Source organism: Rattus norvegicus, chromosome 4, assembly GCF_036323735.1.
Source record: "Rattus norvegicus strain BN/NHsdMcwi chromosome 4, GRCr8, whole genome shotgun sequence".
Lineage (NCBI taxonomy): Eukaryota > Metazoa > Chordata > Mammalia > Rodentia > Muridae > Rattus > Rattus norvegicus.
In genome coordinates this window covers 21,889,504-23,037,782 of record NC_086022.1, presented here as the reverse complement: position 1 = coordinate 23,037,782, position 1,148,279 = coordinate 21,889,504, and the positions used below count along the sequence as shown (strand labels likewise).

The 1,148,279-nt window shown below is 37.9% G+C and overlaps 6 protein-coding genes and 3 long non-coding RNA genes across 13 annotated transcripts; 6 read left to right on the top strand and 3 right to left on the bottom strand.

The window, feature by feature from the left end:
* The first annotated feature begins 327,875 nt into the window (after positions 1-327,875).
* On the top strand, positions 327,876-798,365 carry Sema3a (semaphorin 3A). 4 transcript variants are annotated; one of them, XM_008762702.3, is made up of 20 exons: positions 327,876-328,032; positions 438,801-438,882; positions 499,376-499,460; positions 589,330-589,523; positions 655,454-655,611; positions 660,538-660,600; positions 675,176-675,295; positions 715,178-715,271; positions 723,763-723,882; positions 751,829-751,971; positions 752,353-752,467; positions 752,552-752,621; positions 754,760-754,904; positions 758,461-758,680; positions 762,872-762,963; positions 771,480-771,521; positions 774,801-774,958; positions 777,516-777,583; positions 789,823-789,965; positions 791,343-798,365. In XM_008762702.3, the coding sequence occupies exons 4-20, from the start codon at positions 589,412-589,414 to the stop codon at positions 791,796-791,798; spliced, it is 2,319 nt and encodes a 772-aa protein (XP_008760924.1). In that variant the 5' UTR covers positions 327,876-328,032; positions 438,801-438,882; positions 499,376-499,460; positions 589,330-589,411; the 3' UTR covers positions 791,799-798,365. The 4 variants fall into 4 exon arrangements, with proteins under 4 accessions (XP_008760924.1, XP_063141933.1, XP_006236052.1 ...); XM_063285863.1 differs by lacking the exons at positions 327,876-328,032; positions 438,801-438,882 and adding an exon at positions 489,215-489,332; XM_006235990.5 differs by lacking the exons at positions 327,876-328,032; positions 438,801-438,882; positions 499,376-499,460 and adding an exon at positions 588,486-588,720.
* Positions 798,366-877,252: 78,887 nt separating this feature from the next.
* LOC134486717 (uncharacterized) lies at positions 877,253-897,734 on the bottom strand. Of its 2 annotated transcripts, none has more exons than XR_010066073.1 (2): positions 897,546-897,734; positions 877,253-877,625 (listed from the first exon to the last, which is right to left on the bottom strand). It is a non-coding gene; the product is annotated as an uncharacterized LOC134486717 (long non-coding RNA). The 2 variants fall into 2 exon arrangements; XR_010066072.1 differs by lacking the exon at positions 877,253-877,625 and adding an exon at positions 895,055-896,446.
* Positions 897,735-900,827: 3,093 nt separating this feature from the next.
* On the top strand, positions 900,828-923,011 carry LOC120102217 (uncharacterized). The gene is made up of 3 exons (XR_005503419.2): positions 900,828-901,350; positions 913,862-914,040; positions 918,750-923,011. It is a non-coding gene; the product is annotated as an uncharacterized LOC120102217 (long non-coding RNA).
* An 88,235-nt stretch (positions 923,012-1,011,246) lies between these two features.
* On the top strand, positions 1,011,247-1,023,232 carry LOC134486714 (uncharacterized). The gene is made up of 2 exons (XR_010066068.1): positions 1,011,247-1,014,201; positions 1,022,973-1,023,232. It is a non-coding gene; the product is annotated as an uncharacterized LOC134486714 (long non-coding RNA).
* A 5,156-nt stretch (positions 1,023,233-1,028,388) lies between these two features.
* On the bottom strand, positions 1,028,389-1,030,727 carry LOC102552749 (MLV-related proviral Env polyprotein-like). The gene has a single exon (XM_039108560.2). It carries the CDS (start codon positions 1,030,689-1,030,691, stop codon positions 1,029,183-1,029,185), a length of 1,509 nt encoding a protein of 502 aa, XP_038964488.1. The 5' UTR covers positions 1,030,692-1,030,727; the 3' UTR covers positions 1,028,389-1,029,182.
* A 23,185-nt stretch (positions 1,030,728-1,053,912) lies between these two features.
* LOC120102216 (protein SCAF11-like) lies at positions 1,053,913-1,058,774 on the bottom strand. Its single transcript, XM_039108559.2, is given in 3 exon segments — positions 1,053,913-1,053,929; positions 1,055,435-1,056,498; positions 1,056,500-1,058,774. Coding segments are annotated over 3 exon segments (3,168 nt in total). The 5' UTR covers positions 1,058,587-1,058,774.
* Positions 1,058,775-1,106,841: 48,067 nt separating this feature from the next.
* Positions 1,106,842-1,108,849, top strand: LOC134486665 (NEDD4-binding protein 1-like). The gene has a single exon (XM_063286873.1). The coding sequence runs from the start codon at positions 1,106,923-1,106,925 to the stop codon at positions 1,108,285-1,108,287; it is 1,365 nt and encodes a 454-aa protein (XP_063142943.1). The 5' UTR covers positions 1,106,842-1,106,922; the 3' UTR covers positions 1,108,288-1,108,849.
* Positions 1,108,850-1,136,678: 27,829 nt separating this feature from the next.
* LOC134486699 (NEDD4-binding protein 1-like) lies at positions 1,136,679-1,138,269 on the top strand. The gene has a single exon (XM_063286888.1). It carries the CDS (start codon positions 1,136,679-1,136,681, stop codon positions 1,137,780-1,137,782), a length of 1,104 nt encoding a protein of 367 aa, XP_063142958.1. The 3' UTR covers positions 1,137,783-1,138,269.
* A 5,150-nt stretch (positions 1,138,270-1,143,419) lies between these two features.
* Positions 1,143,420-1,145,526, top strand: LOC134486664 (NEDD4-binding protein 1-like). The gene has a single exon (XM_063286872.1). It carries the CDS (start codon positions 1,143,675-1,143,677, stop codon positions 1,145,037-1,145,039), a length of 1,365 nt encoding a protein of 454 aa, XP_063142942.1. The 5' UTR covers positions 1,143,420-1,143,674; the 3' UTR covers positions 1,145,040-1,145,526.
* Positions 1,145,527-1,148,279: the final 2,753 nt, after the last annotated feature.

Below are 1,148,279 nucleotides of genomic sequence, written 5' to 3'. Positions count from 1 at the left end.
ATTTAAAGAAGGAGTGAAGCATTCACATTTTGATCTTATTAAGAGGCAAAGATTTAATAGGGCATATAAGACTGTCACCATCATGCTTGTTTTCACAGTGGGTAACAGAAGCCATGCTTAGTGTCCTGGTCTCCAAATGCGAATGTGTAGATGAGCACCTATTCTTGTTGTTAGTCTCAGCAGGATGCTGAACTATTTATGATCATTATCCCAAATCCATTAAAAGCCAAGTTTGTGTGGAGAAATAATGGCATCATTCTTTAACTATATCTGGGGGAAATATATAAACTTACACAACTATAAAACTCATCTCTTAAACATAAATATTTTATGTTTCAATGCAATTTAGCAATTTAGAGTCCTGGTGGCCACAATAGAGATTTTATTTGTGGCATTTTTCTCACATTTGAGTAGTTTTCAAATACTTAATTACCATTTCCTCTATGGTATGAAGAATTTAAACATGGCACCTTTTAGTTGCCTTCTAGTAAATATTAAATTAAAATCCTTTACAGATTGAAACAGCAAATAATATTTAACTTTTTTAGCCTCTGAAGTGCCTTTAAAAATCATCCTCTCTTTCCATAATTGAAAGCTTGCCATAGCTGCATGTACTTTGGTTACTCAGGTTTTCTGAAGCCACACATATGCTAGGTATTGTTAAAAGTCAACACGTGGAATTCTGGACCCAAAGCCTGGCAGCATTTACCTCAAAGGAGGGTTAAATCCAAAGGTTTCTTTGATTTTTCCATTTGATACACTTTAAGATATGTTATTTAAGAGTAAGTACAGACTCAGAACTGTGGACACTCCTGAGAACTCAGAGGAGACAACTACTTCCTGCCCACATTCCTGACCCAAGAGGAAATTGCCTAGTGACATCTGTGCCCCCTGGGCAAAGGGACCTAGGAGCTGTCAGGGGCAGGATCCTTCAGGTTTCTGTCTGGGCCTAGAGCTGGAAGACAGTCACCAGGAGTGCCTATACAACTAAGACCAGAGGTAAGACCAACTATTCTGCTCCAAGTGACCTGACTTGTGGATTCAGGACACACAAAGGCAGAATTCTTCTGGGACAGGACCCTTCTGGGTTTCTAACTGTCCCCAGAAGTGAACTGAACCTATCCCAGAGCACCCTCCACCCAAATCCTAGGTGGGGAAAGAGCTGAACACACAGAACTGAGGACAATCCTGAAACCTCAAGACAGACCCCCACTTTTGCCCACCTCTCCCACATCCCTGGCCTAAGAGGAAACTGCATAGTGCTTCTGGATACAGAAATATAGGAGCAGTCAGCTGCAGGAACCTGCTGATTTATGTCTACCCCTTGAACTGACTGAACCAGTCACACAGCTCCCTGCATGCATATCACGTGGGGAAGAAAGCTGGACCATCAGAAATAGGAACACTCCTGAGAACTCAGAGAAGACAAGTACTTTCTGCCCACATTCCTGACCCAAAAGGAAATCACCTAATGCCATCTATGTCTCCTGGGTACAGGTACCTAGGAGCAGTCAGGGACAGAATCCTTCAGGTTTCTGCCTGGGCCTAGAGCTAAAAGCCAGTGTCCAGGAGTGCCTACACACCTGGGAGCAGAACTCTGTTCCCAGATCAGGCTGAAAGAAAACAGTTCTACAGAAGTTCTGACACACAGGCTTACAGGAGGGTCAAGCCACTGTCAGAGACAGCAAGACAAGCTAACACCAGAGACAACCTGATGGCCAGAGTCAAGCACAAAAACATAAGCAACAGAAAGACTACTTGGCAACATCGGAGACCAATTCTCCAACCAAAGCAAATACTGAATATCCAAACACACTGGGAAAGCAAGATTTAGATTTAAAATCACATTTTATGATTATGATGGAGGACTTTAAGAGGAACATATATAACTCCCTTAAAGAAATGTAGGACAACACAAGTAAACAAGTAGAAGCCTTTATGGAGGAAACACTAAAATCCCTTTAAAAGTTACAGGAAAAGACAACCACACATGTGAAGAAATTGAACAAGACCGTCTAGGATTTAAAAATGGAAATAGAAACAATAAAGAAAGCACAAAGGGAGACCACTCTGGAGATAGAAAACCTCCGGAAGAGATCAGGAGTCATAGATGCAAGCATCACCAACAGAATGTAAGAGATAGAAGAGAGAACCCTAGGGGCAAAAGATACCACAGAAAACATTGACACAACCAACAAAGATAATGTAAAATGGAAAAAGCTACTAGTCCAAAACATCCAGGGAATCCAGGACACAATGAGGATCAAACCTAAGGATAATAGGTTTAGAAGAGAGTGAAGACAAATCCAGAAGGGAAACTACAACCTAGAAAAAGCAAGTAAGTAATCTTTTTGCAAGGAAACCAAAAGAAGAGAGACACACCGACATAATTCCACCTCTAACAACAAAAATAACAGGAAACACCAATCACTATTCCTAATATCTCTTAACACCAATGGACTCAATTCCCCCAAAAAAGACATAGACTAACAGACTGGATATGTAAAGAGGACCCAGCATTTTGCTGCATACAGGAAACACAAATCAGAGAAAAAGACAGACACTGCCTAAGAGTAAAAAGCTGGAAAACAAATTTCCAAGCAAATGGTCTGAAGAAACAAGCTGGAGTAGTCATTCTAATATCAAATAAAATACTTTCAAACAAAAATCATCAAAAAAGATAAGGAAGGACATTTCACGCTCACCAAAGGAAAAATCCACCAAGATGAACTGTCAATCCTTAAAATCTATGCTCCAGATGCAAGAGTACCTGCATTCATAAAAGAAACCTTACTAAAGCTCAAATCACACATTGCACCTCAAGCAATGATAGTAGGAGAATTTACCACCCCACTCTCATCAATGGACAGATCATGGAAACAGAAATTAAACAGAAACACAGTGAAACTAACAAAAGTTATGAACAGAATGGATTTAACATATATTTATAGAACATTTCATCCTAAAACAAAAGAATATACCTTCTTCTCAGCACCTCATAGTACCTTCTCCAAAACTGACCATTGGCCACAAAAAAGGCCTCAATAGATACAGGAAGATAGAAATCATACCATGCATCCTATCTGATTACCACGGGCTATGGCTGATCTTCAATACCAAAAAAATAAAGACAGAAAACCCACATATACATGGAATATGAACAACGCTCTACTCAATGATAACTCAGTCAAGGAAGAAATAAAGAAAGAAATTAAAGACTTTTTTTAATTTAATGAAAATGAAGGCACAGTATACCCAAAATCATGGGACACAATGAAAGAAGTGCTAAGACAAAATCTCATAGCTCTGAGTGCCTCCAAAAAGAAACAGAAGAAAGCATACATTAGCAGCTTGTCAACACACCTAAAACCTCTAAAACAAAAAGAAGCAAATATACCCAAGAGGAGAAGAAGGCAGGAAATAATTACACTCAGGGCTAAAATCAACCAAGTAGAAACAAAAAAGAACTATACCAAAAAAAGAACAACAAAACCAAGAATTGGTTCTTTGAGAAAATCAACAAGATAGATAAACCCTTAGTCAGACTAACCACAGGGCACAGAGAGTGTATCCAAATTAACAAAATCAGAAATGAAAAGGGAGACATAACAATTGATTCTGGGGAAATTCAAAAAAATCATCACATCCTACTAAAAAAGCCTATATTCAAGATAACTTGAAAATATGGAGGAAATGGTCAATTTCCTAGACAAACACCAAGTACCAAATTAAGTCAGGAATAGATAAACTATCCAAGCAGCCCCATCACTCCTAAAGAAACAGAAGCAGATATTAAAAGTCTCCTAACCAAAATGAGTGCACGACCAGATGGGTTTAGTGCAGAATTCTATCAGACCTTCATAGAGGACCTCATACCAATACTATCCAAACTATTTCACAAAATAGAAACAGAAGGAGCACTACCAAATTCCTTCTATGAAGCCACATTTACACATACTTAAACCACGTAAAGACCCAACAAAGAAAGAGAACTTCAGACCAAATTCCCTTATCCATATTGATGCAAAAAAAAAAAAAACCCTCAATAAAAGTCTCACAAAGCTAATCAAAGAACACATCAAAATGATCATCCATCATGATCAAGTAGGCTACATCCCAGTGATGCGGGGATGGTTCACTATATGGAAATCCATCAATGTAATCCACTATATAAACAAACTCAAAGATAAAAACCACACGATCATTTCATTAGATGTTGAGAAAGCATTTGACAAAATTCAAAACCCTTCATGATAAAAGTCCTGGAAAGATAAGGAATTAAAGACCCATACATAAACATAGTGAAAGCCATATAGAACAAACCAGTACTCAACATTAAAGTAAATAGAGAGAAAGTTGGAGCAATCCTACTAAAATCAGAGACTAGACAAGGCTGCCCATTTGCTCTCTACTTATTCAATCTAGTACTTGAAGTCCTAGCCAGAGCAATCAGACAATGAAAGGAGTCCAAGGGTACGATTTGGAAAGGAAGAAGTCAAAATGCTACTATTTGCAGATGATATGATAGTATACTTAAGTGACCCCAAATGTTCCACCAGAGAAATACTAAACCTGCTAAACAACTTCACCAAAATGCCTGGGTGTAAAATTAGCTCAAACAAATCAGTAGCCTTCCTCTACTCAAAAGATAAGCAGGCTGAGAAAAAAATTAGAGAAGTGGCACCCTTCACAAGAGTCACAAATAATAGAATATACATGGGTGTATACCTAACCAAGCAAGTGAATTATCTGTATGACGAGAACTTCATGTCTCTGAAGAAAGAAATTGAAGATCTCAGAAGATAGAAACACCTCCCATGCTCATGGATTCGCAGGATTAATATAGTAAAAATGGCCTTTTTGCCAAAAACATTCTACAGATTCAATGCAATCACCATCAAAATTCCAACTCAATTCTTCATAGAATTAGAAAGATCAATTTGCAAATTCATTTGGAATAGTAAAAACACCAAGATAGCAAAAACTATCCTCAACAATAAAAGAACTTCTGGGGGAATTACTATTACTGACATCAAGAAGTATTACAGATAAAAACTGTATGGTATTGGTATAGAGACAGGCAGGTAGATCAGTGGAATAGAATTGAAGACCCGGAAATGAACCCATACACCTATGGTCACTTGATCTTTGACAAAGGTGCTAAAACCATCCAATGGAAAAAGGTAGCATTTTCAACAAATGGTGATGGTTCAACTGGAGGTTAGCATGTAAAAGAATGCAAATTGTTCCATTCTTATCACTCTGTACAAAGCTTAATTCCAAGTGAATCAAGGACCTCCACATCAAACCAGATACACTCAAAAGAATAGAAGCAAAAGTGGGGAAGATTTTCAATGACATGGGCACTGGGAAAATTTCCTGAAAAAAACACCAATGGCTTATGCTCTAAGATCAAGAATCAACAAATGTGACCTCATAAAACTGCAAAGCTTCTGTAATGCAAAGGACACTGTTATTAGAACAAAACAGCAACCAACAGATTAGGGAAAGATCTTTAGCCATACTATATCTGATAGAGGGCTAATATCCAAATTATACAAAGAACTCAAGAAGTTAGAATCCGGAGATCCAAATAACCCTATTAAAAATGGGGTACAGAGCTAAACAAAGAATTCTCAGCTGAGGAATATTGAATGGTTGAGAAATACCTAAAGAAATGCTCAACATCATGGAAATGCAAATCAAAACAACCCTAAAAATCTACCTCACACCAGTCAGAATGGCTAAGATCAAAAACTCAGGTGACAACAGATGGTTGTGAGGATGTGGAGAAAGAGGAATATTCCTCCATTGTTATTGAGATTGCAAACTGGTACAACCACTCTGGAAATCAGTCTCAAGGTTACTCAGAAAACTGGACTTTGCAGTGCCTTGGGACCCAGCTATAACTTTCCTGGGCCTATACCCAAAGATGCGCCAACATACAACAAAGACACATGCCCCACTATGTTCATAGCGGCCTTACTTATGGTAGCCAGAAGTTGGAAAGAGCCCAGATGCCCTTCAACAGAGGAATGGATATAGAAAATGTGGTACATTTACACGATGGATTACTACTCAGCTATCAAAAACAATGACTTCATGAAATTCATAGGCAAATGGATTGAACTAGAAAATATCATCTTGAGTGAAGTAACCCAATCACAGAAAACACTCATGGTATGCACTTACTGATAAGTGGATATTAAATTAAAAGTTCGAATTACCCAAGATACAATCCACAGACCCTTGAAGTTTAAGAAGAATGATAACCAAAGTGCGGATGCCTCACACCTTCTTAAAAGGGGGAACAAAAATATTCATAGGAGGAGATATGGAGGCAAAATTTGGAGCAGAGACTGAATGAATGGCCATTCAGAGCCTGCCCCTTATGATCTGGATATATATATATATATATATATATATATATATATATATATATATATATATATATATATATCTCCAGCCACTAGATAAGCTCGATGAAGCCAAGAAGTGCAATCTGACAGGAATCTTATATAGATGTCTTCTGAGAGACAAAGCCAGAGCATGTCAAATACAGAGGCGAATGCTAGCAGCAAACCACTGACCTGAGAAGGGGACCCCCATTGGAAGAATTAGAGAAAGCATTGAAAGAGCTGAAGGTACTTGCAACCCCATAAGAAAAATATTGCCAACAAACCAGAGATCCCAGGCACTAAACCACAACCCAAAACTACACATGGACTGACCCATGGGTCCAGCTGCACATATAACAGAGGATTGCCTTGTTGAGCACCAAAGGAACGAGCCCAATGTTGCCAATGTTGGACACCCAGTGTAGAGGAATGTTGGGGAGAGGTGGGAAGAGGGTGGGGAGGGAACACCCTTATAGAAGATGGTGAGTGGGTTGGGAAAGGGGGCTTATGTCTGGGACATTGGGAAAGGAAATAATATTCGAAATGTAAATTAAAAATATATCCAATAAAAGAAAAAAGGTAAATACTCTTTGATACAAAAATATGCTTCTCAAGAGTAGGTTTTCATTAGGTTAATTATATATCCTAATATATTCCAGTTGATAACAGGGCTTTTTGTTGGAGAATTTATATATCTTCTGTTGGTCTTATCTATTCAAAACATGAGAACATATAGGTAGGAAATCTTTTTGAATATTATATATTTGACTAATATCTCTTCTCTATCTCTGTCTCTATATTTAAACTATATCTATAGATGATAGATACATAAACAGATAAATAGACAGAAAGATATAAATACATATCAGTAATAGCATAATATTATTCTAAAACTAATGAAAGATGATCTCCATTTGTGCCTGCCTCCCTCCATTCCCTTACCTTAATTCCAGTCTGTATTTGTTGGAGTTGTCAGTTAGTTGAGTGATACCTGTAACTTCTTTTATATTTCAGTTGGTGCTTTTCAGTGGATGAGTAGCCTTGTTGTCACTAATTAGAGTCAAGTTCAGAGCAAAGGCAAGTTTCTAGATCATTGAGTTCAAGCAGAGTATTGTAATCTCTGAGAATTTGCCTCACATTCTTGTCTCATTCTTTTTTCTATCTTGCTAGGAAGAACGATGCAGCATTAAGGGTGCAAAAACCAAAACATTCTCATTGCCATTGCGGATTCAAACAGTTAGTGCAGAATTTATAGAAAATGAAAAGTCCAATTACTGTCTGGAAGACTCAGGAATGACAGTACTATTCTGAAAATATAGCTAAAGTAAGATGCAGAATCATTAAGGTTACAAAGTGAGGCCTTACAAACAAGGGAATGTTAAAACAAGTACTGATGAATACTGGAACACAAAAAGTGGTACAATTAAATCAGTAAAAAATTTAAATGTGAACACTGTGAAAATTTAATTCAAAATTTTACCTCTGTTAATAAAGAAAGTACTCTGTTTTTCTAGTAAGTAGAATATTTCCCTAAGGATCTAATTTAGCTCTCTTGAGAAATTCAAAACTTGAAAATATAAATACTATTGAGTAAATAAAAATATAGATCTCTAAAGAAGCACAATTTGTCATACATTGTCTTATATATACTGTATAGTTTTAGGACTTTGATTCTAAATACATAACATCAGCATGGAATAACTTGACATATTGGAATAGAAACTTATGAAATTGTAGGTCTTTGTCTTTTAAATATAGATTTTTTTATTTGTAGATAGTTACAAGTAAAGTCAATTTGATTGAGAGTAAAACTTTAATGCTATAGAATGTTTGTTAACCAATGTTTAAAAATGCTAAACATACTAGTAATAACTGACAAACATTTTTACAATGGAAACTTACAAAAATACTCCTGTCTTCCTCTGTTTATCAAATGCCAGCAGGAGATGAGCAGTATTGAGGTATTTCCCATTTCTCCATATTCCTTTCACCTCAACTGTTTACAAACAATAGGAAATTAAAAATGTTCCATTTTCCTCATGGTTCTGTGCAGATGTGTGGGCACATTCTTTAGATCAGTTCTCCTGTAGACTAATGACAGGAAGGCATTTCCTCCAGATGGGATAGGAGGATAAAAAGAAGGAGAATGAGGATGGATGAGGATATAGACACCAACCCCACATATTTTATGGAAACCTGACTTTGCTACTGGACAAAGCTTTCTCCTTGACTTTTATACCTTTGAGGGAAGGAATTCAGGGGAGGCACATACAAGCCAAGCAGACATAATAAAATAAAGCCAAGTATACCCTCATTGGATTGTGAATTGTTGGTTTTTGTGACTATTTGTAAGTGGGTAGCGTATTGGCAGAGATAATTGACTATTTTCCCTCCAAAGTTATGGTGACCTGGATCTCACTGTTAGCATCATAATGAGGCCTTGACATTTTTAGAGGATTCAGACCTTGGTCCCTGGCACCTTAGTTTCTCATTCAGTGGACAGACACAAACTGAAGTGTTAGGATTTGTGACTATAAAGAACCATTCTGTCTACTAGGACATGTGGCTGCCAAGAAACCGTTTCAGCTTCTTTGGTTCTCATTGAACTTCATACCTAACCAAGAGATACAAACACTAAGATAAAGATACAGTTCTCTGTGGTCAGCTCCTATCTAACCCCCTGCCTACCTGGCCTTAATTCCATTAATTAGACAGTATTTTAAATGGTAGCTTATTGGTTGCTCATTGGAGAAACTAAGTCTCTCAAACCATATGACGTACTGTCATATTTTACCCTGTGTAAATCTGAGATAGTGAACCACAGAAATCAGTTTCTTGAAAACTGATTTCCTATACATTACTTCCTTGAGAATGAACAGAAAGGATATAACATTGTTCCTTTGAATTAAGAGACTATAAAAAATAAGGTCTATACTTATACATAACCATTTTGGTTGACATAAAGAATTCTACTTAGAATATTTTCTTGATGTTTGAATTTCTTTAAGAACTAAAGCCAAGTAATATTAAAATAAAGTATTTGGCCATTCTTAAAGCTATCAAAAGCTAGTAAAGCAATTGTTCAATTGCTTTGGCTACTTTTAAAAATTATCTTCTGGTAGGATTTTTCTGGACAAAATTTTAACTGTAATTTTGCACAGCTACTAAAAGCTTGTCAATTTTTTGGATAGTGCTATAGAAATGTAAAACCTTTCCATCCTTTAGTTTTTGTTGCTTCAATTAGTAATTAGAAATTTGTGACTTACAGTAGACAAAGAAGACCGAAGGAAGAAATTCAGGTATAGCATTTTTTTGTATTTTCTGAGAAAATTCTAATGATTCAATTATAATGATTTTTATGTATCATATGGCATTTTTGTTTTGAAAGCATAAACTCCATTCTTTAAAATTATCACCATAATATTGTAAATCTTTAATCATTTCATATATGTTTCATTTTCAATGTAATTGTAGAACACATTTAAATCATGTTAATTTTTACTTTTATTTTTAATTGATAAATATTTAATATATTATTTATGTAGAATATTTTTAAAGACGCATATTGTCACAGCTGGCTACCCAGGAAGCCCCAGAGATCTATTTGCCTGATTTCCCAAACTGGAACTGTAAGGACGCACTACCCCATGCTAGACCTTTTAGTCATTCAATGTTTCTGTAGATCAAACTCTGATACTCATGCTTTCAAGACAAACCCTTTACCAGTTCACCTACCTGCTTATCACACTGCATTATTGACTGGTCTATATTTTCAGTTTCTTCATAGCTTATACTTGATAGATTTATTTTATCTAAAGTACATTATTTTTGTTTTCTTAACATTGAAAATGGATTCTTCTCTCACGCAAAATATCCTGACCAAAGTTTTTATACCTCCACTCCTTCAAGCTTATCCCCACTTCCTATCTCCCTCTAGATCTACCCTTCTTGCATTTCACATCAAAACAGAGCAGGCCTCCAAGAGACAACAACCAAACATAACACAATATGATACAGTAAGATAAAACAAAAATCCTCATATCGAGGCTAGACAAGACAACCCGAAAGGAGGAAAAAATCACAAAAAGCAAGCAAAAGAATTGGAGAGTCATTGGTCGAGGGTCACCCATGGAGATCTGCCAACAAGCCAGGTTGCTCATAGAACAGAAGCTTACTCTCTCTCTTAAAACTGAAAGGGTTGCTTAGGAAACCACCCATACAATTCCTTGAACATAGAGAGGGTGAGGTGGTGCCTGTGTTGAGCCTTTACTCCTACATTTTAGTTTCATTGGTGCAAGAAAGTATTCTGTAGGCTAAGTAAAAAGAAACACGGACACCAACCCAGCCATAAAATCCATCTGTCCAGGCTATGGCAATGGTGGCACAGTATTTGTGGGAGTGGCCAAACAGTGTCTGGTTTAAATCGAGACTCATACCACAAGGGCAAGTCCATGTTCTTCACTTCCTGGATGACTAGGAACCAGGTACTGCATAGGCCAGAGGCCTAGGGTAGAACCAAATACAACTGTCCACAAAAGAAAATAGCAGTGAAATAATTCCTAGGAGATTCTGTTATACTTGCAACTCAGTGTCATTTACAGTAGTCATCAGGCTTCCACCAGCAGAGGATGGGAGCTGGTGCAGACACGAGTGCAGGAGAGTTCAAATTGGAGGTCTCCAGCAGGCCCTTTCCTTTGTCTATCCAGGAACCCCAGTAAGAGCTGGAGGGAAGACTGTAGAAATGAGAGGGGATGAGGACACCAAGAGAGCATGGCCAATTAACTAAGCAGGTCTCTCTTGGGCTCACAAAGACTGAAGCAGAAAATACTAGGCCTGAATGGCTTCTGTGCATATTGTATGGCTACTGGTTTGGTGTTTTGTTTTAATGCTTAAAGTGCCTTATTTTTAATAAACATGTATTTATAAAGGTCTTAAGATCCTTCGTTGTGCTGTGGCATCAGTAACCATGTCTTCTATTTAATTTCTGAGTTTTGTTTTAGCGTTGTCATTATAAACACCCAGGTATGGTTGTTGTTGTTGTTATTGTTGTTGTTGTTCTATTTAGTATGACGATTTTCTCCATTCCTACAGGATTTTCATAGTTTTTACCACTCCCTTTTCCTCCTCCAACCTTTCCAAACATATTTACTATCTGCTGAAAAATATTAACATATAAGAAAAAAGATATAATTTACTATGAATGACAAAAATAAAACAATTTTTTCATTCAGTGTATTTCGCTATTTGTCTTTTGACATTTTTGCATCACTGACCAATTTTGGGCTTACTTTTTTTTTCTTTCTTTAATATGATATGTCATACTTGATTGTTGAAGAAATTTTTCTCATTAGAAGTAAGTTCGTTCAGTATTATATGTTTTATCCTTTCTTGCAAGAAATCCTTTTACACCAATCTATAATTTTAGTGTTTTTGATTTTGTGTTTGGTGCTAAGATATTTTTAAATCTTTTTTTTTATTTAATCTACTGGCTCTATATCACTAAGTTGTTCTGCCACCTCACCAAGGTCTATTTAAATTTAGCGTTTGTGTATATTTCATTGCATTGTATTGATTGTGGTACTGAGTACTGAACTCAGATTGTACTATGGTGTGTAATCAGGTCTGTAACTAATGCCTGTATAATCAGGCTCTATTCAAATTACAAATCCACAAGTGAATTAAACTACTCATCAAGCCAGGGCAATTTTACGTACTCCTCAAAGGTCCATTCCAGTCTTAAGTCCCTGTCCCTTTGTGAATGACCCTCCATGCCATTAGTGGAGGCATAACTTTTATTTAAAGTAAGACCAATAGTGTCTCTCACTATTATTCTTTTGTCCTCTAGCCTCTTGTTCATAGGTTTAATTTTGCTGAGTCTCCCTCCAGTAGGTATCACATGGGCATGGGCAGTTCAGTTTCAGCCTTATAAGACCTTCACAATGATGCATGGCTGGCTTATGTCCACATGGAACTGTCTAAAGTGATTTGGTAGAATCACTCCATTGGGGCTATTCAGAAAGGTCGCATGAGGTCTGGATCAGATGAGGAGCTGAGCCATCATCTCCCTTCTTAGTTTTTGATATGGTCATTCTTTGAGGCCGGTTGGGGTTGGCCCTTGAGGTCTATACCTGAATCATGACCTCGGAAACCTTAGAGTGGGAGTAGTATTCCCAGGCTTAACACCTGAAATGTTTAAGAAGTGTGGGCATACTGACTATTGGGCAACTTTCTGCTCAGCATCAGCCAAGTATTTCAAGAACCACTTAAGGCAAGTGTGTCCATACTCTCAGAGTTCTCCTGGGTTCTTTGGAAGCAGCAGAGGTAGGCACCCAAACATGCTAATCACACTTAGTGTAGGTGTAACTGGGAGTATAAATGCTAGAATTTTGGGCTAAGAAAGGGCTGTTTCTCTTAAAAATGCATGGACAGTGCCATTTTAAAATTTGATTTATTTTTAAAATTCAACCTGAAGATTGGGTGTGGTTTCATGTGTGCCCATTCCAAGTTAATCGTCTATGTTGATTAGAAAAGCTTCCACCTCGCCTGAAAAGTGTAGGTCATCTTTTGCAAGCACTCTCTGCTAGAGTGGTTGCAAATTCACTTCTTAGATGGTCAAATAGTCTGGGCCCCTGTTTCATGTCAGCCTTGAGTTCCTGCTTGAAGTGTTTCTAAGTGCACTGTAGACAATCTTTACTAGCTTGTTGGGAAACCTTGGGACTGCCAAATATTTTAGTAACAATCATTGTAGAACATATTTTTCCCCAGATGGATTGCTTCATGGACTTACAGCACTAGGCTGTGAGCTATCATTTCTGGAATTGTCATTTTCCTATCTGTGGTAGCCTTTCTGAATTTAGTATCTCCTTTATCTATTGTATTTTCTCTCCTTTTTTTCTTCTCTTCTCTTCTCAACTCATTTCTTTTCTTGTTTCTGGTTTATGTGAGGGAACTCTGGGAGTAGCACAAGTATAAAGCATACTCTCTCAGTGATAATGTGAAGGGTGTGGGGCTCTGGCTTCGTGGATTCATCCTTGGCTCTTTTCCTGAGTCTTGCAGTGCACCCTGCCACAACCTGGAGATGCCAGGCAGCTTTGAGAGGCTATAGGATCCGGTATCTGTTTTATTCTTTTATGTATTTAATTTTTTATGTTTTGTTTTCTGAGGTAAGCAGTTCTATTTCTCGATATATTGCAGCTTTGCATCACTCGATGTGAGGGGCTATTACCTTTGTTTTAGACTTTGGCTCACATCTTTAAAATAACTCATATCTGAATTATTAGAGAGAGGGTAGTAGTGTGGAGAAAATGTCTTCTTTAATTTCTCCACAGTCATGGTGGAGACCTACTTCGTCTTTAGGCAAGAAGGAACCTGGATAACGTAGATGGCATCTTCTTGAATGAGGGTAGGGTCTGACATTTTCTTTAGTAGACACAATGGACACATTTCCCTAGTGGAAACATAGTAAGACAGTCAACCCAAGTCTGCAAGAGGTTGGTGAACATTGAATTGGTGCAGATGGCATTGGAGGGAAGGGGTCTGGTGATCCCTTAGAACCTGTGGTACTTGCAGTTGTAGCTGGTAGGAAGGCAGAATTGTGGGCAAAATGTTGTCCAAGAAGTTAATAGGGGTGCTTCCTTGGTGTCTTTAGTTTTAACAGGCTTTATAGGATTGTGAGAGTCTCATATTGGAAGGTGTAAATCTCTTCAGCAACTTTCATCCATGGTGAAGGTGATCTTCCTGGGATCCTCAAGAACCCTTGCAGGGATCTTCAGAAGAGCAAAGCTTGAGCCTCTGTAGGACTATAGAAGAACTATAGTAGCTAATGCCACCAGCATGAGCCTGCATTTTGACCCACACAGTATGGACTGGAGCCTTGTCTCCAAGAATATGAAGGAGCTTGAATTCCTGGCACCCGGATCTCTCTGGATGTACCTTTTGAATCTATCTGCTGGTCCAGGCTTTGCTCTTATTTTGCTTAAGGTATGTACCTCTAGTTATGTTCTGGAGGGAAAGACTTTGGGACCTAAAATTGACATTGAGAGGTCTGGAATGATTATACTTGGTGCCCGTGGTCACAGATACCACCCTAACTCTTATTAGGCTCAAGGTTGTGGATCAAATCCCCAGAGTAGGTCTGAACTTTGGCTCCACAAAAAATAGTCCAGCATAAAAACTACACTAATGATAGTTAAAGGTTAGGGCTATAGCCCCTCCCTGGAGATCAAGTCAAGATAGAAGATTCAATGCATGGTTACTGTTTTGGTGTTTCAGTTCAGGTAGACCTACATGGGGCAGACCTAGTATTGGGAGATACTCAAGGGTATCTCTCTCTCTGCTCTTTGCTTCCTAAGATTGGTTAAAATACAATGAAAAAGAAAATAAATTATTCTTTTTGATAGCTTCCATGCATATTTTCTGGTTGCTGCTTGGTTTGAAGTGGTGTGTGTGTGTGTGTGTGTGTGTGTGTGTGTGTGTCTCACTCTCTCTATCTCTCTCTCTCTCCCCCTCTCCCTCTCTTTCTCCCTCTGTGTATGTGTGCACATGTGCATGCCTGTGTGTGTGTGCACGCGCGTGTGTATATGTGTGTGTGCGTGTGTGTGTGTGTGTGCGTGTGTGTGTGTGCGTGTGTGTGTGTGCGTGTGTGTGTTCTTCCGATTTCTTTAGGTCTAGCAAAATTTTTGTGCTTGGATTTGTACACTGACTGACTATACAAGGAGAAAATGAAAATTTTATTCTAAAGTTTGCTGATGTACCCATTAAGTGATGTACTTAATTAGAAGCTTAACATAGCTTTTTCTTTTTTGCTTAAAAGTTCTGACAATAATATGAAAATATAATATGGAACAGTAAATAAGAAATTGAATTTTTTGCTTGTGTGATACTAAGGAGTGGGTTACAAAATCCTTACTACTTATTACTGTGTTAAATCAATCATTAGCTCCATTTAGGTTAACATACTTTTCTAGAAGAGCATGGGGCAAATGACCATGGAACTTTAGTATAAAATGAAAGGAATCAGGCAAAAGGAAAGCTATTACTAAGTGTTCTCTTAAACATACAGGCTGAGTTCAAGGACAGCTTTCAAATTTGGCTGAATGTTTTTTGCATTTATTTCACATTTATAAATCTCAGTGCCAGGTGCCTAAGAATGTGCACCATACCCTCTGAGATTTTAATCACAAAGTTGTAAAAAGTTGTGTTGTTTTGTCCATTTTTTCTAAGACTTTCTATTTAATTTGAAACAGTGCCATTTAGACATCTGTCATATTTTTGTTGTTGTTGCTGTTGTTGTTGTTTACAGCGAAAATGAGCTCCCAAAGTCACAATTAGAAAGACAAATGGTGTTCATTTTGTTTGGGTATAACTTTTATTAAAGTTCCATTAGCAAGTCAGAAAATCCACTTAAAAATCCTGAAATTGCTGCAGATGTATGTAATCCTATTATTTAGTCAGAGTCTCTTTATATATATTTAAGAAACCTAAGAATGTGGCACGGTAGTCTTGTCAGAATCTGAAATCATTTGAGAGGTTGCTGGAAGCCTTTTTCAGTATTACATGTGTAAGTTTCTTACAATGCGTTTAATGTTTACTAAAAGCGTACTATAAATAAACCTATAGAATCAAAGCACAATTGCATAATCTTATAAAATGTTTCATATAAGAAAAAAGAACAAACCCCAAACCTGAAATTCTCTAATTATTATCACATGTCTATTTAGCATGCTTTTATTGAACAGCACTAGGAAGTCAGTTCCACATCTTTCATGGCTGAGAGACTCCTAATACCTCAGTGAAGTTGGAATTTAATGTGTTAACATTTTCTCATAAAGTTTGACCTCATGGTGCTGCCTCTGCTTAGCAGCTGTTACAGTCAACAGGCACTGCCTGTCCCCCACCTCCCACTCTGCCTGCCACTGATTGTCACTGTTAAAGCAAATATGTTTTCCTCTGCAGCTTCCGTCACAGCTTCTCCCAAGAGTTTAAGAGTCAAAAAATATTTGGAATTTGGAAAGAACACAACTATGACCAGCTGTTCCCCAGATGAACCGAGAAAGTTGTCATAGACTGAGCATTTCTCAAAATGATGTAATGCACAAATCATCAAAACTGTTCCTAACTGCCAATCATCAAATCTACTCCCCCAATTACCATCGATTCCTCCATATATATATATATATATATATATATATATATATATATATATATAATTTTAATTTATAGGTAACATTTATGATTTAAGACATTAAACTGGATAAGTAGCAGAAGTCATTCCTTGGGACTTTCATAACTTTTCCTAACTTTTCATAAATAATATTTGAAAAATATAAACCAATGGGCAGCTTTCTGAAGTTTTACTTCGTAAAAATAAGAATGGTGCTGGAATGTGTCTAAGAAATTGAAAATTATCTTAGTCCTTAGTCACACTGGTGCCTCTCTCAACACAATTCCCTAAATTAGTCACTATTCTGACATTTAAAAGCAGTTTTTATACATTTACAAATATTTACCATAAATGGAAGAACACCAAATGCCTTATTTTACAGGTCTCCATCCATTTAATGATGTATTTCTGAGACTGATTCACATAAATATATTGTTTCATTTAAAGATAATTTATCATGATATTTGTAGTCATTGGATGATCATCTTTTTATTCTTTTCCTGTTATTCTTTTTTCTGTCATTTAATATGTTCAGACCACATGTGGCCTCACCACTTCTACCTCTCTCTCAACTCTCTGCCAGATCCACTGCTCCTCCATTTCCCTTGATGAAAGAACAGGATTACCCGGGATATCAATGGAAGACAGCATAATAATATATAATAACTCTAGGCAAAAGCTTCATATCGAGTCTGAATAAGGCAAAGAAGTAAAAGGAAAAGAGTACCAAGACTAGGCAAAGAGTCAGACATACCCTTATCCCCACTGTTATTGTTCCACAAAAATTCCCAAGCCAAAACCAACTACACTGTATATGTAGGCCCCATGCTTGCTTGACACTCTCTGAGCCCACATAAGTCCTGTTTAGTTGATTTTATGAGCCGTGTTCTCCTGGTGTCCTCACCTACTCAACTCCTTAATCCTTCCTCTCCCTTTTCTCTAGGTTTTCCAAAGCTCTACCAAAATATTTGGCTGTGGGTCTCTGCGTATGCCATCCTTAGCTGCTAGAGCAAGCCTCTCTGATAACAATCGGGTAGGCACTTTTTTATGAGTACAACAGAATATCATAGGACTCTTTTCATTACCTCCTGGTTTTTTGTTTGGTGATTGGTTTTAGTTTTGGTTTGGGGCAGTCATGTTTTGTCTTACCACAGGTCTCTGGGCCATCAAGCTTCCAGGATCTGGCTATCCAGGTAGTGTGTCCAACATGGGCCCCCTCTAGTTTCTGGTTATTATGAATAACTCTGTTTTGAACATGGGTGATCAAGTGCCCTTGTTATAGGATGGAGTGTGGATACATGCTCGAGAATGGTATAGATGATTCTTGATGTAGGTCAATTCCCAATTTTCTGAGAAACTGCCATATTGATTTCTTTATTAGCTGTACAAGTTTTCATTTGTACAGCAGTAATGGCAAATTCCCATGCTCAATACTTTTGCCAGCAATGAGCTGTCACTTGTGTTATATATTTAGCCATCTGACATGTATAAGGTGGATTCCGAATGTAGTTTAGATTTGCATTCCCCTGATGGCTAAGGATGTTGCACATTTCAATAAGGGTTTCTCAGACTATTGAAATTCCTATATTGAGAATTCTCTACTTAAATCCATACCCAATTTTTAATTGGATTATTTATTTTTTGATATCCAATTTATTGAGCTCTTTATATATTTTCATAATTAGCTCTCTATCAAATGTGGAGTTGGTGGAAACTTTTTCCCATTCTGTAGACTGGAAGCCACTTTGTCCTATTACCTGTGCCCTTTGCTCTTCAATTGTATAAGGTCCCATTTATTAATTGATACTCTTAGTGCCCCTGCTACTGGTATTCTGTTTAGGGAGTTTTCTCCTGTCCCAATGTGCTTGAGGCTATTTCCCATATACTCTTCTATTAGGTTTAGTGTATCTGCTTTTATGTTGAGGTTTTGATTCACTTGGACTTTGGTTTTCTGGTGGGGATATATATGGATCTATTTGCATTCTTCTTCATGCTACCATCAAGATGCTTTCTCTTTTTTATTGCATATTTCAGGCTTCTTTATTAAAAACCATGTAGACATGGGTGTGTGTATTTATGTCTGGGTCTTCTATTTGATTCTATTGACCATTGTGTCTGTTTTTATATCAATGCCATGCAATTTATATTAATATAGCTCTTTAATAAACCTTAAAATCAGGGATTGTGATACCTATGGAAGTTCTCTTATTTGGTATTGTTTTAGCTATCCTTGTTTTGCTTTTGTTCCATGTGAAATTGTATATTGTTCTTTGAAGATCTGTAAAAATTATATTGGAACTTTGATGGGGATTAAATTGAATCTATAGATTGTTCTTGGCAGAATTGCCATTTTTACTATGGTAAACCCATGATCTATGAACATGAGATGTGAGGAGCTGTCCGAGGAGCTGTCCTCACAGATGTGAGGAGCTGTCCGAGGAGCTGTCCTCACAGATGTGAGGAGCTGTCCGAGGAGCTGTCCTCACAAACTCCATTACAAGATGGCACCGGCATCCGGCAGAACGCACCTAGTAAAAAGGGCAATACACAGGCGCCTGGTAACTTCCCTACTCAAAGGGACACGTACGCTTTGGTACGTCATCTGGCATAATTGGCAGCGACCAGTCAGAGAGTGACACGTCCTAGGCGAGGATAGTTTCCTATATAAGGGACGGTTATTCCTCACTCGGCGTCTCCGCATTGTAAGCTTATGCTCTCCCTCTCAAGAAGCATTAAAGCTTTTCTGCAGTAGGATCCTGTGTGTGCCGCGTCGTTCCTGCTGGCGAGACGTAGCGCGGGACAATGAGAGATCTTTCTACCTTCAGACAACTTCTTCAATTTCTTTATTCAAAAATTTGAAATAATTGAGAAAATAAGTCTTTCACTTACTAGACTAGGGATATTCTTAGATATTTTATATTATTTGTGTCTATTCAATTTCCTATTTTTTCTGAGCCCACTTTTTATTTTTATATAGAAAAGATACTTTTTTTTTAAATTAATCTTGTATTAAGACACTTCACTGAAGTTTTTTTTTAACAGTAGGAGTTCCATGATAGAATTTTGGGGGTCACATATGTATACTATCATATCATCTGCAAATCATGGTACTTTGACTACTTCCTTTCCAGTGTCTATCCTCTTGATCTTCTTTATTTGCCCTACTAATTTCAATAGGCATTCAAGCACTATATTGAAGAGATAGGGAGGCAGTGGACAGTTTTGTTTTGTTCCTGATTATAGTTGAACAGCTTTGCGTTTCTCTCCATTTAATTTGACTTTGACTATCAACTTGCTATAAATGGCCTTTATTATGTTTAGGTATTTTCCTTTGATCACTAATCTCTCCAATACTTTTATTATGAAGGGGATTTGAATTTTTCTCAAAGGCATTTTTCAGCATTAAGGGGAATGTGAGGTTTGGTTTTTTATTTGATTGTTTTGCTTTTTTGGGTTTTTTTTTTTTTTTTTTGCTTCAGTTTTGTGTATATTGGGATTTACATTTACATTGACTAATTTTCATGGTGAATCATCCGTGCATTTCTGGGATGAAACTTATTTGATCATGGTAAATGATCTTTTTGATATGTTCTTAGATTTGGCTAGCAAATATTTTGTTGAGGATTTTTGCATAAATGTTTGCAAGGGAAATTGGGCTACAAATGTCTTACTTTGAATCTTTGATATGCATATAAAGGTGACCATGGCTACATAAAAATAAATTTGGCAATTTTCTTCTGTTCATATTTTGTGAAATAATTTGAGGAATATTGCCATTAACTATTCTTTGAAACTCTAGTGGAATTCTCTTCTAATCGACTGGAGCAAGCCTTGGCTCAGAGACGTTTAATGAATTCTTCTATTTCCTTTTGGTTTATAGGTCTATTTAAATTGCTTAGTTAAATTATCATGGTTTAACTTCGGTAAGCATTATCTATCAAGAAAATTATCTGTTTTTAGATGTTTTCAAATGTGTGGAATATAGATTTTTAAAATATGAAATATGATTTTTTGTATTTCCTCCTTGTCTGCTGTTAGGTCAACTCTTACTTTCTAATTCGATAAATTTGGTTATTTTCTGGGTAGTTTGGATAATTGTTTGTCTACCTTGTTGATTTTCTCAAACAACCTTCTCTTTGGTTCATTAATTTTTATATTGTTCTCTTTGTTTCTATTTTATTGATTTGAGAGGTAGGTTTGATTTTTTTTTATATTTTCTCCTCTTGGGTGTGCCAACCTCCTTATTTTTTTCTAAAGCTTTCATTGGTGATGAAAAGTTGCTAGTTTGTAATCTTTCCAATTATTTTTATGTAATCATTCAATACTATGAACTTTCCTTTTAGTACTCCTTTCATTTGGGTCTCATAAGTTTGTGTATGTTGTGTACTCACACTTACTGAATTTTAAGGAGTCTTTAATTTCTTTCTTTACTTGCATCATTACCCAGTAGCCAATCAGCAGAGTGCTGTTCATTTTCCATAAGTTTGTAGGCTTTCTTTTGTTTCTATTACTGACAAAATCTAGCTTTAATCCTTGAGGTATGCTAGGATGCATGGGATTATTTTAATTTTCTTATATCTTGTGACACTTGTTTTATAACCAAGTCTATGGCCAACTGTAGAAAAAATTTCCTGAGGTGCTAAGAAGAGGATATAGTCTTTTGTGTTTAGGTAAAATGTTCTGTAGATGTCTATTAGATCCTTGTACTTTATACCATCCATTAGCTCCAGTATATCTCTCTATAGTTTTGTCTGGATGACCTGTCCACTGCTAATAATGGGTTTTGAAGTTTTCCACTATCAATGTATAAAGGTCCATGTATGATTTAAACTTTAGTAATGTTTCTTTTACACCCATGCATTTGAGGTATAAATCTTAAAATTTGAAATGTCATCTTGGATGATTTTTTACTTGGATTATTATCAAGTGTCTTTCCCCATATTTTTTTTATTAATTTTGCTTGAAAGTCGATTTTGTTAGCTACTAGAATGGCTACACCAGGTTGCTTATTGGCTCCATTTGCTTGGAAAATCTTTTTAAGCACTTTACTATAAGTTAGTGTTTATCTTTGATGTTGAGGTGTATTTCTCATATGTAGCAAAAAGATGGAACCTGCTTTGACATCCATTCTCTTAGTGTCTGTCTTTTAAGTGGGGAATTTAGTCCATTCTTATTAAGAGATATCAGTGACCAATGATTGCTAATATCTTATTTTTTGTTGTTTGTAGTTTCTCTCTCTCTCTCTCTCTCTCTCTCTCTCTCTCTCTCTCTCTCTCTCTCTCTCTATCACTGTGTGTGTGTGTGTGTGTGTGTGTGTGTGTGTGTGTGTGTGTGTGTGTTCCTACTTTTGGTTTGCTGGTGGTGAAAGATTATATATTTACTATGTTTTTTAATGGGTGTAGTTAACGTCCTTGTTTGTCTTTTTCCTTTTAGTCCTTTCAGTAAGGCTGAATTTGTTGATGGATATGTAGCAGTGAGTTAGTCACATTGCTTTGGCTCTCTTTGGATTGCCCTTCTTTAGCTACTAGATAGAGCCCTCTGGATACACAAATGAAAGACACACACATGTCAGTTAATTTTGATATGTCTTAATTAGGTCAATGCCTGGGTACTTTTAAACCTCTCCAAAGCTAGCAAACACTCTCGTCTAATATACTTGCATTTTTCTTCTTTTTTTTTTGGAATTTTTTTATTTACATTACAAATGTTATCACCTTTCCAGGTTTCCCGGACATAAGCCCTATATCCCATCCCCCTCCCCATCATCTATAAGGGGGAATCTTCTTCCCATCCACCTCCCTTCCAGCCCCGCCAACATTCCCCTACACTGGGAGTCCAAACTGAGCAGGACCAAGGGCTTCTCTTTCCATTGGTGCCCATCAAGGCCATCGTCTGCTACATATGTAATTGGAGCCATAAGTCAGTCCATGTATAGTCTTTGGGTAGTGGTTGAGTCTCTTGGAACTCTGGTTGGTTGGCATTGTTGTTCTTATAGGGTTGCACACCCCTTCAACCTTTCTAAACCTTTCTCTAATTCCTCCATCATGGGTCCCATTCTCAGTTCAGAAGTATGAGGCTAGCATTCGCCTCTGTATTTAACATTATCTGACTGTGTCTCTCAGCCAGAGAGATATCTCTATATCAGGCTCCTGTTAACATGTACTTCTTAGCTTCATCAATCTTATCTAGTTTTGGTGGCTGTACATATATGGCCACATGTGGGTCAGCTCTGAATGGCCATTCCTTCAGTCTCTGTTCGAAACTTGGCCTCCAAATCCCCTCCTATGAATATTTTTGTTGTCCCTTTTAAGAAGGAGTGAAGCATCCCTATTTTGGTCACCCTTCTTCTTGACCTTCAGGTGGTATGTGGATTGTATCTTTGGGTAATTAGAGCTTTTGGGTTAATATCTACTTATCAATGAGGTCATACCATGTGTGTTTTTCTGTGATTGGGTTACTTCACTCAGAATGATATTTTCTAGTTCAATCCATTTCCCTCTGAATTTCATAAGTCATTGGTTTTGATAGCTGAAGAGTACTCCACAGTGTAGATGTACCACACTTTCTGTATCTATTCCTCTGTTGAAGGGGATCTGAGTTCTTTCCAGCTTCTGGTTATTATAAATAACGCTGCTATGAACATAATGGAGCATGTGCATTTGTTGAATGTTGGAGCATCTTTTGGGTATATGCCCAGGAGAGGTATACCTGGGTCCTCAGGTAGTGGAATGTTCAATTTTTGATTAACTTCCAGACTGATTTCCAGAGTGGTTGTACCAGTGTGCAATCCCAGGAACAATGGAGAAGAGTACCTCTTTCTCCGCATCCTTGCCTGCATTTTTTGTCACTTGAGTTTTTGATGTTAGCCATTCTACTGGTGTGAGGTGGAATCTCAGGATTGTTTTGATTTGCATTTCCCGGATGACTAAGGATGTTGAACATTTCTTTAGTTACTTCTCAGCCATTCGATATTCCTCAGCTGAGAATTCTTTGTTTAGATCTGTACCCCATTTTAATAGGATCTTTTTGGGTCTCTAAAGTCTAATTTCTTGAGTTCTTTGTACATTTTGGATATTATCTCTCTAACAGATATAGGATTGGTAAAGAGCTTTTCCTAGTCTGTTGGTTGCTGTTGTGTCTTAGTGAAAGTTTTCTTTGCCTTACAGAAACTTTGCAGTTTTATGATGTCCCATTTGTCAATTCTTGATCTTACAGCATAAACCATTGGTGTTTTGTTGAAGAAAGCTTTCCCAGTGCCCATATGATTAAGATTCTTCCCCACTCTTTCTTCTATTAGTTTTAGCATATCTGGTTTGGTGCTGGAGGTTCTTGATCCACTTGAACTTAACAATAAGAATGGATTGATTTGTATTCTTCTATATGCTGACCTCCAGTTGAACCAGCACCATATTTTGAAAATTCTATCTCTTTTCCATTGAATGGTTTTAGATACTTTGTCAAAGATCAAGGGAACCTAGTTGTATGGCTTCATTTCTGGGGTCTTCAATTCTGTTCCACTGATCTATCTGCCTGTCTCTCTACCACTACCATACATTTTTTAATCACTATTGCTCTGTAATATTGCTTGAGGTCAGGGATGGTGATTTTCCCCAGAAGTTCTTTTATTATTGAGAATAGTTTTCTCTATCCTGGGTTTTTTTGTTATTCCAAATGAATTTGCAAATTGCTCTCTCTAAGTCTATGAAGAATTAATTTGGAATTTTGATGGGGATTGCATTCATTCTGTAGATTGCTTTTGGCAAAATAGTCATTTTTACTATAGTAATCCTGTCAATCCATGAGCATGGGAGGTCTTTCCATCTTCTGAGATCTTCAATTTATTTCTTCAGACTTGAAATTCTTGTAAAATAGATCTTTCACTTGCTTGGTTAAATTCACACCAAGGTATCTTATATTATTTGGGACTATTGTGAAGGGTGTCATTTCCCTAATTTCTTTCTCAGTCTGTTTATCCTTTGAATAGAGGAAGGCTACTCATTTGTTTGGATTAAGTTTATACCCGTACACTTTGCTGGAGCTGTTTATCATACTTAGTAGTTCTCTGGTGGAACTTTTGGGGTCACTTAAATACATTATCATATCATTTCCAAATTGTGATATTTTGACTTCTTCCCTTTCAATTTGAATCCCTTTGATTCCTTTCACTGTCTGATTGCTCTGGCTAGGACTTTGAGTACTCAATTGAATAAGTAGGGAGAGAGTGGGCAGCCTTGTCTAGTCCCTGATTTTAGTAGGATTGCTTCAAGTTTCTCTCCCTTTAGTTTAATGTTAGCTATTGGTTTGTTGTGTATTGCTTTTACTATGTTTAGATATGGATTGCTGGTCTTTCCAGGAATTTATCATGAGGAGGTGTTGAAGTTTGTCAAATGTTTTCTCAGCATCTAATAAAATGATCATGTGATTTTTATCTTTGAGTTTGTTTATATAATAGATTATGCTGATAGATTTCTGTATAGTGAACCATCCCTGCATCACTGGGATGAAGCCTGCTTGATCCTGTTGGATGATAGTTTTGATATGTTCTTTAATTCTGTTTGCAAGAATTTTATTCACTATTTTTGTATCAATATTCATAAGGGAAATTGGTCTGAAGTTCTCTTTGTTGGGTGATTGTGTGCTTTAGGTATAAGTGTAATTGTTGCTTAATAGAAGGACTTTGGTAGGGCTCTGACTGTTTCTATTTTGTGGAATAGTTTGGATAGTATTGGTATGAGGTCTTTTATGAAGGTCTGATAGAATTCTGTACTAAACCTTTCTTGTTCTGAGCTATCTTTGGTTGGGAGTCTTTTAATAACTACTTCTATTTCTTTAGGAGGTATGGGATTGTTTAGACGGTTTATCTGTTCCTGATTTAACTTTGGTACCTGATATTTGTCTAAGAAATTGTCCACTTCTTCCAGATTTCCCAGTTTTGTTGGATATAGGCTTTTGTAGTAGGATATGATTTTTTTTAATTTCCTCAGATTCTGTTTTTATGTTTTCTTTTTCATTTCTGATTTTTTAAAATTTGTATACACTATTGGCACTCTCTGGTTAGTCTAGCTAAGGGTTTATCCATCTCGTTGATTTTCTCAAAGAACCAGCTCCTGGTTCTGTTGATTCTTTGTATAGTCCTTTTTTTCCTACTTGGTTGATTCCAGCCCTGCCTTTGATTATTTCCTGCCTTCTACTCCTCCTGGGTGTATTTGCTTCTTTTTGTTCTAGAGCTTTTAGGTGTGCTGTCAAGCTGCTGAAGTATGCTCTCTCCTGTTTCTCTTTGTAGGCAATCAGAGCTATGAGTTTTCCTCTAAGCACAGCTTTCATTGTGTCCCATAAGTGTGTATGTTGTACGTTCATTTTCATTAAATTCTAAGAAGCCTTTAGTTTCTTTCTTTATTTCTTCCTTTATCAAGTCATCATTGAGTAGAGCATTGTTCTACTTCCATGTATATGTGGGTTTTCTGTCATTATTGTTGTTATTGAAGAACAGCCTTAGTTCGTAATGATCTGATAGGATACGTGGAACTATTTCTATCTTTCTGTATCTGACGAGGCCTGTTTTGTGACCGATTATATGGTCAATTTTGGAGAAGGAGCCATGAGGTGCTGAGGAGAAGGTACATCATTTTGTTTTAGGATGAAATATTCTATAAATATCTGTTAAGACTATTTGATTCAAAACTTCTGTTAGTTTCTCTATGTCTTTGTATGATTTCTGTTTCCATAATCTGTCCATTGGTGAGAGTAGGGTGTTGAAATCTACTATTATTGTGTGAGGTGTAATGAGTGATTTGAGTTCTAGTAAGGTTTCTTTTATGAATGTAGGTGCCCTTGCATTTGGAGCATAGATATTCAGGGTTCATCTTGGTGGATTTTTCCTTTGATGATATCAAGTGTCCTTCCTTATCTTTTTTGATGACTTTTTGTTGAACATCAATTTTATTCATTATTAGAATCGCTACTCCACCTTGTTTCTTCAGACTGTCTGCTTGGAAAGCTTTTTTCCAGCCTTTTACTCTCAGATAGTTTCTGTCTTTGTCTCTGAGGCATGTTTCCTGGGTCCTCTTTCCATATCCAGTCTGTTAGTGTATGTCTTTTTATTTGGGAATTGAGTCCATTGGTGTTGTGATATATTAAGGAATAGTGATTGCTGCTTCCTGTAATTTTTGTTGTTAGAGGAAGAATTATGTTTGTGTGTATCTCTTCTTTTGGTTTCGTTGCAAGGAGATTATTTTACTGCTTTTCCTAGGGTATTGTTTCCCTGCTTTTGTTGGAGTTTTCCATCTATTATCCTTTGTAGGGCTGGATTTGTAGAAAAATATTGTGTAAATTTGGTTTGTCATGAAATATCTTTGTTTCTCCATCTATGTTGACTGGGAGTTTTGCTGCATATAGTAGCCTGGGCTGGCATTTGTGTTCTCTTAGAGTATCTATTACATCTGCCCACGTTCTTCTGGCTTTCATAGTCTCTGGTGAGAAGTCTGGTGTAATACTTATAGGTCTGCCTTCATGTTACTTGACCCTTTTCCCTTACTGCTTTTAATATTCTTTCTTTGTTTTGTGCATTTGGTGTTTTAACTATTATGTGACAGGAGGAATTTCTTTTCTGGTCCAATCTATTTGGAGTTCTATAGGCTTCTTGTATGTTTATGGGCATCTCTTTCTTTAGGTTAGGGAAGATTTCTTCCACGATTTTGTTGAAGATATTTACTGGCCCTTTAAGTTGGGTGTCTTCACTCTCTTCTATACCTACTATCCTTATGTTTGATCTTCTCATTGTGTTTCAGATTTCCTGGATGTTTTGGGCTAGGAGCATGTTTTGTCTTACCTTATCATTCACAGTTTTTTAGATGTTTTATGTGGTATCTTCTGCCCCTGAGATTCTCTCTTCTATCTCTTCTACTCTGCTGGTGATGTTTGCATCTATGACTCTGGATCTCTTCCCTAGGTCTTCTATCTCCTGGGTTGTCTACATTTTTTCTTTCTTTATTGTTTCTATTTCCATTTTAAACTACTGTATGGTTTTGTCCATTTTCTTCACCTGTTTGGTTGTTTTTTCCTGTAATTCTTTAAGGGATTTTTGTGTTTCCTCTTTCAGGGCTTCCACTTGTTTAGCTGTCTTTTCCTGTATTTCTTTGAAGGAATTATTTAGGTCCTTCTTAAAGTCCTCCATCATCATCATAAAATGTGATTTTATATCTAAATCTTGATTTTCCATTGTGTTTGGATATCCAGTATTTTTTTTGTGAGAGAACTGGGCTCTGATGATGTTAAGTAGCCTTGATTTCTGTTGCTTAGTTTTCTTTTTTTTTTAATTTCCATGTTCTTTTTTCTGATTTTTTATTGGATATTTTATGTATTATACATTTCAAATGTTATTCACTTTCCCCCCCATAACCCCTCCCCCTCCCACTGCTTCTATGAAGATGTTCCAACTCCCACCCACCCACTCCCACCTTAACACCCTGGCATTCCCCTACAATGGGAAAATGAACCTTCATAGGATCAAAGCTTCTCCTCCTATTCATGTCAGACAATGCCATCCTGTGCTACAAATGCAGCTGAAGCCATGGATCCCTCCATGTGGACTCTCTGGTTGGTGGTTTAGTCCCTGGGTGCTCTGGGAGGGGTCTAGTTGGTTGATGTTGTTGCTCTAACAATGGGGTTGCAAACCCCTTCAGTTCTTTCAGTCCTTTCTCTAACTCCTCCATTGGGGTCTCCATGCTTAGTCTGATGGTTAGCTACAAGAATCTTAATCTGTATCAGTAAGGCTTTGGAAAGCCTCTCAGAAGGCATCCATATTAGACTCCTGTCAGCAAGCATTTTTTGGCATCAGCCATAGTGACTGGGTTTGGTGGCTGCATATGGGATGGTTCCCCAGGTGGGGCAGTCTCTGGATGGCCTTTTCTTCAGTCTCTGCTCCACTCTTTGTATCTGTATTTCTTCCTGTGGGTATTGTTCTCCCTTCTAAGAAGGATTTAACTATACACAGACTGACCCTGGGCTCCAACTGCACAGGTAGCAATGAATAGCCTAGTAAGGGGCACAAGTGGAAGGGGAAGCCCTTGGTCCCGCCAAGGCTGGACCCCCAGTGAATGGGATTCTTGGGGGAAGAGCGGCAATGGGGGAAGGATGGGGAGGGGAACACCCATATACAAAGGGAGGGGGAGGAATTAGGGGAATGTTGGCCTGGAAACCGGGAAAGGGAACAACAATTGAAATGTAAATAAGAAATACCCAATTTAATAAAGATGGAAAAAAAAAGGATTGAAGCATCCATATTTTGCTCTTTCTTCTTCTTGAGCTTCATATGGTCTGTGAATTGTTTCTTGGCTATTCAGAGCTTTTGGGCTAATATCCACTTATCAGTGAGTGCATACCATGTGTGTTCTTTTGTGACTAGGTTATCTCACTCAGGATGATCTTTCCAAGTTCCATCCATTTGCCTAAAAATGTCTTGTAGACATTGTTTTTAATAGTTTAGTAGTAAAGCATTGTGTAAATGTATTACACTTTCTGTGTCCATTCCTCTGTTGAGGGACATCTGGGTTCTTTCCAGCTTCTGGCTATTATAAATAAGGCTGCTATGAACATAGTGGAGCATGTGTCTTTGTTATTTGTTGGAGCATATTTTGGGTATATGCCCAAGAGAGGTATAGCTGGGTCCTCAGTTGTACTATGTCCAATTTCCTAAGGAACTGCCAGACTGATTTTCACAGTGGTTTTATCAACTTAAAATTCTACCAACAGCAGAGGAATGTTACTCTTTTTCTACATCCTTGCCAGCATGTGCTGTCACCTGAGTTTTTGATCTTAGCCATTCTGACTGATGTAATTTGGAATCTTGGGGTTGTTTTGATTTGCATTTCCTGATGACTAAGGATGTTGAACATTTCTTTAGGTACTTCTCAGCCATTCGATATTCCTCAGTTGAAAATTCTTTGTTTAGCTCTGTATCCTAGATGTAGGATTATTTGATTCTCTGGAGTCTAACTTCTTGAGTTCTTTGTATATATTAGGTATTAGCCCTCTAGTTGATGTAGGATTGGTAAAGATCTTTTCCCAATCTGTTGGTTGCCGTTTTGTCCTATTGACAATGTCCTTTGAAATTTTATGAGGTCCCATTTGTTGATTCTTGATCTTACAGCATAAGCCATTGGTCTTCTGTTCAGGAAAATTTCCCCTGTTCCCATGTGTTCACGGCATTTCCCCATTTTCTCTTCTATTAGTTTCAGTGTATCTGGATTTATGTGGAGGTCTTTGATTCATTTGGACTTGACCTTTTAAAAGGAGTGAGCCAGCACCATTTGTTAAAAATCCTGTCTTTTTTCCACAGTTTGGTTTTTAGTTCCTTTGTCAAAGATCAAGGGCCTGTAGATGTGTGAGCTCATTTCTGGGTCTTCAATTCTATTCCACTGATCTACCATCCTGTTTCTGTACCAACATGAGGCAGTTATTTTTTTTTATTAACTTGAGTATTTCTTATATACATTTCGAGTGTTATTCCCTTTCCTGGTTTCCGGGCAAACATCCCCCCTCCCCTTCCTTACGGGTGTTCCCCTCCCAACCCTCCCTCCATCGCCGCCCTCCCCCCAACAGTCTAGTTCACTGGGGGTTCAGTCTTAGCAGGACCCAGGGCTTCCCCTTCCACTGGTGCTCTTACTAGGATATTCATTGCTACCTATGAGGTCAGAGTCCAGGATCAGTCCATGTATAGTCTTTAGGTACAAAGGATAATAAATGTTGCTTAGTTTTCTGTACTTGTGCTCTCGCCATCAGGTTTTCTCTGGTGTCAGCTTGTCTTGCTGTCTCTGACAGTGGCTTGACCCTCCTGTAGGTCTGTTTGTCAGCACTCCTGTAGACCTCTTTTCTTTCAGCTGGGTCTGGGAACAGAGAGTTCTGCTCTCAGTTGCATAGGCTCTCCTGGCTACTGTCTTTCAGCTTTATGCACTGGCAGAAACCTTAAGGGTCCTGCCCCTGACTGCTCCTAGGTCCCTGTGCCCAGGGTCCACAGATCGCACTAGGCAATTTCCTTTTACATCAGGAATATGGGCAGAAAGTAGCCACCTCTGAGTTCTCAGGAGTGTCTGCACTTCTCCTCATGGGATTTGGGAATAGGAAACTGTTTGACTGCTTCAGTTCAGTTCTGGGCATAGGCTATTCTGAGCAGGTTACAGTCACTGACTGCTCCTATATTCTTGTGTCCAGAGGCACTATGCTTTTTCTTCTTGATCCAGGGATGGAGGCAGAGGTGGGCAGAAGTGGTGATCTGTCCTGCAGTCTCAGGATTGTTCACACTTCTATATCTTCAGCTCTCTCCCCTGCAGGATTTGGGTGCAGGGAGCTGTGGGATCGGAATCTCCAACTCTACATTTTATCTTTGTTGTCCTGGACAGTCTCCCCATCCCTAAACCCTGTAAAACTGCTTTCCCTTTTTGCTAAATTTCAGCTGTCTCATCTTCCTTTCTTTCATGGTGTGGTCTCTTCTATGCTTCCTTCATGGTGCTCCCATATCTCTCTCTTTCTGTTTCAAGTTCAGATATCCTAAAAGCCATGCCTCTGTGTACCTTGTCCAATCCTTGCCTGCTGGCATCTTTATTTACCACTTTGAAGCTAACTGGGGGCAGGGATCCTCAGTGTATTATTTATAAACACTCTTGTAAGTAGTTTTAGGAATGAAAATTAACATTATAATATAAGCAGCATTAATCCAAGCCCACTTCATTTTCTCCTTTTTGTCCAATTAAAAAGGCCCTTTTTCTCTCAGACATAAATTAAAGACAACCATAACTGTTACCTGTATTATAAAGTATGATGTACAATTAACATCTATTCCATCATATTTACCAATTAGATAAATTACTCTACATCTATTCTAACTAAAGTACTTATAATTCTATAAGTGAATTATGTTCTGATTTTAGCTTGTATTACTATCTGAAAATCATTCTTTTAAATCTGTGCCATCTCTCTCAATGCTAAATGGCTTATAACTAGTCTTTAACACTGTCAGAAATCTGAGATTGAATTAATATTACCTGAATATATAGGAAGGATAAAACAAATTGTAGAGACAGCTGACTACCTGGACAGGCCCTAATTTAGTATAATATTAAAGCATCTGCCTTTAGCTTTATGTTCCAGAACTATCTGACAGGCCTTAAAACGATGTAGGAATTATGAAGGACTAATTTTTTTTCTGTCTTGGCAGAACAAAACTGTCAACTATCCTGCATTATGCGTGTCATCTCCTAAACATTACCTTTGTCTGTAGATGAATAGGACAATTTTTGTCTAGTGATTACCTTGTCATAACTAAAGCAACTCTATATGGAACTTTAGATGTCCAGTTTCTTCTCTGAGAACAAATGGGGAAACTGTAAGGAGCAGACATATCTCCTTGTCAAATGATCTTTAATAATAAAACAGCATTAAATGTCACATTCTATAGATTTCTTATGTTTCTGAAGACTATGTAAAGTATATCTGAACTGTGAAACCTTAACTATCCTTAACCACTTCTATTTGAATAATATTAAAAATACTTTAATATAATGAATCAGAGTCTAATATAACCATAAGTTTACTACCTGGCCCTTAACATGTGTCAATTAATCAATCTAAACAGTTTATAATAGCAGCTTTTGAAAGGACTGAATCTAAGACTTCAGTTCTTAAATGAGTTGAAAATTCATAATTCCTATCTAAGAATAACAATATTAATCTCAAATTTTGTATCAATATAGAAAGTTATGCCTTAAACCCGAATCAATATAGATTCTGTACCAAGGTAAAAGATTATAACTTGAATATGCACCAATTATAAAGATCTTTATAAATGTAAGATTATGGCTACGCAGTGTTTTAAGAATGAAATTAGTAATCTATCCCATCTATTTCCTTCATGTTCAAAATTATGACCATTTCCAAGTTATCCCTTAAAATGACAACCTATCTATAATCTATAAAATAACCACAACCAAACATCCAAATGCAAGATGTTGAACTTACAACTACCAACAACTTCTTCCTTTTGAATAAGGGCAACAAAAATTCTTCAAAGAGGTAGAGAGAGCTAGGAAAATTAGAAAATTTGGTTAGACTAAAAGATAGCTTTAGAATCTGTTAACCATTCTCTCTATACTTAGAAGTCTCAGAGCTTGGCTGAAGTTCTGACTAGTTCTGTCTGAAAAGTTATATGAGGCAAGGTCATCCGGAATCACCAGCTATTCCTGAAGCTGTTTTTGGAAGCAATTCTCTGGAAAAAGTTTCATGAGGAAGGGAGCTGGAACGGCAGGTCATTTCAGCATCCCAGTGGATGAATCTTGTCAGAGCTGTATATTTTGTAATAAGTGAATCTCACAACCAGTAATTTAGTACTAGTAAGATATTTGTATGGATTGTGCAAGGTATGCAGATCAGTTAGGATGAAATTTTGTTCCTTATTTGAGTGGGTGAAAGACAACTATCTTTTTGATGAGTTATTATGATCAATAACTGACCTGTCCAGCAGGTCCAGTTATTCAGGGTTCTGAAGAGGCGCTACCTGAGGGTCAAGGGGGGGAGAAAAGAAGGAGACAAAGCAAGGTTCTGTTGTCAAGGTCTCGTTTATTGAGAGGAATGTACAGCTTTTAAAGCTCTGAAGCAGGAATTGAAGCAGGAACTGAAGCTTAGGGTGGGGGAGTACTGGGAAGTGCCCAAGGATATAAGGTGAATCACTAAACTGCAAGATATCCTCCTTAAACAAAGAGGCAACAGTCTTCCAGGTTTGAAAAGGTCGAGCCCTTCTCAGAAATCTGCTCAGGGACATCCAGTGTTTGCTCAGGCTGAAACATCCTGTGATTGCTCCCAGAATCTTCCTGGAAGAGGCTTTTGTCCAACAATCTCATAATCTTACAGCAGCCACCTTAGGGCTGAGCGCCCACTGACTGCATAGCTCAGAATGGCTCCCTACAAATAACCAATTGTGACTTATCTTTTATGCCATATGAAAGATAGCACAAAGAAGACTAAGGATTCTATAACCAAAAAGATTTTTGTCAAACTTTAGTGAAGTTTTGGCTGGAGACATTTTTATGTCTAAGCCAGTTTCTGGGCTGGTCCCATGTTGAGGAACCAGCAGATCTAGTTACTGTCCTTTTTTCCTTTCCTGTCAACACAAATATAAATTCTCTCTCCCAAAATAGCTTGTCTTTGGTCTCATAACCAGAAATTATTTAAGATATAGATGGAATTAATTTAATAGTTTGTCACCTCTCCCAGATGAGTTTTATTTAATATAAGTACCAAACTCAAAACCACATTTTGATAATTAAAACAACTCAAAAATTAAAACAATCTTAATAAATATTATAATCTTTTGAAATAGCGTTTCTTCACCATCTCCTGTTTTGTTCTTACTTGATTAATTTTTAATTATGAGATCAAAGCCTAAAGTTTCTACTGTCTGAGATACGTTAGGTTCCCTATACTTACTTATTGACCTAACTTTTAAAGATAAAAAACCTCAATTCCTAATACATTTATGTATACTTAAATCTTTCCTTCTATGGAAATTAATATCTCTGTGGGTATTTATGTCCCCTTTCTTTTTAAATAATTATCAATGCCTAAGTCTCTACTGCCTGAGGTATGTTAGGCTGTCTATCCCCTGCTTATGACCTATAATTTAGGATCAAATGTCTAAAAGTATTTACTCATCTGTGTATTTAACTTTAAATAATTTCCATTCGACTTACTGTATAAGCCTATTTATAGGCTCTAGATTTGTCATATCAGGCAAAGCAATCTCAGAAATCCATGTATACCATGTTCATTATTCTAAGTACTTGGCCCTTTTAAAACCATTTCAAATCTTCTTTAAAACATTTTTTTATTCAATCAGCCTAAATTCTTCCTTCTGTGGAGCTCAAAATCTCTCTGTGTATATATTCCAATTCTCTTTATGTAACTTCAATTAACATAAGTTTCTTATGTATTTAACCATAGTTAAATTCCCTTCTACTTACTGTATAAGCCTTTTTTTAAAATTTGGACAGAAAGGGTGAAATGTTAGGAATTGGTTGTAATGCTCTGTCTTAATTCAGCCTCCAAAATCTGGAATCTGCATGTCCAAATGCTGAAGGTCCCTGCCTTTCATTGGGTTTTGATCGATTAACAAAGAGACAAGTAGGACAGACTATGCCAGGAATGAACAGAAGGAAGTAATGGCTGAAATGTAGGTACAAGAAGGGAAAGCAGCTCCTGGAATGGGGTTGGGTAGCAATGATAGGGGGCTGCTCATAAAGAGCTAAGGAGGCAAAGATAAAGTATTGATTTCAAAGGTTATTAACCCAGAAATACCAAAGTGGAGTGGTTTCTGGTTGTGAGGAGATTTAGAAGTGCCTAGTCATTGAGCTAGTCAAGACACATCAAAACTAAACTGGCATATGTGTGTCTTTCATTCGAGAATCCAGAGGGTTCCAGCAGGTAACTGGAAGAGTGATCTGCTGGGAGCCGAAGTAGTTTACTAAACTTCAGTTGGTCAGCTGCCCCCTACACTTGACCTTTTCTGTTCAATAAAAAATAAGTAAGAAACCCTCTTCTCCCAAACATAAATTGAACAAAACCATAACAATCATGTAAAATATACAATGTAATATACAAATGACATCCAGTCCATCATATTTCTGAATTAGATAAAGCACTCTACCATCTTTCCAAACTGAAAAAATTAGATTCTATCACTAGATTATGTTTTTGTTTTAGCCTGCAAAGCCATCTGAAGACCATGTCATCTACTCTATAACCTCTGTCTCAATGTTAAACAACTAGAGTTTGAATATGAGACTAAAACTAGTCTTTAACCCCATCAGATATCTGAGAACAACTTAAATATTAACTGGATATATAGAAAGCACCAAACATAGATCCTAAAACAATTGTAGAGACAGTTGACTGCCAGGATAGTTCCTTAATTCATCAACACCTTGGAGCATTAGTCTTCAGCTTTGTGGCCCAGGATCATCTGACAGACTTTGCAAAGCAGGATTATTAAAGACTGCTTACCCAATCATGGCATTTGACTATTCTGCATAATTTTCCCCCATCCTAGATATTATTTTGTCAGGCAATTTCTGCCCAGTAGATACCTTGTCTGGAGGTAAAGATGCTCAGTATCTTCTTGAACCAAGAATGGGTGCTGTCAGGAGCAGATATGTTTCATTGTCAAATGATTACATAACATTAAATATCATATTCTGTGGATTTCTGATGCTTTGGAAGAATATATATACATAGTCATCTGAACTGCTAAACCTTGATTACTGTTATCTATTTCTAATTGAAATACAAAGAAAAAATACTTTAATCATTAAACCAGAACTCATATTGCTTGATCATCTAAAAACAGTTTGTAATGACAGTTATCAGAAAGACTGGATCTAAGCTTTGAATTTTCAAATGATTTTCATAGGTACAATGCCTATCTATGAGTAATAATATTAATCTCAAATTTTGTAACAGTATAAGAAATTCATACTAATGAAGACCTTAATTTTTATGAGTTAATTTTATTATTAAACAATTATAATAAATCTTCATTCATGCGATATGAAGGATGGTACAAAGAATCTTTATCAGTCCTGTTGGATTTTCTTGAATTTTCCTAGTTCTTTAGGGGGTCTTTCCCTGTGATATTTGATCTATATCTCTCTGGAAAAGGTTCAGAGCATATTCCCCTTTCCTGTCAGCACAAATGCCCAGACTTTCTCCCAAAATTACAAATCCTTGCTCCCATTAACCAGAAATCATTTACTGTTTAGCTTGATCTTTCTCCCAGAGGAATCTTACCATAACCACCAAACTCAAAAATCACACTTATTTTGCTAATTAAAACAATTCAAAGCAAATAAAGCAATCTAAACAAACATTATCTATTGAGACAGTGCTCCTACTATTCCTTGCCCCTAACTTCACAAAGCCAAGGCCTAAATTATATGAGCCTTGCACACTGTATGAAGCTACTTTCAGGCTCTCTCTTCATATAATTCTCAAGGCCTAAATCCCTACTGTCTGAGATCATCTAGGCACCCTATACCCTTATTACTCTGTTCTTAGGCTTCTAATCCATTTTACCAGGAATCCATCTCAGAATTCTTGTGAAACCCATGTTCAAAGATTTTTAGTATAACCTGGCAAGATCTTTTTAAATCTTCTCTAAAGCATATTTCATTCAATCTCCCCTCTACCTTTAATATCAATTAAAGCTCATTTATCTTTATCATTTATCTGTTTTTTTGGAGGCCAACAGCCTAGTCTGCCTCTGCCTTCCTCCAGGCAGATTGACTCTGCACAACAGGGGTTCCCAGCACCTGTGAGCAGCTCTTTGTACTAATTCTGAAATGTGGGAAGAATTCTTCACATGACTCAGCAAAATCTGTATTCTCCTCTATCTTTAAAAACAATTAAACCAAACTTTGGAATCCTCTCCTTTGGTTACCTGCCTGTAGGAAGCAGGCAGCTTTATCTTTAATTGTCTGGCTCTCTGCCTCAGTGCAGCCATCCTGTCTCTTTTCACCGCATGGGATCCCAGTGCCTGTGAGCTGAGCCTGCTCCTGTGTTCCTTTGTTTAAGTTTCCTGCACACTGGAGCCACCACATTACTCTTCTCCTATTGGCCAGAAGTTAATTTTCATCTTCCTAAACTCATACCAATGTGTATATGAGATCAATCTGAGAAGTCTTTAATTAACAGTGCTTTCTCTTCTTTCACATTGCTTGCCATCAGTTGCATGTAGCTTTGCACTATCTGTCTTTGCTCCAGAAGTGGGGGCCATACTACCAGCCCCCTCCCAGCTTCCCTTGAATCCATGGACTAAAAACACAGACACTTGGTTAAGTTAGGGCAGGTAGGAGGTACAGAGCTAAGGGTGCGTTTTCTAAGTGGGAGATAGTAGAGTGTATAGGGGTGGTTCTGATGTTAAGTTCCTGTTCCTCAATTGTTTCTTGATCTGTCAGTAAAGAAAGCCATGGGCCACTTGCTTAGAGGAAGGTACTGGCTGGACTTCCATATCTCTGGGGGGGAAAGGGAGGTAAGGAAAGGAAGGAGAGGAGAGTTTGCCATGCTTTGGGGGAACAGTAGGCTGTGGCCACTCCTATAGACAGATGGTCAGAGATACTTAGCAGGGGCTAGATTCAAATGACCAATTGACCAACTGAAGTTTCAGTCAGGTGGCAGGCGTGGAGATACAAATGTCATTAAGGACACACTTTTCTAAGTGGTACATAGTAGCACCAAGCAATTGTTCTAAGAAGGCAAGTTGAAATTGAACAACTCTGTGTGTGTGTGTGTGTGTGTGTGTGTGTGTGTGTGTGTGTGTGTGTGTGTGTGTCTTTCTGTGTCTGTGTCTGTGTGTGAATTGAAGAGAAGCTGGGTGGGGGCTGATAGTGCAGCCCAGATCCTGGAGCAAAGGTGAGTAGCAAAAAGCTACATGTAACAAAATTGTTATAATATCGTTACAGCAGTAGTGATGTAATTTCAGCTCTTAGGAGACATCATCAGGAGGTTCACACTACAGGTCAGCCTTGCCTACCAAGTGACAACCTGTTCCATAAAGGGGAAGTATGAAAGGGAAGGAGGAAAAAATGAGGATTGGCATGGCTAAGGGAAAAGAAACACAGGGAAAAATGAATATAAATAGTACGTTAACATTATTTATTGTATAATTAATTGTAGTGGATTGGTCTAATGCTGCTTGTAATCTAATGCTAATTTTGGGCTCCCAAGCATAGTTGCCCCAGAGAAGAGATGCTAGGTGACCCTGTCCCCAGTTTAGTTCTGATTAGTAAATAAAGATGCCAGCAGTCAATGGATGGGCAGAAGAGACACAGGTGGGGTTTAGGTTTCACAGGCTTGGGGTCAGTGAGGAAGCATGAAGAAGAAAAGTTCAGGAGCAGGGAGAATAAGCTTCCATGGGTTAGGAGTCAAGAGAACATGAGCTTGAGGGCTGGCCAGTTGGAGTCTAGAGCAGCTCAGATAAAACATGGTAAACAATAACTCAGGATTATTGACAGGGAAGTGGGTTCTAAAAGCAGAGTGTAGTATCTGCCCAGCTCTTGTGCTGTTTATTAGAAATATAAAGTCTGTGTGTGTCTTTTATTTGGGAACTAACGTGTCAAAGGTGAGGTAGAAACCCGGGTCAGGATTAAATAATTCTACAACACTTAATATTCTGGCACCATGACCCTAGGTATAAAGATGAAGTCCTGTTGGAATGTGCAGCGTTTGACATGGATACAACCATGTGAAAAGCTGCAAGTCTTCAGGCCTATAAGTGTAGAAAATTCTTTCTCAGCTGAGGGCCAGAAGGATGTCAGTGCCTTCCTTGGGTTTAAGCATGAATGTTGATGGTTCATGCAGAAAATGTCACTGGAGCATTCTCCCCCAAGAGAAACTTTACAACCTGAAGACTGTTCTGAATAAGAATTGATAAACCGAATTCTTTAATTTTTTACTGTACATGGTAACCCTTATTCTTCATTTATTTTTATGTAGTAACCCTGCTTATTTGTTCAGCTCTATGCAACAACATTGCCTCCATGTTTAGCAGTATATAATAAATAATGTATCTGCGCATGCATGGATGGTGTAAGGTACAGCTTCTTTATTTGATAGCCTAGCACACCCAATCTTTGGTTTTCTGTATCCACATATGTGTCCGTTTTCCATCTCCTCCCTGATCCATTTAGATTAATCCTTCGAGCTTTCCAAAGACTTGTCATCTAGCCTTTTTACTCAATGTAATTTTTCACTAATCTTTGGTTTGTGATATAATTTCTTTAGACAAATATACTTTACACATTTCAGGGATGATCTACATTAAGCCACCCTATGATTATTTTCATGTTATTTTTTTTCTTCTTACTGGAAAAATCCCCATTCCTGTTTTTCACACATGTATTTCAATCACTCTCAAGAAACACTTGAACGGATGCACACCTATCAAGGTAGGTTAGCTTTCTTATCACACAGAAATACAATTACCCTCTCCATGATTTGATTGCTTGTAACTTGCATTTTGCTGCATTATTAATATTTATGATGAAATATAAAAAGTTCATTGCCTTGATTCTACAAAAATATACTCTATGTTAGAGATGAGTTAGGTAAAGTTCACAGACTCTCTGTGTTTGTTTTCACCTCATCCTAAAGTTGGTGTATAACAGAGCTACAATTCCATATGACTCTGGCTCCAAATCAAAATATTTCTCCATGCCATTTCCAAAAGAATTCCAGTCATTTACTCTTGTTATCTTGTTTCTGTTCACTGTCTTTTCATATTACTTTAGAATTTCCTTAGGAATGATAGTGATAATACATAATATATGTTAATGTGGGAGCATAGTTTTTGCTTAAAAACGTAAATCATTCTGTAAATAAAACTTAAGTACATGTTGGGAATAGTGGTCAGTGGCTTATGCTGCAAGTGTGAGGACCCCAATTTAGTTCCCAAGCAAGTACATAAACCCTAAGCAGATACAGTAGCCTAATTGTAATTGAAGTACTAAGATAGCAGAGGAGATCAGTAGAGCAAGCTTACTATCTAGAGCAGCTAAGATGACTGCATCAGTTAGCTCCTAATTCACTGAGGCCTTACCCGAATTGACAAAATGGAAAGGGATTAGGATGTTCAACATCAACCCAAAGTCGCCATGTACAACCAAATGCACACATTCCTATATACATATAGACACTCATATGCATATGTCATACACACACACACATTAAGAGGCTTACTTCTAAGTTTACAAACATAAAATATTCATATTTAAAGGCATATATACATATGCTTAACTAACTTTCTCTTAGGCTAATGTTACTCTTTTTATAGAAAGCATAATAATCATTATAGGCACATAAAAAATCAATGTTTGCATGACTGAGGAAAACTGTGATAGGGAATTATGCAACCATTGCTGTAATTTAGTTTTAGTTATTTTGTTACATGTATTCGTTTATGTGTCTATGCATATCCATGTGTGCCACAATATGTATGGACGCCAGAGGACAACTAAAGGAAGTCCTTTCTTTCACATGGGTCACTGGGTTAAATTTTAGATGGCGAATCTTAGCAGGAAGCTCCTTCAGTATTGCTATCTTGCCAACCACTTGCTTAAATTGCAAGAGTCAAATATTGAAAAAGCAGAGGCAATTATTAAGCCAAAGTAACCTCTATGGATTTAAGAATGATCCATCGAATGTATGCATGGTATCTCTGAAGACTATAGCCTTCCTCAGGGTAATGGAAATTTTAACTGCTCAACCTCTGCTACAATCTCCATTAAATAATAGTGCTCTGAAAAAATAAGTTTTGCCCTAAATCATATGCCTACCTAGAGAGTGTTGCTTTACTATTTTTCTGAGATACATAATGACATACTAATTCAATTCCACAGCTGTTCTTTAAGCATATGAAATTCGTGTTAAAAAATAAAAATGAAAACAGTACCCTTTAAAAGATAGATCACAATGATCATATGATTGTCCTGAGTACCACCTTCTTCTCCATTCAATCTGACATTTTGAATTCTCCTATGGGAGCACTATGTAGCCTCCTGTGATCTCCTTTATAAGAACATCCTTCTGGGCTTACCTTACTGATTTAATTCCAATGGCCACTTCTAAATATCACCAGATTGTGACAGTTAGGATTTTGACAAATAATATTGGAGGAACAAAATCAGATGATAATAATTGAGTTTCTATATACAACTCCTTCTGTTTTTCTGTTTCAACATAGAATGAGATGTTTACCCGAGTAGTTTCAATTTTTTGGTAAAATTAATTATCATGATAATTGGTTGGCAGTGATTTATCTTCATCAAAATATAAACATGAAGATGGTAACTTTAAAGATTAAATGTTTGTAACAGATTTTTTTCAATGATTTTCAGTTTTTGGCAGTTCCCAGATTACTCAAGATTTCAAAGTATTTTCCATTGTGAATCATTAGTCATATGACATCCCTAAAATTAATTTTCACTTTTCCTCACATAAATCAGGAAGTTCCATCAAGTTTTTTCATTCCACTATGACAAGGAACTAAAAATAATCATGATTAAAGATTAAAATGATTGTGAGAACTCTCATTAGCATGGATGTGATTTCAATAATGTCTTTCCACGTTTACCTTTTGTAAATCAAATATTTCATGAAACAGCATGTCATTTCTATCTTGTGGTGTCTGAAAAATTGCTGTATAACTTTTAAATTATGAGTGAACTGAATAAAAGCTGATATAAGTAACAGAGAAACAAATAACATGTGGTAACACACACATGTATGTATTCATATATTTATGTATGGAGTCATTGGTCCCAAGTGACTTTTGCTCATTGGCACTATCTGGATTTTCTTTGCTTTTGCCTTTTTAAAATCTTTGGTGAAATTTTTCTCTCTCTTTCTCTCTTTCTCTCTTTCTCTCTATCTCTCTTTCTCTCTTTCTCTCTTTCTCTCCTCTTTCTCTCTTTCTCTCTTTCTCTCTTTCTCTCTCTCCCTCTCTCTCTCCCTCTCTCCCTCTCTTCCTCCCTTTCTTTCTTTCTTCCTTCCTTCCTTTCTTTCTTTCTTTCTTTCTTTCTTTCTTTCTTTCTTTCTTTCTTTCTTTCTTTCTTTCTTTCTTTCAATACATGATCTCATTAGAAAGCAACATTAGGTTGCCCAGGCCTTGAATACAAGATTCTCCTGCTTCAGATTCCCAGTAAAAGTGCTCTGTTAGATATGTTCACAACCACACTTGATTGACTACGGTTTTTCCATCTAATATTAAACTAACATAGAAGCAATTGGAGATCCTTTATTAAGATCATGCCTTTCTGGAAAGAAATCTATATTATTTCAGCCTGCTGGGAAGACTTGCATTACTGAAAGGTAAGAAAGAATAGAAGAATGCCTTGGAGGTGCAGAATGTATAGAATATAGACTGAGAAACTGTCTAAAACAAATGTCAGACTTTAAATCTTGAATAATTTTTAGCAAAAGCATAAATAAAATAGCATCATATAAAGTATAAAGTTGCTATCTGTATGGCTGCGCCAATATTTCAATGATACAGTAGATGTCTATCCTATAGAGTAATTTTAAATTAACCACGAAGATTTTCTGTCTCTGGAAGACTACAGAACAATTCTCCACTTTTAAGTAACAGCTGCACTCACAGACTTCCTCTAAACAACACAGGTGAAAAGAGGTGGGAAGGAGTAATTATAAATCTCAGCCAGTTGAACAAGACTAAAATCAACAGTGTTCAGTGGCACTTATAGTACCTGCCTATTATTTGATGGGAATGGCTCTGAAGGATTAGAGCCTGTTTTTGCAAGAATAGAATTTAAACGAGCTTCTATTTACGTGGTTTACTTAAGTTAGAGCTGACTGGTATATGATGTACAACAATCAGCTTGTAACACCAAGGCATTAGTCTAATCTGTCTTACTTTTTAGTAATTTAAACCTATTCTATTACCTCTCTATCTTAGAGCTAACCAATGCCAAGTAATGACCAGGGACATGTAAACTTCAGTACAATGTGTTGTAGGTCTTAAAAGCAGTAAGAAGAGCAAGAATGTATTCCAGATGCTGTTTCATTTCCACCTTACATTTAAACAACATCATCTTGGCAAGTGGAAAGGCTGACTGCATTGGCCAGCATGGTATTATTACTCTACCAAGTGCTTAGGTTTAGTGATTAGTGCTTTGTGGCTTGAACTGGGTAACAAAAACAGCTGCTAAACAATAAAGTCACTAAGCTGTACAAACAACTTATTTCAAGAAAAGACCAACATCTAGGGCTCATATATTCCTCTTCTGGGTACAAATATGTGCGTATAAATGCACACATTTATATCTGAGAGAATTTTCTTCTGTGCCCATGACTTGAAATTTACTTTCCTCAGTACTTCATAGATAGAAAAGGGAATTTCTGTATTGATGTTTTTAAAAGTAAAGAAATTAGTATCTCTTTTTCTTTGAAGGCTTGGTTTGAGTCAACCATTTGCCAATTATTTTATCATTTAAAAAATTATGACATGGGAGTGGTTTCCTTTATAGAAATTTCTTTAGTAGCTCATCCACAATGAAAACATCAAACAATGAAAATGCTGCAAGAGTGGGTTTTTTTGTGATATGGAGGCAGAAAATAGCCTTTCCACCTTTAAGCATAACATATGTTGTAACTTGAAGAAAAAAAGTCCCTGAGGTATCCCAATACAGTGTCCTATAATTAAAGTCAGATGTAGGCTTGACCCTTACACTCTCTGGTTCCCTCAAGATATTTGAAAAGAGATCAGATTGAGGATATTAGAAGTTTAGCCTGTTGGAGTTCTGTTAGAAGATGATGGTTAAATCTTCGAGGAGGTGCCTGAATCAGACATTTCAGAGCATGCTGTATTCTCTGAGATGTCTGGCCAGAAAAAGAGGTTCAAGCATTGAAAATCTGTTTTGTGAGTCTATGACAGTGACTGAAGTGATAGTAACAGAATCGCTGGCATTTCTAAACTTCAGCACAATAGGCTGTGTTGCTTAGACAGTGAAACAGGAAGAACAATGATCTCCAGATGCTCGATTTCATTTCCACCTTGCATTAAAACATCATCACAGTGAGTGGAAAGGCTAACGCCACAGGTCAGAATGATATTATTACTCTACCTATAGGTAAGTAATGGCTCAACTTTTATAACTCATTGTCTTTTTAAATCTACATATAGATTCAACAAAGGATTGGCGTACTATTCTCAATGTGTCATCCTGCATCTTTCTTGGTCCCAGTGAGCACTTGGCATCAGAAATAGAGTATTTTTTTTCTTTTTTTATATTCTGCTGAAATTTCTAAATCGCATCCTGTTGTGCAAGCCAACACACATTGAGTATATGAATGTGTATGAGCCCTGTTAAAGTTGGAAATTAAAGATTGCAGATGTTTTATACACAAGACCTGACTTCTACATTATGGTTCTGTAGGATTGACACTAACAGGAGTCATGAGTCTGATTCTCTGCATCAGTAAGAGTAAATGATTTGCCCATCAATAGTAAATTATCTCAACCTTTCTAGGAAATGTAAATAGTATCATGGCGAGAGAGTGATTGTGTAAATCAAAACACAAAAGTACCAGCCATAAATAGGAAAAAAAAAACCCTTCTTCCCATTGGGATAAAATAACACTACATTCCTGAGATGCTGACTAGAGACAGACAAGGTTTTGGAGATTTGGTTCCTCTGAGAGCTAAAAGAAAATAACTTTAAATAATTTATTGTTGCATTGCCCCAAATCACAACCTTCAACATAAAAGGAGAAAATCTACTTTCAAATCAATTTTGCATTGACAAGTGTGAGACACGAACTGTGACAAGGAAAGTTATCCTTGATGAAGATTTATATCTCTGCAGATAAATACATATTGTATTTTATAAGTGATATTTTTATTATGTACATATGTGTCCACTATTTTTACAGTTAGATTTTCTGCAAAACTTTGTGTAAGGTTATGCCTCACCCCAAAACAAACACTCAGCACCATTAAATGGAATTGTAGAATTTATTTGATAAATGTCAATGTTATTACTTTTTTCTGGTGGCATGCAGGAATGAGAATGTAAGGCAGTTGATCAGTATATCTACAGTATGTTAAATTAAAAACAGACAATAGTGTCGATTCTCAGCAATTGTTCCAACAAGATTTTAAACGTGATAACTAGCCATGCATGAGAGCTATTGTCTGGATGAGGACAGCTGATGAATGTTGCAATGGTAAAAATGAAAAAAAAATCTAAAAGCCAAATAATATGAGACCCATTGCTTTGTTACTCTGGTTTGGTTTGGTTTGGTTTGGTTTGGTTGGTTTGGTTTGGTTTGGTTTGGTTTGGTTTGGTTTGGTTTATCTTAGAGAGGGAAAATTGAGTCCTGGCCCCAAAGGAAGCTCCAGGCTGCCACTTTCAGTGGCAAGGCCACCTGGGCACTGCTGCTGTTTTCCTGTCTGTCACAAGTGTTTAATCACACTTACCTCGTTCTGCTCTATTCTGTTTGCCCTAGCAAATGAACAGTTCTAAAGTGCCTTGAAAATATAAATCTCCATATAAATAATAAAACATTATTATAGCCTTGGGATAAGTCTGAGGACAGCAAGGTTAAAAAGTAAATACTTGTCTTTTAGGGGTATAAAGTTTTCAAAAGTAGAGTTTTCTCAAGCCAGTTACTTCCTACCTTGATACTCTACCTCTAAACAACATAAAAATACCCATATTGGGTAATGTGAGATGTTGTGACCATTGTAATTAAAAGTAAGATGCTGAAAGAGTGTTTACTAATATTCATCATAACTTAAACATCATGGCATTTCTCAATCTCTTTCATTTGATATGTAGTCATTCATAAATTATAGTGTATGTGTACACATTCCTTAAAGAAGCCCACTTGCTATAAAGAGTATAAACTGCTAAATAGTATGTTCTCTGCTTTAAATTAGTTTTCAATCTAACAAAAGATAAGACTCATATAAAAGGTATAATCAATATAACTTCAAGGGTGTTTTTACAAAAAGGCTGTTTTAGAACTGCAAATGTAAAAGCCTTCTGACTCTGATGTAGGAGGTGAGGGGGAAGCTGGTGATTTCAGTTCTGCGGTGTTTTTTTATTAATAATCGTATACTAGATCCAAGTCTTGGAATGGATTATATTATCAAATGTCTGGACAACTTGGAAAGCATCTATGACAAGAGCTATAACCTGAACTAAGATAGGTAAGCAAAGAAACCCAAGAGATAGTTAGAAGAGTAATTGGCTTAAGACTCTCAGGTGTCTAGCTAGAAGATAAATTCCAAAAATATGTTGGTGCCAAGTTACGTAGGTTCTTGACTATTGGGTGAAATGTATATAGGCTTTATTTAGTGGGGAAGTTTGTACCATTTCTTACGTCAAATAAACATATGTGGAAGTGTCATTTCAAGTAGAAAATTATCTTTTAAATATGAGTTTACCTATGATTATTGTAAAATTATTCTTCCTTATTGAGGTAAGAAATAAAAAGACTTTGGATGTCAATTTGACATTAGTCATGTGGCAATATATCATGCCGATTTTCAAAACCAAGGCAGCATTACTATGAAAGGGCCAAACTTACTTATTATTATGGGTTAAGAGATAATTAGTTGCTACTGAGTATCAACTGTGTGCTCATTAACATATTTATGTCATCAAATTTACTCATGAGTCCAAACTATTTATACCATAAGCATCTCTGTGGGAACATTCTCTGAGCATTTCTTTAGGTCACTTCTGAGCAGGAATGTTAATATTTATTGTCATGTAACACAGCAAGATCTGAACTTCTGGGCTTCATTATCCTTCGTAGTATCCATAAGTTCTGAGAAGTCCTTAAAAATAACATTGGATTTGGTAAAACTATGTCAGAAGTGATTTGTCCAGGAATATTTGAGAAATGAAAAAAAAACCACATTCAGATAGGAAAATGACTTATTTATGCTCTGTGTGTGTGCAGGGTTGAGGGTGCAGGGATGTATGTGCTGATTATCAAATAGGTCTTCCTTTTACAATGCAACTTTTTCTCAATTAAATCATTCTGATGTCAAGGAATATTTTAAGCAATGGTTTAAAGAATACATTTTTTTGTTAAATTCAACCGAATGATACTGTCATTTAATTTTTCTTTGCCTTGAAAATTTTGTTTGTTTTCTACTTTTTGTATCTCCTTAGTGTATTCTCTCCTTCTTCCATACATGTTTAAGGGATCAAACTGGGTTTGTCATGTTTGGTTATCAGTGCCTTTACCTAGTAAGCCATTTTATTGTTATAAAAATTTTTGCTTATTTGTCTGTTTATCTGCCTTAATTACATCAGTGAAAATGGTTACAAATGTTTGGTTTTCTGGTGTTTACACCCACTTTTCTCAAAGTTGATATTGCAGTACCAAGGATGTGTTTCTGAACCCCAAAAGACCAGTCAGGAGCCGATTTGATCCCATCAGGGTCTTTATTCATGCTAGCTCTGGCTTAACTCACTGTCACCCCCTAGGATGGTTTCAGTGGACATCAAGCCCTGAACATTCATAGGGACAAGGGTTTTACAGAAAGCAGCTAGTGAGGGGTGAGTGTTTCTAGCCTGGTGAGCATCTAATTGGTATGCCACTGTAGCCTTTAGCATAATAGGCTAGTGCTGGAGTCAAACCATAAACTTAACTTCTGATTTCTTCCTAATTGGTGGTTGTTAGGCAGAGGACAGGCTTGTTGGAAGGCTAACCTGGAAACTGGAGTAAACATTGGATTTATTGGGGGAGACTAAGAAAGAGATGCAGGTCTAGTTGGGGCTAGCCTAGAAACTGGAGCTAGGATCCAGTTTTGTTGGAAGGTTACTTGGAAACTGATGCCAGGAAGCACCATGCTAATTTGAGTTCAAACTTAGGTCAGGTTCTCTAAGACGGAGTTTGAACTCAAAAACTTGGTTTCTCAGTTATCACTTATGCCATTTCCAAGTAAAGAGTGTATCTTCTTTTCCTTGTTCTAATTGTTTTCCTTTTAATGGAAGGGTTTGCTTGGGCTTTTGAGACAATTGAATCTGTCATAGCTAGATTGTATGATGGGGCTCATGGTGGTGGGAATATGTGCCTAGAACTCCTGACATCTAAATGAATTAGGAAACAAAGAAAAGGGAACAGCAGCAAAATACTGTCTTATGCTTTTACTGCTGTGAATAGACACCATGAACAAGGCAACTGTTATAAGAACAACATTTAATTGGGGCTGGCTTACAGGCTCAGAGTTTTAGTACATTATCATCAAGGTGGGAGCATGGCAGTGTCCAGGCAGGCAGGGTGCAAGAGGAACTGAGAGGTCTGCATCTTTATCCAAAGGAAGCCAGGAGCAGACTGACTTCCAGACAGCTAGGAGGAAGGTGTCTCAAAGCCAACCCCCACAGTGACACTCTACTTCCATCAAGGCCACACTACCTACTTAATAGTGCCACTCTCTTGACCAAACATATTCAAACCACCACATACACATTTTTAAAAATGTTTAGAATTTTATAACATGACAGAGATTATACTCTCTATATAATGAGCACCATAGTACAGTATAGATCCTATAATTACAAGTCATCATTCTCTTGTACCTTGCCAAAAAAAGCTGTAATTAGAGAAAATGCAGTTTTTTCTTCATCCTCTTTTCTTCTGAATTCCTAATAATTTCTTCATGAGAAAAATTTTATCACAGTAGTTTAACTACTACCTCATTTCTACACTCATTAAAAAGGCCTACAATTCATCAGTGTTAAATAGCAAAATCCTTAGCATTTACATTAATTTCCTATTTCTGCTATATTCAATTACTGCAACCTTATGGCTTGTACCAAGAGAAATGTGTAATCTTTTTATTTTAGAATTCAGAAGGTTGAAATGGATTTCATTAACTAAAATCAATGTGTCAAAGGCCAATCCTCTTTCTGAGGTTCTAGGCAAGGAAAAGTTCCCTTGCCTTTAACAAATTATTCTTTTTACTTTGGGTTAATTTATTTCTCACTTTTGGATTTCATCTGAATTTATTGGTTTATGACACCCTTTTATATCTTTAATGCCAGGAGAATAACTTCTTTAAATCTCAGTCACACCCTCTGCCCCCTACTTTAATCATTACATCTTACTGTAAACTCCTATACACTTCTGTGATCATACCCGCCACTTTGAATAAGGCAGTGTAATCCTGGTCAAAGTCCCTATATGTAACTGGGGTGCTAGGGGTTGTCTGGGGAATTGTTGATATCCTTCCCTGGCATGAACAAAGAATTGAATGACTAAGATTGAATAACTAAGAAGGAAAGAAAAAGACCAAGCCACAGAGAAAGGGAAAGTAACAGCTTTATGCATTTGGAATGGGCAAACCTTAAGGCCCAAAGTCTACTAATGAGCCTGGCTTGAGTTTTTTGTCTGGCTCCTGGTTCTTGTCTTTTCTCTACTGGTTCTATCTAGACACCCAACCCTGTGCTTTTCCAAAGTTTCTCCTGAAATTGTCTATTTGGAACAAGGGACAGCAATGTCATAGAGCTGACATACACTTTCCTTTTTACCAACGACCCTCTTCTTTGCCTCATAACTTGGCCTGATTTAAACTTTATTTTGTCATGCAGATTAATACATACACAATTCTCATATGTTAGATTTAGACAGCTTTAAGAGGATATATTTCTATCCACCACAATATTTCTACTTTTATACATATATTCACTAATGTCATCTACCAAAGATGTAAGAATTAACATTTATGAAACATATATGTTCTTGCTATATAATATTAGCAAATGTTCTTTAAAGACAGACATATTAATAAATTCAGATTTGTTACACCTCAATTACTAGTAAGGACTTTCTACAAACTTCCTTTATTCAGGAATATCTCTACTTTCACAAATTTAAATTTTCTATTTGTTGTGAAATGAAAAGCTTAATTCGTCTCATAAATTAGGGACTAGTAAATGTTTAAAAGATGTAGTGCTGGCTATGTGTTTTTGTACTGAATGTATAATCTAATAATAGGGATTATAGACAATGCAGTGTTATCTGAGGAAAGTGACACAGACACTGAAGCAGCAGACACAAATTCAATGAAACAAGGCCTGCGTCAACTCCTGACAAGTTCTATTTAGCATTCATCTAGAAAGCCTCCCTGAAAAACATTTTTAGTGGGATGAACTATTATAGAAAAGTTATTAGGCTTCATAAATGATAGAAGACTCTCTTCATAATAAATGAATGGTATAGAGAAGAGCTCCCTGGCATTAAAGAGGGGTAATGAAAGAGAAATGGACAAACCCTCCCAGTCAGAATGACAAGATGAGCCAGAATCACTATGCAACAGTTGCTTTTCAAAAATAATCAAACAGATTCATATATCATGATACATAATTGGGTCTAATCTTCAAGGCTATGCAACATCTAATATCTGTGTGTTCAGCAATTTGATATATTAAAAATACAAATCAACTAGAGAGACTCATACTGTAGAATCCCATTGAAAAATTGAATGAAAAATCCACAATAATATCTGTAAACACGATATGTGATATATATGTGATAGACTGCTGCAACACTAGAAGAATAGAGTGATATGAGCAAGGGAGAGGTATTCAGGTCCAGGAAGTGTATATATGCACTCATGCATCTGCACATGCATGTACATAACTTGTAACAGCAACATGTATTAATGTTACATGTAGCAGTATGTTGATATATCTAAAATATATCATAATGATATTAATGCTGGATATCAAGATAACTAGTATTAAATGCTTATTATATGAAACCATCTTGATAATTTTTTAACTTAATGCCTACAATTTTAACAATATTGATATTTAGATAGGATAAAGATAATTTTAAATAATTTATTTATGTTACTAGTAAGTGAATATATTTACCTGTTGGTTTGTGAGTTTATTCCTAAATCCTCTCTTGTTTGCTCAGTACTCATACTGGACTAAAACTGTGATCTTTGTATCCCTAAAATAAAATTTGTGCTAGTAACAGTAAATCATACTGTCACAAACACCATAAATCTTTCTCACTGAACCCCAAATTCCATTCAACATAGACATGACTTCTGCAACCAGCATAGAAAGTGGTCATTTTATGTATGCTCAACAATGTCAGTGATGGGAGATTTAACTTACATATGAATAATCCTATTCACTAGGATTATTTTACTTACTTTGGATTGAAATCTATAACCTCACTCCATAGCTCTGATTCTACCTTATGAATAAACTTCTGAATATATTCTCTATCTATCTATGTATCTATGTATGTATGTATGTATGTATGTATGTATGTATGTATCTATCTATCTATCTATCTATCTATGTATCTATCTATGTATCTATCTATCTATGTATCTATCTATGTATCTATCTATCTATGTATCTATCTATGTATCTATGTATCTATGTATGTATCTATCTATGTATCTATGTATCTATCTACCTATCTATTTATCAATCTACCTATCTATCATCTATCTACATATCTATGTATCTATGTATAATATATATATATATATATATATATATATCTCCATCTATCTAATCTATCTATCTCTGTCTCTCTGTGTGTCACCCTTCCTCCCTCCATCCTTCCTTCTCTCCTTATATAGGCAACTCTTCAAAATATTTAAAAACATTCTTCCTAAGTGTCTCCCAGTTGGAGCAATCATTTTTTAACTCATCAACCTAGTTGACAAGGTCCTTCACCATCAGGACACCTTTCGTTTTCTACCAAGCATACATCCTTAAATCGGTGTTATTTCTTTGTGTCAGTTAATATAGTTAATGTCACCATTTCCCTTTAGAATTCATCTGGCTCTAGTAGATAACCTATGAAACATTTTTGGCTACATTTACCAGCATTTCATCATTGCCGTTATTTTGTAAATCAGTTTTCTAGTAAATAGCTCTATTCTTTCCACAATTAAGATGTATAAGTAACTTCTGATAAAATGAAAAGTTGGTTCCAGCTGAACCAAGAACACCTGTGAGCCTGCCACTCTGGAAATCTGAGAATTATGCCAACACTTAATCATCGTTTACACTTCCCATCTTTAGAGCTTAGCTGTGAAGGTCCAGTCAGTGACCTGCTGAAGGCTTTTTCCAGTAAAACACAGGAGACATAAACCAGGGCATGTCAAACATGCTTACCATGAGCCTTCTCTCCAGCTGTCAGTGAGCTGCCCAACAGCAAAGATTCACAGTAGGAGATTCTGCTATCGCCAACTCTTGACTGGTTAAGAGTGTTTGGTTAAACATTTTGAAAGGTGATAGGTGAGTGGGGTCTTTAGCTGAAGTTATGGGTCAAATTCCAGGCTTGCAGTAGCACATAGGAGACAAAGAAAAATAAATTACCAGGCTTTCAAGTATACATGGACATAAAACACTTCATAATATGATTGAAGTTTGAGTTCTATTTAATAAATCAACACAAGCTAAAAATCACTAGGGAAAAAAATAAAGTTTCAGACACATGTTATCACTGAAAAATAACAAAAGTAAATAATGAAGAGATGGTGATAAAATAAAGGATGTGAGCAGAGGTAAAAAGGAAAACATTTTTTCTTATTACCTGAACAACCTCAAAGTCAACGAATCCTGGATCGTCACTCCATCCTCTCACCCAATTCAGAATAAAATTAAACAATACATGCTTCCTAGTACGATAGACCTCAATTTGAAATGAATTTTTGGAAGAAAATTTATGGGAATGTTTGGTTGGGATATACATACAGTTCTTATAACAGCTTTTCTGGCAGGTGTGACTTCTAGATTCTATCTGTGTCATTAATTGGAAATAAGTGTGGTGTGTGTGTATTCATATGTATGAAGAGGGTGTTTATGTGTGTAGATGAAGATATATCATGCATATACATACTATGAGTGGGAATAAATTGTGTATTACAATTAATGAAATACACACACAAACACACATATGCATACACATACACATACACACACACACACACATATATATATAGATATATATATATATATGTACTTACAGACACATTTGCAGAAAGCTAACAGTGGAATTGAACTTTTCTGGTTGATTCATTTATTCATGAATTAAATAGATACCTAAATAAAAATGTCTGACAACTCAACACAATTGACAGTTACAAAAGTCTTCACAAATATTCCTTTATTCCTTTCATAAAGTTCATTATTTTTATTTTCACAGTTTACAGTGAATCAAATGATTCCTAAGAGATGAGAAAGTTTCTAAATTCATTTTTCCTTAACCCTAACCTGTTGTGTTTCCACAGATCCTCCCACTTAGTTGCCTTAAACTGTAAAATATCCATTTAGAGAAAGCCTTGTGTATATTCTCTAAAGACCTACATTCATAGTTTTAGTCACAAAACTAATATATTAGGTTCAAAATATGTTTTGAAATATGCACATCATGGAATTACTAAGTTGACTAATTAAAATGCACATTACACCATATATTTCACTGTTAAAATGTTTACATGTGTTTTGTGTGCTTCTGAGAATAAGAAACCAAGACAGTAAGAGAATGAAGGATATCTTTCTCATGATTTATTGGTAAAGCAAAAGTCCTGGCTTTTTAATTTTAAGAAGAAATAATCTTTGCAACCAGAAATAAAAACCTTTCAAGATTATCAACTTATAAATAGTAAAACTATGACTGGACATTCTGGAGTATCAGTGTATATATAAGCTGGGGGAGTAGTTTCATGATTCAAGTGAAGCCATTCAGAAATTATAACACAGTCCATATGCTTGGCTTTTGAAGTCTGCTTAGTACTCCATCAGGGATTCTCAACTTGTATGCCTCAATCTGATTTCCATAAGACTCAGGTTCTCCTCGGTGAAAAGACCTGCTGCAAACATACCATGGGTTAACTCCATAATAACTTATGAGGGCAATAAAACTTCCCCATCAGCTTGCCTCTTAAGTAATGATCTTTTATGCTGTCTTATAAAACTGAACTTATGTTTTATTTGTAAGTCATTCTGGGCATAATAAACTCTGAATTTGGGGCACTTAGTTTTGTGTTTTACTTACGTTCTTTTTCGGTGCATTGTTTTATGGTGGCTTTGTAGCTATTTCATGGACAACGTGCCACAATGTTCTAGCAGGAAACTGATTTCTAGGCAAAAGAATATCACACTTAAAGGTGCTTCGAGATACCAATCCCATATACTTCTAAATTACAGCCATTACTCACTAACTCTTTTGCTATGTATTTTATATCTAGAGAAAACTGTTTACCACCAGAATGAATAGATCATCTCCCTTTAGGTTTGCCTAATATGATACTTCAAGTAATGGGTACTTTAGAGAATTGCTGTTAGTATTGGTGATCTCACTTAAAATTAATTGAAATGAGTATTAAGCAACAACAGACACCTAGTAGATTAAGTTTTGCTATTTCAGAAATATTATTGCAAATTAATATACCAATCCTATTCAAGTACATGTTGGTATAATTATTTAAGGAGATTTTATTTTGCTGGGTTTTGAACGCAATTTAGACAATTGTGCCACATTCAGTCATCTCTGTTGTGGTTTTATAAAGACAAACAAGAATGAAAATTAAGTCTCTCCCCCCCACCTTGCTCTTTCTATTTCTTACAGCACAAACCTGGACCTACTGTGCTTGAATATATTTTTAAATTTCCAGAACAATGACATTAAATTAATAAATTTTAAAATAAGTTGGAATTATTAATGTAGAATTTACGATGCATCTGAATCTTATGAACTTATAAGACAGTCTGTTATTAATTTGTAATTATCTTTTTTATGAGCAGACGGAGCTCAAGAAAGTGGAAAGAAGAATAGTAACTTAAAAGTTGACAGGGTTCAAACTTTAATTCTGTTGTGATTATTTCCTCAAGCCAACTTTTGATTGTACAGTCAATGATCAGTATATGTTGGTTCAAACTCATTGTCAATTTTATTAGAATTATAACTACATAAAAACACACATAAACATGCATACATGAGATTATGTTCAGAAAACATTTGACTGAGCAGAAATATAGATTGAAGTGGGCACAGTCTCCTAACACAAGCTGTAATGTGTGTAGTAGTTACTTTCCTATTGCTCTAATAAAACAACAGCAGAAGCAGAAACAGCAGCAGAAACAAAATCAGATGAAAAATTATACGAGAAAGTGTTTGTTCGGGTTTGCAGTTTTAGAGAGTTAGAGTCCATGAGAGCAAAAGTGGAAACCATAATGAGTGAAACAGAAAATTGTGAGCTCATACACTGAACACAAGGAAATAACCAAGAAGACACCAGAAATGACTTGAGGTTTTGACACCGCCAATGAAGCACGCTCCCAGTGAAGTACTTCCTCCAGGAAAGCCATATTTCTTAAGCCTTATCAAATAGCACCACTAACTGAGGACCACTACTCAAGTATCTATGACGACCAATAGTGTTCTCATTCAAGCTACCATCTATCACTCACTCTCTGAACTCACAGGCCCCTGACCATGACATAATGCAAAACATATTTACTCCAACTTTAACGGTCCAGACGCAAGGCAATCTCTTAACTGTAACATCCTTTGAAAATCACAAAGCAAGTTACATACTGCTAAAATTGAATCACACAGAATATACATTGGCATTCAAAATGGAGGAATGGAGGAAGAGTGAGGAAATACCGGTTGAAATCAAGACCAAAATCCCAAAGGGCAAAGAACAAATTCTCTAGCTCCATGTCCAATGTCACATAATTTAGATGGCTCTGCCTCTACAGCTTTACTACTTGTAGCCTATGTCCTCTTGTGCTCGTTCCATTCCCTGCACTCCATTCTCCTTGGTAGATATCCCATGTTCTGACAGTTTGAACATCTGTAGTCTCCAAAGCAATACAGAATTCATTTTTACACCTTCATGTGATGACCTTTCCTGAGAGGTTTTGCTTTTTGGGAAATTCAGGCCTGGACTCCACTGCCATATATAACCTCGCCTCAGTATTCTCTGAACTCATTCAGGAATATTCCACATCATATTGACCATTTGGAATGGATTCATGGCCCCATTAATGACATTTTCAGCAGCTTCTGTTTCTTGTTGCTATAGGAACAGAAAATATTTGCTCTCTGTCATGACTTTGAGACCAACCTTGGTGCAGTCTTCCCCTGATAGCAACTTTTATTCCAATGCAGACAGGCATGTTACTTTCTTATCTCTGCAGAAGGATTGGCTATAGTATAAATTTAATTCCATAGCATATGCTTTGTATTTCTCTTTGCCCCATTTGATATTATTTTTCAACTTTAGACTTGTATAAAAGCGATGACTAAAAACCACTTGATAGAGTCTATATCAGGCTGTTATAAAAATTTGCACCTTAAATTAGGGCATCAATTCCTAATTCATCCTCAGACAAATGCTTAGGATAAGGACAGAAAGCACCTACATTACTTTCCTACAGGGACTGAGGTAACAGCCTGAACAAAGGAGAAAAAATAATTATGTATCAGCAATCATCTCTCCTTCCTGTTTATGGTTTGACAGATTTTAAAAGCTCCTGCTTCCATACTTCCCCTGCCATGGTGAGTAAATGTTTAAACCCTGAGCCAAAATAAGTCCCTCCTTATGTTTCTTATGAAAAATAGCTCTGAGGTAGAAATGCATCAAAAAAATAGCAAACAAAATCAAAACAAAAGAATGTTTTTCACTGCTACATATTAAAGTCTTTTACTGACAATAGACTATGCAGTCCTATCTTCAAGTAATATAAAGATTGTTTTCCTTATTAACTCTGTAGAGACTTCATCATGTGTCTTTTTCTGAAAGTGAAATAGAAACATATATAAAATGTTTCACATCAGTGATACAATATAGAAATAGAAACAAAAAATACAGGGTAATATTTAGTTTATATCAATCTGACTTATTTAATTTGGGTTGTTAATCATTACTGAAATTATTACATGAGGGCAGTATGGTGATAAGGACCATTATCAGAAACCAGGTCCTGACTGACTCACATTAGCACCAATGAAAAGGCAAAAATCTCTGGACCAGAAACTAACAATTGTGTAGATTCTATATAAAGTTTTTATGACAAAACCATGGTTTTTACATTACATTTGAATCTCGATGAAACTCTCAAAATATGTGTTAGATTTATGGAGCTGCATAACAACTTGCCATGGGTAAGTTTGAAAAGCAGAACTGTATTTCTCCGGCTTAAGAGGAAAGATGTTTGAAATATTAGTACTGGAAGACACTATTCATTCCAAAGGATCTGGGGGAAATCCCATCCTTACTGTTTCTGGTACATGATGATTGATTATGGCAATCTACCCTAATTTAGTAGGATCTTACCTTAGTTTGATTATATCCACAGAGTACTTCCTCATTAGGACACATCCCTGAACACTTGTGTTTAGCATTTCTATCTATTGTTTGTGGGGTTGACGAATTAGTATAAAATTTTATAAGAACTAAAATACGAATATGTTTAGGTATAGAAGAAACAGGATAGACAATTTCCAAAAGCTGACCCAAGAACTTCATATTCATTATAGGGGAAACATCCCTCCATGGTTTTGCCACAATTATTATCTTTCAACTTTGAGGCCATAATCTAAAACAATAATCATGTTATCCTTTGTCACATATGCATACATTTGTATAGAAATATTTTTAAAATATAAACACCATTTGAAAATGGAGTCAGTAGTGAATTTTTACATTACAAAATTTTTCTTATTCTATTATCAAATATGATGTTAGTGAAGAAATTAAAACAGATAATCTAATAATGTTATAAAGCAAGAATCACTTTCTCACTTCTGTTTATCATGTTCATTATATCTTAATTTTTGACTTTGCTTTGTCAAGGACCAACCTTGAAAAGGGGTTCTGAGGATGGGGTGTCTGGGAAGCAGAAACAAATGATGGGAAGTCAAATGATGGGTCCAAGATGGAGGCCTACGTTCGGCTAGAGATAAATTTCCAGCCTGCTTTCTGTCTGTTCTATGTCACTCTCACTCTTGCTCTTGCTCTTCCTCTCTTTCTCTGATCTTTCTCTGGAGATCTCCAGATCATTCTTTCTTTTTATTCTGCTCAAGACAGTTCTCCAGGTGATTCTCTCTTCCTATTCTAAAATATTTGCCAATAGCTCATCTCCTGAAGATCAGAAGCCCTAGTCTTTTATGTTACATATCAATCTAGTCATTTGTTTCCGATTTTCTTCAGATTATCTTTTGATAATCTTGTGACCCTGTTCTTATTAGACAAAAAACAAACATTTTCTTTTAACATTGCAAAAGAATTCAGAGATCTGTCTGCCTCTGTTAAGCACAGCTGGGTAGAGCCCTTCCTGAAATTCCCATTTCTACTACACCTTAACCGGAACTTGTTCTGTCCCAGGCTGACCCAGAACTCAGGAAGTTGTCTGCCTTTGTAATTATAAACGAACAAACAAAAAAAGCAAAAGGCAAACAAAGGAAAAACTCAGTTGGGTGGGATCTCCTTCCTACATATCTTTCTGACGTGTGGGCTCATAGTGTAGTTGTCTTTCTTCCTTTAGTTTCATGAAGCCCCTCAAATAATTCATATCACATCCTTACTTTGTGCATACTTAAAAAATTATCTATTTCAAACTATGTTTGTAGAGTTCTTTCTCACAGCCTTAAGGGCTGTCCTCAAGGTCCCAACATTTACCATTTGTATAAGACATTAACCAAACCAAAGCCTCCCAGACACCTGCTGTCTCAGGTTATCATGGAATCATTAACAATAACTGGCAGGACTTTCTTTGAAGGAGGGTTGTAAAATATGTACGTTATTAAGCAAAAAACCTATGCCCCTGGCAGCTATCTACATTCATGGAGACTCACATCTGCTGGCCCTGGTCCAGAGGCAGGAACCGTGTTATTCTGCCTCACCAGCACCATACTGAACCAGGAAGGCTTGTATGACTCAACTTCAAATATTAACAAAACAAAGCAAAATCTATTGATTGTCTTACAAGTATTGTTAGCATTCTTTCTATGCTCTACCCCACAGTTACCTGGCAAATGTCAGGAATGCCTGACTCACTATAGAAGGGTTTGTTTGCCCACTACTCACTTTCTTACTCTCTTACTTTCATACTCTTCCCTCTCCATCCTTTCTCTCCTCATTCTCCCCTCCCCTCATATGTTTATGGACAGCCTCTACTTTTATCTTCTTCGTCTTCTTCGTCTTCTTCATCGTCTTCTTCTTCTTCTTCTTCTTCTTCTTCTTCTTCTTCTTCTTCTTCTTCTTCTTCTTCTTCTTCTTCTTCTTCTCCTCCTCCTCTTCCTCCTCCTCTTCCTCCTCCTCCCCCTCCTTTTCTCCTCCTTTTCTCCTCCTTCTCTTCCTCTTCCTCCTTCCTTCCTTCCTCCCTCCCTCCCTTCCTTCCTTCCTTCCTTCCTTCCTTCCTTCCTTCCTTCCTTCCTTCCTTTTCTTCCTCCCTCCCATCCCTCTCCTTCTCTCTGCTGGAAAAAAAATCCTATGCTTAGGTAAACCTTTGTTCTTTGGACTCTGACACTGCTCAGAAGCTGGTCCCACAACTCAGCTTCTCTCTGGGTCTGGGTAAATCATTCTCCCATCATCTCTCAGGGCATTGGCACAGAACTCATTCCCTAAGTTCACCTTGTAATGATCTGATGAACTGGCCTGGTTGTTGTCTCTAGCTCTAGCTAGCACATTTCTCCATCGGACATCAGAATGGACACATTTTTATCTCCTCTTCTACTCTTACCCAAAAAAGGGAAGGTCTCCACTGCCTCCTCCCTACAGGTATGCCTTCAGGTCTAATTCACAGGCTGACCTTGGCACCTATCCCCCCAAGCAATATCTCTACATGGCCACTTAACTGGCATTTTAAAAACAAACTTTTTCAACTCTCACTAGTCATCCATTGGCCATTCCCCTCCCCCCTCATCCTCTTGCTGCTTGCTCCCTGCTCAGGTTTTCTGCTCCCCTGATTTTGCCGCTGTGGCACACTTTCTCCCCTCAGCTTACTGTCTTGCTCCTGCTCCTGGCAGCTGCCGCCTGACTATCCTCATCTTTTGACCTTCCCCCGTCATTTTCTTGCCACTTGCTTGCAGCTCCCTGGATTCTGCCATCACCTCTGCAGCAAACATCTGGTCTCTGCTCCCCTCAGAGATGCTAGCAATCAAAGCAGTCCCAGATGTGCTCATTCTCCACACTAGCTCTCACTGGAGCAGAGTTGCTAGGAGACTAAGAGAACTACTCCTGGCATTAGCTCTAGCCCCACCCCTCTCATTTGTGCCCAGCTCACACCTAGCAGATCCTCCACCTACACTTCTGAGCTCCAGCAGCCACTGCCAGCCACTCCCAGGCTTAGGTCAAGAAATGGACTGGTGTGCCTGCTTTCTCACCCACTTGCCTGCCCACTAGCTTTTGATTTGCCCTTCTGCCCACTCGGCCCAGAGTCTCTCCGTGGCATGGGACCTGAAACAACCCAGGAATGCTCACTTTCTATCTCTGCCCATTACCAAATTCAGCTGAACAGTTGTGCTATCCATGGCCTCTGCACCATAGCTATCAGCTCTCTGGTTTCTTTCCATTGTGCTCCAAATCAGCTCTAAGCCAAGTGTTCACTAGACAAAATTCAGACGTTTGTCTTTGTGTGTGTGTGTGTGTGTGTTTGTGTGTGTGTGTGTGTGTGTGTGTGTGTGTGTGTGTTTCTCTGCTGATGCATAGCTACTTCTGCAATTCTAAGATATAACAAACATGTGACTTTCAGTGCCATCTCAACTAGGGGCAGCCTGGTGAGTACCTGCCATCTTTGCTGTGTGCAGAAGAGTTTTTCCCAGGCTATTGCTTCAGCGTCATTTTAGATAAAGGCAGTCCCATGGCTAGCTGTAGCTTCAGCGCCATCTTTGTTATGGACAGTCCTCAGTTCATTGCCTTTAGGAGTACAACCTGACATAAGGCCTCCAAAGTCACTTAACAATTAAGATAAGGTTTTGCTTCTATCCTGCCTTGGTAAATAATGGTTTGTAAACAGTAAAAAATTAAAGATCACTGGCTTAAATATACATTTATCCATGTTTTTGTACTGTTATTAAGTCACAGCATGCTCTCTTTATTTGCTACATATATTCTAGAGCAAGTACTTAAATAAACACAGGTTGTCTAACTCAGAAACACTTAAAAGACTGACTCTCAATCTTGTCAGAAGTCTTCTACATGTAACATTAAATGTTTAAATTTATGATAGACAGAGACTGCCAAATCCTGACAGCTTACCACTGATGTCAAAAGATACGGGCAGAGCAACAAGATTCTACCTGGATGATATGTATGATAACCACTGAGAAACACTGCTGTCTTGCTTTGCTTGCTGCCAGGACTTGGTCTACACTGTGAACAAGCACAGGATCCTCAGAGAGTTAAATGTCTTTTATTGCCTAAATCAAGTTGGGTCATTTCTGGCACAAGATTCTGGGCCTGGCCTCCAGACTGACTCTGCCCAAGTTACAATGGAGACCACAGAAACCTGCGAACTGTTTTGGTAGTGAATTATAGATAAACTTCTGTCATTTTAATTATTACATGATGCATAGATAATAATTTATTCTTCTCAGATTACTGACTACATTGACAGCTAAGCTAGCTGCAGCTTGGTAACTAAAAAAAACAAAAAACAAAAAAAAAAAAAACAAAAAAAAAACGGACCTAGCTCTTTACATCAAGGTAATCCACAACCTTATGATCTCATTAGTCAATTTGATAACTAGCTAAGAATACTAGGTCTCTTATCCGAAAAACAGATAGGTCTGCCTCGCTCATAGTACTCAACTGTTACTTCCTTACCTACATTCAATTCCCAGTGACTAAATGCTTCATATTTCCTCTCCTTGCTAAGCCATTATCCTAACATTAACCAATAGAGTTCTTATAAATTAACATAACCCTAATAAAACATTCAACTAAATAATCCACTTCCACAATCACAAGTTCAAATTTTAAGTTTCCTTTGGTTGCCTTTTAATTATAAACTTAAAGTGTTTCTTGTGCTAAATGTATAATATGTCTATTACAGTTACAGATACAAGTCTCCTTTGGTTATCTTTTAACTATAGATAAAATGTAAAAAGTATAAAATTGAGAAATGATGTACTTCAGATGAGTAAAGTATTCTTTAAATATATAGTGTCAAAATTGGCCCTACCCTTATGTATCTATTAGGAATATCAAACGTGTAGGAGGAGGAGCCGATATTAAAATCTGATTCTCCAACTGGTTCTCGATTTGGTCAATAAAGAATGTGGGCCAATTGCTGGGTGAAGAGTAAAGTTGAGACTTCCAGACTCAGGAGGAGAACTGATCCAGGGAAAGGGAGTTTGGGAGTGCTTCATTGGAAGGAGAAGAGAGCAGCAGTCTCGTAAGATCCAGAGGCACCTTGGGGCACCAAGCCTCTGCCTTGGGCAGGAACTAAGAAGGTTGTGGGGCGTGGGGAGCTAGCTTATAGCTGATAGCTGAAAAGATGAGGACAGGAGATTCAGTGCCCAGTAATTTTTCTATCTGGCTAATTTTAAAATAATAAAGCTCTCTAGTGTTTTCCATCCACTGAGCAAAGGTGGACAGAGAAAAAGCAGCAGCTTGAGGCCTGGTGGGGCTAAGCCAGGAGGAGCTGGGAGCTCCATCGCAACTCCCAAGAAAGGTGGAAGCGGACCATTGGCGGAGCGAAGAGGGAACAGGCAAGCGGAAAGGGACACAGCAGCAGCCGATGTCCAAGAAGCCCAGTGCTCAGGCCATGTTCCCAGGAAAGGCGGAAGCATGTTTTAAAAAGTATATGCAACAAAATGCATCCAGTATGGAGAAGGAATAGAACTGTATATTTTATATTTTGTTCAACACAGCATGGTTATGAATGGGTGTGTTTTATCATCAAGACACAATAATATTATCTTTTACCTAAGGTCACTAGAAAATGATCACGCCTGAGAACACCATACTAAATCCCATCTCAATACACATTATTTTTTAAAAAAAATTATAGACATGGAAAAAGTTAATATTTGTTCATGTGATTGTTGACTTCTTTTGTGACATAAGAAATGAGTTCTTTGGTTGAGTGGGATGAAAAGGAGGTATGGTGAATAGTTTTCTGTATAAAAATTATTAAAGAATACATTTTTGTGGCAAATTACTATATACTTTATAACTCATTTTACTAACTGTTCATTATCCTATCAAAGAGAAAAACATTTTGCCTTTCAATTCCCATAGGCCAGATTCCAGGCCACTGAAGTCTATGTAAGGAGTCAAGCAGAACTGATTATTTCCTAACATGAATTGTGAAACCTAAATTCTAGCACGAATTGTGATCATTTTAGACAAACTCATTGCGGTAATGTAGTTAAAATTTGTTTAATAGCAAATACTAAAATTACCATGTTATTATGTTTGATAAACATTAAAATGTATGAATGTACAGTTTCCGTATTTGCTCTCAGGCCAAGCTTTTACTTAAGTAGAGTACTTGTGCATGCTTTTAAGGGATATGTGCTTGAAATTTAATTGGGAAAAAACATCATACACTTAAGGAAAACATGAATAAGGGAGTTAAAGATTGTGGTTCTAATTTTTTTCATAGTCATAGCATAAAATTAGTAGAAAAATTTGTCCACTTGTTTGTGGAACTTACACATGTTCGGCATGGCATATGACATTTTATATAGTCTCCAGAATTCAAGAATTTGCATGTCAATCTTTCTTCCTGATGCATTTGTCCCTAGACACTCCAATGGTCTCTATTTGCCATATTTTCCTCATTTATTTTTTAGCATGAAAAGATGCAAGGAAAATAGATAGCTAGTTTATACCGAAGTCATTGACTATACAAGCCTATTCATACTACAGATACAGAAATAGAGCAGTAGCAGTAAAATGTGATTCCAGGCATATGATTAATTTTAATGTCTTAGAGAAGATTTCATGGAAGAATTAAAAATACTTTTCAACTATTTCTTTAAGTCAGTTTTATTGCTAAAATGCAATTTGTACCTCGGTTCTTCTTGGCCCACGCATAAAATGTATATAACTTTGTCCTAACTTTGTACCCGGTCCTTGCATTGCCCAAGAATGAACACTAACTCATTTATAACTCTTCTGGTGTCATTTGCTGCTTGCTTTCTGAAAATGATCCTTTCCAATAAACTCCTTTTCTCACATGACACTATCAATCTTCGTCAGTGAACCTGTGGGAAAGACACGACAGGAAGATACATTTTCTTCTTGGCTTTCATATGCTTGTTGCGCTTTCTCAGATCTGGCCCCATGCTGTTGAAAACTTTGCTTGAATCAGAGTTCCTCATCCTCAGCACCTTCTTGATGCTCCTATGCTTTGGTGAAGCTCTTCCTCGGGTCTTTTTTTTTTTTTTTTTTTTTTTTTTGCCATATGGCAGCAGGAAATGTTCTAGGAGGTTCTGTCATCATGTATTACAGTACACCACTCCTTCATTGTTTAGAAATTTTTGATATACCCTATTTAGGACTTGAAGGGGGCCCACACCTATCATGTTGTATGAAAGTTTTTTTTCTTGTGTGCTCTTTGAAAATCCAAAAAGTAATGGCTGTTCTTATGCTGTTGCCTTCTCTGCACCAATAACCATTCATCTTAACTTTTATGTAAGCTAATCTCCTATTGCACATTTGCACATATTTACTCTGATAGCTAATAGTTTTGAATTCCATTATTTTCAAATGGTAATTTCTGTTCCGTCTTTGAACCTGACATGCAAAGTAAATATCTTCTTTGACAAGATGCCAGGCAAATCTTGATGCATTTTTCTCCTCTTTCAAAATCTTCCATAAAAGTGATAATATATTACACTCATCTCCTTAAATGCATTAACACAAATAATTGCTCCGAAACATATATGCGCTTCAGACTTCTAGAACCTGAGTGTAACTTTTAAGAGTGGGTTGCTGCGTGTGTGATTAACTTGATGTCAAAATGAAACCATCCAGTATTACCTCAGTGTACTCTAGAATCAGTACCAGAAACCCTTCTAAAGGTGAAGCTCAGAGACCTTAGTCAGGGAGTAAGGGAGGACATCTGGGAAAAGGCTGTGTAAAGACAGTGCGAAAGATTTATATCATGCAGCCCCAGGCCAAGTATCGAATGCATCTACTGGAACTCGGAAGTAAAGAAGCAAGAACATTGTCTCTCTAGAGGCTATGTGGAAGAGGTCCCAGCAGACACTGATTTCAGAGTTTTGGCTCCTTGACTATAAAATAATAAATTTATATCATTTTAAACCATCAGGTTTATGATTATTTATTATGACAACTCTAGGAAAGTAATCTAGGTCGCAAGTAGGATCCAAGGGAAGTTGAGTGGAACGGCAATACTATATCATTCACATTCTAGCTGGATGCAGTTATATTGCAAACACTAGTTTATCTACTGAAGATGATTGTTTCTTTTAAATCAGATTTAATAATCAATATTCATAAGGGTTCATATTGACCATGAATGCATATGACCAATGAATATATATGATAATGATTTCTGTTGTGTGACTTTTCTCACAGAAATGTGAACAGTACCAGTTGACCACAGGGAAGGAACAATGACGGACCAAGGGAATGATGACAGTCAAATCTGACTTCTTCAATTTATGACTGAGCAATAAGCCACTATTCCACAGTAGTGTTTACTTATTCTCAAAATCTTCTTCGCTAGATAGGAATCCCTGCAGGACATTTGCCATTGCAACCAAAAGAAGTTCACCTCTGACCCGCGGATCCCGGCCCGCAGCAGCTCTCTGCTCCCAGACCCGGTGAGAGAGAGACCCAACCGCCTGGTCAGGTGGGCACTCCTGAGGCTGCAGAGCAGAAGAGACCACCAACACTGCTCACCCCTGCCCACATCCCTGGCCCAAGAGGAAACTGTATAAGGCCTCTGGGCTCCCGTGGGGGAGGGCCCAGGAGCGGCAGGACACCTGCCTGAGACACCACCGGAACCTGAAAGAAACAGACCGGATAAACAGTTCTCTGCACCCAAATCCCGTGGGAGGGAGAGCTAAACCTTCAGAGAGGCAGACAAGCCTGGGAAACCAGAAGAGACTGCTCCCTGCACACACATCTCGGACGCCAGAGGAAAAAGCCAAAGACCATCTGGAACCCTGGTGCACTGAAGCTCTCGGAAGGGGCGGCACAGGTCTTCCTGGTTGCTGCCGCTGCAGAGAGCCGTGGGCAGCACCCCACGAGCGAACTTGAGCCTCGGGACAACAGGTAAGACCAAATTTTCTGCTGCAAGAAAGCTGCCTGGTGAACTCAAGACACGGGCCCACAGGAACAGCTGAAGACCTGTAGAGAGGAAAAACTACACGCCCGAAAGCGGAACACTCTGTCCCCATAACTGACTGAAAGAGAGGAAAACAGGTCTACAGCACTCCTGACACACAGGCTTATAGGACAGTCTAGCCACTGTCAGAAATAGCAGAACAAAGTAATACTAGAGATAACCTGATGGCGAGAGGCAAGCGCAGGAACCCAAGCAACAGAAACCAAGACTACATGCCATCATCGGAGCCCAATTCTCCCACCAAAACAAACATGGAATATCCAAACACACCAGAAAAGCAAGATCTAGTTTCAAAATCATACTTGATCATGATGCTGGAGGACTTCAAGAAAGACATGAACACACTTAGGGAAACACAGGAAAACATTAATAAACAAGTAGAAGCCTACAGAGAGGAATCGCAAAAATCCCTGAAAGAATTCCAGGAAAACACAATCAAACAGTTGAAGGAATTAAAAATGGAAATAGAAGCAATCAAGTAAGAACACATGGAAACAACCCTGGATATAGAAAACCAAAAGAAGAGACAAGGAGCTGTAGATACAAGCTTCACCAACAGAATACAAGAGATGGAAGAGAGAATCTCAGGAGCAGAAGATTCCATAGAAATCATTGACTCAACTGTCAAAGATAATGTAAAGCAGAAAAAGCTACTGGTCCAAAACATACAGGAAATCCAGGACTCAATGAGAAGATCAAACCTAAGGATAATAGGTATAGAAGAGAGTGAAGACTCCCAGCTCAAAGGACCAGTAGATATCTTCAACAAAATCATAGAAGAAAACTTCCCTAACCTAAAAAAAGAGATACCCATAGGCATACAAGAAGCCTACAGAACTCCAAATAGATTGGACCAGAAAAGAAACACCTCCCGTCACATAATTGTCAAAACACCAAACGCACAAAATAAAGAAAGAATATTAAAAGCAGTAAGGGAAAAAGGTCAAGTAACATATAAAGGGAGACCTATCAGAATCACACCAGACTTCTCGCCAGAAACTATGAAGGCCAGAAGATCCTGGACTGATGTCATACAGACCCTAAGAGAACACAAATGCCAGCCCAGGTTACTGTATCCAGCAAAACTCTCAATTAACATTGATGGAGAAACCAAGATATTCCATGACAAAACCAAATTTACACAATATCTTTCTACAAACCCAGCACTACAAAGGATAATAAATGGTAAAGCCCAAAATAAGGAGGCAAGCTATACCCTAGAAGAAGCAAGAAACTAATCTTCTTGGAAACAAAACAAAGAGAATGAAAGCACACAAACATAACCTCACATCCAAATATGAATATAAAGGGAAACAATAATCACTATTCCTTAATATCTCTCAATATCAAATGGCCTCAACTCCCCAATAAAAAGACATAGATTAACAAACTGGATACGCAACGAGGACCCTGCATTCTGCTGCCTACAGGAAACACACCTCAGAGACAAAGACAGACACTACCTCAGAGTGAAAGGCTGGAAAACAACTTTCCAAGCAAATGGTCAGAAGAAACAAGCTGGAGTAGCCATTCTAATATCAAATAAAATCAATTTCCAACTAAAAGTCATCAAAAAAGATAAGGAAGGACACTTCATGTTCATCAAAGGAAAAATCCACCAAGATGAACTCTCAATCCTAAATATCTATGCCCCAAATACAAGGGCACCTACATACGTAAAAGAAACCTTACTAAAGCTCAAAACACACATTGCACCTCACACAATAATAGTGGGAGATTTCAACATCCCACTCTCATCAATGGACAGATCATGGAAACAGAAATTAAACAGTGATGTCGACAGACTAAGAGAAGTCATGAGCCAAATGGACTTAACGGATATTTATAGAACATTCTATCCTAAAGCAAAAGGATATACCTTCTTCTCAGCTCCTCATGGTACTTTCTCCAAAATTGACCATATAATTGGTCAAAAAACGGGCCCAACAGGTACAGGAAGATAGAAATATCCCATGCGTGCTATCGGACCACCACGGCCTAAAACTGGTCTTCAATAACAATAAGGGAAGAATGCCCACATATACATGGAAATTGAACAATGCTCTACTCAATGATAACCTGGTCAAGGAAGAAATAAAGAAAGAAATTAAAAACTTTTTAGAATTTAATGAAAATGAAGATACAACATACCCAAACTTATGGGACACAATGAAAGCGGTGCTAAGAGGAAAACTCATAGCGCTGAGTGCCTGCAGAAAGAAACAGGAAAGAGCATATGTCAGCAGCTTGACAGCACACCTAAAAGCACTAGAACAAAAAGAAGCAAATACACCCAGGAGGAGTAGAAGGCAGGAAATAATCAAACTCAGAGCTGAAATCAACCAAGTAGAAACAAAAAGGACCATAGAAAGAATCAACAGAACCAAAAGTTGCTTCTTTGAGAAAATCAACAAGATAGATAAACCCTTAGCCAGACTAACGAGAGGACACAGAGAGTGCGTCGAAATTAACAAAATCAGAAATGAAAAGGGAGACATAACTACAGATTCAGAGGAAATTCAAAAAATCATCAGATCTTACTATAAAAACCTATATTCAACAAAATTTGAAAATCTTCAGGAAATGGACAATTTCCTAAACAGATACCAGGTATCGAAGTTAAACCAGATTAACAGATAAACCAGTTAAACAACCCCATAACTCCTAAGGAAATAGAAGCAGTCATTAAAGGTCTCCCAACCAAAAAGAGCCCAGGTCCAGACGGGTTTAGTGCAGAATTCTATCAAACCTTCATAGAAGACCTCATACCAATATTATCCAAACTATTCCACAAAATTGAAACAGATGGAGCCCTACCGAATTCCTTCTACGAAGCCACAATTACTCTTATACCTAAACCACACAAAGACACAACAAAGAAAGAGAACTTCAGACCAATTTCCCTTATGAATATCGACGCAAAAATACTCAATAAAATTCTGGCAAACTGAATTCAAGAGCACATCAAAACAATCATCCACCATGATCAAGTAGGCTTCATCCCAGGCATGCAGGGATGGTTTAATATACGGAAAACCATCAACGTGATCCATTATATAAACAAACTGAAAGAACAGAACCACATGATCATTTCATTAGATGCTGAGAAAGCATTTGACAAAATTCAACACCCCTTCATGATAAAAGTCCGGGAAAGAATAGGAATTCAAGGCCCATACCTAAACATAGTAAAAGCCATATACAGCAAACCAGTTGCTAACATTAAACTAAATGGAGAGAAACTTGAAGCAATCCCACTAAAATCAGGGACTAGACAAGGCTGCCCACTCTCTCCCTACTTATTCAATATAGTTCTTGAAGTTCTAGCCAGAGCAATCAGGCAACAAAAGGAGATCAAAGGGATACAGATCGGAAAAGAAGAGGTCAAAATATCACTATTTGCAGATGACATGATAGTATATTTAAGTGATCCCAAAAGTTCCACCAGAGAACTACTAAAGCTGATAAACAACTTCAGGAAAGTGGCTGGGTATAAAATTAACTCAAATAAATCAGTTGCCTTCCTCTATACAAAAGAGAAACAAGCCGAGAAAGAAATTAGGGAAACGACACCCTTCATAATAGACCCAAATAATATAAAGTACCTCGGTGTGACTTTAACCAAGCAAGTAAAAGATCTGTACAATAAGAACTTCAAGACACTGAGGAAAGAAATTGAAGAAGACCTCAGAAGATGGAAAGATCTCCCATGCTCATGGATTGGCAGGATTAATATAGTAAAAATGGCCATTTTACCAAAAGCAATCTACAGATTCAATGCAATCCCCATCAAAATACCAATCCAATTCTTCAAAGAGTTAGACAGAACAATTTGCAAATTCATCTGGAATAACAAAAAACCCAGGATAGCTAAAGCTATCCTCAACAATAAAAGGACTTCAGGGGGAAATCACTATCCCTGAACTCAAGCAGTATTACAGAGCAATAGTGTTAAAAACTGCATGGTATTGGTACAGAGACAGACAGATGGACCAATGGAATAGAATTGAAGACCCAGAAATGAACCCACACACCTATGGTCACTTGATTTTTGACAAAGGAGCCAAAACCATCCAATGGAAAAAAGATAGCATTTTCAGCAAATGGTGCTGGTTCAACTGGAGAGCAACATGTAGAAGAATGCAGATCGATCCATGCTTATCACCCTGTACAAAGCTTAAGTGCAAGTGGATCAAGGACCTCCACATCAAACCAGACACACTCAAACTAATAGAAGAAAAACTAGGGAAGCATCTGGAACACATGGGCACTGGAAAAAATTTCCTGAACAAAACACCAATGGCTCATGCTCTAAGATCAAGAATCGACAAATGGGATCTCATAAAACTGCAAAGCTTCTGTAAGGCAAAGGACACTGTGGTTAGGACAAAACGGCAACCAACAGATTGGGAAAAGATCTTTACCAATCCTACAACAGATAGAGGCCTTATATCCAAAATATACAAAGAACTCAAGAAGTTAGACCGCAGGGAAACAAATAACCCTATTAAAAAATGCGGTTCAGAGCTAAACAAAGAATTCACAGCTGAGGAATGCCGAATGGCTGAGAAACACCTAAAGAAATGTTCAACATCTTTAGTCATAAGGGAAATGCAAATCAAAACAACCCTGAGATTTCACCTCACACCAGTGAGAATGGCTAAGATCAAAAACTCAGGTGACAACAGATGCTGGCGAGGATGTGGAGAAAGAGGAACACTCCTCCATTGTTGGTGGGATTGCAGACTGGTAAAACCATTCTGGAAATCAGTCTGGAGGATCCTCAGAAAATTGGACATTGAACTGCCTGAGGATCCAGCTATACCTCTCTTGGGCATATACCCAAAAGATGCCTCAACATATAAACGAGACACGTGCTCCCCTATGTTCATCGCAGCCTTATTTATAATAGCCAGAAAAAGGAAAGAACCCAGATGCCCTTCAACAGAGGAATGGATACAGAAAATGTGGTACATCTACACAATGGAATATTACTCAGCTATCAAAAACAACGAGTTTATGAAATTCGTAGGCAAATGGTTGGAACTGGAAAATATCATCCTGAGTGAGCTAACCCAATCACAGAAAGACATACATGGTATGCACTCATTGATAAGTGGCTATTAGCCCAAATGCTTGAATTACCCTAGATCCCTAGAACAAACGAAACTCAAGACGGATGATCAAAATGTGAATGCTTCACTCCTTCTTTAAATGAGGAAAAAGAATACCCTTGGCAGGGAAGGGAGAGGCAAAGATTAAAACAGAGACTTAAGGAACACCCATTCAGAGCCTGCCCCACATGTGGCCCATACATATACAGACACCCAATTAGACAAGATGGATGAAGCAAAGAAGTGCAGACCGACAGGAGCCGGATGTAGATCGCTCCTGAGAGACACAGCCAGAATACAGCAAATACAGAGGCGAATGCCAGCAGCAAACCACTGAACTGAGAATAGGTCCTCTATTGAAGGAATCAGAGAAAGAACTGGAAGAGCTTGAAGGGGCTCGAGACCCCAAAAGTACAACAATGCCAAGCAACCAGAGCTTCCAGGGACTAAGCCACTACCTAAAGACTATACATGGACTGACCCTGGACTCTGACCCCATAGGTAGCAATGAATATCCTAGTAAGAGCACCAGTGGAAGGGGAAGCCCTGGGTCCTGCTAAGACTGAACCCCCAGTGAACTAGTCCATGGGGGGAGGGCGGCAATGGGGGGGAGGGTTGGGAGGGGAACACCCATAAGGAAGGGGAGGGGGGAGGGGGATGTTTGCCCGGAAACCGGGAAAGGGAATAACACTCGAAATGTATAGAAGAAATACTCAAGTTAATAAAAAAAAAAAAAAAAAAAAGTTCACCTCTGTGACTGAATGAGGCTAATACCAAGAATAAACTCTAAACATACGGCATTTTAGACAGAAACTTAACAGTCCTATAGAAAGCCTTTAAACAATATAGCAGCAATTGCTTCCTTCTTCGAGTACGTCATGTCATTGGACATAGCTTTTGTGTTACAGCACAAATCCTAAGGTCCTTCTATGTAGTGGGCTTTCAGCCTATTGTAAAGCACTTGGTTACATCTCTAACCATAGTGCCAGTACTGTACATTATAGGCATATTTTGCTTAGCATTTTAACAGTGTATTCCCTTCCAGTTTCTGCCTGCGCCTGGAACTGAACTGGTCCCACAGCAATCTGTACCCTAATCCCGTGGGGGAGAGAACTGGACTCTCAGAATTGCAGACAATTCTGAGAGCTCAGGGAAGACTTTTGCTCACATTCCAGGTCCAAGACAAACCTGCCAAGATGCTCTCTGGATACAGGAAGCTAGGAGCAGTCAGGGGCAGGACCCTTACGGTTTCTGCAAGCGCACAGAGCTGAAAGCCAGTCTCCAGGAGCTGCTGACACCCGTGAGAGCAGAGGTAATACCAACTGTTCTGCTCTGAGCGACCTACCTGTAGGCCTCAGGACACACAAACCCAGGACCAGTCTAGTTATCTCTGGTGTTAGTCTTGCTGTCTCTGACTGGAGCTTGTCCCTCCTCTGGGCCTCTGAGCCTGTGATTTTAGGTGTGTCAGCACTCCTGTGAGACCAGTTCTCTCCGGGTGTGGAGAGGTGTGTCACCGGGTTAGCTCCAGGGTGCTGATAGAAACTGAAAAGATCCTGTCTGGCTGTTTCATGGTTCCTGTGCCCTATGCGCTCCTAGAAGGTCCCTCTTTGGTCAGTTATTGGAGCAAAAGTGTTGGTCTCACCTGTGAGCATAGGAGTGACAGCACTCCTGGGAGACCAGCTCTCTCTGGGTGGGATTCAGGTAAGGAGACCTGTGGAAAAGCCTTAGCTCCAGAGCACAGATAGAGACTAAAAGATTGACTTCTTTTCTAATTTGTATCTCCTTAACCTTCTTTAGTTGTCTTTCTGCTCTAGCCAGAATTTCAAGTATTATGCTGAACAGTTACAGGAAGAGTTGACAGCTTGTCTTGTCCTCAATTTCAATGAAAATCCTTTAAAATTGTATCTATTTAATTTGACCTTGGCCATTGGCTTACTGTATATTGCCTTAATTATACTTAGGTATACCCCTTGTATCCCTGACTTCTCCAAGACTTTTATCAAAAAGGGTGTTGCATTTTGTCAAATGATTTTTGGCACCTAGTGAGATAACATGTTTTTTTATTCTTTCAGTTTGTTTATTTGGTGGACTATGTTGAAGGATTTTCATACGCTGAACTACCAATGCATTGTTGGACTGAAGCCTAGATGTGTTTTGATTTGGTTTGTGAGTATTTTATTGATTAATTTTCATCAGTGTTCATTAGGGAAATTGGCCTGAAATTCTTCCTTTGTTGAATCTTTATATGGTTTAGGTATCAGGATAACTGTGGCCTCAGAAAATGAGTTTTGCAATGTTCCTTCTGTTCTATTTTGTGGAATATTTTGAGGAATATTATCATTAGTTCTTTTTTGAAAATCTGGTAGAAATCTGCATTACAACGATCTGGCTCAGAGTTTTTATTTTTTTTAATTTGGGAGATTTTTTTAATGTTAGCTTTGGTAATTCATACCTGTCTAGAAATTCTAAATGAAGATTTTCCAATTTTGTGGAGCATAGGGTTTTGAAGTAAGACCTAATGATTCTTTGAATTTCCTCAGTGTCCGATGCTGTGTCTCCATTTTCATTTCTGATTTTGTTAATTTTGGTATGTCTCTCTTCCTTTTAATTGGTTTAGCTAAGGGTTTGTCTCTCTGGTTGATTTTCTCAAAGGCCCAGCTTTGGATCTTGTTGATTCTTTACATTGTTCTCTTTGCTTCTAATTGATTGATTTCAGCCTTGACTGTGGTTATTTCCTGACATCTTCTCCTCTTGGGTGTCTTTGTTTCTTCTTTTTCTAGAGCTTTCAGGTGTGCTTTTAGTTCCCTAGGATGTGAAGTCCCAAATTTCTTTATGAAGGCACTCAGTGCTATGAACTTTCCTCTTAGCTATGCTTTCATCATGTCCCTCATTCTTGTGCCCTCATTTTCTTTGAATTCTAGAAAGTTTTTAATTTATTTCTTTATTTCTTCCCTAACCCCAGTGATCATGGAGTAGAGAGCTGCTCAGTTTCCATGAGTACGTAGGCTTTCTGTTGTTCCTGTTGTTGCTAATTACAGCTTTAATCCATGGTGATCTGATAAGACGCAAGGGCTTATTGCAATCTTGTTGTATCTGTTGAGGCTTGCTTTATGACCTGTTATATGGTCAGCTTTTGAGAAGGTTCAGTTAGGTGCTATGAAAAGGATATATTGTTTTGCATTTGGGTGAAATGTTCCATAGATATGTTACATTCATTTAAATCATAACCATCTAGTTTCTTTATTCTCTTTTTTAGTTTCTGTTTGCATTACTGGTCCACTGGCGGGAGTGGAGTGTTGAAAATTCCCAATCTTAATATGTGGAATTTGATGTGAGCTTTATGCTTTCGTAAATTTTTTTAAAATGAAAAAAGGTGCCTTTGCATTTGCATTTGGGCACAGATGTTCAGAACTGAGATGTCTCCCTGTTGGATTTTTTCCTTTGATGAATATGAAGTTATTCCCAGTATCTTTTGGTTAATTTTCATTGAAAGTTTAATATATTAGGTACTTGAATGGCTACTCCAGTTTATTTTTTGTGTCTGTTTGTTTGGAAAACTTTTTTTCAGCCCTTTACCCTGAGATAATGACTGTCTTTGCTACTGAGATGTGTTTCTTTTATATAGCACAATGATGTAGCCTGTTTTAGCATCCATTTTGCTAACAAAATTGAGGTCATCAATGTTGAGAGATATTAATGACCCCTGATTGCTAATTCCTGTTCTTTTGGTGGTAGTGATGGTAGTGTGTGTCTTTATGTGCGTGCTTTTCTCTTCTATAGGGCTTAATAGTGTGGAATTATTTATTTCTTATGTTTTCTTAAGTGTGGTTAGCATAAATGAGCTAGAGGTTTCTTTTTTTCCTTCTAGTATCCTCTGTAGCACTGTGCTAGCGGAACATTGTTTAAATTTGGTTCATGTGGCATATCTTGGTATCTCTATTAATGGTGATTGATGTTTAGCTGGGTATAGTAGCCTGGGATGACATCTGTCATCTCATGGGGTCTACAAAACAGCTGCCTAGATCTTTGTAGCCTTTATAGTCTCAGTTAAGAAAATGGGATTATTTCTGATACGTCTGCCTTTATATGTTTCTTGGTCTTTCCCTTGCATTGTTTAATTTTTTCTTCTGTGCATTTAGTGTTTTGATTAATATTTGGTGGACAGATTTTCTTTTCTGGTCCAATCCATTTGGTGTTCTGTAAACTTATTGTGCCTTTATGGGCATCTCTTTCTTTAGGTGAGAGAAGTTTTTTCTAGGATTTTGAGCTTGGAATCTTCTCTTTCTACTACTATTATTTTTAGGACTCGTCTTTTCATAGTATCTCAAATTTTCTGAATGGTGTTGAAGTCTCTCCCACTATTAATGTGAGGGGTTCAATGTGCAATTTAAAATTATTAGTGTTTCCTTTGCAAATGTGCATGCCCTTGTTTTAGGGGCATAGATACTCAGAATTTAGATATCATCTTGGTAGATTTTTTCTTTTATGGATATAATGTGTCCTTTTTGGTCTCTTTTTATTAATTTTGGTTGAAAGTATATTTTATTAGATATTAAAATGGGTACTCCAGCTTGATCTTTGGGTCCATTTGCTTGGAAAATGTTTTCCAGTCTTTCACTCGGAGATAACATCTATCTTTGTTGCTGAGGTGTGTTTCTTGTGTGTAGCAGAATAATGAAACCTGTTTTGTCATCCATTATGGAAAGTCTGTGACTTTTATTGGGGAATTGAGTCCATTAATGCTGAGAGTTTGATGTTTGTGGGGTGTGTGTGTGTGTGTGTGTGTGTGTGTGTGTGTGTGCGCCTTCCTTGTTTTTGCTGGTATAAAATTACTTATTTTCTGTGGATTTCTCTTTTTTCTTTTCCTTTTTTTAAAATGTGGTAATTCTCCTTAGGTTGGAGTTTTCCTTTTAGTATTTTCTGTAGGGCTGGATTTGTGGATAGATATTGTTTGAATTTCTATTTGTCTTGAAGTATCTTGTTTTTCCATCTATAGAGATTGAGAGTTTTGCTGGGTATAGTAGTTCAGGTTAAGATTTATTGGCTTTTTAGAGGTTGCAAGATATCTGTTCAGGCCCTTCCAGCTTTTAAATTCTCTGTGGAAAAATCATGTATAATTTTGATGTGTATGTTACCTGGCCATTTTCCCTCGTTGCTTTCAACATTCTTTCTTAGTTTTGTAGATTTTGTGTTTTGATTATTATGTGCATTTCTTTTCTGGTCTAGTCTAACTGGTATTCTATAAGTTTCTTATATGTTTATAGACATCTCTTTCTTTAGATTGCAAAAGTTTTATTTTATGATTTTTTGAGAATATTTTCTTAAATGTCGTGCTGGGATTCTTCATGTTTTTCTATTCCTATTTTTATTAGATTATGCCTTTTCATGGTATCCCAGGTTTCCTGGATATTTAGTGTCAGGAATTTTTTATATTTAACATTTTCTTTGACTGGTGTATCAATTTTTTCTATTGTGTCTTCTATGCCTTAGATTCTCTCTTCCAGATCCTATATTCTGTTGGTGATGCTTACATCTATTGTTCCTGTTCTCTTTCCTAGGTTTTCCATCTCCTGTTTGTGTTTTCCTAATTGCTTCTATTTCTAGTTTAAATTCATGCACAAATACGCCCTTAGTACACATCTTTGATCCCAAACAATTATATCTAATTGAGTGGCTGAAAAAGTAATAAATCAGAGAAAAATTTGACAGTATGAGCCAGAGATAGTGTTCACCCAACTCTCACTACAAAATACAAGAAAGAGGCTACTTAAAGAGCAGTGAAGGAGTGCAGTACAGAGGTGGAGTTCAGTTCAGTTCAGTTCAGTTCACTTCAGTTCAGTTCACTTCAGCTCAGTCCAAAGCATTTGGGTTTGTGGATTTCAGTGGCAGTCTTTCCAAGCAGAGCAATTCAGTCAGGGGATGCCAATTTGAATTAGTCAGCGTGGGGAGGAATTGGAGCCAGAAGAGCTATATTGAACCAGTAAGCCAGAGTTCAGAAGGAACTACTAAGGGTCAGCTTATTCAGCAGTAAGTCTCAGAAGCTGAAACATTCTAGGCCTATATTAGCAGAAACATGCTGGAATCTGAAGCCTTCAAGTCCAGGCCTACAGAAAATTAAACTATACAGAGGCTAGAAGCTAGGCCTAGGGATAGTTAGAAAGAAATGCTCTGGGTTCAGCCCAAGCTATGTATCCACAAAGCTTGGGTCCTACTCTCATCTCATCACTTTATCTGAGGAAATAAAAGTGACATTTTCATTTACAACATATTAACAATAATGTAAACCACAGTCACCAATCTTATCAGGATTCTGAGCAAATGCAAGACATGTGCACATTTTCTAGCCATATCTCTTTGAGAGAAGAACAATTACTTCCTATTTTTATCTAAGAATCTTCAATTGAGGAGGAAATAATGCTTCTTTTATTCAAGGCAATTTTCTCCACTTCCCATGGAATCATGTCACCCTTCAGTTTCTACCTTTTCCTATTGCTCCTTCTTTCATTTGAATGACACTTCACTTGTGTCTTGTTACTTAGATTTAGCCTATAGGATAAAGTGAATTCTCTTTCTTTTACCCCTATTCATTTCTCCATTTGTTCCAACTATATCTTGCCTCGACCCCAAACTTTCATGTAAACTGATTTTTCCAATGGACTCTCTCCTGTTATGCTTCTTTAAGATTTATTTTATATTATGAGTATATGAATGGGTCTCAGTTTATGTGTGTGCCTCATATGCATGTAAGTGCCTGCAGAGATGTGAAGAAGGGATCAAATTACTCTGGTACTGAAGTGACTAATAGTTGTGAGCTGCCACATGGAGCACAACCATGGTCCTCTATGAGAAAAGCAAATGCTCTTATCAGCTGACTTATCCCTCCAGCCCCTTTCTTAATTACTTCTCTCACATATGTCAACCCATTCATTTTTGAAAAACCTCATCCTTGCCCTCCCTGATGGTAAATGGTACTAGTTTTGTTGGGCTTTGTTTTGTTTTGTTTTGTTGCCATTTATTTATTTATTTAATTTTTTTAGATATATTTCTTTACTTACATTTCAAATGTTATTACCCTTCCCAGTTTCCTGTCCATAAGCCCCCATCTCCTCCCATCCCCCTCTCCAATACAGGTATTCCCCCTATACATCCCCCTTCCTGCTCCCCCCATATTCCCCTGCACTGGGGGGTCCAACCTTGGCAGTACCAAGGGCTTCTCCTTCCACTGGTGCCCCAACAAGGCTATTTTCTGCTACATATGCAGTTGGAGCCCTGGGTCAGTCCATGTATAGTCTTTCAGTAGTGGTTTAGTCCCTAGAAGCTCTGGTTGGTTGGCATTGTTGTTTTTATGGGGTTGCAAGCTCCTTCAACTCTTTCAATACTTCCTCTAATTCCCCTCAAGGTGGTCCTGTTTGATGGTTTGCTGCTAACATTGACCTCTGTATTGGACATGCTCTGGATGTATCTCTCAGGAGAGATCTATATCTGGTCCCTTTCAGCATTCATTTATTAGCTTCATCAATCTTATCTAGTTTTGATGGCTGTATATATATGGGCCAAATGTGGGGCAGGCACTGAATGGCCATTCTTTGAGTTGCTGCTCTAAACTTTGCTTCCATATCCCCTTCTATGGATATTTTCCCCCTTTTAAGAAGGAGTGGGAGCATCTGCATTTTGGTCATCCTTCTTCTTGAGCTTCCTGTGGTCTGTAGATTTCATCTTGGGTAATTTGAGCATTTGGCTAATATCCATTTATCAATGACTGCATACCAAGTGTGTTTTTCTGTGATTGAGTTACCTCACTCAAGATGATATTTTCTAGTTCATTCTATTTGCCTATGAATTTCATGAAGTCATTGCTTTTGATAGTAATCCATTGTGTAGATGTATCACAGTTTTTTAATCCATTCCTCTGTTGAAGGACATCTGGGTTCTTTCCAGCTTCTGGCTATTATAAATAAGGCTGCTATGAACATAGTGGAGCATGTTTCTTTGTTGTATGCTGGAGCATCTTTTGGGTATATTCCCAGGAGAGGTATAGCTGGGTCCTCAGGTAGTGGAATGTCCAATTTTCTGAGGAACCTTCAGAATGATTTCCAGAGTAGTTGTACCAGTTTGCAATTCCACCAACAAAGGATAAGTGCTCCTCTTTCTTGACATCCTCACTAGCATCTGCTGTCACCTGAGATTTTTATCTTAGTCACATTCTGACTGGTGCGAGGTGGAATCTCAGGGTTGTTTTGATTTGCAATGGTACTAGTTTTATTCTTATCTTTCTTTGAGTTTAACCTTCTTCTCCCTCATATTGTGTACTCCTCTAGGTCCTATTCTCTTTTGTTCACTTTAATTGACCTCATATGATCAAATTTCAGTGGCTTTAAATGTCCTGTAACTTCTGGTCATGCCTAAGCTTTTGTTACCCAACCAGTATTCCCAGGATATTAAAGTATGTTCCTTTTTCCCCCATAAACTCCAAACTAATATAATTAGGTATTTTGGCATTTTTCATGTTATTACTATATTCAATTCCCTGTGTAGCCATACGTAGTTAGAATTGGAATCTTCATAGGTAATTCTCGAATGAGGTCTGTAACTTTAACAATGCATAAACCCATTCATAAATTCTCCCTACAATCGTCTGTAAGGGGTTGGTAGGAGTTTTTGAAAGTGGGCCTAGTTAAAGATGGTAAGTCACCTGGAACCTGCTTTATTGGACATATTTTATGTCTGCCCTTCACCTCTGCATTCTGATCACCACCTGGGGCTGGCACTCCTCTGTCATGTATTTCCATCGAGTTATTCTACTTTACCATAAACCCAATAAAGTAGTTTCTTGATCATGGACTGAATCCTCTTAAAGCACGAACCAAAAATGTCTTTATTCCTTTAAGTTAAGATCCTTTGGGATTTGGGCACAGAGAGGAAAGATGACTGCATAGTCCTTTAGACATATAATTAACTAATGGATTAAAAATGATCATGCGTTATAACTGATTACCCAGAGAGTACTTGCTCTGCTTGGAACTCTTTCAAAGCAAAGTAGATTGCCAAATGACTGAGCTTGTTCAGAGAACATTGCAGTGTAAGACAAGAATGCAAAATAAATTACCTTCTAAACTCCTTTAAAAGCATGCAAATCTTCATATTTCTGGAGACTTTTAACTTTTACTTTTTGCGAGTGCTTTCAACAGCGTACTTTTCTCTATATTTTCTCTATGCTTTTCACTTTCTTACTAATGTGAAACTTTAGTAATTGCTGCCCTCAACTGTTGTTATTTTTGTTTTAATAAATAAAATACAACTTTGTTTAATTTGAGTCAATAAGCATTGATAAGGTGTCCAATGTGTGTAGAGAATGAAATCCAGGAGTTAAGGCTTCAAAGAGAAAAGAAAGGAATGGAGTAAGGTAAAAACAAGAATTAGTTTCCCTTCAAGGAACACTTTCTCAATAAGCTTAAAATACATTAGGTTGTTGTATCTTAGATATCACTCATTTCAAATTTTATTGGAAACAAGGAATTAAATTCTACCAAGTATATAAATATGTCTCAAAGATCACTCACTAGTGCATACATATATCATGTACCTGGCCTTGGTTGTCTTCCCATCACCCAGATCATAGAGAAAACATCTAAATATGTGCATACACACACACACACACACACATCTTTTATGATATGGTTTTAAAAGCCATATACTCACTATCACTTGCAGTGTACCTAAAGAATTCTAAGTATTAAGCTAAGATTTTATAGACATTTTCTTTTAATATAATTTCATAGCTTGCAATATAAAAGTTGATAGCCCAAATTGAAATTCATTAAGTTTTTGTTGCTAGTGAACAGCATTACAGAAGTTAAGCCAATTCTTCTTAACTTCCACCTGTGGATAATGTCAAATGTAATTATTAGATGGCTTTTCTTTTCTTGGTTTTATGTAATGCTTTTATAGCAATATATTTTTCTTTAAAAATTAAAATTACCTTGAGGAGAGAGACTGTAAGTTCTACATTATTGTAATGTTGCCTATGAAATCAATTTCATTAAAATTTTAACATGGAACTTAAACTACATTCCTATTTGTCCTTTAGCATCCCCTGCTATTATCATAGTGAGTTATCAAGCAGTAGAAGAAACCGCCCATCATTTTGTAAAATAATTTTCTGTTTTGGTTTGGCCTTAGGCAAGCTGTTATATCATCATGACAGTAGAAATTAAGCTGTGTCTGTGATGACAATTACTTCTGCAATTTCCTGAAATCACAGACTAAAACTGAAGCCATGCCATGATTAAAGACATTACAATGGAAATGAAGGGGTTTGCGAAATAAAGAATAGAAATTTATTGCAAAAATAATAGGGTTTTTTCCCCTCATACATCAGAAAAAAATCTTAGAAGCTTTTAAATTAAAAAAATGCCTGCTTACTATCTAGGGATTAAATAACTTCTTTTTCATGTTTTTCAGCTGTCTGTAAGTCTGAGATCTACTCCAACTAAAGGATTGTGCTTTTGACTATGTTTTAGTTCTGTGTATCTCGATTGGTATTTCTTTGTAAGCAAAGCCCTGATTTTCACATGTAAAATATCAACATAATTTTATGCTTGTTTATTGTTTTCAATTCTAACAGGTGGAGAAGGAGAGGAAATCTTTACAAGTTTTTTCCTCAGAGTCTGGAGGGGCATGCAACATCACAAATCTCTGGAAAAGAGTTAGGTTTAACTATAAAAAGAAAATGACTGTTAGATGTTTTCTGATGAGCTGCAGATCGGTGTCCTGATGAGCCACATCTGTCTTGTGGAACACAGGCCCTCTTGCCTTAGCACAGAACAGAAAATGGGCCTGAGCATTGTCTCAGCACAAAAAATTCTTGGCTTCAAAGCCCCAGGACCCCATGTACAACTTACAGTGGCTATAACCTAGTCACTTTAATGAGCAGGTTTGTTTGTCTGTTCCAAATCCAAATGCTACCATCTACACTGTAAAATGATCCTCATCTAGTAGGTTCGAGTTATCTTTTTGAAGGCAGTCTGAATGCAGAGCCACCATACGGAAACAATCTTTATTTTCCATTGACTGCATATGTGGCATGTCTAATGAAATGCATTTTATGTATTTACTTTAAATACGTGATAGAATTACAACATTGACAACTTTCATGATTGTCAAAAAAAGTGACGCATTTTAAACATGCACTGATACCTAGACCTACCACAAAAAAATGCTTGAGCAAACTGTATTTAATTTGCATATGAGCAAAACTAAATATGAGGAACTAAATACATATTTTATTTATATATACTTATACAAATGTTAAATGTATTTGACATTCAGCAAACTAAATACAACTGCAAGACAATTTGAACTTTTTAAAAATTAACTCAACTTCAAGTTTTCTACGGCTACAGGCTCATGGAGAAAGTGTTTCTGTGTATCTAAACACGAGGACAAAGCTGCTGCTTCAGCTTTGCCAGGATAAATAACCAACTTCCCTTTCCCTCTATGTGACAATTCCAAATTTTACCCAATGCCCCACATTCTTGTCATAATAGGCATACCACTACATGCTTTTATGGATCATGTGTTATTTCAGAGTTACATGAACCAATAATCAGAAGTTAGCTTAATGCAGTACTAAGTATCAAATTTGGAAAAGTAGCACACTTCATAGAAAACCATCAGTAAAATTTTCTTCCCTTTTCTATTTGTTCTCTCCTTTTGTATATATATATATTAATATCAAAATACATTTACATTTATGTCCCCAATTCAGAAAACAGCAGAATGTTTGGAAAGAGCTTCTTATAAACAGATAAGATATTTCACATATTTCTAAGTCAAACTCAACTTTTCCTGTTAAACCCCTGATTATTATCTTAGGTGATCTGGATACCTTCATGTAAAACACAATAACATTGTGTAAAAGAAAGAATAAAGTATTAAAATGTTTCCTGAAAAAAATAAATTGCTGTGAGTTCTTTTTGAAGACCCTCTCATCTGACATTAAAAATAATTCTGATACTTTATCTTGGGTCAAATGTTCTCTCTGTCTTCTGGATTGTTTTTCCCTACCTAATTTTTTTGAAGGGAATGTCAGGATTAAAATAAATGTAAACCATGAGTTTTATGTTTAATACTTTATGGAAAGAATTGGTATGTTTGAACAACTGGTCTTAATTTGTGGTTCTCTGGCACTTAGGAGTTGTAAGTAAGGGACAGAAGGTGTTCATGAACTACCTATGATTGTGTGCAATACTATGATGTTTGTGCATATATGAATTTTCACAGGAAGTCCCATGACGCTCATATTCTCAGAAGATTAAGAGCCACTGTATGCTTCAAAGTTTCTGGACTTTTCTGGGGTGTCTTCAAATTCAATCTACATTATGCTCAACCATTGTATACACACTGGTACTTTGCCTCTAGTCAATAGAATCAGTCAAGGTTAGCAAAATGAAAATTTATTGTAAATACTTGAAACAACTCCCAAAGATCGAAAAGGCAAACTGGAAGAAGCTTGGAGTAGTCTTGGAATTGCATAGGAGGACACATAACAAATACGTAACATTTACAGAAACTGCTGAGACTAAGCCTGGGTTGAACATTTTCTCCTTATTTTTGAACATTCTAATTGTTCAAAATCCAAGTTCTTCCTTCGTTACAGAAGGGAGACTTAATTAGTCTGACCTATTTTCTGGAACAAGAGCAAGGAAATTTCTTTAAAAAAATAAAACAATGATGAGAATTGATCTTAAGAAGAATGGAGATCCTAAAATATACAACCATGTTGTTTCTGAAAGAGCACCAACAAAGATTCTGCCATTTGACTCTCCATCTGCACCTTAAAATATAGAGCACGACACATCATTATTTCATGGCAGTCTCTCTCTCTCTCTCTCTCTCTCTCTCTCTCTCTCTCTCTCTCTCTGTGTGTGTGTGTGTGTGTGTGTGTGTGTGTGTGTGTATTTGTGTGTGTGTGAGAAAAATTTTAGGAAGTGGAGGAAAGTATGGAGGATTAAATTACTGAGTAAATGTACGTTGTTGGCAGAAATGGCAAAGCCTTCTACTCGCAATTGAAGCTCAAAGATCAATGTCAAAGTCTTCCTCAGTATTAGTGCAGTCTTGACATTGTATGCAGAAAATGAACACCATGGTGTCTCCTCCTAGAAAATTGCCAACTGAAAGCTGCCTGTCTTAGTTAAGGTTTTATTGCTGTGAACTGACATTATGACCAAGGCAATTCTTATAGGGACAACATTTAATTTGGGCTGGATTACAGGTCCAGAGGTTCAGTCTATTATATCAAGGTGGGAAGCATCCAGGCAAACACGATGCAGGAAGAGCTGAGAGCTCTACCTCCTTATCTGAAGGATACTAGGAGAAGACTGTCTTCCAGGCAGCTAGAAGGAGGTTTTTAAAGCCTACACCCACAGTTACACACTTCCTCCATCAAAGGCATACCTCCAATAGTACCACTCCCTGGATCATTTATTCAAACCACTACATTCCACTCCCTGGTCTCCATAGGTCTGTTCAAGCACACGAGTGTATGGGGGACATACCTAGCCATAGCATAATGCAAAATTACATTTAATCCAACTTCAAAAGATCCCGTAGTCTATAGCAGTCTCAACAATATTAAAATGTTCAAAGTTCAAAGTGTCTTTTGAGATTCATGCAGCCTCTTAATGTAATCCCATACAAAATCAAAAATACTGGAACAAAGCAAGACAGAAAACTAGCTGAACAAACTCCAAACTCCATGTGTCTCTGTCTGATATCAAGGCACTCTTCAGATCTCCAACTCCTTTTTCATCATTGTTGACTGTAACAAAGTTCTTTCTCCTGGGCTAGCTCCACTTCCTTTTAGCAAATTTCCTCAGTAGGTATCCCAATGCTCTAACCTTTCTAAAACCCTTGGGAATATCCAAGGCAACTTCAACATTACAGCTTCTTCTTTCAAATGTCTGGGATTCACACAAGATCTTCTGGGGTCCTCCAAAGGGCTTGGGTCACTTTGCCAGAACCGCCCTCTGTGGAACATACAATTCTGCTCCATTCTATTTAGAACTTGAACCATATATTTTGTAATTTTCCTTTCTCAGCTTTCTCCTTTTCATTAAAATGTTCTTCATAAGAATAAACTTTAGTAACAATACAAAAGAATTTATACCAGGCTGTTCTGAGGCTTCCTTTATCAAAGCAATTAATCTAAATCTCTTCAGACTTGACAATGGCAAAAAGCAGCCACATTCTTCATAAAAATACCACAAAAACAATCTCTATACTACATACTGAAATTCTTCTCTGCTGAAACGTGGAGCACGTCTGCACAGTTTACATTACTCTCAGCAGCAAAGCCTTCCATGTTACTACATGTACAGAGCAGCAAGCCCTACTTAAAGGATCCACTTATTTCCAAATTCAAGTCCATATTCCTCTAAATAAAAACATGGTCAGGCCTTTCACAGCTAGTGGTACCAACTTCTGTCTTACGGTTTTACTTCCATGATTTGATACCATGATCAAGTCAACTCTTATAAGGACATTTAATTGGGGCTGGCTTCCAAGTTCAGAGGTTCAGTCCATTATCACCAAGCTGGGAAGTTGCCAAGCAGGCATGATGCAGGAGGAGCAGAGAGTTCTACCTCATTATCTGACTGCTACTAGAAGAAGGCTGGCTTCCAGGAAGATAGGACAAGGTCTTTAACACCCACTTCTTTTTTTTTTTTATTAACTTGAGTATTTCTTATATACATTTCGAGTGTTATTCCCTTTCCCGGTTTCCGGGCAAACATCCCCCTCCCACCTCCCCTTTCTTATGGGTGTTCCCCTCCCAACCCTCCCCCCATTGCCGCCCTCCCCCCATAGACTAGTTCACTGGGGGTTCAGTCTTAGCAGGACCCAGGGCTTCCCCTTCCACTGGTGCTCTTACTAGGATATTCATTGCTACCTATGGGGTCAGAGTCCAGGGTCAGTCCATGTATAGTCTTTAGGTAGTGGCTTAGCCCACTTCTACAGTTACATACTTCCTCCAACAAGGCCACACCTCCTGTAGTGCCACTGCCTGGGGTAAGCATATTCAAACCACTATACAGCCCCACTATAGAAACTGATCCAACTACATGCCACAAATTCTGCTACAATGTTTATCTGCATTTTGTAGCACTATCTCTCAGTTCAACTATATAATAAACACTCTGAGATTCTGTGGTTGGAGAAGGGGTAGCTGAGACTTATATGATCTAGAACCAAGATCACCCCCTTCCTGCTATTTGTTCTGGTTTTCGTCTTTGTGTCCATCTGCCTTTCTTTTCTTCATTCTCTTACAGCCATAATCAAATCATTCTTTAGAGAAATGAATGGTTCTGGGTTAAAATAATACCATCCTGCATTTATGTCTTATCTCACATATGCCAGAAAACATTAGAGATAGAACACATGCTTGCACAATTCCCAGAATTATACATGTTTTATTGTCATCCTCATTTTACAAATTATAAAAAAAGGAATAGATACTGTGATTTTCATTTGTATTGGGTTTGCCAGAATGCAAGCTATGGCCTACCACATCACGCTGAACTAAGAAAACATTGTGGTAACTTATAAGCTGTTCCTACTCTCATGATCCACCATAATACCTAGAGTTTATAGAAGAAAATGCTACCTTTCTGAGGCTATAGAAAGGTAAGTGCATAATGACTTCAGTATTTTCTAAGTTTAGTTCATGGAGGGTACGGATCATGTTAACTCCAAATACTTTATGTTTATGATCAACATTCTGTTCTCCTGCCATGATAATTTAATGTTTAATAAATGATATTGAAAATGACAGTTTGTGTTATCTGAAAGGTGGCATGCCAGTAAATACTGTAACTTTGTAGATAGAAGATGAATTATGATGACCTGAATATTTTTGTTGTGTGCTTGAATCCCTTTACATTCTGGGAGAATATCATTGAAATAATAAAAAGACAGTGAACTTGAGTTTGGGTAAGTGCGGGCCTATAATTTAGAAGCTTGCTTCTAATACTATTTGTATGTCTTATCTTATTCTTGTAGACATGCTGATTGATCATAATGAGTATGTGTGTGAGTTTTGCATAAGTGTACACATATTTCCATGTATATAGAAATGTATAGATGTGGGTGCAATGGTAGTTGATGTATGTATTTGTGCTTTGTGTGGACAAAGGCATGTAGGTGTCAGAGGTTGATATCAAGTGTCTTTTACTGGACCCTACCTTACATACTAAGCAAATATTTCTCACTTGAACTCAGAGAAATTAGATTTGATTACTCTATCTAGCAAGGTTACTACAAAGATCCCTGTTTTGAGGTTTGCAGGTCCCTACTTCTCACATGATAAGACCACAAATGGTCTGCCATACTTACCCACTGTGTATACAAGTTAGAGAGATATCTTTTTGCAAGAAAATAAAGATTTTATTGAAAATTAAGATCACATTGCCTAATATGAACATTTAATAACACTGAGTGATTCAATACATTAAAATACATGCTCTTTTGTATGGTTTTATACTATTCATTTCTGCATAGGTACTGTTTTCTTGCTTTCTATTTTATGTATTTGACTATTAAGAAAGAAGAATGTTAAAAATGTTTATATGCTGATTGGTTTTATAACCTGTACAAGAATTTTAAGTTAACAAAATAGCTGGTCCGGCAAGGGATCACATCCAAAGATATTCTAGGTATATAAGGTCTGGGTGAAATCCACACATGTCCTTGATATATATCTTTCACCTCTAACAATGAAGATAAGGCTAGTTTGTCAAATGAAGTAGCCATGTTTGAAAGTGATATCTAATTGATGGGCAGAAGGATTGGTTGAATCAGAGAAAGATTTGTCAGATTAAGTCAGAAATAGGATGTGCCCAATTCTCCTGAGATGAGAATAGCACAGGAAACAGAAGCTATTTATGAGCAGGGCAGTCAGTACAGGTTGTGCACTGCAGTTGAGGCGAGCCAGTTAAAGCCAGAAAAGAAGGAACAAGATGATTAGAACAAATTATCAGAGTTAGTTTGAAACCAATCAGAGCAATTCAATGAGAAGCCAAGAGAAGCCTATTTGAATCAGTCAGCTTGGATAGTTTTTAGCCAAAATAGCTGATTTGAACCAGCCTGCCAAAATTCAGAAATCCAGAAAGGATGAGTTAATTCAGCAGTTAAGCTTCCCAGATGACAATCGCATCTAAGAAACAAAAGTTACTTTTACACTATCCTGCAACTTTGATAATATAAACTTTCTCCTTCTAGACAGTTTTAGCAATCTCTATAACATTCTGGATGAATGTTAATGGCATCTTCAAAGAGAAACCATTCAGCTTTCTGTTCTTCAATTTGGGTTTTCTTCTTGTCTTTTTCTTGCCTATATATTTTCTGAAATGTAATTATACATTACTACTGAGCCGTATTTCCAGCCCCTCCTCGTGATATTGTGATGATATTTTCAGCTTCTACAAACTGACAGTGCTAATCACTCTCATTCTGCTTCAAATCACTAGAAATTTCAGAGATTAGAAATAACGAGACATTTTTCTTTTCTGTTCTTTTCTTTTTCTTAAATCAAGGTTTGTTGGGTGTGCCATATTATTGAGACTGGAGTAGGATGGTCATTTATTTCGAACCATTTTTCAGACCCATAGTGTGACACTAGAGGAAGATATGGGGGAAAAAAAAAAGAGGGGATGCTGCGATAAATTATAAAGGGTAAGGATTAGGTGAACATTTTGATAAAGATGATTTGTGTAGTCAAAACTTAACCTGCTAACTGTGAGAATCAGCCAAATACAGTCCTTCTCTGGAAGAATGGAGGTTGTTCAATACTGGAATTATTGAATTTGTGACATGAAGCAAGCCCAAGAGAAAGCGAAAAACTGAGGTGTTACACTGAAAGCATAGGGACAACATGCTCATTGAGCATATTGCATATGCAACTCCCCTTTCTAATCTGTTCTTCGCTGTCTGAGGAAAGCAAATGCCTCAAGGATTAGACAGTTATGACAGAGGATGTTTAGTAGTAGATGTTTCTACTTTAACAATCATACACAATTAATACACACACACACTCACACACACACACACACATACACACACACACTTGAAAAAGAGCAAGGATGGGTATATGGAAGGATTTGAAAGATAGAAAGAAAGGGAGAGGAATTTGTGACGGTTTCCATATGCTTAGCCCAGGGAGTGGCACTATTAGAAGGTGTGGCCTTGTTGGAGGAAGAGTATCACTGTTGGGACAGGTTTGGAGACCCTCCTCCTAGCTGCCTGGGGATTCTCAGTCTGTTCCTGGCTTCCTTCATGCAACTCAGCTCCCCCTGCACCATGCCTGCCTGGATGCTGCAATGCTGCCATGCTCCCACCTTGATGATAATGCACTGAACCTCTGAACCTATAAGCTAGCCCCAATTAAATGATGTCTGTTCACAGCAGTAAGACCCTAAGACAGAAGTTGGTACAAGGGAGTCAGTCCAGCATTGCTGTGATAGGCCTGACCTTGCTTTTGTTTGGAAGAATGTGTAATTTGGGACTTTGGATTTAGAAAACAGTGGAATGCTTTAAATGGGGCTTTAGGGACTATCTTAGGAATGTAGAAGTCTTTGTTACTGAGAGTGATTTGAATTATACTTGCCTGGCCTAAGAGGTTTCAGAGAAGAATTTCAGTATATGCTGTAAAGACTGCTTTTCTGGTATTTTGGTGAAAAATATGGCTACTTTTTGCCCTTGTCCGAAGAATCAGTCTGAGGCTAAAATGAAAAGACTCAGACTAATTAAATTGACATAGGAGGTCTCAGAAACGACCATCATAGAGTTTGTTCACTTGTTAAGCCTCATGAAGAGCATTTTAACAAAAAAAGGGAAGTTGAAAAAGGAAAAATACAAAATATATGGTTCGAGTATTAAAGGGACACCAGGAAGTGAAATGGAGCTGAATCCTATGTTCAAGGATATTAAATTGAGTTAAGGAAATAATGACCTTGGGGCAAGATTCTACCCAGCTAACTTAGCTCCAGGCAATTTAGTACAAACCTTTAATCCCAGGAGACAGGCATACAGATCTCTAAATTCAAGGTCAATCTACAAGGTCAATCTACAGAGCAAGATCCAAGATGCCAAGTTTGGGCAGTGAAGGAGTTAGAAAAAAGGATTAAATGTAGTAGAACAAGGGGGCCATGTTCCAGCTCCTACAAGCAGCAGAACTCGGGAGCTTCAGCCATGTGTCTCTGGCTTTATATTCAATAGGAGAAGGAGACTCTGGGGACAATTGATGCTGGTTAGCTGGAGTTAAGAAAGAGATTAGCATCATTGAGGTGAAATCTTCTGGGAAGTGTTTTTTGAGAGCTGTGTTCCAGAGATGACAAAGTTGTACCTCGTGCTGTGGCTGAACTTGGTAATGTGTAAGAGTCACCCAGGTGGTACTGGTTTTGAAGGCATGAAGGAGACATGAAGAGCAGCTGAGGCTGGGCACTGTGAGAGGCCATTGAAGGCCATTGGTGAAGGTGAACCCTCAGTTGCAATAGATGGCCCAGGACTGAAGGGGTCAGGCAAAGGAGTTGAGGCTTGGAACCATGGAGACAGTCTAGGAGAGGCTATTGGTGAAGCCTAGATGCAAGGGAAGACCCCAGTGAATTCAAGATGCCAATACCATGGAACGATCACCAAGAACAACAGCAACAGTGTAGTGTGGATCAACCTAAAGTTAAACTGCTACAGAGGGCAGAGATGGAGAAGTGAAGCCAGCCCTTTGGAGGATCATGTGTGGATCCCAGACATTGAAACAAGCTGTAACATCGGAGCTGCCTTGGAGATCCAAAGATGTTAAAGATTCTATTGTCATGGACTATCTGCTGAGGAAAGCTGCTAACAGGGAGTGGAACCAGCTCAGGAGAAAGAAATTTGTTGTAGTCAACAAAGGTGAAAAAGGAGTTGAAGATCTGAAGACCACTTTGACATCAGACATGGAGATGGCAGAGTTTAAAGTTTGCCCAGCTGGTTGCTTGTCTTAATTTGGGGATTACAGTTAAGTGATAGGGTGGATCTTGGAAGAGACTTTGAACTTTGGACTTTTAACATTGTTGATACTGCGATAGACTATGGCGACTTTGGAAGTTGAACTACATGTACTTTTTTATTACACTAAGTTTAGGTATGGCCTCCATAAACTCATGTGTTTAAATAAGCCTATGGAGGCCATGGTGTGGAATGTGATGGTTTGCATATGCTTGGCCCAGGGAGTGGCACTATTAGAAGGTGCAGCATTGTTGAAGGAAGTGTGTCACTGTTGGGGCAAGCTTGGAGACCCTCCTCCTAGCTGCCTGGGGATGCTCAATCTGTTCTTGGCTTCCTTTGGGTGAAGACATAGAACTCAGCTCCCCCTGCACCATGCCTACCTGGATGCTGCTATGCTGCCATGCTCCTGCCTTGATGATAATGCACTGAAACTCTGAACCTGTAAGCCAGCCCCAATTAAATGTTGTCCTTTATAAAACTTACATTCTTCATGGTGGTTGTTCACAGTAATAAGACCCCAACAAGACAGCATTATAATCTCAAAAAAATAAATGAAATGAAAATCAAAATAAAGAAATGGAACAATTCACTGTTCTAATATCTTTTGATATCACCAATAGGGTAAGAACATTGTGACTGGAGAAAAGGTAGTGAAAATGATATTTTAATGTAGAATTGGGGTGTAAAACTAAAAAGTCCTTCAAGATGCCTGCTATGGCATGGATATGATACATCTTAGAATGTATCTTGTGGTCTAACACAGTAAAATCTGGCTTCTAAAACTCTTATCAAAAGCTACTTTAACCCAAAATGTCATTATTGGTTGTATGTGATGTTATAGTGAGAACAATCAAATTACCCAAAGAAAATTGTGGAGAATGAATGTTTAAATTCCAATCAGTTGGATTGTCTAATTGATTAGACATTGGTCTAATCAACCTGAATCCCAAGTATGGGTAACGGAAACATGTATTCTACATGAGAGAAATAACTTAGAATATAGTGAAATTAATATATGTATAAAGTGAGTACATGGAACTAAAGTGTTATGGTTTTAAAAAACTTAGAATTTCTTTAGTTCCTATATATCAATTCACACATATATCATTTGTTTTATTAACAATTCACCATGCAATCTAAAGTTGTTTATCCATAAAGTAATCCAGAGTTAGGAGTTTGAATGAAATGGATGATCCTTGTTTCAGATACTAGGTCCACTATCACTAAGAGTTTGAGTCTGGCTGAAGGCTACTCATTCTCCTTTAGTGCACAGAGACTGTGAGGAATATGCATTGACTAGCTGGATCTCTAAAAAGTTTTCTATTTTTATTGTGTACTAGATCAAGTTAATTTCTAAGATTCCATAACTAGAATGAACTGTGTTTATTTCCTAAAATGTTTTTTATTTTTCCCTGTCATTTATCTATTTGCTGTTGATATTTTTTTTGACAAAAAGAAAAAAAAAACTTCAGTTAAGATTTGCCTTATGTCAAACGATTAGGGACAGGTTATTTTAAGGAACTTAAATTTCCTTTATTTTTGTTTAAATGATGATAAATTGTGGGGAATCTACAGGAGAACTGATAATTCTCTGGTTACCAAAATGACATTCAAGCAAAACTGAGATGAAAGAGAAAATATTCAGTATTTTGAGACTTATCTCAAAGATGAGTAATTGGGTAATACAATAGCAGTTATGTGTGTAAAAACATGTTTGCTTCAAGGTTCTCTACTCAGTTGCATTGGTGTAGAGAAATCCTGATATTTAAGGTCAAAGTACAGTCTACCATGTCTGTTGGTGCAAAATGGAGGACTCCCTTTGCCAACAGGTCTTCCTCTTCTCTTCCTGACCTTATCTGGGGAACCTGACCCTACACCCTCTACCTGAGGAATGTCATATATAGTCCTTGGCAAAACTTCAGGCTCTATTTCCTCTTTTCTGATAGGAACCTACCAGCAAGTAACTGTGATTCCTGGAATGATTCTCCATGCAAATGAGACATTCACAGTACAGCAAGTTCCAGCCAATGATTTGTGATCACCCTGAAAATTCCTTTCACGTCTCTAGCGTTCATATAAAGTCATTGTTCACGTCAAATAAAATGTATGTGCTCAAGTTGTTCACTGAATATCATCTAAGAGAGCTCTTTCAGTAAATACTGACTAAAAGAGCTGCAATAAAGAATTCCTGGGAAATCCCTCCCCCATACACACACTCACAATTGGACCGAGATCCAGCAGAACCCACGTGTTCAAGGCTCTGCCTCTTCCTTCCATCAGGTGTGTAGGAGCAGCTGAACACTCCAGAAAGGAAGTGAACTAGGAGACACACACTGTTCTGTTGTTTTCTTGTTCTTCCTACAGCAAAATCATGCTGTTTTGGTTCCAAAAGCCTTACAATATCTTTTGAAGTTAGGTATGAAGTAGAATAGAGTACCCAGCTTTTTTTTAACCCCAATAGTTTTTTTGTAACTTTATACAAATTAAAGGATTTCTTTTAAAGTTATTTGAAGGATGGCATTTTAAAATGAAGAGTGGATTGAAAATCGAGGTCACTTAAAAGTAGAGGGATTCAATACATAAAAACACATTCTTTTTGCCATTGATATTCTGTCTTTTATTGCAATTGTCTTTCATTTCTAATTGAAATCATTTCTAGATACATTTTTTTGTATATATGTTGTTTTCTTGGCTTATGTTTTATGTACTTGACTATTGGCATGGAAGAATATTAAAGATGTTTATATGCTCACTGGTTTTCTGTCCTACAATTTTGAGAATTTACTAGCTCTAGAAGGTTTCACCAAGATCTTTAACCTTCTGCATAAATGTTAATGATACCTGCAAAGAGTCACAATTTGGCTTTCTGTTTTCCAATTTGGAATTTCTCTTTGTCTTTCTCTTGTCTATTAATTTTTACATTATAACCTATTGAAATTATCGTTTGGCTTTTACTCTACACTCTGTGGATGTAGAGAATCACAGTAATTGATTCACAGACTTTGAAATTTCTTGAAAGTTGGGGTAACATATCCTTCATCCTAAAAAATAATCTTTATATAAAATGTGTTTGTTATGTTGTTTGCTTTGTCATTATTGGAATAAGGATTTTAGCATCATACTTATTAAGCCTATTGGCCTACAATTTTTCTTTTCTTTTGTGTCTTTATCTGTTTTTTATGTCAAGATAATGTTAGTCTCATAGAACATGTTGAGATATCATCGTTTGGATACTATATTTAAATTAACCAAAAGATAGGTATTAATTATGCTTTGAATGTTTGTTGCAACTCAGAAGGGAAGTTGTTTCTTAGCATTTTCTTTGAGGAAAGATTAAAATGTCTTCTGATTTGATTTGTTATTTGTTATTATTCTGCTCAATTTTCCCATAGATTCTGGATTGAATCTTGTAAGGTGTATATGCCAGGAAATTTCCACTTTTTTCTAGATGATCAGTGTTGTCAGTTTTTATTTATGTGAAATAACTGCTGATGATTCCTTTTGCTTCTATGATACCTATTGTAACATTTCCCCTTTCAAGTCTGGCTCTATTTGAGTTTTCTCTTATGTTGAATCTAGCTATATAACTATTTATTTTTATGGATTTATCATTGATCTGTAGTTTGCTTTATTAGTCTCTATTTCATACATTTGTGCTGTGATCTTTGTTATTTAATTGCTCGTTATGTTTAAGTTTAGTTTGGTCATGTTTATGTAGTTCCTAGGAATGATATGTTGTTTATTTGAATCTTTCCATTTTCTTAATGTCAATGTTGATTGTTCAACTATTTCCTCTTAGTAATGTTTTTGTTTCTATATCCCAAAGGATTTTTGCTAATCTGCCCACATTTCTAAAGTATTGATTAAATAAACAACAAATTGATTTTATGAATCTATATGTTACTTTTTCTTTGTGGTATACTGTCTTTTTAAATACGCTCTGAGTTATTGTCAACAAGGGGTCTTTGTCATTGCCTTAATATCTTTTACTATGAATAACCCTTGATTCACTGCTGCTCATACACACACACACACACACACACACACACACACACACACACACAAAGAGAGAGAGAGAGAGACAGAGACAGAGACAGAGTCAGAACACATTAATAGCTATGAATACCTATAAGCATTCAGTTCTAACTTTTTAATTTTTTATGTGAAACTTTTTATGTGTTTCACCATAGTAATCTTAATTGATTCACATATTCTAGAATGTATTTGAAATGACTGTTTATAAAGTTTGTATTACTCCATTGACTATGTTAATCCCCTGTTATAATTAGCAATGCTGGATATAATTTTGTATATTACAAAAATATTGATCACTTTTTAAGTATAATTTTCACTAATCAAAGGCATTGGTCAAGATGATCATGCTGAAAAAATCCTTCATAACATGTCTTCATAATTTATTCATATTTTTATCCATCGATTGCCACAATATTATTTTCTCCATGGCCCCATCTTTATGACTTTATTAAAAATCTCTGATTCCCATGGATTACGGCAAATGACTGCTTTTTTTTTTCTCATAGTACTCAAGTGAATTTAAGTAGTGTCCTAAATGATAGAATTCCTGTTGCCAATAATTTTCATAACTGTTGATCTTACATTTTTGGTACTTGAAATTTTAAATATTTGTAGTTTTGGTGTTGACTTGGGATCTGTAGTGCCAAGGAATTGTTAGTGAACACCAAAAGACCACACAGGAGTTGATCCTTTGCGATCACTCTAGGACCTTTACTCGAGTTAGTTCGGGATCAGCCTACTGCTGACACACAGGAAGGTTTTGGTGAAGAAGATCCCTGAACATCGATCTAGACAAGGTTTTATAGAAAGCAGCAAGCTGGGGGTAGAGGTGGTTGGGGGTAGAGCATAAGTGTTCCTAGCAAGCATCTAATTGGAGAGCTACTATGGCCTTTAGCATAATTGGCTGGTGCTAGGAGTCAAATCATAAGCTTAACTTTGGTTTCTCTCTGCATTGGTGGGTGTTAGGCATGGGGCAGGCTTGTTAGGATTAGTCTGGAAACGCTGGATTTGTTGGGGAAGATTAACCTGAAGAATCAGGTCATTTGGGGGTTAGCCTATAATTTGGAGTTAGGCTCGGTCTTATTATGGGGTACCATGGAAACTGCTGTTAGTTTACTTCAACTTTCAAACTTATGGCAGGTTCTCTAAGATGCAGTTTGAACCCCAAAATTTAGTTTTCCAGATTGACCGGTTCAAGAATATTAAATGACACGCAACCAAATGGTAAATTCTATACTTGGCAATATAGTAACTTGTATAAAGTTCAAAGCAGTCTTTCTAAAAGAAATCCAGTATGAATAAGCAGAGGCTTATTCAAATAATGACAAAGAAAGTCCAAATATTTTTTTCCAAAATTTGTTTTATTTAAACTATAAAACTATTTAGCAGTTCAGCAATGATAAACATTTATAAGCAGCATAGAATTATTTTTAAAATATCTTTTTGCTGCTTGGCCTAGTGATCAAAACTGAATTCCCTTCAGGAATGATCTCACTTTACAGCTCATAACTACAAATAAATTGATTCAGGAGATGTCTCTAAATGCTCTTTTTTTTTTACTTTAGTCAATACTGAGAGTTAGTTGTAATTTCAATACTGTTTTTTGTCTTTCCTTTTTTCATAATATATGATTTTATTTTATATACATAGAAATACCATTTGAGCAGAGTAACTTACTCTGTTTTTCACCATGACTGTGGTAGATTGGAACTGGTTTTATAGTTAAGGAAGCATAGTGTTATGCACTCTAATTTCCATGGATCTATGGAATGCCTGACATCCTCTGTGCCATGGGGTCAGTGCTGTGCACTGGAGGTAGAACAGTGAAATAGGGAAACTGTTTTCTATCTTGAAAGTTATGTTCTTTTGAGTACTAGGCAGGGAAAAAATATGATCTTACTGAATAAGGAGCATACACCAGGGTTGTTTCATTTACAAATTTAAAGTTGGTGTGAAATTAGGAAAATTCGTGAGGAAATAAACCAAGTACTGGATGTGGAAAATTTAAAGGCAACATTGTGAATTTTGCCTAATGCTGCATGTATTCTGTGTTAACTAGCACAGAGTAGGAACAGTTCTAATCCTCTCCACATTTTCTTCCAGTACTCCTGTCTTAACACTCTCTTCTAAATCTATATTTTATCTTTGTTGTCCTGGCTTCTTCAGCGTAGCCCCCTAGTCTTTGCTGCCCAAGATGATTCTGGGTAGCCTTTATAGGGGTCTGCATTCCTTCCCATCTACATTTCAGATGATTTTCCTTTTAGAGCTCTAAATCTGATCTGTCTTCCTTCAATTCATGGTGATTCTGCTTCCTTCCTATCTCTCAGTCCCTACCTAAGGCAAATCTAAAAGTCCTGCCTCTGTCTACCTACCCAGCCATTGACCATTGTCTCTTTATTAATCAATTAAAAGCAAATTGGGGACAAGGACCTTAAACATTGGGCACACAGATTCCAGATTTGGGGGCTAGATTAATTCAAAGCACTAGAACTAATCTATAATGTCTGCACATAGTTTCTGGAACCTGCTCCCCAATTGGTTCTGATTGGTAAATAAAATACCAACAGCTAATTGCTGGGAAGAACAGATAGAGACCGGCTTTTGAAATTTCCCAGGCTTGGGACCTGGAGGGAGAAAGAAGAAGAAGGCAATCTGCCATGGTGGGAGACTGTGGAGAAGAGAAGAGACTGGCTGAGAAGAGTACAGGACAGAGAGGCATGGGTGCCATGTGAAGGAACCAGGAGAGACTGGCCCAGAGTATGGCCCAGTTGCGCAGTTCTCTAGGTCTAGAGCAGCCAAGATAGAACACAGAATTTAATAAGGAAAAACTGAGTGGAGAATGGACAGTAGCCCAGCTATTGAGCTGTATAAGATTAAAGACTGTGTGTGTGTCTTTCATTCAGGAATGTAAACCTTGAGGCGGGTAGCAAGCACACCAATAGGCCATATTTATTAAATATTTAATTCAACACATCACCTGCAAAGAGACAAATTAGTTAAAACAAAGGTGAGGCAGAGAAACTGATACAGGAAATAGAAGGTCACTACACAGTGCTCAAAGAACATACACTGTCTTATTAAGTGAAAGCCATTGAAAATGATTAAACTTTAGTGGAGGCTGGGCTGTTGGATGGTGCAGACGATGAAGGTGCTGAAAGCATTACAAAGATGGGTAGATAGTGCCAAATATCTTTTATTTAATGATTTGCATCTTATGACTAAATTAATAAAAGCCTATATTTTAATAAAATCTCATGGTTCTTTGTACTTTTATAACTAATGAATTAGTTATATGCATAAACACACAGACACGGACACACACACAAGTTCCCTAAACAATGTGGATACTTTGGATGGAACTCTGGCATTCTGCTACAACAGCAAATACTCTTACCATCAGAAGAATTTCTTCAGCCCCTCAACCTGTTACTTTTTGAAAGGGGTATAATTGAATTCAAGATTGTAAAAGTAATGCAGATTAGTATGAAAAAATGCTATGAGAATAAGTGAAAACTAGAAATGTTTAAGGAACTTAAAACATTCTAGATGAAAGATATCACAAGAAGCAAGATTAATAATGACAGTGTGAGTGTATGTCCAAAGAACAGTAATGGCCTTGGTGGGAGGCATGAAGTTTAAAGGTGAGTAAAGATTAAAGAAGTCAGCTGAAATATATGAATGGGTAAAGAAATCAAAGATGGAACGAGTGAAAAGAAGAATGGGTTGAGCAGTGCGTTCAAATTTGGAAACAGTAATTGACAGAACATGTAAGAGGACTACCTTAGGCCTTTGTATGTGTGGGATTGAAGGTTTACATATACTTGTGCATAGAGGAAGACTAGAGTTGGTCTGTTTCAGTGGTTACCCAATCAATGAACACAGTAGAAAAGTCTCATGGAGTTAACAAAATGATCTTGTTCAAGGCAAGCACACAGGACATCTGTATTGTTGGACAATGAACAATAGGTAAAGAAATGGAAGCAGAAATTTGGAGGACGGTTATGCAAACCACAGCATTCGGGCAACCTAGATGACGATGTAAGCTATTGTTTTCTCTGGGGTTTCTTCAGCACTTTTTAATCTTGATAATGCTATTGGAACTTCCACGGTTGATTGGCTTTTTTGTTTCTCTTGATAAAGTTGAGTTTATTTCTATAAGAAATGCTAACGTGTATGTAAAGTGTTGGCTAATGAAACCTAGATACATGACCCAAAGTGGTGTTAAGGACCATTTGAGATTACCTACTTTACTGAAGCTTCTACATCATTATATGAAGTAGAATATGTTTCTCCACTGGCAATATTTAAAGATCCTAGAAGATCTGCTTTCTCAAGTTTATTTTCCACAGATTTTTGTCTTGCAAACTTATAAGTATTAGAGTTTTAGTCCTGTTTTCCACAATGCCACCTAGTCTACTCATCAAGCTGAGTGCCAGGCACCTGTCTGGGTACAGTTCCTTTATACTCCCTGAATGTATAAACAGAGCCCATGCCAGTATCAGCCTCTAAGTTCAAGTAAAAATAATGCACAAGTGATATAATCACCCAATAATGTGCAAAGTTTTTCCAGAGAGAAAAAAGGTAACTCAGTGCTCACAAATACAGTGTTCATCATTTTATGTAAATCGAACCTAGAATCAGTGAATTCCAATTTCTTCTTGCAGCTCAAAATACCCATTTAGAAACACCATATTTCAATGGGGCTGATATGTTTTACCATAAAAAGTTTCAGGAGAAAAAAATACAAATACAAAGCCATTGAACTTTCTGCTCAGCATATCATTGCCAAATATGGGCTGAGATTTTCTTCTATGTGTAGCTTTATCACCCAAACACATTGAGTAGTTTGGCAGTAGGATTTGGCATGGAGAAAAGGAATTCCACATGCATTCCTCATGCCTTTTAATAGATCTACAACTGCTCATCTACAGAAGACAACGTAGCACACATTCCTGCTCATGAGCCAGTACAGGCAGCATTGTGTGAAGTAGCCCAAACGCCCCTCAGCTCAGAAAAATAGCACAACTTTAAGGACCAAAGCTAAATTTTTATCAACAAATTAATCCAGTAAAATATTTTCTACTGTAGTTCCATTTATATGCAAAATGCCTACCATATTAAATATTACTATTTTAAGTAATTAATAATTCTATAAAAATGAAATGATGCCCTAGACAATGTTAAAATATAGTCAGACAAAATATTCAGAAAATACATTTGTATATACATACATAAAATAAATATTTTTCATTACAATCATTACATACAATTCTTATAAATAATATTAGCTAGGAACTTTCTATGTTTTTGACAGTAATTTTAAGTCTCCTGTTTGTGTTCAATGGAATTAATTATGGGGTTTGTTTTTTTTTCATACTGACATGCAAGACATGTTTGAATAATAAGATATGAAAAACTTTTCCTTCCCTGTAATTCTGAGGCCGATGTATGTGGTTTATTTGCAGAAACTATGTCAAAAATTTTACTGTCAAGTGTTCTGTTGAGCTACATAGCAATTTACACTAACCAGTACACTGATCAATATTGTTTTAATAATATTACATATTTCCTGTTTATCATGTATGTCACCCTCATGAAGTCAGTACTAATTTAGCTACTTTTAATTGTGTTAATGCAATGAGAATCTATGACCACATGTGAAGCATAAATGATTACATGATCTTTTTTTTTAACGTCTATGAGCTATCCTCTAAGAAGTATGCCTCTATAAGGTAAATGTTAGATGACAATAAAGTTTCTCCTTTATCTTTATCCTTATGTAATACTATTCTCAAAATAAGAATTTGATGGTGCTGGAGAGATTGCTCAGCGATTGAGAGCACTCTCTGTTCTTCCATAGAATCGTGGTACCCAGCATCCACTTGGCAACTCATGACCCTCTATAACTCCAGTTTTAGGAGACCTTATGTCCTCTTCTGGCCTTTTTCAAGCATCAGGTATGACATGATGTACATATAAACATGCAAGTAAGGCACTTGGACACATAAATAAATCTTTTTATTAATCATTTATTTGTTTACATTTCAAATGATATTCCACTTTCCGGTTACCCCTCCAAAGTCCCCCCATCCCATCCCCCCATCCTCCCTGCCTTTTGCCACTATGAGGGTTCTCCTCTACCCACACATCCACTCCTGCCTCATCACTCTAGCATCCCGTATTCTGGGGCATCAGGCATCCACAGGACCAAGGGCCTCCCCTACCATTGATGTCAGGTAGGGTATCTGGAGACATGGATCCCTCCATGAATACTCTTTGGTTAGTGGTTTCATCCGCAGGAGCTCTAAACGGTCCAGTTAGTTGATATTGTTCTACCTATTGGACTGCAATCCCCTTCAGTTCCTTCAGTCCTTCCCCTAGCTCTTGGGTGCCCAGGCTCAGTCCGAGGCTGTGAGTAACTGCATTACTCAGGTGCTGGTGGAACCTCTCACGGAACATCCGTACCAGGCTCCTGTCAGCAAGTGCCTCTTGGCGTGAGCAATAGTGTGGGGAGTTGGTATCTGCCTCTGGGAGGGAATCTAGGTGGGGCAGTCACTGGATGGCCTTTCCTTCAGTCTCTGTTCCTGACTCAGCAGGTAGGAGCACTGATTGTTCTTCCAGAATTTGAGAGTTCAATTCCCAGCAATCACAACCATCTGTCATGGGGTCTGATGTCCTCTTCTGGTGTGTCTAATGACAACTACAATGTACTCCTATACATAAAATGAGTAAGTAATCCTTAAAGGAAAAAAATGTCAGAAAACAAAACACCAAAATTAATAGTTTAAAAAATAATTTTTCTGTCCTCTAAATCATTGTGCTATCTTTTAAAAATTGTTTATTGTTTGTGCACTTATATTGTATGTTAAGAACATATCTAACTCTTTTTATTCTTCTTTCTCTCTCTACAGGGGTTATTTCTTGTTTCATATTGTATACAAATACTTGATTTTGTGTACTTATATAATCTGTTAGTACAGAAAATAAGAGAGGGTATAAGATAGTTAATTGTCTTAATTCTCTTAATATGACTATCTCCAATATATATGTAAAAGATATAGCTTTTTTTTCTCTAAGGATAAAATACTCAATTATGTGTTTCTTTGTGTGGTTTCTCTTGACAGTCACCTAGTTTGCTTTCACAATTTAGCTTCTTTGAATACGTTTATCAAAATTATTCAAACATTAATGTGCAAGTATCTCTCTCCAAATGTTGTTCACTAAGAGTTATTTGAGCAAATTCTCATGAGGAATATAGATAGACTATGCAGCACACCTAGTTTTAGTTTTTTGAGAAATCTCCATATCAACTTACTCAGTGACTAGAGTAGTATATACTTTGGCCAGTAGTATATAGAGATTTCCTTTGGTTCACACTCTTACCAGCAGTCACTGTTTTGCTTTGTTTTGTTTTGTTTTTGTTTTTTGTTTTTTGTTTTGTTTTTTTTCTTACTGATCACAGTTCTGGCTTCTGATCAGCAAAAGGGAGGAGTCGATTAAATTTTGCCAGGTGTACCTGACAGAGTGTAAATACATAGGCCATTTTTACAAAATTCAAAAAGCTAAACAACAATAATACAAATAATGCAAATGAATCAGAAAATGGAATGGTGCATAAACATACAATTACTGGTAGCTGAGACACAAGGAACTAATAAACATAAAAAAGAAATGTTTGAATTCACCAATCATGAGAAAACTATGAATCAAAACTACCTTATATGCCACGTCCTCCAAGTTGTGTGTGTGTGTGTGTGTGTGTGTGAATGTGTGTGTGTGTGTGTTTACATATACACATTTCTACATGTTCTATGTTTACACACAGGTCAAAGAATGATCTTTATTGCCAGTAAGTCCTTGACTTTTACCTTGCTTGAGTCAAGGTCTTTCGGTCATTGTTCACTGTTGTGTTTGCCAGATTAGCTGTCCATCATACTTCCGGAGAGTCTCCCACTGGGAACTCCATCCTGCCACGGAACGCTAAAATGAGAGACGTATCCTGTGTCTGGCTTTGCTTGGGTTCTGCAAATTCATCTCAGATTTTCCTGCTTCTCTTTATGGTGTGATAGGTAATCTTTGTTATCAGCTTGACACACCTGGAAGAGGGTGTGTTTCTATCATATTGAACTGTGAGTGTGTCTATAGCAACATTTTCCTGTTCACTGAATGATAAAGGAGCCGAGCCCACGTGAGCAGTTCCATCCCTAGGTAGATGGGCTGGACCATTAAAGTAAGCTGCATTCCTCCATTCCTCTATGGTCTCTGTTTCAGTTCCTACCTCCTAATTTCCAACTTGAGCTCCTGCTTTGGCTTCTCTTGGTTATGGAATATAATGTATAAATCCAATAAGCTACCCAACCCCAAATTGCTTTTGGCTGGGATGTTTATCAGAGTAACAGAAAACAAACTAGAACACATGATGAGTGCTTTATATACTGATCAATATCAGGATCCCTCCAATTTCCTTTTGAATATCCTTTATACATTAATTTATAGACCTTATTCTTAGATTTCTGAATTATATAGCCAGACCTCTATTAAAGATGACTACATAACAGAATGTGTGGTCAAAGACCATATCCAGGTAGATCATTTCAAATAATTTGGAAATACACATAAATTGAGTTAGAGTCAAAATAAGCCAATACATGGAAAGCACTTGAAGGCAAGCTAATTTATAAAAACAACATGGGAATTTCCAATCATTTTGACACTAAGCTGTAATAGATCTGATGTGTGGCTCTATTACTCTGGTTGTAATACTGGGCAGATGAAATAGTGTCTGTTGTGTTCAGTATGATTTATTTACTTTCATGTTACCAGAATAAAAAATCTGTGCCATTTACCAGTGAGAAATTGCATTATTGCTGCCCCTTTCTCCAGAATCTTTTACGCACAATGATTGCACTGAATTTTAATCTCAAAGGTCTGTGCACATTTCTTTAATTAAAATGATAACAAAAATTCAGATCTGCTTTTGTAGCTTTTTTTTTCTTTTCATTTAGCAGAAACTACTTAGTAACATTATGTGGTCTATCTTATTGTTTAAGATTCTGTAATTATTTACATATATAATATCTTGACATTCATAATCATTCATCTCCTCGTAAACATCTTTGGAGTTCATTAGAAATATTAACGTTAGTAATGCCTTTCTATACTTTTCCCTTTAGAGAAAAATCAAATGATTGCCATATGAGGTCATTGAATAAATGCAAAAAATTTTACCTTGTTTTTCTGATAAAATGAATGAGTAATTGCCAGTTTTGCAAGAAACAAAACAAAAAATATACTTCATCCTTTGTGTTGTAAAACTAACAACTATGCTACTTATTTATTAAGTGCCTATAGTAGAACCCACTTGGAATTGGAAATAATTAAGTTGTTAAGATCATAGTAGGAAAATATGTGACATGTAATAGAAGAGAGACATCAGGGACCAGGTAGTTGAGTGAAATGTGAGAAAACATAGGCCAAGTCCCAAAACACACAAGTGAGATCCTTTTAGCTGCAGAATTAAGGCTGTACTCAATGACTCCACTGGATCCTTTGAGACCATGACCAGCATTCAAGGCTAAACTTAAATTGTCAAGTTTTATAACTCTCACTAAATATGAAGATAATAAACAAGATGCAAGATATATAAAATTTTGCCCAGGAGACATAATAAATCAACAGTGCACAGAACTGCTTCACTTAGCTAGAAGAAACTGTACACCCCAGAGAAACGAGTTTGGTGACACACTGTCACGCTGCACTGCTTGTGTGCTTCCGTGCCTCCTGCTAATTGGTCCAGAACTGACTTAGAGTACTGATCAGCACCTACTGCATCACCCACATCACTTCCTGTAGCACCTGGGTTTTTCTTGGAAAATTGCCATGGATTTGTAGATCTCTGAGGCTGATAGTTTGCCAGAGCCGATAAGAACACAGGGTGTGGTGAACGGTACCGAGCCACATATACTCTGGAAGCAAGTTTTGTTATTACTAATGGCTACGTCAAGAGTGACTTAATCACACACATGAGCAAATGGAAGTTCTTAAAACAGAATTTCCTTACTAGTTTCCTGGTTGCAAGTAAATACACCAAGTTCCCATTAGGACTGACCCTCAACATGAGCCACAGACCTTAATACTCTCATTCTTTTTAAATGTCCTGTGAAAGAGTGGAAAGTTACAAATTGGTCAAGTTATGTATGCAGGAAATACGATTAAAAAAATGTACAGAACAGAGGAAACACAGTGAACAGAATTCAGCAAAATGCGTTATTCCTGTAATATTGCTGACTCTTTGACAGGCAAATGCGGGAATCTTGATGAGAATTCTGTCACTTTCTGGGAGGTACTATCAGCATACCTCATGATGACCAGTTAATCTGCTCAGCAGTGTTTTCATTAGACTTGACAAGCTCAAGATCCTTAATATGCACAGTCTGAAATAAAATAATAAAGACTTAGCATATAATGCCACTTAAAGCAATAAAGTTTTTAATTAATTTTAACTTTGAAGGCTTCATTTATTACAAAAATATCTAAAGGTTATGCATAATTATTTTAAAAACTCAACTATCTTCTTATGGAGGAGTCTACTAAAAACTAAAAGCAAAGATTGTCCCAATTTTCTAGCTGCTTTTGTTTAAATGGGAAGACAAATTATCTTCCATATCGTTTTGATAACCTTACAGGACACAGAAAGAGCAATGGCAGTAGCCCTCAATAAAAAAGAAAAATCCCTGACAGACATGTGGAACACACTGAATTTACTACCTCATGAAGTATGGAGAACAGACACTTTGGGATGAGGCCCAGCCACATCACAGAGACTAATCTGGTTTTTCAAAGTCTACTGATTTAAATGTTAATCATATCTAAAAAGATGCCATCATAGCAATATCCTCATTGGTGTTAGACCAAACAATCAGGCTCCTAGCCAAGCATAAAATTAACCACCACAATGGGTAATCATGGGGTGTCTCAGTTAAAAGCATGTTAGCAAAAATCTATTCCAGAATTGTTAGGGTTCTAGTTGAGTGATTTGGCAAAGGCTTAAAAAGGCAGTCATGGTAGGAGGGTTTGCTTATACTGAATGCCATGAGAAAGTGCAGCAATTGTATGATTGGTCTTTCAATACATTTTAGTTTTAGGAAGATATTAGAATTGAGATAAATTTGATTGCTAAAGAATCATAAGCAATCAATCACTGAAGATAAAACACAGGGTGTCTGGTATTTGTGATTGGCACAGTGACCCTGTTTTTGTCAAGCTTAGACAGAGTTATGAACTAGAATTGTTTTGTCTCACTTCATCATACCCTTGGAATAGTCTTGTCTGGGGTTGACAGTGTAACAGATTGTTTTCCTGAATTGCATGGTCTGGTTGTGAGCACCAGGCTGGATGCTTGATGCCAGAAGTTAATGAGCTTCCCTCCCTCTATTTCTCAACAGTAATTTAACTTTCTCTGCTCATTACCAAAAAATGTATGGAGGAGATTTTTGCTTTTGTTTTTTGTATGTTTGTTTATTTTGGCTGTACCCTTAAAATTGACCTTAATTTAAAGGGAGGAATATTTTATATACCATGTGTATATAGATAGAAATGTTTTTGGTTTGCCTTTTCCCTCAATAGTTTTACCCAGTTGATCATTGCTCTCTAGATGTGTCCTGTCATTATGGATTCCCACAAATACCATTGTAAACAAGCTTACAACCACAGGACTTGCTAGAACACACAGCCTTTATAATGTATTTGGATCCACTATTGCTAACTCAGCTCACCTCCTGTAAGTCCCTCTGCTCTGTGAGAAAAATTCTCTCTATGATTCTAAATCAATGTTTGGTATTCATATGTGCACAAGTATGATCCAGAAGGTAAGAGAAGTATGTTGTATACCTACATTCTGGAAATATATACATACAAAAGTTAGGTACAAGTGTATGAAGAATGTGTACCTCACAGCTACACAATGAGACAGTGAGTAGATGGCTCTTGTATTATTGAGAATGCACAGGTTTTCCCTAAGATTTTGACAACTCCTTTTTTGCCCTTTAAGATGAGATTCTCAGTGTCTCTTTCCTTAACGTTGTAGCTACAGACTTCTTAGCCTCTCCTTCTCCAGTTCTTCTAGTGTTTCTTCTAGGCTCAGTTCTACATTTTATTCTCCATTCCCTAAATTCTTAAGTTGGTTCTGTATTCTTGTAGAACTCAAATGTATTCACACTTCTACCTTGCTTCATATAAATTCTATGCAGTCTTTGTATTGAGTGGTGATAGCATAATGCCTAAGTCATAAGAAGGGCATTTCTGCAAGAAACTTCCAATGAAAGATGAACCAAAATTTAATACTAAAGACAGGAAAAAGCATAAATTTGGCTCTGAATTGTTGATATAAAAAATTTCAGGGATTGTTAGGTTCAATGTACCTATTTCCTTTACAACCAGATATCACATGAACATGAAAGGAAGGGTTTATAACCATGAGACAAAAGAAACAGAAAATAATAGTCTTATGAAAATGATATAATGGAGTCAAGAAAATTGAATGAGGAAGCAACTGACAGGCATAATAGCTCATTTCTCTTACCCTACACCTACACAGGCTGAGGCAGGAAGATGCCGTGACTTCAGGCTTTGTCAGGGACAATTAATATGAGGCTTAGCCTTGTCTGAGTTACATTGTGAAACCTTCCATCAAGTAACCAAAGAAATGAAAATTCATGAAACTTTTAAGTCTCCAAGTAAGTAAATAAGTATTAAAAAACAAAGGACAAAACAAAGTCTAATTTGACTTCTGTTATAGAATACCCCAGAGCTGAGGAATTGGGTGTTTCTATGTATATTTGGAAGTTGCTTGAATGAGACAACTGAAATACCCCTTGTATGAAGTGTGCTTGGCTCTGGGACTCATGTCAGCTGCAGTTTGGAATCAGTGGCCATGTGCACCCCTGGGATGCACTGAGATGGAGTTCATGCCCTCTGTTTCTGTCTGCCACATAGTGTTCTGTTGTGCTAGTGAGCATGGCTCAGTTTTTCAAGTGCTTAAGCAGAACAAAGAAATGCATATTGAGTCAAAGAAAGGAAAAAGCAAACTTCACACAAGATGTTGAGCATCCCAAGGACCATCAGGTCCCTTAATGGCTTGGTAAAGAAAATTTTGAAGTCAAGGTCCATTTTTAACTTACTAAGTAGTGCTTAAAGGATTACATGAATTAGCATTTCTTTCTTCTTTATTTATTGGATATTTTTAAATTAACATTTCAAATGTTATCCCCCTTTCCTGGTTTCCAGTGCATAAACTCCCTATCCCATTCCCCCTTTTCCCTTCTTCTATGAGTGTGTTCCCTCACCTATCCACCCACCCCTTTCCACTTCCCCTGCCCTGGCATTCCGGGGACGAGCCTTGACAAGGCAAAGTGCTTCTCCTCCTTGGCTTCTCTTTCTCAACAAAAATGAAAAGTTGTGGGTTAAAAACAACCCAAGGTACTATTGAAAGGAAGGTGAGAAGAGAAGCAGGATAAGAGGAGCATTCTTAAAAAGTCACCATTGAAATAACACATAAAAATAGTTTAAAAGAATATTATTACTAATTCCCAGCTACTAAACACTCCCTTTTTCAAATAAAAGCCCAAATTACTAAATTTCAACATTCTCACTCAAAATACAATTCTACAAATGTATACAAATGTAAATTTCTGAAGCAGCTAAGAACAAAGACAGTTCTGCATTCCTACCTTGAAATTAAAGACACCATAGAGCCAAATAATCAGGAGCAGTTAAAGCAGGTTTCTGACTACTCTACAGCAACTCTGGGAGCTAATGAATTGAAGTTTAATACTTGAAAACAAAGTATATATTCTTTGTGCTCATATATGTATATGTACATGTACATGTATTGATATATATATATGTATGCTGTATGTGTGTATGTGCATGCATATTATATGCACCTGCATATGAGATTTATACCAGATTTATATATATATATATATATATATATATATGACTTGTGTGTAGGAGTATGTGTGTGTCAGTGTGTCCATGTGTCTATGTATCTGTGTGTATGGGTAAGCTTATGACTCCACCTTTGCAGACTTCAAAAGACAATTGTGGGAGGAGACAGTTCTCTCCTACTACACATGAGTTTGATGGTCATTGGCTGGGGCTCAGGAACTTTCATCCACTGAGCCATGTTACCCAGCCCCAAAATTATATCCATATAAACATATGCATAATGTATGAGATTATTAACTAACACACACTACATAAATAAATATGTGATGAATGAAACATCCAACACAGAGCACAAGAATCATCTGAGTCAGGCATGGTGATATAAACCTGTAACTCCCAGTACTCCAGAAGTTGAGGCAGGAAGATAGTCATTTGAGGCCACCATATTACAATCCATTCTAACCTTGACTTCATAGTGAACACCAGTATCAAAATAAATAATTAATCCAAACAATTATCAAAAGATAGATATATAAAGCCAATGCCTACACTATATGTACTTTTTCTAATTAATGTTATTTTCAAATATGATGACAATGTGTTATAAAATGTAATGCCGGAAAGGGGCATCTTTGGTAGCCTGTACCAAAGTGTACCCCTGAGAAAGTATGACATGCAACGGATGTCCTATAAAGTGGGTTTATTGGGAAAGAAATAGGATGGCAGGAGTTCTGGGCTTCCTGAGAGCAGGCCAGTGAAATCGCCTGTACACTAATACAAAGTATGGAATACATCAGTAGAACAAAGGGCATACAGAGAAAACTTTTTTCTGGAAAATTAAGTGTCTGCTTTTTATAAAAATGTATGCACTAATTTATGTTTTGTGGAAACCATTAATATATATTTAAAGTAGCTTGAAGATGTATAATTCGTAGTAATGTATGTATCTTCAGGTCTTCCACATGTAACACAGTTTTGATCATTTGACAACAGTAGCTATCATTATGAAGAATTTGAGATCTCTAATGCAGACATGTATTATGCAAACATGTGATGGGGAATAAACATTGCATGAGTACTTCTTTAGTGCACAGAGTCTTGTTTTCCCCAAGAATTTCTAAAGCTGCATTTGCCTTACATGTTGAGAACAAGTACTGAACAGCCTTGCATTTATGCATGCTTTCTGGATATTACAGTTGCATTATCATCGTGTGTGTGTGTGTGTGTGTGTGTGTGTGTGTGTGTTTAAATTATTTTATTTAAAGATTCAAGCACTTTGCATTTAAAAGAATACTTAAACATTTAAATGGGAGAAATAATTAAAATAAACAAAGTGAAAGGTGTAATTTAAATATCTAATTTCTATTAATACTAGAAAAATTAAAGATGAATACATTGCAAACATTAAAAAAGCAAAGGTAAACAAATATTAGCAACATTAGCATTTGAACCTTTATGGTTGTGTGCATTTTTGTTGTTGTCAGGAAATACAAGCCCCTCCACGTTCCATTCCTGCCTGCTTCGTTCATTTTTCCAGAGCTGAGCACCACCGAGCAGTCACATTTGCTCATCCTCCAAACCCAGAGACTGTGATACCTGTTCTGTCAGAACATACTCTGCTCACCACATGTGGCCACTTATGCTCAATGAGCATGAAGTATGTATCATTCCTGGGAGCTGTGACACGCAATAAGGGCTCTACATCTGTGTGCAGCTGGTAGACAGGTCAATAGGTGCTGGGCATCTGTACCCTTGCAAAAGTTCTAACATACTCTTTGCAGGTTCTAAACACTGTATAGATTGTATCTATATTATCTACTGTATCATCTTCTACAGTCCATGCTATGGAGCATTCTGTCAACCAGGGTTATGCTTTCCAGATTTAGTTACACTAATTCATGCTTATTCTTCCTTCAACACTCTGGTGTCTAAATATCACCACAGCATATCTATTCACTGAATCAGGGACATCCAATTCAGGTTTAGTGGTAGACAGTGAGGGCTTTTAAGTGTGGAATAGTATTTAGAGTGTATGTTCCTTGGTTGTAATCACTAACGGGTGGAAAAGATGTGACCAACTCTTTCCCCAAAGAAAGAGCGCTGCTTTGTGCTTTAGTCACCAATGCACAAAACTTCCTTCTCCTTCAGTTTTGCTGATACTTAATATACAGTGTGAAGTTTTATTTTTAAAAGAATTTAAGTAATAGTGAGAACCCATTCCTTGTGTTTACTTGGATTTCCTTTGTGAATTGCTAATTGTGTATTCACATTCTTTTTTTATTGGATATTTTATATATGTAATATATATTACAAATATAAATATATATACTTATATATTTATATATTATGTTATCCCCTTTCTCAGTTCCCCCCATTCCATCCCCCTCCCCCTGCTTCTGTGAAGATGCTCCTCCTCCCACCCTCCCACTCCTACCTCACCTCCCTGGCATTCCTCAACACTGACCTTCACAGGACCAAAGGCCTCTCCTCTTACTGATGCCAGACAATGCCATCCTCTGCTACATATGTCGCTGGAGCCATGGGCCCCTCCATGTGTACTCTTTGGATAGTGGTTTAGTTCCTGAGAGCTCTGGGGGGAGGGGGTTTGGTTGCATTTTCAAAAAAACAGCTTTTGTTGGTGATACTGTTCAGAGCTGTCTGTCCGTCAGGTTTGTTTGCTTGGCCAGTTAAAAAATTAAAAGAAATAGAGAAGCGAAGCTTAGAAATTTCAAACACCGAAGCCAGAATCTGCCCTCGAAAAGTATTCACTGGGAGTGAGGAAACACAATTGGAGCAATCACGGAGACAAAAAAGACCTTCTACAAAGTAGAAGCAGGTCTCAGAATCCACTTCCTTATTGTGGTTTTAAAGCCTGTGAAGAGATTCCTCTCTAGTTAGGCTAGCTAGGATGAAGTATGCCAAGTCCTGATCCAGTCTGGAACTGGATGAACAGGTCAGCAGGCAGCCTGATGGTGGAAGACAAAAGCTGATAGGCATTTTGTGAATCACAGAGGCTGAGGAGGAAGCTGGCCATGTGGGTGATTCACCACCTTTATTACCAAGCCACGCGCTCCTCTCCTTATCTGTGTGTCTACCAAGGAGTCTGTCTAACTTCTAGTCTCCCATTAAGATGGCGGGTGTCTTACATTTTTGCCCATTTTTTTTAAAGTTCTTTGAAAATTTTTTAGAGTCCCAGTTAATAAACCAAACATGGAGCTATACAGCAAACATTGCAGCAAATAACTGTGAAAATATTTTTTTCTGCTATAGAGTGTTATTCTTCCGTTCAAACATACATTACGTGAAGTGTAATCTTGGAAATTCCACATGGTCATATTTTTTATAACCAGCTGTCATTCAGTATCAATGTTGGGGGGGGGGGCTGGTTATTTATAGATAATTATGATGAGCTGTCTTCTCTTCCGCTGATCAACTATTCCTTACAAAACTCTTAAACTCCACATGTCGATGTATAGTTAACATAGAAACAGGGACACATACGGAAGCATGGGAGAAGCAAACAATGCTTCCCTAGAAAGAATCCAGGTTTTGCCTGGTAAACCTTTATGTGGATCAAGATTACAGTGGAAATTATAGTTTATGTCTGAAGACAAAAAATTAGAGATGTTCCCATCTTAAGGTAGCATAAGCTAAACACAGTGATGCACAAATATAATCTTAGCACTTAAGAGGATAATGGAGGATTCCAAGGTCTAGGTCAGTTTTAGCAGATCAAAACAAAACAGAACAAAACAAAACAAAAGCAGATCAAAAATATTTAACTGACTGGCTAATTAAAAAAAAAAACAGTTTAAACAGAAACTCATCAAAATGTTTATTAGTGGGAGGCCTATACAACAGGAAGGTACTTACCATGGGAGGGAGAGAGGGAGGGAGGGAGAGTACACATGAGGTGCTACAAGAACAGGGTCTTCTGATAGTAATCCACATTTAATAGGATAGAAATAACAGTAACGCTGGCTTGCCCAGGACTTGGCTGGCTTTAGTGTTTTTCAGCCTTGCTCTCAGACTGTGACTCATTCCCACGTTTGCGTGTTTGTTTTCGGTACACACACCATTTACCTTTGAGTTGGTATTTGGACAAACTCAACAAAGTTCAACTGACTAATAAAGGCAGAAGAGGGCATTTTACCCTGCTAAATCAACTGTCCTTGTAGTCAATAACATCCATCTGTTTTTTGACAGGCATGCACAGGTTTGGTCAAATTTTACAACGGGTCTCTAATGAATCGTTCAGAAATACTTGATTCTTAAGGTTCATAGACTTACACAAAGGAATATATCATTTCCTACATTGTAGTAATAAACTTTGTGATCTCAAAAATTATATCATACCCATTATTACATAAATGTTACTGACTCCCATGCTGTTTCTATAATGGGTTACTCACAAGTGCAGATATGTGTGGAATTCATGAGTTTTAAATAATGAGCCTATCTAACACCTCTCATTATATCTTTTAGGGTGTCTTCTGACACCTGTCACTTAGATTCATTTTGATAATTTTCCAACTGCTCTTTAGCTGTTTGCTGTCCAATTTCAGACTGTCAGAGAGACAAATGTTATGTCCAGTCAGCTGTGGTAATTCACACATACATACTTCCCATTGCCCCTCAGTCTTTTTCAAAACTCAGCTTCTACGTGCCCCTCAGCCTTGTTTTCTCCTTGACCTCATTCATCCTTCCTTCTCACTTTCTGAGGCATATGAACTGCCTTCTGCACTCTGTGCTCGCGGTTTACTGCCTTCTGGGAAATTCTGTGTTCATTTGGCATCAGCAAAAATAATGAACACACAGTGAGGCTGACCACATGATAAATAGTTCTGCAGTTAATGACATGTCTTACATGAAGAGTTAGACAGCATTTTCTGTTGTCGGTGAGGGCAATCTCAAGGGAAATTGCCACTCTCTTGGAAGGGCAGTTAATAAATACATATCCAATGTTGCCTTCTGCATGAAGTTAACATCATTGCCCCAGGGTATCTGGGAAATTCACTGTGAGAGGATATCCCGGGAGGTAATGAAAGAGAACCTTAGTGGAAGAACTTTCTCCAGGAAGCTTGATAAGATTGCCATTTCCTATTGAACTGTCATGACGAATTTAGGGCAATACCATCCCGGATGCAGGTGTCCAGGTCAAAGGAAATAAAGGGAAGTTCAAAAGCACTCCACCCATGGTTACTGATCTTGTATCTGTATTGCTGTCATGAGAAGTACAGCTAGGAGTGCGTGCTGGAAATGAGGCAAAACATTAACTGCCTGTCAGGCAAAGGAAAGAAGCTTATAAAAAAGAAGGAAAAGAAGGGCATTTCTCTTTACCAATTTGGTATATTGTGCCTAAAAGTTTTAAAGAGAATAGACTTCAACAAGTTTCTCCTCCTCCTCCTCCTCCTCCTCCTCCTCCTCCTCCTCCTCCTCCTCCTCCTCCTCCTCCTCCTCCTTCTTCTTCTTCTTCTTCTCCTTCTAGCATGAAGCTGTAAAGGCTTATGAATCTGTTTATCTGTTTATTGTCTTGCTTGCAGGTAATAGCTCTATGGATGTATAAATGTCTAAGCTTATCAAATGCATTTAATTTAGAATGTGAGTTACATTTCAATGACACAATTTAAAAGCATTTAATGATATCAGTAGATAGACTGTTTTTCTTTTTAATGTGTTTACTTTGATATAATTCCAAACCTAATGAGAAGTAGTTGAACGACTATGAACATGCTGTATAGGAGTCATTTTCAGCCCTTCTGAAATGTCTATCTTAATTTCTGTCCTACACAACAAAGGTCTCAGCCCAGGAACACAGATCTACACACTTGTCATGGTCTCCTTCATTTGGGAATCGTCCTCAACCTTCCTTCAACTTTATGAGATTTATGGTTTTCAATATTAATGACTATCATTTTTCTAGACTATTTTCTGACTGGGTTTTTCAGATTATTCCTCATAAATAGACTCATGTTATATATTTTGGTCAGGGTTATCGAGGAAGGGCAACAGTGTGTGTGCATGTGTGTGTGCATGCATGTGTGCTTGCGTGTTATTTCTTCTTATTAGGTAGCATACATTTTACGACCTAGCACTTTGATGAAGATGTTATCATCCCGATTTGTTCATTCCTTTTCCTTTCTAACTCATGAGAATTTTGCATTGTGGTAACTTGACACTGTAAATATACTCTTCCTTATGGTGCTTGTTTCCTACTGACTGGGACCCTGGATTTCAATCCTACTGAGTGGTTTGGCACAGATAGAAGTCCTGTCCCCATGTACTTCCTGATGCATCAGTTACTGCTCCAAAAGTTCCTGGTTCTCTTTAGAATTTAAGAAGTCAAATGGATACAAGGTGAAATCCTCCTTAATGGAGTGCTCCAACACCACAGTCTCAACGTTTGTAGGCATTGGTGAGAAATCTGGTTTGTGTTAGCTTTAATGTATTTACATATTTGCTAAAGCCTTTATGTGTGGCTAATCCCACCGGATGGCTCACCACTTTTTACTGACACTCAACATGTTCATGGCTTCTATTCGCCATCTGCCCATCATAAGTGAAATGTCTTTCGAAGGAGAAATGAGAAGATGGGAGATTTTAAGGTAGAGATGTCGAAGAGAAGGAGAGAGTGGGACTGAGAACAAAAACAATTCTCATATTATAAATTCTCTTATCTATTAGTATAGACTATTTTAAGCTTGGGATACATGAGTAAAGGTATTTTGTAATTATTTTTCTGTACACTTTTCTAATGGAAATACAGCTATAAAATGACCTAAAAATCATAACAAATATTTTCAAAAGTGAATTTATTTATTGAACATCTTTCCACTTTCAATTCAAAAGAATAGACTCGTTCATTCAATAAACATACCTCGTATGCCAGAATGAATTTTTTAATGTAGTATTTTAAAGTTTCCACATTTTATATTACTCAAATAAAACTATTTACATCGCTATGTTTTTTCCAAGAAATACACATTATTAAGAACTCTTTTCTCAGTAAATACAGCTATCCATTATCTACCATGGTGAGAACCAGAAATAATGACATCTCTACCAGTCTTTAATAGACACACAAGGAGCACAAGTTCTAGTGTAATCATACAGTGAACTAAATATAAAAGGAGTGCTTTACAAAGTGCCATTTAGATTCCAGTGTAATAGAGATGTAATGCATATGTCAAGTTATTGAGTTGTCAACTTAAATAGAAACCAGGATGTCATCCAGTAATTATTGCTATTTAGGCCTGAGGCATTAGTGCTAATATTAGCATGTGAGTGCTAAAGTACGCTGAGAACAAAAGGGGAAAGAAGAGATGAGGGGAGGAAATCCTAAAGAACTCATTATGTTACTAAATACCTCAATCTTACCTTTAGATATATACTGACACTTTAAAATCAGGAAAATATGTAAAAGAACACAGAAGCTGCTTGGAGTGGAAAGAGGACACGCAGGTAAAGTACTCACTTGCCATTGGGGGAAAGTTGAGTGTATTCCACATGAAGACATTATTACAAATACTGACGTACTTAGATATTCCTGTTAAATTAAATCTCACAGTTCATTTATTTCTTTTTGTAATTACTATCTCTTCTTCGTCTTTCTTTCTTTCTTTCTTTCTTTCTTTCTTTCTTTCTTTCTTTCTTTCTTTCTCTTTCTTTGTCCCTACCCTCTCTCTCTTCCTTTCATTCTTGGGGGATAACTTTGAGGCAGCCTTATTTTATAGCCATAATAGCCTCAGCCTTATATTTGCAATTCTGTGTCTCAGCACATAGGTGCTAGGACCATAGATTTATACTATGTTATGTCATTACAATGAGGTTTTGTGACATATTTTGGACTGCACTGAATTCTTTAAAATCTTTGGAATAGAAGTATATGTTTAAAAAGCAATTTACTGTATAGAAATCTCATGTAGTCCTCCACCTGTGAATTGGGTTCATGTTTTACATATATGTGTCTGGTAAATCCACTCTACTTGGACCTCATGGGGTAATCACTTGTATAATACCAGCAATTTTCTATCAAAACTAAGAAATAAAAAGAAACTTTTGAGATCCCACCTGCAGAGGTTTGTGAAATATACACAACCCTAAATAGCAGATCCTTCTTATAGGTAATATATCTAACTTAAAAGTGGAGTTTATGGTTAAGGTCACTTCTTCAAAAAAAATAATAAATTAGAACCTGATGTTTGCTGTGCTTTCTGTGTGCCCAGCCAAGGGAGGAAAAAAGGAAAAAGGCAGAGTTGTGGGGAGATTGCTGGGGAAGGAACAGAAAGAAAAAAAACAGACATTCTGGCATCCTGTGTTGGTCCATTCTGCAGGAACATTAGGTAATAAAAGAATCCATCTGAAGATTAAGATAAAATCTAGCAAGACCAACACTGTCTTTCCTAATTCACTGTGTAGACAACAGAGTCAGCAAAAGAACATTGAACTGCTTCCAACTCCCTTTAAAAGCATATACTTTGGAAAGCAGAAGGCATCTTTATGTGGACAACCCCCCACACATGCTGCCACCACACTGGCTGGAATTTTATATGAATGAGCTAAAGCCACACTGTGCAGACCCACATTCTTTTAAAGGAATGACTCTCTGTATTTAACAATCATTACAAGGCAATGAAGGAAAAGGCAGCCCTAACCTTCTTCCACACTGCTGTTTGATACACTCTTTGGACTACTGCCTTTCTTCTCGTTTAAATGAACCCACAATACAGGTCTGGGACATCTCTGTTCCACGGTCAGTTCACTGATATTTTTCCTTAAGAAATCACCCCATTTGGGCACCTTGCCTAGGGGCATAGAACACCCTGCATTTTTCTTTCCTTAGCCTTTGCCTCAGGGGAAATTCCACTTCTGCTTAAGCTTGTTCAAAAACAGACTGTAAGTTACAGAGATGCAGGTTTCTCATTTAAATTTTATGCAAAGTCTTGTTTGCATTCCCATTGCCCATACATTGAAGAGGTTTATGCTGAAGATCAGACAGATTCAAGACCTTGCTTCTTAGCCTCATCTTTATGGAGCAAAAACCTTTACACTCCAAAATAAACCAGGTTCATCTTACTCCCCAGAGAAGTAGAGAAGAATTAAAATCAACGCTCGTTTTTATGGCTGTCCCTCCTCATCTGTGAAACCCTAAACATTTAACCACATGAAAGGAATAAAAAAGATATAAATGCTAGTCTGATCTTAATTGGGAGTGTAATTTGTAGATGTTTCCTTTTTTGAGAGAAAAAAAATACAAAGCTTACCTTAAGCAATTCTTAAAATACTGGCTTCCAGGTATTAAAATATTAAGATTATTGTAAAAGTAGATACATTTATTTACTCTATACTCTAGAGATTTTCAAATTATAAAATCTTAAAATATAAATTGGTTTGAATTACAAATCAGTTACTGGTTAATGTTCTTCTGCTCAATTTGTAGTTGACTGATCTTACGTTCCTCACCTATTAGCATCTGCAGGGAATTGGTGTCAGGACCCTTAGGATAACCAGACCCTACAAATCCTCAAGACATTAAGTATGTCTTCTGATGTACCTCAAAATATCTTTGCATCATTTAATTCATATGTTGCGGTGCTATATAAGGAGACATTATACTATTTGTTCACATCATTGTTTAAAGAATAATCACAAGGAGAGAGTCTGCACAGGCCTATTACTGATAAACTACTCAGTACCTTTAATTCATATTTGGCTGAATCCTCCAATGTCAAGGTAAAGGTTACAAAAGGCCAACTGCATGGTAGTAGTGTGTAGGAATCTAGCAATTACACTGGATTTGATAGAGAAGATGCAGAAATCGGTGTTTAGGAAACTGTGTTCAGAAATAATAATTTAAAATGATCACTACCCATGTTTATAACTGTGTTCCACTGTAACTGAGGCAGAACAGATCAATTCTGTTCTCAGAGAATTTTATTATTCAGTTGTGTTTAAGGTCCCAGTCTCAGAAGGCCCGGGAACTGAGGCTGAAGATTGGATCTCAGTCAGCCAGGGAACTGAGGCTGAAAAAGGATTTCAGTAAGACCTCACTACATTTTATCAAAAAATTTTCTCTATGTCTAAACTTCTAAATATAGTCAGCATTCATTGTCTTACCTCAGAGCACATTAGATGTCATTTTATTCTTAATTAATATTACTTTGATGTGCAAATAGCCTGGATAATTCAGAGCTATAAACTTAGCTAATAAAAACTTCAGAATTTTATTTATACATAGTCATTAGGGGGTTTCATTTATAATCAACTTCTGAGAACAGAACAGCATTATTTTGTTATTAAAAACAATCCTATCTATGTTACAATATAAAATGAGCTTTTCCTATCTCAATCATGTCTTAGAACTTTTCCAATAAGTTCAAAGTATTATTGTATCTGATTTCTACACAATGTAATATAAATATTGAAAGTTTTTGTCATCATACTTACAATATTTCAATTATCTTATTGAAAATTGATAGTTAATACAGTGCATATTAAATACTCTGTTGCCATTATACTATGGCAAAAATATCAAATAGGCTTCTGCGCCTATATTATAGTAACTTTAAACAAACATTAATCACTAATATGGAAAGACAGCAGCTTTTCTTACATAGTTATGAATATCTGCTTGAAAAGTATTCTCATATTGATTGGCTAACTTTATTCAAATCAATTCAATGTCAAGTGCTGATATCACTGTAACACGCCATATTTTGAAGATCACTTAGGGTCTCAAAAGCGCGGCTATATGAAAAGTACCATCAGGCTACTGAGTATGATAGAGACTAGGCTGATGAAGCGTCTCAGTCTAGTTTCTTCCTTTTTTTTTTTTATTAACTTGAGTATTTCTTATATAAATTTCGAGTGTTATTCCCTTTCACGGTATCCGGGCAAACATCCCCCTCCCCCCTCCCCTTCCTTATGGGTGTTCCCCTCCCAACCCTCCCCCCATTGCCGCCCTCCCCCCACGAGTCTAGTTCACTGGGGGTTCAGTCTTAGCAGGACCCAGGGCTTCCCCTTCCACTGGTGCTCTTACTAGGATACTCATTGCTACCTATGAGGTCAGAGTCCAGGGTGAGTCCATGTGTAGTCTTTGGGTAGTGGCTTAGTCCCTGGAAGCTCTGGTTGCTTGGCATTGTTGTACATATGGGGTCTCGAGCCCCTTCAAGCTCCTCCAGTTGTTTCTCTGATTCCTTCAGCGGGGGTCCTATTCTCAGTTCAGTGGTTTACTGCTGGCATTCGCCTCTGTATTTGCTGTATTCTGGCTGTGTCTCTCAGGAGCGATCTACATCCGGCTCCTGTCGGTCTGCACTTCTTTGCTTCATCCATCTTGTCTAATTGGGTGGCTGTATATGTATGGGCCACATGTGGGGCAGACTCTGAATGGGTGTTCCTTCAGTCTCTGTTTTAATCTTTGCCTCTCCCTTCCCTGCCAAGGGTATTCTTGTTCCCCTTTTAAAGAAGGAGTGAAGCATTCACATTTTGATCATCCGTCTTGAGTTTCATTTGTTCTAGGCATCTAGGGTAATTCAAGCATTTGGGCTAATAGCCACTTATCAATGAGTGCATACCATGTATGTCTTTCTGTGATTGGGTTAGCTCACTCAGGATGATATTTTCCAGTTCCAACCATTTGCCTACGAATTTCATAAACTCGTTGTTTTTGATAGCTGAGTAATATTCCATTGTGTAGATGTACCACATTTTCTGTATCCATTCCTCTGTTGAAGGGCATCTGGGTTCTTTCCAGCTTCTGGCTATTATAAATAAGGCTGCGATGAACATAGCGGAGCACGTGTCTTTTTTATATGTTGGGGCATCTTTTGGGTATATACCCAAGAGAGGTATAGCTGGATCCTCAGACAGTTCAATGTCCAATTTTCTGAGGATCCTCCAGACTGATTTCCAGAATGGTTGTACCAGTTTGCAATCCCACCAACAATGGAGGAGTGTTCCTCTTCCTCCACATCCTCGCCAGCATCTGTTGTCCCCTGAGTTTTTGATCTTAGCCATTCTCACTGGTGTGAGGTGAAATCTCAGGGTTGTTTTGATTTGCATTTCCCTTATGACTAAAGATGTTGAACATTTCTTTAGGTGTTTCTCAGCCATTCGGCATTCCTCAGATGTGAATTCTTTGTTTAGCTCTGAACCCCATTTTTAATAGGGTTATTTGTTTCCCTGCGGTCTAACTTCTTGAGTTCTTTGTATATTTTGGATATAAGGCCTCTATCTGTTGTAGGATTGGTAAAGATCTTTTCCCAATCTGTTGGTTGCCGTTTTGTCCTAACCACAGTGTCCTTTGCCTTACAGAAGCTTTGCAGTTTTATGAGATCCCATTTGTCGATTCTTGATCTTAGAGCATAAGCCATTGGTGTTTTGTTCAGGAAATTTTTTCCAGTGCCCATGTGTTCCAGATGCTTCCCTAGTTTTTCTTCTATTAGTTTGAGTGTGTCTGGTTTGATGTGGAGGTCCTTGATCCACTTGGACTTAAGCTTTGTACAGGGTGATAAGCATGGATCGATCTGCATTCTTCTACATGTTGCCCTCCAGTTGAACCAGCACCATTTGCTGAAAATGCTATCTTTTTTCCATTGGATGGTTTTGGCTCCTTTGTCAAAAATCAAGTGACCATAGGTGTGTGGGTTCATTTCTGGGTCTTCAATTCTATTCCATTGGTCCATCTGTCTGTCTCTGTACCAATACCATGCAGTTTTTATCACTATTGCTCTGTAATACTGCTTGAGTTCAGGGATAGTGATTCCCCCTGAAGTCCTTTTATTGTTGAGGATAGCTTTAGCTATCCTGGGTTTTTTGTTATTCCAGATGAATTTGCAAATTGTTCTGTCTAACTCTTTGAAGAATTGGATTGTTATTTTGATGGGGATTGCATTGAATCTGTAGATTGCTTTTGGTAAAATGGCCATTTTTACTATATTAATCCTGCCAATCCGTGAGCATGTGAGATCTTTCCATCTTCTGAAGTCTTCTTCAATTTCTTTCCTCAGTGTCTTGAAGTTCTTATTGTACAGATCTCTTACTTGCTTGGTTAAAGTCACACCGACCTACTTTATATTATTTGGGTCTATTATGAAGGGTGTCGTTTCCCTAATTTCTTTCTCGGCTTGTTTCTCTTTTGTATAAAGGAAGGCAACTGATTTATTTGAGTTAATTTTATACCCAGCCACTTTGCTGAAGTTGTTTATCAGCTTTAGTAGTTCTCTGGTGGAACTTTTGGGATCACTTAAATATACTATCATGTCATCTGCAAATAGTGATATTTTGACCTCTTCTTTTCCGATCTGTATCCCCTTGATCTCCTTTTGTTGTCTGATTGCTCTGGCTAGAACTTCAAGAACTATATTGAATAAGTAGGGAGAGAGTGGGCAGCCTTGTCTAGTCCCTGATTTTAGTGGAATTGGTTCAAGTTTCTCTCCATTTGGTTTAATGTTAGCAACTGGTTTGATGTATATGGCTTTTACTATGTTTAGGTATGGGCCTTGAATTCCTATTCTTTCCAGGACTTTTATCATGAAGGGGTGTTGAATTTTGTCAAATGCTTTCTCAGCATCTAATGAAAGGATCATGTGGTTCTGTTCTTTCAGTTTGTTTATATAATGGATCACGTTGATGGTTTTCCGTATATTAAACCATCCCTGCATGCCTGGGATGAAGCCTACTTGATCATGGTGGATGATTGTATTGATGTGCTCTTGAATTCGGTTTGCCAGAATTTTATTGAGTATTTTTGCGTCGATATTCATAAGGGAAATTGGTCTGAAGTTCTCTTTCTTTGTTGGGTCTTTGTGTGGTTTAGGTATAAGAGTAATTGTGGCTTCGTAGAAGGAATTCGGTAGGGCTCCATCTGTTTCAATTTTGTGGAATAGTGGATAATATTGGTATGAGGTCTTCTATGAAGGTTTGATAGAATTCTGCACTAAACCCGTCTGGACCTGGGCTCTTTTTGGTTGGGAGACCTTTAATGACTGCTTCTATTTCCTTAGGAGTTATGGGGTTGTTTAACTGGTTAATCTGTTCCTGATTTAACTTTGATACCTGGTATCTGTCTAGGAAATTGTCCATTTCCTGAAGATTTTCAAGTTTTGTTGAATATAGGTTTTTATAGTAAGATCTGATGATTTTTTGAATTTCCTCTGAATCTGTAGTTATGTCTCCCTTTTCATTTCTGATTTTGTTAATTTGGACGCACTCTCTGTGTCCTCTCGTTAGTCTGGCTAAGGGTTTATCTATCTTGTTGTTTTTCTCAAAGAACCAACTTTTGGTTCTGTTGATTCTTTCTATGGTCCTTTTTCTTTCTACTTGGTTGATTTCAGCTCTGAGTTTGCTTATTTCCTGACTTCTACTCCTCCTGGGTGTATTTGCTTCTTTTTGTTCTAGAGCTTTTAGGTGTGCTGTCAAGCTGCTGACATATGCTCTTTCCTGTTTCTTTCTGCAGGCACTCAGCGCTATGAGTTTTCCTCTTAGCACAGCTTTCATTGTGTCCCATATGTTTGGGTATGTTGTACCTTCATTTTCATTAAATTCTAAAAAGTTTTCAATTTCTTTCTTTACTTCTTCTTTGACCAGGTTATCATTGAGTAGAGCATTGTTCAATTTCCACGTATATGTGGGCATTCTTCCCTTATTGTTATTGAAGACCAGTTTTAGGCCGTAGTGGTCCGATAGCACGCATGGGATTATTTCTATCTTTCTGTACCTGTTGAGGCCCGTTTTTTGACCAATTATATGGTCAATTTTGGAGAAAGTACCATGAGGAGCTGAGAAGAAGGTATATCCTTTTGCTTTAGGATAGAATGTTCTATAAATATCCGTTAAGTCCATTTGGCTCATGACTTCTCTTAGTCTGTCGACATCACTGTTTAATTTCTGTTTCCATGATCTGTCCATTGATGAGAGTGGGGTGTTGATATCTCCCACTATTATTGTGTGAGGTGCAACGTGTGTTTTGAGCTTTAGTAAGGTTTCTTTTACATATGTAGGTGCCCTTGTATTTGGGGCATAGATATTTAGGATTGAGAGTTCATCTTGGTGGATTTTTCCTTTAATGAATATGAAGTGTCCTTCCTTATCTTTTTTGATGACTTTTAATTGAAAATTGATTTTATTTGATATTAGAATGGCTACTCCAGCTTGCTTCTTCTGACCATTTGCTTGGAAAATTGTTTTCCAGCCTTTCACTCTGAGGCAATATCTGTCTTTGTCTCTGAGGTGTGTTTCCTGTAGGCAGCAGAATGCAGGGTCCTCGTTGCGTATCCAGTTTGTTAATCTATGTCTTTTTATTGGGGAGTTGAGGCCATTGATGTTGAGACATATTAAGGAATAGTGATTATTGCTTCCCGTTATATTCATATTTGGATGTGAGGTTATGTTTGTGTGCTTTCATTCTCTTTGTTTTTTTGCCAAGATGATTAGTTTCTTGCTTCTTCTAGGGTATAGCTTGCCTCCTTTTGTTGGGCTTTACCATTTATTATCCTTTGTAGTTCTGGATTTGTAGAAAGATATTGTGTAAATTTGGTTTTGTCATGGATTATCTTGGTTTCTCCATCTATGTTAATTGAGTGTTTTGCAGGATACAGTAACCTGGGCTGGCATTTTTGTTCTCTTAGGGTCTGTATGACATCAGTCCAGGATCTTCTGGCCTTCATAGTTTCTGGCGAAAAGACTGGTGTGATTCTGATACGTCTGCCTTTATATGTTACTTGACCTTTTTCCCTTACTGCTTTTAATATTCTTTCTTTATTTTGTGCGTTTGGTGTTTTGACTATTATGTGACGGGAGGTGTTTCTTTTCTGGTCCAATCTATTTGGAGTTCTGTGGGCTTCTTGTATGCCTATGGGTATCTCTTTTTTTAGATTAGGGAAGTTTTCTTCTATGATTTTGTTGAAGATATTTAGTGGTCCTTTGAGCTGGGAGTCTTCACTCTCTTCTATACCTATTATCCTTAGGTTTGATCTTCTCATTGAGTCCTGGATTTCCTGTATGTTTTGGACCAGTAGCTTTTTTCGCTTTACATTATCTTTGACAGTTGAGTCAATGATTTCTATGGAATCTTCTGCTCCTGAGATTCTCTCTTCCATCTCTTGTATTCTGTTGGTGAAGCTTGTATCTACAGCTCCTTGTCTCTTCTTTTGGTTTTCTATATCCAGGGTTGTTTCCATGTGTTCTTTCTTGATTGCTTCTATTTCCATTTTTAATTCCTTCAACTGTTTGATTGTGTTTTCCTGGAATTCTTTCAGGGATTTTTGCGATTCTTTCAGGGGTTTTTGCGATTCCTCTCTGTAGGCTTCTACTTGTTCATTAATGTTTTCCTGTGTTACCCTAAGGGAGTTCTTCACGTCTTTCTTGAAGTCCTCCAGCATCATGATCAAATATGATTTTGAAACTAGATCTTGCTTTTCTGGTGTGTTTGGATATTCCATGTTTGTTTTGGTGGGAGAATTGGGCTCCGATGATGCCATGTAGTCTTGGTTTCTGTTGCTTGGGTTCCTGCGCTTGCCTCTCGCCATCAGATTATCTCTAGTGTTACTTTGTTCTGCTATTTCTGACAGTGGCTAGACTGTCCTATAAGCCTGTGTGTCAGGAGTGCTGTAGACCTGTTTTCCTCTCTTTCAGTCTGTTATGGGGACAGAGTGTTCTGCTTTCGGGCGTGTAGTTTTTCCTCTCTACAGGTCTTCAGCTGTTCCTGTGGGCCTGTGTCTTGAGTTCACCAGGCAGCTTTCTTGCAGCAGAAAATTTGGTCTTACCTGTGGTCGCGAGGCTCAAGTTCGCTCGTGGGGTGCTGCCCACGGGCTCTCTGCAGCGCCAGCAACCAGGAAGACCTGTGCCGCCCATCCGGGAGCTTCAGTGCACCAGGGTTCCAGATGGCCTTTGGTGTTTTCCTCTGGCGTCCAAGATGTGTGTGCAGAGAGCCGTCTCTTCTGGTTTCCCAGGCTTGTCTGCCTCTCTGAAGGTTCAGCTCTCCCTCCCACGGGATTTGGGTGTAGAGAACTGTTTATCCGGTCTGTTTCCTTCAGGTTCTGGCGGTGTCTCAGGCAGGGGTCCTGCACTCCTGGGCCCTCCACCACGGGAGCCCAGAGGCCTTATACAGTTTCCTCTTGGGCCAGGGATGTGAGCAGGGGTGGGCAGTGTTGGTGGTATCTTCCGCTCTGCAGCCTCAGGAGTGCCCACCTGACCAGGCGGTGAAGTCTCTTTCCCACTCAGTCTAGTTTCTTAACCCCTCCCTCTATTGCTGTTTCTAAGTTTCTTAGTACAGCTGACCGCCTACATGCCTGCAATCCTGTTTCACCATCAAATACATGTAGATACTCATGACACAGTGCATGCAATCCTGGGTCATACAGCTTTTAAATTTAATAACAGAAATTTTAAAAGTACAAACGACACATATAAATGAACACACACATACATGCACTCACAAACAGAACCCATAAAGAACACACACACACAAAAAGTGAAACCACATTAACAAGCAAAAGACTACTTAGACAACATTCCTAAATACGGGCAAGCAGTCACCAGTTGGAAGCAGCTTATATTTTAAGGATGAGAGTTCATACCCACTTCCCCATCCCATAGCTAGGAACCTGTGTGGCTCGAACCTGTCCAGGCTCTGTGTATGCTGCCATAGTCTCTTTGAGTTTCCATGTGAGTCATCCAGCTGTATCTGGAAGCTCTTTGGTGTCATTCCCTTTAGCTCTTACAATCACTCTTTCTGCCTCCTCTCCCACATAGCTTTCTAAGGCTCAAAAGGAAAGGTAGCATAAAGACATCGTATTTAGGACCGATTTTCTGTATTTCATTGTTTACCTGTTGTGGGTTTCTGTATTAGTTTCTGTCTACTTCAAAAGGAAGCTAATCTAACAGTAGCTGAGTGATACACTGCTAAGAATCATTTTATTGCTCTGTTCCTTTAGCAGAACAACACTAGTAGATTTTCCACTGAGTCTATGATCTATCTAGTCTCAGTTTCTTGGCCTCCCACACAACACCAGGCCAGGCATGGGTTCCATCTTGTAGAATGGGTTGTAAATGCAGTCAGAGAGTGGTTGGCTGGTCTCCCAACTCTTGGACCACTACTGCATCAGCGTATTATGCAGGTAGGTCACCATTGTAAACTGAAGGGTGTTGTTTACCTTTTTCGTCTGGTAGCATGAAGAGAGCCTTCCAGTGCCATGAACATTACTCGGTAGGGGTGAAGGCTCTAGTTAGGCACCAGATAAACTTCTTTATATTTAATGAGATGTGCAAGTGTTGCCATCAACACAAAAGCTTTACCATTAGTTTTTGAAGAGCAAAAATTGGGTTGTTTGGGGGTTTCCAAGGGGACACTTTGGCCAACAAATGAGCTATACATAACTAGTTCCTAACATGATAGGTTTCATTTGGTAGCAAAAACTTTCTAGTTTTGACATTTTCTCCCCTGCTATTAGGTGACTTCATTTAGATTTCTTTATGAATATATAAATGAAATGGTTTCGATACAATATCCCAAAGAATCTTAGTATTAACTCTCTTTTCCACTATCCCTTCTCTTATCCCTCTATTCCCTGACCCTCACCATTTGATTCGTCTGTTCCAGTTTCTCCCACCCAATTTCTACATAACTATATATTTTATTTCCCCTACCTTGAGAGATCCTCTCCCAATCCCTAATTCCTACTCTGAACCTAAGCTCTGTGGTTCCCTACTGAAGGCTTAAAACTTATCTTCCACATATAAGAGAATATAGGCTATTACCTCACTTGGGATGATTTTTGGTTTCATTCATTCACCTGTGAATTTCATTTTTTCTAAAGAACTGAATAATAGACCGTTGTGTAATATACTGTGCATTCATTATCCATTCATCTGTTGATGGAATAGTCATTAGGTGTTTCTAACTTCTGGCTATTATTAAAGCAGCAGTGAACATGGATAAGAAAGTATCGCTGACATAAGATATAGAATCCTTTGGTTATATATTTGAGAATAGTTATGTTGGAACTTGAGGTAGATCTATTCCCAGCTCCCTGAGTAACTGTCCCATTTATTTCCTGGGTGGCTCTACAAGTTTGCACCCCCACTAGCAATAGATAATTGTTCACTTTCTACATGTCCTCACCAGCAAGAGCTATCATTTGTTTCCTTAACTCTGGCCATCTTGACTGGTATAAGAGGAGATATCAAAGTAATTTTGATTTGCATATCGTTGATTACTCAAAATGTTGATCATTTCTTAAGTGTTTTTCAGCTTTGTTTCATCTTTTGTGAACTATCTGTCTATTTCTGTATCTGATTTTTCAATCTGGGTATTTGTTTTCTTGAAAGCTAGGGTGTTTTCATTGTTACTATTCTTATCTTTTATTTTGCGTTGCTGTTGTTCTTTATTAATTATACATATCAATCCTCTGATGTATAATTAGTAAAGATCTTTTCCTATTCTGTACCTTGCTGCTATGTCTGAACAATTGTTCTTTGCTGTATAGAAGCTTTCTACTTTCATGAAGTCATAGTTATTAACTGTTGATCTTCATGCCTTTGTTATTGGCATTATGTTCAGAAAGCATTTTACTGTGTCAATAAGCTCAAGATTATTCTTCATTTTCACTTTCTCTACTATCAAGTTCAATGTATCTGACCTTATATTGAGTTGTTTGATCCATTCGGAATTAAGTTTTGTGCAGATAAATATGGATCTCTCTATATTCTTCTACATGTAGCCATCAATTTTGACCATTCACTTATTTGTTGGTGTTGATTTTTGTCTTCTTCATCAACAATCAGGCATCCATAGGTATATGATTTATGTCAGAGCCTTTAATTCAATTCCATTGATCAATTGATACATTTTAATGCCAATACCATGCTCTCTTTACTACTATAGCTCTGTATTACAACTTAAAAGAGAGATGGTGATACCTCCAGTAATTCTTTTATTATTCAGGATGTTTTAGCTATCCTGAGGTTTAATAGCAAACTTTTGGCTCTTCTGAAAGTCAACATAACAGACATAGGAATTTATTTCTCTACACTTTTTTCTATTTCATTGATCTATAGGTGCATTCTTTAGTTAATACTTCACCACCAAGAATTATTTAGTTTTATACTATATCTTACAAGGAGTGGTAGCTAAAATGAAAATGGACCCCAATGGCCCATAGAAAATAGGACTATTAGGATAAAATATGTAATTGTGAGGAGGCTTTGAGGCTTCAGATGCTCAAGCCAGATACAATATTATTCTTTTTCTCCTCCTGCAGATTGCTGATCTGGATGTAATATTCTCAGCTACATCCCCATCACCATGTCTGCTTCCATGAAAATAACAGACTAACCCTCTGAACTGCAAGACAGGCCCAATTAAATGTATTCTAGTATCCATGTTACTGTGGTCATGGTATCTCTTCGGAGCAATAGAAGTACTATCTAAGACAGAAGTTGATACCAGGAATGGGCTATTGCTGTGATAGGCTTGACTATGGTTTTGTCTGAAGGAATGTGGACTTTGCTTTAGGAAAGCAGTGGGATCCTTTAAGTACAGCTTAATGGACCATACTAGCAGGAGTATGGAAGATAGTGGTGACGAGGGTGATATGAACACTTGAGGTCTATCTCAAGAGATTCTGGAGAAAAATGGAGTAATATGTGACCTAGAAACTGTTGACTGTTCTTGTGATATTTTGACTACAAATTTGGCTGCCTTCTGCCCCAGTTCAAAAGAAATCTGTCTGAAACTAAGTTGTAGAGTTGTCAATTAATAGCTTTGGCAAAGGAAATTTCAAAACATTCTAGCCTTTACTCCACTGCTTGGCTATTAATGTCCATTAGTATGAAGATTATATATATAATGACAAGGAGCAAGTTGAACAAGAAAAGATACAAGGTATATACTTTGCGGAGAAAAGAAAGACCAGAAAAACATTGAAAGTAAAGCCTGATGCTAAAAGAAATATAGGGAGTGGTGACAAGAAAAGACCCCACCCACCTAAGCTTCTAATTTGTGGAAATGAATCAAAGAAAAGCTTAGGTCTAGGTTTGGTGGTATACCTTGGTTTTGTTTGTTTGTTTGTTTTTAAGAAGTTCATGATTTTAATTGGATATTTTATTTATTTACATATCAAATGTTATCTCCTTTCCCAGTTTTCTCTTCTGGAAACCCCCATCCTATCCCCCTCCCACTGCTTCTATGAGAGTGCTCCCTATTGAGCCTTTCCAGGACCAAAGGTTTCTCCTCCTATTGATGTCCTACAAGGTCATCCTCTGCTATGTATTCAGCTGGAACCATGGGCCCCTTCATGTGTACTCTTTGGTTGGTGGTTTAGCCCCTAAGAGCTCTGGGGGATCTGGTTGGTTGATATTGTTTTTCTTCCTATGGGTTGAAAACCTCTTCAATCCTTTAATTCCAGTGCTCATGAGACAGAAACAAGTAGATTTTCGAATTCAAGGACATCTGGGTATACAGAGTGAGCTCAAGGACAGCCAAGCTTAGACAGTGAAAGAAATCATTAAAAAAAAGAGGAAAGCTAGCAAAAATGTAATTGAGAGAGGGGGCCACCTTTCAGTCTCATCAAGTAGTAGAATGTGATAGCTCCAACCATGTGATTCTGGCTTTAGCATCAAAGATATAAGAAAGAGGCTACAGAATCTCCCTCTGGGACTAAGGAAAGCTGTGGTGATCTGGAATGTGGCAGGGATGATCCTAGACGAGGCCTAGAAAGACCATTGTGTGAAGCTGTGATGGTCAAGCCTGGATTGACATTGAGATGCCAAGATGGTGGAGATGCCAGAGGCCTGGGATGCCTGTTGAGGAGAGCTGTAAATGGGGAGTGGAACCAGCTTAAGAGAAAGAAGTGTATCGCAGTCAACAAAGATAAAAGGAGTTGGAGATGTGAAGAATACAGTGACATCAGACATGAAGATGAAGAGTTCAGAGTTTACCTTACTGGTTTTTGGTCTAGATTTTGATCCAGATTCCCTCACTGTGCTCCCTTTCTTTTCTTTTTTTCCCCCTTTTGGTAATGGTAATATATATCCTGTGCATTATATGCTAGAAGTATATAATCTGTTTTTTCATGTTTTTGTTTTTAGAGAGAATAATAGTTAAGAGATTGCATGAGTCTCTGAAGAGACTATGACCTTTGAAGTTTTAATACTGTGATAGACAATATAGACTTTTAAGGTTGGATATGGTATAGTTACAAGCCTATGAGAGTCAGGGAGTGGAATGTGATGGTTTAAATAAACATGGCCCCAGAGTGGCATTGTAGGAAGTGGCCCTATTAGAATGCATGGCTTTGTTGGAAGAAGTATGTCAGAGTAGGGTAGGTGGGCTTTGAGATTCAAATGGTCAAGCCAGGTCCAATGTTACTCTTCCTGATGTTTGCCAATCTGGATAGAACTCTCAGCTCCTTCTTCAGCATCATGTCTGCCTATATGCCTCTATGATTTTCACCATGACTGTAATAGACTAAATCTTTGAACTTCAATTAAATGTTCTTTTCTATAAAATTTGCCTTAGTTATAGTGTTCCTTCACAGCAATAGAAATCGTGATTGAGAAAGTTTCCCATCTTTACTTTTTAAACAGTAACATTAATATATGTCTTCTACATTCTACATGAATTTTAGAATTTGTTCCATTTCTGTGACTGACAAACATTGACTGTGGTTGCATAGGATTTATTAAATATTGATCTTCTGAAAAAGGTTGTCAGCCTGTGAGGCAAATTTATACTTCATGACCTATTCAAAATCACTCGACATTAAAAAAAAATAAAAGATCTTGTCAACGTAAAGAAAAATCTAATGAAGGAATGCATAATTGTTCTGTCATACACTCTAAAATTTTACATTTTTAATATTTATCTGTGTATTCACCTTTATACTAGAAATGCAACACAGTCATAGCCAAGGCTATAAACCTGAAGATTTGAATTCAGTTGTAGTCCAAGTTCTACAAGTGTTCTTATGAAATTGGAACAAGATAATTAACTTTTCTTAATCTACTTTTTTAATCTTAAAAAACACCTATCTTTTAATTTTTAAGTAAAAGGTCTCATAATTTTTATTCAGAGTTGTTCTGTAGCTTTTTTATGCTGAGTTCAAGAGCATAACAAAGCACATTAAGCTAAATCATATCATTTCATCTCTAATTAAATTAAAGAAATTATTAACATTTTCTCATGAACTCAGGTCCTATTTCTAGGATAGGAATTAAATGCTTTATCAACAGCATTAAAGGCAATATATTTCTAGAGATGTGGAAGTTAAAAAAACAAGCCTTGATTTTTTGCTTCATTAAAATAAAACTTTTATTTTCATTTTAGGTATAGTTTAAATATTTCAGCTATGCTTTGTTTTTAATATATACCTATAATAGCTTCTTATGTTAATTTTTAAAACCCTACCACTTAATTGACTGGTTTTCACTTTTTTTTTTTTATATTATTGTTTGATATTTATTTTTTTTTTCTTTTTTTTTTTGATTTTTTTTATTTATTTATTTTTTTTAATTAACTTGAGTATTTCTTATATACATTTCAAGTGTTATTCCCTTTCCCGGTTTCCGGGCAAAATCCCCCTCCCCCCTCCCCTTCCTTATGGGTGTTCCCCTCCCAACCCTCCCCCCATTGCCGCCCTCCCCCCATAGTCTAGTTCACTGGGGGTTCAGTCTTAGCAGGACCCAGGGCTTCCCCTTCCACTGGTGCTCTTACTAGGATATTCATTGCTACCTATGGGGTCAGAGTCCAGGGTCAGTCCATGTATAGTCTTTAGGTAGTGGCTTAGTCCCTGGAAGCTCTGGTTGCTTGGCATTGTTGTACTTTTGGGGTCTCCAGCCCCTTCAAGCTCTTCCAGTTCTTTCTCTGATTCCTTCAACGGGGGAACTATTCTCAGTTCAGTGGTTTGCTGCTGGCATTCGCCTCTGTATTTGCTGTATTCTGGCTGTGTCTCTCAGGAGCGATCTAAATCCGGCTCCTGTCGGTCTGCACTTCTTTGCTTCATCCATCTTGTCTAATTGGGTGGCTGTATATGTATGGGCCACATGTGGGGCAGACTCTGAATGGGTATTCCTTCAGTCTCTGTTTTAATCTTTGCCTCTCCCTTCCCTGCCAAGGGTATTCTTTTTCCTCATTTAAAGGAGTGAAGCATTCACATTTTGATCATCCGTCTTGAGTTTCGTTTGTTCTAGGGATCTAGGGTAATTCAAGCATTTGGGCTAATAGCCACTTATCAATGAGTGCATACCATGTATGTCTTTCTGTGATTGGGTTAGCTCACTCAGGATGATATTTTCCAGTTCCAACCATTTGCCTACGAATTTCATAAACTCGTTGTTTTTGATAGCTGAGTAATATTCCATTGTGTAGATGTACCACATTTTCTGTATCCATTCCTCTGTTGAAGGGAATCTGGGTTCTTTCCAGCTTCTGGCTATTATAAATAAGGCTGCGATGAACATAGTGGAGCACGTGTCTCTTTTATATGTTGAGGCATCTTTTGGGTATATGCCCAAGAGAGGTATAGCTGGATCCTCAGGCAGTTCAATGTCCAATTTTCTGAGGAACCTCCAGACTGATTTCCAGAATGGTTTTACCAGTCTGCAATCCCACCAACAATGGAGGAGTGTTCCTCTTTCTCCACATCCTCGCCAGCATCTGCTGTCACCTGAGTTTTTGATCTTAGCCATTCTCACTGGTGTGAGGTGAAATCTCAGGGTTGTTTTGATTTGCATTTCCCTTATGACTAAAGATGTTGAACATTTCTTTAGGTGTTTCTCAGCCATTCGGCATCCTCAGCTGTGAATTCTTTGTTTAGCTCTGAACCCCATTTTTTAATAGGGTTATTTGTTTCCCTGCGGTCTAACTTCTTGAGTTCTTTGAATATTTTGGATATAAGGCCTCTATCTGTTGTAGGATTGGTAAAGATCTTTTCCCAATCTGTTGGTTGCCGTTTTGTCCTAACCACAGTGTCCTTTGCCTTACAGAAGCTTTGCAGTTTTATGAGATCCCATTTGTCGATTCTTGATCTTAGAGCATAAGCCATTGGTGTTTTGTTCAGGAAATTTTTTCCAGTGCCCATGTGTTCCAGATGCTTCCCTAGTTTTTCTTCTATTAGTTTGAGTGTGTCTGGTTTGATGTGGAGGTCCTTGATCCACTTGGACTTAAGTTTGTACAGGGTGATAAGCATGGATCGATCAGCATTCTTCTACATGTTGCCCTCCAGTTGAACCAGCACCATTTGCTGAAAATGCTATCTTTTTTCCATTGGATGGTTTTGGCTCCTTTGTCAAAAATCAAGTGACCATAGGTGTGTGGGTTCATTTCTGGGTCTTCAATTCTATTCCATTGGTCTATCTGTCTGTCTCTGTACCAATACCATGCAGTTTTTATCACTATTGCTCTGTAATACTGCTTGAGTTCAGGGATAGTGATTCCCCCTGAAGTCCTTTTATTGTTGAGGATAGCTTTAGCTATCCTGGGGTTTTTGTTATTCCAGATGAATTTGCAAATTGTTCTGTCTAACTCTTTGAAGAATTGGATTGGTATTTTGATGGGGATTGCATTGAATCTGTAGATTGCTTTTGGTAAAATGGCCATTTTTACTAAATTAATCCTGCCAATCCATGAGCATGGGAGATCTTTCCATCTTCTGAGGTCTTCTTCAATTTCTTTCCTCAGTGTCTTGAAGTTCTTATTGTACAGATCTTTTACTTGCTTGGTTAAAGTCACACCGAGGTACTTTATATTATTTGGGTCTATTATGAAGGGTGTCGTTTCCCTAATTTCTTTCTCGGCTTGTTTCTCTTTTGTATAGAGGAAGGCAACTGATTTATTTGAGTTAATTTTATACCCAGCCACTTTGCTGAAGTTGTTTATCAGCTTTAGTAGTTCTCTGGTGGAACTTTTGGGATCACTTAAATATACTATCATGTCATCTGCAAATAGTGATATTTTGACCTCTTCTTTTCCGATCTGTATCCCCTTGATCTCCTTTTGTTGTCTGATTGCTCTGGCTAGAACTTCAAGAACTATATTGAATAAGTAGGGAGAGAGTGGGCAGCCTTGTCTAGTCCCTGATTTTAGTGGAATTGCTTCAAGTTTCTCTCCATTTAGTTTAATGTTAGCAACTGGTTTGCTGTATATGGCTTTTACTATGTTTAGGTATGGGCCTTGAATTCCTATTCTTTCGAGGACTTTTATCATGAAGGGGTGTTGAATTTTGTCAAATGCTTTCTCAGCATCTAATGAAATGATCATGTGGTTTTGTTCTTTCAGTTTGTTTATATGATGGATCACGTTGATGGTTTTCCGTATATTAAACCATCCCTGCATGCCTGGGATGAAGCCTACTTGATCATGGTGGATGATTGTTTTGATGTGCTCTTGAATTCGGTTTGCCAGAATTTTATTGAGTATTTTTGCATCGATATTCATAAGGGAAATTGGTCTGAAGTTCTCTTTCTTTGTTGTGTCTTTGTGTGATTTAGGTATAAGAGTAATTGTGGCTTCGTAGAAGGAATTCGGTAGTGCTCCATCTGTTTCAATTTTGTGGAATAGTTTGGATAATATTGGTATGAGGTCTTCTATGAAGGTTTGATAGAATTCTGCACTAAACCCGTCTGGACCTGGGCTCTTTTTGGTTGGGAGACCTTTAATGACTGCTTCTATTTCCTTAGGAGTTATGGGGTTGTTTAACTGGTTTATCTGTTCCTGATTTAACTTCGATACCTGGTATCTGTCTAGGAAATTGTCCATTTCCTGAAGATTTTCAAATTTTGTTGAATATAGGTTTTTATACTAAGATCTGATGATTTTTTGAATTTCCTCTGAATCTGTAGTTATGTCTCCCTTTTCATTTCTAATTTTGTTAATTTGGACACACTCTCTGTGTCCTCTCGTTAGTCTGGCTAAGGGTTTATCTATCTTGTTGATTTTCTCAAAGAACCAATTTTTGGTTCTGTTGATTCTTTCTATGGTCCTTTTTGTTTCTACTTGGTTGATTTCAGCTCTGAGTTTGCTTATTTCCTGCCTTCTACTCCTCCTGGGTGTATTTGCTTCTTTTTGTTCTAGAGCTTTTAGGTGTGCTGTCAAGCTGCTGACATATGCTCTTTCCTGTTTCTTTCTGCAGGCACTCAGCGCTATGAGTTTTCCTCTTAGCACAGATTTCATTGTGTCCCATAAGTTTGGGTATGTTGTATCTTCATTTTCATTAAATTCTAAAAAGTTTTTAATTTCTTTCTTTATTTCTTCCTTGACCAGGTTATCATTGAGTAGAGCATTGTTCAATTTCCACGTATATGTGGGCATTCTTCCCTTATTTTTATTGAAGACCAGTTTTAGGCCGTGGTGGTCCGATAGCACGCATGGGATTATCTCTATCTTTCTGTACCTGTTGAGGCCCGTTTTTTGACCAATTATATGGTCAATTTTGGAGAAAGTACCATGAGGAGCTGAGAAGAAGGTATATCCTTTTGCTTTAGGATAGAATGTTCTATAAATATCCTTTAAGTCCATTTGGCTCATGACTTCTCTTAGTCTGTCGACATCACTGTTTAATTTCTGTTTCCATGATCTGTCCATTGATGAGAGTGGGGTGTTGAAATCTCCCACTATTATTGTGTGAGGTGCAATGTGTGTTTTGAGCTTTAGTAAGGTTTCTTTTACGTATGTAGGTGCCCTTGTATTTGGTGCATAGATATTTAGGATTGAGAGTTCATCTTGGTAGATTTTTCCTTTGATGAATATGAAGTGTCCTTCCTTATCTTTTTTGATGACTTTTAGTTGGAAATTGATTTTATTTGATATTAGAATGGCTACTCCAGCTTGCTTATTCTGACCATTTGCTTGGAAAGTTGTTTTCCAGCCTTTCACTCTGAGGTAGTGTCTGTCTTTGTCTCTGAGGTGTGTTTCCTGTAGGCAGCAGAATGCAGGGTCCTCGTTGCGTATCCAGTTTGTTAATCTATGTCTTTTCATTGGGGAGTTGAGGCCATTGATATTGAGAGATATTAAGGAATAGTGATTATTGCTTCCCTTTATATTCATATTTGGATGTGAGGTTATGTTTGTGTGCTTTCATTCTCTTTGTTTTGTTGCCAAGACGATTAGTTTTTTGCTTCTTCTAGGGTATAGCTTGCCTCCTTATGTTGGGATTTACCATTTATTATCCTTTGTAGTGCTGGATTTGTAGAAACATATTGTGTAAATTTGGTTTTGTCATGGAATATCTGGTTTCTCCATCAATGTTAATTGAGAGTTTTGCTGGATACAGTAACCTGGGCTGGCATTTGTGTTCTCTTAGGGTCTGTATGACATCAGTCCAGGATCTTCTGGCCTTCATAGTTTCTGGCGAGAAGTCTGGTGTGATTCTGATAGGTCTCCCTTTATATGTTACTTGACCTTTTTCCCTTACTGCTTTTAATATTCTTTCTTTATTTTGTGCGTTTGGTGTTTTGACAATTATGTGACGGGAGGTGTTTCTTTTCTGGTCCAATCTATTTGGAGTTCTGTAGGCTTCTTGTATGTCTATGGGTATCTCTTTTTTTAGGTTTGGGAAGTTTTCTTCTATGATTTTGTTGAAGATATTTACTGGTCCTTTGAGCTGGGAGTCTTCACTCTCTTCTATACCTATTATCCTTAGGTTTGAGCTTCTCATTGAGTCCTGGATTTCCTGTATGTTTTGGACCAGTAGCTTTTTCTGCTTTACATTATCTTTGACAGTTGAGTCAATGATTTCTATGGAATCTTCTGCTCCTGAGATTCTCTCTTCCATCTCTTGAATTCTGTTGGTGAGGCTTGTATCTACAGCTCCTTGTCTCTTCTTTTGGTTTTCTATATCCAGGGTTGTTTCCATGTGTTCTTTCTTGATTGCTTCTATTTCCATTTTTAATTCCTTCAACTGTTTGATTGTGTTTTCCTGGAATTCTTTCAGGGATTTTTGCGATTCCTCTCTGTAGGCTTCTACTTGTTTATTAATGTTTTCCTGTGTTTCCCTAAGTGTGTTCATGTCTTTCTTGAAGTCCTCCAGCATCATGATCAAATATGATTTTGAAACTAGATCTTGCTTTTCTGGTGTGTTTGAATATTCCATGTTTGTTTTGGTGGGAGAATTGGGCTCCGATGATGGCATGTAGTCATGGTTTCTGTTGCTTGGGTTCCTGCGCTTGCCTCTCGCCATCAGATTATCTCTAGTGTTACTTTGTTCTGCTATTTCTGACAGTGGCTAGACTGTCCTATAAGCCTGTGTGTCAGGAGTGCTGTAGACCTGTTTTCCTCTCTTTCAGTCAGTTATGGGGACAGAGTGTTCTGCTTTCGGGCATGTAGTTTTTCCTCTCTACAGGTCTTCAGCTGTTCCTGTGGGCCTGTGTCTTGAGTTCACCAGGCAGCTTTCTTGCAGCAGAAAATTTGGTCTTACCTGTGGTCCCGAGGCTCAAGTTCGCTCGTGGGGTGCTGCCCACAGGCTCTCTGCAGCGGCAGCAACCAGGAAGACCTGTGCCGCCCCTTCCGGGAGCTTCAGTGCACCAGGGTTCCAGATGGTCTTTGGCTTTTTCCTCTGGCGTCAGAGATGTGTGTGCAGGGAGCAGTCACTTCTGGTTTCCCAGGCTTGTCTGCCTCTCTGAAGGTTTAGCTCTCCCTCCGACGGGATTTGGGTGCAGAGAACTGTTTATCCGGTCTGTTTCTTTCAGGTTCCGGCAGTGTCTCAGGCACAGGGGTCCTGCCGCTCCTGGGCTCTCCCCCACGGGAGCCCAGAGGCCTTATACAGTTTCCTCTTGGGCCAGGGATGTGGGCAGGGGTGAGCAGAGCTGGTGGTCTCTTCCGCTCTGCAGCCTCAGGAGTGCCCACCTGACCAGGCGGTTGGGTCTCTCTCTCACCGGGTCTGGGAGCAGAGAGCTGCTGCGGGCCGGGATCCACGGGTGTGGGACTTCCGGTAAACACAGAACGTGCCCGGTCCTAGAGAAATTCTGCCTTCCTGTGTCCCAAGCTCACCAGGCAGCTTTCTTGCAGCAGAAAATTTGGTCTTACCTGTGGTCCCGAGGCTCAGGTTCGCTCGTGGGGTGCTGCCCAGGGGCTCTCTGCAGCGGCAGCAACCAGGAAGACCTGTGCCGCCCCTTCCGGGAGCTTCAGTGCACCAGGGTTCCAGATGGTCTTTGGCTTTTTCCTCTGGCGTCCCAGATGTGTGTGCAGGGAGCAGTCACTTCTGGTTTCCCAGGCTTGTCTGCCTCTCTGAAGGTTTAGCTCTCCCTCCCACGGGATTTGGGTGCAGAGAACTGTTTATCCGGTCTGTTTCTTTCAGGTTCCGGCGGTGGTTTTAACTTATTAAAACTTATTTTAACTCAGCCTCTCAGAATTAGTTACTTATAAGAATATGATAATTTATTTTCATATTATGACATAATATGTTATTGAGCAAGAAGCCAAATATTAAGATTTTTACTAAAACTTGTGTATTAGTGACTGTCTTTAGTTAGGGTTAGTATTGCTGAAATAAAACACCATGACCAAAGCAATTTGAGGATAAAAAGGTTTACATTTTCACATTGCTGTTCGACATGGAGAGAAGTCAAGAGCTGACCCAGAGGTCATGGAGGAATGCTGCTTACTGGTTTGTTCTCCATAGTTTACTGAGCCCGCTTTCTTATAGAACATAGGACCACCTTTCCAGGGGTGGCCTCGCAACAATGGGCAGGGCAATCACATCTATCACTAATTAAGAAAATATCCAACAAAGATGACACACTTGCCTATTATTCAGTATGGTGGAGGCATTTTCTCAACTGAAGCTCCCTCTTCTTCAGTGACTTTAGCTTTTGTCATATTGACATCAAATTAGTCAGCACAGTGACCATACTGATTAATGTTCAATTCAAGTTCAATTCTCGGGGTCCAGGCTTTTTTATTTGTAGAGTTTGATGTGGAGTTCCAATAATCTGCACACAACGAAATTGCTACAAGTGGAATTAAATCCATTGGAAAACAATTTCTGAAGTTGTGGCCATACAATTACTTATCTGAATTACTTTGTCTCTTAGTTTCCTAATATAAAAATGTTAGTTACAACAAAATTCCCTCAGAGTCTGATCCATGTTAGAACTTAGCAAAGGGCCTAGTGTGTTGCTAACACTAAATAAAAACTCTTTCCATTAAGAACAATAGAATTGTAAATATAATGAAGTAGCTGAACAGGAATGCTACAGGACTACATAGAAGAATGTGTTTTGGTTTAGATTAACTGAGGAATTTAAAGCAAATTCTTTAGACTTCTGTGTCTAAATTTGTCTGTGATTCAAAAATAATGAAGAAAACTATTTTGCTGTTATTCTGTCTGAAATTCAAGGAACCTATGTTTAAATTTTATAAGATGAGTATAACTTTTGTTTAATTATATCATTATTTCAGCTTCTTCATTATGGTCATTTAATGATCTGCGTCGACACAATATTTTCTGCTTCAGCAAAGGAACATAGCATCAATCCTTCTTCATTTGCTTTTTCATCAAATTTATCTTAGAAATAGAAGAATGTTTCCTTGCTACAATGCATTACCATATTATTCTAAGGACACCTCTAGTTCAATTTGAAAAGTCTGGAAATATCTGTAAAGATGCAGGCTATTAAAGACATTAAAAAAGTTTCCAAGACTGAAAAGTCAGCCCACTGAATTTGCATAACGGTGCAAATCTTAATTAAAATATTTGGAACCCACATTAAATCCAAGAAATATAGAGCAAATATTTGTAACCCTACAGGGAAATGGGGGTATTTCAGAAGCCAGCTGGCCACCCAGATGCTATAAAGAACAACAACAAAAAAAATAATAAACAAAATGAAAGCCATGATCATAAATAAGAAAAGGCCGGTGCGTATCTTTATTAAATGTGACAGTATTTTATCAACTGTAGAAAGCTAAGTAAAATTACCAGTGTTTCTTACAGAACACAATTGTTGAGTTGAAAAGGTTAAGGTTAGCACCCAAGAACAGTAGGTTTTAATTAATATGAGAGTTGCAATGAACCCAATCCCGACAACATCTCTGGACAACATCTCTGTGTAGAGAAATAGCCTAGGGGAACTGTCAGACAAAGACCTAAAGTCAGGTACAGCTTGTAATATTCATTCATTCCTTCCTGTAAAAAGTAAAGTCAGATGTCTTGCCAGCATAAAACAACATTAATGCATGCTTCTATAACTGCATTCAGATCATAGTTAGCAAATGACAAATGCAGTAATAGTTGGAGAATTTCATCTGTTGGTACTTTCTAGGGACAGGAGATAAATAGAAGAAAAGCAACACCTTCAGATGCTGTCTTGATTAGTGTTGACATTTTTCCTTAGGGTTGACAGCTGCTAATGAGTTGAATTTAACCTGAAACAAAAGATCAAAGATATCTTTGAAACAAAATTTTGCTGATCATAAGCAATAACAGGAAGTAAACCTTATTTGCATATTCCCACATCACCACTATCAGCCCTCTCATAATTATTCTTTTTTAAGTATAACTTAAGTCAAATTCAGAAAATGTGGGAAATTATAGGAAGCACAGATTATTAAAGTGGCATGATTCTTATGGAATTAAATAATTTAACCCACTTTTCTATATTGCTAATAAAGACCTTCAAGTATAGATAGTGACATGAAAATGTCTTCATGATTTTTATGTCATTTTTGTTCCTAAATCCCGTTTAAAGATGATACTTTAATGTGTGTCCTTTTTTTCTTTGGGGCATAGATTTATGAGCAGACTCCTTCAACCCTTTTCCACACTCCCCTCTAATTATCTTGTCCTTGGAAGAACATAAAATTATTGTTTGCCTATGTGTTTGACATAAATATTCTTGAGTTTCTACTTTCAGTCATGGTATGAAAATGAAGTACATGAAAGGACTGTAATAAACTAACACAAATGCTATTAATAAACAAAAATGAGTCTCTATACACGGATAAGACTCCTATGTGTTTGAGGAACCCAACAGACAAGTTGAAACACTCCTGAAAAGGGTAAGATAGAGCTAAGGGCTGACAAGATGAAGTAAGAAAAAAAAAGTAGACATTGAGAGCTAAGGAAATTTGGAGTAGCTGCAGAGGAAGAGGATTCAGTAAACACTATATGATGAGCAGAGAGGGTGCCCTAGTTTAAAATAATATTCGAGACCATATGAATCAATACATGTGGAAGATGAAGGAGACATAGCAGAATCCCTTGGACATACAGAGGTGCTAATTCCCTGCAGTATGTGGTAATTCCTTGCTCTTAACAAAGACCAGGAACATGTAGAGGTTTGTAAAAATAAGTGATAAAGATAGAAATGATACAAGATAGATATGATTGTATTAACCTGAACTTTTGTTGCTTTTTCTTGTCCAGTGTGCATTTCATTAATAAAATATGAGTCATTCAGACTGGGCTGTATGTGATAGACACTACGGCAATTATTCATCACTGGCTTCCTTAGAGTGTGAGGGCATAAGCAATGAGACTTACCTATGACCTCACTAAAATGACTCTAGACTTAGCGACTACAATGAATTTAATAGTTTAATATAATTTACAATGCATTTAATGCTTGCATAATTATACTTTTAAGTAGAATTCAGAAAACATAGTAACAGAATTTGTTAATTTATTATTCAACTATACTATTGTACTTGGTGTAAAACTCAGAAATGTAATTGAAACTGTCCAGAGACTCAGTAGCCACACAAGACAGGAGCCACATATTTTCCCTGACTGCCTTATTGAAAAAATGTAGAAATGAGTGACTAAAGTTATATCTTTTAATAAGCTATGGGTGACTTATTAAGCATATTATATTTGGATTTGTATGTCTAATCTATTATCAACTATTAGTACACAACTTTTGCCAGATGTTGTTTATTTCTCTGTGCTAGACAGATTCATGTTAACTTGACACAAGCTAGAGTAATCTGAGAAAAGGAAACCTCAATTAAGAAAATGCCTCCAGGGGTTGGGGATATAGCTCAGTGGTAGAGCGCTTGCCTAGGAAGTGCAAGGCCCTGGGTTCGGTCCCCAGCTCCGAAAAAAAGAACCAAAAAAAAAAATGCCTCCAGAAAATCAGGTTATAAGCAAGCCTATAAGGCATTTTCTCAACTAATGATTGATGGTCATATGGCCAATTCACTGTGGCTGATGTCATTCCTGGGTTGTATAAAAAGTCCTGTAGAACAAGCCAGCAAGCAGTATCCCTCTGTGGCCTCTGCTCCTGTCAACAGTTTCCTGCCCTGTGTGACTCTTTGCCTTTACTGCTTTTGATGATGAACTGTTTGCTACACAGAACTATGAGTGAAATAAATTCTTTCTTCCCCAAGTTGCTTTGGGTATGGTGTTTCATCATAGCATAGTCACCCTAAATAAGACATTTCTCCAACCATAAGCCTTCTATATTCACCAGGATAAAATTGATTGAAATCCTAGGATGTATCATAAAGGGGTTATGTCTGACCACATTCCTGTCCTCTGTTTTTTTTTTCATAGTCTCCTGTAGCATTATTCATTCATCTCCTTCTTTGACTTATATTCACCCATGTAAATAGTAGATTAGATGGTGGTAAAGGACTTTTCGGGTATGTAGCAAGCTGTTGGGCTGCTGGAGGATGGTTTTGTACACTGCACATTCATTGTTGATCTCTATGCCCAGAGATCTGGTTACAGTCTGGATACCAGCTAGCATTGTCATGATTATTGAGCCAACTCCTGTGTCTACATATTGTAAAGAATGCTCCCAGTCATCTCTGATTGGTTAATAGATGGATGATTAGCTTGTGACTGGGAAGAGAAGGAAAGATTTCCAATCCTAGAAAGAGGGTCCTAAAAGTGGGAGAGGAAGGAAGAGAAGAGGTGGCCACAAGGTGGAAGGTCCAAGATGATACATGATGAGCAGATCACCAAAGGATTTGTGATAATGTCACCTATGGAACAGAGCAATCCAGGGTGAGACTCAGATTGAAGGGAAAGGACCATATTGCTGAGAAGTAGATAGCTTCGAGGGTTAGAAGAGAAGAATGTCTGACCAGTCATGATGCTTAAAGCGTTTTGATAAATTTAATAGGACTTTGTGTCAATTATTTGGGAACAAAATTGGAAACAGACAAGGGTGTTCTTAAATTTCAACCTACAGCAAGAAGAGGTATATTGCTTAGGACCATTTGATTAGATAGAGACAATGAATTAGTTTAGGTTGCAAGAATGGGAGTAGAGGAATGACATAATGTTTATAATCTTCAAGGGAAGTTTAAAGAACCATCTTCACAGTTTCTCCCACCTCCGTTTTTTGCTGTTGCAGAGTGCCTTGAAACATTGAAATGACAATGAAGAACTAAAATGTACCAATTTTGTGATTTTATGAGGTGTGTGTGTGTGTGTGTGTGTGTCTTGTGCTTTCTCTTTTTATTTTTTTCCTTTGTATTTGCTTTTCCTGTTTTCTAAAGAGCCTTGGTGGGGTGGTAGCAGGGATCTGGAAAAAGATGAGAGAGGAAAAACCATGATCAGAATATATTGTATGAAAAAATATTTTCAATAAAGGTGTAGCAAATGAATAGGTTCAGGGGAAACTAAAAAGGAATGAGCCATAAATGAACTATTACTGTCATGAGTATTGAGAGAGCCCAGAATCCTAACAACTAGACCACTAGAGAGTGTTGCCATGAACATTTGCAATGTAAAGATTGTTATCATACAACAGCCCAGCCTGGTCATGTTCTTAAGTACCTTATTAGCACTAGACTGAGAAAACCGAGATGTAATAGAAAACGATTGAAAAATGGGAAACTGTTCAACTCCTCCTCAAATGGATAATAAGCAAAACCCAGTTGGGAAAATGACAAAATGTACTTGCAATTGGTATTGTACACAAACTCTCTGAAAGGGCAAAGGCCAGTTGCAATTCCAATGGAGCCTCCTAAAAAGAACATGGCAGAAGCAGGCAACGAGCAAAACCTTACATGTGCCAACAAGTTGTTCTATAGTTTCTATGTTCCCAACATAAAAGCTACATGAGAAGACAAAGAAAAGAATAAGAAAAATAAAGAAAGAGGAAGAAAAGAAGGAGGATAAGGTGGAAGGGGAGGTAAAAGAGGAGAGAGAAGAGATTGGGGAGGAAGGATAGCATATATTCATGTAGCTTTTATGAATTAAAGAATGTGAGGCATATGTGATATGTTCAGGAATATCTTTTTTGTAAAATATATTACTATATGTTGGAAAACTTAGACAGAGTAGAATAATTTATTGTCATAGATAAAATTCAAATCCTTTTAATTGATAGGAGTATCTCATAAAATTTATTTAAATTCTTTTCCCATAAGACAGATGATGGGAGATCTGATCTTCCAAATTGCCAAGTTGTGATCTTTGATTTCTTCTCCCCAACACTTTCTTCTTTCTATTATCTCTTTTTATTCATTTCTGTCCAGTCTCTCTCTCTCTCTCTCTCTCTCTCTCTCTCTCTCTCTCTCTCTCTCTCTCTCTCTCTCTCTTCCCCCCTCCCTCTCTCTTTCTCTCTCTTCTGCCTTTTAAGTGTCCTTTTCTACTTTCTCCTCTTTTTCACTTTGCATTTTTTGTCTTCTCCCTCCATTCCCTTTATGAATGTAATAGGTCTTTCTACATAACCCTTCTTTTTACACTGAATTCTTCTCTGTAACACATGTAGAGCTTGCTCATTGCTATGGAGGCATACTGGTAGGTAAACTACTTTGCACTTACAAGAAGCCTTTGTATTTCAAGAGAAAGTTTCTGTTCTTGCAAGATGGCCTTATGTGGCAGTGTCTACTAGCAAGTATTTGACAACAATGCTGTTATTCACTTATTAATGTTTGAGAAGGGATTGAACAGCACTTGATTTTCAGAAACTTAAAATTGGGTATTGTATTTTATTAGTAAGTTTCTTCAAGACCATGGAGGTGGCAAAATACCATGGTTTGCAACTATAATCCCACCAATGAAGTGAAGACAGGATGTTCACCACCGAATATAGGCTGAAATGTAGGACTGTGTGTGTGTGTGTGTGTGTGTGTGTGTGTGTGTGTGTGTGCACACGCACGCGCACACACACACACGTGCCCACCAAGACCACAGAACCAAGCAGAATAGGAAAAACATGGATATTTGCTTAGGGGTGGTTTTAGAAATATACCCTTAAGTATAATATATCACTGCTGCCCACAGTAAGGAACTCAGTCATATGGCCATAACTAATTCCTGTGACAACCGGGTAAAAGAATACAGTGAGAAGAGGAAGGTAGCCAATCTGTGCCCTATACTTAAGTAACTGTAATTACTTTGATCATTTCTAAGTTTCATCACATCTAAAATGTACTTAAAATACCTGGGATCAAGAATCATTATAATTTTGATAATAGTTTCTGCCTCTATTGTGGCATAATTGCAACCATCTTTTCTATTTTAGTAATAATTAAAGTATCATAACTTTTAATATCATGTATGCAATAAAACATGGCAACATCTAAATAACTTTTCAATAAAAATACTGTAATAGCAGCAACCAATTTGGCATTTAATAAATTGATAATTTAAAAGTATTAACCAAGCTAAGTTATATATATGAATTACTTAATTTTTTAATTATTCTCAGAAAACACAACAACTAATATTTCACTTAACAGCAGAAAGCTAAGTAAATAAAAAGATGAACTGAGAGGATAAATTACTGGGAAATTCTGAGAAATTGGGTTGTCATATAAATTATAAAAGTACCATACTTTAAAATGTGTATTTGGTTGATATTATGGAAAAAACCTGTCAGTGTTTAACATGTGCGACAAATGGCATGACTGCAGTTGTGATAATTAATATTACATACAAGGCAGTCTCCTTATAAAATGGAGTTATACTGAAAACTTGACAACCCAATGATTTTATCTAAATAGTTTAGATGACCCAAAATATAAAATAGGTTATGAATCATCTAAAATAAAGCTTTTCCCACCCATTTTTATAGCTTATGACTTGCCATTATGATTTACACCATCATCTATCCAGTTTTGAAACTCAGTGCTAAGGATCTACACACATACATGTAAGAATGTTTATTGACATCCAATGTTCCCACCTATTATTGTGCACGAAGAGATGTATTTAATGAAGTAGAGAATTCATTTTCTAGAAAACATTGCTCTAATTTGTAATATCATGACTGTATTTTGATCCATGACTCCTCCAACGTTTTCATTCTTGAAATAATGAAGAAAGAAAAACAGTCCCTTCCTTATTAATGTTTAGGACTTTTTCTTTTGCTTCTGGGCTATTCATAATGCATTCTTTTGCCTTAAATAATGACATTTTATTTAATCTATTCTATGTTATGTTTAAATGTTTAAAAGAATACAAGCAGTATTATTTCCCTGACAGCTTTGCAAGTTAAAATAGGAGTGCTAAATCTGGGTAACACTCAAGATATAAAGTATTTACTTTCTGCTTTCTTTTTCCACATGAAAAGGGCTGCCAGAATTTTAAGTTGAAATAAATTATGACTGATAAGAATTTCAAGGAGAAATATTCTTATTTATATATCCAACATAGATACCTCTAATCTTCATTTTTTCCCCAAGAATGGTCTTCTGAGCACATGTAAAATTTACTCAGTTTTACTGTATTTATTCAAAAATATAGACATAAAATTGACTTATATAGTTTATATGTTAAAATGCTCAGCATTTAAGTGAATACAAATTATGAAGTACATAACCAAACATAAATGTTATTGTCCCTTCATTTCAAGTACCACTTGTTGATGAAGATTCTTTCTGCAAGAACCACTGTGAGTGCCAATGCGTTCAGTGCTAACCCAGAGCTATCTACTAAGTCAAGCCTCCAACAATACTTTTCATTGCTGACATTTTTGTTTCATTGTTAGTCTCTCTCTCTCAACTGTGGATTTGTTGAAAGAATTTCTGATGCTTGGAATAAAATAGTTACTCAAATGTCTATCAAACACCCACCTTTAATTACAGCACTGGGGAGTCAGAGGCAGGAGGATCTCTGTGAGTTTGATGCCAGTGTGCTCTACATAGCAAGTTTCAGGACAGTCAGGACTATAAAGAGAGACTGTCTTGAAAACAAACAAACAAAAGAAATCTGATGTTTCAGTACTAACAGACATTTAAAAGGATACATGAGGTCATTTACATTTAGATCAAGTCAAAATAAACCTTGGATCTGCTAGTAGTTCCCAATGTTACTACACAGAACAGCAGCATTATCTCAGTGTCACCAACAGTAAATTTGATTTCTCCCAAAAGAGCTATCCCAATATTCTAAAAGACACGCACCTGTCATAGGGCTTATATATTATAATCATCTATTTGAGTAGTTAAAGGGGCTTACAAATTTTCAAGACCATTTATATCCAGTGTCAACAAAAAATAAGCTAAAATCACTTTGGCATAAAATTACCATATTTTAGATTAATGTACTCTAAGAGAAGTTACTAAAGGTTTTCGTGACCCATAGGAAGAACAATGTCAACCAACCAGAGCCCACAGAGCTCCTAGGGACTAAACCACCAACCAAAGAGTACACATGGAGGGACACATGACTTCAGCCACATGTGTAGCAGAGGATAGCCTTACTGGACATCAATGGGAGAAGAGGCCCTTGGTCCTGGGAAAGTTCCAGTGTAGGGGAATGTCAGGGCAGGGAGGCAGGAGTGGGTGGGTGGGCAGGAGAGCACCCTCATAAAAGCTGGGGGAGGGTGATTGGATAGAGAGTTCCTGGAGGGGAAACAAGGAAAGGGGATAACACTTGAAATGTAAATGAATAAAATATCCAATAGAAAAAGAAAAAGATTAATGCACTCAAAAGAGTCTTTAATTTTCTTTAAACATAATAATATAGAAGCATTCTTGTATAAGTGTCAACCTTACAAATATGTAGAACATTTCTATTTCAATATGTTTAGGGGAAATAATGAAATCAAAGCAGCATAACAAACAGAATATTCCATGATCTATTTAAAAAAAGAAAACCTGGAATTAAAGGATTTAGAGTAGGTTAATACAGAGATCTGTTCTTGTTCAGCAACTCAGGTTGAACTTCCTCGTGTGTGTTCTGGCTCGCATTGCCGGAAGTCGCGTCACGGATTTCAGTTCCAGCTCATCTCCACTTATTATCACTAGATCTGTCAACCATATGAAATGACCCCCTCATGCACGCCGTGTTGTTACACAAGAGAGGAATGTGCTAAAGTTACTCAGAAGCTACCACCTCAAAGAGACGGTTTCAGTTTCAACTTAGCTCTTTTCCCGCTGCATTGTTACATCAAACCTTCTCTAGGCTTGTTGTTTTACAGTTGCACGCGGAGTTCATTTCTCCTTCCATGGGTCACTTGAGAGGATGTTTTGCACCATAGAATGTGTCCTTTGTTCTTTGCTTGAGGAGCTGTCATCAGTTATTTCTGTCCTCCCCTCTGTCTTGTATGCAAATGAAAGCAAGCAGAGCTTTGCTTTGCGCTAAGTCACATGTATAGTTATACATTTTTATCCTTTTTTATTATCCTTTTTAGTATGTAAAGAAATCCCATGTCATTCCTACTTGCTAGGTTTGTCTTATTTTATAAGGGAATGATTCCCCCCGCCCCTTTTTTACTTTTTTGTTGGTAATCAAAGCATAGAATCCCCAAAGATGGGATAAAGACAGGAAGGTCCTGAATTGAACTAAATACACATAAACCATTTTATATGTGACCTTACATCTGCTGGCACCTCAGTGTTCTCCCAAATCATGAGGAAGGTCTATATTTTTTACTAAAAAAATCCTCTTTAATTGACATATTCTGCCACCTTGAATCAATCTCTTCACCTGTAGAGTGATATTCTTTTTAATTTTAACCTTAACTAGCCAGTTCTTAGGTCATATTTCTTTTCATATTTTTGACCCACAGGGCTGGATGTGGTAAAGTTTAGTGTTAATCATTTTTTCTGACTTAATCTATTCCCCCCACTGATCTCATAAACACTCATATCCTAAAGTGCATTTATAAGCTGTGGACTCCCAAGTTTACAGTCCTAGTGGAGACTTTACTCTGCTGTTCAGACTTACAATTTCTAGTTTGATAGACATAATTACTTGGGTACCAAATATTGAAATTTAGTATGAGAAAATCAAGAATCCCATAATTGGGCCACAAACCTATTAACCTTTCCTAAATCTGCCCACCCTTGTTTATGTCTTGATTAAGCCAACACCCTTGAGGTCTTTTTTTTTTTACTTTTTTTATTCATTCAATTCTTAATATTTTCAAAATATACAGAGTTACATGTCTAGTGTCACTGATTTCAGTAACTCATAGATCTGAACTCTATTGTAAACAACTGTCATGGCTTCTGATCTTTTGGAAGCATTAACAAGACCCAGCCTTTCTTATCTATAAGCTTCCATCCAAGAGAACATCAAACACCGTCATATCAACAGCCACATACAACCTAGCTTCTTGAACCAAATAAGAAATCTCACACATACTATCCAAACCATGCATGGCAGCACCAGGACTGCATTGATGTCCTGTCCCAGTTTTCCCTGTATTACTTCACCTAGGAATGTTTTTCTCTGGCACAAGCATGGCTTTCTGCCTTTTCAGGACCACATAGTTTGTTTAAATGATGAGTTTCAAGCAGTGCTTTCTTTGACACCATGCAGATTAGAAAAAAAATGGTCAGTTCAGTATGGTAGCATGTCAAGAATTCTAGAATGTAGTAGGCTGACAGAGGAAGATTGGTACAAATTCTAGCCCAGACTGGTAACATAGTAGCTTCCAGATCCACCTGAGCTGTAAGATCAGACTTTGTTTCAGTTTTTTCCAAAAAGAAATATTTGTTTTTATGCTCTACCTTCATCTAGTCTGAGCAGCTTTCTCATGCCTGTGAATTGTAGACTTTGCCATATGAATTTCAAAGATTGGATTGCTCTAAATAATCACCCTTCTTTCTCCATTCCTTTTAAACAGAGGTAGACTTGAGGTAGTCCTATGTTTTCATAAAGTGAGCAGAGAGCACAGGAGTAGAGGCAAAGCTTCCTATAGCCTAGACTGTGAGCAGCATAGGCTTCTATTGCAGTATCTTAAGGGGCTTTCTGAGGTGTGAGTTCATAGTTAGCACTGTGAGCACATCTCCTGGGTTGACCTGATAAGGTTCAATGTGCACAAGGTGCCTAGATGAGAAGCACCATGTCATCCATGACATGGATCAATTCCTTGTAAAGAAGTGGACTGGTTCTGCATGCCTCTGTGTCCAATAAGAGCCAGGAAGAGAACCGATGTGGTGAATCTGGTTTCCATTCAACTGAGATTTTTTTCTCCCAAACACTCAATCCTTGCAGTTTCTGGGATGATTTCAGGAAGAGATTCATTGTGTAAGCTTTGCGTCAGGAATTTTAGCATTTTAGAATAAACAAGTGCATACAGAATTTTTACTAGAGAATAGGCATAGGGCCCAGAAATTAGAGTCCTTGAACCACCCTCTTGTCATTTTCAGTTATTTAAGAACATAATAAAATAAGCTCTTGTTGGCATTCTTGGCATTTCTTTGCCATTCATTCACCAGCTTCATCCAATGTTCTCTTGAGTACTCTCTTTAGAACTTATTACTTAAATATGGATAAAAAAAACTATACACCATGAAATTTAGCTGTCTGTAGAACACAGTTGTCTGTCTTTTTGCAACATATGGTTCCAAGAGTTCATAACATTACTGATAGCCTATTACAGTCTGAAGTGAATCATTCAGAAAGTTCAGACCTTATATGTCACTCATGTGAGAACCCAATTTTACTCTTTGTATCCTGAGTAATTTAAATCAACAAGCTTTAAATATTTTTTCCAAAAGCACGCTGTAATTCTTACTGATTAGGAAAAATGGCTTCAATTTCAGAAATATTCCACCACTGCTCCAATTCTTTCTGAAGGAGACAAGTATTAATATGGTCACATATTTCTCTGATTAAAAACACCAATCATTAATATATAAGCCATTTTAAATTATCCAGTGCCAAATGTATTGTGTTTTTATACACTTTGTTTTTATTCTCTTATTCTTAGGAAATGAAAACAATATTGCTTTACTGTATATAATCAACTATATGGGGAGTTGATCATACAGACACATATCATATACCATATTGAACATTCTATTACATTATGTAATTTAACCAATAGTTACTTAACATATTAGCATAAAATGTAAAGCAGAAAAAATATTTTATAATTTCAAGAAAAATGATCACTCTATTATTTCCTAAACAGAATCCAGTTTCATATTAAAAACACATTATTATTCATTAAATAAACATGAAGAAAGAATTTTAATCTGGATGTAGTGGTTCATGACTTTAATCACAATACGGGGAGCCAGAGGGAGGAAAATCATGAGCTTATGGCCAGCCTGAGCTGCATAGAAATAAACAAACGTATAGTAGAATTTTATTTTCCCAAGACAAAATTCTCAGATTTTTACTTCGGTGAATATTCTTTAATTCTACATACTGCTTACGTACATACCTGCTATTTTGAAAACATTGTTTTTATGCCGTTCAAAAAGAAAACATTCAAACAGTATTGTCCATGATCATCTCATGATATGTTTATCTTCCTATCAAGGAGTAGGTCACTAGAGCAGTGGGCTTTGTTCCTAGTACTAGGGCTGAGGATGGTTCACGCTCATCATGTCCCTTTGATTCTGTAGGAATTGTGTTTAGTGAAAGGCAACACGCTGCGTAATAAATCATTTTATCAGCAGCTTCTGCATTCCATGAAATGTACCACAGCAGGGGACGTTTCCATGACTGCTGCTTCTGTTCTACCACATCTAAGCTTCCTAACCAGCCTTTGCTGTCATCTTCAGTCCGGGTCCCTGTTAACACACACAAAGAAAATAAGCATACAGTTCTATCTTTTCTGTATTTGTTTAATCCCAGGGGCACACGCTTGCCCAAACATAATAGATTTATTCTATTCAATACAATTACTCATATTTGAACAAAATTTTAATTGATCATAAAATAATCTCAAAAAAAGAGTATGTATACTCTGCATAAATGATTAGTGGGCACGACAAGAAATTAATGAGTAAATTTTTTATAACACTTTAAAGTTGTTTCTGTAACATTGAATAATTAAGAAGCAACATCTCATCTATCTTCAATTATTTTGTGTTCAGTAACACTTTTATAGTTTTTGTTTGACTCATTTCCCTATTTATAGAGGCATATTTATGGCTTATGGGTTTGGGGAGACAATTGACTGGTACAATGCACAAGCATTTCCTATAAGACAAATAGCATATTCTTGTTTGAATTCAATTAGATAATTGGCTTTACCCTGAAATATATAGTAACTTAAGCATTGATCTGTTGAGAAGTCTTCTGAAGACTAAAATTTTATTTTTGTGTATATCAGGATACAAATAGTCAAAAAATGTTAGACTATTAGGTGAAAAGGTGTATGTTTCTAGAACAGAGGTTTCTAAAAATTCAAAACTATGACTTAAATGTGTGCATTAGTAGGAGTTCCTAATGCTGTGATGAAACACCAAAGCCAAAGCACTCATGGGAGGAAAGAGTCCTTAAGCTTCCAAATCACAGTTCATCATCGAAGGAAGTCAGGGCAGGAACTCAACCAGGGAAGAACTTGGAGGAAGAGAAAGTGCCGAGGCCATGTAGAGATGTTGCTTAGTGGCTCACTTCCCTATGGTTTGCTCAGCCTGCTTTCTTATGGAACTAAGATCATTAGCCAAAGGATGGCACCACCCACAATGGGCTGGACCCTCCTTCAGGCAATTGAGAACATGTCCTACATGCTTTGTAAAGCCAGATCCTATGGATGCATTTTCTGAATTGAGGTAACCTCTCCTCCAGTGACTCTAGCTTAGCTTGTGTCAAATTGACATAAAATTGGCCAGTACAATGTGCTAACAGGACAAGATAGTGCTTTTTCTGTTATCTATGGAGTTCTATATGTCAAAGTTGAAAACAGGGCACTAAATAATTGATATGACAAAAAATTATATTCTGTTTTTAAGTAAAATGCTATGATGCAGAAACCCATGCTTTAGTTTTAAATTTTCTTATCTGGCAGTAAAGCATGTTACATATGCTAAAATTTGATTACATAAAATCAAATGGTTAGAGTCACAAAATCTGGCCTATCTGAAACAAATTGATGGTGGTGGCAACAACTATTTTATTAGTTAATAACAACCTTATCAAGGTTACTTAAAAATTATTTTCTACTTTGTCAATCAAAACATACAAACTATCAAATTATATTTAAACTATTTCTTGATGAATATAAACTCAAACAATAAGAGTAGGTATTGTAATTTTTGATAGACATAGTGTGCTTATGTGTGCAATGCAATATAATAGTCAGATATGTTTATCAAAGTCTTCAGAAGTATTCCTCGGTTGATACAGAATATGCATGGAGCATCATACTCTTTCAATTACACACATTTGATAGTCACAACTGCAATATAAATACCTTGTCTAATTCTATCAGTTAAAGTATTTGTATCATTGCAATTTAACTTTCAAAGAATCATAAATTCACTCTCCAAGAATTAACACTTGGTTAATGTCATATATTTCTCATGCCTCCATTTAGAATTATTAATACCATTGCAGTCATATCTGAGTACATGATGTGCATTAGACATTTTGCACATTTTTTATCAAAAGTCTTCCAACTTTCAGTGTTATAAATGTTATTACTATTCTATTCATGAACAAGAAATTAGCATTTAAAAATATTGATTCTTTTTTTTCTTTTCATCCCCTAAAGAGAACTTGTCAAAGAAGAATTAAAAATAAGAGTCACATAGAATCCAACCATTCTTATCAACATATATCTAACCAAATCAATTGTGTTTGCCTTGCTATCTCTTAATTTTATTTAGGGGTATTTCAAACATACATCATTGTCATATTTCACATGCAATTTTTTCCTTTGACAAATATCTCCAAAAATTTATAGCAGTCATGACAATGTGGGTGAAGTAAGATTTCTCCAGTTAATTCTCAATTGCTCTTCTGTTTTATCAATTGTTTCTTCCTGTAAGAACTGTGTTGTAGTAAAAATTATTTGGGAATTTCTACCCTACCTTTGATCACAAATAAAAAACACAAAATCTTTATATTTATAATAAGCCTTAAAGCATTAGAGGTGGACAGATGTCAACCCTCTAAGCTACTTTATCTACTTTCCTGTAAATAACTCTGTGATATAACTTGCCATATTCTGCCTAGCTACTCCTACTCCAACCGGATGGCCCTCATGGCCATGTTCTCACCATCCGTGTACTGCATGGTGTCATCCTTCTTCCACTTCTCTCTGACCTCCTCTCCTTGTGGTTTCTGTTTCAGACCCTAAGTCCAGGAAGCCAAGCCCTGCCTTCCTCTTTTCTGCCCAGCTATAGGCTGTAGGCTTCTTTATTTAACCAATAATTTTAAATTAAGGAGCAAGGTTACACAGCATCATTTGGTAGAAGTGAGGATTACAATTTAGCTTTGGGATACACTTCTTTTAAAGGAGAAATTTAAATCCCTTCCTAATCTCACCTGAATGTTCCCATTCTGAGAGAAATCGTATCAACTAAGACATGGAAAGAATATAAAATAAGTAACTGTCCATACCTATAATTTCCCTCCATTTTCAGAACAGTTTATCTCAGTCAGGACATAAAAAATGCTATGCAATGAAATCATTAATATGCTGCATACATAGATGGCATCACAATATGAATGCAAACCCCTTCCCCACAAATACTTTAATGTTTTCTCATAATAATTGAAACTTTTCCAATTTTCAGTTATTGTTTGCTAACAACCTCTCAATTGTTAACCAATATTCAATCAAGAACAAATCCTCACACAAAGGATATACATGAAAACTCTGTAGCTACACTTACACAAAATCAAGGGAAAAGACTGTATGTATGGTACTGAAGCACACATTGGACAAAAGATAGCCCTTTTAAACAACTGTCTTTTTTAAACAACTGTTATTAGAGAAAACTGGATTTCTGTGGATAGAAAAATTAAATCAGTGCCACATACCTCACCCTGTGAAAAATCGATCAAAGTGGATTAAAAAGGTTAATATAAGACCAAAACTGAACCTTCTGGTTTCCATCTGCACCCAGAGCTGATACTGTGCCACAGCTCTTCATACCCAAATCCCACTGGAAGAGTGCTGATCTCTCAGAAATGCTGACATAACTGAAAGCACAGGTGAGACCATCACTTCTGCTCAAATGTTTGGACCAAGAGGCACCCAAACAGAGCCCTTAGGAAACAGCAACCAAGGAACAGTAAGGGACAGGATCCTTCCGGTTTCTGTCTGTGCCCTGGAGCTGACCCTGTGTCACGTTGCTCCACACCCAAGTTCTGCCCAGAGAGAGCTGATCTCCCAGGAGTGCTGACACATAGGTTTACAGGAAGGACAAGTCACAGTCAGAGACAGCAAGACCAGCAAACACCAGAGATAAACAGATGGCAAGAGGCAAGTGCAAGAACCTAATCAACAGAAATCAAAGCCAATTGGCATCATCAGAATTCATTTCTCCAACCACAGAAAGCTCTGGATACCCCAACAAAAGGGAAAATCAAGATTGTGATTTAAAAATCACAGCTCATGCTGATGATAGAGAACTTTAAAAAAGAGTGACATAAAAAACTCCCTTAAAGAAATACAGGAGAACACAGGTAAAGAGGTAGACGCCCTTAAAAAGGAAACAAATGAATCCCTTAAAGAATTGCAAGAAAACACAGCCAAATAGGTGAAGGAATTGAACAAAACCATCCAGCATTTAAAAATGTAAATAGAAACAATAAAGAAATCACAAAGGGAGACAACCCTAGAGATAGGAAAACTAGGAAAGAGAGCAGGAATCACAGATGCAAGCATCACCAACAGAATTGAAGAGATAGGGAATCTCAGGGGCAGAAGATACCATAGAAAACACTGACACAACATTCAAAGAAAGTGCAAAGTGCAAAAAGCTCAAAACCCAAAACATCCAGGAAATAAAGGACACAATGAGAAGATCAAACCTAAGGATAATAGGTATAGAAGAGAGTGAAGATTCTCATCTTAAAGGGCCAGTAAATATCTTCAACAAAATTATAGAAAAAATCTTCCCTAACCTAAAGAAAGAGATTCACATAAACATACAAGAAGCCTATAGAACTCCAAACATATTGGACCAGAAAAGAAATTTCTCACATCATATAATAGTGAAAACACCAAATGCACAAAACAAAGAAAGAATATTAAAAGCAGTAAGGGTAAATGGTCAAGTAACATGTAAAGGCAGAGCTATGAAAATTACACCAGTCTTCTCACCACAGAATATGAGTGCTAGAAGATCCTGGACAGATGTCATTCAGACACTAAGGGAACAAAAAATGTCAGCCTAGGCAATTATACCCAGCAAAACTCTCAATTAACATAGATGGAGAAACCAAGATATTCCGGACAAAATCAAATTTACACAATATCTTTCTCTGAATCTAGCCCTACAAAGGATAACTGATGGAAACCTCCAACACAAGGAGGGAAACTACACCCTAGAAAAAGCAGGAAAGTAATGTCCTTGCAGCAAAACAAGTGAGACACACAAACATAATCCCACCTCTAAATACAAAAATAACAGGATGCAACAATCATTGTTCCTTAATATCTCTCAACATCAATGGACTCAATTTCCCAATAAAAAGACATAGACTAACAGACTGGAAATATAAAGAGGACCCAGCATTTTGCTGCATACAGGAAACACACCTCAGAGACAACTGAGACACTACCTCAGAGTAAAAGGCTGGAAAAATAATTTCCAAGCAAATGGTCCCAAGAAACAAGCTGGAGTAGCCATTCTAATACCGAATAAAACAGACTTTCAAGCAAAAGTTATAGAAAAAAAAAGGTAAGGAAGGGCATTTAATATTCCTCAAAGGAAAAATATCTACCAAGAAAAACTCTCAGTTCTGAATTTCTATACTCCAAATGCAAGGGCACCCACATTCATAAAAGCAACTTTAGTAAAGATCAAAGCACACATGGCACCTCAAACGATAATAGTGGGAGACTTCAACACCCCACTCTCATCAATGGACAGATCATGGAAACAGAAACTAAACAGAGACACAGAGACATAGTACTATCTAAGGACCCACCTATACCACTCCTGGGCATATGCCTAAAAGATGCTCAAATCTATAACAATGATACATACTCCACTATATTCATAGAAGGCATATTTATAATGGCTAGAAACTGGAAAAAAAACACAGATGTCTCAGAGATGTCACAGAGAAATTAATACAGAAAATATGATACAGTTACACAATGGAGTAATACTCAGCTATTAAAAACAATGACTTCATGAAGTTCTTAGGCAAATGGATGGAACTAGAAAGCATCATCCTGTGTGAGGTAACTTAGTCACCAAAGAATACACATGGTGTGTACTCACTGATAAGTGGAAATTAGGCTAAGTGCTTGGAATACCTAAGATAAAATTCAAGGACCACACAAAGCTCAAGAGGAAGGAAAACCAAAGAGTAGATGCTTCAGTCTCACTTAGAAGGGGGAACGAAATAACCAAGATAAGTAGAGGCTGGGAGGGACTTTGGAGGATAAGTGGAGGTGGTAACAGGGAAGAATTAGTTATGGGAGGAGATGGAGGAAATGACAAAGGGTCAGATAATTCAAGGTATGTATATCACAGTAGGGGATGGGGAACTGGGGTAGCAACCAGAAAGTCCCAGATGCCAGGAAAGCAAGAGCCTCTCAAAACCCCTCGTGGATGACACTAGCTGAAATACCTCACAAAGAGGAAGGAGAATCTGTGGACACCTTATCCAGAGGTTAGACATGACTCCCTTTGAGGGATGGGGCCAACCACAAAACTCCAATTTTTAATCCAGAATACCTTCTGTCTATAGGAAATACAGGGACAAAGAGTGGAGTAGAGGCTGAAGGAACGGCCATCCAGAGACTGCCCCACCTGGGGATCTATACCGCATGTAGACACCAAACCCAGACATTTGCTGATGCAAAGAAGTACTTGCAGACAAGAGCCTGATACAGCTGTCTTCTGAGAGGCTCTGCCAGATCCTAATCAAGACAGATGCACATGCTCGAAGCCAACCATTGGACTGATCACAATGGAGTAGTTAGGGTAAGGACTGAAGGAGCTGAAGGGGCCTTATCTGGCATCAGTAAGAGGGTAGACTCTTGGTCCTGTGAAGGCTTGATGCACCAGTGTAGAGGAATGCTAAGGTGGTGAGGTGGGAGTGGATGGGATGGTGGGGAAGCACCCTCATGAAAGAAGTGTAGGGGGTAATGGGTTGGGGATTTTGCAGAGGGGGAAATCAGTGAAAGGGGATAACAGTTGAAATGTAAATAAATAAAATAAAGATTGGAACCTTAAGACTGCAATGTCTTGAAAAAGACTTAAATTGCAAAGGGAATATTTCCAAGACTTGACCAATATAATCACATGAAATTAAAATGTTTCTACCTAGCTCTCCCCTGAAAAAAAAGATCAGTAACAATGAAGCCAATAAAATCATTACTACTTATCCATCAGACAAGGATAACAAGAACTACATAATAAAACTACCTTCTGATTAAGAAACAAGTTACTAAACTTACCAGACAGTTCTCAAGAAAAGAAATACGAATATCCAGTATGTATTTAGAAATGTATTCAACATGTCTGTCAATCAAGGAAGTAGACATTATGACTTCATTGAAATTCTTTTTCACCCCGTGAGAAAGATTATCATCAAGAATGAAAATCATAACATATGCTGGTAAGGATGTTGGAAAACAAGAACTGTTCTCCAATGTTAGTGGGAACGTAGACTAGGATAGCTATGGAAAACAGCTTGCAAGTTTTCCCAGAGTAGAAAACTACTATCTGATACATTTCTTCCAATTTTGAGTATGTACCCAAAGGACTCCAGGCTCTCCCACAGAGTGTTTCCCTAAGTTTACTTGTCCTTTATTCACAATAGTGAAGAAAGGAAACTAGTTTGCATATGAGATATGTTTAAAGAAATGAACAAAGAAAATATAGTACCACCCCCCTCAGACACCTCAGTCCTTTCTCTAACTCCTCCAGTGGGGAACCCATTCTCAGTCCAATGGTTGGTTGTGAGCAGCCACCTCACAGGCTCTAGCATAGCCTCTCAGGAGACAGCTATATCAGGCTCCTGTCCACATGTACCTCTTGGCATCAGCAATAGTGACGGGGTTTGATGACTGCATGTGGAATGGATTCTCATGTGTGGTAGTCTCTGGGTGGCCTTTCTTTCAGTCTCTGCTCCATACTTTGCCTCCATATTTCCTCTTGTCAGTATTTTGTCCCCCCCCCCTTAAGAAGTAGTGAAGCATACTACTATGGTCTGTAAATTATATCTTGGGTATTCAGAGCTTTTGGGCTAATATCTACTTATCCATGAGGGCATATCATGTGTGTTCTTTTGTGATTGGGTTACCTCACTCAGTATGAAATTTTCTAGTTCCATCCATTTGCCTAAGAATTTCATGAAGTCATTGTTTTTAATAACTAAGTAGTATTCCATTGTGTAAAAGTACCACATTTTCTGTATCCATTTCTCTGTTAAAGGACATTTGGGTTCTTTGCAACCAACCAGACAACCCCAGAGTTCCCAGAAACTAAACCACCAATCACAGAGTATGCATGGAGCAACCCATGGCTCCAGCTATATATGTAGCAGAGAATGGCCTTGTTGGGCATCAGTGTGAAGACAGGCCATTGGCCCTGTGAAGGCTTGATTTCCCAGTGTAGGGGAATGCCAGAGTGAGAGGTGGGAGGGAGGAGGTGGTTAGGTGAGAGAGCACCCTCATGGAGACAGGGGTTGGAGAGGGATGGGATAAGGGGTTCCTGGAGGCAAATCCAGGAAGGGGGAAAATATTTGAAATATGGATAAAGAAAATATCCAATAAAAAAATGAAAAAGAAGAACAATTTGTAAAAAAAAAACTCATACCACAAATAAGATTTTTTTAAAAAATATATAATTGCTATTAAAAAAAGAATATATAGTACACACATATTATGAGATTTTGTTTAGACTCAGAAATGCAAATATTAAATATTCTCCTATATTCATAACCTAGACCATGTCGTGTGTGTGTGTGTGTGTGTGTGTGTGTGTGTGTGTGTGTGTGTGTGTGTGTGTATTTAGGTATAAATTAGAAAGGAGACTATGTTGAGGAAAGGAGAGAACAGAGTAATATAATGTATATGACATGAAAACAAGAGTAAGCTTATTAAGGAGAAGGAAAGAGATCAGAATAAAGGGGTGGTGGAAAGGGCATTGGAGGAGTAAAATGAACATAAGCAAAGTATGAGTGACAATACTACACATAAGTCCATTTATTTGTGATGTCTTCAAAAATGTGTACATTCTTTACCTTGTTTTAACTTTCTTCATGATTAGCTATTTAGAGGGTGGGAAAAATAAATAAAAATGAAAAATGATTAGACATTTAATTGAGAGCCCATATTACTCAGTCTTCATCTAAACTAACATCATGATTGTTTAAAAAATATTTTAAATTATGTTTGTCAGTCTGAAGGGGTGCAGAAGGGAAAAATTCACCTGAATGCTGGTGCTAATGGATGCGAAAAGAGGATAATTGACCAGTTCGAATGGGAATTTCAGGTGGTTGTGAGCCAACCAATGTGGGATCAAATTTGAGTCCTTGACAATACTAATTTACACTCTTAAGTATTGAGCCTTCTCTCCAGTCTCAAAGCATGAAATTTTTCAATGTAAAAATGCATATATTTATAAGAGAAAATGAAGGAAGCTGTGCTGCCTGTGTTCATGTGCAGTCATTAAAAAAAGATCAAACTTCATGCAGACAGTAATAAAGCTGAAACCTGGTAGTTATCTAGAAAAGATGAAGTTGGCAGACAGTTGCAGGTACATGCCTGTATGCTTTCTCATTGAGATATAGGTAATATTCATGCAGAAGACACTTCAAACTTATAAGACTGATGGGAATGGTGAAGGAGTATGAGAATTTAACAATAAATCTTCGATAGAGAGGATGGATAGCAGGAGACAGAATTTTTTTTCTTACCAGTTGTTTGAGTTTCTAAACGAAGGAAAGTTCTACTGAATGGAAGGCCATATAAAAGATATCTACTAACACTGATATATAAGAAACTCAAAAATGAAGACAGCTTCATAACTATGAAATATCATCTTATAAAATACCTATTCTATTATATTCTAGAATTAATAGGAACCGTATCGTGCGGTATACTTATGATAAGAGAACTAAATGTCCAATTACCAGATGCTTCATTTAGAATCATATGCAAATTGTTAAGAGCCTCTTAGATATCTAATCTTTGTTCACCTATTTGTTATAAACCTATTAATATAAAGTCTTAATATATTTTAAAAGGCATATCATAATTCAGCTTAAATTTCCTTCCTCCACTTTTACTGTGCAGTCTCTTTCCTGTTTAATGTTAATAACAGATGTGGGTCTTATTTCTCCCATCATAGCAGGGGTTTCCTTCCATGTGTCATGTTGTTGTCAAGTTTTCAGCACCGTTATCTCCTTCAATATTCCCTACAGATGGGTATAACCTACTCTACTGCCTGAAAGGCTTCTCATATTATTGTGTAGATAAGACAATTTTAACATTTTAATTTCAAAGTGACTTATGTTTTCAAATTTGTAGTACTTCTGCTGTATGAGTTAGGGTATCTTACAAACCCTCTTTGTGTACTAGTATCTAGTGCTGTAAAAATAGACATGGGTATTGATTTGTTCTCTGGGAAATTAGATACATATGTGCAAAATATTATTCAATTGATTTGTTATGTGAAAATGCACATCTCTTCAGGATAAACATTTCCTGGGGGGAAACATTGGCTTCCATGGTTGTGAGATATTTTTGCAGTGCTGCTTCTAATATGATTCTCAAACATGTGCACGCTCTTGTTTTCATTACTTTCAGTGACCCTTTGCATCAAAATATTACTGTTCTTATTGCTTAAAATAAAAGTGACCCAAACAAGATATAGATTCAATTTTAAAAATTAGGACATATATTTACTTAGCTTCAAATTAATGCAATAATATAGATTATTTTGTTTGTGTCATATATAGTCTTATATAAAATATACTTATAGTAGCTAATATAAATGTTTAATGGTAATACAAGTAAATTCAATCAAGAACATTGAAATAATGAATAATACTGTATACTATTTAATTCATCGACAAGAGTGTATCATTGTATGTATTGTAAATATATTGAAGATTTAGTTTCATTATGAGAGGAAACCAGGAAGATACTGTGTTAGCTTTTATAAAAATGGTCCCCACAGGTTAATATATTTGAAGACTTATTCACTAGACAGTGGGATTTTTTTAACGTATTGGAAGGATTAGGCTCTACAGCCTTGTTAAAGAAAGTACACCAGTGGAAGGAGAAGTCCTTGGTCCTTCCAAGGTTGGACCCACAATGCAGGGAATGTTGGGAGTTGTGGTAATTGGGGGTGGGTGGGGAGGGGAACACCCTTATGGGAGGGATAGGGGGCTTATGGACAGGAAATCTGGAAAGGGAATAACATTCAAAATGTAAATAAAGAAATATATCCAATAAAAATAAAAAAGAAAGTGAGTCATGGGGATAGGCATTGAGGTTTCAAAAGAAGCCTATGTAAGACTCAGTTTCTCTCTCTCTCTTTCAGCTTGTGAATCAGGATATAGTTCTCAACTACTTCTCTACCACTATGCATACCATGCCTGCTATTATTCTACTCACCATGATGATAGTGGACTAAATCTCTGAAACTGTGAGCAAGTTCCCAACTAAAGGCTTTCTTTTGTAATAGTTGCCATGGTTATAGTCTTTTTACAGCAATGGAACAATTATTAAGACAGATACAAAATTATTTTAAGGGAACAAAGTCATTTAGAAGCATAAATGTATATTTAATATAAGCTACAGAAATACATGATTATTAAATGTAATAAGTCTCACTGGTTAGAAGCAAAAAACATTAATGATTTGCAACAATAAGTATAACTGTTGATATTCTGTGCCATTAGTAAAAAATTATTATATTAACATAATGGATTACGTTAGAATAGTTTTTAACATAATAGTCTTATTGTAATCTATACTGTTTACTTCACAGATATTATCTAATAGATAAATAAAAATGCCATATATCCATATATCATTCAATTGAAAATGCTCAAGTCTTATATGTCCCAAAATTTTGTATTTTGGGCTAGCTGGATCATTTAGTAAACGTAAATTAAATATTAAACTAATGACAAATTTTCAAAATTTAATGAAAAATCAACAGAAAGGTATCATACGTTTCAAAACGAAGAACTTTGTAAAACTCAAAAACTGCTTTTAGACTCACAGACTTATCTATTGAGTTATTTTAGCCTGTGATTAATTTAGGAATGCTGAGAATGTTAGCAACCAGCAAACATGTGCTTGGAACTATTTATCTCAAGTAAGCCTCATTTCCTTTTTGACTCTATTACTAGATTCCTAGATCAAATGATTACTGAAGAAATAGACCCTAGAGGTTGATAGAAATATCTCATTATACTTGTTGACAGGAAGATAAACTTGTCTGAGTGACAGAGTTAAGAAGAGTTCTTACCTAAAATAGGTAACGTGTAGGCCCCAAACTAAGTGTAATTTCTTAGTGAAATTCTGTAGCAGAATGAATTAATAGAAAACAAGTTCAGTTACATTTTCAAATAGAAATCAAATAAACCTAAAATTGTCAAAACTGAGGAAACTAGGAGAAAATGATCTGCCTTTAAGTTTAATTTTAAAGATATTTATAGAAACATAAAGTTAATATTGGTTTTTAAATCTTTACATTAAATATTTTAGAAGTTTTAATAAATATCATGGTACACAAAACATGGACAAAGACCAGATTTTAAACAAAAGAATAAATAAACAAAACAAAATATCAATAGGACAAACAGGCTCTGATGTAAAATTCCAAGCTGAAATCACATAGATGTCCCTACTTCCATTCAGTGGACTACAGAATTAAACAAAAAGGAATGAACATGGGGAAAGAATTTGTTTGAAAAAGGAAAGGCAATAAGAGAAAGATAAGAGAAGGTGGTGAGTTTCGTGCAGTGTTTGTCTTTTTGGGTAGAGAGCACTTCAATAAATATATCTTTTCTAATTCCACATCTTTACTCGCACATTTCATCACTTTATTTTTTATTTTCACAGTTGAATAATATCCCCAGAATATATGTACCACATTATTATACATTGTAGTTTGAAGGACATGTATGTTGTTTCAATTTTCTAACTGTAGCGAGTAGTGCAGCAATCAAAAAGAGTGATCAAGTATTAGTTGAACAGGGTATCCATTCCTTTGGTCATATGCCAAAGAACAGTGGAAGTGAATTATATGGTAGATGTCTTATCAAGTATCCAAAATGAGAAATCTACATTTGTTCAAAGTCATAGTAGTCTAAGTGACTCTCAAAACAACATATATTATGGCCCTTATCCTTGGCTACCTTCAGAGGTTGAAGGTAAATTAATCTTGCAAAAAATAAAACAAAAACAAAACACTCAATTCAGATGTAGGACTCAGAAGATCAAGTCAGGTCAAACATCAAGTCCCCTTTCTACTTTCTAACTTAGATAATACCTGAAGGTGTTATCCACAAGAAGGAAGCAATCAGCAGTCTTATTTAGCTGCGATGCTCATGAACCATAACAATGACCAGCTCGGCAAGGTATCTTTTAAGTTTTAACTATGGCATGTGCATTGTGGGAGTAGCCAACAATTATCTAATTGATTTAGGGCCCACTCAACAGGAGGAGAATCATTTCTGGTTCTAAGAACTTAGACAGGAGTTGGGGATTTAGCTTAGTGGTAGAGCGCTTGCCCAGCAAGCGCAAGGCCCTGGGTTCGGTCCCCAGCTCCGAAAAAAAAAAAAAAGAAAGAAGAAGAAGAAAAAAGAAAGAACGTAGACAATTATCAAGGCTATGGGGGCCAAGGATCTTAAAGGAACGCCTACTATTGTCACTTAACTAGGCCAGTGTAGTATCAAACTGCATTCTAAATTTATAATCTTATCTATATCAGTAATCGTGCCTGGCACCATTTATCAAAGTGTTTTCTCTTTTCATCAAGTAAATAGCATTGCAGAAGATGACAACTAGCCACAAAGCAGAGATCAACTGTTCATGAGATCCCAACCCTAATAGATACATTTATAATAAAACACCTGCACCTAAGGCTCAGAAAATATTATGGAAGATAAGCAGAAAGATTGCACGAACTAGAGAACCCGGAAAGGTGCTGGAGTTTTGTCCCCTAGAAGTGACAGGAAAGATACTCAGCATGCAACAAACATAAGGTTTGGGTGAATAAGACACAGAGAGTGGCAATACTAACAGACATGGTAACAGAGGTTTGCTATCTTTTGTTAATGAATGTAGGCAAACTCAGCTTCCTACCTCCCTACCACTTACCCAGATGTCTTAGTGTTTTATTACTGTAAAGAGACATGATGACCAAGGCCACACACATTAGGAAAACATGTCATTGGTGCTGGTTTTCAGTTCAGAAGTTTAGTCCATTATAATCCCTGGGAAGCATGGTGGAAAGGCAGACTTGGTGCTAAAGAGGTAGCTGAGAGTTCTACATCTGGATACCCAGACAGCTGGAAGAGACAATGAGCCTCTAGTCTTGGCTTGAGCTTCTGAAATGTCAATGCTCCCTGCCCTGTGACACACTTCTTCTAACGAGGCCACGCCTATGTCAAAATGCCACAACTCCAATAGTGTGGGACTATTTTCGTTCAAACTACCACATTCTACCTACAGGTCCCCATAGGCTTGTAATCATACCATAATGGAAAAATGCATTTGGTACAACTTCAAAAGTCCCCATAGTCTATAACAATCTCAAAATTGTTTAAAAGTCCAAAGTTCAAAGTCTCTACTGAGATTCATGAAATCTCTTAACTGTAATCCTCTGTAAAATCAAAATGAAAAGCAGACTCCATACTTCAGCATGCAGTGTCACAGGGTATACATTACCTTTCCAAAAGGGTGGAAAGGAAGCATAGTGAGGAAATCCTGGACCACAATAGGACCAAAGCACTAGTTGGGCAAACTCCAAACTCCGCATCTGTGCTATCAAAGTGTTCTTCAGATCTCCAACTCCTTTCAGCTTTGTTGACTGCAACACAATCCTCTGCCTTGGTCTGTTTCCACTCCATGTTAGCAGCTCTCCTGGGCATGTATCCCACAGCTCTGGCACCTCCGGTATCTTAGGGTCTACAAAGCAATCTAGGCTTCACTTTCACGGCTTCACACAATGGCCTCGCTAGGCTTCCATGCAGGGACACCCCTGAGACATTCCTAGCCTCAATATCTTATTCCAATAGGTGTTGGAAGACCCATGTTTTATGGCAGTACCTGAGAAGGATGCTTTGTAGGGTAGGTAGTGTTGGCTAGGGAAGCTAAGCACTTGCATTCATGCATTAGTTCTCTGGTCTCTGCTTGAGAATGAATGAAACATGAGTAGGGACTTTGCCATCTGTTGCCTTGACTTCCCTGCAATAGTAGACAAAAACTTAGACTTATAAGACTAGGAAAGACTTTCCCCTTAAGCTGCTTTTTATCAAGTTATTTTATCTCAACAACAAGAAAACTAAGAAAACATTACTCCTTATAATTGTTGTACTCCGATGAACATTTACACTCTTTTTGAGATAGTATAAATACACAAATCAGGAGGAACAATTGAAGATATACATTATATATATGTATGTATATATACATACATATGTACCCAGAGGATAGTTGATTATTTTTCAAAATACATAGACTCTTGGAAATTAAAATTTAAAAAGACAAACTAGCCTTTCCAAAGTGGCAAAAAAAACTTGAACATGATTCACTAAGGAGGAAATAAATGCACATGCCAGTAAGCATATGAAAACTACATCCAATGACTTTTGATAGTATTAATATGTTTATATACATACATATGTATATATAAATATTTCAGCAATACAATAATACCATAAATACAAAATTATCAATAAATAAAAAGAAGATTGGTGGTTATTTGAAGTTGAATCAAAGGGCTAATTTTAAATAAAATAGTTCTTAAAAATGAATTTTTATATCTCTATTGAAGATAGAGGCTATATAAATATATGCATTTTTCCAAAAGCACATGATAATATGTAGTTTGATTCCTTTACAGTATGCATATGCTTCTAATATGTTTTGCTGGCAGAACAAAATGTACCTACCCAGAACTCAATCAGAACTCTAGAGCAATATACAATGGAGTTTGAACATTGAGACACCATTTACTTCAGGTAAGTTAATCATTCTTTCTTAACTTCAGCTTTTTTGTTGTTTCTCTTAAAGGTAGAATCTCATTATGTAGCCCCCTCAAAGTCTAGAATTCACTATGTAGATCCATCTAACCTCCACTCCTGAGATCTTGAAAACTTGAGTCTTGTTCATATAGGAAATGAAGATAATTGTGGACCTTTAAGACAGTTAATGGGGCTGGAGTGATGGCTTGGTGGGTAAAAGTGTTTGCTGATGTCAGGACCTGAGAACCCGTACACATAGCATAAATATCTATAAACCTAGTGCTTCTGTGAGAAGGGAGGAAAGCAACAGGAGAATTCCCAGGAACACATGGTCATTCGGCCTCATGTATGCTGGAGCACGCAATAACAAACGATCACCAAGCATGGGAAGTGAAGACAAATACCTGCAGTTTTGCTCTGACCTTCACATGTGTGCATAGCGTGAGCAAACTTGAGGTCTCAAACGTGATTGGGCATACACATGCATGTGTACATCCACACATATAACCCACTTTTTAGAATAAAGTGTAAGGAGAATTTGGAACAAGTGTTACTGCAAGACTGCTGATCAATATACAATATATATACTTTGAAAAGAGACTTATCCTAAACCAACATTGGAACCAGTAAAGTCAACTTCTGGTTGGATAAAATTTCACTGCATTCTGGTATTTGATTTATATACATATAATAGAGTTCATCTTACTCACAGGCAGTATCTGAGACATCCTAGGGAGACATTCTCAGCAGATGCCAAGAACCAAAGGTTGTTTTGTGAAAATATCAAACCATGGCTGGGATGAAGCAGGGAAACTTTCTCCTCTGGTAACATATGAATCAAAGAGTTTAATCATCATATGCCCTGGGAAGCTAGAGTACTGAGACACAGAGAAGCCATAGCAAGAAAATGAGGAAGGCATTCATACATGTGGGAATGTTCTTGTCACTTCACACTCCAAAAATAGGCTAATTAGTTGTTTCTGGATTTAATAAAATAACTAAAGTTGTACATATCAGTATGCACAGCAGGATGAGAGAGAAACGTGTGGACTGCATTGCTGACGTGACCGTGACCTGTTTTATTTTATTTATATATTTTTCATATGCTAAAAACAATTTCTATACACGAAGAAAATTTAGTATGATTCTTTAATAGTAATTTATAAGAATTCAGATTAAATTTCTGTGAAATGTTTAAAATATCTTTTTGAACTTATAGTATAATTACATCATTTAACCCTTCACTTTCTTCCCCCCCAAACCCTCCTCCATTGTTCTCTTTTAATTATGGCTGTGTTTTCCAAAATTGATAAATTTAATCTGCCACAATATGTATAATGTTACTTGTAAGTACATGTTCTCTGGGATGACTATTTTGTAGCTGCAGGGTTTTCTTCCCATGCCCCAGTTCCCAAATAACGACTCAGAGGCTTATTTATTTATGAATAAATTCCTAGGTCATAAGCTATGGCTCCTTCCCAAAATAGCTCATAATAAAACTCATTTAAACTTCTATGTATGCCACATGGCTAGTTACGCCTTCTCAGTTTCATGTGTCTGACTTCCTCTTAGTCAGGTAGAATATCCTGTGCTTGACTTTTTCCCAGAGTTCCTCTCTCTGTCTTTCTCTCTCTACATCTGTCTCTCTATGTCTCTTTTTCCTTTCTAGTATCTGTTTCTCTGTCTCTGTCTCTGTCTCTCTCTGTGTCTCTGTCTCTGTCTCTGTGTGTGTGTGTGTGTGTGAGTGTGTCTGGATTTACCACCTTCTAATCCTGCCTCAGCTGATTGATCATCAGATTTTTATTGACAGGCGATGCTTCCATACAGAGCACAAGAGATTATCCTTAAACCATTTAATATTAAATAAGAAGATGATGTGTTCTTCATCGGGGTGGATTATTTCTCCTACTCTCAGCATCCCTAAGTTGCCTATAGTTCTTTGTGTAGATTTGAGACTCCATGAGCTTTCCCCTATCCAAGGTAGCACATTTATTGGTGTCATTCTTGGTTCAGATCATGTGTAGGCAGCCATGGTAGTGAGGCTTAATGGCTGTAGTTTCTTAACATTTCCAGAAGGCACAATCTCACAGCAAACTTCTTGTTCCTTTGGCTTTACAATGTGTCCATCCTTCTTCATAAAGGATCTCTGAGCCCTTGTTCCAACTATCATTGGACTTTGGGTTTTGTGAAGAAGTAGAGCATTTTCTGTATAGTTCATTGCTATTGGGGCTATTTACTATTAGTTTGATATGAACTTCATCTAAGGTAATGTTTATATAGTATGTATATAATTCTGATAGTTAGTCAAAATATCAAAAATTAGGAGACTTTTTGTGCCATAGGAAAATAATCGTTACAATTTTTAGGAGTTTTATAAAAAATTATATTAAGTCAATCAATATGTAAAAAATAGGTATGTGTAAACATATCTGGAGTATGGTACTTAGAATGGTTGATGTATTTATTTAAGAAAATTAAAGGCTTAAGCACTCATATAATAGGCAATGTATATATTAGCATCTCCTAAAAATATAGACCTTTGGGTTTGATTGTTTTAACTTGCTATAACACAAAAGTATAATTAATACATTAAATCCTTCTACTGATTAAAAATCAGTTATGAAATCATGTTTTATGTAACTCTAGACAGCAATAAATAAACTTTCTAATATATACTTAAAAGTGACTTTAAAGCCAAGCGTTCTGAATTTTTGGTGTATCACAACATTAAATTTCATAATAAAATATTTTCATTTTTATAGCTTTATAATTTTAAAAGGATATTGATTAACATTATTTTATATATCAATTCCAAAGTTCCTAAAAGTTAAAGTCTGATTTTTGAAGACACAGTGTAAAATTTGAAGACTGACGAAGATTTGCCTTAGTGAAAACAGGTGGTGAAGATTGAAGCTATGGAAGGGAAAGAGGAGGTTGGACTAAAACAGTCTGGTACCTAAGACTCCAGGCATTGATGTCTTTAGGTTTCACCAGGATGTTTGGTTCAGTTGCTCTGCTTCTGTGAGACTGACATCACTTATGTAGCCTCTTATCAGGGTCATTTGATCTTCCCACAAACTCAGCTTCTTGTGTTGAATACAGAAATTTATAGTCTTTCCTAAGGTAACTCTCTAGTGCTTTGTCTTCTGTGTGAGAATTCCTGCGTTACTGTCGATAAAACTCAAAGGTCAACTTTGAGATGCATAAATATGCTTTTGTGTGAGAGCCTGATGGAAAATGGTGATGTCATCAAGTTTCAAGATTTGAATCAGTAGTTTGCTCTCAAACTCACAGCAAGATAAAAAGATAGAAAGTAGACAGTGTCTTCAGAACTCACAGTGCTATTTTTAAAAAAAGGAAAGAATAGGGTTTTTGATAGATGATATTTGGAAATTTTTAGAAAAAACATTAATGTTACCCAAGGGATACTAATGTGGGTTTCCTTCTTTGGAAAATGCCATTGTCTTAGCTATCTATGAATTATAATTTTGTAAGTTTTTATTTAGGGTTTGTCATAAAGTAGAGGTAAATGTTGAAAGTTATGATCATAAAATAATATAAATCTAAAAATAGTAACATCTCAATTTAACTTGATAAATGAGTGAAGATATTTGTAGCTATTAACACACATGCAAGCTTCTATTTGATTTTAAAATAATCATATTTTAGATGAAATCCTAGTTCTGAATAAAAAGAAAAAATATTGTTACAATTTCAAGTATTTGAAGGACAGGATTTAAATTGGAGAAAAAAATGGCACTCTGAGTATTACAGAACACTATATTGTTTCTTCCCTTATACACTGATTTTCTTTTCCTGAGAATTGTTGATGCTTTCATCACAAGTCTTGGTCTTGCAGCTCCTTTCAGACATATAAAATAAGAGAACTCACATGGGGAGAAGAGGAATTCCTTAAAACTCCCTAATGTTCCACATATTAGATTTCTTTGTACACATACATGTGCACTTTTACTTCCTCTTCTGAGAAACAAGGTTTGAAGTAAGCCAGGGAATTTTTTTCAGAATTTATTTTGCAGGAATCTAAACATTATGGTGAACTGTTAATGACTGGTAGGTCTCTAACCTGCTTGCTGTTTGTTTCTTTGTTTGTTTGTTTGTTTGTTTGTTTGTTTGTCTGTTCAGTCACAGGTCAGCAAAAGTTCATCAAAATGTTCATGGTTTAAGAATTTAAAATTAAATTTTGCATGATGTAAGAATATTTTCAATGCTACATTTTGGCTGAAAAGTCATGCATCATAAATACTTCCTCTCTTGGACCACCTCCCCTTTCCCTCCCCATCCCTGCCCCCCCCCAACACACACACACCTCTAGCCCTGTATGTAGCAAAGAATTGCCAGGTCTGACCTCAGTGGGAAAGGATGCACCTAATCCTGTACAGACTTGATGTCTCAGGGAAGGAGAATAGGGAGCATACTCTCAGAGGTGGAGGGGAGGAGGAGGGGAAGAAGTCTGGGAGCAAGAACGTAAATAAATAAAATAAAATAAACCTCCCATCTTGAATGTCTATCTCATTCCACAATACATGTGCTTTTCGTGTTTATGAAATCCCTTTCATTACAAGAATAGACATTAAGGTTAAGATTAATATAAAGATCATTTCTTTCCCTATCAATGGGCTGGCGGTGTTCTGATATCAGTCAGTGGCAGAGCAGATGGTAGTCCTTTCTTCATCCTAGCTTGATGCCTGGTTTGGTGGACAAACATACCCTATGCGTAGGACTTATAAAAACCAAGTTAAATCAAATCTAGGAAAAGGAAGGCAGGCAGAGACGTGTGGACCGTCATGCCGCCTACAGACCTGGCCTCTGGGACACAATCTAGGTGGCCCATAGATACTGGCTTGCTGCTGCTACACCACACAGCATGGATACAAGGTGTCACCCAGGGGCTCACCAGTCTCTTCAGTACCCAGCAGTCTCACCAATGCCCACCCTGCCATTGGAGACACGACATTGTGCAAGCATGTGGTGGTCAGATGCGAGAGACTGAGAAGTGGAGCATTATGAAGAGAGATGGAATTGAAGACTCCAGGGTGGACGGGAGTAGCCTGTTGTGAGTGGTCAGCCACCACCTGGGGCCAGGGTGAGTCCCAGCCTGAGCTACCAGTGAAGGCCATGTCTGAGTCCATGGCTACACAGTGGTAGGGGTCAGTGTCAATGTCCACGGCTCATATTACCACTAAGAAACATGGGAGGCTTCTCATTTGGACAGTCACTGGGGACCACATGACTGCCCACGGTCTGTGCATAATTGGCCATGCCTCACATTCGGTGCAGCTCTCTATGGAGCTGGCCCATCTCTCACCAGCAGCAGAACTCAAGAAAGAATCCCCTGCGCCTTGACCAGGTAGCACAGTGGAACTGGCCCTGATGGCCTGGGTTGGGTGAGTCCATCATTCACTTGCTTTGAGGTGGCAGAAAGGCAGGAATGATGCCCCACCCCTTCCCATAACCCCTTTTACCTCCCCCCTCCCACTGCATCCCTTGCCACCTGATGCAATTAGGAACACTGGCCCTGAGAACCAGTGAGCTGGTCCTGTCCCTCACCCACTGCACATTCAGGAAAAGTGGCAGCACAGGAGGTAGGGGTATGAGGGAATGGGGGGAGTCAGGCCTGTGGACAGAGCGAGCCCTAAGTCTTGAGGTGGCCTGGATTGTCAGTGATGCCCTCTGCTCTCCCTCCCTTCACCAGGAGGGCTAGCTGACTCTCCGGGGTTATGAGAGTTGGTGAGCAGCCTGGTCTCTCATCAGCTGCAGCATTCAAATGAACGGGCACTGCACCTTGCCTGGGCAGCAAAGTAGGGCTGGACCTGGTGGTGGGGAGTGCAACTAAGCCAGCCCTGATGTTGAGCAGGAATGCTGTCCCAGCCCTACACTTGCGTCTGAAGCCCTTGGGACTTTTGGCTCTGCACTTTGACTGAGCAACATAGCGGAGTTGGCTTTGGAGGCATCGGAGCAGGTGACCCCGCCCGAGGGCATGAGAGCAGGAGATCTGATTCTGTCTGCTGCCCATGGCCATACTGAGTGGCCTAGCCAGGGCAGGGCTGGGGATGTGGGTAAGGGAAAGCTATGGACCGACCAGCTCAGCTGCCACCCCGACCCAGATCCAGAACTCTGAATTGGCCCACTGAAAACTCTGTATCATTTGTCAGTGGTTGGGACTCATGAAAGCACCTGTCCTGCTGTTCCAAAACTGCAGAATCTCCAAGACACAAGGCAACAACAGGATAACCAGGAAGAGTCCCATACCGATGGTATTACAGAAGCCAGAGGTCTCCAACCAGACCAACGGTTCTTTGCAATGTACTCAAAAAAGAAAAGAAAGAAAGGGAGAAAGAAAGAAAGAAAGAACGAAAGAAAGAAAGAAAGAAAGAAAGAAAGAAAGAAAGAAAGAAAGAAAGAAAGAGAGAGAGACAGAGAGAGAGAGACAGAGAGAGAGAGAGACAGAGAGAGAGAGAAAGAGAGAAAGAAAGGATTGTATCTTGTGAAATTGTGTGCTTTAAGGAAATCTAGAGATTAGGTTTGTGATTCCAACTCTTGGCAAGGGTTAATCTTGACAGTAATATGATGATCTATCTTCTCCAAAGTATCCTTAATAAGAAAAAAGGTCTCTGATATCTAGGGAGAAAGTGTTGTACTGGAACAGGAATTACATATAAATCCATGCAAATCTTCCAGTCCTTTTCAATTTCATGACCAACAAAGACCTATAACCACTGTAATTCCTATGCAACAGATGCTTCTGGATTCAAGCTGGTGAGAATTCTAAATATAGAATCGGGTTGTAGAAGGAGCAGTGGATCTCAGCTAATGCTTACATTCTTTGAAATGTGCAAAAGTCATCTTCTGGGTTGTTACTTAGACTTAGAGGAAGAGAGTTCAAGAAATTGAATATCTGCTCAGGGAGAGCAATAAAGCCTCACTCGGTAAGGTAAGCACAGAACTAGTGACTACTAGTCCCAGACGGATTTTATTTATGAGAGTGTGCCAGAAGAAAGCACATACACGTTTCTAATTCCTATAGAGCACAATAGGACATTACAGAGCTTTCCGTGAAGCCGATACCACTCCATTAAATGAAAGAATTATTGATTTTCATAATTTTCATCACACTGGAATTTTTTCAAAAAACTCTGACTGTTCAGTTCATGGGACATTTCTTGACTCTGTCAGTTCATATTTTCTTTATTTTTTTTGTTTAAGAAATAAAGGATCACGGGAAGCATATTATTTGTTTAATCAATTTGATCCTTATTTGGTTAATACTGGTGCTTTTGCTTGATATTATCAATGTTATATTTCATGTAGATTTCTTTGTCTTTATTCCAATTTTGCTTGAATAACTAACCCTATTGAAGTAAATCCATCTAAATAAATTGTGCAGTCTGCTGAATAAAAGCAATTTACAGATTGCTGCAACGATGCCATTGCTTTGAATCAGACTTCAGACTTACAAACATTTCCTGATGTTTTTCTGCCTCCCTAAAGCTTCACTGAATCTTTGACATGTTTCTTATTTGTAAAAACAAGTGGAGCTTACGGAAAGATGACAGCATCTATTAAATAGTTCTCTTGAAAGAACTCTAAAAGAGATTCTTACTCAATATTTTCAAACTCCCTTTGATTTTCACTCCAAATAATTAGCAACTGCTTTCTAAACAACTAATGAACTTTTTCAAGTTATGCACTCTCACACTTTCCACAGGACTCAAATGATTACGGAGCATCTGTGGTTACAACAAACATTTGTCAGACTACAACCCTTAGAAGACAGCTAAAACATTAAGGTTTCAATCTGTGCATTAAAGTAAGACATTAACTTTAGTGATCTATTTTGCTGTCAAGAAGAAAAATATCTGATTTTATGCAATAATCAAAATTAAGTGATAGAAAAAGTTCCTGGCAATTGTAAAAAAAACATTGCAGTGCTTTATTTTATTATTAGCATTTTGGAGTATGAATTGTAGATCTTAAATATGACATATAATAATTGTAATCATTGTTCTAATTACTCTTTGTCTCTTCTTTATCTCCAGAGCAATAGAACCGAAACACAATTGCGGTCATCATGGCAGCTAATCGCAAAGCCAATCTCAAGAGTATAATTTCATAATACAAAAAGGCGTATAGTATTCTATCATTTTTCTTAAAAAAACTACTTTTGATGAACTTTATTAAGTTTACATTAACATCTGCAAGTAGCTCACTTATGAGAAAGATATATGTATATACAAGTAATCCATTTACATACAAATATGTATGTGTGTTTGCGTGTTAATTTTCTATCAAATATATGAATAAATGTAGATATACATGAAACTTGGATTAAAAAGTGTATGTCTATCTTAGGCTGTAAACTTGAAAGATACATGAATAAGAATAAAGAACATCATTGTTTTCCTGTGATACAGATGCTGTTGACCCTTGATCACAAGGACATTCTCTGGGTTGTTTTTCTAATAAAAGTGATTAATTTCTTTGCAAAAGCAACACATTTTCCTGGCTGAAATAAGGCATCCTTGGATGAGAAATAACGACCCTGTTTTCAACAACCAAGTTAACTAAATAAAAGAAAGGAAACATGTAAGACTTTGGCACGCATTAGGTGTTTTTACTTAAATGAAAAGTTTTCATTAACACTGATGGATGGAGATGGGTGACTTGGAAAGTTCAGGATTTAGGTGTCAAAGCCAACAGTAATTTTATAAGAAACTAATTCTGGAATTTCCATACATTTTCCTTATGATGCTTGACTTTTTCAGTAATGCCAATTCACAGAAATGCTCGAACTTAACTTTTAACTCTACACTGTAGGTTAGGAAAGAATATGTTGATTCTATATTGGTAAAACAATTGTACTATAGGTTTAAGACCCTAATAGTACTTGTTTATATTATAAGGGATATTACTAAAACTTAATAGATCATAATTCAAGAAAGAGTTTCACAGAAAATATTATTTTTGTGGTCTAAAATTGAACATTCTTGCAAAGCTAGTAAAAAAAATTATGTTCCTTGTGATTTGTGACAGTTATTTGTGATTAATGATTATAAACACCAGACTACTGCTCACTCATTAGACTGAGCTTATCCGAAGGCTGAACAAAGTTGAAGGCACAGTCATGGTCTTACATTCTAGCAGTTGGCTTTGGCTGTCTGCTGAGTCACCACCTATTTATGAGATCTTTCACACTTCAGTTCTTAGTGATATTTTTTATAGCAGAGTGATGTCTAAACTTCACTGTAACAAAACAAAAATTGTACAACATATTTTAAATATTGAGAGCTGATGTTTTTTTAAAAAACATGGTGTCTTTGTGTAGCCCTGGCTGTCCTGAACCTAGCTCTGTAGACAAACCTGGCCCTGACCTCACAGAGCTCTGCTTACTGCTGCCTCCAACCTTATCACCCATACGTTTTTCTGTAGGTCAAAATAAATAACTGAGATTTCTTCAAGAGGTAATGAAGATGAACAAGTGAGCCATGAAGTTTTGCACAGTCTTTGATAGGAAGATAGCTTAGTGGGACTAGTATAATTGTCTAATATTCTATCCTATACCAGACTAAAACAGACAAAAAGAACTTGAAGACAGTTAATGAAATATACGGACTGGAAGATGAATTTTTAAATCTGATGAAAGGTAAGTTTTGGTTACATGTAAGCGATTTGAAGATATTTCAGAAACACAGAGTTAGCATTTGAGATTTAATATTCTGAGAGAAAAATTACATTCCTTGCATTAAAAGACATGTAATGGATATGATAGTAGGCAAATAGGAAGTGTGATGTGAGGTTCTCAAAGAAATTTAAATTGATACCTGTAGTTTTTCATATATATATATATATATATATATACACACATATATATCCTATATCATGTTATAATTAAACATAGAAAATGTATTCCATTATAATCTAGTTTGAGTAGAAAATATAGTGTTGAATTTAAGTCAGTAGTATGTAAGAACTCGAAGAACAAACTTGGGATTATCTTTCAAGAAACTCTTCAGTATAAATGTTATCATTGAACAAAATCTAGTATATAAAATCTTCAATACGAACACATTGGACTAACTCTAAGAATGTAGGTTCAATTACTCAGTTAATGCAATAGAGTGTATTAACAATGCATAAAGTAAAATGAAGACAAAATGTTTAAAATAAAACACTCATTTTTAATTAAAGATTATAATGACTTTAATATGATACAGGTTAAATAAAGACATCCTTACAACTAGCCTAATTCTTAATAATAAAACAAAGTAGAAGAGTGGTTATTTGGGTTTGATCCCCAGACAACTCCTCCAAAAAGTAAAATATTTATTAATATGCTTAACAAAAGGACAAGTCCATTGAAACTACAAAAATCACTGACATAAAATAAAAGTTATTTAATTAGCACAGATGTATTATTTATGGGTTCAAAATCAAAGGATTTAAGACAGTAATTATCTTCAATTAGTTAATTGCTTTGATAAATTTTTATTGTACACAGCTACATTATCAAGCCCACCTCCTCGTTTCCTTCCTTCAATTCCCTTCCATTCCACCATCAGTAATTATTCTAGCTCATAAGTTCATTTGTCCTTTTCCTTTTTTTAACCTACTGAGTCCACTCAGCATTGCCAATATGTGTAAAATTGGAGCCATTTGCTAGAGCTCGTTGAGTTGTTCAGGGGATGGTCTTCTTCTTGAGGAAAATGGATTCACCATCTCCCAGCAGCCAATGGCCTCAACTAAAGATGGTATTATGTGATCACTTTTGTCCTCCATGCTGGGACTTTCACCGGTTCAATGCTGTTACAACTGCTTTAAATTCATATGTACAACTGAATCACAGTGTCCAGAAAGTGATCTTTTATTCTAGTAATATACCTCCTCTGGCCCTTCCACTCTCCTGTTCCCTATTTCTTGGTGATCACTGAGCCTTAGAAGAAGAGGTATTTCATAGATGTGTGGTGTCAGTCTCAGCTCTCTGCAGTTTCTTTTTCTCTGAACATTGAATAGTTGTAGATTTCCATATTAACTACCATTCATTGCCCAAAAGAAACTTCTGATGAGTATTGGGAGATTTTTACAGCGGTGAATATAACAATAATTTAGTAGGAGTCAGTTTAATACTATGTTCATTTAATAGAATAATGATGGTAGATTATTCCCTAGTGTCCATTATCTATACGGTCACAGGCTATTGCCCTCAATAATGATACTGGGCATGAGTTTCATTTTGTGTAGTGCACCCTAAATCCAACTAGAAAGCAGTTTGTTACTATTCTAACATTCAAGCCATTATGCCACTATTGTACCAGTGGGCATGTAATGATAAGCTAGCTGTTACTGTGCCCTACAGGGGTCACTGCTTGGTAAAGTTGATGATTACTTTTCTCTTTTCTCATTGGCATGGGGCGTAGAAACTTTCAAGCACTATGAAGATTATCATTAGGAACAAAGCTTCCAGGCCTGTATTGGCTCCATTTTTCAATGTTCCCAAACACAAGCATGTGGTGTCTTCGAGAATAGTGTGTTACCTTCAAAGAATTGAGGATAACCAAGATCACTGGTAACAGCCTATATTCCTTGGGAGTCTACAGGATATTTATAACAGTATAGATTTGCAATGATATAAAATGCAAGCACAGTTCACAGGAAAGTATAAAAGAATTGCTAATAAGCATCTAAAATGATAAACATCCCTAATAATTATGAAAATGCATATAAAATTCACAATATAACTTGTTTTTCTACCAAACTAACACATGCTTCTAGTTCTGACATTCGTCTATCTGCAGCATAGTTGTTGGCCCAAAAAAGACAAAAAAAAAATGTGATTAGGTTGTTCAGGTAAAAGAACAAATCTCATGCACTCAGAGTCTAAAGATGTTCATCCTCATCACAAACCATAGAACTTTCAACAAACTAGAGAGAGAATCCTATGCCACATTGGCCAATAGTGGCGTCTAGCATTGCAGTCACAACGACATTAAGTTGGGTATGGCATATAGAAAATGCTAGTTTGTATAATCCCTGCCTGCAATTTTCTGAATGACTGATATCACTAGAAATGAGTCAGAGAAGAATGGTGGAAAGGCAATTTTTTTCTCAGTGGTTCTTAGGTTCAAAAATCATGTCCTGTCACAATGAGGTATCATTTCAAACTACCTACCTTGGCTTTAATAAAGAGATGAGTGTTGAAGACGAGAAAGGCAGAAACTCTGTTCCCTATGGTAAAGTCAATTTGTATACAGATTTAAAAACAGTTCCTTAAAGTTTCTTAAAACTTAAATATAAATTTGTCATATAATCTTTTATTATTTATTTCTGGATACTTTCCCTAGAGAATCGAAACCATATGTTCACACAGAAGACTTGCAGAAAATATTCATAGATGCAATGCTCATAATAATAAAAAAGATGGAAGTCACCTAAGTGTCCACAGCTGAGGAAGATAGGCAGAATGTTGCATATACATAAAATGTTGATTGATATGAAAAGGTATTATTAATGAGATAAAATTACTGTTATTCAAAAACATGCTATGTTAAACAAACAATGCATTGTCTTAGGTTTCATTAATTTGACATACAAGCTCATTTGTAATGATGGTTGCATAACCCAATATATTTATTTTAAAAAAATTAACCGTGTAAGGTGGCTCATGCCTGTAATTCTAGCACACAGGAGGAACCTAAAGCATGAAGATAACTGTAAGTTTGAGGCAAAGTGCTTACTGGGTTTCAAGCTACCCTTGGCTATGGAATCAAACCTTATTTCACAGAAATCATCACTGAACTGTATATTATGATATATAAAATAGTCTCTAAAATTAAGATAAAAAAAAAAACCTAAAGAGGATACTGTGGTCCCAAACTGTGAGCTAGATCACAGAAAAACAGGGCTGATGCCTTGGGGAAATGACAGAAAAGGAGATTAGTATTAGTAGATGCTTGCCAATAAAAATGTTGTGTTTGTCAGTACTTTAAAAGATCTAAGCCTCAGAGACTCGATCAGCTTCAAGGGGAAATTGGAGTAAGTGAATTCTGATGTTTCTAATTAGTTATATAATGCCATGGGTCTTAAAGTCATTCTTTAATAATGACTGGAGACATCCATAAAATGAAAGAAATAAGTGTTAGACCTGTGAAAATACTTACACACATTCACCAGTTTTTTCTCTTTAATGGCCCTATCATTTAAACCTACACATTATCTAAAAATGTATTTTATATTTTAATGGAACAATGAGGCTTTATTGCATATGCACTATATTTAAGCTGTGCATACTATGAAAAGGGGAAATATAAAAAAGTCTACTATCACTTTAAAAAAAACCTTGCAATCTGAACAATAAAATAGAAGGTTTTTTTTCTAAAAGAAGATGTAACTTACAGGCAAATTCAAAGAACAACTTTTCAAACATGAGGTGAATACAAAACAGAATAGGATTCCAAGTGCAGGAGGGTACAAGGGACAGAGGATAAACATGTGTTTTTGTGGTAATGTATTTTTTAGTGAAATTTGATAAAAGGGAAATTCAACATATATGAAAATATGAATCATATACATCTATCAAGAAAAGTGAATACAAAAAGAGAAAACAGTACAATTAGGCTGTATTATAGGGAAGAAAAAGCAAGTAAACACACAGCTAGACACCGTGTATGAGAGAATGCAAGGGGTTTTCTGCATTAGGAAGGCTTCCATTGACTGTTGGGCAGTACATTTATTCTGGATTCACTTTGAATCTGATTATTCTGTAATAGGGAAAATCACAGTCTGGTTATAATGCTAGATATTAAGTGACTGAACATGGTTAATTATAATCAGAGCAGACTTTGAAATAGATGTAATTGAAGTTGTGGGAGGTATAAATATGACTTCTTATTGCTAAATGATTAGAAGAGAATAAGTAATAACGAGATACCTTCAGGTTCTTTACATATTATCTCCTTCAATCCCCTGAAGCCTTCAATTAGCTAAGGAACATTATCTGCATTTTATAGTTTACAAAATAGTGCAGCAGCTAATCCCTGGTTCTAAATAGCACTGGTGGAGGGGAGTCAGACACAAGCAGCTGCAACAGCTTTAACTTCACCTACGTAGTTGGAAATATCATGGTTCCACTAACATAAGCAGCATACACAGTATGAGAAATGGCTTAAGAGGAAACAAAGAAAGCTGAGTTTGAATGAACTGTTTTTTGTGTTTTCCTGTATCAGGTGAGCATGTGTCCATAAATTTGAGTCTTATGTATGTGTGTTTTTAAAGTCCAAGGCTCATGTATAATATTGCAAAATGAAAAAAATACTTATTAATATTTCTGTTAAAAAATCTCATGCTACAGCTGCATCAATTCATAATTATATGTGATTTTAATCTTTATAATGAACAAGTCCATCTAGATATAAAGAAGGAATATGCATTTGATTCTTTTAAAACTATATATGATCTAAGATTCATAAAACTCAGATTTAAATAATAAGTAATCAATGCAATATTGAGGTAAAATGCATTGATGAAAATTATACTTATAAATTGTGCGAAGCGGCAAGAAAGATGGCTCAGTAATTAAAGGCTAGGCTCATAAACAAAAATAAGTTGTGTGAAGACTGTATGAAAAATGTATAACTTTAGCTGCCATAAATAGTATATGGAAGCAGCAATATCAAGAGCTGGAGATCAGTATAGGTTAAAACAGAAGGATGGAGGAAAGGAAGAAAAAATATACGCAGTTATCTCTTTGCAGTGGGTAAAGTAATATTTTTCCTTAATTTTTATAAAAGATTTCAAAATAAGAACATTAATTTTGTTGGACTTCTTGATGTAGTCCTGATGCCCAGCTCTCTGGAGGCTGAAAGAAAGGATCACATGTTCAAGGGAAGCTGGTAAGACTTTGTTTCAAAAATGAAATGTAAAGACATGGCTGCAAATGACCCATAGCAAGGCAAGAGAATGCTTGACTACCATATACAAGGCTTAGGCTCCATTTTCAATACACACACACACACACACACACACACACACACACACACACACACACACACTTTATTTGGTTGCTACTACATTCAGGTTTGGATGACATTCAAACTCTTTTGGTATGTTGTTTGTTGAACTGCCACAACTGTCTTCCACTGTTGCCATATTTTCTTATTTTCCTATAATCTCTTGATTTTTCCCCCATATATTGTGCTCCTTGATATTTACCCTACTGCATTAAATACTGGTCAAAACATATATGGGTTATATATAGTCAAAAATAACTATCCTGTATTTCCCAAGAAAACAGAATTTCAGTAGCTTTTGATAGTTGTATATCATCCCATTAAAAATAAATAACACAAATCATTACCAGCAGCAATATTTTTTAAAGAAAGCAATTTACTGCAAGCCCACAGCCAATATCAAATTAAATGGAGAGATACTTGAAGCAATCCTACTAAAATTGGGGAACAAGACAAGGATGCCCGCTCTCCCCATATCTATTCAATATAGCACTCAAAGTGCTAGCAAGAACAATAAGACAACAAAGAAAGATCAAGAGGATTTAAATTGGCAAAGAAAAAATAAAGGTATCACTATCTCCAGATGATATAATAGTATATATACAAGCAACCCCAAAAGTTCTACCAGAGAACTTTTCCAGTTGATAAACAACTTCAGCAAAGTGGCCAGATGTAAAAGTAACTCAAATAAATAAGAAGCCTTCCTTTATATAAATGATAAAGAGGCTGAGAAAGAAATTAGGGAAACCACTCCCTTCACAATAGCTACAAATAATAAAAAATATCTTGGGGTAACTCTAGCCAAGCCATTGAAAGATCTGGATAACAATAACTTTAAGTCTCTCAAGAAAAAATTGAAGAAGACCTCAGAGAATGGAGAGAACTCCCATGCTCATGACTTGGCAGAAATAATATAGTAAAAATGGCCATCCTACCAAATGCAATCTAAAGATTCATTGCAATCCCCCTCAAAATCCCAACATAGTTTTTCAAAGACATGGAAAGAGTAATTCTCACAGTCATCTGGAAAGGCAAAAACCCAGAATAGCGAAAACAATTCTTAACAAAAAAAGAACTCATGGGAAAGGAGTGGAGCAGGGACTGAAGTAAACGTCATCCAGAGACTGCTCCTCCTGGGGATCCATCCCATATGCTGTCACCAAACCCAGTCAATATTACTGATGCCAAGAGATGCTTACTGACAGGAGTCAGATATGGGTGTCTCCTGAGAGGCTTTGCCAGAACTGTACTGATACAGATGAGGATGGCTGTAGCTAACCATTGGACTGAACAAGGGACACTAATAGAGGAGTTAGAGAAAAGACTGAAGGAGCTGAAGGGGTTTGCAACACCATAGGAAGAACAAAAATATCAACCAACCAAACCCCACCAGAGCTCCCAGGGACTAAAGCACCAACCAATGAGTACACATGGAGGGACCCATGACTCCAGACATAGGTGTAACAGAGGTCCAGCATCAATAGGAGAAAAAGCCCTTGACCTCTGAATGCTGTTTCCCCAATGTAGGGTAATGCCAGGGCATTGAGGTTGGAGTAGGTAGGTAGTAATGAGAGCATACTCATAGAAGCAGAGGGAGGGTGTGTGGGAGGGGGGAGGGGATAACATTTGAAATGTAAATACATAAAATATCCAAGAAAAGTAAAATTAAAAAAAAAACAGACAGAACAAAAAAATCTAAAAAAGGAATTGATGGAGGAATTAGCATGCGGGACCTCAAGCTCTACTATAGAGCAATAGTGATAAGAACGGCATGGCATTGATACAGAGACAAACATGTTGATCAATAGAATAGAATTGAAATAAAATCACTCAATTACACATACTCGATCTTTGACAAAGAAGCCAAAAATATACAGTGGAAAAAAGAAAGTATCTTCAATAAATGGTGCTGTCCTAACTGGCTGTCTGTATGGAGAAAAATGAAAATAAACCCATATCACCTTGCATAAATCTCAAGTCCATGTGGACCAAGGACTTCAACATAAAACCAGATAAACTCAATCTAATAAAAGAGGAAGTGGAAACAGCCTTGAACTCATTAGCACAGGGGGAAATTTCCTAAACAGATATCCAATGGCTCATGTTCTAAGATCAAGCATTGATAAATGGGACATCATGAAACTGGAAAGCTTCTGTAAAGCAAAGGATATAGTCAATAAGACAAATCGACAACCTATAGATTGGGAAAAACTTCACTAATTCCACATCTGATAGAGAGCTAATATCCAAATTATACAAAGAACTCAGAAAGCTAAGCACCAAAAAACTAAACCACCCAATCAAAAAATGAGGTATAGCATTAAACAGAGAATTCACAAGAGGGGACTCTTGAATGTCTGAGAAAAACCTAAAGAAGTGTTCAAAGTCCTTATTGATCAGAGAAATGCACCTTATGTAAATCAGAATGGTTAAGATCAAAGTCTCAGGGGACAACACAAGTTGGTGAGGATGTAGAGAAATAAGAACATTCTTCAATGACTGGTGGGATTGCAAACTGGTACAACCACTCTGGAAATCAATCTGGTGGTTTCCCAGAAAATTGGAAATAGATCTACTTGAAGACCCAGCAATACCACTCTTAAGAATATACCCCAAATCTGTCCCATCATGTCACAGGGGCACAAACTCCACTATGTTCATAGCAGCCTTGTTTGTGATAGTCAGAAGCTGGAAACAACCCAGATGTCCCACAGCCGAAGAATGGATATAGCCATGCATGGTATGTACTCACTAATAGGTGAATATTAGCCAAAGAAAAAAGTACAGAATATCCAAGATACAGTCCACTGAACTCAAAAAGTTCAACAAGCTGAAGAGCCCAAGTAAGGACAGATCAGTCCCACTTGGGAGGGAGAAAAACGAAATCACAATGGAGGAGGGAGGGAGGGACCTGGGAGGAAAAGGGGATGGCCACGGGGTTGGGGGCGTTTGGGGCAAAAGAAGGGAACATGATCTGGTTTTGGGTTGGGGAAAAGAACTGAAGCCCTGAGGGCCAGCAAAAGAATAGAAACAGGCAACCTTAGGAGGTAGTACGTTGGGAGGACCCTCTAAAATGTACAAGAGACCTTGGAAGTGAGAAACTCTCAGGACTAAAAGAGAGGGACCTTAAAGAAATGCCCTACCGTGGGGAGAGGGAACTTACAGAGCCCAACCTCCAGCAGAAAGACAGGGCATCAAGTGAGGAATGGGATTGCCATCCCACAGTCAAAACTCTGACCTACAATGGTTCCCGTCTGAAAGAACTGAAGAAGGTATGAAAGTGGAGAAAAGCCTGACGAAAAAGAGGTCCAGCGACAGACCGGAAGTGGGATCCAGTTCAAGGGTAGGCTCCAAGGCCTGATACTATTACTGAGATTGTGGAGGGCTCACAAAAAACACTTATCATGAATGCCCTCCAAAAGACACAACAAATAGCTGAAAGAGTCCAAGCAATGGACAGAAGCTACTGACTTTTGCGGTTGAATTAGGGAAAAGCTGAAAGAAGCTGAGGAGGAAGGTGACCCTATAGCAAGACCAGCAGTCTCAACTAACCTGGACTCCTGAGATCTCGCAGATGTAGACACTGACTGGACCACCAACGAAGCAGCATACATCAGCTGATATGAGGACCCCCAACACATGGCAAGCAGAGGACTGTCTAGTCTTGGTTCAGTCAGAGAGAAGGCACCTATCCCTGAAGACACATGAGGCCCCAGGGAGTTTAGTAGTCTGGTTGGGTGGGGAGTGGGGAGATGGGGACATCTTGGTGGCGACAGGGTCCGGGCAGGTGGTATGGGATGTGAAAGAGTCAGACGGTGGACTTGGAGGGGAATAAAATCTAAAGTGTAAAAAAAAAAAGATTAAATAAAAAGAAGGAAAAAGAAAACAATTAAGATGAAAAAAAGAATATACGCAAGCCATCATCCTTTGATAAACATCTATGCCATTGTGACACAGCCCAGCCACTGTGCTCAGTGTAGGAGCAGTTGGTAGGAATGGGTTAAGTGTGAAGGTCCAGACACTAAGTAGAATCACACCCTAAAATGAGCTTCTAATTGCATTTTTTTATTTTTAAACAAACCTAAGGTGTGTTGAGTAGAGATGAGGTAGACATCTTGTTTAATTTATAATTCCTACTAAGAGCTAGTACTGGTATTTGCACTGTGGTTTTCGATTAATTTAATGAAATTTCTGTTAGGTGTACTTTTATTAGGCCACAATTCCCCTCTCCTTGCTTGATATGTTAGGCATTTATCAAAATAAATTCCACAAAGTAAAACAGCCAGGGATTGTAAGGTAATATTTAAATTTTTTTCGTGGAAAAATAACAGAGTATGATGTCACATAATTATTTGTGAATTAATTGATGTAGTGTAATATTTCAGCAAAAAACAAGCATCTAGTTTTTCCAAAGGGATGTTACTGTCTGAAATGATCATCATTCATAGTTACCAGACATGGTACTAACACAGTTCTGGTGATGTAGGTCTGAGACAAAGTCAACCTACCACACTTCCAGCACTCAAAATCATTTGAACACTAACCAATAATGATCATAAGTTAGGGTTACTGAGTTCTTCTGAGTAGAGTCCATGTCAGAAACAGTAACTGTATCACTCAATTCTTAGACCAGGTAATCATGGTCATTTTCATATTTCACGAAAAAACAAGTGCAGATAAGAGGTAGAGATGGAATAGTGTTCTCACCTCAAAGGCTCATGATACTGGTCAATCCCAATGCTTCTCTTCCACCATTTCCTTTATTCTAAGCAGAAGGTTGAATCGGAGTTCATTTCAAACATCAGTTTCTCTCTGTAGAAGTCAGAGGTAATAGAGCATTGGAGCTCTCTCCTTGACTCCTCCCACAAAATTGTGATGGTCACTTACTGCTCAACACCTATTGGAGGATTGTAACCCAGAGAGAATGCTTTTGCTTCTTCATGTTAATGAAGTGCGTCCAAGGACAGAGAACATTCCAGCACTAATGGCTTAAAGGATTCTGGAATGTGTGGAAAACATCTGAGCTGAGTTCTGCATATGTAAAATAAAGTCACCTGGCAACACATTACTGAAACTACTCTGAATTCTAATGCTGTACTGATTTTTGAAATGTACCAGGTTGGTGGTTGTTCTTCCTTTCATCGCTTCATCTTTTCTTATACTCTCATATCAGTAGTAAAGAGAGTTGACCTGCATTGGCAGAAAGCATGCTAACATTCCTCAGCAGACATGCATTCCATAAAAGTTGGATAATGCAATAACAATAAAAAGACTAGGTGATCTATTTCTGGATAGTTAGATAAATATCTTTCTAATCAGCCTGATTTGTGTTAGTTCCACCTTAATTTGTTATTAGACACTGGGCAATGCTATGACTGATTTTTCCCAAAGTTCCAAGAAGACAGAGAGCACTACAGTGATCACTAATGCAATCCTACTTCTGCAACATCCACTGCATCCACAGACAATGTTTGCTACTACCACAGAGTCTCAAAGGAAATCATGAGACTTTCTGAACTATATTTGAACACATTTAGCGTGTAGTTTCCTACCTAAATTCAGATAGAAAGAAATTGCTTTCCATAAATGCTGTTTTTCCTTGAAGAATCTCATGATCAGCAGTCTAGTTTTCACATCTGTGTGGAGAAGCCGACCCTGGAGTTGTTTCCGCATTAGACACATGATTAGGCGCTGATAGATGCACGGGGTTTAGTAATACCGTTAAAACATTCTGCGCTGCACAATGGCAACAGATGTCTTAAGTTCGAACAACTAATCAGAAAGTAAATCAAGCAACATAAAAAACACATCTGGAATCCTGTAAATGGAAGAATTTAGACATAGATCATTCCGTGTTATATCAAATTTGGGTTAATTTGCGAAATGCTGTGCTGGATGTTTTTATGTAAATGAAGCCAGATAAACATTTTTACACTCTGATCTCCAAAACGATTTACTATAGAAAGCCATTTGTCAGGTTCTGAAGTGCTTCTTCCCAGGTCTCAGATAACTCAGGCTTTAATTCTTATTAAACCAGTATGCTCAAAGTGAGCAAAGCCAGTCCACAGGGACCGCTGCCGAACGAGTAACGGTCTGCTGGAGAGTTGATGGACTGAATTAATGGTTCCTGCCAACCCGGAAGAAGCCTGACAGCGACCCGGTCTGTAATGTATTTCATATGCACAATACATTTCCACGGTGTTCTGAGTAGAACGGTGCACACACTAATTGAACACTACGCAAATCAGGACACTGAAATTGTGAATTAAATTTCAGCCATTAGTTTCTAATCACTGGAACCTTCCTATCCACAAATCAACAATGGTAATAAGGTAAGATAGAGTCACATAGGATCTATTTCAGGTTATTTTATTTAAACGGGTCATAATTTGGGGGCTCCAGAAATTCCTTTCTGGAGAAGACGATTTTTATAAATATTAATGAAGAATTAATCTTTTTTTTTTCTTTTTTTTTTTTAAACATCCCCCTCCCCCCTCCCCTTCCTTATGGGTGTTCCCCTCCCAACCCTCCCCCCATTGCCGCCCTCCCCCCATAGACTAGTTCACTGGGGGTTCAGTCTTAGCAGGACCCAGGGCTTCCCCTTCCACTGGTGCTCTTACTAGGATATTCATTGCTACCTATGGGGTCAGAGTCCAGGGTCAGTCCATGTATAGTCTTTAGGTAGTGGCTTAGTCCCTGGAAGCTCTGGTTGCTTGGCATTGTTGTACTTTTGGGGTCTCGAGCCCCTTCAAGCTCTTCCAGTTCTTTCTCTGATTCCTTCAACAGGGGACCTACTCTCAGTTCAGTGGTTTGCTGCTGGCATTCGCCTCTGTATTTGCTGTATTCTGGCTGTGTCTCTCAGGAGCGATCTACATCCGGCTCCTGTCGGTCTGCACTTCTTTGCTTCATCCATCTTGTCTAATTGGGTGGCTGTATATGTATGGGCCACATGTGGGGCAGGCTCTGAATGGGTGTTCCTTCAGTCTCTGTTTTAATCTTTGCCTCTCCCTTCCCTGCCAAGGGTATTCTTTTTCCTCATTTAAAGAAGGAGTGAAGCATTCACATTTTGATCATCCGTCTTGAGTTTCGTTTGTTCTAGGGATCTAGGGTAATTCAAGCATTTGGGCTAATAGCCACTTATCAATGAGTGCATACCATGTATGTCTTTCTGTGATTGGGTTAGCTCACTCAGGATGATATTTTCCAGTTCCAACTATTTGCCTACGACTTTCATAAACTCATTGTTTTTGATAGCTGAGTAATATTCCATTGTGTAGATGTACCACATTTTCTGTATCCATTCCTCTGTTGAAGGGCATCTGGGTTCTTTCCATTTTCTGGCTATTATAAATAAGGCTGCAATGAACATAGTGGAGCACGTGTCTCTTTTATATGTTGAGGCATCTTTTGGGTATATGCCCAAGAGAGGTATAGCTGGATCCTCAAGCAGTTCAATGTCCAATTTTCTGAGGAACCTCCAGACTGATTTCCAGAATGGTTTTACCAGTCTGCAGTCCCACCAACAATGGAGGAGTGTTCCTCTTTCTCCACATCCTCGCCAGCATCTGCTGTCACCTGAGTTTTTGATCTTAGCCAATCGCACTGGTGTGAGGTGAAATCTCAGGGTTGTTTTGATTTGCATTTCCCTTATGACTGAAGATGTTGAACATTTCTTTAGGTGTTTCTCAGCCATTCGGCATTCCTCAGCTGTGAATTCTTTGTTTAGCTCTGAACCCCATTTTTTAATAGGGTTATTTGTTTCCCTGCGGTCTAACATCTTGAGTTCTTTGTATATTTTGGATATAAGGCCTCTATCTGTTGTAGGATTGGTAAAGATCTTTTCCCAATCTGTTGGTTGCCGTTTTGTCCTAACCACAGTGTCCTTTGCCTTACAGAAGCTTTGCAGTTTTATGAGATCCCATTTGTCGATTCTTGATCTTAGAGCATAAGCCATTGGTGTTTTGTTCAGGAAATTTTTTCCAGTGCCCATGTGTTCCAGATGTCTCCCTAGTTTTTCTTCTATTAGTTTGACTGTGTCTGGTTTGATGTGGAGGTCCTTGATCCACTTGGACTTAAGCTTTGTACAGGGTGATAAGCATGGATCGATCGGCATTCTTCTACAGGTTGCTCTCCAGTTGAACCAGCACCATTTGCTAAAAATGCTATCTTTTTTCCATTGGATGGTTTTGGTTCCTTTGTCAAAAATCAAGTGACCATAGGTGTGTGGGTTCATTTCTGGGTCTTCAATTCTATTCCATTGGTCTATCTGTCTGTCTCTGTACCAATACCATGCAGTTTTTATCACTATTGCTCTGTAATACTGCTTGAGTTCAGGGATAGTGATTCCCCCTGAAGTCCTTTTATTGTTGAGGATAGCTTTAGCTATCCTGGGTTTTTTGTTATTCCAGATGAATTTGCAAATTGTTCTGTCTAACTCTTTGAAGAATTGGATTGGTATTTTGATGGGGATTGCATTGAATCTGTAGATTGCTTTTGGTAAAATGGCCATTTTTACTATATTAATCCTGCCAATCCATGAGCATGGGAGATCTTTCCATCTTCTGAGGTCTTCTTCAATTTCTTTCCTCAGTGTCTTGAAGTTCTTATTGTACAGATCTTTTACTTGCTTGGTTAAAGTCACACCGAGGTACTTTATATTATTTGGGTCTATTATGAAGGGTGTCGTTTCCCTAATTTCTTTCTCGGCTTGTTTCTCTTTTGTATAGAGGAAGGCAACTGATTTATTTGAGTTAATTTTATACCCAGCCACTTTGCTGAAGTTGTTTATCAGCTTTAGTAGTTCTCTGGTGGAACTTTTGGGATCACTTAAATATACTATCATGTCATCTGCAAATAGTGATATTTTGACCTCTTCTTTTCCGATCTGTATCCCCTTGATCTCCTTTTGTTGTCTGATTGCTCTGGCTAGAACTTCAAGAACTATATTGAATAAGTAGGGAGAGAGTGGGCAGCCTTGTCTAGTCCCTGATTTTAGTGGGATTGCTTCAAGTTTCTCTCCATTTAGTTTAATGTTAGCAACTGGTTTGCTGTATATGGCTTTTACTATGTTTAGGTATGGGCCTTGAATTCCTATTCTTTCCAGGACTTTTATCATGAAGGGGTGTTGAATTTTGTCAAATGCTTTCTCAGCATCTAATGAAATGATCATGTGGTTCTGTTCTTTCAGTTTGTTTATATAATGGATCACGTTGATGGTTTTCCGTATATTAAACCATCCCTGCATGCCTGGGATGAAGCCTACTTGATCATGGTGGATGATTGTTTTGATGTGCTCTTGAATTCGGTTTGCCAGAATTTTATTGAGAATTTTTGCGTCGATATTCATAAGGGAAATTGGTCTGAAGTTCTCTTTCTTTGTTGTGTCTTTGTGTGGTTTAGGTATAAGAGTAATTGTAGCTTCGTAGAAGGAATTCGGTAGGGCTCCATCTGTTTCAATTTTGTGGAATAGTTTGGATAATATTGGTATGAGGTCTTCTATGAAGGTTTGATAGAATTCTGCACTAAACCCGTCTGGACCTGGGCTCTTTTTGGTTGGGAGACCTTTAATGACTGCTTCTATTTCCTTAGGAGTTATGGGGTTGTTTAACTGGTTTATCTGTTCCTGATTTAACTTCGATACCTGGTATCTGTCTAGGAAATTGTCCATTTCCTGAAGATTTTCAAATTTTGTTGAATATAGGTTTTTATAGTAAGATCTGATGATTTTTTGAATTTCCTCTGAATCTGTAGTTATGTCTCCCTTTTCATTTCTGATTTTGTTAATTTGGACGCACTCTCTGTGTCCTCTCGTTATTCTGGCTAAGGGTTTATCTATCTTGTTGATTTTCTCAAAGAACCAACTTTTGGTTCTGTTGATTCTTTCTATGGTCCTTTTTGTTTCTACTTGGTTGATTTCAGCTCTGAGTTTGATTATTTCCTGCCTTCTACTCCTCCTGGGTGTATTTGCTTCTTTTTGTTCTAGAGCTTTTAGGTGTGCTGTCAAGCTGCTGACATATGCTCTTTCCTGTTTCTTTCTGCAGGCACTCAGCGCTATGAGTTTTCCTCTTAGCACAGCTTTCATTGTGTCCCATAAGTTTGAGTATGGTGTATCTTCATTTTCATTAAATTCTAAAAAGTTTTTAATTTCTTTCTTTATTTCTTCCTTGACCAGGTTATCATTGAGTAGAGCATTGTTCAATTTCCACGTATATGTGGGCATTCTTCCCTTATTGTTATTGAAGACCAGTTTTAGGCCGTGGTGGTCCGATAGCAAGCATGGGATTATTTCTATCTTTCTGTACCTGTTGAGGCCCGTTTTTTAACCAATTATATGGTCAATTTTGGAGAAAGTACCATGAGGAGCTGAGAAGAAGGTATATCCTTTTGCTTTAGGATAGAATGTTCTATAAATATCCGTTAAGTCCATTTGGCTCATGAATTCTCTTGGTCTGTCGACATCACTGTTTAATTTCTGTTTCCATGATCTGTCCATTGATGAGAGTGGGGTGTTGAAATCTCCCACTATTATTGTGTGAGGTGCAATGTGTGTTTTGAGCTTTAGTAAGGTTTCTTTTACGTATGTAGGTGCCCTTGTATTTGGGGCATAGATATTTAGGATTGAAAGTTCATCTTGGTGGATTTTTCCTTTGATGAATATGAAGTGTCCTTCCTTATCTTTTTTGATGACTTTTAGTTGGAAATTGATTTTATTTGATATTAGAATGGCTACTCCAGCTTGCTTCTTCTGACCATTTGGTTGGAAAGTTGTTTTCCAGCCTTTCACTCTGAGGTAGTGTCTGTCTTTGTCTCTGAGGTGTGTTTCCTGTAGGCAGCAGAATGCAGGGTCCTCGTTGCGTATCCAGTTTGTTAATCTATGTCTTTTTATTGGGGAGTTGAGGCCATTGATATTGAGAGATATTAAGGAATAGTGATTATTGTTTCCCTTTATATTCATATTTGGATGTGAGGTTATGTTTGTGTGCTTTCATTCTCTTTGTTTTGTTGCCAAGACGATTAGTTTCTTGCTTCTTCTAGGGTATAGCTTGCCTCCTTATGTTGGGCTTTACCATTTATTATCCTTTGTAGTGCTGGATTTGTAGAAACATATTGTGTAAATTTGGTTTTGTCATGGAGTATCTTGGTTTCTCCATCAATGTTAATTGAGAGTTTTGCTGGATACAGTAACCTGGGCTGGCATTTGTGTTATCTTAGGGTCTGTATGACATCAGTCCAGGATCTTCTGGCCTTCATGGTTTCTGGCGAGAAGTCTGGTGTGATTCTGATAGGTATCCCTTTATATGTTACTTGACCTTTTTCCCTTACTGCTTTTAATATTCTTTCTTTATTTTGTGCGTTTGGTGTTTTGACAATTATGTGACGGGAGGTGTTTCTTTTCTTGTCCAATCTATTTGGAGTTCTGTAGGCTTCTTGTATGCCTATGGGTATCTCTTTTTTTAGGTTAGGGAAGTTTTCCTGTATGATTTTGTTGAAGATATTTACTGGTCCTTTGAGCTGGGAGTCTTCACTCTCTTCTATACCTATTATCCTTAGGTTTGATCTTCTCATTGAGTCCTGGATTTCCTGTATGTTTTGGACCAGTAGCTTTTTCCGCTTTACATTATCTTTGACAGTTGAGTCAATGATTTCTATGGAATCTCCTGCTCCTGAGATTCTCTCTTCCATCTCTTGTATTCTGTTGGTGAAGCTTTTATCTACAGCTCCTGTCTCTTCTTTTGGTTTTCTATATCCAGGGTTGTTTCCATGTGTTCTTTCTTGATTGCTTCTATTTCCATTTTTAATTCCTTCAACTGTTTGATTGTGTTTTCCTGGAATTCTTTCAGGGATTTTTGCGATTCCTCTCTGTAGGCTTCTACTTGTTTATTAATGTTTTCCTGTGTTTCCCTAAGTGTGTTCATGTCTTTCTTGAAGTCCTCCAGCATCATGATCAAATATGATTTTGAAACTAGATCTTGCTTTTCTGGTGTGTTTGGATATTCCATGTTTGTTTTGGTGGGAGAATTGGGCTCCGATGATGGCATGTAGTCTTGGTTTCTGTTGCTTGGGTTCCTGCGCTTGCCTCTCGCCATCAGGTTATCTCTAGTGTTACTTTGTTCTGCTATTTCTGACAGTGGCTAGACTGTCCTATAAGCCTGTGTGTCAGGAGTGCTGTAGACCTGTTTCCCTCTCTTTCAGTCAGTTATGGGGACAGAGTGTTCTGCTTTCGGGCGTGTAGTTTTTCCTCTCTACAGGTCTTCAGCTGTTCCTGTGGGCCTGTGTCTTGAGTTCACCAGGCAGCTTTCTTGCAGCAGAAAATTTGGTCTTACCTGTGGTCCCGAGGCTCAGGTTCGCTCGTGGGGTGCTGCCCACGGGCTCTCTGCAGCGGCAGCAACCAGGAAGACCTGTGCCGCCCCTTCCGGGAGCTTCAGTGCACCAGGGTTCCAGATGGTCTTTGGTGTTTTCCTCTGGTGTCCGAGATGTGTGTGCAGGGAGCAGTCTCTTCTGGTTTCCCAGGCTTGTCTGCCTCTCTGAAGGTTCAGCTCTCCCTCCCACGGGATTTGGGTGCAGAGAACTGTTTATCAGGTCTGTTTCCTTCAGGTTCCGGCGGTGTCTCTGGCAGGTGTCCTGCCGCTCCCGGGCCCTCCCCCACGGGAGCCCAGAGGCCTTATACAGTTTTCTCTTGGGCCAGGGATGTGGGCAGGGGTGAGTAGTGTTGGTGGTCTCTTCCGCTCTGCAGCCTCAGGAGTGCCCACCTGACCAGGCGGTTGGGTCTCTCTCTCACCGGGTCTGGGAGCAGAGAGCTGCTGCGGGCCGGGATCCGCGGGTCAAGAATTAATCTTTTTAAAGGTGAATTTCAAATCCTTCAAAGCATTCTAAGTGTTCTGCAAAATGGTCCGCAATGCAATTTGGAAATGAGTGACAAAGTGTATTTCAACACAATAAAAAGACATTACTGCATATGAGTGGTTAAAATAACAAACACACATTTTAGACAGTTTTTTAGCTTTAGCAGATTCTGCTCTGTCAGTTTGTCTTTCCTTTTAGGAGGTGGAAGGTATTTTGGGTTTTTTTTCCCCTTGGTTTTTTAGTGTTCTTTTGCGTTGAAACGGAGTCTCACTCTGTACTCCAGTTTAGTATGCAATTCACTCTATAGCTGACCAAGGGTGGCCTCAAATTCTGTGATATCCCCCATCTTGCCTTTCCGGATGCAAGTAACAGGCTACTGCTATCATGCACAGTAGTATTTGAATCGTTTCGTCTTTCGTAGGGACCTATACCTGAGCATGTTGTTTTTGCATGTGCATTTATTCATTACAGATGAAAGAAACTAAACTAAGAGGAGGGCTATGTGTCAGAGATGTGCATTAGGTCAAGGTCCAAGTCACTTAGTCACATATTATAGCTTATTATAGTAAATAGAACCAGAAGGCTAAAAGCATCAACAAACAATATTAAAGTTCTTTCTCATCTCTGAGGACCTAAGGTATATCTGAAACTGTGGACCCAAACTGAACGTTGAATTTCTGTAGTAAATTTTATGGTTTAATACAAAGTTGGAAGCTGCCTTCAGAAGTATGTCAGTAAAGTATTAAACTGCCCTTGTTAACTAGAGACTATCCTCAGACTCTATAACTTTTATTGAGACAGATAAGGGGGAAAAAAATCTCTTTCCTTAGGATGACATTTTAGTACTTCTTATTCTACCTCTCTGGTTTTGACTATCTAATGGGAAATTTCTAACAGGTATTTCTAATACCAAGAAGTAGTCTCTAAAGAAACACAATTTTTGATAAATTGGCAATGTCTGAAAGATCACAATTTATTCAATATGTGCCCATGAAATTGTATCTTTGTATAAAAATATAACTTACTCCTAAGAAATAATAAATAATTAAAATTTTCTGTCCGTGTAAAAGTATAAATTAAAGAAAGAATACTTCTATATAATTATATAAGAATAATTCTGAATAGTCCACTTTCTTGGCACATGTCTGATGAAAAATAGGAAGCAAGAAACAGATAATTTTGAATTATTAGGCATGGAACTTTATGGTCTTTGTACAATCATGGATGCCTTTAAGTGAGCCCTAGATACTATTAATCTCTTATAATTTTCATACACTTGTTAAATCCTGCACTTTACCTCACTTATAGCAGTGACCTTGAACCTAAATGATACCCAGATCTTTATTTCACGGCACTAGTAAAAAGCTGTGTCACTGGGGTGCTTAATAAAAGTGAATGTGAACTTTTACTAGAGGTAAGGGATTTGCCAGATCAAAGTATATCCATTTATGAATGTTATAAACTCTTGATAAAATGAGTTGTCATACTATGGCATATTTATTTGAGGAATGGGGATAAAAAGATAATACTGTTAATTAAAAACAATAAAAAAACTTTCTACCAGCAGGTGGGGTGGCCAGTGGTTGCAGGAGCAGTGTCTAACAGCTGAACATTATTAAATATGTGTTAACTTGAGCACCTCACTGGTGATGGGCAAATAAAGCCATTTGGGTTTGATTTTTATTGCTGGTTTGGGAAGGTCACATATTATGATCATATAGAAATGATGTAACTTTCCATTTAGTTTCTTTAATTGTCATAATGTCTGTTGCAAACCTCACACATTTTTGCCACTGGATACCCATAAACTTGCCATTGAGAGATATTATCATTTCTGGTCAGCTTGCATGCAATGTAGAATTTCTGTCCCCAAAAACTGCTTTCCCTCATCTTCTCAATATGTGTATCTGCTTAAGAACTATTTGTGGTATTCAGAGTCCAGGAAAGTGTTTTGGCTATGAGGCTGGATCATCTCTTGACTGAGAGTCAGATCCAAATATCAAAGCTGCCTGAGGACTCAATTCCTTTCTATTCTCTTGAAATAACAGTAGTGTTCTCCAGAAAAAAATCATGGTGGTGCAAAAGTCCGTCTCCATTTTATGTAATTTAAGCTCTGGAAAATTGTTTTCAATTATATTTTTCCACTTTCACTTCAAAACTATATTTAATAATTATGACCATTAGAATGATTTGGTTTGGAAAGTCTGAAATGCAAAAATGTTTCAAAGAAAGAAAATTTGAGAAAATGAAATTGCTGGGCCATATGGGGAAACTTTGAGAAAAGTCATTGACACTGAGGCGTTGCCACCTTTCCTCAGGGTGTGAAAACTTTGAGAACTGCTTGCTTTGAAGAACAACTTGACAAAGAACAAGATAGAAGTGTAAAGTACAAGTAATTAAAATTAAACTTTACAGGACAGCATTAAAAATATTTCCCTTAATTTATCATAGAATCTCGGAGTTTTAAAAGACACATATTCAATTAGGAGAAGCAATCCTCTCAATTTCTATCTAAATGTCATAAGACTGTATTTTGTTTACTTTAATAACTTGTTGCACCTCCTGTTTATTAGCACTGAACTTTGACCTCTGTTTGAGTTAATGTAGTTTTTCTACTGTCATTCCAGGTCCTTGGCTTTCTCTGTGGACTTGCACCATTCCACCTTTATTTCATTACATGATTGAGACAATTGCATTCTTTAAGTTTCATCAATTCTTCCTTCACTGTAAGTCTAAAATTCATTCTTTCTTCTATATTAATTCCCACCTTCTTTCCTTTCCTTAGTCTGGCATATATTTCACCAATGGTGATTAACAGCCACTAAAGAAAATTTTCTAAATATATTTCAAAGCTGTCTCCATTTGCATTAGAACATTCTATAATGAAATTCCATAGGATCCTTTCAAACCTACTTTCTAAATACAAGCACACATGATATAAACATATACAAAAACTTTAAAATATTTTATATCTATGCTTGTGAATATCTTTATCATGTTGCTTTCAAATATAAAAATATCAATCCTTTCTCATAATGAAACTTCTTATAGTCACATTTTAGAATTACACATGGAAACTCTTTTTATTCTCATATCATTGCATACATATATATGTACCATATGGTATTGTGGTCTTTACTCTGATTTTCCTAGTTGTCTTCTGACAATTTTTTCATCTGTTTTACCTGGGAGCTACTGATTATTATAATTCTGCACAATTGCTCAATATCTTTAATGAAGTATGAGTTTCTCACTTAAAATATGGAATTGAAATCAGGCATGATAGGACATACTTTCAATGCTAAAATTTGAGAACCTGAGTCTGAAGCATGCCACTTCAAGGTCAACTATATGGTCAAAGTCTAGCAAAAAGAACTTCAAGAAAAAAAAAGAAGCTTAAAATTATTGAAATTCAGATATGAATTTTAAATCTATTTTCTCAAATCCAGGAGAAAATATAATAAATTCATCACTTCCAAAGAACTGTGGAAGTTCTGCCATGTAAGGATTTTAATGATGTTTTGGAATGAAAATATAGGGAAAGAAAGTATAATAATTTCTCTGATTCATTGGAGGCATTTAACATATTGATATGTTTGAAAGCAAATCTCTTAAAAATATTTAATAGGACTGGAAAGATGGAACGTTGGTTAAGAGCACTGTCTGCGGGTTGGGGATTTAGCTCAGTGGTAGAGCACTTGCCTAGCAAGCGCAAGGCCCTGGGTTCGGTCCCCAGTTCCGAAAAAAAGAAAAAAAAAAGGAGCACTGTCTGCTATTCCAGATGACTTAGATTTATTATCAACATGAATATGGTAGTTCACAGTTGCATGTAACTCCAGTTTTAGTGTGTCTGATAGTGTCCTATGGCATCCCTGGGCAATAGGCAAGCATTAGGGGCATAGATATACATGTAGGCAAAACATCCATACACATAAAATTAAAGATGTACTTTCCCTCTCTTCTCCCTCCCTCTCTCTCTCTCTCTCTCTCTCTCTCTCTCTCTCTCTCTCTCTCTTTGTGTGTGTGTGTGTGTGTGTGTGTGTGTGTGTGTGTGAAAACGTATGGATGCGTACATGGTAACTGTTTTCTAATGAAGGCTACAAGATGTAAAGTGCTAAACTTCGTTGTTGTCTGCCTTATTGCCTTGAGACATGGGCTCATGGTCTCTCTGGGAACCTGGAGCTCTCTGTGCCTTGTGGAGATTAGCATCCAGCAAGGGCAGAAACCCTTCCATTGCCTGGTGAAGTTTTATTGCTGAAAACCCACTTAAATTTCCCTTCTACCCATGAAATTATTCTTTGCCTTTAATTTTGCCTATGCTCTCTAGCACACTCTCTTCTTTTGCTTCTTTGTTGGTCATCTCATGCACATTGAGTTTTGTTGTGAACTCTAAATTCTATTTTCAACAACAAGAAGAGTCAATCTCAACTTTGTTTGCATTTCTAGTCTCAAAAATCATGAGCAAATCAAGACATTGTTTAATGAAGACAACTGATCAACCTGCTTCCAATAGTCAACTTGGTAGGGAGATCTATAATCCCACCAATGCTGTTACCATTCTAGAGAGGGAGAGAGAGATAAGGGACAACTAGTCAAGTTCCGCATCATCTAATTTGCTGTAAGAAGGAACAAATCAAAACAAAACCAGCCAACCTCTCTTAACCTCTCTTATGGAGAAACTAGTCTCTATTTTTTCTATGCCACAAAATATACCCTTTTCTAAGCTACTTAATCTCTCTGTATTTTGTTTCTTCTCCCCCATTAAAAAATATATTTGTTTTTATGTTTGTAGTTGAATTACATAATACAGTACATTTAAAGACATCTAGCAGAATTAAGGAATTAAAATAGTTCATTTTTGTTGTTTGGCTTTAGTTTTCTCTTTTGTTTATAATCTTTTTTCCTTAATTTTTGGAAATGTATGTTCTTTAATGAAGGCAGGACATTATCTTATAGACTTTCATCACCAAGGTAACAGCTAAGTTTTATGAAAGTTCATACACACACACACACACACACACACACACACACACACCACATAGACACATGTATACACACACTTACACACGCACATATGTGGATGTGTTCATATATGTGTCTGTGTATACATACATATACATATATATACATATATATATATATACATATATATATATATAATGTTTGTATTCTCCAAAGTTATATAGGGAAATCTTAAGACCCTCCACAAGATGGTATTAGAAGATGGGTGTTTGAAGAGATGGCTTATAACATGATGTAAGCTAATGAACTTACTGCTGCTATGACCTTGAACCTAAGAGAATTTCTCTAATCCTTGGCTATATGAGAAGTCGCTTTGCTCCTCACAGAAATTCGACTATGCAATCACCCTTATGAATCCATCTTTAGAAAATCTAGAAGATAAATAAAATTTTACTGTTTATAAGCCACATAATTCACACTATTTTCTACAACAGCCCAAGAACTCTAAGAAAAAACAAAGCAGAGAAACATGTAATACCCTTCCTTTCTGAATGTGTTTGGTTCTTGATTCTCTTTTTAAATGCTTTATTATTTCCCGGTATTGCAGCCAATGGTTATTTGAAAATGAAGGTCAGCAATCTCAATTGTACATTGTACCACACACTTTGAGTTTTAGGGAAAGAAAAAATCTAATCGTGTCATCTTAATTCACCCCTATTCTGTTATCCAGAGGAGGTGCTGATCTAAACAAAATGACAGGTCTCTTTAAATAGATTTCATGTATATATGTGTATGTGTCTATAAAATATATCTGTTTTTATTTTATTTCTATCATTCAGCACATTTTAGGCCTACAGAGAACAGTCAATTAATATTTATTGGAAAAGTTAGGTACAGATTTGCTTTGTGTTGAATTTTTCCTGTCAAATTTGATTAAAGTAATATTTCAAAAGTTATATAACTATTGAATATATTGTTTCTACACAGCTAAATTTGTTTGTCATGATTGAAATAAAAATGGAGATGTTTTTGTGGAAAATAATGACAAAAGAATCAAAGGTAAAATTGATCTTTAACAGGAAGAGAAAGATATGATGAGAAAGAGAAAATATGAAAGAAAAGATAGACTTTGTTATTAAATATTTGGAAAAGGACACTGGGGAGATGACCCAGTGTTGGTTGAGGTACAAGCATGAGAACCTGAGTTCAAGTCTTTACCACCCATGTAAAAGTTTGGTATTACACAGGTATAAACATCTGAACCAGTAGTAATGAGTGACAAAGACAGACAGATTCCATCAACTTTCTGGCAAATCTATTGACAATTGAGAGCTCCAAATTCAGTAAGGAGATACTCTCTGTGTGTGCAGAGGAAGAGTAGTAAGAAGATGATGATTCCAGATATCGATCTCTGGTCACCATATACACATGCAATATGAGGGCACATGCATATCAAAAAAGGAACTATTATCCCTGAAGTAGCTCAGGCTTTCTTTACTGAACCATTCTTTACATGGGCAAAGCAGTATATTCCTCAACGTTTAATCCCTGATTCTCAGATATTCTCTTTTGTTTGCACTTACATTTCTTCTTCACATTTTGTTTTCATTGATTAAAGGCAAACCCACATGGCTCTACCCAATACACTGGACAAAATGATTCACCAATTCACTTTTACCAACTTGTTGACCACAGGTAGACATTGGTCCTTTCAGGAAAAAAGTAAATATTTTTGCAATAAATTGTCTCACAGAAACAAAACAACGTGAATGAAATTTCATGTATCTCCTTTACAGCAATGCAAGAGTATATATTGCCTCACCTGATTCTCTTCAGAGATTCAGAAAAGCCATGGTCCACAACGTTCAGAGAACTATCCTCTACTACATTTTATCCAACAATGTTATCCTCTCTACCCCTATTCCCTATAGGCCTCAGGTGTAAGGTTTAGTCAAGAAGGTTGATAATTTCCTTCAAACTTGCATTTTCAATTATAAAATGACAAGCAGACTTTATATATATATATGATATATATAAAAGATATATATGTAATGTGTATATATATGATATATATAAAAGATATGTATAATGTATATGTGTGTATATATATATATATATATATATATATATGATATCTATCTTACCTTAGAATTTAGTCTCTCTTAATTCAACGATTTTGACCAACCCACACTTCATGGAAACATTTTATATATAGAAAACATTATATTGCATTGCTCATACAAAAACAAGTGACAAATTTCCTCTCCATGTGCATAAAGACTCCTCAGGAGCCTCTTAAGCAGTCTTCTTTCCTTCCTCTATAGATATTTAGTCCTTCTGTCTACAAACACTGGATGCCATGCAGACGACGTGTTCTTCGGGGACCTATTAGCTGTAGACTGTCTCATTGCCCAAGCACATTCTCATATGATACAGGACTAGGCTGAATCTGAATTGCCACAATCTCAAACCCTTTCTCCAAATATCAGGTTACATGTGATGGAAAATCTGTCCATATTCACCTTCTTACCCATATAGGAAATTAAATTTAGAATTTCATGGTCAATCACACTCACAGTATAGAAATCTTATGCAATGTAAAATCTTTTCCAGGTCGGTCTCAAAGAAGAAAGAAATGCTATGCCTATATTGCATACTCAGCCTTATAAAGCTATGGGTATTTATATGTAAACAGAACTTGAAGAAAAGAGTACAAAATGGCCATAAATTGGAAAAAACCTAGCAAACTATGTCCACTTATATCTTTTTCTGAGTACTCATATCTTCATAGCTAAATTTCCCTCTCTCTCTAGATATAGAGAGAAGTATTGCTGAGTAGGGATATTAAAAATTATTTTTAGAGAAAGATAAAATTCTTTGTATGGTTTACTACAAGGAAAGTCTCCCAATTTTTCTATGTCGTGAATCTGTTATTTTCTTATATGCCAAACATGTCATATTTTACAGTATTATGTCGTGAGCCTGCTTAATTCAAAGGGTCATAATGGAGGTAGCTAAGTTGGAGGACTAGCCAATGGACTGGTGCTAGAGCTCTGTCTAGCCCCAGACACAGATATTTTAACTGACAAGAAATGTAAGATCATATTAGTCATACAAAACAGAAGTGAGCCAGACAATTTAAAATGTATTTTCAGCTGAATCTGTCTCATCCTGTATTTTGGAAAGAAACAGTAAACCATTGATAAACTTCAGGATCAGTTAGCACCACCTCCAGCTTCAGTCATGCAGGTAATGTACTCCCCTTCTGAAACTCTAATAGCAATAAAAATAGTGGCAACACCATTACTAGTGGTGTAGCTCACCCTCTGTTGACTTAAATAATGCTTGCAAATCCAGCTCTCTTGCTTAACTTTGCCAGCACAGTCCATAAATGGCTCAAATACACCACAAAGCCACAAAAATAGCACCCAAAATTTTTGTGTACCCTAGCTACACGGTATATATGGTTCATCTGAGACTACTATTCTCTTCTGGAGACAGCTTCCCATTAGCCGCAGACCATTGTCTCAACTAAATTTTCCTTAAAACTCAGACACAGCGGATAAAGGACATTTATTGTGTTTTTTTCTTTGGATCCTAGAGATTCTGTTATACTCTTGAGCCAACAGTTTCTTAACTTCATGATTCCCATACAAAGTTTATAACAGAAAGGCTCTTCCAACTCCTCTAAGATTCAGGAAAAAAAATCACAAGACGATCACTATGCGATTGCTGTCATCCTGGTCTAGACTCTGTCTCAATTTAATAAACATATATAGCATGCCATTTCTTTTTTTAATTCAGGCAAATCATATTTCTAAAAATTAAGTCAGGGCAGAAAAGTAAGAGTTGACTTTATTTTAAGCAAGGGAAAGATGAAAGAAACAGCTTAAGCTCATGGAAAGAGTCTTACCCTCTATATACCACAAAAGCCACTATAAAGTTCTGAAAATTATAGGGCATTGGATGGGACCAGTATCCTGTGTCCTGTTAATAGATACCATCCAGTGAGGCATGCTGGGAGAAGGCCAGTTCCACTGAAACACTGACTGCATAAGCTTCTAGTTCTGCCAGTCCAGATGCTTGTAAACTCCCATCTTTCTGAGCAAGACAGACAGTTTCTAGTTTAAATACAACAATCAAAGAAATTTGAAATGCAGGAACAGATATTTTAATATATCCTATATTGCTTTTCTGTACACAACTTTAAAAATATCTTTGATCATTATAAGGTATATCATTTAAAATAACTTGAATAAGATAAGTAAAAACAACTATTTTGTTTATGCTACCTTAATGTTACAAAGACAACAGTTTTATCTCAATTCAAATGAATCCATCACATTGATATTTTACTAATATTTTACCTCAAAAAATATAATATACTTTAATCCTACGTATGATAAATATTTATAGATACCAAATGCTTTTGGATATAAGGCTCTTATTTCCATAAAAATAACCGAAGCCACAGAAGAAAGCCACTCCAGATCTTATGGCAAATCTGACCCACCATCTTTGTTCTCTATTGTAGCAAAGTCTATTAGGAACAAGCCATATTCATTTCTGAGTTGTCTATACTGGTTGTTAACAGTACAACTGAAGAGATGATGAGGGGTATGATTTCTATAGAGACCACTAAATTTCAAAAGCCTAAAGCAATTACTGTCTGGCTTCTTAATGAAAAAGCTTGTTTATAATTTAGACCCATGTTTCCAATAAAAAAAAATCATGATGTTGGAAATTCTGTAACTGTCCCTTTTCCCCCCAAAGTAGCCACTAACTACATGAAGTTATTGAGCAAATAATTGATCACATTATTGTATTATTACAATCATTTGCCACACTATTTTATTTAATTTCCATAAATTTACTTGTTTTGTTTTTGCTTTTTCGACCAAATCTCGCTGTATGTCCAGATTCGCCAGGAAAATACAATCCCTGGCAGCAAGGTGAGTACTGGCAGCACCATAAGTCTTCAATCATTTGTAGAGACCAAGTATTGTGCATAACTACAGTAGTAGTCAGTACAATTTCAGAGTCTAGTTTTAAACATAAATTCAAATGTCTTAGTTCTCTTCACACGGGTACCTTCCACATATAACTGTAATGTAGCATATATTTTAAGTAAGAGAAATATTTGGTAAAAGGTAGAATGTGTGTGTGTGTTTATTATACATGTCAATTTGAATGTATGCATGGAGGCATGTATATCATGTACATGCAGGTGTGTAGGACAGATGTTGATGTTTTATTTCTACCTTAATTACCACCCACCCCTTATTCTTGATGCAGAATCACATACTGAGCCTGGAGTTTGCTTTTTCAATTACACTGGCTAGTCAATAAGACTCAGATATTCCTGTCTCAATCTGCTGTTCACCATGAGGCCCCACCATCTGAACTAGGGTTACACTGACACCACAGAAAATGGCTTTTATGAGGTCACAGGGGATCTGTGTATTGTATAAAATGTAATTTTCTAAATAAGCCATCTCCTTAGACCACCAAATATAAATTTTACACAATAATGTAGAATGACTCAACCTATCATTTTAATAGTATGTAAATTATTGAGAATAAAAATTTATATATATTCATGTGTGTATTGTATATATGTGTATGTATATGTATATATATATTTATATCATTTAGAAAAAATATATCACATATATTTACAAAATAATCTTTAAAATTAAATTCAAAAATCTTCGAAATTAAATTTGAAGGCATTAGGCCAAACTTGGTGTGTGTGTGTGTGTGTGTGTGTGTGTGTGTGTGTGTGTGTGTGTGTGTGTGTTTGTACATATATGTATGTGCATGTTTACGCACACAGGCACACACACACACATGCAAGTTTGGCCTACATTTTTCAAGATGTTATATTTTAAAAGAGGATAACTCTCCAAAATAATCAAGTTAAGGTAAAAGATAATTGTGTGTTTTATTCATAATATCCTGCCTACAATATATTATTAAATACAAGTGTTATGGTTGAATTCTCTATCTGACACATCAATGTCCAAATTATTCCAAAAATAGGTTGTGAAAATAATTCTGTTTAATCTGGCTCACTTGAATTAAGAGTAAAGATGAAAATTTGAAGCAGTGTTTAGAGCTTTTAACTAAAATTGATCATAAGTGTGAACTTGTTGAAACAGAAAATGTCTATTTCAGTTAATTACTTCAAGATTATTTAAGAGAACTAGGGCCATATAGTTAAGCAACTATTGTCAGACCTCTCTGATTACAATGTTATATAATCTTACTGAGTCAAATAAAAACAGGTTAAATGGACTTTAATCATAAAAATGAATATTTTCTAGTCACAGTGGCACAGGTTGGTTTTTATGACATTGAACTCTGTATTCAGGCATTAGGTGATTTGAAATTATTGTCAGACTGTGAGGGGCTCCAGCTGTAGTTTTGTTGGTAGAGCGCTTGCCTAGCATGCACAAGGCCCTGGGGTCCATCTTACCCACTGAACAAAATGTAGTGGTAGAGCCCATCTCTAACCTCAGCACCTAGAAGTGAGGCAGAGAGACCTGTGAGGAGCATCCTCACTTAGATTAATTTGAAACCAATTAGGATACATGAGACCTTATTTCAAAACACAAACCAAAACAATCAAGATGGTGAAGTTCAGACTCCTTATCCTCCCTTATAAAATTTCATCTCATATCCTCTAGAAACTGAAACATTATCCCTTCTGCCACAGCCATATGAGTGTTATAGGCTTCACAGATGCTGCTGGGAGAAACGTAAATGTTGAAATGAAAGCATTGGTGATAAAAGTTTAACAATGATAACTCTGCTTATGAATAATGAATTTCCTTAGTGAGCGTTCTTCAAGTCCCTTTTCTGAAAATGAATGTATAGGTTCCCATTTTTGCCAACCATTTGGAAATTCTTCTTTCTTATAATTCATTTCAGCCTCTAATCTCTTTTAATTCGTGAAAACACAGCATTGTGTTTATTCCTTGTATCGAGTCTACAAGGCAACTTTATTATTTACTTACTATGTGTGTGTTTGTGTGTGTGTGTGTGTATGTGTGTGTGTGTGTGTGTGTGTGTGTGTGTGTGTGTGTATGTATGTGACGTATGCCTCTGTGTATCTCTGAATTCCAGAGAACAGCTTGCAGCTCTTGGCTTTTCTTTTCCACTCTGTGGTTCCCATGGACTGCACTAAGGTCATCAGGCTTGGTAGCAGGCACGTTTATCTGCTGAACCGTCTTAGCAGTCTGTTTCTTCTTGCTGCAGTCCATTGATTGACTTGCAGTGGTCATCCATTCATTAAAATCCTCTTTTCACATTATAATTTGTAGCAGATCGCAATCTATTTTTGTTTAGTTTTTTTATGCTGTAAAACATTGTAATCTTAATCGAGTGCCATGTCAAATGTAATATGTATCTACATTTGTAAAGTTCAAAATAGTTTCTTAAATATTTGTCTCTCAAACATTTATCATTTCTTTATGGCTAAAAGAACTCACTCAAATGCAATAGAAATTATTTAAAATACTACCACAGGGCTTCTACCCCACCTTTGATTGTTGAGTTCCTAGGAGAAAGACACACTCAGCCTGTATAATTTTAATAAGCCTTAAGCAGCACATAAGCTGGGCAGCTGCCTAACTTCCATAGTGTTAGAACCTACCTTCCAATGGAAAACCACGAGTTATTATTTACTACGCTTCAACTGGGCTGCTCCTAGCTCTGACTGGGCAGCCCTCAAGGCCATCCTTTCACGGATCTGCTAACTCATAGTGGCTTCTCCTTTCTTCCCTCTTGCATGCTCTTCATTTATTCCATGGTGGCTTCTCCCTCCCAATTTCCTCTTTGCTGTACTCTCTATTCCACGCCTGTTAAACCTTAACCCCACCTGTGTCTCTTCTGCCCATCTATTGGCTGTTGGCATCTTTATTTACCAATCATAATTAACTGGGAGCAGGATCCCTCAGTGTCTTACATGTGGACTGTCTTGTTTTGGGGGATAACCAGTCTTGTGGACCCCAAATTAGCATTAGAATAGAGGCAGCATTAGGCCAACCCACTACCCTCAAATCACTTGTAGCTGTTTGGGATACACTACTGTTATCTATCATTACTCGGCTGTGCTATCACGATAAAGTCACCTTCAAAGTGATTGGGCATAATCATGTTTCTGTGATGAGGAAACAAAAACAAAGACCTTAAACATTGATATCCTGGCTCTTATTTTTAACCAAATTTGAAAGTGTGAGGAGTCATGCTTTCATTTTTCTAACAATATTTTCTTATTCACAGTAAAATCAGTTTTTCATTTTATACTTCTCATTCTTTCATTTAAGCATGTTACCGTTTTTGTGATAGAATAAGTACCACACCTCATGGTTATTGGATAACATGAGACACTCCCATGCTCCTCCACCTCACAAATTCTCTAGCAGCATTCCTCACAGACTCCTAGACTACTTCACACATTTTCCTCTCTCTTCAAATTGTCAACATGTTTGTCCAGCTCTCAGTCTCCCTGGCGCTCCAGCTTCCTGATAGAAAGGAGCCAAATCTGCAAGACCACTTGTGTCTATACTTACACAGCAGGTGTTGCTTTCTGTTCCTGTGGATGCAAATGTCACTGCTCCTATCACCAACAAATCCCTGTCCAGCTCTGCTAGATCCTATCAAGTAAAACCTTCATCGCTTTCTTTCCAAATATTTCCTCCTCTTAGCCACTTTTACCCTCTCTCTTGAATCATTCTTATCATATATGAACAGGTTCCAGAAGCTCTCTCTGAATCCTCATTTTAAAACTTTTTTTGTACTGTTTTACTTTTCTTTATGGAGATACCCTTTGAGGCAACTGTTAGTTTTCCTCTTTGCATTTCTTTATTTCAATAATTACGCTAAAACATTCGGGCGACAAATGTTTGAATTACTCTAGATGCACAGAACACATGAAACTCAAGAAGGATTACCAAAATGCTAATGCTTCATTCCTTCTTTAAAAGGGGAAAAAGAATACCCTTGGGAGGGAATAAGGAGGCAAAGTTTAGAACAGAGGCAGAAGGAACACCCACTCAGAGGCTGCCCCACATGTGACCCATACATATACAGCCACCAAACTAGATAAGATAGATTAAGCAAAGTGCAGGCCGACAGGAACCGGATGTAGATCCCTCCTAAGAGACACAACCAGAATACAGCAAATACACAGGCAAATGCCAGCAGCAAACCACTGAACTGAGAACGAGACCCCCGTTGAAGGAATCAGAGAAAGGACTAAAAGAGCTTGAAGGGGCTCGTGACCCCATATGTACAACAATGTCAAGCAACCAGAGCTTCCAGGGACTAAGCCGCTACCCAAAGACTATACATGGACTGACCCTGGGCTCCAACCTCATAGGTAGCAATGAATAGCCTAGTAAGAGCACCAGTGGAAGGGGAAGCCCTTGGTCCTGCCAAGACTGAACCCCCAGTGAATGGGATTGTTGGGGGGAGGACAGTAATGGGGGGAGGATGGGGAGGGGAACACCCATAGAGAAGGGGGGAGGAGTTAGGGGGATGTTGGCCCGGAAACCGGGAAAGGGAATAACAATCGAAATGTAAATAAGAAATACCTAAGTTAATAAAGATGGGGAAAAAAAAACATTCGGGCGAGGGATTTCAATTGTCATTTTCCACCTTGACTTCTAGTAAATGTCCTTTCTTTAATAGGAAATACTTAGTATTCCCCAAAATAAGAGAAACTCTTTATAATTATAGTAGCAATTTCATGTCAATATCTTAAATGATGTATAGCAGTGAGTTTCGCTACACTACATTATGCTTCCAGCAACCCACCCAAGAACTCTTTGGATTTGCACACACACACACACACACACACACACACACACACACACACACTAGCTTATTTTTTAAATACCTTGGCTAATTCAATGACTGGGCATTCCTAAACCTCCCCCTGCTACCCCAGGCCCAATCGAGGAAGTAGGCAGTGGCCACCCGAATTCTTACATAGCTGGTTGGCTTTCTCTCCTACAGCTCATACATCCCATCCTTCTTCCCTGTTCCTCTCTGAGTTTTAGACCACACAACTGCTCCACCCCGTACTCAGCCATTGGCCCTTGGCATCTTTATTGACTGATCAAAAACCAGTTGGGGGTAATGACCTTTACCATTTGGACACACAGATTCCCAGTTGAATCAAAGCATGAGAATCGATCTCCAACAATGATGTAAGTCTCAGAACTCTCATTGGAAAAATAACCTCCTTTTCTTCAGTTCTCTTTTATAGACTCCCTGTCACACAGCTTTAGTTACACCAGACCCACTTTTCATTTCCAAGTGTCTCTCCCCTACCATGTTCTCTTTCTTATCTGTGATTTTTATATTTCACTTTGAGCTTCATGCCTCTTCTTGACTATATAACAGACTGTCTTTTTTTTTCTTTTTCTTTTTTTCGGAGCTGGGGACCGAACCCAGGGCCTTGCGTTTGCTAGGCAAGCGCTCTACCACTAAGCTAAATCCCCAACCCCATAACAGACTGTCTTAAGTCCATAGCAAGATGTTGCCCCTGATATTCCACTATAGTCTGCTCAGTTTTTCAAATTGACCTTCCAGTGTGTCAGGCTTGCTTAGAAGTTCTCCTTTGTTGCTTTCTTTTATTTTTTTTATAAAATTTTGAAAGTAATTTGAGTGTAAACTCAATGTAATATGTACTTTTATTTTGCCTTTAAGTTGGGAATAGTGATTGACTACTATAAAAGCTCACCGAGCAGCTCTCTGCTCCCAAACCCCGTGGGAGAGAGACCTCACCGCCTGATCAGGTGGGCACTCCTGAGGCTGCAGAGCGGAGGAGACCACCAACACTGCCCACCCCTGCCCACATCCCTGGCCCAAGAGGCAACTGTATAAGGCCTCTGGGTTCCCGTAGGGGAAGGCCCGGGAGCGGCAGGACCCCTGCGCCTGAGACACTGCCGGAACCTGAAGGAAACAGACCGGATAAACAGTTCTCTGCACCCAAATCCCGTCGGAGGGAGAGCTGAACCTTCAGAGAGGCAGACACGCCTGGGAAACCAGAAGAGACTGCACTCTGTGCACATCCAGGCGCCAGAGGAAAACACCAAACGCCATCTGGAACCCTGGTGCACGGAGGCTCCCGAAAAGAGCGGCGCAGATCTTCCCGGTTGCTGCCACAGCGGAGAGGACTTAGGCAGTACCCCACGAGCAAACTTGAGCCTTGGAACTGCAGGTAGGACCAACTTTTCCCCTGCAAGAAACCTGCCTGGTGAACTCAGGACACACAGAGGCAAAATTCCTCTAAGGCCGGGCACTTCCTGTGTTTACCGGAAGTCCCACACCGGCGGATCCCGGACCGCAGCAGCTCTCTGCTCCCAAACCCTGTGGGAGAGAGACCTCACCGCCTGATCAGGTGGGCACTCCTGAGGCTGCAGAGCGGAGGAGACCACCAACACTGCCCACCCCTGCCCACATCCCTGGCCCAAGAGGCAACTGTATAAGGCCTCTGGGTTCCCGTAGGGGAAGGCCCGGGAGCGACAGGACCCCTGCGCCTGAGACACTGCCGGAACCTGAAGGAAACAGACCGGATAAACAGTTCTCTGCACCCAAATCCCGTGGGAGGGAGAGCTGAACCTTCAGAGAGGCGGACACGCCTGGGAAACCAGAAGAGACTGCACTCTGTGCACATCCAGGCGCCAGAGGATACACCAAACGCCATCTGGAACCCTGGTGCACGGAGGCTCCCAGAAAGAGCGGCGCAGATTTTCCCGGTCGCTGCCACAGCGGAGAGGACTTAGGCAGTACCCCACGAGCAAACTTGAGCCTTGGAACTGCAGGTAGGACCAACTTTTCCCCTGCAAGAAACCTGCCTGGTGAACTCAGGACACACAGAGGCAAAATTCCTCTAAGGCCGGGCACTTCCTGTGTTTACCGGAAGTCCCTCACCGGCGGATCCCGGACCGCAGCAGCTCTCTGCTCCCAAACCCCGTGGGAGAGAGACCTCACCGCCTGATCAGGTGGGCACTCCTGAGGCTGCAGAGCAGAGGAGACCACCAACACTGCCCACCCCTGCCCACATCCCTGGCCCAAGAGGCAACTGTATAAGGCCTCTGGGTTCCCGTAGGGGAAGGCCCGGGAGCGGCAGGACCCCTGCGCCTGAGACACTGCCGGAACCTGAAGGAAACAGACCGGATAAACAGTTCTCTGCACCCAAATCCCGTGGGAGGGAGAGCTGAACCTTCAGAGAGGCGGACACGCCTGGGAAACCAGAAGAGACTGCACTCTGTGCACATACAGGCGCCAGAGGAAAACACCAAACGCCATCTGGAACCCTGGTGCACGGAGGCTCCCAGAAAGAGCGGCGCAGATCTTCCCGGTCGCTGCCACAGCGGAGAGGACTTAGGCAGTACCCCACGAGCAAACTTGAGCCTTGGAACTGCAGGTAGGACCAACTTTTCCCCTGCAAGAAACCTGCCTGGTGAACTCAGGACACACAGAGGCAAAATTCCAATAAGGCCGGGCACTTCCTGTGTTTACCGGAAGTCCCACACCGGCGGATCCCGGACCGCAGCAGCTCTCTGCTCCCAAACCCCGTGGGAGAGAGACCTCACCGCCTGATCAGGTGGGCACTCCTGAGGCTGCAGAGCGGAGGAGACCACCAACACTGCCCACCCCTGCCCACATCCCTGGCCCAAGAGGCAACTGTATAAGGCCTCTGGGTTCCCGTAGGGGAAGGCCCGGGAGCGGCAGGACCCCTGCGCCTGAGACACTGCCGGAACCTGAAGGAAACAGACCGGATAAACAGTTCTCTGCACCCAAATCCCGTCGGAGGGAGAGCTGAACCTTCAGAGAGGCGGACACGCCTGGGAAACCAGAAGAGACTGCACTCTGTGCACATCCAGGCGCCAGAGGAAAACACCAAACGCCATCTGGAACCCTGGTGCACGGAGGCTCCCGAAAAGAGCGGCGCAGATCTTCCCGGTTGCTGCCACAGCGGAGAGGACTTAGGCAGTACCCCACGAGCAAACTTGAGCCTTGGAACCACAGGTAGGACCAATTTTTCCCCTGCAAGAAACCTGCCTGGTGAACTCAAGACACAGGCCCACAGGAACAGCTGAAGACCTGTAGAGAGGAAAAACTACACGCCCGAAAGCAGAACACTCTGTCCCCATAACTGGCTGAAAGAAAACAGGAAAACAGGTCTAAAGCACTCCTGACACACAGGCTTATAGGACAGTCTAGCCACTGTCAGAAATAGCAGAACAAAGTAACACTAGAGATAATCTGATGGCGAGAGGCAAGCACAGGAACCCAAGCAACAGAAACCAAGACTACATGGCATCATCGGAGCCCAATTCTCCCACCAAAGCAAACACGGAATATCCAAACACACCAGAAAAGCAAGACCTAGTTTCAAAATCATATTTGATCATGATGCTGGAGGACTTCAAGAAAGACATAAAGAACTCCCTTAGAGAACAAGTAGAAGCCTACAGAGAGGAATCGCAAAAATCCCTGAAAGAATTCCAGGAAAACACAATCAAACAGTTGAAGGAATTAAAAATGGAAATAGAAGCAATCAAGAAAGAACACATGGAAACAACCCTGGACATAGATAATCAAAAGAAAAGACAAGGAGCTGTAGATACAAGCTTCACCAACAGAATTCAAGAGATGGAAGAGAGAATCTCGGGAGCAGAAGATTCCATAGAAATCATTGACTCAACTGTCAAAGATAATGTCAAGCGGAAAAAGCTACTGGTCCAAAACATTCAGGAAATCCAGGACTCAATGAGAAGATCAAACCTAAGGATAATAGGTATAGAAGAGAGTGAAGACTCCCAGCTCAAAGGACCAGTAAATATCTTCAACAAAATCATAGAAGAAAACTTCCCTAACCTAAAAAAAGAGATACCCATAGGCATACAAGAAGCCTACAGAACTCCAAATAGATTGGACCAGAAAAGAAACACCTCCCGTCACATAATTGTCAAAACACCAAACGCACAAAATAAAGAAAGAATATTAAAAGCAGTAAGGGAAAAAGGTCAAGTAACATATAAATGCAGACCTATCAGAATCACACCAGACTTTTCGCCAGAAACTATGAAGGCCAGAAGATCCTGGACAGATGTCATACAGACCCTAAGAGAACACAAATGCCAGCCCAGGTTACTGTATCCTGCAAAACTCTCAATTAACATAGATGGAGAAACCAAGATATTCCATGACAAAACAAATTTACACAATATCTTTCTACAAGTCCAGCACTACAAAGGATAATAAAGGGTAAAGCCCAACATTAGGAGGCAAGCTATACCCTAGAAGCAAGAAACTAATCATCTTGGCAACAAAACAAAGAGAATGAAAGCACACAAACATAACCTCACTTCCAAATATGAATATAACGGGAAGCAATAATCACTATTCCTTAATATCTCTCAATATCAATGGCCTCAACTCCCCAATAAAAAGACATAGATTAACAAACTGGATACGCAACGAGGACCCTACATTCTGCTACCTACAGGAAACACACCTCAGAGAAAAAGACAGACATTACCTCAGAGTGAAAGGCTGGAAAACAATTTTCCAAGCAAATGGTCAGAAGAAGCAAGCTGGAGTAGCCATTCTAATATCAAATAAAATCAATTTTCAACTAAAAGTCATCAAAAAAGATAAGGAAGGACACTTCATATTCATCAAAGGAAAAATCCACCAAGATGAAGTCTCAATCCTAAATATCTATGCCCCAAATACAAGGGCACCTACATATGTAAAAGAAACCTTACTAAAGCTCAAAACACACATTGCACCTCACACAATAATAGTGGGAGATTTCAACACCCCACTCTCATCAATGGACAGATTATGGAAACAGAAATTAAACAGAGATGTAGACAGACTAAGAGAAGTCATGAGCCAAATGGACTTAACGGATATTTATAGAACATTCTATCCTAAAGCAAAAGGATATACCTTCTTCTCAGCTCCTCATGGTACTTTCTCCAAAATTGACCATATAATTGGTCAAAAAACAGGCCTCAACAGGTACAGAAAGATAGAAATAATCCCATGCGTGCTATCGGACCACCACGGCCTAAAACTGGTCTTCAATAACAATAAGGGAAGAATGCCCACATATACGTGGAAATTGAACAATGCTCTACTCAATGATAACCTGGTCAAGGAAGAAATAAAGAAAGAAATTAAAAACTTTTTAGAATTTAATGAAAATGAAGGTACAACATACCCAAACTTATGGGACACAATGAAAGCTGTGCTAAGAGGAAAACTCATAGCGCTGAGTGCCTGCAGAAAGAAACAGGAAAGAGCATATGTCAGCAGCTTGACAGCACACCTAAAAGCTCTAGAACAAAAAGAAACAAATACACCCAGGAAGAGTAGAAGGCAGGAAATAATCAAACTCAGAGCTGAAATCAACCAAGTAGAAACAAAAAGGACCATAGAAAGAATCAACAGAACCAAAAGTTGGTTCTTTGAGAAAATCAACAAGATAGATAAACCCTTAGCCAGACTAACGAGAGGACACAGAGAGTGCGTCCAAATTAACAAAATCAAAAATGAAAAGGGAGACATAACTACAGATTCAGAGGAAATTCAAAAAATCATCAGATCTTACTATAAAAACCTATATTCAACAAAACTTGAAAATCTTCAGGAAATGGACAATTTCCTAGACAGATACCAGGTATCGAAGTTAAATCAGGAACAGATAAACCAGTTAAACAACCCCATAACTCCTAAGGAAATAGAAGCAGTCATTAAAGGTCTCCCAACCAAAAAGAGCCCAGGTCCAGACGGGTTTAGTGCAGAATTCTATCAAACCTTCATAGAAGACCTTATACCAATATTATCCAAACTATTCCACAAAATTGAAACAGATGGAGCCCTACCGAATTCCTTCTATGAAGCCACAATTACTCTTATACCTAAACCACACAAAGACCCAACAAAGAAAGAGAACTTCAGACCAATTTCCCTTATGAATATCGACGCAAAAATACTCAATAAAATTCTGGCAAACCGAATTCAAGAGCACATCAAAACAATCATCCACCATGATCAAGTAGGCTTCATCCCAGGCATGCAGGGATGGTTTAATATAAGGAAAACCATCAACGTGATCCATCATATAAACAAACTGAAAGAACAGAACCACATGATCATTTCATTAGATGCTGAGAAAGCATTTGACAAAATTCAACACCCCTTCATGATAAAAGTCCTGGAAAGAATAGGTATTCAAGGCCCATACCTAAACATAGTAAAAGCCATATACAGCAAACCAGTTGCTAACATTAAACTAAATGGAGAGAAACTTGAAGCAATCCCACTAAAATCAGGGACTAGACAAGGCTGCCCACTCTCTCCCTACTTATTCAATATAGTTCTTGAAGTTCTAGCCAGAGCAATCAGACAACAAAAGGAGATCAAGGGGATACAGATCGGAAAAGAAGAGGTCAAAATATCACTATTTGCAGACGACATGATAGTATATTTAAGTGATCCCAAAAGTTCCACCAGAGAACTACTAAAGCTGATAAACAACTTCAGCAAAGTGGCTGGGTATAAAATTAACTCAAATAAATCAGTTGCCTTCCTCTATACAAAAGAGAAACAAGCCGAGAAAGAAATTAGGGAAACGACACCCTTCATAATAGACCCAAATAATATAAAGTACCTCGGTGTGACTTTAACCAAGCAAGTAAAAGATCTGTACAATAAGAACTTCAAGACACTGAGGAAAGAAATTGAAGAAGACCTCAGAAGATGGAAAGATCTCCCATGCTCATGGATTGGCAGGATTAATATAGTAAAAATGGCCATTTTACCAAAAGCAATCTACAGATTCAATGCAATCCCCATCAAAATACCAATCCAATTCTTCAAAGAGTTAGACAGAACATTTTGCAAATTCATCTGGAATAACAAAAAACCCAGGATAGCTAAAGCTATCCTCAACAATAAGAGGACTTCAGGGGGAATCACTATCCCTGAACTCAAGCAGTATTACAGAGCTATAGTGATAAAAACTGCATGGTATTGGTACAGAGACAGACAGAGAGACCAATGGAATAGAATTGAAGACCCAGAAATGAACCCACACACCTATGGTCACTTGATTTTTGACAAAGGAGCCAAAACCATCCAATGGAAAAAAGATAGCATTTTCAGCAAATGGTGCTGGTTCAACTGGAGGGCAACATGTAGAAGAATGCAGATCGATCCATGCTTATCACCCTGTACAAAGCTTAAGTCCAAGTGGATCAAGGACCTCCACATCAAACCAGACACACTCAAACTTATAGAAGAAAAACTAGGGAAGCATCTGGAACACATGGGCACTGGAAAAAATTTCCTGAACAAAACACCAATGGCTTATGCTCTAAGATCAAGAATCGACAAATGGGATCTCATAAAACTGCAAAGCTTCTGTAAGGCAAAGGACACTGTGGTTAGGACAAAACGGCAACCAACAGATTGGGAAAAGATCTTTACCAATCCTACAACAGATAGAGGCCTTATATCCAAAATATACAAAGAACTCAAGAAGTTAGACCGCAGGGAGACAAATAACCCTATTAAAAAATGGGGTTCAGAGCTAAACAAAGAATTCACAGCTGAGGAATGCCGAATAGCTGAGAAACACCTAAAGAAATGTTCAACATCTTTAGTCATAAGGGAAATGCAAATCAAAACAACCCTGAGATTTCACCTCACACCAGTGAGAATGGCTAAGATCAAAAACTCAGGTGACAGCAGATGCTGGCGAGGATGTGGAGAAAGAGGAACACTCCTCCATTGTTGGTGGGATTGCAGACTGGTAAAACCATTCTGGAAATCAGTCTGGAGGTTCCTCAGAAAATTGGACATTGAACTGCCTGAGGATCCAGCCATACCTCTCTTGGGCATATACCCAAAAGATGCCTCAACATATAAAAGAGACACGTGCTCCACTTTGTTCATCGCAGCCTTATTTATAATAGCCAGAAAATGGAAAGAACCCAGGTGCCCTTCAACAGAGGAATGGATACAGAAAATGTGGTACATCTACACAATGGAATATTACTCAGCTATCAAAAACAACGAGTTTATGAAATTCGTAGGCAAATGGTTGGAACTGGAAAATATCATCCTGAGTGAGCTAACCCAATCACAGAAAGACATACATGGTATGCACTCATTGATAAGTGGCTATTAGCCCAAATGCTTGAATTACCCTAGATCCCTAGAACAAAGGAAACTCAAGACGGATGATCAAAATGTGAATGCTTCACTCCTTCTTTAAATGAGGAAAAAGAATACCCTTGGCAGGGAAGGGAGAGGCAAAGATTAAAACAGAGACTGAAGGAACACCCATTCAGAGCCTGCCCCACAGGTGGCCCATACATATACAGCCACCCAATTAGACAAGATGGATGAAGCAAAGAAGTGCAGACCGACAGGAGCCGGATGTAGATCGCTCCTGAGAGACACAGCCAGAATACAGCAAATACAGAGGCGAATGCCAGCAGCAAACCACTGAACTGAGAATAGGTCCCCCGTTGAAGGAATCAGAGAAAGAACTGGAAGAGCTTGAAGGTGCTCGAGACCCCAAAAGTACAACAATGTCAAGCAACCAGAGCTTCCAGGGACTAAGCCACTACCTAAAGACTATACATGGACTGACTCTGGACTCTGTCCCCATAGGTAGCAATGAATATCCTAGTAAGAGCACCAGTGGAAGGGGAAGCCCTGGGTCCTGCTAAGACTGAACCCCCAGTGAACTAGACTATGCGGGGAGGGTGGCAATGGGGGGAGGTTTGGGAGGGGAACACCCATAAGGAAGGGGAGGGGGGAGGGTGATGTTTGTCCGGAAACCGGGAAAGGGAATAACACTTGAAATGTATATAAGAAATACTCAAGTTAATAATAAAAAAAAAAAGCTCACCAAAGGTCCACTATATGGTGTAGGAAAACAGAAAAAAATCTTGCTATAAATTATCATATTATCAAAAAGAAATAAAATAAAATCCAGAGTTCAGCACTACCCTCATCTAAAGTCCAGTGCCATTTTTTTCACAGAAATAAAAACCAAACTCAAAATAAATTGGAGCAAAATTAATTCAGAAAAATCAAAGTAATTCTGAACAAAAATAATTATGCCTGATGTGATACCACATCTGATTTCAAGTTAGATTATATCACAATCTGCAAAGCCAGCATGGTATTGGTATAAGAGCAGACAGGTGGGCCAATGAAATAGAATAGAAAATGTAGATAGACAGTTGCATTACTATAACCATTTGACTCTTTAGAAAGAATACAAATAAAAACAAAACAAAAACTATTTTAAAGAATATTGCTGGGAGAAAGAGGATATATCAGTATGAGATTCCTCAAAAAAAAAATCTGTCATTTGCACTAGCTCGACTATCCCTGGGATTTACTCAAAGGATTTTGAGCCAACATATTACAGAGGCATCTGCATATCATAGTTTATTGCAGCACAATGCACAATTAGGAAAATTTCAGGATCAATTTGGGTATGTAACAGCAGAGAAATGCACACATACACAAACACGTGCACACACAAATATATTTATTTTATAGACAAAGAACAAACTCATGGCAATTGCAGGAAAATGTGTAGCTCTGTGGATCAGATTTTGAGTAGATTCATCGAAGCACTTATATATGATTATATCTATTTAACAATCAATATGTGACTATATATATATTCAATGCACACAAACATATATGTGAATACACACACATGTGTGTGTATTGTGTGATATATATACATATACACATATGTATATATATATATACCAAAATAATAAAAATCTAGGACCTACAAGTGAAATTTGTAAGAGGAGAAAAATGAAATAAACAAAGTACTCTATGAAATGTAAATAAAATGAAAATGTATGAAAATATCTTTATGTAACCTACTACCACATAACATTAATATATATATACTGAATAATAGTAAACTTTAAAAACAAAAGGGAAAACATGCCATGCTACGTTCTCTGTCTGATTGATTTGCTCACCATGCAGAAAGAAGGGTATCCCTTGTCAATTAGTGCCTGATTCTCAAATATCTATCTGCTAGAACACTGAGACAAATAAATCCCTATTCTATTAAGAACTGATTCTGCACGAATATTTTTAAAACATTGTTAGCTTTCACTAGGATATGGAAAGTTGGCATTCAACAATGAATTCCACTGCTTCTAGGAAAATACTTTCTGTTTATCTAGATTGTGTTTATTGGTGCTTTAAATTGGCATAATAACCATACATTCTACTTTTACAGGTGTGTCATTTTTGGCTATCTTTCCTAGGTTTATTTACTAATACTTTATGCTATCCCATATCTTTCTATCTGAAAGCATATTTTAAGGAAGAATAAATTAACATGCATAGAGAAAAGAATAGCCCTAGTAAGGGTATTCAAGGCAAGAACAAAGCATGCAGTTATTCAAGATGGATTTAGAATACTTTTGACAGCACAGACTAGGCAAATAGTTAATAAGTTTGAATCTACATAATCCAAACCCTTCTTTAGGTCTTTAAATTTATTTATATATGGTGAAGGGACATTATAGTAGCAGGTAATTTTTATTAATTCTACTATAATTTATTCTGAACAACAATAAAGGATTGAAAGATGTGAGATATATCTATGTATGTTCTATGTATATATATACATATGTATATGAATTTCAAATATTGATTCTTGGACCTCTTGGGTAAAGCATGTCTCCTTTACAAAGCATCTCCTGTTTTGATCTTCGTGGCATTATTTTCATCTAAGAAAGTCTGTTTCTTCTCTCACCTAGAGGTGTCTAAAGCAACTTGGCTGAGTGTTCTCGATTTCATAGTTCATATGAAAGAAAAAGTCCAGTTACTTTACTTTTGAAAGGTTGATAAAGATCTTGAGAATAGGAGCTATGCACTTTCCTCTGGTGTTCCTGAACTTAAGCATAATTCAGACTATCTGATATTGGCAAGGAGACAAATTTCTTGAGCATGAAAACTTCCCAGAGTAGAACCCAGCAGAGGAGACACCACGGGGAAAGACTGTATCATATTTGATTATATTATATGACATCGTGCATCCTGCTATGCCTAACTGGCCCTGGGAACTTTATTTATGAGGCATTATCTTGCAGGATTTATTGACTTTTTTTTGCCACTTCCAACCAAAAGCATTCTTGAAACAGCAATTAATAACAGAGGTTTGTTTAGACATGTAATTAATTGAAATTATTTATAACTTACTTGTTTATCAGTATAAAACGTTCTAATATACACTTTCAGAGTACCAAAGTATCAAAATCTCCCCAAATTTGTATTCAGTGTTTTGGTTTTACTTGGAATGAATAGGTAGCAATTTGTGTCTAAAAGTTAAGTAAACTTGAACTACATGCAGCCTTGACAGGGCTGACTTTTTGTCTAGGAATTGTGAATCACATCTTCAAATGGATTACTGAGTGCACGTTTTCATCTTCCGTAGGGGAGAGGGCCTTCACTTTTTAACCCCTGTGGGCTTGAACTCACTATGTAGCAGCTGATTTCAATCAAGTAACAATTTTCCTGCTCTTTCAAGTGCAGGGATCCAAAGCCTACAGAACCATCCTAACCCTAATTTTCTTTAATTTTATGCCTTTATACCTTTCTTGTATATTTGTATCCTTTGTGAGACCTGATCTTTGAGTTGCTTCGTTTTTCTTTCTTCTTGATGCTCTCTCTCTGTATTGTGTCACACAACTTTATACATCACACCAAATCTTCGTGTTGTTCACTTCCAAAATCTCCCTGAATTTAAAATTTCTAAACACAAAGTGTGGGTGTCTTATCTTATATAAAAACATAATTTATATTATTATTTCAGTTTCTTATTTATAATCATGATTTACATCATGGGACAAATATCATGAGAAGACACATGTTGATAAAGCTGTCAGTAAATTAGAGAATGTTCCTTTCTAATTAGGAAGACCTACTAGCTGTTTTCCTAAACTAAATAGAAGCTCAGAGGAGATGGTGAGAATTAATCAACTGTTGTTCAGTAGTATCTTACTGACTTGTATACACATACACATTTTCTGTCTCTTTTCAGTATTTCCTAGTCTTGCTTTAGCAATCTAAATAGGGGTTTTCAGACTGGGGTTCTAGGAATCTGGATTCGTTCATTTCCCCAACCCTTGAGTTAAGCAAACAACGTTTCAGCTCAGCATTTCTGCATCCTTTCCCTGTTGCTCACTTCTAACTCTATCATACATCACATATTTTGCCTGAAAAGTTTCACAACTTTGTGTTGATCAATAGCTTAACCATTAGTGGACCCATTCCAAATTCCCTAGGGTGGACTAAGAATCCCTATTGTTTATTTTCCTAAACACAGACATGCATTTCATATGTTTTAAAAATCAGCCACAGCAATAATCACATTATATGCCAGCAATCTAAATCTAACAACTAAATGACAGTATCCAAGAACATCAAAAACATAACATGAATTCTGTTACTTACATATACCTACTTTACACATACAGAGCAGTACCCCCTTATCAACAAGGAATACATTCTGAGGACTAAAACTGCTCATAATATCAAACTCATATACTTATTTTGTCCTTATACGAACCTACAATAACAATATGTTTATAAATAATTACTTTAAGAAATGTACAATAATATAGCAACAAAGGGGATACTTTTAATACTACAATAATATATAATCTTCTGTATCTGGACTCTTAATCTTTGAAGACATTTTCAAGAAAAATAAAAACTACATAAGATTTGTATGTATGAGAATGTCAAGATGAGGTATGCTATTTTGTTTACTTATTAAAAATAGTCATTAAATGTTACTTGAACAGAAGCATTGTAGTACTTCGGGTCTATTCATAACCAAGATGACTACTAAGTAAGAAAGTAATAAATACTCTATTTACAGGTTGGGCAAAGTAGTGGCTCACATCCAATTTTTTCATTTCATTCATCATATATCAATGTTATATTGCATTGTTTGTATGTTTAAGCTTCAGGCCAGCAACAACTTTTCTTCTTATTATTATTTGAAAGATGAGGTCCCCAGAATTCCTTCCAACTCCAAGGAGAAATAGTGACCATGTTTCAATTCCACAGGCTGGGCTCTTTCTGCTTTCCAAGTACAGGAATTACTAATTTGTGCCACCTAACCCAAGCTCATTTTTATTTCTAATTTAAAGCATTGCTGCCTGTCATCTAATAAAAAAAATTTAAAAAATGTCCAGAGGAACCTTATCTACATAGTGCAACAGTTTTTCCTTGTTCTCCAACACTGCATGTTTTATTAAGATTTTTTTTTACCTTTTTTAATTTTAACTTTGAGATCACATTTTAATTGCTACATTTCCCCCCTCATTTTTATCCCTACAATGGCACATACCCTTCCCTGCACTCCTTCTAACTCATGACCTTTATTTTTTTAATGAACAACTGCTGTTTTCTGCATATGTACACATAAACACATATTTGTTGCGGGAAAAAGTTTAAAAAGTCATGACTAGTTCCCACTGGCGGTAGTTTTCTCTAATCCTGGCTCCAGTGAGCCATTGGAATTAGTGCTAATTTATTTCAGCAGCTCCACACTGTCCCCAAGTACCTTCTGACCCGGGCATCACCCTGTCCTCACTCACAGCTCCATCTCATCTCACATTGCTGATGGCTATTCTCTGAGCCTGGCAGCAATCTCTCTACCCATCTAGTTCCCAAGCCTGGTAGTTATGACGTCAGGCATACACCTCCCGATTCCACGGTGGGCCAGTGTATCCTGCCACCACACATGCTCTTGAACTCAATTAAGTCCATACATGAAAGAACACACCACACAATATCCTCTGATCTGATTGATAAGATATAATTTGCCCATCTAGACAACACAAAATCCTGTACACAACAATTCCTTAAAAAGTCATAACAACCTGTAACTATACACAGAGAAAAATCTTAACTTCTGCTGCCATGTTTTTTCAGCACCTTCTTCCTTGCCCTGGCCTTTCTCTCTCCTCTTCTCCCTCACTTCCAAAACCTCTATTCCTCTCTCCCTTCCTTCTCATCTAATGACAGGCCTCATTTTATTTTGTCTGTCTTCACCTGTATAATGACATCAACCTACACATATTCTAAATAAACTCTGTTCAGTCCATATAATGTCACTTGTATGTATGTTTTCAGGACTAGCCATGTGATACTGGACAACCAATTGTGCTTTTCCCTTGTAAGTTCCACCTCTCGATCTCCCTGTTTTCCTGACTTGCCTGTCATTCTTTGTATGCGGCTAAAGACACATTGGGATTTTTCCATTCATTTTAGCTCATCGATTAGTCTTATCATTATTCAGCTCTTATTGGGCAATCATGCAGGTAAGACTTTATATATGTACCTTCTGATAACACTAGACAACACAATCTTACAACAAACTCCCTAATCTGTGCTGCAGTAAATCTCCAACCCCAATACGCCCATGCAAGGAAAACGCAACCCAGTTATATCTTTATAAACTGCACGCCTATATTGGGCAGATCTGCCTCTACACCACTTTCTTTTTCAGCTATGAAGTCCCTGATACTTGCAGTTTCTCCAGGCCATGAGTTTCTGCTCCATCTTCCTTCCACCTTCTCCCCTTCGGTCTTCCTCTCTTCACCAGCTCCTCCAACTCCTCCTCCTCCCCTCCTCTTCCTGACTTGCCCAGAAACCTTGACTCCTCATTTTCGCTCACCAATTGGCTATTTGTCATCTGTATTAGGCAATCAGTTAATTAAGAGAAATTCCTCTACAGATCTGGCTCTTAAAATTTGCTAAAGACTTTGATGCAGACTCAACTGTAGTTTCCTCAATTTTTATTGTCTCATATTTATCTCATATTTCTGTGCTTGAGATTATTTTTATAATTTTACTGATCTTTTGGATGTATATTATGGTTTCTTATTTTGTACTTTTATTAGTTTTGGTGTGTGTGTGTGTGCGTGTGCACACACACATACACGTGCGAGCACGGGCATGTACACACACTCATGCATGCGTAAAGCACCTGAGGGTCTTTACCTTCCAGGAGACCCCAAGTGAGAGGGGACTAGGATCAATGGAAAAGCAACTGGTTTATTTTTCTGACACACTGGAATCACTCTTCTGAAGTCTCTCAAGAGACCAGTGGCGATCCGGATTCTAACTTACAAGCATCATTTATACATTTTCAGAGGGCAGACTACAGTAACAGCAATCATCCCAGGAGGGTACCTTGTTCACCAAAGGGCCATTTTATGGTTTTTCTAAGAAGTTTCCTGTCAGAGTCATTTCTGGGAAATCCTCCTGGAGCTGGGAGCATGAAACTCTCCATGTGACTCAATATCCTCGCTTAGAGCCACCTCAGGGTTGGGTCAGAGTTGCTTAATCTTATCATTCCCCCCTTTTTCTTGTGTGAGCTCCAATCACAGAGCTCGCCCTTCTAGATAGGAAGGCTCTGCTAGCTCATATTCTTCTTCTCTTGATCTTAGGGATTCATATTGTTGCCTTAAAACCATCAGCTGCACAGTACTTATTCTATCTTTCACAGAGGCAATCAGCTTGTTAATAATGCAAGGACCAAAGGTTAGCACAAGCTGCAAAATAAAAATGCAACCCAATAACGTGGAGATCAGGGTTGTCATCCATGGGGAGGAATTAAGCCAAGATTCAAACCGACTTCTTTGATTCTGCTCTCTCTCTCTCTCTCTCTCTCTCTCTCTCTCTCTCTCTCTCTCTGTCACTCTCTGTCTGTCTCTGTCTCTGTCTCTGTCTCTCTCTCTCTCTCTCTCTCTCTCTCTCTCTCTCACTCCCCCATTTGGCTAGACCTTCCCTAACCTTGGCCATGGAATCCTTAAGTACTGCGGAATGGTCTATGCACTATCCTCCCTGTTGAGGGAACAGTAAATCTAAGCTTCTTCTATTCTGTAGGACCACTTCAGAGTGGTCAGTCTTCTGTAAGTAGGAGATGGCTATTTCTGTCTTCTCAATATTCAAGATCTATAGCAGCCCTGAAGTTCTGGTATTGGTGACCTTAAGCACCAACAGGGAGGAACCAGTAGCCACTCCAGCTGCTCCCAGTCCCAAGAGCAATGACACTGTGAGCATGGTAAAAGGTTCCCTTCTTGTTCTATAGAAGGTACTGTCCCATCTCTCTAGAAGCTCTCCACATCGGTGGTAAATAAGCCTTGGGATCAGTTGGACCAATACCCAGAAAACAGAGGACTGGTTCAGGATGGTAGACTGCACACAAGGGGCCAATCCTGAGGCACAAGTCCATCATTTGTATGGGTGGGATGCAGGTGGAAAAAGTTATTGCCCCCCCCGACAGACACACACTGATAGGCCTGCTGCTAGCTTCTCCCATCTCAGGGACACACATATATTGGGGTCTCTTGAAAGACATTCCCCAACTTTGGGTGTCCACACCCTAAGCCCCACCCTCCAAGGCCACTTTTAGGATACGGTTTAGATTTGCAAGTCCCTTGTCTCCCACATTCAAGTAATCCCTCCCCATGTGTCTCTAAGCTGAAGACATCCGAGGAGTCAGGCCTGCCACTAACTTACAGGGAGCAAAGACAAGGTCCAGACATTCGGTATAAGGCTGGTGTTCCTCTGTAGTGGATCAAGCTACATCTCCAGTGGCTGACAGTACTTACCAAGTCACTTGGGCAGGGTTGGGTGTGTGTGTGTGCTGAGACTCAGTACAGGAAGGAAGATACACCATAGCCATCTCATGAATTGGCCTTGCAGAAGGGCAGGTAATCTTGAGCTTGAGGGAGTTGCCTCAAGGTGTCTGCCTGCTATCCAGTTTGTGTCAGGCACAGGGCCTGGCCTGAGGTGAGTTATGTTAACCCAGGCAGTTACTCAGTCCACTTTAACTGCAATCAGGGAAGTCAACAACACCAGGAATGGTCCTTTCCACTTTGATTTCAAGTTTTTAGCATGATGCCTCTTAACATATACCCAATCTCCAATTTGGTATTCATGTGGAATCTCTGGGGTACTTACATTGTACAGGGCTTTAAGTTTAGGCCAAAATTCCTGGTGGCTGATCTGAAAGCTTGAAATCAGCCTGTAAAGTCACTCTGGTGGTTGGGGGTTGTCAAGAGTCAGGGTCAAAGGAGTGGGTGCCCCATACAGGATCTTAAAGGGAGTTAGACTGAAATGATGGAAAGTATTTCCGGTCCTAAACAATGCTGTGGGAAGGAGCCCGACCCAGTTTGTGCCAGTCTCTAAGGAGAACTTGGTTAAAGTCTCTTAGAGGGTCTGATTCATTTTTTCTACCTGCCCTGAGCTTTGGGGATGTTATGCACAATGGAATTTCCAATCTGTCTCCAGGAACTTACCTATTCCTTGGCTTACCTGAGAAACAAAGGCTGGCGGTAATCTGAGCCAATAGTTTTGGGCATACCAGATTGAAGTATCTCCTCTAGCATCTTCTCCAGGACCACCTATGAGGTTTCTTTCTTAGTGTTGTAGGCTTCTACTCACCCAGAAAAATTATCTACAAGGACTAGGAGGAACTTATGTCCATATTTTTCTGGTCTGACTTTAGGAAAGTCAACTTCCTGAAATACTCCAAGATGATCACCCCTTAGTCTTTTTCCTGATGTTGTCTTAGTGAAGTAGTCACTTCTGACAAGCTTCACAATTTCTAGCTATCATGTCTGCTAGTTTTCCTAAATTTAAAATAACGACACCTGACCCCTTGATCGCCTGCTCTAGTTTTCTGCTACCAAGGTGGGTTTATCTGTGCATTTGTGTAAGCAGTTCAAGGGCCCGATGCACTGGTAGGATGGTTTTCCCCTGCACTGTCTTCCAATGTCCACTTTTGTCCAAATAATTAGTGGAATACCCTTTAATCAGCTAAGCTCATGATCAGTATACCCAGGTGCTGGCCAATCATTTCTCAAGTTCCAATCTGGGCTCTCTTCTCCAGGGTGGTGGTTTGTCAAGAAGATAGTCCTTTTTTTTTTTTTTTTTTTTTTTTTTTTTTTTTTTTTTTTTTTTTTTTTTTGTTCATCTCTACTTTCTTTGCCAGGTGGTTTCCACTAGCTATGGTGTCCTCACTCTTCTGGTGTCCAGGGCAATGGATTATGCTCATTTTTGCCCATTTACAATGGGCCTGTAGTAGGGCAATTATCTCTGGTTTGTTCTTGATGATCTTGTCTTCCGAGGTTAGGAATCCCTGTTGTTGATAAACAGCCCCATGCATGCACACAACTTGAAGGCATGCCCGTTGTACCACTACAACTCCAGCCTTCCATTGGTCATCAATCAAGAAGCTGCTCCCCTCTCTCAGATCTTGCACTGGGCGATAGTCCTGAGTACCAGGCTTCTTTACAGGCAACAGGGGGTGTGTCCAAGAAGACTGAGTGGCACTTGCATAGGACCCCCAGTAGTAGCAGCCTGTCAATGTGAGGCTTAATACCTTCTTGTGTCTCCCACGACATTGGGTACTGATGCACTGAGATAGGATCAGCCTGGGTCTTAAGCTCCACATACACAGAGGTCTGCAGACATGCATGTCCTAATATTGCTGTTTCAGCCCAAGCAAGAGGGAACTTTTTCAGCCACTAAGTATTATTCTCTGTCTTTTGGGTTTTTGTCTCAAACAATTTGGATTCATCCTCCAGTCTAATAGTAAGGATCTGGACAGGTCCCTCAGTTGAGTGCCTTTGGGAAGAAAGTGGATCTGAGTCCCCATCGTGGAGAGCAAATCTCTCCTAAGCAAGGGATCTGGGCAGTCGGGGATGACCATGAACGAGTGGGATCCTGGCTCATGCCCAGGTTCACAATTCTTCAGGTAGTCCATGAATATTGGTCAGTTCCAGTGGCCCTATGAACCCACAATTTTTTTTTTGCTGGAGACTAGCCCATCAGTTTGGAGGATGACCAAGTATTGTGCCCCAGTATCTACCAAGAATTGGGTGGGTTTCCCCTCCACTTTCAAGGTTACCTGGGCTCGGGAAAGGGGTCTAAACCCCATCCTTCCAGTTGCTATCTTCCACCAGGGCTAACACCTTCGGTGTTTGGGGGCACTTTTCCCAAGTTCTGGGATTTTCTGCCCCCAGCTTTCATTTGTTGGGGCATTCTTGGGCTCAGTGGATCCCTCGCCTTGCAATATGAACACTGGCCCTTTTCAAGGGGTTTTCTGTCTCTTTTTAGATGCAGTCTCTCTTCTCTACTTTTCCTAACTTTGGTAGCCAAGTTTCTCTGTAAATTCCTTTCCTGGCACATTTCTTTTTTCACCTCCCTTTCACTTTCTTCCTTTCTCTTTTTCTGCTCCTTCTCCTCCATCTCCCTGTTATGATAGATTTTCTCAGCAATCTGCACTAAATCCCTTAACGACTTATCCTGTAGTCCCTCTAGCCTCTGAAGCCTTTTCCTGACATCTCTAGCAGCCTGGTCTAGAAAAGCCATAGTCATAGTAGCTTTGTGCTCCTCACTGCTGGGGCATAGTGTATATATTGGCGGAATGCCTCCACGAGCCACTCTAGGAAGACAGCAGGTGACTCATTTTGTTCCCTCTCAAATCTCACATTCCTTGGTCAAATTTGTAGACCTCTAGTTGGCTTCCTTGAGAACTGACAACAGAGCCTAGTGGTAGACCTTAACTTGCTCCTTGTCTTTGGCTAAATTAAAGTCTCAATCAGATCAGATTAAAGGAAATCCTACATTAATGACTGCTGGGTCTTCCAAGGGAGTGGCCATGCCCGAGGGCACATTCATTTAGGCCTCATTGAGAGTCCTTTCTCTCTCCTCAGTGGTAAAGAGGATCCTCATAAGCTTTTTTCTTTGTCATTCCAGGTGGGCTGATGGGTAAACAGGACAGTTTTAAAAGAGATTAATCAAACCCTTGGATTATCTGAGAAAGGGGAATGCTAAGACTTGCAACTGTCTACAGGTCAGTAGATGAGAATGGCCAATATTGCATAGCCTGTACCTGCCCTGATCATGTAGAGGCCCACATGCCCTCAGAGTGAAAGCCAGTGTGGTATCAGAGGAGGTGGCTCCCCAACTTCGGCTCCCCATGGTGGGACTGGTAAGTTGGGGTCTTCCTCCTGTTCCTCCATCTGGTAAAGAAGGGTGCAGTGGCCCCGGCCTCATATGGGCCAAGGATCCCAGGGTTGGTGCTGGTGCTGGCAGGGCAATGGGGCAATGGTAGGAATATATGGACGAGGAGGATCTTGGAGCAACAGATCCACTGTTGAAAGGGCTTGGAGGATTGACTTCTTCTTAGGTCTGGATCCCTCCTCCCATGTTTCCTTATTTTCCTCACAGCCAGAACCTTCAAGGAGGTTTATCTTAGGGAAAGAAAAACTTTTATCTTTAGGGTTGAGGTCCTCCCTAGATTCTTCTAAGTTATTATATACTGTACCTGATCAGGGTGACCATGCAGTCCCATTCTAAAATTCCTCCCTTCAAATGCCCTGATGACAGGCAAGTTGAAGTTCCCTGGGGCTGAGAAGGGGCACCCTATACCAAAGGCAGGCACTCTGAGGAACGTTGGGTGACTAATTTGCCCTACTTTACTACAACAGACAGGTTCTCTCCTCTTTCCTTAACTTTCCTCCACTGCATCACTAAGCTATTCAGCGGGGTTGAATCAGTCTGTCCCATGTCCAAAAATATTGACAGTCCAAGTCAAAGAACACAGAATGAGATAACCAACAAACACAGAAACCATGAGATAACCAACAAACACAGAAACAGAACCTCCTCCACCAGGGACTCTGAGCATCTTCCAAAACTCTCACAGTCACAAAAGATGAGGCACATCTGCCTGCCATTAATTGAGCATCCGGTTGAATAGTCCTCTCTGCTATCTCCCTTGCTCTCCAGCCAAAGTGAAGTAAAAGAACAGAGAAGTACTCCATCACTGCACACACTCAGACTTGAGCTCAAGCCTGGTCCTAGGATCCTGGTCATCTCCAGTGCCCACTCTGGGGTCTGAGATCCTGAACAAGACATCAACTGTAAAGCCCCAGTGGGTCTTTACCTGCTAGGAGACCCCAAGTGAGATGAGACTCGGATCAATGCAAAAGCAAGAGATTTATTTTTCGGTGCTCTGGATCGACCTTCAGCAGTCTCTCAAGCAAGAGACCAGAGGCAATCTTGATTCTATCTTACAAACACCTTTATGCATTTTTAGAGGGCAGGTTACAATAACAGCAATCACCCCTGAAGGGTTCCTTTCTTTCCTAGAGGGCCCAGGTAGCCTTCGGCCAGTACATTTTATGGTTTTTCTGAGAAGTGTTCTGTCAGAGTCATTCACCAGAGTCCTGGGGCTGGGAGCATGAAACTTTCCCTTGGGGTCTAATGCCCTTACCTGGAGCCATGGCAGGGTTGATTTAGAGTTGCTTAATCTTATCACATGTGCATGCACAAAAACATGTTTCCTAGTGTTTTAAAGTTGTTTTTTTTTCTTTTTTTAATTCCATGGGTTGTTTGTTTTATAAAGAGAGTAAGGAGGCACTGAGTGGGCTGTGTGAGTGAAGAGTTACGTGGAGAGAGGGGGAACTGTAATCAGAACATATTGTATACATTTTTAATAAGAAAATTGATGCATGATCTTCAACCTTTTACAGAACTATCCTTGAGCTAATGGGTGATGTTATTCTTCCAACACTGTACCTTTGCAATGTAATCAATAATGTGGGTTAAGGTCTCTTAAAAAAAAATCTAACACTATTTCAAAACTTTAACAGTTTTGTAAAGTCACAACTTGTGTATAAGTTGAGACTCTCCATCTAACCAGGACTGTGTTCCTCCACAGTTGACTCTTTATCATCACTTCAGTCTATGCTCAAAAGATGTTCCTTGAGCAAAGAGGCCATTAATACATATCACTTTCAGTTTTCAGGTTTTCTTAAAATAAATTTCAATGTGCTTATTTAAAGTGTGTCAACTATGTTTTGAGAAGCACTTGTGATAAAATGATTACTGCAGTGGAACAAATTAATAAGATACTACATCTCACCCAAGCGTATGCTGTGGAGGGCTGTTCCAGTTTCATTTAGTCACGTTCTTGTGACTCTAAGCTAATTAAGATGAGCCAGATGTAGAAAGGAATATGTTGTATGGTTTCACTTAAATGCACAGATGTGTGTGTGTGTGTGTGTGTGTGTGTGTGTGTGTGGTGTTGATGAAAGAGACACTCCGTGTTTATCCATACAGTTTATTGACTGCTCATCATTGAAAATGGATGCAGGTCATCTTCTCAGGGTTGACCAGAGATTAAATACCTTTGGCAGGAAGGAATGACTGGAAGGGAAGCTTATTGGCTAAATCCTCAGGGCCTCTAGATACCTCATTAGCATGAGAACTCTGTTTTGGGCTACCTGACGACAGGTCATGCTTCCTATTTGAGAAGTATAGTGTGTGTTCCAGGCCAGGAATCTGGTAGGGAGCAGAGAGCTGTCCCGGCTACCATATCAGATGGGTACCTGTGTGCTAAAGGACTGAATTGCCTCAAACATACCAAGTTTCCTGGCATGTTCCACTGTGCCACAGCTCCTCCTTTTCTTTTTATGAAAGAAAGGTATCATCGGAGTGACTTTCTCTCATTTTATTTGCCCTGAAAATTTTGAGTGAGGTGGGTATAAGCATTAAAATAAAACACAACACACAACATAATACAGAAAGGTAATGAGGGGGTGTGGTCCAGGAAGACTAGGTATTATTGAACCAAGTTCAGTGGATTGTATAGTTTGTGAGGGTATTAACATCCGTAATGTTAATCTGTAACATCTATATAGATATCTAAATAGATATCATGTAAGTTTTCCCAAGTTCAATGGCCATTAGGCCCAGCAAGAGAGTTCATCTGCTACTAGAAGGTGCCACGTTCGTCATCTGTGGGTCTCAGTGTTTGTCTACGAAGTCTTCAGTCAGATGATTTGTCTGGACAAAAGCAGATTTACTACCCCAGGGAGATTCAAGGAGAAAGTGGGTCGGTCTCTATCTGGCCTGGGGTGGCAGCACTGACTTATCTCTTTTGAAGAAATAAACCTGTAGAGTAATCACAAGAGGGGAGCAGAACCCTAGCAGGGGGATGTATGCATAGGGTAAAAGTTGATGTTGAGCCTGTAACTTTTAGGGGAAGCACATCATGGTCTGTTGCAATGGCCCTAGGAAAAAAGCAAGGGTGTTTGAGAAATTTAGTCCTGGAAGGTATCTTTTAAATCAGGAGTTACCTGTGTTGTATTAAGGAAAACAGAGGGAAGAGTTGAAGATTTATCTGTTTTAGATGGCTGAGGAAAAAATACCAACCATGTTAATTATATATCTGGGATTGGCAGTAGCAGTATGTATGTGAATGTAGACTGGTGGTTAATTAGGAATTAAATAATGGTTAACAGGGTAGTTGACCTGTGGGAGTATATTAAATACGATTTTTGAAACTTAAAGGTAATTTTAAACAAATTGAAAATTTTAGGACAATTTTAGGTGAGAAAACATGAATGCTAAGGAGAAAATTAAACATTTAAATAAAAAGCAAGAAAAATTTTGGTTAAGGATTTCAGGTGTGTGTTTTTTCCAATTCTCAGCATCAAGGTCTTATCTATTGTGTTTTCTTGACAGGCTTTTTGTTTTCCTAGGGGGAGGGGCAGGAGGAGAGGGGAGGGACCTGTTCTGCCATGGTGGCTATCTGCTCTGGCAAACAGGTACCTTCACCTCAAATCCCACTGTTTTTCCTTGGCTGATATTGCTAGAAGGCATACACCCTAAAAGTAGAGGGGAAAGGGAAGAAGCATAGGTACTCGGTGGCAGGGGATCTGCAGACTCAGAGGGAGTGGAGCTGCAGGAAAATGTTTCATGGTTTCACTTAAATGCGCAGATGTGCATGTGTGTGCGTGCGTGTGTGTGTGTGTGAGTGTGTGAGTGTGTGCGTGTGTGTGTGCGTGTGTGTGTGTGTGTGTGTGTGTGTGTGTGTGTGTGTGTGTTTGAGGGTGGATGAAAAGAAAGGGAATAAGAACACTGGTTGCTTGTCATAGGTGTAGGTGAGAAAAAAGCAAGGTACAGGTAAAAGGATAAAAAGTTTGAACTGTGTAGGATGCTGATGACTTCAAATTTCACAGAAATTCCAGGTATTAAACAGAATTAAAAAACAACAAAGTAGTGAAGTATTTATTGTTCAATTTTTTTGGTACTTAATCATATTGACATTTTTTTTTCTTTACTTGTTCTTGGAAATGAATATAATTATAAGATTTTTTTCCTCCCCTTTCATTCCTCTGGCCACTCCTCAGCCCTCCCTTCTTGCTTCCTCTCAACTTCTGATATTTTTATTATTTTTTTTCATTTTTTTTATTAACTTGAGTATTCCTTATATACATTTCGAGTGTTATTCCCTTTCCCGGTTTCCAGGCAAACATCCCCCTCCCCCCTCCCCTTCCTTATGGGTGTTCCCCTCCCAACCCTCCCCCCATTGCCGCCCTCCCCCCATAGACTAGTTCACTGGGGGTTCAGTCTTAGCAGGACCCAGGGCTTCCCCTTCCACTGGTGCTCTTACTAGGATATTCATTGCTACCTATGGGGTCAGAGTCCAGGGTCAGTCCATGTATAGTCTTTAGGTAGTGGCTTAGTCCCTGGAAGCTCTGGTTGCTTGGCATTGTTGTACTTTTGGGGTCTCGAGCCCCTTCAAGCTCTTCCAGTTCTTTCTCTGATTCCTTCAACAGGGGACCTATTCTCAGTTCAGTGGTTTGCTGCTGGCATTCGCCTCTGTATTTGCTGTATTCTGGCTGTGTCTCTCAGGAGCGATCTACATCCGGCTCCTGTCGGTCTGCACTTCTTTGCTTCATCCATCTTGTCTAATTGGGTGGCTGTATATGTATGGGCCACATGTGGGGCAGGCTCTGAATGGGTGTTCCTTCAGTCTCTGTTTTAATCTTTGCCTCTCCCTTCCCTGCCAAGGGTATTCTTTTTCCTCATTTAAAGAAGGAGTGAAGCATTCACATTTTGATCATCCGTCTTGAGTTTCGTTTGTTCTAGGGATCTAGGGTAATTCAAGCATTTGGGCTAATAGCCACTTATCAATGAGTGCATACCATGTATGTCTTTCTGTGATTGGGTTAGCTCACTCAGGATGATATTTTCCAGTTCCAACCATTTGCCTACGAATTTCATAAACTCGTTGTTTTTGATAGCTGAGTAATATTCCATTGTGTAGATGTACCACGTTTTCTGTATCCATTCCTCTTTTGAAGGGCATCTGGGTTCTTTCCATTTTCTGGCTATTATAAATAAGGCTGCGATGAACATAGTGGAGCACGTGTCTCTTTTATATGTTGAGTCATCTTTTGGGTATATGCCCAAGAGAGGTATAGCTGGATCCTCAGGCAGTTCAATGTCCAATTTTCTGAGGAACCTCCAGACTGATTTCAAGAATGGTTTTACCAGTCTGCAATCCCACCAACAATGGAGGAGTGTTCCTCTTTCTCCACATCCTCGCCAGCATCTGCTGTCACCTGAGTTTTTGATCTTAGCCAATCGCACTGGTGTGAGGTGAAATCTCAGGGTTGTTTTGATTTGCATTTCCCTTATGACTAAAGATGTTGAACATTTCTTTAGGTGTTTCTCAGCCATTCGGCATTCCTCAGCTGTGAATTCTTTGTTTAGCTCTGAACCCCATTTTTTAATAGGGTTATTTGTTTCCCTGCGGTCTAACTTCTTGAGTTCTTTGTATATTTTGGATATAAGGCCTCTATCTGTTGTAGGATTGGTAAAGATCTTTTCCCAATCTGTTGGTTGCCGTTTTGTCCTAACCACAGTGTCCTTTGCCTTACAGAAGCTTTGCAGTTTTAGGAGATCCCATTTGTCGATTCTTGATCTTAGAGCATAAGCCATTGGTGTTTTGTTCAGGAAATTTTTTCCAGTGCCCATGTGTTCCAGATGCTTCCCTAGTTTTTCTTCTATTAGTTTGAGTGTGTCTGGTTTGATGGGGAGGTCCTTGATCCACTTGGACTTAAGCTTTGTACAGGGTGATAAGGATGGATCGATCTGCATTCTTCTACATGTTGCCCTCCAGTTGAACCAGCACCATTTGCTGAAAATGCTATCTTTTTTCCATTGGATGGTTTTGGCTCCTTTGTCAAAAATCAAGTGACCATAGGTGTGTGGGTTCATTTCTGGGTCTTCAATTCTATTCCATTGGTCTATCTGTCTGTCTCTGTACCAATACCATGCAGTTTTTATCACTATTGCTCTGTAATACTGCTTGAGTTCAGGGATAGTGATTCCCCCTGAAGTCCTTTTATTGTTGAGGATAGCTTTAGCTATCCTGGGTTTTTTGTTATTCCAGATGAATTTGCAAATTGTTCTGTCTAACTCTTTGAAGAATTGGATTGGTATTTTGATGGGGATTGCATTGAATCTGTAGATTGCTTTTGGTAAAATGGCCATTTTTACTATATTAATCCTGCCAATCCATGAGCATGGGAGATCTTTCCATCTTCTGAGGTCTTCTTCAATTTCTTTCCTCAGTGTCTTGAAGTTCTTATTGTACAGATCTTTTACTTGCTTGGTTAAAGTCACACCGAGGTACTTTATATTATTTGGGTCTATTATGAAGGGTGTCGTTTCCCTAATTTCTTTCTCGGCTTGTTTCTCTTTTGTATAGAGGAAGGCAACTGATTTATTTGAGTTAATTTTATACCCAGCCACTTTGCTGAAGTTGTTTATCAGCTTTAGTAGTTCTCTGGTGGAACTTTTGGGATCACTTAAATATACTATCATGTCATCTGCAAATAGTGATATTTTGACCTCTTCTTTTCCGATCTGTATCCCTTTGATCTCCTTTTGTTGTCTGATTGCTCTGGCTAGAACTTCAAGAACTATATTGAATAAGTAGGGAGAGAGTGGGCAGCCTTGTCTAGTCCCTGATTTTAGTGGGATTGCTTCAAGTTTCTCTCCATTTAGTTTAATGTTAGCAACTGGTTTGCTGTATATGGCTTTTACTATGTTTAGGTATGGGCCTTGAATTCCTATTCTTTCCAGGACTTTTATCATGAAGGGGTGTTGAATTTTGTCAAATGCTTTCTCAGCATGTAATGAAATGATCATGTGGTTCTGTTCTTTCAGTTTGTTTATATAATGGATCACTTTGATGGTTTTCCATATATTAAACCATCCCTGCATGCCTGGGATGAAGCCTACTTGATCATGGTGGATGATTGTTTTGGTGTGCTCTTGAACTCGGTTTGCCAGAATTTTATTGAGTATTTTTGCATCGATATTCATAAGGGAAATTGGTCTGAAGTTCTCTTTCTTTGTTGTGTCTTTGTGTGGTTTAGGTATAAGAGTAATTGTGGCTTCGTAGAAGGAATTCGGTAGGGCTCCATCTGTTTCAATTTTGTGGAATAGTTTGGATAATATTGGTATGAGGTCTTCTATGAAGGTTTGATAGAATTCTGCACTAAACCCGTCTGGACCTGGACTCTTTGTGGTTGGGAGACCTTTAATGACTGCTTCTATTTCCTTAGGAGTTATGGGGTTGTTTAACTGGTTTATCTGTTCCTGATTTAACTTCGATACCTGGTATCTGTCTAGGAAAGTGTCCATTTCCTGAAGATTTTCAAATTTTGTTGAATATAGATTTTTATAGTAAGATCTGATGATTTTTTGAATTTCCTCTGAATCTGTAGTTATGTCTCCCTTTTCATTTCTGATTTTGTTAATTTGGACGCACTCTCTGTGTCCTCTCGTTAGTCTGGCTAAGGGTTTATCTATCTTGTTGATTTTCTCAAAGAACCAACTTTTGGTTCTGTTGATTCTTTCTATGGTCCTTTTTGTTTCTACTTGGTTGATTTCAGCTCTGAGTTTGATTATTTCCTGCCTTCTGCTCCTCCTGGGTGTATTTGCTTCTTTTTGTTCTAGAGCTTTTAGGTGTGCTGTCAAGCTGCTGACATATGCTCTTTCCTGTTTCTTTCTGCAGGCACTCAGCACTATGAGTTTTCCTCTTAGCACAGCTTTCATTGTGTCCCATAAGTTTGAGTATGTTGTATCTTCATTTTCATTAAATTCTAAAAAGTTTTTAATTTCTTTCTTTATTTCTTCCTTGACCAGGTTATCATTGAGTAGAGCATTGTTTAATTTCCACGTATATGTGGGCATTCTTCCCTTATTGTTATTGAAGACCAGTTTTAGGCCGTGGTGGTCCGAAAGCACGCATGGGATTATTTCTATCTTTCTATACCTGTTGAGGCCCGTTTTTTGACCAATTATATGGTCAATTTTGGAGAAAGTACCATGAGGAGCTGAGAAGAAGGTATATCCTTTTGCTTTAGGATAGAATGTTCTATAAATATCCATTAAGTCCATTTGGCTCATGACTTCTCTTAGTCTGTCGACATCACTGTTTAATTTCTGTTTCCATGATCTGTCCATTGATGAGAGTGGGGTGTTGAAATCTCCCACTATTATTGTGTGAGGTGCAATGTGTGTTTTGAGCTTTAGTAAGGTTTCTTTTACATTTGTAGGTGCCCTTGTATTTGGGGCATAGATATTTAGGATTGGGAGTTCATCTTGGTGGATTTTTCCTTTGATGAATATGAAGTGTCCTTCCTTATCTTTTTTGATGACTTTTAGTTGGAAATTGATTTTATTTGATATTAGAATGGCTACTCCAGCTTGCTTCTTCTGACCATATGCTTGGAAAATTGTTTTCCAGGTTTTCACTCTGAGGTAGTGTCTGTCTTTGTCTCTGAGGTGTGTTTCCTGTAGGCAGCAGAATGCAGGGTCCTCGTTGCGTATCCAGTTTGTTAATCTATGTCTTTTTATTGGGGAGTTGAGGCCATTGATATTGAGAGATATTAGGAATAGTGATTATTGTTTCCCTTTATATTCATATTTGGATGTGAGGTTATGTTTGTGTGCTTTCATTCTCTTTGTTTTGTTGCCAAGACGATTAGTTTCTTGCTTCTTCTAGGGTATAGCTTGCCTCCTTATGTTGGCCTCTACCATTTATTATCCTTTGTAGTGCTGGATTTGTAGAAAGATATTGTGTAAATTTGGTTTTGTCATGGAATATCTTGGTTTTTCCATCAATGTTAATTGAGAGTTTTGCTGGATACAGTAACCTGGGCTGGCATTTGTGTTCTCTTAGGGTCTGTATGACATCAGTCCAGGATCTTCTGGCCTTCATAGTTTCTGGCGAGAAGTTTGGTGTGATTCTGATAGGTCTCCCTTTATATGTTACTTGACCTTTTACCCTTACTGCTTTTAATATTCTTTCTTTATTTTGTGCGTTTGGTGTTTTGACAATTATGTGACGGAAGGTGTTTCTTTTCTGATCCAATCTATTTGGAGTTCTGTAGGCTTCTTGTATGCCTATGGGTATCTCTTTTTTTAGGTTAGGGAAGTTTTCTTCTATGATTTTGTTGAAGATATTTACTGGTCCTTTGAGCTGGGAGTCTTCACTCTCTTCTATACCTATTATCCTTAGGTTTGATCTTCTCATTGAGTCCTGGATTTCCTGTATGTTTTGGACCAGTAGCTTTTTCCGCTTTACATTATCTTTGACAGTTGAGTCAATGATTTCTATGGAATCTTCTTCTCCTGAGATTCTCTCTTCCATCTCTTGTATTCCGTTGGTGAAGCTTGTATCTACAGCTCCTTGTCTCTTCTTTTGGTTTTCTATATCCAGGGTTGTTTCCATGTGTTCTTTCTTGATTGCTTCTATTTCCATTTTTAATTCCTTCAACTGTTTGATTGTGTTTTCCTGGAATTCTTTCAGGGATTTTTGCGATTCCTCTCTGTAGGCTTCTACATGTTTTCCTGTGTTTCCCTAAGTGTGTTCATGTCTTTCTTGAAGTCCTCCAGCATCATGATCAAATATGATTTTGAAACTAGATCTTGCTTTTCTGGTGTGTTTGGATATTCCATGTTTGTTTTGGGGGGGGGAATTTGGCTCCGATGATGGCATGTAGTCTTGGTTTCTGTTGCTTGGGTTCCTGCGCTTGCCTCTCGCCATCAGATTATCTCTAGTGTTACTTTGTTCTGCTATTTCTGGCCGTGGCTAGACTGTCCTATAAGCCCGTGTGTCAGGAGTGCTGTAGACCTGTTTTCCTCTCTTTCAGTCAGTTATGGGGACAGAGTGTTCTGCTTTCGGGCATGTAGTTTTTCCTCTCTACAGGTCTTCAGCTGTTCCTGTGGGCCTGTGTCTTGAGTTCACCAGGCAGCTTTCTTGCAGCAGAAAATTTGGTCTTACCTGTGGTCCTGAGGCTCAAGTTCGCTCGTGGGGTGCTGTCCAGGGGCTCTCTGCAGCGGCAGCAACCAGGAAGACCTGTGCCGCCCCTTCCGGGAGCTTCAGTGCACCAGGGTTCCAGATGGTCTTTGGCTTTTTCCTCTGGCGTCCGAGATGTGTGTGCAGGGAGCAGTCTCTTCTGGTTTCCCAGGCTTGTCTGCCTCTCTGAAGGTTTAGCTCTCCCTCCCACGGGATTTGGGTGCAGAGAACTGTTTATCCGGTCTGTTTCTTTCAGGTTCCGGCGGTGTCTCAGGCAGGGGTCCTGCCACTCCTGGGCCCTCCCCCACGGGAGCCCAGAGGCCTTATACAGTTTCCTCTTGGGCCAGGGATGTGGGCAGGGGTGAGCAGAGTTGGTGGTCTCTTCCGCTCTGCAGCCTCAGGAGTGCCCACCTGACCAGGCGGTTGGGTCTCTCTCTCACCGGGTCTGGGAGCAGAGAGCTGCTGTGGGCCGGGATCCGCGGGTGTGGGACTTCCGGTAAACACAGAACGTGCCTGGTCCTAGAGAAATTCTGTTTCCGTGTGTCCCAAGCTCACCAGGCAGCTTTCTTGCAGCAGAAAATTTGGTCTTACCTGTGGTCCCGAGGCTCAGGTTCGCTCGTGGGGTGCTGCCAGGAAGACCTGTACCGCCCCTTCCGGGAGCTTCAGTGCACCAGGGTTCCAGATGGTCTTTGGCTTTTTCCTCTGGCGTCCGAGATGTGTGTGCAGGGAGCAGTCTCTTCTGGTTTCCCAGGCTTGTCTGCCTCTCTGAAGGTTTAGCTCTCCCTCCCACGGGATTTGGGTGCAGAGAACTGTTTATCCGGTCTGTTTCTTTCAGGTTCCAGCGGTGTCTCAGGCAGGGGTCCTGCCGCTCCTGGGCCCTCCCCCACGGGAGCCCAGAGGCCTTATACAGTTGCCTCTTGGGCCAGGGATGTGGGCAGGGGTGAGCAGTGTTGGTGGTCTCTTCCGCTCTGCAGCCTCAGGAGTGCCCACCTGACCAGGCGGTTGGGTCTCTCTCTCACCGGGTCTGATATTTTTATTATTTAATGATTATAGTTACACATAATCCTTTGTTTCCCATTCCGTTCTGTATTATTTTATGCATATGATGACGAATTGATATTATATTCAATTAGAGGTCTCTTGATTGGGGAAACTCTGCTTCTCCTCTCCAACATCCCTTAGCTGCCTGGAATGAGACCATCATAAGGTTCCCTTTTGCCGTTTTAACATGTTTATTCGTATTGTATTTGTTCAGTTTTTTGAAAGTCAATATTTATGAATTTTGGTTCAAAATTTGCAAATAAATCTTAAATATAATATTTTTGCCTTCTTTGTTTATCTGTGTGGTTTTGGCTTCTTTTTAGGAAAATTAATTTGCTTCTCTAGCAATTTGAAAGAAAGATGAAAGCAGTGGTGTTATTTGGAGAAGATTAATTTTAAAATGAGCATCTGACTATAACACTGGTGTTTTAAAGTTATTGGTATTCATCAAAAAGTAATGGGTAGGCCTTATCTGGAAATATATTCCTGACTTATTTGATATTTCCTCTAAAAGTAAATATTCCTTGGTTGAGCAATTGCCTAAAGACATGAGTATTAAAGGGAGAAAAGTACAAGTGTGTAAAAATTCTATTTTCTGTTTGTTACATGGCAAGAGACTGGGAATGGAGTCTTTCCAATCCCTAAATCCCAGACTCAGTGACACACCCTTTCAATAAGGCAGCGTCTCTTAGTGAGCACCAACTTTTTAAATATACGACTCTCTAGGACCCATTTCAATTCAAGTCACTACAGATCCAATAGATATAACGCAAGTATTTTTTTTTTAAATTTAGAGAATAATTTATTAGTTTTTGTAATCAAACCCACGTAGATAAGACCTTACATATTTAATACAGTGTGTTACCCCTGTACAAATGGAAAAAACTGAAGTTCAACATTTCTAGACCAATATGGCTGTTAATTTCTGTACAGTGCCAACTCAACACAGTAAACGGGGATACTTCTTTCCAAAGTTGACAGCACAGCTAAAGTTTCAAAAAATTCAAATTATATATCTGTATATATATATTTATATTTATATAAAAAGACCAATAATAGCAGTGTGTTGTGCATCAACAGCAGTAACAGCTTTTCCAGGTTCTGCAGTCATCTGAACAAAACTGTAGAGACATCCAGCACACTCCATTAAAAAAAAAAAAGTAAAAAAAAAAAAACCCGAGAAAACAGCACAGTTCTGTTACTCTTGTGGTACCTGGCACCAATTTCTTTTAAATTAGCTTCTCAATCATCATCTGGAAAGAAAACATTCTGAGCAACATCATTAAAAACAGCTCTGATAAAGCACGGTCACTACTACGTATCATAAAGCAGGTACAAGCTATTTTACATCCACAGAGGTATGATACAGTACTGTCCTACATCTATAATACTAGAGGATACAATTTAAAAGGCATTATTTGAGACTTGATTCTACTTTTCCAGCAGAGGGCCCAAATGATGTTGTGACACAGCTTTGTAAAGAAACATACTCTAGACAGGATTTCCTTTCACTAGTGGCACAGTTCTAAGGATTCATTCTCTCCATGAATGTCAGCTAAAACCGTTATTAAAAAAATGAAATATCCCTAGAACAAAACCGTATAACCACTGGATTCACATGAAGATGACCTAGTGGAGACAAGCTGGACCTCACCTTACCAACAAGCTATCAAATCTGTTATGTTTAAACAGTGAGACCTCCAAGGAAGGAGATGTCAAGTAGTGCTTCAAAGCTTCGGACCACAATCAAACACAGCATCCTTTTCAACAGAAGCAGAAGCTCATCTGAATATGCTCAAGGATGCTGACATCAACATTTAATCATCTCCTCACTCATCCAGGAAGAAGGGGAGATCAGTTACTACTGTACTTTATTGTGTTCAACCAAATCACCATGTTACAAAAATAGCAAGCTGCCATAATAAAAAATAAGGCTCCTCTATCCAGCACCAGATAGCATCATTTTGCTTTCAAGCCTAGAAATTGCACACTTGTATATAAACCAACCGAAGATGAGGATTGAGAGTTCATCTTGGTGGATTTTTTCCGTTGATGAATATGAAGTGTCCTTCCTTATCTTTTTTGATGACTTTTAATTGAAAACTGATTTTATTTGATATTAGAATGGCTACTCCAGCTTGCTTCTTCTGACCATTTGCTTGGAAAGTTGTTTTCCAGCCTTTCACTCTGAGGTGGTGTCTGTCTTTGTCTCTGAGGTGTGTTTCCTGTAGGCAGCAGAATGCAGGGTCCTCATTGTGTATCCAGTTTGTTAATCTATGTCTTTTTATTGGGGAGTTGAGGCCATTGATGTTGAGAGATATTAAGGAATAGTGATTATTGCTTCCTGTTATATTCATATTTGGATGTGAGGTTATGTTTGTGTGCTTTTCTTCTCTTTGTTTTGTTGCCAAGATGATTAGTTTCTTGCTTCTTCTAGGGTATAGCTTGCCTCCTTATGTTGGGCTTTACCATTTATTATCCTTTGTAGTGCTGGATTTGTAGAAAGATATTGTGTAAAATTTGGTTTTGTCATGGAATATCTTGGTTTCTCCATCTATGTTAATTGAGAGTTTTGCAGGATACAGTAACCTGGGCTGGCATTTGTGTTCTCTTAGGGTCTGTATGACATCTGTCCAGGATCTTCTGGCCTTCATGGTTTCTGGCAAAAAGTCTGGTGTGATTCTGATAGGTCTGCCTTTATATGTTACTTGACCTTTTTCCCTTACTGCTTTTAATATTCTTTCTTTATTTTGTGCGTTTGGTGTTTTGACAATTATGTGACGGGAGGTGTTTCTTTTCTGGTCCAATCTATTTGGAGTTCTGTAGGCTTCTTGTATGCCTATGGGTATCTCTTTTTTTAGGTTAGGGAAGTTTTCTTCTATGATTTTGTTGAAGATATTTACTGGTCCTTTGAGCTGGGAGTCTTCACTCTCTTCTATACCTATTTTCCTTAGGTTTGATCTTCTCATTGAGTCCTGGATTTCCTGTATGTTTTGGACCAGTAGCTTTTTCTGCTTTACATTATCTTTGACAGTTGAGTCAATGATTTCTATGGAAACTTCTGCTCCCGAGATTCTCTCTTCCATCTCTTGTATTATGTTGGTGAAGCTTGTATCTACAGCTCCTTGTCTTTTCTTTTGATTTTCTATGTCCAGGGTTGTTTCCATTTGTTCTTTCTTGATTGCTTCTATTTCCATTTTTAATTCCTTCAACTGTTTGATTGTGTTTTCCTGGAATTCTTTCAGGGATTTTTGCGATTCCTCTCTGTAGGCTTCTACTTGTTCTCTAAGGGAGTTCTTTATGTCTTTCTTGAAGTCCTCCAGCATCATGATCAAATATGATTTTGAAACTAAATCTTGCTTTTCTGGTGTGTTTGGATATTCCGTGTTTGCTTTGGTGGGAGAATTGGGCTCCGATAATGCCATGTAGTCTTGGTTTCTGTTGCTTGGGTTCCTGCGCTTGCCTCTCGCCATCAGATTATCTCTAGTGTTACTTTGTTCTGCTATTTCTGGCCGTGGCTAGACTGTCCTATAAGCCTGTGTGTCAGGAGTGCTGTAGACCTGTTTTCCTGTTTTCTTTCAGCCAGTTATGGGGACAGAGTGTTCTGCTTTCGGGCGTGTAGTTTTTCCTCTCTACGGGTCTTCAGCTGTTCCTGTGGGCCTGTGTCTTGAGTTCACCAGGCAGGTTTCTTGCAGGGGAACAGTTGGTCCTACCTGTGGTTCCAAGGCTCAAGTTTGCTCGTGGGGTACTGCCTAAGTCCTCTCCGCTGTGGCAGCAACCGGGAAGATCTGCGCTGCTCTTTCCGGGAGCCTCCGTGCACCAGGGTTCCAGATGGCGTTTGGTGTTTTCCTCTGGCGTCTGGATGTGCACAGAGTGCAGTCTCTTCTGGTTTCCCAGGCGTGTCTGCCTCTCTGAAGGTTCAGCTCTCCCTCCCACGGGATTTGGGTGCAGAGAACTGTTTATCTGGTCTGTTTCCTTCAGGTTCCGGCGGTGTCTCAGGCGCAGGGGTCCTGCCGCTCCTGGGCCCTCCCCTACGGGAACCCAGAGGCCTTATACAGTTGCCTCTTGGGCCAGGGATGTGGTCAGGGGTGGGCAGTGTTGGTGGTCTCCTCCGCTCTGCAGCCTCAGGAGTGCCCACCTGATCAGGCGGTGAGGTCTCTCTCCCACGGGGTTTGGGAGCAGAGGGCAAGTATTTTTAAAAGGAGAAATGCATGCAAGTTTTATCATCTCAAACTAAAAGTCGGTTTTGGAGACATAGCTCAGTGGGTAAAGTGCTTGCTGTGTGCCAGGAAGGTGAATCTCAAGGAAAGTACTGGGGTAAAAAGTGAAAGAAGGCACGATTAGGGGAAAGGTCAGAAATGGAGACACGAGGTCCAGATCTGAACTCAGGACATTACATTCCTCTACAATGACCATCTTGGTAAGTCTGTTGTTTGGGGGCGTTTATTTACATTTACAGTATGGATCTGTGTTTTCACCGGCATGGCTGCTTTCTGAACTACCACTCCTCTTCCCATTTCCACGGGATGTGGGCGAGCATCTCTTTTGCAGCTTTGCATTGAACTGGGGCAGAGTTTGGGATTTTGGAATGGAAATCTTAACTATCCGTGATGAGAAATATTTACAGGACGAGGAACGGAAGCTAAAGGCATTAGTTTAACATATTCTGATCACAGAAAGCCACAAACGGAAGGGCGGATGGCCTGACTTAAAGGAGAGTGAGTACTCTTTCTTCCCAACTGCCATTATCCATGGGAGAAGTAATGCTTATTTTGGACATACGGTACGAAGTGTATTTCAGGTATCAATTAGCTATGTTATAATTTAATACACTATAAAGTCGGATAACTAGGCAAGGATTCTAATGTGAAATTTGACAACGTAAAGAATATATAAAGTGTATATAAATATACACTTATATAAATATGTCAGTATCCCACCTATAAAGCAATGGGTTTGACAATTCTAATTTTTTTAAATAAAATGTTTCTACTATATAATATTGGTGTTATGATCAAGACTTTGTCATTTGCTACTGAAGACTATAGTTTGTGATGTACAGTGGAGGCTTATACCTGGTTTTAAAGGTATTCAGTCGTTACTTAGAAATCCTATACACAAGTTTCGAAATGTGAAGAATGGAAAGATGGAGGGCTACTGACAATGACTTTAGTCTATGGATACAGACCTTGCAAGTAGAAAAGCGAGAAATCAAACCCAGAAAACTGGAGAGGATCAGATAGGAAGCCTTTTCTGGCCACAGTTTTGTGTTAATGAGTCTCAGATGCGGTGGGTTGTATGCAAAGATATGTGGCTACAAGTCTGGGTTTTTCCTCTCACTCTCAGGAGAAAATGTTCTTGTTTTCTTTAAAAAAAAGGATTAAAATATTATTGCTGCCAAACAACAAAAGTTAATGATGATTTTATTTATTTGTTGACATTGAATTAAATCGCAACATCTATAAGTCTTATAGGTAACAATGGCCAAAACTTGTATTATGTAGATTGAACTGAGAAAATCCGGTCTTGTGGAGATTAAATGGAGTGTATATGTCTTGATGTGAAAAAGAAACATCTTTCGCTGACTTTTCTTTTTTAGGGACCCAGGGGTCTGCTCACCATGCAGGTAAAGGTGTTTGATATCAAGGGTGAGGAATTGATTTCACTTTCCAGATTCAGAAGAGGAAAGGAAGAACTAGTTCCCACAGTTGTTCTCTGACCTCCCTCACATACCAACATTCACACACACACACACGCACACACACACACACACACACACACACACACACACACACAATTAATAAATAAAAATGTAAAAAAAGTGTTTTTCAGGAACGTAAAAGTCTTAGGACTTAAAACATTCTCATAAAGTATTAAAACATGAAACCTACTACATTCATATTGGCTGATGTCAACCAAAACCCACACTTAGAAGGTTCCTGTAGAAGGATTGTCATGGTTTCTAATCTAACTAATCTACTTAGCAAGGCAACTTCTTTAAAAAAATCAAACTTCTCTGAGCTTTTTGCATCTACCCAGATGGCAATAGTCTAAAGGTGCTTAGCAGGTCTAAGAAAGATTGGGAGGGACTCTAGAAAACTGAAGCTGGCATTTCAGAGCTGCGTCAAACCTGTGGGACGAGATCCATCACATTGGTGAATCTGTTATGTTCTATTTCACAAAAGTAATTGGACATTCAGGATTTTTCGGTTCAAGAAAATGGAGGTGAAGTAGAAGATATTCTGCATAGAGGACTAATGGGATTTAGAAACCGGTTATCAGGACAACGAAACACAACTGTAAATTATACACAATGCACCACCCATCAGCTCTCAATACTCAGTAATCAAATATTTTTAACCATCAGTGTATGTATGTCACATATTTATTTGCAGTGAAAGAAAATAACTTTTCAAATTTTCCCTCAAACTATTGGGAAATCCCTTCTCCCAAATTCCCAAATAACCTAAATCTTATGGAAAATCCACACACAAAAAACCTACAAGAAAGTATTTCTGTGCCAAGAAATTATGTCTGTACAAAGTAATGTTTCTCTACGTGCTGTATGAAGAGAACCATTGTTATAAATCTGTGAAACAGAGAACTGCTGTGCTTATAGATTATATATTTCTTCCTATGTAGTTGATGTACAAGAAGCTGCTCATGTCCATAGCAGGGTACCCTGGGAACACATCTTCCTAGATAAAATGCAGAGCCTCTCACAGAACATCTGCGGATCGAGGTTGCAATTCTATGCCCCCACACTGACACGCACTGCTATGCCTTGAGAATCTGTTAGTAGGTTAAGACCCAGAGTCAGAAAAATGAAACTGAATTATCTATCAGGAGCAGGGTCAAATTACTAGTCTGTGCTTCGCAGAGCAGCGATCCAGGTTATACGATGAAACAGATGCAGGAGAAACGAAGGCAAGATTAGACCCTGGTAGCTTTGTGTCAGGCTGCATAACGCAGATGAGAACCAATGGAGGTCAAAGACAAGAGGAAAAGGAGCAGCACTGGGCTCAGACTCAGAGGCAGAAAAATTTATAGGCAGATCATCAAAAGACAAGAACTATCTGGAAGACGAGTACCTGGAAGAGTGCGGCAGTGAAAGCCCCATCGAGTCTGGTTCACATTAAGACACATGTTTCAGCTTGTGTATTTCCATTCCTGGCCAGGCAGGATGATCTGGGTCTTGAATGGAGGCTAACACATGGCAATGTTTTTATATTCTCTTGCATCTCTTGGTTCTGAGAAACAGACAACAAATAAGAAACTACAAATAGAAATCCAGTCAGTGGCCGGGGACTGTTTTCTGTCTTTCTCTCTTACTTTTTAGTTCACTTTATCATCAGTACAGTTGATACTCTATGGGCCTTTAAAGAAGATAATATATCTCAGTTTTACTTATCTTATGTAGGAAAGACAGCCAGGGTCAACTCTGCTGAATATTTCGTGTCTTAGATAGGAACCAATAACCATTTAAATAAAAAGCGTGCATGATGGATAATCGGCATAAAATCTTAAAAATACCATGGCAGATTGTGTTCATGATATTTTGAAGATACTTTATGAGCATGCACTATGTGCCATGTACAATTGTAAGATTCTGAGATGAGGAAGCTACAGATAGCTTCAGTCCTTTTAGATCTCATGCCAGTGGGAGACTCAAGCCTGAAGACAAATGAGATCGCATGATTGGCACGGAAATGGAACAAGTATTGAGGAGATCAAACAGAGCAAACTGATTGTTAACTAATCACCTAAAAGAACTGTCCTTAGAAAATTAAATCTTCCATTTGTATTTTCCTGATTCATTATTTGTTATTCATAAACAACACTGTGTTTTGCTGCATTCAATATCTGAGAGGAGTATAACAAAGAATCATAAGGAGCTTCAGTGATGTTACGTCCTGAATTGAAATGGTTTGTTTCACCATTATGGAAACTGGTAGTCCAAGGCAAAGCTCTCCACAGGGCTCTCTTCACTCTGAAGGTAACTGGAAAAAAAATCTGTTCCAATCCTCTATCCCAGTTTCTTATTATTCCTTGCCTGTTGCAGCCAAATTCCAATATTCACTCTGTGTGCATCTCTCTGCCCAAATATAATAACACCAGCTGTATTGGGCTTGAACTGGTGACTTCTTAACTTAAACTGCAAATCCTTCTTGTCCCAGCTGTTCTGGTCTTGTCCGGGTGCACTGAGGATAGGATTTGTACGCATAAAGAACATTGTCTAAATCTTTCTCATCTTGTAAAAGGCTGGAATGTCCAAGGAATTTAGGTGTAGATCTTACCACCTGCACACAAAACCGGGTGTGCTTCTGTGAGCCATGGGCTCTTGGGAACTATTGATAACAAAACTTATAGGGTGACCCATGCAAGAGAAATAGATACTGTTAAGGTGTTAGCAGACCAATTTCACAGATAATTTCCCTAATAACAACAAAGCGTGTGCTGGATTCCTAGTTTCCTTTGAGAAGGTCTCATGTTTTAGCGTCTTTTGTTGGCCAGCTCTACTAGAAATCTAGTTCTTCTCCATGGTTACTTGCTAAGGAAGGTCTGTGGTAAAATAAAATAGCTTGGTCATATTTATTCAATCTGAAATGAGTAAGTAAAAGTCACCACTGCACAGTTTGATTTGTTCAGTACCAGACATTATTTTGGTATGTTTGGAAAAGTAAGAGATACAAGCTTTACTTACATTACATGGGTAAAATACGGTTTCTATACGTAAGTGTTGGTGGATGACCACGAAGTGATTGGCACATGTTAATAAGAAACCCATGCTTCATTGTGATTGATCCATCACACAGAAATACAGGGCATAAGCTTTCCATTACAGCACAGATAGATTGCAGAAAGCATGGGGCAAGAGTGGAAGTTAGGGAGCGAAGGATTTCTGGATGACTATTTTGAAATGAATGGCATATTTAGAGAGATGACATAGCCATAGTGGCATTTTTATATTGTTAAATATTATGGAATTTTTCTTGCTGTTTGGCAAACATTTTGTTGTTTTTTTTTTAACAAGATTCTTAGACATGGTTAGTATGGATTCTCTCCCTGTTGACCTATTATTTTAAGAACAAAAATGATAAAATATAGATCAACAGTAGCAATGCTGTAATCCATTGACATTTTAAGAGAATAGTACATCAAAGATTTTTTTTTTTAGTTATTTAAATTACCTTTTTTCCCCAGAGACTAAGAAACTTGAATGGGGAGAAATGCAGCCAAGGTCAATGAGGCTTGGAACCCTTAATATGGAATGCTATGCCTTGTCTCCTTCTTATTGTAATGAAAGCATGTTTGAATCTCCAACTGTGACAAAAGAAATTTAAAGAAAAACACCAGGATGTTATCTGGTAAAATTCCCAAAGAGAAAGATAGGAAATTAAAGCAAGTTCAAGTGAATAGAAGCTTCCTAAGGGCTTGCAATGTCAGGCTTCTGAACATTGAGGTAAATAAATAAAATGAAGGTCAGATGCTAAAGGCTGGGGCAGATAGAAGAGAAGTAAGAGGAGAATGTAATACATATCTTTAGGGACATTTTTTATATTATCATGAGTATAATATAGCAATCCCTTGGAGATAAGATAGTGTATCAGGAATGTGAAGCCCACCAAAGATAGTCCTGATCTTAGACTATGCCAAGAATGAAGCCTCATGTAAAGTTTGAAGAATGCATAGGGACTGTGTGGGGCTTTGTGCCTGACCTTGCCTTCTGCAACCATAAAGAATTCTCTACCCTGGTGTTACTTTGTACAGAGAAGGAAGGTAAAAACTGTCAGAGAAATCAAAACAAAGACCTGATTGAAAAAATATGGGAAATTAAGTGGCCATAAATCACAAAGTTCAAATAGGCTTCATCTAAAACTTCTGAGGGAGTTAGAGAACAATGTATCTAAGCTACCACCAAAAATGTATCAACACCTTCCATCAAAGCTAGAGTGATGAATGCCCATCCACTCTTAAAATAGTCTGATGTTACTTGTAAAGGTAAAAAGTACAATAAAAAATGGTCCTGTTGAGAATCATCCATGCTTTTAAAAGGTGATTTTTTTCTGTTGTGGAAAACGTGAACTTTCACACTTAGTTTTTGTTTCTGCAGCACATTTTCCTCCTATAGGTTTGCCTTCTAATTTTATTTTGTTTTATATCTAAATGTGATTTTACTTTGCTTCCCCAAACATTGCTGAACACTTATTAGACACACACTGATGGGTTACCAAGGAGAAGATTGCAATTTTCCTGAAATAACTTAGGCAGCAGTTGTCGGTTGTCAGTTTGGGCTGGTCCATAAACAGCAACTATTGTTATAATCTGCAGTGGGCCTTTGGGTTCTAAGCACCATGCTGAGATGCTGTAAAACCTGCTTGGCAAATTAGATACCCCAAAAACACAGCATGCCTCTGTGCTGCCTGAGAATTTTTGACTTGCCAGGTGTCTTTATTATTTTTCCATACAGAATATTTTGAGCATCCATTTCCCCTTCTTCAACTTCTGCCAGAACTTTCTTACTTTTCTACCAATGCCTCTCAAACCATCAAAATGGGAAACAGACAAGCACAAGGTGGTGTCCCTCTCCTTCACTTCCCTTCTCTCCCATCCTCTCCCCTCCCCTTTCCTTTCTTTTTTTTAAGTTATGAAAATTCTCTAAACTCTCACAAATTAATGCACAGTTATGAGCTTGTTTGAGCGGTTAGTAATGAGTTCCAGACCACTCATGAAGACCTAGCTAATAATTGTACAGAAGTTGGCGATTCTGTTTAGACTGGGAGTAGATTCGGGTCAGACCTTCTCATCTTTTCTGGCCGTGCTGATGAGCGTCAAATGTGACCCCTTTCAACGGAAGGCATTAAGCCAGCTTTTCCTTTGTACTTTATATTAAGACCCTTAAGTGTGGACTCTTGACTATGCTGTATTTTTCCTAGAGCATAAACCCTGTACCATAACTAACGGGTTTTTTTTACCAGTTTCATGAGCATTTATTTTTAATTTTTAGCAAACTCTAGAATATTAACCATGCTTAAAAATGTATGTGAAATATCTGTGAAATCAAATAAATATTCACAGATATCTCACATGAGTTCATGAATTATATATATATATGTGTGTGTGTGTGTGTGTGTGTGTGTGTGTGTGTGTGTGTGTGTGTGTGTATGTGTAGTATATTCAAGTCTGTATATGTGTATGGTGCAAAGCATCTATCTTTAGGTAAGAAGTTAGTACCAGGATTATTCCTCAATTGCTTCTTTTTTTTTTTCCTTTTTTCTGTTTTTCGGAGCTGGGGACCAAACCCAGGGCCTTGTGCTCGCTAGGCAAGTACTCTACCTCTGAGCTAAATCCCCAACCCTCCTCAATTGCTTCTTAAACCTAGTTGTTGAGATAAGGTCTTTCAAAAGAACTTGGATCCCACTGATGATCTAGGAAGGATGGTCAATGAGCCCAAGCAGTCATCTTGGTTTTGCATGCCAAGCTCAAGGGTTAGAGGTGCCTGTCACAATACCTGACTTTTAAATGGACACTGGGGACCCAAATTTGGGTATCGGTGAATGAATGTCGAGTTATTTAGTGACTGAGTCATCTGCCGCCCTCAAATGCTTTTCTTAGTGGCTTTTCACTAAAACATTTATAATATTTTCAAGGGAACAACACGAAGAAAGAAAGACACAGAGAGAGGAGAAAGGGGGAGAGGGAGAGAGAGAGAGAGAGACAGAGACAGAGAGAGAGAGAGACAGAAAGAGAGAGACAGAGAGACACGCAGAGGGAGAGACAGAGAGACAGAGAGACAGAGAGACAGACAGAGACAGAGAGATCGAGAGACAGGGATGGAGAGACAGAGACAGAGAGGCAGAGAGACAAAGACAGAGAGAGACTGAGACAGACAGAGAGAGAGCTTTAAAAGAATGTTTTTCTTTCTTTTTTCTTGACTTTAACTCATATTTCAGTGAGGTCAATTGCATTGAATCTTCATAGCTCTTTTCTCCTTTCCTTAATTGATTCATCTACTCCATCTATAAGGCATTCTTCCAACTAGAGGATTGATTAACACAGGGCAGTTATGGGTATTTTATTCTTTCTTTCTCTTCAGTCAAATTAGTGAGGCCTTATCTCAAAATCAAAAGAAGGTAGACGACTAACGTTACAGCTCAGTTGCAGAGTTGCTTCCTTAGTTAGCCTGAGGTCCAGAGTACAGTCGCCCTGATTATAGGACGGAAAGACTAAGAAGTGAAAATGGAGATGCTTCAGTACATGAGCAAGGCATTTGAGAAGTGCACCTTCTTCCAATATTTAGAGAACTGAAATACAGATTCACTCACAACAAAAGGCAAAATATACAATGATGTATACTATTTCAGTTATTGACAAACTGACCAATAACCAGGACCTGATTAGGAATCCATGGATGGCCAATACATGGAGTGAAAACAGTGATTTTAAAATTTGAGTAAAACTACTGCTTTAAAAAACATATCAGTGGCTGTGATCTTGAACACTGGTTACTAATGTAGGCAGGTATTAATATGCCTATCTTTCTACCAAAGCAATGTATTTGAGCAGAGTTGAAAAGTAATTATTACTGAATTTGTAATCAGCAGAACTAATATAGCTACTCATACTAACTCATTACGATGCAGTTTTCAAAATTCTTCAACCAATATTTTATCAATAATTTAGACGTTTTATTAATTTTTCTCAAAGGCCCAGTGTAGGCTACAAAATATATGACTACTTATACTTTGCAGGAAAATTCATGCTCATGAGTACTAACTATAAATGTATCAGTTGTAAAAGTATAAAAATGGCTATACTAACCTGTATTTGGCAACTTTTTAAAAATATCAATATTTTAAAACATTTGCTAATTTGTAGCTTTATCAGTTTTATGACTATATGATATTTTGTTTTTCCATTTTTGATAGGTTTTTCTGAACATAGCTAATATGTTTCATTTTCCTACAGCTTACATTAAAATAATTTTGCATGCTTATTTTTCAAAATACAAGAAAACTTACCTTGGAAAACCAGAATAAATTTATTGATTTTCATTGAGGATTTATAAAAAAATACACTAACTTATTTACCAATTCTTTATGTAAAGAGTTAAGTCCATGACATAAGCTTTCTGCCTAAATCTGTATTCTTTCTTCACGTCTTCTGTGGTCCTCAGACTTCTGCCCTGAAGTTTGGAACTAATTGTAATACTGTCTGATTGTAGAGCACTGAGAAACATGGAGAAGATGCACACATCTAGTAAAGTGTTATGCCACCAAAAGTGGCCTATAAATGTTTAAGTATTGTAGAGGGCCGCAATAACATTCGCCACCACAAGATGGCACTGGCTTCCACTGCACCCCACATGGAAAGCTGGGATAGCTTTCGCCATTACAAGATGGTGCTGGCCTCCGCCGCGCCAGCCGGCTTCCTTTCAGGAAGTTAACTGTGTGTGCATGTGCAAGAGTGCCTTCGTGCCAGGTCTTTGCCCACTCTGGGGCGTGCCTATGAGATCATGGGTAAGCGACCAATCAGGTGTGGACGCGCCGCGCTAGGGTGTATACAAGCAGCTCCATTCTGGGGCTCAGGTCTCTCCTCTTCAAGATGTAATAAACGCTTTGCTGCAGAAGGATCCTGGTGGCTGCGCGTCGTTCTTGCTGGTGAGACGTTGGGCGCGCGACATTTGGTGCCGAAACCCGGGACAAATGCCACACCATCGCTGGCACCGAGGAGAGCCTCTGCTCGTGGAGAGGGTCCAGAACTGCAGGTCGAGAGGTAAGCTCTGAGAGGCATGTTTGGTCTTGATACAGCATGTCAGAAACAGAGCAGGATGAAAGATTAAAGAGCTCAAAGAGAAAAGATGCACATAAGAAAAAAGGCCCTTCCAAGGACTTTAGATCAGAGGAAGGGAGAGATAGGGGAAAGGACGCCCCAGGAGAGAAACAGGGAAAGGAGGAGAAAGCCCCGGAAAGGAAAAGCCTTTATCCGGTAAAGGAGTTAGAGGCTTTGGGGCTTGATAGTTCAGAAACAGACGAGCTTAGCCCCTCTGAGGAAGAGGATTTAGAAGATGAGGCAGCTCGCTATGAAGAAGAAAGATATGGGCCTAGGTGGAGAGCCACTGTGAAGAAACCAAAAGTTATGGATCCTTTGTGGGCAAGGCTGGTAATTTTGTTTACTTTTTTCTTTGTGTGGGAAGCTGTTACAGCCGTAAGGTCAGGTCAGAGGATCCTTGCAGAGCAACAAGAAAGTATATCGGAGGGAGAAAAGGTCTCGAAAGAAAAAAAGAAAAGAAAGGGGGATAAAAGGAACACAGTATTTTGGGAGAAAAATTTTGTCTTTGTGCTTTTAAAAGGTGTGATTAGGCTCTGGAAACTTCACAGAGTTATACTGATCAGATTTGATCGAGGTAGACTGCCTGAAACATTTACTCAGGAGAATCAAACAAAAAGATATCTCAATTCTCAACGCCCATGGACAGCTTGATGGAGTTAATGTAATTGGGTTGTGAGTAAAAATACTCAGGACTGTGTTTCACTTCCATACCATTGGTGAATGTCAGTCGTGCTGCTCAGATAATATATCTCAGTATCTTACAGGAATTGGGTTTCAACACGTTGATGGACTAGTCCAGGAATTGAGACAATCCATCGTCCATATCAACTCCACTCGAGTGGATAGTCACCACAAACACCATCTGGTTTCTTCCCTCTTTGTCTATTGTCTGTCCCTGGTGCACCAGGATGTCCCCATGTCTGTCAGTTTATGTCTGTGGTTCTTGTTTCTCGTCGTTTAAATGTTTTATGTTTCATGTTCAAAAGAAAAAATGGGGGCTGGGGATTTAGCTCAGTGGTAGAGTGCTTACCTAATAAGCGCAAGGCCCTGGGTTCGGTCCCCAGCTCCGAAAAAAAGAACCAAAAAAAAAAAAAAAAGAAAAAGAAAAAATGGTAAAAACTTTATCTGCTGGTCGTTCACACCTTGACTTGGTTTTAACTCATTTCAAAAAGGAACAAGTGAATAAAAAACAGTTTCAATCAGGCCTTTAGATCCCTACACCTGCAGCCAGGAGTTTAGGTTAGCTGGAGAAGCTGCCCAGAGGCTAAGCGTCTGCACGAGCTGATCTTAAAGGCGCCAGCAGCTTCTCAGCTTCTTTGGTACAAGAGTTGAGAGCTGTTTCTCTTAGAGAAATCCCTGACTTATTATTTGACTCAACGGGTGACAAGGTGCTTCTCTTAAAATCATAGCTAAAAAGGTAAAAATGGTGTTTGGTCTAAATATTAAAGATATGTGTAGCCACTTCAATTTGTTTCTGATTGGTTTTAAATGTGTAAATACTTGCCTTGGTTATGGACTATTGGCTATCAAGTTGTTGGATATGGTTAAAAAGGTATAATATTGATAACAGAAAGTTGGCATAAAGCTGGTAATTTGGATGGAGTCATTTCTAGACAACATGTGGCATGAGCCAACCTAGGGAAACAGATCTAAATTGAGATAATATTTTTATGGAATTCTTATCCTAGAAACCAGGCTTCTAAAAGAATTGAGGACAATGTCTCCTTGTTGAGGTACTGGAGACTACACCATCGTGCATTCATATGTAGGAATTGGCAGTCAAACTTAGTAGCATAAAGGATAGACTCGGTGTCTTAGAGATTTTAGAAGCTAGTTTGTTAGAAGTTGAGTTCTGCTTTCCAAAGTTGTGGTTTGCCCTGAAGTTATCTGTATTTTAATGCTAATTCCACTGCCCCCAGGACAGCTGCCTAGTCACTACTCAGAACTCAGGTGACCTTGTGGTTGTGCTCTGGTGTTACAAGAGAACTTAAAGATTGTGATAAAGGATTGCCAGTGTTACATTGACTAACTCAAACTTATTTTTAATTAAGAAAAAATCAAACAGGTAGAGATTGTTCCAAGATTTACGAAGGATTGATGAGGTTTTGGAACTTGTGAGAACATTACAGCCAGTTTACTTACTACAACTGCCATTTCAAGATAGATTTAGAGGATTGATTTTGAGTTTTCATTTCGTGAGCCTGCTTATAATTTTAGAGAGCCCATAGAGTGATATCATTAAGAATGGCTAATAGCCTTATATTATGTAATTTTGTTGCTTCTTCAATGTAAGAAGTTAGAACTTAAATCTTTCAGTGTATGTGGAAATTTTTACTACAAACCTTTGCTCTCAAAATGAGCTTTAATATTTGGGGAGTAGCTGTTGCACTACTCCAGAAAAGAATATTTGAAGCTAATTTTAAGCTTCTAAGGATATGTTAATTGGCTAAGTACCTCACCTTACCGGAGGACTTAGGTCTTTGTTATGCACATTGGAGATAAAACTTCAGCTGTGTTAATACAGAGTTGTGGACTAGAGTCATGGAGGTATTTTAAAAAGAAACCTGATAAAACATATCTTATTCCAAACAACAGTTAAATGGTTATAACAAAATACTGATATTTGGCCTATTACATATACAAATTTTTCAGGCAAAATTTATAATTTTACTCTTTGCAGGCTTTTGTATTTCCTGTAAACAAAATTACATGCTGTAGCCACTGTTTTTAAATGTTAAAAAATCAAGCTTTCAATTCATATACTGATAGCCAATATGTGGCTTGTGGTTTACAATTGATTAAAAGGTTTTATCTTTTTAGATACTACTAGCCCTCAAATTTTACAATTACTTAATGCTTTATTAGAGGCAGGTTTTCTACATAAAATCAGTGAGTGATGATTTCAGTGTGAATTGTCTGACAATTCACTGTCCTTTCAGTGCTCTGGCTCAGACAACTAAACAAAACCATAGACCCAGCTCCTTGAAAATGGTAATGGAGTTGATAACACACTCTCACGAAAAGAGGGAGACTCCAGTTGCTTACTTTCAATGCCCAGCCTCACCCTGCCAGCTCAGGGATTTCTAGTACGACTGAATCTGGACAATATTTACAAGATTTGACATTTCTAATTAATGCTTATGTTTAGGTAAATAAAGTTTGTGAGGTGCTAGAGAGATGGCTTAGTGGTTAAGAACACTAAATACTGTTCCTTTAGAGGCCATTTAAGAACTCAAACTAGATTGCCTGGACCCCTTAATGAGGCAGGACAATGATACTAGACAATTTATATCTTAATAAATAAATAGGGGGAGTTATCCCTGTATGCTAAATAATGCTCCTTTTATTTCAATTTTAAAATTTGGATGCCAAAGTTTATGGCACCCTACAACTAGGCATACTTCTGCCTAGGTGAAATAGAAAGATGCACATATTGACATGATCCTGTCCAGATATTTTATATGGGGAAGAGGGAATGTTTGTGTTATTTCTACAGGATGCTACAAGAGTATGCCAGCTGCCAGAGGTGGTTGCTGAGACTTGCTGATACTGGGAGCATGAAGATTCAGCTCTCGTGGTTCGGGTCCCTGGAGTCATTCCTGCCCTGAGAGGAAGATGGAAGAGTCCCCCTCATCTTTTGTCATCACAGAGATTTTGGCATTGCTGCAGTCAGTGTTACCGCTGCGTGTGTCCCGTCCCACTGTGGCCTGCTCTCTGACCCTCTGTGCACTGCTGCTTGCTGGAGAAGACTGGACTCCAGCCGTTGCTGCCCCCCTCATTCCCCTGGTGACTCTTGCTGCCTTAACTGGTGTTGTCATCTGGCAGTCTGTTGCTTCACAGGAATGGCATCTGCGTGAAGCTGCTGTGGACTGGGAAACTCTGCCCTGGTTATGCAGATCTCAGACATGGTTCCATTGCCTGCTGGTTGTTCCAGAGAAGAATGGCTGATCCTGAACTGTCCTGGGAAAGACCTTGTTACTTTCGCTGCTATTGTAGCAGCCATTTACTGCTATAGCCATTGTGTCTACAGTGTCTGGAGTTACCCTCCCCCATTCTATTGTTAGACAAACACAGTGGGTGAACTTTCTGGAGTAGTTCCTAACAATTGGGAGTTCAAAATTTTATTATAGGAGCGGCTTGACTACGGCCCTTGGTGGTAACAGCTGAGGTGAACCAAATGAGGTGCCCACTACTTATCGGGAGTGGCTCTGTTTGGTGCAGCCCTATGCTGTGGATTAGTGTTCATGCTATGGTTGGTTTGCAAACTCAGATCTCAACAGAAATGTGACAAGGCCGTTATCACTCAAGCACTTGTGGCCATTGTACAAGGGGCCTCCCCTAAAATTTGGTTATCTATCCTCAAAAATTAGTCGGTATCAGAGTTCTCTGCTCTTGCACCCCATGGATCTGTGGATCCATTGCACTGGGATGAGAAAGACTCAATGATTCTTTGATCAGCCCTTCCACATCGCTGAGGTTTCCTCATTGCATGCGATAGGGTGATCATGATTTCCCCACTAATTCATTTTCTGGCTGGCCTCTTTTTAGAGTTCACCCTAGGTCGTTAACAGTTACTGTCACACAGCACTGTGGTATCCAAAGACGGGGAACTTTCCTCATGCACAGTCCCCGGGGTCCGGTGGCGATAGGGTTACCCTTTGATAAGGCTGTGACATAGAGGAACAACCTAAGACAGGAGCCACAGCAGATGGACGTAACTGCAGGGACCTAGACCAGCCTAGACAATAATTTATTGTTATTAATTAATAAAATAATAAGGGGGAGATGTAGAGGGCCGCAATAACATTCGCAACCACAAGATGGCGCTGGGTTCCACTGCGCCCCACATGGAAAGCTGGGATAGCTTTCGCCATTACAAGATGGCGCTGGCCTCCGCCGCGCCAGCCGGCTTCCTTTCAGGAAGTTAACTGTGTGCGCATGTGCAAGAGTGCCTTTGTGCCAGGTCTTTGCCCACTCCGGGGCGTGCCTATGAGATCATGGGTAAGCGACCAATCAGGTGTGGACGTGCCACGCTAGGGTGTATATAAGCAGCGCCATTCTGGGGCTCGGGTCTCTCCTCTTCAAGATGTAATAAACGCTTTGCTGCAGAAGGATCCTGGTGTCCATGCGTCTTTCTTGCTGGCGAGACATTGGGCGCGCGACAAAGTATTATGCTGATTAATTTTCTTACAAATTTTCAAGACAATCTAAGGTTTTATAAAACCTAGATTGTATGTTTGGCTCAAACTGGCTAAAAGAAAAATTCCAAGTGTGTGCATTTTTCTCTCTCCAGTAAAAGATCAGATTAGCTAGGCCGTTCCTGCATTCAAGGTTATGAGCAACTTTCTTACTTTGTTCAGCTTGTGGATTTTACTGAACTGTCCCAGAGGATTCTCGATACCAGTCCAACATAGCTATACTGTGCTACTTTAGGAGAAAAGGAAGGAGGGCTTACACTTGCTGTCGGAAAGCACTGAGCCTATTTCTGTACTGTGTGAAAGCTAATCTCAGGCAGTTCTTAGCAGCATGTGGTATCGGGTCTTCGACGAAACTGTACTCAGAGTGTCCTTGCTAAGAAAAACAATGCCATCCAGGGTCATTTAGCAGTCTTGCCACAGAAACTAATAGACAGAGATTTGTACTTTAATATTTATTTATTTTTATTTATTATTTGTGTGTCTATGTATGTGCTGTGATCACTATGGAACCTGTGTGGAGGTTAGAAGACAACTTGCAGGAGTTGTTTCTCTCCTTCTACCTCATAGGTTCTAAAGACAGCTCAGGTTCAGGCTTGATAAAAAGCGCCTTTACCCATGGAGCCATCTTACCATCCTAGACAAGCCCATTTGTAAAGACCAAGACAAGCAGAATCTGCATAAAGTAAAATATGAATATTTCATGGTTTAGTGATATAGAAAAGAACATTCCTTTGTTTCCCTTGTGGTTGTGACCCCCTGTGAATCACTTAATAACTCTGAGAACTTTATGTCTGCCGTGTTATTACCACCATTTATATGTTCTTTTGAACACTTCAATTCTTCAGGAAATCATTTATTTAGATACTCCCGCTTCTCTGTAACTCGATATCTCTCATATCATATTCTAATCACAGCACTATGACATTACAATCATTAATTAAATGTCTGGATCCTTTATTAGGCTGTTCCTCGAGGACAGGCACATGTGACATGTTTTTGTAACCTCAGACTCTAGCATATTTCTGACACACAGTGCATTCAATCACTGCTTGTCGGGGAGAGAAAGTTGATGAATAGATGGCATGAGGTCATTCTCTGTGCAGCTGAATGAAAAGCACTTACGCAATTGTTGGATGCATGCAAATGAGGACTCAGGAGTGGGGTGTAACATAAATTTAAGTTGTCTGGATATGTAACAAGTGTCAGTTATTATTCTAATCTCTTGTAGTCCCCCAAATAAATTGATTAAAAACATGGTGTTTCCTCTTTTCTTCTCTGCTCATATCAGGAAGTGAGAGTGATCCTAGACCCCTAATTTTATTTAATCTACATAAAAATAATTTCCTAATTCTGGATCTATGTCCTCATAGTTTGGGTGTAGACTACAAGCTTCACGGTGTTCAGATCCACTCTCACTCCATGGTCTGTTCACTCTAGACTCATTTATGAAGGACAGGAACTGATTACCTTCTAACCTGACTGCCAAAATGGAGTCAAGTGACCAAGAGCTTGCTCACCTTGTAAAGTAGTTTAAAATGCATTTGTCTTCTATCTATCTGTCTGCCTATCTGTCCATCTGTCTGTCTGTCTGTCTATCTATCTATCTATCTATCTATCTATCTATCTATCTATCTATCTATCTATCAACTTACCCATCTATCTACCTATCTATCTCTCTATCATCTATTTATCTTTTGGTCAATAACACAAGTTTGCTTCCTTCCCTCATTAGAATTTAACCCATACCATACATTGACAAGCTTCAGGGTCAAGGATTTCACATCACAACCTTAATAGGGATTTACTTTACATCTCTAAAGCTTTATACACACTGGTTCCTACATTCCCTTTTCAGTCTCCCTCTTAGACCCAGTACACCATTATTTTATTCTCTGTGGATGAACTTAGGTAGTTTGCATAAGAAGAATCCTGTGATCTTGTCTTTCTCTGTGAAGTTTATATCACTTATGACATGTTTGAGGTTCAACGATATCATTGCAAAAGGCAACATCTCCTTTTCTAAGGGTGAATACTCTGTTGTATTTACAAACTGCTGTTGTTGATTTTTTTTTTGCCTTCTAAAAGTGGACATGTAATTTGCTTCTTCTATATTCAGAATCATGTGAATTAAGCCCTAATGAACACAGGGTGCTCAGAGGACTTCAGAATCTTAATATCACGTAATTTGGATAAATATCCTGAAGTCAGATTTACTAATCATGTTGAATTTCTATTTTTAAGTCTGGGAGGACTCTATGTGCTGTTTACCATGAGAGCTGTACAGTTGCACATCTGTACAGGAAGGGTGCAGGGGTTCTATTACTCTAAACCATTTCCAACAACGTGTCATATTTTATAAGTCACTATTATAATTATAAAAGTCATCCTTAAGAATGCACGGTTTGATAGCTCACTGTGGTTTGGATTTGTAATTCTTTGATCATTAGTGCTGGGAAACTTTTCTAAATACCTTCTGGCTATTTGTATGATTTTACTTATTAGTTCCACAAGATTTTCCCTGCTGCTAGTTCATTGGTTGGACTTGTTTTTATGCACTTATTTCTGGACTCCTTAAGAGATATGCGATAATATCTGTCAACAGAGAAAATTATCCTTTTTCTTTCCCAATTTGGGTATTTTAAAATTAACTTTGTCGAACTGTTCTGTTAGGATCTTCCATATTACATCAGACATGAAAGGTGTCTTTATCTTTTACTCAGTCTTGAATTTACACTGTCAGTTTTTCACCCTTATCTAAGGCAGGAGCTGTGGGCTTTTAAGGTATGGCCTTTTTACTGCAATTGTTGAGGAAATCTCCTTCTATTCTTCATTTATTCTCATCATGAAAATGTGTTCAAATATCTCAAATAGTATTAGCACACAGATTAAGGTGATCATGTTTCTTAACTGTTTTATTTTGTAAACTCCGCCAATGAAATTCATTGATCTTTCCCTTCCTCTTTCTTTATATTTCTGTGGTGAGTGGTGGTGGGATGAACAAGGTCTCATTTAATATCTCGATATGATTTTATTTATTTATTATTTTAGTTTCATCTCATTTGAGTTCTCTAGGATGTTGATTGTGTTAGTAGATTTCAGGAATCTCTGAGGAGTCCTGATCTTCCAGTCCATGCTCTGATATGATGTAACTATGTGCACAGTGTAGCTTTTGCTGCACAGCCCAGCTCATTCCTGTATGCAATACATATCCGTAAGTATGTATATGGGGAAAATTTGCATTTTATACACTTTTTATATACTCTTGTTATTTTGTTTTCATTATTACTTTAATTTAATATTATATAGTTTTAAATGTTAGGGTTTTTTCTTTTTTTAATTTTTTTACACACCATATTTTATTCTCCTCACAGTCTACCCTCCAACTGTTCCACATCCCATACCTCCTCCCTGCCCCCACAACCACCAGACCTCCAAACTCCCTGGGGCCACCAGCCCCCTCAGTGTTAGGTGCATCTTCCCTGACTGAACACAGACTCTGCAGTTCTCTGCTTTATATGTGTTGCGGGCTTCATATCAGCTGGTGTTTGCTGCCTGGTTGGTGATCCAATATCTGAGAGATCTTGAGGGTCCAGGTTAATTGACACTGCTGATCCTCCTACAGGGTTGCCCTCCTCCTCAGCTTCCTCCAGGTTTTCCCTAATTCAACTACAGGGGTCAGCATATTCTGTTCATTGGTTGTGAGCACATATCTTCATCTGACTCTTTCAACTGTTTGTTAGGTCTTTCAGAGGGCAGTCATGAAAGGTCCCATTTTGTGAGCACTCCATAGCCTCAGTAATAGTGTCAGATCTTGGGCTCCCCTTGAGCTGGATCCCACTTTGGGTCTGTCACTGGACCTTCTTTCCTCAGGCTCTTCTCCATCTCCATCCCTGCAGTTCTTTCAGACAGGATCAATTATGGGTCAGAGGTTTGATTATGGAATAGCAACCCTGTAGTTTGATATCTATATGCTGGTGAGGGCTGGCACCAGTTAGGTCAACGCCATGATTGGACAGTAAAAAATAAGGCGGGGACAAAGTCTTTGTAAGGTGGGATAGTAGGAGAAGAAAGGAATCAAGATGGAGATGGAGAAAGATGACCCAGATCCGGGTGGTCTTGAATCGCCAAGGTAGCTGGGATGGATTTCTGTAGGCAAATTTATCTTATCTAGGTGGGTGGTTTATATCCTTACCAATTAGTTCTAAGTTTATTGTGTGGATGTATTGTAGATTGAGAATTTAACATATAAATGTGATTGTTGGGTTGCAGTTTGTTGAGTCTTGATTTTAACGGGTTTTTGGGACTTTATACCGTAACTATTAGGGAATGGATGCTGGGAATGTGAACAGAGTCCACCGTAAGAGAGCTGCGAGATAAGCAGTCTCTGTATGACACTGGCATGGCAACAACCTGCCTGAATCAGGGAGTACTTTATGGGCAGCGTGGAGCCGCTGAGATAAATAAGTGCTAGTTTCAACGGCCTGCTAGAACTAGAACTAGTGAGATCACGACCACAAGGGTATGCATGGAAAATGGTTCTGCCCACTTTCTACATTTTTACTGCAACACAACCCCATCCCTCACTTGATGCCCTGTCTTTCTGCTGAATGTGGGCTCTACAAGTTTCCACTCCCCACTGTAGAGCATTTCATCTAGTGTCCCTTCCTTTGATCCCTGAGAGTTTCTCACCTTCCAGGTCTCTGGTACATTCTGGGGGTCCTCTCAACCTCCTACCTCCTGAGGTTGCCTGCTTCCCTTCTTTCTGTTGGTTCTCAGGGCTTCAATCTTTTTCCCCACCCAGTACCACAGGATCATGGTCCTCTCTCCATCTCCCCTGTCCCCTGTCCCTCCGAGATCCCTCCCTCCCTCCTCCCTTATGGTCGATTTCTTCTCCCTCCCAATTGGCACTGAGGTGTGCTCACTTGTGCCCTTCCGCTTGTTTACCTATTTGAGTTCTGTGGACTTGATCTTGGGTATTCTGTACCTTTTTCTTTTTTTTTCTGGTTAATATTCACTTATTAGTGAGTACATACTGTGCATGTCCTTTTGGATCTGAATTATCTCACTCAGGATGGTATTTTCCAGTTCTATCTATTTGCCTGCAAACCTCAGGATGTCCTCATTCTTAATAGCTGAGAAGTATTCCATTGTGTAAGTGAACCACATTTTGTGTATCCTTTCTTCTGTAGTGGGACATCTGGTTTGTTTCCAGCTTCTGACTATCACATAAAAGGCCACTATGAACACAGTGCCCTCTGGCCTGCTGGGGCATCTTTTGGGTATATTCCCAAGAGTGACACTGCTATGTCTTCAGGGAGATCTATTTCCAATTTTCTGAGAAACATCCAAATTAATTTTGAGAGTGGTTGTACCAGTTTGCAATCCCACCAGCAGTAGAGAAGTGTTCCTCTTTCTCCACATCCTCACCAACGTGTATTGTCACCTGAGGTTTAGATCTTAGACATTCTGAATCTTCCACTTTAGTCTGGGGTTGAAACATCTCCACTGAATCATTTTTTTACTTGTATATTTTTTTCACTCCACAGTTTCAGCTTGGTTAATTCTTTTTTCTTTTTTTTTCTTTTTTTGTTTTGCTTCTTGCTGTTTATATTAATTTTTTAATGTTCAAATTTTTTCTCTAACACTCATTAGCTGTTCAAATCTACATATAAAAGAACTATTATTCCCTAGTCTGCTCAAATTACCTTTGTATGAGGAGAATCTTCACCAATCAGCAATTAGTAAAGCCAGATGGTATAATGCATTTAATTTTTTTCTGGTGGTCATACCACAATTCTTTGCCCCTTTCCACTTTTTTTTATTTATATCACAAGTAGCTAAAGGATGCATTCTGATATTTCTATAAAATAAGCAAGACAAAAGCCAGCTTCAAAACTCACTGAAACTTAAAATCTAATAACCTTTGGGCCTAACTCTTTTCTTCTCTAGAGAGAGCATATACAGATATCTTCAGCTCTTTGAGTCTATCGCTCTGAAGTGAGCGGGGTTGAAGACATCTTTGGAGAATACAGATGTACTGAGCCTTGTCAGAGCCACAACAGGGAAGACAGAAGCCAGATCTTTAAATAGCACCTGGGCATTTTAAACCTCAGATGTATGACCAATGCTTTTGCTCCAGAGGGAGGTTCTGTGAGTTGTGCATTTTGATCCATTGCAAAGTGAGAGTGTAATCTACGGGGAATAACTTACACTAGGTCAAACCACTATCCTTGTTTCCTTCAGCCCTTAGTGGTTTTAGGTTGTACTGGGGACTCTCAATGTTCTTGGATAGGTGAGGTGATAGAAATGCTAGTTCAACAGACAGTATATAAATTGGTCAAATTGTTTCATAGACAGTTAATATTATATATTTCCAGGGATAAGATGAGGGAAGAAAGGTTCCCCTTGAGTTATGTCATACTATGCTCTTGACAATTATTTTGATGGAAAGAGCATTGTGTATTCTGTGTGGATGAGTTTAGCTGTGACTTGGGGTTTACAAATGAGCTACACATCCCAGACATTGACCTGGGTCATGAAGTTGATTATTCTCATGAAACGATATTCACAATATGGTTTATTAGTATTTGTTTCACTTTTTTGCCTATACACATTTTTATTCTACCCTCTTAGAGGATTTGGCCTAGCTTATCACTGAGATCATGCACTGAGCTTCCCTCATTGACCATAGTTCTTATAACAACAGTAGAGAAGTGGAGACACTGAAAGAGAGCATCATGTAGAGAATAGAGTTTATGGCAAGAACAGTGATATACTCTCAGAGTATATAGAGTTTATATACTCCAGAGCACATAAACAATACACTCTATTGTTGGGGACAATAGAAAATGACTGTAAGAAACATCATGCAGATCTACATTTGAGATAGTCTACAGGCTATAATTAAAGTCTCTAGACTTTCCCAGAGTAAAATCTTTGCTCTGATTGCAAGGCCCATTTGGATTGACTCTTTACAGCATCCTAATATTGTCTGCTTCTGTGCTTCCTCAAAAAGCCTCTTAGAAGATAACGATCCTGTCTAGTTACAGAATCACAGCTCAAGAATTAGATGGCAGTGAATAATTTGCCCAGCAACTCAGAATATTGCAACCCTTCCTAGAGATAGAGCTCTGATAGTCCCATTGCTAAGATAAGGATAGTCCTGGCTGTCAATTTACAAGCTTTCTACCAATGTCCTCCAACACCTCTACCATGTGACAATTGCAATCAGTTTCCAGCTCTTTATCAGCCCAGAGGAAAAACCTAACAAAATTGTCTTGCTCATTCCCCTAGAGCTTATACAATTGAGTTTTGTTTGCTTTTCATTTATTTTTGACAAGTTCTCACAAGCAGGCTTCAAGCTCACAGTCCTCCTGCTTCAGTCTCCAGATGGCACCATTAGAAACGTGTGTCACACATCCTTTCCAGGGGTCAACTCCTATTCTGAACTGAGCAATATTTCTCCCTGAACTACTGTAATGTTACCAATGTTCCAGACCTGTGATTCCTCTATCATGCTTAGCTAATAAATTTAATCTGTCCTTCCTTTTCAAGTCTATTCTCTCTCTCTCTCTTATCCCCCCCCCATCTCTTTTGGACTAGGTCTCTCTGTATAGCCCTGACTGGCCTAAAGCATAGTGTGTACTCCATTCCAGTCTCAAACTCACTAGGATCTCTTTCTTTGTACATTCTCAGTGCTTCAATTACAGGTATGTGTCACAATGCATGGATAGGTTTCCTCTTAACTCCATAAACTTCCTGACTTGCAGCATTCTTTACCTACAAACTTTAATACTTACATATAATTTAAACTTAGATGACAAAAACTACCTAGAACAGGCAGTTAAAAGCTGGTTTAGATTAAAAAACAAGTTGTAACTCTTCCTTTGGGTCTGTAAGGTACCTGAAGCCTGTGATCTCTTTGTTCATTTGGAATTATTAATTTAGTTCAGGATATAGAGATGAGGGACACAGAGGAAGAGAGGAGGAGAAGGAGGGAGAGAGATGGAGGGAGGGAGGGAGAGAGGGAAGGGGAGAGAGAGAGAGAGAGAGAGAGAGAGAGAGAGAGAGAGAGAGAGAGAGAGATGCAAATGTCCTGGGCTTTTGAAACACCAAAGTCTATCTCTAGTGATACACCATCTTCATCAAGTCCACACTAATTTTTCCCAACAGTTCTATCAACTGTGGACCAAGAATTCAAATATATAAAATGATAGTGGGTCATTCTCATTCAAACTTCCACAACTTCCATTCCCAACCTGAGAAGAAGGTCAGGGACCAGAAGGTGGCCCCACAGATAAGAGTAATTATCCACAAAAGGCAGAGTGCACCTTAAAACCTAGCACTCATCTTGTAAGTACAGGTTTATTCTCTTGAACAAAGACTGTAAATAAGAGACTAACAATTTATTCGACTACCTTAGATGGCCAACCACCATGGAGAGATGAAGATGAGAAAACAATGCACGAATATGGATCATCAGACCAGAACTATTTCATTACGCATATATTTTTCCTTTGTTTATTATTCAATCTCATCTTTGCCCTAATGGCAGAGTGCAGTCCACTAAATCCTCTTATTTCTTTTTATATGGCCAAATTGAGCAAATCTCTTCTGTTAATGTTTTTCCATCACATGCCTTTTTAATCAACGCATTTGGGGGACAGATAGCCAAATCTCATCTATGGAAGCTTCCAGAGTACAAGTTTTTTCACAAAACTCTATAAGAAGAAAAATTTTTTTCTTTACCCTTATACATGACTCAGTATTTACCCCGATGCTTGAGCCAGAAAGATTTCCAGGAAATTGAGACCAGTCAAGGGAACAAATAAAGTTCTAGGCATGACTGGACTATAAAGAGCCTGTGTCAAAGAAACAAAACAAACAAATGAAATGGCATGCTAGAAAGTGAATGAGGAAATCTGAGCAGTAAAAGGAGAGAGGGCTAACTCCCTAAGAAGTCAGGCATTGATGAAAAGCAAGTGCCAGGTAGGAGACATCATATAGCACCCATCAGACTTGCTAATGTAACCAAGACTACAGTGATGGAAAATGCCTTTGCTTTTGGTGTATTTGCAGAGGACATAAAGCAAATGCACCATCTAGAAAAAATATTGCTAAGAGTATTTTTCCATCCTTCACAAAAATGGACTCACTAAATCTCAACCATATACATAGTTGAGTGTTCTCAGTATTTCGTATATTTTTGTGTCATAAGGAAAGCAAATGCATGGAGAATAAAAAATAAAAGGGGTAGAGAATGAGAGAGCAATATTGATTTCATAAATCAGAATTATAGCTCTAAGGAAGAAGAAAGGAAAGTACCATGTTAAATTATTTAGTTACGAAAGGCTTTTCTGAAGCCACGACTTTACATTGAGATATTCATTGCCGAGATAGCAGTTCCCTACGACAAAGTTGAGAGAAGAGCCTCGCAAGTAAAGAAAATTCTGTGATGAATGTCTAAAAAGAGGTAAAGAATTTCTTGAAATAGAAAGCCAGCTGTGCTTGAGTAGAGGAAACATGATGTGAGTTGATACAATGGGACTACGGTTTAATCAGAGAAATACTACTTCTGCCTTAATAAAACTGGATTAAAGAGACAAGATAAGATGAGCAGATATAAATAGAAGGCTGGCACTATTCAGTCAAGAAATGACAGCAGCATAGACAGATAGAAGTATACTGATTTTAGATATTGCTTAAATTAGTAGAATCATCAGGACAACTGTATGTACAGAAGGTTTGCACATGGGGGGTGGTATCTTAAGCAAATCCTATTAGACTAGAGAAATGGGCTCTTAAGGAAAGAAGAGGGTTAAAGAGAGCCATAGAAAATTAAAGTCAAGCATTTAGACACTGAAGTTGAAGGATAGTTTTATGTTCAAATGGGTGTAAAATCAAGTAACATTGAGTCCATATTCACCACGATGTCATAATTTATCCCTCCACATTTTATTACTCTTCAAAATCAACAATGTTCACTTACTTTCCAAAATATCTACTTTCTCTGTTTCTTTGTTTGTTTGTTTCTTTCCTTCCTTCTTCCTTCCTTTCTTTCTTTCTTCCTTCCTTCCGTCCCTCCTTCCTTCTTCCTTTCTTTTTTTTTTCCTCTTATTTCTTCCCCCTCCTCATTTTCCACTCCTCCACCCTCTTCTTGTTTTTTTTCTTTGTTTTTTTGTTTGTTTTGTTTTTGTTTTTGTTTTGTTGTTGTTGTTAATTTGTCCATGTTTTTGTCAGGAGAGAACAGTTCTGTACCAGGAAATGTTCCTATTAAGTTAGTATTACTGAAATGAATTTGCATTGTTTTCATGTTGATTAATTAATAATAATTTTAGCTTGGATGTATTGCTTTAAGTTTCAAGATATCAATGATAACATATGGTATATTTATCCCTTGAAACCAGATCATTAGTAATAACCAAAAGGGATAGCAGCCAAATTTGAAGTGTTTAGAGCTATTTCAGAAGTTTTCTTAGAGATACTTTTGGGAAAAAGTCAATGAATTTGTTTCAAAGTAAGGTAGCTTTTTTAGTTGCAGAAAATGCCTACTTTAGGAACATGAGAAAACTGTAAAACTATACATTTTAGACTAATATAATAAGAGCATAGTCAATATATTATGGAATTCTCTTGTTCTTGATGTCTTGACAGTATTACTATGTGAAATTTCAATGTGATTCTCCTACCATGGCACTCAGCTGTTTAATACCTAAGTTCTAATCCATCCAACACCAAAGGCCAGAGTAAGGCAGACAACATAGCCAATTGAATTTATATACACCTAAAATCAAAAGAATTATTGAATCTCTGAAGTTTTATATATTCTAACACACTTTATCCTGCCCCAGTAAGAAAGTATAAATTTCTATCCTGAGGATATCTACATCACTTTATTAGAAATATGACTTGAAGATTACTCACTACATGGAGCAAATTTATAAAACTCTCAACAACAAAGAAGTTAACATTTTTGTTTTTGCTCTGTAAAATTACTTTAGAAACTCACTTCAGTATCCAAGTAAAATTCTTTTTTGGGTAAGTAAAAGTTGGTTTAGTTATATAAACATTTAAACTTGATTGTGTGTGTGTGTGGTGTGTGTGTGTGTGTGTGTGTGTGTGTTTGTGTGTGTGTGTGTGTGTGTGTGTGTGTGTGTGTATTTTCAAGATCCGTGGAGTCCTAAATTTGTCAGTTTGTTTCTTTTTTCCAATTTCTGAACTCTAGGTTTAATTTCTGTTTAGCAACTACCCAAACAGAAACTCTCAGAGTATTTTATTATCTGAAAGCATTTGTTGACACACATGACTGCTCTTTTTAAAAGTATGTACAAACTACCTAAAGATTACATGACAAGTAAGCAAAGTGATACGTTTTCCAAAGGAAAAATAATTTGCAACCTTTTATCACCAGCAATGTCTGCTGTTCACTTATTTCTTGTCTTCAAATAATTCCTTGGAATTATTTCCATGGTATGACTTTTCCACAATTCTTCTCATAAGACCCACTGTTGATTTTTCCCTCTGTTAAAAAAAAACCTGGAAAGTTCAAGACATCTTTCTCTTTTTCCTTTTCCTTTTTCTTTTCTTTTCTTTCTTTTATTAGTTGTTATAGCTATTGTTCATTTGCCTAAGGAGGATCTGGAGACCACCAAGAGCCAACATATTTTCCTGCATTGGTATTCTTTTTAATCTTTACTTCATAGTTCATATCAAAGCTATAATTGTTTGCCAGCCTGCAAAATCTAATGGCTCCCTCTGGTCAAAGCTGTCAACAGCAATCTATCCAACAGTGAAGGCATTGCCTGAAATAGAAAGGCGCTGCATATGGCTGTATTCCTTGGTGAGCTACAAATAAGGGAAGATTAACATTTTTCCAACATAAACCATTGCTAACCTCACGTAATAAGATGGAGGCAATAACATATCATTAATGGAGTGTAACATATTATTACTGAAGAATACTGCTTCCTGGCTCATTACTGTCCTGCACTCAGAACTTAGCAAAGCGTTCTAATCATCCATGGTTTTCTTTTTCCTTCTTCCCTTGATTTAGCAATGTGGCAGTAAGTCTCTTTTTCAGATGTTAGGTCGTGATTTATTAGGTGTCTGAAAGTAAACCCCTACTCCACAAAATAAAAGGAAAGCAGACTTCAGATGATCAGTCCAGATTTTCTACTAAACATAAAAACTGCTAAATTCATTAGGGAATCCAACGAAGTGAAACACTACAATATATACCTGTATTCCTACATCTCTCTATAAGCTGTAAAGTGCTGTTTAGGAAACTCTGAGGTGGGTGATATGTTTAACAGTTGTTTTATCACAATGGTACTATGCAACCTTAATGGCACAGTCATTAGCATAACCACTTTTAGCATCAAACCAATGATTTAGCCTCATGCGGGATTCCCATCCCAGTTAATTAGAATTCTTGTCTTCTCAAAACATTTGCACTCTTGGCATTACAATGGTTTTTCCACTTGTAGCTGGGCCCTTTTCAGGATTTTGAAGTCAGAATACACTGCATTCTGCTAGTTTTCCGTGACTGGTGATTCATTCTGTCTTCTCAATTGAATGCCAGAATTCTTTTAGTCATCCACCAGAATTAAATCAAGGAAAAATTTGCTACTACCTCAGTCTTAAACCATCCCAAATTAAGCTAAGAATATAATATTCACTTGGTAATTTGCATGCACCATAGAACTCCCTCTCAACCAGCTCTACGGTTCTTCATATATGTATAAGCAATGTTGAACTATGTGTAGTGCATAATGTGTATCTAACTGTAATTTATCTGAACAAGTGATTATGGGGAAGAAGGCTTGAAGGAACACATTTAGAACTAAGTGTCTTTGGATGGAAAGAGAACCAGTTCATTTTGTTTGCACAGGGTGCAGTGGACAATGGAGGATTTTCATAACCAGTGTCTATGAAAAGAGACATAGTAACACAAGTTAGAAAGTTTCTGAAACACATGCTTATCCATTTGTTTGTACTAATTTCCTTCTAATGAGAACTCCCAGATATTTTAGATAGGAAATCTATCCTCTTACATAAATTTTAATCATCTCATTAACTGCTATTAGAGCCATTAGTAAAAGTATCCAAAAGAAAAATGCATATGCAACGTTACTTCACAGATAATTTCAAGCAACTGATGAGAATACTTCTGAAATCTGCCAATGTTTAATCACACTAACTCATCCTACAGCTGAATGAGTAATGGAAGAAGCCATCAGTCTAATCTCAAGCCCATGAGAATAGCTGTGGTTAAGTGAAAGGTTGACAACATATTTGATATTTGGTGTATGTTCCTGACACATAGTTCTAAGGCTCTGTAAGTGAGTATGTTTTGTTCATTACAGTATCTTCAGTCCTTTAGAAGAGGCCTGTACTTGGCAGATGCCACAGGTACCTTGCCAACCACATTCTTATTAGTATCTACACTCATTTGTTTTGTCAAGGAAATTCTCTTGAGTGTTTCTGATTAAATAGGCCATAAAATGTACAAATGAACACTTGAATAAACTAAGAAAGTCATTTAAAACTATTTTTAGGGAAAAAATAAAAAATAATGAATATACCCTTGCCAATTACAACTGTTCAAATTTTGAACTACATCTAAATCTGGTGGAATTTTCTGTGTCTCATCTTTTCTAATTTATTGACACTCATACATTGCTGTCATATGATGATAGCCATGCCAACTGCATTTATCCAATCCCAAACTATTTTATTCATTTGGAAATAGGTATGTGCAATTTTACTACAAATATTTGTCTTATCACCGTTTAGGCAAAATCATTTAGTAGTAGTTTAACTTGCCACCTCTCTTAGTTTCTTTCCAAAATGCTGTTATAAAGTACTCTGGTCAAAGCCACTTGAAAGATAAAGGGTATGTTTTAGCACACAGGTCAAAGTACAGTCCATTGCATCAAGAAAATCAAGGGAACAGCAACTTGAAGCAGTCAGTCTTATAGCATCTATAATCAGAAAGAGAAAACAATGAATGCCCACATATGCTGGTGCTCAAATCATTTTCATTATTTTATACAGTTCTAGATCCTAGCGTAGGGAATAGCAGCACCCACAATAGGCAAGGTCTTCCCACCTCAATTACCCAGGAAAATCCTTCACAGATATGCAAAGAGATCTGTCTCTCAGGTGATTCAAGATGTCTTCAAATAGACAATTTAAATTAACCACTACACTATTCAATATAACAATGTCAGATGATCTGCTTAATTCTCACTGATATATGATCTATAGTGTGATAGGATAAATACAGTGCATAACTATACACAAATATTATGGCAAAATATAGTATCTTAGGCAGCACTACTGAGAGCTAATACCCAGCATATGATGACAGCAATGCCTACTGCACTCATACTGAAGCTTATTACATCAATTTCTTGTGAAGTCTTCTTACCACTATAAAAATAAGCTAAGTACCACATTTAAGTGATGGATGAAATTATTTAAATATTATATCTTTTCATGAAGAAAGCCTATTGTGACCAAACAACGATCATCCAAGAAATAGGCAATTTCAGTAATTTCTATTAGAACATGGAAGGGAATTTGGCATAAGAGCTTGTAGAAGATCAAACAGAAATGATAGAAACAGTCTTGAAACCATGGCTGCTAAGACAGTCTCTTGATACTTTTCTTCATTTGTTCTGATAACATTACCTTCATTTTGGGAGGTCTCACTCAATACATGACGTTTTTATGACCTACAGCTATGAAACTTGTGACTCTGTACATTTTCCAGAAGGAGAACCAGGCATAGATGATAGTTGTAGGAACTTTCCAGATACCAATTATCAACACTGCTAAAATGTATATGTCCAAGCAAGCAGCACTGGCAGTTAAGATAGGCTGGCTTCCTTTTCCCCACCCCTTACATCATTGTGTCCAATTGTTCTCACACACCATGAACTATGCACTATGTAGTGCCTTTGATTCTGCTGAAAACAAAACAAAACAAAAGCAAATCCCCCAAAACCAGTGTGCCAAACAAAGCGTCCAACATACTGATGACTGAGGAGACAACTTTAATATCAAGAACTGATAAGAAAACTTAAACACATTATAGATCTTAATGTGAAAAATTTTATGGGCATATATGTTTCTGATCATTGCTATATGATGAGTGGTTTTCAACATTTGTTTATAGAAAATAGAAGAGGGACCTAACTGAGTTTGTCAGGCAATTATATTGACCAAGTAATATTTTTAAGACAGTCTACTGAAGTTTTTGTTCCTATGACCTTATGTTATAATTTAAAATTATGTTTTGCGACCCCTCCAGCATTGTTATTTTAATTCAAGAATTATTTACTTATCTATCAATCAATCAATCAATCTATCTATCTATCTATCTATCATCTATCTATCTATCTACTCTATTTAGGCTCTTTTATGTTTGCAAGTAGTTTTAGTTTTTTCCCCTCTTCCAATGAATAATTTTATTTGAATATATACACATCACATTGACTATGTTGGTCACTTTTTTTTTTTTAGCTATTTGGACACTATAAGCACTTCTGATTTAAAACACAATTTAAAACTGTGTTCAATCTTAGAACATAATTTTGACATGTATCTCAGAAAAACTTCTATAAACTGACTGATAATTTATGCTAAAGTTCTTCTAATTGCTATATATTTGTTTGTTGAACATATAAATGTTATTCCTAATTGCTGGCATTTGTGTCAGTGGAAATAACACTCAGAAAATAAATAAAATGATGATTATAGATACAAGTTACAGATTAAACATAAACAAAACAAATAGAAAGAAAATAAAGATGTCCCATGAATAGAGATTTGTTCAAGAATTATCAACATATGCACTATATTTGTGATGGTTTATTGCGTTGTAAACTTGACTGGATTTGTAACCACCTTGGAGACTCAACTCTGTGCATGTTTATAATGGTGCTTATAAGTTTCAACTAAAGGTAGGAAGGACCTACTCTGAATGCCTGTAATTTGCTATGCTCCAATACCCCTTCGGATGGAGTTCTAGAGTGAACAGTGAAGTAAAAGTAAGTCAGCTAAGCACCAGCGTTTATCCCTATCTGCTGCTATACTCCTGATTCAGTGGGACTAGCTGTCTCATGCTGCCACCACCACAGCTTCTCACTGAAGACAGCCTCTGTTCCCTTGCAGCATGAGCAAAGGGAAACCATTGTTTCCCATAAGTTCTATTAGCCATAGCAACAAAAGTAATTAAAGAAATAGTTATATTGAGTTTGTACATAGAATAACCCTACTGAACAGAAAGTCATTTTTTAAAACTTGGATTTAATAGTAATTGATGTAAAACTTTATGTCACCCTTTTGTTCAATTCACTTTGCATAGAATAAGGGAACAAATAAAATGGAAAAGTATTTAAATAATAAGTGTGCCACAGATACATGTACAGATGAGATATTGAGTTGGAATAATATTGTTTAAAGAGATTAGATCTTTGTATACATAGCAGTTTATGTAAATTTTAAAAAGTAAAAGAGGGCAAAACCACAATTTTCGAATTTACTCTTTAATTATTTTTTATAATTTTAGATAACGTATTGTGACTTGAAATTTTATTTGTCTATATATTATTCTTTTAAAAGCTATCTTATCAACATTACTTTTACATTATATTACAGGAGAATATCAAGAGGAAAATATAAAACAGGTCATCAGTGTTTCCTAGAGGTCTTTGAAAGCCATCTAGGTCTCTAGAACCTTGACATGCTATTATCATATAAGGAATCATTTTGTACTTTACCCTGCACCCTGATATCTGAAGAATCTTCTCTGTGATCATGGCCTTGGGTCCTGATGGGGAGTATATGGGCCACTATGGTTTCAGCTAAACCATGCTTTCAAGTGGCCTAGAGGCACAGTGAGTGAATTCACAGAAAAATGTTAATGGGTAACAACAGAGAATGGTATTGAAATAGCAAGAACCAATCATCTATCACAGGATACTTCAGGAGACATTTACTGCAATCTTAAGTTAGACAAAGAAGAATGAGGTTCCCTGCCCAACCCTGGAAAGTTTGAAAGTTGTCAATAAACACTATTCTATCAGGAGAGTAACTGAAATCAAGGAAGCACTTGTAGAAGACCCAGGTTCATCAGGTAATGTTGTTTTGAAGATGGGTAGCTGATCAAGAAGACACGAAAATTGGATGAAGTAAGACGTGGAGAATATGAGACAGGTAAGAAATCTACTGAGGCATTTGCCAATGATACAGCATCGGTGTCATAAGTTATTGGAAGTTAGAAGACTGCAGGACTGATGGAAAAGAAACTATTCTCCACACCAAAACTGGAAAGAAATCACCATTGGTGTCCCAAAGGTTGGAAACAACATTTATCTTTTTACGATATTACCTTAGACTAGGTGTTTAAACTAGGAACTAGGTTCTGATTCTTATCCTTTGCAAAATGATGGTAAATTACCTGTAAGAGAATATTACATATTATGTCATTATATTTGTTTTGAAAATATCTTCCTTAGAAGGCATCTTAAATTAGTGGAAAAACATTTTAATAAGTGAGACTATACACTAAGATAGCTGTGGTGCAAAAGCAAATTGGAATCAATCTCCAGAGTTCACCCAGCATAAATTTTAAATATGTAAAAAGTCATAAAAAGGCTAGGGCCCAGATTGAGAGCCCAGGGTTAAGAGCTCCAACTGCTACTCTAGAGAAGTTATGTTTGATTTCCAGCATCCACAGTGGAGGCTCACAATCATCTCTAATTCTGGTTCCAGCAAACTGGGTGCCCTCTTTTGACTTCTTTGTGTAGACATATATACATGCAAAATGCTCAGGTACATAGTACAATTTAAAAAGCACAAATTTGACAAATGCTAGAAGAAAATATGTTGTGGTTTGCCCTGAAGTTATCTGTATTTTGATGCTAATTCCACTGCCACAGGACAGCTGCCTAGTCACTTACTCAGGAATCAGGTGACTTCACCAGGAACGTCTCCCCATTGAATATGTAAAGTACAGGTGAGGGGCAGGTACAAGATAGAAGGAGGCCTGTCATTGGAGGAGAAGGAAGGATGGGTGGGAAAGAAGTTTGAAAGAAGAGGAGAAGACTAGCACAGAAGGAGGAGACAGGAGAGAGAAGAGGGTGAGAAGCCATGGCAGATGATGTTAAGATTCTGCTCTGTGTATTTACAGGTTGTTATTAATGTCCCTAAGAATGGATGGTACCGGACTTTGTATGTTTAAGTGGGTAATTATATATTATCAATTGGATCTAAGATTATTGTGTTGTGTGTTCTTTTAAGTGACGGTTTGAGTGTAGGAAAGTGTGCGGCGGCAGGAGACTCTGGGCCTGTGAGGAGTTGGGATGTGTTTCCACCAAGATATCTAGGAGATATCTTGGGGCATCACGATGCAGACCAAGTGGGGTAAAAGACAACCCATATTTTTATATTTTTACAACAACAAAAATATACATGGATCTTTGCCCATGAATTTTACATCCAGGGTGGTAATATTCACAAAAACTGTGGTTTCATTTAATGAAAAATAATGAGAAATATCGATACTTCGCGGCTGTGTAAAAGCATTTTCACCAAAAAGCATGACTGCAAGTAATATTTGCAAAAAAGGTAAAGGGAAGTCTGGAATATAAATTTCTAGTTTTCACAATGAATAAAGACTAATATATGCAATGCACCAATACTTTCTAAGTCAATGAGAACCTACAGTATTGAAAAGCCAACCAACTATGCAAACACCACGATGAAACCGATAATATAAACGTCTTTCAAATAGAAAGGATTTTCTGCTGGGCTCCTAATAATAAACCTGCAAACTCAATGTAGCTGGAGATAGAATTTCTCACAGATTACATCGAATAAAGTCCCAAAGTTGAGCAGCATCCCTGTGGGTGAAGGTAAATCATTCAGACATTAATGATAGAAATGCTTCATGTCGGAAACAATTTATAGAAAAATCGAGTAGCATACATCATGTGTCCTGTATTCTCACAATCTCTTGCTTCGACCTCATCTCAAAATGTCCACTGCTTGCAAGAGAAGCTATTTTAAATAAATTACAGATAAAATAATATAGTTTTGCCATATATCTAGGTAAGAAATATAGACAAAACATTGTAAATGTTATAGTGCAATTAGTGTTACATACATGGTAAGGTATATAAAATACTAGGAAATATTGAAATTGCTAAAAGGAGTATTCAAAATTATTAAGGCATTTTCTCTAACTATATATTGTTAGGCGTATTAGATTTGAGAATGGGCATAGTATAATTTGCTGGTGTATATGTATGTGTATATGACATTATGAATATGTGTATGTTATATATATGTGTATGTATGTATATGTTACATACTTCTGTGTGTATGCTGTGTAGTCATGAAAGTGGGCATGGATCTAGATCTTAAAGATGGCCACCGTGTGAAGTGCTCATTTGCCCTCCACATTATTTTTTGATATAGGGACAATCACTACTCATTTTTTCATTTGAGAGAATGCCGCTATTTTGTTGTATTTATTTTCTAAATTTCTTTTCTGAATTGCTACTTATTCCTTCACAAAAAATAAGCCTACTTAAGAAAAAAATATAGACATTTATTTTGTCGTTTTAATATACAAGAGTAGGTGATAATTTCTCTTCTACATGAATGCAGGAGCACTACCACAATCTTCAAGGTTAGCCTTGATTTTCCTAGTTGTTTCTAAATATCAGTTCTATGTCGTACAAAAGATACTGTTGTAAAGAATACTGATGAACTGAATCAAAACTGAAATAATTATCACTTACTTTGTTATGGTTTTTATATTATTTTATAATTTTTATTTTATTCCTATTTGTACATACTTAGTATGTATATTTGTGTGTGTGTATGTGTGTGTCTGTATGTGTGCGCATGTGTGTGTACATGTGCATGTTTGTCTATGTGTCTGTGCATATCTGTGTGTGTCTGTATGTGATATATTTGCAATCAGTGAGTGTGGATCGACTTTGAGAAGTTGGTTTTCACCATTCAACATAAGTACCAGGGATCAAATTCAGGTAATCAAACTTACATGACAAGTGGTTTTATGTGGGGCCAGATCTTTTGTAGTTTTTAATTTCTAAAATTTCTCAAACCATTTACCACTCAAAGACCTTTGTTAATAAACTTGCTTATATCCTGTTTAAAAGAATTAGTGACAAAACTAAAATTTTGTTTACATTTTTCTGTGTAGAATAAAAAGTATTTTGCCTTTTATATTAACAGTGAAAGGTCCTGTAATTATTCTTTGATTCTTTTTATAACTATTTTATTTTTAGAAACATAGCTATCTTAATGCCACCTCCTTTCCTTCCTCCACTTTCCATCTCAGGAGTGCCCTTTACTCTGTCTCAAATTCATGGACTTTTTTCTTTGATTGTACAAACACACACAAACACACAGACACACAGATTCTCTCTCATTCTCTCTCTCTCTCTCTCTCTCTCTCTCTCTCTCTCTCTCCTAAATATATAAAGTAGAAACTGCTCAGTTGACTTGTCTTAGCGGGACTTTTCACATAATCCTTATCCTGAAAATGAGTTCAGTGACCCAACCCATGACCACTCTTACCAAAACAACACAACCTATGACAGAGCTTCCATGCTATAAATTAAGTTTATAAAGATGGTACAGGAGCCCATGACACACAGGCCATGACAGACAAGAAAGACACTTAGTCACAGAGTATGTGTTTTCGTGCTTCCTCTTTCTAAGCTCTCCCTCTTTGCTATCTCTTTAGCAGTCCAACTAGCCCGGTGCACACTTCCCAGGAATGAGTCTTCCTTCACTGGGTTTTTTCTGAGTGTCTCCATTTAGATTATAATAAGAATTGGAAGAAAACAAAGATACATAGATACATGTGTGACGGCTGATCCCTAAGAATATTCCCAGCAGCACACATCTGAAAGTACCCTTAAGTACCAATCCTTTGGCAGATTGACAATATAATTTTTAGTCAAAATGACGGGCAATGCTTTTACCTCCTCTGTCACCCTGGTACATAAGAGTGCTTGGTTCTTTTGTTGCATGCAGCATTCGTCCTCAGCATCTGCAACCACAGCAGAGGCCTTTGGAATTTCATTCTCTGAAGGCCTCTGTGTGTCTGGAAAGCTATTAGGTTTGGAGACCATGATTAAGGTGAAGGTCATTTTGACTATAAGTTTTTATAGAGACTTTGAGAGGCCAGGTTTACTGCTTACTACGCTGTTCTGAAATGAAGTGTGTATCCTTTATAGGAAAACACAACGTAGAAAAAAAAAGTGTGATCTTTATAAAACGATGCAAGTTACTTTAATAAAAAGGCTACAAAAAAGGGAAGCCTTAATCTGCCCCCCTTTTCACTCTGACCCCATCTGTTGTAAATGAATAAAAGCACAAATTGGGTTTTATGCCGAAGACTTTAAAGTCAGTAGTGGTTTAAGGTCATAAACAAATGAAAACCAGACCAAGACTTGAGAGTGCTGTGAACCTCGTTGCTGGGAGATGAACATCCACAAAAAGGTATCAGAGAGGAAAACAGAAAAATCAGGCTGGGACGCTCATGGGATCGCCTATTCTCTGGAGATGTCTGGAGATATCTTCCTGCATCTGGAGTAAGTGCAACTTCACTGAGATTGTGTGAAGATAAACTAAGGTCACAATGTATTTGTTGTGTAAAAAGGTTTTCTACATTTCTTGGGTTACAGCCCTTTGTTTCACGAAATAACTTCTAAGGTACATTTTGACTAATTTTATCCCCATTTTAACTATTATTTGCCCAAAATATTATTTTAACCTTACTTGGATATACAGCAGATAAGAAATACAGTTCTGCATGTGTATGTGTATGTCTCTCTGTCTAAGTGTGTCGGTGTTTGTGTGTTGGTGAATGTCTTTATGTGCCTTCTGTGTATGTTTCTGTGTTTTTGTATGCATGCATATTTATGTGTATGTATGTGTTTGTGTGTATGTGTGCATGTGTGAATGTGTATGTATATGGGTTTTGTGTGTGTGTGTGTGTGTGTATGTGCATGTCTGTGTATGTGTGCACATGTGTTTGCCTGTATTTTTGCATCTCTATGGACTTGTGTGCCTGAGCTGTGATGAGATTCCCATAAGGGGCATAGCTTTTTCTCATTAGAAAGGCACTGTGGAATTTGGTGAGGCTCTTCTTCAGGGCCCTCCCAAAGAGCGTCTCACTCCCAATGACTTTTCCATGCATCCCTCACCTTTACTTCCTCCATGTGTGTGCGAGTGTACAGGTGTGTAAACTCTACAGGGAGCGGAGGGCCTTGTATATGCTAAGGAACCATTTACTACTACTACTACTACTACTACTACTACTACTACTACTATTATCATTATTATTATTATTATTATTATTATTATTATTATTATTATTACTATTATTATTAAACTGCATGCCCAGTCCAAAAGTTGCTAACTCTAATCAGGTCATAATTACTTTTTTAAAAATGTAATTAAAAAGTAAGATAGAACTATCAGAGAATAAGGTTTTCTTACCCCTAAGTGTTTGGCTCATGATACCAACGGGTTTGGCTTCTTGTATATAACTGAGTAAAGTGGGTAAACTAAGATATTTGAAATAAGACAGAGGGTCAAGCACAGGAACAGAAAAGGTTTTTGAAGGTACCATCCCTGCCACCTGGAAAGGCCCACATTTGTAGCGTTCCTTCCTACTAAATTTATGCATCTCTCTCTGCTTATGTTTTCTTGGGGTGTACACTTTTAGAGTGAGATTTGTATGTCACCGCAGCCAGAGTGCCCTTGAAGGCTTTGTAACCTCTCGATGTGGATATTCAATTCAAATGTTGACCAAGCCTGCTTGAGTTTGTCTGCTACTTGCTAATTTGGTTGTTGACCTCAATGACAAACAATTTGTGTTCGTCGCGTTTTTTTTCTTTTCCTCTGCCTTATCTTATTTGAAAAAGAAGAAAAGAAAGTAGTCTGGGGTCTCTCTCATTGTCTTCCTGTCTTATTAGCAGGGTTTCTAGAGCTGGGAGTTTGTAGTTTTGATTTTAGCATTCTGTACTCTAAAGCTATGAAGGATAAATATTTTATCCTCTAAAGATAATTCATATGTGATAATGTCTTATCATAGTGTCTATACATGGAGTACAGATATCTATTTCATATTTCAGGCAGAGCCTCTGAATTTACAGAAAAGATGGGATATCACCATTTCCCAATTCTTGAAAGAAAATCCTTTTTTTGTAACATGGGTGCATCTTTTAAACCTTAAAAATTTGGAAATGGTTTCTTGATGACTTATATATCTATAAAACCCATTCTGACTACCATGTTTCCACTTCTCTAGTCTCCCTCCCCTCTCCTTAACCTTCTTCCTTCCAAGTTTCTTTCTCACCTTTACATCTTATTGGTTTGTGTTTGCTTGCTTGATTGTTTTGAGATTCACTGAAATTGACCAGTATTACCTGCATGGGCATGATCTTATATGTGACTAAATCAGCAGCTCTGTCATTGACACTCTGAATGTCCATCCGGGAAAACCACCACTTCTTCCTATTGTGACCACTTGCTAAAACCCCTTTCTTCATTTTGTTTCTGTTCCTGTTCTACCCATCTTGTGTTACCTAGGTTCCCAGGAGGAAATGGAGAAAGTTGGTTATTCAAGGTCAAACTTTTAGACTGCTTTTCAACAGAAAGTATTATCCCTTAAGAGTCAGGTAATTCTGAAGGGTCACTTAGACTATAGCTGTCACTGCAAGGAAAAGTGTTCTTGGTAATCTTTTCAGTAAATAGTGTCAGGAAGAGTTGATTTATTATGGCGTCGTCACTGGTTAAATAGAATCTGGTATCACCATCCGAACCTCTTACCTCTCCTGCTATTTGTATTATGTTGGCTTCCCCGCATTATTGGTAGAGATCCAAGAGTCTACACAACTCAAATGGTGTCTAAGTTCTGACTGGATCCAGAGAGAAAATAGCCTTCATTACTCCAGCTCAGACGCTTCCAGTATTTCTGGATCTACATGTTCACAAAGAAAATCACACTTTCACATGCTATAATATTTGTCTGTGGACTTGACAAAATGATCGGTAAGAGCACACTGTTGTACAGTAGATGTACATTACAACAGGATTAAGAGGTAACATTTTGGGGTATCAGCAGGAAATACCTTAACTAGAGAATCCCCTAAAAGTCAAGGAGCCCTTTGAAATTTCTGCTCCAGTAGGAAAAGGCAAACAAAGCCAATGTTGAATTTTTTTCTTACACTATTTAATTTTTAGTTATGTGTCTGCATATTTGCCTGTGTGTGGATATGTACATATAAATGCAGGTAATTGTGGAGGCCCAAAGAAGGAATCAGATGCTTTGAAACTGGATTGCCCAACATGGGTACTGAGACAAATACTTAAGTCTTCTACAAGACTAGTAACTAACATGTGTTGACCTAATCCTTAAGGTTGATAGTTTATTGAATAGAAAGGCATAGATACATATTCATTAGTTCAGTCAAACTAAGAAACACAAAGATTTTGTTTGGAAGAATGAAAAATAAATATTAAATAATAGTTTCCAGGGAGAAACTATTGCAGCCAATAATCACTATGAGAAAAATAAAGGGTCATATATCTTAACCAATGATGGTATCCATATTTGTTAGGAGATAGTGGTTAATTTGTATAACCTTATTAAACAATTGTTTCATCTTTAAAATGACTGTGCTATTCACAGGATCAGAGAAGGCATGAAATATATGTAGACCAAAATCTAGAATGTTCAAAACATGTAGCATGCATCATAATGGCTCTTAATTCTATCTTTCCTTGTCTTCTTTTGCTTTACTTCATCTTCTCCTTCCTCTAATAAATCCTATTTCTGTTCCCATAATATTTGCTATTAGTTTCACATACACAGTGATGGAATTCATTGTGAAATGAAACTCAAGCAAGAAAAGCATATTCATCCTATCATAAATGAGATGTTGGAATTATTAAAAATACTAGGACTCTGTTACAGAAATGTCTGAAATGACAAAACACTTAGCAAGTAATTTAGATTTTAGTAATGAAGTTGTCAAGTCCGTGCTTCTGAGGAGCCTGGGGTACATGTGTAACAAATAATATTAAGGAGTCTGCTGAAAACTATACTTTTCTGCCATAAACACTTAAGAAGAAAGAACTCCTCTTCCCCCAAGGCACAGTAAATAATAGATGTCTGTAAAAGGAGTTATCTAAATTCCTAGAATACCAGAGAAGGAATGATTACTGAAGAGAGAAGAGGGTAATTTTGTTTGGTTTTGACATTTTTTCCAAGTCTTTGATCTATGTCCTGGTTCTTCATTCCAGGCAGTAGAAAATGCATCAAATGAGAAGGAGAATAAAAAATATATATTTTAAGAAGTGGACTCTTTACTAGCTTAGATGAATAATTTTTTTGTATTTAATAATATCTGTCACCTAACTTGTAACCTATTAGAAATGAACTGCTTTTAAATTTCCTTCAATTTTCTGCTGTATCTTTTCACACTTTGCCTTTCAGTACTCTTAAAGCTGTTATATGTCTCATGCAGCCTAGACAGGTACTTATTTGCTGAATTTGAACATTAATAATTCCCATAAAAGACAGTTTTAATACTTCCTAGTAGGTTTCATGTTGTTCAATCTGTGTTAACTTTCTGAGCTTTCTCAATGACATATGATGCACATGTGCAAATTTTTCATTCATGGTTTCTGTTTTACTAAATCCAGATATTATTAACTCAAAATTGAAACAGAAAGTAGGATTGCAAAATAATTAAATGTAATTTTTTTGTATTGTTAAAACATGAAAGTTCAATTTATTTGAATTTCAGTTTCAGCCCCCATAATTCCACCATGTTATTTGGAGTTTCTTTTACAAGTTTTGAGTAAAAATGTTAACTATGTTTTGTGACATTTAATCACCTAGATACTTAGAGAAAAGAGGTAACATCTAAGAAAACATTTTATCATATTGTGTTCAATTTAGAGATTCTCATACTAGTAGTTACTTTTATATTTCTTATTTTATTTTACTTTCATGGTAATTACCCTCAAAAGGGAAGGGAATTATTATATACGTATTAAGAAGTAGGAAAATTCACTGCTGTGGTTAAATAATACTTTGGAATGAGATTAGATCATTTTCCCAAGATTCTCGAATCATAGATCAGGAGGAAATGGATGTGTATCAAGCCAGGCGTGATGGTGCCTGCACTTGAGAGCCTGAACCAGGAGGCTCTCTCTAACTTAGAGCATCACTTCGTCTAGATATAAAATCAGCCAGATTTTTACCTCAATGTAATAAGCTCTGGGAGACATATATTAAAATAGGAAAGATTGATTTTTGACCCCATTGCATGGAATCTGAGGCAACACAGAATATCATGGTAACATAATTTTATGACAGAAGAGGTGACTCATGGAATGGTAAACAACAAGCAGAAAAATTGAAGAAGTTATAGGGATGACAAATGGCTTTCAAAAGAGTGGCCCCAGAGAATGATCTCCTCCAAGAGCACCCTTTGTGAGTACTTCACCTTAAAACACTGTCATAAGAGTGGCCTCAGAGAATAATCTCCTCCAAGAACGCCCTTCATGAGTACTTCACCTTAAAACACTGTCATAATTCCAGGAACGGATTAATCCATAGATGAATTCATAATTGTCAAAATAATACAACAACAACAACAACAACAACAAAATACCCGAAAAAACTCCACCAGCTGCCTACCATGACATTGAATGAAGGACATTTTGAGGCACATTTTACATGTAAACCAAGTCCTATATTACATGCTAAAAGTCCCAAGAAGAAAAGCCTTCCATTACTATAGTATGGTACTTGATTGGCAATGGAATATGTTATCTATGAAACATAGTAATAAGATATTTCAAAAACTCCAGAAAGCACAAGTTTATTGAAATTCCATCATTCTCACCCTCTTTTCTGAAGTATATGAGATTTATTTATTTTTTAATCAGTTATGAAGCGTTCTTTAACCAGAGCCTTCCCCGAGACTCTGCATTTGGAGTAATGAGGGCATTGAAGTTCTTAGTCTATGAGCAGATTACTTGTATATGTGCTTCCTTCAGAACTTTCTCCACAGAACTGAAAGTTGGCTAGCCACACGTTGAAGTGTTTCCCAGTGCTAGCCAACAGCGCTGCAAAAAGAATGGATGTGTAAAAGAAAGTGTCAAAGCAAATTATGTCACAGACGAACATGGTTTTGCTGTTTTGCCTTTGGTTTTGTGAGGACTTCTGTCCTTTAGATCAAAGCCAGTGCTTTGTTCAAAGTGTCAGATTACAAGGCAAAGCTTGGCGTGTTTTAATATGAAAATCTTTTACAAATATGTGCATACCTATTAAAATTAACTAATAGCTCTAGATGAAATCTTTGTTTCATCTTGGAAATTTTCAATTATTGCTGTTTAAAGAAATCATGATTGGGAGCGGTGGACTGACCCCTGAATACTCTTTGGTTGGTGGTTTTGTCCCGGGGAGTTCTAGGGTGTCTAGTTGGTTGATACTGTGTGCTTCCTATAGGGTTGCAAATCTCTTCAGCTCCTTCAGCCCTTCCCCTAATTCTTCCATTGGGGTCCCTGGGTTCAGTCCAATGGTTGGCTGTGAGTATCCGCATCTGTCTTATTCCGGTGCTGGCAGAGTCTCTCAGAGGACAGCCATATTAGGCTCCTGTCTGCAAGCACATCTTGCCATCAGCAATAGTGTCGGGATTTGTTGTCTGCGGATAGAATGTATCCCATGGTGGGTCGGCCCTGGATGGCCTTTCCTTCAGCCTCTGCTCCGTTGTTGTCCTTGCATTTCCTTTAGACGGGGACAGTTCCAGGTTAAAAATTTTTAGTCACAAATGACATTGAATCATGGGCTGGAATCACAATTACTAACTTTCTTGACGTCCTCCCGGACATTGCAAGGTTACATAGATTGGAATAATCAATGCATGTTTTTGCCATGTTCTTTATTCTTGATTGTGTTAATGCTACATTGTAAATGTATACATTTTTATGATATTCATTCCCTCTTCTTTCCCCTTAGTCTTTCACCCATCATCACAGATCCACCCTATGTCCACCAATGCAATTAAATATTTACTAACTTTTTAAGTTTGAGGCTTACAAAATATTGTGAAAGATTAGGCAATAAATAAACAAATAGGTCTTTTCATTGTAAACATACTATTGGAAACTGAAGATCTTCACAGTGGAGAAAGTCTACCACATAGGATAGTCTTTCATTTTTACTTTGTTTTACTATTGTGATGGCACTTCATAATTGCAAAATTGAAACAAATATAAACCAGCATTTAATCATTTTATGTTAATCAAAGCAATAATTCAGCAATTGCTTTTCATTTGGTAAATAGAAATCTATAAATAAAGTGGTTTTTAAGGGACAATTTGTGCTATAGTTTGTGAGTTTATATAACAGTGATTATATCAACTTAATTTTCCAAGTGAATAATGCTATTTGTGACATTTGGTATCTGATTAGATAAGTTGGTGGGGCTACTGGAGAAGGAAATATTGACTTGCTAGAATAGGTATGGCCTTGTTGAAAAAAGATTGTCACTGAGGGGAGACCTTGATGTTTCAGAAGCTAACGCCATGCCCAGTAGCTCTCTCTTCCTGCTGCTGATCTAAATGTGGAATTCTCAGCTAGTTCTCCAGCTCAGAGTTTGCCTGTGAGCTCTCATGCTCCCCTCCATGGTGATAATGGAGTAAATCTATGAAACTATAAGCAAGCTCCAATTAAATGCTTTCTTTTATAAGACTTGCTGAGGTCATGGTGTCTATTCATAGCAACAGAACCCTGACAAACACTGTGTCATTTTTAATTAATTTTTACTTTTGAGTCTTCAGTACTCTCATTCCTTTATTCACTCGCTCATCCATTTGATATGTAAGTACAGTGACTTCTTAGGTGTCATCTATTCAGTCATGGGAAAATATTCAATGTAATCTTTGTTCCTTTTATTCACAGAAGCATTTCTCCTAAAACGACAGGATGTATCCATCAAATTCCTCACGTTAGAGCTCAGGGAACTCTATGGAAGAGGTTGCAAAAAGAGTGTGAGGAATGGAGGAGAGCCAGGGAACAGTGCCTAAAAACAAAAGGATCAACAGACATATGAACACACAGGACACTGTGGCAGCATGCACAGGGCCAGCATGGACCAGTACCTGATGGGATACCAGAACTGAAAATAGATGTGAACACATATCCTCATCCCTAACCTAGAAGTTATCTCCAATTTATAACTTCTTACAAATAAAAAAAAAGTTTTCCCCCAAGGTAGTCTCACTGTGGAAACAAACTACTTAATTTTTTTAACTAAGAAAACGAACATTTTATTTTATTTTTTTATTGGATATTTCATGTATTTACATAGCAAATGTTATCCCCTTCTCCAGATATCCCCTCTCCCATTCTCTCTCCCCCTGCTTATATGAGGATACTCCCCCTCCCACCCACCAACTTCCACCACAACACCCTGGGATTTCCCTACACTGGGGAAAAGAGCCTTCACTGGACCAGCAGCTTCTCCTCCTGTTGATGCCAGACAATGTCATCTTCTGTTACATGTGTGACTGGAGACATGGATTCCCTCCATGTGTACTCTTTAGTTGGTAGTTTAATCCCTGAGCTCTGGAGGGGAGGGGTCTAGTTGGTTGATATTGTTGTTCTTCCTATGAGGTTGCAAACCCCCTCAGCTCCTGCAGTCCTTTATCTAACTTCTCCATTGGGGAACCCAGGCTGTCTGATGGTTAGCTGCAAGCATCTTAATCTGTATCAAGGCTCTGGCAGAGCCTCTCAGGAGAGATCCATATCAGGCTCCTGTCAATAAGCACTTCTTGGCATCAGCAACAGTAACTGGGTTTGGAAGCTGCATGTGGCATGGGTCCCCATGTGGGGCAGTTGCTGGATGGCCTTTCCTTTGGTCTCTGCTCCACTCATTGTCTCTTATTTCCTCCAGTGAGTATTTCATTACCCCACCTAAGAAGGACTGAAGCATCCACATTTTAGTCTTCCTTCTTCTAGAGCTGCATATGGTCTGTGAATTGTATCTTGGGTAATCCGAGCTATTAGGCTAATATCCACTTATCAGTGAGTGCATACCGTGTGTGTTCTTTTGTGACTGGGCTACCTCATTCATCACAATATTTTCTAGATTCATCAATTTGCCTAACAATTTCATGTAGTCATTGTTTTTGATAGTGGAATAGTACTCCATTGTGTAAATGTACCATATTTTCTGTATCCATTCCTCTGTTGAAGGACATCTGGGTTCTTTCCAGCCTCTGACTATTATAAAGAAGGCTGCTATGAACATAGTGGAGCAGGTGTCCTTGTTTTATGTTGGAGCATCTTTGGGGTATATGCCCAGGAATGGTAGAGCTGAGACCTGACGTAGCACTATATCTAATTTTCTAAGGAACTGCCAGACTGATTTCCAGAATGGTTGTACCAGTTTGCAATCCCACCAACAATGGAGGAATGTTCCACTTTCTTCATATTCTCACCAGCATCTGTGGTCAGCTGAGTTTTTGATCTTAGCCATTCTGACTGGTGTGAGGTGGAATCTCAGGGTTGTTTTGATTTGCATTTCCCTGTGACTAAAGATGTTGATCAGTTCTTTAAGTGCTTCTCAGCCATTCGATATTCCTCACTTGAGAATTCTTTGTACCCCATATAGCTCTGTACCCCACTTTTAATAGTTATTTGGATCTCTGGACTCTAACTTGAGTTCTTTTTATATATTGGATATTATCCCTCTATTGGATGTAGTATTGGTAAGGATCATTTCCCAATCTTTTGGTTGCCATTTTGTCCTTTGCCTTACAGAAGCTTTGCAATTTTATGAGGTTCCATTTGTCGATTCTTGATCTTAGAGCATAAACCATTAGTGTTTTGTTCAGGAAATTTTCCCCTGTGCCTATGTATTCAAGGCTCTTCCCAACTTTCTTTTCTATTAGCTTCAGTGTATCTGGTTTTATGTGGAGGTCTTTGATCCACTTTGGACTTGAGTGATAAGAATGGATCAATTCGCATTCTTCTACATGCTGACCTCCAGTTGAACCAGCACCACTTTAAGGATAGGCCCAATGCCCAGCAATAGATGTTCAGCAGAAAAAGAACTCAGTTACATCTTTGGAGTTTCTTCGTCATAAAATGTTCTACCAGGATTTCTTTCATTGGATGATTCTCATGGGTATGAATGTGCGTGTCTCTGTCTACATGTATTTCTTATGAAGTTTTTAGTCTCTTTCCTTAGGTTTGTTTTTGTTTGTTTGTTTGTTTGTTTGCTGAGTCCTTTCCTAATTGGTTTGTTTTTGTTGTATCTTATTATACTATATTTTATTTTATTATTATCCCTTAGATACTTGCTTGTTTTCTAAGGAGAGTCAGGAGGGGTGAATCTAGATGTGGGGGGAGATGAGATGAAATTTACTGGATTCTAAGGAGAGAAAAATAAAAGTAGAAATTATATTATAAAATCATTTTTTGATAAGATAAAAACTGCATAATAAATAAAAACAATCTCTTAAAAGTTGGAGCTTCTTTAAAATTTTCAATTAACAAAATCATATGGTTTATGAAATATACATTGATGATTGATGTTCAGAACTACATATAGAGTGAGATTATGTCTAATTAATCCATAAATGTGTTATATCACAGAGTTGTCATTTTGGTGATGAGAACATTAATACACATTGTTTTAACACTTTTCAAAACTATATCTTGGCTTGCAATCAAATGGAGACAGGTTCTTCCAGAGCAGGTTTTGCATTGCCTGAATGAATAATGTCTAAGAGTGCAGTGGCATACATGAAATAAACAGCAGTGATCACATATCCAAGCAAACATCACTTAAAGGTAGAAAAATGTCAGATCTGAGAAAACGCATGAGTGTAACAGCAATGTAATTGTATTTATCAGTTTACCTCAAGGGGTAGAAATGTTTACACACAATTCTGTGGATATGTTCATGTGTTTTAATTTGTTTATTTTTCTTAGAGAAATCCATAAACAGATTCTATGGGTAACTTTCCTTAAATGTTGTTCATGATCCTATCTTCTGAATTTCCAAAAGAATATAATTTAAATAATTTGGTCAAGTGCTATGGAACTTCAAGCATCTGGTTTGAACTCATCTATCACACATGGTAACATGAATAAATAGAGACATTCGTCACTATGCGCACAACAGAAATTGTGTTCTCTTATTGATATAATTAAATACTCATAGAAGCCTAAATGTATAATAGCTTCCAGACACTTTGTTTAATGCCAAAAATCAATGGCTTCGCTTCCAGTGAACTCGATAGGCATATGTTCTTAGTCAGAACCATCGTGAACTCTCTCCAGTTTCTAAACATTTATTGCTGGTACTATAATAATAAACATCTTGCATTTATAAAATGTAATGTTGCCTAGAATTTTTCATTTTTCAAGAATGCATAGCACATGATCTAATGGCTCTCATATGGCTAGTATGCCCATGAACAATTTGTCTTCAGAGTGGAGTGTTAATCTGACACCTCAAGGACAGACCTGTTTTCAGAGGGACTTTAGGAAAAGCTCGCAACATTCATGGACTTCAATAACTACTGGAAATGCTAGTGAACTGTGGCAGGGTTTACTCAGAGTTCTGGATTGCATTACTTCCTCATGCTGTGCATTTCTTAAATAAGAGTTATTAAAGATGCTAGTAGATTATTTGTGACTCATTGCCAAATATGAACATACCAAAAACATATTTTAATATAGGTGTACATATATAAAATGACCCTAATGATGACATTTATAGTCCAACTGTTTTGTTTTTCATCTGGTCTCAGACGTGGGTGATTGACAGTTGTGTACCTTCTGCTCCTTGAACTCAGTTGCATGTGACAATCCCAGTAGTAACTAGCATACTAGTTTGGCCATAAATACTGTGGGGAAGAACAAACTACTGTTCTCTAATTTCAGATGAAGAAAAACATGTGAGATATTTGCTTTTATAAAGAAGCTACCCAAAAAGACAAATATAATCAATGACTTGATGAGCCATTAACAGAGAAGAAATATAGAAACCCACAGGTCAACAATGTGTAGAGAGTGAGAGACCTTGGAACACAGCTCCTAAATGAGATGTGGAAGAGGAGAAGGAAATATTTTAAGAGCCAGAGGGGATAGAAGACACAAAGGAAACAAAGCCCTCTAGACACGGCATGACTGATGAACATATGAGCTCACAGAGTTTGTTGTGCATTATCAATCTTCCCTTTCCCAGATGGCTTGACTAAAGTTTCCGTATTCACACCAGTACTGTGACCTGAAACGATCTCTTGTACAGGTGTGAGGATAAAACAAAATGAAAGAAATATGCATCTGGCACACATACACACACAAATCTTGCTCATTTCTTTAAGTCAGGTTTCATATTTAAGAATAAGGGGGATTGGAAGCTGGGGAGATGGTTAAGAGTACTGAATACTCTTCCAGAGCTCTGGAGATAAGGTTCCAACTGGTGGCTCACAACCATTTGTAATGGGATCGGATGGCCTCTTCTGGTGTGTCTGAAGACAGCTACAGTATACTCACATACATAAATAAATACATCTTTAGAAAAAGGATTGTTCGATTATTACCAGTACTTCCTTTTATAACTCCAGTAAATATTTAATTTGCACTTTAAGTAAGTGACTTTTCAGATTGAAAAAGCAACCACGTTTATCATGTATGTTGATTATACTTATAGTTTCCAATGCTATTAATTATTATTATTATTATATTTTACTTCTAAACCTAAGTTAATAAGAAATTATTCTTACCTCTGTCTGATTGCTGAAGAAGTATTTAAGATAGAAATAATTTTCATAATTTGTGTCTTTTAGTTAATTATATTTTACCTACCAATGTTTCTGCACAGCAAAAATGATTCACTGAAGTTCAAATGTTCTGTTTACTCTTTCAAGATCTGTCACACCCACAATCTGGTGTCCAAAAATATAGGATGGGTAAATTACTGGGAGAACAAAGAGCAATTTTTTGGCATCACTGTCAGAAGAAAGTGTGCATTCAGCATTGAGGAAGACAGTTATTAAGGAGGCATATACATGCACACACACACACACATATATAATTATTTACTATCTATATATTATATATATACTTTAATAACATATGTATATATATTATTTTGGGTTTTCAACACATTTTCTTGTATTCTGATTTTGATTAGCATTTTAAAATTTAAGCCAACACCAAACACAACTTTCTTTAGTTATTAAGTAAGCTATGATTATTAGAGCAAAATCAAGAGAGATTCTTTGAGCTAAACTTAGTTTTAACATCATTTTTAAAATTATTTACTTATTTTTACACTCCATATTTCATTCCCTTCCTGGTCTACTCCCTGACTGTTCCACAACCCATACCTCTTTCCTGCCCCACCCCAGCTCCAATCCAGTCTCCACAAGGACATCCCCACTGCACCCACCCCACCAGACCTCCAAATTTTCTGGGCCCTCCAGTCTCTTGGGGGTTAGGGGCATCTTCTCTGACTGAACCCAGACCTGAGAGTCCTCTGCTATATATGTGTTGGAGGCCTCATCTCAGCTCGTTTATGTTGCCTGGTTGGTGATTCAGTATCTGAGAGATCTCGAGGATCCTTGTTAATTGAAACTGTTGGTCCTCCTACTGATTGCCCTTCTCCTCAGTTTCCTCTATCTTTTCCCTAATTCAACCAGAGTGGTCAGCATCTTCTGTTCATTGGTTGAATGCACATATCTGTATCTGACTTTTTCAACTCCTTGTTGGGTCTTTTGGAGGGGAGTCATGATAGGTCCCTTTTTGTGAACACCCCATAGCCTCAGTAATAGTGTCAGGTCTTGGGGCCTCCCCTTGAGCTGGATCCCACTTTGGGCCTGTCACTGGATCTTTTTTCTTCAGGCTCTTCTCCATTTCCATCCCTGCATTTCTTTCAGAGAGGAAGAATTATGGGTCAGAGCTTTCACTGTGGAGTAATAACCCCATCCCTTACTTCATGCCCTGTCTTTCTGCTGGAGGTGGTTTCAATAAGTTCACTCTCCCACTGTAGGGCATTTCATTTAGGGTCCCCCCCCCCCTTTGACTCCTGAGGATCTCTCACTTCCCAGGTTTCTGGTACATTCTAGAGCTTCCTCCCAACCTCCTTCCTCCCCAAGTCCTCTGTTTTCATTCTTTCTGCTGGCCCTCAGGGCTTCAGTCTATTTCCCCCACCCAATACCAGGTCACGTTCTCCTCTCCTCCACCCCCCACCCCCATCCCTTTTCCCTCCCCTGTTCTTCCCTCACTGCCCCCTTGTGGTTGCTTTCTTCTCCCTCCCAAGTGAGACTGAGGCCCTTCAGCTTGTTGACCTTTTTGAGTTCTGTGGACTGTATCTTGGGTATTCTGTACTTTTGGGGGGGCAGGCTAATATCCTCTTATTAGTGAGAACATATTGTGCATGTCCTTTCGGGTCTGAGGTACCTCAATCAGGATGATAATTTCTGGTCCATCCATTTGCCTGCAAAACTCAGGATGTCCTCATTCTTAATAGCTGAGTAGTATTGCATTGTGTAAATGAACCACATTCACTAGGCAGAAGCTTTAACATAATATATATATATATGTATATTTACATACACATATGATACATATATATGAATATGTATCAGTACTTACGCATGTGCATAATATACCCATTAAATACATGATTTATACAACAAACACACACACATACATATATACAATTTTTGAAATTAAAATCATTTGGTATTGTTTTAATCCCAAAGAAAAGAACATATACTTCTCTCTTCCATTTCCTTCCTCACATCTTCCCATACAATCTTTCCTGTTCTGCTTCAAATTGATGGCCTCATTTTTCATTGTTTTTGCAATATACATATTTGTATTTACATGTATATTACTAAATATAAACTGTTGAGTTTATACAATATTACTTGTACATATGGTGTTTTAGCTAATCACTTAGCATTGGAGAATTAATTGGAGTGCTTTTCTCTGAGTTTCACCCATCTTTTCCAATCTCAACTTTCCATAGTTTCCTACAGTTCTTTGTCTAGGGTTGAGCCACCATGGCATTTACCCCTTACTTTTGCATGTTTGTTGGTGTCCTTCTTGTTCACTTCATGTTTGGATGGTCATGTTGGTAAGAATTCACGGATATAGCTTCTAATGTTACTCGGACATATAAGTTCATAGCAAATTTCTTGATCCCCTGACTCTTACACCTCCACACGTTCCCCCCAGCAATGTTCCCTGAGCCTTAGATGTGGGAGTATTTCATAGATTTATCCACTGGGACTGGGCTGTAAAACTACATTTTGCTTGTTACTGCTTTCTGTAGTCATCTCAGTCTGTGTCACAGACATACAAATGTTCTCTTGATGAGGAATGAGGACTACATTTATGTGTGTGTATAAGAGTTTATATCATTGGTAGCTATTGTCCCAGGTTAGTAATTCAGCAGTTGTAGATTCTTATTCAATGACTACGATTTTAGAAGCACTTTATTAGCTATATCTCCAATACCCAGCACAGTATGCCCCATGTTAATTGGACCTTAAGTCTATTTAGAGTTGTTGGTTATTGCCAAAGTTTTGTGTGCCACTATGGCATGCTTAGGGCGATTGTGCCATTCTTGTCATAGCTCAGTGTGACTGTTAGTTGGTTCTCACCTTTGCAAGCCTGCATAGCATCTTCCACTATCATGGAAGCTAGCTATCAGGGAGGAGACATTCAGGTCAGTTCTGTCCCAAGGATCTCTAATTCCTGTTTCTGAAGAGCATGGTCTCTTCTACTTCTACGATGTAACACAGGACCAACAACAATAGTGTGTGTTTTGAAACTGTCTTAGACATTTCTACCAACAACTCAAAAGAAGGCCTCTTATGTCTGGTATTGAAGATTGTATTAGGTGGTCTTTTATTCTTGGAAGGAACACTCTCAGTACAAGTGAAAAGAGCTCATAAAAACATAAGCATATGCATGTATGTGTATTTGAATATTTATATGTATATATGTATATTTGTACACTGAAATCCATGAAATATAGGCTTTTACCCTTAGGTAGTTAAAAGTATGACCCTGTGACTTCTTATATATTGTTACTTTACCTACCATCCTCCTTCTCCTGTAGCTATCTCTTTCTCCTTTCCCAAATTTGTCCCTTCTTTTTCATTCCCCTATGAGAGCACTTTCATCTTGCTATTTCCCTTGATCCTCTTCTCGCTTTCATATATATATATATATATATATATATATATATATGCATATATATGTGTGTGTGTGTGTATACATATATATAATCCTACATATAGAGACATATATATCTCCTATATATAGAACAATAATTTTCCAAGCAAATGAACAGACATAGGCTGCTGTGAAAGAGCCTACACAGATAAATGTTTATTCTGAAAAGGTTTGCCCTGCTTCATATAATTTTCCATTATACAGTGTACATGCAAAGAACCATTACTTAAAGTCACATATTTCTTCTGGATTTATGTAGTCCTTTCCATTATAGATGTGATTGTTAGTGTTAACATTTGTAAGCTGGGAAGTTATATAATTGTTTAATTTGCACACAATAAGAAGATGAAGTAGTTTATAGCTAACTACCAATAATTTCTCTCTTCCACCAGAAAAAGAAACAAAAACTAGATAATCATGAAACAAGATATAAAATACCTTATAACAAAATTTTCTTGTAATATGAAATGTCTGAGTTTCTCTTTTTTATAACGTTTTTGAAAATATTTTATATCTTTCAAAATAATTTAAACACACATGTATTTATAAAAAAGATTATCTTCTATATCCTCTATATATTACTTTGCAATGGTTTGTTTATTGGTACAACTTTAGCACTTTTGATCATAAGTTGGATGTATGAAAACATCTTAGTGACCCAGAACTGTTTTATTTATTATTTAGCTGTTGTTCATGATTCGGCTTTTCACGTCACTTTCATATCCTAATGGAAGTCACTGGACCTGTTTATGGCTGACCATCCTACTGCTGCTCATTCACTTCACTCATTACTTTTATATTAATCCTTAGGCATAGAAATTCTGAATCAAGCAGAACTTCATATTCTGTCTTTTATGGAGCCCTGCTCTATATTAATACCATACTATGTTACATGCCTACAAGCATTATGACTTATTTTGTAAGTATTCATTTCATTAGAAAAGGTTAGAATAATCTTAATAACCCATTATGATAAACTAACAGTATAAAGCTACTAGAAACATGTTGATTCTTTCTACAATTACTTTTTGCATATTTAGAGATGGATATTTTTATTTACAATTACATTCTAATTTTGCTTATATTCAGGCTATAAGTTCTTGTAGTTAGAAAACAAATAAGAAAACTTGAGAAAATGCAAAGATATCAAACCTAGATAACACACAATAATTGTGGGAGACTCCAACACACCACTTTCAGCAATGGACAGGTCATGGAAACAGAAAGAAAAAAAGTAGATAAGATACAGTGCATTTTAAAGATTTGCTTTGAATAATTTTTATTTATGTGTATGCGTGTTTGTCTGTATATGTATCTGTTGTGTGTGTATTTGTGTTTGTATGTATGTGTTTGTGTGTGTATGTGTTTGTGTGTGTATGTGTTTGTGTGTGTGTATGTGTTTGTGTGTGTGTATGTGTTTGTGTGTGTATGTGTTTGTGTGTGTGTATGTGTGTGTGTGTTTGTGTGTGTGTGTGTATGTGTGTGTGTGTGTGTGTGTGTGCGTGTGTGTGTGTGTGTGCCTAAAAAGAGGCCAGATGACAATGATGGATCTCCTGGAACTATAGTTACAAGAGGTTGTGAAATATACGAAATGGGTGCCAAAAACCACAAACTTGGATCCTACAGAAGAATAATAGACAGTGTTGACCTTAGAGCCATCTCTCCAGCCTCCAAATGCAGTTCACTGAAGAAGAGACATTGCCTGCTCTATTTTCAGGCATCAGTGAGCAGCAACTGTGTGTAACTATTCAGTGTGATTTCCAATCTCATTTCCAGTAAGGCTATAAAGTCCATTCCATTTTTATGCTTTGGACAAAAGTATGCTTCTTTTTCTAAGGCTGATACATAATGTATCAATCACTTTTAAGATTTTAATATTTCTAGTAGAAGACAATAATTTAAGCATAAGGCTATGCAGTTCATTTTATGTTAAACTAGATCATGGTCTATAGAAAAGACAAAATTTTAAAATATCACTAGATATTTTAACTTTGTACTTATTGAAAGTCAATGTATTGTCTGAATATATTTTGGTGAGTAACACTTACTCCACCATATGTTCGAGTTGTGCTGAGAAATGTCAAAGACAATGTGAATTTTCTTATGATGATTAAGAAATATATTATACATTGAAGGAATCAGAGAAAGGACTGAAAGAGCTTGAAGGGGCTTAAGACCTCATAAGAACAACAATGCCAACCAACCAGAGCTTCCAGGGACTAAGCCACTACCCAAAGACTATATATACATGGACTGACCCTGGACTCTGACCTCATAGGTAGCAATGAATAACCTAGTAAGGACACCAGTGGAAGGGGAAGCCCTTGCTCCTGACAAGACTGGACCCCCAGTGAACACGATTGTTGGGGGGAGGGCGGTAATGGGGGGAGGATGGGGAGGGGAAAACCCATAGAGAAGGGGAGGGGGAAGTGTTAGAGGGATGTTGGCCAGGAAACCGGGAAAGAGAATAATAATTGAAATGTAAATAAGAAATACCCAAGTTAATAAAGATAGAGGGGGAAAAAAGCAAGCTGAGCAAGGCAGGGGGAGCAAGCCAGTAAGTAACATCCCTCCATTGGCTCTGCATCAGCTCCTGCTTCCTGACCTGCTTTAGTTCCAGTCCTGACTTCTTTGGTGATGAACAGCATGGAAATAAGCTAAATAAACCCTTCCCTCTCCAAAAAAAAAAAAAAAAAAGAAAAAAGAAAAAGAAAAAAAGAAATATATTGTAAATTATAAGCACAAAACCCAGGACATTAGAATCAAAATATAATATTGGATTGTTCTCACTGGCTGTAAAAATCAAGTAGTGAAAGGACATAAATGGAGGTAAAGTCACAGCAACAGTATAATACTTCAAAATATACAATGTTATTCATCAATTATGAGGAGAAACAGAAAAGATAAAAAATGCACATGTACATAGTGACAAGATTAATATATCTATTGTTGTCTGGTAATGTAGGCATTCTTTGCAACACCTAAAATGTAAAGGGGGCATTACCATGTCAGTTGACGTACACACTTCTGCAAAGCCTAGGAGAAATGACTATTCTTGTGGTCTTGCAAGCTTTCTGTAAGCAAATGAAGGTAGAGGTACAAGGAGAACACATCTAAAACTCTGCCCAGGGACTGCGGCATAGTCTGTATTAATTTTAATAAGAATTTTTATCTTAAATGAAGATGCTAAAAGTAGTAAAAGACACTTACACCCCCTACTCATGAATTTTTCCTAGTAGGAAAGGGAGATGAATTGCTCGTAATTGTTGATTACTGTAGAGACATCATTGTTCTTACACTGCTAAGAAGCAGTCAAAGCTAACACTGAAAATTCCTCAGTGAATGACTGTTCCCAAAAATTTCTGTACTCGCTATACCCAAGGATATTGCCAACAATGTGATATAGCACCATTGCCTCTGAGGAAGAGCTAGGAATTGTTCATTCACAGTGGAGCAATGACCTTGGCAGGGTCTGAGTAAGTGAGCATGTTTCTAATTACAGCTCTAAAACAAATAAAAATACTGTAAACCACTAATGAAATCACTGCTTTAAGAGAAATTTGCATGATTCACTTCATTTTGCAAAATATGCAGGAACGATTAGTGGTTTTACCCCATAAACGTGATGATAAATAAACAGACTATCTAAGTAATAATTATCAGCTCACAAGTACTTAAATAGCATTATTTTTTTTAACTATTAAAGCATGTGTTTGGAGACAGGGTTTTTCTGTGTAGCCTTCACTGACCTGAAACACACAAACCAGTGAGCCTTGAACTCAGAGATCCGTTTGGGTCTGCCTCCTGAGTACTGGTGGATTAAAGGTATAAGCTACCACTGCCTGGTTTCCATTGCACTTTCAGAGGTTGATAAATATCACAATATACAGTGAAGTAATTTAGGAAGTTGACTTCCACTTGTTTTTTTCTTTTCCTATTACATTACAAATCCATTCAAAGCCCATATTTGTCTATTTTTTGTTTACATTTGAATGAATATGAAAAATTGTTTTCTAAATGGAAATTGCCTGAGATCTGAACAGTTCAATTGCCACTGTGATATTTTTGAATCAGTTTTTCTAAAACTATTATATTAAGAAAGATGGGTTTTCAATAATTCTGGTATGCATATTTCTGTTTGAAGTATTCTTTCCTTCAGGCTTCTAATAATAATCCGTTATAGTTTAAAATGAAATATTGTATTGCGGTAGATGAGGTTCATATACAGTACTTGTGGTGGTCTGACTATGGTTAGTCCATGGGAAGTGGCACTAGTAGGAGGTGTGGTCTACCTGCAGTAGGGTACTGTGTCATTTTGGAGATTGGTCATTGAAGTCTCATATATATGCCCAAGTCTGGTCATTGGGATCTAGAACATCCTCCAGGCTGCCTTTGGATAAAGATGTAGAACGCCTGGCTCCTCCAGCACTACTCTACCTGCAGGCTGCTATCATTTCTGCCATGATGCTAATGGACTAAGCCTTTGAGACATTAAGCCAGCCCCAATTAAATGTTTAGAAGAGCTGCCTGGGTCATGGTGTCTCTTCACACCAATAAAACCCTAAGAGAGTACTTTTATATCTCTGGCTTTAATTGACTGTATCAAAATTAGTTTCAAAAATTACAATGATAATAATCATATTTAAAGAATTATTATGAATTTCGTTTCCATGTTAAAGATGAAACAAAAACAAAAATTTGAATCTGTAACTTAAAGCTTCATCTCAGTATACTTTTATATTCTGTAGGACAGCTTTATGAGCAAACAATGGAAAATATGAATCAGAATAAATGTTGGTGATCAGAAGTCCTTATCCCATTTAGCAGATGTTATATACTTCCTATGTGACTAGTATGTACCAGGTGAAATAGACCATTAATAATGGCTATAAATTATATCTTGAGAAGTTTTGTAGTTTATGTGGAAATCTCAATATAAGCATATCAAAAAGACAGTTGAAGTGACAGGCAGCCTAGCCATGAAATTATATATGCAAGTACCTCAAGTTGGAAACAACAAAAATGTATTAAATCAATAAGTTCTTTTTTGAGATCATTAACAAAATTTAAATTCTATATTCTCAAATTTTTCATATTTAGATTATTAACTCATACTTCCACATTGTGTGTGTGTGTGTGTGTGTGTGTGTGTGTGTGTGTGTGTGTGTGTGTGTGTGTTGAGGTGACATTTGTTAAGTCTTTGAAGTTTTTGCATAAATAATGTAGTGTATTAAATTGGTTTTCATTTTTAAGCTATGATAAACAGAAGTAATAACAGAAACAGGTATTTACTCATGGCTCACAATGGTTCCAAACATTTAAAATAACTGCCTTTCATGTGATGATATCAGTAGGATGGTCAGAGTCCTTTTGCACTATTGAGGTAGAAACTGCTGGTAAGAACCAGTCAGGGTAGAATGTGCCTGTAACCCGGCAACTGGAAAATGGAGACAGATGATTAGGATGTTCAGATATTCGGGGCTAACCTTGGTTACATAGTAAATTTGAGGCCATCCTTTTTCCCTCCCTATCTTCTTTTTTCCTTCTCTCTCTCTCTCTCTCTCTCTCTCTCTGTATATATATATATATATATATATATATATATATATATATATATATATATATATATATATGGTGTGTGTGTGTGTGTGTGTGTGTGTGTGTGTGTGTGTGTGTGTTGAACTCTAGGTTTAGTGAGAGGCCATTTCCAAAAGCTAAAGTAAAAAGCAATTGGTATAGAAACTTGCGATCAACCTTTGGCTTCCATGTGTAAATGTGCATATGACCACACAATCAGGAGCACACATGCACACTCATATAGATACATAGACACACACAGATTGATATGCATATACACTCTATGTGTACACAGAAAGAAACCTTTTGATTTTGCCAGTCTTTTGCATTGCATTCCTCTCAGTACATGGCTGCACAAAGCCACTGCAGTATGCAGTTAGGGGCGGGCAGGCATTAAGTGGTGTCATCTCATTTTATCATTGTTCTAAAGACCTTAGGTATAGGGTGTGTGGATCATCAATTTCCATAACTGTGGCATGAAACTTTGTATAGGTCTAGAAGTCAGGAATCCTTAGCCTTTTGTTGGTTTTGAAACTTTTGGACAGAGTTATTAAGGCCCCTTAACTCTTGATGACAGCCAATTTTTGTAGCTCTTGTGCTGACATACTAAATTATATACCATTCTGTTGTTGTTTTAATAAGCTTTCACTGTTACTGAAAGTTTCTTAGAGTAAATAAAAATTGTCAATCTTACTTCCAAATAGCATATTCTTGATAAGATACTCCTTAATTTTTAATATTAAAATTTCTTATAATGTAAATACATCTTAGTATCTTAGTCAGGGTTACTACCACATTAATGAAACACAATGACGAAAGCAAGTCGGGGAGGTTAGGTTTATTTGTATTATATTTCTGCATGCAGTACATCACTGAAGGGAGTTGGGGCAGAAACTCAAGCAGATCAGGAATCTTGAGGTAGGAGCTGATGCAGAGGTCATGGAGAGGTGCTGCTTACTGGATTGCTCATCATTACCTGCTTGCTCAGTTTCCTTTTTTATAAAACCTAGGATCACTTGCCCAGGGATGGTGCCACCCACTATGGGCTGGGCCACCCTGCATCAATCACTAATTAACAAAATGCCCTACTATTGAAATATTTTCTCAACTGAGGTTCCCTTCTTTCAGATGACTCTAGCTGGCATTCAGTTGAGATCAAACAATCTCAGATGGACACACACACACACACACACACACACACACACACACACACACATATATATCAAACTGCAAAATTTGCAATTTACTCCTTTTTTCATTATTTTTAGTGAAAATACATTCTTGTCTTATACAATACATCCTGATCACAGTTTCCTCTCTTTCTACTACTCCAATCTAGCCACCCCATTCCTTCTCTCTCCTAGATTCTCCTTTGTTTATTTTTCAGAAAAGAGTAGGCATCTAAGATGACAGTCACACAGGACAAAGCAAGATACATCTAGTAAGACTGGACAAGATACACCCAGTCATAGGAAAAGAGTCCCAGTGTCAGGCACAAGAGTCAAAGATATAACTGTTCCCACTGTTAAGAGGCTCATAAGAACACCAAGCTAAGAGTCATAATATATATATACACAGAGGATTTTGGGCAAAACGATGCAGGCCCAGGGCTTGTAACTTCAGTATCTCTGGGCCCATGTGAGCCCTGTTTAGTTGATTTTATGGGCCATGTTCTCTTAGTGTCCTCCATCCCCTCTGATTCCTATAATCTTTCCTTTCCCTCTCCAACAGGGTTTCCCAATCTCCAAGGGGAAGAACCCCATGGAGAACTTCAATTTAAACTTCCTCTCTGATCAACCTTTGGCCCCAATGTATAAACATGTGCACATGACCACACAATCATATACATGTACACACATGTACACACATATAAATACATAGACATACACACAGACAGATAAACATACACACCCTAGGTGTACACAAAGAGAAACCTTTCAAATTTGCTTTGAATTACTCTCAGTACCTCTGTGCCCACTGCCATCAGCTGCCAGAGAAACCTTGTATTGTGAAAAACAATTCTTGTTTTGCTCTTACAAAAATGTCTTCAAATATTTGAAAAAAATAAAGAAAACATAAAAAGTGTAGTAAATAGGAAAATACATAATGCTTAGAAGAGAAGAGACAATGAAGTGATGAATTTTGATAATGGAGAGAGCCCATCTCACAGGTCATGTTTGCATCAGACACTCTAATCACCACATCTTGTGTGTAGGAAGCAAATGATGAAAAAAGAACCATAAAGCACTTTATGAAGCACTTTGGTGGTAGTGTCTTGACAACCCTTTCTTCACTGTTCTGATTGAATAGAAAAGACACTCAACTGAAAGGCTGAGGACACAGGCTGTGGGGGAGGATCAGTCAATACAAAGTCAAGTCCTAAATTTTGAGGAATGAAGCTACATTCTGTGGTAGGAAGACATTTTATTAAAGTAATATTGTTTGTCTATGTGCAGGGTCAAAGAATGAATCTATGGCCTTTTGCATGCTAGGCATGTTCTCTTTGCTGTGACATCAAGAAAATCTGTAGTATAAACATGGCTGATAAGGAGATCGACCGGTCCCCCTTTTATTTATAAACCATAAGATAAAGAAGACCACAACCTTGAGTAAATCTTCAGTGTAAATAAGCCGAAAGTATATTTTATATTGGAGGTTCTATCATTGTAAACTAATCAATCATATAAGAGAAGAAAACATCTATTTACCAAGCACAGGAGAGATAATTCAGCTCAAGAGAAAATTATCATCTGTCTGGATTTTCAACAATACTTGCATATGGAGACCTTTCTCTGTAGTTACATAAAAATTTTATGGTGGTACTTTAGAACAGCCTAATGAAAACTCACACTGAAGGATTTACACACTCATGACAGTTATCTGTACTGCATACACCTTTGTGGGCGTCTTTGCACATTAGCCTAGGCAATCACCCTATAGCCTATGATTCAAACACCAACCAAAAACCATCAGTGACGGTCTCAAAAAAGATTGTGTGTAGAAGTGTCACAGTGCAGTGACTACACATGTCAAAAAGTTTTCCATACAAATGGCAAAAGTATGTGTGTGCACTTTCTTGCTGCATTAATTTTCTTTATTTTTGAGTTTGTTTTTGTTTTCATTTTTCATTGTTTGTTGATTTTCTTTTTTTATTAATTTTAAGGAAGAAAATGAAGGTGAGTGGGTAGGAAGGAGGATAAGATTGGGGATGAGTTGAGGAAAAGAAAGACTATGACCAAATGATAATGTGTTATAAAAAATCACAAAGTTAAATGAACTGATAATCATTCTCATGTCATTTAAAGGATATCACATGCTCTCTTTCCTTCCTTTTCTTTCTCATTTGGCTACTATCCTAAAGAGTCTTGTTTAGAAAAGAGCAGAAATACCAAATAATTGTAGCCAGAATTCCTCCATTATTGCTTGAGTCTGCTTTCAGCTGTCTGCTCTTCACCTGACTCCCACATCCTGTCATCTTGAACATTTAATGACAATTACCTCTCTTCTTCACCTTGCCACATTAGCTCTGTTAATTTTTTTTTTTTTAGGTTTCAAGTTTCCACCTCTCTTACAGTTTATTTCAGGATATTGCTAATAAAGGAAGGTTCAACAAACTTTGATATTAAACATTTTAGACTTCATATGAGACATGTGTTCTCTGTCACTGTTACTCATCTCTGCCCCAGCTGACTGAATACAGCCATGAACAATACATAAACAAAGGAATGCTATGCTACTACACTAAAACGGCAATACAGAAACATGGAAGTAAGGTGGATTTTGTCAGGGACCTGTAGTTTGACAAATTCTAAGGTAGATACTCGTGAAATGTGGTCACTTTCAATTAAATCACTCCATTTCTCACACGTGCACTCAGTATCTGACACCAAGTAGAAACATTTCATTCCTTTGACATTTGAATTAGAATTGTAGTACTGTCCATGTCATTATGAAATGGCAACAGAAATAATGTTCAGATCCTTCTGAGAATCAAAGACCTTCTGCAGTTTCCACGTTAACTTTGTGGAATGATTGCTTTTGAATGTGACTGATGTTAGCCTGACGTTAACTATGGTGCCATCTTAAGTCCATGGAGCAAGCTGTGTCACTGTTATAACTGACAGTGCCTAGCTCTTGACATGTGTCAAATATCTTCTATGTATATGAACAATCTGAGATATTCAACTGGAAATCACCCTGCTCACTACAATTCTAGCTCTCACCTGGCTATAGTAACATGAGAAATCTTTTGCTAGAACTTCCTAGCTACATGCAGATAGCAAAGATTCCTTAAGTCATTATAATACTACCACTGTAAGTTGCTTGATGTATAACTCCATATAACAAGAACCATTAAATAGTTATCCTTTTAAAGTTATATTTTACACAGCAGGACTTTTATTATAAAATGTCGGCTTACCTTATTGAACTTGGTATTGAACTTGGTTGGTATAATCATCAAAAATAAATGGTTACATTAAGGAGTATATATCTACACAATTTGGTATTGGCCATTTACTTATTTTTTTAAACACAATGTATCATTTCATTTTGGATGATACACAAACAGAATAATGATCACACCCTTTCCTGATAGATTTTCATGAAAGTTGGTGGCAGAATAGAAATTGATGAGAAATTATTATAATTTTTATAGAAATTATATTAATAAGATTCACTAATTTTTACACTGAGATTTTGATTTTAGAAATAAATTACTAACTCTGATGGGAATGGATACAAAACTTTTTTCTGGTTAAAATATTAATGAGCAAAAGAGCTTTGAAGTTATTACTATTTAGTCTTTAGACATGGCTTTTAAAATATTTTGTTTAATCAATCTGAATACTTGGGTAAATGAGCTTGAGTACACTATTTACATGTAAGATATCAAATGAAATTTTATCATGAGATTAAGAGAAGCAAAATATGTTATAAACAAAAGAAACATCTCTTTCATCTGCTTCCTTTTGGTAACTCATGAATGACAGATATGAGACATAAGTATTAAGGTCTTATTTGTCCACTTTGATATATATAAAGTCATTGTGGAAAATATGTAACATTAACCTTTTATGTTGCTTTCTGTTGCCTCCTTTTATTTTGTGGTAATAAAGAAGTGGTACTTATACTTCGTTTACCTTTTAATGAGAGCATTGCTAACCTATAATGTTCTTTCATTCACAAATTATGGAAGATACTGAAGATAAAGGAAAGGCACACTTGGGGTAATAATTAATACTCGGATGTAGAAAAAGATAAAGAGAGCAAGCCTTTTGCACATCTTGTTTAATACAGACTGTAATTATTCTTGCTCTTTCTTATTGTGTTGACTCAAATACGAACAAGTTTCTTTTTTCCATTCTCGAATTCCCTCCCTCACAATACACATGTCAGACTTGGCTTGTAAAATCAGCAGACACCTTTCTATGTTTGGGCCAAAAACCACTGAAACAGATCCAGAGAAAGCAACAGTCGAATTTGTAGATGATATTATGTTTGAACCTTCCATATTTCATTGATTACAGGAGGCACCTGAGTAACAAAATAATGTGTAGCTGTGTTGGAAGAAGTTCAAACACTAACAGGAGGACAGAAGTCAGATGTGTTCAGGTGCACTACAGACAAAGGGGAACTTAGAGGACGATGAAGGCATGGTGCTTGCCTCAAAAGTAAGCATATTTGCTTACTATAATAGAATTCCAGTCTAATCATAAATTAAGTCACATATTGTGTGTGTGTATGTGTGTGTGTGTATGTATGTCTGTGTGTGGGGGAGTGTGGTGTGTGTATGTTGTAGGCATGTGTGTTATGTGTGATTGTTTTAATAGAAATGTACTTACAATATGGAGAAAAATTAAGCCACTTACAAGCTGAAAAGCTTTCACATTGTCTTACTTCGACTATTATCACTGACTCAGAAGAGCATATTTGGCTGCATTATTGGCCTGATGTCCCAAGGGTTGAATTAAAACAAGACTTGAACCATATGCAGCCATGCACAATCCAGCTTGTTGGATACTGCTGTAAACAATGTGTTGTATGACTTCCAAGCATTTTACTTCTTCTCTGGTTCTCTCTATGGGAGTACATTTTTTTCCATAAATAGACTTCCTTCCTAAGTGGCGATATATAAAATAAAAATGACTGTGGTTTGACAGAAAAAGAACCCATATCCCAGACACCAGAAGCTGTAACCAGTTCTATGCCCACAGCACTGATGAAACATTTAAATGTATGAAACTTTATAAACCACCTGGCAGGCTCCTTAAGCTGGCAACTATGCTGCAAGAAATTTCTTCAGCAATATATCTCTAAATTAATTCTTTCTGTGTTTTCTTGTTTTTTTTCTCTTACTCTTTTCATGAGGGAAAGCAGAAAAGGGCCCAAACTCTGAATGAAAGTGTTCTATTTTAATATAAACCGAAAAGTATATTCATATACTTTTGAGTATACTCGAATATAAATTCAAGTGAAACTACAAATATTTATCGGGAATTATTTTTATGAATTAAAAAAGTAAATTTAAGCTATATAAGTGTGTCTTTAACTGAAATATTGAAGGCCAAAACTGCCTCATATTCTTGAGATTCATTCTGTTGCAAAGAGAAAATGAGATTTGCTCAACAGGAATTACATTATTGGAATCATATCTGTGATATCTCAAGTGTTCTCAAGTGGGAGCAAGGAAAGGAAAAATTTTTAAACAATCCTGCAACAATTCATATTTTTCCTTGGATACAGGAGTCTGGACAGTAATGTAATCTGCATCAGAAAAATGTCATGAGAACGTGACACTATTTCTTATTAGTCAAGGATATCATGGGCTAATTTCTATGTTTTAAGTCAGCTTTCATTTATAATGGTTTTGAGCCTCTACGGATTTCTTAAATCTATTAAACTTTTCTTCCCACCCTCTTATGTTTTCTTCATAAACATATAGAAAATACATAGATGCACGTGAATATTATGTCAGACATTAGCATTTTGTGAGTTCTTGTATTCTAGGAGTATAGCTATTGGAATACCACACATTGTATTGCCTCTTCCTTCTTTGGTCTGCTTAATTGATTTTGACTTGTTTTAGACAAATGAGCATGTTATTAAAAGGCTTTCCATTTAAAAAGTATTTTTCAAATCCTCTTATATAAATTTAGCATCATATATACTGTTTTTATTTCAAACTAGAACAAAAGAGAAAATTTAAGATAGGATTTTTGAATATCAACAGAGCAAAGTATGTGCAGTTTTTCCTATTATGCAATACTGATGGTGTAACATTGTCAGTTAATGTTCACTCTGACGTCTTCTCAAACGGTTTGTGTATACTTACACATGAAAAACTATAGCAACGGGGCAGTAAAATGTTAGTGCAGACCACTTGGGACTCAGCAAAAGCCTTCTGTAGTATTAGGTAACCTCCTGGAAAGGATTCTATCCTGCCTTCCCTGAGTCTAAGATATACTGTAATGTTTCAGGTCCCTAGAGAACTAAATGCTGTCATAAACAAAAACCACGATTGTCTTTTGAAATGTATTCCATCATTTTTGAGGGTAGAAGGAAGATTGCTTTTCTGCAATGTATCCTTTGTATATGAAATCTATGGTATACAGCAAAGTCCTGAAATACATTGGGAAATGAAACTTTAAATAAGCAAGCAGTGCAGATTTTCCCACCTGAGATGGAGGGCAGTTACCTATATTTTATGTCTTCCATGAAGTCATTACTCAAATACTGATACATATTTTAAATAAAACTATATAACACATTGACAGACTATTTTCTTTATAAAGACTACTTGACTTCAAAGTCAAATAAAAACCTATTCAGTTCCCACTATTCCACTTTATTTGGGCAAAGTATTTAATTCCATGGACTTAATGCTTTATTCCTAAAACAGTGCATCATAAAGTTGTTTAATATTTCAACATCGAGTTTTTATTTCATACCTATTATGTGCCTATGCATCTAGCAAGACACTGTGTCTGTTGACCACAAAGAGATGTTATCAACTCTGCAGGTAAAATCTCTTGGCAAAGACACTTTACTTTGGACTTATAATACTTGTGAGCAGAAAATATGATGCCCAACACATTATGCAGGGCAGAATATATAATGACAAATTTTAATGTGTGTTTGGAAAAGGGAAATACTGTGAGAGAAAAAATGGGCAATAGCTTGGACCCAAGGGGTGTCCCTCCCACAGACACCATTTATACCTTATTTAATTAAAGCCTTATGGAAGTTGTGAGGGTGATATTCTGGAAATATAATCTGAATGACTGATTTTGCTGCTTCCACACTTCTTATATTATCAGAGTTCATTTCACGCTCAACTCATGTCTTGTCAGACTCCTCTTCCTCTCCTGGTTCCAACCACATATCTGTCTGTGTAGACTTCTCTTTAGTTCTTTGTTTTGACCATGGCCGTAGCAAATTATACTCTTCTTAAGCTGTCATCCTGCTCACTCCAACAGAGGTTCTGTTTCGTCAACTAGTATGTTCAGAGAGAGACTCCCCCTCCAAAAAATTGTTTTGAGAACAAGCTCACTTGCTTTCCCTCTTCTCCCCTTCTAGGTGATGCTGGACAACTAAAAAAACTTCATGTCATTTTCAAAGGCTGTACTAGATTGTGAGAACACACTTTCATCCCCATCTTTATAAAATAATCTATTTATTATTTGAGAATTTCATATGACATATTTTGATCACATTCTTTCTTCCCTTCCCCAAATTCTCTCTGGTTCCCCAACAACCCTCTGCTCATTCAACCTTATTTTCTTTCTCTCCCTTAATAAAATGGAGTTTGATTTTTGTTGGCCAACCTCTTCAGAGGATGAGGCCTGGATCATGGTTGACATACCCAATGCAATGGACTTGAAGAAAAAGATTTCTTTCTTCTTCTAGAAGCTACCAATATAAATAGTTCCTTAGTGAAGAGGGAGATTTTGTGGTCACTTCCCTTCCGTGCTGGATTTCCTCTGGCTTCAGCTTGTGTAAGTCCACATTTGCTCACAGTTTCTGTGAATTCATATGTCCATCAGTGTTGTTATGCCTGGAAAAGGCAGCTGCCTTGATGTCGTCTACCACTTCTGCTCTTAAAATTTTTTTGTCCACCCTTATGCGAAATAGTCAACTTTATTCACAGCATAAGACAACTTATACTTCGTGGTTTAAGAGGAATCATGTGAATAAAATTTCCAATTACCACAGAAAGCCCCATATAGCAAAAACATATTTTTCCATAGAGGAACATAAGTAAGCAAAGGATAGCTGCTTAATTTCTTCCTTGGGACAAGGGACTGAGGTGCATATTTTACATACCAAAAGCAGGCCTCTTCCAGCAGCCCCCATTCACTACCTGGCACACCCAAACCCCAACCCTGAACTTTCTAGCATAATAGCTGTGCTGCTCTTTCCCTTAGAGGCGCTTCCATGTATAATCTAGACATTTTTATCTCCCTCCCTTCTCCTTCTCTATGTTTGCATTCATACCCCCTCTTCCCCATGGTGACTTTCTTGACGTCAGTCCATGGGGCCAGTGAACTCACTGGCCCAAGAGCAGCTTCCCAATAAACCTACCTTTAACATAATCTAACCTGGTTTGAATGGGTTCATTGGTGGAGGCAAAAGAAATAACCTATCGAGAGCCATCTGCAATGAATAATCTGAGGTGAACTCACTCCTATTAGCTACACTGGGAAGAACAAGGAATAGTCCAAAAGCGATTCTACGTTTTGAAAAAGCTGAGATCAAAAGACTCCTGTCCGGTTTTGTTGTAGTTTCATTGAAAGCACTCAGAATTCTCCTCACACAATTCCATGGTTGAACTGTATACTGACACTTGACTTTCACATTTAAAAAATGTAAACAGGCCAAGGAACAGTGCCCTGTGCCTTTATTCTCAGCTTCTAGGAGGCAGAGGCAGTTGTTTCTTTGCGAGTTCAAGATCTGCCTTGTCTACAGATGGAGTTCCAGGACATCCAGAGCTAAACAGAGAAACTCTGCCTTGAAAAACAAACAAACAAGCAAAATAATAGTCAGTCCAGGAGTAGATGGGAGATGGGGACCAGGGATAAAACAGATTAGGCTGTTAGAGCTGAAGATTGATGAGCAGATGGGGAAAGAAATAAAAACAACAGATGCTGTAGGTAAAGCATTGGTCAGTGAGTAAAGCCAGTCAATGTGTAGTCAGAGGGGATGGAATAAAGTATCGTGTAGTAGATATACCTATGCGCCCATCCATCCATCCATCCATCCATCCATCCATCCATCCATCCATCTATCTATCTATCTATCTATCTATCTATCTATCTATCTATCTATCTATCTAGTCCAGGCCTGCCTTGAATATACAATTCTGCCTTACACTGTCAAGTATAGGGACTACAGGTACAAGTTACAACACCTGGTGTGTGAATGTCTATTGTTTTTGTTGTTGTTGTTCCTTGCTTGCTTTTCAAAAAGGTTTTTAGGCAAAGTATTCCTCCGTTGACTTTAATCACTACTCTCTTTTATGCTTCCCTATTCTTTTTTTTCTTTTTTTTTCTTTTTTTTTATTAACTTGAGTATTTCTTATATACATTTCGAGTGTTATTCCCTTTCCCGGTTTCCGGGCAAACATCCTCCTCCCCCCATTGCCGCCCTCCCCCCCATAGTCTAGTTCACTGGGGGTTCAGTCTTAGCAGGACCCAGGGCTTCCCCTTCCACTGGTGCTCTTACTAGGATATTCATTGCTACCTATGGGGTCAGAGTCCAGGGTCAGTCCATGTATAGTCGTTAGGTAGTGGCTTAGTCCCTGGAAGCTCCGGTTGCTTGGCATTGTTGTACATATGGGGTCTCGAGCCCCTTCAAGCTCTTCCAGTTCTTTCTCTGATTCCTTCAACGGGGGTCCTATTCTTAGTTCAGTGGTTTGCTGCTGGCATTTGCCTCTGTATTTGCTGTATTCTGGCTGTGTCTCTCAGGAGCAATCTACATCCGGCTCCTGTCGGTCTGCACTTCTTTGCTTCATCCATCTTGTCTAATTGGGTGGCTGTATATGTATGGGCCACATGTGGGGCAGGCTCTGAATGGGTGTTCCTTCAGTCTCTGTTTTAATCTTTGCCTCTCCCTTCCCTGCCAAGGGTATTCTTTTTCCTCATTTAAAGAAGGAGTGAAGCATTCACATTTTAATCATCTGTCTTGGGTTTCGTTTGTTCTAGGGATCTAGGGTAATTCAAGCATTTGGGCTAATAGCCACTTATCAATGAGTGCATACCATGTATGTCTTTCTGTGATTGGGTTTATGCTTCCCTATTCTTTCTGAGTTTTTGGAGAATTCACTTTTTATACTTGTAGTTTGTTAATTGTTTCCTATCCCTTCCTGCTATCTACTTTCCTGGAATTTCAACCTCCTGATCACTCCCTTGCAACATACTACCCAGCAATTCAGACATCCTCCAGCACTTCCTACCTTCATTGCTGCCTCCTCTTGACCCTGTGGCAGCTGTCAAACATTCACTTAAAGCTTTGAGCATGGTATGCTAGAAGATAAGCCAGCTCCTAGTCCCTTACTGAGCCAATTCCAAGGCTAAGTGACAGCAATTCTGGATAAATCCATAGTTCATGTGTTTATGGGTAAAACATCTCTTAATAACATATGCATATGATTTATTTCATCAACCATAGGCCACCAGCTAGATGGAATGCTGGGTGGAACATGGACACACAGACTGGTGGGTGGTCACACTACCTTTAGGGAGCCATTTGGTGGTTTTCACTTCAGTCTCTTGCAAATGCCATCTCAGCCTAGAGCCCTAGTGTTCCAGTATAGAGCACTGTGAACAGAAGTAGCAGAGTCAGCAAGGATTATTTATTACACATGGTGTTAAGCACTTGGCTTTCCTCTTATATACTCTCATAATTCCACTCGGTACTTTCAAGGCCACGGCTGAAAAGACCAACTGAAACAAACTTCACTTTCCATTGTTTCTAAAGACAGATAAAATAAACCAACAGCTATTCAGTTACTCAACTACTGTTTTTTTTTTATTTTTTTTAACAACAGCCATTAGAAAACTAAATTGCATTTTTTTCTTTTTCTAAAGTCCTGCCAACGTTCTATACAGTTACAGGAAAAGCTTCTTTATAATAAGCCCAACTGTTCCATGATATAATTCAATTTAGATTTTTTCTTTTGAGAAATACAGTCAGTTCTTGTTATCCATGCCAGTTACTGTCTAGGAAGTCATTGCAAACAGTGAATTAATGAATAAGGAGCCAATGCTCTGGAGAAAATACAGTTAGGTTCCTGTGGACATCTGCTCAAAGACTCTTTACCAACCAGTCAAGATATATTTGTGTTTTAGGCCTGTTTCTGTTCTGTTATATTTAAAACACCCTGTTCAATTGCACTAAATATGTATTGCTGATTCCTTTATTTTGAGTTTAGGACTCTGAAAGCACGCTAAATTGAACTTTCAAAGCAGGTAACACTGGTGTCCTTGCCTCCAGGCACATCAGGGTCATGCTGAGCCCACACTGTTACAGAGCATACTGGCTGTTTTAAGCAGGAAGTCAGCAATAAAAGCGGCAACAACAAGGATAAAGCAAACAAACAAACAAGCAAACAAAAGCCATGAAACACAAAAGGCCACTACAAAAGACTGGCAGGAAGGCTGAAATCCGATTGAAGGTTATCATTTTATCAATAGCCTATGACTCTGTCGGGAAGGTTTCATTTTGCTGTTTTGTTTTTGCTGTTGTACAATTCTCTATAACTTGGTATGAGAGTTGCTGAAGGGAGATATGGAATATCTGAATGCCAAAATACAGAATCTACAAATGATTCATAACAAAGCAGACTGTACTACCATTTAAAACCATTCAGCATCACACATGTCTTCTATGTCTCTCTTTCTCATCTGTGAGTCTGTAATCTTCAGTGTCACAGAAACAGTAGCTTTCTTGCCATTTATAGTCATCAGGAGGGTGGATCATGAGTTTCCATGAAAGTTTTGGTGTCAGTGTGGACAGGTAAGTGAGTGGGACTGGGATTTCTGATGTGAAGTTCCGAAAGAATCAATAAAATTATTCCCTAAAAAAAAAAAAAGAAAGAAGGAACAAAAAGAAAGAACAAAGAAAAATAAATAAAGAAGAAAAATAAAAGAAAACAGATCATTTAGAATCCTCTTGGTACACTTGAAATAAAATACAGTCTGTTTGATATGCCATGTAAGGCCCTACATGCTATGATGCTGTTAGCATTTCTAACTTCTTATTTTAGAATGCCTCTGCATCAGTTTTCTATTACTGTAACAAAATACATGAGATAATCAAATGAAAGTGGAGACTATCTATTTGGCATCACAGTATCAGAGTTTTCAGTCCACTGTCAGTTTGTTCTGTTGTTTGTGGGTCTAAGGCAAAGACAAATCATCATGGCAGGAAGCACAGGGTGGCACAAATCTACTCACCGCAGAGAGTCCAGGAGGGGAAATCTGGGATTTAATATTCCTTAAAGAACGACTACCTACACCTACTCTACACACACCCAGACACACACCCAGACACACACAACACAGACAGACACAGACAGACAGACAGACACACACAGACACAGACACACACACAGACACACACACACACACACACACACACACACACAAAATCCCTTACCTTGCTTTCTCTGAGCCCTACCTTTTAAAGCTTTTATTACCTCCAAACCATGTTTACTATAGCATGTGGGCCTCTGAGACTATACTAGATTCAAACTATAACACTACACAATCTACTTTATGCAAGAGGCATTACCTTTTGGAATAGGGCCTGATAGGGGTCTTTATTCGGTTGGTTTCCTCTATTAAAAACTGAAGCAGAAGCTTAGCCTGACTCTGCTGCTTGTCTGTGGGCTCTCCTCTGGTAACAGGAGTGTCTTGTCTGGCCTCAGTGAAAAAGGTCGCAACTAGTTCTGCAGTGACTGGACGTACCGAGGTTGGTTGCTATCCAGGGGGGACTTTTTCCTACTCAGAGGTGAAGGTTCAGGAAGTAGGTGGAAAGATCACGTGACAGGAGGCTAGGAGGAGAGGGCAGCATCAATTGAAATATAAAGTGAATAATTTATTTAATTAATTAATTAATTAATGGAAAAAAGAATTACAAGTCAAGAAAGTTGCAGTCACAGCACATACCCAAGGTTGACTGAAGAGAAAGTAGCATAAAACACAGAGAAGGACATGGGCTCCAGAGCTCCACTTGTTCCCTTGGACAGTCTAGAGTTCTATAGTCTACATATCTACAATATTAGAAAGATTTGGGTCTCCTTTTAGAGTCTTGGATTAGAATGGGAAAGGTGCATGCTGATGGTTGGGTCTTTTAAGAGAAAGCAGGAAACTAATTGCATAAGATAGGGTTGGGGATTTGAGATCCTTACCAGAGAAATTCTATTGGCAAGAATACATCTGTTAAAGGGGGCTATCTATTGGACAAGAACACGAGGCTGAGCCATTTGGGATAAAATTGAACTTAGTTGGAGATAGGCCTAACCCCACACAAGACCTATATTCCTAGGAATCTTTTTAAGAATTACTGCATCCTATCCTCTCAAGTATAACCACAACTCTTTCTTAGGCTTAAACTTTCATTTACTTAATTAGCTCTGATCTACACAATAATGTATTCAACTCCATAGTACACTTTTTTTTCTAAGACCTATTAAGAAATAACGCAAACACGAAGAATGCAAAACTATGAATAGACTCTTTCCTTCTGCCGCCCACCCTCAGTCTTTTCCATGACATGTATGTCATTATTCTGAGATGCTCTGGTCCTACACCATAGCAAGAATCACCCCACCCAGGACTTGACTTTCACACATTTCTCAGTCTGGATCTCTCTTCATTCATGTGTTTTCTAGTCTATGCCTATTGCATTTGTATCAAATGCTCCTGGTCACTGACAACTCTCCTCTCAACTAATATACTATCTTTCCAACTGCTGTGCTCTTAGAATCGCTCAGTGTCTGAAATTCTGTCTCCCTTTGGTACCTCTGAGTCCTTTGAAACTACTCACTATGTGGCAGTACCATTTCACCTATCACCTTAGTCTCCCTCAAAATAGGTCCTCTGACAACTGTGACTGTATGATATCTTCCTGGGGCCTCTCAGCATAAAGGCATTTCTGTCCAAGAGCATTCATACTCCCCGTTTACTCTGTGGCCTCGCCAAGCAAGCGTGTATTCCTCTTTCGGGTGAGTCTGAAATATGCCTTCCACCCTAAGCTTTCTAAACCTGCTCTTTTCTTTTCCACCTCTTTCTGTTTTCCAATATGATAGCCTATGATTTCATTTATACCAATTTGTACTTTTCTAGTGCCTGTCCATCCACAAAAGCACATGATAGCAATCTCAGGGACTCTCCTGAGAACATGAGAACACCTGTGTGTTTATGTGTCCTTTATGGCTTTCCGTATGAAAGTTACAAAGCTGGCTGATTTTAACAGGGGCCACAGGGTGAGAGTAGCTCAGAATGTGTCCTATCTGGTTCTGCACAGGCAGTTTGCTGATTTCTAGCTGACATAGACAGTTATCAGAGATTCAACACTTTCTTCACGTGCCGCCTCCATGTAAATAGCCAATGGCACCAAACACAAGTGTCAAGAGACACTTAGAGTATTCTGGACAGAGAGTATTGGAAGCATGGTAAGTGAAATTTGCATAACCAAGCATGCAAATCACGTTGTGTGCAAACATACATTTTTTTTACTATTTTCTTAAATGCTTGATTCAAATTATTTGCATTAAGCTTATATCCCACTTTTACACTTGTTCTACTACACGTCTTACATAACTATGCACAGTTCACCTGATATGTAGAAATAAGGGAGAAAATAAAATCTACAGGAATGTTTAGTTCACAAGTCCAACTAATGCACATGTATTTTCTGCTTTGCCCAAGAATTCAGCGAATGAAACACTTCAAGTCACCACCCTCCCCAACAGTACAGAGAGGCTGTGCTACGTCCTGGGGGTTAGATTGCTCTCCATGTTACGTTTAACTTGAGGTGAACTGACTTGAACTTAGCTCCAGTCATTTTTCACTGCTTTTTAAATTTGCCCAAGTTAATTTTGAATAGTGAACGCATCGTTCATAAGGAGCGCCGTGCGCTTATTGTCACTTTGGAGTACTGTACTCCCTTGCATAGCTGATGAGATTATTCTCTAATTCATTTTCCAGGCCATTGGAGAAACACTTAAGCACCGCTGTAGCCAAAGGTGACCCTTCAAACAGCTCTGGTTATATCTCCCCCGCCTGACACAATTCATCAGGAATCTTCTCTGCACATGGGCAGCCATTCGCCCACAGGCTATTGTTGGCTCAAAGTAACAGAGTAATGAAGACTTATAATTTTAGAAGAAATAAAAAAAAAACCTGTGTTGCCTTCTGTTACAGAACAATAATGGAAAACAGCATATGATGCTGTTTATAAATCAAATCTCTTTTGTATATGGAGACTGATATTTTGTGTCTGTGTACTCAGTTCTTAAGTGTCACCTTATGTAAACACTGTCATTAGAAAGATAGGAGGTCACTCTCTTTTGTCAGATGACAGATTGCACGTATTTATAAGTCTTCTTTGTATTCGTATTCTCTGTACTATACCGACTAATTTTCAGATTTTATTCTTCATGCTATTTTTTTTAGCAGTCTCCTTTGTTTTGTGTTACATTTAGAGCTCGAAGCAAAGCATCGCTACAAACCATTGTAACAATAGATGAGCTGTGGGAAAACATATTTTTCAAAATGGTGGTTTTCTTTCTGTGAAGCTTCTAGGGGAAAATGTTTTGTTAAACATGCTCTTGGCTCATTATAAAGGTCTACAATGATCTTCATTTGATACTTTTCTTTATTAGGCTTTCTTTTACTGCAACAAAACACCATGACCCAAAAGCAAGATGGTGCTGTTCATCAACAAAAGTCAGGAAAGGAAGTCAAACAGGGTGGAATCCTGCAGACAGAAGCTGATCTAGAAGCCGTGAAGGGCTGCTACTTATTGACTTCCTCTCCTACCTTGTTCAGCCCCCTTTCTTATAAAGGATGGTACCATTCATAATAGACTGGGCCCTACCTACCAGTTGAGAAGATGCCTTCCAGCTGGATCTTATGGAAGCATTTCCTCACCTGAGGCTCCTTCCTCTCTGGTGAATCTAACTTGTGTCAAGTTGACACAGAACCAGCCAGTGCAATGCTCAAAACTTAAATCCCAATGAGGTGTTTAGATCTACTCTTGATTGTTTTCTTCTCTACATTGCACTGGTAAGCACATTGTTATGAAAGTGTTTGAGTAATAGCTAGCATAACCGAGGACATTTGATGATACATTACAATGCATTTTGTTGCTAGCATTAGTATTAATTTGCTAATCTGTGATCTTGGCCAATATCATATTCTCATAGCCTCAGTGTCTTCAGACATCTCCAAGAACAGAAGACCCCTGGGACTTATAACTTTTTAATGCATATTATCTGAAGCATTATATTTATTTGCTACAACTCTGAAGAATTAGTATAAAAATGTCAGTAGTTTTGTATTTTTCTCCTTGTATCTTTTGATACAGTATATAGAGCTAATAATGGAGTCTTGAATGTGGTGTACCTAAGTGTGCTTTGCTATTTTAAAGTATTTATATTTTTGCTATTAACACCACAGCCACTAAGGGATACTGTAAAAGGATACTTAGAGATGTTGCATAACATACTGTTAAAACAACAACAACATCAACAACAACAAACCCAGGGTCCAAAGAGATGTCTCAGCATTATTGCTCTTGCAGATGGTGCTGGTTCTGTTCTGAACACCCATGCCTAGTTACCCATAACCTCCTATAATTAGATCCATGGGATCCAATTTCTGGACTCCATGGAAACTACACATATATATGAATATATATATATATATGTTCACACAAAGACACACATATCTAAATATATAAAACATTTTTTTTTAATTTGAGACTATCAAAGGGTACTTTTTTAAAACCAGGACTAATAATTCAACTGGTTGTTTCATGATCATTAGAATTCTCAACTTACCTTCTCCAGTCGTATCAAGTATGACTTTATATTGACCCTACTGAATATAACAGGAACTCAATTAAGTGATTGGAGAATTATTTGATTGACAGGGATGCTTGGTAAGTTTAAATGAGTAGGACGAATTTTGTGAGTTCAGGCTCATTAGTATTTGATTTGACAGGAGTACATGAGATAATAAAGATTTTGTTCTTGATGATTTCACTACCCAAATCTGGATCTCCTAAATAGACTATTCCACCTCATACCTTCCCGTCACATAAATAAAGCAACACATGTAGTATGCCACTGTGAAATGCTGACATACTGTAGAATGGTTATTTGAACAATGAAAACCAGCTCTCACTCTTTTGCTACTTCCTTCCTTGAGGATGTGAAGCCTTAGTACTCGGCTCCCTTCAGAGCAGAGTATTCATATGTACAATCCAAACACAGCACAGTGCTTCTACTAGATCATTGTGACAGATTTAGCTCTTTTTGGTAGAAAAAAGTTAATGTTTCATAGAAGCCCATGGATCACTCTTGAACTTTGGGAATATGGTCAGCTATCTTTTCCCAAAAGACATAAGGCAGGCAGTTAAACATGAATCGTCATTCTCAATACCAAGGCTACCAAAACCACTCAGATACATGCACATGACTGCGTATAATTACAAAGGAAGTGTGTCACATCAGGAGGCCAAGTGATGCACTTCCAATCACTTGAAGGCTAGCAAGATATAAAAAAGCCCATGTGACTTTTGTGAATATATAGCTTCCGCTTTCTGTGGAGACAAGGATCAATCATTTTAATTTTATGATCAAAACTTAATATTTGTAAAAATTCTTTGTTTCTCTTCAAGATTTTGTCTTTGAGTTGAGAAGTCCAATCTTAAAGAACGAGCAGGATCAGCCTCTTCTTGGACTTTGAGGGAGAATCTGTGTCACGCATTTGTTTCTGCTGGCTGCTACAGTTTCTAGGCAACCATCCACATTTGGATATACCAAGCAATTTATATTTAGTCTAATAAAAGAAACTATAATTATTGAATTCTTCATCAATTTTTTCACCCAATTGAGAACTCTCCAAATATTTTTCAGATGAACATATGTGCATATTTCATCCAATCCTGTCTTTCCTAGTAATTTTACCTCACCTCACCGTACAGGGAAGAAGACCTACAAATATAAAAGAGATAGTGAATCCATATCTTACACAGGTGGTCCAACAGTGAAATTGTAGATTATAAAAGCAGACTTTTAGAAATTTTGAAGGAATTAATATTAACCCTATTTATATTTAGGAAATAAAGTATTTTTTGTCAGAAATATCAGCTTGCTCCTTGGAATTAGCATGAGATTCTACAACCCAACTGAACTCGGCGGTAAACTCAACTTGTTTTACACCTTGGGTGTCAAAGTCTTGACCCAAGAGAGCATATGTTTAACAAAGAATCAAATGGTAAACTATGTAGATAAACAATAACTTGAATTTTGCTGTAAAACAACATAGCACCTTAAGTATTCACATTCAATGAACTGTTTCTCTTGCATTATAAGTGAAAACTATTTGAAATTAAGTTAAATAAAAAACAGTAAATTATGTTCAGATAAGTCAGGAATAGAGATAGTAAAGAGGTTTTAGAGATGGGGGCATTTAAACCTTTGGAGGGATATGAAAAATTCTTATTTTATTTTCTTAGAACACAAAGCCAAAACAGTCAACGCCAGTTCCTTTGGTTCATATGTTAGATAACATTTGTTAAAGATAATCCTCTTGAGTACAAGTTTGCATGATGGGTTACGGGTAAAATCAGAGACCAATCGTATGAAGTCTGTCTGTGTCTCCAAATCTTATCCAAATGTACATATAAAAGTTAGACTAACATCTCTCCAGGATATTGTTTCTTGGGATATTTCCAGCATGTTCTATGTTTAGCCAAGATATAAAAATATATTCAACGAAAGTCCATTATGATATTTTATGTGGAACTGAGAAATGTGAAAATGTAAAATTCTCATTATTTTTTTCCTGATGAATTTTTTTAAGCTTAAATTCTGAATTTGCTGAAGCTGATAAAACAGTTTGGTCTTAAACCTCAGTTTAATCTATTTAACTGTAAATAGAGAAAATAGAAATTAATTGCTCTCCTATATAATATTTCATAGGAGATTTGTTCCTCACAGTAGTAGGTTTTCTTTCAAATGTTAACATCAATGTCAACTTTTTAATGTCATGATACATAAAAATCCACACATGCATACATCATACATGGTTAGATATTCACACAGACACTCACTAAAATCACCCTCCCCTTTGCCTCACACCAGAACCATACACACACTCTTATCTATTTATGCATCTTTAAAGTGCATTATCTGTCTGGATTACCTTGAAATCACAACCAATTTTCTTCTTGAGTTCAGTTATTTCACAGATGTCCCTATTTCCACAGTTTCTGTTGTTGCTTTAGTCATATTTCCCTATGCCTTGTCTTTTTACTCAGTCAGCTTTAAATGTTTACTTTTATTTCCCCCAAACACTTTCATTCTTATCTTGTTTTAGATGGAATCATAGGGAGGCGATTTCCTAATTGGTAATTAAAGTGTTTATGAATACTTAAAATCAAGCACTAAATCATGTTTGTTACTCTAACACACTACTTCAGTGTGTTATATAGAAGTCTGAAATCAATAAGATCAAGATACTTTACTCATCCAAAATATCAGTGTCATCACTAGAAGAATTTCTCATTCAAGTATATATGATTCTGCTGATAAGTAAAATAAAATGCTATGAAAAATAAAAACATCTCTTCACAAGCCAATTATGAGGAAGATAACAGATCCACTGGTATGGAATCAAGCATTCTCTAACATTGTTATAGTGATGTTGGCCTTGGAGGTGATGGTGGTAGTGGTGGTGTTGGTCGTGTTGTTGGTGGTTGTGGTAATGGTAGTAATGGTGTGGATGTTTTGTAAGACTTGTAGTTGAGGCTAACCTAGAATTGTATGTAGACCAAGATGGCAAAACACTTGTGTTAATTCTCCTGTCTCATTTTTTCATTGTTCTGGGATTAGTGTCAGAAGCTACTACCCCTGTTTGGATTTGGCAAAGTTAGTCTTTCAGTCCCACATATCTTCCTTCTAGACTTACGAAAACTAAGCAGGGCCAGTAAGAGATATTTGTTTAAATAAGTTTAAGTATCAGAAATCATTTAATAAGTAATTTCTTGGGGTATTTGTTAAAATTAATGCATTATATTATGAGACAATTCTTAATGTTAGATGGCCTTAATGTTTTATGGGATTCTATCAGTATACTGGACTGTATTTCAATGACAGGTTTAGGCATAAAATTAGAATCATGACTGTCCGGTGACAGAAAAGTTTTACGTTCCAAATTTCCTTGTGAAAACATTAATGGTATCCATTCTGGTTTGTGCAGGCTAAAAAAGAAATTAGTCTACATAGAGATTGTCCTGATGATACAAGAGACAGACTGAACCCTGCTATCAACTACAGGAAATGTGTGATCTTCAGACCAGCTCTCAAAGCTGTTTTCACTATGTGTGTTTTTAAAATAGGTTTATGGTATAATTAACCCCATGGTGTCCTAGGAGGACACAGCAGAGATGATGGGGAAGAGACTTACATATCAATTTATCATCCCCATCATAGCCGTTAGTATCAGTTGTTACAAACCACTTAAATAAGAAAGTAGCTCTCATAAACATAGGGCCGTAGATGGAATGGTCCTGAATTTTAAATGTAAATTGTACTCATTCTGATTATTTAATGCACTTTATTGTCAAAAAGCATGACACACAAAGGTCTGAAGTTTCCATAGGTTAACTTACCCAATATAATGAGGAGTATGCAGACATACTTACGATGAGTTCACCCCCGCCCCCAAACAGTTGGCTTCAGCCACATGAAGAAAAAAATGTCCAGTTGCAGAGTGTCAATCTGCCTGACAGTGTAAATCTCCTTAAGGCAATTTAATTCAGATTAAAAAGATAACCTTGGCTTGTGTAGCCAGAATCAGGGATCTGTTTCGAATCTGTCACGTTAACACTATCAATAACCCACTCTGACCCATGATTGAGTAGTTTTAATTAAGTTCTCTCAAGATATTTGGGGGTGGGGATCAATCCTTCATTAATAGTTATAATGAATATTACACATATCTCTATAACTTTTGGGGTTTGGACATCCTCCGATTTTTTATCAAATTTATCGTTTTCCTTACTAAAGAGCAATTCCAGTTGGGGAACTCTGGCTCCCAGGGGCTTTAATGCTACCCCACTTCCAGCACTATAAAACAGAGGCCTGCTGTTTTAATCACGCCTCTCTCTCTCTCAATGTTGTTTGCGCCCTGGTACAGCCCATCTGCCTTGAATCTAGTGCTCCGCTGGGGCTGCACACATCTGCCAGCCAGACTACCTTCGTACACAATTACTCAATCCACCGTAAGGCTCTTTAATAAGAAACAAGTGTGACAACGGCAAGGCTCTTTTCCCCCTTTCTCTCTCTTTCTCTCCTCCTCCTCCTCCCTCCCTCTTAAACCACAGAGTCAAATAGCTCTAATAGAGATGAAGCTTGATAGATCCGCCCAGGTGTAGGTGAAATGGTAGAGCCTCAGGGGTAATAGATGCTGTGCTTGCTTGCTGGAGTTTAGTGTTCTGTCCTGACCGGCTCTCCAGAGCTACGCTGACACCGGCTGCTCCTTGTACAGTTACAAAGTCAACATGCTTCTTGCTGCTCACGTCTGTGCCTAACCCAGAGGGCAACCTGGAGCTAGGTAGGAGCCACAGATCAGCCCTCGGACTCCAGCTCAAGGACAAAGGACCACAGATGCAGTAAGTGGAAATTTTACCTTTCCTTCTTTTACTTGGGAATTAATTAAGGCTGTTTACTCTCAGGGAATCCTCTAAAGACTGAGCAAAAGTGAACCAGCCAAAGAAGCCTGTGTTCTTAGCCCTGTGGGTTTCCCCAGGAGTCGTTTCACTCAGTGTCCCAGCTCATTTTGCACAGTGTCCCGGAACTGTCACTGAAGCTTAAATACTCCACAAGTGACTCCTGATTCGGAAGGTCTGCTGGACTGAAATGTGGTGCTAATAACAATGCTAATTCGATCCTGTAGCCTGGCTATTAACTGCTATTTCTGGGTGAAATATCCTTTATTACTGTTAGAAACGCTGGTGACAAGGGTACTGTCACAGTGCTCAGACACCGAAGAAACTACCCTACTTGAAAACGGATTTCAACTTTCATGCCTGACTATAGTATTCCATCCTCCTTGAGACATCAATATAAGGAATTTTCCTGTAAGTTTTGCATAACATATTCTTCCCTGAGCCCTGACTCTTCCTAAAAAAGTTATCTTAAAAACTAAAAGTGGCCCTAGATTGTAGTTTCAATGGCAATGATAATGCAATGTTAAAAGAAACAAACGAAAACCAAAGGTCATTTGTCTAATAGCCTAGGAAGAGATATTGAAAACAGATGTAGGAAATCTCAACTGTGACTTTTTGCTCTCTCATGCTTGGTTTAAAGCAGCCTGCACATTGCGTTTACTTTGCATTTACAACTTTGGATTCACCACTAAACTATGTTTGAACTTCAAGTTCAGATGCGACCTAAGTCAAGCCATGTTCCCCGAGCCCTGCTCTGAATTTTACTCGGCTACAGGGAATCTTTTTACTACTACACTATATATCTCGATTGTGTTAACAAGCTGACTGTGGTGGACTTTCAGGTGAAATGTCAGTCAGTGTAAAAGAATGTGTTTGCCGTTCAAATGTGTGACACTGTGTGTTGGAAATATGCATACAACATATCCCCTGATGAAGATTCAAGTTATAAGATTAATCCTTCGAATATTGCCAAACATGATCAAACTGTAAAAGAATGCAATAAAGACTGTCAGTACTTCACTTCTATTTGTAGTTTCTTTAAAGAACTTTTAAATGTAGATTTTATGTATTGATGATGCAGTCTGGAAACCATTGTCATCTCATAATATGATGTGCACGGATACAGTATATAAGAAAACACAGACAAAATACGCTTGTATTTTCTAAAATAATTCCCACTGGCCAATGTTTTGCTTTTGTTTTTTTGACTATTATAGATGGACCTCATTGTAAACGATGATTTAAAAACCATGACGGTAGAGCCTTGATGACTCCTTTGTGTATTTTCAGAAATGATTTAGCCAGGATAAAGTTGCTGCTATGAGAGGTTTAATTAATTACTTTTAGTTAAATATATTTCTTTAAGGATTGGATTTGACATTACTGATGGCGGAGTAAATGCAGTTTAAAAGTCATTCTTCATGGAATGCTTTAACCAACAATTGTTGGCATTGAATAGCGGTCAATGTCTACCCCCTACAGGGAGAGATTCTAATTTCACTATGCCTTCCTCAGAATATGAATGCTAGAGCGTACAGTTCACACATATGAATGCTGTAACAGTGTCAATGATTCTGACAAGTGCCCCTTAATGAAAAGGTCAGCCCCATGATTAATAGGAAGCCAATTTCAAAGGCTGGATCTCACTTCAGCACTGCATTTAGGTTTGTGTCTTCTTGATTTATTCACTTGCCTTTCAAAGTATAATAAAAACTGAGTGGTCCGTATTGCACATTTTTAACACATTGTGATTGTTATTTCAATATGATAACAAAATATCAGTTATTGTATTTGGCTTAGGAAAGGAAAAATATCAAGTGGGAAAACCCATCAAACCAATCATGGAGAGCATGTGGATGATGAATGAAAATTTCACTCTTTATCCAAATAGTTAGACTACACAGTCTTTGCTTGCGTTTCAGTTAATTTAATCAACTTTCGAGAAGCTGTCTGGGGAAAGGTGGTACAAGGGAGGAAAGGTTTGATGTTTTAAGCTCATAATGATTAAATGCCAGCCATGTAATAGCAATAAAAAGGCAAATGGTTGTTCTGTGCTGTGGAAAAAAAAAACCTTTTCACACAGAAGTAAGTTACATTGAAGAATTCTGTTGAGTGGAGTTAATCAGAATAATTCTAACTCTACTGATGAGCCACAAAGAAGCAGTTTTAGTCTTCAAAAATATTTGCAACAGTAGTTTTGTTGTAATTGTTCTAAATATGACCTATGGTGAAAAACATCAATACTGTCTATTTGAAAATTTTTTAATTATTTTTGACTGACATAACATTTTGATCATGCATGTTGAAGTTTGATCCAATTATAAATTACACAGCACTCAAATATGACCTTGTAACCATTTTATTGACATAGGTATATTTAACCTCTTAGTTTTATTACTACATATTTTCAAATACAATTAGATTGCATTGTAATTAGTTAAATATTATGACACTTTATAGGCGATGTTTGTAGTTCTGGAGAAAAGAGGTTTTTGCCTTTCTGTGTTTTTGAGAATCATAACTTGTATCGTTTTTTCTATTAAATGTTTTTCTCTTAATACTTAAGTCAACATATAAATAACTTAATAATAACCCCATGTTTACTTATAATCAAGGGATTCAGATAGTAAGTGTGGTATAATATGCTATTTTGAGTATAATGGCCACCAAAGGATTTCCTAATGGTCACTCAATGGGACGGCAATATAATAAGCTCTGGGCAGTGTTCACAGAGTCCTAAATGCCCTGCATGTTACTTAGCTCACAGCTTCCTGTTTTGAATTAGAAACTTACCACTACAGATAGGGCTCATTGAATAATAGTAACTGTATGTCTAAAATGTATTGAACACAAGGCTCTACTTTTCTGTCCAATTCTTATAGCTCAATAAAGTATGTAATATTCCTATGCCCATTCATAAATGTGAATGGAATAACAGAAAAAATTCCAGTTGTTCAAAGTCTGTGAACTGTGAAATGTGTGTTCAGATTAGCTCTGCCTTGTGTCCCACCCTCTCACCTTGCTTCCACTGAGGCCTCTTCTGTAACAAGCCCTTCCCTCCTCAGAACAAAATCAAATCTACCTCTGGATACTACATGAAACCATATAAATTTCAAAAGAGATTAATAGTGAAAGTTGTTAATCCAGCAATAGTGTTTGAATGCCAAACAGTGAGTATGATTTTAAACTGTTATGTCATCACTGGGCACATAGACTCCATGCTACTTTTCAAGCTTTTATGGCATGCACAGACAAAATTATAACTATATCTGAGAAATCACAGGACAATGTACTCCGTCCATAATTGCTCAGTTGCTAAAAAGGTGTTTCTGTTAATCTGAGGGTTTGAGAAACTTGTCTCTTCAAGATATTTCTAGGCAGGTCAGAGGAACTGTCAGCAAGGAAACTAATCACAATATCAGCTCATTTATGGTCATCAAAAAATACCTCTACCTTCAACATTGAGACAGTGAGTTGAGGGTTATCGTCAATGATGTTCAGACCTTGGCTGTTCAGGAGGAACACATGATTATTTATGTTTAGATGCTAGAATCTCAGATAAATTATTTATTTATTTGCTGAACCACTTTCTCCCAAGATGGACAGAATAAATATAATACAGACTTTTGGTGAGGGAAGAAAAATAAAATATTCACAATAGAAATACCTTGCATTTCATGATAAATTTTTAATATTTTGAGTCTTTATATTCTTTATGAGATCAAAACAAAGTAATCCTACTCTAGGACCTGTATTTTATTTTCATCAAGTCATATGACAAAACCTTTAAGTCAGAACATTGTTTATGTTAGTAAACCTAAGATGTATGAAAAATGAAGTAAATGAGCGGAAGGAACTTAAAGTTGAAGCCAATCATACCCATTCTCTCTACAACACTGACTGACTCTAAACGCTCCTTTGTTTCCTTTGGTTTGATGTGAGTTATTGGATGAATATTTTTAAATATGACTGGCACATATAAAGCTAGAGTCTATTCTCAAATCTTTAACACAGTGCAGGAAAAGGTGATTTTTAAAAATTAGTCTCAAGACCTTGGAAGAATGAATGCATGTGAAAGATATCTGAAAGCTCTAGATACTTTTAAGCGTTAATGTCCAGATAGCTTTAAGGATGGGTAGTTACCTTAAACATAGGTCAAGATTTTCACTGTCATGGTTCTTAGTCAAAAGAGCAATGTGCTCACTCCATGAAGCCAATCTTATCCTCATGAATCACTTTTGAGGGTCTTATTCTCTGTGCCTGCCCTCCCCTTTTCTCTTCTGTTTCTAGTGTTCCTCTTCCCTTCTGTTCTTTCATTCTCATTTTTCTCTTCTCTCCTATCTCCCTTCTCTCTCTGTTTCTTCCTTTATCTTTCTCTCTTCCCTTTTTCCTCTCCTCTTCCCTCCCCTGCCCACTCCTCCCCTCCCTCTCCCCTCCCTTCTGTTCTTCTATTCTTCCACCTCAACCTCTTTTCCTCCTTCATCTGTCCTTCCTGCTTTCAGGATATTCTCCACTCCCCTCCCCACCTCTCTCCCCCAGCTCCCTATTTTCATTCTTCTCTCGACATTCCCCCAGTCCACTCTTCCCCATTCATCTCCTTAATTTCTTCCTTCTATCCCTCATTTCTTTCTTTCTCTATCCTCCGTGTCATTTCTCTTTCCACTTCCTTTCTCCTAAGATGACATTCCAATCTTTCCACCACGCTAGAGATGTTTTTTTCTATTAGTTCTTTCTTTCTATCTCAGAGATATATTGGGACCCCTGATCTAGAGAGGCCTCTCGTCTCCATTCATTCCACAGTTTCATTCACCTCAGATCCTGAAACGGTAACCATAGAAATCAATCTACTTTATCATCCATTCTTTGCATGGTGGACTGCAGTCCGTGTTCCATGACAAAAACCAGACTCCTGCTCATATCTATGACCAACATCTAAAAGTTTTAGTTCCAACCCTGTTTTGTATTAAGTATTTATCTTCTTTCTAGGTTTATTGAAATTTGCATCCCCCTCCACTAGCACGACTTTGAACTTTTAAATTATATTTAGGAGCACATTGTCATGGCTGTGTGTTCAGGATAGATGTTTCAGATGCATGTAAGCCAGAATCCAGAGAGAAATCTAATTAGTAACCAACATGTGTTTTATTATTAATCATAAAAACTTTGTCTTTGGAAGGAAAGAACAGGGAGTGATTAGACTATAATACACTTCTGTCAAAATTTTGTGACTGAGAACATACTTATGGTGACATATATTAATACACCTTAATTTCACATCAATGATTTTTCTGGAAAATAGTATTTGAGTCCTGTGGGAATAAGTTTTTCTTATGTAAGTCAAACACTATTAATTATGCACTTATTTTTGCATCTGTAGTTATACTTGACTGAATTACCAAACTAAGGTTCTATGGAGTAGTGAGCCTAAAATATATACATTATGTGCTGCTGGACAAGTACAGTCTTGCTTTCATGATGAAAAGAATTCACTTGGCAAATGATTATATCAGAATGATTTTTGGAGATAATTTTGGAAGTTGGACATTAAGACAATAGATACACATACAAGGCTCTTGCAAGACTTATAATAGGTTTTATATGTAGTCTATGATTAAATATTTCATATAATTTACATTATATTTCATAAAACATAACAATATTTATCCTTTGGTTCAAAATTTGCTTTTGAAATGTTTACTTTGCATATACTGCTTGAGCTCAGATTTATTTCACAAGCATAAGTTTAAGTGAATAAGTGTGTCTTACTAAAGAAATACTTCTAAAATTGTTTCCCAATTTTGTTAAACATTCATATTTAGGTGATGGTAATTATTGATGAGTTTTTTCTCTACTTCAGTAATATACAATTTTCGAGACAAAATAAAGTTAACACAATATACAATTTTTATATCCTACAAGCGAGTCCCCAGGAATCAATTCTCAAACTGGTCCTAGTATAACACTCACTCCCACCCAGCCTTGGTACAAGGTAAAGAAATTATTTGCTATTACTACAAAACATTTCTTAAAGTTTACATAAAATATTGGCTTATATGCCTTTGCTCTCAACTATCCCACGAAGCACTTTGCAAGATTTGTTTTTACCTGCTTAAATTAGGATAAAAGACTATATTATCATGACTATAGCTAATTTCACTAAATAATATTTTCAGTGATATGACTTTATATGCAAATAGTCTTATTTTAGGATAAAATAATATACATGAGTAAGTGCAGAAAATAAACACTAATTTTATTAGTGACATGTTTTAGTAGGAGACATGTCTAATTTTTCTCATTTTTTAGAAAGATTAGAGTTTTGTTTTTGTTTTATACATAAAAACTTATTTCTAAGGCTTTTTCGTATATTAGACCTATAAACATACATATGAAGGACTAATATAATATTAAAGGCTATAAACCTGTACAGATATATAATGTGTTTCCATATTTGACCCACTGTGACAGAAATTGGATAGTAGTTATTAAGTTTATTAGAGAGATCCAGGGCCTGAACTATTTATTCTGTTACATCATAAAGTTTAAGGTCAAGTTGTGTTAGTTTTATATTATCATGGCAAAGTGACTGAGAAACTCAAAAAAGGAGAGATTCATTTCAACTTATGATTACAGAGTTTTCTCTCCAATGTTAGTTGACTCTGTTGAGGGCTTGTGCTGTGGCTGATTCCCATGGCAGAGAGAATTCAGTGAAGCAAAGGTTCCTACCTGTTACAAGCTGAGGAACAGAGAGCACCCAAAATTTATGCCTTTTATTAGCATATAGCAATGATCTACTTCCATCAGTTAGACCCTCTTTCTCTTTTAAACTTTATTTATTTATTTATTTTTACACTTCAGATTTTATTCCTCCCCTCGTCCACTCTCCAACTGTTCCCCATCGCACACCTCCTCCTGTCACCCTCCCCACAAGGCTGTCCTCACCCCACCCACCCCACCAGACCTCTAAACTTCCTGGGACCTCCAGTCGCTTAGGGCTTAGGAGCATCTTCTCTGAGTGAACCCAGACCCAAGAGTCCTCTGCTGGATGTGTGTTGGAGGCCTCATCTCAGCTGGTGTGTGCTGCCCAGTTGGTGATCCAGTGTCTGAGAGATCTCGGGGGTCCAGGTTAATTGAGACTGCTGGTCCTCATACAGGGTTGCCCTCCTCCTCCTTGGCTTCCTCCAGCTTTTCCCTTATTCAACCAGAGGGATCAGCATCTTCTGTTCATTGATTGAGTGCACATATCTCTATCTGACTCTTTCAACTGCGTGTTGGGTCTTTCAGAGGGCAGCCATGATAGGTCCCTTTTTGTGAATGCCCCATAGCCTCAGTAATGGTGTCAGGTCTTGAGGCCTCCCCTTGAGGTGGATCCCACTTTGGTCCTGTCACTGGACCTTTTCTTCAGGCTCTTCTCCATTTCCATCCCTGCAGAGTCTATCTGGTACTGAATTCTCAATGGACTAATCCTTTGATGAAGGTACAGCCCTTTGAATCCTATCAAGACTTGACCTCAATACTACGTTGACGACCAGGCAATCAGCACACAGGTCTCTGAGGGATGCTTCCTGTTTAAACCACAAGATGAGCACATGTAATTTATGCGTGTATTAAACCTGACTTGACAGCATTAATTGTATGGTTACATTTTGTATTTATATAATACAACCCTGTTTTTAAGGGGGGAGAAACGTACTAGTTTGGCATTTTTATGCAAGCTCAAAATGGTAGATTTCACACTAAGCTTTATTGTTATGTTTTAAAACATTTGTACGATAATATAATGAAAAGTTTGCTTCTGAAGTATGGAAACGTGCAAGGGACAATGAAGATATATTGTAAAGTTCTCTCTTTGGTAATATTTCTACTAAATATTCTAAAATAATGAATTTGAATATTTTTTCACTTAAAATACTATGTTAGATTATTATATTGTTTAATTTTACTTTTTATTACTTTCATGCTTTTGTCTTCTAATAAAGTTCTGATATGTACCTAATTCATGCCAACCTCCTGATCCTTCTACCTTACCTATAGAGTGATTAGGTCTTAGGTAGAGTTTCTATTGCTATGAAGAGACACACAACATAGCAACTCTTTTAAAGGAAAAATATGTAATTGGGGCTGGCTTACAGTTCAGGTTTAGTTCACTATCATCATGGCACGAAATGTAGTGGCATGGAGGCAGGCATGGTGCTAAGAGTTCTATATCCAGATTGGCAGGCAATAGCAAGGAAGAATGGTACAGGAACTGACTTGAGCATTTGAAACCTCAAAGTCTGCACCCAGTGATACTCTTTTCTAACAAGGCCACACTTTCTAATCTTGACACTCCCTATCAGCCTCTGGGGCATACAAATTACCATAGACGTGTTTATAGTCATGAGCAACTAACACACGCTCCTTAAATAAAAGTCATGCCACAAGCTCAGATATGAAAATTCTATGCATCAAAGAATTTGTTTCTTGGATTACTTCATCTTTCGTCAGTTTTGTACACTAATGTTAATCACTTGTAGTTCTCTGTTGATGTATGAGCATTAGATTGTTTTATTATTTTCTCTGTCAATTTAAGCAATAGTACAGCTAGATCACATAGGGGTTGGAATTCTAGGTCAAATAGAGAATGTTGAGAATGATATTTTTAATACTTTTTAAAATATTGTTTTGGAAATTATGAGCATTCTTTTAGATTATTACAAAACTTGCATGGTTTATATAGTGTCCTTTAGGTGATGTTCTGAACAGCCAAACTCACTAAACCCTAGATTAATAGCCCTTTTTCTAGCAATATAAATATAAATATTTTATAACAATGGAGTTTCCTGAATTTTTGAGTTTCCTAAAATTGGCCATCTAATGAAATTTACCATTTATCGTGTCTACTCAGAGAAGCTCTGTGCTTTAGTCCCTCCAGCTCAGGCACAAACAGACAAAATTGTGTTAAGGTAGGCAACAGACTATATACAAAGCCTCATTCTATAGAAATGTGGACATGTTTTGTAACTATGGATTATATTCAGAAAACCCCTTTTCTAGGGTTCTTATCAAATATTTACTCTTCTCCCTATCTTGATTCATTTAGAATGGTCCAAGGGTCACTTTTTGTCATTGGTAATTTTTTTTCATAAAATATTCAACCTTATTGATTTTTTTTTTGAATAAGACTCAGAATGGCTTAGTCAAGATGCTCAAGTAAATGTCAGACTCTCACAAGGACTAGATTAAGCAGCAACGTGACTTGCACTTGTACAGTCATGTAATAGTTAGATTGAGTTGTCAGCTTGGTCCACCTAGAGAGAAGGCAATTTTAGTTGAGGAGTGGCCTCCATTGGATAGTCTGTGAGGCATTAGTTATGGCTTATTGATATGGGAAATCCCAGTCCACTCTGAGTTGTGATATTTGTTGCCATGTGAGCCTGGGCTCTTAAAAAGGTAGTGGGGTGATCCACATCCTTCCTCATCTAAGTTGCACGTGGCCATTATGTTTTTCACAACAGAGTTGTACTAACACTGAAAGCTCTACTTCAGTGCTTTCACTTACAAAATGGAATTTTTAAAATAAATGTTGCAATATAGTTTGTCTTCTAACTTTAAAAATGTGACCAAATATGACTTCAGTTATAGTGACCTAAAAGGGGGAACAGCAGTTTTGAAACAAACTTTGATATGTTACTTTCATAAAGATACATTTTAATTATTCCTATTTTATAGTGAATTCTAATAACAAAGTTAGTGTCATGAAAGAATTGATAAACTATTCTTGAGAATAATTAAATATCCCCAAGTTATTTGAATGTTGAGAAATTATACCATCAATTCTCTCAGTTACTTGTATTCACTTCTATTAAATGTTTATTACGAATTAAGAAATTAAAATGTATTTCTCATAATTTAAATGAATAAAAATTTGCTTTAATCTATTAAAGGCAATTTTTATTCTGTCAATGTATAGTCACCATAATGAAATGGAGGCAGAGGCAGTATAATTAAATGAGAAGAGTGAACTTAATTCATCTTGATATTTTTATAATAAGAAAAATTGAAACCATATATTTAAAGAAATAGAAGAATTAATTACAATTGCCTTGCATTGTTATTTTACTACTGAAACTAGAAATCTTTAGAAAATTTGTCAGAGATGTGAAATTTCCACTCAGCCCTTTGCCTATGATACACCGTATTATACGGACTATATTGTATTATAACGGATATTGGAACTCAACCTCAGTAGTGGCTAGCTGTCTTAGCTCAGCTGAATGACACCCTTAGACAATGTAAGATTTGCTTATTTCAGAAAGGCTCCTCACCCTATGCTATAAGTGCTTAGAGATAATGTTCACCTTTATTTGAATTTGATTCCAATTTGTGAGGTACAGGCCATTAATAGTGGAGACACATACCAAGGGGTGGTAATAATGAATATTTGAAAGGCTGGTAGCTCCATGAAGTTGAAGGTGGTCACGAGCATATCCTCAGTGGTTGACCACATGCTTCTGTGGACTTTTTGTCCTGTCAGTGTGTACAAAGCCATATAAGGAACAGAACTTTTCCTTAGCAAATACAAAGTGTCATGAAATTCTCTGTAGATACTCTCTCATCTCTTATCACTCCTGTCTGAATCCAGGGGTGACTTCTCCCCACTTTTGTCATCTTCCTCATAGGTTTATTTTCTAGCCTTTTGATTTTCCCAACATTGAACTTCTGCCAAAAGCAGAGCATCCATTCAAAAAGTTCCATGCACCTATATCAATTTATTATTTGCCTTGTTTCTCTCTTTTTTTCTCCCATGAATTCCATATTCAGAAGCTCATCCTTTTGGCATAACAGTCACTGCGAGGTTCTAAAAGGAAAGCCAGTTAAACACAGCACTAGAAAAACACTTTTTATGGGATATCATTTAATAAATGGATTTCTAAAACTTTGGTGGAATTTACATTTAACTAGATCTTTTTAATTCAGAACATTTTGATTTTTAGTAATTATTTAACCAGCTGTATAAAAATTTTGTAGAGCTGAGATTCAAGTCCAGAGCTGGATGCCACTGGATTCCCTTCATCTTTCATCTCTGTCCCAGGCAGGCCTGGGTCCAGGTGAGGAACTGCATCCTGCCACCCAAGGGATCTGTATCTCCTAAATGTCCCTGGTAATTTTTTTGTTACCCATTCCAAAATAGCTTTGTCTCTTTTGCACTATAAATGATTTGAATCTCAGTAGTTGGTTAGGTGATTGTTTTTCCTTTTTTCTTTTTCTAACCTCTTTTCTATTGCATATTTTCCTTACTAAAGTTGATTTTTTTTTCAATTTGACACAAGCTAGGGTCATCTGGAAAGAAGGAACTCAATTCAGAAAATGCTTCCAGTAAGAAAGCTCATTGCTGTGAGAGGTTTATTCTCACCTTCTCAGCAGTCCTTAGTGGCCTGTGATCCATTGTCTAGTGGGGGGACTCAGGAAAGAGGAAACTTTATTGGTCATCTAGTGCAGAGTGGTCAGCCCTGTAATCATATAAACAGAAACAGCATAACTGAACTAAGCAGGTTGTAAGTATATATGTGTACACACACACACACACACACACACACACACGAATAATAATTAAACCAAAAGAATAAAGTCTCTCAATTATCAGGAAGAATGATATTTGAGGGCTAAAGGGAGGCGGCACTTATTCGGAGTTCCGGAAAGAAAGAGGGAAAACAGGGAAAACATCTTTTTAATTTTATTTCACTTAATCATATGTTTGAAAGCAATAATAAGAAAAAACACTTCCTTTCAGCTTGGTCTGTAGGGAATTTTCTTGACTGATGATTGATGTTGGAAGTCCCAGATCACTGTGGGATGTGCTACCCTTGCACAGTTGGACCTGGAAAATGTAAGACAGGTAGTTAACCGTGAACCTGGAAAACACACTGCTAAGCACTGTTCTCCATGGTTTGTGCTTCATTTGTTCCCTTTAGGTTCCTGATTTGAGATCCTGTCCTGATACTTCCCTCCGGGATAGGCTGTACATGAATGGATAAGGAAAACCTATCTGTTCCAAGATGTTTCTGATGGTTATCTTAACACAGCAATAGAAAACAAACCAGGACACTAAGTAACAGAACAGCCTCAGTGAATGAAATAAGCACCCAGAAGAGTTCTGACATTCACTTAGAGCGGGTGTGCTTCATTGTCAATGCTTCTTCAGTACAGGAATTCCTCTGGACCCATCCTCCACCCCAGGATACTTTCCCTCTGGAATGGTTCATGAAGTTGTGGAGAGTGAGAAAATTGAGAGACCCACGAAGCTCTGTGGCTGGACATGAAGCTGTTTCATGTGTGAAGCTATTGTTCTCAGTGGCTTCTGCAGAGATGAACATTCGTCTTGCTTTAGGAAAATCCATCCATATAATTAATCAAGTGTCCAATTGTGGGCCAGGGAGAGTTTGCCTTGGATTACTGCTGGGTACCCAAATCTTTTCACTAAACCAAACCTTGAAGCTTTGCCTAGACTCAGAATGTTTACACTGACTTCAAAGTTACCACACTAATTGAGCTGTTCTTGGGCTCCTTGAATTGTTTTGTCCTGACTTTCAATTCATCAAGAGCTTGTTGTTTGAAAAGGGGCATTGTGCATTCCTCCTGAGTGTCTTGTTTATTAGTGTTATTGTTCGGGTGCAATAGAAGGAGCTCAGAACGATATATATTCCAATATCCGCAATGATTCATGCTCATTTTGTTTAGAATTGTACACATTTTTAAAAGAATGAATTATAGCTCTTTGGAAAGCTTTTATTCTAAGGTTTATTTAAATATCCTGTCTCACTCCGTGAAATCTAGCCTGAGATTGTCTTTTCAGGTTCTGGATTTTATAACAGGTCATACCAATGTGATTTATTTCAGAGATTCCTGTTCCTGATATAGTTCATACCTACTTCTAATCCCAATAAAATGCTAATCTTTCTGAACACAGACTAAGTCGCTTTTAACTCTTCGTGTGTCTTGCAGACATGACCAAGTAGATGTTGGATAAATGTTTTTTTTATCAAAAATTGACATTTGTACCCTGTAAAATCATGCTGAAGGGTCTTTAAATTACTATCTTCCATTTGATATTTAATTGACTATTAGCTGCAATGGATTGATAGACATAAGGACCTTTTCTCGTCTTTTGGTGAATTGGCAGCTATGTAAATATAGCACTTAACCTTAAGCACTCAGCCATTAACCTTAATCACTGTCCATTAACCTTAAAGCACCCCAGGTTTCTCCCCTTACAATCCCCCAAAACAGACCCTACTCAAAGTGTTTTCTTAGCATGAAAAAGAATCTCAGTAGAACAATTTTTATTGTTCTGAGAGTGGCTGTAAAAAGGGGCATTTTAAACAAAATATTTGAGTCCATTTCCTTTCGTAGGTCCCAATTAATTTTCCATGCACCCAACGAGAGATAAACAGAAAAATTATTTGAGGAACATGTTAGCAACTGTTTGATGAGAAAACAAATAGGTAATTCTTTATAATCACCATTTGACACATGAGGTTGTTAATCACAAGAATGTCATATACTCTATATAACCCCACAAATTCATGAAACCTAAGGAATATTTTCCTATACCTAGTGTTAAAAATCAGGTTTAACATTAATTCTAAGCCTAACAATGCTAGCTATTTTAAGAATAGACTACTTGAAATAATTTCTATTGAATGTTAATTTACAAAAGAAAATGGATAAATGAAATTTTTGTTAAGCGTAGCACTTTAGATTAGTTCTTATAAGTATTCTTGTCTTGTAACCAGCATTATTGAACTAGTAACAGATCATTTTCCTAATCCTTTGAAATCTACATTATCTATTCTATATCTCTTTTATAAAAAAAACCATAGAATAACTATTGAAGTGAAGTGTTCTTAATTGATTCAAATGTTTTGTGCATTTATTCCATGTCATAGATTCTGTTTGCCAAAGTCTACATTTACCACCTATGATGTAGTAAAGCAGCTTTGCTAAGTTACGAAAAGTTCTCTATGTAATTTTATATGCAATTTTATTTCATGACCTCAAGCTTTGGGGTGAAAACAGTAAGTCAGTGAAGTTCCCATTGTGTTTCAAATATAATAGATCTTAGAGTGTAGTGGGAGGGCGGCTGCAATTGAGGGAGAAAGAACACCTTGCTGTATTCAGGAAAGAAACCCAATACTAATGGACTGATTATTTTTAGAATTGCCAGAGTGCTCAGCTTGCTCCAAGTCCCCTAGCGAGCTGACACTAGAAGGTGTGAGCAAACACAGGCAGAGAGGGGTCTCACTTGTGACTGATGTCAAGGTACATTTGAACAAATATGAAATCTCCCTCAACCAACAAACCCGTGTAATGTGAATACTTCAGCCAGAAGTGTGTGATTCCCCACACTGGACTACTTAACTGTTCATTTGGAATTTTGTAGTTACATAACCGAAAAGGAGGTTAATAATTGGGTTGGGCAGGGTGCAGGAGACTTGCTATAAAAGGTCCCAGGTTCAATAAGTTACCTTGGGGGCATAACATGTCAGGTTTGACCATGTGATTTGAGAATTGATCAGTAACTAGATGGCTTTCAGAAACTGCTGTCCTTTGACATTTTTGCCATCTAGTCTTGAAATGCCTTTGGATATGCAAATAACCCAAAATGATCATAATATACTATTTTGTTTTTCATTCATATATTCAATGTATTAGCACCTGTGTGCAGGTGGAACAATAGCCTAGACATATCAAAATACATTGATTTTTTTCTTACAGAAAGTGATTAAAAAATATGTACAATTTCAGAATGTGAGAAACAGATGGATATTATCTCTGCTCATTTTTGTGTGATACTTTTTCAACTATGTTTACCTATTTACTGAAACTTAGTGAAGTACTGCATATTTTAACACAGTAGTATGCCGTTTCCATTGTTGAGTCATTCATGTAAACACACCACAGAGAATTCCTGGTCAAAGTTACAGTTGTATGGTATACACTGTTCCGTAATGCTTTTTACTTGCATAGGAACATTGAGAATTAGACATGTTTAAACACAAATGTTAATAAATGTTTTACTAGAGTTTAGATTCTTAAAAACTGGTCACGCTTTACTTACCGTTTTGTTTCCCCTTTAAAATCCAGAATAGTTGTAATTATAGCCCTACCTGTGTGTCATAAAACTTGGCCTAATGATACCATATTAAAAACAAGGTAAGTTGTTGATATTCAGCCAGTTAACATCTTGCCCTGGGCTCAATCTGCAGTTCTTAATCTGAATAAATAAAATGCATGCCTAAATAAATAAAATGCATGCCTTTCTAGTAGTGTTCTTTCCTCTTTTACTTTGTCCCACTTTGTGCTTCTTTCAATATTTAATATTTATTAGGTCAATTGTAAGGTAGTTAGACTACATTCCCAGCATCGATCGCAGAATTTATTTGAATCTTTAGTGATCTGAAATGTCTGTAAAGTATTAAGCATTCATGCTATTTGTTAAATTCAAAGAAAGTCTTCCAAATAGGTTTATTCTTGCTGGTGAATGTTTTACAGACAATTCCTAATGTGGTTGATTGCTCGACATTTGAACAACTAAGAGGTATTAAAAATATCCTTTACTTATTTTTAATTTATAACCAGATCCTAAAAATCTATCAATCGTGTGTCTAAGAGATCTCAGGGGTCCAGGTTCGGTGAGACTGCTGGTCCTCCTACAGGGTCGCCCTCCTCCTTAGATTTTCCAGCTTTCCCCTAATTCAGCCATCGGGGTCAGCAGCTTCTGTTCACTGGTTGCGTGCACACATCTGCTTTGGACTCTTTCAGCTGCTTGTTGGGTCTTCGGGAGAGCAGTCAGTCATGATAGATCTCTTTTTGTGAGCACTCCATAATGTCAGTAATGGTGTAAGGCCTTGGGGCCTACCCTTGAGCTGGATCCTACTTTGAGCCTGTCATTGGACCTTCTTTTCCTCTGGATCTTCTCCATTTCCATCCCTACATTTCTTTCAGACAGGAACAATTATGGGTCAGAGTTCTGACTATGGGATAGCAATCCCATCCCTCACTGGATGCCCTGTGTTTCTGCTGGAGGTGGGCTCAACAAGTTCCCTCTCCCAATTGTAGGGCATTTAATCTAAGGTCCCTCCCTTTGAATCTGAGAGTCTCTCACCTCCCAGGTCTCTGGTATATTCTGAAGGGTCCTCCTATCCTCCTACTTCCAGAGGTTGCCTGTTTCCGTTCTTTTTGCTGGACCACAAGGCTTCAGTCCTTTTCCCCCCACCAATACCAGATCACGTTCCCCTCCACTGCTCCCCACCCTTTTCCCTCCCAGATTCCTCCCTCCCACCTTATGGTTGCTTTCTTTTTTCTTTAATTTTTATTCATTTATTATATATAAAACTTCAGACACACCAGAAGAGGGCATCAGATCTCCTTACAGATGGTTGTGAGCCACCATGTGGTTGCTGGGAATTGAACTCAGGACCTCTGGAAGAGTAGTCGGGTGCTCTTAACCGCTGAGCCATCTCTCCAGCCCCCTTATGGTTGCTCTCTTCTCCCTCCCAAGTGCCACTGAGGGCCCTTGCGTCCCTCAGCTTGTTGACCTTTTTGAGTTCTATGGACTTTATCTTCGGTATTCTAAAAAAAAAAAACAAAAAAAAAACCAAGAAAACAAAACCTAAATAATTTTCCTTTGTTCCCTTATACAGTTTACTTCTACTTTCCATAATATATGTGGAATATATATATATATATATATATATATTCAGATGATATGTTTCTAATTCAAATCTAGGAATTACAAAGGAGAGAAAAACATGTAATATTTGTCCGTGGTTGTCTTAAATTGCTTAACATGATAATCCCCACTTGTATCTGTTTTCCTGCAAATAATATAAATGTATTTATCTTTCTTGATGAAGACTGCTACATACTGCACACATACCACATATCTTCTTCATTCCTCTGTTATTAGGCAGTTAGGTTTTTCTATAGCTTATCTATTGTGAAGAGTGAACACTGATGTGGGAGTGTCATTATAATATATCCTTGGAAAAATACCCAAGAGTATTATGGGTTATGGAGAGATCAGGAAAGGGTAGTATGAGAAAGAATATGGTCAACATGCAGTATGATTTATGAAAAATTTTATAAAAAGAAAGTATAGCTACATAATTTGAATAGCTCATATTTCTAGCAAATATGGCTTTATTTATATATTTACCACATGTATTTTATTTGATTCATGTGGAAACTAAATATAAAGCTGACATAAAATTAATATTTAAACATTGCAGAGAACCCCAAGGTTTAACAGTACTCTGTAAGCAGAAGTGAGAAAGTTAGGCCATCTCCGCTTGATCCAGGAAGAGATTGGTTACTATGCCACACATAATCACGAGGTTATTAAATAAACCCATAGCCCTGTGCATGCTATAAATCAGTTAATAAAATTTTGCTTGGAACAAATCACTTACAAAATAGTTGGGAAAATAAACATCTTTCACATTACAAAATGAACTATGGGTTGCTTATGACATAGATTTTTTTTTTCCACAAACTGTCCTTGAATTTTTTCCCATCTTATTTTATTTAAATGAGTTAGGTCAGAGTGTCAAGTGGGACACAATAAGATCTATTATGGAATCTATATGACTGCTTTTTACACGTGAGTTTTTCCCTGGATGTTAAATTTAAAAAAATTTAAGAAAATGATATGTTTCACATGAGTTTTAAGCCCTACCAGAGCAAGCCAACAAACTGCCATCACTCCAAACCCAGTGACAAGAAACATTGTAACCACTCATCACATTCACAGGCCCCTTATACCAAATGGACAAACAAGCATACAAGCAAAGTCTCAAAACAAAACACTGGCTACAAAAACAGATTTTGGCAAGTCATTAATGCAGGTGTGGTAGACTGAATGTAGGTTGTGAGTGAAAGAGAAAAAGGCAGGGTGGGAGGGAAGGAAGAAAGGGAAGGTTAGGAAAGAAAGAGAGTGAGGAAAGGAAACTTCACAGGCTGTAAGAGGAACTGTACCTCGCACACCTCCAGCACTCCTGAGACCCAGCGCTCTCGGGGGAGGGGAGCAGAACTCTGGCGCCTCTAGTCCATCAGAGACCTTCAGCAAGAAAAATGATGTCACAGATGTTTCTTTGTGTTTTCCCTTCATCCTCTCAACTTCCGTCTCTGCTCACGTACCTGCAAGTATTTCTTTTTATTTTTAAGTTTTGATCCTTTTTTTTCAAACCCACTTACATTTTACTGAATCTGCTTGAGCCTCTAAATGAGAGCAACTATCTTAACATAAACATCCACTCCCAATGGTCCTTTGTACATATTCTCCATCCTTGGGGTGGATGGGGCGTCCCTTTTCCCAGGGTAGAAGCCTGGTGTTGGCATCATCACCTGCACTTGCGGTCTCTGGGGACCTGTTGGTGAATGTTGGCTATTAATTAACATTTTACGATGTGCTTCTCACTCTTCAGAGGAAACACACTATATAAATGCCAAACAGTAATAATTTACCTCTGTTCTCCCCTTTGGGTTCTGAGTTTATTCCCTCTCACCCTCCTGAGGGGGGACAAAGAGGCAACATTCTTATTATTCCTACCTAGAGGATAAAGTATCACGTGTAAAAGCAGCTTCTAGGAAGAATGGCTGCAAATGTTTATGGGAACAAAAGAAAAGAGCAGTCTTTGGCAGAGCTGGCTGAGGAAGAATTTCACCCACCAGAACTCCCTGCAATTAGGGAAGGAAAAAGAGATTACTACCCCCTCTCTCCCTGGACATTGCCTAGGATGACACCAGTCCTTCCTGAGTCACAGAATTAGCCTGCAGACTGAGGAAGAGCATCTCTGCGTTCCTTAGTCTAGGATGTTTTATTTTGTTTTTTGTTTGTTGTTTGTTTGTTTGTTTTTGTCATGATGAGGGTCTAGTCTTAGGTTTCATTTCTCACTAATGTCATTTGCAATGTAAATCCCAATTGATTCTTCTCATCCCTGTTTCCACTAAAACTACTGTGATGGATGTTTGTTCTGCTAAGAGAAGTGGGTCATCTTATTTTATATCATTGAATCGTTTTGGTTTGTAGTAATGAGTTATACCTAGAGACATCAGAAAAAGCCGTCCTGTTTAAAAGCCAAGAGATAAGGAATGGGTGAGTTAAGATACCCCTGCATCCTAATAGAGAGGGACACACGGAGAGTGCAGAAGATGATGTAACATTGGTTTCCAGCAAGATCTTGATCTGAATGCATTTCAGACAGCATGTCCTTATTTCAGTAAATGTGAGAAAAATCTGACCATACTAACATCTGCCTTCATGTGGCAAGGTGAAGGTATGTGTTTTCTATTCCCCCCCCTTAAAATTTTACTCTTAAGGCCAATCTTTTATACCATTTTTTTATAATAGAAGAATTTCTAATTATCATTTGACATTTGTTTCATACTTTTCCCATCCTGACATTTAATGTCTAATCATTCCCACTGAAATGAATCCATTTTATAATATGTGATTTTGAATATGAAATTTTGCTATTTTTCAACCCTTTTGTTCCTGCATATGATTGGACCATTTTTCAATATACTTACGGAAAACAGTAAAGTTGTTAAAGGCAAAAATACATGGTGAAAACTTCCAACAGAATGGAAGGGGAGAGATCTAATACTTCACATTTCATCTAGATTCGTACTCACGCAGCTTTACGTTTTTCTTTAATCCCAGTATCTGTATGCATATCATATGTAGACAGCTCAAAGCAATCCAAAGCCAGCCTCTTAATTACCAAACCCAGTGTAGTAGCATCAGTGGACAATCTAACTTCTATGCTGTGGCTACTGTCCTTGTTATTACAACCCTGCACTGATAAAAGTCTGAGGACTGGTTCCGAATTCTACCATCATCCACAGGGGACACACAGTTTTCCTTCTTGAGTAGCAAGGTTTCATTGAATTTGATATTTAACTTCTTTAATCATAATGGTCTGAACTGGTTTTACACTGTGCCCTTGTTTTAGATAAAGTAAATATTCCACTGATATAAGGTGGTGAAATTTTTAGAATAATGTCAAAGGGTGATTTGTGACTTAAGTTTACCGCATATGACAACTAGAAGCATGAAGATTTACATTTAACCAAAACCTTTTATTTAGCTCTAGAGGCAATTTGGACTCAGGAAAGGGTAGGACATTGTTTGTAAGGGGAAGATCATAGCTTATCCGCGGGTCCTGGCAAACACTGTGAGAAAGACATCAGAGGGCAGTTCAGGAGGAAAAGTACAACTAATGGGCTCAGGACAAGGAAAACTAGAAGCCATCAGTAATTCTTAGCTTAACTTTTAAAATTAAGATATTTTTTAAACATCTACATCTGTATTTCAAGTTCTTACCCCAGATCTATGTGAAAGACCTTCCTTACTGATTGTCTGATAGAACAGAAGCTTTGCCCTGAGGTCCTGCTAAAACACCACCTTCCTTCTGCTTAGCAAAGCTTTTACTTCCTTACTTCTTATTTTCTTTTCATTTTTACTTACCTAGCTATGTAACCACAGGTATACTTCCACCTGCGCCTTCTTTCCTGTTGTGGCCATAAATTAATATTTTATGATGCACTGGGCACTCAATTTGAGGTAAATAATCTCAGGAGCTACTAACTACTGTTCATTGAGTTAGTCATTTCAAACTCTATTAAATCAAATTTAGTCTGGTGATCAGTGGCAGGTCAGTTCAATTAATAATGATCCCGATCATTAACCTAAGAGATTGAGGGGGAGATTTGAGAGTCAGGTGATGTGGAGGTTGGCTGATCCTAAGTGTAATCTTTACAATTATAAGTAGCAAATTTTTATTGGAACAAGGGATCTAAAAAAGAAAGATTTCCCAAGTCAGTCTCATGTATAAAAATATGTTTCCTTAGAAACAAAGAAGACGCACGCACACACACACACAGAAAGAGAGAGAGAGAGAGAGAGAGAGAGAGAGAGAGAGAGAGAGAGAGAGAGAGAGAGACGGCTGGCTTAGACGATCTCTTTTTGACTGGGGAAATGGGGATTTCTTTTTGCACTTGAGCAATTCCAGGTCTAGATTTCATAACGCTTTTGTTTCCTTCTCTCTCTTGAGGATGTAAAGCCGTTGGGATGGGTTGCTAACACAATTTCTATTTTTACCCTTCAAAAGACAAGAATTATTGTCCAATAAATGCAAGCTTTGCTTTTTAACATTACTATAAATTTCAAGGTCTTTCCACTTTTCCTATACACTGAGTTCATTTTTGTTATGGAAAAATAGGATGCATCAAGTATTCCTTCAAATGTTTTGTTTAAAACCTTGCACTAAAGAAAGAAAAAAATACATAAACATCCTTTCCTCAGGGATTTCTTTGTCCCCTTTTAAAGCTTTATGCATCTGTATAATAAAGGAGAAGTAAATGTGATGAGTCAGGAAATTTTTCTATCTTTTAAAGTGATATTGTGTCAAGCAGTCACTGATGACTGAGAGGAAATACCATTGAAGGGGAACAACAGTGAGATTTAATATCTGTTTGCCTTCAAGGCAACTCATAAATATTAATACTTTATGACCCTGGACAGAAAAGGAAAATCACGAGAGATAGTGGGAAATGATTTAAACTCCACATCTTTCTGACCAGCTTTATCTACTTTATTTTTCATTTATTACTTTTTATGTGTATTATTGAACATGAGCCTCTAAGTGTTGGATTGCATAATTATAGCATCACAGTTGCTCATCTGGTCTTTTTTATGTGCTCACTGAAATGCTGATTAAAAATGTTTATGTCTTTTCCCCTCCTTGTTCTAGTTAACCTACTGGTTGCAAGCCAGTACGGAATCATCATCTCTTTTTCCCTTTGACCCAAATAATTTTGCATGTGAAATCCAATTATAAAAAAAGATGTCAAGGGTAGTCTATAAGGAGAAAGAATTAAAATCTTAGGCAACCTAATGAGTGCATAGGGACAAGGTGAAGAAGGGCCTATTTTTACTCTTAGGCTGCTCTTTCCGGTGACTAAACGAAGACTAAAGAGGAAGTTTTGAAGCGAGAACAATTGAAGAGGACTTGTAGTTCTTATTATGTTGGAATTGAGGCTCATTGCCAAACATCGATTCTTTTCTATAGATGAGTTAACTTTTCCTCACAAACTAGTAGCTTTATTTTTAAATGCAGCATCTTTGGCCTTACCTGGGGGAGCCTCACTCATCACAGTAAGGTGAGGCTCCCCCAGCAAGCATCCATCTGTCTGCTCTCTCCTCCCACAGATTTGTTTCATGATTTGTCATTGTTGTTTAAAAAAGTTTCACTTCAGTTTAAAAAAGCACTCCAGTCACGTATGTGGCAGAGGATCTCACTGTCCAGCATCAATGGAAGGAAAGCCCTTGATCCTGTGAAGGCTTGTTTCCCCAATGTAGGGTAATACCAAGGAGTTAAGTTTGGAGTGGGTGGGTGGGAATGGGAACGTAGAAACAGAGGGATGGGGGAGGAGGTATGGAGAGGGCAGAAGGGGATAACATTTGAAATGTAAATACATAAAATATCCAAGAAAAATAAAATTATTTTTTAAAAAAAAGTTTCGCAGCTGTCAGAATTACTAATTTGTGGCCTTGAAAGTTTTTTTATATTGCCTTCTAATCTAAATTAAAAATGCATTTTGTGTTAGGAATATTAACTTGGATTAATTAATGGAAATTTTTTAAAAATCAAATAAAAAGAGACCAAAATATGTATTTTTAATCCTACCTGAAAACATGTTTTCAATCATATATATCTGTGTGTGTGTGTGTGTGTGTGTGTGTGTGTGTGTGTGTGTGTGTGTGTGTAGTATGAGCCACTTGTGTATATGTAAAGGCAGAAGAGAGCTTGCATGAATTGCCTCCCTCCTTCTGCCATCTACTACCATATAAGCCAGCCCCTTAGTGGTCCAGTAAGACACCTTTTTAATGCTAATGAATCTTGATAATAGAAAAAAGACATACATGCTATACAGTATAAAAGCATTAGAATATCAAATACTTAAGCAAAAACCTAGTTTTTCACTCAATATAATTTTTCACTCTAATCGTGCAAGAAATGAGTCCCTCTCTATTTTTTTTATTGCGAATATTCAACGTGTTTTGTCTTGGTCTTGTTACTAGTTTCACTAACAGTTATGAAAGAAATCTAGTTAACACAAAGAATCATGATTTCAAATCATTTGTAACATGTTATTTAAAAACATACATTCCTAGAAATATACATAACTTGAAGCATTATTGTAAAGTGAAATCACTCACTTCGGGTCTATGTGAGAACTTACTTTCTGGTAATATCAGCAAATTCATCCCAAAGACATTTCATTTGCCATAAATAATTGATCACTTTTATGGGTAGAATTGATTCCAACTGAAAAAAAAATCATAGAAATCGATCCAGGCTTCGTTCTCAGACACCAGAGGAATGCTTTTACTTTTCTAAAGGGATTTTCCATATTTACCTGCTTTAGCAGATGTGGACAGTGATTTAGGTTAACAACAGCAGCAACAACATTCTTAATGACCATTGGTTGCCACGTAAGAGCACAAAAACTTTCCTTATGTTTGAGACACAAAAGAAGGAAGTAACACAACCTGTATTTTATTATTATGTATCAGATGCAAAGCTTTTCCTAAGCTTTAAACGCAACAGAAAGCAGCTGCTGGGAAAATATCGTTACACATACCTTAGGCTACAAAAAACTAATTTAATGGTGACATTTTATTTTATTCAGATGGTCAACAATCCGTTTCTTCTGTTCAAACCAGCAAAGCTCACGGAAACTGTATCCGGATGAAATCACTGTAAGGTGCAGGCCCATGACTAAAACATTCTTTACAGATTACACAGGGCTACACTCAAATGGCACAGCACGACTAATGAGAAGGTCTTCAGGAGAAGGCAGTCATTCAACCATATTTATCCATCTATGTGCATAAGCACAGGCTTCCTGGAAAATGATAGCAGGCTTCAAAAATTCAGAAGAGAAAATATGCTGATTCCTCTTTAAAATATCAACCTATTCCTATTGTAAAATTGATCCTTCTCTTGTTTCCTCAGTTCATAAAGCCAAAAATTTCCTAAAAATTGACCATTTTATTTAGTCTTATGAACTGATAGAGAAAGGAGATAAACTAAGAGAAAGGGAGAGATAGATGTTGATATGATAGTAGATAGACAGACAGACAGACAGACAGATAGATAAGAGATAGATAAGAAAAAAAAAGAATTACCTAGGATTTTATTTTAAGTCTGTATGATCATGAGCTAAACTTGAAGACTAAATGAATAAAATAAACATCACTGAGAATCACATTTTAAAACTTGTGATCTTTACTGAACATGAGGATAAGAGGTCTGCATCTGCTTAGCAACAATTTTGTTTTGAAATCATTCCCCTCAACGGAGAGTAAATTTTTATGTGGCATTTGTTCCCTCATTATTTGTAGTTTATCTCTTGAGAGGACCTGAAGTACATGATCAATTTAAATAGCCAATAACAATATAAAAAGGGAGCGATGCAAATTAACGTTGCCTTTGTAACATAAGTTATTAGAGAAAGATCTAGGCTGCACTACATCTAGGAACCTTGAAAAGTGCCTTTGTAATGACCTTAAATGCAGCAAAGTAAACACCTGCTGTGGATTGTAGCTGTGACCTTTACATAAATAAGACAGTCTTCCCACTCAGGAATGACTCCCAGGTGGTCCTGGCACAGCCTGGTCACATCTGTGAGATCTTAGGGAGTTGGGATGAGGGCTCTGCATGTTGGCACTGTGCCACATGACCTTGCTCAAAGCTTTGTACAAATAAGGAATTTGCAAAAAAAAAAAAAAAATCCTGCAAGTTATAATAAAAGAAAGGTTGAGATTTAAAATGTGATGCTGATTGCCTGACCTAGGTGGCTTTCTTCTCTATGGTCCTACACATTCCTAATTCCTAAATAATTTTGTTGGAGAAGATAGTTTTCAATTTACTGTCCTTTCAGGATTATCAGTAAAATTTGATGACACCGGAGGTAGTCTGCATACAATATATTATTTATTTGTTCTCAAGAATTTCATACATAGAATATTGCCTACCTGCCTTTGGTCTCGAAATCTTATGAGGAAAGACAGAAGTTTAGACAGATCATTACAAGAAGAATCTACTATTATATGTGAAATATTATAGGAAACATTTCATATGGGAAGCCTTTTTGATATTGAGAAAGCAGCTGTAGGAAATACTATTTCACTAGGTAACCTCCAGAAGGAAGAGATAAGGAAGGTTGTATCTGGCAGAGAACTATGTAAAATAGAAAGTAAGGAAAGGAAAGGAGGTTTAAAAAGTTATAAAACCAATGATGTTGAAACTGAAAGTGGAAAGTAGCTTCCGAAAAAATGGAAGCTGGATCATAAAAGGACCTGCATAGCTGTTGTTTTAGTCAGGGTTTCTACTCCTGCACAAACACCATGACCAAGAAGCAAGTTGGGGAGGAAAAGGTTTATTCAGCTTACTTCCAAGTTGCCGTTCCATCACCAAAGAAAGTCAGGACTGGAACTCTAGTAGGTCAGGAAGCAGGAGCTGATGCAGAGGTCATGAGGGGATACTTCTTACTGGCTTGCTTCCTCTGGCTTGCTCAGCTTGCTCTCTTATAGAACCCAAGATCACCAGCCCAGGAACGGCACGACCCACAATGGGCTGGGCCACTAGTTGAGAAAATGCCTTAGAGCTGGGTCTCATGAAAGCATTTCCACAACTGAGGCTCCTTTTCTGTGATAACTCCAGCTTGTGTCAAGTTGACACACAAAACTAGCCAGTACAGGTATGTATGTAGTTCAGAGTATGGTGTCCTGGCCTTGAGTTATGGTTCCTGGATCTTGTTCCTAAAGGTATTACATGAGATCTGTGTTGTAGAAGAAATTTAATCCATAAACCTAGCTGTTCTGGGATCATATCCAAAGACCTTCTAGATCTGTGTGATCCAGCTGAAATACAAGCAAACCTTTAATCTCTCTGGCTAGAATATAGACACGCTTTTAGGACACACCTGTCATCTTGAACAATGTAGGTAAGGTTAGTTTGAAGAAGGAAGCAGTCATATTTGAAAGTGAATTCTAATGGAGGGGCAAAGTGAGAAATCAGAGAAAGATTTAACAGAATGAATGAGTCAGGAGATACAATTCTAGGAAACAGACAGGAAAAAGAAACTCCTTAAGATAGCAACTCAGAGAGAGAGGGGGAGGGAGACAGAGAGAGGGATAGAGCTTTATCTGTACAGTTTTACAAAGAACGTTTGTAAAGAGATAAAAATTAGACACAGGTGAAGACAAAAGGAACCAGAGAATGAGAAAGAGCCTAAAGATTAGAAGAAATTACAAAAATTTGAGGGCAAGCAGAGTAATTCAGTGAGAAGCCCAGAGAAGCCAGATTGAGTCAGTCAGGTTGGTGAGGATTTTGTGTCAGAAAAGCTGAGTGGTACTAGCCAGCTAGAATTTATAAAGAACAAAAATGGGTGAGCTTATTCAGCAGTAAGCTTCTAAAACAGCAGTTACATCTGGCAAAAGATACTTTTTACATTGTATCTCACAATATTACTTAAATCCTTGCAACCCCAATTTTCATGGCATGTGAGGACTACTTAATATTCTGTTTCTCAGGCTGTAGAGTAGAAGAAATTACATAACATATACTAATATTGAAACATCAACTATAGAAAAAACCCACACAGAATGTGAAATTTGAAATCAATCTACTAAACTCCCACATGCAGATTTGGAAAACATTTCGAAACACAGACAAGTGTCCTACCTGTATTGTGAAGCATCTTCCAGAATGAAAGGCTGTGTGGAAACAAGGGTTTCAGGAAGATCTTTGGAAAGTAATTGTCAAAGGCCGTTCCCATAATTCTACCACCATAATCCCATAGTCCCAGAGCAGAAATTCAAATGATAGAATCACTGCTGCAGACTTCTAAATCCTGCACAAAGGCAGTCCATAGCTAACTTCCTTTATCCTCATCCAGAATCCTCATCTCCCTCCCTGACCAGTTTGGTAAAAACAGGCGGGTGTGATAAAGTCTGATATTGTATGAAGTTCATCTTAATTGAAAACTTATATTTTAACACTACGTTCACATTAGTTAAATGTTCATACTATCATCTTGAAAGAGTAGAGAACTTATTGACTTTTCCAGACTTTTCTATGAAGGAGAGGAAAATGTAACAGAAAGATTATTTTGAAGAATAGTGGGAGACCAATTTAAGTTGTATTTTGATCATATCACAAACTAACTTGTCACCTTCAAGAGATGCATATTAAAAGAGCAGAGGAATTGCATGCATATATTGAGGGCATATTCAAGGGGAAAGGCAGTTTGATAAGTGAGATACTGAATACATTTGGAAGTCACTGTGTGTGGTGATAAATGATTAGTCTTATAGATCAGAAGGCAGTTCTGAGATGAAGTTTATGAAGGTGTGCATTGGGGAAGAAAAAAGTCAGATGAGGGAGTCATTGGAGAAGCCAGGTAAGGTCCTCCAAAAAAAACATGGCAGGGACAGTCAGGAATTATCACCAAAACAGTGCTGAATTGACTTAAGCAGTTTGATTACTGCAGTCTCTAGACAGGTGGGCTGAATGAGAAAACCAAAAATATATATGATTATTCTATTGTCTTTCTGTCTGGATACTAAAAATGGTAATGTAATATCAAGTGTTTAGATTTGTCCTATGATGTGTTCAGTGTTTTTCTGAGCATTAAGAAACTATCATAGAAATAAAACAACTTTTTTTATGAAGATAGCATGTATTGATATTAACAACTTTTACAAAAAGGAGGCTACGTGGTCATTATTAAATTTATTTGATATATCAGAATGTGTTCTCAGATCATTTAGTATTTTAAAGTTTCATTTTTGTGTGATAGTGTGATTTTAGCACATACATCAGAAAAAAAAAGAAAGTGATTTGACAATGGTCTTCAAACAGTTCATTACTTACCTACAAATTAATAGACTCGGATAGCCTACAATCCCTGCAGAGCCCTTTTAAGAACAATTTGAAACTTATAGGTGCATGTTATAATCTCATTTAATACAAAGAGAACTGATAATATAAAATATGAGTGCAGAAGTCAAAATTGGCTTTGTCCAAAAAAGGGGGTGCTGATTATTGAGACTCTTTATATCTTAGAGCAACATGGCAAGGGACTTTTGATTTTTAAAAAAAAAGTCTATTCAGTCACACAGTCATTAAGCAAATCTTTCTACTTATGTCCTTTCAGTTCCTTTGTTATTAAAAATGTCTATTCCCAGGTCAAATAGGAAAATTATTTTGTCTCTATCTTCCAAGTTAATTCGATATGACTTTCATGTGTATGTAATGGAATATCCTCTGTTTTAGTATTTGTTCTTTCTGTAGTTTAGTTCTAGTCAGTGATATTTAAATACAAATGATCATAAAGGCCTTATAACTACTCAACTCCTAAACTGGGAAGCATCAAGTGTTACTATATATTTTGGGATTGATGGTAGCCACCTGTCTACAGCATTAACTCTCTGTGGGAGCACTCTCATTTTCTTCTTTCTTGACACCGCACTGTTTAGACGAAAGCCTTATTGTTTTTACTTTCATTCTATAGTTTGTTTGCTTTTTTTTTTTACATCTTTCTAGGCCAACCTCCTTATCCTTCAGATTTTAGTTCAAAGATAATTCTTCACATCAACCTTCCATTCCTTTCCCTTTCATAATTTTAGTAGGCACTTTTTGGGGAAAAGCATCAATGAAATTTTATGTTTGCCTCATGCCTCTGTCATATGGCATCTTCAGTCTGAGAGCTCTTGTAAAATTATAATTTTCATTAAAAGAGCCATTGTTGTGTGTAATTCCTATTACCCTGCTTTAAACTCTGGGTAGACCATTCTACCAGACACAACCAGCTCTGTGTTCCCAGTCGGACACACATACATACTTGCCCAGGAGCTACTCCAGATATGTGAATGAAAGACACATACACATAGCTTATTTTTAATATGCTTTGACCTCAATGGTGGAACACTTCTAAACCTCCTCTGGCTAATATGCCCTTATCTTCACTCCCAGCTCAACGTTTCCAATTCTGTCCTCAAATTAATTGCTCAGTTACCTTAAGTCCAAGCTCAGCACCCTAAATCTGCCTCAGCTTACTTACATTTCTAATCTCCCATCTGCTACCCCAAGGCCCAGTCGGGCGGCTGGTGGAGCTCTCTCTCTCTCTCTCTCTCTCTCTCTCTCTCTCTCTCTCTCTCTCTCTCTCTCTCTCTCCACTTCTTCTCCACTCCTGGGAAACTAGAAGTCCTGCCTCTTCCACCCACCCATTGGCCACTAGCACCTTTATTGATTGATCTAAAACCAACCGTGTAATTCACACAAGTGTGAAGACCAGAGTTAGAAACTCCAGAATCCACAAAAATCTGCGTCCAATAGAATGAAATCCAAGGTCCTATAATAGGATGAAAATCAGACACCTCTCAAAGGACCTCTCAAAACTCTTAGACCAGCTGGTCTGTGTTGAAAGGGAAATATGCACACACACACACACACACACACACACACACATGAGAGGGGGGAGGATAGGGGGAAGAGAGAGAGAGAGGAGGAGGGAGGGATAGAGGGACTGTCCTGGTTAATTTTATACTTCATACAAACTAGAATCATTTGGGAAGAGAGACTATAAACAGACAGAATGTTTTCATAAGATTTACCTGTAGACAAGTCTCTAGGGAATTTTCTTAATTAGTTATTGATGTAATATAGGTTGATGTCCTTATGCAGGTGAAGGCAGACACAAGATAAAACGAGGCCTGTCATTGGGCAAGAAGGAAGGGAGGTGGTAACAGAGGTTTTCGAAGGAAAGGGAAAGGTAGAAGAGAGAGGCAACGTAGAGCCAGACATAAACGATCTATTCCCATGCATCTCTACATAGATAGAGGTTGTTATGAATATTTCTTAAGGGATGGATTTCTTTAGGTCAATTTATCTTATCTAGGTGGATGGTTTATATCCTTATCAATTGGTTGTGAGTTTATTGTGAGGATGTTTGTGGATTGAGAATTTAACATATAAATCTGATTGTTGGGTTGCAGTTTGTTGAGTTTTGTTTTTAATGGGTAGCTGGAACCAGAGAGTTCGTGGCTAGTAGAGAGTCGCTGGGAGAGATACTAACTAGAGGTCAATTGTGGTTAGTTCATTATGGCCCCACAGGTGCGGGAAGTAAGGACCATCATGGCAAGATGCCAGGCTGGAATGGCTCACGGATCGCCCGGTGTGAGAGTACATAGGGGCAGAATGGAGCCACTGAGATAAAGATAACCCACAGTGCCATGTGACCCTATGGGTGTGGATGGCAGCACGGGATAAAAGGTTCAGGCATTTTTTAATATTTACTGCAAAAATGTAAGAAGACCCAGCATTATTGAGGGGTGCAATCCCTGGGCAGGTATTCTTAGGATGTATCAGGGCATCCATGGGGAGCAAGCCAGTAAGTAGTCTCTATCGCTGTTCCTGTTTCGACTTTCCCACATGATTGGCTACAAGCTATAAGAAGAAATAACAATTAACCACTTTCTTCCTCAAGAAGAAATTTTGCTTATAATGTTTTATCACAATAATAGAAAAGCTAATTAAGATTAACCCTGTCTCAAAGTTGAAACCCAAGGTCTTCTATCTTTCTTACCTGTGACATGGTGGAGCAGGTACTCACATAGAAATGAATGTGCTGCCTCTCTCTCTCTCTGTCTATCTTTGTGTCTGTCTGTCTGTCTGTCTCTCTCTCTGTCTATCTTTGTGTCTGTCTGTCTGTCTGTCTCTCTCTCTCTCACACACACACACATACACATAATAGTGGGAGTTATGAAAAGCACACAAGTAAACAAATAAATATATAAGTTAGTACAAAGGACAGCTGAAAGACTACCAGGCAATTGCCAAGGTGTAGGACTCACAGATGTGAGGCCAACCAGATCATTGTTATAAAGTGTACTTTCTCATCGCTGATTCCTCATGAGAACATTTTACCTCCCTCTTTCTTCAGAATGGCCTGCTCTGTATAGACTCACTCAAAATTTAAATCTGAGGAGCATTCTTAACAAAGAATGCTACACTATGAGGAAACATACACATGATTTGAAGGAAATCAGCCATAGACAAAATTCCAGACCATAGACTAATTCTAAAGACTGAATCTGATGATCTCATGAAACCAGTGTCAGTATCAGTGATCATGGAACATTAGTTCTCCACATTCCTTCAAGGCTACATTGGCTTCTTCACCTTAAATTACTTGGGAAGATTCCAGAAATCACAGTTGCTGAATGTAAAGTTTGTCATTTCTTGTTGCTTGATTAATATGTACTCCTGAATTATAGGCTGCACTCTAAAATTCTTGCTGCAGTGGTATTCTGAAAATGTAATATAAGCTGAGCAGCAGGCCATATATCTTCAGTTAATTCCTCAGAAAGCTTAATATTACTTAGTTTACTTTCGTGAATAAAATATCATTCAGTATGTAATTGTCAAAACATAATTCCACACAGAAAATGCTTTATAAAGTATAAGCTGTGAGATTTATATATTTATGATTATAGCAGAATGGTTAAGCTATAGTGGACACAACCAATAATATTTTAAAAGTAGAAGAATTCAATTTTCTTTGAGGGGCTGGCCACTGGTAGTTTGACCATGCTCTAGTGAATATGTCGGCAACAAACATTAGACTTTGAATTTTTTCCTTCTTTTTCTTTGGGGGGGGGTGGGAGGTCACAAGGGTTGGCGTGGACGAGAGAGGACTGGAAATTAAATGTGATTGAGGTGCAATTCCAAAATAATAAAAAAGGGGTTGGGGTGGGGATTTGGCTCAGTGGTAGAGCGCTTGCCTAGCAAGCTCAAGGCCCTGGGTTCGATCCCCAGCTCCAAAAAAAAAAAAAAAATAGAATCCCAAAATAATCAAAAAAAATTTATGTTTGAAAAAATATAAACACCAGTTAAGACACAGATAAGCATTCAAAAGCATTCTAAAAAAAAAAAGTCTCCTTAAAAATTTCAAACTCTATTATTAAATTGTTGGTTTTTGTTGCCAATATGGAAAATACAAATTGGGTAATAGCTGATGTGGAACTCAATGATAAATAATAGTTAAAAACAAAATTGTGTTTATTTTATGTCAATAAGGATTGCATTCCGTATCATTCACTACCTACATTAGTTTCCTTCGTTTGAAAGAATTCCACCCTAACACTCTTTTGATTAATTGAATTGGACTCAGTTGAAAATTTTAAAGTAGATTTATCAGTTTTTTGAAGCGTCATGGTTTATTTTGGTCCCAAAGGTATATACAAGTTTAAAGTTTAAAGAAAAAACATCTAATTATCATCACTGTTATGTCTTATGCTTCATCGCCATGCAAGAGTCATAAACCATATATGCATATGTGCTTTCATTTCTGTGTCTAGAGTTAGTCATAACTAAAGGCCATGGAGACATGGGAAAAGAAAAAAAAAGATCTTTCCAAGTATTTTGCCTCAAAAAAATACATATTCATACCGGAAAATTATTGAACAAGAAGATGCTGTTTGCACAGCGTGACAGTGTAGTGTTAAGAAAGCTCAAACCCTTATCCCTCATCCTCTGCTGACTGTCAATCCAGGGGAACACAGCAGGATCGCCAGTGAAGTTTCTTGAACATTTGCTCTGTTTGAATGTTTAAACATATTGAATGTAAGAACACAATTCGGAGATGTAAATGTCTGAGACATAAGGCAGCTGCAGGCTGCTCACGAAGAACATTTATCAACATATTTAATCTACAATTCATTTCACGTCTTGTGTATAGAGCACTGTGTCTATTGAGTGGCATTTAGGACAAACTATACTCGAAGCACATCACACTTTTCCTAAGTAAGCCAAATGGTATACATCCCATGAATTTTAAGTTTCTGTTTGAGATGCTAAAATAATTTTAAAGAAATAAAATTGTTTCAAGGGTTTTGAACTAAATAAGTCCACTTTTCAACTGAATGTCTTGGGGATTTCTCTTGATTTGCAATGTAATTACCGCAATCTGTGCATGCCAGGAGAAGCATTTCAATGAAGCTGTGTAACTCAATTCTGTACTTGGCGTACTTGGGTACCAGTACAAGAAGTCAGAAAATAACACCTGAAACCACAGTGCAAAAGCCCTGTCTTCCCTGCTTCCTAAATGCATTTCCTCTCTGAGCCTCATCTTCCTTATTCCTGGAGGGGGAAATTTGATCCCTGCCCATCCCCACAGCTTTGTATGTCTTATATTACGTAGCATGCAATTAAGCTTTGAGCCAATAACATGAAGGCAGTTTATAATTCAAGTTGCTGGTTTCCAGGTTATAGCCACCCAGAGGGCTGGGCCCATGAAACTGCTTCACAAATGGTTGTTTTGCACAATCTGACTAAATGCTTGCATTATTAAAAAATGATGCATATTTGCCTCAGAGTTGCACAAAAGGCTTAAAAATGATTACTACTACCCTTATCTCTCCTCTTTGCCCTGCACTCACAGGGTCAGTACATTGTAGTTCACAGTTCTTGACATTTTGGGAAAACCATCTAAAAGCTAACACCTAACATAAACTGAACATTGTGTTACGAGGTTCTAAGTATGCTAAGGAATCATACTTAGTTACCTTTCTATTTGAAGGATTAGGAAACTCAGTGGAAAAAGTGCTTTCGATTTAATAATTTCTATTAATATATGCCATAAAATTCTGAATTCATGTTTAATTCTTAATATTTTGAAAATTAGAATTTTCAAATTAGCAAATTAGCAAAATTAGCATCGTTGAACTGACTTGTTAAACTGATGCTTCCAAAAAGTTACCAGTAACGAAAGTTAAGCATTTATTGATTTTCTCAAGATAAATGTGGAGAAAAATTGTACGTTAAGATTGTAATGTTTGTATGTGTAAATTCCAAAACTGGTCTTGAAGGCAAATAGTTTTTCAGAACGGCAAATGAATCTTCAAAGAATGAGTAACTCCGTACAGATATTAAGATAGATTCTCAGTGTATACTCCATGGAGGTCTAGAACTCAACCCATTATCTTTCTGTCTCAGCTCTCACATTGAGATTGCAGGATGTCTCACTACACCCCGTTAAAATCCCTGTGCATTATTTTCATCATTTTGCTTATGGATTGTCCTCACACTTTTATCTTGATATTTTATCTAGTTTTCCATCTATGCTAAGGTCGACAGTGACAACTTGCAATCTTCTAGAATGGCTGCTGATGTATTGTCTGAAAACAGTTTCGATACATTATAATTTAAATTTTTAAAACCCATCATCACCATTTTAAAGAAGTAACTCACAGTGGTACCCCTTCTGATGGACTTCCCTTTGTTTTCACAGATTTGGTAGATTCTTCTTACTCTTAGTGTTTCAATGGATACTCCACATTTCTCCTGATTTAAACTGGCGTTTAGAAAGATGAAGTTGGGTTCTTAAATACCTGCCATTTATCATTTCCTGTCTGACTGTTGTCTTAAATACCACAGCTTCTTGCATTGTGAGAATCAATGACATGCTGGAAAGCTAACGGGTGCTCTGAGGGTTTGCATACAGACTAAACTTCTGGAACAGTGGTGGACACTAGTGCCGTCATCTCAAAATAAATGTAGTGTAACAGTGAGCTGTTGAGTCTAAATATGAACTCTTGAGAGATCTTAGAAATTCTACCACAAACCTACAAGCCTAGATACTCTTTTTAAAGAAGGATGGGGAATGTAAAGCGTCTAAGCTTCAAAGCAGACAAAAGTTATAAACTGATAAATCATTTTGTTAGACTATATTAGAACATTCATGAAAATATATAATGTCCTTCCCAATTATTTATTTCTAGCATTTTCTTACAAATGTGCATTTAACTCATTTTTATAAATTAAAACATACATAAATAATATCACATGTGTTCTGATGATATGATGAAATAGAAGGAAAATGGTGAGCAATAATCTGTCTAGTGTGGAAGAAGGTGAGACGAGAGAACAGTGGTTATGCTCAGAGTAAATTAGGGACTTGCAGGAACATGCTCCTATTTATTCCCGTATAATTTTAAAAATTACAATGGAAATTTAAAAAGGAATGGAGCTAAACAAGGTAGTCCTTTTTATATAGAAGAAAGTAATGAGCTTTTGCTCATGTTAAATGACCAGTTAGAAAGTGTTTCTTCTTCAAAACTGCAGTGAAGGAAACATGCACCCTTGTAAACTTGAGGTATCACTTTCATGTATCTCATACTCAGAATCTTCATGATCACCGATTGCTTCTGTATGGATGCTCAGGTGTCAATTACAATAATTTAATTTTAAATATATGAGCTGGTTATGAAAGAATTGATAAATCTCCCTCTTTTAATAAGTATTAAGTCCTCCAGTATTGAGTGCTCACTTCAGGAAGATCTTGGAATCTACTCCTGATCATATGTTTTAATACAGGTGCTACAGAACTGAACATTTAAAATTGCCATTGATAGTACTGACAAAATGGCTCAGTTCGTAAAGAACATTGATACCAGACAACCTGAGCTTGATCCCAGAGTTCATGTGGTGGAAGGAGCAAACCAGCTCTTACAAGTTGTCCTCTGACCTACTAAGGCACAGCAGGTCATGAAGAGTGTTCACATATGCACAGATGCACACACATACACACACACCCATACATGCATACACACACACACACACATACACACACACACACACACACACACACACACACACACACTATTACCACCACCACCGCTACCACCACCACCACCATTACCACCATTGCCACCACCATAAAATTAAAGAGTAAGATCTATTCATCTTTGGACCGAAAAAAAAAAACCATATATTTAGATAAGAACAAAAAAGCACACATCTGGCTCTGAGCTCTGACTTTGTAATATAAGGTGACATTAACAAGTCCCAATCTGCCAAAAAACTTACTTTGGTTTTTTTTATTATTATTATTCTTATAGATCTTAAAGCTATTTACCCTAGAAATTTGCTCAAAAACTAAATTAGTCATATGAATATATTCTACGAATGGAGACTTAATTGTATTTGTTTACGTCCCTATGTAAAACACTGAAATAGCATTGCAGGTGTTACACAGGAACATAGCCAGCAATTCATTGTTGCTAGTGTAGATTGGAAAAAGAATCAGTTCTATGTCTTTTAATGAACAGTTTGTTGAAGGAAGCTGTGTTCTAAATGTTTGACCATAGAATACATAGCTATGCTGTTCCCTAAGACAGCATACTTATGAGAAACCAGATAACTGAAAAATTTAAAAAGTTATCTTAGTTATTCTTAGGCCTAGTTATATATGGTAGAATTATCAATTGATATCTAGTATGAAGTTAAGTGCTAACCAATGATGCCTCCTCCTGTCCAATTACTCAGAGATTTTATTTCATAAATCTTAAAATTTTTGATAAATTATTCATATATTAATTTAGAAACATGAAAGTAACATGAACTAACTTTCCTTCAGTCTTCAAGATATAACAAAGGCTTCTACTCTCATTGGAACTTCATGTATCTCAACGCCCAAACAATTTTATTTTTAAAAATTCTGAGTATCTCAGTTTGTGACTCATTCCATAGACATATATTTATAAACATGAGGGTTAGATGAAACAAGGAGGATGTATTCTACATTTTGAATATTGTTTTCCATAAGAGAACTTAACAAATTGTGTCCTGCATGAAATAACCTTACAATGTAATCTCCAACATTCAAGCCTCTCATCACAATGCTACATTTACTTTCAGGCCTGAATTTCAAAGATCCCATGCACAGGGCAGCTGCCAAATTTCCATTTCTGCTTATGCTGTATAGACAGATTCTATGCATATGACCTGCATGGATCAGCTGTTCAGCTGTCAAGCGCTGTTCTGGCACTTGTCTAGGACCAGCTACCTACAAAAGTTTTCCCTGACAGGCCAGTTTGGAGCACTGCCTGGTCCTTACCCCTCTTCAGTCTTTTCCTAACTCTTCCCTCTCCCTTACATGAGAAGAAACACAAGCTTTCCTTGTAAAATACTGAATACTATGACTCATAACTTCCCAAGGCTGTTCATGGAACAAACTTAAGATCATCTTGTAAATTAGTTCTAAATTCTGATGAAAACGTGTAACCTGTCATCCTTTGCACAAATGCGTTTAGGAGAAGCTTCAGACAAATAGTAGGGAAGATTTACAAAGAAATTTAAGAGCTTATCCCTCTGGAGAAAACAACCTCAGTGAAAATCTCAGTTTGCTTCTGGGTGTTTTCACTCACTCAGGACTCATGGAAATTAACATGTTTTCAAGTTATAGTTAAAAACATTATAAACATTTTTTGTTAATCAAACATTGATACATACTAAATTCCCATAGTCTTCTAAGTTTGTTAGTTTACCAGGATAGAAAATAGTAAGTAAAATTATCCTACAAAATTATGTAAATGATTCACTTATTTGTGAAGAGGCTATGGGGCAATTAAAATGTATGAATAAAACTTTATTTAACTCACCTCAAAACTACCTATAGTAATGAAATATTTTATAAGGATGTGTCCATCAGTATCTTCACCTCCATAATGATAAATACTGTTACATTTATATGTCATTCCTAAACTATATTTCCTCTTTTAATAATAGCCAACTATAATAGGAGTTAGAATAATAATGGTTGACATGAATTCATATTTAATTAGTAAGATAAGAAGGATGGATTTCAGAATTTATCCTCTGCTGTCTAGAACTCTATTTGTAGATCTGGTTGGCTTTGAACTCAGAGATAACCACTTTCCTCACCTCTTGCATGTTAAAGACATATGCCAGTATAGCCAGCTAAGAAACGAATTATTCCAAATTATGCCAGTGTGCCTTCCAGCTTTTATATTGGTCTTATTTTATTATGTCCAATATTTGATATAATTTAAAGATTGTGTTAAATACTGAATTATGTAGCTCATTAATACAATTAAAATAATATTTGGTTTGTATCATAAAACAATCTTCTGAAATCATTTACCATAAAGTCATAAAATCAACTTGCATGTATTTTGATAGTGATAAAGTATTTTAAAAAGAGAGAGAATTTTATATGATTGAATGTGTATTCTATGAAATTTAATCTTGCCAGCAGATGGCAGAAAAATTCAGAATTAAAATAAGTTTTGTTAAGGAACATGAAGAAGGAATTCTTTTGGGTTTGTTTGGTATATTGTATATGTGTGTATGTTTGTATGCTGGCCATTTGAGATATTTTCTGTTTGCTGTTTAAAATCATCAACTTCAATTTGAACACATTTTTCTTATATCATTCTAATTATGCTGTAAATGTTTCCTAGATTTATGTTAACTTCCTTTCGGTAGGTTTAAATATTATAATCAAAGTTATTTTTCTTGGCACTTGACTTTCTTGATGATGGGTATTATATCTTCACACTTTCCATAATCAAATAACTAGTTGCTTGGTTCCTTTCTCTAGATGTCTTAGCTGGGAAGAGTTAAGATAAACTGTACTGTGTTAGCAACAAAGAGTCAATATGGAGGTTATAGAAAAATAAATGGAAAAAGAAGCTGCACTCTTCCATTAAGACCAAGACCAAGTGGAGACACACACCTTGAAAAAATTCTTCCTAGCATCTAGTTTTAGTGTAACTCAGATTGACATCATTTGAATATAAAAGTAATTGCAAGTATAACAATAATATCTACTTATTCTTTTATTAATATTTTCATATATGCCTTTTCTTGTTCAAGTGGCTTTAATAAACTCAGGCCTTTACCAAAGTTTAAGCCCAGGAAAGTATAGTTGAAAATAAGCACCAATGTGTTTTAACTAGGTAAGTGTAGCAATTGCACAATAGGTGCATTTTTCTGCTCCGAGTTTTTCAACTGAATTCCTTCATTGTTTGCTTCTTCATAATCTTGCTTTACATTGTCTTGTCATATAAAGAAGCTATCCCACCTCCCCCCAGCCTGGGATCTCCACTCAAGATTAACTTGACCTTGATGGTGTGACATATACATTTTCAGGAAAAAAAGATAGGAATGAAGTAAAGCTACCAAGCTTACTAACAGGAGACACACATTTCATGTGTAGGTAGAAGGTGCTTGGTCAATAGACAGAATGCACCTAAGACATCAACTGCCTTAAGAAAACGAAATAGCCGTTCATTTTTTATAACGACTATGTGTGATTCAATCATCTTTTTTAACAGCAAATAATGCCATTGATGTTGTTATTGTCCTCCTCCTCTTCCTCCTCCTTCCTTTTTCTTCTCCTCCCATTCCTCCTTCTCCACCTTCCTTTGTTCACGTGTTTGGTGTGTTTGGGGACAAGGAAATGACATGACATGTATTTGGAGTTCTGAGGAAAACTTTAGGGAACCATTTTTTTCTTTTATCTTTTTTCTTTTCTCTAGTGTAGGTTCCAGAGATTTAACACACATTGCATTTGTGGATTGAATTTCAGGTTTTCACATCAAGTGCTTTTACCTGTTAACCCTTCCTGGTGGCTCAATTTTTTTTTCAAAATTTAATTTATATTGTTCAAAGGATATATTTTACAGAAAAGTTTAACTATTAAGCAAAGGTTAAGGATTAAGTAAAATTAATGTGAGCTAATTTACTTAATTTTCTTTCCCTTGAATACTTTTGTAAATGAAATTGTAATGTGATTTTATGAGGCACATTATTTAGATGTAGGAATGAGAGAGGAGCATCAAGGTATCTCTCTCTCTCTCTCTCTCTCTCTCTCTCTTCACACTAACACACACACACACACAACTCAAGGTCACACACATTTTTGTCCCATGGAGGTATAGCTTATCGTCTTTAAGGTATCTCTGCACAGGTGTCCTCTTGTTTAACAGCTTCATTGAAGTTCATTTTAAGCAACAGAGATCCTCTGGGAATGCTTTTTTCCCTTCTCATCCTTCTAAAGTCCTTAAGGTTTTCTTGTCTTCTGACCCTGGTCCGAAGGGCACTGATATCTCAGTTTACCCCCAAAAAAGGGAGAGCAAGGATTAAGTTACCAAACTAGTCAGGTTGGATAATAGGTCAAGTGTGATTCCCACATAAGTACTTTCCTGACCTATTAACAAAAACGTTTAGAACGTGTGTATGCTAAGAGAGTATGAACTTACCTTAGTGAAATAATATGTACACTATAAATTTATTCTTTAGTATACTGTGACTTTAGGTAAATGAGGACAGTGTTCTACAGGTGACTTTCCCATAAATCATTATCTGAAAGCTACAAGGAAGATTGAAGCAGTAAGAAATGAAACTAAGCATCATCACCCATAATCCTTTGCATAAAGAATATTTGTCTCTGTTACAACAAAGACACCTGCTCCACTATGTTGATAACAGCCTTATTTATAATAGCCAGAAGCTGGAAAGAACCCAGATGCCCTTCAGGAGAACAATGGATACAGAAAGTGTGGTACATCTACACAATGGAGTACTATTCAGATATCAAAAACAATGATTTTATAAAATTCATAGGCAAATGGATAGAACTAGAAAATATCATCCTGAGTGAGGTAACCCAATCATAAAAATACACACATGGTATGCACTCACTGATAAGTGGATATTAGCCCAAAAGCTTGAATTACCCTAGATACAATCCACAGACCACAGGAAGCTCAAGAAGGATGACCAAAGTGCAGATGCTTTGATCCTTCTTAAGAGGAGGAACAAAAATATTCAAAGGAGGGGATATGGAGACAAAGGTTGGAGCAGAGACTTAAGGAATGGCCATTCAGAGCCTGCCCTGCCTGGGGATCTAGCCCAAATATATACAGCCACCAAACCTAGACAATATTGACGAAGCCAAGAAGTGCATGCTGACAGGAGCTTGATTTGGCTATCTCCTGAGAGGTTCAGCCAGAGCACGTCAAACACAAAGCTGAATGCTAGCAACAAACCATTGAACTGAGAACAGGGTCCCTACTGGAGGAGTTAGAGAAAGGACTGAAGGAGCTGAAGGAGCTTGCAACCCCATAAGAACAATACCAACCAACCAGAACTCCAGGGACTAAGTCACTACCAAAGGACTAAATATAGACAGATCCATGGCTCCAGCTGCATGTGTAGCATAGGATGGCCTTTTTGGGGACCAATGGGAGAAGAAGCACTTGGTCCTGCCAAGGCTGGACACCCCCAGTGTAGGGGAATGTCAGCTCGGAGAGGTGGGAAGGGGGAGTGGTTAGGGGAAGACCCTTATATGAGAAGGGAGAGGGGAATTAGATAAGGGGCTTATGGATGGGAAACTAGGAAAGGGAATAACATTTGAAATGTAAATAAAAAATATCCAATGAAAAAGAGTATTTGTTGTTTTTCTTCCTTGATGTTTTAAAAAATGTGTAAAAAAGTACAAAATTTTCTCCATGGTCTATTTGTATTGTTAAAGAAAGACATAAAACTGATGTGGTTTTAGATAGGTCTAATATAGAAAAAATAGTTTTGGGAAAGAACTTGATGAAAACGTTTATGGGATGTTACCATACATGTTAAAACACACAGGAAAGAACCTGACACTTTACAAAGATTTCCTTCCAGGGGACAAAAATTCTCGTTTGCTTGCACAAATGGTCATGCAGTGACAAGTGACCCATTGCACCAAGTTCAGACAAGTTGCGAAACAAAAAGAAAAATGATAGCTTTGGTCAGTGACAAATGAACTTCACATCCATCATGCTTCTGTAAGGAAAACAGCAAGGTAAAGTGCAGCTGCTGTCTGCAACTCTTTCATCAGTAGTACCCCACAGATCAAGGCTTAAGGCAAAACGCATAGTTTTCAAGGAGTATGCTACTACACAATTTGACTCCTCAGGCTTTTAAAATGTAACATCATGTCACATACCAAGGGTCAATGCAAAGGAGTATCAACATTTGGAAAGAAACAAGAAGTTGAAATGAAATTCATCATATAATCTACCTGGTCCAGGAGGAAAACAGATTTGTACTCTGAGTTATATTATTACACATCATCTTGAAAAATATTTTCCATTAATATGAAATATTTGAATAAGCTTAACCTACTGAGAAGGCATATGTTGATTACCCATTTGGGGACACTATCAAGCCTACAAAAAAGAGATTGAATTTCTCGACTTGATACCTATGAGCTTGTTGATCCAAATGAGTGATATTGTAGATCACTCACCCAAAATCATAGCAAAGCTTGTTTGTTAATTTCTGGCTATTCTTAAAACTCATCTTAAATAATTATCTAGTATTTTTTCTATATGATTAAATATTCCCCTTTTCCAATTTTGAGCATTTAAATAAAAAAGGAGAAAGAATGAAAGTGTAATCCTGATTTAAATCTTTTAAATTCGGACTCCCTCATGCCATGTTATTAAAGGTAGGTATAAAAGTATTTGCTTTTTTCCCTTAAGACAAGGTCCCACTAAATAACCCATGTGTCCTGGAAGTCTCTACGCAGACCAAGATGGCCTCAAACTCCTGCTATATATACAATGCGTGGATTAAAAGCATTTGTTAACAATACTTAGTTTTTTGTTTTTTTAAGTTTCACTAAATACCTTGAATTCATGATTGTTATATTTAATGTTCTGAGTTTTGGGGTTAAAGGAATATATCACCACACATGACCTATAAAATTAACTTTGTATATGTAGAAAAGGTTAAAAGCTATAATTCTTAAAAATAAATTGAAAACTGGCTTATTAAATAAATACTAAATTAAATTGGATTAAATTGATCCATGCGAAATTTGCCATTTATTTACAGAAGGCAACATTATTAGATTAGAGTGTGTAGGCTACATTAGAAAACTTCTGTTTTCTAATTTCCCTTTCAACTTCTTAACTTAGGAGAAAGTCAAAGGGAAATGAATTGGAAAAAAGTGAATCCAGGTTCTTACTTTTTAACAAAGTTTGAATGGAAACATTAACTTAGCAAAGGAAATGTGGACATTGATCGTTTTCTAAGAGTAGGATTGTCAAGACAAACTTTCTGCAATAAATTATTTGCAATGTTTCAAACAACGTCACTTTGTAAAGGAGTATAGAACATTACCAGTTTAGAGACCTCTTCCTTCCTACTGTGCCAAGTATTTGACTACATATAGGGCAATTTGCTATTCGCTGTCTTGTAAGACTTATTGCTGTTATCAAGAACACATTCTGAATCTCAGGTTAACCACTTACCTTCACTTTTTCAACAGTTTGCTAGAAATATTAACGTCTGTAGTGAATTTAGATGTTGGGTGTGACAGCTGGGCAAGAATTTGCTCTAAAATAATTCAAAATTGAGAGAAGGGCTTTTCTCCATTACCTTGTCTGTGTAAATGACTTCAACAAGAAAGAAAATCACGTTTGGAGAAAAAAGACTGATAGTGTGTGAAAAGTTCTTCACCCATCAATCTTACCTTTAAGATATATATTAAGAGAATATCTTTGTAAGTAGCAAAAATATGCGTTGCAGATAGAATAATGGAATGTCTATCTTAAAGATGAGGAACCAAGCAAGAATTCCCCACACTTCTCTCTAAACACTATTTGAAGTTCTAGCTACAGTAATCCCTCAAGAGACACAGGACACAGGACTAGAAAACAAACAAAATAAAACCTAAAATCAAAATTAATAGATAATTTAATTATAGAAAACCTAAATAGTATTATAAGCAAATTCAACAAAGCTATGAGATGCAAAACCAAAATTCAAATTTTAGTTCTGTTTTGACTCAATAATATTGGACAACTCCAAATTAAAAAAAAAAGTCCCACTTATACTAATGTCATAAGGTGTTAAGAATTAGTGAGTTAGAAGCAGGGAGAGGAAGGATGGGATGGGTGTTTCCAGAAGGGAAATCGGGAAAAAGGGTAACATTTGAAGTGTAAATAATAAAATAGTCAATAAAAAAATAAAGTAAAAAAAAAAGAGAGAAACATTAGTGAACTGACTCAAGTGTTACTGGTATTTGCTGTACAAATCTGTTGCCCTGAGTTTGATTCCTGAACTCAAAGGCTGAAAGAGAGAGTTAATTGGACAAAATATCCTCTGACCACATTATAGAAATGACAACCCTGCCCACATACATATCTCACATGCATGCACACATACACGTGCACACTCACACACACACACACTCACACACACACACACACACACACACATACACACACACAATCAATAGATTTAAAATCTGAACAGGAAAGACAGGAGAGTAACAGAATGGAGATAATCTCACACCACATAGCATACAACATGCTTCTTCTAAATGTGCTAAGGAAGAAATAAATGAGAGGACCCCTGTTGTGTGTTCATAGATCCACAGGTGGTGTTAAGCTTTCAAACATAACCTATACATTCAAATAATTCCTCCCCAAATCTTACCGTCTTTTTTTTTATACTGCCCTCACATGGCGGCTAAGATATAACATTCCATACTTCCTCATTAAGTATTTTATTAAAGTCTCTATATTAGCTACATGTTTCATACCATGAAATGTTGATGTCATAATTCTTTGCCATACAATTTCGGTAAATGTTTGGCAGGCAAATGTTTATAGTTAGGACATATATGCAGCTAGTGTGCAGGAATGCTGGAGTTACTCCACATTATTTAGCTCGAAATTTCAGAACATATGCAGCACAGCATCAGGTGTGCTTCCGCGGTGGGTCTGGATTATAAAAGAAAATGTCTCAAGTATACTGAGCGGGAGGCATGCTGCTCTTAGAATTGATGTCATATGATAGTATGAATTCTAGTCTCAATGTGTTTGGAAGAAACAAGCCTCTGTACTGTCTTTGATCTGTGATTCTGAGCTGGTTCCCTTTTACCCCATCTTATTGGGCTAATAGTTAAGCAAAATGTAACCTTTTCCATGCTTAGGAAATGGTTGCGTGCTATCGAGTATAAGCCTACTGTAGTAACCTCGACACTGTTCTTCTCTGTTACTCATCACCTTGCAAAGATGAAACTAATGCCTTCCTATCTCTTGCCAGTTCCTAGCAACCATCATTCTAGTCTCTACTTCCTGTTTGTGTCTAGGCAATGGACAGTGGCATTATATAAGCTGTACCAGTGGAATTTTACAATTTATTAACAATTTTGTAAAATGTTTACAAAATATTTTCACGTTTTATTACCTTATTATATGTAAGTTAATGTCCTCAGAATATGCTTTCTTCTTTTTTAAAGGCCTAAAATATAACAAAGTCCACAGATAATTCCATCTAATGAAAGACAGAAACCTTTTCCTCTAAATTTAGAAGCAAGAAAAGGATTTATCTATATTATTTGTTTATCATATTACTTGAAGCTTCAGTCAGAGAGAATAAGGGGGAGGCAAGGAAAAAGACAACCAAAGTGAAAGGGATTAAAAAATAATATTTCTGTACATAAATAAATTTTTTTACAGAAAAGTCAGTAGTTCCACTAAAAACTGTTAGTTTAAGTAAATTATTTCAGCAAAGACGATGTATGCAAAGTTTATACAAAGTTACTTGAATTCCTATATGTCACAAATTAGGAATATGAAAAACAAATTAAATATTTGCAATGTCATCAATAAACTATGCTTAAATTTAAAGAGGCAAATGACATACATAAGGATTTCAATGTTTTCAAATGGAATAATAGAAATCAGAAAGTACTTTCTTGTGTGTATGCACACATTTTTATTGATCTTTTAGTATATAAGTAGTGTGTTTTCATCCATGCTGTCACTACCAAGAGTGCTGTTGCTAATAACACACATGTATAATAATTTTTGAGATCCTTATTTAAATTATTCTGATAAAGAAAAGCAGAGTCTAAATCGTGAGTGTAGACATTCCTAAGTAGGTTGACTGGATTTCTTTCCTTTTCCTCTCTCTCTCTCTCTCTCTCTCTCTCTCTCTCTCTCTCTCTCTCTCTCTCTCCCTCTCTCTCTCTGCACTTGTATACACACACACACACACACACACATATACATATATATATATATTTGGGCATCAACTTTGTGAGTACATCTATTTTTGATAGAGGAGCTCAGAGTTTTCACTGACCTATAACTCAGAAAGTATAACAGACGATTTGTCTGCTGTACCACAGAGATCATTTATGTCTTCTTTTTCCCCAGGGCTGGGATCACAAGGACAAGTACGTGCCATCCCACGATTTTTCAAGTGTGAATTTGGGGGTTGAAACTTAGGCCTGCCTGCTTGCAAAAGAAGCAATTAGTGAACTAGTTGAATCCTAACGCCATTTAAATTTGGTGGTATCGCCTTGCATGCTGTTTTCTACCTATCCTATACTTCTGTGTCTGCCCATCTCAGTCCTCAGAGGATCTATTTCTCCACACACTAGGTGCTTTAGACAGTTGCCACTTTTACAGGTGTGAGAAGTATCTCTTTATACAATTGCTTAAATTTTCCTGAGTATTGATATCAGTGATAATCATATTAGTGCTCACTAGAGAAGTGAGCACTTACTCGAGAAGTGTCCACTCAAGTCTTTGATTATTTATGAATTACCCTGTTTGTTTCTTCTTTGTTCGATTCTGTATATGTCTTGGATCTTAACTGCCTATTAGTTATATGGTGGCAATTATTTACTGTTATGATTATGCAAGTTCATGTAACTGTTTGCTTCTCTTGCCCATGCCTTTGCTATCAGGCCAACAACTCACTATCAAATCTAATGTCATTGAGGTTTAGGCCTTGTGTTCTGCTGCAGTTTTACATCTTGGAGTTTTATGTTCAGACTACGGGTCCATTTCCTCTCACTTTTGAGTGAGGTTTTGATAATGATCCAACTTTAACTTCTTGCAGGTGGATGTTCAGTTTGCCCAGTACTGTTTGTTGAAAGTATTCTCTTTCCTCCTATGAAGGGCCTGGGCACGTTTTTGGAAAGTCATTTCACCAAATAGGTGAGAGTTCATGGCTGATGCTACTCTGTTGGTTGATCTGACGTTTTTCATTTTAACTTTGCCATAAACTTTTTAAGCACAGAAAAGAAATTCCTCCATATTTGTTTTTTTTTATTCATGGTTATTTTAGTTCTTCAGTCCCCTTAAACATCTTGTGGGCTACAGGAGAGATTTTTCCATATTTTCAAGGAAGAAGAAGTAATTTTAAAAAGAAATGAGAAAGAACCTTTATGGGAGTAGATGACTTACAGTTACAGTGACATGACGAAAATATTGTCTTTACTTGATAAACACAATTGGTTTCCCTTCATTTATTTTTTTTACAAATTTTAGAAACAATTTACACTTTTTCTTATACATGATTTTACCTTCTGAATTTTAGATAAATTATTAAGCTGTTTTGTGTTTTACGATTCCACTGCAAATGAATTTTTAAAGTTTCTTTCTCAGATTCTTCATTGTCCGTGTATATAACTGCTTGTGTGTGTATAGACAGCAGACTTTCCCCAAATTTGATGGCACATAAATATAAATATTTAAAAGTTTAACGAACCAAAACTATGATGATCTCAAATAATACCATGTCTAGACACACATAATAAAAATATTTCATATGCCTTTTTTGTGTTTTATGATCCTGAGAGCATTATACATTGTAGAAACCTTAATATGAACAACCATCTTTCTTCTGTATCCTTTGTGTTTGCAAACTTAATTCCTTTTCTACTTTCTCCCAGTGAGTTCTTCTATAAACAAGCTTTTTATAGCCTCTATCTAAATCTTCTTGGTGGGTGGCTAACCTTTGACAATCCCTGTTTGAAAAGTCTCATCAGAAACATCTACTTTCAAGGCTCTGTCTTACTATCAGACGCAATGAAAAAATGTCACAGGGTACATATTGATTCTGTCAAGATAGAATAAAAGTTTTGCTGTCTTGACCACGCTCAATAGAAACACTGCGGATGAAGCAAGCACTGTGATCTATAATCTAAAATAGCAACACAGTCTTGCTTCGTGAAATATACCCAGGCTTAAGGCAGGACTGAGAAGGATATAGAAATCTGTCCCTGTAGATTCATTCAATTCCTGGTGTCTAGGTCAGCCTTCTATGCTAATAATCTCTGTGCTCTAACATTGAAAATTGTTCCTTGGCTTGTAAAAGTGGAGCAAGTAGGTCGTTTCTGAGCTATATCCTAAGGGTTACATGTAGCAAGAGGAAAAGCTGTTGGTCATTGTCTTATTTCAAATCCTAAATTCACAGCAGCTCAAATGTCCAGGTGCTTCATGTTCGTTACTATAACTCCGTACTTTGTCCAACAAAGAAGTCATTGAATATAGAAGATAAAGACTCAAGCTCTAAGAAAATCTCTCTCTCTCTCTCTCTCTCTCTCTCTCTCTCTCTCTCTCTCTCTCTCTCTCACCCTTCTTTATTTTTTTCTTTTTCCTTAGTTCAAAGATTTTTTTTTCATGGGAAAATAATGAAGAGATGTCTCTACCAAGATCAGGGACGGCGAAAATGGGCTCAAGCAATGTTTTTCTTATTCCAGATGACATTGAGGCTCTGGGAGTCTTGTTCCTTCTGCAGCAAGCTGCTCTCGTCTTGCTGTAGCAACATAACCCAATCGGAAGGTACCTTCCTACCACTTCTTTTGCATAGTTGGGACACACAAATATGTTCTCAATACAATTTTCTTATATATTTAATGAATAGAAATCATCATATGGAGAAATACTTAGGGCTAGAATTACAGCCCTAAAGAGTAGAACCCTTCCCTGCTAGTGCAAGGCCTTGGGTTTGATATTTAGTATTATAAAACGATTTTTAATGAAATATGTCATAAGCTGAATTATAACAAAAATTTCATCAAAATATATTGGTATATATTAGTATATCACATTCAATTGTAATAGATTAACAAATATTCATGTAGCTTATGGATATTAAAATATTGCTTAAATGATACTCTCTCTAATTTTAAGCTCTTTGTGTGGTATGTAGGTATTGGATACCTAATCCTGGTCCTTATCCAGACATGATGAAAAATTCTCATGCACATAAATCTTGTTTGGAAAGATACAGGGCTGTCCCTCAATTATGATTTATATAATGAAGTAACTCACACTTCAATGTCTTCCTGACATTGATATTCTATGCACATTAGAAAGGAAGATTTAAATGAAATGCATACAGATTTGCTGCAAAAATACATGAAGAGTGTGTAGGCATGTGAAGTTATATAAGGTATATTACAAAATAAAGATAGACAAGAGTGACCTGTGATGCTGCAATTCAATTAACATTTCAAGGACATTAATACATGTAACATATAAAGAGAGTGTAGTGGGATCTATTGAAGACCAGTGCTATGATTGCAGCCTGTCTGAATAGTAATTATACCTGCACATAGCCAATACAATTTAGTAGATTTTGAAGGACTGTTCCTAACATCTTTGTCATTACCTAACATATTTTATAGTTTGGGATTTATAAAATTATTGAACATATTTACTGTTTATGTATTTTTCTCCAACTCTTTTCTGTTGAGGACTAATTTTATTTTATTTATAAATACTTTATTATTTTTTTTTCAGTCTCTGTAGAAGGCATTCTATTTTTTTTATTTTTTATTTTTTTACTGTTATTTTTTTTTTATTAACTTGAGTATTTCTTATATACATTTCGAGTGTTATTCCCTTTCCCGCTTTCCGGGCAAACATCCCCCTCCCCCCTCCCCTTCCTTATGGGTGTTCCCCTCCCAACCCTCCCCCCATTGCCGCCCTCCCCCCATAGACTAGTTCACTGGGGGTTCAGTCTTAGCAGGACCCAGGGCTTCCCCTTCCACTGGTGCTCTTACTAGGATATTCATTGCTACCTATGGGGTCAGAGTCCAGGGTCAGTCCATGTATAGTCTTTAGGTAGTGGTTTAGTCCCTGGAAGCTCTGGTTGCTTGGCATTGTTGTACTTTTGGGGTCTCGAGCCCCTTCAAGCTCTTCCAGTTCTTTCTCTGATTCCTTCAATAGGGGACCTATTCTCAGTACAGTGGTTTGCTGCTGGCATTCGCCTCTGTATTTGCTGTATTCTGGCTGTGTCTCTCAGGAGCGATCTACATCCGGCTCCTGTCGGTCTGCACTTCTTTGCTTCATCCATCTTGTCTAATTGGGTGGCTGTATATGTATGGGCCACATGTGGGGCAGGCTCTGAATGGGTGTTCCTTCAGTCTCTGTTTTAATCTTTGCCTCTCCCTTCCCTGCCAAGGGTATTCTTTTTCCTCATTTAAAGAAGGAGTGAAGCATTCACATTTTAATCATCTGTCTCGAGTTTCGTTTGTTCTAGGGATCTAGGGTAATTCAAGCATTTGGGCTAATAGCCACTTATAAATGAGTGCATAACATGTAGGTCTTTCTGTGATTGGGTTAGCTCACTCAGGATGATATTTTCCAGTTCCAACCATTTGCCTATGAATTTCATAAACTCGTTGTTTTTGATAGCTGAGTAATATTCCATTGTGTAGATGTACCACATTTTCTGTATCCATTCCTCTGTTGAAGGGCATCTGGGTTCTTTCCATTTTCTGGCTATTATAAATAAAGCTGTGATGAACATAGTGGAGCACGTGTCTCTTTTATATGTTGAGGAATCTTTTGGGTATATGCCCAAGAGAGGTATAGCTGGATCCTCAGGCAGTTCAATGTCCAATTTTCTGAGGAACCTCCAGACTGATTTCCAGAATGGTTTTACCAGTCTGCAATCCCACCAACAATGGAGGAGTGTTCCTCTTTCTCCACATCCTCGCCAGCATCTGCTGTCACCTGAGTTTTTGATCTTAGCCAATCGCACTGGTGTGAGGTGAAATCTCAGGGTTGTTTTGATTTGCATTTCCCTTATGACTAAAGATGTTGAACATTTCTTTAGGTGTTTCTCAGCCATTCGGCATTCCTCAGCTGTGAATTCTTTGTTTAGCTCTGAACCCCATTTTTTAATAGGGTTATTTGTTTCCCTGCAGTCTAACTTCTTGAGTTCTTTGTATATTTTGGATATAAGGCCTCTATCTGTTGTAGGATTGGTAAAGATCTTTTCCCAATCTGTTGGTTGCCGTTTTGTCCTAACCACAGTGTCCTCTGCCTTACAGAAGCTTTGCAGTTTTATGAGATCCCATTTGTCGATTCTTGATCTTAGAGCTTAAGCCATTGGTGTTTTGTTCAGGAAATTTTTTCCAGTGCCCATGTGTTCCAGATGCTTCCCTAGTTTTTCTTCTATTAGTTTGAGTGTGTCTGGTTTGATGTGGAGGTCCTTGATCCACTTGGACTTAAGCTTTGTACAGGGTGATAAGCATGGATCGATCTGCATTCTACTACATGTTGCCCTCCAGTTGAACCAGCACCATTTGCTGAAAATGCTATCTTTTTTCCATTGGATGGTTTTGGCTCCTTTGTCAAAAATCAAGTGACCATAGGTGTGTGGGTTCATTTCTGGGTCTTCAATTCTATTCCATTGGTCTATCTGTCTGTCTCTGTACCAATACCATGCAGTTTTTATCACTATTGCTCTGTAATACTGCTTGAGTTCAGGGATAGTGATTCCCCCTGAAGTCCTTTTATTGTTGAGGATAGCTTTAGCTATCCTGGGTTTTTTGTTATTCCAGATGAATTTGCAAATTGTTCTGTCTAACTCTTTGAAGAATTGGATTGGTATTTTGATGGGGATTGCATTGAATCTGTAGATTGCTTTTGGTAAAATGGCCATTTTTACTATATTAATCCTGCCAATCCATGAGCATGGGAGATCTTTCCATCTTCTGAGGTCTTCTTCAATTTCTTTCCTCAGTGTCTTGAAGTTCTTATTGTACAGATCTTTTACTTGCTTGGTTAAAGTCACACCGAGGTACTTTATATTATTTGGGTCTATTATGAAGGGTGTCGTTTCCCTAATTTCTTTCTCGGCTTGTTTCTCTTTTGTATAGAGGAAGGCAACTGATTTATTTGAGTTAATTTTATACCCAGCCACTTTGCTGAAGTTGTTTATCAGCTTTAGTAGTTCTCTGGTGGATCTTTTGGGATCACTTAAATATACTATCATGTCATCTGCAAATAGTGATATTTTGACCTCTTCTTTTCCGATCTGTATCCCTTTGATCTCCTTTTGTTGTCTGATTGTTCTGGCTAGAACTTCAAGAACTATATTGAATAAGTAGGGAGAGAGTGGGCAGCCTTGTCTAGTCCCTGATTTTAGTGGGATTGCTTCAAGTTTCTCTCCATTTAGTTTAATGTTAGCAACTGGTTTGCTGTATATGGCTTTTACTATGTTTATGTATGGGCCTTGAATTCCTATTCTTTCCAGGACTTTTATCATGAAGGGGTGTTGAATTTTGTCAAATGCTTTCTCAGCATCTAATGAAATGATCATGTGGTTCTGTTCTTTCAGTTTGTTTATATAATGGATCACGTTGATGGTTTTTCGTATATTAAACCATCCCTGCATGCCTGGGATGAAGCCTACTTGATCATGGTGGATGATTGTTTTGATGTGCTCTTGAATTCGGTTTGCCAGAATTTTATTGAGTATTTTTGCGTCGATATTCATAAGGGAAAATGGTCTGAAGTTCTCTTTCTTTGTTGTGTCTTTGTGTGGTTTAGGTATAAGAGTAATTGTGGCTTCGTAGAAGGAATTCGGTAGGGCTCCATCTTTTTCAATTTTGTGGAATAGTTTGGATAATATTGGTATGAGGCCTTCTATGAAGGTTTGATAGAATTCTGCACTAAACCCGTCTGGACCTGGGCTCTTTTTGGTTGGGAGACCTTTAATGACTGCTTCTATTTCCTTAGGAGTTATGGGGTTGTTTAACTGGTTTATCTGTTCCTGATTTAACTTCGATACCTGGTGTCTGTCTAGGAAATTGTCCATTTCCTGAAGATTTTCAAATTTTGTTGAATATAGGTTTTTATAGTAAGATCTGATGATTTTTTGAATTTCCTCTGAATCTGTAGTTATGTCTCCCTTTTCATTTCTGATTTTGTTAATTTGGACGCACTCTCTGTGTCCTCTCGTTAGTCTGGCTAAGGGTTTATCTATCTTGTTGATTTTCTCAAAGAACCAACTTTTGGTTCTGTTGATTCTTTCTATGGTCCTTTTTGTTTCTACTTGGTTGATTTCAGCTCTGAGTTTGATTATTTCCTGCCTTCTGCTCCTCCTGGGTGTATTTGCTTCTTTTTGTTCTAGAGCTTTTAGGTGTGCTGTCAAGCTGCTGACATATGCTCTTTCCTGTTTCTTTCTGCAGGCACTCAGCGCAATGAGTTTTCCTCTTAGCACAGCTTTCATTGTGTCCCATAAGTTTGAGTATGTTGTATCTTCATTTTCATTAAATTCTAAAAAGTTTTTAATTTCTTTCTTTTTTTCTTCCTTGACCAGGTTATCATTGAATAGAGCATTGTTCAATTTCCACGTATATGTGGGCATTCTTCCCTTATTGTTATTGAAGACCAGTTTTAGGCCGTGGTGGTCCGATAGCACGCATGGGATTATTTCTATCTTTCTGTACCTGTTGAGGCCCGTTTTTTGACCAATTATATGGTCAATTTTGGAGAAAGTACCATGAGGAGCTGAGAAGAAGGTATATCCTTTTGCTTTAGGATAGAATGTTCTATAAATATCCGTTAAGTCCATTTGGCTCATGACTTCTCTTAGTCTGTCGACATCACTGTTTAATTTCTGTTTCCATGATCTGTCCATTGATGAGAGTGGGGTGTTGAAATCTCCCACTATTATTGTGTGAGGTGCAATGTGTGTTTTGAGCTTTAGTAAGGTTTCTTTTACGTATGTAGGTGCCCTTGTATTTGGGGCATAGATATTTAGGATTGAGAGTTCATCTTGGTGGATTTTTCCTTTGATGAATATGAAGTGTCCTTCCTTATCTTTTTTGATGACTTTTAGTTGGAAATTGATTTTATTTGATATTAGAATGGCTACTCCAGCTTGCTTCTTCTGACCATTTGCTTGGAAAGTTGTTTTCCAGCCTTTCACTCTGAGGTAGTGTCTGTCTTTGTCTCTGAGGTGTGTTTCCTGTAGGCAGAAGAATGCAGGGTCCTCGTTGCGTATCCAGTTTGTTAATCTATGTCTTTTTATTGGGGAGTTGAGGCCATTGATATTGAGAGATATTAAGGAATAGTGATTATTGTTTCCCTTTATATTCATATTTGGATGTGAGGTTATGTTTGTGTGCTTTCATTCTCTTTGTTTTGTTGCCAAGACGATTAGTTTCTTGCTTCTTCTAGGGTATAGCTTGCCTCCTTATGTTGGGCTTTACCATTTATTATCCTTTGTAGTGCTGGATTTGTAGAAACATATTCTGTAAATTTGGTTTTGTCATGGAATATCTTGGTTTCTCCATCAATGTTAATTGAGAGTTTTGCTGGATACAGTAACCTGGGCTGGCATTTGTGTTCTCTTAGGGTCTGTATGACATCAGTCCAGGATCTTCTGGCCTTCATGGTTTCTGGCGAGAAGTCTGGTGTGATTCTGATAGGTCTGCCTTTATATGTTACTTGACCTTTTTCCCTTACTGCTTTTAATATTCTTTCTTTATTTTGTGCGTTTGGTGTTTTGACAATTATGTGACGGGAGGTGTTTCTTTTCTGGTCCAATCTATTTGGAGTTCTGTAGGCTTCTTGTATGAATATGGGTATCTCCTTTTTTAGGATAGGGAAGTTTTCTTCTATGATTTTGTTGAAGATATTTACTGGTCCTTTGAGCTGGGAGTCTTCACCCTCTTCTATACCTATTATCCTTAGGTTTGATCTTCTCATTGAGTCCTGGATTTCCTGTATGTTTTGGACCAGTAGCTTTTTCTGCTTTACATTATCTTTGACAGTTGAGTCAATGATTTCTATGGAATCTTCTGCTCCTGAGATTCTCTCTTCCATCTCTTGTATTCTGTTGGTGAAGCTTGTATCTACAGCTCCTTGTCTCTTCTTTTGGTTTTCTATATCCAGGGTTGTTTCCATGTGTTCTTTCTTGATTGCTTCTATTTCCATTTTTAATTCCTTCAACCGTTTGATTGTGTTTTCCTGGAATTCTTTCAGGGATTTTTGTGATTCCTCTCTGTAGGCTTCTCCTTGTTTATTAATGTTTTCCTGTGTTTCCCTAAGTGTGTTCATGTCTTTCTTGAAGTCCTCCAGCATCATGATCAAATATGATTTTGAAACTAGATCTTGCTCGTCTGGTGTGTTTGGATATTCCATGTTTGTTTTGGTGCGAGAATTGGGCTCCGATGATGGCATGTAGTCTTGGTTTCTGTTGCTTGGGTTCCTGCGCTTGCCTCTCGCCATCAGATTATCTCTAGTGTTACTTTGTTCTGCTATTTCTGACAGTGGCTAGACTGTCCTATAAGCCTGTGTGTCAGGAGTGCTGTAGACCTGTTTTCCTCTCTTTCAGTCAGTTATGGGGACAGAGTGTTCTGCTTTCGGGCGTGTAGTTTTTCCTCTCTACAGGTCTTCAGCTGTTCCTGTGGGCCTGTGTCTTGAGTTCACCAGGCAGCTTTCTTGCAGCAGAAAATTTGGTCTTACCTGTGATCCTGAGGCTCAAGTTCGCTCGTGGGGTGCTGCCCACGGGCTCTCTGCAGCGGCAGCAACCAGGAAGACCTGTGCCGCCCCTTCCGGGAGCTTCAGTGCACCAGGGTTCCAGATGGTCTTTGGCTTTTTCCTCTGGCGTCTGAGATGTGTGTGCAGGGAGCAGTCTCTTCTGGTTTCCCAGGCTTGTCTGCCTCTCTGAAGGTTTAGCTCTCCCTCCCACGGGATTTGGGTGCAGAGAACTGTTTATCCAGTCCGTTTCTTTCAGGTTCCGGTGGTGTCTCAGGCAGGGGTCCTGCTGCTCCTGGGCCCTCCCCCACGGGAGCCCAGAGGCCTTATACAATTTCCTCTTGGGCCAGGGATGTGGGCAGGGGTGAGCAGTGTTGGTGGTCTCTTCCGCTCTGCAGCCTCAGGAGTGCCCACCTGACCAGGTGGTTGGGTCTCTCTCTCACCGGGTCTGGGAGCAGAGAGCTGCTGTGGGCCGGGATCCGCGGGTGTGGGACTTCCGGTAAACACAGAACGTGCCCGGTCCTAGAGAAATTCTGCTTCCCTGTGTCCCAAGCTCACCAGGCAGCTTTCTTGCAGCAGAAAATTTGGTCTTACCTGTGGTCCCGAGGCTCAGGTTCGCTCGTGGGGTGCTGCCCAGGGGCTCTCTGCAGCGGCAGCAACCAGGAAGACCTGTGCCGCCCCTTCCGGGAGCTTCAGTGCACCAGGGTTCCAGATGGTCTTTGGCTTTTTCCTCTGGCGCCCGAGATGTGTGTGCAGGGAGCAGTCTTTTCTGGTTTCCCAGGCTTGTCTGCCTCTCTGAAGGTTTAGCTCTCCCTCCCACGGGATTTGGGTGCAGAGAACTGTTTATCCGGTCTGTTTCTTTCAGGTTCCGGCGGTGTCTCAGGCAGGTGTCCTGCCGCTCCTGGACCCTCCCCCACGGGAGAATACTTTATTTTTTATCAGTCAAACATGTACCTTTCTGTTTTTTCCTGAAATTGTGTATTTGTTTTCAACATGTACTTGTTAGGAGGCAGTGCCCTGTTGTTACCTAGCTGAGAAATAATTCAAAAACTTCTCAAAGACCCTTCCTAAACACTGTCGGTTATAAGAAGCACTTTGATGGGCTTACGGATTAGAATTACCCCTTCCTCATGTTCTACTTGTTTTTATTCTGCAATCTGACTGCTTGAAAACTTCAAGATATTCTTCTTCACATTATCAGACCACAGTTTTCATCTCTGGAATACTCGGCTTCCATGTATTATAATGTATTTCAAGTTTTAAAATGTACTTTATCAAATGTGTCTTAAAGTCACCCTTTTTATTAAAAACAAAACAGAGCAAAGAGCTGAACATTAATGCTGTCGAAGCATTGAATTTTTTTAACATAAAATGTATAATATTTTAAAAGTGAATTTCACTCTGCTAAGATCTAAAGGTAAATTGAAGCCAATCTTTGAGTTTATTTTAAAAGAATGACTTATTAACAGTATCACTTTAAGTCACTGTTAACTAGAAAGAAGTTTTCAAGTGAAAATAACTAAAGGATAGTTATTTTCTGTAGTATCTGTAAAAAACTTTTGCTGGCTCAAAGATACTAAATGTCCACCTTTGTCAACGTCAAACCATTATATTATTACTTTTGCTGCATATTTGAACTTCCAAACAAACTTGTCCCCAATTACTTTCCCATGAAATTATTCTTACTTATCATTTTTTCCGTCTTCAGGGATTATCCCAATCATCTATATATCTCATTGCTTTAAAAAAAGTTGTGAGATTTTATTCTTCTGAAATTACTTTTTACATTTATTATTATCATTGCTGTCATCATCATCATTATTATTATTATTAGTGTGTGTGTATGTGTGTGTGTGTGTGTGTGTGTGTGTGTGTGTGTGTGTGTTTTCATGCATGCATACAGGCACTGAAGTACTTATGTGGAAGTCACAGAACATCAGCAGTTGGTTATCACCTACCATTCCAGGGATTGAATTAGACTAATAGATTTAGCAGCAAGTACCTTTATTTGCTAAGCCATCCTGCTATCCCATAATCTTTTATTCTGGAGGATGTTGTTTAACAGTGAACAGGCTGAAGAGCTACTTTAAATAAGTCACTGAGTTGCTGAGGTTGGTTTTTGTTTTTCATTTCTTTCTTTTCGTTTGTCTTTTAGTGGAACAGGCTTTCCTGAGGTGAAGTTGAATCACTTAGCATGGAGTAGAATGCACATGCACTAGGGTATTTGAGGATGTCAGGACAGCTTGCTGTGGTCAACTCTCTGCTTCAACTATGCAGATCCAAGGCGTTAAACTCAAATCAAAAGGCAAGGAAACTAGCACCTTCTATGGTGAGCCCTTACTGGCTCTTTAAATGTTAAGGGAAATTAAATAGAAGTAACTTTGCATAAGTAAACAACTTATCTTTCAGAACGATTAATTTTTAGATCCATCCCATATTCATAGACATTGAAGAAACATAAAATGGGTCATTTATAATTTGTAAATATGGTTAGTTTGGCATAGTTTCATGAACAACTATTTTTTTATATTCAGATCAGCCACAATAAGTTTTATGATCTAATTCCTTATGCTAATCAGGTAGGCAAAATTCAACTGATAGTAGCAAAAAGTTAAATATGTTACTCAATCACCACATAAAGAACTCAAACATATATCTGTGCAGTACAAAGAAATTTTAGAATTTCATAGAGGCTAAACTGAAGCATTCTATGCTAAAGTGTCATCTATACTGAAGAAGTTAAGAAAATACTTTAGATAATAGAAACAATAAAGAAAAGTGTTGAGGACATAAAATTGAATTGTATCTTCCCAGCAGCCCTATGAGAGATGAAATTTTGATCTAATCTAAGTAACTTTGATTTACATTAACTTTTGCAACACGTACCACGCTAAGTCAATGCACAAACTTTCCCGTTTCTCATCAAGATCAGGCTTACTCTTAGGATCTGCATCAGGCATCGTGGTTTAAGAACCTTGTGTGTCCCCTATCTTTACGACACTATATGGGGTAGAATTTTCTAATCTAATTCAAGATTAATGAGTGACAATTATTTGGGTTTGCCACCAAAACTCTGTTCTGATAAAACTTTCTTTTTTTGTTGCTTTTGTTTGTGTTTTGGTTTATAAGATAGGGTCTTTTTATTTAGCCTTTCTTTGTCTATCATTTTCTAGGTAAATCAGGCTGGCCTAAAAGTTGAACAGAGCCACTTGCCTCTGCCTCTAAAGAGTTGTGATTAAAGGCATACACTACAATAGCTAACTACTGATGATATTTTTAATATCAATAATCTATAGTCATTTTGTTTATGCAAAAATTTGTTGAGCATATGTTACTTTACTTACATCTATACATCATCATTTTACATGCACCACACTTTCCAGAAAGATTAACCTCTTTCTCCTGTTCTCTCTACATATAACTTTATCAATACTATTATCAAATTTAATTGTAATCATATTTCTACATTTATTCCTGTACTACGTCTGTAAATCCTTTGAAAGTTGGGTACTTTTCCAGCTTGGAGACTTTGTAATGGGAATATCAATGGATTCTTCTTAAATAAATTGAATCTTATTATATCCTCGTCTGTTATTAATAACTAAAGCTAGTTTTGTCTGTCATTTATCATGCTTAAACTGGATTTTTGTAATTCTTTATAGGCATTAAGACACTACAATACCAGACTTTAATTTTGTCAAGTTGATTTGAATTTTCACTAATATTTGCCTTGGGAAATAATAATAAGATGATTACTTCATTTGATGACATTTGAAGTTAATGAATTCTGCTTCCAAAAGCTTTATGGAAAAATAAACAGAGGCTAAACTTGGAAAAGGTCATTCTTTAGTTCAAAGAAAACAGGGATTTTGAAAGACTTTGTAGACTTTGAAGTCCTCATTAACATCACATGACACCCTAAATACCATTAGATTAACTAGATACCAATAAATCATATTTATGGCAAGTTTCTTTTCAAGTGTGTATATGCCGAAGAGGCTTGTATAAATTAAGATTCCTCCCACATAGAAATGTCAAATATAATTTTAAAACAAAAATTTTCATTTTGGAATACATTTTGTAGTACATTTAGACACCTGGAATATTAGAACTAATTTTCTAAATAATTGCATATTATCATTATTAATGCACAATTTCATTGTAACAGTTGACCCTGGGAAAAATAATACTGAAGAGACATATTTTAAATACTCCAGCGGCATATATACTAAAAGTGGCATGTGTTTCTAAGGGTTTTAGCAGTTGACAGTCTATAAACTTATTGAAAATATAAAGGATCCATACTTAGTAGTAGAATAATTACTACATTTCTGTATTTTCCTAATTTACTTTCTATTATTGTTTTGGAAAATGAAGTCTGGGGTACATAAACATGTTTGTTCTACCCTCACATTTCTTTATACAGTAAATATGGACTTTGGAAGTGACTATGGAAAAACAGATAGGAAAGTAGACTTCTCAATCAGATTCTTGGGTATGAGCCTTCTTAAGGTCAATCATTTAATAAATTATAAAATACACTGCTACTGTGTTCAAATTATTACTTCCTTCAAAAGTGAACTGATGTAATATAAATGACTTATGCAATTTGGAAAGCACATCCTTATCAGATCATCAGTATATCCTTATAATTGGTTATTCATTTATATTATGCATGGTATTATACTTACTTTATGCTTTATCAACCACATATGCAAGCGACAATCTGCTCTCTCTTCTTTACATGTTGTAAAGATTTCTCACACAAATGTCTCCCTGTTTAGAAAGCATGCTAGTTAGCTACCTATATTTTTCAGATAGTATGCATGTTGAAAAATTTTAATTATTTTCACTTGTCTGAAAAAATCAAGTACATTTCAATTTAATTGCTCTAGTAGCTAAATGCTGTTAAAATATTCATATATCCTTTTGATCGTGTAGAGTCATAATTAGAGCACTCGGCAAAAAATAAAATAAAATACTGAATGATAAGTGAAAGGATGATTGCAGATAGAGCTTCCCCAAATGGGTCTCCATTCCGTTAGACAGAGTTCCTACCACTATCATGTTCCTCAGCATTCTGAATGGATACTTTCACTTAGTGTCTCTATTTCTTGCAAATATCATTTGCAATGGCAAAAAAGATTTTGTTCGTGTACCACAGAAGTGTTTTAAGCCACTTGTCATTGCTTGAATGTGAAATATTACCCACTGACTCACCCATTACAGTCATGGTCACCAGCTGGTGGCTCTATATTAAGAAGTGATGAAAACTCTAGGTGGTGAGGCCCTAATGTAGAAGCATGAGGGAATACATTTGGAGGTTAGATGTTTTTCTGTCTTCCACCTCCCTCCCTCCCTCCATTCCCTTTCCTTCCACCTCCCTCCTTCCCTCCACCTCTGTCTCTCTCTGTCTCATCTCTCCTCTTGTCTGTCCTTTCTCTTTCTCCCTCTTTCCTTCCATTCTCCTCTCCCTTTTCCCAGTCTCTCTGTGTCTATCTCCATCCATCCTTTCTTCTCTCCTTTTCTGTCACCCTCTGCCCATTCTTCTTGGGCTCTCACTTTCAGTTCTTAGTGCCATGAAAGGGAAACTCTCTTCTGTTCCATACCATGCCATAGCTATGGCAGAATATGATGGGATTAGTTAATTGTTAACAGAAACCTCTGAAACCCTGGGGCAAAACCCCTTTGCAATATTTTGGACAGGCATTTGGCACCATGATAAGAAGTTATCTAACATTAGCATTCTGTTATTTCGTTAAATGTGTGGTCCATATCCACTTTCTGATTTGTATTCTCCAGTTTGATGTAATGGTAAATTATGCTAAAATAATGTAAATATCTTACTTTACCTTAAATGTCTATTTTGTGTATCTTAGCCTATAGAATATCTTTATTTTTTTTATTTTTGAATTTGTTTGTTTCTTTTTTTTTATTAACTTGAGTATTTCTTATTTACATTTCGAGTGTTATTCCCTTTCCCGGTTTACGGACCAACATCCCCCTAGCCCCTCTCCCTCCCCTTCTTTATGGGTGTTCCCCTCCCCATCCTCCCCCCATTGCCGCCCTCCCCCCAACAATCACGTTCACTGGGGGTTCAGTCTTAGCAGGACCAAGGGCTTCCCCTTACACTGGTGATCTTACTAGGATATTCAATGCTATCTGTGAGGTCTGTCCATGTATAGTCTTTAGGTAGTGGCTTAGTCCCTGGAAGCTCTGTTTGCTTGGCATTGTTGTTCATACGGGGTCTCGAGCCCCTTCAAGCTTTCCAGTTCTTTCTCTGATTCCTTCAACGGGGTCCTGTTCTCAGTTCAGTGGTTTGCTGCTGGCATTCGCCTCTGTATTTGCTGTATTCTGGCTGTGTCTCTCAGGAGAGATCTACATCCGGCTCCTGTCTGCCTGCACTTCTTTGCTTCATCCATCTTGTATAGAATATCTTTAAATAAAACTCTTTGACCTATGTACACCTCAAGAGAAAAATTTATAATCTATAATCCTACTTGGAGAAAAAAATGGCTGTAAAATAAAAAAAAACTTTGAAAAATAATATATAATAAAATGGCATGTATATAATTTAAAAAATAAATGTCTCTATTTTCATATAATAATGTTATTTTAACAACCTAAAATGACATTGACTATATAACTCTTTTCATGCTAATCAGAATTTTTAACTTTTGTGTATAAAATAATTTGAAAGATCAAAATAATCATAATCTCTTGTTCATATAGTAGTTTTTCTTTTTATTGTTATTATTGTTAAGAAACTTTAAAAAACTTTAAAAAAGAGAAAAATATTTTGTAAAGCCATGCAACTATAATTATAGATTAATTAAGCAAAATATAAATTGTTCTAAAATTGTTGATTGAGGCACTAATAAAACAGAATTTAAAATGTAAATAAATATGTTAATTAGGACTGAAAACAATTGTTAGTATGTTTCAAGATTTTTTAATTTAAAACCTCTCTTATAATACTCATTTTGTAGAGGAAAACGAACCTATCCTTGGGGACCTCCTCTTTCTACATGGCTTTTAAATTTTTTTTCATAAATCCCTAAGTAAGAAGCAACCTACAATTGATATCTACCGGCAAAGTAGTCTAATGGAGTTTTCTAGTGGAGTCACATTTCAGGGCAGACCCATGCCCATGAGTGGTTTGCTAGCACACAAAATGAACTTAATTGTATTTCTGTAAATATTTTGTTCCATTTTACTTCATTTAAACATATGTTTTGTCTTATTGGTCTTTTGTTTGTTCATTTCTAATTATATATATATATATATGTGTGTGTGTGTGTGTGTGTGTGTGTGTGTGTGTGTGTGTGTCAGGGGAGGCTTATACGTATACCTACGTTTCATTTTTATTTGTTTGTTTGTTTAAGGAGACATAGAAATGGAACATAAGGTTGAGGATGATTAGGGAGGTGGAGAGGATCTGAGTGGAGTTAGGGAAATAGAGAAACATAATCAAAGCATAATGAATAAAACATATTTTCAAGCTAAATATAGTGAAAAATTTAAAACAACCTCATTTTTCTTTGATATATCTTAAAGCAGTGGTCCTCAACCGTTGGGTTGTGACCCCTTTTAGGGATCAAATAATCCTTTCATAGAGGCCATTTATCAGAAATCCTGCATATCAAATATTACATAATGATTTCTAATAATAGGAAAATTAATGTTATAAATTAACAATGAACTAATTGTATGTCTGTGGGTCACTACAACACGAAAAACTGTTTTAAAGGTTGGCAGCATTCAGAAGGTTGGAAAACTACTGACCCAATGTATGGAGAATATGAAAAGAATATTCTTGAGGAAATTCTTTATTTCCTGGAAATAACACTGAAGATGGGAATTCTTACTTTGTTTCTTTCTTCCTCTCATTAAATAATTTTTTATCTTGCAAATTATTGGGCATGTGGAGATGGATAGTAGCTAAAAATGCTTGTTGCATACTCAATCTTGAACACCAAAAATTGGATCCCAGCACCCAGGTAACAGTCAGATATCCTCCAGTAGCTTATAAGACTAGTTGGGGATAAAACATCCTCTTCTGAACTCATGAACAAAAATATGCATTCATATATGTACACTTACGTGCACATACAATACACTTACATAAATAAATCTCAAGATTTTTTATGTAAAATCATAACTTACTAAATGTTAGTTATTAAATAATTCATTAATATCTAGTATAGCTATACATAGCAATATAGTGCTGTATATAATTTTATCTGATTTCACTTCTATTTACTCTTTAACTTACGAATTATAGAGTTGGAATGGAAAATATATGATTAATTTTAATGGAAAATAATCACTGCATGATAAGTTCATTAAGTGACCTAGAAAATTTAAGTAACTATGAATTTCATACTAATAAAGTTCAGAATAGGATATTTTTTAGGATGCATTATAACTTTAGGATATATATTATAATTAATTATTATTTTCTATATTTGATAATTACTAGGTAGAAGTTTCCAAGTATTTCATAATGTACAAATAAATATATCAAGTTTATGTCAAATAATCATATGATTTCCAAATATAAGTAAATTGATAGATTATAAGGGTTGATAGACTATGCATGTTGATCATCTAAATCTATGCAAATTTCTCTTCTAAAGCAGTTAATTGTTCAATAAAATATAAATTATGTTTTAAATAATTATGAATCGATTATTAACAGTATAATTATATTATTAATTATAATGAATAATTAATTGTCAATTATATTTAATTATAATAAAACCTTTACTTAGTATCAAAAATTTTTATAAGTAAAATGTTACATTTTTGATATTCAAGAAGGAAAAGGTTAGGATTAGTAAAAATTTGTCAGGCTGCTTGTTATTGCTGTAGCATACATCTGAGTATGATTATGTCCATAATTACAACTGTGTCATGAATGTTACCAGAGTAACCAACTATATTCTTCCTGGAGTTTAGGTCCATTTCGCAAGACAGAATCCATGCCTGCCACCAATACTGGGGCCAAAAACTTATGCCTAAATAGATCATAAGCTCTAGGGGAACCTGATAGTATTCTGCAATATGCATACAGTTTAAAACTTAAACTTATTTAGTAATTTAGATTCTTAGTAACACTGCTGTATAATAGAGGGATGGTTCTGATGCTTTCATGGGGAATCTGTTTACTGGCACTGAAGGTCCTTGCCCCCAGTTGGTTTTTGATATATCAATACAGATGCTAGTGGCCAACATTTGGATGCTAAGAAAGGGGCAGAACTTCCAGGTTTCCGCAGGATAAGGAGAGGAGGAGAATCAAGAATCCTGGGAGAAAGAGATGGGGCAGACTCAAAGCTACAGAGGAGATCTCCCAAAAAGTAGGTGGAAAGGGAAAAAAAGCCCCAAAGAATCTTGGGCAGCAAGACCAATGGGCTTCACAGAAGGTAATTGGGCAATTAACCACAAGAAAGATTTAGAGTTTTTGAGGTAGGAGTGACTAAGCCAGTTCAGTTCAGCTCAAGAGAAAGAACTAGCATTGAAAAGAAAAAGACAATTAGACAACACTATAATGTGACTCCAGTCAGTGCTGAAGCTGAACTGGGTTTATATTGCTCCAGCCTGCTTTTTTACCATTTTCAGTTCATGCAGAGAATAAGGTCAATTCTAGGTCAAGGAGCAAAAAAAGGTAATAAACACAAATGGTCAAGGAACAAGCAAGGCAAAAAACAAAGTCCTACTATCACTATCACTGTTTCTAGGGGCTTATCAGGATGTTCAAGATAAAACAAAGCCCACAAATTCTCTGCTGAGTTTACCTTGAGCTTTGTATTAGCTCAGATATAAATATTCTTATCTGAGTCTACTTCCTGAGTTCTAGCCCAAAGTCAAATTCCTGATAAATTTCTACAAGGCAGCCCCGGAAGCTCTCCACATAGGAGTAAATGTAACTAAGTAACTACAGTGAGGGCAAATTTAAAGATGTTGAGCTCTGAGTAAAGGTAAGGGGATACTAGCTGCAGAAGGCTTAGAAGAGCATAGCCACAGAGCCAATACACAAATTTTAAAAATGAGCTAATGTGTGTGTATCTTTTATCCGTGGATCTGAGATAAACCCTTGGTGGGTGAGTGCGTGAGACCATCAGGGAACACAAAGAAGTACAAACAACCACACACTACATATGGCATCCAATGTAAGACTATATAACCATGGTTAAGAGTACCTCTCAATAGAAATGTCTAACTACAGTTTGTCAAGGTACAGATAACAATAGGCAACAGAGTGTTCAGTCCCAAATGGAATTTCTATATCACAACCTTTCCCACCACATTCAAGGATAGTTGTGAAAGAGACTGTGGAAAAAATTTAAGAGACGGAATCAGTGGATGACTACAGTAAGACAAGCACTTGTAACGGTACACTGACAGTGGTTATAATAACACACACAAGAATTAGATAAGATCAAGTGAAATAAAAATACTGGCATAACAATGACAAGTGATCTAATTACTGAGCGAGAGAAACTTGATTTTTATAGAGGGTACGGGCCGAGGGAGGTAAACCACATGCTAATAAAAGGTCTCAAAACAATTAGTTTATGGGCAAAACAAATTGATCTTGATAAGTTTTAAAAGGAGCCATAAGTTTTGAGGTTTAAGAAGGTTGAGATAGATTTGGGGGAATAGAGGTTGACTATGATCAAAATACATTATATAAACCCTCAAAGAATTAAGAAAAGAAGCATAAAAGATGTGTATAAAGATGAAGAAAATGCCTTTTGCCTCCTCTGCAGATCATTCTTTCTCACAGCTTTTGAATTAGTCATTGTGAGTATCAAGTCTATTTGACTACATTCTTACATGAAATATTCATTCTGGTTCATTGAACAGTTTTTTGAAGATTATAGACACATGCCAATCAGCTAACCAGATAAAATATGTGCCTTTCTGAAGCATATATTTATTTTGGCAGAAATAGTGCTTTAATGAAAATGCATGAATTTAACACTAAAAATAAAGAGAGCTCTAGTGAATATATTGAAATTTAAAGTGCTCAGAGACAATTGCAAAACATTTTTGAATGAATTAATTCAATTAATATTTCTGTGGTAATATTACATACACTTACATGTTGCAAAAAGTAATATTATGCACACATTCTGTCTATGCTGAAGGGGTCATAAATGCTTCAAGTCATACATGTGCCTGGGGTTTCCAAGAATCAATAAGACGATCAAGACAGCATCTTAGCAAAGAGCATAAAAACTGGTATCATAGAGAAAGAATAAGCTTCTCTAACATAAATATAATAACCAAACATGACAAAATACAGTAAGACAAGGCCCAAGCTATTAAATCAAATTTGGACATAGTTACCTAACAGTGTGGAAGTGTTCTAAGAGCAGGCACAGCATCAGAGACCCTCAAAGCTAAAAGTTATTATATGCAGAGTTCCTGTTTCCTGCTTCAGTCTCTCCTTGCTATAGGGCTGCTCCTGCATCTGGCCGTTGGTGTGTTTCATGTTAATTCTGATGATTAAACTTCAGTTATCAGGCTTCAATGCCAATTACTCATTTCAATAACCCATTTGATTATTAAGCGATACTGACGTTGGGAAATAAATGTAGTATTGTGTAGTTCCTTTCCATTTTGAGGAAATAGAAATCTGTAAAAGCTCATCTGTACCTTGCTTTGTTGATTCAGGAGACTTGGTAATCAGGAATATGGAGTCTCAAGTGGCCATCTCTGATCCCCAGGCAGAGCTTCCAGTGACAAGCCTGGGTAACCTTCACTTGAGTTGTTGGCTGTGAGGTTCCTATGAGAATACACTTGCTGTTGGCAAGACATAGCATTGCTCTCTGCAAACTGACAGTGGATCTCATTTGTCAATGACAATACACACAATCCATGCAATATGGAGGAGTTGAGCTGGTGCCTATCTGGAGTTCTCGCCCATACATTCTAGTCTCTTCAATAAAAAAAAAATATTCTGTAGGCTACTAAAAGAGAAGTGTAGACATCAACATAACCACAAAAACTTCTGACCTATAATCTGTCCTGCCTGCAAAATATACTAGGGCAATGGCAGCACAGAACTTGTGGAAATAGCTAATCAATGTCTGATTAGACTTAAGACTCACTCCACAAGAGGGAACCCATGCCCAACACTGCTTAGGTAACAAGGAGAGGGAAGGGAAGGGAAGGGAAGGGAAGGGAAGGGAAGGGAAGGGAAGGGAAGGGAAGGGACAGGAAGGGAAGGGAAGGGAAGGGAAGGGAAGGATGTAATTATGTTTAAATCTTTTTAAATATTTAAAGAAGTTAAGAAAAAGGACATGGGAATTAACTTACTACTTCAACTTCAATGCTATCTATGAATCTTTTGTTTTTCTCTCTGTTTTTTCATTTTTTTCTTTTTGGATTAATTTTGGAATTTAGAAATTTTCATTTCTTCTAGATTTTCCATTCTCTTAAATATAAGTATTCAAAAAATTTCTAGTCACCCTTTGGAATTTGCTTGAATCTGTTGCTGAACTTCAGTGTTTTGAACTGTAATTTTATTAATTTGAATCTCCCCCTTCTCTTGTTTCATTTGGCTGATGATTTATCCATCCTGTTCTCTCTTCAAAGAATCCATGCTTTGTTTTGACACTCAGTGTCGTGTTACTAAACTCCATTTTGTTCATTGCTGCCCAGATTTTAGTATTTCTTGGCACATTTTATCTTAGCTTTGGTGTGATCTTACTATATTCAATTTTGAATATATTCTCTAGGTTTTCAGGTTTTTGTTGTTGTTGCTTTTAGTCATTTTTATTTCTTGTATATTTTGGACGTTACATTTGATCTTTTCATCATATCCCAGGGTTCTTGGCAGGGTGATTACTCTTATTTGTCTGTTTATCTTCTTTACAATATTGGAAATAGCACTACCTATACCTTGGTTCGTACCTCAACACTCTATTGGCAGCCTGGTTGAGTATATTAATGTTTCTGTCTCCATTTTTTTCTTCTGAGTTTCTTACATTTTCATCCATGTTATGATTTTTCTATTTCATTTTTACTGAAATTATCAACTACATTTCTGACTTTCTTTTCCACACATTTAAATACATATGCCTATTTATTCTTTTAGAGGTCATTGATCATTTTTACAGATTTTCTAAATTGTTATTGAAACTATCACCTTTTTTACACCCTTAAATACAGTAAAGGGAAATACTTTTAAGAATCATGTTGCTTGTTTTTTCCATATTTCTTCTCTTTTACATTGCTATTTGTGTATCTTATTTGCATATGCCTTTTGGTTTTATCTGGGCATCTTTCTATCCAGCAGCTTGCTCTAGAAGGTTCCGTCTCCAACACCACTTAAATGAGAAAGAATAGCTGTTGCAATACCCACACTGACCAAGGGTATAATGCATAAATATATTTAAAATAACTTAAGCCAACTAGCAATCGACCAATATTCATAAAGAGAAAATAGCAAAACTAATACAAAATGTGCTAAAAACTATGTTAGAAACATAAATGAGATTGAAGAGGGAGACAAAAAGGAAGTCAACAAAGGTAATGGATGACAGCAAGTAGTATTAAAAAGTGTTACAGCAGGGAAGAGGAATGAAGGTGGGTGATGCTGAAAAGCTGTAACAGAACCCATTCTCAACATTCAACTTTGAAGGTAAATTTGATGAATGTAACAAAGAATATTTTTAAAAATGAAAGTCTAAGCTTTTTAGAAGAAAGTACAATAAGATAAACTAAAAATGCTAGAAAAACAGGAAAAAATGAGAATTATGAAAAATAAAAATGGAAAACAAAAAAGAAAGAAAAAGGATTACCAAATAGTAGTAGAAATATAAAATCAAAGGAAGTAGATATATGAAGGGAAATAAAAATATATCTTCTTGAAATACAACAAAATATATACACTATAAAAATGTATAGAGAAAGGGAGACTGAAGGAGTAGGAGACAAAAAAGAAAAGAAAAAATAAGTTAGGGAAAAAGGGGTAAGGATTACAAGCACTTTTTTTTTTTACTCCTCCACACAAATTTGATATTATCAGTTAAATGTCTGAGACTACTGAGAAGATCACTTGAGCTTGTGGACCCTTGTCCTTGATGTAGTTTCTGTAGGTGTTGATCTTGTATTTAGACACATGTTGGTTGGGTAGTCCAAAGTGGTCTCCATTTTGGATTAGCTTTTCAGTATGCAAAGTGAACAGGTTTTCTTACCCTCTTAGAACTTCTCAGATCACATTCCCTGAGCTGATTGAGATTCTAACAATCTAAATAAAGAAATTTCTCAAGAGGGTGAGGAGAAAACCACCACACTGAGATCCGTCCAAGCTGAGGACCTGTCTTCATGACTTCTAATACTTAGATAAAGATCTAAGTATTAATTATCCTGCCAGGAGTATGTACCATAGAGTTCTGGGAGTAAATGCAGTGAATGGCAGACATGTGCCTCCGAAGGTTAGTCTATGTATTTGATGATTTAATATTCAAAGCTATCAGTTTCCATGGTCATTCTCAATTGAACTCTTCTCTAGGCCACCAGAGGTGGAGTCATGCCCTTCTCTGTATGAGCTGAGTATCTAGTTATCCACTTTATTCAGTTTGTCATCATTCTGCCATCCCATCTTCTACAGCTTTGCGTTTCAGGGCTGTCTCTTACTTGGGCTGTGACCAGCTAGATTTGTAGTTGTTACCAGGTCTCTGACTCCCAAAGTAGCTTAGTTTCCAATTGTGGATTCATTCTTGGGAAAACACAAAACAACTCCCTACTAAGTTACATAGCGTGACAGGTAGCATTCTGTTTACTACTTGCTGTTTCATCAGAGGACTCCCTGTCTTGCTAAGGTTTGTAATCACAAGTTTGAGGCTTGTGAGAGCGTTGGACTCGTCCTGGTTATAGAACTGCTGTTGCCTTTTAACTAAGAATTCTTGACTTACTCTTTATATGACATATCTCTTTCCCCTCTACCCACTGTGTGTTGTTGTAAAAATATAAAAAATAAAAAAAAGTAAGGTGGTCTTTTATCCCCACTAGGTCCGTAACTGCAGTGCCCTAAGATATCTGCTAGATATCTTGGCGGAAACACATTCCCAGCTCTGTGGCAGTCCAGTGTCTCCTCCCACTGCACACTTTCCTACACTCAAACCATCACATAAAAGAAGACACAACACAATAATTAGATCCAATTGATAAGATATAATTGCCCACCTAAACATACAAAGCCCAGTACCATCCATCCCTTAAAAACATAAATAACAACCTGTAAATACATAGAGCAGAATCTTATTGTTACCTGCCATGTTGTCCTGCCATGGCTTCTCTCCCTCTCCCTCCTTCGTTCCAGTCTCCTCCTCTTCCTTCAAACTTCTCTCCCGCCCATCCTTCCTTCTCATCCAATGACAGGCCTCCTTCTATCCTGTACCTGCCCCTAACCTGTATTTTACAAATTCAATGGGGAGAAGGTTCTGGTGAAGTCACCTGAGTCCTGAGTAGGTGACTAGGTGACTCCTTGAGGGAGCGGAATTAGCATCAAAATACAGATAACTCCAGGGCAAACCACAACTATAGAGAATTCTGGAACTCTATTGAACTGGTCATCTTTTTACTGGTTTACTGTATCCTTCTGATTTTTCTTCAAATTGTTCTCTCAGACCTCTGGATTTCTGAAGCTTTTCTTCCTTCTCTCTTGGGAATAAAGTCTATTATTTCTTACACTGACCCTTCTCTTAACCAGGTTACAAGCAGAAAACTTCCATTCTTCCATCTTTCTAGGAAGTCCTGGTTTTTGACTCATAGTGAGGAAGAATTCAATGGGGGAAGCCAGTGGAATTTCTGCTCAAGTCATCAAGACTGAGAAGCAAAGATAAGGAAAGAGGAGGACCAGGACCCTGATTCTCATTTGAAGGGCATGACCTAATGACACAGAGTTCAATTTTTTTTTTTTTGGTTCTTTTTTTTCGGAGCTGGGGACCGAAACCAGGGCCTTGCGCTTCCTAGGTAAGCGCTCTACCACTGAGCTAAATCCCCAGCCCTCAATTTTTATAAACTTTATAAACTCCCAGAGGAACCAATGCAAGACACCCGGCTTTCAGCTTGGGAGAGGTAGCACTTAACATCCAAACATAATAGGCACAGATTATTTCTATCTGTTTAAACAATAATCCCAAGAGTTAGAGTTAATTGCCCCAGTTTGATATCTAATCAAGCAGTATTTTCTTAATAGTTTTATGTATTAATTAGTTTCTATAAACATAACTCTTTATCTAATATCCAGACTGATTTTAACCACTTACTGTTCCCTTGTTAATTAAGGCGATATTTAAAAATTTTGGTAAGTATATTTTATATCATGATTTCAAATTGATTTGCACTTTGCCAGTAATTGTATTTTCATACTTCATACTTTTCCCAGTTTAGAAGTATTTAGTAGTTATTTCTCTAGTTATATATCTTTCATCATTTTAATCCTGAGTTCAATCAAACACTCTATATCATGGCTATTATATTTGTTTCTTTTGTGTACATGACATGATTCCATCACACACACACACATTTATATATATATATATATACATATATATATATATATGTATATATATATAGAGAGAGGCATCTTTTTATCCAGAAACAAAGGCTAATTGTCTAATAGATTGAAACTATTTGAGGGTCTGGTGGAGATTAAATTAATGTTAAACAACTTACAGCTTTACTCTTTACAATATTGTACATTTATATCATAGCATTTTACAATGACAATTTGTGTATATTTTGAAGGTACTAAGTTTAATAAGTTAGTTAACATGATTTCTGCAAAAATTTCTTTATCAAGTATTATTTTATCTATTTTCAAGATGCTTATCTAGTGCTGTGTTGGGTTTGTATGATTATGTGTTTTCCCATACATTATTCATTACTAATGCCTTATAATGATCCCTAATGTAGTTACTCATTATGCTGTTGTTTATAAATATGGATCAATTGGTTTAAAATAAATGTGTACACAAGGTTAAAGAAGGTTGCATTTGCAATCAAAAGATGTAGTATTGTATCAAGTATACAACTTTTAAGTATGAAAGAATAAATAAAAATATTAGAAAACTATTGTTTTAAACAAGCAAGCAAATACCGAAGGATACTAATATTGTTTGACCTGAACCCAAAATAGTTGCCCTAGGTATATGAGATGTAAGGGTCTTAACATGTTTTATAAATTATCACTGAGAAAGTTATCAGGTATTTGCAGTGGGATTATGTGTTATGTTGGGTCTAAGTTTCTTCATCTGGTTAGATAGGAATCAAAATATCAAAGTCAGAGGACCATAGTGAATCAAATAGTGCATGAAATATTTGTATATTAATTGGAATGCTATATATAAATTATGAATATGTTCAGGTATGTAGCAAAAGTATTAAATATGGTTCTTTTTAAAATTTTTATATTTTTGAGTAATCAAGGGAAATATTGTTTTCATTTTCATTATGTTTTAATGATTATCATGAAACAAAATGGTAGGTAGAATGAAATCTAGGCTACTTTCAAGTTTTACCTCTTTGTACATGCAATTTCAATAAATGGATTTTATCTTTACTGACTGTTCTACTCTTACATTACCTTAATATTTTGCTCTTCCTTCAAAGATGCCCCACAAAAAAATTCATATAAAGTATTACTTTTTATGTTGAAAGAATTCATTTAGAGTTTGGAAACTGTAGCTTATTCTTTATGTGATAATTACACTCTAGCTTTCATAATATGGCAGATAGGAATGTGAGGTTCCCAAAGGAAAATTAAAGAGAAATATTTATTCCAGGTAAATGTATGGAAAAAATACTATGAAACTATTCAAATATGTCTTGTCCTTAGTAAAGATAATATTTTCTTTGAAGAATAGACAGTATCTTTTACAGAATTTGGCATATTTGTTTTGAGAAAATATTATTTTATGATCAAGTATGCATAGTCTTCGTTTCACAAATGTAAATTTGTTTAAACATTCGTGCATGCATGTGTCTATATGGCTGTGTGTATGTAATAATGTTCGCTTTGCATAAATACATGAGACAACTTTATGGAAGACTATGTTTAAATTGAACCATTCCTATCTATCGAACTGTAGCTGAGGACAGCATCAATGTACAAAATATCTCAACTGTACAACTATGCAACATTTCCTTCTTTGTTCATGTTGAGTTAAAAGGAAGTAATCAGGAAAACAGCTTAGAAACTTCAACAGTTCCCCCCCTGATAAAATGCAAACCCTGGCTTTTAAACCAACCCATCCAGGATGATCTTTATAGCACTTAGAGCACAGCTTCAAAGCTCTCTGCTCAGGAAGGGATCATGAGATGCAGTGATGTTCCTTTGTAAGGGATCTAGCTCTTGTTTTACTTGCCTTTTGCTTTGAGCCATTCCTATATCAAAGTCATTTCTGGTAATGAAAGAGCTTTGGGGGGATTTCTGAGTGACAGGTACCATTACTAATAAATTGCCTCAGAATGTAAAAATGTGACCCTTCAGGTGGTTCAACCACATTGTTTGCAAACTATGACCAAGTATCAAATTCCAGCTTTTCTGCTAAGCACTAACCATGGAACAATACAGGTCCACTCTTTAGTGCTTTAGCCTTGATTGTGTGGGTCTTAATTAGAGACTGAGCTGCAGATGCATGGAAAAGAATGTGCTATGCAATTGTCTGTAACCAATCTGACCCTGCTTGACCTGGACTACTTCAAAACCTGTGGCCTCCTATAGCCCGGTGCCTGATCTCTGTATAGTTAACACTGCCTCCCTACTAATCTTTTCAACACCCGCCTTTTCCAGCCCTTACAGCCTTATGGCCTCATCAAGGTGCTCATTTTCAGCTGTCATAAATTGCATTTGGAGTTCAAAGTTTGCACAGCACAGTAAAAAAATTATAATAGGAATCATAGAAAATGCAACAAGATGTTTTGTAGAACTTTGTAGAATCATCTATCTGTTATAAAATAAATGTACATTTGAATTAGGAATGACCACAAAAGAATAGAATAATAAAGAGAGAAATGAAGGAATCCACTTATAATATATTAGCTATAGTCATTAAATTTCACAAGTTGCATTTAATTCATCAAAGTGTTACTCACAGGTGGCCCATGTTTCATAATGTTGACACAATAGATAGATAGATAGATAGATAGATAGATAGATAGATAGATAGATAGATAGATAGATAGATAGAATTTTCAAAGAAATCTCTAGACATGTCAAATATCATTACACTCAGATATTAAAATTTTAAAAAATCATGTAGTTACATTATCAGACTGATTTTTTTCAAGTAGATTTAATATTAAAGACCAGTTCTCTCACATTTGGTAAATACAGTAATTGGGAAAAAAGAATACATTGTGATTATTAACAAAAGTAACCTTGCATTCCAACATAAAAGAGAAATTATTTTTGACAATGAAATATCCTATTTGATCCCGTTCCTGTTTGTATCCAGTGATTTAGTTTTCTTCTGCATTCTTCAAATGCAATTAAATAGAAATTATTAATCACAATTATCTTCATACAAAATATCAAGAAATCTTTAGCTAGTGTTTCTTCTACCCTAGTTATTAAAAGTCACAGTGAAAAAGACTCTCTCTGCTCTCTCTGTCTCTGTCTCTGTTTCTGCCTCTGTTTCTGCCTCTCTCTGTTTCTGCTTCTGTTCATCTCTGGTCTTTGTCTCCCTTCTACCTTGTTTATTCCAGACATGCGACTCAGGTTGTCAGGCCTGGCAATAACTATGTTTAGCCAATGAGCCAGCACCTGACACCCTGTTGATGTTTTTGAGATGGTGAGACTTTTAAGGTTTTATAAACACTTACACAATAATACACAAATACGTACCATAGGAACATATACAAATACACTGGTAGTTGTAGTCCTTCATTTTAAACCTTCAGCTTTGAGGCCAAGGGAAAGCTGCCACACTCATGTAGAACTGGGACTTTTATCTAATGGCTGCTACTGTGTCTCTGCCCAGCAAATCTCACAGGTGCAGGTATCCTGGGAAATCCCTCAAACGTCTTTCAAGATTCTGAGTGTGGAGAAACATAAATACTCTTGAATGCTCTAAAAGCTCTGGGTTAAATGCTCCCCCAAGCAATTTGCCATTTCCGTGTTAATTCAGTTTGTAGAAACATATAATTAGAATCTCTAATACCTGCATTTTTCTTTTCTTTATGGGAAAACCATGTGGCAGGGCACAGAGCAATGAATAAGCTGGGAAGGGAACACTTGTGGGGTAGCTTTATGGTCCCTGCTGAAAGGCCACACTGCAGCACTTCCAACACAAAACAAAGAGAAATCACACGTTATTCCTTTATTGGAAACTAGCACCTCTCCTTAAAACTAAAAAGTGCTTTTATGTAATATAAGTAATTTTTGTCTTTACAGGTGTTGAACAAAGTGACCTGGGGAGTGTGCAATCTGGGCTAGGAATTAAATCCAGGTTTCTGGCTTAATCATGTAATGTATAACCACAAAGTCACAGCTCTGACAGTAGAGGAATGCCTTTTATCTTGGAAATTAGAGAACCGAGCCCTCTGATGAACAGCCATGAATACTACTTGCAAATGAAAAACCATGGCATGTTTGTTTATATGCACATCTATTACATTTGCATAAAACTACAAAGTTTCGTGCAGATTTGTATTTTCTCTTCATAATAAATATTTAATTATATAATGCCAGAAGATAAAAATGATCTTTTGCAAATTTTTCATAGGAATTAAAGTTGATAGTTTTTTAATAAATACAAACTGATTTGCATCCATGAAACATAAATACCACTATGTTCATGAATAAGTTACATTAATTTACACTCTACTAACACCTTCTTTATTCAATAAACTAGTTGTTCATGAAAAAGAGTTGATAGGTTTTGTATTTTCATTTAGCTTTCTCTCTCAAAAAATTTACTTAATATTAGTTACAATTTAATTGCCACTAACCGAAGGCTTCATATCAATCATTAATACTAAAGAAAAAAATACATAGCTTATAGTGAAAGATTAAATAAAATATGTGTTTTTCTATTAGTAAAATTAAAATCGTTTGTACCTTACCAAATAAGAATCTTGAAGTCACAATTTGTCATTCTCTGAGGAATGGAATGCACACATAATTTTAATAGTTCCTATAAAAATCATTATTTTCAGGGATACCTGATTCTATACATAATTTGCCAAAGCTGTTCTTTTCTCACTGAACCTGTTTGGTTCAGGAATGATAATTGAAAAAGCACATTTACTTCATTCTCATTTGGGAACTATTAAACCCAACATAATAGAATTGGTCTCATTCTTTTAAAAGCATCTTAAACAATAGGTATTTCTGTCCACAGATTCTTAAATGGGTTCCAGGGAAGAGAACTATTAAAGCCTGAGTTAGTATTCATCACATAGTAATAATTTAAATGACTCTTTTACTCTGAAAATTTGATCTGAAAACCCCTGGCCAGTTGTAGTATCAAATGGTTTGATGTCAGTTGTGCTATTGAGATTTCCAGTGGAGAAGACGTGTGTGTGTGTGTGTGTGTGTGTGTGTGTGTGTGTGTGTGTGTATGTGTGTGTGTATAAAAATTTCTCCTGTTTCATTCCTCTAGTGTCTCCTAAGTATCTACAGTCCATTCTCTTCCACCTCTTCCTTAGCCATTTTTCCTTTGCCTTCCCTATCTTCTAACTGCATTTTTTTTGACTGATTTATGGGCTTCAGGAAAGTACCAAAAAGAAGGGCATTAGGCTTGTAATGTAAGATATCTTGGAACCAAGAGTAAAGCACTTCTCTAAAAGCCGAAAAGAATGTTATGTGCACAGTGTCATCATCAGGACAGAAAGAGTAAGAAAAAACTCAGGCTCATTTGCATAAACCATAAAGGTCTTAGAGTATATTAAAATGGCAAATACTACTTTAGCTAACAAGAATTGGGACGACATCTATTTTAGAATTTTGCTACAAAGAAAATCAGGTAAGTGACCAAAGTACATGTGTTTGGAAAAACTAGGACAAAAAAATATTTTAAAAGGGATAGCAATCAAAATAGGTTTTGTTTGGCGATATCTTAAAAATCTGACTTTACTTACTGCTTTTTAAGAGCAACAACTGAAATCCAACAATCTGTGAATCATGCAATACAAGGCCTGAAACGCAGGTGCAGAAGTCAATAATTCTGTTTATCATGGTCTATATCATTTTTATTTGTGTTGTGTTGGTTACCATACGATAGCATGGCCTGAGCCTCTCTTGCCCAGGAATGTGATATCCATATAATAAATCAAATTTGCATTTAAGGAATCTAAAATACATTGGACTCAACTTATTTACATGACTGACCTGGTTTCCTCTGACTGCATGCCACAAAGCAATGTTAAATGTTAGCAGAGGAAGACCAGCAGTCTCTACTAATCTGGACCCCACAAGATCTCTATATACTCAACCACTAATCAGGCAGCATACACTAGTTAATATGATGCCCCTGACACATATATAATAGAGGACTGACTGGTCTGGTCTTGGTAACACAAGCTGCCCTTAGTCTGTCAGAGATTTGAGGCCACAGGGATTGCAGAGGTCTATTAGAGGAGGGGTGCAGTATGGACAGTCTCTTGGAGACCAGGGAGGAAGAATAGGATGAGGAAATCTTGGAGGGTGGATCTGGAGGGAGAAAATGACTGGACTGTAAAAATAAATTAATAATAATAATAATAATAATAATAATAATAATAATAATAATATAAAAGCTATCTGTGCTTCTCTTTAAAAATTAAACAATTTTCCATGCAGCAGTGAGGGCAAAGTTTACAAAGTATTTTTGATTTGTTGACAAAAAGTTTTTGCTGATGATTTCTTAACCTTTTTTGCATAAAAGCAGAGTTATTTGATATATTCTTTAAAATATTATTTATAGTTCATGTGTGTATGCTTCAAAGTTTAATTCTGTGTCATTAATAAATATTATATGTCTTTTCCTATTCATGATTTTATTTTCTGGCAACTCCACTGAACTTACTATATCTCCCTCAATGTCTCTTCTGTGGTAGGTAACAGCAGAGATATCTGATATTTATTATGATTTCTTTTTGAGAATTATCTCAAAAGTATTCTTATTAATTTATATTTCAATTATTTATTGTGTTTGAATGAACTGATATGCTCAGAGTGTTAATTTTTTCTGTCTCAGAAGCTCTAACTAGATTCCTCTTCAATTTGCAGCAATTACTAACTATTTATCGGCATTTACATTTTCAAATATTTCCAGAAATGTACCAAATATAATTACATTCGGAATGTTCACATAATCTAGTACTTGATATATCAGAAAGCGAACTTCTGCTTGTTTTTTCTTATGGTATTTTCCCTTGAACTTTTTTTTTTTTTTTGGTTCTTTTTTTCGGAGCTGGGGACCGAACCCAGGGCCTTGCGCTTCCTAGGTAAGCACTCTACCACTGAGCTAAATCCCCAGCCCTCCCTTGAACTTTTTAATGTGTTTCCATGCATACATTCAGGTACAAAATCCAGATTTTGTAGCCTGGTGATTCCCTCCATTAATTGAGTTGTTGAAATTTGAGGATCAAAATGTACATAAAAGTAACTTTTTTTTTTACAAGTTCTTTATATTTTAGGCATTTTTATTCATTAGATACATTTTAAATTTACATTTTAAATGTTATCCCCCTTCTCATCCATAAACTCCACAACCCAATCAACCCCCTTCTATGAGGGTGTTCCCTCACCCATCTACCCACCCCTTCCCACCTCCCACCCTGATATTCCCATATACTATAGGGTTCACTCTTGGGGCTTCTCCTCCCATTGGTGCCCAACAAGGCCATACTCTGCAACATATGCAACTGGAGCCATGGGTCTGTGCATGTGTACTCTTTGGATGATAGTTTCGTCCCTGAGAACTCTGGTTGGTTGGTATAGTTGTTCTTATGGAGTTGGAAGCCCCTACAGCTCATTCAATCCATTCTCTAACTCCTCCAATGGGGACCCCATTCTCAGTTCAATGGTTTGCTGTGATCATTCGCCTCGATATTTGTCATGTTGTTGCTAAGTCTGTCAGGAGACAGCTATATCATGCTTCTCTCAGCATGTACTTCTTGGCATCAGCAATATTGTCTGAGTGTGTATATGGGCTGGATTGCCAGGTGTGCCAGTTTCTGAATGACCATTCCTTCAGTCTCTTCACAAAACTTTGTCTCCATATCTCCTCTTACGAAAGTTTATGTCCTCCCTTCTAAGAAGGACTGAGCATCTGCACTTTGGTCATTCTTCTTCTTGAGCTTCATGCGGTCTGTATATTAAATCATAGGTAACCCGAGCTTTTGAGCTAATATGCACTTATCAGTGAATACAAACCATGTGTAGTTATTTTTGTGATTGGATTACCTCACTCAGGATGATATTTTCTAGATCCATCCATTTGCCTATGAATTTCATGAAGTCATTGTTTTTGATAGCTGAGTAGTACTCCATTGTGTAGATGTACCACATTTTTTTAATCCATTCCTCTGTTGAAGGGTATCTGGGTTCTTTCCAGCTTCTGGTTGTTATAAATAAGGCTGCTATGAACATAGCAGAGCAAGTGTCCTTTTTATATGTTGGAACATAATTTGGGTATATGCCTAGGAGTGATATAACTGCTTCCTCAGGTAGTACTATGTCTAAATTTCTGAGGAAGCTCCAGACTGATTTCCAGAGTGGTTGTACCAGTTTGCAATCCCACCAACAATGGAGGAGTGTTCCTCTTTTCCACATCCTCACCAGCATCAGTTTTACTTGAGTTTTTGATCTTACCCATTCTGACTGGTGTGAGGTGGAATTTCCCTGATTTGCATTTCCCTGATGACTAAGGATGTTGAGCACTTCTGTAAATACTTCTAAGCCATTTGATATTCCTTAGCTGAGAATTCTTTGTTTAGCTCTGTACACCATTTTTAATAGGGTTATTTATTTCCCTGGAGTCTAATTTCTTGAGTTCCTCTAAATAATAGATATTAGAGCTGTATCAGATGTAGGATTGGTAAAGATCTTTTCCCATTCAGCTGGTTGTCATTTTGTCTTAATGACAGTGTCCTTTGCCTTATAGAAACTTTGCATTTGTCAATTCTTGATCTTAGAGAATAGGCCATTGATGTTCTCTTCAGGAAATTTTCCTCAGTGCCAATGTGTTTGAGGCTCATCCCCACTTTCTCTTCTATTAGTTTGAGTGTATCTGGTTTTATGTGGAAGTCTTTGACCCAATTGGACTTAAGTTTATACAGAGCAATAGGAATGGATCAATTTGCATTATTCTACATACTTACCTCCAGTTGAACCTGTACCATTTGTTGAAAATGCTATCTTTTTTCCATTGGATGATTTTAGCTCTTTTTTCAAAGATCAAGTGACCAAAAGTATGTGGGTTCATTTCCGGGTATTCAAATCTATTCTATTGATCTACCTGCTTGTCTCTGTGCCAATTCCTTACAGTTTTTATCACTATGGATGTGTAATACAGCTTGAGGTCAGGGATGGTGATTCCCCCAGAAATTCTTTTAATATTGAGGGTAGTTTTCGCAATCCTGGCCTTTTTGTTATTCCAAATAAATTTGCAAATTTCTCTTTCTAACTCTATGAAAAAATTGAGTTGGAATTTTGTTGGAGATTGTATTGAATCTATAGATTACTTTTGGCAAGATGCCCATTTTTACTATATTAATCCTGCTAATCCATGAGTTTGGGAGGTCTTTGCCCCCACCAGCGGGGACTTAGTTATTCATGGGGTTTGAGGGGGACCCATACCTGCAGGAGAACAGGCGAGAAAGAGGATCGAGACCAAGCGTGTCCTTGTCAAGGTCTGTTTATTGAGAGGAGTGTACAGCATTTAAAGCTCTGAAGCAGGAATTAAAGCAGGAATTGAAGCTTAGGGCGGGGGAGGGGGGTACTGGGAAGTGCCCAAGGACATAAGGTGAATCATTAAACAGCATGATGTTCTCCTTAGACAATGAGGCAACAGTCTTCCTGGGACATGTTCTTTCTTTGAAAAGGTCAAGCCCTTCTCAGGAATCTGCTCAGGGCAGGGCTCTAACTTTGCCCAGTCCTGCAGTCCATCCTGGTCCCCAACAGGTCTTTTCATCCTTTGAGATCTTCTCAATTTCTTTCTTCAGAGATTTGAAATTCTTGCCATACATATCTTTTACTTGTTTGGTTAGAGTCACACTGAGTATTTTATATTATTTGGAACTATTGTTTCCCTAATTTCTTTCTCAGCCTGTTTATCCTTTGAGGAGAGGAAGGCTACTGCTTTGTTTGAGTTAATTTTATACCCAGCCACTTTACTGAAGTTGTTTATCAGGCTTAGTAGTTCTCTGGTGGAACTTTTGTGGTCACTTAAGTATACCATCAAACCATCTGCAAATAGTGATTTTTTACTTCTTCCTTTGAAATTTGTATCTCTTTGACCTCCTTTTCTTGTCTAATTGTTCTAGCTAGGATTTTGAGTACTATATTGAATAAGTAGGGAGAGAGTGAGCAGTTTTGTCTAGTCTCTGATTTTAGTGAAATTGCTTCAAGTTTTCCCCCATTTAGTTTGATGTTGGGTATAGGTTTTCTGTGTATTGCTTTTACTATGTTTAGGTATGGGCATTGAATTCCTGCTCTTTCCAAGACTTTTAACATGAAGGGGTGTTGAATTTTGTCAAACGCTTTCTCAGCATTTAATGACATGATCATGTGTTTTTTCTTTGAATTTATTTATATAGTGGATCATCTTGATGGATTTCTGTATATTGAACCATCCTTGCATCCCTGGGATGAAGCTTACTTGATCATGATGGATGATCATTTTTGATGAAGCTTACTTGATCATGATGGATGATCATTTTTATATGTTCTTGGATTTAGTTTGCCAGAAATTTATTGAGTATTTTTGCATCAATATTCATAAGGGAAATTGCTCTGGAGTTCTCCTTTTTTTTGGGTCTTTGTATGGTATATATATATATATATATATATATATATATATATATATGTGTGTGTGTGTGTGTGTGTGTGTGTGTGTGTGTGTAATTGTGGCCTCATAGGAGATGTTGGATATTGTTCCATCTGTTTCTATTTTGTGAAATAGTTTGGACAGTATTGGTATTATTAGGTCTTCTTTGAAAGTCTGATAGAACTAAACTCATCTGGTCCTGGTCTTTTTTTTTGTTGTTGTTGTTGTTGTTGGGAGACTTTTAATAACTGCTTCTATTTCTTTAGGGTTTATTGGAGTTTAAGATTTATTTTTAGATGGTTTTTCTGTTCCTGCTTTAACTCTGGTACATGTTATCTGTCTAGAAAATTGTCCATATCCTCCTGATTTTCCAGTTTTGTTGAGTATAGGCTTTTGTAGTAGGATCTGATATTTTTCTGAATTTCCTCAGATCCCATTGTTATATCTCCCTTTTCATTTATTATTTTGTTAATTTGGATACTCTCTCTATGCCTTCAGGTAGTCTGCCTAAGGGTTTATTTATCTTGTTGATTTTCTCAAGACCCAGGTCCTTCCTGGTTTTGTTGATTCTCTGTATAATTTTTTGTTTCTATTTTCTTGATTTAACCCCTGAGTTTGATAATTTCCTGCCCTGTATTTCTCTTGGGTGTATTTGCTTCTTTTTGTTCTAGAGCCTTTAAGTTTACTGTCAAGCTGCTAATGTATGCTCTTTCAATTTCTTTTTGGAGGCACTCAGAGCTATGAGTTTTCCTCTTAGCACTGCTTTCATTGTGTCCCATAAGTTTGGGTACGGTTTGTCTTTATTTTCATTAAATTTGAAGACGTCTTTAATTTCTTTCTTTATTCCTTCCTTCACCAAGTTATCATTGAGTAGAGCATTGTTCAACTTCCATGTGTAAGTGTGCTGTCATTTTTTGTGTTATCCATGGTGATCTGGTAGGATGCATGGGATTATTTCAATCTCCTTGTATCTGTTGAGGCCTGTTTTGTGACTGATTATATGGTCAAGTTTGGAGAAGGTACCATGAAGTGCTTAGAAGAAGGAATATTCTTTTGTTTTAGGATGAAATATTCTATAGATATTTGTTAAATCCATTGTTTCATAACTTCTGTTAATTTCTCTGTATCTGTGTTTAGTTTCTGTTTCCATGGTCTGTCCATTGATGAGAGTGGGGTGTTGAAATCTTTCACTATTGTTCTATGTGGTGCAATATGTCCTTTGAGATTCATGAATGTATGAATGTGGTTGCTTTTATGAATGTAGGTGCCCTTGCATTTTCAGCCTAGATATTCAGGATGGAGAGGTCATCTTGATGGATTTTTCTTTTGATGAATTTTTTTTTCGGAGCTGGGGACCGAACCCAGGGCCTTGCGCTTACTAGGCAAGCGCTCTACCACTGAGCTAAATCCCCAACCCCTTCTTTTGATGATCTTAAGTGACCTTTCTTATCTTTTTTGATAACTTTTGGTTTAAAGTCGATTTTATTGGACATTACAATTGCTACTCTAGCTCAAATCTAGGGATCATTTGCTTGGGAAACTGTTTTCCAGCCTTTTCCTCTGAGATGGTGTCTGTCTTTGTCACTGTGGTGTGTTTCCTGTATACAGCAAAATGCTGGGTCCGCTTTAAGTATCCAGTCTATTAGTCTGTGTCTTTTCATTGGGGAATTGAGTCCATTGATGGTAAGAGATATTAAGCAATAGTGAATGTTGTTTTCAGGGTTTTTTTGTTTTGTTTTGTTTTTTTGTTTGTTGTTGTTGTTGTTTTTAGATGTTGAATTATGTTTGTATAGCTCTCTTCTTTTGGTTTTTTTCAAAATTACTTTCTTGTTTTTTCTAGCATTTATTTTCCCTCTTGTGTTGGAATTTTCTATCTATTATCTAGGGTCTGGTTACAGAGAGCTGTAGAACTGGGTCAGCTCTGGGCACACATGGAAATAGGAAGGATTCTGTCCCAGACTGCTCCTGAGTTTCTGTGTCTTGAGGGCTCCAGATAGGTTCCTTTGAGCAGAAGTGGTAGCCTTACCTCTGCTCTCAGATGTGTCAGTGCTCCTGGAGACTGGCTTTCAGCTCCAGGTGCAGGCAGAGACTGGAAGGATACTGTCCCAGACTGATCCTTGGTTCCTGTGTCCAGAGTGCTCCATGCAGTTCCCATGGGCCAGGAATGTGAGCAGAAGTGGTAGTCTCCCCTGTGCTCTTGGGATTGTCCATACTTCTGAGAGTCCTGCTGTCTCCCCAGGGGATCTAGATACAGAGAACCATGGTATTAAGTCAGCACCAGTTTCAGGCCACAGGTTCTTATACAATAGTTGTTTCCCTGTTATAAAGTGATGTAAGGAAGTTCATTTTCATATTTGGGAATCTGGGCTTATACATTTTTCTCCCAGTATTAAGCATACTCCACTTTCATCTGATGTTTTTGTGTATCACAAATAGCTTGTGAAATGCAAAATTATACCTTCCTGATTTAAGTGAATAGAGAAAAGATATAGGCCACCAATGAACCTAAATCTAGTGTTCTATTTTCACTGATCTTTGTTTGTTTGTTTAACTTCTATATATTGTCTATTTTATTTTACAACATATATGCGTTTTCAAAGATTCTGCATTTATGTCCATCACTAGTGTTCTGGGAAAGTCTACTTGGAGTTCTGTTTAGTAATTGCTGCCAATATATTCCTATCTGTGCCTTCAAAACTACTTACACATATCTTCTTACATGCTTTTATATAAACATTGTTTTCTATTGTACAAAATAGATACTTCATTTTTTGAAAAATTCATTTGTTCATTTAATTGGTCATCAAATTGGGCTCTTCAGTAAAAGTAATGAGAAGAGAGAAATGGAGATTTAGTCACATATATGAAATCAGCACTGGGTATTGTATAATGAACTAGCTCCTGTGAAGTTTACACAGAAATACCATGCAAACTATCTCATAACTTTCAGAAATGGGCCCCTAATTCACAGAACATTATGGTCTTTTGATTTACATGAACATCTTTCTTGTCTATGTACAAATATCTGATTTTTCATATCTTTTGTTGCTTTTCAGCATAAGAATGGATTAATGACTGTTAGAGCTTCAGTTGTAAACTTGACACACCTGGGAATAGGAAATGTGAATTGAGATTGTTGTCTTGTTTTATTTCTCTTGGATTGAACTGTGGGTATTCCTGTGTGACATTTTCTTGATTGCTAACTGATGAGGGGGACGTTGGACTTGTCTATTGAAGAAATATAGTTGAGTAAGTCAGGTGGAGCAAATCAAAAAACAGCATTCTTCTGTGATCTCTGTTTTAGTTCCTGCCTCTATGTTCCCACTTTAAGTTCCTGACTTGGCTTCACTTAATGATGGGTTATGATGGGGACCTTTTCATCCTCAAATTGACTTTGGAGAGAATTTTATCTATCACAGCAGCAGAAATCAAATTAGGACAATGACTTACCAGTATTTAGCTGTGAAAAACCTTCAAGAAAAAGGAATTTCACTGGACTGTAGTTGTTTTAGTAGTTGTTGTGGTTTAGTAGTAGTTTCCTGTTTATATTCTATAGTACATCAATTCCACAAGTAAATTTGATGAGGACTATTTTTTATTTCCTGTGCTAAAGAGTTAGTATTCTAAATGGTGCTGAAATTGATGCAGTAAGTCTTTACCAGCTATTATGATGATAATAACCTTAAATGTCACAAGGTGATAATTTGATTAGTAGAATATACTTTAAAGGATCAATAAAAAATATACGTTGCATGCCAATGTGCATAGGTATCCTATCACAATAGCACCTGAATTGCAAGGAGCTTTATGAGAAGTCCCAATAGAAAACTGAGGACGAGTTGCCCAAGAATTTCAGGTAATCAACAGACACCGCCGGACCCTGAAGGAAACAGACCGGATAAACAGTTCTCTGCACCCAAATCCCGTGGGAGGGAGAGCTAAACCTTCAGAGAGGCAGACAGGCCTGGGAAACCAGAAGAGACAGCTCCCTGCACACACATCTCGGACGCCAGAGGAAAAAGCCAAAGACCATCTGGAACCCTGGTGCACTGAAGCTCCCGGAAGGGGCGGCACAGGTCTTCCTGGTTGCTGCCGCTGCAGAGAGCCCCTGGGCAGCACCCCACGAGCGAACTTGAGCCTCGGGACCACAGGTAAGACCAAATTTTCTGCTGCAAGAAAGCTGCCTGGTGAGCTTGGGACACACGGAAGCAGAATTTCTCTAGAACCGGGCACGTTCTGTGTTTACCGGAAGTCCCACACCCGCGGATCCCGGCCCGCAGCAGCTCTCTGCTCCCAGACCCGGTGAGAGAGAGACCCAACCGCCTGGTCAGGTGGGCACTCCTGAGGCTGCAGAGCGGAAGAGACCACCAACACTGCTCACCCCTGCCCACATCCCTGGCCCAAGAGGAAACTGTATAAGGCCTCTGGGCTCCCGTGGGGGAGGGCCCAGGAGCGGCAGGACCCCTGCCAGAGACACTGCCGGACCCTGAAGGAAACAGACCTGATAAACAGTTCTCTGCACCCAAATCCCGTGGGAGGGAGAGCTAAACCTTCAAAGAGGCAGACAGGCCTGGGAAACCAGAAGAGACTGCTCCCTGCACACACATCTCGGACGCCAGAGGAAAAAGCCAAAGACCATCTGGAACCCTGGTGCACTGAAGCTCCCGGAAGGGGCGGCACAGGTCTTCCTGGTTGCTGCTGCTGCAGAGAGCCCCTGGACAGCACCCCACGAGCAAACCTGAGCCTCGGGACCACAGGTAAGACCAAATTTTCTGCTGCAAGAAAGCTGCCTGGTGAACTCAAGACACAGGCCCACAGGAACAGCTGAAGACCTGTAGAGAGGAAAAACTACACGCCCGAAAGCAGAACACTCTGTCCCCATAACTGACTGAAAGAGAGGAAAACAGGTCTACAGCACTCCTGACACACAGGCTTATAGGACAGTCTAGCCACTGTCAGAAATAGCAGAACAAAGTAACACTAGAGATAATCTGATGGCGAGAGGCAAGCGCAGGAACCCAAGCAACAGAAACCAAGACTACATGCCATCATCGGAGCCCAATTCTCCCACCAAAACAAACATGGAATATCCAAACACACCAGAAAAGCAAGATCTAGTTTCAAAATCATATTTGATCATGATGCTGGAGGACTTCAGGAAAGACCTGAACACACTTAGGGAAGCACAGGAAAACATTAATAAACAAGTAAAAGCCTACAGAGAGGAATCGCAAAAATCCCTGAAAGAATTCCAGGAAAACACAATCAAACAGTTGAAGGAATTAAAAATGGAAATAGAAGCAATCAAGAAAGAACACATGGAAACAACCCTGGATATAGAAAACCAAAAGAAGAGACAAGGAGCTGTAGATACAAGCTTCACCAACAGAATACAAGAGATGGAAGAGAGAATCTCAGGAGCAGAAGATTCCATAGAAATCATTGACTCAACTGTCAAAGATAATGTAAAGCGGAAAAAGCTACTGGTCCAAAACATACAGGAAATCCAGGACTCAATGAGAAGATCAAACCTAAGGATAATAGGTATAGAAGAGAGTGAAGACTCCCAGCTCAAAGGACCAGTAAATATCTTCAACAAAATCATAGAAGAAAACTTCCCTAACCTAAAAAAAGAGATACCCATAGACATACAGGAAGCCTACAGAACTCCAAATAGATTGGACCAGAAAAGAAACACCTCCCGTCACATAATTGTCAAAACACCAAACGCACAAAATAAAGAAAGAATATTAAAAGCAGCAAGGGAAAAAGGTCAAGTAACATATAAAGGGAGACCTATCAGAATCACACCAGACTTCTCGCCAGAAACTATGAAGGCCAGAAGATCCTGGACTGATGTTATACAGACCCTAAGAGAACACAAATGCCAGCCCAGATTACTGTATCCAGCAAAACTCTCAATTAACATTGATGGAGAAACCAAGATATTCCATGACAAAACCAAATTTACACAATATCTTTCTACAAATCCAGCACTACAAAGGATAATAAATGGTAAAGCCCAACATAAGGAGGCAAGCTATACCCTAGAAGAAGCAAGAAACTAATTGTCTTGGCAACAAAACAAAGAGAATGAAAGCACACAAACATAACCTCACATCAAATATGAATATAACGGGAAGCAATAATCACTATTCCTTAATATCTCTCAATATCAATGGGCTCAACTCCCCAATAAAAAGACATAGATTAACAAACTGGATACGCAACGAGGACCCTGCATTCTGCTGCCTACAGGAAACACACCTCAGAGACAAAGACAGACACTACCTCAGAGTGAAAGGCTGGAAAACAACTTTCCAAGCAAATGGTCAGAAGAAGCAAGCTGGAGTAGCCATTCTAATATCAAATAAAATCAATTTCCAACTAAAAGTCATCAAAAAAGATAAGGAAGGACACTTCATATTCATCAAAGGAAAAATCAACCAAGATGAATTCTCAATCCTAAATATCTATGCCCCAAATACAAGGGCACCTACATATGTAAAAGAAACCTTACTAAAGCTCAAAACACACATTGCACCTCACACAATAATAGTGGGAGATTTCAACACCCCACTCTCATCAATGGACAGATCATGGAAACAGAAATTAAACAGTGATGTAGACAGACTAAGAGAAGTCATGAGCCAAATGGACTTAACGGATATTTATAGAACATTCTATCCTAAAGCAAAAGGATATACCTTCTTCTCAGCTCCTCATGGTACTTTCTCCAAAATTGACCATATAATTGGTCAAAAAACGGGCCTCAACAGGTACAGAAAGATAGAAATAATCCCATGCGTGCTATCGGACCACCACGGCCTAAAACTGGTCTTCAATAACAATAAGGGAAGAATGCCCACATATACGTGGAAATTGAACAATGCTCTACTCAATGATAACCTGGTCAAGGAAGAAATAAAGAAAGAAATTAAAAACTTTTTAGAATTTAATGAAAATGAAGATACAACATACTCAAACTTATGGGACACAATGAAAGCTGTGCTAAGAGGAAAACTCATAGCGCTGAGTGCCTGCAGAAAGAAACAGGAAAGAGCATATGTCAGCAGCTTGACAGCACACCTAAAAGCTCTAGAACAAAAAGAAGCAAATACACCCAGGAGGAGTAGAAGGCAGGAAATAATCAAACTCAGAGCTGAAATCAACCAAGTAGAAACAAAAAGGACCATAGAAAGAATCAACAGAACCAAAAGTTGGTTCTTTGAGAAAATCAACAAGATAGATAAACCCTTAGCCAGACTAACGAGAGGACACAGAGAGTGTGTCCAAATTAACAAAATCAGAAATGAAAAGGGAGACATAACTACAGATTCGGAGGAAATTCAAAAAATCATCAGATCTTACTATAAAAACCTATATTCAACAAAATTTGAAAATCTTCAGGAAATGGACAATTTCCTAGACAGATACCAGGTATCGAAGTTAAATCAGGAACAGATAAACCAGTTAAACAACCCCATAACTCCTAAGGAAATAGAAGCAGTCATTAAAGGTCTCCCAACCAAAAAGAGCCCAGGTCCAGACGGGTTTAGTGCAGAATTCTATCAAACCTTCATAGAAGACCTCATACCAATATTATCCAAACTATTCCACAAAATTGAAACAGATGGAGCCCTACCGAATTCCTTCTATGAAGCCACAATTACTCTTATACCTAAACCACACAAAGACACAACAAAGAAAGAGAACTTCAGACCAATTTCCCTTATGAATATCGACGCAAAAATACTCAATAAAATTCTGGCAAACCGAATTCAAGAGCACATCAAAACAATCATCCACCATGATCAAGTAGGCTTCATCTCAGGCATGCAGGGATGGTTTAATATACGGAAAACCATCAACGTGATCCATTATATAAACAAACTGAAAGAACAGAACCACATGATCATTTCATTAGATGCTGAGAAAGCATTTGACAAAATTCAACACCCCTTCATGATAAAAGTCCTGGAAAGAATAGGAATTCAAGGCCCATACCTAAACATAGTAAAAGCCATATACAGCAAACCAGTTGCTAACATTAAACTAAATGGAGAGAAACTTGAAGCAATCCCACTAAAATCAGGGACTAGACAAGGCTGCCCACTCTCTCCCTACTTATTCAATATAGTTCTTGAAGTTCTAGCCAGAGCAATCAGACAACAAAAGGAGATCAAAGGGATACAGATCGGAAAAGAAGAGGTCAAAATATCACTATTTGCAGATGACATGATAGTATATTTAAGTGATCCCAAAAGTTCCACCAGAGAACTACTAAAGCTGATAAACAACTTCAGCAAAGTGGCTGGGTATAAAATTAACTCAAATAAATCAGTTGCCTTCCTCTATACAAAAGAGAAACAAGCCGAGAAAGAAATTAGGGAAACGACACCCTTCATAATAGACCCAAATAATATAAAGTACCTCGGTGTGACTTTAACCAAGCAAGTAAAAGATCTGTACAATAAGAACTTCAAGACACTGAGGAAAGAAATTGAAGAAGACCTCAGAAGATGGAAAGATCTCCCATGCTCATGGATTGGCAGGATTAATATGGTAAAAATGGCCATTTTACCAAAAGCAATCTACAGATTCAATGCAATCCCCATCAAAATACCAATCCAATTCTTCAAAGAGTTAGACAGAACAATTTGCAAATTCATCTGGAATAACAAAAAACCCAGGATAGCTAAAGCTATCCTCAACAATAAAAGGACTTCAGGGGGAATCACTATCCCTGAACTCAAGCAGTATTACAGAGCAATAGTGATAAAAACTGCATGGTATTGGTACAGAGACAGACAGATAGACCAATGGAATAGAATTGAAGACCCAGAAATGAACCCACACACCTATGGTCACTTGATTTTTGACAAAGGAGCCAAAACCATCCAATGGAAAAAAGATAGCATTTTCAGCAAATGGTGCTGGTTCAACTGGAGGGCAACATGTAGAAGAATGCAGATCGATCCATCCTTATCACCCTGTACAAAGCTTAAGTCCAAGTGGATCAAGGACCTCCACATCAAACCAGACACACTCAAACTAATAGAAGAAAAACTAGGGAAGCATCTGGAACACATGGGCACTGGAAAAAATTTCCTGAACAAAACACCAATGGCTTATGCTCTAAGATCAAGAATCGACAAATGGGATCTCATAAAACTGCAAAGCTTCTGTAAGGCAAAGGACACTGTGGTTAGGACAAAACGGCAACCAACAGATTGGGAAAAGATCTTTACCAATCCTACAACAGATAGAGGCCTTATTTCCAAAATATACAAAGAACTCAAGAAGTTAGACCGCAGGGAAACAAATAACCCTATTAAAAAATGGGGTTCAGAGCTAAACAAAGAATTCACAGCTGAGGAATGCCGAATGGCTGAGAAACACCTAAAGAAATGTTCAACATCTTTAGTCATAAGGGAAATGCAAATCAAAACAACCCTGAGATTTCACCTCACACCAGTGCGATTGGCTAAGATCAAAAACTCAGGTGACAGCAGATGCTGGCGAGGATGTGGAGAAAGAGGAACACTCCTCCATTGTTGGTGGGATTGCAGACTGGTAAAACCATTCTGGAAATCAGTCTGGAGGTTCCTCAGAAAATTGGACATTGAACTGCCTGAGGATCCAGCTATACCTCTCTTGGGCATATACCCAAAAGATGCCTCAACATATAAAAGAGACACGTGCTCCACTATGTTCATCGCAGCCTTATTTATAATAGCCAGAAAATGGAAAGAACCCAGATGCCCTTCAACAGAGGAATGGATACAGAAAATGTGGTACATCTACACAATGGAATATTACTCAGCTATCAAAAACAACGAGTTTATGAAATTCGTAGGCAAATGGTTGGAACTGGAAAATATCATCCTGAGTGAGCTAACCCAATCACAGAAAGACATACATGGTATGCACTCATTGATAAGTGGCTATTAGCCCAAATGCTTGAATTACCCTAGATCCCTAGAACAAATGAAACTCAAGACGGATGATCAAAATGTGAATGCTTCACTCCTTCTTTAAATGAGGAAAAAGAATACCCTTGGCAGGGAAGGGAGAGGCAAAGATTAAAACAGAGACTGAAGGAACACCCATTCAGAGCCTGCCCCACATGTGGCCCATACATATACAGCCACCCGATTAGACAAGATGGATGAAGCAAAGAAGTGCAGACCGACAGGAGCCGGATGTAGATCGCTCCTGAGAGACACAGCCAGAATACAGCAAATATAGAGGCGAATGCCAGCAGCAAACCACTGAACTGAGAATAGGTCCCCTATTGAAGGAATCAGAGAAAGAACTGGAAGAGCTTGAAGGGGCTCGAGACCCCATATGTACAACAATGCCAAGCAACCAGAGCTTCCAGGGACTAAGCCACTACCTAAAGACTATACATGGACTGACCCTGGACTCTGACCCCATAGGTAGCAATGAATATCCTAGTAAGAGCACCAGTGGAAGGGGAAGCCCTGGGTCCTGCTAAGACTGAACCCCCAGTGAACTAGTCTATGGGGGGAGGGCGGCAATGGGGGGAGGGTTGGGAGGGGAACACCCATAAGGAAGGGGAGGGGGGAGGGGGATGTTTGCCTGGAAACCGGGAAAGGGAATAACACTCGAAATGTATATAAGAAATACTCAAGTTAATAAAAAAAAAAGAAAAAAAAAAAAAAAAAAAAAAAAAAAAAAAGAAAACTGAGGACAAGAAGGCATTGCATTGCCTTATGAGTACAGTCTAAATACAAAATCTTCCACCTAAATGGTTACATGCTTAATTTTCCTTATTCATACTCTATTCATGGCTTTGTTTATGTTAAAAACATATTAAACTGAGTTTAACATAACTACATTTAAAAGATTAGCAAAAGGTTATTAAAAAGCCTAGAGTTCCTTTAAATCTACTTACATAGTCAGTGTCCATTTAGAGAAAAATGTAATGCCCTTAAATAAAAGGGATTTTTAAATTTTTCTTGGATGGTATAATTTATCTGTCTCTATCTCTTCTGTCTCTGACTCTCTCTCTCTCTCTCATTCACACACACATTTGGTTTGGATTAAAACATATATACCTAGATGCTTATCCTACTATTTATTCTGTTTAAGAAAGATCTCATCAGTCCGATGACGTATAAATTCGTTAAGATTCATTTAAAGAAAATTGTTGTTGGTATATGGCAGCATAAACAGGGGGAATACTTTCTTCAACCCCATACACTCAATGTCTTTTTCTGCAATCATGATGGCTTTTAAAGGTTCTGAGTGTAATTGCTTACCTAAACAATGAATTATATTTGGGGAAGAATGTATAACCTATGTTTTACCTAGAAAAGCTTCTCCAATCAACAGTCAGCGTGTATGCTTAGAGTCTCTGTACAGTTTTATTGAACTTGACATATTAATGTTGCCAAGACTTTGGAAGTTTGTGAATAGTTTTTTTTTTTTCTTTTTTTGCCAGCCATGTTAAGACTACTCAGCAGGCAGGTGTGCACCATTGAGTTATACAATTACATACTTGAAAATCAAAAGGGGAAAACGAAGTCATAAAAGCTACATAGACGAGAGTTCCAAATGCTCTCTCAGGGTGCATCATTACATACTTCAGACACACAAAATAAGCTTCCTTCCTGTCAACAGCAAAGACAGAAATCAGACTATATCTTCTTGACACTTGGAGAGAAGTAGCACACATTTTCACAAGAGTTTAGCAACTGCAGTGTACCCAGAGAGTCAAAAACAATTTCAACTATATCTGTTTCCCTCCTAAGGAAATTTTCATGGTGTTTTCTTCACTTTATTTAAAATTTGTAGACAGAGAGTTTAGTGTCATTCATATAAAATTCATGCTGACAATATTTACAGACATATAATCCAAGAAATAGGAATGGCTTATTTATTCTGTCACTCTCCACATGATATCTCCTTTTTGTAATTTGTCCTTGTGTTTGTCTCACTGTAATTATAGTACATTATATATTTTATACATTATATATCATGAAATTCTGTTGTTTTCATAAGAAAATATTTAAGACTACACATAGTAGGTAAGTTGTGGTTGTACATACCTACATTTTAGGCACTCAGGCGGTTAAAACCGAACAATCAGGTTGAAGGCCAATCCAGACTATATATAAGAAGCTGTCTCATAAAATCAAAAATGATTGAGAATGGGAAGTGTATGTGTGGTTATAGAATTTTCTAAGTTTTCAAACTGAGTCCAATATTTGACTAACATGTTAGAGTAACTGCTTCTTTTCTCATTGTCTCTCTTTATGGAAATAAGACATTAACATTAACCCTAGTGTCCCTTGAAGGTTGTCTTCTAAGGCTTCTTATCAGACTTGCATTGTGACATGGCAGGAACATGAGACTCATTCTTGTTAAACAGATGTCAGCTGTGCAAAGTGTTTATGCTCTCTGTTTACCCTACACTTGTGTTACATACAGTTCATGGTTCATTTTGAATTATGTGTTTAGATTTGAAATTTTTTAAGTAAAGAGAAAAATGTATAGTAGTGGAAAGGGGGCATTTTTTAAAAAAGATTTCCCCCTTATATAATGTATTTATTTTTAGATAATTTTCTAATGAATATATTTCAATATATGCCAGTAAGAACTCTCTTTGACAACAAAAAAACAGCAAAGATTTCCATGATTATATAAAGTTCATATTTTCTACTTACCATTATATTTGTCTTATTACAAATGTTTATTTAGAATTTTTTTAATAATCAATAATCTTAAATTTTCATATTATGTTATCCAGGTTATACTTTCAATTTTAAAAATTTCATTTTTCCCCATTCTTTAATCATTTTTTGCAGTTCAGACTTTATCTCCTTCCCAGTTCACCCTCCGACAGTTCCACATCCCACACCCCACATCTTCTCCCCCAACCCCCCCTCCCACACACCTCCCATGTCTCTAAGAGGATGTTATGACCCACCTCCATCCCCACCAGACTTCCCCACACCCTGGGGCCTCAAGTTTCTTGAGGGTTCAGTGTATGTTCTTTGACTGAGTCCAGACCTGGTGGTCCTCTGCTGTATATGTTTTAGGGGCCTAATGTCAGGTGGTGTATGGTCTCTGTTTGGTGTCTCATTGTCTGAGAGATCACAGGGACCATGTTAGTTGAGACTGCTGGTCTTCTTATAGGGTTGTCCTCCTCCTCAGCTTCTTCCAGCTTTTCCCCAATTCAACCACTGTGGTCACCAGCTTCTTCTGTCCAATGGTTGGGTGCATATATCTGCATCTGACTCTTTCAGCTAGTTTGTTGGGCAGTCATGATAGGCCCCTGTTTGTAAGCACACCATAGTATCAGTAATAATGTCAGATATCAGGGTCTCCCCCTGAGCTGGACCTCCTTTTCCTCAGGCTCTTCTCCATTTTCCTTCCTGCAGTTCATTCAGACAGGAACAATTCTGGGTCAAAGTTTTGATTGTGGGATGGCAGCCCAATCCATCACTTGATGTCCTGTCTTTCTCCTGGAGGTAGACTCTACACGTTCCCTCTCTGCACTGTAGGGCATTTCATCTAAGTTCCCTCCCTTTGATTTTTAAAGATGCATATTGTATTTATGTAATTATCACCCCTCCCTCTCTTTCCACCAACTCTTCTCGTGTCTCCCTTTAGTATTTCTCAAATTTATGCTTTGTTTGTTTAATTATTATTGCTAAATATATCTGTTATTTATATTTGTATAAATGTATATTCCACTGAGTCATTTTCATGTTGCTCATATGCACGTATGTTAGCATTAACCACTTGATATGTGCTAACCTATCAGAAGGTTTGTGCCAAGACTAGATTGATTCTCCTACTCTCAGCAACCACTGTTCATACCAATGCAGGTTGTTGTATGGCCAGGTGCACCCACACTGACAAGACAGCTGTTGTTGGCATTGTGAAGATCTTAGACAGCCATATTACTAAAATTTCTTGGGAGCACTTTCCTTATCATATGTAACAGACCCTATCTCACAGCAAAGGTATTGTTCTACTGGCTCTTACAATCGAATATGTCTGCATGTATGCCTGTGTGGGAATGTGCAGGTTAATGCAGGTACATGTGGAATGCAGAAGAGTCTGGAGCATTTTTTTGTAGTTAGAGTTACAGTAGGGTTATAAGCCACAAGACATGAGTGGTGAGAACTGAACTCTGACAGTCTTCAAGAACAGTAAACACTCTGAGATTCTGAGTCATCTCTCCAGTCTCAAGAAACTTTTTTTGTTATTTTTATTGGATATTTTTATTTACATTCCAAATGTTATTCCCTGTCCCAGTTTCCCATCCATATGCCTCCTATCTCATCAGCCCTTCCCCTTCTTCTAAAAGGGTGTTCCCCATCCCCAACCCCCCTTTCCTGTTTTCCCATCCTGACATTCTCCTACACTAGAGGGTCCAGCCTTGGCAGAACCAAGGGCTTCTCTTCCCATTGGTGCCCAACAAGGCTATCCTCTGCAATATATGCACCTGGAGCCATGGGTCTGTCCATGTGTACTTTTTGGATGGTAGTTTAGTCCCTTGGAGCTTTGCTTGGTTGGTATTGTTGTTCAGCTCCTTCAATCCTTTCTTTAACTCATCCAATGAAGACCCTGTTCTCAGTTCAATGGTTTGCTGCTAGAATTCACCTTTGTATTTGTCATGCTCTGGCTGAGCCATTCAGGAGACAGTTTTATCAGGCTCCTATCAGCATGTGGAGAAAGAGGAACACTCCTCCATTGTTGGTGGGATTGCAAGCTGGTAAAACTACTATGGATATCAGTCTGGAGATTCCTCAGAAAATTGGATACAGTACTACCTGAAGACCAGGCTATACTACTCCTGGTCATATACCCAAATGATTTTCCAACATATAACAGGGACATATGCTCCATTAAGTTAATATCAGCCTTATTCATAATAGTCAGCAGCTGGAAAGACCCAGATGCCATTCAACAAAAGATACAGAAAATACTACTCAGCTATCAAAAACAATGGCTTCATAAATTCATAGGCAAATGGATGGAACTAGAAAATATCATCCTGATAGAGGTAACCCAATCATTAAAAAAACCCAAAACAACAAAACAACAACAACAACCATACACACAGAATGCACTCACTGATAAGTAGATATTAGCCCAAAAGCTCAAATTACCCAAGATACAATTCACAGACTACATGAAGCTCAAGAAGAAGGAAGACCAAAGTGCAGATGTTTCAGTCCTTATTACAAGTAGGAACATAAACATTCTTAGAAGGGGATATGAAGACAAAGTTTGGAGCAGAGACTGAAGGAATGGCCATTCAGAGCCTGCTCTATCTGGGGATCTGGCACTAAATATATATACAGGCACTAAACCTTTAAAATATTGATGAAGTCAAGAAATGGTTTTTTTTCTTTGATCTTTCCAGATTGCTCCAGATGATGTTAACTGTGGAGAAAAAAATTGAATTAACTGAGATTTTCCACATCATATTAACAAGGCTTGAGCAATAGCTGGTGGTTTCCTAAATTCATACACCTTCAGAAGAAACATAGTGGACCTGTTATCTAATCCTCAAATCAACTTTTACTAACCCAAAAGTTCTTTATTTGTATCCCAACTATGTATTTGTGTATGCACAACCTAGTATGGCTCCAAAACTAGGGAAAGCAGCTAATATGGTAAAATGTTAACCCTTTTCTTTTTTCTACTACTATAGAATATTGCATAATGCATTACACTGAAGCTAGTTATATTAATAATTTGGCTATTTTTAAAATACAGAAAATATATAAGTAATATATTTGATATCTAAAAATTATAGTCATTTAATAATGAGTTAATTGGAATATTTATGAACCTTCTTAGCTAAAAAGAAAGTGTTTTAAAAAGAGTTCTGATTCCAAAGGAGTCGTTCTGTGATTACTTCATTTTCCAAAGCATACAAATGTTTCCACTCCCTATTAAAGAGAAGTAAAAGAACACAGTGGCTGGGGTTGCTTAGTCCCCAACTTGCCTGAAAACAGCTACATCCAGGACAGAGTAAGAGCTAAATCACTGTTTTCAAAGAGCTTTCAGATCAGATTTCTTATGTGAGCTAAGGTCCTACTTGCCCTCTAAGAAACTTCTACAGAGTATCAACTCAAATGCATGGGGATCAAAAAACTTAGCTTGCTGTAGTTATGATTTTACTATTGATTTTATTTAGTGTGCCATTATTGTTACTTCACAACACTCTGCTTTTTAGATAATGATTCAGCATAATACACATATTAAACTTAATTTATATCTACTTTGCGCTTAGTGTATAGAATATTCCCTTAAATAGGATTGCCATTCTGTCCAGGGCATAGGCTCCATTTTATGTAGTGGGCCTTAAAAACAATCAAGCAGAGGTTAGATACTTCAACAATGTTTGTGCACTATTGTATAAGTGTATCATGTGGGCAGGTCACCATGGTGAATTTCATGTTTTGTAGCTAGGTCATTACCTTTTTCCTTTGATAGTGTGTGGCGTATCTTCTAGTACCATGAACACTAGTATAGCCTCTAGGTAGGCACTTATATGTGCTCACTGAGATAATGAGATACATAAGTAATGAGGCCTTACCATCAGTTTATGGAGAGCACAAAGAAGCCTGGCATTAGCCTGAGTTGTTTGAGGCTATTGCATGAAGGCATCTTCGGCTAACAAATTAATTACATGTAATCCATTCTTGGCAATTGAACTTTCTTCAGGTGGTAATAAGTGTCTAGTTGGGGCGACGTCTCTCCCATCATTTGGTGGTCATATTTTGATTTATTTCATATATATGAGGATTTTAAGAATTCTTACAGTTGCAAATTTCCGTATGTCCACTCAAATGGCTTTTGTTTTCTATTGTTTTTCTTGTATTTCTTTGCTTATCCAATCTTCCTCCCCCTTCCCATTTAATCTTCCTGTTCCAATATTTCCCTATCTCTCAACCATATTCTCCTGCTTTGGGAGATTGTCCATCACTTTCATACCCTTACTTTATTCCTAACTTCTGTGATTATTTTGACTCTAGCACGGCTATTGGAGGTGTATGGCTAACATGAAAATATAAGGTAATATATACAATGTTTGTCTTTTGGAGTCTAGGTTACCTCATGATTGTTCTTTTAGCTCCATCCTTTTGACTATTTATATGATCATCTTTTTTTAAAAAAAATTGAATTCATCCCATTTTATTGTTATAAAAGGAGAAAGAAATGCTAATACAATGCATTTTAAGATTAAAGGCGAGGTTGGATAAATGAATTATTGTTTAAAAACACTTATGGCACTTGCAAAGAATCTGAGTTCACTTTCCAGCAACTGCATCAGGTGGCTCACAACTGCCTGTAAGTCCAAATTCAGGGATCCAGCATTTTCTTCTGTCTCGGCAGGCATATACTCATACATAGTGCGCTAACTTCATGCAGGAACATATTCATACTCATTAAATAAATGTCATTTAAAGCGAAGGTAATATGATCTAATACCTCATAGATATTCTGTTTCCTTCCCATTATTTTGTCAGAACTTTCTGAAACACAGAATGTGTACCTCGAAAACCAGGAATGGTTATCCTCATAGCTATTGGAATATATGACTCAGTTTTTTTTTACATGTGATAGAATTAATTACATTTTGTACTTTAAATGATACTGTTAGACTCTAGTGTGTTTCTACTAAGATTTTAGAGAATCATACTGAGGAGGGAGCTGTTGAGGCAGTGTGTCCAACTGACTAAATAGTAACAGTGTCCTCTCTATTACTCCTTATCACTAATATTATTTTAAACAACTGTATTAGGGGACATGAGAAGTGTCATATTTTGCCTCTCTGGGATTAAAGAGAAAATCCAAAGCTCTCTTATTTAGTCTCCCTCTTCCCTTCTGTAGTGACTTCTGGAGCTTGCTCTGTGGACCTGGAGGATCATATATTAGTTACTAGAAGGAAAGCAGTGTCAAAAGCTGCTTGGACATATAAAGGAACTCAATAATAGGTCTTTCTTGCATTGGACATTAAACTGTGGGTATTTTCTGTTTCTCTGTCTACTGTAGCTTATCTTGATTATTATAGAAAATGCTACAAAATAATATTTATTTTTATAAAACTAATACATTAGCTATTGACAGTATGTAAGCAGAAAAAGTCTGGGTTTGAGGCCTTTGCACACATGGGATTTACTTTATACAAGTTCTTAGAGAAACTTGACGAATAGATTATGTAACTGTGATTCCGATTTGAAGGTATAAGGCCAATGATGTGTGTAGTCTGCTACAAATTCTTTGGCAAAATATAAGAGAAATTGGCTCAGAAGAAAATGGGCTAATTTGCAAGCAGAAATCAAATGGGAAGAAATATTTCAACACTGAGTCTTTCAAGGTAGGAAAACAAAAACAGTAATTTTGGTTGATAAATGCTAAGACTAAAATGAGAGCCTCTTGTATATAAATGTCTAATTATATTTCCAATTAAGCAAATGGCCTCAAATAAAAGAACAAAATAATAAGGAGGTGACTCTCAATTATGGGGTATGAAGTTTCAGAGAAAAAAGTTACATTATAAATACAGCTTTTCTGAGATATTCAAACAGCCTAATTTACTGAAAGAATGAGCTAATAGAGTAGGAGATTTGTTATACAAAGGGCAAAATGTGTTGGATATCTGTGTACGGTCTAGACACATGGAGAAGTCTGCAATTAACGCTAACATGGTTTTAAAAGTTATATGAGCAACAAAACTGAGTTTGAGTTTGTCAGAAGAAGTATTATAGTAGACATGACCATGCTCTACATTCTTAAAATACAAGAGCAGCTATGAAAACTCCTCAGATTTCAGGAAGAGAATATCCCCTATGATCATTAGTTTTATGTCAACTTGACACAAGCTGTAGTCATAGGAGAGGAGGGAGCCTCAGTTCAGAAAATGTGTCCATAAAAACAGGCTATAGGTAAGCCCATAGGACATGTACTTAATTAGATACTGATGTGGAAAGGCCTAGCCTATTATAGATAGGGCCACCACAAAGCTTGTAGTCCTGGATTCTGTAAGAAACAGTCTGAGCAAGCCATATGAAGCAAGTCAGTAAGCAGCAACCTTCTATGGTCTTTGTGTCACCTCAGTCCTCCACTTTCCTGCTCTGTTTGAGTTTCTGTCCTATGTTCTTTCAATGATGAACTATTATCTGGAAGTGTAGACCTAATCAACCCCTTCCTCACCCTAACTAAGATGTTTCCTTACACTCATCCTTCACTCTCCAAGAAATACAAAATAAAAATAGGAATAGCATCCCTACAAATGGTACTGAGAGCAGACAGAACATTCTATAGAGATGATCAGATAGAACCCACAATAAGGAACACAAACGCTTCCATCTCGGCACTCTGAGATCACCTGCTTGTGAGTTCTCATGAGTCTAGAGACTATTTGCATTTTATGTTTCTTATCTTTGAAATCCCTATTAAGATTCTGTTCATTTTATTGAGGGTTTTTGTAAATGTACTCTTATGTTTTAGAGATAGGGTTTTCTTCAACTTGTCTTCATGATGTATATGGTTTAGAATAAAGAAGTAACATCTAAACCTTTTATGGACATGTTCACATGCTGGCTAGAGTTCTGGGAGACCCATAAGCATCAACTGACTCATTATTTTTATTGGATTAGAGACTAGTAGTATATGTTATTTGGTGACCCGACCCTCCCCCTCAAAATAATAAAAGCTAAATCAATTGAGCCCCTTACTTGCGTGCTTCAGTCTTAAGGAGCGGCCAGAGGTTTTCCTTCATCAATAAAACAAGGTGATACATATAACTTACAGAGCAAGAAAACTTGGGTCTTACTTGATTTTTCAAAATATTTAAGTAGGCAACAGTAAATGCTTGTGCTAAATGAACATAGTGAGCTCTTATAGTGCATGCCTAGAATGAAGGAGGCTTGGGGTCCATCTCTAGCACCAATAAAATTCTACTTGGTATTGTGAACCTATAATTCTAGAGCTTGGAGTTAGGGAGGCAGAACATTCAGAGTTTAAGGTTATCCTCAGGTATATAGCAAGTTCCCTGCCAGCATGGGTGATAAGCCCTAGCTAAAGAAAGAGAACAAGGAGGAAGAGAAAAAAAGTCAGCAGGTGGATGAAGCCTGGGTTAATGACTTACTGCAAAGAAGAAAAGTGTGATGTTGGTGTGTCCTTTGTCTCCACAATTCACTTGTGAGCATGAGAAATAAATCTCTGTCAAGACTCTGAGAGTTTATTGTTATTTTGCATCAATTTATCTTTCTTGACTCATATATTTCTGTAAAGTTACTCATATAAAATATGTTTAAATAGTATACCATTGTTTGTGGATAGGAAAAACATGTTTGACTAGTATTTTAATAGATGAATACTTGTTCAATTTTATTTTAATATATTATTAATATGAAGTGTTACATTGGTAGAATTGTTTTTATCCTTGAGTCTCTGTAATTTGGAGACCTAAAATAAAATTTAACACATTTGACAAAGTCATAACGATGTGAAAACTGCAGGTGATTATTTTTAAATTTCCCAGTGTCATAGAAAAGTGATCCCTGCTCTAACATCTTCACAAAAATAAATGGAACAAGGAACCAATGAGTTATTTAAAGGACTCATTAACTTTCATATGACCCTATTTGTAATTGAGACAGTTGTGTCCTAGTTGTACCCTCCAAGAATGATTTATGAGGTTTCCTAGCACTCTAAATTGACTGACATGAAGGGAAGAAAAGTGTGCTTTAGCCAAACCTGTGAAGCCCAGGCAAAAAAGGAGACATCTGTTAAATAGTTCATGATACAGTATAATATTTGGTATCTGAAAACATAATTATTTTTCTTAAAGGATTTATCATTCTCAGTTAATAAAAGGGTAAATTCATAAAAAAACATTCTAAGCTGTTATAAACTGTAGCAAGTCTAGATGTAAAATCTTTTAACTTTTTTCATGGTGAAAATATTCTTTCTGCAAATGCTTTGCATACTGCAAAATGGTGTAAGAGAACCTATTTTTTTTATTTTATGTTACAACCCTATCTATACCATGCAAGGTTGAATGACAATCTGTGCTATTTTATTACAATATGCAGCTGATTTGCATAAATTATAATTATATCACTTCTCATTTTATTTAAGGACATTATTTGCATTGGTAAGTGAGTTCTCACTTTGACTAATATGTTTCTGTTATATCTTTGAAATAATGTTGTAAAGTTGTTTTGAAGCAACATTTATCACAATACCCCCCTCCCCACATACTTCTTGTATGTAGTTAATGAAAAACTTAACAGTTTAGGGAAATGGACTTGATAATACTGGATTCTCCAGACAAATCCAACCTAATGCCATAAGGTCTTAGAAGCAGAATACTTTACTGGGAGTTGCCAATGAGTAGTTATATCCCCCTCTCCTAAAATAGAAAGTCTCTGGGCAGGGATTAGAGAAGACTGAAGAAACAAGAAAAGGCCTTCAGTGAGCCTCCAGCAAGGAAGTCCACCTGTTATTGTCTTGGTTTCGACTCAAAGAATCAGATTTCTACCTCTTTAGAATTGTCATATATTAAATTGAGGTCACTAACTTCTTGATAATTTTCACAACTGTAGAAGATAATCTCATATCATACAAAGTCAATGAATCCATGGAGGATCACTTTCAAAATGTCCTTTTTCCTTCAGTCTGTCTCCGAATTGTCTGAGCATTAAGAGATTGAGATAACTTGGGCATCTCTGAATGTACTTCTCTCAAAATATTTGGCTCATATATTAAAATAGAACCATGAAGGGCCACGCTTGGATATTTGTTCAATTATTTTCACAAAAGATTTTGTGATCAAGTCACAGAGGTGATTCATGGTGATCTCTGTGTCTTTCTGTGCATCTTCACAATCAATGTTTTAATGACTCTTGTATTACTTGGATATAGACAGTAATCAATTAAATAAATACATATATATTTAACTTTGAGTGTTCATGAGCATGTTTTGGGACATACATATGGAATAAAAGCACATGGAAGACAGAGAACAGCCTCAGGTTTGATCTTTGCCTTCAACCTTGAGTGAGACAGAATCTCTTATTTGCTATTTCACTCACCAGGTTATTTAATCCATAAGCTTACAGGGACTCTCATGTCTCCATCTCCCATTTCACTATAGAAACACTGGTATTACAAAACCACATGTAACTTTATGAGGGTTCAGGTAATATGAACTCAGATTCTTACATATACATAGCGTCCTAGTTTGTTTCTCTGCTGGCTGTGATATAAGATTGACCAAAAGCAATTAAGGGAGCAAAGGCTTTATTTTATCTTATGGTTCCATAACACAGTCCATCATTGATGTAGTCAAGACAGTAGTCTGAAATACTCTGTAACAGAGACCTTGTAGTATGGCTTATTACTGGCTTTTTCTCTTTGGCTTGCTCAGCTTGGTTTTACATATAACCAGGGACCACCTACCCAGGGAAGACACTATCCTTCATAAACTGGGTCCATATCAAACATTAATCAAGAAAATGCTTCATAAACAGACACACAGGACAATCCAGCGGTGGCAATCCCTCAACTGAGGTTCTCCCTATGTATGTCAAGTTAAAAACTGAATCTATGGCATGCAAAAATGACTTGCACACCGAGCCATCTCCCAAAGCCTCATTCAACAAATGGTTAAGGTGTAAAAGCACCTCCTCATTATCCTTCACTGTGTCACTTTGATATTCATTGAAATGTAAATAGTCAAGGTTATATATTTCAGAATATCAGTCCTACTTCCTTGGGAACATACGTTGAAATAAATATTTTTATTGCACAAAATAAGAAGCCTGAAATCAAACTCTTCATGTTGCTATGAACTTCACTGAAATAAAATTTCTGGAAACTAGAGAGACAGTATTTAAGAGCCTTCCTATTCTTACTGAGGACCCAAATTCTAATCCTACCATTTACACATCTCACAACAACCCATCATCCAGCTCCTGGGTAATTCAATGCCTCTGGCTGCGGTGTGCACTGAACTCACATAAACACACACACACACACACACACACACACACACACACAAGTAATAAAATATTAAAAGAAAATGTTGACAATGTCTACTATTCTGAACTGAGTTCCAATTAATATAGCATGCTTCATTATATATATTTATGTGTGTGTGTGTGTGTTTAAAGATTTATTTATCTTAATTTTATCTGTATTAATGTTTTGGCCTACATGTATGTATGTATATATGTATGTAGGTATGCATGCATGTAAAACTAAGTTGCATAATAACCATGCAAATCAGAAGAGAGCTTCAGATCCTATGGAACTAAAGTTGAGGACAATTTTAAAGTGCAAAATGGTTGTTGCAAATCAAAACTGGGTCCCCTGCACAAGCAACCAGTGCATGTCAGCACTGAGCCATCACTCTGTTTGACTCAAAATGTCTCAAACTAGTTTCTACAGAAATCCAATTTATGATTTTAGTAACTGTGTATGAGTCATACTACAGTGCTTTTGCCTTACTTCTTACAAATCATCCATAACTGGAAAAAATTGTAAGCATTAAAATAGGAAGTCAAAAGCCACCAATACTTTGAAGTTTATTGCCTACAAAATTGGATAAATTTTTCCATATTAATTTCGATGGAAAGAGAATTTAATTTTTCTCCACCTTATTCTTGTATGGAATAAGTTGTTGACTTGAGGATCTTTTCAAACCAGAGAACTTCCTGAAATTGTACTTTGTTCTTATAAATAGAGTCAATTGTCTTCACATGTTTGGTAGATGAATCTAATGGCGTGCTTTGTTGAACTGAATGACCAGTTTACTCAATTCTTTGGAACTTCACTCTAGAATTCAATGAATAGAGACAATTCAGTCTGAATATGATTTTCTTGTTGACGATATTTTTCTCATGCACATGTTTATCTCGCGTGCATGTGCTGACATCTATTAGTTTAGTTTTGGAGATACTAACTATGGAACTGTAAATGACCTCCAAGACTTATAAATGCATCTTTTAACAATTAAAAAGTCCCTGCAGTTTGATGAAACTTTTTTTTCCCTCATGCACACACCCACCCATTCGTACCTACCCACTCTGGCATTCAATTAAAAGCAAGATAATTACAAGTTTTCAATTAATTGGTCAACAGAAATTAAACAAATATGTGTTCCTATAATCTTATCAAAATATAATTTGTTTTTCATATTAAGTTTTTATTAATTCTTTCAAAGTTAGAATAATATGTTTTGATCATACTCACTATTAACTCCTCCTGCCTAATTCCTCCAAGTTTTCCCTTCCAATTGCTCACCTCTCTTACATCTATGTTCTTTTTTTATGTATGTTTTTCTTTCTCTGTTTTTATGAGTCGTATAAATGAGTACAAAATTAAATAAGAATTCTGTAACTCATAGGAAGGTATTTTGCAGATAAGTAATTAATCTTGTCACTGTGGGACAGAAATTATCATCCCTGGAAATTTCCCCCCTGGAATTTTTTTTTCCTACAGAGAAGAGGTTCTGGAACAGTGACATACCAAAGAACTCATGTGAATTCTGGTGCCTAAGGAAGTGCTCTACCTCACTGGTAGATAGGATAGCATCAAATGAATACCTTCTCATCAGCAGTAGTCAGGTTGGCCATGAGGAAAATAAGGGTACTCCAGTTGCAACTCACCAAATGGGGAGTCACAGGTATGATTCGGTTAGTACCTCAAATTTGAGTTAATGGCTGAACTTTTCCTTTCTGTCTTCATATGACAGTTCAGGTATGGCAGACAAATAAAAGATGCCAGTGCATAAAAATGTGGACACACCTCATATTAAACTATAAAGTTCCTGCTCTGCCCATGCCATGCTCAAATGCAGGCAAGGACTGTAGCTCCTCAGAATATTCCCTATCCACAGAACAAGAGTGAGACGTCGTTAAGTGAGCTAGTTGACAAGGAGCTTTGTGAGTGATATCCCAGAGCCCCATAATGGCTGATACTAAACAAATCTGGACTTGGAGGTAGATGTTACTGCGTAGGTATTTAGAAGAATAAGAAGAAAGGATCTGTATAAGCAATGTATCTGTGTACTTTGCACACTTGATATCCTCAATGATGCTTTGTCCTCAGAAATTTCTGCTTAAATGATCCATTACTTATTTAGTGTATCCACATACCTTCTTAGTGGTCTAGTACATGATCCAGGGTATAGAGTGTTGTCATACACATGTATGAGCAAGTATATATCCGAGTTGCATATATCTAAGAAATGCAATAATATTATGGTTCCCTAGATACTTGATAATCTATTTTAAAAACAATAAAATTCCTCACTAAAAAAACCAAGCATCGGGGTTGGGGATTTAGCTCAGTGGTAGAGCACTTGCCTAGCAAGCGCAAGGCCCTGGGTTCGGTCCCCAGCTCTGAAAAAAACAATACCAAGCATCACCAATACACAGTTATCAATTCATTATTAGAATATTACTGTAAGTTCACTTCTTTAAATTTTGAGCTTATCTGTTCTAAATGTAATGTGTGTAGAGAAACATTAAATATATCATTGTGTATTTTTCTGATTAACTCAATTTTCAGGTATTATTTTATCATTATTAAAATATATACTACAAAATATAAAGATCATAAAATTTATGAAATACTAATAACTAATTAAAAAGCAGATTTGAGTAAATAGACCATTGGCTTTTTAAACATCCTACCATGCATCCATGTATATCTGTATATTGTGTCCCATATTTAGGAAAAGTTTACAATTTTTCTTTCATAAAATATCATTAGGATATGTTTATGAATTGTCACTGAATAAAGCCATAGTTATAAACAAACATACACATGTGCATTGCTAAAAAAACATATGCATGAAATGTGTGTCTAATAAATAGGCATCTATGTGTGGTGTCCATATTGTATAAAGTAAGTACATTTCATTTAAAGGGACATAGATGTTCTCTATTTCCACTTTTATGAAGTTTTGTGAAAGTATCTTTCCCCCCAAATTTATTGCTACTATTTTAATTCATTTCCCTAAACAGAATTGTTGGCTAGTGATGCTTATATTAACATAAACTGTCTTTCCTGAATCTATATTTGTTGTTCTGTCTCCAGTAATGCAGCAGTATCTTGACATTGTACCCTTCAGTGTACATTTATCCTGATTTTCTTCCCAGCTGCTTCCCTAGAAAGGTTGTGTGAGACATTTAAACTCTCCTGATCTCAAACTCAGGCCTTATTAATCATGTCTTTATAATAGCGCTTTATACTAGACTTTTTTTTTTTGCTGGATTCCTTGTCTCCCTAAATAATATCATGTTAAATATCAATAATTACATTTAAAAGATGTAATATAACACAAGAATACACATTAGACGTTAGTAAGTATAAGTTAAACATTCAAATAGTACTATTCACGTCTATTTGATGTATACCTGAAGGAATATTAATACATATATAAATAGTTGACTGCTACTTCTAATATCTTCTTTGTGATAAAACCCTGAGACTCAGAAGAAAATACAAGATCTTAATCATTGTCTAAGGGCAAATAGCTTCTGCATAACACCTCTGCAATTGTTGCTCTGTGATTATACTGTTTCTTTTCTCTTCTTGACAACTGTAACTTAAGGCTCACATTGAAAGACTTAGAAACAAACATGGGACTTTATTAGAATTTCAAAGCAAATTCTGGTAATTGGTTCTACTGATACATTATTGTAGAGCAAGAAATAGAAATTTAGATAAAAAAATGCCTGTGTTGATCATATAATTGTAGCATATTCTGATTAGTTTCTAACAAAAACCTGTCATTCAGGATTATCTTTTTCATTATGAAAAATTAACTTTTTTCTAGGTGAAAGAACATTGACATAAACAAGGGGAAGTTAGAATTGAAACTAGGTTGCAGATAATTTTTATTTCATCTGATAAACTATTGTATCGAAAGTATAGTATAACACAAGGAAAAGAAGCCATGATAAATTCAATGGTCTTCTACCAAAACTGCAATCAGACACCTGGGGTCACCTAGGGTCAGCTGATTGCAGCTTCAGAAGGTTGGCCATTGTCACTGGCCTAGTGGACTGGTTGGAGCCCCCTTGGCCATGGCCTTCCTGTTGCATGAATTTCTCATCATTTTTCTGTTATCAACACCCTAGCCAGAGATATATATCTTCTGGCAAAAATAAACCACAAGAAAACAAATAGCAACATATGTCTTTGATTCTATGCTTGGAGTTAACATACTGTTACTTTCATGACATTCTGTTTCTAAAACAAAATCTCTTTACCAAAGGCATAGTCAGAGTGGCGAAAGCCACCCCTGTCCTGTGGCAAAAAGCACCACCAAAAGCAACTGACTTTTGTCTGAAAATGTATCGTTTCCCAACTAAGACATAAACCTGTAGTCCTGTTTGAATAAATACCAAAGGGAGACATTTTAATTTCCGGAGGGAAGGAAGGATACCAATGAATTTCTGGTCAGATCATTTCTTGCTGTAAACTTATTTTGCTCTTGTTTTCTGAGAGTCTCTTTCTCTCGTGTGTCTCTGCGGATTCCGTTTCCAGGGCTAAAACCTCCTCTCCGTGAGTGACTCATTAAACTAGTCACCACTCTATCCACCCCCTCGCCCTCATACCACAGAGACCAAAGCTGTGGCTGCTGTGTCACACGAGCATGACAACCAGAATCCAGAATTCCTATTCAACTTCTTCCAAAAGAGCATGCCATCAAGTTTTAAGAAGACCATTTGTAAATAATTGTGTTCAAGCATAATAGCATGCTTGCTGTGGAATCCGATCCTGATGGGATTGCCCATGGCAAGTTCAGCAGAGGCAGAGGAAAGATTGAGTCCTGAAGCACAGTGAAGATAGAAGGCCGGAAATGTTGCTAGTGGCTGAAGGGTGAACAGTTTTTGCCTGAAGAGATAAGTCAGCTAAATGGAGAGTGAGAAGACATGAGCCAAATTTAACACGGAAATGATGGAAATGATCTCTGGGATCCAATTTGGGAAGAAGAGGGGGGAGATAAGCATGCCCTGAGTGGCCAGTGATGAGAGAACAAAGAGCTTTGCATTGCTGAAGACAGTTCAGAGACAGTTTTGGGTACGGAGGGAATGGACTTTTATAATAATGACAATAAAAGCTTAAAAAGGAAGTTGGGGATTTTACAAAGGTCAAAAATTAAGGTTCTGTTCATTTGTCTTACTTTCCAGGCAAATTTAAAGCACAATCCATGGGACAGCCTGTAACGTGACAAAGAAAAGACCTCATCAAGAAATATCTTCATCCCTGCAGGTAAGGGAGAGAAGGACTCTCTACAAGGCCTTGGGCTCCCAGCTGCTGTTTGACTTCAAGTGAAACCCACATCTCTTTGAGGAGATTAGTAGCTTCTTTATGGCTTTAAAGCCCGAGTGCTTAGCACAGCAATGTGAGAAGAAAGTAAAAACACAACCAAGTATCACATTACTTTTCACAGTCCTATTTATTATATGGAATATTGTTTCCTGACTGTGGAACACTCTTTGAATTAATGAATGAAATATCCATTACGATTCTTTTACATGCTCTTTTAAAATTTAACTTATTTTTTTGAAAATTTCCTACTTTACATGCAATGAAATACAATCACATCTACCTTGTATTTCCTCCCTTAACTTTCTTCATATTTACCATGACATAATCTTTTAGTATCATATGTAAACCATAAAATCCAGTTAAAATGATACCCATATTTGCATAGGCATGGGCCATCCACTGGAGCACGAGAAACCTACCAGTGGTCACAGCTTGAAAACCGAACACTTCTTCCTTCTCCAGCAACTAACAATTGCAGTGGCTCCTTCTTGTGAAGGAAGGCCTAGAGATCATCCCTTCCCATCCTAGGTCAATATTGTACAAGTCTTGTGCGAGTAACCATAGCTACAGTCAGCTCATTATCATAAGAGCAGTGTTGTATCTAGAAGACAACACCTCACAGCATGCCTTTCCATCACCCCCACCCCCCAGCTCTTATAGTCTTTCCTTCCTTTCCTCTGTGCTCATGACCCTTAATGACAGTGGGGTTAATAGAGATGTCTGGCTTAGGGCTTAACACTCACTCTCATGTTTGCAGCACTCTAACCAGTTGTTCTTCTTTCCATTGTCTGCTGTCCACTGTGAAAAGAAGCTTGATTAACGCTGCTCACAGCCTTGGTGGGTGATTATAAACATAAACACATAGAAAGTATGATCTTTCAGGAAGATAGCAATATTAGGGCCCATGATCTACCCAGCCACAGCCTGTGTTACTTTGATTCATTTGGGGGTCTCCTGTACAGGAACTCAAAAGGAGGTGCTTTGTCTTGTGACTTTTAATTAATAAATCATGTCACTTGAGAGGGAAAGTGTATACATGCAGGGTAATTGCAATAAAGATTTTTTTTCACACCAAGCAACCTTTTATTTGTACTCATTTTCAAGATTTAGACATGAAGATCCCCTGTAAAGTGACCAGAAGATCCGTATTACAATACCTTAAAATGTCTTCCACTATTTGACAGCAACGAGTTACTTTTTAAAGTTGTATTTTTCGATTAACCTAAACGCTATAGTGTTTTCACTAGGCTTTCCATAGACTTTTTTTAGTTTAGGTTAAGATACCTCTTATCCCAAATTCCAATCGTGCCCATCCTTCATCTTTCATCCCCACTTCATCCTTTAATGCTCACTACTCCTCACTTTTCTAGTTCACTTGTGTCCTCTACCGCCCCCTACATACATCTTTTCATTAGTTGTCATAGGAGGCTGCCATAGGGATTTTCACATCCATTTACTTTCTGATTTAGTTTTTCTCTGATAGCTAAGGACATTTAGCACTCTTAAAGTATTTCCTAGCCATTTGTAATTCTTCCTGTGAGAATATTGTGTTCTGATCTATAGCCTATTTTTAACTGAGTTGTTTTTTTCCTAGAGTCTAATATAGATGTCTATAATGAGATCATATTTGTTTATTGTTGGTCTTATTTCCTGTGTATCTGGTACCTTACTCAGAAAGTCATTACCTATCATTACCTATGCCTGTACCTATACACCTATATTTACATGTTGTGGCCTCTTCTTCCTCTTCTTCTTCTTCTTCTTCTTCTTCTTCTTCTTCTTCTTCTTCTTCTTCTTCTTCTTCTTCTTCTTCTTCTTCTTCTTCTTCTTCTTCTTCCTCCTCCTCCTCCTCCTCCTCCTCCTCCTCCTTTTCCTCCTCCTCCTTCTCCTTCTTTCCTTCCTTCCTCCTCTTCTTCTTCTTCTCCCCTTTCTCCTTCTCCTTTTCCTCTTCCCCTCCTTTGTCCTCCCCTTCTTCCTCTTCCCCTTCTTCCTTTTCCTCTTTTATGCTTTCTTCCACTTTCTCCCCTTCCCCTCCTTCCTCCACCTCCTCCTTCCCTTCCCCTTCTTCTCCTCCCCCTTCTTCCTCTTCCCCTTTTTCCTCTTCCTCTTCCCCTTTTTCCTCTTCCATTTCTTCCCCTCCCCCTTCTTTCCATTCCTTTTCTTCCTCTTCCCCTTCTTTCTCTTCCCCTTCTTCCCCTTCCTCCCCTTCCTCTTCACCTTCTTCCCCTTCCTCTTCCTCCTCCTCCATCTCTTTTCTATTCCTGCAGTAGTTTCTGTCTATCAGGTCTTATGTTGAGGTTTCTGATATACTTAAAGATCTATTTAGAGCTGAGTTCTGTGCAGAGTGAAATATAAGAATCTAGTTTCTTTCTTTCTTGTCCGTCTTCTCTCACTCATCTTCCTGATCTTTCTGCTCTTCCTCCTCTTCCTATTTCTCCTCCTTCTTATTTTGAAATTCACATTTCCTAATACATTTGTTGAAGTGTCTGTCTTTATCCACTGTATTTTTCCTCTTCTTTGTCAAAATCAGGTAACCATAGCAGTGTAGACTTATATCTGGGTTCCCAATTCTGTGGCATTGATCTGTGTCTCTTGGTGTGCCAGTACCCTGCTGTTTTTAATTACTTTGCCCAGTTATAAAAAAAATGGAGTCAGGTATTGTGAAACCTCATGTTAAAATTAGTTATATTATTTCATTTTTTGGATTGTATGCATCAAGAAATTCATCCTTTTTGTATTTGCCAACTTTGTGGAATATGGGTTTTTAAAGTATATTCTTAGGATTTTCTTAATTTCACTATTATATGTGTAATGTTTCCCTTTCATTTCTAAATTTATTGATTGGAGTCTGCTAACTTTAGATAAGTGCTTACCAACATTCTCAATGAACCAACACATTCTTTCACTTGTTTGCATTATTGTTATTTACTTCTTTATATTAAAATAATTTTTGGTATAATTTTTGAACTATCTTTCCATCTGTTAATTTTTCTTGTTTTTTCAAGCCTAGTATGTATTATATTATTTATTTGAGTTCTCTCAAATTGTTGATGAAATCATTAAATGCTATAGCTCTTAAGACTGTCTTCATTACCAGATAGTGGTGGTTCATACCTTTAATCCTAGTACTTAGGAGGAGGCAGAGGCAGGTAGATCTTTTTGTGTTTGGGGCTAACTTGTAGTCTTCAGAGCAAGTTCCAGGACAACAAATGCTACACAGAGAAGTGCTCTCTTGAAAGTCAACCAACGAAACAAGCAAAAACAAAAACAAAACAAAATGACCATCTTCATTGGGTTTCAAAGATTTGTAGGTTGTGATTTTTTTTTCATTCAATTATCAGAACTTTTGTATTCTGGCCTTCTCTACTCACCTAATGAAGTACTCAACAGTGTGCTATTTAGTCTGCAGGAGTTTATATACTTTCTGTAATTCTATTTATGTTCATATCTATTTTTATTCTCTTGTGGTCAGATAGAATACTAGATTTATTTCAATATTGGCAACATATCTTTAGGCTGCTGAGAAGAATGTTTATTGCTTAGTGTTTGGATGAAATGTTCTATAGATGTTTTTTGGTTTATAAGATTTAGGTTGTTGTTATTTGCATCAATGTTTTCCTATTTTATTTTACCCAGATGACCTGTCTGTCCTTGTAATAATCTGTCAGGAAATAGCTGTAGAATCAAGTAACTAAATTCGAAACATCTCATTCTTATGGAGAGCTATGACAAGTTCTGTCTTGGTAGACCTTAAAGTGTTTCAGAAAATGTCATATGGATTTTTAATGCACAGAAAGCCATTTGCCCAATGTTTTTAGATGAATTTCATTAAGAATGTGTGTGTGGGGGGGTTAGTAGCATTATTGGCATGTGGTGCTAATTAACTCAGGCAGAAAAATTGTGTCCCATAATCTTGTTTAATGGACTGTGAAGTCTAGATGTTGTCTACTAAATCACACAAGGAAATGTGACAATTGGACAGCATGGATTGTTTTCAACTATTGTAGTTAGTTTAAGGATGTAACTGATTATAGTAAAAGGAAAAAGATGTATTCTAATATATTTGTAAAATCAGCACATTATTACATCATTACATCATTTTATTATGTATTTGCACCTTTGCTGAGTACTCTTGAAATCATTTCCATGGGTCTGATGTTTTGTCACTACATGACCAGCTATCATGAGATGATAGACTTTTGCTGTATTTAAACCTGCACTCTGTTATTTATATTATATCTGTAAACCTCACAGCATTCACAGTAAGTTTCTACTGTTGAAGCTTTGTTATTTATTTATTTATTTATTTATTTATTTATTCATGTATTTATTTATTTATTTATTTATTTATTTATTTATTTTTACACTCCAGATTTTACTCCGGTCTACCCACATCCCATACCTCTTCTCTGCTCATCCCCACCCCCGGTCCCCCACCCTCCCATCTCCACGAAGATGTCCACACTCCTCCCACCCCACCAGACCTTTAAACTTCTGGAACCTACCGTCTCTTGAGGAATAAGTGCATCTTCTCTGACAGAATCCAGACCTGTGTGTCCTCTGGTATATATGTGTTAGGGGCCTCATCTCAGTTGCTGTGTGCTGCCTGGTTGGTGTGTGAGAGGTTACGGGGGACCTGGTTAATTGAGAAATGCTGGTCCTCCTACGGGGTTGCCCTCCTCCTTGGCTTTCTCCAGCTTTTCTCTAATTTAACCAGAGGGGTCTTTATCTTCTCTTCGTTTGTTGTTGGTTGCACATATCTTCTTCTGACCCTTTCAGCTACTTGTTGGGTCTTTTGGAGGGCAATCATGAGAGGTCCCTTTTTTTGTGTCCCTCAGAGCCTCAGTAATGGTGTCAGGTCTTGAGACCTCCCCTTGAACTGGATCCCACTTTGGGCCTGTTGCTGGATCTTCTTTTCCTTAGGCTCTTTTCCATTTTCATCCCTGTATTTCTTTCATACAGGAAGAATTATGGGTCAGAGCTTTGACTGTGGGGAAACAACCCTATCCCTTACTTGATGCCCTGTCTTTCGGCTGGAGGTAGGTTCAATAAATTCCCTCTCCCCACTGTAGGGCATTTCAGCATTTCATCTAGCCCCCCCCCCCCAGCCCCACCCGCCAAGTTTGAGTCCTGAGGCTCTCTCACATCCTAAGTCTCTTGTATGTTCTGGAGCTTCCTCCTAACCTCCTTCCTCTTGAGGTCGCATATTTCCATTCTTTCTGCTGGCCCACAGGGCTTTAGACCTTTTCCTTCACCCAATACTAGATCATGTTCTCCTCTCCATTCACCCCATCCCCTTTCCCTCCCTTGTCCTTCCCTCTCTCCCTGCTTGTGGTTGCTTTCTTCTCCCTCCCAAGTGGGACTGAGACTCTTCAGTTTGTTGACCTTTGTGAGTTCTGTGGACTGTATCTTAGGTATTCTGTACTTATTATTTTTTGGCTAATATCCTTTTATTTTATTTTTTTTTTGGTTCTTTTTTTTCGGAGCTGGGGACCGAACCCAGGGCCTTGCGCTTCCTAGGCAAGGGCTCTACCACTGAGCTAAATCCCCAACCCCCTAATATCCTCTTATTAATGAGAACGTATCGTGCATGTCCTTTTGGGTCTGAGTTACCTCACTCAGGATGATATTTTCTAGTTCCATCCATTTGCCTACAAAACTCAGTATGTCCTCGTTCTTAATAGCTGAGTAGTATTGTATTGTATTGTGTAAATGAACCACATTTTCTAGTGTAGATGTTCTTTCTCAAAAAATCCATGGAGGGTGTTGAAATTTTAGTCCACTAAGCAGTTTTCTTTTAGGATTCTTATTTCTCACACTTAATGAATCAGTTGTGTCTTTCTTAAAATTAGATCCAGAATAGATGCTTCTCAAATAATTCATTTCCTTTATCTTTGATGAATGGAATCTTCAATAATGTGTGTTGGGAATTTGTGAGATGATGTGGCTTTGCTGAAAGAGAATTTCAACAGATGTGCATGGACACACAAGGCCTTGCTACTTAGTTGGGCTTCTGAGCCAGTTTGCTCATCTGTGTCCAAACACATCATCTATTTCTTCTATCCAGCTGCTTGATCAGATGAACTAGCCACAGTGAGGTTTCCTGGGTACTGTTTTCATTTTTTGCATCCACTCCATCTGTACCATGTTTCCAAAAGAGTGAGCGCTTCTCTGCTGAAGCCACAGCACAAAACACTGAGCCTTCAAAGGCCTAACTTGAAGTAGCCCTGAGTGCAGTACACATGTGACAACCAACACCTTATATCTGTTGTTTAAATGAGCAGTTACATCCTAATGTGTTATGCGTTTACCTAACATCAATGATGGACAAGCATATTCATGCTAGCTACTAGAAACAAAGGAATAGAAAATGGTTTGTATTATATAGATATGTAAGTGGCAATAGCTAATTCTGTACATACAGAAGAGAAGTATATATTCCAGGCCTTGACCTTAGATGCCATAACTGCAGAGGTATATGAGAAAGTGAAACAAGGCTTATCTGCAGATATGTGTCTGCTATGGGCCAGTGTCTGAAATAGTTACACGAATTTGACAGAGAACTTTTTCTCACCAAAAGTTTCAGAAGAATTTTTTAAAATATCTTCTAATGTTCACAGACTTCTCATTTGTTTATGATAATGTGAAATCAATGTTTGCTGAGTATTTATTGGATATATAAACCTGAGAGGGTCTTTTTACCCATTCAATACTGCCAGGAGTAAAGAGTTGAAATCACTTTCCCTGGTAATTCAGCGTTGAAGAAATGAACCTAACGTTACTGCACTGATATAATGAAAGAGCTGCTACCCCAAAGGATCCTCTTCAGACTTTGCAGTCTTAGCCATTAAATAGCATTTACAGAATTACTGTGAGAAGCATAAAAATCTACAGTTGATGTAAATAAAATGCAAAAACAAACAAGTTAATTACAAGCAAATATTAAACAGAAAGTAGAGTAAAGTGAAGAACCAAGTTATGTCTCAGTTCTCTCTTCTAGGACTGGCAGTAGGAGGCAATGATAAAAAGAGAGGCATCTTCTCTGGTGTGCCCTTCTGTTGACTGTTCAGGTCCACACTACTGCCTTCTTTGACATGAACATGTCATTTCAATCCACATGGCGTAATAGTTGTCAGTGATCTTGGGGTTATTCATGTCCATTGCCAGAAGTCTGAGTTTTGCCTGACTTTGTCTGAGAGTCTGAGACTTACTGTCACATGGAAAGCCTTAGTATAAAGAGTATAAATAGTATAAAGAAATAAACACATTAACTGTATTTATTTCACACCTCCTCCAAAATTATGCCCATTTATCTATCTCAGTGCATTAGTACTTCATATTTAAGATATCTTAGTCCCTAGTTCAGTAAAGATAAACACATTTTCTTGCATATATGTAAAGTTGTGTAACTGTTGTAAAATTTCCTGGTAATAGCTTTATATTATTTAATTGATTTTTCGTTGTGGTGGTGACCGTGGTTTGTTTGTTTTTCTTTGTTTTGTTTTTGTCCCTCTCATTGTGCTGTAATAATTTAGTACCTTTTTGTGTTGAATCATTGTATGCATTCACTGAAAGTCTTCCAAGTACTGGGGATGTCTAAGGTCTAGCAGATGGACTTCCAGGCAGGTTAGTGAGATATGCTTCTGCTTTGTTTATTACCTTTTTTTTTCTTTCATCTTTATTAACTTGAGTATTTCTTATTTACATTTCAATTGTTATTCCCCTTCCCGGTTTCCGGGCCAATATCCCCCAAACCTCTCCCCCTCCCCTTCTCCATGGATGTTCCCCTCCCCATCCTCCCCCCATTACCGCCCTCCCCGCAACAATCACGTTCACTGGGGATTCAGTCTTGGCAGGAACAAGGGCTTCCCCTTCCACTGGTGCTTTTACTAGGCTATTCATTGCTACATATGCAGTTGGAGTCCAGGGTCAGTCCAAGTATAGTCTTTGGGTAGTGGCTTAGTCCCTGGAAGCTCTGGTTGGTTGGCATTGTTGTTCATATGGGGTCTCGAGCCCCTTCAAGCTCTTTCAGTCTTTTCTAAGATTCCTTCAACGGGGGTCCCGTTCTCAGTTCAGTGGTTTGATGATGGTATTCGCCTATGTATTTGCTGTATTCCGGCTGTGTCTCTCAGGAGAGATCTACATCCGGTTCCTGTCGGCCTGCACTTCTTTGCTTCATCCATCTTATCTAGTTTGGTGGCTGTATATCTTTTTTTTTACAACAGGTTTTCATTCCCCTCACTGGGGCATCGACCCTTCCCAGGACAAAGGGCCTCTCCTGCCCACTGATATCTGACAAGGCCATTCTCTGCTACATATGTGGTCCCTCTTAGGCAGGAGTGGGTGGGTGGGTGGGAGAGCACCCTTACAGAAGCAGGGGGCAAAGGTGGATAACATTCAGCAGGGCTCACTTAATCTGGCTTAAACCTGTGAAAATGGCTTATTTTTTGCTAAAAGTCTAATCATGTCAAACCTTAAAAGTTTTGCTTGAACTCATATTGGTTACTTTTCAATATTGGGTTGCTTTTCAACCTTTCTTGAGATCTACAGGGAACCAATTAATACTAATGAGAACCAGATTTGAAAGTCAGTTAATTGTCAAACATGCCCAAATTGCAGGATCTTCCAGGATTATACAAAGTTAATTAAATTTGCTTCTATGAAAACAAACGATTTAGGTCTAGTCAATCGGTGAGATTCCTAAAGAGGGAGACCTTCTATAGTTTTGCTGTATATGTAGCTTGAACACTGGGCCCAGGTAATGAGTAATAGTGTTAAACAGGCAGTAGTTGTTGGGAGAGAGTTGTTACCCCAGACAGTGTGATTTCGTTTGAATTGTTCATTTGTATGTAAATAGGCATATTATGTGAACATAAAATCATGTTTCTCCTTGACCTTTAAAATTATCTCTAGCGTTCTTTATCCCCTTTCCTGATTCAAACTCAGTGTACTCCTCTGTTCCTTCTCAGTTAAGCTCCCCTCCTCATCACTTTCCCCTTCATAGTACCATAGTAGTATACTATGTCCTCCTCTAAGATTTCTTCTCTCCCAGTTATGGAGCCTTCTTAATTCCCTGATTTCTGCCATGACTCCAGGTTGTGTATCGGCATCTTAAAATTCAGAGCTGGAATTCACAGATAAGAGAGAACATGGAACTTTTGTCCTCCTGAATGAGAGTTAACCTTCTTAATATATTTTCTAGTTTCATTCACTTACCCACAAATTGCATTTTTCTACAGCTGAATGGGAACCATTGTGTATATAGTTCATGTTTTCATTATCCATTCAGAAGCTGAGGAACATTTAGAGTGTTTCCATTTCCTAGTCATTGTGAATAAGGTGCCAGTGAACATGGCTGAGCAGGAATCTGATGAATAAAATATAAAGTGCTAAGGATAGAGGAAAGAAAAAGAAATCATGTTGTTATCTCTTTGAAATATTGACATTTTCTTTTTCTGGTGATTAAACACATCAATTTCCTTGTAAAATTTTCATGTTTGTTGCCAGAAAGTTTTCTTTTTCAAAGTTAGCCATCTTTTCTGCAAGGTCTGGTTAATGCACCATTAACTGAAACAGTATTAGCATAAATAACTTGATTTGTTCTCCCTGATATTCTATGTAGTGTGATACCTTCTCATTTGCATTCCATTCCATTCTTTTCTTTCCCTAGTTTTAAAGTTGGCTGTATGTTTACTTCATATTTAAAAATTTTTCAGTTACATTTCCATGAAAATAATAACAATTAACAAAGTTATACCTTTGCCTGTAGAAATTTAATATCATTGAGGAATAGAAATCTATCTTTTCTTATTTCTGTTTTCTTTTTCTTTGGATTTACCATTTAGTTTTCTTGTTGCATAATTTAACATTACTCACAGAGATTATTAAAGATTCTTAATAATTCTTAGGTTAATATGTAATTGCTAATATATTTGAAAATAGTTTATAATACTCAAGAAAGAAAAATACAGAAAAAATTATTAGGGTGAAATTTTATTTCTTATATTTTTCAAAGTAATTCTTTGCCATACAATTTTACATTTGTAAATTGGGAATAGAATTACTATTTGTGAAGCTGTCTATTATCCTTAAAAGTTGAGCACATTAGCATTATGTTGGCTAATTAACTGTGCAGTCCTGAATGAAACGAATATGCTCCAACTTAACTAGAAAACGTGAGAAAAACAGTGATACTTTTGTAACTATAATTACCTTTAGTATAACATCTTCCAAATTTAACAAATAAGAACTTAGAAGTTTTTATTCATTTGAGAATTCATTGTTAACCTAAAATACTTATTTTTGGCAAGTTCTGTATTCATGAAGGACATAGGACAGTTTTTTTTGTTTTTTGTTTGTTTGTTTGTTTGTTTTTTCTTAATTTGACCTTCTGCCTGATGTGCAGAGCATCATCCATACCTGAAATTTCAGAACTTCCCATATTGACAAAGTAGTAAAAGAAATTCAAAATGTAAATGTCATTGTAAAGATTTAGGAAATAATTTGTGAACATTTCAGATGATTCACAACAAGACAATTCTGCTTCTTATATTTATTTAAATCAAATGTAACTGAAAATGACAGTATTAAAATTGAATGATCTAATGGAAATCATTTTTTATTTGCACTATCTGCTAGGTGTCAAACATATCTATTTAAGTAATATGCAGTTGTTTGTGCTGTGTATTCTTTTTTTTTTTTTTTGGTTCTTTTTTTCGGAGCTGGGGACCGAACCCAGGGCCTTGCGCTTCCTAGACAAGCCCTCTACCACTGAGCTAAACCCCCAACCCCGTGCTGTGTATTCTTTATATTAAAACGCATAGTATAAGGTCTTGATTTCAAAATGATCTGGTTTATGTCCTATATAATTCAATTCCTAATCTTTAATAAATTTTCACTATATCTACAGTTATAATTTTAAAAATGCATTTCAGGAACTTTTATGCTTAAACAGATATCTAAGTTTACTCTTTCAAGCGAAGACCATTTTCTTACAATAGAGTCTAAGATATGCAAAGAGAGCTATTTATACTGGTATAATTAAAGTAAATGAATAAGGCTAGTTTTGGATTTGATTTTTAGATATATTTTAGAAGAAGACTAATTAGCACCGAGATTCAACAGACAAAGTGCTATATTACTTGAAAAACTCCATTCTAAAGGGGAAGTTAGTGGAACCTGATAGCTCATTCGGATAATCTCAACACTTCTGGTACAGACAGATTTACCTGATTACGAGGCAAACATAGTCAAAAGAGTGAGTGCTGGGCCACATAGAGTTATATAGCAAGACTCTGTTTAAGATAGTAAATTAAATAATTAAGAATAAAAAGTGGGAAGTTAGGTTTTATACATCAAACAACTACATCACTCTGACCCACTAAGGGAATTTTCTTTCAAAAATCTAAATAGATACATATTTTGAATCACTAAATGTATTTCAAGACAAAATTATAATATATTTAACATTTAAATATCTATGACATTTATTTTGCACAATGAGGAAATAAGATGTTAGACTCAATGATTTGATTACAAATGAAGCAAAACAGTAGTGTAATATTGTTTGCTCTTCAGGAATTTTTTCTAACATATTTGAATTTAGTATAGATTGTTTCTATTCCTTCTATTTATAATTTATAACATTCCAAACACTAGGAAAACATACTGTTACATTTTTTTGCTTTCACATTTCACTAGTTAGGTAATGTAGATTAAGGAATCAGATTGTTAAGCACATCTAAATAGGTATTTTCCCCGTTCTTTTGTCTTAAACATTTCATCTTGAGCACATATAGTCTCTGTATTCTTTAATTCATCCTTAACTGTAAGCAATATACAAAAAAAATTTCTAAGTTTGAACAACATGATTTTCACTCAAAATAGATTGTGAATTATAATTTACTAAGAAATTGTTGATAAAATCAATGTAATAATTGGTTTTTGAATTGATGAATTGTTGTTTTTAGCGAATATTCATAGGGGTTACTAATGAGCATTATGACTCAATTGCTTGTTTTGCTATCTTAATTTAGAGATTAATAATACACTGTTCTTTTTTATTCTGTCGTTTTCTCCAATTTGCATAAAAATGTGTTCTCTGTATGGATAGTAATTTGTCCTGTAGAAAGCATACTATATAGCTAAATTTTTCATAAGTCTATAGATGTAAAATGAATAGCAGAATGCAATTTTAAAATGAAGACTCACAATCTAGTAACAGCTACCATTTCAGCAACTAAAGCAAAGTCAAAAGAACATACATTTGGTGCAAATGTAATCCACATATGTTTATGAATATAAATTATAATTTATGTCAGTGTGTGAGTGAAAATCAAACACTCTAAAACCAAAGACCTCCAGCTTCAAAGCAGCATTGTTTTAATTATAGTAAACTTGTGAAACACTGGATGTCTGGTTTCTGGTCAAAGCAGTTCCTGCTCTGATATTGTGGCTCCTCTGACAGAATTCCATTCTGTATACTTAATTTCCCTGGGAATCTTAACTGGAAATGATCTGTGTTGTTCTTGTCCAGCCATGAAGGTCTGTTATACAGATGTCATGGTACAGTTATTCTGAAGAAATTATAATAGTAGAAAATATTGTTTTGTGACTATTTTAAGAGTAATATATATATATATATATTAAATATAATAATAACAATAGTGTGTTTATATCAATTTTAGAGGAATTAACTAATCTGCATTTATTTCTTCTGGGTGCTTCTCTGTTTTCATAATAAATACCAGCTATACATCCACTGTTCCCTAAGGGATATTTGCATATTACAAACTTAGAATACATAACATTTGAAAGTATTACATGTATTTCAAGTCACTGATGACAAGAACTTCAAGTCTCTGAAGAAATACATCGAAGAAGGTATCAGAAGATGGAAAGATCTCCCATGCTCATGGATTGGCAGGATTAATATAGTAAAAATGGCCATCTTGCCAAAAGCAATGTACAGATTCAATGCAATCCCCCATCAAAATTCCAACTCAATTCTTCACAGAGTTAGAAAGGCCAATTAGCGAATTCAGTCAGAATAATGTAAATCCCAGGATAGCAAAAACTATTCTCAATAATAAAAAAAAATTGGAGGAATCACCATCCCTAACCTCAAGCTGTATTATAGAGAAAGAGTGACAAAAACAATTGTACGGTATTGGTAGAGACAGGCGGGTAGATCAGTGGAACAGAATTGAAGACCCAGAAATGAACCCACCCAGCATGGTCATTTGATCTTTGGCAAAGGAGCTAAAATGGTCCAGTGGAAAAGACAGCATTTTCAACAAATAATGCTAGTTCAACTGAAGGTGAGCGTGTAGAAGAACGCAAATTGATCCATTCTTATCTCCTTGTACAAATGTCAATTCCAAGTGAATCAAGGACCTCCACATAAAACCTGATACTCTGAATCTAGAGAAAGTGGGTAGGAGACTCGAACACATGGGCACTAGGGAAACTTTCCTGAGTAGAACACCATGCTGACACGGTACCAAAAGCTGGGCATAGATAGGCCTGCGAGGTTTAAGAAAAAACACATACTCGGGTCATTCATGTCATGAGAATGCAAAATCTTTTACGTTATTCTCTAAAAATATACCCCAAGTTTACCTTACTGGGTGGAAAATTCCAGGAAGCATAGTGGGATAACTGGCTTAAGCCCTCAGGAACAAAGGCCTAATATGTGCTCCAAGTTTACTAGGGAGAAATCCAGGAAGCACAGTGGAAAAATCAGCTTATGCCCTCAGGAACAAAAGACAGGAACTGATTACTGCCCAGTTGTACCAATCAGGCATGTCACTTCAGAGCCAGAGCATTCCATCATTAGGAACAAAAGGCTTCTCATGCATCAGCAGGGTTTTAGCTGGGGTCAAACACTGTAGGGGACCCAGGAGGGTCCAACAAATGGAACCTCATAAAATTACAAAGCATCTGTAAGGTAGAGGACACTGTCAGTAGGACAAAATGGCAACCAACAGATTGGGAAAAAAGTCTTTACCAATCCTACATCTGATAGAGGGCCATTATCTAATATATACAAAGAATTCAAAAAGTTAGACTCCAGAGAATCAAATAACCCTATAAAAAATGAACTATAGAGCTAAACAAAGAATTCTCAACTGAGAAATTTCATATAGCCAAGAAGTACCAAAAGAAATGTTCAACGTCCTCAGTCATCAAGGAAATGCAAATCAAAACAACCCTGAGAGTCCACCTCAGACCAGTCAGAATGGCTAAGAACAAAATCTCAGGTGAGAACAGAGGCTGGTGAAGATGTGGAGAAAGAGGAACACTCCTCCATTGTTGATGGGATTGCAATCTGGTACAACCACTGTGGAAATCAGTCTGGAGGTTCCTCAGAAAAATGGACGTAATACTACCTGAGGGCCCAGCTATACCACTCTTGGGCATATGCCCAAAAGATGTTCCAACATATAACAAGGAAACAAGCTCCACTATGTTCATAGCACCCTTATTTATAATAGTCAGAAGCTGTAATGAACCCAGATGTCCCCCAACAGAGAAATGGATACCAAAAATGTAGTACATTTACACAATGGAATGCTACTCAGCTATTAAAAATGTGGACTACATGAAATTCTTAGGCAAATGGATGGAAGTAGAAAATATCCTGAGTGAGGTAACCCAATCACAAAAGATGATATGCACATGATATGCCCTCAGTGATGTGGATAATTGCCCCGAAACTCGGAATGTCCAAGATAAAATTTACAGACCACATGAAGCTCAAAAAGAAGGAAGATCAACGCATGGATGTTTCAGTCTTTCTTAGAAGAGGGAACAAAATATTCATAGGAGGAAATAGAGACAAAGTGTGGTGCAGAGACTGAAGGAAAAGCCTTCCAGAGACTATCCCACCTGAGAATCCATCCCATATACAGTTAACAAACCGAGATACTATTGTGGATGCAAAGAAGTGCTTGCTCACAGGAGCCTGATATAGCTGTCTCCTGAGAGACTCTGCCAGAGACTGACAAATATAGAGATGGATGCTTGCAGCCAACCATTGGTCTGAGAATGGGATCTCCAATGAAGGAGTTAGAGAATGGACCAAAGGAGTTGAAGGGATTTGCAACCCCATAGGAAGAACAACAATATCAACCAACCAGACACCCTAGAGCACCCAAGAGCTAAACCACCAACCAAAGAGTACACATGGAGGGACCCAATGACTCCAGCCACAAATGTATCAGAGGGTGGCCTTGTAGGGCATCACTGGGAGGAGAATCCCTTGGCCTTGTGAAGGCTCGATGCCCTGTGAAGGGGAATACTAGGGCACAGAGGGGAAGGAAGTGGTTGGGTGGGTGGGGGAGCACCCTTATGGAAGCAGGAGTAAGTGGGAATTTTTCAGAGGGGAAACCAAGAAAGGGGATAACATTTGAAATTTAAATAAAGAAAATGTCCAATTAAAATGAAAAAGAAAGAAAAGAATGTATCACATGTAAAAAGACAAGTTCCAAATACTGATTTTCTAGACCACCAGGAAATCAATGATCAGTTGGTAGAATTCACATTCTCCACCTTTCCAAACACAAAGATTCTCACCGTGTTATTTTCTCCCTGGCAACGTATGCCAAGGTAAAACCTACTACTGTACACTAAAATATTTATTAAGAAGGAGTATGTTGTGAAATGAACACATATATTGTTCTAAGGTATGTCAGCTGTGTAGCTAATTCAAGAGAAGAAGCTGTTACTTTGTATTGAGGAAGCTATGACCAGTGCATTTTAGTATGTCCCGTACTGTTCAGGAAACCCATGGATTTATATAATTATTAAGGTGAGTTTATTTTAAAAATACTAACAATATCTTCTTGATGCAATTTCATTTTATAAGAGAACATGGTGGCATTTTTATCTCTCTATTTTTATTACATTAAGTTTATAGTATGTAATGAGGATAATATTAGTATTTAGAGATAACATATGTTCTCAATAGATAAGTGACAGATCAAAGAAGAAAAATGTGATTTAATGATGTAATTTCAGTACATGCATCCTACCATATGGCTTTACAATCCACAATCAAAATGCGAAGTAATGATTATACAAAAGTACTTCAAGTTAGACCCCACTTTTATGACAGTTTAATCCTGTGATTATCAATGCTTTGTTAGGCTTTCCCCCAAATTCTCTTTTGGGTAGAGAGTAGCATTCTAAAATTTGCCTTCAGATTATGTAAGGTAGGATTACAGAAATACATTGGGGATGTGGAAAAGATACAGTGGAAAAGTTTGACTGACAGAGTTTGACTGAAAAAGTTTGTTTTTCTTATACAAAATCTTCTATCAGAATTGTGTTTATTTTATTTCAGTGTATTCTGAGATCTGGTACAAGTATTGATCCAAAGAGAGAGAGAAAGAAGTATCCATGTGTACAACTACACTACCCACTTATAATAAATCTTAGTGCAGATTCATTTGATGTTTTTCCTCATAAACCCAAACATTTTTTTCATGGTTTTGACCTTTTTATTTGACTCTGATAATAATTTTTAGATTCAACAAAAATGAATGAATGACATGGGAGTCAGTTTCCAACCTGGTTATTTTCTGATAATCTGAAGTGATATTTTAGGATATAACTGTATTTTTTTAACAAGATACATCTCTTGCCAGGGGAAATGGCATGCATCTTTAATCTCAGCACTCTGAAGACAGAAGCAAGTAGGTCTCTGTGAGTTTGAGCCTGGTCTATGTAGTTACAGAACAGTTAGAGCTACATAGTGAGGCCCTGTCTCATGAACACACACACACACACACACACACACACACACACACACAGTGCTAGTATTATCTATTATATTATATTATTAATTGCATTATTGCTTACTGTAATATTATATTAATTATTATAATATATTATATTATAATTAATATATTAATTCTATAATAATATTATATATATATATGAAATCTCCCTATTCCTTACACAAAAATGTATTTATAGACATTCCATGACTCTTGCTGTTTGGCTCTTAATATACTGTCTATATTAGAAAACTTTCTTAGTTCTTTATTTCCTCTTTTCTTTCTTTCTTTCTTCCTTCTTTCTTTCTTTCTTTCTTTCTTCTTCTTCTTCTTCTTCTTCTTCTTCTTCTTCTTCTTCTTCTTCTTCTTCTTCTTCTTCTTCTTCTTCTTCTTCTTCTTCTCCTCCTTCTCCTCCTCCTCCTCTTCCTCCTCCTCCTCCTCCTCTTCCTCCTGCTTCTTCAGCTTCTGCTTCTTCTGCTTCTTCTGCTTCTTCTTCTTTTTGCTAAAATATTCCATTCTAAATGTCTGGTTGACTATTTGAAGTACCTTTGTACATTTTCTCCTTCTAGAATATATAACTGAAAGTTATATTGAATAGTATTAAAAATAAAAATAAAAATAACTTCAAATGTAGTTTTTTGGGAAAGAACCCGGTTTTAGAGTTTCTTTTCAGAGGTTCATCTAAGGAATAATATGCTATGAGGTAATCATAAAAATCCTAAATCCTTCTGGAACTACAAACCGGAGAATCTGTTAAGTAGGAAGGTGAGGAAGGGGTTGACAATTGTCTAATTTATTACCCCTTTAACATTGCCTTTTCTATAATTGTTCCTTTGTGTTAGAAAACAGAAAAAAAAGTCTATATATATGCTAGGAAAAATAATAATAAAGTCTAGGGCTGACAAGATATCAGGCTAAGAGTGTGCTTTTAAACCACAGTTGGCATTACTTATATTATGCAGGTAGTGGGCATAGATATTATTAGAGTGACAGAAACCTTGTCCCTTATGATTATATTTTTCTTCTAATGTTGTCGTGTGTGTTGTACTCTATAGCCAAAGATCCCTTCCCTTTTAACCTGCTTGTGTTTACAAATTTAGGAAAACCCTTTCTGGCTTTACTTCATTTCCTATATTAAAGGATTCTATAAAAATAATAGCCTTTCCTTGGTTTATTTGTAATTTAACTTCCCTAATATTTGTCTCTATTTTTAGAATATACTAACTACAAAAGCAGAACTATTTTTAGATTGCCCTCACATTCTTTGCACCTAGCAAAATATGTGATATTTTAAAGCCTCGAAATTTGTTCAAGACAAAAAGGGGAGAAGGAAAGAAAACTTCAAGGAGCTGAGAACAAGAAAATATGAGGAGATGAGATGTATTATTAAACTACAACAAACAAAGAAGATAACTCATAGACAAGGGATTTAAAAAAAGGCCTTGGTAATAGAAGTCTATAATATAAATCCCCCAACACTATTAAAAATAAGGATTGACTCAAAAATTGCACAATACATGTGCAACATGCATGAACTAAATGAACAAACTGAAAAATAATTCAGTGACACACAGACATACACCTTCTGTGAAGCTAGTGCCAAGATAAGGATAGTGTATTGTAAGAAACCTCCAGAACTCTTTCTGGCCATGAAGTTCCCTCCTCACACTTTCACAGTAGATGAGCTGAAATTCAAACAGTTCATTTAAACCACATTTAGGTCTTCTCATAATGGATCTCTTTATTAAAGTGCATTTTATTTTATTTATCTAATTTTTTATCATATTAAATTTTGGAGAAAAAAAGAATTATCTTAATATTCTACTTCTTGTCCTCTGTTGTATTTTTCTCCTTTATTAACTCTATTCAGTTCTTTTTAATTCCCTAATGGTGATATTCATCTTTATACACTTTATTTCTAATAATTTCTCTAATTATTTGTTTGACAAAATAATTGGATTCAAAATTCCCAGCTCCCATTGTTCCCTGTTCTCCTGCATGGGTCCAGACTCCCTCTGTCAACACTGTCATGGACCTTCAGTCAGCTTTAAATATTAAGAAAGACATTATGGGATGTATGAGGAAATTTATTTTTCACAACTATTTGATACGCATGTGTGCATGTGCACATGCAATAAAATGTGGGGCAGGGGGTTAGAGGACAACTTTTGGGATTCAGTTCTGTCATTTTACCATGTGGGATTCTGCCGCCTGAATTCAGTTCCTCAGGGAAGGCGGCAAGTGCTTTTACCTGCTGAGGCATCCTGCTGGGAGTGCACAATTTGATGGACTTGGACAGGTTTGTGTAATCATCTAGCCACTGTGAAAACTGTGGCTGGGAGCATCCTCTGAGTCCATTGGGATCTTCTCTACTTATGCCCTTTTGTTGCTGTTGTTGCTGGCAACCACATATCTACGTTTGAAAAGGGAAATTTGTATTTTCTAGAACTTCAGGAAATCCCAAAGAATGTATGCATAGTTGACTTGACTTTTCTACTTCGAAAAGTTTCTAAATCATCCTGTCCCATGTAGGTCGTTCCCTTTTTAGGAAAGTAATGTTCCATTGTGTGGGGAAAAGGGCTGTGTCACAGTTAGTTCAGGTAGTCATCAAAGTATGTCTTGTTCACCATCATTTCAGCTTTGTCATTTGGATATAAAACTGCTATAAATTTCTCAATGTAATGCTTTAGTGAAAGTCTGTTTTCCTTCTGGGTAAATAATGCTTATTCTGGTGCGTATCTCACAGGAATGCTACGAATGAATTCCGTATACTCACTAACATTTGGAATTACCAATGCACTTAAGGTCAGTCATAAAAGGAAGTTTCTATTGGTGACTTATTGTTCTGACACTTTACAATATTTTTTAATGTCTAAGGATGCCAGGACTCATGTGTGTGTACTTTATGTGTGTACTCGACAGTTGTGAGTTTTGGCAATTGTCTGTGTAAATGTTTCCACATTGTATAAACAGACTTGCTTTCTTTGTATTCCCAAATTGTAGCAGCCAGGTATGTATTGTGGGTACAAATTCTTCAGGCACATGTTTTAAAATGGTTTCTTCTGTCCTTTGAGTTTTTCTTTGCTTAATATTGTCGTTCACAGTTTAAAAGTTGAAGGTTTCAAGTCTAAAAATTCTAGCTATCACATCATCTCCTAGGATTTCCAGCCAGAAAAATGGATCTCTGTGTCCAGATTTCTAAGTCGTATTTCCTTCTCCCCCTTAAGGGAGTCTGCATACACATAGAGTAGGAGAGATGTCGGCAAAGATTGTGGAGACCTCTCTGCAAGAATTGCCCTCACCCTCCTCTGCCTTTACTAATAATACACACAGAATCTAGCAATTTTGAGCTTTGTAAACTTTATTACCTATAGTCTCAACTCAGTGAGAATGTTACCTTTAATTTTTTGGGTTTGGACATACTGTAGTCTCAGATCCCCAGCAAGTTAGTGTCAATGAGGAACTTGCCTGTGCATCCCTCCTGGGAGAAAAAAAATGGTCCTCCTAATTTTTTACAGTGTCTTTATGAAACTTTGTTTTTGTTCTTTGTCACTAAAAGGAGAATGGCTACAGTTACAACAAATTGGCCAGAAACACTGAATTTTATTTTTTATTATCTTCAAACCATTTTCAAAGATCTAGCCTAAATGTATTGACAGGCCTTCATATCAACCGTAATGTCAGTGAACTCCACAGTTCTATTATTTTTTATGAAACATTTGCATGGTTTTAATGAAAGATGTTTATTTTATAAACATTCACTATGTGAAGATTCATAATTTCTACTCCTTTCTTGTAGATAATTCCCTGATTTAGATTGTAAATTTCTTGGGAATATTTTTTGTGTGTTTAGGTGCGCTATGTCTGATTGTGGAAAGGTGTGTGCAGGTCAGAGAACAAACTTGAATGAAGGTCCTTATCTCCTATGTTGTTTGAGACAAGATCTCTTGTTCTTTTTCCTTTTGATGCATTTGTCATATTTGTTGGCTTGGAAACTTCCTGTGGTTCACACTGCCGATGAGCCCCCATCCAAGATTCCATATGCATGTTACTGTGTGACTGCGTGTGAGTTCTAGGGCTCAGAACTCAGCTCCTCAAGGTTCCAGGGCAAGCATTTTGCTCACCAAGGTATCTATCTCCCTTGTATTGTTAATTTTCCCTCATTCAGAATCAGCTGTCTAATAGGTATATTATTCACCATTTAGTAACAGATTATCCTTATCCAACTCCTTCTGGGTTTTATTGCAAACAACAGCTTGAATACTAGTGAAGAATGAAATAACTATATATTTGCTTTCCCCTTTCCTCTTTTTCTTGTAGTAGTAGGCACTGAACATAGGACTTTACACATAGCAGACTGAACTTTAGTTAGGCTGACAAAAATTATTTTTAATTTGCTGAGTGAGTGACTCATGATATGGCCAATTTGTTGTAGTCTTTGGCAATTTAATCATGCCACCTTCATTAACCTATCATCTGGCCCATGGGCATCTTTCTAACAGATTTGTTATTTTATTTACAGACATTCCCGTTTATCTATCCTTTACTGTAAACTCTTAAATGTAGTATTTAATTAATAATTTGACAGCATGTATGGGTCCATTTTCATACCCCTCTATCCCTTAGGATTTTAGACTCTAAAGCTAGATATGTTGATACCTTCGATGCACATTCCAATAAAATTTGTCAAAATGATTTTTTAAAAATGTTTGAACCTCTTAGGTATATAAAATTAGATGGTAATATTTGTGCCTATATTATATAATCAAAATGATTGAATGACTGTATAATTTCAAAGCTTACTAGACTTGTTGCTTGGAAAGTAATCAATAATTAAGTTCTTTTTACTATGATTTTTATTAACAATTAGCTGGGTTTCAAAAGAATATTAAGCACACCTAAAAGGACATGATTTGTTATTTATTTTCCACTGCCTGTGATGTTTGTTAAACTTTTTGTTGGATTTACTAGAATACTTATATCATCAAACTGATTTCTAAAGCTTATACACAGCAATTCCTTACTTGTTTCTATAGGTAGACATATTTTTGTTGCATATTAATAACTCAAAAAGAATGGACATATACTTAACTAACTGGCTAGTACATTCATTTATTTATGAAATGTAGGAAATTTACTATTGAAATAAGTCAATGGACAGTATTAAATATTAGTAGACGTGTGTGCATAGCTGTATGCACTTTTTCTTATTCCTATATTTGAACCTACTTTTTTCAGACAAAAGTTGAATTAACTGAAAAATAGAATATGAAGTCTGGTCCTGTTTCTTCACTTTCAATGCCTTATATCAAACAAGGTTCTATTTATAGTATTCCTTGAGTAAATACTAAATAAAGATTGGCAAAAATTCAACTGCAAACTTTGAGAGTAAATAAAGCTGATGTGGCAATGATGAATAAAATTATCATATCTGAGAATTTTGAAAAGTGAGCTATAAGATCTCATGCAAAGAATGAGTGGAAATCAAAGTCCCTGGTACACTGTAACCAGTGATACTTCACATTTAGAAAATGCTTGAGGTGGTGATGCTGGATTCACTTGTCAAAGTCAGATTACTGCCCATGTTTGTCACTCAGAACACTAGAATGTGCATGGTTTCCCTATCATAAGTACTGTGGATTTCCTACATAACACTATGTGAAATGAAAACTTGACTACCCCTTTATTCTAATAATATATTTCAAAGGATTACTTTTTCTTCAAATGATCATTTCTTTATTTTTTTTTACTTTCTTCCTTGCTTTGAATTCAGATATATAAGATAAATAAAGATTGCTATGAAATTGTCAGGATTCAAGCTTGTCTTTTATATTTAATTTTTATAAGTTAAAAGAATGATAATTTGCTTTTAATTTAATTTTTAATGCCAGTATAAAACTCGAGTACTTTCTCTGAAAATGTATATACAAGGTTTTTACTATAAATTTGCCAGGATTTCTCAGACAATTATAAATATATTAATAATATTTGGCTCAAATATTCTCAATATACTTATATTGTTCTAAATTCAGCATTATCAACGTTTCCTGAACTTAATACAATTCTACGACTAATAAAATGAACTGTTCACGAAGAACTTCAAGTTGATTGGTTTGAAAAACATACATTAAGAACAAATGCTATTATTAATCTCAACAGATTATTAAATTGCCTTAGTGTTTAAAATCTATGTAAAAAATATTACTTTTTTATAACCCTTTAAGACAACTGAAAACACATAGCTTACAATTACATTGAAATAAATGTGCAGTTAGACATTTTAATGATTTGCTTTAATGCTCAAGAGTTGTGAAGTTGTGATTCTTCATAATTATATACTTAAAATTATATTAACTAATTATTTATTTTAATATGTAAATAATATAACCAAAGTTATTAAAAATACAAGATTGAAATTTGTAAAATATACTTTAAAGGGCCAAGGTGAAATTCCTTGAATTATTCTCCAGAACTATTTAATCATTCATGATTCATAGCTATTCAAAATGACCTCACAGTTTCTACTTAGTTATTTGAAAGTTAGCTTTTACAAAATCTTTTTTTATATTCAATTGTTCTGTGTTTTAAGTTTTCAGGAACACTAACATTATTATTTAGTTTAAAGATACTGTAAGAATAAATGTTTGCCTTAAAGTTTGGAACATTACTGCCAAAGAAGAAAAATTAGAACACTCCTAACAGTGTCCTAAAATTATTTTCTAAACTCTAGTTATCAAAGAAAAACCAGAGAGAAAAGGAATCTTGCAGTGTTTGCTCTCATCTTAATTGTATGGATGAGACCGAAATCCCAAATCAAAATAATGACCCTTATATTTTCAATCTTCGTATCGCCTGTGCTCAGAACCGCAACTATGAAGAAGCATTTTATAAGCATTATTTGAGTCACCCTACCCTTTCCACTGTTCCTGCCAAACTTCTACACAGTAGGAACTATGGAAACTAGTGCCAAACCCTCACGTTCCTGATACAGCTTCCAACAGCTGCAAATCCTTAAGCTTCAAGTACAGCTGCCTGGAGTAGAACGATTGAAAGGACCCACAAAGGCAGACACACAGATTACATATGTTCAATAACGTTAGAGCCACAAAAGAAGATGTAGTTATATTAAGGCCATTAGGCAGGAGGGAATTTGTGCCAGCAGTACCTAATTGACCTTACAGGGACAGTATGATCCCCTCGTTGTGCTTTCATTACTCCCCAAATCATTTGCTTTTGTTAGAGTTACATATTCTTTCAACACACAAACCCACACCAAATAAGGGCAATTACATTGGTTAGTGAGTGCCTAGTTTCTGAATGGTAATTATCCAAAGGAAGACTGCTTAAATACTTAATTCCTGAGAAGTCTAATGCATCAAATTATTACTAGAAATGTAGTATACATTATATATACATATATATAATGCAACATATATATATATATATGGAGAGAGAGAGAGAGAGAGAGAGAGAGAGAGAGAGAGAGAGAAAACTCCCAGTGACATCAGAACTCAACTATATTAAAAACAAAAGAACAAATTCAAGTGAAACTCTTCATCTGGTGAAAATAACCTAAAACATATTATTCTTGCATTTTTTTTAAAAACTATACTTGGCCACACATTATCATTGTCTCAATCAAAGATCAAAACAAGTTCAGTTTATACTTTGAAACTCTTCCCCTTTCTTTTTAAGAAGGTGAGAAACTTGGAAATTGGTAATCTCATGTTCTTTTATTTAACCTTCTAACTTTTTACAGATGATGAATGTTATTGGGCAGCACCACAGGGATAAGACCAGCATTTAAATATTTTAGTTGTCATGAAGATGCCTCAACTTGATTCCATGATTCTGCCTGTTAGTCCCGTTACACCAGATTCAGTGCCCTGCCTCTGTGTCCAACTTCTCATTTCTTCAAATTATCACATTCACTGGCGAAATAATAAACCCAGAGTTAAAAACAAAACAAGTAATTTATGGGAGTGATTGAAGTGCTAAGTCAGAATGCCAGGATGGCGAGTGCTTGACTATCTGGTGTATTAATTTATATAACCCAAAGAATGTCAACATTTATGTAATAAAAATACTGCTACTAAGGTGCAAGAGAGACATGATGTGAAGCTGAAAGACAGTTAAAAATAATGATTATTTGATCTGTGGTCTAACTCCATTTTCTATCTAAACTTAATGGTCCCAGTGAAAAAGGAACTTACAGATCTTTATGCTGTGACTATAACGCCAAGTATGTGCCTTTTTTGTATCTTATGGAAGCACAGAACACATGTATATCATAATTACTTGCCTACCATTGAAACAATTCTAATTATATATGCATATACTTTACTGTATTTTACGTGTGTGTGTGTGTGTGTGTGTGTGTGCCCCATGTGTAATTATGAATGTTAGTGTGAATAAAGCTTCTATTAGACTTTTGATGGGAGACACAATTACTACCCAAGGAACCCTATCATTTTATTTTTGCTTCAGATTGTCTACTCCAACACAGGTAGTTCACAGCTCGCTGAAACTCACTGCCAGAAAGCACTGCTTCCAAGGTCATTATAGAAATATTTGTTTGCAATTTCCTGGAGAATACTTAGCACTGAATGTCGATCCAAAGCATCTGTCAGCCCTTCTCAAACTGAACGCAGTGAGAAGAATGACCTCTTCCATAAGACACCCAGAACTCCACCCAATACTTGGCTGTAGGTTCCTGCATCTATTTCAGTCAACTGCTGGGTGAAGTCAGAAGACAGATACGCTAACCTCCTGTGTGCAAGCATAATTGAGTATAGTTGATAGTGTCAAAGACTGGTGCTCACCCTTGGGATGGGTCTCGAGTTTGGCCAGTTATTTGCTGGCCATTCCCTCTGTCCCATCTTTGTGCCTGCACTTTTTTGTACAGAGGACTAGTCTTGAGGCAAACATTCTATGGGTAGGTTGGAGTCCTTATCCCTCACTGGGGTCCCTACCTGGCTACAGGAGGTGGGCATGTAGGGTTCCATATACTCATGCTAGGAATCTCATCTAAAGTCCCCCTCATAGACTCTTGGGAGCTTCCCTAATCGCTGGTCTTTGACATATCCTAGAAATGCCCTCTGGCCCTCTCTCCTCTTTCTCCTGTCTCTACTTGTATCTGATTCTGAACCCCCGATATTCCTCTCCCCATCCTGCACCCCCACTCAGCTCCCTCCCTCTATCTATCTCATAATTATTTTATTCTCCCCCCACCACCATCTAAGTGAGATTCAAGCATCCTCTCCTGGGCCCTCCTTCTACTTGGTTAGCTTCTTTGGGTCTGTGGAGAGTACTGTAGGTATTCTGTATTTTGTGGCTACTATCCACTTGTAAGTGGGTACATAACATACATGTTCTTTTGGGCCTGGGTTACTTTACTTAAGTTGATACTTTTTAGTTTCATCTATTTGCCTGCAAATCTCACCTGTCTTTGATTTTAGTAGCTGAGTAGTATTCCATTTTCTAAAACAACTATATTTTCTGTATCCATTCTTTGGTTGAGGGGCCTCTGTGTTGTTTCCAGTTTCTGGCTATTACAAATAAAGAAGCTATGGAATAGTGGAGCATGTGTCTTTGTGATATAATAGAGCACCATTTTTTTAATAAGCCCTGGAATGGTATAGCTGGGTCTTCAGGTAGAACTATATCCAATTTTTGAGAAACCGCCAGATTGATTTCCAGAGTGGTTGTATAAGTTTGCCCTCCCACCACCAAGGAAGGAATGTTCCCCTTGCTCCACATCCTCTGCAGCATGTGCTGCTAATTGAGCTTTTGATCTTAGCCATTCAGATGGATGTACAATGGAATCTCAGTGTCCTTTGATTTGCCTTTCCATGATGACTAAAGACTTTGAACATTTATTTAACGTTTCACAGCCATTTGAGATTCCTCTGTTCAGAATTCTCTGTTTAGCTCTGTATCATATTCTTTAATTGGGTTATTCGGTGTTTTTGGTATCTAACTTCTTGAGCTTTTTATAAATATTGGACATTTTGGACGTAGGGTTGCTGAAGAACATCCCAATCTATAGACTGCTGTTGTGCCCTAATGACACTGTCATTTGCCTTACAGAAGCTTTTTAGTTTTAGGAGGTCCCATTTATTTATTTTTTTTTTTGACCTTGATGCCTGAGCCACTGATATTTTGTTTAGAAAGTTGTTTTCAGTACCAATAAATTCAAGGCTATTTCCAACTCTAACTTTTATTAAATTTGGTCTATCTGGATTTATGTTGAGGTTTGTGATCCACTTGGACTTCGGTTTTGTGAAGGGTGATAAATTTTCATTCTTCTACATGCAGACATCCAATTATACCAGCCACATTTGTTGAAGATACTTTCTTTTCTTCCACTGTATGTCTTTGGCTTCTTTGTGAAAAGTCAAGTGTCCATAGGTGTGTAGATTGATTTCTAGCTCTTCAATTTTATCCCATTGATCAATCTGTTTCTATACCAATACCATGTTTTTATTACTATTGCTCTATTTTGTAGCTTGAAATGAAACATGGTGACACTTCCAGAACTTCTTTTCTTGTACAGGATTTTCTTTTATTTAACTAACCTAAGGTTTTTGTTTTTCCATATGAATTTCAGAATGGTTCTTTCAATGTCTGTAAATAAAAAATTGTGGTGGAATTTTGATGGGGATTATATAGAATCTGTAAATTGCTTTTTGTAAAATGAGTCTTTTTAGTTCATTAACCCTACTGATCCATAAGCATGGAAGATCTTTCCATCTTCTGAGGTCTTCTTCAGTTTATTTCTTGTCAAACAGGTCTTTTACTTGCTTAATTAGAATCACAAGATTTTATATTATTTGTAGCTTTTGTGAAGAGTGTTGTTTCACTAATTTCTTTCTCAGCTGATTTTTCATTTATATAAAGGAAGGCTACTGATTTTTTTGAGGTAATTTTGTATCCTGATGCTTTGCTAAAAGAGTTTATCAGCCGTAGGATTTCTTTGGTAGAGTTTTGGGGTCACTTGTGTATACTATTATACCATCTGTGAACAGCTTTGAATTCTCCTTTTCCAATTAGTATCCTAGTGATCTCATTTAGTTGAAGAAAAGATTGGAGGTTCCAAGGGGGATAGGAATTCCATAGGAAGACTATCAGAGTCACCTAACCTGGACCCTTCGGGGCTCTCAGAGACTGAACCATCAATCAGACAGCATACACAGTCTGGACCAAGTCCCTCTACACATATGTGGCAGATGTGCTGCTGCTTGATATTCATGTGAGTCCCCCAAAACTGGGGCATAGGGGCTGTCTCTAAAGTTGTTGTCAGTCTGGGCTTCCCATTCACCTAAGTGGGCTGCCTTGTCTGGCTTCAGTTCGAGAGATTGTGCCTAGCCCGAGACTTGACGTGCCAGGGATGCGGGATGCCAGGGAAGAGGGGGCGCTCATCCTCTCAGTGGAAGAAGGGGGGAGGGAGGGATTGTATGAGGCAGAAGAATGGGAGGAGGGCAGCAATCCAGTGATAAATGAATAAATAAACGAATGATAGATAGATAGATAGATAGATAGATAGATAGATAGATAGATAGATAGATAGATGATAGATAGATAGATTAAAAATGGGACAAAAGGAAAACAAAACAAAGAAAGAATTACCTCACACCCCAGCTTCATAGGGTACTTAACGATCTAGGGAGACTTTTTATTAAGGAGTATCCAGTGATCAAGAATGCAGACTTGTGTTTATTTCCTTTAGACAGGAACAATTCTTGATAAAAAAATTTGAAGATGGGTGGGAGGCCCATATTTATCTAATGGAGGTGGTCTCTTCAGGTCCCATTCCCCTACTGTTGGGCTAAGGTAATCTCTGTTGGGTCCTGGGAGCCTCTCACATCTCAAGTCTCTGGGACTTTCTAGAGATCACCTCAACCCCCAACCCCAGTGCTGCATATTTCCATTAATTCTCCTTGCCCTCTGAGCTTTAATACTATCTCCCTCACATACCTGATCCTGCCCCTCTTTCTATTCTCCCATCTGTCTCCCATACAGGCTCTCCCTCTCTCAGCCTCCTGTGATTATTTTGTCCCCCTTCTAAATGGGATCAAAGTATGCACACTTGGCCCTTCCTTCTTGTTATGCTTCATACAGTCCATGAGTTGAATCATGGGTATTTTGCACTTTTTGACTAATATCCACTTGTCAGTGAGACATACCACTCATGTCCCTTAGATCTGGGTTACCTCATTCAGGATGATATTTTCTGGTCCCATTCATTTGCTTGCAAAATTCATGGTGTCCTTGTTTTTAATAGCTGAATTTTAATCCATTGTGCAAATGAAACACACATTTTCTGTATCTATTCTCTTGTTGAGGGATATCTGGGTTGTTTCTAGCTTCTGGATATTATAAATAAGACTGCTATGAACATAGTGGAGCACATGTCCTTGTAGTATGTTAGGGCATTTTTTAGGTATATGCTCAGGAGTGGTATAGTTGGGTCTTCAGGTAGAATTATTTCCAAATGGAGCAGAGACTGAAGAAAAGACCATCCAACTTGTTATCTATTCCATGTGCAGGAATGAAACACTTACACTATTATTAATGACATGTTGTGCTTACAGACAGGAGTCTAGCATGGCTGTCCTCTGAGAGGCCCTACTAGCAGTTGGGACTGCAGTCAGGAATCACTGTGGAAGAGTTAGGGGAAAGATTGAAGGAGCTGAAGGGGATTGGGACCTCACAAAAAGAACAAGAGTATCTAATAACTTGGACATCTCAAAACTCCCAGAGACTAAGCAACCAACCAAATATATATGAGCTGGTGCACGTCACCCAGTACATATGTAGCAGAGGACTGCCTTGTCTGGCCTCAGTGGGAGAGGATACACTTAATTCTGTAGAAACTTGGTGTCCTAGGGTAGGAAGATACTGGAGTGGGTGAGGTGGGGGTGAGTTGATTTGGGGAGGAGAACCCTCTCAGAAGCAAAGAGGAGGAGGAGGGAGTGAAGAACTGAGGGAGAGGGAACTAGGTAGGTGACAACATTTGGAATGTTAATAAATAAAATAATTTTCTAAAAAATGCAGACTTGCTTCATTGTTGTCTCAAAACAATGTTCCTCCCACCCAAACCCTTTTATGTTAAATTGACTTTGAAGTTTTCCATCCAACTTTAATATTGTGTTAATAACGATTCAGTAATCCTTGCATTCAGAGCTTCTGTGGTGTTTCAGCTTCATTTTGAAATACTGTCCATGAAATACAAGAGGATGACAGGCAGAGGTGGGAGAAGATCTGAATGTTATCTGTACATGGCTTCCGTTGTTCTTTCAGGATACCTGTCTCAAGGAAGGGAACATATAAGTATGTGGATATGTATCTGCAGTATGTTTTGTCTGTCTATGTACTAGACATATCAACAAAATGTGTTTAGCTAAATAAAACCTATGTTTATTTTAGTATTTTTCTTGAGAGTTATTTTGCAATTTATTAACATATATTGTAAAAAGTTTTACTGGATTGAAAAACCATAAGAATTAACAAAATATCAATGTAACTATTCCTCAAGCACTTCTTTTTTATATTGATCAACATATCAGTGCTATAGGGTTTCACAGTGTAATCACATTTTCTAGGTAAATTAATTGAGTCTTACCAAATTGAAATTACTTGTCCAAAGACACCTAAGGAGCCAGATTTAAACCCAGGCTGTCTACCTAGTACTCTTGCTCCTAACCACAGTCATTTTACCACTGTAGCAAGTACAGTGTGAGGTCTAGGGAAGAAGCTGGCACAATATAGATGAGTCCTCTGGTATTCTTAGCAAAAATATATTTAGATTAGAGTTCCTGAAGCCTATTGTAGCAGTACAAAAATTTTAAAATAACATGAAGGGGGATATTTTATAATACTGTAAGTCAATATTTTCTTTAATGAAGTTGGCATGCAAATATGAAATGGGAATAGTTAGCATCCTTCATTAGCCTGTGCAGGAGCAAGGTGTCTGTATCTGTGGCATGTACCTCTGGCTTTCGGGCTCCTCCTCCTCCTTAGGCAGATCTCTCCCACAGACTCTCAGAACACTGTCTTACTGTATGTAGGAAAATGGAGGCTATGAATTGCAGTTCATGTTTTCACTCTTGCTTTGACTGAACATCTGCTCACCCAAGGCCAGCGTTTTTACTTCCATCTACTCATTACTATGGTTACCATGGTATATGCTCTATTTTAGGTCTGTATCTACTGGCTTGTAGCCATTCTCTCTTGGGGGAAGAAAAGAAAGTTTTCCAGAGCCAAACTGGCCTTCTATTCAGTAAATATGGTAATTTTTGCCTATGCTGAGTTTCTACCCATCCCCTTTCCTTTCATATTTGGTGTTCTTCTGTGTGCAAAGGGATCTTTCCATCCAACATTTTTTTGTGCGGATTTAACCACACATTTTCTACTTAATTACCCTCTCTGTTTTGAAAAGTTTCCCCTTAATTGCACTTATATAGGATGTGTTTCTATAGTCATTGTGATATTTAAATGTGACAGTTGCCTGCTTATGCTCCTCTAAATATAGTGTTTAGGAAGAAGATGCCTCAGATGGCAAAATGAAGATCATAAGCCCCTCAACCTGAGCCATCCTATTGACCGATGCTGCCCTGGGACTATGTACAGAAGTTGAAACCTACAATTGTGCTAGTCTGAGACAAGCTGTAAAGTGTTAAATGTTCGTAAGAAAAATGATGTAAAATATCTCAATATTTTACTTTATTACAAATTAAAATATTTATTTTATAAAATAAATAATTTAAATTACTGCTTTTAAAGTATAAATCTGAGGGCTATAAAACCATATTATATACTTTATCTCACTAGCTAGGGAAGCTTTAAGATCATTTATGGTATTTGAAATGCCAGTAAATAAATAATAGCAAATCATATATTCATTAATGTATATATGAATTTTTATTGTCAATTATTATGTCTTTGTTTCCACTGACATCTGCACCACTCAAAAATACTAATCATGTACTTTTATTACACTTGTATTTCCCCCAAAATATGTTAATCACATTCTCTTTATTTTCAAAACAGGATTGATGGCACTATATACACATGAGATAATAAATCGGTATGATAGCTGCAGATCCCTCTCTCACTGCAGTTCTCAAAAGACACAGATGACAATAAAGTGACTTTTTTTTACTATATCTTATAAAATCCTAAATAACTATAATTTACGCTTACAATTTGAAAGTAAAAATTTAAGAAGTCAATAAGAATTTATATGCAAAAGATATGCATATTCTAAACAATGAAGACATAAAGCACACATTTCTTATTAAAAAGAATGCCCATCTTAATATCATATTGGTATTATAAATGTGAGGGCATCTGTTTTATAGACTTACATGCATCCCTCATTTGTCAAAGTTAAAAAGGCCCTGTACAAATTTCAGGAAAATTCTAGGCATTGAGACCTTTAATATGTCTTTGCATGTTATCTATAGAATAGGTCCAAATCATCTCAAATAACTTAACATTTTCAGAATAATTCTTCATTGTAAGAAAATATGAAAATATAAATAATAAGAAAATTTTATTTTAATAAATTTTAATGCTTGTAAATATTCCTATCACTAATATTTCCCAACTATTAGAGAGTATTCGTCTGCTTTAAACATTTTAATAAAAAACATTACCATATATCACTTTTTATTAGCCCTTATTATTGCAATGTATATTTTTTATCTGATTCATTTAATATTTATATTATTCTGTTATTTGTTCCATACTTTTAACAAAGGTTTCTGGAAATTCCGTCTTAAAACCACAGATCAAGTGATAGTATTATTGAGTTTGTCTATAGTCGATTGTAAAAGTTTGAAAGCATTTCAGTATTACCTGGAAATCCTTACATGCTCTTTTCTTGGCCTAAGTTTAAATTTCTGGCAGTGAAACACAATGCACTGTACAGCATTCGAATTTTTATAATAACTTTGTAGATGCCCCAAGGCCTAGAATTCATGTAAATTATACCAGATATTTAGTCACTCTGTATTTATAGCATATGTCTTGAATGAAAGTCTCAAAACAAAAACAAAGAGAAGAAATGTCACTGCTCATAGGCATTCTGCCTTTGAAATTTCCCTGTCTTGAAAACATTTAAAAGCAGCACACTTACCAGATTATCCTTCTGACTTCTGGTCTCCAAGCTGTGTTTTATTCATTTTGTTTTCTTCTGTGGAGGTTGGGCATGTCGGGAAAGACACGAAGTGTTTGGAACTTAGAGATTCTCACAGGGAAATCAGGAATAAGCAAGAACCTCCTAGTGAAAACTCAGTGTTTTATAAGTCGACTTCAACTTCTCCTGGAATCCAAGACTTAAGACAAAAGAGAAAATGAATATCATGAGGATTGGAGTTGGTGTAGAGGTAAATTATAAATATACTGGTTTTAAAGTTCAGAAATTGTTGGAAGTGATTGTTCTGTAAAAGGAGCACCGGTCCAATGTTGCATATGTCAGTGGTGGGAGTGTATGCCTCAGATTTAGAGTTTGCTGAGGAAGAATTTTAAAGCTTTTGGAAGATTTAACTAACATTTTAAGGAGTAGTTTGAAACTTTTCTCAAAATTCTGAATGAAGTGACCACTTTTCCACTTTTCATAAAAATCTTTCTTTCAAAATCGACTTTTTATTTCAAATTTTTATATTAATTTATTAAAATATGATCAACTCAGTTTCTAAATCAAATGAAATCTGATTCAAGGTACCAGGTTTAACTTGAGTCATAGTTTAAAAATTGAGATTGTTATTTCATATATATAACTAATATAATAATTCTTAGCCCTAAACTACTGTATTATAATATGAATAACATACCTTATAAAATAGAGAATATTTAGATAATTTGATGCTTCAGAATATTCAAGAGGCATTAGTATTTATTCAGTGACAAAAGTTTTCTTTTTTTAGTGGGTTTATCTTAATATCCCAACAGCTTTGGTCAGAAAGCTTAGTTTCTCCGAAATTGTCATAAAAGAATAATTTTAATCACAGTTCACCTTAGAAGTAGTTTCTTATTTCAGAGCTTCTGTAGTGTGTCTTTTACTAGTACCTCTTGAGAGAAATGAGGAAAAAACCTTGAGTAAATGCCTTCTTACTTTTTCCCCTCCTCTGGTGACTGGTTTTTTTTTTTTTTTTGGATATGTTTTATTTACCTTTCAAATGTTATTCCCTTTCTCGGTTTCAGGCACATAAGTCCCCTATCCCATCCCTTCCGTTTTTTCTATAAGGTTGTTCCCCTCCCCATTCACCCTCCCCTTTACACTCCCCCACCCCCAACATTCCCTTACAACACTGGGCCCAGGTCCAACCTTGGCAGGAACAAGGGCTTCTCCTTCTTTTGGTGCCCAAGAAGGCCATCCTGTGCTACATATGCAGCTGAAGCCGTCATATGAGTCAATCCGTCTTTGGGTAGTGGATTAGTCCCTGGGAGCTCTGGTTGGTTAGCATGGTTATTCTTATGGGATTGCAAGCACCTTCAGCTCTTTCAGACCTTTCTCTAATTCCTCCAATGGGAGTCCCGTTCTCAGTTCAATGGTTTGCTGCTAGCATTCGCCTCTGTATTTGACATGATCTGGATATGTCTCTCTGGAGACATCAATATCCAATTCCTGTCAGTATGCACTTCTTAGCTTCACCAATCTTATCTAGTTTTGGTGGCTGTGTATATATGGGCCACATGTGTGGCAGGATCTAAATGGCTGTTCTTTCAGTCTCTGCTCCAAACTTTGCCTTTGTATCTCACCCTATGAATATTTTTGTTCCCACTTTAAAGGAGTGAAACATCTGCACTTTGGTCATTCTTCTTGAATTTCATGTGGTCTGTGGATTGTATCTTAGGTAAATCGAGCTTTTGGACAAATATCCACTTATAAGTGAGTCCATACCATTTATGTTTTTCTGTCTTGGGTTACCTCACATAGGATGATATTTTCTAGTTCAAACCATTTGCCTATGAATTTCGCGAAGTCATTGTTTTTGATCACTGAAGAGTACTCCATTGTATAAATGTATCACAATTTTCTGTATCCAATCCTCTGTTGAAAGGCATCTGGGATCTTTCCAGCTTCTGGCTATTATAAATAAGGCTGCTATGAACATAGTGGAGCATGTGTCTTTGTTGTATGTTGGAGCATCTTTTGGGTATATGCCCAGGAGATGTATAGCTGGGTCCTCAGGTAGTGCAATATCCAATTTTGTGACGAACTTCCAGACTGTTTTCCAGAGTGGCTGTACCAGTCTGCAATCTCACCAACAATGAAGGAGTGTTCCTCTTTCTCCACATCCTCGCCAGCATTTGCTGTCACCTGAGATTTTGATCTTAGCCATTCTGACTGGTGTGAGGTGGAATCTCAGGGTTGTTTTGATTTGCATTTCCTTGATGACTAAGTATGTTGAGCATTTCTTTAGGTACTTCTCAGAAATTCAATATTCCTCAGCTGAGACTTCTTTGTTTAGCTCTGTACCCCATTTTTAATAGGGTATTTGGCTCTCTGGAGTCTAACTTCTTGAGTTCTTTGTATATTTTGGTAATTAGCCCTCTATCAGATGGAGGATTGGTAAAGATGTTTCCCAATCTGTTGGTTTCCATTTTGTCCTAATGACAGTGTACTTTGCCTTACAGAAGCTTTGAAGTTTATGAGGTCCCATTTGTCAATTATTATCCTAGAGGATAAGCCATTGGTGTTTTGTTCACGAAATTTTCCCCAATGCCCATGAGTTCGAGACTCCACCACTTTTTCTTCTATTAGTTTGACTGTATCAGGTTTGATATGGAGGTCCCTGATCCACTTGGACTTAAACTTTGAACAGGGTGATAGGAATGGATTGATCTGCATTCTTCTACATGCTGACCTCCAGTTGAACCAGCACCATTTGCTGAAAATACTATCTTTTTTTCATTGGATGGTTTTAGCTCCTTTGTCAAAGATCAAGTGACCATAGGTGTGTGGGTTCATTTCTGGGTCTTCAGTTCTGTCCCACTGATCTACATGCCTGTCTCTGTTCCAATACCTTACAGTTTTTTATCACTATTGCTCTGTAATACTGCTTGAGGTCAGGAATGGTGATTCCCCCAGAAGTTCTTTTATTGTTGAGTATAGTTATCTCTATCCTGGGATTTTTTTTTTATTCCAAATCAATATGCAAATTGCTCTTTCTAACTCTATGAAGAATTGAGTTAGTATTTTGATGGGGATTGCATTGAATCTCTAGATCGCTTTTGGTAAAACTTTTATTATATTAATCCTGCCAATTAATGAGCATGGGGGTCTTTCTATCTTCTGAGAACTTCTTCAATTTCTTCAGACACTTGCAGTTCTTGTCATACAGATCTTTCCCTTTCTTGGTTAGAGTGGCAAAACTTAAGTAATTATTTTCTTTTTCTCTCTAGCATAAATTTACACACACACACACACACACACACACACACACATACACACACACATGGGTATAGCCTATTGTAATATTACGTCTTTTAAAGGACTTTACTGAGTTGTGACCTGAGAAAAGACCTATTAGGCTCTTTACATTAGGTAAATATTTTAATTTTTCTCTTATACTACAAGCTTTTATTTTGTGTGCAAACTTGTAATTTGGCCTGCAGCCTAACTCCCATATCTTTATGTTAGACATTGAAAGCCTTTAATAAGTGTAGAGTCCAGATTCTTATGGACCACTAGAATAGGAAAGTCCTGGAATAAAATTAGGACAATTTCTTTATATATAGATATCATTATTATAAATAATAGGTGGTAGATTATAGTGTCATGAATAATAAGCCCTAGAAATTGGCAGTTATGTGTCTTACACTTTTGTGTGCAGCATATGTGATGTCATTCTTTCTGGAGGTGAATCATTGGGAATGGACTTCCTGGTGTGCTTGTAATATCCTAATAAGAACATAAGCTATAAGCTCTTTGATATTAGTATTGCATACTTTAATGACTTCTGCAGTTTGAATCCTTTATGTATTCTTTCTAAAAGGAAAGATAACCAAACAATTGTAAAAATAAGGCAATGACACAAGAAACAACAATCTAGGTTGTGATAATTTTGTGAACAATCTGAAAAGGAGTATGAACAATCATTCTCTGAGTTATGTATATGTTTCTATAAAAATGACATTTTTCCAATGTGTCAGAACATTTCTCTGATAGGGAAGTGCCCTGTTTCCAATCAAGTGTGGCTGGCTCTCAAGCACATTCCTATTTTACTCTTTGTTTCTCTTCTCCTTTGCCCACCACTAACAGGGCATGCACAGGCCACATAGACTTCACTTTCTCTCGGTACTTGCCAGCTGTGATACTGAAATACCAAGGTCTGAGATTTTACAAACAGCAGCAGCAACAACATCTGGACCTGTGAAACTTTAATCTTGGCTGCTTTCCTTCCTCGCTTTGTGGCTTCCAGGCACCTGTAGACCACCCGCCCATGCACAATGATCTCAAGCCGTACATGGAAACCTGATTCTTCTGGTACATGAACAATGCTTATTTAGAAAAGTATAAAACCACAAACCGGTGGTGATAAGGAACACATTCAATGCACTGAGCAGATGAAATCATGAAAATGTAACTTGAAGTTGAAGCAAATTCTAAACAAGCAGCACAACAGTCTCTTGAGTCTTGTTTCAAATTTTTATTACAAAACTGTGGGTTCAGGTTGAAGCACAAACTGAGCAGACTTTACCGTCAAACGTAGAGAGCTCATGTCAGAAAATATTAAGCTTTGTTTCAAGCTAAAGGACATTTGGAAAAGCCTTTTCTTTTAAACATTTCTTTTCCAATAACCTGAAGTTTCTGATATCTTTTCTATCTTTTGAACTCCATATTGAGTGACTGCGAAGTAGGATGTGGAGATTATTCATAAAGTCAATTTGTAGGTTGCATTTTTGTTGGTTATATCAGTTGCAAATATTGACTAGTTGAAATGCTATACATTTCTATGGAGGTCATGATTTTGTAAACAAGAAAAAAGAATAGGAAGACTGAATATAGAACTAACCACGTATGCATCTGCCCTCTCTTTCCTCTTGTTCCATGCTGTCTGTAGCCTGCTCGCTCATGTCTTAGATGTCTTGCAAACTGCCCTCCGACGTGAATGTAAAGATAGAGAAGCAGGGCATGACTCCTTTCTATAAATTTGCATCTTCAGTAAAAAAAAGTATGGTGTCATATGTCAAATTATAAAAGGCAGATTATCACAATGTCTAACAAGATATTTCTGCATAAAATAGAGGGGGAAATAGCATGGCACTGAGAACAATTGAAATCAACTATCCCTCTAAGCATATAAAAATAATCCAAGTTTTTATTGCCATAGGGGAGAGAACAGAAGAAAGACAGTGTAACCATGAAAGATATGTTTCAATTAATAATGGAAAAAGAAAAACTATAATAAACATCTTTCAACACATAAATGAAAAAAATCCATGTCTCTTTCTAATTTATTCCTTTGTTTTGATATTTCAAAATGATCAACTAGGATATTTTCCTAACCCTTAATCTACTTTTGAAAATACATATCTCTTCATACCTAAGTGTGCATGATTTTAATTTTAAAAAAACATGCCATTATGAGTTTTTAAATATTTTCAAAAGTTTAGTATTATACGTTTCACTTCTTACATGATACATTTACAGTTTTATAATATTTTCTGTTTCAGACAAGAAAATATTGTCATCCTTACTTTTAAATTCTAATACTAACTATGAAAAATATTTAAAGCTTTTAGGAATCTATTTAGGATTAGATTGTATTTATTTTTAAATATTTTAATGAAACTTATAAAAGAGCAATGAGTTAAATATCATGAGATTGAATATGTATCATGTTATCTCTGACTATTATGAAATAGTGATGTAGTAAAACTCTTTGACCATAACTCCTTTTTTTCATATTTCACTTGAGTTACTATGAATGTTTGTTTTCTATGGGATTGGGGCAAGAGTATCAGACATTCTATTGACTCTTAGGATTGGTCCCAAGTCAACATTATTAAAATAATCATATGTTGAGAATTATTTGTTAATAATTTGTAGCAATCCCAGAATTTTCCTGGAAAATATAAAAAATGGAGTGCAGTAAAAATTATTTTTCAAGACCACAAATGTCCCACATTTATATACTGATAGAAGAGCTAGGAGATAGCATGTCCCCCTTTGAGGAGTAAATTATGTTAGATTTTTACTAAAACATGTATAACTTTGATTTTTAATGATTCTTAATCATATTTTTTTTGCAAAAGTTTGATGAACAGACCTTTGACCCTGTGACCTTTGATCCTCCTTGTTTTTTTCCTGATACTGTTATAAGACTACATAGGTCCTCTAGGTTCCAAGGAGTATCCACTGTGCTGTGACCAAATGTGTCTCTGAATTCAATCCCCTTTACACCTTTTAAAATTAAACCTCTCATTAAAACTTATAAAATGTCTTAAAGTCTCATTGACATGTGTGTTCTTATGTTTTTAAAATTACATGCAGCTTAAGATTCATTTTCTCCAAGCCTTCATACAAATATAACATATTCCTACATACTCCTAGATCTCTTTGACACCTCTCCCTCCCTTTACCTCCATCATGGCAGGGGCACTCTGATGTTTCTTAGTGATCTGGTTTAAACTTGACTGAGGATCCATGAATTACTCGCAGAATTGTTGACTTGGAATTATATTTTCTGTTGTCTATGCCGTGTTTGCTGTCCCAGCCAGTCTTTTGCAATATGTTTCCTATGTCAGCTTCTTATCCCCAAGTTTCTGTTGATATGATTTAATAACCTGACAGAAAAGAAACACAGGGAACAAAGGGTTTGGGAGGATTACAGTTCCTGTGAGGATGCAGTCTGTCATGGCTGGGAAGGCAGAGCATCTAGAGTGTGTCTCGCCAGCCATTCAGGAAGCTGGCTGAGCACATTTCATACACACAGAGAAAACAGAGGAAGGAAGTGAAGAGGAAGTGGTGGCAGGCTAGAAACCCAAAACCCACCCCTGGTGATGTATTTCTCCTGGAAGGCTAGAATAACTAAAGGTTACATAACCTTCCCAAGTAGTGCCACAAGCCAGGAACCAAGGGTTCAGACACATGGGGACATTGTGAGTTCAAAGAATATTTATCTTTCCCTCTTTCTATCACCCCCTTCTCCTTTCTTTCTCACAACTTTTGTACATTTATTTTGTGTCTGAGACTTCTCTAGGACATCTTAAATACATCTATCACCAGCGCTTACTTATGGTTAACAAACTCCCTAATTGTGGTACAAATCAAATTTTGGAATTGTAAAGATAATGGCGGTAGATATTAATTCCACACATGCTGCCAATAAAAATTAACTAGCCTCATTAATTCCACCCTGCTCATCCATTACTGGTCCTATAATTAATGTTCCCAATGATTATATCTGCCCTTTTATTCTTTTACAGTTTAAGATACACATGATCACAAAAGGAATTATATGCCACTAATAAAACACACTAAAGATAAATGAAGCTGCTAAAAAGATTTAATTCATAAACTCAAAACTGTAATACATCAACTATCATCCTAATACATTAGAAAATGCTATAACTATCTTTGTGCTTTATTTATTTTCTGGTAAATGCATGTACGGTGCCATTAATCCTGGTTTGCACGTTATCTCACGGTTACAGTCCTAAATAAAAAGACAAACAGTAGGAAGGTCTGTCCATTCATCACGCAGACCGTTTCACTAGCTGCTGTCCTATATTGAAGTTTCATCCATTTGCATGCTTTTAGCCTTGAAATGTGTGATTAAATGGCACATTTTTGTGTCTGAGCTAACAGTGGCGAAAGTTATAACACTGGATCTCATTCAAATTGATGATACTTGGAGAAATTAAATGCATATATCTTTATGCCTATAGTAATATCAGAGGCACTCCATCTAAAGGATCTCAGAATAACCCAGTATGTAAGACCAGAGATTGCTTCGCATGCTCACCTGCTTTCTGTTATAGATTGCACATCTCACGGATGCTAATTTGACTCTGTAAAAGAATCCGAGTATAATTCTCTCTATGCATCATGGCTTCAATTCTTCTTTTCATTGCTGCTTTTCCTTCTCCACCCTTATTTCTCTGTCCTTTTTTTATGGTTTTTCTTTCTAGCCCCTTCTGAATGAAGTCTTTCCAGACTATTCCAATTAAAGTTAGTTGCCTCTTTACTGTTAGGGGATATGCGAAGCAGTCTTGGAAAAACTATTTTTAGATATGTTAGTTTGAAAGATATTTTAGTATTCTCTCATATATATGTTTTAACTTACTGGAAATATTGCAAATCTTGTTAAAAGGAGACATGTAGTATAGTAATTTTGCATATTCCAGAATACAGTTTCTGAAACTATTTTCCAATACATGTGTAAGATAATTTTATGTCACAAAAAGTTTAAATGTGGTTAACCAGATCATACCATTCCTCTACTGAAAGCTTGCTGATTATTTTAAATGCTCATGAATATTCACAAAGAATAATTTTTAAATTAAATAAATACATGAGTAAAAGTTTTGACAGATATCTCTTACTATATACCCCCTTTTGTAATAAGACATTTTACAAAATTAAGTAAAATACTGGAGCTGGAGAGATGGCTTGATGTGGAAAACTTGCTGTTCTGGCTTTAGGACCAGATTTTGTATCCAGGCACCAATGTTAGTGTGCTCACAGCATGTAACTCCAGCATCAAGGAATCAAACATTATAATATATACTGTGGTTTGTCCGGGGGGGACTTACTCATATCTTTAAAACCTGGAAAAAAACTGAAATAAGTTTAAGCAAACAATTTCAGAAAATATCTTGTGGTTTTAGATTATGAAATATTTAATTTTAGTTTATAATATTTTATGCTGTAAATAAGAATTTGTATTTTTATATCATGTATAGAATTTGAAAACTAACTAGAAGACTGTAAGTAAGGATTGGCATGGTAAATATACTTGTATATACAGCCAGCATATTTCCTTTGACTACAGTGAAGGCCATGCAATTGTATGATTGATCTGCCAGTCTGAACAAGAAACTCTAACAGTTAATCAACCTTTTTATTTTTTCGGAGTGGTATTTTAAAAAAATTATATATAACCTGAAACACTAATTAAAGACAGAGAGGATTTAAAATCATGAATGAACAGGGGAATGTACACAGAAGGTCTTAGAGGAGGAAAAGGTAGAGGGAAAACACAGCTATTATAATCTCGCAAAATGTACGAAACTTAAAATGACAAAACAAAACCCAACACTATTCAGCCTCTTAAAATGAAACTGAATCAATAAATGTAGAAGATATCATGTGAAATGATATTAACCGTTTATATCAGAGATAAAGCGTCAAGTGCTGTAGGATTTCATAATGTATATAGTGTAAATAATTCCCAGTCTTAAAGACAGTGGACAGAGGGTATGAGGGGCGTGGTCAGAAGGAAATACGCAGGTCTCTTCACAGGATACAGATGTAGTCCCGGGAATCCATTACCCAGTATGAGTAGTGATGTGTTTATTAATATATATGTATATTAAATCAATGTGTTGATAAACATTCAATATAGTCAGTCATTTAGAATTGCATAAATATTGAAAATGTAAGTGGAATGTGTTGATTATTCACTACTCTGTTCAAAGTCATCCAAAACAATGTCTAAGTGGCTTTCGGTGGACAGGTTTTTCTCTTCTTTGATCTAATCAATAGATGGTGGCTTGGCTTAGGGAACTCCAGGCCTGTGTACTGCTTTGTCCAGTTTCTTCCTCAGGTTAGTAGCTCTGAGGCCAGCTTCCTCATTGTAGAGCATTTGCAAAGAAAACTTCAGGAACTTGCTACTCACTTAAATTAAGATAGCGACACAGATCACTCTTTCTTCCTGTGCTCTATGGCGTTGTCATCCATCTCCTCTTCTTTGAGTGTGTTGGTGAAAGGGCAAATGTTTTATTTGTTCGATGCCTTAAATATAAACTTGAGAACTACGCGCACTCCCACCGCTCATTGAGATAACGGTGATGATAGATGGATGATACATACGTGAATATATTGCGGTAAATAATAAAAAAACGGTTTCTCTTATCCCATGCTAGAGCAGCACCGTACATAGAGCCACATGGCATCTGCGGGGTATTTTCATTTCAGTCAGCAAAGCGTCTCACCCACTAAGCTTCATCCAATCTCCCGTTGCTGATGGCTACTCTCTCAGCCCGGCGGCAATCTCTCTACCCATCTAGTTCCCAAGGCAGGTCGCTCCCACGCCAGTTTCATACAGAGACCGCCTATCTTGGAGCTCTCTTAATGTGAACCCAACTATACTGCTATAAATCCATAGTCTGTTATATAAATACAAGCAAATATACATTATTGTACACATAGCATTTGTTTGTTGAGATATTTGTGTCTATACTTTTTTGGTATCATGAATCTATGTCATTCTGATAAAGTTTTTTGACAAAGTAAATTTCTTGTTGCTACAAAGCTTTCAATCTTTTCTATTTTATTACACAATCATTTTATTAATCAATAAATGGTGATTATTAAAAGAATCACAGTTTTTGATTGACGGTTATATTTTCAGATGAATTGTTACTTTACTTATAAATCTTCATTTTCTGATCCCTTTAAGCATATTTTGATATGTAGTTTTTTTAAACCAAAAAAGAATTTTGATATAACACATAATAGATCTGGTGAAATGACTCAGCAGGTAAATGCCTAGTGACTGGAGTTTGATCTCTGCAATCCACATAGCAGAAAAGAACAAACTCCCACAAGTTGTTCTCTTATCTCCCCATATGTACCATGCAGGTGCACACTGATACATATGCACACAAATAAACACATCAATGTCATTTATTTTTTGGGACCTCAAAATAAATTTTAGTTAAAAAGATAAACTGTAATCATTCTGAATTTTCTTGTTAACAATCAAAAGAATTTTGCAATTTGTTCTATAAAATTCTCATCTGATAAAAGATGATTTCTAAAAACAAATGTTTTAGAAACACATACACACACACACTCACACACAAATACACACTCACACACATACGCAGTCTCTCTCACACACACACACACACACACACACACACACACACACACACACACACACACACACCATTTTTTTTTGTTTTATTTGTCAGCCAAAAAGCATCGTTTGCATCCTGTCAGACATATGTTCTTGTCTCTTTTTTCTGTGGCATTTCCATTTTTCTTCCTTCGTTAGAGCTGGTAGATTAGTATAATGGTTTGAATTCCGTAGTCAATTCATCATTAACCTTATATCCATGACCAATGTCAAATGTGGGCTCACAAACTATTGCGTAATCTCCTGTTGATGCCCCCTGTTACTAGCTCCTGTACTAATGCAAATGACTTGGTTAAAACCCCAAGTTGATTTCTGTTGTCCTTTACTGCTTACTCATCTGAGAAACCCAACTGTGGATATAACCACACAGCAAGGTCAGACTGTTACATCTCAGCCATATTTAAAACATCTTCATTGCCCTGTAATTTAAAAAATCTTTGGCTCTCGGTGCTAGGAACATAGTTGAGTTATCTTAATCTAAGCCATGGCTCTTCAGATAATTTTATTTTCACATTTGCACACGGTGTTGAATGTTCCACTTAGGAAGATGCGCCAGGGAACGGCTCACATATAAAACCTTAAAAAAAAAATGTCTCTTAAGCCACATTTTAAAATACAAATTGGATTACTTTCCGACAGAGAATAAACAGACATACATGATTTTCAAGTCACATTGTAAATATTTTTGACCTAACATTTGACATAAATAATTTTGTTGTGCAGATGTGCTATAACAAAGAAAAAAAACCCATGGGATATTACTTTTTGTCTACTGTAATACCAAATAAATTAAATGTTAAATTAAAAACTAAAAGCCTTAGTCTGTGTTGCATAAACTGAAATGATGGTAATCAACCATGATGCATGACTAAGGCTCACATCTGTCCGTAAGGTTCATGAAGAAATATCATCAGAGACTAAGCTCTCCAGTTCCCATTTGTTTAGAGACCTACAGTTCACTGTTTGAAGGGATTTGTGCTTAGGAATGGGTTTAAAAGCAAGGAAGTCACGTGCATTTATTATTTATTTATTTATTTATCTATCCATCCTTTCATTCATTTATCTGTCTATTTTCTGAATGATTCTTATATATTTATTTTTTTATTTACATGCTTTAGGGATGCTCTTGTGAAAGTCTACTCAGAAAAGAATATGATTTCTCTTCATCACTCAAATATTTTTCATTTTTTCTTTTTTTTTTTTTTCGGAGCTGGGGACCGAACCCAGGGCCTTGTGCTTGCTAGGCAAGCGTTCTACCACTGAGATAAATCCCCAACACCTCAAATATTTTTAAGAATGGAATATTACTTTTACTCCTATTTAGCTGAAGGAGGTCTATCTGTCTTTGTTGACGTGAGTGGTCGAACAGTGTGGTTAGTGCCATAGACCAACAGGCTTGCTAAAGTGAATATAAGCCCAGCTTAGCCATAAATTCCAGGGGGCTGCATCTTTTGCAAAAGGAATTGTGTGTTCCTGATGATTATTAATGTTTTCAAGGCATGGAAATAAAGAGGAAAGCACGCAACTAGTTTAGTTTCATCCTGTTAGTAACTGTTAGACGTTGTCCACTTGAAACAAACTAAAGTCACCTTAAAAGAGAAAACTTCTTGTGAGAAGACACTTCCATCCGATGGGTCAGAAGACAAATCTGTGGGGTGCCTTCTTGAATGATCACTGTGGAGGACCTAGGTTGCTATAGACTGTGCCACCCCTGGGATATGTAAGGAAAGCAGCTGAGCAAACCAGTGGGAGCAAGCTAGTAAGCGGTCTACCTCCACGGCTTCTGCATCCATCCCTACCTCCAGATCTTACTGGACTGTGAACAGGAATTGAAATCCAAATAAACCCCTTACTCCCTGAGTTGCATTGGGTCAAAGTGTTTTATCATAATAGATACCTAAGTAGAAGGATATCTTTCAAGATCATAAAATAGATATTCTTAGTTTGCTGCTAATACTGGTGAGCATTGAGAAGTGTTTGATGAGATTAATTAACATATGCCATAATTTTATGAGAACCTGGTAAATAATACACTATTTTCTCATGTAAAGTGTCAAAGCATAAAGATCAAGGTCGTTGTCATATACCAGGGTTATACAGGGAGATGAATGCTTAGACAACGAGGGCTTCATCAATATTTAGAACTATGGTGCTAGTCTGTCCTGGTGTTGCTCATGAAATGCAAGCTCCTTTAAAATGATGAAGTTGCAGGAGAAGCTGATCTTGTAGGAAAGACTAGATCTCTTTGCCCCTCTTCCCATCATAGCCACATTAAATGAATCTTCTTTTTCTGCTTCTCACTACTTAAAAAAAATTAGCAAAAGCTTACAATGAGCCTACTGTGACCAATCTGATTTCCTCTTTACCTTAAGTTATCAAAATAAGTTGTATCATTCTTCAAATAGAATATCTCATTGAATTAATTCAGAATGGGTAAAGCCAATAGTGTTGGGGAAGGTAACAAAGAAGTAATGATCTGTTTCCCCACAGTTATTTTGACAGGATTAAGTGATGTAATTCTAACTGGTAGGCAGTACTGAGACAGTCATTTTACAGGTGACTAAATTAGTTCCATACCACTATTGAGTTCAGAGCACGCCCTTAGAGGCAGAATAAGTTTCTTATCATCAACTTGTTTTTTGTTGACTTTATATATTTCATCACTATATGTTTTTTAACTGAATAAATTAATTCATTACATTATTTAAAATATAATTAGGTAGATATATAGATAGATATCTTCTTTTTTATTGGATATTTTTATTTACGTTTCAAATGTTATTCCCTTTCCAGGTTTCCTGTCCATAAGCCCCCTATCCCATCCTCCTCCCCCTTCTTCTATAAGGGTGTCCCCCACCCCAACCACCCCCCTTCCCACCTACCCGCCCTGACTTCTTACTATAGTTATTTTGTAACTTATTTTTCTAGCTTTACTATGGCTTATTTCTTTTTTTCTTCTCTTTTAAATGTCTTCCCTTTCATTTACGATTTATCCTCGCAATGTGTTTGGATTTATATCTGATTATTTAGGTTTTTTGTTTCTAAATGTTTGCTTTATATTTACAATAGAGCTTAGAAAAGAATATATTTTATTATAACTAGCTACCTTGAAATGATTGCAAATTTGTATGACCATAAAGAAAGTAAATCTAAACCTAACCCACTATTCTAAAATATGCTAATAAATGCAAACATCTCTCAGCATTCCTGCCCACACTACATTTTTTCAGCCCTGTCTTTCTATAATGTTTTTCTCCTGGATAAATTGTAATGATTATTTTACTTTATTTAAGTTTTCACACTAACCTAAGAAATTCCTCACATACTGTTTTTATAATACAGCATTCTAAGTGTCTTTGCATAGGCAAAGCAAAGGCCTCCTAAGAGTTATTTGGACATCCTGTAGTCTCTGAAGAAGGGACTGTGGAGGATGTGTGCACTATAAGATGCTCTACATGTTTATGATGAATGAAAAAAATGTGAATTATGGGTAAGAATGGATTTGTGTGACTCTCTGGTGTTAAAGATGTGACAGCACATGAAAGCAGGCATTGGGTGACACTTGAGTGGTCAACTAACCACTGCTAAGAAGAAATAGCTATAGTTTCACGCACTCATGGAATTTCTAGAAGGACAAGCACAAACAAAGTGGACTAAAACTCCTTCAATGTTTTAAAAACAGATATAGCATAAGTTTTTAGAAAACTTTTGATCGGGATATTGTGATTCTTATTGTTCCCAGGTAGGGAGCAAGGCTCGTGAATTCTCAGGTGGATAATTTGAAACCATTGTTTGAAATAATCTTAATGGACTTTCATTAGAGAGAAGACAATATCTCAGTACTCTAACAGGAAAAAAAACAATACCATTGTGCAAGCAATTAAAAAAAAACGCAAATCTTTGAGGGGTATAACCCACTAAATGAAATGAATGCTGATATGTGGGATTTCGACAGCAGAATAATCACATAGAAGAATCAATCTGTGGTTTAAATCTTGGGTATTTTAAAATATACAGCAGGAAGAAAAGAAGGATAAACAAATAAAGAGCAATAAAGAAATGCACTGGGGACTTTGGAGGAGATGGATATTGTAGTTGAAAGGACCTGAGAATGCCGGTAAGCTAGCAGCTTTACCCAAAGAAGTAGCAACAGAAAACTCTACAGTGTAAGGCTACAGATGCACAAGAATAGAAAAGCCAAAGATCACAAGCCAGATTGAATCCCTAAAACATCCTATAATCAAACTCTCAAAGGTGGAAGATAAAGAGATCAGAGACAGAGGAAGGAAACTCAATAAAACAGACACCTCCAAAGCAAGTCAACTCGCAGAAAATCCCACACAAGGAACCGGGAAAGAGCAAGAGAGAATGACAAAAAATTGTTCATGATGCTCAAAGGAAAATCTTGTACCAAAAATACCATGGCCCACAAAGAAATGAAGGTCACAGAAACAGATACTGAGCTAAGTAAATGCTGAGAGAACCTGTCAGACTACAGGAAAGGCTAAAAGGCAGTCTTCCAACTGATAACACGAGATGAGACATGCTCGGAGGGGAAGAAATCAAGACGAGAGTAGCTGCATTTGAACGTTGTACATGTCTGCTGCAGTTATATCTTTATTATTATACTTGAAAGTAATAAAAGTATGTAGATATCAAGAGTGGACAACATAGAGAGATGTGCAGCAGAAGAACCAACCCTGTGTGATAGTGACAATGAGAGAGAACAGATTCATGGGGTTTTATTCTTTGTTTGTCTATGGTCCGGTTAAGATGTCGCAATTGCAAAATGGCTCCTTATGATGAGGGATTTACTTCTTACAAACCTCCTGGTAAATAACAGTGAAAGTTTTCACAAGCAAGCGAAGCCTAAACACTAAGTTATTAATACAGCCAGTCTTCAATGATCTGCCTTTTTAACAGGGTTTCAAAGATATTACCAACCAATTTCTGATTATCAATTTGATTTTATCATTTAGAAGCTAAGGAAATCATGGAGTTAAACAAAAACAAGCAAACTTTGTCTTCAAATGCTTACGTTTTCATTTAGTGTGTTCAAAAGCATCAGTTTCGTGCTAAACACTTAAGAAGTGATTGTTGCTTATTCATATCGAGTTTTAAAAAAAGGACAGAGGCTCTGATATGACCTAAAATGGATTTTTATGACAACTTTTGAAAAGTGTCATATTTATTGAATTATTCATAGTTTCTTTTCCACACTAAAACTGTTATTTATATCTCTTGATTGCTTGAATTTTAAGAAAGCAAATATATTTTCTAAGTCACACTTATTTTAAAGTTCAGTTAGAAATCTGATGTATTCAATACAGTTTTGTAGTGAACGCTTTCTGTGAATGCTGGGGTGGTTACATTTTGATGGGTTCATCCTCAGGGTGCTCTCCACCAGAGAACAGTTATTTCAGCTAAATTATTTATTGGCAACTCAGCAACCATAATAGCTGATGAAATATGTTGAGACAAGGGGTAGTGAAGTATAGTGAATGTGAAATGTACTGCAAATATTAGAATAGAAAGAGTGCGCACCAAGACAAGTCAGAATGCCCATTAGGCCAATGCATTGTAGTTAAATCTCAGTTTTCAAACTGAAAAAACAAAACATTGTATTGTTTAGGTTTAAGAAACCGTGACCATCTCACAAGAGTTAAAACTAAAATGTTAGAAAAAAATAAAAATATAAAGGAAGAGAGAACACTCTCCTGTCGATTTCAGCATGAGGGCTGAGTCCATGAATAATACACAGAAGGTAACAGAGATCTCAGCCACTGATCTCCAACTTCATGGGTAACTATCATCTAGTTCAGGCTTAATTTTCTAGACACAATGCTTCTATCTATAAAACAGGAAGGTAAAAGGAAGGAAATCAAAATATAAAAATAGCTTTCATAGGTTTATGATATAAGCAATCACCACACTGACCCAGTTTTATTCCGTCTTTTTCCCCCCTCTCTTCCAAGTAAACTATATGTTACTCCAGTAAGTTTTGTATAAAAGTCCCTTAAGGCTACTGTGGCTAATGCTTCTTTGGGACAAACACAGCCTGAGGGATGTAGGATTGTCAGGTTCCCTACACTGAATTTCACATTAATATGGAGAAATGTCCTATTAAGATTGAGGGGACCAGCTAGCGGAAGAATTTCCTGATGTGTGAAAAAAAATGTCTCTGCTGGTATCACGGGCGAGCCGTGTGCTGGGCGCACTGTTTATTTGGAGCCCGCTACGTGTGAAAGCTTCACGTTTTCCATTTTTAGAAAATGTGAGGCAGCAAAAAGGGTTTTGACACAGTGCAGATCCTGTATTTAATCACCTCGATTGAGGGCATCCTACCGCCACTCCCGGGTGCTTTTTATATTTGGACACCGGCTGTTTAGGGGAAAATATCCCATTCTGGTTTTAAAACAAAAAAATATGATCCTGGAAGATTAAAAAACTCAGCTTTGTGAAGTCTTCAGCAAGTAACAGCAACGAAGATTCACAGAAGCACCTAATGGTAACTCTCTCTCTCTCTCTCTCTCTCTCTCTCTCTCTCTCTCTCTCTCTCTCTCTCTTTTTCTCTCTCTCTCTCTTTCTCTCTCTCTCTTTCTCTCTGTCTTGCTCTTCTCTGATAATAACTTAATATATGGACTTAGGCCCGCTCTATTATATCGCTTGGTAGTACTTGTAAGATTCAAAAACAAAGGGCTGTGTTGTGTGGCTGTAAGTTACGGGTTTATTTTGTATGCAGTCATTTTATGTATTGTGAAATAAGTACTCTGCTCATTTCATGGTTTTATATGTTTTATTTTTACACTATTATAATTTGGGAATGTTAACTTATTTGTTTCTAAATAGGTTTTTATATCAGCTAGAGGTAAATATAAATTAAAATACTTAGATTCATTCAATTTGAACAATTTCATCCTAGTAAGAAAAAAAGAAATAGAAAAAATAATAAATATGGAACACTTAATTTTACATATGTCAATTATTATTTTATTTAATGTGGGTGTTTATATAAAATGTTTAAATCATTGAGTCCATTAATAATGAAAAGTTTATACTATATATCAGATTAATATAAGGCACATTACACAAACTTGAATCTATTAAAATAAGTCATTTTGAGAGAGTTAAAGACAGAGTTCATAAGTAAGGCTATAAAGATAATAGGGTTGTTACAATTATCTTATTAATATATACTGAATATAATAAAATTATTACTGGAATAATTAATTTTTATACTATTCACTAGAAATTACTATGTACTATGGCTTTTATAAGAGGAATAAATGTGAGATTTAGTCACTGAAATTTTATGTGAACTATTTAAGAATTGGTTAAAGTATTATGTGTCTTATCTGTAAAGAAATGATCTAGGTAGTTTTTTATTCTGTATACCACAGTTTAATATCTTAGTAATTCTGTGAATTACTTTTTATTTGTTTTGCTATTATATTATTTCATTCCCCTTCATTTTCATCCCTCTAAATGATCCCATACAGATTTCCTTGATCTCTCTTAAATTTATAGCAACATTTTGTCATTATATATTTACAATTGTGCATATAATCATATTCCCAAATACATAAATGCAAGCTGCTCAGTCTATGTAAAGTCATTTTATATATATTTTCTGGGCTGACCACTTGGCTTTGAATAATTAATTGGAATGCTGTTCCTTGGGGAAGGCTAGCCCTCTCACTCTCAGCCTTGCTTGCTTCTTTGTGTTCCTTATGTATGGTGAGGGTGCCATGGTCAATCTCACCTCCTCTGCCACAACTACCTTCTATTTTAAAAAATTGCCTGAAAGTAATAATGTTGTTGAGAATATTATCCATGGAGATATTAGTCTGGAATTCTCAGAGCTCGTGGTCTCCATTTCATTGGGGTTTGTCCCTAGATTTAGAGGTCATTTATAAAAACAAACTGTCAAAAGGAAAAAAAAAACAGATAACATTTGCTACCCTTTTCCTTAAGACACCCATGTTCATGTAGTACCGCAGTTCAGTGACTGACAAGTTCATCTTTGACATTTTATAGATTTGTGGACTTTCAACGTGATATGTTCATTTTCAATGACGTGAAATTGGATTTGGTTAGGTTATCTACTCAGAGATGATTGGCTCCCTACCCCACTCCATTAGATAGAACACATAGAAGAGTGTTTATAGCTAGCATTCAATTATTCTGATAATGTTCTCTTCAGTTAGCTTGATATTCATCTTCTTTTCATAGTCTACTGTACAGTGTTAGATTTATTATGAGATGAAAGCAAATGCAATCATATTCTCCATTATTATTCTCATTCCTTCCTGTATATTCAAAAAATTTTCCTTTTTAGCTCTGGAGATTAAAACTCTGGTCTAATGAATGCTAAGCAAGTATTTCACTATTGTGCTGAAACTCCACCCAAACTGCTTTATTTAGGAAAATATGTGTCAAACCCATTTTTAGCGGCCAGCTCCCTGGAATCTTTGTCAATGTAGACAGTACAAAATGAATCCTGACTAAAGCAGAATTTTTTTTTTGGCTAGACAAAATTGGCTATCATCTCTGACATGGGGTGACATGTGTGTATATGTGTGTGTGTGTGTGTGTGTGTGTGTCTTTTAACATTTTTCACCTTGTGTGCTTTCTATTACTTTGGTTCATAAGTAAGGTGAAACTAATTTGTACTATGGTATTAAAAAGAAAGAAAGAAGAAAGAAAGAGTGAGAGTGAGAGAGAGAGAGAGAGAGAGAAATCAAGACAGACAGACAGAAAGAAAGAAAAAAGAAAGAGGGAGAGAAAAAGAAAGGAAAAGATGACCTCAACATCTGTGTTCCTAGAAACAATAAAGTTTATATGTTGCACATGTTTTATATCCATCACAGGACAGCTTAGGCTATGTGCCATAACTCTAAAATTAAAAAACAAATCAGCCTCGGCCTGAGACACACTGGTCTCCTGAGGGAAGGAAAAGCACACGTGGCACACCATTTGCTAGCTACTGAAGATTTTGCTCCACTGAGGAGGAGGAAAAGGAGGAGGAGGAGGAGGAGGAGGAGGAGGAGGAGGAGGAGGAGGAGGAGGAGGCTGGAATCGCATCCCCTTGTCCCATGAAGAGCAAAGCACCATGTGTGAAGATGAGGTTGCAAGAAGTTAATCACTGTGCAGTGATGGTTTTCTCGTAGTTTCTATGTCTGTGACATTTCCAGGAATGCTGATCATAGATTGCTTCATCAGTAGGTAGATTAACACTTTATGCCTATTACACAACTGTAAACCCACTGAAATCAGATAAGTCTATTACTTTTAAGTTTAGAGTTTGGTTTGGGGAAGGGGAGTGCTAGAGAAAGGACTAAGCCTTGAGAATATTAAGTAAATAAGTATTCTACAATGAGTTATTAAGCCTTCACAATGCTTGCATTGAAATTCCAAACATACATAACAGTATATTTAACCTTTAGGTATGTTATTTAATGTGCAGATGAAGTTTAAAAATTCCTATCTCTTTAAACATTCGATCTTTCTTTGTAGTGAAAAACTTTTAACATCCGTTCTTGTGGTTTTCAGACATGGATGGTACATTACTGTTTTCTGTAATGGCCTTTTGTGCAATAACAATCTAGACCTCTTTCTCCATCACAAATGTAAACTAAGAACAAATTGGTGAACATCCTCCATCCCATGCACCTGTTTGCCCCAGCCTCTGGTGTCTATTATTTCATCCTTAACTTTATTAGAGTTATAGTTTATGGTTGAGTGTACAAATGAAAACATGTGGTACATAAAATAAGGGACAGGTTTTGAGTGAGCTTAACAAGCTATGGTAGAAAATGTGGGTGTAGTATCTTTGGTAAAAGTTATTTTAAAAAGAAAACTGTTTTTTTCTGCACTTACCTTGGCCAACATACTCTTACAGCATATACTCTAGAGCTAATGCAAACTGGCTCAAGGATGTTTCTTTGTATCTCTTAAAACTGTCATTATTACAACAGTAGAGACTTAGATGTTGCTGTCTCATATAAAAGAAAAAAATACCAGTTAAAGCAAATAGTTTGAGAAATGAAAGCCTTCGGATCAAATGTCAAAATCCCAGAAGAAACAATCAGCATGATTTATCTCTGAAGAATTACAGATTAATAGCTGTGTTTTTCAAGAACTATTATCTAGTTCAAGAGTCATAGTCTTCATTTGTATGATTTTGGCTGTTTACCCTGAGTTTAATCACTTTCATAGAGATGGTAATAGAATGCTGGAGTAAGCAAATATTAAAGGTTGGGTTTTTTTTTAAAAAACATAGACCAATTTTAAAGCAGAATGGAGTTAAAAATCAACTTGCTAGTGAAGGGAGAATCAACAATCTATAGATTAAATTTAAAAATTAAAATTAGTAAATTATGTTGGAAAACCACCTTCAGGATAGGAAATGCCACAAACATAAAGAGGAACCAATGTTTTAGTTATGTTTTTAGCTCTGATTAAATACCACATTCACCATGTTAAAGAGGTAAGAATTTCCTGAAATAGATTACAGAAATACTGAATGATAGAGATTCTAGAAATGTTGAGAATGCTAGACCATCAGGAGATACTGTGATTTTTTTTTAAATTAAAATCATAACGAAGTCTACACAACCTATCTAGGGATTCTACAGGTTATATGCATGAGCTGTGCACTTGAGTCTGTTATTTATACGATGTACAGATGATAAGGTATATGATGAATTTTTTCTCACATAATGAATACCAAGAATAATTTCCTCTCCTTCTACTCTTCCCAGTTCCTCCCTACATCGCTTCCCATCTGGATCCATTCCCTTTCTGTTGCTCATTTGAAAACAAAGATTCTTTGAGATAATAATAAAATACAATAAATAGGATAAAACAAAACTAGCATATTGAAATTAGACAGAACAATTAGAAAGAAACAAGCTCAAGAGAAAACAAAACAAACCAAACAAACAACAAAACAACAACAACAAAAGAGACTCACTCATTCCCACACCCAGAAGTTCCATAAAAACACTAAACTATAATCCATCATATATACACAAAGGACCTACAGGTTAGCAGAGAGAAGAAAATATATAAACAAAATATAATAAAAAATAATAGGAATGTTTATTAAAGGAAGAGGCATGATGTGACATTATGAGACAGAGTATTGCTATAGATGCCTTTGAGATCATTTTCTGTAGACCATCTAATCATGGGCATGCAGCCTAAGTAGTTTGTTTGGGGTTGGGGATTTAGCTCAGTGGTAGAGCACTTGCCTAGCAAGTGCAAGGCCCAGGGTTCAGTCCTCAGCTCTGGGGGTGGGTGGTTTGAGATTTCCTTGGAGACAGATAGTTTCCCAGTGAAACTATCGATTGGAGACAGCTTCTAAATTAGGATGGAACAAGTGTCTACTTTTCCTTTCAACTCTACCGTGTACACCCCTGTGTTATGCCTCAGTCTATATGAGGTCATATGAACTTGGGTCATGTTAGTTTAGAGAAACTTGTTTTCTTTATGGCCTCCTTTCCTTCTACCTGTTACACTCGTTCTTTCCCCTCTTCCACAGAGTTTCCTGAGCCCTAAAGGGAGGCTATGATAATAACATCCTATTTAGGACTAAGTATTTCAAACTCTGCATTTGCTAAGTAATGTCTGTCTGTCGTTCCCATCTGTGGCAGGAGGAAGCTTCTCTAATGATGGCTCAGCAAGGACTGTTATAACAGAATATCATTAGAAGTAATGATACAGCATGTTTCATAAGGCTCAGTTATACGCAAATGATTTATGGCTATCATAAGGTATACATGAATAAAAATTTAGAAGATAGTGTCAACAAATACATGAATTTAAGTGCTTGAGTGAAAAATGGTTACTTCAATAACAATTTATATAATTTGTGTTTATTTTTGAAAAAAAATCAGTTTCTTGCTAAAAGAAGCTTTTATAACCATCTATAACCAGTGGGGCTTCCTTTATGATCAGTCAATGGCTTCAGATTTTCCCCAATATTTATTTAGGCTTAGTTTAACATTTGCTGAAAAATAAAATAAGGATAATTCAGGGTGGTATTCATTGTAAAGGATTCATATTAGTTTTTCTGATGTGGCAGTGTAATCTTAATGTAAAATACAATAATGAAATGTTTTATTTCAGGGATACTCTAAAGGATGATCTAACAAAGTGTAATACCGTTCCTTAAAAGAGAGACTGCACAGTTATATGTTAAGGAAATCAAATTTTTCTACGGCCTCTGTTAATGCAAGCATTAGTATAGATGTTAGAAGCTCTTGCACAACCATCAGACTGAGCACAGGAACCCCAATGGAGGAGTTAGAGAAAGGACTGAAGGAGCTGAAGGGGTTTGCAACCCATAGGAAGAACAACAATATTGGCCAACCAGAGCCCCACTCTCCCCAGAGCTCCAGGGGACTAGTCTAAACCACCAAATAAAGCATATACATGGAGGGACCCATGGCTCCAGCTGCATATGTAGCACAGGATGGCCTTGTTGGGCATCAGTAGGAGGAGAAGCCCTTGGTCCTGTGAAGGCTTGTTTCCGCAATGTAGGGGAATGCCAGGGTGATGAGGTGGAAAGCAGGGAGAGGGGGTTAGGTAGAAAGGAGGTAACAATTGAAATGTAAGTACATAAAATATCCAATTAAAGAAGAAACTCTCTTAGGTCCTCCAAGGCAAAATGTGTCATTGATTTGTGTTGGTAAACACCCTTCTAAGCCTTTAAAATGCATTAGAACCTTCAATTGGCAGAAATTCCAAATTTGTAAATTAATTTTTCTGTTAAAACATTTCCTGAAGAGAACCGATTAGTGGTACAGTCCTGTAATACCAGTTACTCCTGAGGCATATGAGAGACGAAGACCGGCCAATATAACTCAGTAATGCCCTGTCTCAAAATCCAAACTAAACAAACAGAAAGGATAAACATGGTCAAAACTGCGAAAATGTCCTAATTAATTTGATTTGTTTAATACGTATTCTAAAGGCAATGCTAAGTAATATGATTTAAAACTCTTAAAATTGAATAACTTAACACACTTGAATTTAACTTAAATGTTAAAATATTTGTGCTATCAGAAATATGATCCATCTACACTTTCTAATCAAAACTGTTTTGGATCCTGAATGTTAAAAAAATGTTAATTAAATCTCAATTCACACACTTTGACGTATTCAAAGACATTGCCCAAATTCTCTTATATTCCTTTCCCTTTCTTGCTGGACAGACAGAGAAAAAGAAAAAGGAAGAAAGCAAGGAAGGAAAATAGGGAAAGAGAAAGATGTTTTAAATTTGAAATGAACTTTTCTACCAATATTAATACCAGTTTTCAGTGTTTCTAATAAATGTACTGTGGTTTTTAAATCAAATAGCCGGTATCAGTTTCAGTTTTCAAAACTCTTAGTAAATCATTGCTTAATAAAAACAGGTTCAGGAAAGAGCAGAATGTTTTATTTGTTCATACAATATCACAGCAAGAACTACCAGACATTGTATTTGTCAAAGTCACATCCCTTTAGGGTTTCCAGGAAAAGGCTAGGATCAAAGGGAAGAAACAGATAAGATAAGGAATTGTAATCTATTTACATTAGGAATTTCCCATTTAAGTTTCACTTGTTGCTATCATTTTACAGCAATTTAGAAAGTTTGCTCCATGGAAACCTTTACCTGACACAAATGGAGCTTCTTTTGACAGAAATTTTTTTTCTTTTGTAGAAAAATTATATGGTATGGATTATATAAAAAGAACTGTCAGGTTGGAACAGTTACTTTGTGTCGGCAGGTGCCTCACTGGCTCATCTAATCTTTCCCCAGAGAGGTGGGATATTTCATCTGTGCCAGGACAGTCTCTGGGCTATGAAAGACTGTGGTCAACTGATTTTGCCAAATAAATATATTTTGATCATAATTGTATCTAGATTTTGAGCAGTCTTTTTAATGGAGTAACAGTTTTTCAAAAACGTGGGTGTGCTATGAAGAGTGCATTGTGGAAGTAAGCTGTTCTCATTATAATCTTTACAATGTGTGCGTATGTGCCTCTTTGTGTGTGTGTGTGTGTGCGTGTGCGTGTGCGTGTGCGTGTGCGTGTGTGTGTGTGTGTGTGTGTGTGTGTTTTCTGCAATATTTCCACTTAACTAGTACATTCTTACAGGCTAGAAAGTTACAGTTATAGAATAGGTGTCAAGAATGTTTATCATGTCTTTTCTGTTTGAGAGTTGGTTCACAGTAGTAATTGTCTCATGCTTGGCAGTTCTGCCTCTATTCCATCACCCTGCTCCTTTAGTATTCATGACTTTATGTGTTTCAGGTATTTTTGACCTAACCTCAGAGACTTTTTCTTTATTGCTCCTTTGCTTCCTGATAATTTATCAAAGGTCTTTCTTCGGATCTTTGATAAAATGCCACCACCTAAGAGAGGACATCTCTAAGCCTTCTAGACACTTTTAGTCCTCCTCACTCCACTTCATTATGTATGCAAGAAGGAAGCCCACATGTGGTAAACATACTTCTACAGGCAAGCAATTCAAGAGTCATGCATGATTAACTTTTTGCTAACCTAGAAAGATCTGTCGTAGAAGACATCAACTTTCAGGTCAACAGTCCAGGGGATACTTCTGAACGTTATTAGCAAAACTCATAAGCATTCTTCTAATCCTACTGACACTCACACTAATCACTGTTGTCTGTTTGGGGAAACTCAGGACTTACTTTATCATAGCCACCTTCCTGCATCATGTCAGTCACTAAAAAACCCCCAGAACTTTCACGTCGTCCCCGATCACTAAAACTAATCCTGATCATTTAGTTCTGTCTCCTGATTGTCTCAGTATGCTCTCTGGACCTCCCCAATAAAGCCTTTCAATCTTCAAACACTTTTGTGTATTCTCCCTTATCTTCTTTGCACCTGAAGCCCCATGACTGCTTCTCACGCCATCTTTCAAGAGGTGGCTATTTCCACCTAACACCACTTAAATCATTAAGATTGGAGGTGAGATAGTGTTCTATTAGCTCCTCAGTGTCACATCCTGAGGAGTCTATTCTCCCAAAGCCGTAGGCAAGTTCTCATGCCATTAGGAGATAGCCTTGATATCCTGCTGTCCCTCCCCCACCCTTTTCTTTTCTTTCTTTTTTTTTTCCTTTTTCTTTTCCATGCAAGATGCTAGGCAAATGCTGTATGCTCAGCCTAATTCTTCCACTCAGTGCTAACACTTTCCCTCTTCTGTTAAGATATAATCTGTTTCCTTCTAACATTCTCAGGGGCTGTTCTTACCTTAGATTTTCGTAACTTCCATATCTACATTCATGAAGACTTTGGTTGTGGCTCTGTCATAGCTACTCATCATATATAAGATTTTCATTTCCAACCACAGCCTCAGATAGACAAAAGGATCCAAACAGATGAGTCTGCTAAACATGGGTTCTGACGTAAGGTTTTTGTTGCCCTAATTACTAACTTGAAGTAATCTCACCATTTATAATACATGTATCCAAGAGATGTCTAACACAACATTGATATTTGTCTACATAATTAGGATTAAAAAGTTATCCTTTTATTAACTTGAGTGTTTTTCTAATATTATTATGAAACAATGGTAATAATATCAGTTGATTGCAACAATATAGAACCACTTAAATATCCAAAAATAGAGGGTATAAAATACTCTTTATTTTTCAAAACTGTAAAGTGAAAGAAGAAAAAGTTGGTTATAACTATTAAGTAGTTATTCATCATAACTAGTAGTAATAATTCATCAGAATTCATCATAACACACTACTGAGTTTTGGGACATTAAAAACTTCAATTATGTCTAATAAGGTTAATCTGTAGCTACTGAATTTTTAGTTCTCCTTTTTCTTTTATTGTTTTGATAAAGTTGTTTTCTTAAATAACAAAATATTAAATCTTAGATCATATTTGAATTATTTTTACTTGTTTCTATATGTTGATTTTTACTATTTATTCAATTTAATAAATACCTAGTCACCTTTATAAAATGTGTGGAATAGGAAAATCTAATGGCTTAAAGTTTGCTTTGCATTTTCATTTGAAAATTTCAGCAGTGACTCCTGTGTTTTGTCATCAGTCAGAGTAACAATATAAATAATGAACAACATATTTTGTCAAAACAAAGTCCAGTCACTTGCTCCCAGTCGCTGTTTTGCTGGATGGGGAGTAGAAGCGTTTAGTTGATGAAAATGTTGAGGACATCTTAACTTTAAGACAAACAGAACATGCTAAGACATCAATAGCTTATTATTCTGAAAAATAGAGTAATATAAAATACTCCTTCTACATAGTCAGTGACTCAAGCCTAAAATGTTTAAGGGACCCCTAAATCTACTTAGTGAATTCAAGTTGTTTACTGGTTCTGTGCACTCAAAGTCAAGTTCTGCCTCCTATGGTACCTCTGCTGGTTTTCCACTTGATTTTCCATGAAAGGTATAGGGGTATTTCAATGCATTTTAAGGGTAACATTTGTTTTGAAAAATCCCAATTTAAGGACACTAAACGTTTAATTAGACTGAATTCTAACAAGGATTGTGTTTATTTTTCATAGGAACTTAAAATAACAAGTGGCCAGGTCCTTAAAATAACAAGTTGAACTGAAGAAATCTGTCTTAGGCAGTAAAATCTTGGAAGAGGTAAGGCTTTTTAATATATGTTTTAACGTATAAAATATTCTCATCAAAGTTAGATATTCTGATATATATCTTTGCAGGCTATTTAGAACACGATTTTTAAAAGGTAAGAGTACTTCATTTTGTCACAAGATATTCTTCTATATAGCGATTTGGAATTTTGAAAAAGTTCCAATGCTTTTTAAAAAAAAATACTCTGCAGGAAGGCTACAATTCAATTTTAGAATAAACATCAGAAAATAGTTTGGGCTTCTTTTATTATTATTATTATTAATCCTCATGCTTAGGAATTTCCCTAGGTTGGCCACTTTTCCCAGGGGCTCCTGAACAGAGGTAGCTAGTGTGCAGGCAGACTGCCATTCAGAGGAATCCTTTGGCTAACCTGCCCTTTCTGCATTTCCTGGGGCACATATGGTTACTATCAGTCAGAATCCGTTCAAAGACTACAGGGCTGAACACAAGGGAGCTACTCACTTTGAAAACGTTATCTTTATTTTCACCGTAGACTTGAAACTGAGCTCTCGCCCCTAAAGCAAACCACAGTTAAGAGCCTTGAACAGGGACACACTAGTTATTGTAGTCCATTTCAGAATCTTTTCAAGAATCAATTTCTGTATAAAGTAGAGTCAGAGTTTATCAGCCTTAAACTTGTGATGTTTGCCTTGGTGTACATGTTGGTATCAGAATGAAGGGAATGAACACGGGAGTTTAAATATGTGTGGGTTTATGTCAGTGAGTGTGCATAGAACTGAAAAGGAGAAAAGAACACATCGATTTTTGTTGTTGTAAAATTATTTTAAAAAAAGAGTTTGTCTTTTTCCCCCTCACTAGATCCTGCACCTCAGTGCCCTAAGATATCTGGTAGATATCTTGCCAGAAACACACAGCCCAACTCTGAGGCGGCCTAGTGTTTCTGCCACCACACACTCTCCCAAAGTCAAATCGCCACAAAAAAGAACACAGAACACAATAACCTCTGATCTAATTGGTAAGATATAATTGCCCACCTAAACATACAAAGCCCTGTACACATCCATCCCTTAAGAACATTCATAACAGCCTGTAAAGGTACAGCGTGGAGTCTTAACGTCAGCCTCCATGTTCTCTCTGCCACGGCTTCTCCACAGTCTCCTTCAGTCTCCTCTCCTCTCCATTCCAGTCTTCTCTCCCCTCACCCTTCTCTCCTGCCATCCTTCCTTCTCTTCCAATGACAGCCCTCGTTCTATCTTGTACCTGCCTCACCTGTATGACATCATCCCACAGATTTTATATGTTTCTTTCTTACTTTAAGAATCATATAAATAGTATAAGTAGAATAAAATTAATTCATAAGTTTTTTATTTTTATAATAGTTTTAAATTGTTTCTTTGAAATTTATCATTTATAATGTAAACAAGTAAACTTTTCCTAGATATTTCATAGTAGTATGAGGGAAGTAAGACTGGTTTGAAAACAGTTTACGTAAACACGGCTATGGTAGATTGACTATGTAGAAAAGTCTCATATCAGCAAAGGTACAGATTCATTGATTCAGTATATATGCTAGAATTATAAGCTTTACTTTACAGTATATAGAGTCTTAGTTCTTTTACTGAGAATATAATCTTAAGAAGAGTATATATATAACTGGAAGAAGAGTAAAGACTGCATACATGTATATGAGTATATATATCCATTGTTAGAATAATATCATTATCAACACCTCCCCTACTAATTTCTTGAATCCTGTTTTTGTGGTTGAGCCATATATATCAATATTAAACATTTAATTTATTTTCACCATAATGTCAGTTTCTGATTCTCTGATTTTTATTTCAAAGAACACTAAATTCGGGGGGCGGGGGGATATACAAAAGAACATTTGCCAGACATTACCTAAACTATCTTCTACCGAAGATACAATTACAATTTTAGTGCCTGACATTATTGTCTTTTCATTTCGATTCAATGATAGGACAAGTATCTGATACATTATCATTCATGGTTATGTTTATTAATACTCACTTAACACCTATTCTAGTTTTTCTGATGAAATCAATAAATTTATATGCTGTAGCTGCCATGCTTCTCTCTCTCTCTCTCTCTCTCTCTCTCTCTCTGTCTCTCTCTCGATTCTTTGTGAGTTTTAATACACTCTTGCAGTCCCTCAAGAGAAAATAAAAAACACACAAACATAAACGAAACAAAACATTAAAAATGTTCATCCTGGAAGCTGTAGTGTGTCATAGTGCTTCCTAGTGTCCCCTCGGTCCACACATCTTTACTTGCAAATGTTCATTGCAGTGAGCCCTTGGTGTCGTTCCAGGCCTCTGGTTTCTGAGACACCATCAATACTGGATATTCACTGGGACTCCTCACAGATATCTTGCTGGTACTCTGTGTTGTGGAGGCCTTGTAGCTTTTGACCTGCCGGGCCTGTCCTTCTGCATGTTTCAGCAGTTCATACATGATGTAGATATTGAGGTACGACAACTCTAAGCTCTGGATCTGAGCCTGGGTGGTAGCTGAGTTGATCAGCCAGACAGCTGTCCTGCACCCAAACCATCGGGATGAGTTCTCCAGCACTGCCCAAGCTAACTCACCCAATGTGGCAGCCAGCAAGGGGTAAGGCCATCTCTCCCTGCCTCGCATGCCTTAGACCAGCTCACCTATAGACCTTGAGCATCAGGGCAAATTCTACTGTGAGCACCAGAAGGGCAAGCTATCCAAGCAAGAGACACAGGCCCCACTTTCATGAGTACTGCAGCCAATGAAGGGTAGGAGCAATTTTCTTTGTTTCATGACCTCAGGTTGTAAGTGGTGAGTGGGAGGAAGACATCTTTCTCTCTCCCAGCTCACCGCATTTGCTTCTTAATAGATTTCTGAATTTTTCTCCAATATATATGAGAATTTCATAATAAAATATAGAATGACAATTATGGAAACCTCTCATTTTTATTTTATTTTATGATAGCCAACATTTTTTTATTTTTAAAAATACATATGAAAACCCTCAACAGTTGGAAATTTCATCAATTTCTTTTTCCTTTTTCTTTTTTTCTTTTATTAATCATTCCACTCATCTACATCTCAAATGACATTTCACTTCCTGGTTACCCCTCCACCAACCTCCTATCCCATGATATCCCACTTTCTGGTTACTCTTCCACCAACCCTCCCATATCTGCCCTTTCCCTCCCCTTTGTCTATATGAGAGTACTCCCTACACATACACATACAACCTCCTGCCCTACCACTCCAGCATCTTCCTATGCTGTGGCACAAATTTCCCCAGGACCAAGTGCCCCCCACATGGTGCTTGAAACCCCTCATTTTTAACAACACAAATGAAGCTAGAAGCATTATGTGAAGCTAAGACTGCATAGAGAAGCAAATGTTTATGGTTTTATCTATACGTAAAATATAATAATGTGTCACATAGAATGATTCAATAATCATTACCAGAAGTGGGAAAATTAGGAGATGTGTGTAAAAAATTGTGCTCTCAATTTTTTAACAAAAGTAATCTGAAGAGGATTATTGTTATTATCAATAAGTTATGAAACTTTTATTTAAAAATTTAAGGTTAGATGGATGATATATTTCTCTGGCTCAAATATTCTATTATTAAGACACATATATGTTCCAATAATATGAACATTGCAAGGTCCATAATGGCTTTTACATTCATTTCTGACTAAAAGAATAGTTCTTTCACATTATGAGTGCTGGCTATACATTTTCTCATATGTGTTTGATGTTAAATAATTCTACAGTTATTATATGCGGATATCCTATTATTAACACCTTGGATACTCATTCAATAAGGACAGGGTCATCAAGGAGTCAGTAGGTTAGAGAGGGAAGCACTGAACTTGGAAGAGAAAAAATATACAATTTCCATCACTTCACAAGAGAAATTAAAAATGTGTGAATGGGAAGGAAGAAGGTGTAACAGCAATGCTGCGACCAGCAATAGCGTGGAGCTGTTATTGAGTTCAAGGTTAGGTACTGTCATTTTCACATGGCTATCAAGTAATGGTGGATTGCTGTGTGGGGAGGATCTCTTGTGCTCTACAACTGTAGAGCCCAGACACAGAATATTCAAGAGTTCCATTCTGATACTGTGCACCTTCAGAGGGTTCCATTCTGTTACTGAGTACCATCTGAGAGTTATGTTGCCTTATTTGGTTTTCTTCACAAGTTGGGTCTATTAATAGGAGTCTTATTTTCACACTCATTTTAATATACATTGAAGCATTTTTGAAAGAATGGATTTTGAAGGACACCTTCCTGATAAATGTATACTAACACTGACTATTTAAAGATTCGCCTTATTTGTTTATGACTGAGTCTTACTTTTGTGTTCTAAATTGTATTTTCAAAAATAAAATTGTCTCTATAGATGGATCACTTCCATTTTTAAAGGACAGATAACACTGAGTATATGAAAAATGGAATAATTATGCAGAAATGTCCTAGTCAATTTCAGTTAAAATCATAAATTATTTACATTTTCTGAATGGTATAAAAGTATAAAGCATTAAAAAATAATTTTCCCACAAGAAATCTTTGGACTGTGTGTTAGAGTATTAAGAACTGTTGTAACTTATTTATTTTTTATTTTTAAATATATAACTTGACCTATAGCATAATTATATTTCAATATATATTACAACCACACCTAACATTTTTAAGGGACTGGATTATCTTCTCAAATATTCTCTGGACAGGATGTGAGAACTCTATGGATTGTTGGAAATGCTAAAATAATAATATTAGAACAGGATACATATGTAACCTTGGTGATTTGGTTAATTGTCAAGCTCTCCCCTCCACACGTTGATTCGGATATTGGTTCCTCTAAGGTCATATGGGGTCTTGAGGATTGGTGCTCCTGAAAGAATCTAGTATGTAGCACATGTGCCTCACACTTCCTGGATCTGGTATGGTGGAAATGGGGAGGGAAAAGCTGGTCATGTGATCTATCTCTGAATATTTTCATGTTCTGTATGACACAAATCCAATTTCAGCTTAAGCTTCATGGTTCATTGTTTTGCTAAATACCCACTTTTTCATTCTTCAGACTACATTGTTACCTTTCTCAGTCTTTGATAACCCATGCTGTATCTTTGATGGATTTCAGAGCTAGAAGGAACTTAGGAGAACACACCATCATTTACATAAGAAGCATCTCAAGTCACAGTGATTCTAGAGGCCTGGCCCTAGTTCATAAAATCTTGCTCCCAAATCATTCCTTACACTTAACTTTCCTCGTCATTAATTTTGGGTATCTGTTGGTGATTTCCATTACTTACAGGCTTGAGCAGCAGCATCAGCAAGAGACAGTTATGTTTACAGGATGTGATAAATGTGTCAGTGTTCTCTTTTACTAAGCAAGCTCTGCCAGTGAGTAAAAATTCACAGACAAAAAATAATCAGTAAGAGAAGCAGACATCTACACCGTGTGACTCAAGAGCACAGCATTGCTTAGGAATGGTATTTTAAGGCTGTCGTACCATTTCCTGCTGTATACGTGACACACGAAACACTACACAAAACAAATTGAGGCTCCTTCTCTTCCTCCCTCTTCCTTCCTTCTCCTTTCTTACTTTCCTCCTCCTTTTGTGACGAAACGTCTACATATTTGCTTTGTTCACTTCACTGAAAAGCGTTTGAGATAAAGAAAAGCGTTTCAGTTTCAATGGGTTTAATAGTGTGAGTTTCAGCAGTTTAGGAGCTCAGAAGCAAGCACTGCAAGCAAGACAGGAGCTACTTTAATCACAGATGGAGATGTTGTAATACCTTTGTGTGTGTGTGTGTGTGTGTGTGTGTGTGTGTGTGTGTTTCTCAGGACTCACAAGTGTGTAATGTTTATGCCTGAGGAGGCTAGAGTCATCTTATAGAATGAAAGTTATAGACCATTATGAGATACCCAAAATAGGTACTGAGAAATAGACTCTGATCCTTTAAAGATTCAGTGTAGGCATGAGATCCCTGTCATGTCATGGTCCTCAAGTTATACCAAAGATTGGTCAGCCACTCCCATGGGTTCTGTGCCACCATTGTGCCAGAACATCTTGCAGGTAAGACAGAGTGTCAGTGGAGGTTTTTGTGGCTGGGTTGGTGTCCAGTTTTCCTATTCCATAGCCTGCACAGTATCTTCCTGCCCCAAAGAGATTAGAATGTAGGGTTGAAGACTCCATGCAGAAACCAACTCCATCTCTTTAGTATCAATGAGCTGTACAGATATTGTCCTCAGCGCTAGAACCAAATGTCAGTCTTTAGAGAAGAGTCTTCTGTATTAGAATCAACCTGGGTTGTGTACAGACATTCATGGGAACCCCTTGGCCACTAACTCATCAGAATACAGCCCAGCCCAACACTGAACTCCTTCCTTGCCTTGCTACATTAAATAGCCAGTTCAGATTCCATATTCACCATGACCAGTGTGGATTGGTGTCAGCTTCTCTTGGGGAGGTGGAACATTGGGTTTGACTGGGTTTACTCATCATGCCAAGGTGGGTGCCAGGTGGTAGGGATGTTCTGAGACACCACTCAAGGGAGTGAGAATGCACAGTCTGAGATATGGAAAAGCCAGAGCTGGTTCAGGGGTCCCTGGGCCTGTAACAAGACTGGAGCTGTTTTGTAAAAATATAAAAATAAAAAAGTAAAGTTGTCTTTTTTACCCCGCTAGGTCCGCACCACGGTGCCCCAAGATATCTGCTAGATATCTTAGTGGAAACACATCCCAGCTGCACACTTTCCTACACTCAAACCCTCACATAAAAGAACATACAACACAATAATCTTTGACCCAATTGGTAAGATATAATTGCCCACTTAAACATACAAAGACCGGTACCATCCATCCCTTAGGAACATTGATAACAACCTGTAAATACACAGAGCAGAATCTTAGCATCACCTGCCATGGCTTCTCACCCTCTCTCCTGTCTCCTCCTTTCTCCTCTAGTCTCCTCCTCTTCCTTCAAACTTCTCTCCTGCCCATCTTTCCTTCTCCTCCAATGACAGGCCTCCTTCTATCCTGTACCTGCCCCTCACCTGTACTTTACAAATTCAATGGCAAGGTTCTGGTGAAGTCACCTGATTCCTGAGTATGTGACTAGGCAGCTGTCCTTGGGACAGTGGAATTAGCATCAAAATCAGTAACTTCAGGGCAAACCACAACATTTCCCCCTTTTTGTCCAGTTAAAAAGCCTTTTCACTTTATAAATAAATTTCATATATAAATTTTCATATATAAATTGAGTACAATTATTACCATTCTACAATTTATAAAGCATATGATATACTCAACACCCAGTCCATCACTATATCAGTTAAACAGAACATTTAGTTATCCATTCCAACTTAATGAAAGGCTTAAAATCTATATTATATCTTGGCTAGCTTATATACTATCTGATAACTATCCAATAAAATATGTATATTCAGAGTTAAACACCCTGATAAGCTATGAGACTATAATCAGTCTTCAACTCCATCAGAAATCTGAGAATGACCAAATATCTATACACATAGGAAGCCTAACATGGCTTCTAGAACTGAGAGGTTGTAGAGACAGGTCTCCACTAGCACAGTCCTCTGTTAGCAACATGTGAGCTCAAGTCTTCAGCCTTCTGGCCCAAAGTCAACTGACAGACTCTAGAAATGCAGATTTTGAAAGGCTGATTACCTTGTCTTGGCAGAGTTTGTCAGTCAACTATTCTGCATAATTTGTTCTTTTCTGAACAGTATTAGTCTGTAGATGAAACAGGCAGTTTTGTTCAGTGGCTGCCTAGTCACAAAGTATTGCCTCACCTGGAGGTAGAGATGTTCAAGTTCTTTGTTAAATCTGCCAAAGGGGAACTGTTAGGAGCAGATATGTCTCAACAAAAGATAAATAACTTTAAACCTCAAATTTTGTGGATTTCTGAAGTTCAACTAGCCTTTCCCAAGGCTGAGGAATGAATGGCATTGCCCACATTTAGTGTGGGTCTTCCCATCTTGACTAATGCATCCATATAATCCTTCATAGACTTGCCTAATAGTTGCCTCCTAGATGATTGAAGATCCTGTAATGTTGATAGCCAGAAGCCAGTGTCCTCTTCAGAGATAGATTGTTAGTGTTCTACAAAGCAATTAGATTCATACTGCTTGACTTTCTTCTTTAGATCCTGTTTTTCACGCCTGTGTGTGTGTGTGTGTGTGTGTGTGTGTTTTGTTTTCTGTATTTTCTCTCTATAGCATCTGGCATATTCTTTTCCTAATATTGCAAAATTTTATTTCTTTGATTATGCAAAATATTACCTATTGTAGTTTGTGGTTGTTTTATGGATTCTCATGCTTTGGGTATCTTCTTGCAAAATTAGCACACTTATCATTACGTGATACTTGTTTTATCCTTGGTAAGGTTTTTCTTTGATATATATATTTATATATAAAACAAAGAAATGGTGTGTCATCTTGCTTTCTGTTGTGATAAACACAAGGACCAAAGCAATTAAAGAGGCAATTATTTTATTCAGCCTGAAACTCTAGTGTATTATGGAGTCAGTCAGAACAACAACTCAGGCAGGAATGCAGACACTGAAGCAAAGCAATGGGCATGAAGGATCACTGCTTGCTGGGTAACTCACCCTGTTCTGTTTGTTTACGTTTGGTTTGGTTGTTTTTATAAAACTCAGGAGTTCTAAAAACCTTGATATTTCACTTTTTTAATATATCCACTACTTTTAGTTTGCCTCTGTGACTCAATTTTGTAATCTTATTGTTTTGCTTTATGCAAATATTTTTACTTTGTCTTTCAACCTTACTTTTAAACTATCATCATTTCATTTTTCATAGCCTCGAGTCCCAATAGTTCCACCTGGTTGGTTTACTTGCTCATGCAAGATGAAACATAACAAAAATATTTTATTTCTTGGGAAGTCAATTAGACTTTGTCATATTGGTCATTTCCTCATTGTCTTCATCTCCTCTGAGTTCTTAAATGATCTGTTTCATATGTTCTTATCATTTGTCATTGTTTCCTTTGTCATCTGCTTTCCATAAGTTAAATAATGGACGGATAACCATTCGTACTGATGAGTGAGATCTCCGAGCACTTTTGTAACTGCTGGTAAGGCTGGAGATGAAATTGAGGCTTGGGTTGTAAACTATTGCCTAAATATTTCACTGTGGACACCAAGTGGTGAATATAAAATCCTTTATCTACTGATTCCTAATTTCTCTGGTACCTTGCCCGAAGGAAACATTTGATTGTTAATATTTTCAGGGCAATCTAGGGATGTCGACTTTTTCAGTCTGCTATACCTTCCTCTGGGATTGAGAGAGGCAGGAGAGACTTGCCTGATTTAATTGGAATTTGCATGAAATTCGTATATATATATATACATATATATATATACATAAATCTGATGAGGATAGAAGCTCTTGGTGTACATCTCAGAAGCAGATGATTAGAGTAACAATGAATACTGTGTCTTTTCGCTTTTGTGACCAAATTTTAAGCATCACTTTATATCACTATTGTCACCTATACCACAGAGAGAGAAAGAAAGTCACATCTGTTCATTTTAATACATGCTTAGCTGCTTTAAGAAGTTGATGGAGGAGGGTTTCGATTTTATTGAATGAATCATGCTTTGGGGTGATCTGAAGATTTCATTACTCATGCTATTTCGATTCTACTATTACCACAGATAACTGGCTATAGCTTAAGTGGGAGAATAGACTAAAATACAGTTGCAGTTCATCTGGGTTTCATCAAAACTATATTCCTGTTGGACCACAACTGGCCTTTGAAACAATTTATGTCTACAAGTACTACCCAGATTCATTGGGGAATTGCCCGAGGTCTGAGGTAGTTACTATGGAAACAGTCCCAGCCCCAGCCCTTTCTTCTATAGAAATTACTTTATAGAATTTAACCAGAAATGATTGTAACAACGAAGAAATGAATATAAGGGAACAATGTGTTAGTAATAGTTGTATTTGTAGAATATTGTACATAAATACTTGTCTAGAATGTAACAATTTAATCTAAACTTCAAAAGTTGTAACTCAAACCCTATTCGACATCATTCTATGTATGCTGATGTGCATTCCCTTGAGCTTCTATAATCAAGTTCTCTTTGTCGTTGTTTCTAAAATTGCAAGCTAAAAATTGCAGACCAAAGTATACAATTATTTTTTGCTAAGAGACAAGATTTAAGTTGATATCTCTAAATATTCTGTATTTTATTTCTACTTTCCCAAACATGTCTTGAACAAAACAAAACAAAACTATGAAATTGTATTCAGAAAACTGCCTTACGAATAGGACCATGAGGCTAACATTTTCTGAAGACTCCACTCAACTATAATTCTCTTTTTTCTTTTCTTTATTTCTTTTTGGATTTTTTATTTACATTTTAAATGTTATCTCCTTTCCTGGTTTCCCCTTCAGAAATTGTTGATCCCATCCCCCTTTCCCCTGCTTCTATGAGGGTGCTCCCTCATCCACCCACCCTCTCTCTCTCACCTTCCTGCCCTGGCATTCCCCTACACTGGGGCATTGAGCCTTGAAAGGACCATGGGCTTCTCCTTCCAAGGATGGCCAACAAGGCCATCCTCTGCTATATGTGCAGATGGGGACATAGATCCACCCCTGTGTTCTCTTGGGATGGTGCTTTAGTCCCTGGGAGCTCTGGGGTGTCTGGTAGGTTGATATTGTTGTTCTTCTTATTGGGTTAAAAAGAATTTTCAATAGCAACATGGAAAACAATAGCAGTATAAGAATCTAAAACAGCAGTCCCTTGACATCTTATAATATTAGGGCCCTCATAATTTCAAGTTGTCATTGCTTACTGTAAATAAGGCTATCATAATCATGCACAAAATAAAAAGATGAGTATAATAAACAAGTACACTCACGGTCATCACAGGACACCAAAAGACTTATGCTCACATGAGCAAAACCAATTACAGTTCTATAATTTCATCATTATCCTCACTTGTCTTGCAGATCAGACTAAATTTCTTATGCCACACTAACTTTAAGCAAACATGCATTCTGCCCTTTATTCATCAGAAAAGAAAGGATAATAACCATATGATCAAGTGTTTGCATTTGTGTTCTAGATAGTAGAACAGTATACACTTTCACTCTTTCCATTACTCTCATCTAATATCTTAAGGATTGGAAGACTATATTGCTTGACGTTGACAAGTTTTAAGGTGAGAAATTTGATGGGACTTTATTAGGGGATTATTTCAACTGGGATCCCTTTTTTAATCAATATTAACCCTATTTCCCAAACTCCCCAACTTTATGCAAACTCTGAGCTTCGCCTAAATATGTTTTCTGGAAAAATATCAGTATTTTGTAACAGTTAGTACATGTACAACCCTGTTTAATGCGTGGTTTTTGCATGTGTCACTGATGTTTTATTCACTCACAATTGCAAAGTTAACATGTTAGTTATTTTATTAGATGAACATTTGTTAAAATATTATAGGTGTCATTTACATAATTTCATATTGTTTACAATAATATTTGAGAATAATTGTCTATAAAATGGCGGTGACTTCTATCCATAGACATTGTTATCAAACCTAAGGTTGCATGACAGTATCTATTATCATACATTATCTTTGCATGTTAATTGATTTTTTCTCACATTTATAAGAAAAATACCTTAATTATATCTTAGAGCCTATCAAATACATACAAGAGAAAGAGAAAAATAAAAGTTTAAGTATTCAAATATATTTGCTATGTGTTTATGTATTAGTTTCATTTTATGAAACAAATAAAATGTAGGGTTAGTATATTATTTAGAGAAAATTATTCACCATCCATTTAAGTATAGAGAAGAAACAAGAAAAGCAAACTGATTTGTATCAAATCTCACACTCAAGAAAGCCTATACATGGAAATAAAATTTTTGAAACTTACTAAGATGATTTTCCCTTATTGAAAGCATGTGGTATTCATTTCCAATATTTTCTAAATTTAAAAATGTATTTTTTAAAAAATCTTGCCCGAGGTAAAAGATAAATTATGACATTTACATTCTATGAATTAAGTTTATCTTTACCTCTATTTCATGGCTAACAACACAGAGTCAGCCAACAAAAGCAATGAACCTGATGCCGCTCATCTACAAAAGGACACTGTCAGCATTTTGATTAATGTGTATTTTGAATTAAGAGACCACCAAGTTACAGTAATATTCTAGACCAATTGCTAGTCTAGACTTTGGTGCAAGATGGGGATACCTTCTGAGTTAAGTCCTTCCATATCCCGCAGGCTAAGAGCACACACATCTGAGATGTGTTAGTTGAAATTCCACTCAACTATTGATTGCCAAGTTTGGGGATGGAATGATCAAAGTAGAAATGTAAAGAAGCTAAGATAAACGTCACATTAAATCCACAGCCTGCACACAGAGCCCACATAGAACAGAGGAAGGAGAAAAATTCCCTGCATGCTACAGTGATTCTTAAACTTGAAATCCACCTCTTCTTAACAGGAATACCAGGGAAGTTGGAAAAAGAGTTTTAAGACTAAGAAACTAACAAATCTAATTAAAGCAAAAGTGTATTCTGCACATCTTTTGTGGGACACACAGAAACCATATAACAAGTTTCTTCTCTGGAAGTTTGATTGAATAGAAAAGAGACAGTTCTTTTAAAGATACATTCTTTTTATCATTTATTTCCTGAATATTTAGAATTTTCTACATAGGGTAAACACTCTACAATCAAAGAATGTCATTATCAGAACTGTGCTATAAAAATTTCAGTACATTATATGTAAAGGACAAAGACTGTAGAGTGCCTACTTTCTCAGTCCTCAGCTTGCTTTCCTAATTACAATTAGCATGCTAATAGATTGCTCATTAGCAATCTATTTAATTATAAATATAGAAAAAATAAGCTAATGTAAAGCTGGATAAAACATATAAATAGGATATAATTGTAGGTCAAGCTACACAAGCAGCAAGCTTATAAAAAGTGCTAATTAGTTCTATTTTAAAAATTAGTTATTTCATTTTTAATAAGTATGAATGTTTTGCTCACATATATGTACGTGTACTACTTACATGCCTGGTGATTAGGAAGGTCAGCAAAGTGTAGTAAAGACGGGGCAATTGGGGAAACATATCACTGTAAACTACCATGTGTGTGCTAGTATCTGAATTCATGTCCTCTGATAGAGAAACAAGTGAATATGCACTAAAACAGAAAAGTGTAATTTAAAAAATATATAACTGCTGGTTGTGGTGGCGCACGCCGGTAGGATTTGCTGAAGGAGGCAGAGGCAGGAGGATCACGAGTTCGAGCCCAGCCTGGGCTACACGTTTTTAAAAAGAAAAAATATATAACTAAAACATGTCAATAAGGACAAGAGTATAGACTCTTCCAGAACTATTACAGATGTCCATTGTTAGTGAAGAGGAAACCTGTGTGATTTGGATCTGTACTGTTAGATATTATCTATTAAGTTGAAGTACTTGTTAGAGAGCTATGGCTTTTATTGCATTCATTTATGATTCATATTTTATACTAAAAGGGTACTACCTTAAGAAGTGTTATGATGCTACCTGTAAGACTTCTCATTCTTAAAAAACTTGATCCATTCGATGGACTTGTGTGTATATTTCAAATGATGTGCTGCTTGATGTGCTACACAATTTGACTTCTGTGACTTATTTTGGAAACCGGGAGTAGAAAAGACAGAATTAGTCAAAGAATGGTCTTAATTTTTTTTTTTGGATTTTTAATTTTTTTTATTTTCTTTTATTGGGTATTTTCTTTATTTAAATTTCAAATGTTATCCCTTTTCCTGGTTTCCTCCCTGGAAACCCTCTACCCATCCCCCCTCCCCCTGCTTCTAGGAAGGTGCTCCCCGACCCACCCACCTACCCACTCCCTCCTATCTTCCTGCCCTGGCATTCCCATACACTTTGTCATTGAGCCTTCCCAGGACAAGGACCTCTCCTCCCATTTATACCCAACACAGCCATCCTCTGCTACATATGTGGCTGGAGCTGTGGGTCAGTCCATGTGTACTCTTTGGTTGGTGTTTAAGTCCCTGGGAGCTCTGAGCGGTATGGTTGTTTGACATCCTTGTTCATAAATGACTGGAGACTGACTTTTAAAATATAAGGGATTGGAAAGACACAAAGAAATGTTAAAAAGTAAAACCATGCATGCAATTGAAATAGTATTCATTACTGTCTGCAGTGTGTACACTTGGGGCACTCCTCCCATGTCCTTGCACAGGCAATCACTCATGATACTGTTTTTAAAATCTGAGTTTTTTTCATAGAAGTGGACATATTAATCCTTTTTGGCATCTGCTGTTTGTCTTGCTCATTCTGCTAACTAGCAGGTAAATTTGAGCGTGTAGTGTTTTCCACACAAATGACTTGCTCTACTATAGACTACGAGTAGCTGAAATGCCAATGATTAGCATTCAGAAGGAACTCCTGGCATAGTCCATCATTCGAAAGCAAGTGTGAGAAAGCAGCCCCAAGGCCTTTGAGAAGATGGGCTTTCAGAACACTGAAGTGCTGCTACCAGCTCTGAATAGACAATTATGCCAGTCCATTGCACAGGGCACTGTGGATTAAACAGGCATGATGGTGCTTCACAGCAGTGATTGGATTGGTACAGATGTTTACATTCTGATTATGCTTGTCTAAGAAGTATTCAGAAATATGTGCTTTAATTATAGACATGGAAATAATTATTTTTCTTCCTCAACCACCACCATGCCTTGGTTGACATTTTCCTAACTAGTGCTTTGTCCCATTCATTTGTAAACATATATCCTGTCATTTTGCTGCTCTGCAACTGTGTTCCGATTACTCCTTGGGTATAATTTGTTCCATGAATTATATGAATGGTATTTCCATACAGTTATTAATATATTCACCAAGTTTAGTTCATCTAACTGGCTAACATGAAAGAGTTTCACAGAATAGAATGAGATATACTCCACAATGTAAGTAACCATAAAGTATGTAATGAATTATGGAGCCTAATAATATGTCCAAAGGGCTTCAGCACCTATATACAGTATGTGACTGTCTTTGTAAGAACTGGTAGTCAGTATCACCTTTATACATTCTCTTTTTACACATTCTTGGAATCACTGACTTTTCTAGACTATAAGGCCATTAGTGTCAACCTCTTTGACAAGATTTGCTCAGGGGAATTAACAATCAACTCTGGTGAGTTCTAATTTTGTGTCCATTGACTCTGCAGATTTCCATTTAGTTTGTTTTGGTTGAACAATATTCTGAGCGCTGCCTCTGTTTTTCATAATAAAGGGTCATCTTTTAACTTTCATTTGTAGTTCGATCCACTGGAATAATTAGATGGCACCAAGGCTATTTATCAAGAAATTATGACATATCATGATGATGGATTGTTTTATCACGTCAAAGACAGTATAATTTAATTCTGACTTCATTATTTTAAACGAAAGAGTCATAATGTATAGCAGTCTATTTAGATCCAAGTGTTACTTTCCAAATGCCTAGTCTCTGTTCCCGTTTTTCAACCTTCCAAATTATCACTGACAATTAGGCAGCATTTAACATTTGTCATGTTTATCTTCATAGATGCAGTGACACCTAAGGTGACTAAGAATGGCAAAAAGTGTTTGGTAACGAAGTAAAAAATAATATAAAAAAAGGACTGATTCTGCCTCCGTGGTTGAGTGGTTGCAGTTAGATAAGCGGATTTGTAGTGAGGTCATCAGTCACAATTGGATGGTAATTTGAAAATGGATTAGCTTAGAAGTAGCAATTTCTGCTCCATGGGTTTCAGTGAAAGAGTCTGGCTAATTCTGTAAGAGACCTCATAAACTGGCAGAGATCAATGCCCTACCTAATGTGCCATTATGCACTGGGCACACTTCAATGATTACAGCACAGCTGTGACGGGGTTTGGTTTGATACTTCTTTAGCACTTGCACGGCAGGTGCCCTACATGACTATTTGGCCCAAAGGAATAAACTTGTTAGGGAATTAAATGGACTGCTGCAGCTTTGCCTGCTAAGAAGCTACCCACATCTGACCTGAAATGGCCAGTGAGGGGTACCAGTAGCCTAAGCCCAAAGACAAATGAAAACAAAGCCATGTACATAAAGAAAATGGTGTCCTATTTACCTAAGTGGCACTTTCTTGAGATGCTGTGTCCGTCTTACTTTTTAGCTTTGAAAAACATGGTAAACTTTAAGTTTGAATTATATAATGTTTGAAATGTTAGAATTTCATATTAAAATGTATAAAACAGCACTACAAACTCTGTTTTTCATATATGAAAATTAGATGTCAAATGATAGGAAGCAATTCCATAAGCAAATTTTAATATAATTGGAATATGAGACATCATTGATAGCCTTTATATTGTAAAAATAAAAACAAAACAAAACAAAAAACACCTTACACTGTGTGTGGTGAAGGTGCAGAGGACATTTTACAGGAGTTAGTTCTCTTCTATCATGTGGGACCTCGAAATTGAACCTGGTTGAATGGCAGGCAACTTCACCTATAAGCCATCTGGCCAACACAATCTTTGCAGCCTTGCATTCATAAATTTCTGCAGACTTCTCTGCCAATAACTTTAATAAGTCATGAATAAAGAGTTAACAGGATCTATATAATTTGAAATCCAATCATCTATGGTAAGAAAATAAGTAATTAATTTTACCTATATTTTAGACAAATAATTTATGTGATAAATTTTATATTTTAGACCTCATTTCATATGATATCACTTGATATGGATGGAATAATATAATCAACCTTCTGGATTAATATAATAAAATTAAAATAGTCCATTGAGAAGGATTTATGACTAATTACTTGAAATTGGTTTGACTAATATAAGGTATATACTGTAAAGTCTTTAAATTCTCTTTTTGCTTTATAATATATGTTCTGTCATATATTTAATAACCAAACTTGTCAGATTTCATTCAGCTCCCTGAACAACTTTAGGGTATAATGACATAATACTATAGACAAAGAATGCTAATAAAAGTTGGTTGCAAATGAAAAGGTTTTGTGTCCCCAGTTAGTCTTCAATCTGCTTTTGCAAAGACCTTAAAGGTCCAATAACTTTCTGACATAAAACTATAAAGGTAGAGTGAGATACCTTGAAATTATTGCTAAAGATCAGACTCCTCCAGGAGAAGAGAGAAGAGAGTGTTGGTACAAGAGCAGGCTAAGAATGAAGAGGTGCTCTCAGACTTTCTGTGATCTCAGTGTTCATTCATAAACAGATGACGTGCAGATGTAGGTCAGTAGATAGACTGCTTGCTTAGCAGGCATGAAACTCGGTGTTTGATCCCCATTACAGCATGAATTCAGGCATGGTGGTGCATTGGTGCATGTCTGTAATTTAAACACTTGTGATGTACAAGTAGGAAAATAAGAATGTCAAGGTCACCCTTGGCAGCACAGAAAGCTCAAAGCCATCCTGGAGTACATGAAAACCTGCATCCCAAAACTTTAAAACATTACGTAGAGCAAATCGCTTAGGCTAAGTCTCTGTCGACTAATTGTTGTAATGACAGAGTATATAACACAAATTTTGAATCATTTAAAGTTGAATGTGATTAGTAAAATTACCTTGTGTTTACTAAAAGATTGTGTGTGTGTCTGTGGGTGTGGGTGTGTGTGTTTGTTGTGAGTGTGTGGTGTGTGTGTGTGTGTGTGTGTGTGTGTGTGTGTGTGTTGTATGTACCTGAAATACAGGAAAATGGATCTCAATCTTGTATTTGTGTACGGAGCAGTGGTGTACGTTGGAATGAAGGCAAAAACAGCTTAAATCCCGTTTATATGATCCAACACTGAACTGTTATTTTAATATTTATATTTAATAACTATTTCTGTATGCCGTTAGAATTTGCTGGTGATTCAAACGATAGAAGCACATGCAAGTTGCAGGGTGGAAGACCAGCCTCTTGTGAGTAAGCAGCACTTGTGGAAGCACTCTAGTTTGTTTACACAGTGGCCCCAGCACAGAACACTAGAAATTCTTCTTTTAATTTTATTTATTTGTAAGAGTCCTTCGCAGCCAGTGTGGAACTTCAGTTCATTGTATAGTTACCCAACGATAAACTTAAATTTCTGATTAGCCTGCCTCCACCTCATAAGTGCTGATGTCACAGTTGTGTAGCACATAGTCAGCTATGGATGCCTACTTAAATCTCTATGTAAACAAATATATAGACCTTGTCCTCATAGATCTTAAAATTGGAGAAACTTATAGAAATTTGTATATAAAGTGAATTTAAGTTAGAAGAGTAGGATGTAATTAACCATAACCTTATTAACTATTAAAAGTTCCTTCCCATTACCTAGATTATTTTATATACCAAGTTTATATGTTTCAAATATCACACTATACCATCTATATGTGCCCTTTATAAGTATCGACTGAAATGCAGAGGTACGGTAGCTAAGATCTGGTTAGCAGGTCTTAGCATTCTAATTTTTCAAATAAAAACAGTTCTCAAAGACATGATTGTTCTAAAATGATTGGAAACCAGAAGCTAATAATTCACATATAAAGCAAGTAAATTCTAAATTTAAAAAAAAATCTGCTTTTAGAGCAACCAAACAGAAATATCAGTAGGTATGATTGGCAATATCTTTGCAATATCAAACAGCGCGAGGAAGTGTAATGAAAAGATTAAAGGCAATCCATAGGAAGAGGCAACGTCAGATTGATGCGGGCAATACAGAAACTTGAGAATTCATTGTGTAGTTGGGTTTGGTCATGGCACGGGTAAAAATTAGATGGCAATACATTGAAAATGCAAGTGAATGTGTCAGTTATGTTTGGACTCTGAGGGCTGAAGCCAGAGTGATGCTCACAGTAGGCAAGGGTTTTACTACATTGCTTCTTTGTCAATCCTGTTATTGATTCTTAAATAGTTAAAACATAGTTCTTTGCAATAAAAATCTGAATACTGATAGCATAGCTATGACCTAGAACAGTAGAGTGAAATAATCAACCATTCAGGCTAAGTGAAAGAAAGGTGAGGGGTCTGAACACATCTCCTGCTTTTGAATTCTAGTGCCACTGTCCTCATCCTCTGCACTTTTGCACAGTTTCTCTAACTCTTGTGTCTCCCCTAAAGCTAAGGCTATGATTTGAGTGGTTATCAACGCTGCCTTCCCTCTTCTCTCTGAGCCATTCCTGTTTGCTATGTCTTGCTTAACAGAGTCTATTCTGTTAGAAAAACTCTTTTCAGCAATCGTTAAAATCTTCTTCTCTAAAGAGAGAGAAGTATTATATACCGAATTCCAATTTTCACTCATTCCTCCCTTTATCTGTATCCTTTCCTCTCTGCCTAGCATTCCTTCAGGTTCTGGCACTGAGTTCAGTGAAAACTCAAGAGGTGAATGAAGCGGTTTGCGTTGGATGGCTGTCAAACCAAAGTCACTACCGCAGCATAAAACTTTGCTCGGTTTTTCTCCTCTTTCTTCCCTTAGGATAAAATTTGACCAGTAGGCATCTGTTAGCCTGAAGTAGAAAGAAGCGAAGAATTTATAATTTTAAACAAAACTTATATGTGGACTTTGATGGCTTCTCTTTTACACTTATGAACAGCTATTTTTATTGCTTTCCTAATGAGAAGTCTGCTATCAAAATCCTTTTCTATGCAACTTCTTTAATATGAAACATCTTGGTAAAGGGAAGACGAAAGTCTTAGAAATCTAAAGAGTAATCCAGAAATACAGGATAGCTTTTATATTAGTCCCTTAAAGCTCTTGACATCAACTCTTGTTTTCCTGTCTTAGTAATTAGTTGAAAAAGAAATATAATTTTCCTATTTAACAAATTGAAATTTATTAATTCCCACTATCATTTCTGCATGTTTGAATAATCCAATTGTGGCACAAATTGTGTATGTGTGTGTGTGTGTGTGTGTGTGTGTTTACACACACCACACATGTTTTTCTCACATATTTTTATTACAGGCATATTACCTTCATTTCTTAAAACGGCCTTTGGCAGGGCATAGAGCCTGACATTTGTATTTGCTTTTGGTCTAACATCTTCTTACAGATTTTCCAGCACCTGCTGCACCGCCTTCTGTTTTTAAACAGTAAGGAAATTATACTCTTTGCAGAGAAGCTCGATTTTCTTCTTGGAAATCGCCAGGAACTGTAGGTAAACTATATATGTCAGAGCAACAAATGGGTGCCTCAGCAACAACACAAATAATAAGATGAAATAAGGTGTCCACCCATGCTCTAAACAAATGTACAGGCATAAGGAGCACAACAAAATGTGTCCTGCGAGCGCACTTCCGACCTGCTGCTTGCCCGGTTGGAGGCCACATGGCTTTGATTTTCATCTAATTGTAAGAAAACACAAACACAGGCAAGGGCTTTCTGAATGCTGAGTGTTCCCCACTGTGTTAAGCAGGACTAGAATTTGTGTATGGAAAGGAAACCTTCAGCATGGTGTTTGTCTGGTTTTTATCCCAGGACACATAATAGACCTATGAGACAAAAGGCAACAGTATCTAGAAACTTGAGAGGGAGTTTTGATTATGAGCTGAATAAACGATGCGCCTTCTCCTTCTGCCCTTTACTAGCAGCGAGTTTGGAAAACCGCTGAGTTCTCAGAAAACAATGTCTAACACAGAGCCAACACTCTATTTAACTCACTTAACACTCTTTAGAAAGGGGGAATTTGAGCCGAAGGGCAAGTTTTGTTTTAGATTGTGATGAGTAAAAGGAAGTAGAACATTACATTCCACAAATTGACAGAGGATTTCTATGCTCTTTCCTCAGTATGCTGTAAGAGGATTTCAATGACCTTAATGGTCACCGATGGCAAGGGGATTAAATTAGGGGTTCCTGTGTTTTTTATTTGTTGACTTGTTTGGTTTTGTGCATCATACTACTACCATAATCATTCGTGAATATTAACAAAATTTAAATGAAGGTAATACAAGTCTTAGGATGACATAAGAGAGATTGATTCTGAGGGAGAGTATTTCCTTAGGAGATGGTTGCTTTAGTGTTCTCCCACCCTGGGATAGCTTGAGGGTTAACATAAACGCTTGCTCACAGACACGCTCACGGTGTAAGTATCACCTGTGCACTGTTGAGACGGCTTAATGGGTAAAGTGCTTACTTTCTGTACAAGCACAAGGACCTAAGTTCAGATTCCAGAACAAAGAAAGAAACTGAGCACCTTTGCGTGGGTCTACAACCTCGGTGTTTCCCAGAGGTACCAAGAAGTTTCTGGAATCTCACTAGACAGCCATTCTGACTCCGGCATTAGGGAGGTACACAAAAAGTAAAGAGGAGAAATGATGGGGAAAGGCATTCTGGTATCAACCTCTGGCCCGAAGTATACTCCCAGGGAGAGGGCACCTACAAGTATACTTGCTTACGTATGCAGGCAAAAACGAGGACAAATTTAAATTCACTTCAAATTAGTCATCTGCTTTCTTTGTATCATGAAACCATCTGGTTTTAGAAAAGGAACGGATGCTCATTTTCTGAACTAAAGTTAACATTTACATTCTCATTTAAATATTTTGTTTGCATTTTAGCATTCCTTCCTTCCACCACCGATCATCTCTCAAAACAACATATTCACAAGCAAGTTAGTCCTGAAAAAGAATTGTCCATTATCTGGGAAAATTTTAGGAATTTGTCATGGTTGGCTTTAATTGTCACCTTGATTAAACCTAGAATCTACCACCCAGTGAGGGATTGTCTACATAGAGTTGATCTGTTTGCATGCCTATGGGGGTTTGTCTAAATTAAGTTAATTAATTTGAGAACCTGGCCCCCCTATTTGTGGCACTATGCTTAGGCAGGGGGTCCCGACTCTGTAAGACTAGAGAAATCAAAGTTAGCACAATCAAGTAAACATGCAAGCCTCACTTTTCTCTGTTGTTGACTGAGGATACAATATATTCAACTGTCTCAAGTTCCATAGGCTGTGACTTCCTGTCTTGATGAGTTATTAACCAGGATTGTAAAATAATGATATATTTTTTAAATTGTAATATAAACCTTTTCTTCCTTAAATTGACTGTGGCCAAGACATTTTATCACAATAACTAATTAAACTAGGAAGGAAATAAACTTACATTTTATAACTAAGAAACACAGCAGACAAAACAAAACAAAAAAATGTAACACTTGGAGACTGTCTTGTCTTATAATTTCCTGTAACTTGAAACTGTGCTGTCATTTTCAAAATCAAACCTTCACGGAGGCTAGAGAATTAAGAATACATAGAGGTTTTCTTCTAGATGGATAACTACATTTCCTGCCATTGGTTTATTCTGCTTATTAGCACTGTTGTGAATTATTGGAAGAGATTAAAAATATACAAAATAGCTAAGTCTGTATACTGTTTCTAACATGTCATTTTACTTAATACCTTCTTGTGTTTGTTGTTGCTATTATTGTTTCAATCTGGAACAATCAGTTCTCTCTCCTATTTTGCAATTCCATGAAGTGTACTATGTCATGTAATTCCCTTTCCACTGTTTCCGGACTTTTCTGGATTTTCTTTGCCCACTTTTAGTAAGTTAAAGTCTTGAAGTTAAGAAGCATGTGGTACAGTTTTCTGTGTTTTGTGAAGAAAGTGGTGTGTGAAAGTGTCAGAGAGCTATGTGGAAGAGGAGGCAGAAAGATTTTAAGTGCTGGAAGGAACAGATGACTCTGAGGAATCAGCATCTTCCAGACACAACAGGACTGAGGCACACATGAACTCACAGAGACTCTGCTTGCACAGGGACTAAACATGCTCAAGTCAGACAGGGTCTCATTGGTGAGAGGCAGGAGTAACCATGAATTCCCATTCCTAATCAAGAAGCTACTCCAACTGGCACCACTTTTTTTTTTTTTTGGTTCTTTTTTTCGGAGCTGGGGACCGAACCCAGGGCCTTGCGCTTCCTAGGCAAGGGCTCTACCACTGAGCTAAATCCCCAGCCCAACTGGCACCACTTTTAAAGGACTGATTTTCTCAAAAGGAGTTTCATCAGGAAAACAAACCACACATCAGTGTAGATGCCATACCTTTTTGTGTCATGTAGCTTTTTTTTTTAACTTTTTTTCCCTTACTACTTTTCTTCCTGATGTATTATGTTTCTGATTTTGTGGTTTTGTAAGTTTTGTTTTATGTGTGTAGGTGTCTGTGTGTGTCCTTGTGTTTGTGTGTCTGTGTCTATGAGAGAGAGAGAGAGAGAGAGAGAGAGAGAGAGAGAGAGAGAGAGAGCAGAGAGAGAGAGAATAGTTCCATTCAGTTCTTTCAAAATTTAGTTGACCTTGGAATATTTTTTTTTTTGGAAGTTGAGGGTAGTGCTGCTGCTGTCATCTAAACCCACCCTTTCTTCTCACAGGGAACACAGCTTCATGATGTGCTAATGAGTCAGCAAAGGATGCAACAATGAATGGGAGGCAATGTAAGCAATTTTGAGGGGAGGAGGAGAGACACTCTTGTTTGTTAATAAATATAGGAAATCACTACAAACATTGTGGAATTCCAAGACAATCAGAGGATGTTCATGGTAGGGACAAATCAGACCCCTCATAAAATGAGTCTATTTTAAAACTCCTGGATGCTAACTGTTCAGAAATGATATGGTAACTTCCGGATGTTATTAGCTTATAGGAGTCACAAAGAAAAAGAAAATTCTTCCTTCCAATAGGAAACTAATAGGGAAATTTTAATTCAGTCAGTTCTGAGGATAACATAGTAGTTAAAAATGAAGTGCTGGGCAGAAATGTAGTCGGCGAGTAACGTGCTTGCCTAACATGCACAGGACCCTGAGTCAGCGATACGTAGCTGAATGCAATGGCACATACTGTAATCTTAGCACTCAGTAAGTGATAATGATGATCAGAAGTCTCACGTGTCTCACCCGTCATCTTTTCTGATGTGTGTGTGTGTGTGTGTGTGTGTGTGTGTGTGTGTGTGTGTGTGTGTATTGAGACCAGCCTGGACTATACAGGACTCCAACACACATACACACCCTCTCACACATACACATATACAGACATGAGTGTGTGCTCAACACACACACACACACACACACACAGTAAATAAATAAATAATTTTGAAGATCACGAGCATATAGCTGAAATTATTAGACTTAGTACAGAAAGGATGTGGTCCTTAGATAAAGGCAAATAGTAGATTTCTCCACCTGTCACCTTCCTAAAGCAAAGTTAGCTTAAGACATAGATAGATGTACATGTTGTCGAAGAGATGGTAAATGAATGTCCGATGAATTCTAGTTTTCTATGGCTTCTGAGAAGCAAGATGATGATCCATTTCTATTATGTTCTATATCCTGAAGAGATAGAATTAAAAATAGCTTGATGCTATAAAGATATTTTAATACTAGTGAACATTGATTGAGAAGCCAACAATATGCATATTGAGTCAGCTTCTCTTTCTTTTTTTGGAAGTACTTTATTATTATTACCCCCTTTCCTACCATTGACAGCCAACGAAATTAGGAAGGGATACTTAAAGAAAGCACTCAATGTTATGCATCCCATGAATACTAGAACTCACCTATGACCCTTCCAAACTGCAGCTACAAAGTCTGTTTATAATAGCAAGAGAACCTATAATAATGCAAACTTAGGAGAAAATGGTAACAATTTTAATCTAGTCCCTTTAAAAGTGCTTATGAGGATCCCAGAATTTCATGAATGAGATCGTCATCCCTCCTCCTTTTTCTTGAGAAGGAAATGAGTCATCCTGTGAGTCATCTGTATGCACTTCTATCAACCTTTAGTTACCAAGATTATGGTCACTAAAAAGCTGCTTGACTAACTTCCTCTCTGTAATGGACATGAATTTCTCAATGACTCTAGACGCATCAAGTCCTCCTTTTTGATAGCTACTTTGGATCTCAACACTATTCTTCCCAGCCTCCTACATCTAATGTCTCAACTCAGAAAACTTTTGACAGAAGGCAGGAGTAAGAAAAATTAATTTTTACATTATAATTTGGTTTTCTAGGAAATAAAGCTTTATCCTGCACGTTTAGAGAAAATATTACTGGAAGCAGCATGACCTCTCAGCCAATAAAGGTGCTTACACCCTAAATTAGATTCTCAGAATCAATATGGTAGAGAGAACTGATTATTAAAACAAGCTGTCCTCTGACCGTCACATGTACAATATGACCCAACAAATGTCCCCATTACTAACACACACAGAAGCACAAATAAATAAATATAATTTTACACAATATTCTGTCATTGTCAAATGATTGTTTTACAATTTTCTTTGTCTAAAAACATTGATTAGTTGATATTTTACAAAGAAAATGTTTCCTATAACATATTTGTAATCTTGTTACATTATATGAAATAATTAAGTCCTGTTTTATTTAATGTGTGAGAAGTGTTGCTACAAATGCCCCAGAGTTATTTAATAGACATTTTTTAAACTAACTCCTTTATTAGTTTGACATGTCCAAACAAGTTTTGAGGCACTGTTGCTATCCTGCTCCATATAATGTTACAGAGTCACCTTGCATTTTTCAAACACAACCCATCCCTTGGGCAAGTGCAGGATTTTTATTTTTTAATAATTTGTAGAAACAAAATTCTGAATGAGATATTTATTGGAGGTTTGTGTTCATTAATCATATGTCTGGTCTGAAATGGAAATTGTACTAAGGCATGTATAAAGGCCCACATAGTTTTACATATCAGTCTTTCTTTCTAACTCCACCTGTATCTACATATTAAGCTGTGTCTTTAAAACAACAAATCTATCTTCACTCATGGCTCGAACTGAAATTAATGAGAAAAAATGAAAGGAGGCATTGGTTATTACTGATATTCTTAGAGGACATTATCAACATCTATGATAGCTCGTTGAATCTAAGAATGGTATTTCACACCTAAAATAATTGAGACAGAGAAGGAAAATGTGTTTGTCAAATCAGAAGATTTATATAAAAGTAAAATGAGAAATTCTCCTTTAATTTTTAAGTTACTTCATACTGACTAAATATAATTTACAGCTACTTGCTGAAATGGAAATGACGTGCCTAGGGATACAATATTTTGAGGTAATATTTCTTCAGGACTGTCATGCTCCTTACACTATATTTTGAGATGATTCTCTAAACATTTTCAATAGAAACACGAAGCGGCAGGTTAAAGTCCATTTGAGACCAATGTCCAAGAATGCTAAGTGAGCTCCTTCAAGTGCAACAAGGAACTAAGATTCGATCAAATTTTGCTGAACTTGTTTTATCTCTGATGAAATTGGTGATACTTTAGAACATAAAACATTTGTAATAACAGCAGGAGGCCTGGAATAGACCATGTTAAATGCTAATCAAATTAAAACGATCTTAGGGTTACAGAATTAAATTAATCTCAAGGTGAAGCCTCTTAGAGACAACTCGCCTAGAATAGACGAGGCCCAATTTTTGTGACCAATACACACACATAAGAGCACGTAATGCATTCATTGATAAGTTGTGTTATGGAAGCATCTCATATCTGAAATATTCACCATGTCATTTCCTAAAAACTCCATGCCACAGTGGCTTGTGCTACATGGTGTACTTTAAAATATAGACATTAAATCAAGTTAGCAAAGGCTTCACTAGTAAAAGAAAAACAAAAGGAAACAACAACAAAAAAAACAATACACTATGCACAATAGAATTTGAGAATATATTTTCAAATTATTTTTTCAAGACTTTATACATGGATTTTGTATTTTCATCATTGCCACACCTCTCTCCTCCCTGCAACTTCTCCCATGAGCCTCACTATCTCTCAGATTCCCACTTATTCAACCAGCATTATGTATACACATAATTAATAACAATAAAATGTCTTTAAGTATAAATGTATAAAACAATATAGAACTATAAAGTAAATATCCAGCAAATAATTTTAAATAAAACGGTATTTTTAATGAATGAAAGAAATTTTACCCTTTATACGTTAAGGGTTATATTTATAAGCTAGCATGGTATGTATCTCTTCTCTGTAATATCCCAGTATGAACTAATATTACTGGTGGCACTCAATAAATACCTGTTGAATAAACATTTCTTATGAACAGTTACTAAGTGAGTATCAAATTATATTTTGCTGAGATTTGGGACAAGATATGGGAAAATAATCTAGGAATACTAAACGTAGTATGAAGTAAATATCAGTGTGCAATAGAAATATACTATGGTCAGTGTAAATGATTTTAAGTTTTCTGTGGTCACAATAAAGTTGATGATATAGCTCCATGCTTGGCTAAACTCGTGTCAGCCAGAATTTATATATAGTCAGCATTTCAGTCATTATTTAACTATTTTATACTCAGGTTTGTAGTGAGTCTTGGAAATCTGCTAGGCATTTTGGAGTTATGGTGGGTGATATTCAAGTTAACTCAGTATTTAGGTTACGAAGTAAATCAGTCATCACAAGTATTTTTTATACTTTACTTTCTGTGGTATCTTTATTTGGTTCAGCTATCAGATTGTTTGAAACCTGGTGTAGGAATGAAAGTTAAATAGGGCAGAGCAAGTATGTACTACTTGTTAAGTATACCTTATCAATTTTAATATTAATATGCTAATAATAAGTATATATCAGCTATAATTAATGTGGATCTACATGATTAGAATACTAAATTTTTTAGGTATCACCTAGTAATAATAATATGAAGCAATGATATGAAGCAAAATAAGACATGAATATTTTTAATTCCATTCCCTTTTAACATATTCACATTTGCTAGGAAGTTCTGATTTGCATAGCTTGCCTATAGAACTGTATTTATAGCATCATGTTTTTCTCTGAAAAAAGTGAAGTCTTGTATCAATCACTGGACCACATAGTAATAACTCAAATTTATAAGTTGGGTGCTTTACAAGTGATATAAAATGAAATTGTATATATACATTATTTTAAAGTGAATGGGCATCTGTTCTGGTGGATATTTGGTCTTTCTCACTGTCCTTTTTGGAATGTTCCACAATGAGTACTTGCTTTGATGGAGACTGGAATGTTTCCTAGGTTCACCCTTAGACCCTGCTTAATTGTTCCGGGCAATTCAGTTCAGGCTGCGTGAGTATGTGTTCCCTCTCACACTGATGCAAAGTGACAGTCTGAGGAGAGCTGTGAACTTCCGTCTACTCTCTTTTCTCTCTCTACTCCCAGAATTGTGGGAAGAGGGAAAATAATTGTTCAGAATTACACAGGCCTTTCCTGTCAATCAAATTGTTTCCTGCCCTCACAGGCACAATAGCAACAGTAGGCGGCTCCCAAGCCTGTCAAGGAAGAATAATCGGAAAGATGCTTCATGAGAGTCTCCACCGAGTGCACAGCTACTTCAGGTTGGCTCGCTTGTGGATCTTTACTTGCAGAAAAGAGAAAAATCTATATTTAAGGAGTAAAGGACGAAATCGAAACGGTTGAAAATGGACCTTATTGTAAATAGTAGGTTGATATTGCCTCTGAGAGTGTTTTAGACCTGTAAACATCTACATATTAAAGAAATAAAGTTTGCCTATATATTCTTTTCCTTTTGTGGAAATACATTATTATTCCTTATATTGAAGAGAACTGGGTAAACACACTCTGAAGATTTCCTTGTGAAACGTGAGTGTTCCATAGAAGAAGACAGACGACACAAAGTGTGGGGCAAAGTGAATGAATGAGTTCGTGCTCTGACGTGGAGAAATCACAGAATCAAAGGTTATCTGAAATATATGGCTCGCAGAGAAAACTTAGATTCAGGGTACAGTCCTACAAAAACTAGTCACACAGCACAACAAAACAAAACAAAAAACAAAAACAAAAAATCAAGGTTCATGTAGAAAGTTAAAGACTTTAAATTGCATGCATATGTATTCTACTGTAGATACACAGTCAGAGATTAACTGCTTCATCAGGATCCCCAGACATGAACACCACTATTTTAGTAATATTTAAATAATAATGAGCAGACGTAACCTTTCTTAAAATGTGTTCCTTCAGAGATCAGGTTTTCCAGTATTCTTTGAGAGAAACACTGCCACGTTGAGTTGACTGGGTATAGTTACTCAGTTACTAATGAAAAATTCATTTTGTATATCTTCATACTTAATGGTCTCACTTTAAGTAGATATACAAGTTTTCCCCTTTATAATTCTGTTACTAAATTATAGACCTTGAGTTATAGAACCATCAGGTTGAATGGCTACTCTGAATACTATTATTTCCCTGCAGGTTACTGGGCTACAACTAGCTAGCATGTAGTGGGTGTTGACAAACACAGTTCACTTTGAAGAAATTCAAAAATAGTTTTGGAGACATATTTCAAAAGCTTTTGTGGGTTTCGAGAGTTTAAGTCTGAGTAGGCTTTCATCTTTATGGAAAGTCTATACCTACATTAGATTATCAACCAAAGAAGTGTAAGGCAGTCTTCCAAATACACCGAGACACTCGAGTATAAAATCTGTGATGGTAGAAAAGCTAGTACATATCAATAAACTGTGCAGCTATTCTTTTTCAATCAACTGCACAGCTCTGGAAGGAGACTGACAAGAGCAGAGAGGAGTGTGAGAAATGGTCACAGTTGCTACTTGAATAACATAACATACCACTGGAAAATAACAGCATCGATCGTCAACACATAATTATTATTTATTTCTTAGGGAGAAAAAGGAGTTGAGCTAGAAAAATAAAATGGTCCCCAAAGGTTTGATTCTTGGTGCCCAGGGACCAAATAGTATACTTTTCCAGATGCTCAGAGATAATAGTGTAATCTGACCTGCATGGATGACGGGTAACTTGGTAGAAGTGTGGGAAAAGATCTTCAAGTACCATACTGTATATCTGGTCTCAATTGCTATCAGTATAAGTAATATAGTATTAAAAATAAAATGATGTAAATATAATTTTTGGAAAGAAATGACACTTGCATATGTCAAATATAATATTGTCATCTACTTTTTCAGAAGCAAGTTATTTTGGCTTAGATAATATATTAAAACAATGTTTTAAAAATTACTTCATCATTGTTATTTCTCAGCGATTTTGTTTTAATTACTAACAACATTAGATGTGAATGGTCCATTTCCAATTAGCCTAGCTGTCCAATATGTCTTTCTTTCTTTTATAGATTCGAAATGGTGTATTTTTGTCTATACTTATTTGTAGGCTCTTATATATGCAATTAGTGGCATTGCCTTGAGCAAATATTAACTTGACTATGTCACTTCAGTCATTTTTGTCACTTCAGTCATTTTCTACGTCAGTTATTCAAGATGGGTCAGTTAAAATGCTGGATGCTCTGAGCAGAGTTCCACTCGAGGACACTGTAAAGATAGCAGCAAAGAACTGCCCCTAGTAACTGAGTGAAATTTACATTATTTTCCCACAGGGACGGGAAAGATTGAATTAGGCAAAATATGCTACTGCAACGATAACTTTTGGATGTTTGATGGTGTGTTTTCTCAAACTTCTGAGAGGAATTTCTGAGTAGATTTGAGAAGCCCACGCCCTCCTGTGGAGATTGCTTACATCACCTCACTTGTGTCCCCTGCATTCTTTTTTGTCTACTGATATTTTTTAATAATAATGTTTTATTCCCTTTATATCCCAATCACAGCCTCTTTTCCTCCTCTCCTTCCAGTACCTTCTTCCTTACTTCTCAGAAAAAGGAATAACCCCCCCGCCCCCGCACACACACCTTGGATATCACCCCACCCTGTGGCAACCTCTTCCCACTTAGTGGTGACAGGGGAGGGAGGTCTGCCCCTGCCTCTGTTCCCTGCCATTGAATCCACTTCTAGTTGGACTTTCTCCTGCGTCTTAAATAGTTCAGGTGAAACAGATGAATTGTGTGGTGGTAGAATTAAGAACAGCCCATAGATTTAGCTCAGTAGTAGAGCACTTGCCTAGCAAGTGCAAGGCCCAGGGTTTGGTCCCCAGCTCTGGAAAAAAAAAAGAACAGCCCATAGTTTTCCTCTGTTTCTTAAGATTTGTGTTTGTTATTACTACCCTTAAGTATGAGAACTCCCTAGATACCTAACACGGTCAGCCAGGAGTCAGAAAAATCTCTCTGTGTTCCTCCCTATGTATTTTTATCTTTTGGTTAACATTGTAGGCGCGCACGTTTCTACAAAAAATGTAATAATGGTTTCTTAAAGGTCATTTTGACTGGAATTGAAAAGTGTTAGGCCAGTTTTGTTTGTTTGATTGATTATTTGTTTGATTGATTTTGTTTTTCCATCTCTGGGTTCCATAATTTAATAGCTTTGAATTTTAATGCCTGTATCTCTGAAACTCATACATGGCAGGTAGTTAACATGAAAAGAATAAGGAGATCATGGGAAAAGGAAGCTCAAATAATAATAATAATGATAATAATAATAATAATAATAAAGGTGATACTGAGACTAATATACTGTTCTTGAATATTTCCTAGGAAATCATAATGCTTTTTCAGTGTGTACCATAGCAGTAAATTGTCTAAGAAATGTGGGTTGAAAATGGAATTGAATTGGGAATTTAAAAGTGAATTTAAAAATCACTTAACCAATTCAGTACATGAAGCTGTTCACCTGAGATTGAAGAATGTAATCTACCTAATATTTTAGTTTTCTATAAATCACCATTTTGATAGAGCTTACAAAGTATATAGCATTTCTGTGTTACTCACCTTCTGAAAAAATGTTAGTATATTTTACAGTTTCATGCTCGACTTGGTTTCATTCCCATGATGAATAACACTTAATCCTATTGTCTCACTGAAGTTTACTGTAGAAGAATGCAATTCAAATAAATAAAAGACACACAAGATAAGAACAGAAAAATAGAAGGAGAACATTGTGGCCAAGTGCCAATAAACAGCAAACCTATTAAACAACCAGTTAAATTTTCTGAAAGAGGAATGAATCATGTTCAGTGTCCCCTGTGTTCTTAGTGTGCTCTTCATGCCTGCGTCTTCTTGAAGAGCAGGTCAAATCGAGGTCTCAGATGTGGTGTAGGACAGAGATATTCTGTGAAGTTTACAGATGGTTGTACTTGCTCACAGGTGTTTCAGATTTTATTTTCCACCATGCCAAAAGCAAATTTTGGGGGAGGCAAGTCATACAAATTCCTCTACCTGATGCACAGAGTTCAGCCCACCCAGGCTGAAAAAATAAAACAAGATTTGTGCCACCCCACATCTCATGGCCAAGAAGACAAGCAGGTAAATCATTTGAGAAGATTTCCAAGCTTAATCCTTTGAAAACTGATCTTCCCTCAGGGGGATACCAAATCACATTCCGCATCGAAATATCCTGCTTCCAACCACACTGGCCCAGCAAGTTTTGCAAGGCACGAAATAATTTTTTGCTTGTTGTTTTCAGATAATGTGATCTCAAGCTAAATGTACAACTTTAGTTTTAGTTCAAGTTTAAATGATTTTCTTCAGAATAACATTTTTATAATAAAATGATTATCATAATGTACTTATACTTAAGGTGTGAAATCTGATAAGAAAAACTATATATTCTAAACATACTGAATATTGCAATCAATTAATTGCCTATATTTGAGATGAATATCAGTTAAATTGGAAAAAAGTCAACATATTTCAAAGAAAATTGCATGTTATGCAGATGAATAGCTGCTTATATAAACATGAAAATAATATTCTTTATTTTCTTAGTATTACCCTAGCATAGACTCTGTAATAGAAGCAAGATGTCAGACTTATGAAGCAGATAACCCTTTTTTTCACTGTGCTCTTGTATCACCTGTATGAATCTTATGCAATTCCCCTAACTTTTTTTATATAAAAATTCAATTATTTTTTAAATTGGAGAGTTACTGCATTACCTCTGAGGTACCTATAGGTTTAAGTATACGATGCTATGAAACTAACCTCATATAACTCCGTCTCTATAATTTCACATGGCCCAGTTTTTATCAGGGTTTGTTCACATTAAAAACATCCAGAGTGAGGACTTTAAAGGCCAATAAGTCTTATTAGGCTGTGTTAAAATATAAAGTGACAGCATTATGATGCACTCCTTTAATCCCAATACTCCTAAAGCAGAGGTAGGTTGATCTTTCATTTCTGGGCTGGCCTGGTGTGCAGAGCAAGTTCCAGGATGGCCAAGGCTAACCAGAGAAAACTTGTGTCACACACACACACACACACACACACACACACACACACACACTCTAAATGTAAAATGTATCACTAAATTAATATTTCAACTCTAATTAACCCAATTCAGTAAACTAGAGATGTTCACTGTAATATTTGTTTTACCTCTCCTATCACATAATATAGATATTTCATTTCTATATTCTCGCTATTTAGTAACCAATAATGAAGACGTAATGATCAAGAATGATAAAGCATTCTTGAAAGAAATGAGATAGAATCAAAGAAAGACGGAAGCGAGGAAGGAGGAAGCAAGAAAAAAGGAAAGAAAGAAGAAATGGAGCGAGAAAGAGAGGGAGTGGGTGTGACAGTAACAGTGGGCAAGCATCCCTTCTAATTATATGTTAAAGTCACTTTTTCTAGCAAGACCTTTTATTGAGGTGCTTCTGCGATAGCCATGGCTATGAGCAAATTAGAACCATTTGGTTTCCTTAAGCTGTAGCTGAAATTCTCAAGAGCAGTTTGAATGGACTGGTGGATAACGATTAACGGGGGTGAGTTTCAAGTAATTTGATATTTGTTAAAGGAGCAAACTTGGCAAATGATTTTCTTTAAAGTAAATCAGAACACATTCAGGTTAAGCCTATAATAATAACCCTCTTGCTTAAAAAAGGGTGGAGTAATGGAGGGCTGTAAATTACATCTAACCTTGAAAGCCAGTATTTCTGTAGCTGAGAAAAATCAAGGACACTGAAAAGTATGCAAACTCAGCTCAGTGAAAAGTAAAACACCAGGCTTGGCTTCTGACTTAAAGAGTAGACATGGGAAAGTATCTTTGAGCCTTATTTTATTCCTCTTATGTGGGCCCATACAGGATTTACTCTTTCCTGTAGACAAAATGGCTGATCTGCTGACAATGTCACTATTTGATATAGTCTTGTTGGGACTTTCAGGAGAATAGCAAGACATACCACACATGGACATACATACATACACACACACACACACACACACACACACACACACACACACACACACACACTGTCTAACTTGTCAAGGAAGGACTTTGTGTCCCAAGGTTGGTAACTCACCTTGTAGACAAATCACTTTAAGCACAGAGAAAGGACACTGTATATAATCTACATTATACACATACAACTGCACTACGAACAAATACATTGCTAAAAGTAAGGGCTGCTTAAGAACAGCCTTTCTCTGGAGAAAACATGGAAGAACTTCTTTTACTTAACTACGTTGTTACCATCCATACAGTAACATTTGGAGACTAAAAATTCCTCAGTTCCATTCATCTATTGTAATACGCAAAGCAAACCATCACCTTCTCCTGCTCCCCCTTCATTCTCTCCCTCCTTCCTCCCTCCTGTCCCTACCTCTCCTTTTTTTCCTTTTTCTCTCTCCCTAATAGTGTATAACTGTTTACTGTAAATACCTATGTGCATATTCTATGTTTTTTATGGGGAAAATGCCTTTAAAAAGCTATGGGTAGGTGTTCTTTGCTGAGTAAGATAAAGAACTTGATTAGAAGTATTTACTGACAGATTTGCTCTGGGTTCGACAAAATTTCTAACTTCAGGAAATGTAATTTTAAAATAATCTACATGATGAAAAATCATATAGAAGAGATATCAAACTAAAAGAGGTATGAAGACATTATTTTGCTAATATTCTTAGTAATGTACATGTATTTGGATGGTGATGTCATTTATATACTTTGCTAAAATCGATGGAATTGATTTAACAAGTATATTTAACTGATACTAAAAATAAAATTAAGAAATACAAAATGTATTTCATAACTTGACTGCATTTCATTACAAGCTATAGTATTATCTCCTATAATTATGACCAATATTTTGTTACTGTGGATTAAGGAATCCTCATTACTGAGGATTAAGTAATGATTATATTTGACTTGTAAATATTCTCAGTAAATTCTGTGAGTAAGGTTCACAGTATTCTACAGCATTCTCAAAGTCCTGCAGGACCCATGCTTCAGCTAATTCATCATTCCTGTATTCTCACTCACCAGTTAAAGCAATTTCCTTCAATGTGTGTGCCAGTTGGCACCTCAAATTTTTCTTCAATTATGTTTTTAATTTTTGGAGATAGATTTGGCTTTCCATATTACTCCAATTTCAGGTGTCACCTCTTTCTCAGTAGATGACTCATGGACTCCTACCCAACCTCGATCTTTTTACATCTTTCTCAATTCAAAGTTGTGAACACCTCAGATTTGTTACACGATAATTCATAGTTACAGATTCTTTCCAAAGCACACATTATTCTGAATCACTGTCTTGTGAATTTATATTCTGCTAAAATGGTATTCTGTTTTTTCCTCCTCCCTGCTGATCCTCTCAGCCTTCCCTTTGAGCCCATTCCTGTTCCTTTAGCTTAACCTCCAATACCTAGAAACACTTTCTACCTCGGATCTCCAGCAGCCAAACTGGAACCAATCAACCAGCGCCTCACTCAGACTTCATCCAAGAGATAATGGTGATCACTACTTTCTCTCGTAGGAAAAACAAGCCCACAATTGGACAATTCACAGAGAGTGAAAGACGTTAGAACACTTAGTCCTACCTAAGTGGGGGGGCTTTATCAAATCCTTTCCTCAGAGCTCAGGGAGTGATATGGAAGTGAAGGCAAAAGTATGCTAAGAGTCAGTGGGACTGGACGATTTCAAGGAAATAGTGTCTTCCAGATGACAAACATATAAACTCACAGAGATGGGGTAACATGTTCAGGGCCTGCACAGGTTCAAGTCAGATGGGGCTCCTACTGCTGAGAGGAGAAGGGAACATAGGCTCCCATCTCTAACAAAGAAGCCATCTCCAATTGACATACATTTGTTAAGGAAAAATTAATTTCTTCGATGGAGTCGCCATGGATACACAAACCACATTTAAGAGTATGCTCGTGGTCTATCAGATGCCAAAACAAAAGGAAATGAACGGTATTTTGTGAATTTTTTGTCTCACATTGCTTTGTTTGAGCATTTTTGTTTGTTTTAACTGGTCTTTTTGCATATGTGTGTGTGTGTGTGTGTGTGTGTGTGTGTGTGTGTGTGTGCGTCTGTGCGTGCGTGCACATGCTTGTATATCTATGTATGCCTTTATTGTGTTTTTTGTTTGCTTTCTCTTAAATTCTGGTTTGTTCAATTGTTTTGTAAAATGAGAAAAAAAAGAAAAAGAGGAAAATTAAGCTGTTGATGAGGTAGGGAGGATCTTTAAGGGGAGAAGCCATGATGTGAATATATTTTATGAAAAATATATATTTCCAAGCAAACTAAAAAATTTCTAACTTTATTCTAATGGCAAAAACAATTCTACTCTTCAAATAGAAGGGAAAGCAGAACTGCCCACATTATGAACACTTAACCAACATGGCTGGAAAAGGAAATAGTGTCCAGTCTCTGAAACAGTCAATCCTTCAATAATTGGGGAAGAGGATGGGGACAGAAGCCAAGCAGTAATGCACTGAAGCATGCGATCAATTTTGCATGGTGATTACAATGGTCTTAAATAAACATACAATCTGCAGTTTAACAATAGAAGGGAAGAAACAAAGAAAAGGAAAAAATAAAGAAAAACTGTTTTATGTTAGTATAATAGCTAGCCTCTTCTTTACTTACTAAATTTTATTAAAATTATTTAGGCTTTCATGTGAAGAAAATAGTCCAAGTAGCTTTCAAATAATTTAAACAATTACTTCCATAGATAGACCTGCATGTTATAGGCATGACTTTTCATTCCATTTCTTTTGCTTCAGTTCCTACAGAGTTCATCTTTGCAAACCAGTTAGATCACAGGATGAGGAGTGGTCAGTTGTGGTAATGTGAAATTATGTTACTAATAGATTGTCCTATGAGCCTTAACCAACAAAATAGGAAAAATATTTTCAAATAGTCTGGCAGGGATGGTGATCTGGTAGAACATAGGCAGTCTAGTTAATTCATAATGTGTCAACGGAGCATTATAGCTCTAAATTTATCAAAAGAACAGAACATAGTTTCAAGGGGGGATGTTTGGGGATCATGACAACTCTGTAGAACTCTCACGCAATCTCAGGGGTTGTTGGGCTACATTCTAGAATTCAGTTTAGATACTTGTGTCTCTTACTCAAAGACATAAAGACTCAAGCTGAAGAAGCAGTATTAGCGTAATAAAATCCATTTGAGCTTTTGGATTAAGTGGATTTGATGATGGAGTAATAACTCAGCATTGTTGTGTATTTGTGATCATTCCTGGGATGTAGAGGGGAGACACGACTTACTTTCTCTGATCCATTAAAGCTTTTCAAACACAGAGAAAAAGTCAAGTAGAGGTTTTGATCTTTAAAGTGTTATTCTGCAGGAAGAAAGAGCATTTAGCAGCACCCCATATTCCTAGGGAACAGATTGGTGGTTTCATGATATGGTAGGATCTCAAAATAGTCTAGGGAAGAAAAACACAACAAAATACTTGTAGAGAAGGGTGGACAAGTTTATCTCCTCTCTGAGTCTGAGTCATCTCAACAAACAAAATGAAACAAACAAACAAAACTAGGAAACTTTGAAAGCCTGTGACCCAGAAAAGATGTCAAGAGACCACTTCTTCCTGCCTGTGTGTACACATTGAAACAAGCACGTAGAGGAACAGGGTGTTGATCTTCAGGTCCTCCTTACAGGGTTCATATCTTCCCAGTGCTACTCTTTCAACCAAAACTAAAAGGGATACTAAGTTCTCTTTGTGTGACTGTAGCTTGCACTCATGACTAATAACTCCAGGACACTGGAAATCAATCGGCTAAGGATGAGACGCTAAGGTTTGTTCATCCAAGTTCATTTTATCTGAACCATGGATGTCCACAATTTGCTTCGAAATTTCATGAAAATGTTATTGTAATATACTTAATATCCCAGGGCTTACTGATAATACAGAAAGAAGTTTAAAAATCCCCACAGCATGTTTTTTTCTTCTTCTCATAGACCTTCAGTATTCCTACATTAATCTTTAGCCAGAAGCATAATGTGTTAATTAAAGAACAGGGGAAATCTGACATTCATTGTCATTGACCTCCCAAGTAGTTTGCTTTAGGTTGGTTTTTTTTTGTCAAATATTTACATTCTTTTGTAACACATTCTGGAACCATGATGTTGAAGTGTCTTCACTACTCCATAGCTGAGAAGAATTTGTAAGCCTGTTTTAAAAAGAAGGCAGACTTATGGATATTTGAAATATTCATTATCTGACTAAAAGTAGATTAAAGGTGAAACAATACAAGAAATAAAGGTGACAAAATATCACTATCATGAGGGGAACACTGATGATTCAGATCCAGGACAGAAGCCATAATGGTGACTGAGACAGAATGATTTTCAATTCAGAATTTAAAAGAAACTAGTTAGTGTATTTTTTTCCGAACAGTTTTGAATATTACAGAAGAGATTTTAGATTCTAAAATTCACCTTGTAAAGAAAACATTGCCTTCTTATATGGAAGTGGTATCAATATAATTACTCTTCAATTATAATACAGTTCTAATATATATTCTCTTTCTAATAAGCACCAGAGGGATATCAAACAGAACTTACACTATGAAATACACTGTTGAAATCCAATGCCGGATACAGGGAAAATGGAGCAGCACTTTCAGGCATAACCTTTTAAGGCTTTGTACATACGTGCGTGGAGCAGAGATTTATGATGGGGGGAGAACAATTGTCATTTACTGTGTGACAAACCATTCGTGAATGTTTTATAAAAAGTATACTAGTTTATGCATATATATAAACAAATTTAATTCTTAGAGCAACATTATGTGTGGTATACCTTACTACGTCACCGAGGCAGAAGGATACAAAACATGATCACCTAAGCAGGACAAGCTAAAAGCAAAGCAAACATAACCTGAGAGGAAATACCAAGGCTTCTCCTGCAACTTTCCAGTCACAGGCTCTGGAAGGGTGGAGTCTCTGCTCTAGCTCTGGTTCAAGGACACTTGACCTTGAGGTCAGCACTATCTTTAAGTTTTCCAAAAAGGGGATATTCAGAGTACAGACCACAAGTATTCCTGCCCGACAACCCTGACCTTGGTCCACAGGATTTAATATAATCACAGATTTTGTCCCATAAACATATCACATGTGTAATTTAGAATCAGGATTTCTAAACATAACTACAGCAGTGGAAAACACAACCTACTGCAGAGGTACATATAAGTAAAACACACTAAATAATTGAAAACCTCAATTCCATAGGTGACATACGTTCCATATTACCTTTTGTCAAAAAGAAAATACACATCAGAACATCTTAAATTCCTAAGTTACAAGTTTCAAAATGAAAGATCATTAGTGCTATGTCTGTCTTCTTCGAAAATAAACTGCCCTATTTTGTTATCTTAATAGATCATCCGGAAAATACCTGCTTTTAGTGAATCTGAGTCGACCACATTGAACAATCTTACACAAGCTCCACGTGCGGCTGCTAACGAGCCTGTAACGATAACGACATAAAAACATACCAAAAATGATTATGCATCTAAATACTGCAATACTATACTGCACATTAGAGAATGGAACTTGGTTTACATTTAAATTATTCAATTGGTTTTACTCATAAGATAGTTTCTTTGCCATACCCACAGGCAAATTTACCAATGATGGGGCTTGATTCCTTAAGTCTTCCTCTCATGGGCAGGTTTTTAATGTAAAAGACATGATTTGCTTTTTAGACCATCAGTATGCAACCATGTCTTGTTAAATATATAAAATAGCACGATTATATCTCGAAACATTGGAATGTGTGATAGCCTCAAAGTAAAAGATACATTCTATGGTTTCTCCAAAGGTCTAATACATTAACGTGATTAAAATAACTTGGAGATGATCTTCCACAGAAGTATATATCCTCTGAAGCACGAAGTAGAGTTACATGTGCTCTTATTTCAAAAGGTCCTTTAAATGTGTTAGGATCTTGTGTATATAAAGAAACTACAAATAGTCAGCTTAATAGATGTCCTAATATAATGTTAGTGTAGATCGATAATCATATTGTGATATTATTGGGACAGAGTGATATTTTACTTATTTTCCTATGGATATATTGAAAATATCCTAATAATAAACATTTCTGTCATCATCACATACATTCATTAACTCATCCATTTACTCGTTTACCTGTTTCCCCAGTTAAAAACATTTCTTTCCTACCTTCTGTGCTAAGTATAACAAGCACTATTAGATTTATAAATAAAAGTCTGCCTAAGGAAAAGCCTACAAGGCTTTCAGCCTGTGATAATGTCATGAAATTGAGCAGTAAGAAGCCATGCTGGGAACGACTATGTTGAGCCCGGCTCCGTGCTAGCGCAGTTCCCCACAGAGCGTCACGGGTTCTAATCTCACTTGTGGCTTTGCTCTACCCTGATGCTCACTCTCATTTTCACTTGCATCGCTTACCTCTCCATCCGCTGTTACCTTGTTTGTGTCATCTGCATCTTCCCTTAGGAAATGAGGTAGTCATGGGACTATAAATCATTTCGCTCAACACAAATACTTGCTTTTCTCTCTAATCTAATTATCTGGGCTGTGTTGTGATTTTTTTTTTATTTTGTTGAAAATAGATTCTCTTCTCATAAAATATATCCTGATTATATTAGTTTTTCCCTCCATAGTCCTGCCCTTTGTTCCTCCCAATCCGGGATCTACTCCCTTTCTGTTGGAGAATGAGTGAGTCTCTGACTCTTATGCCTGCTCTTGGGTTGCCATATCTAACTTCAATATGAAAAAAAAGGAATATTTTCAATATTTTTATGTTTGCTTTTTCTTTTTATGGTATATTCATATTATAACTTTCCCTCGACCTTCTCCATCAATTGCCCCCGCCCACCACCATTTTCAATTAGTGCCCACACACATATATTACATTCCTATCACAGGAGAAGCCTATCTTGTGTAAGTTTAGGGAATCAGTTTCTCTTTAACTAAACGGGATGGAAAGATGACAGAGTAAGAAAGGGTACTCGTTTCCTTGGTGGTAATGTATTTTAAAAGAGGGGGAAATCTCCAGATAAGGGCATAAAAAGAAGTCACTTTTAAAAGCTGAGTGTTAAAAATGACAGAGCATTTTCTTTTTTATGTAACTTGTATAGCCAAGCCTCTAAGTATAACCTGAGGAAACCATTGACCACTCTCGCTAATATCCTCATCTTAGAAGCACACTATAGATTTTGGAGATGAAAATACATCGATCTTTGAAGATATGTGAGATGAAATAGTAACATAAATATATCTCAGTGTGGAGGTGATTCAGACATACTGTTGTCAAATATAAAAATAATTATAAAATACCTTGCCTGTTACATTGCAGGAACCTTAGTTTCTTGGTCATAGAAACCAGTTTTGTGAAGCAAGGGAAACATAACAGATGGTAAAGCCACAGATCAGAAAAAAAAAATAAAATCCTGGTTTGGAAAACCTCTACTGTTTTAACATGGGGCTGATCCTGGTTTCTTACAGCAGGACCTTAGGAGGAAGAGTGAGATCCTGTGGCTGGAGTTTATAACTGGAAGTGGGACATCCTACATTCTAATTATGGTTACATCATTACTCACTGTTTCTAGAGCAGCAAAAGAATACTGGTTAACGACTAAATATTGACACACTGCTTTCAGAGCCCTGTAGAAAGCACACTGGGCAAACATCTCTTGTCACCAGAGGTATTTAAAATATTGTTATCAAATATCAGATGCCCAAAAATATTAAATGTTCTTCTTTACCAAACTGTCAGTGTATAACTGCAGAATACAAAATGGTAGTTCTGACTTTCTGCAGACAAGGATCAGAGAGTTTTGGAGAGTGTAACGTAGACTCTCTCAAAATACAGCTTATGAATCTTTCTTTGGATTACTGTGTCACAGTTCTTTGTACCTTTGAACTTCCACATGGTGGAAGAGAATTCCTTCAGTGTGCTGTAGAAACAGCATGTCACTAAACATCCACCTCATATTCATTGTACACAGGAAGTGAGGCGGATTTAATAATGGTGACATTAAGCAAGTACAGCATCTGACCTTTGCAAGAGGAGCTTCAAATCAGAAGATTAGTTGAGGTCCAAAGTTTTCTTGCAGCCAGTGACTTCACAGAGAGTCAACCTAAATAAATGAACTGTTGGCTATGGATTCATGTGATAAAGGAGGTGAACAAGCCATGCGCTGACCCTGTGCATGAGAGCATTGCCAGAAAAAAAGGTAGCAATCAAGTTTTTGAATATACAGATGATTACTTCCATCTCAAAGCCTCAGGTGACTGTTGTGCCCTATGCCACACAGATCACGGGACTATTCACTATTGAATGTTAATTATTTCAGAGAAGGCATGAAAAGCAAGACAGAAAATATCATCCCATTTGATACATGTCAAAGATCACTTTTAATCACATGTTAGTATATTTTCCTTTCATGCATTTATTAAGTTGTATGACTCATGAACAATATTGACCACATAGAAACCATTTTTTTTTCATTTCTAGAAAATAACCTATCGCAGATATGCGACAAGTATATCCAAGGGGAAGGGGCTGAGTAGCTTTATAAAATTTTGTTTTGACTTCTTTCTACATGCTATATTAATTAAATGAAAATTGGTATAAAAAACAGAATGAAAATAGACAAGAGAACATGACCAGGTTCCATTGAAACTCTGCTGGAAGATTCTGGCTGTCTCCATGAGGCTAGTTGCAGGGGAGCTCATATTTCTATCCTAAAACAAATGGCTTACACATCATGGATAGTGTCCACATATTTATGAGTCTCAGTATTTTAAAGATCACTTGACTATATTGCATGGAATTCTAAACATATATGTGGAAAATCAATGAAATGAGAGTCCTCTAGGTAACAGGTCATTGTAGTCTGTTTCTCCCTTAAGGAAAGATGTAAGGACCCAGCAAGTGTTTGACGAGAGTTTGACATTTGTTACTTCCTTTGTCCCTCTCCTCTGCTGAATATAGATCTTAGATGATTTAAGAGAACTGTGCTACTGGCAGCTATAGACTCGGAAACTGCTAGTCAGAAAATGAAACCCCCTTGTTCCCTTTGGATTTGTGGAAAGTTGTAGAGACACTTGCTTTCCCTAGGTGTTTTCTGATAGTTGGCTAAATCACCTTTTCACCTGTCTTATATGTCTAATTCTAGAATAGATAAACTCGGGGTGGGGGGGGAGAAATAAGGAAAAGAGCAAGGTAATACATTACTTTCAGATGTTGGTTTGTCCAGTGTCCATTCCTGTCTCAACAGAGATGCGAAATGTCTCAAAGAGTCTGGCTGCGTGAGATGCTGCTTGGCCCAACACCACTGAGTTTCCACTCAGAGGGGAAAAAAGTCATTATGGGATTTAGAATACTTTTCATTTATGTGTCATAAACAAGTTTAAAAATAACACCAAAAAAGGATGTTAACCATATGCCGTCTCACAGTTTGCGACTAAAGGGGATAAAGTTACCAAAGTTCGCTCAAGTCCTTTGAACTTGAGAGCCAGCATGCATTTTTCCACCCTCTTCTACATGATGATAAACAGTAACCCCTTCACTATTCCGTTGACATGTGTTGTGGGCTCCCTTTGTTCAGCAAACATACTACATCATATCATTTTTATTACTGTAGCTAATGAGAATACTCTCAAACAGATGCCGGAATTCACTGGGCTCTTGTGTTTGTTAGATGCCTTTTTTAAAGCAATATTTTTAGATAAAATAATGATGGAAAATTATAGCTTTAGAAATACCCAATATGTGAACCTCAAGGCAATAATCATTTACAATGAATTGTTACCTTGTTTTAAGGATGCATCATTTTATTGTTGAAAAAAATAAAGTCTGAGATAGAACATTCCCTGTGGATAACAACTTTAAATGGTATAAGACTTGATACCTATTGGATCCTGCTCTGTGTTACAAAAGCACACACCATTTACATGAGGTTAAATACGGTCTGCCACATTCTTCTACCCACCACAGCACCATTTCATGTAAATTATGACCATGTTTTCTCTGTTTTATGTATACTTAGGCGAATTTGGGAATTGCAACTGTGCATTGTCAAGCGATCATAGCTTTGAGTAGTATTCACTTCACCACATCATCTCTGCCGCCCCATCAACCACATCACCTTCAAACCATTCTAAACACTAATTGCACATTACATTTTATGCCTGTGCTGTGAGGAGGATTATAAATCTCAAGATACTCAGTAAATTTAAATTAAAAAGTGATACAAGAAAGATTGTTTCATCTGCCATCACAAAAAGAACACATTAAAAATATCAAAGTCTCGCCTATTTTACCAGTTGGCATTTGTTTAAAGGATCAGAAAACATCAATGCAGAGTTACTGAGCATTTCTGGTTTCAGTTTCGGAAGTTACTTGGTATGGCTGATAAGCTATGTACCATCTGTCTTTTTCTTATTTGCAGCATTGACTCTAATAATGAGATTAATGATGAATGCAAGATTGAAGGTAAAAAAATCATAAAAGTTTTGCAAGTAACAGATATCAACAAGGACACAGAGAAGACCAACCTCTGATGCTTTCCAGAAGAGACCAAAGAAGGGTAAATGTTAGCTGCAGAGTATTCGCTCATGACAATAAATCTGAATGTTTCTGCTAGTTTTAGATTTACTTGGAGGGATGGAAGAGATGTTATTTTTATTTCTAGAAAGAATCCTACAGTCTTCATAAGAATGCCAAGGCGTACATAACGTCTTGCTCTGAGAAAGTGTTGCCTTTGGGACAGACAATCTGCACAGAAATCCAGGGTGCCCAAGTCTATTTTCTGCAATTCTAATATGTATGCTTTGGATTAGTCAGTTGTAAAATTATGGTAGAAGAGCAAAATTACAGAAACTTATTTTATTTAGTAATTAATATATGTAACTATTAAAATAATATCCACATTATGATAAACATGTAAAAATTAACTGTTACCTGTCAGGTTAATACAAATTATGTTTAAGTCAAGGATTATCCATGGACCAAAGTTCATACACATCTCCAGGCACTTAATATTCCCAAGTACTTTTCTTCATGCTTCAAGAAGGGGATCTCCTTCTTTATGATGGTTCTAGTTCCACATACTAATTCTGAATTTCTCTCCTTCAGAATTACTTCAGAATCTTAAACTTAGCAATGTGCATTTGCTTTTAAAATAGAGAAACTTGCGATGATTTTTACATTAAAATTTGAAGATGATAATTACAAATAATTCTGGTATAAATGTCTACAAATGATTTTTGCTACACATGTACAGTTCAAGAGACATGCTCAAACTCTTCATACAAACAGGAAAATAGTTAAAAAAAATAGCCCAGTAATTAAACCTCTAATTAGTGGCATCACGTTTTGAGGAGTAGTTAATGACTAAAAGAAAACATAAGGCCAACATCGATATTACTGACAATCTTTTGTGCCTTAGTTGTGTCCATGTAGGTATGACCCTTGTGTGAGGACTTGCCAATTATACATAAACTACTTCAACTTGGTAATCAATCTTCCAAAACAGAGATGTTCATGGTAATTAAGAGAAAACTACCTAGAATTAAAATTTTTTTGTGAAATGAGTGTTATAAGAATTTACACTGGAATACTACAGATTCTGTTCTGTTAGTTCAGATTTTCAAGAAGCCTCTAGGTTGCTTGACTTTCTTCTCAGTTATACACTGTGTCCTTCTAACTGCATCACTTAGCTTTCCCTTTCTATCTCCTCCTTACACCCCTTCAAGTAATTTCCTGTAATTTGCTGCAACGTTAGCACCAATGTCTATGTTCTTTTTCTTTTTTCCTTCATCAAAAATGCTATTGCAATCTTAAGGAAACTCATTGCCTTTGTTCTTGCACAGATGGTAACTTGCCTCTTCAGTTCTCTGGTCTCATCTCCACTTGACTCAACCTCAAATCCCATAGTCACATCTGGGCCTTGTCATCACTAAAGAGGCATTTGGAATGGAGGTAGAAATGACTAAATGGCGTTGCCTTCCTCCCCCGGATCACGCATTCACATTTAAACAGACTAGTCCCGTTGCCTTTGCTAACAGAGAAGCCTGATCTCTTTATTTTCTAGATTGTGATCATTTTTCATCTCTTAACTCCGTGCCTTGGCTAGCTTATCAGTCACTCTTATGTGAGTATGCTATTTCTGCCACAGAGCTGAGCTCTCCATCTCTTTGCCAAACCCCAATCTTGGATCAGGTAAAACACGCTATCATCTCTGTGCTCCCACGAGAATTACTAGAGAAAAACCACAGATCAATGGAAGGTGCTAACTGGGCCTAGCAGTACCCAGCTATAGACTGCCTAAGGATGTTTGAATCATTCCTTTGTTCTGTGAGTTTTCTCCAGCACATGTCTTTGTCCTTCTCACAACTTTGCAAATCCCTTATTGTCATAGATCATCTAGTTCCCTGCTGCAACAGAGGAAATAATAACCACCAAAAAACTGAACCAAAACTCTGACAGCAGATAGATAAATACAACTGTCTTACTGTTTTTAAACTAAATGAGTTTCCCTAGGATGCCTATGTGATCTTGAATTTGGAACCATCCATGGGAGCCAGTTAGGCTACAATGAGAACGTAAGGAAGATGATAACTATCCCTCCTTTATAATCTACCAGTAGCCCATAGTTCATAAAGAAAGAGTGGGGTCTTGTGTACATGTCCCACATCCATGATTTATAGTTTATGTGTTATTTGAAATTCTTTAAGATTTCAGTTTTGGATACTGAGTAACATAACTTATTATTTTCACTCAGCTAACCGTAAGGACCTCACAGGAACTGGACCAAGTTAGTCAGAACTGGACCAAGGTAGTCAGAAGTGAATACCTGGTACTTGAGTCATGCCTATAGATTGAGAAGTGCAGGGAATCCTACAGAGGTTGTTCTGAAATTGAAACAAAGTGTTGATACTGTTCGAGGGGATACTGGTATGTAGTAGTAGTTGGGTCAAGGGATAAGCTTGGTGTATGAAATACAAGTGGTCAGGTAGGACTTCTGGTCGATGAACAGATTATCATACACTAAGGAAATGAAGCTCTAGTAAGTCAGCCTCTGGCTCACTGACCATTTTCCTGTCTTCACTAAAGCATAAATGTCTTCACTTAGGATAAATGAGAGCATGGCTATGCTGGAGTCCTTCCTTAGGCCATGTGCACTGGCTTCAAGTCCTCATCTCCACTTGGAAACAGACTTTTGGCTTCAGCTAAGCGAAGCAGCCCCTCCTGGCTTCTAACCTGCTGCTTCTCAGTTAGAAGGTCCAACCCAGCTGCTTCCCTGATCACTTCCAATACACAGCACCTTGGGTTAGCAAATGATAATTTTTATTATCACCAAATGTGACTGAAAGAACCACAGGACTGATAAAAATTAAGGAAGCTAGTGAAATAGAATAAAGATATCAGTAGTGATATGGAAGGTATCAATACATTGAAATCCAACCCATATGTCTCTTGTTGCATGAATGACTATGGGGCAGAGTTTACCTTTGTACTTATTGATGCTGTGAAATTCTTAAGAAAAGGCAAAGAATACGCTTTATGAATATAACCACTACATATTCATCTCCCTTTATTAAAAAGTGATTACTCCCTCCAAGAAATTGTGTGTGTGTATGTTCATCAGACATGCATCTTTATTTTCAAACTAAAATGAAAAGAAATGTAAGAATTGAGATATCCCACACTTAACAAATAAGAGGTTACTCCTAGCAGGCTTTGTGGCAAATGATTAAATAGAAAAACAGCTCTGGAAAGCTGCATTATTTCTGTGTTTTTAAAAATAACTATTGGTAGATGTGATGTGGAATGTTTCTCTTACTTTAAAAGAGTGAAGCTGTCGACTTACATTGCATTGTGAAAACAGATTAAAATGATAATGTAAAGTGCCAGGCTTGTTTTAGCATTTAAAAAAATCTTATTGGCCTGTGGCCAAAATATTTGCCTCCCAAATGTCATCTTTAGAACAATTTTTTAAGCCCACTGTGATTGTCACTCCCTCCTCTCAACTCCCAGCAGGCTACAACAGACCTCACATAGTCTCACACAGATGTAGACAGAGAAACTGCTCATTATCAATCAACGAACACAAACAAGTTGAAGACTGCTTGGTTCCCCCTGCTCGAGGTGGACAGCCTTATTGCTCAAAGAGTTTATTTTTCTGGGACTCAGATTGTCAAAGCCATTTGATTTTAACTTGCACAGTAGCCATAAAGGTTATATTAAGGTTAAGTATCTCAAACAAAATGGAAGTAATTAAGCAGTTAAATAATGCTACATATTTTTTGTGTGAGGGGGAAGGCTTTAAACCAAGCTTATTCACCAAGAAAAATATTAGTTGAACGAAAATGTAAATTTTTCAATATCTCTAAGTTAAGACATACATGAGAAATTCTTTTGTGACTAATTCTGTATTACTATATCTAATTTTAAAAATATAACCATAACAGGTTATTTCATATATATATATATATATATATATATATCAGAATACTAACGAGTCAGAAGAATTCTATTTTATAACAAGCTACTAGAGGCCTTCTGCAGTCTATAATTTATGATTAACAAATCGATTTAATTTGAATATGGTCAATGAGGAACATGACCAATCATGGATTTAAAAAAATTGATATAAAGTAATGTATAAGTATAAACTAATTTTTATCCATATATATGTATATATATATATGTACATGTTTAGGTGTGTCTATACGGTTGGTAGTGCACATGTGTGTATATGCTTTTGCAGGCTGAAGGTTGATGGCATACAGCTTTCTCAACTGTTGCATCAGCTTTTCATTCTTGAATAGCCAGCACTTTACCAACCGAATGGCATCTCTCAAGTTCTGAAGGATAAATTTTATAGATAATTGTTACACCCACTATTTTCTTTGAATGGTAAGGTCACTGTGTAAAGGAGAAGGAACCTTGACAATTTTAATACCAGAACATGAAGTTAAAAATATTATGTGATTTCTCCAAGGCCACATATTTAATAAGAGTTGGGGTCGGATTAAAACCCATTGATAATTTTATATGTCACAGACTATAAGACATGGTATGTCTCCTTTCATGTGTCATTGAGTTTTAGTTTTATATGTATATAAACACACACATACATATGGATATGTATGTATGTGTTTATATATGTGTGTGTGCTTGTGTATTTATTAATTAGGTGATATTCTTAAAGAATAGTGTTTTATTGCTACTAGCAACAGTTTAGACCTTTAAATCAGCAATGTAAAACTGGGTGTGTTCACTGCAGTTACAAATTTGGCAAAAAATGAGTTAGACATACTAGACGACAATCAACACAAAGTCCTTCCTTTACTAAATTCCTTCTCTATCTTGATCCTCTTTGCAACTCAAACAAATACTCCCTGCCTAAAGGAATCTAAAAGAGGTTCAGTGCTGAGGCTGGGTGGGTCTGAGAGTGGCCTCTCCAGAGATACCTCACATTCTGTGCTCACCACAGCTGCAAGATCTGGAAGGAACACAGACATTTGAGGAGCTGGAGGATTTTCCTCAGACAAGGGATGAAAATCCCTGTCTCCACTGAAGCAGGGAAGAGGAACACTGGGCTGTACAGATTTGCATAAGGATGGACACATATAGTTTTCCCATCTCAAATGAGTTTAGAACATAAGCCCCAGATGCCAGTTACGTATGGGCCTCACTGACCCAGATCACTCACCAGGGAACAACTGGTCAGTTTGAGGAATAGCTTGTGACTTTGTTCTATGATGGCTTAAAGCCTATTACTACGTAGTTAAATATCTTACACACCCAACACAAGATATATATTTTGAGAGGGAGGTGGAGCCAGGGGGAGGAGGGAGGAGAGAGAGAGAGAGAGAGAGAGAGAGAGAGAGAGAGAGAGAGAGTTTCTTTTACTAGATTGCTTAGAGAAAACCTTTTAGTACTATTAAACAATCACTGACATGCTGTTTAATGAAATGTGTCTAACGAAACTATTTTAACTTTTAAAGAAAACTAAATTTAAAAATTGCAACTTTGTATCATGAAAAGGAATGAGATAGACTCTGAAAGGTGCTAGTGTGTGTTATCTGCTGGCACACAAAGACAAGTGAATGCTCCATCTATAGTGTAGCCCTTGACTACAGGACACCAACTCCAAACTGACCATGGGTCTCACTGTTGCATTTGGTCTGCAGTATCTGCTTGCAGAAGTCCCTAAAAGACACACACGAGGAGAAAAGCACTCTTAAACCTTACTATTTGTGATGTGATCAAGAATTTGGAGCAATTTTAATGACTTTTATCTTTTAATCTTGGGCTTATGTGTATGGGCAGCAGAGGAAATCTACTCATGTAAGTTCAGTTATCCAACGTAGTTGGAAGTTTTGGATCCCCTGGAGCTGGAGTTCCAGGCTTTTGGGAACCGAACTTGGGTCCTGGGATAACATTACAGTTCTTAACTGCTCAGCCATGTTCCAAGGCCCATATTTCTTTTTTGAGGCAATAAGCAAACACATACACACACACACACACACACACACACACACACATACACACATACATGCACACCTGTACACATTCACACAACAGAAATTTTTTTATTTATGTGATTATTATTTATGACAAGAAATGACTACTTTGCATTACAGTGAAAGACAAAGCACAAGCCATCCAGAAGTTTCCCTGACAGCTACAAGGATAATTAGGCAACCAGTTCATATGGATCTAGTCCTAAGAGGAGAACATGCCTGGAGAATCTTGAGGATGTAATCCAAAGTCAGCTTATTTACTTTCTCAGCACTGAGTCATCACCATCTGTAGCTCTGATTTTCTTCTGAGACAGTCACTTCCTGTGCATCATCATGCTTTGGGCGCGGCTATCCAGTGGAAAGGTGACATGAATGGGGCAGATATTCTGGTCTTAAACTTACTAGTTTGCATACCTCATTCAAACCAATTGGAAACAGGGGGCAGATACTCTCTTTGCTTTTCAGGACGGTTGTGAAACAAGTCTTGCTCCAAGAAGATAAAACTCTGGCCTAGGAAGCCCGCAGCAGACCAAAGTACAGATATCATCAAAGCCTAGCATGGTAAACCATTGAGTGTTACTGGGGTTACATACAGAATATAGGTGAGATATTACTTACAGAAGCAGGAAGGGTCAGGGACAGACGCATCACCAAAGCCCACCCTAGTATATGGGAAAGCTCACAAAAGCAAAGGACCTGGCATTCATTGTAGGTATTCATTGGTATTCATTGTGTTCATTGAAAGCAGCTCAATAGGTTAAAAGGTTTTCTGTTACAGGTTAGTCGGTTGAAGCATTTTCTAGGCAGCTGGTCTGGTCTCAAAATCCTCTTGATGTCTTCACTTGTTTGAGTCTGACTTTCAAGAGTTTTTAATAGTTTACTGTTGGGACCAAGGGATGAAGTGAACCTGGTCAATTTCAGGGAATTCCTTAAGCTATTCTGAGTTGTTTACTTTCTGTCTGAAGAAGCAAACCAGCAAGATGGAATATTTTGACCTCAAAGGATACTGCTACATGGCAGTGAGTGGTCTGTCAAAATGTGTTGTAAATATTATGTGATTTTTTTCACTGTATATTAACTTTCTCATTTTATCCTTGCTGTGTTTCATTTTGTAGAAAAATTATGTCATTTTTCTAGCTGCAAATCTTATTGATGCCAACTGTACGTAATCTTTTTAACTCTAGAAAAATAGAAAGAGGCAGAGATTGAGAAAAAAAAGAGTGTATGCAAGGCACTTTTTTTTATTTTTACTTTTTCAATTTTGTCTAAAACAGAAAATCTGGTACCTCAGCAGAAAAATTGGACTGTAAATTACCATGAAGCTAAATCCATAGAGCAAACTTCATGTTTCTTCTGTTTTCTGAGTATCTATGATAGCTTGAATGAGAACCACCCACTATAATCTCAAGCATTTGAACATTTAGTCCCCAATTGATAGTGCTATTTGGGAGATTTATGAAGTGTGGCCTTACAAGAAGAAGCATGGTCCTGGTTGCCAGAATAGAAAATTTAGTCTTACCATTTCCAGCTTTTCCTCTGCTTCCTTTCTGTCACTTAAACGGTTAGCTCTCAGCTTGCTCTCATCGTGCCTGTCTGCTGCCAAGCTTCCTCATCATGATATCGATCATCTCCTATCCCTCTGGAGCCATAAGTCCAATAAATATTTCCTCTCATAAGTTGCCCTGAGCATTGTGTTTAACCACAGCCGTGAATAAGCAACTGATTCAATGTGGATGCCATATGAACAGTCAGCCAACTGCTTCTGTTGCCATGTTTTTCGCTACCAGGTTGCATATCTTCTCTACTGTGCTAGAACGATACCTTTCAACTGTAAGCCAGGGCACATCCTTCCTTTGTTAAGTAGATTCTTTTAAGTTCTTTGGTCCCAGCAGCAAGAAAAATAACTAAATGCTAAGTTTTCTGTCAGGATGGTGGTCATTACTATGATGAACTTTACCATGAGGTTCAAGGCATTTGGGATTTTTCGGGGGGAAGTATAGAGCAAAGTTAGGGAGTTTAGTCCAAAAACTCTGGAATACGAAATCAGAGATTATGGACTGCTCTGGTAGGTGTCTGAATGTTCCAAAGTCTGAGAAAAATAAAGAGAGTGGAAGCCTTCCTCATGGGGCCTTAAAGGAGAACAGGAAGTGGGTTGTAGATCTATTTCTAACACTCAGGCCAAAAAAAAAAATCAATTCTGCATATGACCTGAGAACTTGCATAAGACTCATTTTGGAAGTAATAGGATAATTTATTTGGTAGAGGATTAAATGCCAATACATATTTATTACTAACTACTCATATATAGGTTTGAAGGAGGAAAATAGCAACAACTATAGAAGAAGAAGAAAGTCTATGCAATTTGTCATGGAAATAGGTTTGAACAAGTTTAAAAGTGAGACCGTATATTCTAAAAAGCTGCTATAACTAACGAAAAGAGAGCTAATGTTCTGCATTCTGGAGTAAAAAGAACGACTCCTCGACAATATAGCCACACCATTCAAAGCTCCAGCCTTACAAATCATTTAATGAGAAGCAGCCTAAATATCTAAAGGGTTCCCTGCTCCTGGAAAGCAATTAAATGTTTTCTCATGGTCATCATTCAGCGTCTTCTGCACCTGTCATCCTGGGGTCAAAGACTGGCTGTATATTACTTCGGACTTGACAACATTATCCAAATGTCACTGTTTTTAGAGCATAAAAGTTACAAGACTGAAGGCATCACCCAGTGTTCACCATCACCAGGACTCTACAACAAAGGTAATACAGAGCTACTGAGGCCAGGCAATGTGTGTCTGAATTGAAGTTTCAAAAGGCAATAATGATGAAGCCACTATATGCCACTGAGAAAGGAAAGCCTGAATTGCAGTGGAAAAGGAAGTATGTTGGACATGCCAGACATGGGCGAATCCACCAAAGAAAGTTGCAGACATGAAACAGAGCAAGCTCAAGGAAATACTGTGTAGGCTATCCACAGTGTTGCTGGAAGAGAGACAACCCAATTCCTTTGGATTCCAGATGATCCCATCATAATTCCCAGATGTTTGATAAGGAGCTCAGGATTTGGATTGGCCGATTGGGTTTTATCCTTGCTTCGTTCAGATTTTCTTTGTTATGCCTTTATTCTTCCACTATATAGAGGAAGTATGTCATCTGTTGTTGCCATTAAATTTTATTTTACAGAGGATCACAGTTTTGAGTTTCAGAATAGACTTTGAACTTTTGAATATTAGACTGAGTGTATATTTTTATAGAATGAGATGGTCATGAATTCTCCCGGCCCAGGGCTGAATGTTATAATGCAAATATGAAATACTCCTCCCCCAGAGATTTATGTGTTTGAACATGGGATCTGCAGCTGGTGGTATGGTGTGTACTATCATTGTAGGGCGGCCACACTTGAGGCACTGTGCCGTGATCCTAACTTGACTTCTCTCTGCATCTTGAGATGCAATACGACTAGTCAATACCTCCGCTTGAACTCATGCCTTCTCTGTCTTTTGCTATGTCTTCCTGCCCATTGTGAGATGATCTCCTCGAACTGTAAACCATCACAAACTCTTCCTTCCACAACCTGTTCTTCTCATGTGCCAGCTGCCCTTCCTCCCATCTATTTTTTTTTTTTGTCAAGTGTCTGCAACAAGGAAAGTAACTAAAATTGATGTTCATTTAAAAAGAGAAAAGAAAGGAGGATTTTTGAGGTAGAGGAAAAGAGTGTATTTGAACTGGTTTTAATGGCCAAGAGGAAAAAAAAAACAAGCAACTCAGATGACCACAGTGATTGGTTGCCTATATTTCAAGTTAATTGTAAATTCTTTATAGGTCAAAGTATTATCATAGATGGATGAATCCCTTGTATTAGGGAATATGGTTAGTCATATCAGCCTAATATTTGATTGAGGAGATAAAGACAAATTATATAATAAAGGAATTCAAGGGAAGATTAACATTAAATTTTTTAAATTATTTTTCCAAAGGAGACCACAATAATCTGAATTCTAAAAACTTAACACCCAGTTGAGAGAACTAAAGAAAAAAAAAAGTTTAAAAACTTGGGTAGGATGCTATTCCAGAACTCTAGGGTAGAAGTGATTGATAGCCACCTTAGGTCAGTGCAACTGGGAGCGTAAAGGAAGTAGCACCGCATTCAGAACTTCACGTCGTTTGCCCACTGACAAATACAGGATAGACACATCATTAATACAGATATGGAGACCAGGAATGAGGCATAAGGGACGGAGGAAGTTCAAGAAGTCTGACGTTTTAAATCCAAGCAGAGGACAGGATGGCAGTACTCTTAAAAAAGCTTGGAAAAAAGAATGTTTGGAAGAGAAACTAACAAAATCTGGTTCGTACCAACAGAATTTGAGATGACTTCAGGCTTATGTATACAGTAAACAACAGGCAATTAGGCGGGCGCCTTTGATGTTTAGGTAGCGCTTAGACTTGGATCAGCGATGACTTAGACTTGGATCAGCGATGACTTCATAGAGTGGGGAGGGATGCACTTGAATGTAAAATCTCAGGCCAGGCTCTGCTCATAGGACACGGAGGAGGCTGGTGTCAGAGCCAAGAATCAGTGACACCAGAATCTGTCTCAAATGCCTAAAATATACAAACAACATATCCTGCTACTTCCGATAATTCCTTTAGTAGAATAGTTGGTGTCAAGAATTAAGGTTTCAGTCTGTTTAGAGACAAAATATAGAAGAGGAATTAAATCAATTATATATAAACTGCTATTTTACTAAAAATCTACTTAGTTCAATCATATTTTCTTTCCTTGATCTGTTTTTTCTCTTATTTTTAAGATTATAATATAATTAGATTATTTCCCCTTTCCCTTCCCTCCTTCTAAATCCTCTCCTATACCTATTTTCCTAATTATTGGCATCATTCTTCATTAACTGTTATTAAATGCATAGAGATATATATATGTATGTATGTATGTATATATATATATATATATGTAAATATAACCTACTCAGTCTGCAATGTTACTTGTATGTAGGTTTTTAGGGCTGACTATTTAGCATTTGATAAGCAATCTATATGTGCATTCTTGAGGAAAACTATTTCTTCCACTTTCAGCCTTGCTTCAAAGCCTACAGTTCTTTGTATAGCAATACTATTTCTTTTTGCAATAATGTATATGTATGCATAGATTTTCATTAATATTAATATAAATGGAGAAATAATAAGAAAAATAATATAAAAATAATGGACAAAGAAATAGTAAAAATCAATAATTTGTAATAATTAAATAAAACTTTTCTGATTCTAAATTTATGTAATTATTTACAGGTAATTTTAGGCAAAACAATAAATACATTATCTGATATGTATTCATGTAGAAATTAAAGGCATTTACTATACAATTTACTATGGTTCATTTTATCCACTAATGAAGTCATCATATCAGGACAATGTATACATGCAATAGGTAGGCACCTATATACACACAACTAAAAAGCATGTATATTTGTGAAGTTCTCTGATAATAACTCTTGAATAAATAGGTGAAAGTGGGATTTCTACTTTATAGAATTTACATTTATATTAGTTTACACAAATAAGATAGTAAGGCAAAATTTATAATTATCTATATTCCAAATTAATTACAAACTGTTTTCTGAGGTCAAATGATTGCCACTAATGAAAGGAGTCTATGCTGTAGGAGAATAGAGGGAATAATAGAATATTGGAGACACAAGAATCAAATAAATATGAGCAAAGGTTGTTTAGAATGAAGGTTGAGAGGCTTCTCAGAATCTCTTCCAAGTTATGCTCTAGACAAGTTGCATTACATTACCCCAACAGAACACATGTAGAATCAAAGGACAGAAAAACAGAATGTTAGCTGGTACTAGTTGATATTTATTTGCAGTGGACATAATTACATTGTTTCTTTTTTTTTTCTCTTTTTCTTTTTTCCGGAGCTGGGGACCGAACTCAGGGCCTTGCGCTTGCTAGGCAAGCGCTCTACTGCTGAGCTAAATCCCCAACCCCTACATTGTTTCTTAATCTTCATAATATTTTCCTAGATTTTAATATTGAAATGGCATATGCACAACATACAGAGGGTCAGAGAGTAAGGAGCAATAACAGATACAGAGAGTCAGTCAAAACCTGTTGCACGTTAAAAGTGACAGGAAGGATGCAATGAGGTTTGAGGGTGGAATTGAGAACAAAATTATAAGAATTGGGTGTATTGGAATGAAGAAAACCAAAGAGATAACACAATTAGAGCTCTTTGGGTATGTGGATTATGCTATACCCTAGAAGCAACAATTTAAAGGTTCATTAACCTGAACATTAAAGACCAGAAAAGAGAATGGTGATCAAAGAATATTGTGATTAAAGTAGTCATAAATCAATGAGGAAAAAAGACAAGGTCAATGACGTGGAAGAGATAAAGGCAAAGGGTGAGTCCAGACTGAATAGTGTGGCATCTGAAGGGGAGTGATTGGTGATAAGTGAAAACAGGCACTGAGTAGTAAAGAATGCTGGCTTCCTTAACCAGTCATGAGTGTGGGGCTTGAGCAGCCTCCAGGGACAATGATGTCAGAATAATTAGGTTTTGGTTCACACAAGGAAGTAAAGTCATAGATTGTGAAAATTTAAAACATCTAAAGTCCTAGACTGTTGCAAATAGCAATTAGATTTTTAAGTGTCCAGAGGACAAGAACAAGTGTAACTACATACCCCCATAACCAAATCAAATAATTTTCAGTTGACATTTCATCTCGTCTTATGATTATGAAGTAACTACCATAAAAATCAAATTAAAATCATCTGATCGCTGTGATTTTCAAATTCTTCATAAAAGTGGGAATCTGTTTTATGCACATCTATTAAATTCACATGAGAGCAATAGTATTTTAGAATAATTTTAATTTGATGTGATTAAAAATTATGAATTAGTATTCAATTAATAAGTATTAACAGGCAATTGAATAAACACTAAATGTTTATCATTTACAATAATAGTTAACCCTGGAACATTACTAATTACATGGTGTTTTTATGCAGCAGAACTTTTCAGAAATACTCTCTGTATGCACACTAATAACATCTCTAGGTTTTATTTTAAACCATCCTTTCTTTGATAGACTGAATTTTTGATTAATAATTATTTAAAATAGGAGATAAAATGCAAAGAAAACCTCCATGCTTTACCAGAAGCACTTGGGAAATGTGACAGCATTGTAACGTGTTCATTTTTCTTTTTTCTTTTTTTGGAAATATATCAGTGAAGCCTCAAGATTGTTGTCAGGATCTTTTTATTTTAGATGTCGTGGGTCTTTTATTACTTATGATTATGTGAAAACTCCATTATTTATTTAAATATTGTTCATTGTCCAAACCCAAATTTTAAATTTGACAAATTAATTAATGTATTGGTTTTTGAAGAGAGGATCTCCTGTTGTTAACCAGGCTGGTTTTGTAGCTGCTATGTAGCAGGATCCAGCTTTGAACTCCTGATTCTTCTACTCTGTCGCCCCAAGAGCTGGCAGTGCAGACGTACATTGATCCTGACTAGTCTCAGAGTTCATTGGCTTTTATATGCCAAATTGCATACAGAGAAATGTCTGTGAAATTGTAACATTCAGAATATCTTAGGGAGGATAATCTGCACACATTTAATCCTCATAACTCTAAGTTGTATTTTCCTTTTTATTTTTTCATATGAAACCTATAGAACAAAGTTTTAAAACGTAGATAAATCAGGTATTTAATGGGATGTAAACTGTTTTTTAAATCATGTTTTCAATTGTTTCTGACTTGGCTTGGGTAGAGATGTTCTTGCTTGTTCCACAATGTGTGGACATGCATTCGTATTCCCAGAACCCACATAAATCCAGATGTAATTAATTATGTCTATAATCTCAGTGCTACTCTACTGAGTTAAAAGATGGAGATAAGAGAATCCTCAGAAACTCTTAGGCCAGCAACCCTGTTGTACACGGTGCTGAGCAATACAGAGATACTGTCAAATAAAGTTGGACATGAGCACCAACACCCTAGATTGTCGTATGACCTTCACTGGCATTTGTGCCTACACATACATACACACAAACATATCATACACATAAGAATATCACACAGAGTCATGCATGCACACATATCATACATACAACAAACACACAACGTACACACACCACACATATATGAACATATATTACACACGCATCACACACATATCATAAACACATATGCTTATCATATACAAACCATATACACATCTCTCTCTCTTTCTCTCTCTCTCACACACACACACACACACACACACACACACACACATACACACACACACACACACACACACTGTTTTCCTAGACTTTCAGAATGTAAATGTTACCAAAATAAGAAAATATTTGTTCTGGGATACATGATGTGTTCATCTTTATTAAAGAAAACCAAACACAGAAATTGGATTGAACAAGAGGAACACCACCTGTTTAATAAATCTCAAGTTGCCCTGAGTTTTTGTCTTGGTTACTTTATTCAATCAGCAAATTAACTTTCGAAAACCAAGTTAGAGAAATATGGGGGAAAAAAAAGAATAAAAATGGAACTCCAAAACTGAAGTTCACCTTAATCATTGGCCTTTTCACAGATTTATAATGATAATAATTATCAATTTGTTTTTCTCTCCTTTTTTCCTATGAAGAGACTGGGTTTTATAACATCAAATATTAAAGAGTCTGTACAGTAACAAAAAATAAAAAGGGACGGCACCCGGACTAGTGAAGATAACTAAATATTTGTAAAACAGGAATCCGTGTTTGTGCAGCACCTTAGTTCATTTGAAGGAGTGCAAGGAATCAAGAAGTATCATTTAATTATAAAATGTTAGAATGATATTGCACTTTGTATGTTCTACCCCAGAAAACTATCTCTAAAGATCCTTTCTTCATTCTGATCTTCTCCTCAATGGTGACTCACACTCTCTGTGCATCTGCTTAACCTCATGTATTCTTATTCCAGCCCTCTGTGGTGTATTATTATGAGACTATCATCTGTTGTGCTTTTTTCTTCTACGTTCATACACTGTGGGTGGACATATATTTATTCAACAGTCACAGTGAGTCAGACACTGAGTTAGACACCAAGACAACTAAGAAATTAAAAACAACCAGGACACTTCCTGAGGTCAGGAGAGCCACATTATGACTTAGACTATATATTTGCAATGAAGCATTCTGACTCAAAGATACAAAGATTGAAGATAGGTAGAGGATATCAGAACAGATAAATATGTGATAAATTAACAGATGGACAATGTATGTGTGTGTGTGTATGTATGTATGTATGTATGTATGTATGTATGTATGTATGTTCATTCCATGGTTGCTCAAATTCATTGTGAGGTCTGGGAATAGATTCAGAGAAGGATGTAGCATCAGGTGAGATAATTTTAAAAGAAATCAGAAATAGTAGCATAAAATTCCAGACAACACAATTCAGTTATGCATACTATAAGTCCAGGATGCTTGAGCTTAGAATACTGGAAGGATAGAAAGAAGTGGGCTTTCACGGTGATTATGTTCACTGCAGAAAGTATAAAGAATGGAAACAAGAGATTTAACCTGTCCTTGTTAAATGTAATCTCCATTTAAGTTATCTAAGTAGAAATGATTGCAGAAGAGAGAAATATATATATCCTCTTTGTATGAGTCTGACCCTAGTTGATTTGTAGTACAAAACAAACAAGGAAACAAAGAAAAAAATCAAAACGAGTAACAGAAAAAGACTTGTGTTATGATAACCCCAACACTTGGGAAGCTAAGATATGAAAACTGAAACAAATTTAAAGGCAGTGTAAGCTATTTGATGATTACCAAGCTTGCCAAGTCTATACAGTGGTACTACATAAAAATACAAACAAAGGTGTGAGTGGTGTGTGTGTGTGTGTGTGTGTGTGTGTGTGTGTGTGTGTGTGTGTGTTTTGTGAAGGGAGAGGCAGAGACACACATAGAAAGACCAACTCCATATTAGTGATGGGGGTATAAATCCGTTAAATTGGAGATGTGTTAAGAGTTCTATGATGCTAAACACAGGAGAGGTAGTTTCTAGTGGAAGAATTTTAGTAATTCAAAATATCAAATGCCAAGATTTGATATAAAATGATTTTTACAACAGGAAACTGCTGGTGATCCTCTTAAGGTATTCCACTTCTTGAAGGGAATGGAACAAGGACCTGAACAAGAATAACAATAGATGCATTATGCATTGGCCGCTCCTCTTTTGACAAGAGTGGCTGAAAAGACAATGGATACATATCTCCTGTAAACAGTGGCCCTATGAAGGGAGAGGATACATAGCTATAGTAAACTGTGACCCTATATGAAGGGAGTAGATACATAGTCCCAGTAAGCAGTGACCCTATAAAGGGTTTGATACATAGTCATAGTAATTGGTGGCCCTATGAAGGGAGTGGATAGACATTCACTGTAAACAGTAGCCCTATGAAGAGAGGAATCTGCTCATCACTGCACTCTATCTGTTTTCTTCCCAAAACATCATGATATTGACTTTCAAGAGAAGAACTATAAAAGATAAAAGAGAGGCTATATCTCCAAAATCCCCAAGGGATTTAGTGATATTTATTTCTGTAGACATATTTTATGAGATGGAAATGAATACTTTTATACTATAAAATTTAGGGTATATTTTATTTCTTTGTTAATATTCTATAGAAAACCTTCTGCTAAGGACTAGCATTGATATAATCATGTAGGAAATGAAGGCATTGACAATTATGCAAAATACAAGACTCCATTATGGCTATCACAAAAAATAAGCATTTTAAGAGAATCTATCTGGAAACCAATTTCTTTCATTATGAGATTATATGTAATTAGCAATTGAGGATTAAAGTTTGAAAACTACCCGAAAGGAAAACAAAGTACCATATAAGCAAATTACTATTGTTTTACTACAGATACAACGGGGAAGAGGAAGTCCTTCTTATAGTTTGTCTTTTGAAGTTTTGATAATTTTAAACTTTAAGAAACCTTTATAACTTCCCACGATGGCCAATCAGCCTTTGGCCTTTCCCCCTTTATTTTCATAACGAAATGATTGTATTCAAAAAAGACGCTTGAGAATGTTTTTGCCGAATTTGAGAATTTTAAAGCAATTTTGTGACTATATCCATATCCTGTCCGCCATGTTTAAATGTGTTGACAGTTACAGAGGACATACACAGCATTGGGGTGACATGAAAGAGGAGTTTAAGAACAAAAGAAATCCATGCGCAGCACACGTAGTGTGCCTAGCAGACAACCTCTGGGGAAAGCAGCTGGCCCACACACAGTGGGCAACCTGAGGAGTTTCGAAATGGGACTCTTGACGAAGGTGTGGGAGAGAGCAGGAAGTCCATGTGGAATGGTGCTATTTTTCAGAACCATCCCCTGTCACAGAACTTAAATGTGTCTGGCAGAAGTGTTTACAGAACAAGTGTTTACAGAACACGGAAAGGGAGGCAGCCAGCCTATAAAACCATCCAGGGCTAATGTTAGCGAATAAACATGGGCCTTTACTCTCCAACCCTTTTCATACCTAGTCAGAGCTGATGCTAATGCCTGTCCTTGGCACACTCCTATCAGAATCCAGGGCATCCAGTTGCATTTTGAACTATACTCTTTGGGAATTCTAACACAAGGAAAAGGGAAAGAGGACATGATAATGCAGATGGGAACTACCAATTGCACTCAGTTTTATATATGAACAGATTATCATTTTAATAAGAGAGGTTACGTTTCTTAATAGTCCTCATCAACAGATAAGTATTTAAATATTAGCTTCATGGGGAACAGCAATTTAGCCTCCTAAGGTCTCCAAATCTTAGGCTAAATTAAGAATAATGACTGACATTTCCCCACAATAAGGTGTTCATTCTGCCCCTTAGTCCCCAGTCCTAGTTTACCTTCCTATTTGTATTAACTCAGACAGTTCATGACATTATACTTTACTCTGACTTCTGTCCTGACAGACATCTATGAGGCCAGCTCTCTGCATCCAGCTAAACCCAGCCGTACCGTATCCTTAGCAATACCAAAGGCAAGTGCTAGGTTTATATTGAGACCCATCTTACTTCTCTTGCTATGAGTCTTTTTCTTACTAATTCTATAGAAGCTTTCAGCAACTTCCTATACACACATAGTACGCACTGGTCCCTAGTACCTAAAATGGGGGAACTTTCTAACTGTTAAACTTTGAAACCGTTAAAATTGGACATAATTATATGGTTGTCTGGTGATAAATGTATTTTTTTTAAGCAGAATCTTCCTTTTCTACTCAAATCATAAAATCTGTGGCCCTGTCAGTAAGGAAACATTCCCACCCACCCTCCAAGTGCTGGACTAACGCCTTAACAGAGAACACATGACAAGGTGCTTATTCAGAGTTATTGGACAAACAGTCATGGGGATAGAAAGTTATTTTTTAGTAGTCAATTTCAGTTAATCAAAAGACTTGATTTATCAGAGATACATCGAGGGATGAGTGAATTTTCAGGCACATTTTCCACTGACATTCATTTTTTTTTTTAGCGATTATACAGTACACAATTAATGCTAAGAAGTATTTCTGCCTTTTCTGTTGTTCACACAATCAGAGGGCAAACAAAATGTCTTCTGTATCCAAGTAAGTTTCAAATATCTTGCCTGCTTTTCCTTTGAATATTTATCTGATGGCTTCTGAAGAATAAACTTTATCTGATTTATCTGAAGAATAAACTTCAAGCACTAAACAAATAATGATGGTGGAGTCAGTGAGGCATACTTAACGCACAGAGGCTTTAATGGCAGCTCTATAATTATAGACAATGATAACCACCTATAAATCTTCATTTTCCAAATGTCACGCCATTAGGAATTGAACAATGTGTAATTTGTGCTAGATGTTTTTAAAGAACATCTAGCCAAATTCATCTTTCCTTTAAGTATTGGGTACTGTAGATCTGATCCAAAAATTTAATAAGACCTTACCCGTATTTATAATACTTCTACTACCGTGATCTGGGTTGGAAATCGTTGCCCAACCACTTCAGACATTTTGAAATCTCACATTTGTTTTAACCAACACTATTAAAAATACTTTGTTGGACCATAGGCACATTGACCATATATTTATAGGCTTATAGTTTACTATATGAGCATTATACTTTATAATTTTATTATAATAACTTATTACAACTTATTCTCACAACTTGGTTGTATACAATTTGTGAGTGGTTAAAATTTTCTCTGTAAGTTTTGGGGCTCTGGCTTCCCCATGTTTCTGTGTTTTGGTAAAGCTTTATGGGCACCGCTTGCACATGTAAAGCCATTTTCTTCCGAGACCATCTCATAAGGGACTTTATACCAAATGTGTGATTTTTGACACCTTTGCTTTTCCTAGCAGTAACATTCTGAATTTATGTTCCCTTCTCTCAATCTTGTTCTCTAGGGACAGTGACAACAGATTTCTCATTTCAGGTTAATTTCTGATCCTTTCCTGCTTAAATATTGAGGAAGCTCCAAGTTATTTTTTCTTTGTTCTCATTTTGAGATGATTTACCAGTGTTCTAAATGTTCCCTTACAACTACCTTATATAAAATATGCATATTGGAATCGAGTAAGAATCATTTCTGTGTGACTTCCCGTGGTGCTCTCAGGGGAAACTTGCCATATAGCCAACTAATAAATAAGATTGTTTAAACTTAGCATCTATGACCGTTTAAGTGCTTCTCAGAAATTAGCCCATTAATCTTGTTGGAAATGCTTGTAAAGTAGACAGCGTATTATCTTGTTTATGCCACTTTCTTCTAGCTATTATCCAACGCTGGCAACTTAGGATTCTTCTACACTGTTATGTCCACATCCTTGTGGAAGCTTCTCCAACCGCCACAATCTTCCAGACATTTCTGCGACGCAAGTTAGAGCTCACCATTCCTGAGTGTATTTGTGTCTCACTCCATATTTTTCCAAGCAGTATCCTCAATGGTAAAGATGTTTAGATAGTAAGGCACATGGCTGAATATGTTACATGAGCTCTGAGTTGGTAAAATAGTATTTTTACTTTACGAATAGAACTTCCTTTGCTGGTTAAGAGAAGTCTGTTCCCTCTTCCTCATTCACCATCTCTTTCTGTTATAGATCATCATCAATAACAAAATCACTGAGAATTTCATTGCTTTCTAATGAGTCCTTCGAAGGAACAATCTTGTGATCTCCAAAAGTATAAGTGTTTTTTTTTTGTTTTGTTTTTTTTTTTTTTTAGGAAATTCCAATTCTTTTCAGAACTCTATTAGTAGTTTGTCTGTCCAAGAAAATCCTGTGAAGTAGCACTGGCGTGAGGTGACCAAATGCTCAATGACCAAATGGCATATTGTGTGGCTTATTCTGTGATATGCCTACCACTTAGCGGCCCTCATCATGGCCCATCTCTCTTCAGAGTATTTACAAAGTTCTATGAAATTGTATTAATTTGGTAATTATAACCTTAGAAGTTATAGCTCATAAATCAAAGCCAATCAGAAAAAAAAAAATCAGACTTGTCTTGGAAGCACAAAAAAAAATCCCCTGCCTTAAAGTATCTCCTGTAAGCCTACCAGAAACTTGGTCTCATTTTGCATTTCACGATTCATTTCTTCCACAACTCATTCCTTTTACAGACTTACAGCTCAGTTATGTATACTTGAGCAGAATATAAAGCAAGTTCAACTTGTGTTGGTAACAGGGTTGGACTGCCGCCTTATTACATGTGGTGTTGATGGTTCACAATCCCAAACATTAGGAGGTTCAAGGGGAAATGAATGACTCAATTAACTTCTTTGTGGGTAGCTGCCAGCTGTGGGGAAATGATGTGTGTCCTAAAGGAGACATTGTTCAACTAAGGAGTGACAAATGAATAAGCATGAGGACACACCTCCCTCCCAGTGGCTGATGTGACAACAGATATTATTTATTTCATTAGTGGCACTTGAAAATGTGCGAAAAGTGTCCTGTACATACCTTAATACTCATGCTGACTGAGAGGGGCCTTGCATGGGTGGACTTCATCTTGCTTAATGGATTGTATATAGTTCATAATATATGTTTCTATGGGAATGTTTTTGCTCTGTGTCAATGCCCATTCATCATGATGCAGTTTGTTTTTTTAAGAACCTAAATAAAGAAAAGATTATGAGATCTTGGGCCCTTTCGGTATACTTACGAGAAAATTTCTTATAAATAACTGAATCTAGAAATTTTGATTTGTTTTGAAAAAAAATTGCCTAAATTTTTTTCTATTAAATCATATGATTAACAAAACCTGATTCAGGGGACATAATACATAGATCATTTTTATAGTCTCCCCCCTTTTTTGTCACCTTTAAATAAATGTTCATAGACCATGAACATTTAATGTAAATGGGAAAATGAATAATCAAGTTAAAGATGAAGAAAGATATGAGAAATGTTTATGTTTTATTTTTAATATTTGGACAATCTTTATCTTTATTGAAGTATTTGGTCATTTTATTTTAATATGCCTAGAGAAACTTGGAAAAGATTCTTATCTGTGTGCTTTTTAAATATCTCTATTAGTCATATCTTTTGGCATGATTTTGTTCTTTTAACACTACCTTTGTATAATCTTGGGTATGCATTTGAATAGCTGTATGTTCCACAAGTTACACTCTGTTCTACTGGTGAACTCTGCAACTGGGTTCAGTTAAGATAAGATTTCTAATTTATTTTTAAGCCATGATATCATCTTTTCCTTCCTAAGGTTCATGGTACCTGAAATTCTCTAGCTATCATGTTAATTTTATCGTCTTTATTCTATATTGGATTCATATGTTGAAGATGGTTCTTATTTTACATACTGTCCTGAGAAGCCTGTACTGTACGGTTTTAAAACCCCCTTGTAACTGGCCCATTTTTTCATAGACACATGCTATAGCTTTCAATTAATCTCTTTGTCTCTGTCTCTTCTCTGTCTCTCTGTTTCTGTCTCTGTCTCTCTCTGTCTCTCTCTAATATACACATATATAAGTAGAGAGAAATTAGTATTTTGTGCTGATCCTTTAAAATAGGCTTATTTTATTCTGAAATGTTACAGAATTATGATGTCAGAAGCATATTTAATAAAATTTGAAACCTGTGAATGAATAACCTATTTAATTATAAAGACAAGTTTAACTCAAGTAATGCATGTATTATATAGACATACATACAGCTCATATAGACACAGTTACACACCTCTGCACATGATCATAATTAGCCATCTTTCGCTGTCACCTGTTTTATCCCTTGAATGAATGCTGTTCAGACAAAATACATGAAAATGAATACTTAACACAGGGAAAACATTTGTTTAGCTCATTCTGGTGGTCTAAGCGCATGGCACTGGCATTTGTTTGATCTCTTTTTGCTACATACAAGACGGCCTTGGCATCTCAGTGACAGTTTGTAGGAACATATAGAGCAGTAGGAAAGGGGGTAAACAGAAGAGATGCTTGCATCCCTTACAACAACCCCTTCACAAAGGCACTAACTCACTCTTCAGTAGAGAACATGAATCACTCCAACCGTGGGCTAATTCAACCCATAACTTTACTGTGTACCATCACCCAACGTCCCGCCATCTCTCAGTGCTGTGACACTGAGGGCTGAGCTTGGTACACACGAGTTTCAGGGAACAAACTACAACCAGAACCAAACCAGATCACTGTCCTCATCCTTGTTCTTCCTACTTCACCTGTTCTTTTACAAAGACTGTGAAATCTGTACATTAGCATATATTCTAAAATCACTGCCTCTACCTGTCAGCATTCAACCTTTCAATGAAGATGTACGTCTCCACACAGCCTAACCTGTTTCCTAGTTTGCCATGGTGATAGAGTCTGCTATGTATTTGCCATCGATGTTTTATATTATATATACATATACAATATATTATAAACTATATATGTGTCAGAAAATAATTATATAATGATAAGTCAATATTCAGAAGCATTTCATTGATTTAAATGAAAATACACTGAGAACCTCAATTATGCCCAATGCCCTTGAGCCTGAGAAAGTCTCTTTGTTTGTATTCTGCTCAAGCTTCTCTAGTCACATCAATACAAGCATTTTGAGAAGAACTGACACACTACTAAGTGTTTACATTGCCATAATTCATGCAATAGGCAAGCTAAATAGTCATATATTCCTTAACCACCTAGAACTACTTCTTTTTATATTAGAACAAATATAACATACTAAAAAAAATAACTATTGCTTGTGTGGAATTTATCCCTCCCCACGCTTTCTCTTATATATTGTTTTAGAATAAGGTCAAATTCCCTAAAAATTCCTTCGTAAGGAGCAATCACTGCCACACTTCCAAATATGTCAAATTCCTAAGGTGATATGTGACTGAAATGTTGTTATTTATTTATTTTTATCGTATTTGCTATTTGTTTCCTCTTACCTGCTGATCATTTTACAAACAACAGGTTATGCTTCTAGCCCTCCATATTTTGTTTTGGTGTGCACAAGCAAAATCTTGATAGCCTGCCATGGCTTTCGGTGTGGTCACGGGGGAGCATACCATTTTACTATCTCCATAAGAGAAAGGAGATAATGAAGGAGGGTGTGATATTTATAGCATAGATATGACAGGGTTGCAGTCTTAGACTCTGAAAACATATTTCAGTATAACTACTGCTTGATTACCTCCCTGAATAACGTGAGATGGGACGTAAGATCAAAATCTGTGATAACCTAAAGGTCTTTGTCTCTTGACATAAATCTTGCTATTTTAAGAAGTTCCTCAGAGGTAAAAAAAGTGAATTTTGACATAATGACTAGGTTGTGCTAACAGTGCAGTGGAGAATCTTGTCATCAAGCCAGAAAGCCTGGTGGTCCCGAGAGACAGCATGACTGTGCTCCTTAGCAAGTCCCAAGCAGACTCATAAGTACTATCGTAGGGAATATGGCACACTTAGAGCTTTAACAGATTCTGTAATTCTCCCAGCCACTGAGACCCATTTACCATCCCTGGGATATGTATAAAAATATAATTCCTTGGAAAATAAATAATATTCCAATTATTTTACTTGTCCGTTTCCTTATGACACCAAAAGACACACAGGTCTAAGGTTATCATAATTGAGGTTAGGTGGGCACATGGCTCCTATGATAGGGAAGATAAATATAAAATGTCTTCCCTACTGAGATAGAATTGGTTCCACCAAATTATGAAAAAATTAGAGAAGCAAAACATAGGAAGGTACACTCAATTTAAAGGTTACATTTTAATTTTCTTGGATTGTTGAAATCATCATGCGTATTGACATTGCATTATTTTTCCTGATGAAAAAATTCCCATTCATTGTCCTCATTTACTGGAGGCCAACTGAAGAAAATAAATAAAAATAATATATCTTTCTAGAGATACAGCACAATTAACAGCTTTATAGTTTTCAATATTCAGGAGGATGTTTCTGAAACCTTCAGGAAAATATATCAGTAACAAGAAAGTATTTGGAGTACCTATGTGCTCATCTAGAGCAGAAATTGTTTGATATTATTTTTAATAAATAAAATCAGTGATTGTCTATAAGGAATTATGCAAATGAGAAGGCTTTATCTTTACATTGTAAAATAGATCTTCTTTTAGTCATAGCTTCATTCTTACTACAAAGGCTTAAGAGGTAGGTGTTATCTTCCTCATGGAGCTGTTTTACACTTGACCTTAGCCAAATGCTAAGGAACATAGGAGAATCATGGTTGACTTTTCTTCTTACTTCGCTCTGTCTTGCCTCATCTGTGACTCACTCTGTTCCTGTCCTCTCCTGCCTCATCTTTTAAAGTTTAGCCTATTGATGCACCCTGCCACATATTACATTTCCCCATATTATAACATAATATTTAGAATGGTAAGTAGAATTTTTACAAGGGACCCAATGTACTCATTATCACCATATAAATCTGCAATCTAGTAATTGCAACATTGTGCACTTTTAATCGTAAGGGAAACAGTGTCTTCTCAGTGTCTTGTCAACATATATTTGAGGTATCAGTTTTTACTGCTAATGTCTCTTAATCTGGAAATATTTTGTTATTTTTAATTTATTTGAGAGGGACAAATTATACTATAAATTGATTTAATTAGTTTCCTCTCAAAATATTTGTGAATGAACTCTAAATTCCCTTCTGAGTCTACCAAGGAGAGGTTTCCCTTTCTTCATTGAACAATGGTGTTCGGAAAACTATGGAGGGCACACTGAGTACACAGTACAGCTGTGCCAGTCTTTCTGCAATTATTTTGAATAGTTGGCTATTTGCCTTATCTGACAGTTTGTGAACATGATGAATAATTTAGTATTCGTGCTGCTGCTGTTTTGGCCCAATTAACATGAATTACATAGCCACTGTTATTCCAAAGGATTGCAATATGAGGGGGATCGATGCCTCAGTATTTGTTCTTTGTGCTATCTTTTGTATTTCCAAAAATGGCTCATAATATAAGGCTAAATGGAAGCCAACAAACGTCATTTTGTATGATGACCCGGACATCTCTGAGAACACACCTTTCCATTAAATTCTTGTCCATAGTTTAGATGTGGTATCTAATGTTAAAATTTTCTTGGAGTAATTGTCCACTGGACAACCATTTATTTCAAGCATGAACGAAATATTTATGGACATCGGTGCAAAGCCAGGGCATCCCCGTGACATTAGATATTTCAGCATGCATTCGTTTGTCTGCCTAACATGATTCACAGACATGGCTGCTACCCCATTTCTTTCCCTTTTGATTCTAGGTGGAATAAATTTTTGTTAGTTTTCTGTGGTGCTGTTTTAATCTAAACCAGTATAACTTCACGCCAAGAAAAAGATCAGGTTTTGAAAAGTACTTTAAAAATTGCCTTACTCTATAGACCTCAGTGCTGTACACAGAGTGACTCTCCTCACTACTCTCCTTGCTACTGTCATAGCTGTGAAAAGAATAAAGGGTAGTGTGTGTGTGTGTGTGTGTGTGTGTGTGTGTGTGTGTGTGTATGCATGTTTAAATGTACATATGACCCTATAGTATTTTCTTGGCCATTATTTTTCCAGTGATACAACTGGATGTGTTACAAACTCATTCATGTAATTAATATGACCAGATAACTCCTATGTACCAGATACAATTCTATTTTCTGGGGATGATGGATATAAAACTCAAGGTACAGAGGACATTCATTTGATGGAGAAAATGGATCCCATATAATAATGTCAGGTGATGCTAAGACAATTTAAAAATGGTAGAATAATGAAACTGCAACCTCACTCACAATCTAAGCTTTGATTCATCTTCACAACATGACGAGGCCAAAGCAATGCACTCTATAGCTCTATGGCGGACAGAGTTTATGAATCAGTGGAGCTGGAATTCTCCCCCCTTTCATTAAAGTCCAAGGATGCAACTTAGAGTTTCATACTCTAGATCCTCCTCCAAGGTGAGAGGGAGAATGTATTTAGCATAATTCGGTTCGTCCTTTGTGTATTGAAAGTTAATGTCTAGCTATTCCAATTTTTCAAGCATAGGAAACTGTAATTTAAAAAATGCATTTGAAAGGACAATACTACTGGCAGGCACTTAGTCCTGGTTTCATTTTATGATTAAATTGGTACAGATACAAAATTCTAGAACTTTCTAATATTGTCATCTCATCGTCTTACTGTGTAGACCCGTATAAAGTCAGTTGATTGTAATAATATAGAAAACATACTGTAGTAGAAGCTTCATTTTAGTATATATAATTATGTTAATTTCTATCCCTCAATTTTGCCACCTGCAAAAATGGAGCTGTAGAACTCTTGTATTCTATCATGCTGTGGTTGGGGACCTTAAGCTTCAATTGGAGAGAGTGTGAAATCCATCATCTGATTCATCATGGGTTCAAACTGTTTACTTGGAAACTACACAGTAAAATTCAAATTCACAGAACCTATAACGTACATGTCTTCATATTAATCATATTCTCTCCTTATAAGAAGATGATTTGAAAATTAAAGAAAACAAGTTGGTGTCATACAGGGGTAGGGAGAGCACCATGCTAGCAGCATAGGACAGAGTTCCTTTTCAATGCTGCCAGCAGAGAGGTGAATTGCAGCTGAACTCTAAGAAATGACTGTTGGTTCATTTTCTTGGTGTCCCTATGTATGAACTAGCTGCTTAGGTTTTTCATATGATAGTTTACTAGGCTAAATGTTTAGGAAGTTCCTTTCTTATGAAATATCTTCAATCATTTGAAGGCAATTGAACTGTCACTTCAGGGAAGTCTGATGATTTAACATCGAGTTCGTAAGAGTCTCTTTTATTAACCAAATTTTTATGTTCTTGCTATTAGCATTTTTCTTACCTCCTCATGCCAATGGTAGAATGCCATTACCAAATGCATAATTATGTTAATAACCCAGAAAGTTAAATATCTGAGATTGAGAGTGAAACTCTATTGTCTCTATTGTCTCCAATTTTTACAAAAGGAACTTCTTAATTCTTTTACTGAACCATTCCTACAGTTCAGATTTCAAGACTGGACATTAATGTATACATTTTATGTTTAAAATACAGTGAAAAAAGTATGCTTTGAGATTCATTCTGGTGTTTAAGGACAAAGTATCAGGAGTCCAGATAATGGGCTTGGTTTGGAGGCAAGGATTTGAAAAGAGTTGATTTGAGAACAGTCCGAGAAGACAGAAAGACGTTTATCTAAGAAGAATATCTTGGGATTTTCAACCGAGAAAAGCAGGTTTTGTTGGTTCTTGTATTAACACTTTAAACACTCCATTACTTCGAATATAACTTGCCATCCTTTGTTCACATCCGCCACCCTTGGCACGGCCCTTCAGAAGCCCTGTTTAAGGAATCTGAGGCATTAGCAGTTTCACATACAAAAAGTGTGTTATTAAGATTGACTGTCAGAGGATCTACTTGAATTAGATTACAAAGTTAAGTGCTTCTAAATGCAGCTAAGTGTAGTATAAGAAAATCAGCAGTGATATTTGTGTTAATTGCTACCAGGGTTAGAATTATATAATTAAGAATACAGATAAACACAGTAAGTGAATAGACAGTATTTCAAGGTGAGGGATATTGGCATCCTTTCTCTTAAAAGTGTAGAGGTAAAGAAAAAGATAACTGATTAGAAATTCCAAAATAGAGGTGTTTATATTTTAATATAATTCCATATAAATAAACCTTTCTTTGCAAAAAGTACCTTCTGAGACACATAGGAGAAAAGAGATAACTTCAAAAATAGTAAGGAAAAAGAAATCAGATTCCTACAAAATGTTTCATTGTTCACATATTTTGTTGCTGTTAATTTCACTTTGTATTTGTAAGAGGATTAATGACTGCTCAGGCTTACACATGCCCTTGGATATGCACATCCAAGTAAAATATTACTGAATGAAAGAAGTACTAAAAGAAAAGAAGATGTGCAGTTGCTAGCTAGAAAAGAGAAGGCAATTTCTACACACAAGGATTAGATTTCATTTGAAATGTCCCCAGTGCCAAGGTTAAAAAGGAAATACATTTCCATTAACTGATAAGGTGGAGCATATCAGCTCTTCATTAGGAAAAACCTTTCCTGGCACTAAGTTCTAGAAGTGGCTGTATCATGTATACCATTATTTGAGATGTTGACTCCTATAATGAATAGTTGCTTTGCAGACATCGTAAGGTTATTCCTCACCAGGTCATTTATTATATCAACCTACATGGAAAGCTAAGGGCATACTATTACATTTTGATCAGAGAATCAATTTGTGTTTGGAGCCTTGGAGACACTTGGGAGAGTGGAGTGGTGAAACAAATTCAATCATGTGGAAACAAAAAGAATTAATTGGTTCCATGCTGCCACGATGGATGCAAACCCTCGTGTGCTGTAGTGTCACTAAGGGTACGTCTTCGAAATTTCATCATGAAGTTGAGGATAAAATATAATTTTTAACTCCCATCTGCCTTTGAGACTTGAGAAGACTGAAGGCTAAATTGCCAAAACCAGCTAATGACAGAGTAATTGCTTATGGCGTGCTGTGTATAACCAACCTTCAGCTCTTTGGACTCTCTTGCCAACACTGAGCTCATTCTTTACACATAGATGATTTCCATCCTCCTTCAAACCCTAGAGGTCTATCAGCATCAGAGCCTGTTCCCACTTTTGCTGACCTCCTCAAATGGTTCTCCCTAGACTGTCCAGGCATTTCATCCTCCACTCCTCACCTAATTGGTCCCATTTTCTTGTTTTTTTTGCTTCTCTTCTCTGCCTGTGTTTTACTATATTCAAGAGTTCTGTACTTAGTGCACTTTCCCTCTCTATCTTAGCCTTCACTCCTACATATATTCCTATTTTTGCCTTTGGCATTTGAGCTTTAAGCTAATTTGTTCAACTGTCTTTGTGTACCTAAAAAGAAATCGTTGGTATTCTATCCTAAACCAAGAAGTTTAGAATTGCACTCCCTTGCTGTCCCAGCTATATCTGTTCATGTTCTCCGGGTGCTATCGGCTAATGGCTCTTGTCATAATCATTGATCAAACTGTTAGAAAAATCTCATATATCCATCCTTATCATTAACCTCATTTCTCAAGAGTTAGTAAATTTTGACTCTTTTTGTATTCCCAAATTTGTCTAGTCTCTTCTCTTAGTATGCCACTCATTAAAATAAACTTCCTTCATCGCCTAGTTTCCCAGTTGTATCCCATTGAATACGTCTTCCTCTGAAATAGGACACCTTCTTCTACAAGGCAGATCTTTTATGATGGTCCCCTCCTTTCCATCCTCGGTGGCATTTCATCACCCACATCAAGATTACAAGCGTGACAGTGGAGATGCCTTTTGATTTGGACCCTGCTGATTTCTCCTTTCTCTCCTTGCAATTTACATCCTTTTACTGACGAAATTGCTCCCATTTCCTGCACTCACACATGCTCTCTTATTCTGCGGCTTTGTGCATTGGCTGCAGTCCTGGTGTGACCGCCTCCTCTTTCTTCAGCTGCTCTTACTCATCATTTGAGAACAACTCCAGCAACGGCCCTGTCTCCCACAGAAAGCCCCTTGTAAAACCTCATTGAGCTGGATGCCTATTGGCTGTGATACCTGGACAAGGAAGGCATATGTTCTATTTGTATTTTTTTAGTATATTTTATTAATTTAGGCTCCCTGAAGAGCAGGAATGCAATCTTGTTAAAATATCTTCCCAAGATTAACTAGTTCAGTGTGTAAAAATGATCTCCATGTTTAAATGCAGTAAACATTTGCTGACGTAAGTTACTTTTCCCAATAATATTATCTTTACCAATGTATATCTTCACAAGGTCAAATGAGAGTACAAAAATATGAATGGTAAATGTTATACAAACACCTCTAAAACTTGTGAACCATCATAGTTAAAGTTAACACCAGAATCATGGAATTTATGTTTAAATTAGTATCATATATTCTAGTTTAGAATATATTATAAATATTTTTGTTTAATGAGAATATTTTGACATTAAAAATAAACATGCAAGGTGGTGGGGGTACATGCCTTTAATTCCAGCAGAGGCAGGGGAGTCTCTGAGTTCGAGGCCAGCCTGGTCTACAGAGTGAGTTCCAGGACAGCCAGAGCTTCTCAGAGAAACACTGTCTTGAAAGACAGTATCTTAAAAATACTATATGTATATATATATATATATATATATATATATATATATATATGCAAACTTAAATTATAACTTTATATAGGTAAATTTGATTCATTAGATTTTAGTCCTAACCAAAATAATTAAATATTGCCAAAAATACAATTAAACTTTACACTATAGCAAATAAATGTGTTAGAACATGGTATTGTCAGAATTAGAAGGAATTGGGGATTGGGTTTATTTTCTCCAACTCATTGACGGTCTAAGAAAATCATTATGCAGTACCATAACTGATTAAGTCCAAAACTAGTAGCAGTGTTCAGCTTGGGCTCCCCTCAACACACTGTTCTCTATTTTATACATGTTCAACAATGTAATCTGTCATTTATGTTTAACACAAGTCTGCACACATACAAATTCACACCAACGCATCTATTTCATGACATGGAATAATTGAAGTTTTCTGCTGTTATTCCTACTTGACAACAGGGAGAGCAGGCTGCTCATCTTACAAACCAGTGAAATCACTAAGAAGCTGCCTTAGCATTTTCTTTCCTGTTTCTCTATTTTAATTCAAATTCCAGTAAGGAATCAGTACCAAATACAAAATAAGAGAAATAATTGCATCTTTAGGAAATATGTAGTTAAATAACCAGAAGGGAAAGAAATATTAAAATGAAAATAATATTCATTATTTACAAAGAATTCTTCTGGTGGTTAAATTTGAATTCACTAAGTAGACTACCTTAACTACAACAGTCGCAAAGTTGTTAGATGTTTAATGTTATTTTCCTATGTATTATTAATACATGGTATTCATGTTTGTAACAAAACTTAGTTGAATGTGTTTACCTTTATTAGAATTTACAATGAAGTAATAAGATATAAAGAGATGGCCCACATCCTTATTTGCTGAATTACTCTAATTTCTGACTTTGGGGAAAAAAGTGATAAAGGCTGTTCTAAAAAATAAAATTATGAGAACTTTAGTGTCAAAGAAACTGCAGGGAGATTTCTTATTAATTTTTTGTAAATACCAGTAAAGGTAAACACGGTCAACTAAGTTTTATTACAAAAATGACCAAGGCCCAGTGTTCCACCAACACCTCAGATGCCACAAGTATCAGAGGAATTTGTATCATTTGATATAGGAGAGAAATATTTTATGACACATACTTAGAAAATATCTGGTTTTAACCAAACACTTTTAAAAGACAGGAGAAAATATGTTTTAAATCTTATATGTTGGCATTAAGAGAATTTTCTCTGTGTTTCCCTAATAGGTAAGATTATGTTGTGTCTCCCTTGAACTGGAAACCTTGGGTGGATGTTAGTGGGCTCACAGATCTCAGAATTCTGACAACTTGAGCATACTACCTGCTACAAGAGCTTAATGACTATTATTGAACTACATTGAATGTATACATGTGCATATTCATATAATATTTGTATGGATGACTCTGTAAGTATATACATATAGATAGATGCTGGTTTGAGTGACGAATGACCCCCAAATGTTCAGACATGTGAAATTGGGTTCCCACTTGGTGTTTGTTAAGGGAGGCTTAGGAGTAGCACATTTGCTGGAGGGAAAAGCATCCTTGCTTGGGGAAGGAGGAACATTCTCGTTGAAGGGAAAAGCATACATGCTGGAGGAAATACATCCCTAGGTCCTGTGTTACTTTTGGTTTTCTGTTTTTTCTTCCCATTTGTGTTTGAAGATGCAATCTCTCTGCTTGCTCGGCCACAATATCTATCTAGTGCCATGCTTTCCTGGTATGATGGACTTCAATTTCTCTGGAACCATAGCCCCAATGAACTCTCATTTCTATCAGCTGCCTTAGTTATTAAATCTAATCACAGCAAGAGAGAAGCAAACACACACACACACACACACACACACACACACACACACATATATATATATATATATATACATGCATACTTGTGCATACATGTATGCTGATATATACACATGTGACTCAAATATAATATATATGTGTGTACTTATAAATATATAATACTATGAGAAGAAAAACACATAACCTCATTCTCCTCACCGAATCATTGTTCTAAGATCCTCTACTTGTATACCCTCTCAGCCTTTTTCTAGCCACAGTCGCAACTGCACAGTAGTTGTGAGGAAACCTGTCTCTTGTACCAACACACCCACTGACCTCTTGGGAAAAGGGAGACACGTTTTTCCCACACCTACTTAAACAAGAAGAGGCCTTACCTCTTAAATTGTGCAACACCTGACTTTGAACATCACAAAGTAAAACACCTTTAGTTCAACCATGTTAGCAAATACACTTTTAACCTTTCTGTAAAACGAAATGATGACCCATTGTCTGAATGTTGTACATTGAATTTCAGATGAATCTTAATGAGTCATGAAACTTATTGAAGACTTTGAAAAAAGGTGTGACAGAAAGATGGGACTCTCTGAAAACACTCAGAAGTTATTTTCCTTCCCGTTTTGGCCAGTCATCCAAATATCACAAATTTCAAAGTCAGCTTTGTTTCTTTTTGCTAATCCTGCATTGCCCAGGAACTAAGACAAGGGCTGTGAAGTCAGCCACTTCAGTGTTTTGAGTTCATTAGGTGAAAGGACTTGAACAATGGAATCAAAGGGAGCAGATTATATGAATTTCACCACTGAGGAGTTGTAATTAAAACTGCGATGTTGGGGGCTGGAGAGATGGCTCAACTGTTAAGACCACTGACTGCTCTTCCAGAGGTCCTGAGTTCAATTCCTCGAATCCACATGGTGACTCACAATGATCTATAATGGGATCCCATGTCCTATGCTGGTGTGTCTGAACACTGCTATAGTGTACTCACATACATTAAATAAATCTTGAAAAGTAAATAATAAATAAATAAATAAATCAAACTGTGTTGTTACATAAAACAAGCAAAGAAGAGCAGGCTGACAGGAACCGGATGTAGATCTCTCCTGAGAGACAGAGAGACACAGCCAGAATACGGCAAATACAGAGGCGAATGCCAGCAACAAACCACCAAACTGAGAATGGGACCCTGGTTGAAGGAATCAGAGAAAGGACTGAAAGAGCTCGAAGGGGCTTGAGACCCCATATGAACAGCAATGCCAACCAACCAGAGCTTCCAGGGACTAAGCCACTACCCAAAGACTATACATGGACTGACCCTGGGCTCCAACCTCATAGGTAGCAATGAATAGCCTAGTAAGAGCACCAGTGTAAGGGGCCCTTGGTCCTGCCAAGGCTGAACCCCAGTGAATGTGATTGTTGGGGAGAGGGCGGTAATGGGGGGAGGATGGGGAGGATGGAGAGGATGGGGAGGGGAACACCCATATAGAAGGGAAGGGGGAGGGGCTAGGGGGATGTTGGCCTGGAAACCGGGAAAGGTAATAACAATTGAAATGTAAATAAGAAATACCCAATTTAATAAAGATGGAGGAAGAAAAAAGCAAACTCTGAAATCTGACTTGACTGGCACTGTAAGTCCCTCCACACAGGCCCCAAACCTAGTCTGTTTGTAGAGGGTTAGCTTACAGTTCAGAATCAGGGCTGCGATGCCCCCGAGTTTAGGCATTTTGTTCCGTGAGATTGAAAAAAAAGAAATTGTATAAAAAGAGAGGGATAGCTTAATTGATGCTAGACAACCCTAAGGAATGACATATTTACTACGTTTTACATATATCTTACTACCTCATTTGATTGTCTCCAGTCACTCACTTTTACATGTGAACAGGAAAGACCTGTAGAATGTATTTCAAACTCACTTAATGAAAGTAAAAAAAAATAAAAATAAAAATAAAGACTCAACAGCCATCAGAGAAAAACCATTAGTGTAAATAAAAGGCTGTCTTAGCTTCTACAGCGTAAACTAAGCATTTTAAAACTCACCAAGAGAGGGGCTGGATTATTTTCCTTTCTTTTCTAATACTCTGACAGTGTACATTTATCATGGTGATAGTAACATTCAAATAAATCAAGTCGGGAAGAGTGCCATAGTGTCAATCACGAAGTTTTCGGGAAAGCTTTCTGCAATCGCATGGGGCAGAGGAAACATGATCTTGCTTCTGGGGTGGCAAACAGCCCACCACTGTTAGATTGCTGAAGCGCCCTGCCCTGCATCCTGTTAAATGTAACTCAATCAGCTTCACGTCCGTAGAAGGGTTTTTATTTTCATCCCGACATGCCAGTCCGAAAGCATGCTAAAGCTTTCGCTTGGATAAAGCTTCAACATGATTATTCCTATAAAATAATTAGCGACATTTGAGCCCCTCTCTGATAGACACCGTTTAGAGAGAGGTGGGAGCAGTTTTCTCATCTACTAAATCCACATTTGGAACGCTGTGTTTTTAAAAAGAAACAATGGGTTGGATTCGAAAACTTCATGATTTTTTTTCCTAAACTATATTTGATCCTGTTACCAACTGCCAGTATTTTTAGAAAGCCTTGCTATGAACTGTTCTTAGGCATAAAAATTACCATTTTATTCAGAAGGCAATAAACGTGCCCATACATTGTGCCATTTTTAAGAATTATCATAATTAAAACATTAATGAAAAAGTGAACAACTCAACGTGCATTACTCTATAAATCAAAATATCCATATCACTGATCCTATGACTTAAAGTGACATTCTGTGGTAAACGGATAACATTACGGTAAACATTGTCTCATAATTCTGTCCCATGCATTGACACAGAACACTGAAGGAAACGTAGAAGGGCTCCTGTTGAAGCTATTAGAGCACAAATTCCTCCAGGATGAAAAATTAACTTATTTACCAGCCAATCAGGACTCCCTCGAGTTTCAGAAGCAGCATGAAACAAAACACAGTGAACAGTGAAAACACTACAGAGAGCCATTGACCTGAGATGTAATAACATAAAATACAAGTAGTAGCAGGAGATATCCCCTTAATAATTGTACAGGTGTGTCACCCACTGACCCTAACTTTTCTGTTTCCTCAAGTTAAGTATGGCACTTATCTGGGAAAATAATTTCCCCTCAAACAGAAATAAGACTAGCTCACGAGGCTTGGACCTCAGGTTGTTAAGACCCAATCATATATTGAGGATTTAGCCAGTACTAGTGAGAGGTCTTCTAGTAGTTTAAGGCTTGACTTGGCAAAAGAGACACCACTCTCTTCTACACTGCGCAAGCTGTGAAAGGTGGAAGATCTCACATTCACATCTGGCCAAGGGAGTCACCAGCAATTCCTTAAGTGGTGAAATGTTATTCTCCTTCAAACTGCAGCTGCCTGCAGTTGCAAGGCTAATTAACAAAGGCAACCTCATGCTTGCTGGTCTAGATCACAGTTTCTGCATTCATGTATCCCTCCATACTCTTCCCCTTATAATTTGTGTCATTTTATCCTTTATGGTCAAATACATTGTTCACGATATGCAAATTTCTTTGCATTTAATACTCTAAAATACCTCATTCAAAGAACATGGTTTTAAGACCGTAAGGTTAACAGCAGCCAAGATCTCCCTCATTTCAATACACTGTCTGGTACCCACTGCAGTCATTTTTAAGAATTGTTCTGTTAAAGGCTATTTTAGAGCCATGCATTTTCTTCCCAATCTCTATATGGACCCCTTACCCCATGTTCAGCTCTATCTGTAGGATATGACTGCAGTCAGACTGCACCTTGTCTGCAAGAGAAAACTACATAGTGATGCCGGCATCACGGTTGTATTTACACTTGGTTATGGGACGGTAAACCATGCCAGGAAGCATAATAAGGAAGAGCAGGTCTGAGACCTGGAGACTTACTTGGTGGGTACACATATGGAAATCTGACCGCAGCATGGAGAACTCTCTTCCGGGCCTACATGACCTGTGGTCGTGTTTCCTTATGTGGGGAGTGTGGCACGTGTTCCAGGACAGGAATTTGCCAGGAAGCGGGAGAGCCACCTAAGTCTCAGGTGTGTTCCCACCAAGTCTCCAGGTCTCAGACTGGCTCTACCTCATGAAGCTTCCTGGCATCAGTTCTTAGACCCTGATTTCATTCTCAGCCAGCGGTGACTAAATGTCCAAGAGTCTGAGGATCGCCATGGCCCTGTCCTTTTTGCAGGTCCAGGTACCCCACAACATTCGTTCATGACTTCTCTGTGCAGTTCTCTAGCTGCGGCTGGGGGCCCAGAAGTCAGGGAATACCAGTTCCTGCTTTCTCATATCTCAGAATGTGCTTTTCGCCCCCTGGAGCAGTGTCTTGTGGCTCCCTGAAGCCCAGCATCTGCCTAAGAAATGGGCTACCACGTTCAGCTCGGCCATTCAGTTTTACACATATTTCTCTACCTTTTTTTCATTTGAGATTGAAACAGGTTTCATGGTATCATTGAATTTACAGTGATTAATGTAGAAGTCAATGAGATGTTACCAAAATAACAGGTTCTTTTAACAACCTCATTTAATTATTGGCAAAGTTGACATTCAGTATGTGACCTGTAATGTTCTGAAACATGATATACTAGAGAATCATTTTTAAAATGTTGTTAATTGGGCTGGAGAGATGGCTCAGTGGTTAAGAGCACTGGCTGTTTTTCCACGGGTCTTGAGTTCAATTCACAGCAACCATATGGTGGCTTATAATCATCTATAATGATTTCTGATGCCCTCTTCTGGCATGCAGGTATATATATATATATATATATATATATATATATATATATATATCTCAGATACATAAACTGTATATAAATAAGTTTTTTAAATGTTACTAATTACTATGATATACTATGGAATTACAAAAAATATAGTTAATTATTATGTGCCTTGTCTCAGAGTTATTGTTATTGTGGTAAGAACATTTTATATGCATTATCCAAACACTTTTCAACATTCAATGTATTAATAACTGTACATTTGGTACAAAACTATCAAATAAGGCAAATGTCTTACCTGTGGAAATTTTTTTTTTTTCGGAGCTGGGGACCGAACCCAGGGCCGTGCGCTTCCTAGGTAAGCGCTCTACCACTGAGCTAAATCCCCAGCCCCCAATTACCTGTGGAAATTTAAGCAATCAGAATTATGTCCATTACTTCAATGGACAGAGAGTGAGAGATTTTGGAACACTTGGTCCTAAATGAAATGTCCTCATCAGAACCATTCCCTCGGAACCGAGGAACTATGCAAAAGGAAGAGAAGGTGGAGATCTTGAAGGAGTCAGAGTGGGGTGGATGACACCAAGGAAGTTGTCTTTTAGGCACAATAGGATTGACTCATGTGAACTCTAACAGGCTGGCAGCATTCACAGAACCTATACATGTTCAAGTCAGACAGCCCTAGTGCTGAGAGGAAGAAGGGCCCCACCCCCCAACATAGAAGCTTGCAAAGGAAAAATCAGTTTTCTCCCAGAATTTCACTAAGGCAGGTTACATGCACAGCAGGAGAAGGTCAACTCAAAATGATATTTTGGTGATTTTCATACTGCTTTTTGAGACGTTATTTTCTTACCAGTCCTTTGCTTGTATATTATGGTTTCTGATTTTGTGTGTTTCTTTTCCAAACATGTATGTGTACACATGTGTGTGTGTGTGTGTGTTTTTCTTGTGCTTTACTTTGTTGTAATTGTTTGTTTGTTTGTTTTATGTTTTCTTTGTTTTCTAAAAACCTAGAGAAAGGAGGCCTGGGGTTAGATGTGTGAGCAGGTAGAGAGGACCAAGGAGGAACCGGGAAAGCCTAAATCTGAAAAGAATATATGATATGGAAAAATGTTTACTAAAAGAGAAAAGAAATTCTCATCATTTAAAGTAATAAGTATGTAGGTAAACTAATATTTTCCTTCTGCCAATCTGCATGTTATATTAGTTTACTAGCAAAGCTTTAGTTGAGATAACATAACAAAAATTGTGCATTATACAATTGTGTATAATACAATTAGGTCTTATAGATATTTTGTGCCAAAGGAGAATTCTAAAATTCAGTTAGAAATCGTTGTTTTTTAAGTCCCTAAGCCTCTTACGTCATGTATAAATTTTATGAAAACAATCAAGTAAATAACAGTTTCATCAAAGTCCCCAAGTCACACCTTTCCAACTGGGATCTGTCACTCAAGGAGATAAACAGCTATAGACTGAACGCTGCTCTCTCTCTGAAAGAGCAGTGGAAGAAAATGAAGTCCTATCAATCAATTTTTGTTTCCCGGGGTTTAATTTTATGGATGCACACTAAAGAAAGATGGGAAATTGAAAATTTTTAACAAATCCTTGTGAGTATAAAACACCACTGTCAACTAATAAACAAGGCATTTTCTAATGTCTCCCATAAACTGGCAGCTGCTGCTGCTGTAGCCAAGGCAGTGACAGGAACGTGGGTTATGACTCTGCCCCATAGCAAATAAATAAATAAATAAATAAATAAATAAATAAATAAATAAATAAATAAAGAAAGAAAGAAAGAAAGAAAGAAAGAAAGAAAGAAAGAAAGAAAAGAGGAGAGGCCTGGGCCAGGCCATAGGGTACTTTACATTGGAGGCAATATGCAATAGGGTAGATAGTAAAGAATTGGCTTAGCCTTTCCTTTTTACCTATTGCAATTTGGGGAAGTTTGTGATCCTGGAAAGTCGACTGCATGCTAGTTTTGGAACTATTGTTACAAGACAGTTGGTTTTGCCATTATAACACACTCTCCTTCCTGTGGAGGTTTGAATCTTCCTAGGAGTTTCTGCTTCCTGTCATTATCAATCTCAAGCTAATGAAAAGCATTTTAATCACCCAGTCCCTGCACATAGAGTGTAGCAGACTAACATGGGAGGTGTAACATTGTTGTGCAGAGGTTAACAGAGAAACTCTTTGCATCTCCTTTGCATGAGTCAGATGGGAAGTAATTCTTTGTGCAGCCTTGCCAGCTTCTTCTACACTTTGTATATTTAGTGTAGACCTATTTATTTATTTATTCAGTGAGCATGTGTGTAATGTGCCTCTTGGAAGCAAAAAAAACGTGAATAACTTCATATCCTGAAACTCTTGGGGGCCAACCTGCTCTTGTCATTTAGATTCTGCAGATGCTGCCCTTTTTTCCAGCTCACTGCTGAGCCTCTGCTAATCACTATTAACAATGGGATTTTTGTCTCACTTGAAAATTTTCCTGTTCCCTTTCCATTGAGGTGGAGACTGTCACTAAAACCCACCACTAACAGGTATTTGCAGTATCTGGTTGATTAGGGAACTCATTTAGGAGATGATCTAGCAAAGAAGCCAGGGTGGGGGTGGGGATAGCGGTGGGGGTGGAGATAGGGGTGGGGGTGGGGTTGTGACAAGCCTGAGCAGGAATTGAAATGGTGAAAAGATGTGCCACTTTCAAACATTTGTGAAATGGTAATACATGATGGAGTGATATGATAAAATGAAAGAGACCATGGAAATGAAAACAGGTTTTCTAAAATAATTAAAAAAAAAAAGAAAAAAACAGAACAAACAATCAAAACATCTTCCTAAGACTAGTTTAGACATTTTGGGCAATTTAGACACAAACTGTAACTTCAGCTTATTTTTCTAGCCACTTCTTTCTTCCCCACTCTGACATACTAACTAAGCTAACGAAGGCCACCTGCTAGTTCCACTAAACAAATTCTCAAGGAGAGAGATGGTCACCAGTACACATTTTTTCCCTGTGACTTTTTTTTTTTGACAGCTTTAATTATCTGGGTTTTTCTTATGATATACAGTAACAGTATAACTCTTTGGTCAGTTTCTCATCCCCTTCTGCATTGATTTAATATTTATTATTACAGTTCATTTGCAAAATGAGCACTTTTTGACTGTGTTGCAAGTCTAATACAGAGCTAAGACAAGCTTATTTTACCATGTCTGTATTCCCAGGGCATTAGGGGGAAGGGAGGAGTTAATGCCTCTGTAGAGACTGAATTCCCTTTGCCTTTTACCAATTCCTTCTCTCCACTACATGCTTCCACAGATATTGTTTATGCTAAAAGCATTCATAAGGGTCAGATTATGCAAAGTGTAACTTAATTTCAAAGACATTGCTTTTAACCTGCCACCCTTGGGTTCCCATCCCTGACTACAGTAATCCTTAAGTAATGAGCATTTTTGAACAGAACATATATCAAATATTTAGTTTGGAAAGCATCTCAATTAATAGGATATTTTCTGATCTTCTAAAGCATTTTTCCACCTACATTAATTATCTTTAGAGAAAAAAGTTCAAATGCCCAGTTCCAGAAAAACGTTTATTAAAAACAAATTTCAACAGAAGAGTGGGGAAGGTTGGCTTTAACTCTGGCATTTACGAAGATTCTCAACGACTAATGAAGCAGCCTTTTGAAAAAAAATAACAGGAAATAACAGATGCTATTTTTTTAAAAAAATATAACCTGATCAAAAACATCTTAATAAAAGAAGTAAAAAAAAATCATGTTTTGTTGTCTTTTTAGTCTTGTTAGAAAATCTGATTAATAAACTTTTTAAAAATTCCCTAGTTAAGTAATTTTCTTTAAAGAGGTCACTAATTTCTAATAGTGATCACGTGTGGGAGGAAATGCTGTAATTACAATGAAATGAGACTGTAAGTATGCCTGTCCCATCAAGTCTACCCTGAGTAGATTTCCACACTAGATCATTGCAATGCATTCAAAACATGCTCAGTCATTGCAGTCTTTTATTTACAAATGCAACAAATGTCTTCGCTCAGGAAAATGCAGGGCGTTTATACTCTAGGAAAGTAAGTGTGGTGTGTGTGTCCGTCCTGTGTATGAGTGTTGTGCATGTTTGTGAGTGTTGGATATGTGTGTTATGTGTGTGTGTGGTGTGTGTGTGGGGGGGGCTGTAATTTGTGGAGGAGGGAGTTTGAGTGGGTACACATGTTCGTGGAAGTTGCCTGGTAAAGGCCATCCCTGACATTATTCTCTATTTGCTCCCACCTTATTTTTTGAGACAAGGATCCCTCCCTGAGTCTAGACCTCATTGACTGACCAGACTGCCCGGCCAGTGAACTCCAGGGATCTACCTCTTGCAACCGTTATAGATAGATACATGCCACCATGGTGTGCTTTAAGAGGCAGTAAGGGTTTGAACTCAAATCCACATGCTTTCACAGCAGGTAATTTACCCACTGAACCACGCCCCCCAGCCTTAAATTTGGGTGTAAAGAACAGAGGTTTTTGTCCTTTCAAATTATTTTATAATTTATAAAAATTATTTTATAATTTATAAGTGGGCCCTTCAAAATAAACCCATTTATTTTATCCAAGGCAAAAACCATCTCCGCACAAAAAGAAATATTTTAACAAGTAACTTCTGAAGCTGAGTCTACATTGGGAAAAATAAATAAATAAAAGTTACCTAACTTGTCGTAAAGTTGGAAGTACAGTTTCTCTGGAAAATCAAGTACAACACCCAGAAAATTCTGCATAACCTATCACAGTGTGAAATGGGCGAGTTCTCCAAAACAAGCACAGGGACACCATCCTAGGAAGCTTGTGATCCCTCTCCAGTGGCAGCACTTGCATCTGAAAACGTGGAAGGTTAGAAGTACCAGGAACTCAGTTGCTAAGAGGCTTAACTGTGGTATGAGACACAGGCTGGGAAGTGGAGTGTTACTGACAATAGGATGCTTTTGTGTGAAACAGTATTTTTCTGTACTTTAAGAGTCAGTATTAAAAGATCAAGATGCTACTTCTGGCTTTGAGGTGTGGCAGTAAAGAGGGAAAACTCAGCATGTTTAGTGGCACGTCCAGCAGGTTTAATCAAGCCATGCCTTAGGGTACAGGTTCTTTGAGTGAATGGTAACAGCTGAAGGAGTGGATCAAAATCCGAATTGTTTGTCGTCCCTGCAGCTAAGTCCTGTGTTTTCACAAACTCTTCAGCAGGTACTCTGCAGCCTCCCTTCTATTTCAGCTAAGAAAGGAGCTTAAACTTAATCCTCTCTCTCTCTCTCTCTCTCTCTCTCTCTCTCTCTCTCTCTCTCTCTCTCTCTCTCTCTCTGTGTCTCTCTCTCTCTTTCTCCCTCTCTCTCTCTCCCCCTCTGTCTTTCTCTCTCTCCTCTCTCTCCTCTCTCTCTCTCTCTCTCTCTCTCTCTCTCTCTCTCTCTCTCTCTCTCTGCTGTGTGTAAAGCTGTAAAGTTAGGAAACAACTTTAATCTTGCTAAAGTCAGGTGAGGTAACAGCAGGTGCCTAGGACCCAAAGGCCTTTATGTTGGCCCCGAAATTAATTGCATCAAAGTTATAAGAATAGGGGTGTTTATAAATATGAACAGAGTCGTGTATCTGATTACAGTATTAACTTTAGTATAAATTATTTATTCTGCACAATTCAGTAATGCTCTCCCTTCTTATTGTTCAGTTTCAAGATAACATGTCCCTCCTCTAGAATCAATCTGAGCTTTTCCCATTGAAATTTACTATCAGTTTCTGCAGAACATATGAAAATTTCAACGATTAGACTTTTTAACAGGCAAAATAGATACACAATATTTTATCCTGCTCCGTGTTGAGAGAAATAAACTTACTCCCCTGCGTCACACAAGAAACATGTTAGAGATATCTTAATGCAGTTAGAAATAAATTAAATAGAAAGGCGAAATGCTTCAAAGTGATAATGGTGGTGTTTAGTTGGGATAATTCGCTATTGGAATTCTCTCGATAATCCAAAGCGGGGCCTGAATTCCTTTGCAGGATGAGTGTCTATAAAGGCAAGCAAACATGTCCCTTGTCTTTTGTAGTCTTAATCCCTTGCCTAAAGCGTGAAAAGTGGTCAGGATAACAAGGGTGGAATCAGTAAAATCAACATGATTTTGGAGTTTATATTCTTAACAATACTAACTGATCAATAGGCTTTCAGGAACTGACAAATACAATAAGATCTGCTTGACAAATCAATCTGGTGTAGTAGGCTCTGTCTTCCCCTCCCCCTCCTCTCTTAAATCCTCCTCTCTCTACATTCACACAGAGGTCAGGGGAAGAATGCTGTTGGTATACAGACAGTTGGGAAGTTTTCATGGCAATGCTTAGATAACTTTTATGAGGACTTTCAAAAGGTGTTTGTGTTTTTGACTGTGAAGGGAGCCCTGTCCTTTCTGCCAAGAAACGTTCAGATCATCAAACAGGAGTTCTCTTCCGGATTTCAAGTGTTTAGAGGCGGTTGTAGAAAACAGAATACAGAGATTACAGGAAATGTAGAGGGTGTTCTCTTCTAGCTTTTATACAAGTCTTTCTCAAATCCCATAATACTACTAGATGTCAAGGGGTCTTGAAAGAAACGTAAAAGAGAAAATTTAGACCCCACAGACAGCATTCCTATATGGCAGAGAATTAATGAGGTCCAACTCGGCTCGGAATACATGATTGTGCCCCACAGAGAAGTGAGTCACCCCTCACCAGTTCATGAAGACACAAGAACACACTTTTCCTTTAATTCTGGTCCTTGACACTCAGCAGGGACTTTTGGAACTTTGTCGTCTTCCTCTGCCCTTGAAGCCAGCACTAGGGAAGTGGATCTAATTAATAAGAGGTGGTGCTTTGCAGTCAGCCACCGCTTTCCAGAAGCTGCACCACCACCACCGGCACTTTTAAATTTGGAGTATCCTTTCGCGAATCCCCTGTTGTAATTTATAATTCTCAGTGGACCTATATTTGTCTTGAACTGATCGTTTATATAGGCTTTCCAAGGAATTTCTTCACTACACTTGTTGTACAGCGGGGGGGGGGGGGGGGGGGGGGAGGGGGTGGCTGAACCCAAGGGGGTTTGCGTGGAGGCGGGAATAATCTCTAAGGGGGCTTTAAAACCTTCCGTGGTTAAAGTTACACTGGTGCGAGGATACACACACACACACACACACACACACTCACACACACTCACACACACACACTGCACAAGTTCAGCGAGGCTGTGTAATGAGCATGGACTGTAAATTCTGTAGGTAGCCACATTCGATTTAAAAAAAAATCACAATTGCTCCCCCCAAATGGCTATAAAACAACGCTTGCCTCAGGAGGTAAATTTATAGCCCCATGCCTCTCCCAGGCACGCCGGAGGGTTCTGCTCCCAGCTCTAATCTCTGCGAGATGTTTTTTGCATGTGTTGTGTGACAAGAGGAAAGGGGAGTGGGTTGAGCTCGCTCCTCTCCCATTGTCAGCGCTTCTAGTGAGTGTTGGGAAAACCTGTCCGCGGGATCCTGTGTCATCTCTCCCTGCCTGTGCACAGGAAAAGTCCGCGCTGCTCAAGGCTGCTCGCTCCCCCTCTCTCTCCTCTCTCTCTTTCTCTGTTTCCCTTTCATTCTGCTTCCTCGGAGCCGAATGAAGCAGGGAGAGCGAGCAGGATTAGAGTCAGCCACCGGCTATCAGCGGAGCGGAGATAAAAGGAACTGCTTCTTAAGCGCCACTGCCGCAGCCCTTGTTAATTTTTTTCTTCTTTCCACACAACAGTTGTGCCTCATTATCCGGTGCCTGGCTCGATTTTTTTTTTTCTTTCTTTTTCTTTTTTGAGGGTTTGAAGTTTCTGTGATTCCGTGACTGTTACAGAAGAAGAGACGTTAGTGTTGCCATGAGGTCTTGATTGTCTGCATTTATGAATGAAACTGACCTAAATCACCTGTTACCTCCAGTTTCCAGATTGTTTGAACTTCTCTGGCCGCACAATACAGGAAGGAAGGCTGCTGCAGCTCAGGGACCTCCAGCGTCTGCAGCATGGGCTGGTTCACTGGGATTGCCTGTCTTTTCTGGGGTATATTACTTACAGCAAGAGCAAACTATGCAAACGGAAAGAACAATGTGCCAAGACTGAAATTATCGTACAAAGGTAAAGCTCTCCTTTTATTTTATCCGGCTATCTTTGTAATGCCTCCTTCTTTCTTTCCTTGAACTCCCAACGCTAACCATCAAAGCTTTAGTTTAACCTGGGAAACCTGTGTCATTTGGTGAAAATTTCCGTGGAAATTTAAATACTTTCCCTTAAACAACAACAAAAAAAGCACGTCTTCTGTTTGATATGTGACAACTTAAATGCAAACAAAGAACATTTAATCACAGTGAGCTAGCTGTGTGCTTGCTCCGTGCATGCTGATCTGGGTACCTTCTGATCATTCTTGTGTGCCGTTCATTTTTCTCACTTTTCGTCTATTAAAATATTCTTAAATGACTCCTAATGCATAAGAATGCCGTCTTTATAGAAATCCATGCCTTACCTAGCATAACCATTGCAAGGAACAGTATCTCCTTAGTTGTAGGCACTAAATGGTTAATCGTCATCATGAATATTCAGTTTGTTCCAATCTGACACTCAGATGCTTAACATAAGCAGTAGATCATGGTTCGCCAAGAGAATATAAACTGGGGAGAACAGGCTAGTTTTTCCACACTGTTATGATGGCGAAAAGACTGTGTTTCCCTAATTGGTGTAAAATTAGCCTTTGAAATAAAATGCTATTTAATTCCATATGTAGTTAAGAGAGAATTCAAGGGATGATATTCTCTGGTGACACAGCTAGTTTCATGAACTTCTTTTAAGTGCAAATTTATAAAAGAGAACCCTGTGAGGTTATATGATACTTTCTGTTACAAATTTATGTGTGTGTGTGTGTGTGTGTGTGTGTGTGTCTTTTCAGATGACAGTTTTAAAGAAAGTATTTGCCTGGATAAATTTCAAAGACTAATGTATAAAGTAATGGTAAAACAATTCCTAAAGTGTGTGTGTGTGTGTGTGTGTGTGTGTGTGTGTGTGTGTGTGTGTACAAACTTTTAGTGACAGAAGGTATCTCTCTAACTCATATCTTATTAAATGGAGTTTAAGATTAAACCGTTTTAACTCTTATAGTTTAACTCCCCAAGGTGCTGATTTCCTATGATTCTCGGATTTCTTGAGTGGGGATGGGGCACTGAGTAGTTTCCACCTCTGCTATATATTCAGATTACAAGATCTATGAAGAGCATTGGCTAATTCTAGACACACACACTTCCTTTATATACATGAAGTTTCAGAGAAAATGGATTTCTAATTTTCTCATGATACAGGACAACTTTTTCTGGGTTCTTTAGTGTGAATAGGGATATCAATTAAGAAAGAGGCATAATTTTCACACTCTGCATGAGAAAATTAAACACCTATTAATGTGTGTATTTGGATTCAACTTAGGATAGAATATGTTGACTTGGAAAATTATTTTTAGTATAATATTTCATTGAGCACCTAACAGCATATAGATTTAATACAAAATAAGCAGTTAGATTATTACATGGTATTGAAAAATCATTGTATACATTAACTATTTCATTAAGTGTCTACTGTGTTTCTATATAACTATATTGAAATTAGCTACATATCATATAAAATAATGTACATTTTCATTGGTCTTTGATTTGTATCATGGAGAAGACACCATCAAGCTATCTATAGATTGCTAGTTTATCTTATTCAAGCTTATACTTCTTGTAAGTTTCACATTCAACTTTGATCTTTAAAAATGTGATTCTCAGGTTTGGGTCTCTAAGACGTCATATGGCTACATGCTACAATTTGGTATTAGCAAATTTGCGATAATAAAATATATTTTAAGAATCTAATAGTCTTAGAGCTTTCTAATTGTTGACAAAAATGTAAGATAAGATTAAAATTCACTATATTTTCCTATTTTGTGAAATTTTCATTTTCTTGCCAATAATTACAGTCAGTCAGAGGGGAGGCACCTGTAATGTCTACCCATTCAAACCATGTAGATAGTGTTGAATTGCAACTGCTCTTTTTATGGACATAGGTTTAAAGCCGTCTGATGATGAGGACTGTATACATTATCAGGAGATATATGTGCAACACTGTCTCTGTAAGTCTCACAGGTTTTCCCTATGGCAGGATTTTTGGGCTGTCCTTTAAATTTATATGTTCCTCGGAGCTCTATAAGGACTCTATTGATAGACCAAGAGCTTGGCAGTCTGATAAAATACATTGCAAAGTGGACAACAGCAAGAAATAGGAGGCAGGGTTCCAGCAGACTTCTTCTGTCATTACGTTGGCGTGTCTTTACCTTTTTGTCTCTTCAAGCACACGCTTGTTTCGCCAAAGCACAAGCCTGATAGTCAGTTGTCAAGAATTTGCTTCTAACAGTGAGAGAGATTTTCTTTTTAAATCTGCTTCTTTTTTTTCCCTGACTTAATTAGATGTCAAACACAGTTAAAATATCCACTGCATCACTCTTAAAAATATTGCGACATGCCTCATGAAGAGTTAAATCCCTGCCAACCCTAATTTCCCATGGTCACTTGTCTTCAAAGATCCACCATTAACTCTGTCATTGCTCAGGTTGCCAAGATGAATTTTGAGGCAATCGCTGTGCTGGCTTTCTCCTTGTCAGTCTGCCTGGGAGTGGATGAAAGAGATTTGATATGTTAAATGAGAAAGAGAAAGAGTAAAGGCACTCAGTCAGCTTCTGAAATGCATGTGCTTACATATCTAATAAGGTAACTCTACTTTCTAGGAAAAGGGAGCTGAATAGATGTTTTCAGAACCATCTGGAGAAGTGATAATATTAGAAAAATGGGGTGTGTTGGCTTCTGCTCTGAACCAGTCTGATTTAGAATCCTTGTGGGGGAAGAAAACGTGAGAACTCTGTAAATCTCAGCGTCACACAGAAATTATCCTCAAGAAACATTCACTGAGAGATGCGTCTGCCCTCCTTGAGTGTGTGAATTGTAACGGGCTTAATGTTCAAACCCCCCTCTTTTAAATGTGTACATAACTGTTTATTTCATCTACAAAATTACTCAATTTTACCCCCTCTTATGAAATACTAAGAAATCACGTGATCTTTCATCTGAGAATCATGGTACAATAAAATCTTCTGAAAAAACCTGTATGATTCACAGGAAGAAGAAGGGAAAAAGAAGGTTTGGAGGTTTTAAACAAGTAACAAATGTTCCATCACTCCGTGTAATGGTTTTTTCCAGTACACGATGTGCCTCAGATTGAGGAGAAATCAAAGACACATGCAAGTCTCAGTATGATGGTGTCTGGTGAATCCAAAGGTTAAATCAATGATTTTAACCTTTCCTTCATATGGGGGACCTAGTAAACAGCACTAAAGTTAAGGGCAGACATTTCAAAGGATTTTTCATTATTCCACTGCTTTTTTCTTTTTCCAAGAATCAAGTTTTTTAATTATTGTGAAAATGAGATTGCCTTTTAAGTCAAAATAGCCAATTTTTTCTAATTAAAATTTTAAATGAAAGTTTCGAAAGTTGCTGTATCTTTAGCTCCATATATTATGATTACCTTAAAATAAAGTAATATGATTGCCGGTTTATAGAACTTTATTTCTTTCTGTTAAAAAGCATTTACCAACAAGTATTAACATACCTGTGTGGTTACTTCCATGCCATTATCATAAGTGAATCTTCATATTTGATATTATTTATTGTTAAATAAATTTATGTAATTGATAATGTGAAAAAATATTTGTGATAAAACTATTTTAAATCACACACACACACAGAGAGAGACACAGACACACACACACACACACACAAACACACACCTACATAATATGTGGTACTCAACCTGTGGGTCACAACCCTTTTGGCTGTCACATAGCAGACATTCTATATCAAAGATATTTACATTATGATTCATGACACTAGCAAAACTACAGTTATGAGTTAAGGTTGGTGCTCATTACAACATGAGGAACAATATTAAAGGGTCACAGCATTAGAAAAGTTGAGAACCACTCTATTAGACACTGTTTCATATGTATACATATATATATATACATATATATATGATTTGACTTTCTAGATACTATTAAGATATTTCAAGGAGCTCTTAAATTCTCATACAATAACAAAAACATAAGTTTTACACTACATTAATAATCCCCTTCCAAGTAAAATATATCTAGAAATGTGTATTTACAATATATAGAGGCGCACATGCACAAATTTATGATGAATTTATAAATTATAGTTCTTTTAACAACTTTATCAAACTGTCACTGCATGTTATTGGGTCTTTGACTTAATGAGTCTTTTTAAAAATACATTTTTTTATCAAATTTTATTTGCTTTCAAATCGTATATTGGCTAACAAATTTTGAATTTAAGATGGTGAAAACTAGATTTTGACAAATCTATTCAAGACGTATCCTAACAAAAATCATGGCAGTTGAACATATAATAGCACACAAGTGTATCCTGTCATTCAACTCAGGTGACATAAAATGAAGGTTCCTGAAAGTCCTCAATTTGTGGCCCTTCTGTTAAGTCTGTCAAGCAGGTTGTCCATTGAAGTGACAGTCAATATAATATAGATTTTAAGAAACAGAAAACCACTAAGACTGTGAAACTGTTTTATAGAACTCTCTACCATGACAACTTGTGATAATTAAACCTGAAGTCTGAATGGCTTAACATTGAGATTTCTGACTTCTCACTACAGGTATAAGCAATAGAAATGTTTATTCTAGTGATTTAATGAACTAAACAGGCATAGGTCTGTGGTGTCAATTATTCTTTGATTTCTGATACTTGAATATCAGAATATACTTAACAGACACAGTATGACTTAGGGTCAATTCTATTTAACAAATATATACTTAAAAGTTTTGTAATTGAAGTCCCATTGAGGGAAAAATTTAAGTAGAAATAATAGAAGTGATATGTGTATCCCTACTGCCAAAAACAAGTTTTAAACTGTTGGGTAAAGACATCATTAGTGTGAGCATATAACTGTATAGACTAAATTTTATATTGTATTTCTGGATGTGTACTTAAAAAAATCTTACAATTTAAGTTGTGTCTGTGAGAAAATTTGAGGTTTAACTTCTTATTCAGATTTTTTTCATTTAAACATTCATGAATCACAGTTCTAAAAGTTTTAAGTCAAAATTTAAGATTTTTTTAAACAAAATTTCTACTTGGATTTGTCTAAAATAAATTATAAATTGCTCATCATCTAACAACTTTAATTTACTAAGTCCTTGTACTATATCTTGGCAATTTTTGTAGTAACAAAATTACAATCACCAACCTTTATTTAAAAAAATCTATAATCCTGTGATACATACACACCAAGTTATATGTAAGCCTCCAAAATTATGTCAGCACTGTGCTGCGTTTATTGCTTGGGTTAAAGCTTATTTTGAAAAGATAAACTAGTAGTTAAAAATAAAAGTAAGAATAAGTGGTAATCTAGATGGCCTTTACCCCTTCCCTGCTTCTAGGGCACTCCTTTAAGGAATTACCATGATTTGCAGTTCTGTGCTCTGGCTAATAGGTGGCAGTAGCAATTTGTGACAGCTCTTTCATTAGTTTGAAAATAGGCAGGCTGCTAGGATAAATACACACAGAGTAACGTTGTGAAGGCCAACCCTGGGAAAACACAAGTCAGGTTATGGAACATGAACTGAAAGGAACATTGGTGAGGATGGAATTTTACTAAGGGTTTTGATGTGCTCTTCAGGGTGAACTTATTAGCATATTTCCCCACATACAAGTAAGTGGCTATAAGTATGAAAGAGATGAGTATGTTTTAATTTAAATGAGAATTATATTAAAAATAATGTATCCATAAAATACAGAATTACCTATAGTTAAATAGCCTAAAGAGTGGAATAATGATTACAGACAATTAGATTGGGCTAGACCAGGTATGTGTGTGTGTGTGTGTGTGTGTGTGTGTGTGTGTGTGTGTGTGTATTTGTGTGTGTTGCACAATTTCCATGTGCACATATTCATATGAATTATGAAATATGCTTATAAGGAAGAATTATCTGGCATATGATACATTTTGGCACATAATTTATATAATTATGGAAGAGCTAGTTGAGAATATATAACATATTTAGAAAGTTCCATTGTAGTTCAAAGTAACTACTTCCTTAAATTTTATTGTGTTTTTAACTATAATTACAATCAAGCGTATGGAAGAATCTGTAAATTCTATCTAGCACAAATAACTTTGAATGTCTCCAGCTACTATCTCTTTCTTTTGCCAAGACATAAACATCTTTATAAATAGAAAATTCACGCGCTATTCCCAAACAGTAACAAAGCTGGACTCTGTCAAATCCAGGATAAGAAAATATACAGTTTATACTTGAACTAGGGAAGGAAGATAAGCAAAAATAAAATTCTGTTGATAAATATGAAGAATGATTTGCTCTTTCTATTTTCCACAATCTTAGTGTAAAACCCAGGAAGGCTACTAACTCAGTCAGCTTTGTCATCCATTGAATGAGTCATTAAAACTGGATCTTTAGGTTTCCTTTGCTTAAATGTGGGCACGGGAAACAGTGTTAACCAAACTCAATAGTGATAAGGTACAGCTGCAATCACAAATTTGTCTATGGATGAATTACAACGTGACCCACTTGAGAGTTCATAAGAAAGCTAAAGAAAGGCTATTGAATATGTCAAATGAGTATTTAGTTCTTTGAAAGTACTTACATGAATCATCTTGCTTCTGATATATTGTGATGTTTGCAAGGCTAGATATTACTAGTTGGTGTTTTATATGTTTTGTGGTTAGAACAGAGTCAGTCTTTGTTGATTGATTTTGTGCATTTTTGCTAGCCTTCGTTGTCTTATCTTAAGTAAGCACTTTGATAAAAATGTAATTCCTTTCATATATACTAAGAATGTGAATTGGTAGTCAGTGGGTTGAACAGTCTGATGGTTAGAGTTAATTTTAATTGTTGAATATACACAGCCTACAATCACCTGAAAAAGAGACTTTAAAATGGATTGCCTATGGGCATGTCTATGGAGGATTCTCTTAAGTTAATTGATGGAGAAAGATGTAACTCATTGTGGGAAGCACAATTCCTTAGGCAAAGGATCCTTAACTACATAATATGGAAGGTATTTAGCTGAGCAAAAGCTAGCAAGAAAGCAAGTGAGCATTTTTGCATTAATTTCTTTTGATTCTTAACTGTGTCTACTAGATGATTAACTTTAAAGTTTGTCTCATTACCCTCACAATAAATGGACTGGAAGATGGAATTGTTAGACACCCCTTTCTCCCCTAGTTGCTTTGGTCTTTTCCTTTCATTGTATTTTATCATATTAACAAAATGAAACTAGGAGATGACATTTTAGAGGAAGCGAGTGTTGAGCAAGCTTCTACAGTAAAACTAACCGCTTGAAACAGTTTGTTCAGGAAACCTGTGAGAGCAGAACATCTCCATAAATGGTAGCTCCTTACAAGTCAAACTTCTTCCCGGACCAGACTAGGAAGTGTCTGGTCATTTTGTCATCTATAGCTCTGAGATAGGAAATATATAGCAAAAATATGTATGAAGACTCCAGTTACTGAACTGAAGGATTCTGTCATCCTTTTTGCACAAATACTCTGATTTTCCTTCTTCTATTGAGGTACATATAGGAAAAAAAGAGAGAAATGGAAGAAGGGAAGGAGGGAAGAAGAAAGAAAGAGGGAGAAGCAAGAAATCTCACACCAAATAGTGACAAAAGTAAAGAATAGTGTCATGTCTTTACCCAGAGGAGTTCAGGGTTTGTCAACAAATCACTTCTCTAAGTGATAGGAGGATAGGAGTGCAATCCTAGAGCAGGTCTTGAAATTCCTTTTTCTGGGCAGTGAATGTGATAGGAAGCAGCCAGAGGAACCTTTTCCAATGTATGAATCCACACAATTCATCCTAAGTTCTTCGTTTAATTTTCAGATGTCAAATAATTGAGAAGATAGGAATTCCTTAGACTGTTCAACAGTCCCACAGCTTGATAGCTATAATCTAAATTCATTCATAACATTCGATGGAAGATTCCTTACAACCTCACTACCAAGTAAGAAAGGAAGGGACAATAGCATAGCTTCTAAACTACATTAATATACTTAAGCATTAAGTACTCTAAAAATGATAAAATAAAGTTGTTCCTGCTTGAGGTTAAGTCTAAATTATTGGAATGCCATTGGCTAGACAGAATGTTTATGATGAATTTTTAAAGGTTTTATCTTTAAACTTGAAGTCTTGACCAAGGAACATTTCTGTGATTTTACCATCATGTATGAGTCAGGTTTAAAGAGTACATTTCTCTTACCTCAGTTGGCTTCTTGTTCACAAAAAATCAGTTGTTGAGATTTCTTACTCTATGTAACAGATGCACACACATGGCCCCATAGCCTAGCTGTTATGTTTCTGTGTGAATGATTTATTTTTGGCTAAAACAGTAATTTAGAATGGCTTCTAAAGAAGATGGCATAATATCTACATTAGTATCTATCCGGTTTTTGAAACACAATATAAGAAAATCACTCTTGAATGACCAGGAAGGTAAAAATGAAGAATGGAGTGATTGCCACAATTCAAAGCCTTCCGCATATTTTGGTGGTCTTTTCATTTTAAAGTGTCATTGCTATGGGATTTGTAACTTATATATGTTATACAGTAGACAACTGTAAGCTGGGTAGGCATTCTATGGGTTTAATATGTAGATATCAAGATTGGCTTGAAAATAAATCAATATGGCCAAGTGGCGTATATTATAAGAACTTCCATAGAGTTTTGTGTTCTCGTGGAATACATTCCAAATACATGAGTGAGTTTTCCTTTTAACTAAAGTTCTCGGGACTTGAACTTGGGTATCCACTATAAGAGATTCTGCTACTACAGTTCCTTGAGAACTACACTGATCTCAAATGTTGGTTTCATTTTCTCCTCTAAATAATTCTAATTTCTATTGCTTTATACTACTATTTTGCTAGCACATTGCAAAGAGTGTTTTCTACTTGCTTTTAAGAGGAGACTACTTAGGATACCAGATGTGTGACACTTTAGTTGTGGTTCCCCATGTTATACCCCACTATATTTTAATGTGAAAGCATCCCTTGTGTATTTGCTAGTCTGTACCGTGATTGGTTACCATTTGAGATGTTTCTCTGATTCACCTTATAACGTATAATAAGAATTTCAAAGCAAAGCTTGTAAAATCTTGAAACAGTTTTATATTATGATAGGCCACACTTCAGATTAATGTTCTGTCAATATAAACCAAAAAAAAAGTACTTCTTTTGGAGTTATATAGCTCAAGAATTTCATTTTTGGTAGGTTTTTATTTACATAGACACAAATATACACTCATTGGGTCTAATGCTCAAATGGGAGGAAGTCACAAAATGCTGCTTTCTTTTTCATACTAGATTTAATTTAGAGCTTTGGAACATGGAATGTCAATCATGTGACTGCAGGAGGCAGCAGTAGTCTTGTGAGATCTTATATCATTTGGTTCATGTCTTCAGCCCCTTACCATTAAGGTTGGGCTGTTATCTTCTATGTATTATTTCCAATTTTCATAGACCACATATTATTTGCTGATATTATTGCCAAACTTCATCTGCTATTCTGTCTTAGACATGAATGCTCCAGAAAGTTGCCAAAATGCAAGTTCCAAGGCCTTTCCATTGAACTTCCCCATAATCTTTGCTTCAGAACATAGCCTTTATTGTCCAGGCTCTGTAGTGATACACAAAACATTTTTATTCTCAGGACATTCAACCATAATATGCAAGATGCAACTAGAACTCAGTTTCCCTCCATACAATAATTTAAGTGTTAATTATAGATCCCATAACATAAAAATCAAAAGAACACTATATTTTCTGTGAAACACAAATCTACAACCTGTATTTGCCTGGACTATGCAAATAAATTTCATTCAATGAAGATTACCCTTTGTGAAATAAAATTCTTAAAATTCTGCCTGAGGTAAATGGAAAAAAATTTCCAGACTTTGAAAATAAAAGAATAATCATAATTACTATTTCTAGTTCCTTTTGGTAATACATTGAAGTTTGTTATTTTATTTTTATTTTTTTTTTTGAGAAATTAATCATCAGAAGAGCAAAAAGAAAAGGAAAAGAAGTAAGGTCTCTAAAACTGTAACCTAAATGCTCATTTTTTACTAACTTGTTCACTTATACCTGGGGACACCCATAAATGCATAGTACCAAAGTTCTCTAAGCCATTTCTTTTCTTCTTAGTTAATACACACCCTTGTCATCATTTGGTCTAGTAGAATAATGAGAATCCTTAATTGCCATCCTTCTTTTAGTCATTTCTGGCTATGGTTCTTTTTGATATTCAAAATCTCATCATGCCTTTATTGTATCGAAATCACCACTGATTAAAGTCCCAAACACATAGTGATCTGTTACAGTGACAAAGGGATACTGCAGGAGGTCCTATGGTTGTCCATGTCTGAATAAAGATGAGGATGAGACAGAGAGGCTGAAGAATTGACACATTAATGTATGTGGAAATTTGTTTCAGTAAATTATCAATTACACTTATTTGAGGACATAGAGGATTACCTGGATGTTAAGGTTTTAAAATTCTGTAACTTGGGGCTGAGGAGATGGCTCGATACATAAGCAAACCAATCCTCTTTCTGTACTTCAGTTGCGTTGTTTATATTTAGAGAGAACTTCTATATGATAATAATATGTGGCCAAATTATTTCAGAATCATTTCTTTTACCCCTACTGAATCATGTAGTTAATCAGAGTCACTGTGTTGTTTTGGTGCATTATTATTTAACCCTAAGTTAATTAATACTTATCTTTTTAGCTCTGCCTTCTTGATGTCAATATGAACAAAAAATGTCTACTGTAATTTTGTTTATCTGTTCACAGCCACACATATCAGAACATTAATTATGGAATTATTAATTTATTAATTATTAAACTATTAATTTAGTTATTTTAAGGTGACTCCAAAAATGAGTTTGGTAATGCTCAAATAATCCTTAGACAGATCTCAGTCTATAATATTTTTTTTGGCTCTTATCTTTAGGCCTTCTCAGCTATTCTGATGCTGGGATAGAAGCTCTATCCTGCCATTTTGGATATCAGTCTACATTTCAGACCTATACATGTGAGATGAATTTGGATCAAAGTTACCTATATCAATGCCCTATTTATTCCAATTTACTCTATGCTTTAAGCAATTTAATGTTCATCATGGATGGAGATAATGCTTCATTTTTTTCCAGCATAGTGAATGCCATCATCTTTTCATATTACCAAACAAAATTTTGTTTTCATAGAGACAATATTCAAGCATCCTTAATGTTAGTTATATATTTTCTACTCCTTCCTCCCCTGTCTCTCCAATCCCCATCACCACTTAATGGTCCCTTTCCATTATCTTTCATTTGCCCCCCCCCAGAGCAACTGTGTTCTATTGCCTCCTCCCCATTAAGATTCTTCTTGCCTCTCTCTTTCAATGCTTGTCCATGTTCAAAGCTGCTCTAGCTTCAATAGTGATAGCATAGAAACAGTCTCGATGTTTATAACTGTTAAATTAATAATGATAATGTAATAACTACAGAAAGGGAGTTTTATTTATCTGCAAAATAAAATGAAATTTATAGGCAAGTGGATGGGGCTGAAAATACAGTGAGTGAAGTTTCCCAGATACAGAATGACAAATAGCTCATGCTTTAGTCAGATGTAGAACTTAGTGTTGGAACTTTAGATTTCTGTGCTTCATTTTGGAGTATATAGAATCCTGTAACTAAAAAAATATAGTACCTTAAGCAAACAATAGAAAATATCAGCTAAGTCTAACATTAGACAGTTCTCCGTCTACCTTTGATACCTTTAGTATAGGCCTCCATTGGCGCACATGCAATCTAGGTGGTATCATGTTGTGCAGAACTAATAATGGGGATTGAAGGGGACTTTTACTACAGTCCTGTGGTTGTGAGCAGTTATGGCCAGGTTGAACAAGGAAGCACCTGCCTTTTAGGAAAAGAGTTGCCCACAAATGTTGGCTATAGATTACATGTTTAATTCACATTTCCAACATTAAATAGTCAGTCATTTAATATTCAGTAAAACGCAGCAGGAAATGACTACTTTTATTTGCATATCCTCTTGAACCAGGCAATGATTGCTTTCAATATTATTTTCCTATGACTTGTTCCATGAAGGCACAACCTCATGTTAGCTTAATGAACATTGAATCCTCATAGGAATAAACATGTTTTTTTTTTTTTTTGTATGTCCCCGAGTCTGAATGAAGCATTGTAGATCCAGGGGCTGAGTCTTTGCAACCAATTCTGTGAACCACCTGTGACTACGAATAACCCATTTTCAGGAAAGAGGATATTCAGTCACTCAGGAAAATAAACTTAGAGTCTGAAGCTGGTAAATAGAACGAAGACCATGTTGAGAGTAACTTAAAGGGGCTTTTGTCTAGAAGAAGACACTGGGAAAGCAGACTGAGAAATCCAGACATCGTTAGAAAGGGAGGCGACACTAACCACCGTTGGCTTTTAAAGGCTTTTTCAGCCGGACAGAGCTCCTTTTGAAAACACTTTATGCACTAGCATGAATAAATTTCTGAGGTACTCTAGACAAAGATGAATTTTATTTCATTGTGGCTTTAGCTGTATTACAATGCTCATAAACTATTTTACTTTACGCCAGACATGTGGAAGTAATCAGGGTATGTAAATGAAATGTGAAGGTGAGCTTCAGCTTTTGAGTAAGAAGTTGGACTGTCTGTGGCTATAAATTTTCACCACATCACAAAGACCAACTTTCCTTTTAACTGTAACTTAGATGTAAAAATAATCAGTGAAAAAAATTTGTAAAACTAGTATTGTTTTCTTAGTAAATTCTTATAAATGTAAACTGTTTTAAAACACACTAGTCAGGGACTATTTTCTTGTTTAGTAGCTGTTAATGTAAGGAGTTGAAGTTTGGGATAATTATGTCACTCTACTCTAACCGTATTCACTAAGGCTTGTGCTTCATACTGACTACAATTATTATTATTATTTTATTAACATAAGTGATGAGCTACTTCTTTTCTTTCATACCATGTAAACTGTTCCCTGGGTAATGTTTACTCCTGGTGCATATGTGTACCCAAGTAAAGAGATTTAACATTTTAAAAATATTGCATGCACGCCCCAAAACATATTCTCTTGAAAAGGAAGTAGATAAAATGAAAGAGCAATTATCCCCTTTTCACAAGATCATAACTGTGCAACATTAGTATATGATGACATTCTTTCTCTTTAAAAATGATTTTATCAGGCACTGTATATAATGCTACATATCATAATACCACAAATACAAAGCTATGTAACACATAGGCATAATAACACACACACACACACACACACACGCATGCACACACACACACAGGCCAAGGTACATACACACACACACACACACACACACACAGAGGCCAGGGAGCTACACACACACACACACACACACACACACACACACACACACACGTGCGCGCGCCAAAGAAATAGTATAGTAGGAGGTGAAAACAGCAAAATAAAGTAGTGGCAAACATTTACATACTAGTTTACCATCTGTTTTATTTTTCTTCTTCTTTTGATTGTTTAGGTTTGTTGTTATTTTATTTTGTTTTGATTTTGTCAGATTAGTACTTTGCCCCCTAAGTTGTGTCTCCAGGTTTCTTACTATCTTTTTTCTTTCTTTTTTTTAATTGGATACATTTTTTTATTTACATTTCAAATGTTATTCTCTTTCCAGGTTTCCCATCCATAAGCCTCCATCCCATCCCCCTCCCCCTCTTCTATAGGAGTGTTTCCCCCTCCCCCTCCCCTTCCCAATAACCCCCCTTTCCACCTTCCCACCCTGACATTTGCCTACACTGGGGGGTCCAAGCCTTGGCAGGACCATTGGTGGGAGGACCTTCTCCTCCCATTGGTGCCCAATAAGGTCATCCTTGTTACATATGCAGCTGGAGTCATGGGTCTGTCCATGTGTACTCTTTGGGTAGTGGTTTAGTCTCTGGGAGCTCTAGTTGGTTGGTATTGTTGTTTTTATGGGGTTGCAAACTCCTTTGGCTCCTTCAATCTATTCTTTAAATCTCTTGCTATCTTTTATATAAAGACCCATTATACAGTCATTCTTTATGATCCAGATTTGCTTACTAGCGAAAAAGAATCAAGAAGTGAAGTAGCACTTGCCAGTGTTCACAAGAAGAGAATATATATACATATATATAGATATATGATGTGACATATAATTATAAATATATATAATATATATTATATATTATAATTATATAAAATTTTTAAATTTAGAATTAATTCCACATTGTCTTAGACAAATTTCAGTGGAGCTTATTTCCTACACTGATAGGGAAGAATGTAAAGTGAGAAAATGATCATGAAAAATGTTATCAAACAGAAAAGCAATGGTTAAATATACTGCATGTAAATGTTGCAGAGGGGACAATAACATTCAGCTGCTGTGTGTGCGCCCATGTGCACATGTGCATGTGTATACACATGCGTGCATGGTGCATGTGAGTGTGTGTATGTGTGTACTTCCAATTGTTGCTGTTTTCTTAAGAGTTCTAATACACCTCTTCTTCTCTTCATATTTCTTTTTTGTGCTCTTGCTTCTTACTATTTTTTTTTTGGATCCAAGAAGTTTTCTTTTAAAAGATTTAAATCTATCTCTAAATCTCGTTTGATGGAATGAATATTTACTAAGTATGGCTGTACATTACTCATGGTAATAAATAGTGGGCCTTGAAAAACACATGGGATTAATGCCTGATCTCAAGGACCTTGCAACATGGTACTGAAGGAAACATGCCGCACAATAATAAAGCAAATTGGCCTGCCACTCAAATACAAAGAACATGTGATTAAGTTCAGAGGTGACAATGAGTTCTTAATTATGCCATGGTGTGCAATTGAGCATAAAGAAAAAGGATTTAACAGGGATTGAAAATTAACCTGAATGCAAGGCTATCCATTTTGCAGGGTTGAATGCAGAAGGGCTTTCCAGTAGAACCATACTGTGTGTAGTCATGAGGCAATTACTATCTACAGAGTACCTGACAAGCAGAAAATGAATCGTGCATTACGTGGAGAGCAATAGCAGACTAGAAGGTGATGTGACCAGTTTAGGAAATCTGCATCTTTGTTCATTTCTCTGAAGAGGACTAGGATTGTTTATAGTGCTGTGGGGTTATAAAGTAACGCAGATATGTGAGGCATCTGCTCTGCCTAACTTAGCTTACTTTTCATGAGAAAGCTAGGCAGTGGTGCAAAACACACTGTATTGGTTAAATGTGGAGAGTGATGTGTCCCAAGTAGGTACTATGAGAATTCAGAATACTTAGATCTCAGACGGAAGAAAGGTCAACAGTGTGCTTATGTGAGATGAACGTTTGTGATGGGCAACACAGAACCTTTATTAGCTGTTTTAAGGGGAAAGGTAAGATTAAAAAAAACATTCTAGGAGAAGAAAGTAGCATAAGTAAGAAGGTGAGAAAGTGACAAAGGCCTCTCATGGCACATTTAGTATTTTTGTTACTTAGACATATTGAAAAACATCAGGCCAGATTGGTTTAAAACTGACTGGACAACCAACCTTGAGCAAGTAATTTTTCTTGTCTGAGCCCATTCATGTCACAAAAGATATACTCAATCACTGTTTACTCTTTTAACAAGTAGATTTCACTGAAAGTAACTCAATATGCCAAAAATGTTGTCATGTGACAAATGTTTAATCAACATATTTTAATTACAAAGCATAAAGTCTAGAACCATCATCTCAGTCAAATCAGTAGAGTGCTGTAGTTAACTAGGAGGATGGTGCTAGTAACTATGGAGAATTAAACTTAGACCTGAACACTGATTGCAGGACGTGGATATTAATAGGCTATTGTTGATCAGTTAAATATTAAATACAAGTAGAGAAGTATAAGTGTACTCTGAGATATAAGCAATCAGATCAAATGATAAAAGTGCAAACGGCTTCATTAGGATAATGAAAAGGTGAACAAGGTATTATTCACACCTTGTGAGTTAAGAGCTGAGGATGGAAAGGAAACTCTCAGGAAGATACATAAAGTATCATTGTGCTGTTAGCAATTCAGTAAATGCATAAACTATGTTTGATTGAAAGAAGACTATAACAATGTGTAGCTCTTAGAGTAATATCTGCTTTATTAAGTTTTAATACATTTTAGCATATCCAATGATTTCATTAAATTTGACTTATACTTGAGATTGTATGAAAGAATATGTTGTTTCTTTAAGCCCAGAGAAGGAGATGGCTTGCTTTATCTCATGTAATATAATATGAGACACTGAAACTAAGGGACTATGATGATCGCTTAACAAAATTTTCTTAGGGGAAAAAATGCATGGCCTATTGATGCAAACATCACACAGGGATGCTATGTCAACATTGATTTGTAACATCGTCTTCTGATATATCACGAATACCAATGAAGCTGGCGGGTAGAATCCTATTCCCACTCTCTTGGGATACCACAATTCTAAAAACAGTCACCTGGATACCTGTGCATTCCTTTAACCACTTTCCTGCACATGACTGGTGCCCAAGTATTAGTTGTACTTAAATATGTATCTGTGAATCACACCTTTTTAATGCTTGAAGAAACATTTGATTGGGTGATTCTAATAATAGAAGATTATCCCAGAGTCATTTCTAAGAAACGTGGTAGCTCCACGGAAATACCCATATTTTAAGGCCCCAAATTAGGAATTATTATTAAACAATGAAAGGAAGTTTAAATGAGTAATATTTTCCCGGTTTCTGGTCTGTTTCTTTCACTACTGAAACATAAGTTGTACACACCAAACTTCACACATGCTCCTGACATAAATGATCCCAGATCAGACTCTCAAAATTCACATCAAAACCATTCCTTTCAGCTCACAAACTAACATTGTCATAGTGGCTTAGAAGAGTAAATGAAGTGCAAATATGACAGATTACTTGTTGGACAGACCCTCCTGCAGTGTCTGTAGAAATACTCTAATTTCTAGCACAGGACTCTTTCTAAATTTTATGCTCTATACTTACACATTTAATATTTACTTTCCTTGGCTATCCTGCCTGTGGCAGTGGAAGCCATTTTTAAACCACCAATCTAGAATTCTAATAGACTTTCTGGCAACCAACAGTTCCCATGCCATCTTTAATTAATATACATGCTTATGTATCTTAGATGATAGTGCATGGCTCTTTCATTTTTGATAGGTATACATCAAACTCATGGTATGTTTCCCATTAAATGCAGGAAGAGAGAACTGTCGTGGGAGAAATACCAATGGAAAACATATTTATAACCCTCTGTTCTTTACTCCAACAATGGATAACCTTTTTTTTTTTACTTTGGCTGCTCATACTATTTAATTTTTTTTTGCTATTTGCACTAATTTGGCCTTTATTAAATTGCATCAGCAATTTACCACATACCACAGGATAACTTCTTAATGAGCATTTTGTACCAAGATTTCTATCAACTGAAATATAAGAACTGTTCCCCACATCATTTATTCAATCCAGAAAGCAAAGGTACACACTGTAGTTGATAAAAGGGAAAAATAAGCTGAGGGAGTACCTTAGAGAACAACATGGTGAGTTTTAATGCACAGTCACCCGTGTCAGCTTTTGTGTGTTTCCCATTTTCTGTGTTAAATTCAGGTATACGGTGATAGTAGAGCCATGAAGCCGGGAAGCTTGTTAGTGTTGGTGAATCCCTGTGATCATAAATAAATGCTGCCATAAAACTTCAGAGCATTCCTTCACCAAGCAGGCAAGGTTTACCTAGAGACTGCTTTCTATGCATTCCCATACATTAGAGCTCACCAGAACGCTTTTAATAGCGCACGACCACCTGATCCAGCATTCATCAGGTTTCTTTAATCAGATTAATGGGTATGACAGCTTACAAGTGTGGGAAGGTTGCTATATCTTCCAACCAAAACATTTGTCAGCTACCTTCGAGAAATGCAACCTCATTCCTATGCTTGACTTTATCACAACCTTACACACACACACACACACACACACACACACACACACACACACACACACACACACAACAAAGACTCAGACTTGTCCAAAAGGACATTTCTGTTTTGAATCCTAGAATCAGAGTTTCAAGTCCCAAAGACTGCTGATTACTAACCTTGCTTCCGCGTGGCCTGTGAATGTGCATTCCACAAACACAAAGGAAAGCTGACTCAGGCTGATCACTCAATAGGACAGCATAATGTGGTATTAGCTGGACATTTGTTCTGTGTCTCCTTTACTTGGTGTGATGGATGTTCCCTACTGCTGATGCATACTGTGTTTGAAGTAAAACTCCAAAACGATTGTCATTAAGCTAGGGAGATAAAAACATAGCTTCCGTGTTTCCACTTCTATATATGATGATTTGAAAATATCAACAATTACCGCTTTGTGATCACTTTATGATCAGAAAATACTGCTTACATTTTCCTGTGAACTCCATGGTTATATAGAGTCATTAGGGTAGAAAAAGGACCTTTAGCAAGTTAGACTGTCTTCTATTTAAAGTCTTAAATATTAAGCTGGAGACACTAAATATTTCAGGAAATATTGTATTTCAAAGAGGATATGTAATATTGTTTTACTTTCCTAAAATAAAATTTACATTGCTAACTCAAGATCCTTAAATAAATGAAAACTTTAAAATGTAGACTTCAGAACTAAAGAGATGGCTCACTAGTTAAAAGCACTGATATATGAAGTTATATTATATATATGTACATATATACACATACATACACACATATATACATAGATATGTATATGTATATGAAGTTATATTAAAAACTCAGTAGAAGGATGTTTATCATGGCTGATTTATAAAAACCAAGAAAAAAAAAAGACATTCCAATCAATTTGCTCAGGGCAGGTTAAATACCTTCCCAGCATATGCCTTTCCCCCCAGCATTGCTGGTAAATAGACCAAGTTCATGGAATTGCTTCAATGCTGGTCCTGTATTTCTTTTGAGTTTAGTTCTCTCATCTGAAATTCTATGTAAGTTTAATATTGACCCGATGAGCAATTGTGTCATATAATTATAAACCTCAAAGGACCTAGACTATTAACAGGCTGCATCTGATCACATAATGTCAGGATCTCAGGATTTATTTGTCTCTTTGAATCTTAAGTCTACAGCTCTTTGTGGCTTGGGATTCTCTTTCTGGATCAGGTGTACCAATCTTAGTTCTTGTGGGCTTGGTTTCTTCCGGCCCTTCTCAGACTCAGTCCTCTCGTCCTCTACTATTCAGATTAAGTCACAGAACTTTTACTGTGACAACATACTTAACAAAAGCATCCTATGGGAGAAAGGTTTTGCGTTGGTTTATGATGTGACAAACAGAGCAAGATGAGTGTTAGCGTGTGGCTTGATTTTTCTTCCCTTTTTTTCCTATTCTGGTTTCTGGTGCTCAGTATAATGATGCTCATATTCATGTGTTTGCTTCTCAAACATCTGGAGAATGAGCCTTGCAGACTTGCCCAGAGGTGGGTCTTTGAGAGGATTCTAAATGCAATCAAATTGACTTGAACATTACTAATATAGACCATTCATCTATCCAGCACTGCAGAGCAGGGGGTCATGCTATTTTGCTTGAGCTCTGGCTAGATGTAGACCAGGCTGGCATAGATCTCACAGAGATCTACCTGCCTCTGCCTCACATGTACCATCATCCCCAGTAATTGTTTTTGTGTAATGCTAACTATATCTATATCGATATTGATATTGATGTTTATATATCGATATAGATGTATTTACATCTTTTCTGCCAATAAAGCAACAGATGACTTTTTCTTTTTGTTTTCAGTACTGGGAATTAAAGCTGGTGCCTCACACACGGTACATAAGCTTATTATATGCCTAGCCCCAAATAGTAACTTTTAAGAACTTTAAAAAAATAACGTATAGTAACTCATGGAACTACTTACCCTTCCATTTTCTAATGATTATAATTATACTCAAACAAATGACATAAAAATAAACAACAGGGAAAAAACTCAATGTACACCCAAGAAAAAAATATTGAAGATTTTGACATCAACATAGCCATTGCTTCTCAATGTATATATCCTCTTAATAATTATGATTATAAAGTACAAAGAGAAGTAAAAAATTATTCTTTCTCTTACGCATAGAGTCAAAGAATTAATTCTATGTTAGCCATTGAGATGATTAATATTTCTCTAACACTCTTCTAACATTTCTCTAACAGAGAAAAAACAAAAACAAAAACATCTCAAGTTAAGGCTTATACTTCCCCCAGTAAAGAAATTCATGTTTCTTTTGGTACTTGCCAAAACAAAACACAACAATAGATTAAGTCAGAGGTTGCCAATTTTAGGCTATGGGATAAATCCAGGCTGCTGGGGGTTTTCTTACAGTTTCAAAGCTCAGAGCAGTTTTACTCATCTGAATGATTAAAAGCAAAACCAAAAGAATAATATTGTACAATATAATCATTATACTTTTAATTCAAACTTCAGTTCTATACACATAATTGTAAAATTGAAGAATGAATTCTTATTTTCTCGAAGAGAGAGAGAGAGAGAGAGAGAGAGAGAGTGTGTGTGTGTGTGTGTGTGTGTGTGTGAGAGAGAGAGAGAGAGAGAGAGAGAGAGAGAGAGAGAGAGAGAGACTATTTCTACATAATTTAAATCCCAGGGTGCTGGGTATTGTGGTATCTAGATGTTCTCGCAGCACTTGGGATGTGGAAGCAGCTAGATCTGGAGTTCAAAGCCAGACTTTTGTAGATAATAAATTTGAAACCATCTGGGGTTGCACGAGATCATATGTCAATCAGTCAGTAAGTGAATAAATAAACAAATTCCTCACTGGTGAATACTAAAATTGTGAATGGGAATGTATAAAGTCCTCTGTATTCCCTAACCCAAACAAAAAATATAATGTATCATTTATTTGAACCAACTGCAGGAAGTAAACATTCGCTTCACCATGATATCACATTTTAACACTGCTTCGTCATAACTTGAAATCCATTTCTACGTTCTTTTTTTTTTGCTGAAAACATTCTGGTGCTTCACAAGCAAGCAGTGTGTTGATTTTGTACTCTAAATTAAATAGCTATTCAGGCACTTGGGGCTCCATTCTTTATAATTCAGTGTGATAGTGTATCCCATCGCCAGCAGCTCAATTTCTGTCTTTCACCATCTGTTCTTTCTTTCTTTTTCTCTGCCAAAAATCGATAGAACTCAATGAGCAAAACGAGCTGTTCCACAACCCAACCATATTGAGATGATTTTGTTCACAATACATTGACCTAGTTCTTACACTGGTCCAGTTTAATTAAGTAAGCTCTCTGTTTTCGAAAGATGCACATTTACCAAACTGTAAACATTAAAAGAGTGTCATAAAAGCAGCCAAAATGTTATTGTTTCAACAGTCGTGATTTTAAGATGGCAACACTTGGCAGACATAAAGCCACACACTGTCTGCTTCCAGATTGGAAATCCCTGTATGCAGCAGTAGCTTTTCAGGAGGATCACATTTGAGGAGATCCAATAATCAAAGATGGAAATTCATGGAAAGTCTAAAACTTGTTTCACATATTTGAATATATAGAGAAGTAGTTAATAGAAACAAATTCAAGGAATTATGAAAAATATTTGAAAATATTCCATTTCATGTAATTTTTATACATCTATCCTGTGTCTTGTGTGGTTGTTACCAGTACCAGCTCAGAAAATGGCAGGAAAAATTATACAGTGGACTCTTTTAAATAATTCCAAAAGTCACAGTCTTTTCCACATGCAACCTCATTACCACACCGAAGCACCATACATACTAAGCGGAATTTCTGTTCTAAAGTCACTAACATGAACCAGTATCAGCTTGAGAAACTGTATAGGTGATTTATGAGTAAGTCTCCTTCTGTGTCTATATGAATCACCAAAATCACATTGCTTTTTAAATAAAACGTTGAGGAGTTTTGTAAGTAGAAAGATAGGTAAAGAGTAGAATAACATATAAATTTAAATGCTTTACCACAGAAGAATGAATCAGTGTTTACCGGGTCCACCTTCTCTTCGGGGCTCTCTTCTCTTGAAGGCTCACTCAGCCCTGAAGCTTGAAAAGTGAAATGGGGTTGTGCTTGCTGAAACTCATATTTGCTTGGTCTTCCTTTTTGTTATTTTTTTTTATTAACTTGAATATTTCTTATATACTTTTCAAGTGTTATTCCCTTTCCCGGTTTCCGGGCAAATATCCCCCTCCCCCCTCCCCTTCCTTATGAGTGTCCCCCTCCCAACCCTCCCCCCATTGCCGCCCTCCCCCCATAGTCTAGTTCACTGGGGGTTCAGTCTTAGCAGGACCCAGGGCTTCCCCTTCCACTGGTGCTCTTACTAGGATATTCATTGCTACCTATGAGGTCAGAGTCAAGGGGCAGTCCATGTATAGTATTTAGGTAGTGGCTTAGTCCCTGGAAGCTCTGGTTGCTTGACATTGTTGTACTTTTGGGGGCTCGAGCCCCTTCAAGCTCTTCCAGTTCTTTCTCTGATTCCTTCAACGGGGGACCTATTCTCAGTTCAGTGGTTTGCTGCTGGCATTCGCCTCTGTATTTGCTGTATTCTGGCTGTGTCTCTCAGGAGCGATCTACATCCGGCTCCTGTCGGTCTGCACTTCTTTGCTTCATCCATCTTGTCCAATTGGGTGGCTGTATATGTATGGGCCACCTGTGGGGCAGGCTCTGAATGGGTGTTCCTTCAGTCTCTGTTTTAATCTTTGCCTCTCCCTTCCCAGCCAAGGGTATTCTTTTTCCTCATTTAAAGAAGGAGTGAAGCATTCACATTTTGATCATCCGTCTTGAGTTTCGTTTGTTCTAGGGATCTAGGGTAATTCAAGCATTTGGGCTAATAGCCACTTATCAATGAGTGCATACCATGTATGTCTTTCTGTGATTGGGTTAGCTCACTCAGGATGATATTTTCCAGTTCCAACCATTTGCCTACGAATTTCATAAACTCGTTGTTTTTGATAGCTGAGTAATATTCCATTGTGTAGATGTACCACATTTTCTATATCCATTCCTCTGTTGAAGGGCATCTGGGTTCTTTACAGTTTCTGGCTATTATAAATAAGGCTGCGATGAACATAGTGGAGCACGTGTCTCTTTTATATGTTGAGGCATCTTTTGGGTATATGCCCAAGAGAGGTATAGCTGGATCCTCAGGCAGTTCAATGTCCAATTTTCTGAGGAACCTCCAGACTGATTTCCAGAATGGTTTTACCAGTCTGCAATCCCACCAACAATGGAGGAGTGTTCCTCTTTCTCCACATCCTCGCCAGCATCTGCTGTCACCTGAGTTTTTGATCTTAGCCATTCTCACTGGTGTGAGGTGAAATCTCAGGGTTGTTTTGATTTGCATTTCCCTTATGACTAAAGATGTTGAACATTTCTTTAGGTGTTTCTCAGCCATTCGGCATTCCTCAGCTGTGAATTCTTTGTTTAGCTCTGAACCCCATTTTTTAATAGGGTTATTTGTTTCCCTGCGGTCTAACTTCTTGAGTTCTTTGTATATTTTGGATATAAGGCCTCTATCTGTTGTAGGATTGGTAAAGATCTTTTCCCAATCTGTTGGTTGCCGTTTTGTCCTAACCACAGTGTCCTTTGCCTTACAGAAGCTTTGCAGTTTTATGAGATCCCATTTGTCGATTCTTGATCTTAGAGCATAAGCCATTGGTGTTTTGTTCAGGAAATTTTTTCCAGTGCCCATGTGTTCCAGATGATTCCCTAGTTTTTCTTCTATTAGTTTGAGTGTGTCTGGTTTGATGTGGAGGTCCTTGATCCACTTGGACTTAAGCTTTGTACAGGGTGATAAGCATGGATCGATCTGCATTCTTCTACATGTTGCCCTCCAGTTGAACCAGCACCATTTGCTGAAAATGCTATCTTTTTTCCATTGGATGGTTTTGGCTCCTTTGTCAAAAATCAAGTGACCATAGGTGTGTGGGTTCATTTCTGGGTCTTCAATTCTATTCCATTGGTCTATCTGTCTGTCTCTGTACCAATACCATGCAGTTTTTATCACTATTGCTCTGTAATACTGCTTGAGTTCAGGGATAGTGATTCCCCCTGAAGTCCTTTTATTGCTGAGGATAGCTTTAGCTATCCTGGGTTTTTTGTTATTCCAGATGAATTTGCAAATTGTTCTGTCTAACTCTTTGAAGAATTGGATTGGTATTTTGATGGGGATTGCATTGAATCTGTAGATTGCTTTTGGTAAAATGGCCATTTTTACTAAATTAATCCTGCCAATCCATGAGCATGGGAGATCTTTCCATCTTCTGAGGTCTTCTTCAATTTCTTTCCTCAGTGTCTTGGTGTTCTTATTGTACAGATCTTTTACTTGCTTGGTTAAAGTCACACCGAGGTACTTTATATTATTTGGGTCTATTATGAAGGGTGTCGTTTCCCTAATTTCTTTCTCGGCTTGTTTCTCTTTTGTATAGAGGAAGGCAACAGATTTATTTGAGTTAATTTTATACCCAGCCACTTTGCTGAAGTTGTTTATCAGCTTTAGTAGTTCTCTGGTGGAACTTTTTGGGATCACTTAAATATACAATCATGTCATCTGCAAATAGTGATATTTTGACTTCTTCTTTTCCGATCTGTATCCCCTTGATCTCCTTTTGTTGTCTGATTGCTCTGGCTAGAACTTCAAGAACTATATTGAATAAGTAGGGAGAGAGTGGGCAGCCTTGTCTAGTCCCTGATTTTAGTGGGATTGCTTCAAGTTTCTCTCCATTTAGTTTAATGTTAGCAACTGGTTTGCTGTATATGGCTTTTACTATGTTTAGGTATGGGCCTTGAATTCCTATTCTTTCCAGGACTTTTATCATGAAGGGGTGTTGAATTTTGTCAAATGCTTTCTCAGCATCTAATGAAATGATCATGTGGTTCTGTTCTTTCAGTTTGTTTATATAATGGATCATGTTGATGGTTTTCCGTATATTAAACCATCCCTCCATGCCTGGGATGAAGCCTACTTGATCATGGTGGATGATTGTTTTGATGTGCTCTTGAATTCGGTTTGCCAGAATTTTATTGAGTATTTTTGCATCGATATTCATAAGGGAAATTGGTCTGAAGTTCTCTTTCTTTGTTGTGTCTTTGTGTGGTTTAGGTATAAGAGTAATTGTAGATTCGTAGAAGGAATTCGGTAGGGCTCCATCTGTTTCAATTTTGTGGAATAGTTTGGATAATATTGGTATGAGGTCTTCTATGAAGGTTTGATAGAATTCTGCTCTAAACCCATCTGGACCTGGGCTCTTTTTGGTTGGGAGACCTTTAATGACTGCTTCTATTTCCTTAGGAGTTATGGGGTTGTTTAACTGGTTTATCTGTTCCTGATTTAACTTCGATACCTGGTATCTGTCTAGGAAATTGTCCATTTCCTGAAGATTTTCAAATTTTGTTGAATATAGGTTTTTATAGTAAGATCTGATGATTTTTTGAATTTCCTCTGAATCTGTAGTTATGTCTCCCTTTTCATTTCTGATTTTGTTAATTTGGACGCACTCTCTGTGTCCTCTCGTTAGTCTGGCTAAGGGTTTATCTATCTTGTTGATTTTCTCAAAGAACCAACTTTTGGTTCTGTTGATTCTTTCTATGGTCCTTTTTGTTTCTACTTGGTTGATTTCAGCTCTGAGTTTGATTATTTCCTGCCTTCTACTCCTCCTGGGTGTATTTGCTTCTTTTTGTTCTAGAGCTTTTAGGTGTGCTGTCAAGCTGCTGACATATGCTCTTTCCTGTTTCTTTCTGCAGGCCCTCATAGCTATGAGTTTTCCTCTTAGCACAGCTTTCATTGTGTCCCATAAGTTTGGGTATGTTGTATCTTCATTTTCATTAAATTCTAAAAAGTTTTTAATTTCTTTCTTTATTTCTTCCTTGACCAGGTTATCATTGAGTAGAGCATTGTTCAATTTCCACGTATATGTGGGCATTCTTCCCTTATTGTTATTGAAGACCAGTTTTAGGCCGTGGTGGTCCGATAGCACGCATGGGATTATTTCTATCTTTCTGTACCTGTTGAGGCCCGTTTTTTGACCAATTATATGGTCAATTTTGGAGAAAGTACCATGAGGAGCTGAGGAGAAGGTATATCCTTTTGCTTTAGGATAGAATGTTCTATAAATATCCGTTAAGTCCATTTGGCTCATGACTTCTCTTAGTCTGTCGACATCACTGTTTAATTTCTGTTTCCATGATCTGTCCATTGATGAGAGTGGTGTGTTGAAATCTCCCACTATTATTGTGTGAGGTGCAATGTGTGCTTTGAGCTTTAGTAAGGTTTCTTTTACGTATGTAGGTGCCCTTGTATTTGGGGCATAGATATTTAGGATTGAGAGTTCATCTTGGTGGATTTTTCCTTTGATGAATATGAAGTGTCCTTCCTTATCTTTTTTGATGACTTTTAGTTGGAAATTGATTTTATTTGATATTAGAATGGCTACTCCAGCTTGCTTCTTCTGACCATTTGCTTGGAAAGTTGTTTTCCAGCCTTTCACTCTGAGGTAGTGTCTGTCTTTTTCTCTGAGGTGTGTTTCCTGTAGGCAGCAGAATGCAGGGTCCTCGTTGTGTATCCAGTTTGTTAATCTATGTCTTTTTATTGGGGAGTTGAGGCCATTGATATTGAGAGATATTAAGGAATAGTGATTATTGCTTCCCGTTATATTCATATTTGGATGTGAGGTTATGTTTGTGTGCTTTCATTCTCTTTGTTTTGTTGCCAAGACGATTAGTTTCTTGCTTCTTCTAGGGTATAGCTTGCCTCCTTATGTTGGGCTTTACCATTTATTATCCTTTGTAGTGCTGGATTTGTGGAAAGATATTGTGTAAATTTGGTTTTGTCACGGAATATCTTGGTTTCTCCATCAATGTTAATTGACAGTTTTGCTGGATACAGTAACCTGGGCTGGCATTTGTGTTCTCTTAGGGTCTGTATAACATCAGTCCAGGATCTTCTGGCCTTCATAGTTTCTGGCGAGAAGTCTGGTGTGATTCTGATAGGTCTCCCTTTATATGTTACTTGACCTTTTTCCCTTACTGCTTTTAATATTCTTTCTTTATTTTGTGCGTTTGGTGTTTTGACAATTATGTGACGGGTGGTGTTTCTTTTCTGGTCCAATCTATTTGGAGTTCTGTAGGCTTCTTGTATGTCTATGGGTATCTCTTTTTTTAGGTTAGGGAAGTTTTCTTCTATGATTTTGTTGAAGATATTTACTGGTCCTTTGAGCTGGGAGTCTTCACTCTCTTCTATACCTATTATCCTTAGGTTTGATCTTCTCATTGATTCCTGGATTTCCTGTATGTTTTGGACCAGTAGCTTTTTCTGCTTTACATTATCTTTGACAGTTGAGTCAATGATTTCTATGGAATCTTCTGCTCCTGAGATTCTCTCTTCCATCTCTTGCATTCTGTTGGTGAAGCTTGTATCTACAACTCCTTGTCTCTTCTTTTGGTTTTCTATATCCAGTGTTGTTTCCATGTGTTCTTTCTTGATTGCTTCTATTTCCATTTTTAATTCCTTCAACTGTTTGATTGTGTTTTCCTGGAATTCTTTCAGGGATTTTTGTGTCTCCTCTCTATGGGCTTCTACTTGTTTATTTATGTTTTCCTGGAATTCTTTCAGGGATTTTTGTGTCTCCTCTCTATGGGCTTCTACTTGTTTATTTATGTTTTCCTGGAATACTTTCAGGGATTTTGGCGATTCTTTCAGGCATTTTTGCGATTCCTCTCTGTAGGCTTCTACTTGTTCTCTAAGGGAGTTCTTCACATCTTTCTTGAAGTCCTCCAGCATCATGATCAAAAATGATTTTTGAACTAGATCTTGCTTTTCTGGTGTGTTTGGATATTCCATGTTTGTTTTGATGGGAGAATTGGGCTCCGATGGTGCAATGTAGTCTTGGTTTCTGTTGCTTGGGTTCCTGCGCTTGCCTCTCGCCATCAGATTATCTCTAGTGTTACTTTGTTCTGCTATTTCTGACAGTGGCTAGACTGTCCTATAAGCCTGTGTGTCAGGAGTGCTGTAGACCTGTTTTCCTCTCTTTCAGTCAGTTATGGGGACAGAGTGTTCTGCTTTCCGGCGTGTGGTTTTTCCTCTCTGCAGGTCTTCAGCTGTTCCTGTGGGCCTGTGTCTTGAGTTCACCAGGCAGCTTTCTTGCAGCAGAAAAGTTGGTCTTACCTGTGGTCCCGAGGCTCAAGTTCACTCGTGGGGTGCTACCCACGGGGCTCTCTGCAGCGGCAGCAACCAGGAAGACCTGTGCCGCCCCTTCCGGGAGCTTCAGTGCACCAGGGTTCCAGATGGTCTTTGGCTTTTTCCTCTGGCGTCCGAGATGTGTGTGCAGAGAGCAGTCTCTTCTGGTTTCCCAGGCTTGTCTGTCTCTCTGAAGGTTTAGCTCTCCCTCCCACGGGATTTGGGTGCAGAGAACTGTTTATCCGGTCTGTTTCCTTCTGGTTCTGGTGGTGTCTCAGGCACAGGGGTCCTGCCGCTCCTGGTCCCTCCCCCACGGGAGCCCTGAGGCCTTATACAGTTTCCTCTTGGGCCAGGGATGTGGGCAGGGGTGAGCAGTGTTGGTGGTCTCTTCTGCTCTGCAGCCTCAGGAGTGCCCACCTGACCAGGCGGTTGGGTCTCTCTCCCACAGGGTCTGGGGGCAGAGAGCTGCTGCGGGCCGGGATCCGCGGGTGTGGGACTTCCGGTAAACACAGAACGTGCCCGTTTCTACAGGAATTCTGCTTCCGTGTGTCCCAAGCTCACCAGGCAGATTTCTTGCAGCAGAAAAGTTGGTCTTACCTGTGGTCCCGGGGCTCAAGTTCGCTCGTGGGGTGCTGCCCACGGGCTCTCTGCAGCGGCAGCAACCAGGAAGACCCTTTTTGTTATTTTTTATTTTTTGTTTTTCTTGTTGGAATTTTCACTTCTTGAGGGTACTTTAGTACAAAGGTACATAGAAAGGTAGCTATTGATCCTTGCCACCAGCCAGGCTCCCCACCCTCACCCCGCAGAGCTCCCAGGAACTAAATTACCACCCAAAGAGTACACATGGACAGAGCCATGGCTCCAGGCATATATGTAGAAGAGGATGGGCTTGTTGGGCATCAATGGAAGGAGAGGCCCTTGGTCCTCTCAAGGCTTGATGCTCCAGTGAAGGGGAATGGCAAGGTGAAGAGGTGAGAGGGAATGGGTGGGTGGGTAGGGGAGCACCCTCATAGAAGCAGGGGGAGGGAGTATTAGTAGGAGTTTGCCAGAGGGCAAACTGGAAAGGGGGGGGATAACATTTGAAATGTAAATAAAATAAATAGCCGATAAAAGAAAAAGAAAAAAGAACTATTGGTTCTTCCTAAGTACCAATTGAGGTGCTGGGAATATCAATCACCACAAAAGGGTTTAGGGTTCTCTAAGGAAATTGTTATCAGATGTTGTCATTTGCAATAAAGAGTGGCACAGTTTTTAGTTGACCTCATCTTTATTATGCATGTGGATGCATTTAATGCTATCATTCTTTCTAATTGCATTGGTCAAACTTAACTTTCAAAGGACCCGTGTTTTCTTATTAAATTTATGTAGCCTATTATACAGGGAGTTACCAACAGAGATCAGACACACACACACACACACACACACACACACACACACACACAAGCACACACACAGAATTTTTGTTTTGCTCTTTCTTTGTTTCGGAGGCAGTGTGTTGATCTGAATAGTCCCTATTGGCTCATGTTTGAATACTTGTACCCCCACTTGATAGAATTATTAGGAAAAATTATGAAGTGAGCTGTATTGGAGGAGGTGTGTCACTGGGGGTACATTTCAAGATTTTAAAAGCCAAAGCCATTTCGAGGTAGCCCTCTCTGCCTTCTGCTCATGAATGAACATCTGGTATCTCAGCCACTGCTCCAGTGACATCATGACCTGCCTGCTCCCAAAGGCCCAGTCATGAGAGTCATAGACTCTAAAACAGAGTTCAAATTAAGTGCTTTCTTTTTAAAAGGTGTTTGGTGTCATAGCAATAAACACGTGACTAGAGTTTTGCTATGTATCGATGACTAGCTGGATAATAGCAACATAGCCCAAGCTGACCTTGAAGGTACCATAATCTCTCTTGCTTTATCAGCTTTGTATTAGAATTGTAGATATGGGCCACTGTTCTTACAGGGGAAGTAAAAATTTGATATTCTCTTTTAGTTTCTTAGGCTTGTTAGTAAAAAATATCTTCAAGGGGGTCAGAAAGAAGCTCAAGAATTTGAATTTAGAGGAATTTGGGTAGAAAATCAATAGAGGGTGGTGAGAAGGGATAAGGGATGTCAGGGAAGCAAGAGTCTCTCAGGTCCCAACAGGAATGATTTTAGCAGAGAAGGAGAGACAGAACCTGTAGACCACCTCCAGTAGATAGGCACAGCCCCTGCTGCTGGGTGGGGCCACACACCCATCTCAAAGTTTTTAACCCAGAAATCTTCCTGTCCAAAAGAGGAACAGGGACAAAATGTGGAGCAAAGAGTCAAGGAAGGGCCATCCAAGGACTTCCTTATTTGGAGATCCATCATGTCTGCAGCAATCCTACACTGTTGCTGTTGCCAAGAGGCACTTGTTGACAGGAACCTGGTATAACTTCTCTTTGAGAGGTTCAGCCAGCAACTGACCAATACAGATGAGGATGCTTGAAGCCAACCATCAGACCGAGATCAGGGACCCTGGTCAGGGAGCTATTGAAAGGAATGGAGTAGGTGAGAGGGTTTGTAACCCCATAGAAAGAATAACATCACCTTACCAGACCTCCCAGTGCTCCCAGGGACTAGACCACCAACCAAGGAGTGTACAGGGAGGGATCCATGGCTCCAGATACATAGGTGGCAGAGAATGGTCTTGTCTGACCTCAATGAGAAGGGAGGCCCTTGGTCCTGTGGAGGTTTGATGCCCCAGCATAGGAGGGGTAGGGCCACAGAGGGGTAGATAGAGGCAAAGGGGAGGGAGGAGAGAGAGTTTGTGGGATGGGGGGGTTGTGGAAGGGTAACAGGGAAGTAGGCTATTATCTAAGATATAAACAAATGAGATGATTTTAAAAGATAAAAAAAAGAGAGATAAAGAGAAGGAAGAAATAAAGAAGATAAAGCCATACCTTTTGAGATTGGCTTCAAGAAAGCAAGCATATTCAGTGTTAGAAGTCATCAGGTAGCTAAGTAGCAGTCAGGGATAGGGGTTTGAGAGTTTCAGAGAATGCCTAGAATTAGAATCAAAAGTGTCAGAAAAGGCACACCTGACCTTTTAGACTGATGTCTTAAAATGATAGAAGGAAGAAAGAAGAGTAACAGTTAAATGTTTTTAGTTAAAACTAAAAAAAAAAAAAAAAACAAAAAAAGCAAGTTTAGCAGGACTAAACTTGGGAACTGTAAGCAGCTTCTCCTGGGGTGGGGGGGGCTCTTGGGAAGTATAAATATATTATCTCATTAGGGGTAATTATTCCTTCCAATGTCTTGGCATGTCTTTGAGTGAATCAGTTTTCCTCTGGAGTCGTCTGCAGTCTATATGTCTAGATGACTGACAGACTCTGCTGGATTAACTCTTAAGGGGAAGAGCAATAATATGTAAAAGTCTAATCCTTGGGGCATCAATCTGTCATCTCTCTTTCCAAGGTCAAATATAGAACTCAGATGGAAAAGAAATAGCTTTTCCTTAATGTGCATCAACAAAGCTTTGATAAATTCACCTTTGCTCCAAGTATTTTAAATACTAATGAGGAAAAGTCCTAACGATTCCTGTTCTAGTATTCTAGCATTACCAAGGTTGTACAAAGTGTCGTGTGTGTGTGTGTGTGTGTGTGTGTGTGTGTGTGTGTGTGTGTGTTTTCATAGACTCAGGAGGGAAGGCGCCATGGTCAAGATGAGAACTACCTACTAATGGTAAAACAAGCTGTAAAACAAGCTGATGGCTTTTTATATCTGTACTGCTCTCATCCTCTTTCTTCTTTGGCAAGGTAACCCTCAGCCATTGAGAAATTGGAGTGATGGTTAATCTTTCTGTTTGCTGATAAGTGGGACTATCAGGTACGGGAGTTGGAGTATATCCCCAGTGTGTTTACTTAAGGAACCTCAAAAATGTATTGGTATTTTAACTCTGTAAGGTCCAGCTGGTAGAACTGAAATTAGAGCTCTGTACACATAGCAAATGATTTCATCCTTCTGATTGGAATTGAGGTACAGCTCCAAAGGGGAAGAGGCAACAAGAACCACATTCATAGACTTGGAAAAATGAAGATTGTGAAAATAGCCATTTTTTTAATAAAACAAAACAATTAGAGATTCATTACAATCTCAACCACAATCCCTATGCCATTATTCATTTAAAAAATTGTCTTAAAATCCCCATAAAAGCCAAAGCATTTACAAAGCAAGCCTGAGATTAGGAAATGCTACAGAGAGGCATAGTCACACAAAAACTCAAATTATACTGCAGAGCCATAGTAAAAGAAAAGCACTGTACTGCATTTTCTCAACTAACCTTTTAACAATTTTATACACTTATTTAATGTGTTTGGTCATTTTACCCATTACATTTTCTTTCCCATGACATTGAAACACTGATCCTCTTCCCAAATTCACACTCTTATTGATGAGTATTTTATTTAATTATTTTTAAAAATCTGGGCTTAATTAGGGTTACTGGTGTGAACTTGGCAGAAAGGATGAATTTACACGAGCATGGAAGGTTCACCACTAAGGAAAACTTCCCCATGCTCACACAACTGTGAAGTGCAATAACTCTTCCGGGATGATTCAAGGCTTCATGAGCTCCTTCCCCATCCAGGACTAATTGTTGATGGGCTCAGTCCTATACAGACAACTGCAACTGCTATGAATTCATAATACCAAAAGCAATGTCTTGTCTAGGAAACAGCTTTCCTATCAGACTTTCCCATTTTCTGTCTCACTATGAGACAACATTTTATAGTCCCGTTCTTTGGTTCTTATTTCTTCTTCATCTTCTTCAGTGTTCCCTGAACCTTCAAAGGGATGATATTGATGTCTCCATTAGTCTAAGCATGCAACAATCACTTATTATAAGTGGTTTGACCAGTTATGGATTTATGTACTAGCCACTGCTTCAATGATGACTGCTGAGAGGAACACTCATCTATGGACATAATATACCTATTCATAAAATAAGTTTGATGAGCAAAACATACCCATTCATTGAAACATACATACTGATTCTACACCTAGTGCCTATGACTTCTCAGTTAAAGTCATTGTGCCAATTTACAGTACCAGGAATGAATCTCTTCTGTGGAGTAGGCATCATATCCTATCAATAAGAAGTTGGACCCTTACAACAGTAATGCCACTTTTGCAGTACAAGGCTTACCGTCACTGCAAGGACTTTATTGCCTACCAGGTTCTCAGCAAGATGAACCTCTTAAAGTTCATCCCTCTGGGACTGTGGGCTGTGAGAGGTACCCTGATTCCTGGTCAAGATAGGTCGAATTCCCGGAGACCCTAAAAGGGACGGCAGGTGTATTCCCAGTCTCCCATGAGATAAGGCCCCACTAGCTGCAGCCCCCCACATACCACAGAGAAGTTTGAGACAGACCAGAATGTAGGTCAATGCCCCAGGCTCCTCCTCCACAGGTGAGGATAGGCTCAAGACAGATCATAGAAACAGGACATTCCTCCGAATATGTAGATGAGGTCTTCCCAAGCTCTCAGGCCAAACCAATAGGAAGTACCTGCTGTCAGACACTGACCCCTCCAAAAACTGTTAAGAATCGTGTTCAGGAATAAAGTGTGCAGGGATTATCCCATTGTCCGAGAGCTTCTCTCATAAGAGCTGTAACACAGTCACTTTGGGAAGAGATCTGCTCTCCTGAAATCACTGCCAGAAGCTCCCATACACCCCTCACTGCTGGCTAGTCAGTGCTCCCAAAATGGCAGCAGCAGAAAGGAGCAGGACCAGCAGCAGAGGTAACAGAAGCAGTCTGCCCTCCCTGCCTAAGTTCTCTCCCACTCCCCCTCACCCAAGCACTGAGCCAAAGTCCCTGGCATGAAGCACCCCTCCCCCGCCCTGCAAATAGCAATCTATATAATACCCCCAGCACTTAGAAAGTTAGCCAGCAGGCAGGAGGCATTTTATCCGGATCCAGTTTTCTTTCTCCTTGTCTGAAAACCAAGCCAAAGGGTATTGTCAACAATACGGTCTTAACCTCTGGGCAAACAAGTGATGAGAAATGAGATTATTTTGTTTACTTGTCTTCATGGCTACCTGACCAAAATGGTTAGGTGATATCTCACCTCTGGCACTGGGATTCTTATGTAATAATTTATAGGTTCTGGTATAAAGATTATCCACTCATACATTGTTCCTCTATTAATGGTTTTTTCCTTTAGTTACATGTTTTAAGTTAGCTTACAAAATAGTGGCTTTTCATGCATCTTTTTCATACTCCTTCAGTTAGGTTAACACTTCCATGACCACTTCCTCCCCCCCCACCCGCTCCCATGTTCTGCCTTTGTCCTCACATTTTTCCATGCTCAGTATTTTTCCCTCTATTTTCACACAGCATGAATTCCTATTCTTTTCCCTCTTCCTTTATCTTGCTTCCCAACCTCTATGGCCTTCGTAAACATGCACTCCTAAGTAAACAAACGTTTAAAAATTCAGAGCTTGTATAACTAAATGAAGGAATAATGTACAGCCTTAGTTTCCTAATTCAATATAATTCCAATTCAGTATACTTTCCTCATAGCCCCAGGTTTTCTTTTTCTTGTTCCACTATGAAATTCTGCAAGGTAGATTGCTACATTCCCATGAACTGAGAGACAACCAGGCTATTCAGTTCTATAACTAATGCAAATAGAATGAAAATTAATATGGATCTGCAGGTATCTACATGATAGGACATATAGTTGTATGGATATAAACTCAGAAGTGTTATTTCTGGTTCATAGTATGGATCTATTTGGGTTTTTTAGTTAGTTAGTTTGTTTTTGAGGACCTCATTTCTATAAAATCTGTCAAAAGTCAACAATATCAACTACAGTGAATAAATCTTTATCCCCAAATCCTCACCAACATTAACTGATTTTTTTAAATAAACAATAGCCAATTTTGTTTAGTGAGAAGAAGTCTCAAAGTAGGTTCTAGTTTTCTTTTCCTGGTTGCTAAAAATATTGAAAACTTTTAAAACTATGTGCCATTTGCTTGTTTGCTTAAGAATTTTTCTCTTTTTAATTTTAGTTTCATTTTTGTATTTTTTTATTTGTTTTTGTATGTTCTAGATAGTCCTCCTTTTGCAGATATATAACTAGCAAAGAATGACCTAGAGATTGCTGTTACAGCTATTTCATATATGGTATCATTTTAGCCTGGATGGTTCTCCATTTTTGCTGGGAAGTCTTGTCGAATGGTGACAATAAGTCACTTCAATATCCCTCTATTATTGTGTCAAGGTTAATCTCTGTTCTACTATCTTATTGTGTCTAGTCTAAAAATCTGAGTACACTTGTGTTGAGTGACTATATTCTTAGAAGGTCTTCTTTTTGAATTTGTGCCTTAGAATGATTTGCCACTTTTCACTTCCTTGATTTGAAGTCTGTTAGGTTGCCAACAGTCTCTGACCTTTTGAGGGATCCACACAGGCAGGCAGGTTGAGCAGGTTCAGGTGCCAGATTCAGTATGCAATTTCTGATAGATTACTAAAAAGTTCCACAATAATACATGATACTAATATTAAAAGGAATAAACTAAATTATCCTGAAATTTTCTCATGATTGTCATGTGACATAATCAAATGGTCAAAGTTTCAAGACATTTTAATAAAATTACATACAAGAAAATAACTGTAAACCATTATTTTATGATGAATATAATCTTAATGATACAATTTAAAATAGAAACCCAAGTGATCTTAATAAATTTATATCAGTTCATAAATATGTATTGAATAGAATTATATTTAAGTATTTGATGAAACATTTGGGATATACCTTCCAGCACAAGATATTATGTATAATATGGGATATCTGTACAGAATTAAAATATTGTTCTATTAATGTATAAAATGACATTATAGATTATAGAAGCTTGACTGTTTTAATATAAAATTTGGTAAAATATGAATATCGATAGGTTAGAGGCTTAAAAGCAGAACATGTATTTCTGGTCTGTTTTGGGACTGAAATCAGATGTAAGGATTTGTAAATACACCATAAACTCTGTGGAAAGATAGAGAAACTGACTTAGTTTGATTCTTGTTAAAACCTAACAAATGAAGGTTGTAACAACCCAGACGAAGGGTCATTTTGTAGGATATTTCTTTGTTCATTTTTCATTGTCCTTTTGTGGATGAAATGCCTTCTAATTAAGTAAACACTTAAGCATGAATTATTGTCATTAAACTGATGGCACTTTTACGTATATTTAGCTAATGACTAACTTACAGAGTTCCTTCAGTACAATCTATGGGAATGCAAGTAATAGATGTGACTAAAGCAAACAGTGGGACCATGTTACTGACTTCAAGTCCCACCACAGTCATTCAAATTTTTTCAAAGATTTATTTATTCAATGTATGTGAGTACACTATAGCTGTCTTCAGACACACCAGAAGAGAGCATCAGATCCCATTACAGATGGTTGTGAGCCCCCATGTGGTTGCTGGGAATTGAACTCAGGACCTCTGGAAGAGCAGTCAGTGTTCTTAACCGCTGAGCCATCTCTCCAGCCCCAACAATTGACTCTTTCCAGTTTGAACTTCTTACAAAATTTTTCTATAGAAAAAGTATTTGTGTTCGTGACTTCACTGAAGTCATACTGAATATAGACCTGTGTCAGCCACTGACCTCATTAATTAAATTTTCTTTCATGGCATAAAGAATGGCAGTGAACTACCACTCATTGTTCAGAGGGAAGCTATGAATGTTTTATTATGCAAATAATAATGACTCCAACCACTAACTGTAACATGAACCCAGCAAGCACAATTCCCATAGGCAGATTGGGAGCCATATATTCCTTTTTGGAAGCTCACTCATGATAGAGGTACTACTGTTTCTTATTCCATATCAATTATTTCTCTTCATTTTCTGGATAAATTCTATACTGCATACTATATCTCGTAAGAGGCACTACATCTTTTTCCAGAGCTACTTGTTTATCGTTAATGACTTTGACCTCTTGTAGATAGCTATGGCAGTAAAATTCAGTGAATCAGAAATTCTTTTGCAAAAATATTTCTTCAGTAACTATTTTGTAACAAGGACTGCCTATGGCACTGACAGAACAGTATCCAAGCATCCTTGTTTTCTTACCCTTCCTTTTTTTTTTTTTGTTCTTTTTTCGGAGCTGGGGATCGAACCCAGGGCCTTGCGCTTCCTAGGCAAGCGCTCTACCACTGAGCTAAATCCCCAACCACTTACCCTTCCATTTTTATCTTCACATTTCATCCCATCATTCATCTCATGCCTACTATAAATGTAGGCGGGTCTAAAAGTCTGAAAGATTTTATCAAAAGATGCCTTGACATAGCCTATAATGTAAAGGGAAATCTCAAATAATTATTTGCCAATCTAGAATAGCAAATCAATCTCATATTTTAACTACATAATAAATCTTTTTTGTCGCTTTTTGTTTTGTTTTGTTTTGCTATGTTTACTTATTCATATTGGTTCCCCTTCATGATATGGTTACATAATCTAATTAGTTTGATTTAGTTGAGTCTATATTGTATGTTTCTGTTTTGCTTAGTATCTGAAAATAATGTATCATATCATCTTTTGAAGGGAGACAGAAAGGTACTTATGGATGTTATGTTCTGTTCTGGCACCAGCACAATGTAAAAGGAAAACATTAGGGGATATTACCCATTAATACTTTTGGTAGTTTATTTGTATGAACATGGGTTAAAATGTAGTAAAATGAAATAATAATATATGATTATCTTTTCTTGATTATAGATGATAGAAAGCAAAAGCAGAAGGTAAATATGTATTTGGTGTATAAGGTAGGGTTTTATTGCTGTAAAGATACACCATGACCATGATAACTCATAAAAAAATATTAGGGATGACTAACAGTTTCAGAGGTTCATCCCATTATCATCATAGTAGGAAACATTGCAGAATGTAGGCAGGCATGGCACTAGAAAAGGAGCTGATAGTTCTACATCTTGATATGAATGCAGAAGCTGGCAAATTATGCTGGTTGCTGGGGCTGTAATATGACCCCTTGTTCAGTTAGATCTGCAACAGCATTGTGTTTCCAATGGTTTCCTTTGTTTTAATTTGGTTTCAGTGGATCTAAGCTTGGCTGTCCTAGGACTTGTTCTGTGACCCAGCTCACCTTGAACACAGAGATCTGCATGCCTCTGTCTCCTGAGTGCTGAATTAAAGGCTCTGACCGCCATACCTGGAACTAAACTTTTTAAATTTCTTTTCACAAAAATCTTAGCTAGTCTGACTGAGGTTACTGCTCCCTTTATTCTACTTTAATATGTTTATCACCTTGAACATAGGATTTAGCTCCATTCCACTTCCAATGTTTCTTTTCTCCTTAAATCATTCATTTTGTAATTTTCCTTGCTCAGCTTTCTCTTCTTTATCACAACATTACAATAGTAACTACACAACAGAGTCTATACTAGGCTGTTTTGCTATTTACTACTTCGACTCAACTCAGGTAAACATTTTAGACAAGGGCAAAGAGCAGCCACATTCTTAGCTCAAAAAATCATAAACCAATTTCCAAGCCACATACAGAAATTCTTCTCCTCTGGAATCTTTTGAGGCAGGACCCCACAGTTCAAGTCAACCTCAGCACCACTATATTTCATGTTCCTACTAGTATGGCCCAATAAAGTGTACTTAAAGCATTCCACTGCTTTCCTAATCCATAGTCTGAAAATCTATATATATTCCTCCGAATGAACACATGATCAGGCAGATCATAGCAAGATCCCAGTTCCTGGTACCAATTTCTAACTTAGTTAGGTTTTATTGCTGTGAAGAGACACAATAAACACAACAAAACTTAAAGATGAAAACATTTAGTTGGGAGTACTCACAGTTTCAGACGTTTCTTCCATTATTACCATGGTTGGAAACATGGCATAGTTCAAACAGTCATGGTATTGGAGAAGGAGCTGAGAGCTCTACATCTTAATCCAAAAGAATCAAAAGGAGACTGTGTACCACCCTGGGCATAGCTTGAGCATAGGAGACCTCAAAGTCTACCCTGACAGAGACACATTTCCTCCAACAAATCCTCATCTACTCCAACAAGACCACATCTCCTAATAGTGCCAATTTGTATTGCCTAAGCATGCAAACATATAAGGCTATGGGGACCATACATTGTCAAACCATCACATTTGGCTATAATTATTTAAATGCAGTTGTAATTGTTATAACTATATATAATACCTAGGAGGCACTAGAAAAGTTTTCTCTCTGAACACATACATTTATTAGTAAATTAACATATAATAACAATTAGAAAGAAATCATTCCAATCTTCAGATATTGATCAGATAGGGGTCTTAATTTAAACTAAGACTTCTTCCAAATACTTTTCGAGCCTTCGTAGTAAGTTTCTTTACTCCCTGAGACACATCACTATCTGAATAATATCTTTATAATACTAATTTTCCTAGCTCAATTTTATTTATTATGATTGCATAAAAGGTATTACTTATATAATACTTTTTTCTTCCATTGTCCTGTTTAATGAAGTATTTAGTTCAAATGCTTTCCATACATATTTAGTATCATAATGTCCCCATTATTGAAGTTGAATTTGGAGTCAGGAAAGTTCACACTTTTTCCAGCCCCTGAAATTGTATTAGTTTACAAATAATATTTCATAAAGCATAAAGAAAACTGTCTTCCTTCATTTTGCTTCTTAGTATTTGTTCCCAACATGTGCACATTGTTTTTATTGTTTATGCATATTTTAAAGGGGTTGTACATATCTGAACACACCTGTCACATGTTCCTCCAGAAACCTGTGTGTCACAACTGACCTTGTGTATAACTGCACAGGTCATTTGAAATCACACAAATATAAGCTTACAGATGAAATGTAGAAAATACAGTAATGCTAAAAGTTGAAGCCAGCAACTTTCGAGGATTTTGAGAGTTATATTAACCACCAGCATCCTTACCTGCTAATCTACGAATAGAGCTTTAGTGGTCCTTATATTGATAATAGTCTGTAATTGAGATTCTAAGAAACTTATCAGCAATTGCATTATTCACCTGTGTTTCCTTGATTTTGATGCATAGCTTCTTATGCAAGACCCCCATATCTGTGCAGCAGTTCTTTTCCTAGATATAGAACATACCACTTGTTATCTTAAATAGCCAATAACAAATCTAATCAAGGAGCATGGGCCACCTGCCATTTGCTGCTGTTACTTGGCTGTTTGTCTCCACAGTGCTTTTGTATGACAGCTGTGAATCAAAAAAGAGCTGCATTCAGTCAGCAAGTACTCACTGTCACCTTTTCCAAAACTGACCAGGCGTCCTCACTCTAAATCCTGAGATGCCCAAGCTCTGTGACTCTTGGTGGAAAATTCAAAACAGTGTTTCCTTCTGGACTACCCAGTATGACATAGAGCCATTAAGCCTAACATCTAAGTTTTGGAATGTGATTTAAGGAAAGGAAACCTCTCAATTTGTCCTTGAGTATTTATTTTTCTAAAAAAAAAAAAAGTCGGAACAGAACAGAATCATCTGGGTCTGCATGTAGCAACGTACAGATAGTAAGCCATCCAAATGTACTGTGGGGGCATTTTTTATTAAGGAAATAATCGAAGGGGAAAAAAAAGGTGGAAGTACAAGTTTATGTTCTTAACACTGCCTCTTCATTCTGAGGATTAAGAAGTTTCCCTCTCTTCCTAGGCTTGAAAGCATATAAGTGATTCCTAGCTCTAATGCTTAAAATTCAGCCAAATATGGATTCCAGGCTTGGCTCCAGCTGGCCACTCCAATTCTTTCCCTTCCCCCACATCCTTCTTATATCTACCGTTGCATAATCTTTCTGTACTGCACATATGGCAACAGCTTTGCGAGCCATACACAGGTAGTGATCACATCTCATTGTTCCTAGGGACTCTTTTCTCTTAGTGGAAAACAGAAACACTCGATTTGCATTTGGAACAATTTCTGATTATTCAAGAACTGCCACATACAATTCTAAAAGTAATTTATCAAAATATATGTGAATAGTGTTGAAGAACTAGTACAGGAAGCTGTGCATTCTTACTCCATGCATTCAAGTAATATTGTAAACATTTGGTTTTCAGTAAATCCAATAAGGTTCTATGTTGAGGGCCAAGTATTAAGCAGGCTAAGCTCATGAGTGGTAAATAAGGTCAACTAAATTTGGCAGCAGACCCAATTCTTTTCTGATTTATTGTTGCCTCTTTTATAAGTTTGTATCACTGTGCTACAAAACAATGCATTAATAAACTAAATATGTTAAAATTTTGCTCCTAGAATATGTCAAACAATGACATATTTTGTTTTTCAATAATGGGTTTGTGAATGTTTTCTGTTTTAAATATCCTTTTGTTTTGAACTTTAGCAAAAATTATGTGCAAAACCATTTTATGTATGAATGAACATGTCTATCATGTATCAGTTCCACAATATAATTGCTAATATTTCTAGCATTTCTAATAATTTCCAAAGCCCAGTAAGATGCACACTGCACAAAACCAGCATTTCACACATCACTTGCAAGCACATATTTCAGTGACTTGCAGCTGCCTTTTGTTTTAGAAAAATGGAACCTTAGTCTAGGTTTCCATGTATAGAGGAGTCAGGAATTCTTGATGTCCCATGGTGTTGCTTGTGAGAATATTTTCATGTAGGCTATGTTCATGGTTTTATAAATTGCATTTGCTTACTACAAAGAATTTCCTTTGAATTCTTCAATTAAAAAGGATTCATTACTTCCACTGGTTTCAAAGGACAATCCTTTGTCCTAAGTGGTCTGTTAGAACAAGAAAGAATAATTCAACAGAATAATTTGAAGGAACTTTCTGTTCAAGGGGCCTTGACACAGAATACTTGAGCTCTCAGTATCATCCTTTATATCCCTGAAAATCAGTCTTACATCTACTCCATTAAACTACTAAAAAGGATCATATAAGAAATAAAAATGAGACACATGATATAATGCAGAACAAAAGAAAATTATTATTTTGTTTGAACGTGGCCTATAGGCAGATGTCTATATAAGTACAACCGATAGAATTTTGGCAGTGATAATAAAAGTGGAATCCTTATAGTGGTTTGAATTCACTGTAAGTTTATAGTACCTCAGGATCTATTCATGATAATTGTGACTTTTTACATCAATAGTTGTGGAAAAAAAATCACAACTCTTTCATACTGGCTTGGAATCATTCTCCCTGCCTCCTCAAAGTTCTACAGCAAAATAACCAAATTTGAAGCTCACTATATTGAGCCATAAAGACAGAATTGTTCTCCCCTAGCTACCATAGGCGCCATTACCTAAAGCTAATGGCAACATTGTGTCTTCATAGTCTTCATGTTCTCAGAATTATTAATGTTCAGACTGCATCAAGAGCTAAAAGAGAGCTGTTTTTGACAGTTCATTCTGTGACTGAATTATGGTATCGTTAAGTATCGCACACTTCTCTGCTGAAAATGGCCCTCAGGTTGGAATGCTTCTCTTTAACTGGTGTGAAGAGGTGATGTCCTTTTATTTTTCCCACAATTAGAATGTCAGCTCCTGTGGAAATACATTAAGAGGAGACTGAGAGGACTAGATGTAAGAATGTTGTATCTATTGTGTTTCTTATAGGACTCATGTGCAGTATTTCTTGGGGAGAAATTCATTTGTAAATATCATTATTCCGAAATGTCACCCTATTTTTTTAAAGAAATTACTGTAAGATAAAAGTTTCATTGAAAACATTTTTTAAGAAAATACTATTCATGTAAAATGTAACTTACTTCCTCTGTAGGTAAACGCACAATTCTTCACTACAACAGTACTATATTTAGCACTAAATTATAAATTAGAAATACATTGAAATCGATTATTTTAATATGTTGGAAAACAATGGAAAAGAGTATTAAGTATGATGGCATATCTTCTAATATTTTAATAAGAAATAGGTATTTTTGTAAAGGTATTCTCTGAAAAAAATGAAAAGAAAATATGGTACATACTAGTAATATTGTTACATTGTCACTATGCCCAAGCAGTGGAGGCAAATAGATGCTTTATATTTTTAACTATATCTTTTGTAAATAATAAATTTATGACTTTGTGTTGAAGTATAATTTAGTGATATTCTAGACTGTTATAAAAGTTTGGAAATCTTGGCACTGAAAAAAACATAGTATATGTAATTTTTTAATTCTTATCCTGTTAAATTATTTATATTCCATAGAAAACATATCTTTAAAAATCTCTTGGAGTGACCAATGGCTCCAGTTGCATAGGTAGCAGAGGATGGCCATATCTGGCCATATGGAAGAGAGGCCCTTGATTCTGTGAAGGCTCGATGCACCAGTGTAGGGGAATGCCAGGGTGGAGAGGTGGGAGGGAGTGGATGGGTAGTTGGGGGAGCACCCTCATAGAAGTAGGGTAGGAGGGGGATGGGATGGGGATTGTCAGAAAAAAATATAAAAAATCTCTTAGAAAAAAGTAAAAAAACGTGACAACACAATATGCAGGGTCCAATGAAAGAACCAAGGGTTTCAATTGTAAATTTACTGTTCATTTGGTCAGTTTTGTTAGCATCGTTAGTATTTTGGGCACTGTATTATTATGCACATCAGGGACATGGAGACTCAAACATATGACTTTACCAAAATGAAAGTCATAATCTTTCTTGGGAAATGAACAGTGACGAGAGACACAGTAAAAAGAAACACGGGAAGTTCTAGACTACAATATGTGATTTGAAGAAAAGGAAGTAAATTAAGAAAACAAAAGACTTTGTGATATTTTTCACTGTAATTTCAGGGAAGACATTGCTAATGAAGAATCATATGAAATGTGTTAGCCATATATGGTGGAGATGAGAAAGATAAATTTCCGAGCCAAAGTTTTATACACTGAAAACCTGAGATAGAAAATAATTGTACCAAATTAATACATGAGAGAGAAATGAGTAATATTATGACTATATTGTAGCCAGATATTGACCTATGGATATGACTGTGTTATTAATTTCAACTGTAATGCAAAATACTCATAAGCTCTGGGTGTACAAGTTATCCACTTATGATCTATGTTTAAAAATCACATGGAATATTTCAAGTATTAGAGTCAAGTCAAGAACCCTATTTAGACTTCTGATGTCTAGTTTAGGTAAGAGAAATATGTAGGGAATTAGATGAATAGGGTTGGCAATTAAAAGATGTACAGGTTTGAAATGTAAGGGTAGAATTAACTTTGGTTTAAAATTTAGATAACTGCGAGAACTATGTTCTTTTATCAACCATGCCACTAGTTAAATTCCTAACGATCTCTTAAAATATTGAAATAGTTTGGATTTGTCACATACCCTAGATCTTCAACAGAAGGCTAGTTATGGTTTCATACTCATGCAAATCCAAATAATATAGTAAAGAGTACAGCATCTACATTGAAAACTTTTCTACAAGTCTTGCCTATCAGGTCCTTTTAAGATTGTATCAGTGTGTGGTCATGGACTGTATCAACAAATTGCACATGAATTATCAAATTAGTATTCCACTGGGCTTTAACCCAAGGTTATTGAAGTCTCCACAGATGTTATTCATTTTTCACCAATGAATTACAATAATATTTCAAATGATGTCATCATTTTGTAACATGGAAAACTATTCGTAGCTAGTAGTAACATATATGTTTTGTATGCAAAAATACATATGCTAAAGTAGTATAAAATATTATGGGTGATCTTAGGTAAGGGGACTATAGCAAATTTCAATATCCAATAGAATTTTAATGATCAGGATTGCTTCTTCTACCATTCAGAAGAACATTTTTGCCTATGAATATGTTCCTGGCAATGTCAAAATTGCAAAGAATATTCAATCACTTGATTAAAATGCACCAAGCTGTAAAACTTTAATGTTTATTGTTAATGTTTCAGGAATTCAAAAAAAATACATCCTGTACATGCATTTTAAATTAATGCTGTCATGAATAATACAAATTTTAAATCTTGCCATGTTCCTAATGAGGAAAAAGTAGTTATAAGTCAGAAGTTGATAATTAAGTACTGTTAAGTCAGATCTGTGATAATGTTACACATACATTGTTTAAAAAGAAATAAATTTTCTTGAAAGGATTAATGATGTGGGTCAGAATGGAGAACTATGACTACTAGTGAAATACACACACACATATGTGTGTGTGTGTGTGTGTATATATATATATAGAGAGAGAGTCCCCTGCTAGAAACACAGCTGCTAAAACAATGCACATAATCATCTGACATACATTTCATGTCTCCTTGACATGTATATCTTCAATGTATACAGGCTTATATACATTCAAAATTTTCATTGAAGCATACCACCCACATACATAGAATAGGATTATGCATTTTACACATAATTTCTTTTCAACAGCTCAGTTAGTATAAACTATGTGATAATGCTATTTGTCATGAATCCCTCAATCGCATAACAGTAACCTAAATTGTTTTCCTGGTAAATTATTTTGAATGTGTTTTTATCTCAGTCATACCGTGAATCTAAGATACCATCGTGGCTTGGACAGTAACATTTTGTAAAGTATCATACTTTCAGAGATCATGATAACTTATCCCAGATAAATGTTGAAAAGCTTACTGAGTCTTAAAGCTTGCTAGTGGAGCCTTCCATCATGAATAATATGTTCAGTGATGAAGTAGTTCTCATAGTAGAAGCAAAGAGCTCTACGTATTGATCAGAAAATACAGAAAGCACAAACATCATCTTTTTCCTTCCATTTGCTTTGTTTCAGATGTTTTAGCTAAAGATCAGGAATATTTGATTTTGAAGAAGAGAAGAGGGTAGCAAACAGAGATTACTCCAGAAATTGAACTTCAAATTCAAAAGAGTTGTTCAGAAACCTTTAAAGAATTAAAATCTTTTTAACATCTTTAGGGGGAAAGGGGACCTAAAATGTTCAGACATTACATCATCCTTTCCTTTTTAAGTTTGCCTGAGAAGTATTTAGGGGCAGGTATTTCACATGTGGTCTGACAGAGTCAGAGAAAGATGAGGATTCTTGCCAGTAGCAGCACCATAAATCAACTGTAAAGTTAAATATAGTGCTCAAAGCACAAACGGAGCTTTGAGATCTCTTATTCTTCCCATTACACTGGATAGAAGGTAGAAACCATATCAGGCTGATGTGAACATAAAAAAGAGTCTATTAACAGAATGAAAACATAATATCACCTCATTGACAATTAGAGGACATAGACTTTTACTAGAAAATTGAGATTAACAGTATGCTTACAGCATGTACATTTTGACCTTTCCTTTCCTCTGCGTATCACTTTAAAAGAAGGCAATGGTTGTAAAGTGGAAACATCTAATGCAAGCATGCGGAATGCAGTTGATAACCCCACAGCCTGTGATTATCAGCACCATTAAGACTGTACCCCAATAGAAATTTCCACAGTGGAAAAGATAGCCTATTTACCTTCCCCTTGACTTTGCTAAGGTGTTTGGGAAGAAGGAAGCATTCTCTGTTCAAAGTCCATCAACTTCTTATAAGGTGCAAGCTGTAAGAACGGGAAGGTATAGGGTTTGATGAAAGGTAAAACACACTCCACTTCTCACAGAAACTACGTGGTAAATAGAAGGCATTGTTATAAAAAGCCTAGTGGGAGCTGAGCACATTTGACTCTAATTAAAATAGACACTATTTTATGTAGTCCTGGATATGCTGGGCCAACTGTATGAAGAATGCTGCATAACGGAACTCTTGCATGGAGAAGAGTGTTGATAGATAGGTCTTGTGTTGGAAGTATGAGGTCACTGGTTTATATCCTGAGGAGAAAACCTGGACTTCTTCCATGAAAAACAGCTGCTTTTGTAAAAGGTCTTGCACACAAATGGAATTAACCAAGCTACTGTCATTTTACGGATTCCACAACTCTCAAAGAGAGGTACATGTATAGACTTACACATTTGAGACACTCAACTTCAGCATGAAAGTATAAATTTCCTTGAAATAAATCCATCACAGAAAGGCTTGACCAAAACAATATTGATTTAGATATTCTTTTCAAATTATTATCTCTGAAAGCTGACAATAAATATTAAGTGGCTTATGTTTCAGTGTTCGGTTCTAGCCACATGAGTGAACTTCTAGGAAGCCATCCAAAATTTAAAGTCAGACAATATGAATAAACCAATTTCAACTGAATTAGAGATTAAATATTTATTACACTTATTTTATCACTTCCCTCAAAGGTCTATTTATCATTTTATTCTTCTATTTGGAAATAAGCACCTTAAAAAAACCATCCAAACATACTAAAAATACAAAGTATTATTGTTAAAATACCAATATGTATCAAAACCATAAATATGATAGATCACGTTAAAGTATAAAGAAAATGGTTTTTGCTTTAGAATAAGTAGCTTAGGCACTATTCCTTGCTTTAAAGTAACTTTACTTAAAATATTTAACAGCAGAAAAATAATTCATAAATATCACTGCATTTTAATACTCAAGTTTGACATTAATATATGATTTACCTGTAAACTCATTAAAGTTATCATTTATAAAAATGAGTTCTAATTACATATGTTTAGAAAGCTATGTTTAATGAAGTTTTGTCTTTAGAGCTAAATCCCTCAAATCTGAAATAAGTTAATAAATTCAAAATATACTGCTTAACTATTTTAGTGAGAATACAAATAAACAATCACTTATTCTTTTAGATATATATTATATTATATTAATATATATTACTTAATAATTATATTATATATTGATATGTTATATTATAATAATTATATTATATTTACATATATATTAGTTTTCATAAGAAAAAGAAAAAAGACCATAGTTCTTACATAGAAGTAGCATGAGAAATATCTTCTTACTTTGAGAGATTTAAGGCTTTTGCTTCATTTTGTTTTGACGCCAGTTTATTTCTCCCTGCCATTTGTTTTGTTTCTATTGTTTTGCTTCTTGAGTTACAGATTTCTGAGAGAAGGTAGACTAGGAGGAAGGTCAGGACAATTAAAATTCACCAAATTTTTGACACTCAAATTGTGTATGTGTCAAAGAAAATGTTTCTGACAGGCATATTTGAGAAAGAAAGAATTATATAAATATAAATAGGGGATAATTGATATAAAATAGTTTAAGGACAAATATAAGAATTTACACTAAAATGCATGTTAGAAAATATTAGATCAGTCATGCTTTGGGGAAAAAAACAAGCATTTTTAATTTAATTTTTACTTCCTTGTCATCCCATGGTTCTAGCGAAAGAAGTCTCAGTAGATGGTAGGCCTGCAGTAGTGTTGCACAAAGCTTGCAGTTGTCCTGGATGCTGAGACGGTTGCCAATGGTGATAATGCACTTCCTGTCTTTGATGGCTATGACCGTGCTGTGCTTGCAGATGCTATGCCTATTACCATAGACCATGTGTGACTTCAAGAGTTCTCATAGTTTGTTCTTTTGTCACAGGAACCTTTCAATTATGTGAATCAGGAATATTGGTATCAATAGCACTTCCCTGTTCTTAGCAGAACAGGATCGAAAAACTCCAGAGCTTAAGGAAGGGCCTTGTCAAACACTGTTTTTTCAGATTTGTTTTGTTCTAAGTGCTGATTTTCTAAATGATGTGCAAATTACAAATAAACAAATTTCTACATTTGTTATTTTTTTTAAGTAAGAGAAATGTCTCTACCCTGAGTATTTGGATTTGCAGAACACTTATAATAAGGAAAAGTTACGCTTTTCCTTTTTTGTTTTTGTTTTCATGTTTCTCTTTCTCTCAGTTCTTTAATTCTCCTAGTTACTATGACTTTTTAACCTTTATCAGCCATGACACTTACCCTAATAAGAAACAAATGTCTACTTTAAATAATTTTCTTATAAAAAAACTGTAAAAATATGTTCGAAGGGGTTGGGGAATTAGCTCAGTGGTAGAGCACTTGCCTAGCAAGCACAAGGTCCTGGGTTTGGTCCCCAGCTCCGAAAAAAAGAAAAAAGAAAAAAAAATATGTTTGCAAAAAAAAAATCTCAGAGCTTTTGAAATAGAAAATACATAGATAGTTATTTTTGTAACCCGATGATGATTTGAAGAGAAGTTTACAAATAATAACTAACAGATGTTCCCCAGAAATACATATTTTTGCTTTACTGATATAAAGTATTTTTTAATTGTTTAAGCCAAAATTTATTGATGACTCTATCATAATAAAGGATTGGCAGACTCCAATTGCAGACTCAAGACTCTCTTGACTGTTTACATGCAAAGTTAATTTGCATATGAAAGAGAACAATTTAGTGCACACGTGTCTTAGCATCACATATTTGTTGGCTTACAGTGAATTGGGGGCCATGTTTGCTTGAACATTACAGAACCGAAAGGTGAGCTCAGCCTTCACCAGGAGACTGAACTTTCTTCCCTCATTATCCTTTACCTCCTGACTACTGGGAGGGCCTCCTCCTCAATAAGACCTGTGGCCTGCAGGGACCAAAAGGAGATCATATTTCACTCTAAACGGTGTTTATCATTTATAATTCTAACATCGTCACCAGTGTTTTGTTTTTGCAAAAGGACACAATCATGTTTTTATGAGGTGTAGAAGGGAGCTCGATGAAAAGTCATCTAATGGTATTTTTTTTTCTCAAATCTTAAGGAAAGGGTAAATTGGGCCCTGAATTAGACCTCTGTCCTTATGGGAATATATGTCTGTATGTCTTTGACTGGTCTGTAGAATCTTCACTGACTATTGTCCTGTCTAGCCTAAAGGTGTGCTTGATTTAATGGGTCCTGGGAGAGCAGGGATTTTTAGCAAACCAGTTGGATTCTTAGCTTTTTTCTGGGGATGTATGAGATGTCCTTAGGGGTCTTAAAGTGAGCCTGGATCGCATTATATTTTTCAATTCCAGGATGGTTCACATCAGAAAGCATTCTAAAAATAAAATAGAACAGTTTAGATATGCATTATTTTCTACATAAGATAAAATGGTTTTTGTAATTGTTTGTACAGTGACATCAAAATAAAGCAATAGGTAATCCTATTAGTTAATTTTTTTTCCTAAAATTTATATAATGAAAGCTAGATCTAGGAAAACTTAAATTTGCTTGAAACATCTATGATACCTTCATTCCCTACCCTGGTTTTATGTGTATATATAGAAAGTTATTCTCCAAGCCTGGTGATCTGAGTTTAATTCCCTAGATTCACATAGTAGAAGGAAAGAAAAGATTTCCACAATTATCTTCTGACCTACACATGGTAACTACACAAAATTGTGTCCACTTGCATATACACATACATACACAGACACATAGACATACAGATACAAATACAAAAATACATAAAAATAAGTACCATGTAACTTAAAATTCAACAAATTTATGCCCAGGTTTTAATATGACATTTGACTGACTTCAACTGCTCAATGAATTATGATAATTGTCCTCTCAAAAATAATTAAAATAGACTGTTACAGAAAAAATGTATAATTTGACAAGACACCTAGTACACTATTATTCTTGAGCTTAAAATGCCTGAAAACACCCTGTAGTTTCTTTAGATATTCATTGTTTTGCTCTTACCAGTTGCCAGCATCCTCCTCTCCCAATCTATTTCCCATCCTGCTGCAAAGACTTCTGATTCTTGGGAAGCTAACACTCTTCATAATCAGAGTACCTATTCTAACTACAGGGGAAGGACATGGCTGGGAGCTGCATATGACAGTTCTCAGCAGCCCTCTCCCAAACAAAGGCATAAAATAAGCAGACATCAACTTTGTGACTTTGTTATTTCATTACTTGATTTTATTCTCTATTTTCTTTCCTCATTTTCCTCTAATACTAGACATTGGTAATTATGCATTCTAAACACTCTACTACTGTGAATATAACACTGTGTTATATTCAAAGCCCCTTGCTGATCCTTGAATTTATATAGCCGTGATTTTCTGAGTTTTCTGACTTGTCTAAATTAAAAAAAATTAGATCAATAAACACTAAAGTGAATAAGTTTCACTATGAGTTTGTGTGTGTGTGTGTGTGTGTGTGTGTCTGTGTGTGTGTGTATGTGTGTGTGTGTTCCAAAGTGAAGTGCCCTCATTGTCCATTGCCAGAGGTTACAGATCCCTCTATACTTGGAATTATGAGAGGTTGAGAGCTGTTTGTTCTATACGGGTGCTGGGAACTACTTTGTTAATTTAGAAGAGCAGTACATACTCTGAGCCATCTTTCTAGCCCAGACATGTCTACTTTTCAGTGAAATAATTTTGCCATTGAATTAACAAATGAATGGGCTTACTGTATAGTGCAAATATGTCAGAATGGAAGCAGTACAAGGTGCTGGATAAAACATTTGGTTTCTTTCTTTAACTAAAGCTCAGCAATAGAAAATTCAGTTCAATGAGTTTGTTTTATAAGATTGACCTTGCGTGGACATATGCAACAGATAAAGCATGAGTGGATGAGTTATTTAATTTTTCATATGTGAATTATTTCCAACAGGTTTACTACCAGAAAATATGAGATACAATTTGTAAATGTCAGAGAACACATTTTCTTATAGCCATGTAAAATCTAGTTATTTGAAGACACACTGAAACAGATGCTGTGGATGACCAAATTATTGGTCATGAGTATCTGACAAATTAAATTTTCCACTTCATGAAGCAGGCAGACACACTCTTTGCTGCTGATGACACACAATCCCTGTGCATTAGAACTCAACCTGTGATATAGTAGCAGAGACTAGACACCTGACTTAAGGAAGGTCATAGAGATTCAGGACAGAGATCTAAAAATCCAAAACAAGATTTTGATCTCTTTTTTGATAAGTTCTCTCAAAAACCACACATGTGATCATTTGCACATGCATGCATGCATGCACACAGGGACACACATACACATATACACAAATGTGAATTTTCACCATGGACACTAACCTTAATTCTCAGAGAAAGACCAACTGTCCACCACAGAAAATAAGCAACCAATAGCAGTGTATACTTGCATTAACTACATTTGTCAACATAAAACCATTTAGTTAGCTAATGTGATAATCCATTTAAAAGATTTTAATCTTTAAATCATAAATAAAAATTAATGGCATATTACTTACGTTGAAATGTTTAAAGTGTTTTAAAGTGTTTAATTTTTTCAGTCCATATATGCAAAAAACTAGTCAATAACAAAGACAGGATATCAAATATAGATTCTTTCCTAAAATGTCCCTCCAAATTTACTCACAAGAACTTTGAACTTAAAGCCAGTAAAGATATGTTTATTCTTGACTTCTGAAGCTCTTTGAGGCAGAAACAGTTATGTTCTCTCTAAATAGACAGACTTAATTCAGTTAAAGATCCAGATCTCAAATCCCATGATTATCTAATTAAGCTACTTCTTGTACTCACAATTTGATTGTATGATACTGTGACAATCTTTATTTCTAACGAATGTCCCTCAATATTCATGTACATACTAACTATCCACAGCCCATTCCTACTCTGTGCTTCAAGCATGGTAAAGATCAGAAAAAAAGTAATAAATACATGTTAACTTACAAGCCCATCACAGGAGAGGGAGATGGCGTCTAATTTCCCCCTGAATGACAAGAATGAGAAAAACAAACTAGAAGCAGCAAGGAACCACACAACTTTGCAGAAGACTAAAATGGCCACTGGAATCGTGGAGAGGCCTGAGAACAGCCATAAAACATGGTAGCAAGGGAAAATTAGATGCTATAACTTCTGTCGGCACTGAGGCAAAGGGGCTGGGTGTCGGCACTGTGATTTGTTTTGTTTTAATAAAAGTAATTACTTTTTCAAAATTAAGCTCTGGTTAATTTATATGCTGGTGACTTGAAGAGTATATTAAAGTTGTAAGAAACAATAAGGAGCCAGCCGTGTTTCCACTGCTGTACATTGATGTCAAGTCCCACCAGCAGGAGAGAACTCTCAAATACTTGGGCTAAATAATTATTACATTAAAAATAGCCATAGCTTGTAAGTAATTAAGGCTTTTTACATTATGAATATGGCCTTTGAAGTTAACATCTGAGTAACAGGGAAAAACAGTCTGTAGTTTGACACAGAACATAGTCATATTTGCTTTGTTCCATATATTATTATTATAGGTTTTTTTTATTGGAGCTTTTGTTGAATTTCAAAAAGTGAAATATTCTCCAAGTAATACTTATTGAGACGTGTTCTTGGTTGTTGGTGAATTCTACGCCACAGGCCGTTTCTGGGTGAAGACCTACAAAATTGTGGAAAACAGCCTACTTTAACTCTAGCATTAAGAGATAAAGTAGCAAATTAAATAGCTTCATATGTTAGAGCACTTGGTTATATTGGCTGTTGAGTCAGAACATTCAGGAGAGGGGCTAAAATGGCTTTTGAAAACTGATTTTACTCTGTATGTGTAAGGGTGGAAAGACAGAGCACTTAGTCAATAAAGAGTATTATAACTGTTGCGTTAATTTGAAATAATCACATTTCATAAATATTCTTGCTTATTTTGAATGTCAATATACATATTCAGTATTGATGAGTGAATAAGACAAACAAAGAACCGGTGTGGAGAATTTCCATAGCCTGGATTATATAGATAATGAAACACTGTAGGCAAAATTTGGACATGTAATATGATTTCTGAGTTCTTTGGTTTGCATTCATGTGAATAAAACTGATTGTTTAAAAAGTTGCTATTCCCTTCCAGGTGTGGTGGCAAAGGCAGGCAGTTCTGTGAGTTTAAGGCTAGCCTGATCTACAGAGTGAGTTCCAGGACAGCCAGGACTGCACAGAAAAGAAACTACCTTGAAACAAACAAACATCAAAGGCAAAAATCGGGGAGGACTGCTATTACTGTGGTGTCCCAAAGCATGCTTTATTCCTCACTCTTAAATATATAGAAATGTGTGGTGACGTCTCTCTTATCAGAGATAAGTTACTGGGCGCTAAGTGATTAAGTCATAGATGCTTGCATTTACATATTTGTACTAGTTTCTTCTCTGTTTTCAGGAAGATGATCTTGTTCTATGTCAGTCTGATGTCTATGTCTATGCACTTTCTTCCCTTCTGTGCAAGACTTGCTTTTTCTTTTAACATGGATCTCAGAATTTACCATCCTCTTCATCTTCTCCTCCTCCTTCTCCTTCTCCTCTTCTTCCTCCTCCCCTACCCTATCTCCTCCTCATTCCTCTTCTGGTGCGTTTTTTATTTATCAGTAGTTATTCCTTCTGTAGATGGGATTTGGCAGGAAGATACCTTTCAAGTCTGTACATTCAACACTATTTTTATATTTTATAAACCTATCTATCTTTGAGTCCTTTGAAATGAGCAGAGAGGGATAAACATCTGTTTAGTCCTCATTAGCAATGGCATGAATTTAAGTAAAATTCGCTTGCACTTTCCATTGTTTTAGGAACTTGGCAAGCAGAGCTGGTCATATTTTCTTCCCCAGTCCCTCTTCTTTCCTATACTGCTGGGTCACATTTCGGTGAGCCCTTCCCTTCCATCTGACTGAGAGCATGAGCTGGTGAGAAGGAGGATTTTCTAGCCTCGGTGTTAGTTTAACTTGGACATATACTTTACAACCTTTAATAACTTTTAAAAAATGTCTTGCTGGGAAATCCCTATTCTACAGACTTTTCCCCTCATACTTTGACAATGGATGTCTTTCTCCTGAAGCACATTAGATGTACTGTGAACTAGCCTTGACATCACTCTTTCTTCACTCAACTTATTTATTAATTACTATAAAAAGAAACAAAATAAATGCAGCGTGTGTGTGTGTGTGTGTGTGTGTGTGTGTGTGTGTGTGTGTTGGTGCTGTGTGTATAAATAGAATGACTTCTGACCTAATTCTGTGGATGCCTCTCTAGCTTTAACTCCACATATTTCATCTAAGGATATTTTATCAATAATGTTATAGGCATGGATGTTTTATAAGGTTATTTCTAGAGTAAAAGAGTTTGTAGATGAAACATCTATGATTTACCACTTTGTTTAATCATTCTATGTGATCTGGAATATATGGAGTTTTGTACTAGTATTTCAAAATTTTATGTCAAAATATTTCAAGTATCCTTATATTTCATATTCTTAATACTTTATTTAGATGCATTTTCATCTTGTATGTATTCTTTCCTTGTTTCTTGTGTCTCTGTACATCCATCCCTCTCCCTTCCCCTGAGATACAAGGAAGAAGACAGATTAAACATGTTGTTATCTTAGTCATCTCTTGCCAGTATAAAATATATGTGTTTTGTGGAAAGAGTCCTCTGGGGTCAGTGCATTTGCTGTGTAAACTTAGAGAGGAAGTTCAGTTAGAAGAAAGCTACAATTATTCAAGGAAAATGTTATGGGGAGTTAAACTAAGACACTGGCAAGGCATTTGTAAGCAAGAGCAAACACAGGACAAATTACTGTGTTAAGTAAAACTGTGGTGATAGATTGCATCTGGGGATGATGAAGGAGCTCTAGCTTGTGTGAATCTCTGTGGATGAGTGATCCTTGCAACTGCCTTAAAACGTGCAGAATGTTGGTGATGTCAGTAATAGAAAGAACAAAAGTGGAGAGTTCTGTTTAAATCATCCAGAGTCTAAGATGTTTGTGCAACATCTAAACAGAGGTTTCTAGTAAGCCTTTGTTTTGGTATTGGGAGGGTAATCTGCCTTACAAGGTATACATTTGATGCGCATCAAAATACTGCTCATGGTAAAATGCATAGTTGTAGATAAAATTGCCCACAGAGTTTCTTCTTTGTAAAGAGACCAAGCACAGGGTAGATACAGTAATATAAATATTTAAGAGACTGTTAACTAGAGTAAGTGATGTGATAGAAAGAAGAAACCAGACAGCCCACTCATTAGCTTTTAATATCCTCCAAAATGCAGTCTTTTTAAAGACAGTGAAGGAAAACAGAGAGCCTTACTTCTCATGTCAGGTGGAAACAGATATCCTCACTCTATCACGTACTTGTTGTATGATCTAGAATATTCTTAGTAGGCTAGCTGGAATGAGTTTTTCCACTGGGTAAAAGATAAGTGAGAATTCTGCCTTTATAGCATTGTTCGGTATGAATTAATATTTCTTTTAGCAGCTTGGGTCTACTAGCACTGGTAGTGTCTTTCTCTCCCTATATTATATGGTCTTTTTTCATGTCCTGTATTTACATTGTTTCATTATTCCTCTTCTGTTATGGTTCTGTTTTGGAGGTCAGGTTTAATTGACTAGCTTATTTTCCAAGGATTATTTTTTCTCTTTTCCTGGGTTCCTTAACACTTGGTATGCCTTTTTAAAATTGTTGTTTATTGGACAAATACTTTCTGCCCACGTTCCTGACCCAAGAGGAAATTGCCTAGTGCCATCTGTGTGCCCTGTGCACAGAGACCTATGAGGAGTCAGGGGCAGAACCCTCCCAGGTTCTGCCTGTGCCAAGAGCTGAAAAGACAGTCACCAGGAATGCCTATGCGCCTGAGAGCAGAACTCTCTTTTCCCAGATCCGGCTGAAAGAAACAGGTCTACAGGAGTGCTGGCACACAGGCCTACAGGAGTGCTGACACACAGGCCTACAGGAGGGTCAAGCCACTGTCAGAGACAGCAAGACAAGCCAACACTAGAGATAACCTGATGGTGAGCGGCAAGCACGGGAACTTAAGCGACAGAAACCAAGACTACTTGGTATTATCAGAGCCCAGTTCTTCCACCAAAATAAACACTGGACATCCAAACACACCAGAAAAGCAAGATTTGGATTTAACAATCACATTTTCTGATGATGATAGAGGATGTAAATAACTCCCTTAAAGAAATATAGGACAATGCAAGTAAACAAATAGAAGCCCTTAAAGAGGAATCACAAAAAAATTCCTTAAAGAATCCCTTAAAGAGTTACAAGAAAATACAAGCAAAGGTGAAGGAAATGGACAAAACCATCCAGGATTTAAAAATGGAAATAGAAACAATAAAGCACAAAGCAAGACAACCCTGGAGATAGAAAACCTAGGGAAGAGATCAGGAGTCATAGATGCAAGCATCACCAACAGAATACAAAAGATAGAAAAGAGAATCTCAGGGGCAGAAGGTACCATAGAAAACATGGACACAAACATCAAAGATAATGTAAAATGCAAAAATCCCCTAGTCCAAAACATCCAGGAAATCCAGGATACAATGAAGAGCGTGAAGACTCCCAACTGAAAGGGCCAGTAAATATATTCAACAAAATTATAGAAGAAAACTTCCCTATCCTAAAGAAAGAGATGCCCATGAACATAAAAGAAGCATACAGAACTCCAAATAGATTGGACCAGAAAAGAAACTCCTCCAGTCACATAATAGTCAAAACACAAAATGCACAAAACAGTTTTAAAAGCAGTAAGGGGAAAAGGTCAAGTAACATATAAAGATAGACCTATCAGAATTACACCAGTCTTCTCACGAGAGACTATGAAAGCCAGACGATTCTGGACAGATGTCATACAGATACTAAGAGAACACAAATGACAACCCAGGCTACTATATCCAGCAAAACTCAATTAACATAGATGGAGAAACCAAGATATCCCATGACAAAAACAAATTTACACAATATCTTTCTACAAATCCATCCTAAAACAAAATAATATACCTTCTTCTCAGCACCTCATGGTACCTTCTCCAAAACTGACCATACAAGGTCACAAAACAGGCCTGAACAGATATAAGAAGATTGAAATAATCCCATGCATACTATTAGATCACCATGGACTAAGACTGGTCTTCAATAACAACAAAAGTGACAGAAAGCCCATGTATATGTGGAAGTTGAATAACACTCTAATCAATGATAACTTGGTCTACGAAGAAATTAAAGACTTTTTAGAATTTAATGAAAATGAAGATACAACATATCCAAACTTATGGGCCACAATGAAAGCAGTGCTAAAGCAGAGGAAATAATCATAGCTCTGAGTGCCTCCAAAAAGAAACAGGAGATAGCATACATTAGTAGCTTGACAGAACACCTAAAAGCTCTAGAACAAAAAGAAGCAAATATACCTAAGAGAGGTAGAAAGCAGGAAATAATCAAACTCAGGGCTGAAATCAACAAAGTAGAAACAAAAAGGACTATACAAAGAATCAACAAAACCAGGAGCTGGTTCTTTGAGAAAAAATTGTTGTTTATTAGTTTCTACATTCCCAAAGGATATCTTTCTGCATTTTTATCAAGATTCCGCTGCTCTTGGCATACTCTACATACTTCTTGACTGATGTGTTACGTCTACAAGGAACTATAGTGAGGGAGATCAAACACAGGACAAATTACTGTTTTAAGGAAAACTGTGGTGATACATATGTATGTATATATGTCACTGAAATATGATAATCACTATTAAATATAGAGAAGCAAATAATTATGTAACATTTGAATTATTAGAAATAGGCAAGAACAGAGGCCTCCCATCCCTGAAAAATATAAGAGTCAGAGAATGATAGACTATGAATTTCAGTCCAGCCTGATCTACAGGTTAAAGCAAGGCATGGATATAATAATAATAATAATAATAATAATAATAATAATAATAATAATAATAATAATAATAATAATTTAAGAAATATTATCACTAATAGACCATTTCTTGATGCCTTAAGGGGACTTGGGCATCATAACATTCATCTCCTGCACTAAGAGTTGAAATGCTTGATACTTGCATATAGTATGGGAACCAGAATCACAGTGGGCAGTCCCAGTTTAGAAAAGTCCCTTTACTCAAGGCTCAACTAAGTACAGCTAGGACCTTCCTTTGGGGGCCAATCTGAGATTTTTTTAAATGATGATTATTCTTGTCATTCACAAATATGTATAGCAACTGGCAGAGAAGGGTTCTGATATAGTTTCAGTGGCAGAAAGAAATAAGCTGAAAGGATTCTAAATAAATTATATTAGCCAAAGAGGTTAAGACTACTGTTTCTAGACGTCATGTACCTTAGTCAAATAAGTTTGCTTCTGATTATATTATATGTTTTGATGGTTGTTACTATTAAAATTATAAGATAGAGTTTTTGAGACATATTCTAGTAATACTTACCAAAATTATAAATAGAGAATATACAGAGAATCACCTGAGAAACAAAATGATGTATATTGGATCAGCCTATGCAATGAAATTACTGAGTGACAGAAATGGAAAGAGTGTAGGCATTGCTTCACGAGGTTTATATTTCAGCAGTGTTGGCCACCATGAGTCTGTGGAAAAGGTCTGTGTGTTGGGAAGCTTTAAAATCTTAATATTTAATAACATAAAAACCTGAAGTGAAAATGAAGAGAACAGATAGTAGTAGAAAGTAGCCCTTGGTTTTACTTTTGCAAGGTACATAGAACAGTGAAAGACTGAGTGAGGCTGAGAAAGAAGAGGAGGGGGAGTATCTACAAAACTCTGAAATGTAGGCTGTGAACTTGTTTAACCTCACTGAACTTCACAATATTTACAAATATCTAGAGGTGGTCATCATTTAGTCAAAATGTTTTGGCATCTTATAGACCCAGCCTTTGATGATTTTTAAAAGGCATGTTTGTTGTAAGAAAAGGAAAAAGTTTAAGTCATGGGAAAAGTCCATGAACCTAAAACCATCAATGAATATAAGCAATTCATTTGAGTCTAGCAACTTGTGGGGTCCTGGTATCCTTCCGGCTATAAAACTTGGAGGAGGGAGAAACAGGAGGTGGGAGGCAGGAGGGAAGAGCATGAATTGGTTAGGAATGCCCCAGGAAAAAAGCGACAAATGTGAGACAGCAGAAAACAAGGGTTCTGTATCCCACAAAAAGAAGCTGAGTTCTGGCCAGTCTCGAGTGTTTAGATGAATATTCACTTCACTACCTTTCTTAGAATTTGACTCAGTCATTAAAATGTGGATACAATTATGGGTATAAATCCGTGTTTATTCTACATATACTCAGAATGCCTCTGAAACTATATATTTTATTACAGAGAGGTGAATCGTCATGTAGAAGTTTAAGGTAAACTGCCTATTTTGTAAGACGTGGTAAATCATTGAGGAGTGGTAGTTTATAAAACTATGTTTCAGTATCTTAAGTAATGACTGATAGTATTTATGTTTTATGATTGTTTTCTGTTCATATTTTTCTTTTCTAAATGAATCATAAGAAAATGTGTAATAGGTAAGGGTGTGGGAAAGCAAATTGGAGCACTTACAAACAGAAAGGAGTAGAGTAAATAGCCCAGCATTCTTCTGCCATGTCCCCATGAAGTACACTCTGATGGCAGACAGAGGGTACAGTCTCTTAGTTTGCTCTGTGCAAGTAAATCTACAATTCTAGGATTTTAGGCATCACTTTTAAAAATGTAAAAGAAAATGTAATCCATAATTGATCACGATGCTGCTTAAAATGATATAAATTGATTTTGCTGCCAAGATATAGCCTGCTATATCTTTATTCTTGTTGTCTACTTTGTCCTGAGTCACAATTTGGATTGCATAACTTACTGGGTGCAGACTTCATGGACTTACATCAGTGTATATTCCACTATAATGTTAAACAAATCATTGAGAATATATTATTTGCTAAAAGTATGGCAAATGAAGTACTGGTTTAAACTAACTTGTCATATATGTGTGTGTGTGTGTGTACATATATATATATATATATATATATATATATATATATATATAATTTGATTTTAATCCTTTGATTGCTTCTCAATATGCCTAGTACATCATGAAATAGGGGAAGTGATGTCTCACAATGATACTGAGTTATAGCCCTAAGAATTAATTCCACCCTAAAAGCTGTAGTTTACACAGATGTGTTGTGCTCACACTAACACCTTAGAAATACATGTTGTTTTAAAAATGCCATCAGTTGCTCTTTGACAAAGTGTGAGCACCAGGAAGACGTGAAAAGGTACAAGAATGTTAAACAGCATCTCATATTACAGAAGATTTGTTTTGGCTCCAATACCAGTTTATGTCAGGGTAAAGTTTACCAGAAATGAAGAAGGACTAGCCTGGATTTTACAGAAGGAAATTCAGAGTTGAAAATGCTTACCAATGATTACAAATAATACTGACAACTAAGAACATCAAAATCATAAATTTAGACAAAGAAAAGAAAATATTGAGAATAATATTAGTGGAGGAAATATGTTTGATTCAAACTCAGGAAGTAGTGTAGAAAGTTCATTTTGACTACTGCATGAGGATCACAGAAATAATGATCTACTTCTAATTCGCATATCTTTTGCCAAATGCTTCTATTAAAGTAAATTTAGGGAAAATGGACTGATACAAAAATAAGTACATTCTAAGACAATGGGAAAGAACTTCTACCAAGGAAAATATTCTTTTTTTAATGAACTGAATTCACAGGTCCATTTTTAAATGTGTAGTTTGTTTCCAGGGTGATTTCATATATAAACTACCAAAACTGTAACTGTCTATATGTAGAAATGTACAATTCTTGCCAAACTTATATTCAGCCAGTAACAGCGTTTTCAGTAGGAATGATCCCTTCATTGTTTAAAAATATAGTGTACAAAGTCATTTTATTATATAGAATTGATGATATGGAAGATAACAAAATACCTCATCATTCTTGAAGAATATACAAAATCCATATGTTTAATGTTATGTATATTTTAGCATTAGTATATAATATTTCATGCCTCTATCACTTATTCCTTTTCTATATAAAATTATCAGGGTTAATGTTAAGACCTGATATAGTTTGAATATGGTAGCCTCAAAAGCTCTTGTATTGAAGACTTAGTCCCTAGTTGATCAATTCCCACATTGAGACATGCAGGCTTGGATGTAATCAGTACATTAATTTATTAATGGATTTATAATGCCAAGGCATTATATATGGGTTGGGAATTAAGAGGCAGGCCATGGATGTACAAAAGGCATTATTGAGGGAATACCTCTGAAAAATAACTCTTGTCACTCTTCCTGTGTGATGCCTTGGCTTCCTGGCTACCTTGAGGTGAATAGCTTTCCATTGCTGTGCCCTTCATCCATGATGACTCTTCCTTGCAACAGGCTTGGCAGAAACGAAACCAGTAGAACACAAAGTACAAATTGTGAAACTGTCAGTCCACATAGAACCGCCCATACATTGTCTTGCTCAGACATCTGACACAGGGATGAAGTGTCTAATACAGAATTCTGAGTAGGACAGATGTAAGTGTATTATTTAAAGTATATTCCATATGGACCCTAATTATTTTTCATTAATCATTTTATTCATTTATGTTTCAAATGATATTCCCCTTCCTGGTTACCCCTCCACAACACCCCCTTGCCATTCCTCCTCTTTCCCCTTCCCCCTGTTTCTATGAAGGTGCTCCTCCATCCACTTGCCCACTCCCACCCCACCAATCTAGCATCCCCCTATACTGGAGTATCAAGCCTCCACAGAAATAAGGGCCTCCTCTCCCTTTAATGCCAGTAAAGGTCATCCTCTGCTACATATGTATCTGGAGCTATGGATTCCTCCATGTATACTCTTTGGTGGGCCATTGGGGTCCCAGGCTCAGTTCAATGGTTGGCTATAAGTATCTACATCTGTATTCATCAGAAGCTGGTAAAATCTGTCAGGGAACAGCCGTATCAGGCTCCTGTCAGCAAGTGCTTCTTGGCATCTGCAATAGTGTCTAGGTTTGGTATGTGCAGATGGTATGGATCGCTAAGTGGGGCAGTCTCTGGGTGGCCTTTTCTTCAGTCTCTATTCCACTTTTGTCCCTGTTTTTTCTTTGGACAGGAATATTTCTGCATGAAAATTTTTAGAATGGATGGATGGCCTCATCCCTCAACTGGGGGCCATGCCTGTCTACTGGAAGTTGTCTCTATACGTTCTATCTTCCCTGTGTTGAGTATTTATTTTAGCTAAAGTCATCTCAGTTGTGTACACTAATTTTTTTTATTAACTGGAGTATTTCTTATATACATTTCGAGTGTTATTCCCTTTCCCGGTTTCCGGGCAAACATCCCCCTCCCCCCTCCCCTTCTTTATGGGTGTTCCCCTCCCCATCCTCCCCCCATTGCCACCCTCCCCCAACAATCTAGTTCACTGGGGGTTCAGTCTTAGCAGGACCCAGGGCTTCCCCTTCCACTGGTGCTCTTACTAGGCTATTCATTGTTACCTATGAGGTCAGAATCCAGGGTCAGTCCATGTATAGTCTTTAGGTAGTGGCTTAGTCCCTGGAAGCTCTGGTTGCTTGACATTGTTGTACTTTTGGGGTCTCCAGCCCCTTCAAGCTCTTCCAGTTCTTTCTCTGATTCCTTCAACAGGGGTCCTATTCTCAGTTCAGTGGTTTGCTGCTGGCATTTGCCTCTGTGTTTGCTGTATTCTGGCTGGTGTACACTAATTTTTAAGATCGAAGATACTTATATTCATTTTACATTATACAGATAATCTTTAATTTAATACATACTATATAAACTACTATTCTATTTTTTTCTTGATAATAACTCTTGGGAGATTTATTATTCATCCCATTTTCTATAATACTGAAGTCCAAAGTGTAAAGAGTTGGTTGTAGTGTGCCTTCCTAATACATAGGAATTCTGGTGATGTTCATTCTCCTATAGCAGAGTAGCTCAAAAAGTAGCAATTTTTTTTTTGGTTCTTTTTTTCGGAGCTGGGGACTGAACCCAGGGCCTTGCGCTTCCTAGGCAAGCGCTCTACCACTGAGCTAAATTTCCAACCCCAGCAATTTTTTTCTTAATTTTTTCCTTAATTTTTTTATTTTTCATATGTCAACCTCTCTCATGAACTTCCTATGTATTTGTAATTAAAATTCATGTTTAGATGACCCATTGCTTACTGTTTTTTAAAATTTATTTTAGCCAACCTGACACTTTTGTTTCTGGTTTTCTAAGACAGGGTTTCTTTGTGCAGCCTTAGCTCTTCTGGAACTCACTCTGTACATTAGGCTGGCCTCGAACTCAAAGTTTCACCTGCCTTTGCCTCCAAAGCACTGAAATTAAAGGGATGTGCGAACACTGCCTTTTATAGAACTTATGTTTTAAGTTTGTTTGGGTACCTATAATTTGGACTCTCTGAAAATAGGGTATATTATAGTTTTGAAACATAGGAAGAACAGTGAGATAGATTTTAAGAGTAGGTGACATTTGTAAGGGAACATGGAGTTTAAGGAGTCACAATGACATTAAAGGAAAAGGGTGCATGAAGGTAAATCATGTGTTCATTGCATTCCTGAGGACACCAGAAGATACAACAGGATACATAAGTGAAAATGGCTTTAGGCTGACCTAAATACTAAAATGTTTGATGCATATTCCCCTGTTTGAACTCATATTAGTTATTTTAAAAAATGAGTAGACACATACATAAAGCAAGGCAGTCTCTAACATGCCAAGGTTTTTACCTTCATTTTTCCTGTAAGTTAGGGGTTAAGGAAGAGACGTTATTTGCATTGCTGTTCTCCCATAGGAAGAACCTGTATTTTGTAGATTCAAAACAAAATTTATTTCTACTTGCATTAAGTGTACACTGAAGGAACATGGGACAGAACTCAGGGTACAGTTTGAAACACTGCAGCATTTTTGTCACATGAAGATGCTGCTACAAGAAAGAAAATACAATCAAGAAGTATATAAAAATGAACTCATATAATAAATGATTTGATATCTATATTTTAGGTCCTAAGTATTACAGTGTTTATGTAGTATAGAAAATTAGATGGTCAAAAGACATTGAAATGTCCCAGTAGAACCATTTAAACAACCTAGGAAGTTAAGTGATGCATACTCCACAAGACCATGAACTTGGTGATACAATAGTGTCCTTATAGCTATAGCTTGGGACAAGTAAAACCACTTGAGTCATCACACCTTTAAAGAAACACATATACAAGATTCTACTCTGTTGAGACTCAGCCTGATCCAGGCCTTTCCCTGAGGCTCTGACATATGGAGATGGAACTTAGTTGGAACTTGTCTATAACTAGGTACCTGCTTATCAAAGCAAGCCATGACCTGGAACTACAGCTTCAGAGGAACTATGGTTTTTTTAGATCCTGAGAACATGACTGTTCTTACCTTGAAGGGCTGTGGTGACAGACCCAAGGCTTTCAACACTCAACCTGTAACTTACTTGAGATATACTGTGTTCCCTTTGTACATTGCTTGATTGGCTTCCTGATGACTTTGCCCCACTGAATGTTATTTTCTGCTTTGTATGTCTAATTTTCCCTGAAGTGTGTATGTATAGTGCTGAACTCAATAATAAAGCATCTTCGAATGAGACATATCTTGTGCACAATCTCCTGATTGATCAGTAACTTACCCATCATTTTTATTTTCTGATCCCCTGGTGCTTCTTTTGAGGAACCTGTCACTGAAGATTGCCCTCCTGGTCCAGGACACTAGTCCGTGAACATATGAAGATACTATTACTATATTAGACCACTTTCCATCACAGATTATTTCTTCACTTTTGTTCTTTAGGCCTGTTCGTCTTAGGAATGAGATCAAGAAAGTGTTTACTATTATTCCAATGTTGAAGAATAATAAAGAAAAATGCTTTTTGTGAATCTCTTAATAGTATGAAGAATAAGAATTGCCGGCCACTGACAGTAAAACATCGAGTTACTATGTATCAATAGTGTCTGTTTATAAAGGACCTCATATTAATAACCACTGTCATGGTTTTTTTTTTACCTTTCAGAAATGTTGGAATCCAACAATGTGATCACTTTCAATGGCTTGGCCAACAGCTCCAGTTATCACACTTTTCTTCTGGATGAGGAACGGAGTAGACTGTATGTTGGAGCAAAGGATCATATATTTTCATTCAACTTGGTGAATATTAAAGATTTTCAAAAGGTACTCTTATTACTCTATTCTTTTTTTTAGATTTTTTTTAGATTTATTTATTTTTTTTATTAACTGAGTATTTCTTATTTACATTTCGAGTGTTATTTCCTTTCCCGGTTTCCGGGCCAACATCCCCCTAACCCTTCCCCTTCCTTACGGGTGTTCCCTCCCCATCCTCCCCTCATTGCCACCCTCCCCCCAACAATCAACTGTGAAGATCTTACGTCAAGATTTTTGACAATAGACCCAGAGCTCAGGGCACTGGGCATATTCTAGTAGACTTCAGGGTTGAATAGACTATCAAAAATCTAAAAATTCAGAACCTATCTACTACTTCCCATCAGTGTCTTAGTCACTGTCTTAGCAAGTACTCTTCACCCCTGAGCCAATTGTCCAGACTTAATGGACAAAATAAGTGTTTTAAGGAACTTAGGTTACTTTAACAGAAAATTTCACTAAAATTGGAGAAACAGTAATGGGCATAATGAGAGATTTCAGAGACTAAAAATAGTTTTAAAAACAAAGAGAAATTCTGTGGCTAATAAGTGAATTAAAGTAGATGAAAAAGAGAATAGCAGCAGGAAGTAAGAATATAAATGTGAAATTATTTTAAAACACAGTAAAAGAAGAAGGAGGAATAAATAAATATAAAGAAAAAAATTTTTTGAGGTCCACATCATAAAAAAAAAACACAGAAAAACGAATTTAATTTTACTGTTTTACATCCTGTTCATTACCTACCTCCTGATCACTGACTCCTACAAGTTTTCCCCCATCTCCTTCTCCCCTTCCCCTCTGACCTGGTGTGAGCTCCCCTGGGTATCCCATCACCTTGGCACTTCAAGCCTGTGTGAAGCTAGGTGTTTCCTCTCCACTGAGGCCAGACAAGGTAGCCCAGCTAGAAGAACATATCCCACAGACAGGGAACAACTTTTGGGATAGCCCCATCTCAGTTGTCCAGACCCACATGAAGGCAGGGAGACCTAGGTCCAGCCCGGGTGTGTTCTTTGGTTGGTGGTTCAGTCTCTGAAAGCCTCAAGGGTCCATGTTGGTTGACTCTGTTGCTCTTCTTGTGGAATTCCTACCCTCTTCGGGGCCTGCAATCCTTCCTCCTATTCTTACACAAGATCCCCTAAGCTCCATCCACCATTTGGCTGTTATTACTCTATTCTTAAGCACTGAAGATTTTATGATACTCTACAGCAATTTAATATCAGAACAACATAAATCATTTCAAAATTATTTTTCCAGACATATATAAAATGAATAACAATAATATGTCAGTATATATATTAAGCCATATTATCACCAAGGTTTAAAAATTCATATTACTGTTGATGGTCATTGAAAAACTAAAACAAAACAACAACAACAACAAAAAAAAACTTCTAGCTTTTTCTTCCATGAGTATTTATAGAATAAGATTTTATGGAGAAAACATATACTCTGAAATGTTGGAGAAATATATCATAACTGAATTTACATTACATTGTCCATTGTTCCATATTGTCACCTAGTTAAAGGTTCATCCAGCAATCATCTGATGATCTTCTTGCGTTTGAACATAGTTTTATTTGAATACAGATACTCTCATTTATTTATATGTTTCTATGTTAAATGTTATGACAGAGATGAGTAATTGTAACAAATCACATGGCCCATAATGCCTACAATGTTTGCAATCATTCATTTTAAATAATAAATTTGGAAATCCTCATATAAAATCAAATTTCAGGGCATCAATATTCTTGCAAAATGTATTATTTAGATATCAGAAGGTTGATATTCTTATAAATATTCATTTAGATTTCTGCATCATTTGAACCACTCGATGAAATGTAAAACATAGATTTTTAAAGTAGGCAGAATTGTTTTGCTTCGTCTACGTGCTATAACTGTAAGTCAACCAAATTTTCTTAGTTTTCCAGCCTTAATTCCCTGAGGAAGGAAGTCTTTCTAGAGCAGCTTCGATGAGAACCCCTTAGTGTGTTTCAACTAGCATGTTTCTTCGTATCTCTGGATTTGTCTTTGCTCCTTACCAATGAAGGCATTAATGTGGTTTGCAGAACTATTTATGGAGAACACATTGGATGACAACTTCTTAAAAGTGGATGAACTGTAAAAAGATTTTGTTCTATTTTGAGACATGTTTTATCATTATTATTACATAAACATAAAAATTTATTTACATATATTAAAGTTTTAATTACTATAATATTCATAAAACATTGAAGTTCAAAGATGATATATTTTATAGTAAAAATGAGATATTAAATCATAACCAAAATATTTTTAATCTGATGTTTTTTGAAAACGGGTGATTTCTAAATGTACTCAGGAAATGACCATGTAATGATAAATTTGTCTTTCAATGATTTTTAAATGGTCAAAAAATAAGAAGAAAATTTGTGTGGATATTTCATACGAAGAAATCATTCTTTGTTAAGTAAAGAGAAAATTAGAACATTTGCTATTTTAAATCAAGGATATCTTATTTGTTAAAATTATAAAGATAAGTTTTGTTATTTTGTAAACTTCCTCTGTGTGTGTGTGTGTGTGTGTGTGTGTGTGTGTGTGTAGGTAGGTAGGTAGGTAGGTAGATAGAGAGATGATATGCCCACATACTAGCTCTAACCATGTGAAGTATTTAATACTTTCCTTTAGACACATGTTATGAACTTTGCCATGAAATAAATTGTGTCTGAATGTTAAAAGAACAAAATTAGTCTATCAAAATGCTAGAGATTTGTAAGTAAGAAAGACCCAAGTGTATTATAAGCAAGCATGACAAACTGTGTTCTATTTACAGCACCCACTGAAAGTGCCAAGATCATAGAATAGTCCTGTAATCATCGCTCTTGGGAGATTGAGGCAAGAGGAACAAAAAAAGTGCTGATCAGACAGTCAAGGCAAATCTGTGAGCTCATGGTTCACTAATGCTACAGTAAAAATGAAACAGATAACAATTAAGAATGATGCCCAAAATTAGCTTCGAGAGTCCACACTTCTTCATACACATCTTCACATAAACATATACATATGTAAAGCAGATTATGAAATACCTTAATAATGGAGTCAGAAACTAAGACATTTCTAGTTAACTAGTTTTCAAGTAAAAAATAAAATGTAATATGATTATAAAATTATTAATATTTGAAAGAAGTGAAAAATACAAAATAGACCAATAATTGCTTAGCAAGAACAATTAAGAACTAGTAAAATGAAAAACTTGTGTTTTCTAAAATCAATTTGTTCTAAAATCAATATATAATAAAATTCTTTAATTTTAACACAACTCACCAGAAGTTTGCAATGACATCGAATAAATCTTCATTTACTGTTGGATATAAAAACATTATATTTTATCTGCAACCACTGTGAACTTCAAATTTAAAAGACAAACCCCCCTGACCTCAATTGCCAACGTGAAGACAGATGGCCATGGGATTGTCCTGTAAAATGTCAAGGTTCAGGGTGATGTTCATTCATAAATATGATCAATGAGGTATTTTTGAATGTCTTCAATATGTGACTACATTATGTGGAACAGGTTTTATCTCAGTTTTAATTTAGACACACAAACACATATGTGCAGAAAAATCACCTAGAAGAGAACGAACAAATTAAGAACTTAGTAACAAAAAATGATGAATTATCCATTGTATTCTTAAATATCATATTTGTGATATGAACTGGAAATGCACTTCTCAAGGAATCATATGTTATTTCAATGACTCCTAAACTCTTGTTTATAAGTATGCTGCACTTGGGGTTCCAATTCCCTAGGTTGAAATCTCAATCTTTACCTGAGCTTGTGACCATTCACGGTGAATTATCTTGAGGCTTCAAATGAATGGTAATCAATCATTCAGAGACTAAAAGCTTTCTGGCACACATAAATAATAAACTGCCACTGACTCTGGATTTTTATTTAATGTATGACATTTCCCCCTGGAAATTAACAAATATAACTAGAAGAGAAAACTGATGGAGAAATAATAACTTGTTCTGCCCAGTGGAGAAGAGACCTATTAAAATTAAAACCCATGGAAAATTTTTGGGACTTGGAACTTGGAAAATTTTGGAAGAGAGTATATATATTGCTATTATAGAGAAAATGTATTCAACTGTCTAAGCCACCATCAGTAGCATCATGACTCGTCTACTGTGACTGGATCTATAAGAAATGAAGTCCTGGGAAGTCTTTCAGCTTCCCATGTACTAGGATTATAGCTAATAAACACTGTGCCCAGTCAAAGAAGAAGTCTCTCAGAACTATAATTTTTCTTTGTTTTCACTTTTATCATCTCAAAACATATGTTGTTATTTTTCAATATTTCTTATTTTCACATTGAGAGAGGAAGAGAGCAAACAAGAAAGAGATTACTTTATGAGCTGTATTTTTCAAATATTTCAGGTCTCACCCTTTATTGCCATGCTAGAATTTGGTTCAGAGAGCTATATTCAGAGTACCCTTTTGTTAAATTCTCAAAATCACTATTTCACAATGACTACTGGGAAATTTAAAAGAATGGGAGTCATGTTCTCTGCCAGTTCTCACGTAGATCTTCATATTTTCCAGGAAGATCTTTGTTTCCCATGCAGTGTAGCAGCTCTGTTCATACTGTACTGCTCAGACCAATGAATCCCTTTAATAGGTTTCCAACTCTAGTTTGATACAGTGCAAAAAGTAGTTTATAGATGGCGAATGCAAGACCTTAGTATATAGAAATATATTAGCTATTATTAAAAGAAAGTCAAATTTAAGAGATTACTGGATATAGTATTTCTCTCCCTAAGCTGTACCTAACAAATATAAAATTTTATATATATATATGTATATATATATATATATATATATATATATATATATATATATATATGATCTCTTGACAAATTTAATTGCATGAAAATGTGATTCTTCTGTGCCCTTAGATTGTGTGGCCAGTATCTTATACCAGGAGAGATGAATGCAAGTGGGCTGGAAAAGATATCCTGGTAAGTATTAATCTGCCAAATTATTTTAGTAATTTCTTAAGTAATTTATTACTATGTGATCTTTTCTGTCGTATTCCTTTGAACACCATTCTTTAGCTGTCAATCTGATCATTGGAAAAGTGATATTGTTCAATTATATTAACATAGTTTTATATAAAGAAAGTAGGTAATAACAATTTCTTTGATGGTTTATTGTGAAGACAATGATTTAAAAATGCAATATTGTATAATATTAATATTATGCCTATACTAAATGGCAAATGATTTGTGCATGTACAGTTAAATATGGTAATCACATTTGTTTCTCTTGAGTGATACTATCCCTGGGTTATCATTATTAAATTACCTTTGTTTGCTTTTTACACATTATATTTTGTTTTTTTTCCTTTTATCTCTCTTTTACATTTTGTTACTTGTGTTTTTACCCTTTCTGTTATTTTTTCAAATAAATATTAAGGATCAGCTATGTAACTTAAAGTAATCAAGACACTAGGAGTCAAACAATATTATGCAATGCTATAATGAATTTACATCAATAGGCAAGTAACTTTTACATAAGATAATTTCTTCCTTAGGTACACTTGACGACAAAGTACACAATGGGTTGGAAGTAAAGCTTGAAATCTGAACAAACCAAAAAATCACTTCAACTTTATTAGTAAAGAGATTACTCTAATTTCATTATAACATGAACTCTGTTTTATGCCTTATCAATATTTCAGGATATCTGAAACACAGTGTCATAGCTAAAGCTTTTTTTTCTATATTAAATGTTATCATTTAGAAGGAATTCGTCCAGCATGTTTCTAAAGGCATATATCTATGTCTAAGCAGATGTCATCAAAAGACCATTGATCGCCAGCCCCTGCCTAATAGGTAGACTTGAATTCACTGGCTCTCTCAGTTAATGGCATTGACACTGCTGAAAGAAGATAGATTGAGGAACAAAAAGGCATAGAGGTCCCCAACCCTGGTGTATCAGCTTATCAATAGCAAGTGGAAGTCTGCCATTGGAGATTAACTGTTGAACACAGGCAGTATGTTAAAAAACACTCATGAGACTACTTAATGATGCTGAGCCCTACTCCATTGATTTGTAAATGGGTAGAAAAATCAGATTCTAGTCAAACTATAAGGATAAGTAGAGATTTCCAGTCAAGAATTGGGGTGAGGTTTGGTGTGAATTACCATGATAGAACGCCAAGGATTAGAGAATTTCTGGCTAACGAATTCAAAAGCTTGGTTTTGAGGACAACCCAGAGTAATAAGCCTAAAAATGACGGAGAGTGAAGTTGGTGAGATATTAGAGGCCAAGGATGTTGCTCTAAACTTTCCAGACTCATTTTTGCTAAACTGGACAGTTTGGGATACACAAAGAAATCTTGAGTGTGCTGTTCAGAGAAACCTGGCTGCAGTTGGGTCAGAAGTCAGAGTGTGCAGCTATAAACTGCAAGATCCCATTTTTTTTTCAAACCAGCAAAGAAAGTAATTCAGAATACCCATTTAAAACTAATTTATTCAAAATCTTCCAAACATTTTTATTTTATATAAGAAGTTAACATAAAAAAGTATTTCTTTGGATAGAGAAGATGAATATTTTACGAAGGGGTATACTATGCAAGCAGGGGACAATAAAAAATGAATCCCCGGGACCCAAAATAAAAACCTGGAGTGGCAGAGCACTCCTGGAATCCTGGCCTGTGAATGGGCAAAGACAGGCAGATTCTTGAAGCTCATTGGACAGCTCGCCTAACAAAATTTATGAGCTTCACCTCAAGTTCAGTTAGAGACCCTATGCCAAACAAGAAAGGTGGAGAGCAAGTGATGTGGACACCCGTTTCCATCCTTCCCGTGTGCAAGTGCCCACATATGAGCACATGCGCACTAACGAGGGCCCGCAACACACACTGGCACCACAAACAAAAGCAGGAACAGGATGATAATATCTTTGTTATCAAAAGAAAAATCTGGATTTGAATCATTCCACTAAAACAAAAATGGCTAACAAGTGTGCGTCACCAGTATTGTACTTTCTGGATTCATGAAACATTGACTTCAACAAAAAACAGGTAGCAGAATTACTATAAACGTGAAACAGGTACGGGTGGACTCGCTATGACATATTAGTTATTAAAAAAAATCAATGCTGAATGCTGACCAAAAGTCATGTCTTTTTTTATTGTTGATATATATATATATATATATATATATGTGTGTGTGTGTGTGTGTGTGTGTGTGTGTGTGTGTGTAGTGCAATAATATATATATATATATATATATATATATATTATTACACATATATATGTAGTGCAACCTTTGGTTTAGGCTTCCATTGTGATCTGGACCACACCAGAGTTATACTGTTATCAATTGATTTTGTCAGAACAGTGACGGTAATAATGATATTTGTCTGACAAATTATGTAAATTTTATACTAAATGCAATTACCAAGTACTGAGTACATTCGATTACATGAGTGAATCACGATATTCAGATGTCACAAATGTGTAAATATTCTATTAAAATTATGTGGTTTCCAAATCATTCATCTCAGCAACACTTAAAGCTCTTCCCCTCTCCCTCCCCCCCTCCCCTCCTCTTCCCCTCCCCCATCCCCTCCCCTTCTCCCTATCTCTCCTGGCCTCTCTGACATCTGACATTAGGTTTCTGGCTGACATGCAGGCTGTTCAGCTACTACAAAAAATCTCATGTCCTCACTATACCCTGATATGTATGTAATACAATCCTAAATTGATAAGTGCATTCCTAGGAGAGCAACTCCAGATTTTCAAAGTTCATTAAAAATGGTTATGGATGCCGAAGAACTAAAACGAATAAGAGAATTTATGTTTGGTGTCGGCTGTGTCTGGTATGCTATGTTGATGACCCCAGATTGTATGGTAGAGACAGACACACTACATTCTCTAAAGTTAACAGCAGTTCATGGTGGCCTAACAGGAAATCAATGTAGGGTTGGATATAGCATTGTGACTATGCACTTTTATATTTCTTCATATTCTTGTAAGGGAATTTTCATTCTACTCCTTTATTCTCTTCGGTAATTTTTATTTAAGAAAATAAAAGAACAAGAGTGTTATTTCAATAAAATATTTTTTAGTTCTACTTAACTTTAAAGTGTGTCCCATATAGTTCTTCTGTTTAATGTATCTGGCTGTTTAATACTGACTTCCCTTGTCCAGATATTGAAAGTACAGTTGAGGCACTGAAAAATTATTTAAATTTATTTTCTTTAGTGTTTAGCCTCCTTAGGCACCATTTCAATGTATACATGTCTTATTGAATACATTAATATTTTTTGTTACTTTCAGGCTTAAATTTATATATCTACTTCTGCATCTTTTTTCTCTACATGTGTTTTTGAGATAAAGATGAGATGATTTTTCTTAATAAACATGGGCAAGCACCATTATTATTTTAAGAAATAATATAAATAATTAATCTGAAAGACTGATAGGAAAAGTATATTTCATTCAATAGCTGATTTATGCAGTAACACTTGGGCAGTTTCGTGGAAATTCTGTACTCTATCTTAAGTAAATAGTGATCAGTGGGGATTTATGGACAGAAATTCTTTTCACAGTGCTCTTGTGATGCTGGAAACCACAAGAATGAAACATGGGGGGGGGGTGTGCAACCATCAGGACTTCAAGACAGAACAGTAATCACAATAAAAATTGACCTTTCACATTTACAAGAATAGTAAACTCTAATTTCCTTGAGAGTGCTCTCTGGTTTCTAAAATGTGGGTCACCCTTTCCTGTCTGGTTGCTTCCACAACTCCCTTGGAAGTAAAATCTCTAGACTGGGAAAGTACTGTCAGTCCTTTCAGAACTCAGTTCAATGGAAGAATGCAGCACGAAAAGTGAGACAAAACCAGCAAGTATCATTATAAACCTGCAGCGTGTATCACTTTTAAAGTGGCCAAGAGAGTGCTGCATTTCTGTGCCTGAAACTGGATCATCATCCAGGAGTTACCACATGTCATGGGGTTGAACCTGCATAGTTTCTGCCTCTGGGTATAACTTCATCTGGGGAAGTTACCACCTCCCTATTCTCTTGTGTATTTGGGAAGATCCAACCCATCATTACTTTGCGTGCCAATACACAGCAAACATTTATTAACAGCAACTATTGCAAAGTGAAGGCCTTGGTAAAGACGCAATCTGTTTCTTCCACTCCCCCCCCCAATCTCTCCTTCTCTCTCTCTCTCACGCGCGCACACACACACACACACACACACACACACACACACACACACACACACACACTCAGTGGGATATGTTGCCATTCACTGCAAGTAAAGGACATTTCTGACATTAATCTGAGTTTAATGTTTTTCTCTTGAAGTGAATATAGTTTAAAAAACACACTGTCCTATTAATTAATACACTCTTTGCTTCATGTGTCAGCACTAAACTACGGTATTTTTGTTAGAGGTATGAAGTGCTTATCACCTTTACTATCACTATTACCAGAGATGCTGGAAAATATATATTTTATATTAGAAAGGTAATTTGATGAGAAAAGCAAAATATAATCTGTGCACGTTGAATGCCCTCTGTCTCCTTTGCTGATGTTTCCAAGACTTTAAATGCCCTGAGTTATTCACAGTACATTTTTCGTGGTGGCTTAGCTTCCTTGACCATGGTTTGCAAATGCAAAATGAATTTGTGCTAAGCTGGTAAAAGAATCTGTTTTGAATCAATAGCTCTCTGAATCCTCTTTGTTTATCCTACTAACCCATCTCTCTTTGCACTGTTTCAATAAAACCAAATGGCAACCGTATGACTGCTAGAAATATTTTGAACATCATTGGAAATCAAAATTTCAACCATCTGAGAGCAACCAAAAGGCGCGGATTCTCAGAATTCTTTTCCAGATACATTTCAGAGAGCAGTGTTATGCACCTGAACCTCGGGACTCTTCAGTTTTAAGGAGTTTATTTTCCTTTTCCTAACTGTTAGGACCATATAAAACTGTAGTGTACAATAACATCTCCAGGGAAATGACTTAGATTTCATGAATTCAACAGCATTAATCTTTGACAAGTAACACACTTTAAGTCACCCTTATCTCATACATGTTAATGATGCATGCCAAACATTATACTTTACTTAATATTTCAAAGTTCAAAGCTGTCACTAAACTTCAGGGCTTTTGTTTGTTTGCTTGGTTTTAGGAATTTCAAAGCTTGATAAAAGTTTGCAAGTGAGGTTGTTTGTGTTGCTATTATTGTTCTTTCAAATTTTGGAGCCTGCAAAACCCATACGCATTCACCGAATATCAAAATTTCTCTCTCTCTCTCTCTCTCTCTCTCTCTCTCTCTCTCTCTCTCTCTCTCTCTCTCTCTCTGTGTGTGTGTGTGTGTACACATATATTTGTGTCACATCTTTGTCTGAGAGGTAGCATTGACTACCTATGTCACAGATTATTTTCAATTGTGCTTTTGTAAGAGTAATAAAAAATTAATTACTCCTTAGAAGCCATTAGCTGTTTTCAAACAGCCTTGAAAAGCAAGGGCCATCTCCTCTGGAGACTGAAGCTTGTTTGTGGAGTGACTGGATAGTGACATAACATCGCATACAATTCAAAGGCATCCTAACCCACCTAGTTTTAAAAATTAAGATTATTGTACGATAACTCTTCTGGTATAAAACCAACTCTAGGTAGCTGTTACCTGGTTCTCTTTGCACTGCCACAATGGAACTGGACAAACTGTACAATTCATGCTGATTTTAATGGCTAGTGTGTTCTGGGAGTAATAAGACCATTGTCTCTGACCCGGAAGCCATGTATGTTTTACAAGTATCCATAAAACCATAGCAGAATAACTTGCTTTAAGTAGACCAGGTCTGATACTTCATAATTGTTGATTATTGATAAGGAAGAAGATCTTACAATTGACTATGAGAGCGTATTTCCAAATGTGAGTCCTGGAGAAAGTTGATGGTACTGCAATCACGTACTCACAAATTTTAAATGAAGACCAACAAAGCTCTTGACTCATTAAATAACACAGACTTGAGCTTAGACTTTTAAATTCCTTTGTGTGCTGTGTGCATTCCTCTGTGAGAGAAATATTACACAAAGTGAATTTACAGATTAAAGTGTAAATTCAACAGTCCTGACTGCAAAAACTGAGAGTTTTCTGGATACTTGATATTGACCACAGCACATTTTATTAGAGTAATTGATCTATCATGGACAATGCTTCCTTCTTGAGTGTATTTGTGCACATTTGTATGTGGGTGTACATACTAGTGAAGGTTACAGATTGATTTTCTATTTCTTGGTCAGTCACATATTCAATATATGGACATAATCTGAATTTCATCTATTTGCCTAGACTGACTGACTGGTCACTGAGCCCAGAGTTTCCTCCTCCTTCTTCTCTAGAAAGTACCACCATACCCAACTATTTTCATAGATTCCAGAGATCCTAATAGAGTTTCTCATGCTTAAACAGCCCATTTCTCACAAACACATCCTAGTTTTAGAGGTTATTAAGAAATTCAGTTTCCTGTGTCAGTTACAAGATGCTCAACAAATGAGACTATACCTTTAAATTTATTTAGAATGTAGATATTATTCAAATTTTGAATGAAAATTTTATTATTGAAGCAAAAAAGATGAAAACATTTATATATCTACCCAGAACAGACCTCCTATATAAGGATTTACATCTGCAATTATTGTAAGTTACTTTAACATTTTACTTCCAAAATAATATTAGCAATTGAAGTACAGACCTCTACGTTTTTTCAGTTTTAAAAGGGATTTTAAATTTGATCATCTTGGGATATTTCATTTATATTTTAAGTGGCCTCAAAGAAGGTGATTCATTTGGCACTAGCCAAAGAATTATTACTTAGACTGGCTGGTAATTCACTTTAAGGGAGAGTGGCATTGCCATTCTGCATGATTCATTAGCATAATATCTGGAAATTCCACAGAAAGGGTTTCCTACCTCATAGTGAGAAGTCCTTTGAGTTACACTCACTTGTAGCTCTGATAGTCATCGTTGATGATATCTGATAGTCATCTGTTTCTCTTATGTCATGTATATAAATGTATTTCTACATAGTTTTGTGGAAACACTGACCACATTGTAGATTGAACCTTGACTTTAGGAATATTTTCTTATAGATGATAAACTCTGTCTGACGAGAAATATATTATCATCAGTTTTTTACTGTGTTTAACTTTAATTTGATTCAAAAGGGAACAATTAGATAAATTAATATATCTACAAAACATCATAAAGGTTTCCCAAAGTTCATTAGTATTATTTTATGTTAGTGTGGATATACTGCCTTTAATGAGAGTTAGGGGAAGGGGTATGGATGCAAACATTACTCTACTTAGAAAATGTGGATACTCATACCAGAGGGTGCTAGGTTACTAAGTTGACACAGTACAATTCCTCTACAGCTACTAAAAACCAATGTCTGTGTTTTGCTGCTTAATTAGATGATGACCACAGGCCCATATTATGACAACAATGGCTATATTTGAGAGTCCTCCCCTGTTGGAGTACTGAAATTTCATGACAATTCTAATGAACAAACTAACACTTATTCAAAGCAGACGATGCAAGCAAGACGATGCAATTCTAATGAACAAACTAACACTTATTCAAAGCACTCTAAAGCAAGTCCGTCTTTATCAGAAATGAAGAACTCACATTTGAGTTGTTGGCATAGTTGTATAGAGTGGTATAGGTTGCAGACTAGTATGAAAGTTAAACAGTCTTGAAGCATTCAAAACAATAAAGACATGCTAATTTTAAGAAAGGATAACTGCACGTCATGGTGGTACAAGCTTTTTATCCCAGCACTCACAAGGGAACTCTATGAGATGAGGTCTGTCTGATCTATGTAGTGAGTTCAGGAAAGCAGGTCTATGCAGAAGACTTTTTCTCAAAACAACAAAAACAACAATTAAAAAAAAAAGGATAACCAGTTAACGAATGCACGTAATTGCTTTGTTAGAATGTATCATTAATACATTCTAATCCAGGTTTAGTTGAGGACACTTAAGGTCAAAAATCTGGAATAACCTTCCTGTATCATACAGAAAGCAGAAGATTCTCTGGTTAATTCCAGCCCACCCCTCAGAAATGGATAAAGGTAGCTATTTCAATACTGTTTTGATTTTATCTTTAAAATTTCATTTGAATTGATCTGTAAGATTTTCTAAATGTTCTTGAGAAGATATTTCATACTTTTTGTTGGTTTGGTTATTTTTAGTCAGGGTTTCTTTGTAGCCTTAACTGCCAGGCTGACCTCCAACTCACAGAAAGCCACCTGTCTCTGCTTCCTGGCTAATGTTAAAAGTAAAGACTTGTACCAGCACCAGCCTATATTCCATACTTCTAAAGAAACCAAAATTGTCATTGAACATGAATAAATACCAAATTTTAAATTTCCTAGGTATAACTGTAATCAGAAATAATTTCTACAATTTAACATATAGATATATGTGTATACAGTAATACACATAAACATGAACATATATGTCCACATATGTTTGTACTCTTTGCTCTATTATCCTAAATTATTTGAAGAAGTATTTTTCCAAAAGCTGAACAAATGAAATTTGTGAAATTTCCCTTTAATATCTAATTATGTATAAAGTAGAAGACCGTAATCTAGATAGCCTACATCAAAACTTTTCCCTTACATGTTTTATTTGGCTAAAGAATTTTAACAATAACTGTAAAAGTCTTTTGACCAAGCATCTTATAGCATTAGCTAATCAGCATGACTGCAGTCTCTTTTGTATTTGTTCCCAGGATGCCATAATACACAATCACGGTATGGTTTGAAACAACTGACATTTGTTTTGTCACAGTCATGACAACTGGAAACAAAAGAGCTAAGCATCAGAAGGGCTGGCTTTGAGGCCCTCTCGTTGGCTTGTTCCTAAGTCCTTCTTGTGCTGCTTCTGTGTACTCATCCCCCTGTACTCTTTCACCCTGATGTCCCTCTATGTGCCTTTCCTTCCTCTCTGGAGAAAAACAAAGTAGATTGCATAGGGGTCACCCTAAGGGCTTTCCTTAACTTAGGTCTTCAAGGGTCTATTTGCAGATATCACCAGGTTCAAGGTTTACTAGACAAGGGCTTCTAGCCATGACTTTTGAAGTAACACGGTTGAAGCCAACACAGAACTCTTTTTCTGCATGTAGATTGCTCTTTTGACTCTGTGGCAATTAATTGATTTTCAGCACATTAATATTATTACAAAAATCTTTCTTGCTGTACATGGTGGTGAAAGTTTTTAATTACAGCACTCAGGAGGTAGAGTCATTTGAACTTTTGTGAGTTTGGGGCCAGTCTGGTCTAAATAACTACTTCTAAGCCAGCCTGTTGTACATGGTGATTGCCATAATCCTAAGACAGAAAAAAAATGGAAATATGTTTTTCTGATAACATATTTCATGTCTTAGGATCATCATAAAGGAAATACATCATAGGCTCTTCAAATGGAAAGCAAGAAGAAAGAAAGAAAAAAAGAGTAAAGGCATTGACTATTCATATACAGAATCTACTTTCACCAGAAGTCTGATACATCCTACCTGTGTTGTGATTCGAAAACTCATTAGAGAATCTCCATTTACTAGGAGAATTGTATGAACACTTTATACTATTAACTATATAATGTGCTTAGTATTTTGAACATGAATGGCTCTTAATCAAAACAAACTCTAGCCTGATAAGAAACAATGCAGACGGCAGAAAGTAGGTGTGTAACAATGACACCAAAGAGTCCTCTAAAAGCTGGACTTTTTTCTATGTCTTCTCCCCAGCAGTGTAAGGACAGGGGGTATCTCTTGTTAGCATGGTGAATTCTTTTATGATAAAGGTAAATAAGTTAGAAGTCACAAATTCAATATTAGATGGACAATATAAAAATGAGAACATAACAGTGTATGAATTCTATGAAGAGATTTCTAACAACCTCTAACAAGCTGTAGTGAATGTGAAGGGTTGGGAAGACAGGATCAAGAATGATCAGATCCCAGTTGTAACAGAACAATTTAGGAGGACAAAGCACTACTGCCAGATAAGTATAGGGCATCTTAAATAGAAGAGGGATAAAGTGAGTGACAGGAACAATCTTGCGGATTACTGCTTTGGCATGAGCCTTGGAGTATGTGGCCAGCTTGCCAAATAAATGGACCAGTGAAAAGAGTCAATGGATTAACTTCAGGAATTAAGCTTATTAATGGATTTTCCTGCAGAGTGTATCCACCCATCCTGATAGACAGGGATTCCTTTGCTTTCCCAGCTGCTAGGTTATACAGTAAAATAATTCCACGTGAGCAGCTAATGACACAGAGTCTATTGATTTTTCCTTTTAAAATGAATTGTCATTGACCTGAGGCAGTGCTACACTATCCCCATTCATTTGGGGCTGGTTTATATTTGAACCAGCACAAGTTTGCTTGATTTAATCATGAACTGAATATATTTGAATAGAGATTGTTCTTGTTCACTGTCTCCTCCCCATTTTTTTAAAAAGCTGCTTCTTTATATAGATTAAATTTTCACTATTTCATCCATAGTTTAAGAACAGGGAAGGAGGTAATTGGAATTGTAGGTAAATTATATTCTTTTATAGAAAGCATAATGATCGGAAGTTAGTTAAAAACACCTCAATGCTCTTCTAATTTTCATGCATGGAGCAGTTGTTTTGACAGATGGATGGGCTTTATTTTTGTAACGGTCCAGGAAAAGTCTGCAATACAGCCTAATCTGTGCTACGTAGCTGTATCTGTGATGTTTGTTTTTGATTCATTCTGCTTTCAGCTCCTATATCTTTTTCAAGGATAGATATTTTCTTAACATTGATTCTTTGGGACAATATTTTTATGCATAATTTTTCTATTCATGTGATCCAAAAAGGCTAGAGCCCCCTAAAACTCAAATTCAAACAGCTTGTCATACAGGATGATTTATCAAGGCTCCTCAGGTGTGGGCTTGGGTTTTTATTGGATTATAACTGCTCTTGCTTCGAAACTAATGATCGTGGGATGCTGTTGATCTGAAGGTCCCCGAGATTGACTGACTCTCAGGATGTCAACTTGTTACCAAATTCACCTGTGTATATCAACTTAAGTTTGAAATAAGATCAGGTTTTGAAAAATGAATTCATTTTGAGCTGACTGCACTGTCTTTATTGCACTGTAAATCCTGCAGTGTGGAGCAAAGCAGTGCAGTCGTTTAATGCCAAAAAGTACATTACATTCTGAGTTTTGAGAAACATCATGGTTCAAGGAAAGGTCAAAAACACTCCTCTTCTGTCTCCCCAGAGCAGCAATGTGTGAAGTGTGTTTCCTTTTGCTGCCACGCTTCCCCCTGGTTTAACAGAATGTTCAGGCAGGCTCAGAATAAAATGAATGTCCTGTTTGGAATACTCACCAGGCTTGGCAGCCACAAACTAGAGAAGGGAGGCAAATGAATGACTGGATTGATACACTATTATGTAGACATTCCCTTAAGAACAGATTCTTGAGCGAATGTCTTTCAAGTTTTGGGTTCCTCTCTGTTCAGTCCCTTTTGTCTACTTTCCTCTTCCACTCATGCTGAGGGTTCTTCCTTTGGCTATTTTCAAACCAATCTTGAAAGTATTTCCTTCCACTCCTTTGTTTTCCTACAACCTTCATTTTACCCTCTAAGTCCAAAAAATTGCTCCGTACTCTATTTGCATCAACCTTTACTTTGAAAATAATACTAAGGTAGCCTCAGGGCATGGCAAACAGTATAACATGCTGTCAATTGGGAGAGTTCAGGGGGGAAATTAAGGAGATCATTCTAGGCCTTGGGCCAATAGGGTGGGGCTCCATTTTCTCTAACTCAGACTCACTTGTTATCAGCACACTCAGTCAGACTCCTTGCCAGGTTTCTCGGCTAGAGTCCCATGATTGATTTTGTTCCAGCAGTTTTGTAGAAGAATGGTTGTCATAGTATAGTGGTTCCCTATTTAACAGTTAATAGAGAACAAATTGAGAATTTGATATTCAATGTAGTCCAATTTTGTGGGTTTCAAGAGCTTAGGGAGTTTTTCTTGTGTTAATTATAACCTGCTAGTTTCTTTAGAAAGACAGCCTTAGTTGCTGGTAAATTGCTAATTGGTTATCTAATCTATAAGAAATAATGAACTCACAAAAGCTATAGTATTAAATTCATAACAGTGGTAAGGGAAATATGACCCTCCTTTTGTGTTTACAAGTATTTTTACTCATGATTATGTTTTGCTTTTATACCACAGAGAACCATAGTCTATTTTTAAATTGTTATGAGGTGTCCGATGTGAATAATGGAACTGGAGAAGTTAGGTTTACATGCAAAATGGCTTGTGAGCCTTTACAAGCAATTCACAGACCAAGTAAAGTCCTGTTCTTTTCTGAAGTGAACAAGTCTTCTGTCTCAGTCTGCCACTATTATTTACTGGAACATCCATTTGCTTAACGATGCATGCTCAGCCAATATCTTGATTTTGACATACGGTACCAGAACTCATTATTTATCTTCTGGAATATAATAATATTGAGCCCACAATGAGGGATGGCTGTAAAAGCAGAATATGTGGCCACCTACATGTTTCAAAGAAAGATATTTTTAAAAATTCCTCCTTTGAAAATGACAGATTTTTTTTAAAGGAGTAGGAATATATCCTGTGGGCAAACTCATGAATGCTTCATTTGTAAATGAATTTATCAGATGTTTCCTTTCCCCAATCTCCTTCCTCTGCATAGACATTCATGTTGTGTCCTGTAGGGAAAGGAGGGGGAACTGATACAAAATGAAGTTTGGGCTTTGAGAACAAGGGAAGTTATGTTTTATCTCCTTCACAGGATGATATTTTGAACAGGAACTAACCTGTTCAAAGTGAATGAGGAAGGGTATACGTACAGCCTTTAAGCTAGGAAATTCTTCCTCATAAAAGAACAATTTGCAAAGTCAGTCGATTTCAGAGCAAAATTTTATGTCTTGCCCAAAAGAAAAAAATATACATTCTGGGTCTATTTAACAAAACAGTAAAGGAATTGGTTTTTTGGTTTTGGTTTTTTTGTAATTTCTACTTACTGAAATTATATATTATTATTAAAAATGCATGGGGACTCACATCTGAAACTTATATTTTGTTTTAAATAAATCTAATTCATCTTTAAAGAAGTAAAATCAAAGGACAATACCAGGTTTCATCCTAGAACAATTAGATAGAATGTACAGCAGGCACTTTCTTGAGTTTAAATGTTAATTATTCTGTTGAAGTTGCCTGCTCTTTTTTTTTTTTTTTATGGGCCAATGGGCCCAAGTCTTCAGCTGTAAGTACTGGATACACATGTCATGTGGAAATGTACTCAGCAAGTTATAACACTCCACTTATAAACTCTAACCGACTACATAAGTCCAGATGCACTCTGCGTTCACACCTAAGAAGTCACGGGTCACATAGAAAGCTTTGAGGGCATAACACACTTTGGAACACAACATTCAACCTGGCTCTCCATTCTGTGAGCAAGCCAGCCTCATTTATACAGTAGACTGCTTTGGGAGTTTATAGTTCCATCTCTAGGGCTTACTTTTAAATATTCAACTGAAAGTTTTCTTAAAAACTATGAGCAAAATGTAGAAAAACTCTTTGAATAAATCTATTAGGTATCCTATGTATGTATATTTATTAGAAAGAAACCAGTATATATTACTAGTGATGATTGGCCTTGTATTATCCTTTATTTCAGTTCCTGTTTTATAAATTTAAACTCAGAAGTCACCTTTGTAATAAGAATTTCACCATAATCTCAATTGAATAATTTGTTATCTAGAGATGTGGTGGTTGTCTGAACTGTGTGGAAAAGTCATCCACGGTTATTGGTAACACAGAACATTTATTCCGTTAGGTGACAATATTTTAGAAATAGTTTTGGTGAGAGATTTTGGAAGGGTGCATGTCTTATCCAGAGTCACTATTGCTGTGATGAAACACTGTGTCCAAAACAACTTGGAGAAAAGATCTGCCTTAGACATCCCTATCACTGTTCATTATTGAAGGAAGGAACCTGGAGGCAAGACCTCATGTAGAAGCTATAGAGGCTGCTATTTACTGGCTTGTTTTCCATGGCTTCCTCATTAACCTGCTTTCTTATAGAACCCAGAACCACCAGTCCAAGTGTGGTACCACCCAAAAGGGACTGGGCCCTCCCCTATCAATCACTAAGAGAATGCCTCATATGCTTGCTTACATACCAATCTGATGGATGGATTCTCAAATGTGGTTCCCTCTTCTCAGGTAACTATAGCTGGTCCAAGTTGATATAAAACTATCACAGTATAGTATAACTATCACAGTACAGTATACGTATTCCCTCAAAGTTTAAGGCTTTTATGTTTAAGGCATGTAATGATGTGAACAAAATGACAGAATCATCAATGAGCCCCAAATATTGAGAAAGGTGTACTTACAAAATGTCCCAGCATGCCCAACACCCTGGATTCTTCAGTCAGGCTGAGTGCTGGAAGTAACTGGTTTGCCTTTTGTTTCACAGAAAGAATGTGCAAATTTCATCAAGGTCCTCAAGGCTTATAATCAGACTCACTTGTACGCCTGTGGAACGGGGGCTTTCCATCCAATTTGCACCTATATTGAAGTTGGACATCATCCTGAGGTAAAGCTAACTTGTAAAAATGCTTTTCGTTCCTGGTTCCTTCCCGTGCAAATGCTCCATTGCTGATTTCTTCAGCTCATCTAGTTTCTTGTTCACTATACATGGGACCTACTTCCAACTCAGATGCTGTTATTAATTTTATTCTGTGAATATAAAACAGCAATGCCATCACTCAGCAACCACTGTGGGGCAAGAGAAGGGAGGAGAACAGTTGTCCTCACCCTGGGTTTCAGAGTCATCCTCTCTATCAGACCCAGGGAGACCAGCTTCAGGTGTTCTCCATTCTCCTCATCTGTTTATTTGTAGCTCCCCCGCCTAACTTCCTCAGCCAAAGGTTTCTGCCTCCTACTGCTTTGTTGTCTTTCCTTGTTTGTTTAGTTTTATATTTGTTGTTATTTTCTGCCAGAGATGTAATAGGGATTCTCTCTCTATTTGTGTTCCAAGATGGGAATCTCATATGTGGGTTCTTGCTTTGTTAAGTTTTACCTTTATCTTTTCAATGATTATATTCCCAGCATGGAAAAGAAATAAATACATTTTGTTCTACTGAAAGATGTGGTTGAGAGAAACTTTGGTGAGAGAATTATAGCTAAGTAAATTTAAATCAAATTTAAAATGAGGAGACCTCGCTCCTATCGAAAGCAGCGTATTGTTCTCAGTTGCCTCAACTATAAACACTGTTGTCAGTTCTGGCACTAAATCTTCAGAACAACAGTGTTTGTGTGCCGAGAGTGAGTGTGCTGAGAGTGATCTGCTACAGAATTTACTTCCAAATTGGAATTCAGAAATGCTCAACAAAGAAAGAGTTTGTTCACAGAATATTCTGGAATCCTAAAGATAAGACTGAATTTACATGTCAGCCATTTATATCTTCAGCTTGACTAGAGCTGAGTTTTCTTAGGGTGTCCTATGAGATAGGAATGTGTTGTATCGATTCCAAAGACAAGAAAACAAAACATTTCATGCTTTATCTTCTTTATATAAGACAATGCTGTACAGACTGTGTGTTTCAAATGCTACAATCACTTATGCATTATGGTTTATGCTGTTGCTTCCCTGACAAGACTGGAAAGTTTAAGACACTTTCCTGAGGACTCATCCGTGTAGGTAAATGTATGCTTGTGCCCACCGGCCCTTGTATTCTTCTTTCTTTCATCCTCACAAGTATGTGTGAAATACTTGTTAGGGTGGACAAGATGTTTCATCATGATGCGACGTTTTAGGAATGGAGTCCTCTTTGTGTTTCCTGTTTCACACTGAGGAAGAATAGGAATCAGTCAGCACACTGGAACCTGAAGAAACTATAGATCGTGGTTTTAGTCACTTCTGATTAAATAACCACCCCTGTGATACCATCCCAAATGTGAAACTGTTGACGCCAATAAAGCTGGACCCATTGTGGTGCACATTTTGTACCTGGAGTCCTAAAGTCCCTGATGGACAGCACACAAGGATGCAGTAGCACTTTCAGGAATCTCCTTCCCTAGCTGCACAGAAAAACATCGATGGTGGTGTCACAATAGTCTGCAGATTTCAATCCACAAAGTATCAGCTTTGAAACCCTGGGAAGGTTATTTAACATCTCATAGTCTCTGCTCATAAAGTGTAAAACAAAATAAAACCCTCCTTGCCTAGGTATCCACATATGTTAAATTAGAGTTATGTTAACTCATTACTTCAAATCGCCTTCCACCCGCCTAACAATTAGTGCTACACAAACTCAAAACTTCTAGTTTCATTGTAAAAGCATAGCGTTCTTCCGGTCTCAGGATTTACTTCCGGCATCTCCCTGTGCTCAACCTTAGCTGCTCCATGTAGAACCAGGGACTTCTTTCCCCGTATCTCTGTCTAATGTAGAATTGGAATGAGGATGTTTGAGATCCTTGCTAAAAACGAACAGCTAGTACTCGAAATTATGAATGTGTGTCAGATTGGAAGCCTTGGCAATTTGTCTCATTCGTTTTTGCCACCTTACCTGTTATTTCCTTGCCTCCTCGTCTGTGATTATTAATAATGTCACTAGGCTTCCCTTATAGGGTCTCTCTGTACTCATCTTAAATCTCCCATGCCTAAAAGCTGAGAATTCCATTACTTTGGTATTTATGCTAAAATTCTATGCATTTGCATGCGTTTTTAAAATTTTTCTGATGACGATGTCCCCATCCCTCCTATAATTAAGCTTCCTGTTGTTAATAATATATTATCTTTCAAGTCAACTAAGCGTTGCTGCTCTTTGGGTGGGCTGGTAGTGGAGTGAAGGGCTACAGGCCATTGCTCAGGCTCCCCTCCACTGAAATAGTAAATAAGCCTAGTTTCCTATGTGAGCTCCTTTGAGATGACATATTGAGGGACAAGTTTTTCTGTTCTTTTGTGTTTTTGTTTTTGTTTTGTTTTGTTTTTGTTTTTTTTTCCTGAGAAATTCAGAGTTTCGAACAGGTCCAAATTGAGAAGCCCAGTGATTTTGATTTGCATGAAAACTATAAATTATGAAATACCATTCCAGAGTAGGAGGTCAGAAAGAAGATGATTATGCAATTACCTGGGGAATTTGGAGCAGTCTAGACAGGCAATCTAGGAAATTCTGGAAAAGATATTATCAGGAGAGCTTGTCTAGACTACATCAAATTTAATTTTCAATGCTTAAGCTGCCTTCTGAGACAATCTGCTTTAAATTGATCTATACTATTACTTAAAATGCTACCCTTGGCTTTAACCAATTTTGCTGTTTATGAAGTTGAGAAAAAGAGACAATGTGCACTTTATACTGTTAGGGAAAAAAATGACACTAATGGAAAGCCTGGAAAAGGAAAAAAAAAATAAAAGAGGCACCAGGAGAGAGGCTAGGAATGTTGAGTTAATATTCACACACGCACACATGGAGTTTGAATATACCATCATTAAAAATTGTCTTTAAAATAACATTTATGTCTTATAAGATTATGCTATAATTACATCTTCTGTCCCTTCTCCTTCCTCTTTCCAAACCCCTGTCCCCTACCCAAACCCTCAGCTCTCTATTACATTCCAGCCTCTTTCTCTTTAGTTTTATATATAAATTTTAGGCTGGAAATTACATGTATATTTTCCTGCTAGAAGAAAAAGAAAGAAAACGATTTTATTCAGTGTTCTAGGCTACAGATAATTATATTTTATGAAGAGAATAATCTTCACTTTTAACATTTGTGAAGACTGTTAGGAAGCAACACTCCCGGAGTCAACTTCTGTTTGCTGTACACTTCCCTAAAAGTCCCTTTTGCCTGTACTTGGTTTCCCAGCTTCTTATTAGAAAACTGCATATGGACTAAGCATCTTTATGAAGCATGCCACAAAAGTCAAGCACTACTTTTGAAAAAAATGCTAGGCCCAAGTCATCGTTTAATAGTTTTGAATCTTACAAGAAAAACATTATCACTTGCTATTTCTAGTGATAAATCCATTTCCAAAATACTGCAAAGTTTAGCTTTGTAGTTATAAAAATAGTCTTTTCATTTCTAGCATTTTGATACATATATATATATATATATATACATTCTTGAATAGCGTCTTCCAAAATCTAGTTTTCTGCTAGTGAATGCCTTTTGACCACACACAGTATGCCATTGATTGCTGTATTAAACAGATTTTCTGTTTCCTGTGGTACGTTTGGGAATTGGTAGACATATTAATTAACTCCAGTTCTGTAAGATATGTGTCAATCAATTCTTGGTCATCTGCCAATAGCCCTTGACACAGCAGATAACTGCCAACAAGGTCACATGCCTGATACACATGTGTACATTTGTCATAAATGCCTGCAGAGTTCACAGAAGGAGTGATTCAGACAAGAGCACAGATGAGCTTGGAGCTGTAGTTTAAGCATCTCTGCCATTCAAATTGTGAGTCATCCTTTAGAGGCTAGCTATTCCCAAATGGCTTATAGTATATGGTATTTCCCCTTCAAATTTACATCTGTTAATAAAAAATGTATAAATTTAGAAGGAGTATAACTTTTCGAAGAAGTCTCTGGATATAGTCTCGAATTCCAAATGGGTCTCTTCTATGTACTGGCAGGAATCCTAAAGAAAGGTGGACCCAGATGTCTGCTGGATAGTATTAACTCTATAAATACTCTCATAATGTCATAGTCTCAATTTATGATAGAACCAAGGGGACATTAAGAAAAGCAATGAGTCTTAATGGCTATCTCTCAGGTCATTTTTGCAATGACAGCCAATGCATCTGTCCAGGAACTAAAATTGTCTGGTTTTTCCTTTTGTTATGAAGGAGAATTTGTTTTATATGAAAGTCTGTAGCATACATGTTATTTAAAAAGCAGGTAGGGCTCTGTTAGTTAATTGATTTCTAATCCTTTCTGTTTCTGGTATCTTTCTCATTTATTATTACATCTGGTATAATGAAGCACAGACTTCTTTCTAATAAGCATAAATAAACTAATGACAAATTGTTCTTGTACCACTTTTTGATTTCCCTAAACCACATCTAGGAACCTTTGCCTCTGTGAGAAATGTCAGAGTGCTTCTTCAGTTTCTTTCAGGCTGTTAATTATTTTTACCAGAGGTGATTTGTTCTTCCTTTTCACAGCTGACGTGAGCTACGACATATTAGAATTAAGTCCTATATGGTGTCTATTTTCTTCTGTAAAAAAGAATTAAAGAATTGAATCATGCTAAAAATTGACCATGTGTGATATTATTTAATAAACAATACTTCCATTTTTCATCACAAATCAAAGTTTATAATTATCTGCTATCTGTACTTGAAAGTTTTTCCATTTCATATATTCCAAGAGAATTTAACAAAAACATGTGTTTCTCCATTAAACATTTAAGTACTTCCAACAAGACAATTTCTTAAAATTAATAGGAGCAGAGACTGAGTTAGGAGGTAAGCTAACATGGATTTTAATGACATGAGAATAGAATAAATAGTCAAAGCTAATAAAAAATAAGAGAATTTAAATTAGCAGTGTCTATATAATTATTTTAAATGGTTCAAGTCACATGATTTGACCTGAGTACTTGTTTTAAAAGTTCATAGTTTTCATATTAACATTCTTCTATTCTTTATAATGTATTCATTCAATTACCAAACATTTTCATCACAATTTTTCTCACAGGTGTTATTCTTGAAAACAGTGGAAGATAAAAAAAAAAGAAATGTCCATATATTTAATTGATTTTTCTCCCAAAATGATTGGTTTATCTGTTACAAGAAAAAGGTTATGGATGAAATTAAGGTTTTCTTAAGTCAAAATGATATAATGATGACTGATCACGTTTTAAGAGAAAGACTACTCTATAACCATGAAAAATGTATAAATCATGGTGTCATCATTTGTGTGAAGTCTCTGATATTGTAAGTGCCAAGAATGTTCTTTAAGTTTCTTGGGCAAATGAGAGACAAAGGCTGACTTGTTGCCATAATCAGTGTTTTATTGCACAGAGCAACTCGTAGAAAGCCTCTTACTTGGGGCCTGCTTCTAGTTCTAGATGTATAGTCTGTTATTGTCAAAAAGCATGGCAGCACATAGACAGGCATGGGACTGGAGATGTCACTGAGAGTCCTAGATCCAGAACTGCAAGCAGCAGAATGAGGAAGAGCTGTGTGTGACTTGGACCTTTGAAACCTCAAAGGCTATCCCTTACACACTCCTTCCAACAAAGTCATGCTTGATTCTTCTAAAGTAGTGTCATTCATGGTGACCAAACATTCAAATATATTTGCTGATAGGAGCCATTGTGATTCAAATCAACACAATCACACTTGTTACACACATGTTGTTTTCCACATAAAGGGCAAAGTCAAGGCAGATTGTATGCCCTGATTAAATAGAAAAACAAAAACAAAAACAAAAACAAAAACAAAAATGGTGAATGCAGTAAGCCCTCCCTGGTGCTGGAGAGGGTAGGATTGTAGACCCGGTATTAGGTTGTTATTTGGGGCTCAAATTTACATTGCAAAAGGCTTTTGCTTTACCTGAAGTATCACAGTATCTTGCCACATAGTTTCACTAGTGCTATTGTGTTCAGTGTATTCATTTTCTCATTTGGCTTTTGTTTAATTTTAAGCAGGGAAATAATATTTATATATTTACAAATTTAACAACTATTAGAGAATATACATTGGAAGTTAATCCCTGCAGCATTCTAACAAAATGCTTTGTAGTATTTCTTTGCTTGTTTTGTTTTTGTAAAAAAAATGCTATTATCTTTTTACCCATATTCATTTGGAGGATACTAATCTTTGATTTACACATCTTAGAATTTTCAGCATCCTTTGAAAAGGAAGTCTAATTGATGGAGTGCAGTTCAGTTGAATTCAGTGCAGTTCTGTGAAGTTCAGTTGAATCCAGTTGATTTCAGGTAAATTTGGTGAAGTTCAGTTGAATGAAATTGAGTTCAATTGAGTTCCTACAGTTCCATTTATTCTGGTTCATTCTTGCAGTCAGTGCAGTTGTTCATGGAATTCAGAGACAGTTTTTCCAAGCAGAGCAATTCAGTGAGAAACAGAGAGCAATCAGTCACCTTGGAGAGGAGTTTGAACCAGCACCGCTAAACTGAACCAGTCAGCCAGAGTTCAGAAAGAACTAGAAAGGGTGAGCTTCTTCAGCTTTAAGTGTTTGAGATGACAATTACATCAGGTATTGTCATTGTTTAGGCAGTTTTCTAGTTTCTGTCTAGTTTAGCTTCTTCTTCACTGCTAGGAAATAGTATCTTACCACAGGTTTCCTGGCCATTTGACTTTTATGGTCTTTCAGCCCCTTTTCATTGCAAGTCCTGAGCCTTAGTGAAGATGTTGTCTTGTAGATAGATGCCTTTGGGGTTTGACACCCCATTATAAGTGGTTGTCAGAATTTTGATGAGTTGTGGTTTTCTGTGATTGTCTCCATTTGTTGCGAAGAGAAGTTTCTTTGATGAACTGTGAGAGCTACACTAACCTACAACCTATAAGGATAAGTACTTTGAATACAGTTAGAAGCTATGCTGGTCTAGGAAAAGACGGGATAGTGGTTTCTCTTCTAAGAAGGGAAACTAAGAAGATGGAATTAATTTTAATAACATTTTAATTAGATAAAAGTATTCAAAATATTGTTTACATGTACTATTAGCAACATTTATATTTATTTTACTACGAAATTCACTATAAAGTTTACTAAGCTCAGTTTAGACTAGTCTGATTTAGAGCGCCCAGTGACCCAATGTGGCTGACAGCTATAGCCCAGTCTACAAGGTATGATAATGGTAGAAAGATCAATAACTGACAACTATTACGTCCACATTAGCAGTTGGACACAGGCTAGCCAGGCGGGAAGGACCAGCAGAGACTGGGGAGGAGGGCAGCATGTGATAATGAGAACAGTTCAAAGATGATCATAATAAACCAAGTAAATCCCTGGCATGGAACCTTTATTTCTTAGATTTGGGAGAATATTAGAAAGTAACTGAGGGAAGATCTCTTTATTTGTGAAGCTTTACTCCATGGCTGAGTAACGAGGGATGAATAACAATGAATAAGTAACAAGTTGTAGTAAGGTAAAAATATGGAGAATATCATCTAGATGAGATACTAAGATGTGTCTAATCTCTGTAATGGTGAAGATTACAAATATACAAACTCTACATACACACAAAAAATTCTAACTTTAACATTGCTTTAGGTAGAACTAATTAATGTTAATTATTCCAATGTGGGGTTGCTACCTGCCCCAATGATACAGGTTCCCAAATGAAAGATACAGACAGTCTTTATATTTTAAGGCTGTCTTAAACAATAATAGCTTGGCCACTGTCTAACCCCCATGCATTTAATCCTGACTTAATATTTATTCATTCTATGTCCTGTCTTGGCTGCCCTGGACCCTGTTGAGCAGCCCTCTGACCCATGCTTTTCTGTATCATTCATGTAGTGGCTATGTCTCTCAGTCCTGGACTTTCCTCAGGCATGATATCTCTCTTGTCCCCCACAGTCTCCCGGCATGGTGGATCTCTCCCTTCCCCTTCCTCCTGGTCTCAAGCCAGGAAATCCTAAAATCTCACCTCCAGCTGTCCTCCCCAGCTATTGCCTGTTGGCATCTTTATTTTGCAATCAGAACCAACTGGGGGTAGGTTGCCATAATTTATGTGCAAATAGTCTTATGCAAGAAGTTTTTCTTGGAAGTTTAGGTATATAATTATCATTCATAACATAAGAGCTATAGCTTATAACATCAAAAATAATAATTATATTCTTCCAAAGTAAGATTTATTGAGCAATCAATGTATTGTGGCAGTGTCTGTTTCAACTATACTGATTCATCACAAAATTTGATGAAACTGATACTCTTATTAATTATGTTTTGCCAATGAAAAAGCTAAAATTCTTCAAGTATTTTATGCACCTGAATCCAGCATGGAGGCAATGGTTATGGTTTATGGCTGTATTCAAAACCTGCATCATGAAAAGATGACTTACAGAACGCAGGAAAACAAAGAGCTGAAATGATTGATCCTGTTTTATGATAGGGAGTCAAGTTTAATTTTATATATTTATATTTCAGTCTAGTGTTGACCACTTGACAAGTGTGGACAAAGAGGCAGTTAAAGTAAGCAAGGGCTGGCACCTTCAAAATGGAATTTGAAAACTGAATGGCATATGAATAGTCGTAGGAGGTAGTATAGACAGTGTGAGCAGTGGCTCGAAGGACAGAGGTAGAAATGACAGTCTGCAGGGAAAGAGGGAATAGCACAGGATGCATGGAACATTTCAAGGACGGAAGCTGGAAATTGCATTAAAGGTTGAGTTGAGGAAAACTAATTGAGGGCGTTGTGAGGTTTTACCAAGAGAGTGATACTATTCCCACCATTCAAACAGAAATATATATCTGGGGCATAAATTAGAGGAGAAAAAGAGCAGTCCAAACATCCGTTTTGAGGCTATGGCAAAGGTCTAGTACCAACTGAAAAAACTAAACTGAGACCAGGTGAGAGACATAGGGCAAACTGAGATTCTCAAAGGAAAACGAGAAGTCAAAACATCCTTCAGATTTCATAAATTAGTGAGGGATAAGTGCAATGATGGGAGTTTTCTAGGTGGAGGATGGGTTTCAAATTCTCTTGCGATGATAAGGCAAACCTTTATAGCTCCGATATATTCAATTTCTACACAAGGGTGTATGAATAAAGACCATACATGTTATCATGTTATTCAAAAACATTAAGGCGTTACATACAAATGTGTTGGGAATACCTAACCTGGCAATTACAAAAAATGAGTAGGCTATACTTGGAAATCCAGAGAGAAGTGTGTTATATAAGGCTTACTATGAACACATTGCAAATTCATTCTATTCAAAAATGTCCTAAAACAAAAACCTATAAAACAAGAATATTTGATATATCTCTGTAAATAGGGATTTTAAAATGAAAATTACTGTCATGCTATCTTTAACTTTTGTTGTGTATCTGTGTACTTGAAGCATTTAAGGAATGTTGTTCATAACAACCTCTGAGGTAATCTATTCAGTTTCCCTCTGGTTAGAATGACTTTCTAAGATGATTGTTTTACTTAATAGTATCAGTGTCTATCAGACCTGATATACTGAATGAATTTTTATCAACATTGAAACATTTTATTTCACAATCCTGAGATGTGAAAATTCCTTCATTTTCCCTTGGGGGTGAGGGGGAATGGAGATTCAGACACATTGAATTATCACACAATGAGAAACGTGTTTTCCTCACCATTACAACATATGACCTTTCTGGTGGCATCAATACTATATACCATTAGTAGGATGCTATGCCATGTGTTTATTGACATTCAAGTCTGCATCATTTCAAAACATTGCATTTTAAGTTAGTGCGCCACCATTTAGTTTAACAGAATATTCTTGAAATCACTAAATGCTTAGTGCTAAAAGGTTGACAGTCCATGTCATTTTGGTAAAATTCCTTGGCAAGGACTTCTTCATAGTCCCTTAAGAGATTATAAAGGTAAAATAATCAGGGAATGTTGTTTTTATACACAAGTGTATGGTACCCATGAAACAACTTCATCTGGTGATACTCTTTCTCTTTAGAGATGACCTAGGGATTAGGTAGATGAATGAAGCCATTTCTTACTGGTCCAGAGACAAATACGACTGTGTTTGTGATACTGTGACCTGTGATCTGTTTTTACCAGAAAGATTAGAATCTACAACATTAATGGAATTGCATTTTGAGTCGATCACTTAATATACAAATTTTGGTGAGCTTTTCAAAACTTCAAGAAAAGTTTCAGCATAAAGACTTGGTTTCTAATGTTTTGAAAATGAACTTCTACAGATTACCAGTTTATACTGAAAGGCATCCATAATTTAAAAAGTAGGAGTCTAAAAAACAAATAGTACTGAATTTTATATGGCATCCAAATTACTAAATAACAGTAAACAGCCATAATTATCTTTCTGTTGTCAAGATTTAAATTGCCCTTGCCTCTGTGTTAAGGCCAATAAATATGGTAAAATATTGTAATGCTTAAAAAAATAGCTGCATTATACTGAAATTCAATGTTCTGGTTGGGTGTCTTAAAATTTTTTCAACTAGGATCAATGTACTTAGAGAAATATCTATTTGCATGAAAGATAATTCTTTAATCATAGGTCATAAACTGAATGGCATGAACCTTCAACTTTAATTTAGGTAGGCTTATATTTGCATAATTACTATATTTGCTATTACCTTTTATAATTTAGAAAACCTTTGAATTACAAAGACTAGAAAAGTTGGTCCTACTACCTCAACCTACGTTGATAACTGGACACTTTAGGCAGAAAATAATAGCATTGCAAATAGTCAGAAACCAAGTCACGTAGAATGACTACTTTCCATTTTAATTTTATTTTTATTTTTCAATCTGCCCTTCTAATTCAATTGTGCATCCTTGGCCACTGAAAGCAATCTCGAGAATTGCTAAGCTGCTTAAAAGGGAGTCTAATGGGATCTAAAAATCAATTCACAGCTCTGCTACTGAGACATTGTGCAACTCTTGCTTTCACTAAAATGACATGAAATTGGTCTCTTCAGCATCTCAGACCTCAGTATTTGCCTCTTGTTACAAATACACCATCTAATAGGTACCATGTAGATAAACCCAGTACAAAGCATGAGACTGGTGTCTCCGTCAACTAACTGCTGCACCTGAGGTTTCCTAAGAGCTATGCAGAGGCTGGGAGTCTGTTCTTTCTAGTACTGCAAATGCAGTTTTGTATGTGTGCCAGGGTTCAAGCTCCTTTTAAGTGCTTTTATCCCAGTAATTTTTTTCTTTTGATTTACATTTTGTTGGCATTGAGTAGCTGTCTTACCTCATATTTAAATTGATTAACCTGGAAAAAAAAGATCCTTAGTGCCCCACATTTATTTGCCCTTGGCTGGCCTAAATCTAGGGGACAAATGTCAGCTCTGAAGTGAAGAATCCCCATTTCCTGTACAGTGTCAGACTGATAGAAGTCCCTTATATCTCCTTGTCACCACGTCACATTTTCACTAGCAGTCATATGGAATCTTATCTCTGGTTTATGGCTGAACTTGCCCAATACCTTAGGTATATATGAAAAAGACAATATTTTCAGTTATGTATAATAACTTATCTGACAGTAGACTATATATAGATTTTGTGAGCAGTGAGCAAGCCATTTGTAACATGTGGCAGACTAAGCCTAGAGTGCCGTGTCCATACACCAGAAGCAAGCTGTGATGTTCTATCATTGCCAAGTACATTTTAGGAGAAAACAAATTCCATGTTGCCCCATACATGACCATAGTCCATCCTCACGATCTTTATTCTTTCCATTTACCTGGTCAGATTTACATATCTCCTAAGATAAACATTAAAAGCATTTTCAACTATATTGTCAAAAGATTCGTTTGATCTGGACAATATTAAGTTATCAACTGAATGAGAAATCTTTATACACTTTCCACTTCTCTCAAATCTAAAACTGTCTGCTGTTTCTCTGTTTAAAGCATATGTCTGCTGATAAGTCGTGTCAACTTCCATATCTGTTCAAAATACATTTATAAAATAGTTGTTATGCAGCTCCTCTAATCTCTACTTTTTATTTTTAAATGTAAAAAGACATAATGACTGTAGATGAAGCTTAATGGTAAAGTGCTTTCTTAGCATATAGCAGGCCTTGAGTTCTATCCAAAATAGTGTTCAGGTTATTAAATGAGACAAGCTAACTAACTAACTAACTAACTAACTAACTAACTAACTAACTATAATGGCTGGAGAGATGACTCAGAGGTTAAGACACATACTGCTCTTTGAGAGGATCTGAATTCAATTCCCAGATCACTTAGAGCAGCACACAATCGTCCGTAACTCTAACCCCAGAGGACGTGATGCCTCAGGCTTCTGTGGCCAACTGCACTCATGCCACATGCATGCCCACACGGACACTTGCATAATTGAAAAGAGTAATATATAAGTCTTTGGAAAAGGTAAACTTACAGTGTTGGAATAGCTCACGGAAATCTGTGGCAACTTCATAGTAAAGCCAAGTATGAGGCTTAGTTCCCTCAACGCTAACTCACTATCCTTTTTGTCATAGCACACTTATTATTTGGCCAGTGTTGCTACCTTGTGAAAGAAATGAGAGTCACAATTTTGGATAAGTTGCAGATTGTACATATCATTTTATTTTTCAAAATTAAAAAGTTCAGTTTCTGCTGGTAACTTCAACAATTATTATAAAATAAATATGTATTTTACCTTCTTTTTCTTGGGCATCTAATGTCTGAGTATGTATCATATCATGTGTTTCAGGAGAACGTCATTATTATTTATCACATAAGGAGAATATTTGCTTATAAAAATGAATTATCATCTTTCCAGAATACCTATGATTTAGATATATCGTTTAATCTTATTCTCACTAAAGATACCGGATTTAAGTTGATTTCGGTTAGGTGAAGAAGTCAGCACATGAAACAGTATCAAAGAAAGTTATTGAGCACATTAGAGAAGCAGCAAGAATGCAGACATCATGAAGAACCTCACCCACACACCTCTGCAGAAAATGGACAGGAATGACTAGATGCTTTGATCTTCCCTGGCTAACATAAAAGAGAGGGGAGAGGAGGCAGCATCTGTTAGAATAAAGGTTTAATGAACAGGTGGAGGCTAGTTGAGTGTTGACACAGAGCGTAAGAAAAGCAAAGAAAGATGAATTGCAGAATGGTTAGCATCACAGACCTCCACGGTCTGAGGAGATATATTCCGATTTAAGACAATAACATTAAAATAAATGCACTTTGATTTACCCCTAAGCACCCAGAAGCCTGCATTAGCCTTCCACAAATAACTTTAATGGGACCAAATCATTCACTGTGTATCTACCTTAAATTTATTATATGTGGAAATTTGTATAAACTTTTCATGTACTTGTATCAACAATAGATAAAATATCTTGGGAAAATATATAAGTGTGATACTAAGAATATAAGTTACTTTTATCGCCCAACACATGTTTCTGTGAACTTCTTTTGTAATTGAGAAAATAGACATTTGTTATGGAAAAGTAACTGACATAAACTCAGCTTCCTGTTTAGATTTACCTGAGCCCTGTCCATCTCTCAACAGCTATAAGTCCTCTAAAGATAAGTCATGTACATTTAAAGTTTTGAAAAACTTTCCAGTTTGTGAGATTTTACATGGAAATACTACTGTAGATTGGGGTGATTTTTCAAAGTCGATACAGAAGCGTAGATCCTGCTCCCTTGCGACTAAGTGGTTCTTACTGTTAGAATATAAAAACAACATCATGTCTCATGAATGGTATATGTAGATATAACAATTCCTGGGCACAAGACCACAATTACATCCTTGCTGCTGTATTAAGACCATGAATAAATTACAGGCATTATAGTTTTAAAACTGAAATGGCTCATATTACCTAAAAATATTAAGAAAAATCTACCTTATTAGTATATCATTTAAGTTTAAAAGTACACGGTATGTTTAAGATTGGAAAAATGTCATATGGCTGCAATAGGAAGACGCACAGTCACGGATGTAGTGTGCCAGCATTTGGGAAATGTCAAACGGAAGACACTGGCCTCTAAAATGGTGCCTCATGTAACAGACTCTCTGGACTCTCTGCTTTACATCAGAGCAGAGGTTAAAAGGGCACCAAGACATATGGTTTCACTTGAAGAAATACGTCTCTTCAATCCCATCGTTCTTCCTCCACTCCTTCACCTCCACCAGTTTTCTATCCAGTTCTTTATGTGGCAAAGCCAGATCAGTCTTTATGGAGAGCTGAAGGCCACCCATCATCCTGTTTAAGGACTTTATTCCACACTGAACCAGAAACTAAGGTAAAGTGTGACTGTTGGCTTGGGTCCTTCCTATTTCCACACCCTTTGTGGAGATCTCTTTCTCACCCTCCTCCTCCTTCAATTCCTTGTCAATCCTAGACCAATCCTAGTCTGGCCCTTGAAGGCTTTTTTCATTTATTTCTCCTTCCTGAAGAGATCTCTTATACATCTGTTCCAATGAGTCCAATTCATCAGAGTTCAATTCATGGATTATTTCTACAGTAGTACAAGAAATATATACTATCTAGTAGCTAATCTAGGCAGAGGCAGTCAGCAGATGCAGATGAGGGCTGTAACAAGACTTAGAGATTGGTCTGACATAGGGTGCAGGCTACAGATTGGATTCTATCCCCATAGCTTATCTGAATGCTTGAGTATCATTTCTTCATTTATCAAGGTTAATGTTCTTGGGGTTAACCTGTGTGTGTTTAGGAAACGTGTTCCAGTTACAACAAAACCATGAAAAACAAGGATCTTAAAGTTATAGCTAAAGAGCTAGGTAGCCTTCATCAGACAAAGAGTTGGCCTCTTCATACAGAAAATAAATCTGTGTATGTTTAGCATAAAACACTACTTGCAGGTAAAAATAATTTACACTGATTAACAAGTAATGACCTTAAAGTTTTATAGAAAAATTTTGTGTTGCTTAATATGATTGTCATGCACTCATACGTAAACTGTGTACTGTGTACACAGTACATGCAAATGATTTTCTATAACTTTTACATATGATTTTTCTCATAACAAATGTTCATTGATTCTGTTGCAAAGAGTCCTCAGACAGTAAGTCAAGAAAGATATACTAGGGATAGATGGAGAATAAATAAATCCTCATCTAAAGGAAAGAAAAAAGAAGAGCGAGTATAAAGAAGCAAAAGAGGGAAGAGAGGATAAATCTGCCTCAACATCAAGTTTGGAAAAACTGATATGGCTAGACATAGACTTTATCACTTAAGAATATTCATTGGGTTTATTCTGAGCTCTAGGTTCAGGTGGATTAGACCTATATAGGTATCAATACTTGGAAAGAGGTACTTCAGTAGGTTGTATAAGAACTTCTCCCTTAGCCACTGCACTAAGAAAATGCAGCACATCCACACTGAAGTCTACATCATATTCCTACCGATGTCCTTACTGCATTATTGTCCCAATTTTCCTCTCATGACATTTTATTGGAGAATTAAGAATAATAGAAGATTCTTCATCTATGTCAATATGGACAGCAAATGACCTTTCAACTCAGAGTTACAAGAGTATTGACTTAGAGGTCTTAATAATATATTTTATTTTCTACTATGGTTGCTTATTTGACATTCATTTCCTGGCTATTAGTTTCACAGCTGAAGGAAAGTGATTAAAAATGAACCAGCTTTTGTTTCTAAAAAGAAAGACTAATACATAGGAGAACAAAACTAAAGTGATCTGGGGCATTGTGTTTTCAAGCATGGAGAGGTCAAAGTTTAGGGCTTTCAAGGACAAAGGAGAGAAGCAAAGGGAGTAAGTATACACATTAACATTCAGAAGATAATAATTCGAGGTACCATTATAGGAAAATGGACTCTGCTGTTTGAGTTTGGAATTAAAGCCTTCTTAGAATAAAGACAAATTTTATTTTGGTAGAAGAGTTGCCTTTCATCTTCCCCCATTAGGATTTCAATTGGCACAAGATGATACAGCCCGCCCAACAATCAGGCATTTCAATCCAGAGGAAGCAACTTTCCTTCAACTCCCTTTAAGTGCCTTTTATTTTTGCCTGTGTATGAACAGTGTGTGTTTGACATATGTAAGACTTTAATCCGCTACAATGTGAAAAGGGAAGATTGTGAGCCGACTGTAATCCAAAATGTAGAGGATCATTCAGGTAACTTTCAGAAGAAATATTCATCTCTATTTATTAAGGACCATGGTCATTTAATATAACAGAATTGTATTTGTTCATAAGTTCTTTAGATTTTTAACAGAACCCTCTGAGAGTTTTAAATGATTAGTTTTTAAGAGAAAGAAACATTATCCTTAAAACATCTTCTGTGTTTAAGCCCTTTACTCAGTAGATGCTAATAATTGCTAATAATTGCTTCATTCCTGGGTACTCATAGAGAAAAGTCTGAAGACATTGCCAAAAATGGGGGGAAAGTAAGAGAGAAAGAGACAGAGGGAGAGATTGACAGAGATAGAATCTTCTTTCAAGGTGAAGGAGTTTCAGTAGTCCTGACTGTTAGAAACCCTTTGACTCAGTTGCAGTATTATATTATAGGCTTAATGATTTTACCTCAAGGGAATGTCGCTACCAATGTGCATGGTCCAATCAAACCATCTGCTGGGTGCTCTGTGAGTTGCCATCATCCTATGAGTTTTCTCATTTCAAACTTATACCCCTACCCAGGCATTTGCAATGATATGGTGTGTGCTTTTCTCTTTGATATGTTACATTTCTAGCCTGACAGAAAATAGATAGCCATCTCTAAAGAAGTATATTCTTTTCTATCTCTGCATATAATTATCTATTATAATTTAAACATAAATAATCTATTATTGGACACATTTAAACTCTTCATAATAATATTTGCTACCTCAAACAAATAAATAAATGTAATTACTGATATCAGCATAGATAAATGACTTCAAATATTATATTCTTTTGCTAGAAAAGGAATAATTTAGTTTTGAAAATCATTTAGTCTTATTTAGATGCGATTTTTCATTGCTTTTCTGTTTAAGCTTTCATATTTCATGAACATTTCTATCAATACTGTATTCTAAGCTTTCTTGTCTCTATATTTTAGCTAATTGTTTTGCTTGAAATGAGAACATCGGGTTGTCATGTGGCACACTAATGCTATGAATTTATCTGAGCAAGTTATCTGAGAACCTTTTCATGCTCTTGCATCATTTAAAGAACAAGTAATGGAGAAAAGTACCATAGAGTGGATTACGGTCCAAGAACCATTAGTTTTTTGGATCATCAAATTCTAAATATTTTACTTAACATACATCTTCATCTTTGTTTTTAAATAATTAAATTGACTTTTATTGCCTGGATTCTTTTATTGTTCTGAAAAATTCTTATTAAGAGAATAGATGTGCTCAAAGTTCAAAAGCAGAATTTTCAAATTGTCTTACTTCTATCTCTCCATATATTCTTAATGCTTCTGCTACAAACTTCAATATTGTCCCATCAGTACATTTTGTAAGGTTTAAAAATGAGCATCTTTGCAACAAGCAAACCTATATCTATGAAGATACAAATAGTTAACAAACTGTGAGTTTTTCTGCATGTGCATGTGTGTGTATACAAATGCACATACATGCAACTTTCATTGGATAATTAAAAAAGAAGCAGTCACTTGTAAAATGGTGTTCAAGATGCATTTACCATAAGAAATACTAATAAGTACTTTGACAGAAGAGCTCTGTTTTTTATTAGGTGTTTGGGGAATATGAAATTAGTGTGTATGTTTATGTACTTTAGATGTATAGCATCTGAGTTAAGTAATTGAAGGCCATGGAACAGTTCAATATTATATTCATGTTTGTAACTGAACTAAAATCAATAATTTTAAGTTCTTTTTTTAATAACATTTGCTAGGTTGCATTTATTAATAGACAAGTAATAAGTATTATAGGTGAGTTGCTCCAAGACTATAAACCACTTGTATTTACATTTAGTAAGTACTTTATTCATGTTCAAAATGTCCAATTTTATTTTACCATTTCTGTCAGTAGTGATATATATGTTATGTATGAAAGCACATTTTCTCTTTCAGTTGGAACACTAGGGAACATTGAGCTTATATGACATCTAGATATTTCCATTTCTAGTATGAAAGGAGTATTTTACTTGAAAAATATTGCATGCAGCAATATATTGCTTGAGGTGAATTTTGCATAAATGGATTCTTTCTTCTAACAATTGTAAACTGACTAATTGCTTTTTTCAGGATTAATATTTCAGCCCACAAACATACATCAGTATTCGGTCTGTCTTGAGGTAAACAGCCTATCTGCCAACAGTAATGTCACCATAAGCCCAAATAATAGAAACAGCAATTCATAGATTAAAGCATCTCAAATTATGAGACTAAATATGTTTCTTGAAGTTGTTTCTCTGGAGTATTTTTTACAGGTGATAGAAAGATGATATGTAGAGCCAGGAATAGTGGTATACATGTTTAATCCCAACAGTTAGAAACAAAGAAAGACATATAGATGTCTGTGAGTTGGAGGCCAGCCTCGTTTACATAGTGAATACCAGGACAACCAGGACTTTACTGTGATCCTATCTGAAAAAAAGGAGCAGGAGGAAGAGGGAAGAGGACAGAGAAGGAGGAGGAAAGAGGAGGAAGGAGAAGAAAAAGGGAAAAGAAGAAGAAGGAGGAGGAGGAGGAGGAGGAGGAGGAGAAGGAGGAGAAGAAGAAGAAGAAGAAGAAGAAGAAGAAGAAGAAGAAGAAGAAGAAGAAGAAGAAGAAGAAGAAGAAGAAGAAGAAGAAGAAGAAGAAGAAGAAGAAGAAGAAGTTGTTGTTTAGTTGTGATAAGATATTTCTTTGCCTGGAAAATGAGTCAATTCAAGCTAGATTAGAGGATATAAAGGCAAGTTTATTAGAAAGTTGTTCTCAGGTGGGTTCATTGGTCCCAAGGAATGAGGCTAGGGAAGAAAGGAGGGGGAGAGAAAGATAGAAAGAACTACTTGTGCATTCAGGAAGAAAGAACATGCAGAGAGGGAGAGAAAAGAGAAAATAGGGAGAGACCAAGATGTCTACCTCATATAGGAAAGAGTCTATGGGGGAGGGGAAGGCCAGCCACTGGGTTCAGGGAAGAGGGTGAAGTATGCATGTATATTGAGGGATGCTGGAAGAATCTGCAGGCCGGGTCCATGTTGGTATGTGACATTTGCACCTCAGCTGTTAGTCTGAATCCTAATAGTTGGGAGTCATGACTTTAAACATTCTAAGTGATAATTTTTAACATTCAAGGGTAAATAAATATGGGGCTGGATAGCTCAGTGGTTAAGAGCTCTTTCTGTTCTTCCAGAGGTCATGAGTTCAGTTCCCAGCAACCACATGGTGGCTCACAACCATCTGTAATGAAACCAATACCCTCTTCTGGTGTGTCTGAAAAGAGCAACAGTATACTCGTACATAAAATAAATAAATTCACTAAAATAGAAACAACAAACAAAAACAAAAAGTGAAGTTCAAGGTCACTTTTATAAAAAGAATAAATAAATGGTTGAAAAAGAAGAAGTAGCATCAGTTTTGGAACTTTTCAATTTTCTGGATGTCCACTGAAGTAACATGAGTAGCTATGGAATAAAATGGAGAAAAAGAAAGAAGTTATAGGCCAAACAAATACAAAGTAAAATCTTAAAGCAATACTTTGCAGTAGGTATTCCAAATTTCCAAATGCAGTAAAAACTCCAAGCAAGAGGAGCCAAAGCAAACACACGAAACAAACCCTGAAACTGTTGCAAGAAAAGTTGATCATGTGTTTTCTCCACATTCCTTGTATAGAAAATGGGACGATGCCATTCCAATAAAAGCCAATGTGGAAGGCATCATTGACGAAAGAGGACAGTATAACTCAGAGGCTCATTTGCAAAAGGAATCAGATTCCAGGATGTGTAATTCAACGAGGAAAACAAATTGTGCAACGTGCTAAATTTATCTTTATGAGTCTGAATATCTTTGCAAATTAATCCTTCAAAAATTGCAGGACTTATCTCTGTTTCTCAAGTCTATCATTTGCCGAACAGACCTCTGGCTATCATTTTGAGCATGTGACGGAACAATCTAAGACAATTCTAAGATTACAAAGAATGGTTTCTTGTTCCCAGTATATTTCCTCAGCTTACCAACACATCCCATTTGCTAAGGGTTTTTAAAGCCATTTGTTTCATGAGCATAAATTTGAATATTCTTAGAGGCTAGAGAGATGGCTCAGAGATTAAGAGTCCTGGCTACTCTTCTAAAGGACCCAGCATCCACATGGCAGCTCAAAACTGTGTGTAATTCTAGTTCCAAAAGATCTGACACCCAGACATACATGTAAAATACACCAATGCGCATGAATTAAAATAAATGGTTTTTCTAAAAGAGTATTCATATGAGCCTACTCTCTTCTATCAGGATCTTTTGGTCATTCACACAATAAATCCAGTTCTATTATTGGTTTTGTATCATATACCAAACTACCGCCTTAGTTATAAAATGAAAAAAAGACTAATTTCATAGATCGTGTGTGAAAGTTGTAAATAGGAGAAAATAATAACACAGCAGAGAGCTAAGATGCGACTATCATATGGAGCAAAACAGTTTTAGGGGTGTTAATGTAAGGTTTAACTATCCACAGAACAGCAAATCTCCCAAACATGGGGCCACTCATTTAACACATGGCAATGATAATCAGTTTGCAGGTTTCATGGCTGTGATTTAACACTGGTCTTGGGGAGAATGATGGCAAGGTTTGGCAAAGGAGGTGACTGTGGAAGTCACACCAACTGCAGCATGGCTTATGTCTTTGCTACCTATGAGCTAGTTCTGCAAAATTATCATGCCTCATGCCAACATTTTATAGCCACAGAAATATAGAAAAAGAAAAGTTTGCTATATTATTCTGGGCTCTTGGGTGCCTATTTTGTGATTAGAGAAATAATATGTCCAACAATGACAAAAGCCACATCTATGTGAAGCTATGACATCAGAACTGATCAGAACTTGACACAAGCTAATGCATGTCAGGAAATATGGAAAATTGATGCAGCTTTGTATCTGTTTAATGTGTTTTAGTAGCATCATTTATCTCAAATATCCTAAGACTTGACACAAAGTTTGTGACCTGTAAAAAACAAAATAGAGAGGTAATCATAAAAATAAGTGCATTTTTTCAATATAGATCAGGTTAGAAAAAGATTTCACTCAAACACAAACCAGAATTGTAAACATTTACATGTGAGTTACTACCCTTTGCTATCATACACTGCCAAAGCATTGGAAAAACGAGGTTTACAGTGGGTAGAAACACAAGAGTACCTATGCAATGTGATACTGGAACTTCTAACAAAAGCTTTTCAAGGGATGTTAGGAGCAGAGGAGAAGGATGTGCCAATTTTAACAAGGGAGGATGCTACTTTTGGGATGAGATAATTTTGGCTAATGGCATCAATGGGTTACATTGCAGTTTAGGATGAGCAAAGGGAGGATAAGAGGGGGTGTTTTAGGAAATGAGAACATAGCCGTGGGAGGGTATCATATTACACAGAGCTTTGAAATCCACCATAAAATCCTAGACACTACTCTGAGAGAAAAAAGTAACTGGTGGGCTGTGCTGAGAGCCATGAGTAAACCCAGATGGAGATGAAGAGGTGTTACAAGGGCAGGGAGAAAGGAACGACAGCAGAGCTAGAGAAGATGGAAACCGTGAATTGTGTGCTAAGGTTATAAGCTACTGTCCAACCATTTAATTTGAAATTCTAGACTTTATTTGTAGAAACATTTGACAAGAAAAAGAAAACATTTGTAAAACATTGAATACACTTGTCGAATTGCTTCTATCATAACAATATTTACATGTGAAGGGTTGCTAATTGTATGCTAATTTTTGCATTCTATTTAGTCTCGAAATAAATAAAATTATCATTTTCCTCTAGTGATTTGTATCCCACAGACCCTTACTAAAATAATTAAGTCTGAATGTAAAAGATGGAATATGGGTAGGTTTTTTTGAATGAAAGGTTAATGTTTAGACCAGAAGAGAAGACTGGGAGTTTAGGGCCTGGGGCTGCTCTTCCAGAGATCTACAATTCAAGTTTCAGCACACACATGGCAGCTCACAGCTATCTGTGTCTCCAGCTCCATGGAAACTGAAACCCTATTCTGGCCTCTGTGGGTACCAGAAATACATGTGTTGCCTAGACATACATAGAGTAATAAACCCGTACGTGTGAAATAAAATCATAAAAAGTTTAAAAGTAGCCAAGAAATAGCTCCTTGTAGAGGAGATTTTTTAATCCAGCAACATAGCTGTTCTGGCAGAGGGTCCCATACAAAGACCTTCTAGGTCTGTGTGATACAGGTGGAATGGTACACTTTTCAAATCACTCTGGTAGGAATACAGACATACTCTCAGTACATTCATTTAATCCCAAACAATGAAGATGAAGTTAGTTTGCAGAAGGAAGCAGCCATGTTTGAACTTAATGCCTAATAGGGAGGCAGACGAGGCAAAGAATCAGAGAACATTTGACAGGATCAGTCAGAGATAAAATATACACAACTGTCATCAGAACAGACAAGAAATACTTCAGAGCAGTGCTGTGTGACTTAGGAAGGAGGGCAGAGCAGTGAATGCAGTTGAGTTGAGTTCATGCAGTGTGGTTGAGTTCAGTTAGTGTGGTGCAGTTCCTGGAATTCAGAGGAGGTTTTTCTAAGCAGAGCAATTTAGCTAGAAGCTGGAAGAAGCCAGTGTGAATCAGTCAGCTTGGAGAGAAATTATGAGCCAGACCAGCAGCACTGAAACAGTCAGCTAGAATTCGGAAAGAACTAGAAAGGGTGAGTTTATTCAGCGGTATACCTATGAGATGACAATTATAGTTGCTGATATAAAAGTTACTTTTATAGGTCTTCAACTAGTGGTAGAATTTTATGCATACCCACCTGCTCCATGCTGCCTTTTTGTCTGGTCAAACGTTGGGGGTATTTTACATGCTGTCAAAATCTCTGTGAGTTTATATGTCCAACTAACAGTCTTCTTCCATCTAGACAACAGTATTTTCTTAAAGTCATCCCCCACTTCAGGATCTAATGACTCACTACTTTATCCATACATCAGTGCATTCTTGCAGTGGATAATAATTAACACAAAGAACAAGTTTAACTGCAATATTTCTACATATTTTAGGCATAGATAATTGTTGGAGACTATGGCACTGGTAATATTTTAATATTATGATAGTATCAAAATTTAGTTCTACTGTCAAGAAACAATTTTAAGTGTGTTTGATTTCTTTTGAGCTTGGTTAATAGGAGCAACTCATAAAGTCAAAAATTAACGACATCATTAACCTTGTCTATATATTTTATAAGGTCAAGAACCTCTGAACTTTTTCTTAGTCATTACTTGGATGATCAGCTTTTGATTAAATTTTTACAAATATTTGTACAAAAACTTTTTATTAAATTAAGGCTCACCACTTATAAGTAATATCATATGTAAAAATGACCTAAGAAAATACACTTATTTTTCAATTTTTTGTTTTAGATTGTAATACAAAACTTATATAGTTACAACACAATAGCATATTGTAGGAATACAATATTACTTACATTCTTAACTATTGGGTAATGTGTGATAAACTGTGTCTCTTTTCCTCTTTGATGTTTTAATAATGACAAATTTAGCAAGGTCCCCTCTCACCTTTCACGGCTCATCCTGATATCGAGCTTTTTGGCTAACACATAGCTTAAACAAAGTACTCACAGCCTGAACATGAAAGGGATGTAGAATATTGTTCTGTCTCTGGATTCTACTCTCCATTCTTCTATTTAGGCACAAAGAAGGCAGAGAGATTGGCTTGTATGGGTGACTCAGCACTGAAAGAAATACACTAAAGCAAACCTGGAGGGAGTCCCAGAACTCAACAGATAGAGTCTATTTTTTAATCTTCTGTTTCTGCCACCATGATGCAAGCCACCCTCAACTTTGTTCCAAGGCTGTTGTAAAAAGAAACCAAAAACGAGAAAGAACAGAAATTAAAGCAGTAATCTGGTAGTCAATCTGTTAGTTTAATTCTAAATTTCTCTTTTCTCAACACTCAGGATTATCTGCTAAGATTTATGCATCCATATTTATAGATGAATGTAAATGGCATGATTAGAAAATACGACATGATAAGTACTACACATGGATAAATATACTATACAGAAATCAAAGGAATAGATTACATGAGCTGTTTTGAATGTGATCAGCTAGAAAATGTCATTTGCTAAATTTTCCATTATTATTAAATCAATGTACCATTTATACCAGGCCTTCCTAAACATCTCTCTAAACTTCGCTCCCTACAAAATTGTAATGTTTTGAAAGCAATGCATATATATTTAGTTATAACAGATTACTATATTAACTACTATAAATAAAAAATACATTTTAAAGACTTTATTATGCTTTCTCAAATTGAAAATGTAATTTGATTATATATGTATTTATACATATGTCAAGATTACAAGAATGGTAATTTTAAGCATATGGCCTATTCCTCAGTCTCAAGCATTTTAGTTAAAATGTAAAATCAAATGTATGACTATATTTTGATAATTAAAACAAAGAAGTCTTGTTCCTTAGGCAGAAACTGACATTTAGGAGCAAGACACTCACATAAATAATTCAAGTGTTCACTATAAAAGACTGTAAATTATTACCAAATGCTAGTTCAACAGATGACACAGAATATCTCTGTGGTAATTAATGTGCTGACAAGGAATCCACTCAATTTTTTCTGATTATTTGTCTAATGACCACCCTGGGAACTGATGAAATAGTTCAGTGGTTAAAAGTACTTGTTACTCATACCGAGGACTAGAGTTCCATTCCTAGTACACATGGATCTCTAATTTCAGGCTATCTGAAACCCTCTTCTAGTTTCTGCAGACACCAGGCATGCAAATGGCATGTATCCATGCACAACGTCAAGACAACTCAGACACATCAAAAAGGAAAAGACTATTCTACATGCATTATCTCATTATTAATCATGTTTGCAAATCATATTTTCCTTATTTAAAAATTCTAGATTATTAAGATGTAAATTCATATATGTTTAAGCAGTCAAATCATCCATAACTATGTTACTCTGTTAGAATGTTAATATATAGTGAAAATGTATGAAAAACCTTTGTGATCAAAAATCAGTTTAATTACCCAAGAAATAATGGGTACAAGTATGATTTATTATGTTATGGTAACTATACCTTTAAATATTGAAGTTTTTATTGGGTTAAATGTTCAACTGCCATTAACTAATAAATCACAAAATAGCTTCATGCTACTATATGAGAATATGACCCAATCTTCCTACAACTTTTTTTTCTTCCTATAACTTTTATTATTCAAAGGAAAACTGTAGAATTACAACTATCTAGATGAAATATACCTATGAGTTGCTATGGAGACATGAGCAAAAGGTAAAAGAGGAACTGCCTAAAGCAATCAATGGAACTATCAATTTGCCCCACAGAAAGTTACATGTCTTAAGACGCGGCATTTACACAAAACTTTTTTAAAAAATTTTTTTAAAATTTTGTTTTATTTTATTTTGTTTTGTTTCTTTAAAGACAGGGTTTCTCTGTGTAATGTTGGTTTGTCCCAGAACTTATTCTGTAGACCAGGCTGGCCTCAAACTCAGATATCCTCCTGCCTCTGCCTCCTAAGTACTGGGATTAAATCTAAACTTTAAAAAGTATGTTGAGTAAATAAATTATGACTCTGGACTAGATTAAGTCCAAGAAGTGCTCTCTTTAATATTTACTTATGTGATAAATTATAGAAACCTGTACTTTAAATATATATATATATATGCTTTCTGCTCAATTCTAGAAAGTATTACAACACAGAAGTTATAAATAAAAACAATACCCCAAACATAAACTACAGAACATATTTCACACAATGCCTTTGAGGTTTTGTCTCCATATATTTAATATAATTTATGTTACTCCACAGTAATAAGGAACAGAAGTTGTAGTTTTGTATGCATTAAGCTTAAATAGCCCCTTTATCTCCTGCTTACCAAGCAGCTGTGCACACATTCCACTCTCTACCATTCTCCTTCCTGGCATTAAAGTGATCAATGTTCTAAATACCACTGCAATGAGTGTGTTCTTTCCCTTTCCATTAAAATATAGTTCAAGAAGTGAAATAATCAAGTTAAGTCATGTGGACATTTTCAATCCCTAAAGTATCTTCTATGTTTAATTTTTTACCAAAACCCGCAAGCCTTGTTCCTGGTAATATTTCTTCCAAAGTAGTAGTGATCATGGTTGAAACCTCTACTTACATGTTAAAAGAATATCAAAGTTTTATCGTATCATGACAGCACACTTGAATGACAAGCTCTAGCTTAAACAAAGTTTGGTATAAATGAAATGATCATCATTTTGGCCTCGTCGTGTTCTGATGGCATCTGTCAGGGGGAGGGGAGACATATGATTAAGTTCAGATTTTTCTTCAGTGTGTGTATGCTCTTTTTGTTGACAGATTTACATTTAAGTCGGTATGGTTTCTCAGTGTTACCTTAAAATAGATGTCAGAGGAGAGTTTGTAAGAGGTGGAATAAACTAATAGTTGTATTCCCACATGTAATACAGACACTTTGTTTGCTTTGAGGGATGCTAAGATCACACATAAAAAGAAATATAAAAAATACTAACATGAAAAGATAAGTGGGCCATCCCTTCATTGCTCTCTGCCTCTTAGATTTTTTTTTCTGTCCAAACTTGCTTTACTAGGTCTCACTGTGGCAAAACTATGCAGAGTAAATTGGTCATGTTCTGGAATTTCTCATTCTAGCCAAGATAGGAATTTTTCTTTCATTATTATACACCTTGGGAGTTAACAGACATTCATAGTTGAATAATTATACCATGACAGGCATACGATATCTGCATAAACTCAAATTAAGCTCCCATTAAAAACATAATCTGCATGAAGTATGAACACATGTGCTTTCTGTTTTCTTTGGTTTATACCATTAATTTTAATGATGACAAAAAGCAGATGAATTATGGCCCAGGGTTGTGTGGGGAACCCAGATAAATTCAGATCTCCTAAATTTGAGAGGGCAAATCCTATTTAATCCAACTGGAAGGCATGCTGTGTTGTTACTAGGAAAGGGGGGAATAGAGATACTACTTTTTCACGAATGTTGAAACAAAGTGACTTCATGGATTTTTCAACAAATGGAGTAGGATATTCATTCTTTCACATTGCTTTTGATGTATACACAGGACAATAGCAGAATGAATATTAATGTTAAGTGCATCATTATGTATCAGAGACAAGTCAATTAAGATTAATTAGGAACCTGACAGCTTCATGAACTGTAAGTCCTAGATTAAATATGTATATACATATATATATGCTAATATATGCATAACCTACTTATTATATGTGCACTGTGTGCATGCTGTATATTCAAGAAAAATGAATCAAGTGAAAAACATGAGATTTTTGTTTTTTTTAAATTTTTTATTAGATATATTTCTTTACTTACACTTCAAACATTACTCCTCTTCTGGGTTTCCTGTCTATAAGCCCCCATTCCCTCCCCCCTCCCCCATATGGGTATTCCCCCTATACATCCTCCTTATTGCCCACCCCCATATTCCCCTGCACTAGGGTCCAACCTTGGCAGGACCAAGGGCTTCCCCTTCCACTGGTGCCCCAACAAGGCTATTCTCTGCTACCTATGCAGTAGGAGCCCTGGGTCAGTCCATGTATAGTCTTTCAGTAGTAGTTTATTCCCTGGAAGGTCTGGTAGGTTGACATTGTTGTTCTTAGGGGGTTGAAAAAAACATGAGATTTTTGTTTTTGTACTAGTGAGTCCACAACCAAATTATCTGATTTTGCTACAAACTAGTCCTATGAAGTAGACAAGTCATTTTGCCTGTTTTCTATTTACAAAGACATATAGATTTAATGATAATATATATTTCTATATGGTATAAAATGCATACAAGCACCTTGATAATGAATTCTAAGAAATATGGTCAACAGATACTGGCTATTTTTTTTAAATGCTTTCTCCTCACACTGTCAGAACAAGGATACACATAGTTATCTATTTACTTATTTATTTATTGACTGATTACTTGGAAGTGAATAAGATAGGAACCTCCTGCCTCAGTCATTGAGTTTTAGGGTTCTAAGATTACTGACATGAGCTGCCATGTTCAACGAACAATGCATTTATGACAAATAAAACTACTGATATTCAAATTTCTGTATGATTTACATATGCTACCCATGCCATCATACCTTATGACTCAGTATAATGGGACCTTACAGTAGAATGAGATTGAGCGATTAGAATTAGAGATTAGAATTAGAATTTAAGGTGATCTTTTAATAAATATTATATGGTATCATATTTCATTAATGCATTCTTTTTTTTTTCCGGAGCTGGGGACCGAACCCAGGGCCTTGTGCTTGCTAGGCAAGCGCTCTACCACTGAGCTAAATCCCCAACCCCTCATTAATGCATTCTTTTAACATTTTATGAACATATTTTGTTTTATAGGTAGATTTAATTTTTATAAAAGTGATCATATAGTTGGCATTATAGCTATATTTTCTATGGAAATGTTGCTATGTAATAGTTTTAGAGTAGAAATCATTCCATGGAATGAGGTGACTTAAGTTTTTTGCTTCAGAACCTGCATTTAGGGTAACAAATATTTTTGTTATTATACATCTTATCAACTAACTCAAAACATTAATGAGAGAAGAAATTATTAGTATTTATATACCTGATTATCTTTACGGGTACGTATTTTCCTCAATTTATCTTTTACCAGCTTTCCTTTTTACCTCCTCACAGTCTTTATTTGCAGGAACACTTGCTTGCTCTACTGTAGAGATTATAAAATTCGAATATGACATGAATGTAAATCTGCTAAATAAAAAGCAAGGCTAACATATTATAATTGGGGGAACATTATACATGTGTATTCACGTAGTGTTCATTGCCTTTGAAAATTTCTCAGCACTGGTGACAGAGACCAAAGTTACAATTCCTTTGTGTCTCTCTGCAATGTATATTGTTAAATAACTACTTCTGACAGAGTAATTTTATGAAGCTTATTATAGTGATTGCTCTTATATTCCTTTGAAGAGCCAAGGACTCTTAATAGCTCTCAATTTTAAAATAACAGTGCATAATAAAGAGATTTTGTAAAAGGCAGGAAACTAAGTTTGAACAACTTGATTAGAGAGAAATTCAGGGGGCTGAAGTTCAATACTTCAATTTATAAAAAATAAAATATAATTAATTAATTAATATCAAGTAACAGAACTTTAGAATGAACAGAGGAAGACATTTTTGTCAGTTGTACAGACAACAGAGTAGTTGAATTCAGAGAGCATCTATATGTATGGGCAGGTGGAGGTCAAAAATGCAACAAGAGAAGCAATTGCAGAGCTCAGAAAGACACAAGCAAGAGTCACAACTTGTGGTGAAATAGTCTGTTTTCACAGATGATACCTAGAATGTTCCACAATGATTGCATGAGTTACATAAGCCCTTATCTGTTCTTATAAAGCATAGCCATGTTTGACATCTATATCCTGGAACACCAAGGAGAATTTTGATACAAGAAGGATTAAGAAGCACACATTGAGAATAAGCTAAGAGACTCGGTCAAGTCACAACATACACACACAACTTCTTTCAGCTGTTCTGGTGTTTAATGAGACTGGGCTCTTCCCTCCCCAGGCTGTGGCAGTTATTCTGTACCCAGGGGCAAGTTCTACGCCATCCCACATCACTGTCAGATTCGTCATAAGAGCGAGCCTCTTTGATGCCATTGTTATCCAACTGGAGCTATCACTCACACCTTTGGAAGCCAGAACAAACAGCTTGTGTTGGCATAGAAAACTTTCCAATTGGGACCCAAATTTATTGTTCTCTTTTATCTCAATATATGTATGTATACTTCCTTGTGCAAACCCGACTTTGTGTCATTGCTCAAACGTGGATCACATTTATTTACTGTAGGGATTTCCCCCATTCTGTTTCCTTCAGATAGCAAAATCTGACTCCCCGTTGTCTTTAGCACTTTCTGTGGACTCCGCTGAAGCCCCTAGCCATCCCCAGTGTGCAAAAACACATAAGCGTGCTCATCAAGTCTCAAACCATCTTTCAAGAGTTGAGTCAAGCTGGGGATTTAGCTCAGTGGTAGAGCGCTTGCCTAAGAAGCGCAAGGCCCTGGGTTCGGTCCCCAGCTCTGAAAAAAAAAAAAAGAGTTGAGTCAAATGAAGCCACACTTGAGCTTCTGCAGCAGAACAGTTCCTTGAGTTCCTGTCACACCCACTGTTCCTCTCTGCTGCTGTAAGTAGGTTTAATGGCAGTAATTCTGTTAGGAATACGTATGAGGTGCTATATTCAAGTGCTGACCACATACTGAGCTCTCAGTTTATAGTCAATGTTGGTTAATGGCCTCCGGGCACTTTTAAACTTTATAATAATGGCAATGATGCATTGCTGTTAGATATTACTGATATAATTTCCAATTCTGACTAGTAGACCTCTCATTTTCTTATTTCAGATAAATACCTTACGTAATAAAAACTCAGTGTGTATTTATTGCATAAACAATATTTACACTAGTACTTTAAAAACATACGGATTAGCAAATTCTGTAAAATAAATATAACGTGAAACTACCTATAAGAAATCGTGCCTTGACTGAGCATGGTGGCACATGCCTTTAATCTTAGCACCTGAAAAGCAGAGGCAGGAAGATTGCTATGGGTTCAAAGTCTGTTCTACATGTTCTACACAGAAAGAGCTGGGTTTGACAGGTTAACATACTAAGAGCTTATGTCAAAAAAAGGAAAAAAAAAACCCTATGTACCACTCTTAACAAAAGTCATGTATATAAGATCCAGTTTCTTCAGTTTCATGTAGTACATGTTTACATCCCAGACACACCTGTAATAAATCCTACTGAGTAAAATCATATAGAAAACCTTTACTTGGCTGGTAGGACATGCAAGGGAAATGTGGCATAAAATAGGAAGACAATATTCTACAATCTAATGAGGTGAGCCCTTCGGGAACGTGGCTACATTGAGAGGCATTGTATGTACTGAAAAACATGATATACGCAAATGATGAAATACTAGGCCCAAATAAAAAACAAGGATACAAACATGGCAGTGTTGGGGGTTAAAAGCAACAGATGTGAGTTTATCTGTCAGTACTAACTTAAGGATTATAGAGTATAATGCTTTCTTGTAACAAAATAAAATTTAACTGAAGTTTACAGTAGGATCTTTCCTTGTACATGTGGTGGTTTGGGACTGATGTCAACTTTTCTGTTCATGAAAAATATATGAATAGCCAACTCTCTAATCTGCTACTGAGAGGAAGGATCCATTCAGGCAATAAAGTGATCCTGTTAAAGATAGCTTTTGCAGCACTGTAGCCATAAGCCATGTGCAACTGTGGACCACTTGAAATGCGACTAATGCCAGCAAGCAGTGGAAGTTTTCCTGTTTTAAATTAATATAAATTAAAGTAGGAGACATGAGTCATGGCTGTACATGGTTGCACAGTGTCAGTCTGGAATCACCCTGTTAGGGAGAGTAAGTTCCGGATGAATTTGATCCCAAAGGAACTTCTTTGTCAAAGCGCAGTATACCACAATACTTCCTGTGATATCTTATTGCATTCATTCTCAAATGAAGTCCACAGATTTTCCCTGTCTAATCATTGCCTGTTTGCAGTTGTTAATTAAGAAGTGCACAAAGAAAGTAATAAAACATGTTTGCAAAAACCAATAAAGAATTCTCTTGGGAAGTGACTTCTAAAGTTAGTCTTTAAGGGAAGGTCATGATAGGGTTGGAAACAGACTTGTCAGGGAGGAAGGGGAGATTTTTCACAGAGATCACAGAATCATGGCAGAGTAAGGGAAGACTGTGAAATCAAATTATCTTTGAAGTATGATATATTCTGTGCGAAGCTGGAAGAGGAAAAAAGGGAAATAAAGAAGCTCAAAAATATATATTCTTTAAAAATTGTCTAATGTACATTTTTTTCACAAAACATTTTATAATTTCCCAATATAATGTGTATTCTTCTTCATGTAGACAGCTTTTTATTTCCCTTTCATTTTTTTATATATCATTCATGTTTTAATCATTAAATAAAATATCTTAAATTGCAATGTTATTGACAAAATTTATTACTTGGACAAGATTGAGTTTTAAGAAATTTATTGCCATGATGTCACCAATGGTTTCTAATTTATAAGACTTTAGAGTAGACATTAGCATGGTTATTATTTCCTCTAATGCCTTACCTCACCAGTCCAGTAACATTCAGGAAATCCAAAAGACAAAGGGGAAAGAGTAGTCTTGAAAGCTAAAAAATAGTCGTTGAAAACTGATGCAATAGTGTAATAAAATATAGCACAATAACTTACACGGTGTCTGTGTAGTGCCTGCTAAAGCCATTAGAGTCCATGCAGTGAGTTCATATGTTGCTAAAAATGAATAACTGTTTCAGTGTAAGTAAATTGAAGAAGCCATGTATTTTACTTATGCTCACCGGCTTTGGGATCTCTAGTCAATATTTGCATATGCGGTATGTTTAGCACTCTTATAAAGAAAATTATTGGGTATCAACCAGATTTCCAAAGACCTTTTGAGTAGAGACCATCCATGAACTATGTAATATATAACTTCTAGACGGGAAATTAACATACAATTTACACAGTGATTAAATATCGTAAGTTTTATAGGCCTTCCTCATCAAAAAATTAGAAATAGCAATATTAAAGGTATCCCACATGCTAGATGGGATACTTACCTATAAAAAGAATCACTTTATTTTTTTTTAATCAATTATTTGTATGTGTCAGTTTGTGAGAAAGTGTATGAATGCAAATGTGTGTTTGTGTGCAGAGAAACCAGAATATCTGGACTTGGAGTTGTAAGTAGGCTGCTTGATAATGGGTACTGGGAACTGAACTTGGGTTCTTTGCAAGAGAAATATATGTTCCTAACCATTTAGCTATTGCTTCAGCTCAAAAGGGATAAATTTTGATGAGCTTTGGAAAATTTAAAATACATTGATATTTTAAATATAGTCTTGCGTTCGTCTGACTTTCCAAATCCTTCCCTACTTCCTACCCACTAAACGTCATGTTCTTTCCTCTTTTAAAAATAAATCAAAACAAAAACAGTAAGAAAGAACATGTGTACACACACACACACACACACACACACACACTTAAAAGTGACATAGAATCTATTTGTGTTGCCAACAACCCTTGTACATGAACCGTGCCCTGAATGTTGTTGATATAGCCAATGTAACTCCATTGAAGAAAACGGATTCTCCCGCTCCCAGAAGCTATCACTTGCAAATACCATTTTGGACAGGGATGAACTTTGTGTCCCCTTTTGCTTCTCGGTGCTGTCATTTCGTCTGGCTTGAAGTTACGCATATCTTTTGCATGTTATCACAAACTTTTGCATTCTCATGCAAATGCCCTGTTGTATCTGGAAAACAGTCTTTCCTGATTAGTCTACCACCTTTGGCTCACACAATCTTTGCGTCTTTTTTGGCATAGATCTCTGAGCTTTGAGGAGTAAACTATGGTAAAGACAACTCAGTTAGGGCACAATGCTCCAAAGACCCTCGCTGTCTTTGAATTGTCCAGTTCTAGGTCTTTTCGTTCGGTACAATGTGTTGTAGATGAATTTTATCTGATAAAGGTTTAGCTATGTACTGATCTGTGGTATGGAAATATGTTGTTAGGAGTCATTACTAACCTCAGTTAACAGAATGATATTAGCACGTTTGCTCTGGAATCCATGACCTAGCTAGTCTCAGGTTCACAGTCTCCTTAACAGTATTAGTATGGATTCTATATCACGAAGCAGGCCTTAAATCCAATAGAAAAGTAGTTGGTGAGTTACATAACATTTGTGCTATCATGGTAACAGAGGGTATATCCTGTAAATGGTCATTAGTGTAACTTGCAGAGTTCCTAGCTGATTGAAATTAATGATTTTTTCCGTTCTGGTAATATTCATAGTGACTTGCAGTACAATGCTTTATTCAAAGGATCAAAACTTCTACTTGAACACTGACTAGATCTTTTCAAGTTTGATGTCATAAGTAAGTGGTCTATTTAGCAATAGGGTCATTGATAATTGTCAGGTTGCAGAGGGTAACTGATAGCACTGGCAGTAATCTATGAGATTTGGGAGAGTGTCTAAGAAACCTCTTTATCCAATGACTTAATAAGTCATAACCCATTCATAATACAAGGGAATTCTATTTAATAGCATATGATAACCAGTTGGGGCATTGTCTCCCCATTATAGAGTATTTAAACTCTCTCTCTGTGTGTCTCTGTCTCTGTCTCTCTGTCTCTCTGTCTCTCTCTCTCTCTCAGTGTGTGTGTGCACGTTGGTTCGTGTGTGCGTGTGTGTGTGTGTGTGTGTGTGTGTGTGTGTGTGCGCGTGTGCGCATATTTGTGTGTATTTTTGGATTCTTCAATAGTACTAGGTTTCCATATGGCTTTAAAAGGCCTTTATTATTAACTATTCCTTCAGATATTCTCTCTTCTGTCCTGACCTTCCACCATTCATCACCATGTAATCCTCCTGTTCTAATCCCTCTTTATCCCTTCATAATACTGCATTTTATTCCTTAGAAGAATCCCCCACAGTCAGATCTCTTACTACCTAAACCCCGTGGTTATGGCAGTTTTGCATTCTGATTCTAGATTACTTCATTCATGATGAATATTTCTAGCTCCATCATGTTGCACGAAAATTTCATAATTTCCATTATATAAATGTGTTCCATTTTTATTATCCATTCAGCAATTTATGGGCAACCAAGATGTCTCCATTTTTTTTTTGGCTATTATTAGTAGAACAGCAATGAACATGGTCTACAGTAAGATCTAGTGTCCTTTATGTACATCCCCAAAAGTTTGTATAATAGCTTTTTGAGAAGCCTCCACATGAATTTCTATAGTGTCTTTAATAAAGAATTCCCACAATTCCTCACCCCATTCCTGTTGCTCCCCTGTATCCAAGATGATGCTCCTCCATTACTATGCTTCTCCCCTCCCTGGGACCTCAAATTTCTGGAGGATTAGATGCATTTACTCCCACTAAATCCAAACTAGTTAGTCCTCTGCTAACTAAGTATATGGAGCCTCTGAGCAGCTGGGATATGCAGCCTGGTTGGTTGCTAAGTGTCTGGGAGCTCCCAGGATCCATTTAGTTGGTACTGCTGGTCTTCCTATGGGGTCACCCTCTTCTGTTTCTTCTATCCTTTCCCTAATTCAATAATAGGGGTCCCTGACTTCAGTCCTGTGGTTGAGTATAAGCATCTTCATCTGTCTTAGTAAGCTGCTTCTTGGGCCTCTCAGAAGATAGCCATGCTAGGCTCTCCTGTCTGTAAGCACATCATAGCATCAGTAATAGTTCCTAGGTGTTTCCATGAGCTGGTACCCCAGTGGGGCCCCGTCACTGAACCTCCTTTCCACCTGTCATCTCCATTTTTGTTCCTGCAGTTCTTTTAGACAGGAACACTTCTGGGTCACAAATTTTAACTGCGGGTTGATAACAGCATCTCTCTGCTTGAAACCCTGTCTATCTACTGGAGATTGACTGTTTATTTTATACCCCCCCTTTTTTTAACTTTGGGATATTTGCTTTCTTTGAAGTCAGTGTATTTGGTTATTTGTAGGATATAAGTGCTAACTCTTTTAGGAGTATAATTGTAAAGATTAATTGGTTAAAAAATTGTGAATGTTGCAAGAATGAGTATTGTTGTAGGTATCTTATTTAATAATATTGTGATTTCTAGAGATTAGCTTTTCCTTCCCTTGACATTTTGAAACACAATCCCAGGTAGTTCAGGCTAGCCTCAAACTTCGCAAGTAGCCAAGGATATCTTTGGACCTCTGATCTTCCTTCCTCCACCTCCCAAGTATTAAGATAATGGGTGTACTGCTATCAGTAAAGTGTTTTTAACAAATTGCCCTCTATCTTAATTTAAGGAAGAGGAAAACCACACATATTTTGAGATAATCAACATTTTTGCACTTTGAAGGTCGTTATGCTGTTTGCTTGTTTTGTTTTACAATAAAGTCTTTCAAGTATATTTTCATCCAACAAGAGGAATGAATTTCAGTACTCTTTGAGAGATCAAATATTTAAATAGGTTTTGAAAATCCATACTAAGTTTTACTTGTGAACATGTAGGGACATTCACCCTGTGGCATGAGAAATTTTGATAAGTATGAAACACAATGGTTTTACTATAGTAAAAAAGGAACAGATTATAGGATAGGTTATAATTTTTAGATTGCTTCACAACACATTTTTACATAAAAGTGAGATTTTTCTTACTCTACTGTGATAGGGAATCTGAGTTTTAGAAGGGCTTAGGGTCTTGTTTGAGGTCCAAAGCTAGCAAAAGACAGAGCCAGGAATAACAACCATTTTGTCCAATTTTAGCATCTTTGGACCTATTTCCATATGCAATAGGTATGGACTTTATACTACAAGTGTGTGTATGCAAGTAACTTTATATACCGCTCTCCATAGAACTCAGGTGTATATTCCATGACCAGATTTCAGCAGAGTGGAAAGAAAACTGCAAGTGTTTGTAGCATTGTAGAATCTTATTAAAACAGAGAACATATTTCGATAGCAGTTATGTGTAAAGAAAGGTATTTTATCAGCAGGAGGAGTAATTAGCTTAGTATTCATATGTGATGTTAATGAAAAAGAAAGCAGGTTCTGGGTATATTATAGATTACCATGACCAATGGTCTTTTTTTTTCTCTTAAACTATGACTGACATGCAGAACTTTTGAAGCCTAAACTTTTACTTTGTAAATCAAACACTACATGATGTTGGAATGAGTTCAGCTCATCTAAGTTGGCATTGTTTAATTAACTTGGACACAGGATCTTAGACATTATGCCTTTCATACTTTGAAAGAATGGCTTGTCTCTGTCAGAGAGTGTAGTAAAATGTCTACAAGGAAAAGAAGTGACAGCATTATTACCATTCTTTCCATGACTTCTTTCAGTGTTTTTTTCTACTTTCAACACTCATACTTAGTGATTATAATAGTATTTTATTTGACTTCTGCACTATAGACTCAAGTATAGATAGACTCTCCCAAATATACAAATTTGTTTTTGAGTTTCTAATTTTAATAAAATACATGAAATCAAGCTATTATGTATGTTTTTTGTACCTTCATTAGTGTAAGTTAATAATTTTCATGTTGTATTTTTTGGTATAGAAATATCTAAAATAAGGTTAGATCTCTGGCAATTTATTCAATCATAATTAAGTAGTAACGTATCATTTCTTTCATATCACATTAAAGATGTTACAATATGAATAGCAACTCCTTTTACATATGCATACTCTTTGAGTGATCATGTGAACAGCATTAAAAGGCAAATACCTTGCTATTTATTTTTCTGCATTAAGATTCTTTATATAAATTTTATAGCGACTTTCCTGGTAATACTATAAGGTTAAACATTTATATTAAAATCGAGTTTTTAGACAAGAGGTTCAGAGTTACAGTATGGCCACATGAAATCTGAGTCTGATTATTCGCCAAGCTGGGCTTGGTGCCTGGATCACCAACATTCCCGCTATAACTGCAAGATTCTAAGAAAACCCATAAATTATTACATGGTATGAATTTCAGAATAATGCTCAAGCACCATCTTGCTAGCAGCCAGCTGATACAAAATACTGAATCAATGAACAGAAAGATGAAGAAGACAGGTAATTCACAGTCACAGCAAAGAGCTTCAGAGTGGTTCAATTTCCTTCCTTTTGTACTTTTCTCTGTCATTGGAAATGGGTCCTAAGAGTTCTAACTTGAAACACTGCCATTAGTTCCATCAGAAATAGTAAGTGTTAAAGTGATCCTTACTGACCATAAAATGAATCGTTTGCCATTGGAAGTTAGAAAATACTTTTATGTGATTAGTAGAAAAATTGCCAAGACTGCTATTTTATTTAATCTATGCACATGTTAATGCACCACTGGAAAAGGCATACATACTCTGACCTAATTCATACCGGGCCACCGATGTATGTAGAATGCCAAAAATGCTCCTGACTTTACTCAGCTGTCACATATACCTAGCATATACATTGAGAGAGAGGGTTCTTAGCCACAAGTCTAAGACCTACTGACAGGCTTTTGTTGTCATGCCATACATAAGTTACATATGTTACATATGCCATGAACATACTTCTGTATGCAATGAAAAGTTTATTCCTGCACCTGGGTACTGGATCCCCCAAAAGAGGTGACCTACCTATTTAAAAAAAAGTGTTCACTGTTTCTCTCTCTCTCTCTCTCTCTCTCTCTCTCTCTCTCTCTCTCTCTCTCTCTCTCCCTCCAGAAACCCACTATCTCCCCCTGCTTCTATGAGGGTGTTACCCCCTCAATTCCCTCCAACTTCCCCACCCTGATATTCCCCTACACTAGGACCTCAAGCCTTGACAGGACCTTCTTCCCATTGATGCCCAACAAGGCAATCCTCTCCTACGTATGTGGCTTAAGCCATAGGTCCATTCCTGTGTACTTTTGGGATTGTAGTTTAATTCCTGGGAGCACTAAGGGGTATGGTTGGTTGATACTGTTGTTCTTCTTATGGGGTTGCAAACACCTTCAGCTCCTTCAGTCCTTTCTTTAACTCCTCCATTGGGGACCCTGTTCTCAGTTCAATGATTGGCTGTAAGCATCCACCTCTGTATTTGTCAGGCTCCTGTAGAGCCTCTCAGGAGACAGGTGTATAAGGCTCCTGTCACAAAGCACATTTTGGCATCTGCTATATTGTCTGGATTTTCTGGCTGTATATGGGAGGGATCCCCAGGTGTGATAGTCTCTGGATGGCCTTTCCTCAGTCTCTGCGCCACACTTTGTCACCATATTTCTTTCTGTGAGTAATTTTGTTCCCCTTCTGAGAAGGACTGAAGCATTCACACTTTGGTCTTCCTTCTTCTTGAGCTTCGTGTAATCTTTGAATTGTATCTTGGGTATTCCAAGCTTTTAGGCTAATATCCACTTATCAGTGAGTGTATGCTATGTGTGTTCTTTTGTGGTTGGGTTACTTCACTTCTCTTCATGCTGCCCCACAGGCAAACTCTGCCAAAAGTCCAGTGGTTTCCTTAAAGAGACAAGGATGGTTTTATGTCCTTTGCTAGATAATGAAGTGTCAGAAAATTCTAGGAGAAGCATATAAGTTTCACAGAGAACAGAATAGGGGAATTGACTGCTCTGGCTAATTACTTTTTAATAATGGATTATGTATACCAAAAATCAGATAGAAATTGTCTAGGAATGTAATTTGTTACTGTCTTCTATGTAATAAAGAAAATGAGTTGCTTCAGTTACATCTAAATTTTACTTCTCCAAAAGCCATTTGAATATGACATTACATGTTTTTCCCATACTAGAAACATTCAAAGACCACCCTAATCCTACAATAACAAATCCTGCACTTTGGTCTTCGTTTGTATCTTTTCAGTTGCAGCATGCTCACAGATTGGAAAAAAACTAAATAGCTAATTGTCTGGTGTGCTAGCGTAAGCTTTTCAATCCATTTAATTTATTTTGTCATTTCCACAGTTTACACAAATTAATGTACTCCAAGCTGGATGTGAATACTCAGCTTCTCTTTGATTTACTAACATGTTGAAAAATGCTTCTTTTATAAATAAATGAAATATTTTTCTTGTTTTATTCTTCAGGACAACATTTTTAAACTGCAGGACTCACATTTTGAAAACGGTCGTGGGAAGAGTCCTTATGACCCCAAACTTCTGACTGCCTCTCTTCTAATAGGTATGTAGCCCTCAATTGATTAAATAGCAAATCTGTTATAACTAATAACAAGATGCCCTGTTTTTTAACCTGCCAAGACTTTCAATTATTATTTGTTAATAATGTCAGGAGGAGAACCTCACCTGTGGTATTCACAAATACACTTTTGTAAAGGAAAAATAAATCACCAATTGTTGTCTGATGTTTGCCCCACTCCAACTGAATCATGTTCAAGAAAGCAGTTTATCTGTATCTTTAAAAGAGATGGCTGAATCATTATACTTCTTTGGTTCAAGTTTAATTTTTCTCATTTTTTAAGAATGTATTTTATTTTCATTTCATGAGAACCCAGAGTAGAAAGTTTTGAGATATGGTTTAAAAAGAACAGCATTCAGTGTATCATGAGAGTTGCACTTCAAGACACTGCTGTTTCAACATTTGGACAACTCCATCCACATGATGAAGCTAAGGGGAGTTGGAAGCCAGAGACTCCCTTGTGGTATTTTCTTTGACTCACTGAAGTATCTTGTCATATGTATGAGCCTAAGGAAAATATTCTCTCGTATGTTCTCTGGCTTCAGTATCTTCTTTGCTTAAACACTAGCATAGCAGTGTAGGCGACTTCCCTTTTTATGATCATCTTCTCTTTCCTGGATTTTTCTTGCTTATCTCTTCTGCAGAGGACTGGAGAATGCCTAATGGTACAAAGGTTAAAGGCAGGGGGAGAAGTCGGAGTGCTAGTGTGTTTTGAAAGGTAAAGAGTTTCTAGAGAGATTTTTAAATATTGAAAGCTGGTCTTAAAGACAAGCTAAAAGTAAGGAATCGTGCGGTTCCTCCTCACCTGGCCTCCCCCCACTCCTTCTTTCTTCCCTTTTAAGATTTTTATTCTTCCTGCCTATTTTAGTTTTGAACATACAAACAACCCTCCACACATTCTATTTCTGTACTTTTTACATTTACATAAAATATAAAAACTTAATAAAAATTATTTAGTTGAATTTTTAAAGTAAATTAGTGCTTAACTTGTTTTTTATAAATCTATAAGGCTCTTCAGTTCTTCTTGAAATTGCTAGATATACTCACAAAAATAAAACTCTAGTCATATAGACAACCGCATAAACCACAGAGATACATGTCCACTGTTGTCCAGTGTTTACTTTATCACTAATCTTTGCTCCCTTTAGAATAAAACATTGCAATATAGATTATCTCTTTCATAGCCTTTCAATCTAGACAATTCTAACCCATTTGATCCTTTTACAAAGCACTTAAATAACTTTTTAAACCTGAAGAAAAGCTTTATACTTAGCAAATTTATAATTTCCCTGTTCATGGACGACCTAATGTTTACACATGGATGCCTTGCTCCTGCATACAGTACTGAAATTTGAAAGTTATCTTAAACAATGAGGAGGAATCTTACCTTGTTCTAACCTGTAATCTGTATTTATTTAAATTGCACAGTAAAAATGAGAAATATCATTCCAAAAGCAGTCTGTAAAAATGTGCCTGAAGCTGTGTTAGCTTGTGGTGTGCTCCGCAGAAGGGATTTGCTTATTTATTTTATTATTCCACGGAGAAAGGATGATGACAGTTGGGATTACATAGTTCCTATGGTATGCAACCACACAAAGTCCACCAAAAAAAAAGAACCTCCAAAGTTTGGTTTTATATTGGGGTTTCTTTGAAAAAGATGTATAGGTTGCTGAAAAGGAAAGGAGAAAGAGAGACGTCTAGCAAGACGTGGCTGAGAAAGAACAATAGACCTTTTACAAATGCAGGGTTGGCACGAGAGTCCAGAACTGAGATACCCACTACAACAAAACGTGGCCAGAAACTTTCAGAGTAATGAAATGCTGATTCATAAAGCAAAATAAATTAATTTCTGATTCTGTTAAAACAAACACAACAGGCAGAAATAATAACAGCTCCCTCTCCATATTTGGTATAAAATCCCTTAAAACATCCACAATGATATGTTTAAAATGGTTTAATATTTATTTATCGATTTTGAGTATGGGGGGCTGCCAGTGAGGCAGCACCACAGATTGCATGGGGAGGTCAGAGGACATGTCCTGGGAATTGCTTCTCTCCTTCTATCACGTGAGGAACGAACTCAGGTGGACAGACTGGTGGCAAGCATGTTATCCACTGGTCCATCATTCCCTCCCATGAAATGCCATTTTAATTCAAGAGCTCTATCATTTTTACTGTGGCTGTTTGCTTTAGATGCATATTGCAAATTCTCCTTCTCATAGTACCTAAAATTCTCTTTATTGACTTTTTAGGTATTTTCTGCTGTACTGCTGTATTATAAATTTTAGTCTTAATATGACTCATTAATTTTGTGAGTCTTTTATTTTTTTCCATTTCTTTTTTTTATCTTTATTAACTTGAATATTTTTATTTACATTTCAATTGCTATTCCCTTTCCTGGTTTCCAGGCCAACATCCCCCTAACTCCTTCCTCTCCCCTTCTATATTGGTGTTCCCCTCCCCATCCTCCCCCCATTACTGCCCTTTTAAATACAAATATTTCTTCAATAACCAAACTTGAATATAGAGTACTAAGTACTCTGAAATCTAAAGGAGGTACTTCACATATCAGAAGGTAGGTATGGGGAAGTTCTCCTTTCTCTCATAATGGGTATCCCTCTTCAGTTCAGCTAATAAAAGAGAAAGTATAAGGCCAATTTTTTCTACAAATCTAGGTTTCACTTAAAATGTCTCTGAATTTATCTCAGCAGATGATGTGAAACTACTTAGTAAGTATTTATGCTTGCAATGCCAGCATGAAACTGTCCAACCAATACTAAATGTAAAAGTCAATGAACAATTAAAAATGTAGTTTATACAAACTCCCAAAGTTTACTAACCTCTCTGCAAAATGTCCTGTGTTTTTAAATGTTGAATACAGACAACCAGATTTTTCCGTTGACAGAGCCATAGCTACCAAAAGTGCCCAAATCTAATTACATGCTCTAAAATTGTGAAGTCACCTACATAAAGTTAATTTTTCAAACTTTTAAAATAATGGATGTGTGGCAGAATTTATTTTTAAAATATATCTTAGTTCCTCCACCTGCAAGTACTTTTTGACTTTGTTTAAAATATCCTTATTAAAGATAGCATTTGTTCCCCTGCTCAATATAAATACCAGGTGTGAACGGAGCACAAGAATAAAACCTAGTACTTTCCACACTAATTAAATAGTAGCTCACATTTTCATGATATGGAGGAATAGCTAACTTGAGAGCAGTTTTGTTTGCTCAGTGAAATCTCTCCCAGGCAATGCAGAACTAATAATTTAGAAATATTCCATCAGGAAGGAGTGTTGCTTTAAAGCTGGAACTCTGCCTTGCCTCAGGAAAGAAGATAATTTGGCATTAAAACATGCTCTCAGTGGGTATTAGAACAAAAAAGGTACTCCCTCACGTGATTAGATATAATTGAGAACATTGTGTGAACCTCTCTGAACTTCAGTTCTCTGTTATATAAAACAGTATGTTTGGCTAATTCCAACAGCTTCTTGAGAAAGTTAAATCGTGCATTGTAATACAGTACTGCTATTGGAGTGTTTCTGCATTTCTGAAGGTATGTGACGTCAGACCAGACAAATCTAGTCATAATAGCTGTCCCTGAAGAAGCTAGAAAGCGTGTTTTGGTACCTTATGAGCTTTATGTTTTAAAAATGTGCGACATGAACACATCGTTGCAGAGAGCTGTCAGCTCTAAAAGAACAGCCTATAGGGCAAACCTGGAATCCACGTGTTGCTATAGAGAGAGTAGTCAGTAAGGAGGGAAGATGTCAAACTTTCTTTGCATCATAGTACTACACTCTGAGTCTCATTCCTGTAGTGCGTGCTGGGAATAGAAAAGGAGAGAGATAAACTTTTATTCTTCTGTTTCTTATTACCGACTCCTCTGTGAGTAGAATTTGCTTAAGGTGTTAACAACATAATGGCCTGGTCTTTTCATTTCTTTGATACTTGCACACATTCATTTCACCCTCCTCACCTGTGCCAGAAACGCTGCAATTTCATCAGGAAATTTATTTTTCCTTCTTCAGTTTCACCTCACCACACCCTTCTTAGGAATCGTAATCCAAGACATTAGCTGATCTAAGCCACATTGTTACTTCACGTTGAACTGTGAACAGCGACCTAGACTGCATGTGAAGCTTTGTTTTTACTGCACGCTTCTCAAGGAAGTCAGCTGTGGTTAACGTGGAGGTCACAACGCTGTTTTCATTCGTCCCAGTAAATTATGCTTCCTTTAGACACAGTTTTAAAAGGTCACCACGGAGACAGAATGGACATGTACTCAAAGAGTCCTCACGGTCTTTGCCGCATTCTAGATAGTTTAGTTCTATCTGTCAGCGCTGTGTATCATCGTCTAATGCACTGTTTCTGAGCCATCAACCTTTCCATGAGCATTTCTTTTCACAGATGCTTTAAGTTCTTGCTGGTAAGACGGTGTCCAATTCTTGAGTATATTATTCTACCATCAACTTTAAAAAATTAGACACAATTCCATCTTTTCTTTCACTAGTGGCTTATAGTACAGAGACAGCTCAAGGGTACATGTCAACAGTAATGCCACTCAAAACAGGCAATACATATTCATATTTTCAATAGCGTGTATCCAAAATGCATATTCACACTGTGGTCAAGAATCAACATATAATTTGATTACTTCATAAATGGCATAGAAAGGACAAAACTTCAGTTTTGTGCTATTGTTTTACTTACCTGTTTCCAAACATAAGCTACTGGGAATTATATAAACTCAAAACTACCTAGATCATTTTAGAAAGCCACAGACTGTGGCACAACTGCAGTACATTCTGAAAGTAATCAAATGTACTAACTGGCACAGACGAGGGTTGGTATTGTATGTCTTGCTTAGCAACAAGCAAAAAAAGTAAGAGGAGGGTGTTTGTCAATTTCAAGACACAAGAAGTCCACTCCTAGGGTTTGCAACAGGGCCACAACTCCAACTAGACAATTTTAAGCAATGTCCTCTCCTTCACCATCAGCCAAAACAACAAAGATGTTACATCTTCTCTGTAACCATCACCTATAATAAGAATCCTCATACAAGTCTCAGCAGGGAAGTCTATCTAAGGCTGAAAGCATAAAACGGCCATTGACAATGAACATGGATTAGAAGAAATTGTGCCCTGAAATTCCTCACAATTATCTAAAATGATCCATCCCCCAAAACTTACTCTCTGGCACTAATATTTGGGTGGAAGGTGCTTTTCCACGGCTGCAGGCAAGGGATCCCTAAACCTCAACTACTCATTTGTTCAAAAGTCAATTTTTAAATTTAGTTACCTTCTCAGTAAAAAGTAAAACAATTGAGCTCCTGTGCTCTGCCCAAACTGTCTTTCTAACTCCTGTAAAAATCGGGAGAATATCAGTCTCTCCTCCTGATTCTTTTCCTTATGCTGAGTTTTTTCTTCCTTGTATGATAGTGAACAAGAAAAGTAAGCTCAACTACGTAACTCAAAATTCAACTATTTCTAATCCCTCAAGTAATTGGCTGTAGCCATTTGATTCAACCAATAGTTTTAAATTAATGAACAAGATTTGCACAACAAAGGCTTGTAAATGTGAGAATTCCCTTGTAGGCCTAGACAGAATTTAACATTACAATACATAGCAAGAGATCAAACCTCTACAACTTGGCATTATACTTTTTTCCACGTATGATGTAGGATCCTGTTGGGTATGATTAATTTACATTAACTAACATTGCTCAGTTCCTCAGCTTGCAGTTTTCACAACATAACAATAGCAAATGTCAAAAACTTATTTTACACTTTGGAAATCTCAAGACAAAGCACAAGAAGTCCACTCCTAGGGTTTGTAACAGGGCCACAACTCCAACTAGACAATTTAAACAATGTCCTCTTGTTCTCACTGAAGAAAAAAAAATAGAAAAAAAGAAATGAAAAAAAAACCTTGTTAAGTTTTAATGAATTGAAATATTAAAATACTTAAATATAGATGTGTTATAAGGAATTATAAGCATTCAAGTATTCCAAAAAGCCTCTGAAATGAATGAGTACCTTTACAGTGTTAGGTTTCTGTCTGGCAAAATAGTGCTTTATCATAATTTATGTGAATAAGTCATATTTCCATTTAACAATTAAGTAGGAAGTACAAGGTATTTTGGAATTCCAAAGATACCATAAATAGGATGATTTGTGAGTATTGTTAAAAGTTCTAAGAGTTTGATTACAACTTGTAACAAATTATTGTCTAACCACCAATTTGTTTACCTTGACTCACACAATCTAAATCAAATTATCAATGTTAAAGTTCATTAAAAAAGCAAGAAAAGCAGTTAGTTGTAAAGAGATTTTTTCCTCTGCCTATTCTTCAACATTTCAGTACTCTTCAAAGTTCACGAAACAGTTCAGAAAGCTCGACATGGTGGCATACATCTTTAATCCCAGCAATCTAGAGGCAGAAGCAGGTAGACCTCTTTGAGTTTCAGGTCAGTCTGGTCAGCACAAGGAGCTTTAGGCCAGCCAGGGTTTCATAGTGAATCCTTGTCTCAAACAAACAAACAAAACAACAAATATGTTAGACATGAAAAGTTTCACTGATAATGCTGATTTGGGTAACATCATTGAGACTATCCATTTGGTTATAAAGCTTTTGTGAGTGGAAACAGAATAAGTAAACGATACGGTGTAAGTAATGATATTAGTTAAATACTTAATATTAGTTAAATATTTATTCCTGATAGAAATTTTATATTTATGTAATAGAGAAGTATCTGGGGAATGATTGATATATAAACATTTAACTTGTTTCTCTATGATCTTTTTACTTTGTGACTATTTCCAAGTTAATAATTATGAGAGCATTAGCCCATTCTAATAATCAAAAATATTAATGTCTTTTAATTGATTGTGTATTATTTGTAGGAGCATATTTTACCACTTCACTTATTTTGCTTCATAAAAACAGTGATTCACTTCAAGTAGTTTGGCAATTACGTGTTATCTAGAAGAAAGAATATGACTCAGTGACAAAAACCATAAATTTGGCAATCTTCATTTAATCGAAAGGTCTATGTTTTAGCATGGTAGCCTTAGAATTAAGCAGGGGCCTGGATTTGAACCTTCACCCTGGCTCCCTAAACATTGAGCTGAACACCTTAGCCTTCCTGAAGTGTAAATCAGGGGCAACATTATTTTTTTTCTCCATGGGATTTCGACAGAACTGAGTGAGATCATTTGAAGACATCCAGGCAGAGGCTGTCTTCCTGGAAAGCACAGAATGGGACTCAGCTAATGTAACTTCTCTTTCTTGTCCTCCTCTTCCCACCCTTGCTTCTTGTTTTTAGCTCCTGATAATGACTCTTCCAGTCTTAAACTATGACTGAGGGTCCATGCCGTTTCTGTGGCAAATCACCAAAAGAAATAGAATCTTAAACTCACCGAGTTCCATCTGGGGTTTCCAGAATTGCTTATGCTTCAAGAGCTTTGTTAAATCTGAGGTCCCATTGAGGATTTAGATTTGGACTTTACAATGTCTTATACCAGTTTGAAATGTGTTCTATATTGGAAATATTCAAAGATAAAATGTAAGCTTGGGAGGTAGCTAGGTGGATAAAGTAATAGCAAGGCAAGTGGGAAACCAGATTTTGGGTTCTCTAGAACCCACAGAAAAATGTGCCCGGCATTGCAAAGGCTACCTGTAACCACAATACACAATGCGTAGAATCAGGAAGAACTCAAGGGAGCCATCTGGCCAACTCCTTGGAACTGGTAAATTCTAGATTCTCTAGAACCTTGCTCAGTGAGGGCAAATTGAAAAGGAATGGAGAACATCATCTGAGGTTAATTTGTTTGGGACTCCACACACTTACAGAAATGTGTACGTATCCACAGGGAAATACACACACACACACACACACACACACACACACACACATATGCACACACATGTGCACACACACATACATGAACACCAGTGCACTGGTGTAAAAATTAAATTAAAAAAGAAGTCAAGAAAAAACATTAGTTTTTACAATAAAATATTGTATATTCATTCTACTGGAAAATGGTACACCAAACATTTGATTACAATTAAAATGTTATACACATGGCATTTTCAGATATTTGTTTCACCGAGCAAAATAAGGTTCTTTGAGCCATAAGAGGTTTACCCATGCAAAAGCAAACTATTCAGTGAATATAATTTTTAACTCTTGCATTTTTGTGTAAGTACATCAATGATGAAAATACAAAAATGTCATGCTTAGCTATGGTCACTGAAGCAGACTTCATTCTTATTTCCTGAATGAGTAACGTAGCAATGTTCATTCTGTAGACCCCCTTCTTTCAGGACTTAAGGATAGAATACAAGTAGCTTTGCATAATGATGGGAATAGCATTTGTCTTAACAGGAAAATTATACTATTGCTGCTTGCTTTCCCTGCATCCCTTCAATTAATAATATGTGCTTGGTTTCCCTTTGTCACAACACAGATGGTGAGTTGTACTCTGGAACTGCTGCGGATTTCATGGGACGAGACTTTGCTATCTTCAGAACATTGGGGCACCATCATCCCATCAGGACCGAGCAGCACGACTCCCGGTGGCTCAATGGTAGGTTGTACGTGTGAGATCACAGGCACAGGGCATGTCACCCATTGTCACTGAAAATATTTTCTTTTATGGGACACACAGTTACATTAGATTTAGTCGGCTGTTAAGATAAAGGTGCTGACGTCATGACTGTGGGTGTGAGAAAATGGGAAAAAAAGAAAAGATGATTAACAACTTAGGGAGTATTCGTTTTTGTGCCAGTAGTCAACTATAGAAAGAAAGGAACTGGCCCGAAGCTACGGAAGGGAGGTAACGGAAAAAAGATACCGTCCTACAAGGACGTACAACATATCTCAGGGACAGTTTTTGTTTGCCTCCATGTGTTTGGTCATTGCTTTGAGAGTTTCATTCCAAGGCTTGTCATAATTAAATTTTTTCCCTGCTAAGTACATGACATTTTAATGTTTTCAAAATTTAAATGAACCTTACATCTCTCAAATAAAGCAAAAAACAAAAGCAAAACAAGCAAGCAAACAAATGAACAAAAAAGATTTAATTTTATAGGTAACCAAATGAAGAGCTCCATCTACCCAGTACAGTCTAGATCTGCAGTGAGATCTCAGTTTCCTCTGTGTCAAGCACTGCTGGTTTAACCGCTTGAGGAAAAATATTTTTTGAAAATTGCTCTCACTTATTTTAGCATTGTTTAAATGTGCAAAATATATAAGCTTAAATAATAATACATATTGTGATTTAGACGGTAAATATATATTTATATATAGTTTATTATGTTTTGATTATTGACTTACCCATGAAACAATCAAATGCTTCTATAATTTTCTATCTGATATTAAGGCAGTGACTTCTATGTCTTAATCTAGATTTTGTATATCTGTTTCCTTAATCACATGAAATAATGTTGCTAGGTTCTAATGTCTCATATTTGGAGTTTGACTTCGCTGTACAGGCTCCCTTGATGAATGAAAGTTCATGGTCATCTACATTCTCAGCAGAATGCTAGCTCTGTTCTCTAAGCATCCACAGCACTTCTGGGAAGCATAACCTCCCACGCCATTACTTCTATTAACCATTTGACCATTTAAAAAGAAAAATCACATCAAGATCTCAGGAAACCTTCAAGGGAGGGTGGAATCATTATTATTTTGAATCAGTCCCTTCAAAGTGATCATTCAGGGCATAAAATAGAGCTCTAGTCTCCCTGCTCAACATCTCTTTCCTCCTCTGTCAATGCTTTTAATTGTACTATTATTGCTTAGGTGTCAGTTGCAAAGATGTGGACTGTGTCTGTCATGTTTTCTTTTTGCCTTTTTCTTAATTGAATTACTGCTTTCCCTAATTCACCTAAACTGAATTTATTGTGGTGTTCTTATCTCTTTTAGTGTTCGTTATACTTATTGTGTATGCACATGTGTGTATGTATGCATACATGTGTGGGTGTGCACAGGGCACAGTGTGTGAGTTCTGGGGCCAGGGGTTGGTTTTCTTCTACCATGTGGGTGTTGAGGAAGCCATCACACCTAGCAGAAACCACACATATTATCTTTAACTCCTGAGTCATCTACCCTGCCCTCTTACGTTTCTGTTTGCTAAAATGTCTCCCCCTGACCTGGAATTTTTATACCATTATGTTACATAAAAAAAAATGTGTCTTTACGTATGATTAAGTTCAATGTTTGCTTGGGACTTTTATCCACAAGATTTTCCCCCATTGTCAACTGACTTGAACTTAACTTTTTCCAGCAATAGTCTATCTCGTGACCTTGTTTTTCAAAGTACACCCCTGATTTTCTGTAGCTTTTCATCCAGCTCCATTAAGGATCTGCTGTGGAGGATTTTTCCACTGTACCTGAAATGGACAAAGAAGCCAAAGCAACTTACTTCTTGCTTTTCCAGACTTCTTCAAATTTTGCTTTTTTTCCCCCAAAAGTTTCTGTTGTTTTAATTATACATAAGCATGATGATATTCATGACTGAGTACAAACCTCACAACAATAAAAGGGCATTTGACATAGAGTCAAGTTTCTACCCTACTAGCAGGATAGGAAATATCGAGATGCCTACAGGCTTTGAGAAATTGGAAATCCCAGGGAAGAACTGAGGAGATGATGACTGGATGAAAAGGCATGGAGAGAGAGAGAGAGAGAGAGAGAGACAGAGAGAGAGACAGAGAGAGAGACACACACACACACACACACACAGAGAGAGAGAGAGAGAGAGAGAGAGAGAGAACTGTTGACTATCCACCACCAATCATTGCAGCTAGAATGGTGTGGGAAAGCAAAATTCATAGGAAAACCCCCGTACGACATCACTATCTGGCCTGTTCTCAAATGGAAATATTTGTGTGGGAGAGAAAATGTTTGTTTTGCTTTTTATTCAGGAACAAAGCGTCTTTGATCTACTAAGAACCCTAGTACTCTTAGAGGGTTTCGCTGTCCATGAGAAACAAAATCTGATTAGAAGATGGAATAACACAAAAGAGAGCATAGTATCCATTTCATGTTTTATGGCCTTAAGGAAAAAGTCATCAAGCTAAAGTTGCTTTCATGATGCACACACACACACACACACACACACACACACACACACACACACACGTTGACAGATGAGTCTGAAGAATGTATACTGTGGGAAAACACAGGCATTGTCCACAGTTCTGTACTTCATCTCTGAAAATGTGTGGTTCATTTGAGAATTCAGTTATCAGTCTCTCAGCACTAAATGTGAGAACTGATTTTTTTTTTCTGAAATTAACAGAAAGGCTCCATCTGACAGGGTGCAGAACCAGATTGTTGTGAGTGTGGGGATGCAGGCGTGTTCATGACAGGGCCAGAGGCCTGTGAAACACAGGCTTGGGGAAATGAGATAGCATTTCAGAGAAAGAAAAAAAGAACATTGGAAACATAATGTTTACACATTTGTGTGTGCATAAAATGAATAACTTTTGAGGCATTGGCACACACTACAGAATCATCACTGTTGCCACATATAATATATTGCCTTGTAAGACAATGTTCAGTGGTCTTCAGGGCATTGAAGCAATTTGGAAGCACATCTCACTTTGTGTTTCACCAACTGCTTTATGGCTTTAGATGAACCAATGAATCAATGTAAGGTGACGATTTTTGCTCATGATAAAGAGAAGCAAAAATATTGTTATCTAGAAGTAGATCTTGAAATATCTTGAGTTTTTAAGTATAGCCGCACTACTTTAATATTTTAAAAAACCACACTTTTGTAATAATACCAATAATATTTTTAGTCTACTTTGAACCTGAAAGAATTAGAAGAAATCATACATTGACATTAAAAATTTTAAATATATGAAATCTACGGGATTTTCTTACAAGTTAGTATATTATAGCTGTCCTTGTGTTTTAGATCAAAGACAGAACCCTAATTTGACTTTCCTAGTGATTAAAATAATTTCTGAAATCAAATATATACAAGATTGGTTTGATATGTGCTAAAAGTCATGTTTCCCTTCTGTGCTTCATAAATTCTCTCAATATGTTTTAGTTTTAACCTTCGATTCTAATTTCAGCTTCTAATAATTTAGAAAATAGGTTAGCTTTTTCTGCGTATATTTGTGGTTAGAAAACAAATTTCCGCTGCCTAGTGGGCTATCTAGTTACTGTATTCTTTAGTCATTCATTAGACTAGATGGATGGCTACATCCATCCCACATTTTTTTTATTTGATGAAGACTGTTTTCCACATCATTCATGTCCTCGACTAATACTGACTGCTGTATACTTTAAATGAAAATCCATCAGCTTTAAAATGATGTTTCTCCCTGACTTTAACCTTTATGTGTGATGGAAAGGTAATACTGACCACGACCTATAATTGACTATGAAATGAAAAAGGATGCATTCCAATATACAAAGAGCACAGAGATTCAGAGTCATAGCAAGACTTCCGTTCTCGCTAGCGTTGTCCTGTACCACACTTCTTTGTCCAGGGGACGCTGGGGAGATGTGTAGGGCTCTCTGTCAGTGGTTATCCTGGAGAGAGGGTGAAAGGGCAACCTGATCTGGCTTCAGTATAATGAAACCGCACAGATCCTTGAGAGAGCCGAGCCTGGTGAACACAAACAGACCTAATTACATGCCCAGAGTGTGAGGCTTTCCCATTCATTTCAGGAAGACCTGTTTTCTTTTAGTGGAATTTCCTAAAAGGATCGTGCCTGTGGATAAACTGGCCCGCTTGTTTTCTTTTCTTTTTTTTTCTTTTTTTTCCACTCCTGTAATTGAAATGGTATGTGAGTCATCACTCCACTTCCTTTCCCAGTCTCACAGTCATACCAGGATGCTCTGCCCTCATTGGAACCAGAGGAACTTCCTCTGTGGTCATGTACTAGGATATTGCACATTCTCCAAAGATTCAAATTTCTGCACAGGATGCATTTTTAGAAAAATAAAACCGAGAAACATGACTTCAAATAAACTACAAGAGCGCAGATTAATATTGGAACCAGAGGCCCAGTCCTGAATCGCCTGTAAAACACTTTTAATAAACAATTTTAATTCCAACATGGTTGAAGATATAAACCATGTCAGAGGTCCAATGGAATTTTTTAATAAGCAGAATGAATTACCTATTTTATACAATCTCAGAATTCTTCATTATTTCATTTTTTTTCATTGTTTCCGTGGCTTTAGTAAATGAGAATATTTTTCTGACCATTGGAGGAAAGCTTCTGAATCAACCTTACTTGTGGTTATATGAAAAGGTGCTGTATCCAGAGGCTGAAATTTCCTTTAGTTGAAAAAGAACCAACAATAAACAACCAAAACAAACAAACCAACCAGAGAACCAATTAGAAGCCGTTTTCCCGGGGGGTGTTGTTTCAGGTCCTTTTCTAGGATTGGGCCATGAAAGTCTCCTTCCATGTTTCAGTGTGTCTTCAGCATCACACATTGTATTTTCCACGAATGGATTGCCAAAAAATATTATCTAACAAAGAGTACATATCTCACAATAGCATAATCTGTAATGTATACCACGAAATTGTTCTAGCCTTTAAATACAATAATTTAAATACAATATGAAATTACTAAACCTGCCTTTCTTTTAAAGAACCAAAAGCTACCATGTAGCCCCAGCACCAGACTCGCACCAGCTGTATTACGTTAGTATAAAAGGTATCTTACTGGGGTTGGGGATTTAGCTCAGTGGTAGAGCGCTTGCCTAGCAACCGCAAGGCCCTGGGTTCGGTCCCCAGCTCTGAAAAAAAAAGAAAAAAAAAAAAAAGGTATCTTACTTTAAAGCAGTTTTATTTGAACAAATCAATAATGGTAAAAAATTATTTACTGTTAAGCTTAAGACATTATCATAAACATGCTATGAAATTGATTCTTTTTAAGCCTTTATAAAAAACATATCTAAATTAAACTTTTAAGATTTTAATACTTTGTATGACGGTCCAAGCAATATTGTTCTCCAATTTGATGTATAGTTTAATTTTGAGTCACCTATTGACAGGCTAATTGACTGATAAGAATAGAAGGTAAGGTAAGTAGTGCAATGTTTATTTAGATTTGAAATTAAACTTGCATAAGAAAAGATGAGAGGATAGCTTAGAAAATTCCTTATAGCCCACTTCCTTTTCCCCTCATTTCTCTCCCTCTTGATTAACAATCAGTTTGGTGAATGCTGCTCCTGTCTGTCCCAATATCCTCTTCCAGTGTCAAGGCATTCTGAGCCTTGTTGTCCTCAATAGGGATTTACTGCCAACTGTGTAATCTGGGTCCTCTGTGCAGGGGCATCAGGCAAGAGATTTACCCAGAGAAGTAGATACCAGGACAATGCCTGTAACCATGGTGTGACTGGCCTCCCTGACATCGAACTCAAAAGCTTTCCCTCTGTGAAGACAGAAGCCCGTTTGCAAATTAATTAGTTTCTGGCGGCAGCTTGATTGTTGACCCAGAGTTTGTAGAGTGGAAAAACAATCAGATTAGTGTGCTCAGGGTAAAAGACCAGTGCATACTTGCGTGTGGCTTGCTCAGCTATTGAAGCCTTGAATGGAGTGAAACAAATTCCATTCTGAGAAGGCTCTGCAGAGGTTAAGTATGATGAGCCTAGAGATCCCCAACAGCAGGGGCTGGGAATTAACGGATTTCAGCCAGATAAAGCTGGATGACAGGAATTGACGCCATTGAATTTTAATGGCAGAGGCAGTTTCACCAGAAACAGCCACTTATTACATTCGAATCATGAATGGGAGGAATCATTTTACAATATTATTGAATACTGTGTATAGGCTTGATTCAAATTATTTCAGAAAAGAGTACAGGAGCATTCAAAATGGAAGGAAATTTATTTGAACCAAGCTGCTCTGATGGTATCTAAATTTAAAAAGCTATAAAATAACCTATTTTTCAAAGCAGATAAAATGCACCTTTGCCCAACTTGAACTATTACCTGAAGTGTAATCTTTAAGTGCCTTACAAAAATTAATGGAAAACATAGTCAAAAATATTCATGCAGAAGATGTATATTCTGCTATTTACTTTATACATTTTAGCCTACATAATTATACCTAAAAATATTATAGGCATACAAATATCATAGGCAAGTATTCTAAATGAAATGTTTGATAATAAAATTTTATTTCAACCAAAGTGTATTATATTTCTTTTTATAATATGCCTAACATTTTAAGCCACATATAATTTCCTCTTTGTGGTACGGCTTGTGGATATCTCCCTAAGGAACAAGCTATCTGATAGCTATTACAGTGCTTTCCCATTCAAAAAAAGTCGTTTTCATCTAATTTTCAAAACACCCTAAACCTAGATTTTCCTTTCATCCAAGACAGTTATCATGTAATTCTGGGACCTCTCCCATATTAAACCTTAATAGAATCAACTCAAATCGAGCTGATAGGATTCAACTGTGATATTTCCTTGTGTTTTGTTTTTTAATTTTTCCTTTACCACTCTCCAGGTGGATTTTAAATGTCCCCACTTTGAGCCTCAGGAACAATTAAAAGCACATTTATATTTATCACAGGATCTGTCATCTGCATTTCTTAAATAAGAAAGTCTTTAATGACTCTGCCTCATAAACCCTGGAATAAGGTATATCAGTATATATCACAGTGCCCCTTAATTCCCCACTTGAATATGGAAAGCGTGTCTTCTATGGGCATATGTTTTTTTTTCATGGTTTAGCAGTATTTCATATTGTTTTTTGTGGTTGGGTGAAATTGCCTCTGTGGGTGCTCAGAGCAGAATGTAGTGACATGGAATAGTTGCAGGTAACAGACCAAGGCTGACAGACCATAGGGCCTCACAGGGTCTCAAAGGCAGGCTCAGCTACCATTGCTTTCCCTAATGTCTCAAACTCTTTTGTTTTCTTACATAACCACTTGTGTTACATGAAGCACCTGTGCTTACGTCGGAGAGCGGTACATATTTTCTCTTTAAAGTAACCAATAACATCGTATCGTATTTCACAAAATTATCAGACAATTTTCAAGTCAACAATAACAAAAGTGAAACTTGAGGAAATGTGTTTTTAATGTTAATTTGGTTTCCGTGTGTACAATGCTACCACTTAGCTATACCATTAAGATTCTAGTCTTATGATCTTAACATGTGACAGTATGTCAGTGATAGTCATCGCTGTCTACTGTGACAAAATAGTGGCTGCCTATGTGAGTAACTTTAGGAAAACCAACTTTTCTGATTCCACATAGTTTAACTTTCAAATTATTCACAAGGAGACATCCACAAGCCTTGAATGGTGTTAAGATTCTTCACGGTGCTACCTCCCCTGTGCCTTAGCTGAGGTAGGCAGGCAGCTGTCATGAATTATGTATGCTCAAATGCCCCTTCCTCTTTAAAACAAACAAAAACAAAAACAAAATTGCAAAAACAAAAAATTGCCCTCCTTGTTTTTATGTTGCGAAGCTTGTGGATGACTAAACATTTAATTTGGCCAAGTGACCATGGCAGAAATAAAAGCATCAAAATTCAGTTGATGCTAGTTGGTTTCAGAACACTTTTGGAATTTTCAGGTTCTGAGCTAAAAAAACTACCTAAGTAGATCATGTCACTTTAAAGTAAGCTTCTCCCATGAGCTAACACCTAGAAGAAACCAGTGAAAGTGACTTAACTCAATGTCTATTTTTTCACCTAAGTCTGTAAGGTTTTTTCAATGATGCCTATGCATTCTGAAGAAAATACATCCACCACATCTTCCAAGGGAAAGATATTAAATATTTTTAATATCTGATAGTATTACTAAGAATGTTTGTGTACATTAGGTACTCTTACAAGAAACATTTCAAGATATAGTGTTTGAGAAGCCATTTGACAGAAAAAATTAGGCAAGTCTCCTTTCTCCCAAGTTGTAAGCAATATACTGTTTATCAAATGGAAATTTTGTTTTCTGCATATGTGTTACATGTGACCTTATTCATTTGATATTATGATTCTTTAAAAAATATCTAAATTAATTATATTCCTAGAATGTGAATTAGGATTTATTATAGTAATTTAATAAATGAAATGGACACAGTGTTATACATCAGAAGCATACTGCTCATTATGTTACAGGCTGATTTGTTAAATAATAACTATTTTTGGAATTAATGCAGGCTGACAGCATAAGGGATCCATCAAAGCCATGCCTCTTCAATATGTGTAAAAATTTGTCTATATTTGTGTAAAGCCAAATACTCCTTTTGGTTCATTTAATGAGTAATTACAAAGGATTCTAGGGTTTCCACATCAAAGTGAACTACCCCTTTTATATATTCATAAAGTTATAAAAAGAATGTGTACAGAAAATTGGTGACAGCAGAAAGATTTTTTTTCTTTTGGGATATACAGAGCCTCTTTAGCTTGCTGTATAATATTAAAATTGCATAGTCTGTTTCCAGCTTATATGCTATTTCTTGACTCATTCAAAAACGAGTGAATTTTTCTTACATTGATCCTTAAAGCTAAGTAGTTACGAGGCTAACATCAAATTGATGTCAAACTTCTATATAGTTAGTGCGACCATACTAAGGAAGAAAAAACAAAAACAAACCAAAAAAGTTACACAAACCTATGAAAAGACAGACTCAATGTGTAGTATAATTTAATAAAAATAATAAGAATCAAAAATAATAAATGCAGAGCTTGTTTGCCCAAATCTTTAATCCCAGTATTCATAAGGCAGAAGCGCATATATATATGTATATATATATATATATACATATATATATGACTCTTTCACTTAGAAAACAGCCTGATCTACATAGTTCATTCTAGACTCTGTGTGTGTGTGTGTGAGTGTGTGTGTGTGTGTGTGTGTGTGTTCTGAAATTAGAAAGCAAAATACACTAATTATTACAAAACTTTATTGACTTGTATATATATGGAAGAAAAATCTTACTATACTAACAATTCATATTATTGAAAATTTTATAAAGTTAAGATGGGCCAATGAGACAATCAATTGCATTAAGAATTTGATCAATTGCTGTTGATTTTGCTGTCACCATATGAAATATTTTAGCTGAGGAAAATTCAATATGCTAACAAAATTACGGTTTCAGGAAAAGTCCAATGCACAGTCTTCCTGTTTTTTTTTAATTTCTCTTTATTTCCTTTTAAAATTAAGCAAGAATATAATAACATATTGTATTATATTATGATAAGTACAGGTAACTTTGATCAAGCAGCAGGTATCTGAATATAGTATAATTGAATATAGTATAATCTGAACATCATAGTATAATTGCTCTTCTGATATGAAAATATGATTGCCTAATAAGTGGGTTTAAACACTGAAATTTTATTATTTATTTTCATAGTAGTACCTGCATCTATTTCCTTCCTTGTTCATACGATACACACATTTGCAGAGGGCCATGGGCATGCTGTCCAGGGTGAGGAATACAGCATTGGCAAATAGAACAAAGCTCATCAGGCCGATACAGTCTCAGGATGTGTTCAGTGTAGTACAGCTGTCATTCGGTTGTGATACTCAGAAGCAACATTGAAGAACAAATAACCCACATTATGGAGGATTAGCAATTTTGACCATAGTGGTCCTTGCTAATGATTTTATCATCTTGGTTTTATATAAAAATGTATAGCTGCTTTATTTAATGGTCCTGTCTTGAAACTACACATTAATTACCCAATCATTTTTTCCTCTTAGAAACATATATTCTATGTTTAAGGTGTTATTAAGTCCAGTCGCTATAGAATATTCTGATACTAGCAACAAAAGGAAATTTCTTCTGATAACTCTTTTTTTTTTCTGGAGTTAGACTTGAATGAACCCAAGACCACATGTATGTTATACAAGCCCTAAAGCACCGAGCTATAATCCCAGCCCCTCTCTGAGACAGTTCTTTAACACAGAGGTCAAAACCAAGTCATTACACTTTTAATTACTTAGAATATTTAAATGTTCTTTAGGGTGTGGAAGTACTACAGAAAAATACAATTTCTAAAGGACATTTCTCTCTATTCCATTACTATTTTTAAAAAAGTTTAAAAAAAAAAGAGGGAGAAGAGAATAGAAATCAGGTTAATCGATCATCTATTTCCTAATCAGACTTACTTCATTGTCAGTCAAATGGAATAGACGCACCACTGAAATGTTATGTGTGCCTTCGAAGGTTGAAATAAATACCAATAAAACCGTGACACACTCCTCTATCTAAGGATTTAACCTTCAGGTGTGTAATGCAAGCTAGGTTTCATACACACAGAAGGATTTTTTTTTCAGTGTTAGAGAACAGTGAAACTTTATTGGAACCTTTTAATTTCCAAGGGTACTCAGAGTCTCATTTTATAACTAACCATATGGTTGTCAGTAAGAAAACAATTAAGACCCTATGTAATATGATATTATAGAGGTAAAAGAACTGCATTATTAATAGGGAGTTAAGAAAAGATATTTTGGTGGAGATTAACCTATCAATTTCCATTACTATTTATCTATTTTTAATGAGGAGGTTCAGTTTTCTGAAACACAGTCTGACCCTGCCCAACAGTTATTCCTATTTATCCATACATTAGTAGGTTTATCAATCACCTTAATCAATACCATAGGCTATTTTTCTCAAATTCCTTCCCTATTGTTCTTTTCTGTGTCCTTCTAGAATTCCATGTAATAATATATGATATATCTTTGTCAGGTACCAGTGAGTTACTGTGGCTAATTTCTATTTTCTACATGCAATGTGTACTCACTAGGGACTAAGACTCTCAGGAGACACAGTGCTGAATAGGAGAAGTACACGCTTTCCATCATAAAGCACGAAGAATGTAAAGAACTCTAGAAGTACTTATCACCTCTTTAAGGTCATAAACCTATATTTCCAAAATGTCTTTGTACCTAAAAAGCATTATTAGCCCAATTGGTAAAGGAAATTTACTTTCCATCTCCTTTCTAGTGAAACTATTTATTCATTTAATTTTAAGATTTTTTTTAATATTTGATAGTTCCTTATTGATCTTTTGTTACATGCTAGTGCTCTGTAAGTTATCAAAAGAATTAAAAGAAGACTGGAAAAAAAATGTCAGAACACATATGAGAGAGAAGGAGAATATTTCCTTATTCAAAGACCCTTAGAATTTGATTGTAAAATACGAATGATGACATTGAAGATGAGCAGAGAATTCAAACCCAAAGACCACAGGAATGGAATCACAATGGAGATGTGCATCCGAGGGACAGTCATGCAGGAGAGTTAATAATCAAAGCAAACACATTTGTTTGTGTCACCTTGACAAAATGATGAAAAAACGGGTTCGGTCTTTACATAAGAACACTAACTGACTTCCAGGTTTTCAAATGAAGATCAGAAACACAAACTAAAGGTTTTACAGTCAAAAACACAAGGGTATGTGGCCTATGTTCAAATACCCATAATTATTTGTTAGCATGTATGTGTAACAGACTTTAAAATGGAGAGAAATTGGAAATTCGTTTTTATTTGAGGCCAAACTAGAAATCAGCCAGAATCAGGAAAACTTCAGGTAATAGGACTAGATATTTAAAGAGATAGTATTTTCCAGGTAAACAGCCCTAATCAAATGAACAAAAACCTAAGGAAAGACACAGGTAAAATTGTAACATGATGAAGAGAGTGTTCTATAAAAGGAATTGATTGGAAATGGAGCCAAAAGAAAATGGTGGACATTTTATTTTCTTCACAATAGCGTTCAACAATTGGAACCCTGCACTGTTAACAAAATATTTAGTCCCTTCTGTGCCTGAACTTTAAAATCAACACATAAAACAATCATAGCCAACCTTTGTAGCTGTTGAATTTTCTAAGAATATACGTGTTTCATTTAGCTGAACAGTTTTGTTACAATAAAGTAAACGTTTATTAAAGGAAAAAGGAAAGTTAAAAGAATATGTTCTGACTACATTTCCTATAATTCCACCATCAGAAGAGACTAAGTATTAGTTTTAGAGTTATAATATACTATTTGGTATTTTACATCATTAACCCGTTACATAGCAATATTTTGATTGTTTTTATCATTAAAGAATCAAAATATACAGTAATATACCAATATTTGAGGACTTGTGATATAAACCTTTAAGTTGCATTTATGTTATTATATCTGTCTTTTTATTTTCACATAATCTCTAACCTTTTCTATTAGTGTCAATAATATCTTACAAATACCATTTTCAAATCAGGGAATTTTATTTTTCATTGTTTCCTTTAACCAACTAATATCAACATTGCATTTCTGTCAAAATCCCTATTAAACTTGTTCTAGCTAATATAAGATACTATCAAACACAGTATTGTTTAGAAATAGTAATAATTGATATTTTTAGTATTTTTCAATGATTAATATAAAAGTAGATTGATTAAAAAGCAAACCACACTTATGTTTAATCTAGGTTAAACACATTGATCATTATTTGTTAGTCATGTTAAAATGTACTGAGGGAAACCTTTATTTATTTAAAATAAGGTAAAGGTATCAAGTTTAGCAGACACATTTATTATTCAATATATCTATCGAAACACATCTCAATTGTAAATCTAAACAGGAAAAGGAAAAGGAATAGAGTGGCTGCAATATGTTCATTGAACAAAGATTAAGAGTAGATTACTAGCCTCTGTAACAGTTTTACCATGAATGGTCATTTTGTTCCCCACATGGTCATCATATTGTGTGTTTTAAAGTTTTAACAATTCAATGCTATTTTAGAAAATAGATCTATTCAGAGAGAAATACTTGAAATGCTGTACTATAGAAATCCTCTATAAGATAATGTTTATTGACTTTCAATGGACTTTTTTGAGATTCTCTCCTCCCTATACCCCGCAGAGTGCTTCAAGTAATAAAAATAGGGTAGCCTGGGCTGCAGATGGTTCAGTGTTGAAGAGCACTGACAGCATGCTCTTCCAGAGGTCCTGAGTTCAATTCCTAGCAGCCACATGGTAACTCATTATCATCTGTAATTGGATTGGATGACTTCTGATGTGGCTGAAAACAGCGGTATTGTACTCGCATACATACAATAAATCTAAAAAATAAAATAGTGTAGTCTTTGAGAGGTTAGCAATAACCTATTCTGGGTGGTAAAGATAAAGTAGCTACTGAATCCTACATTTGCTTTCCTATATTATTATTATGGTTTTATATGATAAATTATATTTTACATGATTCACTAGTATTATATAATGTGCATAGTTCTGTTAATATTTATTGTTTTGGTTTTTTTTTATTTTTTGTGGGTTTCTAAGACAGTTTCTTGATGTAACAGAGCCCTGTCTATCCTGGACTAGATTGACAGATCAGGATGACCTCAAACTCAAGAGATATACCAGCCTCTGCCTCCCAAGTTTGGGATTAAAGGTTAATGCCACCATGGTTGGCTAGTTCTGCTGTTTTCAAAGTTAAGACATAGGAAATACATATTAAGCCCTATATGCATTTTGAATAAATAATAGAGTAATATACTTTTCTTGAAGAATTTAAAAAAACACAAAGTTAAAGAATTCTATCCCATAGTGATTCTCCAAATGAAGAGCTGTCTTATTTGTACATATTTTAAGTCACTAAAATATTATCTTAAAAAATTGCTATTACATGTATGCCCTTTGGAATAATTAGCAATATATGTCTCCTGGGGAAGTATTCAAGGGGGAGTTTCAGAGATCATACATAATGACTAAATCAGAATGTATGCTCTATCTAAAATTCTCCATTAAAAGTTATAATGGAATAAACCAAATTAACAAAATATGTTATAGTATTTAATATTAAAGATGAAATATAAAATATTCGATCCCTCAGGTTTTATAGTCCCAACTATGGCAGGGGTAGAATAAGGGCAGAGGTCATTGTTTAGACTAGATTTGCCCATGATGTAATCTACTTCTCTGCATTCTGTCATTGACCTTCTTCTGTCAGTAAGCTTTATCCTCACTGAATGGGGAATTATATAATCACAAAATAAATGAGTCATTTAAATAGGGGCATGGACTGAACTTTCTAGCAATAATCACTCAAGACCCACAGTGCTAAAGCATTGCACCAAGAATTAAAACATCGTTCAACACCTAACAATAGTCCATACCTTCCCCCAAATTGCCTTTAGATTAAGATGAATTAACTGTCTTCTCTCAGAATTTGTTCAGGAATAATATTTTCTTTTAAATAACAACACAGGTGATAAAACAGAAACAGGGTTTTTTTTAATCTAGAAAAGGTTTTAATGTAAAATTGTAAGGGTATAAAAATATAAAGCCACAAATACAAATATTAGGTTACAACTTATAACTTTTGTATTATATTACATCTCAAATTATATTTGAGTAGTGTTGTGTTAAATTTGTTCACTTAAAAAATGGCATGTCTAAGTAAGAAGCCCAACATTTCCAAAATTGCATAGATACAACTAAAACCATCCTACCATTTGTTTTACACTGATAAGAAACAAAAATATAAAAAGTAATAATGTATTTTAAGTAAGAAGAGACTAGGAAAGTACAAAAAGTCTCAGTGTAAAACTCGAATTATTGTTTCTGAAGAGAAAAGATTTCAGTTAACAAGGCATAGGATAATTGTTTTCTGCAAAATCAAATTACTTCAAAAACTGTGTTATAAGAGGTATGTGTCTCTGTCTTCACATCTAATTAGACATTTTTCTAAGAATCAAAAGTATCACAGCCTCTTATGAGCAAATGCCATAGAAACTGCTAATTACATGGCAGTCAAAACCGTTTTTCTGCTAAGATCCTGACTTTCCGGTAGTTTTGAGAACATTTTCTGACCAGAAAACGATGGAAATACTGAACCTTCTCTGGTGTTGTAATCAGGATAATTATGTCCTAGCTGTAATAACACTCAAGTTATTACGAAGTTGCCAAAGCGCTTGTCAAATGCAGCTTGACCTAAATCGTTCCTGGTCCCTGAATCATTATTTTATGCTATAAAGCAAACTGCATTCTCTAAGGGATGTCTTCATAGGCACAGAGACATGGGCTCCAGCATGGAGGAAGGCAAGGTCCCCTGCCAGTCTAGAAACATTTAATGAATCCAGAGACTGCTGGTTGCCCTGTGAAAAGGACAGGCATCACACGCATAGCTTCTCCATCTGTCACAAGACATCTTTACATTTTCACAGTGAAAAACATTTTATGTAATGATGTATTCAGAAAGATTTTAGCCAGTAGTTATTAGAATGATGTGGAAACTAGTCTTTATTTATGAAAGCCTGACTCAAAAAGCCAGTTTTTCCACATGACTTGCTTCCAGGAAAATGTTATGTTTGGAAATTAAATAAATGCCTATATTTTAGGTGGGTTAAGTTGGCACTTCATGCTTGTGATGCTTACTTATTTTGCTTGCTCATTTTGGAACACAATTTCACTTCATCAACCAGTCTGTCAATGAATCATATACCAGATATAAGATAAGAAAATTGCATAATTGCATAATACCATCATCATCATCATCATCATCATCATCATCATCATCATCATCATCATCATCATCAATCTTTTTTTATAGTCCAGTCATTATCCCCATCCTGGTCTGCCCTCCTACAGTTCCTCATCCCTTTCTTCCTCCTCTTCCCTGTTTTCAAGGGGATGTCTTCTCCACTCCATCCCCCCTCTGCCAAACTTCCCCATCCATGGGGCCTCAAGTCTTTCAAAGGTTATGTGCACTGACTCTCACTGAGGCCAAACCAGGCAGTTCTCTATTGTATATGTGTTGGGGGCCCTGTACCAGCTAGTATATGCTGCCCGGTTGGTGGCTCAGTGTCTGAGAGATCTCAGGGATCCAGGTTGGTTGAGCCTGCTGGTCTTTCTATGAGGTTGTCCTCCTCCTCAGTTTCTTGAAGGAAGAAATCTTTGTTATTCATGTTATACCAGACTTTAATACTGAGACTGACACAGTGCTTGACAAAAAGAAAAGCTCAGAATGAATACAAATGAAGAATTTATATACAAGTAAAAAATTAATTCTTATATTGTAAAGATGGTTCTGTAATAAGAAATCTCTTCACGTAAATACTGAAGAAGAAAATATATCGGTTCTATGTTTTAATACAAGTTTAAAAATAAGATGAATAATTTTTTACTGGTGGATTTAAGCACATGAGCTAGGGTTATATAAAAATGTTTTAACATGATATGAAGAAATAACGAACCCAAAGTGAAGTTCTTAATGCACAGGGAGACAATGTTAATCCAAGTGAAATCATCTGAGCTGCATCTCAGCATTTGGGGTCTCTATTTTCAGTCTTAGGAGGGAGTGAAGTGTGGTAGGAGCTGGTAAAAGGAAGTACTCCAGGGTTTTCTTCCCTTTCAGTGGAATTTAAACTATAGTTGTACTCTATCTCCTTGGTGTTTTGAGTGTATTTTGTATATGTGTGAGTGTGTGTGTGAGTGTGTGTGTGTGTATGTGTATGTGTGTGTGTGTGTGTGTGTTAGTTCCTTAACTAGGCACAAAAACTTTAAAAATAATAAATCACATTTATTTAATAAATCAGAGTAAGCACACTATGTAAAACTGTGATAGATTTTTCTGGCAAAGGGAAGAAAGACATGCTTTAATTTCAAATGAGGCGAGTCAGAAAGTGTCATGTTTCTTGAAACTCTACCAATTTTTTCATTAAGGGATGGTTTTAGTATTATCATTGGTTAAGCATGAATTACCTCTTATCATGGAGCCTTCTAAACAAGAAGCTCTACTTTAATAGAAATAAAGGTATGAGAACATGCTTTTCTTCAAGTAAAGATATTTTTAATATTAATTTATAAAAATATTTTCTATGTGACTCTGGTCTCCATTTGCTTCAAAGTTTTCTCTTTAAAGAAGGATATATTTGATTCATTTCTCAAATCTCATATAAGAGCATGATGGTTTCTTTTCTTCCAAATATTTGTAATCTTATTGAAATTTGAGGGGGATACAAAAATATGACTTAAGTCTTTGAAATCTTTAAATAAAATAAAAATCAATGCCTCAATGGAATTTGAGTGTGCCTTCAAACATTGTGAAATAATTTAATTTTTTTCTTCCTAGAAATTACTTACAGCATGAAATTTTATTTTATTTGATCAAATTACTTAATCTAATCATATAGTACTTTAGACTCAATATAACTCAAAAGCACAGCATGAATGGTGAGAGGATATTTGAAGACAAATGAGCACGTTTATGGCATGAATTTACTTACTGAAGGTCTAATAGAGTTAAACATATTGTAGGTTCCTTCAGGTAAGAAAGCATAAATATGCAGAATTATAGAAATGCCAATAAACATATAGTCGATATATCTGGGTTAAATATAAAGTTAACAAAATGTCTCTCCTCCATATTTAACATTATAAAGCACAGATGTCTGAACAATGATTAATTTATGTGTTCAATATTCTTAATTTTTGTCTTAATCCTTAAGTCCTAAGTTCACTTTTGATGAAGGTTGAAAAAAATATTATTTTTGTCTGAAGAGTCTCATGAAATATTTTTCTGATATTTTAATATGAGAAATCCAAGTAGAAAAAAATAAAAGAATTTTACCGTAAAACGAATTATCCCTTTCTATATATTTTTTTACAGATTTAAAGTTTTTTTCCCATATCCTCTATCTATAGATGCTCTAGTCTCCATACACCAATAATCATTTTTTAAAGAAATCAATGTACTGTCAGGGCTTCTTGCCTCTGGTGAGATTCGTGAACTAAGAATATGCTCCTTGGAGTATTGATAAGCAGAATGCTTTATGGTGGTTATGTGTTTGGTCCTGTGAAGGCTTGCTGCCCCAGCATAGGGGAATGCTAAGGTGGTGAGGCAGGAGTGAGTGAAGACCACACGTATAGAAGCAGGGGCAAGGTGTTGGGGATTTAGCTCAGTGGTAGAGCGCTTGCCTAGGAAGCGCAAGGCCCTGGGTTCGGTCCCCAGCTCCGGAAAAAAAAAAAAAAAAAAGCAGGGGCAAGCAGAGATGGGAAAACAGGAAGGGGTATAACGTTTGAAATGTACATAATAAATAAAATAAGAAATAAAACTTTTAAAAAGTGGAGAAATTTGGAGTCCGGGATGCTAGGGTCGTACAGTATAAGGGAGGTGAACCTAGAATTATTTTGGGCTGGTGAATAGCTGTATGACTTTGGATGGACTCTACATTTTTAAGCCCACGGAAAAGCTTCGTACTCTGTGCATGTTCCCAAACGTGTCCTGTCAATATCGTGCAACGGTGATTGGGAAGGAGCATGCTTGGAAGAGTGTGGGCTTTGATGGAAAGAGCATAGTCTAGAATGTTTCAGAATAGGGGTGCTTTAAACAGGATGTGTGAATTCATAGAAAAGACATTCCCTACCTCCATGACGGCATCAAGAAAGAAAAGGTTGGAAGTGGAGATTAATGTGATTTGACATGGATGGCTGAAGGCGTGACACTCCACTGTGATGGTTTTGATAACTTCACATGTTTATGCTAATAAGTCCAATATCCCAAAGGCTTTCACTTCCTCTGCTGTCATTTCCCTTCGGGTGAGGAATGCTGCAGACATCTGGACTGGTTACGGCCATTCAGTTCCAACAGCCCTACTGGGTTACAGTAGAAAGAAGTAAGCTCTCTACCAGCTTTCAATAATGTCAAAAGCAAGACTCTTAATCCGCACAGTACAGCAGCTTGTACAGCTTGCTGCACACAGTAGGATGACTGGTGTGGAGAGCCGATGAGGCTTGAGGCCGGAGAAAGGGCTTGGGCCTGTTCACGTTCTGTCAGTAACTAGCTTGTACTTTGACATCTTCTGTATCTGAATCTCTTCCAGGGTGAGTGACTATTGGAGGGATGTGCATTCCACCCAGGAAGCTGCACCAGCAGCACTGGCTGGTGCTTTTGTTTCATTCTGTCCCTTTTCCTTCGGAATCCTCCCTTCCCTCTCCAAGATGTGACTAGTCTCAAATTTTCCTAGGGTTAAACTATACTAAGGGAGGGCTTCTCACAGCTACCCAGCCAACTTAGCTGCAAAACTTCTTCCAGGCCTGTTCCTTGGCAGCCAGACGCTTCTCTATTCCACAGCCAAAAATGATATATCTACTCTGCTTAGGCTGTTAGCCAAGAATGTGGGATGACCTTAAGCTACATGCCTTGCATTCCCAATGTTCTGGGCCTTGTTCCTGGTCTGCTGGTTCTTTGGGACTTTTGTTTACCCTTTTGCACAAAGTTAAAGGAAGAAAGCAGTCACTTTTGCCTGCTATTCTGGTTGCTGGCTGCCATCTCTGATGACTTTTCCCCGAACCAACAGCCCAGCTAGTTGCTTAGTAAATGTTTTGACTCCAGAGGCTTCAATCCTGGAAACAAAAGAGTGTTGCCCATTAAATAATTTACAATGAGTCTACTTTTCTCGGGGGTTCCTAACAGGTTTATAGCTTCCTTATCAACCAGTGTCTAATTCAACTTGCTTTGCTAGCTGTAAAAGTTTATGCTATCATTAACTTTTAAACATTTATACTTTATAGGACATCACTGAGTTTTATAAACAGTGCTATAAATTAATAGCTGCTGGCAGTTTTGAAAGCCCATGGAATGCTTTCGACAGACATAGGTAGAACTGCATTATCGCTTTTTAAATTCTCCAAACATTCATTGGAGACAGCTAGTTTTTGACAGTCATCTGAAGCTAGTTGACATTAACTCACATTTTGTACTTGGATGGGGAACAGGGTTTCCATTCAGGAATGTTAGGTAGCCTAGATTAGCCATGAACTCATAATTCTCTTGCCTCAGCTTCTGTAACGTTAGTATTTTAAGTCATACCACCATACATTGTTCTACTTGATATAGTTTAATATTAAATACTCAGTGAGTTTGAAAAATGATTTCTATCTTATTTTAACTCCCATCATGGATCAGCAACATTCTAAACAGTCATTCTCTCACGTTTACTTTCTTAGATGGGCCGCCATTGAGAGAACTATGTGACTTGGGTTGTTTATTGGTTGGTAGTTTTTCTGCAGGCATGCTATGTTTCTCCTGCCTTGCTCAGAAACCACTGAAGAACTTTCACCACAACTGTCTGTGTCTGATTCACTAGGAACATTCACTAGGCCTTTCGGTACTTATGTGAAGGAGATGAAAATCACTGTTCCACATTTTTCAAACCAAAATTTATGTAAAAACTACATCTTAGAAAATAACCAATAACTGTCTTTATAATGCAACAGATTACTCTGAAATTCTGATTAATATTTATACAATTAATTCATTTTCAGAAAACAAAAACAAAAACAAAACAATCTTATCATTGCCCTAGCTGGTTGGTTGAGGGGAAAAGTCCACCCAGATTCTAGCCCAAATATGGGTGAATTTCATGTGCAAATTGATTCTAGTGCTGAGAGTAGCAATATGGTTCTTTATTTAAATGAGCTAAAGCTTTCAAATGAATCATAAAGGTAACACAGCACGTGGCCCGTGCCAAGTTGTCATTTTCATTAAGTGTGAGATTGCACCTGAAGGACAGATTAATTTGCAGCTGCTAAAAATATTTCAACAGAGTGGTACTGTTACAAGTGGCAGGTGGTGCCAAACGTGAATTTTGCAAGAACCGCCATCTGCGGGATGAGACACGGAAGAATGTCAAGCGGGTGGTGAAGGAGATAAAGACGAAGAGAAAACAGTGTTGTGTGTACCCAGGATTTATTGTCATTAACGAGACTAAAGATTCCATGCTTCGCTTAACAGCCTTGGCCCAAGATTAATAAATAAGATTATTTATTTAGCTTCTACCGTATGCCCACAGCATTGCAAAAGGCACCCGAGTATCTGTGAAGACAAAGTCCCTTTGCCAGAGGCATGCCTTTCAAGCCACCCAAATGAGAGAATGCTTTACAACTATGTTTACTTTCATGGTATTTATATTGAAGCTTTATGATGGTGAGATTCATGCCCTTTGATCTTCTTTGAATGGATCTTGCCATCTTCGTTTGATGTTTAGGTTTCAGTACACATTATCACTAACTTCCTGCTCCACATCCCGAGAAATTAGTCCAAAGGGTGTGAGGTGGATGATTTCCTTGAACCTTATCACCTGGGATTTGGCAGACTTCACAGAGTAGAGAACGTTTGAGAGTAGCTCGTGAAGCTGCAGCTTTACGCTCTTAGGAGTCCGTTTTATTTACATTACTTTCAGTGGATTTGGTGGGAGAGTGAAACAAGAATTCCTATCTGAGAAATGGAAATTGTCGCTTTTCCTTTTGGACCAACTAGGTGGATTTTTGTTTGCTTGTTTGTTTGTGCGTGTGTTACACTTTTGTAACCCCCTTCTACAAGTAGCTGGACAGAATAGTAGCTTTCTTTTTGAATGCTAGGAGAAGTCTAAGACTCCTAAGGAGAATTCATAAAGTAGAAAATCAGGACCATTGGAAGGGTCTGGGAAAACTTTTGTCTGGGAGGATTTGGAAGCAAGGCAAGTTGTTGAACTGCCTGATGATCCTTAGGATGATGGGAATCTCTGGCCTGTAATGTATGTGTTGTTTTTAGCTCATAGAACAGAGGAACATGTTTTAGATTATTTCAATCTTACTGATGAAATCTAATTTTGAAAATATGACGAACAGAAAATTAATTTTACTTCATTAATTATTTAATGCAGAAGGATAAGATCAAAAAAGAAAAGCTTTTCCTAGCTTCAAAGAACATTCACAGACTTTCAGAGAACATTTTGAGAACTTGTCATTGTGCAATAACTTTTCAAAGTAGTTTCAGTTAAAGAACCATGTCTAATCACTTTTAGACCCAGAAACCTAAATGTTTCTGGGTCTATAATGGGTTTGTGCCATCAAAATAACTTAAGCAAGCCATGTCAAAAGGAAAGGAAGCTATTTGTAGTGGCACATGCTCCTAGGATATGCAAAAGAGGCAAAGGAAGGAATATCATGAGTTCAAGGCAAGTCTTGGTTGTAACCTTTGGATCATCAAAACGGCTCTACAATTAAAGGTGTCGGCCACTAAGCCTGACAATCACAGAAAGGTCAATGGGACCCTGTCATAGTTAAACATGAGGACTAAGTCCAACAAGTTGGACTTCCTCTAGCATGGCATGGATAACTGTTCCCACACAAATATAGACTGGCACATGAAGTAAACAGATACAAATGTAAGTCAACAAAGAAAGGAAATGTTATTCCTTCTTTTAATTCATTTTAGCTTATTGATAGACTTATTCATTCACAAAATTATTTGGTTTTTAATTATATATTGTTTTCCATACAATATTCAGAAAAAATAGGAACAACTAAAAAGGAGAGACAAAACAAATAATGAAAATAGAGTTTTAGAGTATTATACATTCCAGCTGTGGTATATGTACCAGGTGCCAGAGAGTGGGTTTGCATACTGTCTTGGTCACTGTTCTATTGCTGTGGAGAGACATCTATGGCAACTATAATACAAGAAAACATTTTCCTAGGTCTTTCTACCAGTTCAGGAGGTTTAGTTCATTGTCATCATGGCTGCAAGCATGGCAGCACGCAGGCAGATGCTGGAACAATAGCTGAGAACTACGTCCCGATATGTAGGCAGAGGGAGAGACTCTGGACTTCTACCACCAATAATATATTTCCTCCAAAAGAATACACCTCCTAATCCTTCTAATCCTTTCAAATAGTTCCACTCCCTGGTGACTAAGAATACAAGTATATGAGCCTCTGGAGGCTATCCTCAGTCAAATTACCACACATACTGAGAGGTGCAAGAAGGTACGACAATTTCAGGGGAAGGTGAGGCAGAAAGCATAGAAGATACATTAAATGTGTGTCCCAGGAGAGAAGAGACAAAGGCATAGGCCCCTGAACAGAGATCTAGGGAAAATGCAGAAGCTAAGAGGAAACCCTCTTATATGCAGAAACTAAAGAGAGGGAGTTGGAAATATCAAATAAGTGTCTATCATGACTATAAAAGTAAGAATTCTGGAAAAGAAGTCAATGCTATTACATGAGCAGGAGAAAATGTCATTCTATGTGAACAACACAGGTGGGAAAGCCACTGGTGAGGTGTTTTAGATAGTGAACAGTTCATTGAAGGAATACCGGAAGGAGACATGGTCTATTCTGTGGGAAAGAGATGTGGAGCTTAGATTGTGGACAGCATTCATTCTCATAGTTTCTTTTCTAACTTAGGTATATTGTGACTAATGTAACTGGCAGCTTCTTTTACCACTTGTTTCTTGTTGTAGATCACTTATAGTAAAAAGTTTGACCGAGCTCAAGTATATATGTACTGACCACCTTCGGCTGTAATAACCAGTGTCTCAGTGTGACGTTTCTCTTTGTGTCATCTTTGTTTACTATGACGGCTCTGCCCTATCTATGATACCAGGACACTAGATTTGTGCAGAAAACATGTCTATATAGTAATGAGAGCAGGACTGTGTCTGTGAAACAGTAGAGAAAAGTTTTAAGGATTTAGGAGACAGAGGGGATTTCTGTAAAAAGCAGAGACTATTTAGGCAAAATGACTATTTATATAAAGGCACTAGAGTGAGCACCGAACAAAACAAGAACCGCAAGAACAAGAAAGCTTTGAAAGGAAAGTACAGCAGGAGGCCATATACAGCAAGTCGGAAATATAGAACTGAGGAGAACTTTTAACCTGAACCACGGAGTGCACAATTTGGATATGAGAAGAAAGCAATGGGGATGTGCTTTGCTAACATGTGAGACGTTGAGATAATAGGTGCTCAAAGGGAAACAATAAAATAAGCAGATTGAGATCACAGAGTAGTGGAAGGAAAACTAGAAGATCAATTCATTTAAAGGGCGGAAAGGAAAAAACATCATCCAGAGAGAAGTTCAGAAAGTGCAAATGTTGAGAGGTTTAGAAAACAGGAAAAAGAAAGGAAGGAAGGAAGGAAGGAAGGAAGGAGGGAAGGAAGGAAGGAAGGAAGAGAGAGAGAGGGAGAGAGAGAAAAAGAAAGAAAGAAAGAAAGAAAGAAAGAAAGAAAGAAAGAAAGAAAAAGAAGAAAAAATAGAAAGGAAGAATGGGGTTAGATAACTAACAACTCAATTTCAGTATTACAAAAACCTCAGGAAATAAAAAAAAATGCAAATTGTAGAAAGACCTGAGTATATTTTTGTCACTAGATAATCACATCCAAACCAATCTTTACTGGATGGTTTGGTGTTTCCTGATGCCTAACAAGGAAATGCTGGGGAAGATGAAAAGAACGAGTTAGTGGAACTGGAGAGCAGATAGCAACTGGGGACTGTGCATTGGTGCTGTGTTCTGATGGACATCAGACGTTCCAATGCCATCTAAGTCTCTGCCTGTGGGTATGTTTCCATTCTGAAGAGGAAAACTTTAAAAAGGAAACTTTAAGTCAAAGGAAGGGGTTGTTGAAGAGGGAAGATGGATAAAGTCCGCAGAGTACCGCCTCTGTGGCAACCTCTTAGTTTCTTTCTACTTTTAATAATTTTTCTTCAGGATTTAGTGTCTGTGTTAGTTACTTTTCTTGTCACTCTAATAAAACACCCAGCTATAGGAGCCTGAGGACAATAGTTTAATTGTTCATAATGTACTGGACATAGTCCATTCTATCAGGGAAGTGCTGTGTTTGAGCAGTGGTAATTGTCCTGAGAGCATCTCAGAAACTGAAGAAAGAGGGGACAGGAAATGAGGCTGGACTGGAAATATGAAGAACATTTCCTAGCAATCCATTTCATTCAGTTACACTAATATGTTAAAGGTATCCCAAAATGGCCTTGGTAGTTGAGACCAAGTGTGCAAACACATGAGTTCGTGCTTGGCATTTTATATTCCAACCACAAGACCTAAGTTCTATTCTCCTTTAGTAGGTAGCCTTCAGGTCATTTTATCATCTCCACTTCAAATAACTTCAAATACGGTCATCTTTCTTCTGAATAATTGTGTGTGTGTGTGTGTGTGTGTGTGTGTGTGTGTGTGTGTGTGTGTGTAAGAGAAAAGTCATACGTTTTTCAGTCTTAAATGCACGAAACTGAGATCATGTTTCTTCTCCACTCCATTTGGCCCTCTTTTATTCATTCTCTCTTTCTCTAAAGGGACTTCTTTGGCCACTGGTTTACATCAGAAGTTTCTTAATCCCATTGTTTTAATCACTACTCTATGCATTCTACTTTCTACAAGTGAATATAAGTCAGCAAGTCTAATTTTAAATGATCAATCCATGTATCCTTTTCTTACTCTTCTCTGTCTCTTGTTCACTCAGGTTACACTATTGCTTCTGAGATGTGTCTGTCTCGGCTCTCTGCCACCCTCTTTCTTATTTTATTATCTGAAGCAATCAGAGTGGCAATCCTTCCACATAGCAACATAGGAATGTTAGTGCGTTTCCAATGCCTGGTTGTTTCTTCCTCCCACTGCTCTGAGGAAACCCTCATCCCTGAAGAGAACTTCATCTCCTCAATCTTAACTTCCTGTCAGCATCTCTGACCACTTTCCCTACTCTGTGGACCTAATGTTCTCTGTTGTTTCTGTCATCTTGTACATGTTGGCCTTCTTTGTGAGACACACTCTGTTCCTCACACCTTAATGTATGAGAAAAAAGTACAACCATTTCTTTATTGTCTTCCTGAACTCTTGGTTTGGCTCTTTCTTGTGAAACTTAAGAATTAGAATATTTTCTTCTTTGAGAGTGTTGATAACCATCATGAGGACAGAAAATACTGATCATAGTAGCCTCTGGTCTTCTATAATCAAAATAAAGAGTAGATACATAGAGGTTATTTAGTAAAATGAAAATGCAGATAGTAAGAGATGCATGAAAAATTTATTTGAATATCAATTTGAAAACACAAGGTCTTCCTTCTTAAAAACATAAAATGGCAAAATAATAAAAGATGAATTATAATTACAATGCTATGTGTTCTGAAGCTGATGGCTTGGTCACGGGAGGATGTGCTATATATTATCTTACCTCCCTCTCAAATTTATTTAGTTAATTGTGATCTTACAAATGTGGATTTTGCCGAATACTTAGATTCAAAATAAATTATTTTCTACAAGAAGCAATCCAACCAACTAAAGTTCGTTAACTTTGGTAACTTTAAATTCTTTGCTACTCCAGTATTTGTAGAAACAACAGCATCAGTGTAGAAGGTGACATTTGACCACTTCTTCCTCAGTTTTTCTAGTCTTAAAACAGAGCGATGCAATTTTCACCATTCCCCTGTATCTGCCTTAGAACGCCATTTCCAGGATTAGTGTAAGACTTCTTTTAGCACCACACCAGTGCTAATTGCATACACGTTAACATCATATGTTCATACCTAAAGTTTAAAATAGTTTTAATATAAACTATTTAGGATAAAAAAGATGTTAGAGCATTATTTTAAGCACTTCAAATTAAAGTAAAACCACTTTAAAAATTAAGCACCTGAATTCTGGAAGAAAAGCAATTTGCAAAGACTACATAAAATAACAAGTGATTGAATAGACTTCTTTCAGATTCAAAATTGTTCTGCATTGTCTATGTACACGAGATTTAAACACACACACACACACACACACACACGTTCTAAGAGTTAATCTCATCAGTGTAGTAGTAACTTTTGGTCAATAACATATGTCACATATTTACTTGCCATTCCTCATGAGGAATGCATATGTAAATATATGGAGGCAGATGATCAAATAGAATTCTATTTACTAAAGCAAGCTTATCAATAATTAACCTGAAAATGACTTGTTGTTATAAGAGTCCTTCAGACTTCTAGCACTAGGTGATTCTATTTTTAAATTATTGCTGCATTATTCTTGTTCATGGGAAATATTTCACATGTTCTACATTACTTCCGGAGTCTATATAATTAGGCTGAAATGTTGAGGTGTATATCTTTGTGAAGGACACTGTGGAGCATATTAGAAGATGTCATAAGTCTAGAACATATGATTATTTAAGGGTTTAGGTCAGGACTGGATGGCATGGATAAAGTTAGTTTTATGGTTTGCTCATTAATTTTATATAATTAATGTAATATATATTCTGTTATTAGGTTAATAACATAATTGACCATCAGTGTGAAATTGTATTACTGCAGGAATTTAGATCTCTGCACTATTTCTAAAAATATTTTCTATGAGTTGAACACAGCAAACTGCATGGTAACACCTGAAATGATCACACAATTTTAGTTTATAGGATATTCAGTCATACCAACTCGGTTGTACACAAAAGTATTTTAACAGAGGTAATCTGAAGATTACTAATATACTTTCTGCTATTATTAGTAGATTCTATGTCATTTGTCATTTTATCATATTTTTAACTATGTGGCTTTTGCAATCTACACTCTGGAAAAAAAGTGATTTTGTTGAAATCAATATAATTTATGATATAATTTATAACGGATGAGCATCAGGTCAAATGAGCCTGAAAAACGTGAGCTAAGCAAGGAAGTTTTACTTTAACATGTCACAAAGGAGTCAGAAAGAAGTAAAAATGAATACTATGTAATATTATTATTCATTCAATTTCAAATTAATAAACATGTCTTTCTCAGATCCTAGATTCATCAGTGCCCATCTCATCCCAGAGAGTGATAACCCTGAAGATGACAAAGTATATTTTTTCTTCCGAGAAAATGCAATAGATGGAGAACATTCTGGAAAAGCCACTCATGCTAGAATAGGTCAGATATGCAAGGTGAGGTAAAGGGGGGGAAAAGCATTTACAATTTCATTTCTTTTCCACTGATGTAAAAGAGTATAATGCCAAATATATAAATGTTAAGAATGATTGAAAATTATATTCTAATTAATTGCTTTTGAAAAAGTCATAATGTGAAGAAGCTTCTATAATAAATGAGATAATAGCTTATATGTAATCAATTAGAATGGCTATGACACATTTGGAAATGAAGAATGAGGAACTTCTTGGTTACAAAGATCACTCTTTAATAATAAAAAATTAGAACTGAAAAATGAAGATTATATTTATGTGTCTGAGGTTAAGAAATAGAAAATAAAGGCATATTGACATTACTGTGCACACTTTCTCTATGGAATGACTTTTATTATCTTTCAGAATGACTTTGGAGGACACAGAAGTCTTGTGAATAAATGGACAACTTTCCTGAAAGCACGCCTGATTTGCTCTGTGCCAGGTCCCAATGGCATTGACACACATTTTGATGAATTACGTAAGTGGCCGATGTTTGATGCATAAGATATATATGTTTAGCATTTATCAGAACTATAAACTAATAGATTTTGTTTTCAAACAGAGGATGTATTCTTAATGAACTCTAAAGATCCTAAAAATCCAATTGTCTATGGAGTGTTCACAACATCAAGGTAAATGGATTTTTATTATTATTTTAGGTAAATTGCAGACGGTAGCTTCTTTTATCGTGTTGGTTTTTGAGTGTGAATTCTTGCTGCTGATATGAATTAATACTGACTTAATTAGTTCTTCAATTGTAAAAATCATCATGGGGGTTGGGCTGCTGATAGGCTCCTGGGGTAAGGCTGCTTGCTAACAAGTCTCATGACCAGAGTTGGATGCCTGTTCTGGTGTGTTCTACATGGTAGAAGGAGAGAAGTGACTTATGCAAATTGTCCTTTGAATTCTAAATGCACAAGCAGCAAACTATCTGTAGATTTTTTTTAGAAGATATAAACACATATTGGCATGACTATTAGTAAGCAAATGCAATGAGAGATAGCAAAGTATTTAAAATGATAATAATATTGATTCCAATCAGAAGTGTTATAGGTGACTATGGTCATTTAAAGTAATATTGAATCCACTCAGTACTGGAGATAATTATGGCCATTTAAAGAGAAAGATAAGTTGTAGAACCTAAATCTGATTTATTTATAAATATTGCATTATAAATCACACTGACATCATTACTTAATAAACTTAACTTTGGAAAAGAAGAAACCTATATTACTAAATCTGTTTGCACGTCCTTATGCCTATGTATTAATGAGCTTTGGTGTTAAAACTAGACAACTGCAATAAAGATTATGGGAAGTGAGTGGCAAGTGCCAATCTGTTTTTCTGTTTCCTCACTTCCTAGAGCAACAAACATTTCTCAAGTTTTCAGTGTATGTGAGAATCACTAAGAACGTGTTAAAACAATTTCTCTATTCTACAAATCATATGTACAAATTTTAGCTGTAAAATATAAATGATAGAAACCCATCCTGTTTATCCCAACTAGAGTCTCTGACCCCTTGAGAATGAGCTGGATCTAAGAGTCTAAATCTCTAACCAATTTGTAGATAATTCTCATGCTACTGTTTAGGAACCAACGTGTTCCTTACCACAGTTTGAATGGTGAAATAGCTTATTCTCTTTTTCAATGAGGTAGGCTATTAACGATGAATGTCTCTAACTTGTATGTATCAAACCTCAGAGCTACCTGATTCCCCAATAGGTGACTAAATATGTAGCAAGAAAAATGGGCTTTTGCAGCTAACTCGTACTGAAAGGGGGTATATCAATGTGTTAGCTTGTTATTTACTCTACATGAAAATAATAATAAATGTTATGCATATTTGTTGTGGTTAGTACTCAGCCAAGTACTCATCATGATCAGTGGTTGGCAGAGAAAAATAAACAGTAACTTCCTTCATGCATCATTGCTTGCTAATGAACAACTTTTATAATTTAAGAAGTCATAGCTCTCATGTGGCATGATTTACGACTGATTTCAATAAGACTTATAGGTGACAATAAGACTTATGAATGCATGCATCTGTTACATTTTTATAGAATATAAAAACTGTGTTTTGTGAACAAAATAAGAGATGGTTTCATCTCGGTGGCAAACTTAAAGTTATTTCAATGTCCTGTTTTTGATTTAGGGAATGATAGAAATAACTGCCCTGATTCTCCAATTTGACCTTAGACCTATGCTCAGTGGTGTATGGAGATAAAGTTTAATTCCTCATTGATTACAGATAACCAGCTCTGTTACTTAAGCTTCTACCTCATTGGTTTAGGAATTTAAAATAGTATAATATGTCCTATCATGTGTCATTGTACATTTCAATAGAACATCCATTTTAGCTTTTAAAATGACTTCTTAAACAGTCTTTATACCATGATAGTTTTCTTTCTTCAGTAAGAATTCTTGAAGGTTAAAAGTTTTCAGTTTTTATTTCTTTATGACATCAAAACCAACTATTCATTCACAGGTGATCATCTGTATATGTCTTTCTTGTTCATCTTTAATCATTTATATTTAATATGAATGTGTATATATTTAGTGAATACCAAATATTATTTCACATGCTTGGGATAAATTATCATTTAATTCTTTACCAATTGATGCAATATATCTATGAGATCAAACAAATCCTAAACAATATTTTGACTACAAAAATTTATATTTGTTTTGATCGTTAAGATCCTAATAACTCAGTGTATGCTACCACATTGCCATTGACTATATGTTAAAAAAGTTTCTACTCTCTTCTAGCAACATCTTTAAGGGCTCTGCTGTGTGTATGTACAGTATGAGTGATGTAAGAAGGGTGTTCCTTGGTCCATATGCTCACAGAGATGGTCCCAACTATCAGTGGGTACCTTACCAAGGAAGAGTCCCTTATCCACGACCAGGAACTGTAAGTAACCTTGATAATTAACATATGAAATGAATATGTTTTTGACAAAGGAAACAAATATTGGAGCTATAAACATTGACACACTATAGAACAAAGAGTCTATGACTTTGATAGAACTGAGATTGGGATTCTATGAGGTTCCTATAATTCTACATGTAAAGCCATGTTTGTTACACATGTTAGTACTTAAATTATTTGATTGTGATTCGATGTTCCTAATTTTTTCATAAAGCCAGAATAATCAGCCTATGCACTTTCTTTTCTGAACAGAAGACCAAGGAACACTGAATCTAATAGGAAGTATTGGGGCTATCTCCCTCTGATGGTCAGGAGGATGCTTATTCTAAATATATAGTGGGCTTTGCTCAAAGAGACAGTATTAAAACCAACCTCATCATTCCCTGGGTTTAGAATGAACGTGCAACATTATTATCCCAATGAATCTATATCAAGAGAAATGAAGAACCTCATGCAAGAAAATATTATTTTAAAAACCATAAAAAAGGAACACATGGCTATAATAGAAATACAAGGCATTCACCCTAAGAACCAAGTCAGAATTAACATTTTTTTCAGGGAGATTAATAGCAGAGAAAAAGTCTATTTCAGATGGCAAGTTACAGTCTATCATTAAGGGAAGCCAAGGCAGGGGCTTGAGGCAGAAAACACGGGAGAAAGCTTCTCAATGGCTAGCACCCTAGCTTCTACTGAACTAGTTCACTTCTCCCACCTAGGAGCTCCTGACTATAACAGCATCGCTCACAGTGAGCAGAGTTCTCCTCCATCAGTTACTAATCATATACCTCAAGGCAGGTCCATAAACCAGTCCAATCTAGCCAAACCCAGCTGACAAGCTCTCAGGTAACTCTGAGCTAAATCTAATCCTAATATGAAGCTGAGTCCGGAACTCTTGTGTCTTTTTGGAGGCTTAATGTCTCCTTCGCCTCATTACTTTACTGAACTCTAACATTTAGTTTGTCTGTTTGACCATCACAACTTTCAGTTATTCAAACACTAAGAATTCTTTTACTTGGTGTGATTAAGACTTATAAGTAACCTTCTACCCCAGTACTCAGGATTTTCATCCCCAGACACTAGAGGGCTTGACATGTATTCTACTGACTTATGTGGCTAGTGACTCCACCTTCTCTTGTGTTCTCACTAAATTGCTAAGTCTTGTTCCCTTGCCTCACCCTTCTGAATAACTACTTACAATGGCTTATGCCACAGCTTGGCAGTCCTCCAGGTTTTAGTGAACAGATCACCCTTCTACCTGTGTGTCAGAGGTTCTGTTCATGCAGCTCATGACCAAGGTCATTTTTTTTGTCAATCCCAACTACAAGTAACATTTCTGATCAAAATAACATTTATGGACAATAATTTTAGACAAGGAAAAAAGTTTACATTTGAAATTTAACTACTACTTTAATTTCACCTCAGTGTTTTAATAGTCTGATGAATTCAAGTAAAGTATGTTTTCATTTCTTCATTAGATATAGGACATTTAGTGCTCTCATTTTTTCTACATTTCTAACATTATTATGAGAAAATTAGATACCCCGTGTTTTATAAAAATTGCTCCTAGCTAATAATGCTGTAAGAAAATCTTCAATAGGACTAGAGAATAATAAATGACTAGATATAATATTTTTGGTTATGAGAAAACAAATGAGATTTATAAAAATACAACATATCTATTCCAGCTCTTAGTATCAAATTGTCTTCTTTTACTTAGTAGACAACTTTTTATTCCTATGGCTGAAAGAGCTCCATATCTTAAATTCTCTGCTGAAAGTACCTTTTAATATGAATATGAATTATGTATGTGAAATCAATAATAGCAATTCAAATGTGGAAATTACTCTATGGTTGACTTTGTTCTATGAGATATGCTATACACTAGAGTAGATATGTGCACCACACATGCATGTGCACATGCACACACACAGGATAGACATAAACAGCCAATTATTTTTCCCATTTTAATGATAAAACTATGTTAAGGACTGGTGCCAGCATTTCATCTCATGAGCTAATACGAGCTTATTTTCACTGTAAGCTGTTATGAGAAACTATGCCAACAAGTACTGTGCTCCACGGCTTAATGCAGGAGTGGAAGAAGAGAAAGTAATAAATTTATTAAAGGTGACATTTTGGACTCTAATTAATATGCTATTGTTTAAATGTGAAGAAAATCCTATAAACTCATTATAGTTTATATTTTAAAAGCAGACAGTAGGGGAAAAGCTAAAACAAGTTATAGGAAAACTGAAATGATCTTGTGTTAAAGTTTTTACTCTCATATTTCTAAATTTGTGCTTGATGTCCTTACATGATATAAAGGAAACCACATATATTCTTTTACATAATGTATTCTTTGTTTTCTGTATGTGGGTGTTTCACTTGCATATGTGTATACATCGCATATGTACAATACCTGAAAAGTTCTCTCTGGACAAAGATCCTAATGTATATGAAAACTAATATGAATTCTAATTTATATGAAAGTATATTATTTTTATCATATCTAACCCATGTATATGTCAAATGTACACATACATATAATATTTCACCGGAAAACATTATTTAATTCCTCATGAATTATTAATGAATTTGTCAAGTAACTGTCAAGAGGTTGATTTCATATTCTAATCTTATAAGGATCATCTCATAATAATATTTTATCTATAAAGCACTTACAGTAAATGTTAAGCATGACTGAATTGTAGGATAAGACACATGAAACTGGGTATACTGTGCTCTACAATGCTGTTCTACATAATCAGTTACAATGACAGGACAATGAAAGCTGATTTCCTCAAATCTATTTACTGACTTATAAGAATATTTCTATCCAGAGTTCGTATACTGTCAGTTCCCAACTGTGTCTTCTTTCCTGCTTCTTGTACCAGTATGTATTTATCTTAGCCATGCTGACTCCATTCTGATTGGTTAGTTGCTGTGCCATATACTTATAAACACTAAATAAAACCTTTGGATTATTTTATTTTATTAAAGTTATGAGGAATATGTTTTCAGAATTATGAGTCAGACAATAAGGAATAATTTATATTGCTTTTTACCTGGGATTAATATTTGGGTATTATTCTAAACTAAAAACAGTTAAATATAACTCAATAAAAGTATTGTTTCTCTAAACATCCTAGCTGCTTTTTGATTATAGCATAGTGTACCCATTATGTAACACATTTATTATAGAAATGAAGTACAGGCTGATGCAATTAGCAGAGGCATCAGGCTCCTCCTAAACACTGAATTCTCAGATGCATTTCAAGTTTTTGTCAGAAATGGTGATGTGACTAAACACCAATTGACACTGAGAATGGATATTTATTTAGAAATATATACTGATCATTTCATCTGCAAATTTAACTATATAAAAGCTGGTGATAGCTTAATTATTCAGCCAGTTTCAAATATAGATAATAAGAAATAATTACAAGGTTAGATTTAGACCATTGAAGAAGCAATACTTTATAATCTAGAAGCTTATTCATTAGACATTATTTAAAAGCTGTTCTTCTCTTTCTAACAGTGTCCCAGTAAAACATTTGGTGGATTTGACTCCACAAAGGACCTTCCTGATGATGTCATAACCTTTGCAAGAAGCCATCCAGCCATGTACAACCCAGTGTTTCCTATTAATAATCGCCCAATAATGATCAAAACAGATGTAAATTATCAGTTCACACAAATTGTTGTAGACCGGGTGGATGCAGAAGATGGCCAGTATGATGTTATGTTCATCGGAACAGGTACACTTTTGTGCTTCAACTGTTTATTTTCCTTCAGAATACTGTGTACTTAGCTGACTAAATATACTGACAACCAAGGCTGCCAAGGCAAAGTTCTATATACATTGTCGAGGTACAACAATAGTCTACCATTTTAAATATGGTATCATTTTTAAAGATACATTTGTTTAAGATAATTTATTTTCTTAGCATAATTGTTCTCAAAGAGGCTTCATCTAGCAGCTGATAGGAGCAGTTGCAGCCAGAGTGAAACATTAGGTAGCGCTTAGGGAATCATGCAGAAGAAGGGGAGGAAGGATTCTAGGAAGCAAGAGGTCAAAGGGCACTACAAGAACATGATCCACAAAATCAACAAAGCAGGTTTCATCAGGGCTCACAGAGACTAAAGTGACAATTAGGAATCCTGTATTGGACTGCGCTAGTTCATATATATATGTTATGTTCTTGAGTATTGTCTGCTTTGGGACTTTTTTCTTCCTACTGGGTTGCCTCACCCAGCCTTGATATAAGGGTATGTGCCTAGTCTTACTATAATTTATTATTCAATGTTCTGTTTATATCCTCGGGAGGCCTGGTATTTTCTAAAGGGAAACAGAGGAGGAGTGGATCTGGGGGAGAGGGAAGGAGGGATAGGGACTGGGAAGAGTAGGTTGGTATATAATATATGACAGAAGAGTAAATTAAAAAAGAAGATATGAGACAAATACAAAACTATAATCATTCTACAAAAATACTGGTCTACAATTTTCAAAATGTCACAACTATGAATAAATTGATAGTTCCAGATTAAAGATGACTGACAAATATCAAGTAAATTTAATAATTAAGTAATCAGTTATCATAATTGAAGCATAATTTTTCTGGTTAGGAACACACACACAATTTTGTTCAAATCATGACTAAAATTTCCAGGATACTCAATAAATGCCCAAGAATATATTAACTACAAAGCTTATCTGAATCTTACCATTACCGCCAATGAAAACCTTCCATCAAAAAGAGGGTTACCCAAATACTTTGTTCACTCTTTCTGCCATATAAGTGAAATATTAAGAAAAAAATCTTTACCAGAAAGTCTATGCAATATTCATCAGATACCTTTCTTTAATAATATGATATCTTTTTCCTCATCTTATTTTTAAAAACAAATGTCTGCAGGTTCATATTTCAGAATCAACCTTATTATTACTATTACATGTTATTTTGTTTCCCAAATCTCCCTAAATGGTGGTGCTATTTATGAAAGTACCAGTTACAAATCTGAAACTTGCTACTTAGAGTCAGATTTCAAGGTAATAAATCCCTAGTCTTCATTAAGTGACATAAATCAACAAAAACAGAGTGCTCCACTGAAGCATTGTATGATAGCATGTATTTTCCCTTGGTGAGGAACAGAGAGAAAATTACATCTACTACAGCATGATAGCAGTTAGTAAAATTACTTTAAAGAATCAAAGTTTCATACCTTAATTGCAAAATCCTGATGATATCAGGTTTAATAGTGTCAGGTTCTTAGCAGCACATTAAAGTCTACTTTTACGGATAAGAAAATTTTCCTACGAAGTAAAAGAATCTTAATGAGACTCCATATGACTGTGAGTAGGGCCTAACATTGCAAATATATCTACCAAGAAATATAAGACAGTATTCCTTTTCAGTAAATAGTAGCTTATCTTTTAATGTTGACTTATAACTAAGTCTCTGAAGAGTAATTGGTTTGTTTAATAATATCACACCAGCCTTGTTCTCCATCTCTAGCTTAAACTGGTTCAGAAGTCCCTTATTCACTCTCAAAGCAACAAGGTTATTTCCGGGTATGTGAACAAAGAAAACCAATCATGAGCGTTTAATTCCTCTAGGACTCACACTGCCTTTAAAGGTCCCATTTTCATGAGGATGTTGAATGTCCTATGATGTGGATAATTGTATGTCAGTAAGGACCAGGGTCATCTGTCAGCAAGTAAATTGATTACAGTAATTTTATCTTTTAACTAAGTTTCACTTCATAGCACATTGATCCTTGTTGAGTAATCTGATTCAATTTGTGTGAAATTGTTTGAAATACTATTCGGTAAAACTTGATCTGGAACACAGATAAGTTGTGTTTGGGTCCAGCAGACCCTTTGGAGGGACTAAGTAGATTAACCTAATTTCCCTTTAATCTTTGGTGTTATGAGTTGACTAAGGTCCTGTAAACAATGAAGGGTCCTCTTAAAAGTGGACTATTTTTAAACTCTTGAAAGGATAACCCTGATCACACAGAGTACATTGTTACAATTCACTGAGAAGAGTTGCCAATAGAATGAATATATTAGTTTATACTTCTGGCGCAGCAGTAAGATTTCCTTTGGAAAAAGTTAAAAGTTTGCTAAAATGAAACAACTGGAACTGAAAAGAATTGATCAAGTTTACAAAAAGCTCAAATTGTTTAGACTCAACGTCTTAACCAAGGAAGACCCTATTTGCCTTCTCACAAAGAGTTGAATCACACCTATAATACGGGAAAATTAACATTCCATAAATGAAACTTTAAATAAAAGTGATAGATGTTTTCATTGGCCATCTTTTCTTTTGACAATGGAATTTAGATAGTAACCCAAATCCCTATAAAGATTTAATCAATGCTTTTTAATAATTTGCATTCCTATATCTAAATTTCTTAAGATTCTAAAATTGATTGCCCAGTGTATGTTTTGTAGACAAACTATTATGGTATGTAGTCTCAAATGTTTATTTTGAGAAGTCACATCGTCATTTGTCAAGTCAGTATCATTGAACCTGACTTAAGGGCCTGTAAGTACTACAGCTCTTCTTGGAGAGGAGTGTGCTGATGGACACTGACGTTCTTGTTATACCTGGAGATGAACAGTATCCCTTACATTTCACACCTACAAATTCCTTTGTGGACACATTCTGCTTTCAAAATAAGCCTGGAAAAGTCTGTCATGTCAAATTGGAAATTCTTTTTTTAGTTTTTTTTCCTCTTCTCTAGAATGTATAAACCATAAAAAAATTCAAATAAAAAGATATCTAACTTAGGCAGTTTTCATTGGATATATTGTATTTTTGAAAATGTGTACATTTTAGGTTAAAAACGTTTTAAAGTTTGATATAGTATTAAATTTTGTTTTTTATGCTTCCAAGCTTATCTTTATAGTTTATAAACTAAGAGGGGTAAAATGGGTTTTTATGTAGAAGTTTACAGATGTATTCACGTGGAAAGGAAATATAAAACATGAGGTTGGGTCCCCTGGAACTGGAGTTACAGACAGTTGTAAGCTGCCGTGTGGGAGCTGGGAATTGAACCCAGCTCCTCTGAAGAGCAGCCAGTGCTCTCAACCATCAAGCCATCACTACAGCCTCCCCACTCCTTTAAAGAGAATTATTTATTTATTTTATGTCTGGGAATATATTATAGCTCTCTTCAGGCACACCAGAAGAAGGCATCAGATCACATTACAGATGGTTATGACCCATATGTGGTTGCTGGAAATTGAATTCAGGACCTCTGGAAGAGCAGTCGGTGCTCTTAATCTAGGCCCAGGGAGTTTAGAGGTCTGGTGGGGTGGGTGGGGTAGGGGCATCCTCATGGAGACGCGGGGGCAGGGTGGAGGTATGGGATGTGGAACAGAGGGAGGGTAGACTGGGAGGAGGATAAAATGTGGAGTGTAAAAATTATTAAATAAGCAAATAAATAAATAAAATAATTTTCATGTAAAGAAATGTGAAGTTGGTAAACTATTGTTTGGTTAGGACTGGGGAGACAGCTCAGTGGGTGAAAGGTGCTCGCTGTGCTTGAGGTGAGTGCTTGAATTCAGACCTCTGGAAATCACAGAAAGATATAAGATAATCTCAGCATTTCTATGGGGAGGAAAAAGATGGATACCCAGAAGCTTGAAGACGAGTTAACCTAGGATAGGGAGCAAGGCATTGCAAACAATGACAGTGACCCAGCTCTAGCAATGTGGAGTGCACAGACTTATTTCTAGATGTTTTCCTCTGAGCTGCACATGTGTGCTGTGGCAAGCACACACGCTCCCCATTTCACAAGTTTAAAAAGTAAGCAATAACAACAACAAAAAAAAAAAACAACTTTTTTTTTTTTTTGCAAAAATCCTTGCTGTTTACATTAGGGATGACCTCTGTTCCAATCTATTTAAGTTGTAACCTCTGCTCTGCTTTCTTTGAAAGATGTTGGAACTGTCCTTAAAGTGGTTTCAGTCCCCAAGGAGACTTGGCATGACCTAGAAGAAGTTCTTCTGGAAGAAATGACAGTCTTCCGGGTGAGTGCTGCCTAATTCCAGTCATCCCCTAGAACAACTGCACCCTGAAGCCACAGTACATGGTACTCTTGTAGGCCTTTCTAATTAGTTGGTCAAGTAGAAACCCAGACAAAATGAACCTTGGAAGTATCATTGCACTTAAATGTAAAGATGGAAAAATTCTTGGCTGGTTTCTTATTATTTTAAATAATTAAATCTGTGATTTACATTATTTATATGTAAACTTGAAGAACAAATGTTTTCCCATTCAAAATCTCTTCTCTCAATTTATAGTGAATCCGGCATGGTATGTAAGCAGTCCTAGGTGTACTGAGGTAGATGCAATTGGAGGCTTACTGTAGGAAAAGCTCACCTTTTTTAGTTCTCTCTGAATCCTGGCTGGCTGGTTCAATTCACACATTCTGGCTAAAAATTCCTTTTTAAGCTGACTGATTCAATCCAGCTTCTCTAGGCTTCTCACAATGACTCTGCTTGGCCTCATATGAACTTTGACAATATGTTCTTATCTTCTGGCTGCTTATTCTCTCGCCTGTTCTGTCTTTACATGTGTCTAGCTTTTTCTTTCTGAACTTGTCTCTATAAAACTATCCCAGTAAATCTGCCTCTCCTCAGCAAAATTGTAGACCAGTATTTTTGTAGAATGATTATAGTTTTGTATTTGTCTCATATCTTCTTTTTTAATTTACTCTTCTGTCATATATTATATACCAACCTACTCTTCCCAGTCCCTATCCCTCCTTCCCTCTCTTAAGAACAGCTCTCATAAAACTGCAAAGCTTCTGTAAGGCAAAGGACACTGTGGTTAGGACAAAACGGCAACCAACAGATTGGGAAAAGATCTTTACCAAACCTACAACAGATAGAGGCCTTATATCCAAAATATACAAAGAACTCAAGAAGTTAGACCGCAGGGAAACAAATAACCCTATTAAAAAATGGGGTTCAGAGCTAAACAAAGAATTCACAGCTGAGGAATGCCGAATGGCTGAGAAACACCTAAGGAAATGTTCAACATCTTTAGTCATAAGGGAAATGCAAATCAAAACAACCCTGAGATTTCACCTCTCACCAGTGAGAATGGCTAAGATCAAAAACTCAGGGGACAACAGATGCTGGCGAGGATGTGGAGAAAGAGGAACACTCCTCCATTGTTGGTGGGATTGCAAACTGGTACAACCAGTCTGGAAATCAGTCTGGAGGTTCCTCAGAAAATTGGACATTGAACTGCCTGAGGATCCAGCTATACCTCTCTTGGGCATATACCCAAAAGATGCCCCAACATATAAAAAAAAACACGTGCTCCACTATGTTCATTGCAGCCTTATTTATAATAGCCAGAAGCTGGAAAGAACCCAGATGCCCTTCAACAGAGGAATGGATACAGAAAATGTGGTACATCTACACAATGGAATATTATTCAGCTATCAAAAACAACGACTTTATGAAATTCGTAGGCAAATGGTTGGAACTGGAAAACATCATCCTGAGTGAGCTAACCCAATCACAGACAGACATACATGGTATGCACTCATTGATAAGTGGCTATTAGCCCAAATGCTTGAATTACCCTAGATGCCTAGAACAAATGAAACTCAAGACGGATGATCAAAATGTGAATGCTTCACTCCTTCTTTAAAAGGGGAACAAGAATACCCTTGGCAGGGAAGAGAGAGGCAAAGATTAAAACAGAGACTGAAGGAACACCCATTCAGAGCCTGCCCCACATGTGGCCCATACATATACAGCCACCCAATTAGACAAGATGAATGAAGCAAAGAAATGCAGACTGACAGGAGCCGGATGTTGATCGCTCCTGAGAGGCACAGCCAGAATACAGCAAATACAGAGGCGAATGCCAGCAGCAAACCACTGAACTGAGAATAGGACCCCCGTTGAAGGAATCAGAGAAAGAACTGGAAGAGCTTGAAGGGGCTCGAGACCCCATATGTACAACAATGCCAAGCAACCAGAGCTTCCAGGGACTAAGCCATTACCTAAAGACTATACATGGACTGACCCTGGACTCTGACCTCATAGGTAGCAATGAATATCCTAGTAAGAGCACCAGTGGAAGGGGAAGCCCTGGGTCCTGCTAAGACTGAACCCCCAGTGAACTAGACTGGTGGGGGAAGGTGGCAATGGGGGGAGGGTTGGGAGGGGAACACCCATAAGGAAGGGGAGGGGGGAGGGGGATGTTTGCCCGGATACCGGGAAAGGGAATAACACTCGAAATGTATATAAGAAATACTCAAGTTAATAAAAAAAAAAAAAAAAGAACAGCTCTCTTAAGTAACCTCTCTTTCCTATATGTTCTCATGAGAGTTTATTCTATCTCTGACTCATTCTGTCAAGTCTTTCTCTGATTCATCTCTTTGTCTGCCCTTCAATTAGTTGCTACTTTCAAACATGGCTGCTTCCTTTAACAAACTAACTTTAACTTCATTGTTCGGGATTAAAGTTGTGTACTAAGGGCATGTATATATTCCAGCCAGAGTGATTAAAAGTATATTCTAGCTGAAAAACACAGACATAGGAGGTCTTTGGCTGCCCCAATGCTATCAGGATATTTGGTGGAATTGTATTTGTTTTTCTTTTCCTTTGTGGATAGTATCTCCTTATGCATGGTCTTGACTTTACTATGTAGCTGAGGATGATGATAAACTTTTAATCCTACTGCTTCCACTACCTAAGTATTGGGATTACAGGCATATGCCACAGTGCTTACCTGAAATATCATTAATGTTTACTTTTTATTGCTTTTACCTATAAAAACTAAAAATGGAATGACTTCCTTATATATGTTCTGCATAGCCTTAATTTAAATATTCAAAACAGTGATGTCACAAATTTGACTTAAAAAATTGATTCCTTTGGCCATTTTTTTTTATTAACTTGAGTATTTCTTATATACATTTCACGTGTTATTCCCTTTCCCGACTTCCGGGCAAACATCCCCCTACCTCCTCCCCTTCTTTATGGGTGTTCCCCTCCCCATCCTCCCCCCCTTGTGGCACTCCCCCAACAATCTAGTTCACTGGGGGTTCAGTCTTAGCAGGACCCAGGGCTTCCCCTTCCACTGGTGCTCTTACTAGGATATTCATTGCTACCTATGAAGTCAGAGTCCAGGGTCAGTCCATGTATAGTCTTTAGGTAGTGGCTTAGTCCCTGGAAGCTCTGGTTGCTTGGCATTGTTGTACATATGGGGTCTCGAGCCCCTTCAAGCTCTTCCAGTTCTTTCTCTGATTCCTTCAACGCAGGTCCTATTCTCAATTCAGTGGTTTGCTGCTGGCATTCGCCTCTGTATTTGCTGTATTCTGGCTGTGTCTCTCGGGAGAGATCAACATCCAGCTCCTGTCAGCCTGCACTTCTTTGCTTCATCCATCTTGTCTAATTGGATGGCTGTATATTCATGGGCCACATGTGGGGCAGGCTCTGAATGGGTGTTCCTTCTGTGTCTGTTTTAATCTTTGCCTCTCTATTCCCTGCCAAGGGTATTCTTGTTCCGCTTTTAAAGAAGGAGTGAAGCATTCACATTTTGATCATCCGTCTTGAGTTTCATTTGTTCTAGGCATCTAGGGTAATTCAAGCATTTGGGCTACTAGTCACTTATCAATGAGTGCATACCATGTGTGTTTTTCTGTGATTGGGTTAGCTCACTCAGGATGATATTTTCCAATTCCGACCACTTGCCTACGAATTTCATAAAGTCATTGTTTTTGATAGCTGAGTAATATTCCATTGTGTAGATGTACCACATTTCCTGTATCCATTCCTCTGTTGAAGAGCATCTGGGTTCTTTCCAGCTTCTGGCTATTATAAATAAGGCTGCGGTGAACATAGTGGAGCACGTGACTTTTTTATATGTTGGGGCATCTTTTGGGTATATGCCCAAGAGAGGTATAGCTGGATCCTCAGGCAGTTCAATGTTCCTTTGGCCATTTTTAGGTGTCGATTATAGAGTGTGAACTTATTTTGGCCAGACTTTATGCCAAGTGAGTTACCTTAAAAGGAAAGCACATTGGAACCTTAGCCTATTAATTGAAAACTATAATTGTCCAAATGGGCCCATTTAGATTAGCAGACACATTATGGGCACTGAGAGCTAAATTTATAAATGGCTGCCTGGTATTCATTGTTCTATCTCTAAGGCTAAAGTATAAATTCAGTCAACATTTATTAAATGAAACAATATTGATACAAAAGTGAAATATGATAAAGATTGTAAGGACCTTCTTCACAGAATCTAGTCTTCAAGTAAGATTGCAGATCATCGGGAAGGTGATTCAGAAATAGCACAATCTTTTCCTGGTGATCTGATTCCGTATTCTTCTCTAATAGAAAGGGAAAAAAATTAAATAATCATCAATGTAACTTTTGTAAATAAACTCATTGTGCACACTAGCACAATATCCTTATAAACACCCAATTATTCACAGACAACTACACTTCTTTTCACCTTTCATGCATCCATGCTTTTTTAAATACTCATATGTTGGAGGAGGAGAGAAAGGCAGAGAGACAAAAAGACAGAGACAAGGACAGAGAGAGAGACAGACAGACAGAGATAAAGCAACAGATGCAGACATAGAGATGGAGAGATGTCCACTCTGGGCACAGTCTCTGACCTCATTCGGATGAAAAGGTCTTCTGGTTATACATTTCGTTTTCAAAGACTGATGCTTGTTGTCACTTAGTAGAGTTAAATTTTGCTGTGTAGAATTATTTTAGTCATGTTATGAGATTCATAAATAATAATTTTTCTTATCTTTTCACTCTTTTCTAAGTTTTCTTTATTAAATAAATCATGCATGTTTTGGTAGTAGAATTTAACATTGTAGTTAAATTCCCTTCTTAGTGTTCCTGGCATCTGAGGTTTATAGTTCACATATTACTGTATTTCTTGATATATTATTGAAAATTCCAATTTAAAGGGAGTTTAAGCTAAAAGGGCTTTTAGCAAAAGCATGGTATGAGCCAACAGACTAGCAGATATAGATACTTAATATCTACAACACTTGGTTCTGAATTGGGGGTTTCCAAAGCAATACATTTCAAGATTACTTGGGGTGACTGCTAGGACATTTCTATGGCACTTAAGGTATAATGAGAAAAAAAAATCTTTATAACTCTCTAACAATTATGAATACGTAACATTGTACTATAAAGGAAGAAACTGTGTAGAGATCTAAATTTTGTTAGAAGATTTTTGCAGTTGGAAGTACAAGTTCTTCTCTAGAAGCTGCTTTCACTCTCCTACTGATTTCTACTCTGCATATTGCCACAATTATTTCTTTGGCACACAAGCAGACAAAACATCTTTAGGCAGAGTTTACAGAAATATTTACTTCAGCATTCTGTTCTATCAGCCAAAGTTCACATATATATATTGTGGGCTAGCAATTGGAGTATTTCACTGTCAAGCTTTGTTTAATTTCACAGCAGTGGACAGAAAAGGAAAAACCGCAACACATTAAAGCGATAGCCGCATACATTGAAAAAAAAGGAAAGCGTTATGGTTTCTATGTTTCTATTTGGCACTTGTGTCATTCCATTTAAAATAAAATACAGTTTAAAAAGATCAACGGAGCTTTACAACAGCTTGATAGGGTAAATACACAAGATAAAGATTTAGGGTCATGATCCAGGCTTACTCTTTTGTAGCGTTTAAACACATTTAATGTTAGGCTAATTTACCCATATTACCACCTTCTTGGGACCATGTCCTTATGAGTCTCTTTCAGATTGAATAACTCATAAATTCTTGGATTAAAACCAGTACATACGCCTTGCCATCTTGAGATCAGTTTTAAGAAAACACGCCAGCTAATCACAGAGCATTCCAGTGGTTTTGGTTACAAGGTTCTTTTATTCTGGTGAAATCATGTTCCAGTCACTGTATAGAAAGAAAAATGTTCTTCAGCAATAAAATTTTGCAAAGTAAAAATTTTAATAGATGATAAGAGGTGAAGTAAAGTCAACATTGGCTTTGGGCTAAGAAACCCACAGCTCTGCCAATACCTATTCAAAACAGCATTGTAGCACTAACATACACCCTGAGTCTAACTGTAACTCGACATCAATCATCTGAATTTGAAAGTATTTTACTTACTATGTGCTTCTGAGTGAGCTGGTTAGTAAATGGAGCATCCATTTCTTCTTAGCATGTAGATTATAATCACGAACTCTTAAAGATTCTCTTTTTATAGTAAAATTTAGCTAACTGGTAAATGTTAGTTTATAAAAAAAATTGTTATTCATGAAAAAAATCTGTTCCAGAATACTGGAATTCAATCTTTCCATATCATTGTCTTTTTCTTAAGTTAAGAAGATATAAAAAGCTGGACACATGGTAATTTTTCACCCTCGCTGGACAGTATGCCTCCCCATCCTTCCAATGAACTTTCCTTTTGAGTCAATTCAGTGCGACATCCAGTCATGGCGCCACGGGGACAAAAAGAGTTTATGTATAGTCCTATTGACTGCAAAAGATTTCAAGGAAGTCCCATCAATAACACTTGCATTTTCCACCCAATTTATGCAATATTCCGTGAACAGCTGAGCAAACAAAAAAAGAGTTTAATTTTCATTCAAATGTAAAACATAATTGATGCTTTGCAAATTCCAGCCTATTAACTTCTTCTGAAGGAGCTTCCTCTCCGGTGCTGAGCAGCTAGTAAGCTAAGTCAGAATCTCCTGGGGTCAGCAGGTGGAAAAGCCTTGCAAGTGCAAAAGATTAATAATGACTAAATTGAAACAGCTATGAGATGTACAGTGAATGTGAGTCATAGAAAATCTTGAAAAGATGCTGTTTTTAATTTTTTTTGCTTGAAGACCAATTAAATTTGCAATCAGAACCAATGTCATAAAAATGCTTATGAGGCTGCCTCTTCTTTAAATGGAACTCATATTTGTCACCAGTTATTTCTCAGAAAACTTATAGCTTATTTAAATGGATGTCATTGCAATATATTGTACATTAAAATTCAGTTGTAGGCAGTACATATTCTAAACTTATTAATTTCTTCGTGTAAATAACAGGTACATTTCTTTTAATTAAGGGATACTATAATCTTAATCTAGAATGTTGACAGCATAATATGACCTCATCAAATCTGGTGTATGTTCGAGTTTGTCTCATGTTTTACAATTTACATATGTTGAGACCCATTTCAATCTGCTTCATAAATGTTTGCTTTTGCATAATCAATGAATAGGAAATAAAAATTTAATCAACTATATTTTCAAATAGCTTAGACTTCATATTTTTATTGTATTGGGGTGTTGTCTTTTCTATGCCTAGATGACTATATAATTTCTTTGATACAGACTTGCATGGTTAGTTATTTCTTTAGGCACATGATGAAGTCTCATGGGAAAGTTAGAGAGGGGAAAGTTGCAATGGAAATTTCTCCTGACTCTTAATTTCTGTTATACTTAATGTATACCAATATTGTAGAAATTAAAAACTCCTTTTAAAACAAAATATTGAGAATGAAATATAAATTCTATTTTTGTGACTTGATACTACTAAGTAGTAAATACACCATTTCTGTATAGATACAGTTCCATGACAACTTTCACCATAGTTGACTTTGCGATTGGTAATTCTTTAAGAAATCATTACTGTACTTGGTAATTCTTATCACTCATTTAAGCTATAAAGTAGAAAAGTATTGGGAATCTCTAAATTACTCCATTAAGGAAATGCGTCTCCTTCATCACTTGTTTCACTGGTGAGCAGGCAGGTTGTACGGAAGTCATTAAGAAAATCATGTGCTCAGTTCCGAAGTGGAGCGCGTCAGCACTGCCTGTGCGTGTGGGGTTGGCAGGAGCACAGAGCAGCCCAGCTCAGTAAAAGGAAAGCAGAGTGTGAAGAATAGGCAAGGGAAGGCAAAGCTGTCAGACCTGTCAGAGAAGCACAAAGAAGACCACAAGGAAGGCTAAAAGGAAGCAATCAAAAAGGATTTTTGAGGCATAATGGAACCGGTTGGTGAATTCCGTTTCTGAAGATGAGAGGGGATATAGAGGAAGGGCTGGACGGAGAGGGCAGAGCAGTGGAGAGACCTAATGGCAGTCAGGTTAGAATGCTCAGAGTCTACCTAAAGAACCAAAGAACACATATACTGCTGGCCTTTGTCTTTGTCTTTCATACACATAAGAGGGAAAATATAACAAGTTAAAGAAATAGATAAAGAAGGGGGAAATGTAGACAATTTACATTTTCTTGACTTACGATAGACCTACTGAGTTGTCTCTAGGTCCATTCACTGGGCAACAAACACAACTTGATGAACTGCAGGCAGGATCCCCAAAGATATCTGGATGATGCCGGTGCGCCCTTCTCGTTTGTTTCACATATTTAGCACTTACCTCATTGGCCTCTTTCACAGATCTATTTCTTCTTAGAGTATTTGTTGTATTTGGTTACACTATTTCTACAGAACTTGTAAAGGTATTAACCAATTAGTTAACCAACTTTTCTCATTTATCCAACACTTCTTTTGTTTATGTTTTAGGAACCAACAACTATTTCAGCAATGGAGCTTTCTACTAAACAGGTACTATCATAATATGTTATAGTCTGCCCTATGTTTTGTTACTTTTGCATTTGAGCTTGATATCCAGCATATTTTAGAGAAGATTGTTAGGCAATTGGTAGTAAAAAAAAAAGTGAAGTGGAAAAGGTTTATTATAACAAGCTAACGGAATAAAAGCTTTATCATCTGCGCCATTTGAAAGTATTTCCCTGAAAAGTAGTAACAGTGATCTTTAAATGTAGATTTATAGTATTTCGGGGTCTAGAGATGTTTTATTCAAGAGCTATTTTTATATTTTAACAGTATCTATACACATATTTTAAATTTAATACTGTTAGATCATTTTAGAGTAAAAGATTTAAATTTTACTTAACTTTGCATGAGTAGGCAGCATACAACACATAGGATTGTAAAATATTACTTTATATGTTTGTCAAAGTAAGCAGTTGCTTATTCTGGTTGAAGATCTTAAGAAGTAGCCCCTACATTCATGAAAAAAGTGTTCAATTTTTTTAAACATACAAGCAAGCACTACCAATTAGTATATTCTACAACTCTAAGAATTCAGAGTTCTAGAGTTACTCATGATCAGTTTTTTCATTTATAACAAATGGATGTTTCACCAAGACATGAAAGAAAAACAACTAATTTCCCAATACTGAGCGAGAGATATGACACAGCTTGACTTCTAAAAATCATATTTTCTATATCACTACTTCAATTCATTAAATGAATATAATTTTAGAAATAAATTAATATACCAAACTGAGGTCTATTAGCAAGTATAGTATAAAGACGAAAGTGAACTAGGATGTCTCTTACTGCTGTAAAATATTGTCTATGGAACTGTGAACTTAAGAGTTAGTTGGCTAGAGTTATTTCTGATCTGATTGCCTGTCTTGCTTTTGACAGTGTTCCACCTCCTGAACGAAACACTAAATTATGGTGCCAACAAAGTGCAGTGTGTACACTTTCCACACAGATGTATCAAAATAGATTGATAATCTCCCAGATATTTAAACTCAGAGTGCAGATATTATTGACTTGATACTGCTATCTTACACCTCATTAACATGTATTCACCTGTTCTTCACATCTAAAAATTGTCACATCTTGGCAAGGAAATCCGGGGCTTTCCAGGATGGAAACTAGACAGGGATAATCTTTCCTGTAATGATTTTAAAGGTATTTATTTATATTTATTCTCTGCGAGACTTCAGAGCCAATCCTTACCAAATTACCTCTAAGTCTAATTTAGTAAAACATCTTGTTTGAAACTAGAACTCATGTGGTAGGAGGACGACCTCCCCACTCATTGTCCTCTGACCTCCATATATGCACACTAACGCATATAGACATATGCGTTAATTAATTAATTAAAGTTTTTTCAAATAAAAAATAAGAAAAAGAAATAAGATTTTTAAATATTTTAAAATATTGCCTATTATTACAGCATTCAACTAAAAGAAGGAATCCCTGACTCACATTTGCTATTCATGGAGGAAGATGGATTTCAGTCAGTGTGACACAATTGCGCTCACTCTTAGAAGCATTTTAAAGTGAGACGGTATTTCAAGAGGAACCAGCAGTGATGAAACTAACCTTCTAGATAATGAAATCACACCCAGCTCATGGCCAATGATGTCATAAGGAGGCTAGTGAAATCTCCTGCGGTGATGTTAAATTGGGCAGAAAAAGCACATCAGGTTACTAGCTAGTCACTGGATTATGTTCAGTGATGCCTGTAAGCCCCTATGCTTCGTGTGGATAGCATGATGATTTTAGGTATCATTAGTAATCCTGAAGAATTATGATAAAATCAAAATGACATTGAATTGCATTTAATTTAGGTCAATTTATTGGAGTTTAGGTTTTCATGACCATAAATCATTTGGATGACTATACTGTTTTTTTTCTTTTTCTCACTTTTCCTGTACATTTTTTTTCTCTTAAACGCATGTGCCTGGTATAGTTACTTCGTTTGAGTAATTCTTTGTCTACTCAAATGTCATATAAGTCTGTAATTATGAGTTCGGCATAGGCTTCTTAAACATTATTAGGCAAACAAGATCTTTTGATAGAATTGCTAATTTGGTCAGTAACCTTTCCAAGCAAGATCACAAAGTCAGGGCTAACAGCTATACCCATCATCCAAACACTTTGGAATTGGCGGCAGGAGATTCGGGAGCTTAAGACTAGGCTAGTCTGTATGACACGATCGCAAAAGTATCAAAAGAAAATGGGATGTCAGTGTCAGGCAATCGCGTTCCTGCTCATTGTAACCAATGATGCTTCTGGTTATTGCTGCAGCTCTCTGAGTAATCTCGTAGTTGCTTAAATATTTTATACCTGCTTCATTTACCATCTCACTGACACTGCTTTTATACAATAGATTTCCAGTGAAATCTATTTTTAAAAGATGGAACATGTTCTCTTACTAAGGAATCAACATTATTTCCTAAACTATGCTGGTTTATAGCCTTCAATATGAGTATTTTGCTTAGCTTCAAGCACAGGTACATTATCTATAAAAGCATTCCCGTAATAATTACTTAGATTTCAGTAAATACTTCAGCTTACATTCAACTTCACACAGACACACACACATGACATATGTATATCAATATATATTCATTTACAGAACTTATATATTCATATATATATATATACTCTGTAAGCGAGAATCTTTGAAAATGAAATTTTGACTATGTTGATTTCCATTAGACAATTTATAATGTCAAAGAGCATCCTATTGTTCACAATAAAGTTGTTCTAATACTCAATTTTCATCTAAATCCCATAAAATTAAAAAATATTTTGATGTCTTTTTCTGTGGGTTATTATTACATGTCTCAGTATTTACATAACTCTTAAAGTTTTATTGCATATTTATTCATCTTGTATGTGTGGGGGTTATCACAGTACAGTCATGAATGTGAGAGTCAGAAATCAGTTCTTATGCCCATCATATGGTCCCTGGAATATACATCAGAATATCAGGCGTAGCAGCAGATATGCTTATCTGATTAACTGTGTTCTGGAGTACCATTTATATAACTTTTTCTTAAGGTTCATTTTATCATCAAGCAATTCTCTACTGCAAGGATAGCATATCTCTCTTGTCCCTGTTGCCGTCAGATGTGTAAAGTTGGTTTCTAATTAACTTAAAGTAGGAGTTTCCACTAGACCTTAGAAGAAATAATTGAAGACAATTTTGATCCATAAGTATAATTTATTGATAAAGAAGTAAGTTAGTTTATAAAGGAGACTCAGATGAATGTTTTCTTAACTCATCCAAAGCAACAACTGTACATTGGCTCAACTGCTGGAGTAGCACAGCTTCCTCTACACCGTTGTGACATTTATGGCAAAGCCTGTGCAGAGTGCTGCCTTGCTCGGGACCCTTATTGTGCCTGGGATGGGTCATCATGCTCACGCTATTTTCCTACTGCAAAGAGGTAAGGTGAACATTAAAGGAGAAATATAATGTCTCTTAGCAGCCTGATTGATTTGTTTCATAGACCAGCCCTTGATAAATAAGCATATTGCCTTTCTGTGCAGATAAGATTTTTTGGTGGAATTCAAGGTGCATTGATTTCTTCAATGCATTAATATTGATTAGCTAATATTCTTTTTTTAAATCTTTATAAAAATATTTTATTTGATGGAACAAAAGTAGAATGTTGAGTGTGAAATATGTTAGATTGAGAAATGGCAGAAGAACCATTCAAGGGGTCATTGATGACCCCAATAAAAAGAAACTAGAGAAGACATTTAAAAAGAAATTTGCCTCCAGTGGTACTGCAATTAAGCATCCAGGATAATAACAAGTTATTCAGCTTCAGGGTGACTAGCATAAAATGTGTGCCAGCTCATGTTGGACCATAAGACAGTCAACTGAAGGTTCGTAGGTTTCAAGTGATTAATATTCTGAAATATATCTCCTATTTAGCTCAAGAATTTTTTAATTGCCCTGTTCTTACTGCATCATCTTATACTTAGAGGATTTTCACTCGAAACATAAAACTACATAATAAAGTCTGGTCTTTGTGTGTGTGTGTGCACCCGCATGTGTGTACATGTGTAAGTATGTGTACTACTCATGCATTCTAAGTGTATTCTTGATAATATTTTATTTACAATTATTTTAGAGGAAATTTTGAAATAAAACTTAAGTTATAAATGGAGAGTTATGGGGTTGGGGATTTAGCTCAGTGGTAGAGCACTTGCCTAGCAAGCGCAAGGCCCTGGGTTCGGTCCCCAGCTCCAAAAAATAAAATAAATAAATTAATTAATTAATTAATTAATAAATAAATAAATGGAGAGTTATTAACAGATGCATGGGAGATGGATTGATGTGTAAAGTCCTTATTGGACGAGGTCCTGAACCCAGGGGAAATCCTAGTTTAGAGTCACTGAGAAGAAAGGGTAGAGAGACTGAGGGATATTGAGAGCTCACTGATCAGATTCTCTAGTATAATTGGTGAGCTCCAGTTTCAAGCAAATAAGTGCACTCCACATCCAGTGAGATATCCAGGTTCAAAGTGATGATGGCGATGGCAATGGCGGTGGCGGTGGCAGTGGTGGTGGTGCTGATGGTGATGGTGATAGTGATGGTGATGGTGATAGGGTTGATGACGATAGAGAGCAACATAGAGAGACACCCATTTTCAACCTCTGGCCTCCAGAATAAGCACATATATATGCACCCATGTGTACAGAATACATATATGGCATATATATGCATAGCCAAAAATGTATTGAGAACAATACATATAAATTAGATATAACTGCAGCTTCCTATATAAACTTCCTCTTTAGATATACTCTAAAGTTGCAGACAAATTATGTTACTAGTGTTTAATAAAATAAAAAGTTTTTAATTTTTTAAAGCAGCAATATCATATTCTCTCCTGTTTGCTGATGGCTGCCTTTCTCTATTGATATATGTTGTTTGAGGAAGAGGTAATGATGGATGAAAGGAATATACAGAATCTTGTTAAAGTTCCTGCAAGCTTGCCACCATGCACACTGACCTTTTCAAACATAGATTCGGTCACCACCATCCCTAACCCACTGCACTTCTGGAGCAATATGACTTTGTTTTAGCACAGTCAGCCTTTCCAGAGCAGTTCTGCCTGTCAGTCTTTCACAGTAGTGAAGAATGATCTGAAGCATTTCTAATATTACAAATATTATAGGAAAGCATCGACTAACTACAAGTAACCTCTACTTAATTATTTGCATTGGTGTTTTAGATACTATTGTTTGAATATTGAGTCATCTAAATCTAGAGCTGGAGAGAATATGGTTCTGTGGTTAAGAGCACTTACTGATCTTACAGAGCACCCAGTTCGGTTCTCAGACTCTCACAGACGACTCATAGTCATGTATAACTCTAGCACTAGAGCACGTAACTCCTCTCTGGTGTCAAGGTATGTAGAAGTGCACAGAGATTCCCAAACATATCCATGTAAGAAAGAAAGAAAAGGAAGGAAGGGAGGAAGGAAGGAAGGAAGGAAGGAAGGAAGGAAGAAAGAAAGAAAGAAAGAAAGAAAGGAGAAAGAATCTTTTGAAACAATTACCTAGAGCTTAATTTATATTATCATATAATTAGAACACAGAATCACAGTAATATTAAATGTAAAACTCCTACTGTAGACTACATACATAAAACAGTTTTCTTACTGTTTCAAAATTCCATATTTCAGTGTTATAATTAGTACTTCCACAATCTGTTGAGATTTTATATTAGAAAAATCTTAGTTTGAAGATAATATATAATGATTAAAGAAACCAGAACTAGTTAATACATTGACATATACCATTATTACAGTGATAATTCCTTGCAGTGGATGGAATTCATTTCCCAGTTTGCTCACCTTCCTGTCCCCTTATCCAGCCACACAAGCTACAAATGTATGAGACTCCCTTGCCCATCAGATTCAGTACAGATTTGATTCTTCATTCACACCAGAGATTTAGAATAATGTCTCTTGAATGCAATTCTTTTAGGCGCACAAGACGACAGGATATAAGGAATGGAGACCCACTGACTCACTGCTCCGACTTGCAGCATCATGGTAAGCCACTTTTTACACCTCCAGGGCTAAGTGGTAGGAGAGCACATATCGTTCCAAGAATAGTTAGGGGGAAATGCGGTCTGGAATGAAGAAGATGCTGATGAACTCACAAAATGAATATATATTTTGATCAAAGGTGTGAAAATTCAAGATTTTAGATCTTTACAAGATATAGAACTGAAACGGCTTACATGAACCAAAGCAGCCAAGTCTATGAACATACCCTTGGATGTTAGCAACACAAAGAGATAAGCAACAGAAATTTTCATCAAAATATATCAAATAAATTAATAATAAATAGTGTTAAAATGGACCAAGGAAGCCATATATCTAATGCTGATGATTTTAACTCTTTCTGAATGTCTGAGTCAAATACACAGCAAAACCACATCCTTACATTAAAATACTAGCCATATATCTCCTTGAGTGAGCAATTTGGAACCAATATATTGCTTCAATTTGAAACCAAGATATTGAAACATTTTTTAATGTCAGAGTTGCTAATTTAAGCTGAATCACACAACCTCCATTTAATATACATAAATTGCTGTGTAAGCTTTTTCTCCCTATTGCAATTTATGAGATAATAATGAAGCTGTGCTTCCCTCTGCTGGGGAAACTTCTCAATGACAATGGCACTAATGAACAGCTAAAAAAAATAAGAGTTAATATGCGAAGCATGAACATTGTAACTGAACACAATTATTCTGTTTTCTCTTCAAGTGCCTTTTCTAGTGATCACAAAACACTCTCTGTGTTTTCAATTAATCTTTATTTGACTTACTAGGTATGTAGAATATTGTTACTTTATGTATGTTAAAGGGGGACTAATGCCATATGTAGCACTTGAATATCCATAGGAAAATCTGTTATCTTCTTCAAAGGCAGACCCCTCTGTGTGTAATCTCAACGTGTTGAAATCAGACTTATAAATCCTCTTCTCAGTAGAACTAGGGGTAAAAATGGGGGATGTTAGAAAAAGTGCTTTAAAATCAGTCACTTTTAAACATTCGTGACCATTAGCTGCTTTCCTGTGGGTTACTCTCCCGACAATGAAGAAGAAAAAGACCACTGAACAAGGTTAACAAAGGTGTTGCTCTGTGTCTCTGACCAAGGGAAGTGCCTATATTAGTATATTGTTCCTTTTTCATGAGTAACACAGTCTACTACTCCATTTAGACCAAATGTTTACTCAGTTTTCATGAACTTATTTCAAGTGAAATTATTGTAATATGATTCCATCACTTCATAAATAAAGCACTATTAATTATTAATTCATTTTAGTGAAGAATTTATGGACTTGTACCTTGAGGGTTAAAAATGATTCTTGGAAACAAAAGCGGGAGAAAAAAATTCAAAGTTATTTCTGAACAGATTATAATCTATTTTTCTGTATGGGCTTTGTTACATTGATGTAATGGATATAATATTGGGAAAATAAGAAACATTCGGTAAACTTAATGTTGTTTTTAACAAAATATCATTATGAATGCTAAAGTATGTCTCAGTAAAGTACCTCAGCACCTATGTAAACAACTGGAATCAAGGGATGTCTTTGTAATCTCAACACTCGTGAGACAGAGACAGGCAGAGGCTTGAAGCTTATTGGCTAGTTAGACATCCTAACTACCTAGTCTGAGGTCACAGTGAGGGGAGCCTCCAAAACTAAAGAAGACAATTTCTGAGAAGGAACAGCATTGGAGATCACCCTCTCGTCTCTATGTGCATATATGTGAATCACACCATTACATATGTACACCCACAAATACATAATGTGCACACATACCTGCATGCACACAGCGAGAGATAATTATCACTATAAGCTATCATTCAACTAATAATAATTGATTATGAATGTGTCACGAAGCTGTTCTAGGAACCATTAGCAGTTATCCATGCATCATCTTGATGATCGCTCCATTTGTTTAGCAATCCAGTCCCTTTTAAGTAAAGTTCTTATACTATTTCAAAATAAAACCTACTGGGGATAGAAATGTCTCATAAACAAGTGGGAAAACTGACCAAGGACTTTTCAGAAGGGAGACTGTGCTTAAATAAAATTGTTGGTCACTTAATGCTTCTACTTGAGATAATGTTGCCTATTTTGAAGATATGTTTTTGTGGCATTATATTGGCTCGAGCCTATGAAAATTATGCAGAATTGTTTGGCTATATACAGTAAAGTCTTTGCGAATGAATTCTTCTCTGGATAATGAAATTAAAATTTATAATTTAAGATGAAATAGAATTGTGATAGTTTAGTGTTACAAGAGCTATTTTTAGTTTCCTTTTTGATTGGTAAGCACTTTTATTTTACATTTAAGATAGATGGGAGGAAGGGTTCAAACAGCCCACAAAATTCCACTGCAATAAAACACTTCTATCTCAAAGATCCCTGTGCCTTTTGGCTGCTTGTGTTGCTAATTGAACAAACATAAAGCATATTCACCGTAGGTTACAGTAAAGTTCAAATGTGTGGAAAGTAAGTTAGGAATCCCCATTTGGCCAGGCTCAGTCCTACCATTAGGGATCCGTGAATTATCTCAGAATAGTAGATGTCAATATTTGAACGTAAATGGGCTCCAATCCAAAGCCCAACCCTGTTTAAATCATGTGTGTTGTCTTGCTAATGTCACTTCTCACATTCAACAAAATATATGTGCTCATATGGAAACAAGTAAAGATATGCGATGTTATTTAACAGAAAGCTTCTAAGCAACATGAAGCCAAATTATACACTTCGATATGATCGCTTCCAGCTGTAATGGTAAACATAGTCTGCAACACTCTATATTTTACATAGCTTGAGATTCTAATAAAGTGACTATATAAAAATAACTTGAAATTAAGGTGGAAGAAATTGCACTTTGGATGAAACCTTCAACACACCTTCACTGAAATTCCCTGTTGTGCAAAACTGCACTGGGCTGAACTATTCTGAGAGAAACAAAAATCCAGTCCATTTCTCTTGATCTCAAACAGTCTTTTCTATCACCATAGCCATTCAGCCAAAACCTAGTATCAACCCTAATAGCACATGTGTGCTGGGAAATCTTTCTTTCCAATCTCATTCCATGCAAGATGCTAGCAGAGTATTCCGGTTGTTTGCACTCCATTCCTTCCCTCAAAAGAGAATGTGTGCCTGAAACTGGAGCTTGTCTAACTTTACATTTAAGAAAATGACTGGCCACATAAATTACATCTGTGCTGTTGCCTTTTTTCCCTCCTTACAAACCAAAATGGACCGCAACACAATCTATGATTTATATGTCCAGAAAGCAAATGACTAAATTTTGAAAATCATACCATCATCTTATATTCCTGGATCATGAGGATACTTTATGCCCTATCTTCTAATTTAGTGGTATCATTCGATTTCACTTTCTAATAGTTTTCTTGGCTGTTCTGCACACATGAAGTTCCTTTTTAATGTCCCACAATAAAATGTCCACAGAAGTCAATCTTCTGAATTATCTCCACACCTAGCCCATCTCAATTTATGTCTTGATTGCCATCAAAATCATACCCAAATTTCATAAGCTGTCTTTTGCAGTACCGTCTTGCCAGTCAAGAGAGACATAAATTTAGTATTTTGTCTATGATTTTATGGTCTGTACTTTACCATGTTCCAAATATGAATATGAACATTTAACCCAAAGAGGAGCCCTGAGATTTTCATCTAGGAACTGATGTTATCCTTTTAAGCCTCCAAGTTCCATAAATTATGAAATACCACTTGTGAGGGAAATAGTGAAGATTAAATATACTACTGCACCATGGACTCCTAAGAAATAAAATGGTCCAGGAATGTCATTGAGTGCCAGATCCTAGATTCAATCTCACACATGCAATCCTGGTGAGAAATAAACTTCTGTAAAAATGAGAAAAACAATGTAAAAATGTCTATCTCAGACATAAACATATGTGGAAGAAATGGGACAAAAACCCTCTTTGAGGTTTGCAATATTTTCACCCAATATTTTATTTACAAAAATCATCATTCTGTCCAAGATAATCTATTTATACCCTTAAATTTAACTATTATGAATGGAGATTCTAAGCTGTCTGCATATTTCCCTTTTATTCTGAAAGTTATAAGAATTATATATCATTATAATACAAGACAGTATTTTCATTATTGTTTATGGGAGGTTTCCACCTCTGCAAACGATTGTTTCCTATCTCCCATCAAATTGCTTGGGGAAAGAAAATGAAAGATCAAATCCTATGTTTCCTGTTTTTTTTTTTTAAACAATTCCTCTTATGGCAATCCTGCTTTGGCATATAGATTATTTTGCTTTCTTTGGTAATGCATTCACTACAAAATCACGAAAATAAAATGTACCAGATGCTGCACATAGATTCATAATATTACAGTTGATATATGCATACTGGAATTTCTCTGAAAGCTTTTGTGTTTCATCATGCCCTTAACTAAGATGCACTGTAGTTGTGCCATATACGATCAAGTGAATATAGCTGTGGCAAGCGGAACTATTTCACTCTCATGTAACATTTCTTTTTTTTTTTTTTTTTTTGGAGCTGGGGACCGAACCCAGGCCCTTGTGCTTCCTAGGCAAGCGCTCTACCACTGAGCTAAATCCCCAACCCCTCATGTAATATTTCACAACACATTGATTTCATCATTATTCCAAAATTTTTTCTAAAAGTAAGATACAGTAGTATATTAAGTGACTAGAAAAATACTTTGTCAATAAAATTACTCTTTCCAAAAGATATAGCTAAAATTTCCTAGTCTGTGTATCCCTCTCACTGTCTATACAGTGATAAACACATTGCAAAAATCAATCTAACCAAATAAATATATCACTACAAGAAATACTGAAAACCGTCTGAATTTTAGAATTTGAAATGCTATATCCCAGTTGATGAGTACCACACAGCACAAAAACACATCTTGATTTGGAACCTAAGATATAGTGTATAATTTAGGTTGGCTTTGTTAAGTAAGTATTGTATATGCCTATATTTTCTGCAAGGTGTCATTGATGATTTTGTTCTTGTCAGCCCACATCCACTATTCTTCATTCCACAAGTCTGCATGAGAAAACGCCCTTTAACATTTACATAGATAAGTGGCTATAACCATCAGTACAGACATTGTAAAAACATGTCATATTCTATTGATAAACAAGTATGATTCCTTTCACATTCTATATTATAATTTAGATTTTAGATTTTTAATTGCCCCCAAAATATAGATAACTGATAAATTGCTTATTAGCCATCTAAATATGCAGATATAAAATGTATAGAAAGGCTACAGTTATAATGAGTTTTTCTTCATTTTAATTCTTAATTTTATATTAGCTTATGAAATATATCTTCTCACCCATGATACACCTTGTAATTGACCACTGCTATATATTTTTTATATCCTTGAAAATGTTTTGCTAATAAATGTATTTTTAGACAGTCATCTAGATACCAGTAAGAAAACCTTAATGATTATTGGTGCCAAAGAACACATTTCCATTGTGTTCTGTTTCACCAGATTTGTAGGCTATATTTGATTTGTGTTGCTTGACCATTTCTAGGGAATATAAATGAAAAATATCCAAAAAGCAATATTGTAAAACAACTAGAATTGATTTGTCTGAATACAAATCAATTCTATTACTAATAGTAATAGTTCTCTATTTCCCAAGGAGCTAAAAGGGCTAGTTAAATTACTTTGTATCTGTCTGCAACTCTTTTGACTTGTATTTGATTTTTATATTTATTGCCTAGAAAACTCCACTCTTAATAAGGGTCAAAACCATCAAAACCTAGTACCAGAAATCAAGGAAGGAATGACTATGCGGCTCTCAGCCTCATCCATCTGTCTCCATTCTGACATTACATTTTCCAAGATTGTTACATTGTTCACATTTCAATCTTAGGAGACGCTTATGGGGTTAAAATGAAGAATGAAATAAATGGGAAGCTGAAATGTGATTCCTTCTGTTTCTGTACTATTGGAAGAGAATCAAATGCTAAGTAAGGCCTTAAGCAACATGATATTTCTGGCCAAATGATGGATATCATGACTTTCTGTTGTTACAAAAGGAAGCAATTTATTTAACTTCGTCCTTTCCTCCCATTCTTTCTGCTTTATTAGTCTCATTTCATTTCCATAAATTATCCCACTAAAGGAGGAAATGATTAATTGAAGATTGCTTCCTCAAAAACATTATTTCTTGTCATTAGCAGCTGCAACATATTGAAACATTGTGTTATGCAAACACACTGGTGCCTTTTAAATAATTTTAATTATTTTGCTCCAACTATTCAGTTTAATAACTATAGCCTTACTGTCTATGGTGGTTTACATGACAAAGGGCTGTAGTGTAAAATACATTTTAAAATGTTTTTGTAGTTATATTTTTTCTTTCTGGATGGGTACATTTTCCATGAGCCACTGCTACCATAGACGTCCATGAAGAAGGTAAAACCATTTATGTAACTTGTTAAACCTTTATCATCTTTTTATTTCATAGTACAATATTTCAATGTGGAACATACTTGATTTTTACATATCTGCTCCTACTATTTCTTGAATAAGTTATTCTAGAGTTACTAACATTCAAATATTCTATCTAAACTGCAGTTTAATGAAATAATCTATCAACATATGACTATAATTTCTTTTCCCTTTTACATGGATTGGGCTTACAGTCTGTGCCTGTGATTGTAAAAATCGTTTGAGATTTCAGCTTTTAAATTCAGTGTATTCATTTAGCTTTGTCACTTGGCAAATATCTGGTGAGATTTCAAGACTGTCTTTCTGCTACAATTACAGTAGACACAGAAAGTGAGAGAGATGGTCAGTTTAACAATTGCAAATAATAAAACTACATTTGCCACTAAGAGTAGAACAGTTCTAGGATGCATTGAAGCTGAGGTATTTTCTTTAATTCTTTATACTTTCACGGAAATAGGAGGCTATTAAGGGCACCTCAGTATTGACTCTTAACACAAGATTTTCTTCTGTACAATTTAAGCTATGGCAACAGCCATTACATTAATATCATTGGTAATCATGCTTAACTGTTCTGTGTGCAGACGCTCTATTAAATAACTTTTGTTATGCTTTTGCACTGTGATAATTAGATACTTTTGTCTCTATTATGTGTGCCTCTTAAAACAAATCTGAAAACTATAAGTAGAAGAGAGACAACTGCAAGTTCTCTAGAATTTGAAACAAGCAATCTAAAGTGCTCCCTCTCTCAACTCCAGAAGAGGCAGAAAAATGACTGGTAGATGGCCATGTAAATATTTTTAAACGGTTTGTGTAATGCTAAACACATTGAAGGCAGTAGGAGAACACTAAGAACTTTGAATATCCTTTCTCAATAGTAGCTCTGCTATTTTGAAGTTAAAATGAAGTTGATAATAAAACAGCAGTGGTAGAATTTTAATCCTATTCATTGACTAACAATCGAAATTTTCACTTTTGAAGAAGTTATTTGTTATATGTGTCCATATATGTATGCAATTTTGCACATGCATGCACACAAAGACCAGAAGAAGAAACCCTGCTGGGCACCTTGTTACAGGGATAGATTTGAACTCTAGAACTTCCTGATTGCACAGTAAGCTCCCATGATTGCTGAATCCTCTTTGCATCCTTAATTAACAATTTTATAGTGATATATTTTTTTGTAATTTAATGGTCTGAGAAATTTAAGTCGTAAAATTGTTGCTTTCTTTCCTTATAAGCAGTTTCTGTAGAAAATTCTATAACTAAAACATGTCCAGTTGTTTTATATAAGAACTAGTAGTGTGATTGTAAAGTCATGGCATTTTCTTAAGATAGAAATATAATTAAACATTTTTTCTTAGTTAACCCAGAAATTGTAGTAGATGTTATAACATTTGGGAGGGCTGAGGCAAAAGGACCGTGTGTATCATGCTGGCCTTGAGCTACATAGCAGATGAGGCTTGTGGGTGACCCCAAAGCAACTGCATTGCTGCCTCATGCATTAAGGACATTTTTATGTTATGGAGGCTGCATCATGGAGTAACCAACATGTATTTTAAGAAAAAAAATATTTTGAAGTTATAACTTCACATATTCCTTAAGTGCCATGGATCTTTATAATACATCCAAGACAGTTTATAATCATTTTTCTTTTACTAAAGCAAAAATAAAGTAAAAAAAAATGCTGATGAAGAAAAACAGGCACACATACAGAACAAAAGGCTTCATGTGGCGAGAGCACATTTACTGAGATGTCATGGGTATATTGCTTGATGTTGTTCCCTAAGGTAGTGGAGAGGGAAGTGGAATCGCAAGAGTTCATTTTACTGGACAGTTGCTATCAGATAATCTCAATAGTTCCTCAAACAGAAAATACAACTTCCCAAAGGTGGACATCCTCAAAGCCCTGAGGCACAGCACACTCAGCACTCAGAATGCTGTCACAGAAACATGATAAGTAGTACCACAGTGCGTTGCTTTGGGACCCATCAGCTTCCACTGGGTTGGTTCCACATTCAACACAGCTTTGATAGAATAAATTATCTATTAACACTGTATGTTGTAGGACAGCAGCCCTCAGGTCAGCTGCTGCTTGATCCAGAGCAAGGTCTCAGATTATACTGATCCTGACTATGCAGGACTTTGTATCTTTCAGGAAATGAACAGTAGTCTTCAAAGTTCAGTAATGCCTGTGACTCCAATGGAGTAACTGTGACCTCCGTGTGCTCTGCGAAAGTACAGTGTGCTGCTGTTACAAATGACTAGCATTTCTGAAAATTGATAGTAATCAAAATATCCAGTATGATGGGAAGATATCAATGGAAATAATATTCTCCTGTTTATACATTTTTTCTTGAGAGAGCAAAGATGGACGGAAATGGTGAGGGAGAAAAGTGAGAGTATGAAGCAGGTCATTGTATCTTTATGTTTCCGGTGCTGTCCAACATTTTTGCAAGTAGATGGGGAAGCAAAGTCCGGACCAATAATAGATGTCTCATTGCTTTCTAATCATTTTGTTCAAAATGTTTACACAGTAAGCTCTAAGATATAAATTGCAATGAATATAAATACGACAATGTCACTGCGTCAGAGTATTGAAGTACAGCTATCTACATGAAGGTTCTGGTCCTAAGTTAGACACTGATATTGGTACCGAGGTCCTACTACAGAGAGTTTAACAGAAACAACTGAACCTCATAGAAATTTTGTCTTTGTATTTCTGGCTGGTGCAGCAAAACCAATGTAACAGCACAAAATAGAAGAATCTGTAACCAAATAAAGGCAGTAGGACATCTATGTGCCCTTTACATTTTATGGCTACTGGAAGAGGAAATTTGGTCTCACTGGTTACTAGCTAGAAGATGTTTCTCTTTCTTCTTGTTTGGAAAGTGGGTCAACTCAATAGACAAAGAGTCCTTAAAAGTCTTTATGAGAGTAGTTATCAAAGCAAACTAACTAAAGGCATCTAGCCTATGAACCAAAGTAACCACCAGCTGTTTTGTCGCTAGGGAATTAAGAACCTCACTATTCTTTTTAAAGAGAATCATATCACAGTACATACATTCTCTGTTAAATCATACATCATTTTATAAGAGATTTAACCATAAAAGAGAATGAGTTATTTTATAAACATAAGGAAACATGTTATTAAGATGATTTTTTATGGCTACTTCAGAAAGTCTTGTTCGTACTGTAAAAGAGTAACTGAATTTGTTTCCAGCACTATCGGGAATATATGGTTTAATTGGCAAAGAGGCAAGTCAGACCGTGATTTTAAAAAAGTATTTTGATTAGTTCTTCGAGAATTTTATGTTGTGTTTTAATCCTATTAGATTTTTTTTTAATTTTGTGTTCATGAGGATTTCGTCTGCATGTATACAGGTGCATTTTATGTGTGCAGCACTGACAGAGGCTAGAAGACAGCCCCAGACATCCCAGACAAGACAGATGTTAGCTGTTATATGGGTACCAAACCTGGGGTGTTCTGCTAGAATAACAAGTGCCCTTAACTGCTGAAATATCTCTCAGGTTCACAGATACCACTTATTGCAAAGAACTCTTCTAGTATTTAAGTCACATTGTACTTACCTGTGTGTAGCAAAAACACGTATCTTAAAGCTCTATCAAAGAGTTTTTCATTATTATAGATACCAGCATGAGAGTAAGTCAACATTGGTCTTCTTACCTATGCATCTACAAATGGCTCCCTTATCACTGTAGATACTGACATGAGAATATTTGGCTTAGAGGATACAGCTATAAACAAAAAAAATTTTTAAAGGATTTATTTATTTTATTTACATGAGTACACTGTTGCTGTCTTCAGACACACCAGAAGAGGACATCAGATCCCATTACAGATGGCTGTGAGCCACCATATGGTTGCTGGGAATTGAACTCAGGACCTCTGGAAGAGCAGCCAGTGCTCTTAACCTCTGAGCCATCTCTCCATCCCTATAAACAAAAATTTAATAGGGTTTTCTGTCACCCTTGACTCACATATATTGTAATTCAAAATTTTGAGACAGTTTGAACAATATCTTTCCAAGTGTTCAAGGATTTCTTGACCAAGCAAGTTTATATTGTTGAGCAATTAACAAAAATATATATGTAATATAAACACTATTGCCTTACATGGCAAACCACACTCATTACTCATGGTAGGTTGTACAGGCACTGCCTCACATAACAATTCAACACTCCTCTCACCAGGGCACAGATGTCTTACCACACAGCACAGAGACTCATAGAGTGGGAAAGGCCTATCCTAATCATTATAGAACTTAGTGTCTGCATATACGTGTGCACCCAAATGCAAATCTGTGTGTGTGTGTGTGTCTGTGTGTGTGTGTGCTTGTGTGTGTGTTTGTGCGTTCATGTGTGTGTGTGTGTATGTGTGTGTGTGTGTGTGTGCATATGAGATAAGCAATGTGACACAGAATCAATTGTTGCTGTTTATTTCTTTGTTTTCAGGGTATTGATATGTAACAAGAAGGGACAGAAATGTCTCAGTGTCAGAAGAGATTTTTGTCCCCAACTAGGGCATTTGCTAACCAGGCAGTGAGACCAAGGCATTTAGAATGGTGAAGTGGTAAAAGTCGTTGCAGCACGGTGAGAGTTGTCAGTGGAAAGCATAGGCTACACCAGAGACTGGAATGGAAACAGTTTTCAAAAGCTTTAAACCTAGCATAAGCAAATCCTATTGCTTATGACAGACAAAAGCACTAAGTTGATTAAGACAAGAGTAAAGCTGTCAAAGTGAAGCCAAGGAGGAGGGAAAACATTTTTAAAATTAAGATCTTAGCTGAATTTGAAGGTGAGAGCAGAAAATTTTCATCTGTCTTCACTGTCAGCTCTCTGTGCATGTGAAAATATATTTATTATTTTCTAAATTAATTTAATGAGTTCCAGACTGTTCAGGATGTCATAATGGAAACAGGATTACACAAGATAACACAGAGTTTTGCTCTCTCACTAAGTTGTACCTAGCCCCTCTGTGTCATACTTTTGATCTGAGTTGTGTTTCAGTTACCACATTGAAGGAGGTTACACAAAGGGTAAAATAATAGAAACTTAATCAGGAAACAGATTTTTGTATTGCTGTGTTTTATTATGTGCTCCTGCCATGGTCCATAGCCTAACTCTGGAAAATAACAAAGGGTATGTCATTTTAAAATAAGAACAATTGAAACCATATTGCATTGTAATTATATGAGTTTCTCCTGAGCCATCCCAAACATTTCACACCAGTTGGACTTCAGGACAAACTTGTGAATTATTTAAGGTTTATTGGTAGGGGGTATAAACATCATAAACTCTGCCTTCTGTAAAATGCTAGATAAATATTGGTAGGTAAATTTAATTTTACAGTTGGAAAATAAATACAAAGCAGCAATCTAACCTCTCAGAAATTGCTCTTCTCTGCAAAATTCCAGATTTCCAGAAAACTAGGTTTAAGGAAAAGGGAGAATGCAGGGATCACAGTACAAAGACTCAAGGTTGTAGTGGACATAAACAGATCAGTTCATGTCATATTACTTGACTTATGATGAAACTCTGCATATACAGTCCAAACCAAAGTGATTAATCTATTGAGATAAGTATTTGGAGTCTGAAATCCTTGACATATTTACTATCTTTAATCAATTTGAAAAATGACTTTAAAGTAGGCAACCATTTGTCACCCGAATTTCCAAATTAATATTTAGAAAATGCAAGTAGCTAATGTTTTCTCACTTAACTTCTTTTTGGCTAGATAATCATCATGGGCACAGTCTTGAAGAGAGAATCATCTATGGAGTAGAAAATAGTAGCACATTCTTGGAATGCAGTCCGAAGTCACAGAGAGCCTTGGTATATTGGCAATTTCAGAGGCGAAATGAAGATCGAAAGGAGGAGGTACAGGGCTTCAGTTGACCGAATGGTCTCTACCTGTTACACATATTGTCACCCCAATATCATAGACATGGAGGACGGAAAAGTACTGATTATTCCAACACACTGTTGAACCAAACAGTAGCTCCTTAGAAAAACCACTCAGTGTGGGCTGGGTGTACAGCAGGCTGTGTATGAGAAACAAGTAGAAGTTGATAAGCGTTCCAGCCCAGGAAGCTCTTTGAGCACAGATTTTAGAGTACTTATTTCTTGCCTTGGTTTTTTATGAAGCACTTGTGTTACCTGCATTTCTACATTATGAAAAAAAAAATCAGGTTTCCCTTGGTAATTTTAGTTTTAGCTCACTGATTTCTGTTAAACCTTTTGTTTTCTGCAAATGAAAAGTTGGAAGAAAGTTGAGTACTTTGGTTTACTTGAAGAAGTTGAGTCCCACCATTACTTTTGGTGTTAACTGTTAAAACAGCCTCAAGATCTCTCTCCTCGATAGATCCCTTGACAATTGTAAGAATTTATACCAAGGAAATCAGAGAAAATTGCACAGAGAGCTCCAACATTTTAATTACTTATACCTAGTAAATAAAGGTAACCAGATTATTTCATTTACTTGTAAAAATTGTTAAGTACAGATAATTTTACAAATGCAATGTGAATATGAGCGTAAGAGCAACCCCATTAGTTTTTGTTGTCTTTGTTTTGTGGGGTTCTTTTGTTGCTGATATTGTTTTTTGAAATATTAAGAAGTTTTAAATTGTAGAATTATATTGTAACAATGTAAACTGGTTTTATACATTGATAGGTTATGCTGTCTGAGTTTTATATTATGAATTCTATTCAAAGAAAACATGAGGCGACATATATTCCAGAGTGTGTCCTCATATTATGCCACAAGCAGCACCTTGTGAACTGATAAATAATTCACTAAACCTAAAATATAAAACAAGTTTTCTTCCTTTTGCTCAGATGCTGACATTTCATCTTGTTCTTTACAAGTCATATTATGAATTCACTGTAATACAATGTTTTCTAGGTTTACGTTCATATAGTTCCCATTTCATTATCTAATATTGACTTTGTGTCATATTTATACACTTGCTTTCAAATTCAAGTGTACCTTGATTCTTCCCTCCAATTATGCTGAATATTTTTAATAGTTATAAGATATTCTATAAAAACAGTAGTGTTGTAGAAATTTTCAAATGGGTCTATAAAACTATTGGCAGACACTAAATCTCTTGTCCAAACATAGTCTTTTTAATTTATCTTAAAAATTGTTAATTTCTAAAACCTACCTCAACTGATATCTAAGCTTTTCTAACCGGAATGTCAGCTATTGCGTTTCTATTAAATCTGCATGCCTTTTCCTCTGCCTTTTCCTGATAGATCAGAGTGGGTGATCATATCATCAGGACAGAACAGGGGCTCCTGCTTCGTAGTCTGCAGAAGAAGGATTCAGGCAATTACCTGTGTCACGCCGTGGAGCACGGTTTCATGCAAACTCTTCTTAAGGTGACCCTGGAAGTCATCGATACAGAACATTTGGAGGAACTTCTTCATAAAGATGACGATGGAGATGGCTCTAAGACCAAAGAAATGTCCAGTAGCATGACACCCAGCCAGAAGGTCTGGTACAGAGACTTCATGCAGCTCATCAACCACCCCAACCTGAACACAATGGATGAGTTCTGTGAACAAGTGTGGAAAAGGGACCGAAAACAACGCCGACAAAGGCCGGGGCACTCTCAAGGGAGCAGCAACAAGTGGAAGCACATGCAGGAGAGCAAGAAAGGTAGAAACAGGAGGACCCACGAGTTTGAGAGGGCACCCAGAAGTGTCTGAGCTGCGCCACCTCCCAAAACCTCAAACAAGTACAAACTTGCTTAGATAATAACTGGAAAAAATGCAATACACATGACCATTTCATGGCATTATGTGGATGTTTACAATGGTGGGAAGTTCAACCATGTTCCACCAATTTAAGTCCGCGAGGAACCTTTCCAGCAGGCTTTCTTCAGACTACCAACGCCTGACAGAGATCACAGGTGAGCGTAGGTGTCCATGTCCGCTGACTTAGTGTTTCCTCTGAGCGTTCATTTTGCTTTCTTCTTTGCCTGAGAAATAAAAATGTCATTTGCCATGCTGCCGTTGAAAGGAGAAAAACTGCATCAGCAGAGCCATTTTATCGAAGCGAGAGTTGAAAATAAACTGCATGGATTCAGTAAGCAGATGACTATTCCAAAACGTGATTGGAGTCAAGGATGTTTTGTCTACCAGCACTCGTGTTTATATGTACTGGAGTAGTAAAAAAAAAGGAGAATGGAACTGAGTGAAATAGTCTGAGGAGATATAAAAACATAAACCATCCATCATCCGGAAGAGAAATGGAGTACACTGATCTACTACTGATGTCTTCTTTCAGCTTTGATCTAAAGATGTATTTTATTAAAGCTATAATTTAAATGTACCATGGCAAACATGCAGTAAAGATTAGCTGTTTTCTAAGCTAGAGTAGGTTTTGTCTTGCAGTTACCATGCTATACCGTTTGTTTAAAAATTCCAACCGTGTGCTGCTTTTTTCACATTGTGTTTTCGGGTTCTGTAAGAGGCAGTATATCACTTTAGGCCCATACTCACTATTAACTATTACTTTCTGACACCAAGAATTATGTGTTTCCCCTTTGAAGAAACCAAACAGATAGAAGGTTATCACCCTGACTTGTAAAGGTATTATCTAAGTTAACTCTCACATACGTAATGTTCTTTAGCCAACCAAAAATTAAGACAGCGCAAAAGAGACAGAAAGAGTCATTAGAGGCATCCGGAAGGATCAAGGGGGAAAACAAAAGAGCTTTGTGTCTCATGAAAAGAACATTGTCTTAACAGAGTGTTAATAAAATGTCCTTTACCATTGGCTTGAAGATTTGCATGATGTGTGAGGCATAGGACTTTCTCATGATTCCACATGCCACTAAAGATTCTAGTTTCAGTCATTTAATAATTTCTGAAACAGAGAGAGAGAGAGAGAGAGAGAGAGAGAGAGGTGAGAGAGAGAGAGAGAGAGAGATTAGTGACATTCAGAACACATTCTACCAACAAAATGACACATTTCTCAACCATTTTCTCTGTGAATCAGCTAACTTTTATCCACCCTGTATCATATAATTGTTTGTATGAACAACTTATAAGTGTTTTTATCTCAATGAGAGTGAGTTTATAAACTATTATCAGATCATACATTTCACTTAGAAAGTGCAAAGTTCTTTGTTTCATGAATAAAGTATAAGATAACACAAAATATTTCGAAATGTATGCCCTCTGTTGGTTGGAGATGGTTTCCTGAGATCACTGAGTTCCAAATGCTTCAGGACTTGTACATTATAGAACAACTAATTGGTGCTCCTTGCCTCACTGCAGGAATTCCTCCTTCCACCCTTCAGCATGCACAAAAGTGAGAAGTAAATATCTTCTTGCTAATTAATGAAGTGGAGTTGCTATTTTAGCTCTAGTTGTCTCCAAATTCCACTACACCAAGTCGCTGTTCCCTTTCCCCTGCAGTCTTTCACAGACAGAAGCTCACGTTTCAGCTTTAATGATTATTTAAATAAACAACTTGTTGACATGTCTTTCAAACAAAAGCCTAAAGTCACTCTACATCTGATGTTAGGCTCCTTAACCAACATGGTGTTGCTTTTGGAAATAAGTCCTCAAAGGTAGGCTGAATTGATGAAGTATTTGAAGAACATACGCTGAACAGACAAAAATGAAAGGAACATAAAGTCAGAGAAAGAGGGAGCTCCAAGTAGACCATTCTCTCATTTAATAGGGTCTTAACTGTCCAAATATTTGATGTTATATTTCATTCTAAATTTGCAGCTGACACATGCTTATTTGCAATTACATAACTCTCCCATTTCTTTCTAGCTCTTAACAATAAAGGAACTAATAGAACGAAGGTTGTATGATAACGTTATGGATGCCTTTCAGGATCTGAATGCATTTTGCTTAGCTCTACGAATTAGCAATAGAGCACCACTTAGGTTTCAATTAAAAGTGTTGCAAACAAGCAACTATATTGACACGCCTCAATCAAGCACCATGTCTAAGTTTTCAAAGAAAGTTATTGATCTAACTTATAAGTAAATAAATAAATAAATCTTACGACAGTTATAACCTGCCATTGTGTATTGAGAGAGGACAGTTTGCACGAAGAAGAATGAATGTCCCATTAACTAAGTAACTTAGATGGACTTTGGCATATGCTTGTATCATCATTTGGTAAGACCTGCCTAAGAGATGCATGTGACCTTAAAAAAATTACTACAGCAATCTTAAAATAGTCTCATGTGGAAAAAGACACATCACGGTGGAGAGAGCGGGCCCCGCTGACAGCAAATGCAAAGTGTAAATGCATGCAAATGCACACTTATTGCTTCTTTCATGTATAATTTAGTGATTTATAATGGTATGTGTTTAATATTTTTGCTACCTACACATTAGACAAAGAGGTGTAAATAATTTTGGAAAGAGTAGAAAGAACATTGTAAAATACAAGTTTCTAGAGATGCTCCATCCCAGTTTGTTCACCATCATCCTCAAGTGAAAGATTTCCCATACAAGTGATGCGGTAGCTTATGTACTACTTAAGGGCAGAGAGGGTATGCCCCTCCATGAGCATGCTTTTTGCCAGGTCATAAATTGTTCCGTATCTGTATTTATCATTGCATTTCAGATGGGAACTAGAAAACTGGACAGAAAAATGTAATGATATTGCTGCTGTAAATTATTCCTTCTTAGCATGTATTCAGTTGCTAAATATACATTTCTTCAAAATATTTGAATTCAGATGTCTTTACTGTTCCCTGTAACATATGGTATTGAGGAACATAAGCTTCCAAACCTTCAAGAACCAGAGTCAGGGAGCTATATAATTAGCTAACAGATTTCTTCATTGTAGTATTCTATAAACTGTGTTCTATATTTATAGTTATGATGTGAACTTTTATGCCCTTTAAATTAAATGCTGTTCTCTTTATGTCATACCTGGAAAGAAAACACAGGGATGAAAGTCTTTAATCAATGGATTATGATGTGAAACATCCTATTTCGAGATCTATACAGATTCCAGATGACTGGCATTCAGAGGCCTATCCTGAAGCTCATGGGCAAGCATTGTATTAATGTGGATTTATTAGTGTAATGTTTTCAAGTATTTCTCTTTTATTATATAACAACATGATAGTTACGAACTGGCCTGATGCCAAAGAATCCAATGCTTTTTATTTTAACTTGGTAATAATTATTTAAGTTCAATGTTAATGTTTACAGTATATCTTTCCTTAAAGGAGAAAACGGTTTTTCAAAAGTATGCAAACCCTATTAGTTTTATTTTAAAAACTTTCCTACACTAGTTACTTCAAGAATTACATATTCGTACACTAATAAATCAAGACAAACCCAAAGTGAGAGAAAGAAAGGTGCCGCAGAAATGGGTTTTCTTATAACTGATCAATTTTCCTGATCTGCCTAACCAAAGAAAAGTCTTATTTCCTCATTTCAAATATCCAGTGCACAGACACAGGTTATGGTATAAATAAAACTAAACCAATAAAAGGATGGTTTTTAAGATATTGGGAGCCAGATATGACAGCACCAGTCTGCAATTCCAAAAGGAGGATAAAGCAAGAGGATGGTGGGTGGGAAGTCCATCTGGGCTCACTAATGGGACCCTACCACAAATAAACCAACAAAATGATTAGAAAGAAATTAAAGTATATTGTCTAGACACTTCGTTGCTCAAAACTATGCTTCTATCTGTTCACATCTTACAGAGAGCCCATGACTGTGAACTCATGAGGCATTGTGATGGTAAGATAGAGGAGGTGTGACTCTGATTTCACAAAGCTCATAACAAAATGAATGGTGACAGGGCTTGCCATCACAATGTATGACAATCCTCTTATTTACAACTAGCCTTAGACAGCAGCAACACATCTACCTTAAAAACCACCTGGCCCTGCTTACACTTTGTCTACAGCACTTATCAGAGTGATGTGATGTACCGGCTATGTACATATTTCCCTTTCTAGACTGAGATTTCCTGGAAGTCAAGAGCTTGGTTTTGTTTGTGACATGGTCACTTGTAGCTCAGGCTGGCCTTGAACTCACTCAATAGCCAATAGGATGATTTTTAACTCACTCATTAGCCAACAGGATGATTTTTGAGTCTGATCATCCTGACCCCACCTCCTGAGTGTTCTAAACATGAATCACCGTACCTAGTAGGGTTGTTGGCCAGTTGTTTTTCTTTCTGGTGCCTTGTATGATGCCAAATAAAACTGGAACTCGGCAAATCAGTGCTGAAAAGAACCACATTGGAATGTGCTAAGTGCCAAACTAAATTTCCCAGCCTAAATGCCGTCATTCAAAATGAAGGGAGAAGCAAAGTTTTGAGGAGAGTCCAGGAGAGCTTCAGAGAATAAGTGGCACGATTTGAACTATCAGTCGAATTTTCCTAGAAGAGGAAAGAAAAGCACCTCCAGGTAGAAGAAATACAACTAAAGAGGGAACAATGAAATTTTCTATTTTTCCCCCAGAGAACAAGTATCCCACATGAATGGAGAACAGTGTTCGTTCAACAAAACAAAAACCAAACAAAATACCACTCCTTTAAGTCAAAATGGTGTCCTAATTTATGAGTTTGAACTATTGCCCTCTGGGTTTCAGCCACATTGCCTTCCCTGGCTTATATTATGATAGGTCAGTTATTTTTCACTACTTTATCCACACATCCTTAGCTTCCTTCCTTTTCTTTTCCTTTTCCTTTTATTGAAAATAGATTTTTTCTCATATAATATATCCCCGGTTTCAGTTTCCCCTATGTCTCCTCCTCCAAGTTTTCCCCCAAACCTTTTCTTCCATAGGAATCCACTCTCTTTCTGTCTCTCATTAGAAAACAAACAGGCTCTTAAGGAATAATAGTTAAATTAGATAAAACAGAATCTAATGAGTGCGTCACTATTTCTTGTACCTTTGTTTTTGGAACGTTCCCTTCTGTTTGTTTCATCCAACTCCTATGTCTTGATTTCGTTAATACAGAACTCATGTGTCTCTCCTCAGTCAGGGCTGTGCCAATGGACAATGACAATAGCCATTCAAAATATTTTCTGCCAGTATCTTTTCTGTATTTTTAAAATTTATTTATTTATTTATATTCCAAATGCAACGCCAATCTCGGTCCTCTCTCATGGGCCCCCCCCCCAATCCTCTTCCCCTTCGTAGCTGAGAGGATGTCCCCCCTCCCATATCTCCCTATCCTGGTACATCAAGTCTCTGCAGGATTAGGTACATCCTCTCCAACTGAGGCCAGACAAGACAGTCCTCTCCTACATATGAGCCTGGAACCTCGGATCAGCCAGTGTTGGTTGGTAGCTCAGTCTTTGGGAACTCTCAAGGGTCCAGGTTAGTTGACACTTTGGTCTTCCTGTAGAGTTGCCGTCTCCTTCCGGCTTTCAATCCTTCCCCTAACTCTTCCGCAGGGGGTCCTCAAACTTCCATTCAATGTTTGGTAGTGGGTATCTGCATTTGTCTTGAGTGGGTAGAGTCTCCCAGAGGACAGCTATGCTAGACTCCTGTCTACAAGCACACAGCATCACTAAGAGTGTCAGGTGCCTGCCCATGAAATGAGTCCCACGTTGAGCCGGTCACCGATTGGCCATTCATTCAGTCTCTGCTCCATCTTAATCCCTGCATATTGTTAACCAGAAATAATTTGGAGTCAAAAGTTTGTAGGTAGATTGGTCACCATGTGTGTCAGCTAGAATTTTGAGTTCCACAGAAGAGTGACAGAAAGATGCCGGCTTCTTTGTTTAAACCCTCTGTGCACTGATTCAGTCCAAATGATAATTTCTGTTCTCTTCATCTCTCTTAGTGCTGGAAGATGTGGCCTTGATAACCAGCTTAGCCCTGCTAGCTAGCAGTATGGCTATTATAAAAACACCTTTCAAGTATGAACTGCATGTTTGTTCAATGTCTTTCTGGTGGAATAATTCCTAGTCAAGCAACAGTACATGTCAGGCAAGCACATGTGATTGAAGGCTAAGATATATATTTTGAAAAACTACAATAGAAACAAAAGTAAAAGTCTTAGGTTCCTTTTGAGTTTGTCAACCACACACTATTATATTAAATTGTCATTATTATTTTCATAGAAGAAAATGTATATTATTTCTTTTGATCTTTACAGGACATGAATAGAAATAATGTTTATTTATATAGAACCTAAGCAAAAATCCTCATATATATGTTCAAGTCATCACAGCATGAGTAATTTTGAAGTTTTAACTCACCCCCCTTCTCTTTGTAAGTTCTGTTGAGCATTAGACACCAGTAAAATTATTTTAAACCCATGTTGTTTGTGTAGCCTATTTCTTGATGGTTTATCTTGTTGATAGCTAAATTCAGAAAAGTTTTAATTTTTAAAAGACAAACTTGTTTCAAATCTAAACAGCTTTTCTACATTAGTTGACATTTCTAAAGTAATTTATTTTCCAACAGCGGGTGCTTCCCAAGAGTCCAAAATAGAGTAACTTTTTTATCATCAAATTATTCATGCAATGACTCAAGCTATTGCCAAGTATGAGCACACATCTATTTAGTCCTTACTCTTTGTACACTTTTCCCACATTTCTATCAAACCTGGACTTTATTAATTGATGTATTTCATTTGAATTTTTTATCTACTTACTATGAGCAAACTCATTGGATATTTTCATCTTTAAGGTAGTTTGACCCTAATGACAAGTCCATTGAAGTTAATTAATTGTATTTGGTTTTAGTTAGGTGAGTGAAATTATCATCTAATAATTACTAAATAGAATAGGAAAAAAGGTTCCTGTTATCTTTATGAAGAAATGTACTATTAAAGGCTATATTGAACATTTCCATTTATTAAAGGTGTTCACTCAAAAGCATAAGTGTATGCAGATACTAAAAATAATTGTGTTTCCGTCTAAATAGTTGTTTGCTCATTTGGCATTGAAATATGCCATCCTAAAGGTTCTTTCTCTTTTAGGTCTATAACTCAAAGTTTCTAGAGCACAGGGCACATATCTCATATTATGATAACCGTTACTGTTACATCTCCTTGCCATCTTTGAAACCTGAAATATATACATGGTGACTCTATTCATATTTTTTCCCTTCTATGTTCTTCTTTGTCACTTAACACCGCTTCTGAACATGTCATGTCAGGTGGGTCAGTATTTAATATTGTGAAGTATTCATACATTTTAAAGAAAATATCTATATCTTATAAAATTATCTAGTGATTGATAGTATACCCCAAAACTTAGACAAGCTGTCTTTGAAACATATTACAGTGTATTATAATTTAACTTTACATTATTGAGTAATTTCAAAATAACTAGACATTCAGAAGCATTAATATACACTCTGATAAGGCTACTGCTTGATGAAGTGATAGATTTTGACATCACTTTACAACAACAAAGGTGTTTTCAGAGTATATTTTGAAGTTTCCTCTACAAAGTAGAAAATGTTTGTCAATGCATCTTTCAAGGAGAGAAATAATGTACAAATTTTCTTTACATTTAAAACCCAGCAAGTTTGATTGTAATTTGATTCAATTAAAAGAGAATATTTTGATGCCCTGGATCCTTGCTGCCACAGGAAACCATGTTGATGTTTATGATTCATGCTGTAGCTCGCGACTATGAGCAAGGAATTTTCTTTTGCCTTGGTGTTGATGACTGCAGATTCAACTGAGAATGAGAGGCACTGAAGGCTCTGTGACAATCTCCATTAACATCAGTGCGTGCGCACACACACACACACACACACACACACACACAAATACAGGAAGAGTTCAGACATGAAGCTATTGAAGAGAGTTCTTTAAACTATGGTAAAGACACTGAAGTATAGCTCTTCACAGTCGATGGCTTCATGAGGGGTAGGAAGGAGCAAGGGGGTGGCCTTTGGAAATTTTGTCCTGCTCCAGAGAGTATCTGGGTAACAGATACTGCACTTGATGGTAGTGGTATGGGGTGGCACAACGGTAGAAGAGTAAGCCTGGGAGGAACGGGAAGCAAAGGTAATTGGAGTACATTGTATGAAATTCCCAAATAACTTATAAAACTGTTATGTTATGGGAAAAGTGAACATTTTATTATCATGGTATACAGTACATGTCAAAAAACAAAATGTAAAGTGTATAATAAATTACCAGGCAATATGGAATATTAGAGTTTGGATCGTTTTGGAATAATGTGCACAGAAATAAATGATTTATTGGCTCAGGTTTGGGATAACTTGATATTAAAAATGAATGAAGCAATCAAATCCCGTCCAACTGTTCGATCACATCACTTTAACTGCCTCTTATAATGTGTTTTCTCTAAACAACAAACAAAATAGAGTGCTTTATGAATTTTGAAAAAATAGTTTAAATATACCAATAATGGTTGAATTGATACAAAATAAAAGATTTGACTGAGTGAGCAGAATAGGGGCTATGATACTATCATGTATCACCCAATTCTCTGTTTTATAAATGAAAGTAATTATTGAAATATAACACTTTCATTACTATGTTTAAAAATAACTGTAAATTCTAGTTGGGTGGGCATGGTCTTGTACAGAAATCAGTCTGATAAGAGACATCATTCCATGAGCAAATTTTTAATTATTAAAACATTTTAAAAAGTCAGAGTGCAAGAAACCTGGCAGATTTCTGAGTTGAAGTGACGATACATTGACATAAGAACTTTATGTTGCTAGATGTTCTCCTTGTTCATCCTCTTCCTCCCTCCTTGCTATAGCACTCTGTATATATGGGACCTTCAGACACAATCTCAACAACTGAGAACATTTTATTTTTTTAGAAATAAACAAGAGCACAAGAGCAATTGAGGCCAATGAAGACAGTCAGGACTCAGATGAAAGTGAGCAAAGGCACACTTTGCTCACACTTTGCTCACACTTTGCTCACACTTCGCTTTGTGTGAGAGTGTCTTAAGGCCCCAACACAAGAGTAAATGCTGAGTAAAAATTAGTTCCTGAGAACCAACTTGCTGTAAAATAAGAAACCAAATGTTCAGCACATTTCGTCGAAGAGGACACCTAGCATCGTTGTAGCCATTGAAATAAGAATAGTAACAGCAGCTTAAAGGATACAACATACGGTTTTCATTATCAGGTTAGTTTTATTACTCTAGTCAATCGTTAAAAGACTGAGCTTAAGGTCTTATTTTTATCAGTAAACAAAATGTGCAAGATAGTAATTCAATAACCACTTCTTACACACGTGCGCACGCATGTGCGCGCGCGCACGCGTGCGCACACACACACACACACACACACACACCCACACACACACACACACACACACACAAACACAAGCAATAGAGCAATAGAAATAAATCCCTAGCCAGGTTATGGGTTATAGTTTATGATCATCTATCCGTGTGTCTCAAAAGATAACAGGGTATTTTAAATATATTTCTAGGAAAAATACAATGTGGGAAGAGAAAAAATTAATGTCAAGTAGTCTTAGAAGATGAAGGAGGAAGTGGACTCTGGGCTAACTGAACAAGATGGGAAGACCAACCTTCCTATTGCAATAGAAGTGATCAAATACTAAGGAGCCAGCAGGACAAGCATAGGGTTCCAGAGACCAGCCACCTGGTTTAAGTGTCAGCTCACTTCTTTGCTTGGTGATTCCTTTGGGTAATTTTCTGTATACTTTCCAGATCTTTCATCTGTAAACTGGATTTCTAATTTCTGTCTGTAAAAGAGGTAAATGATGGAGGTCATGAAGACAGATGAGCACTGGTGTGAAGCACCCACTTGTGGTAATGGTCTCTCTTCACTTTTCCTTGTGGCATGAGCACTGTTGATCCCTGGTGTGGAGCACACACTAATGACAATGATCTCCATTTGCCTCTCTGCTTTTGTCTTCTGGAAAAAGATGTTCCTTCAGGTTCCCAAGAAAACTGTTCTGGGATATGATGGGACACTCTCTGTCTCCATGGCCACTTGTGTCACTCACTCTCTTGAACCTGTGATATTCCCTGCTTCCTTTCCAAAGTAAGAGTCATAGAGTTATAATCTTCTCCCCTACACAGTAGTGTTCATTTCCATAGTTCTTGTCTTCATCATGCTAGGACCCTGTTCTTATTTTTAAAGTAAATTAGTCATATTATCTGATGCTGAGTAACTATTAACTTCTTATGTACTTTTCTAAGTTCATATTGGCAAAACCAAAGGGAAACATTTATGTGAATAATATATATCGATAGCTTGTGTACATTTATATAATTTTTATATAGAAGAAAATATGAAGTGTGCGAAATTAAGCAAGGTTTGTATTTAAAAATAGAGTGCATATATCTGAGCAATTGCAAAATGTTGATGAAGAACTTACAACAGCAGAGTCAGAACTGAAAAAAAAAACCTGTCTAGCATAAAAGAAATTATACTCTTTTAAACAATATCTTTCATAGAGAAATACGCCAGAAGAGCAGGCATTTACTCAAAATTTCTAAATCACATATCAAAGGAGAAGCGCCATAGTTCACGCCCAGAAGGATAATAATTTATGCAAAAACGCTCCCTTTAAAGATGAAAAGAAGCTTGACACATCCAAACCCTGCCACGCCAGGGATAAACACCAGAAACAAACCATATGTATTGCGGGAGGCAAGAATCAGAGGCGGCTATGACGCGGTGCAGATGCTAAAAGTCTCAGAGAAAGCTGACGGACTTGAAGGCTGTAAGGAAGGACTGTAAGTTCCCAAAGTGTGAAGACTGATTGGTTTCAATTATTCGGCAATGCCTTTGAAGTAATTGCCTCTCGTTTGAAGTACTGTCATCTTTCGGTTTTAACTATCTTGGAAATTGATAAAAAGCAGCCTAAAGAGATGAAACAATAAGGCCCACTTGGAAATATAATCAATCCTTTTCCCAGGAACTTTAGGAAAGCGTCCCGGCAGGTCCGCGGGAAAGGCTATTGTGTAATTTAGAAAATCTGGAAGGGTCAGGGAGAATCAGAACCAAACACAAATATTTCATGCTATCTATAACTAAGAAGAACACATTAAAGTAAAAAATTTAATAGGCAGCACACACATTCATGGTAGGCAGTGTGGAAAAACGAGGGTCAGCTATTGGAAGGGGAGGATCTGCTTTCTCCTATTGAGCTCTAGCCTGTTTCTTGGTGCTGCCTGGGAAAGCCTTGAGATGAATTGATGTACACAGAACATTCAACACTGTTCATTGTGTGCTCTCCTTTCAGTCATTAGCCACATGATGACATAAAGTATTTACCATGACATTCAGAAAATGAATTTTGTAATTCTCAACCCCCCCCCAAAAAAAGAGGATGATCAACAGAATATGCTAACTCTTGTGGAACTAGAAAGGGAGACTAGAGTCTTGGGGAACAAGAGAAGATGTGCTGACCTTCAAAGGAAAGAAAAACATGAAAGGTACAAAGATGTCAGAATGTTATTACCAGTGTCAATTCCTGACTTCCCGCCCCATCACTATTTGCTTTCTACAAGTTCTAGTTTCTTTTCCTGCTACTTTGATCAAGTGTCCACTAAGTCCAGAAAACTAAACCCAATGGATAGGGGTGTGGACCACTGACCCTGGCATCAACTGGCAGTTCACACTTGTTACACCGATCCTAACGGACCAAATCAGAACTCATATCTCAGTACTTGTGTGATTTTTGTGTACATAAATGTCTGACCATTTACCTCCCCTCTGTCATTTACCTAATCTTAGGTCTAATCCTGTGTGAGGGATACAGATACAGCTACTTTTACACACTAATGATCCATTGGTCACAAATCAATGTCTCTGCAGAGGCTTTTGCCTTTCCGAGACCTGAGAAAGTTGTTGTCACCTTAGGTATAATAATCATTAGAATAACATCTGCCAATTAGCCCTATTTATAATAGCCAGAAGCTGGAAAGAACCCAGATGCCCTTCAACACAGGAATGGATTCAAAAACTGTGGTACATCTACACAATGGAGTACTACTCAGCTGTCAAAAACAATGACTTCATGAAATTCATAGGCAAATGGAATGAACTAGAAAATATCATCCTGAGTGAGGTAACCCAATCACAGAAAAATACACTTGGTATGTACTCATTGATAAGTGGATATTAGCCCAAAAGCTCAAATTACCCAAGATGTAATCCACAGACCACAGGAAGCTCAAGAAGAAGGATGACCAAAATGCAGATGCTCCCACTCCTTCTTAAAGGGGGAAAAATATCCATAGAACGGGATATGGAAGCAAAGTTTAGAGCAGCAACTGAAGGAATGGCCATTCAGAGCCTGACCCACATGTGGTCCATATATATATATATATATATATATATATATATATATATATATATATATATACACATATACACACAGCCACCAAAACTTGATGAAACTAAAAAGTGCATGCTGAAAGGGACAGGATATAGATCTCTCCTGAGAGACACATCCAGAGTATGTCCAATACAGAGGTCATTGCTAGCAGTAAACCACTGAACTGAGAACAGGACCCCCTTTGGGGGAATTAGAGAAAGGATTGAAAGCACTGAAGGAGCTTGCAACCCCATAAAAACAACAATGTCAACCAATCAGAGCTTCCAGGGATTAAACCACTACTGAAAGACTATAAATGGACTGACCCAGGGCTCTAACTGCATATGTAACAGAGAATAGAATTGTTGGGACACCAGTGGAAGGGGAAGCCCTTGGTCCTGCTAAGGTTGGACCCCCAGTGCAGGGGAATGTTGGGTGGATGTAAAGCGGGTGGATGGGGGGGAATACCCATGTGGAGGAGGGAGAGGAGAGAGACACCGACATATGGACAGGAAACCCAGAAAGGGAATAATATTTGAAATGTAAGCAAAGAAATATTTCTAATAAAAAAGTGACCAGAAAAAATAAAAGATGTGAGCTGGTAACTGCTAATGACAAGCTTTGGCATCCATGTGGTGGATAAACTGAAACAGGCAGCCCTTAGGGATCAGACCTTAGAGCTCTAATGGGGTGGATGCAGACACCTACACAGGCTACTGCCAATGACAACCAAGGATTAGAGAAGTTACTCCTTGGTCCTTTTTCTGAAAGAACAAAGCTTAATTTATTGTGGCTGGCACTCCTATGACCAGCAGAAAACCTATGAACTCTTTTATTTCCTTGGGGCTGGTTTGAAAGAAAAAAAAATTCACCCACATACTCTGAGTGGATGAACCAAAGGCAGAATCCAATAATTTCATACACACTAGTACATACATACAACAGACAGACAGACTTACAGAAAGATATATACACGTTCACACATAGAATGGTAAGAGCAAAGCTCCAGCAACCAGGCTGTAACCATTTCACACATATACATACATACAAACATACATACATACATACATACATACATACATACATATATACATATGTTCAGTATAATACATACAATTGGTGGATGCAGCAAGCTCTAAGACACATCTAGACAAGCTTTACATACATACATACACACACATAGTTGGTGGGTAGAAGGAATGATGTTCCTAACTCCCCTCACACAAACATTACAAATATGCATACATATATACATACATAAATACATACATAAATATACATAGTTGATGGATGATGAAAGAAACAGTGTATATAGGATGGAAAACTGTTCCAGTGCATTCTCACACAAACCTTACACATATACATATTTACATACACATAGTTGATGGATGAAAAGGACCAATGGTCCAACCAGGCACACCTTACTTTTTTTTCATAGCTTATATATCCCAGCAAAATCCTTCAAGGAGTATAAAATTACAATGTTATTGCCTTTTAGTTTTCTTCTAGTAAGTGATTATGAAAACATAGTGCATTCCTCAAAATCTTTTAAAGAACATTAAGTAGTAGTACAGGCAAAGAAGCAAATTACTTACAAAGACCCATGTACTAAGCAAGTTGTTATATGGATTATCAAGGTTTAAGCAAGCAAGGTATTTTTCTCAGTCAGTTTCTCTTATTAGTAGGCAGCAATTTGTGGTTACAAAGAAAGGAGTAATTATTTTATTATTTATCCTTAAAAGTAATCTTGTAAGATTCTTAGGAGAATCGCAAATTTAAACTTTTATATAAAAATTAGTCATATCTATTTAAATCCTCAGAATTCACATATCTACTCATCGGCTCTTCCTAATAAATCATATAAGGAGGCTGAGGGCAAAAATTGGTATAAGAAATCAATCATCACCAGTCTAGCCTTATTGAGAGTCACCTCAGACAGCGCTGTCATTGTTCCTGTTCCTTGACCATAAAGGTCCCTAGTTTAACTAATAAGAGTGGCCTTTCTCAACTTCATATTGTTCCCTAAGATCTTATACAGCAGAGTCAGTAATAAAAACATTTCAACCTAGCCTCACTAGCAACTTTATCTTTTTCAAATGTTTTGTAAGGGTGGTGGTCATTGCTGACAATCAACGTTTCTAAGTTTTTTCTAGGGTGGGGATGGAATCATTAATCTACTGAGGCTATGGGGCACTCCCAAATAGGGACCTATCATGACTGCCCTCTGGAAGACCCGACAAGAGACTGAAAGAGCCCGACGCAGATGTGTGAACACAACCAATGAACAGAAGCTGCTGACCCCTGTGGTTGAGTTAGGGAAAAGCTGGAGGAAGCTGAGGAAGAGGGTGACCCTGTAGGAGGACCAGCAGTCTCAACCTGGACCCCTGAGATCTCTCGGACACTGGATCACCAACAGGCAGCATACACCACCTGATAAGGCCCCAAACACATACAAAGCAGAGGCCTGGCCGGTCTGTGTTCAGTCAGAGAAGATGCACCTAACCCTCAAGAGACTGGAGGCCCCAGAGTGCTTAGTGGTCTGGTGGGGGCGGTTAGGCATCCTCCTGGAGACTTAGAGGAAGTGTGGGATGTGGAGGAACAGACAGAAGGTAGACTGGGAGGGGAATAAAATGTGGAGGGAAATTAACTAATTAATTAGTTAATTAATTATCATTGTGAATGCCAGAAATACTGCTCAGTGAGGAACTGGAAGACCCCTTAGAATTTACACATAATCTTTAGGGTAAGAAGGATGTGAGCACAGCAAGCACAGAGCAGAACTCAGTAAGAGTAGAAAGTTCTCAGGACAGGTGATCCTTGGGGTCATGCAACATCAAGGCCCATCCACATGGCTGTGGTAAGCCATAGGCCTCATTCCATAAATTCTAAAGCCATTTGTTGGTCCTCCTGAATGGCCCTTGGCAGCTAACTTATTAAATGATAAGGAGAAATTCCTACATAATTATAAATTGTGACAAAAATCAATAGAAAGTTGTCTGTATTTCGACAGTGTTTACCCAGCACTGATGGAGGTGAGATTCAAGATAGAGTATCACTTAGATAACATTTTCTTTTTTTTTTCAACTCTTAAAAATAATCTTTTTTGACATTTTGCTGACTTTAGGCAAGAAGAACACAAACAACTCAACTACAGAGATGCTTCAATATAACTCTTAAGTCCCTCTCTAAGAAGAGGCAGTAAAGACAGCAATAGCAAACGATCCACATAATCTTCACTTCCCAATTTCTGTTTATTTTCTAGGATGATAAAAGTAGATTTTTCCTGAGCTTTTACAATACTAAATCTCCTGAATTTTGGCAAAATTGTAAGGATGGGTATCAGCATTTCTCAACAATATTTTCTACCATTTCTATTGTATTTTACTCTATAGGATGAAGCACAGTGATTTAAATACTTCCTATAAATATAAATACCAAAATAGCCAGTAGAAGAATTATTTCAAAGCAAATATGTAACTTTGGCCTTAGAAGCTAATCAGAGGCAATTTCCTTAGACTATCTGGGTATGGTTAGACCTCAAAAAAATGTGCATCAAACACTTAAAAACATACTCTACACTAGCTGCATATGCACATGAATGTATAAGGCAGTTCAGGTATTTGATTTACTCTCAGCTCATGCTGGGTGGTCTAATACTGCTTCTTGCACTAGCACCAGCTGATCCAACGTTCAGGCTTATTAAAAACCATCATAAATAAAATCTATGTGCACATTGTTTATGTACCAGACACTATTTACCAAGCTTTCAACAACTACGCTGTTTCTCTGCCAGCAAAAAGCACCAGGGTCTGCTATTGCTAACCCAACCCAAATGCTTTCCTAATGTTGAATTCACCCCCAACGAACTCCTGAAATATCCCTGTATGACTGCAAAGGCATGAAACTATTTATTTATGTTTTGCCTACTGTTGCCTGTGAGAGCAAGAGACAGTATCAGTTTAACATAGTCGGCACACTTCGTTGGGCTACCAATTCTCTCACGTCTATACATTCTCATCAAATGGGTTATCTTTCCTTAAGAAAAGTAAAAGAGAAACCTATTCACTTCTATTTGTATAAAAGGGGGCTTTCTCTAAATTCAGGCAGCCTTACATGCCTATTAAAAACCCCTTCAAAAATGAAGCCCATTTAGAACTGAAGTCCTGGGTGTTTTATGTCAATGAGAATTCAGGAAACAGAGACCTTAAATTAAAGCTCAAGGGAGTTTCCAGCCATGAAGTTTGAAAAATGCTGTTTTATCTTAAGCCCTCTGTAAATCATGCTGAAACACTGCTGATTTGGTAATGTGCAACGCAGACTCCTAAAATTTGGATAGGGAGAAAAGAATAAATTGGAAGCAATAGGAACGGGAGTCTGGAAGCAAACTGAGGCACAAGGATATTTCCAAAGCCAGTAATAGCAAGTAGATAAGCAGTTACTAAAAGACAGACTGGAGGCTACCAGTAAAGAGGTGCTAGGTTATTATCTTGGCAGCATAAAATACCAGCATTCAATTTATTAATTCAATTAATAAGTTCACTCTTTACTTTTAATAAAAAAAGATAACATTTGGATAAAAACACTATAACATCAACAGCTATGATGGTACAAAGCCACAGTTACAGAATGTTTGTGACTAAGTTTCCATTCACAGCACATAATCCACTCTCTCTCTGTTCCACTAATATGTTGTCCTACTGTATACAGTGGGAATTCCATGATGCCCAGAGAGTCTCTCGGAACTATTTTCTTGGCCAGGTGCTGTGGAAAACCATGCTCCTTCAATGTTCATGTCCAATGCTATTTCTAATAATGGCCACTAAACTTATGAATTGTGAATATTATTTAAAGTAGGTTAGTCTTTAGTCAATGAGAAATGTTGGAGAATTGGAGAAATACATTTTTCAGGAGGTGGCCCATCTTTCTGTTAGAGCAGATAAAGGGACCAAATAACACACAGAAAGGAAAGAAGGAAAGGATGGACACCACTCACCGTATCCAGAGATGACGAAGCCTCTAAAGACTCATGCACTTCTGAGAGACCAGAGGAAACACCAGAAAGAGGAAAGGTAGACAACAAGGGAGAAGGCAGGTGGATAATTCTATGTACGTTTCATTAGAAATCGAAATTTTCAAAAGAAGTTTTGCTAGAGTAAAATTAAAGCTGCTTCACCTGAAAAGGCATATGACAAAGCACGTCATCTGAGAGTCGCTTACTGAACTATGAGTTTAACAGCTTCTCAAATTTGGATTTGTAGTACATATATTTTAGAGAGGTCTGTGTGTGTGTGTGTGTGTGTGTGTGTGTGTGTGTGTGTGTGTGTTTTGCAAGTAACATTTTTTCTTCTTGTTCACTAATAGAAAGGTCTCAACTCCTCTTTAAATAAGAACGTATACCTCAGTGTACTCCAAATCTTAACTTCTCACCAAATGCAAGGAAAATGTAAAAAAAAATAATGTCATATTGTACCTTCCTGGAGATTTGACCTTCCGGTTTCATTAATGTCCCCTCTAGGAACTATACTTTCCAAAGGATTCCACATTCACCCAGGTGCAGACCCGTGATACTGAGGGTCTGCATTGATCCTGCTGACTCCATTTATTACATACACAACTTAGAGCCCATCTCAGTGGATACAATGGGATTAATCCTAGGGAAAGCCACAGTAGCCTGATACAATGTTCACTTTATTTTGATCCTACTCCACTGCTCCAGACAGATCCCTTTGCTGTTTGGACACAACCCTTGAATGCCATTATCAAACATTTTATTCACATTTAATTTTTCCTTAATAGATTCACGTAAGAGTCTTCATTTCAAAGCCAATCACAAGGACAAACGTTTCTATCTTGAGCAAGATTTATTAAGCCTGAGAAAGTAAACAGAATTAGGAAGTTCCTGAAACATAGAAGATTCTCAAGGGCCTTCCTTACAAGATCCCATAGGTATAAAGGATTGCTAGAGAGAGGGAAGTCTGACCTGTTCAGCTTCTTACAAGTCTTTTCGCTTTCTTGATTTGTCAACCAAGCTGAGGAGTGGGGAGCTTTCTGCAGGCTAACAGCTTTAAGCCACTCATGTCCTTATAACTAGCCTCTAACCTCCCTTGTTAGTAACCCCATTAAATCAATGCTTCACCAGGTTGGAATTTTCAGGCATCTTTCTTTTTTTTTTTTTTATGTGGGGTTTTTTCCTTTTCTTTTTTTTTTTTTCAAGAGAAAAGCTCTTTTTATTTTTGGCAATTCTTCTGTTCATAACTATTTGCAATTCTTTTTTTTTATTAACTTGAGTATTTCTTATATACATTTCAAGTGTTATTCCCTTTCCCGGTATCCGGGCAAACATCCCCCTTCCCCCTCCCCTTCCTTATGGGTGTTCCCCTCCCAACCCTCCCCTCATTGCCGCCCTCCCCCCATAGTCTAGTTCACTGGGGGTTCAGTCTTAGCAGGACCCAGGGCTTCCCCTTCCACTGGTGCTCTTACTAGGATATTCATTGCTACCTATGAGGTCAGAGTCCAGGGTCAGTCCATGTATAGTCTTTAGGTAGTGGCTTAGTCCCTGGAAGCTCTGGTTGCTTGACATTGTTGTACTTTTGGGGTCTCGAGCTCCTTCAAGCTCTTCCAGTTCTTTCTCTGATTCCTTCAACGGGGGACCTATTCTCAGTTCAGTGGTTTGCTGCTGGCATTCGTTCAGGCATCTTTCTTATCCGTCATTGTTGCTATCTCTGGGGTGAGTAGATAGATGGTCCTCCTCATAAAAAGAGAAAGTGCCCCCATACAGTGATTCTCATTCTCTTTACAGAGAGCATTGTAAAAGAGACTGAAAAGGCATCTCCAAGTTCCCTGACTGGTCCCTACATTTCAGGTAAAGGAAGGTAAAGCAAGCAAATCGATGAGATAGGCTGTCGACACCGCCTCTTTTCAAGACATTTGCACCCGGCATTCTGTATGATCCGAGCTGTCTGGTCCTGTTCAGAATTATGAGACTCAGACGTGGGAATCAGTACAGAGGTTAGAATTTTCACTTCTAAAGCAAGTGTTGTTCTGTCTCCTAGAGCGTTTCCATAGCAGCATCATGTCCTGGTTGTGACATCTCCAGCTCCACTATCCAGAAACAGAGGGATGTGACATGTTGCTAGTTATTATGTGCTTTGAAGACACAAAATTATTAAATCATTCATGGGAAATAACTGCCGGTGTATTCAGGATGGCCAGCAACACTGCTGGAGTTCATTGATTCCCTTCCCTAACTATTCCATGAGAAAACAAAGATGGTGGTGGACACTGGAACACAGATCTCTGAAGAGTCTGAGAGACCCATGGATATGTTGGCAGAAAAGATGTTACAAAGCCGGAAATAGCTCTGGGACGGCTAAGGAAAACAAGGCAAGAGTTATGGGAAGAGGCTTTTTAAAAGTGTACTCATGAAATTGGAAAGAAGGGTAGAACAGAGCCACACATGGCTATGTCTTGGCCAGAGGGCTATCAGCACAAAGGTCATGACCAATGAGCCATGGGGCAGCCAGTACCAAGTACAGGAAGGTGTGTAATGGCTTGGAGATCCCCAAAAAACAGGTCAATACTGAATAGGGCCCACCCTAAGCCTGCCAGACAGCTTCCAGCTTGGAGCCTCTGCTGCAGCAGTCCCTGAAGCTTGTTGTGAGGAGAGATGGAAAGCAAGACATCAGCTCACCTTACAAGCACAACAGTCCTGCCCCAGTCGCCACGCTGAAGACAGAATGGTGTACAGTGGTCTGGAGCTCATGTTACTGCTGAGTGGGGCTGGCCTATGAATAGAGACCTGTTCATCTTCTGGATTGATGCCTTCAAAAGATCGTAATGATGTGTGCTCCTGCCTGAGGCCACGGTGGTGTCCTCGATCTGTGTAGCTGAGGGCTATGATGGTAGCTGTGGCCTGAGCTGCAATAGAGGGTGTGATAATGTCCGTGGTCTATACCCTGCTGAGGTACGTGGATCATGCTGTAGCCAGAAATCCTGTGGACTCATGCGCCTGCTGACTGTGAAGGGCAAGGGAGCTACTATTGCCATGTATTGACGACTGCAGACTCACAGATGAGAGAGACCTGGAAGGCTTATATGACAATTTCTACTCCATCTATTGGTATTCTGTCTAAGCTCCACCCCCTACAGCTACCTGGCAACAGCCAGGTATGCTCCACCCCATAGTTGCCTGGCAATAGCCAGCTGTGCCTGTCACTACATAAGGGGCTGCTTGCCCCCTTCTCTCCCTCTTAATCCCCTCTTGCTCTTGCTTCTCTGCTCTTATCCTCTTCCCTGTCCCTTCTCTCCCCATCCCCCACTCCTTCCCTCCATGTTCCCATGGCCGGTCTTTGTTCCTCCCCTCTCTTACTCTTCTTCTCTCATTAAACCTTTCCACAACGTGGAACCATGTTGGCTTGGTGAAGCAAGAACCCTAACAACCCCTCCTCTCAAAAAAAGTAACAGCATAGAGAGAAAGCCGTTGCAGAGAATTCTTAAATACTGTGATAAGGGTACTGAAGTGTAGCTCTCCACAACTGATGGCTTCTGGGTGGGGTGCCGATGGGGAACGTCTCGGTTTTCTTTAAGGAGCTGGCCCCTGATAGTTTGACCATGCTCCAGTGATTATAAGGGCAACAAAAACCAGACTCCTCCTCCTTCCTCTCCTCCTCCTCCTTCCTCTCCTCCTCCTCCTCTCTGTCCTCCTCCTCCTCCTCCCTCTCCTTTTTTCGGCTTTCTTCTTCTTCCTCCCCTTCTCCTCTTCCTCCTTCTCCCCATTTTCCTTCTTTTTCCTCCTCCTCCTTCCCTTCCTCCTTCTCCTCCTCCCTCTCCTCCTACCCCTCCTCCTCCTTTTCTTCTTCTTTGGAGGGGTAAAAGTGGGGCTAAACCTGGGAGGATTTAGTAAGTGAGTATGTTCAGGGTTCATGAGGTCAAATTCCCAAATAATCAATAAAAATGTTATAAAAAAGAATGTGTGTGTGTGTGTGTGTGTGTGTGTGATTGTATATAAGTACATACTTTTATTTGGTTAGAGTTGGTGTGTTTTTTTTTTCTTTCGAGGTGTTATTTTATTTTCATTTTTTGGTTAGGGGAGGTTTTATTGCTGTATTGGATTTTTGCTCATTAGAGAAAGAACTTAAAATTGGGTGAGTAGGGAAGGGAAGGGAATCAGAGAGGCTTTGGGGGAGGAAAAAGAATATAATGAAAACATATCTAAATCAAAATTTTTCTAAATAATAAAAATAAAATACAAAAAAAGCATTGTCCAGCCTTTCATACAAACTCTGCATAGGAAACATAAATTCTAGGAAATCACAACCTTTTAGTCATTATTATAAAAATACCGAATACTGAAATATATAATGGAAAGTGGTGGACATTTTAAAAGAATGGGGTCCTATAATTTTAAACCTGTGTCTAGAGTAATTTCAGAACCTCTTGCTTTGCCAACCAGGTATAGCTTTCATCCTACTATCCAAAGAAGCTCCTGTCAGTAGGATTCATGTGCTCTTCTGCAGTGTCCATCATACTAAATATCAGCCTGTATGATGTAAGAAACCACAATGGTCCTCAGTGGTAAGGGCATATGTATATAAATTCATTCACACACAACTTCATGTCACTATATGTGAGTATACAGAATAAGAATTACAGGAAGGCTGGGGATTTAGCTCAGTGGTAGAGCGCTTACCTAGGAAGCGCAAGGCCCTGGGTTCGGTCCTCAGCTCCGAAAAAAAAAACCAAAAAAAAAAAAAAAAAGAATTACAGGAAGGTAATTTTCAACTTTTCAATATATGGTGACAATTTTATATCTAGAAGTCTCTTAAGTTTTGTTGTTATGTAAAAATATTCTAGGAAGAGTGATAATTCATTCACATAAGTCTGACGTGATGCTTGATTTATATTTTTTGTGTAGAATAGTCTCATATATACTCCAGGAAGAGGGAGTCTAGAGAATGGGTTTGTACTGGAGAACCCATCAATAGGCTGTTAACTTTTCAAGTAAGCCTCTCAGGATATGAGCATCTAGGGATTTCCCAAAGGCTGTTTTCACTTCATAAAATGCCATTCCGGATTATTTGGCGCTGTTTGTTTTTGGTATTTTATTTTTCTATTCTGAAACATCTTAACCTGTCATTGTCCTGATGAATGCTGTATTTTAGGAGCCCAACTAAATAAAAATCACCAGGTTTTCAGCCAATGTTTCCTCCCATCGTCCTGGAGAGTTATTCCTTTGCAAATTCCTCACATGAAATAAAAGATTTTGACAAGTTTTGGGAGTGTGAACAAACTTTAAGTAAATCTAACATTTTATAAAAAAAAATCAATCGATGGAGTTATACAATAAGTGTGAAATAGATTGAAATTTTAGCCCCTCCTTTCTAGATCGGGCTTGCAATTCAGGGGTAGGCAGATTAAATTGCTTTCTAAAGGACATTCTTTCATTTACTCATTCAGCTAACGCTTAAGGTTATATTTTATTTAATATGGTGTTGATTATATTTATCTCAGGATACTTGGCATTAAAGGTAGGGTCTTCTACATTCTAGCAAGCAATCTCCTGCTAAGGTGTATTTCCAGCCTTCATTCAGCACATATTTAATGGGCGTTACTTTTTACACTAAGTGATTCTAAGTGACAAGGGGTTCGTAACAAGAGAAATAGACAAAAAAAATGTCTGACAGAACGTTGTACAGTTCAGTCTATGAAACCGACAATAAGATAGTAAGCAAGTGAATTCAAGTATAGCTATTTTGCCAATACCTTTCTTTTGCACCATATGCTTTGTAAATAATAACTCAATAATTACTTCCTCAAAAATACCCTAATTTTCTGTTAACTAAAAGCTACTCTTTGACTGTCGATAAATACAGTAAAAAATGACTTATCGCTCAGGATTATTTAAGGATAAAAACTGTAGCGTATTAAACATGATTCCCAGCATCTGCTTTGTACTTGGTGCTGAAACACAGCAGGTCACTTCTGTACTAAATGATGACCTACACCTGAAATGCATTCTGGGATTTAAACAAGCAAACAGCGATGCTCTGGCTGGCAACGTAATGCTGACAGGTTGACCATACTTGAATTCAGGATACAATTAATTATTATTTTACCCCAAGCTTCAGGAACAGTTTCTAACAATCTACCATTGAAATCATATGATGCTGAAGAGCAAGAGAGATTTTTTTTTCCTCAGTTGATGACTTGAACAACTCTGACAAGTGGTATTGATAACTCTGCAGAATGAGTAATTGGTCAGCACGGTGTGAAGGCTAAACTTGTTAGCTAGGCAGTTCTGCAGCTGTGGCTGAATATTACCCTTTCCCCTGTGGCTTCCACACATAAATTGAAGTGCTGAAAGCTCACAATGGCAGATGTATCATATGGGAGGGAAAGTGTGTTGCTAGTACTAAAATCAATCATTACAACATTTAATATTTTCATAGTCTGAGCTATCGTCGTTCCCTTGGAGTTTTTCCTAGTATCTGATTATAGTGCATTGCCGAATTCATCCATTCAAAAATTGGGAAACCTTTTAACACCCCAGAAAACGTGCATTGGCTTAAAACTGCCCTGTCACGCAGAAATCCCTTCACTTCCGATAAGCACCTCCATTTGTAATCTTACTATGAGCAACACTTTTAAACCCTTCCATTTCCAGTGATTCTTGCTATCAGATTCTTGCTCTGGTCATCTCTGGGTTTTCACTTGTGAAGTGTATGCTATAAAGATAGAAAGTGGAAAGCACTTGCTCAAGAACTGGGCCCACTCAGCTGGAACATCAATACAGGTCCTTCATCCAATCAAAAGCCCCTAGGAAAATATAATGACAGGTTGTCAGTCAAGGACAGCTCCCATCAGTGTCACTTGGCAGAGAGTACAGCTAAGGCCATGTGAGGTGCTCTTTGCATGAATAGAGCCAAAGTGTTTGACATGTGTCAAACACAAAATGTGTGACTCCATACACGAATTTAGTTCATTTGTTATTTTTAATAAAAAGGTAAGTAGGTGTTATATATCATGAAATTATGACACTGCTGGGAAGCTACAATAAATGAATGAATACACACACTTGTAAATACCGAATACATTCTTGAGCACGATTGTGTTTCTTCAGTCACCGGAATTTAATTCATTAGAAGCGATACCATGAGGAAACGGCCACCCCTTTCTCTACTTTCTCCAGGGCTAGGGAGAAAAGCCTACCTGCATAAGAGAAGAGAAGGAATATAAAATAAAATGGACAAATGGTGTGAATTATCGCCTAGGACTGTAGCATTCTGTTTATTTGCAAACATTTTGAGCCTCAGCTTTTCTCCACCACTGTCTGTTAAACTTTGAAATCACAGAGGGGCGGAATCTTAAACTCTCTTATTTGGATCGCTGCCCCCAGTCACTTGTGTTAATTGAGGAAACTTACATCATGTGCATTTTTCCAAATGAGTGTGGTTTCAAATGAAGTATGTTTATGAAATAACTGAATTCCCCCTGTTTTTAAAGTAAGGCTGTTAATCTTGGTTCCCTATTACCGTAGCACCTAATATTTTTAAGGTGGGGAATAAATTGAAAATTATTAAAATAAAAATTTATAAAGGATGCTATTCTTATCTGTATATGATACTTTTATAGTTAATAATAGTGAAATTTTCCCAAAAATATTTAAACCTTGTTACATGTAAAGTACATGCACTTTCCACAAACTGCTAAGTCATTTATAGATGTTAGCTGCGTATATGGCTGCTCGTATCCGAAATAACTGGACAAACGTTGATCTTTCAGTTACCATTGTAAAGCAAACATTTTGGTTCAGCATTTCTCAGTTATCCCTAAAGTTGGGAGTATTTTCAATTTTCACCTTTTTCATTGAACATAGCAATAAACAATGAAAAAATGTTGCAATGTTGCCTATGCAAAAATATGCAGAAAGTACTTAGAGCAAGACTGCTGTTTAGCAACTAATCTTTACAAAGATATGCAAATTTTATAAAACCACACTAACTCACAATGACAGTATCCATAATACCTCAATAGTTCTTAGCAACTTGTTCCTGCAACGCTCCAAATTGAACGATATGTCAAAAGAGAAACTCCATTCTGGTGCCTTGTTATAATTACTTTATAGCACCATTTTAGAAAGCCCCTCCCCCTTTTCTTTTGCTCCAAAAGAATAGATGCATGACAAAGCACTGACAAGATCTCCTCTAAGTTTTGGCTGAAGAAACACCATTTTAATCTTATCAATTGGAGATAATTTAGTCAAGCCATTTTGAGCTAGGTGTCTATGAAGAATAGCAGTAACTGGATAATTTCTGAAATCAAATATGGCCACGCCATGCAAGAAGGAAAATGACAATAACACCGCTGGCACAATTCACTTGCCAAATGAATTAGTCTCCAGCAAAACAATGGCACCAGCAGGTCAGTGTGACACTGAGCTAAGACAGAGTGACATGTTTGAAGCAAAGATTTCACACAGCACACAAGACAAAGAGGCACTGTCAAAGCAGATAAAGAACAGAAAACCAACAGAAGGCCTCGTGTGCTCAAATAGCCATGACCATAGGAGTCAAGAGATTTAAACCATGAGGTCTTAACCAAAGCACCAGGACCTTTCCAAGGGAAAATTCTTGGATTCTGGTGAAGAAAGCGGGCAACAATGAAAATGAACAACAATCAAAAGTGATTAAAAATATTAAATCTTAATTCCACGTTGTCATTTTTCACCTTTACCTTCAGCAAACAAGCAAGTCATACAGTTACATCTTATATAGGACAATAAAGTGTTGTTTGTATTTTATATAAATGACCAAAGGATGATGTTTATTTGGGCATAAAGACATCATATTTAGGACTCGAGAGATGGTTTCATTTGTTAAAGGGTTGTTTTGCGGAGGACCTGGGTTAGGTTCAGGTAATTCAGAACTTTTGGGAACTCCAGCTCCCGAGTTTTAACACCTAATAGTCACAGCCTCTGCACTCAAGTTTAAGAGGCTGCGCAAAGACACCCATGTATGCACACAGTTGAAAAATAAAATACTTAAATATTAATATTTTTTCCTTGTCTTTTTTTATTAACTTGAGTATTTCTTATTTGCATTTCGAATGTTATTCCCTTTCCTGGTTTCCGGGCCAACAACCCCCTAGCCCCTCCCCCTCGCCTTCTATATGGGTGTTCCCCTCTCCATCCTCCCCCCATTACCGCCTCCCCCCAACAATCATGTTCACTGGGGATTCAGTCTTAGCAGGACCAAGGGCTTCCCCTTCCACTGGTGCTCCTACTAGGCTATTCATTGCTACCTATGAGGTTGGAGCCCAGGGTCAGTCCATGTATAGTCTTTGGATAGTGGCTTAGTCCCTGGAAGCTCTGGTTGGTTGGCATTGTTGTTCATAAATATTAATATTTTATGAACACTGCAGCTACCTCATGGAGCTACATACATAGCTCCTGTCGAGTTGATTAAATATTGCTAAAGTATTCAGGAAACATGTCCAGCTTTTACTCATGTGCACTTCACAGTCAATTATGCCATCCTTGTGCTGTATATTAAATGGATTACATGGAGGGAAAATCAAGTATATACAGGATGACAATATATGACAGCATTGCACATGAACATAGATGGAACATGCACAATAGCCGTCTTCCTTCAGTTCCAGAAAATCAAAATCGGGTTAGTCCTGAAGGACAGAGAATCAAACTGACCAATGGAGGAAGAATGTTTAAAGAGCAAAATTCTGGAACAGTATGGTTAATATTTATGCAAAGCCACAGTAGTGTAGTAATAGTGCATGGAAATGGCAAGATTTGACACACGCGTAGAATTACCACGAAAGGAACAGTACATCTATACTATTCTGCTATTCACACCATACAACCTGCTCTACCAGAACATCAATGTCTGCCCCAATCTTCCCTTGGATGGAGACAGGAGACAGCGGTCTTCTGGACACTGCACAGCAAGGGAGGACGGTGAAACAAGACCCAGAAACAAGGGCTTCACCTCCAGCCAGACATCCTTACCCTTCTCCCAGAATCACTAAGAGAGTGGGTAGTAAAAAGGCCAGATGTAGTTTGTATTCAGCACCAGGCAGATTTCATAAAGTAAATAACCAAACCCTGAGTCACAAGTAAGAGCACTTGGGTGGAATCACAAGACACCTTAGAAGCATTAGCCCTATGGGAGGCAAGGGGCTGGGGGTGGGTGCAGGAGAGGAGATGAGAAAAGGAAGGAGAGCATCCATTGCTGCTTCACAGGACCCTGTGAGGAAGCGGCTGTGTGTCGAGGTAGATATTCCAATGAATTTGTCCATGTTCAACAGTACCCAATAGCTACATGAAGCAAATCAATATTTTTAATATTTTTGGTGCATGTAAGTTTTACATATGAAGAATTTTTAGTGAAGAGAAGTGGTGGGGCTTCCGTCCACTTCATAGTATGATGTCACTGGGCTGGGACACTGGCTGGGGATCAGAGTTTTCCAGCTCCTGAAATGATACGTGTGCTCAGCCAAGGCTAAATCATTTCTGACAGTGTCACTGACAGAAACCTTGAGCTCATGTGTGCCTGCACAGAATTAGGGCAGTGACTGAACATGTGACACTTTGCTGATATCCACAGTCCTCGAAGATTTACAATGTAGCCTTTGTCTCTCACTGGCTTCCTTTGTCAGCACCCCTTACTAGTAGGGATAAGAGAAGTTTTAATAAAGAGCGGTGTGGGTGACTTTTAAAAGTAACTAAACATGGGCCACATAAGTAAAATTAGCTTGCTTGCATTCAGCGAGCCTAATGTTAGAAACTTGGCCTTCCAGAATCCCAGAGCAGATGTACTCAGGAATACACACTCCACACTACAAAAACCAACATAAAACTCAGAACAGTGATTTGTTGATTTAGAATTTGGGATGAAACAGAAGCATACAGAGGGAGTTGAATCTTCTGTTCAGTATGAGATAAGAACAAAGGAACTCAGCAACAGGCTTGAAATGTTGTAGCTGCATGAGCTGTAATTACTTGAAGTGCCAATATTTCTTTCAATAAAAACGAATACTGAATTTCTGCACTGTGTTTTAGTTAATTACAAGGCTGTAGACAGCACTTTTTTGTCACAGGACGCACCGTAGGTGCAGCAGGGAAGACAATAAATAAAGCAACTCATAAACTAAGAAAAATATGAAACGGTTTGACAGGATAATGTCTCTGTGAACTTTACATCTCCTGAGACCTTTTGGGTTTGTCAGGAAACAGCTTTGGGAACCCAGTGGTTAGGATTAGAAGAGCAGAGTACGAAGAGAGGCACATGGAAAAGGAGATCACGGGAGACGGAAAGATGGAGTGATTAGAACTTTGCTTCCAGAAGGTAAAGAAGTCCAGAAGCCACCAGATGCTGGAAGAAGCAGAGAGTGGCTGTGTCCAACAGCTTCAGTCTTGAAGACCATCTTCTCCTCCCTTAGTTCCAGACTTCTAGTCTCCACCACTGCGAGAGAATGTGTTTTTCTTGTAAGTCTTATCATTTGAGGGGATTATTTGCTGAGGCCATGCTGGAAACAAACACATTAATCATTCCTTATAGTAAAGAACCAAGAAGACAATGTTCTGATGAGAAGTAAATTGTGTTTATTAATTTGTTTGAATGAAAACAAGACCACACACAGGACACACATGCGCACAAGTGCACACACACACATGATAATGTTGATGAATGTTCAAGACCGGAGTGATAGCAGTAACATTTGGGGACAGAAACAAGGTCCATTCCTGGACCCACCTCTATCACTGCTCTGGAGCTCAGTGGGCTGTGTGTAGGCAGAAGTTGAAAAGGTAGGAAAGAATTCCAGATTCATACAACATAGGAACTTATGCACACTCAAATCTTACATGTAATTTGAAAATGCCAGAAATTTAAAAAAAAAATAACAAGCACACTTCCTCTGGTTTAAGGTTTTGAAAATTCCCTTTAACTTCTGGGGAACAAGAGTATTTAGTACACTGGGGCCTTAAGTGAGCCACATAACCCCACAGCCTGTTAATTTGGAGTATGTATAGAATGCAATGCCCAGGTGCCTCACTCTATTTTAGTACGTTTTGTTATCGGTTCGGGAGCAGAAGGCACATGGGAGAGCATTAGAGAAGGAAGATGTGGATTCTAAGTGGTTGCCATGAGTAGAAGACCACCTCTGCCTTAGAATCCATCCGCTCTCATTAGCAGTCACTGCTTTTCTAGGCAGAAACATTGGCAGAAGGACTAAGATTCGGAGTCTATCAAGCATCATTGTAGCAATAGCCTTGGACAAAGGATTGTTTTAGAGAACATTTGCCACATTATTGTTTAGTCTGTTTCTCACAGAGAGACAAAATTGACCAGGCTAATTTTCTGAGCTAATGATATCTGAGCCCTTAAGATTTCCTAAGAAACGCTAAAAAGAAAAGGAGAGTGGAAAAATTGCGACCATGTGTCTTCTTCCAAGGATGAGATCTTTCTGTTAAACAATTACATTACCTGTATAAAAAAAAAGAAAGAAAGAAACAGAAACAAAAACAAAAACTTCTGTGCAAAACTTTTCTTGATTATAATAAGCCTGGAAAATTTTAAAGTGCATCTTCAACATGGCTGGACGGAAATGGACAGCAGGTGATTTACTAGTAACAAGTAACGATGCAGACATTAAAGGCACTGTATCGTGCTCCATGACTTTTCCTTCACTTACAGGGAAGAATAGTAGTTCTTTAACATAGAGCATCAAAAGGAATCCCCTGTCCTCCCTCCACTTAAAAAAAGAAAGTTCTCTAGAGCAGTTATGCTCACCTAGGGAGCTTGCTCTCATCAGGTAATTTTGAGTACAGGAAAGAGGAAATTGCGTCTCAGCCAGCTTGACACAGACAAGAATAGGGCAGCTTTCTTATTGCTTAACCATACAATGCGGTGTGTTCAGGTACACTGTGGTTTCTTTCTCACAAAGAGCAAACCCAGCCCAAAAGACGAAGGAAGACATTGCTGGGGAGAATTTATTGAAATGCTTTACATCTTGAAAGGATTACTTGCACCTGCACATAAAGACTCTCAACTGCTTTAGACACACGGGCTAAAGGCGCCGTCTTTATTAGACTTCTTTCACGTGTACATACTCGATAATCTGGACAAGTTTCAAGTGCTCTGAGTCAGTGCAGAGGAGCAAGCGCGCCATCTACTGGTCAATATCATCGGGCCCCAACAGACTACATAGGGGAAAAAAGGACCAACCTCAGGAGTGTGTGTGTTCTTTAAAACCGAGTTACAGAAACTGTGAAAGGTGGCATTTTCCCCCAGGTTTTTATCCCATTTTCAATTCCATGAAATTAGATAAAACTTAACTCTAAAAAGTAAATTGGGAAGACGGGGAAAAGGAGAAAAAGGATGAAGTTTGACAACATTTAGAGAAAAAAATTTTTTTAATTGTTGCTGCTCTTGTTCCCTTCTTCAAACTATTCACATTTCCTTATAGGTTATTTTACCTAAATTAGTTGTTAAGCAATGTGGAAAATCAGGATAGCTTAAACTTCTTCTCTACGCAAGCACATTAATTTAAATTGAAGCGAGCATATGTTAAATTATAACCAAGTTTAATAGATTTGCTAGTGTTAGAGTGTTTCCAATAGCTTTTGTTCTGCTTAAACCATCATACTTATGAAAGACAGTTTTCATACTTAATCTTTAAGTTCTTGAGATGGAGTCCTTAGTAATTTGCTTTAAGAAACTATATATTTGAAAAATTACTGTTTCATAGCTTTCTTGACATACTTCTACATAATCTACATATATTTTACTCCTATCTATGCTGACATGCAGAGCCCACCCTTAAGAGGTAGTTAAAGTTTTCGTGACTAATAAGATACAGAAGGCTGTAACCGTGAGCTTTCCTAGACCTCTACAGCTAGCCTCGTCTGCTCCCCATCAGCTGCAACACACTGAATGGCCCCGCGCTCTCCCAGCCTGAAATTACCGGGGCACAAGAATGGTCTCAGACAGAACTGCAAGGGCCAAAGTTTTTCTCTTACAGTTTAGTTCAATAGGCCATCTTAGCTTTTGAAGTTCCTGTCAGTTCTCTGAGTCAGAATTCATTCTCTGTCTAGACTTGCTCTTCTCCCCACACCCCCTCTCCGCAGCCTGTGCCCTGTGAACGATAAGGCCAGTCTCCCTAGGCAGCTCCTGCAGGTAAATACCACCTCAGTGAGGAGAAGACAGCGGTAGCCTGTGATGTCAAGACCACCTCTCTTGGTTCTACTCTCTTCTATGAAAAGACTGCACTTCTGAATTTTACTCGAACATTTTCAGCTACTAAAACGTAATCAAATACACCATAGGATTTTTTAAAGTGAAAATGGTGCAGACTCCATGTTTTTTCAAGTAGAATTTATATCATTGGAATATTTTACACAAGCCTATGTGTACAGGCATATGTGTATGTTGATGCTTTTATACTTGATCTTTTTCATGAAATCGATGTTTTAACTTCTATTTAGTACGACTATAAAATGGCAATGCTTAAAATAAGCATACACGGTGAAAGCATTGTGTGCCACAAAGGAAAATACGCACTGAATAATTTTAAATGATTTACTGACCTTTGCAAATTGTATGGTGACTCAAGAGAGAGAGAGAGAGAGAGAGAGAGAGAGAGAGAGAGAGAGAGAGAGAGAGAGAGAGAGAGAAATAGGGATTTCAAAATGGGAGTAAAATGCCCTCTAGTGGTAAAGGTTTTAATAAAACAAGTTTTACTTACAAATATTAAACTCATTCACCTGAAAGAATTGAGCATGTCCTGGAAGCTCTGCCTGGCCAACATGCAGTGGTGGCGGATGATATTACCATGGGAGACCCCTTCTGTGGGACACTGTAGTTTAAATTAAAGAGATCCCATAAAGAAAACAACAAAATAGTCATCATTCTTAGAGAAGAGTGATGGATAATTTGTTTTATATACTTATTTACTTGGATGCTATTAATTCCTTTACTTTTAAGTGCCTGCAGTTTGGCCTACATATCTGAAGACTAACAGTGGTTTTCTTTCCTGCTATTAACTTGTTTCGAACCTTCCAAGAGGAAAAGTCCATGGGAAGTTCAAATCCACGAGAGCGCTCTCAGCACATCACTGCCTCTTGAGAGGTATCTAAGAATGCCGGTGGATACACGCAATGGAGAATTTTATATTCAGTTTTGCCAGCTTTGAGAAACAACAAAGAAGAACATCCTTGTATTAAAGTTAGAAAGACGTAAAAGCACAGGGTAGTTCTGAGCCTTCCTCTCTCTCTGAGTGTAATCTGGTTACTACACGGACGCAATGGTATCTGGGAAGTCTGCAATCCCATCCGGTGAGCGTACCACCAAGGAAGAACGAACCTTAAGGGCCGAAACTCTCCCCGGGATGCCACTGGTAAACCTTGGCCTCTAAATTCAGTTAGATTAGATTCTGCCTATATTTTGTCCTTCTTTGGCAACTTCTCTCCAACACATTAAGTAATAGAAGTTCAAGACTCTCCAACTATAACACATACAGTAATAGACTTTCAAGGTAGGTTTAACGTGGACTCTGTGAGTGACAGCTCCCGCATTTCTAGTACCGTCAATGATGGCAGTGTGTCTACTCACTGTCCATAAAAAGTGAATAAGCAGAGATTGTTCTTAGAAGGAGCAGGACCAGGTAATCAGCCCACTCCATGAAAGCACTCCGTCGCCTCGGGTCATGGAAGCTGTAACACCCTAAGCATGTGCTTTGTCAGGAGAACCTGGGCATCAAACTGCAGAGTTAACAAGGTGATTTCTCTGACCAGAAGCCACTCTTATGTCACGCTTTCATGCGAAAGCCATGTGAGAAAGTGTCACACATTCTACTCAGAGAGTCAAGGAATGAGGCCCCCTGGACACTACCTCATGACATTTCAGGGATCATTTTCTGTTATTTGGTTTGTAACTCAAAGCAGTAGGAAAACTTCAAATCTCCTTTTTCCTAAAACAGAAAATGAACTTGATCAAGCTTTTCTTCCAAATATGTTCACAAATAATAAAATCAGCTTTCCTGAAAATGATTCTGTTATCCTGAATTTTTAACAAAACATCTCATTTTTTGAAATTTTTTTTTTGGGGGGGGTCTGGCCTCAAAAAAGAAGTTACTTTTTTTCCAGTACCTACCAGTACCTTCCTGAGTGGCTGGTATAAATGAATGGCAGTGGTACAAACTAAGCCCAGGGCCTCATGAGCGCGCCCATGTGTTCTGCCCTAAACTGTGTGCGTAGCCTTGGCTGCTTAAAGAATTAGATGAGATAATCTACACTGGGATCATCATCTACTAACTAAAATGTGCTTTCTGTCCCAGTACCACATCGTTATATGTTCAGTAGGAATCAATGCATGTGCTGTGTGTGGGTGCATGCCTGTGCATGTGTGTCTGTGCATGCTTCTGCGTGTCTGTGTTTGTGTGACTAGGATGCCTTAAGATTTCTTCTTCACCTGCTCTCAACCTTATTATTGAGACAGGGTCTTTCACTGGTTCTGCAACTAAAAGGTTTGACTAAACTGACAGACAGCAAGGCCCAGAGATCTTCCTGCCTTCAGAGCCACAGCTCTACTAGTGCAGGGGTGTGTTTTATGTGGATGTCGGCTCTTATATTCTGGTCCTCAGGCTCATGTGTCAAGCACTTTACCAACTGAGTCATCTCCTCTCCCTGCCAAGGATGGGCTATAGCATCCATGTGGTGGGTAAACCAAGGCAGACAGCCAATGGGGGATCAGTGCTTAGAGTCGCTGACAGGAGGGGATCCAGAGGCTGCTGCCAAAGGCAGCCAGAGATTAGAGAAGCTACTCTGCACACTTTTTTTCTGAAGGAACAAAGCTTAATTTACTAGTGTTGAAACTCTCTGTGATCAGCCATAAAACTATGAACTCTTTTTATTCTGTGTGGCAGACAAGAAAGAAGAGGAGAGAAAATTCACATGTGCACACACACACACACACACACACACACACACACAAACACACACACACACACACACACACATCACTGAGTGGATGAAGCAAAGGGCAGAGTCCAGAAACTTCATACACACAAATGTTTATGCATACATAGATACACATACATATATGCATACAAACCTACAGACAGACATATACATATTCACACACAGAATGCTTTGAGCAAAGTTCTAACGAGCAGGCTCCAAGAACTTCACACATGCATACATAAATTCACACAATTGGGGGATGGAAGGAAGAATGTTTCAACCCTCATTCGCACAAACTTTACACGTGCACACATAGCTGATGGGTGGGAGAGACAACGTTCCCGGCACATCACATCATTTTTTATTCTTTCTCCTCTCACTTATATATCCCAGCAGAGTAGTTTAAGCAGTCTACAATTATACTGTGATTACATTTTAGTTTTCTTCTAGTGGATGATTATGAAAAAGCAGCATGTTTTCCAATACCTTTACAAGAAGTAGCATTACATAGTGCTGGTAAAGAAAACAAATGATTCTAAAAGTCTCACTCACATTCATAACCAAGCAACTGGCTATAGATTAACAAAGTGTGAGCAAGCAAGGTAGTTTTCTCTGCCAGTTTCTCTTACTGGCAGGCAACAATTTGCAGTTACAGAGAAAGGGGTAATTATTCTTTATCTTTAAAAGTAATCTTGTAAGAATCTTAAGAGAATTGCCAACCTAAACTTTTGTATAAAACTCAGTCATGGCTGGGGATTTAGCTCAGTGGTAGAGCGCTTACCTAGGAAGCGCAAGGTCCTGGGTTCAGTCCCCAGCTCCGAAAAAAAAAAAAGAACAACAACAAAAACTCAGTCATATCTACCTTAAATCCTCAAAATGCACATATCTACTCATCAGCAATAAATCATATCAGGAGGCTGAGGGCAAAAGTTGGTATAAGAAATCAATCGTCACCAGTCCAGCCTCAGTGAGAGTCAGTGAGAGCCACATCAGCCAGTGCTGCCATTGTTCTTGTTCCTGACCATAAATGGTCCCTAGCTTAACTAATAAGTGTGTGTGTGTGTGTGTGTGTGCGTGCCTTTCTGAACTTCATATTGTTCCCTAAGAATTTTTACATCAGAACCAGTAGTAAAAACATCTCAACCTAGCTTCACAAACAACTTTATTTTTTCAAATCTTTCTAGGGGTGGTAGTCATTGTTAACAACCCATGACTCTTAGTTCTTCTCTGGGATAATGATAGATTCGGGAATCTGTTGCAATGTCTGAAAGAGATCAAGCATTATTATTGTAAAAGCCAGAGATCCTGCTTAGTGAGGAACTGGAAACCCCCTTAGAGTTTACATATAATTCTTAGATTAAGAGGGATGTGAGGGCAACAAGCACAACAAAAACGCCATAAGAGGATAAAGTCCACAGGACACGTGGCCCTCAGGGCTGTGCCACACTGAGGCCCACCCACGTGGCTGTGGTAACCTGTAGGCTGCATTCCATGAGTTCTAAAGCCATTTGTCGGTCCTCCTGCATGGCCCTCAGCACCTCCCTGCCCTATAGATGCATATTTTTTAATTGTTTACTTTTAGTTGTTGTCATTGTTGACATCACCACCATCACCACTACCATCATCATCAGTAATCATTCCTCTGTGTGCGTGTGTGTGTGTGTTTGTGCGCGCGCGCACGCGCGCGCGCATGCACTCGTCTGTCTGTGTGTTGGAGCACATGTGCCACACTGCCAACTTTTAGGAGTTGGTTCTTTCCAGTGTGAGATCCAGGGATTAATCTCAGGCAAGTTTCTTTCAAGTTTGCTGAAGCAAGGGTGTCAAGCCTTTGTGCTGTCTCCAGCCCTAACACATTTTTACTTATAAATTTAATGCAAAATAGTCTTTCAATGTAGGGATTCAACACTTGAGATGAGGTTAACTAAGATAAGATTTTAAATATTTTTGTGTCTAAGTAGATACTTGGTTCAGGCACAAACAGGTGTTCAGAGAAATATTCAGATGTGTCCTGGTACTAACATGAAGCCCACAGAACCCTGACCTACTTCTTGCTTATTGCTTGGCAATGGAGGATATTGGAGTGGGTATTTACTTGAATCTAGATAAACATACCTTACAGACTATCTCAAACGCTGTATATTATGTGTCTCTTAAGAAGAATATCTGTGTGTGTGTGTGCGTGTCTGTCTGTCTGTCTGTTCGTCCGACTGACTGACTATGTGTATGTATGTATGTAGGTATAGGTCTGTATGGAAGCCAGAGGACAACCTCAGATACTGATCAGAATCGATCTGCTTTGTTGTGTGAAACGCAGTCTCTCATTGATCTGGATTTCACCAAGTGGATGAAGCTGGCTCACCAGTGAATTCCAGGGAATGATCCTCTGCCTCTGTCTTCCAAGTGCTGCCATTACAAGTGCACACCACTGTGCTACCCTCCCACACACTTTTAAAATGTGTATTCTATGGAGCAAGTCCAAATTCTTGTGCTTTTAAGACAAGCACTTTGCAGACTGAAGTTTTCTTAGCCTTGAAATTAGAAGAATTTTCAATGTGACAACAGTATCCAGGTTTGGATTTCTGTGTTACACACTATAATGTTGCTTCTTCTACATGTTTTAATTAAGTCTGAGGTATGAAAGACCTGTGCCTATAATTTTTCCTATATTGGTATATGTTGATATAATTGCAAGCTCTGTTTCCCTTACTTCATGTCTAGCTACTACATTCTCTTTAGTTTCCTATAGCGGATAAGATTTGTTTTTTACACATAATGACTGGTTTTCTCCTAGATACACAGTGAATCCTTCAAGATTCCACAGGAAATATTTTCATGCTAATCGTTATCCTTTCCTGCTTCAGAGGAAATTCTCTATAACTTTCTACCCATCAAGAGTTAGTCTCCTAGATGATGTCTTCCCACGCAACCCACCCTCCAAAAAAATTAAAAATGAAAATAAACCACAATGGTTTGCATCTTTGCTCACCTTCCCCAGTTTAAAGGAATTATTTTAAGAAAACCACTTTTGTGCTGTGCCTGCATCACCAAGTAGCACACTGGCCTAGGAGTGAGATACACGGGGACTGGGTCATTGATACACATTAAATGTTTGTAAGTGTCTAGTGAACAAGTCCAGAGTTTCTCAAATTAAATGCACATGCAAATCATTTGTGGGCCTTGTTAGAACGTGTGTTGTGACTCGGGAGATCTGGAAAGAAGTCTGAGAGTCTGCGTCTGTTATAAGCTCCTGACGGCTGCAGCACTGCTAGTTAAGGCTCCGTACTTGGTATGGAGAGAGAAGACAAGCCCTCAGAAGACATACAGATACGTAAGAACATGAAACAAAGCACATTGCTTTGATATTCCTTTAGGATGTACCTGGGCTGCATGCTGTATGCTGGGAATTCTTTTGATCAAAGACTTTGATCAAGACTTCAGTACCCAGAATTTAGTACCAGGATGGTTAGTAAGTGAATTCATGGTGAACTACTGAAAATGATGGGAGAAGATTTCCTATTATATTTTTTAAAGTATTTTCTTTAATTGTGGAGCAGTTTGGTCTGATATCTGTGCTGTATCTGTGACTAGTTCCTAAGAGATAAGGCTTTCCCATCTGCTTTGGACAAACAGACTCTTAATGATTCACCCAGAATATTAAGCAGCTTCCGATGGTCTAGCTTAAAGGACAACCAATGAGGTAGACAAGTCTGGTTTTAAGCAGTGTACCAAGGAAGTCTATTCCCCTTGTTACAGGCCAAGGCAAAATTAAATGTTGAAGCTCAAAGCCAGAAAACCATAAGGTAACAAACAGGGATGTGGAAATAAAGCATGTGTTGTCGTTGAGTTCTTTCCCTAACTTCTGTTTCTCTGCATTTAAATGATCATGCTGAGCAGCTGAGCACCATTAGGGCTCTGGCAGAGCAAAGGGTACAAATTACTTCATAATGATAATACAGCATTTTAAATGCAAACCCACTCGAAGATTCAGATGCCCAATGTTAGTACTTTGTTTTTGCGAAGGATAATGGATGGCCACATGGCAACACACCTTGAATGGACTGCAAGTCCACTAGAAATAGAAAGTAAATAACAGCTTAAAACAGAAGTTGCTAGAAAACCGAGGAGTTTCAGTGAAGAAAAATTGTGTTTGTACAAGGGCTTTGGAAACAAAACAAAATGCCTAAGGAATAATACACACACACACACACACACACACACACACACACACACATAAACACACACATACACACACATGCACACACGCACACACACACGGGCACACACAACACATGCACAATCAGAATAAAAAACGCATAATTTTGTTTTTTTTATACAGTGACTTCCATTCTTTATTGCATCAAAGTGGACAGCAGAGTTTATGTCCTTTGCCCTCCTGTCCTGTCACATAAGTAAAAATACCACGACAGCACAGTTGCTACAGAGAGAGGTTGTCATAAGCAGATGGACGTGCTGGTTACTCCATTCTGTAACTCCATTCCAATTTACTCCTGTACTTTACCAGTGGTTCTCATGTTACCTCCTCTGCCTCCATCCAGGATACTGAATCCTCTCAGAAGTTCCATGAGATAGAACACATATTGACAATAATACTTGTGTGTTACATACCTTCTCCACACTTATTAACTCCTGAGGGTTAAGTGGAAGGTTTGAGGAACACCTGAGCTGTTCGAAATCACTAAAGAAGCAAATGGGAGTGGGCAGCTACTGTGCAGTTGTTTGTCGAGCATCAGAACAATTTGTGAAAAGTAAATTGTTGCTCTTAGATCTCAGTTCTGTCCATGCTACAGGAAGCGTGGGAATGAGGGAAACATCTACGGAGAACAGGGTGGCTGACACCGTGATGATGCCAAGAGACTGGGGGGAGAAGCAGTGATGGATGGCACTTGGTACCTGGACTAATGGGAGGTAATAGGATGAAGGGTGTAAAGCCTCGACATTGACAACTCCTCTAATGACCAAAAGAAGCAAATAGAGGAGGTAAGCAGCCATGCAGTTTTGATTCACAAAAAAAGTAGCCGTTGTACAAATATTTGCAAAATATTAGCATCACATCACTAGAAGTGGTACTGAAGATACAGACTTTGATTCAGTTTTTTACAGTAATACAGACTGGTCTTTTGCAAAGACGGTGCCCTTAATTATGGAAGAAGAAGACACAGCAGAATACATAAATTAATATAATCCATTTAGCAATAACACAGCTAAGCATATTACTTAAATCTGATTTGAAGAAATCATTTTAGACTTTTTGACTAAAACCATTTCTTTCATATTTTCATATCAGTAGTACTGACACGGTGAAGGATAGAAAAGGACCCTACCTTAGACTCATAATAAGATTTATAAGCCAAAGCAAGCTATATTTGAGAAGAAATAAACTTCAAACATACAGATTAAAAGTAAAAATGTGTGTGTGTATATTCAAAAGATTATTTTGTATATGAATTAAAAGAAAAATAATGTATAATTTATCTTATTCTGAAACAAACACAATAGAAAATAATCATTTATTGTGTATTCTTATTAACTCACGCAATGTCTCTACATTTATAATTCAGGCATTGGATGAGTTTCACATCATGCATCCCAGAATAATGTATTTTCATTTTAGGTGCATTAGGCTTTTGCCTACATGGGTGTCTATTGGATCTCTTGGAATTGGAGTTACAAACAACTGTGAGTTGCTATACAGTGCTGGGAACTGAACTCAGGTCCTCTGGAAGAGGAACCAGTGTTCTTAATCATTAAGTCATCTGTCCAGCCCCTTTCAGTCATCTTTTAACTATAATGATTTTAGTGTCATTTTCTATAGAGTCAATTAAAAAACACTCAGTGCATTTATAGATTAGAGAACATTTTACCTTCAGTGGATTTTATTTGATACCAATTTCGGTGAATCCCATCAACCAAATTTCTTCTCTAAGAAAGTCATATTTCAGAGATGACTTTCTTGAACTCCAAGACATCTTTTGATCTGTGCATTATGCATTTCATATTTTAAGTTAACAATTTCTTATACTGTTAATTTTATTTCAGTAATCTGACCACCATGGTCTCAAAGATTTCATACATAACTGAAACTGGAGATTTGTATCTTCCCTAATTGTTGCTTTAAGGACTAATTTGGTGTTTTCACAACTTTAGATATCTACATATCCAGATGTTAGCATGCATGACATTTTACATTTTCCATAAATGATTTGAACCTATGTCATACTTGATTTATAAGTTTTAAAATGTCAAAAGAAATTATCATTCAAACAATACTTATCTTGGCAGTAAAAGACACCTAGGTGAGAAGAGGCTTGTTTTTGTTCACAGTTCTCACTGCACTTCGGGGACATCGCAGTAGAGGACCGTGAAGAACAGGTCACACAGTATCTATAGTCAAGAAGAAGAAAGGCATAATTAGGGCAAGTGTATTAGTGCACAACTAGCTTTCTCCATTTTATTTAGTCATTTTATTCCCTGAACTCTAAGTACCATGTTACCAAAGCTAGCTGAGTCTTCTTATCTCACAATTTCTACTAATGAATGTAATTAAAGTAATCCTTCACAGACATCCTCAGTGGCTCTTTTAGAGATGAAATCAAGATTGTGTCAAATTGAAAACTTAAACCATAATACACAAATCACAGTTTCTATTTTCTTTTATTAGGCAACCCTAACCATCGTCCTTAAATGAAATTTAAATTAGTATAAGTAGGTTTTTTTCAACATGTAAATGCATTTTATACTTTGCTTATTTTCTAAGCTCAGTCTGAAATCTTCATAAATATGTTACTGTTTTGTGACAAGGAACAGACTTTCTTTTACAGAAAATACAGCCTTTCACTTGTATTTATGAAAATCCAAAGAGAAGGGCAGTAAACGTGGCAGACTATCAAAGCAGTACATTTGATACCATGGTAGCAACTGTCACTTGAATGGCATAGTTAGGAGCTGCTGGTGGGACGTGTTCTGTGCACTCACTAGTGTTTGTCTAAAATGCTTCCAGCTATAAACATAATATGTCACACAAAGAGAAGGTGATACATGAACAGGTGGCAATGATATTGTGTTACATATAGCACTTAATATATATATATATATATGTGAATGATTTTCTGTTCAAATCATGTTAAAAATATGACTTAGAAGATGTTCCTTATTGTAATGGGACAAATTGCCAAATAAGTGTCATTTGTTGAAGGATATAAAATATACATCTAGGAATAATTATTGGTTTTTAAATCCTTATTTTCTTCACATTTCTCAATATTCTAGCTGAATTTAAAACATTTTCAGGTGGCACAGTAACATTTCTCGATAATGCCCATGAAATGTGAGAGCATTAATTTCATTTTACCCAATACTGGCAACTATATTTCACCTAAAGTTGTATCAGTGAGGTGGTTTTCAGGATTTCAAAGTAAAATGGGGTGTTCTTTCTTGATCAATCTTAAAGCTGGCCAAGCACATCCTTATTTCTATTACATTCTCCTCGATTTTTGGTTTTCATATTTGAATTCTTTGAATTGCTGAGATTTTCATCTCCAAACGTTTGAACATATTTAATTTTGCATAATCTCCCCTCTTGGATTGTGCTTTCTTTGCTCACCTGTCTTGTTTATTTCTCTGAGATCTAAGTGCCTTCCCTAACTCCTCCCTATCATTAGAAGTTATTGCAGACTGGTTATCTTTTAGAAGAATAGTGTTCTGTTGTTTCATCTTTTGTTTCTCTTGTGTTGAAATTTGCATTTATGTGGGCTGAGCCCTGTGCTAGAAGTATTGATCTCACTCTCACGTGGTTTCTGTTGAAGTATTCAGTGTTGAGGTAGCTTCCCACAACTGGGTCTGGGAGGAGCTAGAGAGCTATCCACCCACCCAACGTGCCCAAGGCACCTTGCTGATCCACAGCACCAAAGGGAAGAAAAGCAGCAGCAGCAACTACTTAAAAACGAAACAGCCTTGAGATATGTATATCCTATTTGGGAATTAGCGTATAGTGTCTTATTCTCCAAGGCTCCAATATTTTTGTAGAAGAAAGCAACATTGTAATAGCCAGAGATCAAGGACATCAAGGAAATTGTTTAGCTGACTACAGGGCAATTGCACATAAAAAATCATAGTGTTTTGAGAGTTGATAAAGTACTGGGCAAGCTCCAGTTGTTGGGGGTGGGGCATCTCTGCAAAAACTGAAAAAATGGACACAAAATAACAGCACTGAGAAGCTATGGGCTTTTGGTAAATATTGGGAGGAAGAGAGTCAGCTTTCTCTTGGTAAGTTGATCATATTCTAAAGCAGGCCTAACTCCCAAAATTACATGGGCTACACAAATTCAACTCAATGATGGAAGAGGAGAAATAAAAGGGAAAAGATGAGGAGGAAAAAAAGAAATTGGGCTGGGAGAAATGAGAGAGTGATTATGGGACTAGTTGAGATGGCAGGAAGTGAATGGATTCAAAATACTGTATGTGGAAATTTCAAAGAATTAATACAATTGTTATTAAAAACACAGCTTCATCAGGCATGGTAGTATATAATTTTAACCCATGTAGTTTAGAAGGTAAAGGCAGACAGATTTCTGTGAGTTTCAGGACAACCTGGTCTATGTAGTGAGTTACAGGACAGCCAAGGCTGTGTAGAGAGACTATTTAGATAATAATAATAATAATAATAATAATAATAATAATAATAATAATAATAATCCAGCTCAGAAAATATAATACTAATCAATTAAACGTAAGAATCATATTAGAGATATTAGTATAAAAAGCAATGAAAGCAAAACTGTGTAAATTATAAATGTATTAGTAGGAATAACAATGAAAATATGTTAAACTGGAGAATGATGTTATGAAAAACTTAAACAGAAGGAAAAATTCAATTATAAAATTAAAGGAAAATAAAAAGAACTAAAAGCAAAAAGAGGAAAGTTTAAAAAGTTAGATGTAAAGCAGAAAAAAGAAAGAAACAAAGAAACAAAGAAAATAACTCACCTACCTAAAGAAAGAAGAAAATACCAAAAAATGGATAGGGAGAAGAAAGGACTTAGAGTTAAATGTTAAAGCATTGGAGAGGGTGAGGCAGGAGGACTACCAGCCAGAAGGCAGCTTGAGCATTGCAGTAAAAGACTGACTCTGAAAAAGAAAACCAGTCGAATAACATATTTTAAAAGGAAAGATAATACAAACAGAAAACGAAGATTATTCTGAAAGTAGAATGAAATATTTGAAGGATCTGGTCTAGTGAAAGAGAAGAAGAAAAAGAAGGAGGAGGAGATGAAGGAGGAGGAGGAGGAGGACGAGGACAAGGACGAGGACGAGGAGGACAAGGACGAGGACGAGGACGAGGACGAGGACGACGAGGAGGAGGAGGAGAAGAAGAAAAGTCTATAGACAAACTACAAGCATGACACCAAAGAAGAATGGAAGGTTTCCAGTCCACTCAAGAGAAGAATTCAGTGGGCAGCATGAAAGGATCTCAAATCAAGCCTACCAGTCTTCTTCTGGGCCCCTGGACCATGTGCCTCATCTTTCAGGGGCTCCCAGGGCTTGTGGGCTCACTCGCTTCTTAGGGAGGTCTAGAGATGTTTTCTTCCTTTTCCTTCTTTCCCTTCTTCCTTCCTTCCTTCCTTCCTTCCTTCCTTCCTTCCTTTGTTTCTTTTGTTTCTTTCTTTCTCTTTCTTTTTTCTTTTGCATATACTTTTATTTAAATAGAATTATATCATTGTCCACTTCCCTTTTCACCTTCGAGACCCTTCCTGCTAACATCCTTCAATTCCATGTCCTCTCCTCTCACGTTCATTTTTTTTCTTTTATTGGAATTTTTATTTACATCTCAAATGGTATCCCCTTTACCAGTTTCCTCTCCAGAAACCCACTATCCACCCCACCCCACCCCGCTTCTATGAGGGCACTCCCCCACCCACCCAACCGCTCCCTCACACCTCGCTGCCCTGACATTCCCCTACACTGGGGCATGGAGCCTTTAACAGATATCTATAGAACATTTCACCCTAAAACAAAAGAATATACCCTCTCAGCACCTCATGGTACCTTCTCCAAAATTAACCATGTAATCAGTCACAAAGCAGGCCTCAAAAGATACAAAAAAATAGAAATAATCTCATGGCTCATATCAGACCACCACAGACTATGTCTTCAATAACAATAAAAAGGAGGAAGAAATAAATAAATTAAAGACTTTTTAGAATTTAATGAAAATGAAGTCACAACATACCTAAACTCATGGGACACAATGAAAACAGCATGAAGAGGAAAACTCATAGTTCTAAGTGGCTCCAAAAAACTGGAGAAACCATACACTAGCAGATTGACAGCAAACCTGAAAGCTTTAGAACAACATGAAGTAAATTCACCTAAGAGGAGTAGATCACAGTAAATAATCAAACTCAGGGCTGAAATCAATCAAGTAGAAACAAGAAGAACTATATAAAGAATCAACAGAACCAGGAGTTGGTCCTTTGAGAAAATCAACAAGATCGATAAACCCTAAGCCATACTAACCAGAAGACAGTGTCCAAATTAGCAAATTCAGAATTGAAAAGGGAGACATAACAACAGAAACTGAAAAAATTCAAAAAAAATCATCAAATCCTACTACAAAATCTGTACTCAACAAAACTGGAAAATCTGTTGGAAATGAACAATTTTCTAGACAGACACTAGGTACCAAAGCTAAATCAGGATCAGCTAAACCATCTAAACATTCTTATAACCCCTAAAGAAATAGAAGCAATCATTAAAGGTCTCCCAAACAAAATAAAAGCCCAGGACCAGATGGATTTAGTGCAGAATTCTATCAGAACTTCATAGAAGATCTAATACTCTACAAACTATTCCAGAAAATAGAAATAGAAGGAACACTACTCAATTCATTATTTGAAGCCACAGTTACGCTTATACCTAAATCACAGAAAGATCCAACAAAGAAAGAGAACTTTAAATTTCCCTTATGCATATTGATGCAAAAATAATCAGTTACATTCTTGCAAATCAAACCCAAGAACACATCAAAATGATCCTCCATCATGATCATGTAGGTTTCATCCCAGGGATGCAAGGATAGTTCAATACATGAAAATCCGTCAACATAATCCACGATATAGACAACTCAAAGAAAAAAAACCATGATCATCTCATTAGATGGTGAGAAAGAATTTGCTAAAATTCAACACCCTTTCATGTTAAAAGTCTTGGAAAGATCAGAAATTCAAGGCTCACACTTAAATATAATAAAAGCAATATACAGCAAACCAGTAGTAGCCAACATCAAACTAAGTGGAGAGAAACTTGAAGCAATCCCACTAAAATCAGAGACTCGACAAGCCTGCCACTACCTATTCAATCTAGTACTGGAAGTCCTCGCCAGGGCAATCAGACAACAAAAGGAGTTCAAAGGGATACAGATTGGGAAGGAAGAAGTCAAAATATCACTATTTGCAGATGATATGATATTATACTTAAGTGATCCCAGAAGTTCCACCAGAGAACTCCTAAACCTGATAAACAACTTCAGCAAAGTGGCTGGGTATAAAATTAACTCAAGTTGATTCTTTATTATTATTGGTGGTAGTTATAGTAACAGTAGCATTAATGCTGGTAGTATTAGTATTGGTCGTGGTGTGGTGTGTGTGTGTGTGTGTGTGTGTCTGTGTGTCTCTGTGTGTGTGTGTATTACATGGTTTCAAGGTTAACCAGTCTGTAGTAGATAACCGGTAAGGGAGATCATCCCTACGAGAGGCTAATTGTCCTCTTAGCAATCATTAGTTGCTCCTTCCTATTTGTCTAGGGATGGCATCTGTAAATAATGTTCTCACGTCCCATTTGCATGTCCATTGATATTCCAGTCTGTTTGCACAGCCATTTACAAGAAAGGCTTTCACGGAAGACTTCCTGGTATTCTGGTTCTTACAATATTCCAACCTGACCTCCTCCTCTTCTCTCTTCCCTAAGTCAGAGATTGAGGATCTGTGAAGCAGATATATTCCTCCGGGCTAGGCTACCCATGAACTCTTGATAGATGCATTATGTCTAATTGTGGTAGTCTGTAATGATCTCTATTTGCTGTAAAGAGAGTCTTCCTTTATTGGGGGAAGGGGTGTCATGAAACACTGGGGGACATTGCTGGTCCAGGATAGCGACAGTAGTAGATTATTTTCTCATGCTCATGACTGCACTAGCCCCAGGAAACTGACTGGCTATGGGATGTTAAGTATTATATCCATCATTGAAGCAGTATGTGCTTAGGGAGTATCAGCTATGCAATGCCTGAGTAGTCCTCTCCAGTGCTCCACACTTGTCTCCAGCTTTCTGTAAGTAGGCTCTTGCTCATAGTCCCTTGCACGAAGGCTTGTCCCCACACCCAACACGCTCCTATGTAGCTCCCCTAATGAACAGCTTTAGGTTAAAAAAGTCCTACCCTTTTCTAAATTATTTCCCATCTATAGTCCAGCACTTAACTAATCAACTTTTTTGTTATTTTTGAAATGACTGAATAATGCATTTTTGCAGTTGTTGGTATTTTGTTTTGTTTTGTTTGGGTTTTGGGTTTTGGGTTTCATTTTTGGCTTTTGAGACAGTGCTTCTATGTATAAACCTGGCTGTCGTAGGACTCACAATGAAGACGAGGCTGGTCTCAAACTCACAGAGATTTACTTGCCTCTGCCTCATTTGTATTGGGATTAAGGTGTATACCACCAACACCACCAACTCAGATGGGCCCTACTCAACATGGTTTCTCATGACTGGAGCCCTAGGGCATGCTGGGAAGAAGGGAGCACTTCCTTGGTGCTAGCATGCTATGTAAACTCCTGTCTGGACTACAGTGTGCTACAACCAGTGTTAAGTATGTCTCCGGAGTGTGATTTATTTTTCCCTTGAATCCCATAAACTTATACTTTTAAGCTTTCTCAGGGCACCCTCTCCCCTGCCTCTCCCTTTGCCTGTCTCTCTCCCTCTCCCCGTCCCCGTTCTTCCCTCCTTCTCACCCTCCCCCTGTCTCTTCCCCCTTCCTTCTCCCCCTCCCCTTTCTCTTCCTCTCTCCTGCCTCCCCCTCTCATAGCACGTTTTTGTTACTTTGTTGCTAATGTTTTGACTTTCTGCTTATTTGAACATGTTAAATAAGAGCTATCCCTGTCTGTATATTTTGAAACATGAGTGGCTCCCACAGCCACTAGGCACCACTGCCCAGTTAGTCTGGCACTTTTCCTAGGAGATATAGACTGGTTGGTACCATCACTCATCACCCATCATCTGTGTTACAGCTTGAATCTTTATGTATTTATTTTTACTTTAAGAGTGATGACATTCATCTAACAATATATAAGTTTTAATAACAGTTTGGAGTGTTTGTTACCTGAAAACCTGAGTTCCATCGATGGAACCTGAAAGAATAAGAAATGCAGCTAAGAAGTCAGAAGTTTAAAAAAGCCCTAAATACCTCAAATTCCAGACCCTGCCCTCTACCTGTACTAGCTGACCATAAAAATCTTAGAGAATAATCTTGAGAAGGAGGAAGCTTCTCCCAGGAAATGATGGACCATAAAGTAAACAATCTTGAGAAACAAGAAGCTCCTCCTTGTGATTCACTGGTATTCTTGACATTTTCCAATGATGCCCTCCCTACCCGCTGGGGTTGAGGTTTCTTCCTTTAAATTCCCCTTGTCTTAGTTACTGGGGGTCGAACTCCACTGCCCCTGCGTGGGATATGAGTCTTGACCCCAGTGCACTAGTTCCTATCAATAAACCTCATGTTTATTACAGCAAGGACGGGCTCACGTGAGTTCTTCGGGGGGTCGCATCATCCCGCGACTTGAGTGAGGGTCTCCCCGCTCCAGGGGTCTTTCAAACCCACAGAATCCAATAGAGAACTGACACCTGCAATTTCTCCTCTGAGCTTCACCCATATCCACGGGTACACCCACACCCAGAGACAGACAGACAGACAGACAGACAGACACACACACACACACACACACACACATCACAAAGGCATACAAATAATAAATATGAATAAAATTTAAAAAGTCAATTTACCCACTTGTTATCAGGAGCACTGGGCAGTAGGTATCCTTTATGTTGTCTCTAACAACAACAGCAAACACAAAACAAAAGATTAAAGAATGTTATTTCTTGAAAGTGTACATAACATAAACAAAAATGTATGGAAACTGAAGTATAATAGTACCCCTATTCAAACTAGATCATGTCTATTCATTTTAATATTCTGAGATTATGATCAAGCTTGAATCACTGAGAAATTACATTTCAAGGTGTATAAAGCAAATGAATTTTTCAAGTATAAATATTAGAACTGCTAATATGAAGGAATTATAGTACTTTTAATAGATGTGAAAAAGTTACTGTTATTTAGCTACCGCAAAGATCATTTGAAAGAACTTTTATTATATGATGTTTGGATCCATCACTGAAGAATATAGCAGAATCATCTTTTGGAGCCTTAAATGAAAAATAGACCAAATTTCATATTTTTTTTGTCTAAAAACCCAGCTAGTTTCACAGGAGCTTTGGCACATGACCTTTGTGTTCTGAGTCCTTTATTTCAAATGTTTGTGGAAATCTCGACCTTCAGTTGTTATCTAATATGTCTTTCTTTCCCAGGTACTAAGCAGCCCACTAACGTACCTCAGACATGGTGCAGTGAATTCATTAACAGCAGACCTCAGTAGCTTTTACTAGTACATCCCTCAACCATGCTCTTAGACTTGTAGGACCAATCCCCTGGCTTCTAGTCAGCATTGCTGGGATTTGATTTTCAAATGACAGAAGTAGTTCCATTAAACTGTTTACCTCTAAATACCAAAGCAGAATGTCATCGTCACAAAGGAGAAAGCATGCAGCCAGATCAAAATCTTGGACTCCTCTTAGCCAGCATTGCTTTGCCAGTGGCTAGAGCCCCAGGCTCCAGTTTCCTGGAATCCCTATTTTCTTGCTAGTGATTTAGTATCTGGCCCTTTATGATTCACTCTGAGATAATGAAGGCATTATGTGCCTCGCTTTTTCTTTTGCAGAAGACTGGTAAGCATATTTTTAGGGAAATTTTTATACAAATCTACCAAATTTCTGGCAAGGAAATTAGGCTGACATCTGGAAGAGAAACTGCTTAGTCCCATCCAAAATGTATACTTACTTCCTGTCTGCATGTCTATTCTCCAAAAGATAATACATAAGTTCCTCTTAAACTTGAGCCCCTTAGAGGAAAAAGATGCTTATGCATTCCGTGTGCTACCTTTTCTGTGGTAGAGAGAGCAATTAGTGCTTCGATCCCATTCCTGTATTTCATAAGCTTGAACTTCTGTGCAGAGCTGCCTGACATATTAAATCAGTAGCCTTTACCATTGGCAGGAAAATAAAGTCTGCATGCACCTAGTCAGTAGAAACATAAATATAGCAGCACAGGGAAGTTGGTCAAGAAGCTTGGTTACTCTATATCCACTGCCATGGAGTTTGGCCACAGCTTTCCTTTTGGCATTTTGTATGTTCTGCCTTCTGACACCCTCTCTCTGGTAGATGCTTTATGGGCTGCGTTTTCTGAGACGATAAGAGACTCTTTCCACACTCATTGAGTAGCTGTGCCGATTGATCTTAACAGATCTTTCAAAAATTACGGTGGAAATCTTTTCCTCCTTGCAGTTTTCAGAGATATTGGCTATATAACTAAATTGGGAGAGCCATATTTCAAAGTAGAGTGTTTGGAAGAGTGCCCAGAGTAAAGAAAACATTAATAGGCATAAAAAGCTAGCATATGGATGCTATAAGATGCATAATGGAAAATGTCCAAATAAAGTAGTGGAACCATCCAGTCTAACAGTATGAGGGGCAGTAAGGAAAATATGTTCTCTCTTATGTTCTTGCCAAAATCTGAGGACAATACCACCTATAGAGTAAGTTCGACAGATGCTGGAAACTGAAAAGACGACTGGTTATAGCCAGCTTACTCTGAACTAATGAGATACTATTTATGTCTTAATTTGATTGCAATTATAGTCTCTACTAGTTGATCTCAGGGCCTATCAAACCCAGTTTCTGTTCATGTAATTAGATTTTATTAAATGGGTCGCCCAGAATGAAAGAAACATTGAAAACTGATTCTGTGGAAAGCTTAACCTAAAAAGGAAAGTATATAACATGCCTTAAACTCTGTCACTCAGTAACTGTCTGGTTTTCTACTGTATGCATTGATCAGTGCCAAGTATGTATTTGGAGTAAGATATAGCTGCCCCTTTAATGAGTTTTAAAAACTTATTGAAGTGGTATATAGCTGTATTTCCTTTATCCAGTCTAGGAGATCATTTCAAGGTTTTTGATTATGAAGACAATTATTTCTCCAAATTCTAAAAAATGGTACCCTGTATAAAGTTACATTCACAGGATGCTCTCAAGCTTTAATTGTGCATCGGAATATGTTTTTACTTAAGGGTTAATATTTTTGGATGACAAGACACAAGGAAATAAGTATCTGGCAGGAAAGAGTCAGGACGTTTTCTAACGTGCAGCTCCACAGAAGGCTGTTAAACAGGCTCTTGTAATGGTTGTACCTGGAACATGGCCAACTGTGGGCTGAGTTATAAAGGGCAAATTACAAAGTGAGGTGGGGTTTGATAATTTTTTCCTGCTCCATCTGCATTGACTAAGTAGAATGATTTTGCGGTCCCTGGGGCATGGGAAATGTCTCTAATTGTCTAGTCCATCTCCCTTGTATATGATGACTGGCACAGAATGGCACAAAAAAATAGCATAGAATATAGATTTCCCCAAATGAGGGAAACTTACCCCTAGCTAGGGCCTCTACACTCAATACAAGTGAGGAACAAAGCATAAAAAATTAGTATAGGTATAAGCTGCAGACATTTATCCATTTTTTTTCCTTCAGGGTCTGAACATGTGTTTATGGTACAAAAAACATATATTGCATCCATGACAGATATTGATGAGATTAGATAAATAAGGGGAAGGGTCTTCCTGTACACTGGAAAATTAAACAAATGATAACATTGCACAGTTAGAGAGCCATGGTACTGGTGATATAAAATGACAAATATGTCACTTTCGTCACCAATCAGTGAAAGCCAGAGAATGTATCATGACCAGAGGAGCAAGAAAGATCAGATGCTAGGTCTGAGCTCAGAAAAACACACCGAATGAGGGCTGGAAACAACTACGATGGTAATGAATGCCAGTGATTGTTCTCTCTGCACTGCCTGTTGGTTAGTTCATTCTCCTTGAGATTCCTTTGTGGAGTTAATAAAATATATGAGTGAGTTCTTATGGATTTAGGATCATGTGGTTTTATTTAATAATCCTCCTTTAGATATCTAAGACTACCTGAGGCATGGGGAAAGTTATCTGTTGACTTGGCTATCTGATAAAAGAAACATAAGAAAACTGCACCGATCTACAGTGTGATCTTAGGTGGATTGAGGCAAAGAGAAAGACTCATTTGCCTCAAAACAGAGGAAAGAGACAGAGATGGAGGGCAACTTTTAATTCTAGGTTATTGATCCTGATGCCTTAGTAGTTAGTGTTCCTTACTTAACAAGTAAGGCAGTACACTAACTACACTTTCTTTTAAGCACAGATAAATTTCTATATTTACTTATATTCATTTTCATTTTGTAGTGTGTGTGTGTGTGTGTGTGTGTGTGTGTGCGCGCGTGCGCGCGCATCTCCACCCAAGCAAACACACATGTAGACATGTGAAGATTAGAAGAAAATGTATGGGAATTGTTTCTTTCATTCCACCATGTGCGTTCTGGGGATTGGATTCAGTTATGAGTGTTGGAGGCAAGTGCCCTTACTTGCTCTTCTGTTTCACAAGCATACATTTTAATAGTCTCTTCAACAAAGGTCTACAAGTGGGAGTTCTCTAAACTAATGCTGTTACTTTTTAAAGATTATACTCAGAAAATAGAGTCCGTAACTATGATTAAAGAGGCAACAGAATTCTAGACCGCCCAAAATAGACAAGGTAAGTGTGTTTGTGTGTGCTTAGAACTTACTTCACTTTTAGCTTAATATTTTTCTTCTATGTTTGTTATATCAATTTTGACTCACAGTTTGAATGCAAATATTACAGCATCATTAGTCCATCGCTTTAATCCTGGCCCCAAGAACAGATTTCAGAGGGGCCCATACTATAGCATCAGATATTTAAACTAATACTTCTGTTCTCATTAGAGGTTCAAGGCGTCTGTTCACTGCTTTTGTCAGCTCTGTACTCTCCGTCATTGCATTAACTTCATATTAATACATGCATCTTAAGCATTCACAGACCTTTTTCTCTGTATAGTTCAAATGCCTTAACTCCTCAACACCCAATAACACTTTTTCATGGTGTCTTGTAAAGATTCATTAAATAAATGACTAGAGGAATTATCATGTTGTTTCTCCTTTGCAGATGACTGTAAGCTATACCTTTGTCACCCATCTTGAGATTTTCAGGAAAGCAGATGGAACTAGAAAAACTATCCTGAGTGAGGTAACCCGTACCCAGGAAGACAATCATGGTATATACTGACTTATAAGTGGGCCCTAACTGTAAAGTAAGATATAATCATGCTATGACCCACAGACCCAGGGAAGATAATTAACAAGGGGAATTAGAAGGGGTTGCAAGGATCTTCCCAGGAAGGGGAAGTAGAATAGATTTCACTGGGGAGCTGGGAGCATGTGGATTGAGAAAAGGAGGGATCAGATGGGGAGAGATGGCGAAGGGAGAAAATCCTGGGAGAAACAACTGGAATTGAGTTGAGGGGCAATTTTAGGGGTGAGGTGGAAACTTTGTGTAATGTGAACTCCTTGGAACCTATGAGAGTAAGCCTAGCAAAGACTCCTTGTAATAGGGGACACAGGGATTGAATTGACCATCTTCTGTAACCAGCCCAGGCCTCAAGCAGACAGATTGGGATACCACAAAACTTTTGATCTATAGTTTGTCCTGTCTTTAGGATGTGCTGGGGCAGGGGCCTAGCATAATCAAAATCAGAGGGATGTCATCCAGTAACTGATGGGAGCAGATGCAAAGTCCCACTACCAAACTAAGCAGAGATCTGGCAATGTCGCAGAGGAGGGAAGGAAAGAATAGAGGAACTGGAGGGGTCAGGGACAGTAGAAGAACACAGTCCACAGAACTAATTCACCAGGACACATGGTGACTCACAGAGACTAGGTTGCCTGTATGGTTCTGACCTAGGACCTCTGCATATATATTATGGATGTGTAGCTTGGTGTTTGTACAGGGATTCTCGTTGTTCCTAAGAATGGGAGCCTACTTTTACCTGCTCCCTTTTACACCTACTTGGTTGCCTTGTCCAGCCTTGATGTGATGGTATGTGCCTTGTCTTACTGTAGTTTGTTATGCATGTTCTGTTGCTGTCCCTAGGAGGCATTCACTTTTTTTGAGAAAAAGTAGAAGGGGGTGGATCTCAGGAGGATGGGAGGTATAGAGAGGAGAATGGTAGAGGAGAGGTGAAGGAAACTGCAGTCAAGACATAATATATGAGAGAACAATGAAACAAATAAAATAAGATAAAACATTCTCAAATTAAATGTTTATATTTTTTTAAAAAAAGAACCCAATGAGTTACTCCATGAAATATTAGTGTACAAAAGTTTCAATTAGTTGTTATATTAGATTCTGTTTAACATTACTTCTACATATAATAGTATCTATGTACTGAATGGTTTTGTGTGTCAACTTGACACAAGCTGGAGTTATCACAGAGAAAGAAGTGTCCCTTGAGGAAACGCCTCTATGAGACACAGCTGAAAGGCATTTTCTCAACTAGTGATCAAGGAGGGAGGACCTAGCCCATTGTGGATGGTGCTGTCCCTGGGCTGGTAGTCTTGGGTTCTATAAGAGAGCAAGCTGAGCAAGCCAAGGGAAGCCAGTCAGTAAGTAACATACCTCCATGGCCTCTGCATCAGCTCCTGCTTCCTGATCTACTTGAGTTCCAGTCCTGACTTCCTTTGATGATGAACAGCAATTTGGAAGTATAAGCTGAATAAACCCTCCCACCCCACCCCCTACTTGCTTCTTGGTCATGATGTTTTGTGCAGGAATAGAAACCCTGACTAAGGCAATATAGATAAACTTCTTTTCATATAGTGTACTACTACCTGGAAAATATTAATGAACAGAGATTATGATGTAATTAATGAATTTCTAACTTAATAAATTAAAATACAGAGCAATTTTATTTTGAAAATAAAAATAGCACTAAAACACAAAACTAGTTGTTCTTTTCTTAGTTTGTCTCTTTTTTTCGTTTTTCAATTTTTTTTGTCAGTTGATGCAAATGTCAGAAAAAAAGTTGGTGAGCCTATTACTTCTGTTAGAAAGCAGGACCAGAGCTCTATTTATGAAAAAAATCTAAAAGGAATGGAGAGAGGGACAGAAATGGAGACGGGGAGAAGGAATAAAGAAAAGAAAGAGAAATGAGAGATGAAAAAGAAGAAGGGGTAGAGAAAGAGGGAGACAATGAGGAGAGTAAGAGTTAGTAAAGGTTTGTCGATGTGGCCATGTGACTATGTGTGTGTGAATAACTGGGTATATGAGCCTGTGTGTATTTTGTGTGTGTGTGTGTGTGTGTGTGTGTGTGTGGTGTGTTTGTGTGTGTGTGTGTGTGTGTGTGTGTGATAGAGATAGGGGTAGATGGAGAGAAAGGGAGAGAAAGAGAAAGAGAGGAAGAGAGAGAGCGTAAGATAATAGTTGCGGTTAAGAAAATCATTATTTGACTATACATGGACTGACCCTGGGCTCCAACCTCATAGGTAGCAATGAATAGCCTAGTAAGAGCACCAGTGGAAGGGAAAGCCCTTGGTCCTGCTAAGACTGAACCCCCAGTGAACGTGATTTTTGGGGGGAGGGCGGTAATGGGGGGAGGATGGGGAGGGGAACACCCATATAGAGGGGGAGGGGGAGGGATTAGGAGGATGTTGGCCCGGAAACCGGGAAAGGGAATAACATTCGAAATGTAAATAAGAAATACTCAAGTTAATAAAGAAAAAAGGAAAAAAAAGAAAATCTTTATTAGATTTTTATATATTTAGAGTTAATTTTGTTTTATTTCCTTGGAGCAGCACAGAATCATTTTAGTGAAGTTCCTGAGCTTTTATAAAACTGGAAGACAGTTGTGTTCCTTACCGTCCCCACATGAATTACTATTATCAACATAAATAGAAGGTTTCCTGTGTATTTGCTTAATAATCCTCTGTCCAAGGATGTGCAGCTAGCCAAGGAATTTCAATGTCTTGCCAGCTTTCACCCAGATGCCTACCCAAGCAACCCTGTCTGGAAAGAGTTCAGAAGCAGGCCTGAAGACTGCCATAATTGGAAATAAGATTGGAGTCAACAGAGAATGTTCTTTTTCCAGATTTTGAGCTGCCATGTAGTCTCAGTTTTAACACTAATCTAAAAAAGACCTTCATCTTGATTTGGACTTATAATATCAATATTTATATAGCACCAGGGTTTGAGTCCAGTCAAGAGTTACCACAATGGGAATAATATCAACAGAAAGGATATTCTGCTTTTAACATTTATGTGCAAGCTTGACTCATGGTTTACCCATGTACACTGGCCTTGTTATATAGTCATGGAAGGTTGTGTAAAAAATTAATGTCTACCCTCCCTTTAAATATACTCACTACATCCCCATGATGTTTACTTCTTTCCTCAATAATATAGCACACATATTTGAAAATGTAGACCAGCATCAACCTGGGAGACCATAATTCAAATGAGAAGTTCACTGTTTAAAAGAGTATATTACCTTAGCAACAGCCAAATAGTTAACCCATAAAAATATAATCATGGATATTATAAAATTTTAATTTTTTTCTTCTTTGAAACAATTCAGTTTCATTTAAAATATCCACATAAGTAAAAAAAAAAAACCAGATAAGTTAGGTTCTTTCTTCCTAAACTTATGGTCTTCTACCCCATGCATCAAAGGTAGGATAATCGCATGAAAGAAGAGGATCCTAGATGGTGAGAGCAGTTGACTTGGCTTTCCAAGATTTTACAGAATGAAAGATCTAATTTTTAGATTGATATGAACTTAGACTAGAATTCTCCCACCACATAAATGATTAATAAACTTCATAAGATTTTAATGAAGTTTGAGTTAAAAATGTTAAACTTTTAGAAAAGCAACATGGATGTGACTGAAAGTGTTTGATTGGCATATCAAAGTAAGGAACAAGTAAACTTTAAAGATAACCACTAAGTACATTTGGGAGCAAGTGTGACAGTAGTGAGTGATACTACCAATAGTAGATACAATAACAGTAGCAATTGTTCATGCTTAATAATCAGCATCATGTATACATGATCAAATTCATAGTACTGTTGTTGTTAACCTCATATACACTTCATAAACATCACCACCTTTATGTTTATAATCACCAAGACTGTTGTCATCAGCATAGATAAAATGTGAGCTAGGCTCTAGAGTATTCACACTTTTTAAAATATGTGTTTCCAACAATATTAGATTGTTTCATGTCAACATTATATAAGTTGTCTCAGTGCAAAAGTGGATACCAACATAAAGAACCTCTTTACATTTTGTCTTTTTTTTCTTCCTTGGCTGGAGTGAAGTGATTGCTCATGTCATAGACTATCTATAAGAAACCAGGTAATTTGATATGAACATACTGTTTTGTGCTTGGCATATGGAAGTGCTTTATGCATGATCCTGTAAAAAAAAAAAAACACCTGAATTCAATAAATAAAGCACAAATATGCTTCTCCTCCATCCCATGCTATTTTAAATTTAAAAAATCTATGATTTTTTCCAAAGAAAAATCAAGCACACTTAGAGTGGGTATCTTTTTTTATCAAGAAATTTGAGGAAATTTTTTGAATGGGGAAATCCTTAATCTTCAGACAAAGATGAGCCATCCTAGTGATGTAATTAAAACCAAATGCGTAATACCCACTCATGTTTCTAAAGCTTAAAGGCTGTTTCCGTGCATCAGGACAGTGGAGAAAGGCAAGTCTAGAGAGATGTGAAGGATGTTCGCACAAGTGAGTGTAGGTCCCGTGCTTAGTTATAAAGGGTGTTTCTATATTCACACATCGCCCTTCTATATTTCCTATCATCAGCCACTTGAACTTTTGCATGTAGTTATATGCCTCCTACATATCTTGACAGATTCTCACTTTTACCTGGCTTTCAACTGTCAACAGGCCATGCAGATGTCCAGACCACAGGTATCCTAGAATAGGAACTATGAAAGTTACAATATAGAAAATAACGAAAGGATATTAGGAGACTAATTTGCATTATCTCCACAAATAAAAATCCAGGTATATATCTTTACTGATAAACTTCTCCAAATATTTCAGTAATAAACTATGTAACTTCTATACAAACGAATATAGGGAACTTAAAAGGAAGAAATAATTCCTGGTTCATTCTTGCAACCAGAATGATCAACATAACAATATAATATACAGACATTATATGAATGAGAAATTTTATTTTGCATATACCTCTAAAATGTTAAAAATGTATTACTGTGTCACCATGCTCTAGTAGGAGTTATTACATGAAATTGCCTGCCATGCCAAAATCAATCACTATAATTTACTATATTGCTTGTAAAGATTAAAAATGTGGCTATTGTGATTTGAATATGAAATGCTACCTCCCACTTCCACTGCATAGACTCATACGCTCAAGCACTTGACTCCCAGTTGTTTGGGAAGGTTGTAAAAATGTTAGAAGTAAAGTCTTAGTAAAGAAAGTGAATCATTGTGGGTGGTCTTGAGGCTTGATGAGCCATGTCCGACATTCTGTTCTTCCTCTGTTTCCTGAATGCAGATATCATGTAAGCAGCGAGCCTCCTGCTCCTGCTGCCATACTGTCCCTGACATGACTTCCCAACCATTACATACTGTTAACTGTGATCAGAGTGAGACCTTTCTCCTTTAAATTGTACTTGTATTTTATTACAATAATAGGAAAGACTCTGAGACAATGGCCCTCTATAATGGGAGAAAAAACATTTGGTAACATTTAAATACCAAATATAATATATGTTCTCCAAGAAGTATAATTAGAAGTGATATTCCTTAGTCTTTTTTAAAACAACTATAAAAAATCTAGAGGTTGGGACTTGGAGGCTGGCTGAGAATTTAAGAGCACTGGCTGCTCTTCTAGAGGACCCCAGTTTGATTCACAGCACCCAGACAGCAGCTCACAACTGTCTGTAACTCCAGTCCTAGGGAATTAATGACATCTGGAAAATGTGAACACTACACACATACGGTGCAGAAACATACGTGTTAGCAAAACACCTATACACATAAAAATAAATAAATATATTAATTAATCTAGAAGCAACACTATAATCAAAAGTAAAGTTCTTTTTTTTTTTTTCCCCGGGGCTGGGGACTGAACCCAGGACCTTGCGCTTCTTAGGCAAGCACTCTACCACTGAGCCAAATCCCCAACCCCAAAAGTAAAGTTCTTAATAGTTTATTCTTAAGGTTAAAAAAAGACAAAAATACAAAGACTTAGGATTTCTTTTCAATTTTTTGGTGACTAGCCTTAACCAATGCAGTGCAAGAAAAGGTAATTAAGCCAATAGAGGTTAGAAGGCAAAAGAGAAAAATCTATCATATATGATACAAATACATCTAGTTAATTCAACATACATTAGAAAATGTTAGCATTAAGATTTTTAAGAAATCTAAATACCCAGTTGAAAATGAGAAACAAGCTTTATTTACAGTATCACAATTGTATGTAGACTTTGTCACTTTAAAGGGTGTTGTGTTTGTTGTTGAGACTGTTTTCAAGTGTTAACATGTCAAGGATGTGTTCTGGGTATACAAGGGCTCATAAATAGGTAGGAAAACTCAACGCTCTTCTCACAAGTTCACTCACAGCTTCAATACAAACTCCCAGTGGACATGTGTGTGGGAGAGTGGGGGCAGAGAACAAAGGGACTTAATCATGCGGAAACATTAGGAATCTAAATCAATTTAAAGAGAAAAATACCTCTTAGGATTCGCTATATCTCAGCATGTACAGTAAGGTTGTAATGGATAAGTTAGACAGAAATCCTTTTCTGGGGGCTCAGGATATGTACATTGTCATAAAAATATCACAGCATTTTATGGAGAAAATATGATTTTTTTCATTAAATCTTACTCAAAGATTATACATAAATTATTCACTTTGCCCATGCAACAACATATAAAATACCACAAACACTATGGTCGCTATTAAACAAATCTCTTTAAAAACTGAGATGAGAACATCTTTACACATCATTAGTATTTTTCTTAGAGCTTATTATTTATTTATTTATTTTATCTTTATTAACTTGAGTATTTCTTATTTACATTTCGATTGTTATTCCCCTTCCGGGTTTCCAGGCCAACATCCCCCTAACCCCTCTCCCTCCCCTTCTATATGGGCTTCCCCTCCCCATCCTCCACCCATTACCGCCCTCCCCCCAACAATCAGGTTCACTGGGGGTAAAGTAGCTCCCTGATAGGTGTTTTTAAGAAACCCTAGCTGTTTTCATGACCAGCTCACTAGAACATTAAGCCCTACTCCCTAAAATGGCCCCGCTCCATTGCAGTTATAGCCAGTCAACTGATTTAAAGTATCTTGTAGTGAAAAAGTCATATACTGCAAGTCACTTATAAATATAACTAAATTGTCTTTGTCTGTTAACTTTAATAAGCACTTATTTGAGATTTGACTCTGATGTGATATTAAAAGGCATGTATACTTTCTGGGGATATGAAGCAAATGGGAATAACAACAGCAACGAAAGTTGCAACGTGAGGCAAAGAGAATCTACTCAAAGAATTGAATGACATTTTTACTATGGATTCTTTTTCATATTGGTAGACAACCAGATCATTTTCGTTGACAAGTATGATATTATCTTTTATCTCTTCTGCCCTAAAATGACCATCCAAAGTTTCCTAGTCATTGCAGAGTGGGAAAGAGGACTTTTACTCATACATTTCTGAGAACCTCCTTAACATCATCTGACTGTAGGTCTTTTGAGATTTTCTGACCTCTTAGTAGTGCCAGGATCAAAACTCCTGGATGCAGCTGGTTTATTAAGATTGTAGCTGTAACAATTGTAACTGATAGATAGTAGCTGCTTAATTCCAAGGCACTCAGTTATATTAGCTTTCTGATTTTCAATGATAATCTCCAAGGGGAGAGATTTTGAAGCTAATTTATAACATCTGACATTTTGCAAACTCCCATGAAGAGGAGGTAAAGCAATTATAAGGAGAGATATAAGATCAGAAAATATGTCTTGATGGTGACTAAAATTAAATAAATGGGTTTACACAAAATCAAAATTTCCACATTTTTTTAGTGTTCAGGGTGCACTGAGCCTGCAAGTAAGTGTGTGTGTGTGTGTGTGTGTGTGTGTGTGTGTGTGTGTGTGTGCATCCTGGTGAGAATGCTCTCTGTTAAATGTTTATTATACCCCTGAAAACTGGTCATCGACACCCTATCTTGAAATACAATGATATTTGCAAGTCCTAACTACACTTAAGTAAAGTTGTGAGGTTTCAGCTTCCATGAAGGACATAGTACCCTCATAAGAAGAGAAAGACATACTACTCTCATCTCTCTTTCCCATGTGTTATCACTGAGGAAGACCATGTGGTGACACAGCAATAAATCTGCTATCCATAAGCCAGGAAGTGGACTCTCTCCAGGGCCTGAATGTGTGAATACTTTGATGTTTGATCTTGCACTTCCCAGATGCTATTTCTATTATCTACAGAGTTTGTTGCTTTTTTTTTCTCTCACCATTAGCACACTAAGATATCGAATCAAAATGAGGTGTTTTCCCACTTTTCTGCCACTAACACTGAGTATGCAGATACCATAACCACTGTCATCTTGAAACTCTTTTGTTGCCTACCTTTCCTTGGGGACACCTAGGTTAACATTTCTTGGTTTATGGGAAAATTATGCTCTCCATAAAAAGGTCCAATAGATACACAATTCCACAGGACTCTTTCCCAGTATCTAGCCTTCTATCTCTGACTTAGAGCTGTTGATCTTGTCTCATGCCCATCCTTTCATGAATGCTGCATTTCCATCTTCTAAGACTTCATTTTAATAATTCATTGTGTGTAAACCCCCAGAAATAATCCACAGCACAGTTCCTAGGTAGAAAGATAGGTATGTATAGTTAAGTAGGTAGGCAGGTGGATGGATAAGGCATGTAGGCAGTTGAGCAGACAGACAGACGGCAGATAGACAGACAAATAGGGAGATGTGATGAATAGATGATAGATAAACTTAACATGAGATAGTAAAGTAGTAAAATGTGTATATGTATATCTCAAAACTGCAATGTCGAAGGTGTGGCTAATCTTAGTGTCTTCATATGGTCGAACGATAGACCAGTCCTAGCATGGCAATTTCATTTAAAGGCTCCCCTTCAATGCTGGTAAAGACACACTTGATTATTATACTAACTGCCAAAAGAGTGGTTTCCGGACAAAATATTCACATGTACATCTATGACTTCTGGAAGAAGAAAACAGTTATTATAGGAAGTATAATTTTAATACATAATGAATGGAAACAAAATAGATTCCTTATTTTTTCATAATTTATAAATTGCCTCTTACAAAATAAAAATTAGTTTTCTATCATCCAAAGTTGAATTTAGTGATCTTTCTCCAGTCTAATGTCAAAATAGCTTCCCAACTGTAGAAAGGGAAGCTTTGAGATGATCCATTTCATTAGAAATAAAATATATTCTTTGCCAAAAGCCTTGCTTTCTCAATTTCTGCCCTGAAAACCCAAAGAATTAATTTTCTTCTCTTTCTTTTCTAAACATACAAAAATGAATAAAAGCATATTTAAATATTTTAAACTGACAGATAGTAACTGAATGATTTTGGGTTGATATGGGCTGTTTTAACACATCTACCAAAAACACAAGAAAAACTTTGCTGTAACTACTGTGATCGAAAAGTTTTAAAGTCAAACCATCAAGTTTCCACTCCAAGATTAGGCTTTTAGTAAGAGCACCAATGGAAGGGGAAGCCCTTGGTCCTGCTAAGACTGAACCCCCAGTGAACGTGATTGTTGGGAGGAGGGCGGTAATGGGGGGAGGATGGGGAGAGGAACACCCTTATAGAAGGGGAAGGGGAGGGGTTAGGGGGATGTGGCCCAGAAACCGGCAATTACATTTCAAAATGTAAGTAAGAAATACTCAAGTTAATTAAAAAAAAAAGAAATTATCTGCTCTATTTTCAATAAAAAGATTTTCTTATCATTGTAAAAAAAAAAGATTAGGCTTTAACTTTGTATCTCTTTAAAACGGCTTTCTTTGTTACATGTGCTTTTCTGATTATTATTTATTCATCAAAATAAATATATTGGGTGATTATAATCTAAATGCAAATAGATATTACTTTAGCTAAACTTCTTTAAAGGAAATAAATCCTGAATCTTTAAATTAAACTACAAAAAAAGAAAAATATGCACTAATGATTCTTTACCTAATAGAGATCACTGGGAAGGAGCTTAATAATAGTGATTCTGACTCAACTTGTATGAATCATTTGCATTTCTAAGGAGCTCCCAGGCATGCTGAGTCATATGTTATGCCCACAGACTGAATCATGAGAACATAGGCCTTTACCTTAAGGTGTCCATATGGGACTGAATAACTCCAAAATGTGAAGTATGATTCAAAGACCAGTTGTGATTGTCTGCGTAGTTTAGGAGGAAATTACACCAGAGAAAAGTAACCAGTTTCTTTCTATGGGATCCTGTCCCTGCAAGAAGCCAGAAATGTTAAAAGTACTTAAGCCAAAAGTATGTCTGGTTCTGTCATGGCCAGAGATGGGAGATGCATTAAAATAAGTCTAGTTACTTCCTTGTCTTTTTCCCCTGAAGCAGTTTCCACCTTTCCAGGAAACCATACTGAGGAAATGACTGACACCGTAAGGTGGGTAGACACATCTAGAGTAGGGACTGGGACTATTAGCTGGTCCTCCATTCCTTCCATCCAGTGATGCCTTATTACCTTCAAAGGCAGAAAGTCTCAGTGGAACATACATACCTTCCTGCTGTATAGGAACAGTACTGTCTTTTTTTTTCCTCTTAAGTTTCCTATAATAGTATGTTTCTTTCTAAAAGCCTCTCTTGTCTGGTACATGAACTTTATTCTTAGATTTTGTAAGACAAGAACCTGAAAGCAAATGGGCTGGACAGTCATCTATTACTTCCCTAAGCCAAGCACAAGAGTCAAGAAGGGTTCCATCATTCTCCAGGATTCCCCAGGATTCCTGAATCATGAGCGCAAACAGATAGACTGGCATTAGTTGACAACTTCCTGTCAGGAACTGATAAAGGTACTAACTGGTCAACCAAGTCCTTCATCCTTCCTCACCTTTACTGTGGCCTCTTCCTGTCACTCACCATGCACTTATTTTGTGTTGCCTTGGTAATAGTTCTCATCTTAACTAAAGATCTCAGGTATTTTATCAGACTTTAAAAAAAAATTCCCTTAGAACGTTTACAGAGAAAGACACACACGTTCCAACTAAATAAAAGTGGTTATTTTTATAGAATGGTGTTTGATAAATTTATAGAGTGAAGAAAAATTTATGGTTTTCTTTTTGTATTTGGTAAGTGAGTTTATTGACTCTCTGTGTTAGGGCTGGATTTATTTCTCAGGAAATGAGTTTGTTCCCTGTTCTTTTCAAGAGTGTAAGGCAGAGCATGCTTGTTAATTTGGGTGAAAATTGGGTAGCTGTAGATAAGCAGTTGTGAGTGTTGCTCTAGTACCGTTTGGTTTAAATAATGATCTCAAGTATATAACATTGTACGAAACTGTATTTCATTATTATTCACAAAGAATATAGGTCTATTAATTTTAATAATATGGTAAGTGACTGAATCTGTTTAAATTCAGACTTACAGAGCAACCCATTTACGTCAAGATTGATTAATAGCTGCCATTTTGGTGAACTTTTCTTTTTTATAAAGACTGTTGGTTGCTTTTCTCAGCCCATTTTCAGCTTATTGCACTATGAGACCAAGTTCTGGGCAATGAATTACATCCTGCAGATGGTAAGAGACTGAGTCAGACACTCTGGTTAGAGCAATCGTCATCCAATTTCTCTAGGCACTTATAGTGTACATTATACTGATAGATTGTCATGTGCTGTTTGAGCTGAAAGACAACCTGCTCTTAACTGCCCGTTCCCCCTCTTTAGGACAGCCATGGTCATCTCAATGTATCCCCCACCCCCCAAAATCCCTTTTCTAGGGGTAGCCTGCTCTCTTGGCTCTGTGTTATTGAGGGGAACAGACAACAAGACATCCCTAGAATAAAACCATTGTGTTGTTTTTGGACCACCTGGAAATTGAATTCTTTTCAAGCAAGGTTAACTTGACTATTTGATGATTAAAAGACTTTCACTAGGAATGAGAAGCTGGAAATTGGGCCATAGGAGAGTTGTCCATGGAAAGACATCTAAGCTGAGAATTCCATCTGTGTAAAATGTCCAGCCAAAATCTAATGAATATTTGTAAAGCTCCTGATTTGATGTTACCTTTGTTTACTCTCTCAACCAAGCTGCTCCAATCATTTCTGTTGGACATCATTAACTCCTGTTGCTCTCTTCTATACATTCTTTTCTATTTGATATTTTACATTTGATTGCTATATGCTTAATAAACTGAAGTATGATTACTATAGATCTTTCTTCAGATAATATAGAACAATCATTTTCAGTAACAAATATTTGCATAAATTCTTTTTTTTGTTTTTGTTTTTTTTTTTTTTATTAACTTGAGTATTTCTTATATACATTTCGAGTGTTATTCCATTTCCCGGTTTCCGGGCAAACATCCCCCTCCCCCCTCCCCTTCCTTATGGGTGTTCCCCTCCCAACCCTCCCCCCATTGCCGCCCTCCCCCCATAGACTAGTTCACTGGGGGTTCAGTCTTAGCAGGACCCAGGGCTTCCCCTTCCACTGGTGCTCTTACTAGGATATTCATTGCTACCTATGGGGTCAGAGTCCAGGGGCAGTCCATGTATAGTCTTTAGGTAGTGGCTTAGTCCCTGGAAGCTCTGGTTGCTTGGCATTGTTGTACTTTTGGGGTCTCGAGCCCCTTCAAGCTCTTCCAGTTCTTTCTCTGATTCCTTCAATAGGGGACCTATTCTCAGTTCATTGGTTTGCTGCTGGCATTCGCCTCTGTATTTGCTGTATTCTGGCTGTGTCTCTCAGGAGAGATCTACATCCAGCTCCTGTCGGTCTGCACTTCTTTGCTTCATCCATCTTGTCTAATTGGGTGGCTGTATATGTATGGGCCACATGTGGGGCAGGCTCTGAATGGGTGTTCCTTCAGTCTCTGTTTTAATCTTTGCCTCTCCCTTCCCTGCCAAGGGTATTCTTTTTCCTCATTTAAAGAAGGAGTGAAGCATTCACATTTTGATCATCCGTCTTGAGTTTCGTTTGTTCTAGGGATCTAGGGTAATTCAAGCATTTGGGCTAATAGCCACTTATCAATGAGTGCATACCATGTATGTCTTTCTGTGATTGGGTTAGCTCACTCAGGATGATATTTTCCAGTTCCAACCATTTGCCTACGAATTTCATAAACTCGTTGTTTTTGATAGCTGAGTAATATTCCATTGTGTAGATGTACCATATTTTCTGTATCCATTCCTCTGTTGAAGGGCATCTGGGTTCTTTCCAGCTTCTGGCTATTATAAATAAGGCTGCGATGAACATAGTGGAGCACATGTCTCTTTTATATGTTGAGGCATCTTTTGGGTATATGCCCAAGAGAGGTATAGCTGGATCCTCAGGCAGTTCAATGTCCAATTTTCTGAGGAACCTCCAGACTGATTTCCAGAATGGTTTTACCAGTCTGCAATCCCACCAACAATGGAGGAGTGTTCCTCTTTCTCCACATCCTCGCCAGCATCTGCGGTCACCTGAGTTTTTGATCTTAGCCATTCTCACTGGTGTGAGGTGAAATCTCAGGGTTGTTTTGATTTGCATTTCCCTTATGACTAAAGATGTTGAACGTTTCTTTAGGTGTTTCTCAGCCCTTCGGCATTCCTCAGCTGTGAATTCTTTGTTTAGCTCTGAACCCCATTTTATAATAGGGTTATTTCTTTCCCTGCGGTCTAACTTCTTCAGTTCTTTGTATATTTTGGATATAAGGCCTCTATCTGTTGTAGGATTGGTAAAGATCTTTTCCCAATCTGTTGGTTGCTGTTTTGTCCTAACCACAGTGTCCTTTGCCTTACAGAAGCTTTGCAGTTTTATGAGATCCCATTTGTCGATTCTTGATCTTAGAGCATAAGCCATTGGTGTTTTGTTCAGGAAATTTTTTCCAGTGCCTATGTGTTCCAGATGCTTCCCTAGTTTTTCTTCTATTAGTTTGAGTGTGTCTGGTTTGATGTGGAGGTCCTTGATCCACTTGGACTTAAGATTTGTACAGGGTGATAAGCATGGATCGATCTGCATTCTTCTACATGTTGCCCTCCAGTTGAACCAGCACCATTTGCTGAAAATGCTATCTTTTTTCCATTGGATGGTTTTGGCTCCTTTGTCAAAAATCAAGTGACCATAGGTGTGTGGGTTCATTTCTGGGTCTTCAATTCTATTCCATTGGTCTATCTGTCTGTCTCTGTACCAATACCATGCAGTTTTTATCACTATTGCTCTGTAATACTGCTTGAGTTCAGGGATAGTGATTCCCCCTGAAGTCCTTTTATTGTTGAGGATAGCTTTAGCTATCCTGGGTTTTTTGTTATTCCAGATGAATTTGAAAATTGTTCTGTCTAACTCTTTGAAGAATTGGATTGGTATTTTGATGGGGATTGCATTGAATCTGTAGATTGCTTTTGGTAAAATGGCCATTTTTATTATATTAATCCTGCCAATCCATGAGCATGGGAGATCTTTCCATCTTCTGAGGTCTCCTTCAATTTCTTTCCTCAGTGTCTTGAAGTTCTTATTGTACAGATCTTTTACATGCTTGGTTAAAGTCACACCGAGGTACTTTATATTATTTGGGTCTATTATGAAGGGTGTCGTTTCCCTAATTTCTTTCTCGGCTTGTTTCTCTTTTGTATAGAGGAAGGCAACTGATTTATTTGAGTTAATTTTATACCCAGCCACTTTGCTGAAGTTGTTTATCAGCTTTAGTAGTTCTCTGGTGGAACTTTTGGGATCACTTAAATATACTATCATGTCATCTGCAAATAGTGATATTTTGACCTCTTCTTTTCCGATCTGTATCCCCTTGATCTCCTTTTGTTGTCTGATTGCTCTGGCTAGAACTTCAAGAACTATATTGAATAAGTAGGGAGAGAGTGGGCAGCCTTGTCTAGTCCCTGATTTTAGTGGGATTGCTTCAGTTTCTCTCCATTTAGTTTAATGTTAGCAACTGGTTTGCTGTATATGGCTTTTACTATGTTTAGGTATGGGCCTTGAATTCCTATTCTTTCCAGGACTTTTATCATGAAGGGGTGTTGAATTTTGTCAAATGCTTTCTCAGCATCTAATGAAATGATCATGTGGTTCTGTTCTTTCAGTTTGTTTATATAATGGATCACGTTGATGGTTTTCCGTATATTAAACCATCCCTGCATGCCTGGGATGAAGCCTACTTGATCATGGTGGATGATTGTTTTGATGTGCTCTTGAATTCGGTTTGCCAGAATTTTATTGAGTATTTTTGCGTCGATATTCATAAGGGAAATTGGTCTGAAGTTCTCTTTCTTTGTTGTGTCTTTGTGTGGTTTAGGTATAAGAGTAATTGTGGCTTCGTAGAAGGAATTCGGTAGGGCTCCATCTGTTTCAATTTTGTGGAATAGTTTGGATAATATTGGTATGAGGTCTTCTATGAAGGTTTGATAGAATTCTGCACTAAACCCGTCTGGACCTGGGCTTTTTTTGGTTGGGAGACCTTTAATGACTGCTTCTATTTCCTTAGGAGTTATGGGGTTGTTTAACTGATTTATCTGTTCCTGATTTAACTTCGATACCTGGTATCTGTCTAGGAAATTGTCCATTTCCTGAAGATTTTCAAATTTTGTTGAATATAGGTTTTTATAGTAAGATCTGATGATTTTTTGAATTTCCTCTGAATCTGTAGTTATGTCTCCCTTTTCATTTCTGATTTTGTTAATTTGGACACACTCTCTGTGTCCTCTCGATAGTCTGGCTAAGGGTTTATCTATCTTGTTGATTTTCTCAAAGAACCAACTTTTGGTTCTGTTGATTCTTTCTATGGTCCTTTTTGTTTCTACTTGGTTGATTTCAGCTCTGAGTTTGATTATTTCCTGCCTTCTACTCCTCCTGGGTGTATTTGCTTCTTTTTGTTCTAGAGCTTTTAGGTGTGCTGTCAAGCTGCTGACATATGCTCTTTCCTGTTTCTTTCTGCAGGCACTCAGCGCTATGAGTTTTCCTCTTAGCACAGCTTTCATTGTGTCCCATAAGTTTGGGTATGTTGTATCTTCATTTTCATTAAATTCTAAAAAGTTTTTAATTTCTTTCTTTATTTCTTCCTTGACCAGGTTATCATTGAGTAGAGCATTGTTCAATTTCCACGTATATGTGGGCATTCTTCCCTTATTGTTATTGAAGACCAATTTTAGGCCGTGGTGGTCCGATAGCACGCATGGGATTATTTCTATCTTTCTGTACCTGTTGAGGCCCGTTTTTTGACCAACTATATGGTCAATTTTGGAGAAAGTACCATGCGGAGCTGAGAAGAAGGTATATCCTTTTGCTTTAGGATAGAATGTTCTATAAATATCCGTTAAGTCCATTTGGCTCATGACTTCTCTTAGTCTGTCGACATCACTGTTTAATTTCTGTTTCCATGATCTGTCCATTGATGAGAGTGGTGTGTTGAAATCTCCCACTATTATTGTGTGAGGTGCAATGTGTGTTTTGAGCTTTAGTAAGGTTTCTTTTACATATGTAGGTGCCCTTGTATTTGGGGCATAGATATTTAGGATTGAGAGTTCATCTTGGTGGATTTTTCCTTTGATGAATATGAAGTGTCCTTCCTTATCTTTTTTGATGACTTTTAGTTGGAAATTGATTTTATTTGATATTAGAATGGCTACTCCAGCTTGCTTCTTCTGACCATTTGCTTGGAAAGTTGTTTTCCAGCCTTTCACTCTGAGGTAGTGTCTGTCTTTGTCTCTGAGGTGTGTTTCCTGTAGGCAGCAGAATGCAGGGTCCTCGTTGCGTATCCAGTTTGTTAGTCTATGTCTTTTTATTGGGGAGTTGAGGCCATTGATATTGAGAGATATTAAGGAATAGTGATTATTGCTTCCCTTTATATTCATATTTGGATGTGAGGTTATGTTTGTGTGCTTTCATTCTCTTTGTTTTGTTGCCAAGACGATTAGTTTCTTGCTTCTTCTAGGGTATAGCTTGCCTCCTTATGTTGGGCTTTACCATTTATTATCCTTTGTAGTGCTGGATTTGTAGAAAGATATTGTGTAAATTTGGTTTTGTCACGGAATATCTTGGTTTCTCCATCAATGTTAATTGAGAGTTTTGCTGGATACAGTAACCTGGGCTGGCATTTGTGTTCTCTTAGGGTCTGTATGACATCAGTCCAGGATTTTCTGGCCTTCATAGTTTCTGGCGAGAAGTCTGGTGTGATTCTGATAGGTCTCCCTTTATATATTACTTGACCTTTTTCCCTTACTGCTTTTAATATTCTTTCTTTATTTTGTGCGTTTGGTGTTTTGACAATTATGTGACGGGAGGTGTTTCTTTTCTGGTCCAATCTATTTGGAGTTCTGTAGGCTTCTTGTATGTCTATGGGTATCTCTTTTTTTAGGTTAGGGAAGTTTTCTTCTATGATTTTGTTGAAGATATTTACTGGTCCTTTGAGCTGGGAGTCTTCACTCTCTTCTATACCTATTATCCTTAGGTTTGATCTTCTCATTGATTCCTGGATTTCCTGTATGTTTTGGACCAGTAGCTTTTTCCGCTTTACATTATTATCTTTGACAGTTGAGTCAATGATTTCTATGGAATCTTCTGCTCCTGAGATTCTCTCTTCCATCTCTTGTATTCTGTTGGTGAAGCTTGTATCTACAGCTCCTTGTCTCTTCTTTTGGTTTTCTATATCCAGGGTTGTTTCTGTGTGTTCTTTCTTGATTGCTTCTATTTCCATTTTTAATTCCTTCAACTGTTTGATTGTGTTTTCCTGGAATTCTTTCAGGTATTTTTGTGTCTCCTCTCTATGGGCTTCTACTCGTTTATTTATGTTTTCCTGGAATTCTTTCAGGGATTTTTGTGTCTCCTCTCTATGGGCTTCTACTTGTTTATTTATGTTTTCCTGGAATTCTTTCAGGGATTTTTGCGATTCTTTCAGGCATTGTTGCGATTCCTCTCTGTAGGCTTCTACTTGTTCTCTAAGGGAGTTCTTCATGTCTTTCTTGAAGTCCTCCAGCATCATGATCAAATATGATTTTGAAAATAGATCTTGCTTTTCTAGTGTGTTTGGATATTCCATGTTTGTTTTGATGCGAGAATTGGGCTCCGATGGTGCAATGTAGTCTTGGTTTCTGTTGCTTGGGTTCCTGCGCTTGCCTCTCGCCATCAGATTATCTCTAGTGTTACTTTGTTCTGCTATTTCTGACAGTGGCTAGACTGTCCTATAAGCCTGTGTGTCAGGAGTGCTGTAGACCTGTTTTCCTCTCTTTCAGTCAGTTATGGGGACAGAGTGTTCTGCTTTCGGGCGTGTAGTTTTTCCTCTCTACAGGTCTTCAGCTGTTCCTGTGGGCCTGTGTCTTGAGTTCACCAGGCAGCTTTCTTGCAGCAGAAAATTTGGTCTTACCTGTGGTCCTGAGGCTCAAGTTCGCTCGTGGGGTGCTGCCCACGGGCTCTCTGCAGCGGCAGCAAACAGGAAGACCTGTGCCGCCCCTTCCGGGAGTTTCAGTGCACCAGGGTTCCAGGTGGTCTTTGGCTTTTTCCTCTGGCGTCTGAGATGTGTGTGCAGGGAGCAGTCTCTTCTGGTTTCCCAGGCTTGTCTGCCTCTCTGAAGGTTTAGCTCTCCCTCCCACGGGATTTGGGTGCAGAGAACTGTTTATCCGGTCTGTTTCTTTCAGGTTCCGGCGGTGTCTCAGGCAGGGGTCCTGCCACTCCTGGGCCCTCCCCCACGGGAGCCCAGAGGCCTTATACAGTTTCCTCTTGGGCCAGGGATGTGGGCAGGGGTGAGCAGAGTTGGTGGTCTCTTCCGCTCTGCAGCCTCAGGAGTGCCCACCTGACCAGGCGGTTGGGTCTCTCTCTCACCGGGTCTGGGAGCAGAGAGCTGCTGTGGGCCGGGATCCGCGGGTGTGGGACTTCCGGTAAACACAGAACATGCCTGGTTTAGAGAAATTCTGCTTCCGTGTGTCCCAAGCTCACCAGGCAGCTTTCTTGCAGCAGAAAATTTGGTCTTACCTGTGGTCCCGAGGCTCAGGTTCGCTCGTGGGGTGCTGCCAGGAAGACCTGTACCGCCCCTTCCGGGAGCTTCAGTGCACCAGGGTTCCAGATGGTCTTTGGCTTTTTCCTCTGGCGTCCGAGATGTGTGTGCAGGGAGCAGTCTCTTCTGGTTTCCCAGGCTTGTCTGCCTCTCTGAAGGTTTAGCTCTCCCTCCCACGGGATTTGGGTGCAGAGAACTGTTTATCCGGTCTGTTTCTTTCAGGTTCCAGCGGTGTCTCAGGCAGGGGTCCTGCCGCTCCTGGGCCCTCCCCCACGGGAGCCCAGAGGCCTTATACAGTTTCCTCTTGGGCCAGGGATGTGGGCAGGGGTGAGCAGAGTTGGTGGTCTCTTCCGCTCTGCAGCCTCAGGAGTGCCCACCTGACCAGGCGGTTGGGTCTCTCTCTCACCGGGTCTGGGAGCAGAGAGCTGCTGCGGGCCGGGATCCGCATAAATTCTATATACTAAAATTTACCCTTACTGTTTAATTCATGTGATCAAAAAGATTTAAGGAGATATTGTCATAAATTTTTTTCAGTAATCTTTTCTTTTAGATTGTGCATTAAAAATACTACCTTTTTTTAATTTTTTTTTTATTAACTTGAGTATTTCTTATATACATTTCAAGTGTTATTCCCTTTCCCGGTATCCGGGCAAACATCCCCCTCCCCCCTCCCCTTCTTTATGGGTGTTCCCCTCCCAACCCTCCCCCCATTGCCGCCCTCCCCCCACCAGTCTAGTTCACTGGGGGTTCAGTCTTAGCAGGACCCAGGGCTTCCCCTTCCACTGGTGCTCTTACTAGGATATGCATTGCTACCTATGAGGTCAGAGTCCAGGGTCAGTCCATGTATAGTCTTTGGGTAGGGGCTTAGTAAAATACTACCTTTTAACAGTGGAAGTACATTGGGTTTTGAGAAGAAGTATAGTAAGAGATGAAGGATAGATTTTACCTTAGACTGATGATCTAACTATGTTTTCTTATGTTCTTTTATATCCCTTAATAATTTGTTAAGAAAATTATCCCCAGGTAATTATACATCTGTTTTCTCCATATACTTAGAAGGAAATATTTTGTTTTTTTTTTTATTTATTTATTTATTTATTTATTTATTTATTTATTTATTTATTTTTTAACTTGAGTATTTCTTATTTACATTTCGAGTGTTATTCCCTTCCCGGTTTCCGGGCCAACATCCCCCTAACCCTCCTCCTCCCCTTCTTTATGGGTGTTCCCCTCCCCATCCTCCCCCCATTGCTGCCCTCCCCCCAACAATCACGTTCAGTCTTAGCAGGACCCAGGACTTCCCCTTACACTGATGATCTTATTAGGATATTCAATGCTACCTATGAGGTCAGAGTCCAGGGTCAGTCCATGTATAGTCTTTAGGTAGTTGCTTAGTCCCTGGAAGCTCTGGTTGCTTGGCATTGTTGTTCATATGGGGTCTCGAGCCCCTTCAAGCTCTTCCAGTTCTTTCTCTGATTCCTTCAATGGGGGTCCTGTTCTCAGTTCAGTGGTTTGCTGCTGGCATTCGCCTCTGTATTTGTTGTATTCTTGCTGTGTCTCTCAGGAGAGATCTACATGCGGTTCCAGTCTGCCTGCACTTCTTTGCTTCATCTATCTTGTCTAATTGGGTGGCTGTATATGTATGGGCCACATGTGGGGCAGGCTCTGAATGGGTGTTCCTTCAGTCTCTGTTTTAATCTTTGCCTCTCCCTTCCCTGCCAAGGGTATTCTTTTTCCTCATTTAAAGAAGGAGTGATGCATTCACATTTTGATCATTTGTCTTGAGTTTCGTTTGTTCTAGGGATGTAGGGTAATTCAAGCATTTGGGCTAATAGCCACTTATCAATGAGTGCATACCATGTATGTCTTTCTGTAATTGGGTTAGCTCACTCAGGATGATATTTTCTAGTTCCAACCATTTCCCTACGGATTTCATAAACTAATTGTTTTTGATAGCTGAGTAATATTCCATTGTGTAGATGTACCACATTTTCTGTATCCATTCCTCTGTTGAAGGGCATCTGGGTTCTTTCCAGCTTCTGGCTATTATAAATAAGGCTGCTATGAACATAGTGGAGCACATGTCTTTGTTATATGTTGGGGCATCTTGTGGGTATATGCCCAAGAGAGGTATAGCTGGGTCCTCAGGCAGTTCAATGTCCAGTTTTCTGAGGAACCTCCAGACTGATTTCCAGAATGGTTGTACCAGTCTGCAATCCCACCAACAATGGAGGAGTGTTCCTCTTTCTCCACATCCTCACCAGCATTTGCTGTCCCCTGAATTTTTGATCTTAGCTATTCTCACTGGTGTGAGGTGAAATCTCAGGGTTGTTTTGATTTGCATTTCCCTTATGACTAAAGATGTTGAACATTTCTTTAGGTGTTTCTCAGCCATTCGGCATTCCTCAGCTGTGAATTGTTTGTTTAGCTCTGAACCCCATTTTTAATAGGGTTATTTGTCTCCCTGCAGTCTAACTTCTTGAGTTCTTTGTATATTTTGGATATAAGGCCTCTATCTGTTGTAGGATTGGTAAAGATCTTTTCCCAATCTGTTGGTTGCTGTTTTGTCCTAACCACAGTGTCCTTTGCCTTACAGAAGCTTTGCAGTTTTATGAGATCCCATTTGTTGATTCTTGATCTTAGAGCATAAGCCATTGGTGTTTTGTTCAGGAAATTTTTTCCAGTGCCCATGTATTCGAGATGCTGCCCTAGTTATTCTTCTATTAGTTTGAGTGTATCTGGTTTGATGCGGAGGTCCTTGATCCACTTGGACTTAAGATTTGTACAGGGTGATAAGCATGGATTGATCTGCATTCTTCTACATGTTGACCTCCAGTTGAACCAGCACCATTTGCTGAAAATGCTATCTTTTTTCCATTGGATGGTTTTGGCTCCTTTGTCAAAAATCAAGTGACCATAGGTGTGTGGGTTCATTTCTGGGTCTTCAATTCTGTTCCATTGGTCTATCTGTCTGTCTCTGTACCAACATCATGCAGTTTTTATCACTATTGCTCTGTAATACTGCTTGAGTTCAGGGATAGTGATTCCCCCTGAAGTCCTTTTATTGTTGAGGATAGTTTTATCTATCTTGGGTTTTTTGTTATTCCAGATGACTTTGCAAATTGTTCTGTCTAACTCTTTGAAGAAATGGATTGGTATTTTGATGGGGATTGCATTGAATCTGTAGATCGCTTTTGGTAAAATGGCCATTTTTACTATATTAATCCTGCCAATCCATGAGCATGGGAGATCTTGCTTTCTAAAGTGTTTAGTTGTCTTTATGATTTTTCTTATAAGGATTGAATGCTATTTTATATAATTAGTATCTACTATTACCAGACTATCATTTAATTCTATACAAAAGAGTGAGAAGTCTTATCATGTATAAGATTTTATGATATATCATAAAGCCTACGTTTGGCACAAAATGGATTAAAAAAACAGATGTAAAATAATTCCTTGACTATCAGTATAAGCAATCACTCTTTCATTAAAGGTATCTATAAACTTCCATTTTCTATCTGAAGAAAAGATTAATACCTCATCTTTACTTTAAATCTCAACAATAAATATAAGATATAAAACAGAATTATGAAATTTTACACTTCTTGATTCAGGAGATTCCTATCCCACTATACACAGTAGCACCCACTCTACACCAGATGGCATGATCTACTTTAGCTAGACAGAAATGAATTACCAAGATAAAAATTCATGAAGATTAGTACTTTCTTGTTTTATCACATCTGAATCACATTATTTACACAGGAAGTTTAATTAAAAGATATTTTTGGTATAAATAAGTATTTACTAGAGTAAATATACACATGTGTAAGTTAAGTTGTCATTTCTAATCATAAATGAATTTTTGTTTCATAAGTTCTACAACCATTAAGTATTAAGACTATTGGACAGTTATATGCTCATAAGTGGCAACACTATTAAGGACTATTAGTAAAGAATTCATAGAAATACAAAGCTATGTCATCAAGGTACACTGAACCAGGATTTAAATGTCTTTTATGGAAAGACAACGTTTTTTACTTCATCCACAAATGTAAACTCCTTTCCCTTTGAGAGTCTCTGAAATCTTCTGATGACTCTGGTGTCTTCTTAGAAGAAGTGTTGGCTATTTGGTAACAACATGAAAGCCTTCTCTCAAGCCATCACTTCCTTTTATTTGTTGTTGTGTGTCAATGATATGATTTATTAATCTGTTCAATTTTTATCTAGAAATTGGAAGAATAATCATTTTACCACTTTAATACAATTACAAGAACTTATAACTAGCATAATAAAAATTTAGAATAAAAAAGTCAATAAATAATTGATGTCAGTAGTAATAGTAGTAACCAAAGCAAAAATTATTAATTTTTAGTATAAAATGAAAAGAATGAAGCAAAAAACATTTGTTTCATTGATTTTTTGTATGAGGGGTGCTAGTTCCTTTATATAAATACAGAGATTTTCTACATAGCCCAAGCTGTCCTGATATCCAGGTTTCCTTTATCTCAGCTGATAGAATTTTGAGGTGTTAGGCATGTACCCCATGACTGGCAAACAATATATTTTAACAACAACAATAACAACAACAATAACAGCAGCAACAACAATGAAAGGGAGAATATTTAAGTGTATATTTTACTTGTCTGACAATTATTGATAAACTATTGATAAATTATTGATAAACTATTGGTGAAATGAGCCAATTAAAATGAAATTAAAATATATAAAGGTAGGTTTATTTGGAAGCAGCTCTCCACTGAGTTCACTAATCCGAAAGAATTAGGCCAGGCAAGTCTCCATGGGGTGGTAGACATAGAGGGTAGAAAAGAGAAAGAGAGAAGGAGCATGAGCTCAGAGGGAGAGAGAAAATGCAGAGAGTGGGAAAGAGAAGAGAGAATAAAATGTCTGAATTGTTTAGTAAAGAGCTTCTGGGAGAAGGGGAGCCCAGCCCATTGGCAAGAAATTCAGAACGGAGGGCAGGTATGCCCATTACCATGCCCTGTTATAGATAGAGATTGAGAAATTCTGGGAGAAGCTGGAACCCAGGTCCCTTTGTTATGTAAAATATGCACTGCATCCTTTTGTTCCTGGTCTGAATCCCAACATCCCAGCCTTTTGTTGATAATTAACGAATAAGTGGCTCTTTTACTTGCTATCCAGGTTGTGGAACCGTCTGGAACTAGGAATGTGAAGGCCCAGTTGAAGCAGCTGTGGGTCACCACTTCAGAACTGTCATATATATAATAAATATGCAGAAGATAAAGTTAAGAAGTCTAGAAAGAAAAAAAAAATTGGGAGGTGTAAATTTAAAACTTTTAGGCCCTTGATCTTGGCAGGTTGGGGTGAGAAAGTCCCAAAACCAAGGAAAGGGTTAGAGCTCCCAATCAGTTAATTACTGATTGACAGTAATTAACTGGATTCTATTTGACCAGTGAGAGAAGGATTTAATGAATTCCCTGAAGCTTATAAGAATCTTAAGTTTACAAAAAGAGATATATTTCAGATATGTTAGTATTAACACTGTTTAATATTAAAGCTCTGAAATTTGAAGTATCAGTACAATAGTAGCATAGATTTTCACAGACTATATGAGCAACACAAATTAGACTTGGTGTTTTTGTAGTTGTTTTTGAAGGTGGGAGTGGGCACAAGTGTGGGAGTGTGTACTGGGGATGAATGGGAAGCAAGTATGATTAGAGAATCTTGTGTAAATTCTCAAATAATTAGTAAAGTTATTAGGTTGTGGAAAAGAAGAAGCAAAAACAGAGTGGAATGAAATGGTGAGAACAGTCCAAGACATGAAAGTAGAAATAAAATCAATAAAGAAAACCCAAACTAAGAGAAAACTAAGAATGGAAATTTTAGGAATTCAAACAGGAACCTCAGAGGCAAACCTCACCAAGAAAACACAGAGATGGAAGATAAAATCTTAGGCAAAGACCCACAGACACATATTGGATGAAGCTTGGGGGAACACCACAGAAGGGGAGGAAAGACTGTAGGAGCCAGAGGGTTTGATGATACCAGGACCATATGGCCCTAAGAATCAGTTAAGCAGGATTCAGAGGGGCTTAGAGACTGAGGCAGAGCCTATATAGGTCTGTGCTAGGTCCTCTGTGCATATACTGTGACTGTTTCTTTAGCTTGGGGTTTTTGTGAAACTCCTAACAGTTGGAAATGAGGAATGTCACTGACACTTGGGTCCCATTTTCTCCTACTCGGTTCCCTTGTCCTGACTTGATAAGAGGGTTTGTCCCTTGTCATATTTCATCCTGTTATGCTGTATTTCATTGATATCCCTGGGAGTCCTACTTTTTCAATGAAGGAAAATGGAGAACACTGGATCTGGGGAAGAGGGTAGTTGGTAAGGAAGTAACAGGAGTGGGCAGAGGAGAGACTTCTGTCAGGATGTGTTGTATAAGAGAAAAAATATAAAAATAAAAGTCTCAAGCATTGAAGACAAAATAGAAGCAATGAATACCTTGGTCAAAAAAATTATTAAATCTAACAGCAAAAAGATCGGACATCCTGGGAAGCTAGGACACTATGAAAAAAACTAAATCTAAGAACAAAAGGAATAGAGGAAGGAGAAGAAGCCCTGGTCTAAGGCATAAAAAGTATCTTCAACAAAATCATAGAATTATTCCCTAAGCCTAAGATATGAGAAACATACAGAAGACCAAAGGAAAAAATCATGCTGGCAAGGATGTAGAATAAGGGGAACATTTATCCATTGCTAGGAGGGCAAACTTAACTTGTCTAGCCACTATGGAAACCAATATGGAGGCTCCCCAGGAAGATGTGAATTTATCTATATCTCAAGATCTAGCTCTATCACTCTTAGGCACATATGTCCTACTACAAAGATGTATGCTCAAACATATTTATGCTTCTTTATTCAAAAATTGGAAAAGATGTAGATATCTTTCAACAGTTGAATAGATAAAAGTATGTGGTAAATGTATACAATGGAATTTTATTTAGCTATTTTAAAAATTAAGTCATGAATTTTACAAGTATTTGGTTTGATAAAATCATAATGAGTAAATAAAACCAGATCCAGAAAGAGAAATATGGCATGTATTTATTTATATGTGGATGTTAGAGATTAAGCCATTGATAAGCAAGCTACAAGTTTTATAACTATAGGGGGGCATGCACAGAGTAAGGAGGTAGAAAAGAAGCATAGATCTTCCTCTGAAGGGGAAATAGAATAGATAGTTATGAATGGATGGAAGAAACAAACAAATAGGGAAGGAGAGAATGGTGTGTGAGAGAATAAAAGGAGAGACAGATAAACCTCAGGTCAATTTAAGAGGTTGTCCTAGAAAACTAATACAATAGAAACTTCCTAAAATAGGTACATATATAAAGGTGAGCTAAATGAAGTTGCCAAATAGTGAGGGGAGGGAGGGAAAGGACTAGGAGAACCCCAGCTGGACAATCTCTTGTTACTAAATAAAGCTTCCGGTACCAGGGAATGGGTTTTATATAATCTACGTTTTGGGCCAAAATGGATTTCTTGAAACCCAAACAAACCAAGCTACTCCTAAGGCAGGCTTTGGTTTGTTCTACACAAAGTGACAGTAAGGCTGTATTGTTCACAACATCTCCACAATTCACTGAACATGGAAAAGTCAAGCTGGCCCTTACCTACAGCCTTCACGCTATGGACTAATGTTCATGTTGCTGCAAGCTCCTCCACATGCTACAAAAGAAGCAAGATCAACTCAGCTACCAACTGTCTGCTAGATATGATGGGGCAATAGTGACAAGGCAAAACGCCTTAGAGTAGAATTGTTGTATTTACCTAGAAGGTAAAACTCTCTCTCTGCTCTCTCTCTGTCTCTCTCTCTGTCTCTCTCTCTGTCTCTCTCTCTGTCTCTCTCTCTGTCTCTGCCTGTCTCTCTCTCTTTCTCTCTCTCTCCATCTACCCCATCTCTATCACACACACACACACACACACACACACACACATACACACACACACACACTCACACACCACACATAGAAACACACACACCAACAATTAATGGTGAAAAATCATAAGTTTGATTGAGAGCAATGGGGTGTATATGCGAGATGTTGGAGGAAGGAAAGAGCAGGAGAGAAATATAATTATATTGTGATCTCAAAAACATATATATATATATATATATATATATGGTAAATAAAAATTGAAAGCCAGTGCCTAAAAGAAAAGAATATTTTGAGGCTCAAATTTGTGTCTAATATATATCATTGCCAAAACTGTACTTAAATGTGAGGCTTGATTGTCTGGGTTTTTTTTTTTTGTTTGTTTGTTTGTTTGTTTGAAAAAACTTGAAGCTTTGAGTATGTTTCTATTAGCATGTAACTTTAATAAAATACTGTATTTTCTATAATGAAGGAATGTATCTCAATTTTAGGAGCTCTTGTATATGCAATGGTGGAGATAGATATAGATAAGAGTAGTGAGAGAGAAATGAGAGGAAAGAAAGAGGAAGAAAGAATTTTGTTATTTGCATAATACTTGAAGTGCTTGTTTACTTCTTACTTGACAGCAAAGCACAAGATATTTTATCAATAATGGCTTATAAAACAAAATCATCATTTCCCCTAGGAATTACAACAATACTGAAATGGAAAGTAGACATTGTTGATAGTAAGAAGGTGACCCGATTTAAATCTAATTATCCAACTTTTCTTCTTTTTCTTTTTTTTTCACCCCTCTTGTAATTTCTATTGCTATTCCCCATAAATTTCAGACTGGATCCTCAAGAATTTGACAATAGTCATTGCTTATTTATAAAGCGGCTAAGAAATAAAGAAAAAAAAAGACAAAAAGAAAATCTACCAATTTTATAAGTGTAAAACTCTTAATGACATCAGGCTAGTGGAAAGTAACAGACACAAAATACTTAATTTTAAAAGAAATTTATAACAGTGTATATTCAGCTTGTATATAGAGGTATTAGAATCATCAATAATATTAAAGGACTTAACAAAGATAGTAGAATCATTGATAATATTAAAGGACTTAACAAAGACAAGTTAATTAACATTCACTTAGTTGTTTCACAATGAAGGCAATTAATAGATAAGCGTGCCAATCCAATAAAAGAATTGTCTATCAATACAGATGTTCTTGAGCCATGTAATTGTTAATTTACTGAAGATACTTTAGTTTAAACTATGCACAAGAAAATGTTAAATGACATAATCTTCCAATTCACACTAGATCTAAGACCATGGTCATGAATGATTTAATGTAAAAATACTGTTTTATAAAATTTTGAGAGTTTGTTCCCTTACTACTATTCCTTCTACAGCCTCCCCAACTCTCACCCACTTTCATATTTTCTCTCTTTGTCTACCTCTCTATCTGTTTCTGTCATCTATCTCTAGCTCCTTTTTGTCTCTTCTGTATGTCTCTCTCTATGTTGTCTCTATGTCTGTGTCTGTTTCTTTGTCTCTCTCTGTCTCTGTCTCTCTCTGTCTCTCTCTGTCTCTCTGTGTGTGTGTGTGTGTTTGTATGTGTGTGTGTCTATGTTCTTTAAACTCATAGAATCCAGTTTGTATGTTAGCTAACTACTGCAAAGAATATGATGGATATATCATGTATAACACCTTTAAAGAAAACTGATTTTTTTCCTTTCAAAGTCACAATCAATGGCAGTAGCTCTTTAGAAAGCAGTTGGATGCTGTGTCTATCTCCCCTTCTCCAAGCTGGGACCTTGGTTGCCTTGAGCTTGTACAGATCTTGTGTATGTTGTTACAGTCTGTTAATTTATCGAATGTGCCTTATTTTGTACAGAAAATATGGTTTTCCTGTAGTTATCCAGCAACTCTTGTTCTTAAAGTCTTTCCACTCCCTCTATGAATATATCTTTGAATGTTATGGAAGAGGATGAATCATTATCATCCCATTTACAACTGGGTACTCTGAAGTTTTATATTGTTTGCATATTTACCAGTTGTGAGTCAACTAATGAGTTAATTGTCATCTACTGTATAAGAAGCTCTCTGATGAGGGTTGAGTGGTATACTGTTCTATTGGTATGGTAGTAAATTATTCAGAGTCATTTTATTGCTATGTTCATTTAGTAGAATAATAATAGTAGATTTTCATTTTGGAAACATGACTTACCTAGCTAAAAGTTCTTGAGACTACTGATAGTGTAAGTTATGGAGTGTAAGTTATCCATCATGTGGAGAAGAGGATAAGCTCTATAAGAAAGTGGTTGGTTACATTCATAACAGTCATGTCACCACTGTACCAATAGACATACCTTGCTAAAAAAGTCATTGTTGTAGCTTACATGATTCACACTTGGATGAAACTGATCACTGCATTTCTCCTTTGAATGCATAGCAATTTCCAGCACCTGAGCTTTTGCCCATAGAGGTAAAATCTCTAGTTGAATTCCAGCAAGATTTCTCCACATTCTGTAACTCAGGAATATGGGGTCTTCAGCAATACAGTCTTGTTTTCAAGTTATGAAAGTTAAAAACCAGCATTGGGAATAGCCTAGAATAGCTGGGTATGATAATGCATGTCTTGCTTAGGGTATCTATTGCTATGTAGAGACACTATGACCACAGCAACTCTTATAAAGAAAATCACTTAACTGGGGAATGACTTGCAGTTTAACAGGTTTAATTCATTCTCATCATGGCAGGAAGCACGGTTGCATGCAGGAAGGCATAGTGCTAGAGAAGTAGCTGAGATTCTACATGGATGAAGGAAGAGAGAGTGACACTGGACCTGGCTTAGGGATCTGAACCCTCAATCACCAGCCCTAGTTCAAGGCCACTTCATCCATCAAGGCCACACCTACTCCAACAAAATGATACCTCCTAACAGTACAATGGTCTATGAGCCTGTGGGCCCCATTTTCATTCAACTTACTACATTCCCTTACTGACCCTCTTAGGCCAGTAGCCATATTATAATGCAAAACTTCATTCTGTCCAACTTCAAAATTCTCCATAGTCTATCACAATCTCAACAGTGTTTAAAACACCAAAGTTTAAAGCTCTTTTTGAGAATCATGAAATCTCTTAACTTCAATACCCTGTTTAAAAAAAAAAAAAGCAAAAGCAAAAGCAAATCTCATGCTTCTAAGAAATGACTTAAGCTATATACTACTGTTCCAAAAGGGAGGAAAGGAAGCATAGTAAGGAAATACTGGACCAAAGCAAAACTGAAAACCATATGGGCACACTCCAAACTCTACATCTTCACATCTGATGTAAAAGTGTTCTTCAGATCTTCAACTCCTATCAGCTTTGTTGACTACAACATACTTCTTTTACATGGGTTGGTTCTGTTCCTCATTAGCAGCTTTTCTATGAAACTCTCCCGTGACTCTGGAATCTTCAATATCTTGGGGTCTCTAAGGAAATCCAGGCTTCACATTCAGAGTTTCACACAATGGACTGATCTCAGTGGCTTTTCTGGTTTCAGAGGAAGATTCAATAACACCTTTCTTATATCTTTGACTCTAAAGCTATAACTGTATAGTTCAAACTGCCAAATTCTGTTGCTTGCTAAGGCTGGAGGATGGCCTGTGGTTTAAATATATTTTCATCAGCTTTCTGTTTTTTTCAGTGGTTTACTTCACTGCCTATGGATAGCTGCCCTGAAACTTGCTCTGTAGACCAGATTGGCCTTGAAGTCAGAGATCTGCCAGCCTTTTCCTCATAAGTGCTGGTATAAAAAGTGTGCACCATCACACCTGGGCCTACGCTTTCCTTTAATTCCTTTTCACAAGGTGGAACCTCAGCTAGGTCTGAGGTTACCACTGCCTTTATTCCATTTAGCTTCAGATTTTTCTTTAACCTGGTTACAATTCCTGTTGCTTTTTTTTTTGTCCTTCAACTGTGCATTTTGTATTTTTTTTCTTGCTCAGCTTGCTCCTTTTAATTATAGATCTGCATAGGAATGATAAGTAATAGAGATAGAACACACTTAATGCTAGATTGTTTGCATAAGTCATCTGCCAAAACTGTCAATTATAACTCTTCAATTTAGCCTCAGGCAGATTTTTAAACAAGAGAAGAAAGTAGCCACAATCTTCACCAAAATATCCTAAGAATGATTTCTGGGACACTTATTAATACTTTTCTCCTCTGAAACTTCTTCAGCCAGGACCCCAAGGTTCAAATCACCCTCACTACCACTGTCTTCCATGTTCCTAGTAGTATAGCCCATAAGGCCTGCTTAAAATGTCCAGTTGCTTTTGTAGTAAAAAGTCCCAAGTATTCCATGCCCCAAAGTATTCCATGTCCCTCCAAACACCTATCACAGTACTACACTCATCCCTGTTACCAACTTCTGTTTTAGTGATGATTTGTATTACTATGAAGGGGCACTATGAACATGGCAGCTCTTATAAAGGAAAACATTTAATTAGGGGCTGGCTTATAGTTCAGAGATTTAATCCATTGTCACCATGGTGGGAAGCATGGCAGCATGCAAGCAGACATAAAGCTAGAGAAGGAGCTGACAGTGCTATATGTAGACATAATGGCAGCAGGAAGAGAAAGTGAAATTGAGCCTGGCTTGAATATCTGATGCCTTAAACCTTGCCTTCAATGACATATTTCCTCCAACAAGGTCATATCTATCCTAATATGACCACATGTAATAGTGACATTCCCATGAAAATCTATGTCTTAGCCAGGGTTTCTATTCCTGCACAAACATCATTTCCAAGAAGCAAGTTGGGTAGAATTTTTTTTAACATAGTTGACTATAAGTTTACTCTCTGTTAGGCCACTAACCTATTTTATTGTATTTTTTTCTGAATATAAGCACAAGAAAGGCCTCACTGAACCTATTGTTATAACCTTTCATACACCAGGTAAGATATTTTCTTGGTTTGTAATTTAACATTAAGGTTGGAGAAATGGCTCAGCTACTGAGAGTACTGGCTATTCTTATAGAAGATTTGGATTTAATTTCCAGCATCAAAGTAGTAGGAGGGGCTTACAACTTCCCCTAATTCCACTACTGGGAGATTTGATAGCCTCCTCTGTATTCTGTGGGTACTACAGTGTGTAGTTCACAAACATCCATACACACAAAGACATACACACATATACACAAAATAACAATAAATATCTTTTTTGAAGTTTCCATATTATATGCTTTAAAAATATCTATACAATGTATTTGTATCAAATAATTTCCCCCTCCCCAGACACTTCCCATATCCTACATGTATCTTTAAACAAAAAGTAAATTCTTAATATCCTAGAAGAGAAAACTGAGAAGAAAACCTAAAATAACGACATGAACATTATTTCATAATTAAGGACAGAAAAATGGATTGACGTATGATCAAGCACCCCAATTCCCAACTTTAGAGAGATCTAGTAGCACAAAAAGAATAGCAACACCTTTGAAAATGTAATTTTATTTTCTGTGTTTGCTTCATGCGAAGTTCAACATAGTATTTAATTCCTTCAAAATCCAAAAGAAAAAAAATAATGTATAGTATGTCAATTAAAAATGTAATTTCAAATTGCAGAAGCAGAGTTTGAAAGGTACATTCCTGTTATTGGAATGTGGGTAAGTGACAGGGCTTTTTTTGGTTAGCAAATGAGAAGGTATTTTGTCAACAGTAAAATCCTCAAGTAGATGAAGAAAACCATAAGCACAAAGCTGAGCAGTTTCCTTTGATGTTCTCTGGTTGAGTAGATGGTGTTTCTTTGTTGCCTCAGGCCCAGACAGGCAAGGTAATCTGATCCTCACCATCCCTTTACTTACTCTTCTGAAAAACAAAGGAGGTGCTTTGGGCAACAACAATAACAACAAAAGATACAAATCCAATAGATTGTTCATAGGTACAGAATTTTTTTTGTTTTATGAAAACTTTCTAGACATAGTGATAATTTCACAGTTCTGGGAATTTATAAAAGGTACTGAATTATGCAATTTAAGCTGGTAAATATTATGATGAATAAGTTATATATCAAAGATATTTTTAATTGTGATAAGAAGGCCTATGAGTCCATGGATTCGGTCTGGACTCCCAGTAACAAAGTTAATAATACCTACCCATTAATCAGCATGAGGAACCTTCTTACATCCATCCATTTCTGAACACAGATGTTTAATATATTTAAATTAGTTTGAATTCACCAATCTGTTAATTATGCCTTTCTTATTTTACTGCTTTGCAGTTCTCCCTGAAAATTTCAGTAGCAATTCCAAATTTGTAAGCAAATTAATGACATGTTACACTGAATTACAAGTCAATAATGCTATTTCTCCTCATTCTGTAATAAGTAGTACGTATGAAAGAGAATTAAACATTTTGATATTCTGTAACTAAATGTTTACAATATAGGGAAATATTTTAGAAATAATTCTGAGGAGGGAATAAACTCATCCATATTGTTTTATCTTTGAGTCTAAAGGAACTAGAAATATTTTTCATCTATCAGGTTTTTTTGTTTTGTTTTGTTTTGTTTTTTTTACAAAATTTTGTGTAAAATCTTGTGATATTCATGAAGATATAGCAAGCAGTTATTTTCCACAGGAGAAAATGTTTCCCAAGGTATTTGCATAGCTGACAGGATCTAGCTACTGTATCTTAAAAAGTTGCTGTGTTTAATTTTGGCCCAACAGGTGGTCCCAATGATCTAAAAGCAGTTTGACTACAGAAAATGTCATTTCAACTTGATGCTTATGATTTTTGCTATTGAAGAATGTTTTGCTTTTGTCTCACCATCTTAGGGCTTCCATTGCATGAAGAGATACCATGACCACAGCGACTCCTATGAAGGAGAACATTTAATTGGGGCTGGCTTACAGTTTCAGAGGTTTAGTCAATTATAAACGTGGCAAGAAGCATGGTGACTCACAGGTAGGCATGGTGATTGATAGGTAGCCAAGAGTTCTATTGTCATGTCAGCAGGCAGCAGAAATAGGGGCCTGGCTTGAGTATTTGAGACCTCAAAGCCCACACACTTATTTCAACAAAGGCACACCTACTCAACCAAGGCCCCACCTCCTGATGGTGCCACTTCCTGTGGGCTTATTCGAACTACCATACCCTCCCATCAGCCTGATGACACAGTCACTAAACTACTCTAATGGGCCTTCCCATTTCAGTTATTTTTCTACTCTGTTTTTCTTAATTGATATCTAATCAATACTGTGGCACAAGGCTTACATGTGGCAGCTAAGAGAACACACTTGTAGAAACTTCAGCTTTAAGAATGAAGCAGTAACTTCACATGCATTGACATAATTGAAATAAGACTGTGCTCACCATCGATTCTTGCAAGTTTTTGCACCAGCAAGGGTAATACATCAGTTATGAGGTAATTATGTGGTGCCTCTGTCCTGTGTGATTGACTACTTTGGGCATATTCTTGTAGGTTTTATTTGATTTGAGGTCCTTCTTTTCAGTCATGTCTCTGTCCTTATGATTTGGTGACTCTTCTGAACTTCTGTCTCACATTTCTTTTTCACGTAACTTATTGTTGTGTATTTTTTGACAATGTCATGTATGCACATAATACCCTCTGGTAATATATATATTCTCTCTTATCCGCCTCCCACATCTATTTTCTCATCCCACATTCATGTCTTCTATTCTTTTATTTTCTTCTTTTTCTGATTTTCTTTTTTTGTTGTTTGTTTGGTTGGTTTCTGATTCACTGGTTTTGACCAGTGTCTCTTGAATAGGAAATAGTTTGAAACTAGACTGTGAGTATCTTACCACTGGTAACATCACAAACACTTTCTCTTCTCCAGCAGCCCTTCCATATCTTTTATATTTCACATTTTTTCTACCCTCTCTTCTTCAGTGCTTCTTGAGCTTTAAAGATAACATAGGGTTAATGCATCTTGAAAAGTCATACACAATTAACACTTTATTCCCTGCACAGAGAAGCTTCTTTGATAAAGGCTGAAGGCAACATTCATCTATGGGTATAAACATAAATATTTAAGAGGTAGCTTGACAATATGTCCCTGTAACAAAATAAAAATAGTAAGTTGGGGAGGAATATGTCTTCTGGGGTGGATTTTGAAGACTTGAAAGTCCATTTCACACACTCCCTCCTTCTCCTTCTCCCTCTCTCTTCCCCCTCCTCTCCTCTCCTCCTCTCACTGTCTCTCCCTCTCCCTCTCCTTCTCCCTCTCTCTCTCCCTCCCCATCCCCCCTTCCCTCCTTCCTCTCTGTCTGTCCTGTCTGTCTGCGCCCCCCTTCTATAAATTAGGATACTGTTCTCAGTATCCTAATTTACTGGTCTAGCACCATGCATGCCACCATACTCCCTGACATAATAATAATGGACTAAGCATCTGAAACTGCAATTAAAAGTTTTCTTTCATTAGAGTTGCCTCAGTGATGGTGTCTATTCAGAACAACAGAACAGTGACTAAGACAAGCCATAGTATTTACCATAAGCTCCTTTCTATGACCTCAGATAGAATATTGTTTTAAGTTCACTTTGTCATGATTCTCTCAGGACTCACGCACACTCATCCTTAATCTTTATCTTTTATGTCTTTCCCAGCTATTTTCTACAATCAATATCTTATCTCTAAGTCACACTTTATGACTGCTTTGTAGAAGTACAGAAAATGGCACCACACTCATTTTTAAAGAGGAAATCTCAATATTTGACATCATAGCATAGATCTTTTCTGTTTGAAACAAGATTTGAATAATTCCTTAATCACTGCCACTCTTTTTTTTTTACCACTCTCTCAGTGGGAACTTTAAAAGCATCTTTGACAAGTCCTAGATGTGAATATACAAATTCTCAAATGCTTAAACCAGATTTCCTAACACGTAAAGTGCTATGCTTTTTGTAACATCCAAATATCTTGTGTGCACTCCATATGTTACATTTACAGAAGTCTCCCAAATATCAAACATTGCCTTGAAGCATTACAGTCCATAAAAGAAAAAGGAAAGAAACTTTCTAAATCATTACAATAGTGGTTCTTTGAAGAAAACTGATTTTGCTTCTCTGAAGCTTAACATAGCAAATGAGTTTCTAAAAATATGTTTCCTTATTTGTTTGCCTCTTAACAAACCCTCCCAAGGAGTTATGTAGTAATGTTCGTTATATGCTAGTCAGAATTGTAAAATAAACTGGAAAAGAGTCTAGAAAACGAAAGTAGAACTGTTTGCCTAAAACTAGAAAGGACCAACAGAAGAAATTCATTAACTTTAAAATCCTCATCTTTTAAAAAAGTGGTTAGATCCTGCGCAAGAATATGGGGAGTAAGTGCTCATGGATAATACTGTGTGACAGATTTTCCCTGGAGAGATCCACACATGGGCACATACACACATCTGTAAACACACTTTTACTCACACTCAATAGGGAACTGCCCAGAGGACAGGTACCACCAAAATCTGACTTTCTGAACCAACGAGTTTATTGAGGCTCCAGGAATATGTGCAAGGGGTTACTTACAGGAGTAATACCGAAATCTGCCTCCATATAGGTAACAGCTCACTAAAGCTAAAAACCTGAGGGAAAACAATGCGTAGCCTTCAGGCAGTCCACAGGTTGAAGAGTGATCTTTTCAGGTGACTCCATTTGTCTGAGCCTCTTCCAGGTCAATCTCCAGTTCTTTGCTTCATCCTGGTGGCTGGGCTTGTCTGAGAGTCTTCTTTGGAGCTTGACTTGTATCAGAGTGGCTCTCAGTAGTCCCTTCTGTTTATATACTGTTGGGGGAGTGAGGAGCCTAGTGAATCTGGTCAGTTGCAGGTACTTCCTGCAGATATTTCTAGTTGTTTGCTTTTTTCCTTAAGCAGCTTAGCTACAGGTAGGTTGTTTTCATCTGGAAAGAAACTTCTGTGCGACAGGAGGGGAGTTGACGTGAGTCCTGAAATTGCGTCATAAGATTATCAACTTTTAATTTTAGGCTAGGCTAAGTATAAAAAAAGCTCTTAGTACTTTCATTGTATTATGTGGAGATTAATTTTAATGAAAAGATAATTGAAAGAAATATATTTGATTTTTGCTTAGCTAGTATAAGTTCTATTGCTTTTTAAAATTATCTTTTTGGAGAACTGCACATGCTCATGGTCTGTCAGAAAATGTCTAGCAGATGATAAGGCTGTGATTGAAACCTAAGAACAAAAGAAGCACAAATGATGGGGAGTTTTATTAGTAGAGTAAATGTGCATGTAGTAAAAGTGATTTATTTTGCATATATGATGAAATAAGATATTTGATTGAGTGCATGGTTGCATGATAGTATTTCCCTTTTATGTGTTTTTTATCCTCATTTTATTTAGAGTATTCTGCATTTATTTAATTTTTCTCTCTTCGAGTTTTATTCCTTTTCACTACCATTTGTTTATTCTCCCTCATTCTCTGATTTAAAGTTCTTGTCAGATAAGAACCATGTGAAAACTTTTTAAAAAAGGGGGGGGGGATCATATGATGTGTGTTAAACATAAATATTACCTGAAGAGAACTGAGCAGGGACCACATTTTTGACCATTCCATTTCTGCTCATTCATATTTCAACGAAAAATGTTATATTCATTTGTTCTCAGGGGTTAGCCTTTACCTTTGGCTAGTTCATAATATAAGGCTATAATTACTGATGCTGCACATGTGTCCACTTGTGTTAGAGTGTCTGTAGTTAGCAGGAAGAGGTGTCTGAATCAGGGAAGATGAAAGGGGTATAACTTTAAAGTGAGCTATGACAGGTGGAGGCAATGTTTGTAGAGATGAAACAATGAATTGACTGGTGATGATACACAATAAAGAGATCCCTCAAAAGCATCCTTATTCATGTAGGCACTGGGGGGGTTTAGTGATGGGGAACATGCTTGACTAACAAATTTCCCAGACTTTGAACAACAAAGGTCAGGTTTAGAATCTTACTGACCATACTGGTTCAAGCCTGTTTTGATTACCTTCTTCTCCGGTTTGATCTCAGGTTGGTCAGAACCACTCACTATTGTAAGTATAGAAAGGGCAATTTGTTCTCTTGGCTCTGGCAAGTCATTACTTTTCTGGCTTCATTAGAAAGACAATCATCTTTTGTATTCGTGAATTATAGTTAATTGAGTAGGTATTTAAAGCATTAAAGGAATTCACTCCTCCTCAATGGAAAAATTGTACAAGCAGAACTTTACACCTACAGTAGGTAAAATTTATTATTGTATTTTATGGTAGGCAGTTAATTATTCAGTGTTTTACATATGTTTCTGTCTGGTTCAGAGAATTTAATTCTTATTCCTTATTCCATTTCAGCTTGGTATAACTAATATATTATTAATTGGTTAAATTAGCTTTTGCTCAAGTAATATAAGGAAGTGTTTCTATTTCATGGTTAGCATAATGATTATTGCACCTTTAATGAGGTTTCTTAATTGTAAGTTCTCATCAGATCTCAGTTCTCCATGATTTGCTTTCTTTACCATGAACTTGTCATGTTTTGTCTTATTCTGTAGGGTCTTTGAATTAAATGTATATTATTTCTGATAATAGATTTTTTTTTAGGTTGACCATCTGGTCTTAAATTATTCAGGAGTCTAGTTTTGTTTTGTTTTATTTGTGTATGTACACATATGCAGGTATGTGTGCATACACATGTGGATGTGAAAGTCAGCCTATGAGATTGGATGTCTTCTGTTAAGGCTCTGCCTTAGAGCTTGAGACTGGATAGCTCACTGAACCAGGTGCTTACTGATTGACTAGCACGACAGGTGCTTCCTAGTGTACAGATTTATGTGTACCCCCGCAGTGCTATGGCTATATTTATGCACTATGCCCTGTGTCTTAATTTGGGTTCCTATTGCTGTAATGAAACATTATGACCAAAAATTAAGTTGGGGAGGAAAGGGTTTGATTTGTACTTCCACAATGGTGTTCATCATCAAAGGAAGTCAGGACAGGAACTCAAGCAAGGCAGGAACCTGAAAGCATGAGGTAAAACAAAGGCTGTGGAAGAGTGCTGCTTACTAGCTTGTTTAATATGGTTTGCTCAGCATGCTTTCTTACAGAACCCAGGACTACTAGCCCCAGGAATGGCACCATTCACAATGGGGTAGATGATCCCCGATTGACTACTAATTTTGAAAATGCCTTACAGCTGGATCTCATGGAGGCATTTCCTCAACTGAGGCTCTTTCCTCACTGATGACTCTAGCTTATTTCAAGTTGACACACAAAACAAGCCAGTGCATACTGCCATTTTCAATGGTCTTGTTTTTGTTTTTATTTTGGATACAAAGAATTTTGGCTAATGTATTTATGCTTGTACAAGCTTTATACTGAGGCAACTCTCCAGCCTTCTTTGACTTGATATAGATACACAATATAAATTTTCTCAATGTGTAATATGATTTCTTTCTATGTAAATATTTTGCTCTGTATTTGTACTTGGGTTATGTACATCATCATATCCTGATGATGAAAGTGAAGTACTAAGATTACACTAAGAGGAAAATTAAAAAAAGGTTACACTAAGAGAATTTAAAACTTTTTTTTATGATTCTGCACCTTAATTTGCCCATGAAATAACACAGCCTTAGAAAATAGGGCCAATTTCTTATATTTATTTTTCAAATATGCATTATATATGCAGCAAACACAATTGTTAATCCCAATAAAACCTCACCTGGTAATAAAAATAGAATTAAGATACTAATTTACTGGCTGTACAAATTGATTAATCTTACTCTGAAGTCCAGTAGCTGCAAAATAAAAGATTAACATAACATGGATAATAAAAAAATCCCAAATACAACTAACATACATAGTCATCTTCTACTGCATATTGCTTGGTAAGCTAATAAAATATCTCAATAAAACTACGGTCCACGGGTTGCATATTTGTGGATTTTGTGCAGTATATGTGTGTTTATGTGTGTGTATATATGAGTGTATTTGTGTGTTTTGACAGGGCAACAAGTAAATTCATAAGATGTCAATTTGATGGAAGTAATGCAGGAATGGAGAGACTCGATGACAGGTGGTGATAGAAATATTTAGAAAAATCACTAAAGTGAAGCAGTTTTGAGAAGAGACTTGCATTAAGTAAGTCACTTGTCTAATAAGTTTTGGGAAGTATTACCAAAAGACTAAAGGCCCACTAGAAGTGTCTCTTTGTTATGATAACATAATATAGACATTCTGACATCATGGGTCCAATATGATACAATCAGAAAGTTAGCAAGGCCTGCAAGATTTTATACCACAGATTGGAATTTCAGATTTTATTCAAAGTCTGATTGTCCTTTGAAAATTTGGAAATAATTGAGAAATTACCTAACTTATGACACAAGTAGAATGGTTAAAACAGAATGTCACAGATAGTACATTAACAAACAAGGTTAACATAATTTGTCAACTCAAGTATCATGGGAAATACTATGTATGCTCTTTTCCCCCAATGTTTTATGTAATTAAGCCACATCTTGGGCTTTGAATCTTAGCTACTACTTCAAAGATAATTTATTTTTATTTCCACTACTTTCTTTTCAATTACAACAGCACAGAACTTCAAAGTTTTAGAGACCCAGAGATCAAGAGGTGGAAGATGCTAGGAATATATGAGGAAGTAGTTTTCAACCAGCAATTGAGAAGCTATAGGGCAAACCCTTGCACAGCAAACTTCAACTGTATTTTCACTGTCAAATGTCTTTGGTTTCTTGTTTGCAACCAACAGCTAGGAAGAGAGCAGATGAACTTCTGAGGGACAAATAATAGGAGATGGTGTGTTTATTCAAACCACTACTAGTATTATTATCATCTTGACAACTATTGATTCTTTGTGTCTGTTTGAATAGCATGTGGAACATGTTTTTAAAATTCCCAAACATGTATCTGTATTTCCTAAGAAGGAAATCAATAGCTCTGAGGTAAATGAGCCCTCATGAATCTGTTTCAAAGAACTTAAGCTGATCAAGATGTGCATCAGAGATTCAAAACCATTCTAAACTTTGTAATCTGTTGCTATTAGGTATTTTCCTAGGACAAGTAGCTACATAAGAATATGTATACACACGTATATATGATGGAGTTGTTAATTAAAGGCTGTAAGGATTATATTACTGGAAATACAATTGGTGAATTTATGTTTGTTTTTACCTAACATGCTTTCTATGGTACTTATTATTTAATATTTTAGTTATTGATGATTATTACATATACAAAAACGTGTCCAATTGTAATAGCAATATCCTATAACCAATGCTCTGTCTTTTCCTCATATATATTAAGGGATTTCTAAAAGAAATGAGAAATTGTTCTTTTCTTTCTGTATTTCTTTCACTCTTATGACAAAACCAACTAATTAAGTCTTTCTCGACTCTTGCCATGATGGATACAAACACTGCCAAACAGTAAGCAACTCCTTTAGCCTAAATGAATAAGAGTTTGGACCACATAGCTTACAGATTTCTTTACGGTAGAAAGGATCAAATCCAACTTAAATTACTTCTGTGTAAATAAATGTTCCGCAACAGAGGTTAAGAAACTTGAAGTCAAGAACAAGGCTGGACATGAAAAAGATTATTAACTAGTTGCTTCTAGATTCAGCTACAAGCCTTTTAAAGCTTTTCTATGGTGCAAATAAAACTTTAAAGCAATTTTATTCTTAGCTTTTTATCCTTGCCATCCCAGTGGAATTCCAGCTGAGATTTGTCAGACTTTATGATGTTTTTATCGAGTTTGGATTGATTGTGCTAATTGTTCTCTTGAGAAATTCCAGCCTTTGATCATGAAATAGCAAAGTTTGCTTCTGTATAAATGACCTTAAAAATTGATTCCATCCCACTCTTTCTACCTCTTAGAGTTTTATTTATTAGTTTTCAATAGAAAATTGGTGTAGTCATGATTTGAGGATACATGATAAATGTTCCTTTTAAAAGTATGTAAACATGGATAGACCATATTGAAGCTTATTGTAGAAGACTCAAATTCTGTTGCTCTTGGCTTCCTGCTGGTTCACATTTGTAGGGCACAAGCAGTCTCCAACTGTCGTGGGTCTGTTGCTGCTGCTGCTGCCAAGTCCAACAAAGTTACGAGTCATTGCTTACAGGAGTTATGTCTATGTAGTGTTGATAAGAGTTGTGATTTACCCCCTCCACTTAGTCTATTCTTGTCCATTTTGTTAATATCTTGCTATTTTCCAATTGCCAACTTTTAAAATCTTCCTTCATCAAGTTAATAAGCTTGGGTACTTCTCAGTCCTGAGATAATTTACCAAATGTAAGTTATGATCCATATGGCACAGACATACTCTATATTCTCCTTCCCAGGAGTCTACAGTAGTGACAATCTTCCTTGTACATGACCTTGATGATCTAAGGAAGGAATAGAAAAAGGGCTTATAACCCTGGGTCATGTCCTGGCTGTGTGTTAACTAAGTTAGAATCTCCCCCAAATTACAATTATCTCTTAATTCTGTCAACGAATTCTGATGAGTTGCCATTATGAACCACAACCACTGAGGTATATTACAATAGCTTTAATACCTGCAGTCAAAAACAATGTCCATTGCCAATGGATTGCTTTACAATCAAATTTTCTTCTAAATCTTGAAAGAATACAGAATTAAGAACTTCTGAGAAACGAGACTTATAATGGAAGCCAGGTGGACAAATGCAGTGTTAAATCATGAAGCAATACTTTTCTCAGTGTTCTTTTAACTTGAGTCAGGATTTGCTCAAATTAGCTTCAGAGTCCAAAGACATTGTTATGGAAGAAGAGCTGAGGAGAGTTTCCCAATCCCTTGTAATTGCTGCCTTCTCATAGCATTGACAATGGCCTTAGATTGGAGACAGTATTCTGAGGATAAATAGCATCATTATGCATAATTCTCCTCAAATAATTGTTTGATCACTTAAAATTATTTATATAAGTGGGCATTAACTGTTTTTATAAGATACATAAGAAAAAACACATCTAAATAAATAAGAAATATAATGGTAGGCGATAGAATTTAATATTTATAAATAAAACCACCAAAAACTTTAATAATCAAAGAATTCAAGCTGTGTTTAATAATTGAAACCATGTATTTCAATATTTAATTGTAAGAAGATATTGGGCTTTTAAAGGTAATACATAGTTTACTATTTTTAAATAATCTCATAATGTTAAAACAGATATTTATAAGCTGCCATACATGAATATAAAAGCAAAAAAAGAAAAGAAAAGATCTTTGGCAACTAAACTATTAATCCACAGCAGCTTTGCAAAAGTTCCTCTTTTATATAATATTCTTCCATTTTTATTTCTTCTCATTATGAGAACAAAACCAATACGTTAATATATGAGGAGACTTTAAGCCATATGAGAAAATACTTATTTAATAAAGCCATAATACCACAAAAACATGTACTATACTGCATACATTGAAACTGGATTACATTGAATTGAAATGGAAACTGTAAAGAAACTCTTAATATCTTGCTCATTAACACGTACAAAGCTTTGAAATTGAATAACAATATTTTAATACTGAGAACTCATTTTTAATACTTTTCTAAACAACCTACTCCGTTTATCCCATAATGAATACATTTATACATATATTTTTGCTTTACCTTTTCATTAAAATATATTCAAGGTATAGACTTTGAGCTCATTATGCATTTTCAAATAGAGTTACAGAAGGATTATATCAACTTATCTTTCTGGAAGGAACCATAAAACATCTTTTTTATTTTACTCATGATAACACTAAGCAGTCATTTTAAGTTGTATCATGAAGTTTTGAACTTTGCTAATGAGGTAAAAAAGAAAACAAATTTATGTATTGAAATTCTCATTTCTTATATAATCACGAATACTCAAGATTTTAGCAAATATTATGTTAATTTTGACTTTTAAAGCTATTCTAATACACTTTGGTAAATTTTGTTTGGTTTCATTTTCATTAATTCCTTTTATTTTAATAATTGATAAAAGATATAGCTATGGATTATGCCAAGACCTTTACTCTTTCCATTTGATTTCATCCTCAGGATGATACCAGGACATATCAATTTAACTCTAATTCAAATACAAAAATCACATTCATGTAAATAAACTATGGTAGTAGATCTAGACTGATTGGATAAAAGTCTAAGAGCAAGAAAGAGGTCTTGAGAAAGGGAAAGAGTTGACAAAACAGCACATGTGATATGAAGTAAGAAATTCAGGGGAGTGGCTCCCTTCCCAATCTGGGCAATATGGGAGAACTGGCCCTGGTCCCAAGAGTGAAAGAGAGCCCGTCCTTCCTTTGATTTGTACAAAGCTAGAGCTGGGTCTGGTGGCATGGGCACAGAGAGAGCTGGAGTGCTGACCAGCTGGCCACCACCAGATCCAGGATGCTGGATTGGCCCACCCCAACATCTACCCCATCTATGAACTGGTGGAGTGCATCAAGGGACTGATCCTGCAAAACCAAAGCTTCAGGATCTCCATGACACAGCACAACAACGAGATATCTGAGAGGAGTCCCTGTGAGAATCTAGTTTGTTTTGTTTTATTTTATTTTGCTCTTGTTTGTTTTTAGAAAACTAATGGTTGTAATTCCTCTGCTGATAATTTAGTTAGTAAAATGAGGTAGTAAGAAAACTAAATATTTATGTGATGCAAATGAAAGAATGGTTCTTTTTTATTGGACTTTTTAAAATTTACATTTCAAGTGTTATTTACCCTTCCTAGTTTCCAAGTCAAAAGCCCCCTATCACATTGTCCCGTGCGCGACTTCCCGCCGGCAGGAAACACACGGGTACACAGAAATCCTTACTGTGACCAACTTTATTATAATCTTATAGAGGAAGCGCCCGCCACGCCAACATGGCGCGCTTATAAACACCCTAGTGCGGCGCATCCACACCTGATTGGTTGTTTACCCATGATCTCATAAGGCATGCCCCAGAGTGGACAAAGACCTGGCACGAAGGCATTCTTGCACATGCACACAGTTAACTTCCTGAAAGGGGGCCGGCTGGCACGGCGAAGGCTGGCGCCATCTTGTAATGGCAGAGGCTATCCTGGCCTTCCACGTGGGGCACAGTGGATGCCAGCGCCATCTAGTAGTGGCGAATGTTATTGCGGCCCTCTACATCTCACCCTTATAATTTATATTATTTTATAGCAGTCATGATCACCCTATCGCGTGCAATGAGGAAACCTCAGCGATGTGGAAGGGCTATTCAAAGGAACAATGAGTCTCTCTCATCCCAGTGCAATGGATCCTCAGATCCATGGGGTGCAGGAGCAGAGAACTCAGATACAGAGAGAGTCCTGAGCAAGATAACCAAATTCCAGGGGAAGCCCCTTGTGAAATGGCCACAAGTGCTTGAGTGATAACAGCCTTGTCACGTTTCTGTTGAGATCTGAGTTTGCAAACCAACCAAGTATGAACACTGATTCACAGCATAGGGCTGCACCAGACAGAGCCACTCCCGATAAGTAGTGGGCACCTCATTTGGTCCTCCTCAGCTGTTACCACCAAGGCCCGTAGTCAAGCCGCTCCTATAATAAAATTTAGAATTCCCAATTGTTAGTAACTACTCCAGAAAGTTCACCCACTGTACTTGTCTAACAATAGATTGGGGGAGGATAACTCCAGACACTGCAGACACAATGTCTGCAGCAGTAATGGCTGCTACAATAGCAGCGAAAGTGTCAAGGTCTTTTCCAGGACAGTTCAGGATCAGTCATTTTTCTCTGGAACAACCAGCAGACAATGGAACCATTTCTGAGATCTGTATAACCAGGACAGAGTTCCCCAGTCCACTGTAGCTTTACGCAGGTAGCATTCCTGTAAAGCTACAGTCTGTAAAATGACCAGTTAAGGCAGCAAGAGTCACCAGGGAAAATGAAGGGGGCAGCAACGGCTGGAGTCCAGTTTTCCCCAGCAAGCAGCAGTGTACAGAGGGTCAGAGAGCAGGCCATAGTGGGACGGGACACACGCAGCGGTAACACTGACTGCAGCAATGGCAAAATCTCTGTGATGACAAAGGATGAAGGGGAATCTTCTATCTTCCTCTCAGGGCAGAGGAATGACTCCAGGGACCCGAACCAGGAGAGCTGAATCTTTATGCAACCAGGATCAGCAAGTTTCAGCAACCACTCAGGCAGCTGGCACACTCTTGTAGCATCCTGTAGAAAAAACACAAATATTCCCTCTTCCCCATATAAAATATCTGGACAGGATCATGTCAATAAGTGGATCTCTCTATTTCACCTAGGCAGAAGTATGCCTAGTTGTAGGGTGCCATAAACTTTGGCATCCAAAATTTTAAAATTGAAATAAAAGGAGCATTATTTAGCATACAGGGATAACTCCCCCTTTTTATTTATTAAGATATAGTAAAGATATTATTTATTAAGGTAAGTCCTCAAGGATTAAATTGAGGACACTGAGCACTTGTATTTATAAATTGACTTGAATACCAAATTATTGTCTCCAGCATTATTGTTTTGGATATATAAAGAATGAGATTTTTTAACTAATTGTTCCTATGTAAGGCCTATAATCTGTCTGGTATCTTGTCCTCCCTTGTTAAAGAGCCCAGGCAATCCAGTTTGAGTTCTTAAATGTCCTATAAAGGAACAGTATTTAGTGCTCTTAACCACTAAGCCATTTCTCTAGCACCTCACAAACTTTATTTACCTAAACATAAGCATTAATTAGAAATGTCGAATCTTATAAATATCGTCTAGATTCAGTCTTACTAGAAATCCCTGAGCTGGCAGGGTGAAGCTGGGAGTTGAAAGTAAGCAAATGGAGTCTTCCTCTTTTCATGAGGGTGTGTTATCAACTCCATTATCATTTTCAAAGAGCTGGGTCTATGGTTTTGTTTATTTGTCTGAGCCAGAGCACTGAAAGGACAGTGAGTTGTCAGACAATTTACACTGAAATCATTCACTGATTTTAAGTAGAAATCCTATCTCTAATAAAGCATTAAGTAATTGAAATCAATTGTAAACCACAAGCCACACATTGGCTATCAGTATGTGAATTGAAAGTTTGATTTAAAAACAGTGGCTAAACTACAGAATTTAATAATCTGTGTTGAAGCAATAGAAACTGAAGAGAATAAACAAGTGATCCAATCATACATGTAGCCTTTTCATTAGATGAACCACCTATAAATACAGTAAGCGCATTTCCTATGGGTTGTATGCACAAATATACAGGAAGTACAAAAGCATGTAAAGAGTAAAATTATCAATTTCGTCTGAAAAATTTGTATATGTAATAGGCCAAATATCAGTATTTTGTTGTAACCAATTAACTGTTGTTTGGAAATAAGATATGTTTTGCCAGGTTTCTATTCAAAATACTTCTATGACTCTAGTCCACAACTCTGTACTAACACAGCTGAAGCTTTATCTCCAATGTGCATAACAAAGACCTAAGTCCTCTGGTACTTGGCCAATTAACATATCCTTAGAAGCTTAAAATTAGCTTCAAATATTCTTATCTGGAGTAGTGTAACAGCTACTCCCCAAATATCAAAGCTCATTTTGAGAGCAAAAGTTTGTAGTAAAAATTTCCATATACATTGAAAGATTTAAGTTCTAACTTCTTACACTGAAGAAGCAACAAAATTACCTAATATAAGGCTGTTAGCAATCCTCTAAATCTATCCTGAAATGGCAGTTGGAGTAAGTAAACTGGCTGTAATGTTCTCACAGTTCCAAAACCTCATCAATCCTTCGTAAATCTTGTAACAATCTCTACCTGTATTATTTTTCCTTAATTAAAAATAAGTTTGAGTTAGTCAATGTAACACTGGCAATCCTAAATCACAATCTTTAGGTTCTCTTTGTAACACCAGAACACAGCCACAAGGTCACCTGAGTTCTGAGTACAAGACTAGGCAGCTGTCCTTAGGGCAGTGGAAATTAGCATAAAAATACTGATAGCTCCAGGGCAAACCACAACTTTGGAAAGCAAAACTCAACCCAACAAATTAGTACAAAGTTTGACTGTCAATTCTTAAATATGAACACATGATGGCGTAGTCTCTATTACCTCAACAAAGAGACATTGTCCTAAATTCTTTTAGAAGCCTGGTTCCTAGAATAAGAATTCCATAAAAACATTACCTCAATTTAGACCTGTTTCCCTAGGTTGGCCCATGTCACATGTTATCTAGAATGACTCCATCCAGATTACCAGCTTTATGTCAACTTTCTGTTACCAATATTATACCCTTTTAACCATATCCAATAACTTGAAAGCCAGTAGTCCATAACCAAGGCAAGTAGAGCATATTTATACATTTAAAACCAATGAGAAACAAAATTGAAGTGGCTACACATATCTTTAATATTTAGACCAAACACCATTTTTACCTTTTTAGCTATGATTTTAAGAGAAGCACCTTGTCACCTGTTGAGTGAAATAATAAGTCAGGGATCTCTCTAAGAGAAACAGCTATCAACTCTTGTATCGAAGAAGCTGAGAAGCTGTTGGCGCCTTTAAGATCAGCTCGTGTAGACGCTTAGCCTCTGGGCAGCTTCTCCAACTAATCTAGACACCTGGCTTCAGGCACAGGGCTTCAAAGACCTGATTGAAACTGTTTTTTATTCATTTGTTCCCTTTTGAAATGAGTTAAAACCAAGTCAAGGTGTGCACGACCAGCAGATAAAGTTTTTACCATTTTTTCTTTTGAATATGAAACATAAAACATTTAAACAACGAGAAATAAAAACCACAGACATACACTGACAGACATGGGGACATCCTGGTGCACCAGAGACAAACAATAGACAAAGAGGGAAAAAACCAGATGGTGTTCACCGCGACTATCCACTCGAGTGGAGTCGATATGGGCGATGGATTGTCTCAATTCCTGGACTAGTCCACCAACGTTTTGAAACCCAATTCCTGTAAGATACTGAGATATATTATCTGACCAGAACGACTGACATTCGCCAATGGTATGGAAGTGAAACACAGCCCTGAATATTTTTACTCACAACCCAATTACATTAACTCCATCAGGCTGTGCACGGGCACTGAGATGTCCTTTTGTTTGATTCTCCTGAATAAATTTTCAGGCGGTCTGCTTCTATCAAATCTGATCAGTATGACTCTGTAAAGCTGTCGCGTCAGCGCGGCGTCCCCAGAGCCGGCGCCGGAGCTTAAGCACACTTCTAACAGGCACAAAGACAAAATTTTTCTCCCAAAATGCTGTGTTCCTTTTATCTCCTCCCTTCTCACCCGGGGCATTCTTTCCCCAATCTTTCACCTCTGGCGGTGGTAAGACCGCAGAGGGGCCTGGTGCTTGAGATCGATCAGGATCCTTTTCTCGTTGCAACTTTTCACTACCCTCTGTTTCTGACTCGCTTCGCCCTTCCCCCAACACTCTCACTTTGCTGTTACAGCTGGGCAGTTCCCACGCGACCTCTGACGCCGTTTGGCGGTAACTAGAAACTCAAAGGTCAATAGAATCAACCCGAGGGCTGCCAGAGCAACCATAGTGGCTCTTGCCTCGTCCGGCAGAGGACTGAGCTGGAACAGATCAAGGCTAAACATAGTCTCTCAGAGTCTTACCCGCATCCCACAGCTTCTGGACTTCTTCCGTGAAACAGAGCCTCCTCTTGGCACTGGCGATGATGTAGCTTTTTTGTGTCCCGGGTTCTCGGCACCAAATGTCCCGCGCGCAACTTCTCGCCGGGAGGAAACACTCGGGTACACAGAAATCCTTACTGTGACCAACTTTATTATACTCTTATAGAGGAAGCTCCTGCCGCGTCAACATGGCGTGCTTATAAACACCCTAATGCGGCGCATCCACACCTGATTGGTTGTTTACCCATGATCTCATAAGGCACGCCCCGGAGTGGGCAAAGACCTGGCACGAAGGCACTCTTGCACATGCGCACGGTTAACTTCCTGAAACGGGGCCGGCTGGCACGGCGAAGGCTGGCGCCATCTTGTAATGGCGGAGGCTATCCTGGCCTTCCACGTGGGGCGCAGTGGAAGCCAATGCCATCTAGTGGTGGCGAATGTTATTGTGGCCCTCTACGTCCCATCCCCCTTCCCTTCTTCTATATGGTTGTTCCTTTCCTAATCCACCTCTCCTTCCTGCCCCCCAACCCCCGACATTCTCCTGTACTGGGAGTCCAACCTTGGCAGGACCAAAGGCTTCTACTTCCATCGGTGCCTAAAAAGGCCTCCCTCTGTTACATATACAGTTGGAGTCATGGGTCAGTCTTTGGGTAGTGGTTTAGTCCCTAGGAGCTCTGGTTGTTTGGCATTGTTGTTCTTATGACGTTGCAAGCCCCTTCAGCTCTTTCAATCCTTTCTCTAATTCTTCCCACTGGGGGTCCTGTTCTCAGTTCAGTGGTTTGCTGCTAGCATTCGCCTCTGTATTTGACATACTCTGGCTGTGTCTCTCAGGAGAGATCTATATCCAGTTCCTGTCAGCATGCACTTCTTAGCTTCATCAATCTTATTAAGTTATTAAGTCTTGGTGACTGTCTGTCTGTCTGTCTGTCTCTCTCTCTCTCTCTCTCTATATATATATATATATATATAGAGAGAGAGAGAGAGAGAGCCTGCACATGTGGGGCAGGCTCTGAATGGCTGTTCCTTCAGTCTCTGCTCCAAACTTTGCCTCTGTATCTCCTCCTATGAATATTTTTGTTCCCCCTTTTAAGAAGGTGTGAAGCATCCACATTTTATTCATCCTTCTTGAGCTTCATGTTGTCTGTGTATTGCATCTTGGGTAATTCCAGCTTTTAGGCTAATATTCACTTATCAGTGAGTGGATACCATATGTTTTTCTGTGATTGGGTTACCTCATTCAGGATATTTTCTAGTTCAATCCATTTGCCTGTGAATAAAGTCATTGTTTTTGATAGCTGAGTAATATTCCACTGTGTAGATGTACCACATTTTGTGTATGAATTCCTCTGTTGAAGGGCATCTTGGTTCTTTCCAGCTTCTGGCTCTTATAAATAAGGCTGCTATGAACTTAGTGGAGCATGTGTCTTTGTTGTATGTTGGAGCATCTTTTGGGTATATGCCCAGGAGAGGTATAGCTGGGTCCTCAGGTAGTGGAATATCCAATTTTCTGAGGAACCTCCAGACTGATTTCCAGAGTGGTTGTACCAGTTTGCAATCCCACCAACAATGGAGGAGTGTTCCTCTTTTTCCACATTGTAGCCAGCATCTCTTGTCACCTGAGTTTTTTATCTTAGCCATTCTGACTGGTGTAAGGTGAAATCTCCGGGTTGTTTTGGTTTGCATTTCCCTGATGACTAAGGATGTTGAGCATTTCTTTAGGTACTTCTCAGCCATTCTATATTCCTTAGCTGAGAATTCTTTGCTTAGCCCATTTTTTAATAGGGTTATTTGGCTCTCTTGAATTCTTTGTACATTTTGGATATTAGCCCTGTATCAGATGTAGGATTGGTAAAGATCTTTTCCCAATCTGTTGGTTGCTGTGTTGTCCTAATGACAGTGAATGTAGAAGAAGCTAGGGGCCTCAAACCAAACTAGTGACTCATTGCAATCAACATTTACAAATAAAGCTGTTTGTTACACCTCAGTTTCCATAGCCATATATTTTTTCTTTTTCTTTTCATCTGTTTTGTTTTCTCTTGGTGGGTAGGTTGTAGAGGCAGAGGGCAGCTATGGAGGGATGAGGAGATGAGATTGAATCAAATTATGAGAAATTCACAAAAAATTTAAGAAGAAAAGAAAAGAAAGAAAGAAAGAAAGGCCACTGGTGATACACTGATACACTGGGACAACCTGGGTATCAGAAAAGGCTGGGGAAAGAGATAGTAGAAACAAGTTTTATTTTAAAAATATCATAATGAAACCTACATTTTTATGGCAATATATTTAAAATTAAATAGTAATAATATTTTGATGGTTGAGTTCATCATCTTTATTCAGCACAGACATGCACAGACACTTGGAGAAGCTGATAGACCATGCATAAGCCAGAATATTAGTTAAACCATACTTTGATACAGAACCTGTTCTAACTCTGTCCTAGAACATGTAATGAAAACATCTTTCCTAGATTGTTGTAATTTTTTTACATTTTATTTTTTCAGTCACAAATAATCTCTAATTTCTGCATAAAAACTTCTTTGATTTCACCTACAGCCTTGCTTTGGTCGAGGTTCTGCTTGTGTGCCTTTCCTGTCTCTTTGAAGAAGCTCTCCATGTAAATGCATACACTGATCTGTGACTGTCCTGTGTAAGGGCAAGTATGAGGTCAGACCAGCCCACTGAAGCCAACTCACCTGTCATCTGTGGGTTCTGAACACTGCCCTAGGGTAATCTAATCATGGGGTGAGTGGCTCCACAGTGCTGACTCCTCATGTGTCCTTTATAGAAGAGTGCAGTACACCCACTGTGACACCTAAGGCTGTGTTATGGAGAGTGCTGTTGTGTTCCAAGTTCCCTGCAGACTGCAATAAAAACACTCTCTTTGCCTCTAGGGCATCTTGTGTTCTTTTTTTTTCTTTTCTTTTCTTTTCTTTCTTTTGTTTGTTTGTTTGAAGCTTTCTTTTTTAACCTTTTATCTAAGGCAATAATCTCTGTCTTTCAGTCTCTCTGTCTCTTAGTCTCAGTCTCTTTTTTCAGGAGCCAGAAAGTAGATACAGGTAGTTAGTATAACGAAAGTTATATTTTATTATGCTGAGGGTCGTCAAACAAAGTTCACACTCTAAATTCCTAACTACAGTCCTAAGACTATCTCCCCAAGGTTACTCACTGGTAGGAAGTTTCTTAGCTGAAGGTCAGGTCCAGACTCTAACAAAAGTCTGATTTCAGGATGAAGATCCTGAGTAAGACTCTCCAGCTGAAGGCAGATCCAGGATCCAGGTGATGACGTCTTACCAGATGTGCAGATTAGAGCATTGCTCTTGGTCTCTGTTTATATACTGTCCAGTGGGAGTCATGGGGTTCTAGAACTGTGTCTGATTATCTTGAGAGAGTGATGTCACAGTGTTTGGTTACCAGGTACAGCCTTGGATACAGAGAAAATCCTGAGCTATTTTTATGTGTCTAAAAGGATTTTTTGTTTTACTATGCTCATTATTTTCTCTCTCTTTTTCCCTCCCCCATTCTCCTCCCCCTGTCCCCACCTTTGTAAGTCTGTGTGGAAGTCAGAGCTAGCCTCCGCTCTTTGTTTTATTCCTTTGCTATAGGATGGGTTTCTTGGCATGGAGCTAGGCTGGAGATTAGGACTTTCAAATATAGCAGGATCCTGCTGTGTCTACCTCTCACAGAGCTCAGGTGACATGTCCAGCTTTTTTATGAGAACACTGGAAGTTGAACATATGGCCTCATGTGTGTGAAGCAGGTGTTCATATTCTCTCCAGCCCCACCCATAATGTTTTATAACTAATCTTTATATATTAGCAGTATGAGCTATGAGTATTTTTCCTTTTCTTTTTTATTCTCTTCTTCTACAATACATCCAGACCTCAGTTTCTTCTCTTTCCATTCCTCCCAGTCCTCCTCCTCCCCTCTAACCAGATACACTGGAGCTATCCATTTCCCTTCAGAAAAGACTGAGCCTCCTGGGGATAGCAACTGAAGACAGCAGATAGGCCCAAGCACAGACCCTCAGACCAGAGAGCTGAGAGTGGCAACCCAGTCAGAGGAAAGGATCCCAAGGTCAAGCAAAAGAGTCAGATACCAAGCTAACAACCCTAACGTATTTGCAGAGGACTTAGTGCAGACACATGTAGGTTCTGATTGCTGTTTCAGTCTCTGTTGAGACCCTGAAAATCCTTCTGACTTGATTCTGTGGGCCATGATCTCTTGGTGTCCTTGACCCCTCTGGCTCCAACAATTCTTCCCCCATCCCCTATTCTGAGGAGTTCCTTGAGCTCCACCAAATGCTTGGCTCTGGGTTGGGTCTCTGTATCTGCTCCAATCAGCTACCAGTCAAAACTTCTCTGATAAAAAAATGTGGTACATTTGCATAATGCAGTATTCTTCAGCTGTTAAAAAAAACACCACATCATGAAGTTTGCTGGCAAATGGATAGAACTAGAAAAATAAAGTCATCCTGAGTGAGTCAATCCAGACCCAGAATGACAGACATGGTATACTCACTTATAAGAGGATATTATCTGTTAAGTAAATTAAAATTATTTTATAATGTTATTTTGGGGTCAGTGCTTATATTCTATTAATGTGTTCTTTGTCTCCTATTTAACCTTTTTTCTCCTTTTTTTAAACTTTATGTTCTTCTAGAGCATTAAATATTAGTTGCCAGTACTCTTAAGTTAGTACAGAGCAGCTGCATTCTCTCTGTTCTGCTAACACCGTATATTCTGTGATTCTACAGCTGCTTGTTTAGTTGATTTCCACTCCCTTGTTATTCCAAATATTCTCATTTTGTTCAGCTTATTGTGGAATTTTATATTGAGCTTACTTTCTTACGTTATTTGTTATTCAAACAAAACTCCCCTTTGTTTCTGTTTGTTTCCTTGTTTGCTTGCTTGGTTTTATAACAATTATATTTGGGGAGCACAATTACATTCTTCCCTTAAATTTCTAAATAAACTCTGAGATCACATAGGAATATCACTTGGAAGAATGAGAAAGGCAGAACTAGGTTTATTTAATTGTGGTGTCATTATAAAATAGATATCAGATGCCCTACAATTTACCTGGAGAATGAATTGACAATGAAGCATTAGTGTGCCAGGCTTTGTGCTCACACCTCTGCATTAATAAGGGGGACTAATTCCTGGTGAAGATTAGGCTCCATCAGCTGGGAGAATAAATCATTTATTTCTTCTAGGAAATGACAAATGGATCAGCTAACATCCACTCAAAGCCATTTGCTTCTAATGTTTATTTGGTAACTACCTGTTCAAGATTCTGCTTAACTCATTGATATTTTAAGACTTAGAAGAATGAGTACTTTTGCTGTCCAGTCCTTCCAGTTTTGCTTCCGCGAGCTTAGGGCAAACAAAGTATCTCATCTACAACACCAACTACTAATGTCAGCTGAAAAGGCTTTGCTGTACAACCCTTGTAAAAGCTCATCGTCTTCATTTAAACTCCTTATGCCTACTGAAAGAGTCTCTGCTGTGCTGGTTTGTGGGTTGCCTCAAGAACTAATACCAGTTTAAGCCCCAAGCCATTCTGATCCATTAAGTCATAGCTGCTCTACTCTTCCATTTATCATTTAGTTCATTCAAACGAGAAGCTACTATACTGCTATGAATCACTTAAGTGTCAGGTAAACCTTCCCATCTGTGGCCTGTCAGCAACCCCAATTCTTCCTGTAGATTAGGGTCAATTTCATCAATAGTAATGATTTGCTTTCTTGCATATATCACTAATGGGCTCAGAATTCTGAAGAGGTGGAAAGTAACTATAAATCAGATTGCAACTGAGCTCTTACTCTGTTCTCTCATGAGAGCACTTTTTCCCTTCGGGGGATGAGAAAAGCATTTCTTTACAACTATTGACCTAAGTCCTGGTAATTGAGCTAAGGGTTGGTAGTTCATGGACACAAGATGGTTTAGCACCTTCTTTAACCTTTCACCATGAGTTACTGATAACATGTAGACTTTTGATAGACAACATGTCTGTAGACATTTCTAGTCTGAATTATTGGAGAGAAAGGATCCCCTCCAATCTTTCAAGGCTGCAAAGCCTGAAATTCAAAGGAGGAAGAGTACAAACTCATCCACTGATGGTGTTCCAGGGGCCCTGTCCTTTATCATATAACAAACAGTATAAAATGTATTCATTTATTGTGGAGAATGGTGCCCCATCTTTATAGATATCTTCCTTTGACCTTACAACTTCCAAAGGATCACCCTTCTCTTTTCAGTCTGTTTGTTTCAAGCTACCAGGAAATTCAGAAACCATGGAAAAAGAAATGTCTTCATGGGTCTGAAGGGAAAGTGGGGCTATCATAAAAAGTACTTTTTGGAAAGAAATTCATGTATTACTAAATTATTACATGTATCACTATTAATAGTAATATCCCAGTGACACTGGGATTTGAGCTATATCACCTCAGTTCCAAAATTCTTTCCTTTCCATACCCTGCTATGTGAATGTTGATTAAATGTCTTAGACATATACTGGGAGCACCATTAATAACCACATGTGCAGTGAGGTTACTAATCTGTACTCTAGGTCATTTGGCCTGTCTTTCAGCAAAGTGATTCCAGTCTTGACCCTCCCTAATATTTGGAAACTATGTACAAGGAGGTGACATTTTCCAGGATAGGATGCTTTTAGCTTCCTCATCACCCATCTTAATTTTTTCCTTTATTGAATAAACCAAAGCCATATAAGCTTCTCTTCTATCTAGTACACTGGAACACTCTGTTCTGTTTTGCTCTTTACAGGTCAAAATCTGTCACTCGACTTTACTACTCATTATAGTAATTGCTCCCACCTGAATTCTGATGCCTAAATGCTGCCAGCTGATATCCATCATGTCAGGATCCTTACCACTTTGATGGATTCTGTTGTGAATCAGGACTTTGCATCATGAGCCTGGCCTACCTGGAGAAGCAACTGTGGCCTTCATGGTGGTATGTATGCATTTCCTTCATTATCATTTTGTTTTCATAAATAGAGTGCCCATTGGGCCCTCATGAATCTTAGTTGCTTGGTATATTTTCCAACCTTACATAAGGCAGCTGCACCAGAAAGCCTACCTCCTTGAGCTTTTCATTATAGCCATCCCTTTTTCCACAATCCCAAGTCTACCTAAGGAGACTGTAAACTTTGTCTAATGGCATCTGTGCCAGGCTATTTAAACTTGTATTGAACCCTTTGTTAGTCAATGTGGGATTCTCTCTCTGGCCAAATGAACAGTCTGATATTTATATATCACCCTAAATTGGAGCTCTTTCACCTATTCTGTCCATTTTTTTTCTGTCTTTAATGCATCAGGAGCTTCCAGCAATAATTATCTAATTTTGTAATCCATAAAATTACTTACATCTCAGTCTGGAGATGTCTCAGAGGTTAAGAACACCGGCCAGTCTTTAAAAATCACCTAGATCTCAGGCAGGAGATAGTTCAGAGGTTAAGAATTCTGGCTGGTCTTCCAGAGGTCCTGAGTTCAATTCCCAGCAATTACATGGTGGCTCACAACCATCTGTAATGAGATCTGATTCATTCCTTTGGCGTGCATGAATGTAGTATACTCATATACATAATAGAAATAAATCTTTTCAAAAATTTTTAAAAGTTACTACTTCTCCAATTTCTCTGAAAGTCTTGAAATTTTTACCAGGATACATGTTCCTTCCATAGTTATACCTCCCCCATTTTGTCATTTGTGAGTTTTCTCAATTGCATCACTGTCAACTATTAGCAGGGATATCACCAATCATCAGATGCTTGAATATTCATTATCATCTGACCAATATGCAATCCACCCTTCAATTCTCACTTTATATTTTGTTTCCTTGGAGCACTCAGAACCAATTCTATTCATTCAGGCTTTCTAGAAATAAAATGAGGTATCTCATAGATAAGAGGTATATTGGTGGAAATATTCTATTGAAATACTATAAAGTCAATAAATTTAGCAGATAAACAGAAATGAAAAGAGAAAAATTAGTTGATTTCTAATGTGATTACAATATTTTAGATAATCCCCTCTGGAAATGATATTTATCTTGGGTCGTTATAATCACCCAAAATTAAGGCAAAATGGTAAAGCTCTTTCCTTCAACATCACCTTTCTTTCCTTATGCCTACTTTCTCCCAAACTCATGTCACTGGAGTGGTTTGTAACAGGAAAATGTGCATAAGATCCAATGGGGCATATTCACCCCTCCAATGGCAATTTTCAGATTAGTAACCACCGTTAATGGGAAAATCTTAGCTCTAGTTCTAAAGGAAAGAGTTGAGAGTAGACTTGGTAATCAATGGAGATCTCTTCTGGTTCCCTGAGCTTTAAATAAAAAGTTTAAAACTTACCCCTCACATAGCAACTTTAAAAAGAAAAGCAAGTCCTGTTTAAGAAGCAAAATAAATTCAGTATCCATTTCATTTGCTTACCTCGTCTTTGGTTTGAAGTCCAAAACCCAAAACCAAACAAACAAGCAAAGGAAACACAGAAAATTAAAGACATATGTAAGTTGACCAGGCTTCCTATTGCCACTGAGTATCAGCAATATTTTGGTAGCTAAGATTTTATCTTAAGAAAACAGATAAAAGAAAAGAAATTCACAACCAAAGCAAAATGAAAGGAAGAGATAATGAACAGCTAGAATGCAAAAAAATAGAAGAAAGAAGTTTACAGAAATGTAAGCATGGGGAAGCCTGAGCAAAGAAAAGACAACAAACAGATTATTTTACCGTTGAGTGATACAGTGTCATGGTGTAAAATACAGTAATGGCAAACCATACCAAAAGAAAACAGAATTGTGATAGGCCGGGGGCAAGATTAGAGGAGCAAACAGGCTACAAAGATGAATGCAGAAAATATATTTTGAAACTTTGAAGTAGTTATGGTTATACAATTATGTGAGATACCAAATTACATCACTAGTAAAGTGAAACATTCAAAGTTTTATTTCAAAGTCTACTGTGGGTGAATACCGGTTGAAGATCACTGAACTTAGCAATGACAACAGCTATGGAAGGCCTTCCCTGATGAATTCCAACATCATTTCACATGGAATTGGGATGCTTTGTACTCAATTCATTGCATTTATACTAACGTTGGTCATGTTACAAAATGTTACACACAAATGCAATGAATGCATTTGTCTTAAAATATGATTGTTTGAGGATTAGCTTAAAAAGCCTAGAAAATTGTGACAGATTGGTTTTTTTATTACTTTTTTTTTTATTAACTTAAGTATTTCTTACTTCCAATTCAAGTGTTATTCCCTTTCCCGGTTTCTGGGCCAACATCCTCCTAACCCTTCCCCCTACCCTTCTTTATGGGTGTTCCCCTTCCCATACTCTCCCCATTGCCGCCCTCCCCCCAACAATCACGTTCACTGGGGGTTCAGTCTTAGCAGGAACCAGGGCTTCCCCTTCCACTGGTGCTCTTACTAGGATATTCATTGCTACCTATGAGGTCAGAGTCCAGGGTCAGTCCATGTATAGTCTTTAGGTAGTGGCTTAGTCCCTGGAAGCACTGGTTGCTTGGCATTGTTGTTCATAAGGGGTCTCGAGCCCCTTCAAGCTCTTCCAGTTCTTTCTCTGATTCCTTCAACGGGGGTTCTATTCTCAGTTCAGTGGTTTGTTGCTGGCATTCGCCTCTGTATTTGCTGTATTCTGGCTGTGTCTCTCAGGAGAGTTCTACATCCGGCTCCTGTCGGCCTGCACTTCTTTCCTTCATCCATCTTGTCTGATTGGGTGGCTGTATATGTATGGGCCACATGTGGGGCAGGCTCTGAATGGGTGTTCCTCCTGTCTCTGTTTTAATCTTTGCCTCTCTATTCCCTGCCAAGGGTATTCTTGTTCCCCTTTTAAAGAAGGAGTGAAGCATTCACATTTTGATCACCTGTCTTGAGTTTCATGTGTTCTAGGCATCTAGGGTAATTCAAGCATTTGGGCTAATAGCCACTTATCAATGAGTGCATACCATGTCTGTTTTTCTGTGATTGGGTTACCTCACTCAGGATGATATTTCCATTTCCAAACATTTGCTTATGAATTTCATAAAGGCATTGTTTTTGATAGCTGAGTAATATTCCATTGTGCAGATGTATCACATTTTCTGTATCTATTCTTCTGTTGAAGGGCATCTGGGTTCTTTCCAGCTTCTGTCTATTATAAATAAGGCTGCAATGAACATAGTGGAGCATGTGTCTTTGTTATATGTTGGGGCATCTTTTGGGTATATGCCCAAGAGAGGTATAGCTGGATCCTCAGGCAGTTTAATGTCCAATTTTCTGAGGAACCTCCAGACTGATTTCCAGAATGGTTTTACCAGTCTGCAATCCCACCAACAATGGAGGAGTGTTCCTCTTTCTCCACATCCTCGCCAGCATTTGTTGTCACCTGAGTTTTTGATCTTAGCCATTCTCACTGGTGTGAGGTAAAATCTCAGGGTTGTTTTGATTTGCATTTCCCTTATGACTAAAGATGTTGAACATTTCTTTATGTGTTTCTCAGCCATTCAGCATTCCTCAGTTGTGAATTCTTTGTTTAGCTCTGAGCCCCATTTTTTAATACGGTTATTTGTCTCCTTGTAATCTAACTTCTTGAGTTCTTTGTATATTTTGGATATAAGCCCTCTATCTGTTGTAGGATTGGTAAAGGTCTTTTCCTAATCTGTTGGTTGCTGTTTTGTCCTAACCACAGTGTCCTTTGCCTTACAGAAGCTTTGCAGTTTTATGAGATCCCATTTGTCGATTTTTGATCTTAGAGCATAAGCCATTGGTGTTTTGTTCAGGAAATTTTTTCCAGTGCCCATGTGTTCGAGATGCTGTCCTAGTTTTTCTTCTATTAGGTTGAGTGTGTCTGGTTTGATGTGGAGGTCCTTGATCCACTTGGACTTAAGCTTTGTACAGTGTGATAAGCATGGATCGATTTGCATTGCATTCTTCTACATGTTGACCTCCACTTGAACCAACACCATTTGCTGAAAATGCTATCTTTTTTCCATTGTAAGGTTTTGGCTCGTTTGTCAAAAATCAAGTGACCATAGATGTGTTGGTTCCTTTCTGGGTCTTCAATTCTATTCCATTGGTCTATCTATCTGTCTCTGTACCAATACCATGCAGTTTTTATCACTATTGCTCTGTAACACTGCTTGAGTTCAGGGATAGTGATTCCCCCTGAAGTCCTTTTATTGTTGAGAATAGTTTTAGCTAACCTGGGTTTTTTGTTATTCCAGATGAATTTGCAAGTTGTTCTGTCTAACTCTTTGAAGAATTGGATTGGTATTTTGATGGGGATTGCATTGGATCTGTAGATCACTTTTGGTAAAATTGCCATTTTTACTATATTAATCCTGCCAATCCATGAGCATGGGAGATCTTTCCATCTTCTGAGGTCTTCTTCAATTTCTTTCCTCAGTTTCTTGAAGTTCTTATTGTACAGATCTTTTTACTTGCTTGGTTAAAGTCACACCGAGGTACTTTATATTGTTTGGGTCTATTATGAAGGGTGTCGTTTCCTTAATTTCTTTCTCGGCTTGTTTCTCTTTTGTGTAGAGGAAGACTACTGACTTATTTGAGTTAATTTTATACCCAGCCACTTTGCTGAAGTTGTATATCAGTTTTAGTAGTTCTCTGGTGGAACTTTTGGGATCACTTAAATATACTATCATATCATCTGCAAATAGTGATATTTTGACTTCTTTCCCGATCTGTATCCCCTTGACCTCCTCTTGTTGTCTGATTGCTCTGGCTAGAACTTCAAGAACTATATTGAATAAGTAGGGAGAGAGTGGGCAGCCTTGTTTACTACCTGATTTTAGTGGGATTGCTTCAAGTTTCTCTCCATTTAGTTTAATGTTAGCAACTGGTTTGCTGTGTATAACTTTTACTATGTTTAGGGCCTTGAATTCCTATTCTTTCCAGGACTTTTATCATGAAGGCGTGTTGAATTTTGTCAAATGCTTTCTCAGCATCTAATGAAATGATCATGTGGTTTTGTTCTTTCAGTTTGTTTATATAATGGATCACGTTTATGGTTTTCTGTATATTAAACCATCCCTGCATGCCTGGGATGAAGCCTACTTGATCATCGTGAATGATTGTTCTGATGTGCTCTTGGACTCGGTTTGCCAGAATTTTATTGAGTATTTTTGCATCGATATTCATAAGGGAAATTGGTCTGAAGTTCTCTTTCTTTGTTGTGTCTTTGTGTGGTTTAGGTATAAGAGTAATTGCGGCTTCATAGAAGGAATTCGGTAGTGCTCCATGTGTTTCAATTTTGTGTAATAGTTTGGATAATATTGGTATGAGGTCTTCTATGAAGGTCTGATAGAATTCTGCACTAAACCCGTCTGGACCTGGGCTCTTTTTGGTTGGGAGACCTTTAATGACTGCTTCTATTTCCTTAGGAGTTATGGGGTTGTTTAACTGGTTTATCTGTTCCTGATTTAACTTCAGCACCTTTTATCTGTCTAGGAAATTGTCCATTTCCTGCAGATTTTCAAGTTTTGTTGAATATAGGCTTTTATAGTAAAATCTGATGATTTTTTGAATTTCCTCTGAATCTGTAGTTATGTCTCCCTTTTCATTTCTGATTTTGTTGATTTGGAAACACTGTGTCCTCTCATTAGTCTGGCTAAGGGTTAAGCTATCTTGTTGATTTTCTCAAAGAACCAACTTTTGGTTCTGTTGATTCTTTCTATGGTCCTTTTTGTTTCTACTTGGTTGATTTCAGCTCTGAGTTTGATTATTTCCTGCCTTCTACTCCTCCTGGGTGTATTTGCTTCTTTTTGTTTTAGGTGTGCTGTCAAGCTGGTGACATATGCTCTTTCCTGTTTCTTTCTGTAGGCTCTCAGAGCTATGAGTTTTCCTCTTAGCACAGCTTTCATTGTGTCCCATAAGTTTGGGTATGTTGTACCTTCATTTTCATTAAATTCTAAAAAAGTTTTTAATTTCTTTCTTTATTTCTTCCTTGACCAGGTTATCATTGAGTAGAGCGTTGTTCAACTTCCTTTTATATGTGGGCATTCTTCCCTTATTGGTATTGAAGACCAGCTTTATCCCATGGTAGTCTGATAGGATGCATCAGATTATTTCTATCTTTCTGTACCTGTTGAGGCCCGTTTTTTGACCAATTATATGGTCAATTTTGGAGAAAGTACCATGAGGAGCTGAGAAGAATGGATATCCTTTTGCTCTAGGATGGAATGTTCTATAAATATCTGTTAAGTCCATTTGGTTCATGACTTCTCTTAGTCTGTCTTCGTCTCTGTTTAATTTCTGTTCCCATGATCTGTCCATTGATGAGAGTGGTGTGTTGAAATCTCCTACTATTATTGTGTGAGGTGCAATGTGTGTTTTGAGCTTTTTTAAGGTTTCTTTTATGTATGTAGGTGCCCTTGTATTTGGGGCATAGATATTTAGGTTGAGAGTTCATCTTGGTGGATTTTTCCTTTGATGAATATGAAGTGTCCTTCCTTATCTTTTTTGATGACTTTTAGTTAAAATTGATTTTATTTGATATTAGAATGGCTACTCCAGCTTGCTTCTTCCGACCATTTGCTTGGAAAGTTGTTTTCCAGCCTTTCACTCTGAGGAAGTGTCTGTCTTTTTCTCTGAGGTGTGTTTCCTGTAGGCAGCAGTATGCAGGGTCCTCATTGTGTATCCAGTTTGTTAGTCTATGTCTTTTTATTGGGGAGTTGAGACCTCTGATGTTGAGAGATATTAAGGAATAGTGATTATTGCTTCCTGTTATATTCATATTTGGATGTGAGGTTATGTTTGTGTGCTTTTCTTCTCTTTGTTTTGTTGGCAAGACGATTAGTTTCTTGCTTTTTCTAGGGTGTAGCTTGGCTCCTTATGTTGGACTTTACCATTTATTTTCCTTTGTAGTACTTTATTTGTAGAAAGATATTATGTAAATTTGGTTTTGTCATTGAATATCTTGGTTTCTCCATCTATGTTAATTGAGAGTTTTGCAGGATACAGTAACCTGGGCTGGCATTTGTGCTCTCTTAGGGTCTGTATGACATCAGTCCAGGATCTTCTGGCTTTCATAGTCTCTGGCAAAAAGTCTGGTGTGATTCTTTCCGATAGGTCTGCCTTTACATGTTACTTGACTTTTTCCCTTACTGCTTTTAATATTCTTTCTTTATTTTGTGCATTTCGTGTTTTGACTATTATGTGACAGGAGGTGTTTCTTTTCTGGTCCAATCTATTTGGAGTTCTGTAGGCTTCTTGTATGCTTATGGGTATCTCTTTCTTTAGATTAGGGAAGTTTTCGTCTATGATTTTGTTGAAGATATTTACTGGTCCATCGAGCTGGGAGTCTTCACTCTTTTCTATACCTATTATTCTTAGGTTTGATCTTCTCATTGAGTCCTGGATTTCCTGTATGTTTTGGACCAGTAGCTTTTGCCACTTTACATTATCTTTGACAGTTGAGTCGATGATTTCTATGGAATCTTCTGCTCCTGATATTCTCTCTTCTATCTCTTGTATTCTGTTGGTGATGCTTATATCTATGGCTCCTTGTCTCTTCCTTTGGTTTTCTATATCCAGGGTTGTTTCCATGTGTTCTTTCTTGATTGTTTCTATTTCTATTTTTAATTCCTTCAACTGTTTGATTGTGTTTTCCTGGAATTCTTTCAGGGATTTTTGTGACTCCTCTCTGTAGGCTTCTACTTGTTTATTTATGTTTTCCTGCATTTCTCTAAGGGAGTTCTTCATGTCTTTCTCGAAGTTCTCCAGAATCATGACCAAATATGATTTTGAAACTAGATCTTGCTTTTCTGGTGTGTTTGGATATTCCATGTTTGCTTTGGTGGGAGAATTGGGCTCCGATGATACCATGTAGTCTTGATTTCTGTTGCTTGGGTTCCTGCGCTTGCCTCTCGCCATCAGATTATCTCTAGTGTTGCTTTGTTCTGCTATTTCTGACAGTGGCTAGACTGTCCTATAAGCCTGGGTGTCAGGGGTGCTGTAGACCTGTTTTCCTGTTTCCTTTCAGCAGTTATGGGAACAGAGTGTTCTGCTTTCGGGCATGTAGTTTTTCCTATCTACAGGTCTTCAGCTGTTCCTGTGGGCCTGTGCCCTGAGTTCACCAGGCAGGTCACTTGCAGCAGAAAATTTGGTCTTACCTGTGGTCCCGAGGCTCAAGTTTGCTCATGGGATGTTGCTTATGAGCTCTCCGCCAGGGCAGCAACCAGGAGGACCTGTGCAGCCCTCTCCGGCGGCCCCTGTGCACCAGAGTCCCAGATGGCATTTGGTGTTTTCCTCTGGAGTCAGAGATGTGGGCAGAGTGTAGTCTCTTCTGGTTTCCCAGGCGTGTCTGCCTCTCTGAAGGTTTAGCTCTCCCTACCATGGGATTTGGGTGCAGAGAACTGTTTATCTGGTCGGTCCCTTCAGGTTCCGGCGGTGTCTCAGACGCAGTGGACCTGCTGCTCCTGTGCCCTTATCCAAGGGAACCCAGAGGCCATATACAGTTTCCTCTTGGGCCAGGGATGTGGGGAGGGGTGGCCAGTGTTGGTGGTCTCTTCTGCTCTGCGGTCTCAGGAGTGCTCACCTGTCCGGGTGGTGAGCTCTCTCTCCCACGGGGTTTGGGAGCAGTGAGCTGGAGGCAGGGAGCGCGAGATTCGATTGGTTTGTTAAAGAAAGTCAAAAATATTTCTGAAAATTCCATTAGACTGTTTTATATATGTGGCTATTTCTCCAAATATGTTTACATGGAAGCACATTCAGTTATTTTCTAAACGAAAATTACTAGAGAATGTAGTTTTCAAAATCTTTGATTATTTTATTCAGTTAATTTTATGAAATGTAGTTTGAGATGTTAATTACATATTTATTATTTCACTAAAGATTAAATAATTTCTATAAAACTTTTCTCTGTTTTAAATCTGAAATAAGTGGAAGGCTCAGTCCCCATTCTTCATGGAGCATGTGAGGACAATGCAAAAGCAAATAGAGACACTATTCATATAGGATTTTTTCTTTAATTGTTTTAGATACATACTATCAATATACAAATATACAAACATACATAGAGATAGATATACTTATGTGCTCATACACAAATGAATTCTGTGCATCAGTAAAGATGCTTTGTTCTTTGCCTTCGGTAAAGTATTATTTAGCTGAATAAACCACTATAACCAGTTTTCCATTGAGTTTATTGTTTAACTTCTAAAACCAGTAATTACATGGTATCAGTTAAAGTAGAATCAAGACACTATTATAAGTACTTTCTCAGTGTTAATTAATTTAATACCTTGTAGAAATACTAAAAGTGTTGTTGCAGAACTCTTTCAGTGGACACCTTTCTCTGCTACCTACAACTGTGTAAAAGTTACCTTAATAAGGATTGGAGAGACAACTGCATGAAGACCTGACAGACACTCAGAGGGAATGTCATGAAGTCCCTAGAGTGTCTGGGCTCATTTTCAGGCAACTGGCAAGTGGAAAGACAAGAAATGAAACTGTTCCCTCCACAATCCAGGCTGCTTCATTTTTCCCAGAATACAGATCATTCAGTTTATTTCACAACACTGAAACAATTCTGAAAGTCATATATTATGTATGTATTAATTTATATAATTAATTATGTCCTATAAAATTTGGACATGCTCCCCTTTCTTGCCTCATGTTCCCAATCTTCATTTAAGTACACAGTGATCCAGTCAAGCCATAAGAGTCATTTATCCAAACACCTTTTATGTCTCTGTGTGGCTTCTGCTTGAGGTATATTCTTTCCACAGGCTCCATTCAGCAAAATCTATTCAGGGCTGCAAAGAAGGCTCAGCAGTTCATAGCAGTTAATAGTAGTTGATACTCTTGTAGAGGACCTGGAGGGCTCAGTTCTGAGCACACACTTGATACTTCAGAACTGTCCGTAACTCCAATTCCAGGGAGCCTACATATTCTTTTGAAATCATGTGTACATTCAGACAAAAATACTCAAACACATAAAATAAAGTAAACAAATCTAAAAACATTTAAAGAAGCCCATTCAGTTCTATTGCAGAAATAATGACTTTATCTCCTCTATACATGATATAGCAAGTGATCAATCACCTGCCATTTTTCCTACTCTGATTTATACTAGTGAGCCATTATGAAGGAAAGAAATACCACCTACTCCTCCCCCTACTAAAACCAGCTCCTGTAATTTAATAACATTTTAGTAAATATTCATCAAATGCAAAAGAGTATATATTGACTGTACAATGTCTCCTCAAGGACAACATGAATGAAAGGTAGCCATGTCTGAAATACAGAAGGAAAACAAATACAACATTTACATTGGAAAGTTGGTTGGCATTCAAGTTCTCAAAAACAAATTTGGGAGAAAATAATATAAAGCAGATACTCAGATGATGGGAGCAAGCTGGAAAAGGCTGTTGCCAAACCATGTTTGAGAATAATCAAGTTCTCTAAATTGAGCAGAAGTCTGAAGCATGATCAGGTTTACAAAAAAGAAAAGACCAGTGTTATTTTGACTGAATTGAAAACAGAGTGGGAAAATTTGTATTTTTTTCATCTGAAACAGAGTGACTTTCTTCTTTCTCTCCATTTTGTGCCCAAATCCTTTAGAGCTTCAGATCTTTACCAGTTCCTTCTGTTCTCATCGGGCTTATTTATAACTTGATTCATTTTCCAGCCTCATATTGCTGTCAACAGAGTTTTTTCCCAACTGAAATTTTTGTGTGAATGGTTATCAGTACAATAGCTTTCCTTGTATTCCATCCATGTTCCACAAGGCTCTCTGAATTTAAAGATCACTACTAATGCAACTAAAGGTAGAACTCCAGTTAATTAGGTAATACTGGCAGGCAGTCTATAGACTCAAGACATACTTATGTGCCAGTGGTTATGTATATAGCAGCTGCATTTAAAATTTCTAATCACTGTTCATGTGAAACACAAGCAGAGTATAAAAGCACAAGTCGGTAGTACCTGGGTAACCAGATTAGATCAGGTAGAGAAAACAGTGACCTGGGAGTAGAAACATGTATGGACTTTTAGATGACACAATAGTAAGGCACTGTAGGAGAGGCCATTGTATTTCCTTGCAAAGAAGACAAGACTAAGACACATTAGACAGGAGATAATGACATTTTGGCTCCAGAATTTTGGTCTTGATCCTCGAAACTCTATATTTTTCTCTTCAAAGCATGCATATTAAATGCAGAGATCACAGGCCATTCCTGTGGCTGGACACAGTGCCCCAGCTCCTCCAGCAGACTGTAACTTTGGTTCTTCAGTCATAAACTCTGTTATTCCATTTGCCACTCTATTTCTATTTGGATCATTCCTGCATAAAACGCCAATACAGATCTCATATTTTCATTTGTATCAATTACATAAAAGAATATCATTAAAAGTTACAATCAGCATGCAAGTACCATGTTTTCAAAATTAAAAAAATTAAAAGTTAAAGACTATTCATGACAAAACCATATTCTTTGTCCCTCTTTCTATGCATGTCTGAAAAAAAGTATCTCTTCTAGTAATTTGTTTATTCTCACCATCAAAACTCTCACCCGTCCTTCTCATTTCACTGGAATTAGATCAAGAGTTTGTCATGACAGTCCACAGAGACGACTCTGGCATAATTATCTGTGATGGCAGATTATCTGTGTTCCAACTGGCCCAGTGGCATGTAATAAAGTGTTATGGATTTAAACTTAAATATGTTTGCTGGTTACCAGGTATAAGTATGCCACTATAGTACTAGCATAAGTAAATGCGTAATATGCTCTTAGAGACTGTCTATTTGAGCCACATCACCAGTCATTTAGTTATATGGAGAAGTGTGTTCCAAGGCATACCGCATGTCAATAGCTTTTTCATTGTAAAGCATATTTACACTCTTTCTGGTATCAAGTTTATACTCTAGAGGCTTTATGGAAATGTAAATTTTGAGTTGTCTAATAAGTTTTTGAGCTTATCTTCAAATTTTAAGTTTAAAGGAAAGATTTAAAGACCCACATTGTTACCACACCTTGGAATAAAAGATTTTGAGTATGTTGTCCCAGATAAGCTGAAAGTAGAAAATTCTTAATTTAATATTTTCTTATGAATATTGAAGTGGACCACATATTTTCCATTTATAGCAAAGAATCAGTCTCCTTAGAATGCATTTAAAAGGTCTTATGGATCCTTCTGTGTTTTATGAAATTATTAGGTTGTAAGTAGGTGATTAAGTACCAAGGTATATTATACTAGTGTTCACAATGGGGTTGTTTTTCTCTGCATAATAGGAAGTTACAAACATAGGTACTCCCAAAGAACAGCATCTTTTTCCTCAAAAACTTCTTCATCAAGAAAGAGATAAGAAAATATGGGAAAATACCTTTTTATTAGTAAAGCACGGATGAATCACTTGAACAGGCATGGCATATTAGTCAGTGTTCTCTTAAAAATCAATTAAATAAATATATGTTAAAGGTTTGTTTATTTTTACTAGGTTGGCTTACAGGACATATCTGAGTCGTTCACCATTGGCTGTGGTTGAGGACTCAGTGGCTGTACACTCCAATAGTCTGGATGCCTCCATGATGTCATTATGGTGCTGAAGGTCTGGAGGATATCAGGAGAATCACTGGCTTCAGTCCCCTTTGCAATACCTTGCCAACTACAACAAAGGTAAGCATGCAAAAGACTAGTTTCTTGTATCTTTTATCTGGGTTATACCTGTGTCAGAAGGTATTGTCTGCATTTGGGTGTGTATTTTTACTCCAAATAATCTGATCAAGAAAATCCCTCATAAGAGTTCACAGCAGCTTGCTTGATTTAACTGATTCCAGAGCCAGTCAAGGAGGTAACCAAGTTGAGCCTTCACAGGAAGCTTTACTATGTCCAACTACATCTTTCCTAATATCAAATCTTAACATCCACTGTAATGTAAGCTTCCAATTCCCTGGCAATAAAAATTTATATACATACAGGATTATGCAGTAAAATGCACATGTCTACATATCTACTATGTATATATATATGTATATATATAAATGAGATTACTTTGTATTTTATAAATTCTGCATGATAAAAACAATACTCGATATTTGCTATTCTAACACTGGACAATGAATATAGAATTTACTGTTGTCAGTAACAATGTCCCCTAAAGATTATAAGATTTCAAACTTTGTATAATATTGATTATCTTAAACTCTTCAAATAAATGAGTATTTTGGGAAAGATGTTTTGAAGGTTAAGAGCTGTAGTAAAATAAATATTATATAACGTGGGACGTTCTTAGCTCCAGTGGACCACATTTTTATGATTCATTTAAATATCCAGCGTGTTTTTCTTCTTCTATCTCATGGTAGTTTCTCTCCCTCTCCTCTTCCCTCTGCCCTCTGCCCTCTCCCCTCAGCCCTCTCCCTGATTGTGGTCTCAAACCCAGGGAACATAAACCCCACTAAGTTCTTTTCTCCCCAGCTATTGGTTGTTGGCATCTTTATTCACCAATCAGAATTAACTTGAAGGCAGGGTCCTGAGGCCCATACTTAGCATTACAATAGACAATAAAAGATAAAACCTCCATTTGCCTATGAAATGGATGGAACAGGAAAATATCATCCTGAGTGAGGTAACCCAATCACAGAAAAACACACACGGTATGCACTCATTGATAAGTGGCTATTAGCCCAAATGCTCGAGTTACCCTAGATGTACAGAACACATGAAACTCAAGAAGGATGACCAAAATGCAAATGCTTCACTCCTTCTTTAAAAGGGGAACAAAAATACCCTTGGCAAGGAATAGGGAGGCAAAGTTTAGAACAGAGGCTGAAGGAACGCCCATTCAAAGCCTGCCCTACATGTGGCCCATACATATACAGCCACCAAACTAGATAAGATGGATGAAGCAAAGAAGTGCAGGCTGACAGGAACCAGATGTAGATCTCTCCTGAGAGACACACCCAGAATACAGCAAATACATACACGAATGTCAGCAGCAAACCTCTGAACTGAGAATGGGACCCCTGTTGAAGGAGTCAGAGAAAGGATTGAAAGAGCTGAAGGGACTTGAGACCCCATATGAACAACAATGCCAACCAACCAGAGCTTCCAGGGACTAAGCCACTACCCAAAGACTATACATGGACTGACCGTGGGCTCCAATTGCATAGGTAGCAATGAATAGCCTAATAAGGGCACCAGTGGAAGGGGAAGCCCTTGGTCCTGCCAAGGCTGGACCCCCAATGAATGTGATTGTTGGGGTGAGGCGGTAATGGGGAGAGGATGGGGAGGGGAAATCCCATAGAGAAGGGGAGGGGGAGGGGTTAGGGTGATGTTGGCCGGGAAACCAGGAAAGGGAATAACATTTGAAATGTAAATAAGAAATACCCAATTTAATAAAGATGGAAAAAATGAAAAATAATGATGTGTTTAGAAATTCGTACTTTGTTAATAATAGTATCACCAAACTGTTGCACATTTAATCTATTAATATGTAATTTTAATATTTATAGTTATTTCTATCTAAAGATATAGTTAAATATATTTATATTAACTATATTTTTATTTATCTTTGAACAATTAAAACATCTTATTCCTCATAAAAGGAACATGTGAGCTATTGTAAGGTTTGTCTTCTCTCTTAAGAATTCCTTACATTTCTGTGGTTCATCATGAGTCAAGAAATATTTTAACATGTATAATAAAACTACCTGTTATATTTTCATTTTCATGCTTTAAAAATGTTACTTGTAAAAATATTACATTTAAAAGTCTCTTTGTCTTGACATCTGTTTTATAAAAAAAATCACCATCAGGAAAAGATGTACACATCTTTGCAATCATTAATTAGATATTAGTATGTTTCTAATGGCCTGAAAACAAAATATTTTACAATAATGTGAATTAAAGTCCTATGTGAATAGTTAAAAAAAGATAAAACCTCAACAAAGACCATTAGTTGTTCTTGCAAAAGACTGAGGTGCAGTTACTTGGTGAGTCATAGTAGTCTATAGCTCCAGTTCCAGAAGGTCAGACACCCTCTTGGGACATTGTGTGAACCTGTTACACACATATACATGCAGATAATCATACAAGAACACAAAATATAAATAAATAACCTGTTCTTTAAAAGTATCAAACATATAGAAATGTCTCAGTGGTCAAGAACACTTGATGCTCTTATAGATGAATCTGGGTTATTTCCCAGCACCAACTGATCAGTTCCCAGGACCAACATTGCAGCTTACAACTGACTGTAACTATAACTTCAGGGAATTTGATGCCCTCTTCTTCTTTCTGAAGGCATCTGTACATATGTGGTGCACAAACATATATGCATGCAAAGCATTAATTAAATAAATTAAAATAACTAAATCTTTTAGAAAGCATATTTTAAAATGTTACACAAGTCTGTCACATATCTGCAACTACATTTTAGATCCATACTTAAAATAACCATTGTAAAACCCTTATGTAGGTCTTAGAAAACTGTTTTAAATAGAGTAATAATTTATAACAAAAAATTATACATATGACAGTTTACCAGTTGCACCCAATCTGTTACATAGCTGCATAGTATTATGTAATGTTGTAACCCTCTGTTACTTAAAAGGTAACATTTTGTTATCCACATTTTATTCTGGTTTTTAATCAAATGTTCTCATTTCAAGTATATTTTATAGTTTTGCAACTTGTGATGATTATGGGCATCAATATAAAAATTTAGACTGTTCACTTGTCTTCCATGCTAACCTCATTCTGAGTAGCTGAGATGGTCACCATGTTGTGGCTTTTACCATAGTGAGGGTATAACACTTTCCACATACCCATGCATCTTGCTGTAGAATTATTTCTACTTGTGAGGAGAAATGCCATGCAACCCCTGCTGCTCTCATGAATGACTTAGAGAAAACAAATAAACTATTGACTAGGTATGTACCTGGACATACTCGTAACAGGAAAAGCAAGGGGAAAATGAAGAAATATGATACTCTACTGGACAATACAACCCTAGCTGTGTGATTTTGGGGTACTTGTTTCTCTGACAGGGTGTTTCAATGCATTGCTCTTTCAGTTGTGCTGTTTTGGTTTTGCTTCTGAATCTAGGAAAGCAATAGTCTTATTTATGTTCTATTTGCTGTGAAGTAGATTCCTCTCTCATTAATCTTGGGACTTAGTGCTAAGGAAATAAAAATATTAGTTCTGATATGGCATCATAAGGTAAAATATAACAAGCACATAAATTCATAGCATCTGTTTTTGTCAGTTATGTCAGCATCTAATCTTAAGTGTTAGTAGTTTCTTAGTTCATGATAAAACCATATCTTATATACAAACTTCTATTGACAAATGGACTTGCCAAATCTTTAATAACTTATAATCAATGAGTAGAGATATGCCTTGCCGTCACCATACTCCTCTTGCTCATCTTCTATTTGGAACTAGAGAAGAGCAGCTTTCATTTAAATATGAAGTTTAGGAAACAAGGGAAAATATGAGGACTTAGAAATTCAGCTGAACCCTAAACTTTAGTTGTTTTTCCTTGTTTATTCTTGGCAAAATGTAATGCTAGTTTAGAGATTAAAAAGGCTTAAGTGGGCTGTGAAAATATTCTTGACTTTCAAATACCTCTTAAAGTGAACATTTTCATATTTTAAATAAAAATGAATGAAACCATGGGGATCAGATTTTCTTATATTGAACACTCACATAGGAATTAAAGTATACATAAGAAGTGAACTTCAGATTTTTTTCATTAATTGTCAATAGCACCAAAACATGTAAGTATGAGTCTAAAACTTAAATGTGTCTAAAGCAGGAAAAAGTATCAAGGAAAAGATGACAGAGTACAAATTTATTTTACCCTTTGACAAATCTCCAATTACTGGGGCTAGAGACATGGCTCAACTGTTAAGACCTTTGACTGCTCTTTTCAGAAGACATAGCTGTTAAGACCTTTGACTGCTCTTCCAGAGGATGGGGTTTGACTGCTAGTATCCAGATGCCAACAGATAATCAAAGTAACTCTAGTTCCAGAAGCTCTAACACTATCTTCTGAAGTCCTCAGGTGGGCACCAGGCATGTCTATGTTACACATACATACATGCCGGCAAACGATTATATACATAATCTAAAAAAATAAAAATAAAAATATTTCAAATCCTTGATGTCACCCCAAATTATTTGTTGGTTTTCTGACTGCTTATGAAAACATACTAAAAGAGATGCTAAGTTAAATCTAGTCTTTACTATCTGAAAATTTATAGTAATTCACCAAAAAGGCTGGATGGGGTTTTAAACATAATGAAGTAATAAGACACCAGAATATTTATAGTTTTTATTTTTTATGTTTTTGAAGATTTCATTTACTTCTTATATGTATGCAGGAGAGGACACTGTCACTGTCTTCCGACACACCAGAAGAGGACATCCGATCCCATTACAGATGGTTGTGAGCCACCATGTGGTTGCTGGGAATTGAACTCAGAACCTCTGGAAGAGCAGTTAGTGCTCTTAACCGCTGAGCCATCTCTCCAGCCCCTATTTACAGGTTTTATAATATACCAAATACTGCATCAATTGTTTCAAGCCTGTGAGCATAGTTGAAGAAGACCCATGTCACTAAGGTGAAGAAAAAAATGGGAGGAAAATTATGAGCTAGTTTTGGTCACATCTGGAAGTGAAATATGAACACCTGAAATTTAATTTTCAAATGATGAGAAGACAGCAGTTTGGTAAGTTAGAGTTCTGACGGGTATCCCTCATACCTGGTATTATTAATCAAATCAACCAATGTACAGTTTTGTGTCCCAGATATTATAGTATACCACTAGAAAATATAAATTAAGATATAAAACACTAAGAGCTCCTTTTCATAAGAGGCTTCTTGTAAAGAAAGCATGGGATCTTTGAAAGGATCCAAAAATTGTGTTTTCTCGACTCAGTTCCTTTTTAGGTTCCTCAAATGAAAAGACAACATAAAAAAGATCAAGAAGTTTCTAAAGTAGCAAAATAATAGGTCCCATGTGTCCAATATAAGATCAGTAGAGATATTCATGCGTAAATGAGATAATTTATGTCATCATTGTTATTTGTAATTTTTATTTGTATTTTTTTTGGTTATTTTATTTATTTATATGTCAAATGCTATTTCCCTTCCAGGTTTCCCCTTCCTGGTTTCCCCTCCACAGCCCTCCTATCCCATTCTCCATCCCCCATCCTCCTTGCTTCTCTGAGGGTACTCCCCCCAGTGATATAACATATGGACATGGGTTGAATATGTGTACATATGCATATGCATATGTATATGTATGTATATGTTTGCATAGTAAATAACATTATATTAACATATTGACATCTGCCAGTGCCTCTGCATTTTGAACAATATTCTTGAAGTTGATTCTATGTTTTGGTGACTTCAACGTGCACAGTTCAACTCAAAATCAGGGAGTGGGAATGTGGTAGTTTAGAGGTACCTGCTTCTTAATAGCATTTTTGGTTTGCTTGAATGAGCATGGGCCAGAAATGCATGTATTTGAATACCTAGTCCTCATTGGTAGAACTATTTGGGAAGGGTTAGGAGGGTTCCTCATTGGAGGAAGTGTATAACTGGCAACAGGACTAGAGGTTTTAAATGACTTCCACACCATTCCAAGCTAACTTTATCTGAGTTGTGTTCTGGTTGTGTCTCAAAATGTGAGCTCTCCCCTCCTGGTCTAGCACAATACCTGCTGTGGGCTGTGATGTTCCCTGCCATGATAGTCAGAGACACTTAACCCTCTAACCCTCTGAAACGATAAGCAAGCCCCAAGTAAACTCTTCCTTGGATAAGTAGCCTTGGTCATAATGTCTTCTAAAAAAAATTTAAAAACTAGGTAAGACAATATTGGCGTTTGACTTTGTTTTTCTTTTTTGCCATTTGCTAGTGTACACACAAAAAATGTGTTTACTACTTTCCTCTGGTGTTGTTAGTACCCTGGTTGTTCCTGTTTTACTTGCTTTTAAATGTATTTTTCTTTCTTATTCACTCATATTTGTTGTTTGAATTCCCCTTTACAGTGTGACAGAGGGGGTGGAATCCAGCACTTACAGTTAGTTACGTGGATGCTTTAACACTGAGCTAATTTATTATCCAGCTTAGATAAGAAAAAAACAGCACCTTACTCCACCCATAAACCCGTGATCCTCAGGACCTTATTTCCTTTAACTAAAAGCATAGAGGAAGTAGCATTCCCCCAACTGACAACTCAGCTCCAAATAGGCATGGGTGAGCATGTAGGGAACTTAAGATGCAGCCTTGCACTGAGAGGCCAAACCTACTCCATCTTGGGACTGGCCTTCATTCTAAGAGGGAAAAAAAAGGGCTTAGAACTTGACCCACCGCTGGACCCAAGCTACAGCCAAGTACCAGGAAGTCCCTAGTTACTCTCTAGCAATAGTTAATCAAAGATGAGTCTGATTGCTTCAGATGTATTTCCTGGTCATCTGTGATTGTACACAGTCTTGCTTCAGAGCACTCACCTGTTGGCTTTCAACAGTTATTTTATTAGATACTTGCCAGGATGGACACCCCCTCACTTACTCCCATTCCCTATAAAACCTTGTCCTACTGAGAGTTCAAGTTTGCTCGGCTTTCCTGTCATCCTGCTGTGTCAGGGTTGGGTTGGAGAAGAGCACAAGCCTGAGTTTATGATACAGAGACCCTAATGTCTTTACATCAGAAACTGCTCCATGGTGTTCTTTTGAGGTTCATAAACACCTCCTGGCGCAACAGTACAACAATCCTTTCTACAGACTGCACAGCTAAAACTTACCGCCCTGTTCTTTTACCTTCTAGAAATGTAAAATTATTAATAACCACAAACCTCACAACAAACATTTTATACATCTTTTAGTCATCTTGACCAACTATAACAAATGCTGTAGACTGAGTGGTTTAAGGAACAAGTACTCATTACTTACATTTCTGAAAATGTGGTCTCTAAGGTAAGGACATTAGCCAATTTGTGATTTGGTAATCTATAAGAACACCAGTTGTTTGGGGTTCTAATGATCTATAAGGAATGGACACCAACTGCTTGGGGGTCACATGATCATCCATTTATATGGTAAGAACAACTGTGGTTTGGGATTCATATTAGAATCCTTTCCTAGTTTGAAAATCTTCATGTTATATACTTACATGGCTGAAAAAATGCTATTTTTCTCATTTCTCTTTTCATGAGTACACAGCTATTATTTGTGTGCAATGTCCCTTCATGATCTAATTGCCTTCTGATCTCCCTCACCCCCTGCCCCCCCAAAAAATTCACATTAGCCCAGGGTTTCAGCTTACTAACTTTAGAAGAAGATGAACAGTCAATCTGTATCAATAAGGAAGGAAGGGGGAAAGCAACAATAGAGGTATCCATTTATTTTGCATGCTGATTTTATGTGTATATATATTTTAAGTCCTATGATGTTAACTTTTGAATGCAAAATTTTGGACATTATGTAAGTACCTAAATTTCAGAATGGAAAAAAATTAAGTTATAGCTAAGGGGAGAGTAAATATGAAAATATGAGACTTAAATAATCAAAACAAAAGTAGAGAAAGAAATGGAAAGTGGTTGAAATATGAGAAATAAGAATCAAATGTTTATAGATGAGCAACATGATACAATGTTTGAATCCTGACTATTTCTTACTAGGAAACAGAATAGTTATCCACAGAAACACATCCACAGTGCCCTTCTTGATTGATATGTACAGATATCACAAACAGACCTTATGCACATCTCTTCTAAACAATCTCTGGTTATTTTGATGAACATTCCTTCCATGCTCCTCTGGGCTATGAGTCCATTCTCTGGTTGTTTGTCTATCATTACTCCTAATGATATTTTAAATGTCTTTTTCCACCTCAAGGGAATGAGAATGGCTTGGAAATGAATGTTCCATAACTATTAATGAGCTTTTTCCTACTTTGCACTGAAACAATGTTATCTGGGATAGTAGACCAACTCTCTCTAAGTAATCTTGCCCTTAGATTATAGCCATTTATGCTGTTTTTCCTACCAAGATGAATATAGCATTTAAGTGCATTAGGGCTAATGATGTGAAAGAGCAAAAAATAATTACCATTATCAGCCACAATGCCTATTTTCATACAAGCACCATAATTAGATGTGCACCCAACATTACTTAAAAATTCTTCATCAACTACTTCTACTGAGTTATATAGAAAATAAAAATAAAGCTTCAATTCAGCTTATTGCATGAGCTACTGGAAACTTAGCGGCTCAGTCAGAAAGATGCTCAGAGTACCTAAATAGTACCTATTACATTTTCCTGATGTTTCTAATTGGAGGAGAGGAGTGATACTGGGGGAGTGGGCAGGTAAGACTGAAGAAACCTATTGCTCTTAGTGAAATAAAGCTTCATTCTGTACAGGTACTCTGCTTGTTATGAGCACAGCAAGGCTTTGCTTGTGAAACGGAATTAACACACTGTGAGGTTACATACCTTAAAGATATATGAGGGGAAGTAATATTTCTTTTTTTTTTATTACCTTGAGTATTTCTTATATACATTTCGAGTGTTATTCCCTTTCCCGGTTTCCGGGCAAACATCCCCCTCTCCCCTCCCCTTCCTTATGGGTGTTCCCCTCCCAACCCACCCCCCATTGACGCCCTCCCCCCCACAGTCTAGTTCGCTGGGGGTTCAGTCTTAGCAGGACCCAGGGCTTCCCCTTCCACTGGTGCTCTTACTAGGATATTCATTGCTACCTATGAGGTCAGAGTCCAGGGTCAGTCCATGTATAGTCTTTAGGTAGTGGCTTAGTCCCTGGAAGCTCTGGTTGCTTGACATTGTTGTACATATGGGGTCTCGAGCCCCTTCAAGCTCTTCCAGTTCTTTCTCTGATTCCTTCAACGGGGGTCCTATTCTCAGTTCAGTGGTTTGCTGCTGGCATTCGCCTCTGTATTTGCTGTATTCTGGCTGTGTCTCTCAGGAGCGATCTACATCCGGCTCCTGTCGGTCTGCACTTCTTTGCTTCATCCATCTTGTCTATATGGGTGGCTGTATATGTATGGGCCACATGTGGGGCAGGCTCTGAATGGGTGTTCCTTCAGTCTCTGTTTTAATCTTTGCCTCTCCCTTCCCTGCCAAGGGTATTCTTTTTCCTCATTTAAAGAAGGAGTGAAGCATTCACATTTTGATCATTTGTCTTGAGTTTCGTTTGTTCTAGGGATGTAGGGTAATTCAAGCATTTGGGCTAATAGCCACTTATCAATGAGTGCATACCATGTATGTCTTTCTGTAATTGGGTTAGCTCACTCAGGATGATATTTTCCAGTTCCAACCATTTCCCTACGGATTTCATAAACTAATTGTTTTTGATAGCTGAGTAATATTCCATTGTGTAGATGTACCACATTTTCTGTATCCATTCCTCTGTTGAAGGGCATCTGGGTTCTTTCCAGTTTCTGGCTATTATAAATAATGCTGCAATGAACATAGTGGAGCACATGTCTCTTTTATATGTTGAGGCATCTTTTGGGTATATGCCCAAGAGAGGTATAGCTGGATCCTCAGGCAGTTCAATGTCCAATTTTCTGAGGAACCTCCAGACTGATTTCCAGAATGGTTGTACCAGTCTGCAATCCCACCAACAATGGAGGAGTGTTCCTCTTTCCCACATCCTCACCAGCATCTGCTGTCACCTGAGTTTTTGATCTTAGCCATTCTCACTGGTGTGTGGTGAAATCTCAGGGTTGTTTTGATTTGCATTTCCCTTATGACTAAAGATGTTGAACATTTCTTTAGGTGTTTCTCAGCCATCCGGCATTCCTCAGCTGTGAATTGTTTGTTTAGCTCTGAACCCCATTTTTTAATAGGGTTATTGGTTTCCCTGCGGTCTAACTTCTTGAGTTCTTTGTATATTTTGGATATAAGGCCTCTATCTGTTGTAGGATTGGTAAAGGTCTTTTCCCAATCTGTTGGTTGCCGTTTTGTCCTAACCACAGTGTCCTTTGCCTTACAGAAGCTTTGCAGTTTTATGAGATCCCATTTGTCGATTCTTGATCTTAGAGCATAAGCCATTGGTGTTCTGTTCAGGAAATTTTTTCCAGTGCCCATGTGTTCCAGATGCTTCCCTAGTTTTTCTTCTATTAGTTTGAGTGTGTCTGGTTTGATGTGGAGGTCCGTGATCCACTTAGACTTAAGCTTTGTACAGGGTGATAAGCATGGATCGATCTGCATTCTTCTACATGTTGCCCTCCAGTTGAACCAGCACCATTTGCTGAAAATGCTATCTTTTTTCCATTGGATGGTTTTGGCTCCTTTGTCAAAAATCAAGTGACCATAGGTGTGTGGGTTCATTTCTGGGTCTTCAATTCTATTCCATTGGTCTATATGTCTGTCTCTGTACCAATACCATGCAGTTTTTATCACTATTGCTCTGTAATACTGCTTGAGTTCAGGGATAGTGATTCCCCCTGAAGTCCTTTTATTGTTGAGGATAGCTTTAGCTATCCTGGGTTTTTTGTTATTCCAGATGAATTTGCAAATTGTTCTGTCTAACTCTTTGAAGAATTGGATTGGTATTTTGATGGGGATTGCATTGAATCTGTAGATTGCTTTTGGTAAAATGGCCATTTTTACTATATTAATCCTGCCAATCCATGAGCATGGGAGATCTTTCCATCTTCTGAGGTCTTCTTCAATTTCTTTCCTCAGTTTCTTGAAGTTCTTATTGTACAGATATTTTACTTGCTTGGTTAAAGTCACATCGAGGTACTTTATATTATTTGGGTCTATTATGAAGGGTGTTGTTTCCCTAATTTTTTTCTAGGCTTGTTTGTCTTTTGTGTAGAGGAAGGCTACTGATTTATTTGAGTTAATTTTATACCCAGCCACTTTGCTGAAGTTGTTTATCAGCTTTAGTAGTTCTCTGGTGGAACTTTTGGGATCACTTAAATATACTATCATATCATCTGCAAATAGTGATATTTTGGCCTCTTCTTTTCCGATCTGTATCCCCTTGATCTCCTTTTGTTTTCTGATTGCTCTGGCTAGAACTTCAAGAACTATATTGAATAAGTAGGGAGAGAGTGGGCAGTCTTGTCTAGTACCTGATTTTAGTGGGATTGCTTCAAGTTTCTCTCCATTTAGTTTAATGTTAGCAACTGGTTTGCTGTATATGGCTTTTACAATGTTTAGGTATGGGCCTTGAATTCCTATTCTTTCCAGGACTTTTATCATGAAGGGGTGTTGAATTTTGTCAAATCCTTTCTCAGCATCTAATGAAATGATCATGTGGTTTTGTTCTTTCAGTTTGTTTATATAATGGATCACGTTGATGGTTTCCCGTATAGTAAACCATCCCTGCATGCCTGGGATGAAGCCTACTTGATCATGGTGGATGATTGTTCTGATGTGCTCTTGGATTCGGTTTGCCAGAATTTTATTGAGTATTTTTGCATCGATATTCATAAGGGAAATTGGTCTGAAGTTCTCTTTCTTTGTTGTGTCTTTGTGTGGTTGAGGTATAAGAGTAATTGTGGCTTAGTAGAAGGTATTCGGTAGTGATCCATCTGTTTCAATTTTGTGGTATAGTTTGGATAATATTGGTATGAGGTCTTCTATGAAGGTTTGATAGAATTCTGCACTAAACCCGTCTGAACCTGGGCTCTTTTTGTTTGGGAGACCTTTAATTTCTGCTTCTATTTCCTTAGGAGTTATGGGGTTGTTTAACTGGTTTATCTGTTCCTGATTTAACTTCGATACCTGGTATCTGTCTAGGAAATTGTCCATTTCCTGAAGATTTTCAAGTTTTGTTGAATATAGGTTTTTATAGTAAGATCTGATGATTTTTTGAATTTCCTCTGAATCTGTAGTTATGTCTCCCTTTTCATTTCTGATTTTGTTAATTTGGACGCACTCTCTGTGCCCCTCGTTAGTCTGGCTAAGGGTTTATCTATCTTGTTGATTTTCTCAAAGAACCAACTTTTGGTTCTGTTGATTCTTCCTATGGTCCTTTTTGTTTCTACTTGGTTGATTTCAGCTTTGAGTTTGATTATTTCCTGCCTTCTACTCCTCCTGGGTGTATTTGCTTCTTTTTGTTCTAGAGCTTTTAGGTGTGCTGTCAAGCTGCTGACATATGCTCTTTCCTGTTTCTTTCTGTAGGCACTCAGCGCTATGAGTTTTCCTCTTAGCACAGCTTTCATTGTGTCCCATAAGTTTGGGTATGTTGTACCTTCATTTTCATTAAATTCTAAAAAGTTTTTCATTTCTTTCTTTATTTCTTCCTTGACCAGGTTATCATTGAGTAGAGCATTGTTCAATTTCCACGTATATGTGGGCATTCTTCCCTTATTGTTATTGAAGACCAGTTTTAGGCCGTGGTGGTCTGATAGCACGCATGGGATCATTTCTATCTTTCTGTACCTGTTGAGGCCCGTTTTTTGACCAATTATATGGTCAGTTTTGGAGAAAGTACCATGAGGAGCTGAGAAGAAGGTATATCCTTTTGTTTTAGGATAGAATGTTCTATAAATATCCGTTAAGTCCATTTGGCTCATGACTTCTCTTAGTCTGTCTACATCTCTGTTTAATTTTTGTTTCCATGATCTGTCCATTGATGAGAGTGGGGTGTTGAAATCTCCCACTATTATTTTGTGAGGTGCAATGTGTGTTTTGAGCTTTAGTAAGGTTTCTTTTATGTATGTAGGTGCCCTTGTATTTGGGGCATAGATATTTAGGATTGAGAGTTCATCTTGGTGGATTTTTCCTTTGATGAATATGAAGTGTCCTTCCTTATCTTTTTTGATGACTTTTAGTTAAAAATTGATTTTATTTGATATTAGAATGGCTACTCCAGCTTGCTTCTTCCGACCATTTGCTTGGAAAGTTGTTTTCCAGCCTTTCACTCTGAGGAAGTGTCTGTCTTTTTCTCTGAGGTGTGTTTCCTGTAGGCAGCAGTATGTAGGGTCCTCATTGCATATCCAGTTTGTTAGTCTATGTCTTTTTATTGGGGAGTTGAGGCCATTGATGTTGAGAGATATTAAGGAATAGTGATTATTGCTTCCCGTTATATTCATATTTGGATGTGAGGTTATGCTTGTGTGCTTTCATTCTCTTTGTTTTGTTGCCAAGACGATTAGTTTCTTGCTTCTTCTAGGGTGTAGCTTGCCTCCTTATGTTGGGCTTTACCATTTATTATCCTTTGTAGTGCTGTATTTGTAGAAAAATATTGTGTAAATTTGTTTTGTCATGGAATATCTTGGTTTCTCCATCTATTTTAATTGAGAGTTTTGCAGGTACAGTAACCTGGGCTGGCATTTGTGGTCTCTTAGGGTCTGTATGACATCAGTCCAGGATCTTCTGGTCTTCATAGTTTCTGGCGAGAAGTCTGGTGTGATTCTGATAGGTCTGCCTTTATATGTTACTTGACCTTTTTCCCTTACTGCTTTTAATATTCTTTCTTTATTTTGTGCGTTTGGTGTTTTGACTATTATGTGACAGGAGGTGTTTCTTTTCTGGTCCAATCTATTTGGAGTTCTGTAGGCTTCTTGTATGCCTATGGGTATCTCTTTTTTTTAGGTTAGGGAAGTTTTCTTCTATGATTTTGTTGAAGATATTTACTGGTCCTTTGAGCTGGGAGTCTTCACTCTCTTCTATACATATCATCCTTAGGTTTGATCTTCTCATTGAGTCCTGGATTTCCTGTATGTTTTGGACCAGTAGCTTTTTCCGCTTTACATTATCTTTGACAGTTGAGTCAATGATTTCTATGGAATCTTCTGCTCCTGAGATTCTCTCTTCCATCTCTTGTATTCTGTTGGTGAAGCTTGTATCTACAGCTCCTTGTATCTTCTTTTGGTTTTCTATATCCAGGGTTGTTTCCATGTGTTCTTTCTTGATTGCTTCTATTTCCATTTTTAATTCCTTAAGCTGTTTGATTGTGTTTTCCTGGAATTCTTTCAGGGATTTTTGTGTCTCCTCTCTATGGGTTTCTACTTGTTTATTTATGTTTTCCTGTAATTCTTTTAGGCATTTTTGCGATTCCTCTCTGTAGGCTTCTACTTGTTCTCTAATGGAGTTCTTCACGTCTTTCTTGAAGTCCTCCAGCATCATGATCAAATATGATTTTGAAACTAGATCTTGCTTTTCTGGTGTGTTTGGATATTCCATGTTTGTTTTGGTGGGAGAATGGGCTCCGATGATGCCATGTAGTCTTGGTTTCTCTTGCTTGGGTTCCTGGGCTTGCCTCTCGCCATCAGATTATCTCTAGTGTTACTTTGTTCTGGTATTTCTGACAGTGGCTAGACTGTCATATAAGCCTGTGTGTCAGGAGTGCTGTAGACCTGTTTTCCTCTCTTTCAGTCAGTTATGGGGACAGAGTGTTCTGCTTTCGGGCGTGTAGTTTTTCCTCTCTACAGGTCTTCAGCTGTTCCTGTGGGCTTGTGTCCTGAGCTCACCAGGCAGCTTTCTTGCAGCAGAAAAGTTGGTCTTACCTGTGGTCCCGAGGCTCAAGTTCGCTCGTGGGGTGCTGCCCACGGGCTCTCTGCAGCCGCAGCAACCAGGAAGATATGCGCCGCCCCTTCCGGGAGCTTCAGTGCACCAGGGTTCCAGATGGCCTTTGGTGTTTTCCTCTGGCGTCCAAGATGTGTGTGCAGAGATCAGTCTCTTTTGGTTTCCCAGGCTTGTCTGCCTCTCTGAGGGTTTAGCTCTCCCTCCCACGGGATTTGGGTGCATGAACTGTTTATCAGGTCTGTTTTCTTCAGGTTCCGGCGGTGTCTCAGGCAAGGGTCCTGCCGCTCCTGGGCCCTCCCCCACGGGAGCTCAGAGGCCTTATACAGTTTCCTCTTGGGCCAGGGATGTGGGCAGGGGTGGGCAATTTTGGTGGTCTCTTCCGCTCTGTAGCCTCAGGAGTGCCCACCTGACCAGGCGGTTGGGTCTCTCTCACACGGGGTCTCGGGAAATAATATTTCAAAATGAGAAAACGTTTGGTAAGACATCTATGGCCAGCAGTAACTACTTTAAATTAGGCAAATTTGGAAATTTTTGTGATGTTAAGATCTAAAATATAGTTAGCCATATCTTGGCTGAAATATGCTCTTAAAAGTTGAGGAATAATTTTACATAAAATGAAAAATATAGAAAATTAGTATATAATTTTCTTAGTTGAAAAGAAGATAGTAAAATACAAGCATTTATTTTAATGGGAGTTTTTTCTAAATCATCAAAAAGAACATAAGTGTGAAAATAAACCTTATTTAGTATAGACACCATAGTTTATAACAGATTTTAAGAATTCTTTCTACTCTTTGGTTGAAATCTATACCCCTTGTCAAATATCTCCCCATTATATCATTCCCAAATGCCTTGATCTTGCCATTTTACTATTGTACTTTCTGATTCTGAGTTCAGCTTTTTCAAATGTTTCATGCCAGTGCCATCATGAAGCACTCTTTCATTCACTATTTATTTAATTTATTATAAAGTCCTCAGGGTTGATGTACTGTGATTATTAGAGAGTGCCCTCTGGCCATAAAAGCATGTGTATGTTAACTAACTCACTTTAGTCATTCCACAGACAGATACAAATTTTATATTATCATATTTTACATGATAATTATAATAAAATATATATTTGGTAGTTAAAAGAACAAGAAATGTTTAGAAAAGCTAAGTTTGGCTATTCTCCCCATGGAGATGGTGAAAGTGATACATGTTTTCTTTTGTAGAACATTATACTGAGCTGGCAGAAGATGACATTATTTATGCCAAAAAGTGAGAAGCATTGATACCATTGCTCGGCAGGAAGCAAGGAGAGATTCAGAGAATCAAAACAGCTGTGAATAAGAGTAAACACATCCTGCCAACAATTCCTGGTCATCTAGGCAGTGTAAGACACATACAAACCATATCCCTAAAAAGTCCAAGAAATTACATTGGGCAGTGATGTTATGTTTGGGTTTGTATGTATGTATATGTGTGCAGCTATTTCTGGAAATCTCTATTTCTAATCAGTGCTATCAACAGGTACAAAAGATATATACAAAAGCATGTATAAGATATCATATATATCTTATGTTACAGAGGCATACTGTACTGTATACAAGAAAGCATTGATATTTCTCTTTCCACCCAGAAACATACATATGTCTAAAACCTTGCAATAGGAAAATACTGGGTTTATTGCATAGTCATGCTTAGTTTTAAAGACTAGTAAAGGCAAAAAAAAAAAAAACTGAAGAAGAAGAAAATCAGGGAGAAAAAAGGAGGAATTTTGTAGAGGGTTAAGCATTTTGAGAGAAGTAGGGAATTAGAACAAGACAGTTACCACTTGCTTTTGACTACAGAAGTTGTAGTAAGTGAGGTCTGCTCAAGAAAATTTTAAAGAAGTGCTACATGTGGTAGTGCATGCCATGGGAGAGCGACCATCACAGTAATCCCAGTACCCATTCAGAAAAATCTACAAGATCCTGAAGGTGGTTGTTTCACTTTATTTTGTTTTGTTTTATTGGATTCTGTTGTTTTTTTCCCCATCAGATATAGTCTGGGACTGACCATAGAATCTCGCCCATACTGCCTTCTTTCACATCCCCTCATGTCTTCAATCCATAATTGCCCCATGAATCCAACATCAGCCCCTTAAGAACACACGCACTGTGAGTTTCTATAAGACAGAAATCAACCATGTTCACAATATACTGTATATACTTCTGTTCCTCTTGAGAATACAATACATATTTCACACAAATAAATTACAAGTATAGAGAAAAGGAGATAAATCTTGACAATCAATAGTTTAACTCCCCACCTCCACCCCCACCCATCTTTGGACGTGCAGGCAACTGTACTACAACTTACTTATATACCAGGACCCAGAGGGAAACATTTTGAATTGACAACATAGAATTTAAAATTAACAGCAAATTCTTTGAACTTCTAAATTTTAGGTTAAGAAGCCGTGCAATTCTAAGAAAGAAGAACTTAAAAATGTACTAAGTTTTATACTTTCTTGGGTGTTGTTTCTCTTCCAAATTGAATTCAGCCTACATTTTACAAGGTTTAGAAAACCTAATTTCAAACTGCATTGCATCATGTTCATGATAAAATTAATTTCTATAAAAAGTAATTTTACCATAGGTGCAGCGGAAAAATAAAGAAATCAACAAGTCTTTGTTTTCTCCCTGAATTTAAGAATATTCTATGTAGGTTTTGGATTATAGTTGGGAAATTTTCTTAGTTTTAGGAGTATAGTTATATTTTCAAAGAAAATGAGCAGTTTTAATATAGAATGTAGTTAGAGATATCATTTGTGACCTATAAAATAAATCATTCAACAATATAGAAATGATTCAGTCATTTCTAAGAGAAACACTTCAAATAACCTTTAGCATCTTTTGATTCTGTATTACATACACATATCACTATGATCTACCAGTTGTTCATGATACTTTCTTGGAAAAAATATAAAATTGTTGCAATTACTCTGGAATGTAGGCTTGAGAACCTGGTCATGCAAAGTAAATATCTGAGTCTTATAAAACATCAGTAATTTTGAAGAGATCAAGCACAATCATAGATGGATAGATTGGTTTTATAAAGCAATTGCTAACCACTGCTGAGCTTGAGAGACCAGTAACATGAAACTGATTTTTTGAGTGATTGCTGTTTTGTGGGAAACAAATCACAAAGCAGTGCTGACATATGAAATAGATAAAAATCAGCCACGATATAATGAGGCCGCCATAGGTATTATCACTGTTCACCGAGAAGCTACTTTCTGCAGTTGCACATGAATTCAGCAAATTATACTCACATTTGTTATGCACAAAATTGAATCTGATGGTGAGATTAAAACCATATGTACTACATCACATAAATAAAACCACTAGTGCCAATGTCAAGAAAAAAAATCACCTAATAAGAAAATAGAAATAGTTCTTCTGCTTTTCCTGGCCATTCTCTTCCTCTATATTCTACTTTACCTGTTAAAAATAGGAAAATTAATTGAAGTTGCCCTCTGTGATCCATTTGTAACATTTTCTGATAGTACAGACTTAATTATCAGGTAAAAAATACATACAGCTGCAAACAATTGACCATTATCTGTAGCTAAAAGGACAGTTGTACCATCTTCATATAATATAGAAAGCTAACACAGAGGTTTTTGGGTACTTTACATTTCAACATGATTCCTTCAGTCATAGCTTTCTTTCTGTTAGAAAAAAATCTAAAAACCCTATCAAATTCTCATGTTTGTACAGATTTGCATTCACATGAGGCACGGAATGAAAAAGGCAAATAGCTGGTATTTCCATCTGTTGCAGTTGATGATAGATTCTATGAGGCAAAAAAAAAAAAAAAGGAAAAAAAAGTAGTTACTGATTAATCTACAGGACTGAAGAAACAACTGTGTGTACAGTCAAATACATACGGAAGGACTTTCCTAAACTGTGTGTTGTCAACTTTGGGTTATGTTTATTTGGGAGACAATTATACCACCTCTCGTGGGCATTCACCTTACAGTTTTCTTATGATAAAGGAAATAAGTAATGAAGGCAACTCTGAAATTAGTTTTACATGAGAACTACTGCATTTTTCAGTTTGTAAAAATATATATATATTTGAGGACAAAAAAATATTTGTTTCCAAATATTTCAAACCCCATAGTAAGACTTCATTTAAGAAAAAATTCCAGATTGGCACCTAAGACATTTACTGACTCTTTTCATGTAGGATTAAACCACTGGATTGTATCAATTTGCCTTCAATAATTCATTGTTGGATATGTAGAGTCTTGAAACTATTTGATATTAAAATGGTAACAGCCCTAAAATGCACATTTCATTGTTGACATTTTTTTGGTAGCACTATTTTTTATATTAGATATATTTCCTTATTTACATTTCAAATGTTATTCCCTTTTTCAGTTTCCTGTCCATAAGCCCCCATACCCTCCCCATCCTCCATACAGGTGTTCCCCCCCCATACATCCTCTCTGTCTGGCATTCCCCTGCACTGGGGGTCCAGGCTTGTCAGGACATTCCCCTTCCACTGGTGCCCCAACAAGGCTATTCTCTGTTACATACAGTTGGAGCCCTGGGTCAGTCCATGTATAGTATTTTGGTAGTGATTTAGTCCCTGGAAGCTCTGGTCGATTGGGATTATTGCTTTAATGTGGTTGCAAGCTCCTTCAACTCTTTCAATCCTTCCTCTAATTTCCCCTAAGGGGGTCCCATTCTCAGTTCAGCGGTTTGCTGCTAGCACTGACCTCTTTATTGGACATTCTCTGGGTGTGTCTCTCAGGAGAGATCTATATCTGGTCCCTTTCAGCATGTACTTTTAGCTTCATCAATCTTATCTAGTTTGGTGGCTATATATATATGGGCCACATGTGGGGCAGGCTCTGAATAGCCATTCCTTCAGTCACTGCTCTAAACTTTGCTTCCATTTCCCCTCCTATTGTTATTTTTTCCCTTTTAAGAAGGAGTGGGAGCATCTGCATTTTGGTCATCCTTCTTGAGCTTCCTGTGGTCTAGGCATTGCATCTTGGGTAATTTGAGCTTTTGGGTTAATATCCATTTATCAATGAGTGCATACCAAGTGTGTTTTTCTGTGATTGGGTTACCTCACTCAGGATAATATTTTCTAGTTCATTCCATTTGTCTATTAATTTCATGAAGTCATTGTTCGTGATACTGAGCAGTATTCCATTGGGCAGTTGTACCACATTTTTTCAATTCATTACTCTGTTGAAGGGCATCTGCGTTCTTTCCAGCTTCTTGCTATTATAAATAAGGCTGCTATGAACATAGAGGAGCATGTGTCTTTGTTGTATGTTAGAGCATCTTTTGGGTATATGCCCAGGAGAAGTATAGCTGGGTCCTCAGATAGTGCAAATGTCCAATTTTCTGAGGAACCTCCAGACTGATTTCCAGAGTGGTTGTACCAGTTTGCAATCCCACCAACAACAGAGGAGTGTCCCTCTTACTCCATATCCTCACCAGTATCTGCTGTCACTTGAGTTTTTTATCTTAGCCATTCTGACTGGTGTGAGGTGGAATCTCAGGGTTGTTTTGATTTTCATTTTCCTGATGACTAAGGATGTTGAACATTTCTTAAGGTGCTTTTTGGCCATTAGATATGTCTCAGCTTAGAATGTTTTGTTTAGCTCTTACCCATTTTTTAATAGGGTTATTTGGCTCTCTGAAGTCAAACTTCTTGAGTTCTTTGTATATTTTGGATATTAGCCCTCTATCAGATGTAGGATTGGTAAAGATCTTTTCCATACTGTTGGTTGCTGTTTTGTCCTAATGACAGTGTCTTTTGCCTTACAGAAACTTTGCAGTTTTATGAGGTCCCACTTGTCGATTACCAATTTACATAAGATAAAAAGAAAGTTGCAATTATAGTGTATTCATACTAATTTCCCACACAACTGGTAAATATTTATTTCACATTTGTAATAACTTAAGAGTATTTACTTCTAAACAGCCTCATCAACAAAATATGCTTCCAAATGTTGGGAATATGATATTCATATTATTATGATAGATGTGGTTTCAATAAATTATGATCATTTATTGATCACTGCCGCGCCCAACCTCGACCAGCAAGGAAGACATGACCAGAGGAGATCTTCTTCAAGCAGTTTACTCAGGAACCTTGTTACAATCTTCTGACCCCGGGGAGCCCCCACACCACACTTAAATAGCTAGAGCTGGCCAATCCTAGCAAGCCACGTGGGTCATGCAGTTAGGCTCTCACTATGCGGAAGCTAGCAGGCCAGGCAGGCATAGCCAAATAAGGACTTGTTTACTATGAGGAACACTCACCGTTGGGAGGGTGGAAGGCAGAAACCAGCGCCATCTTTGAGGCGAGGCACGTCGCAGCTCCCTCAGATCACTATCATTTTAACCACTTTTAATAGTCTGACATATTTACAGTACATTTTGCCAAGAGGCAGCAAACACACACACATAAAACAAAAAATAAATAACACACACACACACAAACACACCCCAAACAATTGTAGAATATTCAGGATATATTGAGATGATCGAAATTGCTCAGTGGCTCATCAAGCATGAGAACTTGAGTTTCAATCTTTGTACCCACATAAAGGTCAAGAGCAGGAATGGGAATCTCATTCTACAGGCAGCAGTAGTGAGCAGACAGGTAGAACCCAGGGGCTTACTAACCAGCAAGTTTAGCCAGAGTAGTGAGCTCTAGGTTCAGTGAAAGACTTTCTCTAAGATGGACAGTAATAAAGAAAAGCACTTATAATCAACCTCTGCCTTCACATATATATCCATGTGCAAGCACACACATGCATACACCACACAAAAAGATGAAACAATTTACAAAAGAAGCAAAATAAAAATCATTAAAGATAAGAACACTGGATTAATTTATAATAATATAATCATAAAAACAATTTATGTTAAGTCAGTAAACACAGAATATCTTGGAAATGTTAAGCATTTTCTTCTGTCTCAGTCCTAATGTTAATTACTGGATTCGAGTGGCAAATAAATCTGTGTGGACCTATCTGTGACTTTCAGCTGTCTGATATCAAATGTAAAGTACCATCTTCTGGGTGTTCCTTGTAAGCCCAACTTATTAACACCTAGTTAGCTTTTAAACTGCCCATGTTTCCTTCATCTGTAGCCACAGGAATATGCAGATCTCTTGTATCCTCTTTTTAAATTTTGCTACTCTGTCCTAAGTACACGTTTGTGATATCTTATATCTACTCATCAATGTGTCGACGTCTCGCATCTTTCTTGTAGCACTCAATAATTGTAGAATATTCAGGATGTATGAAATGCAGCATCCTAAGGAAGAAATAGACTCAAAGAGACAGGGCTATGTCTTTTCCTTTGGAGCTGAATTACTTTCAGATATTTAGCCTATTTCCTGTTATTCTTGCACATACCAGAGTGGGAAGCTTCTGAGTTCAGTGAGATGCAGTACAAAAGACAATGAAAAAAATACAATTCTAGCTATCCCTAGCAACTTTTTAGAGCCTAGGGTTCTAGGTGATAATGAATCCCTTTTTCCCTCTTTTCTTGCTGCTTATAAAGTAAGTAGCACACTTGCCGTATTATAAGGCAGATATTTGTTTCAATGAGGTCAGAAAAGTTACTAACTAGTACACAGTGAGCTTTTACACGCAATAAAGAATCATTTATTATTGTGATTTTAGACTTGCTCTCCTCTGTTCTGTTAGCTACCTGTTCACCATTCTGTCCCTATCTCCTTCCTTCCCTTCTACATTTCTCTCTCCCTTGTTCCAGTGTGGTTGTTTGAATGAGAATTGCTCCCCAGGCTCATATATTTGAATATTTAGTGTTCAGTTTTGGTAGACTTGTTTGAGAAGGATTAGAGAAACGGGCCTCGTTGGAGAAGGTATGTCAATCGGACATGGCTTAAGCTTTCAAACGACTTCTACAAGCGCTGGAGAGATTCTAAGGAATTAAGAGGGCTCACAGCTCTTCCAGAGGTCCTGTTTATTCCCCATCAACCGTATGGTGGCTCTCAACCATCTATAATGGTATCTGATGCTCTCTTCTGGGGTATCTGAAAATAGTGACAGTGTACTCATGTACATAAATATAAAAATGAAGGGGAAAAAAGACTCCTCCCATTCCTCAGTTTCCTGCTTGTGGAACGAAATGTGAGCTCTCAGCTGCTGCTCTAGCACTATGCCTGCCTGCCTTCCTCTGTGTTCCATGACATGATAGAAACCGATTTCTCTAGCCCCAGAACCTTAAATCCCAAGTGAACCTTTCATCTATTAGTTGTATTGTTTTTGATGCTTTATCAGAGTGATAGGAAAGAAAGTAAGGCAGAGGTGATATTAGGTTGTGCTGAAGAAAAATTTCAGTAAAGCAATGTGGCTGCTTTGATCAGATACAAAGATCTTTTACGCCTGAGTCATCTGGCCGGAATGCAAACGTGCCTTTAGCACACACCTTTATTCCCTCTGCCTTGGGTACTTTAGTACACACCTTTAATCAGAGAAAGATTTGACAAAATAAATCAGAGATAGTATACATCCAACTCTCAGGAGAAAAGCTATTCAAGAGTAGCACATGGCACGAGTTCAGTTCATCAGTGAGTTGGAAGGCAGTGAGTGCAGTTCAGTGAAAGGAGTTTGTTCATGAGTTCATGATGCTCAGTGCAGATCAGCAGAGCCACTTGAAGCTAGAAAATAAGAAGGAATCAGAAGATTAGAACAAATTGCCAGAGTTACTTTGCAGCCAAGCACAATTCAGTAAGAAGCCCAGAGAAGCCAGATTGAATCAGTTAGTCAGCTAGGAGAGGAGTTTGAACCAGAACAACTAAGTAGAACCAACCAGCCAGAGTTCAGAAAGAACTAGAAAAGATGGGCTTATTTAAATGTAAGCCTCCAAGATGACAATTGCATCAGGCAAATAAAAGTTACTTTCCCAATGTTGGCTACTGCTGTGGTAGGCATGACCATGCTTTCTTTGTTTGTTTGTTTGTTTGTTTGTTTGTTTTCAGGAATGTGAAGACTTTGGGATGTTGGGCTAGAAAAGTTTTTAAGTACTGTTAATTGGGGCCTCATTAAGCCTACTAACAGCTTGTAAGAGCTTGGAAGCTATGAGAGTAAATCCTGAGTTGTATTGGAGCCTCCAAGATGTTAAAGGTACCAGACCCAAGGGATATCTGCCAAGGAGAGCTGCATTTAGGGGATGGAACAAGAGCAAGAATGGAGGCACTAAGGCTGGATAGAGCCAGCTAAGCCCTTCAGCATTGAACATGGAACTAAAAAATCAATGTTCCCATGGACAGACCCATAGCTCCAGCTGCATATGTAGCAGAGGATGGCCTTTCTGGGCACAAATGGCAGGACAGCCCTTGGTTCTGGCAAGACTGGACTCCCCAGTGTAGGGCAACGACAGGGCAGGGAGGTGGGAAGTGGTAGGTGGTTGGGTGGGGGAACAGCCTCATAGAAGAAGGGGGAGAAGGTGTGGGATAGGGGGTTTATGGACAGGAAACCAAGAAAGAGGATAAAATTTGAAATGTAAATAAAATAATATCCAATTAAAAGAATCTGTTTCAGTCTTTCTTCACTCTGCCTCATTCATTCTCCCATTGGAGTGGTAATATACATTCTGTGCCATTGATTGTTTTTAATTTACCAGGGTTTGCAGTGAAGAGATTGTACTGAATCTTCATGTCAAGGCTGCAAGAGAATAGGACTTGTGAATTTGGACTACCTATATTTTGTATTATGATATAGCCTGAAGCCTATGGGGCCCAGGGAGTGGAATATAGTGGTTTAAGTGAGAACAACCTCATGCCTATTTGTTTGAATACTTGGTCACCAGTTCATGAAAATGTTTAGGAAGAATTAGGAGGTGTGGCATTGTTAGAAAATTGGTGTCACTAGGAATCAGATTGAGGTTTTAAAATACTGCTGCCATTTCTATTGTGCTCAGCTTACTGTTTGTGGGCTGAAATATGGACTATTGCTCTAGCTCTGTTTGCCTAACTGCTGCCATGGCCTCTGACATGATAGTGACAGATTCCTGTTCCTATAAAACTCTAAGTCCCAGATAATGTCTTCCTTCTGAGTTACCTTGGTCATAGTGTTTTATCACAGCAGTAGAAAAGTAGCCAAGGCAACACACACACACACACGCACACACACACACACACACACACACAAGTGTGTGTAGTACTTTGTGTACAAAATCTTATATTTGTCTTCAGTTGGATTTGGGACCCTGACCAAAGCTCTTCTCACAGCTCTGTAGTTGTATATCCAGTTCTCCATATTGATTTTTATTTTCACAAAAGATTGAATTGACATTTGTGATTTGACATTTGTTCTTTTCCACTTTTCTTGCTGCTTTACATGAGTTCTTTTGCTCTTCATTAACCTTGTATGTTTTACCCCCTGGGGAATACTTTCTGCCCTGTGGTTCTTCATTTAGCAGTAGTCTAATAATCCCCTGTTTATTTAGTGCCAACTACCCCACAGTATCAGAATAATTCTGATAAATATCTTTTTTTCCTAAAGATTAAACAACTGAAAGTTCTATAACATTGGGTTTAATTTTAAAGTTATATCATTACACATTTCAAAATGAACTCATAGGCTTCACAATAATCTCTTCTAATATCAATAAAACAGACATGCTTATTGGTAGTCAAACTGTCCCCTCCCTTAGCTACAGTATGGAAAAAGCTAAAGGACACACCCTTTCCCTAAAGCCACACCCTTGTATTCTCCAGGATGAACTGATGTCCATAGAAAATGTAGGATAAAATCAATATTTTCTTTATTAAAAAGAAAGAATTCTTAAAAAATTAAAAGCCATTGCTCTACCACATTTTTCTCTTTCTAAATTTCAGCCTTGCCTTGCAATACAAGCTTCAAGTTCCAAATAGTTTTGTTGCACTTAGGTAGAACTAAAGTGTGTATGTGTGTGTGTGTGTGTGTGTGTGTGTGTGTGTGTGTCTTAGTTTAGAAATGAAAGTTTATGTAAATTTAGTTTTGTATTCTTTTTTTTGGTAATTTTTGTTTTAATTTTTTTTATTAACTTGAGTATTTCTTATATACATTTCAAGTGTTATTCCCCTTCCCGGTTTCTGGGCAAACATCCCCTTCCCTCCTCCCCTTCCTTATGGGTGTTCCCCTCCCAACCCTCCCCCCATTGCCGCCCTCCCCCCAACAGTCTAGTTCACTGGGGGTTCAGTCTTAGCAGGACCCAGGGCTTCCCCTTCCACTGGTGCTCTTACTAGGATATTCATTGCTACCTATGAGGTCAGAGTCCAAGGTCAGTCATGTATAGTCTTTAGGTAGTGGCTTAGTCCCTGGAAGCTCTGGTTGCTTGGCATTTTTGTACATATGGGGTCTCAAGCCACTTCAAGCTCTTCCAGTTCTTGCTCTGATTCCTTCAACGGGGGTCCTATTCTCAGTTTAATGGTTTGCTGCTGGCATTCGCCTCTGTATTTGCTGTATTCTGGCTGTGTCTCTCAGGAGCGATCTACATCCGGCTCCTGTCGGTCTGCACTTCTTTGCTTCATCCATCTTGTCTATATGGGTGGCTGTATATGTATGGGCCACATGTGGGGCAGGCTCTGAATGGGTGTTCCTTTAGTCTCTGTTTTAATCTTTGCTTTCTATTCCATGCCAAGGGTATTCTTGTTCCCCTTTTAAAGAAGGAGTGAAGCATTCACATTTTGATCATCCTTCTTGAGTTTCATTTGTTCTAGGCATCTAGGTTAATTCAAGCATTTGGGCTAATAGCCACTTATCAATGAGTGCATACCCTGTATGTCTTTCTGTGATTGGGTTAGCTCACTCAGGATGATATTTTCCAGTTCCAACCATTTGCCTACGAATTTCATAAAGTCATTGTTTTTGATAGCTGAGTAATATTCCATTGTGTAGATGTACCACATTTTCTGTATCCATTCCTCTGTTGAAGGGCATCTGGGTTCTTTCCAGCTTCTGGCTATTATAAATAAGGCTGCGATGAACATAGTGGAGCACATGTCTTTTTTATATGTTGGGGCATCTTTTGGGTATGCCCAAGAGAGGTATAGCTGGATCCTCAGGCAGTTCAATGTCCAATTTTCTGAGGAACCTCCAGACTGATTTCCAGAATGGTTTTAGCAGTCTGCAACCCCACCAACAATGGAGGATTGTTCCTCTTTCTCCGCATCCTCGCCAGCATTTGCTGTCACCTGAGTTTTTGATTTTAGCCATTCTCACTGGTGTGAGGTGAAATCTCAGGGTTGTTTTGATTTGCATTTCCCTTATGACTAAAGATGTTGAACATTTCTTTAGGTGTTTCTCAGCCATTCGGCATTCCTCAGCTGTGAATTGTTTGTTTAACTCTGAACCCCATTTTTTAATAGGGTTATTTGTCTCCCTGCGGTCTAACTTCTTGAGTTCTTTGTATATTTTGGATATAAGGCCTCTATCTGTTGTAGGATTGGTAAAGATCTTTTCCCAATCTGTTGGTTGCCGTTTTGTCCTAACCACAGTGTCCTTTGCCTTACAGAAGCTTTGCAGTTTTATGAGATCCCATTTGTCGATTCTTGATCTTAGAGCATAAGCCATTGGTGTTTTGTTCAGGAAATTTTTTCCAGTGCCCATGTGTTCCAGATGCTTCCCTAGTTTTTCTTCTATTAGTTTGAGTGTGTCTGGTTTGATGTGGAGGTCCTTGATCCACTTGGACTTAAGCTTTGTACAGGGTGATAAGCATGGATCAATCTGCATTCTTCTACATGTTGACCTCCAGTTGAACCAGCACCATTTGCTGAAAATGCTATCTTTTTTCCATTGGATGGTTTTGGCTCCTTTGTCAAAAATCAAGTGACCATAGGTGTGTGGGTTCATTTCTGGGTCTTCAATTCTATTCCATTGGTCTATATGTCTGTCTCTGTACCAATACCATGCAGTTTTTATCATTATTGCTCTGTAATACTGCTTGAGTTCAGGGATAGTGATTCCCCCTGAAGTCCTTTTATTGTTGAGGATAGTTTTAGCTATCCTGGGTTTTTGTTATTCCAGATGAATTTGCAAATTGTTCTGTCTAACTCTTTGAAGAATTGGATTGGTATTTTGATGGGGACTGCATTGAATCTGTAGATCGCTTTTGGTAAAATGGCCATTTTTACTATGTTAATCCTGCCAATCCATGAGCATGGGAGATCTTTCCATCTTCTGAGGTCTTCTTCAATTTCTTTCTTCAGTGTTTTGAAGTTCTTATTGTACAAATTTTTACTTGCTTGGTTAAAGTCACACCGAGGTACTTTATATTATTTGGGACTATTATGAAGGGTGTCGTTTCCCTAATTTCTTTCTAGGCTTGTTTCTCTTTTGTGTAGAGGAAGGCTACTGATTTATTTGAGTTAATTTTATACCCAGCCACTTTGCTGAAGTTGTTTATCAGCTTTAGTAGTTCTCTGGTGGAACTTTTGGGATCACTTAAATATACTATCATATCACCTGCAAATAGTGATATTTTGACTTCTTTTTTTCCGATCTGTATCCCCTTGACCTCCTTTTGTTGTCTAATTGCTCTGGCTAGAACTTCAAGAACTATATTGAATAAAGTAGGGAGAGAGTGGGCAGCCTTGTCTAGTCCCTGATTTTAGTGGGATTGCTTCAAGTTTCTCTCCATTTAGTTTAATGTTAGCAACTGGTTTGCTGTATATGGCTTTTACTATATTTAGGTATGGGCCTTGAATTCCTATTCTTTCCAGGACTTTTATCATGAAGGGGTGTTGAATTTTGTCAAATGCTTTCTCAGCATCTAATGAAATGATCATGTGGTTTTGTTCTTTCAGTTTGTTTATATGATGGATCACGTTGATGGTTTTCCGTATAGTAAACCATCCCTGCATGCCTGGGATGAAGCCTACTTGATCATGGTGGATGATTGTTCTGATGTGCTCTTGGATTCGGTTTGCCAGAATTTTATTGAGTATTTTTGCATCAATGTTCATAAGGGAAATTGGTCTGAAGTTCTCTTTCTTTGTTGTGTCTTTGTGTGGTTTAGGTATAAGAGTAATTGTGGCTTCATAGAAGGAATTCGGTAGTGCTACATCTGTTTCAATTTTGTGGAATAGTTTGGATAATATTGGTATGAGGTCTTCTATGAAGGTCTGATAGAATTCTGCTCTAAACCCATCTGGCCCTGGGCTCTTTTTGGTTGGGAGACCTTTAAGACTGCTGCTATTTCCTTAGGAGTTATGGGGTTGTTTAACTGGTTTATCTGTTCCTGATTTAACTTCGATACCTGGTATCTGTCTAGGAAATTGTCCATTTCCTGAAGATTTTCAAGTTTTGTTGAATATAGGCTTTTATAGTAAGATCTGATGATTTTTTGAATTTCCTCTGAATCTGTAGTTATGTCTCCCTTTTCATTTCTGATTTTGTTAATTTGGACACACTCTCTGGGTCCTCTCATTAGTCTGGCTAAGGGTTTATCTATCTTGTTGATTTTCTCAAAGAACCAACTTTTGGTTCTGTTGATTCTTTCTATGGTCCTTTTTGTTTCTACTTGGTTGATTTCAGCTCTGAGTTTGATTATTTCATGCCTTCTACTCCTCCTGGGTGTATTTGCTTCTTTTTGTTCTAGAGCTTTTAGGTGTGCTGTCAAGCTGCTGACATATGCTCTTTCCTGTTTCTTTCTGCAGGCACTCAGCGCTATGAGTTTTCCTCTTAGCACAGCTTTCATTGTGTCCCATAAGTTTGAGTATGTTGTATCTTCATTTTCATTAAATTCTAAAAAGTTTTTAATTTCTTTCTTTATTTCTTCCTTGACCAGGTTATCATTGAGTAGAGCATTGTTCAATTTCCACGTATATGTGGGCATTCTTCCCTTATTGTTATTGAAGACCAGTTTTAGGCCGTGGTGGTCTGATAGCACGCATGGGATCATTTCTATCTTTCTGTACCTGTTGAGGCCCGTTTTTTGACCAATTATATGGTCAGTTTTGGAGAAAGTACCATGAGGAGCTGAGAAGAAGGTATATCCTTTTGCTTTAGGATAGAATGTTCTATAAATATCTGTTAAGTCCATTTGGCTCATGACTTCTCTTAGTCTGTCTACATCTCTGTTTAATTTCTGTTTCCAGGATCTGTCCATTGATGAGAGTGGTGTGTTGAAGTCTCCTACTATTATTGTGTGAGGTGCAATGTGTGTTTTGAGCTTTAGTAAGGTTTCTTTTATGTACGTACGTGCCCTTGTATTTGGGGCATAGATATTTAGGATTGAGAGTTCATCTTGGTGGATTTTTCCTTTGATGAATATGAAGTGCCCTTCCTTATCTTTTTTGATGACTTTTAGTTGAAAATTGATTTTATTTGATATTAGAATGGCTACTCCAGCTTGCTTCTTCCGACCATTTGCTTGGAAAGTTGTTTTCCAGCCTTTCACTCTGAGGTAGTGTCTGTCTTTGTCTCTGAGGTGTGTTTCCTGTAGGCAGCAGAATGCAGGGTCCTCGTTGTGTATCCAGTTTGTTAATCTATGTCTTTTTATTGGGGAGTTGAGGCCATCGATGTTGAGAGATATTAAGGAATAGTGATTATTGCTTCCTGTTATACTCATATTTGGATGTGAGGTTATGTTTGTATGCTTTTCTTCTCATTGTTTTGTTGCCAAGACGATTAGTTTCTTGCTTCTTCTAGGGTATAACTTATCTCCTTATGTTGGGCTTTACCATTTATTATCCTTTGTAGTGCTGAATTTGTAGAAAGATATTGTGTAAATTTGGTTTTGTCATGGAATATCTTGGTTTCTCCATCTATGTTAATTGAGAGTTTTGCAGGATACGGTAACCTGGGCTGGCATTTGTCTTCTCGTAGGGTCTGTATGACATCAGTCCAGGATCTTCTGGCCTTCATAGTTTCTGGAGAAAAGTCTGATGTGATTCTGATAGGTCTGCCTTTATGTGTTACTTGACCTTTTTCCCTTACTGCTTTTAATATTCTTTCTTTATTTTGTGCGTTTGGTGTTTTGACTATTATGTGACAGGAGGTGTTTCTTTTCTGGTCCCATCTATTTGGAGTCCTGTAGGCTTCTTGTATGCCTATGGGTATCTCTTTTTTTTAGGTTAGGGAAGTTTTCTTCTATGATTTTGTTGAAGATATTTACTGGTCCTTATGAGCTGGGAGTCTTCACTCTCTTCTATACCTATTATCCTTAGATTTGATCTTCTCATTGAGTCCTGGATTTCCTGTATGTTTTGGACCAGTAGCTTTTTCCGCTTTACATTATCTTTGACAGTTGAGTCAATGATTTCTATGGAATCTTCTGCTCCTGAGATTCTCTCTTCCATCTCTTGTATTCTGTTGGTGAAGCTCATATGTACAGCTCCTTGTCTCTTCTTTTGGTTTTCTATATCCAGGGTTCTTTCTTGATTGCTTCTATTTCCATTTTTAATTCCTTAAGCTGTTTGATTGTGTTTTCCTGGAATTCTTTCAGTGATTTTTGTGACTCCTCTCTATGGGCTTCTACTTGTTTATTTATCATTTCCTGGAATTCTTTCAGGGATTTTTGTGACTCCTCTCTCTGGGCTTCTACTTGTTTATTTATCATTTCCTGGAATTCTTTCAGGGATTTTTTCGATTCCTCTCTGTAGGCTTCTACTTGTTCTCTAAGGGAGTTCTTCACGTCTTTCTTGAAGTCCTCCAGCATCATGATCAAATATAATTTTGAAACTAGATCTTGCTTTTCCGGTGTGTTTGGATATTCCATGTTTGTTTTGATGGGAGAATTGGGCTCCGATGGTGCCATGTAGTCTTGGTTTCTGTTGCTTGCGTTCCTGTGCTTGCCTCTCGCCATCAGTTTATCTCTAGTGTTGCTTTGTTCTGCTATTTCTGACATTGGCTAGACTGTCCTATAAGCCTGTGTGTCAGGAGTGCTGTAGACCTGTTTTCCTGTTTTCTTTCAGCCTGTTATGGGGACAGAGTGTTCTGCTTTCAGGCGTGTAGTTTTCCTCTCTACAGGTCTTCAGCTGTTTTTGTGGGCCTGTGTCTTGAGTTCACCAGGCAGGTCACTTGCAGCAGAAAAGTTGGTCTTACCTGTGGTCCTAAGGCTCAACTTTGCTCGTGGGGTGCTGCCCATGAGCTCTCTGCGGGGGCACCAACCAGGAAGATCTGTGCCGCCGTTTCTGGGAGCTTCAGTGCACCAGGGTTCCAGATGGTCTTTGGTGTTTTCCTCTGGAATCAGTAATGTGTGCAAAGTGCAGTCTCTTCTGGTTTCCCAGGAGTGTCTGCCTCTCTGAAGGTTTAGCTCTCCCTCCCACGGGATTTGGGTGCAGAGAACTGTTTATCAGGTCTGTTCCTTCAGGTTCTGGTGGTGTCTCAGGCGCAGGGGTCCTACCGCTCCTGGGCCCTCCCCCACGGCAACCCAGAGGCCTTATACAGTTTCCTCTTGGGCCAGGGATGTGGTCAGGGGTGGGCAGTGTTGGTGGTCTCTTCTGCTCTGCAGCCTCAGGGGTGCCCACCTGACCAGGCGGTGAGGTCTCTCTCCCAAGGGGTCTGGGAGCAGAGAGCTGCTGCGGGCTGGGATTCGCGGGTGTGGGACTCCTGGTAAACACAGGGAGTGCCTGGTCCTAGAGCTAGTTTTGTATTCTTTAATGATAATCTAATCTTTAATCTCTCTCTCTCCCCCTCTCTCTCCCTCTCCCCCCCTCTCTACCTCTCTCTGGGTTTGCTATAAATCACTTTACTACAGAACATTCCTGTTATTTAAGTTTATGTAATTTCATGCTTATACTAGAAATACATTTTTTGTCTACATCCCAATTCATATCAACTGGTAATTTTCTATAATAATTAATGCAATGTGAATCTTTGCCCCAAGTATGTGGTACAAATTATACTCAGATCATAAAATATCTAAATATTTAGATCACCTGAGAATCAAAGGATCAAAGACTCTATCACATTACTCTTTGTCAAAAATTATTCAAAATATAATTTTTTTAGTTAACAGAAACACAAATAGGACAATATGTTTTGAAGGAAGACAGAATTATCAAGACCATGTGAAGAGATAGATGGAGCATAAAAAATAATAAATTATTATTCTTCCCAGTTGACATAAAGAATGTTTTCACTACAGTTTTTTTCAAAAATAATTTTTAATTATTTAATTTATTCACAATATAGCCATCACCCGCTTCCCAGTCTTCCCCTTCAAAGTTCCTCATCCCATTTCCCCCTCAAGAGCATACTTCCTGCCCCCAGTATCCTCTTTCCTGAGGGCCTCAAGTCTCTTGAGGATTAGATGCATTTTCTCCCACTGAGGTCAGACCAGGCAGTCCTCTGCTATATGTGTACCAGGGAACTCTGATCAGCCCTTGTATCCTGCCTGGTTGGTGGCTCAGTCTCTGGGATCTCCCAGGGATCTGGGCTAGTTGAAACTGCTAGTCTACCTATGGAGTTACTCTCCCCTTTAGCTCTTTCAATTCTTCCCCTTATTCTTCCATAGGGGTCCCTGAGTGGTTGGGTGTAATTATCCACATCTATCTCAGTCAAGTGCTTTTTGGGCCTCTCAGAGGAAAACCATTATAGATGCCTGTCACTAAGCACACTATAACATCAGGAATAGTGGCAGGCCTTGGTGTATAGAAAGATAAAGAATGTTTTACTGAAGAATTTTATGCTAAAATAAAGCTCATAATATTTTTGATGAACATGAAATGTTCTTTAATATTTTATATCATGGTATATGGAGGTGATCAAACAAATAACTTTTAATTATATAGTTTGTACCTTCATGTCAATCAATTCCTCCATATTTCTGTTCTTGGGTGCCTCACATAGACCTAAATAATTCCTCTCCTAGAAAGTTACAAAGCTGCTAATGAGACACTTTGCTTACCCTTACCTCTTCTGTGCTTTTAGACAAAACTGCTATTTTGATTTTGCATAGATTCTTTTTATTTTTAGGTAAGGGAAAGTTTATTTTGTCTTCCAGTTTCTGAGCATTTCAATCCATCCTTGTTTAGGCTGTATGTGGTCTAGGAGAATCTTTGTAACTTATTCACACTGTATTTTACTGAGGGTAGAGTTTGGATATTAATATGTGCATCCGTTCTATTTCTTAAATTGGTAATATTTATCCATGGGGAAAAAAAGACAAGACCCTTTTTCTTATTCAGAATGAAAATGAAATAAAAATAATCTACAATATCTATTTTAATCTTCAAGAAAATAAAAGTTGTTAGAAAAGCAAATGTTGAGATACTGTAACATAAGACAAAAGAATCAAAAGTTACTTAAGGGGTCAGTGAGTAAAGTCCCTTGTTACCCAGCTTTACTACCTTGTTCAATACCAGACCAACATGACAGAAGCAGAAAAACAATTTCCCTGCTGTTTTCTTCTGACTTACACATATGCACACATGAACAAACGTGCACACATACAAAAGATAGATAGATAGATATATAGATAGATACATAGATAGATAAATGGATAAATAATCTTATTCAGGGGTTGAGAAAAGACCTCAGTTGGTAACGTGTCATCACACAGGCATAAGACCATGAGGTTGATCCCCACAATTCATATAAAGGCCTGACATGATGGTATAACCCTATGCCTAAAAAGCAGAGGCAGGAGGATCCCTCATACTTGCAAATCAGACAGTCTACTAAATTGATGAACCTTCGGTCTGTGAGAGATCCTATCTCAAATGAGTGAGTTTTATCAAGGTTTAGGTAATATCCTAGGTTGCACTGTGGCCTAATCTCTCTCTCTCTCTTCCTCTCTCTCTCTCTCTCTCTCTCTCTCTCTCTCTCTCTCTCTCTCTCACACACACACACACACATACACACACTCACACACATTTTTATATACAGGTACATACTCATTTTCACAATAACACACATACATATGCATTTCTTTTTTAAAAGATTTATTTATTTTATGTATATGATTACACTGTTGTGTTCTTTAGACACACTAGAAGAGGGCATTGGGTTACATTACAGATTGCTGGGAATTGAACTCAAGACCTCTGGAAGAGCAGTGAGTACTCTTAACCTGTGAGCCCTCAGTTCAGCACCAAGAGTCTAGTTTTTAAACTGTAAATTCATTTATCTTAGCTAGATTTTTATCCTACACAAAGACTTCGATTAATTCTTCTTACCCAAATTATGCAAAAGAGATCAATGTCTAAAAACAACAGCACTCATGAAGTTTTATGACTTAAGTAATAATGTTTCTTTTTATTTTTTAAATTTTATTTTTCTATTAGATATATTTGTATTTACATTTTTTCTTTCATTTTTATAGAATTGGGTATTTCTTATTTACATTTCAAATGTTATTCCTTTCCCGGTTTCCACTCCAACAGCATCCTAACCTCTTCCCCTCCCCTTCTATATGTATGCTCCTCTCCCCATCCACCCCTATTACCGCCCCCCCCCAACAATCCCATACACTGGGGGTTCAGTCTTGGCAGGACCAAGGGCTTCCCCTTCCACTGGTACCCATACAAGGCTATTCATTGCTACCTATGTATTTGGAGCCCAGGGTCAGTTGATGTATAGTCTTTGAGTAGTGGTTTAGTCCCTGGAAGTTCTGGTTGGTTGGAATTGCTCTTATGGGGTCTCAAGCCCCTTCAGATCTTTCAGTCCTTTCTCTAATTTCTCCAACAGGGGTCCTGTTCTCAGATCAGTGGTTTGTGGGTGGCATTTGTCTCTGGATTTGACATATTCCGGCTATGTCTCTCAGGAGAGATCTATATCTGACTCCTGTCAACCTGCACTTCTTAGCTTCATCCATCTTATCTAGTTTTGGTGGCTGTATATGTATGAGTCACATGTGGGGCAGGCTCTGAATGGGCGTTCCTTCAGTCTCTGTTCTAAACTTTGCCTCCCTATCCACTCCTATGGGTACTTTTGTTCCCCTTTTAAAGAAGGAGTGAAACATCCACAGTTTGGTCATCCTTCTTGAGTTTCATGCGGTCTGTGTATCTTGGGTAATTCGAGCATTAGGGCTAATATCCACTTATCAATAAGTGCATACCATGTGTGTTTTTCTGTGATTGGGTTATCTCACTCAGGATGATATTTTCTAGTTCCATCCATTTGCCTATGAATTTCATGAAGTCAATGTTTTTGATTGTTTTTGATAGCTGACTAGTACTCCACTGTGTAGATGTACCACATTTTCTATATCCATTCCTCTGTTGAAGGGTATATGGGTTCTTTCCAGCTTCTGGCTATTAGAAATAAGGCTGCTATGAACATAGTGGAGCATGTGTCTTTGTTATATGTTGGGGCATCTTTTGGGTATATGCCCAAGAGAGGTATAGCTAGGTCATTAGGTAGTGCAATGTCCAATTTTCTGAGGAACCTCCAGACTGATTTTCAGAATGGTTTTACCAGTCTGCAATCCCACCAACAGTGGAGGAGTGTCCCTCTATCTCCACATCCTTGCCAGCATCTGCTGTCACTTGAGTTTTTTATCTTAGCCATTCTGACTGGTGTGAGGTGGAATTTCAGTGTTGTTTTGATTTGCATTTCCCTGATGACTAAAGATGTTGATCATTTCTTTAGATGCTTCTCAGCCTTTCAGCATTCCTCAGCTGTGAATTCTTTGTTTAGCTCTGAACCCCATTTTTTCATAGGTTAATTTGTCTCTCTGCAGTCTAACTTCATGAATTCTTTGTATATTTTGGATATTAGCCCTCAATCAGTTGTAGGATTGGTAAAGACCTTTTTCTAATCTGTTGGTTGCTGTTTTGTCACAAACGACAATGTCCTTTGCCTTAGAAAAGCTTTGTAGCTTTATGAGATCCCATCTGTCGATTCTTGATCTGAGAGCATAAGCCATTGGTGTTTTGTTCAGGAAATTTTCTTTGGTGCCCATGTGTTTCAGATTCTTCGCCACTTTTTCTTCTATTTGTTTTAGTGTATCTGGTTTGATGTGGAGGTCCTTGATCCACTTGGACTTAAGCTTTGTACAGGGTGATAAGCATGGATTGATCTGCATTCTTCTACATGTTGACCTCCAGTTGAACCAGCACCATTTGCTGAAAATGCTATCTTTTTTCCATTGGATGGTTTTGGCTCCTTTGTCAAAGATCAAGTGACCATAGGTGTGTGGATTCATTTCTAGGTCTTCAATTGTATTCCACTGGTCTATCTGCCTATCTCTGTACAAATACCATTCAGTTTTTATGCTTATTGCTCTGTAATACTGCTTGAGGTCTGAGATGCTGATTTCCCCAGAAGTCCTTTTATTGTTGAGGATAGTTTTAGCTATCTTGGATTTTTGTTATTCCGGATGAATTTGCAAATTGTTCTGTCTAACTCTATGAAGCATTGGATTGTAATTTTGATGGGGATTGTGCTGAATCTGTAGATTGCTTTTGGTAAAATGGCCATTTTTACTATATTAATTATGCCAATCCATGAGCATGGGAGATCTTTCTATCTTCTGAGATCTTCTTAAATTTATTTCTTCAGAGACTTGAAGTTCTTATCATACAGATCTTTCACTTGCTTGGGTTAAAGTCACACCGAGAGGTATTTTATCTTATTTGGGACTATTATAAAGAGTGTCATTTCCCTAATTTTTTCTCAGCCTGTATACCTTTTGCATAGGGGAAGGCTACTGATTTGTTTGAGTTAATTTTATACCCAGTCACTTTGCTGAAGTTGTTTATCAGGCTTAGTAGTTCTCTGGAGGAACTTTTGGGGTCACTTAAGTATACTATCATATCATCTGCATATAGTGATATTTTGACTTCTTCCTTTCCAATTTGTATCCCTTTGACCTCCTCTTATTGTCTGATTGCTATGGCTAGGACTTCAAGAACCATATTGAATAAGTAGGGAGAGAGTGGGCAGCCTTGTCTAGTCCCTGATTTTAGTGGGATTGCTTCAAGTTTCTCTCCATTTAGTTTAATGTTAGGTACTCATTTGCTGTATATGACTTTTACTATGTTTAGGTATTGGCCTTGAATTCCTATTCTTACCAGGACTTTTGTCATGAAGGAGTGTTGAATTTTGTCAAATGCTTTCTCAGCATCTAATGAAATGATCATGTGGTTTTTATGTTTCAGTTTGTTTATATAGTGGATTACGTTGATGCTTTTCCACATATTGAACCATCCCTGCATGCTTGGGATGAAGCCTACTTGATCATGATGGATGATTCTTTTGATGTGTTTTGGATTTGGTTTGCAAGAATTTTTTTTTCTTTTTTATTTTTTTTTCAGAGCTGGGGACTGAACCCAGGGCCTTGCGCTTGATAGGCAAGTGCTCTTCCGCTGAGCTAAATCCCCAACCCCACGGTTTGCAAGAATTTTATTGAGTAATTTTGTGTCGATATTCATAAGGGAAATTGGTCTGAAGTTCTCTTTCTTTGTTGGGTCTTTGTGTGGTTTAGGTATAAGGGTAATTGTGCCTTCATAGAAGGAATTTTGTAGAGCTCTGTCTCTTTCAATTTTTTGCAATAGTTTGGACAGTATTGGTATGAAGTCATCTATTAAGGTCTCTAGAATTCTGCACTGAGCCCATTGGGTCCTGTGCTCTTCTTGGTTGGAAGACTTTTAATGACTGCTTCTATTTCTTTAGGCGTTATGGGGTTGTTTAAATGGTTTATATGTTGTGTCAATATTTTCTATGATATCTTCTGCTCCTGAGATTCTCTCTTCTGTCTCTTGTATTCTGTTGGTGATGATCACATCTATGACTCCTGATCTCTTTCCTAGGTTTTCTATCTCCGAGGTTGTCTTCCTTTGTGCTTTCTTTACTGTTTCTATTTCCATTTTTAACTCCTGGGTGGCTTTTTTCATTTCTTCTCCTGTTTGGTTTTTTTTCCAGTAGTTCTTCAATGGTTTTTTGTGTTTCCTCTTTAAGGGCTTCTAGTTGTTTTCTTGTGTTGTCCTGTATTTCCTAAAGGGAGTTATTTATGACCTTCTTCAAGTCCTCCATCATCATAATAAGATGTGATTTTAAATCTAGATTATTCTTTTCTGCTGTGTTTGGATATCCATTGTTCGTTTTAGTGGGATAATTGCACTCCGATGATGCAAGTAGTTTTTGGTTTCTGTCGCTTGGGTTACTGCACTTGCCTCTCGCCATCAGGTTGTCTATGATGTTCGCTTGTCTTGCTCTTTCTAATGGTGGCTTGACCTTCCTGTGGGCCTGTGTGTCAGACTGCTGTAGACCTGTTTCCTGTTTTCTTTCAGCCAGTTGTGGGAACAGAGTGTTCTACTCTCAGGCGTGTAGTCATTCCTGTTGGCTGGCTTTCAGCTCTCCATGTGGGCAGGAACCAGAAGGGTCCTGCCCCTACTTCTCCTAGGTCCCTGTGTGCAGGGGACATAGATGACACAAGGCGTTTTCTTCTTGAGTCGAGAAGAGTATTCTCCTCTGGTCTCATTAGAGAGTGTCTGCCCCTCTGATGGTCTAGCTCTCCCACCCCCATGGGATTTGGGTGCAGGGATCAGTTTGACAAGTTCAGTTCAGATCCAGGTGCAGATCTTGTCCGAGGGGCTCCTGCAGCATGACTGTTCCTATGTTCCTGTGCCCAGAGGCACGATGCAGTTTCCTCTTGGGCCAGGGATTTGTGCAAAGGTGGACAGAGTGGAAGTCTCTCCTATCCAGCATATTTCTTTGGGCCATTTGCTTGGAAATTTGTTTTCCAGCCATTATTTGGAGGTAGTGTCTATCTTTGTCTCTGAGGTGATTTTCCTGTAGGCAGCAAAATGCTGGGTCTTCTTTATGTATCCAGTCTATTAATCTATGTCTTTTTACTGGGGAATTGAGTCCATAAATGTTGAGAAATATTAAGGAATAGTGATTGTTGCTTCTTGTTATTTTTGTTGTTAGACATGTAATTATTTTTGTTTGTCTCTCTTTTGGTTTCATTGCAAGCAGATTATATTCTTGCTTTATGTAGGTAGGGTGTTGTTTCTCTCCTTGAGATGGAGTTTTCCATCTATTATCCTTCGTAGAACTGGATCTGTAGAAAGATATTGTGTAAATTTTGTTTTGTCATGAAACAAAATCTTTGTTTCTCCATATATTTTAATTGAGAGTTTTGCTGGATATAGTAGCCTGGGCTGGCATTTGTGTTCTCTTAGGGTCTGTATGAGATCTGCCCAGGAACTTCTGGCTTTCATAGTCTCTGGTGAGGAGTCTGGTGTAATTCTTATAGGTCTGCCTTGATAATTCACTTGACATTTTTTCCTTTAATGCTTTTAATATTCTTTCTTTGTCTTCTGCTTTTGGTGTTTTAACTATTATATGACGGGAGGATTTCCCTTCTAGTCCAATCTATTTGGAGTTCTGTAGGCTTCTTATATGTTTATCTGCATCTCTATCTTTAGGTTAGGGAAGTTTTCTTCTATAATTTTGTTGAAGGGAGAATTTCAGGGGCAGAAGATACCATAGAAAACATCAATGATAATGTAAAATGCATAAAGCTCCTAGCCCAAAACATCTAGGAAGTCCAGGAAACAAGGAAAAGATCAAACCTCAGGATAATAGGTATAGAAGAGAATGAAGACTCCCAACTTAGAGGGTGAGTAAATATCTTCAACAAAATTACAAGAAGCAACAATCACTATTCCTTAATATTTCTCAACATTAATGGACCCTTAGAAGTGCAGACAGTCCAGCTCTCTCCCCCATGGGATTTGGTTGCAGGGAGATGTTTCACCTGTTCAGGTCAGTTCAGTCCTGGGCACCGACCAGAACCGCAGGTACTGGCAGCTGACTCTTCCTATATTCCTGTGTCTAGAGGCACTGTGCAGTTTCTTCTTGGACTAGGGATATGGGCAGAGGTGTGCAGAAGTGGCAGTCTGTCCTGCAGCCTCAGGATGTCTGCACTTCTAGCTTTTCAGCTCTCTTCCCCAATTGTATATGCACTTCTAAAAATAGATTTTTGAAAATAAACTAAATATCTAATATACATAAATTTATTTTAATGTAAAATAATGGGCAGCACTGTTTGTTTTCAAAGTACAATCTCAATTGTTCAATTTTATTAAATAAAGACTCAGGAGCCAGACACTGGTGTAAAAATCTACTAGCTTAGAGAGACATAGAAAGCACCCAGCTGACATTCCTCCTCATCCACCATCACAAAAATTCTCCATACTGTCTTAAAAGTCTTTCAACCTAAATGTTCCTCCTTTCTACTTCCTGTGAGACTCTCTATCAATCCTCCTGACTTCTTCCCACTCTGTTTTTTTCCTCCTAATTGGTTGGTTTCTCTGTCTCTTGACCTATGGTTGACTTTCAGATTAAAGGTGTATGCTAGGGCTAAGTCACACCACAAGGAGAAACAGATTTTTTCCAGTACACAATCTGATAATATGTTCAAGTATTTTATAACAATCTTGGATTAAAATTCTGTGCTAAGATTGAGTCATACCACAACTAGAGACAGGTTTTTCCAGTATACAATCTCCAAGTTCACTGTGTGATCAAATATCCTGCAACAAACAATATTTGATACATATAAAGAAGCCACAATCACAAAATCCTTTCTATTCTGAGTGAGAGGAATTCAGATACTAGCTAAACTTAACTTATATCAGCATTTTGAAAAATAAATTTATTAGAGCTTAACAATGTTTTGTGATAACTGAATGTAGGTGTCTTAGAAACTCATTATGTGGTGAGAAAAACCTTAACTTAAAAAAAGAGGTTGCTATTTCACTGTCTTAGGATAAAATGAAGTTTATAAACAAAACAGAAGGAGATTTATAAGTGAAATACTGGCAAGTTATACTTTGCTTCTGCTCCTCGTCACATACCTTTAGACTGTAAAAAGACAAGACAGGAACTAAGAAATAGATACCAGTCAAGGAAGACCTCAAGTCAGTCCCCAGTGAAGTACATGAGACCCAGGAGCAGGAAGAATGCTGTTGGTGGTGACTGAAGGGTCATCTCTGCACCTTTTGCTCAAATTTTCTTTGAACCTAAAGATGCTCTAAAATGTCAGGTCTAACTTTTAAATATGAAAGACATTTCTTTTTACCTCAGAGTGAAATAGGAACCTTCACACAAAAAAACATTTCTAAGTAATTTTCACATGCACTCACCACCATTTCCACTTCTATCAGCAAATCAGCAAACCCTAAGATCTTATGAATCTAATTCTGAGTGTGCTCAGGAATCAGTGGACCTGTTTACATGACTTGTAGGAGTAGGAAACTGTACTTACTTTAAAGGCCAACATGCTGTTGCCTTTGTCAGAATAATATGTAGAATTTGCCCAACTCTAGGGTAGAAGTTTTAACCATGAAAGCAGGAAATTGCTCATATAATTCCTTGGATAAATTGTGAGATATAATAATTATCATATCCAGCAGACATTATTGATATCAGTCAAGGAAAGTAAATGAACTCTTGCCTGGTTAAAAGAAATAACCATTTCAGGCCTCATATTCTCCATTGCTAAGAGTCTTAGTCAGGGTCATCTTGTAGATTCCTGGGAGTTTTATATTGCACTCAGATTCTAGCTCATCCCAGAAATGCTCCACCCCACTCATTCCAGTACTCTCTCCATTCTTTCTACCCCTCATTTCTCCGTTTTATCTCTGCCCACTCCCAACCCAGTCCCCTGTCTCCATCCACCCCTGCCAACCATAAATTTGCATGGTCTAACCTTAGACCCTCTACATATATGTAGAAGATGTGCATTTGATTCTTCATGTAGTACTCCTAACAGTGAGAACAGGGGCATTCTCCAACTCTGCTGCCTGCCTTTGGATTCCTTCCCCCTAATAAGACTGCCTCATCTAGCCTCAATAAGAGAAGATGCACCTAGTCTCACTGGAACTTGATATGCCAAGGCTTGTTGGTATCTATGGGAGGCCTCCCCTTTTCTGGGGAGAAAGAAAGGAGAGGTGGATGGAGGGGGTGAGAGGGAGGTATTGGAAGGAGAGGAGAGAGGGGAAGGGACAACAAGATGTAAAATAAATAGCTTAATTAATAATGAAATAAACTATTTCTACCCATATAATGCAGAATAATATCAAAAATAAATTTGAAAAGTGATAAATTATAAGAGATTGTGTGGTATAAATGAATACAAAGAAAATAAAATTAACAACACATGAGTCATTTTTACATACATATCCTGATAAAAACATTTAGCCAAGTGAAAAATTAGAGGGGATGGAGAAAGGAAATGATAGCCTCTGAGTCCAAAGCTGAGAAAACAGATGGTATGTAGAGGCCCATGAAGATAAATGCCAGAGTGATGGGATTCTAGCTGCAAAGCTGGGTGGTGCATGTTGTACTGTTCTGTCTCCTATGTCTGGATGTTCTGTGTTTCTGAAGGTAACTGGATTTGATTCAAGGCTGAACTGAACTGATTTCCATCAAATTATTTGCAATAATACTTTTACAGAACCAGTAGAGAGAGAAAAAATAAACTTACTTTGAAAATGAGATATAAACAATGATCCCATGTTTGCTTTAAACTATAGGAAATGTATTTCTAGCCCACAAAGGGAGTAGGTGCCTCTCCACTACAGACCGTCTGTCACTTGTTAAAATTCACTTTCAAAAGATGAGATTCTGGCAGTCTGGAGAAATAATCTTAAGAGCATACAAGGATTGTGAGTTATAAAAATACATTAATATTTTTTTTAAATTTCAGAGATACAGAGAAAGCAGCTACAAAGAAGGAGCCAGGCCTGCACGTATATAAGCTGCAAACTAGTAACTGGGTTGAGAACCACATGTAGAGCACATGTTTATATACATTAATAATTCCTCCTTCTCAAGAAACCAGCACTATCTTTATTCACAAGTAGTTCTCAGCAAGCTCAGTAAACTTAGTTTGCCATCAGATTTCCTAAAACAAAATAAACATGAATGAAGATATTATTATGTTAAAGTGTTAAAATGTGTCATATTGTGCATATAATCCAACAAACCACACTTTTCTCAACATAATGAGCAATATAAATACAAGAACACTCAGTAGTTGTAGTAACAAAACAATGGGAAAAATTTCAATTTCATGCAAACTTTCAAAATTAATTTTTAAGTATTTTATAATTCCTCAGTTCCTTCCCTTAGAGAAAATAATTGTTTCCTTGACTTACTTAATTTTAAACTTAGTTAAGGGGCTGAAGAAATGGCTCAGAGGTTTAGGGCATGAGTGCTCTCCCAAAGGTCCTGAGATCAATTCCTAGCAACCACATGGTGGTTCGAAACCATCTGTAATGGGATCAGATGCCCTCTTCTGCTGTGTCTTAAGACAGTCACAGTGTACTTATACACATAAAAATAAATAAATCTTTAAACTTATTTTAATTTTAATTAAGTAATTTAATTTTAATTAAAATAATTTTTATTAAAACTATTAGTTTAATAATGAGATTCATTCCTGAAATACGTATCTTGTCCACTTTTTAACATAAGGGATAAATAAATAATCATTCTATATGAATTTTAGCATCTCAACTTTGACCACACTAACTCCTGAAGCTTAATAAGTTCTAGTTTTTTGTTGTAGCTATTTGATTCATTTGTTCTTCCCAGTGCTCTTTTTCCAAAAGTACCTCTCAACCTTCTTACAGGAGGGCACCAGATATCACTTCCACCCAGACCTGAAGCTGTCATCAGAAGCCCAGTCATCAGCAAAGCCCAAAGTGTATACAACTGGGGTGGTGACCCAAACCTAATGATCCAGCTTTCCTGATATAGAGGCAGAAAAATAAGAAGTCAAGGTCTAGGTTACTCTTGCCTACATAAGTCCTTGAGACCTTAAATTGTCCTCAGAACAGTTCCATAAAGGAGAATTACCATCATCATCTTCATTTTAGAAAGGAGTGAGTAAGTAAGAGAACTTTTAGTGCTAGTCAAGTTACACAGTACCTAAGTGGCAGATAGGGAATTGAGTCCAAACCACCTCCCACAACTGGTTCAGTTGAGCACTCTGCAATAAAGTTCTCCTGTGTGCCCTTGTAACTGGTCTCCCCAATGCTCCCACTACCAAAGTCTACTCATGCCCTATTGACTTTTTCTCAAATCCCCTCCCCCCTGTTTCACAATTCCTAAATCTAGCTAAAAGTGGAAAAATGTTGCAATCATACATTATAGACGGGACTCCTGAAGTTATTTTCATGGTGTATTTCTTCTAAGTACTATACAGTAGAAAACACTCTGGGCTGCATATGGAACATATCATCGTATTTACTGCAGAGATGCTGCTGAGAATGTTTTCTACATTACTCAGTGTTTCCAACATAGACAACCATGTGCCTTATTTCTTTCAGGCTTCATTCCAGGAAGAATCTGTGTGTTGTGCATATATTTCATTTATGTTTTAAGATAGTGTGAGTCAGTTAATAACCATGTTTTCTAAATGCATGCCTAGCAGCTCTAGCATTCTCAAAACCATGCATCCATACCAATATGCACAGGCAGTAAACTTGCATCTCAACAAACTCCTCACATGTTCTCAGTCTCCTCTTACTTTGATTCCTCCTTTTAAATTATTTTATTACTTTTCTATGTATAGGCATTTTGCCTTTCTATATATTTATGTACCATGTGTGTTTTTGATGGCTCAGAAAGTCAGACAAGGTGTAGGATTCCAGGAAACTAAAGTTATAGATGGTTGTGTATTGCTGTGTTGGTACTGGGAATTGAACATATGTCCCTTGAAAGAGCAGCCAGTGCCCTTAACCAGTGATTCATCTTTCCACATACATAGGAGTGACTTCAAAACAGATGTGCAGTAAAACAGAGAAAAGGTCTTTAAATATATAAAAGCATAAATTAATTTCATCTGATGTTACCTCAGTTTCCCTGTCAGTGCCATCTAATGTCCTATCCTAAAAGACACCTAACAGGTTTCTTAATAGCCTTTGTCTAAGTTTCCCTTTAAAGGTTTATTTCAAATAAGTCATAAGCAAGGCTACAGTAACTACATTTTCCAACCTGGATTGATTCACCCCTCCATAGGCACCTTGGTGGTCCCTCAATCCTGTAAGGTCACCATATTGGTACTGAACTTAGTGTGGACACCATATCAGCATAACTTACTGCAGCTCGGAACTTCTGTAATCAGCTCCTCCTGTCTCAATCTCCTGAGTAGCTGGGACAACAGGCATGCATCACAGCACCATTCTAGTAATTACATTTTCTAAGAGACCAGATGAACTGATATGAATATGTGTAGGGTCATAAAGTACAAAGCAAGCAAGTACTGTCTCATAATGGTTCTCAGTCAAGCAGCAGCATCATATCAAAGTTCATTCAAGAATCCTTACTGTTGACAAATCAATCCATCATGTTTTCAAAATCTTCTAGAAATGTCCTGACAAATTACTATGGATTATAGAAATGTACCAAGATGGTTTTTTTAAATATTAAACAAAAATGAACATGATAATACAAAGGAGAAAACCCTGTTGGAGCTTGCATGCCTTATGACTGTAAAAACAATTCTAAAGTTGGCATTTAGAAATGAGAAGAGGGGAATAAGCTATCATTTGCCTCATAGGATGGATAAGTGAGTTATAAAGTAAAACCTGGTTTTACTTAAGTACAATTTTATTCTATTGAGAATGTTTTACATCCAGAAGATGTGCTCCATCTTGAAGAGTATAAACCACTTTACATGCTTTGAAAGTCCTTAAATGTATTTATATTAAAAGAAATTAATTCTATTAATTTGTTCTCAACAGAACAGCACCTGCTCTTCAAGTAATTTTGCATGTTATGTTGAATATAATTAAAAAGTAAATTTTGGATGGGTTAGTTTTCTTAACTTTAAGCATTTTGTGCACATACTAATATATAGATAGTTATAGGCAGCAGATGATAGATAATAGGTTGAAAGATGTCAAAGAAAAATATATGCGTGGAGAAAGTGATGAATCGTATGTATTTATAAGCAAAACAATTCAGGAGCAGGATCCCTCTAGTTATTTTAGCAAATCAAAAAGGCAAGTCTGAATTAAAAAAAATGAGCTGTATTTCCTATTATTGAATTTTTACAAATTTATTTTAAGGTATTTTTCATGAAAATCCTGATGTTTAATTATCCCAAAAATAAGGAAGATTTGGGAAGAGTAAACTAAATTTTATTTAGTGTGCAAAGGAAGAAAATCCAGAGAATAACAAATTGTGTGTGTGTGTGTGTGTGTGTGTGTGTTTGTGTGTGTATGTGCATGTATATAATTATGTACTTATAGAATTAAATCATTTTCCAGGTTATTATTGAAGAATTTTTATTTTGGTGTTTATTTCAACACATAATATTTCTGACATTGAATAATGTGTCAAAGAATATTCTGCCATACAAGAGTAAAGGATATTTTCCTGAAATATGTATATTAAAGAATGAAACCACAAAACTTTTTAGTTTATTTCATCCTCATACGGTCAATAGATTTAGGTTTGGAAGTAAGCAGAACTGTTTTAAATAACACAGACTTTATCTTGGCATGAATCTCTTAAAATAAAATAAAATTCATCACACCCAAACTATGGGAAACTTTAGGAACAGTTCCTTCTAAGTAAAAGAAATGTTTACTTATAAAATGATAGGAAGTATAAGTTCTACAAACATTAATGCATTTGTTAGAGAAGGTACATCTAGTAAAAAATCATGAATATAATATACTTCAATTTTAGTTTCTGACTCTGCTCAGTTTTTTGTCTAAGACAAAGTTCAGTTTTCTCTCCTCAGCATTGAGAAAGCATTCTCTGTGCAGAATAGTAGTCCAAAAGCCAATCATAGTGAAGGATTGTTAATGTGGGAATTATGTTTAGAGCTGAAAGAAAAAAAAAAAAAACAATGAGCCTCTATGTTAAAAGAACAATAAATGTGACACTTTACAGCACCTAAAATTACTTTTTTCTTTTTAAATTTATTTTATTTATTTACACTTCATATGTGTTTTCCCAGTCACCCCTCCCATCCCCCCTCTCGTTTACCTCTAAGAGGGTACACCCCTACCCACCCACACACCCACTCCTGCTTCATTCCTCTAGCTAAAATTATGTTTTTATGTACAATAATTAAAATAATGATATGACATTATGGTGATTTGAAAGAGAATTACCTCCATAGGCTCATATATTTAACTTCAGTTGGTGCAACTATTTGAGGAGGACTAACAGGTATAGTTTTGTTGGAGGAGGTTTGTCACTGGAACTGGGCTTAGAGGTTGCAAAAACCCATACCATCCTTGCTAGCTCTCTGTTTCTCTGCCTACTGTTTGTGGATCAGATACGAGGTCTTAGATAATGCTCTAGTGCCATGCTTGTCTGCATGCTGCCTTGCTCCCCATCAACATACTCACAGACTCTAACCCTGTGAAACAATAAACAAGTTCCCAGCTAATTCTTCTATAAGTTGCCTTTCTCATGGTGTCTTATCGTGCCAATAGAAAAAATAACCAACCTCATATGAACAACAATGCCAACCAACCAGAGCTTTCAGGGACTAAGCCACTACCCAAAGACTATACATGGACTGACTCTGGGCTCCAACCTCATAGGTAGCAATGAATAGCCTAGTAAGAGCACCAGTGGAAGGGGAAGCCCTTGGTCCTGCCAAGACTGAATCCCCAGTGAATGTGATTGTAATGGGGGAAGGATGGGGAGGGAAACACCCATAGAGAAGGGGAGGAGGAGGGGTTAGGGGGATGTGGGCCCGGAAACGGGGAAGGGGAAAAACAATCGAAATGTAAATAAGAAATACTCAAGTTAATAAAGAAAAAAAATTTTAAAAAAAAGGAAAAGTAACCAAGACATTTCAAAGCATACATTTAAAAAAAAAGATGCTGAGGATTCTTTCAGTCACATTGGCATGAAATTTTCACAAGAACCCTAGAAGAATAACTACAGATAATTAATGGTTTCTGAGAGAGATAAATTGGCCTTCTCTAACAAAATCCCTCACATACTAACCAGTCTTAAGTGTTCAGCTCTAGACACATATAAGAGATACTAAATAATCTCAGCATGCTGTGTTTATAAAATGGACAAGCATACATAACACTACGCATGTTTGTGTGCATGTGTGTATGACAATTATAGTTAAAGAATAAGAGGCCATGAATTTGACACAGTTTGATAAGACCATGGAAAAACTAGGAGAAAGGAGAGGAGAATGCTGTAAATACAGAACCTTCATATAAAAAATTTAAAGATATTTAAATCTTTTGAAGTTGTGAAATAAAGTATTAATTTGAGAAACATAAAAATAGAATTCACAAGAAAAGCAACCAATGATTTACTTTATCTTTTCATTTACTTTTTTCATTAATTAATTACTTTACATCCTGATCACAGCTTCCCCTTCCTCCTTTCCTCCTAGTCTCTCTCTCTCCCCACCCCTCCCCCATTTTCCTTCCTTTCTCCTCAGAGAAGGGGAGGCCTATGTTTATCAACTCGCCTTTGCCCACTGAGTTGCAGTAGGACTAGGTGCATCCTCTTCTATTGAGGCTTGAGAAGGCAGCCCAGTGAGGAGAAAGGGATCCAAGCAGCATAGATAGCCCCTGCTCCTGCTTTTTGTAGTCCACATGAAGACCCAGCTGCACATCTATGGCATGTGTGTAGGGGACCTAGGTCTGTCCCATCATACTCTCTGGTTGATGGTTCAGACTCAGTGAGCCCCGATGGGCCCAAGTTAGTTGATTCTTCTCTGGCTCCTTTAATCCTTTACCACCTCTTCCACAAGAGTCTTTGAACTTTACCTAATGTTTGGTTGTGGGTCTCTTCATCTGACCATCAGCTGCTAAGTCAAATCTCTCAGATGACAGTTATGCTAAGATCCTGTCTGCATGTGTAGCATATTACTATTAATAGTTTCATGGGTGGATGTTCCCTCATGGCACATGTCTCAAATTGGACCAGTTATTGGTTGGCTATTCCCTTAATTTTCTGCTCCCTTGTTTTCCCTGGAAATCTTGAAGGCAGGAAAAAAAATGAGTCAAAGTGTTTGTGGTTGAGTTTGTGTCTGACTTAGGGTTTTACAGCTTTGAACAGACACTATGACCATGGCAACTCTTTTAAGGACAACATTTCTTTGGGGCTGGCTTCCAGGTTTGGAGGCTTAGTCCATTATCACCAAGGTGGGAACATGACAGCATCCAGGCAGACATGGTGCAGGAGGAGCTGACAGTTCTATATCTTCATGAGAAGGCTGCTAGCAGGATACTGGCTTCTAAGCAGCTAGGATGAGGGTCTTAAAAACCCCCACCCACAGTGCCACTCATACTCAAAAAAGGCCACACCTACTACTAGTGACACTCCCTGGGTGGAGCATATGCAAACCATCACATTTGGTATCCCCATTCCTCCTCCATTGGAAGTCTTGCCTGGTTACAGGAGGTGGCCATTTTAGGTTCCATATATTCTATTTGTATTTCATTTAGTTTTCAGATCACATTCTGTTTGTCCACTCAACAGCTAGTTGAGTACATCTCATGTATAGAATTAAGCTTATTGAAGGATTAAATATTGTGGAAATATTTACAATATTTTGTAGAAAATAAAAATTCTTTATATTGTTACCAACCAATAAATTAGTTTCTAATTTATTTGTTTATTAAACACTGAAAAAGTAGTTGGTATTACAGAAGAACAGAATTCTAATTTCACTTAATTCTTTGAATTTAAGTAAAATACAAATAGTCATATATAACTACCATGTTGGACAGCATTGTGTCACTAAAAGACAGTGTGACTGAAGCACGTTAAAATACAAGATAATTAGAGAATAATTCAGACATGTTAGTGACTAGGGCACACATGAATGCCCTCCGGGTGGAATAGAGGCCTCTCTGCATGACTGGAGGCAATACATATTAACATTATCAAGTCTTTATCACTATATAGAAGAATCAGTTCAGAATTGTATTTTGTCTATAAATAATTTGGGCTAAACAATAAAATTTACATATACTTTCAACATCCTGAACAAAAGTCTGAAAAAATAATATGATTAAAGGAATACTCTAGTTGTTTTTGAGGAAAATATTTGATAATCTAAGAAAAAAGTAGATGCCACAGAAACTGTTGATATGCTTATCAATTTTGACTTCTGTTTTAGATTCATCATACATATCATCTAAATCTAGTACTATCTTAGGAAGAACTCAAATGTAGGTTTAGATTTTTTTAAGTCTATTTTAATAGGGGTTCTTAAATGCTTTGTTGCCCCTTCTAGCCTACCATCTAAAAGTAGGGGAGAAAAGATGGGTATAAAACAATGGCTATATAGACCTGTTTAGAAGCAGTTCTTTGGGGTAATTCAAATCTTCATTGTCATGATACCAGCAGTTCAATTCTAAACTGTTACCAAACACAAATCAGCAGTGGTGACACAATCCAGCAGAAACAGTCAGGCATCTGCTGAATTGCCGTGAGTCAGCAAGAGTGACCAGAACCACCTGAAATTCCAAGATAAGTTCTCTGCCATGCCTCTCTCAATGAACTGAAGATAATCAAAGATTTGAGATCAACAAAGCATTGCACAGCTAGCAATGCAAGCATTCCATCACTTATGTTTCTGTGTGTATGTCTCTGTGTGTGTGTGTATGTGTGTGTGTGTGTCTGAATGTGTCCATTATTTATGTGTGCGTATGTATGTGTGTATCTGTGTGCTTGTGTGTGTCTGTGTATATGTATTCTTTTATGGGTATGTGTGTCTGTGTGTATCATGTATATGCCTGTGTGTGTGTCTGTGTGTTTGTATGAATGTATACAGCTGTATGTTGTGTTTGTATATGTTTCTGTGTGTCTGTGTTTGTGCGTATATGGGTGTATGTGTCTAACTTTACTACATGATAAGTGGAGCTCATAGCATCAAACCTTGAAGCGATAACTTTTTATTTATTTACTTTGTCATTTGCCTTGGCAATCAATTTAAAACTTTAATGTTTTTTGGTTAATGGCAAGTGACTTCTAAGTAGGATGCTTTATGTGAGACAGTGAGATCATAGTTTTCTTGTAATTGATGTCAAATTAGAAGACTTTAAGTATAACGGTGTCAAGTTATGATGCTCTTTATCCTTTACCAATGAAATGCCTTTTCTCTCATCAGATTGATGATTATAAAGTCCAGAACCACAACACAGTCAAGACTAGGGTGAAAGCCTTTTGACTGACTTGTGTGTTTTCAGGAAGTAAAATTCATGAAGATCTTAAACTATGTTAAATGTAAAACTATAATAGTCAAACTTAAAATAACGCTTGATTTTATTTTATAAAGTTTATTTACTACTATTCAAAGCAAGCACCGTGTCTTGGAAGGTGTCTTAGTTAATGGAATTCTTGCTTCCATTCCCCACAAAATAAGTTCATTTCCTAGACCTACAAGATGGAAGGTGAGAACAAGAGTTGTTCTTTGACCTCCCTCGAGTTATCATGGCACATCACACACATACACACACACACACGCACAAACACACACACACACACACACACACACACACACACACACACACACACGTACGATGCATTGAATTGTTTGTAAAAGAAAAGAATAGAGATGTCCATATTCTTACATACTAGGCTTCTGTACCTATCATGGGGCTTAACAAAGAATATATAACAGAAACAATCTTGTTGAGCAATGGTGTTTACTAATTTAAATGTATTAAATCTACCATTTACTTCAACTGTTTCCACCTGTTTCAGATTAAATAGGAAATCTCTGTACTGATATTTCATATTTCTATATGTTTTCTTTTTTGATGCTATTCATTTGAAAAAATGTTCTTTGACAGGCAACAGCTTTGGCATACTTGAGGACCAGGTAAACTGTCATTTCACAAGGCTAACTCAGCAGATTATGAGACAAAATAGATTTCTTACTGCAGGGAAAATATGAAAAAGAGGTAGAATTCATGGCACACAGAATGCTTCTCTTACCATTAGAAGTTTGTTGGAAATGAGTTTTCTTATCTAATTTACCAGTTCTTTATGGTGAATAGCTTCCACCTAAAGGAATATCATATGTTGCTTAAGGCATACTAGCCAAAAAGCTAACCAATAATGTCATTCTAGAATAAAGCCATCTTAAAACTCATCCATTCAGATATTAATAAAAAATTAAGTTCCTAAACATTACCTTGTAGTCTATTATATCACAGCTAACATAGTATTCTCACAGCTCTGCATTTACATTGTTGATTAAACCTAGATCCAAGATACTTTTCCTCATGCAACTGTGTCATGAAAGTGGTGCTTTAAGGTTAACTCTTTAAACAGTTAAAATATGAAAAATGCTATATTTACACAATAAATTATCTCTTAGTGAGAAACTGGAAAGGTCACTGATATAGTATTGGAAAGAATAAATATTTTCCACTTAGCGTTGTAAGAGTTATTGCCAGAGAAAATTGCTTCATAGCAAAAAGATAATTACATGTAAAAGGAATTATGAATAGGACATTCTATTTTCTTCTATATTTAATTGCCATAATTTTCACACAGTTATATAAAAGTCACAGTTTATGATGCTACACAATAAAGCCTTTTCTTTGTTTATTTTTCAGACTATAATTTATCACATTTGTGACATCTCTTTTATCTTTCCAAAGCCTCCAGTATATTTCTCCCCAGTCTCCTTAAAATTCATGGACCCTTTTTTTTTAATTTATTTTTTATTATTAACTTGAGTATTTCTTATATATATTTCGAGTGTTATTCCCTTTCCCGGTTCCGGGCAAACATCCCCCTCCCCACTCCCCTTCCTTATAGGTGTTCCCCTCCCAACCCTCCCCACATTGTTGCCCTCCCCCCAACAGTCTACTTCACTGGGGGTTCAGTCTTAGCAGGACCCAGGGTTTCCCCTTCCACTGGTGCTCTTATTAGGATATTCATTGCTACCTATGAGGTCAGAGTCCAGTGTCAGTCCATGTATAGTCTTTAGGTAGTGGCTTAGTCCCTGGAATCTCTGGTTGCTTGGCATTGTTGTACATATGGGGTCTCGAGCCCCTTCAAGCTCTTCCAGTTCTTTCTCTGATTCCTTCAACGGGGGTCCTATTCTCAGTTCAGTGGTTTGCTGCTGGCATTCGCCTCTGTATTTGCTGTATTCTCTCAGGAGCGATCTACATCCTGCTCCTGTCAGTCTGCACTTCTTTGCTTCATCCATCTTGTCTAATTGGGTGGCTGTATATGTATGAGCCACATGTGGGGCAGGCTCTGAATGGGTGTTCCTTCAGTCTCTGTATTAATCTTTGCCTCTCTCTTCCCTGCCAAGGGTATTCTTGTTCCCCGTTTAAAGAAGGAGTGAAGCTTTCACATTTTGATCATCCGTCTTGAGTTTCATTTGTTCTAGGCATCTAGGTTAATTCAAGCATTTGGGCTAATAGCCACTTATCAATGAGTGCATACCATGTATGTCTTTCTGTGATTGGGTTAGCTCAAGCAGGATGATATTTTCCAGTTCCAACCATTGGCCTATGAATTTCATAAGGTCATTGTTTTTGATAGCTGAGTAATATTCCATTGTGTAGATGTACCACATTTTCTGTATCCATTCCACTGTTGAAGGGCATCTGGGTTCTTTCCAGCTTCTGGCTATTATAAATGAGGCTGCAATGAACATAGGGGAGCACGTGTCTGTTTTATATGTTGGGGCATCTTTACGGTATATGCCCAAGAGAGGTATAGCTGGATCCTCAGGCAGTTCAATGTCCAATTTTCTGAGGAACCTCCAGACTGATTTCCAGAATGGTTTTACCAGTCTGCAATCCCACCAACAATGGAGGAGTGTTCCTCTTTCTTCGGATCCTCGCCAGCATTTGCTGTCACCTGAGTTTTTGATCTTAGCCATTCTCAGTGGCATGAGGTGAAATCTCAGGGTTGTTTTGATTTGGATTTCCCTTATGACCAAAGATGTTGAACATTTCTTTAGGTGTTTCTCAGCCATTCGGCATTCCTCAGCTGTGACTTGTTTGTTTAGCCCTGAACCCCATTTTTAATAGGGTTATTTGTCTCCCTGCGGTCTAACTTCTTGAGTTCTTTGTATATTTTGGATATAAGGCCTCTATCTGTTGTAGGATTGGTAAAGGTCTTTTCCCAATCTGTTGGTTGCCGTTTTGTCCTAACCACAGTGTCCTTTGCCTTACAGAAGCTTTGCAGTTTTATGAGATCCCATTTGTTGATTCTTGATCTTAGAGCATAAGCCATTGGTGTTTTGTTCAGGAAATTTTTTCCAGTGCCCATGTGTTCCAGATGCTTCCCTAGTTTTTCTTCTATTAGTTTGAGTGTGTCTGGTTTGATGTGGAGGTCCTTGATCCACTTGGACTTAAGCTTTGTACAGTGTGATAAGCATGGATTGATCTGCATTCTTCTACATGTTGACCTCCAGTTGAACCAGCACCATTTGCTGAAAATGCTATCTTTTTTCCATTGGATGGTTTTGGCTCCTTTGTCAAAAATCAAGTGCCCATAGGTGTGTGGGTTAATTTTTGGGTCTTCAATTCTATTCCATTGGTCTATCTGTCTGTCTCTTTACCAATACCATGCAGTTTTTATCACTATTGGTCTATAATACTGCTTGAGTTCAGGGATAGTGATTCCCCCTGAAGTCCTTTTATTGTTTAGGATAGTTTTAGCTATCCTGGGTTTTTTGTTATTCCAGATGAATTTGAAAATTGTTCTGTCTAACTCTTTGAAGAATTGGATTGGTATTTTGATGGGGATTGCATTGAATCTGTAGATTGCTTTTGGTAAAATGGCCATTTTTACTATATTAATCCTGCCAATCCATGAGCATGGGAGATCTTTCCATCTTCTGAGGTCTTCTTCAATTTCTTTCCTCAGTGTCTTGAAGTTCTTATTGTACAGATCTTTTACTTGCTTGGTTAAAGTCACACCGAGGTACTTTATATTGTTTGGGTTTATTATGAAGGGTGTCATTTCCCTAATTTCTTTCTCGGCTTGTTTCTCTTTTGTATAGAGGAAGGCAACTGATTTATTTGAGTTAATTTTATACCCAGCCACTTTGCTGAAGTTGTTTATCAGCTTTAGTAGTTCTCTGGTGGAACTTTTAGGATCACTTAAATATACTATCATGTCATCTGCAAATAGTGATATTTTGACCTCTTCTTTTCCGATCTGTATCCCTTTGATCTCCTTTTGTTGTCTGATTGCTCTGGCTAGAACTTCAAGAACTATATTGAATAAGTAGGGAGAGAGTGGGCAGCCTTGTCTAGTCCCTGATTTTAGTGGGATTGCTTCAAGTTTCTCTCCATTTAGTTTAATGTTAGCAACTGGTTTGCTGTATATGGCTTTTACTATGTTTAGGTATGGGCCTTGAATTCCTATTCTTTCCAGGACTTTTATCATGAAGGGGTGTTGAATTTTGTCAAATGCTTTCTCAGCATCTAATGAAATGATCATGTGGTTCTGTTCTTTCAGTTTGTTTATATAATGGATCACGTTGATGGTTTTCCGTATATTAAACCATCCCTGCATGCCTGGGATAAAGCCTACTTGATCATGGTGAATGATTGTTCTGATGTGCTCTTGGATTCGGTTTGCCAGAATTTTATTGAGTATTTTTGCGTCGATATTCATAAGGGAAATTGGTCTGAAGTTCTCTTTCTTTGTTGTGTCTTTGTGTGGTTTAGGTATAAGAGTAATTGCGGCTTCATAGAAGGAATTCGGTAGTGCTCCATCTGTTTCAATTTTGTGGAATAGTTTGGATAATATTGGTATGAGGTCTTCTATGAAGGTCTGATAGAATTCTGCACTAAACCCGTCTGGACCTGGGCTCTTTTTGGTTGGGAGACCTTTAATGACTGCTTCTATTTCCTTAGGAGTTATGGGGTTCTTTAACTGGTTTATCTGTTCCTGATTTAACTTCGGTACCTGGTATCTGTCTAGGAAATTGTCCATTTCCTGCAGATTTTCAAGTTTTGTTGAATATAGGCTTTTATAGTAAGATCTGATGATTTTTTGAATTTCCTCTGAATCTGTAGTTATGTCTCCCTTTCCATTTTTGATTTTGTTGATTCGGACACACTCTGTGTCCTCTTGTTATTCTGGCTAAGGGTTTATCTATCTTGTTGATTTTCTCAAAGAACCAACTTTTGGTTCTGTTGATTCTTTCTATGGTCCTTTTTGTTTCTACTTGGTTGATTTCAGCTATGAGTTTGATTATTTCCTGCCTTCTACTCCTCCTGGGTGTATTTGCTTCTTTTTGTTCTAGAGCTTTTAGGTGTGCTGTCAAGCTGCTGACATATGCTCTTTCCTGTTTCTTTCTGCAGGCACTCAGCGCTATGAGTTTTCCTCTTAGCATAGCTTTCATTGTGTCCCATAAGTTTGGGTATGTTGTACCTTCATTTTCATTAAATTCTAAAAAGTTTTTCATTTCTTTCTTTATTTCTTCCTTGACCAGGTTATCATTGAGTAGAGCATTGTTCAATTTCCACGTATATGTGGGCATTCTTCCCTTATTGTTATTGAAGATCAGTTTTAGGCCGTGGTGGTCTGATAGCACGCATAGGATTATTTCTATCTTTCTGTACCTGTTGAGGCTTGTTTTTTGACCAATTATATGGTCAATTTTGGAGAAAGTACCATGAGGAGCTGAGAAGAAGGTATATCCTTTTCCTTTAGTATAGAATGTTCTATAAATATCCGTTAAATCCATTTCGCTCAGACTTCTCTTAGTCTGTCTATGTCTCTGTTTAATTTCTGTTTCCATGATCTGTCCATTGATGAGAGTGGGGTGTTGAAGTCTCCTACTATTATTGTGTGAGGTGCAGTGTGTGTTTTGAGCTTTAGTAAGGTTTCTTTTACGTATGTACGTGCCCTTGTATTTGGGGCATAGATATTTAGGATTGAGAGTTCATCTTGGTGGATTTTTTTCTTTGATGAATATGAAGTGCCCTTCCTTATCTTTTTTGATGACTTTTAGTTGAAAATTGATTTTATTTGATATTAGAATGGCTACTCCAGCTTGCTTCTTCCGACCATTTGCTTGGAAAGTTGTTTTCCAGCCTTTCACTCTGAGGTAGTGTCTGTCTTTGTCTCTGAGGTGTGTTTCCTGTAGGCAGCAGAATGCAGGGTCCTCGTTGTGTATCCAGTTTGTTAATCTATGTCTTTTTATTGGGGAGTTGAGGCCATCGATGTTGAGAGATATTAAGGAATAGTGATTATTGCTTCCTGTTATACTCATATTTGGATGTGAGGTTATGTTTGTGTGCTTTTCTTCTCTTTGTTTTGTTGCCAAGACGATTAGTTTCTTGCTTCTTCTAGGGTATAGATTGCCTCCTTATGTTGGACTTTACCATTTATTATCCTTTGTAGTGCTGGATTTGTAGAAGATATTGTGTAAATTTGGTTTTGTCATGGAATATCTTGGTTGCTCCATCTATGTTAATTGAGAGTTTTGCAGGATACAGTAACCTGGGCTGGCATTTGTCTTCTCGTAGGGTCTGTATGACATCAGTCCAGGATCTTCTGGCCTTCATAGTTTCTGGCGAAATGTCTGGTGTGATTCTGATAGGTCTCCTTTATATGTTATTTGACCTTTTTCCCTTACTGCTTTTAATATTCTTTCTTTATTTTGTGCGTTTGGTGTTTTGACTGTTATGTGACGGGAGGTGTTTCTTTTCTGGTCCAATCTATTTGGAGTTCTGTATGCTTCTTGCATGCCTATGGGTATCTCTTTTTTTAGGTTAGGGAAGTTTTCTTCTATGATTTTGTTGAAGATATTTACTGGTCCTTTGAGCTGGGAGTCTTCACTCTCTTCTATACCTATTATCCTTAGGTTTGATCTTCTCATTGAGTCCTGGATTTCCTGTATGTTTTGGACCAGTAGCTTTTTCTGCTTTACATTATCTTTGACAGTTGAGTCAATGATTTCTATGGAATCTTCTGCTCCTGAGATTCTCTCTTCCATCTCTTGTATTCTGTTGGTGAAGCTTTTATCTACAGCTCCTTGTCTCTTCTTTTGGATTTCTATATCCAGGGTTGTTTTCATGTGTTCTTTCTTGATTGCTTCTATTTCCATTTTTAATTCCTTCATCTGTTTGATTGTGTTTTCCTGGAATTCTTTCAGGGATTTTGGCGATTCCTCTCTGTAGGCTTCTACTTGTTTATTAATGTTTTCCTGTGTTTCTCTAAGGGAGTTCTTCACGTCTTTCTTGAAGTCCTCTAGCATCATGATCAAATATGATTTTGAAACTTGATCTTGCTTTTCTGGTGTGTTTGGATATTCCATGTTTGTTTTGATGGGAGAATTGTGCTCCGATGATGCCATGTAGTCTTGGTTTCTGTTGCTTGGGTTCCTGCGCTTGCCTCTCGCCATCAGATTATCTCTATTGTTGGTTTGTTCTGCTATTTCTGACAGTGGCTAGACTGTCCTATAAGCCTGTGTGTCAGGAGTGCTGTAGACCTGTTTTCCTGTTTTCTTTCAGCCTGTTATGGGGACAGAGTGTTCTGCTTTCGGGCGTGTAGTTTTTCCTCTCTACAGGTCTTCAGCTGTTCCTGTGGGCCTGTATCTTGTGTTCACCAGGCATGTCACTTTCAGCAGAAAAGTTGGTTTTACCTGTGGTCCCGAGGCTCAAGTTCGCTCATGGGATGCTGCCCACGAGCTCTCAGCGGGTGCAGCAACCAGGAAGATCTGCGCTGCCATTTCTGGGAGCTTCAGTGCACCAGGGTTCCAGATGGCGTTTGGTGTTTTCCTCTGGAATCAGTAATGTGTGCAGAGTGCAGTCTCTTCTGGTTTCCCAGGAGTGTCTTCCTCTCTGAAGGTTTAGCTCTCCCTCCCCCGGGATTTGGGTGCAGAGAACTGTTTATCCGGTCTGTTCCTTCAGGTTCTGGCGGTGTCTCAGGCGCAGGGGTCCTGCCGCTCCTAGGCCCTCCCCCACAGGAACCTAGAGGCCTTATACAGTTTCCTCTTGGACCAGGGATGTGGGCAGGGGTGGGCAGTGTTGGTGGTCTCTTCTGCTCTGCAGCCTCAGCAGTGCCCACCTGACCAGGCGGTGAAGTCTCTCTCCCATGGGGTCTGGGAGCAGAGAGCTGCTGCGGGCCGGGATCCGCGGGTGTGGGAGTCCCGGTAAACACAGGAAGTGCCCGATCCTAGAGGAATTCTGCCTCTGTGTGTCCCGAGTTCACCAGGCAGGTCTCTTGCAGCAGAAAAGTTGGTCTTACCTGTCGTCCCGAGGCTCAAGTTTGCTCGTGGGGTGCTGCCCACGAACTCTTTGCGGAGGCAGCAACCAGGAAGATCTGCGCCACCGTTTCCGGGAGCTTCAGTGCACCAGGATTCCAGATGGCGTTTGGTGTTTTCCTCTGGAATCAGTAATGTGTGCAGCGTGCAGTCTCTTCTGGTTTCCCAGTGGTGTCTGTTTCTCTGAAGGTTTAGCTCTCCCTCCCATGGGATTTGGGTTCAGAGAATTGTTTATCAGGTCTGTTCCTTCAGGTTCTGGCGGTGTCTCAGGCGCAGGGGTCCTGCCGCTCCTAGACCCTCCCCCACGGGAACCCAGAGGCCTTATACAGTTTCCTCTTGGACCAGGGATGTGGGCAGGGGTGGGCAGTGTTGGTGGTCTCTTCTGCCCTGCAGCTTCAGGAGTGCCCACCTGACTAGGCGGTGAGGTCTCTCTCCCACAGGGTCTGGGAGCAGAGAGCTGCTGCGGGCCGGGATCCGCGGGTCGGAACCTTTTTTAAAAAGCAGTACAATGGATAATTAGATCTGCCCAGTCTTATTGAGTTAATTTTTAGTGCTTTGCATATCAAATGTATTGAATATTGAGAAGGTGGTTTAGAATTTCAGGTTATAAAAAATATAAAAAGGTGAAATTAATATTACCCACTAGTTCAAAGCCAAGTTTCACATGAACAAGAAGAATGACATCAGCAGGGGATATTTCTGACTTCACAGAACAAAAAAATCTCCAGGGAACATCTGTCCTCATTTGGATTGTACCTTATTATCCCAATTTTCTCAAGGAGCTAACTTCACAATTACCATTTTGAGATGCACAGAAGAAATTGCTGTTTTCATATCAAGTCTGGTCTAGTGGAGGCCATAGCAGGCCTGTACATTTAAATAAATTTCTGCTTCAAAATTCATGTTTTCCCCACCTACATCAAGGAGCTTCTCTTTGCAGGAGACAGACTTGTACATTTATCTACAATTGGTCAGATGCAGCGAAAAAACTACTTAGGATTTCAAGCCCCAAGAAATTTATCCACAACACAAAGCTTACACCTAAGGTTTTGGGAACATTGAGGAAGAGAAAAAATGTGGTATACAGGACAAACAGGACATTTTTGAGGTTATGCCTCATAGAAATGACAGAGAAGCATCACTCTTGATGTCTGAACAAGAATGCTGCTTTAATAAGACTCAAACAAGGCCAACAGGAGTAGACATGTCACTATAAAAGCAGTGCATGTCTTGGGGTCCCATTGGCTAGACAAGGAACTACAGATAACCAAGAAATACTGAGAGTGGGAGAAATTGTTTTGCCCAGGAATAACTACCCAGTTTGGTAAATCCCCAAATCTCCAATTTAGTCGCTCAACACCAACACCAAGTAGTTAACCTTAAAAGCATATACATACAAGCAACACTGAAAAGACTCAGTAGGATATATATAAATTTATAAATACATCCCTATTTATATGCTTATGCATGTGTGCTTGTGCGTGTGTGTATTTTTGTGTCTATTGCTAATAGTTAAAGAAAAAGGGGTCATGAATTTGGGAAGAAGCAAAGAATTGGAAGATATGGGTAAAGTTGGGGAGGAAAGAGAAAGAAGAAATTACATCATTATATTTTAAATTTTTTAAAAAAGATGAATTAAAACATTATGTTCCATAGCACATTTTATCTTTATTTTGTGGGTTAGATATCTCATGTCCTAGGAATGCAAGTTTCGGGCACTGATCACTTTGTATATAATATGCTTGTATAATTTATTGAAAAAAAGCAATTCTAATCAATATTCTATTCTTGTCTCATACATGTACTCTTATTATTAGCAACCAGTTATAAATTGTTATGTAAATATGTATCTATATTCTATAGTCTGCATATAATAGAATGTCCTATCAGTATTTGTTTAGGCATATTTTATGTTGCTTACACAAGAATTTACCTAACTGCTCTTTCAGAATGTACTCTCACTGCTAAGAAATGCACGGCAGTAATAAAGCTGCTTCTAACAGCTTCATTCACCAATGAGAAAAACAGACAGATCCTAACAGAATTTGGTATCATCTTTTTTCTTATATCTGAAATTTCAGCTGGTGTTACAGTAGGCCAATCAGCTAATTAAAATTGATGAATCAGTTGATTATTTTAATGCCCAAATGCAAGTGCTGTCAGTCTGTTACCAGCTGTCACTCTAGCATCGAGAGTTTATGTAGTTATTGTTTCTGATGGGAAAGGAAATGAGAAATATGTAATAATTGCTGTCAATTCTATGCAATCCAATGCTGAAATTTGCATTCCAGTCTTTGAACCCTGAGTAATCAAATGGTAGAGACCTAGATTCATCTTTTCTAGAAAAGGCAGCCTTGGGTAAAGCATGGAAGTGGTTTAATGAGCTTAGCAGGAACACACAGCACTGAACACCTTGTAACTCTGCTGTCTGCCAATTAGTATGTCACTAACAATATCAACTATCTATAATTGGTAAATTGTGTCCAAAGCTATTTGAATTCTTCTCAAAGAGATAGGAATTTTATTTTTCTTTTGCCACAAAACCCAGGATTTCTTGCAAGTTTTCTTTCTTGCTTCTCTCCTTCCAGTAATTAGATACAGAGCCTTATGTGCTGACAGAAGTAGGGGACTTCTAAGGGGGTTACTTTAAAATTTTCATTTATCTTTCTCTCAGTTCATATCTGAGCACCTGAATCCTTTTACTCATTTGAAAAAAAAGTTTCTTATGCTATGCTTTTCCTGACTGGGGACATTATATTTAAGGTTATTTCCTATGTGTAACTTTTCTAAAATGACAAGCATAACTATTTTAATATTCCATTGAATGTCACGGACCCATGAACATAAATGTCTAATTTATTTGGGCAGTAGGATTTCAGGAAATAATACTCAATCTCTGTGTAGAAAGAGTCATAAGTAATTTAAATAGAACAATTTGTAATATAGGTTTTAAGGAGCTTCCAACTTTTAAATGTGCTATATGTAGAAAAATTTTAATCCAAAACATGGCTGCCCTGGGCAGGGATCATATTCAAATATATAAGTTGGTTGGAATGCACACACACCAGGGATAACAGAATGATCATGTGGAAATATAGACACACCTTTAGTACACAGCTTTAATTCCAGACAATGAAGGATTCAGCCTTGTTGGAAAGTGACATCTAATAGAGTATTACACAAAGTGATGAAATGGAAAAATCTGAGAGACTGGGTCGGAGATAAGATATACCAAACTCTCACAAGAATAGAGAAGCTACTTAAGAGAATAGCACAGAAATAAGAGGTGACTTAAGAGAGCAACACAGAATTGGAGTACAGTTTTACCAGAACAGTGTTACAGGGACAGGTCACAGGAGAAGACAGACAAAGCAAGAGAATAGGAAGGAGCGAGAAAATTGGAAGCCAGTTGAATCAGGCAGCTTGGAGGGGAGTTTGAGCCAGAACAGTTTAGTTTAACCAAAAAGTGTGAGCTATATCAACAATGGCATCAAAAGAAATCTCTTTTCAGGACCCAGAAAGATGAATTCACAGTTAAATTCACTTAGTGCTCTTACAGCTCTTGCAAGTGGAATCTGTTCCCAGTACACATATCAAGTGTCTCAAAACTGCCTGTTATTCAAGTTCCAAAGTAACTGATGCCTACTGATCTCCATGAGCACATGTGCGCAGGTGGTACACATAAACTCAAGCAGGTGTACACACCATATAAGCATTTCTTTAAAAGATTTTTACTTTACTACTGAAATGTATCTGTTCATTTAAAACATTTTTCAGCTACCATATAAAACCCATATCATTCTAGAAAATGATGGAGGAAAAACATGTCACAGATCATGGTTTCTTTCCATTACAGAATAATCACCATTAGAAATGTTTCTATTATAGATTACTGGGCAAAAATGTAAGCATTACATTTCTTAAAAAAATAAGCACTGTTTTAGCCTATGTTAATACAAAGTTAGAAACATTTGAAGAATAAATCAGTCACTGTTCATTTGGAATGTTAAAGCAAATGAAAAGAATGTCGATTCTGTTGTCTATTGTGATATTTAATCTTGGTTGTTACCTTGACTGGATCAGAAATCAAATAAAATGTAAGCTACTGTGCAGTACTGTGAGGAATGTCCTTGCCTAGATTATGTGAAATGAGAAGACTCATTCTAAATATGGTTGTCATTGAGTTTGGTCGACCTTCCTATGTTGACCAAGACCAATGGCTCTCTAGAAAATTCTGCACCAGAATGAGAATGCTGAGAAATCTAGACTTGTGGACTAAGTAGCTACTGGGTTCATGGCCTTTCTGGTGTGAGATATTTATTTCTGGACTACCAAAACCTCATGGTTTAAGTCAATCTCATTGATACTTTTAAATATATATTCATTCTACCTTCTCTGTTCCTCTAGAAAACCGTGACTTGTACACTGTCTTAGTCACTTTGCTGTTGTTGTGATATCGTGACCGAGGTAACTGATAAATGTGTTTAAGTTGGGTTTACAGCATTAGGTGGTAAGACTCCACGTGAGCAGAGAAAAGTCATGATGGCAGGAACATATGGGAGCTTACATTTTGATCCACACACACAAAGAAGAGATAAAGAAAGATAGAGACAGACAGATACAATGGTGCAAGTCTTTCAAAACCTCAAAGCCCACCCACAGTGACATATCTCCTCCAACAAGGTCATACCTCCTAATCTGTCTCAAATAGTTACCTTAACTGGAGATAAACTATTGGAACATATGAATCTATGACTCATTCACATTCAAACCACCATGCAGATTTATCTTATTTCCTAAGATTTTCAGGGAGAGCCAGGGTCTGTAATATCTATGTAGATTAATGTAAGAGGTTATTAAGGAAGTAGCTAATTCTTTTAAACGTTGCAATTAGTAGAAAAATGGAATGACTATAATTGTTCTTTAGTGAAATTTTAATTTGAAATTAGTTCCAGAATATTCTTCCTCTTTTTACAATGTAGTGTTTTTTTTTTTTTTTGTTTTTTTGGTTTTTTTTTTTTGTGGTATGATGTCACAGGTGAGGCAGATACAAGATAGAATGAGGACTATCATTGGACAAGAAGGAAGGATGGGTGGGAGAAAAGTTTGAGGGAAGGGGAAGAGACTGAAATGAAGTCAGGGAGAGTAGCTGCCAAGAAAGAACATGGAGGCTGACATTAAGATTCCATGCTATACCTTTGCAGGTTGTTAAGACTGTTCTTATGGGATCGATGTGTATAGGGCTTTGTATGTCGAGGTGGGAAATTATATCTTATCAATTGGATCAGAGATTATTGTGTTGTATATTCTCTCATGTGACAATTTAAGTTTAAGAGAGTATGTGGCAGCTGGGACACTGGGCTGTCATGGAATTAGGATGTATATTTCTGCCATGGTGGCAGCCTTGGGAACTGGATGGGTAGAAAGATTGATGCCAGGCTAAGAGAGAGGCCTCTGGCAGTGTGATATGGGATGGAGAAAAGTGGGTGAGTGGCTTTGCTGACTGAAGTTAAGATATCTAGCAGATAACTTGGGGCACTGCAATGCCAGACCAAGTGGAAGTAAAAGAAAACCATTTATTATAATTTCACAACACAGTTTTGAATTTATTTTTTCAGGGGATTTTGAACATAAGTACAATATTCTAAGGTAAGAGAACCTAGTGATGTCTAGTCAACAACAGTAGTGTGATAGCAGATAATGGAATGTAGCACTTTCCAAAAATAATGCCTTAGAAATAAGCTAAGGCTTAATAATTAACACTAGACATGTCAGTATTTTGCCACAAAATTTACGCTGGGTCATTAAAATAAGAAATAAATTAATTTCATGAATAAATGAGTTAATATCCAAAACAAATGTTTTCCTAATCATCTGATATTTTCATAGACACAACTAATACATTATTCCACAATTGTAAAGAATGGAAAAATATAAATATATTTACTAAATTTCATGATCTTTCTTGTTCCTTACATCTTTAAACACACCTGTCATTTTATTAAAACACACTTATACATATACTGCCACAAAATGTAATGAACCACAAAATAAAAAATACATTTTTATAAATTTTACTTAGAAAAGTATATCTCAACAATAGATTAAGGACTACAAATAACCTTATATCTTATGTACATTGGTATTTTAGCATATTTTTGAAGTTATAAAGTATGTATACATTATGTAAACATTGTCCATAATATACTCTGAATAATGGTAAGAATATCATTTTGACACCAAGAGGTCAGATGTAGGAAGAATTTGTGAGTTCTAAAGCATGCTTCTACCTTATAAGTCCATCATAGCAAAACATGGACTCCAGCCTTTGGTTCTACAGAAATATCTTGCAAAACAGGCAAATCTTACAACATAAGATTTAAAAAATACCAATTTTCTATATGACACATAAAAATGTCCATATAGAGTAAAATAAATTAAAATGACAGGTACTACAAAATTTGCTGCATGAATGGAATGCTATATATAAAATGAGAGGATGATTCTCAAAAGTCAGAGAGGAAGATTTGCTAAGCAAAAACTACTTTAAAATGTATGTAAATTATTATATGTAAATGATGTAAATGTGAAAATTACTGTGTGATTTAAAGAAGAAATATCTCACAACATCAGCTAAGCATGATACTTTTTATGGTTGCTGTGAACTTATTTATCAAGTCCCTAAATAGCTGATCAGCATAAGTGTGTGCAATATAATGTGCATTCGTATGTTCTTACATATCATTCAAAACTTCTCAAGCTATCTGCTTCAAGTAATAAATAGGAATAAATTGGAAATGTAAAGCCCATGTGCAGCTATCACCTTTTGTACTGGGAAATGTTAACGTGTTTTGACTTAAAAAAAAAAAAAACATGGGAAAAGCTGTTAGATGTTTTATTGTTGGCTTAGAGAACCTTTGGCAGAACTGTTCATTTCCTGAAGTACTTGAGTGGCAGGCGAATATGTGTAATCAAGAAATTAAAAACAAAGCAAGCAAATTAAGCATTCTTAATTGCAACTGTGATATTAATTTCACCCACATTACGTATACCTTAATGTAATTGAATTGCTCCCATTTTAAAAAGGTCATATTAATTTTGTCAATTGCCTCTTGAAAAGATTGTTTTACATTTTAAGCTAATGGTACTTGTCTATAACTCTTGAAAGCTCAGTATGAAATTTAATTAATAGTTTCATCACCAATAGATTTTTTGTTTTATATATATGTTGAAACCAGATTTTAGTTACATTTAATACCACTATTAAGTTATTCGTTTTCTGAAACTTTGTGACTGATATGATTTTAATTTTTTATTAGCATGCATAATTTCCCATTAATTAATTAATATATTTATTAACTTGAAATAGTAGCCCCACTCTCCCCCCTAGCTCCTCAACTCGTCTCACCCTCCCCAATCTCTTCCCTGAGAAGGGGAGCTCTGTGCCTCTTGCCCTTCTACCAACCCGCCCTGACAAATCAAATCATTGAAGGCTTGTCCTTTCCCAATAATGACACCAGACAAGGCTGTCCAGTGAGAAGAACAAGATCCATGACTACTCAAGAGTCAGGGACAGCCCCAGCTCCAGTTGTTGAAGGACTTACATGAAGACCAAGCTGCATATTTCTACATATTGCAGGGTGGGTGTGGGAGAAAGATCCAGCCCATGTATGCTCTTCAGTTAGTGGTTCAGTCTCTGTGAGACCCCAAGGTTCCAGGGTAGTTGTCCCTTTAGGTCTTCTTGTGGAGTCCCTATCTGTTATGGGTTCCTCAATCCTTCCCCCAACTCTTCTACAAGATTCCCCAAGCTCCATCTAATGTTTAGCTATGGGTCTCTGCATCTGTTTCATTCAGCTGCTAGGTGGAGCCTCTCCTCGTACAGTTGTGCTATACTCTTGTCTGCAAGCAAAACAAAGTATCATAAATAGTTTCAGTGACTGTTTCTCTCCTAGGAGATGGCTCTCAAATTGAGCCAGTCATTGCTTCATTGCTCGACCATTCCCTCAGTCTCTACTCCATCTTTTCCTGCACCAACATATCCACAAAACCTTCCACCCAAAATTATTCATTTAAAATTATTTATGATCATCATTATTATTATAATTATTATTTTATATAATTATATCCTAATGAGGAAGATTTGGGTAGGTACAGAAGTGGGGAGGATCTGAGAGGTGTTAGGGGAGGAGAATCCACAATGAGAATTAGTGTCCTTAAAAAAAAATTCTATTTCCAGCAGGCCTAGAGAGGCTGGAAGAAAAGACAACCAAGTGCCTACCCTAAGCACCACTATGATAGAAGAATGTATAATAGGGAGATTGGAAAGGTAAAGTATGCAGTGGAGATATAAAAGAGAATGTGAAGATAAGGAGTCAATACAGTCTTGGGAGAGGTAGAAATGGAGATTTGATGGTGGCAAGGAACAGGTACATGTTAGCCATGGTGAGGTGCTGGCCTGGGCTCCTACCAAGGGCCATGTCTGAGTGCATCTTCTTGCTGTAGCTGGGTCTTTGTTGATGTCTGTGACCCAAGTTACTACCGAAGGCCAAGAAAATGTGTATGGTCTGTGCTGAGACTGAAGACAGTGTGGCTATCTAAGGGCTGTGCTACCAGTGGTGGGAGTTGGGTGGGAGGGAGTAATGACATGCTGATCTGAATCTAATTCTCATTATGGCTTCTCCTCCTCTAACACTTCTCAGATCCTTCCTTTTGCACCTACCCAAAAGTTCCTCATTAGGATATAATTATATGAAATGATGACACCTGACGCTATGGGAGTATCCATGTCCATGTTTTTACTGTGGGGAATGTCTGGGTCCATCGTGGTAAAGCAGCTGAGATCTGTCTAGTGTTGCAGGTCCAAATCACAGTCAAAGTTCATGCAGATGTCCCTGGTAGAGACTGCCTTCTAAGGCACTGTGCTGAGGTGGCCCCACCCCTTGCCTGGGCAACATACTTGACCCCACATGGCAGAGTGGAATATGTGTAGAATATGAGCATGGGAGAGCTCCCCTCCCCCCATCTGCCACAGGGAGCATGGGCAAGAAAGAAATCTCCTCTCCCCTTCCCCCAACCTTTTCATTCTGGGGCAGCCAGGTGAGCTGGCCCTGAGATCTTGAGAATGAGAGAGCTGACACTATCCTTCACCAGCTGTAGTGCCCTACAGTACCAGTCCTGCACCCTTCCCGGACAGCTCAGGAGAGCAGACCCTGGTTGTGGGGTGCAAATGAGCCAGTTTTGAGTAAGAAAGAAGGCTATACAATGAGGTTGTGGTCATAATGTCGTTCCCCACCTTCCCTTACACCACCTGTGTCAGGGAGGACATCTGGCTCTTGGGTTCTGAGAGCAGAAGAGATAGTTCTGTCCCTTGCTGGCTACAGCACACAGTATATTCAGCTTTGTATCTTGCCTATACATCTGGCCCTGATAGTAGAGGTACAGGTCCCAAGGGTATATGGAGAGTTGGCCCACTCACTTGCAGGTTGTACCACTTGAGAGAGTGGGCACTGTTTCTTGACTGGGCACCACAGTGGAGCTGACTTTGGAGGCCTGAGTCTGGTGTTCCAGCCTGAGGGCATGAGAATAGGAGAGCTGATTCTACCTTCTACCAATGGTAACATTGGTTGGCCAAATCAAGGCAGTGCTGGAGAACTTATCCTACTGGTATGAATAAGGGGAGTCTGTTGCAGTGACCAGTTCAACTACCACCCAGGGCCAGATCCAGGACACTAAGTTGACTCACCCCAAAAGCTATATCATCTGCACATGGTTGGGACACGTCAAAGAGCCAGTCCTACTGATCTAAAGCTTCAGATTCTCTGTGACACCAGGAAACAGCAGGATAAACAGGAGGAGTCATGATGAGAATCCACCATTGATGGTGTCACAGAAGTCAGAGATCTCACACCAGACCAATGTATCATTATAATAAACATTTGCAAGTGAAGATGTATGGACAGAAGGATATAATGTAGGACACATTTGTTACATTCTACAGCTTGTACAATGAAATGTTTTATATGCTTTGTTTTTATTATTTTGGAGGTGAGGTTGCAAGGACAAAGAGGCTCTGGGGGATGGGGGATGATGCAAAATTCACAGAGAATAATAGTTAACAGGAAAGACTTTGAAAAATTATTGCTATTATTTTGGAATGAACACCATGAGGGAGAGGCATATATACAACGGACAGTCATTTCTGACCTAGAATGGTCATGAGCTTCTTAATGTAGTGTGTCAAGTCCTGCCATGTGGAGGGACAGTATGAAACAGTACCTGTCCCTGGAGCAGAGCTAGCAGGGAATGGGCCTCCATACATGCAAAAAGGTGCTGTGGGCATGGGGCTTGTTTTTATACTAATGTACACATTTTCATGTTCTCCTTTAGGTAATGTTCTCCCTGTTAAGATTAATGACTCCATGATAATTAGAAGCAGCACAAATCCAGAAGGTAAGGGTGTATCTAATGTCCTTAGCAAAATGTAAACACCGTGATCTTTAACACAACCCTTAAGGCTGTGGGAAAGAACTCTGAAAACATGAGTTCAAAAATATGTAACTTTTCAACTGTGCAAAATATAAACAATATGAATTATATGGGGAAATTCATGGACCTTAAAGAACAGAGGCAGCTGCACCATGAACCCGCTTGTCAGAAAGATATTAAGGAAATAGCAAGATTTAGGGAATGGTGATCACAGAGCAAAATCCCACCCAGCTAAGTTTATTGTTTGTGCTTAAAAAGGCAGGCAGACTCCTGAGTTCAAGGTCAGCCTGGGACAGAGCTAGTTTAGGCCCAGGTGTGGTGTTAATGATGATCTCAGAGATGGATCCTATCCAGCTACTTTATGTTTACAAAGGCAGGCAGATCTCTGAATTAATTTGCAATGTTTAAAAGAAATGTGCTTGCTGTATTTTATAAGAATCAAAGGGCTAAGGTCATAAAATGCTGATTCATGGGATAATTAAAAGGGAACCTAAGGTGGACAATTGAATTGATAAGCAAATAAAAGACTGTGCTTTGTTCTATAATACCTAAACTACCTAAAAATCTAAGGAAAACTGTCTCCAGCAGAACACAGAGTTTTCAGCTTGTACCCACAACTAACTTTCAGTCATTTTTTTTTTTGCAAGTCTCCAAAACCCCTTTCTTACAACCCCTCTCCAAGCCAAGGTTGGTCCTTAGCAGAAGGGTTACCAAAAAAGATCTCCTATGTATTAATAAACTAAATATGTATTCTGACATTATTTGTGACATCCTTATCAGAGCATACTTTATTTATTGGCACCCAATAAAAATTATTTTTTGTTTATGAGTAATATGACACTAAATAAGAAATTCATGTTTAAAATAAGCTCACTTTCATGAGTCTTCTTTATTTTGTTCTTATTAAAATGATGAACAAAATATTGAATTTGTAGACTAATACCCTTTCTCTAATTCTTAATATTTTCAATCCAGTTCAATTTGCCTACAATTTGTTGTACATATAGGCATATAAAACATGTTTGATTTCTTGGAATATTGATTAAAATGTTAAAAATAATATTGAAATGAGTTTTATCAGACAGAAAAATACTGCAAACTATTATGGGCTTCTCATGTGATTTAGCTTGCCTGAGATCAAGTAAATAAATAAGCAAATGAGAGCACCTATGCCAAGCAAAGTTCAAGATATTATCAATGCTTGCTTTCTCTATAAAGTATTAATATAGTGTCTAATGTGCTGACAGATTACCTTTGAACTATCCTGTATACTACCTTGGAGATTGCTGATAAAATATCCCATATTATTTGTCCTTCACTGACAAACTGGTAGAATATGATTTATTTATTTTTCCAAAAAGTAGTGATGGTGGTCTTACGGTCACCATACTATTAAAAAAAAAATCTACTTCTTTCTGCTGCCCTTCTCATAGTAAAGTTTCAAAAATAAATTAACAAACTCCAACAAGCAAGAGAAATATTATCAGCCATACAAACCCAGAAATCTGATGTAATTCATTACTCACATATTCTTTTCTATGGAGTCCACTGGGACTCCTAATAAGTGTTAGGAGAAAATGGAAATAAGATAGAAAAAAACAGCAGTGATATAAGCCAGGAAGGCAAGAGGCAGCAGATATGATGGGGGAGGGGGTTCTCTAAAGATCTTAGTGTTACAGCTCTTTTAGATGAAAAATTTCAAAGAAATAGCTCACTTAGATGATCATAGCTTGTGCTCATTTTTTGTGCATTAGGCTTGTACACATATTCATTCAGGGTATATGTGGACCTTGTAGAGTGGGAAGGAATTTTCAGGGTAAATGAAGAGTTTAAAGTTCTGTGAATCCCTCGTGTTTGGATACACATTCTTGGAATCCGAGGTACTTTCTGGGTGGGTACTTATGGGGAGGGATGGGGGTGGAATATATAGGTCTTTCAAAAACTACTCAACACTCTCTAGGTAAAAGGTATAGGGAGTCAGGATCCCCAAACTACATAAAAGAAGCGAAAGTCCTGTTGATAAAGAGAGTTCTCAAATTTGTACTGAGATCAGAGGAGCTATCTGGTCATGGTAGACTGTGACCTTAATTAGCAGCTCTTAGCTTAAACTGTAACTGTTAAAACTGTTCTATAGTCATGAGTCAGAACTATTCAAACCATACAAAACAACTGTGTTTTTTATACAGTAGAAGCCCAAGCTTTTATGGATACTTTTGTCTCCATCATAGGCTATAAATGCTATTTTCCAGTAGAGAAGCACATATTGTGCTTAAAGACTACCATAGGTGTTACCAAGAGCAGATGGGAGGTATCTTTCATTAATATCAAAGTCACAACCAGGTCTTGATGATGTTTCTGTAAGGTGAGAATTGGAGGCACAGGCTCACCAGCTTATACACTGGAAACTGATACATTTAATTATATTTGAATTGGTTTTGAACAATTTGGTTAAATGATCTCTACTTATTTCAGTATAAAGGACATAATCTTTGAAAGTAGACAAAAGCATCTAATCTGACTTGCAAATGACTAAAAATAATGTAAAGTGGCTTGTATTCATATATTAGCTATTTTTATATTTATTCTATTAGTATGTAGAAGAAACAAATTTACCTAATAATTATTATAAACTAATATGTATGTATGTATGTATCTATATATATATATATATATATATATATATATATATATATATATATATATATATATATATATATATTCCTAAAACACTCTTACTCTACTCCCCTTTGAGTTAGAATTTAAGCTGGGTAAATTTGAAGTGTGTGCAAGCTATTGTAATATGTACAAGTTCTCATGTGCAACTGTCCCGTTATGCCCAGAAAAAGTGTTTTGTCATAGTCATCAACCACCCACAGCTTGTCTTCTCTTCTGCAATGACTCCTGAACCTTGAGAGAAGGAAATATGATAAAGATGCCCCATTTTTGGCTAGCTACCCTGCAATCTCTTTTTGTCTGCATTTATTCAGCTATGCATTCTGTATTAATTTATATTTACTGGGAAAAATCTTATTTGGAAAAGATTGAGGAAATTCATTAATCTATGTATATAATGTTAAGTCATGTAGGGTCAGTTTAAATTTAAGGTCAGTTTAATACAATGACCATTTAGTAGAATAATATCAGTAGTTCTCTCCTAGAGTCCATGTCTTCACAGGTTCTTGGCCCTAATAATGGTGTGAGTATGGACTTTTCAAAATCCACTTAAAATATGTCATTTTATATATAATCCATTAATTGTTGTAGCAATATCAACTATCTGAAAAATAACAATGTTTCTTCATTGTTAATCATATCTATATATAAAGTATAGAATCCAGAAAGTTAAATGCTTTTTCTATATGTTAAAAAGAACCAACAGATTTCTATGCCATAGAAATTCATGTTACAAGGATACTATATTTAAAAGTACAAAATGGTCTACTGATAAAATTTAACAGAATAAATATGGTGGATCAACCAGATGATCTTTTTAATAATAAAACATATATTATAGAACAAATACAATAAACTTTACAAGCAGCATAGTTGCTTTGACCTGTGATGAATCACTATACAAAGTAGAGACTTGATCCTTCTCCATTCTCAATAAGAGATTTTACAAAAACCAGTCTTATCATATGGAATCAACTGTACATTTTATTATATACATATCACTCTAATCTCCCATGGGGCACATAGTTAACTTGTTGAAATTTAGATTTTTATAAAGAATAATGAACCACTATTTATGCAAGATGTCATAGCAACTAATAGGATAAAAACATTAACTTTAATATTATTGCTTTTAGAGGGTGAATTGGAAACTGGATGAAATAATCTTGGACAACACATAGATCATTTTCCATCAACATTCATTGACTCTTACTGGCATGCTTATCTACAACTATTCATTTACATAGCATGTGAAAAAAGTGGACTTTACTTATACTTGAATATGTTCATGAATTAAACAAGGTCTATTTGAAATATTGAGCAATTGAAAATCTATCTCATTTAAATTGCTAACAAACTTTGAAAAACTGAATGTAAAAAAAAAAAAACTATCACTAAGCTAATTTTGAATCCTAGAATAATACATAGTAAAATTTGAAATCAGTTAGTTCCTCAAAATACTACCAAATAAGAATTTTTTTGACATTCAATAAGGAAATATAAAATGTTAGTGCATTTGATATGCTAAATAAAAAAGTCATCAAGAGCTAATTGCACAGACTTTGTCCCTATTTTTAAACATGACTTTTTCTAAATCAGATAAAAGAGTTGAATGAATGCACCCTTTACGAATAGACAATGCTTCTTGCAAAATACATGTGGCAGTAACAAAATATCAGGACCAGGAATGGGTTACCACTATATAAATTATTAGTCAGAGAAGCCCCAGACAGCCCCAAAGCAAGTGATGTCATTCTATTTCTCTTGATTGATTACCACAGTCAGGTTAGATAAGACCTTATTGCTAAAAACACCACACAGTTTGATCCATGATAAGGAAACTTTTCCTTACTGTCCAGCTTTCATAGTGTTGGAGGTGTTTTGTGGACCACTGGGTCTAAAGTGATCAATGGCCTAACCCTGTGTTACACTGTAAAAGTTATAATATTAACCATCCCAGCAAAACATTACTGTCCTCCCCTTCTTGGATAATAGTGGTACAAGTGTTAACCCACTGCTTTCTGATTTGGTTTGAGGCCTGTTCCACAAGAGGAAATTTGTATCTGCTTACTGTAAAGCTCATTAAAAATTTATGAGTGGGAAGATCATAAAAAACCTACAATTGTTGTTTTGCTAGATGTCATCTTGTCAAACCGACTTCTAGATATTTACATTAATTTTCAAAGAACTGTGCTGCTATAAATTTTGATGAATTATCTTTTACCAGTGGGCAATATTCAGTGCAGAGATTCACACTAGTGAAAGTAGTAAGAAGCAGTGTGAGTGATCAGTTATATGAGTGATCTGCATCAATGCTACCTCTTGCCCTCAAGGCTGAGAAACTTTGAGGAAGAGAAAACTAATGGAAATACTATAAAATGTATTTGTAATACCACATGGCTGTGGAAATCAGGAACTCACAGTCAACATTGTCAGTGAAATCTCCTTTGTTAGATCAAGACAGTCAAAATTCCAGTCTATGTTTTGTGAATGAGTTCTGAGTGAGTTGTGATTAGCAATTTAGGAGTGTTTTCCTTGCTCCACATCCTCATAAGAATGTGCTATCACAATGGTTTTTTTTTAACTATTTATTTGTATATGAGTTCCCTGTCTACATGTATATCTGCATGCCAGAAGAGGCCATCAGATCTCTTTTACAGATGGTTGTGAGTCACCATGTTGTTGCTGGGAGTTGAGCTCAGGACTTCTGGAAGAGCAGCCGGTGCTCTTAACCATTGAGCCATCTCACCAACTCAATCATATGAATTTTTAATCTTGGCCATTCTGACAGGTATAAGATTAAATCTCCAAGTCGTTTTGATTTGAATTTCTCTGATGACTAAGAATTTTAAACATTTCCTTAAGTACTTATTGGGCATTAGAGAGTCCCCTGTTGCAAATTCTCTGTTTAGCTCTGCAACCAATTTTTTAAAAATTGTGTTATTTGTGATAGGTTTTCTCCACTTAAGAAATAAACCAATTCACCTGAATTAAGAAAAAAAAAAGGACAGGTTTATTTTGGATTGGGTTATATGGTGAGTTTATGAGTCTCAGTGACAAAACTGGAAGAAATCATCAGTAGACTACAGACATGGAAACTTCTTATGTAAAGGCAGGGTGGGAGTGGGGGTGGGGACTCACACAGCTTGAGTGGCTGGTGACTTCAGGTGCTAGGCTTGGGACACTTGTCAGGAATCTCAGCAATGTAGTACTGGGCTTTTTTTTTTTTTTTTTGGCATCTTTTCTGCTTGGAGGCTTTCCAAGCAGGTGGGGTTGGAGGGAGAAGGAAATAGACTTGGACCATGTTGAGGGTGGGGGTGTGCGTGGTGGGGGGCAGAATAAGGCATGGACTCCAACTGTTACAACCTGGTGAAAAGGGATGGTATTGGGTGATGGAGCTGGGAGTCAGTGGGTCCATGCTCAGCCTGAGGTTTGGGTGAAGCAGCACCTGATTAACCATTACCCAGGATACCTCGAGAATCCATTTCAGGAGAATGTGGAGGAGGCAGAAATTAAAACAAAATAGGCAAATAAGAATGAAAGTACCACCAATTGAGGGAAGAGGTACCCTGGTTTGGCCATCCCAACTCCTCATTGGGACTTCCTGGAATACTGGAAGATAGAATGTTCCAGTTATTGTACAGACTATTTATCCTTGGGTAGGTGCTCTCTTTAGTCTGGACAGATGGTACCAGCACTGGTGTCCTAGGAGCTTGGTAATAGTGAGGATCACTGTGAAGGGACCTTTCTACCAAGGGTCTAGAAGCATTTTGGAGATTCCATATGCTTGAGGAATAGAGTATTCTCTCCTCCAGGGAAAGTGGGTTGGACTCTGGAGCAGTTGTGTCCTCTGGCCAGGGGCCAGGCAGGTAGCTGTCAACATACAAGCAGAAAAGGGACCTTAGGAGGAAAAGTTAGGGTAGGTATCCAGCCAGAAGCATAGTCTGGGACCAAAGGTGATGGTTATGGAGGAATATGGCCTTCTGTATAGGAGTTCTAAAGGACTTAAACCTGTAGGAGAGCAGGAGGTGGCCCAGAGGTAAATGAGGACAATGGAGATGAGAGAGGATCAGGACAATCTTAGCTAGAGAGAAAACTTAGTGAGCTGTTGTTTAATGAGTCCATTGTCTCTCTCAGCCTTTCCTTAGGATTGTGCTTGGTAAGTGTGCAGTTTCCATGAGATGTTGAGAGCTTCAGGAATGAGTTTGATGACCTTAGTGGTGAAGGCTGTTTTGATGGTCTGCAACACACCAACCCAAGGAATTTTGTGTACCAGGAACACCTGAGTAATACATTTCAGCTTTCCCTGAAGGTGTGGAATGCCTCAATCTAACCTATCAATGCTTTAACAGGGTTTAGGAAATAGTCAAGTTTTTTATGAACTGGCATGTGGGTGAGGTCAATTTGCTAGTCCTTACCTGATTGGCATTCTGAAAGCTCAGTACAGAAACTCATATCTTGGTCTTGACATACATCTGGCAGGAAGTAATGACCTGTAAACTGTGGGCTTGAAAGGGGGCTCTAGAAATTGGGATCAATTTGTAGTATCAGATGGGTATCAGAGAAGGCTCATGCTTTGGTGAAAGAAAATGGTGGTTATTTAGATAAAGCCATCCATGTTTTGCCTGGGTGGCACCCTTTCAAAGAATTTGTTTTCTCCCTCTGGTGGGTACTTAGGTTTGTAGGAAGATGTTAGGAGGAGGATGTGCCCTGTAGGTCTAGAGGAGCTGGAAGCCAAACCCTGGGCCACTGAGTCATTATCCAGAGCTACTGGATCTGTGGAAGTCTGGTGCCTCTGGCAGTGAATTATGGCTACCTCTGTTGGGATTTGGAGATCCTCCAAAAGTTTGTCTATTAGAGGCCCATTGACAAAAATTGCCCTTGGTGGTGAGAAAACAACTTTCTTTCAAAAGGGTGGAGTGGGTATGAACTATTATAAAAGCATTTTTAGAGTCAGTAGCCTATAGTTAGCCTGTTGGTTCTTAGCTATTTGGAGTTCCCCAATTAGGGCGATTAACTCAGCCTTCTGTGAACAGGTCACTCCTGAGAGTGGTTTGCCTGACTGTTTCAGTGACAATGACCAGAGCATAAGCTGCCTGACAGTTTCCTGATTTTTCTATGAGAGAGCTCTCATACACCGAGTTGGGGGGTCTGTGAGGGGCTGGTCTAGAAAACTAAGCTGGGGTGAGTAGAGGGCCCCCACAGCCTCTGAGCAAAAGTGAGAGAGGATATCAATGAGGACCAGAGGAGGGAAACTCCCATTCTTTGGTCTGTACAGAGGTGATAGGGAAAGGTAGGATCTGGGAAGACAAGGGAAGGACCCTTTAAGAGGATATTCAGAAGTAAAGAGAAGTGACTATGGCTGGTATTCCATCCACCCCCATGACAGAAGTTGGTCATGGGTCTGTGGGACAAAGTTCGAGGTTTAAACAGACTATATAGCCCTGTGTGTCTACCAGAAATGAGATGGATTTACGTGTTACCTGTAGTGTTACTCTGGGCTTGACAAGGTTGATGGATGATGGAGGTTGCTGGTTCTAGGACCTATTAATCCTCCACCAGTCTAAGGTGCTTGAAGGCTTGAAGAGGCTAGGCCTCTGTGCCTGGGCACAGAGGTCAAACCAGTATGGGAGCATTCTGACTTTCAGTGGCCAAGCTGCTGGCAGGCAGGGCATGGCTTGGTGTGTTGCCACAGACTGAGGCAATGGCAGGTCCAATGTACTTCTTGGCCACCCTAGAAACTCTCTGTAACAGCCTCTCTGACTTAGGCTTGACCCAAGTATAGGGCTCACCTCCCTTGTTCCCTCTACTGGAATGCAGTTGGCCTTAGGGCATTTGCTCAAGCGTGGGCCTAGAACATCGATTTCTGTTGTAGATGAGCCTATTAGGAAGACTCAACTGCTTTCTTTTAGGCATTAAAGACTTAAAAGCCATTTTTACAAATTCCTGTATAGTGGATGTTTGGGGACCGTCCTTGGCCTTTTTAAGCTTTTTTCAAATATCTGGTTATGACTTGGAAATAAAATGAATAGCAAAGACCATGGCTTCTGCTGAGGAGGCTGGGTCCAGGTGGGTATCTATAATCAATTTAGAAAAATGGCTGGGTTTTCATTTGCTTGTGTGATTCCTTGGAGCTTATCAAAATGAACTTTATTTGAGAGTGATTTAATTCCATACCCTGAAGGAGGAAGCAGCTCATGAAGTCCCTTCTCTCATGACTATCTCAACCCAGCTGGTAATTCTAGTTATGTTCTGTAGCCATGTTACCACTGGGTGGGTTTGACCCATATACTGCTTGGCAACTATCTGAACCTATCTTAACTCCTGGAGAGTAAGGATGTAGGCCAGTGTGACATAAAGGTCATACCATGTTAGATTACAGACTGGGTGGATGTAGTGGAAATCTTTACCATAGGTGGATGGGTTGGCAGAGAAGGAGCCTAGCCATTTTCCAATCTGGGAGACATCCTGCAGGGAGAAAGGAATGTGGACTTGAACAAATCCATCAATTCCTACTTCCTCCTGGGGAGGATAGAAAAGAACAGATGCCTACTTGAACCTCATGTGAAACACCACAGGAGAGAATCCTGGTGGGTCAGGCTAGTGTGTAGAAAACAGTCATAGAAGTGAGAAGGCAGAGTAGGCATTGAGGAGGGAAGAGGATGGGGAAGAGATGTATAATAGGGAGGCAGTTGAATATGAAATGGAACTGTAGTGGTGAGGAATAGGGAGAGGCAGTGGAAGGAGAACAGAGAATGAAGAAGGTATGGAAGAGGGAGGAGGGTGGCTCTTGGCCTGTGTCTCCGAGAAGGGTGGCAGCTGGTTGGTATCAATGAAGGGGACAGGCAATGACTCAGTTGGCTCAGTCATAGCAGAGGATTCAGGGTCTAAGTCCCTACATAAAAGAGGACTTGGAGGTACAGTAACCCTGGCAAATAATACTTGAGCCATTAAGCATGACTATAGGAGAGGCAAAAGCACAGTTCTCAAAAAAAAAAAAAAAGACTAAAAAGACAGTTTATTTGCTCATATGCCAACAAAATTTCAAAGTCATGGAGAATGTTAAAGTCTAGAGTGTCCGTTGGTAGCCACTTAAACTGGTTATCTGTAGCGTACTGGGACCAAGTCACAGAGCAAAATAGGACTAGGCATTTGGGACTTATTCTGAGACGATCCCAATTTGGATAAATTTTGCATCAGACATCCAAGAGGTGTTTGCAGATCAATTTTAGACCCAACAGTGGGAGACCTCACAGATTTTGTGGGAGACCCAGAGTATGGATATGGTATCCCTGTCAATCATCTGTGATCAATAGGTTTACAGGCTGGGACTGGGGCAGTACCCTCAGATAAGATGTCTCTCTATCAAAGCTTCCCCCCACCAAAAAAAAAAAAAAAAAAAAAAAAAAAAAAAAAAAAAAGCTAATTTTTGGCATGACCACAACTCAGCAGAGAAAGCCTGGAGGGTCTGGAACCCAGAATTGGGCATAGGTGTAAACAAATTTATTATAGCCAAAAGCTGTTGTTTCCAGCGGAGAATGGTGTCACCACATGGCCAGGCCATAGGCTGGAGACTCAACTTCTCCTAGGTTCATTACCAAGATGGTAAGATTTTTCTGTCAAAGATATGACAAGTCAACCAAAGTAAAAGTTTAAACGGCAGATTTGTTTGATAATGGTCTCCTGGGAAAGTTCACCAGTTTCAGGAAAAACCAGAAATATCCAGCAGATTATGGCTTGAGAACTAATATAGACTACGTGTCTATAGTTTGTGACTTTGGGTGAGGGAGATTAGGACACCTGTTAGTAATGTCAGGAATGGGTTACTGGGCTTTTTTGGTACCCTTTCTGCATGGAGGCTTTCCAAGTGGGAAGGGCATGGAGGGAGGAAGAAGAAATGAAATTTTCTGGACCATGTTGGGGAGAATGGCAAGCCATGGAATCCAACTGAACAATTTGGTTTATTTGTGTCTAATTTCTTGCGTTTCTGTATATATTTGGAATATTAGACTTCTGGCAGATATAAAGTTGGTGAAACTCTTTTTTTTCCTGTAGACAATTGTTTTGTTCTATTAACTGTGTATTTTGCCTTACAGAAGCTTTTCACCCTCATGAGGTTCCATTTATTAATTTTTGGTGTTAGCGCCTATGCTAATGTTGCTCTATTCAGGAAGTTGACTCCTGTATCAATGAGTTCAAGGCTATTCCTATTTCCTCTTCTATTAGATTTAATGTTTGTGGTTTTATGCTGAGGTCTTTGATCCATTTAAACTCAAGTTTGTGTAGAGTCAAAATATAGGTCAGTTTGCATTCTTCTACGTGTTCCATCAAGTTCAACTAGCACCATTTGTTGAAGATGCCTTCTTTCTTTCCATTGAGTAGTTTGACTTCTTTGTCAAAATTCAAATGTCCATAGGTTTGTGGGTTTATTTCTAGGTCTTCAATTCAGTTCCATTCATCAGCCTGTCTGTTTCTGTACCCATGCCATCAGTTTTTATTTCTATTATTCTGTAGAGCAGCTTGAAATCAGGGATGGTGGTACCTTCAGTTCTTTTATTGTACAGGATTGTTTTATCTAATCTGAGTTTTTATTTTTCCATATGAAAATGAGAATTGCTCTTTTAAAGTCTATAAAGAAGTGTATTGAAATTTTGATGGGAATTACATTAAATCTGTAGCTTTCTTTTTGTTAGATTGTCATCTTTAGTATATTAAGCATAGTGATTCATGAGCATGGAAGATCTTTCCATCATTTGCCAAAAAGATGCCAAAATCTTCAATTTTTCAGGAACTTTAAGTACTGGTCATATAAGTCTTTCATATCACTTGCTTAGCTATAGTTATGCCAAGATATTTTATTTTTTCTGGCTATTTTAAGGAATGTTGTTTCACTAATTGCATTCTCAGCCCACTTATCATTTGCATGAAGGAGGGCTACTGACTTTTTGAGTTAATTTTAAATCCAGACATTTTGCTGAAGGTATTTATCAGCTGTGGGTGTTGTCTGAAAGTAATTTTTTCTCTTTTTGTGGTCACTTATGTATAATATTAAATAGCAATATTTGGACTTCTTCCTATCCAATTTTTATCCCCTTGATCTCTTTTAGTTTGTTTTATTGATCTAGTTTGAAATTTGTCTTGCCTACAAATACACACGGATAAAGATGAAACAGAGATTGAGAGAACAGCCAGTCAATAACTGGCCAAACTTTAGACCCATCCCATGAGAAAGAGCCAACCTATTTATGGTACTCTGCTATGCTTGCAGACATAAGCCTAGCATACCTGACTTCTGAAAAGCTACATCTAGCAGGTGATGGAAACAAATGCAAAGACCTCCCAGCCAAATGTCAGGCAGAGTTCTGGGGGTCTTTTGGACAAGCGGAAGATAGGATTACAGGAGCCATAGAATTCAAAGACACTACTAGAAGACCTTCAGAGTTAACTAGCCTACTCCTGTGTGGTCTTACAGAGACTGAACCACCAATGAAAGAATATTTGTAGTAAATGCACAGCTTGGTCTTTTTGTGGGTTCCCTAATAGTTGGAACAGCAGCTACTTCTGATATTGTCGCTTGACATTGGATCCCCTTCCCCTAGCTAGACTTCCTTAACTAGCTTCTATGAGAGAGGATGGGGCTAGTTCTGTTGCAACTTGATAACCCATGCCGTGGTGGTATGGGGGAGGGTGCTTCTTCTCTGAGGAGAAAAGGAAGGGGTGGGGCTTTGAGGAGAGGAAGAACTGGGAATTCAATCCAAATGTAGACTGAATAAATAAATTGCTGAGTACCGCATGGTCATGGAAGGAAAGGTATGACATGATTTTTTGCCCCTGGAGTAGAGCCAGAAGGCCCTGGACCTCCAAAAATGCTTATAGTTGCTGGACATGAGACATATATTTATGTTCCTCCTTTGGGAAATATTCTCCCTGCCAAAGTTATTGGGGAATGTCTTCCCTGCCAAGATGAATGACTCAATTTATAATCAGAGACAGGAAAAGTCTGGAAAGTAAAGGTGTGTCTAATGTCTTAGCAAAAGTGCTGAACACTGTGACATTCAGAAGAGCCCTTAAGGCTGTAGGAAAGAACTCTGAAAAACATGAGTTTAAAAATATATAATTTCTCAACTATGCAAAATATAAAGATGCAATATAAAGTATATGAGGGGGCTTCTTAGACTAAAAGAACAACAGTGATTTCACTATTAGCCAACTTATTAGAAATGTATTAAGGAAGAAGATAAGAGATTTCAAGAGTAGTGATTGCAGGTCAAGATCCCACCTAGCTAAGTTTATTGTTTGTTTTCAAAGGCAGGCAGATTACTGAGTTTAATTTTAGCCTGGAACATGCTATCTTTTTCTAAGAATCAATGGCCTGGGGTCATAGAATGACGATCCATGGGATAATCAAAAGGGAACCTGGAGTAGATGACAGAATTGGTATGTAAATAAAAGACTGGGTTTTGGTATTTGAGAGCTGAGTTATTTGGATGAGTTGGCCGGAGATCTCCAGAGAAAGCCGTCTCTTGCAGTACATAAGGCTATCAGTTTGTACCTCATAACTTGACTTCAAGTCATTTATTTCACCACATTCAAGCACCCCTTCCTCAGAAACCCTTAGTTGGAAATAAATATATAAATGAATGAATAAATAAATAGTTTCAACATAGATATTCGTACTTGAAGGCTACTTGAATGTTGGTGGTCATCTCTGGGATTACTGAATTTTTTCCCTAGCATTAACAAAAAATTGAACCTTTGAAGAAGACAGAAGACCAAGTCCTAAAGAAATAAATGAAGCAGCTTGGTCGCTTCATGTTGAAAATGGCATAAAACTGGAAGAAGTACACTACCAGGACTTATCTGGCTTCTGAGTCCTCTCTTCCGAATATTTTGTCCTATTTTGTTTGGTTTGTTTTGGATCAGAGTTTCTCTGTGTAGCTTGCCTGTCACGGAACTCACTCTGTAGACCAGGCTGTTCTCAAACTCAGTGATCCACATGTTTATGCTTTTTGAGTGCTGGAAATAAAGGTGACTGTACTGACCATTGGACCCTACTTGTCCTATTTAGATACATGATCTTGTTTCTTTCTGCTCTTACTCATTGAAGTCTCTTCTGGGAATAAGAAATTAACAGATTAGGAAGTAAGTTGTTGCTTCTTTTGTCTGTCTATGTCCCTCTAACTCTTTTTCCCCCAGAACATATCAGTTGATTTTGATAATGTACCATTTAAAAGAGCAAATCATAAGAGCTCAATAACAAATATCTGAGTGTTAATGTTTATAAAAACATACATATTGTACTTTACATAAAATCAACTTGGGAGATGGAGAAAACATTTTAAACTAAAAATTTGATGCAATGTGTTGTTCTTCTGAGATTGTATGTTCTCTGCCATTTAAAAAATGGTTCATTGCCATTCTTTAGGCTGAGGGTCTGGTTCTTATAGAATGTGAAGAAAGGGAAGTTATTTTCGTTTTAGAACTATGGCCGATGATAGGATAAAATTGCTTCAGTGGATGGTCTATTCTCCTGTATACATTGGGAGCATCTGATTATATATATATATATATATATATATATATATATATATATATATATTTGTGTGTGTGTGTGTTCTCCAATATTTGGGGGTAAGGATCATCAGAGCAGAATTGGATGAAGAAAACGTAGTATTTATATGGTCAGAATACCTATGTATTCTATGTATTATATCTATGTATAAAACCACAAAGGGTACATCAAAAATACTTGATGCTGTTTAACTCTGATGGTTCTGAGTGAATAAAGTAGAAGGGAATATTGCCATGATCTGATATAAAATTCTTTCCTACAGGACTTTTATAACCACATAAAATTATATATTGTGCATTTAGAGAAAGAACTGAAAGTTACATTTAAAATATATAGTTGTCATCTTCAAATTACTGCTTGAAGTTCATACTCAAAAAATGTGTGTTTGTAGAGATGTGCTTTATGAATATTAAGATGTCACAGTGAAAAAGTTACTTGATATTTTGCTGGACAACTAAACAAGTACAGTCAATAGAGAACAGTGATTCCCCTTGTATTTTCAAATTCAAAGTCTATGTTACTAGCAAGAGTTTATTGATGAATTGAAATATTTACTTATTTATTTTGAGAGGTCAAATCTTTTAGAGAACCTGGCCAAAGTTTGAACTCAGGTAAACTAACAGACTTGTAACTAGCATTAGTTTCCATGTCGCGCCCCCAACCAAACCTGAGCCTAGCTCCAATCTCTAGGCTAGTCCCCAACAAGAGCAGCATCTCCATGTTACACCCTCAAGAAGACCAGCATCTCCAGATTATTCCCTCAACAAACCTGCACTGTCAGGTTAAAAGTCCACCCCCTTCCAAATGACCACTAATGCAGAGGGGAGCAGAAATTAAATTTATGACTCCCAGCATCAGCCAATTATATTGAAGGTCAGAGTAGCTTCCCAATTAGATGCTTGTACATTTATCCCCTGCTTCCTGCTTACTATAAAGTCTTGCCCAATAGATATTTGGGGCTCCAACAACAACAACAACAACAACAACATATTTTTTTCCTGACAGCAGTGAGTTGGAGAGGCCTGAGATAACTCAAATAGAATAAAAATCCTGCTGTTTGTTGCATCAGATTGGCTCCTGCTTGTTTTTTGAGGGGATAACAAACATGACCCTGGCACTACATTTTGGTGCATTGGTTGGGAAGTTCCCCATCACATTCAGGACTAGAGATATGAAGGGTCTTGAAACCTGCGAAGCTAGTCTAGGTATTTGTGTTTTATGTTTGCAACACTGTTAAACTTCCTGCTTTTTGGCTGTCTGGGTACTGAATTTGTCTGAGCTTTCTGTGACATCTGCAGAACAGAATAGAAGCAAACTTGTGTAGAGGTAAATGTGCTAATTATTCCATACTTGCTGAGATGATTTATTTGTGTAGAACCTGGTGCCTTGTGTTGCCATGTTAATTCTTCTAGGATTGAGCCATGCTGAGGAATCCGAGTGTCAGAACTTTCCTACTAGTTGTTTCTTGTTACAGCAGGCCATATCTTTTTATGGTTTTGGTTGTTTTTTGATTCTTGTGCTTTTTTTCTGTTGACTTTTTTTTTTTTTTTGATTTGCAGGATGACAAGGGATTTCTGGATTGCTCTAGATTTACATTTGTATTAAAGAACCCATCTCTGCCTTTTTGGCCTACTTGTGGTAACTAGGCCAGAATTGTTATTTTCCTTCTTTTTTTAATTAGTGGAATTTTTTATTTACAATTCAAATGTTATTCCTTTTCCCAGTTTCCCATCCATAAACTCCCTATCCTATCCCCCCTCCCCCTTCTTCTATGAAGGTTTTCCCTGTTTCCCCACCCAACCACCCACCTCTTCCTGCCTTCCTGCTCTGACATTCCTTTATATGGGGGGGGGCTGAGGGGGCATTGAGGCAGGGGTGTCCAGCCTTAGCAGAATCAAGGGTTTCTCCTCCCATTGGTGCCCAAAAAGGCCATCCTCTGCTACATATGCAGCTGGAGCCATGGATCTGTCCCTGTGTACTCTTTGGATGGTGGTTTAGTCTCTGGGAGCACTGGGTGATTCGGATTGTTGTATTTCTGGGGTTGCAAACCCCTTCAGCTCCTTCGGTCCTTTCTCTAACTCCTCCAATCTGTACCCCATTCTCATTTCAATGCTTGGTTCTGAGCATTTGCCTCTGCATTTGTCATGTTCTGGCAGTGCCTCTCAGGAGATATCTATATCAGGCACCCGTCAACTTGCACTTTTTGGCATGAGCAATATTGTCTGGGTTTGGTGGCTGTATGTATATGGGCTGCATCTCCAGGTGGGGCAGTCTCTGAATGGCCATTCCTTCAATCTATGCTCCAAATTTTGTCTCCATATCTCCTCTTATGAATATTTTTGTTCCCCTTTTAAGGACTGAAGTATTCATACTTTGGTCATTCCTCTTCTTGAGATTCATATGGCCTGTGGATTGTAGCTTGGGTAATTCAAGCTTTGGGCTAATATCCACTTATCAGTGACTGCATATCATATGTGGGTTGGGTAGTTTTGGCATTGGGTCACCTCACTCAGGATGATATTTTCTAGTTCCAATCATTTGCCTAGGAATTTCATGAAGTCATTGTTTTTAATAGCTGAGTAGTACTCCCTGTGTATCCTTTGTCCTCAGGGAAATACAAATCAAAACAAGGCTGAGATTCCACCTCACACCAGTTAGAATGGCTGAGAGTAAAAAAACTCAGGTGACAGAAGATGCTGGCCTCGATGTGGAGAAATAGGAACACTCCTCCATTATTAGTGGGGTTGCAAACTGGTACAACCACTGTGGAAATCAGTTCGGTGGTTCCTCAGAAAATTGGGCATAATACTACATGAGGACCCAGCTATACCACTCCTGGTTTACACTCTAAAAATGCTCCAACATATACCAAGGATAAAGGCAAACATTTAATTTGGGCTGGCTTATAGTTTAACGAGGTTCAGTCCATTAGTATCCTGGTAGGAAGTATGATATCCTTCATGCATACTAGATGCCAAAGAAGCCCAGATTTCTATTTCTTGATCCAAAGGCCACAAACAAGTGTTTACATTCTCCTCTGAGTAAGCAAGTGGGTCTGAATCACACTGGCCATATTGGAGCATATATATATATATATATATATATATATATGAATGAGACTTGAAAGCCCCAACTCAACAGTGACCCACTGCCTCTAAGGAGGCTTCAGCAGCTCCAGTATGTTCATAGGTCCTAGTAATGCCACTCCTCATGGAACAAAACTTTTCAATCCAGCACAACTAGAAGAACATCTGTGAGATGTAATACAATAGACTTTCCTAATCGGGGTTCTTGAAGGCAAGGGAACACATGTGATATGAAGAACAAGGGGATATTTTGTGGTATGAAGAGACCAGCAAAAAGGAGTTATAGACAGATTAGAAAGACAGCGAGAGTGAGAAACAATCAACCAACACCATGACAACCAAATACAAATACAAATACAAAAGAAAATTTATTACTTTTTAAAATAATATATATTTTAATCTAATGCACACTGGTATGTTTTGTCTGCACATATGTCTGTGTGAAGTGGTCAGATCTTGGAGTTACAGACAGTTGTGAACTGTCATGTGGGTGCTGGGAATTTCTGAAAGAGCAGTCAGTACTCTTGACCACTGAGAAATCTTTCCAGCACATGAAAATTTCTTAATTTATAAGCTCAAAAAATAAAGAAATAAATACACAAAGACCAAAACCGTGTCAGTGAATAGCATTCTAAGTTATAGATTCAACTCTAAGTGACTGTAATTCCAAAAAATTAAAACTTTGTTATAAGGTTATATTTATATATCTTATTTTTTATTGGGTATTTGTTTTATTTATGTTTCAAATGTTATTCCCTTTCCTGGCTTCAGGTCTATAAACAGCCTATGCCATCCTCCTTTTTTCATCATATCTTCATCATATGAAGATGGTCTCAAACCCAATGACCCAGGCCCTCCTGCATTGCTGTCCTGATATCCACCAACTTTGGGGGCAACAGCCTTGGCAAGACCAAGGAATTCTCCTCCCAGTGGTACTTAACAGGGCCATGCTCTGTTACATTTGGAGCTGGAGCAATGGGTCTGTCCATGTGTACTCTTTGATGGTGGTTTACTACCGAGCTCTACATAATAGCTGTTGTTCTTATGTGGTTGGCAAACTTTTCAGCAATTTTAATCTAATTCTAAGCAATGCAAGGCAGAGAAATATGTGAATTTCATTAGCAGGGGATCTTTCATCACCAGCACTTGTCTTTTTGGTGGCTTGCTTTCCTGAACATTCACCCACCAATGTCTGCTTCAGCTGAACTTTCCTTCACCTCTTTGTCCCAGGAAAATACCATCCAAACACCATTCCAAAAATCCTAAGATTCTACTTCAGTTAGTCAGAATTCTTTAGTCTCTTTCTGGGAGTACTCATTTCCCCTTTCTGTGGGTGTTGTATACATCACATATCCTCTTCTCACACATACCTAACAAACTTCACTCTGGCTTTATTCATATTACGGTACTTCACAAAGTTGGCAGTTCCAACCTCCCACCCTGGGCCCCCATCGTCATTGAGCCCTCAGGCCTGCCTGCACTAAAAACACTAGGACAGAGGCGGCATTCAGGTCTATCATGTAGGGATGAGCTGCAAGAATCTGGTCAAAAATCAGGTTTTGCTCAGAGTGAGGGATCATGTTTCAGAAAGACCACCCTCAGAGAGCCTTTCTCTGCAGAATCCTGATCTTGGGTGGAGCACCAGGGCTTGCTTGGGCTCCCTGGGTATTGTGACTCTGGATGGCATGGCCAAATGTGCACACATTTGGTTCGGTATAGAGTTTTGGCTGCACGTGCAGAAAAAAGGCCTCCTTTTGAAGAAATTCTTCTAACCAAGGTCTATATCTTCCCAGAGTGTTATTGGGAAGCATAAATATTTCCCCCACAAAAATTTACTAAAGCAGCCTTCTTGTAATAATTTTTCTCCAGGACACAGACTCAGTCACAAACTCTCCCAAGTTATCATTTATTACGTTACCGCCTATCTTGTTTGCTAAGTGGAGCAGGAACCTGTTGTCATGAGAAACAATTCTTTGCCCAAGGTTCTTCCAGGAAGGAATGAAAGCTAATATCCCCAGCTCCTGGAGTTGGCTTAAGAAGTGTTGTTCTGTAGCATCAGGATGCCAACTTGTTCACCACTGTGTGACACAATGATGTTTCTGTTGCCGAGCTTCCAAAAATATTCAACTGCAGTGGGTATGCCCAGCAATTGAAGAACTTGTTCAGAGCATCGGCAATTGCAACATTACTGCCATCTATAACCATTAGCTTTTTTTTTCATGTTTTATTAGGTATATTTATTTACATTTCAGGTGTTATTCCCTTTCCCAGTTTCCTGCCCATAAGACCCCTATTTCCTCCCACTCTCTCATTTGAGTGTTCTCCCCTCCCCCATCCACCCTACTTAGCATCCCCCCCTCCAACATTCCCCTGCACTTCGGGTCCAACCTTGGCTGGACCAATGGATTTCTCTTCCACTGGTGCCCCTACAAGGGTATTCCCTGCTACATAAGCAGTTGTAACTCTGTGTCAGTCCATGCATAGTCTTTGGGTAGTGGTTTTGTCCTTGGAAGCTCTGGATGGTAGGCATTGTTGTTCTTATGGGTTTGCCAGCCCCTTCAGCTCTTTCAATCCTTCCTGTAATTCCCGCAAAGGGGTTCCTGTTCTCAGTTATCTTCTCTGACTGCTTCATCTACTAAATTCAGCTTTTATGGTATTCCAGGATATCTGCAAATCTTTGATCCCTGGCAAATGAGGAATAGATCATAATTGGATCCTCTCAATCTTACATCAGTGTGTAAAGTTAAGAGCTGGTGCAGCATTGCTGGGTAGATTTAGTGACCCTTTGGCTTGAGATGTGGAAAACTGCAATAGCCAGGATGTTCTACACTGTCATGCTTTCCAATTTTTGGACACGAAGTTCCAGTTTGCTGTTGAAAACCATTTTCAGGCCTTTGTTCTTGGGCAACTGGGAAAGATAGAACAGATGGTGGGCTTGCCTCAGTGTCCTTAAGAGGATGTGCTCTTTGCCTTACAGAAGCTCTGCAGTTTTATGAGGTCCCATTTGTCAACTGTTGATCGTAGAGCATAAGCAATTGGTGCTCTGTTCAGAGTTTTTCCCCAGTGTCCATGTGTTCGAGACTCTTCCCCAATTTTTCTTCCATTAGTTTGAGTATATCTGGTTTGATGTAGAGATCCTAGATCCACTTGGACTTAAACTTTGTACAGGGTGATAAGAAGATAAGAATGGGATGATTTGCATTCTTCTTCGTGCTGACCTCCAGCTGAACCAGCACCATTTATTGAAAATGCTATCTATTTTCCATTGGATAGTTTTGGCTCCTTTGTCAAAAATCAGATGACCATAAGTGTATAGGTTCATTTCTTGGTTCTCAATTCTATTCCACTGGTCTATCTGTCTGTCTCTATATAAATACCATACAGTTTTTATCACTACTGCTCAGTAATAGTGCTTAAGGTCAGGGATCATGATTCTCCAAGAAGTTCTTTTATTCTTGAGGATAGTTTTAGCTATCCTGGGTTTTTGTTATTCCAAATGAATTTGCAAATTGTTCTTTCTAACTCTACAAAGATTTGAATTGGAATTTTGATGGGGATTGCATTGAACCTGATGGCTTTTGGTAAAATGGCCATTTTTACTATATTAATCCTGCCAATCCATGAGCATGGGAGATTTTTCCATCTTCAGATATCTTCTTCAATTTCTTTCTTCAGAGACTTGAAGTTCTTATCACTTGCTTGGTTAAAGTCACACAGAGTGATTTTATATTATTTGGGTCTATTATGAAGGATGTCATTTCCCTAATTTTTTTCTCAGCCTGTTTTTCCTTTGAGTAGAGAAAGGCTACTGATTTGTTTGAGACAATTTTATACCTGGCAAATTTGCTGAAGTTGTTTATCAGGCTCAGTAATTCTCTGGTGGAACTTTTGGGGTCACTTAAGTATACTATCATATCATCTGCAAATAGTGATATTTTTTACTTCTTCCTTTCCAATTTGTATCCCTTAGACCTCTTTTTGTTGTATGCTCTGGGTAGGACCTTGAGTACTATATTTAATAGGTAGGGAGAGGGCAGCCTCATCTAGTTCCTTATTTTAGTCAATTGCTTCAAGTTTCTCTCCCTTTAGCTTAATGTTAGCTACTGGTTTGCTGTATATGGCTTTTACTATGTTTAGGTATGGGCCTTGAATTCGTGATCTTTCCAGGACTTTTATCATAAAGGGGTGTTGAATTTTGTCTTATGATTTCTCAGCATTTAATGAAATGATCATGTGGCTTTGAGTTTGTTTATGTAGTAGATTACATTGATGGTTTTCCACATATTGAACCATCCCTGAATCCCTGGGATGAAGCCTACTTGATCATGTTGGATGATCATATTAATGTGTACTTGGATTCGGTTTGCAAGAATTTTATTGAGTAATTTTGCGTGGATATTCATAAGGGAAATTAGTCTGAAGTTCTCTTTCTTTGTTGGGTCTTTGTGTGGTTTAGGTATAAGAGTAATTGTGGCTTCATAGAAGGAATTTGGTAGTGCTCTTTCTATTTGTATTTTGTGAAATATTTTGGACAGTATTAGTATCAGGTCTTCTACAAAGGTCTGATAGAGTTCTGCACTAAACCCATCTCGTCCTGGGCTCTTTTTGGTTGGGAGACTTTTAATGACTGCTTTTATTTCTTTAGGAGTTCTGGGGTTGTTTAGATGGTTTATTTGTTCCTGATTTAACTTTGGTACTTTGTATTTGTCTAGAAAATTGCCCATTTCCTCCAGATTTTCAAATTTTGTTGAATATAGTGTTTTGTAGTAGGATCTGATAACTTTTTGAATTTCCTCAGATTCTGTTGTTATGTCTCCCTTTTCAGGTATGATTTTGTTAATTCAGACACATTCTCTGTGCCCTCTTAGTCTGGCTAATGGTTTATCTATCTTGTTGATTTTCTCAAATAACCAGGTTTTGGTTTTGTTGATTCTTTGTATAATCCTTATTGATTCTACTTGGTTGATTTCAGCTCTGAGTTTGATTATTTCCTGCCTTCTTGTCCTCTTGGGTGTATTTGCTTCTTTTTGTTCTAGAGCTTTTAGGTGTGCTGTCAAGTGGCTGATGGATGCTGTCTCTTGTTTTATTCTGCAGGAACTCAGAGCTATGAGTTTCCTTCTTATTCCGGCTTTCATTGTGTACCATTAGTTTGCGAATCTTGTACCTTCATTTTCATTAAATTTTAAGAAGTCTTTAATTTCTTTCTTTATTTCTTCCTTGACCAAATTATCATTGAATGGAGCATTGTTCAACTTGCATGTATATGTGGTATGTGAGAGTTCTTTCCTTATTTTTTTCTTGAAACTAGCCTTAGTCTGTGGTGATCTGATAGGATGCATTTGTATCTTTCTGTATCTGGTGAAGACTGTTTTGTTTCCCATTATATGGTCAATTTTGGGGAAGTTACTATGAGGTGGTCAGAAGACAGTATATCCTTTTGTTTCAGGATGGAATGTTCTATAAATATCCTTAAGTCCATTTGGTTCATAACTTCTGTTTGTCTCTCTATGTCTCTGTTTAATTTCTGTTTCTATGATCTATCCATTGACAATAGTGGGGTGTTGAAATCTCCTACTATTATTGTGTGAGGTGCAATGTGTACTTTAAGCTTTGGTAAGATTTCTTTTATAAATGTGGATGGCCTTGTATCTGGAGCATAGATATTTAGGATTGAGAGTCCATCTTGGTGGATTTTTCCTTTGGTTAATATGAAATTTTCTTCCTTATCATTTTTGATGGCTTTTGGTTGAAAGTCGATTTCATTCAATACTAGAATGGCTACTCCCACTTGCTTCTTCAGACCATTTGATTGGAAAGTGGTTTTCCAGTCTTTTATTCTGAGGTAGTATCTGTCTTTGTCTCTGAGGTGTGTTTCCTACAAGCAGCAAAATGCTGGGTCCTTTTTTCTTATCCAGTCTGTTAGTCTATGTCATTTTATTGGGGATTTGAGTTCTTTGATATTGAGAGATATTAGGAAAAGTGATTGTCCCTTCCTGTCATTTTCATATTTAGAGGTGGGATTATGTTTGCGTTCTTCTCTTCTTTTTGTTTTGTTGCAAGGAGATTACTTTCTTGCTTTTTCCAGGGTGTAGTTTCCGGCTTTCTGTTGGGCTTTTCCACTTCTCTCCTTTGTAGGGCTGAAGTTTTAGAAAGATATTGTACAGATTTGTTTTTTCATGGAATATCTTGGTTTCTACCTCAATGTTAATTGATAGTTTTGCTGGATACAGTATTTGTATTCTCTTAAGGTCTGTATGACATCTGTCCAGGATCTTCTAGTTTTCATAACGTCTGGTGAGAAGTCTGTTTTCATTCTGGTAGGTCTGTCCTTATATGTTACTTGACCTTTTTCCCTTACTGTTTTTAATATTCGTTCTTCGTTTTGTGCCTTTGGTGTTTTGACTATTACGTGATGGGAGGAATTTCTTTTCTTGTCCAATCTATTTGGAGTTCTGTAGGCTTCTTGTATGTTTATGGGCATCTCTTTCTTTAGGCTAGGGAAGTTTTCTTGTATGGTTTTGTTGAAGATATTTACTGGCCCTTTAAGTTGGGAATCTTCACTCTCTTCTATACCTATTATCTATAGGTTTGATCTTCTCATTATGTCCTGGATTTCCTGTATGTTTTGGGCTAGGAGCTTTTACTATTTTCCATTATCTTTGACATTTGTCTTGATGTTTTCTACGGAATCTTCTGCTCCTGAGATTCTCTCTTCTACGTTTTGTATTCTGTGGGTGATGCTTGCAGCTAGGACTCCTGATCTCTTCTCTAGGTTTTCTATCTCCAGGGTTGTCTCCATTTGTGCTTTCTCTATTATTTCTTTTTCCATTTTTAAATCCTGAAACAGCAACCAACAGATTGGGAAAAGTTCTTTACCAATCCTACATCTGATAAAGGGCTAATATCCAAAATATGCAAAGAACTCTCTAAGTTAGAGTCCTGAGAGCCAAATAACCCTATTAGAAATGGGATACAGTGCTAAACAAAGAATTCACAGTTGATGAATATTGAATGGCTGAGAAGCACCTAGAGAAATGTCAGCATCCTTAGTCATCAGAAAAGGGCAAATCAAAACAAGCCTGAGATTCCACCTCACATTATTCAGAATGTCTAAGATCAAAAACTTAGTTGACAGTAGATAATGGTGAGGATGTGGAGAAAGAGGCACACTCCTACATTGTTGGTGAGATTGCAAACTGGTACAACCTCTTTGCAAATAAGTCTGGAGGTTCCTCAGAAAATTAGACATTGAACTACTTGAGGACCCAGCTATACCTCTCCTTGGCATATACCCAAAAGATTCTCCAACATTCAGCAAAGACACATGCTCCATTATGTTCATAGCAACCTTATTTATAGTAGCCAGAAGGTGGAAAGAACCCCCATGCCCTTCAAGAGAGGAACAGATACAGAAAATGTGGTACATCTACACAATATAGTAGTCCTCAGCTATCAAATACAATGACTTCATAAAATTCATAGGGAAATGGATGGAAGTAGAAAATATCCTGAGTGAGGTAACCCAATCACAGAAAAGCACACATGGTATACACTCATTGATAAGTTGATATTAGCCCAAATGCTCAAATTACCAAAGATGAAATGGACAGACCACATGAAACTCAAGATATATGACAAAAATGCAGATGCTTCACTCCTTCTTAAAAAGGAGAACAAAGATATCCATAGGAGAGAATAGGGAGGCAATGTTTAGAGCAGAGACTGAAGGAACAGCAATTCAGAGCCTTCCCCACGTGTGGAATATATATCTTCTGATAGACACATGTGAAATACAGAGGTGAATGCTAGTAGCAAACCACTGAACTGAGAACTGGACCCTTGTTGGATGAATTAGAGAAACTAATGAAAAACCTGAAGTTGCTTGCAACCCCATAAGAACAACAATATCAACCAACCAGAACTTCCAGGGACTAAACCACTACCCAAAGACTATGCATGGACTAACCCTGGGCTCCAGCTTTATATATAGCAGTGAATAGCCTTGTTGTGGCACCAGAGGAAGGGGAAGCCCTTGGTTCTGCTAACGTTGAACACCCAGTGTAGGGGATTGTTGGGAGGGAGCATTAAGGGGGGATGGATGGGGAGGGGAACACCCTTATAGAAGGGGAGGAGGAGGGGTAAGGGGGCTGATGGACAGGAAACCAGGAAAAGGAATACCATTTGAAATTTAAATAAGAAAAACCCAATTAATAAAAATTGGAAAAAAAGAAGTAATAAAAATTAAAGTATTAGGAATAAAGTTAGCTCTATGGCCAATAAATAAATAAATAAATAAATAAATAAATAAATAGGGTGGCTCTATGTTCAATAGGCTGTCTGTCTTGATCCTCACATTTATCAGGCTCCACAGGTTTCCATTTAAGTACTTCCTGTTCTCTTGCTTCCTTTCCCATTTTCTCTACTGCCTTTGTAATATTATTACAACTCTTTCTCCTAGTACACCTATTTCTTGTTGTGGCACGGCTAGGTTTTCAAATATTTTAAAAGATAACTTCTGGTTGTACAGTTCTATTTCTAAGTTCTTTTAAGAGGAAATATGTATAGCAATTGAAAATTGGTAGACACACCCAAAATCACAAATGCAATCAGTAAGGTCAAGGATTTCTCAAATGTCTTCTGTATATGTCCAATCTTTACAAATGTGTGTGAGGGATCAACATTGGTATTGATTGGGAGCCAGCAAGAAAGTCTGAATCACACTGGCCATATTGGAGCATATATATGAGGCCTAAAAGCACCAACTCAACATTGACCCACTGCCTCAAAGGAGCCTTCAACAGCTCCAATATGTCCATATGTCCTAGTACTGCTACTCCTCATGGAACAAACAACTAGAAGAACATCTGTGAGATGGAACACAATAGACTTTCCTAAACAGAGTTGTTGAAGGAGAGGGAATATATGTGATATGAACACTAAGGGGAAATTCTGTGGTATGAAGAGACAAGCCTAAAGGAGTTATCTCCAGGAGATTGGACAGAGAAGGAGATCAAGAAAGAATCAACTAACAACATGACAACCAAATACAATAAGAAAACATACTACTTTTTACAATAATGTATAATTTAATTTAATCCACATTGTTATGTTTTAGCCTGCACATATATCTGTGTGATGTGGTAAGATCTAGGAGTTACAGAGAGTTGTGAACTGGTGCTGTACCAGTGTCATCTGAAAGAACAGTCAGTTATCTTGACCACTGAGCCATCTTTCCAGCACATGCACATAAACATTTCTTAATTTATAAGCTCACAGAATAAAGAAATAAATCCACAAAGAACAACACCATCTCAGTGTATAGCATTCTAAGTTTAGAGATTCAACTCTTAGTCACTGGAATTATAAAAAACTAAAAAACTTAACTATAAGGTTATATATAAATATATTATTATTATTTATTGGGTATTTGTTTTATTGACATTTCAAATGCTATCCACTTTTCTTGTTACAGGTCTATAAAACCCCTATGCCATCCCTTTTCCCCCATAGTGTATGAGGATGTTCTCAAACACATCCACCCAGCACCTCCTGCCTCACTGCCATGATATAGCCCAACATTGAGGGGAACAGCCTTGGCAAGAACAAGGAATTCTCCTCCCAGTGCTGCTTCACAAGACCACCCTCTGCTACACATGCAGCTGCAGCCACAGATCTGTCCACATGTAATCTTTGGTGATGGTTTAGTTCCCAGAGCTCTGCATGCTAGGTATTATTGTTCTTATGTGGTTGCAAACCCTTTCACCTGCTTCTAATCTTTCTCTAAGTCCTCATCCTCCAATGGGGTATCCATTCTCATATCAATGGTTGACTTCAAGCATTCACCTCTGTATTTGTCATGCTCTGGCAGAGACTATGAGGAGACAAGTATAGCAGGCTCCTGTCGACATGCACTTCTTGGCATCAGCAATTTTGTCTGGGTTATGTTTCTGTTTGTATATGGGATAGATTCCTAGGTGGGGCAGTCTGTGAATGGCCATTACTTCAGTCTGTGTTCCAACCATTGTCTCCATATCTCCACCTTTGAATATTTATCTTCCCCTTTCTAAGACCAACTGACACATCAACACTTTGGTCATCCTTCTTCTTGAGATTCATTTGGTCTGTGGATTGTAGCTTGGCAAATCTGAGCTTTGGGGCTAATATCCACTTGCAAAGCTTCTGTAAGATACAGGACACTGTCATGAGGACAAAACAGCAACCACCTGATTCAGAAAAGATCTTTACCAATCCTATATCTGATAGAGGGATACTATCCAATGTGTGCAAGAATTCAAGATGTTAGTTTCCAGAAAATCAAATAACTCAATTAATAAATCAGGTACAGAGCAAAAATTAATTCCCAGCAGTGGAATATTGAATGGCTGCAAAGTAATTCAAGTAGTATTTACCATGTTCAGTAATCAGGTGAATGCAAATCAAAACAACCCTGAGATTTCACCTCCTAATAGAGTGGCTAAGTTCAAAAACTCAGGTGACAACAGATGCTGGCAAGGATGTGGAGACAAAGGAACCATCCTCCATTCTTGGTGGGATGGCAAGCTGGTCGAACCACTCTGGAAATCAGTCTGGAAGTTTCTCAGAAATGTGGACACAATACTACCTGAGGATCCAGCAATACTATTCCTGGCCATATTCCCAAAAGATGCTCCAACCTAGAACAAAGACAAATCCTCTGCTGTGCTTGTAGCAGCCTTGTTTATGAAGCTGGAAAGAACACAGATGTCTTTCAACAGAGGACTGTATGGAGAAAATGTATGTTTACTCAAGGGAGTACTACTCAGCTATTCTCAGTCCACTGGCAAATGAAGAATAAAGTTTCATAGATGTGAAAAACAAAGCTATAAAAACACATTTTTGAGAAATACCATCATGATGCCTATGACAAACTTGTGACCTTTCTGAGAGAGACATTGGATGTGAGGATGCCCAGTGATATGATAAAGTTTTGGTTATCAAGGTATTGAGGCAATTCTGACTGAGATAAAGTTAAGACAAAACAAAAACAACTGTTCTCAGAAAGACCCCCTACCCCTTCCTGTGAGAGATACATGAACAACTGTAAGATGTCATCCTGTCCCTGCCTGAACACACATTTTACCCCGCTTCTAAGAGACATGCCAAGTTAGCACTTTCCCTGTGATTCTCCAAGGCCACGTGTAGGGCTAGATGAAGAAAGTGACAAACTGAGACAAGAACAGCCCCTTGAGCAGGACAGCCAATACCTGACCAGATCCTCTGTGCTGTGTACCACCAATAAGAATAAGCCAGCTAACCCTGTTACTGAAGTCTGCCCTCTGTAATGAATCAAATTTGTGTCCTTTTTGGGTTCAGGGTTTCCTCTATCTGCGTGGATGAGAAACCCCAAGTATGTGGATTAAAAACCTTATACTCTTCAAGCTATTGTGGCTGTCACTTTGCCATTCTGTGATCTTTGGGTTCTGCTCCTGATGTAAGGCCACAATGTGGTCTTACAACATTTCAGCACATTGGCCGGAAACTGCACTCCCAGCAGACCACAATTGGCAAACAGATTGGAGGTAAGATCGAGCAAAACTGTGTTCTGTGTTCTGTGTTCTGTGTTCTGTGTTCTGTGTTCTGTGTTCTGTGTTACTTTCTGTTTGGTCTCTATGTCATGTTGTCTTACCTTTGTTTCATGTTGTCTTCTGTTGTCCATGTCAGCTGTCTGAGGGGTTCGAGTCCCCACACTGCTGGTCTCAGGCCAAGTGAGATCAACTTGTTTCTGGGAGGTTTGAGTCTGCCTGGAGAGGCATTAGAGTCCCCTCAGTGGTCACTGTGGGTCCTGTGAGAGACTTACAGCTGTTACAGGCAGACATGCTAGTTGTCACAGGCCACAGGCCCTAGAGGATGCTCTAGGAGGAGAAAGGAGTCTAGAGGACACGCTAGAATCCTGTTGGGAAGTGGGATCAGATAGTTCATCTCATCCCGGAAGCAGCCAAGTTTCAGCTACAGTTTGGTCCAGGTACTGAAAGTATTAGGAATTTTTGGAAATCGGTTATAGGATGCCTTGTCTTGGTCTTGTTTGTCTTGTTTGATTTCTGTGGTATTGTCATGTGTTTTTGGCTTTTGTTTCATTTTTGGACTTGGATTGATGACTGTGTTTGAAATCATGGAACTGTTTGTTTTGTTTGTCAAAGAATTTTACTTGGTTCTCTTGGTGCATAGCTTAGAAATAATTTGCTTGAGAGAAATTGTTTTCTGCCTGGGAGTTTTGCCTTTCTCTCTTGAACCTTCTTCCAAGGAGAAGAGGGTGGAAAGTACGAAGGCCATGAGCATACAACCTGCAGGATGCAGGTGGGCATTTGTGCAGCTCAGACAGAGACAGCGCGAGAGGAGTTTCAAGGTAATGGGGCCGGGGCTGACCCCTTTTTTTTAATCTTTATTAACTTCAGTATTTCTTATTTACATTTCGATTGTTATTCCCCTTCCCGGTTTCCAGGCCAACATTACCCTAAATCCTCCCCCTCCCCTTCTATATGGGCTTTCCCTCCCCATCCTCCCCCCATTACCACCCTTCCCTCAACAATCACTTTCACTAGGTGTTCAGTCTTGGCAGGACCAAGGGCTTCCCATTCCACTGGTGATCTTACGAGGCTATTCATTACTGCCTATGAGGTTGGAGGCTAGGGTCAGTCCATGTATAGTCTTTGGGTAGTGGCTTAGTCCCTGGAAGTTCGGGTTGGTTGGCATTGTTGTTCATATGGGGTCTCGAGCCCCTTCAAGCTCTTTCAGTCCTTTCTCTGATTCCTTCAACAGGGGTCCCATTCTCAGTTCAGTGGTTTGCTGCTGGCATTTGCCTATGTATCTGCTGTATTCTGGCTGTGTCTCTCAGGAGAGATCTACATCCTGCTTCTGTTGGCCTGCACTTCTTTGCTTCATCCATCTTATCTAGTTTGGTGACTGTATATGTGTGGGCCACATGTGGGGCAGGCTCTGAATGGGTGTTCTTTCTGCCTCTGTTCTAAACTTTGCCTCCCTATTTCCTCCCAAGGGTATTCTTGTTCCACTTTTAAAGAAGGAGTGGATGATCAAAATGTGAATGCTTCACTCCTTCTTTAAATGAGGAAAAAGAATACCCTTGGCAGGGAAGGGAGAGGCAAAGATTAAAACAGAGACTGAAGGAACACCCATTCAGAGCCTGCCCCACATGTGGCCCATACATATACAGCCACCCAATTAGACAAGATGGATGAAGCAAAGAAGTGCAGACCGACAGGAGCCGGATGTAGATCGCTCCTGAGAGACACGGCCAGAATACAGCAAATACAGAGGCGAATGCCAGCAGCAAACCACTGAACTGAGAATAGGTCCCCTATTGAAGGAATCAGAGAAAGAACTGGAAGAGCTTGAAGGGGCTCGAGACCCCAAAAGTACAACAATGCCAAGCAATCAGAGCTTCCAGGGACTAAGCCACTACCTAAAGACTATACATGGACTGACCCTGGACTCTGACCCCATATGTAGCAATGAATATCCTAGTAAGAGCACCAGTGGAAGGGGAAGCCCTGGGTCCTGCTAAGACTGAACCCCCAGTGAACTAGTCTATGGGGGGAGGGCAGCAATGGGGGGAGGGTTGGGAGGGGAACACCCATAAGGAAGGGGAGGGGGGAGGAGGATGTTTGCCCGGAAACCGGGAAAGGGAATAACAGTCGAAATGTATATAAGAAATACTCAAGTTAATAAAAAAAAAAAAAAAGAAGGAGTGAAGCATTCGCATTTTGGTCATCCTTCTTGAGTTTCATGTGTTCTGTGCATCTAGGGTAATTCAAGCATTTGGGCTAATAGCCACTTATCAATGAGTGCATACCATGTGTGTTTTTCTGTGATTGGGTTACCTCACTCAGGATGATATTTTCCAGTTCCCTCCATTTGCCTGTGAATTTCATAAAGTCATTGTTTTTGATAGCTGAGTAATATTCCATTGTGTAGATGTACCACATTTTCTGTATCCATTCCTCTGTTGAAGGGCATCTGGGTTCTTTCCAGCTTCTGGCTATTATAAATAAGGCTGCTATGAACATAGTGGAGAACGTGTCTTTTTTATATGTTGGGGCATCTTTTGGGTATATGCCCAAGAGAGGTATAGCTGGGTCCTCAGGTAGTTCAATGTCCAATTTTCTGAGGAACCTCCAGACTGCTTTCCAGAATGGTTTTCCCAGTCTGCAATCCTACCAACAATGGAGGAGTGTTCATCTTTCTCCACATCCTTGCCAGCATTTGCTGTCACCTGAGCTTTTGATCTTAGACGACGCTTTGACAGAAAAAAAGATAGAACAGAGTTAGTGATTGTTTTAAAGACTATTATGAAACCTTTGTCCCTGAAAAGTTTCCTGTCACTGCCTTTAGTGGCCAGACCTTCAACACTTGCCCATTGTAGGAGAGCGTTCATTAAGAGAACTTTCTTTGAGGGAGCCTGCCTCCCTCCCCTTATCCACTGGCCCTATTCCAAAAGATGAGCCCATCTCCAGCATTGTCGCCTTCCCTGTTAGTCATCATTGACATAGAGAGTGCCTCAGATCCTATCCACACAGCAGTAAGTTCCTGCCCCTGTGGTCAAAATGCTCCAGGATGGGGGACAGGGGAACCTCTAAAGTAGGTTCAGAAAGAATCTGCAGCAAACTGGGAGGAACTTTGTTTTCCAATCAGAATTCAGAACAGGCTTTGGATGTTTTTACCCTAGGATGGTATCATGAGAAAATCTTAGCACGGGCTCTTCAGCCTACTCCAATTGAAGGCTGTAGTCAAGGTCAGGATCAATGTTTTCTTCTCTATGGGCCTTTAACCCAGTAAGACAGCTTGGTAAAGGACTAGTACTGAGGTCCTGGAATGCAGAGGTGTGGGGAGGGCTAAGTTCTACTAAAGGTCAGTACTCCAGTGTTAACAATCTCTTTATTGGATGTAAGAGGCAGGAAGCCCAGCTCAACTGTGACTCCTGCCTCAGAAATTGCAGCAGAAAAAGTCCTGATAGCCCCTGGTGAACCAGTTATCTCTGACTATAGCTTACTGTCTGATACCCAAGGCATCAATCGCATTACACACCCCTAAATCTGGTTTTTCTTCCCTGTTCACCAAGGTGCTCCAGGGAGCAGATGAGCCATTCAATTCTTTTGTCAGCCACTTGGCATCTAGCACCCAGATCCTAAACATCTCTCCATTCATTTGTTATTAGTTCTTACTGGAAGTCTAGTGTCATTTGGTGGCTGGGTCTCTTGAGAGACGAAGCCACCGAGCTGACACTGAAGGGAGGTACTCCTTAAGGGAAGATCTAAGTCCAGAGAGACAGCTGGTAACAGATCAGCTGCCCCTCTGGTTGCCTTTCTGTTTCACAGGCACAAGTTTCCTTGTCCCAAGAAAACTTCCTTGTTTAGCTGTGACAGAAAGATATTTGTTCTCTTCGGTGAACCTCTATTTTCTAGATTCCCTTCTTTTCTCACCAGCCCACTTGAGATGCTTGTTAGTAGCTGTTGCAGGTCCTCTTTATCACTGAGGAAATATAGAATCCTACTAGAGGCCAGAAAGAATGTTTCAGAGTCAGATGGAAGGCGCTCACTCCTGCCTGTTGACTTCAATACCCCTGAAGGTAGGGAGCACTCCAGTTCTACTGCCAGGCTCCAATGGCAGGTCTCTGAGGGGCTGGAAAATGCCCCACCAATTTGGCTAAAGTAAGGGAAATGGTCTAGGGGCAGAAAGAATCCCCCTCAGCATTCTTGGAATGTTTGATGGAGGCTTTTTGTCAGTTCATGCTCTAAGACTCTACAGTAGAAGAACACAAGGCCACTCTTACTGTGGCCTTCAAAAACCAGTCAGCTAAAGATATAACGAGAAAGTTGCAGAAACTTGAAGGGTTAAGATAAGTTGCTGAGACAGTAAATGTAAGTTGCAGAGAAAATAAGGTTGAAGTGTGGTTCAAGGTCTGTGCACAAAAGTGGACAGCATCTAGTAACTGTAGAGGAAGATGCAGAAGATATCATAACAGTGAGACCGAGGAAGAGAAAGGAAATAAAGCAAAAAGAGCAGGAAGCTAGGGAAAAAAGAGACAGAAAGAAGAGTAGGCCAGAGAGCTAAAGAGACATAAAAGACAGGAGAAGAACTTATACTGGCCACAGTAGTTAGGGAACCTAGAAAGACCATACCTGGCAAAAGAAGAGAATTCTTGGCTAAAGATCAGTGTGCCTACTGTAAGAAAAAAGGACACTAGGTCAGAGACTGCACCGGGAAAAAGAAGAGGTGTCTCTCCAGTGGCCCCAAAGGCAAGCCACTTGGTCCGACAGTGCAGGCTATGCACTAAGATGGAAGGGAAGCCCACACAGTGTTTTGTAAATACGGGGGCCCGACATTCTGTGCTCCTACACCCAAATGGACTAGTGTCCAGCAAAAGACCTTGGGTACAGGAGGCTACCAGCAACAAAAAAATACTCATGGACTACACAAAGAACAGTGAACCTTGACGTGGGCTGGGTATCCCACTTGTCCCTTGTGATCCCAGACTGCCCCTATGAGTCTGAACCTGTAACCCTGCTCCCAGACCCCCATATGGAATGACTGTCAGCAGGTACTTGCTGAAGCACAGGGGTGGCATAAAGATCTGACTGACTAGCCATCGGAGTGAATAGTGCCACCTGGAGCATCTTCTTAGAGAAGGAAAAAGACAGGGTAGGGCAGCAGTGGTACATGGAAACAGAGTCATCTGGGCTCCGGCCCAACCAGAAGGCGCGACTGCTCAGTGGGCAGAGCTCATTGCCCTCACTAAAGCCCTTAAGCTGGGAAAGAGATTTTACTGCTATAAGGAGAGCAGGAATGTCTTTGCCACAGTCCACCAGCAGAGGGGCCTGATGACATCTGAGGGAAAGAAAAAAAGAGATTCTGGCTCTGTTAAGAACCCTCCACGACCCAGCCAGGCTGAGGAAGGAAGTCTAGTACACCTCAATGGAAAAGAAGATGCTGTCACAAAACCAGGCAGAGGCCATGAATAAACAAATGCATCAATGAACTCACTTAGGAATAAGTAAACTCATCCAGACGTTTTCAAAAGCTAAATATTATATCCCAGGCCTCAAGTATCTCGTGGAGCAGATAGTGCACACTTGTTTCAGGAATAAGGTAAACTCTGGTGGGAAGCTCCATGGGGATTGGCCGGGGACTTCCTGGGGAGTGGACTTCACTGAGATAAAAACAGGAAAATATGGCAACAAGTATCTCCTAGTGTTTATAGATACTTTCTCAGGATGGGTAGAAGCTTTCCCCACCAAACAAGAGATGGCCTTGGAAGATACTGGAAGAAATCTTCCCCCAGTTTGAGGTGCCCAAAGTAATCAGGTCAGAACATGGCCCCTCCTTTGTTGGCCAGGTAAGTCAGGGTGTGGACAGTGTAGAGGTCGATTGGCAAAGACATTGCATCTAAAGACTTCAAATCCCAGGACAGGTTGAGAGAATGAATAGAACTCTAAAAGAGACCCTGACCAAATTGACCATGGAGACTGGAGCAGACTGGATGGCACGCCTTCCTCTTGCTTTCTTCAAAGCAAGAAATACCCCTTCCAGGTTCAGCCTTACCCAATTTGAGATCTATATGGGGCTTTAGCTCCTCTGACTGTATTAGATGATGTTATTGAACCAACATGTCATAATAATAATGATTTGTATGCCAGACTAAAAGGCAAACAATGGAAAAAAGATAGCATTTTCAGCAAATGGTGCTAGTTCAACTGGAGGTCAGCATGTAGAAGAATGCAGATCGATCCATGCTTATCACCCTGTACAAAGCTTAAGTCCAAGTGGATCAAGGACCTCCACATCAAACCAGATACACTCAAACTAATAGAAGAAAAAGTGGAGAAGCATCTCAAACACATGGTCACTGGAGAAAATTTCCTGAACAGAACACCAATGGCTTATGCTCTAAGATCAAGAATCAACAAATGGGATCTCATAAAACTGCAAAGCTTCTGTAAGGCAAAGGACACTGTAGTTAGAACAAAATGGCAACCAACAGATTGGGAAAAGATCTTTACCAATCCTACAACAGATAGAAGGCTTATATCCAAAATATACAAAGAACTCAAGAAGTTAGATCGCAGGGAGACAAATAACCCTATTAACAATGGGGTTCAGAGCTAAACAAAGAATTCACAGCTGAGGAATGCCGAATGACTGAGAAACACCTAAAGAAATGTTCAACATCTTTAGTCATAAGGGAAATGCAAATCAAAACAACCCTGAGATTTCACCTCACACCAGTGAGAATGGCTAAGATCAAAAACTCAGGTGATAGCAAATGTTGTCGAGGATGTGGAGAAAAAGGAACACTCCTCCATTGTTGGTGAGATTGAAGACTGGTAAAACCATTCTGGAAATCAGTCTGGAGGTTCCTCAGAAAATTGGACATTGAACTACCTGAGGACCTAGCTATACCTCTCTTGGGCATATACCCAAAAGATGCCCCAACATATAACAAAGACACGTGCTCCACTATGATCATAGCAGCCTTATTTATAATAGCCAGAAGCTGGAAAGAACCCAGATGCCCTTCAACAGAGGAATGGATACAGAAAATGTGGTACATCTACACAATGGAATATTACTCAGCTATCAAAAACAATGACTTTATGAAATTCACAGGCAAATGGAGGGAACTGGAAAATATCATCCTGAGTGAGGTAACCCAATCACAGAAAAACACACATGGTATGCACTCATTGATAAGTGGCTATTAGCCCAAATGCTTGAATTACCCTAGATGCACAGAACACATGAAACTCAAGAAGGACGACCAAAATGCAAATGCTTCACTCCTTCTTTAAAAGGGGAACAAGAATACCCTTGGCAGGGAATAGGGAGGCAAAGTTTAGAACAGAGGCAGAAAGAACACCCATTCAGAGCCTGCCCCACATGTGGCCCATACATATACAGTCACCAAACTAGATAAGATGGATGAAGCAAAGAAGTGCAGGCCAACAGCAACAAGATGTAGATCTCTCCTGAGAGACACAGCCAGAATACAGCAAACACATAGGCGAATGCCAGCAGCAAACCACTGAACTGAGAATGGGACCCCCGTTGGAGGAATCAGAGAAAGGACTGAAAAAGCTTGAAGGAGCTCAAGACCGCATATGAACAACAATGCCAACCAACCCGAGCTTCCAGGGACTAAGCCACTACCCAAAGACTATACATGGACTGACCCTGGGCTCCAACCTCATAGGTAGCAATGAATAGCCTAGTAAGAGCACCAGTGGAAGGGGAAACCCTTGGTCCTGCCAAGACTGAACACCTAGTGAACGTGAATGTTGGGGGGAGGATGTTGAAGGGACGCCCATAGGGGAAGGGTTAGGGAGATGTTGGCCCAGAAACTGGGAAGGGGAATAACAATCGAAATGTAAATAAAAAATACTCAAGTTAATAAAGATAAAATAAAAAGAATCAGAATGACAATCCTTACGCCCCATTAATAAAGATCAGGTATTAATAAAAAAAGAAAGATAGAAAGAGAGAGAGAGAGAGAGAGAGAGAGAGAGAGAGAGAGAGGAAGGAAGGAAGGAAGGAAGGAAGGAAGGAAGGAAGGAAGAAAGAATTCTCGTTGTGGCTGGCAATAGCCTATGCCCCAGGGACTCCTGAGACATCTCACCAGTACCAGGTCAGAGACTCCATCTACATAGGACAACACCAGGCCCAGACCCTTGAGCCTTTCTGGAAAGGACCATACCTGGTGCTGCTGAACAGCCCGACAGCTGTCAAGTGTCAGCCCTCATCAGCCATGTACTAGCTGCTGGGGCTGGGTACTGAGACCTATAGGGACACTCAGAACTTAGAAAGCTCCCTAGACCTACATGTCAGATAGATGAATACATCAGAGGCACGAATAGGGACTTGCTGTAATGCTCAGTTGAGGAGTGTGCTTTGGAAACAAGAATTTAATGTTTGCCCTGGATTCCATCGAGATAGGCCCCTAAAAACGTAGGTTTGGGGGTAGGTTTGATTTCTATTGCAAATGATGTAACGTCCCCTTACTATGAAGGCATTACTCTTAACACTACTTGGGCCTGCACCTCGGGAATCACAACCTGTATAAGTTTGAAAGTTCTAAAAGACAATCATGACTTTTGTGGGTTAGGTCTGATAGTGCCTAGACTGTTATACCATCCTTATAAAGATGTCCTGAACTATTGGGATCCTGATGCTAAAGACTTAGTAATGCACAAAAGAGCATTGAGGATTACTCCAGAAATTATCTTAGGACTGAGTTTAGGTGCTGCAGGGGCTGCTACAGGGGCATCTGATGTTGCCCTGTAACACAATGCTTATGGAGAATGGAGAACTGGTATTGACTTACATGTAGAAAGAATAGAAAAGGCTTTAACTGACCTCCAAGAATCCCTGATCTCTCTCTCTCTCTCTCTCTCTCTCTCTCTCTCTCTCTCTCTCTCTCTCTCTGATACTCCTTCAAAAATAGGAGACAATTAGACCTACTGTTATTCCTTAAAGAAGGTAGCCTGTGTGCTGCATTAGAAGAAGAATGCTGTTTTTACATAGATCACTCAGAGTGGTTGGGGATTTGGCTCAGTGGTAGAGCCTTGCCTAGCAAGCACAAGGCTCTGGGTTTGGTTCTCAGCTCCAAAACAAACAAACAAACAAACATAGATCACTCAGGAAGAGTTAAAGACAATTTGGCTAAGGTTAGAGAAGGATAGATAAAGTTGTTAAAAAGAGAGAGTTCAATACAAAAGTTGGTTTGATATGTGGTTCAATTCTTCCTTTGGTTCACAACTCGGGTTTATTGCTTATTAGGGAAATTATTGTTAAGGCAACAGTACAGGCTCATCACTAGTGATGAGACTGAGTTATGATTTTAAGAATAAAACCATGAAAGAAGAAAAAAGGGAGAATTAAGAAATAAAGTTTCATAGATGTAAAAAACAAAGCTGTAAAGACAAAGTTTTAAGAAATACATCTGGTGGTCAAAATGCCTATGACAAACTTGTGACCTTTCTGAGAGGGACTTCATATATCAGATTGCCCAGTGATATGAAAAAGATTTGATGATCAAGAGACTAAGCTAAATAAAAGAAAACAAAAACAACTGTTCTCAGAAAGACCCACTAACCCTCCCTGTGGTAGATTCCAAGAACAACCGCAAGATGTCATCCTGACCCTGCAGGACCACCCAGTTCACCCCCATCTAAGAGATGTGCCAACTTAGCCCTTTCCCAGTGAGTCTCCAAGGCCAGGTGAAGGGCTGGAAGAGGAAACTGACGAGTTGAGCCAAGAAGAACCCCTTGAAGAGGCCATCCAACATCTGACCAGATCCTTTGTCCTGTGTACCACCAATGAGAATAAACCAGCTAACCCTGTTGCTGAAGTCTGCCCTCTGTAACAAATAATAGTTGTGTGTTTTTTGGGTTCAGGGTTAACTCTCACTCCAAGTACATGGATAAAAAACTTTATACCATCATGCTATTGCAGCGGTCAGTATATCCATCTGGTGCGCTGTGGGTTGCACTACTGAGGTAAGGCCACTATGAGGTCTTACAACACAAACACTTCAGGGATACAACAGCAGTCCAATTTGGTAGAGTCAGGGTAGCAGTCAACGACCAGCACCTGTGGCAGAAACCAGCTGTGAGAGCCAAGACTCAATCTAAGCATGTGTCAGAGGAGGAAGACCAGGAGAATTTCTCAGCTGTGCTTCCCTCAGGGAATGAAAGACCACTGAAGAAGACTCAAGACCCTCAGGCCTTACACATCTAACACTATATGGAAGCACAGCTCAGTCTCTGTCACTGTCCTCAAGTTCTATTTATATCCCTCCATATATCACCTGTGCTCAACAAATCTATACTCAGCACATCTCTCAGCTGAAATCACTCTGCCAATCAGCCCAAGCCCGAAGAAGTTTCAAACTAACCCCTAGAAGGCTTTGTTGGAACCATGTCTATGGAATTCAGTTAAATGTAGCTCAACTAAGCAATGCAAGGAAGGGAGATGAGTCCATGCATTTTATTAGCTTGGAATCTTTCATCACCATCACTCATCTATTTCATTGCTTACTTTCCCTTAGCATTCTCCCTCCAATGTCTGCTTCAGCTGAACTTTCCTTCACCTCTCTGTCCCACCTAACCCATCAAAAGGACATCCTTAAGATTGTACATCAGTGAGTCAGCATTCTTCAGTCTCTTTTGGGGAGTACTCATTTCCCCTTTCTGTGGACTGAGCATCTCATGATGTGTACAGCACACATCCCCTTCCTCTTTTTCTTCTGTCTCAACAAACTTCACTCTGGGTTTCTTCACATTATGACACTTCCCCCAGTTGGCAGTTGCAACCTCCCACGCAGGGCTCCCATTGTCACTGGGTCCTCAGGCCTGCATGCAGTCCTGGTCAGAGAGGGCAATCAGGCCTCTCAAGTAGGGATGAGCTGCCAGAATCTCGTCAAATATCAGGTTTTACTCAGAGTCAAGGAAGATGTTTCAGAAAGATGACCCTCAGAACAATTTTCTCTGCAGAATTCTGATCCTGGGTGGAGCACCATGGCATTCTTTGGGTCCCTGGGTATTGTGGCTCTGGATGGCATGGCCAATTGTGCATACGTTTGACTAGACATCGAGTTTTGGCTGCATGTCTGGAGGAAAGACTGACTTTGAAGAGATTCTTCAAGCCAAGGTCCATGTCTTCCCAGAGGGTCGTCAGGAACCATAAATATGGCTTCCAAAAATGTGTTTGAGGCAGCCTTCTTGTAATAATTTCTCTCCAGGACACCGACACAGGCACAAATGCTCTCACGTTATCATTAGTTACAAAGATGCCCCCAGTCTTGTCTGCTAAGTGGAGCAGGAATCTGTCTTCATGATAAAAAATTCTATGCCCAAGATTACTTCAGGAAGGAGCAAAAGCTAATATTCCAGGCTCCCAGAGCTTGCTTAAGAAGTGCTGTTCTGTGGCATCAGGATACCGACTTGTTCTTCACTGTAGAACAAACACAGTGATGTTTCTGTTGCAAAGCTTCCAAAAGTATTCTACTGCAATGGCTATGCCAGGGCAACTAGAGAACATGTTCAGACCATGGGCAATTGCAGCATTACTGCTGTCTATAACAATATGCTTCAGATCTTCTTCCTCTGGCTCATTTCTTAAGTCTAGCTGGTATGGTATTTCAGGATATCTTGAAATCTTTGACCTGGGTAAAGGGGGAATAGATGTGATCACTGTTTCAGGCCAATATTGCATCAATTTGTGAAGTTAATTGTTGGGGCATCAATGTTGGGTCCATTTGAGGATCCTTTGACTTGAGGTGAGGAGAGCTTCAACAGCTAGATCGTTCTGCACAGTCAGACTTTCTATTATTTGGACCTGAAGTTCCTGTTTGCTGTTGAAAACTATTTTCAGACCTTTGTTCCCAAGACACTGGGAAGGATAGTGCAGATAGTGGACTTGTCTCAGCATCCTAAAGAAGATGTGTTGTATGTTCAATAGACTGTCTGTCTTCATCCTAAATTTTATTAGGTGCCACAGGTTCAAAATTAAGCACTTCCTGTTTTCCTGCTTCCTCTGCCATTGGTCTCTCAAGATTTTGTAATATAATTGCTCCTTTTATCCTAGTACACCTATTTCTTTGTGTGCACAGCTAGCTTTTCAACTTTTTTTGAGATAATTTCTAGTTGTAAATTTCTATTTTTCAGTTCTAGTAAGAGGAAATATATCAAGATTGCAACTGAAAATTGGCATATATGTACACCAGAAATCACAAATATAATCAGTAAGGACAAAGATTTCTCAACTATCTTTTTGTAGTCTCCCATATATACACATGTGTATGTGTGATCAGCACTAGAATTTTCCATTGGTAATGTAGTCAATATCATTTTTTACAAGGAAAATTTTCTTTTCTGTTGGCTTATTAATACTTACCTTCTTGGAGTCCTCTGATTTGTGCCTTGCTGTGGGCTTAAGCCTTGAGTGGTTCCCGAGTTTCAGAATGACTCTGGGTCCCCCTTGAGGAAAAGATTCTTCCTTGGGAGACAACCCTGGTGAATTTCTCCTCTGGAGCTTTCTGTTGGAGGACCCAAGTACTCTCCCTCTTGTGATGTAGGTGGTCTTGGTGGATAATCACTTTGGGTTTGCACCAGATGTAAACCAACCAAATAAACCAGATGTACCTTTTAATTGCCAGACGAAATGGTAGTCTCTTAGGCTTAATTTTCTTCCTGAATTCTGGCAAAGTGGTTCAATTCCAACAACTGTCCAAGATGACTGATTCAATCTGGCGTCTCCAAAAAACTCAGGGCATTGCTCCAATTAATTCTTTCAATTTATCTAAGCTTCTAACTCCTTTTTATTCTCTGTATCGAATGGTTTATGTACACACTCACAACAGAGCTCCCTTGCACTTCAGTGGCCTCAGCTAACACACTCAGAACTGCATACAACTCTGCTGACTCACAAAACTCTCCATTCTATTGCTGTGCTTATATAGGGTTTCTACAAAGAGGTGGGTGTATCCAATCTCTGACACATTCTCTGTAATTTGATTGAACAATTTGTCTGGCAGTCAATAGGATAAACTTGCTTAGGATTAAAGGTCTGTATGAATGATGTGTCCAGAACAATCACACCGACCTTGCATTTCCCCTGGTGTGATCAGAGCAGCCACATTGCTGGATAAATTTACCTCCACATTTTGGGCAGAAGGGTTGGAAGACTTTTGTTTATCCTGATTTGTTACATGCTTTGTTGACCAATGCCACTGTATAACCAAGACACATAGAAATCAAATACATTCCAATCAAATCAATACTAGACATCCAAATACTAGAGGAAAAAGAGTAGTATTTGAGTTCCACCATGCCACAGGTGATAGTGATTGAATTTGCCCACACACTTGACCTCAGCACACTTGGAACAGACAAGCCTCAGACACTCAGAACCCTGTCTACCACTGCACAGCACTGCTGCAAGATATGTGATTGCACTGTGAAACACCAAGTTGTGTGTTTACCGAAAAGAACTCTTTGTAGTTGAGGGGATTCTCCATCTTAGTACACTCTTTAAAATCCTTTGTGTGGTCTATCAATATGCTCTTAGTATACAGCAAGATTACAAGAAATGACCAGTGCAATACTATTCCTTGGCATATTCCCAGAGGTTGCTCCAACATAGAACAAGGACACACCCTCCGCTATGCTCATAGCAGCCTTATTCATAATTGCCAGAAGCTGGAAAGTACCCAGATGTCTTTCAACAGAGGAATGTATGGAGAAAATGTGGTATGTTAACTCAAGGGAGTACTACTCAACTATTTAAAAGAAGGACTTTATGAAATTAGTAGGCAAACGGTTAGGACTAAGAAAATATCATCATGAGTGAGATAACCTAAAAAGCTTCTTCACAGTGTTTCTAAAACTCTTCATCCTCGCTTATGGCCCACCACACATCAGAGAAAGAGAACAAGAAAGGATAATGTGAACATGGACCAGTTTAGAAAGGTTCAATTTTTCCTTTTATTATACTTTAGTCTCACATTTACAGTCCAGTCACCATCCCCATGCCATGCCACACTCATCCCAGAACACCTCCCACCTCCCAGTGTCCAAAGAGCTGTTCCCCAATACCTCTCCCCACCAACCAGACCTCCCCACTCCCTGAGGCCTCAAGTCTCCCTCAGCTTAGTTGCATCTATTCTATGGGACCTGAAAAGGCAGACCTCTGGAGTATATGTGTTGGAGGCCTCCTCTCAGAAGATATATGCTGTCTGCTTGGTTGCTTGTTCTCTATGATATTGAAGATCCAGGTTATTTGAGATTTTTGGTCTTACTGTGGGGCCTCCATGTGCCTCAGATACTTCACTTACCTTAATCTAACCACAGGGGTCCCTGGCTTCTGTCCAATGGTTGCATGAAAGTATCTGCAGATGAGTTTTTAAGCTGCTGGATGGGCCTCTCAGAATGCAGCCTTGAGAATCCCCTCTCTGTAAGCACACCGATAGTTTCCATGGAGCAGCCACACTCTGTTTGACCTGAAAATGGCAGCTCAGTTCACAGGGTAGAACAGCAGCTTAGTCCACTAGCAAACACTTCAGGGATACACCAGCAGTCCAATTTGGTAGAGTAAAGATATCAGTCAAGGAGCAACAGCTGTGGCAGAAACCAGCAGTGGCAGCCAGACCTCAGGCTAAGCATGCCTCAACAGGAGGAAGACCAGGAGGGGTTCTCAGCTGTACTTCTCTCAGGGAATGGAAGACCACTGAAGAAGACATGAAACCCTCAAGTTGTATCCCTCCATACATCACGTGTGCTCAACAGGTCTAGCCTCAGCACAAATGTCAGCTGACATCACTCAATCCCACAGAAGCTGCAAGCCCACAGAAGCTGCAAGCCCACTCCCAGAAGGTTTTGTTGGACCGTTTTCCGTGGAGTTCTGGAAAAGGTAGCTCAACCAAGCAATGCAAGGAAGACAGATGAGTCCGTGCATTTCGTTTGACTGGATTCTTTCATCAAGTCACTTGTCCCTGAAAAGCTCTCATGGAGAACTTTCCCTCGGGATGGAGACCCTCCAACTTTAATGACCAGACCGAGACACCACAGGATGCAATCAGCAAGAGGATTTGGTTTATTGTCGGGATACACAGGCACCTGTGGGCGCTTCAGTCACTCGGGGGACTGGCGCGCCCCACGGAACCAAGGATGGGCTTTTTATAGGATTCTGGGGAGCAGAAGCAAGCATACAGAAGCAGATGCATGGTTAAAGCGATATAATTGGTGGATTCTAATGTGGCAAGGGTTCAGCCCGGCGGCAAGTTTCCTAGCTACCTTCCAGGAACATAAGGACTGACTCGGCCCCCCACCAGGGTGTGGGACCTCTCCCGGGGCTTTTCTCATTGTCAGGTGCTCAACCGCAGTCGTCCTGTTGCCAGGCCTTCAACCAAACATATCTTGCTTGGCAGCCGCTGTGTACTCAGTGTTCTAACCTTTCCCTGAACCAGTCATCTTAAGTACAGCCTTGCAAAATGGCGTTACTGCTGCTAAGCTGGGGTCTTTCATTCCCCCATTTTTTTTTTTTTTGCTAACTTTGAGTGAAATCTTTCACTCGACTTGGTCAAGAAATTTCTGTCTCTTGTTGTCTCAGCCTATGGTACTGCTGCGTCAGTACGAGGGTCTGAATGACTGAAAGTCTATCCCTCATGAACTGTACCAGCCTATTAAGGATGCAGGGTCCAAAAAGCAGAATTAGGAGAAGAATAAGTAGGGGTCCCATCAGGGTAGACAGGAGGGTAGCAAACCAAGGGGATCGGTTAAACCACCCCTCGAACCATCCCTGTTGGGAATCAAACAGTTTTTATCTTTGGGCCAGGCGTTCTCTAAGCTTAGCCATATTATCTCTTACTATTCCAGTATGGTCTGCATAGAAACAGCACTCTTCTTTTAGAGCAGCACATAATCCACCCTCGAGGAGGAACAACATATCTAGCCCTCGTCTATTTTGGAGGACCACTTCAGACAACGATGTTAAGGACTTTTCTAATGCACTCACAGACTCTTCTATAGCTTTAAGATCTGCATTCATGACTGTTTGTAACTGACGGAAATGGCCAGTTTCAATGAGTGCAGTGGTCCCGGTCCCTATACCCACGGCCACTCCCCCCAAGGTGATTCCTCCTAGGAGTAAAGCTAAAGTCAGGGTGGCAGGCTCTCGTCGGAAATGAGTCTGTCTCTCGAAAAATGAGTATATATACTCGGATTCATGGTAGGTGACTTTGGGCCAAATTTCTACTAATACACAATAGTCAGAGGATTGGTTGAAGACTGTGGCTGAGATACAGGGTGTTAGTCCGGTATTGCAGGCCCAGTATGTGCCTTTTGGGGCTGCCAGGAAGTAATTCCCGATGGGAATCTTCTGAGTGGTGTTGCAGAGGGTCTGGTGTGTGTGGGGTACATTCCCCAAGCAGAGCCCTCGTCCTGAGACCTCGGGCAGAGTTAGTTTGTGGCTGGGGGTATTGGCACAACTGTCTGGGGCAGCAGTCAGGTTGGTATAATTTCCAATGACTGCCACCCCTTCATAATAGGGCGGACTGGAAACGAGGCACAACCAGCACTCCTGAGTCCTAAAAGGGTCTGAATAGTTGAGAGCCAGATATGCACCAGCCACCAAATTGAATAATCGATCCCTGGTGCCTGGCGACGGGGAGATCAAAATGGTGGAGCCCCCTGTTGTGGAGAAGGGGCTTGTAGGGGTACTACCAGGGGCCTGGGTGACCTTAGGCAATGACGGGGGTTGGGCTTGTGCCGGGAGCGAGGGAGGCTTCTGATCTGGTAGAACTAGGTTGGGTCCAATGGGTCGAGTGGCCAGGGGAGAGACTTGTCTATTTAGAGAGAACAGACCCACCGGATCGGTCCCTGTGACGTATAAGCGCAGGCCCCAAGATTTGGGCCCGTCCCAGGTCGCTCTTCTATCTGAGTCGGTGAAGTGGAGGACGAGGGGATTGCATTTCGCGCCCCGTTTACACAAGGTGTAAGGAAGCCGACCGTCTCGTTTCAGAGTTATCAGGTCCCAAGATGAGGATGGCTTCCAATACGCATCCCCAATAGTCTCACATCCCCACTGGGCACAGTACCCACTCCCCGGCCCTCCGCACTGCCGGCTCACTCTGTGTCCAGGGCAAACGTAGATCTCTTTGCTGTGGGAAGCCGGACTGCAACCATAGTAGGTGGTTGAGGGATGCCAATTATGGGTAGTGCCAGGCTCCCACTTGTAGTCTATCACATCACAAAGGTCAGAGTATAAGGGAGGGAAGGCATCGGCCAGCATCCCCCTTACGGAGGTAGCATTAGCCAGCCTTCCTGTCATGAGATTAGTGACTATCCAGGTAATGTTATAAATGTGGTGGGGGCTTATTCCCCCACTGACTCTAGGCCACAAAAGGACCAGGAGGAGCCACGTAGGAGTTTTAACTTTAAGGGGTTTGGAGTGCGCTGAACTCTCCATGTCTGGGGTGTAGTGTTGTGATTAGTCAATTTCTCAGACCGGACTGCCTTGACGTGTGATGCGTGGATCCAAGCCGCGACTCCGTCTACCTTTAGGGCGGTCGGGGTAGTCAGGAGGACTGTGTAGGGTCCTTTCCACCGTGGCTCGAGATTCTTGGTCTGGTGTCTGCGCACCCACACGGTGTCTCCAATCTGGAACGGGTGTGGCACCACCGGATGCTCAAGCTTGTCCTGGTAAGCAGCGGCCAAAGGTCTCCAGATGTCTCTCTGCACAATCTGTAGGGCCTGTAAATGGGCCCTCAGAGAAGGGCTGTCAGCAAAATCAGCAATGTTTGAATCAAAGAAATGGACAAATGGGGGTGGTGCTCCATACATTATTTCAAAAGGAGTTAGACCATGGGGGCCCGGGGTATTCCGGGCCCGATATAGAACTAGGGGAAGGAGGGCCGCCCAATCCTTTGAGCCAGTTGCAAGCGTAATTTGGATAAAGTCTCCTTAATTGTTCTATTCATGTGTTCTACCTGACCTGAACTCTGGGGTCTATAGGCACAATGTAATTTCCAATCAATCCCCAGCAATTTGGCCACCAACTGACTTACTTGGGAGACGAAAGCGAGCCCGTTGTCCGACCCCAACGCTTGAGGCATGCCATACCTGGGAAAGATTTCCTCGAGGAGCTTCTTGGTGACCGTTTTTGCAGTCTCGTGCTTTGTGGGGAAGGCTTCGACCCATCCTGAGAAGGTGTCTACAAACACTAGGAGATACTTGTATCCATACATACCTGGTTTAATTTCAGTAAAATCAATTTCCCAATGGATGCCGGGACGGTGTCCCCTAGGACGAACTCCTTGTCCAATCATGGTCCTTCCCGGGTTAACCTGAGCGCACGCTTTGCAACTCTCAGTCACCTTTTGTATCGCTTTGTCCCGATTCAAAAACCACAGATTTATCTCTTCCCGATCTAGTAAGGTTTTCATCTTCTTAAACCCCAAATGGGTTAATTTGTGTAAAAAGGAGATCAATTCAAAAGTCATTTTTATTGGCATAACTGTCTTTCCTTTGTAGACCCACTGTTTTAGTTGAGGGCGGTAGATGGCCCCCATTTTTTCTAGGAGCTCTATGTCCTCATGGGCATAAACCCAACTGATTTGTCCCACTGGTGGGGGCGTGGGTTGGTCTGGGCTATTTAAGGGCAAGATTTGTTTGCTCATGGCCGCTTCTCGTGCCGTGGCATCGGCCAGCTGGTTTCCTCATGCCTCTGGGTTGTGCCCTTTCTGGTGTCCTGGACAATACATAATACTCAGTCTTTTGGGCAAGAATAGGGCTTCTAAGAGGACCAGAATTTCAGCCTTATTTTTAATATCTTTACCCTCAGATGTGAGCAGTCCCCGCCTCCGGTAGATCTCCCCATGGATGTGTGCCGTGGCAAAGGCATAACGGCTGTCTGTATATACATTTAGCCTCTTACCTTTTGCCATCTTGAGCGCCTGAGTCAAGGCGATGAGTTCAGCCCGTTGTGTGGAGGTACCAGCAGGCAGGGCTTTCGCCCAAATTACTTTGTCCTCCGTAATGACCACAGCTCCAGCCTTTCGCTCTCCCTTTGCCAAGAAGCTGCTGCCATCCGTGTACCATGTGTGGTCAGCATTCTGAAGAGGCTGGTCCGATAGGTCTGGCCTGGTTCCATGTACTTCTGCGAGGATTTGTAGGCAGTCATGCTGTTCTGCCTCCTCTGGTAGAGGAAGCAAGGTGGCAGGATTGAGGGTGACTACGGGCCCAAACTGAACCCGTTCTGCATCTAGTAACAAGGCTTGGTAGTGGGTTATGCGGGAATTAGAGAGCCAGAGGTCTGGGGACTGCTTTACCAAGGCCTCCACTGCGTGGGGTGCTAGGATGGTGAGTGGCTGTCCCAAAGTCAATTTTCCAGCGTCCTTGATCAGGACAGCAATAGCAGCCACCATCCTTAGGCACGGTGGCCAGCCGGAGGCCACAGGGTCCAATTTCTTAGACAGGTAGGCTACAGGGCGTTTCCAGGGTCCCAACCTTTGTGTTAGGACCCCTTTAGCATACCCCTGTTTCTCATCGATGAACAGTTCAAAAGGTTTGGTAATATCAGGGAGACCCAAGGCAGGGGAGGACAATAAGGCCTGTTTGATGTTTTCAAATGCTTTTTGCTGCTCTGGTCCCCACTGGAAGAGCACCCCCGGTTTAGTGAAGGGGTACAAAGGGCCTGCCATTTCAGCAAACCCAGGAATCCAGAGGCGGCAGAATCCCGCCGTCCCCAAAAATTCTCGTAGCTGTCGGCCATTCTTGGGGGCAGGGATGCCGGCCACAGTCTGTCTCCTGGCCGGGGTCAGCCATCGCTGTCCATCCCGTAGCTGGTAGCCTAAATAAGTAACCTGGGTCTGGCAAATTTGAGCCTTTTTGGCAGAGGCTCGGTAGCCCAATCGTCCCAAAGTCTGTAAGAGGGATTCAGTTCCCCGTTGGCATGCAGTTTCAGAAGTGGCCGCTAGGAGGAGGTCATCTACATATTGCAGGAGTATGAGGGTGGGATGCTGAACCCTAAAGTCAGCTAAGTCCCGATGTAAGGCCTCATCAAAGAGCGTTGGGCTGTTTTTAAACCCTTGAGGCAGTCTTGTCCAAGTTAATTGTCCTGAAAGCCCTATTTCAGGGTCTTTCCACTCAAAGGCAAATAAGGGTTGGCTTTTCAGGCTCAGCCGGAGGCAAAAGAAGGCATCTTTCAGGTCCAAAACCGTATACCAAGTATGTGTAGGGGGCTGTGTACTGAGCAAATTGTAAGGGTTTGGAACAGTCGGATGAATATCTTCTACCCTCTTGTTGACCTCTCTCAAGTCTTGTACTGGCCTATAATCTCCAGTGCCGGGTTTCTTAACAGGCAGAAGAGGCGTATTCCAAGGCGACCGGCAGGGGACTAGGATGCCTTGATCCAGAAGCCTCGTAATGTGAGGCCTTATGCCTTGATAAGCTTCATGTGACGGGGGTATTGTTTTATGGAGACTGGAGTTGCAGTGGCCTTTAACTGTATAATTAAGGGGGGGCTGTTGGAGCGCCAACCCCATCCCACCAGTCTCTGCCCAAGCCAGTGGAAAATTCGTGACCCAAGTGTCTATTTCTAGGGATTGTGGCTTGTCCTGTCCCGGTTCATATAGTCTATATTCATCCTCTAATTGTAGGGTTAGAACTTGAAGGGGAGTTCCGTGGGGGCCAGTTATTCGGGCCCCTCCTTCCTCAAAATGAATTTGTGCTTTTAGTTTGGTGAGCAGGTCACGGCCCAGCAGAGGGTACGGGCAGTCCGGAACATGTAAGAAGGAATGGGTCACCTTACCGGTAGCCAGCTGAACCCGGCGGTCCATAGTCCATCGGTATTGTTTCTCACCAGTAGCTCCTTGTACCCAGGCCGTCCAGTTGCTGAGTTGTCCTGAAGCTTGAGTGAGGACTGAATGCTGGGCTCCTGTGTCTACCAGGAAAGTAACCGGCTGCCCCCCAACTTTAAGCGTTACCCTGGGCTCAGGGGGGGGCTCCTGGCCCTGACCTCCCTAATCTTTATCTAGAGCCAAGAGGGAGGTTCATGGTCGAGGCTTTTGGGGTCCGCCAGGCTTCTTGGGGCACTCTCTGGCCCAGTGCCCTTTCTCTTTGCAATAGGCACATTGATCTTTATCCAGCTTCAGCCCCTTTCGAGCTCCCCCCGCCATCTCCCTTCCTTTCTTGGCCCTGAACTACGGCGGCCAAGATTCGACTCAATTCTTTGTTTCTTTTTTTATCTCTCTCTTCCCTCTCTCTGCGAACTCTATCTTCTTTTTCTTCTTGTGTCTCTCTCTTATTAAAAATCCTTTCAGCTTCTTTAAGTAAATCCTGTAATGTATAGCCCTGCAAATTTTCTAACCTCTGTAACTTAGTCCTGATATCTGGAGCAGCCTGCCAGATGAAGGACATAGAGACACTCGTCATTTGTCCTGGGTCATCTGGGTCATAGGGAGTGTACATACGGTAGGCCTCCTTAAGTCTCTCTAGAAAGGCGGAGGGAGTTTCCCCTGCTTCCTGTAATACCTGTTTTACCTGAGCCAAATTAGTAGGGCGTCGTATAGCCCTTCGGAGACCCGCTAGAAGTAACTGGCGATAAAGGCGTAGGTGTCCCTTACCTTCAGCTGTATTAAAATCCCAGTTTGGTCTCTTAAGTGGGAATGCAGCATCAATTTCCTCAGGCAGCTGGGTGGGACGCCCATCATCTCCCAGAACATGCTTTCTGGCCTCTAGGAACACTCTTTGTTTTTCTTCTGAGGTTAAGAGGGCCTGTAAGAGCTGTTGGCAGTCATCCCAAGTAGGCTGGTGGGTAAGTAAAACAGATTCTATTAGGTCGGTGAGTGCCACCGGATCTTTGGAGAAAGAAGGGTTGTGTTGTTTCCAATTGTAAATCTCAGCTGCTGAAAACGGCCAGTATTGGGTCTGGCCACCGGTTCCCTGTGTAAGTGGGAAAGCCTGGGAGGTTGTATCTGGCATCACCTAGAGCTTATTGCGCAATCTCCCTTCGACAGGGGAGAAACCCATATCAGACTGTGGCCCGGCAACTGATCTGGCCGGCGGCTCTGCCTCCTCCGTTTCAGCCGGGCCTGTAGGTAAACGATATGGGGGAGGAGGATCTTCAGAGAGAAGATCTATGAGAGGGGAGTTTGAGTCTGCCGGGAGGACAGGTTTCTTAGAAGGCTCTGATTTAATTAGAGTGGGGTAGAGAGAGGAAGACTTGGCCGGCGGACCGGGCGGGGCCAAGGGGACAGGCTGGGGGTTGAGGGGAGGCCAATTCGGGTCCACGAATAAAAGGGTTCCGCCCGGGGGGGGGGGTTCTAAGGCGAGACTCTCCCAAGTGATAATATAAGGAACCTGGTCAGGATGTCCGTGGACGACCCGATCTTTAACCTGTAAAATAATGATCTTATTAAATGTGCCATTCACTGGCCATCCCGCTCCAAAAGTGGGCCACTCAAATGTGCAGAGAGTCTGCCATTTTCCTTTTTTAACCTCAACGGACTGGTTGTGTGCCCGGTCGTGGACGTCTTTCCAATGATCAAGAGTGAGACTTAGGGACGTTGTTAGGGACTGTCCCATGTTAGTTCTAAGGAAGATTAGGACACAGAGAAAACAAACAACACCAACAGTCAAACAAACAACAGACAGGCGTGCTGCACGGCTTTGGTACCAAACTGAAAGCAAAAAGTCAGATGGAGGTGGCAAAGGTCCAGGGCCCTCTGAAAGCCAAAAATACAGACAGAGGTGCCGTAAGTCCGGATCCTCCTCCTCTAACCAGAGTCCCAGATTGAGCCCCGAAAAGTCGGGCCCCTAACACCCTTGGAACGTCTTCCAGGGCTGCGGGGTGAGAAGTCAGAGCTCGTCAGCTCCTTCTTCGTCCCACCCAAATTCCAAACAACCTGGCTGAGCGCTCACAGAACAGACAGAATAAGGCAGAACAAGACAGAATCAGACAGACGCCGGCCGGCTTACCTCCCAGTGGGTGGTCGGTGGTCCCTGGGTGGAGAATCTCCTTTCCCGGCCAATGCACCAAATGAAAAGCTCTCATGGAGAACTTTCCCTCGGGATGGAGACCCTCCAACTTTAATGACCAGACCGAGACACCACAGGATGCAATCAGCAAGAGGATTTGGTTTATTGTCGGGATACACAGGCACCTGTGGGCGCTTCAGTCACTCGGGGGACTGGCGCGCCCCACGGAACCAAGGATGGGCTTTTTATAGGATTCTGGGGAGCAGAAGCAAGCATACAGAAGCAGATGCATGGTTAAAGGGATATAATTGGTGGATTCTAATGTGGCAAGGGTTCAGCCCGGGGGCAAGTTTCCTAGCTACCTTCCAGGAACATAACAACTGACTCGGCCCCCCACCAGGGTGTGGGACCACTCCCGGGGTTTTTCTCATTGTCAGGTGCTCAACCGCAGTCGTCCTGTTGCCAGACCTTCAACCAAACATATCCTGCTTGGCAGCCGCTGTGTACTCAGTGTTCTAACCTTTCCCTGAACCAGTCATCTTAAGTACAGCCTTGCAAAATGGCGTTACTGCGGCTAAGCTGGGGTCTTTCAGTCCCTTTTGTTGCTGGATTTCCCTGAACATTCTCCCTCCAATGTTTGCTTCAGCTGTAACTTTCCTTCACCTCTCTGTTCCACCGAGCCCAGCCAACGGACGTTCCAAAAACACTTAAGGTTCCACTTCAGTGAGTCAGCATTATTTAGTCTCTTTCAGTACTCATTTCCCCTTTCTGCGGAGCTAGCATCTCATGTTGTATACAGCACATATCCCCTTCCCTTTTGTTTTCTATCCCAATGAACGTTACACTGGGTTTCTTCACTTTATGGCACTTCCCAAAATTGGCAGTTCCAATCTCCCAACCAGGGCTCCCGTTGACACTGGGCCCTCAGGCCAGCTTGCAGTAAATCATCAGGACAGAGAGGGCACTCAGGTCTCTCAAGTAGAGATGAGCCGCCAGAATCTGGTCGAACATCAGGTTTTGTTCAGCGTCCCGGAAGACCATTCACAAAGGGCAACCTCAGAGCGCTTTTTTCTCTGCAGAATCCTGATCCTGGGTGGAGCACCAGGGCTTGCTTGGGCTCCCTGGGTATTGTGGCTCTAGATGGCGTGGCCAAATGTGTGCACATTTGGCTGGGCATTGAGTTTTGGAGGCGTGTGTTGAAGAAAGACTTCTCTTTGAAGAAATTCTTCGAGCTGAGGTCCATGTCTTCCAAGAGGGTCATCAGGAACCATAAATATGTCCCCCACAAAAGTGTACTGAAGCAGCCTTCTTGCGATAATTTCTCTCCAGGACACGGACTCGGTCACAAACTCTCTCAAGTTGTCATTGGTTACAATGATGCCACCAGTCTTTTCTGCTAAGTGGAGCAGGAACCTGTTGTCATGAGAAGCAATTCGCTGCCCAAGGTTCGTCCTGGAAGGAGTGAAAGCTAATATCCCAAGCTGCCGGAGCTGGCTTAAGAAGTGCTGTTCTGTGGCATCAGGATGCCGACTGGTTCTCCAGTGTGGGACAAACACAGTGATGTTTCTGTGGCAGAGCTTCCAAAAATATTCAACTGCAATGGCTATGCCACGGCAACTAAAGAACTTGTTCAGACCATGGGCCATTGCAACATTACTGCCATCTATAACAATATGCTTCAGATCTTCTCTTGGTGGTTCATTCGTTAAGTCCAGCTGGCACGGTATTTTCAGAATATCTTGAAATCTTTGATCCCGGGTAATGGAGGAATAGATGTGATCTCAGGGTCATGCCAATCTTGCATCATTAAGTGCTGGGGCAGTAGCGCTGGGTCCATTTGGGGAGCCTTTGGGTTGAGGTGAGGAGAGCTGCAAAGTGAGGAGGCTCTGCACAGTCCGGCTTCTTATTATTGGGACCTGACAGTCCTGTTTGCCCTTGCAAACCATTTTCAGGCCTTTTTTCCCGGGCCGATGGGAAAGATAGTGCAGATGGTGGACCTGCCTCAGTAAGGTCCGTAAGAGGGGGTTTTTTATGTTCAATGGGCTCTCTGTCTTCAGCCTCGATTTTATCAGGAACCAGAGGTTCGCAATGAAGCACTTCCTGTTCTCTTGCTTCCTCTGCCATTGGTCTTTCAAGCCTTTGTAATATCGTGGCTACTTTTGCCCCTAGCACACCTATTTCTTGTTGTTGCACAGCTAGCTTTTTAACCTTTTTTGAGAGAATTCCTAGTTGTAGATGTCTATTTTTCTGTTCTTCTAAGAGGAAATATATGAAGATTGCAACTGAAAATTGGTAGACGCTTACACCCGAAATCACAAATGCAATCAGTAAAATCAAGGCTTTCTCAACTATCTTCTGGTAGTCTCCAATCTTTACACTTGTGTGTGAGGGATCAACATTGGGATTTTCCATTGTTAATCCAACAAAGTCTGACTATACAAGGAAAATTGTCTCTTCTGTTGACTTGTTAATACTTACCTTCTTAAAGTCCTCTGGTTTGTGACTTGTACTGGCGTGAGTCTCTTGTGGTTCCAGAGTTCAAGAATATCTCTGGGTCCCATACAGAACTTGAGGAAATGATTCTTCCCCTGGAGAAAACCTTGGTGAATTTCTCTTCTAGAGCTTTCTCTCAGAGGACTGGTGGGTAGTCCGGGTGGATAATCTCTTTGGGTTTGCCCCAGATGTAAACCAATCAAATAAACCAGATGTACCTTTTAATTGCCAGAAGAAATCTCAGTGTCATAGGATTAATTTTGATAAGTTCTTGTTCTTCCTGAATTCTGGTAGACTGGTTTAATTCCAACACCTCTATAAGATGAATGATTCAACCTAGATTCTCCAACCTTCACAGGGCTTTGCTCAAATTAATTCTGTCCATTGTTTTAAACTTCTGACTCCTGCTTATTTTCTGCATGGAATGTTCTATGTACACACTCACAACAGAGATCCAATACACTCCCAACTCCAGACAACTCTGCTGATGGACAAAACTCTCCCTTCTTTTGCTCTGCTTATATAGGGTTTCTACAGAGAGGTGGTTGTATTCAATCTCTGACACACCCTCTGTACTCTGATTGAACAATTTGTCTGCCATTCAATAGGATAAGCTTGTTTAGGATTAAAGGTGTTCATGAAGGGTGTGCCCAGAAGGATCACACTGACCTTGCAATTCCCTTGATGTGATCAGAGTGGCCACATTGCTGGATCAGTTTACCTCCACAATTGGGGCAGAGGGGTTGTCAGTCATTTGTTTAGCCTGATTTGTTGCATGCTTTGTTGACCAAAAAGGCTGTATGCCCAACACACACAGAAACCAAATACAATCCCATCAAATCAATGCTAGACGTCTAAATACTAGAGGAAAAAGAAAGAGTTGTGTTTGAGTTCTACCATGGTGCAGTTTACAGTGAATGAATATGCCCACACACTTGACCTCAGCCCACATGGTACAGACCAGAACCAGGCACACAGAGCCCTGGCTACCAATGCAAAGCACTGTTTCAAGATATGTAGTAGCACTGTGAACCCCCAAAATGGTGTGTTTACCAAAAAGACTGTTTGTTGTTGAGGTGTTTATCCATCGTAGCACACTCTCTAAACCCTCTGCGTTGACTTTAGATATGCTCTTAGTATACAGCTAGGTCAGAAGGAGTGACCAGTGTTTGAAAGGAATGGTATATTTGAGAAAGTAGACTGTGTGATAAATCACAGAAAGATGTGACAGAAGAGGATATACCCAAATTTTTGTGAACAGAAAGAGTTGACTAGCTAATTAGGAGAAATCAATGTGGAGGAATGAAAATGAGAGAAAACACACTTTTTCCAAGAGTGTTTTTTAGGGACTGGTTGATTAGACGTGGAGCCAGGCATGGAGAAGTCAGAATGAGATAATGAATGCACAAAGATGAAGAAGAAGAAGAAGAAGAAGAAGAAGAAGAAGAAGAAGAAGAAGAAGAAGAAGAAGAAGAAGAAGGAAGAAGAGGAGGAGGAGGAGGAAGAGGAGGAGGAGGAGGAGAATTTTTGATGATAATGCCATATTATAGGGAGGGGCCACTTCAGGATGAAATCCCCGATTTAACTGAATAATAAGCCAAAGTGATTATCCCCAAAGATAACCCACCGGTCCTCTGAGTGAAAGCTCCAGAAGAGAAATTCACCAAGGTTGTCTCCAGAGAAAGAATCATTTCCTCATGTTCTGTAGGGGACCCAGAGACATTGTGGAACTCTGGAACCACAGGAGATTCAAGGCCAGAGCAAGGTACAAATCAGAGGACTCTAAGAAGTTAAGCATTAACAAGACAACAGAAGAGACAATTTTCCTTGTATAGGCAGATTTTGACAGCATTTCCAATGGAAAATACCAATGCTTATCCCTCACACACAAGAGTAAATATTGGAGACTCCCAGAAGATAGTTGAGAAAGCCTTGACTTTACTGATTGCATTGGTGATTTCAGGTGTAAGCGTCTACCAATCTTCAGTTGCAATCTTCATATATTTCCTTTTAGAAGAACTGAAAAATAGACATCTACAACTAGAAATTCTCTCAAAAAAGGTTGAAAAGCTAGCTGTGCAACAACAAGAAATAGGTGTGCTAGAGGCAAAAGTAGCCACGATATTACAAAGGCTTGAAAGACCAACGACAGAGGAAGCAAGAGAACAGGAAGTGCTTAATTGTGAACCTGTGGTGCCTGATAAAATCGAGGTTGAAGACAGACAGCCCATTGAACATACAGCACAACCTCTTATGGACACTGATTCAGGTCCACCATCTGTACTATCTTAAAATAAATAGAATTTGAGGTACAGTGACAGAGACTGAGCTAGGCTTTCATACAGTGTTAGATGTGTAAGGCCTGCAGGTCTTTCGACATTTTCATTGGTCTTCCATTCCCTTAAAGAAGCACAGATGAGAACCTCTCCTGGACTGCCTCCTGCTGAGGCATGCTTAGCCTGAGGTCTGGCTGTCACTGCTGGTTTCTGCCACAGCTGCTGGTACTTTACTGCTATCCTGACTCAACCAAATTGGACTGCTGGTGTAACCCTGACGTTTTTGCTAGTGGACTGAGCAGCTGTGCTACTCTGTGAACTGAGATGCCACTTTCCATACAAACAGATTGTGGCTGCTCTAAACATACTATTGGTGTGCTTACAGGCAGGAGACTCAAATGGCTGCATTCTGAGAGGCCCAACCAGCAGCTTAAAATCTCATCTGCAGATACTTTCACGCAAAAATTGGACAGAAACCAGGGACCCATGTGGCTGAATTAAGGAAAAGGTGAATTATCTGAGACACATGGAAGCCCCACTGGAAGACCAAAAATCTCAATTTACCTGGATCCTCATCATAGATAACAAGCAACCAACCAGACAGCGTACATCTTCTGAGATAAAGTCTCCAACACATATACTCAAGAAGACTGCATTTTCAGGTCCTATAGAATAGATGTAACTAAGCTGAGGGAGACTTGAGGCCTCAGGGAGTGGAGAGGTCTGGTGGGTTGGTAGTACTATGGAGAACAGCCTTTTGGACAGTGGGAGGTGGGAGGTGCTGTGGGATGAGGGTGGAATGGGAGTGAGATGATAAGTGGACTGTAAATGTAAGACTAAAGTATAATAAAAGGAAAAATTGTACCATATTAAATTGGTCCATGTTCACATTATCCTTTCTTGTACATTTTCTCTGATATGTGGTGGGCCATAAGGGAGGATTAAGAGTTTAAGTAACACTATGAAGATGATTTTAGGGTTACCTCACTCATAATGATGTTTTCTAGTCCTATCCATTTTCTATGAAATTCATAAAGTCCTCCTTTTGAATGTTTGAGTAGTATTCCCTTGAGTAAATGTACCACATTTTGTCCATATATTCCTCTGTTGAAAGATATCTGGGTACTTCCCAGCTTCTGGCTATTATAAATAAGGCCGCTATGAGCAGAGCAGAGGATATGTCCTTGATGTAGGTTGGAGTATGCTTTGGGAACATGCCCAGGAATAGTATTGCTGGATCCTCAGGTAGTGTTGTGTCCACATCTCTGAGGAACTTCCAGACTGATTTCCAGAGAGGTTCTACCAGCTTGCTGTCCTGCCAAGACTGGAGGATGGTTCCTTTGTCTCCACATCCTTGCCAGCATCTGTTGTCACCTGAGTTTTGAACTCTGAATGTTGAGAGATGAAATCTAAGGGTTCTTTGGATTGGCATTTACCTGATTACTGAGGATGATTAACACTCTTACAAGTGCTTCTGCGCCATTCACTATTCCCCAGTAAAAATTCTTAATTTCCCCATTTTTATTTGGCTTATTCTGCTATCTGCATTCTAACATTTTGAGATCGTTGTAGAGTGTAGATATTAGCCTTCTATTGGATTGAGGGTTGGTAAGATTTTTCCCCATTCAGATGGTCTCTGTTATTTCCTATTTACAGTCCCACTTTCCTTACAGAATCTTTGCACATTTATATGGCCCCATTTGTTTGTTTGTTGTTTTTGTCTGTTGGTCATTTGTTTGTTTTGATATTTTGTTTTGGGTTTTTTTTATTTTGTCTTTTTTGGACTTTTTTCTTTTTATTAATTATATTACAGCATAAATCACTTGTCTTCTGATCAAGTAACTTTCTTACCCGTTTGCCTCTCAGGTCCAGGATCTGACCCACATTCTTGTCTTTTACTTTCAGTGTATCTGGTTTTACATGGTGGGTTTTGATCTCCTTGGACTTGAGCTTTGTACAATGTGATGAGAATGTATCAATTTCTTTTCCTCCACATGGAGGACTCCACTGGAAAGAGCACCATTTCTTGAAAATGCCGTTTTTTTTTCTATTGGGTGATTTTAGCTCCTTTGTCAAAGATCAAGTGACCATAGGTGTGTGAGTTCATTCCCGGGTCTTCAATTCTATTCCCTTGATCCTCCTGCCTTTCCTTGTCCTGGGCACTCTTTATCTCTATTGCTCTGCAATACAGCTTGAGGTCATGGGGGATGGTTCCTACCTTCTTATTTTGAAGCAGCAACACATTTCTTATACACTGTAGTGGAATTACCCCTTCAGTGAGACTAACCTTTCCAATGATATGGATGCATGGGTTCTTTAAAACTACAAGCATACAAACTAAATGAGAATGTTTTACATTGGTGAAGATGCAAAGGAATAGTAGGAAAAGATTCTTGTAACCTTATCATATTTTGATAGGGTGTGGAGATGAGATCTCCTACTATTAATTTGTGGTTTTCTCTATAAATTGAAGCTCGAGTAATGTTTCTTTTACAGTTCTGAGTGTGCCAGTGTTTGGAGCATGAATGTTTACAATCAAGATGTAATCTTGGTGGGTTTATCTTTGATGGGTATAATATCTCCCTCCCCATGTCTTTTGACTCAATGTGGGAGAAACTCTATTTTCCTGGACATTAAAATGTCTCCTCCAGCTTTTTGGATATGTCAGATTGCTTGGAATATTTAATTCAGGGCTTTATTCAAAAGTTACAACTGCCTTTGTTGCTGAGGTATGTTTCATGTGTGTAGCAGATTGAAGAATTTCTTTTGCATCCATTGTTTCATCCTTTTCCTATTATGTTGGAATTGAGTCCCTTGATGTGGAAAGATTTTAATAACTAATGATGGTTAATTTCGGTTATTTAGATAATGGTTTTGGTGGTGATGGTTTTGATGCTGGCAGCATTGTGTTTAGGGGTGGGAGGTGGGGTCCATGTTTTTGTGTTTGTTTCACAACTTTACTTTTTGGTGCTGTGATATTATCTTCTCTGTTTTCTTGAATATAGTAATCCTCCTCCTGTTGCAGTTTTCTTTCTAATATCTTTGTATGGCTGTGTGTGGGACTAGAAATTTATATTAGAATTGGTCATGGAAATCTACTTTCCTTCCTTAGTGGTGAATGAAAGTTTTTCTGGAAATATTAGTGTAAGTTAGAGGTTGTATTGTATAATATTTGTAAAACACCTGCCCAGCGACTTCTGTGTTTCAGGGCCTCAGTTGAGAAATCAGGTGATATTCTAATTGATCATGAGTGATATAAAACCGACAAAACTTATTTATGTGGTATCTATTCACCTCTAATTGAGAATCCAAAGAACCTCCAAAGCCACACAACACAGAGAAAAGATGGAGAATTATTGATCCCTTCTCAGAAGGAGAGATAAAGTAAAGGTTGAGGATAGATGGACAGAGGGTTCTGTGTTGGTCATCAGTAAGGCAGTGTATGAGATCATGGTGATAGAGAGACATGTATTGGTTCTGGGACATCTCTGGGACTGAGAGAATACTGGGAAAAGTTGAAGACTCAAGATGATCTTTGGGCAAGAACAAAGGAGACTCTTAACAATGGAGCATTTGATCGTGACTTGGCCCCTCTCTGTAATGGCATTATTATCAAATATTCTTCTTCTTCTTCTCCTTCTTCTACTCCTTCTTCTTCCTCTTCTTTGTCCTCCTCCTCCTCCTCTTTGTCCATTCACTAGCTCATTCTGACTTCTTCCTTCCTACCTCCAACTCCCACTCCCAGCACACTGCTGCTGCCACCAAAACAATCACCACCACAAATATTATCTAAATACCCGAAATTAAACATCATTAGTTATTAACATCTTTCAACATCAAGGGATTCAATTCCAACCTAACAGGCAAAGGATGATACAATGGATGCAAAAGAAATTCTTCAATCTGCTCCATACATGAAACATGCCTAAGCAACAAAGGCAGTTGCAGCTTTGGAATAAAGCCCTGAATTTAAAGTCCCAAGCAATCTGACACATCCAAAAAGCTGGAGGAGATATTTGAATGTCGAGGAAAGTTGAGTTTCTCCCACATTGAGTCAAAAGACATGGGGAGGGAGATATTATACCCATCAAAGATAAACCCACCAAGATTACATCTTGATTGTAAACATTCATGCTCCAAACACTAGCACACTCAGAACTGTAAAAGAAACATTACTCGAGCTTCAATTTATAGAGAAAACCACACATTAATAGTAGTAGATCCCATCACCACACCCTATCAAATTATGATAAGTTTACAAAAATCTTTTCCTACTATTCCTTTGCATCTTCACCAATGTAAAACATTCTCATTTAGTTTGTATGCTTGTAGTTTTAAAGAACCCATGCATCCATATCATTGGAAAGGTTAGTCTCACTGAAGGGGTAATTCCACTACAGTGTATAAGAAATGTGTTGCTGCTTCAAAATAAGAAGGTAGGAACCATCCCCCATGACCTCAAGCTGTATTGCAGAGCAATAGAGATAAAGAGTGCCCAGGACAAGGAAAGGCAGGAGGATCAAGGGAATAGAATTGAAGACCCGGGAATGAACTCACACAACTACGGTCACTGGTTATTTGAGGAAGGAGCTAAAATCATCCAATAGAAAAAAAAAGACTGCATTTTCAAGAAATGGTGCTCTTTCCAGTGGAGACCTCCATGTGGAGGAAAAGAAATTGATACATTCTCATCACCTTGTACAAAGCTTTTCAAAGACCAACATGTAAAACTAGATAAACTGAAACTAAAAGAAGAGAATGTGGGTCAGATCCTGCAACAGAAAAGCAAAGGGGAAAGAAAGTTACTTGACCAGAAGAGAAATAGTTTATGCTCTAAGATCAAAAAGAAAAAGAAAAAAATGGGGAACTGGAAGATAGGAACATTCAAGGGACATGAACCTTGTGGTCCAGATACCGCCCAGAACTGAAGGGACCCTATCAAAAGCTCTCTGCACCCAAATCCCATAGGAGTGAGAGCTCAATCTGCAGAGGGGCAGACAGGTCTGGGAAGACAGAAGAAACTACACTCTGCCCACATTTCGGATTCTAGAGGAAAACATCTAAAGCCATCTGCGACCCCAGTGCACAGGGGCCTTGGGAAAAGGCTGTGCAGGCCCTCCTGGTTGTCCCCCTCTCAGAGAGCTCAAAAGCAGACCCCCACATGGAACTTCGGCCTAAGGAGCACAGGAAATATCAACTTTTCTGCTAAAAGCAACCTGCCCGGTGGACTGAGAACACAGGCCCAAAGGAACAGCTGAAGACCACTAGACAGGAAAGACTACACGTCTGAAATCAGACCACCCTGTTCCCATAACTGGCTGAAAGAAAATAGAAAAACAGCTCTACAGCTCTCCTGACACACAGGCCTATAGGATGGTCTAGCCAATGTCAGAAATAGGAGAAAAAGGTAACACCAGAGACAACCTGATTGTTGGAGGCAAGCATAGGAACCCAAGCAACAGAAAGCAAGACTACATGGCATCATCAGAGCCCAATTCTCCCACCAACCCAATCACTGAATATCCAAACACACAAGAAAAGCAAGATCTCTATTTAAAATCACATTTGATCATGATGATGGAGGACTTCAAGAAAGACATAAAGAACTCCCTTAGAGAAGTGGAGGAAAATATAAATAAACAAGTAGAAGACTATAGAGAGGAATCACAAAAATCCCTGAAAGAATTCCAGGAAAACACAATCAAACAGGTGAAGGATTATAAAATAGAAATAGAAGCAATAAAGAAAGCCCAAAGGGAAACAACCCTGGATATAGAAAACCAAAGGAAGAGACAAAGAGCCGTAGATACAAGCATCACCAACACAATACAAGAGATAGAAGAGAGAATCTCAGGAGCAGAAGATTCCATAGAAATCATGGACACAATGGTCAAAGATAATGTAAAACGGAAAAAGCTACTGCTCCGAAACATACAGGTAATCCAAGACTCAATGAGAAGATCAAACCTAAGGATAATAGGTATAGAAGAGAGTGAGAACTCCCAGCTCAAAGGACCAGTAAATATCTCTAAAATCATAGAAGAAAACTTTCCTAACATAAAGAAAGACATGCTGATAAATATATAATAAGCCTACAGAACTCCAAATAGATTGGACCAGAAAAGAAACTCCTCCCGTCACATAATAGTCAGAATACAAAATGCACAAAATAAAGAAAGAATATTAAAAGCACTAAGTGAAAAAAGTCAAGTAACATATAAAGACAGACCAATCAGAATCACACCAGACTTCTCACCAGAGATGGTGAAAGCCAGAAGATCCTGGACAGATGTCATACAGACTCTAAGAGAACACAAATGCCAGCCCAGGTTACTGTATCCAGCAAAATTGTCAATTAACATAGATGGAGAAACCAAGATACTCCATGACAAAACCAAATTAATACTATATCTTTCTACAAATCTGTCCATTCAAAGGATAATAAATGGTAAAGCCCAACATAAGGAGGCAAGCTACACCCCAGAAAAAGTAAGAAACTAATCATCTTGGCAACAAAACAAAGAGAAGAAAAGCACACAAACAGAATCTCACATCCAAATACGAATACAACTGGAAGCAACAATCACTATTCCTTAATATCTCTCAACATCACTGGACTCAACTTCCCAATAAAAAGACATAGATTAACAAACTGGATATGCAATGAAGACCCTGCATTCTGCTGCCTACAGGAAACACACCTCAGAGACAAAGACAGACTACCTCAGAGTGAAAGGCTGGAAAACAACTTTCCAAGCAAATGGTCTGAAGAAGCAAGCTGGAGTAGCCATTTTAATATCGAATCAAATAGATTTTCAACTAAAAGTCATCAAAAAATAAAAAAAGGTCACTTCACATTTAACAAAGGTAGAATCCACCAAGATGAACTCTCAATCCTAAATATCTATGCTACAAATACAAGGGCACCTACATACAAAAAAGTAACCTTACGAAAGCTCAAAGCACACATTGCACCTCACACAATAATAGAAGGAGATTTCAACACCCCACTCCCATCAATGGACAGATCATGGAAACAGAAATTAAACAGAGACATAGACAGACTAAGAGAAGTCATGAACCAAATGGACTTAACAGATATTTATAGAACATTCTATCCAAAAAAAAAAAAAGCATATACTTTCTTCTCACCACCTTGTGGTACTTTCTCCAAAATTGACCATATAATTGGTTATAAAACATGCCTCGATAGATAGAAAAAAAATAGAAATTATCCCATGAGCCTATCAGACCACCACGGGCTAAAGCTGCACTTCAACAACAATAAGGGAAGAATGCCCACATATACATAGAAGTTGAACAATGCTCTACTCAATGATAACCTGGTCAAGGAAGAAATAAAGAAAGAAATTAAAGACTTCTTAGAATTTATTCAAAATGAAGGTACAACATACCAAAACTTATGGGACACAATGAAAGCTGTGATAAGAGGAAAACTGCAGAATGAAACAGGAGAGGGTATATATCAGCCACTTGATAGCATGCCTAAAAGCTCAAGAACAAAAAGAAGCAAACATACCCAGGAGGAGTAGAAGGCAGGAAATAATCAAACTCAGAGCTGAAATCAATCAAGTAGAAACAAAAAGGACCAAAGAAAGAATCAACAGAACCAAAAGTTGGTTCTTTGAGAAAATCAACAAGATAGATAAACCCTTAGCCAGACTACCAAGATGACACAGAGAGTGTGTCCACATTAACAAAATGAGAAATGAAAACAGAGACATAACTACAGAATCAGAGGAAATTCAAAAAATCATCAGATCCCACTACAAAAGCCTATATTCAACAAAACTTGAAAATCTGCAGGAAATGGACAATTTCCTAGACAGAAACCAGGTCCCGAAGTTAAATCAGGAACAGATAAACTATTTAAACAACCCCATAACTCCTAAAGAAATAGAAGCAGTCATTAACGGTCTCCCACCCAAAAAGAGCCCAGGTCCAAATGGGTTCAGTGCAGAATTCTATCAAACCTTCATAGAAGACCTCACACCAATACTAACCAAACTATTCCATGAAATTCAAACAGATAGAGCACTACCGAATTCCTTCTGTGAAGCCACAATTACTCCTATACCTAAACCACACAAAGACCAAACTAACAAAGAAAGAGAACTTCAGAACAATTTCCCTTATGAATATCGACTCAAAAAATACTCAATTAAATTCTTTCAAACCAAATCCAAGAGCACATCAAAATAATCATCTGCCATGATCAAGTAGGCTTCATCCCAGGCACGCAGGGATGGTTTAATATACAGAAAACCATCAAGGTAATCCATTATATGAAAAAAACTAAAAGATAAAAACCACATGATCATTTCATTAGATGCTGAGATAGTATTTGACAAAAATTCAACACCCCTTCATGATAAAAGACCTGGAAAGAATAGGAATTCAAGGCCCATACCTAAACATAGTAAAAGCCATATATAGCAAAGCCGTAGCTAACATTAAAATAAATGAAGAGAAACTTGAAGCAATCCCACTAAAATCAGGGACTAGACAAGGCTGCCCACTCTCTCCCTGCTTATACAATATAGTTCTTGACGTTCTAGCCAGAGCAATCAGACAAGAAAAGGAGATGAAAGGGATACAGATTGGAAAAGAAGAAGTCAAAATACCACTATTTTCAGATGATATTTAAGTGATCCCAAAAGTTCCACCAGAGAACTACTAAAACTGATTAACACATTCAGCAAAGTGGCTGGGTATAAAAATGACTCAAATAAATCAGTAGCCTTCCTCTACACAAAAGAGAAAGAAGCCAAGAAAGAAATTAGTGAAGTGAAATCCTTCATAATAGTCACAAATAATGTAAAATACATCTGTGTGATTTTAACCAAGCAAGTGAAAGATCGGTACAATAAGAACTTCAAGCCTCTGAAGAAAGAAATTGAAGATCTCAGAAGATGGGAAGATCTCCCATTCTCATGGATTTGCAGGATTAATAGAGTGAAAATGGCCATTTTACCAAAAGCAATCTACAGATTCAATGCAATCCCCATCAAAATACCAATCCATTTCTTCAAAGAGTTAGACAGAACACCCACTCAGAGCCTGCCTCACATGTGGACCATACATATACAGCCACCAGACTAGACAAGATGGATGAAGCAAAGAAGTACAGGCTGACAGGAAGCGGATGTAGATCTCTTCTGAGAGACACACCCAGAATACAGCAAATACAGAGGCGAATGCCAGCAGCAAACCACTGAACTGAAAACAGGACCCTCATTGAAGGAATCTTAGAAAGGACTGAAAGAGCTTGTAGGGGCTTGAGACCCCATATGAACAACAATGCCAACCACCAGAGCTTCTAGAGACTAAGCCACTACCCAAAGACTGTACATGGGCTGACCCTGGACTCCAACTGCATACATAGCAATGAATAGCCTAGTAAGAGCTCCAGTGGAAGGGGAAGTCCTTGTTCCTGCCAAGACTGAACCCCCAGTGAATGTGATTGTTGGGGGGCGGGTGGTAATGGGGGGAGGTTGGGAGTGGAACACCCATAGAGAAGGGGAGGGGTAGGAGTTAGGCAGATGTTGACCCGGAAACTGGGAAGGGGAATAACAATTGAAATGTAAATAAGAAGGACTCAAGTTAATAAAGATAAAAAAATTAAAATGACAAAAATACAATAGGCAAACAACTGGGACCACATAAATTTGCAAGGATCCTGTAATGAAATTGGCACTGTAAATAGGACAAAACAGAGACCAAACAAGTGGGAAACGATCTTATCAACCCTCTATCCAAGAGAAGGCTAATATCTACACGCTGCAAAGATCTCAGAAAGTTCTAATACAGATAGCAGAATAATCCAAATAAAAAACAGGGTATAGAGCTGAAGAAAGAATCTTAACTTGGGAATACAGAATGTCCGAGAAGCATTTAAAGAAATGCTCAAACATCCTTAGTAATATGATAAATGCAAATCCAAACAACCCTGAGATTTCATCTCCCAACAGTTAGAGTGGCTAAGTTCAAAAACACCAGTGACAACTGATGCTTGCAAGGATGTGAAGACAAAGGAACCGTCCTCCAATCTTGGTGGGACCTCAAGCTGGCAGAACCACTCTGGAAATCAGTCGGGCATTTCCTCCGAAATGTGAACACAATACTAGCTGAGGACCCAGCATTACTATTCCTCATTCTTGGTGGGACTGCAAGCTGGTAGAAATCCACTCTGGAAATCAGTCTGGAAGTTCCTCAGAGATGTGGACACAATACTACCTGAGGATCCAGCAATACCTGGGGATGTTCCCAAAACATACTCCAACCTACATCAAGGACATATCCTTTGCTCTGCTCATAGCGGCCTTATTTATAATAGCCAGAAGCTGGAAAGTACCCAGATGTCTTTCAACAGAGGAATTTATGGAGTAAATTTATGGTACATTTACTCAAGGGAATACTACTCAACTCTTCAAAAGAAGTACTTTATGAAATACTGCAAATTGATAGGACTAGAAAACATCATCATGTGTGAGGTAACCCAAACATCTTCTTTATAATGTTTCTTAAACTCTTGATCCTCCAATCTTGCATCAGTATGTAAACTTAATTGGGGTATAGGAAGCCGCACATGTAGATAAAAAGATGGCGCTGACATCCAGTGGTCGTTTGTGGTAAACAACCTTACAGTGCATGTGTTGGCATACCTCCAACATCTACAAGGCCGGGGTGATATTCATGTTAATGAGGTATTTCATGCTCCACCAATCCCTAGAGGACAAATATACAGCCATAGCCTGTTTTGTATATAAGGCTAGTGCCTTTGTTGCTCAGGATCCCCATATCAACAATGAGGTGTTCCTGCAATAAAGGCTATTGAGAAGAATCTGACAGTGTTGCATCTTCCTTTCTGGCCAATGTGGGCGTGACAACTGATGGCCTGTATGGGGCCCCAAGGACATCCTCGTGTATTCAGAACTCTTAAAACTCAGGACGGCGACATCGGTAAGCTCCTGGATAAGGGACAATAATGCTCCTGGATAAGAGACAGTAAAGCTCCTGGATAAGGGACAATAAAGCTCCCATTTAAGAGATGATAAAGCTCCTGGTTAAGGGACAATAAAGCTCCTGGGTAAGGGACTATAAAGCTCCTGGACAAGGGAATATAAAGCTCCCCGACAAGGGACTATAAAGCTCCCAGGTAAAGGGACAATAAAGTTCCGAAGTAGGGACAATAAAGTTCTCTGGAGTAAGCAGAGACGATTTAAGCCTTGGTTTAGAGGCAAGAAGGTTTGTGGAACACAGCAATGTTGTTTTCCCCAATTGATTCCCTGTGGGTCGGACTAGCACTTTTGCCTTTTACCCTTTTTGTGTGGTGGTGTTGTTACTGTTTGAATTGCCACCATTCCGGGCATGAGTGCATTTGCTGGGAAGAGCCCACTAATGATGAGCTACAAGATCGTGTGTAAATAAACACGTCAGCCCGCCCTGCTTGTAAATCAATCGTAAATAAGCTCGTAGAGCATGGGAAACACACTCCACCCCGCTCCTTTCAGCTCTTCAGGAGATTCTTGGTCAGCGTAAGCTTAAAATCGAAAGGAAATTTAATTTTATAGACCCTGCTCTAGTGGCAGTGTGTTGGTTGATAGCCGACATTATTTTTTGAAACATAGTGTTTTATCTGTGCTTATGCTCACAGCCCACACAGTAGGGGGGAGCAAAACTAGCTGCGGAATCCCGGCAGTGAGCATGGGGATTTCTCAGTCTCACCCAATTTTTCTGGCTCTTCAGGAGCTGTTTGAAAGAAAAAGACTTAGGACGAAAAGAAGCACTATAGAGAGATTTCTTAGTGAGTGCGATGCCATTGCACCTTGGTTTGCTATCTCTGGGAATCTCACGGTGGGCAGCTGGGATAAGCTGAGGAAGGATTTAGATTTTTCTTGGGAGCAAGGAACCTTGAAGGCAGCGGTTCGGCCGGTATGGCGCTTAGTGCGTAGCTGCCTAGAAGATCAGAAATGCTATCAGCAGGCTATAGAAAAGGGACAGGCTGTGTTAGAAATGCTACAGGAAAAAACGATCTGAAAAGGCTGAGAGTGAGGCAGAGGAGGACTTTAAGGAAAACAAGAACAAAAAAGGAATTTATCCATCCCTCAAAGAACAGGGTCAGAGAAAAAAAAATTCCAGTTGCTGCCTTTAGTGGCCTGACCTTCAACATTTGCTCACAAATGAGTGCTTTCATTAAGAGAAGTTCTTTCAGGGAGCCTACCTTATCTGCTGGCCTTATTCCAAGAGAGGAGCTGATCTCCAACATTAAGTTACATTGGAGAGTACCTTTGATCCTATCCCCTCAGCAGCCAGTTCCTGCCCCTATGGCCAAAATGCCCCAGGTTTGGGACAGAAGAGCCCCTGAAGTAATTTCAGAAAAAGTCTGCAGCAGACTGTGAGTAACTTTGTTTTGCCAGACAGAACAGGCTTTACTCTAGGATGATAAGAGGAGAAAGTCTTGGCACCGGCTCTTCAGCTTACTCCAACTGGAGGCTGTGGCCAAGGTCAAGATTAATGTTTTCTTTTCCATGGGCCTTTAGCCCACTGAGACAGTTTGATAAGGGGCTGCTACTGAGGTACTGAAAGTCCCAGGTGAACTGGTTACAATTCTTTTGTCAGCCACTTGACATCTAACACCCAGGTCTACCGCCAGGCTCCAAGGATGGGTCTCCAAGGGGCTGGAAAATGCCCCACCAATCTGGCTACGGCTATTTTGCTTTCCGCTAAAGATTGTGGCACCCTAGAAGCCTATACGCAAGTGGTTAAGGAGCTTGAAAACAATCAATTGTTCATAGCACCTGAAAAGGTTTAAATGGGCGAAAAAGGAGAGTATCTAGGAACTAACATTACTCCTTATAGTATTTCCCCTCAGAAAATTGAATTATGAAAAGATCATTTAAAAACATTAAATGACTTTCAGAAATTACTAGGAAGCATAAATTGGATTCGACCCTATATTAAAATGCCCAAAGTAGAGTTACAACCACTCTATGAAATCCTAAAAGGGGATTCTCAGCTTACTTCACCCCGTGCTTTAACCAAGGAAGCACGATTATCCTTAAGGAAAGTAGAAGAAAGACTGGAAAAGGCAATGCTAAGAAGGTACAAGGAAAAAGAAGATCTCCTTTTGTGTATACTGAGAACTTTTCATCAGCCTACAGGAATGCTATGGCAACAAGGACCGCTTCTTTGGATTTATCCCCATATTTCTCCTAATAAGACCCTTGAATATTACCCTTCTGCTGTTGCACAGCTTGCTATGTTAGGTGTTAAATCTTGCATTCAGCATTTTGGTATTGTACCCAAGAAAATTATTATACCATATACTACAGCTCAGATGGAAACAATGTGTGCTTTGATAGATGATTGGGCCATATTACACTGTAGTTTTGATGGAGTGTTTGACAATCATTATCCTAAGGATCCCTTGTTACAATTTTTTACTGAACATCCAGTGATCTTTAGTAAGGTCACTGTCTCAGAGCCTTTGTCTAGAGCGTTAGATATTTATACAGATGGCTGCAAAACAGGTGTAGGTGCCTATATGGTTGATTCTCAAGAACCAGTATTAATTCAATACAGTCCAGGCACCCCCCAAATTACAGAATGTAAAATTGTATTGGAAGTTTTTAAAAGATTTCATGATTCTTTTAATTTAATTTCTGATTCTGCTTATGTAGTTAATGATGTGTGCTCACTTGAAATTGCAGGGCCAATTTGGTCGACTATTACTGTATGTCAAATTCTTTTAGAATTACAAAAATTGATTTGGGCCTGAAAAAATAAATTCGTCATACAACATATTCGAGCCCATACTAATTTGCCTGGTCCCATGGCCAGCAATAATGCCCTGGTAGATGCTAGTACTCATAGAGAGTTTATTTTTCATGCATCTCCAGTTGATCTCGCTAGAGAATTTCATCAAAAGTTTCATGTTCCTGCCTTCACTATTTAACAAAAATTTAAAATCTCTAGAGCTGCAGCTCCTGACGTGGTATTACGTTGCCAGAATTGTGTTCAATTTCACCACCCTCCTCATGTGGGAATTAACCCTTGTGGTCTGATTCCGCTAAAAATTTGTCAGATGGATGTCACACACATATCTCAATTTGGAAATTTAAAATATGCTCATGTTTCTGTTGATACCTGTTCCGGTATTATACATGCCACTCTGATGACTGGTGAAAAGGCTCGTAATGCCATTAGTCATTGCTTAGAGGTATGGGCAGCCTGAGGAAAGCCTGATAGTCTCAAGACAGACAATGGGCCTGCCTACACAGCAAAGTCCTTTCAGGCATTTTGCCAGACAATGCAGGTCGGGAATCTTTTAACTTTTCTGGATTTCTGGTCCTTGGATCTGGCCCAGAGTTTATTTTTTCTGTCACCCAGCTGGGACAGTCATCTCTATGCTTATCTGTGGAACTGGGATCATTAGTATTATCTGCAGTGATATCATCTTTTTCATTTCTTGTGTTTTCATTCTGTTTCTCTGAATCATTCCTCCGGTACCGGTCGTTCCCTCTGGGACACCTCCAACCATCATTTGTCCATTTTTCCCTCCACCGGGGAGAGTAAGTATCTCTTTCGTTTCTACCAAATGATGAACTCTTACTCTTCGTTCTTGATCTTGATGGCGATCGAGAGCAAGATCTAGACCGGGACCACCTTCTGGCTCGCCTCTCTCTATCTCGATCTCTCCTCTGAGCATCTCTGTCACTCTCTCTTTCTCTGCTCCGGGACCTAGATTTTTCTCTGGAGGAAGAATCTTTCACCCTGGACTGAGACCTCTGGTTCTCTCTAGAAGTGTCTCTTCTTGGGGAGCCTGACTCAGACCTTTTAGCTTCCCTAGCATTCTCTCTCTTTGGAGACCGAGACTGCCTCCTTTCTCTTGATACATCTTTTTTTGGTGAGAGAGAATGGGATTTTCTTCGTCCTCTGGCAGACTCTCTCTTGGGGGATGGTGACTGAGAACTCTTACTTTCTACTGCAGTCTCTCTTTTCGGAGATGGAGACTGAGCGCGCCTCTTTTCTTGTGCAGCATCTTTGTTGGGAGACCAAGTTGTAGACGGAGAATGGAATCTAGATCTCCGAGTTCGAGGCTTTGGGGCTTTATCCACTAGGCTTTCAGCTGGTTGAGCTACAGTTTCAACATTCTCAACTACAGGATCAGAAGACAGCTTGTTGTCAGAACTGTGTGTCACAGAATTTTCACTCAACTGTTTGGGGTCAGTATTTGCTGATGACTCTACTTCAGACTCATTCTGGTCACTACAGAAAGAATCGCACTCCATAGGTACTATTTCATTATTATCTTCACTGAAATGTTTCTCACTCTGTTCAACTTCTTCGTGAGGTAACTGCATGGATGGGATGCTCAACCAGAGAGTCTGTCTTTTCTTCTAAGGAGTTATCCAATTGGGTGTTGTCAAGATTATGTTTTAGTAAGGTATCTTCACAACCTTGAACAGCACCAGAACTTTCATTTTCTAAAGTGCCACATGTTGGAATTATTTCTGTATTTTCTGTTTGAATAAGCTCAGGCAACTCCGTGTCTGAGCTGGGAATACAATGTCTGTTCAGTCCATGTGTAATTTCACCCTCAGAAGACTCCACTTTGGGGCTCATTACAAATGCTTCTGTGTTCTCTACAGAATCATTCAAATCAGCATTTCCTACCATGAGACTGTCCTCTGCTCTTTCATCACTAAGCACTGGGGTGGCGTTTTCAGATACTTCACCCAGGGGACCGGACACTGGCTGGTGTCCTTCAATGTCAGACGGTGGACACGTAAGGAAATCCTCAGGCAGACTCTCCGTACACACGGATGCCTGCACCTCTGACCCTGAGCTTCCAGAGTCCTGTTCTTGATTTTCCAATGGATCACTTCCTTTTAGAGAATAATCTGTAGAAACATCATTGTCTACACATAACTCCTTAGTCTCTATCCCTGAATCCTCTCCAACAAGCACAGGAGGATACTGAGTGCAAGATTCAGAATTTAAAATTTCTGTTTGTTCCTCGATCTCATGATTCTTGGTTTGTTCATTTTCTTCTGTTTGTTCATCGCAACTTTCCAAGCACTTAGCCAAATGATTCTCTTCATCTGTCTGAATAGAGCAAATGCTACTACTCTATACACATGATTGCTGCTCCTTTTCCAACACGGGTGGAGTGTCAGAATCCACAGTGTCTTCCTCTACTGAATCGCTAGATGTGGTTTTTTCAGCAGGAGGTACAGATTTCAGAGGTTTCTTTTTCAAAGAAGGTGGTTTTCTTCCTCTCCTTACTGACTTCCGTTTTGGAGCCTGTCTTGTTTGCTTTTCTGATTCAGCTGGAGGGGAAATACTGACAGAGGAATTACTATTCCCTGGGGCATCACACTCAGAGTAGTTTGGCACTGGGGACTTCTGGGATGGACTGACTGTCTCAACACGTGAGTTTCCTGTGGACCTCCTTGTAGGAGCAGTTGTTGCAGGTTTTCATCTTGATCCTCTGGTGTTTGATGTACCTGAAGTTTGCTTTTTTTCTCCTCCTCCTTGGGTATGTGCTAGTGCATACCCCTTATGAGAAGTACCAAAATTTTCTAGTGACATGGTACTTGCTGGAAAAATCGTCCTTGGCAGCACTGAGGAAACCAGAGGAAGAACTGCTGTCTCCACACTCCAGGGTACAGAGCCAACTCTTCCATTCCCAGGTAATGTATTAGGAAACCATGACAACTCCAGTTCCTGTCGTTTCTGCCTAATCAATGCATTGATTTCATTGACTTCTATAGATTCTGTACAGGAAACTCTGTAGGTGCGAGGTCCCCAACTGTGGCCGTCACATGAAGATACACTGGGCATGTCACTTCTCACACAAGAATCTGTACACTGATTCAATCTTTGAACCTTGTTTGTCTTTACTGTAGCATTTTTCTTTCCACCCATTTTATTGTTTGAAAAGTTTCTATACAACACCTTCAAGTCATCAGATCTCTCACATAACAGATCTTCTCTTACAGTGTTTCCTTTTCTCCTGTCGCTTTTGGAACTTTCATGATAAACGAGCTGTTTCTTAAAAGACTCCTCATTTTCCTTGTCGTCTAATTCTCTCGACCGTCTTTTTACCTGAATCTTAGCACAACCTTCAAATGCACGGAGTTCAAACACTGCCTGAAAGGGTTTCCGATCGATTGGACAAGAAGCCAGTATCTCTGCCCATTTAAGAATACAGGCCATACAGAAGACATGATTACAACTTTCTGGAAAACCAACTTCCTTCCCTAATAGGCAACTAAGACAGATTGGACATCTGTCCACCTCACTGTACAGTAAGCCGGAAGTATCAGCATTATTTCTGTTTTCTTCACCTTCCGCATCTTCACTCTCCTGATCACCCACACTCTGATTATATACGGGTTTCTTCTTCATCTCTCCTCGTGAAGGCGTTTCCTCAGGCCGAGGTCCAGGCATCGCTCCGGCGGCCGCGCCAGCGCAGGAGGCCCGGTGTCCGTCAGTCCACCGCTAAGTTCTGCACCATGGACTCCTCGGACGCTCAGAAGCGCGCGCGGGCCCACAGGTTCGGCCGGCTGGGTCGGGAGCACGCAGCCACGCAGCAGGAGACCCGGGCAGCGCTGCTCCGCGCGGCTTGCGCCACTGCCGCTCCCCTCCCCCGCCGTGTCTGGCGGCTCCCTCCCTTTCTCCCTCCCACCCTCCCTCCCTCCCTCCCTCCCTCCCTCCGCGATGATGCTTTAAATTGTAATAACTCTGATGTAGTCTGCTATTTAGCTGAATGCTGGAATGGCACCAATGATACCACAGTGATGGTCAAGATTCCCTCCTCTGTGCCAATCCCAGTAGAGGCCAACCCAGATAGCTTTCCTATTCTTAATTTACTAAGAACCAGAAGGGATTTTGGAATTACGGCAGCCATAATTTCAGCTATTGTGCTGTCTGCTGCTACAGCTACTACAGCCACTATTGCTATGACTAATCAAGTACAGACAGCTGAAACTATCAATCAGATTGTCGAAAGAACCGCAGTGGCGCTAGAGATACAAGAAGAATTTAATACCCACTTGGCATCTGCCTTTCTATTAGCTAATCAACGGATAGATTTAATCCAAGACCAAATTGAAGCATTATATCATATGACACAGCTGTCCTGCGTTTCCTCCCTTAGAGGTTTATGCATTACTCCTTTGCAAGCTAATTTTTCTCAGTATTCTCAACAGAGCAAAGAAATCTCAAATTATCTGAAAGGAAACTGGTCCATGAAAGCAGAGCAACTATCGAGACAATTGCTGATGCAGATTGCTGTCATTAACAACACTAGATTGGAACCTATCACGTTTGGAGATTTCACCTCATGGATTACCCATTCTTTCTCCTTTTTAAAGAATGGGCTGGCATGTTTGCCTGGGGGGCCATTGTCCTCTTGGGATGCGGAGTTTGTCTCTGGCTCTTCTGCTGTTTAAAAAGAGAGCATGACAGACACAAAGCGATTGCTTACCAGGCTATGGGCACCATTGAAAATGGTGCTTTTCCCAACATATGGCTGGCCTCTTTGAAAACTTAAGAGTTCGCCCTATATCGTATTTTGTCACTGTCATGTGAAGTCATTATATCCAGAGATGGGCAACTTTCCTCGGGCTCAGACCAACCTAAGACACGGGGCCTGGTGGCGATAGGGTAACCCTATGATGGGTAAGACTGAGTCTCTGAAAGGAACGACCTAAGACAGGAGCAATGACAATACTGACGTGACACCCTGATCTAGACCACTCATAGACAGAGGTGGCTACACCCCGTTTAAACATACGGGCTGGTCAAATGCTCCTCTGCCCAGTTTCTCCCCCAGTACAAACACATGTATGGCCCAGAACGGTGGGTTACAGCATATAGTTCATTTCTCGCCATTGGGGTGCAGTCCTAACTGCAAGAGTGGCTCGCCAGGGCCGAGCTGGGCACTCTGTGAGACATGTCTGATCTCTCTCAGACCACTGCTTCCATTTAATGTTTTTTTTTTTATAAAACAAAAAAGGGGGAGTTGTAGGGAGCGGTACATATAGATAAAGAGATGGCGCTGACATCCGGTGGTCGTTTGTGGTAAACAACATTACAGCACATGTGTTGGTATACCTCTGACATCTACAAGGCTGGGGTGATATTCATGCTAATGAGGTATTTCATGCTCGACCAATCCCTAGAGGACAAATATACAGCCATAGCCAGTTTTGTATATAAGGTTAGTGCCTTTGTTGCTCAGGGTCCCCGTATCAACAATGAGGTGCTCTTGCAATAAAGGCTTTTGAGAAGAATGCGATGGTGTTGCGTCTTCCTTGCTGGCCGAAGTGGGCGTTACACTGGGGAAGCAGCGCTGGGTCCATTTTGGGAGCCTCTGGCTTGAGATGAGGAGAGCTGCAATAGCCAGGAGGTTCTGTGTCCCATGCGCAACTTCCCGCCGGCAAGAAACACGCGGGCACATAGAAATCCTTACTGTGACTGAACTTTATTATAATCTTAAAGAGGAATCCTCGCCGTGCCAACATGGCGTGCTTATATACACCCTAGCGCGGCGCATCCACACCCTGATTGGTTGTTTACCCATGATCTCATAAGGCACGCCCCGGAGTGGGCAAAGACCTGGCACGAAGGCACTCTTGCACATGCGCACAGTTAACTTCCTGAAAGGGAGTCGGCTGGCGCGGCGAAGGCTGGCGCCATCTTGTAATGGCGGAGGCTATCCTGGCCTTCCACGTGGGGCGCAGTGGAAGCCAGCGCCATCTAGCGGTGGCGAATGTTATTGCGGCCCTCTACAGTTCTGCACAGTCTGGCTTCCCATTTTTTGGACCTGAAATTCCTGTCTGCTATTTTAAACAATTTTCAGGCCTTTGTTCCTGGGCTGCTGGGAAAGACTGTGCAGATGGTAGACCTGCCTCAGTGTCTGTAGGAGGGTGTGCTGTAGCTTCAATGGGCTGTCTGTCTTCATCCTCAATTTTATCAGGCACCACAGGTTCACAATTAAGCACTTCCTATACTCTAGATTCCCTTCTCCTCTTACAGTGTCCTCCAGGGCTGTGACCTGTGACATCTGTCTATCAAGTCTTCCTGTCCCATACCTTTGCCTGTCATGGGATCCACAGCAACGACGAAGGGGAGTCTAACCCCAAACCCAAAAAGCACACACCTTTTATTCTACATGGAGCAGTCTTCAGCAAAAAATTTATCTGGCTCCTCTCATTGGTGGTACACTGAACAAAGTATCTAGTCAGGTATTGCCTGGTCTGCTCAAAGGGCTGTTCTTGCCTCAATTAGTCACTTTCCTAATCCAGCCCCACACCTGGTCTTGGAAAATTCCTGGGAAGGGGCTATGTTGGCACCTCTCTTAAAGGGTAGGGGGTGAACTGGGTGATTGGACAGGGTCAGGACAACTTGTGGTTATTCTTGAAATCTATCTCAGGGATGGGTAGGGAGAAAATTTGTTATTGTTTTGGCCAGTTTCCATTAAGCCTGGTCACACCGAACACAAAACCTTGTTTATGTATTCACTGAACTTCGTCCTTACAGTTTTGTTTCTTGCATCTATAAAACTTATTTCTTCAAAATGAATATTTTGAGATTGACTATGAATGACAACATAGATGCATGTTGTATTTGAGATTTCTGGAGTGAAAAAAGTTAAGGAATAAATATGGAATTTATTGGAATAGCTTAAAAGCTGCAGTCCTTCTAAAACTAAAATGGCCAGGTGAGAATGGAAAGTTTAAGAATCTAGGAATTGTTCTGAAAAACCCCTGAAGTGGGGAGATCTGCACTCAAGTCTCGAGATGATTGGACCCCCCCAAGAATTCACGAGAGACTGAACTTGATGCAGTTAACATGAGGTTTATTGATAGGGATGACAGAAACCAGCACTGTGGGGTCGAGACTCGTAGCCCACGCAGGGGTAGAGGAGTTTGACCTCAAATACTTGGAAAAAGGGATATTTAAAGAAAAAACCCTAGCGAATCACAAGGAAGAACCTCCTGTTTCTCATGATTTTTCTTTACGATATTAATCTAACTTTATGGTTAACCAGTTCCTGATGCTTGGGTCAGCTCCTTTTATGGTTAGCTAGGTTGTGGAACAAAGTGGCTGAACCAACTGGTGCAATCACTTTCTGTGATCAGCTAATTTCTGGAACAGGCAGTTCCAAGGTCTGCTTTTGGATTCAAGTTTTGTCTAGGGGGCTATTTTAAACCGTTTCCTTTCACAAATGACCCTGAGATTTATCTCCCAACAGTCAGAGACTAAGTTTTGACTAAGTTCAAAAACTCAGGTGATAACAGATGCTGGCAAGGATGTGGAGACAAAGGAACCATCCTCCAATCTTGGTAGGACCGCAAGCTGGTAGAACCACTCTGGAAATCAGTCTGGAAGTTCCTCAGAAATGTGGACACAATAATACCTAAGTACCCAGCATTACTATTCCTGGACATATTCCCAAGAGATGATCCAACCTAGAAAAAGGACACATCCTCTGCTCTGCTCATAGCATCCTTATTTATAATAGCCAGAAACTGGAAAGTACCCAGATGTCTTTCAACAGAGAAATGTATGGAGAAAATGTGGTACCTTTACTCAAGGGAGTACTATTCAATTATTCTTAAGAGGATCAGTAGTTGTTTCCAATTTACTACCTAAGATAATTGTCAGATTAATTCCCTTGTGTCTTACTAAATCTTTAGCATCAGAATTCCAATCTGGGCACTATCTGAACCCACACACAAGTTCACGACTGCCTTTTAGAATTTCTAAACTTATACAGGTTGTGATCACTGAGGCCCAGTCCCAAGACGTGTTAGGAGTACTAACATATGCAATGCCTTTACATCTTGAGCAATAGAAATCAAGCTTACCCCCACACCTGCCATTGGGGGACCTATCTTGATAGAACCCAGGGCAATCATGAAATTCTTGGTTTCAAAGCACTGTCCTCAAATGAGCATTACAGCTCACGTCTCTGATGTATCCAGCTTTTTCTCAGCTCCTAGCCCCAACAGCTAGTATGCAACTGGTGAGGGCTGAACCTTGGCCACTGTCAGGGTGGTCAGCAGCACCAGCTATGGTCTTCTCCAGCAAGGTTCAAGTGTCTGGACCCGATGTTGTCATATGTGGACAGTTTCTCTGACCTGGAACTGGTGAGATGGCTCAGTGGTCCCCAGAACATAGGCTATTGCCAGCTGTGACAAGACTTCTTTCTGTATTACCTGTAGGTCTTTTATCTTGGCATACAAATCATTTTATTACTGTGACATGTTGGTTCAGTAACATCATCTAATACAGTCAGAGGACCTGAGGCCCCATATCAGATCTCAAAGGGGGTAAGGCTGTATCTCAAAGGGATATTTCTTGCTCTGATGGGAGCAAGAGGGAAGGAGTGCCACCCAGTCTGTGCAAGTCTCCATGGTTAATTTGGTCAGGGTCCCTTTTAGGGTTCTATTTATTCTCTCTACCTGTCCTGAGCTTTGAGGTCTGTAATGTAATTTCCAATCGACGTCTAAATGCCTGGCCACACCCTGGATTACCTTGGCAATGAATGCAGGGCCATTGTTTGACCTGATTACCTTGGGCACTCCAAACTGGGGGAAGATTTCTTCCTGTATCTTCTTGATGACTACCGAGGCCATCTCCTGCTTGGTGGAGAGAGCTTGTATATATTCCTGACAAGGTATCTACAGGCACTCCTGGTTTATCTCAGCGAAGTTAAGTTCGACTTCCCACTAAACTGCCTTGGTCTCTGTGCCCTGTTTGCCTGTTAAGTTTTCACTTGTGACATGACTTACAGTTTTCTACTGTCTCTCCGGCTAAAGTCCTAAAGTCTATTACATATAACTTAACTACTTGGATGAGCTTCTTATCCCCCTAAATGAGTCCATTTGAGTCTTTTGTTTATTCTCTGGGGAGTATTGTTTTCCCCTAAAGTGTGTCATTGTCCTTCCTCTCCTAAGCAATTTGGGCCTTTTCTTCTGTTGTACATTCTAAGTGAGGCCATCCCTTAGTCCAATTCCAGTTCCCAGTGTCTGTCTCTTGCATGCCTGCAACCAGGATAGGCTCCTGCACAGCCATTTCTCAAGCCACTTGATCTGCTTTGTTATTGCCCCATGCCATTGGATCTCTTCCCTCCTGATATCCTGAGCAATGAATAATTCCCACATTTGCTGGCTTCATCAGGGCATCCAAATGAGGGCAAGGGATAGGGGCAGACAGGGATGACCATGAGCTAGTGGGTTACCTGGCCCACACCAAGGTCCACATTTCTTCACGTAGTCCATAATTTTTACTACCCTATATTCCTACAATGGACTCAGAGCTTGTTTGGAGGTTCTAGCAGGAGAGCGCAGCTACTCATATACCCTTGACCAAAGACCGATCCAGTGAACCAAAACTACAGTCATCACAGTTAAACCCAAAGCATAATCAAACTCTAATTGTCCAATGTCTGGGATCCACTTACAATCTACTAGGCTCCTCCAAGAACTTAGGACACTTCTTGAGCTCTGCCCTTTGTAGCACACACCTTGTCTTCTAGTTTCCAGATGCCTATACTCCACTGCTGCTGCTGTGCTTGCTGGTCATCTCATGGTACTGGCATCTCCAAAATGCTACTCACTTCTGCTGCAACTATGCTTCACCAATAGCCTCTCACAGCCTCTCTTCATCATAGCAAGCATCAACTCCTTTGCATGACACCTTCAGTCCTGGGCCATCAATTGCAACTGAGGCTGTATCTTCACCAATGGCCTTCCATGGCTTCTCACAGTGCCCAGACTCATTTGTTCTTCATGACCCCTTCATGCCTTCAAAACCATTACCACCTGTGTGAATCTTATACACTATTAAGTCCAGCCACAGCACACTGCATTGGCTTTCTCTGGAACACAGCCTCTTTGTTCTCTCAGAAAATACTTTCCAGAACATTTCACATCAATGATGCTGGTCTATTCTTAATCACCACTAATGTCTTCCAGCTGACCAGCATCAATAGTCCCAGTAATGCAAAGGTCATACTTTACCAGTTCTGGTATCCTGTTAATCACAACTGACTCTTAACCCAGATAACCAAAACCACAGAATCTTCACAATCAAAACAGCAACAGCCCTGATAAGAGTCTTTCTAGGCTCAAGATGCCTGTTCTCTTCTACTGATGCTGTTCTTCAAGGTATTGGCATTCTCTGGCCTCACAACTCATCGGGTATTGTTGTACCCTGATAGGGGAGACACTGGCTTTCAGTCCAACCACAATGGGAGGGACCCTCTCTGTCATCTTCATTCCACCAGTCTTTGCCCAGGCTTTTGGAAATTCTTTTGGGCATTTGCTAATGTCTGTGGCTTCTTGTCTTCTAGTTTTAAAGACATTATCATGGAAGTGAGATTACCCCACATTACCTTGGTTCCTGTCTGAGTAAACTGAATCTGTGCCTTCAACTTTGTCAACAAGTCTCTTCCCAACAAAGGCACAGGACATTCAGAAAGAAACAGAAAGGAATGGGACACCCATCCTTTTCCCAGTCCAACTGTTTGTGATGTGGTCCAAGGATATTGTTTCTGAACAGTTGCCTCCACAATTATGGTCTTTTTGTCTTTTAATTTTATTTGATGATTGTTTTAGGACTGAACACTCTGTTCCTTTATCCACCAGAAGGTCTATAGGGGTACCTTCCACTTTGAGGGTTACCCTAGGCTTGGGGAGGGTCTCTGAGCCCCGTCTCCCCTAATCATCTTCAAGAGCCAGGACCTTAGGGGTCCTGCCGTTCTTCTTTGGGCTACCTCAGGCCCAATGTCCTTTTTGTTTGCAATACTGATCTTTTTCCAACGGACGTCTCTGCATCTCTCTGCTCACATACAGTCTTGGTCTTCTATTGCCCAGGTTCTTTGTCTGCCTAGATCATGCCTCATTCTTTCTCTATCTCCCAGTACTGTGGCCAGTATTCTAGACAAGTGTCTCCCTTCTTATGATCCACCTATCCACTCTCTCTTCCGTTTTTCTCTTTTCTTTTCTGCTTTTCTTCCTCAGTCTCTCTAACTTCACTTTCTCTACAACTTACACTAACTCTCTCAGTGATTTAGCTTGACCCTTCAAGTTTCTGCAACTTTCTCTTCATATCTTTCCCTACCTTAGCCAAATTGGTGGGGTATTTTTCAGGCCCTCAGAGTCCCACCATTGGAGCCTGGTGGTAGACCAGGCCCTCCCTACCATCATGCATATTGAAGTCAACAAGCAGAAGTGAGGGCCTTCCATCCATGTAACAGCTACTAACAAGCATGTCAAGTGGGATGGTGAGAAAACAAGTAGAGAGTCCATACAATAGAGGTACGCGGAAGAGGACAAATAGCATTCAGTCACACAAAAAGACAATCAAAAGATTAGGAGACAAAAACAGAAGTATGCACAAAAACAAAAAACAAGTGGCCACTGCGAGATCACCACAAAACTGAACTGATTCAGATTGGAGCTTCCGTGACCTCACCAAAGACAGCAGAAGGAGAGCAGATGCCACAGCACTCCTCCTTCCCAACAGGACACCAAAGACACATGAAGGAGAGCACATCGAAAATAATGATTAAGTCAAAGGTGCCCACTGGAGGCCAGCCGACATCCAATGCTGGCCACTCCAAGGAGCAAAAAGTCTGCCCTGGTCCTTTCTTAATCTGAACTGACAGGTTGTGTGCTCTAGCCCTAACCTCAGTCCAATGATCTAAAATCAAACTCAGAGGAGTCTTCACAGTCTGTCCCATCATCACAAATAACACAGGATACAAACACAGAATACAAAGAGACAAACTGACAGATCTGACTGTCTAGTGGTCCAGGGTCAAACTCAGAGGGGTCGTCACAGTTTGTCCCTTTATCAGAGTCCCAAGTAACACAAAACAGAGTCCTAAGACACACAGACTAAGACTAACAGACGTCCCTCTACACCTAGACAGGCAAGACCACTCTGGAAAAACAGACGACCTGGAGGAAGTTTCGCTTCTCTAGTCCAGCAGAACTACCGTGTCTTCACCAGCAACCAGACAGCTGGGAGGGCCGGTCATTTCTCCAACTACAGGAGAATCAGCGAATCCTCACCAGCACCAAGACATGATCTCCCCTGCACCCCTGGGGTCCCTACAAATCTCCTGGGATGTCTCCCAGGGCAGTGCAGTCAGTGAGCCTCTGGGACACCTACCAATACTCACACACCTCCGCCTCTACCTGAGACGCGAGCGACTGCAAAATCAGAACTCACAAGCAAATACAGAACCAGAATTCAGCCAGCATAGAAACACAAACAAACAGACAATATCTCACCTCCAAGTGGATCTCCAGAGACTAGGGTGATCTTGAATCCCAGACCAGCCCCAAAATGAAACACCGCCAAAGTAAGGAGAACCTCCTTCAAGTCTCCAGATGATGCAACCCCCCAAGAACTCACAAGAGTCTGATCTTGTTGTAATCATCATGTAGTTTATTGATAGGGAAGACAGAAACCAGCACACTGGGGTCGAAACATGTAGACCACACAGGGGTAGAGGAGTTTGACCACAAATGGTTGGGAGAAGGGGTATTTAAAGGAAAAACCATACCAAATCACAAGGAAGAACCTCCTATTTCTCATGATTATTACCTAATCACAAGGAAGAACCTGTTGTTTCTCATGATTTTTCTTTAAGGTTTTAATCTAACTTTATGATTAACCAGTTCCTGATACTATTGTAGTCAGCAGCTATTATGGTAACTTGCTATTATGGTTAGCTAGTTTCTGGAACAAAGTGGCTGAACCAGCTGGTGCAATTACTTACTCTATCTGTGGTAAGCTACTTCCTGGAACAGGCAGTTACATGGCCCGTTTTGGCTTCAACTTTTGTCTAGGGGGCAATTTTCAACTTTTTCCTTTCAGTCCAATGTCTCAAAATTGGGTGATTCAGCTGGTTTTGTGTATAAATTGGAGTACTGAAGGAATAGGCCTTTGTAGATATGCTGACCAAGTAACAGCAAGTAAGCAAATAAAAAAGGATTCCTATTCCAGCACCAGATAGAGTCCTGATTAAACAAACTCCTACCTTCTGGATTTAAAGTGGGTATCAATCTGAATTAGGTCTATGCATCATCCCACATCAAGACATGGATCAAAGACTTGTTTTTTTCCATTCTCAACATTCTGGACACAGGTGTGCCTTCTTTTTCTCGATTGTAGTTTATTCCAGATATAGTGAAGTTGAAAGCCAAGAATAACCATCCAAATCCACCCTTCTTTGACTTGACAAAAATTGTATGTCATGTCAAAAAGAAAACTATAACCAGGTTATAAATACAGCTAACATGATATAACCATCCCTCCTACGAAGGCATAAGCAATAATAAGGACAAAATGATGCCTAACATGATAACCTTTCCCCTACGAAAACCACAAAAAAAAATTGTGAATTAGGGTAGTTCAGTGTCCTTTAGGAAGCATCCTTTTACTATCTCAAACTTAAATATGATAACTGTTGATAGTCTTTGAATTGATCTTAAAGAAATTAAAGAATACAAAATATCTCTTTACATGGATAGCAACACTCCTATCTATTGTAATCATCATTTCTACAACTGGACAAGTGGCCTTTGATGATATATATATCTATCTACTTTACTGCTCATTTTGTATTTCTACCATTCTCCACAAGCATGTCAGCAGATCTTCACTTCTTTCCTGAAGAAGTGACCCATACCTTTATTAGTTCTTCAGCAAAGATTGCCTTTTACCTTGATCTAATGTAATCTTTCTTTCCTTTGTTTGTAAAGTTCTCTCTGCATATAAAGGACAAAGGGAAATTCAGTAGGCTTCTTATCGATTTCATACCTGGGAACACCATGACTGATGAGCATATAGCAAAAGTCCATACAAGTCGTATCAGCATAAAATTCAGAACATCTGTGCTGACCATTAAAAAGAAGTGATGTTACTGTCATGCTAATAATGGCTTATTCTGCCTTTCTCTTCTAGAACTCAGGACCACCAGACAAAGCATGCCAACTTGCACAATTGGCTGTGCCCTGCACCTTCCCTAACTAATCAACAGAATGACTTACATCTTCATTTATCAAGGCATTTCCTTAATTGAAGTTCCCTCCTTTCAACTCTGGCTTGAATGACATTTGCCATCACCAATGGGTAAAAAAAATCTTGTGCTATTGTGGGCCTACTTATAAGTGAGTTGTCTGATATCTACTGTTTTAATTTGGGTTCCCACTGATGTGAAGAGTCAATAGAACTTAGGCAACTCTTGTAAGAGAAAACATTTAAGCGTGGTTGGCATACAGGTTAAGAGGTCCATTCCATTATTATCAAGACAGGAATATGACAGCTTCCAGCCAGGCATGGTGATAAAGAGCTGAGAGTATTGCATCTTCATCTATAGGCACACAGGAGAGGATTGGCATCCTCAGGTAGCTAGGAGAAGGCACTTTAATGAAAATTAAGACACAACATATCCAAACTTTCAGACACAATGAAAGCAGTGCTGAAAGGAAAACTCATAGCTCTGAGTGCCTCCAAAAAGAACTTTGAGAGAGCATATATTAGCAGCTTGACAGAACATTGAAAAGTACTAGAACAAAAAGAAACAAATACACATGAGAGGAGTAGATGGCAGGAAATAATCAAACTCAGGGCAGGAAGCAACCAAGTAGAACAAAGAGAACTGTACAAAGAACCAACAAAACCAGGAGCTTATTCTTTGAGAAAAACAACATAATAGATAAATACTTAGCCAGAGTAACAAGAGGGCATAAAGACAGTATCCAAATTAACAAAATCAGAAATGAAAAGGGAGAGATGACCACAGAATTTGAGGAAATTCGTAAATGAACAGAACCAACTACAAACAACTATACCAACAAAACTGGAAAATCTGGATGAAATGGACAACTGTTTAGAAAGACATCAGGTACCAAAGTTAATTCAGGATCAGATGAACCATCTCAACAGTTCCATAACACCTTCAGAAATAGAAGTAGGTATTAAAATTTTCAAAATCAGAAGACACCAAGGACCAGGTGTGTTTAGTTGAGAATTACATCACAACTTCATAGAAGCCCTAATACTAATACTGTCCAAACTAATCCACAAAATAGAAACAAAAGGAATACTACACAATTTCTTTTATGAAGCCACTGTTATGCCTATACCTAAACCACACAAAGACCCAACAAAGAAAGAGAACTTCAGACTAATTTCCCTTAAGAATATTGATGCATAAAATCTCACAAACCGAATCCAAGAACACATTCAAAGGATCATCCATCATCATCAAGTAGGCTTCATGCCAGGTATTCAAGTATGGTTCAATATAAGGAAATCCATCAATATAAACTACTATGTAACAAACTCAAAGAAAAACATTTGACAAAATTCAGCACCACTTCATGTTAAAAGTCTTGGAAAGGTCAGGAATTCAAGGCCCGTACCTAAACATAGTAAAAGCAATATAGAGCAAACCAGTAGCTAACATTAAACTAAATGGAGAAAAACTTTAAGCAATCCTACTAAAATGAGAAACTAGACACAGATGCCCACTCTCTCACTAAGTATTCAATATAATACTTGAAGTCCTGGCCTTAGCAATCAGAAAACAACAGGAGGCCTAAGAATACAAATTGGAAAGGAGGAAGTCAAAATATCACTATTTGCAGACGATAGGATAGTATACTTAGGTGACGCCAAAAGTTCCACCAGAGAACTACTAGGCCTGATAAGCAACTACAGCAAAGTGGCTGTGTATAAAATTAACTCAAACAAATCAGTAATTTTTCTCTACTCAAAGTATAAAGGGGCTGAGAAAGAAATTAGCGAAACAGGACCTTTCAGAATAGTCACAAATAACATAAAATACCATGGTGTGACTCAAACAATGCAATTGAAAAATCTGTATGACAAGAACTTCAAGTCTCTGAAGGAAGAAGTTGAAGAAGATCTCAGAAGATGGAAAGACCTCCCATGATTGTGGATTGGCAGGATCATTATTGTAAAAATTGCTACCTGGCTAAAAGAAATCTACAGACTCATTGAAGTCAGCTTCAAAATCAAACTCAATTCTTCATAGAGTTTGAAAGAGGAATTTGCAAATTAATATGGAATAACCAACAACAACAACAACAAACAAACAAACAAACGAACAAACAAACAAATAAACAGGAGAGGGAAAACTATCCTCAACAAGAAAAAAATACAGGGGGAAATGATATTCATAAGGGAAATTGGTCTGAAGTTCTCTTTTTTGGTTGTGTCTTTGTGTGATTTTGATATAAGCCTAATTGTTTCTTCATAGACAGAATTTGGTAGTGTTCCTCCTGTTTCTATATTGTGGAATAGTTTGGACAGTATTGGTATTAGGTCTTCTTTAAAGGTATGATAGAATTCTCTAATAAACCCGTCTGTCCTGGGTTTTTTTTTCCTTTGGAAGACTTCTTTTTTTGAATGTTTCTATTTGTTCACGTGTTTTGGGACTGTTTATCTGATCCTGAATTAACTTTGGTACCTGGTATCTGTCTGGAAAGTTATGTACTTCATCTATATTTTCCTTTGTCAAGTACAGGCTTTTGTCATAGGATCTGATTATTTTTTTTTTTAATTTTCGCAGTTTCCATTGCCATGTCTTCCTTTTCATTTCTAATACTGTTAATATGGATACTGTCTCTTTGCCTGCTGCTTAGTCTGGAAAAGGGTTTATCTCTTTTGTTGATTTTTTTTCTCAATGAACTATCACTTGGATTTGATGACTCTTTGTATGGTTCTTTTTGTTTCTACTTGGTTGAGTGCAGCCCTGAATTTGGTCATTTCCTGCCCTCTACTCCTCTTGGCTATATTTGCTTGTCTTTGATCTAGACCTTTCAGGTGTGCTGACAAGCTGCTACTGTATGTTCTCTTCACTTTCCTTTTGGAGGCACTCAGAGATATGAGTTTTTGTCTCAGAGCTGTTTTTATTGTGTCCTGTAAGTTCTGGTATATTGTGTCTTCATTTTCAGTAAATTTTTTTTGTGTTTCCTCTTTAAGAAATTCTACCTGTTGTTCTGTGTTATCCTGCATTTCTTTAACCAAAAGAATGATAGAAAACCAAAAGTTTTCTATCATTCTCTTGAGATCTGATTTTAAATCTGAATCTTGTTTGTCCCGTATGATGGGGTATCCAGTATGTCCTGGAACTGGAGAAATGGGTTCTAAAAAAATGCCAAATAGCTTTGGTCTGTGTTTCTTATGTTCTTGTTCTTGTTTCTTGCCCTCTTGTTATCTATAGTGCACCCTGGCCTTGCTGTCTCTGACTGCAGCCTGTTCTTCCTGTAATCCTGGTTGTGACAGAACTCCACATATTCAGGTGTCTCTGTGAACCTATGATTCTGGGTTCCTGTCATCCTGAGATTCTGAGTGAGTCTGAGCTCCTTGGAGCCAAGCTTTCTCATGGTGTTGAGGTAGTTGGTGTTCAGCCAGAGCCCTGGATTCATTCTGCCAACCTGTGCAAACTGGAAGGAATCTGTGCCTCTCTCTGAGCAGTCATTTGTGTTTTCCTTGTGAGGTCCCAGTTACAGTGAGTGTTGGGAAAGATGGTGTGGTCTCAACTGTGATCTTGAGTGTGTCAGTGATCCAGTGTTCCTGGTTGTGTTTGATCTCCCACAGCACCAGCTTTTTTCATGGTTCTGTGATTCTGTGATCCTGGGAGATCAGATCACTTGGGATTCGAACTTCCTCTGACTTTTGTACGCCTGGGTGTGGAGCCTGCACCCAAGTACTGCTCATCACACTGGTTCAAACAGGAAGGAAACCATGCCCCTTGTTGTGTCAGGGTTCCTCCGTCACTGGATTTTGGGGGACCCTCTTTTTCTGGGTGTTATGGAAGATATTCTGGCCTCCTCACCTGTGATCAAGGGTGTGTTTAAGTACCTGGGAGGAGAGGTTACTCTCATATGGTTGGGCTGTGTGCTGAGCCTGGGCCCAAAGTCTCTCAGTAGGAACTCTTAAATGACCTAAAATTTAGGAATAGTAAGTTCCCTTAAACTAAGTTTTATTTGCATAAATAATTACAAAAATTTAGAATTAGCACAATCTAAAAAAAATGGAACAGTCTCAAGCAATTGCAAACAAAGATCCTATCAGAATACTGATTGGAAACTTGATTTTTCAGAATTTCAAAACCAACAACTATAACACATACTTGAATTATTTATGTTGAGGTAGAGGGAAACTCAAGAGAATCTACATGTGATCCAATTATATGTGTTGCCTTATCATTAGATGAGGCATCTCTAAATAAACTAAGGTAAATCTCTCTCGAAAATTTATCAAAAATACAAAATCCTGCTTAGAGGTGAATTATAAAAAGTGGCCTTTTGGAAAATGATTATTAATTATGACTAAAATGTTTTATATGCTATTTGACACATATCAGTATTATACAACAACCAAGTTAATTGCTGTTTGGAAGAAGGAATAAATATTATTTCAGGTTATTACCCAAAATACTTCCATGATTAAATTGTACAATTCTGTATTAACAGAGCAACAGCTTCAGAACAGTGTATTAAATTTTTCTTTTGACGATAAAGACAAATGAACCAGCAACAAGGCAACAATGGTCCCAATTACAAAACAAACAAACAAACAAACAAACAGAAAAAAACCTGCTGTGGGTACATGAGGAGTAGAAGGAACCAAACCTCCAAAAATTTATCATAGTCTATATAATGCATTTGACATTGTCTAATAGCTTTCTCTACTTTCTGCAATGCTATTTTTATGACCAATTAATTGCCTAGGAGATTTAGGATTTCATTCCATTTAAAGAACATCAGGTAGAAGCTTTATATATTTGTGTTGAGTTTAAGGTGAGGTATTACAAATTAACATCTCCTAACAGCATTTGAAAATAATGTAAAGTAACTGCTTCTCTTACTTGAATGTTCTGTGCCACAATTTGTGTAGGATGTAACTGTAGTTCGAATTATTAAAAAGGATATTGTTTTTGAATCTCTTCCTTAGAAACAACTACTTCCCCAAATTTTAAACCTTGATGTATAAAAGCAACAACTAGTAATAAAATGCCCTGTGAGTTCAGCTAGAATAAATACAAATTATGAATAATATACATTGAAGGATGCAAAGTTCCAAATTCTTGTTTTGAAGCAGAAATACATTTTTATATACTATAGTGCTATTAACCATTGCCTGAGACTAAGCTTTCCAATGACATCAATGCATGAGTTCCTTAAAACTACCAGCAGACAAGCTAAATGTAAATGTTTTACATTTGTGACGATGCAAACGAATACTATTAAAAAAAAGTCTTGTAAATATAAAATAATTTTATAGGATGGGGTGTGGAGATCTCCCCCAATTAATGTGTTAATTTCTGTATTAGGAGAAGCTTTAGTAATGTTTCTTTTATGGCTGTGAGTGTGTTAGAATTTGGAGCATGAATGTTGACAATCGAGAAGACAATCTAGGTGTATTTTAACTTTGGTGGGTGTAAAATCTCCCTCACCATCTCTTTTGACTCAATGTGGTGGAAATTGCATTTTACTTGATATTTGAATGGCCATTCTAGCTTTTTTGATGGTTCAGTTTTCTTGGAAATTTTATTTCCTTGCTTTATTCAGAAGCTGCATCTGTCTTTGTTGCTGAGGTGTGTTTCTGGTGTGTAAAAGATATAGAATTTCTTTTGAATTCATTGATCTATCGTTTGCCTTTTTGGTTTGGAATTGAGTACATTGATGTTGAGAGATATAAATAACTAAGGATGATTAATTTCAGTTACTTTGATAATGAATGTGGTGATGATGGTGGTGGTGGTGTTGATGGCAGAAGTCTGTGTGTTTGTGTGTGTGTGTGTATGTGTGTGTGTGAGTGTGTGTGAGTGTGTATGAGTGTGTGTGAGAGTGTGTGTGTGTGAGTGTGTGTGTGTGTGTGTGTGTGTGTCTGTGTGTCTGTGTGTTTGTAGGGGGTGACTGTTTTACCTCTTTTCTTTTTGAGGAGGTGAAAATATTTCCTCTGTCTCCTTGAATATAGTAATCCTCTACCAGTTGAAGTTTTCTTTATAATATCTGTGGAGCTGTGTGTGGGCATAAGTTTAAATTAGAATTTATCAAGGAAATCTTCTTTCCTTCTTTAATGGTGAAAGAAAGTTTTTCTGGGAAAATTAGTGTATGTTTGCATTTGTATAGTATAATTGTGGTAAAACATATGCCCAGCACCTTCTGTCTTTTAGGGTCTCTGTTGAGAAGTCAGGTGTAATTCTAATCGATCATGAGTGAACTAAAACACACTAAAATAACTTACATGGCATCTATTCACCATTAATGTATATTACCTGTAAAATACTAGGTAAACTACATATGATAAAAAGAACCACAAAAGCCACACAACACGGAGAAAAGATGGAGAATTATTGAACCCTTCTCAGAAGGAGAAATAAAACAGGGGTTGAAGGTAGATGGAGAGAAAATACTGAGTGGGTATTCAGTAAGGCATGTTAATGGATCAAGGGGATAAAGAGAAATGTACTTCTAAAGGGGACATCTCTGGACTGAAAGAAAACTGAAACAGAGGGGAAGACATAGTGTACTCTGTGGGCAAGCCCAAATGAGACTCCAAACAATGGAATATTTGACCCTGAAGTGGCCACCTCCTGCAACTTGGTCTTATGTTCAAATATTTTGTCTTCTTCCATTTACTAGCTCAATTTTCCTTCTACCTGCCTAGCACATTTTCTAATCAGCAAGTCCCTACAAAACGCACTTGGGAAAACCATGTCCTCTTGCATTTTCATTTCATGCTAGACGGACAGAGGGTTCCGAGTTGGTCATCAGGTAAGGCAGGGTATGGGATCCTGGGGATAGAGAGACATGTATTGGTAATGGGACATCTCTAGGACTGAGCACATACTGGAACAAGTGGGAAGACACAAGGTGATCTGTGGGCAAGCACAAATGAGGCTCCTAACATTGGAGAAATTGATCCTGAAGTGGCCCCTCCATGGAACATGACATTATGAATAAATATTCTTCTTATTCTTCTCCTTCTCTTCTTTCTCATCCTCTCCTCCTCCTCCTCCTCCTCCTCCTCCTCCTCCTCCTCCTCCTCCTCCTCTTCCCCACTCCTCCCCCTCCTCCTTCTAGTTCCTCTTCGACCATTCACTAGCTCGTTTGGACTTCTCCCTGCCTAGCTCCACTTCTAATCAACCAGTCCCCACAAAACACTCTTGGGAAAAGTGTGTCTTCTCTCATTTTCATTCCTCCACAGTGCTTTCTCCTAAGTAGCCAGACACTTCTCCCTGTTCACAAAAGATTCAGGCATATCCTCTTCTGTCACATCTTTCTGTGATTTGGCACACAGTCTACTTTTCAAATATACCTTCCCTTTCAAACACTGGTCACTCCTTCTAACCTAGCTGTATAAAAAGAGCACATCTATAGTCCACGCAAAGGGTTTAAAAGCACGTGCTATGATGGAGAAACACCTCTACTACAAATAGTCCTTTTTGGTAAACACACCATTTGGGGGGTTCACATTACTACCACATATCCTGAAACAGTGCTGTGCAATGGTAGACAGGGCTCTGTGTGTCTAGGGCTTGTCTGTACCATGTGGGCTGAGGTCAAGTGTGTGGGCATATTCATTCACTGGGGACCGCGGCATGGTAGAATGCAAACACAACTCTTTCTTTTTCCTCTAGTATTTAGATGTCTAGCACAGATTTGATGGGATTGTATTTGATTTCTGTGTGTGTTGGGCATACAACTGCTTTGGCCAACAAAGCATACAACAAGTCAGGATAAAAAAATGACTACCAACCACTCTGCCCCAATTATGGAGGTAAATTGATCCAGAAATGTGGCCGCTCTGATCACATCAAGGGAATTGCAAGCTCAGTGTGATCCTTCTGGACACACCCTTCATACATGCCTTTAATCTCAAACAAGCTAAACATACTGGAAGGCAGACAAATTGTTCAATCAGAGTACAGAGGGTGTGTCAGAGATTGGATACACCCATTACTCCTATATAAGCACAGAAAAAGAAGGGAGAGTTTTTGTCCGTGAGCAGAGTTGCCTGCACTTGGGAGTGCATTAGCCAAGCACATTGCAGTGCACTTGAGCTCCGTTGAGAGTGTGTCCATAGACCATTCAACGCAGAGAATAAGAAGGAGTCAAAAGATCAGAAAAATAGACAGAATAATTTTGAGCAAATCCCTGTGAAGTTTGGAGAGTCCGGGTTGAATCACTCATCTTGGACAGGTGTTGGAATTGAAACATTCTATAAAAATTCAGGAAGAACAAGAACATATTCAAAACTAAGCAGGTGAGAAGATTGGAGACTACCAGAAGATAGTTGAGAAAGCCTTGACTTTGCTGATTGCATGTGTGATTTCGGGCATAAGCATCTACCAATTTTCAGTTGCAATCTTCATATATTTCCTCTTAGAAGAACTGAAAAATAGACATCTACAACTAGAAATTCTCTCAAAAAAGGTTGCAAAGCTAGCTGGGCAACATGAGAAATAGGTGTGCTACGGGGAAAAGTAGCCATGATAATACAAAGGCTTGAAAGACTAATGGCAGAGGAAGCAAGAGAACAGGAAGTGCTTAATTGTGAACCTGTGGTGCCTGATAAAATCGAGGCTGAAGACAGACAGCCCATTGAACATACAGAACCCCCTCTTACGGACCTTACTGAGGCAGGTTCACCATCTGCACTATCTTTCCCAGCGGCCCGGGAACAAAGGCCTGAAAATGGTTTGCAAGAGCAAACAGGAATTTCAGGTCTGAATAATAGGAAGCCGGACTGTGCAGAGCCTCCTCGCTCTTGCAGCTCTCCTCACCTCAAGCCAAAGGCTCCCCAAATGGACCTAGCCTTGCTGCCCCAGCACTTAACTTCACATACTGATGCAAGATTGGCCCGACCCTGCGATCAAATCTATTCCTCCATTACCCGGGATCAAAGATTTCAAGATATTCTGAAAATACCATACCAGATGGACTTAAGAAATGAACCAGCCAGAGAAGACCTGAAGCATATTGTTATACTTGGCAGTAATGTTGCAATGGCTCATGGTCTGAACAAGTCCTTTAGTTGCTGTGTCATAGCCATTGCAGTTGAATATTTTTGGAAGCTCGGCCACAGAAACATCACTGTGTTTGTCCCACACTGGAGAACCACTCGGCATCCTGATGCCACAGAACAGCACTTCTTAAGTCAGCTCCGGGAGCTTGGGCTATTAGCTTTCACTCCTTCCCGGAGGAACTTTGGGCAGAGAATTGCTTCTCATGACCACAGGTTCCTGCTCCACTTAGCAGAAAAGACTGGTGGCATCATTGTAACCAATGACAACTTGAGAGAGTCTGTGACTGAGTCCGTGTCCTGGAGAGAAATTATCGCAAGAAGGCTGCTTCAGTACACTATTGTGGGGGACATATTTATGGTTCCTGACGACCCTCTGGGAAGACATGGACCTCGGCTTGAAGAATTTCTTCAAAGGGAGGCCTTTCTTCTACACACGCCTCCAAAACTCGATGCCCAGTCAGATGTGCGCACATTTGGCAACGCCATTCAGAGCCACAATAGCCAGGGAGCCCAAGCAAGCCCTGGTGCTCCACCCAGGACCAGGATTCTCTAGAGAAAAGCGCTCTGAGGGTAGCCTTTGTGAATGGCCTTCCCAGACGCTGAGCAAAACCTGATGTTCGACCAGTTCTCGCGGCTCATCCCTACTTGAGAGACCTGAGTGCCCTCTCTGTCCTGGTGATTTGCTGCAAGCTGGCCTGAAGGCCCAGGGACAACGGGAGCCCTGGGTGGGAGGTTGGAACTGCCAACTGCGGGAAGTGCCATAATGTGAAGGAACCCAGTGTAACGTTCATTGGGATAGAAAACAAAAGGGAAGGGGATATGTGCTGTATACAACATGAGATGCTCGCTCCACAGCAAGGGGAAATGAGTACTCCCCGAAAGACACTGAAGAATGCTGCTTCACGGAAGTAGAACCTTAAGGGTTCTTGGAACGTCCTTTGGCTGGTCTCGGTGGAACAGAGAGTTGAAGGAAAGGTACAGCTGAAGCAAACATGGGAGGGAGAATGTTCAGGGAAAGCCAGCAACAAAAGAGACGAGTGATGTTGATGAAAGAATCCAGGCAAACGAAATGCATGGACTCATCGTCTTTCTTGCATTGCTTCGTTGAGCTACATTTTCCTGAACTCCATGGAGACAGGTCTTACAAAACATTCTGGGTGTGAGCTTGCAGCTTTTGGGGGCTTGAGCTGATTTGCTGATTGGTGTCAGCTGACAGATGTGCTGAGGCTAGATCTGTTGAGCACAGGTGATATATGGAGGATATAAATAGAACTTGAGGGTCTTGTTTCTTCTTCAGTGGTCTTCCATTCACCTAGATAAGCACTGCTTAGAACCTCTCCTGGACTTTTTTCCTCTTGCTGAGGCATGCTTATCCTGAGGTCTGGCTGTCACTGCTGGTTTCTGCCACAGCTGCAGGTCCTTGACTGCTATCCTGACTCTACCAAATTGGAGTGCTGGTGTATCCCCGAAGTGTTTGCTGGTGTACTCAGATCCTGTGCTACCCTGTGAACTGATCTGCCACTTTCTGGACAGAGTGTGGCTGCTCCATGGAAACAACTATTGGCCTGCTTACAGAGAAGAGACTCGAATGGCAGCATTCTGTGAGGCCCAACCAGCAGCTTATGAATTCATCTGTATATACTTTCACACAACCATTGGACAGAAGCCAGAGAGAAATATGATTGTCTTAAGGAAAAGCTGGAGTATCTGAGAAGCATGGAGGCCCTCGGGAAGACTAAAAACAATCAACTAACCTGGATCCTCAAGATCTTTGAGAACAAGCATCCAACCAGACAGCATATATCTTCTGAGAGGAATCCTCCAACACATATACTCCAGAGGACTGCCTTTTCAGGTCCCATAGAATAGATGCAACTAAGCGGAGGGAGACTTTAGGCCTCAGGGAGTGGGGAGGTCTGGTTGGTGGGGAGAGGTATTGGGGAACAGCTCTTTGGACAGTGGGAGGTGGGAGGTGTTCTGGGATGAGTGTGGAATGGCATGGGGATGATGACTGGACTGTAAAGGTAAGACTAAAGTATAATAAAAGGAAAAATTGAAACTTTCCCAACTGGTCCATGTTTACGTTATCCTTTCTTGTTCTCTATCTCTGATGTATGGTGGGCCATAAGGGAGGATTAAGAGCTATAGAAACACTATCAAGAACTATTTGGGTTATCTCACTCATGATGATGTTTTTTAGTCGTAACCGTTTGCCTACAAATTTCATAAAGTCCTTCTTTTAAATAGTCGAGTAGTACTCCCTTGAGTAAACTTACCACATTTTCTCCATACATTCCTCTGTTGAAAGACATCTGGGTACTTTCCAGCTTCTCGCTAATATGAATAAGGCTGCTACAAGCATAGAGGTAGAAATGTCCTTGTTCTAGGTTGGACCAATCTTTGGGAATGAACCCAGGAATTGTATTGCTGGGTTATAAGGGAGTATTGTGTCCACATTTCTGAGGAAATTCCAAACTTATTTCCAGAGTACTTCTACGAGCTTTCGGTCCCACCAAGATTGGAGGACGGTTCCTTTGTCTCCACATCCTTGCCAGCATCTCTTGAACCTGAGTTTTCAAATTAACCACTCTGAGTGTAGGGTGATGAAATCTCAGAGTTGTTTGTGTTTCCATTTCTTGATTACTGAGGATGTTTAACCTTCTTCTAAGTGCTTCAGCGCCATTCAGTATTCCCCAGTTAAGATTCTTTATTAATTTCCCCATTTTTATTTGGATTATTCTGCTATCTGCATTCTAAATTTTTGAGATTTGTGTAGAGTGTAGATATTAGCCTTCTGTTGGATGGAAGGTTGGTAAGATCCTTCTTTCCCCATTCAGTTGGTCTCTGTTTTGTCATATTTACAGGGTCATATTACTTACAGGATCTTTCCACATTCATGTGCTCCCATTTGTTGCTTTGTTCTTTTTTGTCGGTTTGTTAATTGATTGTTTTGATGTTCTGTCTTTTGGGTTTTTTCTTTATTATTTGTTGGGTTTTTTTTTTATTTTTTTCTTTTTCTTTTTGTTCTTTAGAGCATAAACCATTTGCCCTCTGATCAAGTAATTTTCTTTCCCCTTTGCTTCTCAGTTCCAGTTTTGACCCACATACTCTTCTTGTAGTTTCAGTGTACCTGATTTTCCATGGCGGTCTCTGATCTATTTGGATTTGAGTTTTGTACAAGGAGATAAGAATATATCAATTTCCATGCCTCTACATGGAGATCTCCACAGGAAAGGGCACCATTTCTTGAAAATTAGGTCTTTTTTCTATTGGGTGATTTTAGCTCCTTTGTCAAGGTCAAGTGACCTTAGGTGTGTGAGTTCATTCCCGGGTCTTCAATTCTGTTCCCTTGATCCTCCTGCCTTTCCTTGTACTGGGCACTTTTTACCTCTATTGCTCTGCAATAGAGCTTGAGGTCATGGGGGATGGTTCCTACCTTCTTATTTTGAAGCAGCAACACATTTCTTATACACTGTAGTGGAATTACCCTTCAGTGAGACTAAACTTTCCAATGATATGGATGCATGGGTTCTTTAAAACTACAAGCATATCAACCAAACGTGAATGTTTTACATTTGTGAAGATGCAAAGGAATAGTAGGATGAGATTCTTGTAAATTTATAATAATTTGATAGGGTGTGGTGCTAAGATCTCCTACTATTAATGTGTGGTGTTCTCTAAAAATTCAAGCTTGAGTAATTTTTTTTTTTACGGTTCTGTGTGTGCTAGTGTTTGAAGCAGGAATGTTCACAATGAAGATGTAATCTTAGTGGGTTTATCTTTGATGGGTATAATATCTCCCTCACCATGTCTTTTGATTCAACGTTGTAGAAACTCTATTTTCCTTGAAATTAAAATGTCTCCTCCAGCTTTTTGGATGTGTGAGATTGCTTGGAATTTTAAATTCAGGGCTTTATTCAAAAGATTCAACTGCCTTTGTTGGTGAGGTGTGATTCTTGTGTGTAGCAGATTGAAGATATTCTTTTGCATCCATTGTATTATCTTTTGCCTATTAGGTTAAGATTGATTCCCTTGATGTGGAAAGATGTTAATAAGTAATGATGGTTAATTACAATAATTTAGATAACTGTTGTGGTTATGATGGGTTTTTTTTTGGTTGTGGCAGTGTGTGGGGGGTGTGGGGAGTGGGATCTGTTTTTTTGTGTTTGTTTTTTCTCTTTTCCTTTTGGTGCTGTGATGCTATCTCCCTTGTTTTCTTGAATATAGTAATCTTCCTCCAGTTGCAGTTTTCTTTCTATTATCTTTATAGGGTTGTGGGTGGGACTCGAAATTTATATTAGTGTTGGTCATGGATACCTAGTTTCCTTCCTTAGTGGTGAATGAAAGTTTTTCTGGCTATATTAGTGTAAGTTAGCAGTTTTATTGTATAATATTTGTAAAACACCTACCCAAGAACTTCTGTCTTTCAGGCCTCTGTTGAGAAATCAGATGTAATTCTAATTGATCATGAGTGAGATCAAACAGACACAAATAACTTATGTGGTATCTGTTCACCTGTAATGGATATTACCTGTAAAATACAAGATAAAGTAAACAGAATCCAAAGAACCTCCAAAACCACACAACACAGAGAATAGATGGAGAATTATTGAACTGTTCTCAGAAGGAGAGATAAAGTAAAAGTTGAGGGTAGATGGACAGAGGGTTCAGTGTTGGTCATAAGTAAGGCAGGGTATCGATCATGGGGGAAGAGAGACATGTATTGGTAATGGGACATCTCTGGGCCTGAGAGAATACTGGAAGAAGTCAAAGACTCAAGGTGATCTATGGGCATGCACAGATGAGACTCCTAACAATGGGGGATTTGATCATGAATTGGCCTGTCTCTGTAATGGCATTATGATCAAAATTCCTTTTCTTTTTCTTCCTCTTCTTCTCCTTCTCCTTCTCCTTTTTTGTCTTCCTCTTTGTCCATTCACTAGCTCATTCTATCTTCTTCCTGCCTTCCTCCAACTCCCACACACAACAAAACAATCACCACCACAACCATTATCTAAATACGCTAAATTAACTATCATTAGTTATTAATATGTTTCAACATCAAGGGTCTCAATTCCAACCTAGTAGGCAAAACATGAAACAATGGATGCAATAGAAATTCTTCAATCTGCTACACACAAGAAACATACCTCAGCAACAAAAGCAGTTGCAGGTTTTGAATAAAGCCCTGAATTAAATATTCCAAGAATCTGACACATCAAAAAAGCTGGAGGAGACATTTTAATATCGAGGAAAATAGAGATTCAACCACATTGAGTCAAAAGACATGATGAGGAAGATATTATACCCATGAAAGATAAACCCACCAACATTGCATCTTTATTGTGAACATTCATGCTCTAAACATATTTGCACACTCAGAAGTGTAAAAGAAAAATTACTCAAGCTTCAATTTATAAAGAAAACCACACATTAATAGAAGGAGAGGTCATCACCACATACTATAATATTATTATAAATTTAGAAGAATATTTTATACTATGTCTTTGCATCTTCACTGATGTAAAATATTCGCACTTAGCTTGTTTGCTTGTAGTTTTAAAGAACACATGAATCCGTATCATTGGAAAGTTTAGTCTCACTAAAGGGGTAATTCCACTACAGTGTATAAGAAATGTGTTGCTGCTTCAAAATAAGAAGGTAAGAACCATCACCCATCACCTCAAGCTGTATTTTAGAGCAATAGAGATAAAGAGTTCCCAGTACAAGAAAAGTCAGGAGGAACAAGGAAATAGAATTAAAGACCCGGAAGTGAACTCACACACCTATGGTCACTTGATCTTGACAAAGGAGCTGCAATCACCCAATAGAAAAAAAGGACTGTATTTTCAAGAAATGGTGCTGTTTCCAGTGGAGATCTCCATGTAGACGAATGGAAATTGATACATTTTCATCACATTCGACAAAGCTCAAGTCCAAGTAGATCAAAGACCACCTTGTAAAACTAAATAAACTGAAAGTAAAAGAAGAGGATGTGGGTCAGATCCTGGACCTGAGAGATTCAGGGGAAAGAAAGTTACTTGATCAGAAGACAAATAGTTTATTATCTATGATCAAAAAGAAAAAGAAAAACATTGGGGAACTGGAAGTCAAGAGCACTCAAGTGGCAGCTCCCCTGTGTTCCAGATACCGCCCAGAACCAAAGCTGACCAGTTCAAATGCTCCCTGCACCCAAATCCGATGGGAGGGAGAGCTAAACATTCAGAGGGGCAGACAGGCATGGGAAGACAAAAGAGACTACACTCTGCCCACATTTCTGAGTCCAGAGGAAAACACCTAAAGCCATCTGGAACCCCGGTGCACAGGGGCCTCCAGAAAATGCGGTGAAGGCCTTCCTGGTTGTCGCCTTCACAGAGAGCTCAAAAGCAGACCCCCACATGCACCTTCAGCTGAAGCACCACAGGTAAGACCAACTTTTCTGATCCTAGCAACCTGCCTGGTGGACTGAGGACACAGGCCTACAGGAACAGCTGAAGAACAGTAGAGAGGAAAGACTGCACGACTGAAAGCAGAACACTCTGTTCTCATAACTTGCTGAAAGAAAACAGAAAAGCAGGTCTACAGCTCTCCTGACACACAGGCCTATAGGACAGTCTAGCCACTGTGAGAAATAGGAGAACAAGGTAACACCAGAGACAACCTGATGGAGAGACAAACGCAGGAACCCAAGCAATAGAAACCAAGACTACATTGCATCATCAGAGCTCATTTCTCCCACCAAAGCAAACACTGAATATCCAAACACACCAGAAAAGCAAGATCTAGATTTAGAATCATATTTGATCATGATGCTGGAGGACTTCAAGAAAGACATGAAGAACTCCCTTAGAGAAACACAGGAAAACATAAATAAACAAGTAGAAGCCTATAGAGAGGAATCACAAAAATCGCTGAAACAATTCCAGGAACACACAATCAGGCAGTTGAAGGAATTAAATATGGAAATAGAAGCATCAAGAAAGAACACAGGGAAACAAACCTGGATATAGAAAATCAAAGGAAGAGACAAGGAGCCATAGTTATAAGCATCACCAACAGAATATAAGAGATAGAAGAGAGAAATGAAGGAACAGAAGATTCCATAAAAATCATTGACAGATATCCATAAGCATACTAGAAGCCTACAGAACTCCAAATAGATTGGACCACAAAAGAAACACCTCCCACCACATAATAGTCAAAACGCCAAATGCACAAAATAAAGAAAGAATATTTAAAGCAGTAAGCGAAAAAGGTCAAGTAACTTATAAAGGCAGACCTATCAGAATCACATCAGACTTTTCGCCAGAGACTATGAAAGCCAGAAGATCTTGGACAGATGTCATACAGACCCTAAGAGAACACAAATGCCAGCCAAGGTTACTGTATCCTGCAAAACTCTCAATTAACATAGATGGAAAAACCAAGATATTCCGTGACAAAACCAAATTTACACAATATCTTTCTACAAATCCAGCACTACAAAGGATAGTAAATGGTAAAGCCCAACATAAGGAGGCAAGCTACACCCTAGAAGAAGCAAGAAACTAATGGTCTTGGCAACAAAACAAAGAGAAGAAAAGCACACAAACATAACCTCATATCCAAATATGAATATAACAGGAAGCAATAATCACTATTCCTTAATATCTCTCAACATCAGTGGTCTCAACTCTCCAATAAAAAGACATAGATTAACAAACTGGATATGCAATGAGGACCCTCCATTTAAAGACTTCTTAGATTTTATTGAAAATAAAGGTACTACATACCCAAACTTATGGGACACAGTGAAAGCCGTGCTAAGAGGAAAATTCACAGCTCTGAGTGCCTGCAGAAAGAAACAGGAGAGAGCATATGTCACCAGCTTGACAGCACACCTAAAAGCTCTAGAACAAAAAGAAGCAAATACACCCAGGAGGAGTAGAAGGCAGGAAATAATCAAACTCAGAGCTGAAATCAAACAAGTAGAAAAAAAAGGACTATAGAAATAATCAACAGAAACAAAAGTTGGTTCTTTGACAAAATCAACAAGATAGATAAACCCTTAGAAAGACTAACGAGAGGACACAGAGAATGTGTCCTAATTAACAAAATCAGAAATGAAAACGGACTCATAACTACAGAATCAGAGGAAAATCAAAAAATCATCCGATCCAACTACAGAAGCTGACATTTAACATAACTTGAAAATCTGCAGGAAATGGAAAATTTCCTAGACAGTCACCAGGTACCAAAGTTAAATCAGGAACAGATAAACTATTTCAACAACCCCAAAACTCCTATCAAAGTAGAAGCAGTCATTAAAGGTCCCCCAACCAAATACAGCTCACGTTCAGATGGGTTTAGTACAGAATTCTATCAGACCTTCATAGAAGACCTCATACCGATACCATCCAAACTATTTCACAAAATTATAACAGATGGAGCACTACCGAATTCCTTCTATCAAGCCACAATTACTCTTACACCTAAACCACACAAAGCCGCAACAAAGAAAGAGAACTTCAGACCAATTTCCCTTATGAATATCAACGCAAAAATACTCAATAAAATTCTGGCAAACTTAATCCAAGAGCACATCAAAAAAATCATCCACCAAGATCAAGTTGTCTTCATCCTAGGCATGCAGGGATGGTTTAATATTCGGAACACCATCAACATTAAACTAAATAGAGAGAAACTTGAAGCAATCGCACTAAAATCAGGGACAAGACAAGGCTGACTACTCTCTCCCTACTTATTCAATGTAGCTCTTGAAGTTCTAGCCAGAGAAATCAGACAACAAAAGGAGATCAAGCAGATACAGATTGGAAAAGAAGAAGTCAAAATATCACTATTTGCAGATGATATCATAGTATATTTAAGTGATCCCAAAAGTTCCACCAGAGAACTACTAAAGCTGATAAACAACTTCAGCAAAGTGGCTGGGTATAAAATTAACTCAAATAAATCAGTAGCCTTCCTCTACACAAAAGAAAAACAAGCCGAGAAAGAAATTAGGGAAACGACACTCTTCATAATAGACACAAATAATATAAAGTACCTCGGTGTGACTTTAAGCAAGCAAGTGAAAGATCTGCACATAAGAACTTTAAGCCTCTGAAGAAAGAAATTGAAGAAGATCTCAGAAGATGGAAAGGTCTCCCATGCTCATGGATTGGCAGGATGAATATTGTGAAAATGGCAATTTTACCAAAAGCGTTCTACAGATTTAATGCAATCCGCATCAAAATGCCAATCCAATTCTTCAGAGAGTTAGACAGAACAATTTGCAAATTCATCTGGAATAACAAAATACCCAGGATAGATAAAACTATCCTCAACAATAAAAGGACTTCCGGGGGAATCACTATCCTTGAACTCAAGCAGTATTACAGAGCAATAGTGATAAAAACTTCATGGTATTGATACAGAGACAGACAGATAGACCAGTGGAATAGAATTTAAGACCTGGAAATGAACCCACACACCTATGGTCACTTGATTTTTGACAAAGGGCCCAAACTATCCAATGGAAAAAAAGATAGCATTTTCAGCAAATGGTGCTGGTTCATTGGAGGTCAGCATGTAGAAGAATGCAGATCGATCCATGCTTATCACCCTGTACAAAGCTTAAGTCCAAGTGGATCAAGGAACTCCACATCAAAACAGATACAGAAGAAAAAGTGGGAAAGCATCTCAAACACATGGGCACTGGAGAAAATTTCCTGAACAAAACGCCAAGGGCTTATGCTCTAAGATCAAGAATCAACAAATGGGATCTCATAAAACTGCAAAGCTTCTGTATGGCAAAGGACACTGTTGTTAGGACAAAACGACAACCAACAGATTTGGAAAAGATCTGTACCAATACTTTAATTGATAGAGTGCTCATATCCAAATAATACTAAGAACCCACGAAGTTAGACTGCAAGGAGACAAAAAACCCTATTAACAATGGGGTTCAGAGCTAAACAAAGAATTCACAGCTGACGAATGTCAAATGACTACGAAATACCTAAAGAAATGTTCAACATCTTTAGTCATAAGGGAAATGAAAATCAAAACAACCTGAGATTTCACCTCACACCAGTGAGAATGGCTAAGATCAAAAACTTAGTTGACAGCAAATGGTGGCAAGGATGTAGAGAAAGAAGAACACGATTCCATTGTTGGTGGGATTACAGACTGGTACAACCATTCTGGAAATCAGTCTGGAGGTTCCTCAGAAAATTGGACATTGAACTGCCTGAGGATCCAGCTACACCTCTCGTGGGCATATACCCAAAAGATGCCCCAACATATAACAAAGACTCATGCTCCCCTATGTTCATAGCAGCCTTGTTTATAATAGCCAGAAGCTGGAAAGAACCCAGATGCCCTTCAAGAGAGGAATGGATACAGAAAATGTGGTACATCTACACAATGGAATATTACTCAGCTATCAAAAAATGAATGTGAATTTCATAGGCAAATGGATGGAACTGGAAAATATCATCCTGAGTGAGGTAAGCCAATCACAGAAAAACACACATATTATGTACTCATTGATAAGTGGCTATTAGCCCAAATGCTTGAATTACCCTTGATGCACAGAATACATGAAGCTCAAGAAGCATGACCAAAATGAATATGCTTCACTCTTATTTAAAAGGCGAACAAGAATACCCTTGACGGGGAATAGGGAGTCAAGATTTAGAACAGAGGCAGAAGGAACAACCATTCAGAGCCTGTCCCATATGTGAACCATGCATGTACAGCCACCAAACTTGATAAGATGGAAGAAGTAAGAAGTGCAGGCTGACAGGAACCAGATGTAGATCTCTCCTGAGAGACACAGCCAGAATACAAAACATTCATAGGCGAATGCCATCATTAAACCACTGAACTGAGAAAGGGACCCTCATTGAAGGAATCTTAGAAAGGACTGAAAGAGCTTGAAGGGGCTTGAGACCCCATATGAACAACAATGCCAACCACCAGAGCTTCCAGGGACTAAGCCCCTACCCAAAGAGTGTACACGGGTTGACCCTGGACTCCAACTGCATACATAGAAATGAATAGCCTAGTAAGAGCACCTGTGGAAGGGGAAGTCCTTGTTCCTGCCAAGACTGAACCCACAGTGAATGTGATTGTTGGGGGCAGGCGGTAATGGGGGGAGGTTGGGAGGGGAAGGGAAGAATAGAGAAGGGGAGGGGGAGTTAGGGGGATATTGGGCCAGAAAACAAGAAGGGGAATAACAATTGAAATGTAAATAAGAAGGACTCAAGTTAATAAAGATAAAAAAATTAAAATGACAAAAATACAATAAGCAAACAGCTGGGACCACATAAATTTGCAAGAATTCTGTAATGAAATTGGCATTGTAAATAGAACAAAACAGAGACCAAACGAGTGGGAAACAACCTTACCAACCCTCCATCCAAGAGAGGGCTAATATCTACACGCTGCAAAGATCTCAGAAAGTTATAATACAGATAGCAGAATAAGCCAAATAAAAAATGGGGTATAGAGCTGAAGAAAGAATCGTAACTGGGAAACTAAAATGGCCAAGAAGCATTTAAAGAAATGCTCAAACATCCTTAGTAATCAGATAAATGCAAATCCAAACAACCCTGAGATTTCATCTCCCAACAGTCAGAGTCACTAAGTTCAAAAACTCCGGTGACAACGGATGCTGGCAAGGATATGCAGACAAAGGAACCGTCCTCCAATCTTGGTGGGACCGCAAGCTGGCAGAACCACTCTGGAAATCAGTCTGGCATTTCCTCCGAAATGTGAACACAATACTAGCTGAGGACCCAGCATTACTATTCCTGGGCATATTCCCAAGAGGTGCTCCAATGTAGAACAAGGACACATCCTCTGCTATGCTCATAGCAGCCTTATTTTTAATAGCCAGAAGCTGGAAAGTACCCACATATCTTTCAACAGCGGAATGTATGGAGAAAATGTGGTACGTTTACTCAAGGGAGTACTACTCAATTATTCTTAAGAGGATCATGAGCCATTTCCAATTTAGCACCTAAATTCAGTCCTAAGATAATTGTCAGGTAAATTCCTTTGTGTCTTCCTAAGTCTTTAGCATCAGAATTCCATTCTGGGCACTATCTGAATCCACACACAAAATTGACAACTGCCTTTTAGAATTTCTAAACTTATAGAGGTTGCGATCCCGGAGGCACAGTCACAAGAAGTGTTAGGAGTACTAACATATGCAATGCCTTTACATCATTAGCAATAGAAATCAAGCCTACCCCCACACCTGTGATTAGGGGTCCTATCTTGATGGAACCCAGGGCAAACATGAAATTCTTGCTTTCAAAGCACACTCCTCAAGTGAGCATTACAGCTCACATCTCTGATGTGTCCAGCTTTTTCTCAGCTCCAGGCCCGAATAGCTAGTACACAGCTGGTGAGCGCTGACCCTTCGTGGCTGTCAGGGTGGTCAGCAGCATCAGGTATGGTCCTCTCAAGCAAGGCTCGAGTGTCTGGACCCGATGTTGTCATACGTGGACGGATTCCCTGACGTGAAATTGGTGAGATGGCTCAGTGGTCCCCAGAACATAGGCTATTCCTAGCTTTGACCAGACTTCTTTCTGTATTACCTGTAGGTCTTTTAGCCTGGCATACAAATCATAATTACTGTGAAATGTCGGTTCAGTTACATCATCTAATACAGTCGGAGGAGCTGTGGCCCCATATAAGATCTCAAAGGGGTAAGGCTGAATCTCAGAGGAATATCACTTGCTCTGATGAGAGCAAGAGAGAAGGAGTGCCATCCAGTCTGCACCAGCCTCCATGGTCGATTTGGTCAGGGTCACTTTTAGGGTTCTATTTATTCTCCCTACCTGTCCTGAGCTTTGAGGTCTGTAATGTAATTTCCAATGGACCTCTAAATACCTTGCCACACCCTGGATTACCTTGGCAATGAAAGAAGGGCTGTTGTCTGTCATAATTACCTTGGGCACTCAAAACTGGGGAAGATCTCTTCCTCTTCTTTTTATGACTACCAAGGCCATCTTTTGCTTGGTGGAGAAACCTTCTATCTATTCCTGACGCTACAGACACTCCTGGTTTTATCTCAGTGAAGTTAACTTCGACTTCTCAATAAACGCCTTAGGTCTCTTTGCCCTGTTTGTCTGTTAAGCTTTCACCTGTGACATACCTGACAGTTTTCTACTGTCTCTCTTTCTAAAGTCGTAAAGTATATTACATATAACTTAACTACTTGGATAAGCTTCTTATCCCCACAAATGAGTCCATTTGAGTCTTTTGTTTATTCTCTGGGGAGTATAGTTTTCCCCTAAAGTGTGTCATTGTTCTTCCTCTTCTAAGCAATTTGGGCCTTTTCTTCTGTTGTACATTCTAAGTGAGGCCATCCCTTAGTCCAATCCCAGTTCCCAGTGTCTGTCTCTTGCAGGCCTGCAACCAGGATAGGCTCCTGCATAGCCATTTCTCGAGCCACTTGATCTGCTTTGTTATTACCTCATGCCACTGAATCACTTCCCTCCTGATATCCTGGGCAATGAATAATACTCACAATTGCTGGCTTCATCAGGGCATCCAAATGACAGCAAGGGATAGGGGCAGAGAGGGATGACCATGAACTAGTAGGTTACCTGGCACACACCAAGGTCCACAGTTCTTCAGGTAGTCCATAAGCTTTACTACCCTACATTCCTACAATGGACCTTCAATCTTGTTTGGAGGTTCTACCAGGAGAACGCAGCTACTCATATACCCTTGACCGAAGACCGATCCAGCTAACCAAAACCACTATCATCACAATACAACCCAAAGCAAAATCAAACTCTAAATGTCCAATGTCTGGGGATCCACTTACAATCTACTAGGCTCCTCCAAGGACTTAGGTCACTTCTCCAGCTCTGCCCTTTGTAGCACACACCCTGTCTTCTAGGTTCCAGATGCCTGTACTCTACTGCTGCTGCTGCTCTTGCTGGTCATCTCATGGTACTGGCATCTCCATAATGCTGCTCTCTTCTGCTGCAACTAGGCTTTACCAATAGCCTCTCAAATGCTCTCTTCATGATGCCAAGCCTCAACTTCTTTGTATGACACCTTCAGTCCTGGACCATCAATTGCAACTGAGGCTGTATCTTCACCAGTGGCCTTCCATGGCTTCTCACAGTGCCCAGACTCACTTGTTCTTCCTGAATCCTTCATGCCTTCAAAACCAGTACCACCTGGGTGACTCTTATACACTATTAAGTCCAGCCACAGCACACTACCTTGGCTTTCTCTGCAACACAGCCTCTTTGTGCTCTCAGAAAATACTTTCTAGAAGATTTCACATCAATGATGCTGGTCTATTCTTAATCACCACTAATTTCTTCCAGATGACCAGCCTCAATAGTCCCAGTAATGCAAAGGTCATACTTTACCAGTTCTGGTATTCTGTTAATCACAACTGACTCTTAACCCAGATAACCAAAACCACAGAATCTTCACAATCAAAACAGCAACAGCCCTGATAAGACTCTTTCTAGGCTGGAGAGGCCTGCTCTCTACTACTGATGCTGTTCTTCAAGGTACTGGCATTCTCTGGCCTCACAACTCATTGATTATTGTTGTACCCTGATAGGGGAGGCACTGGATTTCAGTCCAACCACAATGGGAGTGACCCTCTCTGCCATCTTCATTCCACCAGTCTTTGCCCAGGCTTTTGGATATTATTTTGGCCATTTGCTAATGTCTGGGGCTTACTGTCCTCTAGTTTTAAAGCCATTATCATGGAAGTGCGATTACCCTACTTTACTTTGGGTCCTATCTCAGTAAACTGAATCTGTGCCTTCAACTTTGTCAACAAGTCTCTTCCCAACAAAGGCACAGAGCATTCAGGAATAAACAGAAAGGAATGGGACACCCATCCTTTACCAGGACAACTGTTTGTGATGTGGTCCACGGATATTGTTTCTGCACAGTTGCCCCCACAATTATGGTCTTTTTGTCTTTTAATTCTTTTGATGATTGTTTTAGGACTGAATGCTCCGCTCCGGTATACACCAGAAAGTCTATAGGGGTCCATTCCACTTTGAGGATTATCCTAGGCTTGGGGAGGGGGTCTGAGCCCCTTCTCCCCTAATCATTTCAAGAGCCAGGACCTTAGGTCTCCTGCCTTTCTTCTTTGGGCTATCTCGGGCCCAATGTCCTTTTTCTTTGCAATACTGATCTTTCTCCAACAGACCTCTCTGCATCTCTCGGCTTCAATACAGTCTTGGTCTTCTATTTCCCAGGTACTCTGTCTGCCTAGATCATGCATCTCTCTATCTCTATCTCCCAGTACTATGGCCGGTATTCTAGACAAGTGCCTCCCTTCTTACAATCCACCAATCTACTCTCTCTTCCCTTTTTCTCTTTTCTTTCCTGCTTCTCTTCCTCAGTCTCTCTAACTTCACTTTCTCTACAACTTACACTAACTCTCTCAATGATTTAGCTTAACCCTTCAAGTTGCTGCATCTTTCTCTTTATATCTTTCCATACCTTAGCCAAATTGGTGGGATATTTATCAGGCCCTCAGAGACCCACCATTGGAGCCTGGCAGTAGACCAGGCCCTCCCTACCATCAGGCGTGTTGAAGTCAACAGGCAGAAGTGAGGGCCTTCCATCCACCTAACAGCTACTAAAAAGCATGTCAACTGGAATGGTGAGAAAACAAGAACAGAGCCCATAAAATAGAGGTACGCCAAAGGGGACAAATAGCATTCAGTCACACAAAAAATGAGAATCAAAAATTAGGAGACAAAAACAGAAGTACTAACAAAAACAAAAAACAAGCAGCCGCTGCAAGATCACCACAAAAATGAACTGATTCAGATGGGAGCTTCCGTGACCTCACCAAAGACAGCTGAAGGAGAACAGATTCCATATCACTCCTCCTTCCCAAAAGGACACCAAAGACAGAAGAAGGAGAGCAGATCGAAAATAATGATTAAGTCAAAGGTGCTTTCTGGAGGCCAGCAGACATCAAATGCTGGCCATTCCAAGGAGCAAAAAGTCTGCCATGATCCTTTCTTAATCTTAACTGACAGGTTGTGTGCTCTAGCCCAAACCTCAGTCCAGTGATCTAAAGTCAAACTCAGAGGAGTCTTCACAGTCTGTCCCATCGTCAAAAATAACACAGGACATAAACACAGAGAGCAAAGAGACAAACTAACAGATCTGACTGTCTAGTGGTCCAGGGTCAAACTCAGAGGGGTCGTCACAGTCTGTCCCATCATCACAGTCCCAAGATCACAGAGACCTAAGACACACAGACTGAGACTAACAGACATCCCTCTCCACCTAGACAGGCAAGACCAGTCTGGAAAAACAGACGGCTGGAAGGACGTTTCGCTGCTCTAGTCCAGCAGAACTACTGGGTCTTCACCAGCTCCCAGACGGCTGGGAGGGTGGTACTTTTCTCCAACTCCAGGAGAATCAATGTATCCTCACCAGCACCAAGACAGGAATCACCCTTGCATCCCTGGGGTCCCTACAAACCTCCTGGGATGTCTCCCAGGGCAGTGCAGTCAGTGAGCCTCTGGGACACCTACCAATACTCACACACCTCTGCCTCTACCCGAGACGCAAGCGACTGCAAAATCAGAACTCGCATGCACATACAGAACCAGAATTCAGCCAGCACAGAAACACAAACAAACAGACAATATCTAACCATTCAAGTTTATCTCCAGAGACAAGGGTGATGATCACTGATCCCAGACCAGGCTCAAAATGTAAGACCGCCAAAGGTCTTCAAGTCTCGAGATGATGCTACCCCCCAAAAACTCACAAGACACTGATCTTGTTGTAATCACCATGTAGTTTATTGATAGGGATGACAGAAACCAGCGCACTGGGGTCGAGACATGTAACCCACACAGGGGTAGAAGAGTTTGACCTCGAATGGTTGGGAGAAGGGGTATTTAAAGGAAAAATCATATCAAATCACAAGGAAGAACCTCCTATTTCTCATGATTGTTACCGAAGCACAATGAAGAACCTCTTGTTTCTCGTGATTGTTTTTTAGAATTTTAATCCAACACTATGATTTACCAGATCCTGATACTATTGTAGTCAGCAGCTATTATGGTGACTTGCTATTATGGTTAGCTAGTTTCTGGAACAAAGTGGCTGAACCAGCTGGTGCAATTACTTACTCTATCTGTGGTCAGCTAGTTCCTGGAACAGGCAATTCCATGGCTCATTTTGGCTTCAACTTTTGTCTAGGGGGCAATCTTCAACTTTTTTCTATCAGTCCAATCTCTCAAAATTGGGTGATTCAGCTGGTTTTGTGTATAAACTGGTGGTCTGAAGAAATAGTCCTTTGTAGATATGCTGACCAAGTAACAGCAAGCAGGCAAATAAAAAAGCATTCCTATTCCAGCAGCAGATAGAGTCCATATTAAACTCTTACCCTCTGGATTTAAAGTGAGTATCAATCTGAATTAGGTCTATGCATCATCCCACATCAAGATATGGATCAAAGGCTTGTTTTTTTCCATTCTCAACATTCTGGTCACAGGTGTGTCTTCTTTTTCTGGATTGTAGTTTATTCCAAATATAGTGAAGTTGAAAGCCAAGAATAACCATCCAAATCCACGCTTCTTCGACTTGACAAAAATTGTATCTCATGTCAAAATGAAAACTATAACCAGGTTATAAATACAGCTAACATGATATAACCATCCCTCTTACGAAGGCATAAGCAATAATAAGGACAAAATGATGCCTAACATGATAACCTTTCCCCTAGAAAAACCACAAACAAATTGTGAATTAGGGTAGTTCAGTGTCCTTTACGAAGCATCCTTTTACTATCTCAAACTTAAATATGATAACTGTTGATAGTCTTTGAATTGATCTTAAAGAAATTAAAGAATACAAAATATCTCTTTACATGGATAGCAACACTCCTATCTATTGTAATCATCATTTCTACAACTGGACAAGTGGCCTTTGATGATATATATACCTATCTCGTTTACTGCTCATTTTGTATTTCTACCATTCTCCACAAGCATGTCAGCAGATTTTGACTTCTTTCCTGAAGAAGTGACCCATACCTTTATTCATAAAGGGTCTTTTCACTTTGAACTTCTGCCCAGATTAAGCCATTATAGTTTCCCATTGACATTATTCAGGGGACATGATACTACTAAGAGGTGTCCTTCATAATCTTCCCCCCACATTGTGGAGAGGAAATACAGTTTCTCCATGGTGATCTACTGTTACCCCTGTTATCACTGTTATTCCTTTCTTAGTCTATTAGGTTAAGGTCAACAGAAGCCCAAAATGACCAGGAAGAAATCTGGGTTTAAATTTCAAAGGAATGTTCATTGTGACTCATAAGAGGAAGACGTCCAACCTTTTGAAGCACACCTTTTAGAACAACAGATCTTACTGTCTCTGGTACAGGAAAGAAAAATTTTGTTGTAGGCCTTACTCTTAGTAAGGATATTCTTAGCCACCTTTGATTCCTGGACAGGGGATATGGGAGAAACCCTATCATATATTGAAGTGTGATTTAACCCACATACTGAGTTCTGAAGAACCTTGACCCAGGTATCCATGGCTCTCTAACCATGTCTTCATAAAAGCCACTGAATCTTCCTATTACGCCAGCTCTTTCAGTATGGTGGGAAATATGGCTGTAAAATGAGTTCCTTAGTAAAGGAAATACTGTATGTAATACCAGGATGGTGGATATGATTTTTGTAAGTGTACAGATTATGGTTTTGGCAAAAACAATGTGTTCCAGAATGTACTCCAGAATGAACGAGGCATTTCTTCCCCACAGAGGACATGGTCCAACATAGTGCACATGACAACAGATTGGAGACCGGCCAGCCCAGGAAATGGTACCATATATGGGGTTGGGTGTTGAGTTCTGCTGTTGGCATACCTGGGATTCAGCTTTAGTTGTGCCCAGGTGTGACTTGGTGAGTGAAAGTTCATATTGATGAGCACATAAATGAATAAACACATCTCTGCTACCATGGCCACTTTGTTTTTGTTCCAATGAGCAATGATAAGAATGGCTGGGAAAAGAGGCTGGCACCAGCATAAAATTTAGAAACATCAATGAACTAGGTCCTAGTCTTCTCTTCCTCAGTCAATATATCATAGGAATCACTATATGAGGCTATGGATGCATATTTTGTAGCAACTGCATTTTAATAGGAATAGAAACTATATGCATTTGGGGACCTTCTTTATATTGTCTGCTTGTGTATTTATGATCTGCTTGGGCCCATATGTATATAAACGATTACCATTTGATAATAGATTGGTTTTTTGCCAGTTCCACTTCATGACTATGTGGGTCACTTTTCTTTGTATGTTAAATGGTTAACATAATGTCAAATCCTTGGATTTCCCTATAACAGGCACAGAATAGTCTTTAAAAAGGAGAACTGTTGCTGTAGTCTTGTTCCATAATTCCACTGGTCTCTTCAGTGATACAAGTATACAGTCCTGCCAAAGGCCCCCATGGCATCCCTCTCTGACACTTCTACCTCAATAATACAGGGTCAGCTAGATCATGTGTTTCAAGTGGTAGAGCAGCCTGCAGAGCAGCCTGGAGCTGTTGAAGAATATTTGAATGTCCCAAGCTCATCATGAAACTAGAAGCTTTCCAAATCACTTGGTTTATGGGGTGGAGGAACATAGCCAAGTAAGTAATCTACTGTCTCCAGGATCCTAATAGATCCCATAATCAGTGCCTTCTTTCTTTATGGTGAGAAAGGTCAGGTACAGTAGCTTATCCTTCACCTTACAAGGAATGTCTCTGCATTTCCATTGTCCAACATGACTGAACTTTCACTGAGGTGGACTATATTTGAATGTTGTTTAAATACTTCCCATTCTGACACGTGTGTGTGTGTGTGTGTGTGTGTGTGTGTGTGTGTGTGTTACCAATGAGTCAAAAGTGGTTGTTGCCTCACTCTAAGTTGACTCAATCAACATAATTCCTACAGTTTATTGCAACAATATGATATTTGTGCAAGAGACATACAAGTTGCCTTCTAACTAAGTTATGACTCATATCAGGAGACTTAATTTATCCTATAGGCAAATCTATAAATGATTTTGGTTCCCCTTGTGAGCAGATACTGAGACATAAGCATTTACTTGATTAAGAGCTATAAACCATATCCAAGGAGATATTTTACATTGCCCAAGAGAGCATACAATACTTGTACAGCAGTTGCATTTGGAATTATTACTTGATTTAATTTTTGATAGTCAACTCTCATTTTCTAAGTCCTATCTGTCTTCTTACTAGCCTGATAAGAGAATTAAAGGGAAATATAAGGAGAACCAACTCCACTGTATCTTTCAAGTTCTCGATGATGGCACAATTTTTCTAATTCCTCCAGGAATACAATACTACTCTTGATTCACTATTTTCTTGGAACAGGTGACTCTAAAGGCTCCTGTACTGACATTCCAAGTATCAGAGCTTTGACTTAGCTTGACCTTGGAACCAGTATGAGATCTGCTAACTTCTAAGTATATCTGTTCCAAGTATCCATTCTGAAACTGAGGAAATAACCACAGAATGAATCAAACAATGTCCATTAGTCATCTGGTTTCCAAAAGCTTCCACCTTAACTGGAGGACACAGTGTTTCTTGGAATCACATGGAATCATCATCAATTCAGATCCAGTATCCACTAGACTCCAGAATATCTGCTTGGATTCTTTACCCCAATGTTCTCTTGTAAAAGGAAATAGATCCTTGTGGGGAAGACGTGTAGAAAGGTTTACATAAAAACTTATAACTATCTCATCGCCATTCTTCAGGGAAACCCAGCTACCTTTTGTTCCTCAGAGTAGGAAACAAGTTCTGAGTCTGCAAGATGGCTCATGTCTAGAAATTAGTTCTTCAGCAAAGATTGCCTTTTACCTTGATCTAATGTAATCTTTCTTTCCTTTGTTTGTAAAGTTCTCTCTGCATATAAAGGACAAAGGGAAATTCAGTAGGCTTCTTATTGATTTCATACCTGGGAACACCATGATTGATGAGCATATAGCAAAGGTCCACAAGTCGTATCAGCATAAAATTCAGAACATCTGTGCTGACCATTAAAAAGAAGTGACGTTACTGGCATGCTAATAATGGCTTAGTCTCCCTTTCTCTTCTAGAACTCAGGACCACCAGACAAAGCATACCAACTTGCACAATCGGCTGTGCCCTGCACCTTCCCTTACTAGTTAAGAGAATGACTTACATCTTCATTTATCAAGGCATTTTCTTAATTGAAGTTCCCTCCTTTCAACTCTGGCTTGAATGAAATTTGCCACCACCAATTGGTAAAAAAAACCTTGTGCTATTATGGGCCTACTTATAAGCGAGTTCTCTGATAACTACTGTTTTAATTTGGGTTTCCACTGATGTGAAGAGTCAATAGAACTTAGGCAACTCTTGTAAGAGAAAACATTTAAGCGTGGTTGGCATACAGGTTAAGAGGTCCATTCCATTATTATCAAGACAGGAATATGACAGCTTCCAGCCAGGCATGGTGATAAAAGTGCTGAGAGTATTGCATCTTCATCTGAAGGCACACAGGAGAGGATTGTAATCCTCAGGTAGCTAGGAGAAGGCACTTTAATGAAAATTAAGACATAACTTTCCCAAATTTTCAGACACAAGGAAAGCAGTGCTGAAAGGAAAATTCATAGCTCTGACTGCCTCCAAAAAGAACTTGGAGAGAGCATATATTAGCAGCTTGACAGAACATTGAAAAGTACTAGAGCAAAAAGAAACAAATACACATGAGAGGAGCAGATGGCAGGAAATAATCAAACTCAGGGCTGAAAGCAACCAAGTAGAACAAAAGGAACTGTATAAAGAACCAACAAAACCAGGAGCTTATTCTTTGAGAAAAACAACAAAATAGATAAACACTTAGCCAGAGTAAGAAGAGGGCATAAAGACAGTATCCAAATTACCAAAATCAGAAATGAAAGGGGAGAAGTGACCACAGAATTTGAGGAAATTCTTAAATGAACAGAACCTACTACAAACAACTATACCAACAAAACTGGAAAATATGGATGAAACGGACAACTGTTTAGAAAGACATCAGGTACCAAAGTTAATTCAGGATCAGATAAACTACCTCAACAATCCCATAACTCCTTCAGAAATAGAAGTAGGTATTAAAATTCTCAAAATCAAAAGACACCAAGGACCAGGTGTGTTCAGTTGAGAATTATATCACCCCTTCATAGAAGCCCTAATACTAATACTGTACAAACTAATCCACAAAATAGAAACAAAAGGAATAATACACAATTTCTTTTATGAAGCCACTGTTATGCCTATACCTAAAACACACAAAGACCCAATAAAGAAAGAGAACTTCAGACTAATTTCCCTTAAGAATATTGATGCATAAAATCTCACGAACTGAATCCAAGAACACATTCAAAGGATCATCCATCATCATCAAGTAGGTTTCATGCCAGGTATGCAAGGATGGCTCAATATTGGAAATCCATCAATATAATCTACTATGTAAACAAACTCAAAGAAAAACATTTGAAAAAAATTCAGCACCACTTCATGTTAAAAGTCTTGGAAAGGTCAGGAATTCAAGGTCCATACCTAAATATAGTAAAGCAAAATGCAGCAAACCAGTAGCTAACATTAAACTAAATGGAGAAAAACTTGAAGCAATCCCACTAAAATGAGAAACTAGACACAGATGCCCACTCTCTCACTAAGTATTCAATACAGTACTGGAAGTCCTAGCCTTAGCAATCAGAAAACAACAGGAGGCCTAAGGATACAAACTGGAAAGGAGGAAGTCAAAATATCACTATTTGAAAATGATACGATAGTATACTTAAGTGATCCCAAAAGTTCCACCAGAGAACTACTAGGCCTGATAAGGAACTTCAGCAAAGTGGCTGTGTAAAAACTTAACTCAAACAAATCAGGAATTTTTCTCTACTCAAAGTTTAAAGAGGCTGAGAAAGAAATTAGGGAAACAGCCCATTTCAGAATAGTCACAAATAACATAAAATACCATGGTGTGAATCAAACAATGCAAGTGAACAATATGTAAGACAGGAACTTCAAGTCTCTGAAGGAAGAAATTGAAGGAGATCTCAGAAGATGGAACAACCTACCGTGATTGTGGATTGGCAGGATGATTATTGTAAAAATTGCTACCTGGCTAAAAGAAATCTACAGACTCATTGAAATCAGCTTCAAAATCAAACTCAATTCTTCATAGAGTTAGAAAGAGGAATTTGCAAATTAATATGGAATAACTGTGGGAAGTGCCATAATGTGAAGGAACCCAGTGTAAGGTTCATTGGGAAAGAAAAGAAAAGTGAAGGGTTATGTGCTGTATACAACATGAGATGCTCGCTCCACAGAAAGGGGAAATGAGTACTCCCCAAAAGACACTGAAGAATGCTGCCTCACGGAAGTAGAACGTTAAGGGTTTTTGGAACCTACTTTGGCTGGGCTCCGTGGAACAGAGAGGTGAAGGAAAGGTACAGCTGAAGGAAACATGGGAGGGAGAATGTTCAAGGAAAGCCAGCAACAAAAGAGATGAGTGATGTTGATGAAAGAATCCAGGCAAACGAAATGCATGGACTCATCTGTCTTCCTTGCATTGCTTGGTTGAGCTACCTCTTCCTGAACTCCACCGAGAACGGTCCAACAAAACCTTCCGGCAGTGGACTTGCAGCTTCTGTGGGATTGAACTGATTGGCAGAGTGATATCAGCTGACAGATGTGCTGAGGATAGACCTATTGAGCACAGGTGATATATGGAGGGATAGAAATAGAACTTGAGGGTCTCGTGTCTTCTTCAGTGGTCTTCCATTCCCTGAGAGAAGGACAGCTGAGAATCTCTCCTGGTCTTCCTCCTGCTGAAGCATGCTTAACCTGAGGTCTGGCTGCCACTGCTGGCTTTTGCCACAGCTGCTGGTCCTTGATTGCTATCCTGACTCTAGCAAATTGGACTGCTGCTATATCCCTGAAGTGTTTGCTAGCAGACTGAGCTGCCACTTTCTGGACAAACTAGGTGTGGCTGCTCCAAGGAAACAACTATTGGTCTGCTTACAGAGAGGAGACTCGCATGGCGGCATTCTGTGAGGCCCAACCAGCAGCTTACGAATTCATCTGTAGATACTTTCACACAACCATTGGACAGAAGCCAGAGAGAAATGGGGTTGTCTTAAGGAAAAGCTGGAGTATCTGAGAAGCATGGAGGCCCCTCGGGAAGACAAAAAAGACTCAACTAACCTGGATCCTCAAGATCTTAGAGAACAAGCAACCAACCAGACAGCATACATCTTCTGAGAGGAGGCCTCCAAAACATATACTCCAGAGGACTGCCTTTTCAGGTCCCATAGAATAGATGCAACTAAGCCGAGGGAGACTTGAGGCCTCAGGGCGTGGGGAGGTCTGGTTGGTGGGGAGAGGTATTGGGGAACAGCTCCTTGGACAGTGTGTGGTGGGAGGTGTTCTGGGATGAGTGTGGAATGGCATGGGGATGGTGACTGGACTGTAAATGTAAGACTAAAGTATAATAAAAGGAAAAATTGAACCTTTCTAAACTGGTCCATGTTCACGTTATCCTTTCTTGTACACTTTCTCTGATGTGTGGTGGGCCATAAGGGAGGACTATGAGATTAAGAAACACCGTGAAGAAGCTTTTTAGGTTATCTCACTCATGATGATATTTTCTAGTCCTACCCGTTTGCCTACGAATTTCATAAAGTCCTTCTTTTAAATAGTTGAGTAGTACTCCCTTGAGTAAACATACCACATTTTCTCCATACATTCCTCTGCTGAAAGACATCTGGGTACTTTCCAGCTTCTCGCTAGTATGAATAAGGGTGCTTTGAGCATAGAGGAGAAAGCGTCCTTGTTCTAGGGTGGAGCAAGTTTTGGGGATATGCCCAGGAAGGGAGTATCGTCTCCACATTTCTGAGGAACTTCCAGACTGATTTCCAGAGTGCTTCTACCAGCTTGCGGTCCCACCAAGATTGGAGGACGGTTCATTTGTCTCCACATCCTTCCCAGCATCTGATGTCACCTGAGTTTTGAACTTAGCCACTCTGCCTGTTGGGAGACAAACTCTCAGAGTTGTTTGTATTTGCATTTACTTGAGTACTGAGTATGTTTAACCTCTTTTTAATTGCTTCGGGGCCATTCCGTATTCCCCACTTAAGGTTCTTTCTTAATTCCCCATTTTTATTTGGCTTACTCTGCTATCTGCATTCTAAATTTTTGAGAGCTTTGTAGAGTGTAGATATTAGCCTCCTATTGGATGGAGGGTTGGTAAGAACTTTCTTTCCCCATTCAGTTGGTCTCTGTTTTGTCCCTATTTACACGGCCATATTACTTTCAGGATCTTTCCACACTCATGTGGTCCCATTTGTTGCTTTGTTCTTTTTGTCAGTTTGTTATTGATGTTTTCATTTTTTATCGTTTGGGATTTTCTTTCTTTTTTGATTTGGTATTTGTTTGAATTTTTTCTTTTCCTTTTTGGCCTTAGAACATAAACCATTTGCCTTCTGACCAAGTGACTTTCTTTCCCCTTTGCCTCTCAGTTCCAGGATCTGACCCACATTCTCTTCTTTTAGTTTCAGTGTATCTGGTTTTACATGTTGGTCTTAGATCTACTTGGAGTTGAGCTTTGTACAAGGAGATGAGAATGTATCATTTTCCATTCCTCCACAAGGGGATTTCCACTGGAAAGAGCACCATTTCTTGAAAATTAGGTCTTTTTTCTATTGGGTGATTTTAGCTCCTTTGCAAAGGTCAAATGACCTTAGGTGGGTGAGTTGATTCCCAGGTCTTCAATTCTATTCCCTTGATCCTCCTGCCTTTCCTTGTACTGGGCACTCTTTATCTCTATTGCTCTGCAATAGAGCTTGAGGTCATGGGCGATGGTTCCTACCTTCTTATTTTGAAGCAGCAACACATTTCATATACACTGTCCTGGAATTACCGTTCAGTGAGACTAAACTTTCCAATGATATGGATGCATGCGTTCCTTAAAACTAGAAGCATACCAACCAAACACGGATGTTTTACATTCGTGAAGATGCAAACGAATAGGAGGAAAATATTCTTGTAAATTTATAATAATTGGATAGGGTGTAGTGCTGAGATCTCCTGCTAGTAATGTGTGGTTTTCTCTAAAAATTCAAGCTGAAGTAATATTTCTTTATGGTTCTGAGTGTGCTAGTGTTTGGGGCACAATCAAGATGTAATCTTGTTGGGTTTATCTTTGATGGGTATAATATCGCCCTCACCATGTCTTTTGACTCAACGTGGTAGAAATTCTATTTTCCTCGACATTAAAACATCTGCTCCAGCTTTTTGGGTGTGTCGGATTGCTTGGAATTTTAAATTCAGGGCTTTATTCCAAATCTGCAACTGCCTTTGTTGCTGAGGTATGTTTCTTGTGTGTAGCAGATTGAAGAATTTCTTTTGCATCGATTGTATTATCTTTTGCCTATTAGGTTGGAGTTGAGCCCTTTGATGTTGAAAGATGTTATTAACAAATGATGGTTAATTTCAGTAACTTAGATAACTGTTGTGGTGGTGATGGTTTTAGCGGTGGCAGCAGTGTTGTGGGGGAGTGGGAGGTGTGGCCTGAGTTTGTGGGTTTGTGTTCTACTTTTCTTTTTGGTGCTGTGAAATTATCTACGCCGTTTTGTTGAATATAGTAATCCTCCTCCAGATGCATGTTTCTTTCTAATATCTTTATAGGGCTGTGTGTGGGAGTCAAAGTTTATATTAGAATCGGTCATGGGAATCTAGTTTCCTTCCTTTGTCGAGAATGAAAGTTTTGCTGGGTATATTAGTGTAAGTTAGCAGTTTTATTGTATAATATCTATAAAACACCTGCCCAGCAACTTCTGTGTTTCAGGGCCTCTGTTGAGAAATCAGGTTTAATTCTCATTGATCATGAGTGAGATCAAACAGACACAAATAACTTATGTGGTATCTATTCACCTGTAAGGGATATTACCTGTAAAATACAAGATAAAGTAAACAGGATAAAAAGAATCTCCAAAGCCGCACAACACAGAGAAAAGTTGGAGAAGTATTGAACCCTTCTAACAAGGAGAAAGAAAATAGAGGTTGAGGGTAGATGGACAGAGGGTACCGAGTTGGTCATCAGGTAAGGCAGGGTATGGGATCATGGAGGTAGAGAGACGTGTATTGGTAATGGGACATCTCTGGCCCTGAGAGCTTACTGGAACAAGTGGGAAGACACAAGGTGATCTGTCGGCAAGCACAGATGAGACTCCTAACAATGGGGGATTTGATCCTGAAGTGGCCCCTCCCTGTAACATGACATTATGATCAAACAATTCAGGCATATCCTCTTCATCACATCTTCCTGTGATTTATCACACAGTCTACTTTTCAAATATACCTTCCCTTTCAAACACTGGTCACTCCTTCTAACCCAGCTGTATAAAAAGTGCACATCTACAGTCCATGCAGCGGGTTTAAAATCATGCGCTATGACAGAGAAACACCTCAACTACAAACAGTCCTTTTAGCTAAACACACCATTTTGGGGGTTCACATTACTACCACATATCCTGAAATAGTGCTGTGCAGTGGTAGCCAGGGCTCTGTGTGTCCAGGGCTTGTCTGTACCATGTGGGCTGAGGTCAAGTGTGTGGGCATATTCATTCACTGGGGACCGAGGCATGGTAGAATGCATACACAACTCTTTCTTTTTCCTCTAGTATTTAGATGTCTAGCACCGATTTGATGGATTGTATTTGATTTCTGTGTGTGTTGGGCATACAACCGCTTTGGCCAACAAAGCATACAACAAGTCAGGATAAACAAATGACTGCCAACCACTCTGCCCAATCGTGGAGGTAAATTGATCTAGAAATGTGGCCGCTCTGATCACATCAAGGGAATTGCAAGCTCAGTGTGATCCTTCTGGACACACCCTTCATACACGCCTTTAATCCCAAACAAGCTAATCCTACTGGAAGGCAGACAAATTGTTCAATCAGAGTACAGAGGGTGTGTCAGAGATTGGATACACCCATCTCTCCTATATAAGCACAGCAAAAGAAGGGAGAGTTTTTGTCCGTGAGCAGAGTTGCCTGCAGTTGGGAGTGCATTGGCCGAGCGCATTGCAGTGCACTTGAGCTCCGTTGAGAGTGTGTCCATAGACCATTCAACGCAGAGAATAAGAAGGAGTCAGAAGATCAGAACAATAGACAGAATTATTTTGAGCAAAGCCCTGTGAAGTTTGGAGAGTCCGGGTTGAATCACTCATCTTGGAGAGCTGTTGGAATTGAAACAGTCTACCAGAATTCAGGAAGAACAAGAACTTATTCAAAATTAAGCAGGTGAGACTATAATTTCTTCTGGCAATTAAAAGGTACATCTGGTTTATTTGGGGGGTTTACATCGGGGGCAAACCCAAAGTGATTATCCACCAATACAGCCCACAGGTCCTCTGAGAAAAAGCTCCAGAAGAGACATTCACCAAGGTTGTCTCCAGAGGAAGAATCATTTCCTCAAGCTCTGCAGGGGACCCAGAGACATTCTGAAACTCTGGAACCACTGGAGACTTAAGGCCAGAGCAAGGCACCGATCAGAGGACTCAGACAAGGTAAGCCTTACCAAGTCAACAGAAAAGACACTTTACCTTGTATAGGCAGACTTTGACTGCATTACCAATGGAAAATTCCAGGGCCGATCCCTCACACACAAGTGTAAAGATTGGAGACTACCAGAAGATAGTTGAGAAAGCCTTGACTTTGCTGATTGCATGTGTGATTTCGGGCATAAGCGTCTACCAATTTTCAGTTGCAATCTTCATATATTTCCTCTTAGAAGAACTGAAAAATAGACATCTACAACTAGAAATTCTCTCAAAAAAGGTTGCAAAGCTAGCTGGGCAACAACAAGAAATAGGTGTGCTAGGGGCAAAAGTAGCCATGATATTACAAAGGCTTGAAAGACCAACGGCAGAGGAAGCAAGAGAACAGGAAGTGCTTAATTGTGAACCTGTGGTGCCTGATAAAATCGAGGCTGAAGACAGACAGCCCATTGAACATACAGCACCCCCTCTTACGGACCTTACTGAGGCAGGTTCACCATCTGCACTATCTTTCCCAGCGGCCCGGGAACAGAGGCCTGAAAATGGTTTGCAAGAGCAAACAGGAATTTCAGGTCCGAATAATAGGAAGCCGGACTGTGCGGAGCCTCCTCGCTCTTGCAGCTCTCCTCACCTCAAGCCAAAGGCTCCCCAAACGGACCCAGCGCTGCTGCCCCAGCACTTAACTTCACATACTGATGCAAGATTGGCTCGACCCTGCGATCAAATCTATTCCTCCATTACCCGGGATCAAAGATTTCAAGATATTCTGAAAATACCATACCAGCTGGACTTAAGAAATGAACCAGCCAGAGAAGATCTGAAGCATATCGTTATAGATGGCAGTAATGTTGCAATGGCCCATGGTCTGAACAAGTTCTTTAGTTGCCGTGGCATTGCCGTTGCAGTTGAATATTTTTGGAAGCTCGGCCACAGAAACATCACTGTGTTTGTCCCACACTGGAGAACCGGTCGGCATCCTGATGCCACAGAGCAGCACTTCTTAAGCCAGCTCCGGGAGCTTGGGCTATTAGCTTTCACTCCTTCCCGGACGAACCTTGGGCAGAGAATTGCTTCTCATGACGACAGGTTCCTGCTCCACTTAGCAGAAAAGACTGGTGGCATCATTGTAACCAATGACAACTTGAGAGAGTTTGTGACCGAGTCCGTGTCCTGGAGAGAAATTATCGCAAGAAGGCTGCTTCAGTACACTTTTGTGGGGGACATATTTATGGTTCCTGACGACCCTCTGGGAAGACATGGACCTCGGCTCGGAGAATTTCTTCGAAGGGAGGCCTTTCTTCTACACACGCCTCCAAAACTCGATGCCCAGTCAGATGTGCGCACATTTGGCCACGCCGTCCAGAGCCACAATAGCCAGGGAGCCCAAGCAAGCCCTGGTGCTCCACCCAGGACCAGGCTTCTGCAGAGAAAAGCGCTCTGAGGGTGGCCTTTGTGAATGGCCTTCCCGGACGCTGAGCAAAACCTGATGTTCGACCAGATTCTGGCGGCTCATCCCTACTTGAGAGTCCCGAGTGCCCTCTCCGTCCTGGTGATTTGCTGCAAGCTGTCCTGAGTGCCCAGGGACAATGGGAGCCCTGGGTGGGAGGTTGGAACTGCCAACTGCGGGAAGTGCCATAATGTGAAGGAACCCAGTGTAATGTTCATTGGGATAGAAAACAAAAGGGAAGGGGATATGTGCTGTATACAACATGAGATGCTCGCTCCACAGCAAGGGGAAATGAGTACTCCCCGAAAGACACTGAAGAATGCTGCCTCACGGAAGTAGAACCTTAAGGGTTCTCGGAACGTCCTTTGGCTGGGCTCAGTGGAACAGAGAGTTGAAGGAAAGGTACAGCTGAAGCAAACATGGGAGGGAGAATGTTCAGGGAAAGCCAGCAACAAAAGAGACGAGTGATGTTGATGAAAGAATCCAGGCAAACGAAATGCATGGACTCATCTGTCTTCCTTGCATTGCTTGGTTGAGCTACCTTTTCCTGAACTCCACGGAGAACGGTCCAACAAAACCTTCCGGGAGTGGGCTTGCAGCTTCTGCGGGCTTGAACTGCTTGGCCGAGTGATGTCAGCTGACAGATGTGCTGAGGCTAGACCTGTTGAGCACAGGTGATATATGGAGGGATAGAAATAGAACTTGAGGGTCTCGTGTCTTCTTCAGTGGTCTTCCATTCACCTAGAGAAGCACTGCTTAGAACCTCTCCTGGACTTTTTTCCTCTTGCTGAGGCATGCTTATCCTGAGGTCTGGCTGTCACTGCTGGTTTCTGCCACAGCTGCAGGTCCTTGACTGCTATCCTGACTCTACCAAATTGGAGTGCTGGTGTATCCCCGAAGTGTTTGCTGGTGTACTCAGATCCTGTGCTACACTGTGAACTGATCTGCCACTTTCTGGACAGAGTGTGGCTGCTCCATGTAACAACTATTGGCCTGCTTACAGAGAAGAGACTCGAATGGCAGCATTCTGTGAGGCCCAACCAGCAGCTTATGAATTCATCTGTATATACTTTCACACAACCATTGGACAGAAGCCAGAGAGAAATATGATTGTCTTAAGGAAAAGCTGGAGTATCTGAGAAGCATGGAGGCCCTCGGGAAGACTAAAAACAATCAACTAACCTGGATCCTCAAGATCTTTGAGAACAAGCATCCAACCAGACAGCATATATCTTCTGAGAGGAATCCTCCAACACATATACTCCAGAGGACTGCCTTTTCAGGTCCCATAGAATAGATGCAACTAAGCGGAGGGAGACTTTAGGCCTCAGGGAGTGGGGAGGTCTGGTTGGTGGGGAGAGGTATTGGGGAACAGCTCTTTGGACAGTGGGAGGTGGGAGGTGTTCTGGGATGAGTGTGGAATGGCATGGGGATGATGACTGGACTGTAAAGGTAAGACTAAAGTATAATAAAAGGAAAAATTGAACCTTTCCCAACTGGTCCATGTTTACGTTATCCTTTCTTGTTCTCTATCTCTGATGTATGGTGGGCCATAAGGGAGGATTAAGAGCTATAGAAACACTATCAAGAACTATTTGGGTTATCTCACTCATGATGATGTTTTTTAGTCGTAACCGTTTGCCTACAAATTTCATAAAGTCCTTCTTTTAAATAGTCGAGTAGTACTCCCTTGAGTAAACTTACCACATTTTCTCCATACATTCCTCTGTTGAAAGACATCTGGGTACTTTCCAGCTTCTCGCTAATATGAATAAGGCTGCTACAAGCATAGAGGTAGAAATGTCCTTGTTCTAGGTTGGACCAATCTTTGGGAATGAACCCAGGAATTGTATTGCTGGGTTATAAGGGAGTATTGTGTCCACATTTCTGAGGAAATTCCAAACTTATTTCCAGAGTACTTCTACCAGCTTTCGGTCCCACCAAGATTGGAGGACGGTTCCTTTGTCTCCACATCCTTGCCAGCATCTCTTGTAACCTGAGTTTTCAAATTAACCACTCTGAGTGTAGGGTGATGAAATCTCAGAGTTGTTTGTGTTTCCATTTCTTGATTACTGAGGATGTTTAACCTTCTTCTAAGTGCTTCAGCGCCATTCAGTATTCCCCAGTTAAGATTCTTTATTAATTTCCCCATTTTTATTTGGATTATTCTGCTATCTGCATTCTAAATTTTTGAGATTTGTGTAGAGTGTAGATATTAGCCTTCTGTTGGATGGAAGGTTGGTAAGATCCTTCTTTCCCCATTCAGTTGGTCTCTGTTTTGTCATATTTACAGGGTCATATTACAGGATCTTTCCACATTCATGTGCTCCCATTTGTTGCTTTGTTCTTTTTTGTCGGATTGTTAATTGATTGTTTTGATGTTCTGTCTTTTGGGTTTTTTCTTTATTATTTGTTGGGTTTTTTTTATTTTTTTCTTTTTCTTTTTGTTCTTTAGAGCATAAACCATTTACCCTCTGATCAAGTAATTTTCTTTCCCCTTTGCTTCTCAGTTCCAGTTTTGACCCACATACTCTTCTTGTAGTTTCAGTGTACCTGATTTTCCATGGCGGTCTCTGATCTATTTGGATTTGAGTTTTGTACAAGGAGATAAGAATATATCAATTTCCATGCCTCTACATGGAGATCTCCACAGGAAAGGGCACCATTTCTTGAAAATTAGGTCTTTTTTCTATTGGGTGATTTTAGCTCCTTTGTCAAGGTCAAGTGACCTTAGGTGTGTGAGTTCATTCTCGGGTCTTCAATTCTGTTCCCTTGATCCTCCTGCCTTTCCTTGTACTGGGCACTTTTTACCTCTATTGCTCTGCAATAGAGCTTGAGGTCATGGGGGATGATTCCTACCTTCTTATTTTGAAGCAGCAACACATTTCTTATACACTGTAGTGGAATTACCCTTCAGTGAGACTAAACTTTCCAATGATATGGATGCATGGGTTCTTTAAAACTACAAGCATATCAACCAAACGTGAATGTTTTACATTTGTGAAGATGCAAAGGAATAGTAGGATGAGATTCTTGTAAATTTATAATAATTTGATAGGGTGTGGTGCTAAGATCTCCTACTATTAATGTGTGGTGTTCTCTAAAAATTCAAGCTTGAGTAATGTTTTTTTTTTACGGTTCTGTGTGTGCTAGTGTTTGAAGCAGGAATGTTCACAATGAAGATGTAATCTTAGTGGGTTTATCTTTGATGGGTATAATATCTCCCTCACCATGTCTTTTGATTCAACGTTGTAGAAACTCTATTTTCCTTGAAATTAAAATGTCTCCTCCAGCTTTTTGGATGTGTGAGATTGCTTGGAATTTTAAATTCAGGGCTTTATTCAAAAGATTCAACTGCCTTTGTTGGTGAGGTGTGATCCTTGTGTGTAGCAGATTGAAGATATTCTTTTGCATCCATTGTATTATCTTTTGCCTATTAGGTTAAGATTGAGTCCCTTGATGTGGAAAGATGTTAATAAGTAATGATGGTTAATTACAATAATTTAGATAACTGTTGTGGTTATGATGGGTTTTTTTTTGGTTGTGGCAGTGTGTGGGGGGTGTGGGGAGTGGGATCTGTTTTTTTGTGTTTGTTTTTTCTCTTTTCCTTTTGGTGCTGTGATGCTATCTCCCTTGTTTTCTTGAATATAGTAATCTTCCTCCAGTTGCAGTTTTCTTTCTATTATCTTTATAGGGTTGTGGGTGGGACTCGAAATTTATATTAGTGTTGGTCATGGATACCTAGTTTCCTTCCTTAGTGGTGAATGAAAGTTTTTCTGGCTATATTAGTGTAAGTTAGCAGTTTTATTGTATAATATTTGTAAAACACCTACCCAAGAACTTCTGTCTTTCAGGCCTCTGTTGAGAAATCAGATGTAATTCTAATTGATCATGAGTGAGATCAAACAGACACAAATAACTTATGTGGTATCTGTTCACCTGTAATGGATATTACCTGTAAAATACAAGATAAAGTAAACAGAATCCAAAGAACCTCCAAAACCACACAAAACAGAGAATAGATGGAGAATTATTGAACTGTTCTCAGAAGGAGAGATAAAGTAAAAGTTGAGGGTAGATGGACAGAGGGTTCAGTGTTGGTCATAAGTAAGGCAGGGTATCGATCATGGGGGAAGAGAGACATGTATTGGTAATGGGACATCTCTGGGCCTGAGAGAATACTGGAAGAAGTCAAAGACTCAAGGTGATCTATGGGCATGCACAGATGAGACTCCTAACAATGGGGGATTTGATCATGAATTGGCCTGTCTCTGTAATGGCATTATGATCAAAATTCCTTTTCTTTTTCTTCCTCTTCTTCTCCTTCTCCTTCTCCTTTTTTGTCTTCCTCTTTGTCCATTCACTAGCTCATTCTATCTTCTTCCTGCCTTCCTCCAACTCCCACACACAACAAAACAATCACCACCACAACCATTATCTAAATATGCTAAATTAACTATCATTAGTTATTAATATGTTTCAACATCAAGGGTCTCAATTCCAACCTAGTAGGCAAAACATGAAACAATGGATGCAATAGAAATTCTTCAATCTGCTACACACAAGAAACATACCTCAGCAACAAAAGCAGTTGCAGGTTTTGAATAAAGCCCTGAATTAAATATTCCAAGAATCTGACACATCAAAAAAGCTGGAGGAGACATTTTAATATCGAGGAAAATAGAGATTCAACCACATTGAGTCAAAAGACATGATGAGGAAGATATTATACCCATGAAAGATAAACCCACCAACATTGCATCTTTATTGTGAACATTCATGCTCTAAACATATTTGCACACTCAGAAGTGTAAAAGAAAAATTACTCAAGCTTCAATTTATAAAGAAAACCACACATTAATAGAAGGAGAGGTCATCACCACATACTATAATATTATTATAAATTTAGAAGAATATTTTATACTATGTCTTTGCATCTTCACTGATGTAAAATATTCGCACTTAGCTTGTTTGCTTGTAGTTTTAAAGAACACATGAATCCGTATCATTGGAAAGTTTAGTCTCACTAAAGGGGTAATTCCACTACAGTGTATAAGAAATGTGTTGCTGCTTCAAAATAAGAAGGTAAGAACCATCACCCATCACCTCAAGCTGTATTTTAGAGCAATAGAGATAAAGAGTTCCCAGTACAAGAAAAGTCAGGAGGAACAAGGAAATAGAATTAAAGACCCGGAAGTGAACTCACACACCTATGGTCACTTGATCTTGACAAAGGAGCTGCAATCACCCAATAGAAAAAAAGGACTGTATTTTCAAGAAATGGTGCTGTTTCCAGTGGAGATCTCCATGTAGACGAATGGAAATTGATACATTTTCATCACATTCGACAAAGCTCAAGTCCAAGTAGATCAAAGACCACCTTGTAAAACTAAATAAACTGAAAGTAAAAGAAGAGGATGTGGGTCAGATCCTGGACCTGAGAGATTCAGGGGAAAGAAAGTTACTTGATCAGAAGACAAATAGTTTATTATCTATGATCAAAAAGAAAAAGAAAAACATTGGGGAACTGGAAGTCAAGAGCACTCAAGTGGCAGCTCCCCTGTGTTCCAGATACCGCCCAGAACCAAAGCTGACCAGTTCAAATGCTCCCTGCACCCAAATCCGATGGGAGGGAGAGCTAAACATTCAGAGGGGCAGACAGGCATGGGAAGACAAAAGAGACTACACTCTGCCCACATTTCTGAGTCCAGAGGAAAACACCTAAAGCCATCTGGAACCCCGGTGCACAGGGGCCTCCAGAAAATGCGGTGAAGGCCTTCCTGGTTGTCGCCTTCACAGAGAGCTCAAAAGCAGACCCCCACATGCACCTTCAGCTGAAGCACCACAGGTAAGACCAACTTTTCTGATCCTAGCAACCTGCCTGGTGGACTGAGGACACAGGCCTACAGGAACAGCTGAAGAACAGTAGAGAGGAAAGACTGCACGACTGAAAGCAGAACACTCTGTTCTCATAACTTGCTGAAAGAAAACAGAAAAGCAGGTCTACAGCTCTCCTGACACACAGGCCTATAGGACAGTCTAGCCACTGTGAGAAATAGGAGAACAAGGTAACACCAGAGACAACCTGATGGAGAGACAAACGCAGGAACCCAAGCAATAGAAACCAAGACTACATTGCATCATCAGAGCTCATTTCTCCCACCAAAGCAAACACTGAATATCCAAACACACCAGAAAAGCAAGATCTAGATTTAGAATCATATTTGATCATGATGCTGGAGGACTTCAAGAAAGACATGAAGAACTCCCTTAGAGAAACACAGGAAAACATAAATAAACAAGTAGAAGCCTATAGAGAGGAATCACAAAAATCGCTGAAACAATTCCAGGAACACACAATCAGGCAGTTGAAGGAATTAAATATGGAAATAGAAGCATCAAGAAAGAACACAGGGAAACAAACCTGGATATAGAAAATCAAAGGAAGAGACAAGGAGCCATAGTTATAAGCATCACCAACAGAATATAAGAGATAGAAGAGAGAAATGAAGGAACAGAAGATTCCATAAAAATCATTGACAGATATCCATAAGCATACTAGAAGCCTACAGAACTCCAAATAGATTGGACCACAAAAGAAACACCTCCCACCACATAATAGTCAAAACGCCAAATGCACAAAATAAAGAAAGAATATTTAAAGCAGTAAGCGAAAAAGGTCAAGTAACTTATAAAGGCAGACCTATCAGAATCACACCAGACTTTTCGCCAGAGACTATGAAAGCCAGAAGATCTTGGACAGATGTCATACAGACCCTAAGAGAACACAAATGCCAGCCAAGGTTACTGTATCCTGCAAAACTCTCAATTAACATAGATGGAAAAACCAAGATATTCCGTGACAAAACCAAATTTACACAATATCTTTCTACAAATCCAGCACTACAAAGGATAGTAAATGGTAAAGCCCAACATAAGGAGGCAAGCTACACCCTAGAAGAAGCAAGAAACTAATGGTCTTGGCAACAAAACAAAGAGAAGAAAAGCACACAAACATAACCTCATATCCAAATATGAATATAACAGGAAGCAATAATCACTATTCCTTAATATCTCTCAACATCAGTGGTCTCAACTCTCCAATAAAAAGACATAGATTAACAAACTGGATATGCAATGAGGACCCTCCATTTAAAGACTTCTTAGATTTTATTGAAAATAAAGGTACTACATACCCAAACTTATGGGACACAGTGAAAGCCGTGCTAAGAGGAAAATTCACAGCTCTGAGTGCCTGCAGAAAGAAACAGGAGAGAGCATATGTCACCAGCTTGACAGCACACCTAAAAGCTCTAGAACAAAAAGAAGCAAATACACCCAGGAGGAGTAGAAGGCAGGAAATAATCAAACTCAGAGCTGAAATCAAACAAGTAGAAAAAAAAAGGACTATAGAAATAATCAACAGAAACAAAAGTTGGTTCTTTGACAAAATCAACAAGATAGATAAACCCTTAGAAAGACTAACGAGAGGACACAGAGAATGTGTCCTAATTAACAAAATCAGAAATGAAAACGGACTCATAACTACAGAATCAGAGGAAAATCAAAAAATCATCCGATCCAACTACAGAAGCTGACATTTAACATAACTTGAAAATCTGCAGGAAATGGAAAATTTCCTAGACAGTCACCAGGTACCAAAGTTAAATCAGGAACAGATAAACTATTTCAACAACCCCAAAACTCCTATCAAAGTAGAAGCAGTCATTAAAGGTCCCCCAACCAAATACAGCTCACGTTCAGATGGGTTTAGTACAGAATTCTATCAGACCTTCATAGAAGACCTCATACCGATACCATCCAAACTATTTCACAAAATTATAACAGATGGAGCACTACCGAATTCCTTCTATCAAGCCACAATTACTCTTACACCTAAACCACACAAAGCCGCAACAAAGAAAGAGAACTTCAGACCAATTTCCCTTATGAATATCAACGCAAAAATACTCAATAAAATTCTGGCAAACTGAATCCAAGAGCACATCAAAAAAATCATCCACCAAGATCAAGTTGTCTTCATCCCAGGCATGCAGGGATGGTTTAATATTCGGAACACCATCAACATTAAACTAAATAGAGAGAAACTTGAAGCAATCCCACTAAAATCAGGGACAAGACAAGGCTGACTACTCTCTCCCTACTTATTCAATGTAGCTCTTGAAGTTCTAGCCAGAGAAATCAGACAACAAAAGGAGATCAAGCAGATACAGATTGGAAAAGAAGAAATCAAAATATCACTATTTGCAGATGATATCATAGTATATTTAAGTGATCCCAAAAGTTCCACCAGAGAACTACTAAAGCTGATAAACAACTTCAGCAAAGTGGCTGGGTATAAAATTAACTCAAATAAATCAGTAGCCTTCCTCTACACAAAAGAAAAACAAGACGAGAAAGAAATTAGGGAAACGACACTCTTCATATTAGACACAAATAATATAAAGTACCTCGGTGTGACTTTAAGCAAGCAAGTGAAATATCTGCACATAAGAACTTTAAGCCTCTGAAGAAAGAAATTGAAGAAGATCTCAGAAGATGGAAAGGTCTCCCATGCTCATGGATTGGCAGGATGAATATTGTGAAAATGGCCATTTTACCAAAAGCGTTCTACAGATTTAATGCAATCCGCATCAAAATGCCAATCCAATTCTTCAGAGAGTTAGACAGAACAATTTGCAAATTCATCTGGAATAACAAAATACCCAGGATAGATAAAACTATCCTCAACAATAAAAGGACTTCTGGGGGAATCACTATCCTTGAACTCAAGCAGTATTACAGAGCAATAGTGATAAAAACTTCATGGTATTGATACAGAGACAGACAGATAGACCAGTGGAATAGAATTTAAGACCTGGAAATGAACCCACACACCTATGGTCACTTGATTTTTGACAAAGGGCCCAAACTATCCAATGGAAAAAAAGATATCATTTTCAGCAAATGGTGCTGGTTCATTGGAGGTCAGCATGTAGAAGAATGCAGATCGATCCATGCTTATCACCCTGTACAAAGCTTAAGTCCAAGTGGATCAAGGAACTCCACATCAAAACAGATACAGAAGAAAAAGTGGGAAAGCATCTCAAACACATGGGCACTGGAGAAAATTTCCTGAACAAAACGCCAAGGGCTTATGCTCTAAGATCAAGAATCAACAAATGGGATCTCATAAAACTGCAAAGCTTCTGTATGGCAAAGGACACTGTTGTTAGGACAAAACGACAACCAACAGATTTGGAAAAGATCTGTACCAATACTTTAATTGATAGAGTGCTCATATCCAAATAATACTAAGAACCCACGAAGTTAGACTGCAAGGAGACAAAAAACCCTATTAACAATGGGGTTCAGAGCTAAACAAAGAATTCACAGCTGACGAATGTCAAATGACTACGAAATACCTAAAGAAATGTTCAACATCTTTAGTCATAAGGGAAATGAAAATCAAAACAACCTGAGATTTCACCTCACACCAGTGAGAATGGCTAAGATCAAAAACTTAGTTGACAGCAAATGGTGGCAAGGATGTAGAGAAAGAAGAACACGATTCCATTGTTGGTGGGATTGCAGACTGGTACAACCATTCTGGAAAACAGTCTGGAGGTTCCTCAGAAAATTGGACATTGCACTATCTGAGGATCCAGCTACACCTCTCGTGGGCATATACCCAAAAGATGCCCCAACATATAACAAAGACTCATGCTCCCCTATGTTCATAGCAGCCTTGTTTATAATAGCCAGAAGCTGGAGAGAACCCAGATGCCCTTCAAGAGAGGAATGGATACAGAAAATGTGGTACATCTACACAATGGAATATTACTCAGCTATCAAAAAATGAATGTGAATTTCATAGGCAAATGGATGGAACTGGAAAATATCATCCTGAATGAGGTAAGCCAATCACAGAAAAACACACATATTATGTACTCATTGATAAGTGGCTATTAGCCCAAATGCTTGAATTACCCTTGATGCACAGAATACATGAAGCTCAAGAAGCATGACCAAAATGAATATGCTTCACTCTTATTTAAAAGGCGAACAAGAATACCCTTGACGGGGAATAGGGAGTCAAGATTTAGAACAGAGGCAGAAGGAACAACCATTCAGAGCCTGTCCCATATGTGAACCATGCATGTACAGCCACCAAACTTGATAAGATGGAAGAAGTAAGAAGTGCAGGCTGACAGGAACCAGATGTAGATCTCTCCTGAGAGACACAGCCAGAATACAAAACATTCATAGGCGAATGCCATCATTAAACCACTGAACTGAGAAAGGGACCCTCATTGAAGGAATCTTAGAAAGGACTGAAAGAGCTTGAAGGGGCTTGAGACCCCATATGAACAACAATGCCAACCACCAGAGCTTCCAGGGACTAAGCCCCTACCCAATGAGTGTACACGGGTTGACCCTGGACTCCAACTGCATACATAGAAATGAATAGCCTAGTAAGAGCACCTGTGGAAGGGGAAGTCCTTGTTCCTGCCAAGACTGAACCCACAGTGAATGTGATTGTTGGGGGCAGGCGGTAATGGGGGGAGGTTGGGAGGGGAAGGGAAGAATAGAGAAGGGGAGGGGGAGTTAGGGGGATATTGGGCCAGAAAACAAGAAGGGGAATAACAATTGAAATGTAAATAAGAAGGACTCAAGTTAATAAAGATAAAAAAATTAAAATGACAAAAATACAATAAGCAAACAGCTGGGACCACATAAATTTGCAAGAATTCTGTAATGAAATTGGCATTGTAAATAGAACAAAACAGAGACCAAACGAGTGGGAAACAACCTTACCAACCCTCCATCCAAGAGAGGGCTAATATCTACACGCTGCAAAGATCTCAGAAAGTTATAATACAGATAGCAGAATAAGCCAAATAAAAAATGGGGTATAGAGCTGAAGAAAGAATCGTAACTGGGAAACTAAAATGGCCAAGAAGCATTTAAAGAAATGCTCAAACATCCTTAGTAATCAGATAAATGCAAATCCAAACAACCCTGAGATTTCATCTCCCAACAGTCAGAGTCACTAAGTTCAAAAACTCCGGTGACAACGGATGCTGGCAAGGATATGCAGACAAAGGAACCGTCCTCCAATCTTGGTGGGACCGCAAGCTGGCAGAACCACTCTGGAAATCAGTCTGGCATTTCCTCCGAAATGTGAACACAATACTAGCTGAGGACCCAGCATTACTATTCCTGGGCATATTCCCAAGAGGTGCTCCAATGTAGAACAAGGACACATCCTCTGCTATGCTCATAGCAGCCTTATTTTTAATAGCCAGAAGCTGGAAAGTACCCACATATCTTTCAACAGCGGAATGTATGGAGAAAATGTGGTACGTTTACTCAAGGGAGTACTACTCAATTATTCTTAAGAGGATCATGAGCCATTTCCAATTTAGCACCTAAATTCAGTCCTAAGATAATTGTCAGGTCAATTCCTTTGTGTCTTCCTAAGTCTTTAGCATCAGAATTCCATTCTGGGCACTATCTGAATCCACACACAAAATTGACAACTGCCTTTTAGAATTTCTAAACTTATAGAGGTTGCGATCCCGGAGGCACAGTCACAAGAAGTGTTAGGAGTACTAACATATGCAATGCCTTTACATCATTAGCAATAGAAATCAAGCCTACCCCCACACCTGTGATTAGGGGTCCTATCTTGATGGAACCCAGGGCAAACATGAAATTCTTGCTTTCAAAGCACACTCCTCAAGTGAGCATTACAGCTCACATCTCTGATGTGTCCAGCTTTTTCTCAGCTCCAGGCCCGAATAGCTAGTACACAGCTGGTGAGCACTGACCCTTCGTGGCTGTCAGGGTGGTCAGCAGCATCAGGTATGGTCCTCTCAAGCAAGGCTCGAGTGTCTGGACCCGATGTTGTCATACGTGGACGGATTCCCTGACGTGAAATTGGTGAGATGGCTCAGTGGTCCCCAGAACATAGGCTATTCCTAGCTTTGACCAGACTTCTTTCTGTATTACCTGTAGGTCTTTTAGCCTGGCATACAAATCATAATTACTGTGAAATGTCGGTTCAGTTACATCATCTAATACAGTCGGAGGAGCTGTGGCCCCATATAAGATCTCAAAGGGGTAAGGCTGAATCTCAGAGGAATATCACTTGCTCTGATGAGAGCAAGAGAGAAGGAGTGCCATCCAGTCTGCACCAGCCTCCATGGTCGATTTGGTCAGGGTCACTTTTAGGGTTCTATTTATTCTCCCTACCTGTCCTGAGCTTTGAGGTCTGTAATGTAATTTCCAATGGACCTCTAAATACCTTGCCACACCCTGGATTACCTTGGCAATGAAAGAAGGGCTGTTGTCTGTCATAATTACCTTGGGCACTCAAAACTGGGGAAGATCTCTTCCTCTTCTTTTTATGACTACCAAGGCCATCTTTTGCTTGGTGGAGAAACCTTCTATCTATTCCTGACGCTACAGACACTCCTGGTTTTATCTCAGTGAAGTTAACTTCGACTTCTCAATAAACGCCTTAGGTCTCTTTGCCCTGTTTGTCTGTTAAGCTTTCACCTGTGACATACCTGACAGTTTTCTACTGTCTCTCTTTCTAAAGTCGTAAAGTATATTACATATAACTTAACTACTTGGATAAGCTTCTTATCCCCACAAATGAGTCCATTTGAGTCTTTTGTTTATTCTCTGGGGAGTATAGTTTTCCCCTAAAGTGTGTCATTGTTCTTCCTCTTCTAAGCAATTTGGGCCTTTTCTTCTGTTGTACATTCTAAGTGAGGCCATCCCTTAGTCCAATCCCAGTTCCCAGTGTCTGTCTCTTGCAGGCCTGCAACCAGGATAGGCTCCTGCATAGCCATTTCTCGAGCCACTTGATCTGCTTTGTTATTACCTCATGCCACTGAATCACTTCCCTCCTGATATCCTGGGCAATGAATAATACTCACAATTGCTGGCTTCATCAGGGCATCCAAATGACAGCAAGGGATAGGGGCAGAGAGGGATGACCATGAACTAGTAGGTTACCTGGCACACACCAAGGTCCACAGTTCTTCAGGTAGTCCATAAGCTTTACTACCCTACATTCCTACAATGGACCTTCAATCTTGTTTGGAGGTTCTACCAGGAGAACGCAGCTACTCATATACCCTTGACCGAAGACCGATCCAGCTAACCAAAACCACTATCATCACAATACAACCCAAAGCAAAATCAAACTCTAAATGTCCAATGTCTGGGGATCCACTTACAATCTACTAGGCTCCTCCAAGGACTTAGGTCACTTCTCCAGCTCTGCCCTTTGTAGCACACACCCTGTCTTCTAGGTTCCAGATGCCTGTACTCTACTGCTGCTGCTGCTCTTGCTGGTCATCTCATGGTACTGGCATCTCCATAATGCTGCTCTCTTCTGCTGCAACTAGGCTTTACCAATAGCCTCTCAAATGCTCTCTTCATGATGCCAAGCCTCAACTTCTTTGTATGACACCTTCAGTCCTGGACCATCAATTGCAACTGAGGCTGTATCTTCACCAGTGGCCTTCCATGGCTTCTCACAGTGCCCAGACTCACTTGTTCTTCCTGAATCCTTCATGCCTTCAAAACCAGTACCACCTGGGTGACTCTTATACACTATTAAGTCCAGCCACAGCACACTACCTTGGCTTTCTCTGCAACACAGCCTCTTTGTGCTCTCAGAAAATACTTTCTAGAAGATTTCACATCAATGATGCTGGTCTATTCTTAATCACCACTAATTTCTTCCAGATGACCAGCCTCAATAGTCCCAGTAATGCAAAGGTCATACTTTACCAGTTCTGGTATTCTGTTAATCACAACTGACTCTTAACCCAGATAACCAAAACCACAGAATCTTCACAATCAAAACAGCAACAGCCCTGATAAGACTCTTTCTAGGCTGGAGAGGCCTGCTCTCTACTACTGATGCTGTTCTTCAAGGTACTGGCATTCTCTGGCCTCACAACTCATTGATTATTGTTGTACCCTGATAGGGGAGGCACTGGATTTCAGTCCAACCACAATGGGAGTGACCCTCTCTGCCATCTTCATTCCACCAGTCTTTGCCCAGGCTTTTGGATATTATTTTGGCCATTTGCTAATGTCTGCAGCTTACTTACTGTCCTCTAGTTTTAAAGCCATTATCATGGAAGTGCGATTACCCTACTTTACTTTGGGTCCTATCTCAGTAAACTGAATCTGTGCCTTCAACTTTGTCAACAAGTCTCTTCCCAACAAAGGCACAGAGCATTCAGGAATAAACAGAAAGGAATGGGACACCCATCCTTTACCAGGACAACTGTTTGTGATGTGGTCCACGGATATTGTTTCTGCACAGTTGCCCCCACAATTATGGTCTTTTTGTCTTTTAATTCTTTTGATGATTGTTTTAGGACTGAATGCTCCGCTCCGGTATACACCAGAAAGTCTATAGGGGTCCATTCCACTTTGAGGATTATCCTAGGCTTGGGGAGGGGGTCTGAGCCCCTTCTCCCCTAATCATTTCAAGAGCCAGGACCTTAGGTCTCCTGCCTTTCTTCTTTGGGCTATCTCGGGCCCAATGTCCTTTTTCTTTGCAATACTGATCTTTCTCCAACAGACCTCTCTGCATCTCTCGGCTTCAATACAGTCTTGGTCTTCTATTTCCCAGGTACTCTGTCTGCCTAGATCATGCATCTCTCTATCTCTATCTCCCAGTACTATGGCCGGTATTCTAGACAAGTGCCTCCCTTCTTACAATCCACCAATCTACTCTCTCTTCCCTTTTTCTCTTTTCTTTCCTGCTTCTCTTCCTCAGTCTCTCTAACTTCACTTTCTCTACAACTTACACTAACTCTCTCAATGATTTAGCTTAACCCTTCAAGTTGCTGCATCTTTCTCTTTATATCTTTCCATACCTTAGCCAAATTGGTGGGATATTTATCAGGCCCTCAGAGACCCACCATTGGAGCCTGGCAGTAGACCAGGCCCTCCCTACCATCAGGCGTGTTGAAGTCAACAGGCAGAAGTGAGGGCCTTCCATCCACCTAACAGCTACTAAAAAGCATGTCAACTGGAATGGTGAGAAAACAAGAACAGAGCCCATAAAATAGAGGTACGCCAAAGGGGACAAATAGCATTCAGTCACACAAAAAATGAGAATCAAAAATTAGGAGACAAAAACAGAAGTACTAACAAAAACAAAAAACAAGCAGCCGCTGCAAGATCACCACAAAAATGAACTGATTCAGATGGGAGCTTCCGTGACCTCACCAAAGACAGCTGAAGGAGAACAGATTCCATATCACTCCTCCTTCCCAAAAGGACACCAAAGACAGAAGAAGGAGAGCAGATCGAAAATAATGATTAAGTCAAAGGTGCTTTCTGGAGGCCAGCAGACATCAAATGCTGGCCATTCCAAGGAGCAAAAAGTCTGCCATGATCCTTTCTTAATCTTAACTGACAGGTTGTGTGCTCTAGCCCAAACCTCAGTCCAGTGATCTAAAGTCAAACTCAGAGGAGTCTTCACAGTCTGTCCCATCGTCAAAAATAACACAGGACATAAACACAGAGAGCAAAGAGACAAACTAACAGATCTGACTGTCTAGTGGTCCAGGGTCAAACTCAGAGGGGTCGTCACAGTCTGTCCCATCATCACAGTCCCAAGATCACAGAGACCTAAGACACACAGACTGAGACTAACAGACATCCCTCTCCACCTAGACAGGCAAGACCAGTCTGGAAAAACAGACGGCTGGAAGGACGTTTCGCTGCTCTAGTCCAGCAGAACTACTGGGTCTTCACCAGCTCCCAGACGGCTGGGAGGGTGGTACTTTTCTCCAACTCCAGGAGAATCAATGTATCCTCACCAGCACCAAGACAGGAATCACCCTTGCATCCCTGGGGTCCCTACAAACCTCCTGGGATGTCTCCCAGGGCAGTGCAGTCAGTGAGCCTCTGGGACACCTACCAATACTCACACACCTCTGCCTCTACCCGAGACGCAAGCGACTGCAAAATCAGAACTCGCATGCACATACAGAACCAGAATTCAGCCAGCACAGAAACACAAACAAACAGACAATATCTAACCATTCAAGTTTATCTCCAGAGACAAGGGTGATGATCACTGATCCCAGACCAGGCTCAAAATGTAAGACCGCCAAAGGTCTTCAAGTCTCGAGATGATGCTACCCCCCAAAAACTCACAAGACACTGATCTTGTTGTAATCACCATGTAGTTTATTGATAGGGATGACAGAAACCAGCGCACTGGGGTCGAGACATGTAACCCACACAGGGGTAGAAGAGTTTGACCTCGAATGGTTGGGAGAAGGGGTATTTAAAGGAAAAATCATATCAAATCACAAGGAAGAACCTCCTATTTCTCATGATTGTTACCGAAGCACAATGAAGAACCTCTTGTTTCTCGTGATTGTTTTTTAGAATTTTAATCCAACACTATGATTTACCAGATCCTGATACTATTGTAGTCAGCAGCTATTATGGTGACTTGCTATTATGGTTAGCTAGTTTCTGGAACAAAGTGGCTGAACCAGCTGGTGCAATTACTTACTCTATCTGTGGTCAGCTAGTTCCTGGAACAGGCAATTCCATGGCTCATTTTGGCTTCAACTTTTGTCTAGGGGGCAATCTTCAACTTTTTTCTATCAGTCCAATCTCTCAAAATTGGGTGATTCAGCTGGTTTTGTGTATAAACTGGTGGTCTGAAGAAATAGTCCTTTGTAGATATGCTGACCAAGTAACAGCAAGCAGGCAAATAAAAAAGCATTCCTATTCCAGCAGCAGATAGAGTCCATATTAAACTCTTACCCTCTGGATTTAAAGTGAGTATCAATCTGAATTAGGTCTATGCATCATCCCACATCAAGATATGGATCAAAGGCTTGTTTTTTTCCATTCTCAACATTCTGGTCACAGGTGTGTCTTCTTTTTCTGGATTGTAGTTTATTCCAAATATAGTGAAGTTGAAAGCCAAGAATAACCATCCAAATCCACGCTTCTTCGACTTGACAAAAATTGTATCTCATGTCAAAATGAAAACTATAACCAGGTTATAAATACAGCTAACATGATATAACCATCCCTCTTACGAAGGCATAAGCAATAATAAGGACAAAATGATGCCTAACATGATAACCTTTCCCCTAGAAAAACCACAAACAAATTGTGAATTAGGGTAGTTCAGTGTCCTTTACGAAGCATCCTTTTACTATCTCAAACTTAAATATGATAACTGTTGATAGTCTTTGAATTGATCTTAAAGAAATTAAAGAATACAAAATATCTCTTTACATGGATAGCAACACTCCTATCTATTGTAATCATCATTTCTACAACTGGACAAGTGGCCTTTGATGATATATATACCTATCTCGTTTACTGCTCATTTTGTATTTCTACCATTCTCCACAAGCATGTCAGCAGATTTTGACTTCTTTCCTGAAGAAGTGACCCATACCTTTATTCATAAAGGGTCTTTTCACTTTGAACTTCTGCCCAGATTAAGCCATTATAGTTTCCCATTGACATTATTCAGGGGACATGATACTACTAAGAGGTGTCCTTCATAATCTTCCCCCCACATTGTGGAGAGGAAATACAGTTTCTCCATGGTGATCTACTGTTACCCCTGTTATCACTGTTATTCCTTTCTTAGTCTATTAGGTTAAGGTCAACAGAAGCCCAAAATGACCAGGAAGAAATCTGGGTTTAAATTTCAAAGGAATGTTCATTGTGACTCATAAGAGGAAGACGTCCAACCTTTTGAAGCACACCTTTTAGAACAACAGATCTTACTGTCTCTGGTACAGGAAAGAAAAATTTTGTTGTAGGCCTTACTCTTAGTAAGGATATTCTTAGCCACCTTTGATTCCTGGACAGGGGATATAGGAGAAACCCTATCATATATTGAAGTGTGATTTAACCCACATACTGAGTTCTGAAGAACCTTGACCCAGGTATCCATGGCTCTCTAACCATGTCTTCATAAAAGCCACTGAATCTTCCTATTACGCCAGCTCTTTCAGTATGGTGGGAAATATGGCTGTAAAATGAGTTCCTTAGTAAAGGAAATACTGTATGTAATACCAGGATGGTGGATATGATTTTTGTAAGTGTACAGATTATGGTTTTGGCAAAAACAATGTGTTCCAGAATGTACTCCAGAATGAACGAGGTATTTCTTCCCCACAGAGGACATGGTCCAACATAGTGCACATGACAACAGATTGGAGACCGGCCAGCCCAGGAAATGGTACCATATATGGGGTTGGGTGTTGAGTTCTGCTGTTGGCATACCTGGGATTCAGCTTTAGTTGTGCCCAGGTGTGACTTGGTGAGTGAAAGTTCATATTGATGAGCACATAAATGAATAAACACATCTCTGCTACCATGGCCACTTTGTTTTTGTTCCAATGAGCAATGATAAGAATGGCTGGGAAAAGAGGCTGGCACCAGCATAAAATTTAGAAACATCAATGAACTAGGTCCTAGTCTTCTCTTCCTCAGTCAATATATCATAGGAATCACTATATGAGGCTATGGATGCATATTTTGTAGCAACTGCATTTTAATAGGAATAGAAACTATATGCATTTGGGGACCTTCTTTATATTGTCTGCTTGTGTATTTATGATCTGCTTGGGCCCATATGTATATAAACGATTACCATTTGATAATAGATTGGTTTTTTGCCAGTTCCACTTCATGACTATGTGGGTCACTTTTCTTTGTATGTTAAATGGTTAACATAATGTCAAATCCTTGGATTTCCCTATAACAGGCACAGAATAGTCTTTAAAAAGGAGAACTGTTGCTGTAGTCTTGTTCCATAATTCCACTGGTCTCTTCAGTGATACAAGTATACAGTCCTGCCAAAGGCCCCCATGGCATCCCTCTCTGACACTTCTACCTCAATAATACAGGGTCAGCTAGATCATGTGTTTCAAGTGGTAGAGCAGCCTGCAGAGCAGCCTGGAGCTGTTGAAGAATATTTGAATGTCCCAAGCTCATCATGAAACTAGAAGCTTTCCAAATCACTTGGTTTATGGGGTGGAGGAACATAGCCAAGTAAGTAATCTACTGTCTCCAGGATCCTAATAGATCCCATAATCAGTGCCTTCTTTCTTTATGGTGAGAAAGGTCAGGTACAGTAGCTTATCCTTCACCTTACAAGGAATGTCTCTGCATTTCCATTGTCCAACATGACTGAACTTTCACTGAGGTGGACTATATTTGAATGTTGTTTAAATACTTCCCATTCTGACACGTGTGTGTGTGTGTGTGTGTGTGTGTGTGTGTGTGTGTGTTACCAATGAGTCAAAAGTGGTTGTTGCCTCACTCTAAGTTGACTCAATCAACATAATTCCTACAGTTTATTGCAACAATATGATATTTGTGCAAGAGACATACAAGTTGCCTTCTAACTAAGTTATGACTCATATCAGGAGACTTAATTTATCCTATAGGCAAATCTATAAATGATTTTGGTTCCCCTTGTGAGCAGATACTGAGACATAAGCATTTACTTGATTAAGAGCTATAAACCATATCCAAGGAGATATTTTACATTGCCCAAGAGAGCATACAATACTTGTACAGCAGTTGCATTTGGAATTATTACTTGATTTAATTTTTGATAGTCAACTCTCATTTTCTAAGTCCTATCTGTCTTCTTACTAGCCTGATAAGAGAATTAAAGGGAAATATAAGGAGAACCAACTCCACTGTATCTTTCAAGTTCTCGATGATGGCACAATTTTTCTAATTCCTCCAGGAATACAATACTACTCTTGATTCACTATTTTCTTGGAACAGGTGACTCTAAAGGCTCCTGTACTGACATTCCAAGTATCAGAGCTTTGACTTAGCTTGACCTTGGAACCAGTATGAGATCTGCTAACTTCTAAGTATATCTGTTCCAAGTATCCATTCTGAAACTGAGGAAATAACCACAGAATGAATCAAACAATGTCCATTAGTCATCTGGTTTCCAAAAGCTTCCACCTTAACTGGAGGACACAGTGTTTCTTGGAATCACATGGAATCATCATCAATTCAGATCCAGTATCCACTAGACTCCAGAATATCTGCTTGGATTCTTTACCCCAATGTTCTCTTGTAAAAGGAAATAGATCCTTGTGGGGAAGACGTGTAGAAAGGTTTACATAAAAACTTATAACTATCTCATCGCCATTCTTCAGGGAAACCCAGCTACCTTTTGTTCCTCAGAGTAGGAAACAAGTTCTGAGTCTGCAAGATGGCTCATGTCTAGAAATTAGTTCTTCAGCAAAGATTGCCTTTTACCTTGATCTAATGTAATCTTTCTTTCCTTTGTTTGTAAAGTTCTCTCTGCATATAAAGGACAAAGGGAAATTCAGTAGGCTTCTTATCGATTTCATACCTGGGAACACCATGATTGATGAGCATATAGCAAAGGTCCACAAGTCGTATCAGCATAAAATTCAGAACATCTGTGCTGACCATTAAAAAGAAGTGACGTTACTGGCATGCTAATAATGGCTTAGTCTCCCTTTCTCTTCTAGAACTCAGGACCACCAGAGAAAGCATACCAACTTGCACAATCGGCTGTGCCCTGCACCTTCCCTTACTAATTAAGAGAATGACTTACATCTTCATTTATCAAGGCATTTTCTTAATTGAAGTTCCCTCCTTTCAACTCTGGCTTGAATGAAATTTGCCACCACCAATTGGTAAAAAAAACCTTGTGCTATTATGGGCCTACTTATAAGCGAGTTCTCTGATAACTACTGTTTTAATTTGGGATTCCACTGATGTGAAGAGTCAATAGAACTTAGGCAACTCTTGTAAGAGAAAACATTTAAGCGTGGTTGGCATACAGGTTAAGAGGTCCATTCCATTATTATCAAGACAGGAATATGACAGCTTCCAGCCAGGCATGGTGATAAAAGTGCTGAGAGTATTGCATCTTCATCTGAAGGCACACAGGAGAGGATTGTAATCCTCAGGTAGCTAGGAGAAGGCACTTTAATGAAAATTAAGACATAACTTTCCCAAATTTTCAGACACAAGGAAAGCAGTGCTGAAAGGAAAATTCATAGCTCTGACTGCCTCCAAAAAGAACTTGGAGAGAGCATATATTAGCAGCTTGACAGAACATTGAAAAGTACTAGAGCAAAAAGAAACAAATACACATGAGAGGAGCAGATGGCAGGAAATAATCAAACTCAGGGCTGAAAGCAACCAAGTAGAACAAAAGGAACTGTATAAAGAACCAACAAAACCAGGAGCTTATTCTTTGAGAAAAACAACAAAATAGATAAACACTTAGCCAGAGTAAGAAGAGGGCATAAAGACAGTATCCAAATTACCAAAATCAGAAATGAAAGGGGAGAAGTGACCACAGAATTTGAGGAAATTCTTAAATGAACAGAACCTACTACAAACAACTATACCAACAAAACTGGAAAATATGGATGAAACGGACAACTGTTTAGAAAGACATCAGGTACCAAAGTTAATTCAGGATCAGATAAACTACCTCAACAATCCCATAACTCCTTCAGAAATAGAAGTAGGTATTAAAATTCTCAAAATCAAAAGACACCAAGGACCAGGTGTGTTCAGTTGAGAATTATATCACCCCTTCATAGAAGCCCTAATACTAATACTGTACAAACTAATCCACAAAATAGAAACAAAAGGAATAATACACAATTTCTTTTATGAAGCCACTGTTATGCCTATACCTAAAACACACAAAGACCCAATAAAGAAAGAGAACTTCAGACTAATTTCCCTTAAGAATATTGATGCATAAAATCTCACGAACTGAATCCAAGAACACATTCAAAGGATCATTCATCATCATCAAGTAGGTTTCATGCCAGGTATGCAAGGATGGCTCAATATTGGAAATCCATCAATATAATCTACTATGTAAACAAACTCAAAGAAAAACATTTGAAAAAAATTCAGCACCACTTCATGTTAAAAGTCTTGGAAAGGTCAGGAATTCAAGGTCCATACCTAAATATAGTAAAGCAAAATGCAGCAAACCAGTAGCTAACATTAAAGTAATGGAGAAAAACTTGAAGCAATCCCACTAAAATGAGAAACTAGACACAGATGCCCACTCTCTCACTAAGTATTCAATACAGTACTGGAAGTCCTAGCCTTAGCAATCAGAAAACAGCAGGAGGCCTAAGGATACAAACTGGAAAGGAGGAAGTCAAAATATCACTATTTGAAAATGATACGATAGTATACTTAAGTGACCCCAAAAGTTCCACCAGAGAACTACTAGGCCTGATAAGGAACTTCAGCAAAGTGGCTGTGTAAAAACTTAACTCAAACAAATCAGGAATTTTTCTCTACTCAAAGTTTAAAGAGGCTGAGAAAGAAATTAGGGAAACAGCCCATTTCAGAATAGTCACAAATAACATAAAATACCATGGTGTGAATCAAACAATGCAAGTGAACAATATGTAAGACAAGAACTTCAAGTCTCTGAAGGAAGAAATTGAAGAAGATCTCAGAAGATGGAATGACCTACCGTGATTGTGGATTGGCAGGATGATTATTGTAAAAATTGCTACCTGACTAAAAGAAATCTACAGACTCATTGAAATCAGCTTCAAAATCAAACTCAATTCTTCATAGAGTTAGAAAGAGGAATTTGCAAATTAATATGGAATAACTGTGGGAAGTGCCATAATGTGAAGGAACCCAGTGTAAGGTTCATTGGGATAGAAAAGAAAAGTGAAGGGGATATGTGCTGTATACAACATGAGATGCTCGCTCCACAGAAAGGGGAAATGAGTACTCCCCAAAAGACACTGAAGAATGCTGCCTCACGGAAGTAGAACGTTAAGGGTTTTTGGAACCTACTTTGGCTGGGCTCCGTGGAACAGAGAGGTGAAGGAAAGGTACAGCTGAAGGAAACATGGGAGGGAGAATGTTCAAGGAAAGCCAGCAACAAAAGAGACGAGTGATGTTGATGAAAGAATCCAGGCAAACGAAATGCATGGACTCATCTGTCTTCCTTGCATTGCTTGGTTGAGCTACCTCTTCCTGAACTCCACCGAGAATGGTCCAACAAAACCTTCCGGCAGTGGACTTGCAGCTTCTGTGGGATTGAACTGATTGGCAGAGTGATATCAGCTGACAGATGTGCTGAGGATAGACCTATTGAGCACAGGTGATATATATGGAGGGATAGAAATAGAACTTGAGGGTCTCGTGTCTTCTTCAGTGGTCTTCCATTCCCTGAGAGAAGGACAGCTGAGAATCTCTCCTGGTCTTCCTCCTGCTGAAGCATGCTTAACCTGAGGTCTGGCTGCCACTGCTGGCTTTTGCCACAGCTGCTGGTCCTTGATTGCTATCCTGACTCTAGCAAATTGGACTGCTGCTATATCCCTGAAGTGTTTGCTAGCAGACTGAGCTGCCACTTTCTGGACAAACTAGGTGTGGCTGCTCCAAGGAAACAACTATTGGTCTGCTTACAGAGAGCAGACTCGCATGGCGGCATTCTGTGAGGCCCAACCAGCAGCTTACGAATTCATCTGTAGATACTTTCACACAACCATTGGACAGAAGCCAGAGAGAAATGGGGTTGTCTTAAGGAAAAGCTGGAGTATCTGAGAAGCATGGAGGCCCCTCGGGAAGACCAAAAAGACTCAACTAACCTGGATCCTCAAGATCTTAGAGAAGAAGCAACCAAACAGACAGCATATATCTTCTGAGAGGAGGCCTCCAAAACATATACTCCAGAGGACTGCCTTTTCAGGTCCCATAGAATAGATGCAACTAAGCTGAGGGAGACTTGAGGCCTCAGGGAGTGGGGAGGTCTGGTTGGTGGGGAGAGGTATTGGGGAACAGCTCCTTGGACAGTGTGTGGTGGGAGGTGTTCTGGGATGAGTGTGGAATGGCATGGGGATGATGACTGGACTGTAAATGTAAGACTAAAGTATAATAAAAGGAAAAATTGAACCTTTCTAAACTGGTCCATGTTCACATAATCCTTTCTTGTACACTTTCTCTGATGTGTGGTGGGCCATAAGGGAGGACTATGAGATTAAGAAACACCGTGAAGAAGCTTTTTAGGTTATCTCACTCATGATGATATTTTCCTAGTCCTACCCGTTTGCCTACGAATTTCATAAAGTCCTTCTTTTAAATAGTTGAGTAGTACTCCCTTGAGTAAACATACCACATTTTCTCCATACATTCCTCTGCTGAAAGACATCTGGGTACTTTCCAGCTTCTCGCTAGTATGAATATGGGTGCTTTGAGCATAGAGGAGAAAGCGTCCTTGTTCTAGGGTGGAGCAAGTTTTGGGGATATGCCCAGGAAGGGAGTATCGTCTCCACATTTCTGAGGAACTTCCAGACTGATTTCCAGAGTGCTTCTACCAGCTTGCGGTCCCACCAAGATTGGAGGACGGTTCATTTGTCTCCACATCCTTCCCAGCATCTGATGTCACCTGAGTTTTGAACTTAGCCACTCTGCCTGTTGGGAGACAAACTCTCAGAGTTGTTTGTATTTGCATTTACTTGAGTACTGAGTATGTTTAACCTTTTTTTTAATTGCTTCGGGGCCATTCCGTATTCCCCACTTAAGGTTCTTTCTTAATTTCCGCATTTTTATTTGGCTTACTCTGCTATCTGCATTCTAAATTTTTGAGAGCTTTGTAGAGTGTAGATATTAGCCTCCTATTGGATGGAGGGTTGGTAAGAACTTTCTTTCCCCATTCAGTTGGTCTCTGTTTTGTCCCTATTTACACGGCCATATTACTTTCAGGATCTTTCCACACTCATGTGGTCCCATTTGTTGCTTTGTTCTTTTTGTCAGTTTGTTATTGATGTTTTCATTTTTTATCGTTTGGGATTTTCTTTCTTTTTTGATTTGGTATTTGTTTGAATTTTTTCTTTTCCTTTTTGGCCTTAGAACATAAACCATTTGCCTTCTGACCAAGTGACTTTCTTTCCCCTTTGCCTCTCAGTTCCAGGATCTGACCCACATTCTCTTCTTTTAGTTTCAGTGTATCTGGTTTTACATGTTGGTCTTAGATCTACTTGGAGTTGAGCTTTGTACAAGGAGATGAGAATGTATCATTTTCCATTCCTCCACAAGGGGATTTCCACTGGAAAGAGCACCATTTCTTGAAAATTAGGTCTTTTTTCTATTGGGTGATTTTAGCTCCTTTGCAAAGGTCAAATGACCTTAGGTGGGTGAGTTGATTCCCAGGTCTTCAATTCTATTCCCTTGATCCTCCTGCCTTTCCTTGTACTGGGCACTCTTTATCTCTATTGCTCTGCAATAGAGCTTGAGGTCATGGGCGATGGTTCCTACCTTCTTATTTTGAAGCAGCAACACATTTCATATACACTGTCCTGGAATTACCGTTCAGTGAGACTAAACTTTCCAATGATATGGATGCATGCGTTCCTTAAAACTAGAAGCATACCAACCAAACACGGATGTTTTACATTCGTGAAGATGCAAACGAATAGGAGGAAAATATTCTTGTAAATTTATAATAATTGGATAGGGTGTAGTGCTGAGATCTCCTGCTAGTAATGTGTGGTTTTCTCTAAAAATTCAAGCTGGAGTAATATTTCTTTATGGTTCTGAGTGTGCTAGTGTTTGGGGCACAATCAAGATGTAATCTTGTTGGGTTTATCTTTGATGGGTATAATATCTCCCTCACCATGTCTTTTGACTCAACGTGGTAGAAATTCTATTTTCCTCGACATTAAAACATCTGCTCCAGCTTTTTGGGTGTGTCAGATTGCTTGGAATTTTAAATTCAGGGCTTTATTCCAAATCTGCAACTGCCTTTGTTGCTGAGGTATGTTTCTTGTGTGTAGCAGATTGAAGAATTTCTTTTGCATCGATTGTATTATCTTTTGCCTATTAGGTTGGAGTTGAGCCCTTTGATGTTGAAAGATGTTATTAACAAATGATGGTTAATTTCAGTAACTTAGATAACTGTTGTGGTGGTGATGGTTTTAGCGGTGGCAGCAGTGTTGTGGGGGAGTGGGAGGTGTGGCCTGAGTTTGTGGGTTTGTGTTCTACTTTTCTTTTTGGTGCTGTGAAATTATCTACCCCATTTTGTTGAATATAGTAATCCTCCTCCAGATGCAGGTTTCTTTCTAATATCTTTGTAGGGCTGTGTGTGGGAGTCAAAGTTTATATTAGAATCGGTCATGGGAATCTAGTTTCCTTCCTTTGTCGAGAATGAAAGTTTTGCTGGGTATATTAGTGTAAGTTAGCAGTTTTATTGTATAATATCTATAAAACACCTGCCCAGCAACTTCTGTGTTTCAGGGCCTCTGTTGAGAAATCAGGTTTAATTCTCATTGATCATGAGTGAGATCAAACAGACACAAATAACTTATGTGGTATCTATTCACCTGTAAGGGATATTACCTGTAAAATACAAGATAAAGTAAACAGGATAAAAAGAATCTCCAAAGCCGCACAACACAGAGAAAAGTTGGAGAAGTATTGAACCCTTCTAACAAGGAGAAAGAAAATAGAGGTTGAGGGTAGATGGACAGAGGGTTCCGAGTTGGTCATCAGGTAAGGCAGGGTATGGGATCATGGAGGTAGAGAGACGTGTATTGGTAATGGGACATCTCTGGGCCTGAGAGCTTACTGGAACAAGTGGGAAGACACAAGGTGATCTGTGGGCAAGCACAGATGAGACTCCTAACAATGGGGGATTTGATCCAGAAGTGGCCCCTCCCTGTAACATGACATTATGATCAAACAATTCAGGCATATCCTCTTCATCACATCTTCCTGTGATTTATCACACAGTCTACTTTTCAAATATACCTTCCCTTTCAAACACTGGTCACTCCTTCTAACCCAGCTGTATAAAAAGTGCACATCTACAGTCCATGCAGCGGGTTTAAAAGCATGCGCTATGACAGAGAAACACCTCAACTACAAACAGTCCTTTTAGCTAAACACACCATTTTGGGGGTTCACATTACTACCACATATCCTGAAACAGTGCTGTGCAGTGGTAGCCAGGGCTCTGTGTGTCCAGGGCTTGTCTGTACCATGTGGGCTGAGGTCAAGTGTGTGGGCATATTCATTCACTGGGGACCGAGGCATGGTAGAATGCATACACAACTCTTTCTTTTTCCTCTAGTATTTAGATGTCTAGCACCGATTTGATGGATTGTATTTGATTTCTGTGTGTGTTGGGCATACAACCGCTTTGGCCAACAAAGCATACAACAAGTCAGGATAAACAAATGACTGCCAACCACTCTGCCCCAATTATGGAGGTAAATTGATCCAGAAATGTGGCCGCTCTGATCACATCAAGGGAATTGCAAGCTCAGTGTGATCCTTCTGGACACACCCTTCATACACGCCTTTAATCCCAAACAAGCTAATCCTACTGGAAGGCAGACAAATTGTTCAATCAGAGTACAGAGGGTGTGTCAGAGATTGGATACACCCATCTCTCCAATATAAGCACAGCAAAAGAAGGGAGAGTTTTTGTCCGTGAGCAGAGTTGCCTGCAGTTGGGAGTGCATTAGCCGAGCGCATTGCAGTGCACTTGAGCTCCGTTGAGAGTGTGTCCATAGACCATTCAACGCAGAGAATAAGAAGGAGTCAGAAGATCAGAACAATAGACAGAATTATTTTGAGCAAAGCCCTGTGAAGTTTGGAGAGTCCGGGTTGAATCACTCATCTTGGAGAGCTGTTGGAATTGAAACAGTCTACCAGAATTCAGGAAGAACAAGAACTTATTCAAAATTAAGCAGGTGAGACTATAATTTCTTCTGGCAATTAAAAGGTACATCCGGTTTATTTGGGGGGTTTACATCGAGGGCAAACCCAAAGTGATTATCCACCAATACAGCCCACAGGTCCTCTGAGAAAAAGCTCCAGAAGAGACATTCACCAAGGTTGTCTCCAGAGGAAGAATCATTTCCTCAAGCTCTGCAGGGGACCCAGAGACATTCTGAAACTCTGGAACCACTGGAGACTTAAGGCCAGAGCAAGGCACCGATCAGAGGACTCAGACAAGGTAAGCCTTACCAAGTCAACAGAAAAGACACTTTACCTTGTATAGGCAGACTTTGACTGCATTACCAATGGAAAATTCCAGGGCCGATCCCTCACACACAAGTGTAAAGATTGGAGACTACCAGAAGATAGTTGAGAAAGCCTTGACTTTGCTGATTGCATGTGTGATTTCGGGCATAAGCGTCTACCAATTTTCAGTTGCAATCTTCATATATTTCCTCTTAGAAGAACTGAAAAATAGACATCTACAACTAGAAATTCTCTCAAAAAAGGTTGCAAAGCTAGCTGGGCAACAACAAGAAATAGGTGTGCCAGGGGCAAAAGTAGCCATGATATTACAAAGGCTTGAAAGACCAACGGCAGAGGAAGCAAGAGAACAGGAAGTGCTTAATTGTGAACCTGTGGTGCCTGATAAAATCGAGGCTGAAGACAGACAGCCCATTGAACATACAGCACCCCCTCTTACGGACCTTACTGAGGCAGGTTCACCATCTGCACTATCTTTCCCAGCGGCCCGGGAAGAGAGGCCTGAAAATGGTTTGCAAGAGCAAACAGGAATTTCAGGTCCGAATAATAGGAAGCCGGACTGTGCGGAGCCTCCTCGCTCTTGCAGCTCTCCTCACCTCAAGCCAAAGGCTCCCCAAACGGACCCAGCGCTGCTGCCCCAGCACTTAACTTCACATACTGATGCAAGATTGGCTCGACCCTGCGATCAAATCTATTCCTCCATTACCCGGGATCAAAGATTTCAAGATATTCTGAAAATACCATACCAGCTGGACTTAAGAAATGAACCAGCCAGAGAAGATCTGAAGCATATCGTTATAGATGGCAGTAATGTTGCAATGGCCCATGGTCTGAACAAGTTCTTTAGTTGCCGTGGCATTGCCGTTGCAGTTGAATATTTTTGGAAGCTCGGCCACAGAAACATCACTGTGTTTGTCCCACACTGGAGAACCGGTCGGCATCCTGATGCCACAGAGCAGCACTTCTTAAGCCAGCTCCGGGAGCTTGGGCTATTAGCTTTCACTCCTTCCCGGACGAACCTTGGGCAGAGAATTGCTTCTCATGACGACAGGTTCCTGCTCCACTTAGCAGAAAAGACTGGTGGCATCATTGTAACCAATGACAACTTGAGAGAGTTTGTGACCGAGTCCGTGTCCTGGAGAGAAATTATCGCAAGAAGGCTGCTTCAGTACACTTTTGTGGGGGACATATTTATGGTTCCTGACGACCCTCTGGGAAGACATGGACCTCGGCTCGGAGAATTTCTTCGAAGGGAGGCCTTTCTTCTACACACGCCTCCAAAACTCGATGCCCAGTCAGATGTGCGCACATTTGGCCACGCCATCCAGAGCCGCAATAGCCAGGGAGCCCAAGCAAGCCCTGGTGCTCCACCCAGGACCAGGCTTCTGCAGAGAAAAGCGCTCTGAGGGTGGCCTTTGTGAATGGCCTTCCCGGACGCTGAGCAAAACCTGATGTTCGACCAGATTCTGGCGGCTCATCCCTACTTGAGAGTCCCGAGTGCCCTCTCCGTCCTGGTGATTTGCTGCAAGCTGTCCTGAGTGCCCAGGGACAATGGGAGCCCTGGGTGGGAGGTTGGAACTGCCAACTGCGGGAAGTGCCATAATGTGAAGGAACCCAGTGTAATGTTCATTGGGATAGAAAACAAAAGGGAAGGGGATATGTGCTGTATACAACATGAGATGCTCGCTCCACAGCAAGGGGAAATGAGTACTCCCCGAAAGACACTGAAGAATGCTGCCTCACGGAAGTAGAACCTTAAGGGTTCTCGGAACGTCCTTTGGCTGGGCTCGGTGGAACAGAGAGTTGAAGGAAAGGTACAGCTGAAGCAAACATGGGAGGGAGAATGTTCAGGGAAAGCCAGCAACAAAAGAGACGAGTGATGTTGATGAAAGAATCCAGGCAAACGAAATGCATGGACTCATCTGTCTTCCTTGCATTGCTTGGTTGAGCTACCTTTTCCTGAACTCCACGGAGAACGGTCCAACAAAACCTTCCGGGAGTGGGCTTGCAGCTTCTGCGGGCTTGAACTGCTTGGCCGAGTGATGTCAGCTGACAGATGTGCTGAGGCTAGACCTGTTGAGCACAGGTGATATATGGAGGGATAGAAATAGAACTTGAGGGTCTCGTGTCTTCTTCAGTGGTCTTCCATTCCCTGAGAGAAGCACAGCTGAGAACCTCTCCTGGTCTTCCTCCTGCTGAGGCATGCTTAGCCTGAGGTCTGGCTGTCACTGCTGGTTTCTGCCACAGCTGCTGCTCCTTGACTGCTATCCTGACTCTACCAAATTGGAGTGCTGCTGTATCCCTGAAGTGTTTGCTGGCGGACTGAGCTGCCACTTTCTGGACAAACTGAGTGTGGCTGCTCCAAGGAAACAACTATTTGTGTGCTTACAGAGAGGAGACTCGCATGGCAGCATTCTGTGAGGCCCAACCAGCAGCTTACGAATTCATCTGGAGGTACTTTCACACAACCATTGGACAGAAGCCAGAGAGAAATGTGGTTCTCTTAAGGAGAAGCTGGAGGATCTGAGAAGCGTGGAGGCCCCTCGGGAAGACCAAAAGGACTCAACTAACCTGGATCCTCAAGATCTTAGAGAACAAGCAACCAACCAGACAGCGTATATCTTCTGAGAGGAGGCCTCCAACACATATACTGCAGAGGACTGCCTTTTCAGGTCCCATAGAATAGATGCAACTAAGCCGAGGGAGACTTGAGGCCTCAGGGAGTGGGGAGGTCTGGTTGGTGGGGAGAGGTATTGGGGAACAGCCCATTGGACAGTGGGAGGTGGGAGGTGTTCTGGGATGAGTGTGGAATGGCATGGGGATGATGACTGGACTGTAAATGTAAGACTAAAGTATAATAAAAGGAAAAATTGAACCTTTCTAAACTGGTCCATGTTCACATTATCCTTTCTTGTTCTCTTTCTCCGATGGGTGGTGGGCCATAAGGGAGGATGAAGAGTTTAAGAAACACTGTGAAGAAGCTTTTTAGGTTATCTCACTCATGATGATATTTTCTAGTCCTAACGGTTTGCCTACGAATTTCATAAAGTCCTTCTTTTAAATAGTTGAGTAGTACTCCCTTGAGTAAACGTGCCACATTTTCTCCATACATTCCTCTGTTGAAAGACATCTGGGTACTTTCTGGCTCCTGGCTAGTATGAATAAGGCTGCTATGAGCACAGTGGTGGAAGTGTCTTTGTTCTAGGTTGGAGCAAGCTTTGGGAATGTGCCCAGGAATAGTATTGCTGGGTCCTAAAGGAGCATTTTGTCCACATTTCTGAGGAACTTCCAGACCGATTTCCAGAGAGCCTCTACCAGCTTTCGGTCCCACCTAGATAGGAGGATGGTTCCTTTGTCTCCACATCCTTGCCAGCATCTGTTGTCACCTGAGTTTTGAACTTAGCCACTCTGCCTGTTGGGAGACGAAATCGCAGGGTTGTTTGTAATTGCATTTACTTGATTACTGAGGATGTTTAACCTTTTTCTCATTGCTTCGGGGCCATTCAGTACTCCCCACTTAAGGTTCTTTCATAATTTCCCCACTTTTATTTGGCTTATTCTGCTATCTGCATTCTAAATTTTTGAGATCTTTGTAGAGTGTAGATATTAGCCTTCTATTGGATGGAGGTTTGGTAAGATCTTTCTTTCCCCATTCAGTTGGTCTCTGTTTTGTCCTATTTACACGGCCATATTACTTACAGGATCTTTCCGAATTCATGTGGTCCCATTTTTTGCTTTGTTCTTTTGGTCGGTTTGTTATTTTTGTTTTTATTTTTTATCGTTTGGGTTTTTCTTTCTTTTTTGATTTGGTATTTGCTTCAATTATTCCCTTTTCTTTTTGATCTTAGAGCATAAACCATTTGCCTTCTGATCAAGGAACTTTCTTTCCCCTTTGCCTCTCAGTTCCAGGATCTGACCCACATTCTCTTCTTTCAGTTTCAGAGTATCTGGTTTTGCATGGCGGTCTTTGATCTACTTGGAGTTGAGCTTTGTACAAGGAGATGAGAATGTATCAATTTCCTTTCCTCCACGAGGAGATCTCCACTGGAAAGAGCACCATTTCTTGAAAAGTAGGTCTTTTTCCTATTGGGTGATTTTAGCTCCTTTGTCAGGGTCAAGTGACCATAGGTGTGTGAGTTCATTCCCGGGTCTTCAATTCTGTTCCCTTGATCTTCCTGCCTTTCCTTGTACTGGGCACTCTTTATCTCTATTGCTCCGCAATAGAGGTTGAGATCATGGGGGATGGTTCCTACCTTCTTATTGTGAAGCAGCAACACATTTCTTATACACTGTCGTGGAATTACCGTTCAGTGAGACTAAACTTTCCAATGATATGGATGCGTGGGTTCTTTAAAACTACAAGCATACCAACCAAACGCCAATGTTTTACATTCGTGAAGATGCAAAGGAATAGTAGGAAAAGATTCTTGTAAATTTATAATAATTTGATAGGGTGTGGTGATGAGATCTCCTACTATTAATGTGTGGTTTTCTCTAAAAATTCAAGCTGGAGTAATGCTTCTTTTACGGTTCTGTGTGTGCTAGTGTTTGGAGCATGAATGTTCACAATCAAGATGTAATCTTGTTGGGTTTATCTTTGATGGGTATAATATCTCCCTCACCATGTCTTTTGACTCAACGTGGTAGAAATTCTATTTTCCTCGACATTAAAACATCTGCTCCAGCTTTTTGGGTGTGTCAGATTGCTTGGAATTTTAAATTCAGGGCTTTATTCCAAATCTGCAACTGCCTTTGCTGCTGAGGTATGTTTCTTGTGTGTAGCAGATTGAAGAATTTCTTTTGCATCGATTGTATTATCTTTTGCCTATTAGGTTGGAGTCGAGTCCTTCGATGTTGAAAGATGTTAATAACTAATGATGGTTAATTTCAGTAATTTAGATAACTGTTGTGGTGGTGATGGTTTTGGCGGCGACAGCAGTGTTGTGGAGGAGTGGGAGGTGGGGCCTGAGTTTGTGGGTTTGTGTTCCACTTTTCTTTTTGGTGCTGTGAAATTATCTACCCCGTTTTGTTGAATATAGTAATCCTCCTCCAGATGCAGGTTTCTTTCTAATATCTTTGTAGGGCTGTGTGTGGGAGTCAAAGTTTATATTAGAATCGGTCATGGGAATCTAGTTTCCTTCCTTTGTCGAGAATGAAAGTTTTGCTGGGTATATTAGTGTATGTTAGCAGTTTTATTGTATAATATCTATAAAACACCTGCCCAGCAACTTCTGTGTTTCAGGGCCTCTGTTGAGAAATCAGGTTTAATTCTCATTGATCATGAGTGAGATCAAACAGACACAAATAACTTATGTGGTATCTATTCACCTGTAAGGGATATTACCTGTAAAATACAAGATAAAGTAAACAGGATAAAAAGAATCTCCAAAGCCGCACAACACAGAGAAAAGTTGGAGAAGTATTGAACCCTTCTAACAAGGAGAAAGAAAATAGAGGTTGAGGGTAGATGGACAGAGGGTTCCGAGTTGGTCATCAGGTAAGGCAGGGTATGGGATCATGGAGGTAGAGAGACGTGTATTGGTAATGGGACATCTCTGGGCCTGAGAGCTTACTGGAACAAGTGGGAAGACACAAGGTGATCTGTCGGCAAGCACAGATGAGACTCCTAACAATGGGGGATTTGATCCTGAAGTGGCCCCTCCCTGTAACATGACATTATGATCAAACATTCTTCTTCTCCTCCTCCTCCTTTTCTTTGTCCTCCTTGTCCTCCTTCTCCTTCTTGTCCTCCTCCTCCTCCTCCTCCTCCTCCTCCTCATGCTTCTTCCTCTTCCTCCATTCACTAGCTCATTTGGACTTCTCCCTGCCTACCTCCACGTCTAATCCACCAGTCCCTAGAAAACCCTCTTGGGAAAAGTGTGTCTTCTCTCATTTTCATTCCTCCACAGTGCGTTCTTCTAAGCAGCCAGGCTCTTCTCTCTGTACCCAAACAATTCAGGCATATCCTCTTCATCACATCTTCCTGTGATTTATCACACAGTCTACTTTTCAAATATACCTTCCCTTTCAAACACTGGTCACTCCTTCTAACCCAGCTGTATAAAAAGTGCACATCTACAGTCCATGCAGCGGGTTTAAAATCATGCGCTATGACAGAGAAACACCTCAACTACAAACAGTCCTTTTAGCTAAACACACCATTTTGGGGGTTCACATTACTACCACATATCCTGAAACAGTGCTGTGCAGTGGTAGCCAGGGCTCTGTGTGTCCAGGGCTTGTCTGTACCATGTGGGCTGAGGTCAAGTGTGTGGGCATATTCATTCACTGGGGACCGAGGCATGGTAGAATGCATACACAACTCTTTCTTTTTCCTCTAGTATTTAGATGTCTAGCACCGATTTGATGGATTGTATTTGATTTCTGTGTGTGTTGGGCATACAACCGCTTTGGCCAACAAAGCATACAACAAGTCAGGATAAACAAATGACTGCCAACCACTCTGCCCAATCGTGGAGGTAAATTGATCCAGAAATGTGGCCGCTCTGATCACATCAAGGGAATTGCAAGCTCAGTGTGATCCTTCTGGACACACCCTTCATACACGCCTTTAATCCCAAACAAGCTAATCCTACTGGAAGGCAGACAAATTGTTCAATCAGAGTACAGAGGGTGTGTCAGAGATTGGATACACCCATCTCTCCTATATAAGCACAGCAAAAGAAGGGAGAGTTTTTGTCCGTGAGCAGAGTTGCCTGCAGTTGGGAGTGCATTAGCCGAGCGCATTGCAGTGCACTTGAGCTCCGTTGAGAGTGTGTCCATAGACCATTCAACGCAGAGAATAAGAAGGAGTCAGAAGATCAGAACAATAGACAGAATTATTTTGAGCAAAGCCCTGTGAAGTTTGGAGAGTCCGGGTTGAATCACTCATCTTGGAGAGCTGTTGGAATTGAAACAGTCTACCAGAATTCAGGAAGAACAAGAACTTATTCAAAATTAAGCAGGTGAGACTATAATTTCTTCTGGCAATTAAAAGGTACATCTGGTTTATTTGGGGGGTTTACATCGGGGGCAAACCCAAAGTGATTATCCACCAATACAGCCCACAGGTCCTCTGAGAAAAAGCTCCAGAAGAGACATTCACCAAGGTTGTCTCCAGAGGAAGAATCATTTCCTCAAGCTCTGCAGGGGACCCAGAGACATTCTGCAACTCTGGAACCACTGGAGACTTAAGGCCAGAGCAAGGCACCGATCAGAGGACTCAGACAAGGTAAGCCTTACCAAGTCAACAGAAAAGACACTTTACCTTGTATAGGCAGACTTTGACTGCATTACCAATGGAAAATTCCAGGGCCGATCCCTCACACACAAGTGTAAAGATTGGAGACTACCAGAAGATAGTTGAGAAAGCCTTGACTTTGCTGATTGCATGTGTGATTTCGGGCATAAGCGTCTACCAATTTTCAGTTGCAATCTTCATATATTTCCTCTTAGAAGAACTGAAAAATAGACATCTACAACTAGAAATTCTCTCAAAAAAGGTTGCAAAGCTAGCTGGGCAACAACAAGAAATAGGTGTGCTAGGGGCAAAAGTAGCCATGATATTACAAAGGCTTGAAAGACCAACGGCAGAGGAAGCAAGAGAACAGGAAGTGCTTAATTGTGAACCTGTGGTGCCTGATAAAATCGAGGCTGAAGACAGACAGCCCATTGAACATACAGCACCCCCTCTTACGGACCTTACTGAGGCAGGTTCACCATCTGCACTATCTTTCCCAGCGGCCCGGGAACAGAGGCCTGAAAATGGTTTGCAAGAGCAAACAGGAATTTCAGGTCCGAATAATAGGAAGCCGGACTGTGCGGAGCCTCCTCGCTCTTGCAGCTCTCCTCACCTCAAGCCAAAGGCTCCCCAAACGGACCCAGCGCTGCTGCCCCAGCACTTAACTTCACATACTGATGCAAGATTGGCTCGACCCTGCGATCAAATCTATTCCTCCATTACCCGGGATCAAAGATTTCAAGATATTCTGAAAATACCATACCAGCTGGACTTAAGAAATGAACCAGCCAGAGAAGATCTGAAGCATATCGTTATAGATGGCAGTAATGTTGCAATGGCCCATGGTCTGAACAAGTTCTTTAGTTGCCGTGGCATTGCCGTTGCAGTTGAATATTTTTGGAAGCTCGGCCACAGAAACATCACTGTGTTTGTCCCACACTGGAGAACCGGTCGGCATCCTGATGCCACAGAGCAGCACTTCTTAAGCCAGCTCCGGGAGCTTGGGCTATTAGCTTTCACTCCTTCCCGGACGAACCTTGGGCAGAGAATTGCTTCTCATGACGACAGGTTCCTGCTCCACTTAGCAGAAAAGACTGGTGGCATCATTGTAACCAATGACAACTTGAGAGAGTTTGTGACCGAGTCCGTGTCCTGGAGAGAAATTATCGCAAGAAGGCTGCTTCAGTACACTTTTGTGGGGGACATATTTATGGTTCCTGACGACCCTCTGGGAAGACATGGACCTCGGCTCGGAGAATTTCTTCGAAGGGAGGCCTTTCTTCTACACACGCCTCCAAAACTCGATGCCCAGTCAGATGTGCGCACATTTGGCCACGCCATCCAGAGCCGCAATAGCCAGGGAGCCCAAGCAAGCCCTGGTGCTCCACCCAGGACCAGGCTTCTGCAGAGAAAAGCGCTCTGAGGGTGGCCTTTGTGAATGGCCTTCCCGGACGCTGAGCAAAACCTGATGTTCGACCAGATTCTGGCGGCTCATCCCTACTTGAGAGTCCCGAGTGCCCTCTCCGTCCTGGTGATTTGCTGCAAGCTGTCCTGAGTGCCCAGGGACAATGGGAGCCCTGGGTGGGAGGTTGGAACTGCCAACTGCGGGAAGTGCCATAATGTGAAGGAACCCAGTGTAATGTTCATTGGGATAGAAAACAAAAGGGAAGGGGATATGTGCTGTATACAACATGAGATGCTCGCTCCACAGCAAGGGGAAATGAGTACTCCCCGAAAGACACTGAAGAATGCTGCCTCACGGAAGTAGAACCTTAAGGGTTCTCGGAACGTCCTTTGGCTGGGCTCGGTGGAACAGAGAGTTGAAGGAAAGGTACAGCTGAAGCAAACATGGGAGGGAGAATGTTCAGGGAAAGCCAGCAACAAAAGAGACGAGTGATGTTGATGAAAGAATCCAGGCAAACGAAATGCATGGACTCATCTGTCTTCCTTGCATTGCTTGGTTGAGCTACCTTTTCCTGAACTCCACGGAGAACGGTCCAACAAAACCTTCCGGGAGTGGGCTTGCAGCTTCTGCGGGCTTGAACTGCTTGGCCGAGTGATGTCAGCTGACAGATGTGCTGAGGCTAGACCTGTTGAGCACAGGTGATATATGGAGGGATAGAAATAGAACTTGAGGGTCTCGTGTCTTCTTCAGTGGTCTTCCATTCCCTGAGAGAAGCACAGCTGAGAACCTCTCCTGGTCTTCCTCCTGCTGAGGCATGCTTAGCCTGAGGTCTGGCTGTCACTGCTGGTTTCTGCCACAGCTGCTGCTCCTTGACTGCTATCCTGACTCTACCAAATTGGAGTGCTGCTGTATCCCTGAAGTGTTTGCTGGCGGACTGAGCTGCCACTTTCTGGACAAACTGAGTGTGGCTGCTCCAAGGAAACAACTATTTGTGTGCTTACAGAGAGGAGACTCGCATGGCAGCATTCTGTGAGGCCCAACCAGCAGCTTACGAATTCATCTGGAGGTACTTTCACACAACCATTGGACAGAAGCCAGAGAGAAATGTGGTTCTCTTAAGGAGAAGCTGGAGGATCTGAGAAGCGTGGAGGCCCCTCGGGAAGACCAAAAGGACTCAACTAACCTGGATCCTCAAGATCTTAGAGAACAAGCAACCAACCAGACAGCGTATATCTTCTGAGAGGAGGCCTCCAACACATATACTGCAGAGGACTGCCTTTTCAGGTCCCATAGAATAGATGCAACTAAGCCGAGGGAGACTTGAGGCCTCAGGGAGTGGGGAGGTCTGGTTGGTGGGGAGAGGTATTGGGGAACAGCCCATTGGACAGTGGGAGGTGGGAGGTGTTCTGGGATGAGTGTGGAATGGCATGGGGATGATGACTGGACTGTAAATGTAAGACTAAAGTATAATAAAAGGAAAAATTGAACCTTTCTAAACTGGTCCATGTTCACATTATCCTTTCTTGTTCTCTTTCTCCGATGGGTGGTGGGCCATAAGGGAGGATGAAGAGTTTAAGAAACACTGTGAAGAAGCTTTTTAGGTTATCTCACTCATGATGATATTTTCTAGTCCTAACGGTTTGCCTACGAATTTCATAAAGTCCTTCTTTTAAATAGTTGAGTAGTACTCCCTTGAGTAAACGTGCCACATTTTCTCCATACATTCCTCTGTTGAAAGACATCTGGGTACTTTCTGGCTCCTGGCTAGTATGAATAAGGCTGCTATGAGCACAGTGGTGGAAGTGTCTTTGTTCTAGGTTGGAGCAAGCTTTGGGAATGTGCCCAGGAATAGTATTGCTGGGTCCTAAAGGAGCATTTTGTCCACATTTCTGAGGAACTTCCAGACCGATTTCCAGAGAGCCTCTACCAGCTTTCGGTCCCACCTAGATAGGAGGATGGTTCCTTTGTCTCCACATCCTTGCCAGCATCTGTTGTCACCTGAGTTTTGAACTTAGCCACTCTGCCTGTTGGGAGACGAAATCGCAGGGTTGTTTGTAATTGCATTTACTTGATTACTGAGGATGTTTAACCTTTTTCTCATTGCTTCGGGGCCATTCAGTACTCCCCACTTAAGGTTCTTTCATAATTTCCCCACTTTTATTTGGCTTATTCTGCTATCTGCATTCTAAATTTTTGAGATCTTTGTAGAGTGTAGATATTAGCCTTCTATTGGATGGAGGTTTGGTAAGATCTTTCTTTCCCCATTCAGTTGGTCTCTGTTTTGTCCTATTTACACGGCCATATTACTTACAGGATCTTTCCGAATTCATGTGGTCCCATTTTTTGCTTTGTTCTTTTGGTCGGTTTGTTATTTTTGTTTTTATTTTTTATCGTTTGGGTTTTTCTTTCTTTTTTGATTTGGTATTTGCTTCAATTATTCCCTTTTCTTTTTGATCTTAGAGCATAAACCATTTGCCTTCTGATCAAGGAACTTTCTTTCCCCTTTGCCTCTCAGTTCCAGGATCTGACCCACATTCTCTTCTTTCAGTTTCAGAGTATCTGGTTTTGCATGGCGGTCTTTGATCTACTTGGAGTTGAGCTTTGTACAAGGAGATGAGAATGTATCAATTTCCTTTCCTCCACGAGGAGATCTCCACTGGAAAGAGCACCATTTCTTGAAAAGTAGGTCTTTTTCCTATTGGGTGATTTTAGCTCCTTTGTCAGGGTCAAGTGACCATAGGTGTGTGAGTTCATTCCCGGGTCTTCAATTCTGTTCCCTTGATCTTCCTGCCTTTCCTTGTACTGGGCACTCTTTATCTCTATTGCTCCGCAATAGAGGTTGAGATCATGGGGGATGGTTCCTACCTTCTTATTGTGAAGCAGCAACACATTTCTTATACACTGTCGTGGAATTACCGTTCAGTGAGACTAAACTTTCCAATGATATGGATGCGTGGGTTCTTTAAAACTACAAGCATACCAACCAAACGCCAATGTTTTACATTCGTGAAGATGCAAAGGAATAGTAGGAAAAGATTCTTGTAAATTTATAATAATTTGATAGGGTGTGGTGATGAGATCTCCTACTATTAATGTGTGGTTTTCTCTAAAAATTCAAGCTGGAGTAATGCTTCTTTTACGGTTCTGTGTGTGCTAGTGTTTGGAGCATGAATGTTCACAATCAAGATGTAATCTTGTTGGGTTTATCTTTGATGGGTATAATATCTCCCTCACCATGTCTTTTGACTCAACGTGGTA

Coding starts and splice junctions, on each gene's coding strand:
- Sema3a (XM_008762702.3), top strand. CDS start 589,412: ATGGGCTGGTTCACTGGGATTGCCTGTCTTTTCTGGGGTATATTACTT. Junction 723,883..751,828: donor CGACTCCCGGTGGCTCAATG/GTAGGTTGTACG, acceptor TGTCTTTCTCAG/ATCCTAGATTCATCAGTGCC. Junction 762,964..771,479: donor AAGAAATGACAGTCTTCCGG/GTGAGTGCTGCC, acceptor TTTATGTTTTAG/GAACCAACAACTATTTCAGC.
- LOC102552749 (XM_039108560.2), bottom strand. CDS start 1,030,691: ATGACAGGAAGGCTGGCTAATGCTACCTCCGTAAGGGGGATGCTGGCC.
- LOC134486665 (XM_063286873.1), top strand. CDS start 1,106,923: ATGGAAAATTCCAGGGCCGATCCCTCACACACAAGTGTAAAGATTGGA.
- LOC134486699 (XM_063286888.1), top strand. CDS start 1,136,679: ATGATATTACAAAGGCTTGAAAGACCAACGGCAGAGGAAGCAAGAGAA.
- LOC134486664 (XM_063286872.1), top strand. CDS start 1,143,675: ATGGAAAATTCCAGGGCCGATCCCTCACACACAAGTGTAAAGATTGGA.